At 36.6% G+C, this 850,000-nt stretch overlaps 10 protein-coding genes and 3 long non-coding RNA genes across 25 annotated transcripts in view; 8 read left to right on the forward strand and 5 right to left on the reverse strand.

Moving 5' to 3' along the window:
- Positions 1–23,301, forward strand: part of cep164 (centrosomal protein 164) — a 38,771-nt gene extending 15,470 nt beyond the window's left edge. Inside the window, exons 11-27 of one of the 3 annotated variants that reach the window (XM_030152058.1) lie at positions 2,574–3,092; positions 3,906–4,037; positions 4,243–4,438; positions 8,158–8,232; positions 8,380–8,502; positions 9,758–9,901; positions 12,022–12,105; positions 12,188–12,256; positions 12,332–12,582; positions 13,304–13,489; positions 13,577–13,757; positions 13,862–13,969; positions 15,108–15,210; positions 16,152–16,544; positions 20,763–20,835; positions 20,927–21,046; positions 22,684–23,301. In XM_030152058.1, coding sequence (XP_030007918.1) covers positions 2,574–3,092; positions 3,906–4,037; positions 4,243–4,438; positions 8,158–8,232; positions 8,380–8,502; positions 9,758–9,901; positions 12,022–12,105; positions 12,188–12,256; positions 12,332–12,582; positions 13,304–13,489; positions 13,577–13,757; positions 13,862–13,969; positions 15,108–15,210; positions 16,152–16,544; positions 20,763–20,835; positions 20,927–21,046; positions 22,684–22,780 — 2,854 coding nt within the window. In that variant the 3' untranslated portion in view covers positions 22,781–23,301. The remainder of the gene's footprint in view (positions 1–2,573; positions 3,093–3,905; positions 4,038–4,242; positions 4,439–8,157; positions 8,233–8,379; positions 8,503–9,757; positions 9,902–12,021; positions 12,106–12,187; positions 12,257–12,331; positions 12,583–13,303; positions 13,490–13,576; positions 13,758–13,861; positions 13,970–15,107; positions 15,211–16,151; positions 16,545–20,762; positions 20,836–20,926; positions 21,047–22,683) is intronic. The other 2 variants (XM_030152060.1, XM_030152061.1) reach the window with 2 other exon arrangements.
- A 2,206-nt stretch (positions 23,302–25,507) lies between these two features.
- Positions 25,508–55,254, reverse strand: sidt2 (SID1 transmembrane family, member 2). Of its 3 annotated transcripts, XM_030152051.1 has the most exons (27): positions 54,425–55,254; positions 54,217–54,338; positions 52,354–52,518; positions 52,192–52,237; positions 50,838–50,939; positions 50,133–50,216; positions 49,839–50,004; positions 49,650–49,743; positions 48,394–48,452; positions 48,136–48,162; positions 47,428–47,454; positions 47,304–47,342; positions 46,556–46,633; positions 44,872–44,987; positions 44,709–44,782; positions 44,565–44,631; positions 42,219–42,292; positions 41,419–41,542; positions 41,188–41,305; positions 38,861–38,997; positions 38,655–38,763; positions 36,931–37,007; positions 33,296–33,342; positions 33,089–33,194; positions 30,644–30,754; positions 30,433–30,546; positions 25,508–26,271 (listed from the first exon to the last, which is right to left on the reverse strand). In XM_030152051.1, the coding sequence occupies exons 1-27, from the start codon at positions 54,671–54,673 to the stop codon at positions 26,209–26,211; spliced, it is 2,595 nt and encodes an 864-aa protein (XP_030007911.1). In that variant the 5' UTR covers positions 54,674–55,254; the 3' UTR covers positions 25,508–26,208. The 3 variants fall into 3 exon arrangements, with proteins under 3 accessions (XP_030007911.1, XP_030007913.1, XP_030007912.1); XM_030152053.1 differs by lacking the exon at positions 47,428–47,454 and having other exon boundaries at positions 54,425–54,831; XM_030152052.1 differs by lacking the exons at positions 47,428–47,454; positions 48,136–48,162 and having other exon boundaries at positions 54,425–54,673.
- A 2,540-nt stretch (positions 55,255–57,794) lies between these two features.
- sik3 (SIK family kinase 3) lies at positions 57,795–97,785 on the forward strand. 3 transcript variants are annotated; one of them, XM_030152958.1, is made up of 26 exons: positions 57,795–58,089; positions 71,118–71,234; positions 71,839–71,902; positions 72,326–72,487; positions 72,634–72,758; positions 73,610–73,733; positions 75,282–75,400; positions 75,686–75,796; positions 76,926–77,060; positions 77,559–77,639; positions 78,488–78,597; positions 79,081–79,237; positions 79,415–79,570; positions 79,664–79,737; positions 80,700–80,834; positions 82,381–82,522; positions 84,462–84,581; positions 85,137–85,195; positions 85,392–85,501; positions 86,024–86,193; positions 86,719–86,846; positions 87,578–88,341; positions 89,348–89,502; positions 89,805–89,934; positions 90,018–90,144; positions 94,261–97,785. In XM_030152958.1, exons 1-25 carry the CDS (start codon positions 57,799–57,801, stop codon positions 90,137–90,139), a joined length of 3,861 nt encoding a protein of 1,286 aa, XP_030008818.1. In that variant the 5' UTR covers positions 57,795–57,798; the 3' UTR covers positions 90,140–90,144; positions 94,261–97,785. The 3 variants fall into 3 exon arrangements, with proteins under 3 accessions (XP_030008818.1, XP_030008819.1, XP_030008820.1); XM_030152959.1 differs by having other exon boundaries at positions 57,799–58,089; positions 77,562–77,639; XM_030152960.1 differs by lacking the exon at positions 80,700–80,834 and having other exon boundaries at positions 57,799–58,089.
- A 10,440-nt stretch (positions 97,786–108,225) lies between these two features.
- tmem25 (transmembrane protein 25) lies at positions 108,226–128,828 on the forward strand. Of its 2 annotated transcripts, none has more exons than XM_030153162.1 (9): positions 108,226–108,550; positions 109,267–109,381; positions 113,841–114,182; positions 118,432–118,722; positions 120,371–120,502; positions 120,624–120,657; positions 124,656–124,765; positions 128,098–128,184; positions 128,284–128,828. In XM_030153162.1, the coding sequence occupies exons 2-9, from the start codon at positions 109,303–109,305 to the stop codon at positions 128,355–128,357; spliced, it is 1,149 nt and encodes a 382-aa protein (XP_030009022.1). In that variant the 5' UTR covers positions 108,226–108,550; positions 109,267–109,302; the 3' UTR covers positions 128,358–128,828. The 2 variants fall into 2 exon arrangements, with proteins under 2 accessions (XP_030009022.1, XP_030009023.1); XM_030153163.1 differs by having other exon boundaries at positions 109,270–109,381.
- Positions 128,829–135,328: 6,500 nt separating this feature from the next.
- On the forward strand, positions 135,329–144,046 carry LOC115431857 (T-cell surface glycoprotein CD3 gamma chain-like). Its single transcript, XM_030152530.1, has 6 exons — positions 135,329–135,420; positions 135,590–135,607; positions 135,736–135,936; positions 136,117–136,263; positions 140,751–140,815; positions 144,002–144,046. The coding sequence occupies exons 1-6, from the start codon at positions 135,351–135,353 to the stop codon at positions 144,044–144,046; spliced, it is 546 nt and encodes a 181-aa protein (XP_030008390.1). The 5' UTR covers positions 135,329–135,350.
- A 9,781-nt stretch (positions 144,047–153,827) lies between these two features.
- On the reverse strand, positions 153,828–156,994 carry LOC115431934 (uncharacterized). Of its 2 annotated transcripts, none has more exons than XR_003937152.1 (4): positions 156,628–156,994; positions 156,215–156,387; positions 156,043–156,141; positions 153,828–153,852 (listed from the first exon to the last, which is right to left on the reverse strand). It is a non-coding gene; the product is annotated as an uncharacterized LOC115431934 (long non-coding RNA). The 2 variants fall into 2 exon arrangements; XR_003937153.1 differs by lacking the exon at positions 153,828–153,852 and adding an exon at positions 155,799–155,859.
- Positions 156,995–157,712: 718 nt separating this feature from the next.
- LOC115431933 (uncharacterized) lies at positions 157,713–159,254 on the reverse strand. The gene is made up of 3 exons (XR_003937151.1): positions 159,055–159,254; positions 157,840–157,959; positions 157,713–157,754 (listed from the first exon to the last, which is right to left on the reverse strand). It is a non-coding gene; the product is annotated as an uncharacterized LOC115431933 (long non-coding RNA).
- A 4,508-nt stretch (positions 159,255–163,762) lies between these two features.
- Positions 163,763–164,294, forward strand: LOC115431725 (uncharacterized). The gene is made up of 2 exons (XR_003937131.1): positions 163,763–163,917; positions 164,017–164,294. It is a non-coding gene; the product is annotated as an uncharacterized LOC115431725 (long non-coding RNA).
- Positions 164,295–165,474: 1,180 nt separating this feature from the next.
- Positions 165,475–171,875, forward strand: LOC115431071 (T-cell surface glycoprotein CD3 gamma chain-like). Its single transcript, XM_030151320.1, has 7 exons — positions 165,475–165,666; positions 165,996–166,065; positions 166,235–166,252; positions 166,381–166,569; positions 166,749–166,895; positions 170,978–171,042; positions 171,165–171,875. Exons 2-7 carry the CDS (start codon positions 165,996–165,998, stop codon positions 171,222–171,224), a joined length of 549 nt encoding a protein of 182 aa, XP_030007180.1. The 5' UTR covers positions 165,475–165,666; the 3' UTR covers positions 171,225–171,875.
- A 9,483-nt stretch (positions 171,876–181,358) lies between these two features.
- On the reverse strand, positions 181,359–196,621 carry LOC115431315 (T-cell surface glycoprotein CD3 epsilon chain). Of its 3 annotated transcripts, none has more exons than XM_030151579.1 (5): positions 196,188–196,621; positions 188,640–188,837; positions 188,012–188,155; positions 185,967–186,019; positions 181,359–182,141 (listed from the first exon to the last, which is right to left on the reverse strand). In XM_030151579.1, exons 1-5 carry the CDS (start codon positions 196,201–196,203, stop codon positions 182,082–182,084), a joined length of 471 nt encoding a protein of 156 aa, XP_030007439.1. In that variant the 5' UTR covers positions 196,204–196,621; the 3' UTR covers positions 181,359–182,081. The 3 variants fall into 3 exon arrangements, with proteins under 3 accessions (XP_030007439.1, XP_030007438.1, XP_030007437.1); XM_030151578.1 differs by lacking the exon at positions 196,188–196,621 and adding an exon at positions 189,787–190,352; XM_030151577.1 differs by lacking the exon at positions 196,188–196,621 and adding an exon at positions 189,787–190,352 and having other exon boundaries at positions 188,640–188,840.
- Positions 195,328–314,811, forward strand: LOC115431314 (myelin protein zero-like protein 2). Of its 3 annotated transcripts, XM_030151573.1 has the most exons (7): positions 225,392–225,571; positions 230,245–230,413; positions 282,425–282,591; positions 309,244–309,457; positions 311,957–312,113; positions 313,786–313,846; positions 314,089–314,811. In XM_030151573.1, the coding sequence occupies exons 1-7, from the start codon at positions 225,524–225,526 to the stop codon at positions 314,167–314,169; spliced, it is 897 nt and encodes a 298-aa protein (XP_030007433.1). In that variant the 5' UTR covers positions 225,392–225,523; the 3' UTR covers positions 314,170–314,811. The 3 variants fall into 3 exon arrangements, with proteins under 3 accessions (XP_030007434.1, XP_030007433.1, XP_030007436.1); XM_030151576.1 differs by lacking the exons at positions 225,392–225,571; positions 230,245–230,413 and adding an exon at positions 270,760–270,975; XM_030151574.1 differs by lacking the exons at positions 282,425–282,591; positions 309,244–309,457; positions 311,957–312,113; positions 313,786–313,846; positions 314,089–314,811 and adding exons at positions 195,328–195,781; positions 224,840–225,009; positions 232,923–234,269 and having other exon boundaries at positions 225,361–225,571.
- Positions 314,812–333,340: 18,529 nt separating this feature from the next.
- On the forward strand, positions 333,341–346,750 carry gap43 (growth associated protein 43). Its single transcript, XM_030151630.1, has 3 exons — positions 333,341–333,648; positions 340,804–341,434; positions 345,492–346,750. The coding sequence occupies exons 1-3, from the start codon at positions 333,619–333,621 to the stop codon at positions 345,569–345,571; spliced, it is 741 nt and encodes a 246-aa protein (XP_030007490.1). The 5' UTR covers positions 333,341–333,618; the 3' UTR covers positions 345,572–346,750.
- Positions 346,751–353,674: 6,924 nt separating this feature from the next.
- Positions 353,675–830,732, reverse strand: lsamp (limbic system associated membrane protein). Its single transcript, XM_030151629.1, has 8 exons — positions 830,512–830,732; positions 504,483–504,627; positions 501,100–501,187; positions 417,602–417,727; positions 381,396–381,527; positions 380,203–380,323; positions 359,989–360,137; positions 353,675–356,392 (listed from the first exon to the last, which is right to left on the reverse strand). Exons 1-8 carry the CDS (start codon positions 830,664–830,666, stop codon positions 356,295–356,297), a joined length of 1,014 nt encoding a protein of 337 aa, XP_030007489.1. The 5' UTR covers positions 830,667–830,732; the 3' UTR covers positions 353,675–356,294.
- Positions 830,733–850,000: the final 19,268 nt, after the last annotated feature.

Raw genomic sequence — 850,000 nt, forward strand, 5'->3', positions numbered from 1 at the left:
TCCAGGAAAACATCTCCTACCCCCACCTTTAATCATTATAATTAGGGCTGTCACAATTAACAAGTTAACGCAGATTAATCCATCATCATAATTAATCTGATTAAAAATTTTAACGCAATTAACTCATCTGCAGCACAGAATGACTCTGAAGGTCTCCGGTATCGCATTTGGGTCAGTTTGTCCAAGTAGAGTGACTGATGCACATGTGCAAATGGGCAGTTGATCCGGTGGTGACAGGCAGCAGAATCAACCCAGAATGGTGGAAGGCGCTGAACAGCACACTGGCCCTGTGGATGGAAAATTTGAGTACAAGAAAACCCAAGACGAACAGTCGACGGACCTGAAGTATTATACATACTCTGCAGAAAGGAGTTCCCTTTCACCGAAGGACTTCCATCTTAAAATACCACATTAACGAGAAGCGGATGTAGTCGGGGATTCTGTTAGCACTTCGGCTAATACATCGTCTAGCGTGTGACAAACACGTTAAGTGCATATACAGTTGTGGAAAAAATTATTAGACCATCAAAAGTCATCAGAAACAATGGTTATCCAATCAAGCACTAACTCCTGTGTGTATCTTGTGACTAAAACAGAAAAGAAAACATGGAATGCCTAAAAGCACTGTTTTTGGCAGTACAAGGCCATAAATATTGATTGATTGATTGATTGAATTGATTGATTGATTGATCAATTGATTGATGTATTTATTTCAAATATGAATATCAAAACAGAAGAAAATAAGTAAACAAAACACTTAAACATAATACATAATACATATTCGAAAAGGAGTGAGAAGCATAACTTATAAACTCCCACCCCTTCTCCTTAAATAATTAATAACAGTAATAATCTTCCTAGTCTATGCATGTCTATACTATATGCTATAATATGCCTGATACTTTTTATTAAATAATTTGGTTTCTGGCTTTATATTGTTATGAACAAATATAATGTGATTTACATAAACACATAATACAATAACACATATATGTAAATACATATTCATACACAAATATATATTTATATAAAACACACACACATACATACACATACCACATACTTGTACATCCTTATAACCCCCAGTGATACCCAACACCTCCCTCATCCCTGTACCTCTGAAAAATTGTGTCTTTGTACCTCCTTTTAAATTGTAAGTAAAATGTAAGAACTTAAGTGATTTTGGTTTTTATCAAGAAAACGATGGAAAATGGATACATATCAGTTATTAAATTGAACTCTTATGACCTGTTTTTGTTATAATTATATTTATCCAAACAAATGTAACTTTAGTTTTACCAGACATTAAAATGAACAAGAAACTGAAGAAAACAAGGGTAGTCAAATATTGGTTTCCGCAACTGTATATTCCATTCTTTCTTGAGTCTGTTTGGTAATGCAAAATGAAACATGATTGATATAGATTAAAAATGAATGATATTTAATAGTGATTAATCGAAATTAATCCACAGCCACCCTGTTATTAATCTGATTAAAAATTTTAATTGTTTGACAGCCCTAATTATAATGTATTTATTAATGCCTTATTCTGCATGACCACATTGTACAACTGCTACTTCACTAATGAATTAGTAATTAAGCACTGAACATATTTTGAGTCAGACTTAACTGAATAATTTATTTGGACTCCTATTAACAGTTTTATTTGGTTACACAAGAATAGACCATATTTACTAAGGACTATTAATGAAGACTGTCTGTACTGGTGGTAGTACCACCCTTTAACGCCTATACTGAGAAAAGTATATTTAGTTCAGTATTTATGTACCACTACTTCTAAATTTGCGATCAGACTCACAGGATGTTATTGAAGGAAAATGTGAGTTAACGGCCTAGGAGCTGGCATTTGACAAATTCATGCTTGTTGTCGTCTTCTTAAAGTGCTGTAAAATTCTGTGATGACTAAACTAAGATTTGAGGAAATGTACAGCACAGTGTGGTTGAGCGTCATAACTGAACTATCCCTGTCATCCTCAGAAATATATCTCTCCGGCTCTCAGTGCATTTGTCCTATTTAATACTGTATTTTTGAATTTTGATGTTGTAGTAAAACATCATTATTTGTCTTTTTTTCTGCCTATAAATAAACTCTATATCTTGCACTCTATTCCTATTACACAGTAAGTCTGAAGACTATAAGTCTATATTGTTACATTTAATTATATTTGTATTGTTTAAGTAGCTTGTCTTTATTTCCTTCTGGTATTAGTTTTATATAAATCCCATTGCATTTCATATGTGTATGAAATGTGGTAGCCTATTTAATGCACTATTTAGAGCTCAATTTCAACGGGACTTTATCTGGGTAAATAAAGATTAAATAGAAAAAAAGAGAAATGTGCATTAATAAATGTTATAATTATTCTTTATAGAATATTATATCATTAGTATTCTGTCCACATTAAACTTAAAATCAACCAGTGAATGGTGAATATGGATATTAATGTAAACTGTTTACCCTTTGGTAAAATGTCAGAATGTATGGTATTTCTCTTCTCCACTTGTATTTAACTCTTTCCAATACACTAATGTTAAGCTGTCTCTTTTATCAGACATAAACATGATGGAGACGAAAACCAGGCCGTGGCTCCAAAAGTTGACCGGCTTGTCCTGCACCAGTCCAGTCCTTCACCCACCCTCTCAAGCCCCTCCCACTCTGATCAGGTGGATGGACTCTATCCAAAAGCCAAGGGGCTCAGTGCGACTCTGGGGCTACAGAGGCCAGAAACATCCAGAGGTCGACTAGTGCGCTCATTCAACATTCAACTTGAATTACCCATCATAAGCAATGAGAGCCCACTGGAAGAGAAGTCAGGGTGGAGAACTGGAAAAAAACAGGAAAAGAAAGAGGAAGAGGAGTGGAAGAGTGTGGAGAGAGAGGAAAGCTTTATGAGAGAAATGAAGGAGGAAGTAGAGAGGGAGAGTCAAAAAGCTGATCGAGAGATGAAGGAGGAGAGGGAGCAAATGATGAAGGAGAAGGACAAGAGGATGCATGTGATCCAGGAGGATCTGAGGAGAGAAGAAGAGGATGAGGAGAGGAGGCTGAAAAAGGAGAGTGAAGAAAGACTGAGGTAAGCATGTAGCGTATATCACACCCCATTGATTCTATACAATTAGTTGAATGGACTAAATCACAGGCGTCAAACATGCCGTCTGTGGGCCAAAACCGGGCCGCCAAAGGGTCCAATCCATCCATGGGATGAATTTATGAAATGCAAAAATTACACTAAAGATATTAACAGTCAAGGATGTTAAAATCATTTTAGTTCAAGGTCTACATACAGACCAATATGATCTCAAATGAGTGGGACCAGTAAAATTCTATCATGATTACCAATAAATAATGAAAATTTTCGTTTTGTGTTAGTGTAAAAAAAGTAAAATTACATGAAAATATTTACATGAACAACCTATCCTTTTACAGAAAATGTGAATAACCTGAACAAATATGAACAACATGAAATGTCTTAAGAGAAATAAATGCAATTTTTTCATATTCTGCCTGTTACTAAATGTTTTTTTGTGTTTGTAATTGTAATGTAAGTTGTTATGTACTTGTGTAAATGATAAAATGAGACATAATATTGTTTAAATTGCACTTATTTTTCATAAGACATTTCTGGTTCATGTTATTCACATTTTTAAGGGTCTTTGTGGATGTAAACGTTTTCATAATGTAATGATAACTTTTTTCACTTTCATTATTTTACTGGTCTGGCCTGTTTGAGATCATATTGGGCTGTATGTGGCTCCTGAACTAAAATGAGTTTGTCATCTTTAGACTAAATGAATAAATAGTTTCCTTCAACTATGCAGCCAAAAAGTCACTTAACACAACCAAATGGCACTTGACACACTTTGAAGAAAATTGTTCATCTTCTTAGGACTCTGCGTCAGTCACTCATGACTAAGAGGAGGGAGGAGGAAACCAGGTTGAATGAGGAGACCAAAAAGATGTTGGAGGAGCTACGAGAATCTGTGCAGAAGGAGAGGGAGACGGAGCAGCACAAGATTAGGTCAGAAACACATTCAATTACAGCGCTTCCACTTCAGTTTGCTCTTAATACATTATAATTCTAATAACAGATGTATGTGTGTGTGTGTGTGTGTATGTATGTATGTATGTGTGTGTGTGTGTGTGTGTATGTATGTATGTTTGTATGTGTGTGTGTGTGTATGTATGTGTGTGTGTGTGTGTGTGTGTGTGTGTTGGGTACTCAGGCAAGAGAGCGAAGCCATGCTCAAGAAGTTACAAAACACACTCGAGGAAGAGACAGCAGCTCAGAGAGATAAACTAGAAACCCGCAAGAAGCAGGATGTTGAACGTCTTAAGACTGAGTTGGATGAAGACTTGGAAGCAGTGCGAAGGAGAATCCATGATGAGAGGGAAGAGAAACTGAGCTCTCTCAGACAAGAGGTGAAGAACTGTCTGTGTTAAGTTCACTGCCTTCTACTCATTCAAACATTTTGTGTTTAAAAGGTACCCGGAATGAATATTCATTGCTAGCTATTTCAAAAGACCACGTATAATACTAGCGGTTCCATTCGGTAACTCACGTCGAGCCTGTTATCAAGTGTGCGTGAGCACTAAGTCACTGCTCTGTCAGTCAGGCATGGTCCTTCACAGGCTGTTCCAACACCAGTAGTGACGCTGATTCGTCGGTTTGTCCGATTACCTGGGCTGCGATGGACTGGTCACTGACCCCGTGCAGCAGACACCAGTCTAAGACGACACATCACACTGATCTACAAGTAAAATGCTTCCAGAATAAAAGTAGTTAAATTTTACCACCTGTGAATCACTGATAAGGAAAAATCAAGTCAAAAATGTTGGTTGGCTGAAGTTTCCAAGATACATTCTTGGGTCACAATTATGGCTGCACGATATTGGAAAAAATTGGACCAATGGCCTTGTAGCTTACCGGCCAAATTAAAAACTTTGGGAAATGTATCCAGATGCCATTTATTATCACCCAGTTATGTGTATTTATTATATTACAGAAATAGCCCATGTTTTGGTCATATTCCAATCAGATCTGTAAAAAATTCAAATTCTAACTTGATATCATTGATACTTACTGATTTATTGTGTCAATCCACTTCCTATCTGTTACAATGGGAAAATTTGTCAAAGTCACACCAAATCAGATCTGGATCGAAGTAATTTCAATACCTTGTGTTGACATCATCATCATAAAGAAGCAGTATACCAAGTTTGAAGTCAATCGGAATTGTAGTTTCGGAGAAGAAGGTGATTGAAATTTTTGTAATGGACAACAGACGATGACAGATGCCGGTAAGCTAAAAACTGACATTGCGATTTTTTTAACCCTGCGATATATATTGCGATATGAAAAACTACTCAGGAGGATATAATAGCTGTGTGGTGCTGCCGTAAATGGTCAAACAAATGAGTTGTGTTTCCTCTCGTGTCGACAGGTGCGAGGCACTGTCGACACAGAACACATGTTTCAGTATCATCCTTCTTATAGTCGAAATAATTCCAGATAACTGACGTTGCTTTTCTTTTTGGCACCAAGTCTTCATTTTCAGTGAGTTTGTCTTGTTCATTGTTCATTACCTCCACCAGGAGGTATTGTGATCACTTTGCTTTGTGTGTTTGTGTGCGTGCGTGCATGTTTGTTTGTTTGTTAGTAGGATAATTCAAAAAGTATGGACAGATTTTCATGAAATTTTCAGAAAATGTTGATACTGGCACAAGGAAGAAATGATAAAATTTTGGTGGTGATCGTGGGTGGGGGGGCAGGGGGTCCACTGATCTGCCTTGGCGGAGGTCTGCGCTCTCCGAGTACTTTTCTTGTTTTTCAGTGTTGTTACTAGTGACTCACTCCATGTGCAGTGGCGTGGTCTGCTTCAGTAAACTGATTAAGAATGATTGTGATTAGTGGATCGCTGTCCGCAGTGTGTGTCAGGTGCCCATGTTGAAATTAGATGAGAACACGTCGAGTTCATTTGCCTCCTACATTGCAGGACCTGCGATGTGACTATTGCACACACGTACATTGCGATGACGATGCTCAATTGTGCAGCTCTAGTCAAAATGTAAAATTCAAGAATTAATGAGATGGTGGGTTTTACTCCAAATGAATGTTTATCTTAGAGCTACCAGATCTACTTCGGAACACTGTCTGTACATTACAACACATTCACTTTACAGGTTCTATCTAGTGGAAGATTTCAAAATCTGTTGTTTAAATGTATATAAACGAACATAGATGTGTAATAACACTTTATCATATACCTTGAAAACATCAGCAAACCAGCACTTTTGTCATTTGTTTTCCAATTAATCTTATTAAAATACGTAACATTTAGCACATTTAATCTCTGAAGCAGATAATTTCTAAAAAAAAAAAAAAAAAAAAAAAAAATTGTAGACCAGTGTTATCGGCTAGCGCTGGGTCTTGCCTTATAGCGGAGTACAAAACTTACGGCTGCACAAACCACTAGCCACTCAACTTCGCTCACTGACCACAGCTTGTTTACTTACACTTAATCACCTGGAATCCATTAGGGTCTGTCGCTTCTGGCCGGCAGTGGTTGCTCCCTGTAGGTTTTGCCCCCGCGCATAGTCCACTTAACAAAAAGGTCCAGTGTGGTGCATTTATGATGATTTTTTTTACTGAATTTGCACCTCTCTTGCTTATAAGTAATACACAAAGCTCAATGTCGTGAGCATAACCAATACAGATACACTTTCATATCGCTCATATTGGGTGGTGTGGTGACCTCACAGCAAGAAGGTCCCGGGTTTGATCCCAATGTTGGCCTTTCTAACCTCGTATCCCAAAGTGCATGTCTTTAGGTGATGGGAGGAAGCTGTTGTTAATGTGAGAGTGTTAAGTTGTTTACCTTTATGCGTATATGAGTCCTGAGTTGAGGTGGGGACATGTCCAGGGTGTACCCCGCCTTCACCTGTTTGGTAGCTGGGACCAGGCAGTGCCCCTTGACCCTCATGGATTAAACAGTTTGGCAAATGAATGAATGAATATTGCTAATATGATAGCGCTGAAAACAACTGGGGCGACACGGTGGTGCAGTGGTTAGCACTCGTGCCTCACAGCAAGAAGGTCCTGGGTCTGATTCCAACACCAGTCGACGGGGGGTGGGACCTTTCTGTGTGGAGTTTGCATGTTCTCCCTGTGTCTGCGTGGGTTCTCTCCGGGTACTCCGGCTTCCTCCCACAATCCAAAGACATGCACTGATAGGTTAATTGGTTAATCTAAATTGCCCATAGGTGTGAATGTGAGAGTGATTGTTTGTCTCTATATGTTCAGCCCTGCGATGAACTGGCGAAATGTCCAGGGTGTACCCCGCCTTCGCCTCTATGTAGCTGGGATAGGCTCCAAGCGACCCCCGTGACCCTAGTGAGGATAAAGCGGGTTCAGAAAATGAATGAATGAATGAAAACAACTGTTCTAAATTTCTAGGTGGGATTTTCTGTTTTGGTGTAGTATTTTCCGTCAAAGTCACTATTTTCATTTTAGAAACCTAATATTAACCATTGGTACCAACTAGCCAATACTGATAGTTTGTAAAAATGGTCTTAATGGTACTTATTAATTGGTTTGTCACTAGTCTGTGCTAGATTTGGTGTTAACAGGTTGGTATGTTAATCTTCAAAAGAGGATTCTTGTGTAGGGGAAAGGTCGACCTGGAACTGTTTTTGTGGGTTGCTTCATGTTGTGTACACAAATCCTAGTTCGCTGCAGGCTGTTCCAAAAAACCTAAGACAAAGAAAATGCCTGTTACTTGTTGTCAGCAAACAGCACAAGTTATAGTGATCAAGTATTTACCAACATGTTAGGAACATACAGCAAAAACAAATCAGATAACAGCACACACGGCAAGTTTTAACCTAGTTAGAAATCTAAACTTCAGCCTACTTAGACCTATTGAAATATTTTAGAACAGTTAAACGGTATTTTTTTTTCACATTATATGACCACGTGTTGATAAGGTGGATAGTATGTGTAGCTTAAATCCTTGTGATAGTCAGACACAGCCAGAAACCACAGTGTCTGTATGACTTTGATGGGACACGCTGTCATTTGACTTAGATTAATGATCTGTATATGTATGTGTGGGTGTTTGTACCGTTTTCTCTGTATAAAGGTCAAAAACATGGAGTGGAGGAGGGACCTGATGAGTCCACGACCTGAACAGCAGCTGGCGGAGTACCACAGAGAGGTGATAGGTCACATACACAGATTACATTAAACACAAGCATAATTTAAATGTTCGCATGACTGTAACTTTAATGTATAAATTAGATGTTCTTCCTTCTGAAGAACACATCACTTGTGCTGTAAACTGACCTTTGTTGCTGTTTTCCAGCTGAGTGATGTGCTCCAGGAAGTGCGTGAGGAAGTACAGCGCGATCATGAGAGGAAGCTGGACCAGCTAAAGGAAGACCACAGGAGAGAGATGAACAGCATCAGGGAGAAATACCGCGATGAGGTTAGAGAGGGTTAACAGCTCGCAACAGTGGAATAAAGCCAAAGAAGCAACAGTGTACTGTAGAACGTCAAGGGTAACATGACAATGAGTAGTACACGGTGTTCATAAAGTCTCATTACAATTTGACTTTTTTTTTTTTTGATCAAGGTCTTTTTTATTTTCAATTTTCAAATGCATAACAAGAAACACAACTTGAACATGCAACCTTTGTATCCAGTTCCTGTCCAACTGCCCCCCCACCCACTCCACCCACCCCATGTACTGGACCTTCATTAAGTACAAATTAACAGATTTATTGCAAAAGCAGTTTCATTCATCTTCTGAACCCCTTTGTCCTCCAGAGGGTCAGGGGGTTGCTGGAGCCTATCCCAGCTATTTATGGGCGAAGAAGGGGTACACCCTGGATGTGTTGCCAGTTCATCGCAGGGCTGACATATAGAGACGAACAACCAGTCACTCTCACATTCACACCCATGGGTAATTTAGATTAACCAATTAACCTTTATTAGTGTATGTCTTTGCAAAAGCAAATGAACAGGCAAATCTGTGGAAATTATTACAAAATGAAAAGCAGATATTGAAGTTTTTGCTTCATGTATTCCACCTCTATATGGACACCATTAGTTGCACAAAGCACATGAAGACAGTACTGGATTTGTTTCCATGTTGGCTGTATCATAGCCTCATCAATGGTGTCAATGGCATCAGGTCATTGATGTCCTGTTACTTTGTTCGATACTCAATATCTTTAACATAACCCCATAGAAAGAAATCCAGGGGAGTGATATGTGGTGAACGAGGTGTCCAGGGAATTGGACCATCCCTTCCAAACCACCTGTCTGGAAATGTTTGATTTTGGAACCCACCAACATGCAGTCCCCAGTGTGGTGGTGCACCATCTACCGGGACAATGATGGCTGGTTGGAGGTCATCCAGTTGTGGTGACATGTATTCAGTCAAAAGTTCAAGGTAAACATTTGCAGTAATTGATATCTTGTTGAAAAAAAATGGACCAATGATTCAATTGCGCTTGTGATTAAAAACTCTGATAACCACTGAGCACATAGAACAAATCTGATTAACATATCTCATCCATTGCTTTTGCAACACATTTTTTAAATTGCAGAGAGACTTTGTGGACCGCCTGTATAAATACCTTTGGCATGTAGGTTATTTTTCTTATTAGTTTTTAGAAGAGCCCAAACATAATTCTGGCATTTGAAAAACATTGTGACATTGTCTGTGTGTGTTCCAGGAAAACGCTCAGAGGGAGCACTTGCTTTCAACTCTGCAGGAGGAAAGGGAGCGTCTCCAGGCATCACATGATGTCCAAGTAGAGAAACTCCACTTACAGCTCAGTGCACAGATAGAGAAAATGCAGCTGACACACACACGCAAGGTGAGCCAGTGCACACGCACAGCAGGAGAAAGTATCAAAATGCATTCAGTTAAGTACAATATGTATAGTTCTGAAGTACTTTGACTATACTGCGTTTATATTATTTATCCTATCATTGTTCTGAAATACAAATCAAATATTCTTTTGGATTTATCTACCCAATAGTATGAGATTCATCGTTACCAGTTGTAATATTAAAGATGAACACTTTGAAGTATGAACACCATATTTCCAATTCAATTAGTGGCCCACCTCAGCTGTATCTGCCCTTTATTTAAAGTAGGTTTTTATTAGAGTCATGCCTTTGTTTCTAATTTCCTGTGTTTCGATGTGTAAAAATGGTTGTATCTGGTATGATGTACTGCAGTAATCTTTTCTAAAAATGCAACAGATCCTTAAAGTGAATCTCAACATTAAAACATGTCTCTTAAGCTTTGATCAGAATCGTATGTAATCAATCAGTGCCAGTTACAATGCAAATAAAAACTGACAAGTATTTTTGTTTTGGATGTGAGAACAGCTTAACTTTCTACTTCCTGTATATAAATATTTTGGAGCCTTCCTGTCCATTTTGTGACGAAGTCATACTTTCAATATTGTTTTAATACGTACATCATGAAATTGGATTTAAAAAATTAATGTTGCCTCGTTGAATTAGAAATGTCCAGTACATCTGCTGAATGACATTCTTTTTTGCATAAACTGAGACCTTAAAATCTGCCCATAAAATCACTGCCTCAATTGGTTCATTTGTTTGTCTTTTTGAATCTGAAATGACATATTACAACACCACAGTGACACTACAACTTGGGCTGCAAAAATGGTCATTTGTCAGGGAACTTTTATAATTTGAAAAACAGTCCAGGGCCTTAGGTCCCCATGGGGAAGAGCTATGTGACGCCAAGAAAAAGAGGAGAAAATGTATTACAGCATACACACAAATAGATACTGATTTTCTGATTGATACTGATCGCTCTTTCTCAGGCGATAAAACCATAACAAAACTCAAACTCACCCTTTCAGACCTTCATATGGCTCTGCATAAGTGTGTTGTGATTCTGTGTAATACAGATGTTCCTCAACTATTCCTGTCTGGCATCTACACCCAGACATTCAGACACTGACCACCTCCATCTCAGCCTTTTTCTGACTTTGTTACAGTTTTCAAAATCTTGAAATGGGTGGAGGAAGGGATGCACGATTAATTGATTTTAAATTGAAATTAGATTATTTAATTAGGACGATGCTTAAAAAAGGGTAATCGTCACATCGAATTTCATCTCCCTCGTGCCTCCGGGCTGCGTGCCTCCGGGATAATGTAGGCTCCTCCTCCTAACTGTGAGAGCAGTCTCCACAGTATTTGGTCTCCACACCAGTACAAAAATGCTGTTTGCAAAGGAGAGTGAGAAGTTTGTGGCTAAAAATAGCAAGAGCAAGTCGGTTTGTGTGGAATTGGTACAGCTTCGAAGTTTCCAATGAAGACCAAACCATTCCTGCTGCAAACTCAGCCTGAAGGCGGTATCAGTCAAAGACAGCAGCACAACCTACTTATTTCAGCACCTCAAACTTCATCACACGCCAGAGCGGGAGCGGTGCATTGCATTGCGGGCTGCACATGAAAATGACATGCCACCACCAGCCCGAATCAAAATCGAAAATCGAGTTTTTAGAGGAAAAAAACAGGATTTTATTTTTGGCCAAAATCATGCAGCCCCAGGTGGAGGTTGTCTCAGAACAGGGGTTTTGAGCTTTTATTGTGCAAACATTGTGTAAAAGTTTCCACAAATGACACTTTCCCTAAAATAGCGTTGAAAAACAGCCGGATTATATTTGTGAATGCATCAACATATATTTGCAGAAGTGAACACCCAGGGTTTATTTAAGGAAATACAGTAAATATAATTCTGTAATGGAATCAGCTGTTCTTTTGTCATCCTTTGATTGTTGATACATGAAGTGTATTTTAATGGATGTTGCTTTGACAAACCTACTGTAACATTTACACAGAACACGTCAGCATTGTATAGACTGAAACCATTTATCTGATATAGATTAAAAAGAGAAAAATCATACTTGCTATAGTCTGGAAGATCAATCTGATGATTTTTTTTAATCTATAGGAGTCAGAACTACAGGATCTGTCAGATCAACTGGAGCTGACAGCCAAAAACCTGAAGTGCCAAGAGGCCTTACTGAACTCGAAGGTCCTCTGTCACATATGATCTGTCCTTCAAATCATTCATACACAAGCCTGAACTCCTTCATAAAGTTTCTGTCTCTTATTAGGCAGCAGATTTGACGAGGAGGAGAAAAAAACTTGGGGATGATGAGGAGGAGGTGGACAGACAATTAGAGGTAGGACATGTCACTTTGTAGTTTTTGTGTTTTATTACCCGTTTACCTATTTACTTATGTCCTTTGCATGTTCAGGCTTTACCACGGTTGATTCAGGAGAGAGACCTGATGAACAAAGAGTTGGAGAGGATGAAAGAGGAGAAACATCATCTCCTCCAGAGAATGAGAGAGGTGAGTAGTGAAGCTAAAGAGGAGGAGGAGAGGCTGAGGAACGAGAGGGACAAAGCCAGAGAAGAGTGCAGAAGGGCAAAGGAGGACAAGGAGCGACTGGAGAACAAGGTGCAGCTGCTACAGCAGAGATGTGAGCAGCTCAGGCACAGAGTCAGGTAAATTTGTCTTCAGTTCCAGCAAATGTATTTATTCCATAATAGCTCACCTGGCCATCTCAGTTCCTGTTGAGGATTTTCTTTGAAAAAAGGAAATCAAGGAGACTATGTAAAAAAAAAAAATTGCACAGAAAAACAAACCCTTTGGATTTAATTTGTATTCATCCAAAAAATGTGTAAATATATTGATCAGTACATTAAAAAAACATGTAGTTTGATCAAAATAGATTTTAAACAACAGTGTGGATGGATGGATGGATGGATGGATGGATGGATGGATGGATGGATGTTGTAAATGTTCAATTATAAATTCTGAAATTTTGGTCCAAGGGACCAGATTTAACCTCCTAAGACCCAGGAAATGTCAGCAAAGTACAAGATTTTTTTGTTTTTTTACAAAGTGCCTATATTGGAAACATCATGATGCAACAGTTTTTTCAGATGCAGTTTTTAAAATTTTTATGGAATATTTTTTGTAGTGGACAGTTTTCTTTTTTTTCTTTTTTGTATAAAGTTGTGAAATTCTTGTCCACAAATGTGGACAGAAAACCCATAGCTGGGTCTTAGGAGGTTAAAGAGTATTTAATAAAATAATTTTGCAAGGTCAGCAGAAGTTTCCCAATATATTTTTTAATATAGACTGCGAATGCTATGTCAGTCTGTATGTCCCATATTGATTTAGGTTTTATTTAAAATGACAACATTCATTTTGTCTCTTCAGTGAACTGGAACAAGCTGAAGGTGGAACTACCTCCTCTAGACCACAGCCTAAACAAGACAAGAAGAAGACAGGGAAAGCAGAGGTGACAGCACCCTCCAGTGACAGGAGGGATTCACTGCTACGTTTAGAGGACCTCGAGGACCCACCACTGTCTCCTGTACCCGACAGCAACAGCAGCATGGACGAGTAAGAAGGGACATGATCACTGCTGATCAAAACATATGCCACCCATAAGTATGTACTTAATTTCAGCTTCTATCTCTTCACATCTTGGTTTCCAAGGTACATCTCGTCACATCGCGTTTCGATCCAGAAGACCAAACTCTTCCTGGAGAGGGAGAACAGGAAGTTGATGGAGAGCGAGGCAGCTCTGCGGGCGGTCCAGACCAGCTCTATCCAGGAACCTGGTCAGGAAGGAGGGATGTCTGAGGAGATGATGAGGAACCTCCAGCAGGTAGGCGTTAGTGTGACTCACTGGTGGTTTAACAAATGGTTTAACATGTTTGTAATCATCTCAAAATACTTAGTGATTTTCTCATCCTTCTCGGTTTCCCCCAGGAGGCCAGAAATGTGGCTGAGTTACAGCGGACAGTTCAGAGAGGAAGCTCTGTCCTGCGGAAGAAAGAGGAGCAACTACAGCAGTTAGAGACCTCTATAGCTGAAGAAGTGAGTAGAAATGCCAAACAAAATCTCTCTCTCTCTCTCTCTCTCTCTTTCTAACTTTTGTTATGATGTGACGCTGACAAACAGTTGACAAAATAAAGTGACTGCTACTGTTTATTTGTGTCTAAAATCCAATTATTTGAATTTTTAGGCTTTAAAATGTCCTTAAAAATAATTTGATTCACTGCTTGATTGAAGCTTGTTAAACATCACAGATTCAACGGCTACAACACCTTTTGTCAGAAAATGCTCAGACTATGAGCTTTGGGTACAAATCTGTCATAATAATCTACCAACAAACAATGTCACCCAATATTGTACTGGGTTCACACTGGAACCATCACCAAAGTCTGGCCAAAGCAGAACAGACAGGACTTTAATTCTATTCATAAAGGTCTTAAAAAGTCTGTGCTAAACCTGAGCTTAATTGTGAGAGACATCCGAATAATGTACAGGATGGGGAAGCAAAATTTACAATGAACATTTAGTTGTTTTTTCTCAGCAGGCACTATGTCGATTGTTTTGAAACCAAACATATATTGATGTCATAATCATACCTAACACTATTATCCATACCTTTTCAGAAACTTTTGCCCATATGAGTAATCAGGAAAGCAAACGTCAAAGAGTGTGTGATTTGCTGAATGTACTCGTCACACCAAAGGAGATTTCAAAAATAGTTGGAGTGTCCATAAAGACTGTTTATAATGGAAAGAAGAGAATGACTATGAGCAAAACTATTACGAGAAAGTCTGGAAGATACTGTTAAAGAAGAATGGGAGAAGTTGTCACTCGAGTATTTGAGGAACACTTGCGCAAGTTTCAGGAAGTGTGTGAAGGCAGTTATTGAGAAAGAAGGAGGACACATAGAATAAAAACATTTTCTATTATGTAAATTTTCTTGTGGCAAATAAATTCTCATGACTTTCAATGAACTAACTGGTCATACACTGTCTTTCAATCCCTGCCTCAAAATATTGTAAATTTTGCTTCCCCACCCTGTAGGTACATCATAAAATTTGACTGTATCTCACAGATGGATGATGTCACCAAAATAGAATTCCACTGTACACCTGCATATATTAGGCTCAGGTACTATTTTAGATACAGGTGTCTAACTGGTGCTGTTTTGTCTCTCCAGCCTCTGTTTGAGGATTTGTCACGTTTGGCAGGTGAGAGGAAGGTGACCTTTGATGTGACTGAGTCAGACCTCAGCAGCACTGCAGACCCTCCTGATGGGACAGGTAATGCATACTGGCTTCATCCAGGCCAAACTGGTATACGAAGTGTACAACACGGTGAAAAAGCTTTTATTTTAACGGGTTATTTTAGATTTTTGAAATGGGGCTATATGAGGTACAGGCATACAAAAAACGTACCACTATCTGAGATGTATATTGTGGGAAAAAAAAACAAAAAAACCCTAGTTCATGCTACAGAGGTTTGGTTTTTTCTTGTTAATTATATTTGTGTATTTGTTTTGGTTTAATATATTCCCTGCACTGGTAACATAGTAAAACCCTGTCAGTGTAACCGGGCAAAATGTATGGTGGAATGCATAGAGCCACGAAGTCCTGGGCATAATTTTAAAAGGAAAGGAAAGGAATGGTCATTCCCTAATTTGATTTAAAGTAAAAGAATGAGGATGTCTTTATCTTTGTCCTTTTTTTTTTTTCCTCTATATCTTCTATTTTTTGATTGTCATGTTTAATTTGAAGATTTTAAATTTGGAGGAGAGTGGAAAGAGATGGAACAAAAAAAAAAAAAAAAAAAAAAAAACCTCAGTCATTATGTACCAGCTGTATGTGGAATGTATTTTATAATGTTCAATAAAAAGATAATTAAAAAAAAAACAAAAAAAAACCAAAAACGTACCACTGTGGGAAGGTATTCCTCACAATACCTGGAAAAAGTAAACTAGTTAGTACCTGAAAATAAAACTAAATAAACTACAGTGGAGCCTCGCAGTCATGTGCACCTTAGTATGAGAAATTTGCTTTACGAGAAATTTGCTTTACTCTTGAGAATTTTTGCCTCGAAATACGAAGGGAGATTCGCAGTGTGAGCAGGCGCACCTCCCAACAGGTTCATGTTTCGGAGCACCAGCATTCAGATGCAGTGGAGGAGATTTTGGAAATCCCAAAGGACCGCAGTATGATCATATCTGCTGCTTTGTCTCTCTCATCAGATCTTCCCACCGTCCGAGTGGCCGAGTCCCTGCAGCAGATCTCAGGCCACGTCAACACAATCCTGAGCGCGTTGGGTTCGCTGGCCCAGACGCAGAACAGCGCACCTTACCCATCATTCCCCCCACCTCCGTTTCAGCCACTGTCCACCACCCCTGCTCCCACCTCTTCCAGCTTCACTCCTGCTCCTACCTCCTCCAGCTTCACCCCTGCTTCCATCCAGCCTCAGGTCCACAGCTTGTTAGCCACAGCTCCTCAAGTAGAGCCATCATGGAACTGGGTGCCACAGGGGGGGGTCTCTGCCACAGCACCCCTGTTCAGCACCCCCATCCCCACTGGACTGAGGACCTCTGACGATGTCATGAACAGCCGATGGAGCCAGATTTTTCCTGGTAGGATATAAGAGGATTCTATTCTATTCTATTCTGTTCTATTCTATTCCATTCTATTCTGTTCTGTTCTGTTGTGTTCTATTCTATTCTGTTCTGTTCTGTTGTGTTCTATTCTGTTCTATTCTGTTCTGTTGTGTTCTATTTTATTCTGTTCTGTTCTATTCTATCCTATTCTATTCTGTTCTGTTCTATTCTATTCTGTTCTATTCTGTTCTATTCTATTCTGTTCTATTCTGTTCTATTCTATTCTGTTCTATTCTATTCTGTTCTGTTCTATTCTATTGTGTTCTGTTCTGTTGTGTTCTATTTTATTCTGTTCTGTTCTATTCTATCCTATTCTATTCTGTTCTATTCTATTCTATTCTATTCTGTTCTGTTCTATTCTGTTCTGTTCTGTTCTGTTGTGTTCTATTCTATTCTGTTCTGTTGTGTTCTATTCTATCCTATTCTATTCTATTCTGTTCTGTTGTGTTCTATTCTATTCTATTCTGTTCTATTCTATTCTCTTCTGTTCTGTTCTGTTCTATTCTATTCTATTCTATTCTATTCTATTCTATTCTATTCTATTCTGTTCTGTTCTGTTGTGTTCTATTCTATTCTGTTCTGTTCTATTCTGTTCTGTTCTGTTGTGTTCTATTCTGTTCTATTCTATTCTATTCTGTTCTGTTGTGTTCTATTTTATTCTGTTCTGTTCTATTCTATCCTATTCTATTCTGTTCTATTCTGTTCTGTTCTATTCTATTCTGTTCTATTCTGTTCTGTTCTATTCTATTCTGTTCTATTCTATTCTGTTCTATTCTGTTCTATTCTATTCTGTTCTGTTCTATTCTATTGTGTTCTGTTCTGTTGTGTTCTATTTTATTCTGTTCTGTTCTATTCTATCCTATTCTATTCTGTTCTATTCTATTCTATTCTATTCTATTCTATTCTGTTCTATTCTGTTCTGTTCTGTTCTGTTCTGTTCTGTTCTGTTGTGTTCTATTCTATTCTGTTCTGTTGTGTTCTATTCTATCCTATTCTATTCTATTCTGTTCTGTTGTGTTCTATTCTATTCTATTCTATTCTATTCTGTTCTATTCTCTTCTGTTCTGTTCTGTTCTGTTCTGTTCTATTCTATTCTATTCTGTTCTGTTCTGTTGTGTTCTATTCTATTCTGTTCTGTTCTATTCTATTCTATTCTGTTCTGTTCTGTTGTGTTGTGTTCTATTCTGTTCTATTCTATTCTATTCTATTCTATTCTATTCTATTCTGTTCTGTTCTGTTGTGTTCTATTCTATTCTGTTCTGTTCTATTCTGTTCTGTTCTGTTGTGTTCTATTCTGTTCTATTCTATTCTATTCTGTTCTGTTGTGTTCTATTTTATTCTGTTCTGTTCTATTCTATCCTATTCTATTCTGTTCTATTCTGTTCTGTTCTATTCTATTCTGTTCTATTCTGTTCTGTTCTATTCTATTCTGTTCTATTCTATTCTGTTCTATTCTGTTCTATTCTATTCTGTTCTGTTCTATTCTATTGTGTTCTGTTCTGTTGTGTTCTATTTTATTCTGTTCTGTTCTATTCTATCCTATTCTATTCTGTTCTATTCTATTCTATTCTATTCTATTCTATTCTATTCTGTTCTATTCTGTTCTGTTCTGTTCTGTTCTGTTGTGTTCTATTCTATTCTGTTCTGTTGTGTTCTATTCTATCCTATTCTATTCTATTCTGTTCTGTTGTGTTCTATTCTATTCTATTCTATTCTATTCTATTCTGTTCTATTCTCTTCTGTTCTGTTCTGTTCTGTTCTGTTCTATTCTATTCTATTCTGTTCTGTTCTGTTGTGTTCTGTTCTATTCTATTCTGTTCTTTTCTATTCTGGACAGTGACTAAATGCTGTATTCATTGTGTCAGTGCTAGCTTCAGGGCACAATTTAAACTTCTTCAAATTGATAAAACAGCAGAAAAGCACGGCCAAGCACAGGAGCTGTTCGACAGGAATTAATAAATGAGTGGGTTTTTACACAGTACTACCAGTGGGTGGGTTATTGTGTGACTGAGTGGCTAATGGACAACACAAACGAGGAATATAAATGAAAAGCACATTCAAATATATGCTCATGCTAACTAAGCACCTGTATGCTAGGCCTCTGAGGTTTAGGTTTACAAAAACTATGTTTTAAAAAATAGTCAGCGCATACACACACTTAAAACTATTCTCACTCCACAGGCCATTGCTGAAAATAAATACAGAATAAAAATAGTTATGGTGGCCTCAATAAAACTCAGTAATACATGCTACAGGCTACAACTGTGACAATCATACCACCTAAAGTCATAGTACTAGTGGCATTGTACCCGTGGTGCCATTGTACAATAGCATGAGAGGCTAAAACGCCCTCCTGTGGTGCAACAGCGGCATTGTACCCAAACGCCCTCCCGTGCTGCAACATCGAACGGACAACGTGCATAATATAGTAGGATTCATTTAACCTTTTACTCTGCACTCAGGTTCATTACTGAGTATGTTTACAACACCTACTGTTGTATTTTGTATGGAAAGGTCGTTTTGTTTTCTGTGTCAGGGTTTCTGCAGATCATTAAAAAGCACTAAAAGTCATTAAATAGATTTTGTGAAAATTAGGGCCTTAAATGGCATTAAAAAGCATGCAATTCGATGTCGAGAAGAATTTAAAAAATTAAATACACTTGATGGAAAAAAAAGCATTGTTATTCACCATTTATTTTGATTATATAAACATTTAATAATTTTGATGATCGGAAGTATAGTGTGATGATTGACAGGTGGAACCCTTTAATTGGCTATTGTTTATGGCTGATACACGAAGTCACAACACCGGCTGCTTGGAATGCAACGTGCTGCAAGCGTGCTCATGCCGTAGCGAAAGAGTGGAGGGAATATTAGCAATATTGGGAAAATGGGAAAATGCAAGTTTCAGCAGAAGTGATTAGAGGAGGAACTATTCAGAACCTGGTTATAAAGCCTGTCGATGGTAAACCGAACCATCTATACACAGGGTGGGGAAGGAAAATTTACTATATTTTGAGGCAGGGATTGAAAGACAGTGTATGACCAATTAGTTTATTGAAAGTCATGAGAATTTATTTGCCACAAGAAAATGTACATAATAGAAAATGTTTTTATTCTGTGTCCTCCTTCTTTCTCAATAACTGCCTTCACACGCTTCCTGAAACTTGCGCAAGTGTTCCTCAAATATTCGGGTGACAACTTCTCCCATTCTTCTTTAATAGTATCTTCCAGACTTTCTCGTAATAGTTTTGCTCATAGTCATTCTCTTCTTTCCATTATAAACAGTCTTTATGGACACTCCAACTATTTTTGAAATCTCCTTTGGTGTGACGAGTGCATTCAGCAAATCACACACTCTTTGACATTTGCTTTCCTGATTACTCATATGGGCAAAAGTTTCTGAAAAGGTATGGATAATAGTGTTAGGTATGATTATGACATCAATATATGTTTGGTTTCAAAACAATTGACGTAGTGCCTGCTGAGAAAAAAACAACTTAATGTTCATTGTAAATTTTGCTTCCCCACCCTGTATAAAACTATATATAAAACTGTATCTGCAGTTGGACGTGGGCATTAAATTTGTTTAAAGTGGCATTAAAAAGGGCATTAAAAAGAATTAAATTAGATTTGCTGATACCTGCAGAAACCCTGTATGTACAGTATAAGAGACCAAATATATAGATGTACTTGTTCAGTTATAAAGTCATGTTGAGGAAACTACCATCCTGTATCACATCCCTGTAACAACTGGCTTCTGGAAATGATCAAACTCATTCAAACTGTATTGTTTAATTTATTATTTTGTTATGACTCATTTGATTTATTTATTGTTTAATTTATTGTCATTGTCAAGGTATTTAGATTTTCTTTATTATTTTTCTTTATCCAATATTTTATTAATTGACTTTCTGTATTTAAATGATAGCATATCTGCCATGTTTGATTTTTAACAAAAACAGAAATCTGTTTAATTTCATGTTTCATGCTAATAAATGTCTCTTCTTCATAAGGTGCATGTGCTTAGATAAACTAAAATTAGACTTATTCTACATGTAGTGGTGGCACTCATTTTGCAGAATAGTCACTTTCATTCAACACAATCTTCAACTCTCATTTCACGGTCATGAAATTGGCCCTAGTGGGACCAGAGGTGCAGCCATTGTGATTTTGTGTAACTGTGTTCTGCAGGAGCAGCCATGGGCCCAGTCGCCTCCAGCACCTTGAGGACCACCTCGGCCTACTCACCTTACACAGCTGTCAGGTAGCGTACAAATACTGCACTTCTCACACTGTTACTCCTTGTCTCCTTACTACATTGCCAAAGACGTGTATGTCTCGTGTGTGTGTCTCAGTGAACAGGGGCGGGGCGTGAGATCAATGCCAAAATCAGTGGAAATGGATGGACAAAGGCTTCAGCGGCTGATTGACAGCAACAAGAGGTGGCTGGAGATGCGCATGAAAGACACCAGCATGTATCCTTTTGTAACAGGGGGGTCAAACTCATTTTTGTTCAGGGGCCAATATGATCTGAAGTGGGCCGGACTAGTAAAATAATAGTGAAAAAAGTGAAATTAGATCATGAAAATGTTTATATTTACAAAGTTTCCTTGAAATCTGAATAATATGAACAACCTGAAATATCTTAAGAAAACTGTGTTCATTTTTAACAACGCATCAGTTCATCATTACGTCCACCAGGGGGTATTGTGATCACTTTGCTTTGTGTGTTTGCGTGCGTGTTCTATCACTACCAAAATGTAATCATTTCTTCCTTGTGCCAGTATCAACATTTCCTGAAAATTTCATGAAAATCCGTCGATAACTTTTTGAGTTATCTTGCAAACAAACAAACAAACAAACAAACAAACAAACAGGCAAAAACACAAAGCAAAGTGATCACAATACCTCCTGGTGGAGGTAACTAGAGTGAACAATGAAAGATGAACTAGAACAACATAGTGCATAGCTTTTTAGCTTGTTTGTTTTCTCTTTCAATTTGCTTTTGCGCTCTCTGCACCACTTCCTCCTAAGAGTCTAGACTCTAGAGCAGGGGTGTCAAACTCAGATCCTCGAGGGCCGGTATCCTGCATCTTTTAGATATTTCCCTCTTCCAGCACACCTGGAAGCCATTACATCGTTATCAGGCTTCTGCAGAGCATGATGATGAGCTGATCATTAATTGAACCAGGTGTGGCTGGAAGAGGGAAATATCTAAAACATGCAGGACGCCGGCCCTCGAGGACCGGAGTTTGACACCTGTGCTCTAGAGCAACAGACTAGATCAGGGGTGTCCATTCCTGGTCCTCAGATCTACTATCCTGCATGTTTTAGATGTTTCCCTCTTCCAGCACACCTGACGGTTGTTATCAGGCTTCTGCAGAGTTTGATGATAGGCTTATCATTTGAATCAGGTGTGTTGGAAGAGGGTTACGTCTAAAACATGCAGGATAGTAGCTCTCGAGGACCAGGAATGGACACCCCTGGACTAGATGCTCTTTATTTTAAATGAATTGTAATTTTATGAGTCACACACAATGTTGTTTCATCCTGCATTTTTCAGCATTTATAAATCAAGGCTTTCCTGATAATATTTAAAAAGCTAACATGATAATTAAATAACAGCTGAATTAAAACCAGTTCATTTCTCAAAATAAATTAAAATCTTGGTTTGAGTCGCTCTGAATGGACACTTCACCGTCTGTGATGAAATTTGGCGTCAGGTGAAGGTCCTCCAAGGCGCCGCAGAGTTTCTGTTTCTGAGTGGTCTCCTCCGTCCACAGTTTTTGCCTCAGGGTATGATACTGTGGACAGTATTTCAGCAGGTGCTGTTGTCTGACTGTCAGTCTGGGATGACCACTGCTCTGTCTGGTCAGTCTTAAATTTGTTGTATAGGTGATGATTGAAAATAAAATGAAAATAATACTTCTCATGCTTATGTAAAATTAAAACCAAGCTGTACATACTAATAAGCGACAGGTCTTAAGTATTATTTGAAAGAACACTATCTCGGAGTATGTTTGGAAAGTAGCGGTCATCAAAAACTAATCTGGTTTCAGAGTCTCTGTGTTATCTGGGAAATCCTGTTATTGTATTTGACTGTTCTCTCCAGACCTCTGTTAACTCGCTATCGTCCTCCTGCAACCAAGAGCGGCTTAGTCCAGCTGGGCCTGGATGATAACAACCAGATCAGAGTCTTTCATTACTGAGGCCGTGGCGCTCAGTCCAGGACAAAACTGCACGGCGCCGTCACCGAGGACTTTGGAGCAGGGACGGCTGACAGAGCCGTGGTGTGGTTTACACACAGGGCCTCGCCTGAGAGTCCTGGACCAAGATTTTCAGGGAAAGTCCGGAAACTTTGTTCCACTGTGACTTTTGTACTCCAACGTTACACATGGCTGCAGGTTACTGTTTATGTTTACATGTTAGAGCTCCTGCCACACTTGGGCCAAAACTGTTTATATTTTTTTTTTAAGGTTTAGTATCTCAACCAGGAGGGAGTCACTTCCTGAGATAAAAAAGTAAAGACAATCACAGACCAGTATTTTACCTGAAGGTCTACTTAAAGTCAGACCAGGACTCATCTGATTTTTCTGGGTGTCAACTCGAGCCAGGAACAATGGTCCCTTTTACATGTCATTAGCCTCATAGCATAATTATATAATTAATATGAGTCATACACTATATGGACAAAAGTATTGGGACACATTGAATTCAGGTGTTTCTTCTCTAATAGGGGTCTGGAATATAAAACAATAATGACTAATGTCAGTAGTTTTATATTCTAATAAATATCATTGCATTGGTTAGTTTGGTTTGAATTGATATCTTTGCTTCCAAAATGCCTCAGCGATGTTTTTTACTTAATTTTTCTTAACATTGATTTTGGTTTTTTTAGCCATTACTATGATTTTAAATGTTCTACCTCTAAATTTATAAAATATTTTTTATGCTCTGTCTGTAAATAATAATTTTCTACCACAACTAACCATCTACTTTCTTCACATCTCACTTAGGAAGAAAAATCTCCCATTAAACTTAAAGAAATATTGATGTTTATAAACTATATGGACATAAATACTGGGACACATCATGGCTACAGTTGTAAGATGTCCTGTTCATGCTGATTTGAGATATAAACATCAATATTAATAATCAGTATATTTATCGAAATATAAAACTATATTATGACATTTGTCATTACATGACATTTGTCACCGGACCCCTGTTAGAAAAGAAACACCAGAATTCAACATGTCCTAATACTTTTGTCCATATAATGTATGACTTCTGCAATTATGCTCTGAGGCGAACGTTTTATACTCCTGTTTGTGTTTTTAAACCTTTTTTGTAGTTGTAATATTGCAGGAAGAGAAGTCTTTTACAAGCACATGCTTTTGTGATGGTCAAACACGTTTTCTATCCACTTTCTCTTTTCCATAGTGGATTAGTTGCAGCAGTAGCTGGGAGCCATTCATTGTATTTTTCCAGGTGCAACATCTTTTATGTATACATGTATATATCTATATATACATTTGTGTAAATGTTGTATTTTTTAATTAAATATTTTAGTGTATTTTATTCATGTGTTGATGTGTTCCTTGTGTGTTAAACCTGAACACAAATGTACACCACCTGGCCAAGAAAAACCCCACACCCATATTTCATTGGACCACCTCTAGTTTGATGATGGTACACATTCACAGTGGCATTGTTTTGATAAATTAGGTAATTTCACAACATTTATTTCTATTTCTGTCCATAGTTTAATTGATTTTTGGCTAAGATCTTGAGCCTGATGATGGGAGAGTTGGACCGCTGTGTAAAGCCTTCCCCTGTACATCCTAAAGATTCTCAGTGGGGTTCAGGTCTGGACTCTACTGGGCCACTCCATGGGTGAAAAGGGTGTCTCATACTCCTTGAGCCACTCTTTCACAATCTGATCCTGATGAATCCTGGTTTCGTCATCTTGGATTAGATCTGTGTCATCAAGAAGAAGAAAATCCACTGATGTTCAGACCTGGTCTGTTCATTCAGGTTCAGCTGCGCTCTTTTCATGGACATGTAATGTTACCGAACCTAGAGATTTTTTTTTTGCTTAATTCAAGCAAAAAAAAATCTGCCAGTGGAACAAGTGAAAATTATCTTATATGATTTTCAAGATCTGTTGTCTAAAAACAAGTTCTTTTATCTCACTGAAAAGTTACTATTTATTAATATAATTAATATAAGTCATACGCTATATGGACAAAAGTATTGGGACACATTGAATTCAGGTGTTTCTTTTTTAACAGGTCTGGGATACAAAACAATAATGACTAATGTCAAAATATAGTTTTATATTCTGATAAATATCATTGCATTGGTTAGTTTGGATTGTTATCTTTGCTTCCAAAATGCTTCAGAGATGTTTTTTATCTAATTTTTCTCAACATTGATTTTGTTTTTTTCGTCCATGACTATGATTTTAAATGTTCTACCTCTAAATTTATTAAATACTTTTCATGCTCTATAAATAATAATTTTCTACAACAACGAACCATTTACTTTCTTCACATCTTACTTAGGAAGAAAACTCCCATTAAACTTTAAAAGAAAATATTTATAAACTATATGGACATAAATATTGGGACACATCATGGCTACAGCTGTAAGATGTCCTGTTCATGCTGATTTGATTTTCTAAATGTCAAAATTAATAATCACTATGATATTTATCATAATATAAAACTATATTACAGCATTTGTCATTATTGTTTTGTATCCCAGCCCGTTAGAAAAGAAACACCTGAATTCAACGTGTCTGAAAATTTACTCTTCAGGTGATTATGTCTTACTTTAAGTGTGATATTTGGACTACAAATGAGAAAAATACACTTGATAAGATTTAGATTTTTGCAGTGCAGTTTACATCTGATACACAATAGGAGCTCAAATATCTGAAAATGAGACCTTTATTCAGTAACCGTTGTAATGACATTTAAGTCTGTTTTTTCATACAGTACAGTGCAAAGAATACCATCACAGTCAGACTTGAGGGCAGTTAAGAAGAATACAATCATCATCATCATCAATATTCTCCAATAAGGAGGACGGCTAGGTTGAGGATCTGACCAATCAGAGTACAGTATGACTTAAGATGATTAGAACATTGAAGGCCACAGACAGACTGGACAGGATTCCTGTTCACACACTTACGTTTCAAAACACACACACACACACACACACATTCCGATACAAACACGCACACAGCATATAAACAGCATACAAATAGTAATCTGAAAATGCCTTGCAGACTTTTCGGAAATGCAGCCAGTATAAAATAAGTTAATTCAGTATTTTTTAGCAAGAGTGTACATTGTTATCTCCGTTGACTGCTGTAAGTAAACATCAATCACAACAGTTATAATGATGATGGCAGCAAGAGGACAAACACTTTCAGCATCACTCGGCTTTGATCCGACTCGATTGGCACATTCGTGTCCGTACGGGTGGAGGGGAGGACCTCTGGCCGTCCCCCGAACGGCTGGAAAACAGGCTACTGGCTGTGCTTTCGGAAACACGAAGGAGACGGGAAACGACAGAGAAGGGCGATAAGGCAGAGAGGGCAGAGCCGGTCACAGAAGATCTGGGAGCTCTAGAAGACGAAGATCTTGTCTCTCTGGACGGTGTCGAGGTCGTCGTCCATTGTCAGAAGGACCTGAAGAGGAGGAGAAGGTGGGTGAAGGGTCTCCTAGTTGCAAAATCCCATACCGACTCGGCACAAAACTCATGATTCCGCTTCCATGACACCGTCTACCAGTCATTCTTCTCATTAAAAAAAAAATAAAATAAAAATCTGACAACGTATCTAATTTAGCAAAAGTTTAAAAATCCATCCATCAACACAAATAAACTAAACTTAACCCATAAAGACCCAGTGGTACTTTTGTATCAGTTCCCAAATGAATTTTTCTTTCTGGTTAACCTTTCTTCCGTGATTTATTACTATTTATTACTATATTATCTTCTGTTTTTCAGTGTAAATCAGGCTTTTCCCCTACATTCAATTTACTGATCATGTAGATCAGGGGCGTCAAACTCATTTTAGTTCAGGGGCCACATTCAGCCTAATACGATATAAAGTGGGCCGGACCAGAAAAATAATATAAATAATAGGATAAGAACTGATAAATAATGTCAACTCCAAAGTTTTGTCTGTGTTTTTGACTGAAAAAAGAAAAATTCCGCAATAAAACTGTTTACATCTACGAACTGTACTTGAACCCAACATGAACAAATTTGAACAACCTGAAAATTCTTAAGAAAAATAAATGCAATGTTAACAATATTACGCCTCAGTTTATCATTTATACATGTTCATTACAACTTACAGATCGCAGTGGATCTACAAATACATAAAACATTTAGTAACAGGCAGAATACTGGTACAATTCCACATACTTCTCTTAAGACATTTGAGGTTATTCATATTTATTCAGGTTATTCACGTTATTGTAAAAGGCTAGTCTGTAAATATCAACATTTTCCATCCATCCATTTTCTTCCGCTTTATCCGGGGCCGGGTCGAGGGGGTAACAGTCTAAGCAGGCCCACCCAGACCTCCCTCTTCCCCAGACTCCTCCTCCAGCTCTTCCGGGGGGACCCCGAGGTGTTCCCAGGCCAGCCGAGAGACATAGTCTCTCCAACGTGTCCTGGGTCTTCCCCAAGGTCTCCTCCCGGTGGGACATGCCCAGAACACCTCCCCGGGGAGGCGTCCAGGAGGCATCTGAAACAGATGCCTGAGCCACCTCAGCTGGCCCCTCTCGATGTGGAGGAGCAGCGGCTCTACTCCGAGCTCCTCCCTGGTGACTGAGCTCCTCACCCTATCCCTAAGGGTGCGCCCAGCCACCCTACAGAGGAAACTCATTTCGATCGCTTGTATCCGGGATCTTGTCCTTTCGGTCATGACCCAAAGCTCATGACCATAGGTGAGGGTAGGAACGTAGATTGACCGGTAAATCGAGAGCTTTGCCTCTTGGCTCAGCTCCTTCTTCACCACGACAGACCGGTACAGCGACCGCATCACTGCAGACACTGCACCGATCTCACGCTCCATCCTTCCCTCACTCGTGAACAAGACCCCAAGATACTTAAACTCCTCCACTGTGGAGGAGTTTAAGTATCAACTTTTTTTTTTTTTGTTACACTAAAACAAAGAGGAAAATGTATGGTTTTCATTAGTTATAGGCTATTATGATAGTATTTTACTGGTCTGACCTAAAATGATTTTAACATTCTTGATTGTTAATATCTTCAATGTAATTTTTGCATTTCATAAATTCATCCCACGGGCCAGGTTGGACCCTTTGGCAGGCCGGATTTGGCCCCTGGGCCGCATGTTTGACACCTGTGATGTAGATGTTCATGAAAACTCAGTAAATTCAAAGGTTATTTTACAACAGAAAAATATGAAAAAAAAAAAAAAACGAGTTTCTCAGCAAGTATATCAATGACTAAACATAAAAACAAGCATCTACAACTCCTGTCATTTATCAAACTCCATCGGTTTTACTGGTGAATCAATGTTGTAGACGATGACAGTGTTTCTATGGTAACTATGGAGCCTCTGAACGTCCAAATGGGTCATATCTGATGGCCATGAAAAGATGACAAACTGTATTTTACACTAATTATTTACATGGATTGATAGGTTTAGTGCATCGACAGTAATGTCACGGTCTGTGCCGGTGGGACTGCCGGCTCCTCCCTCTCCACATCATCACCACATCACTCACGATCTGACTCACCTGCAGAGTGTCACGCAGCTGCAGAACATCACCAGGGAGTCTATTTAAGGCTTAGTGCTGCAGCTGCGCGACGCTGCTCCATCTCAACATCTTCATCTGATCCATAACCCAGACATTTACCCACTCGGACTCTGACTCAGGTTTTGTGTGTGTTTCCATGTTTTTGTTGTTATTTATGTTAATAAATTCGTCAATCTCCCTTCAGCACTGAGCATTTGAGTCCTCTGTTTTTCACCACCGTAACAAGTAATGCTGGAAGTGACATAATTAGCCTTATTGATTCTATCCATTTTAATTCACTTCTAATAAATGTGACAGTTTTCAAACCTAACTTCAGTCTCTGCATCTCTGTCTGAATATGCTGGTAATATTGATCTGCTTCAGAATGCTCCTTGACTTGACACAGTATTTTTTGTGCGACTGCTCAAATTTTTACCACTCAACTGATGAAATATGAGAAAACAGAAAGCCCTGCAGGGGGTGATAAGGCCCCCTAACCTCACTGGATGACTTTGCCAGCTCTTGCCGTCTCAGCAGGGGCTGGAGAATCTTTGCTGACACTACCCACCCTGGTCAGTGTCTCTTTAACCTCCTGTCTTTGAGTAGGATGTACAGAAGCATAAAAAGTCATACAAACAGGCTAAAAAACTGTTTTTATCCTTGGGCAATCAGACTGTTAAGTGCCTAAGTGAGGCCCATGGACAGTCTATACCACAGGTGTCAAACATGTGGCCCGGGTGCCAAATCCGGCCGGCCAAAGGGTCCAATCTGGCCCTTGGGATGAATTTGTGAAATGCAAAAATTACACTAAAATATTAACAATCCTTTTAGTTTAGGTTCCACATTCAGGCCAATTCAATCTCAAGTGGGCCAGATTCAGTAAAATACGATCATAATAACATAAAATAATGACAACTCCAAAAATTTCTCTTTGTAAATGTAAATATTTTCATGTATTTACACTAAAACAAAGTATAATTTCGCAAAAAAAATGTGAATAACCTGAACAAATATGAACAACCTGAAACTTCTTAAGAGAATAAGTGTAATTTTAACAATATTCTGCCTGTTACTCAATGTTTTGTGTATTTGTAGATCCACTGTGATCTGTAAGTTATAATGTACGTGAGTAAATGATAAACTGTGGCAGAATATTGTTAAAATTACACTTATTTTTTCAGTTTTTTCATGTTTTGAAAGGATGGTTTGTAAATGTAAACCTGTTCATAATGTAAATTGGCTTTTTTTTTTTTTGCTCAAAAACAAACAGAAAAGTTTGGACTTGACATTATTTATATATTACTATGTTAGTATTTAGCTGGTTCGGCCCACTTCAGATCAAATTTAGCTGAATGTGGCCCCTGAACTAAAATGAGTTTGACACCCCTGGTCTATACTGTCCCAAATCCTGTGCAATATAAGTATGTGTGTGCAAAGGTCAGAATTGTGGATTTTATAGAATGTTTTATTGACTCGCAGATTGTACTGGATGCTTTATTTATTGCTTTTCTTCCACTTCTTTAAACTTTTTTTTCCTCCCCTTTTGCACTGAAGAGGGTAAGCTCTACCCATTTTCGTTGTATAACCCTTGTACAGGGGTTGGACAAAATAATGGAAACCCTTTAAAAAAATCAACAAAATATAATTTAATATGGTGTAGGTCCGCCTTTTGCAGCAATTACAGCCTCAATTCTCCGAGGTATTGATTCATACAACTTGTGAATTGTTTCCAAAGGAATTTTAAGCCATTCTTCACTTAGAATACCCTCCAACTCTTTTAGAGACGATGGCGGTGGAAATCGACGTCTTACTTGAATCTCTAAAACTGACCATAAATGCTCAATAATGTTGAGGTCTGGGGACTGTGCCGGCCATACGAGATGCTCAACTTCATTAGAATGTTCCTCATGCCATTCTTCAACAATTCTAGCTGTATGGATTGGGGCATTATCATCTTGAGGTGAAGGTGTTTCCATTATTTTGTCCAACCCCTGTACAATGACATTAAAATCTATTCTATTCTATTCTATTCTATTCTATTCTATTCTATTCTATCATGAGCATGTCCATACCAGGAAGGATCCAAACATGGCGATGGAGGACAGGAAGTGCCAAATGTCATGGTCGTCAAAGAACGAAAGCAGGATACAGTCCCTGTTGTGTTCACGAGACTCTGCTGGAGTTTTCTGTGTCAGGTCAAACAAAAGTATTCTGTAAGAATATTAAGTTACGACACATCAAGAGGAAGATGAAGGTGAACCTCACTGTGTGTGAGTAACTGACCTGCCAGGTACTAAGACCTTGGAAGAAGAAATACAGTGCAAAGCCCCACACCACGGCTGTGAAAAGAATGCAGACCAGTGCCAGACACTGGATCCTCTCTCCACTCCTTAGCTAGAGCACAAAGAACACAATAAACTTTAGATCAGCGGTGTCAGCAGGTGCGTTGTGACCCATTAAGGGTCTCAGAGAGCTGTGAATGTTTCTAAGGAAAATACAGAAAAAACACTCTGACGGCAATACAACTAGAGAAGCAACTATCTAGACAAAGAGTCGATCTGTAGTGATTCATTTCTATAAAATAACTGCCTAAACCAGTATTAATAAATAAATAAATTGACCAAAATATAGTGTTGGGCAGTAGCGGGGGGTGGGGGGGGTGGGGTGGGGTGGGGGGTGGTATGGGATCACTCCTGGGTGTTTTTTTTTTCCTTCAGGTTAGAACATGTAACAGGTGGAACTAATGTTTTAGCATTGGAGCACCTGGACTCATTTTAGGGACGTACAACAAACAAATCTACTGCTATGGTGATCTGTCACTAGACAAAGTTTAGGTTTGGAGAATGGACAAGGATTAGACTGGGAAAAAAAAAGTGCATGCAATGTTTCTGTTTTTGCACAGTTTGGGCTTTAATGTTCTGAGATGTGCATTTAAAAGGACTCATTGACCCACTAATATTGTTAAAATGTTCATCTTTGTTACTAAAATGTGTTTGTTGTTCTAAAAAAGTAACTTTATTGTCACAGTTGTAAAATAATTGTGCATTTTTTATTTTTATTTGGAAAAACATTGTCTCGAGGACCAGTCTTGTCGAGTTTATTCGTATTGTTCAAGCAAAAATCTAAGTTATTTTTAATTTGAACAAAAAATGATTCAAGGAAAAGCAAAAAGTATTGTTACAATATTGATGTAATTGATGATCTTTCAATAAAAGTTATAATTGCACCACTGTTACAATGTTGTTGGGGCTGAAGGGGGGCCTGGAGATTTTTCACCCTCCCAAGGGGGACCTAAGAGAAAAAGACTGAGAACCACTGCTACACTGCAGAAATCTAAATCTTATCAAGTGTATTTTTCTCATTTCTTGTCACAGTACCTCATCACACTTAAAATAAGACATAATCACCTAAAGAGTAACTTTTCAGTGAGATATAAGAACTTGATTTTAGACAACAGATCTTGAAAATCTTATTTCAAGAAATCTTACCAAGATAATTTTCACTTGTTCCATTGGCAGACTTTTTTTTGCTTAATTCAAGATTTTTTTTTGCTTAATTCAAGCAAAAAAATCTGCCAATGGAACAAGTGAAAACAAGTGTTCAGAGAACGCAAACCTCCTCCAAGCACCCTGAACGGTGTGCATGTGTGGATCGACTATTTCTTTTTAAATTAAATAGTTTCAAGGTTGTTCCATACAGCAGAAAAAGTTGAAGCTTGGTACAAGTCATGTGTATGTCAAATTATATTTATTATATTTGATTATTAAATTCTAATCAAAATTTGTTGAGTTATAATGAAAAATGTGTCGTAAATGGAATTTTCAATGTTAAATTGAAATGTCCACAGAGTCCACATTCCACAGTGGATGTGGACAATTTTGTGCCAGATACAAGATATTGTTCTGAGCTACTGGTGTATCAAATTGGAGGCTAATCTGAATCGTTTTGAATTTTTTTATGAATTTTCGAAAACTGCTCAATGATGAGAGACAGGAAAATTGTAGATTTTGTGACCTTGCTGTGACCTTGAACTTAGGCCTACTTGGCCTAAAATTTAATGGATTTGTCCCAGGGCCTAGGCCTATCTGTGGGTAAAATTTGGTAAAGATGGTTGGAATAGTTTTCCCGTAAAGTTGCTAACAAACAAACAAACAAACACACAAACAAACACACAAAGCAAAGTCATCACAATACCTGCTGGTGGAGGTAATTATCTTGGTAAGATTTCTTGAAATAAGATTTTCAAGATCCATTATCTAAAAATAAGTTCTTATATCTCACAAGTTACTTTTTAGGTGATTATGTGTTATTTTAAATGTGATGAGATATTTTGACTAGAAATTAGAAAATTACACTTGGTAAGATGTAGATTTTTTGCAGTGCATATTACGCTGCTCTGCCAACAGGCAGGATTAAATATTTAGTTTCCACAAACTCTGCCGTCTTAGCCTACACTGCTGTTTTCATGCACTTCCATTCAAATGATACAGTATTTCTTTCAAGCAAAAAAAATTTTCATTTGAAATAAAACACTTTTGTCATCACTGTAGTAAAACAGACAGGAAGGAAAAGTCATTGTTGTATATTTAGGGGGGCTCTGAAAGTTTTTATTTGATACGGGGGGGGGCTTTAGCAGCAAAAAGGTTGAGAATCACTGCTTTAGATCTGCCTGAAAAACTTGGATCTTTTAAATGAACTGAACTGGTACATGAAAACACAGACACCTACTTTCATGATGATGTAAAAGGCAAAGTAGAGCAGCAGGTTACAGATGGCGATGGCCAGCAGGTAGGAAGCAAAGTCATTTGGTGTCTTGATGAGTCCGTAGGCGGCTCTGCATAGAAGAACAAAAGCGACACATGATATTATTACTTGAGTTCATTTGATGATTTGAAACTCTGATCTGACTGTCATTAGCGGAAAACATTTACTTACAGAGACCAGTTGACTATGTTTCCCATTACGAGCAGAACCATACGGTCCTAACAGAGGGAGAGCCATTGAAAACAAAGAGTGAGCATGTCATTTAATGCTGTTACTGTTCAATTCAAGACTACTTTAACAGTGACATATGCATTTCTTACGGCATCTACTGCTGTTACAAGATGGAGTAAATAAAAATATGTATATATATTTTACAGGGACTTATTATACAGCTCTGGAAAAAAATAAGTAACCACCTGAAAAGTTCCACTTCTGGACCTGAACCAGAATGTAAACCTGTGGCCTGATAGAAAGCATGCAGAGATGCAGGAAAGTTGACCTGAATGATCACTGCTATTTCATATAAGGGCGAAGTCAAGGGAAGGATAACATTTGGTAAAAAAAAAAAAAAAAATTTAATTATAATAATCTACACCAAACTTATATTTTTGGATAGGTGATCACTTATATTTTCAGGAAAATGTATTTTGAAATGAGAAAAAAATTGAGTTTTATGAATGTGAAAGTTTGGAAAGTGACAAAGTTTTGTGCCGTCATTCTGGGTTCATTTTATAAACTCCCATAAATAAACTAAATTTATTCCAAATATATTGATATTTGACTATTATATTATTTATGTCATACTCTAAACACAGTGTTTAAAATTAATAAATGCTTATATCTATGCAAAATACATTTGAATATAATGTTAATATTATTTGTATGTTGTAGATATTGTAAAAAAAAAAAAAAAAAAAAAAAAAAAAAAAAAAGTATATGATATTGATAATTGAAATAAAAAATGTTTTATTTGACATTTTCTTTTGTTGTCCATCTGTGACGTTTTTGGCTTTGTCCATCCGTGACGCTGCCATTTGTCAAAACTCTTGCTATTTAGATATGATCAAATATTTTTTTCCTCTAACCAATTATTAGGTTGTAAAATTGAGAGTTTAAGGTATACACTGAATACATTTTAGGATGAAAATGTCATAGGAACTTCATTTTTGAGAACTTTGTAATTCTAGCAAAAAATAGATGATAATTTTTTGTCCATCCGTGACGCAGTAGTTTTTGATATTTTTCATTTAAAAATACATATATACAAAATTTTGTCCTTTGACTATGTTTAAGATGACATTTAGATGTTTCCAATTATGTGTAATATTTGTCTTAAACATGTCTGGTTCAAAAGTTATGAATCAAAAAGTAGTGGGCTGTCCATCTGTGACGCCCTTGACCTCGCCCATAAATGATTTTGTTCACATTACTTTTATAATACATCTTTTCTTCTTATTATATATCCTTGTTAACTTTTTATTCTAAAACCAGCAAGACATTAAGACTGTTATTTAAAGTGTCAGCCCGCCATCTTCCAGAAAACACTTGTAAAGGGAAGAGAAAGAGGACTGAGGGAAGCAACAAAATAATAAAAAAAACAAAAAAAACAAAAAACAGATCAAAACCAGTTAATCAAACGCAAAATTTGTGAGGGTCTTTAAAGATAACTGTACATAGGTGCTTAAAAAGAAATAATCCTAAGTAAAACATTTACTGGCCTCATCAAAAATGTCCTTAAGAACTTTTTTAATGAAGCTTCTGTGTTTTCTGTGACTAATTCCAGTCACTGGCGACATTGGACTGGGAAGACGACAGGCCACAGGAAGAGTTAAGTTTTGAGGAAAACAGTTAAGACAATGTTGCAGATATTGGTTGTAGTAGTTCTGTTAGATATGGGGGTGAGTTAAAAAAAAAAAAAAGATATGGGGGTGAGTGACCAGGGGTTTGGCTCTTAAAACAAGTCCGTCCTCACTGACCCACATGTTTACAGCCTGGAACTGCAAATGATTTCGCTCTCTATTGTCCGTTTCCTTAACTCTATGACAGATTAATTTTGACATAACTCATCTGTTTACATTATATTAAGGATGAGGTTCTGCATAATTAAGGGCGTGGCCGCTATGATTGACACAACAGTGTTTGCCGCTGCTGCAACAACGGCCGCTTCCCTCACTGTTTTCTGACCAAGATGGTGATCGATGAGGAGATGTGGGAATCACCGTGGTAACCCCTTGGTTTCCCACGGCGATTTGAGAGCCCTATTACATCATCCCGTCCTCACACACTGAGCACCGCCGCACTCATGTGGACCTGCACCCATCAACTTTCTGTCCAAATAAAGTGAAAATTGAACAGGTTCCTCACAAATTCAGCAGTAGATGCAAAGTTACTGCTGTGCTGACGTGTAACAATAGCCGACTTTCCTAAAAATATCAAGGAAATTGAAGTGTACTTTTGCATTTCAGTAAACTGCTTGTGAGTTTAACGCCCTGGCGTCATGCATGAATCTAATTATAGCAGACGACATGAAAATGTATGAGTTTCTATTAAGGTTATTATTGTTAACGAAAACTAATGAAATGATGAAAACTAGAATTGAAAAAACATTTTCGTTAACTGAAATAAATAAAAACTATAATTAAAACAAAAAAAAAACATAACTAACTTAAACTATATTGTGTGCTTATAAAACTAACTAAAACATATAAAAATTATGGATAAAATTCCCTTCATTTTCGTCTTTGTCAATGTCGGATTGATACAAAAGTGATTAATTTCGCTCTAGCAATTTTAGCTGACGGCACCATACAGTACTTCACGGTCCGCCACTTCTCGTCACTTGTCGTTTAGAGTCATCTTCTCACCCCCACTCTACCTGGAAACATGGAGACTTAAGTTGGGAGAAAGCAGAGTCCTGGTATGGGATTTATTTGAATACGACGGTGAAGAAGATAAAAGATACGACAAAACTAAAATTAATACTAAAACTAAACTAAAACTAAGCATTTGGAAAAAAATGAAAACTAATAAGTTGCAAACCTGCTCTAAAAACAAATTAAAACTAACAATTAGAGAGAAAAAAAAAAGTCAAAATTAAATAAAACTAAACAATGATGAAAAATCCAAAACTTTAATAACTTTGGTTTCTATACGAGATACAGTGATGCTGTGTTATTTATGATGTCGACTGTAAAATTTACATTGGCTTTGTATGTTTTATTAAATGGTTTTGGTTAAAAAAACAAAAACAAAGAAAAAAAAAAGATATGGGGATAAGTGTCCTAAAATGGGTGATGGAACTTTTTAATAGAATTATGTGTCTTTTATCTGACACTGAACAACTGCAAAAGAGTTCCTATGTGTATATGCACAAATTGCAAATACATTTCTTGAATCTTGTTACAGTGAGTAGAGAAGACAATGGTGTGTTTTAAATGGGGTGTTTATACCAGCTTTAGGCTGTATAGACTATAGACTGTGTCTTCATAATCAAACAAAAGAAGAATGTTCATATCAAAAATGTCTGACAGCAGATGTTAAATGTATTTCTATACAAAAAAGCAAGTTATTTACTTTCTGCAAATACACTAAATGACCATATTTTTATTTTGAATGTGGGGTAAATGTCTGTAGTTTGCAGGATACACAAAAACATACTAATTATAGTAAAAGTGGTTTCTTCTATTTTTTCCAGAGCCGTTTCTTTAAAAAAAAAAAAACAGCCCAACGACCCTACCAAGGATTGAACGGTTCAGAAAATGTGTCAACAGTGTACGCCACTCAACACTTTTCTGGCCACTACTCACAATATACATAGGTCCGCTGCACTGTCTAATGCAATCTGTGTAGATGACGTACACAATCCTGCGCAGGACTCCAGAGTCTGAGACACAAATTACAGATTAGTTTCAGTCATTGGTGTAAAAAAAAAAAAAAAAAACATGATTGAGAAAAAACATGATTGTGTGTCATGTTTATAAGCTGGTACACAGATGCATGCATGCGCTTTGTTGATGAATGAATTCATATGGGGCTGACCAAGGGAAGGTTAACATCTACATCCAAAAATACATTTAAAATCACCTTTTGAACACATATATTTTCAAAGTACATTACTTCTAGTGTCCAGCACAAGTTTTATTTTTTAGAAAAATGTTTAAAAAAATACTTAGATGGCGTTATGTTCAGCATAAATGTATGTTTGCATTCTTTGTCCGTCAGTGTCATTCAAAGCATAACTTTGATCCTCTTCTATTGGACCTATATTAGACTTACGATCAGTTGTAAGGTCAATTTAAAAACCTTTTGCTACTCTTTTTTATGGGTGTAAGAAAATCTAGGCTCTGAAATATATTGCGATATTTCATTTCACAATACTGTATCGATACTAAAAAGTACTGTATCGGTATTTTTAGGTATTTATTCAAATGCAGATATTGCGGAGGTTCCCTTTTGTTTTTCTGTTTTGTTTATATGTTATTTATTATTATTTAACACTGTTTTATTAAATAATGGCTATTTGAAGCATCCTAAAGAGGATGTAAGTTCCTTTGTTGAGGTTGCACAAAAATAATGTTATGATGTTAGGTACGAACTAATAGAATATGAACATTTGAGCAGGATCTTAAACTGTAATGTCTGTAAAACAATTTAAGGTTGAAGTTTTTACAGGGGAAAGTTTAGTGATATAGCATTAGATCCTGTTCTGATCAAATAAAATATATTTGGTATTTGTGCAAATATCTGGTGTGATTTAATTCTTCTAGGAAATAATCTTTTTTAAAAAAAAGGAAACAAAACAAACAAAAAAAGCCTTTTTAACAGTACCATGATATATTGTTATATATCGTATTGTGATCCTAGTATTGTGATTTGTATTGTATCGCCAGATTCTTGCCAATACGCACCCCTACTCTTTTTACAGTGGTTACAAATATCTAATAAACTGAGATAAACATATGTTAAAAGGTATTAAATTAGTTTATTAAGGTATTTGACTAGGTAGATATTATATATGCTATGTATATACTAACAAATATGTCGAATAAACAATTGAAACTTGTAATTACTCTCCCTTGTCCATCCATTACTGAAACACTAGGCAAAACTCTTGCTATTTTATTCCCTTATATGTTGAAAAAATACAAACTGTTCACTGTTTTTTAAAATACACACCCAAGAAGACCAACAGTAAACATTTGACAGTTTTATGAAAACTGGAACCGCACTTTAAGGCAAGTTTTATAAAGTGGTCAAAAACAGATGCTAATTTTCTGTCCATCTGTTGTCAAGGGGTTTGTACTATTTTTAAGCCAGAAAATTAGGTTAAAACAGTTTTTTTCAATCACATCTAAAAGTGCTCATTATTCCCTGGCAAATTAGGTATCATTCATCTTTCTACCATGAATAGCTGTGACAGGTCAAACAAAAATGTAAGGCTGTCCATCCGTTACCGCTTGGCCAACCCCATATAAGATACATCAAGTTCAAACTGTTGTGACTCCAGTGTTGTGGTGCTTTCCCAACTCACCGAGCCTCCATCGGCCCATGTAGTAAAGCTGAGTGCTGAGGAGGAGGGTTGCCAGAATGTGGATGACTGAGAAAACGATCCAAAACACCATGTTTCCTTTCCCAAACACCTGCAAACAGACCACGGTTATGACAACCCATCCAATATGTGTGTTTCTTTGTACAGAGACCTCAGGTGTATGCTGCGGAGCGCATGTGACTACTTACCACTCCTAACACAGAAAAGAAGATGACGGCTGCCAGGCAGGCGTAGGCAGTGTACGCACTCGCATTGATGTCTGGGTGTCGCTTCTGATACAGCTTCAACATACAGAGTCCAGCAATCATGTACATGAAGGAGGTGTCTGTACGGAAAGAGGAAAAAAACAGAATTATTCAATTTCTGGAGTTATCAGATTATTCAAGACATCATGTAAACCGCACAATCTGATATGTTTTCAGGGTTCCTACAGGTTTCTACAAGTTAAATGTAAGACTTTTTAAGACCCTTTTTAAGACCACTTAGAACAGAATTTAACAACTCTTTTCACAGCCTGCCAAAAATTTGTGACTCCAAGAATTTAGGAAAATGTATTTATCTATTGTATCTATTTATTTATGTATTTATTTATTTATCCATCACCTTGATTCCCACAATTCCGAGTCATTTCTCCACAGGGGCTACAAAGTTAGCAACAATTAGTTCCTAATTTCAATATAAATTGGTGGATTGGAACGGGTTTAACTGAGTCGGCTAGCTTTACTTTCTTTGCAAATTGTACACATTTAAACACAATACAGCAAACAAGCTTATAGCAACACAACTTAAGACCTACCATATCAAATTTAACACCTTTTAGACATTTTAAGATATTAAATGAAGATTTGTAAATTCAAGACTTTTAAGACTTTTTAAGACCCCGCAGGAACCCTGGTTTTATCAGATAACAGCAGTAATCTGATTATGAGAAATCAGATTAACACACCTGGATTTCTCTCCAATACTCTGATGTCTTTTGTATCTATACAGGTTAATCTGATTTATCTCATTCTTTTACATCTGTGTATGTGTAAATACAAATAAAACTGTAGTAAAACAGAAGTGACACAGTGAAATATGAGCAGAAGATAATAACAGGAAGTTTAAGTCTACCATCACTATGTTGGCACGTACTCCGAAATTAATTTCATAATAGACTGGAGCGTTCAAACCACAGTTTTCAATTATCACATTTCTTAAGCGCATGTAAAGGCATCAGATCTGATTATTACAATTATCTGATTACTCCCAGTTATCAGATTTTTATGGTCATGTAAACAGGCTCAGTTAAGGAAGGATTTCCAATTACAGTGTGGTTCAGATTTACTGCCTTCAATGTAAATCAACAGCACGAAAGTTTTTTAGCCTCTGAAAATAAACTGACAATCCCCGTCTTCTGGAGAACTACTCAAATCTTTTTAGTTTGGACATTTCCCAAACACATTTAAACACAATGCAACCAACAAGTTTCTGGCAACACAACTTAAAACCTACCATGTCAAATTTAATACCTCTTAACACTTTCAGTGCCACGGGCCGATCAGATCGGCTTTGGAGAACACGCCATATTTGTGTACAAACAAACCATCCACCCCCATTTCTTTCTCACATTTCGATGACATTCATTCTGTGTCCCCCTTTTGAGACCAAGCAGACGGGAATTTGAGGTCACGCGACTGAATAATATTTTTATATCTTTTTAATGTTTCTTATTCTCCGGCGTTTCATCAGAGGGAGCCCTCCATGCCGGGGGGCGGCTGTGGACTCCGGGGGCTGTGGCGCCTTCTCTCACTGGGGTCCGCTCCTTTCTGGTGGGTGGGGGTCCCAGTTGGCCCTCTCCCACTAGTTGGGATGCGGGGCTGTGTTGCTGGTGCCTGGTCGCCGGGGTCGGCGGCTGCCTCCTGGTGCGGATGGCTCCCTGAAACAGCGCCTCCTAAATTGATGTTTTACTTTTACTTGTACATTTTTGTTCTGGTCTACCCGTGCTCAGTCAGTCTTCTTAAGTATGTGTGAGCTTGTGGGTTTGCATGTATATGTGTGTGTGTGTGTGTGTGTGTGTGGGTGAGTGGGTGGGTGTGGGTGGGGGGCGGTACTGATTTTTAAACTGATATGTAAAGCACTTTGTGCTACAGTTTTTAATGTATGAAAAGTGCTATATAAATAAAGATTATTATTATTATTATTATTATTATTATAAATTATGCAAATTACGATCAATAATGAATCGGCTGCGTCCGGTGCGTTTTGGATCTAATCAGCAATCGGTCGGATGTTACCGAGCGGTTTCCTGCAGGATTCTTCAAATATTATAAAAACGACGCGAAATACTGAAAAACGTCCAAATTCTGTGGCACTTTTAAGGCTTATTAGCCCCTTAACTGTCTGGCACTTAAAGAGTTAATGACTTTTTTAAAGTATTAAATGCAGACCCTGTTCAGAGCCCTGAACAACAGAAACCTTATGTGACAGATACAGGTTTTATACCTAGTCCTAACATGAATACATGCAGTCTTACCAAACTGAAAGTTGGTGTAGTTGGGACAGACGTGGTAGCAGGCGCTGAGCAGGCCCTCCATCATAAGAGCGGTTCCCATGGCGTAAAACAGACCAAAATGCTTTGGGATACCACACTCCTGAGAAAAAGATGGGACAATCAGAGACATGAGACGGTCGGACAGCAAGGAGAGGATGTTAAAAATTCATCAGTTATTTAAACAGACAAATGAAAGTGTTACTGTTGCCTTACCAGCGCGTTGACATCGTTCCGGACCAGCGCTCGATTGTGGACGATATCTCTCTTGAGGACAATGAGGAGGAAGAGGAGTCCCAACATCACGTAACCAAGATTACTGAGGATGTTGTTAAATGCACTGCATGTGGGAAGACAGTTAAGAGTCAACGCTGAACATGTATGAGGGTTACACCAGTCTGACTTTCTCAGGTCCAGTACTGACATCGATCCCCAGGTTTTGGGTGTCGATGCCGGGTACTGACCTCTGACCAGTGTTCAAGTAATAAGTAACTGTCCTCACTGTATTCAAGAGACTAGGACCATAGTTTTATCTGGTGTAAGTTGGATTTTAAACATTGCTTTCTAGCTGTTGAAAATCAAAATGTGACAAATTATATTGATAATATAGATAAAATTCTTAGTTTATCGTTTAAAATAATAATCATGCACGAGGAACTGGGATAAAACTATGGTTTGTGTCGCAAGAATGAAATACCACCAACATGCAGACCCTTTATTGGTAGTGAAGGGTTTCTTTTGGGGATTTATTTTGTGGAACAGAGCAGATCATTTACATATTTTAATGAAGAGTCAAACATAATTTTTTCAATGTGTATCATGTTTAGTAATTGCACAGATTGGCAGAGTGACATACCATAATACCCACAAATACAGAACAAAGAATTGAAAAAAACTGAAGGAGCCATATCAGAGACCCTGTCACTGACATTAATCCTACTGTTTGGGTAAGTAGCAGTTAAAAGTTAAGATGAATATTCTGTTGGTGTTTTTTGAGTCACATGCTTCCTCCTTACCTTAGAGCTCCCAGTGGGTGGGCACACAGGAAATTGTAGTAGCAGATGTCCTGGTTTCCCGTAACATTGACAACCTGAGAACAGAGGGTCAATTAAATATTTTTCCAGACTGCATACTATTATATTTACACTTTTTTTCTGTATTGCTATTTTTTTGAGACTCTCGTAATGATATATTCCTGATTTTTTTTTGCTACTAGTTTGCTGTCCTTTTTGTGTAGGCATAAGGCGTTCTATTTGTTTTGTGTTCTCTATACCTTTCTATTCGCATACCATTTAAAAAACTAATTTAAATGTTAGTCTATCATTTATCCTCCCTCTGGAATTTACCACTTATATGTACAGGGAGTCCAGTCTGAGATCACTTCTCTTCTAACACAGGGTCAACATACATTGTGGAGAACCCCATTTGAAGTTAGTTTGTCTGATCTGTTGATCTATCATCGCTATTCCAAAGAAGGGAAATATGGAGAGGCACATTAGAACTGTTCATAAAAACTACAACACTGATTTCCCTCCGAAACACTGAGAAAGATGAGGGAACTACAATCAGACAAAAGTCATTTTTCCCATATGAAGATGATTAAGTCCAGGTAGCGTTCCACCACGACTGATGATCATTTGGAGGTCTGCTTAAGGCTGGAACCAGCAGCTACTGTCTGGACTACACAACCCTGATGACTCCATTCACTACAAGTCATCAGAGTACAGTGTTGACCAGAAATGTATTGAATTGTATTGTGCCATAAGGGTTAGACCAGTGTTTTTCAACCTTGGGGTCGGGACTGCACGTGGGGTCACCTGGAATTCAAGTGGGGTCGCCTGAAATTTCTACTAATTGATAAAAACAAACAAAAGAAAAAAACAACAACTTACTAATAAAATAATATATGGTGAGTTGAGAGAGACAATCACAATACATAAAAGACATGACAAACTGTGAAGCTGAAACTGAAGCACTGTGGTTCTGTTTATCTTTCAAATGTTCATTGTGGTAGGTTTCAAATGCTGCAGCTCTTTCATGATTCATAGCTTGAGTTCTTGTTTATTCAGTATTAATTGTCAGCCTTGTAAATACAAACTGGACTGACTGTACATATCCGGACCAAGGAAAATAAAATTCTCACTTTGTGCAGTAATCTACACCTGGCCTTTCTGCCTCCACCCATAATAATATACATTATATAGCCTAAATGTAATCTAAAATTAACATTTATTTGCAACACAGTATAGGAAACTATTACATGATCAAAAACAAATTAAGTTTAGCAAAAAAAAAAAAAGTCTCTGTTTTGAATGTCTGGGGTTGCCAGATATTTGTGATGTTAAAATGGAGTCACAAGCAAAAAAAAGTTGGGAACCACTGGGTTAGACAGTAAATGAAAAATATAATTATAAATATATGCCAATTTTTCGTATAGGTAAGTTATTTTAAAAGTATCTTGCAAGCTGAAAAAGTGTGGTCACTTCAAATAAATAAGTGTATTTACTGCCTCTCCCTGCACTGTACTATATGTTATTTATCTTTGCTATTTTGTAGAGGACTGACCCAGTGTCAAATTTTTCAAAGTGATTTGATATGAAGCTCAACACCTGACTGCACTGATATACCAAAATTTACCACTAGGTGTCACACTTCCACTCAACAGAAAAGAAGAGACCAGCAAAGCCCATGACTGAGCGTGTGTAGCGACTCCAGTCCATTTAGTGACGGTAATGCACCTCCAAGCTGGTTTGCTAACTGCCTCTAAAAACTAAGTAATGAGGATGAAGCAAGAGTGGAGCAATGTGGTTTTCATCGCTGTAAGGCTGGCTATACAAGACTAGAGCTGCACATAATCAGGTCCGCCAAGTTGATTTTCCTGCGGTGTTCACATGTTGCATGGTCTGAATTTTTGGCTCATCTCTTACTTCCTCTTTAAATCAGTACTGATGCCATTTTGGTGCAGTTTTACTCTCTTATGTCTCCTCAAACAGCAAATCAATTTTCTAGTGAACAGACACACACAGATAGCGTTGGCCGCTCTGTTAGTTGGTTTACAGCAAACAAAATATAATTTTCATCATGTTGTCACATTGTTAGTTCCTGATGGAAAACTGGCACTGGATTTAGTGCCATGGCATCTGTGTCATCAGGTTGTTGATGTAGGACACTTTAATTTACAAACTATTGTAAAGGCAAATGTTGGTTCAGCTGGTTTGAATAAATCACATCAGTCTGAGCTTCTACACTGGACTGGATGAGCCAAACTGGAAATCAACCATCTCTATTTTTATGCGTTTTAAAATTGTACAAAAAAAATAAAAATAGCTGCATTAAAATTACAGGCGTTATTATCAACATACCGTCTGATAGGTGATGACCAGCTGGATGACAGGCAGCGCATAAAACACAGCAATAGTGGCAATGTTCCTGGAGAGAAGACAATCATTAGTCTGTTCATAATTAATTGTACTGCATTCCTCATCTTTTTTATCTAGTATTCTCACCAGAAGTAGATTTGATATTTCTTGCTGAGGATCCTCTTATCTTTGCGGGCCAAGTCAGATACACACAGGAATTTCTGCAAAAAGGATGGGATACCATGTAAAAAATAAAATAAATAAAATAAAAACAGGGTAATGTAAGTTAACTAAGAGAGACTAGGAGTACCTTGGTACGGACAATATTTTTGTCTGAGTCAATATCATCCAGCGTGTCGTAGTCGTCCTCTTCCACAGAGCTCAGAGACTCCTGCCTGCTTCGCCCGACGCTGTCTAACGTTCGCTCTGTGAAAAGGGAGAAAAACAAAATGGCGGAGGTCACTAAAAAAAGGACAGAAAGGTTTGGCCATCGTTAATGAGACGTTAAGCTCAATTAGATGGTCGGAAGATTGAGAAGATTTTTGAGATAGGGAGTGGTTCAAACATATCAGTCCATATATATTGGGACAGTGACACAAAATGTACAAGTTTTGCCTCTGTACACGACCACAGTGGAGGTGAAATGAAGCAAAGGGATCGAAGTGTGGACTTTCATCTTAAATTCAAGGGGTCAAAAATATTGCAGCAACCATTTTAACCCATAAAGACCCAAACATTCACCATCTACCAAAATCATCAACTGACAGAAACTGTTTAATCCTTGTTAATCTATTAATTAATGTAAATTATTGGTGGAAAATACAGTTCGTCATCTTTTCATGGTCATCAGATATGACCCATTTGGACATTCAAAGGTTCCGTAGTGAATGTGGAAACACCATCATCTTCTACAACAGTGATTCACCTGTAAAACCCATGGAGTTTGACAAATAACAGTGAATGGAGATACTTGGTTTATGCTCAGCAATGATAGACTGTGCTGAAAAAGTTACTTTTTCTTCAGTTTTCTCTCTTTTTGATATAATAATCCTCAACTTTGCTCTGAGTTTTTATGAACATCTACATGATTAGGAAATGAAATGTAGGAAAATACCTGGTTTTCACTGAGAAAAAAAAACAAAATACAGAAGATAATATTACAATAAACGGTGATAAACCACTTAAGGATGGTTAAATATAGAGAAAAATTTATTTGAGAACTACCACAACTGTCACACTGGGTCCTCATGGGTTAAATTACGTCCCTCCATTTTCAGTGTCTCAAAAGTAAAGGATAAACTAAGATTGTTATGAATACAAAGACTGTTTGTATAACAATGCCTGGAACCCAAGGACATCACCAAATGCTGAGTTTCCTCCCCCGAGATGCTTGGTCAGGCCTTTCCTACTGCCACCTTCAGTTGCTGCTTGTTTGTGGGTCTTTCTGCTTTCTGAACTGCAAGAGCATTAAAGCTTTAAGTCCACATTTCAGTCACATCTGTACACTGTGGTGGTGTACATTGGCAACATTTAGGTGACTGTCTATATACATATGGACCTGACTGTACACTCCCATATTGGAGGGATTGTTGCTTATCATTTTTGATCTTACTACCACCACCACTTCATTTCCGTGGCATCATTCTCAATTAATTGCATCCTAACCACTTTGCACTCAAACTGCATCAACATCCAATTTTCACTGATGCACAATAGAAAAGTGCTGATTGGTTTGGTGTAAAACCGGAGCTGATTTGACCAATCATGCAGCAGCGTGTCACCAATGCGGATGGCTATGTGGTGAAGGTGATTGAGGAATGGTCGACGTTTGAAAGGCTCCTGTCCTGATGAACAAAAACACACAGAAAACTAGTGAGGCTCCGTCACTTCCTTCTCTAAACCAGGACCAGGCCATGAGTGGAGAGCCTGTGGAGGAGGCATACTGCAGAGTGGTAGGGCAGAAAATATGTGTGTGTGTCTGTGTTTGTTCATACCCATGTATCCGTAGTTGTTGTCAGTTGATGTGGCGCTGTCAGTGATGGCCTCTGAACTGAGTGTACTGCAGTTGTCAGCTGGAGAAGGAGGAAGAGGAGAAAAAGTATGTAAATAACTTGACATTTCACTTCACCACACAAAGAAAGACGTTCATGACATGAGAGAGAAAGTAAGCACTAGGCCATGGGTCGGCAACCTTTACTATCTCCAGAGACATTTTTGGGCAGAAATTAAAAAAAAAAAATGTCTGGAGTGTCTGGAATCCTTATTATGTTTTACCTTAAAGTGGTGACTCTGTGAGAAGCACTTTAGGATTAGTTGGTAAAAATACGTCAAGATTAAATCAAAGTTTTGGTGCATGTACAGAACTACACGAAAGAAAACAGTGACATTTTTTGTTATTGTGATGTGCAGCAAAAACCGACTGGCATGTGAAGGCCTTCTTTGCCATGAGTCAACAGATGACAACCTTCAGTGTCATAAAATAAAAAGTAGTCCACATTTACTACTACTAGTACTTTTGTTTTTGCATTAATTTGGAGTGTGGTCTACATTTTTACAATTGCATAACATCAGAATGACTTAATGGTTGCGACAATAACAGCAAAATAGTTAAAAAAAAAAAAAGTGTTCTTCATTTCCATGTTTTTTGACAAAGTACAGGGAGCCACTGGAGAACAGCTCAAGAGCCTAATGTGGCCCCAGAGCAACAGGTTGCCCACCCCTGTACTAGGCACAGAAACTTACCAAAAGATCCATATTCATATGGCGATGCTGGAGTCTTGCCTGAAAAGCATGAACAAATATATAGGAATCCATATTCACTATATTAATCCAAAACTAAAACCAAGAAGTAACTTCCCATTAGTAACTGTAATACCCATGAATGCAACAGCATCTAAAATGTTAGTATGTTAGTTAAAGACATAAAGAGAAGCATTGTCACATGCAGGAAAAGCATCGATTCATTTGTTTCCGTGAGAATAAGTACATGTTACATGTTGTTTCAGGCTCAAACTGTCTGAAAAAAACCCCCCAAAACATTCTGGTGAAATATTCGTTTAAAATGTAGTACAGTGAAAATACAAGGCTGAAACTGGTGCAGTGGCTGCTGCAGTCTGAGTTTTGAAACTGAGTGGGTCCTGCTGTTTCAAATCAGATCAAGTCAGCATACACTGCAGTGAGCAGGCACTGATACACACTGAGAGGCTGAGGAAACACATAATCAGTGGACATAATTAGCATTAATATGATTATTTTTGTGTTTTTATGGTTTTTGTTCAGCCACAGAAAGCTGCAAGTGGAAGCCTAAAAAAGTGGCAAAGAAGCAGAAAAAACAAGATGCTCCTGTTTAATTACACATCATAAGTGTCTGTATGTTTACGATGCGCTTAAACAACATTCTTATACTTGCACATTTGTTACTGAACAGAACCAGGAGGCACTGTGGTATCTTTGCCTCAATGAATGCGGCAAAAGTGACAAGTGATACGCTAATTCATGCACAGAATCTGCAGGCAAGCAACGAAGTGTGGGAAAGGGCAGTAAGTGCACAATAGGAGTAACTGTGTCATTATACCATCTCCGTTCTTCCCGAGCAGAGAGGCTGAACCACACGTTAGCAGGAGGGAGAGAGGGTAAAAGACATATTCAGTACAGACATGTGTAATTCCACAAAAAAGCTCAAGAATTAATATTGCATGTTTAGTAGATTTTATTATCTTGTATATTATAAAATATACATTTGAGAACTGGATTGCTCTAATGAAAACTGCTACGACACACCCACTAATGAGCCCCTAATGGGCTAGTCCATCAGAGCTAGTTGCTGGGTTACCTGTCTCAGCGGGTGACATGTCAGCAGGATTCTGAAACAACTCTCTCCTTTTACCCATTCTGCACAAACAGAGAGGAAAAGATGCAAATAAATATCATTTGTATTCTCTGTTGTGATGCAGTTGCATGACTTTGCATCCTTCATTTGAAAAACAAAAAAAATTCAATAGTTAATCATATTAATATAATCATTAAAATCATTAATCATTAATATAATGATAGTAATAGATACTATTTTAATTATTCATAACAAGATTTCATATTTCTATGGTACAAATGTAAGAAATGTTCATTTTCAGAAACAATTACATTAATGTTACACATGCAAAACAAAAGTTTGGCCAAAACAAAGTGTAAACTAGTGGATTTTGTAAAACGAAAGATTCTTGGTTTGGTTAACAAAGTCTTTATGTCATTAATTTGATTCAATAACAACTACAATACGTTGGACATTCAGTACAAATTTCAACACAATCTCAAAAAAGAATGCAAAACCTTTACTAATCATCAGTAGTCATCTTGCCACGCTTGAGTGCAAACATGAACAGGCCATCAGTGTGCTGCCAACAGGATGTACGAAGACTGCAGGTGCTTTTATATCAAGACTAAATAAACATTACACACAGACTGGCAGCAAAGAGATTAACCTAACAACGGTCGGCCTCATGTTACAACTCCAATTCAGAATGGTCACATCTGCCTGGCGCATCTCCAGGGTGGGTTCATGTCACCTTCTGTGACTTCAGCTGAGACTCAGAGTTAATGTGTTGCTTCAGGCTAGTAGCAGCCAATACATGATGAGAGGCTGTCAAATTTCCATTTGCACAACTATAATTTCATAACTATTACAACCATTACATAATTGTTGCAGCGATGGCTTTTTGGAACCTGAAGTGACCGTATTTGGGCAAAAGGGGTGGAAATATGTGAGCCCGAGAGGTCAGAGGACAGGGCAGGTAAGTGAGTTGTCATACAGACCTGTCAATCAAAACCCAACACAGCAGAACGCATCTATTTGACCTGAGATTACAACTTTAAGATACAAACACATTGACTTCATTCTGGAGCTAAAGTCCTTGTCTTTTAGGCATAGCCACTGTGCTATAATGTATGCATATGTGTGAGACAGAAAGGGATATTTATGGATAGTATGATTTTGATAAATTATTCAGACAGTTATAAAAAAAAAAAGGCTTGTACATTTATTTGAAGGTCATGCACCAAATAACTGATTTCAGGAATGCAGACGAGTCTTACCGTTTGTTCTCTAGACAGGCCACTAACAAGGTGAGAAGGTAGAAGGATAGGAAGATCCCCAGACAAAAGAGCATTCCCATGACATAGACCTCAGCTGTGGGGAATGAAGACACATATTTAAGCCACAAAAACTTCCACTTGAATGCCACAGTCATGGACTTGATCAGTCTTTTAGGTAATGTGACATACAGTTGATAGCAGGAGAAACCACGACGTCCAGGACCTTGCTGCGGTTCCCAGCGTCAGTGAGCTCATCTGGACGCAAAGGGTAGTAGGGCAGGGGACCGCCACAGGCCTCGTCCTCCGTTTTCACCACTACTACCACATAGAAACTGTAGCTGGGAAAATCTTTTCTCTGAATGACAGGAACAAATGAGAGGAATGGTTAGATGTTTTGTGAAGTAATTGTGTATACTGTTTGAGAGATGTTTTCATACTGCGTGCATTTCAGCACCACATATGTTACAGTGTGATAAACAATACCTGCACAGTGATAGCACCTTTCTTGGTCATAGTCTGGTACATCCCAATAAAGGCCACATTGTTGTCAAGATCATAGACTGGGCACTGTGAAGAATCAGAACCAGAACCAGAATATCCCATTAATCCCAGGGGGAAATTTAGTGTGTGTTACAGTTGCTCCATTCAAGTATAATAAAAGTAGCAGGAAAGAAATTATCGATACAATGAAAAAGAACAAAAAAAATCCCCAAAAACAAAACATATATAAAACTCCAAATATACATACACACACACACACACATATATATATATATAAAATATAGATTTTAAAACACTCCATTAAGACACAAATAGAACATAAATTTGTACAATATGTACTAGACAATATATTATCAATATGATAATTAAAGATATATACATAAAAAAGTGTGCAAAAATATTTTATCGTATCAAAAATTATGTTGTTATGATAAGAAATGAAAACAAATGACAAGAGGAGAATGAAAAGCAGACTGTGACATGTATTAGACCTGAAGGACAGAAAGAGATGTGATTTTAACTGTATTATTACAAAAGGCAAAATGAAACTCAATGGACACATTACAATGAACTTAACAAAGCCCCCTTGTGGTTCAAGGTTGCTACTGCATGCTGACCACAAAGCAAAGGGCCACTTAAGGACATCAGCATTGTTATGAAAAGGGAAAGGGAGGGGAATCAATTTACCTGGATGTCCTGAATGGACATAACGGAGCAAGGGAAGTTCGTGTCAGAGCTGACCTTGACGATCACAGTGTCCACTCCATCTGGAAAGTCGTACTTAAAGTACTGGAGACAAAAAAAAAAAAAAAAAAAGAGGGAAAATGATCCTGGTTCAAGAAGACAGTATTTAGAGGTAGAGTGAAGACAGATGTGGTGTGTGTAGGGATGTAACAATTACCAGTATAATGATTAACCACGGTAAAATTGCAGATGGTTAGTGTTACCGTTTAAATTCTAATTATCATGATAACCATGTTTGATTACCGCACTTTTAGGGGAAAAAATGCCTTTGTAAAGCTATGCTTTTGTGTCAAATATTTGAGTATAGTTTTAATTTATTACAATTTTGATTTTATATACCTAATATTTGGAACCAATATTCACTTTTAAAGTCTTTGAAAAGGTTTGTTAAGCATCTTTGTGTTATTTATGCAATAAATTATATACATTTTTCAAATTGGATTTTATATTTTTTTGTGTGTTTTTTGTCCTTTTGTGTTGCTATAGTAGATAAAAGGGAAAAAAAATAATAGGCAGATGATATAGATGAAGTTGTGCTGAAAAAGAAGATACCAAACATGGGTATAGTAAACATTTGTTTATATAGTATATAAAGGCAAAATCAGAAGTACTGAAAAACAGACAAAATAGGCTCAGACCCTTAAGGGTTAATACTTGAATGTTTCTGCCAACAGAAGGTACATTGTGCCAATTATTTTGTTTTATTTATTTTTTTTTTAAATAGAACTTGATTCAATTATTTCAGTGTGTGTATAAGCACTTTTTGAATATTTTGAGCACAATTTCAATAATACCGCGATAATAATGATAACTGTGATAATTTTGGTCACAATAACTGTGATATGAAATTTTCACATCGTTACATCCCTAGGTGTGTGACATATCTGTTTGGTCACTGTCAGGACTGAAATGTGCAAAAGATGCAAATGAGGGCCTTTAGATAAACAGATCTGATGTGAAATCTAAGTTGCCAACGTATTGCGCTAACCCTGTTGCAATAACAACTTTCTGGTAAGATCCTGCCCCCCCCCAAGGAGATAGTTAATTTTTCTAAATCTGAGACAACACTATATTAAACTACTGGGTTTAAATCCATAATTGAAGACACATCATTAAAATACAGGGGGTAAATACTCCATCTGTATGCTAATGCATGCGCAAAAAATTAATTCTAAGTAGTACTTGAATTACTTAATTTCCCCCACTTCTGCTTAATCTATCCACAACCCTATGTTGTCTACTTTCCATTTTTAAAGTAAAATATGCTTTGTAAACAGACACAATCAAGCTTTCATACCTGAGGCTGAGATGGAGAAGCAGTAAAGCTGAATTTCTTGTCTGTCCTGTTATCACAGACAGAAGAGCATATCAAACATATTAAATGAACTGTGGCTTCAAGAAGAAGACATTACACTGATGATTAGGGCAGTGTGTAAACATGTTGGTAAATGTGACTCACTGTAGAGTGAAGCTTTCAACACGGCTAACCCTGAGCTGGTAGTTTGTACCCTGACTAGATAAAGTCGACACATCCACAAAGAAGTACTGGGTCTCAGATGCAGCCCGGGTTGGAGGTTGGCACAATGTTCGGCCCAAATGATTGTAAGGGTATTTCCTCTGATATCTAGAAAGAGAGGGAGCCAAAAAGAGAAAGACACTGATGAACAGAAAATGACAGGAAATAGCTTCAGTTCCTATTCAAAGGGTTTCTGTTTTAGCCGCACCTCACATTCATATTAAATTGAAAAATAGATTTTGTCTTGCAGTGACTGAGTAGATACTCATAAGAAAGTCATAAATTATTCAGACTGGTTTACATTACACTGGACTAACATATCTGATAAGGGTAGTTAATGTATAAGACTTTATAAACATTTTGTAAATACAGTATATTGAATTTTTTTAGGATTAAACAAATACAGCTCCAGGAAATCATGTTTAATGCATATACTGTTGCTAAAACATTGGCTCGGAATGTTTTGAGGAAAGTATGTAAGAGAAGCAACATAAACAGAGTCTGTAACTTCCTTCTGCTGACTCTGAGGCCCCATTTACAGTAAAGCTGGGCTGTTTAGAGTTGCAATGCGAAATCTCAGTTGAGGAAGTGAAAGTCCAAAGTTTATTACTGATCTCTTAAAAAAGTGCAGGCAAGACTGCAACAAGGTCATTCTGGTGTTACACAACCACAGAGACACTGATCACATCACAGATCGGCTGTTTGCCAATGGCTAATATATCAGAACTGCTAACCCGTTATGAAATCCCACTTGATTAAATCAGGTGTCTGAAGCTGGGCTAAAAAATCCTTACACAATCAAAAGTATACTGCAGGCTGTGGATTTACCCATCCAAAAAAATACTATTTTAAAATTTGGAGAGAAAATAATGAATGCAATACTGGCATTTCATGAAGTGCAGTAACTTGAAATGAGTCAGAAAACTGGACTTGGACTGTGGTCTCAAAAACTAAATCATTTCTGGTTACTTTACCCACACAGGTTCTACGACAAGCACACCTGCTATTCACTCATTTCCTTCACTAACAGGGCTATAGTGATATGTACCTTGACATATACAACAAAAACATCTCATCAACCAGAGAAAAGCAGCAACGGGCCGGCACTCCTATATTGGACTTTGAATTATTGTACATTTATGTGCACTCAGCATGACAGCAGCTGATCACAGGGACTAGTCGATAATAGTCCTGGACAGACACAGCCCTACATTTCATGGAGTCCTCCCTTACAGGAAACTTACAATTGATTAATTTACTTTAGTTCTGAGATTGTAACAATAATCAACATTAGGTGATCTGTTTCAAAAACTGAACTTTACTTGCTGTTTTTATGCTGTACACTACTATACATTTTATCACCTCTGAAGCATTTTGGACTTGATGTTTTGAAAACTGCAAATACAGTACATCAACTCCTACTTATTCAATATGAGGCATGTTTCAATTTGACATGCATAAACCACATGAGCACCACAGACACACATCATTATTGTGTATTCAGGACTCATGATAATAGCAAACATAACTGTGTTTCTGTAGAAGTCATAAGAGATTACATTCTTTTGACTATATGTAGCAAAAACACATGAGATAGATATTCTTTACTACACCAAATAAGGTTCATATTTTGACGAATCCTTGAGCTGCTCTACATATCACAAGATATGTTAGAGTACGGTGAATAAGAAATACAATAAACCAGACATGTTGGACTGTCAGGGGCTTTAATTATTGTTAGGATAGAGAGGACAGAACCAATCTACTTTGTTTAAAGTGATCTGCACTCGAAGGAAGACTACTCACAGGCCTCTCAGGATCAGAGGAACTTGAAAAGACAGCACAGCCTGCTTCTGTCGTACCACAAACAAGATAGGACTCTCGGAGCCCTGTGATGACACATCCACGGACACACGAACTCCCTCTGTCTATAATGAGGGAGAAAATTGAATAATGCCTTCTGTCTTACATTAGAGCCAGAACATCATTCTGGGTAATGACTCGGTTAACTTACCTTATTCCTGGACACAGTGTGGTTGAAAGCATAGATGGTCTGGTTTTCACTTGTAACCGTGTCATTGTAGGTGACATCGAATTCCGCATCTTTCTGAACCACATTTTTGGTTTCCCCTACCACCCCACTGGCACAAGCTACCAGAGTCACACACAACCACAGCAGGACCGTCCATCCTGGCCGCAGCAAACAATCAGCAGCGCCTGACCTGCTTTTATGCCGAGATTTCCAGCAACTCCTTAAGACCATTTTCTCTGACAACGTCTCCTTAAACCGGCGACTGATACCTAAAGTTATTCTAGCCTGTTCGGCAGCACTAATAAAAACTCCACCCCATCCAGCAACAGTTACTTGGGACAGCGATTTGGCTAGCTTGGCCGTGCCACCTTTAACCAACAATAACAGCGGCTGCTAACTTACAAGCTAACAAGGCAGCGCAATGTTTACAGTAACCGACGACTTTCTGCTAACACCAGAAACACAGACGAAACTAAAACCGTGCCACAAATGTCGAAACAACAAGATGATAACGTGTCTCAACTGAGCTTCCTCTTTACCACCAAACGTTTACACACTGCTAGCCGTGCTAATGTTAGCATGGTAAGTGCAGACACTGGCACACTGGCTCCATGTTTTGATACCCCAGGCAGGCGTCAGAGACAGTCCGTATGAAACATGAAGCGATAAAGACTATTTTAAGTCCGTTCTCTATCAATGATTGTCATGACCTGTAATTGTGGCGCAGCGACATACGTAAAAAAAAATCTAAAATGCGATCCAATGTGTTTACAATGAGACTGTGTGCCAGTAGCGCCCCTCTACGACCACACAGTAAACAACCCAAATACGACGTCATTACGTCACAACGCCACGACGGTGCCTGTATTTAGAATTCTTGAAGGGGTTCATTTTCTGGTCTTCACATGGGAAGTAATTTTAAGATCATTTACTTTAGTATTAACACCATAGAATGAAAATACTCTACCACAAATAGAAAATAAAAGTCAGAAAACTGAATGGAAAAGTAGGCTTAATGGTCACTGGCTGTCAGTGTTTTATATATTTTTGATATAGCCTATTCATTTAACCTTGTGCCAGGGAAGACTAATTGAGATTAAATATCTTTTTTTTTTTTTTTTTTTTTCTCAACCGTGTCCTGGCAAAGATAAGAAGCAGCTGAACAATAAGTCAATGTTACAGACAGGGGAGAAGCCAAAAAAACATACAAACTTTATTTGAAATGCAGGGTAATTATAAAATGATAAATATGTAAAACAAACAAAAAGCATAATGTTTTTAGATTTTGTGAGATGAGGGTGAGAAGAGAGTGTTCTCTGGCTATTTTAATCTACAGCAATGCATTATGCTATAAGATAATCATAGGTCTTCTACTGTTTTGTGAGAATCATGTACCTCAAAAAGGTAAAGTAAAAAGGTAAGTAAGATTTTTTTTAAAAAGAGAGAAACTAGAAGCACTCAGAGAGCACAGACCTCCACCAAGGCAGATCAGTGCCCCCATCACCACCAAAATTTAATCATTGGTTCCTTGTGCCAGTATCAACATTTCCTAAAATTTTCATCCATATCCGTCCATAACTTTTTGAGTTATCTTGCACACAAACAGACAGACAACCAGACAGACAACAACGCCAACAAAAACATAACCTCCTTGGCGGAGGTAAAAATTAAAAAATGTTTCATGACATACTTTATACTTCATCTTACTTCAGCACCATACTTCATCTTTGTGTCAAGGCATAAACTAAGACAGTTTTAAAGAGTTCAAGTAGTTTAAGAAGAAGCAGGATTTAGTCCTGAAAATAACCAAAGATAATTGTAATAAGGTAAAAAGTACATTTTCACCCCCTTGAGACATAGAAGAATGAAAATATAAAGCTCTCAAAAAGTCAGACTCTCAAGTAAAGTAAAAGTACCTCAAATATTTAAACTGCCTAAGTCCAACACTTGAGTAAAAAATAGGTCAAGTTATATTACACCACTGCTTCTTGACTTTACTATTAAATTTTAAAACATGATATTGAGTATATTATAACAATTTAATGCTGATTTGTTATCTAAAATAAATGTGTTTTGTACTAGGCCTACATGTAAAGTATGCAGGCAGCATATTGAAATCCAAATATTTCAGTCAAATAGTGCCTACCTAGTTTAAAAATTACATGAAATGCAGCACTTTGGTGTCATGGTTCTTAATAATACCAAATCCATAAAAAACATACAAATCCATTAAAAAACTTTAATAACAGAGGTTTCTGGTAACATGTTCATACCTGTTCTTCTGAATAAGGCACCTCATGAAATGCATAATTGTCATGGTAAATACACAGTATGAGGAAAAGAAAAATGGTGTCAACTGTGTTTCAGTATTTTTCCAAAGTAAAGCTATTGCTTTAAGTAGAATTGTCTACTCATTTTAGTCAGTATATTAATCCAGCTTTTAGTAACAGGTTGCAGGAATTTCTGTGGACCATGGAGTGGTGCTATCTGCAAACCTTGTCTAAAGGCAAGAATAAAAAGGAATAGAACAACTCTATTGTGTGTGTTTTTTTGTGTAGTAATAATATGCTCAATTTATCATTGCAGTTTATGTTGCTTGTTGCTCTGACTTGAATGAATGTTCTACACTGTTTTTTTTTTTTTTAAACTCTCTACCTAAATGCATCCTGCTTTTAGTTCTTTGCACACAAAGCAGCTATGTGTCAATTATGTTTAGATACTTTTTATGTTTAAACTTATGCCTACAAATTTACAAGAAGCTGCCTGTTATGGGGGGTAGGAATAGTCAGCCATAGCACCATTAATGAAAAATTTTATTGGAGAATCTTTGGTGTCCTGTTTTCCCAGGGGCCAAAAAACTTTGAACATACACATAACCATAATATAACTAGAAATCTGTGGTCTATAAATTTCCATTATTTGTTGGTAGTATCCTGTATTAAGGAACAGATCCTGAGTAATTCTTTGTTTTCTTTATGTTACATCATACGTTTTACGTTAAATTACTGCAGTTTATTGTGCATGAAAATGTCTGTTTTACTCAACTCGGTTCATTTTAAGGTTAGTGCGGTGTACACCTTTAAAATAACATGAACCCGTCTAATCATACATAGCGCAGCAGTCAGTTTGCAAGGAATCACTGAATCATGGGAGCCAGAATGCGCACTTCTTTGTCGCCAAGGCAACAACAATACGTTTCAGTGGATGAAGTCATTTGTTACGCTTATCGTTTCCATGGTTACAACCTAGAGAGGGCGCTGCGGAGGAGCGGTCTACGTAAAATGACGCAGGGCGGGGGCGTGCCCGAGACGCGCGCTGCGCAAGCTTGCTTGTTGTTCCCGCAGAGAGGCGAGAAGATGGCGGCCGTGTCAAGCGGAGGTGCTGCTGGGTCTGCTGCGGCCGGGATTACGCACTCTGCCCGACCGACCCACGCAGTCATGGGCTCACAGAACCGAGCCCAGCCATCCTCCGGCATCAGCCACTCCAGTCGCACCAGCACGGCCACTGGGTGCATCACCAATCCTGGCCACACTTCGGCCACCAGGCCCCCCCCAGCCCGTGTGGGCCACTACGAAATCGAGCGGACCATCGGCAAGGGAAATTTCGCGGTTGTTAAACTAGCCACACACATCATTACCAAAGCGAAGGTAAGATGATTGGTGTCCAAGCGTTAGCGGTGGACAATTACAAGTTGTCATTGTTTTATATCCAGTGTTTTCGACCAAATACTCAGGATGACGCTGGGGCCTTCAGGCTCCGGAGACAGATCGACCAGCCCGCTTTGGTGACACCGCTGCCTGGTGTTGGGGGGTCCGTTCGTTTCAGGGCATCACATCTAACTATACGACACAGACACAATTACTACAAGATATATCTAATTCACTTGTGTTAGCTCAGCATATTTGTAAAGGAAACTGGAAAGGCCTGAGGTTAATATGTGGCAAAGCGTAGAGGACGGAGAGAAGGGTATTGACGAAGATGAAAAGTAGAGACAGTGAGTGTTCCGACTCTTGTAGCTAGCTAGCTTAGCTCAGCAGCTAATTTGCAGTCTGGCTAGATGCAGATATATTCTATACACAACAGGAACCAACAACGGCGCGTTAGTCAGATGTATAAGGGACTTTGATAACTTTAGACTAATAACAAAGTTTTAAAGTTAATAAATCTAGGGATTGATGGTTCAGTTAAAATGTATGTAAGGTTAACACCGAAAAGTGGCCCAATTCAAGTATGTTAGAGGTAGAAATTGTACCTTTTCAGTCTAGCTAGCTTGACAGCCAAAGTAAACAAACAACTTTGCCTTTATCTTTTTGCCCTTCAAGAAAGTTTGTAGCGTCTTTGTAGTGAAAGGTTTACTGTTGCATACTCGGCAATTGTGAAAACTATTTATTTTTCGTTGTTTGTTTACAACCTTCCTATATAGTTAACATATTCGTGAAGCCCATCAATAAGTAAACAAAGGTAGCGGGTCTAAAGCTGCCACCCCATGTTTCCAGTGGATGTAGATGCTTTTGTATGAAGCGGAGGTTTGATAGCATGTATATTGTTAATGGGACACTTGCAGCCATTATTACCGACGAATGATACTTGAGCAGAAAGACAGTATAATTTTTAGAAGAAGATACATTTCGTTGCGTTTGTCACAAGCGACATTGTATTGCATGGCAAATTATAACCTGGGTGATTTGAATTTATAACCACGTCTTTGACGTTTCGTGACTGAAACAGTTTGAACCTTTAAGGTAGTTAAATGAAAGGTGTTGCACTGTTAAAGGAAATTAAAGCTTAAGCTTTTCTAGAAGTGTTTTGGCTACCTAATGCAGGTGAAGAGGAAAGCCATAGCTTGTACATATAACAACAGCATCATTTAGATTTTTGCAGCAAGCTTTGATTTCCTGTGAGAAGGCCTTTGTTCAGGATGGTACTTGCAGTGTGCTGGTTTGAGAGACAGTCAGGTTGTGATCCAAATTGTACGTCCCTCAGACAGATGCCTCAGGTAGAAGTAGTGAAGCTTATTCTTACAGACTATGTATAAATCTAACATATTTTGACCTGATGGACAGCCTTTCATTCTAAGGGCACAAATGAATCGGTGAAGTGTGCTTTGCCTGTATGCCACTGTTGGCATACACACAGATAGGCAGAGATTACGAACTTCAGTCTTCCATGTTGTTTCATTGTGGCGTGTGAGACTAAACTTAACTATTGTTGGTTAGTGCCATGCATTTTTCTAAATTCAATAGAATGGATTTCTTGATGAAGATAGACTTCGTATTTTTTAATGTAGAGACTAGCATCTACACAGTTAAGTCACTTATTTAAGCATACTAAAGACATAATGGTTGATGATTCATAGTGGATGATTGAACTCGATATAAAACTCTATTCCCTGTTTTTGAGGCTAATTTTTGCATTATGTTGTATAGGTTTATCTGGATGACTGACACAGGGTGAGACACCAGCAAAAGACAAAATGACAACTGGACTGCTGACCCAATGAAAGTGGGGCCTGGTGTGTTTTCTTTTGGTTGTCAGTGACAGACTGGTCATTTCATGATGTTCATCAATTAGAACAGGGGTTTAAGCATTGTCAGTTGCCTATGAATATCAGACAAGTAAGAGTGTGCTTTTATAGCCTTGTTGATATCATGAATATGGATATGATGATCAGTCATTAAATGAAATGCGCTTTGGATCCTTGTTATATGGCTCAGGTTTTATAACGATCCTAGTAGAAATGCTGACAATTCAAAAATAGCCCAACAACTTTCTCAGTTGTTAGATGGAACAGAATGATACCCTGTAGCACAGGCACACAGAAAAGTACCTGCGGTAGTGTGTACTTTCTAGCCTAAACGCCTAAAGGGATGTTCCCTTTCTCTGCATCAGTTATCTCGTAAAATCATAAACATTCAACAGGCAAATTGTTTGTTTACCCAAAACTCACTGCCAACCCAGTTGTAATATTGGTTTTTTGAGAGATGAGTGCCTCCATGTTGACATGAAGGCTGTCACATCATTACTTAATTATACTTACAAGTACTTTTAATAGCTGATAGTGCACTGCACCACATTGTCTTAATACTGAAAGTTCAACTCTTCCAGACAAAGGTCAACTAGTAAAGTGGAAGTCAAAATAGGAGCTGTGATACTCTCATACAGACACTCCTGTGGAGGAGGTTAGACCACAGTCTTTCTTAACCAATGCTGCTGAGTCTCCGCATTAAGTTTATTGCTGCCTCAATAAGGGACTTGTGTTCCTTCAAGACCAACAATGTAAACTCTTTCTGAAGATTATCCTGTAGTACATAATCACCAGAAACCAATGGATTTTCAATCATCAAATTTAAAACATAGTTTGACTGTTTAAAAAAAAAAAAAAAGGCCAAAATTTCATCTGTACTTAAAATTGTTACAGTGGATTGTGTGCCACTCAGCTAACCAAATCATCTAACCGTGAACTTTTTCAGCTGTGCAGCTCTCTTTTTGGAAGTGCTTGGGTATGACCTCTGGTTGTGACTGAACCACTACTTTGTACTTGTCATGGTGTTTACCTGCAGAAACAGAAAAATGTTTAAATGAGCATGTTGTTGATATTTCGTCTGTATTAGAACACCGTGCATGTGAGCACAGAGAGCAGGAGGGAACTGAACAAAGGTGTAATCGGCTGACACTGGAGAGAATAAGTTGCTTTGTCTGCTCTGCCACCTGTGCAGTGAAGTCGACAAGACAATACTTTGTTTTTGTACCTGTGATGTTTGAAAGAGTCAGTGTTGGTTCGTTATCAGCTTTATGTTTACTTTGTCTTGTCAGAAATGGTACTTTGGGCTGCTTGTAACATTGTACATGTCGACCAGCAGCTGTCACATATCACATATTTACAATTTAAACAATTAGCCTACTTCAGAATGTGCATTTATATTAGCCTGAATAAATACATCTAAAAACTTTACAATGTCCTGTCAATCTCAAAATTGATGACCTGTGTCTGACTTATCCTCATGAGTAGTCTTAAGTGGATAGTCAAATGAAATATATATTACTTATGTGTGTTTGTTATGACTGATAAGTCCTCTGGGATACAGGGTTTGTAATAATGGCAATGGATATTTGTTTATATTCATATTTGCATGTAATAGATTGAAAAAGAGATATGGTCATTCCCTGGTATCAAGTAAAGTCAAGTAAAGTCACACATTGAATTGCAGTCAGCAGGATAAGCATGGTTGGCCTTCGTTCTAAGGGAAGCAGGACTGTTTTTCTGTCTTCCCTTTCCATTTGAGATTTGTTTTTAAAGGAAAAAGAAGGATGAGCAAAAGGAAGAGGGCTGGCAGTATGGTGAGCCTTAGGTAACAGGCTTAATATACTATGTAACATTTTCACTCACTCCCTTAGTCACACATACTCACAGGGCTTACCAACGTACATCCTCCTCTTTCTGTTTCACTAACATACACAGTCACACTCAGATGTGATGTCATTTGGGTGAATAATATGACAAAGGCTACGTTTCTGCTCGACTTGTCTCCCTGCCCTCTAGTCATCTTCTGCTGCATTCTCAGTGGTGCGAGTCTTCACCTAACTGGCCTCACAAGAGGAAGAATGACATAACAGAGGACATTGTCTGCTTCATCAGTGTTGTCTTGTCCTGTTTAATGTGAACCACATCAGCTCCAGATCCCCTAATGCCAGTCGTTTGTCTATATCATATGTCTTTGAGCACATTAATCCATCTATTAAACCCAGTTAGTGTGTATGATTAATATATTGCAGAATACAATCCGGCATTTAAAATTCACACGTGTCAGCATCTATGGATTTGCTTTTTGTCAAAGGCGACTGCATGTTGCCAGGGTACCTAGATGGAGAAAGGTCGCTCCATATAGGTCTTAATGGTTTCCATAGCAATGATGATGGTTCTAGTCTACATTCACCAATTCTGAATCAAAGTGAATTGCATTTGCTGGTTAGTTTTCTGTTTAGAAAATATTACATAATACATATTTTATTCACAAAGGGTGTGAGGTAGAATTCATCAGGTATGGTAGGGTCTTCCTCCTGAACATCTCAGTTAGGCCTGATTACTGGCTTGGCTTTGGCATTGAATAAATTCCATAGTGAGGGTATTTGTCTTTCTCTTTTCTTAATCCTTTCTTGTATCACAATCTGATACATAAATATTTACAGTAAATTTGACAAGAGCTATGTTGCACTGTACTGATGTATTGTTTTCATTTTCTCATAAGGTGTGGATTTCGTACACCACCATACAATAGTATAGCTGAAACAACAGGTGTAATGCATCAGTCACCAGAAAAATATATAATATTGCTTTCTGATAGAGGTACTAAGGAATTCTGTGCAGACTGGATGGAAAAGGGAACTCTATTAACAATGTGTTCCTTATTACCAAGGGTTAAAACTGTATAACATATCAATTAAACAAATTAATGTCTTGTTCTGAAATAGAAGCTGCAGTAACAGACTGTTGAAGTATTTGGCCTGACTACTGTTTAATGTTCTCTTTTTACTACTTTGCAGTTTGCACAGGAAAATCTGTTCACATTTTTGCAACAGTTTCTCATATCATCTATTGTATCATTTTGTGGGGCAACATAGATTCTGTCACAAATGTATATAAATACTTTGTTGCAACCTAGTCTTATAACAAACTCAAAATATTGTCTCGCTCGCAACAGAATGACAACTTGTACCTCTATTGCACTTAGCAGTGCAATAGTAATGACCAACTGCGGTTCTGAATATGTCAGACACTCGGACAGGAATCAGGTGGGCGGCCAGAGGGCACAAATGCCCTGAGTCCCCATGTCTCGACTGTGCAGTCTGGCTCCACAGACAACATGGCAGCTCTCATGTCTATTGGAGGTAATGCGCTTTATGTATATACAGTGTATGGGTGATCCAGGCACACAGAAACTTATCATACAGAACTCATACTGTGTTCAAGTCATAAAGTTTGAAAATCTGACAAATACCTGTATCCTCTCTGATACTGACTGTTCAATATCGGATCACATCTTATTTCTATGAAGCAGCGTATTTTATAGCCCTTAAACTACATTGGACAACAGCTAACATTTAGCATATTAACACTTCTTAGCTGTCTGTTACTGTCACGTGACACAGTAGGAAAGGTGTAGATTAAATAGTCTTTTCAGAATTCATTTACTTTCCTACCATAGATATCATTTTGAACACTAATGCTATCTGTAGTCTGATTGTTAAAAATATTTTGATTTGTGTTGAAATGTGGTTGGATATCCAGCCAGATGTTCAATTTCCATTGGCTTTTCAGATTCCAAAAAATCGGGAGGCAGTGGCATGATAACAATTTGTCAAATCTCTGTGTATCCATGACTTGACCCAGCAGTATGACTACATTTTTGCTCCCACATCAGAGGAAAATGGCCATGACTATGTGTTGTCATCTTGTCATCCCACAGGGTTAATTGTAATCTGAATTTGGACTAGTGTTACTTGCATTTTACTGGCTGCTTCTTATTGCAACTAAACGCTCAGCACATACTGGCATATCTTATGATATGGGTGCTTTCGTTGCTGCTGCAGAATTATTTATCAAGTATTCTATCATGGTATACTGTATGTGATTATTATTATTTTTCTGTCCTGTAAAATCCATGTGGAAATTGTCTAGAAATTGTGACAACTTGCCCCTCTGCTATACAAGAACTTAAAAAAAAAAAATCTGTAAATGGCAGAAGAATTTGTGATGTCCAAATTTCCAAGCTGCAACATGTCCCCAGTCTTGTACTTTGAGGCTGACACACTCAACTGAGTCATTTCCACACAAACTGAAGTGCACAAAACATCAAGTAGAACATTTCTGAAAGGCATCATGCTGATTCATGCTGCTTGTACATTTTCATCTTTGTGTGCACAAGTACATTGCAGTCTGTGGCGCAGCTAGTGATGGCCTGACGAAGCTGTATCTGTGTGTGTGTGATGTGATGTCTTTATTACACACGTTAGGGCTGTGCAAGTTGGCAAATGGTCACAGTGATTATTGTGAATAATGTTGAGAATTTGGATTGTGATTTTTTTTTTTTTTTTTTTTTTACACTTGCTTGGGTATCAAGGACAAATGCACACAATACTGATCATTTTGTAACGTATATTTTTTCCATTCAGTCATACATAAACTATAATAAAAGACACATTTGTGTGTCCTACACACTGCACCTTTTTAATTGTCACTAAATCTGATGCACAGCCATACATACAAACACAAGACAGTCTAAATTACAACATTTGATCAGTACTATTCTCTAATTACACAGGTTGACGTTGCAGTTGCAGCTCATTTGTGATTCAGTTGAATTGTGCAGTTGTATTTCGGGTTTAAGTGAGTTTTTGTTGTGTGAAAATCATGGAGAAAAAAATGCCTTTCCAAAACTTGAGATCAGTGTTTCCTCTGGAGACATGTCTGGTTCAACAGAAATTTTAAATGCAGCCTGTGTATTTGATATACAGTGTTTTAATTGTGAATATGTTTCTTCAGTCGTTGCTTCCCAGGTTTTCTCTCAAGATTTCTAAGATGCCCAGCTCTGTTAAATTTCATGCCACTTCAGCTCTTGAAAGAACTTTGATTGGTATCTTCATCTTTACCTTTGTAATGAGTAAAACAAGTTTCAGTTGTGCTAAAATTAAAAGGACTTTTTTTATTTAGAATATTAACAGGAACTATAGAAACACCTTAGCCAAATGTCATTATTTTTATTTTACTGGTTTGGTGATGAGTACTTCTATCAGCCGACTAGTTGCTTAACCTACTGAGATCTCAGAACTACTTTAAAACCTAATGTTAAAAGCAGTAATTTTTAAACATTTTTAATGTCTTTCTTTAAAGCCATTTATGTTCTTCACCAAATAGAAGTATTACTTTCCTGGTGTAGAGGAGAGGGGCTTTAAAGTGTCTTTTTTTTCCCTGTCAAATACATGGTTTGCCATATGGATTTCTTTTTTTCTTCAAGAAGTCCGACTAACGTTGTGTCTAAACTGATAGTGGGAAGAACTTCGTATTTCATTGGAGGACAACTGTTTAGCATGATTATTCTCATTTTCATCATGCAGTTATTACACATTCCAAAATATGTTGTTTGTGTGAAGAAATTGCCAGTTTGGTACCAGCTTAGTCCTTTTCTGAGCCTGAAAACACCCTTTAGTGGTGCTTTATTTTATTTACAAACTCTTTTGTTATTGTTTGTTGGATATTTGGATATTTCTCATTTACGTTGCATATATTTAATAAACATGACTACTGTTGAATTATGTGTTATATTTTTTTAAATTAAATTTATCAATTAAAATTGTGAATTGTCTATAACTTTGGGAATAAATTGATTCTGTTTAATGCCCATATCACCCAGACCTAGCTTCAGTTTATATTTAAACATACAAAACAGAGAACGTAGTTGTAGTTTCATCCAGAGCAGCTTGTTGTTAAACAATTCAAAAAACAAGTGACAGACTGTCATGATGCTGTGTTTTCTACCTGTACATGTATGTAAGCTGAACTCCCTCACCCAGTGATATGGGTTAAGCCTGGACATTACATCCACCCTGTGGGTGTTTATAATCTGTGTCACCTGTTGATGAAGGTGAACCTCATACATTATATCACCACACCACTTTGTGTATGTGTGTGAGATGCAGTTACTCCAGCTTACCACAGTAGACGTTACACCATAGACCCAGTTCTCTGTTTGGGATTAGTCTCATTATAGTTGAGTCACAGATAGATGTTTTCAAAGCAAGTACTGGAGAGTCTCAAAGAGAAGAGATGTAGAGTTTAACTGTTAGGACATACCCTCAAAATATGTGATGAGAATAGAGCAGTCATCTTCCACATATTCTTGGGCTTTCTTTGCAACACTTACTAGAGTAGACATCCAGAACAAAATAAATTGCTGATGTACTAGCCTTTATTTACTTACACAGGTGACCTCTTCATAAAAATGAATGACGCACTATACATGTACTTTAGTATAGGTCATGGACTGATAAAGTTGAGCCTAGGGGTGGGCAATGTCTTGATTTTTTTTTTTTTTTTGTTTTTTTTTTTTCTCAGTGTTTTGCAGTGTGTTCTGTGTGGTGTGTATTAAATGACTACATTGCTAACATACAGCACAAATTGTCATGTAAGTATTTTATTTGAAGTCAGTGCGTCTCTTGTGTACAGATCTCTGTCTCAGACAAATATTTATATTCAATGGACTGAGTACCTGTGTATTTTACAGAGAGCATTACAATATTTTGGTAGAGTTAATGTTGCTTGGCAAGTTTATTAAATTCACATGATCATGATCGTATGCACAAAGTGTTTGGTTACATAGCATTGTCTTTATTGCAGAATTAACACAGCTCAGAGAGATGGTGTTAAAAAAAAAACGTAGTGAACTTTTGGAGTGACAGGACTGGCTGTAATTACAGTGAGTTTGAATAGTTGAGTACAATAGTTAAGAAATCCATAATATGCTTGTTGGTGCTGTTGTGTTTTTTATTTCAACATGCTGCTTCTCTTTCACCATAGTGTGTTTAAAAAAGAGACCTATTACTCTGGCTACTTTGTCTATACCAACCTGAGCCTGTGGTTTTTGGTGACCTATACATATGTATACATATTTATTTATTTTAATTTAACCTTTATTCAACCAGGTTGGTCCCATTGACATGAGAGATCTCTTTTTCAAGGGAGACCTGGCCAAGATGGCAGCGATACAGTCACATAATTGCAACTTTACAATAATAAAAGCATTTGCAAACACAGAAAACATACAATCAGTCAAAATGTTTACAGCCCAACAGCCTTGATTTCATAAGTTTAAGGCTCTCTTTAAAATCAGTCAAAGGAGTCAGTGTTTGTAGATGGAGCTCAGACTGAAGCTTGTTCCAGGCATCAGGAGCTGAAAACCTACGATTTCTTTCCTAATTCAGTCCTTATCTTTGGAACAAGCAGCTTCAAAGTGTTCATTGAGCAGCGCTTGTAACTTCCATCACAAGAGTGTATGGTTTTTCCAAAATAGAAATGAAAAGGCTTAAAAAAAAACAACTCTAGATTTAATAACCAAATTTCCAGTTACAGAACAACAATGATCTTGACTGCATGTGTGTGCCCCTCACATGGAACATAATTGCTGTTTCCCATTGATTTTATAAAGTGGAGCAAATGGTCAGGATCTAATTTGGCCACAATCCTACAATAGACTGAAAATATTTTGGCACAAGGACTTTTGAGAAGTTTCACCTTATTGTGTGAAGTGGGTGATGTGCCAGCAATTGTTAATAAATCAAAAAACAGTACGGAAGGCTATGGCTTTGAATTAACTGTTGAATCCACTGACTTTCTTTGCACAGCAAATCTTGTGTAAGTCTTGTTTTTTTCCCCCTTTTGGTAGCTGCTAATTCTCACTGAGCTGTCATGTGTGTTGTGTAATGTACAGTTAATGGTCATCCAGGCTGCTCTTTTAGGCACCAGCTGCTCTGGCGTGGCGGTGTGTTGAGGTCACTGCCTTGTGATCAGAGGGACTATGTGACACTTCATCTCATTGCAGCCAGCCTCTGGGTGTGAGTAAGAAGTGGTGAGCTATGCGTAGAGTCTCCAAATGAACAAGATCTTCTAAGTAAAAATGTTTTCAAAATAGGGGCTGGTATTGTTAATATTATGTCGATACTGCTTATTGATCTGGAACTGGAACTGTATTCTTATCAGTTCTTTTTTCTAGCTTTGGGTTTGGGGTACCGTTCATACTGTGAACACAATTAGTTACTTTATTTTCTCATGTATCACATAGGGCTATATAGTGTTGTGAAACAAATACCAAAAATATGACAGCAAAAATAAAAAGTCATTCACTTATCATTTTTAAGTATAAAACTGGATGCAGGACTGTCAGTATTTTGTGTGGTGGTTTTCCGGTACCCTGCATGTCCTTAAATCCTCCTGCTCTTCTCTGGAACTGTGAGTTTCTGGAAAACAGATCAGTTGATGTTCTGACCATTTCAGATTACATTTATCAGTGGACTTGTTGCGAAACAATCAGCAGCTACCAACCCCCTTCAATCAGTAATTCATGTTCGTATTTGGGCTATAAGCTGCTAGCTTACAGGTACAATTGTTCTGGGTGAACGCTGGCTGCTGTCACTAGGATATGTGTGTTTGAGCTGCTCTGTGCTGCAGTGTGTGATAGAGAGCTGCCCCCACCCCCTCACACATAAACCCAACCCCTCAGTGACCTAACTCCAAGTCTCTCATCTGGATCAAAAATTGCAAAAATGTATTACAGTTGAATGTCTTGGTCATAAACAGAGCTGTTAAGAAAAAAATAGCAAGAAAACATAAAAGTTGCTGTAATACATGGGAGATCTATTTTTCTATTTTTATGTCTCCAGTCCTGTTAGTAAAACCAAAATTGTCAGAGCTTTATTGATATCCCAGTGTCTCATTATTTGGCCCTGGGGCCCGGTTTGTACCCATCCCGACACAGAAGGTAGTGCAAAGCAGGCTGAATACCTCAAATCCACATTTTCTGTACCTTGGCTTTTGATAGATTCAAATCCAGCCATTGTTTGTGGATGTTGGTTTATAAGCTAGAATAACCACTGGCTTGGCAATACCTGTGTGTAACTGACAAAGGCATTTTTAAAGGGTACCTGTTTTAAATTATCATGGCTAACTATTTCAAAAGATTATATATAGTACTAGCGGTTCCGTCAGGTAACTTAAGTCATGACCCATATGTGCAAGTACTAAGTCACTGCTCCATCAGTCAGGCATGGTCAGTGACATATTGCTTCATTCACGGGGTGTTCCAGCTGACCCTGTGCAGCTGACACCAGTCTAAGATGACACATTATTGGCCTGTGCTGGGTCGCGTCTCTAGGACAATGGCATAGTGCAAAGCTTACGGCTGCACAAACAGCAAGTGCGAACACATGCTTTCCACTCAATCTCACTCACTGACTGCTGTTTGTTTACTCGCACTCGATCACCCAGAATCAATGAGGGTACTCAGGTCACTTCTGGCCGGCAGTGGCTGCTCCCCATAGGTTCTGCCCCCATCTGTAATTCATGTAATAAAAAGGTCCAGTGTGGTGCATTTATGGTTATTTATTTATTTTTTGTTGAATTTCCACCTCTCTTGTTTATTTGTAATACGCAAAGCATAATTTATGTCATAAGCAAGACCAGTACAGGTACACTTAAAACAATGATCTAGACTGTTAACCATCTCTTGAGAAATCCGGTTGATCAGTCTAAATTTCAAACCTGACACGTTTGCATTACTTACCAGCTTTAATTTCTTGTTTACCCATCCAACACTGGGCTTAGAATGCAATGCAGTTATGATATCAAGCTGAAGGACTCGCTGATCATAATATGTACATGTGTAAATGTGTGTAGACATTTGAGAGTGGGAGTGGTGATCCAGATGTCCTGTTGTTACCCTTCACAAGATGCACAGGGGAGATATTACATCAACAAACTTGGAACACTGCCAATTCCAGGAATAGACTGTAAGAGTGTAAAATGCCACATTCCAAACCAATACATACAGATTAAGTTTTTAAATAAACATACCTGAAAACAAACACAAATGATGCTGGTGTTGCAGTTAAGGTCATAAGTTGCATTCATTTTTATTTTTCAGCGATATGCCAGTAAGAACAAATGTGATGTAGCTCTGGTTGTGTTTGCCTGAAGAGAAGCTCTTTCAGACTGAGCAACATGAGGCGTACGATACAGTGAACTGACATTAGTCCTTGTAAATGACTACCTCTAGGGAAGCTATGAACTTTAAACATGTTTTTCTTCAATAGTGCAATTTCCTTGAAGGGGAACTAGACACACAAACATTAACTGATGTGGAGCAGTGCCCCCTTTAGATCTGGATCTATGCTCTCTCAGGAGTCCCCTCTTTGCTCTCCCTCACTTCCCCATCCTGTCTGCAACAGGAAGTCAGCCTTGTCGGGTGTCAGATGTCCTCATCTTCTTCACGTCAGTTTCAGGAAAAGGGAGACCTTAGGATGGCACACAACTGAATGTGTTAAATGTGGTGTTGTTTTGAATATGTGTTAATGCAGGATATGTGCTTTTCATAATTTCCCGCACACTCAGACTGCGCTTGCACATCTATTTTTGGCAGTGTTTTTGGGCAGCCCCATTAGCTCCGCTTGATTAAGTCATTAAAGGCATCTACCCATTCCTAAGTGGTAGTGCAAAGCTCCTGTCACACATCATCACTGTCCACTCCGTCAGACCTATTGTTTAGGGTGCAGTAGTTATGCAAGAGCTGTACTGCAGTCGAAGGTCACGGCTTAGATCAGGTTGCCCAAACAAGCTGGAGTCCACAGAAAGCACTGTTTGACAATATGTCATCTTGAAGTGCCAGAAAACGAGAACCTCTGCTTTTGTCTAACATCTTTAACTCAGCTTTAAGTTAAATTAGATATCTTTGTCTATCTGTTTTGTGTTTTTGTTGTTATTTTTTGGCACTTTTAGATAATTGCATCATCACATTTCTAAAGTACTGGATTCACATCTGTCGATTGTCACATCTTTTAAAATTTTGTTTCGACATTTCCTTCACATTCTCAGTCTTTTCCCTCCTTGCCTTTCTTGTCTCCCTGTCTCCAGGTGGCTATAAAAATAGTGGATAAGACCCAGCTGGACGATGAGAACCTGAAAAAGATCTTCAGAGAGGTGCAAATCATGAAGCTGCTGAAGCACCCCCACATCATCCGCCTCTACCAGGTACACTTTCGCACTCACCCACAGATCCGATAAAATACTCCGCTTAGATCTTACACCTGAGACCTGTGGCCCTGTTGGGGAAAAAAAGACAAATAAAATATGTGTTGGTTTAGCAGGATCTGCTGTTGCTGCCATTGGAAGGTGTTATCCAACAGTAATTATAGGTATAAAATTATTAGTGGATTTTGTCCAATGAATGTTCGGTTTTTCATTCAGTTTTCCTCCGTTGCTTACAGGATGTCGAGGAGCAAGAGATTTTCCTGTTTGTTTTTATCTGCTAGACTTTCTCAGATATTACCAAACAGCATATGCGCCAACTGTCAAACATCTCATCTGAAACAGTACTTAATATTTTAATCAAAATTTAAGAAGATGGTACTATCATTACATGCTTAATATTAAATTTAAATCTTCAGATATACAGCACATACACTGAACAATACTCTGAACGATTGGTATTTTTTTTCTATTTAAATCATCCTATTTGAGTGCCAAACACTGCTTACTCATTTTGTTGTGTAACAGTTGAACCACCCATCACTAGATGTTGGATTGTTAGAGGGTCTGAAGGTCCTGTTTGTTACCATTTTGTTTATGTCTTCAGGTGATGGAGACAGAACGGATGATCTATCTGGTAACAGAATACGCTAGCGGTGGAGAGATTTTCGGTAAGGGAGTTCCCTGCTGCTGCCTTAGATGTAGACGGTGCCCGCCTCTTCTTCTGTTATTCACCGTGTTTGCTTCATTTCTCTCTGGAATAATGCTCAAAAATCACCACTAAGCACATTCACATTCAGTACAATACTTGATATTAATTTAACTTAACGCGGCTTGAGCGAATTCTTTGCTTTTACTTCTTTGTCTGTCTTTTGCCCATTAAATTTTACTTCTTTTGTAAGAATTCTGCAGCAAAATGCAGCTCCTTTGTCAATCAATGTGCATATATTTAAGATAAGTCTACCTAAGATAAGTCTGCCTTTTAAGCAGGATTCTATTTTGTAGAACGAGAATCAGGAAAAGGGTATTTAATACAGCAAGTACACAAAGTTGCCATGAATGTCTGAGCTGTAGTATATGTTGTGCGTTTGTAGACCACCTGGTGGCTCACGGGCGAATGGCAGAAAAGGACGCCAGGAAAAAGTTTAAACAAATTGTGGCAGCGGTTCATTTCTGCCACTGCCGCAACATCGTCCACCGAGACCTAAAGGCTGAGAATCTGCTGTTGGACCACAACCTCAACATCAAAATTGCAGGTGTGTGTTTGCCCTTTAGTGTATGTGTGGGTACGTAGTGGTTTTCAGAGTTACACACGTAGGAAAGTGTTTCCTGGCTTAATTAAATTTAATCGACAAAGGAAATGATGTGACTGAAGAAACTTTTCCTCCCTCTCTCCTTTTAGACTTTGGGTTCAGTAACCTGTTTTCTCGAGGCCAACTGTTGAAGACATGGTGCGGCAGCCCTCCATACGCAGCACCAGAGCTCTTTGAAGGCAAAGAGTATGATGGACCTAAAGTAGATATATGGGTGAGCAGGTTTTTTGATTCATGTACATTTTTTTTTTTATTCACAAAGATTCATTTGTTTGTATTAATCTTTCATCCTACAGACTCTTCACTTTTCAATGAAAATTGCATTTTTTTTTATTTTACAGTAGTCTTTCGGTGCATTTCAGTTATTATGAATATAAATGAATAGCAATTTCAAGACTTTTTATAGTGGATAAGTCAATGTACCAGTTGACAAAGAGATAATTTCAGAGTCCTGCACAGGTCTTCTTTTCCAAACCCGCACCCACCCATACCTGCAAAGCTGAGTTCCACAATCCAAACCACTACCCGCATTTTTTTTTTTTTTTCATGTCCAATCCGCAACTGCCTGTACCCGCGTACATTAGACCCGCAACTGACCCAACCCATGATTAAACACATTGTCTACACAGTAACTCACTTTTAAGGACTTTATTTGTGGCTAAAACACCATCAATAAATCTCTAATATGTGCTGCTCAGTGACGTCTTTGGCCGGATATTAACAGAGGTGAATCTCACTTCACAATAAAACAAACTGGCTGTGGATCAACCACGGTGAAATTAGATGATCATCATCATTAAATGCCCTGCAAATTATTTTCATCCATGAATCTTCTTTTATTTTTTTACTTCCTTGCCCACTACCCATATGCATTTTGTTTAATTTTCCCTGTGCCCATGCCTGCAAATTTTTTTTTTTTTCCCATCCCCCCATGTTTTTGTGGGTTACTCGTAGGTACCCGACCCATTACAGGACTCTGGATTACTTGTGTTTCACTTAAATTTTCAGCAAGAATTTTGCAACTACTTTCCAGTTTAATGATCTGTGGTTCTTTCTTTTCTACAGAGCTTAGGTGTGGTGTTGTATGTTTTGGTGTGTGGCGCCTTACCTTTTGATGGCAGCACTCTACAAAATTTGCGGGCCCGTGTCCTCAGTGGCAAGTTCCGCATCCCCTTCTTCATGTCCACAGGTAAGAACTCATCAAGCCAATCTCAACTGAACAATTCAGAAAACATTCAGAAAGCAGATATACATAGGACATATTTGCAAGAGGAACTGTATTTTTAAGATGCAAAAAATATTTCTTCATTGAGGGCACATCAAATTAAAATCTGCAGTAAACTACATGAGCCACTTATTTTTATATTGTGAACCAGGGCTTGGCCAGATGGCTTTATGGCTTTGCTGCTTTGCCAGTCATTGATAGCAAATATTCAAAACTTCACTGTGATATGAATTTGTTTCTATAAGAGAATGATGCATGAATTAAACAAATTTCACAGTCGTTCCAGAGTAGTGATCTAACTCACGGTGTCATGGCTTTGGCAACCCAACACACAACGTGATATAGTGATTAGCAAGGTCGTCCCACACAAGGGTTGGGCCTGTATGTGTGGAGTTTGCATGTTCTCCCTGTGTCTGCGTGGGTTCTTTCCAGATCTCTCCTGCTTAACTTAACCTTAACAGGTTAAACCTAAATCACCCATAGGTGTGAATGCGAGAGTGAATGGTTCAGTGTCAGCCCTGTGATGAACTGGTGACATGCCCTTTCTACCTTGGCCTGTTGGTAGCTGGGATAGCCTCCTGCACCCTCTGAATAACTAATCAGGTTCAGTAAATGAATGAATGAATGATGGAGTGAATGGAAAGAATACATGTATAAAAGAGAACTAGAACAACATAATGTGGCGAAATGAGCATAACAGTTTCATAACTTTCATCTTTAGATCTAGAATCTCCGTCAGTCAGACATTCACTCAAAGCCATTGGCAACAAACATGATCCAAATGTGTTTTAAATTGGACATCATGACTTTACAGTGTCAGCAAACGTATCGCACAAAGATTTTTAGATTAAAGTGAGTGAACCAAACACTTTGTGTTGACAGACTCTAAAGAATCCCTGGAAACAGACTGAGGCTAACTGCTGCTAGCATAGCCACAGTAATGCAAGGCTAGGGCTGAAGATGAACCTCCCATCGTAACAAAGTTAGGTTGTGTGTGACAAAAAAATTAACCCTTCTTGTTAATTAAAAAGTAGTCTGACAAAAAATATGGTGCCAAATAGTGGTGCCTTCTACAGGATTACTGTAATGTTTACAACTTAACAATTTAAAAGTTAACATCCAAATATCAAAAAGGAAAACAGGATATGGATTCAAACATGTTTTGTATAGTTGAACAATGAGGCCCAGTGCTACTATATACTGTCATTCACTACTGATTTTTAAGTTCCACAATTCAAATAGGTGTTCACTCTAAATGTAAGTTTTAAAAAATGTTGGCTTGGTTATTTAATTTGTAGTGATATTTGAATTAAATAAATGGGCACAAATAAAATGACATTAAACCTGTTTTTTCTAGTATTTATATATATATATATATATATATATATATATATATATATATATATTTTAAAAACTGTTTAAACTCTGAAATAATTTCATCTATCACTCAAAAGATCAGCAAACGCAGCCATTCTCATATCAGCATACCTGTGTGGTTTTGTGTTGTTTCAGACTGTGAGTACCTGATCAGACACATGTTAGTACTGGAGCCCAGCAGACGGTTGACCATGGAGCAGATTTGTAAGAACAAGTGGATGAGACAAGGAGACCCCGACCCAGACTTCGACAGGGTGAGGCCTTCCATATAATTTCAACACTCACAGAAAAGTTTTAGAATAAAACTTTACCTGGACCAACCGTATCCATCACCTGGCTTTTTTTCCTTCATTGGTTTTGGTTCGTCCTCCTGAACCTCTGCTCTTAATAGTGACTGTTATGGCCTCTTCGCCACACAGTGGTTGTGATAATGAATTGCTCAGAATTTGTGGCTGTATTGACAGCTGAAACAGAACATGCAGATGTACTGTATAACCTCTCCCTCCTCTCTTTTCCCATTCCTCCCCGACCTCAACCAGTTGATAGCAGAATGTGAGCAGGTGAAGACGGAAAGAGAAACCGAGCTCATCAATGAACAGGTGCTGATAGCCATGTCTGAGATGGGTCTAGACAGAGAGCGGACACTCCAGGTTGGTCTCAGGTTTAACACATCTTAATGAATCCATCTTTGTTTGGGTAAACTCTCAAGTATACTCAGCATCAATGAATACTTCACACTTATTACCCCACCCCCCGAAGAGGAGGCAAGGGTTATTGTTTTTGGTTCGGTTTGTTTCTTTGCTTGTCTGTTAACACTCTAGCAGCAAAACTATTGGTTTAATTCATACCAAATTAGGTTTATAGATCGCTATTGAACCAGAATAGATCTCATCACATTTTGTGAAAAATAGGTCAAAGTTATAATTTTTAACAAATTTTTTAAGTCTTCTTTTCCCCACTTACTTATAATGGGTGAAATTTCAAATGTCAAATGTCTACAGTAGGTCAAAGTTCAAATTTTGTATGAATTTTAAAATTCTTCCCATTTACTTATAATGGGCGAAATATGTGTGAGGGGTGGGGTTTGTTGCGCCTGGCACCACTTGTTTTTGTTGTTGTTTGTTTATATTTATTTGAGCAATGATTTCTGGCTGAGTTAATTATAACAGCTCAAGGCATGTTGACGACCACAGTATTATGACCATTTTTGACCTCCTTGATATGCTGCCATGTGAAAAATAGATATGGTGATTTTTCTCAGTGGTCAGTGCCAATCCTGTGTTTTTTAATCCTGCAACTGATACTGTCTATAAAATACCCACAAAAGTGAGGAATAACCAGACATTAACAATGACGCTGTGCCAAGATTATCCAAGAATCAACAATACCATGCCCTGGGTCCACAATGACCACCCAGAAATCCGGATCCTGTAACAGTATAATGCATGTCCCCACACTGCTTGGGTCACTACAGCCTTCCTGGAACAAAACAACAGTGTTGTTCTGCCTGTGTATCCAGACGCACCTCTAGTCCAATAAATGGCCAGGAGTTGGTGATGGCCTTGCAGCAGGACTGGCAGAACATCCCTTAGGACAATATCAGCCTTGTACAGCCGGTGTCGTATTTAGAATTGTACAGCCAATAAATCAAAACAGTTGATTTGAAAAAAATACAATTATTAAGCTCCCACAATAAAATAAATCAAATGTAAATTTTTTATTGATAGTTTAACAGGCTGAAAAAGCACTTAAAAAACACTGGTCCTTTTTTGTCTCCAGTCTTTACAAACAGATGCATACGATCACTACAGTGCCATCTACAGTTTGTTGGCAGACCGCCTCAAGAAACACAAGACGTTGCGTGTTGCTCCACCCACACCACGTTCAGTTAGCTATCCTCTCAATGCTGTACAGGTAACTGTTTTTGTGTGTTTCAGTTTGGAGACATTTTGATATATACCATTTTTTTATATGTATATATTTGTATGCTGTTGTAGTATCAATATGTCAGCATTTTAAACTTTTTTATTATTAAAAACTTGCTGTAGTTTACATTTGTATTTACTGAACACTGATTTTACACAAATTCACATCAAAAATTCAGGTTATGAGATATGGTCTGTATGATCTATAAATTCATCATTATGGTATTTAGCACCACAGATTCTCCAAATAAAACCGCATTTTTAGAAGCAGTGGGTTTGTCGAACACTATTGGTTTCATCATGATGCTCCTTTTGCCACAGCAGCCAAAGCTATTCCAGTTGACCCTGTGTTGGTTCAGTGAATGGAAAAGATTGGTTTTAACCTCCATCTGCCAATCCCACTCCTCTAAGAAGATTGACACAAAATTAGTGCAATCCTCACCTGACCTGTGTGTGTGTGTGTGTGTGCGTGTCTTCATATGCCCAGCAGACAGACCCGCAGGGTAATCCGGTTAGCATGACCGTTCCGCATGTCCAGCTTATCAACCCAGAGAACCAGATCGTTGAGGTGAGTCAACAGGGTTGTGTGCCGGGCAGTGGGTGACCTGGGTGATCAACACAGCTGATGTTTCATGTTGGGACCAAAGACAGAACCTACCTTTGATTCTTTACCTCAAACAATCATAACCATTTTACATTTAGGCTGTAGTCTTAATGGATATGTGTATATTCAGTTTCCTGTAATACAGAGACATATATTTTAGACAGTCATGTGCATGGGTGTAGTTACTGGCCTTCTGTCCCACATTTAACACAGTTGTTGTAGCCTGGAATCACTTCATAGCCTGTGATTAGTCATTTGCACAATTGTACGAAAGTACTCACACATGCAAACATGCAAACCTCATCACTGACTCACAAATGCTGTGAAACACTAGAATACTTCAGAACACTGCATTGCAGCAAGGAATTTAATCGAAACTTTGAAACAATGTATGTTAGAACAGAACAAATTTTAGAGAGAGATGGAGATTATGTATAATCTCTGTCTCTCTATCAGTCTGTCTGTCGCTCTGTCCTTTTTTCTCCATCCCTCCAGCTGTCTCTTGTCTGTCTCTCTTGCTCTCTCTGTCCCTAATTATCTATCTATCTATCTATCTATCTATCTATCTATCTATCTATCTATCTATCTATCTATCTATCTATCTATCTATCTATCTATCTATCTATCTATCTATCTATCTATCTATCTATCTATCTATCTATCTATCTATCTATCTATCTCTCTCTCGCTCTCTATCTTGCTCTCTATCTCGCTCTCTATCTCTCTCTCTCTTTATGTCCATGTCTATCTCTATCTCCAGAGATGGATATGTATATACATCTATAGATTTTTTTCATTTGTTTGTTTTTTAGCCGGATGGCAGCATGGCCCTGGACAGTGATGAAGGGGAGGAGCCATCTCCCGAGGCCATGGCTCGCTACCTATCAATGAGACGCCACACTGTGGGGGTTCCAGACCAAAGGTAACCCTAATTGTACCCCATTTTTGTTCAGTTATGCTTAGAATGACTGGATTAGTACATCTTTGACTCTGTAACTGTCAACTGACAAGTCTTCAATATCAACACACAAGCCACTCATCTTGTGGGGGTAAAATTAACTAATTTGGAATAAAGTACAATACTAGTACATCCTGTTACCTATTATTATTTCCTTTTCAACTTATATTGGTGTTAAACAATGTGTTCTTTGACATCTTGTTTACAGTAAAAGAACTATTGAATCAAATTGTGTATATTTTAGGTACATTTTACCCTCTTCAGTTTTTCTTTCTTCTGCTGTGACAATCATAATGAATCTTCTTCATGAACAGCATGTAACTTAGTGGTCCTTATTTAAATCAGATACATTGTAATCAGTTGATCACATATCTTACCTACTACATAAACAAGTTTCTAGCACACAGAGGTAGTCCTTGATTTCTTCTTTTAATTCTCTCTCTTCAGGACAGAGATGCAGGAGGATTTACAAAAACTGCCACCCGGTTTCCCTCGTGGCGTGGTGCCTCAGCCCCCCTTCCCTCCACTGGCCCCCACAATGGGCCAAATGCACACCCTTATGCCCACACAGAGCCTGCAGCCCACACAGCAGCTGGAGTACAAGGTATAAGAGCAGCCTCTTATATTAGACTAGAGGCTTAGGTCTGTGGTTTAGCTTGGGAGGCTTCTTGAAGTCATCAGTAAATGTTCAGAAACTAGCATGTTTATCTGTTTATGATCCAAATATAAACTTATTTGATATCTATCCCAGCCTGACTTTCTACATCTGCTGATCTTACAGGAGCAGTCATTGTTGCAGCCCCCCACCCTGCAGTTGCTCAACGGCATGGGACCTCTGGGGCGCAGAGCTTCCGATGGTGGAGCCAACATTCAGCTACATGCTCAGCTCCTCAAAAGACCGCGAGGACCCTCGCCTCTTGTAACCAGTCCGGTTGGTGTAGGTGTCAGTGGTTTTCTTTATGTGTACATATATTTGCACCTATTACGACAACTGAGAGGGTTTTGACTGTAAACTCTTTTCTTGTCTCAGCACCCCATCCCTGCAGTAGCTCCAGTGGATGAGGAGGGTTCAGATGGAGAGCCGGACCAAGAAGCAGTGCAGAGGTAATCCACGGTGAACTGGTTTTAGCGATGGGTTAAATGGTACAGAAGTGCTGTCTAAAGTGGATACTCTGAAAGGCCCATACACTGTGACAACAGACTGATGGCTAGGTGTTAGTCTGTACAGTTTTACATATCACTCCTTATGTTAACATACCCTGCTCCAATCTGAGTTACCATATTTTAAAATGAGTATGAGGAAGGTGTTTTTAAACGATGACTTGGGCCTAAAAGGACAGATGTTTTACACAAAATTCCAGAACTGTTCACTGGTTTGTAGCTGTGCAGATTAGTTAGAGGTATGTGAAGGCTCAGTACAGTCTTGGAACTCTGAAAGAGTTCTGGTTTTAGATCCTGGTCCATGGAAGGGTTCATCAGCTCATCTGCTTCAGACAGCATCTTCTGTAGACTTCGCTGGTGTCCTGGGTTGCTGGGAGTGAGTGCCTCTAGGCTGCTCTGCTTTTTCCCGTGGGAGTGGCCCCTCTGCTGTGGTGCTTTCACCATCTCTCCTCCTTTCTCCATCATGCAAGTGCCTTCTTCCACCATTCCAAACTAAATCTGCCACCAAATCCAGCCCTCCTATCTCTAAAACTCTTTGGCCAAAAGCTTCTTTATCTTTCTCATTTCAGTAAGTTCCAAATTACTGTCCAGGCTTTCTCACTCTTTCCCACACAGCTTTGCTAACTCTCAAGCTTGCAAAACCAAAAGGCAACAGTTCTAATCTTTCAATTGGAAGCTGTGGGCTTTTGGGATACCCATAAGCTATAACATCCATCTATGGTGTAATTATAATCTTTGTTTTTCTGATTGGCCAAGATGATATAAATGGCACCTATTGGCAGAAGTGGGAAGGGCGGGCCTAACCCCCCCACCCCCATCTCATTAGCCACTGAGGACAGAGAGCTGACCAGCGCTGCTTCCTGTCTCCTACCCTCACCCCCGCCCTCCCCCTCCCTGCGGCCCAGGTACCTGGCGAACCGCTCCAAGCGGCACACGACGCACGCTCTCACGAGCACATCGCATGGCGAGCCCTCGGCAGAGTCACAACGGCCTCAGGGCCCCCGCCAGAGGGTGGGCTGGGCCCCCGACACACACACCCGGTGAGGGGACACACCCGCTCCGAGTTGTATACGCACAAAACACACTCACACACAAACAGACAGACTGACTCGAGCAGAGTATCTCTTACACACATGCACACATCCTGTATCTGTTACACATACACACACACAGTCATGCACCCAAACTAGGATAATATTGTACATCTTCCATTAAGGAAGGATATTTATACATGCAGCTAAACATCACCATTAAAACACACATCAGAATAGCTGTTTCCTTCCCACACACCTGGAGTGACCAGATATGAATAAACAATGTTTTCTGTTGGACAACTCCTAAAAGATTCTTTGTTCAACATCTTGTATTTTGTCTCCTATGACAGGTTTTTTTTTGTGTGTGAAGGGTGCATCATTCTGATACGTCATGATAAGCATCCTCTTCCAGTTGCTCAGTTCACAAATTCAATTTTACAGTCTGACCATTTAGTGAAAAATGAATTGAATACAATCTTTTTTTTGTGGTGTCAAAAAATATTGTATATTGCATTGTCAAATTGTCAAAACATTATTGCAAAATTGATAAAAAGAGTAGTTTCAGTCTCAAAGCAGATGTTGAGCCAAGTAAGAGCCTCATTCAAATGGATGAGAGGGCTGCTCAGAGCTGAAGTTAGTCTAAATGTGACTTAAGAAATGAATCGAGAAAATACCAAATGGAATGAAAAAAATCCAGATTTGAAGGAGTTGTGTTTGTGTGGCATGACCTGTTGTTTAGCTTAAAACTGTAACATTAGTAGAATATTATCTGATATTACATACGGTTTCTTTTGTGGAAATGGCAGTGGAAAACTTAGAAAGTAAGAGTTGACGATTCTTTTTATATTAGTGTTAGTATTCCGTTACTGGACCACACATGGTGAAAACTGTTGCTGAGGCATGTGGTCCTGTGCAGAATTCATTAGTTTCAGTAATTTAGTATTCTTTTATCTATTCAAAATAAAACTGGTTGTTTGTGTTTTGCAATAAAGCATGCAGTTTTACATAGTACATGCTGCACAGAGAAACATCTACCATCAGCGGAAGGCTTATTTGTTGAAAATAAGGACTCCTTTAGTGTCAGAAGGTGGGAGTCTTATTCCAACTGTCAGTGGTACGTATTACACCTCATGGTTATTTTACTGAGAAGCAATTACTTCTGAGATGATGTGTGAGGGTGAGTGTCAAACCTTAATATCTCTTTATCAGAATCAGAATACTTTATTAATCCCAGGGGGAAATTATTGGGTGTTATAACCTGTTTCTTGTTGCAACATGTTTGGGAACTTAGTAGCCTTTGCCTTTTTATGCAGCACTTGTCAAGTTAGTCTCTAAAATTTTAGATCCTAATTATTTCTGTACTCAGTGGATTACTGTGATGTTTTGTGCAGGTTTGAAGGGCTCATGCTTCTCCTGTGTCTATTTCTGTCTCTCATCTGTGTCTGTATGACTGAATGTGTGTATAAATGTGTTCCCGATCCCGTCATGTTTTTGTGTTTGTGTGGATTTGTGTACACGTGTTTGCGTCTACTCCCTGCGGTGTTGTCTCCAGATCCAGCTATAAGGACTGTAACACTCTTCATCTCCCCATGGAGCGCTTTTCACCTGTCAGACGATTCTCTGATGGTGCTGCCACCATCCAGGCCTTCAAGGCTCATCTAGAGAACAGCAGCCTCATTAAGCAACTTAAGCAGGTACATCACTCAACATAATGCCAAGGGACCAGTGGGGGGAAACGTAAACAAAGAGTTAGCTGCAGTCAAAGGGATAGGGTTATTGATTACTACCCACAACTCAACAATTGCTTCACCAGATGACTTGAGATTTCCAAATTTACACTCTGCTTTGCTGCTCTATCTAAACCCCTGGGTTTTTACCTTACCAGTGATGCAAGGTTTTTACCCCTCAAGGCAGAGAAGTGCAAAAAACGTAATACTTACTACATTAGTCAGTCTAATGCAATTTTGACTAATTTGAGAGATTCATGACGTTGCTAATCTACTGTACACCTTATGTGCTAGACTCTGATAGACAAATGTGTGCTGTGTTATTCATAGGCATCTGGTTGTAGAAACAGATGAATAATGACAGTTTTTGCTCCAGGAGTTCACATCAGGTCATCAGGAGCTTCTACTCCTAGCTGTAGGAGTAAGATCTCATCCTGTGAATGTCACATTAACATTGCACTAAGACTAAGAACAGTATTTAACAGGAGAGGGGTGAAAGAGGGCCACAGAATCATGGAAGAGATGCTTACATTGTAAATTACAGTGTTAAAGGCACGTTCGATTTCTCCAAAGAAGACGTGGCTTCGGGTTGTTGCTCAATATCAGCCTTATTAACAGCCATCATCCTATTGGCAAATAAGGTGACAGTTATGGATGTGAGTGGAGGATGTTTAAAGCTTTTATACATTTCTATGAATTAATTTGTGCTCATTGTCTGAAAGTTAAAGAGTTTTAGGATATACTTATAAAACTTTAGATAGTAATGTTCAATAATCTTTCTTCTCATGGCATAAAAGAGGGGACTAGATTATGAAAAACACATCTGCATGTCTGTGTTGGTCCAAAAGAGTGCTCCAGAGGGACAGATGTGTGGTAATTCTTTATATGAAGCAGAACAGAGCAGTTTTTACCTCATTATTAAGTCTAGATGCCTTCACTTTTTAACCGTGGTCATATGCAGTGTTTCACCAGAGAAAACCTCAGGCTGTTTTTTTTGACTTGGCAAACTCGCAATGACACTGCAACGAGAATACCTAGCCCAGCAAGATATGTACAATGGGAGAAGGATAATCACCACATTTCCAGTGGCTGCTTCATCTTAAGACAGGTGCTGAGGCCCCAAGATTATCATTACTGTAAAGTGTTAAAAGCAGAAGAGACGGCATACACATGCATATAACCTACATACAGGAAAACACAGCTGAACCGCCAACGATTTACTCCTACATTTCAAAACTGGGAATAAAAATTGCATAAATAATAATGACTTCAGTGCACAGTGTACCTGATTGAGGTTACATTAGCTGGCAAGTGTTGCTTCCATGACATTGAACTTGGCAAAGGAATGAAAAACTTTGGCGCTCCATGTCTTAGTCATATGAGTCTCAAAATTACTTCAGATTCTGAGAAGGTGTGCTTGAGCATTTGCAGCCCACTACATTTTTATTAACCAAGTGGAATTAATATTCGGAACTGAACCTTTAGCTTCATTGTAGGCCTGTTTTAGGCCCTGCAACTTGTTTTAGGTAAACGGATATTCAAATTATAGCACACTATGTTTAGCTTCGTTAATAGATAAAAATGTTGTCTCTAATTCCGAGTACTAAGATATAGTTACACCAAAATTTTTGTCAGTACTAATAAGAAATAGTGCTTAGTACAGATGTGTCTAAGCATTTAATTTTCTTTAGCAAATGGATGGCATGCATAGGCTTTATATTATGACTTGAATTTTTACACTGCTCTGAATATAGTTAATCAAACTTTGACACTAAACTGAAAACAAATTCTAGCTTCTTGAAGGCTGACGTAAGCTGAAACTTTTTGCTTATGTCGAAGTAATTGAAGTTTATTCATGTGTTACCTCATGAAAACGATGAAAACCATGCGTCTTTGCTTACTCTAGGAATGCGAGCAGCTTCAGAAAATGTATGCTGCTCAGCAGGATGAGAGACTCTTGGAGCACACTCAGCAGCAGCATATCCTCTACCAGCAAGAGCAACAAATCCTCCACCAGCAAATCCAGGTAACCGACTCGGTGCAGTCATTACCAACTACAACCACACTGCCTGTTCATCATGGCTACAGGAAGTACCACAATGTCACGATTACAACAGTTACACTCTTTCATGCTGCATGGAAAGCATGAATCTATTGCCCCTTTTTCACTAAGGCAGTTTGAGTTCGGTTCAAAGATGGTGCCTCATCCGAAAACTGGTTCCACAGCAGCACCAACACTGTTCTTGTCTAGAACCATCAGAGGATGTAGGTGTTTATATCCTGACCAGCTATTGTGGCTGCTGTTTTTTTGTTTTTTAATTGTTTAATCCAAAGGAAAGGCAGATCTGAAATATGGATTAGAACTGAAGTTGCAGTGGTGCAGGTTTTGCTGTAGCCTACAGAAAAGAAATTTTGTTTTGAATTTTTTTGGATTGAACAGGAGTGGCATTGGAACTTAGATTTAAATGCTTCTTAACCTCCTAACTTGATCCCCTCAGAGTGCATCATCTGATGTGATGAATCTCACGTTGTGACAACCAGGCTACTAGACACTTTTTAAAAAAATTCTCTTTATCTACAGGGCCTGTCTTTAGGCCATGGAGAGAGCCAGCCCAGCCACCTAACCCACCAGCTCCAAAGGTGAACACGCTCACACACATTCACACACACGCGCACACACACACACACACATATACACACACGCGTATTACTCATCAGCTATTGAACGGTGAACAATGAACTTGATACCGTGGTGCAGTGCTATCGACTGAAGTGTTACATCATTGTCCTGTCTCTCTCTTCTCTTCTCCTACTCTGTTCTGTCCTCCACCCTCAGGTTGCGTATCCAGCCCTCCAGCCCTCCGCCAACACATCCCAGCAACCACCTCTTCAGACAGCCCAATCAGAGCCCCCCGCCTGGCACTGCAGGCATAATGCAAGGACATGGTTAGTAATACCAGTACTGGAGTGTTTTATTTGGTGCAGTGCCTTTTTACTGAGGCTTTTGAAGTATGCATACATTGATCATTCGCCTACTTATCATTAAAGACTATATATCTAGTAATTCTAGAACTCTGTATCTCCATCTGTTGTAGCTGTTAGATCTTTTATCTGTGTGTCAGAATGTTTAGAGTTAGTGGAAGTGCAACTTCGTCACTGTTTTTTTTTTTTTTTTGTCTTGTTTATAGTTTTGTCAACTGTATACAAACAGTGATTCATGACATTCAGTTTTTATAGTGTCTCATCAATATTGTAATAAAACGCATTATTTATCCTGACTCAATGAAAATCCTTTATCAAGTGTGACCAGCGGCAGCATGTGAGTAAGGGAGAAGGGAGAGTAAGAGAGAGTGAAGGAGTAGGGAGAAAAAAAATATGTAAGAGGTCAGTAATCAGTTTATAGAATGTATGGAACTGTTTCATGATGTAATTTCATTTATATGTTTTTTTTTTTTTTCTCTCTCCTAGGAGGGCCATCATCAGTACAGTACCAACATGGTGCACCATCACTATACCAGGGCCAGAGTGGAAGCCCCCCTCCCACAGGCTTGCCTCGGGTGTCTCTACCAACCAATCAGCAGGCAGCATCTGCCCGCCCCACAGTCCCACTGGCACAGGGAGTCCCTCAACAGCAACAGGTAAACATCTTAAACACAACAGTAAAGCACTAGAGATAAAATAATGTTCTGATTACTTGAAAAATTATTAAATATATAGTCTATATAGGCTATAGTTGTATTAATTATTTAAGTTGTTCGTTTTCACAAGTTGGAAGAAGGTATTTAGTTAACCAAGTATAGATACTAGGTTTCCTTGATGTTGAAAAATGGAGCAATTTAAAGGTTTTAATTTAGAGTCTGGTAACTCATGGCATTTAATTGAAGAAAACATTCAATACACCAAACAAACACATTATTCACAACTTTATAAATAAGAATCTTTGGCCTCCACTTATTTGTCACTTTGTCTATGTTGGTAGTTAAAGGTTTTCTAAAAAAAATTTCCTGATTCATATCAGCCCTGAAAGAGAGATTATTGTGACACAAATATGAGCAATATTATAGTGAGCTAAAGTAGAAAGGTTTTGCTCAGAATGTAGTTGTATGTGGTAGTTGTTTTATGTTGAAAAAAGTTCAAAGAACCACTCTAACCTCTGCGTGCAGGTGACCATTCAAGTACAGGAAGTGGAGCTGGGAGGTGGGGCACAGAGACAGAGCAGCTTTTTGTCCACACCGTGTGGACACAGAGTTCTTGGGAAGCAGCTGAGTGCAGACAATGCTGAGACACACAGGTGACCCCACCCACTTTGTCACCATGTCCCTTAATGCCCAAGAAGTGTACCCCAAAAATGATGGACTGAGCATGTGTTTTTTTTTTTTTTTTTAAATTTCTTGATGTATTTTATCTGTTTGGTTTTTACCATTGACATATAGATGTTTTCCTTTTAATTGCATTGCACTGATGTAACTTTATGTCATTGTTTCATTCATGTTTCCATTTCTGCTATGATTGTCTCCTATACTGTAATTGTTTTGTGGAACATCAGCAATAACACAGGTGAAAAGCAGATATTTTAGGTTGGGTTATGGGGTCAGACTATGAGGACATTCTTGGAAAATAACATTAACACCAAAATTAATAAAAAGCCCTTATCAACTTTGCTGAGATGGCATCAACAAAAGCTCTACCTCATTTTACTGGGTGAGTGGTTATATATTTTGGAGTACACGTAGTCCCAGATGTTGGAGTAGCACCAAATCCTAATGTCATCACATCCCATCAATGGTGTACTTTCACTGAGGGAATGTTCCACAATCTTTATTCATACATACTTGATCAAGTTTGATTCAAACCTCTCTCAGTGAATACTTGATGTGTTTTATTAGTCTGTCTGTGTGCTGTCTGTGACTTAAAGTTCTACTCTAGATGAAAACTAGATGGTGTATTAGCCTTATGTAAAAATTATAGGATTTATTTCAATGTCAGTCAACAAGTTAATGTTTTCTTTCTCCTTGCATCCAGTCGCAGCCTTGGCCGCTTCACATCGGGCTATGACCAGGCCCAGTTCAACCCCCACCTCTTTTCTGGCGACGCTGCCTCCCGAGGTGCTTCTGGAGTGGTGGGTTCCTACAGCCCCTACCTGCAGGGCACCTCTCTCAAAGTGCCCGGGCTGGAGGGTTACCAGAGTGGGGCAGTGGCCAGCAGCTATGGCACCCCCTCCACACTACAGCAGGCCCTGCTCTCTCCAACTCCAATAGACTACCGTCCCCCACAACAGCACGTCACCCCAACCCTGCAGGGTCTCCTGTCCCCTCGCCATTCTTTAACAGGCCATGCCGACCCCAGGCTACCCCCACAGGACTTGGCTGCCCTGCTGAAGAGGCAGAGCCCCCGACCCGGCCCAACCCCCCCAACGCCACCAAGTGGCGCTCCCCAGGAGTATGGAGAGTTGCTACTACTTCGCCAGCTGAACCAGGGTGAAAGTTTGGAACCACCTGCCCCTCAGGCTGCCCCTGGAGGCCAACACTACCACCACCTCCTCCAAATCCGATCTCCAGAGGTCCAGCCACAGCAGCACCCAACCCAGCCACCTTGCCCCAGTTTGCCTCACTCAGAGAGCATGGAGGAGGATGAGGTTCCTGCTGGGTACCACCACACACATGAGGGTCTGCTGGCCAAAGCAGGGGAAGGACATGAGATGCTTGGCACTCCCCGGGGGGGAACCCCACCCTACAACTCCCCTTCACACAGGCATGGCTATATGAGAAATGCTTCAGCAGCTAGAGGTAAGGCCTGTTTACACTGCAGTTATTATAGAAGTTTGGAGGTCATTTATACTAGGCCTGGTACGGAATTCAGCAGAGTTTCACACTTTTTATATTCACCCCTAATTATGTTGGCTCCTGTTCCTGAGTTTGCTGAAAATAAGACTTTAACCTAAAATGCACAACCCTTTATCAAAAGTGTGGATATTCCTTAAGTACACTTGATAAAACAGAGCTCTGCATACTTTGTAAAACTGAAATGGCCCACTCTAGATTCAGTTAAGACTGCTTAGAGCAGATGCTAATTGCTAGTAACTGTAAACCACATTTTGTGGGTATGTACAGGAGCATTTCAAATCAATCAGCAATAGTCACTGGTATAAATCCCGCTCTTTGTTAAATAAATAAGAGTATTCTATTAAAATATTTGTCCATCGGACACTTATTTGTGCTAAAGGAGGGAAGCATGAACTGAAATCTACTGAAATCAAACTGCATGTTCAAATGATTAGACAGTCAGCTTCAGATCAGATGCTGCTCTAAAATATTTATTAAGAAATGGAAATCTTGTGGAAAAAAAAAAAAACACCAGATTTTGAAAATGCAATCCTTCCTCCTGCAGTTCTCTCCTCTTAGTCCAACAGGCTAAACCTAAAGAATAGGTGACATAAAGAAGTTTCACAATTATGGAGGCTGCTGTGTTGCTTTAATGACAAACCACAGAGTAGAGTCATGTCTGACTAAACGTTAAACAGAACAATCAGCCAAAATCTTCAATCAGGCGGAGATTTTGATCGACTCCCGCACCTTACAAATGAATCAGTCTTGTATTGTGTCAGATCACTTGAATTGCAAGTCATAGATTTTTTTTTTCCTGTGAGGCCAAAAAAGAAAAGAACAAGCGCTGAATTACTGTGGCGCATTTGTGACCTCAGACAAGACTTGTATCTCATCAGTTTTGTAATGTCATTTAATTTTTGTGTATTGCGTATATGGTACATTTAGGACATAACCCATATGTGTTCAGACTCAGAGCATGTGGAGTGTCGGCCCCCAGGACAGGCCATGGAGGTACCTGATCATAATGGGGTGGGCTATTCGCGAGCACCCCAGGGTGAAGCTTATAGGTCCCGTGGACAGCTACAGCGCCACCACACCATCCAGACCTGTGACGATGCCTATGTAAGTGAAAATCCAATGGACCACACCTTGACGGGAGAAACATGAGTTATCCAAAACATAAAAATACCAAATAACCTGGACTGATGTACAATAAATTCGATTTTACAAAGGCTTGTATGTCATTGTTGGCTTAATTTTCATTAGACTGAGTGTAGATTAATGGAGGAATTCATTAAATGAACCTGTCATATTCACGCACATTCAAACAAATCTCTGACTCATCACACATGCTTGAAGATGTTCATTTCAGATTAACTGATTTCCTTTGTGTATAAAACAGTAGTTCAATGTTCAATGTACAGGATCAGGCGGAACCCATGTCTGGGATGAGCCTATTGGCTGGGAAAGCCCTCAGCTCTGCTCGCATGTCAGACATTCTCAGCCAGACGTCACTGACGGGAAGCCAGCAGCTGCACCAGCGGGAAGACTCGGGTCAGTAGGAGGTCTAACTCTGTACAATTTGTAAAATACATTCCTGGATTTGTTTTTGTTGACATTTTATGTTTCTTGTGCAGTGTGTGACGTTGAAGGGGAGCTCCATGCGGCAGCCTGCTACCCTTCCTCATGCACCAGTGACATGCTCCTCAGCTATAAGCCCCCTGACCTGCAGTACAGCATGGAGCAGGCTGGGGTTTAGCACAGGTACACACTGATAATAACGGCAGGTTATAGAATGATAATGAAGAAATTTACTGAGAGAATTATTGGTAACAACAATACTAGCAGTTAGATGTTGCTAATACCATTTCCATAGCTAAAAATCATATCTGCTGCCATATACCCCCTCTAAAATCACAGGTTTTCAGTCTTATTGTGAATGCGTTTAATTTTTTAATTCTTAAATTTTCTATGACATAGTGGGAACTAATAAAACAAATGACAATTGGCTGTGAATCAAAGAAACCTTGTACAACAGATACACTTAATATTTAAATGTTAAATGCAGTTGTTTTCAAGTCCAAGCCATGACATGTTGCTGCAGAGAATCTTATTTTTGAAGGTTGAACACACTAAATGAACAATAAAGATAGATAGATGCTCAAAATTCAAACAAATACAAGCAGGTTATGGAATTCATCAACTACTTCTAACCATCTACTGTACATAGACCTTAACCAAGCAACAAACACTAAGTAAGTGTGTGAGGTGGATGTTTGCAGAACACCTGCATGGGAAAAATATAACAAGCTGATACTGTGGAGCTAAAGCCTCTTCTTTTTGTATTAATATAATTCCTTATCTCAGTCAAATGTAGTTAATGAAATGTACTATACACATGTCACTTGAAGGCAGTTTGGATCATTTAAAACACAGGTGTCAAACATGCGGCCCGGGGGCCAAATCTGGCCCACCAAAGGGTCCAGTCCGGCCCTTGGGATGAATTTGTTAAATGCAAAAATTACACTAAGATACTAACAATCCTTTTAGTTCAGGTTCCACATTCAAACTAACTCAATCTAAAGTGGGAAGGACCAGTAAAATACTATCATAATAACATAAATAATGACATTTCCAAATTTTTCTCTTTGTAAATGCAAATATTTTCATGTATTTACACTAAAACAATGTATAATTTCACAAAAATGTGAATCACCTGAACAAATATGAACAACCTGAAATGTCTTAAGAGAAGTAAGTACAATTTTAACAATATTCTGCCTGTTACTAAATGTTGTGTGTATTTGTAGATCCACTGTGATCTGTAAGTTATGTACATCTGATTATCTCTGGACCTGCTGCGGTGGTCCGGCCTCTTCCCTGCCCTCATCATCACCACTCACTTATCCTCAACCGCCTCCATGTGTCTCCCCCTACTCCCCCCTTCTCCCCTTCTCCCCCTCTCCCCCAGTCTCTATCTCTATCGCTCTCTCTTTTTCCCCTTCTCTACTCTCTCTTTAACCCCAACTGGTCAAGGCAGACGGCCATCCTCCAGGAGTCTGGGTCTGCTCCAGGTTTCTGCTGTTAAAGGGAAGTTTTTCCTCGCCACTGTCACCAGTCACAAGTGTTTGCTCCTGGAGGATTCTGTTGGGTTTCTGTAAATTGACTTAGAGTCTGGTTTTGACCAACTCTATATATAAAATGTCAAGAGATAACTTTTTTGTGATCTGGCGCTATATAAATAAAATTTGATTGATTGAGTGATTTTAATTGGTTTTCCCCTGTAAGTCGCTTTGGAAAAAAGCGTCTGCCAAATGCGTAAACATAAACATAAACATGTACATGTGTAAATGATAAACTGACGCAGAATATTGTTAAAATTACACTTATTTTTTCAGTTTGTTCATGTTATTCACATCTTTTGAAAGGGCAGTTTGTAGATGTAAACCTTTTCATACTGTAAATTTTTTTTTTTTCACTCTAAACCATAGAGAAAAGTTTGGAGTGGATATTATTTATATATTATTGTGTTACTATTTTACTGGTTCGGCCCACTGCAGATCAGATTTAGCTGAATGTGGCCCCTGAACTAAAATGAGTTTGACACCCCTGATTTAAAACAATATACTTCACCAGAGGATTTTTTTCAGCTTCAAGTCCACCTGGCTGCTCAGTCAAAAAGGCAGTTGTGGAAACAGGGCAGGGTGAACTACTTAAAAGTTGATATAACATTTACAGTAGAGTAAGAATCATGATTTTTCTCCCCTTTTTATAAAATCTGGGGAAGTTACAGCCACACTACAACACATTTTCTCTTGGCATCCTAGAGGTTTCTCCATGGCTCAATCTGTGCTGTGATTCCTTTTCCTGTTATTGTTGCAATTTGACTGAAAACTCTCTCTAGCACTCTGAGTGTTCTGACAGTAGCTTGAAGAAACCGAACACAAATCTGCTCAGTGATTGACCATTGCTTTTCTTAACTGTAGAACATCTGCATTGTTCTCAGCCTAATTTATCCCACTGTAGTTTTATAATAAAATAAAGAGGCTTAGACACGCTTAACCTTATGCTTTGCACTACTAAGTCTCGATACAAGGACTTAAATGAATTTGTAAGCCTAGCAACATTACGCTACAAACCACCCGCTGTAAATGACACTGGTACCTGAGACATTTAAAGTGATTGTTAGCTATGCAGGACTACTTTTGACACGGCTATTAGTAGAGCTGCACAATATATCTTTTGAGCATCGTCATCAAAATGTACGTGTGCGCCATAGTCACATCGCAGGTCCTGCAATGTAGGAGGTAAATGAACTCAACGTGTTCTCATCTTGTACCGCGTTTCCACTATGTGGTGCCGGCTCGGCCTTTTTGCGTTTCCATTACAAAAAAGGATGTGGAATCTGGTACCCGGTACTAGTTTTTTGGTATCACCTCCGTTGAGGTTCCAAGCGATACTAAACCATGATGTATAACACAGCAGACCACTGATTGGTCAGACAGTTTTCTCTGTGACCCGCTGTTTTACAAAAAACAGATGCGGAAGTTGACAGTAAATATAGTGGTAGGTTAATCCACATGATAACGGCCCAAAACTACACCATGGTCAGTCGAGGAGATTCAGTTTTTGGGTGGCCGACGTAAAAATTCAGACGAGACAAAACACAACGAGCAAGTTTATCAGCAACTCTCTGAGCAGACGACACGGAAATAACGCGCCGCATCGCTATGACGTCCAGGTACTGTGAAGTCAGTAGTATCCTGTAATGGAAACAGTCTACAGGAATACCGAGTCGAGCCGAGCTGGTTCCACGTTGTGGAAATGCAACATAAGTTCAACCTGGATACCTGACACACACTGCACACAGTGATCCACCAACCACAATTGTTCTTAATCAATTTGCTGAAGCAGACCACACCCCTGCACATGGAGTGAGTCGCTGGTAACAACATTGAAAAATGAGCAACAAACGAGAAAATCACTGAACACAAAGACTTGGTGCCAAAAAGAAAAGCGACGTCAGTTATCTGGAATTATTTCAGCGACAAGAAGGATGATATTGAAACACCTGTTCCATGTCGACAGTGTCTTCCACCTGTCGACACGAGAGGAAACACAACTAATTAGTTTGACCATTTACGGCAGCACCACACAGCTATTATATCCTCCTGAGTAGTTTTTCATATTGCAATATATATTGCAGGGTTAAAAAAATTACAATGTCAGTTTTTTACAATATCGTGCATCCCTAGCTGTTTGTATTTATTTATATACAGGGTTCCTGCAGGGTCTTAAAAAGTCTTAAAAGTCTTTACAAATCTTTATTTAAAACCTTAAAAATTCTTTAAAAGGTATTAAATTTAACGTGGTAGGTCTTAAGTCGTGTTGCCATAAAGTTGTTGGCTGTATTGTGTTTAAACGTGTCCAAGTTGCAAAGAATGTAATGTTAGTCGACTCAGTTCTACCCATTCCAACCTGACACTTTATTTTGAAATTAGGAACCAATTATTGCTAACTTTGTAGCCCCCGGTGAGAAGTGACTCAGAATGGTGGAAATCAAGGTGTTGGTAAATTAATTTTCCTAAATTCTTGGAGTCACAAATTTTTGCCAGTATGGCCATGAAATAGACTGTAAAATGAGCGTTAAATTCAGTTGTAAAAAAGGTCTTAAAAAGTCTTAAATTTAAGTCGTAGAAACCTGTAGGAACCCTGTATATATTAAACAACACTGAAATTGACTCTACGATACCTCTGTAAAGCAGTTGACATTATGATTGTGAGATCACCCAGCCGTATTGAGATGCACTGTTTATAAAGGAGCGTAGATACAAACAGAGAAAAGGTAATCAATCTCCTCTTCTGTGTCCCCTCTGGCAGGAATGCATATATCCTGTGTACAGCGGTCCATATCAGCCATCCTGAGTTGTGTTGACTTGAGTTGAGCAGCATCACGCCAAACCACCGTTGTCTGCCCAAGCGGGGCGCTCTACGTCCATCTGTTTGTCTCCATCTGTCCCTGGGAGGGCAGTCTGCACGAGAGAGGGGGAGAGTGGGCGGGTGTAGACATAGAGGGATGGGGCCACAGGTGGGGTCTCGGGATTTCAAAGGTCAAAAGTGCCAGCATTTTCTGCACAGCCATCCAGCACTCATCGCCACTGGTTGTCTGCTCTATTCTCATCCCATGTGGAGTACGTCGGGGTTCCACTCCTCCCTCTTTCGAAAAAGCTCATCCCCTCAGTCCCCCCTCCCCGCCTAAAAAAACCTCCAAATGTGGCCCACCTGCTGCCCTAACCTGAATCTCCCCTTTCACCCTTCTTTCACCCTCTGTTAACTGTTGGCATCCTTCATTATGTGCCTCATTGGCCAATGCATTGACAGTCATTCTCCTAAGAACGTGGAGTCCAACAACACCAAGAAACATACACACTGTTGCCACAAACCCAAAGTATTCACAGGATGCGTGAGTGTGTATGTGAGCCTGTGTGCTAGAAGAAGGGGTGAGCGGAGCAGAAGGGGTCGTCCACGAGGTTCGGTCTGCTCCTCCCTCTCTCCCCCTCTGCTGTCCTGTGCCGCAGCAGATCATTCCGGAGCGGACTATAATCTCGGCAGCGGCCCCTTTCAGCTGGGCGGCGGGTGTTGTTTTTTTTTTTTTTTGTTTTGTTTTTTGTTCTTTTTTTTTGGGTCAGGCTCAAACTGGCTAAAAAAACGGCTCTCTCCAAAGATGGAGCTCAGTGACATCGCACAGGACAAACCAGCTCTCTCATTGTTGTTGTTTTTTTTGTTTTTCCTTTTGGTTATTTGGCATTCATTTTTCCTAATTTTTATTTTATTTTAAAATTCATTTTTACGGTTAATGTCCATGTAGGCATTACTGTATGGTCAATATTGTTACTCTTATTGTTATTACTGTTTTCTGTAAAAGAAGTTTTATTATAATTAATGAATTATTATTATTAAATGAAAAACAGTTCTGTGTTGCAAGGAAGACAGCATTGTTCTTTAATTACTTAAGTAATTCTGCACTTTTGTTTCAAGCTATCCTCTCTCTGTCTATTACAACCCCCCCCCCCCCCCCCTGCTGTAACCCTGCTTTTCAACCCTTCCCTTCACCTCAAATGTCAAACTCTAACTTCTCCTGCCTTTCGTAACACCTCATTTCCATCCTCCTTTCTCCTTTTCATGTCAGTGACAGTGTATTGCATTGTGGGTAGTTTTACCGGACATTTGCTCCTTTCCTTGTACAGTTATGCCATGTATAGAGCGCTATTGCAATTTCTGTATGAACTCTTTTCTTTTTTGTTACTTTTTTGTTTTTGGATGTTGTTGGGGAGGCTTTTTATATTGGTATTGTTTATCATTTGTATTTTTTGGACGTCTTTAAAATATATATATTATATATATTTTTTTCTTTTTTTTTTTTTTTTCTTTTTTGAGATTTCTAGCCAAAAGAGGACAGAGAAAAGAGACAGTGCTCTTTCTGTGTCATAAAAGATTGTTCTTATTTGTTTTAATATTATTATATCAAGACACTTGAATAAGAGGAGAGTAATTATTTTGTGTTGCTTTTAAAGTATCATTTCAATCGTTGATGTTGTGACTGTCATTCTTGTTGATGTTGGGCTTGTTTCTGTTAAAGGGGTAGTTGTGGCAGGCTATACAGGGTCAGGCTTTGGGCTTTTGTCTGGGTTGGTTCGGGTGCTACAAAGACTTGACATTCTAAAAAAAAAAAAAAAAAAAAAAACCAACAAAAAACAAGGGAATAACTTGTAAAATAGCTGACATATCATCTCTAACATCACAAGTGTGGACGGACAAACCCACCCTCTGTTTCTCTCTCCTGCTGCCCTGCCTATCTGCTGTGATCCTCCCACCATCTCTTACATCATCGGCCTATGTTTCTGATGACGCCTTACGGACACGGCCCTCCTCCCATGCTACCATTGTTACTACGGCAACCAAGGAGGAAACTACTACTACTACTACTACTACTACTAATACTACTACTACTACTACTACTATTATACTATTACTCTGCCCACTTCTGTCCTAGATTTTGTTTAAATGATTTCTTTTCTGCCTTTGCTCTGTCCCCCTCCACCCCCCCACCCCTTAAAGCTTGAAGGGAAAATCGTAAGAGGTGATATTAGTGTTTTTATGAACATGGATGTACGTGGATCTGGGCCCACCTCCAAACCATATAAGGGAAACATTTCAGGAGAGGATGGTAGAAATGGATTGTTAAAGCGGACTTAAACAGCAGAGGAATACAAAGGTTGTGGATGGGGGCAGGGTGTGCCAACCTCATACACGTCTACCAAGGCCTGGTGCAAAAGCATTAGCCGCATGGAGGCTACAGCACACTTTGGACCTCAGCAGCAGCAGATTGAAAAGATACCTTAACACCCCCTGTACTTTTTTTTTGTTTTATTTATCATTTCTCGTCCTACATATGATACCCCTGTACTCTGTATTGGGCTAGCAAAAGACTGTGGTGCAAAAATCTAAGTTCTGGTTTGAGTTGTATGTGTTTATACTCGCCTGGTTTCACAATGCCCGGCTGTACGGTCAAAATACTGTATGTTATGTACATCTGAGAACTGTGGCTGGTGTCATGCAGCGCCCGTGCTTTCCATTTGAGTCACATCACTTCCTGTTTACCAACATTCCCTTTTCCTTGAATGAAGCTGGCGGGCTTAGCTACGGCGTCCGTCAGTCTGCAGCAGCAAACGGCGATAGACTTATGAAACACACTCGATGCGTTTCTTCCAGAAGAGAGTCTAATTGGGCAGAAGAAGCTTGTTTCCATTCCGTATAGTTGTTCTTTCCAGCTCATACTCGTTCCTCTGTCAGATCTTATTTTCCCTCGTTGACACCTACAGCCCCAAACTGAGATCTGTTAGAGTGACGGGAGTGCCCCGGTGGGTGTTTACACTGGAAAGGAAGCGGCTGGATTGGAAGACAAAACGCTAAAAGATGAAAACAGCATCGTCTGTTGTTTCCGATCTTTGTGCAGGAGGGAAAGAGCACAGGCACACAGGAAGAAACGGTTTGGAGTGAATGGAAAGCATGCGGATGGTTTTGAGGTGTAACTGGGAGGAGAGAGCTGCTTCACACTCATCTTCTGCCTGATCAGCCCAACTGCCCTTTTTCCGCTCTTCCTTCTTTCTGTCTTAAATCTTCCATCCCTCCCTTCTCAGCAAGCCAGCTCTCTACTCCACTCCTGTTTCTTAGATTTTTTTTTTCCCCAATTAGTTCATTTTTGTCCTTTTTATTATAATTTTTTTTTTGTTCTGGTTTTATGTTAATTTCCGTTGAGTACAAAATACTTAAGTGCAACAATGATTAAAAAGAATATCAACCAAACTGAGATGAATAAATAAATATATATAAATAAAGAAATAATTTAAAAAGTTAATGAATTGTGTGTCTTTGTGCTACCCGCTCATATGACCTGTGGGTTTTCTGTGGGAGAAATGATAGAATCACCATTGTTGGAAGAAGTTTTAATTTTATAGTTTAATTTTTTAAAGTTTTATTTTAAGGGCAGTCTGGCTTTAACCCTTTCATGCATGAATTATGAGAACTTTAGTTGAGTTTTTTTTCCTGAGTGTTTTTATTCCTTTTTAGGCATGAAAAAAAACAACAACAATGCGATTGAAATTTTTTTATGAACCTATTTTTCATGGAGTTACAAAAATGTCCACACAGCTGGACACCAATTTTTGAAGCAAAAAAACATGTACAGGGTGTCCCATAAGTCTCCATACATAGGAGACATAATACATTCCATACATATATGGTTCTAACATGTATTTCTTTATATTTCTTCTTTATAGTTCTTCAGCAGTGGAGGACACGCATTGAAATGTGTTACCGACAAAATGGCAGTCATATAGAGCATATTATATAAATAAAAATGGTTTATGTCAAGAAACGTTTATTTTTCCTATGTATGGAGACTTATGGGACACCCTGTACTTAAAACCCATCATCAGAAAGTGATAAACTGTGTGAAAACTATGAAATAAAAACATTTTTCATGCAGCTAATCTGATGTTTTCTCACATTTTAACATACTCTAATACTAGTTATTAATAACTTCATACAGACAATATGCAAAAAAAAAAAAAACTTTTTGTTTAAGAAAACTGTTGATTACAGTCTAATAACAATTAGCAATTGATTTAACACATGTTACTGCAGATCAGGTTTATCAACCTGATCTGCAAAGTTACAATAATGGTATGAATTACAATGTATTATGGGATGATGCATAAGCGTCCACTGTGTTGGCTGATATGGAACTAAAACAACAAAACCCATGAATATATAAGAGAAGAGCTGGAGAATAACTGTCCACTGTAGTGACCAGTATCCATGAAAGGGTTAAATGAGTGATATTTTGCTATTTTAAATTGAATTGTGCATTTTAAGACTTTCCCCTGTGGTCTACATAAACTGTAAATGCTCTGCTTGGGTCTGAATTCTTCATTAATTCAACTCCACAGGTCCATCTTCAACCTTATTTCTGAGTAATGACACCAGAAAGGTTGTTTTGAGCGCTGGCCCTTTAAATGTAAAGGACCCACATCATGCCCCGCCCCCTCCTAGTTGTTGGCTGTGCTGCTCTGTCCCATTCAGCCACTTTTGTTTGTTAATACAACCAACAGCTGAACATTTTTTGTTATTGGCTCAAAGTTTGGACATATTTTCAGCATGGACTACAACCGCTGCTGCTGACCGAGGTTATTATCGTTAACGAAAAACTAACGAAATGACGAAAACTAGAATTGTTAAAACATTGTCGTTAACTGAAATAAATAAAAACTATAATTAAAAGAAAAAAATGATAACTAACTGAAAATGTATTGTGTGCTTACAAAACTTAACTAAAACGTATAAAAATTCCGGATAAAATTCCCTTAGATTTTGTTTTTGTCAATGTCGGATTGATATGAAATCGATTTATTTCCCTCAAGCAATTTTCTCTGCTGGCACCATACTATATTTAAGGGTCCGTCACTTCTCGTCAGTTGTGGTTTCCAGTCGTCTTCTGGTTCCCACTCTACCTGGAAACATGGAGACTAAAGTTGGGAGAAAGCAGCAGAGTCCTGTCTGGGATTGATTTGAGTACGACGGAGAAGAAGAGAAAAGATATTTAAAAAAATTAAAACTAAACTAAAACTAAACATTTAGAAAATAACAAAAACTAGCAAACCTGCTCTAAAAACTAATTAAAACTAACTGAATTACAGAAAAAAAAGTTAAAACTAAATAAAACTAAACTATAATGAAAAATCCAAAACTATTAGAACCTCATTGCTGACAAACAATTATGTCGTACTCGGAGAAATGTTCGTCGAAAGTCTTGACCTCATATGTGCAAATGTCATGATGTAACTAGTTATAGATGTAACAAATTAAGCAGGAATTAAAACGGGTTGTAGAAATCCACTTGATTTTTGCCGGAATTAATATAAAGATAACTTTGCAGCACCTGGAGGGTTCAAATTCAAACTTTTTGAACTATCAGGGTCCAAATACAGAAATAAATGAACCAAAGACTAATAAAAGTGGGGTTAACAAAATATGACCACTTTAAGAAAAGTTAAAAAAAAAAAAAAAAAGGACTTGATTGCAATTGTTTTTTTTTAGATCAAGCAGAGCAAACTATTATGGAATCATACAAAGCCACTACATCACTAGTATTTTATTGCACCACCTCTGGCTTTTAGAAGAGGTTGAATTCTCTGAGGTATGGATTTAACTTTTGATGAACGGTATTCTTCAACAAACTATCTCCTCTTATTGCTGTTGCCAGATCAGTTTTACAGGTTGGAACGTTGTCATAGACCAGGGGTCTCAAACTCATTTTAGTTCAGGGGCCACATTCAGCTAAATTTGAGCTCCAGTGGGTCAGACCAGTAAAATAATAACATAATAACCTATAAATAATGACAACTCCAAACTTTTGTCTTTGTTTTAATGTAAAGAAAAAAAAACCCATTAAATTATGAAAATACTTACTTTTATAAACTATCCAAACAAAAAAGATGTGAATAACCTGAAAAAACTGAAATTTCTTAAGAAAAATAAGTGCAATTTTAACAATATTCTGCCTCAACTTACCATTTCTACATTACGGATCAGATCTACAAAGACACTAAACACTTAGTAACAGGCAGAAAATAGTTAAAATTGTGCTTAATTTTCTTTAGAAATTTCAGGTTGTTCATATTTGTTCAGGTTATTCACATTTTATTGTTACAGGATACTTTGTAAATGTAAATGTTTTCATAATTTAATGTTATTTTTTGCACTAAAACAAAGAAAAAAAATTGAAGTTGTTAATTCAAGATTTTTTGCTAAATTTAAGATTTTTTTTTTTTTTTTGCCTTAATTCAATATTTTTTTTTGGCTTAATTCAATTTTTTTTTTTTTTACTTAACTGAAGATTTTTTTTTGCTTCATTTGCTTCAACATTTCTTCCTTAATTCAAGCTAATTTATTTTTTTGCTTAATTTAATTCAAGACAGTGGAATTTTTGACTTTGCAAAAACATCCCACAGGCCAGATTGGAACCTTTTGCGGACCGCATTTGGCCCCCGAGCCACATGTTTGAGACCCCTGTCACAGATTCTTTTCCTTCAATTTCCACTGTAGATTTTCAGTTGGATTGAGAATCTATGGAGGCCATGCCATTGATACTAAGTTTTCACACCATTTGCTCGATGGCAAAATACATTATCATCCTGAAACATGATGCCATCGCCACCAAACATCCTTTCAGTTGATTTTGGTTTAGTTTATTTTATCAGTTTATTGTATCGTGGACAATCCCAGTTAATTAACTGTATCAATAATAGTAAAAAGGGGCAGCTTTAGCCAACATGGCTGGTATCCTGCTGTAGTCCCTGGCCTGATGACAGTAGGCCCCCTAATATACAGGGTGGGGAAGCAAAATTTACAATATTTTGAGGCAGGGATTGAAAGACAGTGTATGACCAATTAGTTTATTGAAAGTCATGAGAATTTATTTGCCACAAGAAAATTTACATAATAGAAAATGTTTTTATTCTATGTGTCCTCCTTCTTTCTCAATAACTGCCTTCACATGCTTCCTGAAACTTGCGCAAGTGTTCCTCAAATATTCGGGTGACAACTTCTCCCATTCTTCTTTAATAGTATCTTTAAGAAAGGTGACATTGCTGTGTGATGTTCTATTGGTAGCATGTTCTAAAACGCCCCAAATAGCAGAATCCAGAGGGTTTAGATCTGGGCTAGAAGGCGGCCATAAACATGATTCCCAAAAATTGCTAAAATTGGATTTGCAGAAATCTTGTATTTTTCTAGCTGTGTGGGCTGGAGCACCATCCTGTGCCCATACATAATTTCCATCTGGGTAGTTTGCTTTAAGCCATGGCAATACCTGGTATCTCAGAGTCTTGTAGTAAGTATTAACATTGATTTTTTCATCAGCTTTGTAGAATTTTATAGGCATTTTCTTTCCATTGGAAGCCACAACACCAAAAGCCATAACTTGCGCAGGATGTTTTGTTCTGAATGTCCCCTTAACCTCAGCTTTCGATTTTGCGATAAATCTGTCATTTCTGTGTTTCAGAACAGCATTGACAGTGAAGATCTTTTCATCTGAAAAGATCGTTACAATGGAGGACTTTTTCTTGAAGCATGTAATAATTTTCTTGCACCTTTCCAATCTCTTTTCCTTCATAGCTGTTGTCAACAAGTGTTTTGGTGTTCTTGTGTAAGATTTTAACTTCAAATCATATTTTACTGCATTTCTAACGGTCTTGTTGTCTACCTCAAGCTCAATTGCCATTTTTCTCATGGATTTGGTTGGATCCTTTAGGATTTTGGATTTGAGAGCTTTAATCAAAGCTTTGGTACGTTTTTTGTTGCTTCCTCCACTTCCAGACTTTCTCATAATAGTTTTGCTCATAGTCATTCTCTTCTTTCCATTATAAACAGTCTTTATGGACACTCCAACTATTTCTGAAATCTCCTTTGGTGTGACGAGTGCATTCAGCAAATCACACACTCTTGGACGTTTGCTTTCCTGATTACTCATATGGGCAAAAGTTTCTGAAAAGGTATGGATAATAGTGTTAGGTATGATTATGACATCAATATATGTTTGGTTTCAAAACAATTGACGTAGTGCCTCCTGAGAAAAAACAAACTAAATGGTCTTTGTTAATTTTGCTTCCCCACCCTGTGTATATATATATATATATATATATATATATATATATATATATATATATATATATATATATATATATTTATAGTACAGCACATTAATTGCAAAAACAGGGTTAAGACAGCTGAGAGACAAGATAAATCTATTTAAATAAAACAGATAAAAGAGAACAGTGAAAGATCAGTACAATCATACAGAGACAGCACATATAAACCAAACATACAAAAGCAGCACATAAAATATAATCACACACAATACATCAGCACATAATCACAGACAGGGATGTAAACAGACATCACATATGGACAGACAGCATCCACGATCATGACACAAATAACACACAGCCGTATGTTAGTGTGTAAATGTGTAGTTGTCTGCAAACCACGGTTTTAATTTGGCTGTAAAAGTGGAGTATGTGTGTGTAGCTTTAATGTGGGCGGGAAGTGAATGGAATCAGAAAAGGACCCAAAATGTCAATGCCGCATGCTTCTGGATTTATTGAAGATGTTACCTGTACCTTTAGCTGACATGCAGCCCCATCAGTGCTCATGAAAATGTGCATGTTTTTTTTCACTCATCTTCATAAATTTCAATGGAACGGCATCAAACAAAACTTCCACCATCATCATATTCATCACAGTCCAAGAGTGTTTTTCTTTAATCCTGGAACCTTATGTTTTTTCTGTTAATCTGTTAAAATAATGGTTTTTCTTTGTCTTTTCTGTATCGAAATCTCAATTTACTTTAGTTGATTTCTTACAGTTCTATCACAGACATTGACTCCAGTTTTCGCCCATTTGTTCGTCATTTGTTTTGTTGCACATTTTCTGTTTTCAAGACATTACATTTTCTGTCTTGATGCTTCGTTGTCTTCCCTGGCCTATTGCTGTGCTTCCTCTCTTATTTTGTTTGTACTTTGTCCACATTTTAGACACAGCTGAGTGGGAACAACCAACATCTTTTGCAACATTCTGATGATTTACCCTCTTGCAGAAGTTTCATAATCCTGTCCTTTGTTTCAACTAACATCTCTTGTGTTGGAGCCATGATTCATATCAAACAAACAGCTCATCCAAGCTGTGCAAGCACTCTTTTTTTTTTTTTAAACGGCAGATCCTTGAAGAGCGGTGAATCCATAATTTTTGCCAGGGGTTCTATATGCAGTATCACAGTAATGCAGGAACACTACATCAGTGTCTTTGAATGTTTTAAGTCAGCAATGAATGTATCCCCCCTCTACTCTCTGAGCACTAATATATAATTAATGACAGATTTACCTTTTCATTCATGGTGTTATTCATACTTATATTTACAATAATATCTGCAATACTTTCTTCTAATCAGCTGTTTTTGGCCTAATCATAGCACTACAACCCCATATTTTTACATGGATCGCCTGATTAATAATTGTTTCTACATTATTAGATAATAACACTGGTCAACAACAAATTTATTGTTGAAGTTTTTTGAGCTGATTTAGGATAATTTTGGTGTGCTGAATCCAAAAATCACATTAATTTTGCTCAATCAGGTCAACTTTCTGAACTATGCTACATATTGGCTTTTTAACATTTTTGCTTACATTTATGGGCATTTTCACATCATATGATACAAAATTCTTTCATATTTCTTGCAATAAATGAGTTCTGAAGATTTTACTTTTGCCAATTTATGATTAATGTTTTTTTTAATATTACAGGTGAATGAAATGGTTTCGACTAGAAGATCTTGCAAAAATAAGCCTGACGTATTCTGCTACATCTGCGGTGAATACACCGTTGTACCTAACAGGAATCAAGTCACAAGTTTCATAAAGTGTGCTTACCAATCTTATTTTGGTATTAATTATTATATTTTGTGAGAAGATCAAATTTTTCAAAATCAAATTAGCAAAAAAACCCTGACCTGATTGAGAAAAACAGATGTCATTTTTGGATTTAGCGGTGCAAAATGGTCCTAATTCAGTTGAAAAAACCTAGACAACTTGCATAAAACATTTTTTTGTAACCCAGTGAAATCAAAGTGACCACTGATGTGTAATATCCACTACAGTTACCTTTTAGATAAACTTTTCTGACATCAATCATGCTTTCTTTATAGAAAAAGGCTTTTGGACACTATGCTAAAAATATATTTAAATTCTAATCTGAAACAATCTGAGTGAAAAGATAATAAATCTTTATTTTAGAATAATTCATGCATGAAAGGGTTAATATCACAGATCAGTGTTTACTTGTGCACTGCTTGCAGAAGCTGCAGAAATTTTGAATAATGATAAAAACAGATGCAAATTTTTACACAAAATACTGAAGAGAAGTGATGTATAGTATTGTTCACATTATCAACCTAGGCAAGGCAAGGCAGATTTATTTGTAAAGCACAATTCATATAGAAGGGCAATTCACAGTGCTTTACAAAAAATGGAAAAGAGACAGGTTAAAAACCCACAATTACAATTAAAACAAAATCAATAAAATATAAATAATAATCAATTGAAACAAAGTAAAAGAGGAGAATGGAGATAGAACCATTTCAGTTGTTATATGCACAGTTAATCTATAATCATTTCATTAAAAAAAACTAAATTCCACTGAGAGATGAACACAACCAAAGAGAAAGTTTAACAATGAGGCAATATTTCCTTTCATCCCTGCTACTGTGCAGACTAGGGTGGTCCAAAAAATTTTTTTTTAAAGATTCTTCAGATTAGAACCCTGCATTTGGCTCCATATCTGGCCAAATTACTTTGATCCAAATTTTATGCAAATTAATAAATATTTAGAGGTTGCACAAGACATATGAAGATTGCTCTATATACTATAACATAACTAGCCAAATGAATAAGGCATATTAGCTCTTTCATGCACAAATTATGAGAATCTTAATCAAAATTTTTTCCTGAGTGTTTTTATTCTTCTTTAGGCAAGGAAAAAAACAATGTGACTGAAAATTTTCTTCTGAAAAATAAATAAAAATAAATAAATAAAATAAAAATAATTGAAAAAAATTTAAAAATACATAAAAAAAAAAAAAAATCTTATGAACCTATTTTTCATGAAGTTGCAAAAATGTCCACTCAGCTGGACACCACATGTTTAATTTTTGATGCACAGAAACATGTATTTACTGATAAATTGTGTGAAAACTATGGGGAGGGCTTGTAATTCTGGGGATTTATGCTCAGGAGAGATCTACATAATGTTACCAATTCATGTCAGAAAAGATATGTAGTGTCTTAAAACTTTAATAAAGATATGTGTAAAAAAAACAAACAAACAAACAAACAAAAAAACAACAACGAAAGGAACAACAAAACCCATGAACATACAAGAGAACAGCTGTAGAATAGCTGTCCACAGTGACCACTATGCATGAAAGGGTTAGAATAATTTGTAATTTTACTCTCAAAATCAAACTGCAACTCGCATAAAAATGTTACGTAGAAAGTCCAGCAACCACTGTTGCTTTATTGAAATTACAAAAGATGTTCCTGTGTTCTTTGACAACTTGGAGCCAGAACTGTTTCTGATCTTCATTTTTTGTTTGGCTACAGTTGAAGTCTTGAATAAGCTCCACCCCTCTTTCAGCAACATCACTGACAACTTTTCTGGAATGCACAGTTTTATCAGCCTTCTGAAAGTCTTCATCGTCAGCCCAGTCTTCTGGAGGAATTCTGAAGAATGTTTGTGGCAGATCCAAAGTTTCAAAGAAACGCATGGTGCTAGTGGTGACAAAATCCCTGATCTGCTTCCCTTCATAATCTGCTGGATTAAGGCCATCCCAACGCTTTAGTGGAACCAAAAGAACCTGCATTTTCCATCATGTGGTCAACCATCAGCTGCTTCTGCTCTGGTGTCACACTGGAGTCCAAGAATTCCAGGCCAACCAATTCTTCACTCCAGTACCACAGATGTCAGCGGCCTTACGTCATACATATATTACTAGATGAAGCACTCAAACCTTGGTTTTGATAGTCCTGCTGCTTCTCTTAGCAGGTCAGCTCGGCTATGCTGAAAATGAACAATTAGTCAATTTCCAGGAAACTTCCAGCAACTTGTGCAACCTCTACAGGGGTTGGACAAAATAATGGAAACACCTTCACCTCAAGATGATAATGCCCCAATCCATACAGCTAGAATTGTTAAAGAATGGCATGAGGAGCATTCTAATGAAGTTGAACATCTCGTATGGCCGGCACAGTCCCCAGACCTCAACATTATTGAGCATTTATGGTCAGTTTTAGAGATTCAAGGAAGATGTCGATTTCCACCGCCATCGTCTCTAAAAGAGTTGGAGGGTATTCTAAGTGAAGAATGGCTTAAAATTCCTTTGGAAACAATTCACAAGTTGTATGAATCAATACCTCGGAGAATTGAGGCTGTAATTGCCGCAAAAGGCGGACCTACACCATATTAAATTATATTTTGTTGATTTTTTTAAGGTGTTTCCATTATTTTGTCCAACCCCTGTAAAACATCTCCTTTTTCTTCCAAATTTTTTCCTAAATCATCTTTTGAATGCCAAAACCTAATGCAAGGTTCTAATTGAGGTTATCTGAAACTTTATTTTTTACCATGATTGTTGGACCACCCTAGTGCAGACGTTAGCTGCTACTGTTGCATTAAACAGGACGTGTTCTGAGCTGTACAGGGTGGGGAAGCAAAATTTACAATGAACATTTAGTTGTTTTTTCTCAGCAGGCACTACGTCAATTGTTTTGAAACCAAACATATATTGATGTCATAATCATACCTAACACTATTATCCATACCTTTTCAGAAACTTTTGCCCATATGAGTAATCAGGAAAGCAAACGTCAAAGAGTGTGTGATTTGCTGAATGCACTCGTCACACCAAAGGAGATTTCAAAAATAGTTGGAGTGTCCATAAAGACTGTTTATAATGGAAAGAAGAGAATGACTATGAGCAAAACTATTACGAGAAAGTCTGGAAGATACTATTAAAGAAGAATGGGAGAAGTTGTCACCCCAATATTTGAGGAACACTTGCGCAAGTTTCAGGAAGCGTGTGAAGGCAGTTATTGAGAAAGAAGGAGGACACATAGAATAAAAACATTTTCTATTATGTAAATTTTCTTGTGGCAAATAAATTCTCATGACTTTCAAAAAACTAATTGGTCATACACTGTCTTTCAATCCCTGCCTCAAAATATTGTAAATTTTGCTTCCCCACCCTGTATGCTGTGTGTGCTTGGTGGCTGCAGTGCTCTGGATGCTGCTGCTCAGGTCTGTACAGCTGCACTGCAGAGGCTTTTCAGTCCAGATTAATAGCGCTCAGACTGCAGCGCTCTAACAACTGAGTGTGCGTTTAGGGGTTTCCTTCACATCTTCATATAGATGAAAGGAAATGCCTGTTTATCCGTCTGAATGTGAAACGATCCCCTTGTAGATTTGTAGTTCAGAATGTCCCTCCTGTATTTCAGCATCTCCATCCTCCTCTCCTCTCCTCTCCCATCCTTTCTTTCTTCTCTCCCTCACTGCTGGCTCATGTTTTGTCACAACTCTGTGCCCACTCTCCTCATTACCCCACTCCCCCCCCCTCCCCTCTCTACTCCTTTTTGGTGTTTGCCTCCTCAGCTGCTTGCCCCCTCCCTCCCCTCCCCTCCCCTTTTTTCCTTTCCTCACTCCCACTCTCTCCTCCTCAGAGTGGCGACAACGTGACTGCCTGCGTCAGCCAGCCTTGCCAGCTACTGAATGCTGCTACTGGAGCTGCCATACCCTGCAGAGAGCCCAATGCATGTGTGTGTATGCGTGTGTGTGTGGATGTGAGAGAGTGTGTATGAGTGTACGCAGATGGGAAAGAAACTGAGTCAGGGAGGGCTGCCTCTCATCTCTTCGTTGTTATCACCATCCTTCCCTCTCCCTCCTCTGCTGCCATGGAGCTCCAGCAGGCTGCACTACAACAGCGTCTGCAGAAAAGGCTGAGGTAACACTGAGTATGTGTGTTGTACATGAATGTCTTTCTGTATTTCAGGGCACACATCTGCACTGGACGTACTGCATGCAGCCTTAAACGTGGCAGTATGTGTGTATGTGTACTCCTCCACTGTAACGTATAGCCCCTCGATGCATATCACATTTCCCTGATTGTCAGTGCAGTCCAAGCAAACCTGGAGCATCTTCTACCATGTGTGAATGTGAATGTTCTCACTCGTCTCTATAATGCGTCTAATTATGCGTGTTTCCTCGATGGCTCAGTTCCTGCTTTCGTCCGAGGAGCTCACACAGATCACATGACCCCCACATTGCAAGCTGTCAGACATTACTCATTCCCTGCACTTACTGGATGTGTGTGTATGTGTGTATAATGCCCACAGAGCCAAACAGGCCTGTGAAATGTTTGGTATTGTCATGAGGTGACAAATCCACAAAGCGAAGCCGGATAGGCAGTGCATTATTGACAAGTGGGAGGCATGTTACTGTTTGCTTGTGAAGTGTTTTTATCTCTATTGCTTGGAAAGCTTGTTTCACTACCTCTGCTTGCTTCTTTATTGGGGGATTTTCATCAGTTTAGTCTCGAAATGAGGAGACTCAGCGTTAAGTGCAAATGACACACAAGTATACATAACTATAACTGCCACAGTCTCATCTGACTGTATACTGAAGTGTTTTTTCAAAGGTATTTTTCATTTTCTCTCCAAGCAGGTAGATGTGTATGTGGTACTCTGCTGGGCCGGTATGGAGTGTGTGTGCCTGAGAAGATGGGCATCAGGCTCCGCCGTTGTGTTCCTTCACACACTGGCCTTGTCCTGGACAGGTAATACATGTGACAGTAGGGACTTAATACAAGGGGGTTTTCAAGCTCTTTGGGGCCTTGGATCCCCTAAAACACCTATTATATATTTATTATTGTTATTATTATAATATTATTAGGGGCGGCCATGGCTCAGGTGGTAGAGTGGGTTGTCCAATAACACACTATTGGGCTACAAGGAAAATGCTTCCAGAATAAAAGTAATGAAATTTTACCACATGTGAGTCACTGCTAAAGAAAAATCAAGTCAAAAATGCTGGTTGGCTGAACTTTCCAAGATACAGCCTCGGGTCAAAATGTGAAATTAAAGAATTAACGAGAGAATGGGTTTGACTCAAAAGGAATATTTGTCTCAGAGCTACAAGATCTAACACTTTACTTGAAGGTCTAGTTTATAATGCATTAAGCACACATTCATAAGACATTATAATGCATTATAAAAGTCATTACAACAGTTTATGATCATGTACAACAAGTTATACCAAGGTTATTAAAGTATTATAAGTGTAGGCATATTGTATTATAAATTCAGCTTTCATTATGTTTTATACATCCAAACCAAAGCAGTGTGAAGGAATTTATTTTTTTAGGTGGGGAGCTTTTGTTAGGTTTTGTCACTGGTCGCTATACCCATCTATTTTAGGGATTTCATATTTATTAAAAAAAAGTATGTGTTTGAATTAACAAAGATTTAGAGCTGCCACATTATTTTTTATTTATGTATAAAGCAACATGTAACACTTCTATTTACTGTCTCTGTTCTTTTAATGTTTGGTTTTTGCAAAATAGTTATTCAGAACACTTTGATGTATAATTTTTGACTTACACTTTACTTAGAGCCAGCAGATACTGCTCGTAAGCCATCATACTTGTGTTATGTCATGCAATTGATAATGTGTTACGTAACCCAGGACTTGAGATTCTTCCTACAAACACTTGTCACTTTGGTATAAGTGTATAAAACATTATGAAAGCTGAATTTATAATACATTATGCCTACACTTATAATACTTTATTAACCTTGGTATAAGTTGTTTTACATGATCATAAACTGTTGTAATGACTTTTATAATGCATTATAAATGCATTATAATGTCTTATGAATGTGCGCTTAATGCATTATAAACTAGACCTTCAAGTAAAGTGTTACCAGATCGACTTCAAAACACTGTCTGCACATTAGAATACATTCACTTTACAGGTTCTATTTAGTGGAAGATTTATAAAACTATTATATAAACGTACATAAACCAATATATATGTGTAATAACACTTAATCATATACCTTGAAAACATCAGCAAACCGGCACTTTTGTCATTTATTTTCCAATTAATCTTATTAAAATACGTAACATTTAGCACATTTAATCTCTGAAGCAAATCATTCCTAAAAAATTGTAGACCAGTGTAACCGAAGTTGGCGGTTCGAATCCCGCTCTGTCCTAGTCAGTCTGTTGTGTCCTTGGGCAAGACACTTCACCCTCCTTGCCTCCAGTGCCACTCATACTGGTGTATGAATGTTTGGTGGTGGTGGTCGGAGGGGCTGTAGGCGCAAAATGGCAGCCACACATTTGTCAGTCTGTCCCAGGGCAGCTGTGGCTACAGATGTAGTTTACCACCACCAGAGGGAGAATGTGAGAGCGAATGAATAATGGGTCAATAATGTAAAGTGCTTTGGGTGTCTAGAAAAGCGCTATATAAATCCAATCCATTATTATTATTATTATTATTATTATTATTATTATTATTATTATTATTATTATTATTATTATTATTATTATTGTTATTATTATTATTGTTATTATTATTATTATTATTATTATTATTATTGTTATTATTATTATTATTATTGTTATTATTATTACACTGGGTTACAAAAAAATGTTTTTTGCAAGTTGTCTAGGTTTTTTCAACTGAATTAGGACCATTTTGCACCGATCAATCCAAAAATGACATCTGTTTTTCTCAATCAGGTCAGGGTTTTTTGCTAATTTGATTTTGAAAAATTTGATCTTTTCACAAAATTGATTACATTTTTGTGACTGTATCAGTTGATTTTTTTATATAGTTCTCACCCAAAATAGGTTTTAAGAGAAAAAAAATCATTTTCACAAGCACACTTCATGAAACTTGTGACTTGATTCCTGTTAGGTACAATGGTGTATTCACCGCAGATGTAGCAGAATACGTCAGGCTTATTTTTGCAAGATCTTCTAGTCGAAACCATTTCATTCACCTGTAATATTAAAAAAATCATTAATCATAAATTGGCAAAAGTAAAATCTTCAGAACTCATTTATTGCAAGAAATATGAAAGAATTTTGTATCATATGATGTGAAAATGCCCATAAATGTAAGCAAAAATGTTCAAAAGCCAATATGTAGCATAGTTCAGAAAGTTGACCTGATTGAGCAAAATGAATGTGATTTTTGGATTCAGCACACCAAAATTATCCTAAATCAGCTCAAAAAACTTAAACAATAAATTTGTTGTTGACCAGTGTTATTATTATTATTATTATTATTATTATTATTATTATTGGCGACATGGTGGTGCAGTGGATAGCCCTACTCAAGTACTCAAAGGCACTTTACATGAAGCAGATAAAAACAGAAACCAAACACATTAAAAACAGATAAAAACCATGTGCAAAAGGCAAGTATATGAATATAAAACAATTGAACATTAAATACCTTGGACATTTGGAAGAGTCAGTGCATAAAGAAGACAGATATCTTGTCAAGATCCTCCTGGTGGCTGGGAAGAAGGCCATAACAAAGAACTGGCTTCAGACTGATGCTCCGTCTTATAAACAATGGATTTCAATCATAGATGATATACTTGTCGTGGAACATCTGACATGTAAACTGAAGTTAAAAGAAAATCTCTTTATGAAAAACTGGGGAAAATGGCTGACATTCAGAGACAAATGTATCTATTAAGGGTCCTTAATATTCTGACACCGACACAGGCTGTTCTTTTCATCTGTTTGTTTTTCTGTTGTTTTTTTTTATTTTGCTCTTTTCCTGCTCCTCAACCTGAGGAGATTATATTGTACTGTTAAAAAAATGAGAAATAAAATTGTTAAAAAAAAATAAAAAAAATCAAACATTAAAATCAATCTTAAATAAATTAGTTTTAAAAGGGATTTGAAGGTGTTGAGGTCGGAGCAGTGTCGGATGGTGGGTGGAAGGGAATTCCAGAGGGTTGGAGCAGCAATAGAAAAGGCTCTGTCCCCCCAGGTTTGGGGGGTTCATCTCAAATACTTCAGACCTGTGTTATTTCAGTTTGAATATTGTTTAAATTACATTTGGACTCAACTTGACATTATCTTTACTTTAAAGAACGTCAGAAAATGAACAAAGGATAGAGTCCAAACAAAGCCACACATTCTTTCAGTCATTTCTTCCACTCTATGAACTTATTGCCTAAAAATAAAATCAATGGCAAAAAGTCCTGATAAATCTTAACAGAAGTTAGAATAACAGTGTTAAATCACATAGTTATTAAGTAATATGAAATGATCATTGTGTCCTGAGGAAAGTAAGTGATCTACGTCAAATGAATGTGATGCATCTCACTCAGGTTTTCTATTGGCCCAAAACTGATGAGGGTGGGAGTAATGGACATAATACAATAATAAACAGTAATAATAATAATTATTATTATTTTATTGGTGCAAATTAAACCCATATGTAGTTTCTAGTTTTTCTTGATGCAGTAAAATTTTATGATTTATAGCAATTTATATAGTGGACCCCTGGACACACAACAGTCCTGGACCCCGCTTTGACATCTACTGTCTTAATATTTTGGCTTTTGCTTTGCATCTACAGTATTTTGCAAATGTCTCATGTGACATTTAGCTTTGTTCTTTTCAAAGTTTAAATTGAAAAGTCTTTTTGTTAAAAAAAAAAAAAAAAGAAAGAAATTGCAGGAAATATGTGCACATTGATTGAAATGCACAAAAAAATTCTGATATAAATGGTTTCCATAGGTAATGTCAGTATTTTGGATTTAGTGCATCTTGGACTCTCTTGAATCGAAATCTCTGGAAGTTGTCTTAAGCTATCTTGTCATATATTATACCTATCGTTTTTCAGAACATCCCAAAGTTTTTCCTGAAACTTGGTCTAAGTCCTCTATCCTTCATCTCAGTTTCTATAATATTCAGATTTTTCTCAAATTTTGTTTTCGATACTTTTCGCACATTTCCTGGATATTTCATTTCTCAGTCTCTGTCAACTGAGAAATGCATAAATACTATTATTATAACTTTACAACATTCCTAACTGTGTCTTAACACCTTAGCACTGTATTTTGATGATTTATAACAATTCTTATGATAAATGATTTTAATCTTTGTGCTGCTCCACAGTTCTTCTCTTGATGAATATAAAACATAGGTTTCATTCAAAGGCTGTTACACACAAACATTTAACCTTCAGATTGGTCTTCTAGGTGCAATTGAGCCCGCCCCCAAAATTGATGGACATCACCGGGCGGCTGTCACACTGCAGGAGAACATGACGCACAGATTCAAATGTCAATCGGACGGCTGGGATCCCCGGGCTCCTCCGGTGCTGACCTGGTACCTGAATGGGCAGGAGCAGAGTGAGCCATCAACGAAACACAGGCGCCTGGTGATGACTTCACAGGAAGAGGCTGAAGTCAGACCAAACACCCATCACAACAGCACCTACTCTCTACGAGCCAGGAAGTGGGACAAGGAGCTAGTGTGTGTCGCATCAAACCCCAGGACCGGAGAGAGTTACAACGCCTCAGTCACACTTAATGTGCAGTGTGAGTGTCATGCTTTTGGTTTCTCATAGCTGAAATATAAAATGAGTAATGCTTTATATTAACCCATAAAGACCCAAAGAGCCACCGGTGACACAAACCATCTACTGATTTAAACTGTTTAATGCCTGTTGATCCACTAATCATATCAATACATGTAAATAATCAGTGTAAAATGCAATTTGTCATCTTTTCATGGTCATCAGAAATGACCCGTTTGGCTTCGTAGTTAGCGTGGAAACACCGTCATCTTCTACAGCATTGATTCACCAGTAAAACCCATGGAGTTGGAGCAATGACAGTGGATGGAGACACTTGTTTTTACATTCGGTTAGCAATATTTTTGCTGAAAAAGTCACTTTTTCTTAATTTTTCCCTGTTTTGATATAATTAACTTTGAATTTAGTCTGAGTTTTTATGAACATCTATGTGATCTGTGAATTAAATGTAGGAAAATACATGATTTACACCAAAATACGCAAAATACAGAGGATAATATTATTTTAAAAGTTGATGAAAAATCAGTTAAAGGTAGAAATATAAAAAAAAAAATCATGAGGGAACTGCCGCAAAAGTAGTACTGGGTCTTTATGAGTTAAGATGCTTGAATTACACTTTAGTTCATCGTCTGTAAAATCCATGTATGTCTTCATGGGATGCTTAGTAAGATTATTACACCCACCCCCCCACCCCCCGTTTTAGGTTTGGTTTGTTTGTTTCTTTGTTTGTTAACACTCTAGCAGTAAAGCTATTGGTTGAATTAGCCTAATACCAAACTGGGTTTATAGATTGCCAGTGACCCAGAGTAGATCTGATTACATTTTGGGTTAAAAATTTTTATGAACTTTTAAATCCTTTTTTTTCCCCATTGACTTATAATGTGCAAAATGTCAAATGTCTGTAGCAGCAAAACTATTAGTTGAATTCATACCAAACTGTGTTTATAGATTGCCAGTGACCCAGAGTAGATGTCCTTACATTTTGGGAAAAGTAGGTCAAACTTCTAATTTTTTATGAATTTTTAAAATCTTTTTTTCCCTCCCATTTACTTTACAATGGGCAAAATTTCAAATGTCTATACAAACATTAATTTTGTTTCAGTTTACTTCAAATTTGACACGCATATAGAGGCAATTGATATGTTGACATCAGCACACACATAGACATGATGACATCAGCTGGATCGATGCCAAAATAAGCTACAATACGTGTGAGGGGCGGGGTTTGTTGTGCCTGGTACTACTTGTTATTATATATGATGGAAGAAGACTATAGTAAAGGCATAGTATTGTAGAGGGCTGTGGCATCACAAACAGGGTTATAGAGTTAATGGTTTGATCAGTTTAGAGCACAGGTGTCAAACATGCGGCCCGGGGGCCAAAACCCGCCCACCAAAGGTTCCAATCTGGCCCGCAAGATGAATTTACAAAGTGCAAAATGCAAAAATTACCCTGAAGATATTAACAGTCAAGGGCATCAAACTCAAAAATAACAGTATAATAACCTAGAAATAATGACTCCAAATGTTCTTCTTGGTTTAATGTGAGAAAAATAATATGACATTATGCTGATAAATAATGGCAACACCAATTTTTTCTCTTTGATTTATTGCAAAGAACATTAAATTCTGATATCCTTTAACAATACAGTGTCAATAGCCTGAACAAATATGAACAACCTGGAATGTCTAAAGAAAAATAAGCGCAATTTTAACACTATTCTGCCTATTTTGTGCCTTGGTAGATCCGATCTGTAATGCACATGTATAAATCATAAGTTGAAGCAGAATATTGATAAAATTGTACTTATGTTTCTTTAGAAATTTCTGTTTTTTCCAGTTATTCACATCTTTTTTTGTTTTGGATAGAAATAGTTTCATCATTTAATGTTATTTTTTGCACTAAAAAATTTGGAGTTGTCATTATTTATATGTTATTATGCTATTATTTTACTGGTTCTGGCCCACTGGACATCAAATTGGGCTGAATGTTGCCCCTGAAAGAAAATGAGTTTGACACTCCTGGTTTAGAGGCTCCATTTAGCACTTTGGTAAGACAGAAAAGCACTATAGAAAGATATACATTGAATAACACATCTGTTCAGCAGCTAACTGTGCATACAATGCATACTGAACAGAGAGTAAAACCATAACAAAATATATTATCAATATAAAAAAGGATTACCACTGTGGTTGTATTGTTAGCATATATGATTATACAAAGCTTGTTGGACTTCTATCAGCAGTGCATACACTTTTAACCCTTTCATGCACTAATTATGTGAAATTTAGTCAAGATATTTTTCTGCAGTGTTTTTATTCCTCTTTAGACATTAAAAACAAACAAACAATGCAATCGATTAAAAAAAAAAAAAAAAAAGTTACAAAAATTTCCATTCAGCTGGACACCATGTATTTTATTTTTGAAGCAAAGAAACATGTATTTAAAATCTAATATCAGAAAATTATATGGAAAACTATGCAATAAAAACATTTTTAATGCTGCTAATCAGATGTTTTCTCACATTTGAACATACTCTAATACCAGTTATTATTCACTGCATGGAGATAATATGCAAAAAAAAAAAAAACAACAACAAAAAAAAAAAAAAAACCCTTTCATGCATTAATTATGAGAACCTCAGTTACGATTTTTTTCTTGAATGTTTTTATTCCTCCATAGGCATGAAAAAAACAATTTGATCAAGTTTTTTTTTTTTTTTTTCATAGAGTTACAAAAATGTCCATGCATTTAATTTTTGAAATAAAGACATGTTTAAAACCCAATATCAGAAAGTGACATGAAAACAATGAAATAAAATAAAATCTGATGTTTTCTCACATTTTAACCTATTCTAATGCTAGTTATTACTCTTTTCATGGAGATAATATGCAAAAAAAAAACCCAAAACAAAACTTTTTTTTGTCTAACAAGTAAATGACTAATGCTGAAACATGTTAGTGCAGATCAGGTTTATCAAGAAGAGCAAAATTACAGTAATGGTATGAATTACAGTGTACGAGATGATGCATAAGCGTCCGCTGTGTTGGCTGATATGGAACGAAAACAACAAAATCCATGAATAAGAGAACAGCTGGAGAATAACTGTCCACTGTAGTGACCACTATGCATGAAAGGGTTAAAAAAATACCTGTCAATTACAGTCTAATAACAATTAGCAATTGATTTACACTAAAACATGTCACTGCAGATCAGGTTTATCAAGAACAGCAAAGTTACAGTAATGGTCTGAACGTCAGTGTATTATGGGATGGTGCATAAGTGTCCACTGTGTTGGTTGATATGGAACTAAAACAACCAAAACCCTGAATATACAAGAGAACAGCTGGAGAATAACTGTCCACTGGAGTGACCACTGTGCATGAAAGGGTTAAGGTCCCTATAATCGTTTATGTGTAATGAGTTTAATTAGCATATTATATTGTTAATACGTATCCTATCAGGATGTACAGGGTGACACAAAAAAACGGGAACTTTTTAACAATCCAATAAAACCAAGAGTGATGGAAGAAAAATATTTTATTCATAGGAATTGAAACCTTAAAACATGCCATTTAAGAAACAATGATGGAATTTTCATTTTTTAAAAATTACTTCCTGTAGATGGCGTCCTCCTGTACGAATGCATTCTTGAAATCTGCTGTTGAGATTCCTCATTGACCGCTGCAACATCTCAGCTGGGATACTGTGAATTTCATCCTGAATTCTCTGTTTTAACTCATCCAGAGTTCTTGGTCGAGTCGTGTACACTTTACTCTTGAGATAACCCCACAAGAAAAAATCACAAACGGACAAATCTGGCGATCTAGGGGGCCAGGGAACGTTACCGAATCTTGAGATCACACGGTTACCGAACAATTCTCGCACAGTCTCCAATGGTTACTAAAATGGGGGTGTGTTTACTTGCTCAAGGTCACTGTCTCGCAGTGCTGCCACTTGCTCATGTCTGCCAATACGCACTTCAAAAATTCCCGTTTTTTTGGGTCACCCTGTAATTTAAAAAAAATGAAAATTCCATCATTGTTTCTTAAATGGCATGTTTTAAAGTTTCAGTTACTATGAATAAAATATTTTTCTTCCATCACTCTTGGTTTTACTGGATTGTTAAAAAGTTCCCGTTTTTTTGTGTCACCCTGTATAAGGGCCTCATGACCATTGAAGTGATGTTTATTACAAGCAGCCACTGTTTGAGAAACTGCCCAGTCTTGACCCTCTTCTTGGCTTTGTCCTAGTCCAGCCAGAGATCCTCAGGGTCAACGCCCACTACAGTGAAACCTCAGACCCTGGCCTCTCCCTGGTTCTCTTTGCACTGGTGCGTTCAAACCCACCTGCCACCATCTCCTTTGTGGACCAGTCTGGCCAGTTGGTGGCCAACACTTCCGACTTCCTCATTCTGGACTCACGAAGCTACCCCTGGCTGACCAATCACACGCTGAGGGTCACACTCAGCAGCCTATCAGGGAATGTGTCGCTGAACGCCAGCAACAGCGTGGGTACGGCCCTGAGCAACCTCACACTGGCAGGTCAGTGGTGGTAAACAGCACAACCATGTTAAAGGCAGAATTAGATACTCTTTAGTTAAATTTATTAGAAACATCATAAGTACAAAAACACCTGAACTTCTTTACAGTAAACTGACTTTCTTCAGTGACGTCCATCAACATTCCACACGTCGGTCAGAGGACAGACGTTTCCTGTTGCCTGCCCGTAGGACGAATCAAATACAGGGTAGTGTGCAATACAGGGCAATGGTGGCGTGGAATACATTGCCACAATTTTTAGTTTCAGAAATTCAAGCTGTTAGTTTTTCTAAAAGGTTGAGAATTTTCATATTTACCCAAGAATAACTGTCTGAGCTATTGCACATCTTATAATGACATCATCTAGACCACAGGTGTCAAACATGCAGCCCGGGGGCCAAATCCAGCCCGCCAAAAGGTCCAATCCGGCCTGCGGCATGAAATTTGTGACACGCAAAACGTACGCTGAAGATATTAATTAAACTACAAAATAATAATGTGGAAAAAAAAAAAATAAGCCAAGCATTTACATAAAATAAAAGAATAAAATAAACAACAAAATGAGCGAAAATAGCTAAACTAATAAATAAAAAAACCCAACAAGAATTAATAATAAATCAACTTGAACAAAATAAGACACAAACTAAACAAAAGTGAAGAAAAACTAATCAGTGGTGTCAAAATCATTTTAATTCAGGTTCCACATACAGACACATACAGTCCAATTAGATTTCAAGTGGGTCAGAACCAGTAAAATATTATCGTAATAACCTATAAATAATGACAACCCCAAATTCTCTCTTTGTTTTTTTGGTGTAAAAAAGTAAAATTACATGAAATTGTTTACATTACCAAACTATACTTTTACAAAAAATGTGAATAACCTGAACAAATATGAAGAAACTGAAATGTCTTAAGAAAAGTAAATGCAATGTTACCAATATTTTGTCTGTTACTAAATGTTTTTTGCGATTGTAATGCACATGTGTAAATGATAAACTGATAAACTGAGGCAGGATATTGTTAAAATTGCACTTTTGTTTTCTTAAGACAATTCAAGTTGTTCACATTATTCAGTTTTGTTTTTTTTTTTACAGAACTTTGTAGATGTAAACCTGATCATAATATAATTTTACTTTTTTCCCTGTTATTATTTTACTGGTCCGGCCCACTGGAGATCAAATTTGGCTGAAAGTGGCCCCTGAACTAAAATGAGTTTGACACCCCTGATCTAGACGGTTTGTTTTTTTGTTTGTTGTGGAGCTGTTTTTATTTTTATTTTATGTTTTTATTTTTTGTTTCTGATTTTTGGTTTATTTATTCTTTTTTTCTGTTGTTGGTGGTATTATTACTGTAATTGTTTTGTACTGTGTGCTGTTGTTGATTTTTGGTTTTTGTGTTGTTGCGTTGAGTGTATGTACATCCTGTTTGTTGAGTGAGTTGTGGGAAATTGTGGTGCTTTGTTTTTGTGTTGTTGATGACCCCAGGAAGAGTAGCTGCTGTGGTATGCAGCAGCTAATGGGGATCAAACTAATAAACTAATAAACTAAACTAAACTAACGCAGCCAAAAGTGAAGGGTGCACGATGTATGAAATGTGTATGAGTGTTACAGAACTTAAACATTCTGTGTGTGTGTGTGTGTCACTTCAGAGTTCCTGCAGTCTCGTGTCGAGGTGCCGATGTTGGGAATAGTGACTGGGGGATCCATGGCCTTCATGGCGCTCCTCATCCTCAGTCTAATCGTCCTTTGTCTAATGCAAAAAAACAAAAGCAAGACCTTTGGTAAGACTAGAATCAGGCTGTGTTTATTGAGCAAATCAAATGGGAAATGTACTGTATGGATGATGTGCAGTTTAATAAGAAACACTTATTTAGGACAAAATCTCTTTGTGTCATGTTCCAGATGAGCCGGTGGAGATTCTGATGACCAAGAAAAGGTAAATAATGGGTCATTCCATCACAATTCAACCAATGGTCCCCACATGACCCACTCAGAAAATTCTGAAAAAATTCACACTTGTTCACCTGCCAGATAAATGAACACATCGAAAATTTTAATGTCATATCTGTAATAGTTTAGGAGATACAGCCCTTTGAAAATTAATGTGTTTTTTTGTTTTTTTTTATTTTGCAAATTTGCTTTTCGGCCAACTTAGAGGAGCTTTATCTCCTGAGGTATTCAAGGGAAATCTTAGCTACATTTATGTCATTGACCCTGGTGAAATTGGGTCAGCTGACCAGCTCCATCCAATTTCCGAGAAGTCTCTACTACAGGCATCAACCTGAGCCAGCTCTGGGAAATCTATAATTATTCTATCTGAACCATCATGCAGTTCCACACCCTAGTTCAAATATCTCCAGTATTATCATAATTTGTGCAATAATCAATGCCATTCTACTGTTAAAAATGCCATTTACACCTACAGGGTGGGGAAGCAAAATTTACAATGAACATTTAGTTGTTTTTTCTCAGCAGGCACTACGTCAATTGTTTTGAAACCAAACATATATTGATGTCATAATCATACCTAACACTATTATCCATACCTTTTCAGAAACTTTTGCCCATATGAGTAATCAGGAAAGCAAACGTCCAAGAGTGTGTGATTTGCTGAATGCACTCGTCACACCAAAGGAGAGTTCAAAAATAGTTGGAGTGTCCATAAAGACTGTTTATAATGGAAAGAAGAGAATGACTATGAGCAAAACTATTACGAGAAAGTCTGGAAGATACTATTAAAGAAGAATGGGAGAAGTCGTCACTCAAATATTTGAAGAACACTTGCGTAAGTTTCAGGAAGTGTGTGAAGGCAGTTATTGAGAAAGAAGGAGGACACATAGAATAAAAACATTTTCTATTATGTCAATTTTCTTGTGGCAAATAAATTCTCATGACTTTCAATAAACTAATTGGTCATACACTGTCTTTCAATCCCTGCCTCAAAATATTGTAAATTTTGCTTCCCCACCCTCTATATCTCCTGAGGTATTCAAGGGAAATCTTAGCTACATTTATGTCATTGACCCTGGTGAATTTGGGTCAGCTGACCAGCTCCATCCAATTTCCCAGAAGTCTCTACTACAGGCATCAACCTGAGCCAGCTCTGGGAAATCTATAATTATTCTATCTGAACCATCATGCAGTTCCACACCCTAGTTCAAATATCTCCAGTATTATCATAACTTGTGCAATAATCAATGCCATTCTACTGTTAAAAATGCCATTTATACCTACGTTTGGATACAATTTGAAGAAAATACAATCATGTAGTAAAAAAAATATTAAAAATAGAACCAGTTCTATCCAAAAGCTAAAATTTTGTGCACAGCATCTTGAAACATATATGAAGACATGGTAAAAATTTCAAAATTTTCATGAACATGGTAATTTGGGTGCTCAAATAAAGAGTATTTTTGTGAAAAATTGAAATTGACCCATTTCATTCATATCCTCACAGCAACACTTTTCATTGAAATGTAGTCTTTTTGCAGTATATTGTTGCATCTTGACCATAAGAATCCATGCAAAAAAAAAAATTAGGTCTCTACATTCATCCACTATGGCACAGTGCAAGCCTGAAGAGATCAGAGGACATTTTGAAGAATTAGCCTTTTCGCCTGATTTCAAGGCCTCGTGGACCAAACATGAAGGCATCTACAATTATTTTGATGCAAAATATGGTCTTTTCAGGGGAATTTCACCCCAGACAGTCAGTTTCAGCAGTGTGGCTTGAATACCTAAGGAGATATAGCTCCTCAAAGTTGGCTGAAAAGCAAATTTGCAAAATAGAAAAAAAAACAAAACATAAATTTTCAAAGGGCTGTATCTCCTAAACTATTACAGATATGACATTACAATTTTGGATGTGTTTGTTTATCTGGTAGGTGAACAAGTGTGAATTTTTTCAGAATTTTCTGAGGGGGTCATACGGTACACTTTCTGAAATCTGGTTGATTTGGGATGCAATGACCCTAATGAGATGTGATGACTCTACAGACCAACATTTGGACCACTAAACTGTGCTAAACTAAATTGTGTATTTTTTTCTGAGCACTTCATGTTTCTTGCCATGTATTGAGGGTAGAATGTGAAATATCTTGTTTAAAGCTCTTAAGAGTGAAGGCAGGAGATTTCTATTGAATGCCATAAAAATAGCAATTTATGTTTTAATGTCGACTAAAATGATGAAAATAACATTTATATTGTTATATGAGCAGTCACATATACAGACAATAACACATTTGATTTTAACCCTTTCATGCATGAATTATTAAAACCTTAATCAAGATTTTTTCCTGAGTGTTTTTATTCCTCTAGGCATGAAAAAAACATGCCTAAAGAAAATTTTCTTATGAACCTTTTTTTCATGGAGTTCCAAAAATGTCCACTCAGCTGGACACCATGCATTTAATTTTTGAAGCAAAGAAACATGTATTTACTGATATACTGTATGAAAACTATTAAAGAAAAACATTTATAATGCATATTATAGGTAATTCATTTCTCAGACAGGGGTAGTTGTTTGTTTACCTGCTTTACTAGTTTGTCTGATAAATGAATTATCTACAAAAATTATATGTGGAAGACAGTATGAACCTTTAGCAGACATTTTTAATGTTACTAATCTGAATTTTTTTTTTTCACATTTAACATGCTAATACCAGTCACTACTCGCTTCATGGAGATAATGTGCAAAAAAAAAAAAAAGGTTTTTGACTAATTTTTGGGTAATTTTTAGGTGGTTTTTGGGTAATTTTTGACTAATTTTTAGATGGTTTTGGGGTCATTTCTGGGTGATTTTTAGGTGGTTTTTACGTGGTTTTTGGGTGGTTTTTGCGTAATGTTTGGGTGATTTTTAGGTGTTTTTTTTGGGTGATTTTCAGGTGGTTTTTGGGTAACTTTTGGGTGGTTTTTGGGTGATTTTTGGGTGATTTTTAGGTGGTTTTTGGGTAATTTTTGGGTGATTTTTAGGCGGTTTTTGGGTAATTTTTGGGTGATTTTTAGGCGGTTTTTGGGTAATTTTTGGGCGGTTTTTTGCACGATTTTTAGGTGGTGTTTACGTGGTTTTTAGGTGTTTTTTGGGTAATTTTTAGGTGGGTTTTTAGGTGGTTTTTGGGTAATTTTTGGGTTGTTTTTGACTAATTTTTAGGTGGTTTTGGGGTCATTTTTGGGTGATTTTTTGGTGGTTTTTATGTGGTTTTTGGGTAATGTTTGGGTGATTTTTAGGTGTTTTTTTTGGGTGATTTTTAGGTGGTTTTTGGGGTGGTTTTAGGGTAATTTTTGGGTGATTTTTAGGTGGTTTTTTGCATGATTTTTAGGTGGCGATTACGTGGTTTTTTGGGCAATTTTTGGGTGATTTTTAGGTGTTTTTTAAATAATTTTTAGTTGGTTTTAGGGTAATTTTTGGGTGAATTTGGTGATTTTTGAGTAGTAACTTATCATTTCTACATGAAAACAAAAAAGTCATAACTTTAAAAAAAACCCCAAACTGTTAATTACAGACTTATAACAATAACAAGCACTTGATTTACACTTAAACATGTTACTCTAGATCAGGTGTATCTAGAACAGCGTAGTTACAGTAATAATATGAATGTCAGTGTATTATAAGATGATGCATAAGTGTCCACTGTGTTGGCTGATATGGAACTAAAACAACTAAACCCATGAATATACAAGAGAACAGCTGGAGAAGAACTGTCCACTGGAGTGACCACTGTGCATGAAAGGGTTAAAATATTAAGTGCGAATCAAGGCTGTTAGATAACAGTATGAACTGGACACCGTCTACCTCTTCATCTGTTCTCCAGCAGACACTACTGAAAGAAAAATCCTGATGAAAGCACTTTTATGCACTTAAGAAGTTTAGGTCCATCTGGCAGCCTAATATCAGGGCTAATCCCAGTTTGATATCTCTCCATATTGTCTCTACAGTGACTCTGCCAATTTGAAGACAGAGAAAGCAGATAAGGCGTACATCCCCAGAGAGAACATGTCTCTGCCTTCCAACATGCAGCTCAACGACCTCAGCACACTGAGAAAAGGTACGAGTTCAGGACGGCAAACACAGATTAATGAAGCCAGAGGACATTTAGTGGACTGTGTTTACAATGTGGAATATATTAATACAGTGTATAGATTAATAATAATGGAGACATTTTAAGTTATCCTCAGTCACTGATCAGGGCTAAATGTAAACTACCTTTTACACATGGGGAGGCAGCTGCCCCTACATTGTTAAACCTCGTCCCCTCAGTTGCCCCATAAAGTTTTGTGCTGTAAAAACTGTTAAAAAAAAAAAAAAAAAAAAAAGCTCCTCAAACAATTAGACGGACCAAAAATAAATTGACCAAAAGTGATTTTATAAAGTGTTTTATTCTTCTGCTATATTCTAGTGCACAGGTGTCAAACATGTGGCCCGGGGGCCAAATCTGGCCCGCCAAAGGTTCCATTCCAGCCCGCAGGATGAAAGTGCAAAAATGAACCAGAACAGTCCAGGTTGTCAAAATCATTTTGGTTCAGGTTCCACATACAGACCAATGTGATCTACAGTAAAAATAACAACACAATAACCCATAAATAATGACAACTACAAATTTTTATATATATATATATATATATATATATATATATATATATATATGTATATATATATATTTATAGGCCTATTTGTAAATTTTGAGTTGTTTCTCACTTGAAATGGAATTTTTTTTTTTTCACTTAGTGGATCAATAATTCCGCACACTAACAGTTGCTCAATAATTGTGCACAGATATTCTCCTATGAAAGCCAAAACCTCACTTATATTTTATACTGGAAGTTTATTAACATTTTGAATGAACAAGAGCAGCTACTATAATAGTTGTTCAAAAATACAATTAATCCTCAAAAATATTACTTACCAACTTCACATGTTGTACATGTGGATTCCAGTACCATCCTCCCTTCCGACCATCTAAAGAGCTTGTATAGTTTAATGGTTAACTCATTTCATTATTCCTGTAGCCTCTGCATTTAACACATGCTAATAACCTAGCATTAGCAATTAGCATTAGCACTTCCAGTCAATTTCATTCAGAATTTCTCTTTCATATTTCAGTTTGTTCAGTTTCTTCAGAATGAACCAGAGAATGTATTTGTTCCCCTTTTCACTGGAAAAAAACAAACAAACCTTAGGCTAATTGTCCCATTTTCCAGTGACATGATGTATGAAATGAGACTGTTAACATATTCTGTTAGCTTAGCTTAGCATAAAGACAGCTGTGGTGCTCTTCAGTCATTTATTCATTCATTTTTCTGAGGTACTTAATCCTTCAGTAGGTAACGGGGATGCTGGGGCCTATCCCAGCCACCAACAGGCAGAGGTGCAGTACACCTTTACACCCTGGACATGTCACCAGTTTAACTCAGGGCCCTTCTTTATTCTACTGAGAAACTAATCAGCTTGAACATTGTGCATTCTGATCACTGACAGTGACTGACAGTGGTAATAATGTCGATTATCTCATTACAATGGGACCTGTCAGTGGGTTGGATATATTAGACAGCAAATCACATTTACACATCAAAGATGATGTGTTGGAAGCCGCAAAATCAACAGTGTAGGACCTGAGCGACCTACAAAATATCAGGCAGGTGGTAGAAATGTTATTTTTTCAAAGATGTTTGATTATATTCAGATATGCTTGTCATTCCTTATATTACTTTTGGTGGAGTACTTAGGCCTAACTGCTGCAGACTGGTAACATCCAACAAAACGTGCAGTGTGGAGATGCTCTGGTCCATCACAGTGTTGATGTCTGAGTTACTCGGATCCTTACATTGCTAATTTTGCTGCTTTGAGGACTCAGTATTCACTTGGTACCTCATATATCCCAACTACTGACATGTGCCACTGTAACCAGGTAATGAACATAATCATTACTTCACCTGTTAGCGTTCATAATGTTACAGCTGATCGGTTTGTTTACATTATTGGAGTGAAAAGATTGGGATTGTAAAAACTGTGCAGGATGATGTAACGGGCTGGTTGAGATTGAGATCATTAAAGCTTCTGCATTGGCACATGATCAGGTATGAAGTGGTCAGGGATTAAGTTTGAGGACTTTATTATTTTTTTCAGCAGGATTACTTACATGTTTCCACGCATTAAAGATCAAGATGATAAAAACCATAAACAAAGGAAAAACTGTAATTCAATTAACAATGTAATTCCAAGCCTACTCTCTAGGGAAATGTAATCAAAGTACAACTTACTCACATATGCATCTATTGATCCAGTCATTGGGCTAAACTCAGTTTCACACAGACCACAGTTCCATCAGGCAAAGGAAAATGCAGGAGCTGGGCTTCATCCATCCTCTTATAGCACAGGTGTCAAACATGTGGCCCGGGGGCCAAATCTGGCCCGCCAAAGGTTCCATGACAGTGCAAAAATGAACCTCAACAGTCCAGGTTGTCAAAGTCATTTTGGTTCAGGTTCCACATACAGACCAATGTGATCTACAGTAAAAATAACAACACAATAACCCATAAATAATGACAACTACAAATTTTCTTTGTGAAAAATTATGTGGAAAAAATTTAAATGAAAAAAATAACATTACACTGTAAAAATATCAATGAAAACAAAGATCAATAACCCGAAATGTGCAATTTGAACAATATTCTGCCTGTTACTAAATGTTTGGTGCATTTATGGATCCACTGTGATCTGTAGTTGTGTTAATAATAAGCGATGGAATATTGTAGAAATTGTTCAAATTTTAGTTCCAAACTCTGAAATTTGAACAATATTCTGCCTGTTACTAAATGTTTATGTAACACTGTGTGTAATGTACATGTATAAATAGTAAGTTGAGGCATAATATCGTTAAAATTGCACTCATTTTGCAAATGAAATTTCTGTTTTTTCAGGTTATTCACATCTTTTTTTCCAAAATGTAAATATTTTCATTATTTAATTGGGGTTTTTTGTACTAAAACAAAAAGAAAAACTGGGATTTATCATTATTTATAGACCATTAAGTCATTATTTTACTGGTCCGGGCTGTTTGAGATCAAATTGGGCTAAATATGGCCCCTGAACCAAAATGAGTTTGTCTTATAGGTTTGGATGTGGCCTGATAGGTGAGGCTAGGTCCTCCTCTCTCAGGAAGTGCAGTTTTCAACAGGAATATTTTAGAGTCTTTGAATAAGTCCGGGTCAATCCGGGTGCTAATTTACAGCTCTAGCTTCCTATATACTGAACACAACGGAATATAATTTCATAAGCAAGGAAAAATAAGTGCAAGTAACAGTACTACAGTGTCCTTGTAGAGACATTATTGCATCTCTGTTGCATTTCCTCCATTTTTTCCTGCATTACTTCTCACAGCCCGAGAGACTGCCCAGCAGAGCAGTGTGGGAGAGAAGAAAGAGGAAGAGGAGGAGGAAGATCTGTCTTTAGCCTACGCCGCCAGAGGTCAGTGAAATGGATACTAATGCACATCCTGCAACTTCTCATTTATTTTTCGTTGCTGCCTCCCTCCTGAATATCTTTTTTTCCCCTGATCATTCGCAGGTTTTGCCAGATATCCAATGGTGGGTTACATCTATAAGGTGAACAGCACAAGCAGTGAAGAAATCTGGCTGTGACTGATCTGAAACTACCATACAAACACACATACATGCATGAAGAATACTTACATCAGTGCAGCTGTCCTTCAGGTCACTCAGAACAACTGCCAGTCAGTCCGTCAGTTACTTTTGAGCTGGATCAGGTTGACACAAAGGTCATTCTGTCCATTTCTGGACCACATACACTAAACATACTGTTACTACTAATACTGTTTCTCTGATGAAAAACCCACCATGAACATGAGTGTCATGTTAAACAGACACAAAACATTGAATGCTTTGTCTCTGCATTAACAACTTAACAATGTCATGCCCCTACCAGTGAAGTATGAACTCAGACGTATGTTTTGACATTATTTCCTCCCTACAGTGTGTAGCCACATACTCATAATGTCCTGTTTAATGGAATGCATTTACTGTTCTATGCTTACATCACAATATCCAAAAGGATGCGCTGTGCGTGAAATTTTACATTTTGACAAATAATAAAATAAATCTAAGTAAGATGGTTCATTATAATGAAGTATGTATTTGTATATGGACATGTAACATGTCATGTACTGTATATTTGTATGCATATGTATATGTGTATAAAAGAGGATGTCTAATAATAAAGATAATATTGAAATTGTATGAAATAAATGCAGGACTTTTTTTCTTTTGTCTCTCAGCAGGGGGAGCTCTAAGGTGCTTTTGATGGAAAACATGGAGGACTTTCTGTTAGTCATAAAGCAATGCTGTGTGTCAGACATGTCTTTGCTCTCTGTTCTGAGCAGGGTATGAAGGTTGCCACACACAATGGGACCCACTTTAACACCACACAGGGCATTGAAATATTCATCTGAACACACACAGTTATGTTCATGTGTTTGTATTACCAGATGGAGCTGCTTAACACATCTCCCAAAGCAGCAATGCGCAGTGTTACCAGATGAATCTGTCTTCTCAACTAAGTGAAAGCTGATTATGAGTTCATTTTCACAGGACGTAGAACATTTTCTTCCCACGATACTCTTCATGCCTTTTTGGTCAAAAAGAAAACTGATTTCATATGATGAAAAACGACATCGTGGTCGATCATACGTAACAAATTGGAACTTGAATTGAACATGGTCTCAGACAGCAGTTGAATAACATTTCAAAGAGGAACTGAACAGATACAACTAAATAAACCCACATACAGTAACCTTAGAGTTACCAACATAAGATATTAAGTTTTCTGATGTGGTCGGATGCAAAGGAAACCAATCACACGTGTACTTCCTGCTTGCTCACACACATACACACACATACACACATGTACAAGCTAAGGCACTGATGAGCAGTATCTGGATTCTTTGACAGTGAGAACAGCAGCTCTTTATTTCAAGGTCAGTAATTTTATTTAACTTTTTTTTTTTTTTTTTTTTTTAGGTATGATGATATTATTCTTGTTCAGTTCAGCATGTGCTTTTATTGTTAATTTGTTAATTTATTTGCACAAAATAAAACAGCAATAGAAAAAAACAACATTCAAACAAGTAACAAAATTGTGCAGGAGAGGTTAGAAGCCAAAAAGAAGGCTTATATGAATACCTCCCCCGAAATGAACAATACACACACAAAAAAAAGAATTAAAAAATACAATATAACTGAAATAATAAACTAAAGTAAAAACTGTAAAAATGTAATCCACATTACAAATCATCAAATACAAATCGAGTGATACACGGCCTTACATTTTTTCATGAATTAAAGTCCTTTTCAGATGCTTTTTAAACAATGATAAAGTAGCTGTTGATTGAAGTTCAGGTCTTAGATTATTCCACAGATTTGGTCCACGATATTTCAGAGAATACTGACAGACTGAAGTTCGGCGGTACGGAAGATAAAATTTGCTTGAAAATCGTGTCGGAAAGTTGTGAATAACAGAAGACAACATAAAGAAATTGTGAAAAACTTTAGGAAGAATATGAGTTAAGTGAACATATTTGTACATGAAGACACAGGTCTGGTAAATGTTCACATCAAAAACTGAGAGAAGTTTGAATTTTTTGAAAAGAGGAGCAGATGAGTCGAGTCTCTTAGAAAAACTGATCATTCTTAAAAACTTCTTTTGAATTAAGAGAGTCTTATTGAGATATGTGGGACAGGTTGCCGCCCAAACAGTATTGCAATAAATAATGTAAGGATAAATTAAGCAATAATTAAAAAGTCAAGAAACAAGAATGATTTATCAATGAACAAACTCTGTTCAAAATGCCAACTGACTTGATGATTTTTTTTACAGACAAGATTAATATGAGATTTCCAATTCAATTTTTCATCTATAATAACACCCAAAAATTTAACATAAGATACCTGGGTTATTTCAAAGTTATCTATGAATATTTTGTTGTTTTCCTTGTTATATTTCTTATTTTTGTTACAGAATATGATAAAGTTAGATTTTTGGGTATTGAGAGAGAAACCATCTAGAAATAGACGATAGTTCTTCATTTGCTTCTCTAATCAGTGTATTGAAATTTTCATGTGATATAACCAAACGTGTCATCAGCAAATAAAAGAGGCAAGACATTTTTACATATCATAGGGAGATCATTGATGTAAATAAAAAAAAGGAGAGGCCCAAGAATCGAACCCTGAGGAACCCCACACATTATCTTAGCTCTATTTGAATTATACTTATTGAATAATACATACTGTTCTCTATCATTTAGATAATCCTGTAGCCATGTCAAGGCAACATCATCAAATCCATATTTCTGTAATTTTGCAATGAGAATGTGATGATCAACTGTATCAAATGCTTTGGATAAGTCTAAAAATATGCCAAGAGATATTTTTTTGTTATCTAGGTCTGTAGAGATTTTATGAACAAACTGCAAAAGAGCCATTTCCGTTGACATGTTTTTTCTGAAGCCATATTGATGGTTATATAACATATTACTTCCATCCAGATGTTTTATTATTCTTGTGTATACTAGCTTCTCCATTACTTTAGAGAAAAAGGGTAAAACAGATATAGGACAATAATTTGTGAATGTACTGGAATCTCCCGATTTAAACAGTGGTATTACTTTGGCTACTTTGAGGTCACTTGGTACAATACCTGATTTAAAAGATAAAGATATAATATATGTCAAAGGCTCAATAATAGAGGAAACTACCTCCTTAACCAAGTCTGCTCTTATTTCATCGTGTCCTGCAGAGGAGTCTCTCATTCCAAGTATGATGTCATGAACTTCTTTTATGGTAGGAGGGTCAAACATACTTTTATTAGGATATTTCTCATTTATATTTTCTAAGAAATTATCATCTGAATGTTTCACGTTTTTTGCTAAAGAAGGGCCAATATTGACAAAAAATTCATTAAATCCATTCGCTAAAGTTCCTCACACCATCAGATAGCTGAGATGGAATGAATGTAGCTACCTTTTCCATGTTCAACAATTCATTTATGAGTCTCCAAGCAGCTTTTGTGTCATTGCAGGACTCTGAGAATTTTTCTGAAAAATACTTTTTCTAAGCAGTTTTCAGTAATTTCGTAAACTGATTTTGTATTTTTTATAACAATCAATATTAAATGGTGTAGGACTAACAATGCATTTTTTATACAATGTATTTTTTTCAGATGAAGCCTTCTGTAAACCAGGAGTAATCCAAGGTTTAGAGTGTTTATGCTTATTTTTACTCCCTGATTGAATGAGTGGAAAACAATGATCAAACACAGATGTAAATATATTCATAAACGTTTGATTAGCACAGTCAACCTCTTTATGTTTGAACACGTCCTCCCATGAAACCTTCTCCATTAAGTTTTTAAATAGCTCCTCTTTTTTCTTTGAAAACTTACGGTAATTAGTTTTCACTTCAGAGTTTTTAGAGGACTGATTCTTTTTTTTTTAGAAAAAAATTGAAATATTGGTAAATGATCGGAGATGTCAACTAGCAGTAAACCAGAGGTAATTTCATTCACAAAGTAATTTGTAAAAATATTGTCTATCAAGGTAGCAGATGAACTAGTTATCCTAGTGGGTTTGTAAATGAGAGGATACAGATAAGATGCATGAAGTGTATTCAAAAATTTACTTGATAATTTGGACTCACTTTTTAAGAAGATCAATGTTAAAGTCTCCAAGAAGAATACAGGTTTTTCCTTTCCTACTTAACAGCTCAAGAGTTGAGGATAAAGCATCAACGAAGATATCACCGTCACTACCAGGAGGACGATAAATACAACCAATAATAACATTTTGCCCTCCAAAAGTACTGTACGTTGGTATTTCTATAAAGAGTGATTCAATCTCAATATTATCAAAACAATTGCTGAACTCCTTTTTCACAGTGAACTGAAAATTTCTATTAATAAAGATTGACACTCCACCTCCCCTTTTGTTGTTTCTGCATGAATGTACAGCATTATATTGAGATATTGAGTAAAAGGAGGTTATGTCATCATTGAGCCAGGTTTCTGAAAAAGCAAGCACAGAAAATGTATGCGTTAAGACTGATAAGTATTAAATAAGATTATCATAATTCTTAGGCAAACTACGAATATTAAGATGAAAAGTTGAAAACATGCTTACATGCTAGTTCTAATAAATTTGTAGAGAATGCATTAAACTCCTCTTCATTATAATATTTACAGTTACCTTGGACCGTTCTGGAAATGGGAAAATCTATGTCTGGATCAACGCAATCATAGATCCTCATAAATTTACCATCATTATTCTCATTTGGGTTGAAAACTAAGTCTGACATTGAATATTCTTTAAAACCGGACATAAACAGGAAAAAGAAAAGAAAAAAAAAGCCACAGTACCCTATTTACAAGTGATTCGCAGCTATGGGTAAAAAGGAAACATTAATTAGTTAGTGGAGGTTGATCTGGATAGGGGAGGGTGAACTACTAGTTGGTCATACTTCAGAAAGGCAATATTCCCCTTCTTCCTCTCCTCCCTGAGTTGAGGTAGTAGTTTTTTTCATTTCATGCGGACATTTTCACTGAAGTCCTCATTGATGAAAATGTTAGTGCCTTTGAGGGATTTAGCTCTCTTTAAGATTTCTTGCTTGTCTTTGTAACGAAGCAGATTTATCATAATGGCTCTGGGACGACCAGAATGGGCATACCGCCCTACACGATGAGATCTCTCAATTTCAAAAAGTTTGGGGTCTATTTCCAGGTGGTCACAGAGTACTTTCTTGGCCTCGATCTCTGTCTCATTCCACGACTCAGATTTAGTGTCAGGTACTCCCTCAATCAGTAGGTTATTTCTTCTTGACTGATTATCCAAATAATCTATCTTTGCACATGGATTAGTGATAGAAATCTGATAGTCAACAAGATTTGCAGAGATGGCTTGTATTTTTTCAGAGCTGCAGGCTATAGTAAGTTTAACTTCATCCAAGTCAGCCTGTGTAAACTGGAGGCTTGTTTTAAGATCCTGCAAGTCTTTAGACATATTCAGGACATCTTTAGTCAGACTGTCCATACGAGAAAACATTCAGTCAACGATAACTTGCAAGCAAGATCTGTAACTCTTTTCTTGTTGTTCCAGTAGCTCTTTATAAAATAGTTTTTGCTGTTCGCATAACTCATGAACCACAGACAGGGTGACAAAATCATCCTCACGTTTTCGAGGCATCTTGATAATAAAGTCAACAGCTCCGTTAGGTTAAAAACTTCTAGTCTGCGTTTTTCCTCAGGACTGCTGTTAGCCCATGGTCTGTTGTAGGACTGCTCGATTATAGAAAAAAAACATAATCACGATTATTTTAGCAATAATTGAAATCCCGATTATTAAAAACGATTATTTGTTAACCTTAAAGTTGTTTATTTTTTTCTTGCAAAACAATGTAAGATATACTCTTTAAACATAAATAAAGCTTTTAACCATTAAAACAAAGTATGTTCACTTTTGTACGAAACAAAAAAATCTTTGAATGCAAATAAGTGTACTGTAAATTCAAGTATGTTTCCTTTTGTAAACAAATAGTGCACTGGAATTAAACTGCTCTAGACTTGCCATAGAACTGGAGCAATAAAAAAACAAAACTCACGTAAAGTGCAAATTATAAATTCAAGTATGTTCAGTGTAGTATGAAACATAGTAAATTCAGTGATGTGCCGTGAGGTTTCAGTTAGGTTAAAACGGGAGTTGCAGTGTAAAGAGATTCGGAGACTGAAGATTGCATTGTGGACGAAGTTGTAGACGGAGTTTTTTTTATGTGTTTTAGTTTTTCATAAGATTATGATAAAGGTCGCGGTGGTTAAACTTTAGATGGTAAAAAAGGTTTGCTGTGTTACCGGTCGGTGCGGACACAACTACGAAACACTTTTTGCACGTAATGGGTTTTTGCTCTTCATCAAACCCAAAGTGATTCCATACAATTGAATCTGACTTGCCTTTTTTGTTTACCAAGCACTTCTGCTGCGATTCTCCTGCTATTTTTCCAGACCGCTAGGTACAACTTTCCTCTTGGGGTGGACCTGCCGGCTAGCTGGCAGCAGTAGCTGAGAGGGGGGCGGGGCAGAGCAGCTCATGGTAGCTTGCGTGCGCGTGAATTAAACAACTCAAAATTAATAATCGTTTTTTCTCGATTACATAATTTTTGTAATCGTTGCGTGTAATAATCGAAATCGTAATTGAGTTTCGATTAATTGCACAGCCCTAGTCTGTTGTTAGCCACTGGTCCGCTGTTAGCCGCAGGGCTGCTGCTAGCCCCTGGTCCGAGGCATCTTGATGATAAAGTCAACAGCTCATATGTGCTCAGTATGTTAAACAGAAAATTACACCCAATTATTTAGTTTATATATGTATATATAGCCTATGTTTTTAAGAAAATAAATAAAACCTTTAGCCAGTTTGGGATTTTTGAGTATCTATAAGTAGTGAAAGTTATAATATCAAACTCAATGATCTGTTAAAAAGGAGAATAAAATGGTTGACAGATGAGCAGAAAATGGCGAGCTTCCTGTTTTCTTGCTTACTAACAGTGATGTGAATTATTTCCATCTGCCATCAACAGATGAGTACAAACACAATAAATCTGAAGGTGTTACTGCCCAGGTGTTTGCTTCTGCTTTGGACACTGACTGGTATGTTATATTTATTTTAAATGAAATCACATGTAATATAAGAGATAGTAATTTCAACCATCTTATATTAACTGGTTACAACATGTGTGGTTGGACTTCATAGTTTCATATTATACACCACTTTAACTAAAATGACTTGTTTTCATTCTTTTTCCATCTTCTCTCACAGCATTTGCCAGTAGTCAAGGTAAGGAAAATAACTGTTTATGGGAGGTTTACAATGGTGGCATATATGCAATTGTATGACAGTAAAAGTATTCCATTAGGTAAATTTCAAATGTTTGTGATTCTAATTTTTATATTTTTCCTCCTCAGATGCAAAAACAAGTCCTGAAATCCAAGTGACCACTGTATCTGATGGGATAAAGGTGGTTTGCCCTACAGGTCACACCTTGTATCACGGTGACGTCAAGATTACGACTGGGAAAATAGACTACAGAGATGAAAACACAGGAGAGTACACTTGTAAAATGAGTGATGATGACACAGGAAAAGCAATCTTTGTGAAATTCCGCAGTAAGTTGTGCCCTTAATCGTGTGATTAAAGAAATTATATCTTGTTCTTTGAAGATAATGCTACATGTCTGCATTCATATAAAATCTGCTTTATATTTATATTATATTTGTAATGAACAGTATTATACTTAAAAAATACACCCTGATTCTTAACACATCTCTGTTTGTGCATGTTTTCAGCCTGTGATAACTGTGTGGACTTGAACGTGGTCTTTGTGAGTAGAATGATTGTTGGTGACATAGTGGTTAAAACTGTGATAGGAGTGGCTGTTTATCTCATCGCATCTCAGGCAAATCGGACCGGCTCAGTCACATCCAACAAGAAAAGTAAATATCCATCCACCTTTGTATTGTAATTATACATCAGTTGTATATTGCACTTTCTAACAGCAGTTAATGAAAACCACCAGTGAAGCTAAATGACTACTTCCACACTACAAAAACAGCCCAATTAGAAAGAAGCCTGATTCTTAAATATAATTAAATGGTCTTGTTTTTACAAAATAGAAAATATGCTTAAAACTAGAGTAAAAACATAGAAAAAAAAAGTATTAACATGTCCTAATGTGGCAAGTTATGTTAAGTCTATTTTAAAAATGAGGTTTTACGTTATTAGAAAAATTGTTCAGTGTTAAAATAAAGGAAAAAACAGTCATGTTCCTCTTCTTAGATATTACTCAAACTATTGTCTTTGCTTGTTCCCTATTTAATCAAGATTAATATTAGCTGGAATATGTTATTAAAACAACCTTGCTGTTTATTTTCTTAAAAGAATTTGCCCTTTTTCAGAATTTATTTTTTCCCTGCTTTATGTTCATTATATTAATTTATTTGGTTCAAACTACCAGAATTAATATTAATATTATATTCTTTAATTTCACATTGGCATATACTGTGGTGATGGCCTAATTCTCAATAGAAGTGAAAAATTGGTGATGTTGAAAGCAATTAATCCTGTAAACAATAAAAAACAACAAAAATATTTGAAAAGGATTGAAAAAGGCAAATGAATAAATAAACAAATGAATAAATAAAAAAAGATTAAACAAGAACAGGTCTTGATAAAATATGTTGAAATTAAAACTTTGGATTGCCCTTCGGATACAAACGATTCTTGTTCTTAAGCTTTTTTCTACCTTCTGATTCATGTTGGAGGTGTAGAGTAAAAGCAGATTTTCCAAAATCAGTAGCAAAAGGTGGCATTTAAAGTATAATGAAATCATTTAAGAATATTCTATGGGTGCCTGTATTAAAAGAAAAAAATGATGTGATGTGTTTCTCATGTCTTACACAGAGCGAGCCGCCACAACTCCAGCATACAATTCACAATGTTGGGTAGTATAGTTATCGCAAGTAAAGAATATCAATGCAATCTAAAAGTGATAAGAAGGTTGACTCAATAATTATCTTCCCACAATGAAACAGAGAGCTGTTTATTTCAATAAAAGAGACCGTGATTTTTTTCCCCTCAGTTTAGGCATTACATCGCATCACGTTTAAAAGCTTGTGTTTCATCAATCTACCATCACTGGTACTTAATCTCTTCAACTCTTTTACTCTCGTATAAAAGTCATTGTTATCATAATCAATACTTCTTGCTCCGAAGGAAAACATTTTGAGAGCAACTTCCAAATCAGCTAAAAACCACTGAAGAGACGTAATCTGTGACCGATCAGAATCTGCTGATCTGCCGTACAATAGAGGAGTGTGTCATCTGCATAAAGATGAATTTTACATCCAGTAGCAGCTGATAAAATGACAGTTATATACAGTTGTGGAAAAAATTATTAGTCCATCAAAAGTCATCAAAAACAACGGTTATGCAATCAAGTACTAATTACTGTGTGTATCACGTGACTAAAACAGACAGAATAGAAAACATGGGATGCCTAAAAGCACTGTTTTTGTCAGTACAATGCCATAGCTAATGATGTAAGAACCTAAATGATTTTTGGTTATTAGCAAGAAAACCATGGAAAATGGCTACATATCAGCTCTTAAATTAAACTCTTATGAGATATTTTTGTTGTTGTCATTATATTTGTCCAAAAAAAAAATTACCTTTAGTTGTACCAGACATTAAAATGAACAAGAAATTGAAGAAAACAAGGGGCGGTCTAATTGTTTTTTCCGCAATTGTATATGCCAGGGGTCAGCAACCCTGGTCCTAGAGAGCCACTATCCTACATGTTTTAGATGTATCCCTCTTCCAACACACCTGATTGAAATGATCAGCCTATCATCAAGATCTGCAGAAGCCTGATAACCACTGTCAGGTGTGTTGGAAGAGGGATACATCTAAAACATGCACGATAGTGGCTCTCTAGGACCAGGGTTGCTGACCCCTGGTATATGCAGTGTGAATAGCACAGGTTCCAATACTGATCCTTGTGGGATGCCTTTAATATTCTCAACCGACTCAGATTTATCGACGCCTCTTTAAAAGTAATGCATGACCGACTGTGAAATTCTTTGGCTAGATCAATGAAAAGAGCTGCCCAGTCTTTCTTGATATCCAGAACAGTGAACATATCATTTAGGACATGAAGGACAGACAGAAAGAAAACATGGAAAGCCTAAAAGCACTGTTTTTGTCAGTACAATGCCATAGCTATTGATGTAAGAACCTAAGTGATTTTTGGTTATTATCAAGAAAACCATGGAAAATGGCTAGATATCAGCACTTAAGTTAAACTGCTATGAGCTATTTTTGTCGTTATCATTATATTTGTCCAAAAAAAATGTACCTTTAGTTCTACCAGATATTAAAATGAACAAGAAATTGAAGAAAACAAGGGGTGGTCTAATCATTTTTTCCACGATTGTATATGCAGTGTGAATAGCACAGGTTCCAATACTGATCCTTGTGGGACGCCTTTAATATTCTCAACCGACTCAGATTTTGTATCTCTATCGACGCTTCTTTAAAAGTAATGCATGACCGACTGTGTTAAATTCTTTGGCTAGATCAATGAAAAGAGCTGCCCAGTCTTTCTTGATATCCAGAACAGTGAACATATCATTTAGGACATGAAGGGCGACAGAATTAGTGCTATATTTTTCTCCAAACCTTGATCAATGTGCAAATAGAACAGTCAAGAAAGAAATAAATTGATCAAATTGTTATCGAGCAATTGAAGCATCTTTACTGGAGAGGATAATTTAACTTGTAGTTGTGGTCAGATATTCCACCATTTTTATGATGCTTTAAGGTGTTACTTTAGTCGCTTTACATATCTTAGGGACCAGTAAGTGATTTATAAGTTTTAACTAGCATGGATCAAGTTTATCCTCACAAAGCGAGTCTGTAAATTTTGTAGTTACAAATGCATTTACAGCATCAGTAGAAGCAAACTGAAGCCTTGGCCCAGCAGCACAACAGGACTTTTATTAGTTGTGTCAAATACATTGTCTTCAGATGCAAAATGCTTTTTGAATGGTACACAGATCTCAGTACACATCCAGCCTGCCATGGTGACCAAAGAAACTGAAAAGGATGAATGTTGCCTCAGAGAACTACTTACTTTCCTAAAATTCACCTGGATTTAATTACAATTTTAGTTTTACAGGCCACACTGCAAAAATCTAAATCTTACCAAGTGTATTTTTCTCATTTCTAGTCAAAATATGTCACCACACTTAAAATAAAACATAATCACTTAAAGCAGGGGTGTCAAACTCATGTTAGTTCAGGGGCCACATACAACCCAATATGACCTGCAGTGGGCCGGATGATTAAAATAATAACACAATAATACAAAAATAATATCAATTCCAAAATTTGTATGTCTAATTTCTATGTTTTAGAGTGAAAAAAGTAAAATTATATTATCAAAATTTTTACATCCTTTAAAAAAAAAAGTGGAAAAATATGAACCATGACCAAAATGAAATTTTGTTAAGAAAAAAAGTGCAATTTTAGCAATTTATGCCATTATTTGGCCTCAGCTTCTCACTTTCACATGTTCATTACAACTTACAGATCAGTGGATCTACAAATACACAAAACATTTAACAGACAATATTGGTACAATTATTCTTAATTCTTTTAAGACATTTCAGGTTGTTCATATTTGTTCAGGTTTTGCACATTTTTTGTAAAAGGCTAGTCTGTAAATGTTAACATTTTTGTGTAATTTTACTTTTTTTACCCTAAAACAAAGACAAAAATTTGTGGTTTTCATTATTTATAGTTTATTATGATAATATTTCACTGGTCTGACCCACTTTAGATGGAACTGACCTAAAATTATTTTGACATCTCTGATAGTTAATATCTTCAGTGTGTGACGAACTGAGTACGTAAACTGAACTCACATGCAAGACCCAGAGACAGACGTAAAAGTTCACAGTGTTTATTAAACACAATGTTAGCTGACAGTTCTCTGATAGTGATAATGAACAGAATCTTGAGAATACAGAATCCCAGGTTCTTCTCAGGGTTAGTGAAGCGGACCGGAGACGAAAACCCACAGTCCGGAACGGTAAAGCACGTCGGGAGTCCGACTAGGGGAAAGCAGAAAAAAAATCTTAAATTAACCAAAAAAAATCTGGAATTAAGCAAAAAAAAAATAAAAAAATCTGTCAATGGAACAAGTGAAAATTATCTTGGTAAGATTTCTTGAAATAAGATTTTCAAGATCTATTGTCTAAAAATATATTCTTATATCTCACTGTGATTATGTCTTATTTTAAGTGTGATGAGATATTTTCACTACAAATGAGAAAAATACACTGGGTAAGGTTTTGATTTTTGCAGTGCAATGATAATTACTATGCTAACTATGCTAATACGGATATATTTTTCTTTAAAGGCTTTGATAGACAATTTCTCGTGTCCAATGAAGTACGCAACAGGCCCGTCAATGATCAATACCAGGTAAGCGAAATGTGAAGCCCTTAATCTGGCTGTGAATGTGATTTCCATATGTAAATAAATCTGATAGATGATGCTCTCTCTCTCTCTGTGTTCCTTTCTTTATCACGCCATTCCTCCCTCGCAGGGCCGTTTCAAGATATCTGGGGGCCCTAGACAAGAAAGTAAAGTGAGGCCTCTAATACGTGAAGATGTGGTGGTCGAATCAACGAAGAAGAAAAATAAAATCCCTGTTTTCTGGTGCATTTAATGAGTCATGAATTACTCTGTATTATGCAACACAGAGTATCCACCAGAGTGTAGTAAAGGACACAGTGTCTTCAATTAGGCATTGTTGATTGGAATGACACAAATTGTCACTATCAGTTGGCGCTGACAGAAATTTAAGCAAAGCACCTGAAAAAGAAAAAAAAAAAAAGGCATTTGGTGAGTAGGCTTACTTTTGTCCTTATTCTAGAAGTATATGATTAAAGTGCGGAGGATTTGATAGTAACTTTGCAGGAGAAGAACTTCACTTCCCATAATGCACCAAAATGTAACGTCAGACCTCATCCGGGAAAACTACCTGAGCACATGGTGCAAAGTGTTGTGATGTGTTGATGGGCAAGTGTGGGAAATATAGATAATTACAGAGTTTAAAATGTAGGATTGTGATTACATGGTTCACAGACACCGCCATTCATTTTTTTGATGTTGTATTTGAATATTCTGAATATTTGACGATTTTGAAAAGTGTTGTAATTTCCTAATTATTCTAATTGTTCCTGAACGCCTCATGTATTGTTTATGTGTGCTTTCCTTGAATGTGAAGAAAAAACGCAGTGAGGGCACAGAGCTGATGTGAGGGACTTTAACAAATGTTGGCTTGAAAATACAAACTTTTGCTGCAGTCCTACTCTAGTCCTGTTCTGTGCCTAAACCAGCTGACACACAAGGAACATATGTACTGATGAGACAGACAAACGCAATGGAAAAGGGACATTTTTCTCCTAATGGGATGGACAGATCACCAACGGAAATTGCTAACTAACCGAAAATGTCCATTGAACTGGATGGATTATTTGTCCAAACTGGATGGGATTCATAGGAGCAAACGATTTAGTTTGGAATAAAGTTGTGTGGGTGACCGCAGCAGGGGGCAGGCAACCGTCCAGAGTAAGTGAAAACACTTCAGTAGGCTTAGCTTTGGCTTTTCAGGACTAAATACTGTTAATGCTTTCGTACTTCGGTCCTCCACATCCAAATTATTTAGCTCAAAAGAAGTTTTGGAACACTGTCCAACAGTAGAGAAGGGCGATTGAGAAGTTGTGTTTATTCTCTCCTTAAATTCTTCCAACAGAACACAGTTGTGTTGTGTGTCTATGATTAGTTCTTGAACTGAATCCTCTCCCTCTCATGCTAACATCTATCTGTGTGTTTGGTCACTGATGTGAGGGCTTTTGTTCGCACACTTTCAAACATATCACACAGTTGTAGCCTATTTGGAGAAAACAATGGTTTACTTAATACTTACCGCTGTGTCGGTGTTTTTCCTCTTCTTCTTTCTTTTTTGTCTTTTTGCAAACCCTGAAGGGTAGGAGCGCTTTATCATTGCTGTTTTTAAAAGCTCGCGCCGCCGTGTTCAGTGTGGACAGACCATTTGTTCCTCCACTGACAGCAAGTGGGGGGTGTGATGGGGGGTGCGCGAGGGCAGACATTTCTACATGACCCTCATAGTGTTTGTCATTGCATAGGGGGAATCCCCCTAATTTGGGGGGCCCCAGTCACAAAACAGTACAGGAGAGGGTTAGCGCTGCCTCACTGTGGTGGTGTGTTTACAATGGATGGTTTTTAATAAGTTGTACAGATAAATGACCATGTGGCCATCGGGGGCCCTCTTCAGCGAGGGGGCCCTAGGCAACTGCCTACCTTGCCTACGTCATTGCGACGGCTCTGCTCCCTGAACAACTTCGAGACAAAAAGGGTCAGAAGGACACCTACGACGTACTTACCAACAGAAGATAGAAGTGGCCATGGACCAAGCAGTTGAATACAGTACATACACTCACATATGTACTAGAAAGTCTAATAAAAGAGTCATTAGTTAGATTTCTACTCCCAGTCATGCCTCATTATGTCAGTCAATACCAATTTTTTTCCAGTGTTATCAAACTATTTTTCATCCAGTGAGTGTTATATAATGCTGTATTATATATTAGTTTTTGTTAGCTTACTTACAATGGAGCAATATTTAGTGGAAGGAAACTAAAAGGTAACATTAGCTTAAGCTGAATTATTTTCTCAAATATTTCCATTTTATTTCCATTTCCACCCTGAAGAAGGCTCATGGTGTGTTTTTTACTCCAGCCCCTATAAACTGATCTACATGCCCTCATGAAATAAAGGCTTTCTAAATTTTCTACATTTTCCAACCAAATGAGTGCCTGGATTTTTGTCTATTTCCAGTTGTTCTTGCCCTCTCCATGAGCACCTTTGGTTTGCTAGGTACCAGTAGCTCTATGCTTAATTGTTTTTTTGCCTTTTTATTTCCATTTTATGTTGCGTTGTAGTTTTGCTTCATTATCCAACTTCCTATCTCTATTTAAAAGCGTTATGTGTCAGCTTTTTATTTGACAATAAAGCTATGTGGTAATCTTTGGGTATTGCTCCTCATTATTTAATTGATTTCAATCTGAATTTAGATCCTAAAGACATCAAATTGTGCACATTAACCCGTAAAAATCCAAACATCCATCATCGACCAAAAGCATCTACTGATCTAAAATGTATATTTGTTGATCTACTAATCCTATCAATACATGTAAATAATTGGTGTAAAATACAGTTTGTCAACTTTTCATGGTCATCAGATATGACCCATTTGGACGTTCAGAGGCTCTGTGGTGAACATGAAAAAACCATCACCTTCTACAACATTGATTCACCAGTAAAACCCATGTAGTTTGGTCAATGACAGTGGATGCACACACTTGTTTTATGTTCAGTTATTGACAGATTTGCTGAAAAAGTCACTTTTTCTTCAGTTTTCTCTGTTTTTGATATAATAACCCTCAACTGGGGGCAAACATGGCCTAGATGGCTGGAGAGTCGGCTTGTGACCAGTGGGTCGCAGTTCGATTCACTGGACTGGCAGAGTTATTGTCACATGTGCCCTTGAGCAAGGCACTTAACCTGCCATTTGCTCCCCAGGTGCCTGATATGGCGACCCCACTGCTCCTAGTACGCCGAGTGTGATGCATGCATGATCTAATGATGGATTAAAGGCAGAAGACAAATTTCAGTGTGCAGTGCATGTGCATGTTTACATGTGTAGCAGCTATTTGTCATCAAAATTAAATCAACTTAAAGGTGAATGAACTTAAGACTGTAACATAACTCAAATAACCACTAGATGCACCATGGGTTTGTGGTTTACGCAGTCAAAAATACAGTGTCCATATCATAGATATAGTTCAAGTGGTTTATTTTCAAGATTTTGCTGGCAAACAACAACTGAGGCCTTTAGTGCTGTCTCTCATGCTCATCCTGTCTGTCTGTCTGATCGTCTGGTAAAAAACCTTAGGCCCACCCAGGTGCATGCTGGTCTAACTTTGTGCTCCCTATTTATACCCAGGTGCCCACGGCCTAAACCAATAAGAAAACACAAAACAAAAAGGTGCTAAATACTGAAGAATGAAAGCAATAACCATTAAAAATAAATAAATAAATAAAAATAAACAAACAAAAAAATAAAGAAATCAAAATAAACAATTAGCAAAAATACTAAATTAGTAAACAAAAAAGGTAAATTAACTTTAAACAAAAAACTTAACCGACAAATAGCTCCTACAATGTGTATGAACCCCTACTAACAAAATAAAGAATCTTAATAAAGAATCTTAATCTTAACTTTAATCTGATCTTTAATGAACATCCACAATCAGTGGAAACACCGTCATCTTCTACAACATTAATTCACCAGTAAAACCCATGGAGTTGGATCAATGACAGTGGATGGAGACACTTGGTTCATGTTCAGTTAATGATAGATTTGCTGAAAAAGTCAATTTTTCTTCAGTTCTCTCTGTTTCAGATAAAATAATCCTCAACTTTAGTCTGAGGTTTTGTGAAAATTTACATGATCAGTAAATTAAATACAAGAAAATACCTGATTTTCACCGAAAACTCAAAATTCAAAATACAGTTTATTACAATAAATGGAATAAATCACTTAAAAAACGTTAAATAGAGAGAAAAATTCATTTGGGAACTACTTCAAAAGTCCCACTGGGTCTTTATGGGTTAAAAGCTGTCAGAGAAGGAAAAGTATATATGTAATACAGAGCATTTGCAGAAAAAATTATCAAACTACTGCTGTAATTGATGCACCAATAAAAAAAATAATCTAGTCATGCTGTTGCAACAAATGGGGACATTTTTATTCATTTTGTATTGTATTATGGTATTGCTTCAAGAGCTTTTGTATTATTAATTTTACTGAGAGGTGCAGAACAGTGTGAGTTTAATTGGTTTCATAATTAAACTTTCCTCCAGTACAGATTGGATCGGATCATTGCATCAGATTGGTGCTTTTCCAGGTTTCCTTATCTACAGTATTTAAATCATCATGTCACTGATATGTTAATCATTGCAATGATCCCTGTGTTCTAAAATAGTATTTGCCAGAATCATTGCTTATTTCGCACAAAAATATATTTCACCATATTCAGACAAATTCTTAAATGCCACCAGTGACTATCATTTCAACATAATATTCTGATTGAAAATGATGAACAACTGTTATTGGTGGAATGCAAAACTTTTACTCATGTGCTGTATGTTAATTTAAGGTACTTTATAATTTTCCTGTACTTTTAACTTGACTACATTTGTCTGATGACTTTAATTACTTTTCAAATAATTTTTTCCTCTTCCCTGTCCAGAAAAAAACATGTAAAGTCAAAAATGTGTCTTTGTGAGAAAGTGAAGGACTATTATGTCCTTTATGGGCTGAAAAGATTCTGCTTCTTCTTATGCAAAATAAACTCTTTAAAAATGTCTTGCAGTTGCTGGAAAATGCATTTTCACAAGATAGATAGATGGATGGATAGATAGATAGATAGATAGATAGGTAGATAGGTAGATAGATAGATAGATAGATAGATAGATAGATAGATAGATAGATAGATAGATAGATAGATAGATAGATAGATAGATAGATAGATAGATAGATAGATAGATAGATATATCGTGTGTGTGTGTACCCTTTCAGCCTCCAGATGTAGGGCAGTGAGTTTTGTTTCAACCTCAGATGGTGTTTTTTGTAGAAGACCACAAACTGCACCTGTGAAGCTGTCTGACTGTCAGTGGGATATTTGTGTCACTTACAGTGAGGGGGTCGTTCCTTCAGCTGATTTTTATTCACCCCCTGCATCTGAATATGTGGTGAGGGCAGAGGTTGCGCGAGACATTTTTAATGTCCGTCATTTTGTCAGACAGGATCGTAAAAATTCCATCATAACATTATTTTCCGTCATTTAAAATGTTTATTTTTTAATGATAAAGAGATACAGGGGTTGGACAAAATAATGGAAACACCTTCACCTCAAGATGATAATGCCCCAATCCATACAGCTAGAATTGTTAAAGAATGGCATGAGGAACATTCTAGTGAAGTTGAGCATCTCGTATGGCCGGCACAGTCCCCAGACCTCAACATTATTGAGCATTTATGGTCAGTTTTAGAGATTCAAGTAAGACGTCGATTTCCACCGCCATCGTCTCTAAAAGAGTTGGAGGGTATTCTAACTGAAGAATGGCTCAAAATTCCTTTGGAAACAATTCACAAGTTGTATGAATCAATACCTCGGAGAATTGAGGCTGTAATTGCCGCAAAAGGCGGACCTACACCATATTAAATTATATTTTGTTGATTTTTTAAGGTGTTTCCATTATTTTGTCCAACCCCTGTAGGATACTGTTATGGACTGTCTGATGACTTGTTAAGAGACAGACAGACCAGCGATCCTGCGAACAGGATCTGTTCACAGTGTTGTGTGAAAACTTTCTTTGGTAATGTTATGAGATTGGTGTGTGTGTGTGTGTGTTCCTTAAAGTGCGAGAGCGGTGTGTGGCACGTACGTGTGCGTAGGGTGTGAGTGGTCGAGCAAGGTGAGGGAGCGGCAGTTTTGACTATGAGTGTGTAAGAGGACAGAAGGAAAAAGTGTTCTAACATCGATATACTGTGCATAAATAAAAGCTTCTGTCTTCCACTACTGGCAAGGGAGTTAACCCTGACATCGGCCATGGAGGAAATCTGCCCTGTGCTCGCTGACTACGGTCGGACGACCCAAGCAGGAAAGGTTAACAGTAGATTACCCTCAGTATTTGAATCTGTCAAAATGATGGACAGCCTTCAGAATTTTCCGTCATTTAAAAAAAAAAAAATCTGTCAATGACGGAATATTTTCGGTTAACGCGACCTCTGATTAAAAGTCATACACTGAATATAACATCTGGCCAAAATAATAATTATTATTATTATTATTTGGGATCTCAGTACAAAGTGAGATTCAAATGAAAAAAAAAAAGGTTTGCTACACATTTTGATTTTGGATGATTTTGTATTTTATATTGACTTTAATTCAAACACTAGAAAAACCTGCAGTTGAAAAAGTCTGTAAATCTTATTGGAGAAAAAAAAAAAAAAAAATCTCCTTTTAATCTAACAAACACACAATAGAAATTATTTCGTTTTGATTTTGTATCTTTCATAGATGCATGCACATACTGTGTTTAGCAAATTTATTAGAACACCTTTCCCTATTTGTCTCAAACACCATCTAACATCATGAAGTGCTTTATTGGGTCTCTTTCATTTTCAGTGAATTCTCAGTGTTTTAAAATTTGAACAGTAATGACAAATTTCAATCTGATTTCACCTTTTTATTCACAAATTTGATCAAATCCACTGGGCTTCTCTGAGAAGTCACAAATTAATCAAGCATAACATTAAACCACTAAAACTACTTTTTCTGTTGAGTAATGCAAGTAACTAAGTATAATTTGACATCTTAATCAAGAAGTATTACCATACTTTCCGATTTTTTTTTTTTTTTTTCAGTTTTTTGTGAATCAGTAAATTTGAAAATTCATGGATAATAATAATTAGATTTTAGCTCAAACAAATGTCAGTCAAAGAGCTTCTGCATACTAGTGTATTAAAAATTACAGAAACATAAAAATGATTTTGCTAATGACCAATGATGTTAATAATTTAGACCAGATGTGACATAAACCTTACACTGGGTGGTGGTCCAATAAATTTGTTAAACGGTGCTGATAGACAGACAGACAGACAGACAGACAGACAGACAGACAGACAGACAGACAGACAGACAGACAGATAGATAGATAGATAGATAGATAGATAGATAGATAGATAGATAGATAGATAGATAGATAGATAGATAGATAGATAGATAGATAGATAGATACATAGATACATAGATACATAGATAGATATGTCATGTGTGTGTACCCTTTCAGCCTCCAGATGTAGGGCAGTGAGTTTTGTTTCAACCTCAGATGGTGTTTTCTGTAGAAGACCACAAACTGCACCTGTGAAGCTGTCTCACTGTCAGTGGGATATTTGTGTCACTTACAGTGAGGGGGTCTTTCCTTCAGCTGATTTTTATTCACCCCCTGCATCTGAATATGTGGTGAGGGCAGAGGTTGCGCTAGACATTTTTATTGTCCATCATTTTGTCGGACAGGGTCGTAAAAATTCCATCATATTATTTTCCATCATTTAAAATGTTTATTTTTTAATGATAAAGAGATATATTTAGTAGTATTTAATGTTAAAAAACATCTCAATGATGCAACAACTGTAGTTGCTGCTGGCTGATAAACCAACATGATATCACGACTCGCATAATTATATACGCCAGTATTAAATGGTGTGTTATCATGCACTGAGGGTTAGAGTTCAGGTTCTGTGAACCAGAGAGCTACGCACAAATTTACATGTCATCAAATAACACATGAAAGGTAGAAAATGCGGACATATAGCACACCAAATGCCATAAGAACTGGAGTATTCCTTGCTTGTCCGTCATCCTTCATCACATCAGTCCCTCTTTTTTTCTTAACTGTGTTTATCAATGCCATCACATTTACTGGGCTTTTTAAAATAAGGAGACTCAGCTGTCTTCACATTTTGCGCGAGCAAAGTAGCATCTAATTTTGGCTAAAGTCAGCTAAACAACGACACAAGACTGGACACTGACTGATTAATATGCACACTGACCATCAACTGGACAGGGGTCTACTACAGGTGAACTAACTGGACAGGGGTCTCCTACAGGTGAACTAACTGGACAGGGGTCTACTACAGGTGAACTAACTGGACAGGGGTCTACTACAGGTGAACTAACTGGACAGGGGGTCTACTACAGGTGAACTAACTGGACAGGGGGTCTACTACAGGTGGACTAACTGGACAGGGGTCTACTACAGGTGGACTAACTGGACAGGGGGTCTACTACAGGTGAACTAACTGGACAGGGGGTCTACTACAGGTGGACTAACTGGACAGGGGTCTACTACAGGTGGACTAACTGGACAGGAGGTCTACTACAGGTGGACTAACTGGACAGGGGGTCTACTACAGGTGGACTAACTGGACAGGGGGTCTACTACAGGTGAACTAACTGGACAGGGGTCTACTACAGGTGGACTAACTGGACAGGGGTCTACTACAGGTGAACTAACTGGACAGGGGGTCTACTACAGGTGGACTAACTGGACAGGGGGTCTACTACAGGTGGACTAACTGGACAGGGGTCTACTACAGGTGGACTAACTGGACAGGAGGTCTACTACAGGTGAACTAACTGGACAGGGGGTCTACTACAGGTGGACTAACTGGACAGGGGGTCTACTACAGGTGGACTAACTGGACAGGGGTCTACTACAGGTGGACTAACTGGACAGGGGGTCTACTACAGGTGAACTAACTGGACAGGGGGGTCTACAACAGGTGGACTAACTGGACAGGGGTCTACTACAGGTGGACTAACTGGACAGGGGTCTACTACAGGTGGACTAACTGGACAGGGGGTCTACTACAGGTGGACTAACTGGACAGGGGCTCTACTACAGGTGAACTAACTGGACAGGGGCTCTACTACAGGTGAACTAACTGGACAGGGGTCTACTACAGGTGGACTAACTGGACAGGAGGTCTACTACAGGTGAACTAACTGGACAGGGGGTCTACTACAGGTGGACTAACTGGACAGGGGTCTACTACAGGTGAACTAACTGGACAGGGGGTCTACTACAGGTGGACTAACTGGACAGGGGTCTACTACAGGTGGACTAACTGGACAGGGGGTCTACTACAGGTGAACTAACTGGACAGGGGGGTCTACTACAGGTGAACTAACTGGACAGGGGTCTACTACAGGTGGACTAACTGGACAGGGGTCTACTACAGGTGGACTAACTGGACAGGGGGTCTACTACAGGTGAACTAACTGGACAGGGGGTCTACTACAGGTGGACTAACTGGACAGGGGTCTACTACAGGTGAACTAACTGGACAGGGGGTCTACTACAGGTGGACTAACTGGACAGGGGGTCTACTACAGGTGAACTAACTGGACAGGGGGTCTACTACAGGTGAACTAACTGGACAGGGGTCTACTACAGGTGGACTAACTGGACAGGGGGTCTACTACAGGTGAACTAACTGGACAGGGGTCTACTACAGGTGGACTAACTGGACAGGAGGTCTACTACAGGTGAACTAACTGGACAGGGGGTCTACTACAGGTGGACTAACTGGACAGGGGGTCTACTACAGGTGAACTAACTGGACAGGGGGTCTACTACAGGTGGACTAACTGGATAGGGGTCTACTACAGGTGAACTAACTGGACAGGGGGTCTACTACAGGTGGACTAACTGGACAGGGGGTCTACTACCGGTGGACTAACGGTCAGTGATGTGACTGCAGTACCGCTGTTGTATTCAGTGTAGTTGTGAACAGTGGTGCTGTTGGTTCTATACAGGTGGATGCTGTTATGGACTGTTTGATGACTTGTTAAGAGACAGACAGACCAGCGATCCTGCGAGTAGGATCTGTTCACAGTGTTGTGTGAAAACTTTCTTTGGTAGTGTTATGGGATTGGTGTGTGTGTGTGTGTGTGTGTGTGTGTGTGTGTTCCTTAAAGTGCGAGAGCGGTGTGTGGCGCGTGCGTATGCGTATGGTGTGAGTGGTTGAGCAAGGTGAGGGAGAGGCAGTTTTGAGTATGAGTGTGTAAGAGGACAGAAGGAAAAAGTGTTCTAACATCGATATACTGTGCATAAATAAAAGCTGCTGTCTTCTACTACTGGCAAGGGAGTTAACCCTGACATCGGCCATGTTATATTGACTATATTGACTTTAATGCAAACACTAGAAAAACCTGCAGTTGAAAAAGTCTGTAAATCTTATTGGAGATAAAAAAAACAAAAAAATCTCCTTTTAATCTAACAAACAGACAATAGAAACAATTTCGTTTTGATTTTGTATCTTTCATAGATGCGTGCACATACTGTGTTTAGCAAATTTATTAGAACACCTTTCCCTATTTGTCTCAAACACCATCTAACATCATGAAGTGCTTTATTGGGTCTCTTTCATTTTCAGTGAATTCTCAGTGTTTTAAAATTTGAACAGTAATGACAAATTTCAATCTGATTTCACCTTTTTATTCACAAATTTGATCAAATCCACTGGGCTTCTCTGAGAAGTCACAAATTAATCAAGCATAACATTAAACCACTAAAACTACTTTTTCTGTTGAGTAATGCAAGTAACTAAGTATAATTTGATATCTTAATCAAGAAGCATTACTATACTTTTCTATTTTTTTTTTTCAGTTTTTTGTGAATCAGTAAATTAGATTTTAGCTCAAACAAATGTCAGTCAAAGAGCTTCTGCATACTAGTGTATTAAAAATTACAGAAACATAAAAATGACTTTGGTAATTACCAATGATGTTAATAATTTAGACCAGATGTGACATAAACCTTACACTGGGCGGTGGTCAAATAAATTTGTTAAACGGTGCAGATAGATAGATAGATAGATAGATAGATAGATAGATAGATAGATAGATAGATAGATAGATAGATAGATAGATAGATAGATAGATAGATAGATAGATAGATAGATAGATAGATAGACAGATAGGTATGTCATGTGTGTGTACCCTTTCAGCCTCCAGATGTAGGGCAGTGAGTTTTGTTTCAACCTCAGATGGTGTTTTCTGTAGAAGACCACAAACTGCACCTGTGAAGCTGTCTCACTGTCAGTGGGATATTTGTGTCACTTACAGTGAGGGGGTCTTTCCTTCAGCTGATTTTTATTCACCCCCTGCATCTGAATATGTGGTGAGGGCAAAGGTTGCGCTAGACATTTTTATTGTCCATCATACTGACGGACAGGGTCGTAAAAATTCCATCATAACATATTATTTTCCGTCATTTAAAATGTTTATTTTTTAATGATAAAGAGATATATTTAGTAGTATTTAATGTTAAAAAAACATCTCAATGATGCAACAACTGTAGTTGCTGCTGGCTGATAAACCAACATGATATCACGACTCGCATAATTATATACGCCAGTATTAAATGGTGTGTTATCATGCACTGAGGGTTAGAGTTCAGGTTCTGTGAACCAGAGATCTACACACAAATTTACATGTCATCAAATAACACATGAAAGGTAGAAAATGCGGACATATAGCACACCAAATGCCATAAGAACTGGAGTATTCCTTGCTTGTCCGTCATCCTTCACCACATCAGTCCCTCTTTTTTTTTTAACCGCGTTTATCAATGCCATCACGTTTACTGGGCTTTTTAAAATAAGGAGACTCAGCTGTCTTCACATTTTGCGCGAGCAAAGTAGCATCTAATTTTGGCTAAAGTCAGCTAAACAACGACACAAGACTGGACACTGACTGATTAATATGCACACTGACCATCAACTGGACAGGGGTCTCCTACAGGTGGACTAACTGGACAGGGGGTCTACTACAGGTGGACTAACTGGACAGGGGGTCTACTACAGGTGGACTAACAGTCAGTCATGTGACTGCAGTACCGCTGTTGTATTCAGTGTAGTTGTGAACAGTGGTGCTGTTGGTTCTATACAGGTAGGATACTGTTATGGACTGTGTGATGACTTGTTAAGAGACAGACAGACCAGCGATCCTGCGAACAGGATCTGTTCACAGTGTTGTGTGAAAACTTTCTTTGGTAGTGTTATGGGATTGGTGTGTGTGTGTTCCTTAAAGTGCGAGAGCGGTGTGTGGCATGTGCGTGTGCGTATGGTGTGAGTGGTCGAGCAAGGTGAGGGAGCGGCAGTTTTGAGTATGAGTGTGTAAGAGGACAGAAGGAAAAAGTGTTCTAACATCGATATACTGTGCATAAATAAAAGCTGCTGTCTTCCACTACTGGCAAGGGAGTTAACCCTGACATTGGCCATGGAGGAAATCTGCCCTGTGCTCACTGACTACGGTCGGACGAGCCAAGCAGGAAAGGTTAACAGTAGATTACCCTTAGTATTTGAATCTGTCAAAATGACGGACGGCCTTCAGAATTTTCCGTCATTTAAAAAAAAAAAAATCCGTCAATGACGGAATATTTTCGGTTAACGCGACCTCTGGTTGGCATACATTAAAATGTGATTTTGGAAGGACTCCAGATCAGCAGTGGACCTGTGGGTGGTGGGGGAGAATTGACATTTTGGGGGATTTTGAAAATCACTTTCTACCAGAAGTATATACTTATTAGAAAAAACCCATCACATTACCTAAAGTTCAGGTATTTGTGGACCTCGTTAAGCCACCACTTGTTTCTAACGATGCTCTTCAGGGCCTCATGTGCCATGGAGTCTCTCACAAGCCACTGTTGACTTCCACCAGATTCCAAGTCTGCATGCTGGCAGCCTCCCAGTACCCACTTGTGTTTGTGACATGATGTAGAAGTCCAAGCCACAACTCCTACAAATAATTTATTAATATTATGTACAGACAAAAACAAGCATGCACATAGTACGTACTCCAGTGCTGATGATGGTCTTTGTAAGTGCATTTACTGTACTCGTGAGTACAGTAAATTGAGAACTTAATAAAATAAAAAAAATGGATGGATAACAATAAATTAATTCTAAATGTAAGTAAAACAAAAGTATTGATATTTGGTAATCATAAAAGTAACCCAGAATTACAAAGAAAAATAGACTGTAAAATTACTAACAGAAAATAAATTCTTTGGAGTAATAATTGATAACAAGTTTTCATGGAATGCCCACATCAAACATAAAAGAACAAAAATTTCAAAAAGCCTCTCAAAAATGAGTAAAGGAAAGCAATGACTTTCTAGAACATAGTAATAATCTCTTTATTCAAAATAATTAAAAATTAATTACCTTGAGAAATGTCATACCTTGTTAATCTTATTTAAAGCATTTACCAAATCAGTATCACATAACATAAAAAGATTTTTTACACTTATAGACAGTACTTATGGCATAAGAGGCTTTTGAAATGTTACACTATATAAGGTTCGAACTACTAGGAAGAACTTTTTAAAACTTAAACTAAAACTTAAACTTAAAACTTTTTAAAAAAAATTTTTTATATTATAAGTGTACATGGCAATAGCTATATTGTCTTGATCACCTTTATTTATTAATTTATTTGCTTTGCTATAACTGCCTTGTACACACAAAAGTTATGTTTTCTTCTTCTGCTCGAAACAAACATAAACAAACAAGTGGGTCACCTCACTGACCACAAGGACATTTCGGTAGCTACCTGTGGTAACCTTTAATCTTTAAGGTACTATATAAAATCAAGGAGCCATGTGTACTTATTCTTCCCTTTGCCAACAAGCTATGTGTAATTACCCTGTATGTTAGTTACAGACATTACTTTTTGATGGAGTTGCCATAAAGCATTACAAATATTTTCCAAAAAATGACAACTTACAAGGAAGTCTTCGTAAGGATCTGCTGGTTTGCAGCACCACCAAAAGTGGTTGACAACATCTTTCAGCCAACAGTTCAATCTTGACTGACCCTTGAGCTGTGCAGCCTGGAACAGACATAACAGTCATCATTACATACCTTTAATTGGGGTGGGTTGTCATGCATAAAATCAAGCCATAATAATGACAGCAGAACTTACAGCATGGATCCTTTTTGCCATATTCTTAGCCCCATGCCACATATCCAGGCTGTGCTGCACCCCAAGGTCTTTGTACTTTCCTTTGTCTGATTCAGAAAAATAAAATGTAAAAAATTAAGTACAGTAAATACAACCCACCCCAGAATACCAGCAGCTGTTCAAATTAATTCTTAAAGTAACAGTCCTAACAGACAATTTCAGTGCCAACTTACTCATTAGGGAGGAGATCTGAACATGGGCATCAGTGCAGACCTCCACTAGCTTCACCTCATTCAGAGGCCTGTCAACTGTCCGCACAAATCTCTCTCCCTCCATGATTATGGAATTTCGCCCCGTTTCCCTTTTGTCCACAGTGATGACAGAGATTATTTCCCTTGATTCATTCTCCATTGCAGTGTATGTACAGTACTGGGCACAATGTCCAGGCCTGTCCATTCTTCCATTCGCTTTTGAAACAGTTAACAATAATTAGTGATTTTCACAGAACATCAAATTCACATTCGACATACTACTTTAGCCTGAAAGAACAAAAAATGTGTACATTACCTACTATCACCACATCTCTGTCTTTTAGGCGATGTGTAGCCTCAGCCCTCCTCTCCTCCCAATATTCCTTTACAGTATCTACACAATATATGTCCTGAATACTGAAGAAGGAACTATGGTCCACCATCCCCATGTTCATGAACCGAAACAGAAGAGAGATTTTGGCGTAGTTATTCCCTGAGAGCAGGATATTGCTGGCCAACATGAAGTCCCGTATTTCACAGTAGGCTGTGAGCTCCATCTCCACACAGCATAGCCAACAGGACAGGTCTGACAAAAAAGGGGACATACTTCAAGTTGCATTAATAAATAAAAAAACAGAATGGCTTTAAATAAGTACATCAAAAACTTTGGAATCTTAATAGAGTGTCACAAAACCATTGTCAATGCATTAGCATTGCCTCCAACACAGATCTAAAATTATTTGGAATGTAGTGTGATTACAACACCTACCCATTCCATGATGCTCGCAGTACCCCTGCGAGTAATGGTAACTTCAAAGGGAGGACGGTACTGACACTCCACTTGGCTGACACCACATCTGTATGGGCACTTTGGACTGAAAGCACAAGGGTTGTTGCTAGCTGCTTCAAACAATCCTCATATGTGATGGAGGCTTGTTTACCAATTAGGTCATCTTCAGTCATGACATCCAGTGTATCACGGAAATTAGGTTGATGAGGTGGAGGTAGGTCGACTGATGGAGGCTCTAAATCCGGGATGTCATGTATTGACTCACTTGCATCTATCAAAGGCAGACTGTCTAGGCATGGTGGTGCCTGCAATGCTCCACCCATCCTAAAGAAATGAAAAATATATTTACTATGTATACATTCCCTATTAATACAAAAATTATGCCTGCATGGTGCTGCAGCAGTAATAAGTAGATAGTAGTTCACCTATGTAGATACCTTCAGTAGCTGTTCTCTGTGGATATCTTTTTTTGGTGTGTGTAATTATTTCAATCGAATGAATGTCTGATGCAGTATTGTGAATAATCTGTGAAGCAGTAACTATGGGAATGAAAAGGTAACTTACCGAATACTAATATGAGGGACATAGTCCTCATACTGACTGTCATCTGCTTCAATGTCTTCATCATTATTGACACCTCCACCATCATCCCAATCAATTCTGTCAAATTTGATAGAAAAAAATGTTTTATAATAACTATAATACACATCAGCACATCTTGTTGCACACTATACAGCCAAACTGAGGTGCACTTACACACTATTCTTCAGGTCATTTATCTCCTGCTCATCCATGTTCTGAATTTCAGCATCCTGGATGCTCATGTTCTGTAGACTAAAAGAAAACAATTTGGCTGTCACACTATGGATTGGTGTAAATAAGTACATGTTCAACGTCATTTCTCGTTTTTAAGCAAATGAGGAAGCTTGAGATGCTTTATCTACCTTTCCTCTAGAACAGGGGCGTCGAACTCATTTTAGTTCAGGGGCCAAATTCACCCCAATTTGATCTCAAGTGGGCCGAACCGGTAAAATAATACCAGTGAAAAAAAGTAAAATTACATTATGATAATGTTTATATCTACATCGTTTCCTTAAAAATCTGAAGAACGTGAACAACTTGAAATGTCTTAAGAAAAACAAATGCAGTTTTAACAATATTCTGCATCAGTTTATCATTTACATATGTGCATGACAACTTACATTACAATTACAAATACACAAAACATTTAGTAACAGGTATGATATTGATAAAATTGCATTTACAAGACATTCCACGTTGTTCATATTTGTTCAGGTTATTTACATTTTTTGTAAAAGGATAGTTTGTTAATGTAAACATTTTCATATAATTTTACTTTTTTTACACTAAAACAAAGATAAAATCTGCAGTTGTCATTATTTATAGGTTATTATGACAGTATTTTTGTAGTCTGACCCAACTGAGATCTAATTGGCTTATATGTGTCTGTATGGAACCTGAATTAAAATGATTTTTACACTATTGATTGTTAAAATCTTCAGTGTAATTTTTGCATTTGACAAATTCATCCCGCGGGCCAGATTGGACCCTTTGGCGGGCCGGATTTGGCCCCCGGGCCGTATGTTTGACACCTGTGCTCAAGAACCTCAGTGGCATTTATGGTGCTCTCAGGATTTTCCAGTCTTTCTATCACAGGCAGCTGGTCCTCTCTATGGATAGTGTAGGTGTGTTGGAACACTGGAATGTTTCCATACATAAAATGGAAATGAAAACTATGTGACACTGACCACTTACCGATTTGAAAGTGTTTCAGATGATGGACATCCAATACTGGAAAGTGAGGGCGCAGTCAAGGGGTGCTTCTTCCACTTTCTCTGCCTCTAACTGGGGGTTGAGGTGCTGGGACCATCATAGCTGAAGAGACAAACATTTTATCATACATAACAAATACACAGGGGTTGGACAAAATAATGGAAACACCTTAAAAAATCAACAAAATATAATTTAATATGGTGTAGGTCCGCCTTTTGCGGCAATTACAGCCTCAGTTCTCCGAGGTATTGATTCATACAACTTGTGAATTGTTTCCAAAGGAATTTTAAGCCATTCCTCAGTTAGAATACCCTCCAACTCTTTTAGAGACGATGGCGGTGGAAATCGACGTCTTACTTGAATCTCTAAAACTGACCATAAATGCTCAATAATGTTGAGGTCTGGGGACTGTGCCGGCCATACGAGATGCTCAACTTCACTAGAATGTTCCTCATGCCATTCTTTAACAATTCTAGCTGTATGGATTGGGGTATTATCATCTTGAGGTGAAGGTGTTTCCATTATTTTGTCCAACCCCTGTATAACAGCCAACACATTTGCCACAGAGATATCGCCGTGTCCAGTTTCAGTAACACAAGTGGTTGGCTGTTGCAGGATAGTAACTTATTCAGTTCTATCAGAAAAGATCGAGGCTACTGACAAATAAAAAACGTTAGTAATGGTCATATTGGTCAGCTTGCTCTTCACTCTTCGGCGTGAATAGTCCACCAAGTTCAACGGGACAAACAGCGAGCACACTAGCATGGGTTCACCGTGGCTCTCAGGGCAGCTGCTGCGGCTTAGTGCTACTGTTACCCCGGCTACATGCCTTGGGCCAGCCGCCACAGAATCCATTCCAATGCCTCGTTATGCCCCCACTGTCTCTGTTCTACGTGACACTATACTATGCGTAAAGACAGAAACAGGACTTATTTAACCTATGTATTGCATAAATTACGTTTCATATTGCCATGCCGTGCTAACGGTCTTAGCATAATGCATTCCTAAAGTTAGCGATAACGAGTCGCCGTTTTCGTTTCTCAAACAATTTGTTACCAGGTCAATTTTATGACCCAACTGCATACGGGCAAGCTACTATGAACGAACATGCATAACGTTACTGACTAAAGTGAATAACTGAAACATCCGTGATTACAGTGAGTAGAACAGAGTTAGCCAAACTTAGCTGAATCTTACCTGTCCAGGAGAAAATTAGCGACTTCGGCGTCGGTCTTCAAATTCTTCTCCGCTTTCAGTCGTCTCCATCTTTAAAAAGCATCTCCTATACATATCCTTGTTTTGTTTCTGACCTTGTCATGACTTATTTGGGAATCATAACGAGGCTTTTTAGGCTAAGTAATGTCAGACATTGTGGACAGAGCTGCAGCTCACTGGCAAATGGCAACCTAGCTGCCCAAACGCTCCTGACTCTGTGATTGGGCGATAGGTGATGGGCGGAGCTTCAGACCAAAACACACAATGGCAAATGGCAACCTAGATGCCCAAACGCTCCTGACTCTGTGATTGGGCGATAGGTGATGGGCGGAGCCTCAGACCAAAACACACAATGGCAAATGGCAACCTAGATGCCCAAACGCTCCTGACTCTGTGATTGGGCGATAGGTGATGGGCGGAGCTTCAGACCAAAACACACAATGGCAAATGGCAACCTAGATGCCCAAACGCTCCTGACTCTGTGATTGGGCGATAGGTGATGGGCGGAGCCTCAGACCAAAACACACAATGTAAACATAAACATCATTTCGGGGCTGACACTAAGCTTTTCAAATACGGATATTCTGGCTGGACTGCTGCTGTCAGTGATATCAGTATTTCAGATGAACATGATTCCTTAACCCTTTCAATGCATAGTGGTCACTACAGTGGACAGTTCTTTTCCAGCTGTTCTCTTGTATATTCATGGGTTTTGTTGTTTTAGTTCCATATCAGCCAACACAGTGGACGCTTATGCACCATCCCATAATACAATGACATTCACACTGTTACTGTAACTTTGCTGTCCTTGATAAACCTGATCTGCAGTAACATGTTTGAGTGTAAATCAATTGCTAATAAAAATTGGGAATATGATAAAATGTGAGAAAACATCAGATTAGCTGTATTAAGAATATTTTGATTTTATAGTTTTCACACAGTATATCACTGTCTGATATTGCATTCTTTGCTTCAAAAATTAAACACACGGTGTCCAGCAGAGTGGTTTTTGGAACTCCATGAAAACTTATGAAGGTAGATTTGTGTTTTGTTAACCGAAAAAAAAAAAAAAAAAAATCAATAAAAAAAAAATTCACTTTAATCAAAGAAAAAGTGTTCAAATGCAATTTTTTGGATCGTAAATATAAATTTTTTTGCATTCAAACACTTTTTTTTTTATTGAAATGTTTTTTTTAGTTAAAGCCATAAAGAAACAAATCTACCTTCACAAAAAAAAAAAACAAAAAAACAAAAAAAAAACAGGTTTATTAAAAAAAAAAAAATCAGTCACATTGTTTTTTCATGCCTAAAGAGGAATAAAGACACTCAGGAATAAAATCTCGGCTAAGGTTGTCATAATTCATGCATGAAAGGGTTAATGTCTTACTTTGAACATAACATGAAATTCCTACATACTGCAGCTTTAAACATTCTGTGTGTGTGTGTGTGTGTGTGTATGTGTGTGTGTGTGTGCGTGTGTGTGTGTGTGTGTCCTTTCAGAGTTCCTGCAATTTCGTGTCGAGGTGCCGATGTTGGGAATAGTGACTGGAGGATCCATGGACTTCATGGCGCTCCTCATCCTCAGTCTAATCGTCCTTTGTCTAATGCAAAAAACAAAAGCAAGACCTTTGGTAAGACTAGAAACAGGCTGTGTTTATTGAGCAAATCAAATGGGAAATGTACTGTATGGGTGATGTACAGTTTAATAAGAAACATTTATTTAGGACAAAATCTCTTTGTGTCATGTTCCAGATGAGCCAGTGGAGATTCTGATGACCAAGAAAAGGTAAATAATGAGATGTGATGACTCTACAGACCAACATTTGGACCACTAAATTGTGCTAAACTAAATTGTGTATTTTTTTTGTGAGCACCTCATGTTTCTTGTCATGTATTGAGGGTAGAATGTGAGATATCTTGTTTAAAGCTCTTACGAGTGAAGGCAGGAGATTTCTATTGAATGCCATAAAAATAGCAGATTTATGTTTTAACCCTTTCATGCATAAATTATGAGAACCTTAATCAAGATTTTTTTTTTCCTGAGTGTTTTTATTCCTCTTTAGGCATGAAAAAAAAACCCAATGTGATTGATTTTTTTTTTTTTTTTTTTTTTTTTTTTAAATCAACCTGTTTTTCATGGAGTTACAAATATGTCCACTCAACTACAACATGAATTTTATTCTTGAAGCAAAGAAACATGTATTTAAAACCCAATATCATAAAGTGATATGAAAATAGTGAAATGAAACCATGTTTAATGCAGCTAATCTGATGTTTTCTCACATTTTAACATATTCTAATATTAGTTATTACTCACTTCATGGAGATAATATGCAAAAAATAAATATCAACAATTGATTTCCACTCAAGAACCAATCAAGAACAGCAAAGTTACAGTAATGTTATGAATTGCAGTTTATGAGATGATGCATAAGTGTCCACTGTGCTGGTTAATATGGAACTAAAACAACAAAACCCATGAATATACAAGATTAAAGCTGTAGAGTAACTGTCCACTGTAGTGACCACTATGCATGAAAGGGTTAATGTAGACTAAAATGATGAAAATAACAAGGAGTCGGTCCCCCCCCCCCATCGCTTTCCACTCGGACCTGATGGAAAGTTATGGGGGGGTGAACCGGGACACCAAGCCGCTCCTCCACGGATCTAGTTCTGAGTAATGCTTTCCATCAGGTCTGACAAATAAATGAATACACATTTGCACTCTTCTGCTGTTTATATTTTCTTTAATGCTGGTGAATGTCATTGTATTTGACTTCATTAATGCCAACTCCCATCACCGCGGTCGTGTCCTGTCAGGAAGCCGGGCTACAGGCTCCGAGCGCCGGTGTGCTTGAAGAGCTTGATCCGTGCATGAAGCTGGGCTTGGAGGTCAGAGCACAGTTTGGTTCTGATTTCTGTAAACAAAACTAGTTCCATGATCCGTAATAGGAACCGGTTACGTGAACAGAAACAACTTCACTCTCCCCTGAGAGGTTTTCAGCAGCAAAGGTAGAAGGAGCTCCTGCCTGGATCAGGGACCACTGTTCCACTGACACAGAGAAACAGAGCCGAATTTTATTTTATTTTATTTTATTTTTTCTCCAGAAAACAGTATCTCGTAAACTCAGAAAAACAGAGCAAATTTATTTTTTTCAGAAAACAGTATCTCATTAATTCAGAAAAACAGCGCCGATTTTTTTTAAACTTATTTTTTTCTCGTAATTATGAGATAATTATGTCACATCTGCTACCAGACATTAGTCTGGTTTTGTCTGTCTTGTCTGTTTTGTCTGACACTTCCTGTTTTATTTTGTTAAGTTCTCCTCGTGTGTCATGTCTGCTGTCTTTGCTTCCTTTCCCTAATCATTTCCACCTGTGTGTGATTACCTGTCCCCGCCCTGATTTGTTCCACCTGTGTCTCATTGTCTTCCCTCCCTCTTGTGCATTTAAGCTCTGTGCCAGTTCGTATCACCTTGTGTGTTACTTACCAGTGTTTTTGGATCGTGTTTGTTTGTCTGCCTAATCTTTGACCCGGATTGTTCTTCAAGACGTCTGCCTTTCACCCGTCCCCTGTCTGTACCTCTGCTACCGCTGATTCTACGTGTGTTCGACCTTTCTGCCTGTTTTGCTGGTACATGAGCTAGTCTATTCCCAATGTACTGTTGCCTATCCATTTGCCTTATTACCGTGTATGACCTGGTCTGTTTACTGACATCCCTCTGCTCTCCCCTAGTCGGATACCCGACGTGTGTTTTCGGTCTGGGCTGTGAGGGTCCGTCTCTGGTCCGCCTCACAAACCCTGTGAAGAACCCTGAACTCTGTGACCTCAAGAATCTGTATTCTATCACTATCCAAGACTTGTCAGTTAAACCTGTGTTCAATAAACATTGTAAACTTTTACGTCTGCTTCTGGGTCTTGCATTTGGGTTCAGTCCCCGTACACAGATCTTTACAAATTATCTCATTAATTCAGAAAAACAGAGCCGAAATTATTTTTTTGTGTGAATGCAATACGCTTCCGTACAAATGTGCAATTTGAACAATATTCTGCCTGTTACTAAATGTTTGGTGCATTTATGGATCCACTGTGATCTGTAGTTGTGTTAATAATAAGCGATGGAATATTGTAGAAATTGTTCAAATTTTAGTTCCAAACTCCGAAATTTGAACAATATTCTGCCTGTTACCAAATGTTTATGTAACACTGTGTGTAATGTACATGTATAAATAGTAAGTCGAGGCATAATATTGTTAAAATTGCACTAATTTTTCAAATGAAATTTCTGTTTTTTCAGGTTATTCACATCTTTTTTTCCAAAATGTAAATATTTTCATTATTTAATTGGGGTTTTTTGTACTAAAACAAAAAGAAAAACTTGGATTTGTCATTATTTATAGGCTATTAAGTCATTATTTTACTGGTCCGGGCTGGTTGAGATCAAATTGGGCTAAATATGGCCCCTGAACCAAAATGAGTTTGTCTTATAGGGTTGGATGTGGCCTGATAGGTGAGGCCAGGTCCTCCTCTCTCAGGAAGTGCAGTTTTCAACAGGAATATTTTAGAGTCTTTGAATAAGTCCGGGTCAATCCGGGTGCTAATTTACAGCTCTCGCTTCCTATATACTGAACACAATGGAATATAATTTCATAAGCAAGGAAAAATAAGTGCAAGTAACAATACTACAGTGTCCTTGTAGAGACATTATTGCATCTCTGTTGCATTTCCTCCATTTTTTCCTGCATTACTTCTCACAGCCCGAGAGACTGCCCAGCAGAGCAGTGTGGGAGAGAAGAAAGAGGAAGAGGAGGAGGAAGATCTGTCTTTAGCCTACGCCGCCAGAGGTCAGTGAAATGGATACTAATGCACATCCTGCAACTTTTCATTTATTTTTCGTTGCTGCCTCCCTCCTGAATATCTTTTTTTCCCCTGATCATTCGCAGGTTTTGCCAGATATCCAATGGTGGGTTACATCTATAAGGTGAACAGCACAAGCAGTGAAGAAATCTGGCTGTGACTGATCTGAAACTACCATACAAACACACATACATGCATGAAGAATACTTACATCAGTGCAGCTGTCCTTCAGGTCACTCAGAACAACTGCCAGTCAGTCCGTCAGTTACTTTTGAGCTGGATCAGGTTGACACAAAGGTCATTCTGTCCATTTCTGGACCACATACACTAAACATACTGTTACTACTAATACTGTTTCTCTGATGAAAAATCCACCATGAACATGAGTGTCATGTTAAACAGACACAAAACATTGAATGCTTTGTCTCTGCATTAACAACTTAACAATGTCATGCCCCTACCAGTGAAGTATGAACTCAGACGTATGTTTTGACATTATTTCCTCCCTACAGTGTGTAGCCACATACTCATAATGTCCTGTTTAATGGAATGCATTTACTGTTCTATGCTTACATCACAATATCCAAAAGGATGCGCTGTGCGTGAAATTTTACATTTTGACAAATAAAATAAATCTAAACAAGATGGTTCATTATAATGAAGTATGTATTTGTATATGGACATGTAACATGTCATGTACTGTATATTTGTATGTATATGTGTATAAAAGAGGATGTCTAATAATAAAGATAATATTGAAATTGTATGAAATAAATGCAGGACTTTTTTCTTTTGTCTCTCAGCAGGGGGAGCTCTAAGGTGCTTTTGATGGAAAACATGGAGGACTTTGTGTTAGTCATAAAGCAATGCTGTGTGTCAGACATAGTTGTAGGGATGAATGTGTGTACAAGTGTGTTTGGTGAAACGTTAGATAATTCTGACACTTTTTCATAGAATAGCAGGTGCAAGAAGGAAAAAAAACATTGTGTATCTTCAGGTTACACTTAGTGTGTGTTGTGCGTTTTGTGTCTGCCAGGTGTTAGCTCTAGGTCGCAGGTTGTTGTGGCTTCTCCTGACACAGGAAGTTGTGTTGTGTTGTTGTGTTGTATTGTGGGAGTATTTCTTCGCTCTCTGTTCTGAGCAGGGTATGAAGGTTGCCACACACAATGGGACCCACTTTAACACCACACAGGGCATTGAAATATTCATCTGAACACACACAGTTATGTTCATGTGTTTGTATTACCAGATGGAGCTGCTTAACACATCTCCCAAAGCAGCAATGCGCAGTGTTACCAGATGAATCTGTCTTCTCAACTAAGTGAAAGCTGATTATGAGTTCATTTTCACAGGACGTAGAACATTTTCTTCCCACGATACTCTTCATGCCTTTTTGGTCAAAAAGAAAACTGATTTCATATGATGAAAAATGACATCATGGTCGATCATACGTAACAAATTGGAACTTGAATTGAACATGGTCTCAGACAGCAGTTGAATTACATTTCAAAGAGGAACTGAACAGATACAACTAAATAAACCCCACATACAAACTTAGAGTTACCAACATAAGATATTAAGTTTTCCAATGTAGTCGGATGCAAAGTAAACCAATCACACGCGTACTTCCTGCTTGCTCACACACATACACACACATACACACATGTACAAGCTAAGACAGTGACGAGCAGTATCTGGATTCTTTGACAGTGAGAACAGCAGCTCTTTATTTCACGGTCAGTAATTTTATTTAACTCTTTTGTTTTTAGGTATGATGATATTATTCTTGTTCAGTTCAGCATGTGCTCAGTAAGTTAAACAGAAAATTACACCCAGTTATTTATTTTATATATGTATATATAGCCTATGTTTTTAAGAAAATAAATAAAACCTTTAGCCAGTTTGGGATTTTTGAGTATCTATAAGTACTGAAAGTTATAATATCAAACTCGATGATCTGTTAAAAAGGAGAATAAAATGGTTGACCGATGAGCAGAAAATGGCGAGCTTCCTGTTTTCTTGCTTACTAACAGTGATGTGAATTATTTCCATCTGCCATCAACAGATGAGTAAAAACACAATAAATCTGAAGGTGTTACTGCCCAGGTGTTTGCTTCTGCTTTGGACACTGACTGGTATGTTATTTTTATTTTAAATGAAATTACATGTAATATAAGAGATAGTAATTTCAACCATCTTATATTAACTGGTTACAACATGTGCGGTTGGACTTCCTAGTTTCATATTATACACCACTTTAACTAAAATGACTCGTTTTTATTCTTTTTCCATCTTCTCTCACAGCATTTGTCAGTAGTGAAGGTAAGGAGAATAACTGTTTATGGGAGGTTTACAATGGCGGCATATATGCAATTGTGTGACAGTAAAAGTATTCCATTCGGTAAATTTCCAATGTTTGTGATTCTAATTTTTATATTTTTCCTCCTCAGACAAAGAAATCCAAGTGGGCTCTTTATCTGATGGGATAAAGTTGACTTGCCCTGATGGTCAAACCTTGCATCGGGGTGACGTCGAGATTAAGACTGAGAAAATAGACTACAAAGATGAAAACACAGGAGAGTACATTTGTAAAACGGATGGTGGAGACACAGGAAAAGCAATCTTTGTGAAATTCCGCAGTAAGTTGTGCCCTTAATTGTGTGATTAAAACAATTATATCTTGTTCTTTAAAGATAACGCTACATGTCTGCATTCACATAAAATCTCCTTTATATTTATATTATATTTGTAATGAACAGTATTATACTTAAAAAAACACCCTGATTCTTAACACATCTCTGTTTGTGCATGTTTTCAGCCTGCGATAACTGTGTGGACTTGAACATGGCCTCTGTGAGTGGAATGATTGTTGGTGACATAGTGGCTACAATTGTGATAGGAGTGGCTGTTTATCTCATCGCATCTCAGGCAAATCGGACCGGCTCAGTCACATCCAACAAGAAAAGTAAATATCCATCCACCTTTGTATTGTAATTATACATCAGTTGTATATTGCACTTTCTAACAGCAGTTAATGAAAACCACCAGAGTGAAGCTAAATGACTACTTCCACACTACAAAAACAGCCCAATTAGAAAGAAGCCTGATTCTTAAATATAATTAAATGGTCTTGTTTTTACAAAATAGAAAATATGCTTAAAACTAGAGTAAAAACATAGAAAAAAAAGTATTAACATGTCCTAATGTGAACAAGTTATGTTGTCTATTTTAAAAATGAGGTTTTTACATTATTAGAAAAGTTGTTCAGTGTTAAAATAAAGGGAAAAAAAACAGTCATGTTCCTCTTCTTAGATATTACTCAAACTATTGTCTTTGCTTCTTCCCTATTTAGTCAAGATTAATATTAGCTGGAATATGTTATTAAAACAACCTTGCTGTTTATTTTCTTAAAAGAATTTGCCCTTTTTCAGAATTTATTTTTTCCCTGCTTATGTTCATTATATTAATTTATTTGGTTCAAACTACCAGAATTAATATTAATATTATATTCTTTAATTTCACATTGGCATATACTGTGGTGATGGCCTAATTCTCAATAGAAGTGAAAAATTAGTGATGTTGAAAGCAATTAATCCTGTAAACAATAAAAAACAACAAAAATATTTGAAAAGGATTGAAAAAGGCAAATGAATAAATAAACAAATGAATAAATAAAAAAAGTTTAAACAAAAACAGGTCTTGATAAAATATGTTGAAATTAAAACTTTGGATTGCCCTTCGGATACAAACGATTTTTGTTCTTAAGCTTTTTTCTACCTTCTGCTCCATGTTGCAGGTGTAGAGTAAAAGCAGATTTTCCAAAATCAGTAGCAAAAGGTGGCATTTAAAGTAAAATGAAATCATTTAAGAATATTCTATGGGTGCCTGTATTAAAAGAAAATAATGAGGTGATGTGTCTCTCATGTCTTACACAGAGCGAGCCGCCACAACTCCAGCATACAATTCACAATGCTGGGTAGTATAGTTATTGCAAGTAGAGAATATCAACACAATCTAAAACTGATAAGAAGGTTGACTCAATAATTATCTTCCCACAATGAAACAGAGAGCTGTTTATTTCAATAAAAGAGACCGTGATTTTTTTCCCCTCAGTTTAGGCATTACATCGCATCACGTTTAAAAGCTTGTGTTTCATCAATCTACCATCACTGGTACTTAATCTCTTCAACTCTTTTACTCTCGTATAAAAGTCATTGTTATCATAATCAATACTTCTTGCTCCGAAGGAAAACATTTTGAGAGCAACTTCCAAATCAGCTAAAAACCACTGAAGAGACGTAATCTGTGACCGATCAGAATCTGCTGATCTGCCGTACAATAGAGGAGTGTGTCATCTGCATAAAGATGAATTTTACATCCAGTAGCAGCTGATAAAATGACAGTTATATACAGTTGTGGAAAAAATTATTAGTCCATCAAAAGTCATCCAAAACAACGGTTATGCAATCAAGTACTAATTACTGTGTGTATCACGTGACTAAAACAGACAGAATAGAAAACATGGGATGCCTAAAAGCACTGTTTTTGTCAGTACAATGCCATAGCTAATGATGTAAGAACCTAAATGATTTTTGGTTATTAGCAAGAAAACCATGGAAAATGGCTACATATCAGCTCTTAAATTAAACTCTTATGAGATATTTTTGTTGTTGTCATTATATTTGTCCAAAAAAAATTACCTTTAGTTGTACCAGACATTAAAATGAACAAGAAATTGAAGAAAACAAGGGGCGGTCTAATTGTTTTTTCCGCAATTGTATATGCCAGGGGTCAGCAACCCTGGTCCTAGAGAGCCACTATCCTGCATGTTTTAGATGTATCCCTCTTCCAACACACCTGATTGAAATGATCAGCCTATCATCAAGATCTGCAGAAGCCTGACAACCACTGTCAGGTGTGTTGGAAGAGGGATACATCTAAAACATGCACGATAGTGGCTCTCTAGGACCAGGTTTGCTGACCCCTGGTATATGCAGCGTGAATAGCACAGGTTCCAATACTGATCCTTGTGGGATGCCTTTAATTTTCTCAACCGACTCAGATTTATCGACGCCTCTTTAAAAGTAATGCATGACCAACTGTGAAATTCTTTGGCTAGATCAATGAAAAGAGCTGCCCAGTCTTTCTTGATATCCAGAACAGTGAACATATCATTTAGGACATGAGGGGCGACAGAATTAGTGCTATATTTTTCTCCAAGCCTTGATCAATGTGTAAATAGAACAGTGTCAAGAAAGGAATAAATTGATCAAATTGTTATCGAGCAATTGAAGCATCTTTACTGGAGAGGATAATTTAACTTGTAGATGTGGTCAGATATTCCACCATTTTTATGATGCTTTAAGGTGTTACTTTAGTCGCTTTACATATCTTAGGGACCAGTAAGTGATTTATAAGTTTTAACTAGCATGGATCAAGTTTATCCTCACAAAGCGAGTCTGTAAATTTTGTAGTTACAAATGCATTTACAGCATCAGTAGAAGCAAACTGAAGCCTTGGCCCAGCAGCACAACAGGACTTTTATTAGTTGTGTCAAATACATTGTCTTCAGATGCAAAATGCTTTTTGAATGGTACACAGATCTCAGTACACATCCAGCCTGCCATGGTGACCAAAGAAACTGAAAAGGATGAATGTTGCCTCAGAGAACTGCTTACTTTCCTAAAATTCACCTGGATTTAATTACAATTTTAGTTTTACAGGCCACACTGCAAAAATCTAAATCTTACCAAGTGTATTTTTCTCATTTCTAGTCAAAATATCTCATCACACTTAAAATAAAACATAATCACTTAAAGCAGGGGTGTCAAACTCATGTTAGTTCAGGGGCCACATACAACCCAATATGACCTGCAGTGGGCCGGATGATTAAAATAATAACACAATAATACAAAAATAATATCAATTCCAAAATTTGTATGTCTAATTTCTATGTTTTAGAGTGAAAAAAGTAAAATTATATTATCAAAAATTTTACATCCTTTAAAAAAAAATGTGGATAAATATGAACAACTATGACCAAAATGAAATTTTGTTAAGAAAAAATGTGCAATTTTAACAATTTATGCCATTATTTGGCCTCAGCTTCTCACTTTCACATGTTCATTACTTCTTACAGATCACAGTGGATCTACAAATACACAAAACCTTTAATAACAGACAAGAATATTGGTACAATTATTTTTAATTCTTTTAAGACATTTCAGGTTGTTCATATTTGTTCAGGTTTTTCACATTTTTTGTGAAAGGCTAGTCTGTAAATGTTAATTTACAATTTTTACAATTTTTTTTACAATTTTTGTGTAATTTTCCTTTTTTTTACACTAAAACAAAGAGAAAAATTTGTGGTTTTCATTATTTATAGTTTATTATGATAATATTTCACCCACTTTAGATGGAAATGACCTAAAATTATTTTGACATCCGTGATAGTTAATATCTTCAGTGTAATTTTTGTGTTTCACTAATTCATCCCGCAGGCCAGACTGGACCCTTTGGCGGGCCGGTTTTGGCTACCAGACCGCATGTTTGACACCCCTGACTGAAGAGTAACTTTTCAGCGAGATATAAGAACTTATTTTTAGATAACAGATCTTGAAAATCTTATTTCAAGAAATCTTACCAAGATCATTTTTACTTGTTCCATTGTCAGATTTTTTTTTTGCTTGAATTAAGCAAAAAAAAAAAAAAAAAATCTTGAATTAGCCAAAAAATAAATAAAAAAATCTGGAATTAAGCAAAAAACAAAACAAAACAAAACAAAACAAAACAAAAAAACAATCTATCAATGGAACAAGTGAAAATTATCTTGGTAAGATTTCTTGAAATAAGATTTTCAAGATCTATTGTCTAATATAATATGTGCTAATATGTTCTTATATCTCACTGTGATTATGTCTTATTTTAAGTGTGATGAGATATTTTGACTACAAATGAGAAAAATACACTGGGTAAGATTTTGATTTTTGCAGTGGAATGATAATTACTATGCTAACTATGCTAATACGGATATATTTTTCTTTAAAGGCTCTGATAGACAACATCTCATGCCCAATGAAGTAAGCAACAGGCCCACCAATGATCAATACCAGGTGAGTGAAATGTGAAGCCCTTAATCTGGCCGTGAATGTGATTTCCATATGTAAATAAATCTGATAGATGACGCTCTCTCTCTCTCTGTGTTCCTTTCTTTATCACGCCATTCCTCCCTCAGCAACTTCGATACAAAAAGGGTCAGAAGGACACCTACGACGTACTTACCAACAGAAGATAGAAGTGGCCATGGACCAAGCAGTTGAATACAGTACATACACTCACATATGTACTAGAAAGTCTAATAAAAGACTCATTAGTTAGATTTCTACTCCCAGTCATGCCTTATTATGTCAGTCAATACCAGTTTTTTTCCAGTGTTATCAAACTATTTTTTCTCCAGTGAGTGTTATATAATGCTGTATTATCTTTTAGTGTTTATTAGCTTACTTACAATGGAGCAATATTTAGTGGAAGGAAACTAAAAGGTGACATTAGCTTAAGCTGAATTATTTTCTCGAATATTTCCATTTTATTTCCATTTCCACCCTGAAGAAGGCTCATGCTGACACACGTTGGTGTGTTTTTTACTCCAGCCCCTATAAACTGATCTACATGCCCTCATGAAATAAAGGCTTTTTAAATTTTCTACATTTTCCAACCAAATGAGTGCCTGGATTTTTATCTTTTTCCAGTTGTTCTTGCCCTCTCCAGGAGCACCTTTGGTTTGCTAGATACCAGTAGCTCTATGCTTAATTGTTTTTTTGCCTTTTTATTTCCACTTTATGTTGCGTTGTGGTTTTGCTTCATTATCCAACTTCATATCTCTATTTAAAAGTGTTATATGTGGCAGCTTTTTATTTGACAATAAAGCTATGTGGTAATCCTTGGGCATTGCTCCTCATTATTTAATTGATTTCAATCTGAATTTAGATCCTAAAGACATCAAATTGTGCACATTAACCAAACATCCATCATCGACCAAAAGCATCTACTGATCTAAAATGTTTAATATCTATTGATGTACTATCTATCAATACATGTAAATAATTGGTGTAAAATACAGTTTGTCATCTTTTCATGGTCATCAGATATGACCCATTTGGACGTTCAGAGGCTCTGTGGTGAACGTGAAAACACCGTCGTCTTCTACAACATTGATTCACCAGTAAAACCCATGAAGTTTGGTCAATGACAGTGGATGCACACACTTGTTTTATGTTCAGTATTTGATAGATTTGCTGAAAAAGTCACGTTTTCTTCAGTTTTCTCTGTTTTTGATATAATAACCCTCAAATGGGGGCAACTGTGGCCTAGATGGCTGGAGAGTCGGCTTGTGACCAATGGGTCGCAGTTCGATTCCCTGGACTGGCAGAGTTGTTGTCACATGTGCCCTTGAGCAAGGCACTTAACCCGCCATTTGCTCCCCAGGCGCCTGATATGGCAACCCCACTGCTCCTAGTACGCAGTGTGTGATGCATGCATGATCTAATGATGGATTAAAGGCAGAAGACAAATTTCAGTGTGCAGTGCATGTGCATGTTTACGTGTGTAGCAGCTATTTGTCATCAAAATTAAATCAGCTTAAAGGTGAATGAACTTAAGACTGTAACATAACTCAAATAACCACTAGATCAGTGGTTCGATCGAACCCTAGGGGTTTGGTGAGTCAGTCTCAGGGGTTCAGCGGAGGTCAAGACACACACTCGACAACAGCAGAAGTCACACTGATTTGCAGTAAATATTCATTATTATTGTAGCCTGATGGAAATTAGGTGATGGGTGTGTGTTAAAATGTGTGAATGCGCATATGAAACTGGTGGGGTTCAGTACCTCCAACAAGGTTAAGAACCACTGCACTAGATGCACCATGGGTTTGTGGTTTACGCAGTCAGAAATACAGTGTCCATATCATAGATATAGTTCAAGTGGTTTATTTTCAAGATTTTGCAGGCAAACAACAACTGAGGTCTTTTGTGCTGTCTCTCCTGCTCATCCTGTCTGTCTGATCGTCTGGTAAAAAACCTTAGGCCCACCCAGGTGCATGCTGGTCTAACTTTGTGCTCCCTACTTATACCCATGTGCCCACGGTCTGAGCCAATAAGAAAACACAAAACAAAAAGGTGCTAAATACTGAAGAATGAGAGCAATAACCATAAAAAAATCCCAAAAAATATTAAACAAACAAAAAGTAAACAAATCAAAATAAACAATTAGCAAAAAATATTAAATTAGTAAACAAAAAAGGTAAATGAACTTTAAACAAAAAACTTAACCGACAAATAGCTCCTACAACGTGTATGAACCCCTACTGACAAAATAAATAATCTTAATAAAGAATCTTAATCTTAACTTTAATCTGATCTTTAATGAACATCCACAATCAGTGGAAACACCGTCATCTTCTACAACATTAATTCACCAGTAAAACCCATGAAGTTGGATCAGTGACAGTGGATGGAGACACTTGGTTCATGTTCAGTTAATGATAGATTTGCTGAAAAAGTCAGTTTTTCTTCAGTTTTCTCCGTTTCAGATAAAATAATCCTCAACTTTAATCTGAGTTTTTGTGAACATTTACATGATCAGTAAATTAAATACAAGAAAATACTTGATTTTCATTGAAAACTCACAAAATTCAAAATACAATGTATTACAATAAATGGAATAAATCACTTAAAAAAGGTTAAATAGAGAGAAAAATTCATTTGGGAACTACTTCAAAAGTCCCACTGGGTCTTTATGGGTTAAAAGCTGTCAGAGAAGGAAAAGTATATATGTAATACAGAGCATTTGCTGAAAAAATTATCAAACTACTGCTGTAATTGATGCACCAATAAAAAAAAATAATCTAGTCATGCTGTTGCAACAAATGGGGACATTTTTATTCATTTTGTATTGTATTATGGTATTGCTTCAAGAGCTTTTGTATTATTCATTTTACTGAGGGGTGCAGAACAGTGTGAGTTTAATTGGTTCATAATTAAACTTTCCTCCAGTACAGATTGGATCGGATCATTGCATCAGATTGGTGCTTTTCCAGGTTTCCTTATCTACAGTATTTAAATCATCATGTCACTGATATGGTAGTCATTACAATAATCCCTGTGTTCTAAAATAGTTTTTGCCAGAATCATTGCTTATTTCGCACAAAAACATATTTCACCACATTCAGACAAATTCTTAAATGCCACCAGTGACTATCATTTCAACATAATATTCTGATTGAAGATGACTTTATAATTGTTCTGAACTTTTAACTCAATTTGTCTGGTGACTTTAATTACTTTTCAGATTATTTTTTCCCTTCCCTGTCCAGAAAAAAACATGTAAAGTCAAAAATGTGTCTTTGTGAGAAAGTGAAGGACTATTATATCCTTTATGTCCTTTATGAAAAGATTCTGCTTCTTCTTATGCAAAATAAACTCTTTAAAAATGTTTTGCAGTTGCTGGAAAATGCATTTTCACAAGATAGATAGATAGATAGATAGATAGATAGATAGATAGATAGATAGATAGATAGATAGATAGATAGATAGATAGATAGATAGATATTTTACTGTGTCACATTAAAAGATGTTTAAGAAAGATGTAGCGCTCACAGGACAGTGATGCTGCAAACATGATTTTATAGAATATGATGCATTGCTGTAGTTCAGTGTTTGTCCAACTGTGGGGCAGGCCCTTGGGGGGGGGGGGGGGGCTAATGTTGTAGTGTTGGAGCACCCTGCACTCATTTTAGGGACATATAACAAACAAATCTACAAAGAGACAAAGAGTTTAGGTTTGGAGAGTGGACAAGGATTTAACTGGAAAAAAAAGAAGTACAATATGCCTGTTTTTGCACAGTTTGTACTTTAATGTTCTGAGATGTGCAATGGAAACGGGCTCACTGATCCACTGATATTGTTAAAATGTTTATCTTTGTTACCAAAATGTGTTTGTTGTTCTACAAAAAGTAACTTTATCATCATAGTTGTAAGATAATTGCACATTTATTATTTTTATTTGGTAAAATATTGTCTCTGGGAGCAGTCTTGTTGAATTTATTTGTTTTGTTCAAGCAAAAATCTAAGTTATTTTTAATTTTCACAACAAATTATTCAAGGAAAAGCAAAAAGTATTGTTACAATATTGATGTGTATTTTAATAAATGTTATAATTGCAACACTTTTACAATGTTATTGGGGTTGAAAAAGACAGAGAACCACTGCTGTAGTTTAACCTGAACCCATTTCTCAGCCTACCATCTGAAAATAATATTCCCAGGATGAATGGAGAATATTTCACAAACAACATTTTTCTCAATAAGTTTGGGTTCAATAGAAAGGTAACGACTGTGAAATGGATGTAAGTGTCAGAACCATTGTCAAATAAAAACAAACACAGTAAATCACCTAAAAATCCTGGGTTATCATGGGTTAGTAACTATATTCCTCTTATTCTTCCTATTTATACACATCAGTAATCACCACTGAACAGGTTCAGTGATTACATCCTCTCAGTTACACTTCATCTATCAGGAGTAAACCAGTGTCACAATCATGAAGAAGTAAAACTTTTTTTGTTTTTTCAAACTTAATGGAAAACAGTGTGCAATAGTAAAACACTGGCAGGAAATCTGTTTTTTTTTAGAAACTGTCACTTCACTGAGGTTTTTCTACTACTGCTAATTTCATCTGAAAATCCAAGCAACTCCACCTGCACTTGAACACAACAGTTCACATCTTTAACCCCAACTGGTCAAGGCAGACGGCCATCCTCCAGGAGTCTGGGTCTGCTCGAGGTTTCTGCCTGTTAAAGGGAAGTTTTTCCTCGCCACTGTCACCAGTCACAAGTGTTTGCTCCTGGAGGATTCTGTTGGGTTTCTGTAAATTGACTTAGAGTCTGGTTTTGACCAACTCTATATATAAAATGTCAAGAGATAACTTTCTTGTGATCTGGCGCTATATAAATAAAATTTGATTGATTGAGTGATTTAATTGGTTTTCCCCTGTAAGTCGCTTTGGAAAAAAGCGTCTGCCAAATGCGTAAACATAAACATAAACATAAACATCTCTCAGTAGAAAACAAATGAACAAATGTCTTTGGTTTAATTCCTCATTTAGAAACCAGCATAAAATTCCAAAATGTCACCCTATATAATGCCAAAAAAGTTAGATGGAGAAAGTTTTTTTTTTTTTTCTGTGAGATAGTGTTTTTCAACTTTGGGGTTGGGACCCAATGTGGGGTCGCCTGTAATTTCTAGTAATTGATAAAAATTTAAATGAAAACTTACCAATAAAAAATATATGTTGAGTTGCGAGACACAATCCCAACACATAACAAACATGACAAACTCTGCAGCTGACACTGAAACACTGTGGTTCTGTTTATCGTTCAGATGTTCACTGTGGTTGGTTTAAGATGCTGCAGCTCTTTCATAATTCATAGTTTGAGTTATTGTTTGTTCAGTATTAATTGTCAGCCTTATAAATCCAAGCTTGTAAATCCAGACTGTACATATTCTGACCAAGGAAAATAAAATTCTCACTTTGTGCAGTAATCTACACCTGGCTTTTCTGCCTCTGTCCATAATAATATACATTATATAGACTAAATGTCATCTAAAATTGACATTTAATAGCAACATAGTATAGCAAACTATTACATGATCAAAAGCACAGAAATTTTAGCCAAAAAAAAAATTGTTGGGTCATCAGAAATTTGTGATGTTAAAATGGGGTCACGAGCCAAAAAAGGTTGGGAACCACCGCTTTAAGCTAAGTTTTTGCATAATTGCACTGATACATTCATGCTGGAAAGCTTCTGAATAGTCTTTTCAGTAATGCTTTACTTGAGGGTCTAGTTTATAATGCATTAAGCGCACATTCATAAGACATTATAATGCATTTATAATATAGGCATAATGTATTGTAAATTCAGCTTTCATTATGTTTTATATATTCCAAACCAAAGTGACAACAGTGTTTGTAGGAAGAATCTCAAGTCCTGGGTTACAGAACACATTCTAGCCATCATAACTCTAGCCACTTATAAAGACACAGAGAACTGCTGTGGCATGTAGTTTCTGAAACTGAATAATGCCTTATAAACATCAATAATAAGTTACAGGATGACTTTAAGAGCTTTTAGTAAAGTGACAACACTGTATAAGGTTATTAGCAGTTGTATGATATTTTAACACATGTATGATGACGTATGAGCAGTATGTTTTGGCTCTAAGTAAAGTGTAAGTCAAAAATTATACATCAAAGTGTTCTTAATAACTCTTTATTTTGCAAAAACAAAAAAACATTAAAAGAACACAGACAGGAAATAGAAGTGTTACATGTTGCTTTGTACATAAATAAAAAATAATGTGGCAGCACTAAATCTTTGTTAATTCAAACACATACTTTTTTTTTAATAAATATGAAATCCCTAAAATAGATGGGTATAGGGACCAGTGACAAAACCTAACAAAAGTTCCCCACCTAAAGAAATAAATTCCTTCACACTGCTTTGGTTTGGATGTATAAAACATTATAAAAGCAGAATTTATAATACATTATGCCTACACTTATAATACTTTATTAACCTTGGTAGAAGTTGTTGTACATGATCATAAACTGTTGTAATGACTTTTATAATGCATTATAAATGCATTATAATGTGTTATGTATGTGCGCTTAATGCATTATAAACTAGACCTTCAAGTAAAGTGTTACCGTGTTTTCTTAACACTTTCTGCATTTGAGAAGTTGAAATAAAACAATACACTACTGAGAGCAGCGCAGAATTATTACACAATAAGGGTAAAAAAGAAAGGGTTAAACCGGAAAACAGCAAGAGAAAGAGTGAGTTTGAAAAGATAAAAATGTTGAGCAGTCGTGAATAGATGTCAAAGAGGGAAAAGAGATGAAAAATTGGTGGTGATTGTGTGTATGTGTGTGTGTGCATGTGTGTGTGTGCATGTGGGGTAAACGCTATAGTGTCTTTTAGAGGGTGCGTTTCTGTTTTAGATAATTGAACGGTTTGAGTTGTTTGATCGCTGCTTGGAGTCTTTCACCATCTTCTCGACGCTGCTGCGACAAAACTACAGCCTGTATTGGAGCTTAGATAACGAATAGTGAGATCAAACACTGGAGCTTCGACTGCTGGCTTCAGAAACACAACCCTGATTAACACCCACACACACACACACACACACGCACACACACACACACACACACACACACACACACACACACACCCATGCACACATATACACACACACACACACACACACACACACACACACACACACACACACTGGTGGAGCAGATGTAGGTCTACATGTGGGAGCGGTTTGACTTAACTTAAGCGCATCATATACCCCCACCCCCCACCTTCTCTTCTGCTTCTTTGTTTTTGTCTCACAAAAACATACAGCAGATGTAGATGAAGATAACTGAGCAGCACATGTGGGAGTGTTTCCACTAAACACTACTCATCTGAGCTTTACAATATAATGCAGTTATTATTTACTTGGAGTCTGCCTGGAAATGTTATATTGCGTCGTAGTTCCCACTTTCATTTGCAATATCAGCAAAACTACGCTTATTCACTACTGGGGGAAAAAAAAAAATGACATTGTGGTGCATGTATGACACAGCATGTACAGATGTTTTTGGAGATGGAGACTTTGTCAGGTTTTCCAAGACATGATGAAACCCTAACATCAGAGTGAGTCGAGTGCATACTGACGGTATGTATGGGGCGAGTGTTGCGCATATGAGCTGTGGCTTTGAGACTGTTCATGAATCACATAGAGCTATCTTAGTATTGTTTCCGACCATGAGCAGAAAAAAAACAAAAAACAAAAAACAAGAACAATGAAGGCTGTGGGTTTTTTTTTTTTTTTATTAGTGATGTTTCATTTATCATAAGCCCAACCCATTACCAAGAAAAAAAAAAAAAAACTGTTAGAAAAGTCTCTCAAAACAGATCTTTTTACAGCGTAATAAACTGTAATTTTATAACATTAACATAATTATACAGAAAATTTTAACCCTCGAAGACCAAAAGCACCTACTAATCTAATGTTTAATGACTTTTCAACCATGAATCCTATCAATACACTTTAACAATTCCAGTAAAATACAGTTTATCATCTTTTCATAGTCATCAAATGTGACTCATACTGAACATGGAAACATCGTCATCTTCTTTAACATCGATTCACCGATAAAACCATGTTGTTCGACAAATAGCGTGGTTATAGACGCTTGTTTTTCTATTCAGTTGATGATATATTTTGCTGAGAAAAGTCACATTTTCTTCAGTTTTCTCTGCTTTGTCCTTGAATTTACTTTGACCTTTCCTGAACATCTACATCACAGGTGTCAAAAATGCAGGGGGCCAAAACCGGCCCACCAAAGGGTCCAATCTGACCCGCGGGATGAATTTGCAAAGTGTAAGTTAGGGCATCAAACTCAAAAATAAGATCATAATAACCCATAAATAATGACAACACCATTTTTTTTCTCTTCGATTTAGTGCAAAAAACATTAAATTACGAAAATATTTACATTAACATACTATCCTTTAAAGGTCCCGTATTATGCAAATCTCACTTTGTGACAGTTTTCTTATAGTAGTGTGTGTTGCAGTAGCCTCATTATGAGGTTGGAATTTGAAAACTGTCTGTTTCCTCCCTGCCTTGCTACACCACATGTTGTTAAACTGCCTGCTCAAACGAGCGAGTTTGAGTTGGCTCCGTTTATGACGACATAAGCGGATTTAACTCCTCCCCCTGACTGTGCCCCCACCCTGGCAAAGCGAGCCCCGCCCTGGCATAGTACCTCTTGGACAACAAACATGGCGAAGGCGAGACACGCAAGTTGTGGTGTTGTTGGCTGCACACACCAACACCATAGTTTATTTTTGCTCCCCACTTCCGAGCCTCTCCGTAAAAAGTGTCTGGATTCTATCTGTGATGGTCATGGACCAAACTACATTCCCAAACGCTTGTATGTGTGTCCCCGGCATTTCACGAACGAGTGTTTTTCGAACATGGGCCCATACAGCTCCGGTGTGGCATAAAATACGGACCTTGTAAAATATGGACCTATTTGGAATTTGCGCATGCGCGAGCGCAGCCTTACCGGATGTCAGGTTCAGCGACCCCTAACCCTAACCCCTAACCCCTAATCCTAACCCTAACCCAAAAGCGCACAATTCTACTCGCAAGGTACTTATTTCATAAACTGACATCCGGTAAGGCTGCGCTCGCGCAAATTCCAAATAGGTCCAAATTTTACAAGGTCCGTATTTTTTCCCACACCGGCTTAGCACAAAGACTCCGAATCAAGAAGGACGCAGTACCAACGCTTCGTGACCCAAGTCCAAGTGTGGGAGATGTAAGTTCTGATCATTTTTTTTTTGTATCTTTACTGCATAACCCTACATTACGGATAAGCTGGTGGTTGTTGATGTGTACGTTTAACGTTAGCATGGCAGCTAACATAGCTCGGTTACTGCTGCTAACGTTTGCGTCCCCGTTAACATGCAAGAGCTGATAATATCCAGAGACATTCAACAGAACTACTTTGAACACGGGCCTTTTGTGGTTGGCATCAGTAGAGTTAGCATCAAGCTTGTTAGTAGCTGCCTGCATTAGTGGCGGCAGGCGTCTTTCCGTGTCAGGTCCACGAACCCGACACAACACCGCCGTTTTCCGTCGGGGCTCAATCACGCCTCAAGGCAAAGAAAGCCAGTGTTTGGAAAGACGTTCTGTCTGAGACATGTGTATTGTAGACGACAGAGCCATGGCTTCAGTCAACATTAGCGCGTAGTACCGCTAGCGGAAGCCGCGTCCTCTCCCAGAGAGGGGAGGGGGAGTGGGCGTGGACAGATGCATTCATTTGCATACCCGGAAGCAGGCCCAGAAACAGCCTGTTTTGAGGAGGGCAGTGAGAGGGACTTTTTCGACCGCTGAAACTCCGAACAAAGGATGATTTTGGGGCGAACAAACTTAAATACTATGTTTTTGGGCTTCTGAGACCTATATGACGTGACTGAAAAATAGCATAATACGGGACCTTTAATAATAAAATGTGAACAACCTGAACAAATATGAACAACCTGAAATGTCTAAAGAAAATTAAGTGCAATTTTAACAATATTCTGCCTGTGACTAAATGTTTTGTGCCTTTGAAGATCTGATCTGTAATGCACATGTATATAAATATAAATGATAAATCGAGGCATAACATTGATAAAATTGTACTTATATTTCGTAACAAATTTCATTATTTTTTCAGGTTATTCACATCTTTTTTGTTTGGATAGTTTGTAAATGTAAATATTGGCATAATTGAATGTCATTTTTTGCACTAAAACAATTTGGAGTTGTCATTGTTTATTGGATATCATGCTATTATTTTACTGGTCCGGCCCACTTCAGATTAAATTGAGCTGAATGTGGCCCCTAGAAGAAAATGATTGTGACACCCCTGATCTACATGGTCAGTAAATAAAGTACTTTATGGTAAAATATTTGCTTTTCACTGAAAAATGAAATAATAAATTATGCTAAATAACGCAAGAAAGGTTAGATTCTTTTAGAAGTAGCCAAAAGATAGGTCTTAAAGGGTTAAATCGCAACGTCAAAGATATTCATTGAAGAAGCTATTACAGATGAAACAGCATTCTTACACCCAATTTATAATAAAAAACAAAATACCATAATATCCTAATACCATAATATACACGTATCTATCATTTACTCTATAAAACAAAATGGCTTTCAGCTTGTGTTTAAAGATATGTTTCTACTACATCTCCTGCCACATCAAGTAAAAAAAAAAAATCCTAAAAATACAAGCATGATAATAAAATACAGGAATGATAATGCAGTCATTGCTCTTGACAAGCAAAAATATGGAAAGGTAAAGTAACTGTTTTTTCCTGCTCAAACCTTCCAAATACAAAAGAGCAAAAGCCAGCATTTCCATAACACTGAGACATACATGAACGCTGATGTTCATGTACGTCCTCTGTGAATGTTTGCCAACATCCATCTGCATTTTAACCTGTGACCTGCCGCTGTCATCCAGGTGACCCGCCTCCACCTCTATCCCATCCGGTTGACAGCAGAATACGTGTCCGCTGTGCGAGTGAGAGGGTTCAGTTGCTGTCAAGAAACAACATCATCACCATGAGATGGATCACATAACACAATACACATATCCAGGGACGTTACACTCTATTTACCTTCATTAATGCTTAGTGTATTTACTGGAAGAACTGAATTTAACTCTTTCATGCATGAATCAAGATTTTTTTCCCAGAGTGTTTTTATTCCTCTTTAGGCATGAAAAAAAAAACAAAAAACACTGCGATTGACTGAACCTATTTTTCATGGAATTGCAAAACTATCCACTCAGCTGGACACCATGCGTTTAATTTTTGAAGCAAATAAACATGTATTTAGTGATATACTGTGTGACAGCTATGAAATACATTTTTAAAAATGCTGCTAATCTGATGTTTTGTCACATTTTAACATACTCTAATATTTGTTATTACTCACTTTATGGAGATAATATACAAAAAAAAAAAAAAAAATTTGTTTAAAAAAAAAAACAAAACCTTGTTAACCCTTTCATGGACAGTGGTCACTACGGTGGACAGTTCTTCTCCAGCTGTTCTCTTGTATATTCATGGGTTTTGTTGTTTTAGTTGCATATAAGCCAACACAATACACAATACACTGCAACTGATAACATTACTGTAACTTGGCTGTTCTTGATTAACCTGATCTGCACTAACATGTTTAAGTATTTTTTTTGTATTTTTTTTTTTTATTATCTCCATGAAGTGAGTAATAGCTAGTATTAGAGTATGACCCCTAAGGGTTAAAATGAGAGAAAACATCAGATTAGCTGCAATAAAATTATTTTTATTTCATAGATTTCACACAGTATGTCAGTTTTTGATATCGCGTTTTAAATACATGTTTCTTTGCTTCCAAAATTAAACACATGGTGGACATTTTTCTAACTCTATGAAAAATAGGTTCGTTTAAAAAAACATTCAATTGCTTTGTTTTTTTTTTTGTTTTTTTTTTTTCCGCGACCCGGCCCCGGATAAGTGGTGGATAATGAATGAATGAATGAATGTTTTTTTGTTCAGGCCTAAAGAGGAATAAAAACACTGAGGAAAAAAATGTGATTAAGGTTCTCATAATTTGTGCATGAAAGGGTTAATTACAGTCTCATAACAATAACAAGGAATTGATTTACACTCAAACATGTTACTGCAGATCAAGAACAGCAAAGTTACAGTAATAATATAAATTGTAGTGTATGAGATGATGCATAAGCATCCACTGTGTCGGCTGATATGGAACTAAAGCAATAAAATCCATGAATACACAAAAGAACACCTTTGAATAGCTGTCCACTGTAGTGACCACTATGCATGAAAGGGTTAATTTGTTTTACTTCAATAATGCATTTTATATTTGGAGAAATATGCGCCTTTGTTTCATAGCTGTGAGTCTGAGTTAATTTCTCTAGTCAGTAGACTTAAAATTATTAGATTTGGTGAATTACAAAACAGTACAACTCATGTTTAGGGCATCAACAAAATGTCTTCCAGGTAATATTCAAAAATTATTCAAAGACAGAGATTCTCAACATAAATTCAGTCTCAGAGGTATTAATAAATTGTGCCAGCCAAAGGTAAGAACTACTTTAAAATCAATGTACATCTCAGTAAGGGGAGTAGTACTGTGGAATGGTTTAGCAGATGAATTAAGAGTGTGCAAACATTTTTCAGTTTAAAAGAATGTTTAAAAAAAAACAAATAATGAAGAAGTACTTGGAGGAGATGCAGTGACACTGATGCTCTAAACAGTGTGGGTGCCATTAGGGGGAGTGGGTATGGGGTCAGAGTGGGTCTGGGCCTGTTTATGTTTATGTTCCTGTCTTGTGAGGATGTGATATTGTAATGTTCTGTAACACTTTACTTGAAGGTCTAGTTTATAATGCATTAAGCGCACATTCATAAGACATTATAATGCATTTATAATGCATTATAAAAGTCATTACAACAGTTTATGATCATGTAGAACAAGTTATACCAAGGTTATTAAAGTATTATAAGTGTAGGCATAATGTATTATTAATTCAGCTTTCATTATGTTTTATACATCCATACCAAAGCAGTGTGAAGGAATTTATTTTTTTAGGTGGAGAACTTTTGTTAGTTTTTTTCACTGGTCCCTATACCCATCTATTTAAGGGATTTCATATTTATTAAAAAAAAAGTATGTGTTTGAATTAACAAAGATTTAGAGCTGCCACATTATTTTTTATTTATGTACAAAGCAACATGTAACACTTCTATTTCCTGTCTCTGTTCTTTTAATGTTTGGTTTTTGCAAAATAAAGAATTAAGAACACTTTGATGTATAATTTTTGACTTACACTTTACTTAGAGCCAGCAGATACTGCTCGTAAGTCATCATACTTGTGTTATAATATCATACAACTGACAATGTGTTCTGTAACCCAGGACTTGAGATTCTTCCTACAAACACTGCTGTCACTTTGGTTTGGATGTATAAAACATTATGAAAGCTGAATTTATAATACAATATGCCTACACTTATAATACTTTATTAACCTTGGTATAAGTTGTTTTACATGATCATAAACTGTTGTAATGACTTTTATAATGCATTATAAATGCATTATAATGTCTTATGAATGTGCGCTTAATGCATTATAAACTAGACCTTCAAGTAAAGTGTTACCTAATGTTCTGTATTGATTTATAATATCTTGTATTGTTCTGTTTTGTTCTGTAATGTTCTGTATTGTTCTGTTTTGGTGTAGTGAAATATTGTGATGTGTTGTGTGTGGTGTGAGGGGTTGGAGTTTTAAAAGTAAAGCTTCTTTCATCCCCTTTTCAAACCATGTGTTGTCCAGTCGTCATCTGTTAATTGTATAAATGTGGTAGCAGGTTTGAAATAAACATGTGAAATGAAAAATGATTACTAAGACAAAAAATAATAATAATGATTAAAAAATAAACATGGAACAATACAAGATATGATACAATGTGTTTTGCGGAAGCTTTTTAAAGCTCTAGTGTGTGGATTTTAATTTCGGAGTTGACTCTTTTTCACTTTCCAAATACATCTGAGGGGAAAAGTTATAATGTTATGAAAATAAAATAAAAATATTTCCCTGAGAAAAGAGAAGTAAAAGTACACGTAAAAGTCATGAAATTATAAGAATGAAGTTGCAATCCTTTGACAAGTTAGAATACAACAAGAATAAAGATGGAATTAAGTCAATGGTGTTTGTGGAAACTGTGAAATCTCTTCTACTATCATACATTTTCTGATAAAAACCAAAAAGTTTAACAAATATTTGAAGGTGAAGTTTTTTTCTTAGAATAATCCAACTTCATCTCTTCATATTGTAACTTTTTTTCTTGTAATATTATAACTTCATCTTTTTAATATTTTATTTCTAGTATTTTCCTTAATATTTCTCTTAATATTTTGACTTTCAACATAGACTATGTTGACTTTAGCCTTTAAAATTATATCTTTTTCTTGAAATAATAATATTTTAACTTTCTCTCTGAATATTAGGATTCATGACTAGGATTAATATCATAATTTTTCTTTCTTGTGATATTACAAGTATTTTCTTAATATTATAACTTCAGTAAAATTTACAACTTTACTCTCTTTAGATTATTCTTTTTGACTGAAATCTTGCAACGTTATTTCATCATTTTATCATTTTTTCATTGGATTTTTGATTTCCCATTTGTGATGTTAAAACTTTTTTCTACTAAGAATATTAGTTCAATCCTGTTATGTTATTTCCACTTTAGCGCTGCACTTGTCATTTGTGTAAAAAAAACAAACAAACAAACAAAAAGTACTGTAAAGGTGACAGAGTTCAGTACTTATTTATTTTTTTTAATATACTACCTCATAGTCGGGAGATGGGACGGGTGGACCCTGGCCTCTAGAGCGGGCAGGTGCTGGAACAGAATGACAAAATTAAAGTGATTAAAATGCTTTATAAGGACAATTGTTCTGATAATTGCACATAAAATACAAAGAGAAAATGCCTAAAAATAGCTGAAGAGCAGTTTGTGAGATATGCACCAGCTGAGCGATATACAGTGTTTATAGATTATGGGTTACTGAGTTAATTTCTTTGAGCGCTTTTAAGTCCAAACTGAGAGTTCTTGAGGCCGACCCCATAACTTGCACTTGTTTTTCTTAATCTGCTTGTAAATGTTTTTTTTTTACTAACGGTTTGTTATCGAATGTGTCTGTTATATGTATTTTAACTGTGTAATCCTGTAACTGTGTGTTGTATTTGCTGCTGCCTATCTTGGCCAGGACTCCCTTATAAAAGAGGTTCTTAATCTCAATGGGATATTTCCTGGTTAAATAAAGGTTAAATAAATAAGAATACAAAAAAAAGGGCTGTCGTAAACTTTCAAAGGCAGGTCAGCATCTGAAGTAAAGTCCGCAATCTTACAGAAACAATAACTTTTTTTAAAATTTTAAGCCTTTCATGCATAGTGGTCACTACAGTGGACAGTTACTCTACAGCTTTAATCTTGTATATTCATGGATTTTGTTATTTTAGTTCCGTATCAGCCAACACATTGGACGCTTATACATCATCCCATACACTACAATTGAAAACATTACTGTAACTTTGCCGTTCTTGATAAACTTGATCTAACACGTTTCAATCAATCAGAAATCTACTCAACCACAAGACACTCCATATAATTTACTGTTCACTTATACTTCCTTATATGTCATATTGTGTGGGAGTGTGGGGCTTGACATACAAAACAACTGTAAATACTATATATATATATATATATAGCCGTACGTATTATTAATAAGGCCGGTTACTATGAACATACAAATATATTGTTTATGAAATCCCATATTATGAAATTTAATGATTTGGTTTACTATAAAATAATGCAAATAATGTATAAAGCCAAATTAAAGTTACTCCCTGTCTGTGCACGAAGGTTCTTCTCAACACATGAGTCTAAATATGATTTGTGAGATGTTTGTAAATTTGTTGTACAAAAAGCTAAAAAAGAGACTAAAAGCAGATGTATATCTATAGTTGGAGTTCAACTATGGAATGAGGCCAGCATGGATTTAAGAATGTGTAGCCCATTTTTGATATTAAAAAAATGGCATGTAAAGCAGTTTTTGAAGGATACAATTATTAAGCTCTAATAAGTAATAGGTAAATAATTTATTTTTTGATTCTACATTAAATTACCATTAATTTGGTGGGTTAAGTTGCCTATTTTTCTGGTTTATTTTCACCTTTTTATGCTTTTGCTTGTTTGTTTGGTTGTATGCATTGTTGTTTTGTTTTGTTTTTTTTGCCTATATTGAATGCTGGGTAGCTGAATTTGTTATATAGGACAGGCATTAATATAAGCATTCTGCTTCTGCCTGGGCCTTTCAGTCATTAACCTGTTGGTAATGTTTGTAATGTTTGTAGTGTTGTTGTTGACACTGGTTGTATTATTATGTGATGACTGAATAAAGAATTTCATCATCATCATCAGTCCAGTCAGTTCCTTGTTATTGTTATTAGACTGTAATTAACAAAAGTTTTTTTTTTGTTTTTTTTTGCATATTATTTCCATGAAGTGAGTAATGACTAGTATTAGAGTATGTTAAAATGTGAGAGAACATCAAATTAGCAACATTAAAATGTTTTTATTTCATAGTTTTCACACAGCAATCAGCAATCAGTAAATACATGTATCTTTGCTTCAAAAATTAAACACACAGTGTCCAGCTTAGTGGACATTTTGGTATCTCCATGAAAAATTGCTTCATAAAAAAAAAAAAAAGTAATGGCATTGGTTTTTTAATGCCTAAAGAGGAATAAAATCACTCAAGAAAAAAAAAAATCTCGATTAAGGTTCTCATAATTCATGCACGACAGGGTTACTACTGTAAAGTGTTCTTACGTTTGGAAGTGGGAGCAGGTCCAGCTGAGCTTCTCTTCTTAGTGCAGCTGTAGATTACCAACATTAACCCTATTGTCCCAAGCAAGTCCACAACGATGACCACCAGAAACAAAAGGGCGTCCACTTCAAAACAGGTTTCACATGCTGGAAGATCAAGAACAAAAAACAGCACAGAAACTAAGAGTCCAGCGTGGACCATTAACTTAGTGTGGATAACACAACAGGACATTTCCACGCTGCAAAAAGTATAGTTTTCTCATTTCTAGTCAAAATATCTCATCACACTTAAAATAAGACATAATCACTTAAAGAGTATCTTTTCACTGAGATATAAGAAGTTATTTTTAGACAATAGATCTTGAAAGTCTTATTTCAAGAAATCTTACCAAGATCATTTTTACTTGTTCCATTGGCAGATTATTTTTTTTGTTTGTTTCATTCCAAATTTTTTTTTTTTTTGCTTAATTCAAGCAAAAAAAAATCTGCCAATGGAACAAGTGAAAATTATCTTTGTAAGATTTCTTGAAATAAGGGTCTTATTTCAAGTGTGATGAGATATTTTGACTAGAAATGAGAAAAATCCACTTGGTAAGATTTTTATTTTTACAATGCAAACAGTTGAACTCACCCTTTCCTTGTATATAGAAGTAATACTTGACTTGAGCGTTGCTGTCATCCCCATATTGACAGTAAATATCTTGGTTGCCAGCATACTTCATTTCAAGTTTATCTGTGTTTTCTGCCAATGGTTCACTTTTTCCTTTCATGTGCCAACTCCCGCTGCCTGGACAGGTCATTGTGACAGTTGCACCCCAGAATGACACATCTCCTTAATTAAGTGGGGAAAAAAAACATCAAACAATAAAGAAAACAGGTCAGTCCATGGCTTCAGCAGCAGCGTTCAACTATCTTAACCCATAAAGACAGAGAGCTACTTTTGTGTCATTTCCCAAATGACTTTCTCTCTGTACTTAAGCTTTTTTAAGTGATTTTTACCATTTATTATAATATTATCCTCTGTCTTTTTTGCATTTCTTCAATAAAAGGTACTATAACAGGTATTTTCCCATATTTAATTTACTGATCATGTAGATGTTCATAAAAACTCAGATTAAAGTTAATCTTTATAGTATCAGTAACAGAGAACAATGAAGAAAATGTGACTTTTTCCAACAAAATTGATCATTAATTGAACATAAATTAAGTGTGTCATTGATCCAGCTCTATGGGTTTTACTGGTGAATCAATGTTGTAGAAGATGACGGTGTTTCCATGTTCACTGGGTCATATCTGATGACCATGAAAACGTGACAAACTGTATTTTACACCAATTATTTACATGTATTGATAGGATTAGTGGATCAGAAATGAATAAACATTTTATATTGGTTGATAATTTTGGTCACCAGTGGGTGTTTGGGTCTTTATGGGTTAAGAGGGAAAAATAAGACAGTCTGAGAGCTGAGGTGCACATTAAATCCTGCTGAATTATGTCTTTAATGGTTAAGTTGAGCCAAACAAAACAAAACAAATTTCAGACAAATAATCAACCCTAATACATTAGACTGAAAGACAATACACATGGCAATGGGCTGAAATACAGAACAAACATACCTCATCAATACAAAAACTGAAGACACAGGGTGAAGAAATGAACAGGTAATAAAGTTCTTTAAAGCAAAAACTCAAAACATGCATTGTGTTAAAGTCAGGTTCACATATTGAATTATTGCAACTTTAAAATATAACAATCTAAAAACTAAAAATGTATTTACCTTGAGCTTTCACAGTAGCTACAGACAATAGCAGGATGGCAAAGACGACCCGGAAATCCATGTGTGTTCTTGTAATTTCAGATGAGTGAACTGTTTTCCTTCTTGTTACTACTCTAGGTTGATAAATATCTGATGTAGAATGTATCAACGGTCAAGCTGTCTGTTCAAAAAGACAAAAAGATCCGGACCTGTCTGAAAATTGTCAACTCTCTCTCCGTCTGTGTAAAAGACTCTTACACAGGAAGTGTTCTGTTCGTATGAAGTCAAAGTCAAACCTCAAAATGAAGTGAAACCCACAGGATCACACTTATTGTCTGTATGTTTTTGTTTCCGCAGTGCTCACATTAGTGGTGTTTTATTTCATTATGTGATTTTGTGATCATTTCTGTCTTTTATAGTGTGGAAAACGATGCTGGTGTAGTGTTTACTAATGATATGAGAAGATATGCAACACATTTATTTCACTGACAGATCACTGGAGGTTTTCATGCGCAAATGTTTTTCCAACTAAATGCAACTGGAGTTTTGCAGCTTCTTTGATACACATACTTCTTTTTCTTTAATATTTACTGCAGCAGTTTATACTTATTAAATATCACATATAACACTGGGTTACAAAAAAATGTTTTTTGCAAGTTGTCTAGGTTTTTTCAACTGAATTAGGACCATTTTGCACCGCTAAATCCAGAAATGACATCTGTTTTTCTCAATCAGGTCAGGTTTTTTTTGCTAATTTGATTTTGAAAAATTTGATCTTCTCACAAAATATAATAATTAATACCAAAATAAGATTGGTAAGCACACTATGAAACTTGTGACTTGATTCTTGTTAGGTACAATGGTGTATTCACCGCAGATGTAGCAGAATACATCAGGCTTATTTTTGCAAGATCTTCTAGTCGAAGCCATTTCCTTCACCTGTAATATTAAAAAAAAAAAAAACACGAATCATAAATTGGCAAAAGTAAAATCTTCAGAACTCGTTTATTGCAAGAAATATGAAAGAATTTTGTATCATATGATGTGAAAATGCCCATAAATGTAAGCAAAAATGTTAAAAAGCCAATATGTAGCATAGTTCAGAAAGTTGACCTGATTGAGCAAAATGAATGTGATTTTTGGATTCAGCACACCAAAATTATCCTAAATCAACTCAAAAAACTTAAACAATAAATTTGTTGTTGACCAGTGTTATTTACAGTTAGATCATAAAAAATGCCGGATGCTAATTTTGATCACTTACTTCGCAAAGAAATGCATACTTTTATTTTGGAAGAATGACTCCCCTGCATCTTTTAAGATTTTTCTTGATCAGCTCTCTTCTTTTTTTTACCTTTAGAGAAATTGACTTTGGATAAATATAATCAGGGCCATCTCTTTAATGAATTTTGGTTGCCTTTACTTTCCGGTATGGAGAAAGTTTGAGTTTGTAGATCATGAATACTGCCCTAATATTGCTATTTATGTCACAGCATGCATCATTATGCTCATGCTTATGTTATTACCCTTATTAATGTTATTGTGATGATGATTTTTTTTTAGATATATACCCTTTAAAAAAAATATATATATATTATTATTATTATTATTATTATTATTATTATACTTTTTTTTTTTTTTTTTTTTAAGACATGTGTATTTTTGGCCTGTTACTTTTGAGTGTGTTTAGTTGGTTTATTCCTTTAGGGTGGGAGGTGGGAAGAATGCACAAAGGAGAATTGTAAAAAGTAAGACCTAGTATCACTGTGTATATACTGTCTCTGGTGGATTTTCTTTTGTGAAATAAAAAGATATTTAAAAAAAAAATAAAAAAAATACTGATTTCATAGCTTGCAGGTTTTAACTTTAACACATGGCTTTTCATCCACATAAACTTTTTACTTCAGTTTAACAACTCAAAATGTTCTGCAACGTCATGAAGCCAAGGGGATAATGAATGCATTTGTTTAATTCAATAAAACTGAATCTTCTACTGAAGTTCAATATATGGCCATATCAGCTATTAAAGAGCTTAAAGAGATTCAACTTCAGATATTTTGATCTTCATGACAGACTTCAGAAGATCATTTACCGTCAAAGTGCGGCTCTGCCCCCTAGTGGTGAAAACTAGGAACAAGTCAGACTCAAGAAAAGGGGAACAGCCTTCTGAGAAGAAAAAGAAGTCCAATTAACCCTTTCATGCATTAATTATGAGAATTTTTCCCCGAGTGTTTTTATTTCTCTTTAGGCATTAAAAAAAAAAGTTTGAAAAAAATGTATGAACCTGTTTTTCATGGAGTTTCAGCTGGACACCATGTGTTTAATATTTCAAGCATAGAAACATATTTACTGATATACTGTGTGACATCTATGAAATAAAAACATTTTTAATGCTGCTAATCTGATGTTTTCTCACATTTTATCATACTCCAGTATTAGTCATTACTCACTTCATGAAGATAACAAAAAAAACAACTTTTGTTTTAAAAAATTACATTAATTACAGTCTAATAACAAGCATTTGATTTACACTCAAACATGTTACTGCAGATCAGGTCTATCAAGAACTGCAAAGTTACAGTATTGGTATGAATGTCAGTGTATGGAATGATGCAAGAGCGTCCAATGTGCTGACTGATACGGAACTGAAACAACAAAATCCATGAATAAACAAGAGAACTTCTGTAGAATAGCTGTCCACTGTAGTGACCAGTATGCATGAAAGGGTTAAACATTCTTTTTTCTTTCCTTTTTATAGTGAAAACATGTTTGCACTTATCTCTGTGAGTTTTGACATTTTATAAATTTTGCAGTGACGATAATGATGGTGTCATTTTCTTTTATCAAATTTAACCCATAAAGACAAAAACATCCACCACTGACCAAAGTCATCCACTAAACTGTTTAATACAGGTGTGTCAAACTCATTTTAGTTCAGGGGCCACATTCAGCTAAATTTGATCTGCAGTGGGCCGAACCAGTAAAATAATTACATAAGAATATATAAATAATGTCAACTCCAAACTTTCCTCTATGTTTTAGAGCGAAAAAAGTACATTTACATTATGAAAACGTTTACGTCTACAAACTATCCTTTCAAAAGATGTGAATAACATGAACAAACTGAAAAAAATAAGTGGAATTTTAATAATATTCTGCCTCAGTTTATCATTTACACACGTACATTATAACTTACAGATCACAGTGGATCTACAAATACACAAAACATTTAATAACAGGTACAATATTGTTAAAATTTTACTTCTCTTAATACATTTCAGGTCCTTCATATTTATTCAGTTTATTCACTTTTTTTGCGAAATTATACTTTGTTTTAGTGTAAATACATGAAAATATTTACATTTACAAAGAGAAACATTTGGAGTTGTTATTATTTATATGTTATTATGATCGCATTTTACTGGTCCTGCCCACTTGAGGTTGAATTGTTCTGAATGTGGAACCTGAACTAAAATGATTGTTAATTTCTTAGTGTAATTTTTGCATTTCCCAAAAATTACATCCCAAGGGCCAGACTGGACCCTTTGGCGGGCCAGATTTGGCCCCCAGGCCACTTGTTTGACACTTGTGGTTTAATACCTGTTGATCCACTAATCCTGTCAATACATGTAAATAATTGGTGTAAAATAAAGTTTGTCACATTTTCATGGTCATCAGATATGACCCATTTGGATGTTCAGAGTGAACATGGAAACACTGTTGTCTTCTATAACATTGATTCACCAGTAAAACCCATGGACTCTGACAAATGACAATGGATGGAGACACTTGGTTTATGTTCACTTAATAAACTATTTGATGAACAAGTCCCTTTTTCTTCAGTTTTCTCTGTTTTGACAAAATAATATTTGAACTTAAGCTCTTATGAACACCTACATTGTCACTAAATTAAATATATGGAAATAATTTTCTCTAAAAAGTGCAAAATGCAGAGGACAATATTGTAATAAAAGGTGATAAATCATTTGAGAAAGACAAAAAAACATTTGAAAGTGGTGACAACTATATCTATGGATCTTTAACTCTTTATAGGTCACTCAAAGAAATACTCTGAAAGTCAAAATTTAAACTTTAATGTGTTATGAAAGGATATAACAAGGCTATAATACTTTTATGAATTTTTTAAAAAAAAATTTTATTGTTATGTAGAAAATCAAGGTTAACAAAGTTACCATATTTGGTTCCTTACATATAAGTGGCAAAAAAAAAATCTCAGAAGTATATATAAAAAAATCAAGAAAAACACATGTAAGGTGACAGGAACATGTATTTTACAACATTAGACCAACAGAAGTGCTGATCCAGACCCCTGTCCACATCCACATTATCCCTTTAACATCATTCCTTACATTAGTACCAGTACTTCATGGTACCTAACAAAGCAGGTCCACTCACTGTTCACGCAGAGGTGGACCTTACAGACCCTGTAGACCACATTGGACCTGAGACTGTTGACTCACTGTCCTCACTGCACTGTAAAAAATGACTGTAGAATTAACACCAAGAAGTTGTAAAATTGCAACATAAAAAAACTGTAAGTGACAATACAATGCAAAGCTGTTGATTTGAAAAGATTTTTGCGTTAACGATTAAATCAAATATAGCTGTTGTTCTTACAGGAAGAGTATGTGAACAAAACCAGATTTGTATGTAGAAATGATGTATTTCTATTGTTTTTAGAAAATAAAACTGTAAATTGAAACACAATGTGGTGCCGTTTAAACTGCAAGACCATAATGTTGAAATAATGGCATAATTGCATATATATATAAAGTTATAAAAAAGTTAACTTTTAACAATGTAACATTTTAAATTTGTAAATTAATGGGTTGGTAGAGTTGGTAGAGCAGCTCGTCCAATAACCAAAGGGTTGGTGGTTCAAATCCTGGCTCTGACTGTCCATATGTCCAAGTGTCCATGGAAGACACTGAACCCTAAATTGCTCCCAGTTGGACCTGGTGGATTTGGAAAGTGCTTTGGACACCATGAAGGTGTAGAAAATGTGCAAAATAAATGCAGTCCATTTACCATTTAAATCCAGTGTTAAATTTACATGTTTCAAATGTTAAATCTACATGTTACTCTGTAAATATGTTTACAGTCGGATGTGTTTTTTACAGTATTTTTCTGGAAACCACAGCTGCCAGTTTTTTCTGTAAAAACAACAGGATTTATTTTACAGTGTGGAACTGTTGCTGTCAATGTCTTGTAATGTATTTGGAAATTAACAAAAATAGTCACTTGCTGACAAAGGGTAAAGGGTTAATGAAATGAATCACCGTGACTATTGACTCATTGGAGTTTTTTTTTTTTCCTTCCCAGTCATGTTGGTTTATTCTAACCCTGTATGTCATACTTACATTACACATTTATTTTGATTTTGTTTTTGTCTAGCTATGTCTGCGTGGAAGATGCTTGAACTACTATCTGTTTTTTTTTTTTTTTTTTTTTTTTTTTATTTATATACTATGACAATAAAGTATGGAACTGAACAGAATTGAATTGATCCGTCCATACAGTACCTGTGAGTCTTGACTGGCACATTAGTTGCGTAACGCCTTTGGAATGGCATGTGTTTTACGCAGCAGCAGAACAGGTTTTGTTAACACCAAGAAATCGTCCTACTTTACATTTAACATGTGAGACAAAGATAAGGAGGTAGCAAAGAGTGGATTACTCCGCCCGAAAATGTGGTGGGAGGGTTTTCAGATGAATTGTATGAGGGCAGCGGCGAGTTGGGACGCGTCTTTGGAGACTCAAGGTGGAGGAGAAGAAGACTCACCGTGACTTCGTGTGTTTTTTTGTGCTTTTCATACAGAACCCGCAGACCCACTGTCCGTTTTTCCTGTCACGGTGTGTGTGTGTGTGTGGACGGAGGAGTCTCAGTGGGTTTAGTTGACTCCCGGTCTCTTGATCCTCGGACAACCTGACATCCATCCAATGTGCGCAAAAGGGCTTTATTTACTCACAGTCCTGTCTGGACTCGCAGCCTCAGGTGAGACCAGTATTTACTCTCACTAGTTCATCAGAATGAAATCAAGGTTTGTTGTTTTTGTGGAACATTATTAAGTCTTCATACAGCCTGTGTGTGTGTATGGTTTTTTTTTTTTTTTTTAGTAAATATTGGCATTTGTACACGATTCCAAACATTATATGGCTGTGTTTATCCAAGGATGTAAACGCGAACAGTCTCCAAATATTTAAATAACTTTCCATGACTGTGTTTTTACATGAGTACAACATTACAAACCTAGTGCGCAGAACCTCTCCAAAATAACCTCAAGTTTACATTGGCAACCTGTATTTCCCAGAATCCCCCGGGTAATGTTAAGACATAACAGGATGACCATTTAGAGAGACACTTCCGACACTTTAAAGGCTTTAAAGGCAAAAAGAGTAACCTGGTTGTCTGTCCATCGGAACCCCGCAGAGACCCCCGACTCAATCCAGCGAGCGTCGTGCGTCATGGGGAAGTGGAGAACTTGGCACAATGGCACCGGATGGGTCGCTGAATGCCTAATTCCTGTAAAGGCTATAAAACTGCAATAGCAGGGGCCGCTTTACAGACATAATGACCCTAGAGTGTTTGACGGCATCAAATCTACAGCTCATTGTGTTTTGCTTGTATGCAACCTCACTCCTTTCCTGTCTGTTAATGTGCATCCGTGCTGACGTTCCCAGAGATCTTGAAGTGGACCTCTAGGGCGCAGATGAGTCCATAAGGTCCCCATACAAAGGGGTCCAGGATGTGTAGAACCTGTCAGATAGACCCAGCTACTGAAGTCAACACTAACAGACTATATCCAATTGTTACACATGTTCACATCCAAATACTGCACTGTAAAAAAAAAAATCCTGTTGTTTTTACGGAAAAAAAACCTGGCAGCTGTGGTTTCCAGAACAATGCTTTGAAAAACAAACAACTGTAAACATATTTACAGAGTAACATGTAGATTTAACATTTTAAACCTGTAGATTTAAATGGACTGCACTTATTTAGCACATTTTCTACACCTTCATGGTGTCCAAAGCACTTTCCAAAACCACCAGGTCCAACTGGGACCAATTTAGGGTTCAGTGTCTTCCATAGACGCTTTGGCATATGGACAATCAGAGCCAGGATTTGAACCACCAACCCTTTGGTTATTGGACGAGCTGCTCTACCAACTCTACCAACCCATTAATTTACAAATTTAAAATGTTACTTTGTTAAATGTTTACTTTTTTTATTGAATTAACCCTCCGGTATCCAGGTGCGCCTTTTAGGCACACTTTGCACTTCGTGTTAAAAAACTTCATATTATTTTTCAAAATTTAAATAAGGTTAGAATTCAAAAGTTGTTCATTTTTGCATGATCTTTAAATTCTGGACACCAACTAAAATGTGCACATTTTAAACAAAAGAAAATTACAAGACTAGCATCTGTTTCCCAAGTGTGCCTAAAACGCACTATTTCTTCCATTTGATATGTATGATTAGGGCCGACATTGATTTACAAAAATAAAATAAAATTAGAGCAGAAAAATAAATCAATATATAATATTTAATAGTTTGATTTATAGGTGTGCATTTTACGCACACTTAGTGACAGATGCTAGTATTTTTGAACATTTGACCTAGCACCAAAAATAATCATGCAAATTAACCGATGTTGGAGTTAATCACTGACATATGCCAGGCTGCAAAAATCAAATAATATGTGATCCACTTTTTATGTAGTATATTGAAAAAAAAAATTCTTTGTGTTTTTCCATCCAAAAAAATGGTTTGTTTACATTACAAACACGGCATCTAAAGGGTTAAAAAATGTAACAATTATTGAGTATTTGGTATTTTTATTTACGGCTTAAGTTGATGAAATAGAAAAAAAGTGGAAAAGAGTTAAAAACAAACTGTATGAAAATTTTTTTGACATTATTCCACAAGTGTGCCAAAAAGGCACACTTGGTGCTTAGTAAGGGCCTTACCGGACGGGATACCGGAGGGTCAAAGGAAGCAAATATGCTGTTATTTCAACAGTATGGTCTTGCAATTTAAACAGCACCACATTGTTTTTCAATTTACAGTTTTATTTTCTAAAAACAATAAAAATACATCATTTCAACATATAAATCTGGTTTTGTTCACATACTCTTCCTGTAAAAACTACAGCTATATTTGATTTAATCGTTAACACAAAAATCTCTTCAAATAAACATCTTTGCATTGTATTGCCACTTACAGTTTTTTTATGTTGCAATTTTACAACTTTTTGGTGTTAATTCTACAGTCATTTTTTACAGTGTGTAATGGCCAAACTAATGGAACCTTTTTTGATATTATGAATTAGTGTTTTCAGCTGCATTTCACTGAGCAGATGCCAGGTTGTTTAACCTTGAAGTAATCTGTATCCACCCCTGTTAAGTGGATTATATTGATTGAACATGTCCATCCACTGCCAAAGCACCATGTTGGGATTTACTATGGCAGCAAGCTGCTTATGCTTACAAGGAGCATGTGCAGATCAGTCATAACAGTCACAGACAGACAACAGACAGAGGAGGATGACTAAGTATATTGAGTGGGTATAGATGGAGAGAGATGCAAAGAACAGCATGAGGATGAAAGAAAAGCATGTTGGAACTGATGCTCAGCAGCATCTCACTTCTACTGTCTGTTTGTGCTGTAACCACTTCCACTGCCTTTGGCTTCTTTTGTGTGTGGGTATGACGGTGCTGCGTGATTAAACAAGCAGTTGCACCAAGTGTGGTTAAAAATATGCAGTTATGTGCACAGAAAAGTTATTTTTCATCTACCATGTGTTTCCCCTTTAGTTAGACAGACACATTTACAAAGCACTAAATCAAAATATTTGGTGTAAAATACAGTTTGTCACCTTTTCATGGTCATCAGATATGACCCATTTGGACGTTCAGAGGCTCCGTAGTGAACGTGGAAACACCGTCATCTTCTACAACATTGATTCACCAGTAAAACCCATGGAGTTGCATCAATGACAGTGGATGGAAATGCTTGTTTTTATGTTCAATTATTGATATATTCACTGAAAAGTCACTTTTTCTTCAGTTTTCTCTGTTTCTGATATAATATTCGTCTACTTTAATCTGTGCTTTTATGAACATCAACACGATCAGTGAATTAAATATAGAAAAATACATGATTTCCACCGAAAAAATGCAAAAATGCAGAAGACAATGTTTTAATAAACAAGCTTATATTTGCACACGTTGCACAAAAAGCACATTTTAACCCAATGCTACTTTATTAGCATTTACTTCAGTGATTTATCATCATTTATTATAATATCCTCTGTGTTTTGTAGTTTTCACTGTAAATCATATATTTTCCTATATTTGACCCATAAAGACTCAGTGTTACTATTGTGGCAATTCTTAAATATCATTTATTAAAACATTATCTTCTGCATTTTTGCGTTTTTCAGTGGAAATCATATATTTTCCTGTATTTAATTCACTGATCATATAGATGTTCATAAAAGCTCAGATTAAAGTTGAGGAATATTATATCAGAAACAGAGAAAACTGAAGAAAAAGTGACTTTTCAGCAAAGATATCAATAATTGAACATAAAAAACAAGCATTTCCATCCACTGTCATTGATCCAACTTTATGGGTTTTACTGGTGAATCAATGTTGTAGAAGATGACGGTGTTTCCATGTTCACTACGGAGCCTTCCACTTCCACTGCCTTTGGCTTCTTTTGTTGTGTGGGTATAATGGTGCTGCGTGATTAAACAAGCAGTTGCACCAAGTGTGGTTAAAAATATGCAGTTATGTGCACAGAGAAGTTCTTTTTCACCTCGCATGTGTTTCCCCTTTAGTTAGACAGACACATTTACAAAGCACTAAATCAAAACAAGCTTGTATTTGCACACGTTGCACAAAAAGCATATTTTAACCCAGTGCTACTTTATTTAACATTTACTTCAGTGATTTATTGTCATTTATTATAATATCCTCTGTGTTTTGTGTTTTTCACTGTAAATCATGTTTTTTTCCCAAATTTAACCCATAAAGACTCAATGTTACTATTGTGGCAATTCTAAAATATTTTCTCCATATTTAACATTTCTTAAGTGATTTATCATCATTTATTAAAACATTATCTTCTGCATTTTTGCGGTTTTTCAGTGTAAATCATGTATTTTTCAATATTTAATTCACCGATCTTGTTGATGTTCATAAAAGCTCAGGTTAAAGTTGAGGAATATTACATCAAAAACAGAGAAAACTGAAGAAAAAGTGACTTTTCAGCAAATATATCAATAATTGAACATAAAAACAAGCATTTCCAATCTACTGTCATTGATCTAACTCCATGGGTTTTACTGGTGAACCAATGTTGTAGAAGATAACAGTGTTTCCATGGTAACTATGGAGCCTCTGAACGTCCAAATGGGTCATAACTGATGACCATGAAAAGATGACAAACTGTATTTTACACCAATTATTTACATGTATTAATAGATTTAGTGACTCAGAAGTTATTAAACATTTTAGGTCAGTAGCTGTTTGGGTCTTTATGGGTGAATTTCCTAAACCTATTTTCAATGCTCATGAAAACTCAGACTACAATTAAAGGTTATTACTTCAAAACAGAAAAAAATGAAGAAAGTGATTTTTTAAGCCAAAATATCAAAAACTCAATGTTAAAACAAGTGTCTTCATCTACTGTCATTTGTCTAACTCCATAGATTTTACTGGAGAATCAATGTTGTAGAAGGTAACAGTGTTTCCACGCTAACTACAGAGTCTCTGAACATCCACATGGATCATATCTGATGAACAGAAACAGATGACAAACTGTATTTTACCTCCATTATTTTCATGTATTAATAGGATTAGTGGATCAGCAGGTATTAAACATTGTACATCAGATGTTTCAGTGGCCGGTGGATGTTTGGGTCTTTATGGGTTAAACAAAATTAGCCTGTTTTTCTCCCCCTGTTGCTCCAGACATTACCACAGCATGTGATGCAGTGGTAAGATCCTTCATCACTTTCAAAGAAAAAATGCAACTCCTTTGTGTATTTTGGAAAATGTAGAGCAGGAATAAAATCTCAAAAACAGTGAATCACCATTTTGTGTCAAGACACATTTAGGAGCATGTTATTCACTTTTCACAGCCCCAAAAGACTTTTCCTTAAGTATACACATAATCTTTTCATGGACTGGAACAGAAGCATCTGTAAAACACTAAAACTGCTGAAGTACACCCACCAGACCTGAGGTTTTTTTTGTCTGATTAGACCTATTTTCCAACACTCTTGTGAGTTGCATCTGTGTATGTATCTGATTCAATGCAGTAATTTAATATTGGCCGGATTTTACTGTTAAATGTTAGATTTTAACCCATAAAGACCCAGTGCTACTTTTGTGGCAGTTCCAAAAATTTTATTTTTTTTCTCTATATGTAGTTTTTCTCAAGGGATTAATCGCCATTTGTTAAGACATTACCCTCTGTATTTTGCATTTTTCTGTGAACATCAGTTTTCCTATATTTAATTTACTGATAGTGGATGTTCATTAACCCTTTCATGCATAGGTCACTCCAGTGGACAGTTCTTCTCCAGCTGTTCTCTTGTATATTAATGGGTTTTGATGTTTTAGTTCCATATCAGCCAACACAGTGAACACTTATGCATCATCCCATACACTGACATTCATACCATTACTGTAACTTTGCTGTTCTTGATAAACCTGATCTGCATTGACATGTTTGAGTGTAAATCAATTGTTATTTGTAGACAAGAAGGTTTTTTTGCATATTATCTCCATGAAGTGAGTAATTACTAGCATTAGAATATGTTAAAATGTGAGAAGACATCAGATTAGCATCATTAAAAATGATTTTATTTCATTGTTTTCGTATCACTTTCTGATATTGGGTTTTAAACACGTTTCTATACTTCAAAAATTAAATGCATGGATATTTTTGTAACTCCATAAAAAAAAACAAACTCGATCGCATTGTTTTTTTCATGCCTAAGGAGGAATAAAAACACTGAAGAAAAAAATCTTGACTAAGGTTCTCACAATTCATGCATGAAAGGGTTAAAGCTCAGATTAAAGTTAAGATTCTTTATTTTGTCAGTAGGGGTTCACACATGTAAACATGCACATGTACTGCACACTGAAACTTGTCTTCTGCCTTTAACCCATCACACACTGCATACATATAGTGAGCTCACCACATCAGGCGCCCAGGGAGCAAATGGGGGTTTAAGTACCTTGCTCAAGGGCACATCAGCCAACAACTCTCTGCCAGTCCAGGGTATCAAACCGGCGACCCATCGGTCACAAGCCAACTCTGCAGCCATCTAGGCAGTGGTTGCCCCAGTTGAGGGTTAGTATATCAAAAACAGAGAGAACTGAAGAAAAAGGGACTTTATCAGCAAAATCTATCATTAACTGAACATAAACCAAGTGTGTCCATCCACTGTCATTGATCGAACTCCATGGGTTTCACTGATGAATCAATATTGTAGAACACAGGTGTCAAACATGCGGCCCGGGGGCCAAATCCGGCCCGCCAAAGGGTCCAGTCCGGCCCGTGAGATGAATTAGTGAAATACAAAAATTACACTAAGATATTAACAATCCTTTTAGTTCAGGTTCCACATTCAGATCAATTCAATCTCAAGTGGGCAGGACCAGTAAAATACTATCATAATAACATAGAAATAATGACAGCTGTAAATGTTTCTCAAATATTTTCATGTATTTACACTAAAACAAAGTATAATTTTGCAAAAAATGTGAATACCATGAAATGTCTTACAATTTTACCAATATTCTGCCTGTTACTAGATGTTTTGCGTATTTGTAGATTCACTGTGATCTGTAAGTTATAATGCACATGTAGAAATGATAAACTGAAGCATAATATTGTTAAAATTATACTTATTTTTTCAGTTTGTTCATGTTATTCACATCTTTTGAAAGGATAGTTTGTAGATGCAAACCTTTTCATAATGTAAATTTACTTTTGTCACTCTAAAACATAGAGAAAAGTTTGGAGTTGACATTATTTATATATTATTATGTTTTTATTTTACTGGTTCAGCCCATTTCAGATCAAATTTAGCAGAATGTGGCACCTGAATTAAAATGAGTTTGACACCCCTGTTTTTAGAAGATGACAGTGTTTTCATGTTCACTATGGAGCCTCTGAACGTCCAAATGGGTCATATCTGATGACCATGAAAAGATGACAAACTGTATTTTACACCGATTATTGACATGTATTGATAGGATTAGTGGATCAGCAGGTGTTAGATATTTTAGATCCGTAGATGGTTTTGGTCGTCGGTAGCTGTTTGGGTCTTTATGGGTTAATAAAGTTATAATGTTGATCTTTTTATTTACTAGTATCAATTTTAAACAAATATCATACTTTGCTTTTTAAGTTCTTTTTTGTCTGTGTTGGTGACAAAATAATGACGGTATCACTTTGAAAGAAGGTACAGGTTATTTTTTCTCGACATAAAGCTCATGTCTATCATGTACCGTCTTCACTAAACACACCTGCTGTGATAGTTCGTGGAAAGTCCTTTTGGGGTTTTTTTTCTTCCGTTTTCCTTCCGTTCCTTTGCGCTTTCCTCGAATATGTTCTTCTTTATCAGTCAGAGGTCTGAAATGCTCACAGGCTGACGTGTGCCGGCCTGTCCTGAATTACAGGTTTAACACTCACACATGCTCGCACACATGTGAACAAATGGCAGCGCTGACTTCAGTTACTGTACCCGCTCTCACATGTTGTTTAGGCTTGAGTTTACGGTAGATGAGCAGGTTCTTTTCTGTGGCTTTAGTGGGATTTAACAATTATCTCAGTGCTTCCGCGTCTCTAATCGTATTGACAATAACGGGTCAGTGTAACAAAGCGACGCTGTGGTTTTTGACACGCTGTGCTGTGTTGACACACCTTAGAGAACGTCTGGCCTTTGTGTTGGGTTGATGGGATTGCCTCTTTTTTTTTTTTTTATGGAATTGGCGGTGACGCACACATATGCACAAACACACCAATCCCAAACAGAGGGCCTTAAAATCCATCTGTGAAGTGTTTGAGTGTGAAGGCATGCGCTCGCTGTGTAATGTTTGAATTATAAGACTCTCTCAGCGCCAAGAGTAAACAGGGATTTGAAATACATTAATCAGTGAATAGAAACTGTTGTTGTGTACGTGTTTGCAAGTTCATCCAAGGTTTGAATGAGCAGACACCAGAAACCTTAGTGTTCAGCTGCAAATAGTGCGTTTGTAAACAGCGGTTTCTGTTAGCGTAGGCACATTCTTAGTGTCTGTTGGCTGATCAGTTGCGCTCAAAACTGTTTAGACTTACACTAAACAAGTAGCTCTTCCAGTTAAGCAACACCTCCAGTGGGTTTACAGCATCTGGGATGAATCAACGGTTTCCAAAGAGTATCATCTGCTTCTCGGTACAGCCAGTGGGATTTAATTATCGGTTGTCTTTAGCGACAATAATTCATGATTAAATGAAAACAAGTTATAATGAGAATTTCTCAGACTGAGAGGGTTTTTTTTTTCTGCGATACTGGCTTAATTTCCTGTTCTTTGTGCAGAATCTGAAACTGTATCTACTCCAGTGCATCCAGTCATTGTTATTTAAAGGCCCAGCTAATAAAAGTGAACTCAGGAGCAGAGGCAGCTACTTATTCAGATTTTGTACACAAAGCCATAATTATCTGAAACAGTACACAGCTATTCAAATGTATGAGAGTTCGTCAAAGAAAGAAGGGGTGGACTTAGTGGGTGTGGCAGGTGAAGGATAGGTTTCAAGGGTTCGGCAGCACTTGAACACTTGAGCTTTTCCTTTGTTTTGTCGTTTATTTCAGTTGAAAACCCTTTATAGCACAGGTGTCAAACATACGGCCCGTGGGTCAAAACCAGACAGCCCAAGGGTCCAGTCAAAAAAATTTCACTTAAAAAAGTAATATTTTGCTTTTTTTAAAATGTAATTATGCATTTTAAAACATTTCCCTGTGGTCTACATAAACTGTAAATGCTCTGCTTGGGTTTGAATTCTTCATTAATTCAACTCCAACTGAACATTTTAGGTAATCAGCTCGAAGTTTGGACATTTTTTCAGTATGGACTAAAACCGCTGCTGCTGACAAACAATTATGGCGTACTCGAAGAAATGTTCATTGGAAGTCTTGACCTTATATGTGCAAATGTTGTGATGTAACTAGTTATAAAATGTAACAAATTAAGCAGGAATTGAAACAGGTTGTAGAAATCCACTCGATTTTTGCCGGAATGAATATAAAGATAGCTTTGCAGCACCTGGAGGGTTCACATTCATACTTTATGAACTATTAGGGTCCAAATACACAAAGAAATGTACCAAAGACTAATAAAAGTGGGCTTAGCAAGAAGTATGACCCCTTTAAAATATTTACAATCATTTTAGTTCAGGTTCTAATTCAATCTCAACAGGCTCAGATCAGTAAAATACTACCATAATAACCTACAAATAATGACAACTCCAAATTTTTCCTTTTTGTTTTAGTGTAAAGTAAAATTACATGAAAATGTTTACATTTACAAACAATTCTTTCACCAACATTGTGAATAACCTGAATATGAACCACATGAAATGTCTTAAGAGGAGTAAGTGCAATTTTAACAATCTTCTGCCTGTTTGTAAATGTTTAGTCTATTTGTAGATCCACTGTGATCTATATGAACATGTGCAAATGAGAAGCTGAGGCATAATATTTTTCTTAAAGAATAGTTTGTAGATGTAAACATTTTCATTAGGGATGTCCGATAATATCGGCCCACTGATATTATCGGCCCGATATTGGCATAAAAATGTAATATCGGTGAATATCGTTATCGTTTTTTTTGCCTATCATTAAAACCGATAAAATAATGCCTTGATTTCACCGGCATTTACCAACGCGTAAGTGAAGCATTGTTTGTAGCTGAAAGAAATGTGCAGTTTTCAAAACTGTACAGTAGAGTTGCCACACTGTAATAGACTCATGGAGGGAGAGAGAGAAAATAAATAAATATGGCATTTTTTCCACAACTTAAGTTGAAGTATGTATTCTTTGCACAGACAGTGTTTACATTTTGAAAGCCTTGTTGCATTTGAGAATGCATCCAATGGGGCATCACAATAAAATTAGGCATAATGTGTTAATTCCATGACAGGAGATATTGTTACCTAAAATTGTGATGTTACCTAAAATTAGTTTAATATCCCACATATATCAGCAACGGTATCGGTAGATATCGGAATTGGAAATTAAGCATTGGACAAAATCGGCATATCGGTTTTTTGCAAAAATGCCAATATCGCCAATACCTAATTTTCATAATAAAACTTTAGTTTGTTTCACTCTAAAATATAAAAGTTTGGAACGTTTGGAATTGGCATTATTTATATATTATTGGGTGCTTCTATGAAACTGGTCCCTAAAAACAGGACATGGGGCTAAAAATTCAAACCAGATGTAGACTAATGTCATGAAACAAGTTTGGAATCACTTTGGGTGTATTTTAAGGATAAATACTCATTGAAATAAAAGAGAAACTATTTTTCAGATAAAACAGATTTTTATATTATTTTACATTATATTTAATGCAAAAATCTGTATGCAACACGGTCAAAAGGACACGAAAATTACGTGCTACTATTTTTTTTAAAATATCTCTTTATTCTCTCACAAGTACATTTTGGGAATCAAACTAATTATGCAAGGCAGAGTGTTTCACAAAAATGACCACTGTTGCAAAATCACTCCCGATTTATTTGTGTTTAAATGGGCAGGTTCTGCATGTAACGTGAGTGGACACGATGGGTTCCATGCGAAACCTGGAATGAGACTGAGATTCATGAAAAACCCGCATGTCTGGATTACAAAAAGCACTAGGATCGACAAATTTAACACATTGTCTTTATTTATAGCTGTATATAAGACCATTTCAAGCCATGTGTTCCAGATCAATTGCACTGACACCTGGGTTGTTTTTCATGTCCTAATTTTGGTCCTATTTTTGGCCCCAAAATTTTATTAAAAATTCATTAATTTTGGGATGGCTCTGTGTAAGAGTATAATTTTTTTGGCATTTATCTGAGGTCATCATTAGGTACATCCTGGGGGGAAATATGTCTTAATTTCTCTTTTAATATTGGGTCTAAAAAAGCTGGCAAAGTGCCAGGTACCAAAAAGTACCCAGTTTCATAGAAGCATCCTGTTATATTATTATTTTACTGGTCTGGCCCACTTCAGATCATATTGGATTGAAAGTGGCCCCTGAACGCAAATGAATTCGACACTCCTGCTCTATAGTCTATCTGATAAACACAAGAACCTGTTTCTGGTTTATGTGTAGGCTCCAACTTCTCTTGGCACATTTGTGAAATTTCCATGAGTGGGAATAGTTTTGGTAGAGGGTGTCGTTAACCTTTTCTTACCTGATGTGTGTTGTAAAGGTAGTGAAAATTAGGGATTAGTTACAATTACAAGTTACTGCTCTCAAAAGTAATTGGCTTTCTTGGCCCATTACTGGATATAAAAGTAAATAGTCATCAGGAAAAGTAAGCTTTATATTTCTTTTATGACCTCAGTTCAACAAAAGTAAGCACATGATAATCAGTATTGGATTCCCAAAGATCAATGACATCCAGTATTGATTTTTGGCCTTGACTCACACACACAAAATTTGTCAGTTGTTAATTCATCTTCCCTTTATCAACATTTCAGGCTGGTGGTTTTGGTGGTGTAATGGTGTGGGAGATATTTTCTGTGAACATTTTAGGCCCATTAGGTCACAGCCTCAGTGAGTATTGTTGCTGATTGTTTCCATCATCGTACCACCACAGTGTACCGATCCTCCAACAGGAAAACATGCCATGTTACAACGCTCACATCATCTAAAACTTTCGTCCACTTTACTCAAAATGGTCTCCTCAGATCTCACATTTTGGATTTGGTGGAAGTGTAGATTGGAATTGTGGATGAATCTGCAGCAACTGTGTGATGCTATCATGTCACTAGTCGCTTTTCCATTGGACGTGTGCGCAAAACTTTACCGATATTTACTAAATGTCGAAAAAACAGAAGTGCGTAATGTCGGTTTTTCCATTAAATCACAAATGCAATGATTTGTTTATCTATTATCGCGAGATGACACGAGAAGTCATTCCATAAACATTACATACATTTAAATATGGTGTTGATTTACAGATATATTCATTATTATTATAATTAACCCCTCTATCTCGTATTAAATTAAATAATGATTGGGTTTCCTGGTGTGTCCACACATACCGCGACATGTTTCTTCTTGTTCTTTGTTTGTTGTAACGTACGTCAACATCCGTTTTTTTAATTCATCTGACTCTAGTTGCGAAAAAAGGTCTTTCCATTGCAGTTTTGCATGATATACCATATGTGCTATGCCCGAAAAACCACCTCTTGCCAGCGCAAAAACTTTTAATCGAAAAATGATACTTTTGTCGAAATTTTCGTTTTTTCATTAGGTACATTTTTATGCGCACGTTATCTTTGCGAGTCAATGGAAAAGCGACTAGTATGGATCAAAACCTCAGAGAAATCAATGCTACAATGCTACTAAGAATTAAGCCGGTTCTGAAGACAAAAAGGCCCAAAACTAGTGAGGTGTACCTAATATAGTGGCCATTGTGTGCATATATTCATGATGCTGTGATACAGAAACCAAACCCACTTTCTCTGCTTGTCACTTGGATGTTGCTACTCAGCTGTCTGGATGCAACAGTGTCAGGTATCAAGATTGATGTAATGTTTTCAGTAACATACCCATAATCAGTGTGTTTATTTGTGTCTGGCTTACTGACTGTGCAGGCAAACTATGTGGGTTAAAATCCAGCTTCAGTTGTTTGGATGGACTGACTCCTGTCTTGGTCAGTGAAGGCAGCATCTGAGTCTCTTGTGATTATTAGAAGTATCGTATGTTCCTTTATTCTGATGATATTTCCATTATTCAGGTACAGCATGGTCTAGTCTGATCCATAAGGCTGGCTGATGTTAGCTCATAAACATAAAAATTTGAGGAATATGGTGCATTTGTCTGTTTTTGTTTGTATTTGCAGTTCAGTATTTCCACACAAAACAGAATGAATGCAGTATTTTTTTTATTTTTATTTTTATTTTTTTTGGCACTAAGCAAATTTACAGAACAAGAATGGGATAAAAATTACAAAAAAGAAATATAGAAATACATTTGAGACATGGTGGAATGATTAAACACAACTATTACAACTATCAGAAACAAAAAACAAACAAACAAACATAATAATAATAATAATAATAATAATAATAATAATAATAATAATAATTTTTAGACATTTGAGGTGTAATGAAAATATTGAAGCACAAAGAAAAATAAATAACTAAATCAGACTGGACAACAGAGCACAAAGGACTAGGCAAGATATAATTAAAACAGAAAGGATTTAAATAAACTAAAATAAAGTTTTCTGGCTTTTTTTTTTTTTTTTATTTAACATATTTTCAATATACTTAAGAGATTTGTAATACTTAATAAAATCATATAAAAACAAGTTAAAGGAGGGGTTCGTATTTTTCCACTTACAAGAATGAATTTGATATTTACCCAAAATAATAATAAGGTTAACTATATCTTTGACATTAACTTCTAAAGAATCCATAAAATAAATAATATCACATAAAGAGAAAAATGGAATATTTTCAATTTTTAAGGACAACCAATCGTGAATATCAGCCCAAAAAGAAATGCTGTGTGAACAATTAAAAAAACAAATGATCAATGGTTTCGGCTTCAGATGAACAGAAAACACAGGGATCCACTTCAAAATTAAATCTTAAATGAATGCAGTAATAATCACCTTTAATCTCTAGTTGAAGTCCTTACAGTAGGTGGAGCTACCCATCCAAAGGTTAAGAGACACTTTAGTCTGGAGTCTTAAGCCTTCCTCAGTCTGGAACACAGGTGTCAAACATGCGGCCCGGGGGCCAAATCTGGTCCGCCAAAGGGTTGAGTCTGGCCCTTGGGATGAATTTGTGAAATGCAAAAATTACACTAAAATATTAACAATCCTTTTAGTTCAGGTTCTACATTCAGACCAATTCGATCTCAAGTGGGCAGGACCAGTAAAATACTATCGTAATAACATATAAATAATGACAACTCCAAATGTTTCTCTTGTAAATGTAAATTTTTTCATGTATTTACACTAAAACAAAGATTAATTTCACAAAAAATGTAAATAACCTGAAAAAATATGAACAACCTGAAATATCTTAAGAGAAGAAAGTACAATTTTGACAATAATCTGCCTGTTACTAAATGTTTTGTGTATTTGTAGATCCACTGTGATCTGTAAGTTATAATGTACATGTGTAAATGATAAACTGAGGCAGAATATTGTTAAAATTACACTTATTTTTTCAGTTTATTCATGTAATTCACATCTTTTGAAAGGATAGTTTGCAGATGTAAACCTTTTCATAATGTAAATGTACTTTTTTCACTCTAAAACATAGGAGTTGAAATTATTTATATATTATTATGTTATTATTTTACTGGTCCGGCCCACTTCAGATCAAATTTAGTTGAATGTGGCCCCTGAACTAAAATGAGTTTGACAGCCCTGGTCTAGCAGAACTCTCCTGTCCCTGTGCAACGTTCTATTCTGTTTCATCCACCATTATGTAACATCACAGTCACACCTCACAACTGTTTTGTATTGTTTTACCTTCACACACCATGATATTTTACTGGCCTTCACCCAGCATCCCAGCATTTTTAAACAGACTCATGCACAGTTTTTTCTCACAAGTGGTTAAATGACCTCCTACCCACACACAAATGACTGAACTGTATATATTTCTCACCTGGTGGTATAGACTAAGCTTTTTGTATATTTCAGTAGTTTTAGTAGTACTTTAGTAGTCACTAGTTAATGTATATTTAATATTTCTTTCTGCAGATTTGCACATTGCCTTCATTTTTCAGTATTTTGTGTGATATTTATTAAGTGTTTTTGGTGCTAAACATATTTTCATTGTTCCTATGACAGTAAGATCCATTCTATTCTATTCTATTCTATTCTATTCTATTCTATTCTTAAAAAAAACAAAAAACATCTTTTTATACAAAATATAAAGCATCAATGTGCAATATGACAATTATGCAGATTCTCCTAAAACGAAAACAAAATAATCCCATCCCACCCTCAGTTTTCTGGTACACTTCCCCGACACATAACAAAAAGAACAATGAGACAAACAAGGCATACATACAGTCGTGGAAAAAATTATTAGACCACCATTTTTTTTTATTTTTATTTTTTTAATTTCTTTTTCACTTTAATGCCTGGTACAACTAAAGGTACATTTGTTTGGACAAATATAATGATAACAACAAAAATAGCTCATAAGAGTTTAATTTCAGAGCTAATTTCTAGCCATTTTTTTTTTTATAGTAACCAAAATCACTTTAGTTTTAAATCAATAGCTATGGCATTGTACTGACAAAAACAGTGCTTTTAGGCTTTCCATGTTTTCTTTTCTGTCTGTTTTAGTCACATGATACCCACAGGAGTTAGTACTTGATTGCATAACCATTGTTTTTAATGACTTTCGATGGTCTAATAATTTTTTCCATGACTGTAGATAGTATTTAAACAAAAAAATGTAAATAAATAAAATAAAATACTCTATAAAGTGATCTTAGTATATAATGTTTTGTTAATTTATCCAGTCGGCACCTCAGTCTGGTGTCAATGTAATTTGTGTGCCATTAATTAGGACAAAAAAATGGGTTCCAAATCTTATTAAACTTTCCTGATTGTCCATGGATTGACAGCCTAATTTTTTCAAGTTTAAAAAAAAATGTAAGGCATCCTTTAGCCATCGTGTATGTTTGGGAGGTAGAATAGATTTCAGCAGCAGAACCCCAAAGATAGGTGTGAACGGACTTGGTGGAACCAGAACTATTCTATTCTATTCTATTCTATTCTATTCTATTCTATTCTATTCTATTCTATAGCTGTAAGGGCATCACCAAAGGTCCAGTGTGTGCTCTTTACTGACACCTAACAGTCAAGCTGTAAATCACACCCTACTTCCCTCAAATCAGCTCGCCAAATGATGGTCACCAAGGTTATAATAGTTTTGGATTTTTCATTATAATTTACTTTTATTTAGTTTTGACTTTCTTTTTCTCTAATTCAGTTAATTTTAATTCATTTTTAGAGCAGGTTTGCTAGTTTTTATTAGTTTTCATTTTTTTCTAAATGTTTAGTTTTAGTTTAATTTTAGTTTTGTCGTATCTTTTCTCTTCTTCTATAATAAATCAAATAAATCCCAGACAGGACTCTGCTGCTTTCTCACAACTTTAGTCTCCATGTTTCCAGGTAGAGTGGGGACCAGAAAACCACTGTAAACCACAAGTGATGGACCATGAAGTGTCACATGGTGCCGCTAGCTAAAATTGCTCGAGCGAAATAAATCGATTTCGTATCAATCCGACATTGACAAAGATGAAATCTAAGGGAATTTTAGCCGCAATTTTTATACGTTTTAGTTAGTTTTGTAAGGACACAATACAGTTTCAGTTAGTTATCATTTTTTCTTTTAATTGTAGTTTTTATTTATTTCAGTTAACGAAAATGTTTTTCAGTTCTAGTTTTCATCATTTCGTTAGTTTTCGTTAACGATAATAACCTTGGTGGTCACTAGGGATGTGAACAGCCCTTGTTAGAGCCAGTGTTTGCTTTTGTTCATTCTGGACTTTTTTAGTAAAGGAGACATTAACTCTGTTCCACAGTCAAACATAGTAGAGCAGGGGTGTCAAACTCATTTTAGTTCAGGGGCCACATTAAGCCAAATTTGATCTTGAGTGGGCTGGACCAGTGAAATAATAATGTAATAATATATAAATAATGTCAACTCCAAACTTTCTTCTATGATTTAGAGCGAAAAAAGTAAAATTATGTAATGAAAATGTTTACATCTACCAACTATCCTTTAAAACAATGTGAATAACAAACTGATCAACAAACTGAAATTTGCACTGAAAAGTGCGATTTTAACAATATTATGTCTCAATTTATCATTTACACATGTAAATTACAATTTACGGATCACAGTGGATCAACAAATACACAAAGCATGTAATAACAGGCAGAATATTGGTAAACTTGCACTTCAGACACTTCAAAACGTTCATATTTGTTCAGGTTATTTGAGTTTTTGTGAAATGATAGTTTGTTTTAGTGTAAATACAGTAAAATGACACGAATTGACATTTATAAATAGAAAAATTTGGAGTTGTGAGTGTTTACAGGTTATTATGATAGTATTTTATTGATCCGACCCACTTAATTAAATTGGTCTGTACCTGAACTGAAAGGATTAATATGTTCAGTGTCATTTTTGCATTTCACAAATTCATCCCAGGGGCCAGACTGGACACTTTAGCGGGCTGGATGTGGCCCCCAGACCACATGTTTGACACCCCAGAAGTAGAGGAAGCAATGCACCTGGAAAATGGCTACCACCTACTGTTAAAGAAAACAGAGAGGAAGTGTGTTTTGATCTGTAGAAACTGTACAGCTCAACTCTCCTCCTGTGGATACAAACAAGTGGTTTTGCACTTGGTTTTGTATTCATTTTGTACTTTCTTTGGATGTATTTAGTTTGGTTTGTCTGACTTTATACAGTAGGATTTTATAGCTAGTTGTGCATGGCTAGCCATTAAGGTTATTATTATTTAGAAAGGGGAAGGAAATATAAGATTTTCTTCATCCTGCTCCTTTTTGAGCATGGGTGTGTACATGTTTGTTTACTGGATGATTATTGAATGTTTGCTGATGAAATGCAACACCCATGAACGAAATAAATGAAATGAAACAACTTATTCTAAAGTCATGGAAACATTCTCCCTTTAAGGTGGTTTTACACCAATGAAAGCAGTAACTCATATATCAAACCCTCCTCAACTCCTCTTAAATTGTGCTCTTTGGAAATATAATTTCAAAGACTTGGTTGCATATTTACTTTCTGCCAGAAGTTGTGGAGTTTTCAGAATGATTCACTTTCCCACACTGTTGGCGACATGCATGGAATATGTGAGATGTTGCTGCTAGTCATGTCGACTTTGCCAGTTAAAGTCTAAACACTGGACTGAAAGCAGAGAATACAAGGGCAGATCTCTGTTTCTCTTCTGCTGTGGTTTCTGACCTGTGTATATACTGAGTTATTCATAAGCCCATGAACTGGAAGTGGCAGTAGGACTGGATTCCCTCTGACTCACAACACCACAGGACACTAAACATATGTCTAGTTGAGCTTTGGAGGTAATAGTGAAGTCAATACAGTCTATGGAGGGTTGGACCTCTCTGTCCTATAGATGCCAATAGGTTGTGGGTAAGTTGGATTGAAGGACCTCCCCTCAGGAGTTTGTAATCCATTGGCGAAGTTGTCGCGTCAGCAGAGAGGTGGGAGTGAAAGAGGTTTGATGGATTAAACTCTTATCCTCACTCACCCACTACACGTTTCCTCTGGACACCGCCGCCTGATAAATTACAATTGGGCTGGAGGAAACAGGAGGAGTGGAAAAAAACGGAGAGGTAGAAAGTGTTAAAAAAAAAAAAAATTGATGCTTGGTCTCTGTTTGGACTTAAAAGTTAAGTGCAAGAAATTTAAGTCACATTTTCATAAAGTTCTGTAGAAACTGTAATTTATAGGTGTAAAAAAAAAAAAAAAGTATTAACGTTTTAATTTGATAACGTTTTCATGTAATTATTTTGCACTTGTCTTTGAACAAACAAAAAAATCTTTTTCTTAAAATTAGCTCATATTTGACATTTCTCCATCCAAACACAGTGTCTGGTACATGTCTCTGCAGTGCTACATTTCATACCTAAGGTTTACATGAACTAGTAGGCATTAACCTGCAGAAAGTCAAACCTCTGTCAATGTAGGCCATGCAATTTTGAGACTTTGGTCCACTTTTTTCTAAAGGAGTGATATTTAACTTTTTACCTCCGCCAAGGAGGTTATGTTTTTGCCGGCATTGATTTGTCTGTCTGTCGGTGTGCAAGATAACTCAAAAAGTTATGGATGGATTTGGATGAAAATTTGAGGAAATGTTGATACTGGCACAAGGAACAAATGATTAAATTTTGGTGGTGAATGGGGGGGGGGGGGGGGGGGGGGGCACGAGTGCTTCTAGTTTCTAAATGGAATTATGCATTTTAAAACATTTCCCTGTGGTCTACATAAACTGTAAATGCTCTGTTTGGGTCTGAATTCTTCATTAATTCAACTCCACAGGTTCATCTTCAACCCTATTTCTGAGTAATGACACCAGAAAGGTTGTTTTGAGCGCTGGCCCTTTAAATATAAATGAGCCACTTCAGGCCCCACCCCCTCCAGGTTGTTGGCTGTGCTGTTCTGTCCCGTTCAACCAACAACTGAACATTTTAGGTAATTGGTTCCAAGTTTGGATATATTTTCAGTATGGACTACAACCGCTGCTGCTGATGAACAATTATGTTGTACTTGGAGAAATGTTCGTTTGAAGTCTTGACATCATATGTGCAAATGTCGTGATGTAACTAGTTATAGACGTAACAAATTAAGCAGGAATTAAAACAGCTTGTAGAAATCCACTTGATTTTTGCCAAAATTAATATAAAGATAGCGATGCTGTATTTTTGCTATATTTTGCTAAACCCACTTTAAATAATCTTTGGTACATTTATTTGTGTATTTGGACCCTAATAGTTCATAAAGTTTGAATTTGAACCCTCCAGGTGCTGCAAAGCTATCTTTATATTAATTTTGGCAAAAATCGAGTGGATTTCTACAACCTGTTTTAATTCCTTCTTAATTTGTTTTGTCTATATCTAGTTATGTCACGACACCTGCACAAGGACAAGACTTCCAACGAACATTTCTCCGTAGCAACGGTTGTAGTCCATACTGAAAATATGTCCAAACTTCAATTATGTTCAAATGTTCAGTTGTTGGTTGTATTAACGAGTACAAGTGGCTGAACGGGACAGAACAGCACGGTCAACAACCTGGAGGGGGCGGGACATTTGCATTTAAAGGGCCAGCGCTCAAATCGACCTTTCTGGTGTCATTACTCAGAAATAGGGTTGAAGATGGACCTGTGGAGTTGAATTAATGAAGAATTCAGACCCAAGCAGAGCATTTACAGTTTATATAGACCACAGGGAAATGTTTTAAAATGCATAATTCCATTTGAAAAAAAGCAAAATATCACTCCTTGAAGTTACATCCATACAGAGACATTACCATTCTGACTGTATTAATACTATATTTATATGATCTCAGACCTAAGAGAGGTTGTGCTCTGAAGGACTATTTATTATGTAATCCACATTGAATATGAAAAATAGTAATTCGATAACCTTTACTCTTACACAGATTTGAATAACTTACATGATGCTTCCATTGGACCGTTTGTTTTACACAAGTATCAGTCCTTTTATTGAATAACATCATTTAGCACTCTTTTTACGGCCCTGGTGTTGGGTGATAAAACCAGATTTGTAATCGATGCTATAGAAGTCAGGAATCTGTCCAGTCAGACTCATCTGCATCAAGTGAAAGAAGACGACAACAGCAACAACAAACCCTATCTGTTTATGGATCTCACTTTGTTTATGATTATGTGTAAACAGGAAGCGACAGACGGTAGATTTTCTGTCAGTGGAGATAAGATGGAATGTTTTGTCCGTATATTGTTTTGGGACAACTGCTTGCTTTATGTTCATAAGATCTGAATGCATGTAGACGGGATACAGAAAAACATATACATGTATCTGTGTTGGCATCAGGGGATCCCTCCATTACTCCCTCATCTCTGTGTAGTCCAGTTATGTGAACGCACATGTTACCTGAACCTGGTATTCCCAGCCCTGCATCCATCTTTGCATGAAAGACAGGCCTTGTTAAAAAAAGAAAACTAACCTGGGCTTGCGAAATCTCTCACAAAGGAGAGAAGAGGCTCTTTGTAATCCGCTGAGGTCTTTGTGTGTTTGGTCCAGTCCTAAGTGTTTCCTCCAAAACCGGTGCAACAGAGAATCAAGTTTCCTCCAGTGGTCCCTTTGTTTTTGAGGCATAATGAAGAGAGGAAAGGCACAAACACGCCATCTAGGAAATAATGTAATGAAACCAATTTCCTGATTCAGATAGTCCTGGCAGCTGCTTGATTTCTCCTGCAGCGTTTTCCTCTTCTCTTAAAGTCTAAACTAAGACCAAAGGACAACATTTTACAGTAACACTAACGGAAACCCCTCTCACTGATTAGTCATACTCTGATATCCTGCACCATCATGAAACACCGGCTCATGAATGTATTCATATTTGTTTCATAAAAGCTTTGTTAATACTGTGTACTTTTGGCAAGGACAAGGATTGTGCAACGAGACGCGCATGTCCTTTAGTTTACATTATATGTATTTGCTAAGCAGTTATAGGTGGACTTCAAAATACCAAGCATACCTGTGTGCACGGCAAAACACACCTAGAATAGGGTGTAAGTATACACTATGTACATACACTATGTAGGTATATAAATGAAAGGAAATTGAGAGCTATACGAGGGGTGGGGGGTGGGATGGGAAAAGTTCTTGTAATATTTTTGTTTTGATTTGAGTTTTACCTCCACCAAGGAGGTTATGTTTTTGCCAGCATTAGTTTGTCTGTCTGTCTGTGTGCAAGATAACTCCAAAAGTTATGGATGGATTTGGATGAAAATGCCAGGAACTGTTTATACTGGCACAAGGAACAAATAATTAAATTTTGGTGGTGAATGGGGGGGGGGGGGGGGGGGGGCACACTGATCTACCTTGGCAGAGGTCTGCATTCTCCGAGTACTTTTCTAGTTTTTATTTATTACCTCCGCCAAGGAGGTTATGTTTTTGCCAGGGTTTGTTTGTTTGTTTGTCTGTCTGTTTGTCTGTCCGTTAGTGTGCAACATAACTCAAAAAGTTATGGACAGATTTTGATGAAATTTTCAGGGTTTGTTGGAAATGGGATAAGGAAGAAATTATTAAATTTTGGTGGTGATCGGGGGTGGGGGGGCCCACGGGGGGGCCCATTTCCAACAAACCCTGAAAATTTCATCAAAATCTGTCCATAACTTTTTGAGTTATGTTGCACACTAACGGACAGACAAACAGACAGACAGACAAACAAACAAACAAACCCTGGCAAAAACATAACCTCCTTGGCGTGGGGGGAGCCCACGGGGGGGGCCACTGATCAGCCTTGGCGGAGGTCTGCGCTCTCCGAGTGCTTCTAGTTTCTTCTTCTTTCTTCTGATTTTTTAAAAATCATCCCTGTGTGGTGTATCTGTAAGTTTATATATTTATGTATGTTCTTTCTGTAAAATGTGCCTTATCTTACTGTAAAAGCTTCTGTTAATAAAAACCAATCCCTGTTAAAAAAAAAAAACAAAACACCTAGAATAGAGTGTTTTGAAAATTCCATCGTTCTCGACTGGTGCGATAATGTTTTCACCAGTCACTTTTTCATTGATCCTCAAATTGCACAAATATAACTAGCGCATAAAAATTTACCTAATGGAAAAACGACAATTTCGCCAAAAGTCAAATTTTTCGATTAAGAATTTTTGCGCTGGCAAGAGGTCGTTTTTCAGGCGTAGCGTAAATGGTATATCACGCAAAACTGCAATGGAGAGACCTTTTTTCGCAATTATAGTCAGATGAATTAAAAAAATGGATGTTGATGGACGTTACAACAAGCGAAGAAGAAGAAGAAACATGTTGACACACCAGGAAACCCAATCATTTTTTAATTTAGTACAAAATAGAGGGGTAATATATAATAATAATGAATATATCTGTAAATCAACACCATATTTATGTTCGTCGCCATGTTTATGGAATGACTTCTCGTGTCATCTCGCGATAATAAAGAAACAAATCATCGCATTTGTGATTTAATGGTAAAACCGACATAACGCACTTCTGTTTTTTTGACATTTAGTAAATATCGGTAAAGTATTGTGCAGATGTACAATGGAAAGCAACTACTGTGAACAAGGGCCTACTTATCTGTAAGTTACAAAGATACCTGAAAATGTAGATTTCATTGAAAGTTGGGGAATCCAAAAAGGCAGTGATTATTTTGGCTCAGGTTACACTTATGGAATTGTTTCTGTTGGCAGCGGACTCTGGAGTTGATTCTTTTTACTCTATTTAATAAATGCGATGCATAATATTGCAACCTTGACCGTTCTGATTGATGCAACCAGCTCAGAGTCGTTCCTCTCAGTAATAGTGGGATGGAAATGAGTTCTCCTAGACCTCGCCTTTGCTCTGCATTGCAGTTGTGTATCACATAAGACATAAGACACTGTAAAGCATCTGTGGAAAGGGTTATGCACTTTAATACCTGTCAGCACACTTTGACAGTGGGTGAAATATCATAGGCGCAGGTCAAACCCAAATTGCATATTTTTTCCTGGTTATTTAAGAGGCTTATATACAATCTTGGGATGACTGCCAAGCCAAGTAAAGCTAATCACTCTTGAGTGGCCTCTGTTTGATTATTGTACAGTAGATGAAAGTGTTTGGCTTCTTTTTTTCGTCAGACAGGCCAGTGGAGCAGTGCTGTTTATCCCACACAGTGTTGACAGGTGGAATAAAGTGCATTAAAGGTTCAGCAAGTTCATTTTATTGTGATAAATCTCACATATTGACAGATACTGATTCCAACACCGGTACTGTTAGACGAAAAAGGCTGTTGTGTGTGCATGTGCATGGGCATGTGCATGTGCATGTTCGTGCCGACTCCTTGGACTTATGCCAGTGTGAAGTCCTTTGCAAATACACATACACACACAAGCTCAAAAATAGCATTACAAAAGGATACAACCTATTCTTAACACTGTATCTCTTTATGAATAGAAACATCTGGAGTTTACACACATGCAGAACTGCTCTCCAGAAGTTTGTAATAGATAAGATGCTGACCTTAGGTGAACCCCCACATGGTAAAGTATTCACTGAAGAGACAATAGTTTCAAGTTCAAGTAATCAGCAGCGTCGTGTCAGCACACTTTACACAAAGAGTCTAATTTGGGCTTTTTAATTACCAGTGAAATGTAGTAGAGCTCATTCACATGCTTAACAATAACTTCAATAAGAGAAGCAGGGAGACACTATCTGACTGAAAATTAAGCTTTATTACTGCTTTATAAAAAAAAAAAAATAAAAAAAAGTGGTCAGTAATGAGATTTTTTTCTCCCTTTTGGTTTTGATCTTTTTGCTTCCACTTCTTTCTCGGTTTGATCTGAAGCCTTTTGATCACTTTAATAAATACCACCAACTCTTGCAGCATGTTTGTAGTAGAACCAGTAACATGAGGGGCTTTGCAGTAAAATGAAAATGTGTGGTTTGATTTTTTTCCTGTTGTTCTGCAATACAACAACACACCAGACAGTGTCTAAGGAATTACAACGCGTAAATACACATGGCACTTTTAACCCATAAAGACCCAGTGATATTTTTGTGGCAGTTCCCAAATGAATTTTTCTCTATTTCCACCTTTCTTAACTTATTTATCTTTTTTTTTTAAATTATCTGCTGTATTTTGTATTTTTTGGTGTAAATCATGTATTTTCCTATATTTAATTCACAGATCATGTAGATGTTCATGAAAACTGAGGAAATTCAAAGTTAATTATATCAAAACCGAGAAAAATGAAGAAAATGTTACTTTTTTCAGCAAAGGTATTGCTAACTGAATGTAAAAACAAGTGTCTCCATCCACTGTCATTGATCCAACTCCAAGGGTTTTGTTGGTGAACCAATATTGTAGAAGATGACGATGTTTCCATGGTAACTATGGAGCCTCTGAACATCCAAATGGGTCATGTCTGATGACCATGAAAAGATTATATAAAGTGCATTTTACACCAATTATTTGCATGTATTGATAGGATTAGTGGATCAACAGGTATTAAACAGTTTATATATGTAGGTGTTTGCTCGGGTCTTTATGGGTTAACTGGTGTTAATTGGTGTGTTATCTGTATACATTATGAGCTTTCCATGTGAATGTTCATGCCGTGTCAAATACCACACACTGAGGGTTTGGGTTAGGGGTTAGGGCAGGGTTTTTCAACCTTGGCGTTGGGACCCCACGTGGGGTCGCCTGGAATTCAAATGGGGTCACCTGAAATTTCTAGTAATTGATTAAAAAATAAATAAATAAATAAAAAATGTACTAAAAAACAATATATGGTGAGTTGACAGAAACAATCCCAAAACATAAAAGACATGACAAACTGTGAAGCTGAAACTGAAGCACTGTGGTTCTGTTTATCTTTCAAATGTTCATTGTGGTCGGTTTCAGATGCTGCAGCTCTTTCATAATTCATAGTTTGAGTTCTTGTTTGCTCAGTATTAATTGTCAGCCTTGTAAATCCAAGCTGGACTGACTGTACATATCCTGACCAGGGAAAATAAAATTCTCACTTTGTGCAGTAATCTACACCTGGCTTTTCTGCCTCCGTCCATAATATACATTATATAGACTAAATGACATCTAAAATTGACATTTATCTGCAACATAGTATAGCAAACTATTACATGATCAAAACAAAATTAGTTTTAGCAAAAAAAATGTCTCCATTTTGAATGTCTGGGATTACCAGAAATTTGTGACATTAAAATGGGGTCACAAGCCAAATTAGGTTGGGAACCACTGGGTTAGGGTTATGTGAACCGGAGACCTTGGCGTTAATTGACACGCAATCAACTGGCGTTGAATAACATGCCAAAGGACAAAAACACGTACGTGTAGCACGCCAAATGCCATAAGAACTGGCATGACATACAACATGATTTCATGAAATCCGTCTGGGAATTAAGACTTAAGTAGGACAAATTCCCATTATACATTGTAACGATGTGATAATAATCCTGCATCGTATTTGTTTGAACTTTGGTCCCACCCTCCTCAGTAGGGCACATTACTCCATGTTAATAAGCTGTGAAAGCTCTGTCTGCCTCTGGACGCTGGGTGTGGTCAGCGTTGACCACGCAGGCAGGAAGTTCAGACATAAACAACCAACAACTCAACTGAAGACATGATGGAGAAGAGGAATGGACTGAAAGAAAGATGAACAAACACGCAAATAAACAAACAGTATTAGCTTATCTCCTTCTTACAGACTGCACTTAAGTCCAAGTCTGTGTGTTATCCTGTTTCTCAGTCACTCATCTGCTCCATCATTCAGCTCTTGTTTGTCGATTAGGCACTCTTTCACATTTCTGCTTATTTGTCTCTTTGCTCTTTCTAAATAAGCGAAAATTGTACGCTCTTAATGCCTTCACTCATGTAATGGCATACATCGTCTTCACAAATTAGCGCCTCTTAACGACCGATTAAATAGTGATCATGTACTTTTAGCTGCTGGGACAAATTATTACTGTAATTGAGGCACTGTGCATATTCTAAACTGTTCTATCATTTCGCTAATATCAACTAATTCTGCTTTCAGAAGATTCTAATTAACGTTAATTTTTAATCAGCTCAGCTTGCGTCAAAAGACACTGTAGTTAAAGGCATTTTTACTTTTTTTTTTGTTGTTCAAAGGAGATTAGTAATGCTTATTCAAATGCATGTGCTGAAAATACAGGAGACAGTTTAAGGGAGAAATGTGAAATGAGGTGTTACAGCCTGGAGGACCTACATGTTCACTGTGGATTTATCAAGCATCATCGTGAAACGGTTCAGTATAAGAGTACAGGCATTGCACGTAAATGTTTTGCCAATTTCTGAGTGCACTACTCTTCCCAGAAATTAGACTGCATACAAATATATTTATGACAAATGTATCTTTTCCTGGTTGAAAATAAGGCACTTATTTGGAGTAGCAGTTATTTTCTGAACAAGCAATTGAAAGTTTCTGCTTCCTTTCTTATTCCTTTTGTCCTGTCTCTTTATTTCCCAAACGTTAGATGGAATATGAGCCTTTTACATTGTGGTTTGGATACTTTGCATGATTTGAACACACATACACCTGAGGTTCTCCCAGGGAAGGACTCATTACTGGTTGTACAGATCCAGCCAGTGGTGATGCTGTCTTCCTAATGAATATTGAAAACACAGGCAGTTTAATTCACTTCAGAGTCTATCCATCAGAGGGAGGTGAAATTTCCTTCAAGGCAAGCATGATTTTTGATGTTTTTTATGACATAAACAAATAATTTTAACATATTTTTCAGCTTAAACAGCAATTTCTTGATGCATGTAACCTGCCTTGGATTTATTGATAAAAACTTAGTTTAAAACAAGCCTATGTAGCAGTTTCAATACGTTGGCACTTTTTGTCATTTAGAGAAAGATTGGATTTTAATATGATATTATGATGTCTGAAAAATGACCTGATGGTTTACAAAGGTGGACATTTTTTTTGCATTTTGTGTGTGAGTGTTGCACATCCTTGCACACTCCTCCCAAGTTTCATCGAGCTCATTTAAAACACATTAGGCTGTTAGAGTTCTGTCAGGGTTTGGCGATGAGAGAGAAGCCTGTCTGTTCAATACTGTGAGAGGGCGTCTGGCCGGCCCTCTCTCTCATCTTAGCCCACAGGAAACTCTCGCCAGCCTGATAAGGAAGAGAACATGCTGCCTGAGGAGTCTAGACCCCGCTGACATTTTCCCAGCAAACTCTCTGCCTTAATTCTCACTGTGATTGTAACACAGAAATAACTACACAGCTCAATTTGCCCTCCTTAATACTTCAAATTTCTGTGTTTTAAGTCTTATGTTGCCATTCAGTGTAGCCAACTTGCTTAAAATCCATCTTTTTAGAGGGTGGTGCATATTAAAAAACAAACATCAGGCATAAAACTGAGGTCGGGGATGACACATGCACTGAGGTAATCCACAGAAGCCTCTTGTGTTCGAATTGTCTCTGGTACTCACAGCTTTCATCTGTGTTTGGCTTGTTCTGCAGGCTCCTCATATGGAGTGTGGCAGTACCATCAGAGGACAGGCCTTGGCTACTCCGACAGCCTGGTGGCTGCTCAGAACAGTCTGTTATGAGAAGGCGTTGACTTTAATAAGACTAGACATGGCTCCTGATAATATTATGCCGGATAGAGCTTGCTCTATAAATAGACCAGGTGATTTGGACCTGCACTCGCTGAAACTTCTAAAGAGACGCAGACTCTCACACACATAATCTCACCAGTGGCTTTGAAATAAGTATGAGGTTGGCTGTGTGTGAAAATAGGAGTCTGCAGTCTTGGCAAAAGGGAGATACAATGGTCTGGTTCCTGGGGTGATGTTGACCAGCTGCCAGACTGTGCCTCGGCTTTAATCACGTCTGTTCCTGGGACTGTGAATCCATGTGTGAGCAGGTCTGCACACTGCATGTGTGTGTATGTGTCAGTAGTAACTCCATTCTAGGGAGCCCATCCATCATTATATAGAAGAGCCAAATCGTTGCCAATATCCTTCTCTGCTCTTCCACTCCATTCATTTTCCATCTAATAGGTCTACTACGTATAGTAAAGATTGATATAGTCTATATCCATATAATATACAGCCACTCTCACTTTCAGCCACCAGCTGCTGCCAAGTTTAAGTGACTATTATTCTTAAAGTCTCACACATTTAGCCTACTGATCTAAAGTCAGTTTGTGTTTTCAAGATGTAAAGAAGCAGGTATTTCGAAGGATTCTGGTCACTGACTCATTTCACATTTCTTACCACTCTGTCCAGTATTTGGATCTCAGTATATGATGTCCATATGTATTGCAGAGACAGCTTACAGTTAGTGATTTTTCCTCCAACAGCTCTGCGTAGGTGGACGTAGGGTCACTAGGTACGCTGCATATTCTCCCTTTGCAGGAATGTACTAATGATGAATCCACACGCCTTGCACTGTGTTTTTGTATATGTTCTGCTCTAGAAGTCAACTTTACCACGGTGCTATATGTTTGCATATCACAGGTGTGCTGCAGGTCGGCGGGATACGAATATACACATCTGGGGACTTGGAGGCAGTGAACGGGACAGATATTCGTATGAAATGCACTTTCCAGACTACTGCTCCTATCAATCCTTCTGCCTTAACTGTTTCATGGACCTTCAGGCCTCTTTCACATGGCAGAGAGGAGTCGGTGAGTATGTGTGCATGCTAATTTATATGTGGGGAACTGAAACCAAACCTTAAAAGTCCCTGGTTGTGTCAGGGAGCATCCACCCCCTCAGCTGAAAGAGAAAGGAGTTGGTGAGTCATCGGGCTCCCCACGGAGCAGCCTAGACAGCCTGTGTGTATCAGTGTGTGTATGTGTGTGTGTGCATAGTTAGAATTGAGAGAAAAGGATGCAGCAGGTCTGGGTTTGAGTCTTATCTTCCTTTCTCTGCATGTGGGAGTAAGAAAACATTTCGGTCTCACCAGCTCTAGTTATGCATGACTTTGTGTTTTTGTCGATCCAAACTCATTGTTCTCATTTTAAACCCACATTTAGGTCTTTCACTATCAGCAGAAACCATACCCTCCTATAGAAGGCACTTTCAGGAAGAAAGTTGTTTGGGCTGGTGACGTCATGGGCCGTGATGCCTCCATCATAATCCGGCAGGTGAAGTTCACCTATAACGGTACTTACATCTGCCAGGTCAAGAACCCACCAGATGTCCACGGGACGGTTGGTGAAATTCGACTTCGTGTTGTCACCACAGGTCAGCATTTGGATTTGTATATGAAACATTTGTGTGCGTTTGTATATATATCAGTATACGTAGGCTACATATCTTTTCTATCTCTGTACAGAACAATACTAAAAAAGTTGCGTTATTTTTTTCAAGAAACATGCAGCTACAAACTAGTTAGTAGATAAATCTTGTGTAATTAGTGTTGTGTAAGCTACTTCCAAACAGTAATTCATTACAGATTACTCTTATTTAAAAGTAATTCCTTACCTTACAATATTAGTCACAGAACTGGAATGCGTTACATGACTGTCATGTCATAAATGGTGCATGCGCAGCGGAAACACCCCCCCCACACACACACCACAATACAAGAGATAGAAAAGCATGTGGACAGATATAGTGCCTATCATAAGTATTCACCCCCTTGGTGTAATCGTAGCCAGGAATACTGATCAACCAGGCTCTGAACCCTCCAGACACAGGTGTTTTATACACACCCACGCCACTCAGGTGATCGTCATTTAACTAATTTTGAGACTGTTGGCATCAATTAGATGGGCCTCTATTGTATTAGACCAGGGGTGTCTCCAGTGAGCCGAATCAGTTAAATAATAACAGTGAAAAAAGGAAAATTATATAATGATCAGGTTTACATCGACAAAGTTTCCTTAAAAATCTGAATAACACGAACAACTTGAATTGTCTTAAGAAAAACAATTGCAATTTAAACAATATTATGCCTCGGTTTATCAGTTTATAATTTACACGTGTATTACAATTGCACAAAACATTTAGTAACAGGCAGAATATTGGTAAAATTGCTTTTACTTTTCTTAAGACATTTCTGTTCGTTCATATTTGTTCAGGTTATTCACGTTTTTTGTAAAAGTATAGTTTGGTAATGTAAACATTTTCAAGTAATTTTACTTTTTTACAGAAAAAAAAGATAATTTTGGGTTGTCATTATTTATAGGTTATTATGATAATATTTTACTGGTCTGACCCACTTGAAATCTAATTAGACTGTATATGTCTGTATATGGAACCTGAATTAAAATGATTTTGACACCACTGATTGTTAATATCTTCAGTGTAATTTTTGCATTTCACAAATTAATCCCGAGGGCCGGATTGGACCCTTTGGCGGGCCGGATTTGGCCCCCGGACCGCATGTTTGACACCTGTGTATTAGACCATTAAATTTAAAAGGGGGTGAATAAATATGCAAACAGTTATTTTTCTTTATATATTTTTGTTTCATTGACATTACTTTGTAGAAATCTGTTTTCTCTTTGATATTAAGGAGTTTTTTTCCAATAAATTTCTGTCTGAAAAAGGCCAAATTATAAATTTATTGACCATGATTGATTTATGAAAGCAATAAAAGGGTAAAACATCCAAGGGGGTGAATACTTATGATAGGCACTGTAGTTCAGTAAGTAGCGCTACAGTCTATGATGTTGGAATCCCAGCAGGAACGCTGGCGTTTTTTCCAACATTTTCCATGTTCAAACAGTGGGCGTGGCACCGAGGACACAGGCAGATTAATCCATAATTGATAAAGAATTCGAACTAGTCATTGAAACATTAGCTTACCTTGTCATTGCTGATCACAGGGATCATGCTAACTAGCTTCTGTAAAGCAGGGTTAGGGTCAGTAATGAGCATACGTCCATGTGGACAATGGACTGTCTTCTGCCATCTTCACCCACTGGCTGAACACCAATAGGAAATAGAAGTTTCCTGCCACATTTTTGGTTCTTTAACCCTTTCATGCATGCATTATGAGAACATTAATCAAGATTTTTCTCTTTATTCCTCTTTGGGCATTAAAAAAACATTGCAATTATTATTATTATTTTTTTTTTTATGAAGCTATTTTTCATGGAGTTGCAAAAATGTCCACTCAGCTGGACACCATGTGTTTAATTTTTGAAGCAAAGAAACATGTATATACTGATATACTGTGTGAAAAGTATGAAATAAAAACATTAAATGCTGCTAATTTGATGCTCTCTCACATTTTAACATACACTACAACCAAAAAGTTATGGATATTTTTAATTTTTGGGCTTTTTTTTTTTTTTTTTTTTTTCAGTTGGGATTCTTGCACAACGCTTTTACTTTTTTGTGTGTGAATTGAAATGAAAGACATTTTTTTAATGACCAGACATAGTTTTATTTACAAATGGCAAAAATAACAAAAAAAAGACAAAAAAATAAAGAAATATCCTTAACTTTGTGTTTGTAGTGTACTCTGATGCTAGTCATTACTCACTTCATGGACATAATATGCCAAAAAAAAAAAAAAAAAGAAAACTTTTGTTGTTAATTACAATCTAATAACAATAACAAGGAATTGATTTACACTCGAACATGTTAAATCAGGTTTATCTAGAACAGCAAAGTTACAGTAATGTTTTCAATATCAGTGTATGGGATGGTGCATAAGCATCCAATATGTTGGCTGATATGAAACTAAAACAACAAAATCCATGAATATACAAGAGAACAGCTGGAGAATAACTGTCCACTGGAGCGACCACTATGCATGAACGGGTTAAGGTCTCATGGTCTTGCTGTTTTTTTTTTTCATTTGAACAATTAAATTATGGGTGATAAGTATGTTGTAACGCAAGTGCTATTGAACATGTACAGAGTAAAATATGACTGAAAATTGATTAGTAATGCCTCACACTACTGCGTTACAGCAAAAAGTAATCTGTTACTGTAATGTATTACTTTTGTAACACATTATTCCCAACACTGTATATAATACATCATTTTTTATGAGATTAATGTCTTTTACGCATAACACTTGTTAAATTAACTAAAAAAAAATCATTACATGTGCAGTTTCCTGGGTTATGCCCTCCATGGGAGAGAACAGCAGTGGTTGAAGGAGATACAAAATGAATTAAGAGATGTGGCATCATTAGTGAAAACAATGCTGTGAAATGTTATTTATTAATATGCCCTAAGCTTGAAAAAACAGCGAGGTTCATCCTCTCGTATATGTGTTTCTCAGCTTCATTCTCAGTTTTGCAGACACACAGAGTAAAGCCAAGGAGGAAGCTGCCACATAACCGGAGTTGTATAAGTTTTTACAGAGTCCTGCCCACACCCCCCGTGCAGCACTGTTATTGTTATTGACGGAACACACAATAAATGTGGATGCCCAGAAAAACAGAGCAAAACAAAAAGAAAGTTGAAGAATAAAGAAAATACAGGCAGAGGGCAGTGTCTGTAGATAAATACACTGACACACAATTCTACTGGCTCATAAATGATGACTTGAGGGAGAGTTGTAACTAGGGGTGTTAGAAAATATCAGTTCTGCAATATATTGTGATATTTCATTTCACAATACTGTATCGATATTAAAAAGTACTGTATTGATATTTTTACGTATTTATTCAAATGCAGATATTGTGGAGGTTCATTTTTGTTTTTTGATTTTTTTATTTTGTTTATATCATATTTATTATTATTTAACAATGTTTTATTAAATAATGGTTATTTGAAGCATCCTAAAGGCAGATGTTATTTTCTTTGTTGGGATTGCACCAAAATAATGTTATGATGTTAGTTCTGAACTAATAGAATATGAACATTTAAACTGTAATGTCTGTGAAACATAATGTAAGTTTTAACACAGGAACATTTTGTGATACAGTATTAGATCCTGTTTTGATCAAATAAAAATGTGTTTAGTATGTGTGCATGTTTCTTGTTTAATTCAATTCTTCCAGGAAATAATCATTTAAAAAAAAGGAATAAACAAAAAAATTGCCTTTTTAACTGTATCATGATATATCGTGATATATGGTATCGTGAACCTAGTATTGTGATTTGTATCATATTGCCAGATTCTTGCCAATACACACCCCTAGTTATAACATGTTTTTAGGGAAAGTCTTACATATAATGCCTTTAACTATGATGGGATATATCACAGGTGTCAAACATGTGGCCCGGGGGCCAAATCCGGCCCGCCAAAGGGTCCAGTCTGGCCCTTGGGATGAATTTGTGAAATGCAAAAATTACACCAAGATATTAACAATCATTTTAGTTCAGGTTCCGCATTCAGACCAATTCAATCTCAGGTGGGTCATAATAACCTATAAATACTCACAACTCCAAATTTTTCTCTTTGCAAATGTAAATGTTTTCACGTATTTACACTGAAACAAAGTATAATATTGCAAAAATATCTGAATAACCTGAACAAATATGAACAACCTGAAATGTCTTAAGAGAAGTAAGTGCACTTTTACTACTATTCCACCTGTTACTAAATGTTTTGTGTGTTTGTTGATCCACTGTGATCTGTAAGTTATAATGTACAAGCATAATATTGTTAAAATTACACGTTTTTCCATTTGTTCATATTATTCACATTGTTTGAGAGGATAGTTTGTAGATGCAAACATCATCATAATGTAATTTTACTTTTTTTGCTCTAAAACATAGAGAAAAGTTTGGAGTTGACATTATTTATATATTATTATATTATAATTTTACTGGTTCGGCCCACTTTAAATCAAATTTAGCTGAATGTGGCCCCTGAACTAAATGAGTTTGACACAGCTGGGATATATCATATTCATATTTAGTGCCATGCAAGTTATATGATCTATTTTCTTACTACGATTTTGCTTCCTGACGAATGTGACCTGAACCTGTGTTTCCATGTACAGCCTCTTTCTCTGAGCTCCTCATGCTTGCGCTGGCCATCGGTGGTGGTATCACCGGCGTTGTGGTCCTTCTCGTCATCATCGTGTCATGCAGGAGATGCAAAAGGAGAAGACAGAGGAGGGAAGGGAACGAGGAGGCTCCACGTAAAGAGAGAAAAGACCCTACGGCGTGGTAAGACCAAGACAAAGACAAGAGGGAGAGGACGAGGGGGATAGAGAGAGGCGTCCAAGAATCACACTTCCTCTCTCGGTCTCCGTCTGACTCTGGGGGTCGGGGCTTGTGGTGCTCCTTCTTAGGGATCTTTTCCTGTTGGACACTTCACTTTCTCCTTCCTCTCCATCCATACTCTTTGGATACCAAACACGGACCGGCTGGTGTGCAGTTGTCATTAACAGAAATAAATCAAGAATGTACTTTTGTGTAGAAGCTGCAGATACGAAACTTTAGCCACATTACGTAGCTTTTGTGATATCACTATGTGCCTTCAATTTCTGGAAAGAAACAGCTGTTTTATCACTTCATCTTTTCCTGTTCAGCTAAATGGGCTCTAAAACACATTTCCTGTTTAGAGTTAATGTTTTGATGATAGAGGTAGAACAATGGTGTATTCTTGCTGTTTACTTCCTTACTAATACATTTCAGCTCCTACATACAGGGGTTGGACAAAATAATGGAAACACCTTCACCTCAAGATGATAATGCCCCAATCCATACAGCTAGAATTGTTAAAGAATGGCATGAGGAACATTCTAATGAAGTTGAGCATCTCGTATGGCCGGCACAGTCCCCAGACCTCAACATTATTGAGCATTTATGGTCAGTTTTAGAGATTCAAGTAAGACGTCGATTTCCACCGCCATCGTCTCTAAAAGAGTTGGAGGGTATTCTAACTGAGGAATGGCTTAAAATTCCTTTGGAAACAATTCACAAGTTGTATGAATCAATACCTCGGAGAACTGAGGCTGTAATTGCCGCAAAAGGCGGACCTACACCATATTAAATTATATTTTGTTGATTTTTTAAGGTGTTTCCATTATTTTGTCCAACCCCTGTACCAGTGCAGTACAAGCCACATGTTTGATATATACTGAACAACAAAAGAAACGCAAGTATGTTTCGGTGTTGGTTTATATGGGAGTTTTATTATGAATATTGGTTTCATATGAGATATTTATATCCAGCTGTGAAATTTACAGTGGCAGTACATTGAATTGTGTCCATAAGCGCTGAGTTGACGGTCACGGAGATGGGCCAAGCGAATATGGCGATCCTGATTACGGGCGGTCACACGTGGTCTTCCGGATCTTGGTCTGTCCCGAGTGGTCCCTGTGTCACGGAATCGAGTCCTCAGCCTACTGATGGTGGACTTGTGCACTTGTAGACGTCTGGCAACGTTGCGAGCCGTTAAACCAGCATCAAGCATACCAATGGTGCGTTCTCTCAGATTATTGTTAAGGCGAGGCATCGTGGTAATGCAGTAACTTTTGAATCTTACCATTTCTTTTTATAGCCCCCAGATAAACAAAGGGAATTGCCACTCCCATTTGTTGCTCCTACTACCATATCACTCAAAACGTACCGGACCTCCGATACTTTGTACACGTGCTCAACCCCACTCGTGGTCGTGTTTGCCTGCAAACACACGCTCCAATGGTTACAACTCACTTATTTTAATGTGTATCTCAGTTGACAACTCAACAGGACAGCTGAACTCTTGCCTGAATTAACGACCAAAACTTGCATTTCTTTTGTTGTTCAGTATATTATGAAAAAGAGAAAAAAAAAAAACAAAAACTAAAAAACAATCACAGCTGTAAAACAGTGAATGAGCAGTTTCTATTGAGGTTTCAAACCCATGTAAAGCACTTAACAGCTGCATTTGGCAGTGATTCACCTGTTCCAACCCACTGTGGTTCTTCTGGATCCACAGGAGGACGCTGGTGAACACATCTCTTGTTTTGTTTCACTACTGAAGTTCTAGCACTGTATTTTCCAGACATTCTATGGTGTTATTATGGCTTGACTGTGTGACTCCTGCAGAAATATTCAAGGTGCTACCATTTAATCACACCTGATCAGCACTTGTTGGAAACAGACATTTCATTCTTTCACAAATTTTTCATCAGCATATTGATTGCTCTATCATTCTCCAAGTCTCCCTGATAAAGGGATAACATATAGAATATCTGACTGACTTTTGTCTGTTTTGAACAATGAGCTATTTTGTGAAAGAATATTTCACTTGGGCATGGGGGACTTTTTTTTTTTTTTTTTGCTTCAGTGTTGGGTTTTCAGATCTCTCTGCAAAAAAGTGCCACAAATGTTAAACGCTGATGCGGTGCTGTGTTCAAGCCTCCCTCCAGTATTTTTTGTTGATCAAAGTTCAGACTTTTTAAGGGTTTTATCCAATCAGATGGACACGGGGACTTAAATCCAAAATATCTGACCTTCATTCTGAGCTTTCGGACAACTGTGTGACTCCTATCCTTTGTCCTTGCTGCTGTGTTTGTGCTGTGGTTGTCTGCTTGTCTTTACCCACTCCCCATTATGCACATACATGTACATAAATCATTCATGAATCTTCTACGCATGAATGCATATCCCTGTGTGCGTGCTGTGTTGCCCTTACATCCCCATCATGTGTCTCTCCCTATCCCCTATGTGTGCTTGTGTGTCCCAGCCACCCGTCGAGGGCCGTCCATCTCTACCTATCACAGACTTCCATAGAGATTGACAGTTCAGATGGCATGATCTCAGACCCCAGCACTCCAGACTCCAGCTCCTCAGAAGAAGATGAGAGAAGCTCAGACGACGATGGTGGCGACGACTCAGACTGAGGAGGTGGGAACAGAAAGAGAGGAAGAGAAACTGATATGAAGCCAGCCAGAAAGTTCGCTGGAAGGATGCCCAGATGGCACCCTTGGATTAGACTCCCCAGTATTGCCAAGAGGAGACCAGATGAAGTGAGCGCTGCTGCTGCTGAGTCAAAAACATGCACATTGTTAAAGTGAAAACGCTGTTAAAATTTCAGCTTCAGAGTTTCTGAATAAGAACAAAGAGAAAAAGCAATGCATGCGATGAAGACTGAGCCTTTGAAACAGGAAGGGGAATACATTTTGAGGGAGTGGAGTACAGAAAATCAGGAAGAAATAAGTTAATCCTGATTGTAGGAGCCGACTGGAGGGAAATCATCAATTTACTTTCAATAAATACTGTACCTGTTGTTTTAGACATGCGTCCGTTACAATCAAGTATCAAGTAAATCAACTAGTTACAACATACATCTGACATCATCAAGATACTGACATGTAAGAAGTCAGAATGAATAAGGTGTTAGCTGCCATAAGGAGCTGTATTTGGACTTTTTTATTCCTCAGTTAAATTTTCACAACTCCTCTTTTAATGCACGTTATGGTATAAATCTTGCAGGATCATCTTTCATTCTTTAGTTTTGCAATTTAAAGACATTAGGCGTAATGTAAGTCTTACATTTCAGGTAGTTTTCCACACCGTCATGATTCCTGCTAGTGTGTAAGCCCTTGTTTGAAGCAGTTTCCTTTATAACTGGAGGCCAAGGGGTTGATGATACTTCAGATTCCTTTGATAAAAAAAGATAAATGCGTTGTTGCAGTGGTTACGTAAGTGCGAAGGCCAAATGCTTGATCAGTGAGCGAGCGACTACATGCACACACCTGTCCTAAATGTTGTGTGGGAGTTCAAGAGAAGCGCACAGTCAGTCAGATCTGAAAACCCTTTGACTGCAAAACGTCCTCATGAGCCTGTTTTCCTCTGTGCGTCTGTGAATGCACCATGTCTACTAACAAACGATTGTAATACCAGTTTCTCTCACTTTTGTTGACCGAATTTTGTACTTAAGATGTAATATTGAGCAATGTTTATAGATTTTTCTTTTTATTTTAGACAATACCAGAAGTATTTTATTCTATGTCACTGTGTTTTTATAGAGCTTTTATATATATATAAAAAAAAAAAGATTTTCTAATAAAAATGCCTTTTTAAATCTGTACCGTATTGTGTATACTGTTAACTACATTAAGGTTTTCATTGAGGAAGTAGATGGTCTATGCCACATATAATCACACACATCTTGGCATGATCTGATATAACCCATCTATTATGTAAGAGAGCTATCCTGTTATCCAACATTTATTATGCATCATTATCTTTAATGCACTATCTCCAATAGTGTGTTTATGTGTGTCCGCCTGCATAGCTCTTCACTTGTGTACCTGTAAACACTGCTGCAGTGAATTGTTTAATTTGATGCAGGTTTAATACGCGTTCCTTTGTGACTTGGTCTGAGTGTGCTTGTTTATTCAATGAGTCTGTCCTTGACTATGAATATGCTAGTATGTGTGTTACTCTGTATCTGTGTGTGTGTGTGTGTGTGTGTGTCAAAGTCTATCTGTATGGGTGCAGCTTTAGTTACTGACTGACAAATCATGTGACTGTAGATGAGGACAGAGCAGGGTTGACTGGCGTTAAAAAGAAAGACAGGGTGACAAGAGATGGTGATTCTGTTTATTTAACCCAGGGGTGTCAAACTCATTTTCATTCCGGGGCCACATTCAGCTAAATTTGATCTGAAGTGGGCCGAATCAGTAAAGTAATAACATAATAGCCCTTTCATGCACGAATTATCAGAACGTTAGTCAATATTTTTTTCTTGAGTGTTTTTATTCCTCTTTAGGCATGAAAAAAGCAATGCAATTGATTTTTTTTTTTTTTTTTTTTTTTTTTTTATGAACCTATTTTTCATGGAGTTACAAAAAATGTCCACTCAACTGGACACCACGTGTTAAATTTTTGAAGCAAAGAAACATACATTTAAAACCCATAATCAGAAAGTGATATACTGTGTGAAAACAATGAAATAAAAACATGTTTAATGCAGCTAATCTGATGTTCTCTCACATTTTCTCATACTCCAATATTAGTTATTACTCATTTCATGGACGTGATATCCTCCTGAGACCCAGGAAATTGACAATTTTAGCTTTTTTTACATTAAAAAATCGTCTTGATTGGAAACTGCATAATGCAACATTTTTTTTCAGATACATTTTAAAAATTATTTTTTTTCATTGATTGATTTTTTAATGGAAGGTCCTTTGCAATGAACAGTATTTTTTAAGTTAAACTGTCAAACTTTTGTCCCCTACAGAGGACAAAATGCATTGCTAGGTCTCAGGAGGACATGCAAAAAAAATAAAGAAAGAAAGAAAAAAGAAAAAAAATCCAGAAAACTGTTAATTACAGTCTAATAACAATTAGCAATTGATTTACACGTAACATTTTACTGCAGATCAGGTTTATCAAGAGCAGCAAAGTTATAGTGATTGTATGAATTGCAGTGTTTGGGATGTTGCATAAGAGTCCATTGTGTTAGCTGATATGGAACTAAAACAAAAAAATCCATGAATATACAAGAGAACAGCTGGAGAATAACTGTCCACTGGAGTGACCACTGTGCATGAAAGGGTTAATATATAAATAATGTCAACTCCAAACTTTTCTCTATATCTTAGGGCGAAAAAAGTAAATTTGCATTATGAAAAGGTTTACATCGACAAACTACCCTTTCAACAGATGCGAAGATCTTGAACAAACTGAAAAAATAAGTGTAATTTTATTAATGATAATAATAATAATAATAATAATAATAATAATAATAATAACAATAATAATAATAATGGATTGGATTTTATATGGCGCTTTTCTAGACACCCAAAGTGCTTTACATTATTGATCCATTATTCATTCGCTCTCACATTCTCCCTCTGGTGGTGGTAAACTACATTTGTAGCCACAGTTGCCCTGAGGCAGACTGACAGAAGCGTGGCTGCCAATTCGCGCCTACAGCCCCTCCGACCACCACCAAACATTCAGACACATTCATACACCAGTGTGAGTGGCACTGGAGGCAAGGAGGGTGAAGTGTCTTGCCCAAGGACACAACGGACTGACTAGGATAGAGCGGGATTCAAAACACTAACCCTTCAGTTATTGGACGACCTGCTCTATCACCTGAGCGATTTCCTGCCTCAGTTTATCATTTACACATGTATATTATAACTTACAGATCACAGTGCATCTACAAATACACAAAACATTTAATAACAGACAGAATATTGTTGAAATTGTACTTATTTCTCTTAAGACCCTTCAGGTTGTTCATATTTGTTCAGGTTATTCACAATTTTGCAAAATTGTACTTTGTTTTAGTGTAAATACATGAAAATATTTACATTTACAAAGACACATTTTTGGAGTTGTTATTATTTCTATGTTATTATGATAGTATTTTACTGGTCCTGCCCAACTGAGATTGAATTGTTCTGAATGTGGAACCTGAACTAAAAGGACTGTTAATATCTTAGTGTAATTTTTGCATTTCACAAATTCATCCCAAGGACCAGACTGGACCCTTAGGCAGGCTGGATTTGGCCCCCGGGCCGCATGTTTGACACCTGCGATTTAACCCATAAAGACCATCACCGACCAAAAGCATCTACTGAGCTGAACTGTATAATACCTGTTGATCTACTAATCCTACCAATACATGTAAATAATTGGTGTAAAATACAGTTTGTCATCTTTTCATGGTCATCCGACATGACCCATTTGGACGTTCAGAGGCTCCGTAGTTACCGTGGAAACACCGTCATCTTCTACAACATTGATTCACCAGTAAAACCCATGGAGTTGGATCAATGACGGCGGACGGAAATACTTGGTTTTTGTTCAGTTGTTGACATATTGGATGGAACAGTCACTTTTCCGTTCTTGATATAATAACACTCAACTTTAACCCTTTCATGCATACTGGTCACTACAGTGGACAGTTATTCTAGAGCTGTTCTCTTGTATATTCATGGGTTTTGTTGTCCTTTTGTTTTTTTGTTATTTTTTTTTTTTACACATATCTTTATTAAAGTTTTAAGACACTACATATCTTTTCTGATATGTATTGGTAACATTATGTAGATCTCTCCTGAGCATAAACCTCCAGAATCATAAGCCCTCCCCATAGTTTTCACACAGTTTATCAGTAAATACATGTTTCTGTGCGTCAAAAATTAAACGTGTGGTGTTCAGCTGAGTGGACATTTTAGCAACTTCATGAAAAATAGGTTCATAAGAATTTTTTTATTTTTTTTCATTATTTTTTTTTTTTATGTTTTTTTTTTTTTTTTTACATTTTTTAATTATTTTTATTTTATTTATTTATTTATTTATTTATTTATTTATTTATTTATTTATTTTTCAGAAGAAAATTTTCAATCACATTGTTTTTTTCATGCTTAAAGAGGAATAAAAACACTCAGGAAAAAATTATGATTAAGGTAATAATTTGTGCATGAAAGAGTTAATTTGAGCTTTTATGAACATCATAATTAGTAAATTAAATACAAGAAAAGACCTGATTTATACTGATAAAATACAAGATACAGAGGATAATATTATATATAAATGGTGATAAATCACTGAAGAAAAGTTAAATATAGAGAAAAATTCATTTGGGAACTGACACAAAAGTAACACTGGGTCTTTATGGGTTAAGACAGTGTTTCTCAGTGGGGGCGTTAGGTATTTTTTGGGGGGGCGTTTGGAATGAGAAAGCTGAGAAGGGGGCACTCAGGCACAAATAGGGGGTGTTAGTCACTGTTGTATATTACAATATTATACATCACTCTCCCCCCTTCCCAGTATAAGGAGCCTGTGTCCGACATATAACAGACACTCCCCCCTCCATTGGAAATTTGTTTTCAGGGGTGCGAGGTGGCTAATGATGTGGTGAGGGGGCCTTTACCTACTAAGCTGTGTAATCTACCACCACATCCTCTACAACAAGGTTATAATAGTTTTGGATTTTTCATTTTAGTTTAGTTTTATTTAGTTTTGACTTTTTTTTTTCTCTACTTCAGTTAGTTTTAATTAGTTTTTAGAGCAGGTTTGCTAGTTTTTATTAGTTTTCGTTATTTTCTAAATGCTTAGTTTTAGTTTAGTTTTAGTTTCTTTATATCTTTTCTCTTCGTCACTGTCAAATTCAAATAAATCCCAGACAGGACTCTGCTGCTTTCTTCCAACTTTAGTCTCCATGTTTCCAGGTAGAGTGGGGACCAGAGGACGCCTAATCGACAAGTGACAAGAAGTGAGGGACCGTTAAATATCATATGGTGCCAGCAGCTATAATTGCTTGAGGGAAATAAATTGATTTTATATCAATCCAACATTGTCAAAGGACTTTTATCCAGAATTATACGTTTTAGTTAGTTTTGTAAACACACAATACAATTTCAGTTAGTTATCTTTTTTCTTCTAATTATAGTTTTTATTTATTTCAGTCAACGAAAATGTTTTTACAATTCTAGTTTTCGTCATTTCGTTAGTTTTCGTTAACGATAATAACCTTGCTCTGCAAACAGGTCAGCAGGAGGCTCCTGATGCCATTAGTGGGCGTTTGTTCAAAAAAAGTTGAGAAACACTGATTTAAGAGATATATTTACCTTTTGTTGTACAGAAAAGCCTGAAGTGGTACATATTAAACAACTTTGGAGTATTTAGAGGCACAAATTTCAATTCTACCACCAAGATTTTTACCTCCGCCAAGGAGGTTATGTTTTTGCCAGGGTTTATTTGTTTGTCTGTCTGTTTGTTTGTTTGTCTGTCCGTTAGTGTGCAACATAACTCAAAAAGTTATGGACAGATTTTGATGAAATTTTCAGGGTTTGTTGGAAATGGGATAAGGAAGAAATGATTAAATTTTGGTGGTGATCGGGGGTGGGGGGGCCCACGGGGGGGGGGGCAGACCAGAAAATTTCATCAAAATCTGTCCATAACTTTTTGAGTTATGTTGCACACTAACGGACAGACAAACAGACAGACAGACAGACAAACAAACCCTGGCAAAAACATAACCTCCTTGGCATGGGGGGGCCCATGGGGGAGGTGCCACTGATCAGCCTTGGCGGAGGTCTGCGCTCTCCGAGTGCTTCTAGTTGTAAATAGAACATGCAGGATGATATTGAAAGGGAGGTTTGCTACAAGAGGATAATCTGTATTCAGTATAGGACTCAGTTTTCATTGGTACTATGCATCATCCCTGCTACCACACCAAACAAACATCTGTTTGCAGCATGTTCATGCCTGTTCACTGGTAACTGCCAAAAAACATTCCAAGGAATCATTCAAGGTAAGGTCTGAAGAAATGTAAGAAAAACTGTTCACTATCATCAACAATGCTGTTTGAAAACACTGATAAATGTAATAAGTTACTGGAATACATGGCAACAGTTTTACCATGAGTCACTTTTACTTGAAAATCCTGAAGAAGGTGTTGTGACTCATTTATAATGGGCCATTACTGCAGTTTGCTCATTATCATGTAAAAGATCTTTCATGACAACAGACGAGTGCTAGTGCTGGTTCGAATGAAAGGAGTAATGGAAATATTTCTAGTCCCTAACAAAGAGAAAAATCAGTCTTCATTCTTCATGTTTATCCTTATGCTTCTTTTACTTGTCCTCTGTCTTGCTCCACCCCTCTCTTATTACAGGCTGCATTCCACACCTTAGGGCGGGATGTACCTGGCACAGTCATGTGAAGCACTAAATTCCATCACACATGCACATAAAAAACACACAAAAACACGAGACTGGTTGCAGAAAGAAAAGAACCAGCTTACTGATACGTAGCTGTGGGTGTGAATGATTAAAATGTTGTTCCTCACTTACCCTTAGACACACACACCCAGGCCTATACACACTGAAACACCACAGTCATTGTTGTATATAGAATAAAGCCTCCTAAAGCTACTGAGTGATGATGTACGACTTGTCTGTGACAGTCCTTAGAAAAGTTTCTCACAGTGTGAAACCTTGGAAATACAAGCACTGCAAACACAAAAGTAAAAAAGATTGCTCTTACCTTTTTATTCTATGTCGAGCAAGCTTTTACTTAGAAAAACAACCGCATTTTAAATAATATAAGTCTATAGAAGCTAATTTTGAAGTACATTAAATTGGTGACAGACTAAAATGATAGCATGCATAAAATCTCAGCACATTCTTATTTTATTAACGAGAATTGTCCAACAGAATAAGTTTGTATATTAACTTATAAGAAGTACAATTAGCTTAAAACATTCCCTGTTAAATTAATTATGGTGTTTCAGAGTTTAAGCACATGTTGTTTTAACAAATCTAGCCAAGTCTAACCTCGCCTGCAAATATGTGGCTCAGTTCTAATATGTTTTTGCAGCGTGAGTGTGTTGGAGTTAGGGAGTTACTACCTTTCATCAACTATTCACCACCACACAACAGCGGAGTGCATGTAAAACGATGAACAGTTGGGAAAGACTCTCACGTTTTTGGCTGGAGGATAATGGTTACATACACCGTCTGGCCCCAACAAATTTAAATCACCTTGATTAGACCCCTCTGGTGTTGACAACAGAAGAACAGGCCTGTTGTGGACCAGAGTCGCCACATAGGCAGAGTCAGTGCGTGGGGAAATCCTTCATTGTGGCAGAAAAGATTTCACCTGAAACTGAGACCCAGCAACTGTAATCAAACAGAGGGCTTCTGTATTCATGCACACAATGCACAACACAATGAGCTCTGTGTGCTGATGAAGGCTGGTAAGTAGTATAATACTTTAACTTACAATAGATCATGAGGAATCTCCATCAAAGTCAAGCAGATTATATAATCTGGTTAACATACAGTAATGCAACACTATGGGATGTAGAATTTCACAATTACGGTAAGTCAAATCTTTTAACCCATAAAGACCCAAACATCCACTGGTGACCAAAAGCACCTACTGATCTAAAATACCTGATGAGTATTGATTTACTAATCCTATCAATCCATGTAAATAATTGGTGTAAAATGCAGTTTGTTGTCTTTTCATGGTCATCAGATATGACCCATTTGGACGTTCAGAGGCTCCGTAGTTACCGTGGAAACACCATCATCTTCTACAACACAGGTGTCAAACATGCGGCCCGCCAAAGGTTCCAATCCGGCCCGCGAGACGAATTTGCAAAGTGCAAGTTAGGGCATCAAACTCAAAAATAATATCATAATAACCTATAAATAATGACAACACCAATTTTTTTTCTCTTTGATTTAGTGCAAAAACATTAAATTGTGAAAATATTTACATTAACCCTTTCATGGACGAATTATGAGAACCTTGATCAAAATTTTTTCCTGAGTGTTTTTATTCCTCTTTAGGCATGAAAAAAACAACATGACTGAAAACTTTCTTCTGAAAAATAAATTTTAAAAATTTAAATAAAATTAAAATTAAAAAAAATAAAAATAAAAAATACATTAAAAAAAAATAATAATGAAAAAAAAATTCTTATGAACCTATTTTTCATGAAGTTGCAAAAATGTCCACTCAACTGGACACCATGCGTTTAATTTTTGACGCACAGAAACATGTATTTACTGATAAATTGTGTGAAAACTATGGGCAATGCTTGTGATTCTGGGGGTTTATGCTCAGGAAAGATGTACATAATGTTACCTATTCATGTCAGAAAAGACATGTAGTGTCTTAAAACTTTGATAAACATATGTGTTAAAAAAAAAAAAACAACAACAACATAAAGAACAACAAAATCCATGAATATACAAGAAAACAGCTGTAGAATAGCTGTCCACTCTAGTGACCAGTATGCGTGAAAGGGTTAACATACTATCCTTTAATAATAAAATGAAACTAGAAGCACTCAGAGAGCGCAGACCTCCGCCAAGGCTGATCAGTGGCCCCCCCTCGTGGGCCCCCCCACCCCCGATCACCAGCAAAACTTAATCATTTCTTCCTCATCCCATTTCCAACAAACCCTGAAAATTTCATCCAAATCTGTCCATAACTTTTTGAGTTATGTTGCACACTAACGGACGGACAGACAAACAAACAAACAAACAAACCCTGGCAAAAACATAACCTCCTTGGCGGAGGTAATAACCTGAACAAATATGGGCAACCTGAAATGTCTAAAGAAAATTAAGTGCAATTTTAACAATATTCTGCCTGTTACTAAATGTTTTGTGCCTTTGTAGATTGGATCTGTTATGCCTACGCAGAAATGATAAGTCGAGGCAGAATATTGATAAAATTGTGCTTAAATTTCTTAACAAATTTCATTTTTTTCAGGTTATTCACATCCTTTTTTGTTTGGATAGTTTGTAAACGTAAATATTGGCATAACTGAATGTCATTTTTTGCACTAAAACATTTTGGAGTTGTCATTATTTATTGGCTATCATGCTATTATTTTACTGGTCTGGCCCACTTCAGATTAAATAGGGCTGAATGTGGCCCACGGAAGAAAATGAGTTTGACACCCCTGTTCTACAACATTGATTCACCAGCAAAACCCATGGAGTTTGATGAATGACAGTGGATGGAGATAATGGGTTTATGTTCAGTTATTGATACTTTTTCTTCAGTTTTCTCTGTTTTGATATAATAACCTTTGAGTTTTCATGAACATCTACATGATAAGCTAATTAAATATAGGGGAAAATACATGATTTACACTGAAAAATTGATAATACAGAGGATAATATTACAATAAATAGTGTTAAATCACATAAGAAAGGTTATATATAGAGAAAAAATCATTTACATTGGGAATTACTGCAAAAGCAACAATAGCATAGATTTTTCTCCATATATAACCTTCCTTAAGTACTTTATCACCATTTATTGCAATATTATCCTCTTTACTTGAAGATTTTTTTTCAGTGTATATCATGTATTTTCCTATATTTAATTCACTGATCATGTCGGTGTTCATAAAAACTCAGATTAAATTGAAAGGTTATTATATCAAATCAGAAAAAAATCATGGAAAAGTTACTTTTTCAGTAAAAATATTGACTAAATATAAAACCAAGTGTCTCCATCCACTGTCATTGATCCAACTGGTGAATCAGTGTTGTAGAAGATGACGGTGTTTCCACATTTACTGCGTAGCCTCTTAATGTCCAAATGGGTCATATCTGATGACCATGAAAAGATGACAAACTGCATTTTACACCAATTATTTGTATGTATTGGTAGGATTAGTGGATCAACAGTGGTTAAATATTTTAGATCAGTAGATGCCTTTGGTCGATGGTGTGTGTTTGGGTCTTTATGGGTTAATAAGCATCAAAAACAAAGTGCAAACCCTGACTTACCTTAAGAACTATTATAGATATAATACAAACACTCCTTTTCTGAATGGATGCAGGCCACACTATATTATGAGTACATCCTCCTTACTGCACAATCCATACAAATACTGTGTATCTCTGACAAACAGCCTATTTTATCATAACCCATAAAGACCCAGTGCTATTTTTATGGCAGTTCCCAAACAAATTCTTCTTAAGATTTAACCTTTCATAAGTGATTTATCTCCATTTCTGATAATATTATCCTCTGTATTTTGTGTTTTTTCAGCAAACATCATGTATTTTCCTTTATTTAATTTATTGATCATGTAGATGTTCATGAAAATTGAGTAAATTCAAAGTTAATTATATCAAAACAGAGAAAAATGAAGAAAAATGTACTTTTTCAGCAAAGATATCAATAAGTGAACATAAAACCAAGCATTTCCACCCACTGTCATTCATCAAACTCCATGGGTTTTACTGGCGAATTAATGTTGTAGAAGATGACGGTGTTTCTTTGTTAACTACGGACCCTTTGAACGTCCGAATGGGTCATATCTGATGACCATGAAAAGATGAAAAACTGCATTTTACACCGATTATTTGCATGTATTGACAGGATTAGTGGATCAACAGTGGTTAAATATTTTAGATCAGTAGATGCCTTTGGTCGATTGTGTGTGTTTGGGTCTTTATGGGTTAATAAGCATCAAAAACAAAGTGCAAACCCTGACTCAACTTGAGAACTATTATAAATATAATACAAACACTCCTTTTCTGAATGGATGCATTCCACACTACATTATGAGTACATCCTCCTTACTGGACAATCCATACAAATACTGTGTATCTCTGACAAACAGCCTATTTTATCATAACCCATAAAGACCCAGTGCTATTTTTGTGGCAGTTCCCAAACAAATTTTTCTTAAGATTTAACCTTTCATAAGTGATTTATCTCCATTTATGATAATATTATCCTCTGTATTTTGTGTTTTTTCAGCGAACATCATACATTTTGCTATATTTAATTCACTTATCATGTAGATGTTCATGAAACTCAGATTAAAGTTGAGGATTATTATATCAGAAACAGAGAAAACTGAAGAAAAAGGGACTTTTTCAGTAAAGATGTCAATAACTGAACATAAAAACAAGCATTTCCACCCACTGTCCTTTATCAAACTCCATGGGTTTTACTGGCGAATTAATGTTGTAGAAGATGACGGTGTTTCTTTGTTAACTACGGACCCTTTGAACGTCTGAATGGGTCATATCTGATGACCATGAAAAGATGAAAAACTGTTTTTTACACCAATTATTTGTATGTATTGATAGGATTAGTGGATCAACAGTGATTAAACATTTTAGATCAGTAGATGCTTTTGGTCGATGGTGTGTGTTTGGGTCTTTATGGGTTAATAAGCATCAAAAACAAAGTGCAAACCCTGACTCAACTTGAGAACTATTATAGATATAATACACAGGTGTCAAACATGTGGCTCGGGGGCCAAATCCGGCCCGCCAAAGGGTCTAGTCTGGCCCTTGGGATGAAGGGCACATAACATTTAGTAACAGGCAGAGTATTGTTAAAATTGCACTTAATTTTCTTTAGACATTTCAGGTTACCCATATTTGTTCAGGTTATTTCATTTTGTTATTAAAGGATAGTATGTTAACCCTTTCATGCATACTGGTCACTACGGTGGACAGCTATTCTACAGCTGTTCTCTTGCATATTCATGGATTTTTTTGTTTGTTTGTTTTTTTACACATAACTTTATTAAAGTTTTAAGACACTACATATCTTTTCTGACATGAATCGGTAACATTATGTAGATCTCTCCTGAGCATAAACCCCCAGAATCATAAGCCCTCCCCATAGTTTTCACACAATTTATCAGTAAATACATGTTTCTGTGCATCAAAAATTAAACGCTTGGTGTCCAGTTGAGTGGACATTTTTGCAACTTCATGAAAAATAGGTTCATAAGAATTTTTTTTTTTTTCATTATTGTTTTTTATGCATTTTTTTTTTTTTTTGATTATTTTTATTTTATTTATTTATTTTTATTTATTTTTCAGAAGAAAATTTTCAGTCGCATTGTTTTTTTCATGCCTAAAGAGGAATAAAGCTACTCAGGAAAAAATTTTGATTTAGGTTCTCATAATTCGTGCATGAAAGGGTTAACAAACCTTTTAGATCAGGTTCCACATTCAGACCAATTCAATCTCAAGTGGGCAGGACCACTAAAATACGATCATAATAATCTATAAATACTCACAACTCCAAATTTTTTCTCCTAGTAAATGTAAATATTTTCATATATTTACACTAAAACAAAGTATAATTTCATAAAAAATGTGAATAACCTGAACAAATTTGAACAACCTGAAATGTTTCAAGAGAAGTTAAGTACAATGTTAATAATATTCTGCCTGATATTAAATGTTTTGTGTATTTGTAGACCCGCTGTGATCTGTAAGTTATAATGAACATGTGGAAATGATACACTGAAGCAGAATATTGTGAAAATTACACGTATTGTTTCAGTTTGTTCATGTTATTCACATTGTTTAAAAGGGTAGTTTGTAGATGTAAACATTTTCATTGTTTAATTTTACTTATTTCCCTCTAAAACATAGAGAAAATTTTGGAGTTGGCATTATTTAGATATTATGTTATCATTTTACTGGTTTGGCCCACTTCAGATCAAATTTAGCTGAATGTGGCCCCTGAACTAAAATGAGTTTGACACCCCTGATATAATACAATCTTTACATACAACTCATACAAATACTGTGTATCTCTGACAAAACAGCCTTTCAGATGCCATATTTGTCTTAATATATATACTCAGTGTGGGAAAAACATCCACTGTTGAACGTAGAAACTGTCTGTGGGAACTGCACAAACTTCCCAGGGCACCTTCACCCTTGGGTGCAGATCCAGGGGTAAGTGTTTACTGAAAATGACAGTGAGTAGGTTGGTTTTAACCACAATACACACACGTCACAGAGACTCCTTGTAATGGTGTGTATTGGTGGAAGTAAATAGGATGTGTAAGGACTGTAACTCCGTCAAATATGCACACACAGAGGATGCTGGTTCTCACAGACATCCCTAAAATGAAGTGAGATTATGCAACATGATGACTATATCTTTTATGTCGGGATGCCTCTGGCTGTGCAGATAGATGTAGGTATGTCCGTCCACAATAAAGGCATGAAAAAAAACTTCAAAAGACTCTGCACAAACATGTCGAGGAGAGATAAAGCATTACAGCAGAGTTAAGCAGCAAAGGCTAGAATAACAAATACCATCTCCCATTAGAGACAATTACAACAGTAAAGACAGCAGATTTGGGACAGGGATAGTGGAGTGATATGCCTAGAAATAGCAGGGAAATCCCACCAGAGCGTCAGTGGTTTTATACAAAGGCTGGCAAGGGAGATAAAACAAGATCCATGGAGGCCTCCACACTCGCAGGTCAAATAAGGATTAAGATGAAGTCTGTATTTGTAGTTTCTGCCCATGCCTGATTTAACAGTGTAGCATCCTATTTCTGCATAAATAACTTTTTTTGCCACAATGTACAGTCATGGAAAAAATTACTAGACCACCATTGTTTTCTTCAATTTCTTGTTCATTTTAATGCCTGGTACAACTAAAGGTACATTTGTTTGGACAAATATAATGATAACAACAAAAATAGCTCATTAGAGTTTAATTACCTCCGCCAAGGAGGTTATGTTTTTGCCAGAGTTTGTTTGTTTGTCTGTCTGTCTGTTTGTCTGTCTGTCTGTCTGTCTGTCTGTCTGTCTGTTTGTCTGTCCGTTAGTGTGCAACATAACTCAAAAAGTTATGGACAGATTTTGATGAAATTTTCAGGGTTTGTTGGAAATGGGATAAGGAAAAAATTATTAAATTTTGTTGGTGATCGGGGGTGGGGGGGCCCACGGGGGGGCCCATTTCCAACAAACCCTGAAAATTTCATCAAAATCTGTCCATAACTTTTTGAGTTATGTTGCACACTAACAGACAGACAGACAGACAGACAGACAAACAAACAAACAAACCCTGGCAAAAACATAATCTCCTTGGCGTGGGGGGGCCCACGGGGGGGGGCACTGATCAGCCTTGGCGGAGGTCTGCGCTCTCCGAGTGCTTCTAGTTTTAGAGCTGATATCTCACCATTTTCCATGTTTTCTTGATAATAATCAAAATCACTTCTGTTCTTACATCAATATCTATGGCATTGTACTGACAAAAATAGTGCTTTTAGGCATTCCATGTTTTCTTTTCTATCTGCTTTAGTCACATGATACACACAGGAGTTAGTATTTAATTGCATAACCACTGTTTTTAATGATTTAGATCAGGGGTGTCAAACTCATTTTAGTTCAGGGGCCGCATTCACCCCAATTTGATCTCAAGTGGGCCGGACCAGTAATTAGTAACAGTGAAAAAAGTAAAATTATATTATGACCAGGTTTACATCTACAAAGTTTCCTTAAAAATCTGAATAACATGAACAACTTGAATTGTCTTAAGAAAAACAAGTGCAATTTTAACAATATTATGCCTCAGTTTATCAGTTTATCATTTACACATGCGCGTTACAATCGCACAAAACATTTAGTAATGGGCAGAATATTGGTAAAATTGGATTTACTTTTCTTAAGACATTTCCATTTGTTCATATTTGTTCAGGTGACTCACGTTTTTTTGTAAAAGTATCGTTTGGTAATATAAACATTTTCATGTCATTTTACTTTTTTACACCTAAAAAACAAAGAGAGAATTTGGGGTTGTCATAATTTATAGGTTATAATGATACTATTTTACTGGTTCTGACCCACTTAAAATCTAATTGGACTGTTTGTGTCTGTATGTGGAACCTGAATTAAAATGATTTTGACACCATTGATAGTTAATATCTTTAGTGTAATTTTTGCATTTCACAAATTCATCCCACGGGCTGGATTGGACCCTTTGGTGGGCTGGATTTGGCCCCCAGGCCACATGTTTGACACCTGTGATTTATATGGTCTTATAATTTTTTCCGTGACTATATGCATGACAAATTAACCCATAAAGACCCAGTGTTACTTTTGTGATAGTCCCCATATGTTTATATTATGTTTATGTTTACGCATTTGGCATATGAATTTTTCTCTATATTTAACCTTTCTTAAGTGATTTTTCACCATTGACTATAATACTATACTCCATATTTTGCACTTTTAAGTGAAAATGAAGTATTTTCCTATATTTAATTTACCGATCATGTAGATGTTCATAAAAACTCAAATGAAAAGTTGAAGGTTATTCTATAAAAAACAGAGAAAACTGAAGAAAAAGTGACTTTTTCAGTAAAATCTCTCATTAACTGAACATAAACCAAGTGTCTCCATCCACTGTCATTGATCCAACTCCATGGATTTTACTGGTGAATCAATGTTGTAGAAGATGACGGTGTTCCCATGGTAACTACGGAGCCTCTGAACGTCCAAATGGGTCATATCTAATGACAATAAAAAGATGACAAACTGTATTTTACACCAATTATTTACATGTATTGGTAGGATTAATGGATCAACAGGTATTAAACATTTTGGTTCAGTAGATGGTTTTGGTCGATGATGGATGTTTGGGTCTTTATGGGTTAATTAAAAACATATACAGAGACAAATCAAGAACACACCTTAGATTATTTGTCATAAAATTGAAGATATAGATAGATACAGCATAAATTCCAGAAATAAAACCAATGGTAATATAATGTTTAAAATGCAATTAAAGTCATTATAGCACCAAAGTATAAAAGTGGGTTTTAGGACAATATGCCACACATATGAGGTTTTACTCAAAGGAAGACAGACGTGAGGCGATATGAGGGAAAAGCAGACAAAAGAGCATATGAGAAAAACAAATGTCACCCATGGGAATCAAACCAGACAAGTTGTAGTTCATGGATGGCGCCCTTGACCACTCAACTAATGGGTCACACAAATCACCATCTTAAACTGTCCAACAAAATAAATTATTACTACTACTAACCATTTTCTTCTGCTCACACAAGCAAACATAGCTATGTCCACTTATTGAATTTCCGCATATGAAAAATTAAGTGCAAACATACGAACATGCAAAACCGGAACTATTATATTGACAAATCTGTAGTCCTTCATATAGTATGTATAGTGCATGTAGTTTTATGATACTGAGAAGTGTACAGTGTTAAACATGTGTAAATAGAAAGGAATACAGGATCGATAGAACAATAAAAGAAAACAATAACTGTGTAAAATTATTAATACTGTCCTGCAGATATGGAGGATAAGAGGTATGGGAGCATTATGCAACCCTTACACCACATTTCTGCATGAGAAATAGGATGTGGACTAATGGAAATATGATGACAGTGACCGGAACCCTTTTACTGACATAAGTGTAGTCCTTTATATGTAGTATGTTACAAATAGAGCTGCATTTATCTGTATGATACTGATGCATTACTGATACATTGGTTGCATCACTGTGGAAATAGACTTATATTGTGCAAAAAGATAATTTGGTGGGAACAGAGGCGAATAAATGCAATGTTTTCAAACAAAAAGAGATCAGAATATTACAAAATGAACATATAAACATGTAAAACTGGAACTATTGTATTGACAAATGTCTAATCCTCCATATGTTACAAACAGATCTTCATTTATAGATTTAACGATACTGTAAAGTGTAACGTGTGAAACATGTAAGTTAGAGAAAAAGAAAAGAATGATTATTTTTTAAAAGAGAATTACCCTTTCATGCATGAATTATTAGAACTGTAATCAAGATTTTTTTCTGGAATGTTTTTATTCCTCTTTAGGGATGAAAAAAAAACAAAAAAACAATGCAATTGAATTTTTTTCATGAAGCTATTTTTCATGAAGCTACAAAAATGTCCACTCTGCTGGAAACCATGGGTTCTATGTAGAAGCAAAGAATTATGTATGTACTGATATACTTTGTGAAAACTATGAATTAAAATCATTTTAATGCCGCTAATCAGATGTTTTCTCACATTTTAACGTACTCTAATACTAGTTATTCCTAACTTCATGGAGATAATATGCAAAAAAACCCAAAACAAAACAAAACAAAACAAAACAAAACAAAACAAAACAAAACAAAACAAAACAAAACAAAACAAAACAAAACAAGTTTTTGTTTAGAAAAACAAAAAAACCCTGTTAATTACAGTCTAATAACAATTAGCAATTTTTTTTACACTCAAACATGTAACTGCAGATCAGGTTTATCTAGAAAGGCAGCGTTACATTAATGATATGAATTGCAGGGTAGGGGATGATGCATAAACGTCCACTGTGTTGGCTGATATGGAACTAAAACAACAAAATCCATGAATATATAAGAGAACACCTTTGAACAGCTGGCCACTGTAGTGACCACTATGCATGAAAGGGTTAATACTGTGCTGCAGATATGAAGGATAAGAGGTATATTAGCATTATGCAACCACATTTCTGCATGAGAACTATGAAGTGGACTAATGGAAATAATATGACAGTGATCAGAACGCTTTCACTGACATATGTGTAGTCCTTTATATACAGTATGTTGTAAATAAGAGTTGTATTTATCTTTATGATACTGATGCATCACTGATACATTGGTTGCATCACTGTGGATACAGACAAGGCAAGTTTATTTATATAGTGCAAAAAGGTCATTCGGTTTGAACAGAGGGGAATAAATGCAGTGTTTTCAAACAAAAAAGATCAGAATATTACAAAATGAACATATAAACATGTAAAACTGGAACTATTTTATTGAAAAATGTGTAGTCCTTCATATATGTTACAAACAGATCTTCATTTATAGATCTGATGATACTGAAAAGTGTGAAGTGTTAAACATGTATAGTTAGAGAAAAAGAAAATAATATATACAGTATATATATATTTTTAAATATAATTGTTAATACTGTCCTGCAGATATGGAGGATAAGAGGTATAGGAGCATTATGCAACCACATTTCTGCATCAGAAATATGAAGTGGACTAATGTAAATATTATTGCAGTGACCGGAACTCTTTTATTCATATATGTGTAGTCTTTCATATACAGTATGTTACAAATAGAGCTGCATGTACTGTACATCAATGATACACTGGTTCTATCACTGTGGATATAGACAAGGCAAGTTTATTTATATAGTGCAAAAAGATAAATCGGTGGGAACAGAGGGTAATAAATACAATGTTTTCAAACAAAATAAGATCAGAATATCACAAAATGAACATTAAAACATGTAAAACTGGAATTATTTTACTGACAAATATCTAGTCCTTCATATATGTTACAAACAGATATTCATTTATAGATTTAATGATACTGAAAAGTGTAAAGTGTTAAACATGTATAGTTAGGGAAAAAGAAAATATTTATTTATTTATTCATTCATTCATTTTCTGAACCCGCCTAATCCTCACTAGGGTTACGGGGGTCTCTTGGAGTCTATCCCAGCTACTTATGGGCGAAGGCGGGGTACACCCTGGACATGTGACCAGTTCATCGCAGGGCTGAACATATAGAAACAAGCAATCACTCTCACATTCACGCCTATGGGCGATTTAGATTAAACCAATTAACCTATCAGTGCATGTCTTTGGATGGTGGGAGGAAGCTGAAGTACCTGGAGAGAACTGACGCAGACACGGGGAGAACATGTAAACTCCACACAGAAGGGTCCCACCATCGACTGGTGTTGGAATTGAACCCAGGAGCTTCTTGCTGTGAGGCATGAGTGCCATCCACTGCACCACCGTTTCGCCCTATTTATTTATTTATTCATTTATTTAAGTATTTATTAATTTAATTTAATTTAATTTAATTTTATTTTATTCATTTATTCATTTATTCATTTATTTATTTATTTATTTTTAAACAGAATTGTTAATACTGTCCTGCAGATATGGAAGATAAGAGGTATAGCAGCATTATACAACCCGTACACCACATTTCTGCATGAGAAATATGAAGTGGACTATGGTAAATATTTTGACAGTGATGGGAACCCTTTTATGGACTTATGTGTTGTCCTTTATATACAGTATGTTACAAATAGAGCTGCATTTATCTTTATGATACTGATGCATCACTGATACATTGGTTGCATCACTGTGGATATAGACAAGGCAAGTTTATTTATATAGTGCAAAAAGGTCATTCGGTTTGAACAGAGGGGAATAAATGCAGTGTTTTCAAACAAAAAAGATCAGAATATAACAAAATGAACATATAAACATGTAAAACTGGAACTATTTTATTGAAAAATGTGTAGTCCTTCATATATGTTACAAACAGATCTTCATTTATAGATCTGATGATACTGAAAAGTGTGAAGTGTTAAACATGTATAGTTAGAGAAAAAGAAAAGAATATATACAGTATATATTTTTAAATATAATTGTTAATACTGTCCTGCAGATATGGAGGATAAGAGGTATAGGAGCATTATGCAACCACATTTCTGCATGAGAAATATGAAGTGGACTAATGGAAATATTATGGCAGTGACCGGAACTCTTTTATTCATATATGTGTAGTCTTTTATATACAGTATGTTACAAATAGAGCTGCATGTACTGTACATCAATGATACACTGGTTCTATCACTGTGGATATAGACAAGGCAAGTTTATTTATATAGTGCAAAAAGATAAATCGGTGGGAACAGAGGGTAATAAATACAATGTTTTCAAACAAAAAAAGATCAGAATATCACAAAATGAACATTAAAACATGTAAAACTGGAATTATTTTACTGACAAATGTCTAGTCCTTCATATATGTTACAAACAGATATTCATTTATAGATTTAATGATACTGAAAAGTGTAAAGTGTTAAACATGTATAGTTAGGGAAAAAGAAAATAATATTTATTTATTTATTCATTCATTCATTTTCTGAACCCGCCTAATCCTCACTAGGGTTACGGGGGTCTCTTGGAGTCTATCCCAGCTACTTATGGGCGAAGGCGGGGTACACCCTGGACATGTGACCAGTTCATCGCAGGGCTGAACATATAGAAACAAGCAATCACTCTCACATTCACGCCTATGGGCGATTTAGATTAAACCAATTAACCTATCAGTGCATGTCTTTGGATGGTGGGAGGAAGCTGAAGTACCTGGAGAGAACTGACGCAGACACGGGGAGAACATGTAAACTCCACACAGAAGGGTCCCACCATCGACTGGTGTTGGAATTGAACCCAGGAGCTTCTTGCTGTGAGGCATGAGTGCCATCCACTGCACCACCGTTTCGCCCTATTTATTTATTTATTCATTTATTTAAGTATTTATTAATTTAATTTAATTTAATTTAATTTTATTTTATTCATTTATTCATTTATTCATTTATTTATTTATTTATTTTTAAACAGAATTGTTAATACTGTCCTGCAGATATGGAAGATAAGAGGTATAGCAGCATTATACAACCCGTACACCACATTTCTGCATGAGAAATATGAAGTGGACTATGGTAAATATTTTGACAGTGATGGGAACCCTTTTATGGACTTATGTGTTGTCCTTTATATACAGTATGTTACAAATAGAGCTGCATTTATCTTTATGATACTGATGCATCACTGATACATTGGTTGCATCACTGTGGATATAGACAAGGCAAGTTTATTTATATAGTGCAAAAAGGTCATTCGGTTTGAACAGAGGGGAATAAATGCAGTGTTTTCAAACAAAAAAGATCAGAATATAACAAAATGAACATATAAACATGTAAAACTGGAACTATTTTATTGAAAAATGTGTAGTCCTTCATATATGTTACAAACAGATCTTCATTTATAGATCTGATGATACTGAAAAGTGTGAAGTGTTAAACATGTATAGTTAGAGAAAAAGAAAAGAATATATACAGTATATATTTTTAAATATAATTGTTAATACTGTCCTGCAGATATGGAGGATAAGAGGTATAGGAGCATTATGCAACCACATTTCTGCATGAGAAATATGAAGTGGACTAATGGAAATATTATGGCAGTGACCGGAACTCTTTTATTCATATATGTGTAGTCTTTTATATACAGTATGTTACAAATAGAGCTGCATGTACTGTACATCAATGATACACTGGTTCTATCACTGTGGATATAGACAAGGCAAGTTTATTTATATAGTGCAAAAAGATAAATCGGTGGGAACAGAGGGTAATAAATACAATGTTTTCAAACAAAAAAAGATCAGAATATCACAAAATGAACATTAAAACATGTAAAACTGGAATTATTTTACTGACAAATGTCTAGTCCTTCATATATGTTACAAACAGATATTCATTTATAGATTTAATGATACTGAAAAGTGTAAAGTGTTAAACATGTATAGTTAGGGAAAAAGAAAATAATATTTATTTATTTATTCATTCATTCATTTTCTGAACCCGCCTAATCCTCACTAGGGTTACGGGGGTCTCTTGGAGTCTATCCCAGCTACTTAAGGGCGAAGGCGGGGTACACCCTGGACATGTGACCAGTTCATCGCAGGGCTGAACATATAGAAACAAACAATCACTCTCACATTCACGCCTATGGGCGATTTAGATTAAACCAATTAACCTATCAGTGCATGTCTTTGGATGGTGGGAGGAAGCTGAAGTACCTGGAGAGAACTGACGCAGACACGGGGAGAACATGTAAACTCCACACAGAAGGGTCCCACCATCGACTGGTGTTGGAATTGAACCCAGGAGCTTCTTGCTGTGAGGCATGAGTGCCATCCACTGCACCACCGTTTCGCCCTATTTATTTATTTATTCATTTATTTATGTATTTATTAATTTAATTTAATTTAATTTAATTTAATTTAATTTAATTTAATTTTATTCATTTATTCATTTATTCATTTATTTATTTATTTATTTTTAAACAGAATTGTTAATACTGTCCTGCAGATATGGCAGATAAGAGGTATAGCAGCATTAGGCAACCCGTACACCACATTTCTGCATGAGAAATATGAAGTGGACTATGGTAAATATTTTGACAGTGATGGGAACCCTTTTATGGACTTATGTGTTGTCCTTTATATACAGTATGTTACAAATAGAGCTGCATTTATCTTTATGATACTGATGCATCACTGATACATTGGTTGCATCACTGTGGATATAGACAAGGCAAGTTTATTTATATAGTGCAAAAAGGTCATTCGGTTTGAACAGAGGGGAATAAATGCAGTGTTTTCAAACAAAAAAGATCAGAATATTACAAAATGAACATATAAACATGTAAAACTGGAACTATTTTATTGAAAAATGTGTAGTCCTTCATATATGTTACAAACAGATCTTCATTTATAGATCTGATGATACTGAAAAGTGTGAAGTGTTAAACATGTATAGTTAGAGAAAAAGAAAAGAATATATACAGTATATATTTTTAAATATAATTGTTAATACTGTCCTGCAGATATGGAGGATAAGAGGTATAGGAGCATTATGCAACCACATTTCTGCATCAGAAATATGAAGTGGACTAATGGAAATATTATGGCAGTGACCGGAACTCTTTTATTCATATATGTGTAGTCTTTTATATACAGTATGTTACAAATAGAGCTGCATGTACTGTACATCAATGATACACTGGTTCTATCACTGCGGATATAGACAAGGCAAGTTTATTTATATAGTGCAAAAAGATAAATCGGTGGGAACAGAGGGTAATAAATACAATGTTTTCAAACAAAATAAGATCAGAATATCACAAAATGAACATTAAAACATGTAAAACTGGAATTATTTTACTGACAAATATCTAGTCCTTCATATATGTTACAAACAGATATTCATTTATAGATTTAATGATACTGAAAAGTGTAAAGTGTTAAACATGTATAGTTAGGGAAAAAGAAAATATTTATTTATTTATTCATTCATTCATTTTCTGAACCCGCCTAATCCTCACTAGGGTTACGGGGGTCTCTTGGAGTCTATCCCAGCTACTTAAGGGCGAAGGCGGGGTACACCCTGGACATGTGACCAGTTCATCGCAGGGCTGAACATATAGAAACAAACAATCACTCTCACATTCACACCAATGGGCGATTTAGATTAAACCAATTAACCTATCAGTGCATGTCTTTGGATGGTGGGAGGAAGCTGAAGTACCTGGAGAGAACTGACGCAGACACGGGGAGAACATGTAAACTCCACACAGAAGGGTCCCACCATCGACTGGTGTTGGAATTGAACCCAGGAGCTTCTTGCTGTGAGGCATGAGTGCCATCCACTGCACCACCGTTTCGCCCTATTTATTTATTTATTCATTTATTTATGTATTTATTTAATTTAATTTAATTTAATTTAATTTAATTTAATTTAATTTAATTTAATTTAATTTAATTTAATTTAATTTAATTTAATTTTATTTTATTCATTTATTCATTTATTCATTTATTTATTTATTTATTTATTTATTTTTAAACAGAATTGTTAATACTGTCCTGCAGAAATGGCAGATAAGAGGTATAGCAGCATTATACAACCCGTACACCACATTTCTGCATGAGAAATATGAAGTGGACTATGGTAAATATTTTGACAGTGATGGGAACCCTTTTATGGACTTATGTGTTGTCCTTTATATACAGTATGTTACAAATAGAGCTGCATTTATCTTTATGATACTGATGCATCACTGATACATTGGTTGCATCACTGTGGATACAGACAAGGCAAGTTTATTTATATAGTGCAAAAAGGTCATTCGGTTTGAACAGAGGGGAATAAATGCAGTGTTTTCAAACAAAAAAGATCAGAATATTACAAAATGAACATATAAACATGTAAAACTGGAACTATTTTATTGAAAAATGTGTAGTCCTTCATATATGTTACAAACAGATCTTCATTTATAGATCTGATGATACTGAAAAGTGTGAAGTGTTAAACATGTATAGTTAGAGAAAAAGAAAATAATATATACAGTATATATATATTTTTAAATATAATTGTTAATACTGTCCTGCAGATATGGAAGATAAGAGGTATAGGAGCATTATGCAACCACATTTCTGCATCAGAAATATGAAGTGGACTAATGTAAATATTATGGCAGTGACCGGAACTCTTTTATTCATATATGTGTAGTCTTTCATATACAGTATGTTACAAATAGAGCTGCATGTACTGTACATCAATGATACACTGGTTCTATCACTGTGGATATAGACAAGGCAAGTTTATTTATATAGTGCAAAAAGATAAATCGGTGGGAACAGAGGGTAATAAATACAATGTTTTCAAACAAAATAAGATCAGAATATCACAAAATGAACATTAAAACATGTAAAACTGGAATTATTTTACTGACAAATATCTAGTCCTTCATATATGTTACAAACAGATATTCATTTATAGATTTAATGATACTGAAAAGTGTAAAGTGTTAAACATGTATAGTTAGGGAAAAAGAAAATATTTATTTATTTATTCATTCATTCATTTTCTGAACCCGCCTAATCCTCACTAGGGTTACGGGGGTCTCTTGGAGTCTATCCCAGCTACTTATGGGCGAAGGCGGGGTACACCCTGGACATGTGACCAGTTCATCGCAGGGCTGAACATATAGAAACAAACAATCACTCTCACATTCACGCCTATGGGCGATTTAGATTAAACCAATTAACCTATCAGTGCATGTCTTTGGATGGTGGGAGGAAGCTGAAGTACCTGGAGAGAACTGACGCAGACACGGGGAGAACATGTAAACTCCACACAGAAGGGTCCCACCATCGACTGGTGTTGGAATTGAACCCAGGAGCTTCTTGCTGTGAGGCATGAGTGCCATCCACTGCACCACCGTTTCGCCCTATTTATTTATTTATTCATTTATTTAAGTATTTATTAATTTAATTTAATTTAATTTAATTTAATTTTATTTTATTTTATTTTATTTTATTTTATTTTATTTTATTCATTTATTCATTTATTCATTTATTTATTTATTTATTTATTTTTAAACAGAATTGTTAATACTGTCCTGCAGATATGGAAGATAAGAGGTATAGCAGCATTAGGCAACCCGTACACCACATTTCTGCGTGAGAAATATGAAGTGGACTACGGTAAATATTTTGACAGTGATGGGAACCCGTTTATGGACTTATGTGTTGTCCTTTATATACAGTATGTTACAAATAGAGCTGCATTTATCTTTATGATACTGATGCATCACTGATACATTGGTTGCATCACTGTGGATATAGACAAGGCAAGTTTATTTATATAGTGCAAAAAGGTCATTCGGTTTGAACAGAGGGGAATAAATGCAGTGTTTTCAAACAAAAAAGATCAGAATATTACAAAATGAACATATAAACATGTAAAACTGGAACTATTTTATTGAAAAATGTGTAGTCCTTCATATATGTTACAAACAGATCTTCATTTATAGATCTGATGATACTGAAAAGTGTGAAGTCCATGGATGTGGACCCATCTGTGTCCTGCCCTGTCCTGTGTCCTGACCCCCTCCCCCACCTGTCTGGATGGACGTCCTCGGCCTCACCACTGTGGATGGGCCTCCTCGCCCCTGCCTGTCTCATCCAGCGGGATGGACCCCCCATGTGTCCACCCTACTGCATCCTTGTAGACTAGAACTACATCTGCAAATGGACGTCCATCAGTCCTGGTGCATCTATAGCCTGTCCGTCCATGGGAGTGGATCTCTCCTTCACTGTGGTTCTCCCCGAGGTTTCTCCCTTTTCCCACTGGGTTTTGAGTTTTTCCTTGCCGAGAAGGAGGGTCTAAGGACGGGGGATGCCCTGGACACTACTCATTTTCTTGCTGTTCATTTGACTGTTGTTTACTCTAACTGACTCTGTAAAGCCCTTTGAGATAACCTTGTTGTGATATTGGGCTATACAAATAAAGTTGAATTGAATTGAATTGAATTGAATTGAAGTGTTAAACATGTATAGTTAGAGAAAAAGAAAAGAATATATACAGTATATATTTTTAAATATAATTGTTAATACTGTCCTGCAGATATGGAGGATAAGAGGTATAGGAGCATTATGCAACCACATTTCTGCATGAGAAATATGAAGTGGACTAATGGAAATACTATGACAGTGACCGGAACCCTTTTATTGACATATGTGTAGTCCTTTATATACAGTATGTTACAAATAGAGCTGCATATACTGTACATGAATGATACATTGGTTCCATCAGTGTGGATATAGAGTTTCAAACAAAAAAAGATCAGAATATTGCAAAATGAACATTAAAACATGTAAAACTGGAACTATTTTATTGACAAATATCTAGTCCTTCATATATGTTACAAACAGATATTCATTTATAGAGGTAATAATACTGAAACGTGTAAAGTGTTAAACATGTATAGTTAGAGAAAAAGGAAGGAGTTAATATTTTCTTTTTAAATAAAATGATTAATACTGTGCTGCAGATATGGAGGATAAGAGGTATAGGAGTATTATGCAACCACATTTCTGCATCAGAAATATGAAGTGGACTAATGTAAATATTATGACAGTGACCGGAACCCTTTTACTGACATATGTCTAGTCCTTTATATACAGTATGTTACAAATATATGTAAAACTGGAACTATTTTATAGAAAAATGTGTAGCCCTTCATGTATGTTACAAACAGATCTTCAATTAGTATAGTTAGAGAAAAAGAAAAAAATATTTTTTTAAAGAATAAAATTATTAAAACTGTCCTGCAGATATAGAAGATGAGAGGTATAGGAGCATTATGCAACCCTTACACCACATTTCTGCATGAGAAACAGGAAGCAGACTTATGGAAATATTCTGACAGTATTTTCCTGGCAGCCAAATAATAGTCAGATAGAAGTTGGATTTTTTGTGCTGGAGTTTTCCATCTTTCTTGACTAGTAGGTGTAGTTGCTCACACAAGCCAATGTAGTTTACTTATGCCCATATTAAAAAAAAAAAAGGTGTAAACATATAAACATGTAACTGCAAGAATTTTATTGACATATGTGTAGTCCTTTATATATGTACTGTATATATGCACTTTTGTTTCTGATATGTGTATTATTGTCATGAAAAGGACAGAGTTTATTTTTGCTTTTTAATACATGTATTTTTGTTACGAAATGGACAGAGTTTATTTTTGTTTTTTAATACATGTATTTTTGTTACGAAATGGACAGAGTTTATTTTTGTTTTGATATACGCACCATTATTGTTACAGAACGGACAGAGTTTATTTTTGTTTTTTAATACATGTATTTTTGTTACGAAATGGACAGAGTTTATTTTTGTTTTGATATGTGCACCATTATTGTTATAGAAAGGACAGAGTTTATTTTTGTTTTTTAATATATGTATTTTTGTTACGAAATGGACAGAGTTTATTTTTGTTTTGATATGCGCACCATTACTGTTATGGAAAGGACAGAGTTTATTTTAATGTGAAATGCTGCTGCAAAATGAACAGTTTATCCTTGATATGGACAGCAATTTTGTGTTTTATGCATAGTCAGAACTTACTCTGATATGAGAATTTTTGAGTTACTTTTGGAATCTGACGTAAGAATTTAAGGCAGGCGAAGGATGGAGTAAGGGAGTAAGGGAGATTATAAATTAAACTTCATCCCGCTCCTTTTTGAATGGTTTACTTTCTTTTTTATATATTTCTTTTATTGTTTTTTTTTATTGCAAATATTCTAAATAAATAAATAAACAAATAGAGCTTCATTCATAGTCTTTATGATTCCAATACGTCACTGATACAATGGTTGCATTACTGTGGATAAAGTTTATATAGTGCAAAAAGGCAATTCAGTGAAGAGGGAAATAAAAGCAAAGTGTTTAAACAATAACATAATCAGAACATTACAAAAGAAGAAGAGAATACAAGGTGCACAAAACAATAAGAGGAAAGAGAAATTTGATCAAATCAAAATAATAATATTAAAATGACAAAAAATTTACAGTCCTAAAAAGGAGGAATAGGATCAATATGCAGCCCTTATACCACATTTCTGCAATTATGAGTATAGGTTTATATATATATTCTTACAGTGACTGGAAGCATATTATCGACATATATGTAGTCCTGAAGTGGACATTTTTTTTTTTTAAGTAAAAGTATGAAACTCTTGTCTGCTACAGAGGCAAAAATCCATTGCTGGGTCTTAGGAGGATACAGTATGTTCCAAATTGATCTTCTAAGATACAGATAGATACATCATCGTGGATATAGTCAAGGTAAGTTTATTTATTTAACGCAAAAAGGAAATTCACTGAGGGAAGAGGGAAATAAATGTAAAGTGTTTAAACATTAAAAGACCAGAATAGCTTATAACAAAATGTGTAGTTAGAGGAGAATACAGGGAACAGACAGAAAAGAATAATTTTATATGAATGAGAATATACAGCCCTGCAGATATACACTACCAGGCAAAAGTTTGGACTCACCTGGTTTTTCTTTATTTTCATGACTATTTCCACAGTAGATTCTCACTGAAGGCATCAAAACTATGAATGAACACATATGGAATTATGTAGTTTAAAAAGATGTGACAAAACTCAAAGCAATATTTTAGATTCTTCAAAATAGCCACATTTTGCTTTTATTACTGCTTTGTGCATTCTTGGCATTCTCTCAATGAGCTTCATGAGGTAGTCACCTGAAATGTTTTCCAAAAGTCTGGAAGGAGTTCCAAATGATGCTGAGCACTTGTTGGCCATCTGTGGTCCATCTCATGTCATTTAAATAAGAAGGTGAGTCCAAACTTTTGCCTGGTAGTGTAAAAGACAGGAGGTATAGGAGCATTAGGGAACCCTTTTCTGCATGAGAAATATGAAGTACAGGCTTATATGTATTCTGATAGTGACTGAATCCATCTTATTGACTCATGTTTAGTTGTTCATATGTCCTCCTGAGACCCAGTAAGTAAGGGTTCTGATTTTTTATTTATTTAAATTTTTTTTTTTTTTTTTTACATAAAATAAGTGGGGGCAACACGGTGGTGCAGTGGTTAGCACTCGTGCCTCACAGCAAGAAGGTCCTGGGTTCGATTCCAACACCAGTCGACGGGGGGTGGGACCTTTCTGTGTGGAGTTTGCATGTTCTCCCCGTGTCTGCGTGGGTTCTCTCCGGGTACTCCGGCTTCCTCCCACAATCCAAAAACATGCACTAATAGGTTAATTGGTTAATCTAAATTGCCCATAGGTGTGAATGTGAGAGTGATTGTTTGTCTCTATATGTTCAGCCCTGCGATGAACTGGCGACTTATCCAGGGTGTACCCCGCCTTCGCCCCTATGTAGCTGGGATAGGCTCCAAGCGACCCCCGTGACCCTAGTGAGGATAAAGTGGGTTCAGAAAATGAATGAATGAATGAATAAAATAAGTGCCTTGATTGGAAACAGCATGATGCAACAGTTCATTCAGATGCACTTGTTCATTTCTTTTATTTTATTGTTTTTTGGAAAGTCTTTTGCAGTGGACAATGTATTTTATTTTTTAAATTTACTTTTTTTATGTAAAGCTGTGAAACTCTTGTCCTGTACAGAGGAGAAAAATGTGCTGCTGTGTCTCAAGAGGATACAGTATGTTACAAATAGATCTAAAAGGCACTGATACACTGGTTTTTATCACTGTGGATGCAGACAAGGCACGTCTATTTATTTAGTATAGAAAGGCTATTCACTGAAGGAAGTGTGTTTAAAAAACTAAAAGACCACAATATTAAAAAAATAAATAAAAATGTGTGGATAGAAGAAAATAGATGGTACATAAAACAGAAAGAGAAAAGAAAAAAACTCAATATAAATGAGAATATACAGTCCTGCAGATATAGGAAATAGGAGGTATAGGAGCATTTTGCAACTCTGTACAACAACAACAACAACAACAACTATATACTCTGACAGTGACTGACAGTTTAGTTGTTCATATGCCCCGTGGAGACCCAGTAAGTAAAAGTTTGGACTTTTATTTATTTGTTCATGTATTTATGTATGTACGTATGTATGTATGTATGTACGTATGTATGTATGTATGTATGTATGTATGTATGTATTTATTACATTAAATAAGTGCCATGATTGGAAACATTATGGTGCACTACAGATGTGTGTATTTATTTTTTTTATTTATTCTTTCAGTAATGTCCTTTACAGTGCAGTTGACAGCATTTTTTTTTTTTTTTAAGTAAAACTGTGAAACTCTTGTCCACTACAGAGGACCAAAATCCATTGCTGGGTCTCAGGAGGATAAAGTATGTTACAAATAGATCTTCTAAAAGACACTGATACACTGTTTTTTTTAATCACTGTGGATGTAGACAAGGCACATCTATTTATTTAGTGCAGAAAGACTATTCACTGAGCGAAGTGTGTTTTTTTGTTGTTTTTTTTTAAACATTAAATATGTGGCATGATTGGAAACAGCATGATGTACTTCAGATACACTTTTTTTTAGATTTATTTATTTATTTATTTATTTATTACCTCCGCCAAGGAGGTTATGTTTTTGCCAGGGTTTGTTTGTCTGTCTGTCTGTTTGTCTGTCCGTTAGTGTGCAACATAACTCAAAAAGTTATGGACAGATTTGGATGAAATTTTCAGGGTTTGTTGGAAATGGGATAAGGAAGAAATGATTAAATTTTGGTGGTGATCAGGGGTGGGGGGGCCCACGGGGGGGGCCACTGATCAGCCTTGGCGGAGGTCTGCGCTCTCCGAGTGCTTCTAGTTTATTTAGTAATGTTCTGTCCAGTGGACAATATTTTTATTTCTTTATTTTTTTTAAGTAAAACTGTGAAACTCTTGTCCACTACAGAGGACCAAAATGCATTGCTGGGTCTCATGAGGATACAGTATGTTACAAATAGCTCTTCTAAAACACACTGATACACTGTTTTTTATCACTGTGGATGTAGACAAGGCACGTCTATTTATTTAGTGCAGAAAGGCAATTTACTGAGGGAAGTGTGTTTAAAAGACCAAAATATTACAAATCATGTGGTTAGAAGAGAATAGATGGTACATCAAACAATAAGAGAAAAGAATAACTTAATATAAATGAGAATATACAGTCCTGCAAATGTAAGAGATAGGAGGTATAGGCACATTATGTAACTCTTATAATATGAAGTATAGGCTTATATATATTCTTGTTTAGTTGTTCATATGTCCTCCAGAGACCCAGTGAGGAAAGTTTTGACTTTTTTTTTTTTTTTTTACATTAAATAAGTGCCATGATTGGAAACATTATGGTGTACTATAGCTACACTTATTTATTTATTCATTTTTCAGTAATGTCCTTGGCAGTGCAGGTGACAGATTTTTTTTTTTTTTACATTTTTTTTTGTTAAGTAAAACTGTGGAACTCTTGTCCACTACAAGGACCAACACCTATTGCTGGGTCTCAGGAGGATACAGTATATTACAAATAGATCTAAAAGACACTGATACACTATTTTTTATCACTGTGAATGTAGACAAGGCACGTCTAGTTATTTAGTGCAAAAAAGCAATTCGATGAGGGAACAGTGTTTAAGTGTCTAAACACTATAAGACCACAATATTACTAAATGTGTGTTCAGTAGAGAATACATTAGATAGATAGATAGATAGATAGATAGATAGATAGATAGATAGATAGATAGATAGATAGATAGATAGATAGATAGATAGATAGATAGATAGATAGACTGACTGACTGACTGACTGACTCATGGTCCACACTAAAAAGCAAACACATAAATACAAACACAATAAAAAACCTCAGTCATACCAGTGTTTTTAGAACTGAGATGTGCAACATTCAGCACTATATATAAGATTAGTCAACAATAAAATTACAGTATTTTCTGAATGATTCAGGTGACACATATGTTTAAAATCAGATTTTTCAACACAGGACGCAATGAATTTACATGATTAAACACAAACAGTTCACTGGCACTAGTTCATCAATAAGAGAAAAGAATAATCTAATATAAATGACAATATACAGCACAGGTGTCAAACACGCGGCCCGGGGGCCAAATCTGGCCTGGCCCTTGGGATGAATTTGTGAAATTCAAAAATTATACTAAGATATTAACAGTCCTTTTAGTTCAGGTTCCACATTCAGACCAATTCAATCTCAAGACCAGTAAAATACTATCATAATAACATATAAATAATGACACTAAAACAAAGTATAATTTCGCAAAAAATGTGAATAACCTAAACAAATGTAAACAACCTGCAATGTCTTAAGAGTTCTTTTTTCAATTTTAACAAAATTCTGCCTGTATCTAAATGTTTTGTGTATTTGTAGACGCACTGTGATCTGTAAGTTATAATGTACATGTGTAAATGATAAACTGAGGCAGAATATTGTTAAAATTACACTTATTTTTTTCAGTTTGTTCATGTTATTCACATCTTTTGAAAGGATAGTTTGTAGATGTAAACCTTTTCATAATATAAATTTACTTTTTTTGCTCTAAAACATAGAGAAAAGTTTGTAGTTGACATTATTTATATATTATTATGTTATTATTTTACTGGTCCGGCCCACTGCAGATCAAATTTAGCTGAATGTGGCCCCTGAACTAAAATGAGTTTGACACCCCTGCATTAGATAGATAGATAGATAGATAGATAGATAGATAGATAGATAGATAGATAGATAGATAGATAGATAGATAGATAGATAGATAGATAGATAGATAGATAGATAGATAGATAGATAGATAGATAGATAGATAGATAGATAAGCTTTATCACAGATTCATACTAAAAAGCAAGCACCTAAATACAAACACAATAAAAAAACCTCAGTGTTTTTAGAACTGAGATGAGTAATGTCGCAGCCAGCGTGTCCATGTGGGCCCCAGAAGGGTTACAATTGGGCAGCATTTAAGGGTCCCATGTGGGTTTGTCCACAGTTTCCATGGTGGCCCCACATGTGTTTGCCCATATCAGAATCAAAATCAGAATAAGAATCAGAACCTCTTTATTGTCATTGTACCAAGTGCAAACAAAACTGAGGTAAAGCTGTCAGGTTCAGTGCAAGAATTTACAGACAGACGACAAATATGAGTAAAACAACAACAAATATGAGTAAAACAACAACAAATATCAATAAAAAAACAACAAAAATCAATAAAACAACAACAAATTTCAATAAAACAACAACAAATATCAATAAAAAAACAACAAATATCAATAAAACAACAACAAATATCAGTAAAACAACAAATATCAATAAAAAAAACAACACATATCAATAAAACAACAACAAATATCAGTAAAACTACAACAAGTATCAGTAAAACAACAACAAATATCAATAAAAAAACAACAAATATCAATAAAACAACAACAAATATCAGTAAAACTACAACAAATATCAATAAAACAACAACAAATATCAATAAAACAACAACAAATATCAATAAAACAACAACAAATATCAATGAAACAACAACAAATATCGGTAAAAGGCACAGTTATTTACATCAAAAAATAAAAAAAGTATTGTAAACTAAGATATTTGTAAAACATAAAATTTAAGTAGTGCAAATAACAGGAGAAGTAGTACAACTGACATGAAAGATAAATATTGTGGGATAAATAGTGTGAAGAATAAATAATATGAGATATTCAGATCTCTGATTCTGATATGGACAAACACATGTGGGGTCACCATGGAAACTGCAGACAAACCCAAATGGGACCCTTATATGCAGCCCAAATGGAACCCTTCTGGGACCCACACAGACATGCTGGCTGGGGTACAGCACTAGATACAAGATTAGTCAACAATAAAATTACAGTGTTTTCTGAATGATTCAGGTGACACATGCATTTAAAGTCTGATTTCTCAAGACGGCGCACAATGAATTTATTTACACGATTTGCACTCGTTCATCAATAAGAAAAAACCCAGATAGCGAATATTTTGGCAGTATTATGGCATAAATTTGGCATTTTTGGCTTTCTTTTGGCATTATGAAACTCATGTGAGGCCTCATTCAGCTTTTACGGCCCCAAACTATGGAACAGCCTACCTGAGGATCTGAGGTCCGCTGCGAGTGTTCATATTTTTAAAAGTAAACTCAAAACTTATCTTTTGAGTCCAGCTTTTAATCAAACTCTTACTGTAAACTTTACTTTACTTTTTTGCTTTTATTTTTAGTTGCAACTGCAGGACAGTGGGGGGTTTGTTGTGAAGCACTTTGTGCTACATGCACCATGTATGAAAAGTGCTATAGAAATAAAGTTTGACTGATTTATTGATTGATTGATTATGAAAACCTTTAGGCTTAACTGTGGTATGATTCAGGTTATCCATAATAGATATGGAGGCACCAGCAATATATGGCTGAGTTATGGCATATGTCTGGTTAACCAAAAGACTGGGCACAGAGCGGGATCAAGTATAGGGATGGTGTGGCATGTCTATGGCAAGACAGAAGATTGACTAAAGAGCAGCAACATCTTATTCCATATATGGATGTTTTTTGGTTGTGTTTTGGCATATTTCTGTAAAGCCAAAACACTGCGCAAAGAGTGGGAATTTCTACCCAGAAGAAAACCCCACTTCATTTTAAAAGCATGATCATCACAAATTTTGGGTGAATTTTGGCCTCTCTTTGGGTCAGTTTTGGCTACTTTTTGGATGGATTATGTAGATTTGGGGCTTATCTGTGACAGTTATGGCTATATTTTGGAAGTCCGCAATTAGTTTTGGGTGAATTTTGGCTTCCTTCTGGTTTGATTTTGGCTTGCCTGTTTTGGGCCATTTAGGACCCATACAACCACCCAGAACTTTGCCAAAATGGCATGCCAGTTTTGGGCCAGATTTAAGCCATAATGATTTTGCTATCTGGGAAGAGACACAGGGATTTCTTTTTTTTTTTTTTTTTTTTTGCACAAACATCCCAGATAGCAAATATTTTGGCAGTATTATGGCATACATTTGGCATTTTTTGCTTTCTTTTGGCATTATGAAAACCTTTAGGCTTAACTGTGGTATGATTCAGGTTATCCATAATAGATATGGAGGCACCAGCAATATATGGCTGAGTTATGGCATATGTCTGGTTAACCAAAAGACTGGGCACAGAGCGGGATCAAGTATAGGGATGGTGTGGCATGTTTATGGCAAGCCAGAAGATTGACTAAAGAGCAGCAACATCTTATTCCATATGTGGATGTTTTTTTGGTGTTTTTTGACATATTTGTGCAAAGTCAAAACACTGCGCAAAGAGTGGGAATTTCTACCCAGAAGAAAACCCCACTTCATTTTAACCCTTTCATGCACGAATTATGAGAACCTTAATCAAGATTTTTTTTCCTTGAGTGTTTTCATTTCTCTTTAAACATGAAAAAACAATGTGATTGAAAAATTTCTTATATAAAAAATAAAAACAATGAATAGATAAAATAAATAAAAAGTAAAAAAAACAAAAAACAAAAAACATTAAAAAATAAAAAAGTTTCAAAAAAAGTTAATAATAATAATAATAATAATAATAATAATAATAATAATAATCAGCTGGACACCTTGTGTTTAATTTTTGAAGGAAAGAAATATGTATTTACTGATAAACTGTGTGAAAACTATGGGGGGGGGGGGGGGGGCTTGTGATTCTGGGGGTTTATGTCCAGGGGAGATCTACACAAGGTTACCAATTCATGTCAGAAAAGATATGCAATGATTTAAAATTTTAATAACGATATGTCGAAAAAAAAAAAAAAAAATCCATGAATATATAAGAGAACAGCTGTAGAATAGCTGTCCACTGTAGTGACCAGTATACATGAAAGGGTTAAAAGCATGATCAACACAAACTTTGGGTGAATTTTGGCCTCTCTTTGGGTCAGTTTTGGCTACTTTTTGGCTGGATTATGTAGATTTGGGGCTTTTCTGGGACAATTATGGCTGTATTTTGGAAGTCCGCAACTAGTTTTGGGTGAATTTTGGCTTCCTTCTGGTTTGATTTTGGCTTGCATATTTTGGGCCATTTAGGGCCCATACAACCACACAGAACTTTGCCAGTTTTGGGCCAGATTTAAGCCATAATGATTTTGCTGGGAAGAACAATTCAATATAAATAACAATGTACAGTATAATATACAACATTTGTGCATGGGGAAATGGGATGTAGACTTGTGGAAATATTTACACAGTGTTTTCCAGGCACACACACACACACACACACACACACACACACACACACACACACACACACACACACAGAGTCAGTCCAAAGTTTGGTGTGTTCTGTGCTTCAATATCTGTCCTTTACTGAGTGATAAAGCCACTAACCAATGTATTAGAGAAATTATTCAGAGATATTGTTTCCAAACCTGCAGCTGTTTTTATTGGAATAATAATGGAATAATAATGTCAAAGAAATGTATTATTATTAATAAGGTATGAGAAGTTACTTTTAAATTGATCCATATAGATGTTATCCAGTGAAGACCTATATGATTAAATATAAAAGAAATATTGATACTCCTTGTTCTTTCTTCAACGCAGAAGAAACAATATGTCATTTATTTTGGGATTGCACCTACACACATATATTTTGGATTGATTTAAATAATTTTATAAACACAAAAATTGACTCTTCGTATAAATTGAACTTTCAACACATTTTATTTGGCCTATCACACACTGATAAAATAACTCCAGAAAAAAAGATATATTATTGACCTTTTGATTATTTTTTGCAAATTTCACATTCATTGCTCCAAATTTGCACATCAACGTCCAAACATCACTGTTTTCAAAGCCCTTTTTTCCAATTACGTAGACAATTTGAGAAACAGTGTGAATTTTAAAGCAATTAAAACAACAAAAACTATGTCAAATGTATGATATTATTCAGTTTGTATAATTTCTATTTATTCCTCGAGCAATTTTTTTTTAAATTTATTTATTTATTTTACATATTTTTATTTATTTATTTATTTGTTTGTTTTTTCTTTGCTGATGTTTTTACTTACATGTATTTCTCTATATAATGTAAAATATTTTGTGAATTATGGAACTTTTTACCCTTGTTGTTGTATACTATTATGTATATTTACTGTTCAATGTTAATTGTTCACAAAAAACAAAACAAAACAAAAAAAAAACAAAAAAAAACAAAAAAAACAAAAAAAAAAGTGTTCCGTGCTTCCTGACTGGTCGGTGCAGTTTTAATGTGATCCCACTGCGCCACTTCCTGATACACCTGTTTGTCAGGTGGGATCGTCAACCCGCAGCGCAACGGAGAGGTTGAGTCACGACAAAACAGACTATGGACGCAATTTTTCCGAACCCTTGACGCATATTTGGAGTTTTTTTTTTTTTTTTATCTTTACGCGAGTGACCTGGTTCCATGTGTAAAATGCGTCGCTTGTGCCGAAGTAGGAGCGCACTGGATGTGTTAGTGCTGCTGTGTTGGGCCGTCTGTTTGGGTGAGTAAACAGGCCACAGCACGGCCCCTCATGTTACAACACAGGTTATTGGAAGAACTGTCTGCTTTTATCCGTGTGTTTTCTGTCTGTTTTAAAGCGCTGCTGTGTTAAAACCACTTTTTTCTTTTATTTACTGTCATTTTCATGGCCTTCAGATATACAAGTCCAGGTTAGAAAAGACATATTGTAAAGGTATTCCACTGTAAAGTCTACACAAAACCTCTGTAAACCTACCTGTAGACCTTTATTCTGTAGAAAAGCATGGAATTAATACCTGGTGTTTGTAACAGGAAACATGGCTACTATAGTATCTGGTTATAATCCAACAAACCATGATCTAAGTATACTTTTCTGTCTGTTTTAAAACATTGCTGTGTTAAAACCACCTTTTTTCTTTTTATATACTGTTATTTTCATGGCCATCAGATACACAAGTCCAGGTTACAGGGTGGGGAAGCAAAATTTACAATATTTTGAGGCAGGGATTGAAAGACAGTGTATGACCAATTAGTTTATTGAAAGTCATGAGAATTTATTTACCACAAGAAAATTTACATAATAGAGAATGTTTTTATTCTATGTGTCCTCCTTCTTTCTCAATAACTGCCTTCACACGTTTCCTGAAACTTGCGCGAGTGTTCCTCAAATATTCGGGTGACAACTTCTCCCATTCTTCTTTAATAGTATCTTCCAGACTTTCTCGTAATAGTTTTGCTCATAGTCATTCTCTTCTTTCCATTATAAACAGTCTTTATGGACACTCCAACTATTTTTGAAATCTCCTTTGGTGTGACGAGTGCATTCAGCAAATCACACACTCTTTGACGTTTGCTTTCCTGATTACTCATATGGGCAAAAGTTTCTGAAAAGGTATGGATAATAGTGTTAGGTATGATTATGACATCAATATATGTTTGGTTTCAAAACAATTGACGTAGTGCCTGCTGAGAAAAAACAACTAAATGTTCATTGTAAATTTTGCTTCCCCACCCTGTAGAATAGACAGACCGTAAAGGTATACCACTGTAAAGTCTACACAAAGCCTCTGTAAACCTACCTGTAGACCTTTATTCTGTAGAAAAGCATGGAATTAATACCTGGTGCTTTTAACAGGAAATATGGCTACTGTAGTATCTGCTCATAATCCAACAAACTATGATCTAAGTATACTTTTATGGACTACATTAGTGGTTTAAACCTCAAGAAGAAATAACTTGTAAAAGTCATACAGCTGCTACATAAACAGCCCATAATAATGACAGTAAAACTGAATGTGAAAGCCAGACATGAGAGATTCTGGCAGCTGGAATGGAGAGAACACACTGTGTTTGCCAACTCCATTACAAACATGGCTCTGACCTGCAGGCAGTTTGACTGTGAAAACATCTGACGTTTCACTGAAGAAATCAAAAGAAGACATAGAAGACATAATGTATTGTCACAGACAAAGTTCTAATAGTTCTGGATTTTTCATTATAGTTTACTTTTATTTAGTTTTGACTTTTTTTTGTCTCTAGTTCAGTTAGTTTTAGTCAGTTTTTAGAGCAGGTTTGATAGTTTTTATTAGTTTTTGTTATTTTCTAAATGCATAGTTTTAGTTTAGTTTTAGTTTTTGCATATCTTTTCTCTTCTTCTTCGTCATATTCAAATAAATCCCATACAAGACTCTACTGCTTTCTCCCAACTTTAGTCTCCATGTTTCCAGTTAGAGTGGGGACCAGAAGACGACTGGAAACCACAAGTGACGAGAAGTGACGGACCGTTAAATATCGTATGGTGCCAGCAGCTAAAATTGCTTGAGGGAAATAAATCGATTTCATATCAATCCGACATTGACAAAAATGAAAACGAAGGGAATTTTATCCATAATTGTTATCCGTTTTAGTTAGTTTTGTGAGCACACAATAAATTTTCAGTTCATTTTTTTTCTTTTAATTATAGTTTTTATTTATTTCAGTTAACGACAATGTTTTTACAATTCTAGTTTTTGTCATTTTGTTGGTTTTCATTAACGATAATAACCTTGGTCACAGACAATGAAAGAGGCTACAGGAGAAAGAAGACCTAACAATAAGAATCAACACTTGAGTTTTTTTGGTAAGACTTTACTTGAAGGTCTAGTTTATAATGCATTAAGCGCACATTCATAAAACATTATAATGCATTTATAATGTCTTATAAAAGTCATTACAACAGTTTATGATCATGTAAAACAACTTCTACCAAGGTTAATAAAGTATTATAAGTGTAGGCATATTGTTTTATAAATTCAGCTTTCATTATGTTTTATACATCCAAACCAAAGTGACAACAGTGTTTGTAGGAAGAATCTCAAGTCCTGGGTTACGTAACACATTATCAGTTGTATGATTTAACACATGTATGATGACTTACGAGCAGTATCTGCTGGCTCTAAGTAAAGTGTAAGTCAAAAATTATACATCACAGTGTTCTTAATAACTCTTTATTTTGCAAAAACAAAACATTAAAAGAACAGAGACAGTAAATAGAAGTGTTACATGTTGCTTTGTACATAAATAAAAAAAATAACGTGGCAGCTCTAAATCTTTGTTAATTCAAACACATACTTTTTTTTTTAAATAAATATGAAATCCCTAAAATAGATGGGTATAGGGACCAGTGGAAAAAATCTAACAAAAGTTCTCCACCTAAAAAAAATAAACTCCTTCACACTGCTTTGGTTTGGATGTATAAAACATAATGAAAGCTGAATTTATAATACATTATGCCTACACTTATAATACTTTAATAACCTTGGTATAACTTGTTGTACATGATCATAAACTGTTGTAATGACTTTTATAATGCATTATAAACGCATTATAATGTCTTATGAATGTGCGCTTAATGCATTATAAACTAGATCTTCAAGTAAAGTGTTACCGTTTTTTTCTCATCCAGAACACAGTGCAGATGTACAGGGGTTGGACAAAATAATGGAAGCACCTTCACCTCAAGGTGATAATGCCCCAATCCATACAGCTAGAATTGTTAAAGAATGGCATGAGGAACATTGTAATGAAGTTGAGCATCTCGTATGGCCGGTGTGAGATTGTAAATGGACCCCCATAGAATATGGACCCGGGGGTCCATATTCCGCAGCGGAATATGGACCCCCCCTATGGAAAATGGACCCCCCTCCAAATTTAGGGAATGGTTAATTCTTTTTATTATTTTTGGAATATATATATATATATATATATATATATATATATATATACATATAATGGAAACAAAACAACATTTAAAAAAAAAACATATTTATTGAGGTATATAACAAGTATTATACAAAGTTAAAAATGTAACAATATCACAGATATCACACTGAATGGCAAATTACTGTTATGACAGGCTCAAAATGTTCAAACATGTTCTTCACAAACATGGCTTTTGGTGAAGCCTCACAAGGTGAAGGAAGGCCAGAAAGTGGCGCATAGCACTGTCACCTGTGTTCCTCCCCAAATGGTGAGTAGGTCCAGATGGGTGTGGCGAGTAAGCTGGCCACAGCAAGTATTTCTACTTCTGTGGCATACTCTCCAGTCTGGGCCATGTTGCTGACATCTGCGTAGTCATCGAAGTAGGCCTTCTGCTTCTGCTGGGCGCTGTTGATGTTGTCTGTTGCTTCTTGGTGAAGGTCGAAGAGCTTGAAGGCAGAGGCTATCCTGCCTTCAAGTTGGGCTTCCTCTCCTCCTGGCTGGCTGGGATCTCCAACTGGAAACTCCTCCTCGATGAGAAGAGTCGGCTGCCGACCAAAGGCCAGCTCGAAGGGGGTCTTCTTTGTTGACTTGTGCTGGCTGGTCCGGTATGCCAGTAGGATGGGGTCGATGTACTCATCCCAGTCGTCCTGCTGCTCGCTGACGTACTTTACAAATGCATTGCAAAGTGTCTGGTTGAATCGCTCAGTTTGGCCGTTCGACTGTGGATGGTAGGCAGTCGTCTTGCGGTGGTCGATCTTGAGATGTCTGCAGAGCTCTTCGTTGACCTGGTTGCAGAACTCGCGGCCCTGGTCTGTGATGAGGACTTTGAAGTTGGAGTAGCGGCAGACCAACTTCATCAAGACCTTCACGATGGTGCCAGCCTCCTTGTTGGGTATGGCCTCCGCTTCAGGCCACTTGGTGAGGTAGTCGGTCATCACAGCAATATACCGGTTACCGCTGGCCGATGGGGTGAGTGGCCCAACCAGGTCCATCCCAAACTGAGTGAAACTGGTGTCTGGAGGAGCGATGGGGTGTAGAACTGCAGGGACCTTGCGAAGATGGTTGCTGCGCTGACATTCATCACAGGAAGCTGTATGAATAAAGAAGAATTGCTATAATACACAACAACAACTACATATTTAACAAGGGGGTCCATATCCCATGCCATAGAAAATGGACCCATCTGCAATTACTACATAAGTTGATATATTTATCAAGGGGGTCCATATTCTGTGCCATAGAAAATGGACCCGGGGACTTTAAAACATTATAAAACACCAGGGGGTACATATCCCATGCCATAGAAAAGGGACCCATCTGCAATTACTACATAAGTTGACATATTTAACAAGGGGGTCCATATTCTATGCCATAGAAAATGGACTTTAAAACATTATAAAATATATTTAAGATCCATAAATAAGTATAAAACTCTTACCGATGAAGTTTGCGATGTCGCTGTACTGAGGGCCAGGCCAGAAGTAGCTGCTCATGATGAGGGAAGTGGTCTTGTTGACACCCTGATGACCTGCTGTAGGGGCAACATGACATGCCTGGAGGATGGCCTCCTTCTCCGTAACCCTGATGACACGAAGGTACTTCTGGGTCTTGGGGTGGGGGTGGGGGGTGCCCCACCACCACCACAAACAAAAAAAAAAGCTGGGCCCTGTAGTGAAGCCTTGCAGCATGAGCGTACCTCCCCGTACAGCCTGGCCTCCCATTGTGACGTCACTGTGGCGGCGACGGTCGTTTGATACATATTCTTGTACTCTCTCTTCTCTCAGTCAGATCACACAATAACAGAACACAACTAGAAGCACTCGGAGAGCGCAGACCTCCGCCAAGGCTGATCAGTGGCCCCCCCCCGTGGGCCCCCCCACCCCCGATCACCACCAAAATTTAATCATTTCTTCCTTATCCCATTTCCAACAAACCCTGAAAATTTCATCCAAATCTGTCCATAACTTTTTGAGTTATGTTGCACACTAACGATCAGTGGCCCCCCCTCGTGGGCCCCCACACCCCCGATCACCACCAAAATTTAATCATTTCTTCCTCATCCCATTTCCAACAAACCCTGAAAATTTCATCCAAATCTGTCCATAACTTTTTGAGTTATGTTGCACACTAACGATCAGTGGCCCCCCCCCCCGTGGCCCCCCCCACCCCCGATCACCACCAAAATTTAATCATTTCTTCCTTATCCCATTTCCAACAAACCCTGAAAATTTCATCCAAATCTGTCCATAACTTTTTGAGTTATGTTGCACACTAACGGACAGACAAACAAACAAACAAACAAACAGACAAACAAACAAACAAACCCTGGCAAAAACATAACCTCCTTGCCGGAGGTAATAATAACAGAACACAATAAAGAAATTTTGTTTGCAAAATGTTGTTTTGTTTCTATTTTATGTGTTTATAATTCAAAACTTTAAAAAAAATAATTCATTCCCTAAATTTGGAGGGGGGTCCATTTTCCATAGGGGGGGTCCATATTCCGCTGCGGAATCAGGACCCCCGGGTCCATATTCCAGGGGGTCCATATTCCATACTACACCGGCACAGTCCCCAGACCTCAACATTATTGAGCATTTATGGTCAGTTTTAGAGATTCAAGTAAGACGTCGATTTCCACCGCCATCGTCTCTAAAAGAGTTGGAGGGTATTCTAAGTGAAGAATGGCTTCAAATTCCTTTGGAAACAATTCACAAGTTGTATGAATCAATACCTCGGAGAATTGAGGCTGTAATTGCCGCAAAAGGCGGACCTACACCATATTAAATTATATTTTGTTGATTTTTTAAGGTGTTTCCATTATTTTGTCCAACCCCTGTATTTACAGAGCTGTGTGGTTCACATCAGGACAGTTTGGTACATTCTAATTCTGCCTTCTTCCTGATTTGAGTATTTTCTTGTGTATTTATTCCATATCCAGACATCTTGTTCCAGGTATGATGAAGTGCCAAAATTCCCCATCGGCTTTAATTATTACTAGATTGTCAGCATCTAGCATTTCTTGAAGTTCAAGAGCCGCTCAGATTTCAAGGCTCCTCTGCCCGATTTCCACTTTCATGAGGAGATAGCTTTGTTAGTGTTGTCGACTTGCTCACCCCGGGGTCTTTGTAGATAAATCACACTGATCTCTTGATATCTCCAGACTCTTTTCTGTGCAACATAAACTTCATCCTTATCGCAGACGTTGGGGTCTTTGATGAAATCAGTGGTGTCAGTCTAAGATGATGAATGTCTGCTGCAGATTGGTGGGACTTTGCTCTTACCCTGTCCTTGGAGAAAATGCAGTTTGGGACTTTTGATGAGAAGTTTATTTTATCCAACCAAATAGATCTTTAAAGATGTAACTGATGGAGGTTTGGCTGTTGTTTTGTTATGTGGCCCTGCTGTACAGATTGTTGTCGTGGATGCTTGGTCAATTAGTTTGGCTGCAATATTATGAAATACTATATGTACTGCTGTAAAATGCAACACTCATGTGGAGAACATATAGAGGCCGTCTGTGCAATTGCCAATCCTGCTGGCTTTATGTTTCAGACCTTTACTCTAGTAGCATCATTTAGGTTTGTCATGGAAGTTTGCTCCCGGAGGATTCTGTTGGGTTTCTGTAAATTGGCTTAGATCAGGGGTGTCAAACTCATTTTAGTTCAGGGGCCACATTCAGTTAAATTTGAGCTGAAGTAGGCCGAACCAGTAAAACAATAACAGAATAATATATAAATAATGTCAACTCCAAACTTTTCTCTATGTTTTAGAGCGAAAAAAGTAAATTTACATGATGAAAAAGGTTTACATCTACAAACTATCCTTTCAAAAGATGTGAATAACATGAAAAAAATGAAAAAAATAAGTGTAATTTTAACACTATTCTGCCTCAGTTTATCATTTCTGCATGTACATTATAACTTACAGATCACAGTGGATCTACAAACACACAAAACATTTAATAAAAGGCAGAATGTTGTTAAAATTGCGCTTACTTCTCTTAAGACATTTCAGGTTGTTCATATTTGTTCAGGTTATTCACATTTTTTGCGAAATTATACTTTGTTTTAGTGTTAATACATGAAAATATTTACATTTGCAAAGAGAAAAAATTGGAGTTGTCATTATTTATATGTTATTATGATAGTATTTTACTGGTCCTGCCCACTTGAGATTGAATTGGTCTGAATGTGGAACCTGAACTAAAAGGATTGTTAATATCTTAGTGTAATTTTTGTATTTCACAAATTCATCCAAAGGGCCGGACTGGACCCTTTGGTGGGCCGGATATGGCCCCCGGGCCGCATGTTTGACACCTGTGGCTTAGAGTCTGGTTTTGACCAACTTGATATGTAAAGTGTCATGAGATAATTTTTGTTATGATTTAGCACTATATAAATAAAATTTGATTTGATTGAGTTTCTAGCACTCTGGACACAATTTTGAAGCAAGAACACAAAAAGTCACTGAATTGGGGTTAAGCAGATATATTTTTTACATATGCAAGAAATATTGAGACAACAGACCGCATTCATCTAAAGCAGGGGTGTCAGACTCATTTTAGGTCCCAGGCCAGATTCAACCCAATTTGATCTGCAGTGGGCCGAACCAGTCAAATAATAACATAACTAGAAGCACTCGGAGAGCGCGGACCTCCGCCAAGGCTGATCAGTGGCCCCCCCCGTGGGCCCCCCCACCCCCGATCACCACCAAAATTTAATCATTTCTTCCTTATCCCATTTCCAACAAACCCTGAAAATTTCATCCAAATCTGTCCATAACTTTTTGAGTTATGTTGCACACTAACGATCAGTGGCCCCCCCTCGTGGGCCCCCCCACCCCCGATCACCACCAAAATTTAATCATTTCTTCCTCATCCCATTTCCAACAAACCCTGAAAATTTCATCCAAATCTGTCCATAACTTTTTGAGTTATGTTGCACACTAACGGACAGACAAACAAACAAACAAACAAACAGACAGACAGACAGACAGACAGACAGACAGACAGACAGACAGACAGACAAACAAACCCTGGCAAAAACATAACCTCCTTGGCGGAGGTAATAATATATAAATAATGTCAACTCCAAACTTTTCTCTATGTTTTAGAGCGAAAAAAGTAAATTTACATTATGAAAAGGTTTACATCTACAAACTATCCTTTCAAAAGATGTGAATAACATGAACAAACTGAAGAAAATAAATGTAATTTTAACAATATTCTCCCTCAGTTTATCATTTACATATGTACATTATAACTTACAGATCACAGTGGATCTACAAACACACAAAACATTTAGTTATAGTTAGTTATATAATATTGTTAAAATTGTACTTCTCTTAAGACATTTCAGGTGATTCACATTTTTTGCAAAATTACACTTTGTATTGGTGTATATACATGAAAATATTTACATTTACAAAGAGAAAAAATTGGAGTTGTCATTATTTATATTATTATGATAGTATTTTACTGGTCCTGCCCACTGGAGATTGAATTGGTCTGAATGTGGAACCTGAACTAAAATGATTGTTAATATTTTAGTGTAATTTTTGCATTTCACAAATTCATCCAAAGGGCCGGACTGGACCTTTTGGTGGGCCGGATATGGCCCCCGGGCCGCATGTTTGACACATGTGGTCTAAAGCCTTGCCCCCTGCTGTCTGACCAACAGAAGAATTCTCAAAGCTTATATAAGTTTAGTCTTTTCCCATGTTAGGTTAACTACCAATTGATTGGCTACATCCCAACTCCTCCTATGCACACATTTTACCTTAAAAGTAAAAAGGAGGCCACTTGGATAGTGAAGTATTCCTTAAAGAGAAGGTAGACATTAACTCTCTGACATCAATTTGTAGACAGTGATGGAAATAACAATCTTGACATGTTCACAGCAGGTGGTCATATGTCATGTCATGTTTAAAATGGGAATACTGGGCAATATTCTACTTTCTTCATCAGGTTTTATGTCTTCAATTTTATTTATGACTAAGTACTTGCAAAAGCAGTGATACTCCCATAAGCCTTTAGTTGTCTGTATTGTTTACATTGACTTAATGTTCAGTATTTCGACATTACCACTTAAACATAGTGCTATGCTGATGTAGGATTCAGGTAGAATTCCTGCTGTACCTCAAAGTCTTGCAAAAGTACAAGAATGACTGTTGGTACAGGAATGTAGTCTGATGATTACAACATTTCTTCATTCCATATGTACATCTTCTCTATTATTTGAACACACCTGACTTAACAGTGGATTGAGAGGAAGGGATGGTGAATATCTTATTTTATTTATTTATTTATTTATTTGTTTATTTATTTGTGGTCCTCACATGCTGTGTGTCTGCACTGGGCTTTACCCATAAGGACCCAGTGTGACTTTTGTCGCAGTTCCCAAATGAATTTTTCTCTGTATTTAACCTTTCATCACCACTTCTTAGAATATTATCCTCTGAATTATGCATTTATTCCAGTCAAAATCATCTATTTTCCCGTGTTTAATTGACTAATCATGAAGATGTTCATGAAAGCTCAGAGTAAAGTCAAAGGTTATTGTATCAAAACAGAAAAAACGGACTTTTTCAGTAAAATATAGCATTAACTGGACATAAACCAACTGTCATTGATCCAACTCCATGGGTTTTACTGGTGAATCAATGTTGTAGAAGATGACTGTGTTTCCACGGTAACTATGAAGCCTCTGAACGTCCAAATGAGTCATATCTGATGACCATGAATAGATGACAAACTGCATTTTACACCAATTATTTACATGGATCGATAGGATTAGCACAGGGGTGTCAAACTCATTTTAGTTCAGGGGCCACATTCAGCTAAATTTGATCTGAAGTGGGCCGAACCAGTAAAATACTAATATAATAATATATAAATAATGTTAAGTCCAAACTTTTCTGTTTGTTTTTGAGCAAAAAAAAAGCCAATTTACATTATGAACAGGTTTACATTTACAAACTATCCTTTCAAAAGATGTGAATAACATGAAAAAACTGAAAAAATAAGTGTAATTTTAACAGTATTCTGCCACAGTTTATCATTTACACATGTACATTATAACTTACAGATCACAGTGGATCTACAAATACACAAAACATTGAGTAACAGGCAGAATATTGTTAAAATGACACTTATTTCTCTGAAGAAGTTTCAGGTTGTTCATATTTGTTCAGGTTATTCACATTTTTTTGCAAAATTATCCTTTTGTTTTAGTGTAAATACATGAAAATATTTACGTTTACAAAGAGAAAAATTTGGAGTTGTCATTATTTTATATTGTTATGATAGTATTTTACTGGTCCTGCCCACTTGAGATTGAATTGGTCTGAATGTGGAACCTGAACTAAAAGGACTGGTAATATCTCAGTGTAATTTTTGCATTTCACAAATTCATCCCAAGGGCCAGATTGGACCCTTTGGCGGGCTGGATTTGGCCCCCGGGCCGCATGTTTGACACCTGTGGATTAGCGGATCAACATTTTAGATCAGTAGATGCTTTTGGTTGACGGTGGATGTTTGGGTCTTTATGGGTTAAAGGATTTAAATCACCTGCAACTAGTATTTATTATAATGGCTGGATAAATCTGTAGGTATATGTTTAGCCTAGTAAATCAAAGATCTTACTTGTCCCTTATTTTATTGTTTACAAAATAAAATATTCCCACCCTAGCTTTAGTGTACCATTTTTCCCAATCACTGAAGAAGAAAAACAGAAAAACCGTTTTCAGGTGCAGCTTGTATTAATGGATGTCCTCTGGGTATTTGCTGAGGGTACTGTCATGGCTGTTCAGTTGCATTTCTGTCAGATTGAAGAGATAACATTCACAACAGACACACACACACACGCACACAAAACAGATAAAAAAGCAATAGAGACACATGGGTAAAGCTTTATCTACATCTGACAGACACATGTGTCGCAAGTCTGTCAAATAGAACAACAGCGGCAGCAGAGAGACTTCTGTTCCCATGTCCCTCAATTCAGTGTCTGTTTGGCACATTTGTAGATGCCATCTTTTTTAAATTATAATTTTTTTTTTATTGTATTGTTCCTGCAGTGAAATGTCATTCACAATGCCCCTTCTTTCTGTTTTTTCTACTGCATCTTCCGTCATTGTCCCTTAATGCCTTTTAAATGTAAATATATTCTCCTCTTTTATCACATTTCCCCTGTTTTTACTTTAATCTGTCTACGTTTTTCCATCCCCAGCCCCCTCTCCAGTCTTCTCCATCTCGGTGAACACTCCAGCAGAGCTCCATGCATCCAAAGGGGACACCGTTACGTTGTCCTGTACTTTCACTTCCACCAAAACGCCGACCAGTAAGATGTCTGTGGACTGGTCCTACAGGCCCCAGACTGGAGGGCCGCCACTTACAGTGGGTACACACACTCATCTCAGTTATATATAGGGTGTTCTCGTCCGTTAGAGGGTTTAGGCCAGGGATCTGCACACTTTACAATCTAAAGAGCCATTTTTGACTTGAAAAAGAAGAAAAAAGTGTGACTAGAGCTGGAAAAAAAAAAAAAAAAAAAAAAAAAATTAAACGCATCTACTTTTTACCATGAAGTGACTGTTCTTCTGTAGCCTATTTGGGATTAGTTTGTTATTTAACTTTGAATTTCCATTACAATAATGCAATGTTTGGTGCATTTATGAAATTATACAAGTACAGTAATGAAAACCTTCAAGATTTGTACAATTTTCTAATGATCTAACCTATTTCCAAAACAAAATTACATTGTGTAATATAGAGCTGCACAATATATCGTTTGAGCATCGACATTGCGATGTACGTGTGTGCAATAGTCACATCATAGGTCCTGCAATGTAGGAGGCAAATGAACTCAAAGTGTTCTGATCTAATTTCAAGGACATGTGACACACATTGCACGCAGCGATCCACCAATCACAATCATTCTTAATCAGTTTGGAGCGAGTCGCTGGTAACGGCATTGAAAAATGAGCAACGAACAAGAGAAAATCACCGTAAACGAAGACTTGGTGTCGAAAAGAAAAGCAGCGTCGGTCATCTGGAATTATTTTGGCTATAAGAAGGATGATACCGAAACACGTGTTCTGTGTCGATAGTGTCTTGCACCTGTTGCCACAATGAGAGGAAACATAACTAATTTGCTTGACCATTTACATCAGCACCACACAGCTATAATATCTTCCTGAGTATTTTTTCATATCGTAATATATTGCAGGGCTAAAAAAAAATTGCAATGTCAGTTGTTTCTAATATCCTGCAGCCCTAGTGTAATATAGAAAAAGTTCAACTTCCATGTATATGGGCTGATTTTTAAACAGCCAAACTATGAACAAATGCAAACTGAGTGTCTTGTATGAAATTTGGCAAGAAAATAATGTAGTGTGACATACATTTTGGTTTATATGCTGTCAAAAAAGGATTTTATTCCGTGTATAGCCAGCACATTTTGCAAATGAACAATGTTAGAATAGATTTAGGCTTAAAACAATGTTAAAAAGTAATGGTTCGTTAAGTTCATTTCAAAATGCTCCTTATGTTTTTCATAGAGAGGTGCTAAAGAGCCACATTTGGCCCGGGAGCCATAGGTTGCAGACCCCTGGCTTAGGCACAGCACTCATGGCCTTATGGGTACTGTTTATGAGTTTTCTAAATGTATGTATGGAGATATGGTGATAATAATTGGTCAAAATTGTCAAATTCTAGAATATATTTTTGATTGTCTCATGGGAGGACCTCCAAACCTCCCACACATGCATCTATGTCTTCAACAAACTTAGGGAACACGCTCCTACTGCAGTATAACTAGACTTTTTTTTAAGAATAGTAGATGTTGCTAGGGTTCTTTTACAAATATGGTAGAAAAAAGGGTTGAAAACAACATGAAAATCAATGACGTAACATAACTAATTTGTTTGACTATTTACATTTGCACCACACAGCTATTATATCTTCCTGAGTATTTTTTCATATCGCAATATATATCGAAGGGTTAAAAAAAATCGCAATGTCAGTTGTTTCCAATATCGTGCAGCCCTAGTGTAATAGATTAAAAGCTTAACTTTCATGTATATGGGCTGATTTTTAAACAGCCAAACTATGAACAAATGCAAACTGAGTGTCTTGTATGAAATTTGGCAAGAAAATAATGTAGTGTGACATACATTTTGGTTTATATGCTGTCAAAAAAGGATTTTATTCTGTGTATAGCCTGCACATTTTGCAGATGAACAATGCTAGAATAGATTTAGGCCTAAAACAATGTTAAAAAGTAATGGTTCGTTAAGTTCATTTCAAAATGCTCCTTATGTTTTTCATAGACAGATGCTAAAGAGCCACATTTGGCCCGGGAGCCATAGGTTGCAGACCCCTGGCTTAGGCACAGCACTCATGGCCTTATGGGTACTCTTTATGAGTTTTCTAAATGTATGTATGGAGATATGGTGATAATAATTGGTCAAAATTGTCAAATTCTAGAATATATTTTTGATTGTCTCATGGGAGGACCACCAAACCTCCCACACATGCATCTATGTCTTCAACAAACTTAGGGAACACGCTCCCACTGCAGTATAACTAGACTTTTTTTTAAGAATAGTAGATGTTGCTAGGGTTCTTTGACAAATATGGTAGAAAAAAGGGTTGAAAACAACATGAAAATCAATGACGTAACATAACTAATTTGTTTGACTATTTACATTGGCACCACACAGCTATTATATCTTTCTGAGTATTTTTTCATATTGCAATATATATCGAAGGGTTAAAAAGAATCGCAATGTCAGTTGTTTCCAATATCGTGCAGCCCTAGTGTAATAGATTAAAAGCTTAACTTTCATGTATAAGGGCTGATTTTTAAACAGCCAAACTATGAACAAATGCAAACTGAGTGTCTTGTATGAAATTTGGCAAGAAAATAATGTAGTGTGACATACATTTTGGTTTATATGCTGTCAAAAAAGGATTTTATTCTGTGTATAGCCTGCACATTTTGCAGATGAACAATGCTAGAATAGATTTAGGCCTAAAACAATGTTAAAAAGTACTGGTTCGTTAAGTTCATTTCAAAATGCTCCTTATGTTTTTCATAGAGAGGTGCTAAAGAGCCACATTTGGCCCGGGAGCCATAGGTTGCAGACCCCTGGCTTAGGCACAGCATGAAAATCAATGACATAACATAAGGTCAAGGTCAAATTTATTTACATAGCACATTTACAACAGCACAAAGTGGCCAAAATGTTGTACAAAGACATAGGTAAAACACAAGATAGGATAAAACTAGTTGAAATCTATAGATATACTAAAACTGATGAAAACAGATGCACCTTAATAAGATAAATAGCATCTAAAACACAACCAGAAGATAAAACAAATAAAAGTTACACACTTGTTATAAAACCCAGTACAAATAGGTGTGTCTTTAAAAGAGATTTAAAGTGTTCCAGAGCCTTGAACCTGCCACAGAAAATGCTCTATCACCTATAACTTCACCCCCCAGACCTCGGACAGCACCTAATTCATCTGAAATCCAAGGGAAAACTGTAAACTGCTGTAATAGTACATACATTTTGATCTGTTTCAAATATAAGTATATATACAGGGTGGGGAAGCAAAATTTACAATGAACATTTAGTTGTTTTTTTCTCAGCAGGCACTACGTCAATTGTTTTGAAACCAAACATATATTGATGTCATAATCATACCTAACACTATTATCCATACCTTTTCAGAAACTTTTGCCCATATGAGTAATCAGGAAAGCAAACGTCAAAGAGTGTGTGATTTGCTGAATGCACTCGTCACACCAAAGGAGATTTCAAAAATAGTTGGAGTGTCCATAAAGACTGTTTATAATGGAAAGAAGAGAATGACTATGAGCAAAACTATTACGAGAAAGTCTGGAAGATACTATTAAAGAAGAATTGGAGAAGTTGTCACCCGAATATTTGAGGAACACTTGCGCAAGTTTCAGGAAGTGTGTGAAGGCAGTTACTGAGAAAGAAGGAGGACACATAGAATAAAAACATTTTCTATTATGTAAATTTTCTTGTGGCAAATAAATTCTCATGACTTTCAATAAACTAATTGGTCATACACTGTCTTTCAATCCCTGCCTCAAAATATTGTAAATTTTGCTTCCCCACCCTGTAGGTTCAGATTTTCAAAGACAAGTTTGGAAATGTACTCTCCATAAGACCATATGCCCTTTCTCTTGTTCTTTTACATGCACCTAAGCGAACATAAACAAACAGAGGCTCCAGTGCACCTGGCTGCATGTTGACGCTGTGGCTGTTGGAAATGTTTGTCTGTATTAAGAAGTCCCATGCAGTGTATGAGTAGAAGGATCAATACTGTCAGTTTCAATCATAACACATGCCTTAACATCAACACAGTCCTAAAAATATCTATAAGTGACACACTTACAAAGCACGAGAGCCTTATTTTTTGTCTTTTCATCACTTCACTGTACAGTTTAGTAAACTAAATCTATATGTATCTGTATGTAATATATTCAATGCCACACCAAGATCCTTATTTTTATGAATGTAGTCCTTTTGTAGACATTAGGGCTGGGTTTTGAACTTTGATACTTTTATGGCACTGATTGAAATGCTTAGACACTATCACGTATGATGCCAGATGTCTGTTCCTAAGGACTGAATCTTATCAGTATCAGTGTTCTCAGTATGCACAATCGACCTGAAGGCATTTCTATTACCCCGCCCCCCCGAAGGGGAGGCAAAGGGTATTGTTTTTGGCTCAGTTTGTTTGTTAACAGTTCAGCAGAAAACTATTGGTTGAATTCATACCAAATTGGGTTTACAGATTGCCAGTGACCCAGAATACATGTGGTTACAGTTTGGGAAAAGTAGGTCAAAGGTCAAATTTTTATGAATTTTTAAAAAAAATTTTCTCCCATTTACTTATAATCGGCAAAATTTCAAATGTCTATTAAAACATCAATTTTGTTTCAATTTACTTCAGACTTGGCACATATATAAAGGCAACTGATTGATATGCAGACATCAGCTGGATCGATGCCAAAATAAGCTATAATACATGTGAGGGGCGGGGTTTGTTGTGCCTGGCACCACTTGTTACTGATGTAACAGAAATATCCTGGTTTTGGTAAAAATGTTTATTCTTATATTTGTCTAAAGATACAAATGCTGAAAAATTCTATAATATTGAAATGGAACATTGTCATAAAATACAACATGTTGTTTAGAATTGGAGCCAAGGTACTTTATTATACACCCCCCACCACCCCAGAGGGCGGGTATTATGTTCTCCCATCTGTCTTTCCGTTTGTCCGAGATTTTTGTCCATCCCATTTCTTGGACACTATTCACTTGATTCTTTTCAAATTTGACACATGTTCTTTATCACTGAGAGGTGCAGTGATGGGTGAATTAAATTTTTGGATTTTTTTTACAAATATTTGAAAATTTCAGTGTAGAAAATTTGTTCAACCAATTTCTACTATTCACCCGATTGTTTTCACATTTCACACACATGTTCTTTACATGTGCCTTTTCTTCAGATTTATTTATTTATTTTTTTGTTTTATAATTTTTTCTAAAAGATGGAAATTGAAGACTCTAAATCAGGGGTGTCAAACTCATTTCAGTTCAGGGGCCACATTCAGCCTAATATGATCTAAAGTGGGCCAGTCCAGTAAAATGATATAAATATTAGGATAAGAACTGATAAAAAATGTCAACTCCAAAGTTTTCTCTATGTTTTTGAGTGGAAAAAGTACAATTCCATGCTGAAAATATTACACCTACCAACCGAACTTGACCATAACATGAACAAATCTGAACATCCTTAAAATTCTTAAGAAAAAAAGTGCAATGTTAACAATATTACGTCTTAAGTTGATTTTTTATACATGTGCATCACAACTTAAAGATTTAGTAACAGGCAGAATATTGTTAAAATTCCACATATTTCTCTTAAGACATTTCACATTGTTCATATTTGTTCAGGATATTCATATTTTTTTATGAAAGGATAGTCTGTAAATGTAACTTTTTTTTCCTCCTAATTTTACTTTTTTATACTAAAACAAAGAGGAAAATTTGCAGTTTTCATTATTTATAGGTTATTATGATAATATTTTACTAGTCTGATCCACTTTAGATTGAATTGACCTAAAATGATTTCAACATTCTTGATTATTAATATCTTCAGTGTAATTTTTGTATTTCACAAATTCATCCTAGGGGCCAGATTGGACCCTTTGGCGGGCCAGATTTGGCCCCCGGGCCGCATGTTTGACACCTATGCTCTAAATGAATCCCTGGCTAGGCAGAGTATCAGTGTGCAGGGGGGCCAAAGTGTTGTGCGACCAGGCGGGGGTATGAGTCAGCTCTGCTTACTTTTTCACTTGTTTACTTTGTCTTTATTTGCATTCTTGTCCAGCTCAGTTGATCTTGAGCTCTGCGTGTGCACCTAGTTTAAAAGTATAACATACAGTGACATGAACTCAGAGTCCAGTTGTATTAACCTGTGTGCTTCTTCAGCATTACTCCTCTAATGTCCACATTTACCCATACACTTTCTTTCACCGTCCTTTATGTCTTTTAGAGGCTTACCCAGAAAACCCTGACCGGTCAGCTACTTTAATGCCCCTTTCCTCTGTGGCTGAATCGTGGTCTTGTTCTAGATGCAAGCGAATATCCACCCTTACCCATAACTGCACTCAGTCATCTAACCCCGCGCACTCTGGGTTCAGTTTCACCGACCAATCGACTAAAATCCACCACATAATTCAAGCAATTCCATTCAGACTTGAAGATAGCCATCAGGGGTGGTTCTTTGTAATTGCATTTGGGAACCATGGGAATCCATATAGTGTGGTAGTTGCAACCCTATTTGCTATCATTTCCTACAGGAGCACTCAGAGTTAAGTGGAGGCTAATGTTTTGTGGCTCCACTGATGTGGAGTGCTGTTGGTTTAGTCATTAAGATGTAGTGGTAGTCTGGTCTCAAAGTGAGTAGGAGGAGGACGAAAGGACTTGGTTGGTATTTTATCAAGAGGGTGTTGGAGTGTACACACACGTGAGTTTCAGTCGACAGATTTTACGTCACAGAGGCACAAAGGTATGAGTCAAAAGGTGTGTCCAGTCTCACCTAAGGAGGAAGACGTGTGTAGTTTCTCTTTTTAACCAACCAAACTATTCTGCTGTGCTAATCACAAATAAATAATGTGTTCCAGTTCACTGATACAATTCACGGATCGAACCAAGTCTGCAGGTTTCTAAGTTCTGTTTCTCAGCCGTCATTTACCCTCCATCCAATTTCATTAGCAGTTTTGGCTGGTTTGCTGGTCTGTGTGTCCCTGGTCGTATATCACACTGGGAAAGACCATGAATAAGCATGTGAAAGGGTCTGTCAGAAATATATTTTTGCAGCCAAAGCTTTATTGTCAATCTGAGTTGCTGCAGTGCTTCAGTGGGTTGCATAATTACCTCAGTCCTGATGAAAATTAATTTCATAGATTGGAGAAGAGAGGAGTGTTCAGTCAAACATCAGCGGAAGATCATGCCTGTGGTGACTGAATTGTGCTGAGTAATGCTATTGAATAGATAAATAAATAAAAATGTATATATTGCAATTATGTCAGACACTCTTGTTAACTTTTTTTGGGAAAGCGACTGTTTTTGGTCATTTTGGCACCATTACAAGACAGTCGCAGCAACTGTTACAGTGAGGACAGTGAGTCAACAATCTCAGGTCCAATGTGGTCTACAGGGTCTGGAAGGTCCACCTCTGCATGAACAGTGAGCGTACCTGCTTTTGTAGGTACCATGAAGTAATGGTACTAATATAAGGAATGATGTTCAAAGGGATAATGCGGATGTGGACAGGTGTCTGGATCAGCACTTATGTTTTTGTAATGTTCTAAAATACATGTTCCTTTCATGTGTGTTTCTTGTATTTTTACCCCGTCCTCGAAGGAGAGGCAGGAGTATTGTTTTTGGTTCAGTTTGTTTGTTTTTTAGCAGCAAAACTACTGGTTGATGGTTCATACCAAATTTCGTTTATAGATTGACAGTGACCCAGAGTAGATCTTATTACATTTTGGGAAAAGTAGGTCAATGTTTATATATATATATTTTTTTTTTTTTTTAAATTTTTAACGCCCCCCCCCCCCCCATTTACTTATAATGGGCAAAATTTCAAATGTCTGTAGCAGCAAAACTTTTGGTTGAATTCATACCAAATTGACATTATAGATTGCCAGTGACCCAGAATGGATGTTATTACATTTTGGGAAAAGTAGGTCAAAGTTTCCATTTGTTAATTTTTTAAAAATATTTTTTCCCCTCATTTACTTATAATGGGCAGAATTTCACATTTCTGTAGCAGCAAAACTATTGGTTGAATTCATATCAAATTTGGTTTATAGATTACCAGTGACCCAGGATAGATCTCATTACATTTTGGGGAAAGTAGGTCAAAGTTAAAATTTTTTCTGGATTTTTTATATCTCTTTTTCCCCCATTTACTGATAATGGGCGAAATTTCAAATGTCTGTAGCAGCAAAACTATTGGTTGAATTCATACCAAATTGACTTTATAGATTGCCAATGACCCAGAATAGATATTATTACATTTTGTGAAAAGTAGGTCAAAGTTTCCATTTTTTTAATGAAGTTTTAAAATCTTTTTTCCTCCATTTACTTATAATGGGCGAAATTTCAAATGTCTGTAGCAGCAAAACTATTGGTTGAATTCATACCAAATTTGGTTTATAGATTGCCAGTGACCCATAATAGATGTTATTACATTTTGGGAAAAGTAGGTCAAAGTTTCCATTTTTTTAATGAAGTTTTAAAATCTTTTTTCCTCCATTTACTTGTAATGGGCGAAATTTCAAATGTCTGTAGCAGCAAAACAATTGGTTGAATTCATACCAAATTTGGTTTATAGATTGCCAGTGACCCATAATAGATGTTACTACATTTTGGGAAAAGTAGGTCAAAGTTTCCATTTTTTTCTAAATTTTTTAAAATCTCTTTTTTCCACATTCACTTATAATGGGCAAAATTTCAAATGTCTATAGCAGCAAAACTATTGGTTGAATTCATACCAAATTGCTTTTATAGTTACCAGTGACCTAGAGTAGATGTTATTACATTTTGGGAAAAGTAGGTCAAAGTTTCCATTTTTTAATGCATTTTTTAAATCTTTTTTTCTCCATTTACTTATAATGGGCAAAATTTCAAATGTCTGTAGCAGCAAAACTATTGGTTGAATTCATACCACATTTGGTTTATAGATTGCCAGTGACCTAAAGTAGATCTCATTTCATTTTGGGGAAAGTAGGTCAAAGTTTACATTTTTTCTGAATTTTTTAAATCTCTTTTTCCCCCATTTACTGATAATGGGCGAAATTTCAAATGTTTATAGCAGCAAAACTACTGGTTGAATTCATACCAAATTGACTTTATTATGTTGAGTTATTTGATAATGAGAATGGAGGTGGACTTAAATAAGTTTTTCTTCTTCCCACTCCTTTTTGAGTAGATGAATGATTTTTTTTTTTTTTTTTGAATTTTGAATTTGCATGTATTCTGTAAACGCTCGAAATAAACAAACAAATGAAATGAAATGAAATAACTTTATAATTTGCCAGTGACCCAGAATGGATCTCATTACATTTTAGGAACAGTCGGTCAAAGCTCGAATTTTTCAGAATTTTTAAAATCTTCCCATTTACTTATAATGGGTGAAATATGTGGGGGGCAGGGTTTGTTGTGCCTGGCACCACTTATTTAGATATACAGTACTTCTTGGATTTTTTTTTTTTTTTTTTTTGCCACTTACAGGCAAGGAACCAAATATGGTAACTTCATTGACCTTGATTTTCTACGTGACAATAAAAAAATTGGGACAATTTCACAAAAGTAATATGTCTTGTTATGTCCTCCAATAACACAGTAAGGTTGACATTTTGAATTTCAGAGTATTTCTATGCATGGCCTATAAAGGGTTAAGTTGCTCTTTTGACTTGAATGGAATAAATTTGTAGTTCAGGTCGCCCTAGATAAACACAAACCCTCACATTTGGCAGAGTGGCTTTGTGTCTCAGGAGTTTAAAAGGACCATTGAGTCTGATATTTGTTTCCAGTCTCTGCAGACTCTTATGTATTCACTGACTTCAAGCTGCTCTCATACAGTTTGAATCTTGCCAAGTCCTCAAATGATCAGCTGTGGATGAATAACAGTGCGGGAGATGACTAGTTTTATCTCTGCCGGGCATACACTCAGTCTCGGTCTCAGTCTTGCCTGTAGCCCTGATGGTTATAAAACCATAAAGCAGTCAGTGATTTTTTTCAAGCAATGTTGTGTTTGCTTTTTTCTTCAGTTTATTAGGAGGTCGTTCACAGTTATCCTTGTTGACATTGTTCTTAGTGAGTAAACCTTTAGGCAGTAAATACATTTTCTTATCACTAGACATTGGGTTTTACACAGTGTTGATCAAAGCGGCATAATTTATTACAAAATGTTGCTCTGCCGCTCTTGACGTGTTTCAGCTGCATGGTAAAACACATTCATACACCACCCATCACACTCCATACGCCTCTGGAAACCTGATGAAAGTGGGTTCAGAAATTCTGCACGATGTTACTGTCTGTTTGTTTTTTGTTCATATTTTCATGTCATGTTTGTCACATATTCTGAAAATGTATTTGATCATTTTTTTGGTTTTTGTGCTTTTTTAAAATTAATTAATTAATTTATTTACCATGTCATACAGTTTCCACAAATATTTTCTAGCAGACGTCTGTTTGTCTGTTAGTTTCTTGTACTCTGTGTAAAGCTCATACTGTTGAAATAGTGGCAGAATTATTTCCTGCCTCCTATTTATTCCTCGTGCTTTTTTTTTTTTTTTTGAGGAAATCAATACATCCCTTTTCTCGTGCACTGAGACTCCAGATAATGATCATACAACTCTGATCGTATCCTTCAGATAATGGAAAAGCCTCTTGATCTCTTGATGTCTTCATGTTCCTCATCTGGCGTAACCGACTCAGAGGGAGACGCAGCAAAGATGCAGCTCAGATTCCTTTACAACAGAACAGACCTCATTCACACACATCCTTTTAACTTTCATCCCCCTTATTTGTCCCGTTTTTTTTTTTTTAATAGCTCACCAGCTGATATTGTGTAGGCGCCGTGTCTGTTGTCTTTTTTTGTCATCATCTCCATTGGCAATTTATTCAAACATTTTCTCTGATGAAACTAATGGTCGGATTCATTTCAAATTTTATATGTAGCTTTCTTGGGATGAAGTTTATTCACGCTTTTGAGAAATTTCTATTTTTGAATTTTTGACGAATTTCACTGGTCTACAAAGAAAATGCTTCCAGAATAAAAGTAATGAAATTTTACCACATGAGAGTCACTGATAAAGAAAAATAAAAAAATGCTGGTTGGCTGAACTTTCCAAGATACAGCCTTGGTTAAAATGTGAAACTCAAGAATTAATGAGAGAATGGGTTTGACTCAAAAGGAACATTTGTCTCAGAGCTACAAGATCTACTTCAAAGCACTGTCTGTACATTAGAATACATTCACTTTACAGGTTCTATTTAGTGGAAGATTTATAAAACTATTTTATAAATGTGCATAAACCAATATATATGTGTAATAACACTTAATCATATACCTTGAAAACATCAGCAAACCGGCACTTTTGTCATTTGTTTTCCAATTAATCTTATTAAAATGCGTAACATTTAGCACATTTAATCTCTGAAGCAAATCATTTCTAAAAAAATTGTAGACCAGTGTTTTTGAAATATTGAATATTTGTCTTCACTTATAATGGGCCATATTTTGATGGTTTATAACATAGAAATGGTTACAGATATCAGTTTAGTTGCTATTGAGGACTGATAGGATGTCATATGTGGACTTTCATTTAATTTGTTGAGTTATCCTCAATTGAAACAGTGTTCCCTTGGGGTCTTAAAAAGTCTTTAAAGTCTTGAATTTCCAAATCTGCATTTGATACCTTAAATAAGTCTTTAAAAGGTATTAAATTTGCTATGGTAGGCCTTAAAGGAGTGATATTTAGTTTTTTTAAAATGGAATTATGCATTTTCAAACATTTCCCTGTGGTCTACATAAACTGTAAATGCTCTGCTTGAGTCTGAATTCTTCATTAATTCAACTCCACAGGTCCATCTTCAACCCTATTCTGAGTAATGACACCAGAAAGGTCATTTTGAGTGCTGACCCTTTAACCCTTTCATGCATGAATTATGAGAACCTTAGTCAATATTTTTTTTCTTGAGTGTTTTTGTTCCTCTTTAGGCATGAAAAAAACCCAGTGCAATTGATTTTTTTTTTTTTTTGAAATAAACCTATTTTTCATGGAGTTACAAAAATGTCCACTCAGCTGGACACCATGTGTTTAATTTTTGAAGCAAAGAAACATGTCTTTAAAAATCATCATCAGAAAGTGATACACTGTGTGAAAACTATGAAATAAAAACATTTTTAATGCAGCTAATTGCTAAATTGCTATTGTTTTCTCACATTTTATCATACTCTAATATAGTTATTACTCATTTCATGGAGATAATATCCTCCTGAGACCCAGGAATTTGACAGTTTTAGCCTTTTTACATTAAAAAATTGTCTTGATTGGAAACTGCATAATGCAACAATTTTTTCAGATACATTTTTAAGACTATTTGTGTTTATTGATTGATTTTTTTTAAATGGAATGTCCATTGTAATGCACAGTATTTTTTAAGTAAAACTTTCAAACTCTTGTCCCCTACAGAGGACAAAATGCATTGCTGGGTCTCAGGAGGATATGCACAAAAAAAAAAAAAAAAAAAAAGTTTCTTAATTACAGTCTAATAACAATTAGTTGATTTACATTAAAGCATGTCACTGCAGATCAGGTTTATCATGAGTAGCAAAGTTACAGTAATTGTATGAACTGCAGTGTTTTGGATGGTGCATGAGTGTCCACTGTGTTGGCTGATATGGAACTAAAACAAAAAAAAAGCCATGAATATACAAGAGAACAGCTGGAGAATAACTGTCCACTGTAGTGACCACTGTGCATGAAAGGGTTAAATGCAAATGAGCCACTTCAGGCCCCACCCCCTCCAGGTTGTTGGCTGTGCTGCTCTGTCCTGTTCAACCAGCAACTGAACATTTTAGGTAATCAGCTCGAAGTTTGGACGTTTTCAGTGTGGACTACAACCGCTGCTGGTGACCAACAGTTATGGTGTACTCAGAGAAATGTTCGTCAGAAGTCTTTGGTGTCTTTTGGAGTAAAATATTGAAAAGTCTCTGTTTTATTGACATGAGAATGCGGTAACACATGAACAGGTTGCCATAGTAACACATGGACGACTCTTTACCATTGTATGCATCACCCAAAATCTATAAAAAGATCATTACTTTCTGAAAGTTTCACTCAAATATCTGAATTATAAATAACTTGAACATTAAAAATTGGTGTTTTTGTGGTAACACGTGGACAGGGCCTTTTAAACAACTCACAAATGTTTAAACTCATAAATATCAATAATATTCACAAAATAATCCAAATCTAATACTTGAAATTTAACAGTCATCTATGTAATCAACAGATTGAATATATTTTCAGATTTTTAAAGATCAGGCCATACCTAACCCAACAGGCCACCCAGCTCCTGGTGCAGGATATGGTTATCTCCCGCCTTGACTACTGCAATGCTCTTCTAACAGGCCTCCCAGCTTGTGCTGTCAAACCACTACAGATGGTCCAGAATGCAGCAGCTTGTCTGGTCTTCAGTCAGCCTAAAAGGGCACATGTCACCCCGTTACTTATTGAGTTACACAGGCTACCCATAGCTGCCCGCATCAAATTCAAATCGTTAATCCGAGCCTACAAAATTCTCAGTGGGTCTGCTCCTACTTACTTAGGTGCACTGATAAAAGTTTATGTTGCCCCACGACCACTCCGCTCGTCTGGGGAACGTTGTCTGGTGGTCCCCAGACCTAGCACAAGACAATCCAGGCTCTTTTCATGGGTCGTTCCACGTTGGTGAAACATTCTACCAAGTACTACGAGAACAGAGGTATCCCTGCCTATCTTCAAGAAGCTCCTGAAGACCCAGCTCTTCCGAGAGCACCTCCTGTCCTAGCACTGTCAGACATTCCATTGTAAATATTTTAATAAGGTTTTTCCCAGGATTATCACAGATTTTCCCAGGATTATCTCTGGACCTGCTGCGGTGGTCCTGCCTCTCTCCTGCCTTCATCATCATCACTCACTTATCCTCACTGCCTCCATGTGTCTCCCCCTACTCCCCCCTTTTCCCCCTCTCCCCCAGTCTCTATTTATATCGCTCTCTCTTTCTCTCTTTCTTTACCCTCTCTCTTTAACCCCAACTGGTCAAGGCAGACGTCCATCCTGCAGGAGTCTGGGTCTGCTCGAGGTTTCTGCTGTTAAAGGGAAGTTTTTCCTCGCCACTGTCACCAGTCACAAGTGTTTGCTCCTGGAGGATTCTGTTGGGTTTCTGTAAATTGGCTTAGAGTCTGGTTTTGACCAGCTCTATATATAAAGTGTCATGAGATAGCTTTTTTGTTGTAATCTGGCGCCATATAAATAAAATTTGATTGAGTGATTTGATTGGTTTTCCCCTGTAAGTCACTTTGGAAAAAAGCATCTGCCAAATGCATAAACATAAACATATAATTTTTAGCATCAAACTTGAGCTATGGCTACGGTGTAAAATGTACATTCAATAAAATCGGTTGTAACTTTTTTTTTCCTACAAGTGGTATTTTAAAAAGGAAAACAGTTCCATAAAATAGAGATCTTTAGCTAAAAAAATGAGCCCACTTGATAAATGATTTGTGCAAATTTACTTTTTTATGATGATGTTCACTTTCCTTCAATCGGACCCATGTATGGTGATCGTGAGACTTTAAAAAATACATTAATTTAATCTACGTCTGTGATCTGGAAATAGTCAGATTCTTTGTGGTGAGTTTCCATCAGTGGACCTATTTTACAAAAAACTGACCCATAATCATCACATTTCTTTGTTTCTAACTCTAGTTTCTCATGACCAGCCACTGTCTTAGAAAACTAAACTGAAACACAAACTCCTCTGGGTTATTTTCCATGAAAAACTTGTAGGATTTCCATATTTTCATTTCCCCTCCTCCGCTCACAAACTCTCACAGGCATAGTCTGGCCGGTGTGTTTCGGAGAGGTCAGTTTTGTCTTAATGTGGGAGTAATGATGAGATGGAGTTAGTTTTTAAAACCCAGGCTTGTGTGGTAAATGCCATAGAAGGTAAATTCACAGTGTGAGACATGTATGTCGTTTAGTTATAACCATGTGGACGGTTTCCACACAAAACAGTTTTTACACCTTTTGATGAGATATTCATTTTTCTTAGGTTTACCACCCAGTCCTCTTTACTCTGCTGTCAACAATATTGCCAAAAAAGAAAATGTCCAACCACCATCTGTCCAGCCACCTGTTACTCCTCACTTTCTCTGAGGCAAAGAATAAAACGAAAATAAAACTAACATTTGACACAATGTCTCTCATTATAAACTCTATATGCAGGTGTATGCTTCATTTCCCTTTGCAGTGATGTACAGTGTCTTTTAAAGCCAATTAACTCAGCCACAATCTGATAAAGAGTAAAGAGCATGAGAACAATGCTTCTATTTTGATTTTGCAGTGGAAAATTTTGGAGATTTTATTGCAAAATGAAATGGAACATAATTTTATTTTGTCAAAGAAATAATGGAAAAAACAGGTACTTTGTTTCGTGTCATCAGTTTGAGTCAACTTGTGTGTTTAACAAGCTAAATTCTCCCAAAATGAATTTAGAGGAGTTTTGCGGATCTCATCAGGCTTTGTGTTTATTGTGTTGAAAATATTTCATGAAAGACTGGTTCATTTTCACTTTCTGTTTTCTTTGCCGGTGCACTCCCCGCTAAATGACTCCAGTCATTTTACAATGATTTGTTCTTTTACAAATAGTTGTTGCTGACAATAACAGCTCAGAGGATAAGAAATACATGACTCTTGAATGTGAAGGAATTTTGTTCCTGAATGTTATTTCTCTGTTTACCGTATTTCCACACAGGCTTTTATTTATGTCAGCTGCATAAGGTACCACGCCTTTATTACCCCGCCCCTCGAAGGGGAGGCAAGGGCTATTGTTTTTGGTTCAGTTTGTTTGTTTGATCATTAAAACTTTAGCAGCAAAACCTATTGGTTGAATTCATACCAAACTGGGTTTATGGATTGCCAGTGGCCCAGAATAGATCTCATTACATTTTGGGAACAGTAGGTTACAAGTTAAATTTTTTTTAGGAATTTTTAAAATCTTTTTTCCCCCATTCACTTATACGTAATGGCCAAAATTTCAAATGTTTGTAGCAGCACAATTATTGGTTGAATTCATATGAAATTTGGTGTATTCATTGCCAGTGACCCAGAATAGATGTGAATTATATTTTGGGAAACGCTGGTCAAAGTTTACATTTTTATTATTGTTTTAAACCTTTTTTTACCCCCATTTACTTATAATGGGTGAAATCTCACATGTCTGTAGCAGCAAAACTATTGGTTGAATTCATACCAAATTGGGTTTATGGATTGCCAGTGGCCCAGAATAGATCTCATTACATTTTGGGAACAGTAGGTTAAAGTTAAATTTTTTGGGGAATTTTTAACCCCCCCCCCCATTCACTTATAATGGCCAAAATTTCAAATGTTCGTAGCAGCACAATTATTGGTTGAATTCATACCAAATTTGGTGTATTCATTGCCAGTGACCCAGAATAGATGTTAATTATATTTTGGGAAACGCTGGTCAAAGTTTACATTTTTATTATTGTTTTAAACCTTTTTCCCCCCATTTACTTATAATGGGTGAAACCTCACATGTCTGTAGCAGCAAAACTATTGGTTGAATTCATACCAAATTGGGTTTATGGATTGCCAGTGGCCCAGAATAGATCTCATTACATTTTGGGAACAGTAGGTTAAAGTTAAATTTTTTGGGGAATTTTTAAAATCCCCCCCATTCACTTATAATGGCCAAATTTTCAAAATTTCGTAGCAGCACAATTATTGGTTGAATTCATACCAAATTTGGTGTATACATTGCCAGTGACCCAGAATAGATGTGAATTATATTTTGGGAAACGCTGGTCAAAGTTTACATTTTTATTATTGTTTTAAACCTTTTTTACCCCCATTTACTTAAAATGGGTGAAATTTCACATGTCTGTAGCAGCAAAACTGTTGGTTGAATTCATACCAAACTGGGTTTATGGATTGCCAGTGGCCCAGAATAGATCTCATTACATTTTGGGAACAGTAGGTTAAAGTTAAATTTTTTGGGGATTTTTAACCCCCCCCCCCCCCCCCCCCCCCATTCACTTATAATGGCCAAAATTTCGTAGCAGCACAATTATTGGTTGAATTCATACCAAATTTGGTGTATTCATTGCCAGTGACCCAGAATAGATGTTAATTATATTTTGGGAAACGCTGGTCAAAGTTTACATTTTATTATTGTTTTAAACCTTTTTTACCCCCATGTACTTAAAATGGGTGAAATTTCACATGTCTGTAGCAGCAAAACTGTTGGTTGAATTCATACCAAACTGGGTTTATGGATTGCCAGTGGCCCAGAATAGATCTCATTACATTTTGGGAACAGTAGGTTACAAGTTAAATTTTTTTTAGGAATTTTTAAAATCTTTTTTTCCCCCATTCACTTATACGTAATGGCCAAAATTTCAAATGTTTGTAGCAGCACAATTATTGGTTGAATTCATATGAAATTTGGTGTATTCATTGCCAGTGACCCAGAATAGATGTGAATTATATTTTGGGAAACGCTGGTCAAAGTTTACATTTTTATTATTGTTTTAAACCTTTTTTCCCCCCATTTACTTATAATGGGTGAAATCTCACATGTCTGTAGCAGCAAAACTATTGGTTGAATTCATACCAAATTGGGTTTATGGATTGCCAGTGGCCCAGAATAGATCTCATTACATTTTGGGAACAGTAGGTTAAAGTTAAATTTTTTGGGGAATTTTTAAACCCCCCCCCCCATTCACTTATAATGGCCAAAATTTCAAATGTTCGTAGCAGCACAATTATTGGTTGAATTCATACCAAATTTGGTGTATACATTGCCAGTGACCCAGAATAGATGTTAATTATATTTTGGGAAACGCTGGTCAAAGTTTACATTTTTATTATTGTTTTAAACCTTTTTCCCCCCATTTACTTATAATGGGTGAAATCTCACATGTCTGTAGCAGCAAAACTATTGGTTGAATTCATACCAAATTGGGTTTATGGATTGCCAGTGGCCCAGAATAGATCCCGTTACATTTTGGGAACAGTAGGTTAAAGTTAAATTTTTTGGGGAATTTTTAAAATCCCCCCCATTCACTTATAATGGCCAAATTTTCAAAATTTCGTAGCAGCACAATTATTGGTTGAATTCATACCAAATTTAGTGTATACATTGCCAGTGACCCAGAATAGATGTGAATTATATTTTGGGAAACGCTGGTCAAAGTTTACATTTTTATTATTGTTTTAAACCTTTTTTTACCCCCCATTTACTTAAAATGGGTGAAATTTCACATGTCTGTAGCAGCAAAACTGTTGGTTGAATTCATACCAAACTGGGTTTATGGATTGCCAGTGGCCCAGAATAGATCTCATTACATTTTGGGAACAGTAGGTTAAAGTTAAATTTTTTTTAGGAATTTTTAAAATCTTTTTCCCCCATTCACTTATACGTAATGGCCAAAATTTCAAATGTTTGTAGCAGCACAATTATTGGTTGAATTCATATGAAATTTGGTGTATTCATTGCCAGTGACCCAGAATAGATGTGAATTATATTTTGGGAAACGCTGGTCAAAGTTTACATTTTTATTATTGTTTTAAACCTTTTTCCCCCCATTTACTTATAATGGGTGAAATCTCACATGTCTGTAGCAGCAAAACTATTGGTTGAATTCATACCAAACTGGGTTTATGGATTGCCAGTGGCCCAGAATAGATCTCATTACATTTTGGGAACAGTAGGTTAAAGTTAAATTTTTTTTAGGAATTTTTAAAATCTTTTTTCCCCCATTCACTTATACGTAATGGCCAAAATTTCAAATGTTTGTAGCAGCACAATTATTGGTTGAATTCATATGAAATTTGGTGTATTCATTGCCAGTGACCCAGAATAGATGTGAATTATATTTTGGGAAACGCTGGTCAAAGTTTACATTTTTATTATTGTTTTAAACCTTTTTGCCCCCATTTACTTATAATGGGTGAAATCTCACATGTCTGTAGCAGCAAAACTATTGGTTGAATTCATACCAAATTGGGTTTATGGATTGCCAGTGGCCCAGAATAGATCTCATTACATTTTGGGAACAGTAGGTTAAAGTTAAATTTTTTGGGGAATTTTTAAACCCCCCCCCCCCATTCACTTATAATGGCCAAAATTTCAAATGTTCGTAGCAGCACAATTATTGGTTGAATTCATACCAAATTTGGTGTATACATTGCCAGTGACCCAGAATAGATGTGAATTGTATTTTGGGAAACGCTGGTCAAAGTTAAAATTTTTATTATTGTTTTAAACCTTTTTCCCCCCATTTACTTATAATGGGTGAAATTTCACATGTCTGTAGCAGCAAAACTATTGGTTGAATTCATACCAAATTGGGTTTATGGATTGCCAGTGGCCCAGAATAGATCCCATTACATTTTGGGAACAGTAGGTTAAAGTTAAATTTTTTGGGGAATTTTTAAAATCCCCCCCATTCACTTATAATGGCCAAATTTTCAAAATTTCGTAGCAGCACAATTATTGGTTGAATTCATACCAAATTTGGTGTATACATTGCCAGTGACCCAGAATAGATGTGAATTATATTTTGGGAAACGCTGGTCAAAGTTTACATTTTTATTATTGTTTTAAACCTTTTTTACCCCCCATTTACTTAAAATGGGTGAAATTTCACATGTCTGTAGCAGCAAAACTGTTGGTTGAATTCATACCAAACTGGGTTTATGGATTGCCAGTGGCCCAGAATAGATCTCATTACATTTTGGGAACAGTAGGTTAAAGTTAAATTTTTTTTAGGAATTTTTAAAATCTTTTTTCCCCCATTCACTTATACGTAATGGCCAAAATTTCAAATGTTTGTAGCAGCACAATTATTGGTTGAATTCATATGAAATTTGGTGTATTCATTGCCAGTGACCCAGAATAGATGTGAATTATATTTTGGGAAACGCTGGTCAAAGTTTACATTTTTATTATTGTTTTAAACCTTTTTTTTACCCCCCATTTACTTATAATGGGTGAAATCTCACATGTCTGTAGCAGCAAAACTGTTGGTTGAATTCATACCAAATTGGGTTTATGGATTGCCAGTGGCCCAGAATAGATCTCATTACATTTTGGGAACAGTAGGTTAAAGTTAAATTTTTTGGGGAATTTTTAAACCCCCCCCCATTCACTTATAATGGCCAAAATTTCAAATGTTCGTAGCAGCACAATTATTGGTTGAATTCATACCAAATTTGGTGTATACATTGCCAGTGACCCAGAATAGATGTTAATTATATTTTGGGAAACGCTGGTCAAAGTTTACATTTTTATTATTGTTTTAAACCTTTTTCCCCCCATTTACTTATAATGGGTGAAACCTCACATGTCTGTAGCAGCAAAACTATTGGTTGAATTCATACCAAATTGGGTTTATGGATTGCCAGTGGCCCAGAATAGATCCCGTTACATTTTGGGAACAGTAGGTTAAAGTTAAATTTTTTGGGGAATTTTTAACCCCCCCCCCCCCCCCCCCCATTCACTTATAATGGCCAAAATTTCAAAATTTCGTAGCAGCACAATTATTGGTCGAATTCATACCAAATTTGGTGTATACATTGCCAGTGACCCAGAATAGATGTTAATTATATTTGGGAAACGCTGGTCAAAGTTTACATTTTTATTATTGTTTTAAACCTTTTTACCCCCATGTACTTAAAATGGGTGAAATTTCACATGTCTGTAGCAGCAAAACTATTGGTTGAATTCATACCAAACTGGGTTTATGGATTGCCAGTGGCCCAGAATAGATCTCATTACATTTTGGGAACAGTAGGTTACAAGTTAAATTTTTTTTAGGAATTTTTAAAATGTTTTTTCCCCCATTCACTTATACGTAATGGCCAAAATTTCAAATGTTTGTAGCAGCACAATTATTGGTTGAATTCATATGAAATTTGGTGTATTCATTGCCAGTGACCCAGAATAGATGTGAATTATATTTTGGGAAACGCTGGTCAAAGTTTACATTTTTATGATTGTTTTAAACCTTTTTTCCCCCCATTTACTTATAATGGGTGAAATCTCACATGTCTGTAGCAGCAAAACTATTGGTTGAATTCATACCAAATTGGGTTTATGGATTGCCAGTGGCCCAGAATAGATCTCATTACATTTTGGGAACAGTAGGTTAAAGTTAAATTTTTTGGGGAATTTTTAACCCCCCCCCCCATTCACTTATAATGGCCAAAATTTCAAAATTTCGTAGCAGCACAATTATTGGTCGAATTCATACCAAATTTGGTGTATACATTGCCAGTGACCCAGAATAGATGTTAATTATATTTTGGGAAACGCTGGTCAAAGTTTACATTTTTATTATTGTTTTAAACCTTTTTCCCCCCATTTACTTATAATGGGTGAAACCTCACATGTCTGTAGCAGCAAAACTATTGGTTGAATTCATACCAAATTGGGTTTATGGATTGCCAGTGGCCCAGAATAGATCTCATTACATTTTGGGAACAGTAGGTTAAAGTTAAATTTTTTGGGGAATTTTTAAAATCCCCCCCATTCACTTATAATGGCCAAATTTTCAAAATTTCGTAGCAGCACAATTATTGGTTGAATTCATACCAAATTTGGTGTATACATTGCCAGTGACCCAGAATAGATGTGAATTATATTTTGGGAAACGCTGGTCAAAGTTTACATTTTTATTATTGTTTTAAACCTTTTTTTACCCCCATTTACTTAAAATGGGTGAAATTTCACATGTCTGTAGCAGCAAAACTGTTGGTTGAATTCATACCAAACTGGGTTTATGGATTGCCAGTGGCCCAGAATAGATCTCATTACATTTTGGGAACAGTAGGTTAAAGTTAAATTTTTTGGGGAATTTTTAACCCCCCCCCCCCCCCCCCATTCACTTATAATGGCCAAAATTTCGTAGCAGCACAATTATTGGTTGAATTCATACCAAATTTGGTGTATTCATTGCCAGTGACCCAGAATAGATGTTAATTATATTTTGGGAAACGCTGGTCAAAGTTTACATTTTTATTATTGTTTTAAACCTTTTTTACCCCCATGTACTTAAAATGGGTGAAATTTCACATGTCTGTAGCAGCAAAACTGTTGGTTGAATTCATACCAAACTGGGTTTATGGATTGCCAGTGGCCCAGAATAGATCTCATTACATTTTGGGAACAGTAGGTTACAAGTTAAATTTTTTTTAGGAATTTTTAAAATGTTTTTTCCCCCATTCACTTATACGTAATGGCCAAAATTTCAAATGTTTGTAGCAGCACAATTATTGGTTGAATTCATATGAAATTTGGTGTATTCATTGCCAGTGACCCAGAATAGATGTGAATTATATTTTGGGAAACGCTGGTCAAAGTTTACATTTTTATTATTGTTTTAAACCTTTTTTCCCCCCATTTACTTATAATGGGTGAAATCTCACATGTCTGTAGCAGCAAAACTATTGGTTGAATTCATACCAAATTGGGTTTATGGATTGCCAGTGGCCCAGAATAGATCTCATTACATTTTGGGAACAGTAGGTTAAAGTTAAATTTTTTGGGGAATTTTTAAAACCCCCCCCCCCCATTCACTTATAATGGCCAAAATTTCAAATGTTCGTAGCAGCACAATTATTGGTTGAATTCATACCAAATTTGGTGTATACATTGCCAGTGACCCAGAATAGATGTGAATTATATTTTGGGAAACGCTGGTCAAAGTTTAAATTTTTATTATTGTTTTAAACCTTTTTCCCCCCATTTACTTATAATGGGTGAAACCTCACATGTCTGTAGCATGTAGCAGCAAAACTATTGGTTGAATTCATACCAAATTGGGTTTATGGATTGCCAGTGGCCCAGAATAGATCCCGTTACATTTTGGGAACAGTAGGTTAAAGTTAAATTTTTTGGGGAATTTTTAAAATCCCCCCCATTCACTTACAATGGCCAAATTTTCAAAATTTCGTAGCAGCACAATTATTGGTTGAATTCATACCAAATTTGGTGTATACATTGCCAGTGACCCAGAATAGATGTGAATTATATTTTGGGAAACGCTGGTCAAAGTTTAAATTTTTATTATTGTTTTAAACCTTTTTTCCCCCCATTTACTTAAAATGGGTGAAATTTCACATGTCTGTAGCAGCAAAACTGTTGGTTGAATTCATACCAAACTGGGTTTATGGATTGCCAGTGGCCCAGAATAGATCTCATTACATTTTGGGAACAGTAGGTTAAAGTTAAATTTTTTTTAGGAATTTTTAAAATCTTTTTTCCCCCATTCACTTATACGTAATGGCCAAAATTTCAAATGTTTGTAGCAGCACAATTACTGGTTGAATTCATATGAAATTTGATGTATTCATTGCCAGTGACCCAGAATAGATGTTAATTATATTTTGGGAAACGCTGGTCAAAGTTTACATTTTTATTATTGTTTTAAACCTTTTTTCCCCACATTTACTTATAATGGGTGAAATCTCACTTGTCTGTAGCAGCAAAACTATTGGTTGAATTTATACCAAATTGGGTTTATGGATTGCCAGTGGCCCAGAATAGATCTCATTACATTTTGGGAACAGTAGGTTAAAGTTAAATTTTTTGGGGAATTTTTAAAATCCCCCCCCATTCACTTATAATGACCAAAATTTCAAATGTTCGTGGCAGCACAATTATTGGTTGAATTCATACCAAATTTGGTGTATACATTGCCAGTGACCCAGAATAGATGTTAATTATATTTTGGGAAACGCTGATCAAAGTTTACATTTTTATTATTGTTTTAAACCTTTTTTACCCCCATTTACTTAAAATGGGTGAAATTTCACATGTCTGTAGCAGCAAAACTGTTGGTTGAATTCATACCAAACTGGGTTTATGGATTGCCAGTGGCCCAGAATAGATCTCATTACATTTTGGGAACAGTAGGTTAAAGTTAAATTTTTTTTAGGAATTTTTAAAATCTTTTTTCCCCCATTCACTTATACGTAATGACCAAAATTTCAAATGTTTGTAGCAGCACAATTACTGGTTGAATTCATATGAAATTTGGTGTATTCATTGCCAGTGACCCAGAATAGATGTTAATTATATTTTGGGAAACACTGGTCAAAGTTTAACATTTTTATGACTTGTTTTAAATCTTTTTTCCCCCCATTTACTTATAATGGGTGAAATTTCACATGTCTGTAGCAGCAAAACTATTGGTTGAATTCATACCAAATTGGGTTTATACAAAGTGGGGAAGCAAAATTTACAATATTTTGAGGCAGGAATTGAAAGACAGTGTATGACCAATTAGTTTATTGAAAGTCATGAGAATTTATTTGCCACAAGAAAATTTACATAATAGAAAATGTTTTTATTCTGTGTGTCCTCCTTCTTTCTCAATAACTGCCTTCACACGCTTCCTGAAACTTGCGCAAGTGTTCCTCAAATATTCGGGTGACAACTTCTCCCATTCTTCTTTAATAGTATCTTCCAGAATTTCTCGTAATAGTTTTGCTCATAGTCATTCTCTTCTTTCCATTATAAACAGTCTTTATGGACACTCCAACTATTTTTGAAATCTCCTTTGGTGTGACGAGTGCATTCAGCAAATCACACACTCTTTGACGTTTGCTTTCCTGATTACTCATATGGGCAAAAGTTTCTGAAAAGGTATGGATAATAGTGTTAGGTATGATTATGACATCAATATATGTTTGGTTTCAAAACAATTGACGTAGTGCCTGCTGAGAAAAAACAACTAAATGTTCATTGTAAATTTTGCTTCCCTACCCTGTAGATTGCCAGTGACACAGAATAGATGTGGTTGCATTTTGGGAAAAGTAGGTCAAAGTTCAAATTTTTTTGAATTTATAAAAATATTTTTTTTTGCCCCATTTACTTATAATGGGCAAAATTTCAAATGTCTATAAAAACACCAATTTGGTTTCAATTTACTTCAAACTTGCCACACATATAGAGGCAATTGATATGCTGACATCAGAGGGATCGATGCCAAAATAAGCTACAATACGTGTGAGGGGCGGAGTTTGTTGTGCCTGACACCACTTGTTTACAGGTTTGTAATAGAGGCAGGACTATTTTTAATTTCCTGTTTAACAAGTAGAAATTGTTGTGGTTAGTGTTAAACCCATTTGCAATGTTAAAAGTATGCTTTATGCAATATGCTTTTGTATAAACACATCACTTTCTTCTCATCTTCAAAATAAAAGTTCCAGTGTTTTAGTGGGTAAATTGTTTAATGAAGCTTTTATTGTATAAACATTATCTTCCTGTGGTGCTTCTAAATTTCTACATTTGTTGCATTTGCTGAAAATATTAACTGAAATCAGACTTAGAATCACAGTTCAGATGAGTGATCTATGACATAAAGTGTTGAAAATAGTCAGATTATGTTGGTGAATGTATTTAATTTATAGAAGTGAACGTTGTGCATAACTGGCAGCGGTTTATTCATCTTATTTTTTACCTGGTCTGTATTCAAAGATTGCTTTTTATTTGTTTGTGTTGGACCTCAGCCGCTGTTATTGAGTCCCCATTTCTGTTTCAGCAAGTACAGTTTGTCAGTCATCAGTGTTTTTCTTCATTCTTAACACTGCATTTGTTGACATTCTACTGAGTATTTTAACCCTTTAACCCCTAATGTGTCGGTGGTGCTCGTTCTGAATGTATAATTTATTTGAAATATTCATAAAAATTCAACCGTTTTCTCAGTAAGAAACATTTCAAACAGCGCTGAGAAAATAGACCTTGTTCTTTCCATAGACATCTGAGCATACTCAGTGCCCCCCGCCCCCCCGCCTGTGTAATGGGTAAAACAGAGAGCAGTGAGTGAGACTGACTATAAAAATAGATGGTTTGGGCTTTTTATTTTTATTTTTTACACCATTTTCCTTGTGTTTTTTTTGTTTGTTTGTTTGTTTTTACTGTTGTTTACAGTGTTGTGGTGATTTTCATTTGTTTTTTTACTGTGTTTATACTGAGTTTTGACCATATACTTGTTTTTTGGAGTTCAACCAGGTGTCAAAAAGCAGCTGGACTGATTTAGAAAACAAAAACTACTGGGCCAAAATTAAGTCCTTGTTGCTTATTTTATTTTATTTTATTTTATTTTATTTTACTTCATTTTAGTTCATTTTTTGCTCATTTTTTCATGTTATTTCTTATTTTGTAAATATTTTATTTGTTTTTGTTCATTTAGTTGCAGGTTTGTTCAGTTTGTGGCTTATTTCATTCATGTTACTTATTATTTTTTGAGTTTCTTTTTCTTTTCATTTGTTGTTGTTCAGTGTGTTCCAGTTCACAGTTCATGTTCAACATCCTAAATCTCTTATCGATGTACATTCTGAGTGTCTTATTTAGTAAAAACCTGTCAAACTTCAATTCCTCTCTTTGTCTTTTTCTGTTCTTCCACCCTGTTTTGACCTTAAAACACACAGTAAAACAAAACCACTGAATAAAAAGAACACAAGCACATACTCACAGCAGCTTTTATGACACTGAAACAGACGCAAATTCACAGCAGCACATTTACCTGGAATAATGTCTTAGGGGTTAAAGGGTTAAAACTGTTTCTCTTTAATTTAATGCAGGTATAAAAACAATTCAACTCTTTTGTTTCGTTCCTTTCCAGTTTTTCCACTTCTCCTCACGGGCGTTCCTTCCGAACGAGGGTCAGTTCAATGGTCGTATTCAGTGGCGTGGAAGCCCAGCGCGGGGTGATGTGTCTGTGGCTCTGATTAACGCCACCCTGACCGATAATGGGACCTACACCTGTTCTGTCAGAAACCCCCCTGACGTCCACGGGTCCCCGAATTCACACACCGTGCTCACAGTCACACCGAAGGGTAAGATTAAGCACGTAATATGAATAATATTATAACAAGACTATTTGAGTTGAGTGTAATTCGACCGCCTAAATCCACAGAGCGGTCCACAGGTGGGCTTTGAGTGAAAATCATATCTGCTCAAAAATGTTAAGATTTTTCTTTCTGGTCAGTTCAGATCTTGATTTGGCCGACGGTATCTGAATTTGGCCCTGAGAGGAGGATGTTTCAAATTCCACTGCCACCTTCGTATCAGTTATAGGGAGGAATAATCCAAACATCTATTTAGTTTTTGTATAAACCTGTCATGTTGCTGACCTTAGCTCCACGTACAGATTAGCCTTCTGTTGCTGTCAGCAGATCGTAGAACGTTCAAGGTTGGTATGCCGTGAATGTCATTTCCTGTTTTTTAAAATGACAGTGAAGGATTGAACTGGGGAAATGAGGTGGTTCCAGGTGAATGTTGGAAATGAGGACTTATTTAACTAAAAATGGAGGAAATGTGTCTATAAATCAGCGACTAAAGTTTAGAAATGAGTAGAATAAAATGACCCGACAAAAGCATGAACAGGTAGTATAAATATAAATAAATAATAAACATATATACCTAAATATTAATACTTAGTGTTAATATCCTTCTAATGGGAAAAAAAAATGAGTAAAGTCTGAGAACTCCGCCTCATAACAACAAGATAAAATAGTATGACATAATGTTGTATATACAAAGGTTAATCAGATACGCATGATGCAGATAGAACTCCAACCTCCAACAAATACTAAATAAACTGTAAGAAGGTCATATGAGGAATTATCAAGCATTATGAATCATGCTTTTGTGCACCTTCATCTTTGAGTGGCTGAACTTCTACTGGTACCTGTCATTATTGCTAATGTTTCACCTAAATGAACCACTGAACGACACAAGAAACCATTCCTGCCTGTTTAACTCCACCTGATAACCTCATAATTATAATTACACACTATTATATTATTGCACACTTATTATGTATATTTCTTTAATTATCATATTGATAATATATTGTCTAGTACATATTGTACAAATTGCTGTTCTAATTTTGTGTCTTAATAGAGTGTTTTGATATGTATATTGGTATATATATTCAGAGCTATATATAGAGATATATGGTTGTATATTTAGAACTTTATATTTGGGTGCTTCTATGAAACTGGTTCCTAAAAACAGGACATGGGAGCTAAAAATTCCGACCAGATGTAGACTGTTATGAAGCAAGTTTGGAAGCACTTTGGGTCTATTTAATAAAAAAAAAAAAAAAAAAACATATATACTGAGATAAAAGAGAAACTATTTTTCAGATAAACGACATTTTATATTTTTTTTATTACTTTTTATACAAAAATCCATGTGTAACACGGTAAAAAGGACATGAAAATTACACGCTACTATTTTTTTTAAATATCTCTTTATTCTCTCACAGGTACATTTTGGGAATCAAACTAATTATGCAAGGCAGAGTGTTTCACAAAAATGACCGCTGTTGCAAAATCATTCACAATTTATTTGTGTTTAACTGGGCAGGTTCTGTATGTAACGTGAGTAGACACAATGGGTTACATATGAAACCTGGAATGAAACTGATGATTCATGAAAAACTTGCATGTCTGGATTAAAAAAAAAACAAAACACGAGGATTGACAAATTTAACACAGTGTCTTTATTTTTAGTGGTATATAAGACCATTTCAAGCCATATTTTCCAGATCAAATGCACTGACACTGAGGTAGCTTTTTATGTCCCAATTTTGGTCCTATTTTTAGCCCCAGTATTTTATTAAAACTTCATTAATTTTGGGATGGCTCAGAGCAAGAGAATAATTTTTTTTTTGCATTTATCTGAGGTCATCATTAGGTACATCCTGGGGGGAAATATGTATAATTTTCTCTTTTATTTTTGGGTCTGAAAAGATATTTATATATATAAACTTTTTCTTTTGTATTGATAATTTCTTTCCTGCTACTTTTTATTATACTTGAATGGAGCGACTGTAAAACCCAATTTCCTTTTGGGATTAATAAAGTATTCTGATTCTGATGGTTCATAAGCTTTGTATGTCTAAGTTATTTCTATTAACTCTGTTCTGCCCTGTGCAATTATGTGTCCTGAAGTCTAAAAGAAACACAAATACAGTTTTTATGCATGTACTCCAGTGTCCATTGCCACTAAGTGCCTCTTGTTCTTCATTACTGTATGGATATAAATAAACTACACCACAATAGTGGCATAGAATGAGAAATGAGAAAAGACAATTAATGGAATGTAATAATATAGAATTACTGATGACCAGACTTCTGTAAGCAGGAAGTATATTTTTCTGCATGTGTGAAAGGTTTGTTTTCATCGTTGTCACATTGGTAAGAAGTGATTATTGCAAACAACAGACTTTACGCTGCACAAATGTAGTAAAAGTTAGTGTGAGGATGAAATTATGTGTATGTCTAATTGACTTCTGCCTTCACCTCCTCCTTTTCTTCCTCCTCCAGCGCCCAGTATTCGCTTCTCTGATGTTGCAGTCCTCCTCGCCTTCATCCTCCTCCCTTCTGCTGTTATCACTCTTATTCTTATTGGACGGATGCTTTGTCCTAAGAAACACTACAACCAATCGAGGGCCCACAGATCACCCATCGAGGTCACAGAGGGGTGAGTAGATTTATTCAACCAGTCGCTGCTGTGGGTCTCCTGGGGGTAATGCACTGGTTGCAGGCTTTGATGGTTATATATGTGCTTCTGTACGGCTAATTTGATCAAGGTTAATCAAGATTTGAAGTTTGAGTCAGTGGTTTGTTTTCAGCTGGGTCTGCTTTTTACTTGGAATCAGCAGGGAGTCCAGCAGTTAAACCTGCAGTTAGGGGATCTACGGTCTGGTTTATAAGGCGCTGCTTTTTTTATTTCTTGTGGTTTGTTGTTTTCACTTGTGTGTGTGTGTTTTTACTGATATAATACATGGGTAAAAGTAAGACATATCTGCTCTTTAGTGTATGTTTAGTAGAATGCGTGAGTTGCGGCAGTAAACGGAAGAAAGTTGCATAAGATCTGGATGACGATCAGATGAAATCACTTATTTCTTTTTTTTTTTTTTTTTTACTCTATTCTCTCTTAGTCCTCTTATGTTGTTTTTGAGTATATTTGTTAAACTGGTTTTATCTCAATAGGACCTTCCTGGCTTAACTTGATTATTATTACTGTTAATTCACTGCTACTTTATATATTTGTATGTTTTTGTAGATATTTTTTTATGCTTTTTATATTTCTTGTTTTAACTCAACTATTTTTTGTAGTTTCTCAACCTGTAACCATTAACAAGTGATATCACCATATATTATAATTTTATCCATTTCGTTTTTGCAAAGGAAATCAGGTATTTTCCTTTATTTTCTGTACATGTTCATGAAAGCTCCGTAAATTTAAAGGTTATTGTATCAAAACAGAGAAATATGAAGAAAACATGACATTTTCAGCAAAATATATGATTAACAAGTGATATCACCATATATTATAATTTTATCCTTTGCATTTTTGCAAAGAAAATCAGGTATTTTCCTATATTTTCTGTACATCTTCATAAAAGCTCCGTAAATTTAAAGGTTATTATATCAAAACAGAGAAATATGAAGAAAACATGACATTTTCAGCAAAATATATGATTAACAAGTGATATCACCTATATTATAATTTTATCCTTTGCATTTTTGCAAAGAAAATCAGGTATTTTCCTATATTTTCTGTACATGTTCATAAAAGCTCAGTAAATTTAAAGGTTATTATATCAAAACAGAGAAATATGAAAAAAACAAAACAAAAAAAAAAACATGACATTTTCAGCAAAATATACGAATAATTCTACTAAAAACAAGCATCTACAATTAGCCATTTGTCATATTACATTGGTTTTATTAGTGAACCAGACAATGTCGTTTCTATGTTCACTACAGAGACTATGGATGCATCTGAAAAGACATCTAGTGCTGAGAAACTGCATTTTACCTGAACTATTTCACCGTACTGACAGGATTAGTGGTTCAAATTTATGAAACATTTTAGATCAGTAGATGCTTTTGGGTTTTTGAGGATTAATCATTACTTCTACTATTACTATTACAATTACTATGCTGCAAATTGCCCTGGTTTTAAATAAAACATACACAACATAGAAAATAATTAACTGTCAGTAGAGCACAGTGTCTTTATTCACTACAGCCTAATTTGTTGTGGCTACGAGCCTATAAATACTGTGTCAAAACAGTGTGCGTTTCCATGGTACTGATGAATGTTATTATTGTAATTACTGACCATTTTACCGTCCTTTCAACAGGGAGGAGTACGCCATGAACCCACCGGTGAAGAGGGCCACATGCTGTGACCTATATTTTATGGTATGGAACACATTGCTCCATTATACCCCACCGTGTCTTCCATCACATAAATAACTCAATAAGACATGTCTGCCAGATCTGTTTCACATGTTTAATTTTACATGACCTCGAAGCCTGACAACAGGGTTTGAGAGTTTATAAAATATTGACTCTTCTGATGTAGTTATTTTGTGTCTGGGTCTGTATTTGTTCATGTTTATGAGGCTCCTATTGACTGTCTTGTGTTCTGCTCATCTGTCCAGGACTCAGAAGATGAAGACGAGTACTACGACCTAAAAAAGAGGCCCTCGGTGGAGGAGGGCTTTGCTGAGTCTCGGTGCTAGAGAACCCTGCTGGATGAGAGCTGTAACTGCACCTCTGGACCTACTGGTGCCTTATAATGGGAGGTACTGAATCCAGAATCAGTGCTGGATTCATGTCGTCTTTGCCACATCCAAGCCCACCCAGTTTACTTTAGTGGTGAAAGAACCTAGAAGACGTTTATATTTGTTTTGAGTAGAGTTGAACTACGCACCAGCAGCTTTATTTATATACTTAAATGCATGTTAATATTTTGATTTAATTCACTTTGTTGATGCAATTTCTAAGGGCTACACTTGCACCAGACATTTTCTCTGGTACCACTTTGCTATTAAAAAACACAGGTCCAAATAGTGTGACTAAAGAGGATGGTCTTATACTGAATATGTGTGTTTATACTGTTGTTAAAGATCCACAGCCGGTATTCTTCTGTTAGATGTACACAGGAAAAACACAGATGAGTGCTATGTATATGTATATATATATATTTTTATATACAGATCATTCCTATGTTTGACTTAAGAATGTCTTTTTGTGAAGGATATAGATATACATATGTTTTGTCTAATTTATTGCCTGTATGAAATCTCCATGTAGTAAAGCATTTCCGTTAACTATCTTAATGTTGGACAGAAAATAAAAGGTTTGATTTTTTTTTTTCTTAAGTAATTTGTCATCACTTTACACTGTTTGCACAACTTTGAATACACACTATATTCTGATTTATGTTTGTTCCTTGTTACATTTTTACACCATATCGTGATTCCAGCATCGAGAGTTCAGTTTATTTGGGATGTTTGAGTTTTAATTTAACCCTTTCATGCATAGTGGTCACTACAGTGGACAGCTATTCTACAGCTGTTCTCTTGTATATTCATGGATTTTGTTGTTTTAGTTCCATATCAGCCAACACAGTGGACACTCATGCATCGTCCCATACACTGCAATTCATACCGTTACTGTAACTTTGCTGTTCTTCATAAACTTGATCTGCACTAACATGTTTGAGTGTAAATCAATTGCTTCTTATTGTTAATAGACTGTCGATTACGCACACACACACACACACACATATATATATATATACATATACATATATATATATATATATATATTTTTTTTTTTTTTTTTTTTTTTTTTATTGCATATTATCTCCATGAAGTGAGTAATGACTAGCATTAGTGTATGTTAAAATGTGAGAAGACATTTTTATCTGCATTAAAAATGTTTTCATTTCATAGTTTTCACACAGTATATCAGTAAATACATTTCTTTGCTTCAAAAATGAAATGCATGGTGTCCAGCTGAGTGGACATTTTTGCAACTCCATGAAAAATAGGTTCATAAAAGAGATTTCAATCACGTTGTTTGTTTTTTTTTAATGCCTAGAGGAATAAAAACAGGAAAAAAAAAAATCTTTATTAAGGCTCTCAATTCATGCATGAAAGGGTTAATGCAATATACAGTGCAGCAGCAGTATTTGATGTTGGGTTTGAATGCACAGCTTTCTTTGCTACTTAATTTTTAGTTATGTTTTTGCCAAAATAAATTGTTGATTAATGGATTCATTTGAGCTGCATGCCAGGTTTCACCAGGGATTGAACATCGCATTCCAACAGGGCTCTTTTCAGTTAAATTAATACAAATAATAGTGATGTGTGTTTAAAAAAAATAGATGCATTTACAAACAATTTGTACTGGTTCAAGTTGGGGAAGGACACCGTTTTCTAGTCGGTTCTGTCATCTTTGTTTTGTCTGTTGCAGTATTCATGAATGGGTCTCTTCCACTATTTATGAATGTTATTGAATATTCCCTTAAAAAGTCTAAGGACAGGCGAGAGTCTCAGAGCTTCAGTCGCTCCGAGATACTCTGAGACCGGAGTCTGGAAGGATCTGTCTCATCTATGCAGTAGTGGGACTGTAGAGTCATAAAAAGACCTCATAAAACCCACCGTTGGAACACAGTAATCCATAAGTCCTCATTCTGTCTCATTTCTTTCCTATTTCTCATTCAGCTCATTCATGCCCTCTAGGTTTTAATAATTTACACACTGCGATGGCGAAACAATTATCATTCCTGCTTCATCTGAACTACCATGGCAACAGCTTACTCATGTAAGGCAGGAAAAAAAAATGTACTAAAGAAAGGGACTATTCAGATGACTGGATTCAATTTTCCATGCCTTGTTCAGGTATTTTTATTTTTCAGATATTTCTAGACTGAAGGGATTTCATGCCTTACTGTGTCATTTACAGTCACACACTCATCCAAATGTACATGAACACACTTGAATTTTAGTCAAATGAATACATATTATTCTCATATTGCCCTGTGATGAACTGGCAACACATCCATTGGTAGTTGGGATAAAAACAGCTCTAACAACACGGTGATCCTTTGGAGGACTAAGTGAACATAATGAATATTTATTTAGTTATTTAAATCTTTATTTTGAACATGTAGACAGTGAAATTAAAACAAAACCAAACAAGAAAATATCAGTAATGTTAAAAGGTTGATAAGTAAACAAAAGAGAAATAAATTAAGATAAATAAAATTAAACATGCTGGAAAAGGAGTAGGAGGAAGTACAAACTTGTCGGCTAAAATTTACTTAGGGGGTCAAATGAGTGGCCATTTTTGTCAAAAAAAAAAAAAAAGTTGTAAGAAATGCATAGAACTGTGTTGAAATAATGCTAATCCATTTGTGCACAGACTACTGATATTATTTGACAGTGGAAGCTATATTTTCAGAAATATTGGATTTTGAATAGCATGTGTATGTGAAAACTTTTGCTGGTGGACGGACGTGACATTACCCATGATGCTCTGGTAAGTATCAGTACTTTATTAGTAAAAAACTTATATACTTACTATTGCTAATTCTCCTCTTATTCATAAATGTTAGTATTGTGGATCTAAAACAATAACAGCTGACACAAAAACACAAAATGTGGCAGTGGACGGATGTGACATGGTTGTTACAGATCCCATCATACTGATGTTTTGCAGCCATGTCACCGTTTACACTAATGATCCCTGTGCAAAAACTAGGATCAGAATTATTTATTGTATAGTTTATCATCATACTAAAGAGTAAATAACAATATAGAATTGTTATTTCTTTATAAAAATGCTTATTATTAGAAAACTGTTGATTTAAGAAGTGACGTGTGACATTCTTAATGTATGTATTGGCGTAACATAAGCAGGATGGATCAGCACCATACTCCATATTGAACCTGTAAAAATAAAACGTGATATGTCGGATAGAATCTTGTAAGAAAAACTGGGGAATCTGAAAGAATAGAATATTTGTTTTCAGGTAAATTCAGTTAAAATAGAACTTGACCATTTGTGACATGAAAATATAGCATTAATTGTGATGAAATTGGACATTTTTGAGCTGAAAACATAGTTCATATGACCGTCAACATGTTGCAACAGAACTGAAATCCTGTAAATTTGCATAACTTGCATTTACCAACACAAAGTTCCTTTGGGGATTCACTTAGATTGATTTCTTATGCACAAAGACAGAAATAAGACCTCTAAGCAAATTTTAGCCATTATATACTCCTACCCCTAATCTCTTATAGACTCATATTGTCATCCTGTTGTCATTTAGGTTCATTTCTATACATTTATCATGTTTTGTTTTAATTGTTAGATGAAATTGTTGCATTTGGGAGAGTTTGGTGTTCAGGAAAGGTTGGGAAAAAAAAAAAAAAACAGCACAAAAATTTATATAGCAGCATCCATAAAGAAACCCAAATGTGATGGCTGGACTTAATGCCATCTTCTTCTCCACACCCACAAGTGGACACTCGTAGCTGAACAGAATCGTGGATCAGTTGTTTAATCAAACAATTAATGATAATAATATTAATAATAATAATGATAATGGATTAGATTTCTATAGTGCTTTTTTGGGCACTCAGAGCACTTTACATTATTGACCCATTATTCATTTGCTTTTATATTCCTCCTCTGGTAGTGGTAAAGTACATTAATCACAATAAGGTCAATTCTGTTTCATTCTGTACTTGGGTATTTGTTACAGTACCACTAGAATATTTATATGATTTGTCTATAGCTGAGAGAATGTCTTTAATATCTTTGCAAATCATCATCATCATTATCATCAGTCTTCACTCAGTCGGTCAGGGCCAAACACCTGTGTGACTGTGAAAGCTGCTGTGTCAGATGTAGAGGCCTTTTCTTGAACACCTAGTTTTACTGGGAAACCTTTAATTTTCAGGTTATTGTGCTCAGCTGTCTGATAACAGAGACCAGGACGAAGCAAGGAAGCACTGCATTTCAGCAAGAAATGAAGAGAAAAATGTTCTCTGACCGTTTAGTTTTAAGGTTAAATGCAATATGTATGTCATGCAATATAGTACGTTTCCATTACATACATACATACATACATACATACATACATACATACATACATACATACACACACACACACACACACACACACACACACACACACACACATACATACATACACACATACTTACATACATACATACATACATACTTACTTACTTACATACATACATACATACATACATACTTGCATACATACATAAATACATACATACATGCATACATACATACATACATACATACTTGCATACATACATAAATACATACATACATACATACACACATACATACACACATACTTACATACATACATACATACATACATACATACATACATACATACATACATACATACACACATACATACATACATACATGCATACATACATACATACATACATACATACATACATACATACATACATACATACATACATACATACATACATAAATACATGCATACATACATACATACATACATACATACACACATACATACACACATACTTACATACATACATACATACATACATACATACATACATACATACATACATACACACATACTTACATACATACATACATACATACATACATACATACATACATACATACACACATACATACATACATGCATACATACATACATACATACATACATACATACATACATACATACATACATACATACATACACACATACATATATACATACATACATACATACATACATACACACATACATATATACATACTTACATACATACATACATACATACATACGTACATACATACACACATACGTACATACATACATACATACATACATACATACATACATACATACACACACACATACACACATATATATACATACTTACATACATACATACACATACGTACATACATACACACATACGTACATACATACATACATACATACATACATAAACAAACACCTGGCAATTCCTGTATTTGTCACTTTTGGTCTTCAAACAGATGTGCAGCTTTTCTGAAGCGATCCCACCGTCACCGCACTGGTCCAAATCATTTGTTTCCTGTTGAGTCTGCAAACACTGGAGTGATTAATGATCAGCAAAGGGATGAATTGCAGTTTAATGTAGGCATGAATGTCTGCAAGACAGAAAGTCGAGAGCTCAATATCCATCAGTTATTTATTTTTTTCCAGAGTAGTTTGTTCATTTTCAGCTACAACTATCTGGTGTTGATGGTGAAAAAAAAGGGGCACATTGCACTTGGCAGGTAATAAGTGCTTTGCAGTAACATGATTATCCCTGCAGTCTGAATGTAATACTCCCCTCTTACAACGCTGAACAAGTGCAGTTTGAGATGTTAGACTGAAAAACAGCTGTAGCACTAGTGCATTATTTTGTGTTTTGTGTTCAGTCTGTGTTGAATGCCACTAATGACCGACCTCTCTCACCTCCATGATGACTAACTGATTACAGTCTTTTATGTTACATTTGATGGTATAGTGTTTGGCTTTTACCTTAATTGTTCTTGGATAAATTGCAGTTTGTTGACTATATGCTAATCTCACTGACTTTTCACAATTACTTTGACCTTTCTAATGCAAATGATGAGCTTCAACGCAATCAGTCTTTAAAGTGCAGGCTTATATGTTATTGTCCAACAAACATACAATAGTGTACAGCTCATGAATTAAGTGTGCAGAGCTAAAACAGAGTAACAGTGTACATAAATGAAGGACGGTGTGGTATAAAAATGACTGTAGCTGCAACATTCTTCCTCATCTGTCACTTTACAGGAAGCATAGTTTGTGCCATATTTGATATACAACATTTACAGTATACCTTTAAAAACACATTTAAATGAAGGACCAATAATTCCTTCATTCATTTTCTGAACCTGCTTTATCCTCACTAGGGTCAAGGGGGTCACTTGGAGTCTATCCCAGCTACTTATGGGTGAAGGCGGGGTACACCCTGGACATGTCACCAGTTCATCACAGGGCTGAACATGTAGAGACAAACAGTCACTCTCACATACACACCTATGGGCAATTTAGATTAACCAGTTAACCTATCAGTGCATGTATTTGGATGGTGGGAGGAAGCCAGAGTACCCGGAGAGAATCCACGCAAACACAAGGAGAACATGCAAACTCCACACAGAAAGCCCCCCCCCACATCGACTGGAGTTGGAATCGAACCCAGGACCTTGCTGTGAGGCATGAGTGCTAACCACTGCACCACCGTAGGACCAATAATGTTAGTAATAAAAACAGCGTATCCACAGAATAGAATAGAATACAATATAATACAATACAATACAATACAAGGCAAGTTTATTTGTATAGCACATTTCAGCAACAAGGCAATTCAAGGTGCTTCACACAGCACATTGAAATACGACAGGGAAAAAGAAACACATTTAAAACATTATAAAAGAAATGTGTAAAAGGTGATTAAAACAGCAAGTAAGAAAACAACACATAAAATCGAAAAATATAAAACATACATATAACATACACATATATACATAAAACATACAAGTAAGAGTTGCAGTGCAAAATTTTAAATACAATACAATACAGTACAATACAATACAATACAATAGAATACACTATAATATAATACAATAGCCCATATAAACCTTAACATCCCACTGGTGACCAAAATCATATACTGATACAAAAAGTTAAATCTCTGTTGATCCACTAATTCTATCAATACATGTAAATAACTGGTGTAAAATACAGTTTGTCGTCTTTTCACAGTCATCAGATATGACCCATTTGGACATTCAGAGGCTTTGTAGTGAACATGGAAACACCGTCATCTTCTACAGCATTAATTCACCAGTAAAACCCATGGAGTTGGATCAATGACAGTGGATGGAGATAATGGGTTTAAGTTCAGTTAATGGTATATTTTACAGAAAAAAGTCACTTTTTCTTTGGTTTTCTCTATTTCTGATATAATAACCTTTGAATTTGCTCCGAGCTTTTATGAACATCAACATTACCAGTGAATTAACCCTTTCATGCATGAATTATGAGAACCTTAGTCAAGATGTTTTTTCCTGAGTGTTTTTATTTCTTTTTAGGCAGGAAAAAAGAATGCAATTGAATTTTTTTTTAATTAACCTATTTTTCATGGAGTTCCAACAATGTCCCCTCAGCTGGACGCCATGTGTTTAATTTTTGAAGCAAAGAACCATGTATTTAAAACTCAAGATCAGAAAGTGATATACTGTGTGAAAACTATGAAATAAAAACATTTTTAATGCAGCTAATCTGATGTTTTCTCACATTTTATCATATTTCCAATTTTTATAGCAATTTATTTACACTTAAACATGTTACTACAGATCAGGTTTATCAAGAACAGCAAAGTTACAGTAATGGTATGAATGCCAGTGTATTATGGGATGGTGCATAAGTGTCCACTGTGTTGGCTGATATGGAACTAAAACAACAAAACCCATGAATATATAAGAGAACAGGTATAGAATAACTGTCCTCTGTGGTGACCACTATGCATGAAAGGGTTAAGTATAGGAAAATACATAATTTATACTGAAAAAACTCAAACATAAGAGGATTATATTGCAAGAAATGGTAATAAATCACTTAAGAAAGGTTAAAAATAGAGAAAAATTAATTTGGAAACTGCCATAAAAGTACCTCTGGGTCTTCATGGGATAGAATAGAATAGAATAGAATAGAATAGAATAGAATAGAATAGAATAGAATAGAATAGAATTTGTCATTACACGTGCAATGAAATTAGGATGCTCAGACCAATACAGAATGCAACGATATAAAAGAGAATTAACCCTTTCATGCATACTGGTCACTACAGTGGACAGTTATTCTCCAGCTGTTCTCTTGTATATTTATGGGTTTTGTTGTTTTAGTTGCATATCAGCCGACACAGTAGATGCTTATGCACCATCACAAACACTGACATTCATATTGTTATTGCTGTTCTTGGTAAACCTGATCTGCAGTAACATGTTTTAGTCTAAATCGATTGCTAATTGTTGTTAGCCTGTAATTAACAGTTTTCTTAAACAAATTATTATTATTATTATTATTTTTTTTTTTTTTTTTTTTTTTTTGCGAATTATCTCCATGAAGTGAGTAATAACTAGTATTAGAGTATGTTAAAATATGAGAAAATATCAGATTAACAGCATTAAAAATGTCTTTATTTCATAGTTTTCACACAGTTTATCACTTTCTGATGATAGGTTTTAAATACATGTTTCTTTGCTTCAAAAATTAAACACATGGTGTCCAGCTGAGTGGACATTTTTGTAACTCCATGAAAAACAGGTTCATAAAAAATTTTCAATTGCATTGTTTTTTTCATGCCTAAAGAAGAATAAAATCACTTAAGAAAAAAATATTGTCTAAGGTTCTCATAATTCATGCATGACAGGGTTAATAAGGTTAAAAAAAAAACAACAAAAAACAGGGTACAGAGTTGCTTCAACTCTAAAGTATAAAAGCCACAAGGTGCATTTTACTTATATAAAACAGCCTCAGTATTGGCTGCTGGACTGAATTTCACTGGACAGTTATTATAGTCTTTCAACTGGGTGTCCCATTTTTTGAGACCTAACCCTCAAAAAGGACTTTGTAATCACAGGAAGAGGCTGCCACCTTAAATGCTGGCTGAACAAACCTCTTGACTGCTTTTCAATACAGGCAAGACAGTGTGACATTATTGATCTCTGTGGCCAGTACAGCTGCTTAACGGAACAATCAAATAGCTGGACATAGATTAGCATACTAAAGAGTTAAGATAAGGAACGGCCTTAACCTCGGTCATTTTGCCATCCACTCCTGGCTGCAGTTCCATTGCATTAGACCGATTGTTTTCGAAGACCATCCCACACACTTTCTTTCTGTTGCCTCTTTAGCTGTCAGCACTCCAGTCCTGGCTCGATTTGATGCTGTGGGATTTAAGTGTTTAGATTTTTATTTTTTCCATTTGGACAATCCAAATCATTTGAAGGAGATTGTGATTGTACTGGTGTTTTTTTTTTTTTTTCTTCATGTTTTAAATCCTGTCTTAAAGAATTTATTGCTGTGCTCTCAGTGTGGGGCTTTAATTTGAAGTGATTTGCCAAACATCCACTGGCAAACAAAAGCATCTACTGATTTAATATGTTTAACCCTTTCATGCATAGTGGTCACTACAGTGGACAGTTACTCTACAGCTTTAATCTTGTATATTCATGGGTTTTGTTGTTTTAGTTCCATATCAGCCAACACAGTGGACACTTATGCATCATCTCATAAACTCCAATTCATACCATTATTGTAACTTTGCTGTTCTTGAGTGGAAATCAATTGTTAATATTTATTTTTTGCATATTATCTCCATGAAGTGAGTAATAACTAGTATTAGAATATGTTAAAATGTGAGAAAACATCAGATTAGCTGCATTAAACATGGTTTCATTTCACTGTTTTCATATCACTTTATGATATTGGGTTTTAAATACATGTTTCTTTGCTTCAAGAATAAAATTCATGGTGTAGCTGAGTGGACATTTTTGTAACTCCATGAAAAACAGGTTGATTTAAAAAAAAAAAAAAAAAATTCAATCACATTGTTTTTTTTTTCATGCCTTAAGAGGAATAAAAACACTCAGGAAAAAAAATCTTGATTAAGGTTCTCATAATTCATGCATGGAAGGGTTAATACCTGTTGATCCACTAATCCTATCAATCCATGTAAATAATTGGTGCAAAATGCAGTTTGTCATCTTTTCATGGTCATCAGACATGACCCATTTGGACGTTCAGAGGCTCTGTAGTTACCATGGAAACACTGTCATCTTCTACAACGTTTTAACTGACATACATTTCATCACCCACACACTTTCTCTGTTTAGTTGTATGTAAGTATAGAGGTGAATGTATAGGCTAATGCTCCCGTGATCATCCTATGTCTATTTGTTTTGTTTTTTTTATTTGTTTGTCTGTTTGTTTGTTTTGATGATGCCTGTGTCATCATTATGTGTATTTTTAATTTTTTAAATTTATAGCGAACGAGTGATGTATTAATGTTGGCTGTTTTATCTTTTGTTTCTGTCACCTACCTAGGGGCTGCAGATGAAAAGTAATTATTTTTACTAATTCTGGCATATTTACATGGGTGTATTTTTTATACAGCAGTGTTCATAAATGTGCATGTTCCCTATTAAATAAACCGATAATAAATATATAAATAAATAAAACTCATGGACTTTGATCAATGACAGTGGATGGACACATTTGTTTTATGCTCAATTAATGATACATTTTACTGAAAAATTCACTTTTTCTTCCATTTTCTCTGTTTTTGATATGATATCACTCAACTTTCATTTCAGCTTTTATGAACATCTACATGATCAGTGAATTAAATATAGGAAAATACCTGATTTTCACATGAAAATACAAGATACTGAGAATAATATTAGAATAAATCTTGATAAATTACTAAAGAAAGGTTAAAAATAGAGAAAAAAATCCTTTGGGAAATAGCACTAGGTCTTCAGGGGATAAATTCCCGTTTTTCAAAGTGTGATTACTAGTGTTTGTAAGAATTAACTAAATGCATTTATAACAAATTAAGTGAATAAATCAGAACAGAATACGACCTACACATGGGTGACAAAAGGAGGGATAAAACTACAGAAAGAGTCCACATAAGGTACTTCTGACAGTCCTCAACAGACCAGGAATAATTCTTAGCTGAAATACACTGTTGCCCATAAAGTTGGAATAATTTTGTTTTCAGACACATTCCTCTTTTTATTCATATTTATACTCATAATTAATTACCTTTGACCACTTAACAATGATACCGATACATACCGAGTCACAGTTAGACTTTATCTATCAAGAATAAATCACATTGTCACAATCATTTCATAGAAAAGGTAAAAATGTTTTATTCCAGCTTTTTGGACAACAGTGTAGATTTTCTAAGTCTCTCAGTCTGTGCATGAATGAACACTGTTCTGCCAAAAAAAACTTCCTCTCATCATTTTCAGTAGTGGTAGTAAAGCGGACCAAGAAAAACTTCCCATAGGTTTCCAAATATATTGAGATCGGATGTTCATGAGGGTCAATGGCCTGTCATGAGTTACACATGTTTAATATGCAACAATGATGTAATAACAGCCTGTAACGTAATAACGGCCGATAACGTAATAAATTTGCCATTTTCAAAATATAATAAGCCAGTAACGTAATATCTGGCCAACAATGTAATAAAAGTCCTGAACCAATAATGTCATAACTTTTGGCCAGTAACGTTATAACTTTTTCAGCTGGTTTTTACGTTTTTGGCCAAAAGCTATTACGTTATTGGTTCAGGACTTTTATTACGTTATTGGCCAGATATTACGTTTTTGGCCCATTACATTTTAAAAATGGCAAATTTATTACGTTATCGGCCATTATTGCGTTATCGGTTGTTATTACATTATTGGCTTCTACACGCCCCTTGAAGGGGAGGCACAGGGTATTGTTTTTGGTTCAGTTTGTTTGTTTGTTTGTTAACACTATAGCAGTAAAACTATTGGCTGAATTTGTACCAAATTGGGTTTATAGATTGCCAGTGACGCAGAACAGATGTGGTTCCATTTTGGGAACAGAAGGTCAAAATTCAAATGTTTTATGAATTTTTAAAATCTTTTTTCCCCCATTTATTTATGATTAGCAAAATTTCAAATGTCTGTAACAGCCAAACAATTGGTTGAATTCATACCAAATTTGGTTTATAGATTACCAGTGACGCAGAATAGATGTCATTACATTTTGGGGGAAATAGGTCGAAGTTTAAATTTTTAATGAATTTTTAACACCCCCCCCCGCCCCCCATTTACTTATAATGGGTGAAATTTCACGCCTGTAGCAGCAAAACCACCGGTTGAATTCATCAGGTTTATGGATTGCCAATGATCCAGAATAGATGTGATTACATCTGGGAAAAGTAGGTCAAAGTTCAAATTTTTTCTGAATTTTTAAAAAAAAATTTGTTCTCCCATTTACCAATTATAAATAACATCAATTTCGTTTCAGTTTACTTCAAACTTGGCAAATATATAGAGGCAATTGATATGCTGACATCAGCACATGCATAGACATGATGACATCAGCTGGATCGATGCCAAAATAAGCTACAAAACATGTGAGGGGCGAGGTTTGTTGTGCCTGGCACCACTTGTTTTTCATTGTGCCCAGAGGTACTGTACAAAAATAAAATAATGAATTAAAGAAAAGCAAAAATAAATAAATAAATAAGAGAATATGCAAGCAGACTCTCATGCCTTTCAATCATATCCACCATGCTGAGTAGTTTCAGTGAATAAACTCAAAGAAAAAAAAAGTATCCAAAATGGACCCAAACTACAGTACTTTATGCTATACAATATAGTATATTTAGAAATTCAATTGAAATATACTCTGAGATTCTGACTCTTCCTGATCAGAAAGAAACTGATCATGTTGATAGATACTTTCATTCAGTACAGGTGTATTTTGTTGTTTAAAATATTTTTTCTTCTCCCATTTACCAATTATAAATAACATCAATTTTGTTTCAGTTTACTTCAAACTTGGCAAATATATAGAGGCAATTGATATGCTGACATCAGCACATGCATAGACATGATGACATCAGCTGTATTCATGCCAAAATAAGCTACAATGCGTGCGAGGGGCGGGGTTTGTTGGGCCTGGCACCACTTGTTTTTCGTTATGCCCAGAGGTACTGTACAAAAATAAAATAATGAATTAAAGAAAAGCAAAAATAAATTAATTAATAAATAAGAGAATATGTAAGCAGACTCTCATGCCTTTCAGCCATATCCACCATGCTGAGTAGTTTCAGTATGACTCGTGAATAAACTCAAAGAAAAAAAAAAGTATCCAAAATGGACCCAAACTACAGTACTTCATGCTATACAATATAATGTATTTAGAAATTCAATTGAAATATACTCTGAGATTCTGACTCTTCCTGAACAGAAAGAAACTGATCATGTTGATAGATATTTTCATTCAGTACAGGTGTATTTTGTTTTTTAAAATATTTTTTCGTCTCCCATTTACCAATTATAAATAACATCAATTTTGTTTCAGTTTACTTCAAACTTGGCAAATATATAGAGGCAATTGATATGCTGACATCAGCACATGCATAGACACGATGACATCAGCTGGATTCATGCCGAAATAAGCTACAATGCGTGCGAGGGGCGGGGTTTGTTGGGCCTGGCACCACTTGTTTTTCATTGTGCCCAGAGGTACTGTACAAAAATAAAATAATGAATTAAAGAAAAGCAAAAATAAATAAATAAAAGAATATGTAAGCAGACTCTCATGCCGATCAATCATATCCACCATGCTGAGTAGTTTCAGTATGACTCGTGAATAAACTCAAAGAAAAAAAAAAAGTATCCAAAATGGACCCAAACTACAGTACTTCATGCTATACAATATAGTATATTTAGAAATTCAATTGAAATATACTCTCTGAGATTCTGACTCTTCCTGATCAGAAAGAAACTGATCATGTTGACAGATATTTTCATTCAGTACAGGTGTATTTTGTTTTATTAGGGCAATAGCCACCTTCATTTGGAATTAAAATGACAACAATGTTAACTAGAAAAGCACTCGGAGAGCGCAGACCTCCACCAAGGCAGATCAGTCGTGTGTGCCCCCCCCCCCCCCCCCCCGCATCACCCCCCCAAAATTTAATCATTTGTTCCTTGCACCAGCATCAACATTTCCTGAAATTTTCATCCAAATCCCTCCATAACTTTTTGAGTTATCTTGCTAACAAACAAACAAACAAACAAACAAACAAACAAAGCAAAGTGATCACAATATCTCATGGTGGAGGTAAAAAGACCCCCCTCTCCCAGTGGTGAAGAACCCTCAAAGGTAGAACACAGATCTGCATCGAGAGGATCTTTGAGGAGGACTCCAACAGGTGTCACAGAGTTACAGACAGACAGAAGACAGACAGACATCACAATATCCATATAGAATCATAATAATGATATAAAACTAGCATCATTTTACCACACAACAGTGTTGTAGAGACTCGCCTCAGCACCAGTTTCTGAAGGTCTCATCTTAGAATCAGCTGTAGATTTACTGTGTTTTAATGTCCTCATCTCTTCCTACATCTGCCTGTATATGGTGTCATTTATTTGCTAATGATGTTACTGTGGTTTGATGTAAAACCACTTTTTGCTTCAAATGCAACCATTTACTTGTCAAGTTTCCCTTTCATAGTAGTAGATCAAATAGACCCATATTACATTATTACCAGTTTACTTTCTGTGTGTCGTCTTTAATGCTTACTGTCAGACACACACTAGATGATTGAGTGCTTGAGTAAAATGAAAATACACAAACAGTCCTTTCTGCAGTGGCTTAATCCTTAAAAGTGAGTGTTATTTCAGTATTTATGTGAAGAAAATGAACTGGTTAGACTATTTCATATCTCTATGAAATATCTGGTTTCCTTTGGACTGTTGCTGTGGGTCTTTTCCGGTCCTGGTCTCAGTCCCTAAAGGTCTTGGTCTTCTCTTGGTTTCAATATGCTCTCATCCATTAGTCACAGGGGTCATTCCATAAAATTTCATCAAGTGGTCCCCACCTGACCCTCTCAGATTTTTCTAAATTTTTACATACTTCTAGTACATTATATATGATGGAAAAACAAAATTTCAAGGCTTTATTGTAAATAATTCCAAAGTTATGACCATTTGAAGTAAGTAGCGGGTACCCTAAAATTGCAACCAAAATTAAGACTTGAAATTTTCGGCTGTTTTCAGGCTTCTATAACTTCTGAACAAGAGCTACAGGTCTGAAATTTTCAGAATCATTTCACAGGAATCTATAGCCCTAAGAAATGTGAAAATATTTACTTAAAATTTATAATTGCATGTTACAGAGAATGACAAATTTGAGATTTTATCCATCATGAACTTCTAAAATGTTACATTTGACCACTCATTACACAAAAACTAATCATCATATTCATTAGAAATTTTATGTGCTATGTCTCGGCTACTTGGGGAATTGATCTGTGTAAAATGAAGGTCCTATGTTATATTATGTATGATATATGAACAGCTTAAAATCAAAAATATCTGTCTGACCTTTGGATTCAAAGGTCAGTATCAGCATGTGGGATAGGTAGTATCACAATATAAAAGACACCATGTGAAAGTACAGGAATTGCCCTGTTGAGCCGCATTATGTAATACATTCCCATTATGTAATAAAAGTTAAAAATGTAATAAGAATGTCACGTCATCTTATAATAAAGCCGCATTATGTAATAAACTGACGCATTTTGTAATAAACTACCTCAATGCATTATGTAGTAAATTTTTTCGCATTATGTAGTAAGTTATAACAATTTGAGAAATTTATTACAAAACTAGAAGCACTCGGAGAGCGCAGACCTCCGCCAAGGCTGATCAGTGGCCCCCCCCGTGGGCCCCCCCCCCCCCCGATCACCACCAAAATTTAATCATTTCTTCCTTATCCCATTTCCAACAAACCCTTAAAATTTCATCCAAATCTGTCCATAACTTTTTGAGTTATGTTGCACACTAACGGACAGACAAACAAACAAACAAACAAACAAACAAACAAACAAACAAACAAACCCTGGCAAAAACATAACCTCCTTGGCGGAGGTAAAAATGCACTTGACACATTTTTATTTTCAGGAAAATGTAATAACATGGTTCATTACGTAATAACGACACTCAAGTTGTTTTTTTTCCCCCTCTTTAATCGAAGTAGCCCTGCAGATTAGTAGCTGTAGTAGTGGTAATGATAGCCCGTCAAATGCATTTTGTAATAAATTTCTCATATTGTAATAACTTACTACATAATGTGAAAAAATTTACTATATAATGCGTTGATGTAGTTTATTACAAAATGCGTCAGTTTATTACATAATGCGGCTTTATTACAAGATGATGTGACATTCTTATTACATTTTGAACTTTTATTACATAATGGGAATTTATTACATAATCCGGCTCAACATGCCCTAAATTTTGCCACCAAGCACAACTTGCTTCTATAAATCCTTCTATGTTAAATGTTCAAATTAAATATAGACTAGAAATATGTAAAAATTTAGAAAAATCTGAGAGGGTCAAGTGGGAAATTTTCTTAAAATCTGTTGATTTCATATGGAATGACCCACATGTTAAAAGTGGTTCTGAAAAGATGAGTTGTCAACACAGCTTATCCCCTTTTTATTTTGCCGACCCGACAGGCTGTACGCTATTGTCGTCATGCGGCGTCCATTGGCGGCGGCGTCTGTCGTCCATTACAAAAATTTCAATCGTCTTCTTCTCCGAAACTACAATTCCGATTGACTTCAAACTTGGTATACAGCTTCTTTATGATGATGTCAACAAAAGTTAGTGAAATTATTTGGATCTGGATCTGATTCTGGATTTGGTGCGAGTTTGAAAAATTTCCCCATTGTAAGCGATAGGAAGTGGATCGATGCAATAACTCAGTATTAAATATAAATGATATCAAGTGTAAATTTCTACAGTTCAGCCCTGATGGGGAGATGACCAAAACATAATGTCCACGTGCTGATCAGGATCTTCTTCTGGATCCGGGAATTTACGAAAAATTTAACATGGGCTCTTATGGGGAAAACATTTCAATCGTCTTTTTCTCCCAAATTACAGCTCTGATTGACTTCAAACTTGGTATACAGCTTCTTTATGATGATGTCAACACAAGATATTGAAATTATTTTGATCCAGATCTGATTCTGGATTTGGTGTGACTTTGAAAAATTTTCCCATTATAACAGATAGGAAGTGGATTGATCCAATAAATCAGTAAGTATCAATGATATCAAGTTGGAATTTGAATTTTTTACAGATCTGATTGGAATATGACCAAAACATGGGCTATTTCTGTACTAGAATAAATACATAGAACTGGGTGATAATAATTGGCATCTGGATACATTTCCCAAAGCTTTTAGTTTGGCCGGTAAGCTACATGGCCATTGGTCCTATTTTTCTATTTAGTTCTTAAAGTTGTTTTTATTTTTCTGTAATTTGTCAGCCTTTTACATGTCTTTGGATATTTTGACAGAAATGCTGAGTCCTATTTAGAGACACACTTATCTGCTGGTTATTCCAGTGGAGCGGCTCAGCAGGGGACTGTAATCTGGCAGCAGTACAGTATGAATGTGCATAGCCCTATGAAAGTAAAGCAGGGCAGTGCTGAGAAAGATCATGCACACTCAGCAGAAGTGCATTACAGCATGTGTGTCATAGAGTCTGGTATAGAACATGATGACACATAGTGATGATGTAGTATAGCCAAGTAATAGTGCTAGCTACATTTGGCTGTGTGGCAGCAGCGACCACCGGGAAGGCTGAGGCTCAGCGGTGCAGGTTAATGATTTCCCCTCAGTGAACTGGAAGTGGAATAATCCTGTAACAGAGAAGAATAGCAGAGCACAACCCCTTAGGACTCTCCCTCTTCTTCCCTCCCTTCTCTCCCTAAATTCTATCCATCTATCCATCTCTTTTCCCCCCTCTCTGTCTATCCTCCTGTCCTTTATCTGTTCCCTCCATCTTCATTGTGTCTGTAGCATCTGCTGGTGCTCACTGGTGTCAGAGCGGGGGTGGGGACTTTTCTGACACCACAGTGTTATATGTGTCTGTGTGTATTATGAAAGACAAATACAGAGTGTGGGTGTTTGCATGAGCATGCGCCTGCGATCCTCCCTGGAATGGTTATAAATGTAGTTGTGGGGATAATGCATGTGTTGTGCCCGCTCATTAAACCAGACTGTGCAAATTTGGGCACAGGGGGAGAGAAGAAAAGGGGGAGGGGGAGTGAAAAAGCCTGCCTGTCTGCCACACCCGGACCTCTTGCTTCCTCCTCCTACCTTCATCCCTCTCTCTCTCTCTCTCCCTCTCTCTCTCCATCTCTCTCTCATACACTCCTCCTCCTCTGCCCTTCTATTCTATCTGCTGGTGTTTCCATGAGAACAGAGTATGGGTATGGGAGGGTTGGTGGTGCGGGTGACGTGTCTTAAGAGCACAGTGTGTGTGTGGATGTGCGTGCACACGTGCATGCGCCTTTGCGATCATCACTGCTCTCTTTCACACATCTCTCCTGGCAAGAGCTGCTCCCGGCTGTGCCAGAAAACATGCTTTTGGCATCACTGAGGCAGTTTGGACGAGGAGCTCACAGGCTCATAACAGTGATCTGAGATCTAGAGAGTGAATAACACAGTCTGCAAGGGATCCTGGGCAATCAGAGATGGCCGCTTCCATTTGGGAAGTTTTTTTTTTTTTTTTTGGTTTTTCTTTTTACACAAAAAGCACCTCCTTGTGTTGGGAAGGGAAGCACATAAAACAGATGGGTGTTAATGGTGCTGAAAGAAATGAAAATAAAGCTTAAAAAGAAATCTATCACAAATAAATTGAGAGTATTCCAGTTTGTGATTGAGGGAGAGTCTATTTAGGGTGGGGCCGTAGGTTTTGCTGGAGCCAGGCTGCAAGAGGGAAAAGGAGGAGGGTGAGAAGATGTAGAGGAGAGAGGAGTGCTGATCTCAAAGAGGTGGGGGGGGTTCATCACTATGAGCGAGAAGAGGAGGAGGAGGAGGAGAAGGAGGAGGAAGGGGACAGTGGGAAAGGAGGAGAGAAGGATGGAGGGAGCGAGGGGAAGTGGAAGGGAGGGGTTTAAAGGGTGGGCTTGTAGTCATTGTCAGGCAGCGAGTAAGAGAGAGAGGGAGAGGTGCGCCCAGGCAGATCGACTGAAGAGCGTGTGTGTGCAAACTGGGATGAGTAAATGCACCGGGCGACTTAGCTGTTGATACAGCCAGAGAGAGAGAGAGAGAGAGAGAGAGAGAGAGAGCGAGAGAGAGTGTGTGTGCACGAAAGCGAGAGAGAGAGAGAGAGCGAGAGAGAGAGAGAGTGAGAGAAGAAGTGAAAGGGAGAGAAAAGAGGAAAGAAAGAAGCAAAGAAGAGAAAGGGAGGATACTACAACTACAACTATGCTGTGCTGCATAAGAAGAACCAAACCGGTAAACTGCTCTGATTCATCTATTCTTTCTCTTTTTTTTTATATTTTATCTCAGATCTATTCCTCTAGATGACAAAAAAAGAGGCTTTTTTCAACTCTGAACTTTCTAAGTGTTGGTTTGTGGTTAGATCAGATGCTGGAGGTGAGATTAGAGAAGACGCTGGTGTAATTTCCTTTGACTTGAGGCCTGGGTTGTCTTTATAGAAGTCTATCCTCACAGCCCAGACACGCCTAGTTAATGTGATTATCCCGCATGAATGGATGTTGCCACAATGCCTCTCAGACCTCACACTGTACTTGCGAAGGGGCACAAGGCTGTAACTCGATCTTGTACAGCTTGGGCATTCCCTTATATTGATCATGCACGTGAAAAAAAAAAAAAAAGTGAAAGATTATTGGAAGGTGCTTGATAGACTCTGCATCCTGATATTTTTTTCTGCTTTTACAGCTTGAAACGCTCCCTGTTTTTATCAGGAGCTTCACTGAACTCAGATCTGCCATTGTTTAAGATGATTACCAACCAATTAGAACTTACAATGTTGTCTTTATTAACAGCTGAAAAGGCTTCTAAATATCTTTTGTGTTATCTTGAGCAGAAATGGGTGACACAGGAAAGTGCATTTCCACAGTTGAGGAGGAAAGAAAAAAAAAAAAAAAAAAAAGGGTGGGGTACGGATTGAGTGAGCAGCACCATCATGTCAGTGGCCTCAGGGGAATACAATGGGAATAAATGAGTCTAAATGGATTATCATAACCCTCCAGCTTTATAAGTGGATGCTGTCAATGGAGGCTACTATGGAGTGTGCACTTGTTTAAAGGGTGTGAAAGGGTGGTGATGGGTATTTTCTAATAACCCATGGCTATTCTGTCTGTGCCAGGATTCACAGGAAAAAAAAAAAAAAGAAGGTGTTGCATGAACGTGGTTGAGTCTGGACGTTGGAGGAAGAGAAGGAGGGACTCTCGCATGCTCCACTCTGTTGCAATTCAGGAGCTATCATGGTGGTTTTGTGTGTGTGATCAGGGCCGATTTCCCTGCTTCCCATCTCTAACACATTATGATTTTTATCAGTCGTAACACACTGGATTCCTATGACACTTGATTGCTTCTTAAATGTCAGCCTGGATGAGTCATGTTAGCTCTGGCAAAGGAGAAGAGAGAAAGCGACAGAGAGAGAAAGGAAGCGAGGTTTTGCCAATTGACAGACATGCAGGAAGAGCAGGATGCAGAGAGGCAGGGTGGAGTGAAGCTGGTGCACATGGAGGTAGATGGGTGTAAAAGATGCATAAAGGAGCTAGAGAGTAATGGTGCAAGAGGGAAGGTAGGGGGGGAGGAAAAGAAACAGAGGGGTTGAGACACAGAAGGTAGGTGAAAAGAGATTTGAGACAGGGAGGGAGGTTGTAAGGTGTGGGGGGAAGGTAAGGGAAAGGCAGGCAGGCGTGTTGAAAAGCAAGAAAAAGGAATGGAGACTGAACGGTGGCAGGAAAACTCACTGGAAATGTGGTGGTGGTGACAGAATGAGGGATGGTGGATGGAGGAGTTGAGCATGCAAGAAGATGAGGAAGATCAGAAGGAAGGGAACATGAAGGGAGGAAGCCGGCATGGTGCACACTGCAGCCATGTGGGTGAGGCACCGGCATTTTTCAGCAATGCCTTTTTTTTTTTTTTTTTTTTCCCACAGAACGCCGTCGCTGCCTCAAGCATGCGTGTTTCACCAAAGGGAGAACTCTCCTCCCGGGCTACAAACACTTATACTCCTGCTTCTGCTTTTGTGGAGCAGAAGCATAAATTAATCCTGACACATTCTGTGCTTTTCGAGGATGGATGAGCATGGTTTCTTGCTGCTAGTGCTTAATTTGAGTCTCATCTGTAGCCTGAGTTGTTGTTTTATCTTTAGTTTTAGGTAGTTTTAGAAAAAAAAAACAACATAAATTCTGCTGCTTTATCAACAGATCATGCCACTTGTCTTCTAATAATGTCAGGATACAAAGTCCTGAGTCAAGTTCTGTATTAAGTCTTGATATTTTAGAGTTTAGACTTTATCAGCCTTCCCATTTCGTCTTCTTCCATCCTCAACTCCTCTTCGCTCCTCCTCAACTTTGAGCTTGAACCCAAGTCCTTTGTAGACCAAATTCCAGACCAAGACCCAACTGTTACCTTAAAAATGATGGCTCCATATGCAGCCACAGCCCACATCCCACATCCCACATCCCAGCTTTCACTAACCCCTTCTCACCCCCGCCCCCCCCCTCCTCCTCCCTCATTCCCCATCCTCTGTCTCCTCTTGCCCTCTCCTCAGACCCACTGCCTCTCGCCCCTTCTGAGATCAGTGGCGATTGCAGAGCCTTTGTTCAGGCAGAGAGCCGGTGTAATTGAATTAAAGGCTGCTCCTGAGGATGTAATGACGCTGGCATATGGCCGCTTATTAGTTGCTGCAGAGCATCTTTTCCTGGGCCATCGTAAAAGAAACAGTGCATCCTAAAATGTTGCTCATCAATTCATCGTCAAAGCAGAGAAAGAGAGAGAGAGAGAGAGAGAGAGTGAGTGAGGGAGGACAGCAAGCGGGGGCTGTGGCAGTCACCACCTGAGCCCCTCTCTCCTCTTCTGCAGGAGATAGCCGGCTAAAAGGGTGTGGTGCTCCGCTGTGTCTGTATGTGTGTGTGAGAGAATGAGTGGGTAGCAGTTTGCACAGTGAGGAACAGAGTGAAAGACACTAGAAACACAGAGAAGGAGACGTTCAGCTGTAGCAGACAGCAGCCAGTCTTTGCTCTTTGGTGTCTGGATAGTTCGTGAGGAAAAGCAGACAGCCATTGGAATCATGCTAGGATTTTCAAGTATTATTACAGGAAGTATCTGTTCCACCAGTGGGGTGGCTAATATTATCTCTGCCTGCCTGAGAACTGTTTTAACATGACAAATGTTTGGGGAGTTTTTCCATTTAAATTTACTTTACATTTTAATTGCTTAAAATGTAAAGACTTGCACAATTTCCAATTACTACACATCAAAGTGACTCACATGAAATGTATTTAGCAGCTGCACCTGTTGGGGTTCGTGATAAAAGGGCCTCTGCATAGCAATATTCTATTACTCATTCATTATGAATGCAAATATTACCTTAAAAATTTCTCTCTCCTCTTGCTAGCGGCACTGCATTTCATCCAAAGCTGGGTGGAGTGGGGAGGTGAAAAGGGAGTCTCCCGCTTGAATAGATCAGAATAATAAAACAAAAAAGCCTGATTATATGCACGACTTGTGTGTGCATTAGCATGAGCTGTGGTTCTGTGGTAATTCGACCAGCGTTTACCACACCTCTGCACAGTGTTTCCCCCCGTTTTGCGTGCCTTTTGCCTCCTCCCCCTCTTGAAACAAGTCCCTAATGGCCCTGGCAATGAGGCAGTGGGAAGGTGGTGGATTGTTACTGTGTGTCACCATGGGGGGATGGTGTGTGTCTATGTGTGTGTGTGTGTGTGTGTATCTGCCGGTAAAGCCATTGACTCTGGGGTGTGGTTCTCACGACAGCCGGTGCCCACCCAAGGACAGACACAGAAACGGAGAGAACAGACTGCAGCTGATAGACAGAGCTGCAACACACACATTTAGCTGTCAGATAATGTCCTAAACACATTTTACCACAGCCATGTATTACCCTTGCAGACACAAAGGTTTGTCCTCTGGTGAATGGCACTGCTGGATTTAGATAAATTAACCTTTGAACTATTGCACATTTAGATTCTGATAACGTGGGCACCAGTCATTATATGTCACTTGCCTACAGGATTTAAAGAAGCATGTCCTGCAACAAGCACCGATATAAATTCAGTCAACGTTCACATCAATCAGAACGAGACAGAAAAAAGCAAACACTCAACTTTTTGCTTAAAAAAAAAAACACAAAACAGAAAATTGGATAACGTATTGTATCCATGGCAACCAGAAAGACCTTGTTTAAAGAGGAAACACTGCAGGCTAATTGTAATGAGTCAGTTGATTAACCTGATAATGCAAATATGTTGACTTTTTGCAAATTAATCACGGGAGAGTTCAAACAGTCATGCGGTCTAAGTGTGAAGTCTTAAAAGGAGTGTACCTTGTGGTGTGCCGTACCTTTGGGAGGTGCTGCTGTATTTATGAATGAAAATGTGTGCCGCACAGACACTAAGCGCCTGCAGGAGGGTACGTGACCAGGGTTCAATTAACAGCCACAGTCTTCAAACAAGCAATTCTTAAAGGATTTGCCATAATGTTTCTGTTTAGATAATATAAGTGCTTTTTAATGTATTGAGGCCATTAGAGTCAGTCAGTCATTTATAACACTCACATACTATCTGTCTGTTGCGGCTCAATAAGTTTGATATGACAAGACAAAGCACTTCAGGAGTGAATCTATGATCCGTGCACACAGTTGATGTTGACAGCGGGCAGAAAATCACAGCGTAGCATTTTGTGAGGGTGACGAACAGACAAATATCAATAATTCAAATGATGATGCTACACTTGTGGTCAAACGGTGATGGCGATCTTTCTTCCCCTTTTTCATAGAACCGATATGAGATCACTTGGCTCTGCTGGTATTTTATTACATTTACCCTCACACACCCAGATCTCTAAAGTAAATGACATCCTCTTCATTCCAATAATGATGTCATACCCCCATATTCCCAAATACACTCATCCACTGCCCCCCCCAGCCTCTCTCTCGGCCTGACTCACTGCAAGTAGCCAGTAAGTAATTCTATTTAGAGTTAAGTGGCTGGGTCAAATTTTGGCAATTGTAAGCACCCGTGAGATCAGACGTAATAAAAGCACAATAAGTCACCAGGGACCTGCATATTATTAAGAGCAGAGGGTGTGCCGGTGCTGCTTTGTCTGTCTTTGCTTTAGATATTTGTTCTAATAGCAGACACTTGCAGGAGTTTATTTTCCCATTTAATAGGTGATCATTAAGTATACAGCTCTAGTTTAAGGTATAAATCACAGCGTGTGGTGAAATCATTGAAAGTATTTTTATCTCTCTCTAAGTACAAGAGCAATGAACAACAGTATTGTTCTTTTTTTTTTTTTTTTTTTTTTTTTTTTTTTACAATTATCACATGGTTCTCAAGATTGCTTTTGGAAGAAGGTATATATTAAGGCCTGTTGACGGCCTTGGGGAAGATTTACACCCCAAACCCTAGGGATAGGATGTGAATGAGGGTGGAGGAGGTGAATATACCAACACAGCTGAACCTTGGTCTCACTGTTCCAATATTGCACTGACACAATGACCCTGAAGAAGACATGTTGGTTAGTGCCTTTGGCTCTTAAATCATGTCACAGAGACATGATACCTCATATAGACAGCTGTCCAAGTCAAGCCTCATATCCAATATAATGACGCTCGTTGAAGCGAAGGGAATCAGAAAATAGATTGATACTGAGCTGCATTTTGAAAGCAATTTTCACTCATAGCCACTGACCTTAAACAAGACATCACTGCTTGGTGACATAGATCGCCAGCCTTAATACATGCACTCACACACACACACACACGCCCACCCACGCTCACACAGACATGTTACCCCCTCGCCCACCCCCCACCAGCACCGCACCCTGCTGCATCACACACAACCCCTCCTTAGCCATGCCGATTGCCCCGCCTGATTTATGAGTTCCTATTGGCCTGCTCCCTGAGGGGTCAGGTGTGCTGCCAATCAGGGTGACATATAGTCTTTCATAGCACCAACCAGCAGACAGCGCTGTGATGAGTTAGCACTCTGGTTGTCAAGGTAACCTTTGATGGTTGGGAGGGGTATGGCAGTGAATGCTGAGGAGATTCTAGCAGGCAGCTCGTTCCCTAGCAGCCAGAGCCATGGAAAGCTACTGTACCAAGTGAATAGAGATTTGCACATTATTTTTTAAAAAAGAGCTTCCATTTTTATGGTGGGAATTTTGAAGACATCATTAGTAACAAATCCAAGAATTAGATATGGATGTTGAAAATGTTCTATATTCAGGTTTAAATATTCACTTAATCTTATTTTAGAGCCATTATCAAGGACAATATCAACCTCTCCCCTGGATTAAATAACCACAATAAATGCCCAGAGTCATTTTACATGCTTCAAATCCCTGCATATCCAATTTATTATCTGGAGACAATTGACCCCCCCCCCGCGCCACACACACACACACACACACCCACACACACACACACACACACACACACACACACACACACACACACACACACACACACACACACACACACACACACACACATCATTTTCACATGATTCACATGAGCACTAAATCTTCTTTCTCCACCATGCAAAGTGCTGTAGAGTCAGTGTATTGTCAAAGCTGTCCCAGACGCTCCACAAAGCCTTAATTCCTGAACGAACACAATCAAAAGCAAATAATTCTGATTTGCAGTTTTCTCACATTCTTTATTATTTGGTGTAACTGATACTGCACTGCTTGCATGCCAATTTGTGTTTGCTTCATGTTGCTTATTCACATCCATTTAAGGTGCACATTTTGGGCTTTGGATTAGTTTATTCTTGGCTGGAGAATATTTTACCTTGGTTTATTTGCTGCCTCATTTTGATTGTACTGATTCATTTTGTTTTCCACTTTCAGTGCTCATCATTCATTCTTTTATTTGATTTGATTTCTTTTCATTAGATTTTTAAGACTCATAACACAACCTACTATTTGATGGACAGCTATGGATCCAGTTACCGCAGGTAATATCATGGACCACCTTTCAAATATTACATTGTGTACTGTCCTATTCCTACCCCTGTTCCTCATCCAGTCCTGCACATTAACTAAATTCTAAACCAGTCCTGATACTCTAACCCCACATTTCCCAGTCTGTAACTTAGTAGTCATATGTACACAAGTACCTCTAACAGCATAATCTTTTCTTTTTCTCCAGATTATTTGATGACATGTCATACCTTTGTCTGGTGTAGGGTAGTAGGCCCAAATAAAATATGTTACTGTGATCTGATTATTGGGATGATCATCTTTAGTCTTCAGATCACTACAGTAGAATGTTACTTTGATGAGTGTTAGCTTTAGAAGCAGTACAGTTCCTAGTTGATCTCCAGTTGATTTACATTCTGGATTATGGTAGATGTTAAAGTTGTGTCTCTGTTTCCTGGGTACCAGGTGGAGAAGAATGAGGAGGCTGACCAGAAGATTGAGCAGGATGGCACCACCAACAAACCTGAGGACAAGGCTCACAAGGCTGCTACCAAAATACAGGCCAGCTTCCGCGGACACATAACTCGGAAAAAGATGAAAGATGGAGAGGAAGAGAAGGAGGAAGACAGTCCTGCTGCTGCAGAGGCAACAGAGGATGGAGAGGAGGCAAAGAAAGCAGAGGGTGAGGAGGCACCTGCAAAGGAGGAAGCTGCAGGAGAGGAGGCCAAGAAGGAGGAGGAGTCAAGCCAAGCCAAAAGCCCAGTGGCAGACAAGCCAGCTAATTCTCCTGCAGCTGCATCCCCTGCAGACGCAGCCACGTCTCCAGTAGCGGCGGCACCTGCTGCTGTCTCTCCTACGGCCGCCACAGCGCCCTCTGAGCCCCCAAAAGAGGAGCCAAAGGCAGAGGAGAAAGCTGAGGAGAAGCCCAAAGAGGTGGAGGTCCCAGCGGCCAAGAGTCCCACTACAGCCACAGCTGAGGACAAAAAGGAGGAGAAGAGTGAAGAGAAAAAGGAGGAGGCCAGACAAGCCGATGTGCCTGCTGCTGTCAGCCCGACAGCTGAGAAGGAGGAGCCTAACCAAACAAAAGATAAACAAGGTACAGACTGGAAAAGAGCTTTAACAACTACACTTACTCAACCAAACACATACCATGCTCAAAGCCAAGTGTTCCGAACAGCTTATCTACAAACAGGATGTATCTATGAATAATAAGGTATGAGTGTTTGTGTTCGAGAGGGTTCAGAAACTAAAATAACATGAAACTCTCTAACCAATCAGGAAGCAATTATTTACCTTACAGAACTCATAAAGAAGAATCCCCTTACCTATGCCCATAGTCTGCTTGGCAGGCACTACAGGAAATAAATGTCTCAGACAGTCTTAGGGATTTAAAGATCTTTGGCAGCGCTCCACCATTCACTGGTTAACACAAGGACACAACTCAATATTAGATTAGACAGTCTTGTAGCTCAGCCTCTGCATGATGGAAACTCCATATTGATGAGGCAGAGGTTGTGATGGAACCACAAGGTTTGACATAGAAACAATTACTTGCTCCACAGTGACATTGTACAGCGGGCTGGTACAGTTACAGTGCAACATCAATGTGAAGAAGGAAGGTTAAATTATTTGTTTAATAGATAGGGCTGCTTGTTTTTCGGTAATTAAGGTTCATGAACACCTTGTGAATTTTATTGCCACACTTTTTCTGTGGAGTGAAAAGAGCAATCAGGTGAAAATTAATGATCTCATTAGGATCTCGGTACACATTACAGCAGGTCAAAATGTTTGATGGAGTGGTCGCTGTCTGGAGCTAATGGATTTCACAGGAAAGCACCAGATGACGTCTAATTATAACAAAAGTGTGCACCTCAGAAGGAACCAAAGGCTATGAAATGATAATTCAACGTAATAAAACCCACTCGCAAAACATACACTCGACATGAACTTATATTTCTGGTCCAAGGACTCTCAGACTGGGTCAGACAGGTAGTTAATGGAGCATGCTCAGTCCTGAATAGGTGGGAGTGTGCGGTAGGAGACACGTACACACCAACTGGAGAACTACACAGAAAGTAGGTCACCTAGGCAGCACTGTCTCCCTGTTGTCATAGTTACCACCTCAATGGGATAGCTGGCCTGTATGGAATAGGGATAACAGGTGTTCTGATTTAAATGAATGATTAATGATCCATACCGGTCACGATCTGCAGCGGGGAAGTCTGTCATAAATAAACACAACTTGACAAAAGAAGTGCTAATTAACACTCCACCGCCGACCACATTCTGCTTCACTAACTGAACTCAGAGAGCAGATGAATATGTATTACTTTTGTTGGAGTCACTTGGTTAATGTTTGTCAGTATGCAGAAGGACACCAGGTACTCTGATCTGACTGAATAATGCATGAGGTGGTATGACTATGATCCAGATTGTCCACCAAGGATATTCTCTGCGACTGGTTTCACTTAGTTACATCTGGCCAAGTTGTTAACTGTCATAGTGTGATGAGACAGCACTGCATATTCACACATACCATGTGTTACCAAAATTATATCAAAAATTCTTATGAAAACTGGACAGAAGATTCACTAATGTACCTTCTGCCTCACCTGAATATTTACTTTTAAAGTCATCTTTATTCATAACTATATATGTACTTACACACACTTAGATTTAAATTGACTACTTTTTAAAATAGCACTGCTTTATATTCATTATTCAGACTACTTCTGCACCATTTCATTGGTCGGATCCATGTACAATAACGATAAAGTAGAACCCATAAAGACCCAAACATCCACCAGCAACTGTTTAATAACTTCTAAACCGGTTAACCTATCAATCCGTGTAAATAATTGGTGTAAAATGCAGTTGGTCATCTTTTCATGGTCATCAGATATGACCCGTTTGGACGTTCAGAGGCTCTGCAGTGAACGTGGAAACACCGTCATCTTCTACAACATTTATTCAGCAGTAAAACCCATGGAGTTGGATCAATAACAGTGGACGGAGACAATTGTTTTATGTTCAGTTACCCCTGTAAAGCTTGAACCATTACATCACTGACAGAAAAATTCCAGTTTCTTGAAACTGGAGCCTGTATTGGTCCTGAACAACCCAAAACTTTTTTTTTCAAATGTCAATTTCCATGTATGAGTTTCAATTTTGTATCATATTTGATACATTGAGTCTCAATGCTCAAATATTATAATTTTTGAACAAACAAAAACATAATATAACACAAACATGTCTAACAAATTGGTAATTCCTTTTCAAAATTGGCAAAGTTCTGCCTCCTTTCTCATTAATGACAATCTTGTAGGATCAATGAAAAGGCCTCTGGTGAACAAATTCCTCCCCCCTGGTGGATTATCAGTGTATTGCATGTACCTAATTGTATATGTCAGGTTTAAAAAAAAAAAAAAAAAAAAATCACTCTGATCATGTAGAGGGCTTCAAAACTCATGTATCAAATATATGTTTGGTGTTATAGGTTTAATGATGTATTTGTTGAAAAAAGTAACTTTTTTCATCAGTTTTCTCTGTTTTTGATATAATAGCCCTCAACTTTAATCCGTTGTTAATCTTATAATCTTTAATCTTATGTTAATGTACATGATCAGTAAATTAAACATAAGAAAACACATGATTTTCACTGAGAAAAACACAAAATACAGAGGATAATATTATAATAAATGGGGATCAATCACTTAAGAAACATTAAATATAGAGAAAAAACAGATTTTGGAAGTAGCACTGGGTCTTTATAGGTTAAAGTTGTGCAGTCAGTTGTGCATCATGTCAACACTGTCAAACAACAAACTGTTTTCCCATCTGCAATCCCTTTTTGCAAACCGCAATTATTGTCAGTAAAATCACTGGTGTAAGTAACTGGAGTGGCACTGATTTCAGATTCCCATAGATGACACACTTGGGTTTATTGAGTTGCATGAAGCTGTATTTGCATCACACAGTTCAGTGGCTAAAGGGAAGGACGTTCTCAAGTCTGTCATAGTGGCTAACGAGCTAATTACCATTTACCTGGAAGATGTGCTATGACTCACGCTGTCTTGACTCACACACTCTCACACATTAGTACAAGCTCCAGTACAGACAGGTTTGGCCCACTTCTTTGTTTTTCCCACTTTTGCGCTCACACATACATATGTATGCACTCCATCACCCCAATCTCTGATGCGATGATGTCATTCAGTGATGTCTCCTCTTTCTATTTAAGGAGCATGAGATCATCTTGGTATGACTTCATTCCTCTACGGGCACTTAAGTCTCAGCTGAAACTATTATATGAAAAGAGCGTTACAGTCATCGTGGTTTGCGTTTAATCATTCTTTACAATAAATGACACACCAAACTGAATTAAAGTTAATAAATGAACACAGTAATGAATTACTCAGAATAACTATATATCCATAAATCATACTGTAATGTTATATCTTTATTCATGAGTTAACCTAATTATTTTTAATATTGTGCAGACTAATGAGGTGATGTGAACTGAACTGAATAGCTGCACACATTCAAGAAAACTGCAGGCATATCTCAACAGATCCACCGCTTAGACATGTATCATAGATTGTTATCCAGCCGTATTCACTCCTCGCCAAGTAACGCCTGCTGTTACAGCGCAGTGAACTCTGAGCATCACACAGTATGAGATGTGACAGGCCGAGATGCCGCTGTTAGCATTGTGATGTCAGTTCAAATGCTTCATGGGTCCATTAGAGCACTCTTCCTTTATTATTTACACAGCCAGTGGTGTTCTCAGGCATTACGTTGCATCTTCTCACTGACTTTTTTTGAGTTTGACTAACACTGACATTGAAATTACAAGGTTGTCTCTATGTATTTTTTTTCCCTCTAAAAATGGAGCCATTTAGTTATATAACCTTTATAAGCAGTGCTTGATATTAAAAATCTGTCAAGAAATTATCGGTGTGAAATTTTGAATGCACCCTGATGATTTTAGGGGTATTTTTGATGTTTGATAAATGTAACTCAAACGGTAATTCTCCTTTCTTTCTTTCCTTCCCATCTTTTATACATTATATCCTCTTCCTCTTCTCTTGCACTTGTCTTTTCCTCTTCCTCTTCATCTTCCTCTTCCTCTTCACCTCCCTCCATTCATCCAGATGCTGCAGAGGAGTCTAAAGCAGAGGAGGCCACCCCGGCTGATGCAGCAGCGGAGGCCACCGAGTCCAAGGACGACTAAGTTTAACCTTAAAGAAGCAGAATTAAGAGTATGAAGAATAACACAAAAACAAAAATCTAAAAAGGTTGCTCTTTGCCTTCCCGATGCGAAGGCAGTCCGTTTCTATTTGTTTGTCATTTTTTGTGTGGCAATGATTTTCTCATGTTGGGGGAGTTTCCAGCGTGAAGTTTTTTGGCTCAAGCTAATACTATGAGAAAGTGGTGATGATGTTGTTGTTGATGATGCTGATTATGGAAAGTGATTGTTACCTTTGATGTTGATGTTGATGGCGAGGAGGGTTTGATTTGGAACATCTTCACTATTTATTGTGTGTGAATCAGTGGTAGAATGAATGCTCCCAACTGGAGATTTACACATTTAAAATGCATTGCAAATGCACTCTGCTTTATTTGCATATTGCAATGCACCTCCTTTAAACACACTTTGCAAATAAAATCTGTTCTTCTGCACATGCACACAAAAACAGGCTAGTTTTTAAAATATAACTTTAGTTTTCAACACCGTACAAGTGTTTTGAAAACACAGCAAATAGTTAATGTTCTGACACATTGGGTTGAGAATAGAATGTATTATTAAATGTGTGATATTTCCAGTTGGGTTACTCTATCCTGGATCCAAACGAATCATACAGGACGAGACTATTACTCTCTCTATATATATTCTGCTTGAGTCGTTCAAGCTTGGTTTACACCCCTTTTACAAACTGTTTACTCACATTTACAGTAAAGGACCTGTTGCCATTTAAATATATTAAATATACAAATCAGCTATACTACTGATGTAAATGGCTTTTACATGATGATTTGTGTTCTGCCAAACAATCGTGAGAACAGTAGCATGAACCATCGAACCAGATGCATGATGGGAACTCTCCCTCTGAGAGGAACTTTTTCGCAGTCACAAAAACTTAAGAGGTGTGGCGGCTTCTTTTTGATGTCTTTGGTGTTGTTATGACAGTTTCTAAGAATTGGAAAAATACTCTTGCACTGATGTTAAGAAAAAAGTCAAACAAAAATCAAACGAGCAAAAACAAAAAATACTTTTCCTATGTTCAAGTGAGTGCAATGTCCAGTTTCAACCTTATCAAGGAGTTCAAACTTGTGAGAAAAAAAAATATGAAAAAAAACTAAAATGGTTTCAATGTCTGTTTTCAAAATAAAGCAAATGTGCCAATTACCATCAGAAACTGTGGAGTTTGTTTAAAGCCATATTAGAATTTCTTTTTATGACATTTACATAATTTATTCTTTGATGCTGTTATCGTGCACCAACCACATTTACACAATTGTTACACCAATATTTGATCAAACAGCTTCATTTAGGCATACGTCACTGGGATACAGCAGTAGATTAGTGTTTGTCCTTTTAGTTGAATCATAGAAATAATAGTCTTTATAGGAAAAAAAAACAGCTCAAAGTAGCTTTTGTATATTTGTATCTGTAGGTGCATAGATCCATAAAAAGGTGTGACAATAAGCATCGTGAGCATTAGCATAGTGAATATATAAATACCAACCTCCTTCTTATAAAAGTTGTGTGACCTTTATAGTAATGATGCTGCGATGCTGCGAAGGCAGATGCAAAAAGATGATGATTACATTGAAAAAATTCTGTTATGTTTGCCGTTCCCTGTTCATGCCTAATATAACACTCCACTTTTCAAATTGAAAGAAAAATCTTCCATCTCCCCTTGCTATTCTATCTTTGTTCTGCCACATTTTTTACCATAATGGGGTGGAAAAAGTAGACAAGAGAGAGAGAAAAAAAAATCATTAATCAAGTTAAAAGTGGTTTCTGCTGCTGCACCCCATCTCTGAGGAGCTTATTTTATACGTGAAACACATATAGTACTTTTTGCCCGAAGCAAAACTCCCTGAACACTTGCAGAGGAGATGGTGATGGTGCGCCTGTTGACTTTTCACTGGTGTTCATTATTTCCCACCCACATATTCCCTGTTGGATTGGTGGTTTAGTTACTGAGGCCTATGACCTGCTCCAACCCCTGTGCATCTTCTGAGGCGAATAATGATCAACAGTAACATGATTGTGTCTTCTCCTGTGCAGATGTGGCATTATTTGCTTTGTTGTGACATCTTGTGGGGAAATGTTGCACTGCAGCGTGGGTCAGCGTGGGTTTCATAATGCACTGTATGGCAACACTTTATTATCATTAACCTCAAAATCTTAAACAGTCACCAAAAGTATCCACTGTCCACTGACCTACAATGTTTAATAACTGTTGAACCACTAATTTTATAAATACATTGAAATAATTCTGGTAAAATGCAGTTTCTCAGCTTTTTATTGTCATCAGATGTGACCCATTTGGACGTTCAGAGGCTCCGTAGTGAACATAAACACTGTTATTTTCTGTAACATTGATTCACCAGTAAAACCAGTGTAGTTTGACCAATAGCATGCTTGTTTTTATGTTCAATTAATGATACATTTGGCTGTAAAAGTCACTTTTGCTTCAGTTGTATCTGTTCTGACATAATACACTGCAAAAATCAAACTCTTACCAAGTGTATTTTTCTCATTTCGAGTCAAAATATCTCATCACACTTAAAATGAGACATAATCACCTAAAGAGTAACTTTTCAGTGAGATATAAGAACTTATTTTTGTTTATTTATGTATGTATGTATGTATGTATGTATGTATGTATGTATGTATGTATCTATCTATCTATCTATCTATCTATCTATCTATCTATCTATCTATCTATCTATCTATCTATCTATCTATCTATCTATCTATCTATCTATCTATCTATCTATCTATCTATCTATCTATCTATCTATCTATCTATTTTGTTCGATTGGCAGATTTGCTTTTGCTTAATTCAAGATTTTTTTTTTTTGCTTAATTCAATTATCTTGGTAAGATTTCTTGATATAAGATTTTCAAGATCTATTGTCTAAAAATCAGTTCTTATATCTCACTGAGAAGTTACCCTTTAGGCGATTCTGTCTTATTTTAAGTGTGATGAGATATTTTGACTAGAAATGAGAAAAATACACTCAGTAAGATCTTCATTTTCGCAGTGTAACCTTAAGATTTTCTCTGACTTCTATGAACATCTTCATGGTTATTAAGTTACATACAGGGTATCTGCAGGTTTGATGAAGCCAAATCTGTGACTTTTTTAAGACATTTTTCAACGTGTCAAAAAAATCATGGGAAGGAATGTTTCTAGGACCCAAAAAGAGTTTGTTTGAAGTGGTCTTTGGAAAAGGAATTCATAAAGTAGATGAACAGGACGAAAACTCCAAGGCACTCTCTTTAAGCATTAAAATGCCTTTATTCTCACAGCATGGTCATGTGTAGACCTTAAAAAAAAACAACTTCAACGCATTTTGGCTTGAAGCCTTCATCAGGAAGTCAAACAAAACAGAAGCCTGGAAAACTGTAGGTTCTTTTAAAGTGGTCGGGACCAACTGAGAGTGCCTTGGAGTTTTCTTCCTGTTTATTTATTTTTCAAAGTGTCTTTGGTCAAATCTAAGACTTTGCATTAACCCTTTCATGCACAGTGGTCACTCCAGTGGACAGCTCTTCTACAGCTGTTCTCTTGTATATTCATGGATTTTGTTGTTCTTTTCGTTGTTTTTTTGTTTTGTTTTGTTTTGGTTTTTTTTACACATGTCTTTATTAAAGTTTTAAGACACTACATATCTTTTATGACATGAATACGTAACATTATGTAGATCTCTCCTGAGCATAAACCCCCAGAATCACAGGCCCTCTCCATAGTTTTCGCACAATTTATCAGTAAATACATGTTTCTGTGCGTTAAAAATTAAACGTGTGGTGTCCAGCTGAGTGGACATTTTTGCAACTTCATGAAAAATGGGTTCATAAGAATGTTTTTTTTTTCATTATTATTTTTTGTATGTTTTTTTTTTTTTTAATTTTTTAAAGAATTTTTATTTATTTATTTATTTTTCAGAAGAAAATTTTCAATCACATTGTTTTTTTTCATGACTAAAGAGGAATAAAAGCACTCAGGAAAAAAATTTGATTAAGGTTCTCATAATTCGTGCATGAAAGGGTTAAACAGTTATTCCATTTTCTATTTCTATTTCCAGTTTTTATTTATTGTTTTTTTTTTTTTTTTTTTAGTTTTGTTTCTTTTGTTTTTCTTCTTTTTTCCTATGTTTGTGTCTGAAATAAACTTAACCAACAAACATTCATATAAATAGCAGTACAACAGGCCTCATAGTTACTGTCTTGTACCAGTCTTAACCATGTTTAATCCAGCTAACATTACATTTACTTTCCTCTGTGACTGTTTCTGCGACTGATGTTCAAACTGCTAAAGGTCATACCTGAACTCATCCACCCATAAGTGATGGTTGGTGGCTACACTTATTCAGATCTCCATTATGATAAAATGTTAAACACTACTTGCACTTTTGACAATTTCTTTACAAAGATTTCTGAAGCGAATATAGTAATATCATTCATTGTGTTTGTGGAATTTTTAAGACCCTTGAGTGACAGATTTAAGGATTAATTATCAGTTATAAAGATAATTAAAGCCTTCATTTAGGACAATCACATTTAAAACTATTTAATCCATAAAGACCCAAAGCATCCATCACCAGCTAAAAGCATCTACTGATCTAAACTGTTTAATACCTGTTGATCCATTAATCCTATAAATCCATGTAAATAATTGGTGTAAAATCCAGTTTGTCATCTTTTCATGGTCATCAGATATGATCCATTTGGATGTTCAGAGGCTCTGTAGTTACCGTGGGAACACTGTCATCTTCTACCACATTGATTCACCAGTTGGAACAATGACAGCGGATGGAGACACTTGTTTTTTTAAATTCAGTTACTAATAAATTTTGTTGAAAATGTCACTTTTTCTTCAGTTTTTCTCTATTTTGATATAATTACCTTTGAATTGACTCTGAGTTTTTATGAACATCTACATGATTAGTGAATTAAATATTGGAAAATACATGATTTACACTGAAACATGCAAAACAAAGAGGATAATATTATCATTAATGGTGATTAATCGCTTAAAATACCCATAAAGACCCACACATCCACCGGCAACCAAAAGAATTCACTGATCTAAACTGTTTAATAACTTCTGAACCAGTAAACTTATCAATCCATGTAAATAATTAGATTAAAATGCAGTCTATCATGTTTTCATGGTCATCAGATATGACCCATTTGGATGTTCAGAGGCTCCGTAGTTACCGTGGAAACACCGTCATTTTCTACTACATTGATTCTCCAGTAAAACCCATAGAGTTGGATCAATGAGAGTGGATGGACACTTGTTTTATGTTCAGTTAATGAGATATTGGACTGATAAAGTCACTTTTTCTTCAGTTTTCTGTTTCTGATGAACTAACCCTCAACTTTGATCAGAGCTTTTATGAACATCTATATGATCAGTGAATTAAATACAGAAAAGTACCTGATTTATACTGATAAAATGCAAAATGTAGAGGATAATATTATAATAAATGGTGATAAATCTCTTAAGAAAGGTTAAATATAGAGAAAATTTCATTTAGGAACTGATACAAAAGCAACACTGGGCCTTTATAAGTTAAGGATCTGTGTAAATAAATTAAAATAAACCTCTGCTTTCCACTGAAAAATGCAAAATTGAAAGGATAATGATATAATTAATGGTAATAAATCCTTTAGGAAAGGTTAGATCTAGAAGAAAATTCATTTGGATGTGTGGAATAGTTCATGTCATCATATTTGGTGGCGACTGAATCAGTTTTATTGTTTATTTTCATCATGACACATAATACTCAATCATCCCCTTGGTAACAGTTAAATCCCAGCTGCTTTTGCCGCATTTTTCCAAGGACAAAATGTCTTCCAGAGTGGACATAACAATACATATATTATTTTATTTGCATGTTAACATGATGATAAACACAACAGTACCATTAGGATCCCGTGTGTTCCAAGCTGTCTCCAAGAGGAGGTTACTTGCCCCAACAGCTCAAGTCACATTCAAATACATAACATTAAATTCAAACAACTTTATTTTCTGTTATGAACATTTCTCATATACCTTTATTACATGTCTTTTTTTTTTTTTAGAAACTGACTGCAATTACTGTATGCCATAATAAAATAAAGAAAAAAAAAGGGACATTGCTATGTCATAATTCATGATTAAATCTTAATTTCCCATGACAAAGGGAGGGCAGTACAAACGTGATAGTTACATTTGCTGTTTAACTTTAAATGTTGAGTTGTATAAACATGACCGTATGGATTTGCTGACTTTACAACATTCTACTGTAGAAACATCATACTTTATATACACACAGAGGAAGGGGAGGAGAAAAAAAACTCTAAACTTAAAATAGAGCGACCACTGTAACTATAACCATAGCTCAGCTCATCATGTATCTCATGCCTTGAGTAACTTTTCAGGTAGATTCATAATAAGAAAAAAAAAAAAATCAAATGAGCACACATACACACATATGCGCGCACATACATAAGCCAGTTTTGTACAGTGAAGAAATGAGCTCCACTCATCAGTAGATGTCCAGGTCAGTTTACAGAGGGTTGGTGCTGTGTCCATAGGCTGGCTGTTGGTCTCTTATCCCTTTCTGTTTCATGGCTTATATGTCAGCGGCCTTTCAACACAACTCAGTTCTTATTGGTTTGCTTTTAACCTGCTTTGACTCTCAGAAATTTACTTTAAAGTAAAAAGTTTAGACTGTGACAGAGAGTCATGTAGCTGTACCATAGAGCTGCCCTGATGCAGCCACATGCCATTAGCCTCATAGTGTAATTGCCTAAGTCATACACTATATAGACCAAAGTATTGGGACACGTTGAATTCAGGTGTTTCTTTTCTAATAGTGGTCTGGGATACAAAGCAATAATGACAAATATCATAATATAGTTTTATATTGGGATATTGATATTAATGTTTATATCTCAAATCAGACATCTTACAGCTGTTGACATGATGTGTCCCAATAATTTTGGCCGTATAGTTTATAAACATCAATATTTCCTTAAACTTTAATGGGATATTTTTCTTCCTAAGTGAGATGTGAAGAAAGTAGATGGTTCATCGTGGTAGAAAATTATTATTTACTGTCAGAGCATGAAACACTTAAAAAAAAAAATAGAGGTAAAATATTTAACCCTGTAAAGCGTGAACCATTAAATCACTGACGCAAAATTCCAGTTCTTTGAAACTGGAGCCTTTATTGGTCCTTCTGAGCAACCAAAAAATGATTTTTCAATTATCAATTTCTATGTATTACTTTCAATTTTCTATCATATTTGATACATCAGGTCTCAATGCTCAAATATTATTATTTTAGAACAAATAAAAACATAATATAACACAAACATGTCTAACAAATTGGTAATTCCTTTTCAAATTTTCAATTTCACATCAGGTTTTTTAAGAAAAAAAAAAAAAAAAAAATCACACTAATCAAGTAGAGGGCTTCAAAACTCCTGGATCAAATATGATACGTTTGGAATTATAGGGTTAACAACAAAACAAAACAAAACAAAACAAACAAAAACAATATTGAGAGAAAAGCATCCAACCAAGTAAAACCATCTCTGAGCCATTTTGGAAGCAAAGATAACAATTTAAACAAAACTAACCAATGCAATGATATTTTATCAGAATATAAAACTATATTATGAAGTTTGTTGTTATTGTTTTGTATCCCAGACCCCTGTTAGAAAAGAAACAGCTGAATTCAATGTGTCCCAATACTTTTGTCCATATAGTGTGTGACTTAGGCAACATGCTACGACGTTAAGGATTTGTATGTTATACTTTCCAAGCAGATTAAAATAAAAGCTGTGCAGGATTTTGGGAGTGTTTGATCCTGCTCTCTTAGTCTCCCCCAACAAAAACACTCTTCAGTTTGTTTGAGTCTTCTAGTTTCTGCCCAAGGCCAGCCTCAGTCTGCCCTGAGGTTTGTTATGAGACACACAGTGGGACAGACAGACTTTCAGGGATAGACATACAGACCGTTTTCATGCAAATTAACCATGAAGAACTATTTCAACACAGCTTCCGAATCATGTACCTCTTATTATAGTAGGAGGGTAACTTTTTTACCTGCTAAACTCTCATCCTCAGGTATGGGTCTAAAAGCAGTAAGAGGACTGCAGAAGTACCGATATAGTACAAAAACTCATGAGACGAGTTAATTCACATCACGCCAAAGTTACTTGTTCAGTTGTAAAAGTAAATTAAAAGCCATGTACAAGATGACGAAAGCATAAAAAAAAAACAAGCAGCTCTTAAATCACCCCTACACATACAAAACATACTGTATGATTTTGTTCATATCGCAGGAAATTAAGATGTATTTAACTGTAAAAATGCTTCGGTCTGATTGCATTGTGGCCTGCTTCAGTTTCTGTACAACACTACTTACTACTGTTTCATTCACATGGAAATCAGACTGCACCAGATGGCATTACCTACACCACAATGTCACACAACCGCTGCGTCAGAAGCATTTACAAGGAAAACACCGGGAACGAGTTTTTAATATATGTCAAAGATGACAGTAATTACATGTGTGTATTGTGTGTCTTACAGTACTGTACTATCTCAGCTTGGATGTTTGAAGAGCAGAGACGTGAACACACATCCAGTCGAGGAGCAGAGTTTCAGCGGAGGAGTCCATATACTATTAGTCACCTTACAAACAGGTCCAAATAAATGGCAAAAAAAAAAGGTAGCTAATAGTGCAGCGAGCTCTGAGATGTCTCCTCAAGGAAGTGTGCAATTTTTCAGAATGGAAAAGGTTTGCAAAATGCCAAGGATTTTTTTTTTTTTTTTTTGTTCATAAAGTAACTGGTTGCATTGAGGGGAATCAGGATTTAATATTCAATTTTGCTGCTCTCACTTGTTAAATTATACTGAAGACAGTACAAGCTAAACTTAATTCTATGTCCTTCAACTTCATACAAGCTCGTTCCTATATCATCTCGATAACAGGTGTAATAATAACTGCACAAAACTACCATTTTTTTTTTTTTTTTTTTTTTACATGACATTTTTTTAAACATCTTTTTCTAATGGGCTTCATGTAATAGAACAGGGTTGCCAGTTTAAGTGATTGTTATTTTTCTGTAACAAATTGCTACCCTATTAAGAAACATGGACACATAAAATTAACCTTTTCAAATACAAAGATGTCGGATTCAAGTATATATATGTACACAACTAAAAATAATGTGGTAAAGACAAAAAAACAAAACAAAACAAAACAAAAAAAACAGAAACAAAATATCTGAATATCAACATATGAATTTTCAGTATAATTTCATATTAAAACACACATACGTCTTTGAAAGAGAAAAACTAAAAGTCATTCATTGGTGTCATACATTTTCATCCAAATTTCAGCAGTATAGAATAATGACCCTAAAACTCATAAAAAGCAAACACTGTATATGGTGCAGTATATGGAGCTAAATGTGGTGCAGCGTTCAGTGGAACAGAGACAAACTGCACAGTATGGTTGGTTTGTCATCGAACAAGCAACATACGCGGCGACATTTTCTCTGTTTCCAGTTATTACAGTGGCAGAACAAGTTATTTAATCATAGAGAAATACAAAATTTTACTATGTACAGTACGTATCTTTATACCTACTTTTTTTTGTTTTTGTTTTTGTTTTTTGAAAGTGAGAGTTCTGCTGCAAAAAAGAGGAATTCTTTTGGAATAAAGGCGAGTGGTAGCAAAGCCACTGAATGATGATGATGAAGATATTCATCACTACATGGACTAATTTCCTCGGAGCTATAATCTGCTTGGTTTGGCTCAACTTAAATCTATTCACTGCATCCTTGATTTCTGGTTTGGAGGGTCTGCTCGACTGCTCCGTCTACAGTTAATGTTACTAACTGGACAGATCTCCAGCTAATACTGCGGTTCTGTGTCTGCTTAATAGAATTAGATTAACGTAGTAGACTTTAACGCTAAGCTCTACTCTCTCTGTAATTTTACAGAAACAGCTACAGAATATTCCCTTTCATTTCCGTGTGTTAGTTTTAATTCTAAATACTTGGATATTTGGCAGGTACTTTCCTTGTTGCTCATTAATGCACTGGTTAAACAGTTGGTTAAATCTACCATTTAAGATAACATAATACAACTATAGGAAGAAGAAGAAATATATCTTATGTCTTCAGTACTTCTAAGACAAATGATTGTGGGCATCCCTTTTAAAGGGGCGCCTTTGCTTTCATTCTCATGAAGACAAAAATAACAACAAATCCCGAACCCAATCCGGACCCCGAAGATATAGCAGAAACAAAGCAGTGCATACGAATTAAAAAGAACGATGCAATTCCTTAATAAGAGAGCACTGTTTGTGTGTTCTGTCCTTCATCCACTGTTTTTAGTAGTTATCTAAACTTATCGTTTTACTCATTACCCATCTCTTTTTGTAACATCTGTAAGCAGTGCTTGAGAGCACGTAAGGTTTTTGTATCATGATGCAAACAGTCTGGGAGAGGGGTGGGGTGGGGTCAAGTTGGTAGTAAGGTAGCAATAAGGATGTCGGTGAGTCGGAGAGGAGGTGGGAGGGATAGAATGGAGGCTAGGGGATGAGAGGGAGGAGGAGGAGGAATAGGAGGAGGAGGAAGGGGAGGAAGAGGAAGAGGAGGAGGAAAGAGGAGGAGGAGGAGGAGGAGGAGGAGGAAGAGGAGGACAGCAGTATTAACACTTGAAGAAAAGGCAGGCGAAGCAGGCCAGCAGGAGCCACAGTGATTGAGATACACAGTCAGAGCTGTTGATATCTCGACCTGTCCCGGGTCCTGTACAGAGAAAAGAAGACAGAAGAAGACACATTAGAATTACAGATCACTCAGACTCACATACACAAGCAGTAAACGTATCATATTACATCAGTGTTTTTCAACCTTGGGGTCACGACCCCACGTGGGGTTGCCTGGAATTTAAATGAGGTCGCCTGAAATTTTAGCAATTGATAAAAAAAAATAAAAAAATAAAAAAAAATACGGTAACACTTTACTTAAAGGTCTAGTTTATAATGCATTAAGTGCACATTCATAAGACATTATAACATTTATACATTTATAACGCATTATAAAAGTCATTACAACAATTTATGATCATGTACAACAACTTATACCAAGGTTAATAAAGTATTATAAGTGCAGGCCTAATGTATTATAAATTCAGCTTTCATTATGTTTTATACATTCTAAACCAAAGTGACAACAGTGTTTGTAGGAAGAATCTCAAGTCCTGGGTTACAGAACACATTATAACCATCATAACTCTAGGCACTTATAAAGACACAGAGCACTGCTCTGACATGCAGTTTCTGAAACTGAATAATGCCTTATAAAGATCAATAATAAGTTACAGGATGACTTTAAGAGCTTTTAGTAAAGTGACAACACTGTATAAGGTTATTAGCAATTGTGTGATATTATAACATATGTATGACGACGTATAAGCAGTATCTATTGGCTCTAAGTAAAGTGTAAATCAAAAATTATACATAACTCTTAATAACTCTTAATAAGTCTTTATTTTGCAAAAACAAAAAAACCTTAAAAGAACAGAGACAGGAAATAGAAGTGTTACATGTTGCTTTGTACATAAATAAAAAATAATGTGGCAGCACTAAATCTTTGTTAATTCAAACACATACTTTTTTTTTTTTTTTTTTTTTAAATAAATATGAAATCCCTAAAATAGATGGGTATAGGGACCAGTGACAAAATCTAACAAAAGTTCCCCTCCTAAAAAAATAAATTCCTTCACACTGCTTTGGTATGGAGGTATAAAACATAATGAAAGCTGAATTTATAATACATTAGGCCTACAATTATAATACTTTATTAACTTTGGTATAAGTTGTTGAACATGATCATAAACTGTTGTAATGACTTTTATAATGCATTATAAATGGATTATAATGTCTTATGAATGTACGGTTAATGCATTATACATTCCATGTTTTCTTTTCTATCTGATTTAGTCACATGACACACACAGGAGTTAGTACTTGACTGCATAACCATTTTTTTGATGACTTTTGATGGTGTAATAATTTTTTTCGTGACTGTATACTATAAAAGCACATCTAAAATTTCAGACAACTCAAGGGCGTGCATTTATTGCATTTGAAAGCATTTGAAAGTACCTGATATACCTTAAGAAATACATAATAAAACCTTATCAGTTTTCTGTCAATCACCTCAAAATCTCAGTAAACGTCACATATTGACGTGATTTTTTTTTTTTTTTTTTTTGTAAATATTAACAAAAACATTAAAAAAAGGAGCCTTAAAAGCCTATACTATATGAAGTTGAATCTTGATAATGAAAATTATATGGCACCATAATTTCTTATAGCTTATAATTCTAAGGCATTTCTTCTATTTGAGTGTATCTACTTTGTTTAATGTGAATCCATATGTGTTTGGTGTCTTAAATTTAATGTAGGAGGTATGTGCTGTGTGATATGCTAAAAGGAGGTGGAGAAACATTTGATGAGTAAATCAAAAAAAAAAAAAAAAAAAGATTGTTCAGACTATAAGAGGTGTTTGCTGCCATCTTGTGGTCATATTCTGTTACTAACTGCTTTGCTGTAATTATAAAGTACATATTAATAATAATAATAATAATTCCGTTTCTTAGCTATAACCTCCAGCCACACTCCAGTTAGTGAGATCACACCATGTTTCTTTATCACCATCGAGATTTAAGATGATTAAAAGGAGAGGAGGCAGATTGTACACATAGCACTTGACAGCTTTTTAATGTAACAGTCCTTTTAATTTAACAACTTTATACTGTGTGAAATATAAATGTGTTAAACCTCTGTGTTAGGTAGATTATGTACCTGCTGTTAAGGTGACGCATGCAGCTGTTATTACAAGTCAGTGTAAATTATATGTGTTTGTAAATAAAATGAAATAAAATAAAAAATTCATTTTAATATTCGTCAAATAGAAATACAGCTTTTGCACATATGTTTTTATGGTATGTGTATAGATCATCTGAACCCATAAAGACTCAAACATCCACTTGTGACTAAAAGCATCTGATGTAAAATGTTGAATAAACTATACCAAACAACTAAACCTATCAATATATGTAAATAATTAGTGTAAAATGCAGTTTGTCATCTTTTCATGGTCATCAGATATGACCCATTTGGACATTCAGAGTTACCATGGAAACACTGTCATCTTCTATAACATTGATTCACCAGAAAAAAACACTGACTTTAAAAAATGACAGTGGACGGAGACACTTGATTTATGTTCAGTTAATGATATATTTGTTAAAAAAAAAAAAAAGTCACAATTTCTTATTTTTTTCTGTTTCTGTTATAATAACCCTCACCTTTAACCCTTTCATGCACAGTGGTCACTCCAGTGGACAGTTCTTCTCCAGCTGTTCTCTTGTATATTCATGGGTTTTGTTGTTTTAGCTCCATATCAGCCAACACAGTGGACACTTATGCAGCATCACAAGCACTGCAACTCATACCTTTACTGTACCTTTGCTGTTTTTGATAAACCTGATCTGCACTAACATGTTTTAGTGTAAATCAATTGCTAATTATCATTAGACTGTAATTAACAGGGGTTTTTTTGCACAAAAAGGTATTGTTTTTGGCCTATTATCTCCATGAATTGAGTAACAACTAATATTAGAGTATGTTAAAATGTGAAAAAACGGCATTAGCAGCATTTAAAAAATTTTTATTTCATAGTTTCCACACAGTATATCACTTTCTGATGATGGGTTTTAAATACATGTTTCTTTGCTTCAAAAATTAAATGCATAGTGTCCAGCTGAGTTTGTAACTCCATGAAAAATAGGTTCATGAAAAATTTTCAGTTGCATTGTTTTTTTGTTTTAATGCCAGAAGAGGAATAAAATCACTCAAGAAAAAATATTGACTAAAGTTCTCATAATTCGTGCATGAAGGGGTTAATCTGAGGTTTTATGAACATTTACATGATCAGTAAATTAAATACAGGAAAATACATGACTGTCACAGAAAAAATGCAAAATACAGAGAAATATATATATGTATATGTATATATATATATATATATATATATGTATATGTGTGTGTGTGTGTGTGTGTGTGTGTGTGTGTATATATATATATATATATATATATATATATATATATATATATATTTTTTTTTTTTTTTTTTTTTTTTTTTTAATGGTGATGAACCGCTGAAGAAAAGTTAAATAAAGAGGAAAATTCATTTGGGAGCTGACACAGAAGTAGCACTGGGTCTGTGGGTTAAAATCTGACTAACACAAAAATGTAAATATACCACTATTCTGCATGACAGTCAAATGATTATTAAAAAAAGGAAAAAAAAAAAAAAAAAGGGATTATACTCACTATAGAGGAAAACGCTGGCATTTTGGATGCCCAGTCGGTTCGTGGCCACACAGGTATAGTTCCCATAATCCTCTTCACTGACGTTGGTAAACACAAGAATAGTAGTTGTGCCAAGGATCTGGATATTGATGCTCTGGGTGTTGGTCATCCTGCAAGACAGAAAGACATAAAAGTAAAGGTGAGTTCAAGGGCAGTGACATGTAAAATAACAAAAAATAAAAGAGTGATGTCTTCATACTGTCTGTGCAGCAGCAAAATGTAATCCATTGACAGTGTTTTTGAAATAAGGATTTATTTAAGAGGATTAATTTTCTTAAAAGTCAGTCTCCTGCTTAGATTCACAAGGACGATAAAGATTACACAAAATTGTTCAGTTACTAACTTTGTCGACAGGCTGTGACATCCCAAAGGCATTAAAATATACTTATGTGGTAATAAGGTTATCTTAAAAACTTTCCCAAATTACAAAGTACCAAAAAAAAAAAAGAACATATTTTATGAGGAACTGTTCTGCCATTAACACCCTTCGATACATGAGTGACTGGACCCTACACTCGTCCATAAGTGGATCAAAAATGACCTGTGATAAAATCAGGGTGTTTTTATGCCACTTTGTCATTTTGTCATGTTAAAAAATAATCATTTGTGTTATATTTTGGTCCACAAAAGAAGGATTTCCTGTTTGAAATATTTCCTTTTTTTTTTTTTTTGGCTTTTTTAACAGTTTAAAAAAGTGTTTATTTTAAATATTTTTGAAAAATTGTGAAGTAAAATATATATAGTATATAACATATGGTATATAACAGCAATAGAATAATGTCAACATCCATTTTGTGAGTGAGTGAGTGAGTGAGTGAGTGAATGGTCATTTTGACCCACTTATGCATCTAAGGCACAGGTGTCAAACATGTGGCCCAGGGGCCAAAACCGGCCGGCCAAAGGTTCCAATCTGGCCCGCGGGATGAATTTGCAAAGATCAAGTTACGGCATCAAACTCAAAAATGATATCATAATAACCTATAAATAATGACAACACCAATTTTTTCTCTTTGATTTAGTGTAAAAAACATTAAATTAGGAAAATGTTTACATTAACAAACTAGAAGCACTCGGAGAGCGCAGACCTCCGCCAAGGCTGATCAGTGGCCCCCCCCGTGGGCCCCCCCCCACGCCAAGGAGGTTATGTTTTTGCCAGGGTTTGTTTGTTTGTCTGTCTGTCTGTTTGTCTGTCCGTTAGTGTGCAACATAACTCAAAAAGTTATGGACAGATTTTGATGAAATTTTCAGGGTTTGTTGGAAATGGGCCCCCCGTGGGCCCCCCCACCCCCGATCACCACCAAAATTTAATCATTTCTTCCTTATCCCATTTCCAACAAACCCTGAAAATTTCATCCAAATCTGTCCATAACTTTTTGAGTTATGTTGCACACTAACGGACAGACAAACAGACAGACAGACAAACAAACAAACAAACAAACCCAGGCAAAAACATAACCTCCTTGGCGGAGGTAACTAGAAGCACTTGGAGAGCGCAGACCTCCGCCAAGGCTGATCAGTGGGCCCCCCCGTGGGTCCCCCCACCCCCGATCACCACCAAAATTTAATCATTTCTTCCTTATCCCATTTCCAACAAACCCTGAAAATTTCATCCAAATCTGTCCATAACTTTTTGAGTTATGTTGCACACTAACAGACAGACAAACAAACAGACAAACAAACCCTGGCAAAAACATAACCTCCTTGGCGGAGGTAAACATGCTTTGAGTTTTGTCACATCTTTTTAAACTACGTAATTCCATATGTGTTCATTCATAGTTTTGATGCCTTCAGTGAGAATCTACAATGGAAATAGTCATGAAAATAAAGAAAAACCAGGTGAGTCCAAACTTTTGCCTGGTGGTGTATACTACTCATAAGGTGTACATTGTCTGGGATTAACACTATTAGAGTTAAAAATGTACATTCTGTTAGTGTTAAGTCTAACCATCCACCACACATGTACAATAATCACACCAAAAAGTACTGCAATAAAAAAAAAAAAAATGTATTTTTCTTTAACAGGGCTCCTAATGCAGATCTGCTCCAGGTGTGACAGGTGCCAGCAGGTGAAGCTGATAATGAGTCTGAGGAAGGGCTCTGTGGCAACGCAGGAGTGCATCATGACACTTCCTATTGGTTCAATAGCCTTGCTCTCAACTCTTGTATGAATTACCTAAGACTACAATGCAAGAAGCCATTGAGCTAAATTTAGCATGTTCGACATTCTAAGTTTGCAGCAAGAGCTAATTTTAGCAGCTGGTTAGCAAGTTGGTCCGAACAGAAATATACACATTATGATACTGACAGAGCTGACAGAAAAGTTACTTCAGCCTAATAAATAGCCTTGTTTCAGAAGGAAAATGGTACTTATACGGCGCCTCATATGATGTCCATGAGCACACTGGTCTGCTCTGTTGCTCTGTCCAGAAATCAACGCCCATTATGGTGTTCAGTCATGCTCCTCAACACCTGGTAAATGTACCCCGAAAAAGGACACCATCAAAGACACAAGCTGACTCTGCGAGTGTTAGTTTTTATGGATCAAACGTTATATTAACTCTGAACGGTGTTAAATACAAGTAACACTGGAAAATCAACACTGGCAGATTTGCTGTGCACCCAATAAATATGTTTAACAGACTTTTTTTGTGACTTCAGTACGATACGATATGATAAATGTTATTATCCCCTTAGGGAAGTTAGTCTTGGACTCCAAGAGCTGCACAGGTGAAGCTGCCAGTTAATAACGCATTAGTATTAGACTGGAACAAAGATGCACTCACATAACCCACACATATTGCATAAGACTCTCATAGATAGTTAACAGAAACATGTTAGCAATAAATAACAATGACGAAGAATAAAATACAGCAAGATAAGCTAAAAGATAAGAGATAAGACCATGACATTACTACAAAATCTGGCTATTTCTTCATGAAACATTGGTCAAAACCCTGATTGAGGTGGGCATGAATGAGTTTTTAAAGTGGTTCAGTTTACATTTGGGGACTCTGTATCGCCTACCAGATGGTGAGAGTTCATACTCTGGGTAAGGGATGTGGGAACGGTACTTTAACACCAGGGTCTTCAATTGTTCATATACACTGATTAGTCATAACATTATGACCACTGACATGAGAAGTGCTAATAATATTGACTATTTGACTACAATGGTACCTTTCACTGGGTTGGAAACATTAAGCAGCAGGTGAACATTTAATCCTCAAAGCTGATGAGTTGGAAACAGCAAAATGAGCAATGAAAGGACCTGAGTGACTTTGTGACTTCAGGGACCGTCTGCATCACGGTTGTGCAGATGCACTACAATCAAAACCAAATACTAATATATATCATTCCATCTAAATGATTAACCCATAAAGACCAAAATATCCATCACTGACCAAAATCATCTACTGATCTAAGATGTTTAATAACCCTTTAACCCATTAATACACGAAGAATTGGCATAAAATGCAGTTTGTCATCTTTTCATGGTCATCAGATATGACCCATTTGGACGTTGAGAGGCTCTGTAGTGAACACAGAAACACTGGCATTTTCTGCAACATTGATTCACCAGTAAAAGCCACATAGTTTGACAAATGACAGTGGATGTATTCTGTATAATGTCTGTATAATTCTGTATAATGATGTATTCTGTTGAAAACATCACTGTTTCCGCATTTTTTTTTAATAGATTTCATCAACCACTGAATTTACTCTGAGCTTTTATGAACATCTACATGATCAGTGAATTAAAAACAGGAAAATGCCTGATTTTCACTGAAAAATACAAAATGCACAGAATAATACTATAATAAATGGTGATAAATCACACACACACAAAAAATAAATAAATTTAAAAAAAAATTTCGTAGTTTTGACAAAAATAGTTGTGGGGGGTTAACCTTATAACGCCAAATGTATCATCTTCGATACATGAGTTTTGAAGCCCTCTACATGATCAGTGTGATTTTTTTTTTTGAAAAACCTGATGTATACAATTAGATACATGCAATACATGGATAATCCACCGGGGGGAGGAATTCATTCACCACAGGCCTTTCCAGTGACACTACAAGACTGTCATTAATGAGGAAGGAGGAAGAACTGTGACAATTTTGAAAAGGAATTACCTGTTAGACAGGTTTGTTATATTATGTTTTTGTTCGTTCAAAAATACTAATATTTGAGCATTTGACATGTATAAAATATGATACAAAATTGAAACTCATACATGGAAATTGATATTTGAAAAAAAAAACAACATTTTTTTTGGTTGTTCAGAAGGACCAATAAAGGTTCCAGTTTCAAAGAACTGGATTTTTCTGTCAATGATTTAATAGTTCAGGCTTTACAGGGTTAAATGTGACTGTAAATATCCTGTAAGTGATGGTCTTTAGATTGGAAATAATAGTAATTACACTCGCTGACATCTAGATTTTTAGCAAAGACGATGAATTTGCTGCATTGGTCATGTCCGACTAAATGCAGCTAGATTGTTGAGAGGATAGAAATATTTTCTTACACTGTAAAAAAAAAAAAAAAAAAAAAAAAAAAAAAAATCATTAACAGCTTGATGCAGTCCTTTCAACAAGAAAGCAGCTTCTGACCTTTGTATTATGTAGCGAGAAAAGAAAACAGCGCTCTGTTTTCAGAGAGCCAATGTCACTATTGAGGCCGAACATTTCTATTTTCTTTAGTAACAACTTCAGAAACACGACAAAACACAGGCAGTGTGGAGACACAAAGTAAATGGATCTCAAACAATTTCTTTATATTCTGTACATACACTGTTTATATTCTAGTATTGCTGATTTTAACCGGGGTTTCCTAAATAACTAAAGGCTTTCTGCATTTTTTTTTTGGATATCAAATGAGTTTGCATCTTTAATCCTGCATGGATGGGATTCTCCACACACATCTGACACTAAATGATGTCAACCTTGAACCCAAGTGAATCAATACCGTTTTCTGACTCAGACTGTACACCTGATGAACTGTACCATACATCAATCCCAACCAAACCAAACCCCTTTAAAAACATGATGCGCATAATGGATTCTGGTTGTTCTGGCCTGATTGAGCTCTTCATATCATGAAGGAGGTGAAGCTCATTTGAGGCGCCTCAACTTAATCCTGCTTAAGTCTGGATAATGTGGCAATCGGAATTTGGGCGAGGGAGCGAGAAGTTTGTGCTGACACACGCTTGGCTGATAGAAAGTATTAACATAAAAAGGAAAATGCACATCATGTCACAGCATAATTTTACTGGATGGGGAGTAGGAACTCAACAAAGTGCTGAGAGGTCCTTTCCATAGGGACACCTTGGGAGTGTTGGCAGTTTGTGTGTTTAAATGTGAGAGGACCGCAGAGAGGGCATGAGCACCAACAACGTTCCCACTCCATCTAAACCAACCCCCCACCACCTCCACTTCCAACGATAAGGCCAGCAGTAGATATATTCTCCGGTGTGTCTTCATGAAAAGTGACTGCACTATTAAAAAGGCCTGCCTACCCACGGTGCATGCTGAAAGACCCAGATAATGCACAGCGCGGTCGGGAATTGAAAGAAAACTGTTATTTTTACTATAGATTATAGCACATGATTGTAATGCAGGAGCTAGACAATAAACTCACCTACGCAGGTCAAAAGAGACAAAGCACTCCTTTATTTTCCCAATGATTTCAAGGTGGACTGTGTTTGCAAAGCACGAAGCCAGTTTAAATGGCCATCAGCAGAAAAGTATGGAAATAACAAAGTCTGGATGTCTGGATCTCATGTGATCCTTTTTTAACCCCTTATAGGGCATTCAAAGAAATACTCTGAAATTCAAAATTTCAACCTTAAGCTGGATTTATGGTCATGCGTCACTACCTACGCCATCACTTTGGGCAGCGACGCTTTGGCCCGCACAGCCTTGTCGTGCACCTCTTCCAGATTGTAACTGCACGGCACGGCAACGCAGACACCACACTGCAAAAATCCAAATCTTACCGAGTGTATTTTTCTCATTTCTACACAAAATATCTCATTACTCTTAAAATAAGACATAATCACCCAAGGAGTAACTTGTAATTTTCATGTGTTCCACTGGCAGATTTTTTTTTTGCTTGAATTAACCAAAAAAAATGTTGAATTAAGCAAAAAAAAAAAAACAAAATAAAAAAAATAACTGAATTTTGCAACAAAAAAAAAAAAAAAAAAAAAAGAATTAAGCAAAAAAAAAAGAAAGAAAAATTGAATTAAGCAAAAAAAAAAAAAAAAAAAAATCTGCATATGGAACAAGTGAAAAATATCTTGGTAAGATTTCTTGAAATAAGATTTTCAAGATCTATCGCCTAAAAATAAGTTCTTATATCTCACTGAAAAGTTACTCCTTAGGTGATTATGTCTTATTTTTAGTGTAATGAGATATTTTGACTAGAAATGAGAAAAATACATTTGGTAAGATTTAGATTTTTGCACAGCCCCTCCTGGTTGGCCAATTTATGATCATGTGACACCAGGACAACACAGCAACAAATGTTGTGGGGTTTCGCCGTGTATAGTTTATTTGTTTTTGCTCATTACTTGTTACCTCCACCAGGAGGTATTGTGATCACTTTGCTTTGTGTGTTTGTGTGCATGCGTGCTTTTCTTGTTTCACTTTTGTTCTTGTCTGTTACTTTTTGCTCCTGAAAAACCTGTGTGGTTATGCACATTAATAAACACACGTAATTTAACAAAATTGTGCCTTTAATTGATAATATAGTAATACCCCATTGGTTAACCTATTTTCATTCAGCAGTCGCACGGCCCATCTCCTACGTTAGTGTGGTTCAGAAAATCCAACTTCATTGTAGTAACCAAGGCACCTTCTCAATTTGTTTGTTTCAATGAAATGTGTACCTATGCAAAATTTTCTAAGTTATAGGGTGAAAAGAAGGCAGTGCTCAAGATGTCATCTTTCCTCTAACCATCCTACCTTGTCTTCTCCACAGTTCTTGTCTTTAGATCATTCACTATGGCATCCACACGACAAACTAATGAAATTTATTTGATTGGCTATGCTGACAGAGAGACTATTACAAGATACAAACAATTACCAACTGTAAAGCAAGTATTGTAGCATTTCCACCACCATTTGAAGGAGAGCAAATCCATCCGAAATGCCAGTCATTTTAATTTTCCTTTTTTATTTTGGATAATACAACTTAGCAAATGGTTCTTTAATGTAGTTTGAGTCACATTGATGCTCTTAGTTAATCATTTGAGAGAAAAGAAGTTCTCTACAACTGTGATTATTTTTTATCAAAATATGACAATATCGAAAATACATTGTGAAGTTGACCTATCTTGAGCACTGCCATTCACTGAATGTATCAACCTAAAACTTCGCAAAATAAAATAAAGTGACATTTGGAACAATTTGGGAACGTGCCTACACTTCTTTCATTGAATTTATTTTTTTCTCAAATTATTGGACCACCCTATCCTATGTTGCCTCTTTCTCTGTCGGTTACACTGTTATACTTTTAAAAGAACAATAATATCTTCGTTGACTTCTACGAGGTCGCTAAGACACTGCTCCATGTCCGCTATTGTTGTTCTAAAACAGGAAATGGCTGCCGCAAGACATCGAAACCATGAAAACAATTTCGCCCAGTGGAGTTTCATCTTTATCACCAGCCGATACCAGCACTACTGCCACCTTTTGGTTTGGAGGGGAAACCACAACACTTTCTTAAAATGACGACGCCACAGTACGCTCGAGTGCGAGAGCACATAGCGCTATCGTCAGATAAGGCGTATCTACGAGACGCATAGTTACATGTGACTATAAATCCAGCTTTAGTGTGCGATTGGAGGTCATAACAAGTATGCATTCCTTTTTGACATTTTTCCAAATTTTTATTATGTAGAAAATCAAAGTCAGTGAAATTACCATATTTGGTGCCTTGCCCATAAGTGGCAAAAAATAAATAAATAAATAAATAAATAAATAAAATCCAATAAGTGTATAAGAAAAAATACACATAAAACACATTTAAGGTGAAAAGAACGTCACTTTTAGAACATTAGACCAACATAAGTGCAGATCCAGACACCTGTCAACATCCACATTATCCCTTTGAACATCATTCCTTGCATTAGTACCATTACTACATGGTACCTAAAAAAGCAGGTACCATGACCGTGTTCATGCAGAGGTGGACCTTGCAGACCCTGTAGACCACATTGGACCTCAGATTGTTGCTTCAGTCTCCTCACTTTAACTATTGCTGTCACTGTCTTGTAATGCATTTGGAAATGACCAAAAATAGTCACTTGCCTGAGAAAGGATTACTATCAGGCTGCAGATTTTGGCTGCTCTTTTTAACGTTTAAGACATTGGCACGAGGAGATCTGAAGCTTTCAACTTGTCTCACTTGTGATTTGAAGTTCATCCTGGAGTATGCCAGTATTGTTGCCAGCTGCTTCATCTGGTCTAATAGACTGGGATATATTATGAGAAAGGTTGGCAGAGATCTAGCATGTGCATGTTTTAGGAGGGAAGTTTTTATGGCGTGTGCTCGTCATTATGTTCTCCACAGGCAGAGGGCAGCAGTGTTCTACTGAATACCTCCAGTGATTGTTTCCTCTGAGCTGCTGTGTTACATTAAACCCTAGATTGAAATGATTTGACCCCTCTATTTGGCAGAGGGCATACAGTGTGTGTGCAACACTGCGCTTGCGGGCTGGGACAGATGAAAGACCGGAGCAAATCATCAGATGGACAGATTTGATTCTCTAACGTGTGGGAGCATCTAAAGTAGGTTATCACTGCCACCGAAAGTGACAGGCCTGTTATGATTCAAGGCTGATGATAAATGAAATCAAGTGGAGAGTCCTGCCAAGACTTGTAACTCAGAGATGATTGAAAACGGTCCGGTGGCTGTGACAGCTACGAATCAGCTGACAACAACAAACATATCGGTCTGTGACATTAGGTGACAGCTCAATTTGGATTTTTTCATGTAAGAAACATGGATGAAGTGATTTACTGCACAAAGAGCAGGAGATGTATGTCCTTTCAGGATGCTTTGTCAGAGAGACAGTAAATATAAATGTCAAGACGTACAGTAAATACGTTAATATATGATGCACTTCAGGAAATGCATTACAGGAAAATAGCCACTTTTAATGCTCATAGTCAGCGTGATGGCTTTTTCTTTAAGGTCAACTTTAAAAAAATATATATAAATGATTATCTGTTTGATCCAAATTTTAATGTGAGACAAATTACCAGTGGCAGCTGGGAGGCTCCTGACAGCGCCGTACTAACACAGTTATGTGCTTCTGACCAGCTGCTTATGGATCATAATGGATTTTTCACTACTCAGACTAATGGAGTCTCTAAGCACAGTAAAAATGTTCACATCCTGATGACGTCACAGATGTCCAGGGCTTTAAGTGTAATAATATGAGTAACAGAGGATAGATGTGCAATATGAGAGGACATTAGTATCATTCTTGAGAAAACACAAGGAGATGAGATTAATATCTTGGAAAAACAGAGCTCTGCACCGAAGAATGTATCCACTAATATGTGTCGCATAGTTTGTTCTAATTTGTTGTAGTGCTCACTCCATTAACTGGATTTATTTGGGCAGGTGAGAGCGATACCTTTTAAATTGGCCACTAAAAATGTGCAAATTAGGCTGACTCCAACAACTGTGATGAGTAAATCATGTCATGTCAAAATATTTCATGAGCACAAGGAGACAAATAGAGTTGTATTCATAGGGTTGTCACATAGGGGTGTAGTGTAAAAATATATTTTTTAATCACAAACTAGCAAAGATATTAAGAAATGTAATGGTAAATTAAGTAAAACAATTAATTAACAGTGAATATAATGATAATTTTCTAAGATAAACCCCACATCTTACATGCATCAGTATTTTAATGAAGTTGACAGTGGAGTTTGTTAGTTAAATTACCATTAAAGGGACGGATTAAAGAAGGATTAATATAATAACATCAAGACACCAAACTAATCAGAAAACAGAATAATTAAAATGTACGTTTTTGGATTAAAAAGTGTGAAATTATCAAAACATAGCGTGTGCGTGTTTAATAATGAGGAGCTACAACCTATTTACCAGTTAATCTAACATGTATAAACATATTTTATGCAACTGCAGTTTTCATTTAACTGTCACGTGTCTGTTATTAAAGTCATGAGTAGTGTTTCGATAGAAAACTTGTTTTGACTCATCCAATATTATAGTGATATAACCTGTGCTTGTCATTGTTTACCATGTTGGTATGTGTCACTTCATTACCATTGTTGGTCTGTGATTATTGTTGAAATATATTGTATGATAAGTTATGCAGATTATCAATTAGATCAGTGTTTTTCAACCTTGTGGTCGGGACCCCACGTGGGGTTGCCTGGAATTCAAATGGGGTCGCCTGAAATTTCTTGTAATTGATAAAAAAAAAAGACCAAAAAAAAAAAAAAATTACTAAAGTGGCAAGGTTTTCCTGTAAAAGGATCGATGTTATTACGGTGCAAACTTTGGTGGATATCCACCCCAGGTGAGCCTCTAAATAAGACCCTCTGTCCTCCTCATTTCAGTTTAACTCCTTGAACACTGGTTTCAGAAGTTTGTGGTGCAGGATTTTATCAGTTTGAGAAAGAACAGACTGTACTACACAACTTAAAAAGGGAATTGGGAGCAGGTAATGCAGTGTTTTTTAACCTTAGGGTCAGGACCCCACGTAGGGTCGTCTGGAATTCAAATGGGATCGCCTGAAATTTCTAGTAATTGCTAAAAAATTTTTTTAAAAAATACAAAGATGCTAATAAAAATTTATATTATATAACCTAAATGTTGTGTAAAATTAACGTTTATTTGCAACATATTATAGCAAACTATTACATGATCCAAAACAAATTAATTTTAGCAAAAAAAAAGTCTCTATTTTGAATGTCTGGGGTCGCCAGAAATTTGTGATGTTAAAATAGGGTCACGAGCCAAAAAAGTTCGGAGCCACTGCATTATATAGACTAAATGTTGTCTAAAATTTAAGTTTATTTGAAACACAGTGTAACAAACTATTACATGATCCAAAACAAATTAATTTTAGCAACAAAAAAAAAGTCTCCGTTTTGAATGTCTGGGGTCGCCTGAAATTTGTGATGTTAAAATAGGGTCACGAGCCAAAAAAGGTTGGAAACCACTGAATTAGATAGTTACTATGTGTAATACATTTGTTTTCCTAATCTATTACTATTGATTATTAACATTATTAGGACTCTAAACAGATGTTACTATATCATTAAAGAAGCAAAAGTAATGTGTTATGTTGTATAAATGTGAGATAGGGGTGGGATTTAATACATTTTCTTCTTCCCACTCCTTTTTGAGCAATAGCTATTGAATTTATTTTGTTATTATTAGTGTACATGGCAATCGCTATAATGTTTTGATCACCTTTATTTATTAATGTATTTGCTCTGACATTAGTTCCTTGTACACATAAAAATGTTTTGTTCTTTCTTCTGCTTAAAACAAATAAATAAATGAAATGAAATGAAGAACGACATAATCTGGGTAGAGTCTCATGGGGCTTTACTTTGAAAAACATCCCTATAACAAAAGTCAGATGGTTTGTCGATGTACTTTGGTTTGGTGCAATCATTCATACATTTCATATTTGTCATATATACATGTCAAAATGCATATAATTTGTATGTTTGTCAATTTTGCAAATCAATAAAGTTAAGGTTCGTTCTGAAGGCATTTAGTTTTATGTCCCATCTCATGTGATATGTCACTAAAAATAAAAGTGTTGTCACTTTAACACTTCACATCGTTCTATGAGAACAAGTGAAAAGGTATGTAGAACCAAAATATCTAACATTTCCTGTTTATTCGGACTTGGCCTTTTCTCTGCATCCAGTGAAAGACAGAATGAAGTGGTCGAGTGAATGGAGACAGAGAGAGAAAGTCGCATCACTGAGGTTATATTATTAACACGCGACTAAACACACTCACACCTTCGCATAAAGTGTGAAGTGCAAAAGAGAGAGAGTCATATAAATGGATTTGTTTAATTTTTCTATTGTTCTGCCAATGTATTTTGTGTAATTTTGTCTTTGGTTGCAGAAACAAACTCAATGAACTAAGCCAACGGCCAGGAACATCCAGAACCAAGAAAAATACAATGAAAAAATAAAAATAAATAAAACCATCACCTACTGGCAGAGGGTCAGAAATGATGATTCAGGATTATTTTTGTAAGGGAGGGTTTTTCTTTCTTTCTTTCTTTCTTTCTTAAATAAAATATTTGTAAAAATACCTACACGTCAGGTCATGATGTAGAACTACAGCTTATAGAGACAAATGCCACTTTTCGCTCCCAGTATGATCTTGTCTCGCCTTAACTCATCTCAGTTTGCTCCCCAGCGTGTTACGCTTCCACTGCAGATGAAATCCTCCTTCATATCGGTGGAGGTTTAACTAATGGGATGATGACTGGAGCACAACAACAACAACTACGGATGACAAATGGAGGAGGATGAAATCTAAAACTCTAACTTATAATTTAATTATATATGACTTTTCAGGAACTTGTTTAACCCATAAAGACCCAGTGTTACTTCTGTGGCAGTTCCAAATTATTTTTTCCTCTATATTTAGCTTTTCTTAAGTGATTTATCACCATTTGTTATGGCATTGTCCTCTATATTTTGTGTTTTTTCAATGAACATCAGGTATTTTCCTATATTTCATTATATTCCTATTTTGCATTGTCAAATTTTTCACCTGCCTTTTGCTTTTTACTCTGTTTTATTGCTTGTTTTATACTCTTATATTTACTGTACAGTGTCCTTGAGTGCCAAGAAAAGCGCCAATAAATAATAAAATGTATTATTATTATTATTATTATTATTATTATTATTAACTCTTTCCCCACCATTGACGAGATATTCCGTCAATTGCTTCCCAACGCTTCCCCGCCAATGACAAGATTTTCTGTCAGTCCGTGTTTTCACTGTTATACTGTAGTTGGAGCTGTTACGGATCATGTGAATTACTTTCCTTGGTCCAAAAACAAACAATTAAGCAGGTTTTTCGGAAAAATGATCGGAGCGACACGGAGACAATGACAGACGGGAGGAAGCTATGAGAGACATTTATAGTGGACATTCAAGGAGAACACAGACACGTAGACGTGGGACAAACAAAGGACATCTAGTCTGCATCTGTTAGACAGTGTGAGTTCAGATTCTGACTGTGTGTTTTTTACTCAAAATTCATTTTTTTCCTGAAAATGACCAATATTCAAATGTTTATATCTCATGAATGAATGAACATAGAATAAAATTGTTTTTTGTGTGTAAAAGTTGCAGTTCTGGTCTTTCTTTTGATATATTCAGTGTCCACATACTCCTAACACAACATTTTCAGTGAGCCTTCAAATATTAGTGAATATGCCCAAAAAGGCTGGCGCTGGCTAACAACCCACTGTAAAATGCTCAGGGTTATTATATCAGAAACAGAGAAAACTGAAGAAAAGGTGAGTTTTTCAGTCAAATCTATCATTAACTGAAAATAAACCAAGTGTGTCCATCCACTGTCATTGATCAAACTCCATAGGTTGTATTAGTGAATCAATGTTGTAGAACAGGGGTGTCAAACTCATTTTAGTTCAGGGTCCACATTCAGCCTAATATGATATAAAGTGGGCCAGACCACTAAAATAATATGAATAATAGGATAAGAACTTTTGAGTGAAAAAAGTAAATTCCATAACGGAATTGTTTACATCTGCGAATTGTACTTGAACATAATATGAACAAATATGAACAGTGTGAAAATTCATTAGTAAAATAAGTGCAGTGTTAACAATATTATGCCTTAGTTTATCATTTATATATGTGAATCACAACTTAAAGATCACAGTGGATCGACAAATACACAAAACATTAAATAACAGGCAGAATATTATTAAAATTCCACATACTTCTCTTAAGACATTTCAGATATTCACATTTTTTGTAAAAGGGCTAGTCTGTAAATGTAAACATTTTTGTGTAATTTTACTTTTTTTTTTACACTAAAACAAAGATACAAATTTACAGTTTTCATTATTTCTAGGTTATTATGATTAGGGCCATGTATTGGCAAGAATCTTCCGATACAAATCACAATACTAGGATCACGATGCAATATATCATGATATATCATGATACTGTTAAAAAGGCAATTTTTTGTTTGTTTGCTCATATTCTATTAGTTCATAACTAACATCATATCATTATTTTTGTGCAATCCCAACAAAGGACTTAACATCTGCCTCTCTCAGACAGTAAACAGTGCTTTTAGGATGATTGAAATAACCATTATTAAATAAAACAGTGTTAAATAATAAGAAATAAGATATAAACAATAAAGAAAAACAAAAAAGGCACCTCCGCCATATCTACATTTGAATAAATACCTAAAAATATAAATACAGTACTTTTTAATATTGATACAGTATTGTGAAATGAAATATCGCGATATATTGCAGAGCTGATATTTTCTAACACCCCTAATTCTGGTAGTATTTTACTGGTCTGTTCCATTTTAGATGAACTAACCTAAAAAGATTTGAACATGCTTGATTGTTAATATCTTCAGTGTAATTTTTGCATTTCACAAATTCATCCCAGGGGCCAGACTGAACTCTTTGGCGGGCCGGATTTGGCCCATGTTTGACACCTGTGTTGTAGAAGATGACAGTGTTTCCATGGTAACTACAGAGCCTCTGAACGTCCAAAAAGGTCATATCTGATGACTAAGAAAAGATGACAAACTACTATTATTTACATGTATTGATAGGATTACTGATTCAGAATTTATTACACATTTCAGATCAGTAGATGGTTTTGGTTGTCGGTGGCTGTTTGATTCTTTATGGGTTAAACTTTAAAAGTGCAGTCAATTTGTCATGATAGAGTCCATTTAGACTTTTCTGAGACTGTCCCATATTATGACGACACACATGTGCTCTGACACAGCAAACACTGTGGATTCACCAGACTGTGATCTGCATACTGTTACATCATGTTCAGTCGTCCTTTAGTTCATCTGGAACAATGCTGAAGGTGATACTATAGTATCTGATGGTCCCTGTTGGTCCTGCTCTAATAGTGAGTGGAGCTGATACACCAGTGGAAAAGCTGCAAATGTTGGTAACAATGACATCATTTCTGTGACTCATGGGTGTACAGTCTTTCTAATTTAAATTTTTCACAGTTTTTGACAATTCTGGACAGTTGAACAAGAAAGTGTGACATTGTTGACTCGTAAAATTATCCTTTAAAGCAGTCTTTCTCAAATGGGGGGTACATGAACCCCCAGGAAGAAGCCTAGGGGGTACTTGAAATGTTTTGGGAAAAATACATTAAATAAGTCATCATGTACTGAATACAAAATAAATAATGAAAATTAAAGATGAAATATAAAACACAATAAATACATTCGTATAATATAAATAAAAAAAATTGACTAAATATAAAATTGACATTCCTGATTTTTAAAAACTCAGAACCCCCCACACCGAAGCTTTGATAACATTTAAATAACATTTCTATTTTATATTATTCAAGATGAGTTTATTTGAGTAATTAAGTAATTATTTTTTGTTGATGAAAGATTCATTTATTTTTCTGACCAATGAAAGATGGCACTTTTCACGTTTATATGTTGCACACAACATTTACTAATAAAAATTTGTTATTTTAAATATATTTAAGTTAAATATATGTTGTTTGCTGACAAAGATTTGAAAAAACCCCCCCAAAAAACCTGACTCCTTTGGCACAGGAATACATTTTGCCTCATTTTTTTAATCAAAAATGCTGAAGTGAGAGTTGGGGGTTCTTGGCAAAAAAAAATATTTTTCAGGGGGTATTCCACTGTAAAAAGTTTGACAACCACTGCTCTAAAGAAACCAACTTTTTTTTTTCTTTTGCCATTGACTGTTGTATATTGCTTTTTTCTGAAATTCTAATTAAAATGTAAGAATAATAGACAAGATGGAGAAAATTACTTTCTACTTGCGAATCAAAGCAAGCGAATTTGAACAAAACTGGGTGAAATGGACGCTATTCAAAACTCAACTACATGATTTTTTCTGCCCCATCTTTCCTTCTTTGCCCCCCTTTTTTTGGTTGTTTGTTAATTTTGGATAATATTTCTTGTACATGTAATACACAAAACTAAATAAAGAGTTTAAAAAAATAATAATCATAATAATGTAAGAGTAATAGAGAGGCTATGACCATGGTGGTCCGCAATTATATTCTAATTAGAAAAAAAAAACACAAGTAAATTAAAAATCTAAAGAAGGAATAAAATAATTAACTTACTATCTCTCTAGTGATCAAACAATATTCTCTATTTGTCTGATATGTGTGGGATGCAGCTGATAAAATTGTCCCTTTCTTTTAAACCACATCTCTTCCTTGTGTTTTAAATGCGACTTCAGGGCGTCCACTGATAACCTGTGTGCTGATGAGGTTAAAATGATTAGTAGTACACAAGAGCAAGAGCAGGACCCCACCTTAACAATCGGGTAAATAAGACACAGCAGGTTACAGTGCATTAGCCTCAGGTCTTGGGGAGGTGACTATAAAATTAACCAGCCAAGCAAGGATAAATTATATTATTATGGTGCATTAACATCATCATCCAAGGAGAAAGTCCAATAACACTTTCCACTGGCACAGAGAAAGAAGACCATGAACAGGCACATAGCCAAAATCCTCCGGGGGACAAAACAACTGAGATGGATGGAGGTTGGAAACAACAGATAATGCAAAATATTTCAACGACCATAAATCTTTCTTTTCAAGCACTACTGTGATAGGCCTATTACTTTAGAGACCATTTCTGTGATAACACTTGTGCCATTCCTGCAAAAAAAAATAAAAAAATAAAAACATTTCTCCCAGTTCTCTGCAAACTTTTACAGAGTTTGGATGCAGGTGAAATTGCAGATCACGATGCTCTGCATGCTCGATTCTGTTATTGCTCCCTTCAGACCTTCACTCTCAGCCTGACTCAGGTGGGGAGTTTGCTGCAGAGGAGGGAATCTCTCGGGTTATTAAATGACAAGTGTTGATATGCAGGCGCTGGCTTGTCATTGTTTTTGAATGTCATTATTCTTCAAATCCTCTTCAAGTGTTTTCCAGACACATACATGACACTTAAATTGATAGGTTTCCAATGAACATCTGTGTCTTGTCACACAATTTGCAATTTCACAGAAGATGGTACAGTGTGATAAAGCCCGATTTCCATTTCAGTGGAATTACTGAGGGTATGAAAAAGGGGGTTTTCAGATTTTCATGAACTGTGGCGTATAAAGTTCTAGTTCAGGGGTGTCAAACTCATTTTAGTTCAGGGGCCACATTCAACCCAATTTGATCTCAAGTGGGCCGGACCAGTAAAATAATAACAGTGAAAAAAGGAAGATTATATTATGATCAGGTTTACATCTGCAAAGTTTCCTTAAAAATCTGAATAACACAAACAACTTGAATCGTCTTAAGAAAAACAAGTGCAATTTTAACAATATTATACCTCGGTTTCAGTTTATCGTTTACACATGTGCGTTACAATCGCAAAAAACATTTAGTAACAGGCAGAATATTGGTAAAATTAAATTTACTTTTCTTAAGACATTTCCATTTGTTCATATTTGTTCAGGTTATTCACATTTTTTTGTAAAAGTATAGTTTGGTACTGTAAAAATTTTCATGTAATTTTAGTTTTTTTACACCAAAAAAACAAAGAGAAAATTTGGGGTTGTCATTATTAATAGGTTACTATGATAATATTTTACTGGTTCTGACTCACTTGAAATCTAATTGGACTGTATATCCTTTTACCTGAAATAAAATGATTTTTACACTGTTGATTGTTAATATCTTCTGTGTAATTTTTGCATTTCACAAATTCATCCCGCGGGGCAGATTGGACCCTTTGGCGGGCCGGATTTGGCCCCCAGGCCGCATGTTTGACACCTGTGTTCTAAGTAGGAGAACACCTAATATGAACGACATTTCTTTTCTCAAAGGGCTGACATAGAGTCTGCTTCTGTCTCCCACGGTAACGGTCAATTAACAAAGGAATAACGGCATAAGGAGTGATTAAGTGGCCGATTATTCATTATCAAACTACACAGATCATGCCATCAAATTAACACTGGGATGTGACAATGGGACCTCTGTGAAGATGCATTTGACAAAAGGGATCAAAGAGATTCATTACAACCAGTTAGTGAAATGTTATAGAGCCTTTTTGGCACCGAGAATAAAGCAATGAAACTGCTGCCACATTTGGAAACTGAAGAGAAAGCAACTCAGGACTGAGCTTGTGAAAAGTTTCTGACGGGAAGCATTGAGGAAAAAAACAAAAAGACTGCCTTGGGAGACCCCTCAAAAAATGGCAGACAATGTTTTGTAATGGCCTGTTGTCCAAAGACAGCTCTGAGATTGTTACATTCTCTGAAGGCTTGTGTGGAAAATAGTGTTCGTTATGCTTTCTTTTTCTTTTTCCAGTCATGGCAGAGGCAAAGGTCTGGTGAAAGCAATGTCAGTCGGTCTGACTCAACAATTTTTAGTTGCACCCGAGGCTTAATAAAAATTTCCTTTAGAGATTTATGGCGCCCATAAGATGAAACCTAATGTCTTTGGTGACTTTGGTGATTGCCTGACTTTTTCCTCAAGCATCGCTGTGAGGTTAAAAAATGCAACCAATCGTTTGGTTTATAACCTAATAAATCTCACTATGCTTTGCTGCATTATTTATTTTTTTTATCGTTGAATATAAATAACTGTAAGCCTTAAAGTTTGCTCAAGACAATTTTATGTAATCCTTTATCATAACCAAGCGGATTTCAGTTATCATACCAATATCTTATACAATAATGTATTTTATCACAACATAAAAAAGAATATGTTAAGGCTGTAACATTCTGATACAAACTTCTCTGATCTAATTTGTACTTACCGGTAAAGACTAAAAGCTATGGAAAGACTAGAAAAAGCTGTACACTAAGACTTGGCTTTTTCCAGTAATATCAAAAATGAAGAACAGAAGGTTTTCCATCAAGGAGACATTAAAGGTTTTATTGTAATAAACAGGCTTCGGAGCACAAGGGTGGCAGCCTTTGAGGATCAGTCTTCCAGTTCATACAGCTGTGTGTGTGTGTGAAGGAAAGCTAATGGTTTGTGCTCCCTTTAATGGCTTGTTTCGTTGCACACAGCTCATACATTTTAGTTCAGTGTCTCAGCCTTTTAATGGGATAATGTTATACACAACCTGCACTTGCAACACAACCTTGGATCACGATGTTTTTCGTTTAATTATGTGTTAAACCTGCAACTCCGCAACGCGTTTGGCCTTGTGATGCCCAAGTTACAAAAGTGTTTTCTACAAATGTACAAACTGTCCAAATGTTTTAGTGGTTCCCCAGTTTGTGATTCAGCCCACTGTAGTTTCTGTATGAAATATGTGAGCATACAGGGTGGGGAAGCAAAATTTACAATATTTTGAGGCAGGGATTGAAAGACAGTGTATGACCAGTTAGTTTATTGAAAGTCATGAGAATTTATTTGCCACAAGAAAATTGACATAATAGAAAATGTTTTTATTCTTTGTGTCCTCCTTCTTTCTCAATAACTGCCTTCACACGCTTCCCGAAACTTGCGCAAGTGTTCCTCAAATATTCGGGTGACAACTTCTCCCAATCTTCTTTAATAGTATCTTCCAGACTTTCTCGTAATAGTTTTGCTCATAGTCATTCTCTTCTTTACATTATAAACAGTCTTTATGGACACTCCAACTATTTTTGAAATCTCCTTTGGTGTGACGAGTACATTCAGCAAATCACACACTCTTTGACGTTTGCTTTCCTGATTACTCATATGGGCAAAAGTTTCTGAAAAGGTATGGATAATAGTGTTAGGTATGATTATGACATCAATATATGTTTGGTTTCAAAACAACTGACGTAGTGCCTGCTGAGAAAAAACAACTAAATGTTCATTGTAAATTTTGCTTCCCCACCTTGTATGTGTTGTTCTGTCCACACACAGGTCTATTTATTACATTGCTGTGCAGAGTGGTGGCGCAAAGTTTTACCTTTTTTCATCTCTGTACCATTCAAACTCTGGTTTAGGCACGGCGTTGGCATCACACTGCAGCATCCCCAGGCGGCCCACCGGAGTCTCAGAGCTCTGAGTCTTCTGTATTGTCGGAGGGTCTGTGGAGTTACACAGTGCTGACATCAGGTACATTCTCACATCAATACTCATGCATGTTTAAATAACGTCCCCCAGAACTAGGCCGACACAAGAGCCACCTATTGTCGTCTTTTTTTTTTTTTTTTTTTTTTTTTCTTTCTCTGAAATCACTTTCTCTTTGAAAGTGAATTTCTCTTATCATTGTGAGTTAAACTCAAGACTAAAAGCAGAGCCTTTTCGTTGCCTGGCATTGATCTTTATTGAAACCAACTGACAAAAACAATCCATGAAAGACATCAGATGAGCCACCTTTCTAGTGTCCAATTTGATTCCAGTTGTAATCCTCTACACCTCAAGGACATACGTATATGAGGATGATGTAGAGCTGGGCTGAAAAGCACCAATGTTAAATACATTTTTTTTTTTTTTTTTTACCACTGATCACACACAGTCTGTAACTTCTGGAAATATTGCAATATAGTCAGAAATATCCATTACTTTAAGTGGATGAATTTACATTTTCAACTTGGGATTGGTAGATGACTAAGAAATGATGGAATATAGATAACTTAATCATTTACTTTCGGCATTCAGACTGAATTGCCGACTGGGCAAACAGCCACCCATGAATAGTCCAAATCAAAGTGAATTCTTTACCTACTCTTGAGTCGCAGTGTCTCTGTGTTAACTGTTCTATCTGGGACAAGCAATGTATGCATTACATTCGTCTGATCTAACATGGACCCAACTGACAAGCTGTAATTAGACGTTCTTATTCTGAGATGCTAAGTGTCTGCTAAATGATGTGTGTTACGGCAGGATTTCCATAGAAATGACAGTTGCAATCAAAGATACCTGGATTCATCTTAACAACACTGAAGGGTGCTCCAAAACTTTCAAGATACAGCCTTCGCTCTGCCACATGCTATATTTATATGTCATATGTTCCCACCATAACTCCAATCTTGACTTTTATATGCTTTTATCTGTAGAGTGTATCATCTTGTGAAATGTGTGACATGAAATGTGATGAGAATATTGCACAGGGTTCAGGTTGGAATATAGCGTGTGCTGCAGTCTGCCATTACTTACAGTTGACAACCACATTGACATATTTGACATCTGGTGTGGCGACGTCATTGCTGGCCTTGCATTCATAACGACCTGCTTGGTTTCGCATGATGCCTATTATATCGAGGTACTCTTCTCCATCCAGTGGCTCTGCTGCAGAGAGAGAAAGAGAAAGAAAGAGAAGGAGAAAGAGAAAGAGAGACAAGGTGATTTTAGCTCCTATATCAACACTGCTAATCAGTGGCAGCTGCTCGTCTTTCAGACAGGGGAAGCTCATTGTACATGAAAAAAATGTCAAGTTATTTAAACATAAATTCGGCCCTCTGTTCCTTTTTAAGAAAATGGTCAGTGACCTTATTGTACCAACTAAACAAGAAAACATTGAAATTATGTTAAATTGAAACAAGGAAGTACAATGAGTGTGTTTTATTTACAGTGCAAGAAATGAACAAGTAATTTCGTAGTGTTTTCTCTCCCGATTTCACAAGCAGAATGTGCAACTGAACTCTGTCAAGTGAAGGAGTAGATCTCAAAATAGCTGTCAGTCAAATGGGATTCAGCCTTTCGACTGATCCTCCAATCAGCACGTGGAATCCCGGCGTCCAGCCCAGCCGAGCTCCGCCCACAGCTCCATTCACCCCTAGAGACGCCGAGCATCCGGGGGCGAGACAACATCGTGGCATTTATCAAATTACCGTCCAGTTTTGAGGCAATGAAAAAAACTGTTCCACTCAGTCCCATTGAAGTGCATGGACGCCGGGCTTCTATGGGCAAATGCACTGAGCAGAGATCGTATGAGAAAACAGCACAACGGGAATGTATGAAAAGTGAACAACATCGAGTCTGTTGGTTTGTGATAAAGCTGATTCTGAATGAACTCGTCTGTGAGGTGAGCGTGTTCTAACACATTTGTAGTCAATGAAATGTCAACACAACCGTACATATTTAATCATTTAACCCTTTCATGCACAAATTATGAGAACCTTAATCAATTTTTTTTTCCTGAGTGTTTTTATTCCTCTTTAGGCATGAAAAAAACAATGCGATTGAAAATTTTCTTCTGAAAAATAAATGTAAAAAATACCAAAATTAAAAAAATAAACAAATAAATTAAAACAATAATAATAATAATAATAATAATAATAATAATAATAATAATAATAATAATAATGAACAAAAAAAATCTTATGAACCTATTTTTCATGAAGTTGCAAAAATGTCCACTCAGCTGGACACCACACATTTAATTTATGATGCACAGAAATATGCATTTACTGATGAATTGTGTGAAAACTATGGAGAGGGCTTGTGATTCTGGGGGTTTATGCTCAGGAGAGATCTACATAATATTACCAATTCATGTCAGAAAAGATATGTAGTGTCTTAAAATTTTAATAAAGATATGTGTAAAAAAAAAAAACAAAAAAAAAAATCCATGAATATACAAGAGAACAGCTGTAGAATAGCTGTCCACTGTAGTGACCAGTATCCATGAAAGGGTTAATTTTTGTAATTTTAGGGGAAACAAAGCTTCCCTTGCAGTCTATGAGAAATCGCCTCTGCTGCTAATGTATTTTTCACCATGCACATATATTCATACATTTCATGCACATCCACTGCCTCCAGTGTAACAGCAGATCTTCCTTCTGCTACCTGAATCTGGTTCTCATTCATTCTCATACTTTATTTTTCTTGCTCACATTCTCTGGTGGTGATTGAATCTTCAAGTTCTTGAAACATGTTCATAACTTTCTATTGGACTATGTGAGGTGTGAATATTTTAATTCCTCAAGGAGGGGAAAAAAAAGTTGTAAAGGCGTTGCGCTCTTAAGGTGAGGTCAGGCCGCTCCACACAAGCTCTCATAAAACACAGTTGGAAATGTAATGAAAATTTCAGCAAAGTTTAAAATACTTTCATATGATTCTTTAGAGCAGCAGAGAGAGCTGGTCTAGATCACAGAATGACTGACCCACATTTACACCCTACATTTTCATATTTGTTCCATGAAGATGTATTAAATTATTCCCAGTAGTCCATTTTCTTTATTTCGTAGCTTTTCTGTGGGTTGCGCTGCTTCCAGTAGTGGATGTGTACATTAGAGCATTTGTCCAATCATATATCACCCTCATGTGTTACTGAGCTCAAACAAATCTGCCTTGAGGCTCAGAATCAACAGTGGAGCATCTGGAGCTTCAAGATAATGGTAATGAACCTGTTGCTTTAACCAATCAGAATTTATATTGGCCACACAGGGGCGAGCTAAGAGATGTACAATAAGGTTGGTATTTTCAAGTCATTTGATTGGACGGTCAAACTAGTCAGAGAAATCTCAGCAAACAAACTAAGATAAAACATATTGATTAAGATTTAGTTGCTGTTTTCCCAACAAACAGTGGAGAAGAAATGAATTTGGTCACAGACATACTAAAAAATAAACAGTAGTTTTGATGAGTATAATGTGTTTTATTAACTTTTTTTTTTTTTTTTTTTTTTTAACCATTGTATTCAGTAAATATGAATGATTGTGCTTGAGTTGATATACATGGTGCAGCTGCTCGGTTTCTTGTAATGGTATTAATTCTTACTATGTTAGATACCTGTGCGTGATGCAACACCCTGTAATACATATTATGTGCAGTACTGATAGTATAGTATGGATATTAACCCATGAAGGCCCAATGCTACATTTGTGGCAAGTTCCAAATGAATTTTTCTTCATTTTTAACTATTTTTAAGTGATTTATCACCATTAATGATAATACTATCCTTTGTGTTTAGCATGTTTCAGTGTAAATCATGTATTTTTTAATATTTATTTCACTGATCATGTAGATGTTCACAAAAACTCAACCAATTCAAAGGTAATTATATTAAAATGGAGAAAAACTGAAGAAAAATTTACTTTTTCAACAAAATATATCAGTAACTGAATGTAAAAACAAGTGTGTCCATGCACTGTCATTGATCCAACTGGTGAATCAATGTGTTTCCACGTTCACTACAAAGCCTCCGAACATCCAAATGGGTCATATTTGATGACGATGAAAAGATGGCAAACTGCATTTTACACTAATTATTTACATGTATTGATAGAATTAGTGGATCAACAGGTATTTAATAGTTTAGATCACTAGATGGTTTTGGCTGCTGGTGGCTGTTTGGGTTTTTATGGGTTAAAAGGTGGATTAAGTCAGCCAATCAGCTGAAGAGACAGTCCTTCATTATCCATAACCGTTTAGACTACAATAGAAAGTGGACAAATGCTTCCAGTGCATTATAAGTGATCAGGTAGGAATGCATCCTGAGTGTGTTCACATTTTGCATCAGAAACGTCCACATGCGATAGCCGCTGAAGCACGATAGGAGCAACATTGTCAAATTCTTATAACAAGACAAAAATGTAGCAATCGTAGCTACAAAAATCTCACTGTATACTTACGCATCACTGTTCTCACTGCACCTCTTTATATCATCACAGAACACTTGAAAACAGAAATTTGGATTCGGAAATGTATTTACATCCTGCAAATAAAACTGAGATAAAATGCAGATTTGCAATTAAGCCGCGACGCAAATCTCTAAATGTCGTTGAGAGATAGAGATTTAGAGTAACTGGACTCTACAACGAAACGCGCATTTAATATTTAACAACTTGTTAAGCTGACTTTTAGCTGTCTGAAAGCTTCAATTAGCAAAGGAATAATATCTGCAAATGTCAGACAATATAACAGTACAGAGAGCAAGAAAACCAGAGAGACACTGTGAGAGATATCTGACTAATTGTTTAATGAGCAATCCAGTTAATTAGCCATGTAAAGAACACAGACTTTCTGTGTCTCATTATGAAAAAATGTGTTATGTCTTATTACAGATCTCTGGGTGGGTCAGGAGGAGCCAAAGGCAAGTTTGTGATGTGCTGCCATTTTAAATTGCATTTCACATGTCACATCTAAAGATAACATTAGTGTGATTAGACTAAATAATAACTCAGTTTATTTATTCAGAACAAGTGAACGCGTGCAAATTCATTTGACACAATTAGATAATTCATACACTGTGCATGTTTTACATCATCAAGAGAACTGTTAGCAACAACTATTCTGGGTACATATCAACCTGATGGAAAGTGAAATGATTGGAAATCGCAATAACTTAATAAGAAATCATCTGTTTGTGCCCCGTTTGCCAGCAGAGAAGATCTCAGGGAATTTCTCAGAAAGATACAATTATCTGCACTGAATGAGGAAGGCAGTCTCTAAGGACCTGGCAAATGTAATAACTGCAATAACATCGACTGATACTTCCCTTAATGTAGGTAAATAAGCGATGGATTCTGGGCAGTAGAAATAAACTGCACAGAGGAGATATCAGGGGTGGGGGTGGGGTGAAATTGCACTGTTTGTAAAAAAAAAAAAAAAAAACAGTAAATGTCAGTAGTCACGGTCGTGGGTAAGTTCATGCTCATGTTCCGACTGAGGGGCTGCGGGCTATGGGAGACTCAAACGGCATGGCCTGAGAAATGAAGCGGCAACTTTAGGGACTATGATATGGGACGGCTGAAAACAGTTGTTCTGCTTTGGTGAACACACATAAACACTGTGCCATTTCAAGCTACAAAACCAGGTAACAACATCCCAGGAACATCATTATGACTGTTACACATGCCTGCAGCTCAGATGGGTCTCAGTGTTTGAAAGAGGAAGGAAAATATCCAAATGAGCCCTATCAAGTACATGACAGAGATGGAGGTCAACTGATCTGGTATTATTTTATGTTGATTGAAAGATCAGTAGGACCGTGATTAAAGTTGAAACCAGATCATATTCCACTCTCCCCCGGACAAACTGACAGGGTAACGTGATTCGAGAGGCGTGATTGAAACTCTGTTGCCATGGAAATTCGATTGAAGCTCAATCTCTTCTTCAGCACTTTGGTCTGGTGCTGGATAAAGAGACGGTGGAAACCAGGTGACTGCGAAGATCAAAGAACTGAGGAAGACAGACCCGAAGAGAAAAGAGAATGGAAATGAGAGAGACGAGAGATGAGAGGAAGCCGCTGCACTAGTCGTTTAAGTGAAGCAATTAACCGTCAGTAATCGCACCTGGTGTGTATACAGAGCAGCTCCATCATGAAAGATAAATGGAACTTGATGCATTGTATGAAGAAACAATTAATTACAAAGCAACGTTTCACGCATCTTGGTCCGCACACACAGGAGAAAAGGAGAGTACCACCTCATGCGCATGATCGGCACACTTCACATGTTATCTATTAAATGAAGTGTGATGAAGACTGATTGGATAAAATCTTGTCATGTGGGAATTCATTAGAGTAGGTACAGTATATGTGTGCATCACTGTGCCGGCAGAGGCAGAGTCTTTATAGTGACTGTGAAGCATAGATGCATCAATTGGGGTGAAGACACATTTCCTTGAAGGTTTCTGGGGAGCAGTGAGAGTGGTGAATGATTCAAAGTGTGCACATTAGAAAAGCTCCATGAATCCTGACATTACACTATATCATCACATTTCTATGCTAATCTGGTGAATGGGGGAGAGTGTGTGTGACAGAGAGGAAAAGACTACATTAAGTACGGACAGGACAAGGATTGTGCGTCATATTTTATACACTACCTAGCAAAAAAAAAAAAAAAAAAAAAAAAAAAAAAAAAAGAGAAAAATCCTCCTCACCTGGATTTAACTAATAAGAACTCAGTGTTACTTTTGTGGCAGTTCCCAAATGAATTTTTCTCCATATTTTACTTACCTTTAAGTGATTTATCACCATGTATTGTAATGTTATTTTCTGTACTTTTTCCAGTGAAAATCAGGTATTTTACAACATTTAATTTACTAATCGTGTAGATATTCATAAAAGCTCAGAGTAAAGTTTAGGATTATTATATCAGAAACAGAGAAAACTGAAGAAAAACTGTCATTGATCCAACTCCATGGGTTTTACTGGTGAATCAGTGTTGTAGAAGATGACGGTGTTTCCATGGTAACTACAGAGCCTCTGAACATCCAAATGGGTCACATCTGATGACCATGAAAGGGTGACAAACTGCATTTTACCTAAATTATTTACACCTATTGATAGGATTAGTGGATCAACAAGTAATAAACAGTTACATCAGTGGATGGTTTAGGTACACTGTAAAAAAAAAAAAAAAAAATCTGTAATTTAACAGAATTTTCACTGTTTATTTTACAGATTTTTCCTGTATTTTTAAGATACAGGAAAATATCAATGAAATAACAAAAACAGACTGGGATTTTACACGTCAAATGTAAAACAACATGAAAAAACTGTAACTGTGAATAACCATAAAATTTCCATTTTTTTAAAAGATTTTTTTTCTTTTTTCACAGAAAAATACAGTTAAAATACATTCACAAATGTATCATAATTTCACAAATATTTTTTTTTTCTATTTATGAGATTAAACTGTTAATTTAAAGGATAACACTGTAAAAAAAAAAAAAAAAATTAAAACCAGATAAAATTACTGACAATTAACTGTTTAAAAAGTATTTATTATGTGAGTTTAACAAGACTTGTTTGTTAACTGACAAATATCTTGTGTAATTATGGGAGGTTTCACAACAAAAATGTTGAATGTATGTATTTTTGTGAATGTATAACATCTATAAGCACTGCTAAACTGTCAAAATACAGTTTTTAACAGTGGATTGTACGACTTAGTCTCATTGAAAATTATATATATATATATATATATATATATATATATATATATATATATATATATATATGTGTGTAATTTGATTGTTTTAATACATGAAAATATTCTATATTAAACATTAAAAAGTAAAAAAAAAAAAAAAAAAGCAAAATCTCATGTAAAGTTAGGGCAAAAAACTGTATTTTAGTTATGGAAAATTACCGTATTTTTATGAGATGGTTATTTTCCGTTATTTTACAGTATTTTTTTGGCACCCCTGCTGCCAGAATATTACTTTTTTACGGGTTTTTTTTACAGTGTAGATGGTGGATGTTTGGGTGTTCATGGGTTAACTGCACAAAAAATAACAGCCTTCCAATAGGTAGTTACTGAATTAATGAACATGTATCAGCTGCAGCAAGTTATTTAACCCATAAAGACCCAAAGTGGTGATCAAGACCATTGAGTGTTGTAAAATGTTTAACATCTATTTATCCACTAAGCCTATTAATCCATGTAAATAATTGATGTAAAATGCAGTTCGTCATCTTTTCATGGTCATCAAACATGACCCGTTTGGATGTTCAGACACTCCGTAGTGAACATGGAAACACTGCCATCTTCTGCAACATTGATTCACCAGTAAAACCCATGGAGTTGGATCAATGACAGTGGATGGAGATGCTTTTATGTTCCGTTAACCCTATAAAGCCTGAATCATTAAATCATTGACAGAAAATTCCAGTTCTTTGAAACTGGAGAATTTATTGGTCCTTCTGAACAACCAAAAACTTTTTTTTTCCCAAATATCAACTTCCATTTTGTATCATATTTGATACATTGGGTCTCAATGCTCAAATATTATTATTTTTGAACAAACAAAAACATAGTGTAACACAAACATGTCTAACAAATTGGTAATTCCTTTTCAAAATTGCGAAAGTTCTGCCTCCTTCCTCATTAATGGTACTCTTGTTGTGTCACTGGAAAGGCCTCTGGTGAACGAATTCCTTCCCCCGGTGGATTATCTATGTATTGCATGTATCTAATTGTATACATCAGGTTTTTCAAGAAAAAAAATATCACATTGATCATGTAGAGGACTTCAAAACTCATGTATCAAATATGATACGTTTGGCGTTATAGGGTTAATGATATATTTCACTGAAAAAGTCACTTTTTCTTCAGTGTTTTCCGTTTTGATATAATAACCTATGAATTTACGCTGAGCTTTTCTACACGATCAGTGAATTAAATATAGGAAAATACATGATTTATACTGAAAAAACTCAAATATAATATAATATTACAATAAATGGTGATAAAACACTTAAAATAGGATAAATATACAGAAAAATTCATTTGGGAACTGCCACAAAAGTAGCACTGGGTCTTTATGGATGTAAAATCAAAATAATTAATAATTTCCCTAAGATGTACCTGAAGTACTGAGCTCATTGTGAACATGTGAGGAGTACAAAGTAATGATGTTTGTGTTAAAATGTAGGAAGCAAATGTAAAAGTGCAGAAACCTGTTAAATCTACTTTGGTTTAATTTGTTCCCAGTTGTGGTTTTGTGTTAACTCTCACTAACTTTTGTGTTACCCTGCTGTATATGCTGTTAATTGAGCTTTGATAACAACAGTGCGGTGTAATACTGAGTCTTACAAATCACTGTAATCTTTTAGCATTATTTAAGCATTTCTTAAAGTTGCAGTTGACAGAAATCATGAAGGAAAAAAAAAACATCAGACTATGAAAATGGTTATTTTACTGAACTAAGGATTATTGCAGTAGATCCTGACTGAACTTAATGAAGAGATTAAAGACAACATTGCATATTTTACCACCTACTTCTCTGAAAACACCTACAATTAGTCAAAACATTCTCAAAATCTAGTATAATGTTTCCTTCAACCTGTAATTAAAAAAAAACAAAAACAAAAAAAACAAAACTGCAGCAGTATTTAGTATTTAACTGATTTACATGTTTTTGGACTTTGTCTTCTTTGGAGATATAATGTACTGAATCTTCCATACTTGGTAAAATGGATTACATGTATAGTTTTAGATCCATTTATAGAACAGATTTATAAATCTTACAGTCGGAGGAATGTGAAAAGGGAATGTTTTCTAATGTACAGATAGTGGAAGTGGAAGTACAATTATAGACTAAAGCCGCAAGATGCTAGTCTGCATGTCCTGGGGCACAGATAAGGGGGGGTAAACATGACAAATTCATGGGGCCCAGCATTTGTGGGGGGTTCATAGAGCAGTGGAGGGGGTCCAGTGGGTACAGGCTAGAAGTTGTGAAAATTTCATGCAAAATCTGCTGTATAAGAGAGGCATAGAAGTCAGGAGTCGGACATGGAAAGTATGTAAAGTTTCAGTTTTGTTTTTATGCTAGTGTAAGTGACGTTATATGTGGACCGCCCCCCCAAATACATACCCACCCCACTCCTCCGACAGATCAACAAGATGCTAAATTTTATGAGAAGGGTCCACGTTTACCTTTCATGGGGCCCACAATTGGTAGCGGTGCCCCTGTGCATGTCTAATCATGTCATGGCCTTGGGGGTCTTCAAAGGAGACCAGAGACTGGGCCTTTTCGGGAATTTTGTCGCAAAGTGCATTGTGGGAAATGAAAGTGGTTTCTCACAGATTCAACAAGAAAGCGAGCCTGATCACTACAATGTAAAATTATACAGTCTACTAGTTTTGTTTAAAAGCAGGGGTGTCAAACTCATTTTCTTTCGGGGGCCACATTCAGCCCAAATTAATGTGGAGTGGGTCGGACCAGTACAATAACAGCATGATAGCCAATAAATAATGACAACTCCAAATTGTTTTAGTGCAAAAAATAACGTTCAATTATGCCAATATTTACATTTACAAACTACCCAAACAAAAATGATGTGAATAACCTGAAAAAAACAGAATTTGTTAAGAAATAAAAGTACAATTTTAACAATATTATGCCTGGACTTACCATTTATACATATGCACAAAAACATTTAGTAACAGGCAGAACATTTTTAAAATTTCACTTAATTTTCTTCATTTCTTCAATTTGTTCAACTTATTCACATGTTATTGTTAAAGGATAGTTTGTTAATGCAAACATTTTCATAATTTAATGTTTTTTTGCACAAAATCAAAGAGAAAAAAATTGGTGTTATCATGATTTATAGGTTATTATAATATTATTTTTGAGTTTGATGCCCAAACTTGCACTTTGCAAATTCATCCCACTGGCCGGATTGGACCCTTTGGCGGGCCAGTTTTGGCCCCTGGGCCACATGTTTGACACCTGTGTCTTAACACATTTCTAGTTTTTCTTATTTTTTTCTGAAAGGCTAGTTTGTAAATGTACACATTTTCATGTAATTTCACTGTTTTTTTACACTAAAACAGAGGGAAAAAAATTGGAATTGTCATTATTTGTAGGTTTTTATGGTAGTATTTTACTGATCTGACCCACTTGAGACTAAAGTAGGGCTTTAAGTATGGGCCCTAAAGTAAAATGATTGACTGCTGATATCTTGAGTGTAATTTTTTCATTTCACAAATTCATATCACGGGCTGGATTGGACCCTTTGGCGGGCTGGATTTGGCCCCCGGGCCGCATGTTTGACACCTGTGTTTTAAAGAATGAATAGAGACAGTGAAATTGCTGCTGTGTGGAATTCCCATTCCCACAATGCACTTCGCAACAAAATTCCCGAAAAGGCCCAGCTGATGTTTCGGATTCTTATGTAAACAAGCGGACTGTGTTTATGATGGAGTCATCTTCAAAGTCGTTCACCATGAGGGAAGTGATTCAGATGCACAAGCATGGAAGCATTAATGGATTTGTGATAATTAAGGTATCACTTGGATTTGACAAATTTGAAAAAAAAAAAAAACAAAAAACATTTGTGATGAAAGTCATACGCTGCTTTAAACTAATCATCAACAGTGAAACCAATCAGAGCAGAATCTTTTGCCTTTAGTCTTGCAACTTTGATACCTCTTCCTTAATTAATAGAAGGCGACATGGTGGTGCAGTGGTTAGCAGTGTCATTTCACAGCAGGGAGAATGTATGTCTGCGTGGGTTCTGTCGATGGGCTCCGGCTTCTTCTGACATCCAAACACATGCAGGTTAAATCACCCAAAGGTGGGAACATGAGAGTGAATGGTTGTGTGGTTCATCTGTAGATATTTATGTATTTATTTATTTATTTAAAACGTGCAAATAAACAAAATAAAACAAAACAAAGCAAATTAAGACATAAACAAAATAAGATTTAAATGAACAGAATCTTTCTTCAAACACATACAAGTCTGAATTTTGCGTGGGTGAAAAGGAGTAGGAAGAAGTATAAACTTATTTACTACTTATTTCCTACCCCCTACAATAATCAAACAATACAATTTTCTTAATTTTAGCATAGAACCACAACAAATACTTAATGCAGTAATTGAATTATACACAACAAAATGTTCATGGCAGTACAGTCATACAAACAGACTCAACAATTCAACAATTTTCTTCAATAAATACAGCAGATTTATCAATACAACATTACCCATAAACAAACAGGCCCTTATCAACCCTTTCATGCATAGTGGTCACTACAGTGGACAGCTATTCTACAGTTGTTCGCTTGTATATTCATGGGTTTTGTTGTTTTAGTTCCATATCAGCCAACACAGTGGACACTTGTACATCATCCCATAAACTGCAATTCATCCCATTATTGTAACTTCGCTGTTCTTGATAAACCTGATCTGCACTAACATGTTTAAGTGTAAATCAATTGTTATTTGTTAGACAAAAAGTTTTTTTTTTTTTTTTTTTTTTTTACATATTACCTCCATGAAGTGAGTAATAACTAGCAGTAGAATATGTTAAAATGTGAGAAAACATCAGATTAGTAGGATTTAAAATCTTTTCATTTGTTTTTATCCCACTTTCTGATATTGGGTTTTAAACATGTTTCTTTACATCAAAAATTAAACGCATGGACATTTTTGTAACTTCATTAAAAAAAACTCAATTGCTTTTTTTTTCATGCCTAAGGGGGGATAAAAACAAGAAGAAAGAAACAAATCTTGACTATGGTTGTCATAATTCGTGCATGAAAGGGTTAAATACTGTACCTCTCAAAAATCAATTCTTTATATCTTTTTTTTAAACTGAATTATGTTAGATATTTTAGCCCTGAGAGTAACTGTACCCTACCCTCACCTATGTGTAACCGGGACACCAAGAGGTTCAGAAAATGAATAAATGAATAATAATAATAATAATAGAATTTCACATTTTAACCCAGTACAGTATCTTTACAACTACAGCAAACTCACACTTTGGACTTAATTCTTGTTTCTTAGTGACTCAAATCAGGTGTATTTTCACTACTTTTTACTCTGCATTTTGCTTATAGACCAGTGTTTCCTGTCACACAACTTGAATTTCAATGCTGGAAGGTAATTATGGAAGTTTTGCCCAGTGTCAGTGGAAGGTATTACCCACTGACGCTTTAATTTACTCAATGGCTTATTTCACAATCTGAGGGCTGAAGGCTTTCTCTCTCTCTCTCTCACACTCTCTCTCTCAAACTCACACACATGCACGCACACACACACTTGCAGACACACCCTCTTCCACCTATGTATGTTTCGAACGCAGGCCAGAGTTTGAACCCTGACAAAACCTGCAGCATTAGTTGAATGTCTTTTGATTACATTTCCATGTTGCAACTATTTTTTCTCAAACTTTTCTCCAGGTATGCTTGGATTGGGGGCACACAAGTGTCACTAGCCTTGAGCTACTCTAACAATAGAATTCACAACCAGGAGCACATAGGGAATAGGTGGCAATATACACTGTCTATTTTATATTCTGTGTGGATAGCACTGTCTGGAATAGAAACCTATGGTCCAAGAAACTGTTTTCGACAACAAAAATGTGGAATATCTACTTTACCTGCACATAATTCACATAGTGTTCATCTGTTTATGTATTAAAAATATAAATGTTCTTCCTTATGTCATTGCAGAAGTAATTTGTAATGAGTTCTGCAGAGGAAGCTTATACAAGTTATAAATGCACACCCTAAAACTGAATTACCTTTACTTGGTCTGCTTGGTAATTGGAGATAATTTCTTCTTAGGAAGCATATTTGGGAGGTGTGAGAAGGAGAAGCTGTGATGTGGGAGTTTACTGTAAGGCACAGGTGTCAAACATGTGGCCCGGGGGCCAAAACCAGCCCACCAAAGGGTCCAATCCGGCCCGTGGGATGAATTTGTGAAATGCAAAAATTACACTGAAGATATTAACAATAAAGGATGTTAAAATCATTTTAGGTCGATTTAATCTAAAGTGTGTCAGTACAATACTATCATAATAACCTATAAATAATGAAAACTGCAAATTTTTGTCTTTGTATTACTTTCAAAAAAAGTACAATTACACAAAAATGTTTACATTTACAGACTAGCCTTTTAGAAAAAATGTGAATAACCTGAACAAATATGAACATCCCGGAATGTGTTAAGAGCAGTATGTCTAATGTTATCAATATTCTGCCTGTTATTAAATGTTTTGTGTATTTGTAGATCCACCGTGATCTGTAAGTTGTGATGTATAAATGATAAACTAGGTGCAACATTGTTAAAATTGCACATATTTTTTATAAAAACTTTCAAGTTATTCATATTTGTTCATGTTACAGTTTGTAGAAGTAAACATTTTCATTATGGAATTTGAGTTTTTTCACTCAACAACATAGAGAAAACTTTAGAGTTGAGATTATTTATCAGTTCTTATATTATTATTTATATTATTTTACTGGTCCAGCCCACTTTATATCATATTAGGCTGAATGTGGCCCCTGAACTAAAATGAGTTTGACACCCCTGCTGTAAGGAGTCAGGAATACATGCAACATCTCCTACATATGAAAAATGTAAATGGAAACCATGTGGTAGTTGAAAATTACAGGAAACATCTGTGAAAAATTAAGTTATACAGTAAAATGCATTACTGCTGCAGCAACCGAAAAGTGATGAGCCAGTGTGTCCCCCTGGTCATTATTATCTGAGACATAATGTAGTTAGAATATTAAAAATCCATAAGAGTGTGACTATTCACTACAGTTTTAAAGCCGAGCACTGATATGAAATCCGTATTTTCTTTTTCAAAGTATAAATCTAAAACTTCTCTTCAAACTCACCTTTCACCCTTGAATTTTCTTTTTCAGCTGGTGTTTAATTTGCCATGCAGTTTGGCACTAGTCATGCTGAAAAGACAATGCATATAATTGCAGTCTTTTCCCACACGTTATACTGTTGAAAGCCCTGCGGCCTTTGGGATATGCAAGAGCGGTCTTTGGAAGGGAGTTGGGAAGAGTTGAGTTTGGGCCTGGAAGAACACTTCTACAAATGCCTGCTGGATACTGATTTGCATTGCACTGGCAATTTTAAGTTTGTGTGCAACTTCAAGTTTTCCTTGTCAATTAAAATGCGCAGTAGGAGCGAAGGACAGCAGTTGATGGGAGCAAACACATTCTGAAAGTTCATACATGCACCCATGCCCTGCACCTCCCTGTGCAAGAGAGCATGGGGCGGGGGGCGAGAGGGAGGAGAGAGGGCTGCGAATCACAAACCAGCAACTTCAGTTGGCAACTGGATGATACTCATTTGCATATCCTCATGCATCATTCATCAGCATCACTTTACCACAGTGCGAAACATTACATTTATTTTGCAAATGCTAATTTATGTTAAGCAGTTGATTTGAGAAACTTCAGAGTCGAGTAGCATAAAAGACCCTGCGACATTTATTTTCTTTTGTCTGCATGACTGTGACAGTATGCGCACTAGTGTCTGTATACATGCACATACCCACTAGCTCCCTCTGGACCCTCAGCTGTGTGTGCTTTTGAGCATGTGTGCATTTGTGTTTGGACAGTTGGTCCTGGCTTTATCTATCACAGCCACACAGCAGCTATTTTACTGTCAGGAGTCAGTGTGATTTAAATGATGGGTCAACACATAATTACTGAGTAACTATTCTCATCAACACATACCTCCCGGTGGAGATAATGAAAAGATGACTGAGCTCAAAAACTAAATGAATTGTTAGCTCACTTATGACTTTATCGACAGCACATTGCCAAAACCCACAGAGCATAAAATGAAAATATCTATCTGCAGGGTAAAATATGACTATCTTAAAGGGAAACTGCACTTTAAGGTTTAACTGCTTTCACTTAAAATAATATCAGCGTGTCAGTTATTGGCATAAAATGACAAATTCCCTTTAAATAAAGTTATAACTTCAACAAAGGCCGTGCCTCAGGTAATCCAATATGCACTGCCTATCTATAGGTGTATCTAACCTCTTTCTTTCTCACTTCACAAAACCTCCAACCCCTTTTTTTGCTTTCTCTTTCACATGAGACAAAGTAGACAAAACAAGGAACCAAACTCCTGAAAAGTGGTTCTACTCTGAGTTTCACTACCTTGGTTTTCACTCACATGCACTGCAAAAACAACCCTATGAGAGCGAATCCAGATACTTTTAACTATAATATACAGGGGTTGGACAAAATAATGGAAACACCTTCACCTCAAGATGATAATGCCCCAATCCATACAGCTAGAATTGTTAAAGAATGGCATGAGGAACATTCTAGTGAAGTTGAGCATCTCGTATGGCCGGCACAGTCCCCAGACCTCAACATTATTGAGCATTTATGGTCAGTTTTAGAGATTCAAGTAAGACGTCGATTTCCACCGCCATCGTCTCTAAAAGAGTTGGAGGGTATTCTAACCGAAGAATGGCTTAAAATTCCTTTGGAAACAATTCACAAGTTTTATGAATCAATACCTCTGAGAATTGAGGCTGTAATTGCTGCAAAAGGCAGACCTACACCATATTAAATTATATTTTGTTGATTTTTTAAGGTGTTTCCATTATTTTGTCCAACCCCTGTATCTGTTCCACTGTGACCTTTATAAAAGAGAATGCTTCTATGAAACTGAAAACAGGACATGGGGCTAAAAATTCCAACCAGATGTAGACAAATGTTATGAAGCAAATTTGGAAGTCCTTTGGGTCTATTTTAAAAATAAATATTTACTGAGATAAAAGAGAAACAATTTTTCAGATAAAACACTTTTTTTTTTGTTTTTTAGACAAAAATCCACGTGTAACATGATAAAAAGGACACGAAAATTACGTGCTACTATTTTTTGGAATATCTTTTTATTCTCTCGCAGGTACATTTTGGGAATCGAACTAATTACGCAAGGCAGAGTGTTTCACAAAAATGACCACTGTTGCAAACGGGCAGGTTCTGCATGTAACGTGAGTGGACACAATGGGTTACACGCAAAACCTGGAATGAGATTGAGATTCATGAAAAACCTGCATGTCTGGATTAGAAAACCACTAGGATCATCAAATTTAATACATTGTCTTTATTTATAGCTGTATATAAGACCATTTCAAGCCATGTGTTCCAGATCAAATGCACTAGCACCTGGGTAGTTTTTCATGTCCCAATTTTGGTCCTGTTTTTGGCCCCAATATTTTATTAAAAATTCATTAATTTTGGGATGACTTAGAGCAAGACTATAATTTTTTTTTTGCATTTATCTGAGGTCATCATTAGGTCCATCCTGGGAGGAAATATGTCTGAATTTCTCTTTTATTATTGGGTTTAAAAACATGGTTAAGTGCCAGATACCAAAATGTTCCTTGTTTCATAGACGCACCCAAGAATAAATACAAAATTACACACTCTATACATACTCTGAAAAAAGAAAAACACTTGCAAAATCCTTCCAAAAACCCAACAGATCCTCCTTTTTGGGTTTTACTTCCTCGACCCTAAAGTTCCATCACACTTGGCTGTAATATTGACAATCTTAACTGAAATGCTGCACGTACAATATTGTTTCAGTGGACTGAGGACAAAAGAAGAACTTCCGCTTCTATTCACAAGCCATTTGCTGCCACTGCTGCTGGCGGTGCAGAAATAACACAGGTGTTAGAGCCAAAAACAAGACGGCTGTTTATTTGCCGCTTCTTGAGCTGCAGAAATGATACGCACAGCGAAGCGGTGCAGCCGTCTGTTTTCTCAACGTTTTCATTCCTCCCTCGATCTTGTTTTCCTGCTCTCTATACTTCTTCGACTTCGACTCCTCATACAGTATTTCGCCTTGGTTGCTTTTAGAGACAGCTTCGGTGTGGTTGTTCACTGTTTGGGCGTGCATTGTGCGGCGCCGTATGCTGTGTGGTCGTTTGTTCTGCTGAGATCGGGGACTTTAAAAGAGACTAATTGTTGATAAAGAAGAATAGGCTTTAGTGATTGAATTCCCATGAAGAGTTGGGTTGTCTGCTTTTTCTAATGCTCGTCAGATAAACGGATCTAGCCTATTGTTGTGGGCCGACTTCTCATTACTGTCTGGATAGATTCAATGGGCTTGTTTTTGCCATGGGAGAACAGGCTTTGTGTTAAGCAAGGAGAGCAAGGTCAGGCACACAGAATCACTACTACCTCCTCTTATATCACTACTTTTATCTGCCCTTCACCGCCTACTTTAATTCATCTGTCAGACGCACCCCGGCACCCGTCTGTGCATGCACTGATATAGATACACACATAAGAGCATCATTCATGGAGTCACACACTCCGCCACGGCTAAAAGTTGACATTGACAGTGAGATAAACTCATAAGACTGTTGCCGCATCTGTAATGCCTGAGGTGTGGCTTCAGGGATACAGTAATGGAAGAAGGGTGTACATGAAGATAAAAGTACAAGGTTGTGTGTATGTGATTAAAGCGATGCTCTGCCAGTAGGCCAAGGCTTTACCCTTGTCATGTGCTCTCATCGCTCTGCATGACCATGACTCTATCGGTTTTATTTAGTCACCGAACGTAGTGGCTGTATAATCGCCTCTAAATCACTCTCTGAAATCGCTCTGAAAAGACATCTTCATTTAAGTGTGCTGTAACTGACAGAGAATATCACTTTGTGTAACGCAAGTCAAACTGTTTTACAGTTTTACAGACCTTTAGGACCAAGGCCGCAAAATCTGTGGTTGTAAAAATGAAAATATAACATTTTATTTTTGTAAGATATGAGTTAAAAAAAGAAAGGGCGGTAGGTAACCCATAAAATAATACAGTGCAAGAATTAAAGGTTCATTGTGTAAGACTTGGAAGGATTTAAAGGGATCTAATTGCAGAAATGGAGAAACATTCATAATTACATCATGTATTAGTGTACAATTACCTGAAAAGCTTAATTATTGTTTTACCTCATAATGACTCATTTCTATCTTGAGAGGGAATGGGTCCACTCCACATACACTGCAGTGTTACACCATCATATTTATTCACTAGCTCATAATAGAATTCTCCTTTTTTTATATTATTGCAGGTGGTATTACAGTGCATTATCATCTCCTTCTATGTTTGAATATGGACCAGAGATATTAGCTTCTTAACTGAAAAGCACCGAACAGACAAACTAGTCGCTCTTCCATTGGACATATGCGCAAAATGTTACCAGTATTTACTAAATGTCGAAAAAACAGAAGTGGGTAATGTCGATTTTTCCATTAAATCACAAATGCAATGAATTGTTTTATTTATGATCGTGAGATGACACAAGAAGTCATTCCATAAACATAGCGACAAACATAAATACGTGTTGATTTACAGACATATTCACTTTATTATTATTTTATATTAAGACCTCCAGGTAACATAGTAAAACTGTTAAAACTAAGTAAATGGGTCCAAATAACTTCACTACTGGAAATAGGAACTATTTGGTTTTTTAAGCTTCTTTAAATGTTTATATATCTCTTGTCTAATTCAATGATATCAGTAATATTTATGTTATGGTTAAATACATTTGGCAAATTCTATATATATTTATATATTATCCCTCTATCCCGTACTAAATTAAAAAATAACTGGGTTTCCTGGTGTGTCTGAACATTCCGCACCATGTTTCTTTTAAAACTCTTCTTCTTTGCTTGTTGTAACATCCGTTAACATCCGTTTTTTTTATTTTATTCATGTGACTCTAATTGTGGAAAAAGGTCTTTCCATTGCAGTTTTGTGTGATATGCCAATTGCAAAAACCACCTCTTGCCAGCGTGAAAACTTTTAATCGAAAAACAAAAGTTTTGGCAAAATTGCCTTTTTTCCATTAGGTACATTTTATAAAATGGCTCCCTTGTGTGCCCTTAACTGCCTGGATGCTCTCCACCATTCAGCCACCCATTTTGCCACTGGTGCACCTTTTTCCACCCATCATTGCGATCTGTACAAACTGATAGGCTGGCCCTCCCTCCACACCAGGCGACTTCATCAATGGCTTCTACAAGATTCTTCTAAGGAAAACATCTCAATACCTCTCCAACCTTTTCCACCTCTCTCACAATAACTACAACTGAGATCCAGTCATTTCATTACTTTATCTCTTCCAAAAGCCTGCACTGTTTGCGGTCAGAATTCCTTTTGTTTTACTGCAGCAAATGATTGCAACTCCCTTCAATACTCCCTTAAACTTTCAGCTCTCCCATCACTCCGCACATTTAAACAGAAACTACAACATTCCCTAGTTGACTGTTGTACATGTTGACTCCCCCTCTGCTCTCTCCCCATACACTCTAGTAGTTATTTATGTTGTTTTGAACTTCATCGTCTCTTCACTATTGGTTATGAGTCTTGGATTCCTCTGTACTGTATTCTTTTATCCATTTTTCTTTTATTCTGTTTTGTTTTGTTTTATCACTGTTTTTGTCTGTTGGGGCCTCTTGCCAGGTTGTCATTGTAAATGAGAAGCTGTTCTCAATTGATGTTACCTGGTAAAATAAAGTAATAATAATAATGCACAAGTTATATTCACATAATTTGACTCTGCATGTGCATGTGTTCTGCATGTTTTAGAGATTTCCCTCTTCCAACACACCTGATTCAAATGATAAAGCCTATCATCAAGCTCTGCAGAAGCCTGATAATGACTGTCAGGTGTACTGGAATAGGGAAACATCTGAAACATGCAGGATAGTAGATCTGAGGACCAGGGTTGGTGACCCCTGATGTAGCTGAATAGACAAGTGACATTTTGCTTTATGCTCTGTTAATCTAGAGTCCTTGTGTAAAATGCGGAAGCAGAGGCGACTACATGGAGGTGTAATGAGTTGAACAGGGCTAAACGTTGTTACCTGTAACATCTGGAGCAGGTTAATCTAACACTTTATGTTCATCAGGAGTTCTGAAAGCATCTGTATCTCACTAAAGGTGACTTGGCAACCAGGTGAAAATCATCCAATCGCATTAGAGCAACAAAATAAAAACTATTCTGATTGGCTACAGCCTGCTTAAATAGGTGAATGTTTAAGCTTCTAATGAGAGCACAGATTTATGTTATCAGCTCAGCAAAGGTGAAGCCATATTTAGAGTTGTTTGAACCAGGAAAAGTATTATTTCATAAGAGTGTAGAGATATATATTTTTCATTTCAGATACATTTTTGCTCAAATTAATTTGATTTTTTGGTTTACATACCTTTTTTCTCTAAATAATGTTAAGTGGCGCCCCCTATGGACCAGATGCCACAGACTGAGCCTTTGACCCAGTGGTTCCTAACCTTTTTTGTTTCGTGACCATATTTTAACATCACAAATTTCTGGTGACCCCAGACATTCAAAACTGAGACATTTTTTTGCTAAAATTAATTTGTTTTTGATCATGTAATAGTTTGCTATACTATGTTGCAAATAAACATAAATTCTAGATGACATTTAGGCTATATAATATATATATTATGCACCTTTTTGGGGTCTGCTTCTCACTTTCTCTTTGAGATCTCTCAGCAGGGCCAGGCGGGCGAAAAAATCTTTCCATTCTCTGTTTGCTCTGCTTTTCTGACTGCGACTTCGTCCGGGCAGGTTGAAACATTGTAACGCACGTGGTCACATGATCAGGTCAATCAAGATATGCCCTCTCAAATATTTTATCCTGGATTATATTTGAAGTTGATTTTTATTAGGGAAAGTGTGTGATGTTTTAATTATAATAAAATATATATTGAATCATTCAAAAATATTTTTTATTAGTATATATATATATTTTTTAATCAATTACTAGAAATTTCAGATGACCCCATTTGAATTCCAGGTGACCCCAAGGTTGACAAACACTGCTTTAACCCCTTTAAACCCTAAGCCTAAAATGGTCTGCCTGGACTTTTTTTTCTTATTTTGACAATAAAAAGGTTAGAAAATATGCTGTGAGTGAGTCCGTTTGCTAATATTTCCGGAGCACTATTTTGTCCCAGATCTTTTAAAATCTAGCAGTCATTTACAATTTACTGCATGTTATAATTCTGCTAAAACGGCTTCTTCTCCAGCTTCTAGTACAGGCATGAGTGAAATTACTGTAATGACCCAATAAAACCTATAAAGCACAATGTCTCAGGTTTCAGAAACCGTTGAAATTTTTCCAATTGCACAAACAGTGAAAGAGTTACAGCCATCCAAACCACATATGCACAGTGTGTGTCAGCGATGACATGTCAGGTTTTAAAGAGTTAAACCTCTCATTTCAGGTATGTGGAAGTGGACAAAGCACACCAAAAAATGATTAATAAACTTCAGTGGTTTTTCCCAACTTTGCTTTTGTCATTAATGAATGTTTTTCCAATGTGGAGCCTCCCTGGAGTCTATAGACCTACTTTTTATTTTAACTTTCCATTTAGAAAAGCGTCCTGCCTCCATCTCAGAAGGAGAGTTAGCTTGGGTCGTTAATTACATTGTCGGAGTTAGCCTGAGAGGTCTCCTTCTCCTTCTTTCATTTGACTTTCATATGTTTTGGGCTGAAATAGACAATATATGCTTCTGAGAAGATCTGCATAGATGAAAGCCAGTGGAGCTAAAATCATCATGTAGTATTATCAATCATCTCAATATCATCTCATGTGAGCTCTGTGGATGAGAGTCTTAGTGTGATACAGACTGTCCTCACAGTTCAGTCCTTTACTTTAATCTACATTCACATAGTTTTCTCTGATATTTATAGGATCTGTAGCTGAATTAAAAATAATCACTACGATGGGTGGATACATTTTACCACCACTGGGAATAAAACTAATTCAACAGGGGCACCGATATGCGAACCACCAGGGGGTAAAGTCCTGTCATTCTGTCATTTGTCTGCTGTTATCATTTAAAAGTTACCCACAGTTCATAGTTTTACTGGTTTGTACTTAACAACCCCAGTGGAGAAACTAGTTTAAGTGACAGGTGGGTAAAACAGACTCTAACTGCGTGTCTTCATTCTCCTCCTTTGCATTTATTTCATTATTTTGCAAAGGGATTCAAACCAGAAACCTTCAAATTACAACTTCACTTCTCCTTCAGGCTAGTGCCTCCCTGAGGGGCTGTGGGACTCGGGGCTCTCAAAAAGTGCTTATGGACTCCAAAAAAAGTGCTGAGTTTCTGAACAATTGTGACTTTGTACAAGTGTGAGCTCCAGTGTTCAGCCATTCCAGCAGTGACTACACCTAATGAGACTGGGCAGACACGGGGCAAGCTGTGCTCACGATGTTCTGTACACTGTGTGATGGCAGACTGATTTCAGACCAGCTGCTGATGCTGCTGATTGTAAACAAACAAGTGAACAGTGACAGTCAGCAGATCTGAGAACTGCTGTGAGACGGATGAGCAGCTGTCTTCTCTTGCTTCCCAAAGGGCTGCTGTTTCAGCTGATTGTGCTCACATACATGCACACGAACACAAGCGCACCAACAGCTGGAGACGTGTAGTGGGAGGTTTGACCTGGGTTGCTCTGACAAGGACCTGTCACCACCTTACACTTCACTCCCACAATCAGCAGGCTTGTCAGCTCCTCTCTGTCACTGACAGCTTGGCACAGAATGATATGTGTGTGTTTGTGTGAGTGCACATATGTCCCTCCTGCCTAATCTGCTCACCCACTCCTACTACATGGGAGTTACACTACTAAGTCACCTATGCATCTCCTCTCCTACCTTAGCCAGTCCTTTCTGAGAGACAGCGATATGTGTGTATGTGAAAGTGTGTGCATGTGTGTGTTGTGTAGTGCTATCTCTCCATGTCTCTCCCCAGACAGTGCGATGAGGTGCGGAAAGGACAATTGAAGTGACTGTCATACTCTGCTGAGAGCAGAGATGGGAGGATGATGGAAAGAGGAGGAGACAGTGAGAGTGAAAATGAGGAAGAGGAAGACAGCGACAGCTGAAGATGGATAGACAAGAGTCGCAGAGAGGAACAGGGAGAGAGCCTTCCAGACAAGGTGACAGTCCTGGGGAGACTTTCCTGAGCCTGGTCTTGGAGCACGGCCGACACTGCCAGTGGTAGCGTAGGAGGGATGTCAAGGGCACTCAGCATCAAACTTCTAAAAGGCTGCCCTGCCAAGCACTGTTATAAAAGGGTTATGACTTCAATATTCAGTCGGATCATATAGCGTAGGAGCATGGGCTGCGGTCCAAATCAATTCATTTGGACAGATGTCTTTGTTGCAATGAAACTGTTGTGGTAGATTCATAGCTTATCATTTACAGTTAGCTGACGCTACTATCCAGAACACCTTAAGAGTTCAGTGTCTTGGGCAAGGACACTGTGACAGTAAACAAGGTTGCTGATGGACAGGTAATAGGACTTGGGGACTTTAAAACATGTTTTTTTTTTTGTTATAAGACATTCTCTGCATAGCTATTTGTACATTCTGCCGCCAGAGTGCAGCATTGTAAATAAGTCCAAACTTGCTTATGACTTGAATTTAAATAATCAGCATCTTACTACTATACTCAGATGTCCAGATGTGTGTCTTTGCTTGAGTGGACCCATGGTTCACTATGGTTATCCACCCTGCAGCGCTAAATAACTGACAAACGCTGTTACACCAGGGAGGTGAGAGGATGTTGAATGCATAATTGAACATTAATTAACTACTGGAGTCACTATAACTAATGATAAGAATTATTGCACATCTAATGAAAGTAGCCATTTGCATACTAAAACACTTGTCTTTTCTTCCTCTCTCCACCTCCTATCTGGATTCCCTTTCTTTCTTTCCCCCCCCCCCTTCCCTCCCTGAGGATAGTAAAACTTCTACCAGTTTCTCCCCTTCCCAGCGCTGCGTGGGTACTTGTGTCATGGAATACCAGTGGCTGCCAGAGGGCATGCATTTTTCATGCTAGTCTGACTTCTATTTTGGTGGCCTGAGAGGTGTCCAGCGGAGGATTCCTTGCTTGACCAGCAGCTCCATTTCCCCCCTCATCGTGCTTGATGGGGTGCCACTATCCTCTCGGCTTCGTACCACCCAGGAGGTCCATCCCCGACCTTTAACAGCTATTCTGGGGAACTTTAAAAAACACACACAAGCTGGGAAGCAACCGGCTATAGAAACCAACATGCTTGCAGGTTGTGGGGTGCACACACACACACACACACACATACACACACACACACACACACACACACACACACACACACACACACACACACACACGAGAGGCTGCAGAGTTACACATATCCACACAGCCTCACTCTGTTGCACACACTATCTTGTCAGCCCTCTCTTTTATCCTCTTTCCTTCCTCCCATCCTACTGAATATCCCTTCACCTCTGCTCTCCTTCACATCCCTCCATGCTCTATTGATCATGTGCCTCACAAGACCAAGCAACAGCTATTCAGTCAATACTCCCAGCAGCACCCATGCAAAGGCTGAACAAAAAGTGCCTTGATCAAAAGTACAAGAACTGTAAGATAGCACATTACCTACAGTAAGCCCACTGCCTCACACAGGTAAAATTGTTGTCATGCTGCTACTGTGGACAGTATTATCATACAGTGTATGCCTCAGATCATCAAAGATTCCTTTACTGCTTTCGCTGACTGTGGTTAAAGTAAACCATCTAATGAGACGCCCCTGTAATGAGACAGCAGATGGACGAGCTAGTTGTGTTTGTCCTGGGGTCTCTGAGCTAGTTATGATAAACCAATAGAGCAAGCTGATACCCTTCAACCTCTGTAAAATCCTATTTATATAGTACAGAGAGACAAATGGTGACAGTTTCTATCTCGATGAATTACTCTAATGAGGGGAATTCAGGTAAAAGCTCTTAATGCTTACTGAACTGTAAAAAATATATGTCGCATTAGAGACAAGGTGAAGAAAAAGGGGGACTTTAAAGCTCACATAAAACTGTACAAAAACAGACTGTAACTCAGGATAATGACCAATTAATATTTTGTATTGTATCAAGAAGATAAAATAGAGGGTTAATAGTCACACCAGTTTAATCCAGGCTATTATTTGTAATTGTGGTAAGTGTAATACTTTGCTTGTTATCTGGTTTAGGAGTGTAAAGCAAACAACAAATAAAACCCTTCAGGTGAACTGGAGCATGTACCGCTTTAATGAGCACCTTGTTTGCTAAGCCCGCAAAAGTCCACGTCCTTACTCATAATGAAGTATTGCCTGCCTCATTGTCATCTTAAATCATGTACACGGGGTTGTAATATTTACCAAGCCACAATATTCCTCATCTTATCTGATGGCTCTCTGCAGTCTCGACACAGCAGGACCTAAAATTTCTGCCTCAGACCCGCTCTAGCTTTTCATTCAAGTCAGTCCCTCAAGCCCTTAATTACAAATATAGCTCAGTGATGTGCGAGCAATAATCTGCCTGCCTTCTTGTTTCAGTGACAAACACAAACACTATCTTTGATAGAGTCTAATTATGTATATAAGTGTATACTATAGAGATATCGGGACTGAAAATTATCTTTCTGTTTATCTTTCACTGTATTCGGTTCACCATTCTGTCATTAAGAAACCTAACATGTCAGTTATAATCTAATTAGCTTCGTGATAACCAAGCGGGAGACAACAATAATAGCGAAATAAGGTTGTGCAGAGCTGAGAAGGAGAGGTTTCAGCTTGGATGGCCCTGTAGAAACAGATGACAAGCGTAATCAATGTGGACACCTTGAGAAACCATACTATTAACTATCTTATAAACAAATCCTGGGATGGAATACCAATTTAAAACATTCAACTCCAGCATTGGAGGCATCATTTGTCATTCGGGTTATATGAACCGAATGGGATTGCTTCAGGTTTTACCTCTGCAGCCGGGTGAGAGGAAGTTTTACAGACCATATTTTACAACAGACATATTCCGCAGCTGCCTTGTTACAGTCTAAACTCTGACGACTCTCTGGGTCAGTTTATCAGTTTTGTTTGTCAGCTATTGAGTTTTACACTTTTGTCAGTTTGATATTAAGTAGTTAGTTCCGACCGTGACCTTTGGCGAAGCTTATTTTTTTATAATTTTTTGGTATATGAAGTATAAAAATACTAATTAAACCACATAATATATGAAATCAGAAGCTGGCATTTGTAAACAACATAATGTAAGAACAGAAAAAAATAAAAAATAAAAATATATCTTTCAGTGTTTCGAAGATGTTTTAGAACCAGGTTGCACAGATGCTAGAAACTCAAAGGTGCATTCAAGTGCCTTATGGTTAATTCTTAAAGGTTAATGGTCACAGTTGCAGATGGACGATGGGTACTGGTTTTAGCAAGAGGATAATGCTTTATAAAAGATAAAAAAAACAAGCCTCTGACCAGCCAGAAAAATGTGACACACATTACGTCTATAAAAACAGTGCCAATAAGATTAGAAGTTTGAGGATTGAGTTGTGGAAGTTTTCTATTATTTCCTGGGTAAAATGTAGTTGAAACTGTTGAGTTCCATAAGATACTAGTTGATCTAAATGGGATAATGTTTCATTTCACTAGGGGTTTTCTAAATATCCAAAGACAAATGTCTTGGTTCTTCAGGCATTAAGGTAAAGTTTGTTTTTCTATAAGCCCAGCAAAGTATAGTTTCTATCATAAATCTGGAAGAATAAAAGACTTCTTTTATTTTAAACACATATTTTTGTACACACTGTATATGTGTTTCATCCAGTAGTAGGCTGTCTCTGCTGGTCCAAAGAATCAGAATGACTGACCTACATTTACATCCTACATTTTTATATTTGTTCCATGAGGATGTATTCAATTATTCCCCATTGTCTATTCTCTTTATTTTATAGCTTTTCTCTTGGTTTCACTGCTTCCGTTTGTCAACCATCATGTGTAGCCAGGTAAAAGAAACCTTGAGGCCTTTCGGAGCTTAAAATAAATGACAATGAACCTGTTGGTTTAACCAATTAGAATTCATGTTGGTTAAAATATATTGGTTTACACTGAATAGTTGTTTTCATCCATAAATGGCTCACAGAGGAGAATTAATGGATTTGGTAAAAAAAAAAAAAAAAAAAAAAAAAAAAAAAAACTTACTACAAAATAAGTAGTTGTTTTGGTGAGTATATAGTATTTTACTTACATTTTTTAATGTTTTGGTTATTTTATTCAGTAAACATTGACAATTCTGCTTGAGATGATGTACATGGTGCAGCTATGGCTGTAGTGAAATGAATTGTGTTCACTGGATTTCTTGCTTTAATAAATGCATTTATTTTAACCCCACCCCCTGAAGGGAAGGGAAGGGGGATTGTTTTTGGTTCAGTTTGTTTGTTTATTTGTTTGTTTACACTCTAACAGCAAAACCATTGGTTGAATTCATACCAAATTGGGTTTATAGATTGACAGTGACCCAAAATAGGTCTGATTACATTTTGGGAACAGTAGGTCAAAGTTCTAATTTTTTATGAATTTTTTAAAAATCTTTTTTTCCCCATTTACTTAAAATGGCCGAAATTTCACATGTCTGTAGCAGCAAAACTATTGGCTGAATTCATACCAAATTGGGTTAATAGATTGCCAGTGACCTAGAATAGATGTGGTTACATTTTGGGAGAAGTAGGTCAAAGTTAAAAAAAATTTTATGATTTTTTTTTTTTTTTTTTTTTTTTTTAAATTTCTCCCATTTACTTATAATGGGCAAAATTTCAAATTTCTATAAAAACATCCATTTTGTTTCAACTTACTTCAAACTTGGCACATATATAGAGGTAGCTGGTATGGTGACATCACCACATGCATAGACATGATGACATCAGCTGGATCAATGCCAAAATAAGCTACAATACGTGCAGGGGCCGGGGTTTGTTGTGCCTGGCACCACTTGTTTCTATGTGAGATACCTGCCTTTTTCTTACCTGCCGTGTTTTTTTTTTTTGTATATTATCAATATTTAAAGCTGGATTTAGTCAGGCAGAACACCACTGAAGACCTAGACGTGAAATACATAGTCTGCCACTGATTTAATCTAAGTAATGTTGACAGATTTAACTGGTTAAATATTGGATTTAGAATGAGTGTCAAGCTGTGTTTTTCATCTGAAATAATCAGCAATATGTTTTATTCACATAGTCTGTTTTCAGATGTTAATGTCAGAGTAAATAGAGTTGTTACTTGACTGCACAATAAGAACAAAAGCACATGGACTTTCACTGGACAGTTTACGAAGTGTTTTGTCAACGTGGGAGGTTGCCAATGAATTTTTCACACTTTCACATACAACAGCATGTGCAAAGAGTCATAAATCTAACCATGAATATGTATGTGCTTATGGAAGAGGAATCTGCAGCCAGAAATGCAGCACTTGAGTTGGTGACTCATGCTATAAACCTACTCAGACTACACATACAAAAATGTATAACTTGTTTGTCAGTATTTGACTTAACAAGTGCTATTTGGTGATATGAAATAAGAAATAATACGGCTTTATTCATAAGGGAATGAAAGGCGTTCTGCTAAATTATGATTTCCTCAAGCTTCCATAGCTAATTGGTGCTTAGCCTTGACCTTGTGTCAAAACCCTCTGAATTGGTAGAAAATTGTTACCACTGTTGAAAGTTAGCTCTTGCTGAATGTTTTAATTATTAGTGAAGCAAGCCAATATGCGCAATTTAATCACTGTTTGAATATGTAAAAGGCTGCGCATGTTACATAGGAATTAACAAATGCTCATGCATGATTATTGCTTCTTATCATAATCATTACCATAAACACCAATGTGAGAATCAGAGTCGTTTTATCTGCCTCAATGTGTAATATTCAGAACATTACACACTATATGTAGTTTTTAGTGCATCACATCCTGTTAAAAACATACAAGCATTGAAAAAGCAACCTAATAATGTACACAATAAATTTGCCAGTGTAAAAAATGCAGTGTCAAAGTATTTTAATTCTTTCACAGTTATTCCAACAATGGACAGAGTCAAATTTAACCAGATAACTTCCAGTGTTGGTGAAAATAATTGGAGTTAACAGAGGTTTTGCACTGTCAGTGTCATATATTCAGTGTTAAAGTAAATTGACTCTCTCAAAGTTAATTCAACACCGATAAGAGTAAGATACCTTTCAGTGTTAAAAAATAATGACTCTGAAAAGCCCCGCCCACCAACCTCCGTGCTCAAACTGAGTGAGAAGTTGGACTCTGGCGTGGCGATCTTCCTCGCATCGAAAAACTGCGTTTGTGTAAATAAACTATTGCCTTTGTTACTCCATCCAAGCAGAATCTGTGCAAGAATGTAATTACGTCATCTTTGTCAGTGTTGGGTACGTGTCTTCAAATACCGAATTTCAAATGGGTAATGTGATATCGGGTCGGCAGCTTTCATTTTACATGTCATTTTATGTTTACATTTAATTGCAATATTTCATTTTTACTTGGAATAAACTGGGAACAGAAATAATTGTATCTTTTTTTTCTCCCCTGGAGACACAAGGACTATAGTACATCATATGTAACACTGGCTGGAGGCAGTTAAAAATCAACACTCTTTGGAGTAATTTATTTATCAACATATAGTGTTAAGTAGGTTTAACACTGGAAAAGTTATTGCTTAACACTTAACTCTTCAGTGTTGCATGTGAATAACACTATGGGTGTTACTTCTCACATAGTGTAAAACTTGATTGACACTAATTGGTGTAGTGTAGTGTAAAATATTAACTCTTACTAGAGTAAAGTTGACTCTGGAAATGTAACTCTACGTTCAGTGTAAGTTTTACACTTTGTAGATAGGGACCATATGTTCACTGAGGTAGTGTTAAAATCAACTCTTTAAATGTTATATAAACTCTGGTGATTTTACTGTGTATAATGATGTAATGTTGCTCTTTACATTTATGATCTTTTTCATTGTAATATGATGTTGTCGTTTGTCGTTACTCTGTCATTGTTGTTTTTGGTTTGTTTAGTTGTTTGATTTTCCCTTTTTTTATGTGTTGTTGCTGTTGTTGTTGTTGTTTTATTGTCCACAATGGCTTGTTAAGTATCACAATGTAATAAAAGCAATGTAATAAACTATAATGTGCTTAAAATTGTGGTTTTATTATACCCTGGAATATAAATTAAATTCATTAGCACTGATTCTGTTTTAGGAAAATGGCATATTGAACATAGATACCTGGGCTTGATTCCTACTGAAATATTTTAGTCTGAATCCAAATTTTTAGACCTGACATGGATTGTGATTTTGTGATTCATGAACATCTGTGCTTCCAGGAAATAGCTGAGAGCCCTGGTAGCTGAGCGGAGCCGTGTTACCGCCCAGGCAGGCTAAGGCGTGAAGCAGTGAGACCACAGGCTGCCAGACATCATTATCTCTCTCAGCAGTCCCCCACAAGCTCTCAAACTGGGTTAGACTTAAGGATTCTGGGGCAAAAGACACCTGCAAATCAACAACAAAACAATGGTGCCTATGTTTGCAAATGGAGTGGCTCCTTCGTCTTTGGAACCACATGTGTCTGCGTGGACTTATAGGATTCGATACTGACGGCACTGACAGGATTTTTCTTTGCTGTTTCTGCTTCACTGTTTCGGTAAAGAACAAAACTTGTCGAAGGTGGACTACCCACTATCCCCTTAACAAAGTGAATATTGAAAAAAAAAGTTACCTAAGGAAGAAAGCAAATGTACAAAGCTTACAGAGGCGTAGTCGTTAAAGCTCAATCCACAGCAGCTTGAAAAGTCGACCACTGAACATGTTTTTATCTTCTTTTTTTTTTTTTTTCTCCATTTTCCTGAACAAAAAGCAGTTTAAACTTACAAAAAAGCTCTACCAAACTCTGTAATCCATCTGAACCTTTAGGGCTCCTATTCAGGAACAGGAAAAATGTGAAAAGAAGCTTTCAGTTTGCATCATGGATCTGTACAGGAGCCAGACCGATCCATATGGCTCGCAGGACTAGGCTGAGCAAATTGGTCTTCTTTAATGCAAACAGAAAAAAAAAACAAAAAAAAAAACAACACACCTATCCAAGTTGTTCAGCTTCCAGATGGAGAAAACAGATGTATTTGATGAAACATGTCTGGGGCACTGACAAACTCACACAGTAATTGATAAAGACACACAAATAGAATGGCTTTCAATCAGGGCAGAGCTGTTATCAAACTCAGATGCTGTCAACTTCAGCATCTCCATCCATCACACTACAAGCTTATCAGCAGAGGGGACCATTTTTCTTCCTCTGAAATTGAATCAAATCCCAAAGAAACAATGTCTTCACTGGAAAAAAGTGACTTCATATAGTGACCTGTAAAACGTCAGTTATGTGTGGAGGCATAGACTACATCATAGCCCACAGAAATGAATGTGATGAGACCGATATTCATATCTTTATTTTCATATCTGGGGTGGCCATGGCTAAAGAGGTAGAGTGGGTCGTCTAATAATTGAAGAGTTGGCGGTTCGAGTCCCAGTCTGTCCGTTGTGTCCTTGGGCAAGACACTTCACCCACCTTGCCTCCAGTGCCACTCACTCACTATGAATGTGTATGAATGTTTGGTAGTGTTTGGGTTAGGGTTAGAGTTAGGTGCGAATTGGCAGCCACGCTTCTGTGGCTACAGGTGTAGCTAACCACCACCTGAGGGGGAGTGTGAGAGCGAATGAGTAATGGGTCAATAATAAATAATGTAAAGCGCTTTGAGTGCCCAAAAAAGCACTATAGAAATCTAATCCATTATTATATTTGCATATTTATAACTTTAATAAAAGTATAACACATAATATAACAACTGTTTTTGTTTTGTGAATTCACCTTTAACTACAGAATATTTTAGTACTTCTCAGTAAATGTATTAGAGACACTTACATTACATATTGGGTTATGGCTTTCATATACAGAATAATAAATGAACATCTATCTATCTATCTATCTATCTATCTATCTATCTATCTATCTATCTATCTATCTATCTATCTATCTATCTATCTATCTATCTATCTATCTGTATATATATATATATATATATATATATATATATATATATATATGTATGTGTGTGTATATAGATAGATAGACAGATAGATCTATCTATCTGTATATATATATATATATATATATATATATATATATATATATATATGTATGTGTGTGTATATAGATAGATAGATAGATAGATAGATAGATAGATAGATAGATAGATAGATAGATATAGATATAGATATAGATATATACCTGTAAAATGAATAACAGTAAATATATAACTCAATTCCTAATCCACATTCAGTGGCATTAATCAAGTTCAACCGGACAAGTAATGTATTAAATAAGCTATTTCGCAATCTGCTCAAAACTGCAGGAGCCAAAATCAGGGCAAAAGCTTTGCAGCTCCCTCCTCTTCATCCTCATTAAAAAAAAAAAAAAAAAAAAAAAAAAAAAAAAAAAAAAAAAAAAAATATATATATATATATATATATATATATATATATATATATAGATAGATAGATAGATAGATAGATAGATAGATAGATAGATAGATATAGATATAGATATAGATAGATATAGATAGATAGATATAGATATAGATATAGATATAGATATAGATATAGATGACCTGATATTTTCATGGTATTGTTAGAGAGTGATGCCACTTCTCCAAGCTTTCATGATGAAATGCAGACTAGAGTAGTCCCAGAATGCCCAGGTTATATCTGACTGAATCTGATCGGTGATTGGTGTTTACAGCTGTCAGTCACACATATTCACCCTGTACCTGTCAGAAAACACCTGTGATTGGACTAAATCTGTGTCATGGTGCAGCTTTTATAAAAGTCTGAAAACACAAGAAAAGAGTAGATGCAGAAGTCTTGTGTTCTCTCAGACCGCTTGAATTACAAGCTGGTGAAAAGTAATTATTAAATATTTTCAAACACTGTCGCTTTAAGGTAAGAAAGGTTTCCAATTTTTTAATCAAGTCAGTGGAGCACAAATACCAACCATGGTCACGCTTATGAGGAACACTGGGTAGTTTTTTTTTTTTTTCTTGAACACAAATGATTCATTTTTGAAAATTAATAGAAATACATTATTTGTTGCTGAATTTGTATTCAGAAGAGCCTTTATTTGTGCTTTTCCAAACTAAATTAAAACCACTCTCCTATCTCTTGTATTGGAGGGGTCTGCTGTGCATGAACCTTTTATAATGAGGGACTGTTTTACCACATGTTGTACCACTGGTTTTATCCTTTACCATGACAGAAACTCTTATGGTAAAAGGATAAACCTTGGGTGCAGATTTTTGTGCCCAAACTAGAAACACAACACTTGCCTTTTCACAAAATGACTGAAAAACATTTTTTTTTTTAAACTGCACTTGAATGCAGATTATACACAGTACTCACAGACTGTATTACCTATTTATTTAAATATTCATGTTTTTGTAAAATTAGTTTAGGCAACTTGCCTTCTTCTTCATGTGAGACAGGTGTGTGTGTGTGTGTGTGGGGGGGGCACCCTCTACTGATGAACCACCGCTGCTCAGAAGAGACGTGGACTGTCTATATGTAACAGGGTCAATTATTTAGCAGCAATGTGGGTCTATATTTTACATTGTGTATTGTTATAATTACACAGTCTGTTCATTTTATTTTCGTTTCTTTTGGTTGGTACCTGACATTGTAGGCCTCCGGGTCAGTGTGTGGAACTTCTGGTTTTGGTCTGTTCCCCTGCGAACAATTTACGGTGTGACACTGCGCACTATAACCGGAGTTTTCGCGCCTTTGCCTCTTCCCTTTTGTTCTGGATTTCTGTGGGAGAGGTGAGCAGCCATGTAGTTCGTAAAAATTTTTGGTTTAACCTTTGTTAATTTAATTTTTTTACATGAACCAGCTAGTTTAGGCTGTATTAGGCGCTTATAATGTATTTAAACATATTTCTTTATCATTTGGTTTGTGCAGGAGTGTGTTTTGCGTGGGATCCCTGACCGGATGTCTTTATGTTTTATCATTTTTGTCAGGTATGCTGTATTTTGTTTTAATAATTCAATGTATTTTGTGCCCTTTTGTTACGGATTTCTGTGGGAGAGGAGTGTGTTTTACGTGGGATCACTGACTGGGGGTCTTTATGTTTTATAATTTTTGTCAGTCAGAACAATAAACGGAGACTGCCTCCAAGGACACACGTGTGGGTCTCATCATTAAAAAAAAAAAGAACACAACGCAGAGTCCAACACCACCGGTTACATATATGCTCTCATTTCTTCATTGGAACCATTACTTACTCTTTTAAATGTTTAAGCTTTTACACAAACATTAAAAATATTTGGCTTTATTTTTGAAGTTGTGTGTTAGTTCCGTCTTAAAGCTGCGTATGACTTTCATCACCAATTTTTCATCAAATCTGTCAAACCCAAGTCATAGCCTAAGTACCACGAATCCATAAATCTTTCCGGGATTATGCACCTTAATCTCTTCCCTCATGGTGAAGAATTTCGATGTGTACTCCACCAGAAACAAACCATTTGTTTAGAGACAGTGCCTGTATAGGTCACTCGGGCATTTTCGGAAGAGATTCAGGTGCGTAATCATGGAAAGACTTATGGATTCGTGATACTTAGGGTATGACTCAGGTTTTACAGATTTGATGAAAAATTGGTGATGAAAGTCATATACAGCTTTAAGTCGTTTGTAAGCAGCGTTGTGCAAGTTACTTCCAAACTGTAATACATTACAGATTACTTGTTACTGTTATTTAAAAGTAATTACTTACTTTACAGTATGATTATTACATGACTCCTGTGTTACTTTTTAGTTACATACAGACTGGTTAGTGTTTCAGCTGGTTTTAGTTGTTTGGTCATTTTCAGACGTGTCTTTTTTCACACTTTAATGATTATGATTTTGCCTTCAAATAAATGTTTAATCGGACTGAGTCGAAGAAAACTGCCCTCTCCCACTGGTCGGGATGCGGCACTGTGTCGCTGGTGCCTGGTTGCCGGGGTCGGCGGCTGGCTCCTGGTGCGGATGGCTCCCTAAAACAGCGCCTCCTCTTTTACTTTTACTTCCTGGTCCTCTTGTGCTTAGTCAGTCTTTTTAAGTGTTCGTGTGTGTGTGTGTGCGTGTAGGTGTGTGTGCGTGTGTGTGTGAGAGTGTGTGGGTGGGGGGGTACTGATTTTTAAACTGACATGTAAAGCAGTTTGTGCTACGTCCTCTATGTATGAAAAGTGCTATATAAATAAAGTAGGGATGTACCGATACTACTTTTTTTCCAGACCGAGTATGAGTATGAGTACTTACATTTGAGTACTTGCCGATACCAAGTACTGATACGAGTACTTAATAATCCCCTTCCAGTTCTTAGTTCCTTTTGTAAATGTGCTTTATTGTCGTTGTCATTAGTGTGACTGGAAAAAAGTGCTGCTACTGACATTTAATGTGTTGGAATGAGCGTTTCTCAATAAATCCACCAAGGGGCGCCACTCTTAATTAACCATACTGGACAAATACCACGAAGAACAGTAAGGTTTTTTGAGAAGAGGAAGAAGAAAGTCAGTAATAAAAAACATGGAGACAACAGAGGCAACACTAACGTGATACTAATATTGCAGTATTTTCGCTAGTAAGGCATAACAGCTTAGCTTCAGAAGGTAGAGGAAAGATAAATGAGCGATAAGTTTGGTTTTCACTTCTGCAGGCGGGGGTCCGCACCGCTCCGTACTCCTGCTGGTATTCTCATTCTGGGTATGCATCTGCCATCACCTGGAAAACAGATGGAATGTACGCAGAGGACGGACAGAATGTTGCGTCCGTATCTGTCTGTGTCTTTAACGTTACTTGCAGTCAGCGTTACTTTTATCACTGTCATTTATTTTGAAAAATCTCCACACTCTTCACACTCCCCACACATTATTCCACCGCCGCGTACCTGCTGCACTGAACTGGGAATGTCAAACGGCCGTAAGTGTTATCGGTGCATTTGTATCGGATATCTTTTACGAGTATGAGTACAAGTACAAACACTGAGTATCGGAGCCGATGCTGATACTCGTATTAGTATCGGTGCATCCCTAAAAAAAAAATTAATTGATTGATTGAAAACAAACAATAGATTATACGATAACAAATTAATCAATAGCTGCAGCTCTAAATATAATAAATAAATCTGTCACAGGACTCACTCAGGCATTTAGATGGGCATGAATGATAATGAATGCTGATTGGCTAATCCTTACCTGAGGGGTTGAGCAGCCTCCAGGTGATTGCAGGGTCCGGTCTGCCGCTGGCCAAACAAGTGAGTGTCACATTACTGCCTTCGTTCACTATGATGTCTTCTGACACTTTGTAGATGTTGGCTGGAACTGGAGACATAAGAAATGACATTAAAATTAGGAATGCTTTGATTTAATATTCACCATTTTACAAACCGTGGCTTTACCAGCAAGTTTGAACTGATTTAAATGAGATAAAGACCATCTTGTTCGTTTTTTATGTAACTTGAAAAACATATAGTGTCTGTTTGCTGCCAACACAAGCTGACCTTGATTCGTACACTGAAAAGAAGAGTTAAGAAAAGCTTTGGAGAACCTTTTTTTTTTCCCAGTGCTACAGCCCTCAGAGATACTTACAGTAAACTTTCTCAACCCAGGATCCTAATAAGCAATTTAATCTCCTGCTCCGGGACCTGAGCTCATGAAAACAGATTGCCTCCCCTGTCATTTGGGGAGGCACCAGACACTTGGCACTGATTCTGAGTTCTGACACCTACTCTCAGAAAAGTAGGCTTTAATAAACGAATCAAAATTTAAAGGTGAAATGAATGTTTTTGCGTGTGTGTGCGACACTGATTTTCAAAGTAACACGGACTCGTTTCATCTGAACGCGGCGTTTAATGATCACCCTGCCTCACGATCATGTCAACCCTCACTCCTACCGCTCACTCCCACACAAACAAACACAAATCTGGAAAAAAAAAGGGGAACGGGAGACAGTAAAACCTATAGTGGCAAGAAGAAACTCAGATAAATTAAGAAGGTACAGTGTGCTTTAAAGCGAGTCAGCAGCTCAGATGCAATCACTCATGAAGTATGCTGGGGGGCATGCATCACTGTGTTGGAAAACTGTAAGTAAATTGGTTGAGATAAGGTATTGTATATACAGATGTGGAGGCAGAATTAAAAAATGATCAATGGCTTTGGAATATGATGAATGTTGTAAGGTGTATAATGTGCCAAATGAAGAGTAACAGTGTTTTTCCTCTAAACTTTTACAGAGAAGGGTTGACTGTTCTAATTTCATCAGTTCTCACATGTATGTGTCAATAATCATTACTCCAGAATTCTCACAAAATAATCCAGCAGATAGATAGATAGATAGATAGATAGATAGATAGATAGATAGATAGATAGATAGATAGATAGATAGATAGATAGATAGATAGATAGATACTTTATTAATCCTGAGGGAAATTCAAGTATTCAGCAGCTTTACATACAGCACGAGACAAAAAACAGACAGACCAAAACATAACACAACAGTGGGTTAGTAGCCAGGTTGACATTAGGGTTAGTATATATACTCTAAAAGACGCTTGCTAAAGATCTAAAAGAGCTTCCTGTACAATACTGTAAATAAAGACTAGCATCCTCTTAAGAGCACAACTGAAGCACTGACACTGCCTCAATCCCATATCATCAATAAGCCTTCTTAGCCCTGTTTTTGGTACAGCATATATGTTTATTTGTTGAGGAGATGCATGACGCACCGGATGTAAATTCAATACGAAGTCTGGTCTAGTCCTGTGACATATTTGGATAAAAAGACCAAACTAGAGAAATCATTGCATTAGTTAATATGTGCCAGTTAAGACAGAAAGACTAGTGCTTGCTCGTGGAGGATCCTGTTGGGTTTCTGTGATTTGGCTTATTAAGAGTCTGGTGTGGACCAGCTCTGAATGTAAAGTGTCATGACATAACATTTGTTATGATCTGGCACTATATAAATAAAATTTGACCTTATTTATACATGTATTTATCGACTGTATTCTTATTATGATCTTGTATTTGATGAGTTACTGATTTATTAAAATAAAAGCTGAAATATTGTCTAAACTTTGCCATATATATATATCTATATATATATATCTATATATCTATATATATATATATATACATATATATATATATATATATACATATATACATATATATATATATATATATATATATATATATATATATATATATATATATATATACACACACATAAATAAATACAGGGCAATTAAAAAGAATAAAGATATACACAAACAGTACAACAGTACAAATATAAATATAAAATATGTAAAAAAAAAAAAAAAAAAAAGGTAATACAAAGTGCAAGACCAATTCAGACTGTGCAAAATAATAATAGATAGATAAATAGAGTCTGTCCGATTAATCAACCGGCTGATTAATCAGGCCAATTATAGCGTATCACCGATTAATCAACATCGGCCAATACGAAACCGATTTATTAGCTTTTTTTCTGTGGAGATTCCGTCATTTGCTACTCCTGTGTGTGTGTGTGTGTGTGTGTGTGTGTGTGAGTGTGTGTGTGTGTACGTGCTCAGAGAAATACAGGAACAGTAAAGCATGTCAGTTTCACTTTCACTTCCAATCAGACAATCATACTATCACACGCACACAATCACAGTCACCCCCCCCCCCCACTCTGACAAGGATGGACCACTAAGCCCCTTTAGCTTGCTTTGTAGTTGGACTCATTAAAGGTAGGTGTCACTTACATTTTAAAGAATGATTTACCAAACAATTTTTATGTCACTATTTATAAAATATAGACTCACATCTTTTGCCAAAGTCTGCTCTCCCCAGCATAAAAACTACCACATCTACAACCCGGGGTTCCCCACAGATCACATACTAGTCTAATATAAGACTATTATACAGCGTTTGAAAGTTGTGTAAATATCTTTGTGAGATAAACAAAGATTTAGGCAACTGTTAATTCACATGTCCACCATTATCTAATATAAGATTATTATATCCTATGTAGATCAATGTTCTTATTTCATATATCGGCCAATACATCGGTTATCAGCCAATATCAGATATTGGCTGATTTATTGGATATCAGCTTTTTTTTAGCCCCCAATATCAGTATCAGCAACAGCCCCAAAAATCCCATATCAGTTGGGCTGTAATAGATAGATAGATAGATAGATAGATAGATAGATAGATAGATAGATAGATAGATAGATAGATAGATAGATAGATAGATAGATAGATAGATAGATAGATAGATAGATACTTTATTAATCCAAAGGGAAATTCAAGTATTTAGCAGCCTTGCATTTAGCAAAAGAAGACAAAAAACAGACAGACCAAAACAGGTGGGTTAGTACCAGGCTGACATTAAGGTTAATATATATCTAAAAAAACTTGCTAAAGAGCTTTTTCTAAAGAAAATTCTGTACAATCCTGTAAACAAAGACTTCTGATTGTATTTATACATTTCAGGGCACAGTGATTTAATGTGAAAAAGTGATAAACAACACTTGTAAGACTTATTTTCTTAAGCATGTGTGTTTGTTGTTTGAGCACAGACAAATCTTGCCAAACTTGATCTCAGATAATCTTTAACTGTTCTTGACCCTTTATGTTTTTCCAGGCTTTTTTATACTGAATGCCTCCAGACCAGTGATCCACCTTTGACCTGCCCTGCTGTGTATACTGTTTTGTTTTCTATTTTGTTTTGTTTTTGTTTTTTTTTGCAGTAACTCACCGTTCAAAGTCAGAATAATTTGCAAAACATTCTCAAATCAGTTAAGCAAAGAGAGGGGATACTTCTTTCTAAATTAACCTTGCAACTATGCTGCCCTAACCAAAAGAATAATAATGCTTAAAGTCAAAGAGGTGTTGCAAATAATGAATATCAAATTTAACAACTTTGACATTTCCCTCAACATTTTAATCTGTCGCTCACATAATATCCATGGTTAGAGGAATGAGGAGGGAAAACATGCGTTGACATCTACGGTATTCTGGCGAGATATTGGTTTATGAAGAGCAGGAATAAAAAGCACTTGACTATTTATTTGCATTCCTGGCTCCTTTTTGATTATCATTCATCTTAATGAATGGCTATATATTATGCCACTTGACTCTACCACTTCAATACTGTATACTGCAATGTTTATTAGTCTGTTTATAATAATCTATGTAGTATATAATCCATATAATATATTTACAGCACCTCAAAATCTATCTGTACATTATGTACTGTCAAGTTAGGCAGAGGTCAGGGCCCCACAGGTCACACCAGGCACCAGAAGGCCTCATAAAGAAGTGTAACACCCAGCATTTTAACCAATGTAAAGTACAGCTTAGTATTAAAAAGATGATTTGAACTGATGTATTGCATTAAATTAGATATATGTAATGTGATCAATAAGTATAGCTAAGAAAAGAATGTTTAAATGAATGTTGATTCATTTGTGACTACTGTGTGTAGAGGAGACAAGTTGAGACATGTTAAAAGCAGTGAAAGGGCATGTTAGGACAAAGTCCGGCAGAAAAGGAGAAGTAAAGTAAGCAGCACCGAGCCATCTGCAGCTGAAGCTAACTGATAACGTTAAGAAAAGAGAAGTGACATAAACAATAGGCTATTTTCTGCACCCAAAACTGGTCAAGACCAGTAAAAAAGGGAAGTTCTGCCAGAGGCATTTAGACATTACTCATCTATCAATGAAGTCAACTGTCTAGGCATCAATGAGGTAATGCCTAGAGTTTGGTTAAAAACCAGAACCGCTATTATAGCATTTTCAGAAGTGCGAGACGCTCTAAGAAGTTGCGTGCCCTACGTTGTAAAACGTAGAGAAGATAACTCTGAGCGATGCTCTTTTGAGACCCGAAAGGAGCGTGGCAGATTGGCTTCGGAGTTAATCTTACTTCTCAAATAATGCTGGAGGCTCATCTGACAGAATAACTTTGCATCGACGGATCGAACTTTTAAAAGCAAAGACCTATTTCTTCAGATGACAAAGGACCAAAGACTCTTAAAGGCAAGAATTGTATTTTAAGAGCTTTTACCACCTTATGGGGAACATTTGCCGACGGACCATCTGTTTAACAGACTTTTGGTATTTTTCTCCACTTTGGCCCGGACTGGAAAGGAAGAAGAATTTTTACATTTTCTTATTTCTTTTCTTTTACCCAGTATTTTAAGACAAACTCGGAAGCCCTGATCAAGCTGTTGAGGTTGTCTTTGCAAATTAAATTAATTTTTACCTTTTGACTTTTTACAGTAATTAGATTAAATTTGGTTTTTGATTTTTCTACATTTATTAAATTTCTCTAACTTCTTGACTTTTTCCTATTTACGTTTTTGATATTGATTAAGTTTTAATTTTTGATTTTTATCCGAATTCTCCGGTTTTGTAACTTTTTCCGATTAATACTCGGTAAGTGATAATCCTATTTTTCTAAATTATACAATTGTTTATTTTTACTAGGTTAGACCTTTTTCTATATTTAGTTGTAATTACTATTTTTACATTTTCACTTATTGGACTCCTTTTCCAATTTTTCAATTCTTTATGAATTTGAACCTTTTTCAATAAGCTTTTAGAAGTCATTAGTTCTTATTTCCATTTATCCGATTTTTCTCGGTTATTGGATTGTCTACGAATTCAGTCTATTCGACTTGTTAATCTAGATTGATTTTGGATTCTATTTTTATAGTTTTACTTTTCCGATTTAACCGGATTTACAACACTTTCTAATTTTTGATGTTTTTACCAATTCGTGATTTTTCCTTTTACAGAAGTTAGAGAAATAATTATTCTTATTTGAGAACTTTTCCAATTTTGATTTTCTTTCAATTTTGGATTGAAGAAAAGAGACTTTCAACACCATTCTATTTTTATGTTTTTCTTCCCCTTGAGGAGATCAAGCGAGGCAACAATTAGGGACATTTTCACAAGGCTGAACTGTGGGTTGACAGATTACAACAGGGATTGCGTTGAAGTAAGGAAAATTGAGGACAGTTTAGGTTTAATAAACAGGATATTGATTTATGGTTTTAGAAGTTCAGTTTAATGATTTTATTAGGGATTAATTGATTGATGATTTATGTATATGCTTTGCTTTGCTAAAATTGCCTACAATAAATTTATAAAAAGTAAATTCTAAATTCTCCTTGAGTTATTTCCCTGTGTGGCATAATATGCTGGTGAATGTAAAACGTTAGGTTTATTGTGTGCATAACATCAAAAGTCTCAAAGGTCCTGAAAGTATTTTAGCCTTTATCCACCTACCATTTTTATGTCCCGAAAGCCTATTTTCCTGGCTTTTAAATTATTACCTGTCATGTAACAAGTGCACTAATCCATGTGGAACAGCTACCAAAAACCAACTGGACTGGTATTATTACTGACCACAGAGTGGGTTTCTCCTGGCAGTTCTGGTACCAGGGTTAGCGGGGCAGAGGTTGGGATTAAAGGTAGTTAGAAGACAGGCGAGTGTTCCAAAATAAGTTCAGCTGAGTAGTACCTCTTCGGGTTAGTTCGTGAGGGTAAGACCCCAGTTCAGACACAAGAGGTCAGGACCCTATTTAAACGGAGAGCTGAACCACGGTTAGTAGTACCGGAGGATTAAACACGTGGCGACCACGAAGGGACGAGTTCCGAACGAAGGGAAGTTCGGGGTCCCGACAAAAGAATAAGCCGGTGGTCAAGGGACTACTGGTCGTGTGAGATCCCCGAAGGACTTCTGGGAGCAGACCTGACCCGAGCAGCAGCAGTCCTGACGGCATCAGGACCCAGAAGGGCGGAGCAGTTGAGAGGACCATAACTGCCCCATCCACGTTCCAGACCTGCTAGATGTGACAGCAGCAGGCGTGGAAGCAGCAGCAGTCGCCAAGGAGAAGACGGCTCTGCGGAGAAACCCAACCAGCTGACATCCCTCCTCTCTTGCCCCGATGCGCTAAGGGGGTTAGGAGTGGTGCAGCCCGACAACAGACAACGCAACGAGAGATGGGGGACGTCCTCATCCTCCAACCACAGATCGTCCGACGGCAGCGACCATGGTGACGGCGGAGACCACGACGGTGGCGGCAGCGGCGCTGGGTCCAGGGGCACCAGACCGGCAGGACGGGGAACCTCCAGCGTCAGCGGACCAGGGGTGCAGACAGGGACCAGAACCGCCAACGGATCCAAGGGCACCAGGCCAGGATGGCGGGGGACCTTCGCCGGTCCAGCAGCATGAGGGGGAACCAGAACCGTCACCGGAGCCAGAGGGACCAGGACCATCGCTGCGCCCGGAGCACCACCCGAAGCAGACGGATGGGGGCCGATCGACACCGCAGTGGGAGTCCACGCCTGAACAACCGCCGGAGAAAGGAGGCTCAAGGGGCAACGAGGCACCTTCGGATCAAGAAGGAAAGGCAGAGATCGCCATCTGGGAGGAGAACGGCTTCGAGACGGCGAAAGGAAAGAAAGGAGCACGTGACGATCTGCGGAAGAAGATAGCAGAGTTGAGACTGAATGTAGACCTTGTGGTGGTGCATCAGAGAGCTCACACCAGAGAAGGTCCTCACTGGCAAGGGAACGACGAGGTGGATCGTTTCGTCCAGCTGAGAAAAGTTGTCATTGTCGGTGAAGAAGAATGGGAGACTACACCCAGGGGGAAAGTCGTCCCGAGAGACTGCGTGGAGGGGGTGACGATGGCAGTGCAGCGAGACACTGGGCCATGCGGGCGCTGACCCAATGCGCAGGGAACTGGAGGTTCAGCGGCTCTGGATTCCGGGGGGTGAGGTACGCCGAGTCCTAAAGAACTGTGAGTTGTGCGGTCGATACAACGCAGGACCGAGAGGACAGCAGAGCGGCGGATTCACTATCAAGAGCTCCATACCACGGGGATTGATCTGCATGGATGTGGCAGGGGTCCCATGGGAGTGGCAGGGGCAGCCGTGAGGGCTAAGTATGATAGAAATGACAAAGTGGTCAAGATTTTAGACAGAAATACAGTACAATTAGAGATCCGGAATCCAAGGGATAGAGCAGCTGAAACCAGTTTCTGGCTAAATGGATACTGGGGACTGAAAACCATGGCCAATAGCACACAAGGCCTACCACCCTTCGTCAGATTGGCCACTGTGAAAGGGGTGGTTGTCACCAAGCGACATGCCAGAGGACTCTTAGTAGGCAGAGCCCTAGAGACTTTGAAACAAGCAAAAAGATCAGCGCTTTTACAAGAACCTGAGCAACTACAATGGAGTAGATTGAGAAACAGCTGTGTGGTGTGCCTGAAACCCACCACAGTGCTTGTGATTTGGACTGGCCCGGGAAGAAACAAGCCGGCGCGGTTCCAAGAAGATCCAAGAGAACTTAAAGAGCAACATCCTAAACCAGTGAAGGTTTTGGACTCACACGTGTGTGGAATATGCCGTGTAACGATGTTACCAAGAATCAAATTCATCGCCATGTGGGTGGTGAGAGAGATTGCAGATGAAGATAACCACTGCAGCTGTCGGTGGGATGGAGAATGTATGCTGGATGGTGATGACTGCAGACTCCTGAGGCGAGCGGGGTGCATGGTCCAAGCGGTGGAGGCTGAAGGATTGCAAGTGCAGCGTTTCCTGGACCCCATCGAGTCCCTGCGACCACTGAGAGAACCTCCAGAGTCATCGGGAGCCGAATGCAGCCGACGGGATGGACAGAGTGATCGAGGCAGCAGAGCGGAGACTCCGTGATTGGGAACCAGAGTTGGAGCGGATGACACAGCGGGCATCACAGCAGGTACAGCTAGAGCAGCAGTTGGAGGAGCTTCAGGTGGCCCAGGAGGTGCCACCATCCATCCGATCATCCTGACCTGTTGCATCCACAGGCTCCACTGGACTCTGTCAGGTCTGACACAACCCAGCTGATGTGGTCTTCGATCGCCCCAGATTCCCCGGAGTGATAAGTATAACCTGGGAGCCCTTGACCTCTAGGAGGGGGTGTCAAGTTAGGCAGAGGTCAGGACCCCACAGGTCACACCAGGCACCAGAAGGCCTCATAAAGAAGTGTAACACCCAGCATTTTAACCAATGTAAAGTACAGCTTAGTATTAAAAAGATGATTTGAACTGATGTATTGCATTAAATTAGATATATGTAATGTGATCAATAAGTATAGCTAAGAAAAGAATGTTTAAATGAATGTTGATTCATTTGTGACTACTGTGTGTAGAGGAGACAAGTTGAGACATGTTAAAAGCAGTGAAAGGGCATGTTAGGACAAAGTCCGGCAGAAAAGGAGAAGTAAAGTAAGCAGCACCGAGCCATCTGCAGCTGAAGCTAACTGATAACGTTAAGAAAAGAGAAGTGACATAAACAATAGGCTATTTTCTGCACCCAAAACTGGTCAAGACCAGTAAAAAAGGGAAGTTCTGCCAGAGGCATTTAGACATTACTCATCTATCAATGAAGTCAACTGTCTAGGCATCAATGAGGTAATGCCTAGAGTTTGGTTAAAAACCAGAACCGCTATTATAGCATTTTCAGAAGTGCGAGACGCTCTAAGAAGTTGCGTGCCCTACGTTGTAAAACGTAGAGAAGATAACTCTGAGCGATGCTCTTTTGAGACCCGAAAGGAGCGTGGCAGATTGGCTTCGGAGTTAATCTTACTTCTCAAATAATGCTGGAGGCTCATCTGACAGAATAACTTTGCATCGACGGATCGAACTTTTAAAAGCAAAGACCTATTTCTTCAGATGACAAAGGACCAAAGACTCTTAAAGGCAAGAATTGTATTTTAAGAGCTTTTACCACCTTATGGGGAACATTTGCCGACGGACCATCTGTTTAACAGACTTTTGGTATTTTTCTCCACTTTGGCCCGGACTGGAAAGGAAGAAGAATTTTTACATTTTCTTATTTCTTTTCTTTTACCCAGTATTTTAAGACAAACTCGGAAGCCCTGATCAAGCTGTTGAGGTTGTCTTTGCAAATTAAATTAATTTTTACCTTTTGACTTTTTACAGTAATTAGATTAAATTTGGTTTTTGATTTTTCTACATTTATTAAATTTCTCTAACTTCTTGACTTTTTCCTATTTACGTTTTTGATATTGATTAAGTTTTAATTTTTGATTTTTATCCGAATTCTCCGGTTTTGTAACTTTTTCCGATTAATACTCGGTAAGTGATAATCCTATTTTTCTAAATTATACAATTGTTTATTTTTACTAGGTTAGACCTTTTTCTATATTTAGTTGTAATTACTATTTTTACATTTTCACTTATTGGACTCCTTTTCCAATTTTTCAATTCTTTATGAATTTGAACCTTTTTCAATAAGCTTTTAGAAGTCATTAGTTCTTATTTCCATTTATCCGATTTTTCTCGGTTATTGGATTGTCTACGAATTCAGTCTATTCGACTTGTTAATCTAGATTGATTTTTGGATTCTATTTTTATAGTTTTACTTTTCCGATTTAACCGGATTTACAACACTTTCTAATTTTTGATGTTTTTACCAATTCGTGATTTTTCCTTTTACAGAAGTTAGAGAAATAATTATTCTTATTTGAGAACTTTTCCAATTTTGATTTTCTTTCAATTTTGGATTGAAGAAAAGAGACTTTCAACACCATTCTATTTTTATGTTTTTCTTCCCCTTGAGGAGATCAAGCGAGGCAACAATTAGGGACATTTTCACAAGGCTGAACTGTGGGTTGACAGATTACAACAGGGATTGCGTTGAAGTAAGGAAAATTGAGGACAGTTTAGGTTTAATAAACAGGATATTGATTTATGGTTTTAGAAGTTCAGTTTAATGATTTTATTAGGGATTAATTGATTGATGATTTATGTATATGCTTTGCTTTGCTAAAATTGCCTACAATAAATTTATAAAAAGTAAATTCTAAATTCTCCTTGAGTTATTTCCCTGTGTGGCATAATATGCTGGTGAATGTAAAACGTTAGGTTTATTGTGTGCATAACATCAAAAGTCTCAAAGGTCCTGAAAGTATTTTAGCCTTTATCCACCTACCATTTTTATGTCCCGAAAGCCTATTTTCCTGGCTTTTAAATTATTACCTGTCATGTAACAAGTGCACTAATCCATGTGGAACAGCTACCAAAAACCAACTGGACTGGTATTATTACTGACCACAGAGTGGGTTTCTCCTGGCAGTTCTGGTACCAGGGTTAGCGGGGCAGAGGTTGGGATTAAAGGTAGTTAGAAGACAGGCGAGTGTTCCAAAATAAGTTCAGCTGAGTAGTACCTCTTCGGGTTAGTTCGTGAGGGTAAGACCCCAGTTCAGACACAAGAGGTCAGGACCCTATTTAAACGGAGAGCTGAACCACGGTTAGTAGTACCGGAGGATTAAACAGTACATACTGTCTAGAATAAAATATAATCTATATATTAAAAGGGAAGTGGACTCTGTGTGTGTGTGTGTAGGTGTGTGTGTGTGTGTGTGTGTCTCGAGCATCACAGTGGAAATCTGGAAAGAGCTGACTGCTGCGGTTTTGCATACTTATGTATTTTTGGTCTAGGAAAAGACTAGTGAAAACGACAAGTTAACAGGACCAATATTTTGGGAGATATTAGTAATTTTGGAATACAATAGCCTTACAATCACGTTGCTATGCCCATGATGGTTGATGGGAAGCGCAGTACCATACTGTATGACCGGAAATGAATGTTAAAAACGGGAACGAAATGGGACATAATCTGGAACCATACAAAAAAAGTCTCGGTGTGTAACCGTGCAAGGCTGTTGCAATTCAGAATTCTGCACCGTGTGCAAATCTCTTCTAATAAAAGACACCAGAAGAATCACCAGCTTTCACCTCTGTGTTTGAAGTGCAGGTCTACTGTAGGACCCTATACACACTGTGTCTGATCAGGTCTAAAAATTCAGTCCTGCTGGGTAGATATTTTACAAGATATGGAAAAGATTCTTGGAGTGTCTTTGAAACTGGACCCTTTATCTCTATTCTTAGGACATCCAAGTTGGGACATCATTATCGACACCAGCTTGAAAAGACTGTACCATATCCTCGCATATGCTGCAAGGAAAAATATTTTCATGTCTTGGATAAATGACAAACCTCCAACTAAAACAACTTGGCATAAAATCCTTATGGAATGCTTTCCTATGGACCATTTGACCTGTTTACTTCATTCTTCAAAGGGACAGCTGATGAGAATTTGGACTCCATACCTCCGTTTCACAAACTCATCCGTCACTTCTTTGCTTTCAGACCTCATCAGTGACTGAAAATCTTTGGTGCCTGTTTACAATAAGATCACTACTGATCTCACCTGTCGCTGCTTGATTGCGTGATCTTTGTTTTATCCTCATTGTAAGTCCATACTGTGCACTAGTTGCTTTATCTTGGATTAGTCTATTTTTTTTGTTTGTTTTTTTTTTTTTTTTACTCTGCTTATTTTCCAGCAGCTTCATATATATATATATATATATATATATATATATATATATATATATATATATATATATATATATATATATTTATATTTATATTTATTTATTTATTTTCTTATAGACCAGGTGTTGTACTGAGCCATTAGTTGTTGTAAAAAATGTAATAAAATCTAATAAAGATAATTGAAAAAACAAACAAACAAACAAACAAACCCAGCAACGACACATTTACTAACTTCAGTCCCTAGATATCATTATTAACAAATTAATTGTCATTTAAATTTTAAAGAATGACTTACCAAACAATTTTTATGTCAGTACTTATAAAATATAGACTAACATCTTTTCCCAAAGGTCAGCTCTCCCCAGCATAAAGACTGACACATCTAGAACCTGTGGTTCCCCACAGGTCATCACACTGAGAATAGAATAGGCTTAATCATCATTACACCAGCTGTGCAATGAAATTGCAGGTGGTCTCTGCCAGCGACAGTGCACTTACATCTGAATAACAACATAAGATAAAAGCATTCATTCATTCATTTTCTGAACCTGCTTTATCCTCACTAGGGTCACGGGGGTCGCTTGTAACTATCCCAACTACTTACGGGTACAACCCTGGACATTTCACCAGTTCATCGCAGGGCTGACATACAGAGACAAACAATCACTCTCACATTCACACCTATGGGTAATTTAGATTAACCAGTGAACCTATCAGTGCATGTCTTTGGATGGTGGGAGGAAGCCGGAGTACCCAGGGAGAACCCACGCAGACACGGGGAGAACATGCAAACTCCACACAGAAAGGTCCCACCCCCGTCGACTGGTGTTGGAATCGAACCCAGGACCTTCTTGCTGTGAGGCACGAGCTGCCATATATGCTTGCTGCCATGCCACCAAGCATATATTAGAAAAATATAAGATATGAAGTAGTGTGCAATCAAAATATGTGGACATTTGAGATATACTGTATGAAAGGGTAAAGTTAAGAATTAGGGATGTAATGATATGACAATTTCATATCACGGTTATTGTGACCAAAATTATCCCAGTTATCATTATTATTGCGGTATTGTTGAAATTGTGCTCAAAATGTTCAAAAAGTACTAATACACACACTGAAATAATTTAACCAAGTTGTATATACAAAAAAACAACAAAAAAAACAAAAAATAAAATAATTGGCACAATGTATTTTCTCTTCTCAGAAACATTCAAATATTAACCCTTAGTGGTCTGAACCGTTTTTGTGGGTTTTTCAGTACTTTTGATTTTGCCTTTATATACTATTTAAACAAATGTTTACTATACACATGTTTGGTATCTGTTTTTTCAGCACAACTTCATCTATATCCTCTGTCTATTATTTTTTTCACTTTAACCAACTATATAAAAACATAATAGGACAGAAAACACACACACACAAAAAAAAATCTGATTTGAAAAATGTACATAATTTATTGCATAAATAACACACAGATGTTTAACGAACCTTTTCAAAGATTTTAAAAGTGAATATTAGTTCCAAATATTAGGTATATACAATTAAAATTGTAATAAATTAAAACTATACTCAAATATTTGACATAAAAGCAGATCTTTACATAGGCGTTTTCTCTGGAAAAGTGCGGTAATCAAACACGGTTATCATGATAATTACAATTTAAACAGTAATACTAACCATCTGTGATTTTACCATAGTTTATCGTTATACCGGTAATCATTACATCCCTATTAAGAATATAAAAGTAGTATAAGAACGTACAGATGTAACATTGTAAACAATGCAAACATACATGGATCAGTGTAAACAGCGCAAATTAAATTAAACTACTGACTGCACTTCTGCTTGGATACTAAACTGCATTTCACTACCTTGTACTTGTAAACGTGTAATGACAATAAAGTTGAATCTAATCTAATCTAATCTAATCTAATCTAATCTAATGTTTTAATTATGTACTGCACATGTACAGAGGAAAGGCCATGAACTGAGAAGCATCAAAACACAAAACATACATCTAAAATGCTGTGTGATGCACACAAACACACCTCCACAGTCTTTCATTATTGTAACTTATCTTCATTTTAAATTACTGCTGCAGAGACGATGTACTAAGATATTAGGACTGCCTGAGTTCCCTCGACAAAAAGCCATTGAGTTTTGGATCGTTGAAGGAAATAAGCGCTGTATGATACTTCGATGTCTTGTTCAGCAAGATAATCTTCACAACAGAAACTCGCTTTAATTATTCATGAAGCATAAGTGGTATAGTAAAAAGTGCAATGCTAATGTTAGACCATAAGACCGTACCGTGGTTACATTAGCATTACTTTAATGTCACCACCACAAAACCTCCAACTTCCATCAAGTTCCTCCACTTAAACCCAAACAAGACTGAAAATGTCTTAATTGGACCTGAATACTTTACCGCTTCTGTTGATCATTTTAACGATTCCTTTCAGTCAAACATCACACCAATTACTAGAAACCTCAGCATCATTTTCAACCATCATCTATCCTTTGATTACCATATTAACAAACTTGTCAAGTCCTATTTCCTTCACTTCAGAAATATTGAAAAAATCTGACATATTCTTTAACACTGTGATCTTACATTTTTAATTAAGACCTTCATCTTCTCCTGTTTATTAAGTAACTCTGCTCTTCATTTACAGTTAATGCTTAATTCATCTGCAGGGTTAATAACCAGAATTAGTCATCAGTCTCACATTAATTCCTAGTAAAATTCAGAATACATGTCAAAGTCCTGTGAATCACTGTTGAAGCACTGCAAAACGCTGCCCTGATTATGTTCCTGACATTCTTGTGTCATATTCGACCTCCGCTCCTCAAACACATCCCTCTTATCCAAATTCCCCACTTGAATTTCTCCACAAAAGGTGACTGTGTCTTCGCTGTTTTTGCACCAACCCTCTGGATTTGTCAGTTTTAACCTTTTAGATGCACGGAGAATCTGGACTGTTTTAAGCAGCTTTTAAAAACTTATTTTTATCATCAAGTATCTAGTTTAAAAATATGCAGAGTATGTTTGAGAGCATGTGTGTGGGTGTGTGTGGACATTTGTCCATTGGTGTGTATGCATTGTCCCTGTATGTTTTAAGGTTTTACCATGTATATTTGCTGTAATTTTTGACCGGTTTGTCCATTTTTGTTTTATCTGTTCTTTTATGTGTGAACAGTACTTTGTAACCGTGTGTTACTTCCTTCACTAAATGTCACCTCTTCTACTAGAACGTTTCATCTAAACGTACATTCATTTAACCAGTGGATGGAATAGTTTGCATGACATGCTGTAAAAGCAGACTCGTGAGTGACATTTAACATCCCTGGCAACTCTGTTAGCAATAGCCTTCAAAATTTACGAGTGGGAAACACATACTTGAGAATTTTGCAGTGTAAGAAAAACAAATAGAAACTCTGTTAAGCTTGTGTCACCATATCCTTCATTTTTAAAAAAAAGTTTATTATTGTCCATTATTTATATATATCCATTATTTACTTACTTATTTACTCAAATCATTTATACTACTCCTTTTTTTGCATGTGTGCCCTTCATGGACATATCCATAATCATTTATAAATGTAGATAAATGTGAGTACATCTAAGTAAAGGTAAATATGTGTGTTTGCATATATCATCTTTATTACTATTTATGTTATTGTTCTACAAAGCAGGATGACTACGAAAAGCATTGATCTTCACAAATTACTCTGTTATGAATCGCACTGCAAAGTCTTTATTTAACCTCCTAAGACCCAGGAAATGTCAGCAAAGTAGAAGCTTTTTTTGTTTTTTTTATTAAATAAATGCCTATATTGGAAACATCATGATGCAACAGTTTTTTCAGATGCAGTTTTTAAAATTTTTATGGAATGTCCTTTGTGGTTGACAGGTTTCTTTTCTTTTTTTTAATATAAAGTTGTGAAACTCTTGTCCACAAATGTGGACAGAAAACCCATAGCTGAGTCTTAGGAGCTTATATGATAATATTCATGCAACAAAGATTCACAAGTTATCCTTTTTTTTTCTCTTTCCTTTTCTTTCAGTGAGCAATATTGACACCTTTTTTCTGTTTAAAGAGAGAGAACAGTGTACTTTGTACCACTGATGTCCTATATAATATGTTATCAGACAGTTTTGAAGAAAAATTTGAATTAAAAAAAGTGTACATAAACCTGCTCAAAAATATCCACTGACTTTTATGCAAGTGAAGTTAAACATTTCGGCAACCCTCTGTACCACTGTATACATATTTTACACGAAGCTTGAAGCTTGAAGCATGAAGCTACATATACGTGAAACTTGGTGCCATGAGTATTGTGTTCTGCTACTTTTTCATTTAACCCCGTGGAGTCCCTGGATGCACCCTCATGTCCAAATCACAAACTGATTTACGATAATGTAGCGGAAAGTAAGAGCTTCACTGAGTTGCCATTTCAACTTGAGTGGAAAGTGCAGATGTTAAAGTAATACTGTGAAGTCAACTGTGTTAAAAGGCCAAGTAAAAACAGACTGATGATGCACAACATGTGGTGTGTTTGGGGCAGGAAGAGATGACAAAAACAGTGCTTGCATGAAAAAAAAAACAAAAAACAAAAAACAAAAAAAAAACCCTCTAAATCAACCAGTCAGATGTGTGGCACCTTGTGACACCTGATAGTTTTTTTTATAAATAGTTGTATATAGTGTAAAAATGGTTCATTGGACATGTTTGCGGCATCGTATTGTGACACCAGGTTGTTTTGTAAATAACTGTATGTAGTTTTCCTAAAAAAAAAAAAAAAACACCTGCCCTAAATTTTCATGTAAATAGTTGTATATAATTTTATTTGCTTTTTTTTTTTTGTTTAAGTTTTCAATATATGTCCATTCTGTTATAAAAAATTGCTAGTTCAACATGTTTTTGGTAAAAACAGTAAAGAATCAAAATTTTTCCAACTCGGATTTCATGTTTTTTGTGTGATTTTAGGTTCAGTGTGTTAATACAGCACATCAAATGAAAAAAAGTCACACACATGAGGCTCTGCTGAAAAAATTATACTGAATAAGACAAGGTAAACAGTTTTTTTTAATGAGAAATATAAAGGCAAACTCAAATTTAGTACTTAATGGTGTGGACTTAACTCAGGTAAAGTGTTTTGTATATTATTCACACATTTTGTTTCAGACAATGCTTTTGTACACCCTTAGGCTTTATTTTTTATTTCCCTTATGTCCAAATCAGGTACATTTAAATGTTAGGAAACCTGATTTCTGATTGTAGGTCAATGTTCATGCACCGATGGCTCTTTGGCAAGTTATAAGGCACTGTTGGGTTTAATTTAACCCTTTCATGGATACTGGTCACTACAGTAAACAGCTATTTTACAGCTGTTCTCTTGTATATTCATGGATTTTTTTTTTTTTTTTTTTTTTTTACACATATCTTTATTAAAGTTTTAAGACACTACATATCTTTCTGACATGAATTGGTAACATTATGTAGATCTCTCCTGAGCATAAACCCCAAGAATCACAAGCCCTCCCCATAGTTTTCACACAATTTATCAGTAAATACATGTTTCTGTGCCTCAAAAATTAAACGTGTGGTGTCCAGCTGAGTGGATATTTTTGCAACTTCATGAAAAATAGGTTCATAAGATTTTTTTTTTTTTTCATTATTATTTTTTATGTTTATTTATTTGTTTGTTTGTTCGTTTTTCAGAAGAACATTTTCAGTCGCATTGTTGTTTTCATACCTAAAGAGGAATAAAAACACAGAGGAAAAAATTTTGATTAAGGTTCTCATAATTCGTGCATGAAAGGGCTAAGTAGATAACACTGGTCAACAACAAATTTCTTGTTTAAGTTTTTTGAGCTGATTTAGGATAATTTTGGTGTGCTGAATCCAAAAATCACATTAATTTTGCTCAATCAGGTCAACTTTCTAAACTATGCTACATATTGGCTTTTTAACATTTTTGCTTACATTTATGGGCATTTTCACATCATATGATACAAAATTCTTTCATATGTATTGCAATAAATGAGTTCTGAAGATTTTACTTTTGCCAATTTATGATTAATGTTTTTTTAATATTACAGGTGAATGAAATGGCTTCGACTAGAAGATCTTGCAAAAATAAACCTGACGTATTCTGCTACATCTGCGGTGAATACACCATTGTACCTAACAGGAATCAAGTCACAAGTTTCATAAAGTGTGCTTACCAATTTTATTTTGGTATTAAACTTGGTGACCAAGATAAAGTTTAGGCACAGATTGTGAGAAGATCAAATTTTTCAAAATCAAATTAGCAAAAAAACCTGACCTGATTGAGAAAAACAGATGTCATTTTTGGATTTAGCGGTGCAAAATGGTCCTAATTCAGTTAAAAAACCTAGACAACTTGCAAAAAACATTTTTTTGTAACCCAGTGTAATCTTTTGTTCTGCTCTGCAGTTTCCCACTCAGTCCTAAAGCCTGAGGGGGAGGCTCTGGTGGGAGGGTGTTAAGTGCAAACCCATATGTATACATTTACTTAAAGGATGTTTGTAACACATTGACCATTTTACAACTTTAAGATCACCTTCTGGAGACTCTCTTTAGTCGCCTTTTTTCTCACATAGAGAATACGGTGGCCGACAAGGGCCAAATACAGGGTGGGGAAGCAAAATTTACAATATTTTGAGGCAGGGATTGAAAGACAGTGTATGACCAATTAGTTTATTGAAAGTCATGAGAATGTATTTGCCACAAGAAAATTTACATCATAGAAAATGTTTTTATTCTATGTGTCCTCCTTCTTTCTCAATAACTGCCTTCACACGCTTCCTGAAACTTGCGTAAGTGTTCCTCAGATATTCAGGTGACAACTTCTCCCATTCTTCTTTAATAGTATCTTCCAGACTTTCTCGTCATAGTTTTGCTCATAGTCATTCTCTTCTTTCCATTATAAACAGTCTTTATGGACACTCCAACTATTTTTGAAATCTCCTTTGGTGTGACGAGTGCATTCAGCAAATCACACACTCTTTGACGTTTGCTTTCCTGATTACTCATATGGGCAAAAGTTTCTGAAAAGGTATGGATAATAGTGTTAAGTATGATTATGACATCAATATATGTTTGGTTTCAAAACAATTGACGTAGTGCCTGCTGAGAAAAAACAACTAAATGTTCTTTGTAAATTTTGCTTCCCCACCCTGTACATCGCAAGAGCCCAATGCGTCTCAGTTAGAGAAAACAGCTACAAGAACAGAAATGATGCAAAATCACAAACTCAAACACAAGTTTAAACAAGGCACAAAAAAAGGAACATGGTGCAAATGAAAAAATGCACCGTAAGACGCAAAAACAAATGCATAATCATCAAATGTTCTGCAAATAAAGTAACGATGCAAACCAAGAAAGAATCTGCAAACAAAAAAACGCAGTGCTCCAAACCTGTAGGGGGCGCTGTCAGCAGATCAGCTCAATGCAGAGACACAGGATGGAGAGAGAGAGACAAAGAACAGCCGACTGACAGTGTTTCAAACTACAATGGGAACAAACTGAAGTTATGATGTAGTGCGGTAGTGTGACTTTTATTTGATTCTATTTCACGCTAGTCTGTCGTCTATAAATGCTGCCCCCTACAGGTTTGGAGCACTTCCGATGTAGTGACTGGTTATGCAACGTTTTTCATTTGCAGATGTTTTGCATTGTTTCTTTATTTGCAGAGCATTTGATGATTATGCATGTGCTTTTGTTTCTTGCAGTGCATTTTTTTTCTTTTGCCCCACCTTCCACTTTTTGTACCTCATTTAGACTTGTGTTTGAGTTTGTGAATTTGCATCGTTTCTGTACTTGCAGCTGTTTTCTCTAACTGAGATGCATTGGGCCGTTGCAATGTGTTTGGTCCATCTCTGCCACCATAGGAGAAGGCATAAACACAAAAACATTTGAATACAGTCTTAGTGACATTCGGCCAAACACCAGAAACAGCTTATCAACAAAAACAGTGAAGATTTTAGACTAATAATTATGATACAAACAACACACAATTCACCGTATTAATACAGTGACCTCGTAAATGTTTTATGACAAAGGAAATGCACTTGACAACACGTTCATTGTAACTCAAGGATACACACAATGTGTTTTGGTGAAGAACTCAGAAGGTAAATATATTTTTATGTAATTATTTATAAGAAAGGTCCACAGAGTATTTTTGACATTAAATATTGTATGTGTTTCTTGTATGTTATTCTGATTAGGATGCAGTACCTATTGCACAGTAGAGGGATGTTAAAAGTCATTTGCATTACTTTTAATAAGCACTGTGTTGTGTGTTTAGTGTGGAGAAGGATGTACAGTATAAGCTCAACTGTCGTATCAGTTTTATGAGTATGTTCCTGTAACATTAACATGAACAGCACTGGGTGTGTTTGTAGTCACAATTTTTAATTTTCAAGTCAAAACTCAGATTGCACAAAATTAAAAAAGAATGAAATGTTTCAAAACACATCATGAAATTACCATCATCTTAGTTCATGGGCCACGTACAGCCCAATATGATCTCACATAAACAGGAACAGTAAAAAAAAAACAAACATATATGTCCTATAAATAACATCAAGTCCAACTCCCTTTTTCTCTATGTTTTATGAAAATGTTTACATCTATAAACTATCCTTAAAAAACATGAATAACCTTAACAACTGCAAACAACCTGAAATTTCTAAAGAAAAATAAGTGCAATTTTAACAGTATTATGTCTCAGTTTATCATTTACACACGTGCATTACAACTTACAAGTCACAGTGGATCTACAAATACACAAAACATTTAATGACAGGCTGAATATTGTTCAAAGTGCTTTTACATAAGACATTGCAGGATTTCATATTTGTTCGGGTTGTTCACATTATTTGTGAAAGGATAGTTTGTAAATGTAAACATTTTCATGTAAATTAATTTTTTAAACACTAAAACAATGATAAATATTTGGACTTTTCATCATTTATAGTTTATTATGATAGTATTTTAAGATCATCTTGAGCTGTATGTGATCCATAAACTAAAATGTGTTTGACACCCACTTGATTGTTAATATCTTCAGTGTAATTATTGCATTTCACAGATTCATGTCATGGGCCTAATTAGACCTTTTGTTGGGCCAGTTTTAGCCCTCGAACCACATGTTTAACACCCCTGTATTAGAAGGTACATTTGTTTTGGGGCAATGGAAAGAATTCTCCATGTCTCCATGTGTGGACCAATAAAGAAAGATTAACGTTCACGGAAATAACACAACAAATACATAAATGCCATTTAGATGGTAATGAATCAACCCTTATATGAAGGGCTACAGAAATAAATGTTAATAACAAAGGCTTTGGCATAGATTTATTGGATCCAGATCAGAAGCTTGGCTTGGGGGGGTGTAGATGTTTTTGTCAAAACACCTACATCTATCATCTCCTAAATCAAAAGTTCAGGTCATAGCCTGTTATTGTATAAAATATTACATATAACATGCAAAGCATCTTAACCCTGTAAAGCCTGAGCCATTAAACCACTGACAGAAAATTCCAGTTCTTTGAAACTGGAGCCTTTATTGGTCCTTCTGAACAACCAAAAAACATGTTTTCTCAAATATCAATTTCCATGTATGAGTTTCAAGTTTGTATCATATTTGATACATCGGGTCTCAATGCCCAGATATTATTATTTTTGAACAAACAAAAACATAATATAACACAAACATGTCTAACAAATTGGTAATTCCTTTTCAGAATTGGCTTCTGCCTCCTTCCTCATTAATGAGTCTTGTATTGTCACTGGAAAGGCCTCTGGTGAATGAATTCCTCCCCCCGGTGGATTATCTGTGCATTGCATGTATCTAATTGTATGCATCAGGTTTTTTAATGAAAGAAAATGTCATGTAGAGGGCTTGAAAACTCTTGCATCAAATATGATACGTTTGGCGTTATAGGGTTAAACTGTGATGATAAAAACTGTATCAGTATTGGACAGAAACAAATATAAATACTAAGGATGCACCGATACCACTTTTTTCCAGACCGAGTGCAAGTACAAGTACTTACATTTGATTACTTGCCAATACCGAGTACCGATATGAGTACTTAATATACCATTACAGTTCTTAGTTCCTTTTGAAAATGTGGTTTATTATTGTTGTCATTAGTCTGACTGGAACAAAGTGCTGCTACTGACATTTAATGTGTTGGAATGAGCGTTTCTTAATCAATCCACCAGGGGGCGCCGCTCTGAATTAACCATACTGGACAAATACCACGAAGGAGAGTAAAGTTTTTTGAGAAGAAGAAAGTCAGTAATAATAAACATGGAGACGACAGAGGGAACACTAATGTGGATACTAATGTTGATATTGATATTGATGGGTAGTTGTCATAAATCTGTCAGTAGTTTTTCTCTAACTCACACAGTCGCTCTTTGAACAGATCCTCTACCTCCACGGTTCCCGCTGGTATTCTCCATCTGGGTACGCATCTGCGAGCTCCTGGTAAGCGGATGGAATGTACGCAGAGGACGGACAGAACGCTCTGTCCTTATCCGTCTGTTTCGTTAACGTTATTTGCAGTCAGCGCTACTTTTTTCACCGTCGTTTATCTTGAAAAATCTCCACACTGCAGACATTACTCCTCTGCCGTGTACCTGCTGCACTTAAGTGCGAATGTCACGCTGCTGTAAATGGTATCGGTGCGGTTGTATTGGAGTACTTTTACAAGTACGAATACAAGTACACACACTGAGTATCGGACCCGATACCCAATACTGGTATCGGTATCGGTGCATCCCTAATAAATTCACATTTTCCTTTGCTTACACTCCAAAAATCGATTTAAAATTGCAACGCATTTGGACAGAAACCACCACAATAAGCTACTGCCACCATGATAAAAACAACATGCCAGAGTCACTCCACAATGCTTTCCTACTTATTTAGAAATCCAAATAATTTACATATAAAAGCAGGGTAGGGAGGCGAACCATTAAAGATGATGGGTTAGCTGCTTAAAAGTGTCAACAGCAGCACAATCAGTTGCAAAAAGCTGATGTGGGAAGTAACTGACTCTGCCAGCTCTCAACAACTGTAGTGAATTTGTCCATAAAAAGGGCACTTAAAGCTGAACTGCTCCATTAAAGTTCCTTCAATAAAGAATGTTCTGTATGTGTAGACACAATTCATGCCAGCAGGTTCCTTTAATTTTACAACTAACAAAAAAAACCAAACAAACAAAAAATAAAAAAACACCAACCAATAAACAATCTATTGCGGGCACAAGTGTAAGAACTACATCACAGGAATTCATATGCTATTTAAATCTGATAGGATGTGCTGTGTTGAGCTGGAATAAAGCAGCCGCCTTCCTCCATATCGACCGTGTTTTGCGAGAAACAATATTTCAGTTTTGTCTCTTTCAGATTGTTTCTCTAGCAAGGTTATTATTGAAGCTTTGTCTCTGTACAGCATCGGTAACAACCTCTATCATCCCTCCCCCTCCTTACACCCCACTAACATCTCAGTCTCTATCTATTTTTTTTTTTTTTTCTTTCCACAGGCACACACAAACACAAATACAGTCGGCATCCACCAGTAACCCATCTCTCTAATACCAACTGACAAGACAGTCACAATCGTGCCAAACAGCATTTTAAATGAAGTCGTACAGAGTTATTGCTGTAGTCAAATGACCAGGCTAAAATGAAGATCTATCTTGCAGATATGAGGTAATGGAACAGGGGATGCCTGGGCGGGGGCACTCAATTGAGGTGACAAAGAATCCAATTGGCATTTTTTTTTTTTTCACACTCAAAACAACCAAAGTGGGATGGGGCGGGGTGGAGAGGAGAGGAGGAATTGATTGGCTGAATAGGATGTGTGTGACCGGAGAATTAATCCTCGGACGCATAGATAAAAATGGATCAGGGAGGAAACAACTACTCATACTCTGATAACCCTGTCACCCCCATAAATGGGAGTGAAGGGAACGGTAGAGATGTGGAGAGAGGTGAAGAAAAGGAGGAGATGAGTAACAGGATACAATGGCGAAAAAGGGGGAAGTCGGACTGACATTTCAGCTTGCACGGCCGTACCGCCTGGTGTCCAGCTGTCAAATATAAAGGGGGAGGAGGGGTGACGGAAAGGAGTGAATTGTAATCTTAGTCATAGGTCAACCTGCAAGGAACAATGCTGGAAAGGGCAGATCTTTGAAAGCACTTTACCTTCTGCATCTGCAGAATGGATGAATTCCACAGAGATACACAAGCACTCTGCACTGATGTTTCCACTACAGCTGGGTTTGGGTGAACAATGATATAGAAACATATGTGGGGTAAAACCACTCATATTTAATGGTGCATTTTGTACACATGCATCTTTAGGTACACCATTGCACTGTAAAAAAAAATCCTGTTGTTTTTACAGAAAAAAACTGGCAGTTGTGGTTTCTAGAAGAATACTGTAAAAAACACATCCAACTGTAAACATATTTAACATGTAGATTTAACATTTTAAACATGTAGATTTAACATTGGATTTAAAAGGTAAATGGACTGCACTTATTTAGCACATTTTCTCCACCTTCATGGTGTCCAAAGCACTTTCCAAAGCCACCAGGTCCAACTGGGAGCAATTTAGGGTTCAGTGTCTTCCATGCAAACTTTAACATATGGACCGTCGGAGCCAGGATTTGAACCACCAACCCTTTGGTTATTGGACAAGCCACTCTATGAACTCTACCAACCCATTAATTTACAAATTTAAAATGTTACATCGTTAAATGTTGACTTTTTATTATTACAGATATATATATATATATATATATATATATATATATATATATATATATATATATATATATATATATATATATATATATATGAAAGCAAATATGCCATTATTTCAACATTATGGTCTTGCAATTTAGACGGCACCACATTGTATTTCAATTTACAGTTTTATTTTCTAAAAACAATAGAAATACATCATTTCTACATACAAATCTGGTTTTGTTCACATACTCTTCCTGTAAGAACTACAGCTATATTTGATTTAATCGTTTACACAAAAATCTTTTCAAATAAGCAACTTTGCATTGTATTGTCACTTACAGTTTTTTATGTTGCAATTGTACAACTTTTTGGTGTTAATTCTACAGTCATTTTTTACAGTGTGCTTTCAGGTTTACACTCACACCACAACCTTTCTCTTCACAGTAGAATCCATTTCCATTTGCAGCCGGAATATCACAAATGGGAGTGTTTTCCTCTTCGGTTTTAACAGGGCTCACCCCCCGAAAACATCACGTCTGCTCCACTTAATGATCCCGCGTTAATGATACAGTTTTCCAATTCCTCAAAAATAATAAATCTCTGATGAAAATGTTATAAATATACTGACCTTGCTTTCAACTGTAATTTCAGACTTCAAAGAAATGAAGAAAAAGCAGAGCAGAAGACAGGGAACGGGAGAACGCAAGAGCAATTAGGAGGGAATGTGTTTTTGTTTGGAGGGCTCTGCAGTAACTGCACACCAATGAAGAAGAGAGATAGAGCCACAGGCAGTTGTGACAATATGTTCACTGTAGGGAGGGACGCAAAGTGACGAAAGCGTCAAACCTGTGTGTTTGTCTGATCAACAGCTCTTTGGCGCTAACCTCATTAGCGGCTGGTCCATATTTATAACTGTTAAACCTCAGAATACTGTAGAATCCTTTTATTGTCATTTAAAAAAGTTCAAAAACATGGAATAATGAAAAGTGCCTCCCAGGTAGGGGTGTGTTTTGGCAAGAATCTGGCAATACGATATAAATCACAATACTAGGATCACGATATAATATATCACAATATATCATGATACTTTTAAAAAGGGAATTTTTTGTTTCTTTCTTTTTTTAAATGATTATTTCCTTGAAGAATTGAATTACACCAGAAATTTGCACAAATACTAAACACATTTTTATTTGATCAGAACAGGATCTAATGCTATATCACAAAATTTTCCTGTGTTGAAACTTAAATTATGTTTTACAGACATTACAGTTTAAGATCCTGTTCAATTGTTCATATTCTATTAGTTCAGAACTAACATCAGAACATTATTTTTGTGCAATCCAAACAGAGGAAGAAACATTATCTAATAAAAGAGTGTTCAATAACAATGAATAAAATATAAACAAAAAACACAAAAGTGAACCTCCACACATTAATAAATATCAGATGATTTGGGGTGGGGGGTTCTGTTAATGGATGAGACAAGGAAAATTAGTTGCCAGTGAGATGTGGGCTTTATAGGTAAGATAAATGTGTAATCACTATTTGACAAGTAACACATCACATATTATAATAAACAACTGAATTATAAGGCATTCATAAATACTTAATAATAGTATCCTAATAAATGCTATATGTATTTACACTTTGCTTTACTGAGTGAAGTTATAAATATTAGTAACTAATTAATAAATATTAATGTGTTTTATCCTTTAGAAAGCTCCATGGGTAAATGACATAAGGGACAAAGGGAAAAGAAATAATAAGAATAAGAAACAGGATCTGAGAATAAAATAAAACAAAATAAATAAAAAATCTGCATTTGAATAAATACCTAAAAAAAAAAAAAAAAAAATACAGTACTTTTGAAAGTCGATGCAGTATTGCAAAATGAAATATCGAGATATATTCCAGAACCGATATTTTCTTACACCCCTACTCCCAGGACCAGTGGAATAATAAATACATAATAAATAATCTAATCTAATAGCAGTACTTAAAAATGTATATTAAGTAAAAGCCAATAAAAACAAGTTAAAGTGCACAATGTTGGGTAAGGGGCAGAGTCCAGACCAGTGTGTCCTGGGGTTTTGAAGTAATTAAAACAATAGTGTAATTGATCCTTTAAAACACGTCTATAGTTAATTTCCTCAAACAATAATGTGCTTATTTGTGGTTGCAATTAAGATCTACATCTGAAGAAATGATTAATGCAAATATTCCACAAAGCAGTTACATGAACACACGATAGAATGCACAACTCTGCAAACACCGTCTTGTAATGTTTAAAAAAAAAAAAAAAAAAAATATTTGGAGGCAAATCTCTGTCGCTTTGAGTAATATGCTGGAGATTAATATCCATTATCACCATCTTTACTTCTGCTGAATGATGATTCTACCTTAGAACTTTTTCTTCAGCAGAGGCTGCCCTCACTGCAACCAAGAAAATACTGGCATTGAAATGGCAGCTGCCTCATACTTTATCACAGCAACAATGGATCAATTAATTTCTAGATATAGTTACGATGGTCAGTGACCTGGATGCATGCAGCCAGTCAAAAAAACCCTTGGTATGGTGGAAACTGTTTACATTATGGTTAACCCCTTTAGCCCTATCAGCCTGCCCGTGGGCTGAAAAAATTATATTAATATTCATCTACTATAAAAATATAATAAATCAGGACAATGAATGTTTTTTTCAACTTTTGCTCAAAGTTTAGACCCTAATGTTAATAAAAGTACATCAAAAGTGTATTTTAGTGCAAACTTTAATGTTCAAACATTATTTTTAATCTTTGTGGGGTGAAATATACGCTATTAAAAATCTCCGACACGAACAATTAATTTATACATATCATCGTCAATCCAGCCGAAAAAAAACAGGCGAGGATAAAAAATTCTAATTTCTCTTTTAGTTTGTTACTGTTTACTCAGGAATAGTAATAGATACAATATTTTAGACAATGGGAATAGAATCTGTGAGGTCTGTAAATGTCCACAGACACCAAGAACATCCATATGAACCTTTTTATTGTGGAGTAATTCTTCATTTACTTTGGGTATGTCTTTTTAGGCGTTTTTCCCCTGAAAATATGGTCAGGGTTTAACAGGTTAAAGAAAGAGTGCAACGTAATTGTTTATGACTATCCTGATCAAGGCTATTATCGTTAACGAAAACTAACGAAATGACGAAAACTAGAATTGTAAAAGCATTTTCGTTAACTGAAATAAAAAAAATAAAATATAATTAAAAGAAAAAAGCAATAACTAACTGAAACTGTATTGTGAGCTTATAAAACTAACTAAAACGAATAAAAATTATGGATAAAATTCCCTTCGTTTTCGTCTTTGTCAACGTCAGATTGATATGAAATCAATTTATTTCCCTCAAGCAATTTTCTCTGCTGTCACCAAATTATATTTAACAGTCTGTCACTTGTGGTTTCCAGTCGTCTTCTGGTCCCCACGCTACCTGGAAAAATGGAGACTAAAGTTGGGAGAAAGCAGCAGAGTCCTGTCTGGGATTTATTTGAATACGATGGAGAAGAAGAGAAAAGATATTTAAAAAAAAAAACTAAACTAAAACTAAGCATTTAGAAAATAATGAAAACTAATAAAAACTAGCAAACCTGCTCTAAAAACTAATTAAAACTAACTGACTTACAGAAAAAAAAAGTCAAAACTCAATAAAAATAAACTATAATGAAAAATCCCAAACTATCAGAACCTTGATCCTGATCACCTATATGTTTACAGGGTGGGGAAGCAAAATTTACAATATTTTGAGGCAGGGATTGAAAGACAGTGTATGACCAATTAGTTTATTGAAAGTCATAAGAATTTATTTGCCACAAGGAAATTTATATAATAGAAAATGTTTTTATTCTATGTGTCCTCCTTCTTTCTCAATAACTGCCTTCACACGCTTCCTGAAACTTGTGCAAGTGTTCCTCAAATATTCGGGTGACAACTTCTCCCATTCTTCTTTAATAGTATCTTCCAGACTTTCTCGTAATAGTTTTGCTCATAGTCATTCTCTTCTTTCCATTATAAACAGTCTTTATGGACACTCCAACTATTTTTGAAATCTCCTTTGGTGTGACGAGTGCATTCAGCAAATCACACACTCTTTGACGTTTGCTTTCCTGATTACTCATATGGGCAAAAGTTTCTGAAAAGGTATGGATAATAGTGTTGGGTACGATTATGACATCAATATATGTTTGGTTTCAAAACAATTGACGTAGTGCCTGCTGAGAAAAAACAACTAAATGTTCTTTGTAAATTTTGCTTCCCCACCCTGTATATCTGTAAATTAGATTAATTTTCATCTGTGTGTACTTGTTTTTATTGGTGGTTTTCGCATTTTGAGATCCAGGTTGGGTTGGTATCGGGTTTGGGGTTGGCACCCAAAATCTTGTATCATAAAATGTGAATTTCTTTCTTTCTGTTTTTTTTTTTTTGTATTGTACTTTAAAATAAAAATAAATAAATAAAAAAAAAAAAAAAAAAAAAGATTAAAAAGAAAAAGAAAAAAACAGCTTCTCCCAGTTTTAATGGATGTGGTCCAAAGTTTAACAAGTCTCATCCTTTTCACCGAGTTACATGAAAATCGGTGCCGCAATTTTTGTGACAGACAGAGACTAGTAAAGGAACAGATGCAGGCAATTAATTTCCCCCTTGGTGTAAAGTATAAGAGAGACAGGTTACACTTTACACACATTACACATTACACATTACAAACCCATTTGTGATTATACTTAATGACTCTATGCTGTTAAATTCAAGACATTGATCAATTGGTGGAGAAGTCTTGCCCCCAATTTGCTTTATCTGGCAAACAACATACTTTTAAAATGTAGGACGGCATGGGAAAAAAATGGAGCAATTAAAAAAACAGTCAATCAAAAGAAAAAATTCATGATGAAGCTTCACGCAGGTTAATTCAGCTCTGTAGAAAATGTGATTTAGTGAATATAGGGTGTCATTTTTAGAACTCCATTGTCCATGTTACCAGTCCAGTAAAATATTTGACACTGAGAGGACACCGCTGTCAATCACAGACAAATTAAACCAACATTTACAGCAGTGTCTGCACCAGAGCATAAGATACTGAGATCCTCAGGTCAGAACTTGTGAACCCAGACTGTATCATTTCAACAACAATAAGAGTAAAAGAACGTCAGTATCACAGTTACACGCTGGTGTTAAAGCGTGATGTTCTTACAGCGTTGGGGAAGTTAAAATCATCTGCACGATGTGTCATACAGTAACACAGTCATTCAGTCCCATTATGTTCACAGTTTCCTTCATAAACCTGTGTTCTGTTAGAGCGATGCTGTGAATGCTGTGGAGAAGAGCAACAACTGGAGCTAAGGTGAAAAACGTTTTTTTCCTCCCTAAAATAAACTGCTCTTCTCTAACTTAGCTCCCTGTTGATGGAGAACAAGTTAGCTTAGCTTTCTTTTGGTGGAGGGTCACATTACACTCGACCAGGAGGTTCAGGTTCAGGTTGTCTGTAGCAGAGGATGACTGATGCTGCCTTCACTTGTTATCAGCCAGATGATCCTTTACTGCACAATTGTTACTTTATTTGGCCCGAGCCACACAGGCGCTAGCCAGCTAGGGCCTATTCAAATCACATGGTTCTGTTATTATTATTATTATTATTATTATTATTATTATTATTATTATTATTATTACCTCCGCCAAGGAGGTTATATTTTTGCCAGGGTTTGTTTGTCTGTTTGTTTGTTTGTCTGTCCGTTAGTGTGCAACATAACTCAAAAAGTTATGGACAGATTTGGATGAAATTTTCAGGGTTTGTTGGAAATGGGATAAGGAAGAAATGATTAAATTTTGGTGGTGATCGGGGGTGGGGGGTCCCACGGGGGGGGCCACTGATCAGCCTTGGCGGAGGTCTGCACTCTCCGAGTGCTTCTAGTTATTATTATTATTATTATTATTATTATTATTATTATTATTAACACCTCCACCAGGAGATATTGTGATCGCTTTGCTTTGTTTGTTTGCGTGTTTGTTTGTTAGCAGAATAACTCAAAAAGTTATGGAAAGATTTTCATGAAATTTTCAGGAAATGTTGATACTGGCTCAAGGAAGAAATGAATACATTTTGGTGGGGATCGGGGGGGAGGCAAAGATCTGTCTTGGTGGAGGCCTGCGCTTACTGAGTGCTTTTCTTGTTATTATTATTATTATTATTATTATTATTATTATTATTATTATTATTATTATTATTATTATTATTATTATTACTAGCAGCATTGTACCCATGGTGCCATTGTATGACAGCATGAGAGGCTAAAAGCGCCCAGCATACCTCACAACATTTGAATACGGACAAAAAATTGTGCCGAGTAGATAGTCAGCTAATGTTTGTGTTCATTTGGCGAGTTTGGTGGCAGTTGGGCCTGTGAAGGTCTGTGGTGAGGTCAGATTCGGTCCGAGGTGAGCAGGGACCCGGTCCGAGGTGAGCTGGGACCCGGTCTGTGGTTAGCTGGGACCCTGTTAAAATCGCCCAGCATATCTCACAACATTGGAATATGTACATAAAATTACGCCTAGTAGATAGTCAGGTAATGTTTGTATTCATTTGGCAAGTTTGGCGGCGATCGGGCCAGTGAAGGCTGAGGAAAAGCCGCACAAACGCCCTCCTGTGCTGCAACATCAATTGGACCCCGGACGGACATGAAATGCGCATTGTAGTAGGATTATTATTATTATTGGCCGCTTTGATCACAAATTTGACCCCCTAAATGTTAACAAAAAGTCAATTTTATTTCAAAAATTCAAGCCCCGCGAGAACATTTTTTTATTTGATGTTGCCAAGAAAAATTTCGCAAAATGACTTGTCCACACCCCCTCAAAAATCAAAATATATTACGCGGATGGGAGCCCTCCCCCAATTTTTTTTCCACATACAAACATGAAACTTGGTACAGACATAGCCCATGGTAGGACAAGTAAAAAATTACATTATGGCCCCGCCCTAAACCCAACAGGGAGTCGGCCATATTGGATGGAAAAATCACACCCCTCATACTTTCAACATCTCCTACGGTTTCATCCAAGTTGCACCAAACTTGGTGAATATCACCTACACAAATGTGTGCTCCAAAGTAATGAATTACATTTTTGACAAAATGTTGGGTGTGGCTGTGACGACCTCCCAACTAAGCGGTTGTTTTCAGAAGTATAAAAGTGTGTATCGAATATCAGATCGAGAGCGGTAGGGCATGAGCCTTAGCACCGTTTGCAGTTTGAATTTATTATTATTATTATTATTATTATTATTATTATTATTATTATTATTATTATTATTATTATTATTACAATTTTTTTTGGTAACTTTTAGTCACTTTAACAAATTTTTATATTTTTTATCTTGTTATTTTGCTATTGTATTTGATACATATTGTCCTATGTTGCTGTACATTAGAATTTCTCCTTTGGGGGATGAATAAAGTATATCTTATCTTATCTCATCTCATCTCATCTCATCTCATCTCATCTCATCTCATGTCATCTCATGTCATCTCATCTCATCTTACCTTATCACTTTTGAATTCAAAATTATAAGTATGTAGTTTTCATTTGCTTTTGTTGTAGCGAAATTAAAAATGGCTGACACACCATTTATCTATCTACAGTATGGTAACTATATATCTATAATTGATCTGTTACTTGGGTAAAACAGTTTTCGATGTTTTAATTCATCTGCTGCAGAGTTTTTTGTTTTTTTTTTGCAAAATGTGTGTGCTACAAATTTGCAAACGCATCAGCTAGCAACAGCAAGAATGTTCATAAAAGCATTGTTTATTATTCGCGATGAATCCCTCTTTGTTCTCCATTATACTAAAAAAGGTAGTTGCAGTTGACTGACTAACACCAGGAAAGAACATGAATATTACGACCACTGGACCAAGTGTACAAACATAATGAGGTTGATCAAGTTCACCATTGGCTTAGGTATTCAAAACATGGTGATGCATGGGTTCAGTGACCGCGTTGGTACTCTTCTCCCACCCACCCTGTGGCCTGATCTCCTCAAGGGCAGCAGGCCGCTCTGGTCCTAAACTGGATGGAAAACAAGCAGATAGCGAAGAAATGGTAGACATATCCTGAGTGGATATGTCTGGGCATTCTTACAGAATATGTCATCATAACCCATCCATGACTCATGCTCTGGACACCTGATGTTTACAGAATATAGTCTAATAGTCTAATATTATATTTTTCTAACAATTTTCAGCTCTGCAGCTCACGTATAAAAATTTTGTCTCAATTCTCCAGTGGAAAATAGGATGTGAGGTGGCGTTCATGTGCAATTTTCCAGTGCGTAACTAGTATTTACCATAATTCCCATAGCACATGAAGGCAGAATTATTGCTTCAAATCTACAAGCAGAGGAGTTTGCTGTATTATTTTATTTCCACCTTATCTCTGATCTCACAGTGTGTGTCACTCATGGTGTCGACGTCTCTGACAGGCCCACTCAGATTATGGTTGTGAATAACACTGATGCTGCAGTGTTAATAGTGTTAACATATTAGACTGTGTCATTAACTGTAATCGGACTACAAGTAACTTCAACGCTACATACAGGGTGGGGAAGCAAAATTTACAATATTTTGAGGCAGGGATTGAAAGACAGTGTATGACCAATTAGTTTATTGAAAGTCATGAGAATTTATTTGCCACAAGAAAATTGACATAATAGAAAATGTTTTTATTCTATGTGTCCTCCTTCTTTCTCAATAACTGCCTTCACACGCTTCCTGAAACTTGCGCAAGTGTTCCTCAAATATTCGGGTGACAACTTCTCCCATTCTTCTTTAATAGTATCTTCCAGACTTTCTCATAATAGTTTTGCTCATAGTCATTCTCTTCTTTCCATTATAAACAGTCTTTATGGACACTCCAACTATTTTTGAAATCTCCTTTGGTGTGACGAGTGCATTCAGCAAATCACACACTCTTTGACGTTTGCTTTCCTGATTACTCATATGGGCAAAAGTTTCTGAAAAGGTATGGATAACAGTGTTAGGTATGATTATGACATCAATATATGTTTGGTTTCAAAACAATTGACGTAGTGCCTGCTGAGAAAAAACAACTAAATGTTCATTGTAAATTTTGCTTCCCCACCCTGTAAGTTACGACAAAACTATAAAATTCAACCATATCAGTTAGTTTTTCACTGTCTTTTTACATTGTTCTGTGTGGTAAAGGTGCTGTTGTGTAGGGAAAGAGGGAAAAAAATACAATTTTCACTCATATAAGTATGAACAAACACAGACAGCAGCTTCAAAGCACAGCAGGTGTATAGTCAGACTGTTATTTAAGCTCAACATCCTTGTTTTGCTCATCTTTTTTGATAGTGGGGGCATTTCCTTCACCTTGCATAGCTTTTATGTGTTTTATTTTATGTATAATTTATACAATTAACATTATCATGTGTTCAGTTATCTACTTACATGCACAGGTTGGCATTTACTCACACAAACACAACGCTACGCTGCATCCGCAAAACCAAACATTAACTAATATGTAAGATATCAGTTAATTACTGCAGCAGTCAATATGGCACAAGAGGCATTTCTATATAATAAATAAACATACATTAGATCACTCTATCAGGCTACAAAACAAATTAAAAGATAAACAATGTACTTCAAACAACATAAATAACTGGTATGCATAATTACAACCATGTAGAGTAAAGAAACATCACCACAAATAGACAAGCGCCAACAATGGCACTCTTAAACGGCATGGCGTATAGTTTTTCATTTTCCTGAGCTGCATGCACAGAATCAGTGGCGGGTTCACATATGGGCGAAGCAAGGTTCTAATAGTTTTGGATTTTTCATTATAGTTTAGTTTTATTTAGTTTGGACTTTTTTTTTTCTCTAATTCAGTTAGTTTTAATTAGTTTTTAGGGCAGGTTTGTTAGTTTTTATTAGTTTTCATTGTTTTCTAAATGCTTAGTTTTAGTTTAGTTTTAGATTTTTTTTAATATTCGTTATCTTCTTCTCCGTCATATTCAAATAAATCCCAGACAGGACTCCGCTGCTTTCTCCCAACTTTAGTCTCCATGTTTCCAGGTAGAATGGGGACAAGAAGGCGACTGTAAACAACAGGTGATGAGAAGTGACGGACCGTTAAATATCATATGGTGCCAGCAGCTAAAATTACTCAGGGGAAATAAATCGATTTTGTATATATCCGACATTGACAAAGACTAAACGAAGGGAATTTTAGCCATAATTTTTATACGTTTTAGTTAGTTTTGTAAGCACACAATACAGTTTCAGTTAGTTATTGTTTTTTCTTTTAATCATAGTTTTTATTTATTTCAGTTAACGAAAATGTATTTACAATTCTAGTTTCCGTCATTTCGTTAGTTTTCGTTAACGATAATAACTTTGGGGCGAAGTGGGAAATTGCTCAGGGTAGCATTTCATGAGGGGCGCCACAAGCTCTTAAAAAAAAAAAAAAAAAAAAAACTAGAAAAGCACTCTGAGAGCGCAGACCTCCGCCAAGGCAGATCAGTGCCCCCCCCCCCCCGATCACCACCAAAATTTAATCATTTGTTCCTTGTGCCAGTATCAATATTTCCTGAAATTTTCATCCAAATCTGTCCATAACTTTTTGAAAGATCCGGATCAGTCTTTGCCATTTGATAGAACACCCCATTGTAAATCCCTGAGTCAAATTGCATGAGATTTGCACAATTCCCCCATATTGTGATTTCCACCATAAATATTAGTCCCATATTTATTTGACCTATATTTTAAGATTCCTTGACCATGAAAACATACCATTAGCAACTGGATTCATAATTATATCCTTATTAGTTCAGTAGTTATTCACGAAAATCACATTTCTCGTAATGGCAGTTTTCTTCTGGATCTAGCTCCTTAAGTATTAAAGCTACATGAAATCCGGTGGCATACTCCCGATGCGGAACTGACTGAGCTACACGATGGCGCTTGTCAGAAATTTCTACCTTTAATATTAAAGGTACAGTAGGCCAAAAAGTAAGGGCACCCCCATTTTTTATATAAATTGAGAAAAAAATCCACCTTCTGGATCAGATCCGGATCAGCCTTTGAAATGTGATAGAGGACCCCATTGTCAATTCCTGAGTTAAATTTCATGAGTTTTGGTCAATAATTAAGTGAGATATTGGGAAACGAAAATTTTGGCCCCATTTACCACAATGTTAACGAAAAGTTCAAAGTGATCCAGAATCCAGGATTTCTTCCGGATCACCCCCAAAAGTTAATCATCTCTTCCTTATCCCATTTCCAACAAACCCTGAAAATTTCATCAAAATCTGTCCATAACTTTTTGAGTTATGTTGCACACTAACAGACAGACAAACAGACAGACAAACAAACCCTGGCAAAAACATAACCTCCTTGGCGGAGGTAAAAAAAAAAAAAAAAAGCACATTAACACTTTCATGCATGGCTGATGCATTTAGAGAAGAACAATGGCCTTTTCTGCTTCTGCTGCAAATTGTTTTTAAAGACGATCATTCAATCAATCAATCAATCAATCAATCAATCAATCAATCAATCAAATTTTATTTATATAGCGCCAAATCATAAGACATGCTATCTCATGACACTTTACATATAGAGTTGGTCAAAACCAGACTCTCAAGCCAATTTACAGAAACCCAACAGAATCCTCCAGGAGCGAACAATGCAATGCAACATTAATTTAACAAGTTTAGGAATGGCAAATTGTAACTTGTGAGCACTTTACTCACATCACATGACAATAAGCTATATTGAGGCAATTGTCTATTTAATATAAATTATATTATTATTATTTTTCCCGACAGATCCTGTTACATTTTTTATATTTAACATATATATTTTATATGTCCTCGTAGACATATAATAAAACATCACTGTTTGCTCAATCCTGCCATTTTTGTGTTTGTTTGTTTGTTTTTTTGGGGGGGGTGCTCGGGGGGGGTCTTGCCCAGGGTGTCATTCAAACTAGAACCGCCACTGCACAGAATTCATGCTTTCACCGAACTAGAGCAGATCGTGTCGTCGACTATGAGCTCAACTTTCTTTAAAGGTCTACCAAACAGCTCTGGTTTGATAATCTGCAGATAAATCTTCACATATACTAGAACGAGGTCTGTGAATGTTGTGTCTCATTAGGCTTTAGGCTACTTGTGTGCGCTCTAATCTTTTAACAAACAGCATGAACAGAAGGAATATTAATGTGCACATGGGAACCTTATTAAAGAACTTAGAGAATTAGAAACATATTTTGTTAATTTAAAAAAAATCTTGTTTGAGAACCGAAGATTTCTAAACCAAGTTCTGCCGATAAATGAAACCATCAAAATGTAAAATCATTATGTAAAAACACTGGTGTTAATTATGGTGAAAAATAAACAGAATACACTTTGTGATATAATCATTATCAATATCATAGTGACTTGTCAGATGAATAATACATAATAATAATGCATAATACAACAAAACATTTCCCTACGGGGTTAATAGAAAATGTAATTTGACTTGCATTGTTTCCCATATAATGTATTTCTTGTTTCAAATTAGTTTCGAAAATGTAAGGCGATGGATTTGCAATACGCAATGGCGTCGTAGTATATCTATATTCAAATTTTGATCACACACTTGTAATATCAGAACCCTTTTTCTCCCTTTTTGTTTTGCATTCCTCCCCCCTCTCTCTTTTCTCTTTTTCTTTCAATCACAAGTAATCTATTCCCTATTGTATGAGCGAGGAAACTTAAAAATATGCCACCCCTCTTGCATAGTTCACTTCAGAAGCAGTCGTATTGAGCATGAAATTAGCCTCTGAATAAAAGCGAGGATAATGCAGGTAAAAAAAAAAAAAAAAAAAAGAGAAAGAGCGTGCAACCCCATCCGCCTGCACTGTGTCACATTAGTTTATATTCAACTTACACTGGTCATTACAATTCAGGGATTATAGCAATGAAACTCTAGTTCACTTTGTCAAACACATACAGGAAACAATAAACAACAAGTAACCTTTGGGCCTGAGTTTGAAATCCATTCTCTTAACACTTCACATCACAAAATATGGATTGAAAACCAGACGTGTCACGTGACAAAGTACAAATACTTCATTACTTTACTTAAGTAGAAATTTTGGTTATCTATACTCTGTTGGGGTAATTATTTTTCAGCCGAATTTTTACTTCTACTCTTTACATTTTCATGCAATTATCTGTAATTTCTACTCCTTACATTTTAAAAAAAGCTTAGAAATAGTTACTCTTATTTCCTTTCAGTTTGTCATTGATCAAATTAAAAAAAAAATATATATATATATCCAGATCAATCGCGCCATCCGGATAGAATGAATTTGATTGTGTTTGGATGAGAAGTATAAACATATACCATTCCGACCCCCTATTGGTTTGTATGCGATCCATCACACCTGACTTTTTTCACAGTTACAATACTTATAGACAACTAGTCTTCATCTCTCCTGCTCCATGAAACATATGTTAATGCTCAGTGGTACACATATATGGTTCTTTAATACATTTGCATTGGACTAAAATGCGTTTATTTTCAATGGGCATATATGCAGCTGAAACAGGTAGACTAGTGCATCCTACATTTTCAACATTAACATTTTAATATAACATTATAGTCATTATGGCCTTTAGAAAAATGTTTTTTGGGGAGGTGGGGTAGTGCACTATAGGCCCCTGTGGCACCGCCTAAAGTTTTGTCCTAATGGCATTTTTTTCTCCTTACATTTACTTTTATACTTTAAGCAGTGTTGAAACGAGTACTTTTACACTTTTACTGGAGTAAAAACCTGGAATTGATACTTCAACTTCTATAGAAGTCTTTTTAAAACCTAGTATCTATACTTCTACCTATGGAAGAGGATTAGGGCCACTGGAAAAAATAAAAAATAAAAAATAAAATAAGGTCCAATATATATATTTTTTATTGTTATTATTCTGAGAAAAAAGTCAGAATTCTGACCTTTTTTTTTTCCTCAGAATTCCGACTTTAATCTCAGAATTCTGACTTCTTTATCAGAATTCTGACTGTTTAAAAAATAAATGTATTATGATTCTGAGAAAAAGTCTGAATTCTGACTTTTCTTTTAGAATTCTGACTTTAATCTGTGAATTCAGAGTTTTTTCTCGTGATAATAATAATAATAATAATAATAATAATAATAATAATAATAATAATAATAGTATTGGAACTCCTCATATTTTTTCCAATGGCCCTAATCCTCTTCTGTATCTGAGTAATGAATGTGAATACTTTTGACACCTCTTTTAAAAACCAAATACTCGTGAAATATATGAGTTTAATGAAAAGTTTTGAAATAAAGTGAGACATATTTTAAACAAACTGAACACGGGCATAGTTACATCTGCTTTATATCATAAACATTAAAATATTCTACAGCCATAAATCATCTGTCATACACTGCCATCAGCTCTGTGTATAGCATTTTACAAGCTTTGTTGCCCCCCCCCCCACCATCCCCCACCCCCCTAGGCTCCTTTTGCTCCCTCCCACATTTACCCCCCTCTGGCTCTCAATGTGACATTTTGGAGGAGTGATGTGGCAGTGAAGGCGAAGAGGCGTGTGATTATGCTCAGCTAATTTGAAACCATTAGAACATAATCAGGAGAAAGCACTCGCAGCTCTTTAGCTTTTAGCTTTTAGTGCTCCGAAGCTTTACTGCCAATTACTTGCTTTCTATAAAACATGGTCAGCCCAAAAACCTCCCCTCCCACAGCCCACCAAAGAAAACCGGCATAACAAGCGTGTTGACCACCTGGTGATCTACTGCCATGACTCAGAGCTTAAATAAAACTGCCTTATTATACACCTGCTGTGTTTTGATGTCAGTGTTTGTGTTTGGTCACACCTGCATGAGTGCACATTCTATTTCTTCCTTTCCCTGCTTCCATACCGTTGCACCTTGGCCTCCAAAACACAATGTGTTACTACAAAACCTAACAGAGCTACAGTGTAGGAACCTCGATCATTGAGCCTGTATACATGCACACCAACACTCCGATCATGATCTGATTTCCGATTTTTTAAGTGACCATGTAAACAGTATTATCTGATATGCTTTATCAGATAATGGCAGTAATCTGATTATGAGAAATCAGATTAACACACCTGGATTTGTCCCCAGAACTCCGATGTCCTCCTGCATGTACACTCAAAAAAATAATTAAGCCAAAAATGTTGACTTTATGTATTTTAACTACATGTAAATTTTCCATGTAATTTTATTACGTAAGTTTAACGTAAAGAGTTGCATTTAATACAATGTTTTTTCTATCATATTGAGTCAATATGAATAAATTAAATACCTTCAGTCAGATTTGATTTAGTTAATGCAAACTTTTACATAAACTGTGTTTGACTGTGATGCTCAGCCTTTTTATGTGATCTAGTAAATTAAGTTTACTTTATTTGTTTAGATTCACTTTATACTAAGCATATTCACATTATGTTTGACTTTTTCGGATAAATAAACTTTAAATTTCATATATTTCAGTTACATTTTACTTTAAAATATTACTTCATGTTTATTAGAGCCAAGAATCCTTTTTTTGAGTGTATACAGGTCTCAGGGGTCTGAGCCTATTTTAGCTGTTTTTGAGTACTTTTGATTTTGCCTTTATATACTATATAAAGAAATGTTTACTATACCCATGTTTGGTGTCTTTTTTTTTTTTTTTTCCTTTTTCAACACAACTTCATCTACCACACCTGCCTATTTTTTTTTTTTTTACTTTAACCTACTATATTAACACAAAAGGCAAAAACACACAAAAAATATAAAATCCGATTTGAAAAATTTACATAATTTATTGCATAAATAACACAAAGATGCTTAATGAACCTTTTCAAAGACTTTAAAAGTGAATATCGGTTCCAAATATTAGGTATTTAAAATCAAAATAATAAATTAAAACTATACTCAAATATTTGACATAAAAGCAGATCTTTACATAAGCGTTTCCCTGGTTTTCTCACCCCCCCGGTCCTCCCGATTTCTGCATCTGGTTCTCACCCTTACCTGTAATGCTAATGCAGTCTGTGGATTAGAATCCGCAGATTCAGCCTTTTTTTTCCATTTTGAAAAAGGACAAAAAATTACAAAGATATGGTCAGAAATATAACCCCCCCCACACCTAATTTTCATACTTTTATTCACGTTTCTTCGCTCCGAATTCAAACCGTCATATCTCCGGTTGTATTTGCTCTATCAACATCAAACAAAAAGTGGGAGAGTGTTTCAAGTCCATACCGTGGTCTACGTGACCAACTTCTGATACTACGATGTGTTGAAAATGTCATGTGATTGAATCATGGGGCCGTGACCGTGGACCCTTTAGTTCTTTTACGTCTGTGCATGTGTAAACACAATTAAAATCACAGAGAACGGAAATTACGTCATCAAATCTGAGCGGAAGACAGTTTAAGTTTACCATTACTACATACGTATGCACTCTGAAAAAAAATCCAATAATGGATTGGAGTGTCTAAACCAAGGTTTTTCGATTATAGTATTTCTTAAGTGCATGTAAATGCGTTAGATCTGATTATTACAATTATTTGATTACTCCCAGTTATCAGAGTTTTATGGTCTTGTAAACAGGCTCAATGAGGGGCTGTGGAAACTCTGATCCCTGTTTTTTTCATCAGATTATTCGATTTGGGGTTGAAGGGAAAGAGGTTTCCACTGATACTCACAAATAAAAAGTTTCCTTAGTTGTAATGTGGCTAAGTGAGAGACTTCTGAAAGAGTAAAAAGGGTAAAGGAAAGAAAAGCTACAGAAGGAGAAAACCTGAATGTAATCGCTTTGCTACATCTCCAAATATCTGCAATGTGCTCATGTTGATAAAGAATATCTCCTTAGATTAACACTAAGCTTGGTAGCTGAGCTGTTGGTTGTACTCACACTGCACCTGTACACACACACAAACATTTTACTTCTAAGCAGAATATCTGTGTATTTTATAACCTAATGTTGACTCTATCCAGTTGATTCTGCAATGTTACTTGATGTAACGACAATTGTGCTGCGTCGATTGCAGACACACACACACTCTTTCCATGTCAGTACAGGCAAAAATACAGTATAGAAGTTACAGAGATGGCTTCAAATGAGACCTGAAGGTGTGTTTTCTGGAATGATACTCATCAGTTCTGCTCTCTTGCTAACTGAAAGGAAAAAGAATGCATAGGTGAGAGGCAGGCTAACGCTACTGTAACTGAGAGATAACTCAAGTGGCCCAGTGCGCTCTTCCTCCCCCCTTTATACACTCATTGCTGGTGGGAAAACAGAAAAGGAGAAGGTAGATGAGAGAGGTGATGATAGAGAAGAAGAAGGCGCCTTGTGTCCCTCATCCCAAATGTAGCCGTCAGCAGCGGCAGGACTTTAAAAACCCATGATGCCTGTGAAGCTTTCAAAGGAAGCACCGGATATGAGACAGATGCAATGACCTGCTGGAGGCACTGGTGGAAGCGAGGGAGAGAAAGCTGACTTCTTTCTAATGGGAGATTTTCAGCATTTGAGGCCCATCATGTTTCCATCCATTCCTGATATCCCAGACCTTGCTCGACTTGGGGGACACGAAGGTGATTAATTAATGGGATGGTTTTTCAGCGTGTGTTGAGAGGTGTTTTTCCAATGAGGGTCCCACAAGGGCAGCGACTCGTAAATCACATACACATTTAATTGGTGTTCGCACTGACGGGGGGATATACAACTGAGGTGGGAAGTAGAAAGGTGTATTAGTGGTTTTGTGCTAATAAGCTCTACGCGGGGTACCAGTGAATGTCAAGAAAAGAAAAAACTATGGATGGAATTCGTTGTTTATAAAATCAACTAATAATGGCTCTTGTGAAAAAACATTCATATATTCCATAAAAGTTGTAATTCTCCCTCTATGTATATGTATATACAGGGTGTATTAGAAAAAAAAAAAAATTTTGAAAAATTACCCCCAGTTCTGCATTTGATAACACTGGGTTACAAAAAAATGTTTTTATGCAAGTTGTCTAGGTTTTTTCAACTGAATTAGGACCATTTTGCACCGCTAAATCCAAAAATGACATCTGTTTTTCTCAATCAGGTCAGGTTTTTTTTGTTAATTTGATTTTGAAAAATTTGATCTTCTCACAAAATTGATTACATTTTTGTGACTTTATCAGTTAATTTTTTTTATCGTTCTCACCCAAAATAGGTTTTAAGAGAAAAAAAATCATTTTCTAACAGGATTCCTGTTAGGTACAATGGTGTATTCACCGCAGATGTAGCAGAATACGTCAGGCTTATTTTTGCAAGATCTTGTAGTCGAAGCCATTTCATTCACCTGTAATATTTCAAAAACATTAATCATAAATTGGCAAAAGTAAAATCTTCAGAACTCGTTTATTGCAAGAAATATGAAAGAATTTTGTATCATATGATGTGAAAATGCCCATAAATGTAAGCAAAAATGTTAAAAAGCCAATATGTAGCGTAGTTCAGAAAATTGACCTGATTGAGCAAAATTAATGTGATTTTTGGATTCAGCACACCAAAATTATCCTAAATCAGCTCAAAAAACTTAAACAATAAATTTGTTGTTGACCAGTATAATTTTTTTGGGATTTTTCTTTTACAGACTTCTGTAGGTAGGGGATTAGTGGATATTTGTCCAAATTTACAGACCCAGATTTTCATGCATGAGTGAGCAGGGGCAAATTTCACAATCCAAGTTAAAACTGGTTTGCATGAAGAAGTGGTGGGATTTAAATCCAATCAAAGGTCATGGGAGGGGACAATGGGCATCCATCTTGTTTTCCACAAAATTGCCAGGTTACAGCATTAACACTTTGGCCACCGTGTCAATTTAATTTCTTTACCCACGGCAGCTGTTCCTGCCTTTCAAAGTTAGTTCAACTTGTTTAGGTGTGAAAATGGGATGGAGGGAGATATCTAAAGATGAGTATGGCAGGATGGATCTCCACTTCCCAAGTTGCAGACATCCTGTTATTGCAACATGCATTCTTACGTGCAGACAGGTGCTGGAATCTGGGGAGTGCCGACCTCCTGTACATGTATGCACGTTGGGGTAAATTTGAGGCAGAGACAATGACAAGCAACACCTACATGTAATTTCACATATATTCAACAAGGCTGTACACATTATGAGATGGCACTTTTGTGGAAAACAAGATGGATGCCCATTGTCCTCTCCCATGACCTTTGATTGGATTTAAATCCCACCGCTACCTCATGCAAACCACTTTTAATTTAGAGTGCGCAATTTGCCCCTGCTAACTCATGCATGAAAACCTGGGTCTGTAAATTTGGACAAATATCCACCAACCCCTACCTACCGACATCCATAAAAGAAAATTCCAAAAATTATCAAATGCAGAACTGGGGGTAATTTTTCAAAATGTATATTTTTTCTTGATACACCCTGTGTATACATATACATAGAGGGAGAAGTACAACTTATATGGAATATATGAATGTTTTTTCACAAGGGCGGGAGCTGCTATTAGTTGATTTTATGAACAATGAATTCCATCCATAGTTTTTTTCTTTTCTTGACATTCACTGGTACCCTGTGTAGAGCTTATTAGCACAAAACCAGTAAACACCTTTCTACCTTACACCTCAGTTGTATATTCTCCCATCAGTGCAAACACCAATTAAATGTGTATGTGATTTCAAAACACCCTCTATAACATGTGAATATGAAGTTGGACATTGTTGCTTAAACACAAGCTGTAATTAAAAATAAAGTTGTCCTCCGAAGAGGGGTGATGGTGGATTTAAGAAAAAGAAAAAAAAAAAAAAAGTTGTAGTTCTTATCTTGGCCTAATGGAGGTACCTCGGTTTAAATCCTTTGCCTCCTCAGGAGCAATAGCTCTATACTTTAAACTTGGCACATACAAAGTATGGGTGGCTTGCCAAAAAGGCAAAACACATTTTGCATTCAAGCCATCAGATGATTTACAGGCTTACGATATCATGCAGCTCATGATAATGAGAAAAACAAAGATGGGCAGACAAGCTGAATCCAAGGTTATAGAATCTTGGCTCATATGGCTGCCTTTCCCTCTACAGGTCCAATTTCTTCAACTGTTTAATACCACTTTCTGCCCTTTGCTCTTCCATTTCCAAATACCATTCCTCATTATGTCACTTTGTCTAGACAAGGGTTATTAGAGATCACAAGCCCTCCTTTAGATTCTTCCTATGCTGTGCAGTTTGGATGCCTTTTATGCCCCACCACTTCCCATTTTCCTCTCAATGTGAAATCACCTCTTTTTTTTTTTTTTTTAATCCAAAGCTATTTTGTTCAGGACCGCTGGCTCAGCAAAACATAGGTTCATAGTAGGCAGCAGAAGGTGTTGTGCAATCATTTTTTTTCCCCATTTCATGTTTCTCTTGTTGAAGTTCTAGTAAGAACACAGCACAGTATATGTCACAAAATATTATGACACCAGGATTTGGATGAACTAAATAAACATCACTACAGGACTTAAAGTGATTCGAGTGAGATCCTTTAAAGAGTAAAGATGAGTCTATAAAGAGGACAAACAAAACACGATACTGACGTCTTCATGGTTTAACCAGACATTAAAAGGGTCTATCAAATTACACCTCGTCTTACTATGGCGCTCATTTGGCCTTACAACTTCACTCCCATGGTACTTAAGGGTCCTCATGGATGTTCTGCAGAAGTCAATCCTGCCATCAACACTAACTGATCAATACTATTGGACTGGACCCCATTTACCACAATTCACCAGATTAAAGTGCTCCTATGAATGTGTGAGTGTGACCATTAACAATTTGCAGACTATGGATTCCCAGACTCCTCAGTTAGGATCCATTAACTTTTAACCTGAGCTTGAGCCCAGAGGATTCTTCATTTCAGTCTTCAACAAAAATGACAGTGGCCACTAACATGTTAATGACAGTGGGATGAAGGACTCAGTGCTCTGAATGAGAATGAGTTGACATAAACTACGTTGTTAGCCTCATAGCATAATTGCCTTAGTCCTACACTATATGGACAAAAGTATTAGGACACGTTAAATTCAGGTGTTTCTTTTCTAACAGGGGTCTGGGATATAAAACAATAATGATAAATATCATAATGTAGTTTGATATTGGGATAAATATCTTTGCATTGGTTAGTTTGGTTTAACCCTTTCATGCATAGGCCACTCCAGTGGACAGTTCTTCTCCAGCTGTTCTCTTGTATATTCATGGGTTTTGATGTTTTAGTTCCATATCAGCCGACACAATAGACACTTACGCACCATCCAATACACTGACATTCAGACCACTGCTATAACTTTGCTGTTCTTGATAAACCTGATCTGTAGTAACATGTTTGAGTGTAAATCAATTGTTATTTGTTAGACAAGAAGGTTTTTTTTGCATATTATCTCCATGAAGTGAGTAATTACTAGCATTAGAATATGTTAAAATGTGAGAAGACATCAGATTAACAGCATTAAAAATGTTTTTATTTCATTGTTTTCATATCACTTTCTGATATTGGGTTTTAAACACATCTTTCTTTGCTTCAAAAATTAAATGCAGGGATATTTTTGTAACTCCATAGGAAAAAAAAACTCGATCGCATTGTTTTTTCATGCCTAAGGAGGAATAAAAACACTGAAGAAAAAAATCTTGACTAAGGTTCTCACAATTCATGCATGAAAGGGTTAAATTGTTATCTTTGCTTCCAAAATGCCTGAGAGATGGGTTTTAATTTCTCTGCACATTGATTTAAAAAAAAAAAAAAAATTCTACATATATATTTATTTGCTAATTTTTTTATTCATGACTAAATGTTCTACCTCTAAATTTCTAAAATATTTTTCGTGCTCTGACTAAATTATAATTTTCTATCACACTAACCATCTACTTTCTTCACATCTCACTTGTGTAGAAAAAGCTCCTATTAAACTTTAAAGGAGCTGTATGTAAGAATTATGTTCCAAGTAATCATAAAAATGGCCTTGAATGTCACCAGACATAAGGAATTATATTTATTTCAAATACTGATATCACTGACAGTTGTCGTCCAGCCAGAATATTCACATTTGAAAAGCTAAGTGTCAGCCCACAAGTAATGTTTATGTTGTCATTTTGTGTTTTGGTCTGAGGCTCCACCCATCACCTATATCTGCCAATCACAAAGTCAGTAGCGTTTCAGCATCCAGGTTGCCAGTTCTCACTGAGCTGTATCTTGGAACATTTCTGATCACAAATGTCTGATGTTATTAAACCTAAAAGACCTCTTATTATTTCCAAATAGGTCGTGACAAAGTGAGAAACAAAACAAGGATATGTATAGGAGATGCTTTTGAAACATGGAGACAAATGAAAGACGAGAAGAATTTGAAGACTGTTGCCAGCTCCCCCGTGGTCTCCTGGGCCCGGGTGAAGAGACCGGGCCGGTATTTATACCGATGTAGGACTTGTCACGTGCCATGGTAGCTCCTTGTTGTAGACCAGGGGTGTCAAACATGCAGCCCGAGGGCCAAATGTGGCCCACCAAAGGGTCCAATTTGGCCCCTGGAATGTTTTTGCCAAGTTCAAAAATTCCACAGTCTTGAATTGAATTAAGCAAAAATAAATTTAGCTTGAATTAAGGAAAAAAATCTTGAATTAAGCAAAAAAAAAAATCTTCAATTAAGTAAAAAAAAAACAAAACATCAATTAAGCCAAAAAAAATCTTCAATTAAGTAAAAAAAAAATCTTGAATTAAGCAAAAAAAAAAATCTCAAATTTAGTAAAACAAAATCTTGAATTACGCAAAAAAAAAAAAATCTTGAATTAAGTAAAAAAAAAAAAATCTTCAATTAAGCAACAAAAATCTTCAATTAAGCAAAAAAAAAAAAAATCTTCAATTAAGTAAAAAAAAAATCAATTAAGCCAAAAGACAAAAAAATCTAGAATTAACAACTTAATTTTTTTCTGTTTTAGTGCAAAAAATAACATTAAATTATGAAAATATTTACATTTACAAACTATCCTGTAACAATAAAATGTGAATTACCTGAACAAATATGAACAACCTGAAATGTCCCAAAGTCCGGCCCGGGGGCCAATCACGGCCCGCGGTCAGATTTCATACGGCCCACAGCTTGGGTTTTAGAATGTATTATTTATGGCCCGCTTGGACTGTTGAACCGAGTACATGAATCATGAAAGGTTCCAAATGCAGTTTCTCCTTTCACCTCATGGTGGCAGCACCACTCTAACTCTATCTGGCTCTGTGACCTTACCGTGAACCTTTTTCGCTAATTTCTAACCATGGCACCTGTAAATAAAAAACGAAAGTTGACAGTGAGGGCCGCCGCTTCCAGGAGAGATGGGAATTACAATTTTTTTTTCACTGAAAATCGAGGCGATTGTGTTTGCCTAATTTGTCAAGAGACTGTTGCCTTTTTTAAGGAATTCAATGTAAAGAGACACGAGCAGACAAAACATGCTAACGCATATGACAAGCTACCAGGGAGTGAGCGTTCTGAAAAAGTGAAGCAAATTCAAGCTGCTTTAAACTCACAACAGTGACTCTTCATGTGAACCTGTGTGTTCAGTGAATTCACCACCAAGGCAGGCTACCAAGTTGCCAGGTTAGTTGCCGATAACTGCTGGTGTTATGTACTTGTAGATGTGACACAAAATATTACTTTCTAAATGATTTTGTGAAAGACAAGAGTAAGAGTCATATGTTTTCATCTGAAATGTTAACAGACTTTGCATTACTGAGTAAAATATGAGTAATGATTACTCATATAAGTCATGTTTAAAATGAATGTGGGGTTAAGATTTTTATCAACTTGGAAGTTTAAGATACTCTATACAGTTTGTTCTATGTTATCTGACTCCAGATGTGAAAGGAAGGAATAGTTTTTTTTTTTTTTAATTTGTTCACACCTGAGTGGCTCAGATTTGTTTACATTGCCATTTAAAAAAAATGATATTGTGACAATGAAAATAAAATTGTTGTAGAACAGCGCATTTACATGTAATTTTTGCTGTTTAAAAAATGTCCGAAGGGACCACTGGCCCCTGGCAATGTCCACATTATCAGATCTGGGCCTCTTTAAAAAAAGTTTGGACACCCCTGCTCTACAGTATTTTGAATGTGACTGCAGTACCAGTTTTGCCCACAATCCTACATAAGACTCCTTTAAGGAAATATTGATGTTTATAAACTATGTGGACAAAAATATTGGGACACATCATGGCTACAGCTGTAAGATGTCCTGTTCATGCTGATTTCAGATATAAACACCAATATTAATAATCAATATGATATTTATCACAAAATAAAACTATATTATGTTTGTCAGTATTGTTTTGTATCCCAGACCCCTGTTAGAAAAGAAATGCCTCAGTTTAAAATGTCCTGATACTTTTGTCCATATGGATATGAGTTCAGTAATCATGCTATGAGACTAACGTTATGAAATAATAGAATTCATGGCAAAGAAAGACATACACTCACACACACACACACATACAAATATTTTCTTCAAGTAAATGCATGACTAAACATTGCCACTTGTGATAATTCCTTGGTAATTTCTTATAAACGTATGGTATAATTCATCCATAGAGAGAAATCCTGACTGTCATCCCAACTCCACTAGGATTTTTTCAGCCTCCAAATACATACATCACACTTTGTAATCCAAATGGTGGTGACCGGTCAGCCTCTGGTCTTCTCCCTGTGAGCTAAATAGGACTTAAATGGATGAGAATCCAGCAGTTATGGATGTACCTGCAGCTTTCTGTGATGTGATACTGCAATAACCAGCTTACAGCAGTCCTAACTCTTGATCCACACAACACAGTAAGCACTTTAACGGTTTAGTGCCTGTGTGAGCACTATACTACAGTACATTCACAACACAGCAAAAGCCTAACCCAAGCTGTCACAGCGGATTTCAAGAGTTGGTTCTTTTGCTTCCTCGGCATGGTCAAGCTTGGGGAAAGGTGGTTTGTCGGTAAATGCCACTATATTAAAGTAAAATGATACAGACAGAAGCAAACATAAGATAATCTGAATTGATCAGACCGGTTTTGTCATTGTATTTGTCATTACACAGCAAAGTACAGTGATTTCTCAAGTGTAGATTGGCTAAAATTTGCTTAAAGGTCTTATTTCTGTCTTTGTGCATAAGAAATCAATAGAAGTGAATCCCCAAAGGAACTTTGTGTTGGTAAATGCAAGTTATGCAAATTTACAGGATTTCAGTTCTGTTGCAACATGTTGATGGTCATATGAACTATGTTTTCAGCTCAAAAATGTCCAATTTCATCACAATTAATGCTATATTTTCATGTCACAAATGGCCAAGTTATATTTCAACTGAATTTACCTGAAAAACAAATATTCTATTCTTTCAGATTCCCCAGTTTTTCTTACAAGATTCTATCCTACATATCATATGTTTTATTTTTACAGGTTGCAATCTGGAGTATGGTGCTGATCCATCCTGCTTATGTTACGCCAATACATACATTAAGAATGTCACATGTCACTTTTTAAATCAACAGTTTTCTAATAATAAGCATTTTTATAAAGAAATAACAATTCTATATTGTTATTTCCTCTTTAGTATGATGATAAACTATACAATAAATAATTCTGATCCTAGTTTTTGCACAGGGATCATTAGTGTAAACGGTGACATGGCTGCCGAGCATCAGTTTGATGGGATCCGTAACAACCATGTCACACCTGTCCACTGCCACATTTTGTGTTTTTGTGTCAGCTGTTATTGTTTTAGATCCACAACACTAACATTTATGAATAAGAGGATAATTAGCAATGGTAAATATATAAGTTTATTACTAATAAAGTACTGGTACTGACCAGAGCATCATGGGTAATGTCACGTCCGTCCACCAGCAAAAGTTTTCACATACACATTGCTATTCAAAATCCAATATTTCTGAAAATATAGCTTCCACTGTCAAATAATATCAGTAGTCTGTGCACAAATGTATTAGCATTATTTCAACACAGTTCTATGCATTTCTTACAACTTTTTTTTTTGACAAAAATGGCCACTCATTTGACCCCCTAAGTAAATTTTAGCTGAAAACAAAAAGTGGAAAAATGAAGGGTGATAAATTATCTCATTAGATGCACTTTATACTTATTTAAATGATAAAGAAATGAAGTCTTTGTAAATGTGGACCTTAAATGATTAGACATAGTTGGTCATAAAGGATCTAATGAACCTTCGACTGTAGAGAACTTGGGTCACAAATCAATGTTTTGTTTTACATTGCTTTTAACACAGCAGGAGTCATTGCTGAGTGTGTCACTTTGTTCTGTTTTGCTTTGTATTTTCAAATATTTTAATATATTAATATGACCTCATGAGAGTGTTTATGTACTTTATTGTTCTTTTTTTGTACAGCGATTCAGTCAACTCTGCTTTTAAAACGTGCTTTATAAAAACATTTGGATTGGATAATTAAACATAATAATTTAAATATTCAGCTCTACCCTCTTGTTTTAAAATCTTTAGGGACAGTTCTGCTAAAAACGACTGCAAATTGTGCAAAAGGTAAGAAAACAAATGATGCTTTTTCAGTTCGCTCAACTTGTGTCATTCTCTCTATATCGTCAAACTAACGTGCTGCTGTTGCATCGGTGTTGATTGGATTCCAGATATGTAGACTCTCAGGCAGCTTGTTGGTTCTCACCATGTGAAGAGTTGTGAACAGCTGGTGGAGTGGAGAGCACCTGACACACTCAGCTGGAGACCACCCCACAGTGCTCCACACACACAGACACACACAGCCTCTGACTGGGCTCACAGCTGCTGCTACTGCTGCTGCACTGGCTGATGGGAGGCTGCGTTCGTCAACACATTTTCGTTCCTATGTCTCTGTGGGTGTCACTCTGTTCCTTTTAACTCGTACTTTTATCAACTTCCTTTCTCTTTGATGCAAACGCACATGCATGGATGCAACTAATCTTTTTCCACCCAGGCAGTGAATGTACACACCCTGTCTCCCTCTGCGCATCTTTCTCCTGCCTGTTTCACATTTTTATTCCCTTTGTCTGGATGCTATTCAGTCTCCTCAACTCCGGTCTCGTCACTGCCACTCTTCCTCTGTCCTCTTCGCTGTCTGTTCTTTCCCTCTCTCTGTTTGGTTGCTTTGCCTTGAGCTGCAGTCTAATGAGCAAGCGGCTGGTTTTGGGAGTGTTCTCGAGCTCAGAGGAGAGATAACAAGCCCATATGTTATTTACCACAGTGGCCACTGCAGCAGCCGACCAGTGCCAACACTCAAAGACCCTCCCAGGGAAAAATATTTCCCATCAAATCTGTAGCTGCGCAATCAAAGTGCTAGGAAGAGGCACGCACTTGACAACACTCAGTTAATGTAGCTGTGAGACGCCTATGCATTAGAGAGCACCACACTCTAATGAAGAGTCATAAATATTTTCCCTCTATAAGTGATAAGCAATTTTTTTCCTCATTACGCAGATGTATTTTTAGTTTCTCTGAGGGCTTTGCTTTTGATTACAGTGCATGTAAGAGCCTCTACAAAGAACAGAAAACTTTAATCTGAGAGGAGACACTGGAGTTTTTACATCAAGCTTTAAATAACCTCTAACGGTATCCATATATCTGATGTAATATATATAAAGAAATTGCATATTTAACATAATCAACTGTCAGATATCAATCTTTCCGTTGAGGCTTTATACTGTCTTCCATCATCTGCGATCAAACGCTTTAAAGAGAGACCTACCATTTATTCAATCAAATCAGCACCAGTTTTCAATGTCCTATTTGTCTCTCGCCCAGCAGCACTCAATCAAAAAGACTTCCAACAAGACATATGCTTCATCACAAGAAGTGTTTAGCACTCTCCTGCCACACTGAAGACTTGCTATGTAAAGCAACTGCTGGGTGCCATATGTTTCAGCTAAATAACATGCCAGACATCTGGTTGGGCAGTGGGCACACAGAAAAAGAGCAGCCAAGTACCTTTACTGGGTAAGACTGGGGATGTGCGCAAGTTCAAAAACCCACCTTTGAAAACTACATATATCAGTCACTGGATCTGGAGTCTGTTTGACCCTACCTCTCTGAAATGATATCCATATGTGACTAAACTGCAACCTGCTGGCCATATTGGATTTTAACCCGTAAAGACCCAGTGCTACTTTTGTGGCAGTTCCCAAATGAGTTTTTCTCAACTGATTTATCACTTATTTTTATTTTTTTTTAAATAATATTTTCCTCTGTATTTTGCATTTCTTTGGTGTAAATCATGTATTTTACTAAATTTAATTCACAGATCATATAGATGTTCATGAAAACTCAAAGTAAATTTTATCAAAACAGAGAAAAATGAAGAAAAAGTTACTTTTTCAGCAAAGATGTTGCTAACTGAATATAAAAAACAAATGTGTTTCTCCAGTGTCATTAATCCAGCTCCATGGGTTTTACTGGTGAATCAATGTTGTAGAAGATGGTGATGTTTCCATGTTCACTACGTTGCCTCTGAATGTCCAGTTGGGTCAAATCTGATGACCATGAAAAGACGACAAACTGCATTTTACACCAATTATTTATGTGTCTTGATAGGATTAGTGGATCAACAGGTATTAAACAGTTAATATTTGTAGATGGTTTGTGTCACCAGTAGCTGTTTGTGTCTCTCTGGGTTAATTTAACAAAATAAAATGTTAAATGTTGGTCTTAAGATGCAAAAAAATTCCCGAACTTGATTTAGAAGACCAGCTGATTATGATGAAAGCATTATTAAACTTGAGGTTTTAGAAACATTTAGCCTTAGGCGCTGTTTAGAGTTAGAAATTTATCAGAGCTTTGTTTAATACCAGGGTTGATAATGAATTACCCTTGAATGTTTTTCACTTGTGCATAACTTCATTGTAATAAAATATTGAGGCGCCTCAGTTTTTTTTTTTTTTTTTTTTTAGCTGTTCTTAAAATAATATGGCATGGCTACTGCCACCATACTGTGGCATGAAATATCAGTTTGTCTGTTGCCACTGACCAATCAAATGTTAGCATTTGTACTAGAGCCAATCATGGACACTGTTCATGAACTCATTTGCCTCTTGTTGCCACAGTACCGTGGTCATATATGGCGTGTACTTCAGTGCATTCTTTTGTGCATTTTGCTGCCACAGTACTGTTGCAACTGATGGAAGAAATTACAAATTAGTGATAGTATGTGGTATAAAATAGGAATTATCGGTGTAAATACTCTATATGTTGTTGTTTTATGGGGTTCTTTGCTCTGTGCAGTCAGTGAGGTTGATGCTGGAGAAGGTGGGCAGAGCTACATGTTAGATGCAGCAGTGTGCCGTGTTAGTTCTTAGTTCTGTATATCGAGTACTGTGCTCCAAATTCTGCACTCTGAACATTGCCCCAGTGGTTGATTTATATCAGTGACGAATTTACCTATCAGCCGCGGTAGGTAAATGCTGCTTTGACCAGGAATCAAACCCTAGTCTTTGGCGTTGCAGCCCATAGTGTTACCTACTGAACCAAGTCTCTGCTGTCCTCAGGTCTGACCTATTTGCCATCTTATTGTCTTGGTACTTTTCGGGATATGACGTTTACATCTAAACTTCAGGGTTATTTAAGATTAAAGTGTACATTGTGTTGTGAAATATGGCCCTAATGCACAGTATATTCTGTAAACAGAGCAAGCAGTCATAGGACTATGACAATTTAGAGAAGGATATCACATATGTATACGCAGCCCCCCCTCCTTATTGCCACAGTACTGTGTCAGCAGGGTGACAGGTTACCAGTCTCTACACATAATATAATGAGGGCGCTGATTGGCTCTGTGGCAACAGACTGATATTTTGTGCCACAGTACTGTGAGAGTGAATGTGACAGTGACTGGTTGTTCATCTCTATATGTCAGCCCTGCGATGAACTAGCGACTCATCCAGGGTGTACCCTGCCTTCGTCCATAGGTAGCTGGAATAGGCTCAGGCACCCTCCCCGCAACCCTTGTGAGGAAAGTGGGTTCAGAAGATGGATGGATGAATGAATGAATGAATGAATCTGGATGTAAAATATACGTCTTAATACCTTTACCTTCCATAGGGTTAAATGTACCCCTATAGATATGCATCGATTTATACCCTGTTTATGGTTCAATATTCATGTCTATGTCAAAATTTTGTATGCAACAGCTTTTGCGAATGTGATCTAAAAGATATGTTAAGTCACTCAACAACAGATAGGAGACAGAGATTTATGAACCAAGGAAATTGTGCAGATATTTTCCTTTCATTCCCATTTTCAGCTTAATTTGAGAATGATCTGTAGTGACATCCATGCAAGGCTATTAGTGTTCTTAAAGATGCTTTAATTATAAAACCAGACAATCCAAACACAGCGGACGATGAAATGAACTCAGTTTGTGACTTGGAATATTAATTTGTGATAAAAATACTCAAGACAGTGATAGAGGACATATCTGTGCAGTACAAAAGACACATGGGTCAATTTGACCTGTTTGGTAGTTTTAGGTATATACTAACCATCAGCAGTTCTACTGTTAATGAAAAGAAGTTTAGATAGATGCAGTAAAAAAATGTCTGAAACTGTATTTCCCATAAAAGTTGGAATAGTTGTGTTTTCAGAGACATTCCTGTTTTTTTTTTTTGACAATTAATTTTTTGAGTTTATTTATCTTTTTGTTATACAGAACACAACAAACAACAAACATCAATCAGTAATAGATAATAGTCCCAATCTAATAGTAAAGATAATTTTGGTTACAGTAATGAAATGGCAATCAAGTTACACAATTTCAATTTTAGAGCAGCAGTTTCTATAGCATTTCATATAATTATGAGACAAAATCCATATTAATTATTGTTAAATAAACTAATCCATTTGCCCCACCTTATCGTGACCTGTTTTTATTCCTATTTATACACATCAGTAATCACCTTTGACCAGATATAATAATTACATACATACTGAACCCCAGTTACACTTTATCTATCAAAAATAAATAGTGTTGTCACAACTATTTCATGAGAAGAGGTCAAAAATGTATCATTCCATCTTTATGGCCAACAGTGTATTGGACTAAACCGACTAAACAAACTTTTATTGCTAAAAACTCAAGTGTCAAAATACTAACTTGTGTCTCTGTTGGCAAGGTCCTGGATTTTTTGCATCTATCATCCACCCACATCCTTGTAAGTATTGAGAAATGATAAAACACTTGTGGACCCTTCACTTCCAAATCATGAACCTTGCAAAGAAAAAAAAAAAAAAAATCCAAGCACCACATTACGTATCATTCCATTGAAGTAGGCTGCACTATATTTATAACAGAATGCAATCAGATATGCAGTTTAATTATATAGGAGCATCGTTTACGAGACACTGGGTGGGTTTGGAAGTCCCCTGACTTTAAAATCCTCTGATATTTCTTTGAACTAACGATAAAAACAAGAATGCGCTGTCTCTGTTTATAATGGCGGAAAGCCTATGGGCTACTTCTTTTTTTAGACTGCTGACAGAAGACAGAAATAAAAGACAGGTAGGGAAGTAGTATGAATCCACATGGGCCTGTGTGGTGCTGAGCTTCTTACATCTGAGCCACCAGAAAGCCTTCACAATCAGATATTTCTCAGCATGCACTTCAAGTACAGTCTTGGGCCACTGACGCCACAAAGTGCACACAAAACAAAGAAAAAAAAATCCTCCTCCAGTCGCTCTCACTCCTGTGCAGTCCCAAAAGTGTCTGTGGTTATTAACAGACCACAGCAGCAATTGGTCAGTTCCCGTATAATGTGTATTTTTCGTACTCTGCTTCTAGTATCTAAAGTTATGTCTCTCCAAGATGTGAGGTTGCTGTTATCACCCCATGGCTATAATAAAAAAGATCAAGGCCTTGCAGTAGGATTGACCTGAACACTAGCAAGTGTGTGTGTGTTGGACATTTCTTACACACCCACACAGCCATAAACTGAAAAATAAAGCGGTGACATCCTCATGAGGCCGTCACAAGCTCATATCGTCGCACACTTAAGGGCACGTATTTACTGCCACGTGTTATGACATACATAACACACACTGACACCAACTGTTCACACACCTGACCTCGTCTTTCCTCTTAGTGATGTCAGGCTTAACAGTGCCACTCAATCTCACTTCTGGGCAGGTACGCCGGTGCCAAACTCCTGTCCCTCTACCTGACAGTCCCAGGTCATGCAGAGTATTGAAAAAGATGGAGAGGGAGAGGATACGAGCAAGGTTCTATATATGTAATGGGTGCACACGTAAAGAGCAAAGGCAATGGGGAAAGAAATAGTGGCTCTCTATATCAGAGGTAAGAGCAGGGGGATGCTGGCCAGAACTGATGGCCAGTGGCTCAATGGTTACTCTCTGAGATATGGCCATGATGACTTACCTGCAGGCCCTGTCAATACTCCTTCTGTCATGGGTGTCCATGGGATAGCCCCATTTAAATGCATGAAAGCACCTCTTGCAGCCAGCATAAAGAAGATTAAAGGAGACTGCTGTTTTATTTTTTCTCCTTTTATTTTTTTTATTTTTTTATTTTTTTTCGGTCTGAGCAACATAAGCTCAGCAGCCCAGGGAGAAAAGGGAATGGTAAATTGTTGCTTTCATTAAAACTTCAAGGAGTCAGTTTCATTATGAAGGTTCAAAGGCAATGGGAAATGTCTGCGGCTGCTTTCTCCCACTCTTTCTCTGTCTTCCTCCTCTCTGCTTTATCCAGCTGGGCAGCTACATGGAATAATAGGCACAAGTGACAACTACATGTAATCTCGTCCCCGGAGGGCTGGTGTATACGGATGTGTGTCTATAGTCACTGGTCTGCTGTCATGCTCGCGGCAGGCATAATCAGGAAGCGCATGGATCACTGCGGGCCTTCAGTCAAGCCGACGATTCTGCAGGGTTTACTGTGGACTTGAACCCCAGACTTCGATTTCCTCTTAATATCCAGAATGTTTTCAGGCTAAAATAAAGACAAACTGAGCGCTTTTAGGAAGGCACTTAATATTCTTACATAAGTGAGTCATGTAACTATATGTAAGGGGGAATTATTTTTTATGGTGACAGATTGTCAAATAATTACAGTAGCGTTGCACATAACTCAATCCTTCAGCAGTAAAAATGTATTACCATGGTTTTAACCCTTTATAGGGCACTCATAGAAATACTCGGAAATTTCAACCCTAGTGTGCTATTGGAGGACATAACAAGACTTAATTACCTCCGCCAAGGAGGTGATGTTTTTGCCGGTGTTGGTTTGTCTGTCTGTCTGTCTGTCTGTCCGTGTGCAAGATAACTCAAACAGTTAAGGAAGGATTTGGATGAAAATTTCAGGAAATGTTGATACTGGCACAAGGAACAAATGATTACATTTTGGTGGTGATCGGGGTGGGGTGGGGGGGGTGGGGGACTGATCTGCCTTGGTGGAGGTCTGCGCTCTCCGAGTACTTTTCTAGTTACTTTTGTGGAATTTTTCAAAATATTTTATTGTCATATAGAAAATCACGGTCAATGAAGTTACCATATTTGATTCCCTGCTCATATGTGGCAAAAACAAACAAACAAAAAAAGAATAATTAAATCAATCAACTAAATTTTATTTGTATAGCGCCACATCATAACAGAAGTTATCTCATGACACTTTACATTTCGAGCCAGACACTCAAGCCAATTTACAGAAACCCAACAGAATCCTCCAGGAGCAAACACTTGACTGGTGACAGTGACAGAGGCAGAAACCTCGAGCAGATCCAAGAAGTATATATAAAAATACAAGAAAAACACATGTAATGTAAAAGGAACATGTATTTTAGAACATTAGAACATCATTTTTAAAACATTACGACATAAGTCAGTCACCTTAGGGTCACCTGAAATTCAAATGGGGTCGCTTGAAATTTCTAATAATAAATTGATAAAAATAAAAACTTAAGAAAAAAATATATGTTGAGTTGAGAGAGACAATCCCGATCCATAAAAGACATGACAAACTGTGAAGCTGAAACTGAAGCACTGTGGTATTGTTTATCTGTCAAATGTTCATTGTGGTCAGTTTCAGATGCTGCAGCTCTTTCATAATTCATAGTTTGAGTTACTGTTTGTTCAATATTAATTGTCAGCCTTGTAAATGGACTGACTGTACATATCCTGACCAAGGAAAATAAAATTCTCACTTTGTGCAGTAATCTCAACCTGGCTTTTCTGTGTCCGTCCATAATAATATACATTATATAGAATAAATGTCCTCTAAAATTAATGTTTATTTTCAACATAGTATAGCAAACTATTACATGATCCAAAACAAATAAATTTTAGCTGGGGTTGCCAGAAATTTGTGGTATTAAAATGTGGTCACAAATACTTTCATTGATCGCTAAGAAAATGATAACTGTCAACTGCAAGGATCCAAAACCACCGACCATAACTCAGTGGGTACAGAGACTGAAAAGGGTCTACACTATGGAGCGAATGACCACAAGTCTACAACTAAAGATGGTCACTTTCAAACAAAGATGGTACTGTATTACTCAGTATTTGGGTGACTGATGAAAGAATGGGAGCTATTATAAGATTGTTATGTCTCTCTATGACTGATATTGTACCACTGTAATTTTCTTGGGTCAAAACAAATGTCATGTGATTTCCCGTTATGATATTCCTATTGTATTCCATTTTCTTGTGCTTTAATTCTTAGGGTCCTATGTCAGAGATGTTTTGTTTTGTGGAAAAATGAAATGGGGTCACAAGCCAAAAAAAGGTTGGGAACCACTGACAGAAGTGCTGATCCAGACCCCTGTCCACATCCACATTATCCCTTTCACGTCATTCCTTACATTAGTACCATTACTTCGTGGTACCAAACAAAGCAGGTCCACTCACTGTTCATGCAGAGGTGGACCTAACAGACCCTGTAGACCACACTGGACCTGAGATTGTTGACTCACTGTCCTCACTGTAACTCAGGGGTTCTCAGTCTTTTTCTCACAGGCGCCCCTTTGGAGAACGAAAAACCTCCAGGCCCCCCTCAACCCCAACAACATTGTAACACTAGTGCAATTAGAACTTTTATTGAAAGAAACATCAATATTAAAACAATACTTTTTCCTTTTCCTTGAATAATTTGTTGTGCAAATTAAAAATAAGTTTTGCTTGAACAATACAAATAAACTCAGTCAAGACAATCTTTTTTCCAAATAAAAATAGGAAATGTGCAATTATCTTACAACTATGACAATAAAGTTACTTTTTTTTTAAGAACAACAAGCAAATTTTGGTAACAAAGATGAACATTTGAACAATATCAGCGGATCAATGAGACCGTTTACATTGGACATCTCAGAGCATCAATCAGTCAATCAGTCAATAAATCAATCAATATTTATTTGTAGAGCCCTTTACAACACTTAAAGTCACCACAGTGCTTTACACTTGGTACAATATTACAAAACATTAAAGTGTAAACTGTACAAACTGTGCAAAAACAGACACATTGCAAATTTTTCTGTCCATTCCAGTCCTTGTCCATTCTCCAAACCTTAACTCTTTGTCTAGTCTAGTGACAGATCACCATGGTAGTGGATTTGTTTGTTGTCCGTCCCTAAAATGAGTCCAGGACGCTCCAACGTTAAAACATTAGTTTCCACCTGCTACATGTTCTAACCTGAAAAAAAAAAAAAAAAAAAAAAACACCCAAGAGTAGACTCATGCCCCCCCTGGCAAGCCTTCACACCTCCCCTAGGGAGCCCGCCCCACAGTTTGAGAAACACTGCTGTAACTGTTGCTGTCACTGCAGAAATTACCAAAAATAGTCACTTGCCTGATAAAGGGTTAACACAGCTTTAAAGAGTGTATAAATGAACTGTTGCATTGTGGAAAAGTCGAGAATAAGTTCGATACGATGCTACACAACCAGAATAAACCTAATTATGCAGGACAAAAGAAAAAAATCCTGGCTTCATTTGATCATTACAACCTAATTAAAGCACATGACATGTTTTTGTGCTGATTCACATTGTAGTGTAGGTGGCATAAGGGGAAGCGTACACAGTAAACACTTGTCATTTGTGTGCAAAGCTTCAAGTGCCATGCTCCATGTGCTTCTTGGCAACTGGAAAGCCCGTGACATGTAATAGCTTTGACTTCAGCGAAAGACTGCTGGATGGAGCTGGATGGTGAGGAACAGGTTTTGTTGATGCGTTTTCTTTTCCCCTTTGGTGAGGTTTCATTGATCTCTTTGAACATGCTTTTCTTTCTCACAGGTAAAGAGGAATCACCCAGTGAAGAGAATGCAGTCTAAACTCTGTGTGTCTGGCAGCAATACAAGTGATAATGTGTATGTGGGTGTGATCATGGTGTTGTAGTGGAGCCAGACAGGCTGCCGATATCTACAATTAATGATAGCCATACTGGAGCTAATCTGCACATACGCTCCTCATCTCTTTTAATTCCCTTGACTTTTCTGTGCAGGTTTTGGCTTTTCTCGTATCCGCAGAACTAAATGGTAAGTGTGAGAGCACGCATCAAAACAACTTGGCAGCAGCAGCAGCAGCCCAGATAAGGGGTTGTCTAAGATGGAGAAGCGAGAAGGCGTTGGAAAGTGGAAGGAGGAGTCGATATGAGAAGAGGTGGAGAGGAGAATGGTAGAAGGATGGCTTCACAGGCACTACTGAAAGGTTCTGATTGTCCCATGATAATTGGTAAAAGGTCAGTTCTCCTCCTTGCCCAGACTGTAGAGTACAAGATATGCGTAAGCACACAGAAACACACATGTGCACACACACACACGCACACATACACACACGCCCCTTCCTGCAGGAGTGCTCTTTGGAGTGACACGGCTGCCTTTAGAGAGTTCTGTGGATTATCGCCTTAAATATCACCCCATTGTGATACAAGAATGGAAGATGTGGAAGAAAGGAAAACAGAGATAAAGAAGGAAGTGGAGGTATTTCATGGTTTTCTCATTTTAGTTTCTCGATTAAGTCAGTTGATTCTTTGGCAGTGGTCCGTAAAATCTTCCAGTCATTTAAAGGAATTGTCATTGTACATCACCGGAAACCACAGAATGACAATTACGAACCAAAAAAAGCCATTTCATCTCAGAGTTGGTACATACACTACAAACAAAAAGTTAAGGATATTTAATTGTTGGGGGGTTTATTTTCTTTTTTTTTTTTTTTTTTTGTCATTTTTGCCATTTGTAAATAAAGCTACACTGAACAAAAACATAAAATGCAACACTTTTGTTTTTGCTCCCATTTTTCATGAGCCGAACTCAACAATCTAAAACGTTTTCTATGTACACAAAAGGTCTATTTCTCTCAAATATTGTTCATAAATTTGTCTAAATCTGTGTTAGTTAGCACTTCTCCTTTGTCCTTTGCTGAGATAATCCATCCACCTCACAGGTGTGGCAGATCCAGATGCTGATTAGACAGCATGATTATTGTACAGGTGTGCCTTAGGCTGGCCACAGTAAAAAGCCACTATAAAATGTGCACTTTTACTGTATTGGGTGGTCCAAGGGGGTCAGAAAACCAGTCAGTATTTGGTGTGACCACTATTTTCCTCAGGCAGTCTTCTTCATGAATTCTCTGAAACCCCTTTGGAGATGGCTTATGGTGGAGAAATGAACATTCAATTCATAGGCAGAAGCTCTGGTGGACATTCCTGAAGTCAGCATGACTACTGCATATTCCCTCAAAACTTGTGACATCTGTGGTATTGTGCTGTGTGATAAAAATGCACATTTTAGAGTGGCCTTTTATTGTGGCCAGCCTAAGGCACACCTGTGCAATAATCCTGCTGTCTAATCAGCATCTTGATATGCCACACCTGTGAGGTGGATGGATTATCTCAGCAAAGGAGAAGTGTTCACTAACACAAATTTAGACAGATTTGTGAACAATATTTGAGAGAAATAAACCTTGTGTGTACACAGAAAAAGTTTTAGATCTTTGAGTTCAGCTTGTAAAGACCAACAGGCCTTTATCCCTAATTTCATATTTGAAATATGTAAGGCCTCCAGCAGGGGCAAAAAAATAACTTTGTGGTCATTCCTTTGTTGTCGGCAACCTGGGCACAAGGATGATTTCATATTTTTTGTCTTTAGCTAAATATGCATTAAAAAGGTACGCACGTCATTGTATAAAAGGCGTGGAAATGACGCGCGCTGGGCTACGCTTGGTGGAGTGAGTCGTCACGCCGTGGTGGAAGTGGGCCAGGGCAGGTGATCTGGCGGAACCCAAAGTGGTGGATTTAACCCTTTTTTTTTCCTGGGATTAAACTTTTTTCTCCCTTCCATAAGGATTACCATTTTCCGAGGAACACTTGAAGCCATCATGGACCAAAACTGCGGTGGGGATGCATGGAGCCCGTAAGTACAGCCAGCGGCTACCCACTACGGCTTTGTATAAGACTGTTTGGCGTGCGGGGACTTTCGGGAACTCAGGGGGAGGTGTTGTGGGGAGGGGTTGACTATTTGTGTTTAGAACATATAGAGATTGATTTTTGACAAAGGTGTTGTGCTTGTGGGATTGGGTTTAATTGTGGATGTGCACGAGTGGTGTGTGTGTGGGCGTGGGTCGGGGATTCACTTGTTAGAATTAAAAGGCCAGAACAGAGCCGAATGCAATTTTGGTCTTTTCCTAATTTTTTTCCCCTGCTGACGGTTAAATCCATCCGTGTCCTTAACTGCGTTGTAGCAGAGGCGCTTTAGAGACATAAGTGAACTGTTACAAGCTCATGAAAAATGGGAGCAAAAACAAAAGTGTTGCATTTATATTTTTGTTCAGTGTATGTCTGGTCATTAAAAAAATGTGTTAAAATTCAGTTCACACACAAAAAAGTAAAAAGTGCTGTGCAACTGAAAAAAAAAAAGCCCAAATATTAAAAATATCCTTAACTTTTTGTTTGTAGAGTATATTATGTCCACAGTAGTTTAGTGTTATACCTACTCTGCCACTTTATGGTCTCTGATCTATAGACAAGAATTTGGAGTGGACTACAGGTAATCTAAATTCTAGACTTTTATTTCAACCATCAGATTCTTTAGTTTGTATCTTAACTCCTATAAGACTCAGGAAAACATTGTGTTTGATTTCAGTGTAAAATAAATACATTGTGAGTCACTTTTTAAATCATATTTCTGCAGACTTGTTTAAGCAATTAAAGTGTTCCAGTTAAGCTTTGTGAAAGACTGTCTTTAAAAAAAACAACAACAATTATTTAATCCCCAATGAGCATGACATATTTGCAGATTATTTATTTATTAAACCAAGCCCTGATATCGGTTCACAAAAGCATCTACTGATTTAAAATGTTGAATAACTTTTATCTTATCGATACATTGAAATAACACAGGTAAAATACAGTTTCTCAGCTTTGTCAGTGGCATCAGATACGACCCATTTGGACGTTCAGAGGCTCCGTAGTGAACATAGAAACACTGTTATTTTCTAAAATATTGATTCCCATTGAGTTTGACAAATGACAGTGGTTGTTTTTACATTTAGTTAATCATATATTTTGCTGTAACAGTCTTTTCTTCAGTTTTTTCATGTTTTGATATTTAAGTCTTTGAATTTAATTTAATTTTTCTAAGATTTCATAAATATCTAAATGGTTGGTAAATTAAATATAGGAAAACACTTGATTTTTACTGAAAACAATACAAAATGCAGGGGGTATATTACAATAAATGGTGATGAATTATTTATGCTGTAGAATAGATATAGAGACTAAATAATTTGGAAGTCCCCACAAAACTAGGTCTTTGGGTGTTAAAACTAAGAGTCTAATTTTGTAGACATGGTTGAAAAGCACCATGATCACTTAAAACATTTTGATAAACTATGTAACTATTCATATAAAGTTACCTAGAAATTCTTAATTTCTTTATTTTTTTAATAATATTTTTATTAGGACGCATTTTCAGTATACATATCCCCTCAGCACGAGTTAAAGCATGTGCAGTTTTCCAGTTTTCCAAAAACCAACTAACAACAAACAAAAGGGAAATATAGTCCACCCCCCGACCCCTACTGGTCAACATTCACTTAATTATGAGTATTATAGCTATTCTATTCTGTTATGTTTTCTATAGATCAGTGGTTCTTAACCTTGTTGGAGGTACTGAACCCCACCAGTTTCATATGCGCATTCACCGAACCCTTCTTTATTAAAAAATAAAATATGATTTTTTTCAAATTCAAGACACAGGTATATGTTTTACTGGTGCACAAAATGAACCGTGCATTAACATCACTGTGTTCAAAGAACAAAACCAATACAGTGCATGAACTTACAACAAATTCCATACCTTTTCACAAAGACATGACCTTTTTTAGTACTACCACACTGAAATGGGTTTAATTTTTAACCTTATGTATTCCAATAATGAACTTATTGTATTTATGCTATTTATCATTTTTAACATTTTAACACACACCCATCACCTAATTTCCACCAGGCTACAATAATAATGAATATTTACTGCAAATCAGTGTGACTGACGGCTTTAGCGTAATACGATTTCTCCATCTGCGACGGTGCGTCGGTCGTCACATGATTGTAACTGACCAGCGCAGTGACCGAAAAATGTAAACAAACGCTACACATGGCTGCCTCCATGGTTAACAGGAAGTAGCAAAAGTCATGACAACGATGTGGAAAATACTCAAATAATTCATCGTCAGACGAGTAGAAGAGATTATAAACACTTCCAGATTGTGTTGTAGTGTTATAAGCAACAATACACCGCGTATATTGGATGTCAATCAGAGAAAGAGTCTCCGAAGCCGTTTGTTTAGATACACAGACCTAGCCCGACACACACACCCGACTAATGAGTCGAGTGTGTGTCTTGACCTCCGCCGAACCCCCGAGACTGACTCTCCGAACCCCTAGGGTTCGATCAAACCCAGGTTAAGAACCACTGCTATAGATGTTTTATCAAAGTAAGAGAGGAAAGGCTTCTATGTAATGTAAAATTTCTCAGTTAATCCTCTGAGAAAAAAATTTGCTCTTTTCCAGGTTCAAGAACGACATTACATCCGATATCCAGGCGTGTTCTGCTGGAGGTGTAGGTGACTTCCAAAGAAGGAGGATACATCTATGGGCAATCAAAGAAGCAAATGCTAACACATTTTTTTTTATAATTCAGGTGGATTCCAAAGATGGCAGTAAGTGGGCAAAGTGTATCAGTGTCTAGAACTGTAGACATAATCTTAATAAAATCTTCCAGAAACCTGACAACCTTGAGCAGGACCAAAAGGTACGGAAGCATAGTGGGATGGGGCAGAGGCTTCATTTGTACCAAGGTTATTATCGGTAACGAAAACTAACGAAATGACGAAAACTAGAATAGAAAAAACATTTTCGTTAACTGGAATAAATAAAAACTATAATTAAAAGAAAAAAACGAAAACTAGCTGAAACTGTATTGTGTGCTTATAAAACTAAAACGTATAAAAATTATGGATGAAATTCCCTTTGTTTTCGTCTTTGTCAACATCGGATTGATTTGAAATGGATTTATTTCGCTCGAGTAATTTTAGCTTGTGCCACCGTATGATATCACTGGGTTACAAAAAAAAAAAGGTTTTTTGCAAGTTGTCCAGGTTTTTTCAGCTGAATTAGGACCATTTTGCACCGCTAAATCCAAAAATGACATCTGTTTTTCTCAATCAGGTCAGCTTTTTTTTGCTAATTTGATTTTGAAAAATTTGATCTTCTCACAAAATATAATAATTAATACCAAAATAAGATTGGTAAGCACACTTTATGAAACTTGTGACTTGATTCCTGTTAGGTACAATGGTGTATTCACCGCAGATGTAACAGAATACGTCAGGCTTATTTTTGCAAGATCTTCTAGTCAAAGCCATTTCATTCCCCTGTAATATAAAAAAAAAAAAACATTAACCATAAATTGGCAAAAGTAAAATCTTCAGAACTCGTTTATTGCAAGAAATATGAAAGAATTTTGTATCATATGATGTGAAAATGCCCATAAATGTAAGCAAAAATGTTAAAAAGCCAATATGTAGCATAGTTCAGAAAGTTGAGCTGATTGAGCAAAATTAATGTGATTTTTGGATTCAGCACACCAAAATTATCCTAAATCAGCTCAAAAAACTTCAACAATAAATTTGTTGTTGACCAGTGTATTTAACGGTCCGTCACTTGTGGTCACTTGTGGTTTCCAGTCGTCGTCTGGTCTCCACTCTACCTGGAAACATGGAGACTGAAGTTGGGAGAAAGCAGCAGTCCTGTCTTGGATTTATTTGAATACGACGGAGAAGAAGAGAAAAGATACGACAAAACTAAAATTAATACTAAAATGAAACTAAAACTAAGCATTTAGAATAAAACGAAAACTAATAAAAACTAGCGAACCTGCTCTAAAAACAAATTAAAAGTAACTGAATTAGAGAAAAAAAAAAGTCAAAACTAAATAAAACTCAACTATAATGAAAAATCCAAAACTATTAGAACCTTGATTTGTACCGGGAAAATATTTTGCCAATTTAGCTTTGCATAAGTGCCTCCTATGTAGTGCCTTAGATTGTATTAGGTTGAGACGACCACAGGATGAGGAGTGATTGATTTGTAATTTAGCTTTATCCCACCAATCATCTTGAAACTGGACTTCCAGAAATTCTGAATTTAAGGTCTATTTTTTTTTGTATCAGAACATATGTACATTGTTTGCAGAAATGTGCAATAACTCAGTTGGCTTGATGCCGAACAAAGATAAAAACATCAAAAAATGGTGTCAGCAAGATTAAATAAAACCAAAGAAATGTTCCAAGCTAACAGTGTTAATCTGATTTTGTGCCTTGGCCAAGATGGCACACACAACAATCTGTTGTTGCAATAACTCTGTCAATTCTCCATGCTCCAGAGCAAGTGTCTGCAGTACATTAACATGTGTCACTTCTCAATGGACACAACATATTGAAATGGGGTCACAGCAGCCAGGGAACAGCTGCTTATGGGACTGTTCACTTTGTCTGCTACTTTATAGTCACTCTGTTTCCGTGACATTTATGAATAGATAATGCCATCTGTCTTGGAAGGAGAAGCTGTACGCAAGGAAGGTTTGGGTGATAACTTGTAGATTTAAGAGCTAATCCAGATTGCCTCCACAGGCTGGTTCTGGCCATAAACCCAACAAAAATAAGACTTATGATGTTATTGAAGAATAAGCAACAAAATACAGTCCAGTGAACATGACTTGTATTATGCGTGTTTGCACTGTGTTCTCCAATGAAAGAAATATTAGGAGAAAGACCGCAAAGATAAAACGTTTGACAGGTTGAGGCCAGGTGAATTTTAATGTTAATATTAATGGGGAAACTTAAATCTATTTTAAAGGTCAGTACCTCAGTAACAGCCGAATGTCCCCTTTAAATCAGCCTATCAATCATTGACATCGCTGGTGTCGAATAAAGTACAAGAAGAAAAGAAATTTCAACCTGTCCTGGGAAAAGAGACTGATGTGAGATCAGTATGAGGGACACACTTTGAGAAACTCCTGGCGGGTAAAAGACATTCTTTATCGTACACTCACAGTCAGTGAAAACTTTGAGACCATATTTTTTCAACATAACTTTTATTTTGAAACCCTAAACTGGATTTTTTTTTTCATATGAATCATTTGTTTAACCCTTAAAGACCCAAACAGCCACTGACGACCAAAACCATCTACTGATCTAAACTGTTTAATTCCTGTTGATCCACTAATCCTATCAATACATGCAAATATTTGGTGTAAAATACAGTTCTTCATCTTTTCATGGTCATCAGATATGACCCATTTGGACGTTCAGAGGCTCCATAGTTACCATGGAAACACCGTCTTCTTCTACAACATTGATTCACCAGTAAAACCCATGGAGTTGGATCAATGACAGTGGATGGACACACTGGGTTTATGTTCATATTTTGCAGAAAAAGTCACTTTTTCTTCAGTTTTCTCTGTTTCTGATATAAAAACCCTCAACAGTATTCTGAGCTTTTATGAACATCTATATGATCAATGAATTAAATATAGGAAAGTGCCTGATGTTCACTGAAAAAACACAAAATACAGAGGCTTATGTCATAATAAATTGTGATCAATCACTTCAGAAAACTTAAATATATAGAAAACCATATTTTGGAAGTGCCACTACAGTAACACTGGGTCTTTATGGGTTAAGATATTGGCATAACGAAACAAAAATCTAAAGTCTCAAGAATAATTTCAAAACAAAAAACTTAAAAAAAAGAAAATGGCACCTGCCAAACACAAAGTCACAACAGTCAATACCGGGTATGGCCTCTGTTTGCTTCGATGCAGGCGGTCTATCGTCGACAGAGCCTGTCGTGTTGTGGCGTTCAACCAGGTTTCTGATTTTGGGGTTGGAACAGCCCATACATAGGCCTGGCTATATCACTGTAGCTCAAACCGGCCTCCATCATACCCAGTGCAGGAGATGTTATTCACATTGTTATGGAAAAATATTACTCTACTAATTCGTCTATAATAAAGAAGGATAAGTTCAAACGTTCAGTGTCAAAGAAATCACTTTATTTGGAGCTCCATAGAAAGACATATCACTCAGACAAAAGACTGAGATGGTCTGAACCCGAAAATACAAATCCCCATGTAGCCTTATGTCTCCCATGAGAAAATTATGATGTGTAGAAAGTGTTTTAGCTAGTGTCAGGAACTTGGAGATAAGACCCCTGTGAGAAATCTTCTCTATGCTACTCAGGTGTTGGCCTGGCCTTCTACTCTGGACACAACACAGAAAAAGTCACACTATCTGAAATAAAGTTAGAAACCTATATGAAATACATGAATATATACAGGGTGGGGAAGCAAAATTTACAATGAACATTTAGTTGTTTTTTCTCAGCAGGCACTACGTCAATTGTTTTGAAACCAAACATATATTGATGTCATAATCATACCTAACACTATTATCCATACCTTTTCACAAACTTTTGCCCATATGAGTAATCAGGAAAGCAAACGTCAAAGAGTGTGTGATTTGCTGAATGCACTTGTCACACCGAAGAAGATTTCAAAAATAGTTGGAGTGTCCATAAAGACTGTTTATAATGTAAAGAAGAGAATGACTATGAGCAAAACTATTACGACAAAGTCTGGAAGATACTAGTAAAGAAGAATGGGAGAAGTTGTCACCTGAATATTTGAGGAACACTTGCGCAAGTTTCAGGAAGCATGTGAAGGCAGTTATTGAGAAAGAAGGAGGACACATAGAATAAAAACATTTTCTATTATGTCAGTTTTCTTGTGGCAAATAAATTCTCATGACTTTCAATAAACTAATTGGTCATACACTGTCTTTCAATCCCTGCCTCAAAAAATTGTAAATTTTGCTTCCCCACCCTGTAGGCCTGGCTATATCACTGTAGCTCAAACCGGCCTCCACCATACCCAGTGCTGGAGATGTTGTTCACGTGATAGACAGGGCATGATGCTGTTCACTGGACTAACAATGGTGGCCTTTTTTGGGCCTTTATATAGGCCTTCAAAACCAATCCTCAAATTGTGCAGATACCCACTGAGTATTGCTCGATGTGTATTTGGTCCACTTTTGCAAAGACACCAACCCATGTGCAATGAACCGTGACAACATGACAACTCATCACTATCTCAACTACCTGAGCACTAAGTCATCAATAAATCCACTATGAATAATTACAACCCCCCTACAAGTAGAAATATGCATACATTTCTACCTCAAAGTTTCTATTGACTGTCAGTATATAAATGGCTACACGAATTAGTACACACAGACAGAGAGAAATAGAGTTAGTTCTCCTCCAGATGCATGGATCAACAGAGCGACTACCATTAACATATAGCTAATGGTGGCCTACTGATGGGAAACTGAATCTCTTACATGCTGTGTTTGCTTTTATCTTCTCCAACTGCTGAAATTCTCACTTTAATTGAGCTTTGACTACATGAACGGAAATCAAAAATTTGACAAGCTGTAATAGTTTTTACTGGGGTCAGCGGTACACAAGCGGACTGTCGGGCTAAATGAACTATAAGTTCCACTTCTGTGGGGCGTGTATTATAAAAACGACCTCATGAGATGAATGAATTGCTCCCCAGCCTCTGCATTTTATGAAACACATTTGCATAGCATATTGGAATTCGCTGAATTTGCTGAAACACTATAGTGCTGTAGATATAGTTGTATAAAGGACTGTAAGAAAATGAGTGCAGTGGGGATAGGGTTATATTTGGTCTTGGTTTCTTTTTACCCTTCTCATACTTACATTACATATATTTTTAGTGATGCACTTTTTAGAATTAGAATGAGGAAAACACAAATTTCTTAAAATAGTGAAATGGTGCGTTGTTATATTTATGTACACCACCTCCTATTATACTTAACAGACACACACACACGCAAATGCTACTGCAGAGCAAAGAAACACACTTGTTTATCTTTCATTTCATTTTCTTATGAGGAAAAAAATTGTAGAAATAAATAACAAGAAAAATGAATTTCATCCTCATTTTTACTCACAGGGTTAGTTCTGTCACATGATATACTCCTGCTGAACTTTGAGCCCAGAATGCACTTTTAACCCTTTCATGCATAGTGGTCACTACACTGGACAGTTATTCTACAGCTGTTCTCTTGTATATTCATGGGTTTTTGTTGTTTTAGTTCCATATCAGCCAACACAGTGGACACCTATGCATCATCCCATACACTGACATTCATACCATTACTGTAACTTTGGTGTTTTATATTAACCTGATCTGCACTAACATGTTTGAGTGTAAATCAAGACAAAAAGTTTTTTTTTTTTTTTTTTTGCATATTGTCTACATGAAGTGAGTAATGACTAGCATTAGATTATGTTAAAATGTGAGAAAACATCAGATTAGCAGGATTAAAATGTTTTTATTTCATTGTTTTTGTCTCACTTTTTGATATTGGGTTTTAAACACGTTTCTTTACTTCAAAAATTAAATGCATGGACATTTTTGTAACTACATGAAAAAAAAAAAAAAAAACTCAAGCGCAATTTTTTTTTTCATGCCTAAGGAGGAAAAAAACACTCAAGAAAAAAATCTTGACAAAGGTTCACATAATTCGTGCATGAAAGGGTTAAATTGGCACTTTACTGCTGTGCACTTTATAAATAATACTTTCTTTTTAGTTATTTATAAGTAATTTTTAGGTGGGGTGTTACTGTTATTGCTACTTTTTATATCAGTATTTTATTATTTTTATTATTTTATCAGTAACTTATACTATTTTTACTAAATGCTGCTGACAGTCAGGGACCTGAGTACAATATTTCGTTTCTGTGTATTTTTATATGCTGAAATGACAAATAAATTTGAATCTGAATCTGATGATCTTTTCCTTGTATATCCTCTGCTGTCTTATTATAGATATGATTTTATGCTGCACTGTAAAACCTAACAGCTGATCTTACCAAACAAAATGACTTATTACAACTTAGTCTGCAAAGAAAGTTGGAGTCATTCATTATTATGATACTATACTATTTTATAATTTTAATGTTTTATATTATGTTATAATAATCTAAAAAAAAAACTGGTGATACGGTGGTGGATAGCACTTGTGCCTCACAGCAAGAACGTCCTGGGTTCAATTCCAACACCAGTCGATGGGTGGGACCTTTATGTGTGGAGTTTACATGTTCTCCCGATATCTGTGTGGATTCTCTATGGGTACTTCCTCCCACCATCTATAGCAGGGGTCTCAAACTCATTTTCTTTCAGGGGCCACATTCAGCCCGATTTGATCTCTAGTGGGCCGGACCAGTAAAATAATAACATAATAACCTATAAATAATGACAACTCCAAATTGTTGTCTTTGTTTTAGTGCAAAAAACCCTCATTAAATGATAAAAATACTTACTTTTATAAATTATCCAAACAAAAAAAGATGCGAATAACCTGAAAAAACTGACATTTCTTAAGAAAAATAAATGCAATTTTCACAATATTATGCCTCAACTTATCATTTCTACATGTGCATTATGGATCGGATCTACAAAGACACTAAACACTTAGTAACAGGCAGAAAATTGTTAAAATTGTGCTTTATTTTCTTTAGAAATTTCAGGCTATTCACATTTTATTGTTACAGGATAGTTTGTAAATGTAAATATTTTCATAATTTAATGTCATTTTTTGCACTAAAACAAAGACAAAAATTTGAAGTTGTCATTATTAACAAGCATAATACAAGATTATTTTTTTCACATCAAACCGAGAAGAAAATATGGAGTCATTATGTTCTATAGGCTATTATACTATTAATTTACTGTAGATCATATTAGTCTGTATGTGGAACCTAAACTCAAATAAATTCCACAGCCTTGACTGTGGAATTATTGCACTTTGCCAATTCATCACACGGGCCGGATTGGAACCTTTGGCGGGCCGCATTTGGCTCCCGGGCCGCATGTTTGAGACCCCTGATCTATAGTCATGCACTGATAGGTTAACTGGCTGATCTAAATTGCCAATAGGTGTGAGAGTGATTGGTTGTCTCTATATGTCAGCCCTGTGATGGACTGGTGACATGTCCAGGGTGTACTCCGCCTTCGCCCATAAATAGCTGGGATAGGCTAAAGCAACCCTAGTGAGGATAAAGCAGGTTCAGAAAATGAATGAATGAATGAAAAAAAAAACCTTAAAAAGTTAATGGTGTTGTAGTAACTCTGTTGAACTGAGTATGTTTAGTTTTGGTGACAGTTTAAGTAATAGTGACTGGCTTCTAGTTTGTTTCAATAACTCATTTACTTTAAATTAACCTAGAAGACTTTAGCATGGGTTGCATCTTTTCTTTTTGTTACTGCAGCTTCTATCCCTCAAATTCTATTCCAATGAATCAAATATTGTGATATTAAAAAAAAATTACGGTAATGAAATATGCACCTCTGTACAGCATTACCAATAAATTGTGAAAATTGTGGGGAAAAAAAACAGTTTTATTTCATATAACAACTTTTTCAAGATTCCTTTGTATTTCATAATGCCTTTGCTGTGAAAACCTGTATGATAAAATGTAATTAAATCTGACAGTTGGGAAATTCACGCATTTCGTTCTCCAAAGCAAAACAACACAGCTCTGTCCTGCACTCTGCTGCTTGGCTTTGACACATCAGCGAGCTGCTAGGGCTAAGTTCAGCGCTGATTGGTGGGTTTGAACATGCACCCACTCACGTCCCAGACATGCACTGGAGACTAAGGGTGTATTCACACCTACCACGTTTGGTCAGTTTAAAACGGACCAGAGTTCGTTTCCCCAGAAAGTCCGGACTTTTTTTTAGGTGTGAATACAAACACGCAAACTCTGATTCGAACCAAACAAGCGCTTCCGAACGGACTCTGGGCCGGTTCACTTCTGGTGTGAATATAACCGACCTCGAGCCGAACCACACTGAGGAATCTTGCGCCTTTTTGTGCTTGATGAGCCACCGTAGCTGCTGGAAGTAGCCGAGGTTTACGGGTGGTCAGAGCTAACAGGAGCAGACATGAGCTGTGGACAGATGTGGAGCAATGAGGAAACTGAATGTGTCACTGACATTTGGTCAGATATTATGAAACTGGCTCCGACTGAGCTTTTCTTGAGTGTTAACATTATTTTCGTAAATTTGTGTCTGTAAAAGTACAATTTATATTCCGAAAATGATAACTGTATGTAGGAGCACCACATCTATTTTCATCAACACCTGCCATCTCTGATTCACCCCGCCCCCGACTTTTCTGTCCAATGCTAGCGCAGTTCATCACATGCGTGCTTCTGTTCACGCATTTTGGTCCACTAGCAAAAAGTGCAATGTGAATGCGAGCTGACCCAAATTAAAAAAATAAAGTCCGCATTTGATCCAAATCAAATAAGCGAACCAAAGGATTTTTCAGGTGTGAATACACCCTAAGTTACAGAGAGAACTTCAGGCTGGACAAATCAAGGAGCTCAACCTGTGTGTTGCATTGTGGGTACTGGACATTTGACTCATTGTGTTCTGTTTTGTGTGCAGTGGTTCAAGGGGGGGTGTTAATGTTTATTTAGGTTAATATGTCTGTTTTACAATGTTTATTGGCCTTTTTATGTTTATGTTTATTAATGTGACACCATTAGTCAAACCTGTAGGCAGAACAATGTGTTTCCTGTTTGTCACTGTGAAGTTTTGTAAATGTCACAAAATAAGCTATGGCTCTTACAATATAAAAGCATTTTCTGTAATGACTGAAACCCACAAAGATGATATCCATCCGTCCAATTAAAAATATCACATGAATGTACTGAATTTCTCAAAGCTACATCAGAAGTCAAGGATTATCTGAAAAATATCTCATGACCCCCCATGGTTTTTACAAGAATGTATAAAATATGACTTAGCGGAACTTAATTTAACTGAGTTATGGTGTATGAGTACAATTAACTGAAATAATTAAGTTCAACAGACTAATTGGAATAAGTACAGTTCTATATAGTAAAGCTGAATTAACAGAAAACATTAAGTTTCTTATACTCAATTTAAATATTATTTTGTGCTAAAATGATTTCAGTTAATCAACTTAAATGGTTCAAACTGTTGAATAAACTCAACTCATGAGGTTTTACAGTGTCTCACAGTTTGTGATGCATTAGTATTACTCCAAATGATTGCTGTGGCTGAAGTATCATAAATAATACACCCTGTATTCATGTCTTGTATGATTTATCACACGTCTATGCTTTTTCCTTTTTGCTTCCATCGTATTTTGTTTCATTGCCTGTTGTTCAGTGCAGTAACATTAGCGTGATATCACTGCTTATACCCTATAATACTGAGAAACTGCTGAGCCTTGCCTGTATGTCTAAATTTGCAGAATATCCTAACAGAATAAAATTAAAAACACGCACACAAAAAGAAAAGAACTCCATTATGACGTTGTCCTCAGTCATTGGAAATCACTGAATGCTCCCATGTTCCACTAGCTCTTCATAAATGGCCCTCAAGAATGCTGTAGCTCATTCAGCGTGACAGTTGTTATGCCAGCAGATAAAAGAATAAGCTATTAAACTTTTTAATATGTCAAACATTTTTCTTCTGCATGTACAGAAATGTATTTTGCCATCTGTCCTTTAGGAGTGGAGTAGTATCATTGCGACAGCCAAGCAGTTTATATGGGCTACAGACAGGATTTAACAGCATGGATATCAGCATGAAAGAACAGACTGTTCTGTCTCACTGGAATTGCTGTCAAATGTAACGTCTACAGAGTATACGTTTTCCAAGTTGATCAAATGGTGGAAAATTTAACGTGAACTTCATGCCATCTCTAAAAATCCCATCAATGCAGCACGGTTATAATTTTAATGGGGTGATGCTAGGTTCAAGTTCAAAGTCTGCCTTCTGTGTATTATTCTGTAGTCTGCATACTACAAATCTCTCCACAGGCTTCAAGAGTAGTGAGAAGCGTAGGTTTATTGATAGGAAAAGTGAGTAGAAAACACATATTGGAAAATGTTTTTCTCGCTGAATGTATTTTTAACAAGCCCTCAATAAAAATAGCAAGTCACACACTATTAAAAGAAGCATGTGATTGCAAACACATGCAGGTGTGAAAACAGACACATTTCCATATACTGTACACACAGCCACTAACGCCCCTCACTGCCTCAGAAACTATGTTCAAATGCATGTAAATAGTAGCTACATGTTGCACACTTGGACACAAAGGGAGTTGGTTTAAAAATTTATTTTACTTACTTCCATGCAGCAAAACAGATACACACTTTAGACCAGGGGCGTCAAACTCATTTTCTTCCGGGGGCCACATTCAGCCCAATTTAATCTGAAGTGGGCAGGACCAGTAAAATAATAGCATAATAGCCAATAAATTATGACAACTCCAAATTGTTGTAGTGCAAAAAATAACATTCAATTACGCCAATATTTACGTTTACAAACTATCCAAACAAAAGGATGTGAATAACCTGAAAAAAAAAAAAAAAAGAAATTTGTTAAGAAATATAAGTACAATTTTATCAATATTATGCCTCGACTTATCATTTATATGTATGCATTACAGATCAGATCTACAAAGGCCCAAAACATTTAGTAACAGGCAGAAAATTGTTGAAATTGTGCTTAATTTTCTTTAGACATTTCAGGTTGTTCATATTTGTTCAGGTTATTCACATGTTACTGTTAAAGGATAGTTTGTAAATGTAAACATTTTCATAATTTAATGGTTTTTGCACAAAATCAAAGAAAAATTGGTGTTGTCATTATTTATAGGTTATTATGATATTATTTTTGAGTTTGATGCCCTAACTTGCACTTTGCAAATTCATCCCACGGGCCAGATTGGAACCTTTGGTGGGCCGGTTTTAGCCCCCAGGCCGCATGTTTGACACCTGTGATGCTAACAAAAGGTGTTCCACTTCCTAACTGACCTTTGAGGACCCCCCGGGGGACCACCGCCACCACAATGCCTGTACCAGCTACATCAGTGTGACCAAAAATATGCCTAAAATATAAGAGTTGCTACTGTGAATAAACAGAAAAAACAACGTGTTCATTAACGTTAACATACATTACTCAGGGCCCCACACATAAATGTGTAGTTATGAGAATTTTTGATAACTTTACATTATTTTTAATGTAATTTTGTTGTAAAAAAAAAAAAAATAAATAAAAAAAAATACAGCTTTGTGTAAGTTCATGCAGGACACAGTAGTCATGTGCCCATCTATGGTCAGCTGACAGTCAGCTGATCCCAGTAGTTGTCCAATCTCAGCCCATTCTCACTCATTAGTCCAGTGGTTCCCAACCTTTTTTGCCTTGTCACCCCATTTTAACATCATAAATTTCTGGCAACCCCCAACATTCAAAACAGAGACTTTTTTTTTTGCTAAATGTTTCTGATCATGTAATAGTTTGCTACACTATGTTGCAAATAAAGTTAATTTTAGATGACGTTTAGTCTATATAATGTATATTATGGACGGAGGCAGAAAAGCCAGCTGTAGATTACTGCACAAAGTGAGAATTTTATTTTCCTTGGTCAGGATATGTACAGTCAGTCCAGCTTGTATTTACAAGGCTGACAATTAATACTGAACAAACAATAAATCAAACTATGAATTGTGAAAAAGCTGCAGCATCTGAAACCGACCACAATGAACATTTGACAGATAAACAGAACCACAATGCTTCAGTTTCAGCTTCAGAGTTTGTCATGTCTTTTATGTATTGGGATTGTCTCTCTCAACTCACCATATATTTTTTTGTTTTTGTTTTTTTTTTTCAATTTTCATCAATTACTAGAAATTTCAGGCAACCCCATTTAAATTCCAGGCGACCCCACATGGGGTTCCGACCCCAAGGTTGAAAAACACTGCATTAGTAGGTCTATTTAAACTCAGACCTTTGCAGAGTACTCCTTACCCTTTCAGCAACTAAACTGCACTGATCTCCCACCACCACCCCATCCTCCCCCTTCTAGACTATGTCCTCAGAGATTCTGTTTCTGTCTAACACATCTCTTCTATAGGGGGATTCACACATTCCCTGATTAGCTCAGCATGTGCCGAGCAAAAATATTGGAAAGCACCCAAGAGTGGAACCATCAGCGCCAAGTTGAACTGTATAACCATTTGTTGCAATAAATGGTCTAAAATAAGACGTGAGTGCGCTTGCCTGAATGTAAATGATAAGATGCCAGATTATAGTCTAACACAGCAATAGAAAAAGTCTGAAAATAAACTAAAAAATGACTCACAATGTCCAAACATGTTCTTTTCCTAACCATAATTAAATTGGATTTATTGCCCGAACCTAAACATCGACAGGAGTCAAAATGAAAACATCATTCTCCAGTGGTCCAATCATCCACCGCCCACTCAGACAGAAAACCAAAGACGCCGAGGATCCTCAAGTGACAAAAACAAAGTTTCCTTGAAAAAGCTACAGATGTATAATTTATATGAGACATGGTGGACTTCAAAAACATCAAAGTGCCAAAGTCAAACCTTCACTAGTCTAACTGTACTTATTAAAGAATTGCCCATTGGCTGAACTTCTATGGCTGTGTCTTTGTTAAAAAATCAAATTGGATTGGGGTGCAAATCTTGCCGTTGTATTGGGAGTCCTGTCATGTGCAGTGACCATGGTGCTCGGTACCACTCGTCTGAGCCCTGCGAGTCCGCCACTTTTTCATCCACTGCAAATTTACTTTGTCTGATCATTTGTTTTCCAATTACGTCCCTGTCCCTGCTAGCAGAAAATTGTCAGCTTTGGTTATGTGAACCCACTCTTGGGTCTGTAACCAGGGGCAATGTTTGAAGCTTGGAACATTTTCATACCCATTAAAAGATGAAGGCATGGTGAATTATTATCCTACAGAGTTGATTGGGTTTTGCAGAGGTTGGTTTAGGTTGCTGCATTCGATGGTATAGTGAAACCACACACAGACACATTCTTATCTCCTCAGTTACAAACTTAAACAAGATGTGACCAAAGCTACAGCAAAGAAAAGGAACGGATAACCCAAAGCAGAACGCAGAAGCAAGAAAAAAATAAATTAGCGGTTCATGAAGCGAGATCTAACTGATTCACTCTATTATTCTGCATTTCTCACATCCATTTTAATAATTTGACCACAGTTTAGGAGTAAATAAAAACTTGAGTTATTCTTCGCAGTAACATATTCACAGTAATTGCCAGGAACGTATGCCTTCAGCGCTGCACCACAGTTTAGATGAAAGATGCTGAACTGAACCTCAAGGAGAAGATTACACCCACATAGCAGGGAAATACAAGAGACGAGCATAACAATGGCTGCAAAATTGAATGGGACTTTGAGAGGCATAGCAGAGGACAAAATAGCAGGGAAGAAAGCAACAGAATCAATGTTTAGCTATAACTGTCGCATTAGCCATGATAAACGAGGCCGCCAAAAGAAACCCTGGAAGTCCACGCAGGACATCCCAATGATCGAGCACTGAATAATCGAACACAATGGGTTCTGGGAAGGAGAGGCAATTTGCTGCCATGGATCCCAGAAATGAGGCATCATTTCACATATTGACCTTTAAAAATGCTATTAATGGGTGATATCTTCAGTTCATAGTTGGATGAAAAGTTCTCTAGTAAGCTATTGTGTGTTTTTACACTGTGGTGTGTTTCCGACATTGATGGCTTTTAGCATTTATCTCGAGTCGGGTTACACATCAGACAGTCAGAAGGAATAAAATGGAAAGGGCAGTTAAAACAAAAGCTGCGTGATTGATGAAACAATTGACTATTATGAAATGTGAGCCACGACATTAGATTTCGTCACCGTACATAATCACTACGGCTTCGGTATGTTTTGTCAAGAAACAGCCGAAGTGGTTTTAGCTGAGAGAAAAACATATACAAAGACACACACCTCCACACCCAAACAAACAAAACAAACTTACAGGAGAGTGTGTGATGGAGCTCTCAGGTGTTGTTGTCTTGTCTGTCAGAAAATCTGTTTCTGACAAGTAAAGAGCAATTTCTGTCAACGAACTGTGGCTTTGCAAATCAAGATTACAAAGAGTTGGCAATGGCGTACAGATGGATAATGAAGACTTTTTTTTTTTTTGGCCTTGATGCGTACAGCTCAGTTTTTATTGCTTTTATCCTGTCACAGTCCCAAGAGGTTACTGGCAATTCAGAAACATTTTTGAGGTAAAAAAATTTAAAAAAAGAAATACTAACATGACAAAATTTTCTGACACTTAAAAAAGCAAACAGACATGAGAAAATGAAACTTAATGAGGCTGCTTGTGTTCAGATTTTAATGACACAAGTCTATATATATATATATATATATATATATATATATATATATATATATATATATATATACATACACAGGGTGGGGAAGCAAAATTTACAATGAGCATTTAGTTGTTTTTCCTCAGCAGGCACTACGTCAATTGTTTTGAAACCAAACATATATTGATGTCATAATCATACCTAACACTATTATCCATACCTTTTCAGAAACTTTTGCCCATATGAGTAATCAGGAAAGCAAACGTCAAAGAGTGTGTGATTTGCTGAATGCACTCGTCACACCAAAGGAGATTTCAAAAATAGTTGGAGTGTCCATAAAGACTGTTTATAATGGAAAGAAGAGAATGACTATGAGCAAAACTATTACGAGAAAGTCTGGAAGATACTATTAAAGAAGAATGGGAGAAGTTGTCACCCGAATATTTGAGGAACACTTGCGCAAGTTTCAGGAAGCGTGTGAAGGCAGTTATTGAGAAAGAAGGAGGACACATAGAATAAAAACATTTTCTATTATGGAAATTTTCTTGTGGCAAATAAATTCTCATGACTTTCAATAAACTAATTGGTCATACACTGTCTTTCAATCCCTGCCTCAAAAAATTGTAAATTTTGCTTCCCTACCCTGTATATATACAAGCAATAAAGCTCATAAAAACAAAAATAAATACATAATAAAATTTATTTTAACACTGTAACGATACCCCCCATCTACAACAATTTAATTTTGTTATAGAAACGGCTTCTCTTTCATCTTTCTAACCTTTAAAACCAGAAAATAACCAATTGGAAGATACTTTTTTTTACCCTCAGGACTGGGATCAAGTCCTGCAGCACCTTCTACACATCTTTCGCGCTCCCTTTATGATTATCTCCGCTCTCAACTTTCCTGCTGTCTTCATTGAGGACAAATAACTTCCTATTCTTTGAAATGGAAAACCAGCGCTGAAGGCTTTTCAAGTGCACTTAAGATTCATTTGAACTTGAACGAGAAATTCTGTTGCTGGAGGGAGCTTTCATGACATATACTGTAGCTTTTTTTTTTCTTCTTGACAATCCATATTCATATATTTTCTATGCAGACACCTTAGAGGGACGCATTTCCACATTTTAGAATAGAGACTACTGACAGTGATGTTGCAGCTTATTTGTTATTGGACAATGATGTCTCTGACTTTAGGCATTCAAAAAAGAAATAATATATTAATAATAAACCAAATTTATGCGTGAAGAACGACAGACGACAGCAGGTTCACTGACGAACTCCAATACTGATGTAGGCATTTATACAGGGTGCGATTTGTCAAAAAAACTGAGGGGGGGGTGGGGGTGGGGGCCACCATTTATATATGTGGGGGTGTGGTCCATAACTAACGTAACTAACACTGGTGTGAAACGAAAGTGAAACTACATACTTTCAACATCCAACTTCCGGGTTCTATTCCCCCTATTATACAGCGGATCTTACATGAAATTTTCACAACTTCTAACCTGTATCCACTGGACCCCCTCTACTGCTCTATGGGCCCCCCACAAATGCTGGGCCCCAGGAATTTGTCACGTTTACACCCCTTTACAGCGCCCCAGTGCATGGGGACGTTCGCGAATTCTGAGACTGCCAACAGGTGAAGGTTAGTGCCAGTAATGCTTTTTCAACCTTGGGGATGGGACCCCACGTGGGGTTGCCTGGAATTTTTATGGGGTCACCTGAAATTTCTAGTAATTGATAAAAAAAAAAAATGTAAATAAATTACTAATAAAAAATGTTTTTTAATGATTCAATATATATTTCATTAAACACCACACATTTCTTCTAATAAAAATCAAGTTCAAATAAAATGCAGGATATAACATCTGATAGGACATATTTTGATTGACCCGATCGTGTAATTGCATGCGTTACTATGCTTCATCCTACCCGGACACAGTCGAAACTAGACTGAGTGGAGAATGGAAAGATTTGTTCACCTGCCTGGCCCCGCAAAGACATCTCAAAGAGAAAAATGTCTTTGTTTTGAATGTATGGGGTCGCCAGAAATTTGTGATGTTATCCTCTTAAGACCCAGCCACGGGTTTTCTGTCCACATTTGTGGACAAGAGTTTCACAACTTTATACAAAAAAAAAGACAACTGTCCGCCAAAAAGGACACTCCATAAAAATTTTAAAAACTGTATCTGAAAAAACTGTTGCATCATGATGTTTCCAATATAGGTACTTGGACTTTTAATAGAAAAACAAAAAAAGCTTGTACTTTGCTGACATTTCCTGGGTCTTAGGAGGTTAAAATGAGGTCACGAGCCAAAAAAGGTTGGGAACCACTGCAGTAATGTAAACTATAGGTGTAAGAAAACTCAGTCACAACCTGAATGTTATGTCACTTCTTTGGTTGCCCCCCCCCCCCAAGGATGAAATTCATTGAGCAGAAGCAGGGATGTAAAGACCAGACCCACCCCCCCAACAAATCGCACCCTGCATGTATACCTGTACAGCTTACCTTGTACAATGAGGTAGACATGTGAGGTCTTGGGTTTCTGCTTTGTCTGTATGGAGCAGGTATACGAGCCCTCATCATACACATCCACCTATACAACACAAAAAAAAGAAAGAAAAAGTTGTATTCATTCACATTGTTACATCAAAAACAGAAGGCTAGAACATTCAGCCACTTCTAAATTAATGTATTTACACACATGATTTGATTACAGGTAACCTGGGGTGTTACTGATGTAATTCTAACAATTAAAGTTATGCAAAACAGAATTATTTTGAAAACTCCCTGTTGTCCCTGATAGGTGAGAATGGGAATAAACACATTCAAAAAGCAAGGAGTCAAAAGTGGACAGCATTGCCTAAATGTTTGAATCAGTAGAGTCAAGTGCGGCAAATTAGCGAAGGCGCCTTCCAAAAAGTGTCTATTGGAGTAATCACTTTTTGCGGCTGATTTATCAACTTGCAGAATTATGACACAACCAATTCACTTCTGTAAAGACCTGTGTTTCTCTACTGAGATCAGCACAAATTAGCACAGGTGATGAAGGTGAAGACAATCTACAACAACAACTGAACGATTTGTTACCGTAATGTGACAAAACTGCAGGTTTTATACATATGTTTCTGGCTGGAGTAAAGCAACACAGATCAAGCAGCAGAAGGAGTTTTCTTGAGTAGAATTTAACCCATTAAGACCCAGTGCTACTTTTGTGTCAGGTCCCAGATGAATTTTTCTTTAGACTGAACCTTTCTTAAGGGATTCGTCACTATTTATTATAATATCATCCTCTGTATTTTGTGTATTTTTCAGTGAAAATCATGTATTTTCTTGTATTTAATTCACAGATCATGTAATTGTTCACAAAAACCCAGATTAAAGTTGAGGGTTATTATACATAAAACAGAAAAAAATGAAGAAAAAGGGACTTTTTCAGCAAAGATATCAATAACTCAACTAAAAATAGTTTTTTCCATCCACTGTCATTAATCCAACCCCATGGGTTTTACTGGTCAATCAATGTTGTAGAAGATGACAGTGTTTCCACGGTAACTACAGAACCTCTGAATGTCCAAATGGGTCATATCTGATGACCATGAAAAGATGACAAGCTGTATTTTACACCAATTATTTACATGTATTGATAGGATTAGTGGATCTACAGGTATTAAACAGTTTAGATCAGTAGATTTGGTCGTCAGTAGCTGTTTGGGTCTTTATGGGTTAAGGAGTAAGTGGATGAATGTAACCTAGTCTAAAATAGTGACTAAAAAATCACAAAATCACAATATCCAGCCTGTTCATCAAGGCAGATCTAGATGATCTTGGCAAGGTAAATAGGCTACAGGAGAAAAAGGTGCATTTTATGGGGGAAACTAAAAATGTTAACATGTTGCATGAGGCAAAGGAAATGCATGGAACAGTGACATTTGTAGCTTTCATAAAACTGCATTCTGACTTCTATAATTCATAACAGTCTATGGTCCAACCTGAGCAGTAGATAGATTTATTCTATATGGATAGACTATTGTCTTTAACCCTTTCATGCGTGAATTATGAGAACCTTAATCAAGATTTTTTTCCTGAGTGTTTTTATTCCTCTTTAGACATGAAAAAAACAAAGTGAGTGAAAATTTTCTTATGAACCTATTTTTTATGGAGTTGCAAATATGTCCACTCAGCTGGACACCATGTGTTCAACCCTTTTATGCACGAATTATGAGAACCTTAATCAAGATTTTTTTTTTCCGGAGTGTTTTTATTCCTCTTTAGGCATGAAAAAAAAACAATGTGATTGATTTTTTTTTTTTTTTTTTTAAATCAACCTGTTTTTCATGGAGTTACAAAAATGTCCACACAGCTACACCATGAATTTTATTCTTGAAGCAAAGAAACGTATTTAAAACCCAATATCATAAAGTGATATGAAAACAGTGAAATGAAACCATGTTTAATATAGCTAATCTGATGTTTTCTCACAATTTAACATATCCTAATACTAGTTATTACTCACTTCATGGAGATAATATGCAAAAAAAATAAATATTAACAATTGATTTCCACTCAAGAACCAATCAAGAACAGCAAAGTTACAATAATGGTATGAATTGCAGTTTATGAGATGATGCATAAGTGTCCACTGTGTTGGTTGATATGGAACTAAAACAACAAAACCCATGAATATACAAGAGTAAAGCTGTAGAGTAACTGTCCACTGTAGTGACCACTATGCATGAAAGGGTTAATTTTTGAAGCAAAGAATCATGTATTTACTGATATATGTGATTGTGTGAAAACTATTAAATAAAAACATTTTTAATGCTGCGAATCTGATGTTTTGTCACATTTTAACATACTCTAATATTCAGTCATTACTCACTTCATGGAGATAATATGGAAAAAAAAAACTTTTTGTGAAAAAAAAAAAAAAAAAAAAAAAAAACCTGTTAATAACAGTCTAATACAATGTTTTTCAACCTTGGGGTCAGGACCTCACATGGGGTCGCCTGAAATTTCTAGTAATTGATTAAAAAAAAAAAAAAAAAAAAAAAAAAAAGTTGTAATGATTCAATATGTATGTCATTATAATTAAAACACCACACACCTTTCCTTATAAAAAATTAAATTTAAAAATGACATAAATGTTTGTCTAAAATTGTTTGTTTGCAACATAGTATAGCAAACTATTACATGATCAAAAGCAAATTAATTTTCGCAAAAAAATGTCTCAGTTTTGTATGTCTGGGGTCGCCAGAAATTTGTGATGTTAAAAAGGGGTCACAAGCCAAAAAAGGTTGGGAAGCACTGGTCTAATAACAATAACACACAATTGATTTACACTCAAACATGTTAGTGCAGATCAGGCTTATCAAGAAGAGTAAAGTTACAGTAATGGTCTGAATTGCAATGTATGGGATGATGCATGAGCATCCACTGTGTTAGCTGATATGGAACTAAAACAACAAAATCCATGAATATACAAGAGAACAACTGTAAAATACCTGTCCACTGTAGTGACCACTATGCATGAAAGGGTTAATATCAGTGATACAGAGGAAACAGCCAACCTAAACACAAAGGATGATTAAACAAACTGATGCTATGACTTGAAGAGTTCATTTGTGAAGAGAGTGAATGGGTACATTTGTCCTGTGAGGCCAGTTTAGGTAGATCGAAACTTGTTCTAGGTTCCGTTAGTCAATCAACATCAAGAGGCAAAAGTCCAAATAATGTCACAAGTGAACTGTGATGTTTTGAGTCAAGTTGCGAGTTTGTGAAGATACCCCGAAGTCATTAAATTTGCAGTTATTTTCTGTCTCAAGTTTGAGTCCTGTGACTTTAGTCCACCCCCCTTTGGTCGTAGTTTTTCCACTTGAAAGCCGCCTTACCTTTTGGATGCGCAGACTATATTCCAGCTGTCCTTTAGTGACCAGATCTACTCTCGGGTCCAGAGACCACTTGTCCTGGCCTGCAAAGATGATGTTGGATCGATTGAGCCAGGCCACCCTGGACACCTTGTCATCAACATAACACCTGTGGGCACAAGAGCAAGTGTGGTGAGCACAATACAGGCCTTTGTTCCCAATTACGAGCAGCAAGAAACTGTGTGGAAAAAGTCCACTACTTTCATTTCACATTGTGCAGGGATACGAGAAGGGACCTCTAGAATTTTTTTTTTTTTTTTTACCAAAAACAAACAAAAAAGGAAAATAACAAATAAATAGAAAAATAGCAATAACAATGGCAGCGATTGTGGAATTGCACAGAGTAAGTGGGTTTCATGAAACCTAAAGGCATTCTGGGTTTGAGCAAAGCTTCGTCTAGTGCAACTGCAACACAATTTAACATTGTGTGGTGCGTTAAACTGCTGACCACAAGAGTATTTCTGAGGTTGTTAACCTAATTAGACAACTAAGCACTCCTCCCACCCGGCGGTTTCCAAAGAAATAGCATTCTCATCCTGAACTCGTCCCTCTCACACAGTCCTCCTACTCGTTCTTTCTGACTGTCTCCATTTACACTCCTCTCTCTTCTCTTTTTCAGCCTCATTTTTTAAATCAGCCCCCCTTCCTCTCTCTGATAAATACATCTCACTTTAACGGTGAGCCTCTTCCTGTGGATGAGAAAGGACACCGGTATCCTCTTGTTTACTTCTTGTTGCACGCTGTCAGAGCATTACGCCAAGTAAGCTCGAGCTAAGACATCTTGCACGGGAGGGAAGGGAGCCGAACGTACGCCTAATGAATAAATGTAAATGTGAGAAGACGTTGGAATCAATGAGAATGGATATCAGCCGTAATGCAAGCCGACAGTGAATGCGCCTCACATGCAAATTCCAGTGACTCCCCATGCCTTGGCTGTGCACACTGCTTTGGAGTGCGCTGGGATACAAGAGAGTAGATTAGTGAAGCAGTGGAGTGAGGATGTCTTTGGCAGGTGACCCCGGGTGATGTACAAAAGTGGTGGTGCAGTCACCCCAGCCTGTTACACAGTGGGGGCTGGATGTCAGATTTGTTGAGGGCTTGTACTCACAGCTTGAATCCCTGCTGATGTTCCTTCCTTTTGGTGGAACTCAGATAACTCACTGTATTCATTGATTGCTTTTGACATCTACCTTGTACTTTGCTCCATCTGTAGAAGGTACCTGATCATCCTGGTTTGTTTAAAATGGTTTTATAGCTCTAATCAACAGGCATCATTTCAAAGGCATCCCAAATTATTTTAGACATGTGAACCACATAATTCGATGGTGAGGAGTTAACTGTGTGAAAATAAACAACTCCTGTCTACAGAGACATGGATAGCTTCATTCCAGTGGGATCGAAATTAGAGTTTGACTCACATAACTCATATCCATGTAATGCAGACAAATGTGGAGACTGATTTTGGAGGAATTTTGAGCTTTAATCTCTGTAAATCATCAATGAGTAATAGGCCCCTGTGGTGTGTGATTCATTGAAAACCCTCAGAACTTTATTAAATTTTAAAGTCAAGACCTTGGAGCTTCCAAAGACATTGAAAACACTTCTTGGAAATGTGTAATTGTGTGACTAAAACAACCAGACACGATTCATTATCATACGTGAAAAATGGACAATGGAGATGCCATTTACAGCATGTGAACATACGGTGCACTCATTACTCTGCACTCATTCATAATGCAGTAAAACACACTGACACAGACTCTTGATGTTTTGCATTTGTAGACCAATTCCATTCGCAGAGTATTATAATATCAAACATCTCCTTTAGCTGTTTTTCTTTTGGTTGTTAAAAGAAAGCTGCTTTCTCGGTGGCCTCAAAGTGAGTAATGTTGTGATTGACTGTTTATCGACTCCTCCTCATAAATGATAATGCTCGACATTAGTTAACCGCAGTCATGTAGTGACAAGTTGAACAGCTTTTAGGTGTTCGCAGTGAAGCAATAAACTACCCTGACTGAATGGGCTTGTTTCCTTTCATTCCTTATTACGGCTCATCTCCAGCTGAGAAGTAACCAAGAAGAAAAGGAAAAACAAAAATGAAGCAAAGTCAATCACACAGGAAATGTGAAAACAAAGAGGATACAAGGTGAATCATGATACATTTGTAATATCTTGGTTCCCATTGTATATCCTTAGCGAAACGAACATTATCATGATCTTCAATGCATGTTGTAGAATACTTCATAAAGATTAGACTGAGGGTTCAGATACAGTTCACAATATTCTCATAAAACACTGCTGAAAATATAATAAGCCTGCAGACATATTTCAATAGGTTTGTGGGGGGAAAAAAATGACTCTAAATCATAAAAAATATCTGCAGGTTGCATTGTGAATGCACATTCAGTGACACCACATATTGTTTGTCATTCATCATTATTCATTATTTACTCCAGGAAGTACTGCTGTTCTTTTCACTGACTGTCTGTGAAGTTTTTTAAAGATACTTTAAAATATTTTCGTTTTCCTTGTTGGGTTGCAAGGCAGTCTGGAGTTTTGTGATAGCTAGTATTGCAATTCATAAGGCAGTAATCATACTGAGCCAATTGTAAACAGAGATTTATCACACAATTCATATGTAAATGCAAAAGTCTTTAAACTCCTTAAGTGGATTTGAGATATGACGAAACTTGTGTATCTAGTGGGTAACAGAATGGAGCAGCCATTGTAATAGAAATCAGTGCCGATACAGACAAACCAAACTTTCTACAAAGTAATAATGTGTGAAGAAACAGCCGTGCAAATTATATGAACATATAGAAATGATACTCTCACTATGTAATTAAAAGTATTGACTGTGTATTCTGAAATAATGCACTCTTCTTCCTGTATAACTATGCGTATGTATAATCATCATTACTGAAATATGAAAAGGTGCTGTACACACATAGCAGTAGCAGTATTATGTAACACACTACCATGGAGTTTTCATGTATTTGGCATAACAATTGTTTCATGTAGGAGATTCTAAACATTTCTCTCATTAAAGAAAAAATTATTGGAAGAACGGGAAGATAGATAGATAGATAGATAGATAGATAGATAGATAGATAGATAGATAGATAGATAGATAGATAGATAGATAGATAGATAGATAGATAGATAGATAGATAGATAGATAGATAGATAGATAGATAGAAACTGGGAAATTACAGGAAGGGACTGTTTAATACAGGGGTGTCAAACTCATTTTAGTTCAGGGGCCACATCCTCCCAATATGAGCTGAAGTGGGCCAGACCAGTAAATTAATAACATCGTAATATATAAATAATGCCAACTCCAAACATTTCAATGTGTTTTCCAGTGAAGAAAGTAAAATTACATTATGGAAACATTTACATCTATAAACTATCCTTTAAAAAATGTGAATAACATGAAGAACCATGAAAAAAAAAGAAATTTATTAAGAAAAATAAGTGCAATTTTAACTATATTCTGCCTCTGCTTATCGTTTGTAAATGTGCATTACAACTTACAGATCACAATGGATCTGCAAATTTACAAAAATATCTTAGTAACCGGCAGAATATTAGTAAAATTGCACTTACCAACACTTTTAACACTTTTCTAGTTTTTCATATTTTTTGTGAAAGGCTAGCTTGTACATTTACACATTTTCATGTAATTTCACTTTTTTACACTAAAACAAAGAAGAAATATTTGTAATTGTCATTATTTGTGGGTTTTTATGGTAGTATTTCACTGATCTGACCCATTTCAGATTAAAGTAAGGCTTTTTATGGGCCCTAAAGTGAAAGGATTGACTGTTAATATCTTAAGTGTAATTTTTGCATTTCACAAATTCATCCTATGGGCCGGATTGGACCCTGGGCTGCATGTTTGACACCTGTGGTTTAATACATGGGTTGCCAAACTGTCAATAGTAGTGACCTGTGGGGTCCCCCAGGGGTCCATCCTGGGACCCCTCTTGTTCAACCTTTACATGTTGCCCCTGGGCCAGTTAATACACAGTAATAACGTGTCCTACCACGACTATGCAGATGACACTCAGATTTACATCTCGCTGACAGCAGGTGAACATGGGCCTGTGGACTCACTCTGTGACTGCCTCCAACAGATCACTGTGTGGATGCAAAACAACTTTCTCCAGCTAAATTCAGAAAAAACTGAAGTCATTGTCTTTGGCCCACAAAAACCCAGAGAAAGTGTCATCAGCCATCTGGAATCTGTTACTCTAAAAGCTAAAAACCAGGTTAGAAATCTAGGGGTAATAATGGAGTCAGACCTAAACTTTAACAGCCACATTACATCAATAACATCATCAGCCTTTTACCATCTCAATAACACTGCCAGAATCAAAGGTTTGCTGTCTAAACCAGACTTAGACAGACTTATCCATGTATTTATCTGTAGCAGGTTAGACTACTGTAACGGCCTTCTCACTGGATTCTCTAAACGAGCTGTAACACAGCTGCAGTACATCCAGAATGCTGCTGCTCGAGTCCTGACTAGAACCAGGAAGTATGATCATATTAGTCCTGTGCTCAGATCCGTGCACTGGCTTCCTGTGGCTCAGAGAATAGACTTTAAAACAGCTCTGCTTGTTCATAAGTCTGTCCATGGTCTAGCACCAAAGTACATCAGTGGCATGTTGGTCCCATATGAACCATCTTGGACCCTGAGAACCTAAGGGACTGGTCTGAGAACCTCAGGGACTGGTCTTCTGCTGGTGCCCAGAGTCAGCACTAAACAGAGTGAAGCTGTGTTTCAGTTCTATGCAGCTAAACTCTGGAACAGTCTTCCTGATGACGTCAGACAGACTTCTACTGTGACAATGTTTAAGTCCAGGCTGAAAACAGCTCTGTTCAACTGTGCATAGAACAACTGAAAGGGTTCTATCTGCACTCTGACCTTTTACTTTGCTTTAATTGATTATTACTTATGTTGTATTGATTATGCTTTAATTTTAATTGTGTTTTTAATCTGTCTCTTTTCCATTTTCGTAAAGCACTGTGAATTGCCCTGTGAATGAATTGTGCTCTACAAATAAATCTGCCTTGCTCTTGCCTTGCCATTAAATTTGCGACCCCCAAAATAACAGTGCCAGACACTGGTGACCCCCACTATCCCTGACATGACTGAAACATTTTTAAAAAATGTGCGTACAGGATTCATGCAATGATACTGCGGCATATTTATGATATTGCATTGTAGGCACTGGACATTTTACACATTGTATTCTATTTTATTAAAATTATTTAAACCTGTAGGCTAAACAATGCCTTAGCTGTTTGTTGCTGTTAAGTTGTTCATGTGTTAGTGCTGAAAGTAAGAGTTCATCCTTTGTTACTTGAAACTCATGCATCAAAAGTCTCCTTTCAAATTGTTAATGCAACAATAATGCCCTTAATCTGTTGTAAATTTTTCAGGGGTCACTTCAAGAGGTTTCTGAAAATGAACTTGCGATCCCCCCCTTGGTATTCCGCGACCCCCACTTTAGGAACCCCTGGCTTAATACATGGAGTATACGTAGGATTCTTCTCACTCTAGGTAAAGTGAAAATAAATACAAATAATAAAATATTAAAAATATCCTGAAGGTGCACTCCACCATCCTCTGCCAGAGGTAGTTTGAAGGCAATATCAAAGCAGCTTACTGTCATACTCTCAGTCATGAGATGGTGGTCAAGAACTTGGGGCAAGAATTTACAGGTCATAAGGAAGAAGAACATAAAAAAAAAAAAAAAAAATACTTGCAATCTGTTGACCTAATATTACCCTCTGTGTTAGCGTGAAGAGTGATAGGACGGCTTCTTCAAAACTCAAATAAGCTTTTGAATAAATAAAGATGACTGGAAATATTGATCATCCAAATGTTCTTAGTTTAATTAGCTCTGTTCAGTTAAGGCTGGTTTATGCTTACTGCGTCAGCGAGCTCCGCACGGCTTCATGCGGTCAATTGACGTCATTTTCACAACCCTGCCCCCTCGCATGGCTCATCTCAAGCGGAAACTTTCCACGTCGCGCACCTCAGAAAATTTGTAAGAGACGCACGGACAACATGCCAACATTCAGGAGCTCCTGGTGGTAGAAGTACAGAAGTACAGGCACTGGTATGATTGGTCACAGCGGTACCACCGCCACAGCCGAGTGGGGAATGATTCATGGAGGGAAATTGCAGCTACAGTCGGCAAAGAGGAGGAATGAGCAAAAAAACCTGGAAAAACATCCGGGACAGATATGTAAAGGCAAAAAAGACCGCCAAAGGGAGAAGTGGAGACCCAGGGGGGAGCCCAAATGTCCCACGGATTCTGAAAGAGTTGAGCTGGCTCTGGAATTTTATTAAACACAGGGAAACAGACACAAATTTCCCTCCAGAGGACATAAGTTTATTGATAACTATGTGAAAACAGAAAACGAACGGATGAATTTTCTTCTTCTCTAGTTTTTTACTGTGATAAATGTGTATTTGTGGCACACTGCCCCCTGCAGTTTGGGAATAGACACCATGCAGAGCCACCCGGAGAATAAAAGCACCACGCGTACTCTCATGCTGACTCCCCATGTCTATTTTCCGCACGTCCTGTTCGTGCGGCAAGCATAAACCAGCCTTTACTGATCACCATATGTTGATTCATATGGGTCAGAAATACAGAAATAACAGCGTGGCCCTTGGTGCTGTACATGCCACCACACCACCACTTCAATCTCAGTCAAATGTCATCACTTCAGATATTCTCATCTTGTCTTGTCATATTTCTTTCCCTCTTATCTGTTCACACCTCAGTCTTCCTTCATTTTCTCACTCCGTCTGCCTCTCATGGTGTTTCTTCTTTACTCTCCTCTAAGGTTTCTTCTCCTCTCTCCATCGATCAGCTCTGAAGTGGACGGTATGGAACAGAAATCAAACAAACAACTCATTGATCCTCAGGGTCAAAGTTTTTGTTTTTTTTTTCCCTACATGCCTTACCCTCTACCTGGTCTGCTTTCATTCAAAATCATCAAACCTCCTGAGGGTCCAGACAACCCGTAGTGTGGAACAGAGCATGCTCAGCAGTAGCCATTTCCTGTTCTAGCTAATGAGTGACTACCCAGGAAGCAGTAAAGTTGCTATCACTTGTCAGAGCAGTTGTCTGCCTGTAGCGTTTGCTTCCTTCTAGCAGACTAGCTGTCAGGTGTGTCTACACAGAGCTGGGTTTCTCAGGTTGCGTTGGGGTCCTGCTGGACCAGAATGAGAAATAAGCTCAGCGGTCGACGGCTGGTCTGATCTGAAGCGCCTTCAACAAGTCCCTTGCAGGGAACTCGATTTGATTGGAATAGCGGACCATGGTTGAATGATTCGTAATGAAAATCCATCCCATTAACTGGCTGCAGTTTCGCAATGATGCAGTATCTCAGCTGTGTTATTTAGTCAGTGTGACTTTATTTTTTGGAATATTTGGCAAAAAAAAAAAAAGTCCTTTTTAATCACAACTGCATCTCCATGTTCACAATTCTCTGCAGAATCCTGTACAAGTCCTTAATCCTCTGCAGTACGCACAGTTTACGTTAACATGAAACAGCTTGTAAATGCTAGACGCTAGCAAATATTTGCTGATGTATATAAACACAAAACCCTATTAAATGTTTTTTTTTTTTTTTTTTTTTTGCTACACTTAACAAAGTGGTGTGGTTGTTTATCAGTCCCTACAGAGATGGGGGCTGGGTTTATGCAGGGTTTGCTGGTGATGGATGCCTTGGTTGCTGTCCTGTGCTGTTTTACCCCGAGCTTTGTTGATGGATGCTCTGCTGTGCTATATTATACTCTTTTTCTGCCCGCTGTGCTGTGCCAATATGGACTGGCCAATAGGCTATGGCTGACAGGGGACTGTGTGGGCTGACAGATGCCTGGGCCAGAGCTGCTGAGCTGGGCTTGTGTTGACAGGAGGGCTGGGCGGGATGGATCTCTGCTCCAGGGCTAGCCGTGGGGGAGGACCAAAGAGCAGGCTGGAGCCAGGGAGTGAAACTGTAATGAGAGGAACGATGTGCCAAGACTGACAGAACAGTCACACCACCCGCTATCCCCATCAATACCCAGTTCTCCTCATCTCACCTCGTCTTTCCTCTTCTTTTTTGTTTCCCTGACACCTCTCACCCCTTAACCAAACATTTTTTTCCTGCGTTTCCTCTTTCTAGTTCTGCCCTCCAACCTCTTCAACCATCTGCCTCACTTTATTTCCCCTCCTGACTCGATTCCCCCTTTTATCTTCATATTGACTGGCCAAACTTTGTTATCATGACCAAAGGTGTATCTGTGCATGTATGTGTCTGTTGCAGCAAATATCACACCTCTCATATGGCAAGAGTCTTACATCTTTTATTCCGGAAGAGTCAAACAACTTGTTTCGCCAATCAATAAAGATTGAAAGTGGGGTTGGCACACCAGCTGCTTGATCTGAATCTGCCTCATTCCAGTCTGGCAGGCAAGACCCACCGAGACTGGACACAAATTTCTATGTCTTCGTTGTCTATATGTATGCAGCAGGGGGCACAGCAGACAGACCCACAAACAGACAGCGACAGAAAGAAAGCAGAGTTGAGACAAAAAAAAAATAAAAAAAATTGTGGGAGAGAGAGTAAAAAGAGAGAAAGAAAGCTAAGTGATGCGAGCAAAGCTAAAGCTGCATACCAAATTAAAGCCAGGTCATTCTTTTATAGCCCTCAAAGCAGTGTCTTGCCCCAGATATTCTCTACGTAGCAGGTTAAATGTATTTCCGGTAAGGTCTAAGTTTATCCCCTAGGACCAAGCTTAGCAGAACAAAGCATTTATTGAAATACCTGGTGCAGTGCTGTGCTGCCTTGCTTTAGAATTTCACTTCCACTGTTAACTTACCATAAAATACAGAACTAAAGACCCTCCTCAACTCATCAAAAATGGTCTGTCCTTATGTGGAGTTTCTATGTTGACATGAATCAAAGCATTTTAAGAGTCAAGCTTAAAGAAAGGAACACAACTTTGTTATACCTAAAAACTTGTGAATATAGGTATGCATGGAATATTGTCGCTGCTGTGCGTGTTAACAGGTAACATCTTCAGTTGCAAATTGGTGTGGACACTGGTACCGAAGATAGCACATTAATTATTATGATTTCAATGGCAGCTGTAAAGTTGTTTCCGTGTTTGTGAGATTTCCTTTGCACATTTAATGAGGCATTCAAAAGGAGGAACAATGGAGATGATATTTCAAGAGTGATAAACTGTCTCATTTCATTAAGATGAATTTAAGCAAGGCTGTTATCAGCAGATGCTCTGCAGACGCCACAGAAAGGTTCAGAACAAAAACCCTGATCTATCTTTTAAAAGGGCCCAATGTTTGTCTGACTTTTTGTCTCTATTTATTTTTCATTAATTCATAGAGAAAAAAAATCTACTTTTAACCCTTTACCTAAAAAAAACCAAAAAACACCATTCAATGCAGTCATTTCATTAGTCTTTTATCTATCTTTTAAAAGGGCCCAATGTCCGTCTGACTTTTTGTCTCTATTTATTTTTCATTAATTCATAGAGAACAAAAATCTACTTTTAACCCTTTACCTAAAAAAAAAAAAAAAACACCATTCAATGCAGTCATTTCATTAGTTCACTATCACTGCCTCCCTGAAGCTAAACCCAGCAGGGAAATCCTGTGTGACATAATTGCATCAGAATATAGTCAGAGTTACCTTGGATTCTTAGTTGATTTTTATTCTCTGGTTCAAAGCCCCCAGACAACCACAAATTCTCATATAATTCTCACATCATGAAGCCCCTCCATCTTGGTCGACATGCATCGCTGCTTAGAGCAAGCCATTAATCAGGGCAAGAATGATTGTTTTGAGACTTGGCCAGCAAACCTAGCGGGGGGAAATTATTAATCAAAAATGGTTACAAACAACTCAGATATTTTCAGGTCTGGTTGATTCAAATTTACTTGGCTCAGGTGCGATTTCGCCTCCAAGGCTTCTCAAGTGCCAGAGCAGTTAAATTCTGTTTCATGTTTTTGAAGCCGTTCCACAAAGATGTTGTGATTGTTTCTACAGTGAAGTGCGAGACACATTCGAACCTTTAAAAAATACTCAGGCCGGCAGAAGAGGGCAAAGATAAAACGTGTACCAGGAAAAATCAACAACTAAGCGCAGATCAGATTTTCAACCGTACATGTCAGAGGTGCGTGAGATCTGACACATCTGCACTTCTGTCAGTCTCGCTTCACTTTCATCAATGCCTCTGCATTTTAAAGCAAACGCCACAGCTTCTTCACACTCCCCGTCTCTGTGCGGTGTTTTTAAGCCGAGCTGGACTGTGAGGGAGAAGTGGTTGGATGTAACGAGCTCATGACAGATGGTGCCTCATTGAAACGTAGGCAGGAGGATCTATGGCGAGGGCAGGGTGGGGGTATTAAATCTGGAGATGTTCGGTTCTGTGCTTCCTCCCGCCGCCACATCATCCCTTTTTGTCACTCTGCTTCTCGTTCCTCCTCTTTCTGTTGTTTTATACATTTTCTCATTTTTCATCATTCCTCAGTTATATTTTCACCATTGGTTTTCATTCTTTACTTCTACATCATGAACACTACAACACAATTGGCACTCGTTGCATAGAGCAGAGTGACAAAACGACATCAGGAAGATTGTAATGTATTGCATACATGTATTCATCCTGCTTTTCTACTGTGTTTTCTTATCACTTACAGTATTAAACAATGGAAATGATCTGAAGAGGTAGCACTGGCATATGATCAAAACCACAGGAGGATGTTTATGTTTTATAAAATGACCAGTTTGATCTGGCTTTGTGTACTGATTGAAGTCTACACAAATAAAACACAAACATAATATTACATGGACTGATTTCAGTGTTTTATTCTATGCGCATGTGGATGACAGTATGATAATCCCTGAATCATGTTGATTTATATTTTCAATATTTTATCACCAGTGTTTTTCTAATTGTTTGATTATGAACATATGGGTACTAGGTTGTTTGTTTTGTGTGTGTGTGTTGATTTGTGTATGTTGTGTTTGATTGCTGCAAAGATGTATGCATGTATGTAAGTATGCATGTATGTATGTATGTATGTATGTATGTATGTATGTGTTTTTTACTATTCTGGTATGCCAGTGTAGTTGTGTATGTATGTATGTATGTATGTATGTATGTATGTATGTATGTATGTATGTGCAGGGACGTGCACAGGATTATAGAGGGGCAGGGGCTCAAAGTCACAAAAGGGCAGTGTGTGTGCGCAAAATTTTTTTCAGGCCTTAATAACACAATATGTGGCTTAATGTAAAATCAATAAAGTAGCCATAGATAACAACAACAACATAGCTGTGTATATTGTGTAGCCGTGAGTGACGCAATTGCTGTTTCTCTTGTGTCATCAAATTATTGTCAAAATGTATCATAATACTGAGGTTTGGAGGACACACGATTCAGCTGCAGTTCTAAAAAGCAATAAAACATTGGCTTTTTATCAGGCTATATATTGTTGAAGATAAAGATTGTAACACATGAACATTCAACTGTGAAACACTGACAAAAATATAGAAATAAAAACTAGAAAAACAGTCCTGTTTAGTCTGTAGTTCAGCCTGCATGCCTACAGGACTGCAGTCAACATGTTGATCTCAATGATTTGTTGTTGTTGTTGTTGATAGCTAACATAGTCTGAGACCTGAGATTAGCTACACAATAAACTAGAACAATTTCCCGACTCCCCAAAACCGAGTCATAACTTCCAAACTGGTAAGCTAAGGCTAATCTGATATTTTTCCCAAGGTGCACATTAACGCAGCTTTCATTTAAAAAAAAAAAGTAGTCCAGGCTCCACATGAAACAGTCCTACTGTGACTGCTGTTGGAGTTTCCTGTTCCTACTGTAGAAACAGTCACAGCAGCAAAGGCACAATGAACTGAATATCTGGAAACAAATGTAAATTGTCAGTAAAATCAAGTGGAGTGAATGATTCCTCCTGTTTCCGATTCAATACATTCAAGTAATTTTAGAGAGGGGGGGCTTGATAAGCCACAAAGGTTGAAGTCAATCCACTGTCCCGTCTCATCTGTGCAGGGACTACACAGTGGAGATGTGACCGCGGTTTCTCTCTCTCTCTCTCTCTCTCTATGCATGTGCACGTGCAGCATAGGGAAGCCCCGCCCCTCAGTCAGAGACAGCGGACAGAGAAGCGTCATCAGACTCAACACACGTACGCGCTATAACAAGGAAATGCGTACGGTAGATAACCGTGGCGTTTTTATACAGCTGTTTTCTTTTAAACGTAAAAAGGGCACTTTTTCTACAATGCAAAAAGGGCACAGGCTCAAGCCCCCTTTGGGCCCTATGTATGCACGTGCCTGTGTATGTGTATGTGAAGATAAGTGAGGTTAACTGATCCAAGGGACTTGATTTTTCATATATTCTGCTGATAGGAAGCTAAATGATGGACTGTTATGTGGAGAAGGGGTTGGATTAAATAAGATATACTTCCTCCCACTCCTTTTCTCATTTGCAAATGAAGTCATACTTTGTTTTCATGTATATGTACAGGTTTTTGTTTATGTTAGTTACCTCCGCCAAGGAGGTTATGTTTTTGCCGGCATTGTTTTGTCTGTTTGTTTTGTTTGTCTTTCTGTCTCTCTGTGTGCACGATAACTCAAAAGTTATGAACGGATGTGGATGAAAATTTCAGGAAATGTTGATACTGGCACAAGGAACAAATGATTAAATTTTGGTGGTGATCTGGGGTCGGGGGCCCACTGATCTGCCTTGGCGGAGGTCTGCGCTCTCCGAGTGCTTCTAGTTTATTTTGTTTTCTTATAATCTGTTTCATTTGTAAAGACTAAGTAGGATTACTTTGTTTAGTTGTATATTCAAACTAAACTAAACTAAACTAAACTAAACTAAACTAATCAGATGACAGCATGAAGAAAGAAGAAACTTATTGCACTCTTTGTAATGATAGTAATAATAAGAATAAGAACTAGAAAAGCACTCGGACACCGCAGACCTCCGCCAAGGCAGATCAGTGTCCCCCACCCCACCCCTCGATCACCACCAAAATTTAATCATTTATTCCTTGTGCCAGTATCAACATTTCCTGAAATTTTCATCCAAATCCGTCCATAACTTTTTGAGTTATCTTACACACAGACAGATAGACAGGCAAACCAGCACCGGCAAAAACATAACCTCCTTGGCGGAGGTAATAAGAATAATAACTAGAAAAGCACTTGGAGAGCGCAGACCTCTGCCAAGACAGATCGGTCCCCCACCCATCATCATCAAAATTTAATTATTTGTTCCTTGTGCCAGTATCAACATTTCCTGAAAATTTCATCCAAATCCGTCCATAACTTTTGGAGTTATCTTGCTAACAGACAAACAGACAGACAAACCCTGATGAAAACATTACCTTTGCCTTTTCACTTGGGGGAGGTAATAATAGTAATAATAATAATAATAATAATAATAATAATAATAATTATTATTATTATTATTATTATTATTATTATTATTTGTCAGTGTATTGTACCTGTGCACATGTAACAGACACTGAAATTGAACCTCTGCATTTAACCCATCACTGTCTGAACATGGAAGAACGCACCACCACATATTACAGACTAGGAGCAGTGGGCTGTCATGTCAGGCACCGAGGGAGCAAATGGGGGATTAAGCTCAAGGGCACATCAAATAACATTTTCTCTGCCAGTGTAGGAAATCAAACCAACAACCCTTCAATCACAATCTGCTTCTCCAACCATCTACACCACAGCTGGCTCCCAACTGATATGCCAAATACCATTAGCCTGAAATATTATTTTAATTCGGATATTGAAGTATTGGGATGAATTGTTTGATTAGGTAGTAGTTAATGTTTTAACATAGGATTCATTTGTTTAATCTGTTTTATTTCAATAACATTAGTGATGAGGTCTTTGTGACTAGGATTTATGTTTAATCCTGTTGTAATTTAAATATTTGGGTCAGTATGTTAAGCTTGTTAAGATAGGAAACATCTGTATGCATAGGAGTTAATTATCTCCTTTTCTTCCTTTAGATACGCGTCTAAACACACACATATTCACACACATAGTATTGTCAAACATAGGTGATAAGAAGTAAACTTATTGTTGGTGTAAGTTTATTTAGAGTTGAGGCCCCACCTCTGCTTGGCCTAGTTAGATAACGCTAAGTTAAGGACCAAAAAGGGAAAATAAATGTACAATTCATCTTATCTTTGGGACTCATTGTTCTTTGAGTCCTCAGTGCTGAGTATCCATCTTATTTGTGATCAGAATAAATTTTGTCAACTTTGAGACGAATCCAGACTCATCCCTGGAGCTTCCAATAAAAGAACACGTTATCAAGCTTAATAGTTATTAGTACGAGATGATTAAAGATGTGTTTTATGTCCTTTTGGTACTGGCTGGTTGTGTATCTACACTAAGTCGATTTGTTTTGTAACTCAGAATTCATTGAGAACTCATTTGTTTCCATTTGGCGGCAGAAATACTGATATATAGTAAAATAAATGCTACACCTGGATATACAATACCTGTAAAAAACAAAAAATAAAACCCTCAACTGAAGTCAACTGATTTTAAGTAAAAAGGTAAATAGCTTTCTACCGGATAATTACTGCAGAGCTGTTTGGTGGTATGTTTCAGGTGCTACAAGTTATTTATCTATAAGTGATGTAGTGAGTAGCTTCTCATTTCTGAATTTCTGTTCTCTTTCAGGACGGTCAAAATATTGGTGTCCATCAAGCAGCCAAGGAGACGAATGAAACTATGAAAAATGGGTTAAAAACTGTCCAACACATAATTAAAACATTGAAGGATGGTGTTTAACTACTGTCATTTAAGGAAAAATGTGCTCAGAAAAAATATTTAAATATATGGTGAAATCCAAAAAAAAAAAACATTATTAGAAGTCACAGCTAGTGTTGTAGTCAAGACCGCACCATCCGAGACCAAGACATTTCCGAGACCAGAGGGTTCCGAGACCAAGACAAGACCACGAGTTTTAAGGATTGAGACCAAGTCAAGACCATGACCAAGGAGGGTCGAGACCGAGACAAGACCAAGACCGTACAAACTATGAAAAATTATTAGAAGAGTGAACTAAGTAAGAATTTTCTAATTTAAGATTGGTTTAGTCACAGCAACAACAACAGTCTCTGCACTTTTTTCAAAGCACCATAATTCAGGAAATCTCAATTCTTCGTTTATTTTTCTGTGTCAAACATCCAGCCTCCATCAACTGAACAGCAGCTGTTTCATTCACAGAATTACAGCATTAAAATGATGGGAACATACCAAGCCTGAATACAATGCAATAACAAAACACTCCAACGTCTTCACCGTCCAAAACAAACCCATCAATATTTATGCCTTATTTTTTTGTCACAGTTTTTGGTTCAGTTTGGTTTTGCATGTTGTTTAACAGATGTATTCTTTGTGTTTTTGGAAACCAAACTTTATTACTAATGACTTTGCAGACATCACTGCTAATGATGTCCCGATGTGGATGTCTTTGCTTCTGATCCATTTTTTTTTATTAGTTTTACCGATATCGATTCAATACCAATACCTTTTACTATGAAATTTTGATTTAAATTTGGAGTAATTATTTATAGGCTATTATACTATTATTTTACTTGAGATCACAATTGAAATACAAGTATGACACTTTTGATTCTTAATAACTTTAGTATAATTTTTGTACTTTCCAAATTCATACCGTGGGCCAAATTAGAACCTTTGGGGGGCCGGTTTTGGCCTTTGCCCGTGTGTTTGCCACCCCTGCTATAGCGCGTCTATGGACAGGTCCATCCAGGGATTATACAGGGGGTGTGTTCCGTGCTGTATGTACCGGCATACAGACACACCGCACGAGTGCTGTCATTCTGCGGTGTGTCTGTATGCCGCCGTTGCTGGGGAAACCATGGGAAACTAATCAAGTAACCAACTAGAAGCACTCGGAGAGTGCAGACCTCCGCCAAGGCAGATCAGTGCCCCAGATTTGGATGAAAATTTCAGGAAATGTTGATACTGGCACAAGGAACAAATGATTAAATTTTGGGGGTGGTTGGGGGTCGTGGTGGGGGGGCACGGGTTCCCACTGATCTGCCTTGGCAGAGGTGTGCACTGTCTTTTCTAGAAAAGCACTCGCAGATCAGTGGGCCCCTGTGCCCCCCCCAACCACCACCAAAATTTAATCATTTGTTCCTTGTGCCAGTATCAACATTTCCTGAAATTTTCATCCAAATCCGTCCATAAGTTTTTGACTTATCTTGTACACAAACAGACAAACAAACCAACGCCAACAAAAACATAACTTCCTTGGTGGAGGTAATAACTGGTTGCTTTGAAAAAATTCCCTTTCCACTCTAATCAGTGGCATGAACAAATAACTTAAGTGGTGGTTTTGACTAGCCTTGTCTTAAAATCCAGAGCCCACCCAGTCCGAGACCGAGACAAGACTGAGTAAAAATGCACCTGAGACGAGACCAAGACGTTAAAAAAGTGGTCTTGAGACCAAGACCGATCTCAAGTACTACAACACTACTCACAGCTATTTTAAAAGTGAAAGTAATAGCATTTTTACATGCACAATTAACGAGAAAGAACTCACAGCAGTGGGACTAATCAGCTGTCGTAGCCTTAAGAAAAGACTAATTGAGAATAAAGACTTCAATTTGCTAGAGACGTAAAAAGGTCTTGTGGTCTGATGAGTCCAGACTGACCCTGTTCCAGAGTGATGGACGCATTAGGGTGAAAAGAGAGGTGAATGAAATGATTACCCATCATGCCTAGTGCCTTCAGTGCAAGCATGTGGGGGCAGTGTTAAAATCTGGGGTCGATTCATTTGATCAGATCTGGGTTCAGAAACATTATGTGTCCATAAAATAAGCTCAGCTGAACCTGAAAATACTGAATGACCAAGGTTGAACATCAGTGGATTTTTTTCTTTCCTGATGATACAGACATATCCTGACATGACAACACCAGGATTCATCTGGATCAGATTGTGAAAAAGTGGTTCAGGGGAATATGAGACATCATTTTCACACATAGCACACAGTCCAAATCTGAACTGTATCGAGAATCTTTGTGTGAGGGAGACGACTTTACACAGTAGTTTGGCTCTTTCATCATCGATGCAAAATCTTTGTGAAAAATTTGTGAAACTGGATGGATATAAATGTTGTGACTTTGCATCAGCTTAGTGGAAAAGATGCTACGGTTAGGGATGTAACCATTACCGGTATAACGATAAACCACGGTAAAATTACAGATGGTTAGTATTACCGTTTAAATTCTAATTATCATGATAACTGTGTTTGATTATCGTTATTTTAGGGGAAAAAACCCTATGTAAAGATCTGCTTATATGTCAAATACTTGAGTATAGTTTTTATTTATTACAATTTGAATTGTATATACCTAATATTTGGAACCAGTATTCACTTTTAAAGTCTTTGAAAAGGTTAATTAAGCATCTGTGTGTTATTTATGCAATAACTTGTATACATTTTTCAAATTGGATTTTATATTTTTTGTGTTTTCTAGCCTTTTGTGTTGCTATAGTAGATTAAAGTGAAAAAATAATAGACATATGATATAAATGAAGTTGCTGCTGAAAAAACAGATCCCAAACATGGGTATAGTAAACATTTGTTTATATAGTATATAAAGGCAAAATCAAAAGGACTGAAAAACAGCCTAAATAGGCTCAGACCACTAAGGGTTAATATTTGAATGTTTCTGCAACAGAAGGTACATTGTGCCAATTATTTTATTGTTTTGGGTTTTTTGTTTTGTTTTTTTCAAAATACAACTTGGTTAAATTATTTCAGTGTGTGTATTAGTACTTTTTGAACATTTTGAGCACAATTTCAACAATACTGCAATAATAATGATAACCGTGATAATTTTGGTCACAATAACCGTGATATGAAATTTTCATATCGTTACATCCCTAGCTAGTGAACATGTGCCGCAATCACAGCTAAAGGCTGGAAACATTAGGAAATATAAGAGTGTGAGACATTATTTTTAGCCAAGCTGTGTATAATATCCATATATTATGCTTAAGTGTACAGAGTGATTCATTCATTTTCTGAACCTGCTTTATCCTCACTAGGGTCACGGGGGTCGCTTGGAGCCTATCCCAGCTACATAGGGGCGAAGGCAGGGTACACCCTGGACATTTCCCCAGTTCATCGCAGGGCTGACATATAGAGACAAACAATCATTCTCACATTCACACCTATGGGCAATTTAGATTAACCAGTGAACCTATCAGTGCATGTCTTTGGATGGTGGGAGGAAGCCGGAGTACCCGGAGAGAACCCACGCAGACAGGGGGAGAACATGCAAACTCCACACAGAAAGGTCCCACCCCTCGTCGACTGGTGTTGGAATCGAACCCAGGACCTTCTTGCTGTGAGGCATGGGTGCTAACCACTGCACCACCGTGTCACCTGTGTACAGAGTCATGTTACTGCCAATCAAAGCCACATGTCCATATCTACTGCAAAAGACACTTTTCTCTCCAGAGTGACAGACTGCAGTGTATTGAACTTTCCTACTGTGCTACGCCAATTTCAACACACAACCTGGTGTTATTATTACAGGTCATCATATACGGTTTTGTCTCCAAGAGTGACATTATAGAACTACTACCTCATTTCTGCTCTCCGCATTTAGCTTTAATGTGATGTGTCACTGTGTTCTGCTTTGGTGCATTACAGAGGGGATGAGGTGAATCTCTTGATGTTGCCGTGCCAATGAAGGAAAGCAAAGGCAAGAGGGAAAAGATACTCACGTAAGTAGTAAAATACTCCTTTGAGCTGGAAATGAAATTCAGCATCATAAATTCTGTTTGAAATGGAAGAAGCTTATTTGAATTTGGTACCCCAGCACACTATTTATGTTTCTTGGGAATTATTCTGATTTGTATTTGTATTAATTTATTTAGTTACAGGACAGTGTTTATTGGAATTAGTTGCAAAGAACAAGACGCATGCACCAGATTTAGTCCTGGATGAACGACCAACATATTAAATCATCACATAGATTATGAAGAACTAATACACTGGAAGAAAACTGCTACACTGCAAAAATCTAAATTTTATCAAGTGTATTTTTCTCATTTCTAGTCATCAGACTTAAAATAAGACTTAATCACCTAAAGGGTAACTTTTCAGTGAGATATAAGAATGTATTCTTAGACAATAGATCTTGAAAATCTTATTTCAAGAAATCTTACCAAGATAATTTTCACTAGTTCCATTGCTAGATTTTTTTGCTTGAATTAAGAAAAAAAAATCTTGAATTAAGCAAAAAAAAAAAAAACTGTTAATGGAACAAGAGAAAATTATCTTGGTATGATTTCTTGAAATAAGATTTTCAAGATCTATTGTCTAAAAATACGCTCTTATATCTCAGTGAAAAGTTACTCTTTAGGTGATTAGGTCTTATTTTAATCCTTAGGGGTCCACGGTCACGGCCCTATACCTTGATCACATGACATTTTCAGCATGTTGTTGCATTGGAAATTGGTCACATAGACCGCTGGGGATAATTGCATTTGAAAGTACAGACTTGAAACACTCTATCACTTTGTTTTGATGTTGATAGAGCAAATACAAGTGGAGATATGATGTTTTGAACTTGGAGCAAATAAACGTGAATAAAAGTATGAAAATGAGGTGTGTGTGTGTGTGTGTGTGTGTTGGGGGGGGTGTTATATTTCTGACCATATTTTCATCATTTTTTGTCCTTTTTAAAAGAAAACTGTCCGAATCTGAGAATGATCCCCACCGGAAACAGACGGAAACGCCTATGTAAAGATCTACTTTTATGTCAAATATTTGAGTATAGTTTTAAATTATTACAATTTTGATTTTATATACCTAATATTTGGAACCAATTTTCAGTTTTAAAGTCTCTGGAAAGGTTTGTTAAGCATCTTTGTGTTATTTATACAATAAATTATATACATTTTTCAAATCTGATTGTCTATTTTTTGTGTGTTTTTTGGCCTTTTGTGTTGATACAGTAGATAGATGAAGTTCTGCTGAAAAAAAAAAAAAAAAAAGATACCAAACATGGGTATAGTAAACTTTTCTTTATATCGTATATAAAGGCAAAATGAAAAGTACTCAAAAACGGCCAAAATAGGCTCAGACGCCTAAGGGTTAAGTGTGATGAGATATTTTGACTAGAAATGAGAAAAATACACTTGGTAAGATTTAGATTTTTGCAGTGTAAACATGACAGATATAGAAAAGTTTGCTCAGGCTGAATGGTTACAACCAAATACAGAAAATATAATACGACAATGTGCCAAAAAAGTAGAATCAGTATGACCTGCTCAACATCTCACCAACACTGATTCCCAGCACATCTAGCTTTAGCGCAACTCTGAAAATCAAACAAACATAAGCCAAGAGCTTTGCAACTAGATGTTTTGGTTTTTTTTTTAAATCTCAAAGGTAACATTTTGACCTGAAGATTTGTCTTAAATGATTATCGTGTGAATCAGAGTGAGTCCTGGTTGTTTCATCATAATTTCCTATGTGAAATGTCTTTTATATTCTTTCCACACTAATCAACATTCCTCCCCTGTGGGGCTAATTTTCAGAGAGCACATGTTTAATAAGCGGGCTGTGAAGGATGCCATTTGACACTGCATCTACAGCAGGCAGCGTTTAGTCTTGTCTGTGGACTTTAAAGGTTAACCATCTGTGGTGTGGGAGTCGGCACATCAAATACAGACTGACAGGTGCCATGTCAAAAGAGAAGGTCAAAAAGGCCTTCTGTGATTTGTTGTCAGGGATGGAATAGCTAATATATATGCCAATGAAAGTGAGGAGGCTGAAAGTTTGACATCTGTTCTTCATATGAGAAGGAAATCTAATATGCGCTTAGGAGAAATGCTTATACTATTTAAATATTATGATTCTGACTCATGCACTGCAGTCATGGACTTTATTTAGCTTGTCTCGCATAGATGTCAGGTTGATTTTTGACAGTGGGTGTAGTAGTTTATGAAATATTCTTTTTTATTAAGTTGACTCTAACCAAACATTTTATGCAACCCATTCAAATAGAATTATTAAAGAGGTCATGTTTTACTAAACCTACTTTTATTAGTCTTTGGTAGATTTATTTGTGTATTTGTGGACCATAATAGTTCAAAAAGTTTGACTTTGAACCCTCCAGGTGCTGCAAAACTGTCATTATATTAATTTTAGCAAAAATCCAGTAGATTACTACAACCTGTTTTAATTCCTGCTTAATTTGTTACATCTATAATTAGTTACATCACAATATTTGCACATTTAAGGTCAAGACTTCTGACGAACATTTCTCAGAGTACGCCATAATTGTTTGTCAGCAGCAGCGGTTGTAATCCATACTGAAAATATGTCCAAACTTCAAGCCGATTACCTAAAATGTTCAGTTTTTGGTTGAACGGGACAGAGCAGCACAGCCGACAACCTGGAGGGGGTGGGGGGGGTGAAGTGGCTCGTGTGCATTTAAAGGGCCAGCGCTCAAAACGACCTTTCTAGTGTCATTACTCAGAAATAGGGTTGAAGATGGACCTGTGGAGCTGAATTAATGAAAAATTCACATACACACACACACACACACACCAGAGGCAATTTCTCACAGACTGCAAGGGAACCTCGGCTTCCCCTAAAATTACAAAAATGAAATGGTCAAATATGTTCGGTTGTGTTGACATTTCATTGACTACAAATGTGTTAGAACACGTTCATCTCACAAACGAGTTCGTTCAGAATCCGCTTTATCACAAATCAACAGACTCGATGTTGTTCACTTCTCATACATTCCCGTTGCGCTGTTTTCTCATACGATCTCTGCTCAGTGCATTTGTCCGTAGACGCGCGGTGTCCATGCACTTCAATGGGACTGAGTGGAACAGTTTTTTTCATTGCCTCAGAATTGGATGGTAATTGGATAAATGCCACGATGCTGTCCCGCCCCCCGGATGCTCGGCGTCTCTGGGGGTGAATGGAGCTGTGGGCGGAGCTCGGCCGGGCTGGACCCTGGGCTTCCACGTGCTGATTGGAGGATCAGTGGAAAGGCTGAATCCCGTTTGACTGACAGCTATTTTGAGATCTACTCCTTCACTTGACAGAGTTCAGTTTAATACCATCGCACATTCTGCTGTGAAATCAAGAGAGAAACCACTACAAAATTCATTTCTTGCACTGTAAATAAAAAACACTCATTGTACTTCCTTGTTTCAATTTAACATAATTTCAACGTTGTCTTGTTTCAGTTACATAATTTCATCATTTCTTGTTCGACTTCAATATCGTTTTGTAGATAGTTAAATCAATCATACTGTTGGCTAGGTCAGAGTGAACTAGCTATCTAGCAAGGTGCACATGATGGCAAACAATGCTAATGGAACAGAGGGCCGAATTTATGATTAAATAACGTGACAATTTTTTTGATGTAAGCCAACAATGAGCCTCCCCTCTTTGAAGGACGAGCAGCCACCACTGACACACACACACCGTGCTTATGCCAACACAATATATCTTATCAGCATCACTGTCTCCAACAGCAACCACTTAATTTGTCCATCTCACTGTCCTGTCTTATGTCTGTTCTGTCCCACTGTCTTGTGTCAATCTGTCACTTTGTTACATCCTATCCCCGCACACTTCTGTCAATATGAACCCTCCCTCTATGTATACTAGCAAGGAATGGATGACAATATGAATGTAAAACTTGAGACTGTTACTTGTTAAGCACAAGCTGTAATTAAAAATAAAGTTGTCCTCCCAAGAGGCGGTGGCAGTGGTGGGTTAAAAAAAAAAAAAAAAAAAAAAGAATTCAGACCCAAGCATAGCATTTACAGTTTATGTAGATGGCAGGGAAATGTTTTAAAATGCTTAAAAAAACAAAATATCACTTCTTTAAATGATGCTATTGTAAGCTCATAAGATAAGATAAGATAAGATAAGATGAAACTTTATTGATCCCACAATGGGGAAATTCACTGATTACAGCATTAACATTTGTGTCTTCATTTTCACATACATGTACATCAACAATGTAGTGTTTTTACCATTCATAGTGCTTTTCAGTTTTGTCGCTTAGAAATGTTGTGGTTGTGTTTAGGCAGAAATTACAGTGATATGCAAATGTTTAAATGTCAAATTTACTGCTTTCTTTGTGTACATGAAGTTTGTATGTCCTTGTCCATGTATTTTCCAGGAAACCCTCTCTCTTCTCTTCTGCCCCTCTACTGCCGCGACAGTACTGTCTAGAAATACAATCAGCTTATGTCGACAGATGCTGAGCTTCCAGCACAACACAGACTCCAACACAAACGTCATCTTATCATATGACCATGTGTGAATCTAACAGAGAGAACATGCAATGATTTTTATGGTCAAGTTTATGCAAAATAGTTGGTTAAGGCTTGAGAAAGATACTGCAGTTTAGTTTCAAACAGAAGAAGTCAGGCTTATGGGGGACGGGAGATTTACATTTAAAAAATGGATGGATGGAAGCCTAGATAAGAGCACTGTTGCGTGCAAACTATGCCACAAAGAGTTTGAATACCACCACAGTTATTCAAGCCTACACTACCACTTAAATGACAAACACACTAGTATGAATACTGGAGCTAACGCTAACACTAATGCTCCTATTAGCACCAAGCAGAGTCACCAACTGACGCTCCACCAGATAATGGGTTTAAGCTAAGATGAATGAGTACACATCTGATACACGACCAAACTCACTGGTGACGTAGCACAATCTGTACACAGCATTATAGCCTGCAAGCTCAGAAAAACTCTGTTATGGTAATTTTTTAGATTTTTTTTTTTTTTTTTTTTACAAAATTTTAGAGACATATACATCAACAGAATTAACTAGAAAATTAATTAAAATAAAATAATTAATTGTTCTATTGACTCGGTCAATAGGGAAAAAAATGTTGCTATGATACTTGCGTATCTAGTGTGTAACAGAATAGAGCAGCCAATGTAATAAAAATCAGTGCTGATACAGACAAACCAAACTTTCTACAAAGCAATAATGTGTGAAGAAACAGCCGTGCAGATTATATGAACATATAGAAATGATACTCTCACTATGTAATTAAAAGTATTGACTGTGTATTCTCAAATGAGGTCCTCTTCTTCCTGTATAACTATGCATTAGTATAATTATCATTACTGAAATATGAAAAGGTGCTGTACACACATAGTTGCAGTATTATGTAACATACTACAGTGGAGTTTTCATGTATTTGGCACAATTGTTTTGTGTAGATTCTAAACCTTTGTCTTATTAAAGAAAAGTTTATTGGAAGAACTGGAAGATAGATAGATAGATAGATAGATAGATAGATAGATAGATAGATAGATAGATAGATAGATAGATAGATAGATAGATAGATAGATAGATAGATAGATAGATAGATAGATAGATAGATAGATAGATAGATAGATAGATAGATAGATGTCCAAGCTATAAGGAGTAGTGCGAGACTGTAAAAACAATCACTGCTGTGCATTCAGACTGGGATTTGTTGGTAAACATAACTCCATTGTTTAAAAAAATGATGCTTCTTTTGCTTTATCCTTCTGACAAAATGGGGCAGAACCTGCTGTTGTTTGACTATAATGATTATTGAAGACATATCCATGACAACAGAGCCAATCTCACTTCTAACATATGTTACTGTAGTTCTATTTTTCTTTCCATGGAGTACAGACATAATTAGTGCTGAACAGAGGCATTGCAGTCCATGAACTCAGCGTGACTTCCCCTGTTGCTACAAAGGTCTTTTATAGCACTTAGCACCAAGGATAACTCATCACTTTGAGTGGTCCCCAGAGTCTGCACAAGGCTAACTAATGTTAACAACCACCACATGCTGCACAAGGCTTAAATACAAAACGTTTTGGCTCCATCAGTTCCCACTCATTTTCTTAAAATTATCATTAAATACTACTCTTACGCTGAATTGGCAACTATCGATTGATCAAAGAATCAGGAAAATATGAACCAAATGGACAATGACATGTATATTTTAAACTCCACTGCACTCTGCACAATCGTTCATAACGAAGGCTTAGATCGCAGTCTCATTCAGATCACAACACACTAGATAATGAAGTGTAAATCTATTGATTCATTGATTTTTTTCATTAAATTATTCATGCAGCAGAGAACAGTCCCACCAGTGCTATTAAGCTTCACTGTAGAACTCATTGTTGCTAAATAATAATATTTTAATACAATCATTTAAACCCAGCAGGGGACACATAAATTAATTCAACTAAACTGTTATCTTATCTTTGACCTAAATTACAGTTTAATTGCGGAGTGGAGGCTGTTAAGATAAACAAACAAGAAGAGGTAGTCTGAGCACCTTGTCATTCACTGTGAACTCACAGGGAACACAGAAACAAGAACAAGGAAATGACTGGACTAACTGTACCAGAGGCGATTTCTCACAGACTGCAAGGGAAGCTCGGCTTCTCCTAAAATTACGAAAATTAAATGGTCAAATATGTTCGGTTGTGTTGACATTTCATTGACTACAAATGTGTTAGAACACATTCATCTCACAGACGAGTTTGTTCAGAATCAGCTTTATCACAAATCAACAGACTCAATGTTGTTCACTTCTCATACGTTCCCGTTGCGCTGTTTTCTCATTTGATCTCTGCTCAGTGCATTTGCCCGTAGACGCTCAGCATCCATGCACTTCAATGGGACTGAGTGGAACAGTTTTTTTTCATTGCTTCAAAACTGGATGGTAATTGGATAAATACCACAATGTTGTCCCGCCCCCAGACGCTCGGCGTCTCTGGGGGTGAATGGAGCTGTGGGCGGAGCTCAGCTGGGCTGGACGCCGGGCTTCCACGTGCTGATTGGAGGATCAGTGGAAAGGCTGAATCCCGTTTGATAGACAGCTATTTTCAGATCTACTCCTTCACTTGACACAGTTCAGTTTAATACCATCGTGCATTCTGCTGTGAAATCGAGAGAGAAACCACTACGAAATTACTTGTTCATTTCCTGCACTGTAAATTAAACACACTCATTGTACTTCCTTGTTTCAATTTAACAACATTTCAACATTTTCTTGTTTACTTGGTACAATAAGGTCACTGACCATTTTCTTAAAAAGGAACAGAGGGCCAAATTTATGTTTAAATAACTTGACTTTTTTTTTTATGTAAGCCGACAATGAGCTTCCCCTCTCCGAAAGACGAGCAGCCGCCACTGAACTGTACCCATCCATCCATCCATGGGCTTTACATTGGCCAGTTAACCTATGGAAGAAGCTGTATACCTGAGAGAACCTTTGGAAACTCCAAACACAGAAAGGCCCATCCACACTGACTGGGGCTGAAACCCAGGACCTTCTTAGCGTTTCCTGCACCACTGTGCCACCCTCATACTGTCCCAGTAAACACATATGGGCCAGTGTCATTTTAACCCTATAATGCCAAATGTATCACATTTGATACATGAGTGTTGAAGCCCTCTACATGATCAGTGTGATATTTTTTTCTTGAAAAACCTGATGTATACAATTAGATACATGCAATACACAGATAATCCACCAGGGGGGAGGAATTTGTTCACCAGAGGCCTTTCCAGTGACACTACAAGATTGTCATTAATGAGGAAGGAGGCAGAACTTTGCCAATTATGAAAAGGAATTACCAGTTTGTTAGAAATGTTTGTGTTATTTTATGTTTTTGTTTGTTCAAAAATAATGAGATTTGAGCATTGAGACCCGATGTATCAAATATGATACAAAATTGAAACTCATACATGGATATTGATATGGAATTGATATTTGAAAAAAAAAAATTGGGGGTTGATTAGAAGGACCAATAAAGGCTCCAGTTTCAAAGAACTGGAATTTTTGGTCATTCATTTATTGGTTCAGGCTTTACAGGGTTTACACTACTAAAAAATAACTACAGCATTTGTATTTGTCTGCACATCACACTGTATTTTATTCAAAGATGTGAAGAATGTTTATGTATTGCATTTAGTCAAGAAATGTTTTTTTTTTTTTTTTTGCCTTGGACATTAACCCATCAGTCTTCATTTATGCAAAATAGCATTTTAAGAGTCAAGAAATTAAGAAAAAGAAGTGCAGGAATAGACACAAAGATTCATAAGTGGAAGATAATCTGTTTGAGTAAAAGCCTCACACTCCCATGTGCATCAACACATGTACCAACACACAGACTTCCTCATCAGCACACAGAGAGATAGGCAAGTGCAAAAGGAAGATTCTGGGTAATGATCCAGCAATGCATTATTATTACTATAACAGCCTGAAAACCTTCTCAGAGATAGTACAAACACAGATAATCAAGCTGATTCCCTTTTAATTGCATTCTCTTCTGTGCAGGGCAATGAGGGAGGGGATCGTCAAAAGGAGGGGGATGCAGGAAGAGGAAGAGGAGGAGGAGGAGGAGGAGGAGGAGGAGGAGAGGGAGGGGGAGCATTTGTCTTGTCCTCAGAGCAACTGTTTCAGTAGATAATGCCAAGTATCCCTGACAGGGGAAAGCGATGAGAGGGAGCAGGAGGGAAACAGGAGGCAAAAGAATGGGTTTTTCTGGGCTTGAAATCATCCTCACATTCACCTTCTCCTGTTCATCTATGAGAGAAAAAGAGAAAGCTTGAAGCTAATAATCATACAAAAATGCTCAACTGACACTAGAAAATAAACAAAGTGAAGAATGTAATTTCATCACAGTGGTGGTTTAATAACAAAAGAAACTATACCCCTGTTGTAAAACTCAGAGTCTGTACAGGAGAAAATTAGCCTCCGGCACAAACAAGGATTAGGAGGGTTTTAGAACATTAAAACTAAATGCCACACATGGTTTGTCCTTTCACATAGTACTACTTAAAGCACAGAAGAGAAATCACCAATAAACAATGAAAAATTGCTCTGATCTACAGCTACTGCCAAGGGCATGTTTTACCAAACCTGTAAACAAGGCATTATGGGTGTCTTTATGGACAACACAAATTGTTTCATATGTCTTAGTTACTCAAAATCACATTACTTCTAACAATTTTAGAACAGAAGTTTTTGATTTTTTTTTTTTTTTCTCTGATGTCCCGGGCAGTCTTTGGTAGGGAAAATCACATGTCAAAGTCTTAAATCGCGGTCTGATATTAACCACACTGGACATTTTATCAGCTTTATGATTTTGAGAAAAGTGCCTGTATCCTTCAGTAGTGTTACAAAGGGATCATTGGACAAAAATACTTTTCTGAGACAGGGCTAAGCAACCTTACATATAAGAAACAAGGGAAGTCAAATGAATTTGTTCAAAGCGCACGTTTTCTTGAACTGCACCAAGAAAAAAAATAAAAATAAAAATCTTGCAACCAAGCACAATGACTCTACCACCATCTGTCAAATCTTGATGTATGACCAGATTTATTTCTGGAAAATTCTATAAAAAAAACTAAAAATGATGACTATTTTATTATTACATTAATCAAAGATCTACAACATTGTTAAGCAATGGGTTAATATTTTTTAACCCATAAAGACCCAAACAGTGACCAGTGACCAAGGCCATCTACTGATCTAAACTGTCCAATGCCTGTTGATCCATTAATCCTATTAATAAATGTAAATAATTGGTGTAAAATACAGTTTGTTGTCTTTTCATGGTCATCAGATATGACCCTTTTGGACATTCAGAGGCTCCGTAGTGAACGTGGAAACACTGTCGTCTTCTACAACAGGGGTAGGCAACTCCGGTCCTCAATGGCCGGTATCCTGCATGTTTTAGATATTTCCTTCTTCCATCAGACCAGGAAGCCATTTCAACATTATCAGGCTTCTGCAGAGCTTGTTGATGAGCTGATCATTAATTGAACCAGCTGTGCGGGAAGAGGGACATATCTAAAACATGAAGGATACCGGCCATCGAGGACTGGAGTTGCCTACCCCTGTTCTACAACATTGATTCCCCAGTAAAACCAATGCAGTTTGATCAGTGACAGTGGATGGAGACATTTGTTTTTATGTTCAGTTAATAATATACAGGGTGGGGAAGCAAAATTTACAGTATTTTGAGGCAGGGACTGAAAGACAGTGTATGACCAAGTAGTTTATTGAAAGTCATGAGAATTTAAATCTTCAAATCATATTTTACTGCATTTCTAACGGTCTTGTTGTCTGCCTCAAGTTCAATTGCCATTTTTCTCATGGATTTGGTTGGATCCTTTAGGATTTTGGATTTGAGAGCTTTAATAAAAGCTTTGGTACGTATTTTGTTGCTTCCTCCACTTCCAGACTTTCTCGTAATAGTTTTGCTCATAGTCATTCTCTTCTTTCCATTATAAACAGTCTTTATGGACACTCCAACTATTTTTGAAATCTCCTTTGGTGTGACGAGTGCATTCAGCAAATCACACACTCTTTGACGTTTGCTTTCCTGATTACTCATATGGGCAAAAGTTTCTGAAAAGGTATGGATAATAGTGTTAGGTATGATTATGACATCAATATATGTTTGGTTTCAAAACAATTGACGTAGTGCCTGCTGAGAAAAAAACAACTAAATGTTCATTGTAAATTTTGCTTCCCCACCCTGTATTTTACAGAAAAAGTCACTTTTTTCAGTTTTCTGTTTCTGATATAATAACCTTTGAATTTTCAGAATCAGCTTTATTGGCCAAGTTTGTGAACACATACAAGGAATTTGGCTTCAGTCTTTACAATGCTCACGACATACAGTTCCGACATGAACCCAGACAACATGAGGACGTAGACATAATTTAGACAAACATTCGACTGGAGACAAGGACAACAATGGGTCGATATTTACAGTGGATTTATAATGTAATATGTACAGAATGCAAATTGGAGTTTTTGTACAGTGAGTGGATGTGTGGATATGGTCTATTAAAAATATATGTTTATGTATATCGGCTAAAATTTACTTAGGGGTCAAATGAGTCCAAAAAAAAAGGTGTAAGAAATGCATAGAATTGTGTTGAAATAATGCTAATACATTTGTGCACAGACTACTGATATTATTTGACAGTGGAAGCTATATTTTCAGAAATATCGGATTTTGAATAGCACGTGTATGTGAAAACTTTTACTGGTGGACGGACGTGACATTACCCATGATGCTCTGGTCAGTACCAGTACTTTATTAGTAATAAACTTATATACTTACTATTGCTAATTCTCCTCTTATTCATAAATGTTAGTATTGTGGATCTAAAACAATAACAGCTGACACAAAAACACAAAATGTGGCAGTGGACGGATGTGACATGGTTGTTACAGATCCCATCATACTGATGCTCGGCAGCCATGTCACCGTTTACACTAATGATCCCTGTGCAAAAACTAGGATCAGAATTATTTATTGTTTAGTTTATCATCATACTAAAGAGGAAATAACAATATAGAATAGTTATTTCTTTGTAAAAATGCTTATTATTAGAAAACTGTTGATTTAAAAAGTGACATGTGACATTCTTAATGTATGTATTGGCGTAACATAAGCAGGATGGATCAGCACCATACTCCATTTTGCAACCTGTAAAAATAAAACGTGATATGTAGGATAGAATCTGGTAAGAAAAATTGGGGAATATAAAAGAATAGAATATTTGTTTTTCAGGTAAATTCAGTTGAAATATAACTTGGCCATTTGTGACATGAAAATATAGCATTAATTGTGATGAAATTGGACATTTTTGAGCTGAAAACATAGTTCATATGACCATCAACATGTTGCAACAGAACTGAAATCCTGTAAATTTGCATAACTTGCATTTACCAACACAAAGTTCCTTTGGGGATTCACTTATATTGATTTCTTATGCACAAAGACATAAATAAGATCTCTAAGCAAATTTTAGCCGATATATTACATTGGTCAACAACAAATTTATTGTTTAAGTTTTTTGAGCTGATTTAGGATAATTTTGGTGTGCTGAATCCAAAAATCACATTAATTTTGCTCAATCAGGTCAACTTTCTGAACTAAGCTACATATTGGCTTTTTCACATTTTTGCTTACATTTATGGGCATTTTCACATCATATGATACAAAATTCTTTCATATTTCTTGCAATAAACGAGTTCTGAAGATTTTACTTTTGTCAATTTATGATTAATGTTTTTTTTAATATTACAGGTGAATGAAACGAGTTCGACGAGAAGATCTTGCAAAAATAAGCCTGACGTATTCTGCTACATTTGCGGTGAATACACCATTGTACCTAACAGGAATCAAGCGATCAAATGTTTTTTTTTTCTCTTAAAACCTATTTTGGGTGAGAACTATATAAAAAATCACCGATAAAGTCACAAAAATGTAATCAATTTTTTGAGAAGATCAAATTTTTCAAAATCAAATTAGCAAAAAAAACCTGACCTGACTGATGTCATTTTTTGATTTAGCGGTGCAAAATGGTCCTAATTCAGTTGACAAAACCTAGACAACTTGCAAAAAACATTTTTTCGTAACCCAGTGTTATTTACAGTGGGTTTTACATTGTAATATGTACAGAAAGTACAAATTGAAGTTTTTATACAGTGAGTGGATATGTACAGGAATACAGTCTGTAAAAATATGTATGTATTGTGTGTATACATGTACATTTTCTCTGAGCTTTCATGAGCATCTACATGATCAGTGAATTAAATATTGTAAAATACATGATTTACACTGAAAAAAACTCAAAATAAAGAGGATAATATTATAATAACTGGTGATAAAACTTAAGATAGGTTAAATGTAGAGAAAAAAAAAATATTTGGGAACTGTCACAAAAGTAGTACTGGGTCTTTATGGGTTAATATCTGAACTATACACAACTGGTATTATAAGGTCAGCACAACATACACATGTGGAAACCTACTATGACCTGACGAGTGTATCTTTTTTTGGGGGGGGGGTCAAACTTTAAAGCACCAGGGTTATCGTAGGCAGAGAGCAGATAATGAACTTATCTTTCCATGTCCGTAACATCACCTGCATCAGCTGATAGTATCGTTACACTCCAGCGACACGTATCAGCGAACCACTGGACCACCGTTACTGTTTGAGGCAATCTAAACTCCAACTGATTTTGATTCCCCTCCAAGTCACTTGCTTTGGTGCTTTCGCTCATATCAACTGGAAAACCCATTTTACAGGGCCTCAGCCCGGCCAATTTCTATCTGTCACAGGTAGTGGGGAATTGACTGTGCGACATGTAGCATATCACTTTAAAGTGACAGTAAAACGGGAAATCACTTTGTGCCAGCCACATGCTCTTGTCGCCTTCCATAAGAACTTTGTTCAGTCAGAGGGAAAAGTCCTTAAAGCTAAACGGTTTGTAGGAGAGAGATAGTAAATCAGTGCCAAGTCCTGTCTCCCTGCATCCACTCAGGATGGTGCTCAGGCCAACAGAGTTTCCAAATTGCACGCCTTAAATCGCACACCTAGTGAAACATACATTAGACGCAAACTCATAAATCTGAGTGTCATGGAGAAGGTACAGTCATACTTCAACACGCAAACACCCATTTACTGGAAACACAGTATGGCGACACATACAATCAGTCTAAACACCCACGGAAAAACATATACATGAACTGCTACTAACAAGCTGAGCCCTCAGAGGAAACCGAAACGTCTGCTGAATTCATTTTCTCTCTCCTCGTCGAAGGCAACTTTTTGGTAAAGTTTCTGTAGCTACACCCACTGACAGATGATTAAATGTAATCTTAAAACAACAGGCAGACAAGACAGAGGAAGTCTCTTCAGCCACAGGTATCATCAATTTATGCATGACCTAATGGTGGTGAGGCGATTTCTTGGATTCGGTGCTTGTCATAGCAGATTTCACTGTAAATGAAGCTTGAAATGTGACTGCAGGAAGGTACGAGAAGAAAAAAAAAAAAATAGTGGGGCTTGTATAGTTATTTCCATAAGCAAATATATTTGGTTACAGACAGAACGACCATTAAAAATGAAACTATTCATGTAATTTAAGGCTTGTGGAATGAGATCCTCAGTTGCTTTGACCAAGGTGCAATTAAAAAATGCAGGATATCTACATTTAATGAAACTTAAGAAACTAAAAAGTTAAATTATTTCAAACATGCATCCAGTTTTTGTTTTATAGATTCATGATTGTATGTCCCATAGGGATACAAGCAATCAAAATATAATATATATTAATCTATAAATCATTGCTGCTCTGTTAAAACTCTTTAACCCACGTGTCAAACATGCGGCCCGGGGGCCAAATCCGGCCCACCAAAGGGTCCAGTCTGGCCCTTGGGATGAATTTGTGAAATGCAAAAATTACACTAAGATATTAACAATCCCTTTATTTCAGGTTCCACATTCAGACTAATTTAATCTCAAGTGGGCAGGACCAGTAAAATACTATCATAATAACATATAAATAATGACAACTCCAAATTTTTCTCTTTGTAAATGTTAATATTTTTATGTATTTACACTAAAACAAAATATAATTTTGCAAAAAATGTGAATTATCTGAACAAATTTGAACAACCTGAAATGTCTTAAGAGAAATAAGTACAATATTAACAATATTCTGCCTGTTATTAAATGTTTTGTGTGTTTGTAGATCCACTGTGATCTCTAAGTTATAACATACATGTGTAAATGATAAACTGAGGCTGAATATTGGAAAAATTACACTTATTTTTTCAGTTTGTTCATGTTATTCACATCTTTTGAAAAGACAGTTTGTAGATTTAAATTTTTTCATAATGCAATTTTTTTTTTTTTTTGCTCTAAAACATAGAGAAAAGTTTGGAGTTTACATTATTTATGTATTATTATGTAATTATTTTACTGGTTCAGCCCACTTCAGATCAAATTTAGCTGAATGTGGCCCCTGAACTAAAATGAGTTTGACACCCCTGCTTTAACCCTTTCATGCAAAGTGGTCACTACAGTGGACAGCTGTTCTCTTGTATATTCATGGATTTTGTTGTTTTAGTTCCATATCAGCCAACACAGTGGACACTCACACTGCAAGAATCTAACTCTGTCCAAGTGTATTTTTCTCATTTCTTGTCCAAATATCTTATCAAGCTTAAAATAAGACAGAATCACCTAAAGAGGAACTTTTCAATGAGATATAAGAACTGATTTTTAGACAATAGATCTGCAAAATCTTATTTCAAGAAATCCAAGATAATTTTTACTTGTTCCATTGGCAGATTTTTTTTGCTTGAATTAAGCAAAAAAAAAAAAAAAAAAAAAAAAAAAAGTTACTCTATAGGTGATTCTGTCTTATTCTAAGTGTGATGAGATATTTTGACTAGAAATGAGAAAAATCTACTTGGTTAGATTTAGATTTGTGCAGTGCATGCATCATCCCATACACTGCAATTCATATCGTTACTGTAACTTTACTGTTCTTGATAAACCTGATCTGCACTAACATGTTTGAGAGGAAATTAGTTGTTTGTTATTGTTATTAAACTGTAATTAACAGTTTTTTTGTTTTTTTTTTTTGTGTATTATCTTCATGAAGTGAGTAATGACTAGTATTAGTGTATGTTAAAATGTGAGACAACATCAGATTAGCTGCATTAAAAATGTTTTCATTTCATAGTTTTCACACAGTTTATCAGTAAACATGTTTCTTTGCTTCAAAAATTTAATGCATGGTGTCCAGCTGAGTGGACATTTTTACAACTCCATGAAAAATGGGTTCATAAAAACTATTTCAATCGCATTATTATTATTTTTTTTTAATGCCTCGAGGAATAAAAACACTCATGAATAAAAATCTTGATTAAGGCTCTTATAATTCATGCGTGAAAAGGTTAAAATCTGAAGTGTCAGCGCTGACACACCCTGTGCATATGCAGTTTGGATGATTGTAACTCTGTCACTGTTTGTGCGATTGGAAAAATTCCAACGGTTTCTGAAAGCTGAGACGTTGTGCTTTATAGGTTTTATTGGGTCATTACATTAATTTTACCCGCGCCTATACTAGAAGCTGGAGAAGAAGCTGTTTTAGCAGAATTATAAAATGCACAAAATTGCAAATGACGGCTAGGTTTTTAAAGTTCTACATGCTCTGGAAAAATGGGCAAAAGGACTTACTCACAGCATATTTTCTAACCGTTTTATTGTCAAAATAAGAAAAAAGTCCAGACAAACTATTTTAGGCTTAGGGTTTGAAGGGTTAAAGTATTGCATGGACTGTTCATTTTTAGCATATAAGCTCTTTATGCATTTGTCTGCATTCTGACATTCCTTTTAAAAGACTGTGTCAAGTTTATCGTGTTGAGCATCTGCCATTGACACAAATGCATGCATTTGTTAATATATGTGTGTCCCTGTGAGATGAACGAGAGGCAGAGAAAAATGGTATGTGGAGGCAGAAAGATTGCAGAGGCGTTGTAACAGTCTGCAATGAGGGGTGTTTATCCAGAATATTTGCATGTAACAGCTAGCTTGCAGACGTTATTCTAATGTATGTGCTTATTAATATGTGCGCATGCTGTGATAACCTTGCAGTGTGGGATGCTAATCTGCACCTACGAAAGGGATGGAGCAATTTAAGGTGATCTTCACACAACTTATAAAGTCTGTGATGTATCTGATCGAGGAAGAAACTCCTTCACTATCACAACCAGACTGTGTGTCGCAGTGTGTGTGAGCATACAAGTCGTTAATCACTTGGACAGAGTTCTGCTTCAACTTCAGTTCAAACACTGTCAGAGGAGAGCAAGGACTTCACACCAGAAAAAAAATATACTGTTATTTTTACCAGGAACAGTAGGAGCTGTCAGTTTATGGATTTGCATGAAGTTCTTTTGAGAGAAACGGAGAGAGGTGAGAGCAGATCCAGCTATAAACAATCAACTTTTCTGGTGTATTGTTTTAAAGAAAACAAAAAAACCTTTGTGATGAAGTAGCTCTGTCTGAAATGTGAATAGAACTTCACTTCTTGAAACACTTTTGATTTATGAGGCTTTTCCTTGAGCCAGTTTGCTGATATTTCAGCCGCTAAGCCAGAGTTCAGACGGTGCTCCAGGCATTTTGAACTTATTTTAGTTTTGTTTACACCAGTGTGCAACTGGGTGGTCTTAGTCCTTTAGACTGACATGTAGGCGCCTCTGAAAACCCTCAAATGCAAGTTTGGAGACACTACCACTAAAAAGCCCAAAGTAAACAACTAATTGTTGTGTGTTTTGCACACAGCTGTTGAGATTTACAGAGCATCAAATGTTGAACTATCAAATATCCAACTAGTATCTGCCAGTTTATTCTCCAGTGATGAGACGTGCAACACAAATTACAACACAAGTACACGAAAATGTCTATAAATATTCTGGATGTGTTTCTTCACTAGCCAGATATGAGGAAGTCAGAGAGCTGCATGAAAACAAACTGAATATGCTCAGGGTTATGATGGATAAACGGTACTTTACAGAATGCTAAGACAAAAATAACACATGTGCACTTCAGTCAGACTGAAACCTTGAAGGCTGTGGTTTTGTATTGGTCAGACTGATGAACCAATGCATGGAGTCTCTGATTATCATTATTATTTATAATATTATTATTTATGTGCATTGCTAACACCAGGGGTCTCAAACTCAACTTACCTGGGGGCCACCGGAGGTAGAGTCTGGGTCAGGCATCAAGTAGTCGACAAAAAAAAAGGGTTTCTTTACATTACTCGCAGCTAGTAACATGTACTTTTTGATGAACTCACCTTCTTTGAAAGTCTTTCCGGCCCTAGCAGTCATCTTACTCACCACGTAGCTGCTTCGACTGCTGCTTCATTCTCTATAGGTGCTTTGTTGAATAAATCTTCTTGCCTCACTAGACATTTTTTCAGATTGGCGACCCGGTTCTTTCTCTCATCTCCCTGGTATTTTGTAAACTCCTCAGCATGTCTAGTTGAGTAATGACATCAGACAGCAGCATGTTTTGACAGAAACATGACTGAACTGGTTGATGGCGGATTTTTCCTGTCCACTAAGTGTCTCTGCAGAATATGTTTCAACTAAGTAACTAACGTTCATACTTCCCCAGGTACTTCACGGTTGGCTAGCTTGAAAACCGTTGACAACAAATGCCACCAGAAGCTAGGGATGGGAACTGAGAACCAGTTCTTTTTAAGAGCCGGATCCCAGTAGCTCAATTCCTTTGAATCGTTTGCCTGCCTCCTTAATGATTCTGCTTATTGATCCTGCCTCCGTTGCGCATACGTGATGACATCACGCGTACGCTGCATTGTTTTGGTCAGAACATAGCCAACATGGTGTTGAGGCAGAAACGGTCTAAAAAGACGACACCAGGTCCACTGGAACACTGTCAAAGCTTCCATTTCTTCAAAAGAGTGGAATCCCTCCAATATGCTCAAACATTTGTCCACAGCATGTGATTCATTTGTTACGCTGCTTAGTGGCACTTGTGAATCTAGCAGCAGAGTGAACACCAGGCCGTCATCCGGGCCCAGTTACAGTTCCGGTGCGGACAACAGACATCGTAGCCCCTCAAATACAAGTTACTGAAGGTAGGGGAAAGGAAATGAGGTGCACAACAATGGGAGACGGGCAGTCTGGTTCCACGTAGTGGAAATGCGGCAATAGAGGACTTAGTAAAGCGTCTTTAGTTTCACTTTCACTTTATGCCCCCCCCCCCAAAAAAAAAAAAAAAAAACGGGCCGGCATCATCTGTTATTATTATTTGTACATACTGGATATGTTATATTTTCTGTGTAGACATGGAAATATAAAAGACAGTTAATGCAAACACACCTGTTTGTACTCTTTTATTCCCTAACCCAATGAGAATCGATAAGGATAAGCAAAATCGATAAAGGAATCGGAATTGTTAAATTCTTATTGATTCCCATCCCTACCAGAAGCTGTCATGAGACTATCTATGGTAGCCCATAAGTGGTAAAAACAAATAAAATTCAAGCATGGCGAGACTCAGCAAAAAGGTGTTTTTGAGAACTACATGTGGGCTGCAGTAACACTACACTTTGATGTCAAGCAGGGGGCCACAACATATCATCCCATGGGCCACAATTGGCCCCCGGGCCATGAGTTTGAGACCCTTATCTTACACCATAGGAAAACTACAGTTCCTCAAATCAGGGTTGTGCCATGTCTTGAATATTTTCGCGAGTTGCAGTGTGGGATGTGGTACACGACTCTATCACCAACATCGAGTACAAATTGTCACATCATTTGTTTGAGACAGTGGCATCAAAGTTTGACTCCTTTCCCTGTGTCCCACTGCAGTCTACCTCGAACAGACACACATTCATCCTAAAGGGTTGAGTGTGTTTTATAGAGAGCACTGCATCCTGGGTTTTGTAGGATTAATGTTGCTAGGCTGGCAAGTTTATTAAAGCCTGTTTATGGTGATTCTTCAGCAGTAAAAGTGCTCAGTTAATCAATTTTAACCTGCAGGGGTTTGTGGAATGGCTTCATCTACCACTGTAAAGGCATGGAATCTGAAACAGAGTTTAGATGTTTTTGGAGTTTTCAGTGTAGAAATAAACCAGATGTAAATGAGGAGCTTAAAAAGATGTAGTGAACTGTCAGAATGAGGAGAGATGTTTCTTTCACATACTTCAAGTACTTTACGATCTGCAGTTTAATTATTTGTTGTGTATTTCAACTTCTACTTGTCCTGCACAGTGTGAGTTTACATCTGATTTTTTTTCCACATAAGAAAAAAAATCTCAGAATACAGTTTATTTGTATGCTCACCAGCCACCTTGCTACTGTAGTTCCAGGTGTACCTAATTAAGTGGCCAGTGTATTTATATGCTGCTGCTGTCATCCATCTGCTTCAAGGTTTGACCTGTGTGTTTGGAGATGCTCTTCCGCATACCTCAGATGTAACCAGCACTTATTTGACTGTTTTCTGTTGCTTTCCTATCAGCTCGGACCATTCTCTTCTGACCTCTGCCAACAGCAAGGCATTTTCACCCACAGATTTATACCCTCACTGGAATTTTTCCTCTTTTTTTTCAGATGATTCTCTGTAAACTAGAGATGGCTTTGGGTGAAAATACCAGTAAATCAGCAGATTCTGAAATACTCAGACCAGCCTGTGTGGTACCAACAACCATGCCACATTGAAAGCCACTTAACCCTTTCATGCATGAATTATGAGAACTTTAATCAAGATTTTTTTTTTTCCTTAGTGTTTTTATTCTTCTTTAGACACGAAAAAAAGAATGCAATTGAAATTCTTTTATGAACCTATTTTTCATGGAGATCCAAAAATGTCCACTCACCTTGACAGACACCATGCATTTAATTTTTGAAGCAAAGAAACATGTATTTATTGTAATATTGTGTGAAAACTATGAAATAAAAACCTTTTTAATGCTACCAATCTGCTGTTTTCTCACATTTTAACAAACTCTGATTAGAGGTGTAAGAAAATATTGGTTCTGCAATATATCGCGATATTTCATTTCACAATACTGTATCGATATTAAAAAGTACTGTATTGATTTTTTTAGGTATTTATTCAAAAGCAGATATGGAGGAGGTTCATTAATGGTTTTAGTTTTTGTTTTTTGTTTACATTTTTATTATTATTTAACACTATTTTGTTAAATAATGATTATTTCAATCATCCTAAAAGCACTCTCTGAGAGGCAGATGGTAGTTCCTTTGTTGGGATTGAACTAAAATAATGTTCTGATGTTAGTTCTGAACTAATAGAATATGAACATTTGAACAGGATCTTAAACTGTAATGTCTGTAAAACAGAATTTCAGTTTGAACACAGGAACATTTTGTGATATAGCATTTGATCTTGTTTTGATCAAATAAAAATGTATTTAGTATTTGTGCAGATTTCTGGTGTAATTCAATTCTTCAAGGAAATAATAATTTCAAAAAGAAACAAAACAAATAAAAATTGCCTTGTTAACAGTATCATGATATATCGTGATATATCATATCGTGATCCTAGCATTGTGATTTGTATCGTATCGTCAGATTCTTGCCAATACACAGCCCTATCTCTAATACTAGTCAATACTCACTTCATGGAGATAATATGCAAAATAATAAAAAATAAATAAATTAATAAAAAAAAAACAACTTGTAATTGCAATTTAATAACAATAACATGCAATTAATTTACACTCAAACATGTTACTGCAGATCAGGTTTATCTAGAATAGCAACTTACAGTAATGGTATGAATGTCAGTGTTTGGGATGATGCATTAGTGTTCATTGTTTTGGCTGATATGGAACTAAAACAACGAAACCCATGAATATACAAGAGAACAGCTGGAGAATAACTGTCCACTGTAGTGACCACTATGCATGAAAGGGTTAAATCACCTTTTTTTTTCTATTCTGATGCCTGATTTGAACTTCAGCAGATCATCCTGACCGTGTCTACGTCTCTAAATGTACTCTAAATATAGCTGCCGTGTGATTGACCTTGTACCTTGAGCAGGTGTACCTAATAAAATGGCCGGTGAGTCTAACAAGTGTGTAATTTACTCACCAGCTCTACTTCCAAAATACCCAACAAGCACAGCTGCTGTTATCTAAAGTTTCTATACTGCTGTCCAAAGAGGTAACCAACAGTAGTGACAAATGTGGTAAATGAGAAGGTGACTTGCAGAGCGAAAACAAATAAAAGTGTGTTCTCCGTTCACTGGCTGTGTTGACTAAGAGGTCATTAGAAGTTACAAGGGTTTCAACACTGGCTGGAACAATGTTGCATCTCGCTGCCTTGTGAGATTTTGGTTGCTGAAAGACAGCACAGCTAAGATACAAGACAAGCCAAGCATCAATTTGTTTGTCTGGCATGGCTTGGAGTTTTGGACTCAATAAACCGCTTGCACTGTGGCAGATTGACTCGAGCACTCTATGAAAAGAATTTCAAAGGGAATTCTCTGCAGTTGGTGCTGGCGGCGAGCTAATGGCCAAACCAGATCACTCAAGTCAGAAATCCTTCCAGTTCCACAGGAAATAGTAGACTGGGGCCAGCAGAAGAGGGCACATTTTCTGAACTCATCTGGCAGCAAATGAACTCATAAATAAAACAAGCATACATATTGTGAGACAGGTATTCATGTAGTGTAGTGATGTCTGATGCATTACATTTAACAAGTCAAAATTAATGAATGTTTTACTGATGATCGGTTTTCCACACAATCTGAGTTTAACACAAACTGTAAAACAGAGCACATTAACGAATAGGTCATCAAAGTATCAGCATCTCCAACAGCAGGACTCTGCCTTCACATCTGGAAACAGCCTCTGGCGCTTGGCCCGTCTCTCCCTGTCCACTCTAGCAGGCAAAGAGAATACTTGATGCCAAGCATGCTTTTTTTTATTTTCAGCAAATGTTTTTTTTTTCTTTCTTACAGTACATGAATCACCTGAGCCCATGAAAGACTTACAGTCAGCCTCTGCTCTTTCCTCTCCATCGCTACAGAAATTCACAACGCCTTTGAAAGAGAAGCTAAATCTAGCTTCCGAAAGTTGTATTTCGTTGGATGTTTTCCCAACAGTTCTACAGCCACTTCATACAAGGTGGTGTTGGTGAGAAAAGAACTAAATGTTGACAGAACCAGGTTGTTATACCTAGTGTAAGTATGTAGGAATAAAAAAAGAATTTATTTAAAACTCAATTCCAATTGAAATGTTTCCAACCCAGGCAAATGTTTGGCTTTGCATATACTTTAGTGGATGTCATTAAAAATAACTTGATAATAACAAATGCAGTATCCTTTATTGAGATATAAGTATTCAGTTCTAGGAGTATCCTGATAAAGTGTAACTGGGACTCAGTATGTAATCATTACACCTGATCAAAGGTGATTACTGATGTGTAGAAATAGAGGAAAAAAAAGAAGAATGTGTCTGGAAACAAAATCATTCCAACTATATGGCAACAGTGTATATGAAAACATATCCTAATTTCAGAAACCTGAGTAGTATAGAGCAGGGGTGTCAAACTCATTTTAATTCAGGGGCCACATGCAGCCCGATTTGATCTCCGGTGGGCTGGACAAGTAAAATACTAACAGTGAAAAAAGTAAAATTATATTATGATCAGGTTTCCGTCTGCAAAGTTTCCTTAAAAATCTGAATAACATGCACAATTTGAATTGTCTTAAGAAAAACAAATGCAATTTTAAAAATATTCTGCCTCAGTTTATCAGTTTCTCATTTACACATGTGCATTACAATCGCACAAAACATTTAGTAACAGGCAGAATATTGGTAAAACTGCAGTAATTTTCCTTAAAACATTTCCATTTGTTCATATTTGTTCAGGTTATTCACTTTTTTTTGGTAATGTAAACATTTTCATGTAATTTTACTTTTTTACACCAAAAAACAAAGAAAAAATTTGGGGTTGTCATTAGTTATAGGTTATTATGATAATATTTTTACTGGTTCTGACCCACTTAAAATCTAATTGGACTGTATGTGGAACCTGAATTAAAATGATTTTGACACCATTGATTATTAATATCTTTAGTGTAATTTTTGCAATTTTTCACAAATTCATCCCGCAGGCCGGATTGGAACCTTTGGCGGGCCGGATTTGGCCCCCCGGCTGCATGTTTGACACCTGTGGTATAGAGTATCCTAAACAGTATTTTACCTGGGATACTCTAAAATGAGTCATGGGCCTTTACTTGGGCAAAAAATAATGTGAACAAACAAATCATATGCTTTATTTTGTCCATTCACACTCTCCAACAGTAGGTGGCGGTAATGCACTGAAATGCTAATTAACATCAGACATTTCACAGCATAAAAGAAGACCAAAAAGTTTCTATTCAGATCATGGCAAAACTCAGATATGACAACTACAGCAGATATGATTTTACCTACACTGAGGGCAAAAACCCAAGTATGTTTAACCCATAAAGACCCAGTGCTACTTTCATGGCAGTTGTCCCAAATTACTTTTTCTCTATTTCTACCTTTCTTAACTGATTTATCACCATTTTTTCTATATATTGCCTTCTGCATTTTTAATTTTTTTGGTGTAAATCATGTATTTTCCTATATTTCATTCACAGATCATGTAGATGTTTATGAAAACTCAGCGGAAATTCAACGTTAATTATATCAAAACAGAGAAAAACTAAGAAAAATGTACTTTTTAAGCAAAAATATAGCTAACTGAATTTTAAAACAAGTGTCTCCATCCACTGTCATTAATCCAACGCCATGGGTTTTACTGGTGAATCAATGTTGTAGAAGATGACAGTGTTTCCACATTCACTATGGAGCCTCTGAACATCCAAATGGATCATATCTGATGACCATGAAAAGATGACAAACTGTATTTTACACCAATTATGTCCACGTATTGATAGGATTAATAAATCAACAGGTATTAAATAGTTTATTTCTGTAGATGGTTTGTTTCGCCGGTGGCCGTTTGGGTCTCTATGGGTTAATACTTCAATAAGTGACTGAATGCACTTTTAATTTTTAACTGAGTACACTTTTTAGTTTTGATTAAAATCTACCTAATTTAGTTTTAAAGGGAATATTTCCCTCTTAAGCATCACCACCTGCTGGTCAGTTTGGTTTATCATTCAACTTGTCTTCTGTGCTGACATACTGTGATATTCTGTATGATCTCAGGTTCAAAACACACCATGTTTTCATTCAATACATTTGAGAAATATACAGGGTGGGGAAGCAAAATGTACAATATTTTGAGGCAGGGATTGAAAGACAGTGTATGACCAATTAGTTTATTGAAAGTCATGAGAATTTATTTGCCACAAGAAAATGTACATAATAGAAAATGTTTTTATTCTACAGTATGTGTCCTCCTTTCTCAATAACTGCCTTCACACGCTTCCTGAAACTTGCGCAAGTGTTCCTCAAATATTCGGGCGACAACTTCTCCCATTCTTCTTTAATAGTATCTTCCAGACTTTCTCGTAATAGTTTTGCTCATAGTCATTCTCTTCTTTCCATTATAAACAGTCTTTATGGACACTCCAACTATTTTTGAAATCTCCTTTGGTGTGACGAGTGCATTCAGCAAATCACACACTCTTTGACGTTTGCTTTCCTGATTACTCATATGGGCAAAAGTTTCTGAAAAAGGTATGGATAATAGTGTTAGGTATGATTATGACATCAGTATATGTTTGGTTTCAAAACAATTGACGTAGTGCCTGCTGAGAAAAAAACAACTAAATGTTCATTGTAAATTTTGCTTCCCCACCCTGTATATATATATATATTTTTTATCAATTTAGGATTGTGGCTTGTCATTGAGGGGTGATTGGGTCCTGAAGCCAGACCAGTGGCGAACCACTGCTCTAAAGGATACCAGAATACTGTTATATGTATACATCTTTTGTATGGTTTCTGACAGCTGTGGATCACTGTGTTAGCTCCAAGTGATACACCAAACCTGTAGGGAGTGGCACTGGCAACGAGAGTTTTACTCCTGGAACAGCAGGGAGGAACAGAGTTTTTCTCTCGGTACTGAAAGAATTAAATATACTTGACAGTTTGAATGTAAAATACACTGAAATTCTGATCTGTTCAAGTCCAGGATGTCAACATTGTGGAGCGAGTCAGATCACATTGGGAAACACTAAAGCAACATTAGTGCATGGCCAAGCATCAAAACCAGTCACTGCTGTGTGTCTTCATCCACTGCTATGGTGACAGTGACAGACTGACAGCTATCAAAGAGACGACATGTTTGCCAGTTGCTCTTGTCTTCCATTTCTGGCAGTAGATGAACACCCGTAAGATAAATCCACAGTGTGATGTTGGCATTTAATAGTACTAAGCTCAGTATAAAGTGTTGTCATTCTCTGTAGTTTAGTGTCAGATGAAACAGGTACATTGTACTGTAAACATCACATAAACACTAAGGCCCAATCCCAATTCACCCCTTAGTCCTCCCCTTTTGGCCCTTGCACTTGTCACTACCCCTTAAAGGTGGGGTCTGAGATCTTAGAAAAACGATTCGAGCAAGCTGCATTTTGAAAATACTCAATTCCAAAGTCCAAACCCCTTTCTTCTGACGTCCCTCTGAAGCCACACCTCCAGAGTAGTGGCACGTGCAATGCTTGTTCCTGAGAGTTCACGAGCGTTGCACAGCAACAATTCACCGGCTGAGGCTCTGCTCTACCCGGGTTGGGCTCCGATGCAGTGTACGGTCCGGTCCGGCCGAACCGTCTCCGACACCGGCTGAGGCTCCGTCCACTGCTTCGCCCCTGTACACCTTGGGCTCCTACCCCAACTACGGCCCCGGCTGAGCCTCCAGCTGGTGTATCCATGCATACTTCATTCAGTTTCCTCCAACACCCCCGCTCTTCCAGAATAGCCCCAGCTCAGATCTATCTGACTAATGTTACATTTCCTAGTGGTTTATGTTAGTGACAAAACAGTTTGCCGGTGAACTTTCCATCCTAATATAACTAATATAGCCCAGTTCTGGCTTCACTTCCTGTACAAGCGCTTCCAGCCTCTGCACAGAGGGGGGAAAGGGGGAGGGGTGAATGGCAGATGAGTTTGATAGACATATATCAGCGTTCAATCATTTCGAGTGGGTGCTCAAAATGATTGGATGCTGTTTTTTCAGTCCTGTCTGTTCCACAGGTTTTGTAAATTTTTACATTTTTGTGTTAGAGCATTTAATTAATTAGTTGTAATTGGGGTGTAAAGGGGATTTTAAGGAATATAATTAAAAAAAAAAAAAAAAAAATGCTCCAGAAAAGCATCTCAGACCTCACCTTTAAAATGGAGCTGCAAGGGTTAGGGGTTGAAACATTTCCCAATGAAATGGGACAACCCTTCAAGACCTGTTACGTCATCAGCAGTCATCGATGCCGCTATAAACGGATGCGACAACTTTGTTTCTGAAAGTTTTCACCATGCCGTCAGCAGCTGTAACCATATCTGTTGCATGGGCTTTGGGCATCTTTTTGTGGCTATTAACTATAAACCACAGAAATACGATCGATAACACACTGAAACAGCAAAGGATCAAGTTGTTTATGAAGAAATATACGTACATTTGTGTGTTTCTTTCATCACACTGCTGCACTTTTTTGTTGTGTTTACCTCCATCTTGCGGATGAATCGCACAGAATTTTGCCATATTTCTACTACCCCTCCATTCATCGTGTGGTCCTGAAAAATGTCTCTGATTCTGTTGGGTTTCTGTAAATTGTTTAGAGTCTGGTTTTGACCAACTCTATATATAAAGTGTCATGAGATAACTTTTTTGTTGCGATCTGGCGCTATATAAATAAAATTTGATTGATTGAGTGATTTAATTGGTTTTCCCCTGTAAGTCGCTTTGGAAAAAAGCGTCTGCCAAATGCATAAACATAAACATCTCAGTTTCGATGGCAAAACAGCCCTCCACCTTAGCCCCTCCCCTCCGTCTAATGGAGAATCGGGACACTACCCCTTCTTGTGTACATGCAAAACAGAGGGGGAGGGGTAAGGGGGGAGGGCCAAGGGGTGAATTGGGATAATGTAACCAAATGTCTCTGTGCTCCATATCTTATATGTAATCAAAACTGAGAAAATCCTCATGACTGGGACACTGGTGTGCATGTAAACAAGGTCAGTGACGGCACTTGGAATGTTTTAACTACTATTTGAATGAAAATCAGTCAAAATATATATAAAGTGCATAGTTTGTTGCCCATAATTAGTAAAGTTTATAATGGAAAATGTACATATATATATATATATATATATATATATATATATATATATATATATATATATATATATATATATATGTATATATATATATATATATATATATATATATATATATATATATATATATATATATATATATATATAAAACACAACAAAACAGTTAGAAATGATCATACAGCTTTTGCTTTTTTTTTTTTTTTTTTTTTTTCCTGCCATTTGCCTTTGGGAATATTAAAATCAGCTTGTAGAGACGTACAGTACCGGTGTAGATAGTTCATCGTTTGATTAATTACTTAAGGTAATCATGGGTAATACATATTTATGAAAGGTCTATGAATTATGATGACACTGTTCTTTATTCAGATGCATGTTCTGGTGTAAGGTCATGTCTTGATCACATACATATGCAGGACCCAGTCACAGTAACAGCTGGATGGTGACTGCTGCCGCTGTTTCACTCTGCTGCTGATGCTATTTTTCTCTTTTCACTTTTCACTTGCTGTGAAATATGCCTTTTGAGAAATAAAGGTTTTGAGACCAATAAGACAGAAGCCTTTGGTTTCTCGGTATATATTATATTAGTAATTTAACTGAAGTGAAGCAAGGTTAGATTAAATCAACTGATGCACCAGCTCAGACGGTATATTTCCACCTCCACCTGTGTAGTTAAGATGTCCTCACTGCTCATTCTTTGCTGCTGCTTATGCATCTCACATTGCATGAGCTTAACTGCTACAATTGATCTTTTGCTTCCTCTCAGTTTTGGCTGAATATAAATTACGCCTATCACCGAGTAATATAAAACAGATGCAACTTCTTTTTTTTTTTTTTTGAACACAGTGTTGATGAAAATCTGCTGAAAATGCATATTTATTCAATCATCGTCACACCAATTGTTCTGAGTCTTTAAAGCAATGAGGAAGTAGAGGATCTCAATTTTTCAATCTGAAAACTGAAGGTAAACAACATTTTTACTTAATTTGTTTTTAATGTGACATTAATGTTTCATTCAATCATGCACTAAAACATTAAGATTAATTTCTGCTGTACCCACTGCTGCTTCCCTGATTTTTCGACTATGTTTCATAAAAAATAACGTTCCTCTCTGTAGAATCATCAATATTCTGATTTGGCAAGAAATTAGACAAGAACTTGTGTCCTTTGACAAGTGGACAGCATGAAATGTGTGAAGGTCCTGGCAGAAAGCCAGAGATGAAATGTCTAGTTTCCCAAACCTCAAAGTGAATGTGAAGTCTTTGGTGTTTGGGAAATCTTGGTCTGAAAAGAGCCACATGCAGGGCATAGTGATAAGGTAGTGATTTAAGAGGTGCCATTGCCGTTAGCATATTGATCTCATCTCCAAGACATTCAGGGTTTTCTGAACAGCCGTTTTTTACTATGACTGAAGTTGTATTTGTTATGTTTACTCTTAATTTACTAATAACAAGTGTTGAGTTTTGCATAGGTTTATTAAAATTATAATTGTTTAATTTTTGATTTTTGAGAATATTTCATCATCGAGCTTCACCTGTTTCTTAAAGGACTGATATTTGCTTTTTTTTTAACCTCCTAAGACACAGGACATGTCAGCAAAGTACAAGCTTTTTTGTTTTATATTAAATAAGTGCCTATATTGAAAACATCATGATGCAACAGTTTTTTCAGACACAGTTTTTAAAATTTTTATGGAACGTCCTTTGTGGTGGACAGTTTTCTTTTCTTTTCTTTTTTTTTTTTTTTGTATAAAGTTGTGAAACTCTTGTCCACAAATGTGGACAGTGGGTCTTAGGAGGTTAAATGGAATTATGCATTTTAACCCTTTAATACACGAATTATGACAACCATAGTCAAGATTTTTTTCTTTCCTCTTGTTTTTATCCCCCCCTTAGGCATGGAAAAAAAACGCAATTTAGTTTTTTTAATGAAGTTACAAAAATGTCCATGCGTTTAATTTTTGAAGTAAAGAAACGTGTTTTAAACCCAATATTAGAAAGTGAAATAAAAACAAATGAAAAGATTTTAGTCCTACTAATCTGATGTTTTCTCACATTTTAACATATTCTACTGCTTCATGGAGGCAATATGCAAAAAAAAAAAACTTTTTGTCTAACAAATAACAATTGATTTACACTAAAACATGTTACTGCAGATCAGGTTTATCAAGAACAGCAAAGTTACAGTAATGGGATGAATTGCATTTTATGGGATGATGTATAAGCGTCCATTGTGTTGGCTGATATGAACTAAAACAACAAAACCCATGAATAATATACAAGAGAACAGCTGTAGAATAGCTATCCACTGTAGTGACCACTATGCATGAAAGGGTTAAAACATTTCTCTGTGGTCTACATAAACAGTAAATGCTATGCTTGGGTCTGAATTCTTCATTAATTCAACTCCACAGGTCCATCTTCAACACTATTTCTGAGTAATGACACCAGAAAGGTTGTTTTGAGCGCCGGCCCTTTAAATGCAAATGAGCCACTTCACACCCCACCCCCTCCAGGTTTCTTGGCTGTGCTGCTCTGTCCCATTCAGCCACTTGTATTTGTTAATTTAACCAACAACTGAACATTTTTGGTAATTGGCTCAAAGTTTGGACATATTTTCAGCCGCTACAACCGCTGCTGCTGACAAACAATTATGGCGTACTCTGAGAAATGTTTGTCTAAAGTCTTGACCTTATATGTCAAAATATTGTGACCTAACTAATTATAGACGTAACAAATTAAGAAGGAATTAAAACGGGTTGTAATAATCCACTGGATTTTTGCCAAAATGAATATAAAGATAGCTTTGCAGCACCTGAAGGGTTCAAATTCAAACTTTATGAACTATTAGGATCTAAATACACAAATAAATGTACCAAAGACTAATAAAAGTGGGTTTAGCAAAATATGACCCCTTTAAGGCTCTTTGCTACTTGTATTGAAGAGCAGTGGGAAGAAGGAGTAAGGCCAATAGGGGTTTTTCACGCAGGACCCAGAAACAGTTTGAAATGACTGACTTTGCGTATCGTTTCTTCCGGTTTACTTGGCAATAGTGGCTGAGGTCACATCGAAGTGTCACTGCTGTGTGCCTCGATCTACATCATACTCATTTTCTTTCAGGGACCACATTCAGCCCAATTTGATCTCCAGTGGGCCAGACCAGTGAAATAATAGCATAATAGCCTATAAATAATGACAACTCCAAATTTTTTAGCTGCAAAAAATAACGTTAAATGATGAAACCATTTCTATCCAAAACAAAAAAAAGATGTGAATAACTGGAAAAAACTGAAATTTCTGAAGAAAAATAAGTACATTTTTTTTTATCAATATTATGCCTCAACTTATAATTTCTACATGTGCATTACAGATCAGATCTACCAAGGCACAAAACAGGCAGATTATTGTAAAAATTGCACTTATTTTTCTTTAGGAATTTCAAGTTGTTCATATTTGTTCAGGTTATTGACATTTTATTATTAAAGGATATCAGAATTTAATGTTCTTTGCAATAAATCAAAGAGAAAAAAAATGGTGTTGCCATTATCAGTTATCTTCTCACAAAAAAAAAAAAATCATTTTCTAACAGAATTCCTGTTAGGTACAATGGTGTATTCACCGCAGACGTAGCAGAACACGTCAGGCTTATTTTTGCAAGATCTTCTAGTCAAAGCCTTTTCATTGACCTGTAATATTAAAAAAAACCCATTAATCATAAATTGGCAAAAGTAAAATCTTCAGAACTCGTTTATTGCAAGAAATATGAAAGAATTTTGTATCATATGATGTGAAAATGCCCATAAATGTAAGCAAAAATGTTAAAAAGCCAATATGTAGCATAGTTCAGAAAGTTGACCTGATTGAGCAAAATTAATGTGATTTTTGGATTCAGCACACCAAAATTATCCTAAATCAGCTCAAAAAACTTAAACAATAAATTTGTTGTTGACCAATGTTATCTGTAGTTATGTTTACATCTGGAAAAAAAAAAAATGTCATGTCCAGTTTCGTGCGACTATAGAGCATAATTGAATTGAAAGCTTGAATTTCCTTCGGGATTAATAAAGTATCTATCTGTCTATCTATCTATCTATCTATCTATCTATCTATCTATCTATCTATCTATCTATCTATCTATCTATCTATCTATCTATCTATCTATCTATCTATCTATCTATCTATCTATCTATCTATCTATCTATCATTTTGCTTCACATTTGGTATTTCCATATATTTCTTTAAAGAAACATCAGGAGGTGATAAGATGGGATGCAAATCCCTACAAAATAACTGTCAGAGTTTAAAAAAAGAAAAAAAAGAAAAGATAATTACACCAGGTAATAAAAGCTAGAAGCACTGTTGTTGTTTTCACCACCTGACACAGCTGTAAAATAAGTAAAATAATGGAGTTTTATGCTGAAATTAGAATGTTTCTTCTACATGGGTGAGTTTCATTATGAGGCTTATGAAGATATAAAGTTATTTTGCGATGTTATTATCTTTGCTAAGTTCACTGTGTGTTGATCCATTGGTTCATATTAAACTGTGACGGCTCTGTTCTTGTTTGGACGACTTCTGCACAACACAATATCACAGTAATTGGTCAGTTTAATTGGCAAAGCATTACTATTGAGAAAGAACATTTCTTTTGCATAGAATGTACTATATATAGTCTAATCTGTATTTATTTCATCACAGTGTTTGAATGGAACTTTAGTCTTCCAGATTTATCTCATCTTTTTAGATAGTTTACAGTGGTTCTCCAACTGAGTTTCATGACAGTTGCACTGAATGTCTGGAAGTGTCATCATGTTTTCTTCTTAATCCGTGGGAATACGAATAATAGTGTGAGGACTGTGTTTTTTTCCTTTAAGAACAGAAATGTGAGCCAGTTTTCAAAGGTAAAGCATAAAGCTGCTCAAACAAGAGTAATGAGCTTCATGTTTTTCGTTATTTTGATCAGAAGAAACACCAATTATAAGCAACACTAAGATTCTCAACTCAAGCATTGACCCAGCGATCGATATCGTCGGCTCTAAGTGTCTTTTGAAGTGACTCCGGGTGTTTAGGTGGGACTTTAATGTTGCTTTGGCTGTGTGGCACCCCGCCAAGATGTCACCGGGAATCAGAAACCATGGATCCACCAGTCAGGAACACCGACTGATGGTTGTAATCTCCTCCCAAGCACAGTGTCAGCTGGTCTATTCATTACAGGGAGATTCGCTGCGTCTCAGAGTAGACAGTTTCTCTTTCTTTGTAGGTTGAAAGTCAGAAAAAGAAAATCTTTCTGAAGGAAAACAACTGTGTCGGTGTAAGAGTTTGGTAATGATGTCCAATTTGACAGATGATGGTCTACTGAGATGTGCGATGTGACTGGCTGTACTGGTTAGGAATGGACAGGGAGAGAAATTTGTACTCTGCACAATAAAGACCTACATAGTGAAGAGAACATTTTTACATTTTGATTTGAGAAGTTTATTATTGCCTGCGGGCTGCTCCATGATGAGCTGACACATATGCTGTGGTGTATTCAGGCTGTGAGTGAACCCAGGTTATTTATTTATTTATTTTTTTATTTATGAGTTTGATTTTCTGACAGACTACCTCCTGAATACAACAGTTACATTTCAAAGTATCAGATGAAACACACAGATACACATACTGCGTTAACCATGTTCTAAAGTTGAATGTATGGGGGGGATTTGCCTTGAGACATGAATCCAAATCAAAAGTGTTTAATATCCAACTCAGCTAAAATGCACTGTAGCTCAGTTAATAAATGAGCAATAAAGCGGAGGGCAGCACCTCATCAAAAGACACACTTCATAGATTTTAATGAACTAAGAACATTAAACTGATGTGCACCAAAAGTCAGCATACAAGAAAGTGGTGCAACATAGGGCAACCTCCTAGAACAGTGCAAACTAAAACAGAAGGGAACAGAAGGGAATTTTATCCAACATCTTGTGCGAGGTAACAAATGAGATGTTACACCTGTCGTAAGGTTAATTCAGATGTTTACTGCGAAGCTTTGGAGAACAAATTCACATATCTGTTAAACTAACACATCACAGGGATGCACTCTGAATGCAGTATATTCTGTCCTGGAGCAGATTTTTATCTTTATGTTTTTAATTTAAAACAATCAGTGGAGGAAAATGGGGGTGGAAATGGAAAGACGGAGACAGCACATCTGTTTAAGTTGTCTTGCAGCATTCCAAAGTAATTACAAGCAACAATATTCTCCCAAACAGAGGTAGAGGTGCAACGGGAGCAAGGTAAAATTGAGCTAGTTTGAGTTGTGACGCCCCTGTCAGCTGTTCGTACTGGGAATTACTCTCCATTCACAAACTGAATTGCTAATATGGAAGTGGTGTATGTGTCTGTGTGTGCAATGTTCAAGCGCAACTATGAGTGCAGCATCTTTCGACGAAGAAAAAGGAGAGCTTTTGTCCGGAGCTTATTACCCAGAGTGCACAGCAGTCAGACATTTCTGGCATTCAGGTCCTCAGCTAATGAAGTGGCTTGTCAAGGTGTTTGCATGTGTGTTTGTGTATGTGTGTAGGTGTATATTACAATGGATAGTTTTCACATAAACCAGTAGATTGGAAAGAACCAGCACATACTGTACTAAAACAACTATTTTAAAAACCAGCCAACTGTCACATCACAAGGAAATAATAGACCATAATATACTCTAAATAGCTTTATTATAGTAATATTTTACTAAATGTTGCTGTTCTGTCAAAAAAAAAAAATAAAGGCACTGATAAATGACAGTAATCAGAAATGCCATATTACTCTACGTAACACCCACAACATTTTGGGGGACACTCAATTATTGAAGCAGCCATTAAAACGAACTCCCAGAATAGGTGACAGCATAATTTCCATGCTGTCTCATGATTGCAGCATTGTTACATCATTGAATTTGTATTATACTGTATTTATTTTCTCGTCAAACCCACACTAGACAACTTGTTGCCAATGGTAGGTAAAAACCTGTCGCTCCTACAGGCTTTGACAGTAAAGCTCTTGGCCAAAAAAAGGAGGAAAATGCAGCTTTTTTTTTTTTTTAACATCCACCTCTAAATGCCTTAAAAAAAAAAAAAAAAACTCCAGCGGCAATTCGAAGATGTGCAGCCCTTCCCATGCTAGACATGGCGGGCATAAAGTGATGTTTACATTCTCCTGTCTTTTCTGACACGTGGGAGGGAAGGTAAGCGGCGGTGGTCTCCAAAATGAATGAGTCGCCCAAGGCCTGCTCCTGGATAGCGGTGATCCTGAGCTCACTGGTCTCGCCGCTTGTGTGTATTTGTGTGCGTATCGGTGTGTCTTTGCGTTTCTGTGATGTATTTTAGAGCTTCAGGGCTTGTTATTCTGTTAGCACAGACAGGAACTTGAAAATGTCAGGATGTTTCCCAAAAGTACACCAAATATCTGCTTGTGGTTTTCCCACTCCTGAATACGTGTAAAAAAAAAAAAAATCATTAAATAGGAAATGTTGACAAGGAAATCACATGCCTTATGGGGTTGCGCTGGGCTTGTTTGTAAAAGTAAGAAGAGTGATGTGAGCAAATAGCATCCTGAAAGTCTGGTCTAATTTCATGTGAGATTTTTAATGAAGATGTAGTTTCTTGATGGTGACTAGGGAAATGTTAATAGGGTTTGAAGATGACATGAATGTATCTATATCAGTATCAATAAAGGAACAGATGGACAGATAGAGAAACAACTCACCGAATGAATGACAGTTTCACACTGAGATAAATGATGGGTTGATGATGGATGGATATTTTAGTTGTGTTATATTTGTACTGTAGGTGCACTGACAGATTGTGCTGCAACATTGCCTCCCTACACCTGGCGTACATGCTGTGCGACAGCTGTTCACTCACCTATCATCTGCATCTGACACAAGATATATGAGCCACAGCTAACCCCCGCATTATTATCAACTTAACTGAGTTACGGGCCAGTTTAGCTGAACATTCCCGCTCGACTCTAATCAATAACCTTATATTATGACGCTGCCAACACACCTGCAACAAGTGCTACGAAGTCAACGGAGCTTGTGTCTATGTGTTCGTGTAAAAAGTACTAAAATAAAACACATTACATTTTTACAGTCCCTCATTCAGACTTACACCACCGCATAACACATAATGAAATTAAATATTATTGATCCCTCTGGGAAACTGTGTCATCCATTACAGCACTGGAGCACAGATGAAAATAAAATAAGTCATAGATTATGGTATAAAAACAAACAGCACAGGGCAGATCTTATATATCAGCATTAAGTGAATTAAGGAATGCGCTCCTAGTATAATATAAAATAGCATGATATCACAAAAAATGTGCGCGATCCATACTACGATCCGTACTGTGGCCAAATACCAGGGTGCTAGTCACGTATCAGACATGAAAACGGTGTAAATGTAGGGCAAACAGAGATGTAACCACTCATCCCTTTTCTCTCTGTACTTAATGTTGTGGCTTAACATTGCTCCAAAATTACACACATAATGAAGAAAGTAATCCTGCTTATTTCTACAGGGAAGCAAAACAAAGCAAAAGCACAAATTAAACAAGAGAATAGGGTGCGTTCAGACTTCTCTAAGTTGAATATATAACCCATTAAGTCCATTCAAATGCTAGTTTAACTCATATTTAAGGCCATTTCCATTTCAAAATAAGCCTGAAGATGAAAACAAAAAATACTATTTACATCCAGAAATTCTCTTTAGGGGCAAAACAAAGATGAGCAGCCATGTTTAAAACCAGATTTCAAAAGAGACGGCTACTCAACTGTATATGCTGACAACATTGCAGCGTGATGGGGGTGCAGTTTGAATTACCTGCTGTGTACAGCTATAGTCTCTGCAATACAAATGTCACCAAATAGCAACAACAAACACACTTCTCCAATTTCTGCTTGTGAGTGCTGTGTCTAAAACCAGGAAACAAATCCAACCTACCGAGAACGCAATTTTACAGCCTGGTTTGACTTTGCACTAGACCTCATGAAAGTTTCTTTGGAGTGGAATTTAATGGAAGAGAAAGGTTAAGGAGCATACACTACAGTTTTGTCTTATATATGGGCTAGCACATTAGTGGGGGCTGTAGGGGCGCTGCTACCAATTATGGGCCACATGAAAGCATAATTGTACTGGACCCTACAGAAATTGACTGGGGGGGGGGGTCCATAAACACTGTCACTTACAAGTGTACAAGTATATTTGCATCAGTTATTAATATATTTTGCAAAAAGATACCCCCAAAACCATTCCCAAAATGTTTCTTTGGCCATCTTATTCCTAGATCTTGCAATCCTCCAAATTTGAAGAAAATCGGATAAAAACTGATAAAATGGCGACCCAATGAGCAGGAAAACGTGCACAATTTTATTGTTATAAGAGAGCCAAAATTATTGTATATAATGTTTTGTAACACAATAAATAATTACTACTTAACTCCTGTGTCTTTTTTATTACAAAATACACACATCACATGGCGTTTCATTTATTGATCATTTTTGTTGAACAGCTGTTTGATTATCAATTCTTATTTTCAGTATTAAGACAATCAACCATTTTGTTCTGAAAACCCTTCTTTTACAGCCCTTTAATTGTAATAATAGAATGGGAACCTGTTATTTAAGTATTATTATGACTAAATATGCACAACTAGACAGATTTTGGTATGCTCCCTGGCTGCAGAAAATTTGATAACAATGTGGCAAACGGATGTTTACGTCGAACCACATGTTTTCAATGGCGCGTTGTTCACCAAAATTCATGTAGTGTTCATACACCAATATAATCCGTGTATCATTTGTTCATTCGTTTTTCAATTAAAAAAAAAAAAAAAAACACTTGTTTTTTTGTTTTTCATTTTCAAAACCACAATGAAAAACGGATAACGGTTCGTTTTTTCATTTCCCGATTTTGTGCTCAAATGAAAAATGGAAAAAAATGGATAACGACCGTTTCATCCAATTTTGCTATTTTCAATATAGTTAAGTTGTCTGACCCGGAAGTAGTCATTACTTGGGAAAAAATAAACAAACAAAATTTTCCGAATTAGTGAGACACTGTTTTCTAAAAAAAATAAGTTTTAATTTTTAAATTTTTTGTGTGAATGCAATACGCTTCCGTACATATCAAACAGCTGCTGAATTATAGCAAAATATTCCTCCAGTCCAGCCATGATTCCGTTTGTTTATTTTTTCCCTTGTAACGACTACTTCTGGGTCAGACAACTGAACTATATTAAAAATAGCAAAATCGGATGATTATCCGTTTTTTCCATTTTTAACAAGATAATTATCTCATAAAAACAGAGCCAAATTTTTATTTTTCAGAAAACAGTACCTTGTTAATTCGGAAAAACAGACAAATTTTATTTTTTGTGTGAATGCAATACACTTCCATAAAAATAGACTCAGACCACAAAGGGTTAATATTTGACTGTTTCTGCCAACAGAAGGTACATTGTGCCAATTATTTTATTTATTTATTTATTTTTGTTTTGTTTTTTCAAAATACAACTTGGTTAAATTATTTCAGTGTTTGTATTAGTACTATTTGAACATTTTGAACAGAATTTCAACAATACTGCGATAACAATGATAACCGTGATAATTGTGGTCACAATAAGCGTAATATGAAATTTTCATATCATTACATCCCTAATTCAGACGTGTATCTAGAAAAAGAACAGAACCTACTTAACTCTTGTGCAGTCTTGTCCTATCTTAACAAGCTTAACCTAGTGATAACATACTTAAACTACAACAGAGTACTACATAAATCCTGGTCACAAAGAACTCACTATTAACATTATTGAAGTAAAACAGATTAAACGAAAGAATTCTATGTTAAAACAATAACTACTTAACATTAAAACAATTCATCCTAAAACTTCAATATCTAAAGTAAAATATATTTCACTTCCATGGAGTGGTTCTGTGCTACATATGAAAATACATATGCTAAATATATGCAGTACACCAATTACTATAAGTCTTTTGCTATCGAAATGTGGAGTAGATACAGTCTGTTCGCTCAGATTCACTCATGTCATGTTCACTATCAGTCCACATCTTGTTACTTGTCTTGTTGCTGTCTTAAACTTTGATTTAATATCCAAAAAAATTCCTACATTTTGCCTGCCTTCAATGGACTTCTTGAGTTTGAACGTCCCATGTGGCAAATGTGCCTCATAGTCACAGGAAAAACTGTATTCATAATGCGAATATAACCATGTGTGTTACAGCTGGATAAAGCTCAGCATTCATCAGTGGTGAAACTGAGTGGGTGAGATGAGTTGACTGACGAAGATTAAAGCTGAAGAGCCACACTGCAGAGTTTTTCCCCTTCTAAGGGCCTGAAATGTGCCAACTGTGGATAGCAGAGCCTCAAGTATGCATATGAGGATCTTTTAACAATACTGAAACCCTCTTGACGGAGTGTAAGTCTCTGTGTCGCTCCCCATTGCTGTTTCCATCATGACTTTCCCCTGTGTATCCTTCTCCTCCCAAATAATCCCCTCGTCCCTTTCTCTTCCTATCATTCTGCTTTGTTGTCTTAATCATCTGCCTTCTCTGGCGATTTCCTCTCCTTCTCTACATCTCCCCGTTCCCCTTGCTGTGATGTTGGGGATGTAGCCCGTGGACCCATTGGAATAAACACAACATCCTTCTATCTATCTTGCCACAGGCCATTCACTTATCCCCATTAGACAGGACTTAGGGGGAAAGATGCCGCCAACAAACAAATGTTCCAGCCGCCCACAGACACCAAAACACATTTACACGGACATATGCGAGCGCACTTACGCAGATGCACAGACAAACATTTACCGCCACATGAACACACAAGTGGATGGTAAACTTTTATAAAACCCCGCCTAAGGACAGACAAACTCTTGTTTTTAATTCTTTAATGTCTCACATAAAACAACTTTAATAAACGCCGTTCCACTGATAATCCCCCGCTGCTCTAATTTTAATAGTTTGTTTGTCCAATACGGGTTCAGCATTGTGCAATAGTCTTTAATGAGCCGGCAGTATAAGTTGTCCTTTTGGATTCAATCCAGAGGTGTAATGAGCCATATTTACACTCAATAAGTGGACATTTTAATGTTTGTTTGTATTGTTATAAAACTGTTATCATCACAGTTTTGCACAAATTCTGCTCTGCTAAGCACAGCTACATAGAGCCAACAGTTCATGTTATTACTGATGCTGTTTTTCTTTTTTTTTATTTATTTATTTTTTATTAATGTTGTTGTTCCCTTTAAGTAGATGCGACATTAATACAAAGTGCTGTGCAAACACACCTCCGTACCACTAACAATACAATTCTTATACTAGCCATACTTGCCCGCACCATCGAGTATCTATCATGAATAACTCATCAGCTGGTGGATAACTTCAAAAATCTTTCTCATATTCTGTGTTTTTTTTTTTTTTTTTTCACAATGCACTTGACATCAATCAGACTTTACTGTTGGCATGCTCATTTCAAACAAACAGTGTGGGAAGACAGTGGGACTTTCTTCTTCTATTTTCCATCTCCTCTCCTCTCCCTTCCCCTCACAAACACAAACACACACATGCAAAGGGAGAAGGCATTAAAGCATTAGGGTTTTCAGCATCAAGTGCCAGCTTAGAGCACAACAATCTCGTTTGCTCCAAAACAAAGCAGAAAAAAAAAAAAAGTTTGCCGCAAGTAAGAGTAGCACACTCCTTATTTGCTATATATTCTTATTCCTCTTTTCTCAAGAACACACCACTACCACCCACACACCATCTTCCTGATCTTTTTGCAGCTGGTGTGTATTGATGTATGACCTCGATACTGTACTCCCTCACATGATACAATTTCCGACGTATTTCTGTATATGCCGTATAGATGCGTATAATGACAAGGTGGTGCACCGAGAGCTGTCTTTCATTAAGTGGACTCACTCCTGGGCTGAAACTCATCTTCTCCCTCACTCGTAGCCCCCTCAGAGGCATGAAGGGAAGTTCCTCTGCTTGAAGTAGCACAAGTGAATATGCAAATATGCAGAACAAGCAAAGGCGCACCTCCTGAAGGGTGACTGCACAGTGTTATCAGTGTGGGACCTGTGATGACAAGAGAGGAGGTGATACACAGCCAGATGGTGTGTGTATGTGTTGTGTATTGGGAAGGGGGTGGGGGGGGTGGGGGTGGGGGGTTGGTCTTTTAGTGCCAGTCTGTCACTGTGGTTTCAGGACGGGTAAAACGATGGATGGGAAAGTGAGACTGAAAGGTGGGATGTAAAAAGATAAATAGGGAGCAATGTGCGAGAGACAGATGGCATCAGCGAGTGCAAGTAAAGCGAGATAGAGGAAGAGAAAGACAGGAACTGAAAGGCAACAAACAATGGGGGGGGCTTTTACAATGGAATGTGACTAGAGGTGTAGGTGTGTGCATGTGATGCTGAGGTAAACTGTTCACGTTTGAAAAAAATTAAAGCCCACTTGACCAGACAACAAAGCACAAGACAGGACACCTATTGTTAGAGACAGTGAACTCTCAGTAGTGGTGGGCTAAAAACCCGAACAAAAACACATGGCTATTGTCGTCATGTTGCCCCACTTCTGGTCTCCCTCGCTGGGTCGTCCATTTCACAGTCTCTCTCTCCCACATATCCCCCTTTTTCCTGCCAACATGGAGCCAGTGACGTTCCATTTCACGCATCTCATTTTGAATCATTTGGAGAAATTCAACCAAAAATAAACTGGTTTGAAACCTGGAAAGTTGGTTCCCAGCAAGAACTAAAAAAAAAAAAAAAAAAAAAAAGTTGGTTTTCTCTTATATCCTCCTGAGACTCAGCAATGCATTTTTGTCCACTGTAGGGGAGAAAAGTTTGACAGTTTTACTTAAAAAATGCTATCCATTACAAAGGATATTCCGTTGAAAAATAAAGAAATTTAAAAAAAAGAATGTAAAAATGTAATCTGAAAAAACTGTTGCAGTATGTTGTTTCTACGACAGCGTATTAGGGCCATAGGAAAAAAAAAAAAAAAACCGCTTGTCACTACGAGAAGAAAGTCGTCATTTAACGGGAATAAAGTCGTAGTTTTAAAAAAACTCATTATTTAACAAGAATAAAGTCGTTATTTCACGAGAATAAAGTCGTAGTTTAAAAAAACTCATTATTTAATGAGAATAAAGCCGTTATTTAATGACAATAAAGTCGTTATTTAATGAGAATAAAGTCGTAGTTTTAAAAAACTCATTATTTAACGAGAATAAAGTCATTATTTCACGAGAATAAAGTCGTTATTTCACAAGAATGAAGTCATAGTTTTATAAAACTCATTATTTAACGAGAATAAAGTCATTATTTCACAAGAATAAAGTCGTTATTTCACAAGAATAAAGTCGTAGTTTAAAAAAACTCATTTTTAACGAGAATAAAGTCATTATATTTTGAGAATAAAGTCATAATATAATGACAATAAAGTCGTGCCCACTCATCAAATAATGTAGAATTTGGAACATTTTGTGAAGTTCTGCTTTCATTTAGGGGTTAGGCACAATGGCCAAATACTGAGTCTATCCTCCCATCAACACATTAGTCTAAGGATTTTGAAGCGACTTTGCACACATTTGGGTTTGCTGTAAGAACTGAACTGATTTGTAGCAAATTGTCTCTTTTGTGGAGGAGAAACTGACAAAGTGGTCAGCTGTCGGGCTATCAGTGGAAACACCAGAGAACTATACAGAGAGGGTTTGGTGTTTCTGAACAAACTGTGACAATTCTACTCTGAGTTTTTGAGTCCAACTCAAGTGAGAGTTGCTGCTTCGCTTGTTGCCTTTGCTGTAAAACCAGAAACTCTGTCAAATTTTCAAAATATTACGACTTTAATCTCATAAGAGTACAACTTTATTCTCGTTAAATAATGACTATATTCTCGTTAATTTACCACTTTATTCTCGTTAAATGGGTTTTTTAAAACTACAACTTTATTCTCATTCAGGACTTTATTCTCGTTAAATAATTACTTTTTTAAAACTACGATTTTATTCTCATTAAATAATGACTTTATTCTCATAGTGACAAGTGTTTTTATTTTCTTATGTGGCCCTAATACGCCGTTGTACGTTTCCAATCAAGACAATTGTTTAGTGTAAAAAAGCGAAAATTTTCAGTTTCTTGGGTCTCAGGAGGATATAGTAATAGTTTCTGTCATGTATAGGAACAACTATCAGTAGTATTTTATCTATCTATCTATCTATCTATCTATCTATCTATCTATCTATCTATCTATCTATCTATCTATCTATCTATCTATCTATCTATCTATCTATCTATCTGTTTATTTATTTATTTTACCTTTATTTAACCAAGAAGTCCCATTGAGATTAGGAATCTCTTTTGCAAGGGAGACCTGGCCAAGGTAGCAGCCATACAAAGTGCAAACAACATAAAACACCTACATGATACACAATGAACAAGAAAACACAATAACGGCTATTCAACCATAATGGCATCAAGAAAAACAGTGACATTCCTCCTTTACCACATTCTCCACGATCCTTTTAAAATCATTAACAGAAATGAGTGTACGTAGTTTTACAGTTTTTTGAAGATTATTCCACGACCATGGTGCATGGTAGGAAAATGCTGTTCTTCCAGTATCTGAGAATCCAGCAGAAAATATGCAGCGGTCTGCAGATTAATTCAAGAAAACCAATATATTAGTACAAGAATGAGTAAATGAGAGGTAATGAGCTAATGTTAATGCATTCCCATAAACTGTATAATCAATAAAGAGAGCAGCCACGGCATCACCCATTGGGTTATGAGTCATTTTGAAGACAGTAGTTTGTGATTTAGCCGTCTCCACAGTGGTTTATAGGAGCCATAAGTGACAATATTTGGGTGAAAAAGGATGGAACTATGGGACGAAAGTTGTCAGGAGTCAAATATTATTAGAAAAGTAACCAGAGTCTCTACTAGAGTCAACTACAGCTCATAGATGTACAACATACAGTAAACAGGTGTTATCAGACAACAATAGTAGTCGCCTCAAATTGTGCAAATATAACTTGCACATAAAAATTTACCTAATGGAAAAAAAATAATTTCGCCAAAAGTCTCATTTTTTGATTAAAAGTTTTTGCACTGGAAAGAGGTGGTTTTTGGGGCGTAGCGCAAATGGTATATCACGCAAAACTGCAATGGAAAGACCTTTTTTTCCCAAATATAACTTGCGCATAAAAATTTATCTAATGGAAAAACGACAATTTCGCCAAAAGTCTCATTTTTCGATTGAAAGTTTTTGCACTGGCAAGAGGTGGTTTTTCGGGCGTAGCGCAAATGTTATATCACGCAAAACTGCAATGGAAAGACCTTTTTCGCAACTAGAGTCAGGTGAATTAAAAAAACGGGTGTTGACAGACGTTACAACAAGCGAAGAAGAAGAAGAAACATGTCGTGGTATGTGTGGACACACCCAATAATTTTTTAATTTAGTACAAGATAGAGGGGTAATATATTATAATAATGAATATATCTGTAAATCAACACCATATTTCTGTTCGTTGCCATGTTTATGGAATGACATCTCGCGTCATCTCGCAATAATAAATATACAATACACAATATAATCATCACATTTGTGATTTAATGGAAAAACCAACATTACGCACTTCAGTTTTTTCAACATTCAGTAAATATCGGTAAAGTTTTGTGCAGATGTCCAATGGAAAAGCGACTAGTGAGACTGGAATAACAGCAGCTGTAATAAGAGAACATTCTACCTTTAATACATTCAAAACTCATCTCAAACTATGGCTTAACTCTGTATCAGGCAAGTGACTGTTTTTGTTAATTTCAGCAGATATTAAATACTGGGCCAATCCTGCGCCTCAGTGAGGTCCAGAATCATGTTGGTTTTTATAACACTATGCATTGATTCAGAGAGATTTTATACAAATTGTGAAGTTGTAAATAGTGACTGTGAGTGATTTTTCGTCAGTTTATGACCTGATAACTGTCGTTTTATTACTTGTGTTTACTTTTTAGCAAGTGCTGCTCGGATGTTTTATGGCAAGTGGAGGGAGACTGTTGTCACGACAACCGATGAGGAGGTAGATGACGACGTCCAGTAACATGCTAAGGTTGAAATTTTGCATTTTAGAGTATTTCAATGAGTGCCCTATAAAAGGTTAAGAGGAACCAAATCTGTGATCAATAATTTTATACCAACATTTATAATGTGTGTTGCAATTTAAAATGTGATTGTTAATTGTTGTTTGAGATTATTCAAAGTTAAAGTGAAATTCAGTTGTGCTATATATACAGTACATACCGACTACTGAAATTGCGTAACCCTAAGGCCCACAGTGCAGCAAGTAACATAATAGAATAAACTATAAACACAAAATATGACTACAGACATACAATATAAGTATAAACAAAGAATATAACTACAAATGACAAAGGTCTGAAGAAACAAATAAATAAAACTTGGTTACACTTAAGGCACATGACAGTTCAAAGATTAAAATGACAACAGTAAAGTGACAAGTGAATTAAAGTGACAAGCTATTAGATAAAATAAGTTAAAGTGCCTTGTGTATATGGATGTGGAAGAGGGAAACAATGCCAGAGAGCTCTGGGGGAAAAAAATGTGTTTGACAGTCAACATAGACTGATTTTCCTTGAACACAATGACAAATATTGTAATACAAACTAAAAGAACTGAAGAAAAATTATGACACTCAAAAAGACCTGCCGAAAAGTGGAACCACTGTGAATACCAGCGGCTTCTGTTGATGGTTCATCCTTGATTATAGTACCTCCACTTTTAAAGGTGGGGTAGGAGATCCTGGAAAAACAGTTTGTGAAAGTGACATTTTGAAAACACAGAATTCAAAAGTCCAAACCCCTTTTTCAGACTTCCTCTCGAAGCCATACCTCCATTGTATTGATTGTACTCGCAGAGGGGGGAGGGACAAATGGCAGCTGAATTTGACAGACATATCACCATTCAATCATTTCACTGGGTCGGTTAAAATGATTGGACAGTGTTTTTTCAGTCCTGTCCGTTCCACAGGTGACTAAAATGTTTTATTTTTGTGTTAGAGCATTTAATTAATTGGTTGCAATCGGGGTGTGAAGGGGATTTTAAGCAATATAGTAAAAAAAAATGCTCCAGGAAAACATCTCCTACCCTAGCTTTAATTGGTAGATTTTCTGGATGGACATATAGTTTTTTCTTTTGTTCAGACAAGGAATAGTTTTTAGTTTTTAGATGTTACCTGCTTGACAGTTTCGACTGTGACACGTCACTGTGATAAATGACACGTCAGCAACACGTCGGATGACGCTTCTGAGGAAGACTGGAGTCACAGTCGAAACTGTCAAGCAGGTAACATCTAAAAACTATTCCTTGTCTGAACAAAAGAAAAAACTATATTTACATAAACAGAAGACAAAATGAACGTCTTTAGCCTTTCTGGATGGACATCAAGGTTCCAAAAAACTTGAAACTGGAGCTGTTTGGTCCCAGTCTCACCTCACTTATTCCCACTCAGTAACTACCTCCCCCTCTATGTCAGGACTCAGCCCAGTCTTTCCTTTTGGATAAGCTCATAGTTAGAGCTGACCTTGAACCACCCTTAGTTAAGTAGAGTAGTGGTACATTACCCCCATATGTAATGAATACCTCTCCTCTCCTCTCCTTGTTTGTGGAGTGTCCTAAACTAGGATCACTGTTCGAGCTGTTAAAAAGGTTGTTTCAAGGATTTGGATGTTCCTTTTTATTGGATGTATTTATGTTTGCCCCAGAACAATGCACAAAGGAAAAAACTGTTTGTGCATTGTGGAACTTTTTATCTGGATCTGTGAAGTTGGCTATCTGGCTTACACCTAAGAACATGGCCCAGGACACCAGGAACCTCATGTATAAAGATTTGCGTGGTTTTCATACTGAAACCTGGCGTACGCTTAAATCCCAAAAAGTCTGTATGCAAAAAAAAAAAAAAAAATCCAGATGAATAAAACTGTGCGTACGCCTGAATCCATGTACATTTCCTTTATACATCCCAATCAGTGTTGAATTGATCGCATATGTTGAAGTATCTGACTCCTCCCTCTCCACGCCCACATTTAAATATGCAAATCAGTATAAACAGGGTCTGAAGGTGGGATTTCCCTCTCTGCGTGATCAGATAACGACATCAGGGTGGATGCGAAGTAGAGGCCAAAAAAGGCGGAAGAAGAAAAGAGGACAAACTCAGCCCATTTGAGCGGAAATTCGCTGCTATTATGGGTGACATTTTTCTCACAGGGCTGACATGGATCACCCCCAAGGTAAATATATATTTAATATTTGTATAAGTCACACATTAGTTTATTCTATGAGTCATACAATAGTCTGATCACAGCCAAACTAGATAAAGGTTCATGCGTAATCATGTCAGGATATCAAAGAGGAAATCAAAGACTTTGACTCCTGTTTAATCACTCAAATTATTGGATGGATCTTGCATGGATCTGTGCTGACCCCAGTCACATTAGGACATCATGAGAACAATCGGCGACGTCAATGAGCGACTGGACTGACTTATAAATGTTCTCACAGACATTAATATTAGATGAAATGCCTTTATCAACCAGTGAATTTTGTGTCCTTGTCTCAGTTTATATGGTTGTTGCTTAATGTCCTCCTGGGTAGGATTGAGAATTGGCATTGATGGGTCCAGGGTCTGGTTGGTTCTGGTTCTGGTGGTGGATGTGCTGCTCTGGCAGTAGGATGACGTGTCGGTGTATTCATTGTTCATCTGTGTGTCTCTGATGTGCACATTAATCGGCGGAATGACCTTTGTCACATTATTAACAGTTTCCCAGTGTCACCTCTAAGTGGTTCCACAGCACTAGAAACAAGCGTACGCCAGCTATGGACTTGATGTGGAGCACCGCACATTTCCATGGTCATTTCACTCTTTATACATCTGAACGTGAGCGTGGAAAAGGGCGTACGCCAGGTTTTTGTGCGTACGCAGGCTTTATACATGAGGCCCCAGGTGTGTTGAAGTCTTGCCTCAGAGTGGAATATGTGTATGATAAACTAATGGACAAGTTACATGACTTTACAGGTGTGTGGTCTTTTTTTTTTTTTTTTTTTTTTTTTTGGGGGGGGGGGGGGGGGGGGGTATCGTGTGTGTTGTGATAGAGGATGGGGAACTAACCATCAAGTTCTGAATTGTGAGAATTGATTGCATGTCCTGGTTGGTTTTTGTTTCTGTTGATTTTACTCCGACAGTGGGTTTGATTTTGCTGTTTTTTTTTTCTTGTCCTGGAGTTGTGAATGTTCTTTTTAAAAATCTGTATGAAGTGACAAAATAAAGGGATTTTGAAAACCTCTCCTCTCCTCCCCTCCCCTGGCCTCTCCTCTCCTTTCTCCTCTCCTCTCCTCTCCTCTCCTCTCCTCTCCTCTCCTCTCCTCTCCTCTCCTCTCCTCTCCTCTCCTCTCCTCTCCTCTCCCCTGGCCTCTCCTCTCTCCTCTCCTCTCCTCTTCTCTCCTTTCTCCTCTCCTCTCCTTTTTCCTCTCCTCTCCTCTCCTCCACTCTCCTCCCCTCCCCTGGCCTCTCCTCTCCTTCTCCTCTCCTCTCCTCTCCTCTCCTCTCCTCTCCTCTCCTCTCCTCTCCTCTCCTCTCCTCCTGGCCTCTCCTCTCCTTTCTCCTCTCCTCTCCTCTCCTCTCCTCTCCTCTCCTCTCCTCTCCTCTCCTCTCCTCCTCTCCTCTCCTCTCCTCTCCTCTCCTCTCCTTTCTCCTCTCCTCTCCTCTCCTCTCCTCCACTCTCCTCCCCTCCCCTGGCCTCTCCTCTCCTTTCTCCTCTCCTCTCCTCCCCTCCCCTGGCCTCTCCTCTCCTCTCCTCTCCTCTCCTCTCCTCTCCTCTCCTCTCCTCTCCTCTCCTCTCCTCTCCTCTCCTCTCCTCTCCTCTCCTCTCCTCTCACAGTTTGTACATTTCCCTCTCTGTCCGATCTGTTCCTGGGTCTTTCTTGGTTCTGGTCCCACCCACCCCCTCTTCCCTTTTCCACCAACCCCAAATCGATCAATGCAGTTAGCTGTCTACCCTGAGCCCAGTTCTGTCAAAGGTTTTCGGCTTCCAACTGTCTGCAAGTGGTTGTTCTTGATGGATTTGTTGGGTTTCTCACATTCTATTTTAAGGTCTTGACTGTGTACTTGTATGTTGAATTTTATTCATTTAACCCATAAAGACCCAGAGCTACTTTTGTGGCAATTCACAAATAAATTTTTCTCTCTGGTCAACCTTTTCGTAAGTGATTTATCACCATTTATTATAATATTAACTTCCATATTTAAAATTTTTCACTGTAAATCATGTATTTTCCTATATTTAATTTATCATATTTAATTTAAATGTTCATGAAAACTCAGGCTTAATTCAAATATTATTACATCAAATCATAGAAAAGTAAAGAAAAAGGGACCTTTTCAGCAAATATATCATTAAACCATAAAGACCCAAATGTCCACCGGCGACCATTATCATTCACTGATCTAAACCGTTTAATTCCTGTTGATCCATTAATCCTATCAATACATTTAAATAATTGGTGTAAAATACAGTTTCTCATCTTTACATGGTCATCAGATATGACGCATTGGGATGTTCAGAGACTCCGTAGTTACCATGGAAACACCGTCATCTTCTACAACACAGGTGTCAAACATGCGGCCCGAGGGCCAAATTTGGCCCGCCAAAGGGTCCAGTCTGGCTCCTGGGATGAATTTGTGAAATACAAAAATTACACAGAAGATATTCATCATTTAAGTGCAGGTTCCACAAGAAGACCAATTTAATCTCCAGTGGGTCGGATCAGTCAAATACTATCATTATAACCTATAAATACTCACAATTCCAAATTTTTCCCTTTGTAAATGTAAACATTTTCATGTCATTTTACTGTATTTACACTAAAAATAACTTTTCCCAAAAACACCAAAAACCTCAATAAATATGAACATTTTGAAATGTCTGAAGTGTAATTTTAACAATATTCTGCCTGTTATTAGATGTTTTGTATATTTGTAAATCCACTGTGATCTGTATGTTGTAAGTTACATGTGTAAATGATAAACTGAGACATAATATTGTTAAAATTGCATTTAGTTTTCTTAAGAAATTTCCGTTTGTTCATGTTATTCACATTGTTTTAAAGGATAGTTGGTAGATGTAAACATTTTCATTGCATAATTTTACTTTTTTTGCTCTAAAACATTGAGGAAAGTTTGGAGTTGACATTATTTCTGTTATTATGTTATTTTTTTCACTGGTTCGGCCCACTTCACATCAAATTTGGCTTAATGTGGCCCCTGAACTAAAATGAGTTTGACACCCCTGTTCTACAACATTGATTCACCAGTAAAACCCATGGATTTTGATCAATGACAGTGGATGGAGATGCTTATTTTATGCTCAGTTTATGATATATTTTGCAGAAAAATGTATCTTTTTCTTAAGTTTTGTCTATTTTTGATATAATAGCCCTCAACTTTAATCTGAGATTTAATAAACATCTACACAATCAGTACATTAAATATAGGAAAGTACCTGATTTTCACTTAAAAATGCAAAAGCGTAAATAGTGATAAATTATTTAGGAAAGGTTAAAAATAGAGAAAATTTAAGTTGAGAACTGCCGCAAAAATAACACTGGGTCTTTATGGGTTAAATTAATATAAAAATAAGCATCCTCATCTGCTGTCATTTATCAAACTTCATGGGTTTTACTGGTGAATCAATGTTACAGATGATGATGGTGTTTCCATGTTCAATATAGAACCTCTGAACGTCCAAATGAGTCATATCTGATGACCATGAAAACATGACACTTTTTTTTTTCATCAATTATTTACATGTATTTGTTGGATTAGTGGATCAACAGATATGAACAATTTAACCCTTTCATGCATGAATTGTGAGAAGGTTAGTCAAGATTTTTTTCTTCAGTGTTTTTATTCCTCCTTAGGCATGAAAAAAACAATGCGATCAAGTTATTTTTTTCTATGGAGTTACAAAAATATCCATGCATTTAATTTTTGAAGTAAAGAAACGTGTTTAAAACTCAATATCAGAGAGGGATATGAAAACAATGAAATAAAAACATTTTTAATGCTGCTAATCTGATGTCTTCTCACATTTTAACATATTCTAATGCCAGTAATTACTCACTTCATGGAGATATTATGCAAAAAAAAAAAAAAAAACCTTCTTGTCTAACAAATAATTGATTTACACTCAAACATGTTACTGCAGATCAGGTTTATCAAAAACAGCAAAGTTACAGTAATGGTCTGAATGTCAATGTATGGGATGGTGCGTTAGTGTCCACTGTGTTGGCTGATATGGAACTAAAACATCAAAACCCATGAATATACAAGAGAACAGCTGGAGAAGAACTGTCCACTGGAGTGACCTATGCATGAAAGGGTTAATTCAGCTGATGCTTTTGGTTGCCAGTGGAGGTTTGGGTCTCTATGGGTTAAATTTTATTTTCTCGAGCTGATGTTGAACCAAATTTCCCCTTGGGGATAAATAAAGTTCATCTTTATCTGGAAGTGCCTTGAGCTGTTTATTTGTCAGGATTTTGAATTATATAAAAAAGTTGAACCAAGCTGAATTTATGTACTACTCACCTTCCCTTTGTCCATTGTCAGATTATAATGCATGTCTTACTTCCAGCCTTGAGCTCCAGCCTGTTTTTTTTTTTTTTTTGTCTTTTTCACTGTTATTTATTCTAATATTGGACTTTGTGTTTTAGTGTCTTTGGATCATTGGATTCGCTTGTTTACAGCCTTCCTACTCACCTGCCTGTGGGCCATTATGTTCACTTTAGTAAATCCACGGAGCACAGCCTGTCTGCCTGCCTCCGTGTCTGTGTTTGGGTCCTTTCCCTGCTCTCCCAATGTGAATTGTAACAGCATGTGTGGGAGATAAACTTATGAGCACACATTTCACATTAACCCATAAAGACCCAAACTTCCATGGGCGACCTAAATCCGTGTATCCTTCGTTCAATCGTTTTTCAATTTAAAAACAAAAATGAAAAAACAAAAAAAACAACTCTTTTTTTTTTTTTTTGTTTTTCATTCTCAAAACAAGAATGAAAAACGGATAACGGTTTGTTTTTCCATTTCCCGATTTTGTGCTCAAATGAAACATGGAAAAAACGATAACGAAACGATTCACTAGTGAGCCTCTGAACGTCCAAATGGGTCATATCTGATGACCATGAAAAGATGACAAACTGTATTTTACACAGATTATTTACATGTATTGATAGGATTAGCGGATCAACAGGTATTAAACATTTTAGATCAGTAAATGATTTAGGTCAATCCGTGTATCATTCGTTCATTAGTTTTTCAATTTAAAACCAAAAATCAAATTCATTTTCAAAACCAGAAAGAAAAACGGATAACGGTTCGTTTTTCCATTTCCCGATTTTGTGCTCAAATGAAAAATGGAAAAAACAGATAACGACCTTTTCATCCGATTTTGCTATTTTCAATATAGTTAAGTTGTCTGACCCGGAAGTAGTCGTTTGTATGGAAAAAGTAAACACACTTTTGGACATGGCCGGACTGGAGAAATATTTTGTTATAATTAAGCAGCTGTTTGATACGGAAGCATATATCATTCACACAAAAAAAATAAATCTGGCACTTTTTCTGAATGAATGAGATACTGTTTTCGGAAAAAAATTAAATTCGGCTCTGTTTTTCTGAATTAAGGAGAAAATTATCTTGTTAATTGAAAAAAACAGAGCCGAATTTATTTTTTGGTGTGAATGCAATACGTTTCCATACGTATCAAACAGCTGCTTAATTATAGCCAAATATTCCTCCAGTCCGGCCATGATTTCATTTGTTTATGTTTTTTTCCCAGTAACGACTACTTCCGGGTCAGACATCCTAACTATATTGAAAATGGCAAAATCGAATGAAACGGTCGTTATCCGTTTTTTCCATTTTTCATTTGAGCACAAAATCGGGAAATGGAAAAATGAACCGTTATCCGTTTTTCATTCTGGTTTTTAAAGTGAATTTGATTTTTGGTTTTAAATTGAAAAACTAATGCACGAATAATACACGGATTGACCTAAATCATTTACTGATCTAAAATGTTTAATACCTGTTGATCTGCTAATCCTATCAATACATGTAAATAATCGGTGTAAAATACAGTTTGTCATCTTTTCATGATCATCAGATATGACCCATTTGGACGTTCAGAGGCTCCGTAGTGAACGTGGAAACACCGTCATCTTCTACAACATTAATTCATCAGTAAAACCCATGGAGTTTGATCAATGACAGTGAATGGCGATAATGGGTTTATGTTCAGTTAATGATAGATTTACTGGAAAAAAAAAAAAAAAAATCTTCAGTTTTTTGTTTTTCATACATGAACATCTAAATTAAATATGGGAATTTAAATACAGGAAAACACATGATTTAAAGCAGTGTTTCCCAACCTTTTTTGGCTTGTGACTCTGTTTTAACATCACAAATTTCTGGCGACCCCACACATTCAAAACCGAGACTTTTTTTTTTTTTTTTGCTAAAACTAATTTGTTTTTGATCATGTAATAGTTTGCTATACTATGTTGCAAATAAACATTAATTTTAGACACATTTAGTCTATATAATGTATATTATTATGGACGGAGGCAGAAAAGCCAAGTGTAGATTACTGCACAAAGTGAGAATTTGATTTTCCTTGGTCAGGATATGTACAGTCAGTCCAGCTTGGATTTACAAGGCTGATAATTAATACTGGACAAACAAGAACTCAAACTATGAATTATGAAAGAGCTGCAGCATCTGAAACCGACCACAATGAACATTTGACAGATAAACAGAACCACAGTGCTTCAGTTTCAGCTTCACAGTTTGTCATGTCTTTTATGGATTGTGATTGTCTGTCTCAACTCACCATATATTTTTTATTAGTAAGGTTTTGATTTTTTTTTTCTTTTTTTTTATCATCAATTACTAGAAATTTCAGGCGACCCCATTTGAATTCCAGGTGACCCCACATGGGGTCCCGACCCCAAGGTTGAAAAACACTGACTTAAAGTGAAAAATGCAAAATATAGAAGATAACGGACTGTACTTTTATAGCACATTTTCATACACCTTCATGGTGCCCAAAGCTCTTTACAAAGCCTCATATTTACCAATACACTGGTGGGCAGCTGCTGCCAAGCCCTACTGGGAGCAATTTAGGGTTCAGCGTCTTGCCCAAGGACACTTCAACACATGGACAGTCGGAGGCAGGATTCCAACTGCCAACCCTTCGGTTACTGGACAACCCACTCTACCAACTGAGCCACAGCTGCCTTTATAATATTATGATAAATGGTGATAAATAGCTTAGGAAAAGTTAAATAGAGAGAAAAATTCATTTGGGAACTTTGGGCCATAAAAGTAGCACTGGGTCTTTATGGGTTAATAAATCAGGGTTGTGGTGGGGTGGGGGTGTCTCCTCCTCCTCCCCTCCCCTCTTTGCAGACATTAGTATACTGAACATTGTACAATATGGTGAAACAAAAAAGACTTTTTTTTTTTTTTTTTGCCCAAACATTATTTACTAAGACTTGTGTCCTGGATAAATATGTTACTCACCATTTAGGAAATCATTGTTTATTTTCAGCTAACAGATGGAAAGCGTGTTTGGGAAACAGGCATGTTAGGATGGACACAAGCCACACCAGATACCCGCATCTGCCATGTGTGCAGGACCGAGCAGATCTAGTTAGGTGGAAAAATGCTCGAACATTAAGCAATTAGGCCTCCTGTTCTAAAATGTGGACCATGGACAGAATAGTTTTAACACACAGATAGTTTTAATGAGGGAGAGACAGAGTAAGAGGGAGAATGAGGATGAATCCAACGACCTCTTCTCTTGCTATTTATTACAAAGACCCATCATGCCAAGAGTTGAACAACGACCAGAGACCCTGTTCTATGTGGTTCCAAAATAACCAAATAACTAACTCAGATATCACATATTGGAAAACAGCTTCTACTTCTCACCAGTGATAAAAATCAAGACGAGGACTAATTTAATTACCTACAGATTTGTGAATCATGCAAATGTTTACTTCTTTACATTTATTTATTACATTTATGTACAGCTTTGTTTTTCTCCAATCACAAAGAAAAAAACCTGAATCACTCTTTCTCATCTGCATGCATTGTGCAAACCTTCTGAAATACATATTATATTATTGTCAACACTATAATATATATATTGACATGAGACTTGATTAAAAGTTACATAACAGTGAAGAAAACATTTTTTTCCTACTGTTTTCAGGTGATGTGACGCCTCCTCAGTAAATTAACTGCGGTGGCTTTTGCTATATTTGAATTTTAATTTGATATTTTGCGAAGATGACGATGGAAAATAAATGATGGCAATGTTTTCTTAGAAATTCATTTTAATGATATTGCAATTCCAAATTTTACTGAAGCATTTCAAATAGGCTACGCAGCCCCTTTTTCCAATTAATCCCATGAATTAAGTTTTACATTTTGTTTTACTGTGCTCATTTTAATTTTAACTTTTGATTATAACTTTGTGTGATTATTTTATTAGCTCGTGTGTATTAAAGTTTTGAGCTAACCTACCAACCATCTAGTAAAATGTCTTTAGACCCATATTGTGCCTATGGTAATATGCCAGATGGTTTTATGAGCTGAACTGTAGTTGCCTTTGTTTCAGAAACAAACCAGAGGGCAAAACAGCATCCCAGCCTCAGTGAGTTTGGTTTTACTCAGAACTGGGGCAGTCAGTGTCAGGGTGGCAGCTCATCTGACCACACTAAATCAAGGATTAATGTGGCGGCTGTAAGCTTAAGGCCTTCACTGTGCCAGTGTTTTGCTCCTAGCAGCACCAACCTGGAATAAAATGTTTAGATGGAAAAAGATTTAGCCATTAAAACAAGGATAGGATGAAATACTGTTGATTTTTATATCACGGTGTGGAGAAAAAGCATGTTTATGACTGGCTGGAAACACATTAAAACAGTCTGAGGCTTAAGAAATTTGGCAAGATGAGATATGTAAGGATGGAAACATGCATAGTAATGAAAATGTTTGCTTAAATCCTTTTAATTCAGACACAAAAAAAAATGTTTAAAAAATAAATGAAGACTGGTATTTAATTTTTTTGGCCAATGACCGTGATACAAGCTGGATAATCCATGCTAAAGTGTATGTAAAAGGATTTCAAAGTACTCTGCTTTGCATTGGATGGTTTCTTTCTCTACATAGTGAGCTAAAATCCTTTGTGGATTATCTCTCACATGTCAATCAAGTATATGAAAGCAGAAAAACTGGATTCAACTGTAGGGAAGATGGGTAAAAGTACTAGATAATGGAAAGAAAATGCAAAAACCTAATCTGTCTTCACTGTTTTTTTTTGTCTCTTATTTAAAAAAAAAAAAACAGTTTACAGTGCTTGCTGTGATGTAATATATATGAACGACATGTGTGAAAGTGACTCGCTTTAGGCTAAAACTCTGCTCTCAGTGGTGTGTAGCTTAAAATACATATTTATATACAGTGTTTTTTCAGCATCTCCACTCTTTGAAATCATGTTCTGTAGCATTTTCTTTCTTTAGACATCTCACTAAGTTCAAGGCATCTTTCTATGGTGAAACCTTGAAATAGAAAATCTGTCAGACATATTATAGCGCCATTAAATGCCAAAGCAAACATATCTTCCTCTGAGTATTCCATACTGACACTGAATGTCAGGAGAAGGCGGCATTTAAAGCCGCAGGAGCTGAAATCAGGAGAGAAAAATGTCTGAATTCGAAAATGCACACCTTCCCTCTGCAACTCTCTCCCACTTGTCCAAATCAAAAGATTAAATCTGGTGTTTCAGTAACTTCTGGAGGCTTTCTGGGGTACAGGAGCAGAACCATGCACTGTAAGCCCAGACTTTGAATTTACTAAAATGTTTTAAATACAATGCACTTAAATTATGTAAGTTTTATTACATTACTATAAAATGTTATGTATATTCTACTAATCTGTAGACATAGTACACTGTAAGCCCGGAATTTGTATTTACTAAAATGCTTTGATTACAATGCACTTAAATGATTTAAGTTTTATGATGTTACTATAAAATGTTCAGTATATTCTACTAATTTGTAGACATAGTTGAAAGTACGAAAAAGTTTAAATTGAATGGAATTAAATCACTAAGTTTTTGTCATGACCACACCTTTTTATCTCCACATTGCATTGTGGGTATTGGGTATGCTGTTGAAAATGTGTTATTTTTATGTGCAGGGGTTCAGCGGGGTTGTGGTGTTAGCATTAATTTGGATTTAATGTTTGTATGGCAGTGTTTATTGGCCTTTTTGTGTTTGTTTTTATATTTTTGTAGAGCTGCACCATGAGTCAGAGCCATAGGAAGAACAATGGCTTTACTGTTCATCTAAGACTGTTATTGTACAATGGAAATCATAATTTTTTGTTAAATTTAAAGCACTTTCTGTACTGGCATATGACATTGAGCTAACCTTCTTACATGCTGCAATATATTAAGTTGAATAATTTTGTAACTATTTTGGTCAAGAATAGGGTTTTGAGTTAGATTATCTTAAGAAAAGTTGTTTAATCAATGATAAATTAATCTGGCTGGAACTGAAAAAATTAGTCAGTGTAACCTAAAATGCTGAGTTGAATGGTTGGATAGTGGGGTTGATTTTACAATAGATTTAAAGTACAAATAACTTGTCTTTTAATGTTTTCTACTTAATAGTTTAAGTTCAATACTTTTAGCATTAAAGTTGAACCTACTTAAACCAATTGATTAGTCAATCATTACTCAAATCATTTAAGTGCAATCACTTGCCTCAAATTTTTGGAGTAAACTCTACTTATCCGGGCTTACAGTGTAACAACAGTAGGGCTGGACTGATAAGAACTGATAGAACTGGTACCAACTGAAGGACAGAATGACCCACTGGAGTCTCTTTATCTTGCACACATATTCCACAGTTAAATAACATATACATGCATTTTCCTTGCCCCAAACCCCAATATCACATCTGCTGTCTGCCTTTAACATTCACCCTGTCCCCAAAATTCCTTTCAAATCCATGAAAAAATTCCAGCATGTGTCCACGTGTACTGTGTGAAAACTGTATGATGTCTTATATTTGTGCTTTGCATTATCTTGTGTTCTTCAATGCAAATTTCAAAGAAAAGGGTTGAATGGTGGCGCACCAGTTGGAGCGGCCCGATGTCCCTAATCATCGATCGCAATCTCGTTTGATGTACTCTGTGCTGTATGTACACTGTGCTGTCAAATGACAATAAAGAAATCTGTAATCTGTAATCTGTAATCCACAGTCAGAAATACGAAAAAGTTCAAGTTGAATGGATTCAAATCACTCAGTTTTAGTCATGACCACACCTTTTTATCTCCGCATTGCATTGTGGGTATTGGGCATGTTGCTGAAAATGTGTTCTTTTTATGTGCAGGGGTTCAGCGGGGTTGTGGTGTTAGTGTTAATTTGGATTTAATGTGTGTATGGCAATGGTTTGTTTTTGTATTTTTATAGAGCTGAGTCAGAGCCATAGGTCGAACATTGGCTTTCCTGTTCATCTACAATTGTTGTTCTTCAATGTAAATCTTTATGCCTTGCCAAAATAAAAGCACTTCCTGTACTGGCAAATTACACCAAGCTAACTTCCTGCCTAACTTCCATTCACACTGCAATATATTAAGTTGAATAATTGTACTGGTCAACAACAATTTATTGTTTAAGTTTTTTGAGCTGATTAGGATAATTTTGGTGTGCTGAATCCAAAAATCACATTAATTTTGCTCAATCAGGTCAACTTTCTGAACTATGCTACATATTGGCTTTTTAACATTTTTGCTTACATTTATGGGCATTTTCACATCATATGATACAAAATTCTTTCATATTTCTTGCAATAAATGAGTTCTGAAGATTTTACTTTTGCCAATTTATGATTAATGTTTTTTTTTTATATTACAGGTGAATGAAATGGCTTCGACTAGAAGATCTTGCAAAAATAAGCCTGACGTATTCTGCTACATTTGCGGTGAATACACCATTGTACCTAACAGGAATCAAGTCACAAGTTTCATAAAGTGTGCTTACCAATCTTATTTGGGTATTAATTATTAGATTTTGTGAGAAGATCAAATTTTTCAAAATCAAATTAGCAAAAAAACCTGACCTGATTGAGAAAAACAGATGTCATTTTTGGATTTAGCGGTGCAAAACTGGTCCTAATTCAGTTGAAAAAACCTAGACAACTTGCAAAAAAACATTTTTTTGTAACCCAGTGTTATACAAAGCAATTTATATCGCAAAAGATTTTAATTTAAATCAACTTTGAATTGAGTACAATGAACTGGTGATACTAAGTCTAACAATTATACAAAGCAATTGACACTGCAACAAATTTTAAGTTAAATTAACTTGGCATTTAATGTGTTGTACTTAAAATAGCAATTCCATTCAAATCAAGCATTTAAGTTTAATACACTTAAGTTTTCATTACTCATTACTTAAATTTTTTAAGGCAACTGGTTTCCTCAAATTTTTAAAGTATACTCAACTTATCCGGTCTTACAGTGTGTGTGTTGGAATCAGATCAGTGTTAACTGCAGCTGTGAATCATGTATTTAACCATTCTACTTGTCTAAAAACCTGGAGAATACTTTTTACAGCCTGAAACTCATGCAACGAGTAGTCCTCATGTCCTCTCAGACCACTTCAATCACAATATGTTGAAAGGTAATTATGAATTTTTTACCCAGTGATGCTAAGAAGTATAAAACACTGCAGCTGTAACTTGTGAATTAAAGAGCTACTTGTCTGGGACTAGTATTTCCTGGTGACCTCTGGTAATTTATAATGATTGAGGAGGTGATCTGTGCTAATTTGAGCCAAAAAAAAAAAAAAATTCCACCACCTGTTCTGTGATAACTCTGGGTTACAAAAAAATTTTTTTTGCAAGTTGTCTAGTTTTTTTCAGCTGAATTAGGATCATTTTGCACCGCTAAATCCAAAAATGACATCTGTTTCTCTCAATCAGGTCAGGTTTTTTTTGCTAATTTGATTTTGAAAAATTTGATCTTCTCACAAAATTGATTACATTTTTGTGACTTTATCACTTGATTTTTTATATAGTTCTCACCCAAAATAGGTTTTAAGAGAGAAAAAAAAAAAATCATTTTCTAACAGGATTCCTGTTAGGTACAATGGTGTATTCACCGCAGATGTAGCAGAATACGTCTGGCTTATTTTTGCAAAATCTTCTAGTTGAAGCCATTTCATTCACCTGTAATATTAAAAAAAAAACATTAATCATAAATTGGCAAAAGTAAAATCTTCAGAACTCATTTATTGCAAGAAATATGAAAGAATTTTGTATCATATGAAGTGAAAATGCCCATAAATGTAAGCAAAAATGTTAAAAAGCCAATATGTAGCATAGTTCAGAAAGTTGACCTGATTGAGCAAAATTAATGTGATTTTTTGATTCAGCACACCAAAATTATCCTAAATCAGCTCAAAAAACTTAAATAATAAATTTGTTGTGGACCAGTGTAATATTAGTGTCATGCAAATCAACATTTCTTATTGGAGTTCGAACATTTTTGTGTCCTGGGGTTTATTTTGCCTGTTTCTTGGTTCATGCAAATGCAAATTTAGGAAGCTCATATCATAGATAGACAGATAGAAACTTTATTGTCATTATATTATCATGTTGTACGTATGCATAATGACAATAAAGGCATTCTATTCTATTCTATTCTATTCTATTCTATTCTATTCTATTCTATAAAAGGCCTCAACGTGATGAAATTCAAGGTACTCTTCAGAACCGTGCAATCAGGCTTGACATAAAAGAGAACATAGTAAACCACAATAGAGGTAGCTAAAAAAACAATTAAAAGCAGCTAAAACTATGCGAAAAAACAACAACAAAAAAAAAAATAAAAGCGGGTAAGACAATAAAGTATCTAAAACAAATTAAAAGTGGCTACACATAAAAACACACACCTAACAACACTTAACAATGTTTACGACACAGCAAAATAAGAGCTTAATGATGAGGTGAATAAATAGATATATATTGCAAATTAGGAGGCAGGTAGCAGCAAAGTATAGTGTATTATTGTTTGTTTAAGTGCCCAGGGAATGAAAGTGATAGTAACATGTAAGACCCTCTGTATTTGGCTCAGCTCTCCATCTCAACAGGGTCCCAATCTCTACAGCAATAGGTTTATTTTACCCAACTATATAACGTGTAAAGATGTTACTTAAGCTGAATAATTTTGAAGCACTCGCCTGACGTCTCACCTCCCCATATTCCAAACCTCTGCCCTGCCAACTCTCGTAACAATCGCTTCCAGGAGAAGCCCCGTCTTTGGACAGTAACGGCAACCAAGCCCAGTTGGTTTTGGCGGCTGCTTCTGGAGGATTTATGGCTCTTGTTTCATGTCAGGATAAATCATTAAGGGCCAAGAAAGAAGACCCTAAAGGCATGCAGGTGATAGGTGGACTAAAGCTAAAATAGCTATAAGAATTTTTAATGTTATGCACATATTAACCCATAAAGACCCAGAACATTTTCTCTATATCTAACCATTCTTAAGTGATTTATCACCATTTATAATAATTTTATCCTCTGTATTTTGTATTTTATCAGTATAAATCAGGTATTTTCCACTATTTAATTCACTGATTATGAAGATGTTCAGAAAAGCCAGGATTAAAGTTGAGGGTTATTATTTCAAAAGCAGAGAAAACTGCAGAATAAGTGACTTTTTCAGTCAAATATATCATTCACTGATCATAAACCAAGCATTTCCATCCACTGTCATTGATCCAACTATATCTGTTTTACCGGTGAATCAGTGTTGTAGGAGATGACAGTGTTTCCACGTTCACTATTATTATAATGTTATCCTGTTTTACATTTTTTACTGTAAATCATATATTTTCCTATATTTGATTTATTATATTTCATTTAGATGTAATGAAAAGTCTGACTTAATTTAAAGGTTATTTTATCAAAACGGAGAAAACTGAAGAAAAAGTGTCTCTTTCAGCCAATATATCATTAACTGAATGTAAAAATAAGCATCCTCATTCATTGTCATTTATCAAACTTCATGGGTTTTACTGGTGAATCAATGTTACATAAGATGACAGCATTTCCATGTTCTATACGGAGCCTCTGAACGTCCAAATGGGTCATATCTGATGACCATGAAAAGATGACAAACTGCATTTTACACCAATTATTTACATGTATTGATAAAATTAATGGATCGACAGGTATTAAACATTTCAGATCAGTAGACTGGTTGGTTTGGTTGGTGATGGATGTTTGGGTCTTCATGGATTCACCTAACTTTTAACAGTCACAGACATTCTTTTCTACCCATAGGGAAATAGGTCACGGGAAAAGTAAAGATGAAGATGATGGATGACATGCATAGCAACAGCAGAAAAGAATCTAGAATCTTTATTTTTGTCAGTAGTACCATATTTTCCGGACTAAAAGCCGCTACTTTTTTCTCACACTTTGAACCCTGCGGCTTATACAACGATGCAGCTCAAGTATAGATTTTTACGGGCTACCAGCCTCCAGGGGACGCTCTAGCACAGGGGTGTCAAAATCATGTTAGTTCAGGGGTCACATACAATCCAATATAACCTGCAGTGGGCTGGATGATTAAAATAATAACACAATAATACAAAAATAATATCAATTCCAAAATTTGTATGTCTAATTTCTATGTTTTAGAGTGAAAAAAGTAAAATTATATTATCGAAATTTTTACATCCTTTAAAAAAATGTGGAAAAACATGAGCAACCATGACCAAAATGAAATTTATTAAGAAAAAAAGTGCAATTTTAACAATTTATGCCATTATTTGGCCTCAGCTTCTCATTTTCACATGTTCATTACAACTTACAGATCACAGTGGATCTACAAATACACAAAACATTTAATAACAGACAGAATATTGGTACAATTACTCTTAATTCTCTTAAGACATTTCAGGTTGTTCATATTTGTTCAGGATTTTCACATTTTTTGTAGAAGGCTAGTTTGTAAATGTTAACATTTTTGTGTAATTTTACTTTTTTTTTACACTACAACAAAGAGAAAAAATTGTGGTTTCATTATTTATAGGTTATTATGGTAGTATTTTACTGGTCTGACCCACTTTAGATTGAATTGACCTAAAATAATTTTGACATCCTTGATTGTTAATATCTTCAGTGTAATTTTTGTGTTTCACTAATTCATCCTGCGGGCCGGACTGGACCCATTGGCGGGCTGGTTTTGGCCCCCGGGCCGCATGTTTGTCACCCCTGCTCTACCAGGAAGTGCAAAAGCGGGACAGACAGGTAGAAGAGGTGATGCGAAGAGGAGAAGTTTTAAGCTTAACTTTTAACAATCATTTTGCGTGTCATGCACAGACCCTCATCATGGAAAACAGACAAAGAAATGCATATGATGCAGCTTTGAAGTTAAAAGCAATTGATCTGGCTGTTCAAGAAGGAAATAGAGCTGCAGCACGCAAGTGCCACTGAGCGACAACGGAAGAGAGATCTAGAAGGAGTGTGCCGGAGCCTTTCGGAGGCTGTTCAACTGTGACACTAAAGAAGACAACTACAGTGGTTTCAATGAGCAGAAGGAAGATGAAGATAGCGATCAATGACTTTTCTGGGTTTCTGAACCAGCCGTGTTCCTGCCGTTTTACTGCCGCGTTACAGGCACTGTTTGGAAAAAAGCATTTAAGGTATGTAAATAAATATTTAAATAATCTTTCTGTGTACCATCTTTCCGTGTAAATATCTCATGTTACAACATGGACACCTGTGGCTTATAGTCAGGTGCGGCCTGTATATGAACAAGTACTTTTTTCTTTTAAAATTTGGTGGGTGCGGCTTATATTCAGGTGCGGCTAATAGTCAGGTGCGCTCTATAGTCCGGAAAATACGGAGTTTGTCACAGATGGAAACATGTACCACACACCAAAATTCATCTTCTACCTTTAACCCATCACTAGATCATGCATGGGCGACACGGTGGTGCAGTGGATAGCACTCATGCCTCACAGCAAGAAGGTCCCGGGTTCAATTCCAACACCAGTTGATGGGGGGTGGGACCTTTCTGTGTGGAGTTTGCATGTTCTCCCTGTGTCTGCGTGGGTTCTCTCCGGGTACTCCAGCTTCCTCCCACCATCCAAAGACATGCACTGATAGGTTAATCTAAATTGCCCATAGGTGTGAATGTGAAAGTGATTGTTTGTCTCTATATGTTCAGCCCTGCGATGAACTGGTGACTTATCCAGGGTGTACCCCGCCTTCGCCCCTATGTAGCTAGGATAGGCTCCAAGTGACCCCCGTGACCCAAGTGAGGATAAAGCGGGTTCAGAAAATGAATGAATGAATGAATAGATCATGCATCACACACACTGCATACCAGGAGCAGTGGGGTGACTATGTCGCTTGGGGCGCAAATGGGGGGTGGGGTTTAAGTGACTTGCTCAAGGGCATATCAGCCAACAACTCTCCGCCAGTCCAGGGAATCTAGGCCATGGCTGCCCCCAACAGGAAAGAAGTCTTCTGTATCATTATGGGGCGGCTGTGGCTCAGGTGGTAGAGTGGGTCGTCCAATAACCAAAGGGTTGGCGGTTCGAATCCCGCTCTGTCCTAGTCGGTCTGTTGTGTCCTTGGGCAAGACACTTCACCCTCCTTGCCTCCAGTGCCACTCACATGTACAGTATACTCTTGTTAAACCGCCCGCCGTTATACCGCCATTTCCGCTTATCGCCATCCGCCAGCCCAGTTCCATGCACAAACAACACTTATACCATTGATTTCCCGACCGTTATACCGCCAGCGGCACGGTGCGGCACCTCCGAGGTGCGCCGCCGTGGCACCTCCGAGGTGCGGCTCCCAGTGTTGTCTTTTCCGTGGAAACCGGGTCGAAATGGCTCTTTGAGTGTTAAAGGTTGCTGATCCCTGCCTTACAACATAACAGAATCAAGATTTATTTAGAAACGCAATTAGAACGGGTTAACGGAGGCAGCATAGACATCATATAGTAAAGACATGCACATTATGGACGCAACCCGTTGTAACGCCATTTTCGCTATACCGCCAATTTGGCCGTGAACGGAAGTTGGCGGTATAACGAGAGTAGACTGTATATGTGTATATGGTGTATGAATGTTTGGTGGTGGTCGCAAAATGGCAGCCACGCTTCTGTCAGTCTGTGCCTGGGCAGCTGTGGCTACAGATGTAGTTTAGCACCACCAGAGGGAGAATGTGAGAGTGAATGAATAATGGGTCAATAATGTAAAGTGCTTTGGGTGTCTAGAAAAGTGCTATATAAATCCAATCCATTATCAACAGGTATCTGCAAGTGGTAGCCAATCAATAATATTGACATCAGATCCATGGAGAAATGTGAAGGAATGTAAGTAAATTGGAGCAAAAAAAACAAACTTTGCTTATTCTGTGCAACTGTAGGAGTTAATTGAAATCACCACCTCAACTTCAGCACAAATCTTGCATTATCTGACAAAAAAAAAAAAAAGTAAAGAGATAAAGTTAAGCGACAAAAGTTCCTGACTACAAAAAAAGGATACTTCCAGCTAATCACTTTTTGTCATTATACATTAGAGGTTAATGTTTGCTTTTCAGTCTCACAAACCTACATTTCAGAAGACACTTTGGGGACCTGTGACTGTCTGTCGTGCTTTAGTGTGAGAATAAGCCCTCAGGAAACTGGATAAAAGTGCATCCAGTGGAGAGAATCCAGCCTTCAAGCCTTGCTGAGTTAATTGCTGACATAAATTAAGCCCTGCAAAACACAGCGTAGGTTCCAGCTGATGCTAACTTCCTCTGTGCGGCTGCTCTGCCACTAAAGCCAGCGGCATGTGTGTGTGTGTGTGTGCCGACACAGCATTCGCATTTCCAAACATTATTAAGTGATGGTGGGATGTAAGGCACGTCAGCTGGGCAATAGAAAACAGCTGTTCAATTTCACACTTCCTCTCGCTTGGTCCGTACCTCCACTCGGTAGTTTTTACCTTCCCACTTCCCTACACCACACACTCTGCCACCTCCGTATCTGTCCAAGCCTTATGCACTCTCCTCCGACTGAATATACAATGACGTCTTTCAGACAGCACCCTCTTAGGTCTTTTAAACCCACAAGGGGCGACACACACCTACACACACCTACACACACTTACACTCACACATACAAATACAACTTGCTCTGACCCAGACCACTGGGCTGAGTCAACATTTCAATTATTTATCACAACTCTCCAACAACACACAGGGGCCGTCCAGAAGAGCGATTGAGCGGGTTGTCGCCACAGTAACAACACTGATGAGTTCTTGTTACTCGCCTCAGCATTTTTCTACTAATACGACAAATTGCACTTCCAATACCATAGGGCTGAAAAGCATTACTTGTCATCGTTCAATAAAGCCCCCCCACCCCCCCACCCCCTCCCTTTCTTTGTTCCTCTGTTTCTCTTCCCCTTTCACAGACACAGCGTGGGATTGTCCTAGCCTCAACTATTACTGCAGTTATAAGAAAAAAAAAAAAAAAAAAAGGACTGGCAATAAATCACGTTCAGATAGCGGGCAGATACTGTGTTTTTTGTATTTCTTCCACGTATCTTTTAAAATTGTGTGACTACATCTTGCGGTATATATCAATAAAAATACACTATTATATGTTGTTTTGCTGAATCAATACACTCATAAAGAATGTGTGATTTTTTATTGTGTCTCTGTGCAGTACTTTCTGTGATTAAAAAGTCAACATGTTAGTATACGTTATGTCCTTGTAGATTAAAAGTTGGCAGCACTAAGGCACTGAGAGGCGAGTATTTAGACCACATTCAGAAGTGATCTACAACACTTATGCCCCGTTTCCACTACGTCACAGGTGTCAAACATGCGTCCCGGGGGCCAAATCCAGCCCACCAAAGGTTCCAATCTGGCCCGCGGGATGAATTTACAAAGTGCAAAATGCAAAAATTACCCTGAAGATATTAACAGTCAAGGGCATCAAACTCAAAAATAACAGCATAATAACCTAGAAATGATGAGTCCAAATGTTCTTCTTGGTTTAATGTGAGAAAAATCATGATATTTTGCCTCTAAACACCAATTTTTTCTCTTTCATTTATTGCAAAGAACATTAAATTCTGATATCCTTTAATAATAAAATGTCAATAACCTGAATGAATATAAACAACCTGAAATGTCTAAAGAAAATTAAGTGTAATTTTAACAATATTCTGCCTGTTTAGTGTCTTTGTAGATCCAATCCGTAATGCACATGTATAAATCATAAGTTGAGGCATAATATTGATCAAATTGTACTTATTTTTCTTCAGAAATTTCTTTTTTTTTTTTTCAGTTATTCACATCTTCTTTGTTTTGGATAGAAGTAGTTTCATCATTTTCATTCATCACTTTTTGCAGTAAAAAATTGGGAGTTGTCATTATTTATAGGCTATTATGCTATTATTTTATTGGTCCGGCCCGCTGAAGATCAAATTTGGCTGAATGTGGCCCCTGAACTAAAATGAGTTTGACACCCCTGCACTACGTGGTATCGGCTCGACTCGACTCAACTCTGCCTTTTTGCATTTCCATTACGAAGAAGGTCCTGGAATCTGGTTCCCGGTACTATACTGACAGTCAATAGAAACTTTGAGGTAGAAATGTCTGCATATTTCTACTTGTAGGGGGGTTGTAATTATTCAGATTTATTGATGACTTAGTGCTCGGGTAGTTGAGATAATGATGAGTTGTCATGTTGTCATGGGTCATTGCACATGGGTTGGTCTCTTTGCAAAAGTGGACCAAATACACATTGAGCAATAATCAGTGGGTATCTGCACAATTTGAGGATTGGTTTTGACGGCCTATTTAAAGGCCCAAAAAAGGCCACCATTGTTAGTCCAGTGAACGGCATCATGCCACGTCTATCACGAGAACAACGTCTCCGGGCACTGGGTATGGCGGAGGCCGGCTTGAGCTACAGTGATATAGCCAGGCCTATGTATGGGGCTGTTCCATACCCACAATCAGAAACCTGGTTGAACGCCACAACACCACAGGCTCTGTTGACAACAGACCGCATCCAGGGAGAGAGAGAGAGTGACAACTCCTGACCAGGACCGCTACTGTTGTGACTTTGTGTTTGGCAGGTGCCATTTTCTTTTGTTAAGTTTTTTGTTTTGAAATTACACTGGTCAACAACAAATTTATTGTTTAAGTTTTTTGAGTTGATTTAAGATAATTTTGGTGTGCTGAATCCAAAAATCACATTAATTTTGCTCAATCAGGTCAACTTTCTGAACTATGCTACGTATTGGCTTTTTAACATTTTTGCTTACATTTATGGGCATTTTCACATCATATGATAAAAAAATTCTTTCGTATTTCTTGCAATAAATGAGTTCTGGAGATTTTACTTTTGCCAATTTATGATTAATGTTTTTTTTAATATTACAGGTGAATGAAATGGCTTCAACTAGAAGATCTTGCAAAAATAAGCCTGACGTAATCTTCTACAGTTTGTAATACTTAATAAATACATCCTGTTAGAAAATGTTTTTTTTTTTCTCTTAAAACCTATTTTGAGTGAGAACTATATAAAAAATCAACTGATAAAGTCACAAAAATGTAATCAATTTTGTGAGAAGATCAAATTTTTCAAAATCAAATTAGCAAAAAAAACCTGACCTGATTGAGAAAAACAGATGTCATTTTTGGATTTAGCGGTGCAAAATGGTCCTAATTCAGTTGAAAAAACCTAGACAACTTGCAAAAAACATTTTTTTGTAACCCAGTGTAATTCTTGAAACTTTAGATTTTTGTTTCTGTATGCCAATATCCTAAACAAATGATTCATATGAAAAAATTCCAGTTTAGGGTTTTAAAATAAAAATTATGTCGAAAAATATGGTCTTAAAGTTTTCACTGACTGTGAGTGCAGTTTTTTGGTCTCACCTCTGCCGAGGTTCCAGGACTGGGGACCAGATACTAAAACGTGACGTGTAAACACTGCAGACCACTGATTGGTCAGAGAGTCGTCTCTGTGACCCCCCATTTTACAAAAAAATATGTGGAAGTTTACAGTAAATATAGTGGTAGGTTAATGCACATGATGGCAGCCCGCAAAACTACACCATGGTTTGTCGAAGAGGTTCGGACATAAAAATTCAGCATGAGCTTAATGAGACAACACACAACGAGCGAGTTTATCAGCAACTCTCTGAGCAGACGACACAGAAGTAACGCGCCACATTGCTATGACGTCCAGGTACTCCTAAGTCGGCAGTATCCTGTTATGGAAATGGTCTCCAGAAATAGGACCTGGTACCCGAGTCAAGCCAAGCCAAGTCGAGCCAGTTCCACGTAGTGGAAACGCAGCAATATATCTACTTTCTTCCAGCTGTGAGAGTCTGTCCCGGACCACAGTGAAGGAGTATATTTCATAGATTCTCAATGGGGTTCAGGTCTGGACTGGAAATAGTGTCTCACACTCCCTGAACCACGCTTTAACAATCTGATCCTGATGAATCCTGGCATCTTGGAATATGTCTGTGTCATCAGGAACGAAAAAATCCACTGATGTTCAACCCTGGTCATCCAGTATATTCAGGCTCAGCTGACCTAGACCTAAAACTAATCAATCAAGTAACCCCGGATCATAAAACTGACCCCACAGGCTTATACAGAAGTTACTAGGCATGATGGGTAATAATGTGAGAAAAAATAAAGGAAGGTCCGCACAACCAGTGAGCTCCCAATATCAACCGCTTGCTACTCCAACGGGAGACTTTTTGGATTTACACCTTAGACACACTTAGCCCCAAAGGCCTTAATGAAGAATTTGACCTTAGACCATTTTTATAGACTCTTCACAACTTCTCACACGTTCCTAAAATTAATCTTCACATAGACCACTTCACTCCAGTGTATGTAGTATATATATCCTCACTCCAACACTGCAGTTTAGATGTCTATTTGGATGTATCTCAACGTTGCCCAATATAAGCCTTTTTTAAAAGAATTTTTCTTTTGTTTTTGCTCTTGTAAATCTGTTCTTGTATTTTTGTTAATAAGAACCGTGCACACATGCTGTGGTGCTTGTCACCACATTCAGATGGACAGTATAACTACGTAGACCTGTAGAAATTTGATTATCTATTTACAAATATGAGTGCAAAGCAATTTGATCATTAAAAATCATGTATATTTACAGACGTTTGTAACACTTCATGATTTATGATTGATTGCACATATGATTAGGCTTTACAAGTTATTTTCTGATCTTCTAAGATGATGTTTATTGCATGTCACGTGCTATTTTGATCGGACACTGCATATAAAACACCTGTGTATTTTGTATTTGTGGATACTCTGAAATGTAAGACTCTTGATCATCTACAATTGGTCATATGTTTGAAAAGTTTTAATAATTTTTTTCTGTTATGACGTGTAACGCAGGTCACGTGTTATGATTAAACGCCACATATAGAACACCTGTGTAAGTTTCTGTCCTCAGTCTGATGAAGGGCCTTGGCCCGAAACGTCACGATTAAATGGTTTGGGAGCTCACTGGTTGTGCGGACCTTCCTTTATTTTTTCTCACTTTCTACTTTTTTGGGATCCAGCACACCTCTAATTTTGGATGTGCGTGTCGTTCACCTTTTTTCATGATGGGTAATAATCTCATAACTCTGGAACAGGATCAATCTGGAATCATCAGACCGCATGACCATCATCTATTGAAACACAGTCTTTAAGAACTCTACAAACTGATGGTTGTATAAGAAATGGGTGCGTCTATGAAATTGGTCCCTAAAAACAGGACAGAGGGGCTAAAAATTCAAACCAGATGTACACTAATGTTATGAAGCAAGTTTGGAAGGACTTTGGGTCTATTTTAAAAATAAACACTGAGGTAAAAGAGAAACTATTTGTCAGATAAAACACATTTTTATATTATTTTACATTATATTCAATACAAAAATCTGTATGTAACAAGGTCAAAAAAATTATGGGACACAAAAATTATGTGCTACTATTTTTTTTTTTATATCTTTTTATTCTCTCACAGGTACATTTTGGGAATCAAACTAATTATGCAAGGCAGAGGTTTTCACAAAAATGACTGCTGTTGCAAAACCATTTGCGATTTATATGCGTTTAAATGGGCAGGTTCTGTATGTAACACCAGTGGACACGATGGGCTACACAAGAAACCTGGAATGAGACTGAGATTCATGAAAACCCACATGTCTGGATTGGAAAAACCACTAGGATCAACAAATTTAACACAGTGTCATTATTTATAGCGATGTATAAGACCATTTCAAGTTATGTTTTCAAAATAAAACATGCTGACACCTAGGTAGCTTTTCATGTCCCAATTTTGGTTCTATTTTTGGCCCCAATATTTTATTAAAAAAAACATTAGTTTTGGGATGCCTCAGAGTAAGATTATAATTTTTTTTTTTTTTTTTTTTCATTTATCTGAGAGCATCTTTAGGTACATCCTGGGGGGAAATATGTATAAATTTCTCTTTTATTATTTGGTCTGAAAAAGCTGATACCAAAATGTACCCAGTTTCATCGAAACACCCAAATGAAAAGCTAGGCTACTCACTGCATCTGTTAGGGTTAAACAACTTGTTGCAGATTAAATATATTAATCACTGCAGTTCTACCCAGTGGAAGGCTCTTATGTGTTTGTTTAGTTAAATCCAGACTTCTTTTTTTTTGTTTGTTTTTTTGGCTTGGCAGTATGTTATGTGAGCTTCATATGTGTAGTGCCACCCCAGGGCACTAAAACAATACTCCACTATTGTTTTTACAAGTGGAGAAATAAAAGAAATCCTCCGTTTTAAATTAATTACCATGTATTAAACACTCTAGGATCTAATCATCACAAAAGCATATGTTACACAAAACAGCAAACAAAAGAAACATTACAAAGCCAGTGGGTTAAAGTCGAAATGAGAGCTTGAGCTACATTTTTGGTTATAGATACAATTGTTTTTTTTAATTCACATTCTAATACTAGGTATGAATAGAAAAGCTTAGAGCTGGCCTCTTATCACTGGATTATGAAAAATGCATGATAAAGCCCTGTGATAAACTGGTGGCATGTCCAGGGTGAAAACCTGCCTCCGCCTGATGTAAAGTGGGATAGCCTCCAGCCTCTCAGTGATCCTCCAGAGAATCAAGCGGTTATTGAAAACAAATGGATGGATGCATGATAAAGCCAGGTCAGGTCTGAACAGGGTCTAACCCACTTAAAACACCCACATACTCTAAGGTGTCGTTACTTTTGGCCAGTATGTGACACTTTCTTATCGAAAGATTGGAAAAGAGAGAAGAGCAACTTACCAGAAACCTCATTTACCTCAGTGTGACCTGTTGTCAATTGCTGCTCTGGGCACTTGATGCAATAGATAGGTAACAACAAGCCTGTCCACTGAGAAACACAGGCACATTGACACCCAAACCTCACCTGAATAGTTTAGTCTAAATGGATTCAAAAAAAAAAAAAAAAAAAAAGGCTTTTACCCCAGAGGTAGCTGCAGTGCTGTAAGTTCAACCTGCTCCAAGAACAGCACAAATAAGACATAGAAAAGGGAGAGTGAGACAGATAGAGATAGGTCTGGGAACTGCCATGTATTCCTCATTCCTAACATGATTTTGTAATCGTTTCAGTTTTGAGAAAAGCCAGTTTCCAAGATAGCAATAGCTTCAATTTCATGTTCAATTTCCAGCTCCCCTTGAGAAAAATGAAGACACCAGGACTGTTGAGAGTGATCACAAGCCTGGCTCTCGCTCAACAAACGCTGCTCCATTCAGTCTTGGCTCAAAAATCTCATTATGTGTTACATATCATGTAGCGTTAGCAGTTATTGATTGGGCTTGACTATAAAGCGGCATCAACATTACCCACTAACCAATCCAATGGAAACGCATCATACAGCCCTGGGTTTTAAGTGTGTCTTACATTGATAACATCTATAAAGGTTCTGTCATAATCTGACTCATACTAGAGACTTACAGCTTATGCTCATAAAGACAGGAAGTGAGTCAGCACATTGGAACTGATGGTTTGCTTGCCAGATTGGAAAAGTCATATTTCTACAGAGTTTTAATAAGAACATAGGGTCAGTGGTTAACACAAAGCTGGGTAGGTTACTCTTGCTTTTTTCTTTTTCTGACGTAAATCATGTTACCACATTTAGTCCATTTGTGAGAACTGCCCACCAACATAAAACTCTGCATGAAACTATGCTTTTAACGGCTCCAGGTCTATTAATTCCACTTAAGGAGGTGCAATCTGTTCTTAATGACTCTGAAACCCCTGGATACTTTTGGTTTTCATCTTTGTTAACGTGTTCATTTATTGGAAGCTCCAAGAATAAGTCCAGATTCTTCTTGGTCTCATTTTTATAAATTTATTATTGACTTGAAGAAACAAGAAAAACAAACAAAATATAACTCAGCTAAGGATCCACACACCAAGCAGGAAAATGGATCCAGACATTCCAATGCACATCACGTTTATAATCCTTGTAAACTGATCTTCAAACTATGGGCTGACCCCCTTGTGCTAGGTGGGTTGGGTCACAAACATGGACTGGTGTCATCTGAGTCTAAAGTCAAGCAGATGTGATACCTCGCTAGGGATGGGAATCGAGAACCAGTTCTGTTTGAGAACTGGATCCCAGTAGCTTGATTCCTTGGAATCGTTTGCCTGTCTGCTTAACGATTCTGCTGATCGATTCCGCCTTCGTTGCGCATGCACGATGACGTCACGCGTACGCTGCATTGTTTTGGTCAGAACGTACCCAACATGGCGTTGAGGCAGAAACGGTCTAAAAAGATGACACCAGGTCCACTTGTAACACTTGCAAAGCTTCAGTTTCTTCAAAAGGGTGGAATCCCTCCAATATGTTCAAGTATTTGTCCACAGCATGGGATTCATTTACAGGAATGTCATGTATTTGATACACTACTTAGTGGCGCCTGTGAATCTAGCGGCAGAGGGAACACCAGGCCGTCATCCGGGCCCAGTTCCGGTTCCGTTGCAGGCAAAAAATGTCGTAGCCCCTCAAATACAAGTTTCTGAAGGTAGGGGAAAGGAAATGAGGTGAACAACAACGGGAGATGGGCCACGTCGAACCGGTTCCACGTAGTAGAAATGCAGCAATAGAAGAATTAGTAAAGCGTATTTAGTTTCACTTTCATTGTATACCCCCCCCCCCCAAACCGGGCCCGGCATTATCTGTTAGCTATTATTATTTGTACGTATTGTATATGTTATATTTTCTGTGAAGAGATGGAAATATAAAAGACAGTTAATGCAAACACACCTGTTTGTACTCTGTTATTCCCTCACCCAATGAGAATCGATAAGAGAACTGATAAGGAATCGGATCGATAAGCAAAATCTATAATAGAATCGGAATCGTTAAATTCTTAACGATTCCCATCCCTATACCTCACCTCTATGTAAAACCCTATACTGACAATGTGTTTACATCTTATCTCCTGTGGTTTATGATCCTATGTGGGCAAGTGTATTTAACAGTGTGCCTAAGGTAAAACCTAAGTCCTGTGTTCATAAATCTGTCAGTTTAGTATGTTGACCAAGATGTGACGCATACTATCCTAAGAACTTTACCACTAACCAGTGATACAAAGGAATCCTGACTTCTACTGACTAATATGTGATTCAACTTAAGACGTCAACTATCTGAATTAAAATATTTCATCTTAATAGGTCTTACAAAGATGAACTGATTTCCGCTCCATTCTGAAGTAATAAAACAATCAGCGTGCGACATTACGTGCACGTTTGTCCATATGTTCGTAATACTTCACTGCTAATTACAAATGTTGTCATATCTGCGGCTGTGGCTGCCACTCAGGTGTCTACCAGACGGTGTGGTCACATCTCAAGTCATTTTTAAGATAGATGCTGAGACACAGTGTCACACCCAGAATTCAAACCAGCCTTCTTCAGAGAGGTGTTAAAAATATGCCATCCATGACAGCAGCCTTACATCAGCTGCAGATCTCTTTGTTATGTCTCTGGTATTGAGACTCTGGCTGTTCTTTTCATTTGATTTATTCACTTTTATCTTTTTTGAGATTGCTGGAGAATATCTAGCACTGAATGTACTGCGGATATAAAAGTGACTATAACTTTGTAGGAAAACAAAAGGGGGCCTAATTTCAGTGTATAATTTCAAAGTCTGACATCTTTTTGTTCTCAAAAAAAAAAAAAAAACATAATACAATTGTTTTCTTTGCAAAGTTTGACCTTTGCGTTAAGGTTAAAAAAATCTCACAATCAGAATAGTGTGTGCTGCCAATTGTTAAACTTTAGATGTTCCAGTTCAGAGGATATATTTCTTGATATTTTCTGAAAGGATTAATAAGAGTAAGAAATGGTGAACAGAATTTTAAAATCTTTGGCTTACTCAAAAAGTGAACATTTCCTTTGCAAGGTTGACATGTTTTTCAATGTTTTTCAGTTTCCTAAATGCATAGCAGTGCTGTCTTTGCGCCACATTAGCTATTTCTAGACTTGTTTTTGACTCCATTTGCAATGGAGTTTGACCAAATGAGCCCTTGAGTTTGGAAAAAAAAAAGCCAAAAATTTCCGTCTAAATGTTTTGTAAATGCTTATTAAATACAATAACGGTCAAATATTAATATAAAAATGAGAGTCTAGTATTATGTTTCAAAGTTGCAGGTTACAGTGACTATATTTAAATGCACAGACTGAGCCGTTTCATCGGACTATTGTCATTGTCCCATTCTACATGCACACGAGTGTAATCAATTTATTGTTGAAATCATGTCGCATCCACTATGATACGTGATGATACACACTCTTTCAGCTTGTTGACCTACACTCTCACAGACCACACTAGTCAATAGTGAGCTACCAAGTCATCAACCCAGAGGTAAACTGGCATAACAATCAGTGGTGTAGTGGTCCCTGGAGAAGTGGGTATACTCTCAATTTTTTCCTTTTTTTTTTTTTTTTTAAGTTGTCCAGAAAAATGCCCTGTTTTAGAAACAGTGACATGTCAGACTGCTCTGTTTAGTTTACCCAAATATCCATCAGTAGTATTTGCTCACTATTATAAAATTATCATGACTTGTTCAGGAGCAGTTTGTAGGTTTTACTGGACACACAAGCAGCTGCATGAATGTAAATGTATTCAGCATGAGGCAAACATTGGATAACGTTAGCCTTTCATAACGTTAGCCTTTCATAACATTAGCCTACTCACACAGTTTAACTATTAGTGACAAAATGACTTCTCCTCTAAATGTGCCGTCATATGACCAATAATTTAAAACATGGACTCAATCTGAAACCACCTTAAAACTTACCTTATAATTATGTATTCCATGAAAGTAGGTTCTCTCGATATGTGTCCCTCATTTGAAAGAGGTTTTTTCTGCCTTTCTCGTTCACATTTCCAATAATTGCACATCTTTCAATGAGATGTGCAGTGACCTGTCAATCAATTGAGGTGGCACTGGTATCTGAGGTGTCCAATCAGGTTCCAGAGGTAGCCAGTGCCAGTTAGCAATATGTTCCTCAGAGTGACCCGCCCTACTCAGCCTCTGATTGGCTCATCAGCCCTCATGCCTAAAGTTAACCAATCTAATCAGTGAAGGCAGCGAGTACTAGCCAATTAGAGGCAGAGTAGGGCGGGTCATGGCTTCACCATCCTGGGGGAAAAATGGGCAATTTGGCTGCAGATACGATTGAATGGTGCACAACAAAGAGGATTTAGAAGTAGGTATACACAGTGATGACTGAAAAATAAGTTGGTATGTAATTATTGCTGTTCTTTACCTCTTATGGTATTGCAGTTTTTTTGTTTTTACCATTGTTGGTATGTAATTATTATCATGTAAGTTGATGGTTAACTGTTTCTTGTTGTAACACCACCAGGAATGTACTTTGTTTCTATTTTTTTTTTTTTTTTTTTTTTTTTTTTTTACACACAATTTGGTTATACAATGTAAATATTGTCAAATGAGTTTTTTTCTAATTTGGTATAGGCCTATTTTGTTCTATTTTGTTCATTGTTCTGGCTTGAAGTCGAAGGACAGGAGTGAGTATTTAAAATGTTATTATGTTCAGTTATTTGATGATGAGAATGGGGATGGGATTAAATAAATTTTTCTTCTTCCCACTCCTTTTCGAGTTTAAATTAATGATTTTTTTTTTTTTTTTTTGGGGGGGGGTGTGTGAATTTGTTTGTATTCTATAAATGCTCAAAATAAACAAACAAATGGAATGAATGAATGAAATGAAATGAGGTATATTCCCGTATACCCTGGACTACACCTCTGACAACAATGGACACGTTGCAAATTTGTACATAACATATTTTTTATCTGTTTTACTATTTGTGCAGATGAATTGCATTCTGGGTAAGGATGCGCAGATCAGTTTCAGTCCTACTAGTATACATGCAGAAGTAGATCAACTGTCAACTGCATTATGTTGGGGGGGGGGGTAAGTGTCATGTAAATCTACTGAGTGAAAATTGAAAATACACATTATTGAGATTAAAATGACACTTTAAGAATAATCCTGGTTAAACCTATATGTAATGAAGTTGGGATTAAACAATCAAATAACTTTAATAATATAATGTGAAGAAAAACATGAATGTAAATCGTGTCACACAAAGGACGCAGTAACTTCAAAGAGGAAGAACATCAAAGATAAGGACTTATCCGCTCCTGGAGGCATGTAGCATCGAACTGAAAGACAAAGATAGTATAATGCTGTGGGAAGTTTGCCTTATCACTGCAGAGGGGCTCAAATCAGCACTTATGAAACTGTATTCCTTGTGTATCAGCATTGTTTTCTTTTGTACATGCTACAAAGTACAACACAACAATCTTTCATTTCCTTTTGTAAACAGTCAGTGAGGATAAAAAGTAGGTCCACATACACGGGGTGTCTAACCTTCACCCATATGTACCCGGGATAGGACTAAACGGTTCAGAAAATGGATGGATGGGTGAATATTATCACCATTACATAACCTTTTTGTCTTCTTGTACTGGTATCATGCATCCAAAGCAGAATATGTTCATTGATGATGCCCGTACCTTAAATACAGGGCTGCCCATAAAGTTGGAATAAAACATTTTTAACTCTTCTCATGAAATTATTGTGACAATATGATTCATTCTTGATAGATAAAGTATAACTGGGACTCAGCATGTACTCATTAGTTACTGCGTAAAGATGATACTCGTGTATAAATAGGGAAAAAAAGAAGATTTTGTCTGAAAAAAATATTATATCAACTTTACAGACAACAATGTACACCACGGGTGTTAAACATATGGAATGAATTTGTGAAGTGCAAAAATAACACTTAAGATATTAACAATCATTTTAGTTTAGGTTTCAGATTCAGCCCAAATGAATCTCAAGTGGGTTGAACCAGTAAAATACCATCATAATAACTGTAAAGAATGACAACTCCAAATTCTTCTGTTTGATTTAGTGCAAAAATAAAGTAAAATGACATAAAAATGTTTTCATTTGCAAACTGTCTTTTCACAAAAAATGCAAATAACCTGAAATGTATTAAGAGAAGTGTAATTTTAATGTGTATTTGCAGATCCACTGTGATCTGGAAGTTGTAATGCACATGTATAAATGATAATCTGAGGCAGAATATTCTTAAAACTGCAATAACTTTTCATAGAAAATTTCAGCTTTTTCATGGTTGTTCATGTTATTCATATTTTTTTAAAGAATTGTTTATAGATGTAAATGTTTTCATCATGTAATTTTACTTTTTTCACACTAAAACAAGGTTTGGGATTGACATTATTTAAATATCATTAGGCACTGGCTACTCCCACAGTATTGTGGCACAAAATATCAGCTTGTCTGTTGCCACAGATCCAATCAAATAATTCGAATTCTGCACTCTGAACATTGTCCCAGTGACTGATTTATATTCATCAAAAACCTGGGCAAATTCCTCATATGAGGCAAAACATTCGCCATATTTCATGTTGTTTGCCTGCATGCTGAAACTGAAAGTGTGAATGCATGCACAAACCAGCTTCCAGTAACTGGTACCTTATCCTTTTCCTGTAACTGGATAGGCACATGGCACATGTGTGATGCTTATTGCCACAGCACTGGGTGACAGTGTACAGGTTACCAGTCTACACATGATATAATGAGGACACTGATTGGCTTTGTGGTTAAAAAAAAAAAAAAGAGAGAGAAAATTAGTCCCACGGTACTGTGGACATAGCCGCTTCGATATTATTATGTTATTATTTCACAGATCCGACCCACTTCAGATCATACTAAGATGATGTGGCCCCTGATTTATAATGAGTTTGACACCTCTGATGTACATGATCCTCAGTGCCTGCTCTGACCATAACTAAGAAACATACATCTGTCTACATCTTCCTTCTATAAACGCATGAAATAAGGGTTTTGCAAACAAGTCAAATCAGTGAACACTGTTACTGAAGATACATATTTCTAAAAAGTCTTTCTAAATGAATATAATTATCCCAAAAACCACTACAGTTTAATTCTCTCTGGTCAGTCACAGTGATGATTCTTGCAGTTTTGCTACGAACTGCAATTATACACAACAAACTAAATTCCTCTAAGTGTGTAAGGCTTTGTCAGTGTGAAACCTCCTCACTGAACAGTTGATCATTATCATCCTGGCCCTACAGGCACATCACTCAGCTGGCACAGAGATCAAGTATTATCATCAGCTATGCAGAGTGATGTGTCAGGCCGTCACAAACACCTGCAACCAAGCACACTTGTTGGCACCAAGTACAATAGTGGACAAGAGTTTCAATTATTTACACTGGCCAAAGCGCCAGATTACACCAGCTCTCTCACTTACTCTCACGGGCATGCAAATGTTCACACTCTTACAGACACACAAACACACCATTTCATCCTCTCTCCCTCGTTACCTCCCATCCTTCAAAACGACAGAAAACGAGTCAGTCGTTTCAGACTTGAGCTGCTTCAAAATCATTCCTTCGCACAAACATTGTATTGTTGTTTGCTTCTGAATAGAGGCCATATGGACACGAGGGCTTCACAACAGTTCAACCCCTCACAGATAGGCCACCATCATTAAAAGGCCGAGTGGATGAAGGGGGTGGGTCAACCTTATATCTATAATGTCTGTGGCCAAACAGAAATACCACATGCAGACAGACAGAAGGAGAAAAAAAAAAAAAAAAAGAAATGCAGGGGCAGACTCAGAAATGTGCAGACAAACATCCTGTCTGGAGGAGAAGTGTCAACAATGTCAGTTTGATTTTCTTGTGTGTATGCCTGCACGTATTCACACACACTCAGAGCAGAGGGGCACGATTTCAGCTGACCCACTCACTGCTGCAAGTCTTCTGTACTGGCTATTAGTTCATTTTAAAACATTCACTGGACTTTGCAGCATTTAAATAAACATTAAGTAGCAAAGAACAGAATTATAGGTCAATATTTTGACACAGCCAACAGCACATATTTCATAAACTCTTAGACTTTTGGAATTGTGCTGCCATGTAAACTGCAATTAACTGTCTAAACTTGTTCTGGTGTGTCAATAAAAAACTATTAAGGCAGCCAGTTACCGGAACCTGAACTACATTTACAGCCACATTAGTTCCACAATTTGATTTGAACCAGAACACAATCAATAATTACTGAAGAAATTGCAATTCAAGTCATTTATGAAGCTATTTAATGATTTTTGCCTAATTACTGTACCTCCAATTCATACATAGGAGAAAAGTATAGAAACAAAAGCAAAATACAAAGAATCGGGGTTTATATAATTTATAATGCATCCAAATATTGCTTTCCATTTACATATTTTGTGTTGTACAAAGCACCATAGCATTCAGGGAAGATAACAGAGGCATAAGTTACAAACTGAACCACAAAACAATAGCAGTTTAGTTCAAGTTTTCTATTCACTGATGCAAGTCGAGCCTGAAACACTACAGCTGAAAATGAACAAATGCATTCTTTGTGTTTGCTGCAGCCCCAAGGGAGGCCTCCTATACTTCAGTCAGGCTGGCACTGTGGACAGTCTTAATAGTTTTGCATTTTAAAACACGCTGTCATGTACATGTCAAGGGCCACGAGTCAGATGAAACCTTTTAGCACCAAACGCAACATAACAGCAACTGTGAGAAAACTGGGGCAAAGAAATGGTTTGATTTTGTTGTGGAAGGAATGAATAGAGTTTATTTTTGATCACTTACATTAATGTATTATTACAAACATGACAAGTGCTGCTCCTGAACGGGTAAAGGCTGGGCATGCTGCCAGTTCATCACAGGGCTGTTATATACAAACACACAACCATTCACACCTACAGAACCCAGAGAGAACATGCAGACTGGATACAGAAAGGTCCAGAACCAGGTCCAGATCAAGAACCCAGGACCTTTTTGCAGTGAGGCGACAGTGCTAACCGCTGCACCACTGTGCCACCTATGGTGCAAACAATAAAAGGTGAAATGGGTGCGTCTATGAAACTGGTCCCTAAAAACAGGACAGAGTGGCTAAAAATTCAAAGCAGATGTAGATTAATGTTATGAAGCAAGTTTGGAAGCACTTTGGGTCTATTTTAAAGATAAATACTTAGTGAGATAAAAGAGAAACTATTTTTCAGATAAAACACATTTTTATATTTTACTTTATATTTCATACAAAAACCTGCATGTGACTGTGTGTGTGACTGTGTCTGTGTGTTTTTACTTTCTTAATCTATTTACAGGGTGGGGAAGCAAAATTTACAATGAACATTTAGTTGTTTTTTTCTCAGCAGGCACTACGTCAATTGTTTTGAAACCAAACATATATTGATGTCATAATCATACCTAACACTATTATCCATACCTTTTTCAGAAACTTTTGCCCATATGAGTAATCAGGAAAGCAAACGTCAAAGAGTGTGTGATTTGCTGAATGCACTCGTCACACCAAAGGAGATTTCAAAAATAGTTGGAGTGTCCATAAAGACTGTTTATAATGGAAAGAAGAGAATGACTATGAGCAAAACTATTACGAGAAAGTCTGGAAGATACTATTAAAGAAGAATGGGAGAAGTTGTCACCCGAATATTTGAGGAACACTTGCGCAAGTTTCAGGAAGCGTGTGAAGGCAGTTATTGAGAAAGAAGGAGGACACATAGAATAAAAACATTTTTTATTATGTCAATTTTCTTGTGGCAAATAAATTCTCATGACTTTCAATAAACTAATTGGTCATACACTGTCTTTCAATCCCTGCCTCAAAATATTGTACATTTTGCTTCCCCACCCTGTATTATGCAGTGTGATTGTGTATGTGTGTTTTTTTATGTCAGGGATTGTACCTTTTAGGATCGCACTTTTTAATTTTGTTGTACAAATGTACAATGACAATAAAGATCTATTCTATTCTATTCTATTCTATTCTATTCTATTCTATTCTATTCTATTCTATTCTATTCTGTGTAACATGGTCAAAAGGACACGACAATGACACTCTACTATTTTTTTTTTTTAATATCTCTTTATTCTCTCACAGGTACATTTTTGTTTTTCATTTTGTTTTTTTTTTACATTTTCTCCTTTGGCCCCTGCTTGTCTATGAGGTGCCCATGTCAATGGTGGAGACACTGGAACGGACCATCAGTCAGTTTCTCCGCAGGTGGCTTGGGCTCCCCCGATCCCTCAGCAGCATCGCTCTGTATGGCCATTCCACCATACTGCAACTTCCAATCAGCGGCCTGGTGGAAGAGTTTAAGGTCACACGTGCCAGGGAGCTGATGATGTACCGGGACTCCTCCGACAAGAAAGTCGCCACAGCAGGGATCCTGGTGAAAACTGGGAGAAAGTGGAAGGCACAGGAAGCCACTGACAGAGCAGAGGCACGACTGCAGCACAACATCTTGGTGGGCAACACGGCAGTGGGCCGGGCGGGACTTGGCAGCTTCCCCAAGCCCCGCTACGACAAAGCCAGAGGAAGGGAGAAACGTCAAATGGTACAGGATGTGATCAGAGCAGAGGTGGAGGAAGATCGGCGGGTCAAGATGGTGGCTATGTACCAACAAGGCGCCTGGACGAGGTGGGAGCACGCCGAACAGCGGAAAATCACCTGGCCAGAGCTCTGGAGACTCGAACCCCAGCACATGAAGTTCCTCATCCAATCAGTATATGACATTCTCCCCAGCCCAACCAATCTGCTGCGATGGGGCTTAGCAGACACTGCAGCATGCCAGCTGTGCCAGAAGAGAGCCACCCTAGAGCACATCCTCAGTTGCTGCCCGAAGGCCTTGGGGGAAGGGCGGTACCGCTGGCGTCACGACCAGGTCCTCAGGGCTCTGGCAGACACGCTCAGCTCAGCACTTACCAACTGCAAATACCAGCACACCCCCAAGCAGTCCATCACTTTCGTCAGAGCTGGGGAGAAGGCACAACATCAGCCAAGTTCCTCTGGGGGGCTCCTCACCACTGCACGAGACTGGAAACTCCATGTCGACCTGGGAAGACAGCTCAAATTCCCAGAGAACATTTCGGCCACTTTACTTCGGCCAGACATGGCGTTAACATCAGAGTCAACAAAGCAAGTGGTTCTGGTTGAGCTTACTGTCCCCTGGGAAGACAGAATGGAGGAGGCCAACGAACGCAAGAGGGCCAAATATGCTGAGCTGGTGGCTGAGTGCCGGAGCAATGGCTGGAAAGCCCGCTGCGAACCAGTCGAGGTGGGGTGCCGGGGTTTTGCTGGCCAGTCACTACCCCGAACCCTAAAACTCCTTGGAGTAAAAGGTCAGCTGTGCAGAAGAGCCATCAAGAGCATCATAGAGGCTGCAGAAAAAGCCTCAAGGTGGCTATGGATCCGGAGGGGAGATCCGTGGAGTAGTGGGCCACTTGGACACAAGCCGGGGACTGATCACCCCCGGCTGGGTCGCCCGAGCGAGGGTGTTTGATGATCAAAGACCCGAAACACCCTATGACCTCGGGTTCATCACTGATGATGTGTCCAAGTAGCACCTAGCGGTGTATTTAAGAACTGGTGTTGAACTAATTATGCAAGGCAGAGTGTTTCACAAAAATGACCCCTGTTGCAAAATCATTTGCAATTTATATGTGTTTAACCCTTTCATGCATAGCGGTCACTGCAGTGGACAGTTATTCTACAGCTGTTCTTTTGCGTATTTATGGGTTTTGTTGTTTTAGTTCCATATCAGCCAACACAGTGGATGCTTATGCATCATCCATAACACTGACATTCATACCGTTACTGTAACTTTGCTGTTCTTCATAAACCTGATCTGCACTAACATGTTTTAGAGTAAATCAATTGTTATTTGTTAGACAAAAAGGTTTATTTTTGCATATTATCTCCATGAAGTGAGTAATAACTACCATTAGAATATGTTAAAATGTGAGAAAACATCAGATTAGCAGCATTAAAATGTTTTTATTTCATTGTTTTCATCTCACTTTCTGATATTGGGTTTTAAACAAATGTTTCTTTACTTCAAAAATTAAATGCATGGACATTATGTAACTCCATGAAAAAAAAAAAACAAACAAAACTCAATCACATTGTTTTTTTCATGCCTAAGGAGGAATAGAAACATTCAAGAAAAAAATCTTGACTAAAGTTGTCATAATTCATGCATGAAAGGGTTAACTGGGTGGGTTCTGCATGTAACACAAGTGGACATGATGGGTTACATACAAAACCTGGAATGAAACTGAGATTCATGAAAAACCCACATATCTGGATTAGAAAAACCACGAGGATCATCACATTTAAAGGTGGGGTATGAGATCTTAGAAAAACAGTTCGAGCAAGCTACGTTTTGAAAATACTCAATTCAAAAGTCCAAACCCCACTCTTCAGACATCCCCCCGAAGCCACGCCTCCAGAGTACTGGCATGCGCAATGCTAGAAAAACCAATAGGATCGACAAATTTAACACAGTGTCTTTATTTATAGCAGTATTTATGACCATTTCAAGCTATGTTTTCAAAATAAAACACACTGCCACCTGAGTCGTTTTTCATGCCCCAATTTTGGTCCTATTTTTGGACCCAATATTGTATTAAAAATTCATTCATTTTGGGATGGCTCAGAGCAAGAGTATAATTTTTTTTCGCATTTATGTGAGGTCATCATTAGGTACATCCTGGGGAAAAATATGTCTAAATTTCTCTTTCATTATTGGGTCTAAAAAGCTGGCAAAGTGCCAGGTACCAAAATGTACCCAGTTTCATAGAAGCACCCAAATAAAAAGAAAATAATAAAGGATACGAACATTTCTCTGTATGCAGGATATCAGATAACCACTGAAGTTTGAGAATTCTCAACACAACGATAGCTGGTGTGTAAATGAAGGTGAATTCCGAGTCAGAGATAAAAAGACAGAGAGGCGGGGAAGTGGGAGGACTGCATTCAAATATTACCGGCATCCATAATTAATTTTGGAGAATACACAAACGCATATAATTCCCTTTTTCACACACACATACACAAGAGCCCAACTCTATAAACTAAACTCCTAAGTTTAGTCACTTAGTTAGAGGTCATGTAGCCCTCAGTTGGCCTGTCAGTGCACATTATCTCTGGAAGAGGCCAATGTTGTCATCAGTGCAGATATTTATGGACCACCGATGATACTGTCTTGTCTGGATGATTCAGCAGCGTGATTTCAGGTATTTCAGGCAATTTCAGGGGAAAAAACATCGTAATTACAGCAGCAGGGCTCTGTAATTTTATGCTAATCTGGAAATTTTCTAGTCAGAATCCATCTATTAAGGCCATATGACAGCTGGGTTCCAGCATATGTGAATTTTTAAAAACTATATTAACATCATATTGTAGAGCCTGGATTCTTCATTTAGTCATTATCTGAACCAGCTTTATCCTCACTAGGGTCACTGTAGCCTATCCCAGCTACTAATGGGTGAAGGCGGGGTGCATCCTGGACATGTCGCCAGTTCATCGCAGGGCTGACATATAGAGACAAACAACCAATCTATGGACAATTTAGATTAACCGATTAAAAAAAAAAAAAAAAAAAAAGATTAACCCTTTCATGCATTAATTGTGAGAACCTTAGTCAAGATTTTTTTCTTCAGTGTTTTTATTCCTCCTTAGGCATGAAAAAAACAATGCGATAAAGTTTTTTGTTTTTTTTTTCTGTGGAGTTACAAAAATATCCATGCATTTAATTTTTGAAGTAAAGAAACGTATTTAAAACCCAATATCAGAGAGGGATATGAAAACAATGAAATAAAAACATGTTTAATGTTGCTAATCTGATGTCTTCTCACATTTTAACATATTCTAATGCTATTAATTCCTCACTTCATCGAGATAATGTGCAAAAAAAAACCCCTTCTTGTCTAACAAATAACAATTGATTTACACTCAAACATGTTAGCGCAGATCAGGTTTATCACGAACAGCAAAGTTACAGTAATGGTATGAATGTCAGGGTATGAGATGATGCGTAAGTGTTCACTGTGTTGGCTGATATGGAACTAAAACAACTAAACCCATTAATATACTAGAAAAGCACTCGGAGAGCGCAGACCTCCGCCAAGGCTGATCAGTGGCCCCTCCTGTGGGCCCCCCCACGCCAAGGAGGTTATGTTTTTGCCAGGGTTTGTTTGTTTGTTTGTCTGTCTGTCTGTTTGTCTGTCCGTTAGTGTGCAACATAACTCAAAAAGTTAAGGACAGATTTTGATGAAATTTTCTGGTCTGCGCCCCCCCCCCCCCCCCCCCCCCGTGGGCCCCCCTACCCCCGATCACCACCAAAATTTAATCATTTCTTCCTTATCCCATTTCCAACAAACCCTGAAAATTTCATCCAAATCTGTCCATAACTTTTTGAGTTATGTTGCACACTAACGGACAGACAAACAGACAGACAAACAAACAAACAAACAAACAAACAAACAAACAAACCCTGGCAAAAACATAACCTCCTTGGCGGAGGTAACAAGAGAACAGCTGGAGAATAACTGTCCACTGGAGTGACTTATGCATGAAAGGGTTAACCGTTTAACCCAGTGGGCCCCAACCTTTTTTGGATCGTGGCCCCATTTTAACATCACAAATTTGTTGCAACTCCAGACATTCAAAACTGAGACTTTTTTTTTTTTTCTAAAATGAATTAGTTTTTGATCATGTAATAGTTTACTAGGACATAAAATATTTAAAAATACCAGATTTTTAATGGAAAAAATCAAAATACAGAGGGTTATTTTATAATAAATGGTGACAAATCACTTAAGAAATGTTAAATATAGAGGAAAAAAAACATCATTTGGGAACTGCCATAAGAGTAGCACTGGGTATTTAGTAGGTCAGTGGTTCCCAACCTTTTTTGGTTAGTGATCACAAATTTCTGGCGACCCCAAACATTCAAAACTGAGAATATTTTTTGCTAAAATTAATTTGCTTTTGCTCATGTAATAGTTTGCTATACTATATTGCAAATAAACATTAATTTTAGACACATTTAGTCTATATAATTAAAAAAATTATTCTCTTGCTCTGAGCCATCCCAACATGAATGAATTTTTAATAAAATATTGGGGCCAAAAATCAGACCAAAATTGGGACATGAAAAACGACTCAGGTGTCAGAGCGTTTTATTTTGAAAACATCCCTTGAAATGGTCATAAATACTGCTATAAATAAAGACACTGTGTTAAATTTGTCGATCCTATTGGTTTTTCTAGCATTGCGTGTGCCAGTACTCTGGAGGCATGACTTCAAAACTGAAACTTTTTTTTTTTTTTTTGCTAAAATTAATTACTTTTTGATCATGTAATAGTTTGCTATACTATATTGCAAATAAACGTTAATTTTAGACACATTTAGTCTATATAATGTATATTATTATGGACGGAGGCAGAAAAGCCAGGTGTAGATTACTGCACAAAGTAAGAATTTTATTTTCCTTGGTCAGGATATATACAGTCAGTCCAGTTTGTATTTACAAGGCTGACAATTAATACTGAACAAACAAGAACTCAAACTATGAATTATGAAAGAGCTGCAGCATCTGAAACCGACCACAATGAACATTTGACAGATAAACAGAACCACAGTGCTTCAGTTTCAGCTTCACAGTTTGTCATGTCTTTCATGTATTGGGATTGTCTCTCTCAACTCAACATATATTTTTTATTAGTATGGTTTTTTTTGTTTGTTTATCACTTTCTAGAAATTTCCCATAGTAGAAAAACACAGAATTAACCTATCAGTACGTGTCTTTGGAGGAACCCACGCAAACATGGGGAGAACATGCAAACTCCACACAGAAAGGTCCCACCCACATCGATTGGTATTGGAATTGAACCCTGAACCTTTTTCTGCTGTGAGGCATGAGTGCTATCCACTGCACCACCAAAGCAGCCTGTATTCTATTAAATGGAATTGAGTGAAGAGTTTATAGATTAAATTCTCGCTGATTTTTAACTGGTGTTATCTACTGTGTTGGGTTGTTCTGTTGAATTTGCCTGCAAGGTTGGAAATTTCGGTCTTACTCTCACATTTCTTTCTAACTCTTGTGATTCTCTCTGAACAAAAATTGAATGAATACAGCTTTTTCAGTAATACCCCAAATCAGCTGCAGTTTAGAAAAGAGCCCGAATTTGAGCTGAAATTCCATTTATTTTTTAGCGACAGATAGTTCTGACAAGGTCGGTTGGCCATCTTTCCTGTAGCTGATTTAACTCTGAAAATGCTTCCGGGTGGGCGTAGGCGTTTGTTGCAGACTAATGCATTAGGCTGCGAGATTATTTGTTCAATAGCATGTACAATTTTCTACCGATTTTAATATACGGGGAAAATGGTGTACCCACTAACACACAGACACGCGCTCATTCGCATAAACAGCAGAAAAGCATCCATCCAAATCATTCCAATCAACGAGAACAGCAAAACAGACCTCCTTCGCTAACAAATAGACAGGATTGCTCTCTCGTCCCTTCTTTCTCTCATTAATTCTTCCTCATATTACTTGTGTCTGTGCGAATATGTCTATGTGTGCTGGTGTGTTTGTGCTTGTACGGGCAAATATAACAAAACAGCAGCAATCAATCTTTTACCAGGGGGAAAAATGGCCGGGACATAAAAAGAGACAAAAACGTCAAAAAAACACAACGCGCCGAAACTCAGATTACTTTTCATTGAACGTCATAACTCACTCTAATGATAATTCAATGCCACATTTAACATCGCACCACCGTGCTTCTATGAATCAACCAGATAAGTATCCAGAGTCATCGTCTTACGAGGCCCTGCAGAGGAGCTCGCATTCTTGAACAGCCAGAAGGGAAAACGATGGCACAGCGTTGAACGAAGGCCACGCCGCTGACTGTTTGAATGACTGACTGACAAGCTGTCTGTTTGATTGACTGACTGGCTGACCGTCCAGCCGGAAAGCGAACAGAGTCACTTCTGACCGGCAGATTAACTGACTGATATGCTGACTGACCGACTAACCACCTGCTGACACAGAGCTGATTGGCAGATGTCGCCTCAGTCGGTGGGTGGCCTAAGTGGGAGGTAGGTGCGAGAATGTCAGTGTGTGGGAGATGGGTAATGTGGCCCTGCTGAAAAAGAGGAAAGAAACAAGAGGAGGAGGAGGAGGAGGAGAAAGCAGGAGGGCTACAATCAATGGAAAAGAGACCATCGTGTTTTTCTGTGATGCAAAAACACCTCCCGAATGTGTGTGTGTGTGTGTGTGTAGTTCTCGGGCTCAGGCATCCTGGGCATGTAGACAGCTATAATAACCTCTGGCTGTCAGCATGACACTGCAACTCAGAAAATGCCAGCAGGCACAAGTAGTCCGTGTGTGTGTTTGCACATATTCCTTTGCTTAAGCTTGAATGCATGCATGTGAGAGTGTGTATGTGTGTTTGGTGAACGTGGTTTGTAACTCTTTAACAGTGCACACCTCCCCGAGCAGTTCCATCTGAACAGCCTCGGCTTCACAGTTCACAATAGCCCCAGCTGTATTGTGTGCCAGATAGCGGACTATATGTGACGCAGGCGAACTGGGCTCAGCTAGCCCTAACTGGCATTTTGACGGCCAGAACTCCCAAACTGAATAAAACCGCACCAGGCTGGCATGTGTGAAAATAGCATCTCCTCTTTTTCTGTGATACCTGTGGCAGCTTGTGCCCAGCCAGCTAAATCTCTGCAAGCCCACCTCAGGTGCATTGGGAATTGAAATTATATTCTGTTTTACTGGCAGTAGTGGGCAGAGGTGTCAACGAAGCTCATCTCAAGAAAATTGGAGAAAGAGTACACGTCAAACTATTTTAACCCAGAGTTGGCAAACATGATGACATTCGGGGGGATTTGTTCAGGCTTGTATGTTTGCAACCATAAAATCAGGCGTTCAAATAGTTGTCCATGAGCCTTCTGTGTTGACGATACTGACTGGTAGGAAGAAAGATGTGCACATGTAGAGTTGGAAGCAACAATAATAATAATAATAATAATGGATTGGATTTATATAGCGCCTTTCTAGATGCCCAAAGCGCTTTACATTATTAACCCATTATTCATTCGCTCTCACATTCACACTCTGGTGGTGGTAAACTACATTTGTAAGAAAAAATAAAGGAAGGTCCGCACAACCAGTGAGCTCCCAAACCATTTAACGGTGACGTTTCGGGCCGAGGCCCTTCATCAGACTGAGGACAGAAACTTACACAGGTGTTCTATATGTGGCATCTAATCACAACACGAGACCCGTGTTACACGTCATAACAGAAAAAATTATTAAAACTCTTCAAACATATGACCAATTGTAAATGATCAAGAGTCTTACATTTCAAAGTATCCACAAATACAAAATACACAGGTGTTTTATATGCAGTGTCCGATCAAAATAGCACGTGACATGCAATATATGTCATCTTAGAAGATCAGAAAATAACTTGTAAAGCCTAATCATATGTACAATCAATCATAAATCATGAAGTGTTACAAACGTCTGCAAATATACATGATTTTTAATGATCAAATTGCTTTGCACTCATATTTGTAAACAGATAATCAAATTTCTACAGGTCTACGTAGTTAACCCATTATTCATTCGCTCTCACATTCACACTCTGGTGGTGGTAAACTACATTTTGTAGCCACAGCTGCCCTGGGACAGGCTGACAGAAGCGTGGCTGCCAATTTGTGCCTACAGCCCCTCTGACCACCACCAAACATTCATACACCAGTGTGGGTGGTACTGGAGGCAAGGAGCAGGGAGGTGAAGTGTCTTGCCCAAGGACACAACGGACTGACTAGGAGAGAGCAGGATTTGAACCGTCAACCCTTTGGTTATTGGACGACCCGCTCTACCACCTGAGCCACAGCCGCCCCAAGATAACAAACAAGATAACACTGTAAGCCCGGAATCTGTATTTACTAAAATGCTTTAATTACAATGCACTTAAATGATTTAAGTTTTATGATGTTACAATAAAATGTTCAGTATATTCTACTAATTTGTAGATATAGTTGAAAAGTTTAAGTTGAATGGATTTAAATCACTCAGTTTTAATCATGACCACACCTTTTTATCTTCACATTGCATTGTGGGTATTGGGCATGTTGTTGAAAATGTGTTCTTTTTCTGTGCAGGGGTTCAGTGGGGTTGTGGTGTTAGTGTTAATTTGGATTTAATGTGTGTATGGCAGTGTTTATTGGCCTTTTTGTGTTTGTTTTTGTATTTTTGTAGAGCTGCACCATGAGTCACAGCCAGAGGAACAACTATGGATTTCCTGGTTTCCTGGTTTCAAAAGCCAAGGAGAAAAGATGGGTTTTAAGAAGGGATTTAAAAACTGACAGAGAGGAGGCCTATCTGATATGGAGAGGCAGATTATATGGCATTTTAATATTAATTGTGTAATTTTTATAGTGTTTGCATGGATTGATGTTTGGCTGTCAACCTGTCCTTCTGAAAACTTTTTAACAGCCTCTCTTAGTCCAAAATTGTCTCCTACCAGAGATTCTTAAATGTCAACAAGTCCTTCCTGGTTAAATAACGGATAAACAAAACAAATTTAGTTTTAATAAAAAGTATTGAATGTACTATTTAGTGAAAAATATGTGGTCTTCATTATCAGGCTATTTTTTACAGGAGAGTGTGATGTTGAATAATGACTAGAAAAAAATACTACGATGTCATAGTGAGCTCGACCTATGACCTTTTGCGTACAACAGTATTTTTCTGTAATCATTCATCCCATTACATGTTTGTGTGCAATGTGGTTCTAATTAGATATCCTTTTTTCCCCCCTTTTTTTTTTTCTTTTAACAAAAAGATGTTTTTGTTGCCTTAGTATCTTTGACCTCTGATCTCCAACATCTCATGCTGGAGTCGAAGTTAATTTGTGCCATAAAATAACAAAGAAGTCCAAGGTAGTCTTTTAAAATGAATAAAACAAATTTATTGTCTTGGCATGACCACATTGGGCTGTTAAAACAATACTTTCATGCGTTTCAGCATCAAACCTTTATTAGAAAGTCAAAATGGACCAGCAACTCCTTTGTACTGGTTTTAGGGAGTTAGTGGGCATATAAATCCAATAGCAAATTCTCTTAATAACCCCCCCAATTCCCCAAAAAAGAAAAAAAGAACTGAGTAGACAACAAACAATCAGACACTGATACAAACACTTTGCAACAATAATAAGAAAAAAATATATATACATATTACAAGAAAGCAGCTAAGTCAAGGTCCTCCTCTTTAAGACCTGGTAGCCTGAAGAGCACCCACAGTTCCGTCTGTTGTCATGGTAACGCTATGCAACGCTTGTAGCAACATTCACATACTACACATCAGTAATCAGAAAAGAACGACAGCTAAAAGCTCAGCAAAAACCAATTTTTGGTCGACAGAACACAATCCACACCAGCACTTAAATGGTCAAATGTCCAAAACAAGCTAAGACTAAGCAGATCCAGTAGCACCAGTATTGATTGTTTACTGGTAAAACTCACTGAACAAGCCGAAGACGCGCAAAAATAAAGGTTGCATTATGACGTGATGATTACCTTCGCTGTTTTCCGATCATAAATTGACTCCGTATGAATGAAACTTCATCTATCAGCGAATCCATCATTTTATGTTTAAATTGTGTGTGGAGATAAAATAAATATCTAACATAATTCAGTTTTAAAAAATATATTAAAAAAAAAAGATTCTTGAGAAGTACAGTATTAAATAATGACAATAAGGACTGTTTGTTTATGGATGATGTTGTATTGATAAATATGCTGTAACTATTGAAGAAAATGGTTGAATTGTTGAGTCTGCTTGTATGACTGGACTGCCATGATCATACTGTTGGGTGTAATTCAGTTACTGCATTATCTACAGGGTGGGGAAGCAAAATTTACAATGAACATTTAGTTGTTTTTTCTCAGCAGGCACTACGTCAATTGTTTTGAAACCAAACATATATTGATGTCAAAATCATACCTAACACTATTATCCATACCTTTTCTGAATCTTTTGCCCATATGAGTAATCAGGAAAGCAAACGTCAAAGAGTGTGTGATTTGCCGAATGCACTCGTCACACCAAAGGAGGTTTCAAAAATAGTTGGAGTGTCCATAAAGACTGTTTATAATGGAAAGAAGAGAATGACTATGAGCAAAACTATTACGAGAAAGTCTGGAAGATACTATTAAAGAAGAATGGGAGAAGTTGTCACCCGAATATTTGAGGAACACTTGCGCAAGTTTCAGGAAGCGTGTGAAGGCAGTTATTGAGAAAGAAGGAGGACACATAGAATAAAAACCTTTTTTATTATGTCAATTTTCTTGTGGCAAATAAATTCTCATGACTTTCAATAAACTAATTGGTCATACACTGTCTTTCAATCCCTGCCTCAAAATATTGTAAATTTTGCTTCCCCACCCTGTATTTGTCGTGGTTTGATGTTAAAATTAGGAAAATATTATTGTTTGACTCTTGTATCGAGTTAGCGATAAAGGTGTAAAAGCATTGAGGGGTAGGATTAAATAAGTTCATACTTCTTCCTACTCCTTTTCGACCATGCAAAATTCAGACTTGTATGTGCTTGGAGATGGATTCTGTCCATTTGAATGTTTTATTATTATTATTATTATTTTATTTTTTTTTTTTTTGCATGTTCAAAATAAATAAATAAATAAATCAAATCAAATCAAATCAAATGTTAAACTGAAATGATTCTGACTGGAAACAAATGACTCAGGGTTTTGGAAATCCAAAAAGCTTCCTACTGGTTAGGATTTTGTCTATGTCTTTGAATATATCCTTTGACTGTTTTTCATCTGTAACTTTTTCTAACGGAAGAATGAGTTTGTGCCAGATTTGAAGACAGTACCTCTAGGGGTTCACAAGAACAGGACAGACAACCTGAAAACTCCAGCCACAGCTACAGCTGGCATGGAAGGATAAACACAAAAAGATGAATTGGAGTTGCAATCCCCAGTGTCCAGTCCACTTCCTTCCTTGTAGCAAATAAACAACATCAACGAGGACTTAAGTAGATGTGGGATTCAACGAGAAGGGAAAATACAGCGCAGACATACTTTACATTTGTTATACATCCATTTAAGATCAACTAGCAATACTGGCTGCAATTTGTTGCTATTCTGTTTCATTGTGAAAACTTAATGAAACCCATCCATCTCCTTAGGAGCATTTGCCTGATCGCTGTTGCAGACTATAGATCCCTGTGGCAGCTAATTTCAGAGGTTCCCTGCACAAAAAAAACAAAAAACAAACTGATAATGTTCAACATGCAAGCATGAAAAAGACATGCCCATATTTTATCCAAGAAAAATATTAATTTAAATGAGAGAGGAGTTTGAGGAAGGCAGTTCCGTAAAAGCTCATGGGTGTTTATAAAGTTAATGTCATTGAGGCAATCAAGATTTTTCTATTCACATCCTTTAGGGTTCCTCCATATGCCACTGGATTGACTTTCAGAACCATACTTCGCACATCTTACTTTATCTTCTTATAATGGCTCTCCGGGAGCGAAGCTGAGCTGATGATAATCTTGCCAGATGGTGTAAGTGGTAAAACAGTAGAGGCAGCTTCGTTCCTTCATTTAAATATCACTTTCTCAACGGGGAATGTAGATTCGGTCTGGGAATGTAGGCAAAAATGAATGGCAATTGATTGTCTTGATGTGCATTTTTTCTTCTTGTTTTGCAGATTTTGCCTTTGGTCCACACCACATAATATGAAGGTGCATGGTCATCCTATATTCTAATCATTGTCTTATTCCTTTAAAAACCCCTTTAGCCCTATCGGCCCACCCGTGGGCCGAAAAAATTATATTAATATTCATCTACTTTAAAAAATATATAATAAATCAGGACAATGGATGTTTTTTTCAACTTTTGCTCAAAGTTTAGACCCTAATGTTAATAAAAGTACATCAAAAGTGTATTTTAGTGCCAACTTTAATGTTCAAACATGATTTTTAATCTTTGTGGGGTGAAATATACGCTATTAAAAATCTCTGACACGAACAATTAATTTATGCATATCATCGTCAATCCAGCCGAAAAAAAAACAGGCGAGGATAAAAAAATTCTAATTTCTCTTTTAGTTTGTTACAGTTTACTCAGGAATAGTAATAGATATAATATTTTAGACAATGGGAATAGATTCTGTGAGGTCTCTAAATGTCCACAGACACCAAGAACATCCATATGAACTTTATTATTGTGAAGTAATTCTTCATTTACTTTGGGTATGTCTTTTTAGGCGTTTTTCCCCTGAAAATATGGTCAGGGTTAAACAGGTTAATCTGTGCATAGTACTCCCAAATGTTCATGGAAGGAATCTGAAAGTGAAGTATTTGCACTTAAAAAAAAAAAAAAAAATTCCACACAATCTTTTATCATATGATCTTTTTCTAGAATAACAAATAGGTCAAAACAGGGCTATCTGCCACGGAGCTACATAAAACGAACATGTTACGTCTGTGGGATAAAAGCCTTAAATGAGCAAATTATTCATGAGGGTACTTCTTCATAAATGATCTCATCACATTTACATTAATAAAAAACATCCTGGTGGCGGAGAAAAGAGCTATTCATCACAGAGTTCAGTATCAGTCTAAAATACGGGTGAGTTGGAGAATTAATGAAGAATATACACAACATTTTACCAATGAAAAATAGAGGAATAAAAAATATCTGCCTGCATATTTGTTAAATGGTTGCACTTGCTGTACTGACAATGATAGAAATGTTACAACTATTCTTCCAGAATAGTGCAGGCTACATGGAATTATTAAACTTGTATGAATAGCTATTCATAAAAATATCATCAGGTCAGATGCTAACAACACTCTGGCACTGCATAATTCCAATAAATGAATGGCGATAACTTGGTTTGTTGCCATGGAAATGTGGCATGGCAGAGCAACTCAGTATGACAATTAGGTATCTTTTCACTGCTGACTGTGACAATAGAGTTTTTAAGGACACTCCATTGTTCACTGACACAAAGAAAACGAGATTAAATTCAGCTTTAACTTATCAGAATTGTGACAAAGAAACTTTTTTTTTTTTTTTCCCAAACCAAGGCAGGGGGTAAAGAAGTTTTATAAAGATTCATAAGTCACTGACGCCTTCACTGTGTCTATCCCTGGAGGAATAGAAGAAGTTTAAGTCTCAGTGTGGAAGTAGACCATAAAACCACAAACACAGCCCCTTTTTCCTCCTCTATCCTTTCCCTAACTCATTTCTTGTACTCTAAACCCCCTTTCCTAATAGAAATCAGTCACTAAGCTTCCCAGGGACAACCTCATTAGAAGAGAGGAGCAGACAAGCAGACTTCCATCTGTCTCCCAGTCTACTATTTTAATGAGCTTTTACTTGTGTGCTTCACCAATTGGAAGACGTGGCTATATTATTTATTCCAACAGCATCAGTCCCAAGAGAACAATCTATTTACAGTACATACGTTTGGAAAAGGTGCATCACCCTCAACAGATACATATTGTGTTTCACACGATATGTTACAATGCGCATATGGTGTGTCGGTGTATATTACATAAGGTGTATTGGAAACAAACTTGACCACTTACAGCAGGAGTGTCAAACTCATTTTAGTTCGGGGGCCAGATTCAGCCAAATTCGATCTGAAATGGGCCGAACCGGTAAAAAAATAACATAATAATATATAAATAATGTCAACTCCAAACTTTTCTCTATGTTTTAGAGTGAAAACAGTAAATTTACATTATGAAAAGGTTTACATCTACAAACTATCCTTTCAAAAGATGTGAATAACATGAACAAACTGAAAAAAATTAGTGTAATTTTAACAATATTCTGCTTCAGTTTATCATTTACACATGTTCAGTAAAACTTACAGATCACAGTGGATCTACAAACACACAAAACATTTAGTAACAGGCAGAATATTGTTAAAATTGTACTTGCTTCTCTTAAGACATTTCAGGTTATTCACATTTTTTGCAAAATTATACTTTGTTTTAGTGTAAATACATGAAAATATTTACATTTACAAAGAGAAACATTTGGAGTTCTCATTATTTATATGTTATTATGATAGTATTTTACTAAATCCTTCCCACTTGAGATTGAATTGGTCTGAATGTGGAACCTGAACTAAAAGGATTGTTAATATCTTAGTGTAATTTTTGCATTTCACATATTTATCCCAAGGGCTGGACTGGACCCTTTGGCGGGCCGGATTTGGCCCCCGGGCCGTATGTTTGACACCTGCGACTTATAGTTTTGGAGGGTCTTAACCCGTAAAGACCCAAACAACCACTGGTAACCAAAAACATGCACCAATATAAAATGTTTCATAACTTCTGATCCACTAATCCTATCAATACATGTAAATAATTGGTTTAAAATACAGTTATTCATCTTTGAATCTGTCATCTTTAGTGTTAAGTAACTTTGATGTGTTTGATGATTGACAAACATGATTTTACTTGTTTCCATAACAAAAGTCTTGGTGAAATGGTGCAAAAAATTTAACCCATAAAGACCCAAACAGCCACCGGTGACACAAACCATCTATTGATCTAAACCGTTTAATACCTGTTGATCCACTAATCCTATCAATACATGTAAATAATTGGTTTAAAATACAGTTATTCATCTTTGAATCTGTCATTTTTAGTGTTAAGTAACTTTGATTTGTTTGATGATTGGAAAAACATGATTTTACTTGTTTGCTAGAACAAAAGTCTTGGTGAAATGGTGCAAAAAATGTAACCCATAATAATAATAATAATAATAATAATAATAATAATAATAATCTTTATTTATATAGCACTTTTCATACATAGAGACTGTAGCACAAAGTGCTTTACATATCAGTTTAAAAGTCAGTACCACCCCCCACCCACGCACCAACCCACCCACCTGCACACACACACACACACACACACACACACACACACACACACACACACACACACACACACACACACACACACACACACACAAACACACACACACACACTTATGCAAACCCACAAGCTCACACATACTTAAAAAGACTGACTGAGCATGGGTAGACCAGAGCGAAAAAGTAAAAGTAAAAGAGGAGTCGCTGTCTCAGGGAGCCATCCTCACCAGGAGGCAGCCGCCGACCCCGGCAACCAGGCGCCAGCGCCGCATCCCAACCAGTGGGAGAGGGCCAACTGGGACCCCCACCCACCAGAAAGGAGCAAACCCCAGTGAAAGAAGGCGCCACAGCCACCGGAGTCCACAGCCACCCCCCCGGCACGGAGGGCTCCCTCTGATGAAACACTGGAGAATAAGAAACATTAAAAAGATATAAAAGAATTGATTAAAAGAGGCTAAATTTAAGACATGTATGAAAATAATAAAAATATTAAACATTAAAATGATAAAACAGAAGCACTGGTTAAAAGAATCTTAAGATATATATATTAACTACAACTATAAAACCTTTGAGTGGATAAAACAGAGGCATTAGTTAAAAGCCAAATTAAAAAGGTGGGTCTTGAGCCTGGTTTTAAAAATTTCTACATTCTCTGAGGCCCTGAGGTTCCCTGGCAGGCTGTTCCAAAGGCGAGGAGCAACTTTGATTTGTTTGATGATTTATAAACATGATTTTACTTGTTTGCTAGAACAAAAGTCTTGGTGAAATGGTGCAAAAAATTTTACCTATAAAGACCCAAACAGCCACCGGAGACACAAACCATCTATTGATCTAAACTGTTTAATACCTGTTGATCCACTAATCCTATCAATACATGTAAATAATTGGTTTAAAATACAGTTATTCATCTTTTCATGGTCATCAGATATGACCCATTTGGATGTTCAGCGGCTCCGTAGCTACCACGGAAACAACATCATCTTCTACAACATTGATTCACCAGTAAAACCCATGGAGTTGGATCAATGGCAGTGGATGGAGACATTTGGTTTATACTCAGTTAATGATAAATTTTGTTGAAAAAGTCGCATTTTCTCAATTTTTCTCTTTTCCTAATATTATGGCAATTAACTTTAATCTGAGCTTTCATGAACATCTACATGACTGGTAAATAAATATGGGAAAATACCTGATTTCTATTGAAGAAACACAAAATACAGAGGATAATATTATAATAAATGTTGATAAATCACTTAAGAAAGGGTAAATAGAGAGAAAAATTCATTTGGGAACTGCCACATAAGTAACACTGGGTCTTTACGGGTTTATGCCCATGAACAATGTGAAATTTCAAGTTGACTCGGACCAGGAGGGACAGTAATTCTCTGACATTCTTAATACTTTATCCAGCCTTTATCCCAGTCCGTGGCATAATAAATTTGACAGGCTACCCAATTTGGCTGCTCAGTGGAAATAGTACAGATTCTGAAATACTAAATTACAAATGGTAGAGGTTAGAAAATGCATGCTGTTTGATAGTTGGCTAAAAAATTGTCATTTCTTTGCAGCAAAGAAAAAAAAAAACAAAAAAAACATCAAAATGTGACAGTTTTTCCACAATGAAACTTTACAGGGACTGCACTTAAAGTAGAAGTGTTCCAAACAAGATTACAGTCGTAGCCATACTAGCTGCTCTGTGGGGACATACAAAGACACAACAGAAGCTAAATGAAGCTAAATTCCTAACGGTGACGTTATTAACATGTTTATATCTACCACATACAACGAGTTCAGTATCTTCAACCAAGTTATATCAATTTATTCTGCTATGAATAAATTCTGCTAGCAAGATTGTAGAACTGGAGAAAAGGTCACCAAAGGATTCATTATAAATCCTCTGAAAACCATGAATGTGAATGAAATCTTTTGGAAATGTTGTGTCAGTCATTTATGTGAATATTTTTAGCCATTGGCATTGGAAAAAACATAATTAAGACATTAACAGATTCATCCTCAAGGGATAAATGCCAACAATTAATTGTGATTGGGTGCAGTCTGAAAGATTTTATGTATTTATGGTTAAACCAGAAAACATTTATTGGTTGTTGTCACCTCTTCTAACTCAGTTTGTGATCGTTTCACTGCAGTAATGTTGTAAAACATGTCTAAATATACCAACACTATTGAAAACATGTGCTTCCTTGTATCTACTCTTTATTTGTCCTTGTGACATCTGTGTATCACATAAGCTGGGTTTAGAGTTTTGTCTCTCAGACAGAACTGCACAGCATGAGAAGATTGCATAAAGAGAGAAGAGAAAGAGGAGGAGGTATTGTAACTGGAGCTGCTGTGTTTTTATATTGCTATTATTGACTGAAAATGCAAACTCACTGCTCTAGGTTCATACACAGAAATATCCTAAACAAAGCAAAACCAGAGAAAAATAAGAACATAATGGCAGCGGTCAGGGTCTCTATCAGTAGATAATCCTCCACACACTCATATAAGGTCAGAAAAAAGATGGTTGAGAAGGATTATTGTTGTATAAGTGTATTATGCAAGATGCTTTTTTTTTTTTAATAAAACAAAACAAAAAAAAAAACACTCAACTTCTTTGGCCTTGATGAATGGTAAGCATTCACTCAAGCATTTTACCACCACTCTTCCATAATCCCTTATGATTGGACAATTGCCACTAAGGCTACGTTCAGACTGCAAGGAAATGTGGCCTAAATCTGATTTTTTTGCCCATATGTGACCTGTATCTGATCTGTTAAAGACAGTTTGAACAGCACAAATATGATTTTTTTAAAAATCCAACTCAGGCCACTTTCATATGTGGTCCTAAATCTGATACGTATCTGATATTTACCTCCGCCAAGGAGGTTATGTTTTTGCCAGGGTTTGTTTGTCTGTTTGTCTGTCCCTTAGTGTGCAACATAACTCAAAAAGTTATGGACAGATTTTTATGAAATTTTCAGGGTTTGTTGGAAATGGGATAAGGAAGAAATGATTAACTTTTGGGGGTGATCGGGGGTGGGGGGGCCCACGGAAGGGCCCACTGATCAGCCTTGGCGGAGGTCTGCGCTCTCCGAGTGCTTCTAGTTTGCAATGCGACTTCAGTTTGAAAGGCCAGGTCACATTTAGCCGACCTTTATGTCATTGAAATGCAACAAACATCACTATTCTGCATCCCAGGAGGAGGAACAGTGGGAAAAACACAATTACTTCCGTAAACAGTCATGTATTACGTCAGGACCTTTAGGGTTTTGTTCAGTTCACACTCAAAACTGATAGAAATCGCATTTAATGTGTAATATGAACAAGCACAAAAAAATGGTATTTCACCAAAACATCCAAATTGTGCATTAACCCTTTCATGCATGAATTATGAGAACCTTAATCAAGATTTTTTTTCTGGAGTGTTTTTATTCCTCTTTAGGCATGAAAAAAAAACAATGTGATTGAATTTTTTTTAAAAACCTGTTTTTCATGGCGTTACAAAAATGTCCACTCAGCTACACCATGAATTTTGTTCTTGAAGCAAAGAAACATGTATTTAAAACCCAATATCATAAAGTGATATGAAAACAGTGAAATGAAACCATGTTTAATGCAGCTAATCTGATGTTTTCTCACATTTTAACATATTCTAATACTAGTTATTACTCACTTCATGGAGATAATGTGCAAAAAATAAATATTAACAATTGATTTCCACTCAAGAACCAGTCAAGAACAGCAAAGTTACAGTAATGGTATGAATTGGAGTTTATGAGATGATGCATAAGTGTCCACTGTGTTGGTTGATATGGAAACAAAACAACAAAACCCATGAATATACAAATGTAAAGCTGTAGAGTAACTGTCCACTGTAGTGACCACTATGCATGAAAGGGTTAAAGGTGGGGTGCAAGATGTTTTCCTGGAGCATTTTTTACTATATTGCTTAAAATCCCCTTCACACCCCGATTACAACCAATTAATTAACTGCTCTAACACAAAAATATAAAAATTTAGTCACCTGTGGAACGGACAGGACTGAAAAAACACCATCCAATCATTTTAAGTGCCCAATTGAAATGATTGACTGGTGATATGTCTATCAAACTCAACTGCCATTTGTCCCTCCCCCCTCTGTGCGTACCCGTCTTTGTGCATGAGTCGCACGTTCTCAGAGGTTTGGAACACTTGTACGGGAAACGAAGCCAGAGCCAGAGCTTCGCTGTATTAGTTATATCAGAATGGAAAGTTCACCGGCAAACTGTTTTGTCACTAACATAAATCACTAGGAAATGTAACGTTAGTCAGATAGGTCTGAACTGGGGCTGTTCTGTAAGAGCGGAGGTATAATGCATGCATGGACCGGGGCTGGGTAAATTGTTACTGTGCAGCACTCATGAACAAGCATTGTGCGTGCCAGTACTCTGGAGGCGTGGCTTCAGGGGGATGTCTGAAGAAAGGGGTTTGGACTTTTGATTTGAGTATACTCAGTGCCAATGAAAACGCAACACTTGAAGATTCTTATATATTTTTTTAAATCGATGAGGATTTTTATTCCATAAGCTCTTTGGAATTAATCATAGGTCATTTCTATACAGTAAAAATAAAAAAATCCCATCCAAATTTGTTGACAAAAAATAAGGATAAAGAAAGAAACTCAAGGACCCCCAAAACCAAAAGTCACAAAGCGGTCCCGGAGGTGCTGCAGCTCAATGTAGCGATCCTGCTGTGGCGTGGTCACGCGTGCTCGTCCAGGGCGAGGTCTGTCTGCAGTTGAGCCAGTTTCTTCATGCCTCTGTTGCATCCTGACTATGGTGGACATATCGCATCCAAAACGGCGTGCCGCCTGCCGAGCAGAGATTCCGGCCTCCAGGAGCCCCATAGCATGGCATCCGTGGTCACGTGTCAGTCTAGGCATCACTGAGTTATTGCAAATGATTTTCATGCTTTTCAGCTTGCCTTTATATACAGAACATGACCACTCCTTAACTGACCACAATTCCTTAACCCTTTCATGCATTAATTATGAGAACCTTAGTTAAGATTTTTTTCTTGAGTGTTGTTATTCCTCCATAGGCATGAAAAAAACAATGTGACCAAGGTGGGTTGTTTTTTTTCAGAGTTACAAAAATGTCCATGCATTCAATTTTTGAAGTAAAGAAACGTGTTTAACTCATAAAGACCCAAACATCCACCGGCGACCATAATCATTCTCTGATCTGAACCATTTAATACCTGCTGATCCACTAATCCTATCAATCCATGTAAATAATTGGTGTAAAATACAGTTTGTCATCTTTTCATGGTCATCAGATATGACCCATTTAGACATTCAGAGGCTTTGTAGTTACCATGGAAACCCCGTCATCTTCTACAATATTGATTTGCCAGTAAAACCCATGGAGTTGGATCAATGACAGTGGATGGAGATACTTATTTTATGCTCAGTTTATGATATATTTTGCAGAAAATTTGATCTTTTCCTTCAGTTTTCTTTGTTTTGGATATAATAACCCACAACTTTTATTTGAGCTTTGATAAACATCTACATAATCCGTACATTAAATATAGGAAAATACCTGATTTTCACTTAAAAATGCAAAATACGGAGGAACATATTTGAGTAAATGGTGATAAATTAGTAAAGAAAGGATAAAAACAAAGAAAAATGTATTTGAGAAGTGGCACAAAAATAACACTGGGTCTTTATGGGTTAAAACCCAATATCAGAAATTGGTATTAAAACAATGAAATAAAATCTGATGTTTTCCCTCACAATTTAACATATTCTAATGATAATTATTACTCTTTTCATGGAGATAATATGCAAATTAAAAAACAACATTTTTTCTAACAAGTAACAATTGATTTACACTGAAACATGTTACTGCAGATCAGGTTTATCAAGAACAGCAAAGTTACATTAATGGTATGAATTACAGTGTACGGGAGGATGCATGAGCGTCCACTGTGTTGGCTGATATGGAACTAAAACAACCAAACCCATGAACATACAAGAGAACAGCTGGAGAAGAACTGTCCACTGGAGTGACCGTTATGCATGAAAGGGTTAAGTTGAGCAGTTCATTGCTGAGCAATGAGAAAAACAAGTTTTATGAATGCAGACAAGTTCATTCAAGCGTGACAATAGCTCAACCCGTCTCAGGTTGTTAAGAAATGGTCTGGGATTATCTTATACGGGTGAAACTTAAACATATTGATGCAGCTCAGGAACAAAAAAACACATTGAAGTGTTGCGTTTTCATTGGCACTGAGTATATTTTCAAACTGTAGCTTGCTTGAACCATTTTTCTAAGATCTCATACCCCACCTTTAAGACCTGCCGTCTGAACGCAGCCTTAGTGTCAGCACTTTTCTGGACTGAAACATAATCAAAGTTGGTCAGGATTACAGGTACTCAGAAAGGTGAATAAACCCCCAAATTTAAATAAATTTGAAAAGTCAATCAGTTTTTCACCTCAGCAACTTCCACACAGCACCTCTCTCCATTTCTCTTGCTCCACCTCGTTTTGACTTCACCCCAAAATGATCGGAGCCACTGAGCCACGCGAGCGTCAACGTGAAATAGGGAGGTGAGAAATGCATGAAATAAGAAGACGGATAAATTCTTTCAGGTGTTTATGTTTCAGCGAGCAAAGGAGATGGTGCCGAGACATGAGGCAGTGGTGTTATTTCCTTCACGTCTGTTGGTGGAAACGGCATGAAATACAGTCTATTTCACAGGCCACTGGGTGGAGTGGGTGCAAACGGTACAGACGTTCTCTTTACTCACTCTCAATTAAACACTTCAGTTTGGAATGGAGTGCAAGGTGATGAACCCGTACTCAATACCGCCACACTGTGGAACAGATTCATCTATCAGCGCTGCAGTATTTGTTGATGCTGTAAATTTTTTTTTACTGCAGTCGATATTTGTGTATGAGTAAATGTGTGTGCCACTGGATCTGCAAGAAAATGTGTATGCATATGTGGACTATCACAGATGGTTGGTTTTTATTATGCTGACTGTGTAATGCATTTCTTGGGCAAAATCATCTTTCACAGGTAAAATCTGCTGTTGAAGCAACCAGCAAGGCTGCACCACAGTTTTGGTATCAGTATTATGCAGAGCTGTGGCCTTTGTTACCACATATTGGCCCGAAATACCTAAATGCTGGATGTGAATATGCTTAAGCTGCATCTGTGATCACACTGACTATGTGAGGAATAAACACAGAAACAATGCATGCAATTAACAATTGTCTGGAATTTCTATCTATCTATCTATCTATCTATCTATCTATCTATCTATCTATCTATCTATCTATCTATCTATCTATCTATCTATCTATCTATCTATCTATCTATCTATCTATGACAAATGGATGTTTCTGACGACAAATAGCACAAATAATAGAAGAATGTCCACAGTCAAATCAGTCATTAACCCTGTAAAGCCTAAACCATTAAATCATTGACAGAAAATTCCAGTTCTTTGAAACTGGAGCCTTTATTAGCCCTTCTGAACAACACAAATTATTTTTTTCAAATATCAATTTCCATGTATGAGTTTCAGTTTTGTATCATATTTGACACATCGAGTCTCAATGCTCAAATATTATTATTTCTGAACAAACAAAAACCTAATTTAACACCAATGTGTCTCGCAAATTGGTAATTCCTTTTCAAAATTGGCGAATTTCTGCCTCCTTCCTCATTAATGACAATCTTGTAGTGTCACTGGAAAGGCCTCTTGTGAACGAATTCCTCCCCCCGGTGGATTATCTGTGTATTGCATGTATCTAATTGTATACATCAGGTTTTTCAAGACAAAAAAATATCACACTGATCATGTAGAGGGCTTCAAAAGTCATGTATCAAATGCTGCGTTTGCACTACGTGGTACCGACATGACTCAACTCGGCTCTGCCTTTTTGCATTTCCATTACGAAAAAGGACCTGGAATCTGGTACCTGGTGCTAGTTTTTTGGTATCACCTCCACCGAGGTTCCAGGATTGGGGACTAGATACTAAAATGTGACATGTAAACACTGCAGACCACTGATTGGTCAGAGAGTCATCTCTGTGACCTCCTGTTTTACGAAAAACAGATGCGGAAGTTCACAGTAAATATAGCGGTAGGTTAATCCACATGATGACAGCCCGCAAAACTATACCATGGTTTGTCGAGGAGGTTCAGACGTAAAAATTCAGTATGAGCTTGACGAGACCACACGCAACGAGCAAGTTTTCAGCAACTCTCTGAGCAGACGACATGGAAGTAACGTGCCGCATTGCTATGACGCCCAGGTACTGTAAAGTGGGTAGTATCCTGTAATGGAAACGGTCTCCAGGAATAGGACCTGGTACCCGAGTCGAGTCGAGCTGGGCTGAGTTGAGCCGGTTCCACGTAGCAGAAACGTGGGAAAATATGATACGTTTGGCGTTATAGGGTTAAGAGATATCTGAACTAATGCTGCATTTCCACTGCGTGGTATTGGCTCGACTCGACTTGACTTGACTCGGCTCAGCCTTTTTGCTTTTCCATTACGAAAAAGGACCTGGAATCTGGTACCTGGTACTAGTTTTTTGGTATCACCTCCGCCGAGGTTCCAAGCGATACTAAACTGTGATGTATAACACAGCAGACCACTGATTGGTCAGACAGTTTTCTCTGTGACCCGCCGTTTTACAAAAAAAAAAGATGCGGAAGTTGACAGTAAATGTAGCGGTACATTAATCCACATGATAACAGCCTAAAACTACACCATAGTCGGTCGAGGAGATTTAGTCTTTGGTGGCCGACGTAAAATTCAGATGAGACAACACACAGCGAGCGACTTTATCAGCAACTCTCTGAGCAGAAGACAAGGAAATAACGTGCCGCATCGCTATGACGTCCAGGTACTGTAAAGTCAGTAGTATCCTGTAATGGAAACGGTCTACAGGAATACCGAGTCGAGCTGACCCGAGCCGAGCCAGGCCGAGTTGAATCGAGCTGGTTCCACGTAGTGGAAACACGGCATAACTGTGAGAGGAGATCACAGATATGTACCTGATCTGGGACTGAAATAAAGTCATGGCATAACTCTACTACAATTAAAAACATCCTGTCACAGTCAGCACAGCCTCCTCTGCTGGCACTGCTTCAGCCAAGTCATGGTTGAAGCAGTGCTATATTGATTAAGTAGTGTAACAGCCTACTGGGCCGGTAGGGCCCCTACAGGGTCTCTGCCTGTCAGCATCAGCGCCTCAGTTTGAGAAGTGGAAACATTCCATATCCGACCCACGAGGGAGAAATGAGACGTGGAAGTGCACTGTTGCCTCTCTTCTTTGGTAAAGTATGATTTTTTTTTTTTTTTTAAATGAAATCACGGACCACGCAGGGGAATTCATTGGTTTGCAAATTACTTTTGGTTGCACGCACACACACACATACACACACACACACACACACACACACACACACACACACACACATACACGGAGGCATACACAAAACAACAGCACATAAAAACACAAAACAATCCGATTTAAATGCTTATAGCCCCATGAGAGAAACTCGTTTGCAAACACGGTTTAAAATACAAATCACCACATCATATACCATGTAAGTAAACACGATGTGCATGCAGAACACATAAAGCAAGAGTAACCCACCCTCTGTCTAACATTTAATGGATGTTGGCCGAGGGTTTCTCTGCTTACTCTATTAACTTTCATGATATATATAGGACATTCCGTTGTATGTGACTACACTTTGTCAGGGTAATTGTCACTTGTGGTGAGACAGAGATACACATCTGTCAGACCACATCAAGTACATCAGCCGGAGAGCCCTTGACGCCTTCGGTTAGGGTGAAGTATATGGTACCAAAGCCCAGTCAAATGGCTTTTCTGCCTTGTGCGCTCAAGGTGCACTTGATTCATAGTCTTATATACAACGGCAGGAAGAAAAAATGAGGAGGGCAGGAGGGCAAAAGCATTATGAGTAAAGATAAAACAAAAGCACCTCATGAATATGAGTTCGCCCATTAGCATTTGATAAGAAGTAGATTCAGGTCAGCTATACAACTGACCTCTTAATAGAAAATACAAAGAAGTCTGTACGTGAGATGACAAAAATCAGCCTGACCTTATTCACATAATGGTGCAACAAATATGACATATGGGGATAAAACATATATGAACCAGCTCTTTCATATGTAATAATAACTGCTGATGTATCAAACCCATGCAGAATATTTAGTAAAATACAAATAATGGTGTAATAAGGTCACTTAGATATTTTATGTAGAGAAGGGGTGTCAAACATGTGGCCCGGGGGCCAAATGCGGCCCACCAAAGGGTCCAGTTCGGCCCCTGAGATGTTTTTGCCAAGTGCAAAAATTCCAGTCTGGAATTCAATTAAGCAAAAAAAAAAAAAAAAAAAAAAAAAAAATCTTGAATTAAGGAAAAAATCTTGAATTAAGCCAAAAAAAAAAAATAAAAAATAAAAATCTTCAATTAAGTAAAAAAATCTCAAATTTAGCAAATAGTCTTGAATTAAAGCCAAAAAAAATCTTCAATTAAGTTAAAAAAAAATCTTGAATTAAGCCAAAAAAAAAATAGAATTAATAACTTTTTTTTTTTTTTGTTTTAGTGCAAAAAATAACATTAAATTATGAAAACATTTACATTTACAAACTATCCTGTAACAATGAAATGTGAATAACCTGAACAAATATGAACAACGGGAAATGTCTAAAGAAAATTCAGCCCAATTTAAACTATTTTCTGCCTGTTTGTCAGTGTTTAGTGTCTTTGTAGATCTAATCCATAATGCACATGTAGAAATGATAAGTTGAGGAATAATATTGTTAAAATTGCACTAAATTTTCTTACGTTTTTTAATTTAAATTTCAGTTTTTTCAGTTTTTTTTTTGTTTTTTTTTGGGGGGGGGGTGGTATTTTATAAAATTAAGTATTTTCATAATTTAATGTTATTTCTTTACACTAAAACAGAGACAAAAATTTGGAGTTATCATCATTTATAGGTTATTATTATGTTATTATTTTTCTGGTTGGGCCCACTGCAGATCATATTGGGCTGAATATGGCCCCTGAACTAAAATGAGTTTGACACCCCTGATACAGAGTATATATGGGTGCATATATATCTTTATATTCCCACATGTGTTCTGCAGCTGAAAAACATAATTGAATATTTCAGAAATGAGGACAGGTTCATGTTGTCATCATGTTCCAGTGAGCTACTGTCAAGTCAACCCCAGCTCAAGCTTGTAAAACCACTGTGTGAAATATGCATTGAGTCCTCGCCACGCTCTTTCTACACCGAGAGATGTAGAAGGAAAAAAAAACACATTCTCAGGAAGCCTTAGTATCAAATGAAGTGCAGGTCTACACTCTCTATATTAAAGCTATTTTAGAAATGTCTCCAGTCATGGTCAAGTACACATTTAAGACATCTCTTTTACTCATCATGAATTAACCCATTTCTATTTACAGCGTTGGAGAACCGTTGAAAAAGAAAAAAAAAAAAAAAATCAAGACTTAAGATTCTACGACCCTACTTTCAGTCAATATATGTAGTTAGTATGTGTGTGTGTGTTAAGGTGTATGACATATGACACATATGACATCTGTGTGTTTAGATCTCACACAAACAGCCGACCTAAGATTTGTCATTGAATGGAAAAGGTGAAGTGTTGCTAAGTTCCTCCCCTCTATAATGTCATATCAGTGTGATAACTCCTTCAGCATTTTCTCTTCTTCACTTCCATCCGTTCTACCTCATCCATAATACATAGAGCACACCCTTGCTCAGTTGCAACTGGAGGGACGCAGATGTAAAATTCACGGCTGGTGACTCAGAGGGAATAGGTGTATGGTTGTCCCTTCACGTCTCTTCCCATGATGTGAATATCATTTCCTCTCCATTAGTGAGGCACCCTGTGTTATAATGTATGCTGGCACCTACAAAAATGAATGCGTGGTGTAAAGCTTCTTTAGCTAAATGGAGGCTGAGTCACTTTAGAATATTTTGTTGTTTTTTCTTTGTTTTTTTTGTTTTTTTTTACAGAGCCTGTCATGAGTTACATGAGTCAAAAACACATTTCTTCAAATTACAGATGGTCTACGCTGCAAAAATCTAAATCTTACCAAGTGTATTTTTCACATTTCTAGTCAAAATATCTCATCACACTTAAAATAAGACATAATCACCTAAAGAGTAACTTGTGAGTGAGATATAAGAGCATATTTTTAGACAATAGTAAAGCTTATTTCAAGAAATCTTACCAATATAATTTTCCCTTGTTCCATTGGCAGATTTTTTTTTTGCTTGAAATAAGCAAACATAAATAAATAAATTAAATAAAATCTTGAATCAAGCAAAAAAAAAAAAAAAATCTGCCAATGGAACAAGGGAAAATTATATTGGTAAGATTTCTTGAAATAACATTTTCTGTTGTCTAAAAATAAGTTCTTATATCTCACTTACAAGTTACTCTTATTACAAGTTACTCTTTGTCTTATTTTAAGTGTGATGAGATATTTTGACTAGAAACAAGAAAAATACACTTGGTAAGATTTTGTTTTTTGCAGTGTAAGAACCTAATGTATCCGCAATTTAAAAGGAATAAATGACTTTGTGTTTATACCATGTGCAGGTAGGTGTGCAGAAGGCCATTATGCAATTTGGAAGGCCACACTGGTGTCCCAGATCATATAATGTAGCCACTGGCTATTGAAGACAGCGGAAAAACACCTCTGAGTTATACACATCATACGCAATGACTTATGACTGTAAGAGAGAATTCATTTTCTGGCACATCTCTATTTGACAAACCATTCATGTGGGCATATTACCAAAGGGGTGAAAACAAGGTGACTGTGGAAAAGTAAAGAGGTTAACTGTCTAGCCCAAAGCCATATCAGGATGGGTGGACACTGACAGCGACCCTCTGGCTACACAATGTCCAGCCAACCCAGCAGACTGTCGGACTGAGGCTTCAGTGTTTTGACACAAAGCAGTAACTATTTCCTTTGGTTCATTTGAAACGACTGCAGATAAAAAGATCTGTCTCTCTCTGTCTTATGGGCTGAAAAGTGACCATTTGCCATGAAGTCAACCTCAAATGTATCAATTACATCATCTGCCGTCCATAGTCTTAGGATTTTTCAACTCAAATACTGCACTGACGGAACTTGTACTTCAGTAAGCATGAGTACTTGCAGGGTGCGATTTGTTGGGGGCGGGGTGTGTGTGTGGAGGGGGGATCAATTCCCCCCTCTGGTTTTAACATCCCTGCTTCCGCCCACCCTTATGCAAAGAAAATATATTTCTCTATATATTGACAGTCAGTATATTACTGACTGAAAAATATATTACTGTATAATATATATTTATATTTAAAATATACAGAATAATATATTGTGTCAATATATTTTGTATTATATTACAATATATTGAAAAATACATAAGGAATTACCGCTTTCCATATATTGAAACATATATGACAATATATTTACTTATATATGTATAATATAGATTATTATATATTTAGTAATACACTTCATAATGTATGTATGCATATATACATACATATATTGTCTAGTGTATTACTAAATATTTGTAATTATATATTTAGTAATACACTTCAAAATATATGCATGTATATATGTACATCTTTTTCATACTATGTTGCCAAAATGACTAAGAAGGAATCTTTTTCAGTTAACACTTTTTTCATGTATATCACGATGCATATTTTCATGAAATATGTTATTATGCATACCAAATAATGTAAGTGTTGATAAATATCTGCTTTATGTAAACTTGTGTCAATGGAAAGAATTTGAGTTTCAATAAAACTATATATAAAAATATAGGGCAGTTTTTGTCTTCATTGCAATATATGTTTTATATGTATCAATATATAATTAAAGCATATATTGCAGTATATTGGAAAATATATGCACTACTTTCCCATATATGGAAATGTATTTTTTAATATAATGCATTATATTTTTCAGTATATTGCCATATATTTTTTGTTTCATAAGGGCAGTGGTGGAGAATCCCAGCTCCATAAAGTAAAAGTCCTGCCATGTATTTGTTCTACGTGTTCACCTAACACAGATGATTCCACTAATTATCCCATCTACCTGGATGAGGAGTTGTGCTCATCAAAATGGGCTGGTGCAGTGAATGGCCTGAACAAATACATGGCAGGATTTTTACTTTATGGAGCTGGGATTCTCCACCACTGGGTTTCAGTGGCTGTTACATGTAAGACACCACCTTCTTTGTTGTTTTATGTGAATTTAAGATAAACTTATTTCTGGTAGTATTTAAATATGCACTTTATTGGCTAATCATAATCAGGAATAAAACAACCCCCATTAAGTCATAAATAACCAGTGGTGGAGAATCCCAGCTCCATAAAATAAAAATCCTGCCATGTATTTGTTTAAACCATTCACTGAACCAGCCCATTTTGATGAGCACAACCCCTTATCTTGGTAGATGGGATAATTAGTGGAATCACCTGTGTTAAGTGAATAGGTAGGATCAATATCTGGCAGGACTTTTACTTTATGGAGCTGGGATTCTCCATCACTGCTTCCGCCCAATGAATTTCATCCTCGGGGGGGAAACCAACCAATTGAAATAACAGGCAGATTGAGTTTTCTTACACCTACACTACAAACAAAAACTTAAGGATATTTATCTTTTTTTGTCATTTTTGCTATTTGTAAATAAAACTATATCTGGTCATTAAAAAAATGTTTTATAATTCAGTTCACACACAAAAAGTAAAGAGCGCTGTGCAAGAATCCAAACTGAAAAAAATATCCCAAAAATTAAAAAAACATCCTTAATATGGAGGACAAATGATGTTTTGCTGATTCATTCTGTCTAAGCATTTTGTCAACACTTTGTACTTGTCATTCTGATAATTTTAGACTCTGTACTTGCTATGCTGAAGATACTGAGCAAATCAATAAAATCTAATCAAAACCAAATACTGTAGGGACGTGTGATGGAACTTCGGTAAACATGCATACGTGTCCTGCACAGTACAAAGACCCTTTGACTTCTATAGGTCTGTGTCCAGTCTTAGCAGACTGCACCCTGTTTGGCCAAACAATTGGTGTTGATCATTGCTGCTTATTGTTGGTTGTTCACTTCAACTTGAAACATCATTTTGTAATAAAATTAAAACTCTACAGGGTTATTGTGCTTCTTTCATTCTCACCATAAAATCTAGGCCCCGACACTTAACTTTTTGTTCATAGTGCATATTCTACATTACTGGCACTAACCTTCACCTGAACCGAACTGTCGGCAGTTTCAGAATTTGCAAATGTCCTCATGTACTGGGGCGCTGTAAAGGGGTGGGGGTAAACATGAGAAATTCATGGGGCCCAGCATTTGTGAGGGGCCATAGAGCAGTGGAGGGGGTGCAGTGGATACAGGTTAGAAGTTGTGGAAATTTCATGGAAGATCCGCTGTATAAGAGAGGAACAGAACCCGGAAGTTGGACATTGAAAGTATGTAAAGTTTCACGCCAGAGTTAGTTATGTTAGTTATGGACCGCACCCCCACGTATATAACAGCTGCTCCCCTGCTCCGACAAAAAAAAAAAAAAAAAAACACCCCCCCTTCTGTTTTCTTGACAAATCCCACCCTGAGTATTTGTACTACACAAATACTATGCATATACTGTTCTCATTACATTCTCTCAACCTCTTTCAGTTCTTTTTCCAAATACCATGATTTTGACTGTTTGTGATCAACTTAACAATCAGTATCTGTTGAGAAAATCATCCATCTTTTAAGCCAAGTAAACTATTAAACATTATAAAACCCCTCTAAATGGAAAATGTACTGACTCACTATTCTTAATGATCTCATATCATTGGTTTCTCTTTCTGTTGTACTTAGTGACTTTTATGAATGCTAATAATGTTTGCCATGGGCATAACAGACTGTGGTGTGCTTTGTTTGTGGGTCTTTGAAACACTATTATTTTGCATAATGTCCAAAATGAAAAATTTTAATTTTATTTCCATTTTCAATGTATTTGACATGGCGCTGAAAGACACATTAAAAATTAATAAGTGTTGGCGTACGAATGCATGCAGTTTCATTTTAATTATTTTACTCACCCCATACAGCTACTAGTTGATGATGCCATAAATTATTTCAGAAAAGTTTAAAAACTACAATATAATTTGTGTATTTTCTTTGTACACATTAAACAAACCAATGAATCCATTACAAAATGTTACATAACACATTTCCTAAACCAAGGCTCAATAAATATCACAGAGAGACAACTTACAGCATTGCAACTGATGAAAAATATGTAAAATGAGCCATTTTCAAATGATTACTGAATAAAACATTTTTAATTTTTGGAACAAGTGGAGGAATCAGTCCTTTACTTTGGTGAATATGAATATTTTCACTGGATTTCAGCAACAATTTACATAAATAAATGTTACAAATGATCATTTCTTGGATGTTGAGAAAAAATTTCAAACCCAGTCTCATGAAATTTTTGGTGAGGTTTGCAATGCACATACTAAAGATGACAAACTTGGAAAATCCATAATTAAAAAAAGGGCCTGGAGTAGAGCTTTAAGATTTCGCAAGGACACATGTATTTTATAGAACATTCCCCGTAATATTTCTCAAGAAAATCTAGCTTCAAGAAGTGAGATATTCAAGTGAATCGATATCAAATGACCCTGGGGTGAAAAAAATAACTGGATTCAATAAAACTGTCACACAAATGTTTGAGGTTTTAGAAACTAACATGGATTAAAACATGACATTAAATAATTAAATAAAAGCTGCAACGTGTATTAAAGACAGTCGTATTTTTTTTTGCAGTCTGTAAATAAACTAACATTTCTAACAAAAAAAAAAGGGTAAAATGAATGAAATTTCAGATGACACAGCTAACAATGTGAAAGAAATAAGCTAATAATTTCTGACATTAAATTTTACTTGGGCTCCCCTGGTCCATGTATGCAGGGTGCGATTGGTTGGGGGGGATGGGGGAGATCAACCCCCCCTCTTGTTTTTACATCCCTATTTCTGCTCAGTGAATTTCATCCTCAAGGGGACAACCAACCAATGGAAATAACAGACAGGTTGTGACAGTTTTCTTCCACCTATATCCTACATTACTGACACTAACATTCTCCTGAACCGAACTGTCGGCAGTCTCAGAATTCTCGAACGTCCCCATGCACTGGGGTGCTGTAAACGTGACAAATTCATGGGCACAGCATTTGTGTGTTCTGTGGATACAGGTTAGAAGTTGTGAGAATTTCATGTAAGGTCCACTGTATAATAGAGGAATAGAACCCAGGAGTTGGATGTTGGAGGTTTGTATAGTTTCACTTCCTTTCACGCCAGCATTAGTTACCTTGGTACACCCCCACCCCCCTTCTGGTTTTTTGACAAATTGCACCCTGCATGTATGTTAACCCATAAAGACCCACTGCTACTTTGTGGCAGTTCCTAAATGTATTTTTCTCTAGACTTAACCTTTCATCACCATTTACTATAATAGTATCCACTAGGGATGTCCGATATTGGCTTTTTTGCCAAAAACCGATATGCCGATATTGTCCAATGCTTAATTTCCGATTCCGATATCTACCGATACCGCTTCCGATATATGTGGGATATTAAACTAATTTTAGGTAACATCACATATCTCCTGTCATGGAATTAGCACATCATGCCTAATTTTTTTTGTGATGCCCCATTGGATGCATTCTCAAATACAACAAAGCTTTCAAAATGTAAACACTGTCTGTGCAAAGAATACATACTTCAACTTAAGTTGTGGAAAAAATGCCATATTTATTTATTTTCTCTCCCTCCCTCCATGAGTCTATAACAGTGTGGCAACTCTACTGAACAATTCTGAAAACTGCACATTTCTTTCAGCTACAAACAATGCTTCATTTAAGCGTCGGTAAATGCCGGTGAAATCAAGGCATTATTTTATCGGTTTTAATGATAGGCAAAAAAACCGATAACAATATTCACCCATATTACATCTTTATGCCAATATCGAGCCGATAATATCGGTGGGCTGATATTATTGGAAATCCCTAGTATCCACCGTATTTTACATTTTCATCCAGTATTTAATTCACTGATTATGTAGATGTTCATAAAAGCTCAGATTAAAGTTAAATCAGAAACAGAGAAAAACAAAGAAAATGTGACTTTTTTACATAAAATATATCCTATGAAAAAAAAAAAGTCTCCATCCACTGTCATTTATCAAAATCCATGGCTTTTACTGGTGAATCAATGTTGTAGAAGATGACGGTGTTTTCACGTTCACTATGGAGCCTCTAGACGTCCAAATGGGTCATATCTGATGACCAGGAAAAGATGACAAACTGTATTTTACAACAGTTATTTACATGTATTGACAGGATTAATGGATCAACAGGTATTAAACAGTTTAGATCAGTAAATGGTTTTGGTTGTCAGTAGCTGTTTGGTTCTTTACAGGTTAAATATGTTAGTAGGATGGGTTTTGAATGCAGAACAGTGTTGTATTAGTAATTAAATACAGGATCCATCACTTGCAATCTACTTATAAATCATCTTCCATTATTGGGGTTATCAGTGAAATTGAAGCCACCATTATAACCACCTTTTTTCTACAATAGAAACACTGAAAATTAGACAACGAACATTTCTCAAATCTTAAACACGTGCCTACTGTTGACGATTAAAGGAACATGACACACCATTGTGGATAATATGTTTCTTTCATCAGTTTATACAGTTTTCTATTCATCCTGTGTCACATGAAGATGAAGAAACATAAAAACACAGCACCATTAATGTCAAAAATAATTGCCCACACTAACTTTCATGTAGCCTCATCAGTCAGCTAGCAGGAAATAATTAATTCCATCTGTCCGCTATCGAAAGTGGTTTACATATTTGATATGCCGGCTTCAGGAGTGGAGCCGAGACCCAGGAGAGAGTCAGGCTCGACAAGCCCCAGCTCCACATGGCTGCATTTAATTAGGAGGGATGCTGGAGAGGATGTGGGGGTGGTGCTTATGTTAACTGATTTCCCTCTTTAATCAGTGCTAATCTCCAGTCATTTTCACAGCACAATGCCAGCTCATTCATAAAGTCAAATTAATAAGTGAGCAATATAGTGCTGGCTGGTTCCGCCTGGCATCATGTGATGGTGAAGTTCTATCCCTTCTTGTCTCTCTTCTCAATTATTTTATCTGCACATCCAGGAGGGGTGAAAAGTTCTGCACCGATAATGTGGGGACAGAGTATGTATGCTTCACAAAGAGACATAATACAGTGTGTGTATAAAACATAGCGGGAGACGATCCATTTAGGGCCGCAGTGGGTGTTGGATAATGCATTATGGGAGTATAATTATGAGTACCTGATGTCCTGTCTTGGGTCTGTCCACAGAAAAACAATCATTTTAGTCTGCTGATGAAATACTTGTTTTTGAGAAATTTACTGAAATTGCAAATAGATAAAAAAATAGCCTCTTTTAGATAATAGGTGTTTTTAGCTATAAAAAAAAAAAAGTCTAACTGCTATCATTATTTAACCCTGTAAAGCCTGAATCATTAAATCACTGAGAGAAAATTCCAGTTCTTTGAAACAGGAGCCTTATTGGTCCTTCTGAACAACCCCCCTTTTTTTTTTTTGTTTTTTTTCAAATATCAATTTTCCTTTATGAGTTTCAATTTTGTATCATATTTGATACATCGGGTCTCAGTGCTCAAATATTATTATTTTTGAACAAACAAAAACATAATATAACACAAACATGTCTAACAAATTGGTAATTCCTTTTCAAAACTGTCAAAGTTTTGCCTCCTTCCTCATTAATGGCCGTCTTGTAGTGTCACTGGAAAGGCCTCTGGTGAACAAATTCCTCCCCCCTGGTGGATTATCTGTATATTGCATGTATCTAATTGTATACATTAGGTTATTCATGAAAGAAAATATCGCACTGATCATGTAGAGGGCTTCAAAACTCATGCATCAAATATGATATGTTTGGCGTTATAGGATTAAGAAAGTGTCTTGGTGATGTAATGAATTGAAAGTTCTGATCTCTTGCGCCGTGAAATTAAATTGAATTATTCGGTAGAAGCAGGCGATGTGAAGTTGAAACTGAAACAACAAAACAATATCGGTTCCTTCAGATTCAGGATGTCAGGATGACACTGACGCTTAGTGTTTGTCTGTGAGTAAGCGTCCATATACCTGCTGAGCCATTACCTGTGTGGGTGTAACAGAAGTATGCATGTGGCCTTAAGGCGCCGGAAAATAAAATAAATAAACCTATTGTTGATGAAGGTCAGCAAAGACCATAGAGTAATGCAACGTGAGCCAGAGACAGAAGCTCTCAACTGAAGCCAGATTTGCAGATTTGGGTGTAGGAGGGAGAGAAAATGTGCAGAAATGTGTGTGTGAATAGGAGAGACTGAGCAAGAGGAGATGGCCATCTGCAGGATTATTACATGGTGCTCTGCCAGGTTAAATGAGGCACCGCAGACATTTGGTGGCACATCTTAGGTAACGCTGCGCACAAATGCAAGTGTGTGCGCACATGTGTATTTTATTTTAATACGAGACACTGCATACGCTACTTTCTCGCAGACATATTCTCTGGTCTATGACCTTTCTTTTTGCTCTGTGGTAAAAACCAATATGAGACCAACTATTCAGGTAAAGGATTAAGGCTCTATTCTTGGTCCCATCCTTTATACCATTGTACATAACTGACATTGTACTGCACTTGCTGTACTGCCTGTGTCTATGCTGATGACATAGCCCTATTGTTACATCAAATCTATAAGGCTTAATACTAGATTAAAAATAAATGAAGAAAAAGTTATTATAAAGAGGAAATTCTCCAGAAAGTCTCTCTGTCTGGGGTTAGTATCAACAATGCGACACCACTGTTCCGACTACAACAGATTAATGTAAGTCATCACAATCCATTAGAAGCGCTTGTTTTTTATCAACTTTATTCAGTTCAATAATAAGTACTGAGCCTGGAGGATGTGCTGTCAGATATGTTCCTTGTGGTGAACTAGAATAATTAAAAAGATTTTAAAGGCTTTATATACCCGGGTCTCTCCTGTGGTAGTTTGAGGAACTCATTAAGGCCATAATCATATAGCTGAACAAGATTTTTTATTGAGGATGCTTTTCAAATTGTAAACTCAGCATACTTCTAAAACACTGCTATTGCTCCTCAGTGAGTCTTTTGACGGTAAATAAATGCTAGAATTAATAAACAATTCATCTGTGGTTTTTCATTTACCACAGTAGGAAAATAATGAATAGTTTATACTTTATAAGTCTGTCGATGTGATTTGTACAAAGCAATCCTCACCACCGCTGTTTGTTATTCTGGCCTCTTATTTATTTATAATATTCTTTTAAACTTCAATGGATTATAATTTACATGCTGTCTTGACAGTTTTGCTTTTCTATATTTTTATAAAAAGTTCTACTTCAGCTTAATATGAGGATGATTTTATAAAGATCTCAACTTTTCAGGAATTCAGATGTATTCATAATGCAGAATTACTGAAACCTGCTGTCACTCTGTTTTAATCATTTCAAATTACTATTCAGGTAAGTTATCCAAAGGTACGGTAAAGTAAAATGCAAATAACAATGTCTGGTATTTCTCTGGAAAATGAATACATGACATTTAGTAAACATCCACTAGACATTAGATACCTTACTAAAAACAAACTGATCAGACAGATGACAGTTTGAACAGAAATGTGACTAACATACAAAACAGATACATTTTTTCCCCTCAACTTTATTAATCAAAATCTGGCCATGCATTCTAAAGAATTACATAGAGAAACTTTTTTGTTTTGTTTTCCTAGACTGAGCATCAATATCAAACTTATGCTGAACAGTATTTGTAGCCCTATAGAACATTATATATAATAATAATAATAATAATAATAATAATAATAATAATAATAATAATAATAATAATAATAAATAAATAAATAAAATGAAAATAAAATAAATAAAAATAAAGCCAGAGGTCTAATCAGGTATTCACAAAACAGATACATATAGGTTAATGTCAGTGCATTTGACCACAGCTATTATGAAGATCTGGAGATGGTCCTTCACTGCAATTAATGGCTGCTCATCGCTAATGTATGCTATATGCTAATTGCTCATGCTAATGCTAATGCCAGGTATGTACTAGGATGGGTAAAATGCAGAGACTAAATTTCCCTATGAGGATAATAAAGCAACTCAACCTTTTTAAAATCCCCTTTGGAAAATATATTTTTAAAAAATTTAATTAATTAATAAAATGATTGCGTGTACTTTAGGTTTACACGAGTCACCAACCAGTGCATCCTTGGTTTAAGCTAGCTGACAAGAACAATATCTAGGTATTCGATGCCTTCTTGGTTTATGCAAACTTGCAATTGGAACAGTACTTGGGCCGCAACTGATGACGTTTCACGAGAACGGAAGAACAGACAAGAAACCGCCAATGACTGCTCATCGCTAATGTGTGCTATGTGCTAACTGCTAATGCTAATGCCAGGTATGTACTAGGATGGGTAAAATGCAGAGACTAAATTTCCCTATGAGGATAATAAAGCAACTCAAACTTTTTGAAAACCCCTTTGGATAATATATTTTTAAAAAATTAAAATAAATGTACCGTAGGTTTTTTTTACTTTGGCCAAGATCCCATCTAATACTGTCTGTGCTACAGCCAGCCACCAAGGGTAGATGGAAATGTTTTAGTTTCGAGTCAAGTGTCTTTACAGTGTCAATGTTAAAGGTGAAAAGGTTAAGTCACTCACAGGGAAATCTGGTCTCTGCATTTTACCTATTCTAATACACACAGCCCCTAGCATTAGCATAAGCGATTAGCATTAGTGCTTTAGCAGTTGTAAGTGCTCTTCATCAGTATGTTTGTAAACGACACTGAGAATTAACTTATACTTGTTTTTCATGGTGGGGGAAACAAGTCCAGTTATCCCAAGGTACAGTAAAGTAAAATGCAAATCGGCTAAAATTTGCTTAGAGGTCTTATTTACGTCTTTGTGCATAAGAAATCAATAGAAGTGAATCCCCAAAGGAACTTTGAGTTGGTAAATGCAAGTTATGCAAATTTACAGGATTTCAGTTCTGTTGCAACATGTTGATGGTCATATGAACTGTTTTCAGGTCAAAAATGTCCAATTTCATCACAATTAATGCTATATTTTCATGTCACAAATGGCCAAGTTATATTTCAACTGAATTTACCTGAAAAACAAATATTCTACTCTTTTAGATTCCCCAATTTTTCTTACAAGATTCTATCCTACATATCACATGTTTTATTTTTACAGGTTGTAATATGGAGTATGGTGCTGATCCATCCTGCTTATGTTACGCCAATACATACATTAAGAATGTCACATGTCACTTTTTAAATTAACAGTTTTCTAATAATAAGCATTTTATAAAGAAATAACAATTCTATATTGTTATTTACTCTTTAGTATGATGATAAACTATACAATAAATAATTCTGATCCTAGTTTTTGCACAGGGATCATTTTTGGAAACGGTGACATGGCTGCTGAGCATCAGTATGATGGGATCCGTAACAACCCTGTCACATCCGTCCACTGCCACATTTTGTGTTTTTGTGTCAGCTATTATTGTTTTAGATCCACAATACTAACATTTATAAGTAAGAGGATAGTTAGCAATAGTAAGTATATAAATGTATTACTAATAAAGTACTAGTACTGACCAGATCATCATGGGTAATGTCACGTCCGTCCACCAGCAAAAGTTTTCACAAACACGTGCTATTCAAAAATCCGATATTTCTGAAAATATAGCTTCCACTGTCAAATAATATCAGTAGTCTGTGCACAAATGTATCAGCATTATTTCAACACAGTTCTACGCATTTCTTACAACTTTTTTTTTGACAAAAATGGCCACTCATTTGACCCCCTAAGTAAATTTTAGCCCAAATAACAATGTTTGGTATTTCTCTGGAAAACTAATACGTGACATTTAGTAAACATTCACTGTCCTACTTAAATGTTAAAAATAATCCCTGTGGATAAAAAAAAGAAGGAAAAAATAAATAACTTCGAGCCTGTGTTGATAACTCCTACAGTTGATTGTTGAGACTAATCTGGCTTTATAACCAAACTAAAAAGACCCAACAAAGCCTGTGTGAAGGTGAATGACACTGTTTACTGTTCGCTAAAACGAGCAATATTGAACAACTTTGAGGTTCACGCCACAGGCCTGCACTGATCTCACATGGCATGCTTTGAATGACTGAATAAGCATGTAATGCAATATCCACACATTGCATTTGTCTGTGTGTGAGCCTGTGCATGTGTTTGTTTACTGAAGGTCAGTTATGCTCCCCCATCCTCACAAATCCCTCTGGCACTACTCACATACTCGCACCAAAACACCAATCCTCACACACACATAGACACTCACACACCAGCACACACACATCTCTCTCTCTTTATTGCCATGGTTGTGTCTATGTTGAAGCTGACAACACAACAGGCCTTAATCCTTCTACCTGTGACTTTTTACAAACAGGATTAGTCCCAGTTTCCCCACTAAATTCCCCCTAAAATACCGGTAAATCCAGGGCTGCTGGCTGATCTACGGGCCATGGCCCTAACCCTGTGTTTCATGTCCTGAATACGCTGCTGCTCTTATCTAAATGAACAGCTCTGCTCAGGATGTGAAGCACCTCTATTCCTCACTTGTGCAGTCTTCAGCATGCTGCCGTGTGGACAGAAAAGCACAGCTGAATACATGCATGACCAGGGAGCACACACCAGTAAATGCTAATCCCATCCCTTACCCCATGCACTGAAACACATTAACAACCTCTGTGGCACTCACATATAAAATTACCAAATCTGCAGGTATGGTATGACATCTTTTATGTGCCTGTGGTCGCATACTGGAGAATGACAACTAGTTTATATCAAGTCGACTCACAGAACATCAATATGACGAGCAAGAGAGCGAGAGAGTGAGATGAGAAAGTGAAGGAACAGCGTGATGATTTACTCGTCACACAGAACAAGTTATATATCTAAACACCGCGAAGTAGAACATTTGCAATTTATGAGCAGGATACTCAGCATCGCCAGGCATACAGTATAAATGAAACCAGGTAACTTCCCAGTAGAGGGCTGTAAGGTTTGTGCTAAAAAAGTATAGCAGTGTGGGGGAGACAGATGTCTACAGCACTGCCGGGCTGACATCTTTTGTCATCTTTTGTCATTTATTGTTCCAATGAATTCCACAGAACAAGTCAAGTTTTTTTTTTTTTTTTTAATAAAACAAGTGAATCAGTGAGAATAATACCCAACTGATTGCTCTTGTCTAAACAACCAGAGATCACGACTGCTTTGCATTATTAGTCACATATGCAAACCATATAGCCATCACTCATAGAAATGTTACAGCTGTCTTGGCTCAGACGGTGTCACGACTTAGCTTTGAGTATTACCGAGATGGAAACTGCATAAATAAGCTCCAATAAGCATCAAATATAGTACAGTATGATTGCTGCTAAGTGATGACTGCTAATTATTTAACAGGTCATAACAGCTACCAGATGAATCATTATCAAGCAGGAATTATTACTTCGTGATTTTGCAATGACTTTATGTGAGTTTATAATGTTCTAATACTCACACTAAGCAGTACCTTCTATATTGAGCAGACTGATACTGATACAATTCACTTAAATTCCTGCAGGTGGCAATTACAAACCACGCTTTAACATTTCGCTTTGTCGGTAAGAACTAGACATGAAGATCAATACGGCTCTCACAGGACGGTCAACTAGCTTAGCTCAGCATTAGAAACAGCTAGCCTTGCTCAAAACTAAGCCAGTCTAAGCAATAGTCGGCAAAATACCTTCTTTTAGCTTTAGCACTATTGTTAGCATCAATCCTCTTTCCTGCTCTTGCGTCATATTTAGCTTTGAGACATAAGCATTGATCTGCTTAACGAGAACGTGGAAGCTTGTCTTAAAACGGTGCATTAATTCTGATCCTTTTGGTTTTCTCTTCATTATCATTATCTCTTATTTGTATTACTTTTTAATTCAGTCCTTTCCACAGCTTCTGCTTATCGTGTTGTATAATGTTCCTACTTGGTAATGTAATAAAAAAAGCAGGACATTATTTAGTGGGTCTAAAATAGGTTTTTGTTGCATTATTTATTTAGAAGTTTCTCATTTATAATGTTTATATATAAGTCATATCTATCATTGCAACAGAGTGCTTAGGGTGTATTCTGCATGGGGACTAAATATCCAGAGCAGTGAATGAACATGTCTTTTCTTTTTTTCTCCAAATGTCATGTTACTCACCACTATCTCATAAAACTGAAATGAATGAATAAATAAATATATGTAGATATATGCAGGGTGTGATTTACTGGGTTGGGGGTGGGGGGATCACCCCCTCTTCTGGTTTTTACATCCCTACTCCTGCTCAATGAATTTCACATGGGGGGGCGCAACCAACCAATTGAAATAACATTCAGGTTGTGACAGTTTTCTTACACCTATATCCTACATTACTGGCACTAACGTTCACCTGAAATGAACTGTCGGCAGTCTCAGAATTCGTGAACTGGGGCGCTGTAAAGGGGAGTGGGATGTGACAAATTCATGGGGCCCAGCATTTGTGGGGGGGCCATAGAGCAGTGGAGGGGGTCTAGTGGATACAGGTTAGAAGTTGTGAAAATTTTGTGTAAAATCCGCTGTATAATAGAGGAATAGAGGAGTTGGACGTTGAAAGTATGTAAAGTTTCACTTTTGTTTCACGCCAGCGTTATGCCGCGTTTCCGCTGCGTGGTACCAGCTCGACTCGACTTGACTCAACTCGACTCAGCCTTTTTGCGTTCCCATTATGAAAAAGGACCTGGAATCTGGTACCCGGTACTAGTTTTTTGGTATCACCTCCACCGAGGTTCCAATACTAAACCGTGATGTATAACACTGATTAGTCAGACAGTTGTCTCTGTGACCCGTCCATTTTACAAAAAACAGATGCGGAAGTTGACAGTAAATATAGCGGTACATTAATCCACATGATAACATCCCAAAACTACACCATAGTCAGTCGAGGAGATTCAGTCTTTGGTGGCCGACATAAAAATTCAGACGAGACAACACGCAATGAGCGAGTTTTCAGCAACTCTCTGAGCAGACGACACGGAAATAATGCGCCACATCGCTATGACGTCCAGGTACTGTGAAGTCAGTAGTATCCTGTAATGGAAACAGTCTCCAGGAATACCGAGTCGAGTCAAGCCGAGTCGAGCTGGTTCCATGTAGTGGAAACACGGCATTAGTTAGTTATGGACTGCACCCCCACTCCGACAAAAAAAAAAAAAAAAAAGAAAAGAAAAAACTGTTGTTTTTTTTTTTTGACAAATCGCACCCTGAGTACTTGTATTACGCAAGTACTACACATATACAGGGTGGGGAAGCAAAATTTACAATGAACATTTAGTTGTTTTTTCTCAGCAGGCACTACGTCAATTGTTTTGAAACCAAACATATATTGATGTCAAAATCATACCTAACACTATTATCCATACCTTTTCTGAATCTTTTGCTCATATGAGTAATCAGGAAAGCAAATGTCAAAGAGTGTGTGATTTGCTGAATGCACTCATCACACCAGAGGAGGTTTCAAAAATAGTTGGAGTGTCCATAAAGACTGTTTATAATGGAAAGAAGAGAATGACTATGAGCAAAACTATTACGAGAAAGTCTGGAAGATACTATTAAAGAAGAATGGGAGAAGTTGTCACCCGAATATTTGAGGAACACTTGCGCAAGTTTCAGGAAGCGTGTGAAGGCAGTTATTGAGAAAGAAGGAGGACACATAGAATAAAAACATTTTCTATTATGTCAATTTTCTTGTGGCAAATAAATTCTCATGACTTTCAATAAACTAATTGGTCATACACTGTCTTTCAATCCCTGCCTCAAAATATTGTAAATTTTGCTTCCCCACCCTGTACTAACTGCTACCCCCCGTTTTTTTTTTTGTTTTTTTTTGACAAATCGCACCCTGGATATACGTATGTAGCTGTCTTTCCTTTTCAGTCACTGTTTTTTTTCCTACAGCTCTACTTTTCAATCTATTTTATCCTATTTTTGTGCCCTCAATTTTTTTTTTTATCAGTTTCTTTCTCTGGTTTTTGATTGTGACATCATGTTCTGGATAAAAGAAAAACTCTGCAACCGGAGGAAAAGTACACAAGCACCTTAGAAAGGTCAAGAGTATTTCCTCCCATTAACAAGGACTGACAATTCCTCTAACTCAAATTGATAGGCAGTGGAAATTACACCAGCACAGTGCAGACAGACAGCTTCTAATCTTTCTCCAAGTTTTGTACTTCAGCTATTGGTTTTAGGAGATAAACACTTTCACCACCTTTAAGGATCCCATAGTCACATCTGAGAGTGTGTTGAGGGGACTATTTGGATGGATGCGGCATGACACTTCAAGCTTGTAGCTGTCCACTGGGTTTATTAGGTCTGCCCCCTTAGTGAAGTGAAATTTGAGAGAGGAGAGCGTCTGAAGTGATGGTGTGTGACACATGGAGCTACAAACCCTTCACTAGGCTTTTCTTAAAACTGTCCCCTGGTCTAAAGGAGACATCAGCGATATGAAGTAGATATATGTGTCCAATGTGTAAGTGTGGGTGTGAATGTGACTGTGGTTATGTGTGTGTGACTGTGTTTGTGAGTGTGCGTAAGGGATAACAGCAGGCAGCACTGATTACACTGCCTTCAAAAGCTAAAATTGCTCCGTGATTCACGAGCTGTGACAGCAATCTATATTTCAAAGTCGGAAAGTTGTTTTCAGTAGCGTATGAATATTCAATGAGGTACAGGAGTGTGCACTGAGTATGCAAATACAAGTTCACAGTTGGTACTTAGCTATATGTATGACTTCAATAATGCAAACTTGGATTCACAATAAAGGGCCTCGGTACTAAATAGCCCAGGAGGGAACATTTCACTGTTAAGAATAAAAGTCTATTGTCTACAAGATTAAATAATTCTCTTACCTGTAGTGAGGGTGAGCATTTGACAAAGCCACAATCATGCCGAAAAGCAGATGCACATTATCCAAAGACCCCGGGAGAGAAAAGAAACAGAAAGAAAAAGCAGAGTTAGAAAGATTTTAAGACTCAACATGTGTGTAGACTGATAAAAATAGATGTACATAATCTGCAGCCAGTCTGTGTTGAAACCACAAAAACGATGGCATAACACATTCTTGGATTGCTTATTCTTATGTAACACTTGCACCTGTTGTTATTTTTTGTGTGTGTAATTTGCTGTTTAGAAATCGCCTTTTTTTTTTTTTTTTTTTACGGAAGACTACGAGAAAATCCCCCCCCCAAAATGAGTCATTTCCGAACACTGTCATCATATCAACACATGGCAGAACAATAAGTGGGATTGTATAGAGTAGGAATAATGATCACTGCATTATCACCATCAGCCACACTGTGTTTACAAGATAAGCCTCAGCATCAACACTACTAACATCAGCACCACCACGATCAGCCTTCAAACTCTAACGCCCTATGTTAAGTACAAGAAAACAGAAACAAAAGAGGAAGAAAAAGTACTTTTATCAGTCAAGGTTTATGCTGAATAAAGTACTTCAGGTACTTTCACATCATAACCTAATGTTTCAATATGTCTTTTTTTTTTTCATTTCGCAAAGAATTAGGACGGTTCAATATGTGTGAACCTTATAGTGTAGGACTCATTCAGACTGTAAAAAAAAAAAAACGATGATCATTAATGTTGTCTCCCGCTGTGTAAAAATGGAACCAAAATACTGCAGTCACTGAAGTAGTTATGTTGCTCGTGTAACACATTTTAGAACCAGAGTCTGAGCTAAACTTTTGTGATGACATTAGAAAACTTATTAACCCTTTCATGCACAAATTATGAGAACCTTAATCAAAATTTTTTTCCTGAGTGTTTTTATTCCTCTTTAGGCATGAAAAAAACAATGCGATTGAAAATTTTCTTCTGAAAAATAAAAAAAAATAAATAAAATAAAAATAATTTAAAAATTTAAAAAATACATAAAAAAGTAATAATGAAAAAAAAAAAAATCTTATGAACCTATTTTTCATGACGTTGCAAAAATGTCCACTCAGCTGGACACCACATGTTTAATTTTTGATGCACAGAAACATGTATTTACTGATAAACTGTGTGAAAACTATGGGGAGGGCTTGTGATTCTGGGGGTTTATGCTCAGGAAAGATCTACATAATGTTACCAATTCATGTCAGAAAAGATATGTAGTGTCTTAAAACTTTAATAAAGATGTGTGTAAAAAAAAAAAAAATAACAAAACAAAAAAAACAAAAAGAACAAAACCCATGAATATACAAGGGAACAGCTCTAGAATAGCTGTCCCCTGTAGTGACCAGTATACATGAAAGGGTTGAAAACAAACTGATCAGACAGATGATGATTTGAACAGAAATGTGACTAACACACAAAACAAGTACATATATATTGTAGTGTAGGTGGAAGCTTGGCAGGAAGTTAGCTCAGTGTCAAGTACTAGCACAGATCATGCTTTTAATTTGACAAGCAGGAAGTTTTACTTTGAAACAAACAATCCTAGCCATTGCTCAGCCTATCCCAGATAGCAAATATTTTGTCAGTATTATGACATACATTTGGCATTTTTGGCTTTCTTTTGGCATTATGAAAACTTTTAGGCTTAACTGTGGTATGATTAAGGTTATCCATAATAGATATGGAGGCACCAGCAATATATGGCTGAGTTATGGCATATGTCTGGTTAACCAAAAGACTGGGCACAGAGCGGGATCAAGTATAGGGATGGTATGGCATGTTTATGGCAAGACAGAAGACTGACTAAAGAGCAGCAACATCTTATTCCATATAAGGATGTTTTTTGGTTGTGTTTTGGCATATTTCTGTAAAGCCAAAACACTGCACAAAGAGCGGGAATTGCTACCCAAAAGAAAACCCCACTTCAATTTAAAAGCATGATCAACACAAATTTTGGGTGAATTTTGGCCTCTCTTTGGGTCAGTTTTGGCTACTATTTGGCAAGATTATGTGGATTTGGGGCTTTTCTGGGACAATTATGGCTATATTTTGGAAGTCCGCAACTAGTTTTGGGTGAATTTTGGCTTCCTTCTGGTTTGATTTTGGCTTGCCTATTTTGGGCCATTTAGGGCCCATACATCCGCCCGGAACTTGTCAAAATGGCATGCCAGTTTTGGGCCAGATTTAAGCCATAATGATTTTGCTATCTGGGAAGTGACACAGGGATTTCTTTTTTTTTTTTGCACAAACATCCCAGATAGCAAATATTTTGGCAGTGTTATGGCATACATTTGGCATTTTTGGCTTTCTTTTGGCATTATGAAAACCTTTAGGCTTAACTGTGGTATGATTCAGGTTATCCATAATAGATATGGAGGCACCAGCAATATATGGCTGAGTTATGGCATATGTCTGGTTAACCAAAAGACTGGGCACAGAGCGGGATCAAGTATAGGGATGGTGTGGCATGTTTATGGCAAGTCAGAAGATTGACTAAAGAGCAGCAACATCTTATTCCATATAAGGATGTTTTTTGGTTGTGTTTTGGCATATTTCTGTAAAGCCAAAACACTGCACAAAGAGCGGGAATTGCTACCCAAAAGAAAACCCCACTTCAATTTAAAAGCATGATCAACACAAATTTGGGGTGAATTTTGGCCTCTCTTTGGGTCAGTTTTGGCTACTATTTGGCTGGATTGTGGGGATTTGGGGCTTTTCTGGGACAATTATGGCTATATTTTGGAAGTCCGCAACTAGTTTTGGGTGAATTTTGGCTTTCTTCTGGTTTGATTTTGGCTTGCCTATTTTGGGGCATTTAGGACCCATACATCCACACAGAACTTTGCCAAAATGGCATGCCAATTTTGGGCCAGATTTAAGCCATAATGATTTTTCTGTCTGGGATTTCTCTCACTCAGGGTGCAACTCTACAAAAAATACAAAAATAAACACAAAAAGGCCAATAAACATTGCCATACACATATTGAGTCAAAACTAATACAAACACAACAACCCAGATGAACTCCTGCACATAAAAATAACACATTTACAACAAAATGCCCACTACCCACAATGCACTGCAGCAAACATGCCACAATATATATAATTTAATTCTAATGTCAGTGCATTTGACCACAGTTATTAAGGAGATCTGGAGCTGGTTCTTCATTGCAATCCATGGCCATTTCTCAATACCAAGAACGCAGAATAAGGTCTTGCGAACTCGGCGAGTGCAGTCTCAGAGAACGTACTTACCAAGAATGCGAGTCTATCTATTATTGGAACGGCTGCATACTTGTGAACTTTCCTCCCTGTCTGTGCTGTATTTACACCATCAGCTCCCTAACGTATTTCCCTCAAATCACCACAATGTCACTCAGTTTGATTTCAAAACATTTGTTCTAGTATTTACATGTCATTTATACATTTTATATATTTTTAAAAACTGTAATGCATTTCATCGGTGTCGTCGGTTGGGCTTATCGCCGGACCGACAGGGACTGCATCATGGGAATTGTTTCCCAGCCAAACCTACACGAGTCGCCAACCACTGCATTGTTGGTTTAAAGGTGCAGGAGACTTTGTGTCTGGAGTTGTTTAACCCTTTATAGGGCACTCATAGAAATACTCTGAAATTCAAAATGTCAACCTTAGTGTGTTATTGCAGGATATAACAAGATTTTATTACCTTTGTGAAATTTTTAAAAATATTATATTACCACGTAGAAAATCAAGATCAACAAAGTTACCATATTTGGTTCCTTGCCCATCAGTGGCAAAAAAATAAAATAAAATAAAATAAATAAAAAAACGTATTTTGAAACAGTAGAACAACAGTTTTAGAACATTAGACCAACATAAGTGCTGATCCAGACCCCTGTCCACATCCACATTATCCCTTTAACATCATTCCTTACATTAGTACCATTACTTCCTGGTACCTAACAAAGCAGGTACACTCACTGTTCATGCAGAGGTGGACCTTACAGACCCTGTAGACTACATTGGACCTAAGATTGTTGACTCACTGTTCTCACTGGAAGTGTTGCTGTTACTGTCTTGTAATGTAGGCAGAAGTTACCAAAAATAGTCACTTGTCTGATAAAAGGTTAATGTACGGCAATGCATTATATTCTGAAAGATCATTATAAGTCCGTAGTGTCCCTGATCTTTTTGAAGAATATATCTCCAAAAAGTTTTTTTTTTAAAAAAGTCTGTTTTTAGCTTAGTGTAAATGCATTTTCCATCTAGTTGAGGAGGATTTTCAGAGTCAGTTCTCTTGTCTTGACTGGAAATTTAACCCCTAAGTTAATCACAAACATTAAATATGAACAGATTGTATTTACAACATTTACATTTTCAGCATTTTATTACAGCATTTTAAAGAACTGGAGTTTGATAAATTGAAAAAAGCTCTTTCAAGATCTATTTAAAGTTACATAAATGTGGTTTAAAAGTTCAGTCCAATTACCTCTAATTGATGTAAAAGTACATTACATTCTTCAATGCAGTTAAAAAAAAAAGTAATTTCACAATCTCTGCAGTTTAAGTCATTAAAGAATTAAATTAATTCAAGTTATAGAGAAAGTTGAAGCTATTCCCACTGCCTGAACTACATCTGACAAGCTACCTCATGATGAACAACCAGCCAGATGGAGATGGTTCCATTTCCTTTTCAAGCTGGAGCCCAAATCCCTGTCTAGTCTGTTCTCTCTATGGGTGTAACCTTTCAACTTCTCCACTTCTCATCGAAGCTCCCTGTGGGGCCTTGTGAAGGGATAGACGACTGTTATAAATGGCAGCATCGCTTCTGCTGCTGCTGCTGGTGATTTCATGTTTCAACGAGAAAAGGTCTGTGACAGATCTCTGCCGTTTCAGGGACAGGTGTTGAGTTGTGGAGCAGGTCCCGCCTCGGTGCGATGGAGGTAAAATGGCAGAGTATTGATTGGAACGATAGAAGAGTAAAAGCCTGAGCAGGAGTGCCCTTGAGCAAGGTCACCCACCCTTTAGTTGCCATCAGGACAAGGACAGGCAGCAAAACAAGACGTATGCAAAAAGCCCAGAAGTACTTGTTCTTTTTGTTATAATTTTGCTTGACAAACTTATCTTTTTTTTTTTTTTTTGGATAAAAACTATAAATCAAGACATAGATCATTAGAAAATGGAGGGATGGACTGAGAAGGTGATGGTGAACATGGAATCATTATCAATGTTTTTCGGGTTAATTCACTTGAAATCACAAAGAAAGCCAAACATTTTGTAGTGTGTGATGAATTTTATAGATGTATAAACCCTTAAAGACCTAGAACTGTTTCAGTGGTGACTTGATCTTTACATTTAACCTCTCCCATGTGATTTATCACCAGTCAGTGCAATATTATCAAATCAAATCAAATTTTATTTAAATAGCGCCAAATCATAATAAAAGTTATCTCATGACGCTTTACATATAGAGTTGGTCAAAACCAGACTCTAAGCCAATTATTATCCATTGTGCTTTGCATTCTCAAGTGAAAATCAGGTATTTTCCTTTATCTAATTCACTGATCATATCATAAATTCAAAGGTATTACATCAAAGCAGAGAAAACTGAAGAAAAAGTGAGTTTTTCCACAAAATACATGAATAACTAAACTTAAAAGTGAGTGTATAGAGGCGCTGCCATTTGTTTTACTGCTGAATCAATGCTGTAGAAAATGATGGTGTTTCCATGTTCACTACGGAGCCTCTGAACGTCCAAATGGTTCATATCTAAAGACCATGAAAAGCTGAGAAACTGCATTTTACCTGAATTATTTAGAACTATTGATAGGACAAGAGGTTCAGAAGTTACTCAACATTTTAGGTCAGTTGCATTTGGTCGGCAACTGATTAGATGTTTGAGGGTTAAAGTGTGAACAGAGATGCTGTGTTGTGAAGGATAGACTGTGTTTACATTCCTTTGGCATCCTGAACACATTAATAACTCATAAATAACAAAAATAACATAAGTCAATACAGACACTGAAACACTAATGTTCACTCGTTTAAAGTAACAGAAACTCGTAATAAGATGAAGTGAAGAAAGATGCAATTATGCTGTACTTTATTGAAAATGAGCAAAGGATGTTCAAACTGAGACATTCATGCATTAGGGAAAGTTTTTAAATATTTCATGATTTTTTTATTGTGTAATAAACTGGGATGGATTCTCAAACTTCGTTTTCAATAGGCCCCTGGGGTAAGTTATTAAAGACTGGAGTATTGATAAGGTCTGATGTTATTGGATTTTTGTTAATGGGGTGATAAAGAGAATAGATTTTGCTATTTATTATTGCTTCATAAAAGTTGTCTTGGAAGTTTGCAAACTCGCCAACTCTGTTTCTAACCGAGACAGTTGTCTGTGAAGTGTTTTTGCCAAACACACACCGATGGCCTGCTCTTACAGACAATGGTCAATGTTCACTGAGAGGACTAAATGGTAAACTGTTCGCTTTGCTCATTGACACAAGTGCAACGAGTGTTTTGTATTTTCAGGCAAGAAAAACACAAACAATCTGTCAGAACACCTTTGTGAAAGTCCATCCAATCCAGGCAGGGAAATGCACAGTTTGAGCCAAGCTGGTTGTTCATCTGTTGTTGCCCTGTGTGAGTTATGCATGCCAGCAGCCTTGAGCCCAAATACCAGCACAAGTTAATGATTTAAAGTCCGCTGAATCAGCATTTAAAGTTTTTATTTGGTAATGTTCCATAGAATTTCAGTACGGCTCCATTCATAAATCTAATCTGAGAGGGTTGGACCGTCATCTGATCCTGGTTCATAAATTCAGAGTAGGATGATTTAGAGATCTGAAGACTAAAATATTGTTTATATAACTATTTATGATATTTGTTTCTCATTATCATCATAAAAAACATTAGTCTATAATAATGATCAGTTCAAAACAAGCCTTTGCACTTTCCTGCTAAAAACTGCTGTAGTACACTATTATATATACTTAATATCATTAAAAACACACAGTATTTGTATATGTTGCTCACAAAATGAGTAACACAGTTAGCAGCTGTAATTTTTTCATTCCTGACGCGTGCAACATCAGCGTTTGGATTAATCGTTTAGCGTTTGGTAAATTGTAAAATGGACTGAACTTATATAGCGTATTTTATACACCTTCATGGTGTATAAAGTGCTTTATAAGGCCTCACATTCACCCATTCACACACACACTCATACACTAGTAGGCTGCTGCCGCCAAGCAAGGCACTGCCAGACCCTTCGAACTCTTCAAACCGCTGACCCTTTGGTCATTGAATGACCCACTCTACCAACTAAGCCACAGCCACGCCACTTAAATGCAGGACATTGAGTTGAATCTCTTGTACAGAGTCACGCTTAAAGCTATACGGTATGATGTGGCGTTTTTACACTTTTCTTTTGTCATCTTAAAATGCTCCTAATAAGCATGTGTCAAACTAAAATGTAAAAGAAATCCACCAGGTATTGAAACTCAAAACTGTTTAATTGTCATATATTTCTGAAAAAAGTCTAACCAATCATTTTATTTGGTCCGAATGAAATAATTGGCCGAACCTGGCTGAGCCTCCTGTCAATCATCCATTATTGCCGTCCAGCATCCGATCCATTATCACCGTCCCCGCATCTGATATGCGTACCTCTGAATCGGACACTTCACTGGTGCTGCCCCTGCTGTCACTGACCACAGTCTACTGTCTAGGATGTGAATGGATAGGACTCAAATGCACATGTGGAAGGAAAAAATGGATTTATTAATAGAAACAACAACTAAGGAGAACAAAACAGGAGTCCGATGAATGAAGGATGGAGATAAAGTCCGGAAGTCTGGTGTACTGGAGTCCACAGACAAGCCTGCATAAAGGTCAGCTTTTATGACCGTGGGACTCATACAGGTACATGTACATGGTGTCACACAGTGTAGGATTATGTAGGATGATAAATGTATGGACTATGAAACCTCAAATGTCCACGGAAAAATCCGCGGAGGCCACGCGTTCACAGTGCGCACGCCCATCGTCTGGGCATCTCATCTCCGTGGTGCAGTGAAGACACTGATCCAGTGCTGCATAGACCACACCCTTAAATACAGGTCTACTGATGGAACAGGAGCCGCGGCAGGTGGATGATGTATCTAATTACTGAGGGAGGGGTCCGTGGACACACCGAAGCGGACCGGACCTCCACCTCTGCTTCCTCCGTGCACATCAGGTGAGAGGAGGAGAGAGGAGGAGGAGCCTCAGAGCTCAGGCAGAGGGAAGTGGGCAGGGCTTTGGAGAGAGGCGGGTTGTTCATGTTCAAACTTTTACTAAGTGCTGTGAGAAATGCCACATCGGTAGGTATAGCTTTAACTGGTAACTTTAGGTGTGGTCAAAAGCCGATATAAAGGCAGCAAAGAAAATGCCAAACTGCTTTTGCTAGCTCAAAATGCCACAATTGCCGATACAACAGAGAGAACATTCCATTGGCATGTTACGAGCCGGTCTGAGCTGTGGTGAAGTCGCTTGCTGTCTGTCTGTGCACTGTCATCGCTGTACAATCAGTCATCTGAGTGCTGGATCGGATCTGATCTGATTCCTCAGGACAGGACCATGAGACTTGTCAGTTCCATGCGTCGTCACTGCACTGCTTGTTTAGAACCCAGAGGTGGACACACCCCATATTGAATGATGACACTTTCAATTTCTGAGTACCTGTATTCAGTGACTGAGTAAATGTGTTAAGCTGATCACAATTTGTCCACAATTCATTCTCTAATGACCAGTGCCTCCTTCTTTAATATGAAGGTAACCCCAAACCAAATCATTTAATATCAAATCAAATTAAATTTTATTTATATAGCGCTGAATCATAACAAAAGACATCTCATGACACTTTACATATAGAACCAGTTGGAACCAGACACTCAAGCCAATTTACAGAAACCCAACAGAATCCTCCAGGAGCAAACACGTGTGACTGGTGACAGTGGAAGGAAAAACTTCCTATTAACAGCAGAAACCTGGAGCAGACCCTGACTCCTAGAGGATAGCTATCTGCCTGGACCAGTTGGGGTTAGAGATAGAGGGTAAAGGAGGAGAGAGAGAGAAAGAGAGAGAGACTGGGGAATAGGAGGAAAAGGGGAGGGGGGTAGAGGGAGACGTATGGATGCAGTTGATGCACAGATAACTGAACCACAACTATCAAAAAGTAGATCAGCTGGTGCTGGCACAACCACAAACAAACAGAACAAACGTCCATGACAGTTAATCCTACTACTATAAATACAAGTATGGATGCTGGAATCAGCCTTCCACAATACTTAGACCAAGTCACTGGACCTCAGGTTTGTTCTAGTTAGCCCACTCTGAGGTTCAGGCTAAAGGCTGGTTTATGCTTGCCGCACAAACGTGACGTGCGGAAAATAGACGCAGGGAGTTGGCACGAGAGTATGCGTGGTACTTTTACACTCTGGTCGGCTCCGCACGGCATCTATTCCCAAACTGCAGGGGGCAGTGTGCCACAAACGCACGTCTATCACAGTAAAAAAAACTAGAGAAGAAGAAAATTGCCATAACAAACCAAACATGGTTCAACTCTCTCAGAATCTGTGGGACATTTGGGCTCCCCCCTGGGTCTCCACTTCTCCCTTTGGCGGTCTTTTTTGCCTTCACATATCTGTCCTGAATGTTTTTCCAGGTTTTTTTTGCCCATTCCTCCTCTTTGCCCACTGCAACTGCAATTTCCCTCCATGAATTGTTCCCCACACGGCTGTCGCGGTGGTCCCAGTGTGACGAATCATACAAGTGCCTATACTTCTGCACTTCTACCACAAGGAGCTCCTGAATGTCAGCCATGTTGTCCGCGTGTCTCTTACAAACTTTCTGAGGTGCACGAAGCGAAGAGTTTCTGCTTAAAGGCGACCATACGCTGTTATTATTTCGATCGTTGCACACAGCTCCATCTCAAACTGTGTGACTCAATCGTAAAGTCAGGCTCACGATTCATGTTCTCACACTGTACGGACCGATGCTCGTATGTGACCTGACTGCTCACACTGTAGGACCATACACTAGAGGACGCACGACACGTTCGAGTGTTGTATCTGGAAATACAACGTTAAAATACCAAGGAATCTGAAAGTGCATTGACGACTGTGTATTGGCGTGAGTCACGAAATGGTAGTGCTAAACAAAAACCAACAACCTGCTTTGGCAATATGTGCCATTATCTGCGGGGAATTAAAAAAGAAGAAAAGACGACGACGTGTTTGGTGCAAGGTTATCATTAATGAAAACTAACGAAATGACGAAAACTAGAATTGTAAAAACATTTTCGTTAACTGAAATAAATAAAAACTATAATTAAAAGAAAAAAACAATAACAAACTGAAACTGTATTGTGTGTTTACAAAACTAACTAAAACGTATAAAAATTACGGCTAAAATTCCCTAAGTTTTTGTTTTTGTCAATGTCGGATTGATATGAAATCGATTTATTTCCCTACAAGCAACTTTAGCTGCTGGCACCATATGATATTTAATGGTCCGTCACTTGTGGTTTACAGTCGTCTTCTCATCCCCACTCTACCTGTAAAAAACATGGAGACTAAAGTTGGGAGAAAGCAGCAGAGTCCTGTCTGGGATTTATTTGAATTCGACGGAGAAGAAGATAATCGATATAAACTAAACTAAAACTAAGCATTTAGAAAATAACAAAAACTAATAATAACTAGCAAACCTGCTCTAAAAACTAATTAAAACGAACTGAATTAGAGGGGAAAAAAGTCAAAACTAAATAAAACTAAACTATAATGAAACATCCAAAACTATTAATAACCTTGGTTTGGTGCAGGAATTGGTTGGCCAGACGTGGACAGTATGGGCTGTCAGTTCTACAGCGGGAACTAGAGGTAAGCTGCAACAGCTAAACTGCACTAGGCCAATAGCCAGCTACTGTAAGCTCAGAATTAGCTTACAGTAGCTAGCTATTATTGTATTCATGCATGCACAGTGTGAGAATTTGAGGCACATCGGCTCGTGGCTCTGCTTTGACAGTGCGATACCCTCACGAGGAGCCAGCAGGATTTCAAACAGCTCCGTTTTCCTTGCAAACACACGATTGCTGATCGTGAGGTGGTTGTGAGGTGTTAATGGCTTCTCCTTACCCCATGTACACTGCACGAAGCACAACACACAATTAGAGGCACATCTGGCCTGATCCCAGAAATAGTCGCACAAGTGAGAAATCGTCTCTAAAATCGCACAGTGTATGGCCGCCTTAAGATGAGCCGCGCGAAGGGGCGTGGGTGTGAAAATGACGTCAAATGGCCGCGTGAAGCTGCGCGGAGCTCGCTGATGCGGTACGCATAAAACAGCCTTTACACTCGGCTACCGCTGTGAATGAAAATTCCAGGGAGGTGTTGAGTTGGAGTTAGTACAAAATATATTTCCAAATATATATATTGTTCTGACCCGTGCGTTTTTAATGGCGGTAAGTACACTATACTATATATACTATTATATTAACCCTTTCATGCATGAATTATGAGAATCTTAGTTGAGTTTTTTTCCCAAGTGTTTTTATTTCTAAAAAGCAATGCAATTGAAATTTTTTATGAATCTATTTTTCATGGAGTTACAAAAATGTCCACTCAACTGGACACCAATTTTTGAAGTAAAAACAAAAACATGTATTTAAAACCCATCATCAGAAAGTGATAAACTGCGTGACAACTATGAAATAAAAACATTTTTCATGCAGCTAATCTGATGTTTTCTCACATTTTAACAGGGAGATATGGAACTAAAACAACAAAATCCATGAATATACAAGAGAACAGCTGGAGAATAACTGTCCACTGGAGTGACCACTATGCATGAAAGGGTTAACTGATGTGAATATCATTGAAGGTCTGGACCCTAAGCAGTATTGGCTGAAGTAGTAATATCATTAGAATCTTAACTACACTCATCCTTTGGTAATACACAGAGGTGATTTGGGAAAAGAAATGCACAGTTTGTGTCTCCGTTGCTTTGAACATTTCATCTGTTTTTCAGGGAAATTATGCTGAACCCAAACGTTTTATTACTGTGGCTCTGAGGCCTTTAGGAATCCATGACACATGCACACACACACATTTACACACCTAGAGAAGAACAAACACACACAATAAGTGAATTTGAAGAAATTACTCATGAGAAACCACCCAAGGCATTTTCCAATAATAACCGTCTCTTTCAATAATAACCGCATAAAAAGGGCAAGATGAGATTGTGCATGAAGACATGTTATCTGTTTGGTTTCCCTGAGTTATAAGTGTAATGGGAAAACACCTTCGAGATCACAAGTAAAACTGATTGTTGATTTGATCATAAACCATCTGCAGTTGCTTCTGAGACATTAATAGGTAAAGTGTCACTTATGGTTGTTGCTTTACAAAACGGATGGTGAATATTTAAGGAGGTAAGAATAGAGGGCAGCTATAATTAAAAGAAACATGACTTAATAAAAGATTAGCCAGCAAAATCTGGTTAAAAATACAGTCATGCAGTCATGTTATGCGAGGACTTCAATAAGCTGACATGCCCTAACAGAAGTTAACAGGCCAGTGTGTTTTAATAAAGCAAGTCTTGCCACGGGGCTCCAAGCAAATAATGAACTACTTTAAAATCAGGGCATGATAAAATTACGCACTGGCTATATAACAACAAAAGAATAATAAATGTGTTGTGACTGGAAAGTACCTTACTATGCTCACTTCACAAAACAGGGTCCCGAGACCATGAGTGAGACGGGAAAAAGGTTACTTCCTCTGACATATTGAAAAGCGAAGGTTAATGAGGAGGCCAGAGAGAGGCTGCGCCATATAGTTGGCATTTAATTAACTGTGCATTTATATCGAGAGGTTATGGACATGTAGTACTGTGCTGCTACCAAAGGACCCCCGCTGTGATATGCTCAGGTAGGCCTGAAGGCTGCTCTGTTTAATTGCTTCTGAACAGCTGACAAACTATCAGTGCTAGAATTCTGAGGTGACCAGTATTTATCATTGTCATAACGTCTGTGGAAACACTGAAAATTCCCAAATTCAAACCCATGGTCAGGTTTCATCTGACAAATTTACTCCAGATTTATTCCCTGTTCACATTAACCCTGATATTTTTCTAAACGGATATTTTCTTCCATTATGTTTCACGACACTGTTGCCTATAAATTGGTAATAATTTAGTTTTCAGACACCTTCCTCTTTTTATTCTTATTTATGCTCATCAATAATCACCTTTGACCAGGTACAGTGATTCAGATGAGTCTCATTTAAACTGTATCTATCAAAAATTAATCACATTGTCACAGTCATATCATGAGAGGAGGTCAAATATTTTATACCAACTTCATGGGTAACAGTATTTCTCTGTCCACACGACGGCCTAATCACAATCAAGGGTACCAGAAAGGGTGCACATATAGATAAAAAATAATAATGCTTTATCAAAAAATCAGACAGGCCATTTTATTTGTCTGATATTTGTCTTTTAAAGTCGAAAATATTTTTGTATTATGGTGTCTACTAAAAATCTCGCAGGCTTGTACCCCTGTCAAATCAGAAATTATTCAGTGTACGGACACTCCAGCCTAATAGCCTCCATATTTAATGCCTACAAACATATACAAATGTTTCAGCACTCAGGATAATCATGCATTGTTTATTGCATAGATGTAGTGTCCAAAGCATGCGTGCTGAAAAATTCCATATATTGACAGAAACAATAAAATCAGACCCACATATTTTGATATGGTGTACGGACACTACTTGGTGTACGGACTCTACAAGATTAGAATGGAAATCTGGTTTACCACATGGTCGCACCTCTGTTAGATCTGTAACTAAGTCTTCCTGGTACAGGAGGAAATAAACATTTGTGAACAAGTTATAACAATATATTTATAAGGCATATACGCCATATTATTGATGGAAGTACAGGGTGACCCAAAAAAACGGGAATTGTGGCAGCACTGTGAGACAGTGACCTTGAGCAAGTAAACACACCCCCATTTTAGTAACCATGGATCAGTGGAACGGGCAACAGCGTGCGTTAGCCATAAAAATGTTTTATAAAAACGGTGATAGTTTGACAGCTGCGCAGAGGGAGTTCTGACGTTTTTACAACTTAGGACGTCATGGTGCTGTTCCATCAAAACACACGATAAAATGTTGGATTAATAACTTTGAAGAGACTGGATCTGGCCTAAAGAAGAAACCAACAGGACGTATTTTTCAAGATTTCAAGAATGCATTCGTACAGGAGGACGCCATCTACAGGAAGTCATTTTTAAAAAATGAAAATTCCATCATTGTTTCTTAAATGGCATGTTTTAAGGTTTCAATGTTTTTCTTCCATCACTCTTGGTTTTATTGGATTGTTAAAAAGTTCCCGTTTTTTTGTGTCACCCTGCATATTGGTGTACAGACACTACATGAATTTTGGTGAACAATGCACCATTAAAAACATGCGGTTCGACGTAAACATCCGTTTGCCACATTGTTACCAAATTTTCTGCAGCCAGGGAGCATACCAAAATCTGTCTAGTCATGCATATTTAGTCATAATAATACTTAAATAACAAGTTCTCATTCTATTATTACAATTAAAGGGCTGTAAAAGAAGGGTTTTCAGAACAAAATGGTTGATTGTCTTAATACTGAAAATAAGAATTGATAATCCAACAGCTGTTCAACAAAAATGATCAACAAATGAATGTGATGTGTGTATTTTGTAATAAAAAAGACACAGTAGCAGTAATTATTTATTGTGTTACAAAACATTATGTACAATAATTTTGCTCTCTAATAACAATAATTATATATTTATAACAACAATTGTGCACATGTTTTCACACTCATTGGGTCGCCATTTTATCCGTTTTTATCCGATTTTCTTCAAATTTGGAGGATTGCAAGATTTAGTAATAAGATGGCCAAAGACACATTTTGGGAATGGTTTTGGGGGGATCTTTTTGCAATACTGATTAATAACTGATGCAAATATACTTGTACACCTTGATTGTGATCAGGCCGTGTCCACATTAAAACTGATATTTTTCTAAATGGATATTTTCTTCCATTATGTTTCATGACATTGTTGCCCATAAAGTTGTAATAATTTAGTTGTCAGACACCTTCCTCTTTTTATTCTTATTTATGCTTATCAATGATCACCTTTGACCAGGTACAATGATTTGGATGAGTCTCAGTTAAACTGTATCTATCAAAAATAAATCACATTGTCACAGTCATATCATGATTTTATATTTTATTTTTTTTTATATTTTTATTTTATTTTTGATTTTATACCCACTTTATGGGTAACAGTGTGTCTCTGTCTACATGACAATGAAGGACAACTACAAATAGAGCAGCTTGCACTGCACTGCAGTTTGGCTACAGAACAAATGTTATTGTGATGCATAACCACTTGAACTGGCTTTCTGTTAAAAAAAAAATATTACTTTATTCACTACTGGTTTTCTTTAGAAGTATTATTAGAACAAAAAAAATGTCCATCTTGTACAAAAATGTTTGTTTTAGTTCAGATAGACATAGGTATGCAACCAGGCAGGCAAGCAGAGGCAATCTTACACAGACCCAAATCAAGAAGAAATGCAATGAAACGAATGGTAATATACAGAGCTATGCAAGAATGGAACAAACTACTGGAACACATCACACAAGAAAACTGTAAAATGAAATTTAAGAAATCAGTCACGAAGCATCTATTGATTGAATGATTGATACTTGATCCAATTGAATATATGTACTGTATATACTATACCGCTGCTGACCTAAAGGAGCTGTCGTGTCTGTATTTTGTCTGTTATTTATTTTCTTTAATGTTATGTAGTATGTGAAAAATTGTTTTGTATGATTATATTGTATGTTATTTGCATTGACTGGTTGTAAATATTATTGTAAGGACCCCAGGAAGAATAGCTGTAGCTATGGTACAGCTAATGGGGATCCTAAAGAAAGAAAGAAAGAAAGAAAGAAAGAAAGAAAGAAAGAAATAACTGGTACCAACACTTGGACAAACCATTGTTACCTTGTGATCACTTTGCTTTGTGTGTTTGCGTGTTTGTTTGTTTGTTTGTTTGTTTGTTTGTTTGTTAGCAAGATAACTCGGATAACTATGGACGGATTTTCATGAAATTTTCATGAAATGTTGATACTGGCACAAGGAAGAAATGATGAAATTTTGGTGGTGAATGGGGGGGGGGTGTGCTTTTCTTGTTTCTGTTGGACTTCTGTAGACACCATGGATAAAAGTAGATCAAGCAGACACAATTTGTCATGAGGGTGAGCAGCAAAAAGTTAAGTTCTAAACTTAAGTTACCACAGGTGCATGTTCATTACACAAAACTGGACCAGTGTTAAAGTTGTCAATATAAACACATTTAGATTAAGGCCGGAACATATTCCAACAAAGCTGGAATATAAACAATTCAAGACCCATCGGAGGAACCCCCCCCCCCCCCCCCCGATATATACGGTTGTCCCGCCCCGAAAAAACAAGAAAATAATTTCTAATACTTTATCAAGATCCAATGAAGGCACAATACAAGTGGTTCTAGAATAATAAAAGTGATTTTTTTTTTTTTTTTTTTTAAGTTTTGGGAATTACAACCCCCCCCCCCCCAGCCCCCCTCCTCACAATTCACAGTTCACAAGTTTCTCTTCAACTTTCAGCACAAGCGGCAGGTCCGCTGTTTTTATTTTTAGAGAGTCAGATGCAGGCACAGTCAGTCACCAGTCCAACAGAGATCTAAAACCAGCAGTGAAAGACAGTAAGTCATTTATCACACCAACTGTTTGACAAGCACACGCTTGTAATAGGAACAACAACATTTGTCCTGCTTTTTCCCAATTTCACCGCATTTTATCAGCATCCCCGTTAAGCTAGAAGCTAATGATTATTAACAAGCTCATGCTGGTTTACCATGGTTTTCAGAAACAACCCACCATAAATGTCACTGGATCATTTAGATGACTGTTTATGAGTGATAATAATGGATAATATGAGCCTCCTGGATTAATTAACCCCTTTAGCCCTATCAGCCCGCCCGCGGGCCGAAAAAATTGTATTAATATTCATCTACTATAAAAAATATAATTAATCAGGACAATGGATGCTTTTTTTTCAACTTTTGCTCAAAGTTTAGACCCTAATGTTAATAAAAGTACATCAAAATTGTATTTTAGTGCAAACTTTAATGTTCAAACATGATTGTTAATCTTTGTGGGGTGAAATATACGCTATTAAAAATCTCCGACACGAACAATTAATTTATGCATATCATCGTCAATCCAGCCAAAAAAAAAAAACAGGCTAGGATAAAAAATTCCAATTTCTCTTTTAGTTTGTTACAGTTTACTCAGGCATAGTAATAGATACAATATTTTAGACAATGGGAATAGATTCTGTGAGGTCTGTAAATGTCCATAGACACCAAGAACATCCATGTGAACCTTATTATTGTGAAGTAATACTTCATTTACTTTGGGTATGTCTTTTTAGGCGTTTTTCCCCTGAAAATATGGCCAGGGTTTAACATTAATAGTAACTCAACTTACTAGTAACACAAGCTACAGGACAGCAGTTAAATGTCATGCCCAGGATGGATCTAGGATAAAGATATTATTATTACTTTTAAAGTCATTATTTAAAACATCTGAACAACACTGTAAGGCAAGTTTCACAGGAGAGTAAGAGAAAGAACGCCAGATAGCACAATAAAAACATACAGCATTTTTACCCCCCCCCCCACACACACACACACACACACACACACACACCAAGGAATGAGTTTTGACATTTTACTGTTTACTGTCCTCCCAAATATAAACTGGGATTGTTGCCCCCGACAAGACCAGTCGTAGGTTAAATTTATTGAATACATAAGTTACGTTGTTGTGTGAATTTATTCTTTGAATAATGTGAATTTCAGCAGAACAAAAGGTCCCAAGACATCTGTGCTGACCTCAGGTCATACACTGATTTATACACAATAACAGAATCAAAATGGGACGTGATGCCATTATTTTCTAACCGCTCCATTTTCCCTGTCCACATGGATACACAAAATTCAAGTTTTAAAAAATCTTTACTTTGGAAAGAGTTAACATACAATGCTATGCACAAGAGACCAAAACAGATCCAAAAAGTTAGGATGTTTCAGAGGTCAAGATAACACATAATCGCATTGTAGGTTAAAAAAAAAAAAATAGGAATATAAAATCAATGTACTTTCAACTCAGAAATTCAAAAACTAATATCTACTTTTTCTCTGACTGTAACTTCCAGAGCTGCAAAACAATGGAACAAAAGTTCTTGATTTCTTTTAGTGCTAGCTGTGATATGTATAACCAAGGTTAGTCCCAAGAGGGAACAAATGTCATTCCATTTAAAATGACTTTATAAGATATGATTCAACTGGTTATGTCTTCTTGTGAAGCACCTGGCTAACCTTCATTTCAGTATCATATCATTTCAATTTGGTCCTGGGGATTGAAAGGGCTTTTTCATCTCCAAGCAGTCTTCAGCGGTTGTCTCGGAGACTCCAGCATTCTCTGTACAAAGTGACTCAAGGTCTGGGCAGAAATGAGTCTAGAATGAGACAATGTTGAAAAAACCCCGCTGCGGTTTGAGGTTTGGGGAGACAGGGGGACGGAGGGGGGTGTGTGTGTAGTTGAGATGTTGCCCACTCTGGGATTCCAAAAATGCACCAGCAGAAATCAGTTGCTAGGAGCTGGAATCAAAAATGAAAGTTTTTAATTTCTAAATATATGATATACACAGTGACAGGCCGCGCATTTGGTACCTGGGCCTTCAGTGGGGACATAATCGACCTAATCCACCTCTTCATACCACCACTATGACATCACAATTATAGAAACCATCAATACTATACAAAAAAAAAAAAAAAAAACACAAAATAACAAGGCATAGCATTAAAGAGAGAGAGACAGAGACATTTGGTATACTGACGGTGAACACCATTATTACAAAAGCAAAAAACCCAGTTAAGACAGCTCCAAACTCCTACACTCCAACCACAACTGTACCATGTACATCATCTGGAGTATCTTACAATCAACATTTATCTAACTACTGGTACCAGGCACAGCAAACCCCGCCCCTCGCACCGATTGTAGCTTATTTTGGCTTCGATCCAGCTGATGTCATCATGTATGTGCATGTGCTGATGTCAGCATATCAACTGCTTCTATATATGTGCCAGGTTTGAAGTAAATTGAAACAAAATTGATGTATTTATAGACATTTGAAATTTCACCCATTATAAGTAAATGGGAGAAGAAAAACGATTTAAGAAATTCATAAAAAATCTAGACTTGGACCTACGTTTCCCAAAATTTAATGACATCTGTTCTGGGTAACTGGATATCTATGAACCCAATTTGGTATGAATTCAACCAAAAATTTTGCAGCTACAGACATGTAAATTTTGGCCCTTTATAATTAAATGGGGGAAAAAAAGAAGAAAATTCATTAAAAATTGAAACTTGGACCTACATTTCTCAAAATGTGATGGCATCTAATCTGCATCACTGGCAATCTATAAACCCAATTTGTTATGAATTCAACTAACAGTTTTACTGCTACAGACATTTGAAAGTTCACACAGTATATGTAAATGGTAAAAAAAAAAAAAAAAATTATAAAAATTCATAAAGATTTTTAACTTTGACCTACTTTTCCCAAAATGTAATCAGATCTAATCTGGGTCACTGGCAGTCTATTAGCCCAATTTGGTATGAATTCAACCAACGGTTTTGCTGCTACAGACATGTAAACTTTTGCCCGTTATAATTAAAAGGGTAAAAAAAAATACAAATAACAAATTCATTAAAAATTGAAACTTGGACCTACATTTCTCAAAATGTAATGGCATCTAATCTGCATCACTGGCAATCTATAAACCCAATTTGTTATGAATTCAACTAACAGTTTTACTGCTACAGACTTTTGAAATTTCATACATTATAAGTAAACGGCAAAAAAAAGGTTTAGAAAAATTCATAAAAAATTTGAACTTTCACCTACTTTTCCCAAAATGTAATCAGATCTATTCTGGGTCACTGGCAAACTATAAACCCATTTTGTTATGAATTCAACTAACAGTTTTACTGCTACAGACATTTGAAATTTCACACATTATAAGTAAATGACAAAAAAAAGTTTATAATAATTCATAAAAAATTTGAATTTTGACCTACTTTTCCCAAAATGTAATCAGATCTATTCTGGGTCACTGGCAATCTATAAACCCAATTTGGTATGAATTCAACCAACAGTTTTTCTGCTACAGACATGTAAACTTTTGCCCATTATAAGTAAATGGGGAAAAATAAATAAATAACAAATTCATTTAAAATTGAAACTTGGACCTACATTTCTCAAACTGTAATGACATCTAACCTGTATCACTGGCAATCTATAAACCCAATTTGTTATGAATTCAACAAACAGTTTTACTGCTACAGACATTTGAAATTTCACACATTATAAGTAAACAGCAAAAAAAAGTTTAGAAAAATTCATAAAAAATTTGAACTTTCACCTACTTTTCCCAAAATGTAATCAAATCTATTCTGGGTCACTGGCAATCTATAAACCCAATTTGGTATGAATTCAACCAACGGTTTTGCTGTTACAGACATGTAAACTTTCACCCGTTATAATTAAATAAGGAAAAAAAATAAAATAAATTCATTAAAAATTGAAACTTGGACCTACATTTCTCAAAATGTGCTGACATCTATTTGGCATCACTGGCAATTTTTGAACCCAATTTGGTATGAATTGAACCAACAGTTTTACTGCTACAGACATTTGAAATTTCACACATTACAAGTAAACGGCGAAAAAAAAAACGTTTAGAAAAATTCCTAAAAAATTTGAACTTTGACCTACTTTTCCCAAAATGTAATCAGATCTATTCTGGGTCACTGGCAATCTATAAACCCAATTTGGTATGAATTCAGCCAACGTTTTTTCTGCTACAGACATGTAAACTTTTGCCCGTTATAATTAAATAAGGAAAAAAAATAAAATAAATTCATTAAAAATTGAAACTTGGACCTACGTTTCTCAAAATGTGCTGACATCTATTTGGCATCACTGGCAATTTTTGAACCCAATTTGGTATGAATTGAACCAACAGTTTTACTGCTAGTATCAACAATCAAACAAACAAACAAACCGAACCAAAAACACCCCTTGCCTCCCTTTTGGGGGCAGGGTAACAACATGACAAAACCATACAAAACCTAAATAAAAAAACATCACAGCCTACTCACCAGAGATGCTGCTGACATGTATCAAATCCAACCACCTTTCTTTGCACAGGAAAACTTCATTGATCTGTGCATTTCAGTTCCATCAATACGTTTTTTTTTTCTTTTTTTTTCTGTCCATGGAGGCCAAGGCTGTGAGTCGCCTCTGGATATACATATATATTCGTAAACATTAGAGGTCCTATTATTTTCAGAATTTTACACATCACCAAAATCTTTCAACACAGCCTTAGCATTTGACAAGAGTATGTCCTGTCTTTTGTGCCTGCGAACACTGTTTGATTTTAGTCGGGGAATGACCCTCCAGAGTGGGAGCAGCTGACAATTGGTGTTTGTATTCCATCTACAGTATGTGTTTTTGATTCGGTCATTGATTGTCTGTGGCGTTTTGTTCAGCCGTCCGAAGGGAAGGACAAGTGTTCAAATTGCACATTTCATTCAACAAAGAACGATGATGCAGTGTGCGATTTCCAGCCACTGGTTACACAAAAAGCACACAAACACACAAGTGCAAACAACACACTTTCCCCAATCAATCTGTCTGACATCCTCTACTGGGCATTATTGGAGAGAAAAAAAGGATGAAAAAATCAATAAGCCAGTGGCCACCCTGAAATAGCTGCCCCTGTACACGTCACACGTCATTCCCACATGTGCATCGTTGGCTTCGGTCTAAGACAGAGATGAGGTAGAAGGATGGAAAAATGTAAGTTTGGCTGCTAAAACAATGGAAAAGGGCCAGAGACGCTTATTAGAAAATCATAAAACAATGTCTTCAGAGGTGAATTTGTGGGTCATTCACCAAATTTGTGAAACATGCAATTACATATCTGTTAAATTGCTGGAAATATGGCTTGATTTTAAAATAGAAATGAGTCTTCCTCCACTCAGCAGAGCGCACACGCTTAAATGAAAAGCAAAAAAGGAGGTGTGAAAAGAGCAATTACTGCATGTGGTCCCCTTAAGGCCAAACACCCACTTGAGGATGTTTTGTCTGAAGCTATATCCCATTTACTAAGAGTAATTTACGCATCGATGCCAGAATGGTGGGTACAGGAAACGCTTTCAAGGACATTGGGCAGTCAAATTAAAACTGCATTTTGTTTGAAGATGTGTAGACTTTCTACAGAATTATTTGGTTAAATTCAATCACAAGTCAGGATGGAATTTCTCAACAATGCTTGTGAATAATACTGAGATGAATGCAGGTAAATATCATGAGTAAAATATCAGCACTCAGATGGTCAGCTGTTATTTTATTTTATGTATTTGGTTTTTTTTTGTTGTTGTTTTTTTCTTCTTTTTTTTTTATCCATGACTGTTTCATGATCAATCTGCAGAGTAAACAATAATAATATATACTATAATATATATTTATTGCAATAATATTTTATTTTGTCTTTAGGGTTTTTTCCGTGACACTATCATCTATGCTTACATAATGCTTCAGAGTTTGTTTTAACTTAAATTTATGCAACATTGATTTTTTTTTTTTCCAATATATTCTATAGTAGAATATATAATATATTTTCACGCCTCTACATTTCTGAAATACCTGGACCATAAATAATCATTTTAAATAACTATCAATAAAAAAATAAAATTTGCATTTAAGCGTAAAATGATTGTTGATTTGACATTTATCATGATAATTATTGACATTATCATTATAATATATAAAATGAATGGAAATGGAAAAATCCCACAGGGAAAGAAAGAAAGAAAGAAAGAAAGAAAGAAAGAAAGAAAGAAAGAAAGGACTGTTTCATGATAAATCTGCAGAATAAATAATACACAATATATCGATAATATAATGTAATATAATATAAAATATATATATATAACAAAATATAATGTAATATAATATAAAATAATATATAACATAATATAATGTAATATAATATAATATTTATTTTGTCTTTAGGGTTTATTTCCTTTATACTGTCATCTATGCTTAAATAACGCTTCAGAGATTTTACTTAATTTTGTGCAACATCATTTTTTTTCTCCAGTATATTCTATAGTACACTATATAATATATTCTCATGCCTCTACATTTTTGAAATACCTGGACCATAAATAATCATTTTAAATAACTATCAATAAAAAAAAAGTAAAATTTACATTGAAGTGTAAAATTAATGTTGATTTGACATTTATCATGATAATTATTGACATGATCATTATAATATATAAAATGAATGGAAATGGAAAATCCCATAGGGAAAGAAAGAAAGAAAGAAAGAAAGAAAGAAAGAAAGAAAGAAAGAAAGCACAAATTGAATCGAGATAATGAATGTAATGTACCCTTTAATGTACACTAAAAAAAAATCTGTAATTTAACAGAATTTTCACCATTTATTTTACAGATTTTTCCTGTATTTTCAAGATACAAGAAAATATCAATGAAGTGACAAAAATAGACTGTGATTTTACATGTCAAATGGAAAAAAACATGAAAAACTAACTTTAAATAACCAAAAAATTTCAATTTTTTTTTTTCTTTTATCATAGAAAAATACAGTTAAAATACATTTGCAAATATATCATAATTTCACAAATATTTCTTTTCTATTTATGAGATTAAACTGTTAATTTAAAGTTTAATACTGTAGAAAAAAAAAACAAAAAAAACCAAGAAGATAAAATTACTGACAATTAACCATTAAATAAGTATTTGTTCTGTAAGTTTAACAAGACTTGTTCGTTAGTTAACAAATATCTTGTGTAATTACAGGCGGTTTCACAACAAAAATGTTGAATAAATGTATGTTTGTGAATGTATAACATGTATAAGCACTGATAAACTGTCCAAATACACTTTTTATCAGTGGATTGTACAAGTTAATCTTATTGACAATTGTTTATATATATATTTATAGGTAATTTCATTGTTTTAATACATGAACATATTCTTTATTAAACATTAAAAAGTAAAAAAAAAAAAAAGAAAATGCAAAATCTCATGTAAAGTTAGAGCAAAAAACTGTATTTTAATTATAGAAAGTTACCATATTTTTATGAGATGGTTATTTTCTGTTATTTAACGGTATTTATTCGGCACCCCTGCTGCAGGAATAATACTGTTTTTTTTTGTTTTTTTTTACAGTGTAATGCTTGCTCTTTGGATATCCTGTTACAACCCAAACCCATGTATCTGTGACACAGCAGCTGTATCCACATCTCCACCTGCCCTCACAGGATTCAGAGATGTTGGACCTTCTGCCACCATCTGGGAATATGTCTGGGATATGCAAATGAGGTGCAGGTGACAGATTCTGCCAAAATCTGCCAAAGTCAGACAGTCTGGCTGAGCGTCTTGGAAAATTTCAGCATGTTTGATTGTGTCCAGACTAGCGCTTGTGTGACTTGTGAATGGAAGGGCCTGTTCTCACAGCAGGACGGTGAGAAGGAGCCAAATGTAGCTTCTGACAATTTGGTTCAGTCGCCATTGGTGACAGTAGATTGAAAACACTAACGCCTCATCATGATCAGGCAGAGAGCGAATGTCTGTTTCACTTCTATGAAACTGATCTGTGTTCACCTGATACAGTACAAGGTTTAACCCTTTATTGGGCAAGTGACTATTTTTGGTCATTTCCAAACGCATTACAAGACAGTAGTCGCTTTTCCATTGACCCTCAAATTGTGCAAATATAGCTTGCACATAAAAATTTACCTAAGAAAAAAATGACAATTTTGCCAAAAGTCTCATTTTTCGATTAAAAGTTTTTGCGCTGGCAAGAGGTGGTTTTTCAGGCGTAGTGCAAATGGTATATTACGCAAAACTACAATGGAAAGACCTTTTTTCGCAACTAGAGTCATATGATAAAAAAAAACAAAACAAAACAAAACAAACAAACTGATGTTGACGGATGTTACAACAAGCGAAGAAGAAGAGTTTTTAAAGAAACATGGCGCGGTATGTGTGGACACACCAGGAAACCCAGTCATTTTTTAATTTAGTACAAGATAGAGGGGTAACATATAATTTTTATTTATTTATTTATTTATTTATTTATTTATTTGAAACATGCAAAGAAACAAAATAAAACAAAACAAAGCAAATTAAGACAAAAAAAAAACAAAAAACAAAAAAACATTTAAATGGACAGAATCTATCTTCAAGCACATACAAGTCTGAATATTGCATGTTTGAAAACGAGTAGGAAGAAGTATAAACTTATTTAATCCTACCCCTCAGTGCTTTTACACCTTTATCATTAACTTAATACAACAATCAAACAATACTCGACCATGCAAAATTCAGACTTCTATGTGCTTGGAGATAGATTCTGTCCATTTGAATGTTTTATTTTGTTTTTATTTTGTTTATTTATTTATTTATTTTGTTTATTTATTTATTTATTTATTTATTTATTTATTGTTGTTGTTTTGTTTTGTTTTTTGTTTTTTTTTGCATGTTCGAAATAAATAAAGATAACAACAACAACAACAATACTATTGTCCTAATTTTAGCATCAAACCGCAACAATCCATAATGCAGTAACTGAATTATTCACAACAAAATGTTCATATCAGTACAGTCATACAAACAGACTCAACAACTCAACTATTTGTTTCAATAATTCCAGCAGATTTCTCAGTATAACATCATTCATAAACAAACTGGCCTCATTGTCATTATTAAATACTGTACCTCTCAAGAATCAGTTCTTTATATCTTTTTTTTTTTAAACTGAATTATGTTTGATATTTGTTTTATCTCCACACACAATTTGCCCCATAATTTTACTCCACAGATGGTAATACAGAAACTTTTTTAATGTAGTGCGTGCTTTATGAATCTTTAAATTAAATTTTCCCCGTAAATCAATGCCTCCCTCTCTTTCACAAAACATTTCTTGAATATTGCCTGGTAGTAAGTTATTCTTTGCTTTATACATAACAATAATAATAATAATAATAATAATAATAATAATAATAATAATAATAATAATAATGAATATATCTGTAAATCAACATAATATTTAGGATTGTCGCCATGTTTATGGAATGACATCTCATGTCATCTCATGATAATAAATGAACAAAACCTGTATACATAAGACATATAAAACATTTTTGAAAAGGAGTGAGAAGTATAATTAATCAACTCCCACCCCTTCTCCTTATATAATTAATAACAATAATAACCTTCCTAGTCTAAACATATCTATACTATATGTTATAATATGACTGATGCTTATTATTAAATAATTATCATTAATCTATTATTATCAGACAGGCCTCTTCTGTTTTTAAATCCCTTCTTAAAACCCATTTTTTCTCCTTGGCTTTTGAAGCCACGTAAGATGTTTGGATGTATTATTTTTATTGAATTGTTTTATTTGGTATTGGTTTATTGCTCTTATTTGTTGTTGTTTTTAATTGTACAGCTCTGTATGTTTTTAATCTATTCCTGTATTTTATTATTTTATTTAGGATTTATCTATTCTTCTGTATTTTTTGTTTTTTTTATTTTATATTTTTATTTTATGTTTTACAGTTCTTCTATGTCTTTTAATCTATTCTTGTATTTTACTCCGTTGTTTTGTTTTTTTAAATTTATTTTTCTGTATAGCACTTTGGTCCACTGTGGTTGTTTTAAAGTGCTTTAAAAATAAAGTTGGACTGGATTTGATACTAATGTGTAGAAATAGGAATAACAAGAAGAATGTCCCTGAAAACAAAATTATTCCAGCTTTATTGACAATTGTGAATATATAATAAGAATAAGAATAATATATTACTTGTGAATATATTTTCCCCAATTATCTGTGGAGTACAGATTTTGTGAAGAAAGGGTGTTTTGTTACAGTCAGAAAACACTTGATTCATTTTGTAAATCATTGAAAACATTGAAAAAATGATTGCCAGCGACCAAGAATAGATCTCATTACATTTTGGGAACAGTATGTCAAAGATCAAATTTTTTATGAAAATAATTTTTTTCTCCCATTTTCTTATAATGGGCGCAATTTCAAATGTGTGTAGCAGCAAAACTATTGGTTGAATTCATACCAAATTGGGTTCATAGATTTCCAGTGACCCAGAATAGATCTCATTACATTTTGGGAACAGTACGTCAAAGGTGAAATTTTTTAAATGAATTTTTACATTCTTTTTTTTTTCCCATTTACTTATAATGGGCAAAATTTCAAATCTCTGTAGCTGCAAAACTATTGGTTGAATTCATACCAAATTTGGTTTATAGATTACCAGTGATGCAAAATAGACCTGATTACATTTTGGGAAAAATACGTCGAAGTTCTGATTTTTAAAGAATTTTTTAAATCTTTTTTTTCTCCCATTTACTTACAATGGATGAAATTTCAAATGTCTATAAAAACATCAATTTTGTTTCAATTTACTTCAAACTTGGCACATATATAGATACAGTTTATATGCTGACATCAGCACATGCATAGACATGATGACATCAGCTGGGTCGAAACCAAAATAAACGACTATACAGGGTGGGGAAGCAAAATTTACAATATTTTGAGGCAGAGATTGAAAGACAGTGTATGACCAATTAGTTTATTGAAAGTCATGAGCATTTATTTGCCACAAGAAAATTGACATAATAGAAAATGTTTTTATTCTATGTGTCCTCCTTCTTTCTCAATAACTGCCTTCACACGCTTCCTGAAACTTGTGCAAGTGTTCCTCAAATATTGGGGTGACAACTTCTCCCATTCTTCTTTAATAGTATCTTCCAGACTTTCTCGTAATAGTTTTGCTCATAGTCATTCTCTTCTTTCCATTATAAACAGTCTTTATGGACACTCCAACTATTTTTGAAATCTCCTTTGGTGTGACGAGTGCATTCAGCAAATCATACACTCTTTGACGTTTGCTTTCCTGATTACTCATATGGGCAAAAGTTTGTGAAAAGGTATGGATAATAGTGTTAGGTATGATTATGACATCAATATATGTTTGGTTTCAAAACAATTGACGTAGTGCCTGCTGAGAAAAAACAACTAAATGTTCACTGTAAATTTTGCTTCCCCACCCTGTACGTGCGAGGGGCGGGGTTTGTTGTGCCTGACACCACTTGTTTTTTCTGTTTCCTACTGACACTCTTGTACAGAAGACATTTTTTCAGTCAGTCGATTCTATTACAAACTGTATTTCTAGCCCGAAGAGAAGTGAATGAATGCAACATGAATCAATAACAGTATAATAATCCGCTCTTTTGTTACTGGCCGGCGTTGTTTTGTTATACAACGAAGAAGACAGAAATAGCAAAAAGAAAAGGTGACGGAGGCAGGGGATGAGAGAAAACACTGAGGTCTGAGTGTCGAGCCTCGGTGAACGTGACGAGAGGCTGTATCTCAAAGGTCATGACTGGACCTGTTGATTGGTTCTCCCTCATGTCATCCCTCTTCACCTATTCCTCCTTATCTACTCCTCAGTAGGTGTCAGAGAGGCACTTCAGATCCTCACACCCTCCTTCTGACCTTCTCGAGTCTGGATTGGATGATGGAGGGAAGCGGGGAGATGCAGCGTGAGTGTTGGGAGGACACTACAGGATCAGTGTTGTGCAAGTTACTTCCAAACTGTAATATATTACAGATTACTTGTTACTGTTTTTTTTATACAGGGTGGGGAAGCAATATTTACAATGAACATTTAGTTGTTTTTTCTCAGCAGGCACTACGTCAATTGTTTTGAAACCAAACATATATTGATGTCATAATCATACCTAACACTATTATCCATACCTTTTCACAAACTTTTGCCCATATGAGTAATCAGGAAAGCAAACGTCAAAGAGTGTGTGATTTGCTGAATGCACTCGTCACACCAAAGGAGATTTCAAAAAATAGTTGGAGTGTCCATAAAGACTGTTTATAATGGAAAGAAGAGAATGACTATGAGCAAAACTATTACGAGAAAGTCTGGAAGATACTATTAAAGAAGAATGGGAGAAGTTGTCACCCGAATATTTGAGGAACACTTGCGCAAGTTTCAGGAAGCGTGTGAAGGCAGTTATTGAGAAAGAAGGAGGACACATAGAATAAAAACATTTTCTATTATGTACATTTTCTTGTGGCAAATAAATTCTCATGACTTTCAATAAACTAATTGGTCATACACTGTCTTTCAATCCCTGCCTCAAAATATTGTAAATTTTGCTTCCCCACCCTGTAAGCAATCCCTTACCTTACAATATTACTGTCTCAGAATTGTAATGCATTAAAAGTAACACAGGAGTGTTGAGCCGCATTATGTAATAAAAGTTCAAAATGTAATAAGAATGTCACATCATCTTGTAATAAACCCACATTATGTAATAAACTGACGCATTTTGTAATAAACTACGTCCACACATTATATAGTAATTTTTTTTCACATTATGTAGTAAGTTATTACAATTTGAGAAATTTATTACAAAATGCACTTGACACATTTTTATTAAGAAAAAAAAAATGTAATGACATGGTTCATTATGTAATAACAATCCAAATTAATATAATTTCAGAGCAATTTAGAAGAAATTAGTCACAGGAGCTACAGGTAATGTAATCAGAACTTTAACCACACAGTTTAAAGATTAATTTAGCACATTGTTATTCTATTGTCGTGTCAGTTGTGTGTGATACAGTGTCTTATGATCTTGGAAATTAACCATATTATTACATTTTCCTGAAAATAAAAATGTGTCAAGTGCATTTTGTAATGAATTTCTCAAATTGTAATAACTTACTACATAATGTGAAAAAATTTACTACATAATGCGTTGAGGTAGTTTATTACAAAATGCGTCAGTTTATTACATAATGCGGCTTTATTACAAGATGGTGTGACATTCTTATTACATTTTGAACTTTTATAACATAATGGGAATTTATTACATAATGCGGCTCAACAAGGAGTCGTGTTAGTTACATACAGACTCTTGTCATAAATGGTGCATGTGCAGTACACCCCCCCCCCCCCCCCTCCCCCAATACAAGAGATAGGAGAGTCTTGGGATGCATAAATTTGTGCCCTGAAATACATGTGAACGGATAGCTCAGTAAGTAACGCTACAGTCTATGACATTTGAATCCCAGTCGGAACACTTGCATTTTTTCCAACATTTTACATGTTCAATCAGGGGTCGCTGAGGACACCGGTATATAAATCTGCAATCGATAAAGAATTTAACTAGTCATAGAAACGTTAGCTTACCTTGTCATTGCGGATCACAGGGATCATGCTAACTAGCTCCTAATGACACTAAAGCAGGGTCGCTTGATTTTGATTGATTTATGTATTTATTTCGAATATGAATGTCAAAACAGAAGAAAATAAATAAACAAAACACTTAAACATAAGACATATAATACATATTCAAAAAAGGAGTGAGAACAAGTAAAACTTATAAACTCCCACCCCTTCTCCTTACATAATTAATAACAATAATATCCTTTCTAGTCTAATCGTATCTATACTATATACCATAATATGACCGATACTTACTATTAAATAATTTGGTTTCCGGCTCTATGGTTTTATGAACAAATATACTATGATTTACATAAACACATAATGCGATAACACATATATGTAAATATATATTCATACACAGATCTATACACCCACACATATACACCTATACACACACACACATACACACCTATACATACATATACACACACATACTACCTTGTTGTACATCTTTATAACACCCAGTGACACCCAACACCTCTCTCATCCCTGTACCTCTGAAAAATTGTGTCTTTGTACCTCCTTTTAAATTCTTTCATGCTTGGACATTGCTTTAACTCTATAATAAAGGGTTAGGGTTAGTAATGAGCATACGTCCATGTGGACAATGGACTGTCTTCTGCCGTCTTCACCCATTGGATGAACACCAACAGGAAATAGAACTTTACAAACGCATTTTTGATTATTTAAGGTCTCACAGTCTTGCTTTTTTTTTTTTTTTTTCATTTGAGCAATTAATTTATGGGGTCTGTGTGCTTGACTCCATCCCCCCATAGCCATAGCCATATTAATTTAAATTAATTAATATAAATTCAAACTGATAGTAATTGATATAAATAGGTTATTATAAATATTAAATTACAAGCAAATTAGACTATTGGTATTATTGTTATTAGAAATTTTTGTGTCGTTGTTATTATCATTATCATTATTACAATAATTATTATTTTCCCCCTTACTCCCCCCTTTCTCTTCCTCACTTTCATTCACACTCCCCACTTCCCCTTTACCCTATCGCCCCTAATCAGTCTATATTGTTTAGTTGCTCTTTACATTTATGATCTTTTTCGTTGTAATATGATGTTGTCATTGTTGTTGTTTTAGGTTTGTTTACTTGTTTGATTTTCCTTTTGTTTATGTGTTGTTCTTGTTTGTCTTGTTAACCCTGTAAAGCCTGAACCATTAAATCATTGACAGAAAATTCCAGTTTTTTGAAATTGGAACCTTTATTGGTTCCTTCTTAACAACCAAAAAAAAATTGTTTCAAATATCAATTTCCATGTATGAGTTTCAATTCTGTATCATATTTGATACATTGGGTCTTAATGCTCAAATATTATTATTTTTGAACAAACAAAAACATAATATAACACAAACATCGTCATTAGTGACAAGCTTGTAGTGTCACTAGAAAGGCTTCTGGTGAACGAATTCCTCCCCCTGGTGGATTATCTGTATATTGCATGTATCTAATTATATACATCAGGTTTTTTCAAGAAAAAAAATATCATACTGATCATTAAGAGGGCTTCAAAACTCATGTATCAAATATGATTCGTTGGGTGTTATAGGGTTAACTATCCCTATTAAAAAAAAACTTATGGGTGAAAAATGTGTTGTGACGCAAGCTCTATTGAATATGCACCAAGTAACATATTAATGAAAATTGATTAGTAATGGCTTACACTACTGCGTTACAGCAAAAAGTAATCTGTTACTGTAATCCATTACTTTTGTAACACTGTATAGGATGCATGGACAGACATATGCTTACTGAGTTGCACAAATACTTCACACTTCTTGGTGGTTAAAATGTGTGACAGCGAGCAGAGAACAACCTGTACAAGATCTCAGCCTGGTTACTGCTGCTAGTTCTCTACACAGTTACTCTGACAGGACTATATGTGTGTGTTTGTGGGGCTTAGGTGTGTGTCTGTTTCTCTTGGGAATGAAGAAAATGATGGGTGAATGAGGAGGAAGACAGTAAGAAGATGAAGAAGTACATGGATGCATGCGGTATTATCTCTCTTCTCACACCGGGGGGACACAGGAGTGTAGAGGTGGGAGATGTGGAAAGAGAGGTGCAGATGCACTGGGGATTTGTAGATCAAGTCCACAGGGGTCTGCGGGACCTCTGAGACCGGGAGAAGTGAGAAGACGAAATGAAAGGGAGAGAAGAGGAGGTAAAAAGCATGTCCGTTCGAACCGGCTTATCTGCTAGCATTCCCTCCAGGGAGGCGGGGAGGAGAGAGAACGGCGGCGGGAGTGGGAGACTGAAGAATAAAAGGAATGAATGGGAGATGCGGAGATGGAGGACGAGTTAAGACGCAGGAAGGAGGCGGAAAAATGCAAAAAAAAGGACGAGTGGTGCAAAAGTGAAAAGCGAGGCGAAGATGAAATAAAGCACTGAGGAAACGGAAGAGGAGAGCGGGAAGGGTTGAAAGAAATGTAAAAAGCTACATGTGAGATAATTATTTGGGAGAGAGAAGAACTCAGGATGATGACGGAAAAAAAAAACGCGGAGAAGAACATTTAGACCGGTGGGAATAAAAAGAAAAAAAAAAAAAAAATGGCAAGAGAAAACAAGAATAACAGGGTAATGAGGGATTAAAGCACAGGTGTCAAACATGCGGCCCGGGGGCCAAATCCGGCCTGCCAAAGGGTCCAATCCGGCCCGTGGGATGATTTGTGAAATGCAAAAATTACACTGAAGATATTAACAATCAGTGATGTCAAAATGATTTTAATTCAGGTTCCACATACAGTCCAATTAGATTTCAAGTGGGTCAGACCAGTAAAATATTATCATAATAACCTATAAATAATGTCAACCCCACATTTTCTCTTTTTTTGCTGTAAAAAAGTAAAATTACATGAAAATGTTAAATTACCAAACTACACTTTCACAAAAAATGTGAATAACCTGAACAAATATGAACAAAGAGAAATGTCTTAAGAAAAGAAAATGCAATCTTACCAACATTCTACCTGTTACTAAATGTTTTGTGCGATTGTAATGCACATGTGTGAACGACAAACTGATAAACCGAGGCATAATATTGTTAAAATTGCATTTGTTTTTCTTAAGACAATTCAAGTTGTTCATGTTATCAGATTTTTAAGGAAACTTCGTAGATGTAAACCTGATCGTTATATAGTTTTACTTTTTTCACTGTTATTATTTTACAATTTAATTTTACCACTTCAGATTAAATTGTGCTTGAATGTGGCCCCCAGAAGAAAATAAGTTTGACACCCCTGGATTAAAGGGATGAAAGTAGGGTTGAGACTTGCAATTGCAATAAAAATAAATAAATAAATAAATAAAAAACAAAAAAAACAAAAACAAATCCCTTTCTGAAAGAGGCTTTATAAGCAGTAAAGGACATCAGGCTATTTCTGACACCCCCATCTCCACCTCTGTTTAATAAAACATTGCCCTGCACCGATCAATACACAGCAGTAAACACCTATACACTCCGACACACTTCTGTGAAGATATGCACAGCCACATGCCCACATTTATTTTTGCTTTATATTCTACTCCATGGCTTTATAGTGGACCTCGGGGGAAATGTGTGAAAATGTGTCATCTATCTATCCATCCATCTATCCACTCTTCTACTGTTTCAAATCTCTATCCCAGCACTTTGTCTTTCATTACAGAAAATCAATCATTCAATTTCAGTTTACATGTGCTGAAGATGTCACCAAAACACAGATTATTCTTGCAGAAAGGCTGACAGATAATAAATTTCTGGTGCTTCATGCGACTAAATTATAGGCTCTTACTGAAGGTTGTGTTGCTGAAGTTCAGACCGGTCTTCTCAGAGCTTTGACTGAAAACAGATTTGTTGTGTCATCATTGATGGAATGCAGTGATAGTTTGAAACCATTCATTGTTTTCAGTGTGTGGAGTTTAGAAAAAAGACTGTATTTTTTATTTACTTATTTATTAGGGGAGGCAAGGGGTATTATTTTTGGTTCAATTTGTTTCATTCTTTGTTAACACGCTAGCAGCCAAAGTACTGGCTCAATTCATACCAAATTGGGTTTATAGATTGCCAGTGACCCAGAATAGATGTCATTACATTTTGGGAGAAGTAGGTAAAAGTTTAAATTTTTTATTAATTTTTAAAATCTTTTTTTTCCCATTTCCATACAATGGGTGATATTTCAAATGTCTGTAGCAGTAAAAGTATTTGTTGAATTCATACCAAATTGGATTTATAGATTGCCAATGACCCATAATAGATGGATTTATATTTTGGGAAAAGTAGGTCAAAGTTCACATTTTTTATGATTTTTTTTTTTTTTTTTTTACATTTTTTTTCTCCCATTTACTTATAATGGGCAAAATTTCAAATGTTTATAAAAACATCAGTTTTGTTTCAATTTACTTCAAACTTGCCACATATATAGAGGCAACTGATACGCTGACATCAGCACATGCATAGATGTGATGACTAAGGATGCACCAATACCACTTTTCCAGACCGAGTACGAGTACTTACATTTGAGTACTTGCCGATACCGATTGCCGATACGAATACCAATAATAATAACCCCATTCCAGTTCTTAGTTCCTTTTGTAAATGTGCTTTATTGTCGTTGTCATTAGTCTGACTGGAACAAAGTGCTGCTACTGACATTTAATGTGTTGGAATGAGCGTTTCTCAATTAATCCACCAGGGGGCACCGTTCTGAATTAACCATACTGGACAAATACCACGAAGAAGAGTAAAGTTTTTTGAGAAGAAGAAGAAGAAAGTCAGTAATAACTGTTACGACCCATAGGTGGGTCGTAGTGTCACTCTGTGGGTGTGTCCTTTGTTGTGTGTATGAGTGGATAATATGTTGCAGGTGCCGAGCCAAATGCACCCCCGTGATTGGAGCAGCAACAGGAGGCGGACCTTTAAAGACCGCGGAGCTGGGGCGGACCTGTGTCGCTCTTCCTCCACTCCCAACCCTGCCTCCATTCCACCAGAAGTCCTGTTCAGAAGTAGGGGTGGGCTGCCCTGTTTGTTTTATCTCGTTTTCTCCTGTTTTAGGTAGGAAGGTTAGACCTTGTATTTTGGTTCTTTTGTTTTGCAGGTCAGCCTAATATACTTATTAGTGCAGTTTTGTTTGTTGTTTTGGCCAGAGCCCACCCTGAAGTTTCAGTTACCTTTCTGTCTAGTTTTCAATATCCTTATGTTGCACCTTGTAAAATAAATCACCTTTTTGTTAAACTTGCAAAACCCATGTCCAGGGTTTCCTTCTCTATGGCTTGGGAGTGAGGAAAAGTGATCGCAAACTTCGTGTTGCACCCTGGGTCCCCTAGCCGGGGCGTAACATAACAAACATGGAGACGACAGAGGCCACACTAATGTGATACTAATATTGCAGCGTTTTCACTGGTAAGGTTTAACAGCTTAGCTTCAGCAGGAAGAGAAAAGATAAATGAGCGATAAGTTTAGTTTTCACTTCTGCTGGCGGCGGTCCACACCGCTCTGTACATCTGCTGGTATTCTCATTCTGTTTACACATCCGCCAGCACCTGGAAAACAGATGGAACGTACGCAGAGGACGGACAGAACGCTGCGTCCATATCTGTCTGTGTCTGTAACGTCACTTGCAGTCAGCGTTACTTTTTTCACCGTCATTTATTTTGAAAAATCTCCACACTCTTCGCACTCCCCACACATTATTCCACCGCTGTGTACCTGCTGCACTGAACTGGGAATGTCACACGGCCATAAGTGGTATCGGTGCATTTGTATCAGATATCTTTTACGAGTACGAGAACGAATACATACAATGAGTATCGGAGCCGATGCCGATACTCGTATTGGTTTCGGTGCATCCCTAATGATGACATCAGCAGTGTAGTGGCTTTACCTTTAGCTACTACTACGGTGTGGAAGGGTTCAACCTGTTGTATTTTTGACGCGTGCACGAATGAATGTCCGGCTGGTTTTCTTTGTCTTTGGATATGCCAATCTATTTATTCACTAATATCAAGTCCCAGAGTTCATTATAGGTCACAACTGTCATTCCATATAATTTCTACAAATAAACAAAATAGGCTCCTTAACACAAGAAAAACACTGAAAGCGCCGACCAACTTAATCCACTCTGTCTCACGGTCAGAAAATTGTTTGGGGCTGTCTTCACACACACACCGCCCAACTCACACACCAGGTATATGTAACTTTGCCACACCCATACCAACACCCATGATGAATTACACCTGTGGCTAGGGATGGGAATCAAAAACCGGTTTAAGGTATTGCTCTGACATTATTTATCGGCAAATGTTCTGCATAATCAGCAGCTGCTCTAGCGTTAGCTAGTTTTCAGTCCATTGAGTGCGAGAATAAATTAATACCAAATACGTATGCAAATATCCAAATAACATAACATAAAAGTTATAACAGCTTCTCTTGCCTTATGCACTGTTTTTACTCCTCTGTTTCCCACAAATAAGCAAAGAGCAAGCACCTCTGGGATAGAAATGACTGTAAATGAGCATAACATACGGTCCACCATGCTGGTTTGTGTCCATCTAACTACCACAATTCCTTGCGCTCAAGCAGTTTGGCGTGACTTGCCTGGAACGTAACAAAGTCGTGAGTTGTGGTTTGAATTTGTGACTTACGGGCTCAAAAAACGGCCCAGAACGCAGCATTAGTACAGGATAGAAAGGTAATATATAACACTGCTCAACAACAAATTTATTGTTTAAGTTTTTTGAGCTGATTTAGGATAATTTTGGTGTGCTGAATCCAAAAATCACATTCATTTTGCTCAATCAGGTCAGCTTTCTGAACTATGCTACATATTGGCTTTTTAACATTTTTGCTTACATTTATGGGCATTTTCACATCATATGATACAAAATTCTTTCATATTTCTTGCAATAAACGAGTTCTGAAGATTTTACTTTTGCCAATTTATGATTAATGTTTTTTTTAATATTACAGGTGAATGAAATGGCTTCGACTAGAAGATCTTGCAAAAATAAGCCTGACGTATTCTGCTACATCTGCGGTGAATACACCATTGTACCTAACAGGAATCAAGTCACAAGTTTCATAAAGTGTGCTTACCAATCTTATTTTGGTATTACTTATTATATTTAGTGAGAAGATCACATTTTTTAAAATCAAATTAGCAAAAAAAACCTGACCTGATTGAGAAAAACAGATGTCATTTTTGGATTTAGCGGTGCAAAATGTTCCTAATTCAGTTGAAAAAACCTAAAGAACTTGCAAAAAATATTTTTTTGTAACCCAGTGTAATAATAATGAATATATCTTTAAATCAACGTGATATTTATATTCGTAGCCATGTTTATGGAACGACTTCTTGTGTCATCTTGCGATAATAAATAAACAAATCATCGCATTTGTGATTTAATGGAAAAACCGACATTACCCACTTCTGTTTTTTTCTAAATTTAGTAAATATCGGTAAAGTTTTACACATATGTCCAATGGAAAAGCGACTAATGGCTCTAATGATTCATAAAAAAAAGAATCTTTGTTGGTCCTAATTGCAATAGGGAAGATGAGTGTAGTTCAGCTCACCTCAGAATAAGCTCCATAAATGTCCGGCTTGTTTACAACCTGTGAATTTTTTCTATTCTTTCTTGCCTAAACTCAACCATAAACACTGAAATGATAGCCAAAACTATGAGAATTACAGCCACAACGTAATAGCAATAATTATCTTTTAAGTGCATAAGTATTTTGCATTAATCTTACTGTCATACTACTATCCTAAAATACCATGTGAACCATTTAAGTTGACCATAACCCACGCCACTGTCTCAGGCTGTGAACCGCTGTATTTATGTAACCACACGACGCTGTTAAGTGCCTGTAATTAAAAGCATTACACTGACCTTAAATTAGTTTGAAACGGTCACACCCTCAGAGTCCATTTGTGTTATTTAGGATACTTAGTCAAGTCTAATGTTCTCCACACTGAACTTGTACTTGAATAGATTCACAGCTCCAGTCATTTACACAATCCTCTGTAGAGATAACCCCAATTACTGCTTCTTAAGACTTACACACACATGCCTACAATATAATAATGTGTGATGTACTCAGAGAACGGAGAGCCGAGAGTCGTCAAAACGATAAAAATGAGAAGATAAAGACAGAGAAGGGCACCGAAAAAGGCGCAGAGACGGAGGGCAAGAGTTATCTGTTTGCATTAAAGTGAGGTCAAAGGTCAGAATGCAGGGGAAAGCTGATGATGGCACTGGAGACCTGAACTCAAACACAACCTCTGTCCTCTGCTCTCCCTTCTCGCCTCTTTCCTTTTTTTTTTTTTTTTTTTTTTGCCTTTTAATATGTGTGAGCCAGACCTCATAGTTGAAACTTTACACCCCCGCCCCCATTAGGTTTTTACAATATTCTTATATACAATTAATAAAATATCAGTTTATATACAGGGTGGGGAAGCAAAATTTACAATGAACATTTAGTTGTTTTTTCTCAATTGTTTTGAAACCAAACATATATTGATGTCATAATCATACCTAACACTATTATCCATACCTTTTCAGAAACTTTTGCCCATATGAGTAATCAGGAAAGCAAACGTCAAAGAGTGTGTGATTTGCTGAATGCACTCGTCACACCGAAGGAGATTTCAAAAATAGTTGGAGTGTCCATAAAGACTGTTTATAATGGAAAGAAGAGAATGACTATGAGCAAAACTATTACGAGAAAGTCTGGAAGATACTATTAAAGAAGAATGGGAGAAGTTGTCACCCGAATATTTGAGGAACACTTGCGCAAGTTTCAGGAAGCGTGTGAAGGCAGTTATTGAGAAAGAAGGAGGACACACAGAATAAAAACATTTTCTATTATGTACATTTTCTTGTGGCAAATAAATTCTCATGACTTTCAATAAACTAATTGGTCATACACTGTCTTTCAATCCCTGCCTCAAAATATTGTAAATTTTGCTTCCCCACCCTGTATAAATGTATTATTTCTTCCTCCACCTCTCACTTGTACATAGCTTCACTATTCCAAACACTACAATGGTCGTTCAAGGTTTGCAGTGCAGATTTAGCATGCACTGTAACCCACACATACACATAGAAACCATATGTGTGCGTTTGTTGGACTAACACTTGCACACACACACACACACACACACACAAAGAGTTAGACCGTGACCTATTCTACAACGGATTTAACCCTAGAAATCTCATCCCAGATAATCCTTGTCCAGCAGTGTGTGTTTTGCTGTTTAACAAAGTGATTCACCACAGCTGAGCCTTGACCAGGACTCAAATCATGTTTACTTATGCGAGTCAGTCTGCGAGATATTCATTTATTTATTTATTTACAAAGTACTATGTTACTTTATTTACTATTATTACAACTATTTATGTCAGGCACTTTAACAAATGTTTTTATATTTTTTATCCTCTCTTTATTTTTCTATTGAATTTAACGTTTACTGTCTCATGCTGCTGTATCTATCTATCTATCTATCTATCTATCTATCTATCTATCTATCTATCTATCTATCTCTCTGAAAAGGACTCAAATTTACAAAAAAGTAAGGCTGAATATCATTTGATTTGTATTTTTATTGTTTTTACTTCAGGTTATTATTTCAGTTATATGGTATTTTTAATTCTATTTTTTCCTATCATTCCATCTATCTATCTATCTATCTATCTATCTATCTATCTATCTATCTATCTATCTATCTATCTATCTATCTATCTATCTATCTATCTATCTATCTATCTATCTATCTATCTATCTATCTATTTTGCCACATACGGGCAAGGAACCAAATACGGTAATTTCATTGACCTTGATTTTCAACATGACAATAAAAAATTGAGACTAATCTCATGAAATCACATTGTATGTCACACCAGTTCTTATGGCATTTGGCTTATGGGTAAGGAACCAAATATGGTAATTTCATTGACCTTGATTTTCATATGGCAATAAAAAATTTTGACAAATTTCACAAAAGTAATTAAGTCTTCTTATGTCCTCCAATAATTAAAAAGGCATCTGAAAAGGGCTCTAATTTACAAAAAAGGAAGGCTGTATATCATTTGATTTGTATTTCTATTGTTTTTACTTTAGATTATTATTTCAGTTATATGGTATTTTTAATTCTATTGTTTTCCTATCTATCTATCTATCTATCTATCTATCTATCTATCTATCTATCTATCTATCTAGCTAGCTAGCTAGCTAGCTAGCTAGCTATCTACACTGCAAAAATCTAAATCTTACCAAGTGTATTTTTCTCATTTATAGTCAAAATATCTCATCACACTTAAAATAAGACATAATCACCTAAAGAGTAACTTTTCAGTGAGATATAAGAACTTAATTTTAGACAATAGATCTTGAAAATCTTATTTCAAGAAACTTTACCAAGATCATTTTCACTTGTTCCATTGGCAGATTTTTTTTTTGTTGCTTGAATTAAGCAAAACAAATCTTGAATTAAGAAAAAAAAAAAAAAAAAAAAAAAACTGTAAGTGGAACAAATGAACATTGATTGAAAATGGTAAGATTTCTTGAAATAACATTTTCAAGATCTATTGTCTAAAAATAAGTTCTTATATCTCACTGAAAAGTTACTCTTTAGGTGATTATGTCTTATTTTAAGTGTGATGAGATATTTTGAATAGAAATGAGAAAAATTCATTTTTGCAGTCTATCTATCTATCTATCTATCTATCTATCTATCTATCTATCTATCTATCTATCTATCTATCTATCTATCTATCTATCTATCTATCTATCTGTCTATCTATCTATCTATCTATTTTGCCACATACGGGCAAGGAACCAAATACGGTAATTTCATTGACCTTGATTTTCAACATGACAATAAAAAATTGAGACTAATCTCATGAAATCACATTGTATGTCACACCAGTTCTTATGGCATTTGGCTTATGGGTAAGGAACCAAATATGGTAATTTCATTGACCTTGATTTTCATATGGCAATAAAAAATTTTGACAAATTTCACAAAAGTAATAAAGTATTCTTATGTCCTCCAATAATTAAAAAAGTATCTGAAAAGGGCTCTAATTTCTAATTTAATCTATCTATCTATCTATCTATCTATCTATCTATCTATCTATCTATCTATCTATCTATCTATCTATCTATCTATCTATCTATCTATCTATCTATCTATCTATCTATCTATCTATCTATCTATCTATCTATCTATCTATCTATCTATCTATCTATCTATCTCCTGTATAATGGTTCTAACTTGAGACAGTTCACCTCCATAATGTAAATAACCTAAATATAAAGCCTACACACACACCTTTGTCTGCTATTTTTGTCTATTACTTGAACAATGGCATTGAAATCATCAATAACAATTAACTAAATGCTTAAATTGCAGCTCAGTGATCAGAGAATAGAGGCTAGTGGGTTGGCCTTTTAATTCAATTAAATCTGAATCATGAACCGAGAATCGATTTTAATACGATCATAACCACAAGAAACGGGAATCAATATGTGACACTTCCAAGGATTCCCACCCCTAAAAGGTAAATGACGACGTCTGTGGTGAAGCTATAATAAAGTTCAGTGTTACAGGTTGAAGTTTGTATTATGAAAGTACTTTGTTCTTTGTAATGAGTGTTTTTTAGCGTATGTTTTGTTCCATGTAGGTGGATAGTCAGCAGACAATGACAGGTAATTATGAGGGACAGATATGAGCATTAACCTGCATCAAAATGTTCTGGTTGAACTCGGCCCAGAGGAACTGTTATTATTCACTTAGTGCTTTAATTCTATAGTCAACCAAGGTGCCCTATAATGTGTGTTTTTAGAGCCATGTTTCCAGTTAATTAATCCAGTGTAACCCCTGTGACCTCTGTCAGTAAGTAATAAACAAATTCTTCACTCAAAGCACTATTATGCTTCATAAGGACTCTACAAACCATGAATAGAGCTAAATATGTACATGACGTGGGTGTTTAAGGCTGCTGTATTTTGCATTACCTTCAATCCACAAGCATTTTCCATTTGGGTTTATCTACACTGTAAAAAAAATCCTGTTGTTTTTACAGAAAAAAACTGGCAGCTGTGGTTTCCAGAACAATGCTGTAAAAAACACATCCAACTGTAAACATGTTTAATCTTAAACATGTGGATTTAACAGTTTAAACATGTAGATTTAACATTTTAAACATGTAGACTTAACAGTTTAAACATATAAATTTAACACTGGATTTAAATGGTAAATGGACTGCACTTATTTAGCACATTTTCTCCACCTTCATGGCGTCCAAAGCACTTTCCAAAACCACCAGGTCCAACTGGGAACAATTTAGGGTTCAGTGTCTTCCATGGACACTTGAACATATGGACAGACGAAGCCAGGATTTGAACCACTAACCCTTTGGTTACTGGATGAGCCGCTCTACCAGCTCTACTAACCCATTAGTTAAAAATGTTACATTGTTAAATGTTTACTTTTTTATAACTTATATATATATATATATATATATATATATATATATATATATATATATATATATATATATATATATATATATATATATATATATATATATATATATATGTATATATATATATATATATATATAAAAGCAAATAGGCCGTTATTTATTTATTTATTTATTCTGGGGCGGCCATGACTCAGGCGGTAGAGCAGGTCGTCCAATAACCGTAGGGTTGGCGGTTCGAATCCCGCTCTATCCTAGTCAATCTGTTGTGTCCTTGGGCAAGACACTTCACCCTCCTTGCCTCCAGTGCCACTCATACTGGTGTATGAATGTTTGGTGGTGGTCGGAGGGGCCATAGGCGCGAATTGGCAGCCACGCTTCTGTCAGTCTGTGCTACACACAGTCAGGGCAGCTGTGGCTACAAATGTAGTTTACCACCACCAGAGGGAGAATGTGAGAGCGAATGAATAATGGATCAATAATGTAAAGCACTTTGGGTGTCTAGAAAAGCACTATATAAAATCCAATCCATTTTTTTTTTTTTGTTTGTTTTTTTGTTTTTTTTTCCAACATTATGGTCTTTCAATTTAAACAGCACCACATTGTTTTTAAATTTGCAGTTTTATTTTCTAAAAACAATAGAAATACATCATTTCTACATATAAATCTGGTTTTGTTCACATAGTCTTCCTGTAAGAACTACAGCTATATTTGATTTAATTGTTAACACAAAAATCTTTTCAAATAAACAACTTTGCATTGTATTGTCACATACAGTTTTTTCATGTTGCAATTTTACAACTGTTTGGTGTTAATTCTACAGTTATTTTTCACATTGTATCTTTTGTACTGTCTGTACCTATGAAATAAAAACTACAGGGTCCTATCAAGCGAAAGTGAACATCAACTTGAAAAAGTAAATTTGCACACATCATTTATCAAGTGGGCTCATTTTTTAAGCTAAAAATCTCTATTTTATGAAACTGTTATCCTTTTTAAAATACCGCTTACACAGTACAAGAGTAGTTATGAACCTACTTATATTACCAAAGGAAAAATGAAGGAATTTGTATAATTATGGGAACCTCATATGAACATTATGGTATCTGGAAAATATTGACATGACATCCAAATTATTACTGTTTTATTTTTTATTATTATGACTGCTGTATTTTTATTTTATTTCTACATATATGTATACTTGTTCATAAGCATATATGTGTTATTTATATATATATGTATATCATTTGGTGTTTACCTGCTGTGAATGGATCTGTGTATGAGTGTGTTGTTTTGATTCATGTTCTTTATGTATATTATTATTTACTTTGTTTACCTTTATTAATAAAAAATTCTCTGAAAAAAAAAAAAAAAAAGACACTCCAAACCTTCTGCTAGGCGCATTAAATTAACAAAAAGACATCCAAAAATCTTTCTGTTACTTTGACAAATTAAAATTCTGAATGATGAAGTTTGTGAATTCATACACTGGTCACATTTAAAAAGACTATCTGTGAACTGTTACAGAGAAATGACTCTTTATTTGTAATTCACCTATATCAGTACGGACCACCACAAATTGGAAATAACACTGTTAGTATTAAATACATTAAATGAAGCATCGGGATTATATCTATGTTAACATTTTGGGTGATGCAAACAATGGTAAAGAGTCGTCCACGTGTTACTATGGCAACCTGTCCACGTGTTACCACATTCTCATGTCAATAAAACAGAGACTTTTCAATATTTTACTCCAAAATGTATTCTCAGCATAGTTGAACATAATATCTAAAAGGTTTTGTCCTACTTGATGTCAATTTCTGTTGAGAACCACATGTTTTGAATGTTTGCGTAAAGCTTAAAAAATGAATGTCCGTTTCAAGTCCATGTGTTACCGAGCAGTAATTTGACATTTTTTACCTATTTTGTTATACATAATGTTAAAGTGCTTATAAATACCTACTCAAATATGTATAATACTGCTCAGCTGAAAGGCTGTTATGACCAAATGAGCAGGAGAAGAGGAGGCTTCATTACATCTGTGGAAATCTTCGATATCAGACTATATTTCTGTTGAAAGACTAAGATTTTACATTAACGATTAGAAGGACATCTTAACAGCAAAGTTTGGCAAAGTGTTGGAGTATCTGGGAACTAAGACTGCAATTACCTGAAGTAGACTTGATAAGGACTTTTGAGATCATTGCTGTGGACAATGGATGAGTCGGGTCTGAAGAGATTTTTGTTGCTTGTTTCATGACCGACTGATTATACAGATTATCTATGGACTGATATTCTCTCATACCTATTAACTGCACAAAACAGCAATGAAAATTATAGGTACACTGTAAAAAAAAATCTGTAATTTAACAGAATTTTTACTGTTTATTTTACAGATTTTTCCAGTTTTTTTTTTTTTTTTTTTAAATACAGGAAGATATCAATGAAATTACAAAAATAGACTGTGATTTTACACGTCAAATGTAAAGTAACAAAAAACTGTAAATGTGAATAACCAAAAAATTTCAATTTTTTTTTTAAGATTTTTTTTTCTTTTTTTTTTTACAGAAAAATACAGTTAAAGTACATTTGCAAATGTATCATAATTTCACAGATATTTCTTTTCTATTTATGAGATTAAACTGTTAATTTAAAGTTTAATACTGTAAAACAAAAATAAAATAAACGAGATAAAATTACTGACAATTAATTAAAGAAGTATTTGTTCTGTAAGTTTAACAAGACTTGTTTGCTAATTGACAAATATCTTGTGTAATTACAGGAGGTTTCACAACAAAAATGTTGAATAAATGTATTTTTGTGAATGTATAACATGTATAAGCACTGATAAACTGTGCAAATACACTTTTTATCAGTGGATTGTACAATTTAGCCTCATTGAAAATTATTTCTATATATATTTATAGGTAATTTGATTGTTTGAATACATGAAAAAAGTCTTTATTAAACATTAAAAAGTAAAAAAAAAAAAAAAAAAAAAAAAAAAAGCAAAATCTCATGTAAAGTTAGGGCAATAAACTGTATTTTAATTATGGAAAATTATTATATTGTTATGAGATGGTTATTTTCCGTTATTTTACAGTATTTTTTCGGCACCCCTGCTGCCGGAACAGTACCGTTTTTTTTTTACTGTTTATTTTTTTTACAGTGTATGAGAGAATATCAGTCCATAGATAATCTGTATAACCAGTTGGTCATGAAACAAGCAACAAAAATTTCTTCAGACCCGACTCATTCATTGTTCTCCGAATATAAAATTCTTCCATCACAAAGAAGTTTTCATATGCCAAAGTGCAAAACTAACCGCCTCATTAAACTGCTGAACAACGTTAAATACTAGTGTAATAGAGCAATGTGCAACAAACACACAGCACTTTAGCTCTTAGCATTTTTTTCCCCCTGCACTTTAGGCATCTCTATATGTTCTGTGTTGTGATTGTCAAATGCACGCCATGTCTGTTTTATATGACAGACTAACTGTCATTGTTATAACGTGTCCATGTGATGATGTTTTTCATCTTGTCTTGTGAAGCAATGATATGTAGCACTGTGCCCAAGATGAATTTCCCTAGTTTATTTTACTTTACTTTACTTTTTTGGCATATATTTTGGATTCGCTGTATATTTCATGCAACCTGTATGTACTGTGCTAGACTGTATAATTTTGAAAATGTTCAATAAAAATAATGTTGTTGTTTTTTTTTTTTTTAATGTATTATACATACATATGAGTGACTCTGCTTACAGGACAGAGACTGTTGAACACCAAATGTGTCCATGTGTTACCACTTGATCGGACCCTACAGTAGATTTCATCTTAACGATAGTACACAAGGTAGGTCTGTCCCACAGCTCAGTCCTTCTATTCAGGTCAGATCTGGATTCAGACCTACATGATGAGTTTTTAAAGCATTCTTCACCTTTGTGACGCTTTTTGATATTTTTATGATATTATTGAGAATAAAGGCAGTTTTTGGCGATGAATATGATCAGCGTGAATTAGTTTCTTACTGTTCCAGAGGATGGTGAAGAAGTGAGAGCATATTTTCATTCTATTTCTAATGTCACGAAGGGGAAAAGAGAGGACTCAAATGCGCAGTACTGAAGGGGAAAAAATAACAAGTTTATTTAACAAAAAATGAAAACCAAACAACGGAAAACCTAACAAAAGCTGAGACAGAGTCCATAAAAAAAAAAGCGCACAAAACCTGGGTCAGAGTCCGTGGATGAATATGAATAAATGTCCGGGTTATGGAGAGGATATGGAGAAATGGACCAGCGCTGCATGGCTGCAAACCAAAGCCTTAAATAGGCTGAAGGTAATTGGCTGCAGCCATGCAGCGCCAGCAGGTGAATCTGATGATGATAATGAAAAGGTGGAGCTGAGGGTCGCACAGGCACAGGTCCATGACCAAAAGGGAGGAGCAAAGAGTCACAAGCACAGATCCTGACAGGACCCCCCCCTCAAGGGACGGCATCCTGACGTCCCCAGAGAAGCGAAAAAGCCCCCACGAAGACCAGGGCATCCTGGAATATAGAAGGGATCCTGGCAAAGGGGCACGAAGAACCACAGGGCAGACGGGCTGAAGCACCTCCCGGTGGGATGGCATGAAGAGCCTCCGGGCAGACTGGCTGAAGAACCTCAGGGTGAACAGGCTGACGCACCTCCCGGTGAAACGGCGTGAAGAGCCTCCGGGCGAAGAGGGTGAAGCACCTCCCAGTGAAACGGCGTGAAGAGCCTCTGGGCGGACTGGCTGCAGAACCTCAGGGCGAACAGGCTGAAGCACCTCCCGGTGAAGCGGCATGAAGCGCCTCCGGGAAGACTGCTGAAGCACCTCAGGGCAGACTTCCGGACCAGGACGTGGAAAACCTCCAGACCAGGACGTGAGAAACCCTCCGAAACAGGTCAGAAAAATCCCCTGGTTCGTGGATCTCCAGGGCTGTGGCAGACAGGACTCTAGCTGGATTTAGGACATTGACTGGAACTGAATATGACTGGACTAGTGACTCTAACTGAGACAAGACTGACCGGACAAAGACTGGACTACAGACATCGACTGGAATTGGACTATGGCTGGACCCATGACTCTGGCTGACTGAGACTGGACAGACAGGACTATGGACTCTGAGACTGGACTGACAGGGGAACGGACTCTGAGACTGGACTGACAGGGAACGGACTCTGAGACTGGACTGACAGGGGAACGGACTCTGAGACTGGACTGACAGGGGAACGGACTCTGAGACTGGACTGACAGGGGAACGGACTCTGAGACTGGACTGACAGGGGAACGGACTCTGAGACTGGACTGACAGGGGAACGGACTCTGAGACTGGACTGACAGGGGAACGGACTCTGAGACTGGACTGACAGGGGAACGGACTCTGAGACTGGACTGACAGGGGAACGGACTCTGAGACTGGACTGACAGGGGAACGGAGAGGGAGACACAAAGAACGAGGCCGAGACGGGGAGACACAGAACGAGGCCGAGACGGGGAAACAGGAACGCTGCGCGGACGGAACCGGACTTCAGGAACGCTGCCGGACGGAACCGGACTTCAGGAACGCTGCCGGACGGAACCGGACTTCAGGAACGCTGCCGGACGGAACCGGACTTCAGGAACGCTGCCGGACGGAACCGGACTTCAGGAACGCTGCCGGACGGAACCGGACTTCAGGAACAGACAGGAACAGGCTTTAAAAAACGCTGCGCGAACAGACAGAAACAGATTGCAGGAACGCTGCACGGACAAACTGAATCAGGCTTCAAAAAACGCTGCGCGGCCAGAACCGGACTTCAAGGAGGGGAAACTACCAGACGGCGTACTAGCCTCCAGGTAGTACTAAGGAAAAGAAAAAAAAAAGGGAACTAGGCCAAGCTGAGGAGCACGGACAGACAGACAGAGACACGGACAATCTACAGAACTGAACTGATGAGAACGATAAAATGGAACTGAAGAACATGAACTGCATGAAACAGGGCTAAAGGACAAACAGGGAAAAGACAACAGAATCTAGCAGAAATGAACAAAAAAGGAATGACTGATTGGAAAAAAAAAAAAAAACAAAACACAAAAGTTTCACGACAGAGAACAAAATAGAACGAGGGAAGGGAGAAATGAAACAAAAAACACAAACAAAAAAATTCACACATAAATTAAGAAACAGACTGAAAAATACACAAAGACAAATACACGGAGAAATACACACGGAGAAATACACACGGAGAAATACACACGGAGAAATACACTCAGAAAACGGCACACACGGACAGAGAGAGACAGGGAGGAACGAATAAAACAAGCAGAACAAACAAACTAACATGAACAGGCAGATCAGAGCTAATAAACTCACTCAAACCATTAGACACACGAAGGAAAAGACACAAGAGAAGAACCCGGACCCCACGAAGGCCCAGGTCCCCACAAGGAATAGGACACTGGAACACGAGACGGAAACAGACGAGAGACAGAAACTCACCGGAAAAAACAACACGGGAGGAGAGCCCGGACTCAGCGTGGTCCGTGGCCCCACACAACATGGGAACGCCGGTAAAACAAGGCAGGAAACAAACAGGGAACAGAGACACACTGGGAGAAAAACCGGGGTATGCACCCGACGGCTCCGGGACCTCCCGAACCAACCGGCACGGAGGAGACCGAGCCGCCGTCGCTGAGGACAAGGGTGAGGACAAAGGTAAGTCTCAGAAAAGCCGGATATAGGGCAGGGAAGCGCAGAGCGACGGTATAGAGGAAAACTATGGAAAGGCGAACGAAACCAGGGATGAAAAAACTAAAAACACGGAAAAACGAAAAAACGGGTCCCTTCAGTACCGGCTGAGTCCAGGTATGGCTGGTCCATTCTGTCACGAAGGGGAAAAGAGAGGACTCAAATGCGCAGTACTGAAGGGGAAAAAATAACAAGTTTATTTAACAAAAAATGAAAACCAAACAACGGAAAACCTAACAAAAGCTGAGACAGAGTCCATAAAAAAAAAAGCGCACAAAACCTGGGTCAGAGTCCGTGGATGAATATGAATAAATGTCCGGGTTATGGAGAGGATATGGAGAAATGGACCAGCGCTGCATGGCTGCAAACCAAAGCCTTAAATAGGCTGAAGGTAATTGGCTGCAGCCATGCAGCGCCAGCAGGTGAATCTGATGATGATAATGAAAAGGTGGAGCTGAGGGTCGCACAGGCACAGGTCCATGACCAAAAGGGAGGAGCAAAGAGTCACAAGCACAGATCCTGACATCTAAATGTGCCATATATGATAGATGTTCCTGACCTAGTTGGTATTTACACCTCATTGTTCTCTCCTTTCTCATATAAAACCTGCACATACTACAGCAGTATTGACACTCAAATTACACCCACTCCAACACGAGTAACTAAAACATAAGACATAAATAGAGATGTAAGCTCAACACATGGCAGCCTGTTTTAACACTCAAACACTCATAATTGATTTAGAACATTTTCTTTGAGTTTGTTGACAACATAATGGAATTATTCTGCATGGTGGATCTGATCTAAGGGAGTGAAGGTCTGCAATATGTGATTGAATTTTTCAATGCACAACAAACACCCACGAACATATGACTCTTGTGGGTGTTTATCGTGCACTACTACATTTGTTAGTTAATAACTTTACATGTCTGGTCTGTTGCAGAGAAGAGCCAATTTCCCACATCTGCAGATGCCAGCTTTCTCTTGTACAAAGACGATGTCAGTTTTAGTGCCACAAGAGAAGGTAACATTGAAAATGTTGCTTTCAGGAATGTACTTTGCTGTCTAAAGGTTAAACCGCCTGCTTGCTAAAGCGTGACAGCATTTATGGTAATGGTTACTGTTATTTCAGTGTAGTACAAAGGTTAGGCGGGTCTGGAAGTGCTCTTTGATTCTGCGATGATCAGAGACTACGTCTATGTGACTACCGATGTCTCGTTTTCTCCTTTAACCTCAGAACAAGCAGACACACATACCATACTCATACATATAAATGCTGTCTGAGATAAAACTACAGGCAGGCAAACCGCAATATCATTTTTATGTTTGAAGCTAAATTAATTTTTGAGGAAAAAAAAAGTCTGCATGAGTAAATGTGTCTATTCTAATTAATGTTGGAATCAACCTTCTGTGCTAATCTGTTTTCTCTTATTAATCATTACCACCTTTATTCTGATTATTGCACTGTCAAATAGACAAAAAAATAATATTTTGAGAAATAATAAAGTAATAACAGCAAATTAAAAACACGTGTGTGATGATGTGAAGCCTTTAAAGCTGATTAACAGTTTCTTTATTGTGTGAATCATGTTCTGTCATTTGATAATTAAGTCCAATGATGAAGAGGTCTACAGCGTTACACATTAGTCTGTTATGTCAACAGCGAATTAATAACTTCCATCATTATTCTAGAATCTGCTAACAGGAGATCAACATTATATTGAATTCCATAAAAATGAAAAACGGATGTTGACAAATCAACTTCCATCAACAACCTCTCGATGAACGCGCGAGGAATGAGCAATCGGATCAAGAGACATGATCTGTAAGCGTTTTGTAAATTTAACGCTGTAGTGTTCGCAAACAGCAGGTATTTGATTTTCTTCACTGACAGTAACATGTAGGACTCATCATTCAAAGACTCAAATCATGGTTCATTGTGCTTCCTCATACAAACACTCCAGAGAAAAACATTGTTCCATAAAACTCGACATGAGCCCCACTGGCTTCAAGCCATGTCAACAAATCAAAGCTTTAGTCACTGAACTGTGTAAGGATGCTTTGAAATGATTTCAACAGCCTATATACTCGTAGTGGGAAAGTTAACTCACAATTTGAGCACACTTTTTTTTTTTTTTCTTTGCATGAAAGCACACAACCCAGCAAAAAACAGACTTTTTTTTGTTTGTTTGTTTGTTTTTATAACCTATGAAAACCACAGCCTTCTGCAGTTCAGTGGAGGAATTCACATCCAGTATTCCTCTTCCATTTCCACACCTCTGCTGTACAGTGGGTCTTGATCCTCCAAGCAATGGGAAGCAGTAATTGCGTAACAGGATTAAAGGCTGAGACAGTTTTCGGAGGCAGAGCTCGTGGTAAAAGACCATCCTCGATTAGGAACCTCCTCTGCTTCTGCCACTAGACCCCGAGGCTCGTGGGTGCTTCCTGACAAACTGGCCTGTCTTTATTGATGACAGTGATTGATCACGGCCTCGAGGGAGCTATGAGCAATAAAGTTATTTCTAATTGAAAGTTCACAGAGAGGCACAGTCTACACACACACACACACACACACACACACACACGTATAGTCTCTAATAGTCCCCCTGAGTGGTCTTGCAAACTGCGTACCCACTGAGGGGAATGGTCTGCACACACTGAGTTTGCAAATGTATGTGCAGATGGAGCCAGACACCAACAGACAGCTAAACACACACACATACACACACACACACACACACACACACACACACACACACATGCAGAGAACTTTGTGTCAACTTGGCTGACATAATCGATAAGGAGAGGAGAGTCATAGCGCATGCACGACCTCGTCTAGCCAACCCTCCCTCGTGTAGCATGACCGACATACAAGATAAGATCTGTCCACAGATCCACCAAGCCCCCCCCCCACCCCCACCCCCACCCCTTTGCTCCTTTTCTTTAATTCTGTTTTTCTGTTGTATCCTTTGTTTATACCTTCTCAGTCAGTGGCTGTGACCATCTCTTTTCTTCTTCCCTCTGTCTTGTTGTGTTGGCCACTACCTCATAGACAATTTTTGTCTTTTGTTGCCAGTTCGCTTGATTTCCCCTCTTCCGCACACCATCTATCCAACCCTCTCCCACCTGCTAACCACCCCCCCCACACACACACACACACACGCACACATACTGAATAGATGCGTGCAACTGTGTTGGCCTAGCTAAGCTATTAATTAATCCCAGTGTGCGTGGACGTTCATGGTTATTGGGGGGGGGGGGAATATTCTAAAACAGCCTTCAGGGGCAGGGAAGAAGCAAACTGACAGTTCAGACATTTTAATCGTGAGACAGCATCTAATATGCTAATGACTGTGTGTGTATATGTTGGTGTGTGTGGACAGCACGTCAATCTGCTGAGATAGATAGAATGCAACAGATATAAAGAATGTGCATTATAATTATGCAAAACACACATCCTTGGAAGATAATGAGGATAGCCTGGCATCTTTGCAAGTGCACACACACACACAAACTAAATGAGAGGTGGATTTATTTTCCAGTAGAAAATAAATCCACCTCTTCTCTAGTCACTAGAAACTGTATATATCTGGCTGTTTGACAGTGGATCAAACTCTGGGCTATTAAGAACACCTTTAGCCACTAGTGTCTGATGTGTGTGAGTGTGTGCATGAGAGAGTTAATTTGTGTGTATGAGTGTGTGTGTGTGTGTGTGTGTGACAGAGACACAGAAAGCGAGCTCATGGTGCAGCCCACAGCCAACCCAGTCTAAATGGCTCCTTAGGGAATCACTAAAGTGGAACAATCGATTTCAACAATGGATGGCTTAAAGAATGAAAAAAAAAACGAAAAAAAAAAAAAACAAAAGGACCGCGGTGTCCTTTCCTGGCTCTAACTTGAGCCGTTTCCTTCTAACTATTAACTGATTCCCCTCACTTATTAACTGATTCCTTCACTAAGAAGGGGGTAATGAGAGTGGCGCCCTTGGAGCTGTAATGACTGCTTCCAAACGTACTGCATTACTGAGAGAAGTTCACCTGCCTCCGTTTGGTCTCCTCCGACTATAATGATGGAGACTGTGATTGGATTGTCCCTTCAAACCCAATTAAAGTGCCCATACCAAATGGTTCACGAGCATCGCTTCTTAAATGCAATCATCTAATTGCAGTACAATGTGCTTTTTCTTGGTGATTTGTCTTTTGTGCTAATTGGTTCATTTCAACGCAGCAGAAATTGGTATGCATTACAGAAGGTTCCTTAAATCATTAGGGCACATGTGTGACTCTTGTGCCATACATTCCCCTTTTTTTTTTTTTTTTTTTTATTTCAACTTTTAATCCTGGAGTACAATTTCCAAGTTCCCATCTGCTGTCTTGATGAAATGCAGGCACTTTAATGTTGGGCAGTTATCAGGCTCAGACACATGTCACAAGGGAAGCCCACGTCCTTCTGGACTGAAATGTCTGTCGATGACGAGGGTATACACTCGACCATCTGACATGCTTAGAGGAAGTAGACATAGTTCCAAACAGACTGGGTCATAGATATTATTTAATTAACCCAAGACCCAAACATCCACCGACAACCAAAACCATCTACTGATCTAAAATGTTTAGTATCTTTTGATCCACTAATCCACAGGTGTCAAACATGTGGCTCGGGGGCCAAATCCGGCTCGCCAAAGGGTCCAGTCCGGCCCTTAGGATGAATTTGTGAAATGCAAAAATTACACTAAGATATTAACAATCCTTTTAGTTCAGGTTCCACATTCAGACCAATTTTAATCTCAAGTGGGCGGGACTTGTAAAATACTATCAAAATAACATATAAATAATGACTGCTCTAAATTTTTCTCTTTGTAAATATAAATATTTTCATGTATTTACACAAAAATAAAGTACAATTTCACAAAAAATGTGAATAACCTGAACAAATATGAACAAACTGAAATGTCTTAAGAGAAGTAAGTGCAATTTTAACAAGATTCTGCCTGTTACTAAATGTTTGGTGTATTTTTTATATTATAATGTAAATGTGTAAATGATAAACTGAGACATAATATTGTTAAAATTCTGATTATTTTTTCAGTTTGTTCATGTTTTTCACATCTTTTGAAGGGATAGTTTGTAGATGTAAACCTTTTCATAGTGTAAATTAACTTTTTTCACTCTAAAACATAGAGAAAAGTTTGGAGTTGACATTATTTATATAGTATTACATTATTTTTTTTACTGGTCCGGCCCACTGCAGATCAAATTTAGCTGAATGTGGCCCCGGAACTAAAATGAGTTTGACACCCCCGCACTAATCCTATCAATACATGTAAATAATTGGTGTAAAATACAGTTTGTCATCTTTTCGTAGTCATCAGATATGACCCATTTGGACGTTCAGAGGCTCCGTAGTTATATTCTACAACATTGACTCACCAGTAAAACCCATGGAGTTTGATAAATGACAATGTATGGAGACACTTGGTTTAAGCTCAGTTTGTGATTTTGAAAGATCTGGAAAAAAAAGTGCTCTGGAAAAATTGGCAAATGGACTCATTCAAAGCATATTTTCTAACCTTTTTATAGTCAAAATAAGAAAAAAAAAAGTCCAGGCGGACCATTTTAGGCTTAGGGTTTAATGAAAAATTCAGACCCAGGCATAGCATTTACAGTTCAGGACCACAGGGAAAAGTTTTAAAATTCATAATTCCATTAAAAAAAAGAAAAATATCACTCCTTCAAAGAATGTCATTGTTCCCTTCCAGTCAAATTCCTTCCCCAACCCCTGTATGACATTCATAAGCTTAAACTTCAATCTGAGCGTTTACGGACTTCTACATGTGTTACAGAGTCAATTATTTCACAGCAATGTGGGTATGTGTATGATATTGTGTATTGTTAGAATTACACAAAATCTGTTCTTTTTTTTTTCATTTCTTTTGGTTGGTACCTGATATTGTGGGCCTCCGGGTCAGTATGTGGAACTTTTAATTTGAGTCTGTTCCCAACGAGCAATTTACAGTGTGACACTGCGCGCTGTAACTGGAGTTTTCGCGCCTTTTGTTCCGGATTTCTGTGGGAGAGGTAAGCAGCCGTGCAGTTCATGAAAATTTTTTGGTTTAGCCTCTGCTAATTAATTTTGTTTTATATGAACTGGCTAGTTCAGGCTGTATGAGGTGCTTATAATGTGCTGAAACACATTTCTGTGTCATTTTGGTTTGTGTAGGAGCTTGTTTTACGGGGGTCGCTGCCTGGAGGTTTTTGTGTTTTTCTGTCACTTTTCAGGAACGAAAAAAAGACAATAAACAGAGACTGCCTCCAAAGACATATGTGCGGGTCTCATTCTTAAAAAGAACACAACGCAGAGTTCGACACCACCGGTTACTCATGATCAGTACATTAAATATAAGAAAATACCTGATTATACTTAAAATGCTAAATACAGAGTATAATATTAGTATAAATGGTGATAAGTCAGTTAAGAAAGGTTAAAAATAGAGAAAAATGCATTTGGGAACTGCCACAAAAGTAGCTCTGAGTCTTTATTTGTTAATAAAAAATATGCAACATTAACCCTTTCATGAATAGTGGTCACTACAGTGGACAATTATTCTACAGTTGATCTCTTGTATATTCATGGATGTTGTTTTAGTTTCATATCTGCCAACACATGCATCCCATATACTACAACTGATAACATTACTGGAACTTTGCTGTTCTTGATAAACCTGATCTAACATGTTCAAGTGTAAATCAATTGCTTGTTACCGTTATTAGACTGTAATTAACAACAGAAAGATTTTTTTTTTTTTTGCATATTATCTCCATGAAGTGAGTAATGACTTGTATTAGAGTTTGTTAAAATGTCAGAAAACATCAGATTAACAGCAATAAAATGTTCTTATTTCATACAGTTTTCACACAGTATATCAGTAAATACTTGTTTTGTTTGCTTTCTTTGGTGTCCAGTTTAGTGGATGTTTTTGCAACTCTATGGAAAATAGCTTCATAAAAAAATGCCTAAAGAGAAATTAAAAACACTCAGGAAAAAAAAAAAAAAATCTTGATTAAGGTTCTCATGATTCATGCATGAAAGGGTTAATAACATTAATCGATATTTCATAGTGTGATTGAAATTACATTTACTTTCAAAGTACGAGCAGCCATAATTCTACATATACTCTGCCAGAAACGGGAAGAAATCATGTTGTTGTGCCAAATGTTTGATAAGAGCATTTACATAGTTGGAAGAAACCACTTGTATTCATCAGGGTACAATTTAAATGCAGGGAAATATTTAAGTGTTGAATTGATTTTATGTAGCCCTTGCACTTTAATTAGTGGATTTTGTGATTTATATCTAGTTGTTTGATTGCCGTAGAGTTTCTCATAGCTTCTAATAAGGCAATAGTGAAAAAAATACTATCATAAAATTATAATCTCTCTCATTTTGGCCTAAGTCTTTCAATAGAGCACTACTACTAACTCTGCACGTCATCCATGCGTATCTGTAAGCGGTTTTGTACTTTACTCATGCGTGAGGTCAACCCCGATCAATTATGTAGTTATTTCTGCTTGGTCAAGCAATTTGGATTTTAATCTCATGGCTGTTATCTCAAAATCCACTTTATGAAGTATGGAGCAGCAAGGCAGCCAGCGGAACGCATATTTCACCCTCCTCTTCCAGCGGACATGCCAGACCGGCCTCATAGAACATAACTTCGACGGGTCACGGGAGGGCAGGGAAGATAATCCTCCGATAATTTGCGCATAATAAGAAAAATAAATAAATAAACACATAACAGACTGTGTCAGAATTTCATCAAGTCTCTGCCTCCCTCTCCTCATTTTTCCATCTTCTTTCCACCTCATTACCGAGCGCTTTGGAGATAGACTAAGACGATGTCGCTTTAAAGAAAAGAGAACAATTAGTGTCAGAAACCATCATTCTCTGCGTTCTGTGACATCCTGAAAGAGTTGTTATCGCACATCATGTATGAAAAAGGAGGATCTGGAGCTATAAACATGGCTAAGACACACCAAAGGAAGATAAAAGTAAGAGAGGGAGGTGCACTGAGGAGGGGGGTGTCTGTGTGAGTGTCTTCATAAAGACTGCATCAATGTCCATGTCAATATTTGCATGTGTTATTTCCTTTTTTTTTTTTTTTTCTTTTCCAAAGCAAAATACATGCCACGCACAAATGAAATGGTGCTAATGAGCTGCCATTATTTCACTCAATATCAAGTGTGTATCTGCATGAGGATGACGAAGAAGAAGAAGAAGAAGAAGAAGAAGAAATGTCCTTGAAGTGCACTCACCGCACACAAAGTAGCAAACTGGGCAAAATTGCCATCTTGCCATAGAACATGGATGAAATACAAAGCAGCAAGTCAATACCTCTGAAAGCACGGAACAAAAGTAACAGTGCTAAGAGTGCCATTAACTATTGATAACCTTCGTATCGATTCAACAGGCAATGTGCTGTAAAAAAAAAAAAAAAAAAAAAAAGGGCAGTAGAAGATTAGGGATTCGTGACGAGCGGGGATTATGGTGATCATTAACTCTAATAGTCATCACTGCATAGTCTTATTGAAGACTACATGAAATTTCTTGGCCATTCTTAGGTATCTGTCAGCTCAGACCAGATACTGATGAGGTTTTGATTGAGAGTAACATTCCTTTTAATCAGTTCAATTTAAAAAATGATGAACCACATGGCATACCGGGAGATGTATTTTGGACATTTTCTCAACTGCGGAGGACCATTTCATATTCTGTTTGTCCAGTTGCTGTGTAGCGCTGGGCTCACACCATGCACATCATTATACTTACACACAGAAACAGATGAATAAAGGGGTTCCAGGCCATGACAGTACTGCCATTCCTGTGTATTTATATATCTGTCATGGGATGAGATATAACAGTAAGTGAAGGGATGCTGAGCAGAGATGTTGCAGTTTCTGAATCTAAAAGTGATATGCATTGCAGAAAATTGATTACACATTATTTGTATTGTGCTGGTTTGGTTGTGAAGTAAGTTTCACTCATGCTCTTGTTGGGATATTATTCCTTATGTTAAAGAATTTTGGTTGGAAGTTGGTAAAAAAAAAGGTGTCATGCATTATTGATGTAGAATAGCTGCTGAGAAAATAACCATTGCACAATCACAGACTGTATAGTACCAGCATTACTATCGACCAGACTTTTTTTTTTTGGACTGTGCTGGAAATAACATAAACCAAACTGCTTTAGTATGTACACTTGATGGTCCTTTTTTAAAAAAAATTGTTAGATATTTTCTTTAAAAAAGCCTGGTTACTGATCTTTTGTTGATTAACTCTTTCATGCATGAATTGTGAGAACCTTAGTCAAGATTTTTTTCTTCAGTGTTTTTATTCCTCCTTAGGCATGAACAAAACAATGCGATCGAGGGTTTTTTTTTTCCTATGGAGTTACAAAAATATCCATGCATTTAATTTTTGAAGTAAAGAAACATGTATTTAAAACCCAATATCAGAAAGTGACATGAAAACAATGAAATAAAAACATTTTTAATGCTGCTAATCTGATGTCTTCTCACATTTTATCATATTCTAATGCTAGTAATTACTCATTTCATGGAGATAATATGCAAAAAAAACCTTCTTGTCTAACAAATAACAATTGATTTACACTTAAACATGTTACTGCAGATCATGTTTATCAAGAACAGAAAAGTTACAGTAATGGTCTGAAGGTCAGTGTATGGGATGGTGCGTAAGTGTTCACTGTGTTGGCTGATATGGAACTAAAACATCATTAAACACATAAAACCCATTAATATACAAGAGAACAGCTGGAGAAGAACTGTCCACTGGAGTGACCTATGCATGAAAGGGTTAATTTGGCACCAAATATGTATTTTCTTTACTTTAGTTACATTTAGGTAGTTTTTCATTTCTTAGGGCCTGATTTATTAAGATTAGGGATGCACCAATACCACTTTTTTCCAGACCAAGTACAAGTACATACATTTGAGTACTTGCCAATACCGATATATGCCAGTACCGATATGAGTACTTAATAATACCATTAAAGTTCTTAGTTACTTTTGAACATGTGCTTTATTGTGTTGTCATTAGTCTGACTGGAACAAAGTGCTGCTACTGACATTTATTGTGTTGGAATGAGCATTTCTCAATTAATCCACCAGGAGGTGCTGCTCTAAACTAACCATACTGGACAAATACCACGAAGAAGAGTAAAGTTTTTTGAGAAGAAGACAGTCAGTAATAATAAACAAGGAGACGACAGAGGTAACACTAATGTGATTCTAATATTGCAGCGTTTTCGCTGGTAAAGTTTAAAAACGAAGCTTCAGCAGGTAGAGAAAAGAGAAATGAGCGATAAGCTTCGTTTTCACTTCCGCTGGTGGCGGTCTGCTCCGTACCCCCATAGTATTATAAGCAGGATGGAAACCGGCCCTGCCCTGGGTAGTTGTCATAAATCTGTCAGTAGTTTTTCTCTAACTCACACAGTGGCTCTTTGAACAGATCCTCTACCTCCACAGTTCCTGCTGGTATTCGCTGTCTGGGTACGCATCTGCTGGCACCTGGTAAACGGATGGAATGTACGCAGAGGACGGACAGAACGCTGCGTCCGTATCCATCAACGTTACTTTTATCACCGTCATTTATTTTGAATAATCTCCACACTCTTCACACTCCACACACATTATTCCACTGCTGCGTACCTGCTGCACTGAACTGTGAATGTCACACGGCCGTAAGTGGTATTGCTGCATTTGTATCAGATTACTTTTACGAGTACAAGTACAAGTACACACACTGAGTATCGGAGCCGATGCCCGATACTGGTATTGGAATCGGCGCATCCCTAATTAAGATAGCAAATAACGTGTGCAAATGTGCTTGCTTGCGCAAAAAAATACATGTGCTATTGATTCGCGTGTCAACTAAGATGGCCCGCGCAAAATGACAACAGGTGCGTATGTCTCAGTAATTTTTTCTTCAGTCATTCCAATAATGTTGATGGGATCAGAACAGATTGGTTCTCTGCGTTGCCTTTGGTTGTGCCCTTGTTGCCGCCTTGCCACAACAACTACAGCTAGTTTTGTGCAGAGCTGTGCCAGTTAAAACCTGCCTTTTGGATGTGCCAAAAATATAAGTAAAACCAGCCACCACAATCAGTTTCAGGTTTGGTCAAACACATCGCGTGCACTAAAAAAATATTAGCATCTACTCCTCCCAATAATTTTGTGTATTCTGGCAGAAATGCCCAAATTGCACATCAAGGCAAACGTGCTAAATGGGTTGCGTGAGCTATTTTGCCCATTTGAGAGACGCAACCCTTGGTGCGTCCTGTTAGTAGATAAGCTTCAATATGTTTTTACGAGTGCAGTCAAGTTTGTGTACGTTTTTATATGCGCAAACCTTTAGTAAATCAGGCCTGTACTGTTTCTGTACTTTCTTTATTCCTCTTTTTCCTTAATATACAGGCTTGTCCTCATTATGTTTATTTTTGGCTGCTTAGTTAAATTTATCTAAAAGTTTACATTAATATTGAGGTCATAATGTGTATCTGATATTCTTTAATTCTTTTTATTAAAATTAAACAAAACACAAGTGCAAAAACACATAAAATTACAAAATAAAACAGAGGTATGAAACAAACTGTAGTTGACAAATCAAGGTCAAAGCAACATGCAGAGGATTGTTGCAGTCCTGTTTTTGGCGTCCTGTCTTGAAAGTACCTGTAACAGAAATCAATTCTGATAGAACCTCTCTATAACCAATACTTTCTGCATGGATCACATTATTAAATTGGGTTGAAATGTCATACACGTTTGAACTGCTACAGGGACATTCATCACAGGAACACACTAGTTTGTCCACTCTCCTGTCATGGCTTTCTTACTTCTTTTTCTCCCCAATTTGAGAAGTCCAATTCCCTGTACACTGCAGTCCTTGTCATTGCTACTTCTATTCCTGACCTGATGTATCAGGGGAAGACATGTGCCTCTTCTTATACACACAGATACACAAGGTTCAGCCTGTGCTGAGGTTATCCTCTGGTTATCCAGGAGGAATCTGTAATACAGCAGCAGGAGTTTGATCCCTCACCAGCTTCTCACATATAAACAGGTTCAAGTGTGTCTCTGACTGACCACACCACAGACGCTGACACCAGGAGTCTTGGCCTGTGATGGCGGCTATGACATTTAGCTTAAAACTCTCACCTGTATATTTTGTTTAACCCATGAAAACCCAGTGTTATTTCAACAGCAGATTCCAAATACATTTTTTTATATACAGGGTGGGGAAGCAAAATTTACAATATTTTGAGGCAGGGATTGAAAGACAGTGTATGACCAATTAGTTTATTGGAAGTCATGAGAATTTATTTGCCACAAGAAAATTGACATAATAGAAAATGTTTTTATTCTATGTGTCCTCCTTCTTTCTCAATAACTGCCTTCACACGCTTCCTGAAACTTGCGCAAGTGTTCCTCAAATATTCGGGTGACAACTTCTCCCATTCTTCTTTAATAGTATCTTCCAGACTTTCTCGTAATAGTTTTGCTCATAGTCATTCTCTTCTTTCCATTATAAACAGTCTTTATGGACACTCCAACTATTTTTGAAATCTCCTTTGGTGTGACGAGTGTATTCAGCAAATCACACACTCTTTGACGTTTGCTTTCCTGATTACTCATATGGGCAAAAGTTTCTGAAAAGGTATGGATAATAGTGTTAGGTATGATTATGACATCAATATATGTTTGGTTTCAAAACAACTGACATAGTGCGTGCTGAGGAAAAACAACTAAATGTTCATTGTAAATTTTGCTTCCCCATCCTGTACAGTTGCTAAAAAAAATTATTAAACAATCAAAAGTCATCAAAAACAATGGTTTTGCATTCAAGTACTACTTCCTGTGTGTATCATGTGACTAAAACAGACAGAAAACAAAACATGGAATCCCCAAAAGCACTGTTTTTGTCAGTACAATGCTATAGATATTAATGTAAGATCTTAAGTGATTTTGGTTATTATCAAGAAAACATGGAAAATGGCTAGATATCAGCTCTGAAATTAAACTCCTATATTAAACAAATGTACCATTAGTTGTACCAGGCATTAAAATGAACAAGAAATTGAAGAAAACAAGGGGTGGTCTAATAATTTTTTCTGTATTTAACCTTTCTTAAGTGATTTATCCACATTTATTGCAACATTATCGCCTTTATTTTGTGTGTGTGTGGGGGGGGTTTCAGTGAATTTCAGTAACTCATGTATTTTCCTCCATTTAATTCACAAATCATGTAGATGTTCATTAAAGCTCAGATTAAAGTTGACGTTTATTATATATAAAAAAGCAGAAAACTGAAGAAAAAATGACTTTTTCAGCACGTGAGCATAAACCAATTGTGTCCATTCACTGTCACTGAGCAAACTCCACTAGTTTTACTGATGAATCAATGTAAAATTTTTCTATATTTTTAACCTTTCTTAACTGATTTATCACCATTTATTATAATATTAAGCTCCGTATTAGCATTTTTAAGTATAAATCAGGTATTTTGTAATATTTACAGTGCTGGTCAGGTAGATGTCCATAAAAGTTCAGATTAAAGTTCATAGTTATTTTATCAAAAACAGAGAAAAATTAAGAAAACTTTTTTTTTTTTTAATTAAACTATATCAATAGAATATCTAACTCCATTTCCCTTCATATGAGATCATAAATTTGAAACGCACAATATCTGCTTATATCCGTATATCTATATCCTCCCAGGGTACGATTTAACTCATAAAGACACGGTGTGACATTTGTGTCAGTTCCCAAGTGAATTTTTCTCTATATTTAACCATCCTTAAGTGGTTTATCACCTTTTATCATAATAATATCCTCAGTATTTTGCTTTTTTTTCGGTGAAAATCAGGTATTTTCTTACATTTATTTTACCAGTCATGTAAATATTCAAAAAAGCTCAGAGTAAAGTTAAGGATTATTATATGAAAAACTAGAGAAAACTGAGGAAAAAGTGACTTTTTAAGCAAAATCTCTCATTAACTGAACATAAACTAAGTGTCTCTATCCACTGTCATTGGTTTTACTGGTGAATCAATGTTGTAGAAGATGACGGTGTTTCCATGTTCACTACGGAGACTCTGAACGTCCAAATGGGTCATATCTGATGACCATGAAAAGATGACAAACTGTATTTTATACAAATTATTTACATGGATTGATTGGATTAGCGGATCAGCGGGTATTAAACATTTACATCACATGGTTGGATGAATGGTTTTGTTGACGGTGGATGTTTGGGTCTTTATGGGTTAATGCAGTTCTACAACTCAATTCCTTCTACATTAGACATAAAAATGCATATTCGTGACATCCCATCTGCTTTCGGGTCCCAGTTTGAATGGATCTTAGCCTGGAGTGAATATACAGCATTGTATTTTTTTTTATTTTTTTTTTTTTTTCCTTTGAGAAACGCCTACTGGTCTCTGAGGACTCTGCTGATGACGGCCACCCACAGTGCAATAATGTGGCAAGATGTTTGAATACAAGAACATAAACTGAATTAGTAGTAACATGAATCTTAAATCACTCCTGCCACAAAAACTCCTTTAGGGGTTGTATATTTGCAAGGCTGATCAGCGACAGTATCATCTTCCTGTTTTCTATGGAAAAAAAAAAAAAAAAAAAAAAAAAACAGGGCAGCACAGCAGCCGGGTAAATAGGTCCTGGGTTCAAACCAAGGCCAGGTCAGGACCCTTCTTTGTGGATTCTGGACCCATTCCCTCAGTTTCTCTTTGTATTTTTCAGATTAATTCTGTTGTTGATGTTTTTGACCAAGACGCTGGAATTAATCCCTAGACGCTGCATAGGTGCTACACAGAATATTGGTTGATTTGAGTGCAAATAACTTCAGCATCACATGGTAATCATGCAGTAATAATTTAGTAATTAATAAATAATTAGGTAAATCAGTGTAATGATGACAAAGATTAAGAAGGTAATAGCTTGGCGCCAGTAATGAGTATATTTGGATAATTTCAGATTAGAGTTGCATACGATTAATCGATTAGGTGCTTGAAGCCAATGCAAAAATTCCTGATTCGATTAATCGACTCGAATTGATTGAAGGGAGATACTCTATTGCAGTTTTCCTGAATTGAAGCTACTTTGTGCGTCTCAATAAGCGTCTGTGTGAAATGCAACAGTGGAACCAATGTTTAACAGTAGAGAAATGAAGGAAACAAAGCTTTGATTCAGGAGAATTGTGGTTGAATGATTTCACTGGGTTACAAAAAAATGTTTTTTGCAAGTTGTCTAGGTTTTTTCAACTGAATTAGGACCATTTTGCACCGCTAAATCCAAAAATGACATCTGTTTTTCTCAATCAGGTCAGGTTTTTTTGCTAATTTGATTTTGAAAAATTTGATCTTCTCCCAAAATATAATAATTAATACCAAAATAAGATTGGTAAGCACACTTTATGAAACTTGTGACTTAATTTCTGTTCAGTACAATGGTGTATTCACCACAGATGTAGCAGAATATGTCAGGTTTATTTTTGCAAGATCTTCTAGTCGAAGCCATTTCATTCACCTGTAATATTAAAAAAAAAACATTAATCATAAATTGGCAAAAGTAAAATCTTCAGAACTCATTTATTGCAAGAAATATGAAAGAATTTTGTATCATATGATGTGAAAATGCCCATAAATGTAAGCAAAAATGTTAAAAAGCAAATATGTAGCATAGTTCAGAAAGTTGACCTGATTGAGCAAAATGAATGTGATTTTTGGATTCAGCACACCAAAATGATCCTAAATCAGCTCAAAAACTTAAACAATAAATTTGTTGTTGACCAGTGTTTTTTTTTTTTTTGGATCACTTTGAGTCGATTAATCGGTTGCAGCTCTATTTCAGACTGATGGAGGGTATGTAACAATAATGAAATAAAGGATAAGATTTAAAGACTTAAGGCAAAAGTGTTGGGTAATATTTGGCAGAAGTAGGATTAGGCCTCTGTTAGAGCGGTTACATCACTACAATATTTGGATGAAAAAGGATATGTTATGCTGTACATGTGGGACTCTGTGAGAAGAATAAATCAGAGCTGTAGACGCAAAGTACCTGTTTCAATATAAATTAATTAATTAATTAATTAATTAAACCCTTTCATGCATAGTGGTCACTCCAGTGGACAGTTATTCTACAACTGTTCTCTTGTATATTCATGGGTTTTGTTGTTTTAATTTCATATCAGCCGACACAGTGGACACTCATGCATCATCCCATACTCTGTAGTTCATACCATTACCGTAACTTTGCTGTTCTTCATAAACCTGATCTGCAATAACATGTTTGAGTGTAAATCAGTTGCTTTTTATTATTATTATTATTATTATTATTATTATTATTATTATTATTATTATTATTATTATTATTGTTGTTGTTGTTGTTGTTGTTGTTGTTATTATTAGACTGTGATTAACAATATGTTTTTTTATATACAAAAAGGTTTTTTTTTTGCATATTATATTGTCAAAATGTGAGAAAACATCAGATTAGCTGCATTAAAAATGTTTTTCTTTCATAGTTTTCACACAGTATATCAGTAAATATGTTTCTTTACTTCAAAAATTAAACGTGTGGTTTTCAGTGGAGTGGACATTTTTGCAACTCCATGAAAAATAGGTTCACAAAAATTTTTTTAACCGCATTGTTTTTTTAATGCCTAGAGGAAGAAAAACACTCAGGAAAAAAAAGAATCTTGATTAAGGCTCTCATAATTCATGCACAAAAGGGTTAAAGTAAATCTAACAACAAAAGGCAAAAACATTAATTATGTGCTGCCTTTTGGCCATGGAACCCAGTGGAGATGAGAGAATATATCTAAGATATTTGCATGTTCACAACTATACTCAAGGTAGACAGCTTTACTGACAGTATTAAAAATCTAAACCTGTGTAGCTTTTGTTTTCCTCACTTTTCTTGACAGATATTTCGACTGTAGTTGAAATTAACAGGTTCCGCTAACTGGACCGTATATTAAAGTTACACCGTGCTTCATGAAGTACATAATTTTATGGAATTAATTAACTGTTGTTTTGCGTTACCTCACTTTTGACCCCTCTCCCATAGACACGCCCCTTTTATACAAATATGGTCACTTCTAAGGTGACAGACAAATCACACACTATTAGCTTCAAAACAATGGTTAAAAAACCAATGGATGATGTCAGGATTTCTCCATTAATTACACTGGGTTACAAAAAAATGTTTTTTGCAAATTGTCTAGGTTTTTTCAACTGAATTAGGATCATTTTGCAAAAATGACATCTGTTTTTCTCAATCAGGTCAGGTTTTTTTGCTAATTTGATTTTGAAAAATTTGATCTTCTCACAAAATTGATTACATTTTTGTGACTTTATCAGTTGATTTTTTTTATATAGTTTTCACCCAAAATAGGTTTTAAGAGAAAAAAAAATCATTTTCACAAGCACACTTTATGAAACTTGTGACTTGATTCCTGTTAGGTACAATGGTTTATTCACCGCAGATGTAGCAGAATACATCAGGCTTATTTTTGCAAGATCTTCTAGTCGAAGCCATTTCATTCACCTGTAATATTTAAAAAAACATTAATCATAAATTGGCAAAAGTAAAATCTTCAGAACTCATTTATTGCAAGAAATATGAAAGAATTTTGTATCATATGATGTGAAAATGCCCATAAATGTAAGCGAAAATGTTAAAAAGCCAATATGTAGCATAGTTCAGAAAGTTGACCTGATTGAGCAAAATGAATGTGATTTTTGGATTCAGCACACCAAAATTATCCTAAATCAGCTCAAAAAACTAAAACATAAATTTGTTGTTGACCAGTGTTATCTAAAGTCCATGGGTTGATTATTAGCATTAGCAATAAAACGAAAAAAAAACAAAAAAAAACAGTCTAAAACATTTAAAAAGATTAAACTTGTACTGTCATCCATGAGCTTGGCCTTGATGTGTCATATAAATATTGTGTTGCATAATATTTTCTTATTTTCACAGAGTACTTTGTAATCTTTTTATCATTTCCTGCTGTTCACTACTGAGGAACGACATGAAAAAAGAAAAAAAAAAAAAAAGGCCATGACTGTTTCTCTGGTGTGTATTTTAAGTCCCGCTTGGCTCTTGTGTCTTGATGTTTAATCAATACACTGCAAAAAATAATTTCTAAGAAAGCAAAAAAAGCCTTATTTCTAGAACATTTGTCTAATTCTTCATCTAAACAGGGAAAAAAAGCTTCTCAAGAAATTTTTACGTAAGAAAAATATTCTTATTTAAATATAACTGTTTATTTATTTATTAGAGACAGTGCATATGAATGAACATCAATAAGTGCAGGTGTAAATATGCAAGATTTTAGCAGCAGTGCTAATTTCCATCTGTAGTCCCTAGGCAGGTGACAAGAAAGACAGTTGACAAAAAGGTAAAACGTTATAAAAACAAACAGAACCACACAGTGAGGACAATCGACTGATGGTTACAGGTTAATAAGATTTTCCAGCTAATATCGAGGTGGCTTTATTTCTTGTACTAAGCACTGTTTGTTAAAATTCTAGCATTTTTGTCTAGTTTTAAAGCACATTATGGTTTTTTAGTTGATAGACTTTTTTTGCTTGCTTTAAGAATTCTAGTCAAGAATGTTTTTTCTTATCCCACTGATAAATTTGTTTATCAATATAAGCCAATTTGAGCAGATTTAGGAATATTAAGCTTATTTCTGGCAGGGCTTTTTTTTTTTTTTTTTTTTTTTTTTTGCAGTGTATGAACAGGCAATTAAACAGAAACAGGTAGTTTTGAATTCTGTTGCCCAATTCCAAGTAATTACACAGAAACTATGAAAGATTTTTCCAAATATTAAATCACACCAATAAAAATATAATTTCTACAGACTTCTACAGACATGAGGGAAGTGAAATTCAAGCTTTATAAATAGTAATTACCATTTTTGCAAAGAACTTTCAGTTTTTGGGAAGAGTTAGGACATGGTTAATGCTTTGTTAATTACATTGCATTAAAACATTATTAGCTATTTATGACCTATTATCGTGTTACTTATTACATATTATGTAAAATGCAACACAATGTCCTTATAGGGTTCAGTGGAGGATAATTCACTGGAAAAAAATCCAAATCTTACCAAGTGTATTTTTGTCATTTCTAGGCAAAATATCTCATCACACTTAAAATAAGACATAATCACCTAAAGAGTAACTTTTCAGTGAGATATGATAAGTTAGTTTTAGACAATAGATCTTGAAAATCTTATTTCAAGAAATCTTACCAAGAGAATTTTCACTTTCTCCATTGGCAGATTTTTTTTGCTTGAACTAAGAAAAAAAAAAAAAAAAAAAAAAATCTTGAATCAAGCAAAAAAATCTGCCAATGGAAAAAGTGAAAATTATCTTTGTAAGATTTCTTGAAATAAGATTTTCAACATCTATTGTCTAAAAATAAGTTCGTATATCTCACTGAAAAGTTACTCTTTAGGTGATTCTATCTTATTTTAAATGTGATGAGATATTTTGAGTAGAAATGAGAAAAAATACAGTTGATAAGATTTTTACATATTTGAAGAAATATGTCATTTTTGTCATTCTTATCCTGAAACTACTTTACACTTATTCTTTCTTTGTGTGCACTCTTCAAACTTCTAGTCTAAAATTCAAAACTATATATCTAAAAGAAATTAAATGGAAATATAACTATAACATCTCAAAATGTACCTACATATTTTGAACATGACATTTGTAATTTAGAATTTATTGTTAATGTGATCATTTTATTTGGAAATTTCATATCCACAAAAATAAATATGCCAAAATGCCCAAATTTTAAAATTTTTCTGATTGAATTTGAAAAATATATTAAATCGATGCAAATAGAGTGCTAACCCTCTGACAATATATAAAGAATTCTTTAAAACGGACTGAATTTATTTATTTTTCTTAGATCTGTATATTTTAAGTTATTATTATTATTATTATTATTATTATTATTATTATTATTATTATTATTATTATAAGTGTGATGAGATTTTTTGACAAGAAATGAGAAAAATGCACTTGGTAAGATTTAGATTTTTTCCAGTGTTTAATTTGCTTGAAGTTACAAAATCATGTTGTTTTTTGTTTCTCCATCCACTGAATGAGTACTGTATCTGCCATTCTGTCGAGTGTATTTTTTTCCCCTTGTATACAGAGGGCATTAGACATGTTATTGATGTGTCTATTCACAAGGGAAGTCAGATGCACAAAGATGTGCAGTCACAGTGCAGGAGCCCATCCAACACTATTTGCATGTGTTAATAAGCAGAGTTAGAGATGTTGCTGACACTGATGTCCCTAACTCACTTGAACAACATTTTATGAGTTGATGCCTAATGGAAGCATATTTCACACCGCTGATTCAGAATCAAAACAAAAGCAGAACCGCAGCTGGGAGTTGGAATTTATTTACACTGTCAAAGTCATTGAAATGTACAGCAACAAGCACAAAAAGTCACTTCTTTCTGCGCCAAGTGACTGCATTTGCGTGATAAAGATGGAACCTGACAGAAAAGGTTCAGCAGCTCAGAGATTGACAGTGATAAAAAAGACTTTCCTTGCTGTCTGGACAAAGGAAATATTAAAGTCAGTGTGTAGCCAGACACTACAGATATGTGTGTACTAGGGTTGGGAATCTTAGTTGTAAGGCTGATACGATACGTATCTTGATACAGCATCTCCGACCCAATATTTTAACCCTTTCATGCACAGGTCACTCCAGTGGACAGTTCTTCTCCAGCTGTTCTCTTGTATATTCATGGGTTTTGTTGTTTTATTTGCATATCAGCCAACACAGTGGACGCTTATGCACCATCTCATACCCTGACATTCATACCATTACTGTAACTTTGCTGTTCTTGATAAGCCTGATCTGCACTAACATTTTTTTAGTGTAAATCAATTATTTGCTAGACAAGAAGTTTTGTTTTGTTTTTTTGCATATTATCTCCATGAAGTGAGTAATTACTAGCATTAGAATATGTTAAAATGTCAGAAGACATCAGATTAGCAGCATTAAAAATGTTTTTATTTCATTGTTTTCATATCACTTTCTGATATTGGGTTTTAAACATATGTTTCTTTACTTCAAAAATGAAATGCATGGATATTTTTGGAACTCCTTAGAAAAGAAAAACTTGATTGCAATGTTTTTTTCATGCCTAAGGAGGAATAAAAACAACGAAGAAAAAAATCTTGGCTAAGGTTCTCACAATTAATGCATGAAAGGGTTAAAGATACATGTATTGCATTTCACGATGCGATCTGATATGATTCACACCCAAATCTCGATACAGGGCGATTAAGCACATTCTGATTGAACACATTCATTCTGGTAAAAAAAAAAAAAAAAAAAAAAAAAAAAATATATATATATATATATATATATATATATATATATAAATATATATATATATATATATATATATATATATATATATATATATATATATATATATATATATATATATGTACAGGGTGGGGAAGCAAAATTTACAATGAACATTTAGTTGTTTTTTCTCAGCAGGCACTACGTCAATTGTTTTGAAACCAAACATATATTGATGTCATAATCATACCTAACACTATTATCCATACCTTTTCACAAACTTTTGCCCATATGAGTAATCAGGAAAGCAAACGTCAAAGAGTGTGTGATTTGCTGAATGCACTCGTCACACCAAAGGAGATTTCAAAAATAGTTGGAGTGTCCATAAAGACTGTTTATAATGGAAAGAAGAGAATGACTATGAGCAAAACTATTACGAGAAAGTCTGGAAGATACTATTAAAGAAGAATGGGAGAAGTTGTCACCCGAATATTTGAGGAACACTTGCGCAAGTTTCAGGAAGCGTGTGAAGGCAGTTATTGAGAAAGAAGGAGGACACATAGAATAAAAACATTTTCTATTATGTCCATTTTCTTGTGGCAAATAAATTCACATGACTTTCAATAAACTAATTGGTCATACACTGTCTTTCAATCCCTGCCTCAAAATATTGTAAATGTTGCTTCCCAAACCCTATATATATATATGCAGTACAATTCAATGAGTTTGATTATTTATTTATCAAATAAGACCATGACTTTTTACAAAGTGGCTTTAGTTCAGTTTCAGAGCACATGCCTCATATTCTGTCAGGTGAAAAAGTTAGGACTTTGTTTCCAAAGTCGTTTCTCTGTTTGTTTCTAACACTCAACTTCTTGCTCCGTTGCCGAATCAATTTGTAATGAAATGTATTTATAATGTAGGTAAAACAGAAAAAGGTTCTGTCACTTTAAGAGACACCTGCGCAAGGTATTCTGGGATGTGCTGTTGGATATGTATGACACTGTTTAAGGAAGTATCTCCGGTATGTACGGCAGGATTCACTACAGTTGATATAATAAGAAGTACCTGTTCATAAACCACATGTGGTCACTTCCCTTCTATGTCTGTCAGATTCACGTACAGATATTACAGTATTCATCATTCATTCATTCATTCATTCATTCATTCATGTGCCACAGTCTATCCACTGTTAGTGTGCAGTGTACAGTGAAAAACTTTACCCAAATAAATAGTAACTCTTTTAAATGCTAGTAAAAATATTGTATTGAACGGATCAAATTTTATCGATACAAACATTCAATAACCAATGCATCGCGATATCATTCCAAACTTTTCATTCACTCGCAGCTTCTCTACCGGTGCACTCGGATCGTGCACGCGCGTGTCGGTGTATCGCTACTTATCGGATAATCTTCCCATCCCTAGTGTGTACTGCAGTGTGTGTCGGTAACATGACAGTAACCCAGATGTGAGTACATGAACGGTAGTAAGTTCACGCTGTTGATGACTGTATTTGTCTCTGTTTAGATATTTGATGAGGAGAAAGTCTGAAACAGTGAGCAGAACAAGTTTAACTTTCCTCAAGACATCCACCTGCATAATTAAAACTGAGGTGTTATACAGCAGTAGATATCCAATTTTCATGCATTGTCTGCACATTGAGTGGAGCAGACAGAGTGTACCGAAAATTTAATGATGTTGTTAAATTTGATTTTTATATTCATGTCCATGTGCAAACTAGAAAAAAAAACAAAAAACAAAAAAAACTATTAGTGAATTTTTCATTTATCTTCAAAATTCACTCCTACAATTTGTATTTCCAAATAATGAAAAAAGAGATTGGAAGATGAACGAGAACAAGAAGACAAATACTCAAGAAGTTTTAGCGACAGAAACAAGTGTAGCATACAGCACTGATTACAAAAGTACTGAAAATGTCATTGTGATTTCACAGCTAACAGTGTCGTATCTAAAGTCAAGATGTATCACGTCCATTAATGTTCAATTATTCAATGAGAAATCCACTTTCGGCTTCAACACAGAAATACACACTCGATACAAATCATGATATAACAGAACCTGATCTCTTACACTTTATCTACAAATGTAAAACAAAGATTAAATGAATGCTTATCTAATCACATCATCCAAGTAGATAGATGGGACTTAAATCACAATTCAGCAAGTCTATCGACGATAACGTTTTAAAATACACTGCACAGGCCGCCTCTAGATTCGACACTAATTACATTCCCATCGCAGTTTGGATGATAGAGTTGAAGCCTGAAGAAGGCCTTTCAGTTCGGTGTTGTTGTTGTGAGTCAGTGTCGCTATAACAGAGGCATTCTTTGTGTTTCTAAGGCCTATTTGCTGTGCTCTCTTTCTCCGGCCCCTTCGCACACACAGTTTCACCCCCAGCCACTGAATCCCTGCTATTCCTCCCTAGCTGTGCGTAGGGAGGACATTCCATTCCTTGCATATTAATCACCTCATTCATCGTCCACACTCCAGCCAACAATTAGTCCCTTCCTTCCCCTACTTCTCCTCCTCCGCCGGTTCCCAACGGAGAAGAACCCTAGTATGGGTCAAGCAGCCTATAATCAGCCAGCTACTAATTATGAAGCGGAATCACCGACGGCCAATGCTGAACCTTGAAACAATCACTTGTGCGGGAGTACTGAGATTATTCTTCAAAGGTGACACTGATAGGCAATTTAAGAAAGGCGGAGTTTGATAGGAAGTATGCGGAGTCTGCGGCGGCCCGGAGATGCAACAGCCCAAAAAATTATCCACTGTAAGAAAAGAAAAGAGAACAGCCCAAAAAATTATCCACTGTAAGAAAAAAAAAGAGAGCAGCCTAAAAAATTATCCACTGTAAGAAAAAAAAAGAGAGCAGCCTAAAAAATTATCCACTATAAGAAAAAAAAAAGAGAATAGCCTCAAAAATTATCCACTACAAGAAAAAAAAAGAGAGCAGCCCAAAAAATTATCCACTGTAAGAAAAAAAAGAGAGCGGCCTAAAAAAAATATCCACTGTAAGAAAAAAAAAGAGCAGCCCAAAAAATTATTCACTATAAGAAAAAAAAAGAGAGCGGCCTAAAAAATTATCCACTATAAGAAAAAAAAAAAAAAGAGCAGCCCAAAAAATTATCCACTATAAGAAAAAAAAGAGAGCGGCCTAAAAAATTATCCACTGTAAGAAAAAAAAGAGAACAGTTCAAAAAATTATCCACTATAAGAAAAAAAAGAGAACAGTTCAAAAAATTATCCGCTATAAGAAAAAAAGAGAGCAGCCTAAAAAATTATCCACTATAAGAAAAAAAAGAGAGCAGCCTAAAAAAATATCCACTATAAGAAAAAAAAAGAGAATAGCCTCAAAAATTATCCACTACAAGAAAAAAAAGACAGCAGCCCCGAAAATTACCCACTATAAGAAAAAAAAGACAGCAGCCCAAAAAATTACCCACTATAAGAAGAAAAAGAGAACAGCCCTAAAAAAATTACCCACTATAAGAAAAAAAGAGAACAGCCTCAAAAATTACCCACTATAAGAAAAAAAAGAGAGCAGCCTCAAAAATTATCCACTATAAGAAAAAAAAGAGAACAGCCCAAAAAATTATCCAGTATAAGAAAAAAAAGAGAACAGCCCAAAAAATTATCCACTATAAGAAAAAAAAAGAGAAGAGCCCAAAAAATTATCCACTATAAGAACAAAAAAAGGAAAAAAACATCATCCACCTTTTCATTTAAGGGGGCGCTGTTTACCTGAAAGGTCTCTTGCTTTAAAATTAAGGCCACAACAAAAAATACAAGCATAGGCTGAAAATGTTTAAGGCCTTCAGCTAATGTGGCTAATGCTAATGAAGTAACCCACCGGAAGTGGAGGTTGGTACGCTAAAAATATAGTTATTTTAAAAATATATAGTGGATAATTTTTTGGGCTGTTCTCTTTTTTTCTTATAGTGGATAATTTTTTGGACTGTTCTCTTTTTTTCTTATAGTGGATAATTTTTTGGTCTGTTCTCTTTTTTTCTTACAGTGAATAATTTTTTGGGCTGTTCTTTTTTTTATCCAATAGAGGATAGTTTTTTGGTCTAGTGGATAATTTTTTGGGCTGTTCTCTTTTTTTTCCTAACAGTGGATAATTTTTTGGGCTGTTCTCTTTTTTTCTTTTAGTGAGTAATTTTTTGGGCTGTTCTCTTTTTTTCTTATAGTGAATGATTTTTTGGGCTGTTCTCTTTTTTTCTTATAGTGGATAATTTTTTTGGGCTGTTCTCCTTTTTTTCTTATAATTTTTTGGGCAGTTCTCTTTTTTTTTTTCTTATAGTGGATATTTTTTTGGGCTATTCTCATTTTTTTCTTATAGTGAATAATTTTTTGGGCTGTTGTCTTTTTTTCTTATAGTGGATAATTTTTTGGGCTGTTCTCTTTTTTTTCTTATAGTGGATAATTTTTTGGGCTGTTGTCTTTTTTTCTTATACTGGATAATTTTTTGGGCTAGTGGATCATTTTTTGGGGCTGTTATCTTTTTTTTCTTATAGTGGATAATTTTTTGGGCTGTTGTCTTTTTTTTCTTATAGTGGATAATTTTTTGGGCAAGTGGATAATTTTTTGGGGCTGTTGTCTTTTTTTCTTATAGTGGATAATTTTTTGGGGCTGTTGTCTTTTTTTCTTATACTGGATAATTTTTTGGGCTAGTGGATCATTTTTTGGGGCTGTTATCTTTTTTTTCTTATAGTGGATAATTTTTTGGGCTGTTGTCTTTTTTTTCTTATAGTGGATAATTTTTTGGGCAAGTGGATAATTTTTTGGGGCTGTTGTCTTTTTTTCTTATAGTGGATAATTTTTTGGGGCTGTTGTCTTTTTTTTCTTATATTGGATAATTTTTTGGGCTAGTGGATAATTTTTTGGGCTAGTGGATCATTTTTTGGGGCTGTTATCTTTTTTTTCTTATAGTGGATAATTTTTTGGGTTGTTGTCTTTTTTTCTTATAGTGGATAATTTTTTGGGCAAGTGGATAATTTTTTGGGGCTGTTGTCTTTTTTTCTTGTAGTGGATCATTTTTTGGGGCTGTTGTCTTTTTTTCTTGTAGTGGATCATTTTTTGGGGCTGTTGTCTTTTTTTTCTTATATTGGATAATTTTTTGGGCTAGTGGATAATTTTTTGGGCTAGTGGATCATTTTTTGGGCTGTTGTCTTTTTTTTCTTATATTGGATAATTTTTTGGGCTAGTGGATAATTTTTTGGGCTAGTGGATCATTTTTTGGGCTGTTGCACCTCTGGGCCACCGTAGTAGTCCCATAATGAAGTCTTTTCAAGAGTCCAAGTTTCTGTTGTTTAAAATCCCCATAATCCTCTCAGCTGCAAGCACAAGTGATACCGAAGGGCCAGAGATACTGCTGCAATAAATGTGATTGAACATAGACCCAAATTGTCCCTTAGTGATATGGCCTTTTATTTCCAGGCTGGGACAAGGCGTTTTAATGACTTGGGCGGAGGCCAGCCAGGCGCTAAGATGGTCAGACAGTGGGACAGCGTGGCACCACTTAGCCCCTGTCAGTAATGGCCCGGACACCTCCATCCCTCTCCTCTGTCACAATGGTCGGCTTCTGAGGCCATACCTCATGCCGTTCCTTCTGTTTTCCTCTCACGCTCACATGCCACAAACGCAAAAGAGTAGTTCGCCGTGGTAGCCTGAAAAGCCGGATGATGAGAGAAAGAGAAAAAGAATAAGGTGAAAGGGTAAATGGAGAGAATAGCGAGAGGGGTAGTTAATGGGGAGGGAGGACAGTGAAAGCACCATCAAAGGAAGGATGGAGCTTGTGAAAGTTGCCGAGAGACAGAGAGAGGAAAGAGAAAGAGAGAGAAGACTGAAAAGGAACTTGTGGCCCCATATGAATCAAGATACTTCTTTTTCTTTTCCACTAGCACAAGAGCCAAGTCTGAGCTGTTGCACAAGGGAATGTCTGGGCCAAATAATGAGACCATATAGCGTGTCAAACCCTTGACTCATCACAACAGCTGAGGCGACTTCTGAACATCCCTGTAGGATCCTTTTCATGTTTGAGACGCTGCATTTTGTTGCCTTCACTAGTTGGCTTATTAGAAGTATGTTTCTGTTTTGGTTACTAGAAGAAGCTCCTAATCAAGGAACATATTCACACTTGAATTTGTACAATAAGTGTCCACTGGGTCGAAAACTGAAGCTCATTGCATTTGAAGAGACTCCAGAAAGTTTTGGAGGTAGGTAAACATTGTCACTTTGAAGGACAAGCTCTATTCTGCACCGTTGCCTTTTAAGATTCAGTCTGAGAACACACAATGCTCAGCTCTCCTTTTTTTTTTATTTAGCACTGCCCTCAAAATGTATCTGCCTCTGTGCTTTCTCTCTTTTTCACACTGTGTTTTCAAATAGTGTGTAAAGGGAGACCAAACACTGGCAAGGTTGAAATGACAACTCTACTTTGCCTGAACCAACAAGAGATAGAAAGAAAACAAAATTGAAAACAAATTGGTGTGTCCAAAGACACAGTGTCGTGGTTGCAGGTTGGGCCAAATTGTGGGACAAGAAAAATTATGGCAAAGAAAGATGTTGTATGAATCAAAGCAACAAAAACATGGTAGGTGGAAGGGTGTATAAGCCAGCTGTTTAGTCAAAACCCTTGTTCATTTGCATGGAAAGTCCAATTCAGCCCCTTTTTCCAACGTATGAACTTTTTCAGATACTTTTACTTTATCAGGAACTTTGAAAAACCTTGCTGTGTTTCCACTGAAATTTGCCTAGTAAAAAAAACTTTTCTTCAAAACCAAACTTTCCCTGAAAGAAGTTCCTGGTAAGGGGGCAGGACTTTTCAGATTACCTGGAATTCTTGGGGGCGGGGCTGTATGTTGAAGAACGTTGATTGGTGGAACACACTAGCTTTCCGCACTTACTTTAGCCAATACAGCGAGTGTGCAAACCCGTTTATTTGATTTCTACCAGCTTCACTTTGTGTTTTGACCATTTGGAAAACAGAACAAAAGAAGAGAAGCTACCAGACAACGGGGTCCATTTGCTGAATCCACTCTTATATATATAAAAATCTTTTTATTGGATTTTGATACACACGGTAATATGTAACATATACAATATTTCCAAGTGTTCTAGTTGGAAGGAAATAGACAGTTGTCTTTATACAATGTATTTTGAAAACAACAATTTTAATCTAACCTAAACGGCTTCTGTGAAGGAACTATAACACTGGTCAACAACAAATTTATTGTTTAAGTTTTTTGAGCTGATTTAGGATAATTTTGGTGTGCTGAATCCAAAAATCACATTAATTTTGCTCAATCAGGTCAACTTTCTGAACTATGCTACGTATTGGCTTTTTAACATTTTTGCTTACATTTATGGGCATTTTCACATCATATGATACAAAATTCTTTCATATTTCTTGCAATAAACGAGTTCTGAAGATTTTACTTTTGCCAATTTATGATTAATGTTTTTTTTTTTTTTTTTTTTTAATATTACAAGTGAATGAAATGGCTTCGACTAGAAGATCTTGCAAAAATAAGCCTGACGTATTCTGCTACATCTGCGGTGAATACACCATTGTACCTAACAGGAATCAAGTCACAAGTTTCATAAAGTGTGCTTACCAATTTTATTTTGGTATTAATTATTATAATTTGTGAGAAGATCAAATTTTTCAAAATCAAATTAGCAAAAAAACCTGACCTGATTGAGGAAAAACAGATGTCATTTTTGGATTTAGCGGTTCAAAATGGTCCTAATTCAGTTGAAAAAACCTAGACAACTTCCAAAAAACATTTTTTTGTAACCCAGTGTAATAAGCCATTATCCCTTCCCACCCATCATCGAAAGAAAAGACAGAATAAAACAAAACACAAACACGGAAAAACAAAACGCAAATAACCGCTGCTGGATTTGCAATAAAATAAATGAAATTAAAGTAGGTAAATAAAACAAACTAGGGGATGGGGGGGCTCACTCTTTTGAGTGTATTCATCTCACTCCTGCTAGTGCATTGCAGTCATCTGTCTGTCCATCCAAATACCTTAAAGAGAGTATTTGTTGAAAAAGCTCTTATTTCGGCTTTTTTTTTTTTTTTTTTTTGCTTTTATTTAGCGTATTTGGAGTCTGGACCTCATTGAACATATTTACTGAATACACTAAGAAGAAATTTAGTGGGACTTGATGGAAATGACGGAGCATAAACTTTGAGGTGCGTCAGGAACTCAAAACATGCCGATTACTAGGAATTATAGATAAATAAATAATAAATATAATTGTTGTAAATTATTGTAAAATGTTTGGAATCTGGTAGAAAAAGCGCTTCTTGTTTGGAGACCTGTGAATGTGCAGTTCCATTCGATCTAGATCAAAAAAGTGAACTCTGGTCTGCCTAAAAACAAGTCTCGGTCCATTTGAAGCAAACCAAATTTGGGGACCGGACTACAATGCAGCTCTACGTTTTGTCTTCATGTGGCAGAAACAGAAGCTGCTCTTTGTTAACCAATAGATGAGCGAGGTTTCTTGTTCATTGTTTGTTTTATCCTTTCCTTCAGTAAGTCTTGATCCAGCGCCACTTAAGATAAAGAGTGGAAAATGAGTGGAATGGAACTGAGTGCCATCTTAAACACATTTGAGTTTATCAAAAAGTAGCTTATTGGTCAACTTTATGCAACATATTTCCATATATTACAAACTTTAGGAAAGATCTGTGCAGTCCTAGAGTAGAAAAGTGTCAAAGTTTAAGTCATGGCCTTGTTGCTATACAACTTGGTGCAACAAGTATGTGTTCGCTGAGTGAAAATAATGCCTCCTCTGTGCTGGTAACAGTGAGAAAACTGTAATTTGTAAATGAGGTCAGCCTATGAACTGACCCAGTGCACTGGCCAACCGTATTCCCTAACAAGCCGGCCTTTGAACTACTTCAGCTAATGATAGAAGTGTCTAATCAATAATAGCCTCAGTGAGTGTCAGTGAACTACACATTCTGTACATACAAACACCACACAGTTCTCTCTCTCTCTCCCTCATCCCCTTTTCCTCTTCCTCAGTGTGTCCTAATTCAGTAGCCTATTCTGCCTGCGGGTCAGCAATCTGTCTATCTCTCATTAGAAATCTGTCATATAAATTCAGAAACCCATTTTTTGGGGGGTAAAAAAAAAAAAAAATGTGGGAAGTCCAAGCAGTGGAACGTGTTGTACATTCCACTGAGAGGAGGTAAGTGTAAAAACAGGAGAGATAATTCACTTCAAACATTTCTAATCTCCTCCTTATTAGCTAACATTAAATACAGGGGAAGTCAATTTTCCAGTATTTTTTCTCTTTATTGGACCCTACAAAAAAATATAAGGACGTCACAAAGTTGACTGGGAAACATGTCTGGGAATCTGCCAGTTTAATTCCTCGCCAATAAACTATTATCTTGCCTTTTATTACCTGCCATAATGCTTCAATGTTCATGCGTGTGTTCAATTTAATTAAACCTAATCCATGTGGAAAGAAAATAATAACAAACAGGTACAGTGACTGTGTTATTTATTCAGCCCTCTCTAGGTTTGCATGCTTAACAAGGACATGGTAGTAATTAATTGGAGCCTGGAGGTTGGAAGACCCAGGCCTATCGCATGAGGTCAATACGGCGGCAAGGGCCACGCCTGTCCTGTAATAAGCTGACATAGTTACAGCCGTAATTGGCTGGCGCAGCCAACCGACAAGGACAGGCCGGATAGAAGCGCTGACCGTGGAAAATTAGAGAAGATGGTTTAAGATTGATCACCAAAAACCTCTCCACCGGCCTCCACTGTTCATAATAACCCACAAGGATTACAGAATGGCAGGCAGACTAATCTGAGGGAAGGGAGTATAATTACAGTGGCCGTATCTTTCAGAGTGTTAGCTTTTTAAGCCTAGTCATCCATTTGAGAAAAATGACGCCATGTGGAAAAAAAAAAAAGAGGAAAGAAAAGCAGTTGGCAAAGAACAAAGAAAAGTTCATCTTGCAGAACTGCTAATTTATCCTCTTGTCCAGTATTCTTGTGATATCTACATGTTAACTGGATGTCACTCTGCCATTGTCCTTGATACAAAAGTGCTCAGTGGATATATCCTCCTATTATCCAGGTTCAGCACAAGCTAGATAAAAACGACTTGAGGAGCCATGACGACAGCGGTGAACTAGAAGCACTCGGAGAGCGCAGACCTCCGCCAAGGCAGATCAGTGCCCCGGATTTGGATGAAAATTTCAGGAAATGTTGATACTGGCACAAGGAACAAATGATTAAATTTTGGTGGTGATCGGGGATGGGAGGGGGCACTGATCTGCCTTGGCGGAGGTCTGCGCTCTACGAGTGCTTTTCTAGAAAAGACAGCGCAGACCTCTGCCAAGGCAGATCAGTGCCCCCCCCATCCCCGATCACCACCAAATTTAATCATTTGTTCCTTGTGCCAGTATCAACATTTCCTGAAATTTTCATCCAAATCCGTCCATAACATTTTGAGTTATCTTGCACACAACAAACAGTCAGACAGACAAACCAACGCAGACAAAACTAGAAAAGCACTCGGAGAGCGCAGACCTCCGCCAAGTGCAAAAATTCCCCACATAATCGGTGATACAAATCCTACATTTATTTTTTAAAATAAAATCCGCCTTCTGGATCAGATCCGGATCAGCCTTTGAAATGTGATAGAGGACCCCATTGTCAATTCCTGAGTTAAATTTCATGAGTTTTGGTCAATAATTAAGCGAGATATTGGGAAACGAAAATTTTGGCCCCATTTACCACAATGTTAACGAAAATTTCAAAGTGATCCAGAATCCAGGATTTCTTCCGGATCACCCCCAAAAGTTAATCATTTCTTCCTTATCCCATTTCCAACAAACGCTGAAAATTTCATCCAAATCTGTCCATAACTTTTTGAGTTATGTTGCACACTAACGGACAGACAAACAAACAGACAGACAAACAAACCCTGGCAAAAACATAACCTCCTTGGCGGAGGTAATGAAGACATAAAGCTCAGTCTGACGCCCCCACAGGACTCAAGCGGAACTACAGTACTGACAGCCTCAACCGCTTGCCGGTTAGCCTAATTGGATTACCGATTTCCACATAAACAAGCAAAAAATTGTAGCTTTTTAAGCCTAGTCATCCATTTGAGAAAAATGACGCCATGTGGGAAAAAAAAGAAAAGAAAAGCAGTTGGCAAAGAACAAAGAAAGTTCATCTTGCAGAACTGCTAATTTATCCTCTTGTCCAGTATTCTTGTGATACTTACATGTTAACTGGATGTCACTCTGCCATTGTCCTTGATAGAAAAGTGCTCAATGGATATATCCTCCTATTATCCAGTTACCACACAAGCTAGATAAAAACGACTTGGGGAGCCGTGACGACAGCAGTGAATGAAGACATAAAGCTCAGTCCGACGCCCCCACAGGACTCAAGTGGAACTACAGTACTGACAGCCTCAACCGCTTGCTGGTTAGCCTAATTGGATTACCGATTTCCACATAAGCAAGCAAAAAATTGTTACAAATTATGCGTTACGTGACGATGCATTATGTTAGGTGGCACACTGCGCAAAACAAATTGTGATGATAGAACCTAAAAGGAGACTGTGATGTTCCTAGTGAAGATGGGGAGGGGTTCCAATTAGGCCAAACAGAGCAAAGACGGTGGAATTGCAGCTGAGGATGAGGAATGTAAAAGGGTGCACTGGTGTCACGCCAGGTAGGAAGAGATGTGAAGGGAACTCTGTCAGACTTCTATGTCCTGTTTTTCTTGCCTCCGAGCACCGTAAGGATTGGCTCTGACATGCATGAACACATGCACACACTCCCGCTTGCCTATGTAATAAACTGCCATCCACCTACTGCTCCCAGTCCATTCTGATGTGGAACTCAACCCATTTCAACAGCTGCCACAACACATCTATTCATTTAAGTACCTGCTTTTTCCCAAGTGTGTTACATGAAACACCCCAGAGAATCTTGAGTATGGTTCGTAAGTACACATAATTGGCCATTCTGTCACTTTATACTGGTTGAAATGACATACAATGTGCATATGCAGCATTACTGGAGTACACATTCCTGCATGGTCTGAGGGCTATTTGCTGTAACCCCCATGGTCATATATCATCATCAGAAGTGAATGCATTCATGTCAGGGCACAGGTTGCAATGTAAAATGCATGAGTCTAACATCAATGTACAAACCATGTGACAGAGCTGCACATTGGGATGGCATCTTCTGCAGGACATTGTAATATTCATATACAGTATTACTAACGTAGATATAACTTGACAAATAGATGGAACTCCTATGAATTCCACTCAGCTCTTACTAGGGGCACCATATTTTTCAAGGTTATAAAAAAAAAAAAAAAATGGACTGTTATCTCCCTCTGACATCCAGACATGTTGCGGCAACGGTTAACAGTAAAAGAGAATGAATTCTCCAACACTGACACTGAGTTTTTGTTTTTCCACTAATAGCTCTATTTTTCTCTTGCCATATATCAAATTAATTTAGTGCCTGATATGCAGTCCCGGGCAATTCTGATTTAAATAACTAATGAAGCGCTTCTTGCTGCCAAGCAGGAGCATCTGCTCAAAGAGACGCAGAGTCAATTTTCATAAATTTGAAAAACCCTCTGGGGAATCACAGAGAGAAGAAGAGGGAGGATGGAGGGATGAGGAGGAGGATGGGAAGAGGAAGAGGGAGATAAACAAGGTTAATCTGTACGTTAATGTATAGCTTCAGACACTTACACATCTGGTGTTGTAATACACCTACACTTGGCCAGTTCTCCCATGTGACAAACTTTTATATGTGTACCCCAGTGTATAACCATTTAACCCATCATACACGATCACACAAACACATAAAAAACTATGTATTCATCCAAAAATACTATTTATTTTAATATTCAGTTTTCAGATCCTACAATCAACAAGTGTATTCATATCTTTGGCACAGGTCATGGTTGGTAAGGTAACATATTGAACCTAAAATATTATTTTGTAAGCCACAGGTGTCAAACATGCGGCCTGGGGGCCAAATCCGGCCCACCAAAGGGTCCAGTCCGGCCCTGGGAATGAATTTGTGAAATGATTGAGAAAAACAGATGTCATTTTTGGATTTAGCGGTGCAAAATGGTCCTAATTCAGTTGAATAAACCTAGACAACTTGCAAAAAACATTTTTTTGTAAACCAGTGTTATCCAATGGAAGGATCTTACCTATTACTTGGTTAACCCTTAGGGGTCTGAGCCTATTTTTGGCCATTTTTGAGTACTTTTGATTTTGCCTTTATATACTATATAAAGAAATGTTTACTATATCCATGTTTGTTTGTTTTTTTTTCAGCATAACTTCATCTATCTCATCTGTCTATTATTTTTTTTTTCACTTAAACCTACTATATCAACACAAAAGGGCAAAAAACACAAAAAAATTATAAAATCCAGTTTGAAAAATGTATATAATTTATTGCATAAATAACACAAAGATGCTTAACGAACCTTTTCCAAGACTTTAAAAGTGATATTTGTTCCAAATATTAGGTATATAAAATCAAAATTTTAATAAATTAAAACTATAATCAGATATTTGACCTAAAAGCGTATCTTTGCATTGGCATTTTCTCCGGTTTCCTCACCCCTCTCCCCACCCCCGGTCCTCCTGGTTTTCACATCTGGTTCCGGTGGGGGTCATTCTCACCCTTGCCTGTAATGCTACTGCAGTCTGTGAATTAGAGATATACAGATTCGGCCAGATTTTTATGTTTTGAAAAAGGACAAAAAATGACGAAGATATGGTTAGAAATATTACGCTTGCTTTATATCACTATAATAACGCTAAATCGGTTGTTTGTTCTGGTTTCAAACTGTCATATCTCCGTATGTATTCGGTCTATCGACATCAAATAAAAAGAGGGAGAGTGTTTCAAGTCCGCACTTTTGAATCCAATTGTCTCCAGTGGTCTACATGACCAACTTCCAATGCTACAACGTGTTGAAATTGTCGTGTGATTCAGTGACTGTGGACCTGTAAGGGTTAAATCAAAGTGGACTCTTTTTTTTTTTTGGTCTAGCAATGTATATAAGATTGGTTATACATATTATATTTCACACTGCGCTTTTTTATTTCAGTCTACATGACCTTGATGCTACAATGTTATGTATCGAGCATAAAACATGTGGAAATATTTATTCTCAATCAGGTGGATGTGGGTGTTCATTAGCATTAATGAGCAGATTATTAAATGAAAATGATTAAAACAACATAGCTTATCCAAGGGAGAGAATTTCATGATTAACCCTTTCATGGATACTGGTCACTACAGTGGACAGTTATTTTACATCTGTTCTCTTGTATATTCATGGGTTTTGTTGTTTTAGTTCCATATCAGATGACACACTGGACGCTCATGCACCATCCCATACACTGTAATTCATACCATTAATGTGTGTGACAGACCGCAGTGGGACGAATAGGAGTGAATGGTTGAATGTGAATGAATATTTTATATAGATGGAGTTATAGAAATGCATTTTTTACTGTTTTTTTAATGTTTTAGTTTGTATTAATGCCTGTTTTTTAATGAGAACATCAGCCTGTTCAGGGACTACAGGTAGAAATTAGCATCAGTGCTAGAACCTGGTACACTACAGCTCTCCTTTTTAAGGTTAACCCTTTCATGCATGAATTATGAGAACCTTAGTTGAGGGTTTTTTTTTTGTTTTGCTTTGTTTTGTTTTGTTTTTTGAGTGTTTTTATTCCTCCTTAGGCATGAAAAAAACAATGAGATTGAGGTGTTTTGTTTTTTTTTTTTTCATAGATTTACAAAAATGTCCACTCAGCTACACCATGAATTTTATTCTTGAAGCAAAGAAACATGTATTTAAAACCCAATATCATAAAGTGATATGAAAACAGTGGAATGAAATCATGTTTAATGCAGCTAATCTGATGTTTTCTCACATTTTAACATATTCTAATACTTGTTATTACTCAGTTCATGGAGATAATATGCAAAAAATAACCATTAACAATTGATTTCCACTCAATAACCAATCAAGAACAGCAAAGTTACAGTAATGGTATGAATTGCAGTTTATGAGATGATGCATAACTGTCCACTGTGTTCGTTGATATGGAAATAAAACAACTAAATCCATGAATATACAAGAGAACAGCTGGAGAAGAACTGTCCACTGTAGTGACCACTATGCATGAAAGGGTTAATGTATATTTTGCATTGTCCTTGTCTAAAGAAACAAATAAAATGAAAAAAAAAAAAAAAAAAAAACTTTGCTGTTCTTGATAAACCTGATCTGCAGTAATATGTTTTAGTGTAAATCGATTGCTAATTGTTATTAGACTGTAATTAACAGTTTTCTTCATCAAAAAGTTTATTATTATTATTATTTTTTTGCATATTATCTCCATGAATTGAGTAACAACTAGTAGTAGAATATGATAAAATGTGATACAATGGAGTTAGTGGCTTTAAAAATGTTTTTATTTCATGGTTTTCACATAGTTTATCACTTTCTGATAATACATTTTAAATACATGTTTCTTTGTTTCAAAAATCAAATGCATGGTGTCCAGCTGAGTGGACAGGTTTGTAACTCCATAAAAAATAGGTTCATTAAAAAAAAAAAAAAATCAATTGCATTGTTTTTTTCATGCCTAAAGAGGAAAAAAAAAAACACTCAAGAAAAAAATCTTGACTAAGGTCCTCATAATTCATGCATGAAAAGGTTAAATGAAGATAATTTTTTTGCTAAAATGTGCTACTCCAACCCTAATCTGTAATCAGAACTGAAAACAATAATATCACGACTGCACTGGTGCTGCTGTGGTCTGTATAATAACAAAGTTGTATCTTTTGCTAAATATATTATCCACACATAGATAGACAGGAGGGCAGACAGGAATGATAACTGCAGAAGAAAGTTGCCCTGGGGATAGATGTATGTACTATATGCCTCAATCTCCTGCATGGATGGTGCAGTATTGTAAAGCCTAACATACCACATTATAGGAGGGTCTGTTATGAAGCAATAAATGTGGATCAATAAGTGCACATTTCCCAGTATGTGTGTGAAAGGAGACCTTGACACAGAGGAAGGTCATACAGCAAAGAAAAGTGAAACAAACAAGCTGAACTCTACTCTTTCTGCATGTAGAGTGAACTGGTGGCAGAAGGAAACAGTCACAGCGCAGTGAAATCACCCTCGGTACGACATTAGTGAAGGTAGCAGGGAAACTTTATTGAAATGAGATGATACTTCCACACACGACAAGGCTTTTGGCACAATTGATATCAAATAAATCAGTGTGACAGAGATGATAAGAAAAGCTCTTCATCATTCTTCTCGCAATCACAGACTGAGGATTCAAGTAAACCCTTGTGATAAATAACTAAAGCCACAGCAGCCTGTGTTGGAAGAGCCTAATACTTCATCTCAAGTTGATCCTGTTAGTTGGATTCAGTCGACTTGTTAATTCCAGTGGCTCTTTAATGCTCTCTACATCTACAATCCAATCAGCTAATTCCTGTATAGAAACACGCAGTAAAAGCTTCCCTAAGCATAACGCAGCTATGACTTTTATTATTAAAAAAAAAAAAAAAAAACGGGGAAAATAAGCCAACTTGAAGCAGTAATGTTCCTTTAATAAAACGACCTGGATTCTGGAAACAGTCCATTCAATCATTTTTATTTTTTATTTTTTTTATTATGGCAGTACTCACCACAGTTTGACTGCAATACAAAATGAACTAAACTTAAGTAAATCAGGACAATTTCACTTTCAGAGCAGAGCATTTATTCAATGAAAAGACAAACACCTATATATAACTCCCTTAAACAGCTATATTATGTATGTATGTACATCCTTAAATGTAACCAGTCACGAAGATGAAGTCATGATATTCAGTACACCCCTCTGCATGTGTCACAAATCAATTCATATGCTATCTCCTGTAACTCGTTTCATTATTACCATCATCCTCAGTGCTTTCACCCCCTTCACAATCACTTACGTCTTCATTGATTAGATCGGTTGCTCTGTGAGTAGTAAATCATTTTCTCTGCACACCAAGGAAAATGAATGCAACACCCTTCAAGTAAACTCTTTAAAATGCGTAAAAGACTACATACTGTATGTATAATGCAAGGAATAACTTAAAGATAAATATGTAATCATACACTACTTTTTGTATTTTTAATCCATAAAGACCCAGTGCTATTTTTATGGCCGTTTCAAAATATTTTTTTTCTCTATATTTAACTTTACCATTTCTTATGACATTATCCTCTTTATTTTGCATTTTTTCAGTGAACATCATGTATTTTCCTATATTTAATTTACTGATCATGTAAATGTTCATAAAAGCTCAGATTAAAATTGAGAGTTATTATATCAAAAACAGACAAAACTGAAGAAAAAGTGACTTATTCATTCAAATCTATCATTAACTGAACATCAAACAAGTGTCTCCATCCACTGCCATTGATCCAACTCCATGGGTTTTACTGGTGAATCAATGTTGTAGAAGACGATGATGTTTCCATGGTGACTACAGAGCGTCTTAACATCCAAATGGGTCATATCTGATGACCATGGAAAGATGACAAACTGCATTTTACACCAGTTATTTATATAGATTGATAGGATTAATGGATCAACAGGTATTAAACATTTTACAGAAGTAGATGGTTTTGGTTGTCGTTGGCTGTTTGGGTCTTTATGGGTGAATGTAGAGAAACAGTTTTGCAAAGCCTGAACCAACAAATCACTGACAGAAAATTAGCCTTTATTGGTCCTTCTGAACCTCCCACCCAATTTTTTTTTTTTTTTTTTTTAAATATCAATTTACATGCATGAGTTTCAATTTTGTATCATATTTGATACATTGGGTCTCAATGCTCAAATATTGCTATTTTTGAACAAACATGTCTAACAAATTGGTAATTCCTTTTCAAAATTGTCAAAGTTCTGCCTCCTTCCTCATTAATGACAGTCTTGTAGTGTCACTGGAAAGATCTCTGGTGAATGAATTCCTCCCCCCTGGTGGATTATCTGTGTATTGCATGTATCTAATTGTATACATCAGGTTTTTCATGAAAAAAAAAAATCACACTAATCATGTAGAGGGCTTCAAAACTCATGTGTCAAATATGATACAGGGTTAGGGTTAAGGAAGAACAGATACATACATTTCATCAGATTTAAGATCTATATTATATATTCTGTAGAAAAATATTATTAGTGTATAATTACATATAATGTACAGGGTGGGGAAGCAAAATTTACAATGAACATTTAGTTGTTTTTTCTCAGCAGGCACTACGTCAATTGTTTTGAAACCAAACATATATTGATGTCATAATCATACCTAACACTATTATCCATACCTTTTCACAAACTTTTGCCCATATGAGTAATCAGGAAAGCAAACGTCAAAGAGTGTGTGATTTGCTGAATGCACTCGTCACACCAAAGGAGATTTCAAAAATAGTTGGAGTGTCCATAAAGACTGTTTATAATGGAAAGAAGAGAATGACTATGAGCAAAACTATTACGAGAAAGTCTGGAAGATACTATTAAAGAAGAATGGGAGAAGTTGTCACCCGAATATTTGAGGAACACTTGCGCAAGTTTCAGGAAGCGTGTGAAGGCAGTTATTGAGAAAGAAGGAGGACACATAGAATAAAAACATTTTCTATTATGTCAATTTTCTTGTGGCAAATAAATTCACATGACTTTCAATAAACTAATTGGTCATACACTGTCTTTCAATCCCTGCCTCAAAATATTGTAAATTTTGCTTCCCCACCCTGTATATATATGATTGTAAGTGTCATTTTAAGGACATGTCTGTCTTTTCTTGCCTTCTCTGTGTCACATGTTGCAGTTTATTGACAGAATATGAAAAAGAAAAAAAAAAAAAAAAGTGCGGATGCAGTAAACAAAGAAAAACACAACACAGTCCTGAAACTTGAGTCTATCTATCAGCTGAGTTCTCTTTTTATTTCCCTCTTCTTTCCTGGAGAACTTAATCCACCACAGATATGACTTGCGGTAGTTCATTGGAATAGTACACGTCAGGTATATTAAAAAAAACAAAAAAAAACAGTAAGCACTTACATACCCGCACATATGCTCAGATGGAGAAGGGAAGCGTTATACTTTAGCTGTTTTTTGCACATCTCCAGGTTTTTTCCTAAGGATTGTTTGAAGCAGTGAACTCTATCTCGGCAAGATGTTCGATATTGTTTTTTCCCCCCCCAAGATCAACGAGAGCCACATCACACAAAGCCACAGTCAAAAACGAACTATGTAAGACACGGCTGGAATGAAAGGAAATGGAGAACATTTACAACGACAGCTAATTAGAATTCCTCTTGGAAGGCATGTCACACATTGCCACCCAGCGTGAGGCTCTGAGTACAGAGGTTGAGGAAGAGACTGCAATAAAAAGTCCATCAAAGGCTATGTGTCTATTAACTGGTCCGTATATGTTAAAGTTCAGGATATGATACATTTTTCATTAACACTATGCCAGGTGTCTGGATAAGTTATGGTACTCTAAAGCTGCGATATATCTCTCCCTCAAACTACCTCCGCTACTTAACTAGTATGAAAAACAGCGTGAAGAGACGAGTATGAAGACCCTCCACTTCACTGGCTGATGCTTTCAAACATAGGATGATGAAGTAATTACTAGCGGTGGGTGGTTGACGTTTTAACATGTAATATCTGACTATAAGTGCATGTGTATGTGCATGTGATGAAGTAATATCTGTACATATGCATTCGTGTATTAAATCAGCACCTGTGCACTTATTATGGAAAATTCCCCAGCGCCCTTCAACGGCTTGAAATGAAACTTTCCCCCTAATTATTGTTTATTTTTAAGCTTGAATTAATAAAACCCCATTTGCTCAAATAACACTGCAGCCTGAAAAAAGTAAAGAAATAAATGAAAGACTTGAAAGCTCTCTGTGTGATATGCAACAAGGAAGTGCCTTTTGCAGGTTAAAAACAAGACAACAACAAAAATAGGGGGGAAAAAAAGCAAAAAAAAACAAAAAACAAACCTCATACAAGCTCTGCTCTCATTTGCTTTTCTATGTATCCCAGCTTTAAAAAGAGTCAGTTGCATTTGACTAATGAGCTTATTAGCAATTCTTTCAACACCTGAATATGTGAGGTTCATTCTCATTTGTGTGTATGCAGAGAGGCTCTTTCTCTCTATATATATATATACATATATGGGTACAGAGGAAACAACATCCCCCTGCTCCACGCATCTCCATACCCAGCTGATATAAGCTGATTTGCAGCTCTTTCTTTCAGTGCCTTTGAATGTTCCAAACACATATACTTTCATCTCCTACAGTGGGTCAATATTTTTTTCCTATGAAGTTAACCTTTACTTAAAGATTAGTGTGATGTCTGAAATATCTTTCGCTGAGGGAGATGTCATAATGGGTCTGAACACTGTGTTCTTTGTGAAGAACAGCAACATTTAACACGCACAGACAGAAAATAGGATGATAAAGTGATAAGAAATGATCACCACTGGATACATGTTTCAGTTACCTTTTACAGTTTAACAAGATTAGTTTCTGTGGATGAAAAGCCCAAACATGTGACTGGCTGGAGTCCTGTGTAATTATGCACTTTTGAATAAGTGTTATTCCTCAGTTGATTACTGATACAAAAAAAAAAAGATAAATAAGATCCACTCTGGTAGTAGATACAAAAGAAGCTTTATTATGACTCATGAAGTGCACAGTAACATCTTTGTTGAGAGGGCTGCAATTTCATATTGACCTTAGATCATCAGCTATTCTTAACACTCTAGGATGTAATCTGTGAAATACAACACCAGTAGAAAAGGAAAATCAACAGGCTCAAAGAATATTGACCTTCTTTCCAGTGATAGAAACTTAGACACAATGGGCCGGATCTACTCAGATCCCAATCTCCGTGCACTAATTTGCATATGCAATCTAGAAGTTTGCGTGTGGGGTTGAACCACGGTTTACAGGTGATTTTCTAAGATTGCCTGCGCAAATGACAACAGGTGCAAAGTCTTGAAGACCGCCCTATTTAAATGAGGGTTTTGTGTGTGCTACTGGAGACAATATGCTGTAAAAACTGCGGTGGGATACACCAGCACTAATAGGAACAGTGACTGGAATGATCCAGATGCACGGAAATGTAACGTAGGAGGAGTTTTGTCATAGAAGGTATTGCGTGACTCATTCATTCATTCATTCATTTATTTTTCATTTTAGAGGTGGAGGGGCATGTTGGATTGACTGTCAGGCACACATAATTTTGTTTACACTGTAGCCCAGAGGCGATTTCTCATAGACTGCTGGGGAAGCTCGGCTTCCCTTAAAATTACTAAAATTAAATGGTCAAATATGTTCGGTTGTGTTGACATTTCATTGACTACAAATGTGTTAGAACACGTTCATCTCACATCGAGTTCGTTCAGAATCAGCTTTATCACAAACCAACAGACTCGATGTTGTTCACTTCTCATCCATTCCCGTTGCGCTGTTTTCTCATTCGATCTCTGCTCAGTGCATTTGTCCGTAGACGCTCAGCGTCCATGCACTTCAATGGGACTGAGCGGAACAGTTTTTTTCATTGCCTCAAAACTGGACAGTAATTGGGATAAATGCCACAATGTTGTCCCGCCCCCGGACGCCCGGCGTCTCTGGGGGTGAATGTAGCTGTGGGCGGAGCTCGGCTGGGCTGGACGCCAGGCTTCCACGTGCTGATTGGAGGATCAGTTGAAAGGCTGAATCCCATTTGATTGACAGCTAGTTTGAGATCTACTCCTTCACTGACACAGTTCAGTTTAATACCGTCGCACATTCTGCTGTGAAATCGAGAGAGAAACCACTACGAAATTACTTGTTCATTTCTTGCACTGTAAATAAAACACACTCATTGGACTTCCTTGTTTCAATTTAACATAGTTTCAACTTTTTTCTTGTTTAGTTGGTATGATAAGGTCACTGACCATTTTCTTCAAAAGGAATGGAGGGCCGAATTTTTGTTTAAATAACTTGACATTTTTTTTATGTAAGCCGACAATGAGCTTCCCCTGTCTGAAAGACGAGCAGCCGCCTCCGCTGTAGCCTAATGTGTATTTTTAATCACAATCGTCGGATCGAGTGGAAAAGAGTCCAGTAAAGTGTGTGTGTGTATGTGTGTGTGTGTGTGTGTGTGTGTATGTAGGTGGGTGGGTGGGTGGGTGGAGGGGGGGCATAAGTCTCAATTATTTCTTCTTCCATCATTCTAAAAATGTTCACATGAGGGTGAAAAATGTGTTCTCTGCATCTCGTTTCATCATTTCAGTGTCTCCTTTTTGCAACAATAACCACTTCCATGTGTGCACAATTACACATCCGAACCATTTGCACCTCCCATGTTAAATATAGACGCAGTTTCTATCAGCAAAATTGCTTTCAGGTTTGATAAGTCACTTTGCGTGTGTTAAATTAATATATATACATTTTCTCTTCCCAGCACACGCACAATATTGCATATTCACTGTGGCAAACATACTAACTGGATCCAGATGTGATATTTTGTACCATTGAAAGATGCAGCCCTTAGTGCACATGATTAGTAAATCAGTTTGTACATTTTTTTGCAAGTGAAATGAGTTTGCACACGTTTTTATTAGTGCTGGGCAGCAATTAAAATTTTGAGTCGCAATTTAATTGCTTGGATTTCTGTGATTAATCACAATTAATTGCATATTTATATAGGGGGGAGGTGTCTGCATCAACAGTGTGTATTGCCTTTAAGTGATATTTCAGACTGGAAGTACTCTGGTGATAAAAATATTTCCACATTGCAGTGCTTCCAAACAACTTTGGCCTTCTAAACCCCACCATCTGAAGACATTGAAAATGAAAATGTCCTTGGAAAAGGCCGGTACTTTTCTCCATGTTTATGTCCTCACCAGTTTATTTCCGGTTGTGAGTGATTGACAGGAGTCTTAAGCCCACTAATAAGTACTAATACTAATAAGCCCAATAATATGTGATGTTCAGTTGTTAAAAGCAAGCAAAGGGGGCCCTCTAGTGGTCCGAATAAGTTGCACTAACGTATGTTTTGTCCTTGCGGCGTTACCGTAGTGAGTTCGGACCTAAGAAGGAACTAACAGACACGTTTCTTTCACTCTGTTTGTATGGCCCGAAAAACATTTGCCTGTGAGTATTTAATGTTCAGTTGTTGTCAGAATGAGTAGTATAAAATATCTCTGATGTGAACCTTTGTTGCTGGATAAAAACATGTAAATCTTAAATTAATCTGTAAATGCTAATCGTTAGCGTGTTTATGGATTTTCCCATTCAAGTTAGCATCAAGCTAGTGATCTTTTTCCCATTCATTTAAATGTATAATGCCATATAAATGTACTAAAGCAATGAACATAACTGAGACATACTTTGTATGTATGTTGCAGTTTTACAGTGAGTCTACAGTAAAAGATTTGGAGAGAAGTTTTCGGCGTCCGGCTTTTCTTGGGAAACCTGTTGTCTATGTGCTGAGCTAATCGCTACACGCACACAAACAGGGGCAGAATAATAGGAGTTACAATAAAACGGCATTAACGTGAGATAAAAAAAAAAAAAATGTTGGCATTATTTAATGAATGCATTAACGTGGTAATAACGCATTAACTTGCCTAGCCCTAGTTTTTATACATGCAAACCTTAAGTAGATCTGGCTCAATATCATGGAAAGCAAATAACCCTACCCAGATATAAAGTTAACACCTTGTTAAAGAAGATGCTTTGCCTTAAACATAGAAAAGCTACAGGAACAACCACCTGAACATCTCCAGCAATGAGCAGTTCACTGAGGGATGAGAACAGAGACAGACAGAAGTGACATCTGAGAGTCTGAAATGGCTTAGAAATGATGCCTCATACAGTGAAAAGCCCACTAACCCTGACAGTCTCCACTACGGCGAGGTTTGACGGCACACAATTTCAATCATGCATTTCCACTTTACTGCTACATCTGCATGCAGCGTGTTTTATTCTTCCAGAGAGCAATTTATTATTTTTTTTCCCGCGCAATTCAATTTAGCGTGCATACTGACAATCACAATATCAAAACAATTATAGTTCATAGAAAACAAGCTCTGTGGAGTGAAGGGGCGACGCAGACCTCTCAAGGAACACTAGACCATTAGCCTTTTATATGTGTAAAAGAGCTTTGAGCTGGAAGAAATATATGTTTAATTGTATTACACTGTGATAGATGAGGAGATAAGAGGACATATGGAGTGTTTATGTTTTGTTTTTTTTTATTTAGTTGCGGAGATGGAAGCATAGTTTTCTTTCTAAGAACCGAACACAATCGATTTGTGCATATATACTGCGCGTGCATTTGCATGTGGATCCATGAAAAACCATAGTATGCATGACGTTAGAGGTAAAGAGTGTATACGTGAATATCTAGGACAGCAGTAATGAGTTTTCAGTGGCTGCAACACCAGCAACACTATGATCTATTTTATCAATGCTAGTGGAGTATTCCATGTACCATATAATTGCATGTATATATATGTGTGTGTGTATGTGTGTGTGTGTTCGCATTCATGCAAAAGTGGCTGAATGTGGAAATGCTGACTACATGGCGGGGATCCAGATTAACTTGGGACGTCTGGAGAAACGAGCACAAAGAAGATTAATATTTTAATCTTGTAGAGGGGACAGCATTTCCAGAAAGCTAGTGTCAGTCAGTCATCTACTATTTACCATGTTTTTACCTACAGTTAGTTTTAGAGGGCTGATATCACATACCCAACACACACACAAACACACACACACACCAGCTAACCAACCAATACTGTCCCAATCAATCTTATCTATTCGGCACATGTCCACACACACACACACACACACACACACACACAAACTTGCAATGCTTATGGGCATGCCGTTGATTAGCTGTAACCTAGTTCAATAATATCCACCACATGTAGGTCACAATAATCTAGGACCCGTGGTGCATGTGTGTGTGTATGTGTGTGTGTGTGTGTGTGTGTGTGTGTGTGTGTGTGATCAGTATAATGGGATGTAGTAAACCTGGTAGATGGCAAACAGCAGCAGGTCTGCTTGGCTTGTAGCTGGAACGTCAAAAGCTTGTAGAGGTCAAACATCATCTGCACTAATACAATAGACTTTGTTCATACACGTTTATTTATTTATTACCTCCGCCAAGGAATGGCGGAGGTTATGTTTTCTTTGGGGTTTGTCTGTCTGTCTGTCTGTCTGTCTGTTAGCAAGATAACTCAAAAAGTTATGGAGGAATTTGGATGAAATTTTCGGAAATGTTGATACAAGGTACAAGGAACCAATGATTACATTTTGGTGGTGATTGGGGGGGACTGATCCGTTTTGGCAGAGCTCTGCGCTGTCCGAGTGTTTTTCTAGTTTGTTTATTTATTTATTTATTTATTTATTAGGATCCCCATTAGCTAATGCAGGGCATCAGCTACTCTTCCTAGGGTCCTCCCGTAACAAACTGACATAACAATATACATTTACAAGCATGGAAACAATGTGATCCATACTGATATTAGCTGCTTAAGTACACTTAACAGTCAAATAAAATAACATTAATAATAATAATAATAATAATAATAATAATAATAATAATTATTATTATTATTATTATTATTATTATTATTATTATTATTATTATAATGCAAGATGAAATAATAACCACAAAAAATAGTAATAATTATATAAAATAAATACACATAATTTATAATAGATAAACATAATTATTAACAATTATTATATACAGTTTATAGAACCCTTAGTAGTACACTCATAGAAATATTCTGGAATTCCAAATTTTAACCTTTATGTGTTACTGCAGGACATAAAAAGACTTTATTATTTTTGTGAAGTACTTCACAATTTTTTATCGCCATATAGAATTTAAAGGTCACTGAAGTTACCATATTTGGTTCCTTGCTAGTAGGGGCAAAAAAAAAAAAAAACATTTAAGGTGAAAGGAGCATGTATTTTAGAATACTAGACCAACATAAGTGCAGATCCAGACCCCTGTCCACATCCACATTATCCCTTTAACATCATTCCTTACATTAGTACCATTACTTCCTGGTACCTAACAAAGCGGGTCCACTCACTGTTCATGCAGAGGTGGACCTTACAGACCCTATAGACCACATTGGACCTGAGATTGTTGACTCACTGTCCTCACTGTAACTATTACTGTCACTGTCTTGTAATGTGTGCGTAAATGACTAAAAATAGTCACATGCCCGATAAAGGGTTAAAGCTATATAACAATCAGAGTTACAGAAATGCATATTTATTTGGTGGTTTTTAGTTCTGGTAAAGTCAATCAGTGGCTGAAAAGAACAATGTCAGGACAGTGATCCATTTAGGTAATTTTCTACTTAATTCTTCTTCAGAATGGATCTGCTCTCCTGCACAAATGTGCAGAAACTACAACAAGATCCAGTGGGCTGATTTGACAACATCTCACACCACTCACTTAGAATGCTCAGAGTAAATTTGAGTGTGGCCAAGTGGGGTTTTGCCAGATGGCCAGAACTCGATGTTTATGGATCAAAAAACACCATTAGTTTATTTGAAGCAAAGGGCCAGCTGGAAGATGATTTCTGCTGGCAAGAAAATGTTAAAAGAACGAGATAAATTTGATGTTGGGGACAGGGGAACTGAGTTTAAGTCATGGCTAAATAATGAATAAGTTCTGGCAGGTTCTTCAAGGGCCCTGTAGTTAAAACATGAACTCCTGCAGGACGTGGGACTCATGGCATGGAGCTTTCAAAATCTGAGCTAAAGTGTCTTTTCTTTTGGCATAGTAGGAACATGCAGCTAAATATCATTAACAATCCAGAGTAGATTGTCCAATCTTTTTTTTTTTTCCTGCTGTGTCCTGAGCTGGCTTCAGTTCACTGAGGCAGCGGTACTCAATTAGGATGTGATATCAAGGGGATTGATAAAAACTTTGATGAACTGGTGAACGTCTCTCTCCTCTTACAGTGGTGAGAGATAGTTGAGAAACACAGCAAAAGATGAAAGGACAATTTGTACCCAAATCTAGGCGTGCTTAGAAATGTGAGGTGGTATAATGAGATTGTCTAAAAATGATCTCCCAGGGCAGGATAAAGATGAAGAACTGCTCTCCTATTGGAATCAATTAGAGCGAGGAGGATTTCTGCCCCCAAACAGCATTTTATTGTGATGTGTAGATTTTTTTTTCTTCTAATAAAAACCACTTTAATCAAAGCGAGTGTTAAAACAATGTATAGGCCAAAGGTTATACCCTAGGCTGTCAGTTTCTCTTCTGTGTATATAAACCAACCTACACACTATAAAAAAAAAACACACACATATACAGTATGTGTGTATCAGCACTGACAGAAGTTGGAATCTCTACATAACGTCTGTTTTAGGAGAAAGGGAAAATATTGAATAATGCACTGAGAAAGAGGACAGTGGTGGGAATTAACTTGTTGCTGAGCTAATCGGTTCACTTTTACCTTCTTCTCCATTCTCCAATGCACACCACAGGGGATACATGCATGCACAATAGCACTTACAAAACAGTTTGTAGCATAAAAGGTCGACCTTTCTCCATGCTGTTTTCAGTGACATTATAATGAAAGAAAATCAGTAGGCACTGAGGCACACATTAACATTTATAATTCACATGTTCTTCATGAATAGGGTAGATTTCCATCAATTTTAATTTATCTTCTGGGAGATGAATTAAAGTATCATATTTGCAGAGTAGTCTGGTGTTAATGGGAACGTGCCTCCTCTTTGTGTTCCAGATAGTGGATCTATGGTTTGAACTTGTTTTTGACCCAATACTTATTTTGATTTAACAAATATCACCCACATTTATCTGTGTTTGTAAAGCCTCACGATACTCCAGACTGGCTTATGACCTATATGTCAAATGAGGGATTTCCAATTTTCATTGCAAATGTTAAAATGCACCCAGTGGATAGAGCACTTATATGTTTAACAAACCTACACACACACACACACACACACACACACACACGCAATTTTTATTATGTAAGCAAATCCCCATTGACCAGTAAACTGTATTCATATGCATGAACATCCACACAGCATCTAGAATTGAAAGCTAAAAATCTTCAGCGAGCTTAACTAATCACTCCATCCAGTCAATGAGGGTCACAGTCTAAACCCACAGATACTAGCAAGAAATATGACTGCACAAATACTGTGCATATGATGTGGTGTGTGGATAGAGATTAATCAGATTAGGGAGATTGTCACAGGGGCCAGTGCATCTGGCACTAAGCTTGGCCCACAGGCACAAACTGATTCCACAGTAGAAAATGCATAAGTAGGCTTTGTCTGAAACCTGCCAGCGCTGTAATCAAAGCAGAGAAGAGAAATATTCCGCATGAGTGTGCCCTCTTATTGAGTTCTTTTTAAAGCACCAAAACAAGATGATGCAAGGAAAGCTTGCGTAATAGCTTTGTTTTATGTAAGATAGATTCAGGCCTCTTGTTGGCCAAAAATAAATAAATAAATAAGTAAATAAATAAAAATAATCAGGAAATAGGACTGTGTTATATTGTTGTCAAATGTGGCAAGATTTCTAAAGTATAATAATAAGATGAGGTTAAAAAAAGGAAAAAGAAACAAGAAAATTAAACAGAACAGAACAGAACAGAATAGAATAGAATAGAATAGAATAGAATAGAATAGAATAGAATAGAATAGAATAATTCTTCTCAAAACAGAACATGTCATGTCATGGCTGAGTCAGACTGGTGTGTTCTGATGGAAACTGTGGACATTTAGATTCCATGACTTGCATGACTTACATATGACTCAGGCTTTGTCTTCAAAGCCACCAAGTGTTTGGATTTTGCTAAAGGCAAAATGAAATCGCCTTCCTAGAGTTCACGCCATGAATGCCATGAATATCCTTTCAACAAACAAGCCGGTGTGGTGAGGAAAACGGCGTGTTTCCAGCTGTGTTAGCAGGATGCTCTATACCATGTGTACATGTTGTGCAATATTTGGCTGCAGCTTAGAGGATCTTCTCACCAAAGTGACTGAGCTGTGCATATAGAGTACTAAGCTGAGGGGTCTTAATTGGCGGGCTCCCATGCTGGGGTGTTGGAGGCTGAAACTCCTGCTTGTCTCAGAAGTGGCTTTGCCTTATGATTGATTATAATTATGGCCTTCTCTGCAAATCCTGGCTTTCCTGGGTGGGCGAGCTAACGCGCTTGGTGGAGACATAGATGAGAGGGTAAAGCACAGTAATATGCTGTGAGTACACACAAACATAATCACACACACACACTCAAAAAAACCAACAATAACACTGTGTCTTTTACACACACACACACACACACAAATTTCTTCTCCCAGCCCTGTCCTTGAACAGTGGATATGGGAGTTTGACAAAACCAGTCAATTAAGGAGAAGCACTAGCTTCCTCTGGAGGAAGCAGAGAGGAGAAAATTGGAGAGGAGCAGAGAGACAAGAGGAGGAGAGTTGGCAAAATGTAATGTGGGGAAGATGATGAGGGGGATGAAAGAAAGAAACCAGCAACACTCTGGTAAGAAGCTGTGCAAAAGCTTCACTAAAATGCCACTACCACTGACATTACAGGAACATTTAAATTTCCTAATGTTTGGTTTCATATAAAGGTTTGGTGTGTGATAGTATATTTTCCAGGCTGTAGTAGTGGACAGAAAAACATGAAAAAAAACTATCGATAGAGCCAGTGGTTTGATCATCGACAGAGAGAAGAAGTCGTCTAAATATGAGGTAAATACGGGGGGGGGGCTTCCTCTGCAAGACAAGGTTTCTAACCGAAGCAAAACACAACAGAATTATTCTTCTGTTCAGGTGATTACTAATGAAAACATACTTTTACTTGAGCTGCGGCGATCTGTGTGGTACTGCGATGCATTTTAGTGGTATCAGACAGATGTTCCAAGTTAAACATTTGTGTAAAAAACAGGGATAAAATAGCAGAGAGCTCAGTCCACAGAATCAACTAGAATAGGGGTGTCAAACTCATTTTAGTTCAGGGGCCATATCCTCCCAATATGATCTGAAGTGGGCCGGACCAGTAAATTAACACCATAATAATATATAAATAATGCCAGCTTCAAACATTTCAATATGTTCTATAGTGAAAAAAGTAAAATTACATTATGGAAATGTTTACATCTGTAAACTGTCCATAACATGAACAACCATGAAAAAATTGAAATTTATTAAGAAAAGTAAGTGCAATTTTAACTCTATTATGCCTCTGCTTATCATTTGGAAATGTGCGTTACAACTTACCGATCGCAATGGATCTGCAAAATACACAAAATATTTTAGTAAATGGCAGAATATTAGTAAAATTGCACTTACTTCTCTTAGGACATTTCTAATTTTTCATATTTTTTTTTTTTGTGAAAGGCTGGTTTGTAAATTTACACATTTTCATGGAATTACACTTTTTTTTTTTACACCAAAACAGAGGAAAAATTTTGGAATTGTCATTATTTGTAGGTTTTTATGGTAGTATTTTACTGATCTGATCCACTTGAGACTAAAGTAGGGCTTTATATGGGCCCTAAAGTAAAAGGAATAACTGTTAATATCTTGAGTGTAATTTTTGCATTTCACAAATTCATCCCATGGGCCAGATTGGGCCCTTTGGCAGGCCACTTTTGGCCCCCGGGCCGCATGTTTGACACCTGTGAACTCAAAGGTAAGACAAATATTAACTTTTAGCTCGCTTACCACTGCTTTTCTAGCAAACACAGCTGAACGTTATTTAGAAGTTATTTATGTTACTTTTAATTTAGGTAGCTGTCTGTCATTTGATGTTAGATAAATACTGTAACGTTGTAAAAGGAACTGCATTAATACTGATTGAAGGGCTAAAGACGCATGGGTCCACACTTTAAGCATAACCACGTCAAGGCCCTGGGGTCTACAAAAGAAGACCAATGGCTATTTATGTATGTATGTATGTATGTATGTATGTATGTATGAATGTTTGAATGTATTTATTTATTTAAAACATGCACAAAAACAAGATAAAACAAAATTAAGCAAATTAGGACAAAAACAAAATAACATTTAAATGAACAGAATCTATCTTCAAGTATGTGCAAGCCTGAATTTTGCGTAGTCGAAAAGGAGTAGGAAGCAAGGTTATTATCGTTAATGAAAACTAACGAAATGACGAAAACTAGAATTGTAAAAACATTTCCTTAACTGAAATAAATAAAAACTATAATTAAAAAGAAAAAAAAAACGATAACTAACTGAAACTGTATCGTGTGTTTACAAAACTAACTAAAACGTATACAAATTCTGGATAAAATTCCCTTCGTTTTCGTCTTTATCAATGTCGGATTGATATAAAATCGATTTATTTCCTTCAAGCAATTTTAACCGCTGGCACCATATGATATTTAACGGTCCGTCACTTCTTGTCACTTGTCGTTTAGTCGTCTTCTCATCCCCACTCTACCTGGAAACATGGAGACTAAAGTTGGGAGAAAGCAGCAGAGTTCTGTCTGGGATTTATTTGAATTCAATGGTGAATAAGATAAAAGATATAAAGAAACTAAAACTAAACTAAAACTAAGCATTTAAAAAATAAAAATTAATAAAAAACAGCAAACCTGCTCTAAAAACAAATTAAAACTAACTGAATTAGAGAAAAAAAAAAATCAAAACTAAATAAAACTAAACTATAATGAAAAATCCAAAACTATTATAACCTTGGCAGGAAGAAGTATAAACTTATGGAGTCTGTTGAATTGAGTATATGTCAGAAGTGTATCAGTTCCCGCAATAAACAACTATTTAGTGAAAATTGCAGGTCCCACCGAGTAACCAACCTCTATGTGGATCTTTAATATTGTATCCATGGGGTAGTAAATGATGACGACAAGTTACACCGACATGTGAGGCCCATTTAACCCATTTATTTTGTCATGTACCATAGACAAAAATATCCAAACACGTCACTAATCGTTCCCATCTGATCTAAGAAATCCACCGCGGTTACCAAAAGACTAACTGTAGCAAACATTAAGCAACTTTAGTCTAAAGTGTCTTTGATTTGTTTGGTGATTGACAAACATAATTTTACTTGTTTGTTAATAAAAGTCTTGGTAAAATGATGCAAAAAAAAATTAACCCTTAAAGACCCACAAACCATCTATTGATTTAAAATGTTTAATACCTGTTGATCCACTAATCCTATCAATACATGTAAATAATTGGTGTAAAATACAGTTTGTCATCTTTTCATGGTCATCAGATGTGACCCATTTGGACGTTCAGAGGCTCCGTAGTTACCATGGAAACACCGTCATCTTCTACAACATTGGTTCACTACTATATCCATGGAGTTGGATCAATGACAGTGGATGGAGACACTTGGTTTATGTTCAGTTAGTGATAGATTTTGCTTTAAAAGTAACTTTTTCTTCAGTTTTCTCTGTTTTTGATTTAATAACCCTCTATTTTAATCTGAGCTTTTATGAACATCTACATGATCAGTGAATTAAATATAGGAAAATTTCAGTTTTTTTACAAAAAAATGTAAAATACAGAAGATAATATTACAATTAATGGTGATAAATCAGTTCAGAAAGGATAAATATAGAGTAAAAGTCATTTGGGGACTATCACAAAAGTAGCACTGGGTCTTTATGGGTTAATTTTTCATAATGAAAACGTGAAAAGCCAGAGTCGAGTCGAGCCGAGCTGATGCCACGTAATGGAAACGCGTCAAAAGTCAGCTTTTTTTTCTTCCAGTTTTCTCTGTTTCTGATATAACCATTGAATTTACCCTGAGTTTTCATGAACATCTACATGATCAGTGAATTAAATATAGGAAAATACATGATTTTCACTGAAAAAAATACAGGATGACAATATTTCAATAAATGGTGACTTAAGAAATGTTAAATATAGAAAAAAAAATTCACTTGGGAACTGCCACAAAAGTTGTACTGGGTCTTTGTGGGTTAATATTAATCACAACATTGTTTGTCAACCTGATTTATTTCTGCATTAACCCATAAAGACCCAAACATCCACCATCTACCAAAATCATCTACTGATACAAACTGTTTAATGTCTATCGATCCAGTAATACATGTAAATAATTGGTGTAAAATACAGTTTGTCATCTTTTCATGGTCATCAGATATGACCCATTTGGACATTCAGAGGCTCCGTAGTTACCACGGAAACACTGTCATCTTCTACAACATTGATTCACCACTAAAATCCATGGCGTTGGATCAATGACAGTGGATGGAGACACTGGGTTTATGTTCAGTTAGTGATAGAGTTTGCTTTAAAAGTAACTTTTTCTTCAGTTTTCTCTGTTTTTGATTTAATAACCCTCTATTTTAATCTGATCTTTTATGAACATCTACATGATCAGTGAAATAAATACAGGAAAATACCTTTCTTTTTTTACCAAAAAAAAAAAAAAAAAAGAAAAAAAAAAAGAAAAATACAGAAGATAATATTACAATTAATGGTGATAAATCACTTCAGGAAGGATACATTTGGGGACTATCACAAAAGTAGCAGTGGGTCTTTATGGGTTAATTTTATTAATAAATCACTCCTACTTGTTCAACTGTAGGTGGTTTTTAACTTCAGAAGAGAAACAACACCCACCTCTAAACTTTATATTAAAAATCTACTGTTGAATTCACTGGTTCCATTATAAATTCATTAACCCTTTAACCCTCCTTTTAATATATACATACATACATATATATATATATATATATATATATATATATATATATATATATATATATATATTTTATACTCACATTTTTATTGAGGTTTTTCACATTTTAACAAAGAGATACATATTCAAATTACATATTCCATTGTAGAGTCAGAGAAATAAAACAGATGTGTTAAGTAAAGAAACAAAAACAGAAGAAATAACAATCATAGTGACCATTTAATATTCAAATTTAATATCAAGATTTCAAAAAAGCAGCCTGTTTCATTCAGTTATGTTGTGACTTCGGCACTTAAAGGGTTAACTTAATACTGATGTGGAAAAATAAATAAATGAATATATGTATGTATTCCAGTGTGTCCTTCGGTGGCTAAAGGACAAATGTTTAACAATGATGCACAGCGAATGACATATACAAATATTTTTATATGAGCTCTTCTCACACATCACTTCCACCTACGCTTGTTGTAAAAGCTTAACAGGTTTCCTGTGCTTAGTTACGGTTGCTAACATAGGATTGGGCTGTAGCTGTTTTAGGGAGGGGCTTAGTTAATGGTCAGTAAGGTGTTTCTAACTCTTACACACTGAACCTTCTAAAGATGTTAGAATAGAATATGGAATTAGAATTAGAATATGGATGTACAATTAGGAAAAATAACTTAACACTGTGATATTATCCACTATATAAATTGGCTAAAATTTACTTAGGGGGTCAAATGAGTGGCCATTTTTGTCAAAAAAAAAAAGTTGTAAGAAATGCATAGAACTGTGTTGAAATAATGCTAATACATTTGTGCACAGACTACTGATATTATTTGACAGTGGAAGCTATATTTTCAGAAATATTGGATTTTGAATAGCACGTGTATGTGAAAACTTTTACTGGTGGACGGACGTGACATTACCCATGATGATCTGGTCAGTACCGGTACTTTATTAGTAATAAACTCATATACTTACTATTGCTAATTCTCCTCTTCTTCATAAATGTTAGTATTGTGGATCTAAAACAATAACAGCTGACACAAAAACACAAAATGTGGCAGTGGATGGATGTGACATGGTTGTTACAGATCCCATCATACTGATGCTCGGCAGCCATGTCACCGTTTCCACAAATGATCCCTGTGCAAAAACTAGGATCAGAATTACACTGGGTTACAAAAAATGTTTTTTGCAAGTTGTCTAGGTTTTTTCAACTGAATTAGGACCATTTTGCACCGCTAAATCCAAAAATGGCATCTGTTTTTCTCAATCAGGTCAGGTTTTTTTGCTAATTTGACTTTGAAAAATTTGATCTTCTCACAAAATATAATAATTAATACCAAAATAAGATTGGTGAGCACACTTTATGAAACTTGTGACTTGATTCCTGTTAGGTACAATGGTGTATTCACCGCAGATGTAGCAGAATATGTCAGGCTTATTTTTGCAAGATCTTCTAGTTGAAGTCATTTCATTTACCTGTAATATTAAAAAAAAAACATTAATCATAAATTGGCATAAGTAAAATCTTCAGAACTCGTTTATTGCAAGAAATATAAAAGAATTTTGTATCATATGATGTGAAAATGCCCATAAATGTAAGCAAAAATGTTAAAAAGCCAATATGTAGCATAGTTCAGAAAGTTGACCTGATTGAGCAAAATGAATGTGATTTTTGGATTCAGCACACCAAAATTATCCTAAATCAGCTCAAAAAACTTCAACAATAAATTTGTTGTTGACCAGTGTTATTTATTGTATAGTTTATCATCATACTAAAGAGTAAATAACAATATAGAATTGTTATTTCTTTACAAAAATGCTTATTTTTTTTTGAAAACTGTTGATTTAAAAAGTGACATGTGACATTCTTAATGTATGTATTGGCGTAACATAAGCAGGATGGATCAGCACCATACTCCATATTGCAACCTGTAAAAATAAAACATGTGATATGTCGGATAGAATCTTGTAAGAAAAATTGGGGAATCTAAAAGAATAGAATATGTGTTTTTCACGTAAATTCAGTTCAAATATAACTTGGCCGTTTGTGACATGAAAATATAGCATTAATTGTAATGAAATTGGACATTTTTGAGCTGAAAACATAGTTCATATGACCATCAACATGTTGCAACAGAACTGAAATCCTGTCAATTTGCATAACTTGTATTTACCAACACAAAGTTCCTTTGGGGATTCACTTATATTGATTTCTTATGCACAAAGACATAAATAAGACCTTTAAGCAAATTTTAGCCAAAATGCAAGTATATACAAAGCAGAAGGATGACATAAATGAGTGGAAGGACATGACGGAGGGGCAGAACCATGCAGTCAGAGAGTGAAACAGACACACTGAAGTACGCCAGAGCAATAGACAGAAGTGTGAACAAGAGCACAAATGGCAGCTTCCACATGTGGAAAATGCATAGCCTGGAGCACACTGACATTTCCACCCACTCAGTGATCAATCTCTTTCTTCTCTCCTAGTCTCCCCCCTCCCAACATCTCCTCTCTCTCTCTCCGTCTTTCATCACTCTCTCTTTGCCAAATCATATGAGGCTGATTCCCCTTCAAGTGCCAGCTTGTGTGTCATACACAAAACTGGCATCACGTCTCTTTGTTTTCCATAATGAGGTAGAACAAAGGTTAAGTGTATACATTGTGTTTCCTAAAAGCCCTGCATTCAGGAGGTGAAGGGTCCCAGTTTATCCCACTGCAACCCAGCTGAGACACCTGGAATATTTTGGCAACAAGAGGATCCACTAGTCTGGTGCATTAAATAAGTCTCTGTCCTCCTGTTGGCTATTCCCTATAACTAATGGGATTTTCTATTGTACTTTTCTGTAGCTGACAACACACATCCTTGAGCCCTGATCTGTTTTTTTTTTTTTTTTTCTCTTTAATGTGTTTAACGTCATGCACACACTCAACATACTACCAGTAATAACAACACTTGGAAATACAGAAACTTCTTTAAGCAACAACAGACATCTTGTTATCAGTAAAAAACAGATATGTGCATATGAATGCACCAACAAAAGCACATAAATACCAGTTTGGATGAATGCAGGAAATATACACGTCCCTCTTAGTCTACGGTAATGTCAGAAGCAGCAGGCATGCACTTGGAAACATGTCCCTCAGGTTCTGCCTCTTTTGTCTCGGCTGTGATAGTGTGTCTTGTTTCTTGTATCCTGTGATCTCTCCCTCTGTTTCTTCTCCCAGCATACAAACACAACATTTATCACTCCCTGACTGAGCTCCATATGCTGGATTAACCAGCTCTGAATCAGAGATAAATCAGGCACGATGAAGCTGTAGATCGTGCACCATGTCAAACTGCTTTCAGGCTCATGGAATCAATACACTTCCCTAAGAGAGAGGAGTTTGCTCAGAAGATTTTTAACCCCACTATAGAAGACCAAATTCCATTGCTCAAGCTGCGGTGTACTGATGCAGTCTTTTATATTTCAGTCTGTCAATAAACTATTGCTGAGGAGTGCAGTGTATTCGATTTCTTAAAGCTCTTAGATATATATATAAAAAAACATTTTCTAAACAAACTGGGCCACAGCAATCCAATTATGTATTTTTTTTTTAAATGTATTACAGCCTGTATTATGTGTTTTGTCAATATTAAATGCAAAAAAAAACATTCCAGTAAACGTTCACAGGCAACATATTGTGTTGCCATTGACAATCTGATCTATAACATCTGCTTGTTGCAACTAAAGTATTATTAAACTCTACACTTTGGCAACACAAGGTTGGTTTGAACCCATAAGGACCCAGTGTGACAGTTAGCATTGTGTTAGTTCCCAAAAAAAAAAAAAGTGTTTATATGTAACTGCCCTTAAGTATTGTAATATGTATATATAGTAAGAAATAAATGAGGGTGACAAACAATATAGTGATTAATATTAACCCTTAAAGACCGAGTGCCACTTTTGTAGCAGTTCCCAAGTGAATTTTTCTCTATATTTAACCTTTTAGAATTTATCACCATTTATTGTAACATTGTCCTCAGTATTTTGTGTATTGTTTTCAGTGAAAATTATGTATTTTCCTATATTTAATTCACTGATCATGTAGATGTTCATGAAAAGTCAGAGTAAATTCAACGGTTATTACCTCTGCCAAGGAGGTTATGTTTTTGTCAGCACTGGTTCGTCTGTCTGTTTGTTTGTCTGTCTGTCCGTGTGCAAGAGAACTTCAAAAGTTATGGATGGATTTGGATGAAAATTTCAGGAAATGTTGCTACTGGCACAAGGAACAAATGATTACATTTTGGTGGTGATCGGGGGTGGGGGGGCGCACTGATCTGCCTTGGCGGAGGTCTGCACACCATGAGTGCTTCTCTAGAAAAGAGAGTGCAGACCTCCGCCAAGGCAGATCAGTAGCCCCCCTCCCCCGATCACCACCAAAATGTAATCATTTGTTCCTTGTGCCAGTAGCAACATTTCCTGAAATTTTCATCCAAATCCATCCATAACTTTTGAAGTTATCTTGCACCTGGACAGGCAGACAGACAGACATCGGGGGGGGGGGGGGGGGGGGCACTGATGTGTCTTGGTGGAGGTCTGCGTTCTCCAAGTTATATAAGAAACAGAGAAAACTGAAGAAAAGCTGACTTTTTCAACAAAATCTATCATTAATTGAACATAAACCGAGCGTCTACAACCACTGTTACTTGTCAAACTCCATGGGTTTTAGTGGTGAATCAATGTTGTAGAAGATGACAGCGTTTCCATGGTAACTACGGAGCCTCTGAACGTCCAAATGGGTCATATTTAATGACCATGAAAAGATGAGAAACTGCAGTTTACACCAATTATTTACACGGATTGATAGAATTAGAGGATGAATGAATGAATTCATTGTTGGTTTGCACATTAATCATTACACTTAGTACAATAATTATAATAAACGTAAAAACCAAAAAAGGAATAGGCTACAAGCAAAAGCTTATTTTTTTTGCCAATCCTTTTCACCTGAGACACCATAAAAAAAAAAAAATAATAAAATCAACAACAACAAAAACATATCTACCATCTCTATTTAATATTCCTAAATGATTTTGAACTCGGTATTTTTTTTAAACTTTGTCAGAGGAGTGAACAACTTAAATTCATAATCAGGTGCATTTCACAATTTCACACTATACTATATCCCTCATATTCCATATGCCTATTTAGAAACAATTTTTAATACCTCTTTTTAAATATATTTATATTTGTTTTTTTTCCCTTTATTAACAGGTATTAAACATTTTATATCAGTTGATGCTTTTGGTTGACGGTGGATGTTTGGGTCTTTATGGGTTAAAACCAAATGTCAAAATCACAAAAAAATATGTAAAATCTTGCAAAGATAAATGATGTTTCATCAGGGAAAAATCATGGCGCTGATGTCTAATGTAATGTAATGTTACACCTCATTTTTGTTAAAAAATAATTGCAGTTGCAATTTCATGACATGTTATTTTTAACAGATGGGACAAAAAGAATAAAGAAAAGCTTTGTGACTGATTCAGTGAAGTCAGTCTGCTGTTGCATTGCTTTGACAGAACAGCTGTCTGTAAGTGTGGGCTAAGTATTTGTTCTTTTGGTTTGACATTGTGTTTCAAGTGTGGTTTTTGTGCTGACTTGTAGCTCTACACACAGCTTTGAATATTAAACTTAAGAGCCTCCAGCCAAGGTAATTACACTGCAGTGTTACTCCCTGAAAAGGCACTGACCTCAGGGTAGAGACAGACCAGGTAGAGAGCAAGTGCAACAATGTTCATCTAAATGCACTGTTGAAAAAGTAGATGAATATTGAAATACACAAATGCATAACAACCTCCACTTCTGTATTTAATTCACTTCCCCTTTTTCTATTTCATGCGGCTTTCTCCAGTTTGCATGATACAAAAGTGTAAGTTAAATGTTGCTAAATTCTTTATGTCATTTTTATGGCTTTTAAGGTTATTACTGCATCTCCTTGTACCTGCAGAGACAGTAAATCCTGATGTGATGAATGACGGCCAAAAATGTGTTCGGCACATCTTTGAAAGCACAAAAAAAAGGTATAAATACAGCACAGTCAATCAAAAATGACATTAATGGCAGCATCCCACTGCTAATGATAATGGGATAAGTTCATCACCATAATTAAAATATGAATATTTTCCAGAAGGACAATTTATTAGTGTTATTACTCCTCCTTCTCCTGGATACGATTGTTATTTTCATCATTGTCTTTGCATCTGCTGTTGTGATTATCATCATCATCATCATCACCACTGTCATCTCTTGCCCCCCTTCTTTAGCGTACGCCTGAATCCTTTGAGCTTCTACCTGCCAAGACAACAGCGAGGAGAGGGGATTGTGTTCAGGTCTACCATATGTTTGTGGTGAAAAAGCTGTGATGGCTCCATTATTCTTTGGAAATAAATAAACAAGTCAACCTTTCATCACAGGCATCCTTTGATGAATGTGTAACACAACTCCGGGAACTTCTGGTTGCATCTTTAAATTTTGTAAATTTTTCAGTCTGACTTTGTAATTCCACACTGCAAGCCCAGACTTTGTATTTACTAAAATGCTTTAATGACAATGTACTTAAAGCACAGGTGTCAAACATGCGGCCCGAGGGCCAAATCCAGCCCGCCAACGGGTCCAATCTGGCCCGCAGGATGAATTTGTGAAATGCAAAAATTACACTGAAGATATAACAATCAGCGGAGGTTCACACAGCCACCTGGCAGCAGGAGCTCCCTTCCCTCTATACATGTCCCTCAAGCCGTTTCCGCGTCATGTTTTTTTTTCATCCATATAATATCATATGGTTGCGCTGCTGCTGCTGCTGCCGTTGTCAACCTCCCTTTCCCACAATGCATGTTGCGACAAAATTCCGAAGATGCCCAAGTGACCTACTGGCTTCGTTTGTAAACACATGGTTTGTTTATGGTGGATGGCACTAAGAAATTGTTCACCGTAATGCAAGAGATTCAAGTGAGTAATAACAGAAAGACTTACAGATTTGTGATAATTAGGCTATGGCTGAGGTTTGACAGATTTGATAAAAAATTGGTCATGAAAGTCTCCCGCACCTTTAACCCTTTCATGCACTGTCCACTCCAGTGGACAGTTCTTCTCCAGCTGTTCTCTTGTATATTAATGTGTTTTGTTGTTTTAGTTCCATATCAGCCAACACAGTGGACACTTATGCACCATCCCATACACTGTAATTCAGATCATTACTGTAACTTTACGGTTCTTGATAAACCTGATCTGCACTAACATGTCTGAGTGTAAATCAATTGTTATTTGTTAGACAAGAAGGGTTTTTTTTGCATATTATCTCCATGAAGTGAGTAATTACTAGCATTAGAATATGTTAAAATGTGAGAAGACATCAGATTAGTAGCATTAAAAATGTTTTTATTTCATTGTTTTCATATCACTTTCTGATATTGGGTTTTAAACACGTTTCTTTACTTCAAAAATTAAATGCATGGATATTTTTGTAACTCCACCGAAAAAAAAAAAAAACTTGATCGGATTGTTTTTTTCATGGCTAAACACTGAAGAAAAAAATCTTGACTAAGGTTCTCATAATTCGTGCATGAAAGGGTTAAAATAGCAGTTCCATTCAAATTAAGCATTTAAGTTTAACCCTTTCATGCATAGTGGTCACTACAGTGGACAGCTATTCAAAACTGTTCTCTTGTATATTCATGTATTTTGTTGTTTTAGTTCCATATCAGCCAACACAGTGGACACTTATGTATAATCCCCAACACTGCAATTCATACCATTACTGTAACTTTGCTGTTCTTGATAAACCTGATCTGCACTAACATGTTTGAGTGTAAATCAGTTGCTTGTTATTGTTAATAGACTGTAATTAGCCATTTTTCTTAAACAAAAAGTTGTTTTTTTTTTTTTTTTTTTGCGTATTATCTCCATAAAGTGAGTAACAACTAATATTAGAGTACGTTAAAATATGACAAAACAACAGATTAGCAGCATTAAAAAAAAAAAAAAAAGAAAAAAAAAAAAATTCATAGTTTTCACACAGTGTATCAGTAAATACATGTTTCTTTGCTTCAAAAACTAAATGCATGATGTCCAGCTAAATGGATATTTTTGCAACTCCATGAAAAATAGGTTCATAAAACAAATTTTCAATCGCTTTGTTTTTTTCAGCCTAAAGAGGAATAAAAACACTCAGGAAAAATATCTTGATTAGGGTCAAAAAACAGTATTCAAAATCTGTTTGACGGGACATTTTAGAGACAATTTGACCCACACTGTAAGACCAGATAAGTTGAGTTTATTTAAAAAATTGAGTAAACCGGTTACCTTAAAAAATTTAAGTAGGGAATAATGAAAACCTGAGTGTATTAAACTTAAATACTTGATTTGAATGGAATTGCTATTTTAAGTACAACACACTAAATGCCAAGTTAATTCAACGTAAAATATGTTGCAATGTCAATTACTTTGTATATTCATTGGACTTAATCTCATCAGTTCATTGTACTCAATTTCAAGTTGATTTAAATGAAAATCTTTTGCAATATATAAGTATTTTGTGTAATAATTAAACTTAACATATTATGGCATGGATATAAGTTATCTCAGTGTCATTTACCAGTACAGGAAGTGTTTTTAATTTGACAAGACATTACATTTTCTAACATGCAGAAACAATCTTAGATGAACAGGAAACCTGTTGTTCTTCCTATGACTCTGACTCATGGTGCAGCTCTATAAAAATACAAAAACAAACACAAAAAGGCCAATAAACACTGACATACACACATTAAGTCAAAATTAACACTAACACCACAACCCCACTGAACCCCTGCACAGAAAAATAACACATTTTCAACAACATGCCCAATACCCACAATGCAATGCGGAGATAAAAAGGTGTGGTCATGACTAAAACTTAGTGATTTAAATCCATTCAACTTAAACTTTTTCATACTTTCAACTATATCTACAAATTAATAGAATATACTGAACATTTTATAGTAATGTCATAAAACTTAAATCATTTAAGTACATTGTAATTAAAGCATTTTAGTAAATACAACTTCTGGGCTTACAGTGCACATTTTTATTTTTAAATTCATTTTTGCTTTAGTTGGACCATAAAAGGATTATCCAAAACAAGGAGCTACTTTATATTGAAATAAATGTTGGAATGGCAGTCAGTTAAAGTTCGCTCTCTGACGGGACATGACTGTTTTGACCCATTAAGGTTCTCAAAATTCATGCACGAAAGGGTTAATAGTGAAGTTATCATTACTTAAATTTTTTAAGGCAACCGATTTACTCAAATTTTTAAAGTAAACTCAACTTATCCGGTCTTCCAGCGCACCACGTGGCATCACTCTGGAAAATCCCACTCTACTATCATTTTCCTCATATGGAGTCTCTTCAGAGTGTGTCTGTGAAATGACACGGATATGGTGCAGTGGGCCATAACTGCTACTGTAAGTCTAGGACAAAGAGCACGTAAATACTACCCAGGGGGACAGTACTTTGCTCACTCAGAAAGAAAAAGAGCATAAAGCATGCAGCTGGTGCATGTGTGTGTTTAGCTCGGCCCTCTGAATCACTTACTTACAGAGGCTGATTCGGCAAGGACGGGAGGAAAAGTTAAATCATGTAAAAGGCGATTCAGAAGGCTGCAAAGCACCGAAGAACCAGGAGGCAAAAAAACGACTGAAACTACTATGCAAACACACTGAAAGATGTTCAGGTAAAGGTGACTTATTGATTATTTACTTGTGAGTATTCAGAGAAGCTCCTTTTAATCCTTTTTCTATATTTATGTGTTAGCAGTTGCAGATCCAAGGTTTTCATAGCTTAGACTGGGACAATAGAGACGTTACAGTAAAGAGGAGAGTAGGAAGGGACAGACTCCATGTGGAAATTTAAAGTGTTTTTTTTTTTTTTTTATTGTTATTTTTAAGTTTGTGATACAGCTGGAACCTGTAAATTTCCCTATGGGGTGAATAAAGTATCTATCTATCTATCTATCTATCTATCTATCTATCTATCTATCTATCTATCTATCTATCTATCTCTCTATCTCTCTATCTATCTATCTATCTATCTATCTATCTATCTATCTATCTATCTATCTATCTATCTATCTATCTATCTACACTGCAAAAATCTAAATCTTACCAAGTGTGTTTTTCTCATTTCTAGTCAAAATATCTCATTGCACTTAAAACTAGAAGCACTCGGAGGGCGCAGACCTCCGCCAAGACTGATCAGTGCCCCCCGCCCCCCCGTGGGCCCCCCCACGCCAAGGAGGTTATGTTTTTGCCAGGGTTTGTTTGTTTGTTTGTCTGTCCGTTAGTGTGCAACATAACTCAAAAAGTTATGGACAGATTTTGATGAAATTTTCAGGGTTTGTTGGAAATGGGCCCCCCCGTGGGCCCCCCCACCTCCGATCACCACCAAAATTTAACCATTTCTTCCTTATCCCATTTCCAACAAACCCTGAAAATGTCATCCAAATCTGTCCATAACTTTTTGAGTTATGTTGCACACTAATGGACAGACAGACAAACAAACAAGCAAACAAACAAACTGGCAAAAACATAACCTCCTTGGCGGAGGTAATAAGACATAATCACCTAAAGCAGGGGTGTCAAACTCATTTTAGTTCAGGGGCCACATTCAGCCCAATTTGATCTCAAGTGGGCCGGACCAGTAAAATAATAACAGTGAAAAAAGTAAAATTAAATTCTGATAATGTTAACATCTACAAAAATCTTAATAACATGAACAACTGGAAACGTCTTAAGAAAAACAAGTGCAATTTAACAATATTATGCCTCAGATTATCAGTTTATCATTTACACATGTGCATTACATCTTACATTCCAATTACAAATGTACAAAACATTTAATAACAGGCAGAATATTGGTAAAATTGCCTTTACTTATCTTAAGACATTTCAGGTTTGTCACATTTTTTGTAAAATAACAGTTTTTTAATATAAACATGTTTATGTAATTTTACTTTTTTACACTAAAACAAAGATACAATTTGCTGTTTTCATTATTTCTAGGTTTAATATGATTGTATTTTACTGGTCTGACCCACTTGAAATCTAATCTGTCTGCATGTGGATTCTGAATTAAAATGATTTTGACATCCTCGATTGCTAATTTCTTCAGTGTAATTTTTGCATTTCACAAATCCATCCTACGGGCCAAATTGAATCCTTTGGTGGGTCGGATTTGGCCCCCGGGCCGCATGTTTGACACCTGTGACCTAAAGAGTAACTTTTCAGTGAGAAATAAGAACTTAATTTTAGACAATAGATCTTGAAAATCTTATTTCCAGAAACCTTACCAAGATCATTTTCACTTGTTCCATTGGCAGATTTTTTTTTTTTTTTTTTTTTTTTGCTTGAATTAAGCAAAAAAAAAATCTGGAATCAAGAAAAAAAAAACAAAACAAAAAAAACAGAACAACAAATGAAAATTGATTGAAAATGGTAAAATTTCTTGAAATAACATTTTCAAGATCTATTGTCTAAAATTAAGTTCTTATATCTCACTGAAAAGTTACTCTTTAGGTGATTATGTCTTATTTTAAGTGTGATGAGATATTTTGAATAGAAATGAGAAAAATACACTTGGTAAGATTTTCATTTCTGCAGTCTATCTATCTATCTATCTATCTATCTATCTATCTATCTATCTATCTATCTATCTATCTATCTATCTATCTATCTATCTATCTATCTACACTGCAAAAATCTAAATCTTACAAGTGTATTTTTCTCATTTCTACTCAAAATATCTCATAGCACTTAAAATAAGACATAATCACCTAAAGAGTAACTTTTCAGTGAGATATAAGAACTTAATTTTAGACAACAGATCTTGAAAATGTTATTTCAAGAAACCTTACCAAGATCATTTTCACTTGTTCCATTGGCAGATTTTTTTTGCTTGAATTAAGCAAAAAAAATATCTGGAATCAAGGAAAAAAAAAAAAAAATGCCAGTGGAACAACAAATGAAAATTGATTGAAAATGGTAAGATTTTATGAAATAACATTTTCAAGATCTATTGTCTAAAAATAAGTTCTTATATCTCACTGAAAAGTTACTCTTTAGGTGATTATGTCTTATTTTAAGTGTGATGAGATATTTTGAATAGAAATGAGAAAAATACACTTGGTAAGATTTTCATTTCTGCAGTCTATCTATCTATCTATCTATCTATCTATCTATCTATCTATCTATCTATCTATCTATCTATCTATCTATCTATCTATCTATCTATCTATCTATCTATCTATCTATCTATCTATTTTGCCACATACAGGCAAGGAACCAAATATGGTCATTTCATTGATCTTGATTTTCAACATAATAAAAAATTGAGACTGACCTTATGAAATCACATTGTATGTCACACCAGTTCCTATGGCATTTGGCTCTCGGATAAGGAATCAAATACGGTAACTTCACTGACCTTGATGTTCATATGACAAAAAAAAAAATTGACAAATTTCCCAAAAGTAATAAAGTCTTGTTGTGTGGATGTTGACAGGTGTCTGGATCAGCACGTGTGTTGTTGTAATGCTCTAAAAGGGCTGTTCCTTTCACTTTACATGTTTTTCAAGGAACCAAATATGGTAACTTCATTGACTTTGATATTCTACATGGAAGTAATGATGTTCAAAAGGATCATGTGGATGTGGACCGGTGTCTGGGTCAGCACTTATGTTGTTCTAATGTTCTAAAAGTGATGTTCTAATGTTCTAAATACATGTTCCTTTCACAATACAAGTGTTCTTGTATATTTCTATATACTTCTAAATCTTCTTCTTAAATTTTGAAAAATTTCACAAAAGTAATAAAGTCTTCTTATGTCCTCCAATAATTGAAAAAAGCATCTGAAAAGGACTCGAATTTACAAAAAAGTAAGGCTGTATATCATTTGATTTCTATTCGTATTGTTTTTACTTTAGATTATTATTTCAGTTATATGGTATTTTTAATTCTTTTTTTTTTTTTTTGTGTATTGTTTATTTCTGGGGAGGTATTTACATAAGTATTTTTTGGCTTCTATCTTCTCCTTTACAATGGTGTTACTTGCATGAACATAGTTTTTTGTTTTTTTTTTTTTAAAGAATGGGTAAACATGATGATAAAGACTGCTTCATATGAATGTATGAATCATAAAGTTAACAATAAGGATGGGATCACAGCACCAGTTTGGGAGCCATTCTGATCTTACATAACTATGACTGCCAGTCAGCAGGATGACAGCTGAACTACGTATTTCCCTCTAGTATTTATTTTGTAATCTATTTTATTTTATTACACTTTGTAGCATTTTTGATACTTTTCATGTATGTATAGAAGCCCTGTTTGTTAACATTAAGCAACATTGTATGATTGTCATGTACCAAGTAATAACTCCAATAAAAACTTGAATTACAAACAAAAGTTTTTTTTTGTTTGTTTGTTTGTTTGTTTTTTACATTTTTCTCTCACTGTCTATGATGTGCAAATAAATGAAATAATAATAAAAAAATAATAATAATAACACACTAAGGTTGAAATTTAGAATTTCAGCATATTCCTATAAGTGACCTATAAAAGGTTAAGAATACATATAGCTCAGCATGATGAATAAATAATTCAGACAACAGTGCATATGGAGGTATTGAGTATTGGGTGCACATTCTGTAATTCAGCAGTATTTTACCTTATTTTACCAAAAAGTATCTAATTTGTCTCCGGTTTCACAGAATGTACTTAATGCCTTCTCTTTAAATTAAATCACAAAAGCTAACATCTGTGGAATGAAAGCACATTTGCAGTGGGGGTGTTCAGATTTTTTTATTTATTCATGGAGGATGCCACTTCTTTACTTGCCTGCAGCTTGTTTATATTGACTAACTTAATGCTCTTATGCCACCGCAATTTGTGTCAGCTAAAACCCTGCACATGATGTACCTTTTTTATTCTATTTTTTATTTTTATGCGAGTCTTTGATAGACCCTGTACGGAACACTTATTCACCCACTATATGGTCTACTTTTTTGATGAATAATCAAAGCAGTAAACACCATCTATACCTATAAGCCTTCTAATCCATAAATATATAAGTTTGGTTCATCGTTAGGTATCAGAATTAAATACCGTGAAAGCATCAAGTGGATGTTCAAAGAGATGTAAGATGCAATTTTATAGATCAAGGAAATCTCCAAACTGTGTATATACATTTTAAAGGATCAGCAAGTTAGTATGCTGGATAAGATGAGGACTACAAAATGAGCCCTGCACTACAAATGTAATGCAAGATAAAAAAGAAAATCAATGCTCCGAAGGTGAGTCAGGCAGAGTTCAGTGAGCGTGGTTTCTTAGATGTTTTATTTGGATTTCACCATCTCATAGAAGAGGCCCGCTCGTGAAAATATCTATTTAATGTCTTCTGTCGATACTGATTAAGGAAAGCAACAATAAGCATAAAGGAGGGGCAGCGTTGCAGTGCGTATCTCCTCTGATCGTACAGTATGGAGAAAGGATGATCGTGGTTCATGATGAAGTTAATGGAGCGTGTCCGCCAATCCTTTTGGTGCGTTCCGTCACCACTGATTGGACAACCTTAGGTGTTTCTAATCCTTTTAAAGCGTCTCACATAGTTGAAGAAATATAAAAAATGAGAAAACGGACACATTATTTGCGACGTGTCTAGGGTGAACCCACCATTCACCCCACGCGAACAACTTAACCCTTTATCACTCATTTACGGGGTGGCGGAAACAGGGGGTAAACATGACGAATTCAGGGGGCTCAGTGGATATACGGTAGGTTAGAAGTTGTGGAAATTTCGTATAAGCTCCGGAATAAAGGAGAGGCACAGAAGCCAGATGTTGGACGACCAAAGTTAAAGCTATACCTACCGATGTGGCATTTCTCACAGCCCTTAGTAAAAGTTTGAACAACTCGCCTCCCTCCAAAGCCCCGCCCACTTCCCTCTGCCTGAGCTCTGAGGCTCCTCCTCCTCTCTCCTCCTCTCACCTGATGCGCGCGGAGGAAGCAGAGGCGGAGGTCCGGTCCACTTCGGTGTATCCGCGGACCCCTCCCTCAGTAATCAGATACATCATCCACTTGACGCGGGCCCGTGGCTCCTGTTCCATCAGTAGACCCTGTATTTAAGGGTCTGGTCTGTGCAGGGCTGGGTCAGTGTCTTCACTGCACCACGGAGATGAGGCACGACGGGCACGCGCACTGTGAACGCATGGCCTCCGCGAATTTTCCGTGTACATTTGAAGTTTCATAGTCCATACATTTATCATCCTACATCATCTTACATGTGTGACACCATGTACATGTACCTGTATGAGTCCCACCGTCATAAAAGCTGAGCTTTATGCAGACCTGTTCAGTCCAGTACAGCTGACTTCTGGACTTTTATCTCCATCCTTCATTCATCAGACTCCCGTTTGTTCCCCTTAGTTGTTGTTTCTGTTAATAAATCCGTTTTTTCCCTTCCACATGTGCATTTGAGTTCTATCCATTCACATCGTAGACAGTAGACTGTGGTCAGTGACAGGAGAAGCAGCGCGAGTGAAGCGTCAGATTCTCAGGGACACATATCGGATGCGGAGACAGCGATCATGGATCAGATGCTGGACGGCCGTAATGGATGATTGACAGGAGGCTCAGCCAGGTTCGGCCAATTATTTTATTCGGACCGACTAAAATGATTGGTCAGACTTTTATCAGAAATATATGAGAAATAAACATTTTTGAATTTCAATACCTGGTGGATTTCTTTTACATTTTAGTTTGACACACACTTATTAGGAGCATTTTAAGATGACAAAAGAAAAGTGCAAAAATGCCACATCATACGGTATAGCTTTAAGTTTCACTTTGAGTTTCATGCCAGTTACAGCACTTATGGAACACACCCCCATGTATACTCAGTGCCAATGAAAACGCAACACTTGAATGTGTTTTATTGTTCCTGAGCTCCATCGATATGTTTAAGTTTCACCTGTATAAGATAATCCCAGACAATTTCTTAACAACCTGAGACGGGTTGAGCTATTGTCACGCTTGAATGAACTTGTCTGCATTCATAAGACTTGTTTTTCTCATTGCTCAGCAATGAACTGCTCAACTTAAGGAACTGTGGTCAGTTAAGGAGTGGTCATGTTCTGTATATAAAGGCAAACTGAAAAGCACCAAAATCATTTGCAATAACTCAGCGATGCCTGGACTGACATGTGACCAAAGATGCCATGCTATGGGGCTCCTGGAGGCCGGAATCTCTGCTCGGCAGGTGGCGCGCCGTTTTTTTTGATGCAATGTGTCCACCATAGTCAGGATGCAACAGAGGCATGAAGAATTATTCTCCGGATTTGCCGCCGATCGAGCACCTGTGGGACCACCTTGGGCGCCGTGTTGCTAACAGGACTCCTGCTCCACAGAACAGACAGGAACTGGTTACGGCTCTGGAGGAAGAGTGGGTCGATATACCCCAGGACAACATCAGAGGCTTGTGAGGTCCTTGAGAAGGCGTATTACAGCCTGTATGAATGCAAACGGAGGTCATATTCCATACTGAATTCTAGAACTGAATTTTGTGACTTTTGGTTTTGGGGGTCCTTGAGTTTCTTTCTTTATCCTTGTTTTTTGTCAACAAATTTGGATGTGATTTTTTTATTTTTACTGTATAGAAATGGCCTATGATTAATTCCAAAGAGTTTATGGAATAAAAATCCTCATCGATTTAAAAAAATATTAGAATCTTCAAGTGCTGTGTTTTCACTGGCACTGAGTATACAGGGTGGGGAAGCAAAATTTACAATATTTTGAGGCAAGGATTGAAAGACAGTGTATGACCAATTTGTTTATTGAAAGTCATGAGAATGTATTTGCCACAAGAAAATTTACATAATAGAAAATGTTTTTATTCTATGTGTCCTTCTTCTTTCTCAATAACCGCCTTCACACGCTTCCTGAAACTTGCGCAAGTGTTCCTCAAATATTGGGGTGACAACTTCTCCCATTCTTCTTTAATAGTATCTTCCAGACTTTCTCGTAATAGTTTTGCTCATAGTCATTCTCTTCTTTCCATTATAAACAGTCTTTATGGACACTCCAACTATTTTTGAAATCTCCTTTGGTGTGACGAGTGCATTCAGCAAATCACACACTCTTTGACGTTTGCTTTCCTGATTACTCATATGGGCAAAAGTTTCTGAAAAGGTATGGATAATAGTGTTAGGTATGATTATGACATCAATATATGTTTGGTTTCAAAACAATTGACATAGTGCCTGCTGAGAAAAAAAAACTAAATGTTCATTGTAAATTTTGCTTCCCCACCCTGTACTTTTCCCCCTGCAACAAAATTTACAGATACTTTTATTTTTTTTAAGAGCCCGAAACGTTAACCTTTTATGGGCCCCACAATTGCTAACGGCAACTCATAAAAATACTCTGAAATTCAACATTTCAACCTTAGTGTGTTATGCTTGTTATGTCCTCCAGTAACACACTAAGGTTAAAATGTACAATTTCAGAGTATTTCTATGAGTGACCTATAAAAGGTTAAGAATACATATAGCTCAACATGACGAATAAATAATTCAGACAACAGTGCATGGGGAGGTATCAAGTACTGTGTCTATGTTCTGTAATTCAGCAGTATTTTATGTTATTTTACCAAAAAAGTATCTAATTTGTCTCCAGTTTCACAGAATATACCTAACAAGACTTTAATACATTTGTGAAACTTTTCAAAATTTATGTGAGATCATGAAATCGCTCAAATATACACACCACTTTTAATTGCCGTTAATTTGCGTGTTATCTGTACGCATTATAAGCTTTCCGCGTGTATGTTCACACCACATCAAATACCACGCACTAAGGGTTAGGATTAGGGTTATGTAAACTGGAGATCTTGGCTTAAATTGACATGCAATCAAATGGCCCATCAAATGCCATAAGAACTACCACGACATACAACATGTTAATTTTTTTAGTGTCATGTTGAAAATCAAGGTCAAGGAAATTACTGTATTTGGTTCCTTGCCCATATGTGGCAAAAAAAATAATAAATAAATCCAAGAAGTATACATACTTATACAAGAACACTTGTATTGTGAAAGAAACATGCATTTTAGAACATTAGAACATCACTTTTAGAACGTCAAGGTCAAAGAAGTTACCATATTTGGTTCCTTGAAAAACATGTAAAGTGAAACGAACATTAAAACATCACTTTTAGAACATTTGAACAACATAAATGCTAATCCAGACACCTGTCAACATCCATATTATCCCTTTGAACATCATTACTTCCGTGTAGAATATCAAGGTCAATGAAGTTACCATATTTGGTTCCTTGAAAAACATGTAAAGTGAAACGAACATTAGAACATCACTTTTAGAACATTGGAACAACATAAATGCTAATCCAGACACCTGTCAACATCCATATTATCCCTTTGGACATCATTATTTCCATGTAGAATATCAAGGTCAATGAAGTTACCATATTTGGTTCCTTGAAAAACATGTAAAGTGAAACGAACATTAGAACATCACTTTTAGAACATTAGAACAACATAAATGCTAATCCAGACACCTGTCAACATCCATATTATCCCTTTGAACATCATTACTTCCATGTAGAATATCAAGGTCAATGAAGTTACCATATTTGGTTCCTTGAAAAACATGTAAAGTGAAACGAACACTAGAACATCACTTTTAGAACATTACAACAACATAAATGTTAATCCAGACACCTGTCAACATCCATATTATCCCTTTGGACATCATTATTTCCATGTAGAATATCAAGGTCAATGAAGTTACCATATTTGGTTCCTTGAAAAACATGTAAAGTGAAACGAACATTAGAACATCACTTTTAGAACATTAGAACAACATAAATGCTAATCCAGACACCTGTCAACATCCCTATTATCCCTTTGGACATCATTATTTCCATGTAGAATATCAAGGTCAATGAAGTTACCATATTTGGTTCCTTGAAAAACATGTAAAGTGAAACGAACATTAGAACATCACTTTTAGAACATTGGAACAACATAAATGCTAATCCAGACACCTGTCATCATCCATATTATCCCTTTGGACATCATTATTTCCATGTAGAATATCAAGGTCAATGAAGTTACCATATCTGGTTCCTTGAAAAACATGTAAAGTGAAACGAACATTAGAACATCACTTTTAGAACATTAGAACAACATAAATGCTAATCCAGACACCTGTCAACATCCATATTATCCCTTTGAACATCATTACTTCCATGTAGAATATCAAGGTCAATGAAGTTACCATATTTGGTTCCTTGAAAAACATGTAAAGTGAAACGAACACTAGAACATCACTTTTAGAACATTAGAACAACATAAATGTTAATCCAGACACCTGTCAACATCCATATTATCCCTTTGGACATCATTATTTCCATGTAGAATATCAAGGTCAATGAAGTTACCATATTTGGTTCCTTGAAAAACATGTAAAGTGAAACGAACATTAGAACATCACTTTTAGAACATTAGAACAACATAAATGCTAATCCAGACACCTGTCAACATCCATATTATCCCTTTGGACATCATTATTTCCATGTAGAATATCAAGGTCAATGAAGTTACCATATTTGGTTCCTTGAAAAACATGTAAAGTGAAACGAACATTAGAACATCACTTTTAGAACATTAGAACAACATAAATGCTAATCCAGACACCTGTCAACATCCATATTATCCCTTTGAACATCATTATTTCCATGTAGAATATCAAGGTCAATGAAGTTACCACATTTGGTGCCTTGAAAAACATGTAAAGTGGAAAGAACATCCCTTTTAGAACATTACACCAACATAAGTGCTAATCCAGACACCTGTCAACATCCCTATTATCCCTTTGGACATCATTATTTCCATGTAGAATATCAAGGTCAATGAAGTTACCATATTTGGTTCCTTGAAAAACATGTAAAGTGAAACGAACATTAGACCATCACTTTTAGAACATTAGAACAACATAAGTGCTAATCCAGACACCTCTCAACATCCATATTATCCCTTTGAGCATCATTTCTTCCATGTAGAATATCAAGGTCAATGAAGTTACCATATTTGGTTCCTTGAAAAACATGTAAAGTGAAAAGAACATCCCTTTTAGAGCATTACACCAACATAAGTGCTGATCCAGACACCTGTCAACATCCACATAACAAGACTTTATTACTTTTGTGAAATTCGTCAATTTTTTTTAAATTATCATATGAATATCAAGGTCAGTGAAGTGACCGTATTTGGTTCCTTACTTGTAAGCCAAATGCCATAAGAACTGGTGTGACATACAACGTGATTTCATGAGATCAGTCTCAATTTATTTATTGTCATGTTGAAAAAAAAAAAGGTTGATGAAATTACTGCATTTGGTTCCTTGCCCATATGTGGCAAAAAATACAATATAAAAAATACAAGAAAACGCATGTAAAGTGAAAGGAACATTTATTTTCGAGCATTAGACCAACATAAGTGCTGATCCAGACACCTGTCCACGTCCACATTATCCCTTTAACATCATTCCTTACATTAGTACCATTACTTCCTGGTACCTAACAAAGCAGGTTCATGCAGAGGTGGACCTTACAGACCCTGTAGACCACACTGGACCTGACATTGTTGACTCACTGTAACTGTTGCTGTCACTGTCTTGTAATATATTTGGAAATGACCAAAAATAGTCACTTGCCCGATGAAGGCTTAAAATGACTGACTACATGTCTAAACTATATAGAATCCATAATAGTGCAAATATAAGCATAAATGCAACAGCTCTATAATTTTCTCCCTTCCCCCTTTCAACTAAGAACACAATCCAAGCACATCACACACAACTCACAACCCCCCCCCTCCCCCGAGTGTGATTTATTTTCGACAGCTTCTGTTGCAGGAATATAAAATTTGAATGAAAATGCCCTCAAGAAATAAAACAGACATTGTTTTTGAGAAATGTTTTATAAGACCCTGAAGGAAGTCATATTTAAATAGGCTGAGTGGTTTCCTCCCTTTGTTTCTTCTTTGTTTGAAGACACAAAAGGAAGGCTCTTACTGCCATCTCTCCAAGGGACTGTGTGTTTGTATTTGGCCACCTGTTCCTAGTCTTTGGGTACAATGTTTACTTCAGGCACACCATATTGCGTTGCGTCCTTCAACATTGTGAGACGTTGCAATAAGATGCTAATGTCTGCAAACTCTCCCGTTTCCGGAGACTGTGGCAATTAAGCGAACAGCGAACTAAACACAACTTTAATGAACTTTAAGCCGTCTGAGTGGTTACTTTAAAAAGAATAAAATAGGTCAAAAATGTGTTTGAAAGCTTGACATTTTCTTCAAGTAAAACAATGTCAATGATCTGCTTTTATGCAGTATAAAAAAAAATAAATGGGGAGTCATTTTCAACAGACCTTGGAACTGGAAATAAATTTTAAAAATTGAAATAACACAAACATCTTAGTATCCAGCTGGCCCTGCTTCATTTGCAGATTTCCCTCATTATCTGGACATCCAGACAATGAGGGTGTATTCAGATTTATCGCAGCTTAATGAAGTAAAAACGACTTCCTGAATGTGTGTATTTGCTGTGTTCAGTTTGCTCTTTTTGCAGTTTTGCACCCTTAACACTCTTAGCGATTTGATTTCAGCAGATCTGCAAATGCTCCGTCAGATAGAAGCTGGAAAAAATCACCTTTTTCCCCTCAGTTGATGAGTGAGCCTCTGTTCCAGTCATTAATATTAACACCAAACCTCATTTTATTTCTCCTTTTACTGTCTCCACCTAACCACCAACTGGAGTCACGATGTAAACTCTGGTGCCTTTAGTAAAAGTTCTGAGTTTTGTGTAAACTAGGGCTGGGCGGAATGATCTAAATATGGATAGTATTGATACCAAGGTGAGTATCGGTGTCGGATCGATTCTATTGTGATGAGATCAATTTCTTGCAGTTTCTCTTCTACAGGGTGGGGAAGCAAAATTTACAATATTTTGAGGCAGGGATTGAAAGACAGTGTATGACCAATTAGTTTATTGAAAGTCATGAGAATTTATTTGCCACAAGAAAATTGACATAATAGAAAATGTTTTTATTCTATGTGTCCTCCTTCTTTCTCAATAACTGCCTTCACACGCTTCCTGAAACTTGCGCAAGTGTTCCTCAAATATTCGGGTGACAACTTCTCCCATTCTTCTTTAATAGTATCTTTAAGAAAGTCGACATTGCTGTGTGATGTTCTATCGGTAGCATGTTCTAAAACGCCCCAAATAGCAGAATCCAGAGGGTTTAGATCTGGGCTAGAAGGCGGCCATAAACATGATTCCCAAAAATTGCTAAAGTTGGATTTGTTGCTGTTGTCAACAAGTGTTTTGGTGTTCTTGTGTAAGATTTTAACTTCAAATCATATTTTACTGCATTTCTAACGCTCTTGTTGTCTACCTCAAGTTCAATTGCCATTTTTCTCATGGATTTGGTTGGATCCTTTAGGATTTTGGATTTGAGAGCTTTAATAACAGCTTTGGTACGTTTTTTGTTGCTTCCTCCACTTCCAGACTTTCTTGTAATAGTTTTGCTCATAGTCATTCTCTTCTTTCCATTATAAACAGTCTTTATGGACACTCCAACTATTTTTGAAATCTCCTTTGGTGTGACGAGTGCATTCAGCAAATCACACACTCTTTGACGTTTGCTTTCCTGATTACTCATATGGGCAAAAGTTTCTGAAAAGGTATGGATAATAGTGTTAGGTATGATTATGACATCAATATATGTTTGGTTTCAAAACAATTGACGTAGTGCCTGCTGAGAAAAAACAACTAAATGTTCATTGTAAATTTTGCTTCCCCACCCTGTATATGTCCAGCAAATTACTCGAATTTCCTCACAGAGTTCATGCAAGTGCACCTCTCTTTCTCTCTCTCTCTCTCTCAGGCACACCTTGCCCCCACCTAGAGAGTCAGAGCACTGACTGACAGCAGCCTGTGATGGCGGAGAGAAAGTGAAACGCTGTGTGGAGCTTTTTCATGTGGTAACACTACAAATTTAAAAGGGAAATTATTTTATTATCTTTATATCGTTAAATTGTTTTATATTGTAATTAATGTAGTTTATTTGCATAAAATATTTGTCCTGTGTTTAATCATAATCAACTAACTAAAGGCAAAATCACAAAATTATTCAGTGATCATGACTTTTCAAGTAAAAACTATCAGCATCGGCAATATTAGCCCTGTATTTACTTGGTGTTGGATTGATACAAAAATTCTCAGTACCCAACAACCCAACAGCCTCCTACAATGGACAGAAATCTTTAACTATTATATTCTTAAGCATTGGATTTCTCCAGATCTTATAGAGGCGAATAATGTAATACTGACCAATATTATAATACCTTCCAACAACATAATAATTTTAGCCACTTCAAACTGTACTGAAACCAATAACGTAATAAACTGGCAATAATGGAATAAAGTTCTTGAGCCAATAGTTGACTGATTATTATGTTATTGGTCTAGCATTAAACATTTTTTGAAAATGTAGTAACTGCAGCCAATAATGTAATAATATATAAATAGGACTGCATTTCTTGGAAATATTTTTTATTTATTTATTGCATTTTTGTGCAGTTTATTCATTAAAATACATATATAGGATGGCATAGTCATCATATTCATGTCCAACGTAGCTCAGTCTTTTTAATTATGGTTATAAGAGCCAATTTGAGAATTATTTTGTTGTACAAAATTTTTATTTGGCATATCATTAATTTGCTTAAATACTTAAATTCATAATTTCAATGGAGGAATGGAATATGGATATATGGAGGAATATCACTGTGAAGTGTGTTTGGTAATTAGATGATGAATGACTAAGAATATACCATGACAATATACCGATTTTTGATTAGCAAAATGCACAAAAACTGCAAAAAAATATAAAAAAATAAAATTAATTAATTAATTAAAAAAAGGTAATTAAAAAAAAAAAATCCAAGAAATCCAGGCATTCCTGTTTTGTTTTGTTTTGTTTTTTTTTAAACTTTGACTTACCTTGACTTTTTTTAGTACAAGGCCAATAATATAATCCAGCCAGTAACGTAATAACTTATTACATTATCAGCAAAATGTTATTAAATATTGGATCAAAACATTTTACTTTATTGTATTACTGTTATTATCTTATTGCCTTCATTTCATTTACTTTATTACATTCAAAATGGCTGAATTATTATTATTATTATTATTATTATTATTATTATTATTATTATTATTATTAATAATTATTATTGGTTGCTACAGATCTGCAGATGTTTTGCCAAATAGAAGCAGGAAAACGTCATCCTTTACCCTCAGTTGATGTAAGAGCCTTTGTACCATTTAGCTGCGACTGCACCACTGAGCTTTAGCTAATTTTAAGTTTAGACAATCAGGTAATAATGAACCCGTCACAGCGTCTACAGTATGTACACCCGGGTCAGACTAAGCTGCTGACGAGTCCCTCGGTGGCAGCTGACAACAAAGCTTTGTCGAGGATCAATGGAACATTTTTAAAAAGGAAGAGGAAGGAAGAATGGGGGCTCGAAGTAATCAATACACAACTTTAATGAACTGCTGTAAATCTGAATTACTCACTGGGGGACTAGATTTAATTGGAGGTAATTGTATACCATGCAGAGACCCGTAATTGAAAACAATGTTGTTCCACTGTGTAGAGGATTAAACTGAAACTGAATGAGAATAATTAATAGCAAATGAGACAATGCTAATTTCTCTATCTCAACTATATTTATTTAATTATTATGGCAGATACTAAACAGTTCAACCGCTTCTGTACAAATTGCATGTTTCAGTCGAACTTCGATGCCGCACAATTACGCTGCAGAGAGAAGCATGACCAAGTAGGCCACGGAGTCATTCCTATTCCCCGAAATGCCAAATACTCAAGAGAGGATATCTAATTAATCTAATGCACCTTTAACACTGTGGCCTTTTTAGCTTCCTTTACTTTTGAAATCTGAAGAACAACTCAGTAGGATAATGTAGATCAAAACGTGTTACTATCAAGGTCGCTTAAAGGTTGTTTTCCAAAGAAATTCCAACAATTTCCCTATGGCTGCAAACACAACATGTCACTGGTTTCGTCGGCGTAGATCATGAATACCATTGAAACAAGACTAAGACGGTGATGAGAAACGACATGTGCTATTTTATTTTGTCTTTTCAAGTTCCTCTTGGGAAAAGAGATTTTAATACAACATAAATGCACCCCTCCCAAAAAAAAAAAAAAAAAAAAAGCCTATCAAACCTACTACAGATGCTACGTGAAAATAAAATTAGCCCTTTATAGGTCACTCATAGAAATACTCTGAAATTCTAATTACAACCTTAGTGTGTTATTGGAGGATATAACAAAACTTTATTACTTGTGTGGAATTTTTCAAAAATGTTTATTGCTATGTAGAAAATAGAGCCCGACCGATTAATCAGCCGGCCGATTAATCGGGCCGATTATAGCATATCACCAATTAATCAACATCGGCCAATATGTAGCCGATATAGCCGATATATGAACTTTTTTTGCTGCGCGGAAATTCTGTCGCTCGCTGCTCCTGTGTGTGTGTGTGTGTGTGTGTGTGTGTGTGTGTGTGTGTGTGTGTGTGTGTGTGTATGTGCTGCCCGGAGAATAAGAGGAACTTTAAAGCGAGTTCGTTTCACTTTCACTTCTGCTCGGGCAATGACGTTATCACCCCCCCACACACGATCACATAACCATGGAGCTACCCCCTCCCCCCAGTCGTGCGCTCTGACAAGGATGGACTGCTCCCCCCCCCTCCCCCCCCCCCATCTTATGAAGTATTCACCCCCCCACACACACCCATGTCCGTGTACTTCCTGTCTACCTCACAGTTTCATTCTGCCGGCAGGCCTGGGTGTTAATAGTGTAGGGGAGACTGGGGACAGTTGTAACACAGGTCAGTTGGAACTCTTGCTATTGCACCAATCAGGAACAACTTAGGACTCACCTAATTCACTCTGCACATGCTCAGTTTAGTCCTTAGTCCACATAAGAAGCTGTAGTACCGTGAGGCAGCCACATCCAAATTTGTGAGTGAAAACATAATTTTGTGGTAGTAATATTTTTTGCTCTAATTATTTTGGTGATTGCATAGTTTGCATTTGAAAGTTGTGTAAATTATATTTGTGAGATAAACAAAGATTTATGCAACTGTTTATCCACCTGTCCACAATTATCTAATATAAGAGTATTGTATCCTGTGTAGATCAATGTTCTTATTTCATATATCGGCCAATATATCGGTTATCGGCCAATATTGGATATCGGCCTTTTTTAGCCCCCAATATTGGTATTGGCATCAGCCCCAAAAATCCCATATTGGTCAGGCTCTAGTAGAAAATCAAGGTCAATGAAGTTACCATATTTGGTTCCTTACTCACAAGTGGCCAAAAAATAAAAACAATAAAAAATCCAAGAAGCATACATATAAAAAATACAAGAAAAACACATGTAAAGTGAAAGGAACATGTATTTTAGAGCATCACAACAACATAAGTGCTGATTCAGACACCTGTCAACATCCACATTATCCCTTTAACATCACATCGTTCCTAACAATAGTACCATTCCTTCATGGTACCTAACAAAGCAGTTACACTCACTGTTACCAAAAATACCAAAAATAGTCACTTGCCTGATAAAGGGTTAAAATCAGCAGGTTTCATCTTCTGGGGAACAAGAACATCTGTACCAGATTTTATAGTAATCAATCCAACTGTTGTAGAAATACTTCAGTCTGCCCCAGAGTGGTACTGACAGATCAATATTACTATCTATTGCATCATCAGTAGCATGACTGAAAATGTAGGTGAAGTCCTGTAACATGTCTCCTAGGTCTTGCACATTGTATGGTGAGTAGTTGCTAAGTGTCCTGTAATGAATAAGGGCCTGGGCTTGGAGGCTGCACTTGGGCTACGTTTAGACAGCAGGCAAATGTGGCCCAAATCCAATTTTTTTGCCCATATGCGACCTGTATCCCATCTGTTAAAAACACTTTGAATGGCACAAATCCTTTTTTTTTTTTTTTCAAATGTGACCCAGGCCACTTTTATACATGGTCCTACATCCAATACATATCTGATATTTACCTCCGCCAAGGAGGTTATGTTTTTGCCAGGGTTTGTTTGTCTGTCTGTTTGTTTGTCTGTCCGTTAGTGTGCAACATAACTCAAAAAGTTATGGACAGATTTGGATGAAATTTTCAGGGTTTGTTGGAAATGGGATAAGGAAGAAATGATTAACTTTTGGGGGTGATCCGGAAGAAATCCTGGATTCTGGATAACTTTGAAATTTTCGTTAACATTGTGGTAAATGGGGCCAAAATTTTAGTTTCCCAATATCTCGCTTAATTATTGACCAAAACTCATGAAATTTAACTCAGGAATTGACTATGGGGTCCTCTATCACATTTCAAAGGCTGATCCGGATCTGATCCAGAAGGCGGATTTTATTTTAAACTAGAAGCACTCGGAGAGCGCAGACCTCCGCCAAGGCTGATCAGTGGCCCCCCCCCGTGGGCCCCCCAACGCCAAGGAGGTTATGTTTTTGCCAGGGTTTGTTTGTTTGTTTGTCTGTCTGTCTGTTTGTCTGTCCGTTAGTGTGCAACATAACTCAAAAAGTTATGGACAGATTTTGATGAAATTTTGTGGCCTGTGCCCCCCCCGTGGGCCCCCCCACCCCCGATCACCACCAAAATTTAATCATTTCTTCCTTATCCCATTTCCAACAAACCCTGAAAATGTCATCAAAATCTGTCCATAACTTTTTGAGTTATGTTGCACACTAACGGACAGACAAACAGACAGACAGACAGACAAACAAACAAACAAACCCTGGCAAAAACATAACCTCCTTGGCGGAGGTAAAAATAAATGTAGGATTTGTATCACTGATTATGTGGGGAATTTTTGCGCTTGGCGGAGGTCTGCGCTCTCCGAGTGCTTTTCTAGTTTGCAATGCGACTTCAGTCTGAACAGCCAGGTTGTATTTATCCGACCTTTACATTACTGAAATGCGTCACAATTCTGCATCTCAGGAGCAAAAGCAGCGGGAAAAATATATTTACTTCCATAAACACAGTGTGTGCCTGCGTGGTCACATATTACGCCAGGACCTCTTTTGTGCATGTGGGTCACTTCAGGGTCGCATTCAGTTCATACTCAAAACTGATAAAAGTCGCATTTGATGTGTAATATGAGCGAGCACACAAAAAAAAATCAGATTTCACCAAAAAAATCCAAATTATGCATTAAGACCTGCTGTCTGAATGCCATGCAGTCTGTTCACCTCATGCACACAGTTGTCAAGCAATTAGTTCAGAACCAGCACATGAAGCGTTCTTAAATGACAATGGCGTGGAAATCAGCATCTGATTCTGAGAGCTGCCCTTGAATGGTTATGATTTTCACAAACCACAAACACTGTGCATATGAGAGATCTTCGCTTGCTATTTATGACCTGTTTTTTTTTTGCTTTTCATATCACAGAAAATATACTTGAAGTGTTCCTTGAGTGAAGAAGACAATCAGCGAGTGCAGCCCCTCATACTCTGAGATCATATCCACCACTCACGGAATAATTGTACTGTGTTGTGTGTATGTGTGTGTGTGTGTGTGTGTGTGTGTGTATATGTCGAGGCCCAAAACGGAATGTGGCCCGATTCAGAATCGGGCCGGCCCAGAATGGAATTCTATTCTAGGCCGGCCTAGAATGGAATCCTGCTGCGATAATGTTATTTTTATACCATGTTTAATGCAAATGATCCATAATTCCATAATCTGTCATAATTTTACATTTTCAGTCTTACATACCTTGAGTAACTATTGTCAATTTCAGTCGATTTCACTGTACCATATATTGGTGGGGAGTACCACTAGGTTCTATTTGTAAATAAAGTGTGTTATAGTTTACAATTAAAATGTTGTTTGTTTCTTTTTTTTTCACATATTTGCAAATTCCATGTATTGATTTTTGTAATAATTTAGATCATTTGCATTAAACATGGTATAAAAATAACATTATAGCAGCAGGATTCCATTCTAGGCCGGCCTAGAATAGAATTCCATTCTGGGCCGGCCCGATTCTGAATCGGGCCAGATTCCGTTTTGGGCCTCGACATATATATATATATATATATAAAGGGTGGGGAAGCAAAATTTACAATATTTTGAGGCTGGGATTGAAAGACAGTGTATGACCAATTAGTTTATTGAAAGTCATGAGAATTTATTTGCCACAAGAAAATTGACATAATAGAAAATGTTTTTATTCTATGTGTCCTCCTTCTTTCTCAATAACTGCCTTCACACGCTTCCTGAAACTTGCGCAAGTGTTCCTCAAATATTCGGGTGACAACTTCTCCCATTCTTCTTTAATAGTATCTTCCAGACTTTCTCGTAATAGTTTTGCTCATAGTCATTCTCTTCTTTCCATTATAAACAGTCTTTATGGACACTCCAACTATTTTTGAAATCTCCTTTGGTGTGACGAGTGCATTCAGCAAATCACACACTCTTTGACGTTTGCTTTCCTGATTACTCATATGGGCAAAAGTTTCTGAAAAGGTATGGATAATAGTGTTAGGTATGATTATGACATCAATATATGCTTGGTTTCAAAACAACTGACGTAGTGCCTGCTGAGAAAAAAACAACTAAATGTTCATTGTAAATTTTGCTTCCCCACCCTGTATTTATTTATTTATTTATTTATGTATTTATTTATTTATTTTCCCCAGGAACTGATATACAAATGAAAACATGCTCTCAGTCCCGGATCTGCTTGAAATTGTTCAAGCTGTATATTGTTTTACAGCATGTATGTGTGGGTGTGTGCATGTCAGAGCAATAGCTGCCTTCATTTCCAAGAAAATCACATAAAAAACGTCAAAATGTGCTCTATATCCTAACAATGAATAATCATTTAGAAAGACACCACTCTCAGATTTGGTAGAGATCAACCTCAAGAATAATTTTCAAGTTGAAATGTTGGGTTATGTGTGAGGGCAGACAGACAGATAGATCGACCCGACTCCATTACCCTCAAAGGGGCAAAGGCTAAAAATACAGCACTTTCCTAACTGCAAATCAAAATACATTAAATATTAATTAAAGGGGAATCCAGGGTTACGCAGCTGTGCCAGTAAAACCTTGCATTACATAGTGGATATTAGATTATAGATGTACAGCACATAGAATTTCTGTAAACAGAAATCATGACGGTCTGTTATTCCTACTAACCATGTGGCAGGTGGCGTATCAAAAACATTTTAACTGCACAACTTCATTGATAGTGCTATTATCATCCTCTTTTGTGTCTTTTTTTTACTGCTTTGTTAGCAAAAACAGGCACAGACTGCTGACTATCTTTGTCTTTGAAGTCTAATCTTCACAAGCGCAGATATTATGGAGTGTAATGAAAAAGTTACATAACGGGTATTTGGTTACACCACAGGTTTTCCACAGTGAACGTGTCCATCAAAACCCCAGTGTCATGCCAAAACTGACTGTAATTTAAATGCACATTAGTCCAAATACTATATTTACTACTCAGAAAATCACAGTGTGACACCCCCTACTTGTCCAGTACGTGTCAGTGGATTGGTAAGCAGATTTTTTTGCTGATCATGGAAGAGATGGGTTGTAAACAATGAGCGTGCTCATCCTGGACTATACTTACTGCAGGCCTCTAATCTGCTTTAAAGCCATGTGGATTTGCAGCTGCAGGGACCAGCGTCATGGCAGCTCAAATGCACATGTTTCGGCTTTAATTTGACTTTATCCTGAGTGACTGAAAGATTTAAATTTATTTAACCTGCCTTCACAGCTCCGACTGAGCAGAGTTCATCCCTATTCATTTCTCGTGTTGTCAAGTGTGACATGAGGGTGACTGTAACATTTTCCAGCCTTAAAATCTAAATTCTCCTTTGTTCTGTAACCTCTAGATAACAGCTAAATTGCTGCATCTGATCTGTTAATGGACATTTCCACTGGGGAGCTCTGATGTTTATAAGGAGCTGATTTTATCATTAATCACAATGAGATACGAATAACACCCCTAAACCTCTATAATACAGTTGTCAAACATACAGTCCGTCAAAGGGTCGATTCCAGCCCATGGGATGAATTTGTGAAATATAAAACTTACACTGAAGATATTAACAATCAAAGGTGTCAGAATCATTTTAATTCAGGTTATACATACAGACCAATTCAATCTTAAGTGGGTCAGATCAGTAAAATATTAACATAATAACACTGGTCTACATTTTTTTTAGAAATGATTTGCTTCAGACATTAAATGTGCTAAATGTTACGTATTTTAATAAGATTAATTGGAAAATAAATGACAAAAGTGTCGGTTTGCTGATGTTTTCAAGGTATATGATTAAGTGTTATTACACATATATATTGGTTTATGTACATTTATATAATAGTTTTATAAATCTTCCACTAAATAGAACCTGTAAAGTGAATGTATTCTAATGTGCAGACAGTGTTTTGAAGTAGATCTTGTAGCTCTGAGACAAATATTCCTTTTGAGTCAAACCCATTCTCTCGTTAATTCTTGAGTTTCACATTTTGACCCAAGGCTGTATCTTGGAAAGTTCAGCCAACCAGCATTTTTGACTTGATTTTTCTTTATCAGTGACTCTCATGTGGTAAAATTTCATTACTTTTATTCTGGAAGCCTTTTCCTTGTAGACCAGTGTAACCTATAAATAATGACAACCCCAAATTTTTATTTTTGAAAAAAATTACATGAAAATGTTTACATTTACAAGCTATTCTTTCACAAATAGTGTGAATGACCTGAACAAATATGAACATGAAAAGCCTTAAGAGAAGTACATGTAATTTTATCAATATTCTGCCTGTTATTAAATATTTTGTGTGTTTGTAGATCCACGGTGATCTGTAAGTTGGAATGCACATGTGGAAATAATAAACTGAAGCATAATATTGTTAAAATTGCACTTAATTTTCTTAAGATATTATAGGTTGTTCATATTATTTACATTTTTAAGGAAACTTTGTAGATGTAAACATTTTCATAATGTAATCTTATTATTTTACTGGTCCAGCCTTCTTTAGATCAAATGAACTGAAATGAGTTTGACACCCCTGGTATACTACATTATTAACTCTTTCATGCACAAATTATGAGAACCTTAGTAAAAAAAAAAAAAAAAAATCCTGAGTGTTTTTATTCCTCTTTAGGCATGAAAAAAACAATGCAATTGAAAATTTTCCTCTGAAAAATACATTTGAAAAACTAAATAAGCTAAAAAAAAAAAAAAAAAAAAAAAAATAATAATAATAATAATAATAATAATAATAATAAAAAAAGAAAAAATTCTTATGAACCTATTTTTCATGAAGTTGCAAAAATGTCCACTCAGCTGGACACCACATGTTTAATTTTTAGAAACATGTATTTACTGATAAATTGTGTGAAAACTATGGGGAGGGCTTGTGATTCTGGGGGTTTATCTACATAGTGTTACTAATTCATGTCAGAAAAGATATGCAGTGTCTTAAAACTTTAATAAAGATATGTGTAAAACAAACAAACAAACAAACAAACAAAAAAAAGAACAACAAAATCCATAAATATACTAGAGGACAGCTGTAGAATAGCTGTCTACTGTAGTGACCAGTATAAATGAAAGGGTTAACATAACAAAGCCAATAATGAACCAAGTATAACTGCTCCAACAATAATGGGACAACATCGGGTTGGATCTACTAAAGGTTTGTGTGTATTAAAACGTGTGCAAACTCATTGCACACGCCAAAAAATGTACAAACTGATTTACTAACAGTGTGCACTAAGGGTTGCGTCTTTCAATGGTGCAAAATAGCGCATCTGCATCCAGTTAGTACATGTATGAATATGCAGTTTGGGCTGTTTACACGTAATTGTGCGTGTGCTGGGAGGAGAACGTGTAAATATATTAATTTAGCACACGCAAAGTGATTTATCAAACCCGAAAGCAATTTTGCTGATAGAAACTGCGTCTACATTTAACACATCTCAAAGGGAGGTGCAAACGGTTTGGATGCATAATTGTGCACACGTGGAAGTGGTTATTGTCGCAAAAAGGAGACATCGAAATGTTGAAACAAGACACAGAGAACACATTTTTCGCCTTCATGTGATGTGAAAAATAACTGACACACACACACACACAACTTTACGGGACTCGTTTCCACTTGATCTGATGATTGTGACATTAGGCTACAGTGGGACAAAATTACGTGCGCCTGACAGTCATTCAGTCCAACTACCCCCACGGCACCCCCCAACTCTAAAATGAAAAAAACATGAATGAATGAGTCATGCAATACCTTCTGTGACAAAACTCCTCCAGCGTTACATTTCCGTGCGTCTGGATCATTCCAGTCACTGTTACCATTAACACCGGCGTATCCCGGAGCAGTTTTTCCAGCGTATTGTCTCCATGACGACAACCAGTAGTGCACGCAAAATCCTCTTTTAACCGTTTCATGCATGACTTATGAGAACCTTAATCAAGATTTTTTTTTTTTTTTTTTTTTCTTGAGTGTTTTTATTCTTCTTTAGACATTAAAAAAATAATGCAATTGAAAATTTTTTTATGAACCTATTTTTCATGTAGTTACAAAAATGTCCACTCTGCTCTGCTGGACACCATGCGTTTAATTTTGGAAGCAAAGAAACATGTATTTACTGATATATTGTGTGAAAACTATGAAATAAAAACATTTTTAATGCTGCTAATCTGATGTTTTCTCACATTTTAACATACTCAAATACTACTCATTACTCATTTCATGGAGATATTATGCAAAATAATAATAATAATAAAATTTTAATTGCAGTTTAACCCTTTCATGCACATTGGTCACTCCAGTGGACAGTTCTTCTCCAGCTGTTCTCTTATATATTCATGGATTTTGTTGTTTTAGTTCCATATCTGCCAACACAGTGGACGCTTATGGATCATCCCATACACTGACATTCAGACCATTACTGTAACTTTGCAGATCAGGTTGATAAACCTGATCTGCAGTAATGTGTTAAATCAATTGCTAATTTTTATTAGACTGTAATCAATAGTTTTCTTAATCAAATTTTTTTTTTTTTTTTTTTTTGCATATTGTCTGCATGAAGTTAATAATAACTAGTATTAGAGTATGTTAAAATGTGAGAAAACATCAGATTAACTGCATGAAAAATGTTTTTATTTCATAGTTGTCATGCAGTTTATCACTTTCTGATGATGGGTTTTAAATACATGTTTTTTTGCTTCAAAAACTGGTGTCTAGTGGAGTGGACATTTTTGTAACGCAAAAATAACGAAAAATAGGTTCATAAAAAATTTCAATCGCATTGTGTTTTTAGGAATAAAAACACTCAGGAAAAAAACTCAACTAAGGTTCTCATAATTCATGCATGAAAGGGTTAATAACAATAACAAGCAATTAATTTACGCTCAAATATGTTAGTGCAGATCAGGTTTATCTAGAACAGCAAATTTACAGTAATGATATGAATTACAGTGTTTAGGATGATGAATAAGTGGCTACTGTTTTGGCTGATATGGAACTAAAACAACAAAATACATGAATATATAAGAGAGCAGCTGTAGAAGAACTGTCCACTGTAGTGAACACTATGCATGAAAGGGTTAAATAGAACGGCCTCCAAGACTTTGCACCTGTTGCCAATTACGCAAGCAGTCTAAAGGCGGCCATATACAGTGCGATTATTTCGATCGTTGCACGCAGCTTCATCTCAAACTGTGCGAATCATTCGTAAGGTCAGACTCACGATTCATGTTCTCACACTGTACGGACCGATGCTCGTATGCGACCTGACTGCTCACACTGTAGGACCATACATCAGAGGACGCACGACACGTTCCAGTGTTGTATCCGGAAATACGACGTTAAAATACCAAGGAATCTGAAAGTGCATAGACGATTGTGTATTGGCGTGAGTCACGAAATGGTAGTGCTAAACAAAAACCAACGAGCTGCTTTGGCAATATGTGCCATTATCTGCGGGGAATCAAAAAAGAAGAAACTGGAAAAGCACTCGGAGAGCGCAGACCTCCGCCAAGCGCAAAAATTCCCCACATAATCGGTGATACAAATCCTACATTTATTTTTTAAAATAAAATCCACCTTCTGGATCAGATCCGGATCAGCCTTTGAAATGTGATAGAGGACCCCATTGTCAAGTCCTGAGTTAAATTTCATGAGTTTTGGTCAATAATTAAGCGAGATATTGGGAAACGAAAATTTTGGCCCTATTTACCACAATGTTAACGAAAATTTCAAAGTGATCCAGATTCCAGGATTTCTTCCGGATCACCCCCAAAAGTTAATCATTTCTTCCTTATCCCATTTCCAACAAACCCTGAAAATTTCATCAAAATCTGTCCATAACTTTTTGAGTTATGTTGCACACTAACGGACAGACAAACAAACAAACAGACAGACAAACAAACCCTGGCAAAAACATAACCTCCTTGGCGGAGGTAAAGATGGTGATGTGTTTGGTGCAGGAATTGGTTGGCCAGACGTGGACAGTATGGGCTGTCAATCCTACAGCAAAGGGAACTAGAGGTAAGCTGCAAAAGCTAAACTGCACTAGGCCAATAGCCAGCTACTGTTAGCTTAGCATTAGCTTACAGTAGCTGGCTATTATTATATTTGTGCATGCACAGTGTGAGAATTTGAGGCATATCGGCTCGTGGCTCTGCTTTGACAGTGCAATACCCTCACAAGGAGCCAGCAGGATTTAAAACAACTCTGTTTTCCTTGCGAACACACGATTGCTGTTCGTGAGGTGGTCGTGAGGTGCTAATCGCTTCTCTTTACCCCATGTACACTGCCCGAAGCACGACACACAATTAGAGGCACATCTGGCCCGATCCTAGAAATAGTCGCACAAGTGAGAAATCGTCTCTACACTCGCACAGTGTAAGGCCGCATTTAGTAAATCACCCGCAAACCACATCCAACCCACATGCAAAATTCTAGATCGCGCATGCAAATTAGTACATGTAAATTGGGATCGTAGTAGATCTGTCCCATAAAGTCTTACACAGTGTAACAGGGAATGGATAATAATGACTTTATCCAAAACCTCGCAGTTTGTACCATAACACTACATGACTGCAGCTCTCTAACACTGACATTTTAAGGTTTTCTGCAAGCAGTAAGAATACTCTTCCACTCCATTTCTACCGCCTATAGGTAGCCAGAGGCTGTGAGAAATTGCTGAGTAGTTTAAATATGCACTTAGAGACAGACTGGCCTGGCCAACAAAAGCCTAGGTAAAGAGGGAAATGGAGTGGAATTGCTTTTAGGGAGAAGCAATGCTTTAATATTCAGTTGTATCAAAAAACATTTCAGGTCTGGGTTCCCTGGTTGTTATTCACAAAAACATGGTGAAAGCACATAATGAAGAGCTCAGAGTGTCCTGGTATGCGTTTGGGGGATAAACCACATAACATCAAACTACAGGCTGAAAGCATATCTGGTTTGGTGCCTTTGAAAGAGACCCAGACAGCCCACTGAACTGTACTGGAGCCTCAGAACTCTGTTCATCTGCCATGTCAAAAGACTCCACACTGCCTCGTACTGTCTCTGCAGGCCATTATTCAGATCCTTCTGACCAAGATTAAAGCCTCGGGAACTTTGATGACTCGCAGCCCTTCCAAAAGACTTCATAAAACTTTGCAGAATTGGCAAAATATCAACCCCAAGCTCACGTCCCTGCGCCCCTGAAGCGCTCCCCTCACCTCTGCTCCGTCCCACACCAAAATGAGGACAAGACAATAATGACCCAACTGGAAGCCACTCAGATCTCCCACTGTAGCATCATGAGCGAAAATGAAATTGATTTGGAAATCCTGCGTCGGCCCCGGCTGGAACAGAAGGGATTATTGTGCTGATTGTACTAATACTGTGTCCCAACCCGCCTCCCTCCCTCCCACCCTAATTCCAACCATCACACTCTTCTCTCTTGTCTCTGTTTGCATCCCTTTTCTTCAACATTTTCCGCACTTCCATTCCTTTCTCCTCTCTCGCCCTCGTACTACTCTCTCTCTTTCTCTCATCACTTTGTGAATGAAGTAACGGCGGCACGACTGAGCAGTTCAGACATAAAAAAGAAAAAAAAAAAAAAAAAAGGTGGAGGAGAGATGAAGATACAGCAGGACTGAAGGATGTCTAGGGAGTCTTTATAGAAACCTGAAGAAAAAATCTGATGAGCTGTAGAGAAATATAGAGGCCCCCTGAGGGACGGACATCCCAAATTACGTTGCACTGTTGCCCTCTGCCCGGAAATCCAGAAATTGATCTGTTTTTCCTCTGTTTTACTCTCTCCACTTGGAATACAGCCTGGGATGCATTGCTCACAGTGTCAACTTACCAAAGCTTTGAACTGTCTGCGAAAATGAATATCTGCACTGCGTCTTTATCATTTAATGTGACAGCAGGAAATGTTGATTACAGCTCAGTTCTGCACTATGTGAGCGTGATGGAAATAAACACTACATACAAGTCTGAGTTTGTTGAGGTGGTAGTTTTAGTGCACTGATTCATACTGAAGTTTATGAGCAAGTGCAGATTACTTGGTGTAAAGCCAAGCAAAAAAAAAAAAAAAAAAAAACATTGGATCATAACGTAGCATCCAAAAGATGGAGCTGCTTTTGGACGAAGAAACTAAATAAGTCAGGGACCAAATATAAGGAGTTTTTTTTTTTTTTTTTTTAATTTCACCAGAAATGGCTACATGGCTACAGCAGTGTACTCATGTTTAATGCTTGTATAATGTTTATCTGTTTCTTTGCTTTAACCAGATTATTTTCTTTCCGATACCACAGTTTTGTATGTAAAAGGTCATTGTCTCTCCATTCCTCTCTGTATTTTAACTTTTCATAAAAGCCCATCTAGGGACCGGTGCTGCAAATTAGCTCTTGCTATAAGTACTATGATGCATGCATGGGACTGCTGTGTTACAGTTGGTCTATGTCTTTTGTATCTGCCCTATCAAATTTAAAAAAAAAAAAAAAAAAAAAAAAGGGAAATAAATTGATTTTCCTCCTTCTAATCTTTTAATCACCTGTAAAATAAATGGAAAATGTGAATTCTGTACAATATATGAAGTAGAAAGCTTCAAAGTATGCGCATACAACATGAATTATGTCTGTTAAAGGAGACACGCAGCACCTGTAATCTGCTCCATTTTAACCCATAAAGACCCAAACATCCACCAGCATCTACTGATCTAAACCGTTTAATACCTGTCGATCCACTAATCCTGTCAATATATGGAAGTAATTGGTGTAAAATACAGTTTGTCATCTTTTCATTGTCATCAGATATGACCCATTTGGACGTTCAGAGGCTCTGTAGTTACCGTGGAAACAAGGTCATCCTCTACAACATTGATTCATCAGTAAAATCCATGGAGTTTGACAAGTAACATAAACAGCCTTTACGTCATCATCGGCCTCCTGCCCCCCCACCGTTTCTGTGTGTGTGTGTGTGTGGGTGGGGGGGTTGAGGGGTTGGGGGGGTGGTATTGTACCGCTCTGTAACAGCTTCTGAATGATTGAGGGGGGGCAGAGTGGGTCTGATGGAGATTATATACACCCACAGGCAATGAAAACCATATTTTTCGACATGATTTTTAATTTGAAACCCTAAACTGGATTTTTTTCATATGAATCATTTGTTTAGGATGTTGGCATACAGAAACAAAAATCTAAAAGTTTCAAGAATAATTTCAAAACAAAAAACTTAACAAAAGAAAATGGCACCTGCCAAACACAAAGTCACAACAGTCAATACCAGGTATGGCCTCCGTTTGCTTGTCACTCTCTCTCTCGCCCTGGGTGCGGTCTATCGTCGACAGAGCCTGTGGTGTTGTGGCGTTCAACCAGGTTTCTGATTGTGGGTTGGGAACAGCCCATACATACGCCTGGCTATATCACTGGAGCTCAAACCGGCCTCCACCATACCCAGACGTTGTTCATGTGATAGACGTGGCATGATGCCGTTCACTGGACTAAAAACGGTGGCCTTTTTTGGGCCTTTATATAGGCCTTCAAAACCAGTCCTCAAATTGTGCACATACCCACTGAGTATTGCTCGATGTGTATTTGGTCCACTTTTGCAAAGAGACCAACCCATGTGCAATGAACCGTGACAACATGACAACTCATCATTATCTCAATTACCCGAGCGCTAAGTCATCAATAAATCCACATTGAATAATTACAACCCCCCTACAAGCAGAAATATGCAGACATTTCTACCTCAAAGTTTCTACTGATTGTTAGTATGTAACAGTTCACTTTATGTCTTTTTGTAGAATCTGGTTTACTAAAATTTCTTGACATTGTATATTTAAAAACAATGGAATTTATGTTTCGCGTTAAAAGTAAACACCTTCCTTTTTGTATTCAGAAAATTTTTAAGTTAAGAGAAGGACATTATAATTTAAGAGGGATGTTTGTGTTTGAAAAATGTAAAGTAAGAACAAATGTTAAATATCACAGTGTTTCAGTTATTGGTGTCAAGCTATGGAACGAACTGAAGGATGAAGTGAAATTGTGTAGTTCACTGTTGAGTTTCAAAAAGAATCTAATTGGTCAAATTGTGAAGGGCTATGAAAGTAATATGATTACAAAATAACTTATTACACTGAATGTAGTATAATTTAAGTTTAAGTATTTATCTGCTGCAACTTAAGGTGTGGACATGGACTAAGGATGTGAATAGGAGAAGCAGAAATAAGCCTCCGGCTTCAGCTTCTTCCTTTTTCAGTTACAAAATGTGTTAATTTTATGTTTGTTTGTTATTTTTTTAATATGTAGGTGTTTTGTTTTGTTGTTTTTTTTAATATGTATGTGTTTTGTATTTTGTATTTAACTGAAATAAACATTCATTCATTCATTCATTCATAAAGCACCTCTGCTACAACGCAGTTAAGGACGCGGATGGATTTAACCGTCAGCTGGGGAAAAAATAAGAAAAAGAAAAAAAAATGCATTCGGCTCTGTTCTGGCCTTTTAATTCCAACAAGTGAATCGCCGACCCACACACACACACACACACACACGCACATACACACAACGCACTTACGCACATCCACAATTAAACCCAATCCCATGAACACAACACCTATGTCAAAAATCAATCTCTATATGCTCTAAACACAAATAGCCAACCCCTCCCCATAACACCCCCCCCCCCCCCGAGTTCCCAAAAGTCCACGTACGCCAACAGTCGTATACAAAGCCGTAGTGGGTAGCCGCTGGCTGTACTTTCGGCCCCACGCATCCCCACCGCAGTTTTGGTCCATGATGGCTTCAAGTGCTCCTCAGAAGATGGTAATCCTTATGGAATGGAGGAAAAAAGTTTAATCCCAGGAAAAAAAAGGGTTAAATCCACCGCTTTGGGTTCCGCCGGATCACCTGTCCTGGCCCACTTCCACCACGGCGTGACGTCTCACTCCACCAAGCGTAGCCCGGCGCGCGTCATTTCCACACCTTTTATACAATGACGTATGATCTTTTTAATGCATAATAAACTAAATCCAAAAAATATGAAATCATCCTTGTGCCCAGGTTGCCGACAACAAAGGATTGACCACAAAGTTATTTTGGCCCCTGCTGGAGGCCTTACACATGCAAATATGAAAATAGGGATAAAGGCCTGTCGGTCTTTACAAGTATATGTTGCATAGGTAGTGCAACCGGGGGGGAGACGTGATGGACATTACCACCAAAGACTTGGGGGGGGGGGCACAATGTCCCACCCCCATTTTACTCTCTTCACTGTTGTAGATGCTTGTTTTTACACTCAGCTATTGAAATCTTTGCTGAAAAAGTTGCTTTTTCTTCCATTTTCTTTGTTTTAATATAATAAAGTTTGAATTTACGGAGTTTTCATAAGCATCTAAATCAGGGGTGTCAAACTCATTTTAGTTCAGGGGCCACATTCACCCCAATTTGATCTCCAGTGGGCCAGACCAGTAAAAAAATAACAGTGAAAAAAGTAAAATTTTATTATGATCAGGTTTACATCTACAGGGTGTCCCATAATTCTCCATATATAGGAAAATAAACGTTTCTTGACATAAACCATTTTTATTTATATAATATGCTCTATATGACTGCCATTTTGTCGGGAACACATTTCAACGCGTGTCCTCCACTGCTGAAGAACTATAAAGAAATATAAAGAAATACATGTTAGAACCATATATGTATGGAATGTATTATGTCTCCTATGTATGGAGACTTATGGGACACCCTGTACAAAGTTCCTTAAAAATCTGAAAAACATGAACAACTTGAATTGTCCTAAGAAAAACAAGTGCAATTTTAACAATTTTATACCTCCATTTATCAGTTTATTATTTACACGTGTGCGTTACAATTACACAAAACGTTTAGTAACAGGCAGAATATTGGTAAAATTGCATTTACTTTTCTTAAGACATTTCTGCTTGTTCATATTTGTTCAGGTTATTCATGTTTTTTGTAAAAGTATAGTTTGGTAATGTAAACATTTTCAAAAACAAAGAGAAAATTTGGGGTTGTCTTTATTTATAGGTTATAAATGATACTATTTTACTGGTTCTGACCCACTTGAAATCTAACTGGACTGTATGTGGAACCTGAATTAAAGTGATTTTGACACCATTTATTGATAATATCTTAAATGTAATTTCTGCATTTCATAAATTCATCCCGCGGGCCAGATTGGACCCTTTGGCGGGCCTGATTTGGCCCCCGGGCCGCATGTTTGACACCTGTGATCTAAATTAAGTATAGGAAATAAAATATAGGAAAATACATAATTTACTGTGAGAAATGTAAACTACAGAGGATAATATTATAACAAATGGTGATAAATCACTTAAGAAATGTTAAATAGAAGGGGTGGGATTAAATTAAATTCTACTTCCTCCCACTCCTTCTTGAATGTGCAAATGAAATCACGTGTATGTATAAGTTTTGTTTTTTTTTGTTTTCTTCCATGCCTTCTACTACCTGTTTTATTTGTAAGGACTAAGTAAGATTACTTTGTTGCATATTAGAAATAAACTGAATTTAAAAAAAAAAAAAAAAAAAATGGAATTAAAGGAAAAATTCATTTGAGAACTTGCACAGAATTAACACTAGGCCTTTATGGGTTAAGGAATTATTCACAATAGATGTTGCTCTACTGATATGCAGGCATAGTATTTTGTCACTTAGTACAATTTGCTCCTGTTTTGTGTCTCTGTTTCTTGTGTTTCAGGGGCTTTGTGGCATTTCAGCAAAGACGGATCCATGATGACGAGTAGAAATGTGTACTTTGTGTCTATAAGATAATCTGCTGAAATGTCCATCAAAACTCCTCCTATTAGAAATCAGGCAGGTATGAAACATGTTTCATCTGGAAAACATTTGAAAATAATGTTATGTGTCACTGAATGTATCTGGGACTTTGCAGAAACATTATTACTGGTGCAGTGTTTGGTGTCACAGCTGGATGAGAGTCACAGCATCTCCAAACTCCAAAGGAAACTGTGCACATTTTCACATGCAGTGCAACAGCTGTAACTTCATTAACAGCAGATCAGTCAGGATCTGATTGATGTTCTGTGTTTCGCAGCTGTTACTTTCAAGGATTGCTAGATAATAAGGTGAGGGAATAAAAAAATAAAAAATAAAAAAAAACAGTAACATCTCCATCTTTTTATATTAAAGTACCCAAAACTTTCAGATAACTCACTTCAGATTTTACTCTTGTTAAGGTTAGATCAGATAAGATCAGATAAGATAAGATAAGATAAGATAAGATAAGATAAGATAAGATAAGATAAGATAAGAAGATAAAATAGGATAAGATGGGACTTCATTTATCCCACTGTGGGGAAATTTCTGTCAGAAGCAGAAAAAATACAAGCTAGTGCAGAGAAAAAGACAGGTAGAAAAAAAATCACAAATGAGTGAAAAAATAAAAAATTTAAGAGAAAAATAAGAAATTTAGTATTTGGGTGCTTCTATGAAACAGGACATGGGGGCTAAAAATTCAAACCAGATAATAGACTAATGTTATGAAGCAAGTTTGGAAGCACTTTGGGTCTATTTTAAAAATAAATATTTACTGAGATAAAAGAGAAACTATCTTTCAGATAAAACATATTTTTTAGATTATTTGACATTATACTTAATACAAAAATCTGCATGTAACAGGGTCAAAAGGACACGAAAATTATGCGCTACTTATATATATATATATATATATATATATATATATACATATATATATATATATATAAATATATATATATATATCTTTATTCTCTGCAGGTACATTCTGGGAATTGAACTAATTCTGTAAGGCAGAGTGTTTCACAAAAATGACTGCTGTTGGAAAATCAGTTGCGATTTATTTGTGTTTAAATGGGCAGGTTCTGCATGTAACATAAGTGGACACGATGGGTTACTCATGAAACCTGGAATGAGACTGAGATTCATGAAAATTCGCATGTCTGGTGCTATATAAATAAAATTTCATTGATTGATTGATTGATTGATTTGATTGGTTTGCCCCTGTAAGTCGCTTTGGTCTGCCAAATGTATAAATGCATAAATGTAAATGTAAATGTAAATGTCTGCATTAGAAAAACCACTAGGATCATCCCATTTAACACAGCGTCTTTATTTATAGTGCTATATAAGACCATTTCAAGCCATGTTTTCAAGATAAAATGCACTGACACCTCTGTAGTTTTTCCTGTCCCAATTTTGGTCCTATTTTTGGCCCCAAAATCTTATTAAAAATTCATTAATTTTGGGATGGCTCAGAGTAAGATTATAATTTTTTTTTTTTTTTTTTTTTGCATTTATCTGAGGTCATCATTAGGTACATACATTTCTCTTCTATTACTGGATCTAAAAAAGCTGATACCAAAATGTGCCTAGTTTCACAGAAGCACCCATTTACATAAATATTAATATAGATAAAGAATTAGAATGCAAATGGTGTGATATTGGGGATGGGGGGGGGGGGTAACTGGGAACTATTATGGAGTCTGATGTCCATTAACATTCATTTTGCATCATTCAAGCTTAAAAACTAAAATATTTGGAGAAACAAAAAGATACAGACAGTGACAGTGAGTCAGAGGTGAGTTTCTGCAGGTGGTAAATGCACCAGTTGCCTATTGATGGTCTTTTCTGTAACAGACAGTTTTTGTATAGAGGGTTATTTGCCTTGAAAGGGGCATATTTTGCACCAAACATATGACTATTCCCTCATTTACATCCATGCAAATAACACAGCATTGACACCATCTGTTTGACAGTGCAGTTCGCTGTTATCTCATTTGCAAAGGTTTCCCACCTGCAGAAGCTGCACAGATCGGGCCCTTAGTCACCAGAGAAAACTGGGAAGGAAACAGTGATCAAAAACAAGAGTCCATCATCTATCCTGTCAAACATCATTAAAAAACCCCTATAAATGTGTGTAGTTAAAATAAGCCATTATACTGATTGATAATTACTAAACTTTCATCCTAAGTTGTTGATTGGTCTTGTAGAATCATCACTATTTAGGGCTATGCTATGCAGGCTAAGTTATGCAATAACTTAAAGGTGAGGTGCGAGACGTTTTCCTGGAGCATTTTTTACTACACTGTAAAAAAAAAAAAAAAAAAAAAAAAAAAAAACGGAAATAAATGGTATTATTCCAGTAGCAGGGGCACCGAAAAAATACAGTAAAATAACAGAAAATAACCATCTCATAAAAATACGGTAATTTTGCATAATTAAAATAATTTTTTTTGCCCTAACGTTACATAAGATTTTGCATATTTTTTACTGACTTTTTAATGTTTTATAAAGAATATTTTCATGTATTAAAACAATCAAATTACCTATAAATAAATCTATAAATAATTTTTAATGAGACTAAGTTGTACAATCCACTGATAAAAACTGTATTTGGACAGTTTATCAGTGCTTATACATGTTATACATTCACAAAAACACATTTATTCAACATTTTTGTTGTGAAACCTCCCGTAATTACACAAGATGTTTGTCAATTAACAAACAAGTCTTGTTAAACGAACAGAACAAATACTTCTTTAACAGTTCATTGTCGGTAATTTTATCTCTTTTTTTTTTTCACTATGTTACTAAATGTTCTGTGCATTTACGGATCCACTGTGATCTGTTGTCTGTTGTTGTTGTTGTTGTTTATTTGTTTGTTTGTTTATTTCGAGCATTCACAGAATACATGCAAATTCAAAATTCAAAAAAAAAAAAAAAAAAATCATTAATCTATACTCAAAAAGGAGTGGGAAGAAGAAAAACTTATTTAATCCCACCCCCATTCTCATCTTCAAATAACTTAACATAATAACTTTTAAATACTCACTCCTGTCCTTTGACTTCGAGCCAGAACAATGGACAAAATAGAACAAAATAGGCCTATACCAAATTAGAATAAATTCATTTGACAGCATTTACATTGCATAACCAAAATGTGTGTAAAAAAATAGAAACAAAGTACATTCCTGGTGGTGTTACCACAGGTAACAGTTAACCGTCAACTTACATGATAATAATTACATACCAACAACGGTAAAAACAAAAAAAACTGCAATGCCACAAGTGGTAAAGACCAGCAATAACTACAAACCTGCAACGGTAAGAAAAAAAAAAAAAAAAAAACTACAATAGCACTAATGGTAAAGGGCAGCACATACCAGCAATGGTAAGAACAACGCCAGATGGTAATGGACAACACATACCAAGTAGATGAGGAACAACAAGCACACATTAACATTTAAAAGAGTATTTATGGAACATCAGTTTTAAGACCCTCCATCTTTATACTGGGACCAGACCATATTTTTGTATAGCAGTTTAAATCGGTGGATATTTTGGCATTGCTTGTGTTGAATCTGTAGTTATGTTAATAATAAGAGATTGAATATTGCAGAAATTGTTCAAATTTTAGTTCCAAATTCCAAAATTTTAACAATATTCTGCCTGTTACCAAATGTTTATGTAACATTGTGTGTAAATTTACATGTATAAATACTAAGTCGAGGCATAATATTGTTCAAATTGCACTAATTTTTCAAATGACATTTCTTTTTAATCAGGTTGTTCACATCTTTTTTGTAAAATGTAAATATTTTCATAATTTAATTGGGAGTTTTTTCACTAAAACAAAAAGAAAAACTTGGATTTGTATAGGTTATTAAGTCATTATTTTACTGGTCTGGCCCGCTTGAGATCAAATTAGGCTAAATATGGCCCCTGAACCAAAATGAGTTAGACACCCCTGGTCTAGAATAAACATTGCACGTGCCAGTACTCTGGAGGCGTGGCTTCGGAGGGATGTCCGAAGAAAGGGGTTTGGACTTTTGAATTGAGTATTTTCAAAATGTAGCTTGCTCAAACTGTTTTTCTAAAATCTCGTACCCCACCTTTAACCTATTTTCTAAAGGTGTGGTTTAACCCTCCGGTATCCCGTCCACCAAGGCCCTTACTAAGCACCAGGTGTGCCTTTTTGGCACACTTGTGGAATAATGTCAAAAAAAAAATTTATACAGTTTGTTTTTAATTCTTTTACACTTTTTTCTATTTCATCAACTTGAGCCGTAAATAAAAATACCAAACACTCAATAATTGTCACATTTTTTTAACCTTTTAAATGCTGTGTTTGTAATGTAAACAAACCATTTTTTTGGATGCAAAAAACACAAAAATATATATTTTTTGAATATACTACATAAAAATTGGATCACACATTATTTGATTTTTTCAGCCTGGCATATGTCAATGATTAACTTAACATTGGTTAATTTGCATGATTATTTTTGGTGCTAGGTCAAATGTTCAAAAATACTAGCATCTGTCACCAAGTGTGCCAAAAATGCACACCTATAAATCAAACTATTAAATATTATATATTGATTCATTTTTCTGCTCTAATTTGATTTTATTTTTGGAAATCAAGGTCAGCCCTATTCATACATATCAAATGGAAGAAATAGTGCGTTTTAGGCACACTTGAGAGACAGATGCTAGTCTTGTAATTTTCTTTTGTTTACATTGTGCAGATTTTAGTTGGTGGCCAGAATTTTAAAGCTCATGCAAAAATGAACAACTTTTGAATTCTAACCTTATTTAATTTGTGAAAAATAATATGAAGTTTTTTTAACATGAAGTGCAAAGTGTGCCTAAAAGGCGCACCCGGATACCAGAGGGTTAAAAGGAATATCAGCTCATTTCCAACATCTGGAATGTCTTTGTTTATGCGTGAAAAGACCATCTCTGGAACTGCTCACAGCTGCATCAGCCATCAGAGTTCAATAGTTGAGACTTTAATAATGCAAATCAAAGCATATTCACTGTTGTAAGACAGAGTGAATGGCATTAAAGGTTGAGTTAGGGCCAACATCGTGTGTTATGTAGCGTCTGAGCCTCTAGCTGATTTCACATACATGATATCTGCCTCGCTGTGATTCAAATTAAAAGCAGACTTCAGGGGTAAGTTTTGACAAAGATCCTCTCGGGCAAAGCACTAGCGCAGAATCATCGTCCCTGAAAGTAAAAAGCCAGGCAGACTGTATTGTCCAAGTTCAGATAATTGACCCAGAGGAACGCAGTCACAGAGACTGTGTCATTAATGCTGTAATAGGCAATTGTCAATTATCAGAACTTTGCCTGACATCCCTAACCTTCCCCTTAAGGCCATCGACTGGTGAAGGACTCAGAAAAAGCAATTAAAAAGTAAACTATTGTGACACCAAAAAAAAAAAAAAAGAAAAAAAAAAAAAAATGGCTGGAAGAAACATGAAATAAACTGTCTTTTTTCTTCTCTTCAGATTCATATTGTGTCTTGCAGAGGATGAGAACAGTTTGATTTCACTTGTTGGCATCATCCTTGTAAAACAGACTAAGTCACCATGGAGGAGGCCTCTGGAATACGGGGTGTTTTTCAGTGACCTAAATTTTATAGGTCTGAAACAAGACTTCTGGGATACAGGCCTAGATTTAATATGCTGGGACTTATGTTCATGCTTTCCAGGGGCAAATGTCAGTTCAAGCAAGTACAAATCTTCAAAAAACTTCCCCTTAAAAGCATGAGGAAAGCTTGGGGATGAATGTAAGACCCAGATAGTTTGTCATCTTTGAACTTAATGGATCATTAAAAAAAAAGGAGAAACAGCAGAAAATGCAATGTGCTTATTTGTTACTTCCGAGTGGAGCATATTAAATCAGATAAAGAACGAAACAATAAAAACTAGAAGCACTCGGACAGCGCAGACCTCCGCCAAGGCAGATCAGTGCCCCGGATTTGGATGAAAATTTCAGGAAATGTTGAAACTGGCACAAGGAACAAATGATTATATTTTGGTGGTTATCGGGGATGAGGGGGGTGGGGGGGGCCACCAGGGGTGTAAGAAAATATCAGTTCTGCAATATATTTTCTACCGTCATAAATGCTGTTTTAAGACTGATGTTAGAAAAAAGCTTGTACAAACCATATTTCTAAGTGTGTTGGATTATGGGGATCTCATTTACAGGCATGCAGCTGCAACAACTCTCCACTGTCTGGACATAGTCTATTACAGTGCTTTACGTTTCATTACAAATGCTGCATTCAGGACCCATCACTGTGAACTGTATGCTCTGGTCTCATGGCCTTCGCTAAGGCTCAGGTGGCAGCAGCATTGGCTTGTATTTACCTCCAAGGCTGTATTGGGCAAACAACCCCCATATCTCTGTCGCCTCCTGTCTCCATTTACCAGTGGATACAACTCCCGCTCATCACATCGGCTCCTCCTTAGAGTTTCCAGAGTCCATTCAGAACTTGGTAAAACAGCTTTTTCCTATGATGGACCTTGCTCATGGAACAATTTGCAAAACTCACTTCAGCTTCAGCATTTCATTACCTTGGTTGATTTCAAATCTCTTCTATCAAACTGTCTAACAGAAGCGTGTAACTGCTACTCTTCAACTGTTTTTTAGCTTTTATGTTTTTAGTTATTTTATGTTGTCTTAATTGTATGTAGTTTTATACTCTGCTAGTTCATTTGTATTGTACTGATGTGCCTCCTGGTCAGGTCACCCTCGAAAAAGAGATTTCATCCAGGGACTTCCTGGTTAAATAAAGGTTAAAAAAAAAAAAAAAAAATTGCGATATTTGATTTCACAATACTGTATTGATATTAAAAAGTACTGTATCGATATTTTTTAGGGATTTATTCAAATGCAGATATTGTGGAGGCGCAATTTAGTTTTTTTGTTTTTGTTTATATTTTATTTATTCTTATTTAACACTCTTATTAAATAATGTTAGTTCCTTTGTTGGGATCACACAAAAATAACGTTCTGATGTTTACTATTAAATAATAGAATATGAACATTTGAACAGGATCTTAAACTGTAATGTCTTTAAAACAGAATTTCAGTTTGAACACAGGAACATTTTGTGATATAACATCAGATCCTGTTGGGATCAAATAAAATGTGTTTAGTATTTGTGCAGATTTCTGGTGTAATTCCACTCTTCCAGGAAATAATCTTTAAAAAAAGAAACAAAACCAATAAAAAAAAAGCCTTTTTAACAGTATTGTGATATATCATGATGTATAGTATTGTGATCCTAGTATTGTGATTTGTATCGTATCGCCAGATTCTTGCCAACACACAGCCCTAGGGGCCACAGGGGCCCACTAATCTACCTTGGCGGAGGTCTGCGTTGTCTTTTCTAGAAAAGCACTCGTAGAGCGCAGACCTCCGCCAAGGCAGATTAGTGGGCCCCCATGGCCCCCCCACCCCCAATCACCACCAAAATGTAATACAGTCTACTCTCGTTATACCGCCAACTTCCGTTCACGGCCAAATTGGCGGTATAGCGGAAATGGCGTTACAACAGGTTGCGTCCATAATGTGCATGTCTTTACTATATGATGTCTATGCTGCCTCCGTTAACCCGTTCTAATTGCGTTTCTAAATAAATCTTGATTCTGTTATGTTGTAAGGGATCATTTAAAGTGGGGAAACATTTTAAGCATTATTATACCGTGTCGGGAAATGACACCCCATCATCTTGAGGCTTTGGCTTAATCCCACGTCCTCTTCCCGACATCCTGACCTACTGAGTGTTCTGCGATAAACGAACGGTGGCCGTTCCGTAGACCTACTCGTAGCTTGTCGTGATCAGCGTCTGGCGCGTTTGTTTCAGTGCATTGTTAAAATTTATGTGTACTCGATGGCAATCACGCTGGCAGTATAACGGTCGGGAAATCAATGGTATAAGTGTTGTTTGTGCATGGAACTGGGCTGGCGGATGGCGATAGGCGGAAATGGCGGTAGCTAATGGAATAATGCATTGGGGATTTTTGTGCAATGGTTTTGGTTGGCGGTGAGCGAAAATGGCGGTATAACGGCGGGCGGTTTAACGAGAGTAGACTGTAATTTCTTCCTTGTGCCAGTATCAACATTTCCTGAAATTTTCACCCAAATCCATCCATAACTTTTTGAGTTATCTTGCACACAAACAGACAGACAAACAGACAAACCAACGCTGACAAAAACATAACCTCCTTGGCGGAGGTAAAAAGGGCGAAAAAAAACAAACAAAAAAACTTAAGTTCAAATCCTGCAGCCTAAGCCAGATGATCTAAAAGTCATTTCACACAACAAATGATGGTGTGAAACACTTTATCGGAGCCAGTCCAACATAACGTCTGCCTTCAACAGAATAATCTCTGTGAGATTAACCCAGTGGTGGCCTTCGAAGGCAAAGGAGCTCAAAGGTTAAGAGTAGCTAAATCTTTACAACTCACAGTGACTTAAAAGCGAACAGACTGAAGCAGAGGTTTGGAATAGAGAACACAAGCTTGTAAAAAAATCAATTTAGATTCACAGCTGTTCCTGTTAGGCACTGGCAGCTGTTGGCGATATCTGTCAATATTTAGTTTACGTTCACTTTTGAGGGAGTCTATTGGCGAGAGATCCTGCAAACAAAGCCTTGGTCTGACTCTTAGAATTCAGATACTTTACTATAAATTTTTACTCGAACGTGTTGCTGTTTTTATGTGAGTTTTTGGTAACGCTTTATAATAAGTATACACTATGAAGCATTAGTTAAGCATTAACACATACTGAACTCATTATTTCTAAAGCATATTTCTGACATGAATACTCTTTAGTATATGGTTTATAAGCACAGTTATAAATGTTTTACTCATCATTCATAATCCTAATCATTCATCATTCAATCATGCAGTTTGTTTTATAATCCCATGTGCTGTCTTTCCTTTGTTAGAATAACTTTTGTGAGTCTTTAGGCCAGTGTTTTTCAGCCTTGGGGTCGGGACCCCATGTGGGATTGCCTGGAATTCAAATGGGGTCACCTGAAATTTCTAGTAACTGATTAAAAAAAAAAAAAAAAAAAAAAAAAAGTACTAATAAAAAATATATGGTGAGTTGAGAGAGACAATCACAATGCATAAAAGACATGACAAACTGAAGCTGAAACTGAAGCACTGTGGTTCTGTTTATCTTTCAAATGTTCATTGTTAATTATATACATTTTTCAAATCAAATTTTAATATTTTTTTGTGTTTTTTGTCCTTTTGTGTTGATCAAGTAGGTTAAAGTGAAAAAATGATATGCAGATGTTATGCTAAAAAAAAGATAAAAAAACATGGGTATAGTAAACATTTCATTACATAGTATATAAAGGCAAAATCAAAAGTACTCAAAAACGGCCAAAACAGGCACAGACCCCTAAGGGCTAAGATGCTCCAACTCTTTCATAATTCATTGTAAATATAAGCTGGACTGACTGTACATATCCTGACAAAGGAAAATAAAATTCTCACTTTGTGCAGTAATCTACACCTGGCTTTTCTGCCTCCGTCCATAATAACATACATTATATAGACTAAATGTGTCTAAAATTTCCATTTATTTGCAACATATTATAGCAAACTATTACATGATCAAAAACAAATTAATATTTTAACAAAAAAAAGTCTCTATTTTGAATGTCTGGGGTCGGCAGAAATTTGGGATGTTAAAATGGCGTCACGAGTGTGGTGGAAAAATTTACTTTTTATATTTTATGCTCTTTTAATATGTTATACTGTTAAGTGCATGCTGAGTCATTGTTATGTGTGATGTTTACCACTCTGTAGCAACTCCGACTTGGGGACGGAGTTCTTACCTTGAGTTAAAACCCAAACACCTAAATGTCTGAATGTGTAGATAGAGGATGGCGCCTGTACTTCAGATAGGATCCAAGCAAGGTTAGAGTGAAGAGGTCATCATGACCTCTTCACAGAGCAGAGAAGGAGTAGTAGGGAGTGGTACGATGTACGTAAGGAATGACATCATAGGTTGAGGGGGGTGGATTTGGTTCTATATAATCTTTAGTTTTCTCTTGTTTAATCAGACTTCACTTACAGAGCTTTGTCTGTGATTGATTTCTCAATAAATGCATTTATTATTTTAACTCTAACTTTCTCCCTCTTTCTTTGTGTGGGTCATCAGTTGAACAGTAAATTTCCACGACACGAGCCAAAAAGGTTGGGAACCACTGCTTTAGGCATTGCCAACCTTTATATCTCATTTGTAAATGCTTTATATGGCAAAGATAGTGCACATTTTAGATGAGCTCACACCATATACTTAAATAATGAGTAGTAAGTGCTTTATAACTACCTGAAATAATGAATTTCTTTATTAATAACTGTTTATAAGACATCTATTGGAAAAAGAAATGTGTGAGTTAATATAAAATACCCACTAACATATTCACTCACCATTAGTACATGTCTGAATAGTGTATGTGTGAGCATAAATGCACATCATAACTGGTTTGTAAGTGATGCAATACAAATTTTTAAATGCTGAATCCATAATTTATAAAGAATGAAAATACAATCATTAAACACAGTGTAGATGAGCTTATGAATGATGCGTAAAACATTTATAACTGTGCCTATAAACCATATACAAGGGGTGTCAAACTCATTTTATTTCAGGGGCCACATTCAGCCCAATTGGATTTCAAGTGGGCCAGACCAGTAAAATAATAGCAGTGAAAACAGTAAAATTATATTATGATCAGGTTTGCATCTACAAAGATTCCTTAAAAATCGGAATAACATGAACAGCAGAACAAGAAAAACAATTGCAATTTTAACACTTTTATGCCTCGGTTTATCAGTTTATCATTTATCGCACAAAACATTTAGTAACAGGCGGCAAAGGTTCTAATAGTTTTGGATTTTTCATTCTAGTTTAGTTTTATTTAGTTTTGACTTTTTTTTCTCTAATTCAGTCGGTTTTAATTAGTTTTTAGAGCAGGTTTGCTACTTTTTATTAGTTTTTGTTATTTTCTAAATGCTTAGTTTTAGTTTAGTTTTATTTATTTATTTAAATATCTTTTCTCTTCTTCTTTGTTGTATTCAAATAAATCCCAGACAGGACTCTGCTGCTTTCTCCCAACTTTAGTCTCCGTGTTTCCGGATAGAGCGGGAAAGACTAGACGACTCTAAACCACAAGTGACGAGAAGTGACGGACCGTTAAATACCATATGGTGCCAGCAGCTAACATTGCTTGAGGGAAATAAATCGATTTCGTATCAATCCGACACTGACAAAGATGAAAACTAAGGGAATTTTTATACGTTTTAGTTTGCTTTGTAAGCACACAATACAGTTTCAGTTAGTTATCGTTTTTTTTTTCTTTTAATTATAGTTTTCATCTATTTCAGTTAACGAAAATGTTTTCACAATTCTAGTTTTCGTCATTTCGTTAGTTTTCGTTAACGATAATAACCTTCACCGGCAGAATATTGGTAAAATTGCATTTACTTTTCTTAAGACATTTCCGTTTGTTCATATTTTTTCAGGTTATTCACGTTTTTTTGTAAAAGTATAGTTTGGTAATGTCAACATTTTCATGTAATTTTACTTTTTTACAGCAAAAAAACAAAGAGAGAATTTGGGGTTGTCATTATTTATAGGTTATTACGATAATATTTTACTGGTTCTGACTCACTTGAAATCAAATTGGACTGTATGTGGAACCTGATTTAATTAAAATGATTTTAACATCCTTGACTGTTAATATCTTCAGTGTAATTTTTGCATTTCACAAATTCATCCTGCGGGCCAGATTGAACCCACTGGCGGGCCGGATTTGGCCCCCGGGCCGCATGTTTGACACCTGCGTCATATACTAATTAGTATTCATGTCAGAAATATGCTTTATAAATGACGAATTAAGTATTTGTTAATGCTTAACTAATGCTTCATAGTGTGTATTTATTATAAAGCGTTACCGAGGGTTTTCTTTTGTAAGCATAAAAAAAAGACTGAAGTTATGCATTAACCCTTTCATACACGAATTATGAGAACCTTAATCAAATTTTTTTTTCCTGAGTGTTTTTATTCCTCTTCACGTATGAAAAAAACAATGAGATTGAAAAATTTCTTCTCAAAATAAATAAAAATAATAAAAATAAAATAAAAAATCATTCAAAAAAATTCAAAAATACATAAAAAAAAAAAAACAATAATAATGAAAAACAAAAATTCTTATGAATCTATTTTTCATTAAGCTGCAAAAATGTCCACTCAGCTGGATACCACACGTTTAATTTCTGACGCACAGAAACATGAATTTAGTGATAAATTGTGTGAAAACTATGGGGAGGGCTTGTGATTCTGGCGGTTTATGCTCAGGAGAGATCTACAAATTGTTACCAATTCATGTCAGAAAAAACATGTAAGGCAAGAAATTAATATCAAAACTGTATAAAGAAGTGGAAAATTTAAAAGGAAACAATACAGTATATATAAAAGAAAAGTGGGAAAAAGAGGTGGGAACAAGCCCGGATTAACTATATGGGCAACTGGGCAATTGCCTAGGGGCCCGTGACCTCTGAAGGGCCCTGGGTAGCTCGGGCATAATGAAAATATCTGCTTATCTTTTGCTTATAAATGAAACTGTCCGCTGCCCAGAGCCATTGCACTGCACAGAAACCCTGCTCCTGCTGTCTGTGACCGTGAGCTGAGACCCTCTCCTCATTGGTCAGTCCAAAAAGCGAATCAGCGGTGACGCAAATCAACGTGCGTGCACTGAGCGGGATGTGAGACGTCAAGAACTACGCGACATACGCGAATCAAAACATTGCAAACATGGAGAAGCAGCTAAGTGGGAAGTTTTGTATTGGTCAGATAAGTATTTCTTTGAGAGAAATTGATGGTTTTCCAGATGTTTATAGTATTTAGTATATGTAGTATATAGTATTAAAATGTTTAACCCTTGCCTTGACATGCCTTGAATTGCGATGTGTTTTCTGTTTAAAAGTTAAACTGGGACCAAAATGTTTATTTTAGCAGATTATACTGTATTATATTTATTTTTTCCTTGTGGTGGCTCCATGAAAATGTTGAGATATGTTTATTGTTGAGAGAAAGCAGATCTCAAGATGTTTACATTGCACTTACTTTAACTCTCTTGTTGAATTCTGAGGTGACAAGGGGATTTCTGTTTAAAATTCATATCTGATTCTATCAGATTATGTTTGTGTTTTGTCTGTGGGCTTTTTCTGACCATTCAATACATTTGTTTTGGCAAAAAGTGTTGTTAAATAAATACTGGATACTTTGGAAATGGTTTCTTATTTATTTTTTGTGAAAATGGAGGACACTTCCCTCTCTTTCTAATGTAGTGGATCAATTTTAGATTATACTGATGATGATGATGTGTTTTGTTTTCATATCATCATATGCAAGTGAGTGGCCTTGACAAGAGGCTATAGTGGTGCACTTGTAGTTCTACGAGCGTTTACACATTTGTACATCAAAATGCAATTGATAATAGTTAGATATTGAAGTATGGGGTATATTTACATATATTCCTGGAACTTATTCTGTATTTTGCCAGATTATAGGGATCCTGGGGTTGTGATGATGGGGCCCTTGAATATTGTTGCCCAGGGTACAATGAAGTGTTAATCTGGCCCTGGGTGGGAAGAACGTTATCTGAGGAGGAATGGGATTATATCAGTGAGCAACAATGGGAAACAACATGCTCCCTATCATGGAGGGAATATGGTTGGCAGAATATTATGAGATATTTTATTACACCAGCACAGAAATCTCAGGATACAAGATTTTGGAGACTATGTGGTGAAAGTAAAGCCAATCATTTTCATATATTTTGGGACTGCCCTTATAATGTGCCTTTTTGGCAGGATTTTTATGAAAAGCATGGAGAAAATTTTCAAAGTCTAATTTCCATTCACTTTTGAATCTATATACTTGGGAAAAGAGAACCAGGGGATAACACATTCACAAGACAAATATTTATTCAGAATATTGTCAGTAGCAGGGAAAAAAAAACATCACTAGGAAGTGGCTAAAAAAGGATGCACCAAAAATGGAGGACTGGATAGAGGTTATAGATGACATCTATAGAATGGAGAAGTTGACTTGCTCTGTCAGACTGGATTCAGACAAATTCACAAAGTATTGGAAAAACTGGGTTGATTTTATAAAACTATTAAGAGCTGATTTCACTGAAAAAGAGTATTGTGCATATAGATCCATGTAAACCCTGGGTTCGTGCTACACGTTAAATGTTCAATGTTCATCTTATACAGGGGAAAAGAGTGGAATGTGAAATATGTGTTGTTTCCCTTTAACTATATTTTGGGTTGCTTTGTATATTTTTACTATTCTTGTCAATGCTCCCCTGTTTGAGAATGTTTTGCGTTTTTTTTTTTTTTTTTTTTTTTTTCCTCTTTACATACATAGAAGTCATGTAAATGATGTAAAATCCTAAGATGATGCTGACTGAAAAATAATAATAAAAAGATAATTACAAGAAAAGACATGTGGTGTCTTAAAACTTTAATAAAGATCTGTTGTAACCGCTTGGGAGCCAATGATGACAGGATCTGCGCTGACCCATCTGTGTCCTGCCCTGTCCTGTGTCCTGACCCCCTCCCCCACCTGTCTGGATGGACGCCCTCGGCCTCACCACTGTGGATGGGCCTCCTCGCTCCTGCCTGTCTCATCCAGCGGGATGGACCCCCCATGTGTCCACCCTACTGCATCCTTGCAGACTAGAACTACATCTGCAAATGGACGTCCATCAGTCCTGGTGCATCTATAGCCTGTCCGTCCATGGGAGTGGATCTCTCCTTCACTGTGGTTCTCCCCGAGGTTTCTCCCTTTTCCCACTGGGTTTTGAGTTTTTCCTTGCCGAGAAGGAGGGTCTAAGGACGGGGGATGCCCTGGACACTACTCATTTTCTTGCTGTTTATTTGACTGTTGTTTACTCCAACTGACACTGTAAAGCCCTTTGAGATAACCTTGTTGTGATATTGGGCTATACAAATAAAGTTGAATTGAATTGAATTGAATATGTGTAAAAAAACAAAAAAAACTAGAAGCACTCGGAGAGCGCAGACCTCCGCCAAGGCTGATCAGTGGCCCCCCCCGTGGGCCCCCCCACCCCCGATCACCACCAAAATTTAATCATTTCTTCCTTATCCCATTTCCAACAAACCCTGAAAATTTCATCCAAATCTGTCCATAACTTTTTGAGTTATGTTGCACACTAATGATCAGTGCCCCCCCCACCCCCCCGTGGGCCCCCCCCACCCCCGATCACCACCAAAATTTAATCATTTCTTCCTTATCCCATTTCCAACAAACCCTGAAAATTTCATCCAAATCTGTCCATAACTTTTTGAGTTATGTTGCACACTAACGGACAGACAAACAAACAAACAAACAGACAGACAAACAAACAAACCCTGGCAAAAACATAACCTCCTTGGCGGAGGTAACAAACGAAAAGAACAACAAAATCCATGAATATACAAGAGAACAGCTAAAGAATAACTGTCCACTGTAGTGACCAGTATGCATGAAAGGGTTAAACATCCTCATGACGCCAATACATCCGTGGCAAGTATAAGAATTGAATTTACACTGCCAGCTATAATACGGCTGCAAATTTAGACGCTTTTAAGCATAAATAGAACAATGTAGTTTGCTTATTTATTCAGTACGACACCGTTCCAGGCGGCTGGTAAAATAAATAAATAAATAAATAAATACATTTCCTTTTTCATTTCATTGGCGGAGGCCTGCCGCTGTGTGTTCTGTCACAGCAGTTGTTTGGCCACATACTGTTTCTGGACTCCAGCGTCTCTCCTCTTGTGCCATGAATGTCACGACTACATCCACAGGCTCCAACTGAAGGAGCGCAGGCTATATTACACCCCCAGGTCACCAATATCCCCTCAGCCTTCACAAAACCCAGCTTATGGAATCAGATACACTGTGTAGCTTGACAAATTACTAGCCGACAGCCTCCCACCCCTGCTCAAAGTTCTAGCATTTTAACCCTCGTGCACCCCCCACACACACACACACACACACACACATACACACACACACATGCACACACACACATATACACACATCTTCCCCACATATCCTATTTGTCAGGTTGAAACTGGGTGTGAAAAATGGTTGTGTTTTCCGATAGCGCCACGGGGGTCTGGGCTGCAGTTTATCGTAGAATGACTGACGATAAATAAGAGTGATCGCTGATGCCGACGAGATCCTTTCTAAACATTAAATTAATTATTCTTGCTGGGCAGGAGCAGAAGAAAATATCGGTTCCGCAGTATATCGCGATATTTCACTTCATGATACTGTATAGATATTAAAAAAGACCGTATCGATATTTTTAAGTATTTATTCAAGCGCAGACATGGCGGAGATTCATTTTTATTTTTTGTTTTTAATTTGTGTTTATCATGCTCTTTTATTTCTATATTCACATGGGTATTTTTACTCTTTTATTTCTATATTCGCATGGGTATTTTGCTGTTTTATTTCTATATTCACATGGGTATTTTTACTCTTTTATTTTTATATTCGCATGGGTATTTTGCTGTTTTATTTCTATATTCACATGGGTATTTTTACTCTTTTATTTCTATATTCGCATGGGTATTTTGCTGTTTTATTTCTATATTCACATGGGTATTTTTACTCTTTTATTTCTATATTCACATGGGTATTTTTGCTGTTTTATTTCTATATTCACATGGGTATTTTTGCTCTTTTATTTCTATATTCACATGAGTATTTTTGCTCTTTTATTTCTATATTCACATGGGTATTTTTGCTCTTTTATTTATATAGTCACATGGGTATTTTGCTATTTATTTCTATATTCACATGGGTATTTTTGCTTTTTTATTTCTATATTCACATGGGTATTTTTGCTCTTTTATTTATATATTCACATGGGTATTTTGCTATTTATTTCTATATTCACATGGGTATTTTGCTCTTTTATTTCTATATTCACATGGGTATTTTGCTATTTATTTATATATTCACATGGGTATTTTTGCTCTTTTATTTCTATATTCACATGGGTATTTTTGCTCTTTTATTTCTATATTCACATGGGTATTTTTGCTCTTTTATTTATATAGTCACATGGGTATTTTGGTGTTTTATTTCTATATTCACATGGGTATTTTTGCTTTTTTATTTCTATATTCACATGGCTATTTTTGCTCTTTTATTTCTATATTCACATGGGTATTTTGCTATTTATTTCTATATTCACATGGGTATTTTGCTGTTTTATTTCTATATTCACATGGGTATTTTGCTGTTTTATTTCTATATTCACATGGGTATTTTGCTGTTTTATTTCTATATTCACATGGGTATTTTGCTGTTTTATTTCTATATTTGCATGGGTATTTTTGCTTTTTTATTTCTATATTCACATGGCTATTTTTGCTCTTTTATTTCTATATTCACATGGGTATTTTGCTATTTATTTCTATATTCACATGGGTATTTTGCTGTTTTATTTCTATATTCACATGGGTATTTTGCTGTTTTATTTCTATATTCACATGGGTATTTTGCTGTTTTATTTCTATATTCACATGGGTATTTTGCTGTTTTATTTCTATATTCACATGGGTATTTCGCTTTTTTTATTTATATAATCGCATGGGTATTTTGCTCTTTTATTTATGTATTCACATGGGTATTTTGCTCTTTTATTTATATATTTACATGGGTATTTTTGCTATTTTATTCATATATTCCCATGGGTATTTTTGCTCTTTTATTTATGTATTCACATGGGTGTTTTTGCTCTTTTATTTCTATATTCACATGAGTATTTTTGCTCTTTTATTTCTATATTCACATGAGTATTTTTGCTCTTTTATTTCTATATTCACATGGGTATTTTTGCTCTTTTATTTCTATATTCACATGGGTATTTTTGCTCTTTTATTTCTATACTCACATGGGTATTTTTGCTCTTTTATTTATATATTCACATGGGTATTTTTGCTCTTATATTTCTATATTCACATGGATATTTTGCTCTTTTATTTCTATATTCACATGGGTATTTTTGCTCTTATATTTCTATATTCACATGGGTATTTTGCTTTTTTATTTCTATATTCACATGGGTATTTTTGCTTTTTTATTTCTATATTCACATGGGTATTTTGCTTTTTTATTTCTATATTCACATGGGTATTTTTGCTCTTTTATTTCTATATTCACATGGGTATTTTGCTATTTATTTATATATTCACATGGGTATTTTTGCTCTTTTATTTATATATTCACATGGGTATTTTTGCTCTTTTATTTCTATATTCACATGGGTATTTTTGCTCTTTTATTTATATAGTCACATGGGTATTTTGCTGTTTTATTTCTATATTCACATGGGTATTTTTGCTTTTTTATTTCTATATTCACATGGCTATTTTTGCTCTTTTATTTCTATATTCACATGGGTATTTTGCTATTTATTTCTATATTCACATGAGTATTTTGCTGTTTTATTTCTATATTCACATGGGTATTTTGCTGTTTTATTTCTATATTCACATGGGTATTTCGCTTTTTTTATTTATATAATCGCATGGGTATTTTGCTCTTTTATTTATGTATTCACATGGGTATTTTGCTCTTTTATTTATATATTTACATGGGTATTTTTGCTATTTTATTCATATATTCCCATGGGTATTTTTGCTCTTTTATTTATGTATTCACATGGGTGTTTTTGCTCTTTTATTTCAATATTCACATGAGTATTTTTGCTCTTTTATTTCTATATTCACATGAGTATTTTTGCTCTTTTATTTCTATATTCACATGGGTATTTTTGCTCTTTTATTTCTATATTCACATGGGTATTTTTGCTCTTTTATTTCTATACTCACATGGGTATTTTTGCTCTTTTATTTATATATTCACATGAGTATTTTTGCTCTTATATTTCTATATTCACATGGATATTTTGCTCTTTTATTTCTATATTCACATGGGTATTTTTGCTCTTATATTTCTATATTCACATAGGTATTTTGCTTTTTTATTTATATAATCACATGGGTATTTTGCTCTTTTATTTATATATTTGCATGGGTATTTTGCTCTTTTATTTCTGTATTCACATGGGTATTTTGCTCTTTTATTTCTATATTCACATGGGTATTTTTGCTCTTTTATTTCTGTATTCACATGGGTATTTTTGCTCTTTTATTTCTATATTCAGATGGGCATTTTTGCTCTTTTATTTCTATATTTGCATGGGTATTTTTGCTCTTTTATTTCTATATTCGCATGGGTATTTTGCTCTTTTATTTCTATATTCACATGGGTATTTTGCTTTTTTAGTTATATAATCACATGGGTATTTTGTTCTTTTATTTATATATTTGCATGGGTATTTTGCTCTTTTATTTCTGTATTCACATGGGTATTTTGCTCTTTTATTTCTATATTCACATGGGTATTTTTGCTCTTTTATTTCTGTATTCACATGGGTATTTTTGCTCTTTTATTTCTATATTCAGATGGGTATTTTTGCTCTTTTATTTCTATATTTGCATGGGTATTTTTGCTCTTTTATTTCTATATTCGCATGGGTATTTTGCTCTTTTATTTCTATATTCACATGGATATTTTGCTCTTTTATTTCTATATTCACATGGGTATTTTTGCTCTTTTATTTCTATATTCGCATGGGTATTTTGCTCTTTTATTTATATATTCGCATGGGTATTTTGCTTTTTTCTTTATATATTCACATGGGTATTTTGCTCTTTTATTTCTGTATTCACATGGATATTTTTGCTCTTTTATTTCTATATTCACATGGATATTTTTGCTCTTTTATTTGTATATTCACATGGGTATTTTTGCTCTTTTATTTCTATATCCACATGGGTATTTTTGCTCTTTTATTTCTATATCCACATGGGTATTTTTGCTCTTTTATTTCTATATCCACATGGGTATTTTGCTCTGTTGTTTGTATACTACAAAAGTAGTATTGTGATATTGCAGGTCATACATGCAGTTTTCTGAAATTGATAATGCTTATTTCAAACATCCTTAAAGCACTTCTTACTGTCTGAAAGAGGCAAATGCTGTTTTTTTTTGTTTTTGTTTTTTTTTTCGTGGAATGTAAAAAAGAAAAATGTTCTGATGTTGGACGATTCAGGGAATGAACACTATGCATTCTTTTCACAGTAGAATACCAACATTTAAGCAGGATCTTAAACTGTAATGTCTGTAAAACATTATTTATTTGTGTGATTTTTATACTGGTAAAGCCGCATGTTAAAACTTTATTTATCAAAATGCTGTACTATAAGTTTTTCCACTAAATAATCTTTAAAAAGAAAAAAACAAAACAAAAAATATCGCCTTGTTAACAGTATCATGATCCTGGTATTGTGATTTGTATCGTATCGCCAAATTCTTGCCAATACACACCCCTATTGCTGGGCCATTCCATCCTTGGCTCTTTCTTACCATGTTGGTAAAATGCCCTCCCTGAACACATAAAAAACTCTGACGCTATTACCACCTTCAAATCCAAGCTTAAGACTTATTTATTCCGACAGGCCTACTCAATTCCATAATTTCAGTTTTATCTACTGCCATTTTATGTACCTATGTGTTTTATATATGTACATGTGTAATTTTAATTGTGTTTGATTTATTTTTAACAACTTTGTACGGTGACCTTGAGTGTCCTGAAAGGCGCCTATAAATAAAATGTGTTTTTATTATTATTATTATTATTATTATTATTATTATTGTTGTTGTTGTTGTTGTTGTTGTTGTTATTATTATTATTATTATTATTATTATTAAATGTGAAATGGGGGTGGGATTTAACAGTTTTCTTCTTCCCACTCCTTTTTGAGCGATACATATTGAATTTATTTTGTTATTACTACTGTACATCGCAATTGTTATTTTGTCTTGATCACCTTTATGTATTAATGATAATCCATTTCCTTTATCTGCTGTTTATTCAACTGTTTTTTTTTCATATCCAACTAATTCGGTAAAGCCCTGTGAGGCAACCTTGTTGTAAAATATAGGGCTCTACAAATAAAACTGAATTGAATTGAATGAATTTGTGTATTTACTCTGATATTAATTCCTTGTACACAAAAAAATGTTTAATTTTTTCTTCTGCTCAAAACAAATAAATGAATGAACGAATAAAAAAATGAGGACACTTGATCAGGTATTATCGCAGATGATTATATGAGCATTGTTTATGAGATATACTGGCACGGCCTTGTGAGGTAAGTGTTGCCTTGGAGAGAAGAATCTAATTTTGTCCTGGGTTAGTGTAAAGCCTGCCATCACCCTCAAAGGAAACAGGCTGACTGGGTGAGTAAGCGGCTGAATATAGCAAAGATGCAGTCAATTGGATTTGGAAAGTGAAACAAATAGCTCTGACCCCTGCTGAGTTCAACAGTAACGGAGTCAATGGACTAATTTGATCAGCAGGTATCTGAATGGATGGCACCTGTTTAAGAAAGGAAATCCATTAAAGTGGCTTATTGTGCGTGTGTGTGTGTGTGTGTGTGTGTGTGTGTGTGTGTGTGTGTGAGAGGACTGAACACCAGAGGAACAGTGTTTACATGTATGTTCGTGCCTCTTTAAGCCTCTGATGAGCTGCGTTTAATAATTCCACTCGGTATTTTTCATTCCCATTAGGCCGGGCCCAGCAGTGATACTGTAAACGCAGCATGCAACCGAGGAGAGGACACAGAAATTTAGTGAGGGAGGGAAAAAAAAAAAAAAAAAAAATCAATCTGATTATCTGTGTGCAGACTATTATGCACTGGACGGAAGAAGAAGTGGGACTGGGGGCGGCAAAAGCGCCTTGTTTACAAAACCACCAAATCTAAATCCCCTTTCGTTTATAGCCTGCCACAAACACACGGCTCTAGTCACGTGGTCACTGACATCTGCCCAACGCTATCACAATACCACACAGATGACAGCTTGCATTGTCTGGGAGGTGATTAAGTGGGAGGTTTACCGCTCTAAAATGTGACCCCAAATTTACAAAAAAAAGGACTTTAACCCTTTCATGCATGAATTATTAGAACCTTAATCAAGATTATTTTTTCCTGAGTGTTTTTATTCCTCTTTAGGCATGAAAAAAACAAACAAAAAAAAAACAATGTGATTGAATTTTTTTTTAACCCATAAAGACCCGAATATCCATCACTGACCAAAAAAATCTAACGATCTAAACTGTTTAATACCTGTTGATCCACTAATTCTAACAATACATGAAAATAATTGGTGTAAAATGCAGTTTGTCATCTTTTCATGGTCATCAGATATGACCCATTTGGACGTTCAGAAGTTATGTAGTTACCGTGGAAACACCATCATCTTCTACAACATTGATTCACCAATAAAACCCATGGAGTTTAATAAATGACAGTGGATGGCAATGCTGAATTTATGTTCACTTAATGATATATTTACCTGAAAAAGTCACCTTTTCTTTCAGTTTTTTCTGTTTTTGATATAATAACCCTCAACTGTAATCTGAGCTTTTATGAATATCTTCATGACTAGTAAATTATATATAGGAAAATACCTGATTTATATTGATAAAATGCAAAATACAAATGATAATATGACAATAAATGGTGATAAATTACTTAAGAAAAGTTAGATATACAGGGTGGGGAAGCAAAATTTACAATATTTTGAGGCAGGGATTGAAAGACAGTGTATGACCAATTAGTTTATTGAAAGTCATGAGAATTTATTTGCCACAAGAAAATTGACAAAATAAAAAATGTTTTTATTCTATGTGTCCTCCTTCTTTCTCAATAACTGCCTTCACACGCTTCCTGAAACTTGCGCAAGTGTTCCTCAAATATTCGGGTGACAACTTCTCCCATTCTTCTTTAATAGTATCTTTAAGAAAGTCGACATTGCTGTGTGATGTTCTATTGGTAGCATGTTCTAAAACACCCCAAATAGCAGAATCCAGAGGGTTTAGATCTGGGCTAGAAGGCGGCCATAAACATGATTCCCAAAAATTGCTAAAGTTGGATTTGTTGCTGTTGTCAACAAGTGTTTTGGTGTTCTTGTGTAAGATTTTAACTTCAAATCATATTTTACTGCATTTCTAACGGTCTTGTTGTCTACCTCAAGTTCAATTGCCATTTTTCTCATGGATTTGGTTGGATCCTTTAGGATTTTGGATTTGAGAGCTTTAATAAAAAAAAAGCTTTGGTACGTTTTTTGTTGCTTCCTCCACTTCCAGACTTTCTCGTAATAGTTTTGCTCATAGTCATTCTCTTCTTTCCATTATAAACAGTCTTTATGGACACTCCAACTATTTTTGAAATCTCCTTTGGTGTGACGAGTGCATTCAGCAAATCACACACTCTTTGACGTTTGCTTTCCTGATTACTCATATGGGCAAAAGTTTGTGAAAAGGTATGGATAATAGTGTTAGGTATGATTATGACATCAATATATGTTTGGTTTCAAAACAATTGACGTAGTGCCTGCTGAGAAAAAACAACTAAATGTTCACTGTAAATTTTGCTTCCCCACCCTGTAGAGAAAATTTCATTTCAGAACTGACACAAATGTAGCGCTGGGTCTTTATGGGTTAAATCAACCTGTTTTTCATGGAGTTACAAAAATGTCCACTCAGCTACACCATGAATTTTATTCTTGAAGCAAAGAAACATGTATTTAAAAACCAATATCATAAAGTGATATGAAAACAGTGAAATGAAACCATGTTTAACCCTTTCATGCACAGTGGTCACTCCAGTGGACAGTTCTTCTCCAGCCATTCTCTTGTATATTCAGGGTTTTGGTTGTTTTAGTTCCATATCAGCCAACACAGTGGACACTAACGCACCATCCCATAATACACTGACATTCAGACCATTACTGTAACTTTACTGTTCTTGATAAACCTGATCTGCAGTGACGTGTTTTAGTGTAAATCAATTGCTAATTGTTATTAGACTGTAATTGACAGGTATTTTTTTAATTTTTTTTTTTTTTTTTTTTTTTTTGCATATTATCTCCATGCAGTGAATAATAACTAGTATTAGAGTATGTTCAAATGTGAGAAAACACCTGATTAGCAGCATTAAAAATGTTTTTATTGCATAGTTTTCCATATCATTTTCTGATATTAGATTTTAAATACATGTTCTTTGCTTCAAAAATTAAATACATGGTGTCCAGCTGAGTGGAAATTTTTGTAACATTTTTTATTTTATTTTTTAAAATCGATCACATTGTTTTTGGTTTTTTTTAATGTCTAAAGAGGAATCAAAACACTGCAGAAAAATATATTGACTACATTTCACATAATTAGTGCATGAAAGGGTTAATGCAGCTAATCTGATGTTTTCTCACATTTTATCATATTCTAATACTTGTTATTACTCACTTCATGGAGATAATATGCAAAAAAATAAATATTAACAATTGATTTCCACTCAAGGATCAATCAAGAACAGCAAAGTTACAATAATGGTATGAATTGGAGTTTATGAGATGATGCATACGTGTCCACTGTGTTGGCTGATATGAAACTAAAACAACAAAACCCATGAATATACAAGAGTAAAGCTGTAGAGTAACTGTCCACTGTAGTGACCACTATGCATGAAAGGGTTAACATTTATGAGGCTGCTGCAAATAGGGATGTGGTTAAAAGCAGTATTAACCCTTTCATGCATAGTGGTCACTACAGCGGACAGTTATTTAAAGTTGTTCTCTTGTATATTCATGGATTTTGTTGATTTAGTTCCAGATCATCTAACACACAAGTATCAAAAATGCAAAAATTACACTAAGATATTAACGATCCTTTTAGTTCAGGTTCCACATTCAGATCAATTCAATCTCAAGTGGGCAGGACCAGTAAAATACTATCCTAATAACACAGAAATAATGTCAACTTCAAATGTTTGTCTTTGTAAATGTAAATATTTTCATGTATTTACACTGAAACAAAGTATAATTTCGCAAAAAAAAAAAAAAAAATGTGAATAACCTGAAATGTGTTAAGAGAAGTAAGTACAATTTTAACAAGATTCTACCTGTTATTAAATGTTAGGTGTATTTTTTTATATTATAATGTAAATGTGTAAATGATAAACTGTTAAAATTCCACTTATTTTTTTTTAGTTTGTTCATGTTATTCACATCTTTTGAAAGGATTGTTTGTAGACGTAAACCTTTTCATCATGTAATTTTACTGTTTTTCGCTCTAAAACATAGAGAAAAGTTTGGAGTTGACATAATTTATATATTATTATGTTATTGTTTTACTGGTTCGGGCCACTTCAGATCAAATTTAGCTGAATGTGGCCCCTGAACTAAAATGAATTTGACACCCCTGATCTAACACATCCCATACACTGCAATTGATACCATTACTGTAACTTTGCTGTTCTTGATGAATCTAATCTGCAGTAATGCATGCATGTTTGAGTGTAAAGTAATTGCTTGTTATTTTTATTTGACTGTAATTAACAACCAAAGTTTTTTTTTTTTTTTTTTTTTTTTCATATTCCCTCCATGAAGTGAGTAATGACTAGTATTAGAGCAGGGGTGTAAAACTCATTTTAGTTCAGGGGCCACACTCAGCTAAATTTGATCTGAAGTGGGAAGGACCAATAAAAAAAAAATAACATAATAATATATAAATAATGTCAATTCCAAACTTTTCTCTATGTTTTAGAGTGAAAATAGTTAATTTACACTATGAAAAGGTTTATATCTACAAACTATCCTTTCAAAAGATGTGAAAAACTTGAACAAACTGAAAAAATAAGTGTAATTTTAACAGTTTATCATTTACATATTTACATTATAATATAAAAAAAATACACCAAACATTTAATAACAGGCAGAATCTTATTAAAATTGCACTTACTTCTCTTAAGACATTTCAGTTTGTTCATATTTGTTCAGGTTATTCACATTTTTTGCCAAATTATACTTTGTTTTAGTGTAAATACATGAAAATATTTGCATTTACAAAGAGAAAAATTTGGAGTTGTCATTATTTATGTTATTATGATAGTATTTTACAAGTCCCACCCACTTGAGATTGAATTGGTCTGAATGTGGAACCTGAACTAAAAGGGTTGTTAATATCTTAGTATAATTTTTGCATTTCACAAATTCATCCCGAGTGCCGGACTGGACCCTTTGGCGGGCCGGATTTGGCCGCATGTTTGACACCTGTGTATTAGAGTATGTTTAAATGTGAAAAAACAAAAAATTAGTAGCATTAAAAATGTTTTTCTTTCACACTTTTCACACAGTATATTAGTAAATACATGCTTCTTTGCTTCAAAAATTAAATGCATGGTGTTCAGCTGAGTGGACATTTTTGCAAGTCCAAGAAAAACAGGTTCATAATTTTTTTTTTTCAATCGCATTGTTTTTTTAACGCCTAAAGAGGAATAAAAACACTCAGGAAAAAAAAAAAAAAAAAAAAAAAAAAAAAAAATCTTGATTAACCCTTTCATGCATGAATCATGAGAACCTTAGGGAGTGAGAGTGTTTTTATTCCTCTTTAGGCATGAAAAAAATGTTGTGATTCATTTTTTAATGAACCTATTTTTAATGGAGTTACAACAATGTCCACTCACCTGGACACCATGTGTTTAATTTTTGAAGCAAAGAAACATGAATTTAAAACACAATATTAGAAAGTGATGAACTGTGTGAAAACTAGGAAATAAAAACATTTTGGATGCAGCTAATCTGATGTTTTCTCACATTTTATCATACTGTAATACTAGTATTTACTCACCTCATGGAAATAATATACAAAAAAAAAAATAATAATAATAATTTAAGAAAACTGTTTATTACAGTTTAAGAAAAATTTGCAGTTGATTTACACTCAGTCGTGCTACTGCAGATCCGGTTTATTAAGAACGTAAAGTTACAATAATGGTATGATTTGCAGTTATGGGAACAGCTGTAGAATAGAAGAATAGCTTTCCACTGTAGTGACCTCTGTGCATGAAAGGGTTAAGGTTCTCATAATGCATGCATGAAAGGGTTAAAAAAAAAAAAAAAAAAAAAAAACTAAAGGCAAAGTCACATTTGCACAAACTGGAGTCACACACCTGCATGGAAGTCCGTCCTGTGACATTGTTGGCACTTTACGCACTTTTCCTCCTTACACTGCAATAAATCTGTGCCAAACACCCCACGCTGAAACCTAAACAACACTGCACTGTTTTCTGTGTCCTCACATCATCCTCTGTCAAACATGCGGCCCGGGGACCAAATCCGGCCCGCCAAAGGGTCCAATCCGGCCCGCAGGATGACTTTGTGAAATGCAAAAATTACACTGAAGATACAGGGTGACACAAAAAAACTGGAACTTTTTAACAATCCAATAAAACCAAAAGTGATGGAAGAAAAATATTTTATTCATAGGAATTGAAACCTTAAAACATGCCATTTAAGAAACAATGATGGAATTTTCATTTTTTAAAAATTACTTCCTGTAGATGGCGTCCTCCTGTACGAATGCATTCTTGAAATCTGCTGTTGAGATTCCTCATTGACCGCTGCAACATCTCAGCTGGGATACTGTGAATTTCATCCTGAATTCTCTGTTTTAACTCATCCAGAGTTCTTGGTCCAGTCATGTACACTTTACTCTTGAGATAGCCCCGCAAGAAAAAATCACAAACGGACAAATCTGGCGATCTAGGGGGCCAGGGAACGTTACCGAATCTTGAGATCACACGGTTACCGAACAATTCTCGCACAGCCGCCAATGGTTACTAAAATGGGGGTGTGTTTACTTGCTCAAGGTCACTGTCTCGCAGTGCTGCCACTTGCTCATGTCTGACAATACGCACTTCAAAAATTCCCGTTTTTTTGGGTCACCCTGTAATTTTAAAAAAATGAAAATTCCATCATTGTTTCTTAAATGGCATGTTTTAAGGCTTCAATTACTATGAATAAAATATTTTTCTTCCATCACTCTTGGTTTTATTGGATTGTTAAAAAGTTCCCGTTTTTTTGTGTCACCCTGTATTAACAATCAATAGTGTCAAAATCATTTTAATTCAGGTTCCACACATAGACACATACAGTCTGATTACAGTTACAGTTATACAGTTAGATTTCAAGTGGGTCAGACCAGTAAAATATTGTCATAATAACCCACAAATAATGACAACCCCAAATTTTGTCTTTGTTTTCTTTGCTATAAAAAAGTAAAATTACATGAAAATGTTTCCATTCTCAAACTATACTTTTACAAAAAATGTGAATAACCTAAACAAATATCAACAAATGGAAATGTCTTAAGAAAAGTAAACGCAATTTTACCAATATTCTGCCTGTTACTAAATGTTTTACATACAAACAATTACAAAGTCAGCTTACTATCACCTCAAGAACATTTCTAGGATTAAAGGACTGATGTCGCAGCAGGACTTTGAAAAACTTGTCCATGCATTTATCTTTAGTCGAGTTGACTACTGTAACAGTATCTTCTCCGGTCGGACTAAAAAGTCTATCCGACGACTGCAGCTGATCCAGAATGCTGCTGCTCCAGTCCTCACTAAGACCAAGAGAGTGGACCACATCAGTCCAGTTCTGAGGTCTCTACACTGGCTCCCTGTCTCTCAGAGAATAGACTTCAAAATTCTCTTACTAGCATATAAAGCACTGAATGGTTTAGGCCCAAAATCCATCAGAGACCTTCTAGTCCAGTATGAACCATCCAGACCACTCAGGTCGTCTGGTGCAGGTCTGCTCTGTGTTCCCAAAGTCAGAACTAAACATGGAGAATCAGCGTTCAGTTTCTATGCTCCGTATATCTGGAACAAACTACCAGAAAATCTCAGGTCTGCTGAGAGTCTGAGTTCTTTTAAGTCCAGGTTACAGACTCACCTGTTCACTGCTGCCTTTGACTAAAAGGATTTTGACTTTTTAAATGTTATATTCTCTTTGAAACTCTGCACTGCAACTCTTACTTTAATGTGTTTTTATTTTTATTTATTTTTTAATTTTTTTAATTTTTTGGATTTTATGTTTTCTTACTTGCTGTTTTTAATCACCTTTTACTTGTTTCTTTTATAATGTTTTAAATGTTTCTTTTTCCCTGTTGTTGTATTTCAATGTCCTGTGTGAAGCACCTTGAATTGCCTTGTTGCTGAAATGTGCTATACAAATAAACTTGCATTGCCTTTTATGTGATTGTAATGCACATGTGTAAATGATAAACTGATAAACCGAGGCATAATATTGTTAAAATTACACTTGTTTCTCTTAAGGCAATTCAAGTTTGTTCATGTTATTCAGATTTTTACGGAAACTTTGTAGATGTAAACCTGATCATAACACTGGTCAACAACAAATGTATTGTTTAAGTTTTTTGAGCTGATTTAGGATAATTTTGGTGTGCTGAATCCAAAAATCTCATTAATTTTGCTCAATCAGGTCAACTTTCTGAACTATGCTACATATTGGCTTTTTAACATATTTGCTTACATTTATGGGCATTTTCACATCATATGATACAAAATTCTTTCATATTTCTTGCAATAAACGAGTTCTGAAGATTTAACTTTTGCCAATTTATGATTGTTTTTTTTTTAATATTACAGGTGAATGAAATGGCTTCGACTAGAAGATCTTGCAAAAATAAGCCTGACGTATTCTGCTGCATCTGCGGTGAATACACCATTGTACCTAACAGGAATGAAATCACAAGTTTCATAAAGTGTGCTTACCAATCTTATTTTGGTATTAATGATTATATTTTGTGAGAAGATCAAATTTTTCAAAATCAAATTAGCAAAAAAAACCCTGACCTGATTGAGAAAAACAGATGTCATTTTTGGATTTAGCGGTGCAAAATGGTCCTAATTCAGTTGAAAAAACCTAGACAACTTGCAAAAAAAAATTTTTATAACCCAGTGTAAAAGGATTTTACTTTTTTCACAGTTATTATTTTACTGGTTTGGCCCAGTTGAGATCAAATTGGGCTGAATGTGGCCCCTGAACTAAAATGAGTTTGACACCCCTGATCTAACACATTGGGTGCTCATGCATCATCCCATACCCCCACCCCCAACACGCACACACACACACACACACACACACACACACACACCTCCGTTTGCACAAGTAATCCACACGACAGCATCTCAGGACACAGTGACGCACTTTGTCTAACCAAGGGGTCCTTGACTTAACCCTCCAGTATCCCATCCAGGCCCTTACTAAGCACCAAGTGTGCCTTTTTGACACACTTGTGGAATAATGTCAAAACATTTTTCATACAGTTTGTTTTTAATTATTTTACACTTTTTTCTATTTCATCAACTTGAGCCATAAATAAAAATACCAAATACTCAATAACTGTCACATTTTTTAACCTTTTAAATGCCGTGTTTGTAATGTAAACAAACCTTTTTTTTTTTTTTTTTTGGATGCAAAATAACACAATTTTTTTTTTTTTTTTTTTTTTTTTTTTTTTTTCAGTATACTACATAAAAAGTGAATCACATATTATTTGATTTTTGCAGCCTGGCATATGTCAATGATTAACTCCAACACTGGTTAATTTGCATGATTATTTTTGGCGCTAGGTCAAATGTTAAAAAATACTAGCATCTGTCACCAAGTGTGCCAAAAATGCACATCTATAAATCAAACTATTAAATATTATATACTGATTTATTTTTCTGCTCTAATTTGATTTTATTTTTTGTAAATCAAGGTCAGCCCTAATCATACATATCAAATGGAAGAAATAGTGCTTTTTAGGCACACTTGGGAGACAGATGCTAGTCTTGTAATTTTCTTTTGTTTACAATGTGCAAATTTTAGTTGGTGGTCAGAATTTTAAAGATCATGCACAAATGAACAACTTTTAAATTCTAACCTTATTTAAATTGTGAAAAATAATATGAAGTTTTTTTTAAAACGAAGTGCAAAGTGTGCCTAAAAGGCGCACCCGGATACTGGAGGGTTAAATAAATAAATAAATAAATAAATAAATAAATAAATAAGGAGGGAGAGGAGGCTCAGAGACCCCAGCTCCGGTCCTCGGTGGATCAAGAGATGGATGCTCTAAGGTAAATCTGAAAAAAAAAAAAAAAAAAAAAAAAAAAAAAAACACCCTCTAGTCTATCCCAGTAAAACTATAGTGTGTGGATGAGCAGACACTACACATGCGTAAACATCCTATTATCATGTCAGGACTGGATGGTGGGATAAAAGTTGACACCCTGAACAAATCAGCATTTTCCTCCTTGTGTTTACTTCTGTGCAACCTATGAGGAATAGTCTAATTCATCCCCCACAGGAATCATATGCACCAAACATCCACGCATCCTGCCTTGCACATAAGGCAGAGGATGCAGCCGTGGATCCAGGAGGAAAGTTGCAAAAGAAGGACTCTTACCTTATGATCGCTGTGTCTCCCTGGCGGATGGTAATGTTGTCGGTGGTCCGTTGCATATCCACACTCCGGACGGGGAATCCTGTAGGAATAAGACATAGCAGTCTAAAAAAAGAAGCCTGCAATTGCCTCCAACACGATTTGCGTCCGACTTGCATCTTTAAAAAAAAAAAAAAAAAAAAAACACTGATACGCGCGCTTCGGAAAGCTATAGATCCAAGGGTGAAGAAGAGAGAAGGGGGAAAAAAAAAAAAAAAAAAGAAAAAAAAAAGAAAAAAGATGATGAAGAAGTTGTTGTCCAGACAGTTGTCCAGACGGATAACACGGACTGCCTTTAGGGTCCAAAGCAGTCCGGAGCAGATGGGCGTTAGGATGTTCCTTCAGGACTTTTTGGAGCGAAGCGGTTCTGTGTGCGCAACCTTCACCAGAATGCGTAATACTGTCCGCGTAAAAAGAAACTGCACAGCCAGAAGCGGCGATGGAGAGAGAGGCAGGCTTCTGTTCAGAGTCTGGGAAATTCACCCCCCCATACACACACACACATACACACTCACCACCTCTCTCTCTCTCTCTCTCTCTCTCTCTCTCTCTCTCTCTCTCTCTCTCTCTCTCAGATTATCCAGCTTTCTGACTGCGATGCTCCCCTTATTGGTTGTCAGGACAACAGCACCACCTGAGGTCCCTTTCAGTGAGACACAACTGAGTGAGGACTGAGGAGTAATGGTAAAAAAATAAATAAATAAATAAAAAACAAAAAAAAAGGTAAAAGGGACACAGGGATTTTTTTTTTTTTTTTTTTTTTTTTTTTTTTTTTGCACAAACATCCCAGAGAGCAAATATTTTGGCAGTATTATGGCATACATTTGGTGTTTTTGGCTTTCTTTTGGCATTATGAAAATCTTTAGGCTTAACTGTGGTATGATTAACACTTTCATGCATACTGGTCACTGCAGTGGACAGCTACTCTACAGCTGTTCTCTTGTATATTCATGGATTTTTACCTCCGCCAAGGAGGTTATGTTTTTGCCAGGGTTTGTTTGTCTGTCTGTTTGTTTGTTTGTCCGTTAGTGTGCAACATAACTCAAAAAGTTATGGACAGATTTGGATGAAATTTTCAGGGTTTGTTGGAAATGGGATAAGGAAGGAATGATTAACTTTTGGGGGTGATCCGGAAGAAATCCTGGATTCTGGATCACTTTGAAATTTTCGTTAACATTGTGGTAAATGGGGCCAAAATTTTCGTTTCCCAATATCTTGCTTAATTATTGACCAAAGCTCATGAAATTTAACTCAGGAATTGACAATGGGGTCCTCTATCACATTTCAAAGGCTGATCCAGATCTGATCCAGAAGGCGGATTTTATTTTAAAAAATAAATGTAGGATTTGTATCACCCATTATGTGGGGAATTTTTGCGCTTGGCAGAGGTCTGCGCTCTCCGAGTGCTTTTCTAGTTTATTTTATTATAATTTTTTTTTTTTATACATATCTTTATTAAAGTTTTAAGACGCGACATATCTTTTCTGACATGAATTGGTAACATTATGTAGATCTCTCCTGAGCATAAACCTCCAGAATCATAAGCCCACCCCATAGTTTTCACACAATTTATCAGTAAATACATGTTTCTGTGCGTCAAGAATTAAACATGTGGTGTCCAGCTGAGTGGACATTTTTGCAACTTCATGAAAAATAGGTTCACAATAATTTTTTTTAATTTTTTTTCATTATTATTTTTTTCATGTATTTTTTATTTTTAATTTTTTTTAAAAATAATTTTTATTTTATTTCTTTTCTTTTTATTTTTCAGAAGAAAATTTTCAATCACATAGTTTTTTTTTCATGCCTAAAGAGGAATAAAAACACTCAGAAAAAATTCATACTCATTCATACTCATAGCAAATATTTTGGCAGTATTATGGCATACATTTGGCATTTTTGGATTTCTTTTGGCATTATGAAAACCTTTAGGCATGATTCAGGTTATCCATAATAGATATGGAGGCACCAGCAATATATGGCTGAGTTATGGCATATGTCTGGTTAACCGAAAGACTGGGCACAGAGCGGGATCAAGTATAGGGATGGTATGGCATGTTTATGGCAAGACAGAAGATTGACTAAAGAGCAGCAGCATCTTATTCCAAATATGGATGTTTTTTGGTTGTGTTTTGGCATATTTCTGTAAAGCCAAAACACTGCACAAAGAGTGGGAATTTCTACCCGGAAGAAAACCCCACTTCAATTTAAAAGCATGACCAACACAAATTTTGGCCTCTCTTTGGGTCAGTTGTGGCTACTTTTTGGCTGGATTATGGGGATTTGGGGCTTTTCTGGGACAATTATGGCTATATTTTGGAAGTCCGCAATTAGTTTTGGTTGAATTTTGGCTTCCTTCCGGTGTGTTTTTGGCTTGCCTATTTTGGGCCATTTAGGACCCATACATCCACCCAGAACTTTGCCAAAATGGCATGCCAGTTTTGGGCCAGATTTAAGCCATAATGATTTTGCTATCTGGGAAGGGACTCAGGGATTTCTTTGTTTTTTTGTTTTTTTTGTTTTTTTTGCACAAACATCCCAGATAGCAAATATTTTGACAGTATTTTGGCATACATTTGGCATTTTTGGCATTCTTTTAGCATTATGAAAACCTTTAGGCTTAACTGTGGTATGATTCAGGTTGTCCATAATAGATATGGAGGCACCAGCAATATATGGCTGAGTTATGGCATATGTCTGGTTAACCAAAAGACTGGGCACAGAGCGGGATCAAGTATAGGGATGGTGTGGCATGTTTATGGCAAGCCAGAAGATTGACTAAAGAGCGGCAGCATCTTATTCCATATGTGGATGTTTTTTGGTTGTGTTTTGGCATATTTCTGTATAGCCAAAACACTGCACAAAGAGCGGGAATTTCCACCCGGAAGAAAACCCCACTTCAGTTTAAAAGCATGATCAACACAAATTTTGGGTGAATTTTGGGTCAGTTTTGGCTACTTTTTGGCTGGATTATGGGGATTTGGGGCTTTTCTGGGGCAATTATTGCCTTTTTTTGGAAGTCTGCAATTAGTTTTGGGTGAATTTTGGCTTCCTTCTGGTTTGATTTTGGCTTGCCTATTTTGGGCCATACATCCGCCCAGAACTTTGCCAGTTTTGGGCCAGATTTAAGCCATAATGATTTTGCTATCCTGGATAGGGTATACATAAACACGAGTTGAAGTGGGATTATAGAAAAAACAAATGCAGTATTTTTGAGATATGTCCCAAAAGGTATTCAAACTCTAACTCCAATCAAGTCCATAAGCGGTTATCTGAAGCCACCTGTGGGCTTTTATCTCCCCGAAGGTGTAGCCGAACAGATAGACACCTCCACTACAGCATCATCATATATCATCAAACAAAATAAACTCTACAGCGAGACCATCTGCATTTTTTTTTCCTTTTTTTTTTTTTTTTTTTTCTTTATGCCAAACAGATTTGCATTGCACCCATGAGACTCTGAACTGGAAAAATTTTCCACATGAAACATGGCATTATAATCCTCAGCTCATTCTGCCTATGTTACAGACTTCTCTTACAGATAAAAAAAAAAAAAAAATGGATGCAATCGGTTGAGGAAAAGCTCTACTAAATGCTATCACCAACCAGACTGTCATAAGGTGGTTTGCGTGGCAGGTAATTGCAACCACTTTCCACCTAAGCAAGGACATGGGTTCTGAAAGTGCGTCCTATTCAACAGAAATGTAAATGCAGAAATGAGCTTTTAATTTCACCACTTGCCAATCAAGCACCGGCTTAATAGGCCGTGATCTAATGCTCATTCAACGATGTGCTTAATGAACTGCAGAGTAACAATTTAGGCGGTGCATTTAGCATTTTATTTGTTTCGGAAAATATATTAATACTAATGTGAATCATTGTCATTCTTTGCACGGTGTGTTGACTGCATGCTTTATCTCAGCAGATATTTGATAAATAAGTTAGAATCAGACAGCAAAGCCATATGTGCTTAAAGGTGTTATACAGGGTGACACAAAAACACGGGAACTTTTTAACAATCCAATAAAACCAAGAGTGATGGAAGAAAAATATTTTATTCATAGGAATTGAAACCTTAAAACATGCCATTTAAGAAACAATGATGGAATTTTCATTATTTAAAAATGACTTCCTGTAGATGGCGTCCTCCTGTACGAATGCATTCTTGAAATCTGCTGTTGAGATTCCTCATTGACCGCTGCAACATCTCAGCTGGGATACTGTGAATTTCATCCTGAATTCTCTGTTTTAACTCATCCAGAGTTCTTGGTCGAGTCGTGTACACTTTACTCTTGAGATAGCCCCACAAGAAAAAATCACAAACGGACAAATCTGGCGATCTAGGGGGCCAGGGAACGTTACCGAATCTTGAGATCACACGGTTACCGAACAATTCTCGCACAGCCGCCAATGGTTACTAAAATGGGGGTGTGTTTACTTGCTCAAGGTCACTGTCTCGCAGTGCTGCCACTTGCTCATGTCTGACAATACTCACTTCAAAAATTCCTGTTTTTTTCCCATAGTAACCATTGGCGGCTGTGCGAGAATTGTTCGGTAACCGTGTGATCTCAAGATTCAGTAACGTTCCCTGGCCCCCTAGATCGCCAGATTTGTCCATTTGTGATTTTTTCTTGTGGGGCTATCTCAAGAGTAAAGTGTACACGACTCGACCAAGAACTCTGGATGAGTTAAAACAGAGAATTCAGGATGAAATTCACAGTATCCCAGCTGAGATGTTGCAGCGGTCAATGAGGAATCTCAACAGCAGATTTCAAGAATGCATTCGTACAGGAGGACGCCATCTACAGGAAGTCATTTTTAAAAAATGAAAATTCCATCATTGTTTCTTAAATGGCATGGTTTAAGGTTTCAATTACTATGAATAAAATATTTTTCTTCCATCACTCTTGGTTTTATTGGATTGTTAAAAAGTTCCCATTTTTTTGTGTCACCCTGTATATAGTGCAGTGCTTCCCAAACTTTTTTTGGCTCGTGACCCCATTTTAACATCACAAATTTCTGGTGAACCCACACATTCAAAACTGAGACATTTTTCTCTTGGAGATGTCTTAGCGGGGCCAGGTGGGTGAAGAAATCTTTCCATTCTCTGTTTGGCCTGGTTTTCTGACTACGACTGTGTTGAGGCAGGTTGAAGCGTAGTATCGCATACACATGATCGGGTCAGTCAACAATAATAATGGATTAGATTTCTATAGCGCTTTTCTAGGCACCCAAAGAGCTTTACATTCATTCGCTCTTACATTCACACTCTGGTGGTGGTAAACTACACCTTCATTCATACACCAGTCTGAGTGACACTGGAGGCAAGGCAGATGAAGTGTCTTGCCCAAGGACACAACAGACTGACTAGGAAAGACCGGAATTCGAACCGCCAACCCTTCAGTTATTGGACAACCCGCTCAAGCTCCTGAGCCATGACTGCCTCAAGATATGCTCTCTCAGATATCATATCCTGCATTTTATACGAATTTGATTTTTATAGGAAAAATGTGTATGGTGTTTTAATGTTTTAATTATAACGAAATATATATTGAATCATTAAAAAACATTTTTATTAGTAATTTTTTTTTTAAATCAATTGCGAGAAATTTTAGTAGGAACCCGACCCCAAGGTTAAAAAACACTGATGTAGTGTTTATTCTTTCAAATATTAAAACATGACATAAAATTATCATGAGAGTTTAGGAAAAAGAGATTGGATTGGAGAATAAATTTGTTTGTTCCGACTTTAAACTCAGTAAAAGTGTCATTCTTAATGCAATAACACAACTGAACAAGACCTCCACCAAAACAGATCTACCCCCCTCCCCCCATCACCACGAAAATTTAATAATTTCTTCCTTGTGCCAGTATCAACATTTCCTGAAAATTTCATGAAAATTCATCCATAACTTTCTAACAAACAAACAAACAAACACACAAAGCAAAGTGATCACAATACCTCAAACAAGAAAAGCACTCGGAGAGCGCAGACCTCCGCCAAGAGAGATCTGCCCCCCACCCCTCTCCACCCCCCGATCACCAAAATTTAGTCATTTCTTCCTTGTGCCAGTATCAACATTTCCTGAAAATTTCCTGAAAATCCATCCATAACTGTTTGAGTTATCTTGCTAAAAAACAAACTAACACACAAAGCAAAGTGATCACAACACCTCGGAGGTAACAAATTATTAAAGAGACTGTAATGTGTTAGTTTAATATGTGTGGTGGGTATATAATCATGGGATTATTTTTTGCTTTTTTTGAATTTGTCTTATGTGTTATGTTCTAAGTTTGTAGATCACCACGAATTGCTGTATGCTCGTGGCTGTATAGACTGTGAAAACAATTTTAATGTGAACGACAAATAAACCTATCTATCTATCTATCTATCTATCTATCTATCTATCTATCTATCTATCTATCTATCTATCTATCTATCTATCTATCTATCTATCTATCTATCTATCTATCTATCTATTTGTCTGTCTGTCTGTCTGTCTGTCTGTCTGTCTATCAATCTATTTTGCCACATACGGGCAAGGAACCAAATATGGTAACTTCACTGACCTTAATTTTCATATGACTGTCTATCTATCTATCTATCTATCTATCTATCTATCTATCTATCTATCTATCTATCTATCTATCTATCTATCTATCTATCTATCTATCTGTCTGTCTGTCTGTCTGTCTGTCTGTCTGTCTGTCTGTCTGTCTGTCTGTCTGTCTATCTATCTATCTATCTATCTATCTATCTATCTATCTATCTATCTATCTATCTATCTATTTTGCCACATATGGGCAAGGAACCAAATATGGTAATTTCATTGATCTTGATTTTCAACATGACATTAAAAAAATGAGACTAATCTCATGAAATCACATTGTATGTCACACCAGTTCTTATGGCATTTGGCTTAAGGGTAAGGAATCAAATATGGTAACTTCACTGACCTTGATTTTCATCTATCTATCTATCTATCTATCTATCTATCTATCTATCTATCTATCTATCTATCTATCTATCTATCTATCTATCTATCTATCTATCTATCTATCTATCTATCTATTTGTCTGTCTGTCTGTCTGTCTGTCTGTCTGTCTATCAATCTATTTTGCCACATACGGGCAAGGAACCAAATATGGTAACTTCACTGACCTTAATTTTCATATGACTGTCTATCTATCTATCTATCTATCTATCTATCTATCTATCTATCTATCTATCTATCTATCTGTCTGTCTGTCTGTCTGTCTGTCTGTCTGTCTGTCTGTCTGTCTGTCTATCTATCTATCTATCTATCTATCTATCTATCTATCTATCTATCTATCTATCTATCTATCTATCTATCTATCTATCTATCTATTTTGCCACATATGGGCAAGGAACCAAATATGGTAATTTCATTGATCTTGATTTTCAACATGACATTAAAAAAATGAGACTAATCTCATGAAATCACATTGTATGTCACACCAGTTCTTATGGCATTTGGCTTAAGGGTAAGGAATCAAATATGGTAACTTCACTGACCTTGATTTTCATATGACTATCTATCTATCTATCTATCTATCTATCTATCTATCTATCTATCTATCTATCTATCTATCTATCTATCTATCTATCTATCTATCTGACCACTAGAGGGAGTAGTGAGTCCCTCTGCCGGTCTCCCATGGTGATGAAACTAACACCTCGGGGCCTTTGAACAAGGTGTCAGAATGTGACAAGATGTGATGAAAACTGTTAAGAAACACCTTTTTAGAGTCAGAGAAAGTGACAAAGTGATAAAAGCTGGAGGCACTGTTGTTGTTTTCACCACTGGACACAGCTCCAAATGAAAAGAATGGAGTTTGATGTTAAAAGCTTTTCTGAGGTTTATGAAGGTATAAAGTTTCTGAGGATTTGTGTGATGTTATTATCTTTGTTAAACTCATCGTTTGTTGGTCCAAGGTTCAGACTAAACTGAGACAGCTCTGACCTTGTTTGGATGATTTGAAAGCGTACAGAAAACAGATGTGATTTGTGGTTTTACTTTGGCTGTTTTCTGTCTAAAAACAGAGCTAAGCTAACGGAGCTATAATGTAAACTATCAGCTGATGTAGCACTGTAATGGAAAAGTACTGCTCATGCTACAAACAGGTCTATTTTCCTCCTGATAACACATACATATACATGACTGCACATTAGACTTAACTCATAAAGACCCAGTGCTACTTTTCTGTCAGTTCCTAAATGGATTTTTGTCTATATTTCACCTTTCTTAAAGCTATACCGTATGATGTGACATTTTTACACTTTTCTTTTGTCATCTTAAAATGCTCCTAATAAGTGTGTGTCAAACTAAAATGTAAAAGAAATCCACCAGGTATTGACACTCAAAAATGTTTAATTCTCATATATTTCTGATAAAAGTCTGACCAATCATTTTAGTCGGTCTGAATAAAATAATTGGCCGAACCTGACTGAGCCTCCTGTCAATCATCCATTACGGCCGTCCAGCATCCGATCCGTTATCGCCGTCTCACATCCGATATGTGTCCCTCTGAATCTGACGCTTCACTGGCGCTGCTTCTCCTGTCACTGACCACAGTCTACTGTCTACGATGTGTTTGGATAGAACTGACATGCACATGTGGAAGGGAAAAAACGCATTTATGAACAGAAACGACAACTGAGGAGCACGAACGGGAGTCTGATGAATGAAAGATGGAGATAAAAGTCCGGAAGTCAGCTGTACTGGACTGAACAGGTCTGCATAAAGCTCAGCTTTTCTGACGGTGGGACTCATACAGGTACATGTACATGGTGTCATACATGTAAGATGATGTAGGATGATAATTGTATGGACTATGAAACTTCAAATGTCCACGGAAAATTCGCGGAGCCCGCACGTTCACAGTGCACGCGCCCATCCCCTGGGCACTGCAGTGAAGACACTGACCCAGTACTGCACAGACCAGGTCTACTGATGGAACAGGAGCCGCGGGCCCACGGCAGGTGGATGATGCATCTGATTACTGAAGGAGGGGTCCGCGGACACGCCAAAACGGACCGGACCTCCACCTCTGCTTCCTCCTCTGTTTCCATCGCGCATCAGGTGAGAGGAGGAGAGAGGAGGAGGAGCCTCAGAGCTCAGGCAGAGGGAAGGGGGCGGGGCTTTGGAGGGAGGCGGGTTGTTCATGTTCAAACTTTTACTAAGAGCTGTGAGAAATGCCACATCGGTAGGTATAGCTTTAAGTGATTTATCACAGTTTATTATTATATTATCATCTGTATTTTTCACTTTTTCAGTGACAATAATATATTTTTCTATATTTAATTCACTGACCATGTAGATGTTCATAAAAGCTCACAGTGAAGTTGAGTGGTATTTTATCTAAAACAGAGAAAACTGGAGAAAAAAATGATTTTTTCAGTAAAATCTATCATTAACTGAACTTAAACCAAGTGTCTCCATCCACTGTCATTGATCCAACTCCATGGGTTTTACTGGTGAATCAATGTTGTCAAAGATGACGGTGTTTCCATGGTAACTACGGAGCCTCTGAACGTCCAAATGGGTCACATCTGATGACCATGAAAAGATGACAAACTGCATTTTACACCATTTATTTCAATATATTAATAAGTTCAGTGGTCTGAAGTTATTAAACATTTTAGATCTTATCAAAAGAGGATAAATCCAGACCTCCCAGGTGAAATAAACCAGATCACTGAAATTATGGGTAGATCGTATAAGAACGAAGGAGCCAAAGACATATCCAAACTGTTTCAGGGATTGGTGTCTAAAAGAAAAACTTCAACTCTGTATATTAGAAATAAATGGAAAAAAGAACTGTTGGTAGAATTAAGTGATGATGCATGGTATGAAATATGTGAAACTCAACTGATTACATCTAATTCCAGAAACTGGAAAAAAAATTTTGTTGGAAAAACATAATGAGATTTTTTTTTTTTTTTAACACCAAAGATCAAAAAGGCTTCACTATCAGGATGAGGGTCATACACATGTTTTTTTTTTTTTTGGCAGTGCACAAACCTTCCCAATATTGGAATAATATCAGTGAAGAACTTGGAAAAATAATGGGATACAAACTACCAAGGACATGTTCTGTGCTATATTTGAGTCATTTAACAGGAAAAGACATACCAAGTAACGATAAATATTTGATTAAAATCCTCTTGGCACGAAAATGGTGCAAAAAGGAGCCCCCTACCCTAAATAATTGGAGAGAAATTGTGGAAGAAATTTCCAACATGGAGAGACTTCCTTATATCATAAGACTACAGCAAGCAACTTGTGAAGACTGATGGAAAAAGTGGACAGTAGACCGGACAACTGACACTATGTTCTAAATGTTTGTGTTGTAAATTTTCAAAAATGGAACGATAAAATATAACTAAAAAAATAAAAAATAAAAAAATAGATCAGTAGATGGTTTTGGTTGCCAGTGGCTGTTTGGGTCTTTATGGGTTAAGTTCTGAAATTCACTTTCACAGTTAGTGTGCATCCCCATCTCAAACAACCACAGACCCTATCTGCTAAACTCCACCTAGAGGACCCCCCCACCCCCCCACCCCCTCATGTCCTTTAAGCATCTCTACATGTGTTTATCTCACTAAGCTCAAACCAGAAACAGACACTATAATTCCACTAGGTGCTTCTTTTTTTTTTTTTTGCACAAAATATAACTCATAAAGACAGCTTTTCTGAGCAGACCTCTTTATTAACATCACCCACAAACTATTTAATCCATGACAGCACTTTAGAAGATTATAAGACACAAGGTTATTAAGGTCAAAATAACCTGCCGTGAGTTTTCATTTGAGGAAGAAAACATGACAATACCAGAATAGAATAGAATAGAATAGAATAGAATAGAATAGAATAGAATAGAATAGAATAATTCTCCTCAAAACAGAACATGTCATGTCATGGCTGAGTCTAACTGGTGTGTTTTGATGGATGAGTAGACTAAAATAGAAGAGAAGAGAACAAAACAGAATAGTAGAATAAAATAGAACAGTACTGAATAGAATAGAATGAAATAGAATAGAATAGAACACAACAGAATAGAATAGAATAGAATAGAATAGAATAGAACACAACTGAATAGAATAGAACACAACAGAATAGAATAGAATAGAATAGAATAGAATAGAATAGAGTAGAAGAGAAGAGAGTAGAACACAACAAAATAGAATAGAATAGAACAGAATAGAATAGAATATTAGAATAAAATAGAACAGAATTGAATAGAATAGAATGAAATAGAGTAGAATAGAATAGAATAGAACAGAACAGAATTGAATAGAATGAAATAGAATAGAATAGAACAGAAGAGAGTAGAACACAACAGAATAGAATAGAATAGAATAGAATAGAATAGAATGAAATATAATAGAATAGAACAGAAGAGAAGAGAAGAGAAGAGAGTAAAACACAACAGAATAGGACAGAATAGAATAGAATAGAATAGAATAGAACAGAATAGAATAGAAGAAAAGAGAAGATAATAGAGTAGAACACAACAGAATGGTAGAATAGAATAGAATAGAATAGAATAGAACAGAATAGAATAGAATAGAATAATAAAATAGAACAGAATTGAATAGAATAAAATATAATAGAATGAGTAGAACACAACAGAATAGATAGAATAGAATAGAACAGAATTGAATAGAACAGAATGAAATAGAATAGAACAGAAGAGAAGAGAGTAGAACACAACAGAATAGAATAGAATAGAATAGAATAGAATAGAATAGAATAGAATAGAACACAACAGAATAGATAGAATAGAACAGAATTGAATAGAATGAAATAGAATAGAACAGAAAAGAAGAGAGTAGAACATAACAGAATAGAATAGAATAGAACACAACAGAATAGATAGAATAGAACAGAATTGAATAGAATGAAATAGAATAGAACAGAAAAGAAGAGAGTAGAACATAACAGAATAGAATAGAATAGAATAGAATAGAATAGAATAGAATAGAACATAACAGAATAGAATAGAATAGAATAGAATAGAATAGAATAGAATAGAATAGAATAGAATAGAATAGGCTTTATTGTCATTACACCAGTTTGCAGGTGGTCTCTGCCAGCGACAGTGCACTTACATGTACATAACAACACAATAAGATGCAGACATATATTAGAACATATCAGATCTAAAGTAGTGTGCAGTCAAAATACATGTAAATTAGAGATATGCTGTATGAGAGAGTAGAATTTAAGAATATAAAAGTAGCTTAGCTGGCTTGTCCCCCTGTTTTGTCTCGTCCTGTCTCTGTACACTTCCGTCTATATAAGCCCTCCCTCTGTGTATATGTATACAAGCAAGGACTGGATGAACATGTGAATATAAAGTTTGAGAATGTTACTTAAACACAAGCTGTAATTAAAAATAAAGCTGTTCTCCGAAGAGGGGTGGTGGGAAAAAAAAGAATATAAAAGTAGTATAAAAATATACATGTAACAGTGTAAACAGTGCAAATACAGAATACAGATAAGCTTTATACACGGTATTCAGTACAGTTTGAGGATACATAATGTGGATTTGTTGATGGTTTTGGTCCTAAGCGTGTTTTAGTATGTGATTTCCTCCTGCTGTTGAGAGTTTGGAATATTAATACCCCATATAATCTTGGTAAACTTTAGAAAATACACAATACACAGTATGACTTGTATGTAGAGCATCTGCATAAACTTACATCAGCACTTCTCCTTATTTCTTATATAAGAGAATTGTTCTGGTGCACATACAGCTATTTGTAATCCTGTTCTTAGCATCAGCAGCCTGACTGAACCAGAATGAGGCTGTCTGGTTAAGCCTTATTTCCAGAATCAGCAGATTTGAAGCACCAGATCTGAGTTAAACCCCAGTTTTACAGCACCCCCTGCAGCAGATGTAGCCTACTGTGACATGTAGGCTTTACAGCAAGATTACAGAAAATGGAAGAGAATACGGTGACATGCCTGGAAAGGAATTACAGCGGTATAATTGATAGCTACGGTGTATGGGGGTGCTAATATTAGTGCAATTGTTAAAAAGTAGTCAAATATTTCAAGCTAAGGAACAGAGCTGCTCCCGGTTGGCCCTTAATAATCAACGGTTACCATTTCCTCAAAGCTTCTTGAGATCTTAGATATCTTGAAGATTGCACCGTTTATGAAAGAGCATACGCATTAAGAACACTTAAAAGAGACTACTGGGCTCTGAAGAAGAGAGAAGAGACACTCCTTTGCATACAGATTTGTACAGGAATGGCTCCTGTGTGGCTTTTAGTCTTACTCCAAGTTAGAAATTTGAAAAAAAAAAAAAAAAAAAAAACAGTCAGGGATCTGAAAGATAGGGTGTGTTATAAGTAGGAATCTTCTCATACGCTGCAGAGATGGAGGAGGGGAGGCCAAGGAAACAGCAGCTTATACCAGTTGCTAACAAAAGGCCAGTGATCTTTCTGTCTCTCTACCCCATGCTGGAGAACACACAAACACACACACACACACAAACACACACACAGACAAAAAACTGTGTGTGTGCGGAAAGACAGAGGAGTTATTATCATGCCAGTGGGATGTTCTTGGTTGGGTGGTGCTGGAGTTCAGATAGGAGAAATATTCGTACATTCTGTAACTGTATACACAGGGTGCGATTTGTTGGCGGGGATAGGGTGATCAGCCCCCCCTCTGGTTTTTACATCCCTACTTCTGCTCAATGAATTTCATCCTCAGGGGAACAACCAACCAATGTAAATAACAGGCAGGCTGTGGCAGTTTTCTTACACCTACAGGGTGGGGAAGCAAAATTTACAGTATTTTGAGGCAGGGATTGAAAGACAGTGTATGACCAATTAGTTTATTGAAAGTCATGAGAATTTATTTACCACAAGAAAATTTACAAAATAGAAAATGTTTTTATTCTATGTGTCCTCCTTCTTTCTCAATAACTGCCTCCACACGCTTCCTGAAACTTGCGCAAGTGCTCCATATTTTTTGACATGATTTTTATTTTGAAACCCTAAACTGGAATTTTTTCATATGAATCATTTGTTTAGGATGTTGGCATACAGACATAAAAATCTAAAAGTTTCAAGAATAATTTCAAAACAAAAAAACTTAAAAGAAAATGGCACCTGCCAAACACAAAGTCACAACAGTAGCAGTCCTGGTCGGGAGTTGTCACTCTCTCTCTCTCTCGCCCTGGACGCGGTCTATCGTCGACAGAGCCTGTGGTGTTGTGGCGTTCAACCAAGTTTCTGACTGTGGGTTGGGAACAGCCCCATACATACGCCTGGCTATATCACTGGAGCTCAAACCGGCCTCCACCATACCCAGTGTCTGGAGACTCTGTTCATGTGATAGACGTGGCATGATGCTGTTCACTGGACTAACAATGGTGGCCTTTTTTGGGCCTTTATATAGGCCTTCAAAACCAATCCTCAAATTGTGCAGATACCCACTGAGTATTGCTTGATGTGTATTTGGTCCACTTTTGCAAAGAGACCAACCCATGTGCAATGAACCGTGACAACATGACAACTCATCATTATCTCGACTACCCGAGCACTAAGTCATCAATAAATCCACAATGAATACTTACAACCCCCCTACGAGTAGAAATATGCAGACATTTCTACCTCAAAGTTTCTATTGACTGTCAGTATAGAACCAGTTCCCAGTAGCTCAATTCCTTGGAATCGTTCGCCTACTTAACGATTCTGCTTATGGACTCTGCCTTTCTTGCACATGCGTGATGATGTTACACGTACGCTGCGTTGTTTTGGTTTAGAACGTAGCCAACATGGCATTGAGGCAGAAATTCACGTATATTTCACGCAAAAAGATGACACCAGGTTGCCTTGTAACACTTGCAAAGCTTCCATTTCTTCAAAGGGGGGAAATCCATCCAATATGCTCAAACATTTGTCCACACAGCATGTGATTCATTTACAGGAATGTCACATGTTTGATACGCTAATTAGCGATGCTTGCTAATGTAGCAGCAGAGCAAACACCAGGGCACCATCTGGGCCAAGTCTTTTTTTTTTTTTTTTTTTTTTTGGGGGGGGGGGGGGGGGGGGGGGGGCAACAAATGTCCTGCTCCCTCAAATAAACATTTCCAAAAGTAAGGAAAAGGAAAATGATGGGAGGAGACATAGAGGAATTAGAATTAGTAAAGTCTCTTAAGTTTCACTTTCATGTTGTACGGTTGTATGGTGTGACCCCCCCCCCCCCGAACCGAACTGGGCCTGGCATCATCTGTTATTATTATTATTATTTGTGCATACTGTTTATGTTATGTGCAAATAAACCCATTTGTACTGTTATTCCAACACCCAATGACAATCAATAAAGAATCAGATCGATAAGCAACATCGATAATGGAATGGGAATCATTAAATTCTTATCAATTCCATCCCTAGTCATATGTACTGTAAAAACAAACAAACAAAAAAAAAAATGTTCAAAATACTTTCTATGTGAAAATGACACTTTAACAGAATATAACACAAGTCAAAATCCTTTCATTATTTCGTTTTGTTTTCCATAAATCACATTTCCTACTTCGTGCCACCTCTTTATTATTCAGATGACAAGTGAATTATGAGTATTTTTCATGCAGATACAGGATACAAATGCCTAACATTTCATCTGCTGAATACACTGCAGTAGCAAAAGAGACTGGAGAGATTTTTTTTATTTATTTATTTATTTTTTTGAGAACCATGGCAGTACTAATTTATGATACAGTGGAGAGAAATACATAGTTATTGGTATCTTCCATGTGAAGTATTGCTGAACATGGCCAGTCTGTACCAGATAAATGATGAAACAGTACTGGTATAATGGGAATTAATTTCTTTGAGGCGAAGCAGAACATGATTGATTATTCAACTCTCTGTAGTTCAGCTTACAAAGGTGATAGAGGAGAACACCCCAGGAAGCGATTTCATTGAAATACACTAGAGACCAATACAATGTAGCTACAAATCACGCGTCTACTTTTCAGGCTTTCCAAAGGAATGTTATCACTGTAGTGTAAGTTTGTCGTGTAAACCCTGCTTTAGAGCCTTTTAAACTTGCAGGTGTTTAATAAATTTGTCAGCAGTTTGTGATTTGGCCTTTTAAGTCATTTTTGGCACCAGGTCTGAATCAAAGGGCAGCAACTATGAAGTCATTTTATTAATACACATTATGAGGTGCTCCGACTTTCTCCCCATCTCATTTGTCATAATGACTCCGGCAGAGTGAGCGTGCACGTCCCCACCGGTCAAATGATGAACTAAGAAGTGCCGAGGGAAATACAGACGTATGGCTCACATAAAGACCATTCACATATACCGTAATACATACGTACGTAACACATATACCATGAACCGTAATGATTCATTCAGCATTTGCGAATACAGACATCCAAGCTGTGACATGAAAATCACACGGCGTTCCTCAACGGGAGCTTAAATGAGTCAAGGTCTTAGAGGGAATATTTGAACAGATATTGCACAAATTCCATTATACTGCGCATGTTCACGATGAAGATGCTGTTTGATATTGTGTAGAATACTGCAGAAATGTGGAACAAAATGAATGAATGAATGAATGAATGAATGGTTTACTTTTTGTGTGCACAGTAGGGATGTAACGATTACCGGTATAAGGATAAACCGAGGTAAAATTCCCTACGGTTAGTATTACTGTTTAAATTATAATTATCATGAAAGCCGTGTTTAATTACTTTGAAAGACAAAGAAAGAGAGAGAGAGAGAGAGAGACCCGGTCCAAGTGCACAGAGAGAAAGAGAGACTATCTATCTATTTATCTATCTATAAAAAAGAAACTAAAACAACTCAAACTTAATAATGAAAATGGTCAAACAATGGCCATAAGGTTCTATCTTTAATACACATTTGTATGTTTGATGTTTACATGTTAATATTTGAATGTTTCTGCCCACAGAAAGTACATTGTGCCTATTATTTTATTTGTTTGTTTGTTTGTTTTTTTTGTTCTGTTTTTTTGTTTTCTACGACGGCGTATTAGGGCCACATAAGAAAAAAAAAAAACACTGGTCACTACGAGAATAAAGTCGTTATTTAACAAGAATAAAGTCGTAGTTTTAAGAAACTCATTAATTAACGAGAATAAAGTCATTATTTAATGAGAATAAAGTCGTTATTTAAGGAGAATAAAGTCATTATTTCACGAGAATAAAGTCGTTATTTAATGAGAATAAAGTCGTTATTTAACGAGAATAAAGTCATTATTTAATGAGAATAAAGTCGTTATTTAATGAGAATAAAGTCGTTATTTAATGAGAAAAAAGTTGTTATTTAACGGGAATAAAGTTGTTATTTAATGAGAATAAAGTCATTATTTAACGAGAATAAAGTCGTTATTTAACGAGAATAAAGTCATAATATAATGAGAAGTTGTACCTCATCATTGATGTAGAACTTGGAACATTTTGTGAAGTTCTGCTTTCATTAGTCTATCCTCCATCAACACATTAGTCTGAGGACTTTGAAGAGTTCGCACACATTTGGGTCTGTTGGAAGAACCGAATTGATTTGTAGCAAATTTCCTCTTTTGTGGAGGAGAAACTGTTGAAGTGTTCAGCTGTAGGGTTATCAGTGGAAACACCAGAGAACTAAACAGAGGGTTTGGTGTTTCTGAACAAACTGTGGGGATCCTACTGTGAGTTTTTCAGTCCGACAGAAGGGAAAGCTGCTGCTTCGCTTATTGACCTCGCTGTAAAACCGGAAACTCTGTCGAATTTTCAAAATATTACGAGTTAAATCTCATAAAAGTACGAATTTATTCTCGTTAAATAACGACTTTATTCTCGTTAATCAACAACTTTATTCTCATTAATTAACGACTTTATTCTCATTAAATAATGACTTTTTTAAAACTACGACTTTATTCTCATTAAATAACGTCTTTATTCTCGTGGTGACAAGTGTTTTTTTTTTTTTCTTACGTGGCCCTAATACGCCGTCGTAGTTTTCAAAATACAGCGTGGTTAAATTATTTCAGTGTGCGTATAAGTACTTTTTGAACATTTTGAGCATATTTCAACAATACCGCGATAATAATGATAACCGTGATAATTTTAGTCACAATAACCGTGATATGAAATTTTCATATCGTTACATCCCTAGTGCACAGTAATCATTGCACGCCAGTGGTGTAGTCCAGGGTATACGATGGTATACGGAGTATAGAGGGTAGGCACATATGTCACTTCCCCCCCGGGCCATGCCCCTCTAAGTCAGACTGAGTCAGACAAATTCATTCTCCCTATTTCCGCACAATATGTTAGAATAGAATAGAATAGAATAGAATAGAATAGAATAGAATAGAATGTCTTAATTGTCGTTGTGCAGGTATAACGAAATTAAAACAGTGCAATCGTCCTAGGTGCCATAAAAAAGTATAAATAATGAATAAAAAAGAGTATAAATACTAAAATACAAAAGAAAAACCCTGATGCCATAAATATCTAAAAAGAAGCAGCAGTATAAAACACACATAAAACATCATCATACACTCTGGACAGCATTCAGCATTCCACACAATTAATTTATGTCCAGCAGTATTCAATGCAATTATGGCCTAGGGCATAACCAAAGAACAACAGATCATGTATAGGTTGTTTTTATTTAGTAAGTCCCTTGTTTTATACAGTATGCCTAAAGATTTGGACACTTTACTTTTAATATATTCAATATAGGGGTTTCCAACACAGTTTACTATCTATGACCTAAAAAATTAGCTTACTTCCCAAATATTTCTCATATTTCTGATGTGTATTAAAAAAAAAAACAAACAAAAAAAACAAAAAACACGATCTTCACATTCTGACTTAATGTGCTCAAATTAAAAGCATATAACATTAAATGGACAGTTTCTTTACATGATTTTAACACATGGTATCATGACCTGAATTTCATCACTGTTACCTGGAAATATCATCACTCTTTCGTTACATCATTTGCTGTTTCACCCTCTCTCCGTATGTTGTGGTTTTGTCATCCAGCCTTTATGTTGTATGGTCTGATTCTTTAGTTCTGAGAGGAAACTATTCAATATAATTCAGGTCAGGCTGCATCTGTGTAGTCTGTTTAAAGAATTATAAGACATATTGACATTTCACTCGTCCTAGGAGATGCAATAAGTCAGCATTTAGAATTCACACTGGTAAATTAACCATGTATGCACGTCCAGTCGACAGGGTTAGTTTTTGACAACATATTGAATGGGAAATGTTATCAATGATTTAATGTGTGCAGTTAAGAAGTGAAATAATGCATATGACTGTTGGATCTGCCAGCGACTGGTGCTGCACAGTACTGCTGACAACAGTTCAGTTACATAACGTCCATCTGTCCGTCCATCCATCTGTCCATTTGTCTGTCCATTCATTTGTCTGT

The sequence above is a fragment of the Sphaeramia orbicularis genome, chromosome 13 (assembly GCF_902148855.1).
Source record: "Sphaeramia orbicularis chromosome 13, fSphaOr1.1, whole genome shotgun sequence".
NCBI classification, from domain to species: Eukaryota; Metazoa; Chordata; class Actinopteri; order Kurtiformes; family Apogonidae; genus Sphaeramia; species Sphaeramia orbicularis.

Coding starts and splice junctions, on each gene's coding strand:
- sik3 (XM_030152958.1), top strand. CDS start 57,799: ATGGCGGCCGTGTCAAGCGGAGGTGCTGCTGGGTCTGCTGCGGCCGGG. Junction 71,903..72,325: donor TAGCGGTGGAGAGATTTTCG/GTAAGGGAGTTC, acceptor GTGCGTTTGTAG/ACCACCTGGTGGCTCACGGG. Junction 86,847..87,577: donor GACAATGCTGAGACACACAG/GTGACCCCACCC, acceptor CCTTGCATCCAG/TCGCAGCCTTGGCCGCTTCA.
- sidt2 (XM_030152051.1), bottom strand. CDS start 54,673: ATGGTCTTAAGGAGTTGCTGGAAATCTCGGCATAAAAGCAGGTCAGGC. Junction 52,519..54,216: donor CCTCTGATCCTGAGAGGCCT/GTGAGTAGTCTT, acceptor CTCTCTTTCTAG/ATATCAGAGGAAATACCCTT. Junction 48,453..49,649: donor GCCTGTCTAGAGAACAAACG/GTAAGACTCGTC, acceptor CTGTTTGTGCAG/AATGGGTAAAAGGAGAGAGT.
- tmem25 (XM_030153162.1), top strand. CDS start 109,303: ATGGAGTGTGTGTGCCTGAGAAGATGGGCATCAGGCTCCGCCGTTGTG. Junction 109,382..113,840: donor ACTGGCCTTGTCCTGGACAG/GTAATACATGTG, acceptor TTGGTCTTCTAG/GTGCAATTGAGCCCGCCCCC. Junction 124,766..128,097: donor CCTCAGCACACTGAGAAAAG/GTACGAGTTCAG, acceptor TACTTCTCACAG/CCCGAGAGACTGCCCAGCAG.
- LOC115431071 (XM_030151320.1), top strand. CDS start 165,996: ATGAGTAAAAACACAATAAATCTGAAGGTGTTACTGCCCAGGTGTTTG. Junction 166,896..170,977: donor AGTCACATCCAACAAGAAAA/GTAAATATCCAT, acceptor TTTTCTTTAAAG/GCTCTGATAGACAACATCTC. Junction 171,043..171,164: donor CCACCAATGATCAATACCAG/GTGAGTGAAATG, acceptor TTCCTCCCTCAG/CAACTTCGATACAAAAAGGG.
- LOC115431315 (XM_030151577.1), bottom strand. CDS start 189,847: ATGGATTTCCGGGTCGTCTTTGCCATCCTGCTATTGTCTGTAGCTACT. Junction 188,841..189,786: donor AGCTACTGTGAAAGCTCAAG/GTAAATACATTT, acceptor CACTTAATTAAG/GAGATGTGTCATTCTGGGGT. Junction 186,020..188,011: donor ACCTGCTCCCACTTCCAAAC/GTAAGAACACTT, acceptor ATTCTGTTCCAG/CACCTGCCCGCTCTAGAGGC.
- gap43 (XM_030151630.1), top strand. CDS start 333,619: ATGCTGTGCTGCATAAGAAGAACCAAACCG. Junction 333,649..340,803: donor GCATAAGAAGAACCAAACCG/GTAAACTGCTCT, acceptor CCTGGGTACCAG/GTGGAGAAGAATGAGGAGGC. Junction 341,435..345,491: donor CCAAACAAAAGATAAACAAG/GTACAGACTGGA, acceptor CCATTCATCCAG/ATGCTGCAGAGGAGTCTAAA.
- lsamp (XM_030151629.1), bottom strand. CDS start 830,666: ATGCAAGTCGGACGCAAATCGTGTTGGAGGCAATTGCAGGCTTCTTTT. Junction 360,138..380,202: donor TGGTACAGAGATGAAAAAAG/GTAAAACTTTGC, acceptor TCTGTCTTGCAG/GATGACCAACACCCAGAGCA. Junction 356,393..359,988: donor TGCCAGCGTTTTCCTCTATA/GTGAGTATAATC, acceptor TTCTCTGTACAG/GACCCGGGACAGGTCGAGAT.
- LOC115431314 (XM_030151573.1), top strand. CDS start 225,524: ATGTCCACGGGACGGTTGGTGAAATTCGACTTCGTGTTGTCACCACAG. Junction 309,458..311,956: donor GCTCACAGTCACACCGAAGG/GTAAGATTAAGC, acceptor TTCCTCCTCCAG/CGCCCAGTATTCGCTTCTCT. Junction 313,847..314,088: donor GCTGTGACCTATATTTTATG/GTATGGAACACA, acceptor TCATCTGTCCAG/GACTCAGAAGATGAAGACGA.
- LOC115431857 (XM_030152530.1), top strand. CDS start 135,351: ATGAGTACAAACACAATAAATCTGAAGGTGTTACTGCCCAGGTGTTTG. Junction 136,264..140,750: donor AGTCACATCCAACAAGAAAA/GTAAATATCCAT, acceptor TTTTCTTTAAAG/GCTTTGATAGACAATTTCTC. Junction 140,816..144,001: donor CCGTCAATGATCAATACCAG/GTAAGCGAAATG, acceptor TTTGCTCCCCAG/GTGCCTGATATGGCGACCCC.